The sequence below is a fragment of the Epinephelus lanceolatus genome, chromosome 20 (assembly GCF_041903045.1).
Source record: "Epinephelus lanceolatus isolate andai-2023 chromosome 20, ASM4190304v1, whole genome shotgun sequence".
Lineage (NCBI taxonomy): Eukaryota > Metazoa > Chordata > Actinopteri > Perciformes > Serranidae > Epinephelus > Epinephelus lanceolatus.
In genome coordinates this window covers 34113066-35080000 of record NC_135753.1, presented here as the reverse complement: position 1 = coordinate 35080000, position 966935 = coordinate 34113066, and the positions used below count along the sequence as shown (strand labels likewise).

The 966935-nt window shown below is 42.6% G+C and overlaps 10 protein-coding genes and 1 long non-coding RNA gene across 42 annotated transcripts in view; 7 read left to right on the top strand and 4 right to left on the bottom strand.

Moving 5' to 3' along the window:
* zcchc2 (zinc finger, CCHC domain containing 2) overlaps positions 1-10074 on the top strand; it is a 38737-nt gene extending 28663 nt beyond the window's left edge. For all 4 annotated transcript variants that reach the window (XM_033638681.2, XM_033638680.2, XM_078162808.1 and 1 more), the window contains exons 10-14: positions 2124-2191; positions 3157-3233; positions 5044-5160; positions 5331-6983; positions 9482-10074. In XM_033638681.2, the coding sequence (XP_033494572.1) occupies positions 2124-2191; positions 3157-3233; positions 5044-5160; positions 5331-6983; positions 9482-9543 (1977 nt within the window). In that variant the 3' untranslated portion in view covers positions 9544-10074. The remainder of the gene's footprint in view (positions 1-2123; positions 2192-3156; positions 3234-5043; positions 5161-5330; positions 6984-9481) is intronic.
* A 7366-nt stretch (positions 10075-17440) lies between these two features.
* Positions 17441-48896, bottom strand: ift74 (intraflagellar transport 74). 2 transcript variants are annotated; one of them, XM_033639496.2, is made up of 20 exons: positions 48765-48896; positions 43554-43687; positions 43090-43231; positions 42901-42949; positions 42659-42757; positions 41498-41558; positions 39221-39280; positions 38966-39027; positions 27774-27912; positions 26827-26889; positions 26003-26146; positions 25628-25668; positions 25076-25155; positions 22559-22612; positions 21962-22059; positions 21696-21822; positions 21320-21483; positions 20823-20948; positions 20305-20365; positions 17441-17847 (listed from the first exon to the last, which is right to left on the bottom strand). In XM_033639496.2, exons 2-20 carry the CDS (start codon positions 43680-43682, stop codon positions 17732-17734), a joined length of 1815 nt encoding a protein of 604 aa, XP_033495387.2. In that variant the 5' UTR covers positions 43683-43687; positions 48765-48896; the 3' UTR covers positions 17441-17731. The 2 variants fall into 2 exon arrangements, with proteins under 2 accessions (XP_033495387.2, XP_033495386.2); XM_033639495.2 differs by lacking the exon at positions 48765-48896 and adding an exon at positions 45731-45905.
* LOC117265106 (leucine-rich repeat-containing protein 19-like) lies at positions 28443-38768 on the top strand. Of its 2 annotated transcripts, none has more exons than XM_033639498.2 (7): positions 28443-28588; positions 31973-32083; positions 32227-32471; positions 33457-33568; positions 33936-34023; positions 36496-36708; positions 36845-38768. In XM_033639498.2, exons 2-7 carry the CDS (start codon positions 31982-31984, stop codon positions 37162-37164), a joined length of 1080 nt encoding a protein of 359 aa, XP_033495389.2. In that variant the 5' UTR covers positions 28443-28588; positions 31973-31981; the 3' UTR covers positions 37165-38768. The 2 variants fall into 2 exon arrangements, with proteins under 2 accessions (XP_033495389.2, XP_033495390.2); XM_033639499.2 differs by having other exon boundaries at positions 28444-28588; positions 32224-32471.
* A 6026-nt stretch (positions 48897-54922) lies between the features above and the next one.
* On the bottom strand, positions 54923-225454 carry LOC117264706 (uncharacterized). 19 transcript variants are annotated; one of them, XM_033638896.2, is made up of 18 exons: positions 225369-225454; positions 183314-183502; positions 177896-177952; positions 145778-145891; positions 144243-144329; positions 136147-136335; positions 128086-129519; positions 79400-80625; positions 77564-77812; positions 72284-72458; positions 72106-72168; positions 67873-68174; positions 67362-67418; positions 64325-64417; positions 63358-63439; positions 61702-61814; positions 56010-56202; positions 54923-55587 (listed from the first exon to the last, which is right to left on the bottom strand). In XM_033638896.2, the coding sequence occupies exons 2-18, from the start codon at positions 183498-183500 to the stop codon at positions 55583-55585; spliced, it is 4626 nt and encodes a 1541-aa protein (XP_033494787.2). In that variant the 5' UTR covers positions 183501-183502; positions 225369-225454; the 3' UTR covers positions 54923-55582. The 19 variants fall into 19 exon arrangements, with proteins under 19 accessions (XP_033494787.2, XP_033494784.2, XP_033494785.2 ...); XM_078162450.1 differs by lacking the exon at positions 54923-55587 and adding an exon at positions 55612-55752; XM_033638893.2 differs by lacking the exon at positions 64325-64417.
* A 3286-nt stretch (positions 225455-228740) lies between these two features.
* Positions 228741-641869, bottom strand: kcnh2b (potassium voltage-gated channel, subfamily H (eag-related), member 2b). Its single transcript, XM_033638617.2, has 22 exons — positions 640646-641869; positions 594445-594675; positions 421429-421584; positions 418288-418501; positions 417180-417517; positions 416563-416774; positions 271620-271799; positions 268769-268869; positions 266517-266655; positions 263149-263303; positions 260926-261020; positions 260661-260801; positions 255014-255213; positions 246447-246699; positions 243796-243989; positions 243501-243603; positions 243161-243312; positions 241441-241585; positions 241162-241351; positions 239862-239967; positions 238972-239073; positions 228741-238085 (listed from the first exon to the last, which is right to left on the bottom strand). Exons 1-22 carry the CDS (start codon positions 640719-640721, stop codon positions 237663-237665), a joined length of 3906 nt encoding a protein of 1301 aa, XP_033494508.2. The 5' UTR covers positions 640722-641869; the 3' UTR covers positions 228741-237662.
* On the top strand, positions 641431-657928 carry LOC144458966 (uncharacterized). Of its 2 annotated transcripts, XR_013488294.1 has the most exons (4): positions 641431-641567; positions 656888-657029; positions 657283-657364; positions 657789-657928. It is a non-coding gene; the product is annotated as an uncharacterized LOC144458966 (long non-coding RNA). The 2 variants fall into 2 exon arrangements; XR_013488293.1 differs by having other exon boundaries at positions 656888-657364.
* Positions 647911-751927, bottom strand: sspo (SCO-spondin). Its single transcript, XM_078162982.1, has 118 exons — positions 751796-751927; positions 751414-751498; positions 750026-750235; positions 749515-749597; positions 747008-747178; positions 746674-746897; positions 746411-746513; positions 745320-745478; positions 745030-745115; positions 744723-744848; positions 742742-742898; positions 742369-742621; positions 742111-742252; positions 741884-742010; positions 741320-741492; positions 740993-741211; positions 740740-740905; positions 740339-740591; positions 735715-735925; positions 732790-732884; positions 732455-732711; positions 732208-732342; positions 731902-732104; positions 731650-731777; positions 730533-730642; positions 730245-730394; positions 729038-729131; positions 728735-728944; positions 726566-726771; positions 726314-726428; positions 726101-726222; positions 725832-725984; positions 725511-725744; positions 725273-725395; positions 724932-725023; positions 724529-724760; positions 724278-724430; positions 723419-723556; positions 723121-723303; positions 722877-723027; positions 722372-722531; positions 722048-722096; positions 721745-721849; positions 721489-721616; positions 720011-720131; positions 719766-719893; positions 719453-719594; positions 719197-719367; positions 718599-718779; positions 718385-718460; positions 718191-718212; positions 717893-718013; positions 717550-717763; positions 717296-717437; positions 716993-717169; positions 716469-716657; positions 716312-716389; positions 716058-716213; positions 715732-715890; positions 715475-715639; positions 715200-715391; positions 714940-715062; positions 714367-714496; positions 713928-714053; positions 713084-713175; positions 712492-712695; positions 712202-712372; positions 711829-712084; positions 711649-711695; positions 711334-711504; positions 711080-711214; positions 710833-710969; positions 710659-710753; positions 710483-710532; positions 710150-710320; positions 709411-709581; positions 709220-709299; positions 708950-709119; positions 708815-708861; positions 708428-708628; positions 707800-707970; positions 706869-707069; positions 706665-706776; positions 706357-706577; positions 705913-706065; positions 705617-705783; positions 704131-704276; positions 703723-703943; positions 703541-703576; positions 703209-703373; positions 699582-699794; positions 697650-697817; positions 697242-697376; positions 696393-696630; positions 696154-696306; positions 695978-696024; positions 695530-695700; positions 695206-695382; positions 693998-694153; positions 693627-693751; positions 692002-692141; positions 691654-691700; positions 691317-691559; positions 687122-687283; positions 686886-687002; positions 686043-686181; positions 685641-685837; positions 685332-685502; positions 684873-685000; positions 684624-684778; positions 681041-681087; positions 677478-677642; positions 673554-673765; positions 672421-672516; positions 658898-658958; positions 657783-657913; positions 651656-651806; positions 647911-648444 (listed from the first exon to the last, which is right to left on the bottom strand). Exons 1-118 carry the CDS (start codon positions 751824-751826, stop codon positions 648422-648424), a joined length of 17277 nt encoding a protein of 5758 aa, XP_078019108.1. The 5' UTR covers positions 751827-751927; the 3' UTR covers positions 647911-648421.
* Positions 751928-753687: 1760 nt separating this feature from the next.
* aoc1 (amine oxidase copper containing 1) lies at positions 753688-758710 on the top strand. Its single transcript, XM_033638253.2, has 5 exons — positions 753688-753828; positions 754386-755924; positions 756858-757146; positions 757431-757563; positions 758215-758710. Exons 2-5 carry the CDS (start codon positions 754388-754390, stop codon positions 758482-758484), a joined length of 2229 nt encoding a protein of 742 aa, XP_033494144.2. The 5' UTR covers positions 753688-753828; positions 754386-754387; the 3' UTR covers positions 758485-758710.
* Positions 758711-779406: 20696 nt separating this feature from the next.
* Positions 779407-871249, top strand: slc12a7b (solute carrier family 12 member 7b). 7 transcript variants are annotated; one of them, XM_033639505.2, is made up of 26 exons: positions 779408-779749; positions 834325-834419; positions 835074-835205; positions 839248-839394; positions 845806-845860; positions 846290-846420; positions 846784-847025; positions 847141-847352; positions 850314-850481; positions 850579-850677; positions 851003-851060; positions 851224-851398; positions 851476-851594; positions 851769-851867; positions 852119-852238; positions 855413-855517; positions 856010-856178; positions 856736-856931; positions 857123-857292; positions 857457-857588; positions 857760-857867; positions 858194-858310; positions 860531-860706; positions 861395-861409; positions 866309-866442; positions 868492-871249. In XM_033639505.2, the coding sequence occupies exons 1-26, from the start codon at positions 779518-779520 to the stop codon at positions 868581-868583; spliced, it is 3498 nt and encodes a 1165-aa protein (XP_033495396.1). In that variant the 5' UTR covers positions 779408-779517; the 3' UTR covers positions 868584-871249. The 7 variants fall into 7 exon arrangements, with proteins under 7 accessions (XP_033495398.1, XP_033495396.1, XP_033495401.1 ...); XM_033639508.2 differs by lacking the exon at positions 779408-779749 and adding an exon at positions 807468-807872; XM_033639511.2 differs by lacking the exon at positions 779408-779749 and adding an exon at positions 822160-822324.
* Positions 871250-877705: 6456 nt separating this feature from the next.
* gfod1 (glucose-fructose oxidoreductase domain containing 1) lies at positions 877706-923169 on the top strand. Its single transcript, XM_033639109.2, has 3 exons — positions 877706-878525; positions 919787-919980; positions 920995-923169. Exons 1-3 carry the CDS (start codon positions 878273-878275, stop codon positions 921733-921735), a joined length of 1188 nt encoding a protein of 395 aa, XP_033495000.1. The 5' UTR covers positions 877706-878272; the 3' UTR covers positions 921736-923169.
* A 10208-nt stretch (positions 923170-933377) lies between these two features.
* Positions 933378-963626, top strand: LOC117265063 (kinesin-1 heavy chain-like). 2 transcript variants are annotated; one of them, XM_078162754.1, is made up of 26 exons: positions 933378-933641; positions 938136-938223; positions 938340-938413; positions 938528-938632; positions 938731-938779; positions 938889-938944; positions 939211-939298; positions 941887-942011; positions 942843-942947; positions 943750-943895; positions 944766-944914; positions 945354-945553; positions 948397-948465; positions 948777-948983; positions 949287-949430; positions 953200-953388; positions 953608-953725; positions 955727-955782; positions 955864-955973; positions 956053-956154; positions 956237-956297; positions 961243-961314; positions 961960-962058; positions 962200-962407; positions 962688-962799; positions 962989-963626. In XM_078162754.1, the coding sequence occupies exons 1-26, from the start codon at positions 933513-933515 to the stop codon at positions 962993-962995; spliced, it is 2868 nt and encodes a 955-aa protein (XP_078018880.1). In that variant the 5' UTR covers positions 933378-933512; the 3' UTR covers positions 962996-963626. The 2 variants fall into 2 exon arrangements, with proteins under 2 accessions (XP_078018880.1, XP_078018879.1); XM_078162753.1 differs by having other exon boundaries at positions 955712-955782.
* Positions 963627-966935: the final 3309 nt, after the last annotated feature.

Genomic DNA, 966935 nt, shown 5'->3' with positions numbered 1-966935 from the left:
GGGGTGAGGAAGAGGGAGAGGGAGAGGCAGCAACAGAGCGAGCAGCGCGAGAGGACTCAACAGATTAGGCTGTAGGCTAGGCTAACCATTTAGCTGTAGCTCTGGGATAACGTTAGCCAAGGCTAGGATGACATTAGCAAGTAAATGTAGCCGTCACTTGAACTTAGACGAGAGGGAAAATTAGTTGCAAAATGAAGCCAAAAAATTACCTGTCTGGCAGAAAGCAGGCAACCTCCGCATCCCTTGTGAAATCCTTCTCCTTCAGGCGTTCTTTCCACCTGGAATAAGCAACGCCGATATTCACTCACGTTTTGCCCCGTCCTCGCTTATCTGATCTTTTTCTTTTATTTGGTGGCGTGGTTTCCCTCTTACAGGGCAAAACACATGTGTGGTCCTCCATTTAAAGCGCGAAAGAATCATAAAAGTACAAAGCAGGTTCACGCAGAAGCGCCCCAGATTGATCTTCACCTTAACCGTCTCCAGTGACGGCAAGTTCTAGGTAAACGCGAAAGGCGAAGCGCGTATATCCCTTTCGGACACTGTATTCAAATATGGCGCCCCAAGAGGGCAGCCTCCAGCAGACCGCACCCTGCCTGTGTATATATAGAGAAATCATTCTAAGCCTATGAGAAAGCTAGTTCATATTTGCTAATAAACAACCACGTAAATTACACATTGTAACTTTAACATATTTCATCTAGGTGCAGTTTGGCTTTACTAGATATTTGATATATTCAGTAGATCTATCTTTTTACGACTCGATTTTACAACAAGCCGCAAAAAACTAACGTTACCATCCCAAAAATGCAGTTTCTAGAGTATTAGGTAAAATGTCTGAAATTAGCCGACATTTTAACTTTTTCTTAACATATATCATCTAGATGCAGTGTATTAACTAGTTTGGCTTTACTAGATATTTGATATATTCAGTAGATTTACTTTTTTACGTCACTATTTGACAACTCTAAAACAGGAACAATCACAGTCCCAAAACAAACGATCAAAAGCTGAACCGATGTTGATTCTGCTTTTTGCTTTTCCGTTGGTTGGCTAGAATTTGCGGCGGATAGCGCTGGGACGACGCCATACCTCTGCAGCTATCACAATCTGGCAACCCTGAGCTCCCCCCCGTAACCAACGTAACCAAATCAAAATATTGACATATTTTGGACCCGTCAGAATTTCTAAAACAGTTATTTCTCTACTGTAATTATTTTTTTCAGGAAAATATAGACTTTAATTCGACACCTTTTGTAGACGTTCTATGGATGTTTTTTTTTTGTTTGTTTTTTAAATATTCGTTTTGATGAAAAAGCTATATATATATATATATATATATATATATATATATATATATATATATATATATATATATGACCTTTAAGAGGACAATATGGATCAATGTTTTCACTTTGCATCAATGATATTAGATCATTGATTATTGAATTGATATATCGATTCAGATCGATGGATCGTTACACACCTAATACATACATACAAGGAATATAAGGAATCAAGGTAGTAGTGGTGCAAAAATTATCTATCTCTTGTGGTGGCAGAGATAAATAATTTTGGTAAAATTCCTCCTGAATATTTCCGTAGTTTTGACACTTTATTATAAAGTGTCGTTCTGTTTCTGCAGCTCCTTCGTCACAGTGACAGCACAGCCTGACCTCTCTGTGCAGTCAGGTCTGCCTCTCTCTGTGGTCACTCAGTCCGTACATCAGTGTCAACGTTTTTGTCAGGTTCTTATCGGTTACTGTGGTTTGGCAGTCTGCCACAGGATACTGTCTGTTCAAATTTGTCCCTAGTGTGTGTTGTGAGTGTGAAATATGATACCAATGAGTGGTGTATTTTTATTTTTATTTATATTTAGTTAAGATTTGATTCGGTCTAATCAGGAGGAAACAGCATTTTAAAGTTAAAGCTCTGTGCCAGAAATTCACCAAACAAGTGTGTTTTTGATGAGTCACTTGCAGTCAAAATGGACTCGCGACCCACTTTTGGACCGCTACCCACCAGTTGGGAACCTCTGTCCTAGAGCAAATGAACTGAACTGAAAATGTAATGCTGTGTTTGACTGAAGTCTGTGAAGCTGTTCTGACCCACTGTCTTCTTCACAGCATCAGGCCGCTGAGAAGAGAAGCCACACAGTCGCTAAGACGAAGAGCAGAGGCCTGCCAGCAGACAGGTAGGTCATGCATAGATAATCACAAGTTTATGACGGTGTTATGGTGACTTAGCAGCTATCAATGCTAAAAGAAAATGTTTCATTGCTTTGAAAGATGAGAATGATTTGATCAAGTCTGTGATCTGTACAGACATGGGAAAGGGTGTCCTGTCACTGATGTTAAAATTACTATTGCACGTCTGTCCGTCCTGGAAGAGAGATCCCTCCTCAGTTGCTCCTCCTGAAGTTTCTATCATTTTTTTTCCCTGTCAAAGGGTTTATTGGGGAGATTTTCCTTATCCACTGTGAGGGTCCAAAGGACAGAGGATCGAGGCTGTGCTGCAGGGCTCTGTCAAAGGCCTGTCAGTCTGACTCTGCTCATCACATATCATATTTGTATTATTTTAAACATGTTTGCGATTCCGATTAAGACGTGGAGTATGCCCGTATTAGTCGGGTTTTAGGAGCACTCTTTGGACATGTATACAATGCTTTCGGAATATGTGTCTCAACTGTGTTTTTACCGCAGTTTCACGGCCTCTTGACTGTTAACTGTCGGCTCTGTGCGATGCCGTGGATACGTTGTGCACAGGCCATATCGCCAACAGTTTGCAAGGCTGGAGTAGAAATGCATGCCCAAAAGAAAAGCCCACATTTCTAGTCTGACGGAGAAACACACCTACTTTTAAACATTACGAAAGACTTGGACATCAGCAGGTTTTTGGACTCTCACAAATATCGAAACACCAACGTTTTCAGAAAAGTGGCTGGAGGGATAAAAGAGGGAGGAAACTGTTCCACATGTTTGGGCGCGTTAATCGGTGTATGCACGACTGCATGTAAACAGGAATATAAATGAAATTAAAAAAAAAAAAAAAATTAAAAAAAAAAAAAACGGAAAATCTTGTGCGTGTAAATGTACTTACTGTTGTTTCTCTTTTGACTTCACCGTGTCCCCTTACTGTCTCATCTCCATCTCCTTTCAGGGATAAGGGCAAGGTGAAGGGTGCCGCCTTTGTAGCCAACGGCAGGTTGGTACCAGCTCTGTCACCTCAGAGGAAAGGTGAGTGTCTGGATGGCTGTTGTAATTCTTGTAATGTAAGTTAACATGTCATTAAGTGTCAATCCTCCTGGTGTAGTCTCTAGTGTCTGTCCAAACGACTCATCTGCATAATGTTTAAAAAAATATTCAGGTGATTCTGCGTCTGAAAGCCCTGCATTAAACATTACAACCCTGAAGACTGAGCCTTCAGATTGGTTTCATCCTCCTCTCAGAATAACCTTTAATGTGAAGTTCACCCTGTGCTATTATTTGCACACAATGCCAAGCTGATGGCTCGTGTGGAAAGTGTTCCTGTACGCTGCTCGTTTGGCTCGCATATCAGTACGGAGAGTAGGTGCTGCAGCAGAGGCTGTGACAGCGTAAGGAAACCATACCTTAACGGCTGTGGTGATTGTCGTTTCCATGGATACAGTGAACAAGCCAGGCTGCACAGATGCTGTGAAAATTAAAGTATCTACATTTTTAAACTCATTCTAGGTATTTGTACAAAATGGTCTAAAAATCTACAGAGATGTCTGGAAATTTGAGTCTGGAAAAGTACGGAAAATGTGCAGGAATGCTCCTGTTTATGTCCCCCAAAGCATTATGGGAAGTGTAGTTCCAAAACGTGGTTATGGTAGAGATGATTATCTACCAAATAAAAGTAAGACAAAGAATAATAATATTAATAGATTGATTGGCATTATCCAAATTTCGTCTGGCAGGGGGATATTTGATTATGGGTCCTCAAAAAGTTGTGTGATTTTTTTAAATTTTGTTTATGAAAATGTGGGAACTCTGTACAGAAGGCTTTTGAAATGAAGTTCCTTATCTGCAGAAGTGGTTTTACTTATCTAACCAAGCAGCTCGTACACAGACACACTCATAGACCAAGTATGAAACAGTACTATCACAAAGCCACAGGCTGTTAGAGATTTTTTTGGTTGGATATATCAAATAATATCCTCTCGATCGCGCTGAGTTAAGCCATGCCACGCCAGTTTGTGCTTCCATTGTCAGTTTAGACGTGCTAAGCTACACCGGACATGGACATTCTCCAGAGTAGGTCCAAAAGCCAGGCTACCCATCTTCAAGCGGGTAGTGGTGACGTCTTGCTGACCACACCAAAACCCCATGTTCACTATCAGCCACATTAGATGTTGTGTGAAGTTGCTGCTCAAAAACTCAACATTTCCTTGTCTTGCTGCTTCACAGTAAAAGTTTTTACGTAACAAATAAGGGGGACTTTTATTGTGAAGAATCTACAGGAAATCAAATGTGTTACTACTGTATTAGTGGAACTTTGTTAGCAGCGTCTCTTCAATAAAGGCAAGTCTAATAATACGGCAGGGAGGAAAGGAAAAGCAGAGTGAGTTGTTCATGAAGAGCTGCAGACAACAGGCTCTTACTGCACCTCTGCAAACAGCTCACCTCCAACAGGTAAACTTCTTTCACCTGCCCTGCTGTGGAAAAACACATGCAGTCAGTTAAAGTAACACCGTCAAGAAGGTAGCCCGGCTGTAATGGAAATACAAATCCCTGCTGTGCTAGGCTGACAGCCCAAATCAAGCCAAACCAAGCCAGGTCAACCCACGTCTGTCAAAAAGGGACATAAGTGGCTTTATATATTGATCATTAAACAAAGCACTGCTGTTCAGGCTGTTACTGCTTGAAGTGATGTCAGACCCTGTTCCAGATAGCTCCGCACTGCTTTACACCATAAGTCAATATAAATAATCATATAATAGGCTCATACTTTCAGATGAATGCTCTGTCACCTGGTGTTTGGTTGGTCGCTTGTCTGCGGTTTAACACACAGATGTTGTTGCAGATGGAGGTTCTGGTCCAGATACGTTTGGTGAAACATCATCAGAAAGCTACAGCTCTCCATCCAGCCCTCAGCACCGAGGACCAGAGAGCCTGGACAGTGAGGACGACAACAACAAAGGTAAAGGCAAAATATATAATTTAAACATTAATGTCATAAACATGCGGGCGACTAGTAGACTAATGGCCCTAAATGATGACTCCTGGTGGGGCAGCCCTACTTCTATTATTGTCTTCAGTTAAAAGGATGTTTGTGTAACATCCACTTACCTGCTCTTGTTTCTCTGTTAGATACCGACAGCCACTCTGATGACTCGAGCAAAGGTCTGGGCCCTGGCATGTTCTTTGCCCATCAGACTGATCCAACTGCAGCAGGAGCCATTCCCTCTGTTCACCCCCTGTCTTCCAGCAACCACCAGGCCCAAATGGAGCCGCTCTGCCCAGAGACCAGCACAGATTTCCCCCCTCTCTCCTTCATGCGCTCTCTGCCCTATGTGCTCCCGAACGGGACTGCTGACTCTCCACTTCCACTGGTCCCTCATCCCGGCCAAAGCATCGTCCCCGATGGGAAGCCCTCGCCTGGGACCCTGATGATGCAGATGCCCCTAGTGCCTCCAGGACCTGGAATTGTGGGAGACCCGGAGAAGAGGGACATACTTCCAACCTTTGGGATAGCACCTATTGGCCTCCACCCTTCAGGAAGTCCTGCTGTGCAGCCTCTGGTTCAGAGGTTCAAAACACCAATGTCTCACAGCCAAGGTGGCACTGACGGAGCTTCAGGGAGTGGTTCTGCTCCTGCTGCCCCGCAGGCTTCACACCAAGCTGTGAGAGCCATCAGTATCATGTCTCCTGGCCCCACATCCTACTCCTCTCCTCTTCAGCAGTCTCTGCCCTGCCAAGATCCGGCCAGCGTCACCTCGGGCCTGGCCTCCTCTCTGCCACATGTGGAGACTTCACACGCCAAGCACCCCGGCTTAACCTTACCATCTGGCCTGCCTTCTCCCTACACCCTGCCCCCGGTCCCCACCTCTGTCATGCCTACTGTAGGAGCACCTGCAGCCAGTGGAATAGCTCCATCTCCTGGACATGTACAAGCAGCTGTTCCTCCAGCTGTGCCCACCCACACCCCTGGACCCGCTCCCAGCCCCAGCCCAGCACTTACTCACAGCACCGCACACAGCGACTGTACATCCTACAGCAACAGCAGCGCTTCCTGTGGAAGTGCTCCTGTTGCCCCGGGCAACCTTGTTAATCCTCAGCAAACCCAGCCGCAACAGTTGCCCCCCCAGCAGCCAACACCACCACAACAGCCACCACCGCCGCCGCCACCGCAGCAGCAGCAGATGGGCTGTGGGACCTGTGGCTGTCACAACAACTGCGGTGGCCGAGGCAGCGTCAGTAACAACAACAGCGTCAGTGTCCCCGGCTGCCAGGCACCTTTATTCTTCTCCCACCAGATGGCAGCAGCAGCAGCGCGACAGGTGTTCAGCGTCCAACCGCCTCTCTTCCAGCTCACAAGCCTGTGCAGTAACAGTTACCTCACCCAGGCTCAGCCTCCTCACCAGGCCAACGGCGCTGCCACCCTGCCCCCCTTCTTCCCCAGCGCTCCACCTCCCGCGCACCCGTCCCCCTACGGCCCCCTCCACACTCACTCTCACAGTCACGCAGACGTGCCATCACATATGCTGGGCACCCAGGCGGCAGCGGTGGCGGCCGCCGCAGCTGCAAACTACAACCTCCAGCAGCAGATGGCGCCGGCGGCATCGTTCTGCCACCGTGTCTACCAGCATGTGTACCCAAATCACCTGGGGATGCTGCCTGCTGCTGCACTGGGGGGAGGTGGAGTCAATAAGAAGAGTGGCAATGTGTCCTGTTATAACTGTGGTGTGAGTGGCCACTACGCTCAGGACTGCAACCAACCCACCATAGACTCCACACAGCAAGGTAGTGCAGCTACACGGAACAGGGACAAACAGAGGACCCCTTAGTTTTCCTCCCCCAGAACCCCCAAACAGTCTTTGGCATCAGATGCCACTTTCCACTGCACGGCACGTTCCTCTGTGCTCGCTGTGTTTGGTTTTACATTGGCAAAAGTTATGGATAGTACCTGGTACTTTCTTTTTGGTACCACCTCGGTTTAGATTACAAGAGAGCTGAGCTGATACTAGAAGGAGGAGTTAAAACACTGTACACCACTGATCTCTAGTGATGGCCAAATGAAGCCTCATGAAGCATTTTCTTTATTTCCTGAGCCCACTAGATGCCGCTTTTTGTTCAACAAAAGGTTGAAAGCACACTGAATTGCCATTCTTTGAGCCTCTCTCTTTAAACCATGAGCGCCATCTAGTGGGCTCAGAAAATAAAGAAAATGCTTCATGAGGCTTCATTTGGCCATCACTACTGATCACTAGTGCGACATGGGACTTCCTGTACAGCCATGCAAAACAACACGCTGAACAATTGAAGTTGAATTGAAGTAAAAGGATTCACTAAGTGTCTCTTTGAGGACGATGTCATGGCAGTTTCACACGGCAGCACTGTCACAATCAGCTCAGAACCCCTCCCACACTGAGGGGGTACGGTCTGGTACCAAAAGTGGGTTGAGCTGAACTTTACATTGGAAATTACATTTTATAGTTTCAGCTCTGGTGGGTCACCTCAGTCCAGGTTCTAAGTGAGCTGAGGCGATACTAGAAGGTGGAGTTTAAACACTGCAGACCACTGATTGGTCAGCGAGAACCGTCAAAAGCTCAGCGCAGGACTTCCTGCGTCCTTCCATTTTAAAAAAAGCCAAGCTACCGTCTGCGATGTTTAAATTCTCTTGACCAAGATTTTAACAAATGGCAGCCTGCAAAACTTCACTATACACTAAATACACAGTACAATCAAATAAGAGCAGACGTTCTGTTTGGTTGCTGATGAAAGAATCCAGTGTCACGTTAAGGATGTCGTAGCAGTTTGACGCTGTGTCACCGTGGCGATCAGCTGAGAATCCCGCCTACACTCAGGGGTTACTCTCTGGAAAACAAAATAGAGAAAAGGAGCTGGTACCAAAAGTGAGTCAGGTCAAGTCGAGCCGTGCAGTGGAAATGAGAAATCACTGTTTATCATTTCGCACCCTTTGGGACAGTCTCGTCCACTCTGTGTGGGGCGGTGTCGGATGATTCCCTCAGAAAAGTTTAGGGAAGCAGCTGTGTGCGGCACTTAGGGGATCTTCCTCCTTTAAATCTGTTTTTTTAAAACACACACATATGAAAACACTTATGATAAATCTCACTTAGTGTTCTGAGTGCAGTGTCTCCTTTGCCTTATTTTGGTGTGCCAAGCTGTAATGTGTGTGTTACTGCCCCCTGTGGCTGACGGCTGTAAGACACCCACTGCAAATGTTTTTTGGGACATTTTTTTCTGCCTCCGCCACAAGTCAGTCCCTCCAGGATTCCACTTTTCTTTTTTTTTTTTTCGTGGCCTAAAATGCCAAATTTCATTTTGGCTTTTTTTTTTTTAATTGCAATGTTTTTAGTCTATTTATTATTTTTATTATTTTTGCAATGAAATAGCAGAAGCATGTGGAAATTACACAAATAGTTGGGGTGTTTTCGCCACTAACCCTTCACATATTTATATATTTTGAAACTCACCTTGATTCTTTCAGCACGTGCAATAGATCTGGATACAACAGCCTCAATCATGCTGATTTCTCTCATCTGTCGAGTGTGTTTTGCAGCAGTTAAGTGTTTGTCAATTGATGTCGTTTGTGTTTCACCACAAAGCACCCGGTGTAAATCTGTTTACCTCTGCTCTTGTGCAGAACTTTAAGGAATTGCCTTGTATGGTCCTCAGCAGTAATCTTTGTTGGCAAATGTGTAACGTTCATGTGGCAGGAGTCATCTTCACAACCACATAACGAGGAAGTGAGTTTGGTGACGTTATTCGGGGAACGGCTAGGATTGGTGAAACTCAAGTTGCACAGCATTCACAGGGATTGGTTGAATTTGTGTTAATCATTGCGACTGTGACATCACAACATCCTGGAGGGGCTGATAAGTGGCGGCAGTGCCTGGACTAGTGACACCAAGACGGACCACCTGCACAGCTGCTTCTCTAAGCTTCTCTATGGGAAGCACGTGTCCCACATGGTGGCTGACACAGTCCCAGTGTTACTACTTAACTTTGCACATGCAGGTCGAAACTGTCGCTGAAATGAAGTAAAGGCAAACCACTGGAAGCCAGGACGGTACGAAACACTCGGCACACAGTTTAAGGTGGTTCAAATGAGCTGAATTACGACCGTAAAAATGTAAAGTGTTCATGAACAAGGCCCTCGCCGACCTTTAGTAATGTTCAGACTGTTCTTTTGTTCAACTGTGACTGATTGTATATCCTCTGTGTGTTTGGATGCATCTCCGTATGTGTGCATGTGTGTGTTGGTGTCCACATTGCAGGTGGCTTCCGGTTAAAGTATGCAGCCTCCCACATTTCAGAAGCACTTGACAATGCCGACTGAAGAAGAAGAGAGGATGAAGAGGAGTTCCTCCGGTCTTGTTTCCACAGCGACGGTCATCTGTTCTTCCAGGCGCTGTGTGCGAGCAGTGCACTTCAGGAAAAAAGAAAAAAAAAAAAATCTCAAAAAGAAAGTGACCTGCCAAGGGCTCAGTGGACAAAGCCTAAGTACTTGTGCCTGAGAAAATCTTGTTCCCATGGAGATGATTCACTGTCTCGTGCACACCGACGGTCCACGTGACTCCCGCTCCCTTCCCTTTTAGTTTGTCTTTGATATTTTTGCACTGAGGGGTTGGAAACGATTAACTTATTACTTAATTATTAGAAAGAGATTTTGAGGATTTTGTTTTTACATGACGGTGGAGACTTGTCTCAGCTGAAAAAAAAAAAAAGTTCTTATACACTTCTTTCTAAAACAGCGTATTTATGCTTTTTTCCTCATTATTACTGTTCACCTAGGATTTTACTGTCGGACAGAGTTGTACAGCAGTTTTCAACGTTTAAATCAGAAATCAAAAAAGTAATGTTAGCAAAATGAGTTTTATGTTTTTCATTTTCAGTTTTGCTGTAAGGTTTTTGAATGTACACCTTCTCATTTAAGGAATGTGACTGTATCAAAGTGTATGGATCTCATGCATTTTTACCACTTGATATATGTTGTGGTTGGAAGGTAATTGCTGCTTTGTAATGTTATTATTTTCATTTTTAAGATAGTTTTACTTGGTGAAATGCACTAAAGCGACGCAGGAACACAAGTGCACTAAAACAGTTTGCACCACAGCCGAGCAGGTGTGAGAATTTATTCATTTTGTACTCTACAAATTAAGACAGCAAAACTAATTGGCTGATACAGCGTTCACTGTTGTAGTGTGCTTTAGTATTTCAGGTGTGAAGCAGCTTTTTCTGTTAACACCACAGAGAGGGAGAGATCTCTGTGTTTTAAAACTACAGATAGAAATACAGCAGAAGAGAAACTCATTCTTGTCTCATCTCAGTCAGTGAGACATCCACTACCTGTACAGTTTGGTGTCGCTGGGTGCTGTCTCCAGGAGCCTCTAGAGAGGATTTAGACAGTTTAGTACCAGAATGTCAGCTGTTGCTTTCGTCAGTGTTTAGCGCACAACTCTGCAGAGCGTGGAGCAAGCGTCAAACTAGTGTGGATTCATTTATGAAGGATAGACAAACAGAAGCAGACAGCACACCTCGAGCTATACCAACTGAGTCATCAAGACATTTCCATAGAGAAACACTACTCTCCTACCCTGTTGGTATATTAAAGGAACGCTTCAGCCGCAAAATTAAAATCTGTACATTCATAACTTACTGCGTTTTATGTTGAATTCATGAAGAAAAGATTGTTTTTTTCACATGCCTCCACTGTGAACGGAGAATCCAAAAAAATGAGAACATTCTTTATGAACTGAAGTCAATGGGGTCCATGTTTATCAACAGCAAAACTATTTTAAACATTGTTCACAAACTCTCACACGACTTGTGCAGTATAATCTTAAGTCTTGTTTATCCTGTCGTGTGCTCAGTGCTTCCCAAACACATGTATTTTAACTAAAACGTTAGCCACTCAAGTGTTTTATATTGGAATGTTTTAACGTTTAGGAAGTACTGAGCATACAACAGGATAAATGAGATTTGGATTATACTTCACGAGTTGTGTAAGTGTAAACTACTATTTGAGATAGGTTAGCTATTGTTGAACGTCGTCCACAAAGGATGTTAGCCACCTTTTTTTTTTTTTTTTGTTTGTTTGTTTGATTTTTTTTTTTTTTTTGATTTTTTTTTTGGGATTCTTGTATGCTCAGTACTTCCCAGACACAGGTATTTTAGCTAAAACGTTACCTGCTTTAAGCTCGTTAATGCTCAGCGTGCGCTACTTGTAGGGGGAAGTGTTTTATATTGGAACGTTTTAGCCAAAATGTATGTGTTTAGGAAGTACCGAGCACACGACAGGATAAATGAGATTTGGATTCTACTACACAAGTTATGTAAACTGATGTTTCCATAGAACGTCGTCCCCATTTGCATCAGTTCAAGAAGAATGTTAGCCTTTTTGGATTCTCCGTTCACCACGGAAGCCTGAGAGAAAAACGTTTTCTTCATGATATTCAACGTGAAACAAAGTTTGTAATGAATATACAGATGGTCATTTTATGGTTCAAGTATTCTTTAACTACAAAGTAAAGTGTGTTTTATATTTGTATGTTTGATCACATCTTTAAGAGCCTGTGTAAGAGCCCACGCTAAAAGACAGCCGTGGGCAGTAACTGACTGTTTCTGTACTTGTTAATTTAATGAATAAATCTAGTATGGATTTTCTTTAGTTTTGTTTTGTCACCAGACTGTTGATAACTGACCTTAGATGTCTGACAAACCTGATGTCATGTGACTACGTCTTCTGAACTGAGATCCCTCTATGTGGATAAAAACACTTGAACACTTACAAAACAGCAATTGACAGAACCATCTATACTGTAATGCCTACATATGATTTGAAGCTTTGAGCTCATCAGTGCTTTATAGAGGTTTTAAAAGGTATTTTGGGAAACATTTGAAATGATGGAAGGAGGCGGTGTTTGAGAATGTGGAGTCCCGATGTGTACAGTGTTAAGGAATAAATGAAACTGTTGGTAAAATAATTTGAAACAATCGAAGCTCAGCTCATTATTATGAAATGTTATTTTATTATTGTCTGTTTTAAAGTTCAGTTTTGTTTCATAATATGTCAACATTGATTTGATGTTGTTGCTCTAGCTAACACGTGCTAACTGGCTAAATCTGGGAGGAGTTGATGAGCTGGCAGTCTTAAAGAATACTTCACCTGCAAAATGATGCGTGAAATTTGTGAAGAAAACAATTTTCCCTCACATACCTCCACGGTCAACCAAATAAGGTAAACCACCTTCAAAGTTCTCAAGAATTCAAGGTAACGGTGGGTGAGTAGTTTTTTTACTGTTGTGAAACGTGACACCCCATGACTTGAATTCATGAAGAATGTTTGTCTTTTTGGATTCTTCAGTCACCATAGAGGCAAGCGAGCAAAACAAACTTCTCCCTAAGAATTCAAGGTAACGGGAAGAGTAGTTTTTTTACTGTCACGAAATGTGACGCCCCGTGACTTGAATTCATGAAGAATGTTTGCCTTTCTCGTTTGCCTCCACGGTGAACGAAGAATCCAAAAAAGACAAACATTAATCATGAATTCAAGTCATGGGGTGTCGCGCTTCACGACATTAAAAAAAAAAACTACTTACGCTGTTACCTCGAATTCTTGAGAAGAACTTTGTCTTTTTTTGGATTCTTTGTCCATTGTGGAGGCAAGCGAGAAAAACAAAGTTCTCCTCAAGAATTGAAGGTAACGGGAAGAGTAGTTTTTTTACTGTCGTGAAACGTGATGCCCCGTGACTTGAATTCATAAAGAATGTTTGCTTTTCTCGCTTGCCTCCTGGTGAATGAAGAATCCAAAAAAGACAAACATTCTTCATAAATTCAAGTCATGGGGCGTCACGCTTCATGACATTAAAAAAAAAAAAAAACTACTCACGCAGTTGCCTTGAATTCTTGAGGAGAAAAACAAAGTTCTCCTCAAGAATTCAAGGCAACGGCGTGAGTATTTTTATTTATTTTTTTTATGTTGTGAAGCGTGACGCCCCATGACTTGAATTCATGAAGAATGATTGCTTTTCTTGCTTGCCTCCTGGTGAATGAAGAATCCAAAAAAGACAAACATTCTTCATAAATTCAAGTCATGGGGCGTCACGCTTCACAACATTAAAAAAAAAACTACTCACGCCGTTGCCTTGAATTCTTGAGAACTTTGTCTTTGTCTTTTTCTTCGTCCATTGTGGAGGCAAGTGAGAAAAACAAAGTTCTCAAAACTTCAAGGTAACGGTGGGTGAGTATTTTTAGTGTCGTGAAACGTGACGCCCCATGACCTGAATTTATGAAGAATGTTTGTCTTTCTTGGATTTTTCGGTCACCATGGAGGCAAGCGAGAAAAACAAACTTCTCCCTAAGAATTCAAGGTAACAGGAAGGGTAGGTTTTTTTATTTTTGTGAAACGTGACGCCCCATGACTTGAATTCTTGAAGAATGTATGTTTTTCTAGGTTGCCTTCACGGTGAACGAAGAATCCAAAAAGGACAAACATTCTTCATGATTTCAAGTCATGGGGTGTCACGTTTCACAACAATAAAAAAAACTACTCACCCATGTTACCTTGAATTCTTGAGGGGAACTTTGTCTTTTTTGGATTCTTTGTCCATTGTGGAGGCAGCCGAGAAAAACGAAGTTCTCCTCAGGAATGAAAGGTAACGGAGTGAGTAATTGATGTACAAATGGTCTTTTTGGGGGTGGAGTATTCTTAGGACGTGATGCGCTGAGAGGGTGAGAGGTTGGTTACAACACCACGGTCATGAAAAGTGATAAAAGTGTCACTGGGAAACATGCCATTAAATGATAGAAATGTCCATACTGAAACAAAATTTCATAATAATGAGATGGTTTATATATTTTACACACTATTGTCATGTTTACTTCATAATATATTATAATTTTTTTTTTTTTCTAGCTGTTGAACACTTTAGGGTTCCATATTAGAAAGTGTGTATACGGAGCTACAGTTCTCATACTTCAAAATAAATACGAGGTAACAAGATAACATTGAACATCTCCTGGCCTTGTGGTAGTTGTGTGTGTGTGTGTGTGTGTGTGTGTAAAGTCTCTCTCAGACGACAGAAATATGTTCAGATTTCCCGGCAGCCCAGAGGCCAATACTTCTCAGTGATGCTCTCACTTATTTATTCTAGTTTCTCCTAATTAATGTGGTTATTTCACACTTTGCTCAGCAGCGTTGTGTCCAGCTGTGTTCGTAATCAGGTGTGAGTGTGTGTGTGACTGTGCTTCTCAGTTGTTTTCAGAGCTGTGTGGATGCTCTGCTTGTTTTTGTCAGCTCAGCCTCCTGTCAGCGCATCAGTTCGATTAATATCTATGCATACGCACTTGTTTTCCGGAGTTCTTACAGTGACATTTAGGAGAAGCCGGCGGTGGAGACGATGAGATGTTTCATGTAAACCTGTAAAAGGATTCACACCCTCAAACACACTGCTATTAGATCGGACTGTCTCCAGTTTCACTTTGAACATTATTTATGTTTCTTTTGTTCGACACTTGAAGTGGATCAGAGGATCTCAGAGTTCTGGATCATGTGATCACAAGCAGTGAGCAGAAGTGGACCAGTCAGATCAGGAGGGAAGCCCAGTGTATAGAACTGAAGATTCACCAAACAACCCAAGTGTAGTTTTGTTGACCTTGATGGTTTGATAAATGCTGTACTGTACATTTGCAAGTGGTCACTCTGCTGCCACCCTCAGTTGTAATGTTTACTGTACTCTTTGATATCTATGTATTGGAAAGGTCAAATATATTTCTAGAGCGGAATTTGGATTTTATGCAACTTGTTGATCTGTTGTTTTTCCTGTAATTAAAAGCAATAAATATAAAAATGGAAAGCAAATTTGGCCTGGCAAATGTTATTTATATACAGAAAATAGTAGATCAACACTTAGAGACGTTGACTGTAGACATTTGGGAATCTGAGGACAGTCAGCAGTTACAGTTTTTGTCAGTTGGACACAACACTGCCACTTCCATCACAAACTGAAAGACTTCATGAACTGAATATTTAACAGCACAACACATGATGTTTATCTCAAGAGAAAGATCATTTGTGAAAAGATAAAAACAAGTTTATCTCTCTAGGACTAAACTAATTCAAAGATCTGTCATTTTGAAATAAAAAAAGTCATACTATAGCATGTTGTCCAAAACCACGAAAAAAAGTCAGTATATAGCATGTCGTCCCAAACCATGAAAAAAAGTCATAGTATAGTATGTCGTCCAAAACCATGAAAAAAAGTCATAGTATAGTATGTCGTCCAAAACCATGAAAAAAAGTCATAGTATAGTATGTCGTTCAAAACCATGGGAAAAAGTCATAGTATAGTATGTCGTTCAAAACCATGGGAAAAAGTCATAGTATAGTATGTCGTCCAAAACCATGAAAAAAAGTCATAGTATAGTATGTCGTTCAAAACCATGGGAAAAAGTCATAGTATAGCATGTCGTCCAAAACCACGAAAAAAGTCATTGTATAGTATGTTGTTCAAAAACCATGAAGAAAGTCATAGTATAGCATGTCGTTCAAACACCATGAAAAAAAGTCATAGTATAGCATGTCGTTCAAAATATGATAAAAATGTCATAGTATAGCATGTAGTTCGAAAAATGTTAAAAAGTCATAGTATAGCATGTCGTTCAAAATATGATAAAAACGTCATAGTATAGCATTTCGTTCAAAATATGACAAAAAAATCATAGTATAGTATATCGTTCAAAATATGATAAAAAGTCATAGTATAGCATGTCGTTCAAAAACCATGAAAAAAGTCATGGTATAGTATGTCGTTCAAAAACCATGAAAAAAAGTCTTAGTATAGCATGTCGTTCAAAATATGATAAAAATCTCACAGTATAGCATGTCGTCCAAAACCATGAAAAAAGTCATAGTATAGCATGTCGTTCAAACACCATGAAAAAAAGTCATAGTATAGCATGTCGTTCAAACAGCATGAAAAAAAGTCATAGTATAGCATGTCGTTAAAAATATGATAAAAGTGTCATAGTATAGCATGTAGTTCGAAAAATGTTAAAAGTCATAGTATAGCATGTCGTTCAAAATATGATAAAAACGTCATAGTATAGCATTTCGTTCAAAATATGACAAAAAAATCATAGTATAGTATATCGTTCAAAATATGATAAAAAGTCATAGTATAGCATGTCGTTCAAAAACCATGAAAAAAGTCATGGTATAGTATGTCGTTCAAAAACCATGAAAAAAAGTCTTAGTATAGCATGTCGTTCAAAATATGATAAAAATCTCACAGTATAGCATGTCGTCCAAAACCATGAAAAAAGTCATAGTATAGCATGTCGTTCAAAAACCATGAAAAAAAGTCATAGTATAGCATGTCGTTCAAAATTTGATGAAAATGTCATAGTATAGCATGTCGTTCAAAAACCATGAAAAAAAGTCATAGTATAGCATGTCGTTCAAAATATGATAAAAACACCAGTACAGCATGTCGTTCAAAATATGATAAAAAAATCATAGTATAGTATGTCGTTCAAAATATGATAAAAAGTCATAGTATAGCATTTCGTTCAAAATATGACAAAAAAATCATAGTATAGTATGTCGTTCAAAATATGACAAAAAAAGTCATAGTATAGCATGTCGTTCAAAATACGATAAAAATGTCATAGCATAGCATGTCGTTCAAAATATGATAAAAACGTCATAGTATAGCATGTCATTCAAAATATGATAAAAAAGTCATAGTATAGCATGTCGTTCAAAATATGATAAAAAGTCATGTAGCATGTCGTTCAAAATATGATTAAAAAGTCAAAGTATAGCATGTCGTTCAAAATATGATAAAAAGTCATAGTATAGCATTTCGTTCAAAATATGACAAAAAAATCATAGTATAGTATGTCGTTCAAAATATGACAAAAAAAGTCATAGTATAGCATGTCGTTCAAAATACGATAAAAATGTCATAGCATAGCATGTCGTTCAAAATATGATAAAAACGTCATAGTATAGCATGTCATTCAAAATATGATAAAAAAGTCATAGTATAGCATGTCGTTCAAAATATGATAAAAAGTCATGTAGCATGTCGTTCAAAATATGATTAAAAAGTCAAAGTATAGCATGTTTTTCAAAATCTGATAAAAATGTCATAGTATAGTATGTCTTTAAAAATATGATAAAAATGTCACAGTATATGTCATATATAAAAATATGAAAAGCAATAAGTGAGTTTGGCTTTGTAAACTTTATTTAAATACAGAAAATAGTAGATAAACACATAGAAACGTTGACTACAGACATTTGGGAATATGAGTACAGTCAGCAGTTACAGTTTTTGTCAGTTGGACACAACACTGCCACTCATTTGTGAAAACATAAAAAGTAGGTTAAAGTTTTTAAGACAACGTATTGCTAGATCTGTCCTTTTGCAAAAAGACAAGACTATATACAGACTTTATTATGAAATTAACTGAAATGTGATAAATGAGTAGTAACAGACACTTTGTGTGTTGATGTGCTTTTAACTCCTGTTGTTTTGCAGGGACTCTATGAGACTCTTGTTGTACTCTGCCACTTGTTGGGAGACATTCTTGGCGACTGAGGCGTAATCACTCTCCTGAGATTTAGAGGCGATGACTGATGCTGCAGTTAAGGAAAGAGGACTGGGACAAATAACAGATCTCACACAACAGTTTGCTTTAGAAGTCCAAGGAAACGTGAAATACTGCTTTGTGGTCGCCATCAAAATGTCATAAAAATGTCAAAGTATAGTATGTCATTAAAATTACGAAAAAATGTCATAGTATAGCTTGTCTTTCAAATTATCACTAAAATGTCATAGTATAGCATGCCATTAAAATATGGTAAAAATGTCAGTATGATATGTTGTTAGAAATATAAAGTAGATATAGTAAAGTTTGTTTTTAAAAATATTACTAAAATGTCTTGGTATAGCATGTCATTCAAAATACAATAAATATGTCATGGTATAGTTTGTCATTAAAAATATGATAAAAATGTCTGCTGTTATAAATGTCATAAAAATGTATACGTCGTTAAAAATATCATAAAAGTGTGTCATTCGACATGTCATTAAAAATGGCATGTCGATAAAAATGCCATAGAAATGTCTTAGTAGAGTGTGGCATTAGAAATGTTATATAAATTTTATAGTGTAGTATGTAATAAAAAATGTCATGAAAATGTCATAGTATAGCATGTTGTTCAAAATATGATAAAAATGTCATAGTACAGCATGTCGTTTAAAATATGCAAAAAAGTCATAGTATAGCATGTCGTTCAAAATATGATAAAAATATCATGGTATAGCATGTCATTCAAAATGATAAAAATGTCATAGTACAGCATATCGTTCAAAAAATGATAAAAATGTCATAGTATAGCATATCGTTCAAAAAATGATAAAAACGTCATAGTATAGCATGTCGTTCTAAAAATCATAAAAATGTCATTGTATAGCATGTCGTTAAAAATATGGTAAAAATGTTGTGGTGTGATATGTCGTTAGAAATATAAAGATATAGTAGATATAGTAAAGTTTGTTTTAAAATTATTAATAAAATGTCTTGGTTTAACATGTCATTCTAAATATGATAAAAAATGTCTGTTGTTAAAAATGTCATAAAAATGTGTACGTCGTTAAAAATGTCATAAAAGTGTGTATGTCATTAAAAATAGCATGTTGTTCAAAATATGATAAAAATGTCATAATATGGCATGTCGATAAAAATGTCATAGAAATGTCGTAATAGAGTGTGGCATTAAAAATGTTATAAAAATTTTATAGTGTAGTATGTAATAAAAAATGTCATGAAAATGTCGTTCAAAATATGATAAAAATGTCATAGTATAGCATGTTGTTCAAAATTTGATAAAAATGCCACAGTATAGTATGTCGTTCAAAATATGATACAAATGTCACAGTATAGTATGTTGTTCAAAATATGACAAAAATGTCATAGTATAGCATGTCGTTCAAAATATGATACAAATGTCACAGTATAGTATGTCGTTCAAAATATGACAAAAATGTCATAGTATAGCATGTCGTTCAAAATATACGATACAAATGTCATAGTATTGTTCAAAATACACAAAAAAGTCATAGTTAAGTATGTCGTTCAAAATATGATAAAAATTGTCATATTGTTCAAAATACACAAAAAAGTCATAGTTAAGTATGTCGTTCAAAATATGATAAAAATGTCATAGGATTGTTCAAAATACACAAAAAAGTCATAGTATAGTATGTCGTTCAAAATACGCAAAAAAAGTCATAGCATATCGCATGTTGTTCAAAATACGCAAAAAAAAGTTACAGTATAGCATGTCGTTCAAAATATGATGAAAATGTCCATATCGATAAAAATGTTATGAAAATGTCATAGAATAGCAAGTCACTAAAAATATTTTAAAAATGTCATGTTCTTAAGATGTCATTACAATGTTACTGTATAGCATGTCGATAAAAATATAGTCATATCGTTAATAATGTCATAAAAATGTCATAGTGTAGCATGTTATGAAAATGGTGTAAAAATGTTATAGTATATTTTGGTAAAAATGTAAAAAAGTCATACAAATTTCATCTTTATAAAAATGTCAGTATAGCATGTCAAAAAATTTCATAAAAAGGTCAAAGTATAGTACATTATAAAAAGTTTTATAAAAAGTGTTATTATATTGTATGTTATAAAAACTGACACAAAGATAAATAAATAAATAAATAAAAACAATAAAAAATTTAGGGGGAAAAAATCCATAATAGCATTTTTGAGATACCGAGTGCACAAGAATGAGAAAGACAAGGTCACAGTGATCTTGACCTTGACCCACGACCACAAAATTCTCTGAAGTTTATTGCATAGTGAATCCAAGCAGACATTTGTGCCAAATTTGAGAAAACAAGGCATTCTTGAGATGTTTTATTCACAAGAATGAGAGGGTGGTACCTATGTACATATGCACATACATACGTACGGCACAAACACATAATGCCTCTGACCACGACTACACCTGATGAAGAGGCATATAAATCAAGTAATAGAGACAAAGACAGATTCAAAAGGATACACTCTTTCATTACAAAGTTGTTCTGCTCCAAGTGTTGCCATTTTCTCTCCAGGTTTGCCAGCTGAAACACACACACACACACACATACACACAAGCACAATGAACACAAGACTAGCGTGAGCAGAATAAGACACGTTTGTAACAACATAAAAGATATAATATTTAACTTTTTCTGCATCAAAATGCCTAAAAATGACTCGACCAATGTTTTGCAGAGTGCATGAAGAGAACCAGAAATCATTCAAAGTTTCTCAAATACATTGGGAGTTTTAATGAAAGCAGAAATGTTTATGAAGTCTTGACAGAATTACATCTGAACTACGGAAAAATGTTTACTGTTATCAGTAGGTGGTATTTTGATGCAGACATCACAAGTATCAACTGGTAAAATAAGGTGTTTCTACATTCATTATAACTAATGATAAAATCTTATATTTGTTTATATAAATGTGTATGGCTACAGTATATTCGTGCCGATGTACTGATGTTTTTCTAAGAGAAGTGTGAAACCCTCTAACCTGAGCGTGAGTCTCATTTTCTTGTAGTTTCGTTTTCAGAGCTTCATATTTCTGGTTCATTTCCTCCAACAGCTGCCTGAATGAATCCTGACGCAAGGTCAGCGATATGCGGTCCTCCTGAAGTCTCTGCACCACAACAACATACATCTGGTTAGCCTACAGTTTAGCTTAAGACAAATACAAACACACAGGTTGTGTTGAATAATTCAACAGTATTTAAAGCTCCACAGTGAGCTGATGGGCTGATGTCTGTAACTACAAATAAATATGTATGGTTCAACTTAAACCATGGTCTGATGGTGCCTGTAGGTGGCCCTCTGTGTTTGGAGTTACAGACATTTAACAGTAGTGTTCACATTTTACCAGACCTCTGTCAGAGATTTAAGTAAATAACCAGATACATTAAGTCCATTCTATACTGAAGTACACTGCTGAGGTTCTTGTACTTTGATAACAAAAAGTACATGTAGCTGTGACGTCCCACTTTCTCAGTTCACCTTTTTCTTTTCCTCCGCTGTGTGCCTCAGCGTGTCCAGGTCTCGGTAGGTGACCAGCTCAGACTCCATGGTGCTGATTCGCTCCTTCAGGGTGCTGAGCTCAATTGAGATCTTCCCCTCCAGCTGCTGCACCTTCTCCAGGTCCTGCTGCAGACGCTGGGACTCTGGGTAGTAGATAGTTTGGGGACAGTTTGATGGGTTTATCAAAGAGGGTACACCTTACTGGTGCTGTGCGTGTGTGTGAGTTTCTACTCGTACATGCCACAAACATATTTTAGCAACAGAGTGAGGACATTTTTGCAAAGTGAGGACATTTTGGCTGTCAATGAGGGTCCCAACAAAGATAGAAATACAAGAATGTGTGTGTGTTACTGACCAGTTGTCAGTCCTCTGGCAGTGCTCTCTGATTGGACCACCTCCGTTTCCTTGCTGACCAGCACCTCCTGCATGTTCCTCAGCTCACTGGCTGTCACTGTGTCCACCTGCCGTAGCCGCAACATGTTCTACACACACACACACACATATATACACACACGACTTAGCCTTCTCTTCCACATGTTCTTTTCCTGCCAGTTTTGTCTATTCTTTGTCTCTAACTCGACCTTTTTTACTATCATTTCCCCTCCTTTCCTTCCCCCTCACCCTGCTGCAGTGTTCCAGGAGGGAGACGATGTTTTCTTGGCTCTGTGTCATCTTGCTCTGCTCCTGACCTCTGGACTCCTCAAATGACTCCAGGTACCCTGGAACACAGCAACAAATGAAGGACGTTGTCACTACAAGCTGCATGTAAATTACATTTAAACCAATATCTTGTCATGCAGAGACACTGGAGCTCGTATGTGCAGGATTTATAAATATTCTGTCTCTGGCGACTCCTGGTGGTAGCTTCCAGAAGGCCACTGCAAAGTGTTTGTTTCCATGTATTTATCGGTCTCAGTCCACATATTTTTATATTAGTGAAACCATTTTAAAAACCATGCCTAACCCTACAGTAACTAGATATCATTTCTTATCATAATCTCCTTTTGTTTTACTATTATATATTTAATACTTGACTGTTTCTCAGAGACTTATCTACCCCTGGGTTATGCTCAATATTTGAAAACATCAAAAGTCATACCCACAATTGCGACACATTAATGAGATCAGATCTGAGTAAATAATACTGTGATCTTTTTTTTTAAATAATCATTGTCAAGCTCAGTTTTTGTTGTCTCAATTGTCAGATGTTCAACTCACGGTCAATTTCCTCCTCTTTCCTCTTCAGCTCCTTGTATTTCTGCTGACACTCCCCTAATGGACAGAATAAAAACTCTGTTAGTTTTGCAAGCAGTCCACACTCAAACTGATGTCACTGTCATATACTTTGTTTGTAGGAGTTTGATAATAAGTCCAAGTAGAGACACAGTGTAATTTAATCATTTAGTATTCAGACAGAAAATAAATAGAAAACAGTTTTGATAATCTCGCAATACTTTTCAGAGGTTCACATCACGTCTGTGATTTTAAAGTCATTTTAAAACACGGTCGTATTTTAAATTAATGTGTGGCACTTTGCACTGTGTCTTGTAAGCATTGCACATTGTCCTACAAAACATGACCACAACTCACACACTACATAAAAATTAACAAATAACATTTATTGAAAAAATATTTTTCAGGCATATTTCAGAGATAGGATGCTGAATAATGGCCAGTAAAGTGTTTAATGCAGAACATTATGATGTTGCAGTGAAGTTGACCTTTGACCATTTGGATATAAAATGTCATCACTTCATCATTTTACCTTTTAGACATCTGTGTGAATTTTTGTCATAATTTGTGTAAGAACTCTTGATCTATGGCTGAAAAAATGTTTTGTTAGGTAAGCACCAAATTGTTCTCAGTGGACGTCTGTGTCAAATTTTAAGAAATTCCCTTAAAGGGATAGTTCACCCAAAAATGAAAATTCAGCCATTATCTACTCACCCATATGCCGAGGGAGGATCAGGTGAAGTTTCAGAGTCCTCACAACACGGCGCCCCAGATTCAAACGTCCAAAAACACATAATTGAAACCAAAAAATATCTCCATACTGCTCGTCTGTAGTGATCCAAGTGTCCTGAAGCCCAGACATGAAAAGTCTCACGCGCAAGCGCACACACGTGAGCGCAGCCCACAGAGAGACAGTCAGAGCTACAGGCTACAATGAGACTAAAAACAGAGTTCAAATGACATTTTTCCAAACAACTTTTTATGTCGGGGCTTCAGGACACTTGGTGTGCAGTTGGGCTGCTACACACTCCCCCCCACAAATCTCCGCAAGTGTTATGAGGTCTCTAAAACTTCACCAGAGCCTCCCTCAGCATGAGGGTGAGTAGATAATGGCTGAATTTTCATTTTTGGACTATTCCTTTAAGGGGTTCTTGAAATATTGCTCACAAGAATAAGACAGATACAAGAACACACTGATCTTGATCTTTGACCACCAAAATGTCATCAGTTTATCATTGAGTCCAAGTAAACCTTTGTGCCAAATTTGAAGAAATTCCTTCAAGGTGTTCGTGAGATATCACACTCACAAGACAAATGCAAAGTCACACTGACCTTGACCTCTGACCACCAAAATCTAATCAGTTTGTCAAATGAAATGGTCATTAACAGGGAGATGATGGCTGATCACAATTAACTTAATAAACTTTATAAATGTGCCTTTGATTGACATTTAATAGAAAGCTGTGTACACTGCGAAAATAATAACATAATCTGTGACGTCAGCAAACAACCTAAAAGCAATTTCACTTATATTCTGTAGCTGTGTCTCAGTTCAGTGGCTGCAGCCTTCAGAGGCTGCATTGAAGACCGACTGCGTCACATCGGTGCGACCAAGGCTGTCCCATTTCGAAGGCTCCTTCAAATGCGGCGGAGAAATGCAGCCGTCTTTCCCAGATTTTGGAGGATGCAATGGATGATTCCTTTGTGGCCCAGGCTGTCCCGTGATGCATTGCGCTGGTGACGATTATATATTAAGTTAACTAACGGTTGTTGACATTACTATGAGCTAAAAGCACACAGCTTAAACAATTTTAATTTAACAAGTTTACCTGAACACGGTTCATCAGTCTGAAATATATCAAACGGCAGTGTCTCCACATGAATAATCTCTTCAGGTATTAAATTAAAAAAATACATATACTGTATGTATATGATAAAAATCTCTGGGTCCATGATTTAGGGTGAACTAACTTACTAGCTTACTCCTTCTTTGGTCAAGCGCAGCTGGTTGCTAGGTAACAAGAATGCTAACAGGTCGGGGTGAGAACAACTGGTGATGCAACCAGGAAATCCTCCCTAGACCAGACCTTCCAATTTCGGAGACCGTTCGGTTCGGCTGATGTGGTCTTCAAAGGACTGCGAAGGCCACATCCTTCAAAGGCTGCAAACCCTGAACTGAGACTGAGACTGAAACTTATCTCTTCCTCATCATATCACCCCCAGCTATCTCAGCTGAAACCAAGTGTACGCCTGGTCTGAGGAATGTGTAACGTGCGAAAAGTTTTGCTGCAAATTCTTTATAAGTACCAGTTTATGTGTGGGGGAAAAAGCATACACATGGTTTCTGTGTGTTTGCATCGTTTCTACATCTGGTCCCTGGTTTTTAAAATTTCCACTACGATGAACGATGTGAAACTTGCAGTGCGTTTTTCCGAAGTATATCTCAGGTAGAAAGAACGGTGATAGAGGAATGAGAAATTGAAAGCAGACATCCAGTGTTACCCTGTGCTTCCTCTGAGTCCTGCTCCAGCTGCTGGATATCCTCTGTGATTTGTCCCATCCTGTCCCGGATCTCTGTAAGCCTCAACACACACACACGCAAAACTGGTTTCAAATGTATAGTCTTTGTGGTCGAAGGTCATAGGTTGAGTGAGGCAAAACATAAACATGCATATAAAAGCACTTTAATGAGGCAGATCAGGCTTCATGAAAATCACACTGCATTTGTACTCTACTGCCAATTTTTGTACCTCTCACTTTCAAATGGATCTGTTTATGAGAGCCAATGATTTCAACCTTATAAATGTTTTTATAACTTCTGGCAGAAGATGCTGCAAAGCTGACTCTCTTGCTTGATTTGATTTGGCTTCATTTGAGTAATTTATAAAATAAGAAGTGAGATTTAAAGTTGTGTGTCACAGTGCCCACCATCTGTCAGTGTTTCAAGCTTTTTTAACTAAAGTGACAAATAAAGCTAAATAAATTTAAAAAAAGAAATTGAGACCATTAATGCAGACAGACTTTTGGCATGTTGTATTTAAAACGAATACATACTGTCTCTCCATGCTGGCGATTTCCTGATTGTCCTCCTTCACCTGGAAAACAAAACAGCAGCTTTAATTGTTTTTTAACTAACTAAAACTCTTAAATCTGTCAAATGAAGCAGCACTTACTGAACACATTCAGTCTGAGGTGACCAATCAATCTGAGACTGTTTAATTCACTTGATTTTATTGTAATTATGTTGACTTTAATCATTGTTTAGTGTCAAATATGTCAAGCCACGCAGCTTTTAAACAAATCAAAGTCAAATTAACATTAAATCAAGATTTTTTAGTTGGCTTGTATCAGTCTAATAAAACATTGTTGCTGCATATCATCTGTACTTTTATGTTCTCGACTGATATTCAGCTGTTGTGTGAAGCTAACCTGTTTGAATAGCTGCTCTCTCTCCTCCTGTGGGGAGCTGAGGCTCTTGTGCTCAGCCTCCATGGCGTCACGCTTCGCCTCCAGCGCCGACAGAGTCTCATGAAGCCGAACCACTTCCTGCTTTATGTGCGAGTGAGCTAGCTCCTGCACACAGGGCAATATAAGATTAAACACTTCATACTACTACTGCTGCCAATACTAAAGTTACTACTACAGCGAGTGTGTTACTGTTGCTGCTACAGAAGCTCCCTTTACACTACACAGCGGTGTGATGTAACTGTAACTCCTTTCCTCTTTTCCACATTTCATCTCCTCCCTTCCCAGGGTTGCATGTCTTCGAAAATCTTATACACATTAATGTACGTCGCCAAAAAAGGCCTCAGGGATTAAAGTGTCTTAAATTTCTTTGACAAGAGGTCTTGGGTATTTTCTCCAGCCTGCTGTAGGTATTAACATTAGTTAGAAAATGTCTTTCCCATGTATTTCTAGCTCAACCTGACTTGAAATCTCTTATGTTCCACACCTCTGCCCTTGTGTGAAATTCATGTGGACCTTAAATCATTTTTTTTATCCATCACCCAGGTCGAGGTTCTGTTAATTGTTAATTAATGTTAGCATTAGGGGTGACAGTTACTTACATTTACACAGTGCGCTTGGTTTTAATTGATATCTTTCATACTTTGACTGGAATGACTGTGGAGCAGGTATTAAATTACACTCTATGCACTGTTTAACATGTCTCTGTGAACCCTGCAGATACCCTCCCCCTTCTGTCATACATTAACCCTTCCTTGATCATCCCCTGTCTTTTCAATCCAACTCACAGCCTCATAGTCCTCCTTCCTGGTTATCAGAATGTCCAGCTCCTCCTGCAGAACAGTCAGCTCCTACAAAACAAAAAAACAAGAAGGCAAAGAGAAGATGAAGAAAGAAGATGGACATAAAGTACATTTATTTTATGTGGTGACAAAGACGGCAACAGTGTCAGGGTGGTACGCATGCTGTGTTTTTTGCGCCCTCAAATTCACTGATTGTAATGTAGACATGCGGCAGCAGCGCTCAAATGCCAAAGCAGTGTGCACAAACCCAACTTTTGGAACACAGCAGTGCGCACCGCCTGTCATATGAAGAGGAACAACCAATCACAGTCAGCAGATATCCTTCCCTTCTTTCGTAAATATCAGTCTGTGATAAATCTTCAAAAAGATCTAAAATTAGAAATAAAGATATAAAGAATGTGGTGACAGAGGCCACTATGTTTTTAATAGTTGTTGTTTTATTGTGGATTTTTGTATCATATGTTGTAATTCTTGCATTTTAAATGTGTTTTGATTGGCTGCTACCTCGACCAGGTCTCTCTTGTAAAAGAGATTTTCAATTTCAATGGGACTTCCTGGTTAGATAAAGGTTAAATAAGTAAATAAAATAAAAACAATACAGAGAAGAAGTAAGCACTTTGGTGCAGGGCTGACAGGGTGTAACATCTGACACTAGACCTACACACAAACAGTGCCTGGAAGAAGATCAGCTCTGCACTCAGGATTTCAGGTAACAGGCTGTGATACGGTGCTTGTAAAGACACAACCTGCCGCCGTGCTCTTGAAAGCTGGCACAGAAAAGACAGGCAGGTGGCACCCAGCACCTGACCTCGAGGCAGTTAAAGATGCAGCATGTGGACAGCCTCTTAAACTACAGTAGCAGTGATATGAACTAGTTATAACTAGACCAACTAAAGAGCAGTACCATGCCAAGGCTCAAACTACACTGATACCTGTAGCAGTTCCTCATTGGCTGTCGTCATGCCGAAATACTTCTCCTGCTTTGCGGCCGGCATCGCCTGGACCACCTCCTCAGCGACCCGCCTTTCCCTCCTGATGTCTTCTTCTATTGCCCTGATGGCCTCCTCTCTTCTGCACGGCAAACACAACAGGGAAAGGTTTTTTGTTAATTTAATTTTTTACTTTGCCTTCATCAGTCGTTAGCATCGAGACAGAGACCTGTGACAAAGGTCCTCGGCCACATTCAAACCCCGGGCTGATAAGACAGACAGATGAGTAGATAAAGAAAGGATGCAGAGAAGGAACAGTGATAGAGATGTAAGACGGAGTGGGGATATCACTGCTTCCCCGCTGCCTTTCCTTCTCCCTTACCTCCTTGCCTGTCCCAGTTCCTTTCCATAAACCCTGCTTGCTTCTTTCTTCTCTACTTTTGTCAAATTACACTCCTACCTTCTGTTCAACTCGCCTTTCGTTTTTTTTCTTCTAACATAATTCAAACCCCCTTTGTCTGTTTTCCCTCCCAACTCTCATCTATTACAATATTCCTTCTCCAGGTTATCTCATTAGAAAAACAACTTCTCATTTATTTCAATTTCTAAATGAGCAGCACGTCCAACATGGTTAAAATGTACTTCCAACCAGAAGAAAGAAAGAAGGACTGCCTTCATCAATCATAAATGTTTAGCTAGCAGAAGAAGTACATGTCAGCCCTCAGGTTTTACGACAAGAAACAAAGGTCGTTTGCTGTGCTGGCTGCATCGCGGTGACAAGTGAACTTAACTTCCTCTAAGTGCCTCTAGAAGTACAGGTAAGTGTTTTTGGTTGTTATTCAGTGAGACGGAGCAGTAACAGAATTAGAGCTTGAAATAATCTTGTTTGTCCACCTGCCACTGTGGCTGGTCGATTACAAAATCTTCCAGTCACTTAATAGATTGTCGTTGTTTATTGTCTGATGAGTAAAGTGAATCTAGCAGGTGCTTTCATATTTTACCAACCTTATTTTCCAACCCTGAAAAACCAGAAAAACAACAGTAGAGACACTGACAGATGTTGTACTATATGCAGATTAAAGGTTGCTTAGCGGACACATAGTACAGGTGTGCGTGTCTTCACTTAAGTTCAGTTTCAGGAAGTTCAACGTGTTTGTTTTCTCCTAAGGACATCAGGAAAATAAGAGACTTCAGTGTATGTGTCGGCATGATTGATGAGTATGTGACGTCCTTTAAAAAGAGAACTCACTGACCCAGATTTTATACTGCACTCTGATCATGTTTCATGTGTCAGCAGATCTGTCGGTCTATTATACGTGCATGCATGAGTGGTAATGAAAACTTGATGTCCTGGTCATAGTTCAATTAAGGTGTTGACATGACAGGTTTCATATTCAGGTTAGTGTCCAGGATATTATGTTGTTTACACTTTAATAGATTAAGAAAACTGAAGGGAATTAAAAGGTATATATTTAAAGAGCACTAACGGCTGTGGCTCAGAGGTAGAGCACTAATTGGTAGTGATGGCCAAATGAGGCCTCATGAAGCATTTGTTTTTTTGTTTCTTTATTTACTGAGCCCACTAGATGGCGCTTTTTGTTCAACAAAAGGTTGAAAGCACACTGAATTGGCATTCTTTGAGCCTCTCTCTTTAAACCATGAGCGCCATCTAGTGGGCTCAGAAAATAAAGAAAATGCTTCATGAGGCTTCATTTGGCCATCACTACTAAGAGGTTTCAGGAGCAATTTAAACAGTAAGCAGTTATGTCATGTTAAGTACTGCCTTAGAAGTTTTTTCCCAGCCCTGACCAGAATACAGCTCTCTGGAATAACAATAGGTACTTTCTATGGTCATATTTAAAGATATTAAACATTTAACTGCATTTTAGATATCAAGTCATTTTAACTGCATTTTAGATATCAAGTCATGGATGGCAGTGAATTTCCTACAGCTCAACCAGGACAAAACAGAGGTTTTAATTATTGGTCCTGAAGGCCAGAGAGAGAAACTTTTACCAAAACTACAAGATTTTAAACCTTCACAATGTGTAAAAAATCTGGGTGTGATTTTTGACTCTGAGCTTAGTTTTATTCCACACATCAAAAATGTAACAAAGACAGGTTTTTATCATCTTAAGAATATAGCCAGAGTCCGCCCGTTTCTCTCTCAGGCTAACACGGAGGTGCTGATGCATGCTTTTATCTCTTGTCGTTTAGATTACTGTAATGCCCTCCTGTCTGGTCTTCCCAAAAAGACCATCTCTAATCTGCAGCTACTTCAAAACTCAGCCGCACGAGTGCTGACGAGGACCAGAGGGCGGGAGCACATTTCACCAGTTTTACAATCGCTGCATTGCCTCCCCGTGTATTTCAGGATCGATTTTAAGGTTCTTTTATTAGTTTTTAAATGTCTTAACGGTCTTGGGCCATCTTATTTATCTGACCTGCTTTTATCATATCAACCCTCGCGGATCCTGAGGTCCTCCGGCACCGGCCTTTTAATTGTTCCAAGAGTTAGAACAAAAACCCACGGGGAGGCTGCATTCAGCCATCATGGCCCTCACTTATGGAACAGCCTGCCGGAGAGCATCAGGACTGCAGAGACTGCTGATGTTTTTAAAAGGAGGCTCAAGACTCACCTTTTTAATTTAGCTTTTAACTGATTTCTTTTACTCTTTTAATTCTTCTATTATATGTTCTTTTTACTTTCTAATGCTTTTAAATGATTTATTTTTAAATCTTTATGCATTTTAGTTTCTAAATCTTAATTTATTTATTTATTTATTTATTTATTTATTTATTATTATTATTAATATTATTTTAATCTTTAACTCTTTAATTTTTCCTAATCTCCATGTGTGGAGTCCACCCCGGTCTGTCTGGTCGGGGTTGTCTCTGTGGCGGCGCTCCCTGTGGCCGTGGGCTGTAGCGCCTCTCAGTGTGGATGGCTCCCCATAGGTGGTTCTTTCCTCACCTGGTTCCTCACTGCCCAGCCATGTTATTGACTATATTGACTGTGTGTGTGTGTGTGTGTGTGTGTGTTTATATGTGGGGGTGGGAGGGGCGGGTTTTCAATATATATATGTATTATTTTTGTTTGTTTTTATTCTGTGAAGCACTTTGTGCTGCATTTTTAATGTATGAAAAGTGCTATACAAATAAAGTTTGATTGACTGATTGATTGATTATGCAAAATATTGTCAACCAGCAGCTTCGGTACAAAAGAATCTATATCAGACTTCCATCTTCAAACAATACTAGTGGAATCCTGCTGCTGAGGAAACTTAAGATTGTAAGGCAGTGGATGACTTGCTTCTTTAATAGCTTCCACTTTAGTGGAAAATTATGAAAAAAGTCACGTAATGAAAGTGAGAAGTAGACTGACTGAAAGTGGGAAAACTAAGACATACTGTTGTTGATTTTGCATATATTTTTTCCTTTTTCTTTGTTTGGTAAATGGATGGACATTTTCAGAATGAAAGAAAAATTTGAAGAGGTTGATATGTATAGCTTATTATGCAGTGGTTTTAGAGGCCCGGCCCACTTGAGATGAAAGTGTGTGTGGCCCCTGAACTAAAATGAGTTTGGTTTACAGTGATAGCTGTAACATGAAAGCTGTTTCACTTTCGACCTATAAAAAAGATTTCCCCCCACTGCTGCCATGCATGCTGCTCTTTCTTTTAATGTGTTTAAGGAAAACCTTTTTATTTTATTTTTTTTTAACTATATACTGACATTTTAAGGCCTAAACATCAAACACTCTATGAAAATAATCTTTTTGATGCAGCTCTACAAAAAAATAATACAAAACCTGTAGAGCCAGTTCTTTTATTGTGGCGTTATGAATATTTCTTTTATCTGCTTCTACTCTAATTTTTTGAGTGCAAAAAAATGATTTGTGATAAACTGCAACCAACCTGGCAATAACAGACTGGAATTAAAAAGCAGTGGTGAAACTGTTTCAACTAAAAATGTGAACTCAACGTAATCAAATATGCAAACTCAGTATTGGCAATGAAAGAATAGCTGGTTTGAATGAGTGACTTAGTGGCTGATGGTCAGAGCTAAAACATTATGTCAGTAGCACAGCAGAAGAAAAACAATTTGATTGTTTAGGCAGGCGGACCGATCATCTCAGCACCCAGGTAAAACAGAGGCGTCTATCCTCCATATAAAGTATGTGTTTTATCCATTTTTTTCAGGGTAGGATAATGGAGAGTTACCGACAACCTCTTCTTGTGCTGTGGTTGACTGCAGTGGTAGCGATGAATATACATGGCAGTAATGCTGAGGCTGTGGGAGACGACATCCTGGTAGGAAATGTTCTTTATAATTTTTTAAACTGCAGGAAGTGGAAATATGTTGGTGTGGACACTCTGGCCCAGAACAATGATGGTTCATCTGTTATCTGGATTGTTTAACTGATTATAATCACTGTCCATTCATCCATCAGCAGGTGAAGAACTTCACCAGCAAGCTCCAAGTCATTCCTCATAATGACAACAGCTCCAATGTTACTAAACTGGTGATTGAGGAGAGCCTGATCACTCTGAGTGACGATGACAGACTGGCCCTGGCTACTTATCCCACACTGGTAGAGCTCCACCTGGATGATAACCAGGTGACCAGTATACCAGCCAAATACTTCTCTGTGGTACCAAACCTCAGAGTGCTGTCGCTGACCAGGAACAAAATCAGCAGGTAAATTTAAAAATATACGCTAGCTTGTAGTCTATATACTAATTTTATCAGGTTTTGAATACATTGGAAAAGTAAATAAAGATGCTGGTATGTATAAATGTACTAAATTTATTAGATTTTTCAAAGTGGACAATATTTTCACATTTTATAAAACTTGGAGAAGAGTTACAACTCAGTAGTGCTCCAGACTTCTAAAAATGTGCAGATCAAAATAAGGATAAATATCTGTTACTGATTAGCCAAGAGAATAGCTGCATCACTCGTTTACATGCACAGTTAAGTCGAACTACAGTTAAGGCTTGATTAGGCCATTTAATTGGACTACTGTTGTGGGGAGTTGATTTATCAGCAGAAGTATGCCCCCTTTCAGCTTGTTAGTATTGGAACCTTTCCTGTTGACCTATTACGTCACAGACCAAACATTCGAGAGTTGTCCAGCTGTTCTGCCACTTTTTGACGAGGCTGCCATTCCTCTTCCTCCCACACATGTATTGTAAATTATTTAACTCTTTGAGCTGACACAGCATGAACTGTGTCTTCTCGTCTGTCCAAAAATGCACAGCTCTGGATGTAGATTTCACCATGTTGTTACTGGCTTCTACTTCTGTTACACATTTGATGCTATTGGACTTCTGGGTCAAAGCCCAGGGCGAAAATTGTGGAGCATGCTCAGAGCGTCTAGGCTAGTTTGGGTCTGACTGATTTGATACATGCAGGAGGAATTCAACTCCCAATCACATTATCTGGGTGTGTTGGTCTGACTTTGAGAAATTCCATTTAGTACGATTTCAGTCAGACGAACATGTTAACATGTATTTTAAAAGTCGGGTTTTAGTCAGACTAACACGATATATCGATTTTCTCTGATGTCATGTGCACGCACTGACTGTTATGGCTGTTACATGATGAGATATATGCACTAACACTGTTATGCCTACATTAATTACTGCTTCACAACTGATTCTACCTCTGGGTGTTACTGCAGCCTGGACCCAGAGTCTTTCTCTGGCCTAGATGTCCTCACCGAGCTGGACCTGTCCCACAACCTGCTGGCCAGTGTCCCTTCACAGCTATTCAGACAGCTGAAAAATCTACAGGTAAACCCCCCCCAAAATCCCTGGGAGTGTTCCCAATGTGCAACGCTTTCAATATTTATTAGGACCAAGTTTAAAAAGAAAAGTCAGAGTTCATCATCATGTTTACAATATGTTGTTAACCTGAAGTTCTGGTCTAATTCTCCAATGTCTGAAATAAAACCTTTTAAATATATTTGTACTGTAGCTCGTTATTGTCTATGGGAAAGACAAAAATGTGGTCCTCAAAGAATGTTCATCAAATGCGTAGTCACTGGTGGACTAAAGTTGCTTCTGTGCAAAAGACAACTAAGTGTAAACCTGGCCAAGTATATTTTGTTTTCCCAAGTTATTATCAATCCATTAACCTGACCCTGTCTGATCTCATTAGGTGCTGAACTTACAGGACAACCCCTGGAATTGTTCCTGTCTGCTGCTGAGCAGTATTGAGGAGATCACAGCAGCCGGAGTTACCACAGGTAATAATATTCCTTAAAAAGTTTTAGAAATAAAACTGACAGGTGGGCCTTATCCAGGCTGCTTCAGAATTCTTATCTACTCTTATTCATAGGAATACTTGTATTTAGGGCTTGATCTGATCTAATCTCAGAACATCACTCTCTGCCTTAAAGGGGAAGAATGCACATTTTCGAAGTTCATATATGTTATTCCTAGTGATGGCCAAATGAAGCCTCATGAAACATTTTCTTTATTTTATGAGCCCACTAGATGGCGCTCATGGTTTAAAGAGAGAGGCTCAAAAAATGGCAATTCAGTGTGCTTTCAACCTTTTGTTGAACAAAAAGCGCCATCTAGTGGGCTCAGAAAATAAAGAAAATGCTTCATGAGGCTTCATTTGGCCATCACTAATTATTCCTATGTGTGTGACCAAAAATATTAGTTAACATGAACAAATCTCTCCTATATCCAAAAGCTAGAGTGCTAAAACTCAAATTTGTGATGTCATAGGGAAATAAAGTCTGGAGCTGCTACAATGACCAAGAATTGGGAAAGATGTTAAAGATGACACTGAGAGCATCAAGGGGAATGTTCTTAGTACAGACTGAATCACAATGTTTGTCTACAATAACTTTGGGACTCCGGGGTTTTTCGGACCTAATTGTATTGCGGAGTTTTGCACAGCGGTGACCGGATCTTTGCTCTCAAACCACAAAAAAATGTGATGGCACAACAGTCTCCTTCAGTACATTATTCTATGCTTTCTTTTGATTTTCACATTGGCTAGTCATCCTGTTTAATTTGTTTTATGATTAAATCGGAACCGTTGAAACAAGTTGTAGGAAGCCTCTGCAAGTTATTGGTTGCTGGCAGACACTCTGTGCTGCAATAAAATGGTTAATCAGCAGTGCCGTGCACTGTAGAGCCGATGCGCTGCTGGTTCTGCCGGCCTGAATAGAATATAATGTCTATAGCCTTACTGTTGTGTGTACAGCCTTTATAGACTGAGCTGAGTAGTGATGCGCGGGTCGACCCGTAACCCGCGGGACCCGCAAATGGACCTGCGGGTCAGGCAGCAGTGATCGTCTGTTAAATCAGTCTGTAAATGATATTTTGACATTATTGGCTATTACTGTCACGGCATACGAAGGTACTGATGCGTTGAGCAGGTGACAGTCCGCGGTCGTTTTCAAAACACACTTGTGTCACACACTCCAAAAGAAACTTGTTGAAACTTTAAACAATAATTTATTGTACAAAACGGGGGAAACAAACATTGACGAAAACGGTTCCATAATTCATATTAAATTCAAAAGATAACGAAAAAACAGCTACAAGTTAGAGGGAATAGTGATAAAGTGGTAAAACTTGGCATTGATCCACAGCCTCAGACGGATGCGCTCAAGCGTGCCGTGCACAAGCTCAGTTGGTAGGCTATACTATATTTTCACATTTTTAACAATGCAATTTAAAAGTTTTGATTTTTATTGATAACCTACATTTACCAACAACAGAAAGACTACATTTAGCACCAAAAAAATATGTAAACACAAAATAAATAAAAAATAAGTAAATAAAAAAACAAATATCGAATACCAAATTTTCATAATGAATATGCCTACCCATAGAAACGAATATTCGAATATCCTAATATTTGGGTACAGCCCTAATTTTTTTTAGGTGGGTCTTCTTAGGCTGCTGAAATGTGTTTTGCTGTGGCCGCTGTCCACAGCAGTAGATTTGGTTTATCACAGATGTTAGCAAAGCAACACAGTACTTACAATAAACACAGCAGAAATGTCAGATAGGTCAGACCATAGTGTTTAAACCTTACACTTAGGGTTGAAAATGACCATAGAAATAAACAAGTTTGCTTAAATCACATTTCTCTGCCATTGAGAAATTGCCAGTTGTCTACCTAGAAGTTATTCATGTCAACGTCATGGTCAGTCTGCCTGCTTAATGAAGCTCTTCTGGGTCTAAAAAAAGGAGACAAACATTCTGCAGATGCACAAAATCAGTCTCCCATTCATTGTCTGTGGAGCAACTCCACACACTTTAGAATGTGAATCTAGAATACTTTAAACTATTCTAGCTCATGGAAATGTCATAATGGAGTTCTTAATATAGCTGTTCCCCTTTAAAACTGCCTCTTTCACACTGTTTCCAAACTAAATAAACTGATGCTGTGCTTAACAGACAATGGTTTAGATAATCCATGTATTACAGTTGTCTTAGAAGGTGGCAGAAGACTTGCATTTAATCTCTCTGTAAGTTTTACCTTGTGCTTTACGTTAATCTGACAGCATTCCAATGCGCCGTGCTGTCGTCAGCGCAGACTGTTGTGGTGACTTACACGTCAAAGTGACCTGGGTGCTTACTCAGACATGAATAAAGTAAACTGCTGTCAGCTTAATGTAAAGGGGTGCATGTTTGAGCAGCTTAAGTAAATGTTCATGAATTAAATTGCTTGTATATGTGTGGCTCTACAGGGGGGCAACAAGTCACCTGTGCTTCTCCAGAGAAGCAGGCTGGGACAGATCTTTTGCAGGCTACAGTCATGTGTTACCCATCATCACCCCCACCTATCGACACTACAGACCCACAAACAACCACAAAACCAGTCACCCCTCAACAGTCTTGGGGCTCATCTACTGTGGTGAAGACCATTCTGACATCAAGCCAGAACCGCAACATCAACATAGGTAAGAATAAGAGAGACCTGCGTATTTTCTTATTCTTTCCCTGCTCTTCTATTACATATGTGGATGCACAAACAGAACATAACGACCTTAACACACTGGTCTCTCCTCTCTGTCTCCATGACCCAACCCCAACTAGACCAGACACCTGTGCTCAGCAACACATGGAAGTTCACGGCATGTGTTATGGCCTTGGCACTATGCACCTCCATGCTCATTGCATGTGGCATGAAGGGCCCCTCCTGGTACAAGCTCTTCCACAACTACCGTCATCGGCGACTGCGCCAAGAAGAGGACCAGGACGACACCGTGTCGACAGTCTTCTCAGAGACAGGGAGACACATGACCCATCAGACATTCACCTTTGAGCAAGAGGATGGGCAGATAGAGGAGGGAGAGGAAGATGAATATTTTGAGGATCCATACATCAGAAGGGAAGGAGACTTAGGAGAACCATGACAGAGCAAACAGCAGCTGGTGAGCAAGTGACAAGGCGAGGAGGGGCAACGAGGCAATCGTCACAAGAGGAAAATTTGTCACTTGTGTACTTTAAATAGGTGCTAAATGTAGGACTGCTGTGTGGCTCCTAATGAACATTGCCTTGAGATGGGATATGTATAGTACACATCACTTTAGGTGGATACCCTGAGGATGAATAAAATCATTTCACTACTGATGTTCTAAGCACTAGTTAGTGTTACCATTCCAGGGGTCACCAAACTCTGACCTGTGTCTGTGGCTCCTTCTGTAATATTTTTGTATTGTTTCTATTGTAACGTTTGAGCTCTTGTTCAACTAAACCTGGCTCAGATTACAGGAATTTTGGGCTTACTGATCCTCGATCTACCCCACCTGACAACTGGAGGAGAAATCCGGTCTGGGACCATAAACGGTACCAGTGTTGAGCCCAGATTACCTGTTAATCTGAGAGGTTTACAGATCCAGTCTTAAACCACCTGATTATTTCAAACATGTTTGATATTTGGTACAAAGCAGCTCACAGTGTTGCCAAGCAACATTTTAAGCCCAGTTCAGACCGAAGATTCGCGATGAGAGAAAACTGAGTTAGAACGCTGCAGAGAAACGTTGCCATGGTGTGAACTGGCCGGTCTAAACTTGACTCAAGCTGGACACTCAGCTGGTCAAACAGCCAGCGGCTAGTTTTAGAACGTAAAGCACGTCACCTGTTTCGACAGCCAATCTGCCTGTATTAAAGTCGACTGGTCAAGTCAAACTGACCGCAGATCGCGTGTTTGCTTGCTGCGACAGGTGCTCTATCCCCGCTGAGCCCTCTGTTTCTGTCCTCACAGTGTGCCAGTGTCAGACGGTGGGTCGCTGCTGCTGCTTGCTGTATGTGCTAATGCCCCCCCCTCACACATACACATTTTCACTGACTGATTAATTGGTGCTGGTTATTTATACTATGTGGCGTATTCATTATGAATACAGTCCATCTGATGCTGGTTTTGTTTCATCACTGTAGCCAGTATCTCACTATCACTATCTCATTTATATTTGAAGAAGCTACAAATTATATTCAGCCACAAAATAAGCTCTGACAAGCTGGAAACAGAAGTACAGAGAGTTGTTGACTAGAGATGATACACCGTCTCATCTAGCTGCGTTGGTCTGAACCAGCAGGTTTTAGAATATTACAGAACGGCGCACTGCAAGTAGCTGTTTGTTTCAACTCATCTCATCATGAATCTGTGGTCTGAACTGAGCTTTAGAGCTTATGCTACTGTTGACTGATTTTAAAAGTGATAGTTAAAATCTAACTTTGCTGAAGAATAAACAACCTGCACTAACAGTGTCTCCCCAACCGTTTTCTCTTCCAGATCTGTTTAGCCTTCTGCTTTTGTTTTTCTTCATGCAAAGCAATATTACAGCAAGTTCTCGCTGGCGGTGCGTTCATGCTCCCTTGTATGGTGTGTCTGTTGTTCAAATGTGAAATACAGCTAACATTCCAGAAAGACATGAGCTTGACATGAAAATGATCAATTTCCTAAATCAATCATTGATCACACCAATGCAAACATTAAAACCTTTTAAAAGTCAATAAACATGTTTCTTATGCTTTCCTCTATCATCATTTTTATTTCATGAATTAACATTGGCTATTGTTTCTAGAACAAACAGCATTAAACATAAGGTTAAGAACAGGATTTCCCAACTTTAAGTCTATCCCCAGTAAACCCCAGCATTACAGCTGTGTTGTTACCCCACAGTAGCCCGCATTAAATGTCCCCCAAGCACTTACTCTCTCCTCTCAGTGAAGATGCTGTCGATGCTTTCAGCCTCGCTGTCATTCTGGGCTTTCAACTGGGGGGCACAGAGAGGAAGACAAAAGAAAGGGATGAGCGGATATTCTCATTATATTTGCAATGATAGAATAGTTTAAATACTTGTGAAAGGCGTCTGAACGCAGCTCAAGAAAAGTGATGTCACTCCAGTTTCAAAGGGTGAAGCAAGAGGTGTCAGAAATGTTCCCACACTGCTCACATGGTGAACTTACAATGTTGTAGTCATTGATCATCTCCTCCATCTCTGTGTTGGTGTTGAGCTTGTCCACCAGCTGCAAATACAAACAAACAAAAACAACTACAAAAAATGTAAAAACATGACCTACAGAAATTAAGCTGTGTATCAGTGTAGTGTTGCTTTCGTCAACGAAAAGTATGACTAAATATCGTCATCAACGAACCTTTATCACGTGACGAAAACGAAACGAGACGCAACGTAAATGGTGGTCATGTGACGATAACTATAATTAAATATATAATGCAATATTGTTGACGAATAAAAACGAGACTAAATGTGGTTTACAAAATAAAACCTCTGCTAAAAAGTCTCTTCATTTTCGTTGACCAAAACGAGACGAGACGAAATAACGTTATAATGTTTAGTCGCGTTATTATTATTATTATTTTGCAGTATTTCCGTTTCCTAGGCTGTGCGTCGCACTGCGCAGGCGGATTACAGCCGTGACGATATACAGTACATCATCACTCGCTCTCATGTGATATTGCTTTTATACAACAGTTCAACAACAGCTTAAACAGCAATGCTGAGCAAGGAAATGTTAACAAAAGGTGATGAAATAAATTATTTAAGTATGTTATGTAGCTCCGCAAAAAAAAAAACAGTTCCCCCAGTCTGTTGCCAGGCAACGCGGCACACACCAGGAACTCACAAGCTACTTTGTATTTTCATTGATCTGAAGCTGTGTAACTTCGTCCAGTTCGGCTGATGAGACGTTGGCAAACCTGGATGTTGGCACAGCCGGATTCAGCTTCCACTCTCCCTCATCCTCATCAGTACCTCATCAGATAATCATTGATAATTCCTGACCGTTATCACTTCATTTTTACTCCACTCCAGTTTATCGAGGTCGGCTGATGTTACACAAACACACCTGGAGGTCTGCACAGAAGAGTCCTGGCTTTCCTTTTCCTCGTCCTCTCCTGACAACCACTCATAATTTAATTCAAACGTAATTTTGGGGAAAATATCCATCTTCTTGGTGTAACGCTATAGTGTCAGTTTGTGTCAATGTAGAGTGTGACAGTTGGTTAATTAACGGCTGTATTTATATTTATTACACGGCTCTATTAAATGCTGTATTCTGATTGGTCAGTCGCAGCATTCAGAGGTCTGATATTACTGTGTAATGACCGTTGCTATGTAGCCCAGCGTTGCTAGGGACGCTGCCCTGACAAGGAGATTCAGCCGTTGCCGGCAGGGCAGGGTGCGCGTCGGGGTTCTATTCCCCTCTCGGGAGTTATTTTCCCAGTATTCACCAGCTCATTATACATTATCCCTTACTTATAACACCTGTGAGCGGAGTGATTTTCCTGTTACAAGTCCCAGTGATGTTATACTCTATATCAGCACTCACGGAATGCCTCTCGTCCAATCAAATTACTTGGTCGGAACTAACTGTTGTATAAATAAATATATATTTAGCTCTAATTAGGAGCTAATTTAGAAAAGAAAATTTTGGTTTGGTTATACTATACTAGATACTTATACTATATTGACTGGGTATAATAGAATTGCATTACTAAAAAGAGACTAAAATACAATTTTCATTGACTAAAACTAGACTAAAATGTCATCAGTTTTCGTCGACTGAAACGAGACAAAAATAGTCATGGATTATTCTGACTAAAATAAGACTAAAATGCTCAGACTTTTAGTTGATTGAGACTTGACTAGACAAAAAAGAGTATGAACGTGACTAAAACTAATAAAAACTAAAATGACAGTTTGACACAAAGACTAGACTAAAACTAAAATTAAAACAGGCCGCCAAAAACAACACTATATCAGTGTGATTCATTAAGTGTTAAATCGGGGCACCTTGTATTATATCAGACACTTAAGCCTTTAAAGTACACCGCTAACATTCAAATTATGTCTAATCGATCAAACTAAACTGACCAAATATACTTTACCATCATTCAGCTGCTGAGCTGGAGGATTTCTTTCCCACCTGTCATTTGTTTGAGCTAATCATTCTCCATTTTTACACTCACTCACTAGAAGTCACTGTGGATGACTTCAGCTTAATACACAAAGTGTAAAAATATTCTGATATTGTTTATTGTTTGTGACCAAATTTTAATTGCTTTACCTTTTCCCCCAATTTACATTCTGATATTGTTCTGATACTTGTTCAGTTTGTTGCTTCTAATATCCAGGATGTAGGAAGTGAAGATTATTTTCCAGTGGTTACTCACTGAACGTAATTATGGACAATGACTAAGACTTCTTCTTTACAGTTATTTACCATGTTGTAGTCAGCGAGCTGCCCTTGTAGATCCTTAATCTCTCCAGCCAGGCCTTCAGCTCTGAGAGCGGAAAGAAAACAACAAAGGGATGGAAATTAAGGAATTTTTTATTTACATTTTTATGCAGTTGTTCATTATAATATTAATCTTTTCTATTGGTCAATCTATTTCAAGAGCCCTCGTAGTCATATGGGATTACAGCGCAAACAGACTGGGTTTCAGATCCATTTGTCTCAAGGCCCAAACACACCGGCGGCAAACACTGCATGTCAAAAAATGTGCCCTGTTTATTTTTGATGTACAACCCCACACCAGTGGTGACTAGACACACGTTAACACTCCTTGACATGCTGCCCTGCGACACTTCACACCACTGTCCTATTTCCAGCCTCACCGTCCCTGGAATTAAATTAATTTTCCTCCACAGACTCTCTGCTTGTACATACCAGCTCCTAAAGCAGCTCTTTTTCTCTGCTCCTATGGCAGCTCGACTCTTCTCCTCACCATGGATGCATACAGACATACATACATACTGCATACATACTGTTGCTGTCTCATGTGTGATGAAGAATGGATGAGGAGACACTCGTTGTTGAGGTTGAGAGACATCCCAAGCTAAACAACCCACAATCCCGTCAATATAAAAACAACAGCCATTAAGATACTTCCTGGACAGATCTGCTCTTCAGGTGAGAAATCAAGTTTAATTGGGGGCTGTCCCCACGTGATTTTAGATAATGCAGAGGTGGAGGAAGTACAGATCTTTCAGTAAAACTAGTAATAACTCTGCGTGGTCATCTGTTGCTGCTGCAGCACGACACGCGTCTAGTGTGTGCAGCGTGTTTTTAGCTTGACATTTCCTGACCGGAGAAGGGAGTTCTGTTTCTCTGTGTTCTCACATAGATCTTATTTCCTCACACAGCATGCATTATAATTGCATAGTTATTTGTTTTATCTTTAGATTATAATTTCTAGCTTTCATGGTTCAGTGCAGTCTACAGACACGTCCCTGTGTATGGTCAGTGAGTGTATTTTCTTATTTTTATGAATACTAGAAGGCTGTGGAATGTAGTGGACCTTAATAACACAGGAGACTGTCTGTTTTTTTTTTCCAATTACAAAATGTACAGTATGCACTGACAAGTAAAAACACCACTCACCTCTTCTCATAGGAAAGATAAACAGAATTCTCCTGACGGTAGTTGTCGATCTCTTTGTGCAGTTTGCTCGTCTCTGTGGTTAACTCGTTGATCTTGCTCCTAACAGCAACAACAAAACATTCACTTTGAAATAGTAAAAGTGACCAGTGTATATCGATAGGATGTTAAAGAAAAGGTAAAGGTAATACCAATAAGGGCATGACCAATTATGTTGGTGACAGTAGGAGAAATAGTTGTATTACCTAAGAAGGCCCAGGTAGTAGGACTTATCCAAAATCTGTCTCTGAGGTCCTTTTAGAGATCGAGAGAGAAGGAGAGGTTAGACTTGTAATGATATAATGCCTGTTTCAGCATGGCTGCCTTAACATTAAACTGTAAAAATACAAATCTATGTATGTATAAAGTGTCAGCTGATGTCACTGCAGAGTTACCTTTCATGCCAGTCTTCATACCACTGAGCCCCTGTTGGGTCACAGGCCTGTCAGTCACTTTGATCTGTGCTGACAGGACTCCGGGGGTGGCGATGGGGATGCCGCCCCTCATGCCAGGATGACCACTCGTACCTGGAACCATCTGGGTTAAAAATGAAAGAATAAAACTCCATAAAATGCGGATTCTACTAACTCATTTGTAGGAAACATTGATGTTTAAAGTTACAGCTGATTGTGAAATTAAAATGCTGCCTTCGTAAATCAGGTGCTAATTACATCCAGATCATAAATGCAAAATATGTGAGACATGTAAGTATAAAAATGGTCATTAAAAGCTGAGATACTTTTGGGCTTTTGTACCTTCCCTACTCTGGTTGATATGATGCTGTGAAGTACCCAATATACTCCCAGGAAGAGCACTTGTATCTCAAAGCCAAAATGCATCCAAGCCACAGCTGACTTACCCCAGTGGTGACACGGATAGCTGTAGGAGGAGGTCGGACGGCTGTTGGTGGTCTTCCAGCAGCAGGGGCTGCAGATCCACTGCGGCTCATCGGGCGGCCAATGCTGGAGGGAGGCCGCTGACTCGCCATGATGCCTAAAGCCAGTGGACATATTAACAGTAACAATAATCAAATATTTGTCTACGATGGGTGGAAACACACTCATAAAGCCCAGAAGTGCTGCTTCAGCTCAGTCCTTGTCAGACTTGAATCCTGATGCAGACATTTGTGTATTTCTTCCATCCCTCCCTACTCTGCCCACACCTGAGGCTTATACTGCGATGCAAGTTCAACTTACCCAGGATATCTTTTTGTTATCCGGCTTGACTAATCCTAACATTGGCCATCTGGGTAAACAGCGCTACAAAGCTGGTTATCAGCTAGTTCAGGCAAATCTGGGTTTTCCTATTCAGCCATGGGCGTGTTCAAGTGAAGAGGTTAGGGTGTTAATTACAAGCGACATCAACTGAACCATGAATGAAGCAGGCTACTTCATATGTTATGAGATCGAACGGTACTGAAAGCGCCTGGGACTGTGAGACAGTAAAATGTCAGTGGCGTGGGATGTAAATGATACTCTGTAATCTCATAACATAAATGTGGAATATTGAGAATACTATCCAAAAATTCACCGTCGACCGAAAGTTAAATTATGTGTCGGTATCATTAGGCTATATCTGACATTAGTGTACAGTATTTTTTGCTGTTTAGTTGGATGATGATGAATATGTCACATAAAACACTGAGAAGTGATGCCAGACTGTTTCTGTTACTAAATTAAAGGGTGGAAAAGTCGCCTAGTTAATGACTGATGAGGTCTATCTGACTAAAATCTTGCAATTATAATAATGGAAGCCAATCAACATTTCTATAATAAAATATTAGCTTTTTCCCCCCAGTTCTCACGACACAGGTGTCTCATTTTTTTGAGTTGCACTGATGGAATCAGAGTGTAAAATATCAACACTGTCACTGCGGAATAAAATAAACTTTGCACAAGTTAAAATGCTGCTAAAGTCAGGTGTTTAGTGTGTAGATGATCTCTGTGTTTGTTGGAAGCTCAGTTTGAAAACCAGTGGATATGAAACCCTGAAACAATAAAATGACCTACTTTTACTACTGACTTATGACAATATATAGGTTTCTCTTTTTTTTTTTAATCTGAGAATTTTGTCCATGGATACTTTTTTCTTCAGCGATATGATTGGTCAGAGTTCAGGTTGTTGACAGGCTGTGATCTGATACTCTGAAGTTAACCTGTTCAGGTCAGCTGTTCAGCATCAGTTACCAGGGTGGAGTTAACCCTGAAGTCACCTCGCTAACTCCAAATCCTGCTTCATAGTACAGGCCTCTGATAGGCTTTAAAATGGATGACTATGCCTGCTCTAGCTAACACAGTGTGAGCAGGAGGGAAAGATGGGAAATAAAGTGCTGGGGCTTTCCATGTAAGAATGTAAGAAAAATATTACATGCAACACAGTATATAAATTATGTTTGTTCTGGATGCACAGATCCCATATTACTGAAGAATTGTCTGGACTCAGGAGCACAAACCTTTTCACAATCTTAACTCTTTGTAAGGGCAGTTGTGTAAATTCATGACAGCTGTCCTGGCAACTGAATGATGCTGCATGTGTCCAAGTTTTGAGGCTGGCTTTTGGATTAAACTCTGTCACACAGCATTTACACTTGCACCACTGATGCAGAGTCAGAGAGGTTATCAGACAGACTTCATGTGGTCTGTCAGTGTGATCCTCTGCAGCAACAACAAAAGCAAGGTTGCCCATTTAATAAATTCCCAACAGCTTGGTGACCATGCAACTTTGAATATCAAGAACAAATAGAAGTAACGTTAGCTGCCTGCACGTTTATGTATATGTCGATGTAATGATTTTACAATGACCGTTACCGACCAACCGACAGCTTTAGCATTAGCATTAGCTATACGACGTTAAGTTAACGTTATCTATGAGAAATAACGTAATGTTAACTATAGCTAAACTCACTTCGGTCGTTTTGGAGTAGGTCCCTGATACCCAAATTGTTACTTCACCATTACCGTTAGCCAAAGTTAAAATAACTTTAGCGTTAGCTCGTTACCACAAAGCAGCACTGATAAGCTAGCTAATGTTTCGTACCTTAAACCGAACTCCTTCTCGGTCGTTTTCGTCGACAGAAAATCTCTCTACAATTTCCGACCGTAGCAGCTGTTCAGTTAGCTCCTTTACTTGATAGGAAAACGTAAACTGCCGCTCAAAGTTTATACGCTAGCTAGCTACAAGTCAGCTCATTATTAATGTTTGCGTTACCTTAGTAACTATCTTCTTCGCCTGACATTAAGCAGAGTAGAAGGAGGAGAGTGCGGTGCTGCCCCCAGCGGCCAACAGCGGAATCACACACAGACCAGATCTGAGTTATTCTCTTCTGTTTGGACTGTTTTGTTTTTTTTTATTATGTATTTATTTCAAATTTCAGGTCATACAAACAATGTGTACGGCACATGCAGACATTTGGCACGTAATAGAACACATAATTACATCAATATAATGTAGGGTACATCAAGTCTTGTCAGGATTATTGCAAAATGAAAATAAAAACAAAACAAAGAAAAGAGAAGTAAAGGGTACAAGGCACAGTAAATTCCCTTTTACTCGAGATCAGTTAATGACAAGTCATTAAGGTATTGCAGCATATAGTCACTTTTCTTATTTTGTGTTAGTTTTAAAGTATGTACAAATAAAAATCTACCAGAAATATGTGGAAACTTGGCAGGGATTTGGACATTCTCATTTTATCTAAGTAGCATAAGATTAATTACAAAGGACAAAGACTTATCATTTCATACAAATCTTGTAATAATATCCTTCAGACCAACTGTGATGATATGTCCAGTTTTTTTCATAGATATATTTCTCAAAATCCCTCCAAAAGACAGATGGCACAGGGCAAATACAGAATAAATGTGCAATTGTCTCTGACTCAGTCTCACAAAAAGTGCATTTATCATCCAAGTCTGTGAACCTGGAAATTGTGTTGTTACAAGGATAAATGTTGTGTAGTATTTTGAACTAAGTTCTCTTATTTTATTTGAAATACAGACTTGAAAGGGGCACAACCATGTTTTACGCCAGTTAATATTGACTAATTGTGAATTCCAGAAGAACTTTCCTCTGGGGGAGATCTTATTGTAACTATGAAGTGCATTCCTAACATGCTTATTGGTAAATTTTCTATCGAGTATATCAATCCCTCTAATCGTGAAAGAAGGTGTCTGAACCTCAATCTTTTGATAAGTTAAGTGACACTTCATTAACCCGAGCATATTCTGAGGAATGGCCTTTACAACAGAAGCAAATTCTTTGAATTTGACTGGAAAGGATTTTGTTTTTAAGAAATTTTCATAACTATAAAGATTGCCATTATCTTCAAATAAATCTGCAACAAAAAATATACCCCTTTCAATCCAGCCTTCCTCATATAAAGTCTTGTTTTTGACAGTAATATTGCCATTGTTCCAAATTATTTCCTTATGAGAAGAGAAGTTATGCACATAACACAATTTTCATGCCAATAAGGCCTGCTGATAAAACTTTGAAAGTTTAACTGCTAATTTAGCGACAGTAAAATTGCAACTTAGTAAAAATTTTAAGCCACCTACCATTTTAAATAAATTGTGTGGAATAAAATACCACAGTGACTCCGTTGCTCCAAACATTTCTTAAGCCATTTGATTTTAAAAGTGGAATTTAAATGAAAATTCTCTTCTGTTTGGACTTCTGAGTGTGTAGTCTTTCTAATGACGTACTTTCAGTCTTATACTTAACTTTACAAACTGCGACTTTCTTGACTTGCAAAATTACTTTTTAAATGTACAAATATAATGTATGTGATTTTTGGCACGTTCAAATAGGATCAAAAATGATTTGTCACTCGCCATTAACTAGCATAGGGGAGAGCAGGGTCGTCTGTGACACTTTTATACAGACAAGGGGTTGCTTCTTAAATCTAATCTGGCACTCTACAGTAAAATTAGAGCCCTGTTGTTCAAAGTAACAGAGCATTCTTTTTCTATGTTAATCAACAAATGGTTTAATGAATCTCACATTCATTCTGTTCAGCGCTCTGCTGCTCCGTCTTCCCAGACAGTTTCTGTGTCTCAATTCAGGGGCTGCAGCCTTTGAAGGACGCAAGGACGCTTGACGAAAGGAGTAAGCTAGTAAGTATATGCATATATTTTTTATTTAATACTTGAGGAGATGATTCACCACCGGAGACACCGCCGCTTGATATATTTCAGGCTGACGGGCTGTTTTCAGGTAAAATTAGCCTATAGGAATGTTAACCGTTAACAAGTTAACAACTGTTAGTTAACTCAACTTAATATATGATCATAACTGGTGCGCAATGCACCTTGGGATAGGCTGGGCCACGAAGGATTCATCCTTGCATCTTACAAATTCTGGGAGGCCGCATTTCTTGGCCACAGTTGAAGGACTGACAATCAGTCTTCAAATACACCCTTCAAAGGCTGCAGCCACTGAATTGAGACACAGCTAAATATAGACGATGCGGGCAGTGTGATTGCATCAGGGCCAATGGGGTGGAGGGGCCCACAGAGAGAGAAGGCTTGTAAAAGTGATTCAGATTGCCACCTTGCGTCATGGTTTTCTTTGTTTTCAACATATTGTACCTGGAGCAAGACAGGGGAGCATAGAATAATGGTCCTTGCATTTATTACAATGTGATAGTTTTATTCTGGAACTGTTTGCATGGTGGTTTCAAAGGTAAAGAAGTTTGAAAGGAAAAATAAATGTACAGTAGCTTGCTAAGAACCAAAACGACACGTTCACATGCAACAGCCGGGAAAAGAAACAAACAAAAACAAAAAAAAGTATTGAATATGTAGTATTTTGAGAGTGAACTTGTAATGTCTTGTTCATCTGATACCATGTTGCATGTACACATTTGCTCATGCAGAGGATCAAAGAATGGCAGCTCTATTCCTCACACTTCCCCTAGAGGTCAGTGTCTGTCTTTGTTTCTGATGAAGCAGAACACCATTAGTCCCACGACTTATATATAACCTAACCATATATAAAACCAAACATTGCTCTTGTATCTTTTTTATGTTAAAATAAAATCCAAGGATAATAAATTGCTGACATTACTGACCTGTTGATGAAGTCAGAAGACGTTAATCTGTGGAGACATTTTATCATGACACAGCAGGAAAAGCAGGGGTGCAACTACAAACTGTTGACAATGGCTTCATTCCATCTCAGTGTCCTCTGGGCAGATTTCTGTATGCTAGTTCACTGCCATGTCTTACAGGAAATATTCCCTATGTTCATATTTCTTTTTTCAAACCCAACACACTCAGGATCATCACACAGGTGTTGTCACTTGTCGGCTGATTAGACCTCTCAAGAAGACTGTGCTTGATTGATTGGATTGATTGGATCATCTTGAGTAAACAGGTCATGGTTTCTTGCTGTTGAGTTTTTCAAATCTATTTTTTGGCACCACAAGCCTTGTGCCATCTAGTTCCATTATGCTGGAGATGGCAGACATCTCTACGGCCAATATCTCCAAAATTTGGCACCTCATACCAAAACAATCTATGTATTTTTAATTTGGAATGAACCGCCCCTTAAAGGTGGAACAATTTGTATCTTCATCATTCTTTTAAAAGTAGCATACGGGAGCCGGGTATCACTCCAAAGTCGTCAAAATCTGGCACTTGGGCAGTGACTTGTGGCGTCAGAAACCAATGAAATGGGCATCTGTTAACACTGGCATGATAGGCAGCTGGTTGCTTTTATAGTTTAACGGCACCCCGTCGTGTCTTAGTGATGGCCAAATGAAGCTTCATGAAGCATTTTCTATATTTTCTGAGCCCACAAGATGGCGCTTTTTGTTCAACAAAAGGTTGGAAGCTTCACTACAATGCCTTCTTTGAGCCTCTCTCTTTAAACCATGAGCGCCATCTAGTGGGCTCAGAAAATAAAGAAAATGCTTCATGAGGCTTCATTTGGCCATCACTAGGTAAACGCTGTGGGACAAGGACGAATGTTAAGGGGGCAACAGTCCCACTGGGGCGAGCAGGAGTGGTGGATGGGTCCAAAGAACACAGACTTTCTCCAGAGAGAGCGGTGTTCGCATCCTGTAGGACTCTAAAGCCAAACCCTGTTCTTTTTTCCTAAACCTAACCATGTGTTTGTTGTTGATGAAAAAAAAAAAAAACACCACTTAGTTGTATGGAAACATTAAATTTCCTGTGAAAACACAAGTGTATTTTGAAAGACATTGATGTAACAGGCAGAACTTGACACATTGTCCCAGAACTAGTGATGGCCAAATGAAGCCTCATGAAGCATTTTCTTTATATTCTGAGCCCACTAGATGGTGCTTTTTGTTCAACAAAAGGTTGAAAGCACACTAAATTGCCATTCTTTGAGCCTCTCTCTTTAAACCATGAGCGCCATCTAGTGGGCTCAGAAAATAAGGAAAATGCTTCATGAGGCTTCATTTGGCCATCACTACCCAGAACAACAACCAACACACCCAGGGTACCTTATACGTCGTATGTGGACGTAGAAAGTCCATGACTAAAGGTTAAGATGTGACAAGGTCAAAGTGACAATGTGTTTCATATGGACTTAGCTCTGTGCAACTTAAACCTCAAATTAACCGACTAAAAACACCTCCTTAAACATTTCAACAAAGTCAAAGACAAATGAGAGTTTTAGTCCATTTTATTTCATGTTCAATAATCACATCACTAATTAACAAGTAATCACAATAAACACTTTTTTTTCCAAACCAAAAAATAAAATTCAAATTAATGAAAAAAAAAAATGAAAGAAAAACAACAACACAAAAAACAATGAGGAGGTTCTGCAAATGACATAGTAAGTCTACCTAACACATCCCATTGTTGTTTTTCAGCATGCTCTGCAGGTACAGTAGGCGTTTATTAGCTAGTGTTACTCTTGCATGAGTGCAGTGGTGGTAGATGAAGCTCTACAATGCTCCCTGGATAGATTACTGAGGAGCGTTTATTACACAAGCCAAACCTGACAACTACGGTTAGTTCACCTTAGACAAGGATGTGTTAGGGTCTCGGTGCGTGTGTCTCTCCGGGGCAGGTTGCTGCTGTTTGAGTGCTATATATGTAGCAGCCAACATGTTTGATATGCACTTCTCCCAAAATTACAGGCCTACATGTTGGCCTCACTTAGTGCCTGCTTGAATAAGAAGTTCCCTTTGCCCACTGTGATGTACAGTGTCATGTGTTTCAGGTGCGTTAGCTTCTGTCTGCTTGGTTCTTTTATCATTTGAACCTGCAGAGGTCACTGTGTCCTGAATGAGAAGTTAACCAGCTAGTCAAAACGTTATTATCTTTTAAGACTGGGCTTACGGGCATGATTTAATAGTGTGCACTACAAATTTAGTTTAAAAATGTCTTAAATTTAACTCTATGCTGCCAGTTTAACATTTAAATCCAGCTGCTCTTACAGCGCCTTAAATAAAATCAGATTTTAAAGGTTTGAATCTTTAGTGCACATCCACAATTTGTGAAACTGGCTGTCACAATTTAAAAGTATAATCCCTTCAACCATGAGAGCACAACCACCACGAGGCTACAGGAACACAACGATAAATACATATACAAAAGTGTTGCGTCTTTAGTACAATATATCTCAAAAGACATTCTTTCACTTCAGTAGCCTCTTTCTAATGAAAAAGGCAGACTTTTTCAATTTCTCATACTAATAATCAGAATAATAATAGTCATAATAGTCATGATAAAATACTTCCTCCCCCTCAGAGCCATTAAAAGGTACATGGACATAAAAGCTGATCTTATCAGACCTTGATACCAGCCCCTCCGTCCCCACCGCGGATGCTGTTACTGTCTTTTTTGTTCTTGTTGGGGCCATGAAGAGTGCATCGACAATAAAATATCTATATACATCCGTGTGCAATCTCAAATTAGTGGTAAGCTAAAAGATGGTCGTGGACAGGCACAAGGAAAAAATTTAGCTACGCGACAGCCGTGGCACAAACAAAGCAAATCGACTATTTGATGACAGCTGCTCTCAGTCCTCAACCTGCGGGAAAGTACTCCAACATCTGCACATGAAACAGTCCCACTTCAGAAGACATTAGTCAAAAGTTATTGCCTATTTTGTCCAAAAAAATCGTGATCTTTCGTTAAGGCTTTCTTTTCTTGAATACAATTTTAAGGGATTCCAATATGAAACAAAATAATGACTCAATCTGAACTGAAGAGTAAAAAGAGGGCACTGTAGTTCAGTTTATTGCTCTGTCTCATGTCATCACACAAAATCTCATTTCTGATTAAGCCATTTAGGAGCACTTGTTCAAAGAAGGGTACTTTAGCTTATAATTAAATCCTCTTAAATCCCTTTTGGATATATTAAAGCATTAAGGTGCAATTTAGTTCTGTCAAAGCTTCTTCACGAATCATTAAAGTGACAATCTCAATAGAAAAACTAAGGAGTGTTTTTGTAGTTTCATGTTTTCTCTCTGGGGGCAGTCGATGGAGCTTTGGTCTTAGAAATGAATTTAAAGAAACTAACTGTGCCAATGAATCTGCTGTTATCTTGTTATGTTAGCTTATCGTTACGCGAAAGAATTATAATGGAGACAAACCCAACGAAAACTGGAAGTCATTTTATCCTGTTTTACTAGATATGTCTTACAACTAGCGCTGGTTATTGAACTGTCAAACTTTATTGCAGGGTTCCTGCACATTTTTACCAATATATTTTAATAACTTTTCCATAGCTCTTCCATTACTTTATTAAAGTAGAGTAAAATGGGTCGGCCTATATAGCAACACAGCCATTTGTAACTGCTAATGCTTGCTAGCTTCACTGGCTCGTTTACGGGAATTTCATGACCACGGGAACTCTGTTATAGACCCTTTTACTGTTCGGAAACTGTATGCCGTTTGTGGTGGGCGGGGCTTAGCTGGAGGCAAAACAATTCTCCACAGACATTAGCTAGTGCTAGCTAGAGAGGCCTGCTGGCTTGTTTTAGACAATGGAGGAAGATGATGTGAGTGGTGCGTTCAGAAATACTCATTCCTAGTTTCGAAGCGCACTCTGGCACAAACTGGACTGTTCGTAAATTCGGAGCATTGTCTGAATGTAGCGTTGGGTTATCCAGAGCACCACACTCTCAGGAGGAGGACGACACTTGAACGGTTTCCCCCAGTTTGTTTGCTATGGAAGCTAACGTTAGCTAATGTGCTAAAAAGTTAGCGTTCCAGAGAAATCCAATATTCCTCTTAATCCCTCCCCAGTTTCTGATGAGGTGGACATGATAACCCTTAATACACATCACGTTATTCATCCCTACATCAGGAAATACTTTTTCCCTAACCTGATATGAAGTGTGCGCTGCACATGTGAGCATTTTTGATGATGGCCTCCGTCCAGTCCTTTGGTCTTATCACATTTAACCATAGTTGTCTTTGTTGACAGGCAGTGGCGGCTGGTTTTGAGCCATGACTCCTTCTAGATCACATTTTAAGACTCCTATGTAGCCTACAGCCCTGTGGGGGAGAGTCGTGCTTTGCCTCCAGCTAACAAACTGATGTTATTGTGACATCGGGCCTAAAAGAGTCTATAGACGTAGCCTCATTGTGTTTTCAGTTCGTGAAAATCAACTGCAACATTTTGATCACTGAAACAAGTCTTGTTCGGCATTTGGTTGCACTAAAAAAACGTCTAAGGAGTCGTATAATCAGTTTTCCAGTAAGTGAATTTTGTTTTAATGGTTTTAAGACTGTTTTTTGCTAGCTAAAAATTAGCCTTATCACAAATAACCATGGCTGTAAGCGCACTGTGCTAACCAAGCTAGCAGCTAGCATTAGGGTTATCTCCACCCTCCCGTCCAATTATAGTCACTTTTGGCTGCAGAAATCCAAGATGACGGGAGTCCACACACCAATGGTGACGTCACGGCGGCTATGTCTTTTATTTTATAGAATATAATTTAAAGCAGTAGAATTAATAATGCAATTAAGAGGTGAAACAACAGCCATCCGACACCAGCTCTTCCTGTCCATAATTTTAGTAACAACACATCAACTGTCTTGGATCGCCCCCGAGATATACATATGGTACCAAACCACAACACTTTGAGTCATAATGCACGAAGGCTTTCAGCTCTGGGTGTGATATCGTATAATGTGGCCATGCATTATAAAGGCAATTGGAGGCAACAGTTTAATACATTGCTACAAGAGAAGAGTATAAAGCCACATCATGTTCCACTGCCAACACTCCAAAGACAAAAGTGCCGAACACGTAGTAGAGATGTTTTCGTATTCAGCTACTGCCAAACAACATGCTACCATTACCCTCATAGAAACACCTGAAATGGGACAACAACCATGACGACACACAACTACCAGGACAGCTTGATTTACACAATTTCCTTACAACAGCAAAACCAGGTTGCCCCTAACGTTTTACGTCCGATTCGTCAGCTACGATATCCCATTTGTCTGTGCAGTTTTAGGTGTGAGCCTGCGTCACCCTCGTTCACTGCAGTTTTCAGGTAAGAAGGACAGGAGGCACATACGAGACACACCGCTCCTTTGACTTCAGAGACGATTAGGCATCTTCCTCGTCTCCCTCTGGATCGCATGCACACTTAAAGCTTCTCTACTTAAGCAAACTTCCACTATTGCTTTTCAAAAACTTTCACCTTTCGACAAGGATTTTGCTATAAATGCAACGCTTGCTCTGTCACCCTTCTTGCGTCATATCCATTCTCACTTTCTTCCTCCCTCTGAACATTTTCACTGTGTGTCTTGCTTTAACAAAAACCTGTGCGTGTTTCCAAGATATTCTGAGTGCTACTGGAAACAAAAAAAGACCGCCCACTGTATTGCTTACGCAGGAAGAGACGTACAATAAATAAATAAACCCTTGTTTTTAAATCAAGAAACTAGGAAGGAAAGAAAAGAAGAGAAAACTTGAGAAAGACAGAAATAAGATCCGAGAAAAGAACACCAAAGCTCATTTTTACACAATGTTGTCACTCAAACACATCATCACAAACAGAGATTAAAGAGTTAAACAGCCTAAAATGGTTCAAACAGCCTACTTGTTGTCTAGCTTTTTTGTTTGTCAGCTTGTTTATGGTAAGTGATAGTGAAGAGAGAGAAAGTGATGAAGCAGATGAGACGGACAGCTGATTACTATGATGTTACTGAAACAGAGGGTGAGTGGTTATTGGGAATGAACAGCCCTAAAGTCACGAGGGAAAGAGAAGCTATGTGTGAGTCCAGGAGGGTTTCCACGCTGCTCAGTTGACGAATGAAGTGATCGCTGCTTATTGGTTATGTGAAGGTGACATGAAGCAGGGTCGAAGTACACCACCGGGCTGTGGGGTAAAGAGGATCCAAGTGAAACCCATTGATTCCGGGTCAGCGGTTTTGGAGAAGACACAACCAAATACGTGAGAAAACCTTCCCCTTGTTTCCTTCCACATAGATTCCCAAGCTTAGTCTATACCGTCACGTCATGATGATGAGCTCAGATGTGAGAGAAGAGGCAAGATAACATGATACTAGAGCTGCAGAACTATTGGATGATTCAAAGAATTTGCAATGACAGATTTAAGATAAAAGGGGCTCTGCGGGGTTTAATGGGGACAAAAAAGGTAAAGATCCTTTTAAAGAGCTGCTGTCCTCCCCCTGGACCTCCCCCTGAAGATGCAGCGAGGAGGGGGCAGAGGGGGAGCCGACGCAGCCTGCAGAAGCCAACGGTTCGATGAGGGAGACGCTGCGAGGAGTCGGGTGTTGCTGGCGGAGGTTTTGGTGTAGAGAGTGGGAGGAACCGTGCGGGTGGGGTCTGTTGTCGTCTTGGGGGGCTGGCCAGGTGATGATGTCGGCGCCGTGGTCCGTGCGAGAGCGAGCATTCTCGCGGAAGTTGAGCTTGAAACACTCAATCTGCAGCAGAAAGGTTGAAAGAAAGGGGCAGAGAAGAGGGACGAGGGAGACAGGGAGAAAGAAAAAAATATAGACAGGAGAAGTTTGGGAGGGGCAGGAGGTGGCGTTGTGGGGGGGGGCGGGGGGGTGAGATGAGGAGGGCAGAGGGATAGTAGAATTAGATGCCTGCAAGATAAGAAGTCAAGAGACGACGGTGTGATCAGGCGCTTTGGACGGCAGACAACATGATGAATACAGCACACACACAGATACAGGTTCACACAAAGACAATTTATCTCAGCCCCACACGGTGTTCATACTTTGACTGCACGGTGTGCTATTTTTCAGATGTTACCCAGCAACAGGATATTGCTGGCATTACTGGCTTTTCCCGTGCATCTCCTCCGCAAATCCGGATGTGTCTGGCACACACACAAACTTACTTGTCTCTGGGATACGTGAGTCCAGAGCCTGGGGCTCCCGGAGGCCCTCACTATCACAGGGAGCCCCCTCCTTCAGCCCATTCTCCTGGGCAGCAGGGCTCCCTGCCTGCCCTGGCTCGGAGCCTGGGGCCGGGGCCTCGGTGCCACTCAGGGGAGTCCCATTCCCCTCTGTTGTCTCCTGGGCCCCCTCAGCCTAGAAAAACATAGCAGGGCGTGTCAATCGGTGGGGATGGGGATGAAACAAGCTGGCTCCAAATCTCATATCACTACAGTCTGTATGTAGTTACACACAAATGATTCACGTAGACAGTCTGTGTTTGCAAAACTCTCAGGGAGCAGATGTTTTAGACATAAAAAGATTTGGAGCCAGACTCAGGTGGAGAGTGATGGAACTACAAAAAAATCATAACTGAACACTCAAATGAGAGCAGTGATAGAAAGAAAATGGTAAATTCAAGCACATCAGATACAAAAAAGCAGATGCAAAGTGTAAAATGTGTAGAAATTATACTTTTCCTGAAGCACAAACCCTTGTGTGTGATGTCATATCTGTAAGAATGCTTTAATTCTATTATCCTACCTCGGAGGAAGTGAATGCAAAAAGACCTCAGGAGTTGTTACTTGTCATAGAAACACAAATGTCTTATTATATCAAATCAAAACCGAGGAGAAACCTGGATGGGTTTATACTTCACACACAAGACGTTACGGCTGTGGAGACGGAAACACCCTCAATACATCACTTGGACTCACTTTATGAAATCATGCTTCATTCAGCAGACTCATCAGGCAGGCTTAAAGGACGAGGCTGGCAGGATTATATATATTCACTGATTTCTTAATTTCAACAAATCCCATCCAGTCCATCTTTTCTATGGATCTCAGTCTCTGTCTGTGGCATTAGCTCCTACTGAGAACCAATGGGTTTCATCTGTACAACAAGGGGTCATTACTAGCTTCATTTTTTTGAAAGATTATTTATTGGTCTTTTTGCCTGTATTGGATATTGGAGAGGGCTGCAGAACGTTGCCTTTGTATATGTGACGGCTGCTCTACCCACTGAGCCTCTGGATGCTCCACTAGTTTCATTTTAAAAAAGCAACGGTCACTCAAACGGGAGGAAAATGTGTATGTGTTGGGGACTATTTTCAGCAGCAGAGACTGTGTCTAAATAAACTACAGTGTGCGTGTGTTCATGAAGGAACACGTCACCCAATGCAAACAGTGTGACTCCTTCCAGAGCTCTGAATCCGCTCACTTTACTCAGATCAAACTGAGTGATTTGTCTGGCATTGTGACATGAAACAGTGGTTTTTGAGTTAAAATGCAAAACGACGACGTCCCCTGGGGGGATTAATGATTAGCTAATCAGCGCCACGGGCGGGACTAACACTGTTGTCTCGCTGTTGTCAAGTGGTGTGCCAGAACGAATGAGAGGACAGACTCTGCTATCGAGGCTGTCCTAAATCAACGTGTCTTGTCAATATACCAAATCAGCGTGAGGTCACACTATAACAACAACAATCCAGGTGGAGAACTAGCAATTCATTTCAACTGCAGAGATGTGTGAAATCAGCAAAAGTTTCATTTTCAGCCGTAACTGTAACGTTTAAATATATAAATAGTTAAACACTGTGGTCTGAACTATCTGACATTTCTGTTGTGCTTATTTTATGTACCACTACTATTGCTGTGGACGGGGGCGCAGCAAAATATTTTTTAGCCACCTAAAGAAAAATCATCATGAATTTACGTGTCACTACCGTAAAACTTCAATTAGTAGCCCAGGCTATTATTTGCTTAAATCACTGAACTCAACAGGCTCATATTAGGGACAGACCTTTCTTTTACATAAAACTGTCGCTCGGCAAAGACGGGACATACGATCAAATCGTTAACTCATTGAAAATCTCACTGGATATTTGAGGAACGGTCACATACTCTGACTTTATGACAGCTTCGGAAGGGAGTCACCACTTGTTTTTTCATCATGCTGGTAAATCTGAATGACTTAGGGTCTTCTCTGGTTCCTATGGTTTCAGTAAAAGTAAATTAACCGAGCTAAAGATGTGTAGCATCTCCATATTGACGAAAGCTTAAACTAATGTTAGCTCAAGTGGGTAGTCAACAATTCGGTTTTATACATCCAAAGAACTTCTATAACAATTAACCGCTTGGTGACCAGGCTTCTAATTGAGACAGGCCTTTATTTGTCAAGAAGGTACAGGTAATGTAGCATACACTTGAACTGATATTAAAAACTAACCAATCGAGGCAGCGCTTGCTCAGTGTAATTTTATGTTGTGGCGAAAGGTACCGGCATGCTCAATGGATTTATGATTGGATTGGGGAATTTGGAGGCCAGGTCGACGCCTTGAGCTCTTTGTTCCATTCCTGAGCCCATTCCTGAGCAGTTTTTGTGGTGGGGCTATTGCCATCAGGGAGTGTCGTCGCCATGAGGGGGTGTATTGGTCTGTAATGGTGTTTGGGTGGGTGGTGCGTGTCAAGTGGCATCTACATGAATTCCAGGACTCAAGGTTCCTCAGAAGAACACTGCACTGTAACAAGATGATCAATGTTATTCACTTCACCAGTCAGTGTTTTAATGTTTTGGCTGATCGGTGTAAACGGACCATCAGCTGGAGACTCATGACAGTGACACACGATGAGACAGCGAGCGGGTCATTGGGTTTCTGTAAGCCTGCACAGTTCTGCAGTAAGACATGAGATATTGTACACATGGTGTCTTTCCAACAAAAACCAATGAAAGTCGGAACATGTTTCAAAGCCCTTAAAAATAGACTTCAGGTATCAAACAGCAAAATGTTCTCGCAGACAGGCTATTATTATGTGAAGGATATTTTTAGCCGTCCGTCTGATTATGCATCTCTGAGTGTGCAGATGATGACTGGGTGTGGAAAACAGGAAGTGAAGATGAGAATGTGAGTGAAAGATGGGATCATGCAGCGATCATGAAACACAGATGAGCTGGAGTAGGCTGAGGGGACAGGTGACATCACTTCATCTCTTCCTTTTATGTTTGCAGGCCCATGATCCCCCACAATAACCCGACCCGTACTTTGGTTACTTAAGTCCTTTTCTTAAGGTTTGTATTTCTGTATTTTACAAATCCATGAGCATCATCCACTGTCTGTATCCCTATCTTCTCCCATGCTCTCTAAATGTGTTAGATGGAGCTGAGCTGAGTTTTGCCCTGCGGGGGAGACGTCCAGTTTCACAACAGAAGGAAGAAAGGTCAGGAGAAAGGGAGCTGATTGCAGGTGCGGAGGGTTTGAGATGGTTCAGGTTGCTGCAGATGGTTTATGACAGGCTGTCATCATCATCGTCAGTGACAGCAACATTTAGATTATGAACTCCGGTCATGCTCCAGGAGTCTTGCACAGACAATTGCTTAAATGGTAACTTCAAAACAAGTGTGAGAGCAGTGTTTCACTGCCCTCTCCGATCTAAGCTTTAAAGTCCGGCTCTAAAAACATACTTTGTCAAACTATCGGACTTTTGCTAAGAGTGTAACAAAATTATAAGAGGTTTGATTATTTCTCATTTCTGTATTTGTTTTTTTTTTTCTCTGTGATCTTCCTACTGGTTCAAAGTGGGCGGGGCACAGATGAAAAAAAGGCAATGTCACAGACTTTGTTGCACCAATCAGTTCTCAGCAACATTTGAATCAGAACATAATGACAGTTGGTGGGTTTGATCACTGTCAACTGAGTTTTTGTGCATTAAACACTTCAATATCTAAAGATTAGTAACTTATTTAGTCATGAATGAATGTTATAGGGCAGTGGTTCCCAACTGGTCCAGCCACAGGGTCCAGATTTCTTCTTAGTCATTAGTTCAAGGTCCACACAGTTTAACAAACTCAGCATCGTACTTGTGTTTGGCCGTGTCGTCGAGCTAGTTTGCTGTCTCTGTCAAGTAGCTGTCCGTTAGTCACTCACTCTACAGCAGGGCACGGCACTCCAAAATGAAATCTTCGTGCCGAAAATTCACTGTACTTCACCGTAAAGTGTGTTTTTTACACACTTGACACGTTCCCGAGTCACGTGTCGTCCATTCAGAATGGACCTGTGACCCACTTTTGGAGCACGACCCACCAGCTGAGAACCACTGCTATAGAGAGACACCAAGGCCTGATTCACGGTAAGGTGCTCGACAATTTTAATGAGTGTCGGTTCACAGAAATTAAAGAGCTGCGCAACGATTTGTAATTTATGCTCCAGTGAAAGGTTTCAGTCGTCTCCATGGCAACCACACACTATCCTCCAGCTGGTTTGTTTAGTTACATCTGAGAAGACAAAGGGAGCGCAAGAAAAAGAGGTGCTCAGTGCATCCGTAGAACCAAAGAAGGGAGCGACAGGGTGATTATGTTTTGGTCCAACAAATGTGGCACATGGAAGAGACCTGACCCCATGTTGCTCACGCCAGCACACGTGAAACTCCAGTAGCCTGTTAATCCCAGTTCAGACCAAAGATTCACGACAGGATGAAACTGTTTAAGAACGTTACAGAGAAATGCAACTTCCTACCAGTCATTTAGAACTGAAGAAGCTTCTTGGATGAGAGGCGAAACGTCTTCAAGAAACGCAAGCAAGACCAGTTGCCTACGATATAGCACTTACGGTTACAGAGAAAGGTTGCAGTGGTGTGAACTGGCTGTCTAAAGCTCGTTTTGTTTCAGTTTTCCACCGTTTCATCACCACTACAAATGCATCTGTAGCCAGTATCTCACTGTCACTATCGTCATTCATATTTTAAGAAGCTACAAATTATATTCAGCCACAAAATAAGTCTGAGAAGCTGCAAATCAGAACCAAAGTACAGAGTTGTTGCATAGAGACAATACACCATCTAGCTGCATTGGTGTGACCCTGCAGGTTTTTAGAACGATGCAGAACAGCGCACTGCAAGTAGCTGTTTGTTTCAACAAGTCTCGTCATCAATCTTTGGTCTGAACTGGGCTTCACAGAGGCCGCCGTGTCTACCCAACCACATTGTACGACAATATGATGGTGTCTGTGACATCAAAAAGTTTTCAGGGTGCGTGACGTGAAAGGAAAATGAAAGGAGCACTTCTTTCTGTCGGCAGTGCATCATGTCTGTCGACCAACAATCATCATAAGTGTCAAGCTGTCAACCATAAATCAGGCTTAAGGCTGTTAGTGGCTTTTTAAAGAGCAGAGCAATTACTGTACTGAAGAGGGTTTTAAAAATGTTTAAGGATCCAGGGGTGAAATTTGGACTCTGATGACGCTCAAAAATCGACTGCTCTCATCTGAACACATTGGATCAATTGCATTTAATAATGAAGGTGAGTCATGTGATACACACTTTGTTGCCATCACAACTAACTCAAGTAGGTGGCACTACAAGTAAACTGTAATTATCATTGGACACTACTCTCCAATACTTGTAATCTGAAATGACTTTTTGACATAAGTACCTAAATTGTCATTTGCTACTATACTGTGAGACCTGACTCATCTTCATTGTGATTGGCTGGCTCATCAAAACACTTTCAAAGAAATTAAACAGATCTCAGTTGCAGACAGCGCACTGATCTGCAGCAATTTCCCATGAACAGGAATGTAAAAACAACAGTTTATAGTCTACAGACAGAGTAACGTTATGCACACAGACTGAAGGATGTCGTCATGCGTGATAACCTCACCTTAACGTTTCCTCCACCAGGTGAATGGCTCACATTGTCCATGGAGCTCACTTTGGACTGAGCCTTTTCCCTGAAGCTCACTTTGTGGGACTCGATCTTCACGTCCCCACCGCCTGCAGCACACATGGATAATCAGTCTGATGATCGTATATATTTGTAGACATAAGCTGAAGCAAAGAAAAGCTAATGAGCAAAATTTACGTCCACTAAAAGTTCTTGTTTTTGCCACAGACAGGCTCAGATTGTTATTTCAAATGTGTGACAACATTATGGAAAGGATCCTTACAGAAACAACCCCGAAATAGCCATCCCCAAACCTACCAGATGCTATTTAAATAAACAGTAATAGTGTGTATAGAGGCAGCATATTTTCACATCTTACTGGGTGAATTAAGAGTTTATTTCAACCAAAGCAGAGTAAGGGATTGTTGAAACAGTGGAAAACAAATGAAGAAGGCTTTAATGAGTTTTATTTTGCTTTGGTCTACTTTAAATGAGGTGTGTTTTACGCTGATGAAATGGCGTCTGGTGGGTCTGCAGATAGCAATTTTGGGGCTGTTTCTGCTTAAACAAAAAGGATCTTACTCTTTAACAATAAGGTTTATATCTATGGGGATCCTTTCCACAAGTTATCAGACACTTAGAATAATAATCTGAGTGTGTCGGTGGCAAAAACAAGCTGCAGTGCTCTCGCTCAATAATGGACCAATTTCAGAAATCGTTGTCAGTCATTGAACAAAAACCTTCTTGAACATTATAACCTTTATGAAGGGCTGTTTTAGACTGCATTAATTTTCTCTAAGGCTGCTCTCAGCCCTAGATTCGTCTCCTTTGGTCTGAATCAGGGACTCGTTTTGTTCCAAAGTTGTGTAACTGCCTAGAGTTGGTTCGTGTTCTCACGGCAGCATTTACAAGCGGACCAGATCAAATGCCTTGTGTGAGGAAGCTGCTCTTGATTGGTCGGAATTTCCATGTGGGAAAAATCCAGGAAGTAAAGCAAACGTTGAAGAAGAGTACACTTGCAAGATAAATGTGACACTTTCTAATGTCACAATGGAGGGACAACTACGCAGGTTGATTTTAGCGCTGCTCATCGTGGACTATATTGCTGTCATTGTTCATTTTAGTCAAACCATACAGTTTGAAAACGAGGCGCGGCTCCAACTAGAAAACAATGTTTTGATGCATTGGATGTGCTGAATGTGCATATTAAGGCAGTACAGGAGGAGGTGCACATTAATAATCCTCCAGGACTGTAACATGCTCATGTTTAACCCAAACAATGTGTCATGTGACTGCAGTTGCTTCACATCCAGGTCGGAACACCTTCTCACCACAAACCAACCGCACCAGAGTTCCTTTGGAACCGGACTGAGACCACCTCTTCAAGAAGGTCTCAGTCCGGTTGTTTTGGTGCACACCTGAGTGTGATTGCTGTGTTCACACCTGCCCAAACGAACCGCACTGAGGGGGCAAAGAAACTTGAGTTTGATTGAACCGAACCAAACAGGGCAGGTGTGAAAGCATCCTAAATGCACCTATAAACTGCCACCTCAGTGTACAAAGATAGGACCATCTGATAGCTTTTGAGCACCATGCATTTAATAATACGACAGATCAAACACAGCAGGGTCAAAACTACATTTCCCAGCTCACCAGGCTTGTGCTTGATGTTGTCCTTGGAGCCACACTTTGATGTCACCTTACTCACGTCCACCTTCTTGTTGAGTATCTGCACCTGTCAAAAACCACACAACCCTTTTTATCACGAATGGTTAAAACACCATACAGGGACACAGGTTAACTGATGGTTTCATTTTTAAGGGCTGTTTCTTCTTCCGCTGCACTAAACGCCCTGTTAACACTTTGAATTACCACCATCAGGATCAGCAGTGCTCTCCAAAAGGCTGAGCTGCAGAGCACAAACTGTGAACTCCATGTTGTGACAATGATACAAAAACAAGAAGACGTGGTTGATTCCAGCCTGTAGTCATCAATCATTTTAGACGTGTGCTGTAAAGATGGCAGGAACACTCTGGTATAGTAAAAACACCAGGCACCAAAAGCAGAAGCTCAGGACAGGACATCGTTTCAGGAAACCCAAAATGCACCTTTGTGGTGATACTCTCCTCACAGAATCAGACAATCTTAGCACAGACAGAGCCAATCAGAGGGCGGTGGTGGTTGTTTGCTTGACTTCATTGTTTGTTTAGTAAGTTAGTGACAGGGCAGGACAACACAGGAAGAGATTAACGAAGCAGGGGACTGTGAAGCGGGTTCTGGGGAAGGGCTGGTACATCAGGCTTGCTAGCATGCTGTCCAATAACTCCCTCAGCTCAGGGAGAGCAGCACTGTAGCTTGACGTGAGGAGCTGCTTTGACTTTTTTAAAGGCTGAGACCTTTCACATACCGTACAGCTTACTCATGCTGGCACTGACAAGGACTGAGGACTAATTTGATTAATTAATTTTTTTTTTTTTTTTTTTTTTTTTTGAGGAGAAAACGAGATGAAAATATAACAGTTCATCTTTCCTCTGTTGTTTCTTTGAGCCGTTTCATCGAGTCAAATTTATCTGACTTGTTGGCTGATGCGAGCTCTGGTTGTCGGCCAGGCAGTACTTACATTCCCTCCACCAGGAACATGCTTCATATTGTCCTTGGAACCCAAGCGTGAGGAGACGTGGCTGAAGTCCAGCTTTTTGGAGACTATCTGAACCTATATGGACACAGCATAGCAGCAAGAGGGAAGAGGACAGCAAGGGAGGGCAGGGGAGGGGAGGGGATGACACCAGAGGAGGTGAAAGGAGAAGTAAGAAGAGAGGAGATAGAAAGAAAAGATAACAGAAGAGGATAAAAAAAGGAAAGAGAAGGGGAGAAGAAGTCACCATTACAGGCAGGGTTAGAAAGGAGAGGACAGGAGGGTGGAGCGAGGTTCACCTGGGCAAAATCCAACTTATTTTAACTATCTTGGGTGCGTTTGATATCTACTGCTGGGAGGTTAGGCAGTCTGAAATGTAAAGTCTTCCATGTGTTGTCATTTAGTGACGATGACAAAAATCTAACAGGACTGGAAGGTATTCAAATGCTGTTTCACCCATGTTTGGAGAAAAGGAAAGCAGAAGCTACTGAGTGCCACACAGAAACTGGTTTTTAGGGCACACACATGCAACACAACATATAAACATCTGTCCCTGTCGATGAGAATCAATGGGACCCCCACAGGATGTGACTAACACACAAGGGTACAGGTTGAGGGATGCAAATGAAACGGGAAATTTCGATCATCAAACACTTAATTTCCTGCATTCTGGTGACCTTTATGCATCAATTTGTGGAGGAAATGTCTTTAATTTCGTCCAAATAAAAGTCCCCTCTGACATTCATGTTTTCATTGGTTGGGGGTGGGGGTGTCCCCTGCGTTCCCGCCCCCGAAATCTACACATACGTTAACACAGATTGACAAGTGACAAAAGCAACATTCATACTGTCGTTCGCTGACAGGTTACAAACCAACAGAAAACATTTTGATCCGAGTTAGTTGTTATAACTGTGATAAAGCTCTCTGCATGTTTGTCCTTCTAAATAAGACACACACACCCTCCACACAGTCACAGAATGGTCGGTTGTGACCGACCAGCAGGAGTCACTAGTGCAGCAACAAGGATGTGATACCTCACCAGCTTCCTGCTGATGAACACTGCCAGTTGTGTGTAGTTGGGAAGTATCACTGCGAGAGGCCCAGGGCTTTTATCCCAACATTAAACTGTTACATGGAGTCTACAGACTACAGTATTGTTTTGTAGATTAGTGTGAATGTTGACTGATTTTCATTTAAGTGACACATGACTGCTATGTGTTTACGAGTGATAGCCAAATGAAGCCTCATGAAGCATTTTCTTTATTTTCTGAGCTCACTAGATGGCGCTTTTTGTTCAAGAAAAGGTTGAAAGATTCACTGAATAGCCTCTCTCTTTAAACCATGAGCGCCATCTAGTGGGCTCATAAAATAAAGGAAATGCTTCATGAGGCTTCATTTGGCCATCACTAGTGTTTACTACTTCAGGGCATGTCACAACTGAAAGAATCATTTGCTGCATGGACACATTTTGTGTCGATTGGACCCATTTTGGACATTTTACCTCTTACAAGCAGAAAATATATTTTAAAGGAAAAGGAATCCTCACTCTCTCATCCTCTTGGTAGAATACACGGTATATGAAGAGTAGTTTAAGGACCATAGGAGTTTTCTGTATGTTTTACCCATAGACTGTATAGTAAAGTTGGACAACATGATCACTCAGTAGAAATTGAAGCCAAAACATCTTAATTGCCCCTGGTGACTGGCTGTAGTGCTTCACACAAGCCCCGCCCCCACGTTTGCAGATGGGATGTGGGCCAACTTAAAAATCAAAGTACACATCAAAGATGGATTTTAGGCAGCTCTTATCACACTGCTGTACGTTCAAGTGTACATTTTAGTTGGTAATTTGATGCTTTGTAAGAGTCGTGACATCATTGTTGACAGCCATGTGCTCGCGATCAGGTCGGACAGGTGTATGGGCGGGAACTCAATACCCAATACGCTCTGGAAAGCAGAGCTAAATGGTAAACAAACATGGCAGCACACCGGTAAGGTAAGACAACACGTTTACATGTGGTTTTCTATATGTTCTCTGACATTTATCCTAACGATATGAGGCGGTCTTTGTGGAAAAAAAGCTTGTTTAGTGGACTAACTTTGCACTTGAAGGTTGCCTGTTCACTTACGTTTTAACAGGTCTGACGCTACTATGTGCCCCGGCTGTATCTAGGCTAACGGCTAACATGCTAACTATTATTTTTATGTCACTAGTCACTTGAAACAAATTTTTCCCTTTAAATCACTGATTTTGCAGGGTTGTTAGTGCAGCATGTACATCTGTTGAAAAGTATATGGCTGGTCTCAGGGTAAGAACACCTTTAGAGTTTAAAGTTATACATTTTAACAGACTTAACGCCCTCTGTTTGCTGAGCATCACCCTGAAAGTAGCAGAAAAGCTGCAGTTTGCCTCAAATTAAACCATTAAGATTAATGGAGCCAATGTTCCATCCTCAATAACCACTGCTGAGAAGTGAAACCAGGCTAGAGTGTAGGGTGGTGATTACATTACATACGAACACTGAGTCAGCTTTCTTTGATTTCTAACATCATTTTTCATAACTCAGTGTAATTCCACCAGTCAGGAGTGAATCCCAAGAGAAACTACAACCTTGGTTTAGGTTAATTACCATCTTAAAAACAACCTAACTTGCAAAATATGAAGCAAGAAATCATCAATCATTTATCACTCACTGTGACTGCTGAAAGTATTCAGAGGCACGTCTGTATTTCGTCTGAATATATGTTGAGAATGGACGTGTTGACTATGATAGAGTGACTGAATGGGTTTGAAAATGTGACAGAATAAGATGCTGTGAGTGCTTTTATTACTCAAAAGACTAGTAATGTTTTTGGCTTTGTGTTCCTCAGAAGTGCAATTCATTAACAGCAAACAAAAATTATGAGCTGAAAAAACCCCCCAAAAATAAACAGTAAAACATGTCAGAACAGAAAAGACAGAAGAGGAGAGGAGGGAGGTAGAGTATGTGGTGATGGTGGGGAGGATGGCGGGGGGACTCACTTTGCCCTGGCTTGTGTCTTTGGAGGCCACGCCCCTGCTCTGAGAGGCAGATGACACCTGGGGAGACAAGCCGACCCCGGGTCAACAACAACACTTTATAACAACACACGGGAAGAGGAGGCGGTGCAGGAGGAGGTGCAATGATATGTGTGAGGGTGGAGGATGAAAGGTAGAAACAGAAAGCTTGGAGAATGTGTAAAATTATAGTAAATACACATGCAGAGGAGTGAGTAAGAGATCTAAAGCGAAGCCAATGAACAGACCCAAAGACAATGAGAGAAGACGGAGAAACGTGCGGACTGTACTGGAGCTGGTGAGGTGAAGGAACAGACAATGTTGTGCTGAAATGTTGATCGTTGGTTATATTTGTACTAGAGCTCAGAAGAAGTTTGAAGAGTAAGTGAGGAGCCACATTTCCTGTTAGTTGAGGGGCGGCCAGTGTCCAAACACACATGCTGTCAAAAGCCCAACACCCGTCTGGAGGTATGAAAGCTGCAGACGAAGCACCTACCTTCCCTCCTCCGGGCTGGTGCTTCATGTTGTCTGTAGAGCCGATCTTAGAGCGGACGTTGCGGATGTCGGGGGCCGGTGCTGTGTTGGGGCGAGCGGTGGTCCTAGATGTGGCAGTGGTGGTGGTGTTGGTGGTTGAGGAAGTGGCCCGGGAGGTGCGGGGCACCATGGGCTTCTTCTCTGGTGCTGTGCCAGTGGTGGAGGAGGGCGTGGCCGGTTTGGCTGCCGTGGTTCGAGTGCGTGACGCAGCAGTGGTGGAAGCGGTGCTGCGGGTGGTGGTGGTCTTGGGCTTGGTGGAGTCGGCTGGGAAAGAGAGACAGAGAGAGGAAGTTATTCAGAGCTTGACACTGTTTCATTTTTTATTGCCGTCATGTTTCAACAGTTGCCCAGAACGGACAACTTAAATACCGGCCAGATAGTGAAACTGCTTTATTTTGTTATTTTACCAGTTCAAATCACTGGGTCAATTTGTTCTGGGGAGAAAGTGACCTCTGTGGATAATTCGGCTCCTGGTAAAAACCTCCTGAATGATGAACCCTGAAGTAGTGATGGCCAAATGAAGCCTCATGAATCATTTTCTTTATTTTCTGAGCCCACTAGATGGCGCTCATGGTTTAAAGAGAGAGGCTCAAAGAATGGCAATTCAGTGTGCTTTCAACCTTTTGTTGAACAAAAAGCGCCATCTAGTGGGCTCATGAAATAAAGAAAATGCTTCATGAGGCTTCATTTAGCCATCACTACCCTATCCCTACCCTACCCTATCACTAAGGAAATCTAACCAGGCGAAGTTTCAACTGGTTGCCATCAAAACCCACTAAATCTTACTCACTTCACCTTTAAAGGCCCAGAAATACCAAACCGACATCAAAGAACTAGTGGTGACAAAGCCCGACTGTTGTGGCTCCTCGTGTCACCTGTGTTTGGCCAAAACGTTGCACTTGAATGCATTGCAAAGGCTACAGTTAACGGCCAACCAGCACAGACGGTCTGCACCTGAGAGAAGAAATAACGCCTCACACCAGCAGGTGGCAGTAGTCTGTATTCAATAATCAAAGAGGGATACCAGAAGACCAACAGGACGGATTCAAGACACTAGTTAGCCAGTTAGCACATTAACAATTACGTGAACAAAATGAGCTGTTAGTGCCGAAGCGATCAAGGGCTAAACTGTAAATAGACCTGCACTTGTACAGCATTTTCTAGTCTCCCGACCACTCAAAGTGCTTTCACACTTCATGTCACATTCACTCATTCGCCATCGAGAGTTGTTGGACTTCAACGTGCCGCCTGGAGGAGCCGGGTATCGAACTGCCTATCTTTCTAACTATTGGACAACCAGCTCTACGTCTTGAGCAAAACCTCGAAACAAAATGATCTTACCTGATATAACAAGTTTATCCTAATCTCTTGACTTGTTTGTTTCCTAACTTCTGTTTTTGTTCTCGTGCACTGAACTGAACTACCAATCGATGATTTCTATCACCAACGGGCTCCGCTGCTGATTCAACAAGCTGAATCAGCCAAAAAGCCACCAACAAGGGCTGACTAGTGCCAATGGTGCGGAATACAAAGCAAAAACTTGGGTGACAGAGGCTCCCCGATAGCCGAGGCCTTAAGGAGACTGGGATAAAATGTTAATGATAATAATAATTCTCTGCTACGTTTACAGCGTCAACATACAAATGACAAAAATTAAGACACCCAAAGGCGACGTGCTTAGGACTGGATGTGATTTTGAAGTGAATTATGTATTCAGAAACTGTCTCTCTCACACACGCAGTAAACCCAAAGCCAAACCACAAAGGACATTTACAGTCAACCCTGACAGATAAGTGACGCGAGAGCCAGAGAGGAACGGAAACACAAAAAGAAATGGGAGCAAAACAGTGCGAGAAAGCAGGGAGACAAAACAGGCAGAGAGGGATCATCTTCTGTCATCCAACTACTGAATCACTTAGCATCAAACCTACACTAGTCTTTTAACAGCTCTGCCTTACTTGTCTATGTTTGTGTTAACGTGCAGCTGAACAGGTGTACCTAATAAAGTGGCTATGTTAGGGGTCATTCCTTCCTCAGCTTCTCACAGTCACATTCTGTTGAAACAATACCTTTCAAACAGTTTGTACGTTTATCTCCTTCTGGTTTCAGTGAATACATTCCAGCATCCTTTGGTTCAGCATGCTGAGCCACGCTGCACTTCAAATCTGTCAATTCATACACACTTTGCTCTGTGTCAGCTTTTTCTTCAGAGTGCTGCATGCTGAACCTTGTGTCATGCTGTCAATCCTCCCTGAGAGCCTTTGGTATATCTCCAGCTCCTGTTAAGACATGTTTAATTGAGGAAATCCTCCCGCTGTATCAGCAAGAGCTGCAAACTCCTGTCAACAGCGAAGGGACAGTAATCCACTGACTGCTGTGGTGAAGGTTTTTAACTCTCCGGGGCCTTTTAGCAATAAAGCCTTTCCCCCTCTCGCTCTCCGTCTACCAGCCTGCCCAGCATTGTCATGCTTGGACAGTGTGTGTTGCGGTGTCACACTCCTGCTGACAGCTCTCCTGTTGCCAAAATGTAAACTAATCTGTCGACAGGAGGGGTAAAGCTGTTACTGTGTAGGAAGAAGGAGACGGGAGGCAAAACTGAGGAACGGATTACAGAAGAGGAGAGTGAAGAAGAAAGAGGACAGAAATATATGCAGAAAGCAAAAGCACAGAGGGAGGGAGAGCGCTGCAGTGTCAGGTCAGACAGTAGCTGGAAATAATGGCACCAGTTAGGATTATATTAAATACTAAATTCTGGCTACCAAGTAAAAGCTGCCTGTAAAACCTGAAATACGAGAATTAACGCCTTGTGGTTGAATGCCTCTGCCAAGCAGTCAAGTTGCACTTTACATCCGTGTCTGTTGAAACTCATGTGTATCCATGACAGTAGACATTACTTCAAATGTGGATGTTGCTGTGAAGAAGCTACACACACAAGACAATGAATATAAAGGGGAACTTTGCTGATATTGAACCAGCTGTGTGGCATCGCAGTGGGTGCAGATGAACGGTGTTTGGCTTCACCCTGTGCCGCTGCCAGCACCTGGACCTCCACCGCCAGGGGAAGACAAACAACGTTCATCTGTGCACACTGTGATGACACACAGCTGGTTGAATATCAGCAAAGTTTCCCTGCTTCCCTTCACTAGTTCCTGTAAAGCAGGGTCGGTCTTTGTTTCACTGTTATAATCATTAAAAAGCAAAAGCAGCATGTGTATACATTCAGTAGACTATATCTTCAGGAGCTAGCTAGCTAAGCCTAGTGATGGCTAAATGAAGCCTCATGAAGCATCTTCTTTATTTTCTGAGCCCACTAGATGGCGCTTTTTGATCAAGAAAAGGTTGAAAGCACACTGAATTGCCATTCTTTGAGCCTCTCTCTTCAAAACATGATCGCCATCTAGTGGGCTCAGAAAATAAAGAAAACGCTTCATGAGGCTTCATTTGGCCATCACTAGCTAACCCTATATCTTCCGGGTTTGATTTTGGTTTTGGAACAGGGAAGAAACGTGTCCATTAATACACGACGTGCCCCAGGCACAACATTTAGCTCCAAATCCACAAAACCAGCATGAAAATGAAGGAAATCTGAAACAATGGAGCACAGCTGTGTTGTTGTCGGACCCTGGTCTGAGCTGGCCTGATGCTACATTATGATTGACCTGTCTGCCTGCAGGGGCGGGTACCTGACAAAATGTCTCCCCATCTGTAACTGAGTTATGATGTTGAATACTGCAGGGGTTTAATGTTGCCTGTGTGCTAGGTACCCTAACAGAGTGGGTGCCAAAAAATGGACGATACAGAATGGTTTCATGGGTACCATCCACGACTTTTCACAGTGGAAACAGGAGCGTACCGACCTGAACGGTACCGTACTTCTCAGTGGAAATGGGGCTTATGGGTTGTAGCTGCTGTGGTACTGACCAATCACACATATTATTAAATCTAAAAACGCTCGCAGTGATTGGCTGCAAGCAAAACCGTACAAATAGCAATTTTTTTTACTAGATCTGGGTACAAAATGGATCAGATGCTGGTAGAGTTGAGCTTCCACAGGAAGGCGCATTTCATCAGGTGTATTGGTACATGTTTCGCTTCCAGTTTGATTTTCATGTGTTTTAATTGACTCTTAATATGTGCTTGAATGACAAACTAAAGGCAGAGTTTCTCCTGAGTGTCTCCTGCAGTGCTGTAATACCTGTGGAAGTCCTCAGAGTGCCGGGCTTCTTCTCCTCTCCTGGTTTGCTGTCTGTCTTCGAGGCTGAAACACAGATGGTGAGTGTGCGGTCATTAATAAGGGCTACATGTGTGAATAAAGTCATCAAAGACGTGTGTGTGTGTACGTGAATGTCTGTGTGTAAGAATGTCGGTCGTACCCAGAGGCCTCCTGGCTGCAGTGGTAGCAGCGGTGCGGGTAGACGCCGTCGTGCGCACTGATGTAGCAGCTTTACTGGCTGCTGTGGTAGCAGTTCCATTTTTGGTGGCAGCAGTGGAGCCTGTCGAGGTGGCGGTGCTGGCCTTTGGCACAAGGGGGCGCTTCTCTATAGTTGTCTGAAGGGAGAGGGAGAAAAATAAAAACAGCAGAGATGTCAGGTGAGGAGAGAAAAGAACGACTGATGAATGAAGGCGAAACTCGCCAGCAGCAGAAAATGCTACAAATCAATGGAAAACCATCATCAACAAATCGAAAGCTGTCAGCACCAACGTGAGTCATAATTCATCTTCCATATGTCTGATGGCTGCTGTCACCAGCTCAGGCAAAGATTTACTGACTCAAATGAGAAATCCAGGCCAAAGATTTTTACCCCGATGCGTGTAAACATGCACACTGAGTCCAAGGCGCTCTTTGCTGATTGCACATTTCATCCAGCAGCACATTTCCCCCTCATAACCCCTGCGATGATTCCACGCTCCACATACAGCTGAGCCATCCTGCAACAAGCTGGCCACACTGAACTGAGTCACCCCGCACCCCTGGGCACTGAGAGGCTAAATAAAGGCTCTTAATTTATCGGTTGTAGTGTCACGCTGGTTGTAGTTAAGGAGGCCACCGAGCGAGGGTGACAAAAGGCTTAAGAGTCCTCTGAGAGCATGAATCAGTGACATAAAGTAATCAATGACTCAGCAGAACGAAAATGTGCAGTCTGAGAGATTTGTCATTGTAGCAGTAGGACGATACTGACCCTGTCACACTGATCTCATCAGGCAGGGTTTCACATTACCTGAAGAAGTTGACCCCCACAGCTCCAGTCTCTGATAAAATTATTCTTTTTTCCTTTTAAAGTTGACTTTATTTTGGCGGTTCCACCTTTACTGGAGACTTTGAAGTGTAAATACAAACAGGAAACATGGGGTGAGATGGAGGACAAAGCCCAGAGCAGGAACTTAACCAGTCACGCCGTAGTTCAGTCCATAGGGACTTGGCTTGGGATCTGGAGGGCCAGTGGCTCAAGCCCCCGTACGGACCAAGTATAGAGCGTGGACTGGTTGCTCGTGAGGAGCCAGTTCACCTCCTGGGCACTGCCAAGGTGCCTTTGAACAAGACGGTGAACCAGCTAGCTCTGACATGCTCTATTTAATGCACATAAAGGTCCTGTTTGTGCATGTATGTGTATTTTGGGCCTGTGTGAAAAAACTGAACTTCCCCTCGGGGAATTAAGTATATTTTCCTCTACCAACATATCTGTGTCACTTTCTAATGACACATTATATAAAGGGTCGGTAAGTTATAATTAATAGCTTTATTCATGGTAAATAAATACTTAACTAATGCTGACAAAACCACAAGGGTAGAAGCTGCTCTGGAGCTTTCAGTTCTACCACATGATCTTCCTCAGTAGATGAATTTTGCCATTAATTGTCAATGTCAAGATTTCCATAATTCTGGTGCACTCTCAACACTTCTCATCCACTCTAACCATGAGGTCAGTTTGGTAGCTGAACTGGAACTTTCCACTCTAGATTTTAAATTTGAACTTTTAAGCATTAACATCGACGCAAAGCCCTCTTCTGTATTTTTTAACCTGGACCCTATGTTGTGTTTTTGTGTCTAGTCAAGACAGCAGTTTTTGAAATTGGTCCAGTATGGAACAAGACTGCTGCAGCCAGGCTGTACTGTAACCAATCAGAGCATGTTCACACCAGTTCGCCATTTAGTACTGCTGTAGTGCTGCACTATATATCCTATATAGTGGACTCAAAGTGTCCCACAATGCACCGTCACTAAGTAGCGTACAACCGATGGTCACGAACCAATATACCAATATATTCCCTCATGCATTACCCAGAAGGAACGGACGGACACCGAGGCGGACGAGGCGAGAAAGAGAGCAGCTTGATTACAACATGTTTAACTTACATTGTGGAACGTGTTGAAGTTTGTTTACTAGTTTCTTTGCCATGTAATAAACAGTCAATTAAATGTGAAGTCATCGGTTCACAAAGAGATAAAAAATAAATCGGCAACTGATCTTCTCAAGTGCGTCTGTTACTGTACAGAGTAGGGCTAATAACGCTCGCAGTTGAAACGGCCACAAAGTACCTTGTAATGTTCTTAATTTGGGGAAAATACGCTCAGTATAATTTAATGTTTTTATCACAAATATGCATGGCAGTATTTAAGGCTGCTTCATCTGCCGACGCTGATTTAACATGTTTTAATTGTGTGACGGCAATGACGTCCTTAAAGGGATAGTGCACCCAAAAATGAAAATTCAGCCATTATCTACTCACCCATATGCCGAGGGAGGCTCAGGTAAAGTTTTAGAGTCCTCACAACACTTACGGAGACCCAAGGGGAGAGGAGGTAGCAACACAACTCCACCTAATGGAGGCTGACGGCGCCCCAAAAAAAGTTGTTTGGAAAAACGTTTTTCCAAACAACTTAAACTAAACCTAAAACTTCACCTGAGCCTCCCTCGGCATATGGATGAGTAGATAATGGCTGAATTTTCATTTTTGGGTGCACTATCCCTTTAACGCCGCCCAGAAAATGACCTGAGTAGTGTTTGAAAGTGTTTTTTCATGTTGCAGATGAGCTCACTATACAGTCCTCTACAAAGAACTCCTTATATAGTGAGTAGAGAGAAGTGGATTAGTGAATGATTTGGGACACAGCCAAAGTGTTTGTTTTTGCCACCAACAGGCTCGGATTGTTTTTCCAAGTGTCTGACAACATTATGTAAAAGGCTCTCTAAAGAGACAAACCTTTCTGTTTCGAGAAACAGCCCTGAAATCACAATCCCCAAAACACCAGACTCCATTCAAATAAACAGTAATTATAGCCTGTATAGAGGCAGCATGTCTTTACATCTAACTGGGTGAATTAAGAGTTTATTTTAACCAAACAAGAGTTGGTGATTGTTGGCACAGTGGAAAGACAAGCCAAGGTGTTCTTTTGTAAGTTTTATTTTGTTTCAGTCGACTCTGAATGAAGTGTGTTTACAATTATAAAATTACTGTTTTTTAAATGGAGTCTGGTGGGTTTGATGATGGCGACATCGAGGCTGTTTCTGATTGAACAAAATGGATCTTTCTCTTTAACCAAAAGGTCTGTCTCTGTAAAGATCCTTTCCACAATGTTGTCAGACATTTATAATAATCTGTCAGTGGCAAAAACAAACACTTTAGGTGGGCTTACATTGACATACATGCCCTGAGTGGTTACACTTCAGCCTGTTTCGCTGCTGCCAGCTGCAGCCCTGTTGCTCAGCACCAGACCAGTTTCAAAAATTGCTATTCCATTAGTCAGTTAGACACAGAAACGCGTCGCTACCCTTTAAAACCAGGTGATAATAATAAAAATAATGCATTTCATTTATAGGCGCCTTTCAAGGACAAGCACTCAAGGACACCTTACATTACACAGTAAGACAAAACAAGCAGCAATTTATCCATAGATCATAAAATCAAACAATTCAATAATATACAATAAAAGTTAATAAAACGACCAGACAAAAATCATAATTATAAAAGTGATATGACTGAAAGCTCCAGAAGCTGGTAAACAGACTTTATGACACAATTTTTTTTATCAACGACTGTTTCCAAGGTCAAGAATCAATCTTCAGTAACAACATTTACTGCTGATTTATAGATCAGTCAAAATCCATTAATATGAACAACAATCTGGGTTGTGAAACTTCTTTTGGCTGGTGTTATCCTCCCCACCATGACATGTTCTTCAGATCATCACTTAATAGATTATTGTCACACTTATTAACACTTAATTGCATACTTGAGGGCGTTAATAGAAAGTGAGAGACTAATGACCATTCATTAATGCGTTCGTAACGTTTGTTGTTTCAAGTTTGTGTGTCGAGCAAAAGGTGAATAAAACACCAACAAAATGTTCCTTCAACACAAAATATATTATTAATAGCTTACTAGTCCATACCCATTGAGTACAGCATACCATACCATGACTTAGTCATACCAAACATTAGAAAACAACACCAACATTGGTCCACAGGGGGAGCCACAGCGATCGGTCGCATTTTAGCCATTTTGAAGCATTTTTCTGTTGTTATAGCGCCACCCAGTTGCCAATTAGAGTTAAATTTCTCCAGTCACCTTGAGGCGTCCTGTTCTACATATCTACCAAGTTTAGTAAAAATCCATATGGCGGTTAGGCCTAGATAAGAAATGAGCTCTCTAGCGCCCCCATTTTGTTTGATGGGGTCAATAATGGAGGGGTCCCCTCAGATTATGTGTGGTCATATGCCTACAAAGTTGCGTGGTGATGGGTGAAACCCTTGAGATGTTATACACCTTTATGTGATGAGCCACGCCCTCCGCAATATTCATTGCCTCATAGAAGCTCAGTTTTAGTAAGTTTTCCAACTTTTGCCAAGAGGGAACTTTAGATATTGGTCCCTAGATTATGTTCACCCAGTTTCATGCAGATCGCTCAAACTTCCTAGGAAGAGATCCATTTGAAGTGTTTTTCAAAAAATTCAAAATGGCGGAAAATCTATATAAGCGGAAGTTATGGGTTCTTGAGGCAAATGTGTTCCTCATGAGGAGAGGCATCTCTGTGCAAAGTTTCATGTCTCTACGACATACGGGGCATGAGATATGCCCATTCAAAGTTTGACATTTCAATCAGTTGCTATAGCGCCCCCCTTTGGCCAATTGATGTAATATTGCTTCATTGGCATCCTCCCATGACCCTCTACCACCGTGCCAAATTTCACATGGATTGACCAAGTCAGTGAGCAGAAAAACGTGGAACAGACACACAGACAGAGTTTTTGTCATTATATAAACATTAGCTACAACTTATAAACCAGCTGTAAAAGATGTTCCTTTAGAAAGTGCTCCTATTTCTGAGGTGAGTACTGTCACCAAAACCAACTCCTGTTGAGTGTTCGCTCTTTAAAGAATATGTTTCCAAGGTTTGACGACATATACAGCTTGTACTGTCGACTTTAAAGCTGCACGCTCTCACCAAGATTCATCAGAGTGTTATAATGTACTGTGAGTCTGTGCATGCTAACAGGCACGAGACCAGATGGTCAGGAAGTTGGGAGTCCCAAATTAAAAAGAGAGAGACATATAACAGTGTCTCGTTTGATCAGGATGAATGTTGGTGAAATCCTTGTTGTGTGTAACTGAGTATTTCTGCAGCCTTTAACAGACGTCCGGCTGAAACTCACCTTGGGCCTGACATCCCGTGCAGTGGTGGTGGAGGAGGATGTGGGGCGGCTGGTGGAAGTGGTGGCTGGCCGCTTCGGACCAGCGGCAGCTGATGATGGTGTCTTGGTTGTGGCTGTTTTTTTGTCTGAGAGGGTGGTGGTGGTGGAGGATGTGAGGCGCTTAGTAGGTGCTGTGACCGAACCACCTGCAGCTGCGGCAGTCGGCCGCGTTTTAGCAGCAGCGCTCGGTTTGGTCGCCCCGGCAACAGGCTGCGACATGTACGGGAACGATGGAGGGCAAAATAAGGAGGGGAGGCAAAGGAAAGAAAACAAATAAGGAAAATGGATGATAACGGCGGGGGAGGTTAAGCAGCACAAGCAGCACAAGCAGCATCATAATAAATCATATAAAAACAGTCAAATAAAAATCAGCATTGGGTCTGTTGTTCCTACGTTAATAGTTTATGACTTGAAGTAGCTCTGAACAAGGTGTTCATATATACAGAAGGCATAAAGGAAGCAGTAGCAGAAGCTTCAGCGTGATGCGTGATGAATGGCTCCTTCTGTCATTTAAACTCACCCTCAACATGTTACAGCTCACACAACTCTCCTCCAGTGTATCATGCCTTATTCCCCAAATGTTCTCAGCTACACTGCCTTCATTAACGTGGTATCTGAGGTTGTTCCTAGCTTCTTTTTACACAGTCCATGAACTACTAATGTGACTTAAATGTCTAGTGTGTAGGATCCTTTTCGCCAAAACGAGGCCATAGTGATGATGCAATGCCGGTCTGGTCTACGTGTATACTAGTGTCTTGTCAACAGTCATGCAGCGCAGCACGAGATCATGAATGAGCATTACAAGGAACATATTTCGCTTAATGTTAGGTATGGTTTGGGATTTTTATGAACACATTTTGAACAATGGCCAAAACAGTGTCTATTCAAAACTTTCCAACATTCAGTTTTTTTCTGATTTTATAACTTTTCCAGGAATCTCAGACACCACCTTGACGAAGGCGAGACAGCAGAGAAAAGTTTGGGAAATAAAGAATGTTATATTGGAATAAGAGATGTGCCAGGTGTCACACTGGTCTGTGCGTCATAGTGTGTCATGTATTAAAGGGATAGTGCACCCAAAAATGAAAATTCTGCCAGTATCTACTCACCCATATGCTGAGGGAGGCTCAGGCGAAGTTTTAGAGTCCTCACAACACTTCCAGAGATCCAAGGGGAGAGGAGGTAGCAACACAACTCCACTTAATGGAGGCTGACGGCGCCCCAGATTCAAACGTCCAAAAACACATAATTGACACCACAAAATATCTCCATACTGCTCGTCTGTAGTGATCCAAGTGTCCTGAAGCCCCGACATAAAAAGCTGTTTGGAAAAATGTCATTTGAACTCTGTTTTTAGCCTCATTGTAGCCTGTAGCTCTGACTGTCTCTCTGTGTACATCGAGCTCACATGTGCGTGCTTGTGCGTGGATCACTACGAACGAGCAGTATGGAGATATTTTGTGGTTTCAATTATGCGTTTTTGGACGTTTGAATCTGGGGCGCCGTCAGCCTCCATTAGGCTGAATTTTCATTTTTGGGTGCACTATCCCTTTAAAGTTAAACTCACCCTACTATACTGTCTGCAATAAAAAAATAACCTTGAACTTACCTTGAGTTTCATGTTGGAAATGGACCTGAGTGAGTGTGTCTTACACTATGAGGCAGGTTTCAGTCTAATGTGATACTAATGCAACAGTCTGACCCATGTTTGTTTTCAGGATAGATTTTAAGAATCCCATCAGCATGTCAGTGTGTGTGGTGAAACATCACATCCTCAAAGCTTACAGTGAGTCCTACCTTAGTCTTCTTCTCTGCACTTGCCATGTCTCTGCTCAGAGGGGCGCTGCTTCCATTAGTTGCAGGTTTTGCCTTCTTGGCCTTCTCTCCTCCGTCTGCTTTTGCAGCCTTGTCCTTCTTGTCGTCCTTTTTCTCCACAGTCTTTTTGTTGGCCTGCACTTTGTCCTGCTTCTCTTCCTTATCGCTCTTCTGCGTTGGTTTCTCCGCCGGCTTCTCAGGCACTTTCTCCACCTCGTCATCTTTCTCCACCTTCTTGTCCTTGTCTTTGTCTGTGTCGGCCGTCTCTATCTTGGTGTCTTCCGCTTCTGGTGTCGTCTTTGCCTCCACGTCGGCCTTCTGCTCCAGCTTGTCAGAACTGGTATCGAGCTTGAAGGGTGTCAGCTGGGGCTCTGGAGTCTTTTCAGCTTTGTCCACGTGCTGCTCTTTGTCATCCTTTATCTCTGTCTTCTCGAGCTTCTCAGTGTTTTTGTTCTCAATTATTTCTTCCACTTTGGGCTTCTCATTTTTGTCCACTTTTTCCACATTCTCTGTTGTCTCCACTTTGCTGGTGACTTCTTCTTTGATCTCCACTTTTTCTACTTTCTCTGTTGTCTCCACTTTGCTGGTGACTTCTTCTTTCATCTCCACTTTTTCTACTTTCTCTGTTGTCTCCACTTTGCTGGTGACTTCTTCTTTCATCTCCACTTTTTCTGCTTTCTCCATCTTGTCTATTTTATCTGTCTTCACTGATTTATCAGGTGATTCTTCTACCTTGATCATTTTATCCTCCTTCTCTGCTTTCTGCTGCACTGACTCCACTTTCTCCTTCTCCTTTTCTGTCTCCTTTTTTTCTTCCACCTTCTCTACCTGTGCCTCCGTCACCTTTACTTTCTCCGTCACTTTCTCCTCTCTAACTTTTTCTGCATCTTTCATCTCTTTCTCGTTCTCGTTCTCCTTCTCCTTCACCTTTTCTGCCTCCTTCTCCTTCTCTGTTTGTGTCTCTGTCTGCTTCTCCTTCTCTTTTTCTGTCTCTGCCTCCTTCTCCTTCTCTTTTTCTGTTTCTGTCTGCTTCTCCTTCTCCTTCTCTATCTCCTTCTCCACCTTGGCTGGAGTCTCACTGATTGCGTATTCCACCGTCACGCTCTTCTGCTCAGGTTTATCCAGAGGGTCAAACAGGTCCACGTTCTTTACGTTGTCCTCCTGCTTCTCCTCCTTCTTCTCGGCCTTCTCGGTCTTGTCAGATTTTACTGGAAAGAGAGGTGATTTGAATTAGAAATCATGCAAATATATTATGAAGAATATACCTCTTACCTGATTCAACAACACACACAGGTATTGAAGCAGGTAGTCCAAGTGCTCCCAACAACGAGCTCTAGCTTAATACACCAAAATCTAGAAAGTCATCCTTGACTTGACCGACACTAATCTCACAATCACAAATCTCAGGTGAAGCCATAATCATAACGGACTTATTTTTCATTTCTCTGCAGACAGCAACACACTCAAATGGAGTATCATCAGTTCTCAGACGACTCAAGAAATTCAAAGTGAAAACCAACTGAAACATCATCCCCACACACAAAAAAAACACAGTATCAGAGATGCCTCCAATACTGCCCAAAATGCTGCATCAGCTATCAGCAAATACTCACAGCTATGCACCAAACTAATACCAGATGCTTTATCAATAAACTTTAAGTAGTTTCACACTTGCAAAAAAAGCAGTTTAAATGGTAATCAATTCTTCTTCTGTGCTCTAAAACAGTAGTGTACACAGCAAGTTGTGCTCTGCAGCCACTGTTAACTACTGTTTTAGAACAGCGAAGAAGAATTGCTTTCCAGTAAATAGTGCAATGTTAGCTGTTATCAAAATGTCAATTCAAATAAAAGGGAGTTCTGTGGCATTTATTCTCTGTATGTATTTGTTCATGTTTTTCAAAGGGTTTACCCTGAGCCATGCTATATAAAACTGATAGCGACCATTTTACATGCCTCCACCACCAGCTCTTTTCATGCTGTGTCTGACTTATCAATGTCATTTCTGTTTGTCATTGATGCTGCTCTGTTCTGTTCCCAGGAGTCTTTGCTGCTGCTCTCCCTGCCTTAGGCTTTCCATGTAGGCACATGGAAGGGCAGGGAGGTGTGCTCTCTCTGCCTCAGGCTTTCCATGTAGGCGCATGGAAGGGAAGGGAGGTGTGCTCTATCTGCCTTGAGGCCTTCCACATAGGCACATGGTAGAGGCTTTCTGTGTAGGCCCAGGAAAGACAGAGAGGCCCCAGAACAGAGCCATATCAAAAAATGTAATACTGCAAATGGAAATTTAGTTTTCTTCGACTAAAGTGGTCCGGACAGAAATTCAGTTTAAACACAAGAAAAAAAATCACGTCAGAAGCTGGATCAGAGAATTGTGACTTTTTTTCATTAGAAAAAAACTAAAAATCATTAATCGATTGTTAAATTAGCAATTAGAAAAATAAAGGAATCAATTAATGTAAACGAAACTGATGGAATCACTGTCCAACAGATGCATAATCAAAAGAGGCCATATCTAACTCATCTCACCCAATACTTCTGCCAACTTCTGAAGAAAAATAAATATAAAAGCAGCCTTTTTACTTCTGTAATAAAGCCTTGTGGATTCTAATTTCCAGTTCTGGTGAATATACCGTTGCATCTCTGCGTCATGTTCCTAAATAAACAGCTTTCGCTGATCAACTACATACTGTGATTATCATTTACTGAGTGATGTGTTATACACCTGTCTATACTGTATGCAACACTGCTGACACTGTGTACTGGGTGTTTTACAGACAGTACAAGGAACAAATTCCACCCACTCTGGTCAGATATCCTGTAAACTGAAATGACTGATACTTGTTTAGAAAACAGACATATATTTTATCTCAAAACACTGAGAGGAAAATGTCCTTGAGATTTAGTGGTAAAGGACTTTGTTTTCCTCAGAACCCTGCGAGTCTGCGTCCTTTGCTCCTGCACGGTTCACTGAAGCCATACCTGTCCTCTGTGTCAACTGATTTCTATGCCTGAAGGCAAACACGACTATTCTACGTGTTAAAAGACCCATTAGAGAGAAAAGATTCAACACTGTTCTTGATGGGTTTTTAGGAGTAACAGGTTAAAACACAAATGAGCTTCACCAGCCTGCTGCGCCATCCTCCGTCTCATTTATCTTTTCTGTTTCTCCCCATCTGTCTTGGTCAATCTCGACTGTCAAACATCATCTGATGGGGCAGAAATAGCTTATAATGAAAGCACAACTCGTCCTGTTGCCCTGGCTACCATACCAAGAGAGGATGCGGACAGTTTGGATGGAAAAATGAGAACAGGACACGAAGGTGAACTGTGAACCTAGAACCTTAAAATCAATGCAAAGAACATTTTGTCTCATCAGTATCAACGTTTACACACCTGCTGGGGTGTTCCTGAACAAAAACCTATTGCTAACTTTACTCTCAGGGGTCTTTGGATCCATAATGGCTTCCGTACAGTGTCACATAAAGATACAGGTGGTGATGTCTGTATGAGATCTTCTATATCAACAAGCAAAAGATGGGACTCAGCTGATGAGAGTGCTCCTTGTGTTGTGCCAAGTTTGAGAAAAAAATCAATAGTAATCTTCAGTCTATTTATTCGATAGTTTTGCTTGAATGGGTCCGACAGAAAATAAAAACACTCAGAGTACAAAGGAATTCAGTAGAGTAAATTGAACACTTGGAGTTTGTAGGAGAAGTGGATTATTTTCAGACCTGCTTTTTAAGCGTGACCAGAGACAAAATACTACGAGTCTGGATTATGCTGCTGCCCTGCTAAACATGCATGAAATATCATGCAATATAAACAAGCTAAAAGTAGATATTTCTCTCGTGTGTTGACTGAATGAAGCATGTGCATCATCTGACCTCAGGTGATGATGACCTAACACTGGGGTGAGCTGAGCACGGTCAGATCTACTGACTCTAGCTGTGTCCCAGATTAGGATCCTGGATCCTCTGATGTCCACATTGTTTTAAGTGAATGCAGCATAACAGATTCTGGAAAAGTGTATTCTGTGTAGCCTTCACAATAAACCATCCACGGTGCACCTGTCACACTGACCTCTGCAAACCCTCCCACCTATGAGGATGGGAAATGTATAAATTTGCCTACGTTGCAAGAGGACTATTCTCTGAACCACGACAAACACATGGTCTATTTCTGCAGCTGCACACAGATTTACAAAGGTTAAAGGAGTTCAGAGGGACAGGACTACAAGTCCCAAGTTTGTACCAACACCCTCCATTGTACAACAGTTCAAAGGAGCTTCAGTAAATATTAATAGTGCAACATCAGAAATGTTTATGTCAATGAATTCGTCACTTATATTATGCTTCTTCGGTGGATAATCATACTTGAAGTTTTGGAACTACAGATCCCATGATCTGGAGGCTTTAGGGATGTAAACAGGAAGTATAATGTTGCCACAGATCCAGTTACTGAGTGTGTGCTGCAACTTGAGCCCTGCTTTTTTTAGCCTACATTTGTTTACATTTTTTAAATTGGCACTGTTATGCTAACTTAAGTATGAGCAACATCTTTTATAGGATTTCTATGTAGATTTATGGACATTTATTTGCAACAGGAATAACCCTCTTGAAAGCGTTTCACATTGAAGCCTAAAATTGAGCATAGCATTAGTTCAGTCAGGACACGAAGTGAAGCTCAGCTCACATCCCAGCTACATCAGCTGATCTCAAACAGCCCAATCAACTGACGGTGCAGCTGATTGATGGAAAGGAGTCAGATCACATGATTCCTTTCTATGCAACCAATTGCTGAATCTCATTCAGCTCTGGCCTGCCTACTGTTGCTGCTTCCTCTGCAAGTTGCTTTGCAACCTGCCTCCACCCCAGCTCCTCCTTTTCATGCTGCGTCTGACTTATCAATGTCATTTCTGTTTGTCATTGATGCTGCTCTGTTCTGTCCTCCTGGAGGTCTTTGCTGCTGCTCTCCCTGCCTTAGGCTTTCCATGTAGGCGCATGGAAGGGCAGAGAGGCCCTAGAACATAGTCATACGGCCAAATGTAATACTGCAATGGAAATAAAGTGTTCTTTGACAAAGTGTCCTAACTGAAATATGTGTACCATGGTGCGTGTTCAGATTGTAGTTATGATCCTGAGAAGAAGTACAATATTTGGCGCAATTTGCGGCAACCAGGCTCTCAGAGTTTATTTGCCTCCAGCTGTGTCACACAGACACGGTTGCTGCTCCAGCTGCTCAATGTGTTGGTAAGTGGGTCAAATCAACGGGCCTAATTACATAACTAATGTTACAGTGTGTTTAAAACAGCGGCATGTACCTGTCCCTTTCAACTCACGCACCATCTTTTCCTCATGTGTTTTCTTATGTTGGGTGAAATTCATCAAGGAAGTCAGTCTGATGGTTTTGGTTATGGATTTACCATTCGCCTCTTTTTCTCGTCCTGAGACTGATCAATTGGGAGGTATACCATGTCTGATCATCTGATTGCCTGTGTTTGTTGCCCTGTTGGGCTTCTTTTTATTTCCAGATCTTAGCTATTAACCTGGTGACTACAATTTCATTACTAATAAGAATGGCCAAAAATATGAAACAAACTGTATGACATTGAAATTCATTCATATTCATTTCCGTCACTTAAATGGCCTATTGTGAATTCGCTCCTACACAGCAGTATCACAGTGCTGCTGATCAACAAGCTTACTGGCTTTTCCTTTCAGCTTTTATTGCCTCTGATTTCTCTTCCAGGCCTCATTACCTGCCTACTGTACCGAACAAGACAAATGACAAGGAAAACAAACAAAAAACAGAAATCAGTGCCACACTCTACGAAATAAGGGTTCCACAGAGGTTCTTTCTGAAGCGCTGATGTTCTACCCAGAAACATTTGCTTCTGAAAAACCCTTTGAAGCCCAGTTCAGACGCATAAGCACATACAGCGAGCAGCAGCAGCAACCCACTGTCCAACACTGCCACAGAGGGCTTGGCGGGGACGGAGCACCTGCTGCAGCAAGCCAACATGACATCTGTGGTCATTTTGACTTGACCAGCAGACTTCACTACAAGCCGGCTGGCTGTTGAAATACTTGACGTGCTATACATTCTAAAACCAGCCACCGGCAATTTGACCAGCTTAGTTGCAGGTGACACCATCAGCTGGCTTAAGTAGAGCTCAAACCAGCCAGACCGGCTGCAAATGTTCTCTGCAACGTTCTAAAATGGTTTTCTCTCATCGCGAATCCTTGGTTTGAACTGGGCTTTATGGTGAAAAGGTTCTTCAAGGGTTCTTTGAAAGAGTAGGGATTCCATTAAGAACCCTCTCTGTGTGATGCTAACAGTTAGCCCTGTAACTCTGAAGAAAGATTTATTCAAGAATCGTTGAAGGCATGGGTGTTAAAAGATCCTCACCCTTAAACATTTAATCATCTATCTCTCAGACGGTATTGTTCTGTAATCACAGAACAAAAGTTTGCAAATAATCGAGACGATCCTTGATTTAACTACTGCTGTTCATTTCTGGTGTACATTGTGCAACGCCCTCTGTTGATGACCCATCCTTGATTACAATGGTTCAGCTCTACTCTGGCTGAAAAAAAAAGGCTAGTTTGCTAGACTGCTCCAAGAATCAAAGAATCCTCAGTGGAGTCAGTTCAAGAACCAGAGCTGATTTGGTGGAAAGGGGGTAAGAAAGGGTTCTGAGTGGAACCATTACACTGTAGAAGTGTCTTCCATGAAACCTCTCATCAGGAGTTCTGGGTGGAGCCTTTCACAGATGGTTTATTTGAAGGTAACACAGCCTGTCAAGCCTAAAGTAGCCTATCAACATTATCAATACATCTAAATGGGCATTCATTAAAATGTTTTACCACAAGGTGGCTACTCTGCAGCAGGGTCTTTATGATAAACTTTGCAGCGTTGGCAGTAAAAGCAAACCAACCTGTTCACACCAGATTAAATACTTAATTTAACTTTAAGACCTTTTTTGGAATTGGAATCCATAGCTAGCCTAGCTAAGAAGACTCAAGACTATCAACTCCTATTGAGGTTTGGAAAAGGTGCTAGGCCGCAGGTGTATGATGCACATTTTAGTTGACGAAATGTTAAACATTTTTCTTATTTGGTGTAAAGGCTACACATTTTTACAGTTGAAGAATATAAGAACTTCTTAAGGTTTACAATTATGATAAAGGAAAATTATAAAGTTAAAATTAACCGTAATTCATCTACATATTTCTTTGTCAAAGCCACAGGGAGCCACTGGTGATGGGCGAAGGAGCGGCATGTGGCTCTGGAGGTTGCCTACCCCCTTCCTATGGGGCGAAGTAGAAGACCCCTGTATGGTTCTGGTTGACACCTTTATTTCTGAGAGTGTAGGAGTTCCATTAACACCAATTCTTGACCTGCCTGCACATTTCTCACCTGCAATGTTGCACAAACAACTGTTCATTTAACAGAAAACACATCAGGATTTAATTCTCCCCCGCACTCACTTCTGAGGCCTTAAATGTTTTCTGTTATTTTTGGCACATTAATCAATGAAATCACGTTAGAGGACTTAGAATTAGGAACATGATGATGAAACAAAGAGCTGAGACAGAGAGAGGGGTGGCCTTTGATCCCAGTGCTTGAGAGTCAGCGTGGGAAATATTGATGAGCAGATTTAGAGGTGAGTGGGTGGACAGAAAGAGAGCATGAAAAACGATTAATACGGAGGTAACACAAAGGTGAAACACAGAAGAACTGGTTAGGTTTTATAGCTACTTTGGGCAAATCGTACCATACCAGTGATGATCTTTAAAAAACAAGGGACTTCAAGAGATAGAAGGAGGACATCATGGGAAGGAAAGGAGGAGACAAGACTGGGGGAACTGGGGCGTAAGGCTTTGAGCAGAATGAAATGACACTGTTAGCTTACATAACATACAGCGACCCCAGACCTGGAACAGTGACAGACATGAGACCAAACAGAGTGAGCGTAAATAGGTGACTATATGCAAGGGGAAAAAAACCCTGACCTAAATAAAGCGAGACAGCGCTGTGACAAGACAAGAGAAAGGGAACAATAGAAATGGGAGTAAATTCATTTCTGTCCTGTAAACAATGAGAGACTCAGGAGATCAACCTGATCCTCTAATTAGGGCAGGAATCTGATACGTGTCAGAGCCGTGGAAAGCCCGGTGAAAATGGCTTTATTTAAGCAAACAGCAGGGGGTGGAACCCAACCCACCCACTCTCACACTCTTTCCTGGGTGACTATTTTTCACAATGCTCTTCCTTTCTTTCAGTACAGTTTGCAGTGCTCCTTTGTCATTAAAACCACTTTGATTCTGCCAGTTTTTCACTTGAATGTCACCACAACAGAAACAAACATCCACTATTCTCCCTTTCTTTGTTCTTCACCTGATCCTGCGACTCCTGCTCCTACCAGAGAAATACTATCCTGGAGATTTTTTCAACACTTAGACCAGAAAATTCAAGAGACAAATGTGATGAAGGGAGCACTAAAACCCCAGAGCAATGGGACCGGAGGGAATCACAAATATTACATGAGCTCAAAGTGTGACCTGTCTACAGATGGACTATCCAGCAACATGAAGAGAAAAAGGAGAAAAGAGCAATCACTCACCTCCCCAGAGAGAGACATTAATTATTAACAGGGTTTGTGATTGGAAGCATCAATCACGGTGAACCTTCAGGGTGTAGGTTGGTGATGGGGGGCCATTACTGAGGGAAATATTTCATGAGAACATGCTCGTACAGTGGAGGTCAAGCATGATGTCAGCAATAACTCCCCAAGTGAAGTCATGGCAACATGAATCTGCTTCCACACCTCTTAGATTGGCTTCAAATTTGGTCTGAACGTGCCTTCAAATTAGGGGTCGTAAATCACAAATTGCATCATGATACAATGTAATATGGATTCTCTGAACAACGATACGATATTTGCTCACAAAGTCTGCTACGATACAACTTCAATGGGGCTAGGCTGCTAGTAGGGGTGGAGGAAAATTGACAGCGAAATTTTAGGATATTTGGATATTTGTATCGCTATATGGCTGCTAAGAATTGATTTATTTAATATATAAAAATGTCTTCCATAAAAATTAGTCATGCTACAGCTACTACAATGATAAAATCAGTTGTTTGACACAGATGTGCCATGGGATTTTCAAAATAAAGGCGATCATATCGATAATACAGGATCATTGATCATTGAAAGTAAAGTAGGGATGGGCATTTTAAATAACATCCATATGCATATTCTCTTTTAATTGTCACAGAGTTGTCAGGTACTACCAAAAAATAAATCTAATCTAAGAACAGGAATTTAAACTGGTCAACAACAGAAAACAAGGGCAATCTGAAATTCATTATTGAACAACTAGGCGTCAATTAGCCTATCAAACAATAAATTCAAAGTTAACATAAAAAACCCAGGAAACTTTCTGTTGCTGCCGTTACATAGGTTAAACACAGCGCTGAAGGACTGTCTCCAAGCTACTCTCCTTCTGGTTAGTTCAATGTCTGCCTGGTTAGCACGAGCTAACATAGCAGCAGCAGCAGCTAACATCCAGCATCGAGCCGTTAAACAGTCCCATCAAACTCACACCGACACAGGAACGGTTCTACTCTGTTGTTAAACCCGTCAATAACCATTCGTTCACTGGTTCCCAATTGGTCCAGCCATAGGGTCCAGATTTCTCTGTAGTCATTAGGTCAACGTCGACACAGTTTAATAAGTTAAGCGTCATACTTGGGTTTGGCTATGTTGTTGAGCTAGTTTGCTGTCTCTGTCCATTAGTCACTCACTCTACAGCAGGAAACAGCACTTCAAAATAAAAGCTCTGTGCTGGAAATTCACAGTACTTAAAGATAAAGTGTGTTTTTTACAAACTTGACGTGTTTCTGAGTCACTTGCAGTCCATTCAGAATAGATCCGTGACCCACTTTTGTACCCACCAGTTGGGAACCGCTGTTTTAGTTAATGATACCTGTGTGATGCTAACAGTTCGCGCTGTGCAGGAAGACTTCATATGGCAATGAAGTTGCTGTTGTTGTCACATGAGCGGGGCACTTTTGATGTTCCTCTGCGTGGCTCACAGCCCCTCCTCAGGGTTTTAGCTGGATCTCAACCTGCTGCATTAGAGGAGCTGCTGAGGCCCCAGGATGGCCCTAACTCTTGTATAATATGTGGCTCAGGACAGCAGGGAACAATGAGCATCTGGGTGCAGTGAGCCAATTCATTTGAAGGTTTCATTAGCATAATGATAACACTTAGAGCTCATTTAGGGCTGTTAAGCCTGGACTCTCCTGAAGAGCTCGGCCTCACCTCAAAGTTTTTTTTTCTTCTTGTCTTATTAGCATGCTAAAATATGCAGACTCTGCTCTCCCATTAAAAAAGCTGTCTCATGTTTTTTTTTTTTTTTTTTTTTTTTAAGAAATGTAGGTTAAAAAAGGCACGTCTAACATTTGTATTGTAAAGCAAAAAAATTGGGATTAAATCATTTGCATGACACATAAGCATCTACTTAATGTCTTTGCTTCTCTGTGAGGACACGACACTGGTCTCTTAAGATGTTTGCATTACACTGACCCATGATGTTCGGCTCATGAAGGTGGTTTAATCCCCATTAAAGCTACTTATGAAGTCATCACGAGGGGCGGCTGAGGCTCAGGAGGTAGAGCGGTCGTCTGCTAATCAGACGCTGACTCACCTGTCCCCTTCTGGCCCCTGCAGTCTGCATGTTGGAGTCACTTTGGGTGTGAAACTGAACCCCAAATTGTGTGAGAGTGAATGTTTATCGCTGCTGATGAGCAGGTGGCACCTTGTGTGGTAGCCTCTGCAATCAGTGTATGAATGTGTGTGCAAAGTGATTTAAGTGGTCGCTAAGTCTTTTTACCATTTAGTGAAAAACAGTTGAAAGATCTTAAACCTTTATCTTCTATAAGGAATCTAAAGAAAATAAGCAGAGGTCAAAATGAAATTCTCATCCGCGGAGATTTCCATCGTCAATAAACGTATTCAAGACCAAATTCTGAGGTCTTCATTTGGCTCCTCAAGTGAATTATGTAAATCAGCTCTTACAGACGCCGTCTCATTAAAACCCTGTCACTCTTTGCTCCACAACACTTGAAGCTCTCTGGCAGAGCCGAGTTTGTCAGCCTTGACAACAGCCCTCTCTGTGAAGTGAGAGCTATACTCCATCACTGCCCTTTGGTCGCACATCAAACACAGCGGACAGTTATAAGTGGTGGTGAAGTGGTAACAGAGTGGAGAGTGGACTCTGTGGTTACATGTCCTATCTGAAGTGTGAGACCATGTGTGCTGTCTGATGAAGACTCACTGACAGCTCAGTTATGAATTACAGCGGTCTGCGGGGAAGCTGCTCAACCGTTTGAACCACAGACTGTATTGGTTTGGTTTTCACGTCCTTTATGTACACGCTTGTGGCACAGTCAGTACATGTCTTAGCTTTTTCAAGCACTTTAATATAATTGGGATTTTCGTCTATATGCTCACAGGTTGTAAACACACTACATATTTACATGATTGTACAGAGAAGAGCAGCGGTGTTTCAGGGATATAAAAACCATACTGACTGGACACTTGACGCCATTCTAAAAAACTCATTCTATTGGATTAAGCCTTATATTTCTTATCTCTATTTGGGATGTATATGCTTTGAATTTTGGCACTGCAGCTCCTACTATGCTTTGGGTGAACATAACAGTCTCAATAGGTGGGCTTCCATCCAAATGTATCGCAAATTTTAAGCGAATTTTGTGAAAATGCGCAAAAGAAAATGCGAATTTATGCACGTTTCCATTCATTATTGTTTTGCGAGTATTGGGAGTCAACAGGTCGAGCAGAAGGTGGCGCTTCTCATGAAAAATAAAAATGCAAAAGAACACCCGTAGAAGAAGAGGGCGCTGTGAGATGACGTAGCGTCTCATGTCCACAACTGATGTAAACAATTACCGGCACATCCATGACTACGACGAGATGGAGAGATTCCTTGGGAACTTCTTGGCTATTGCAAGAGCTCTCATCACACTCATATCAGCGCTGTCAGCGTAGCTTACATAATGCCGTGATGTCTGTGTTGGTTCACCAGGCAGCGCACATGATGCAGCGGTATTCAACACATCCAGTCTATTCAGGTAATTTGTGAAATACACTCACCTGACACTGGAGTAATTACCTCTCTCCAAGTTCACACAGGTGTGTGTGTGTGAAGTAGAAGTAGGATTCAGTAGCCTACGTCATTGTTTATTCGCTAAATCTGTTTCCATTGCCAAAAGTCGCATTTTCCTAATATCGATACGCTGACTTTTCCACCCCCTCCGAGCGTAAAAACTTTTTTGCGATATTTCGGCCTTTTTTCGAATTTCTGGCGTTTGCATTCAAGTTTTTTACGCAATTGTTGAAAATGCGAATAAAAATAGGTGAATGGAAACCGGACTATTGACTCCGACTGAGCCCAGCTTTTATTCTAAGGTTGCATATTACACCACAGAAATACATTTTGGTGAGTGTGCACCTTGGAAAGCCATTTTGCTTTTGGTGTTAGCAACAACTACTGACACTGTAACCATGACGAGACCAGACAAAAACTCGCTGGTTTGCTTCTGATACCCAAGAAAACTCAAAATTAGATTTTTATGAGGCAAGATCTGAAGCTACAAGGTGCAAGGTGCATTTTTACTTGAGTTTTAAATGGACATTTATACTCAGTGAACATTGTAATATCTGCTATACCTAGAAAAAGTAAGTTGCACCTATTTCAGTAGTAGGTGTTTGCATTATGACACTACAAAGGAAAGGTTTAACTTTTTCTTGGGCTGCCCCCTGAAAGGTTTGAAGGTTCTAATCATCAGTCATAGGGTTGCTACGGTATTGGATTTACGGTATTGGATTGGTGCAAAAAGCGTCTCAGAAAATATCTCGATTTCATGGTGTCATGGTACTACAGAATTTATATTATTATCAGTCAGAATGATCCTTAAAGGAATAAAAACGGAAGGGTTATTTTTGTTTTTATACAATATTTTGGGGGGCTTTTTTGCCTTATTTTGAAAGGACAGTTATAGATAGAAAGGTAGAGAGAGAGTGGGTGTGACATGCAGCAAAGGGCCTTGGGCTGGAATCGAACCCATGGCCGCTATGGCAAGGACACAGCCTTCGTACAAGTGGTACCAAACCAAGTTCAAACTCTACATGCAAGAGAGGGACAGAATCATTGAGTATTCACAGTGAACAGCCAAATTCGTTTCTACTGCGACAATACTGAGTCGAGTACAGCCATGACTTTTTCAAAATGCACCAAGGGTTTAAAGGTGCCCAAATGCACAAATATATACACATCAATGCAAGAACACAACTGAATACACTGATACTGAACATACTAACAAACATATTCACACAGAAAACAAATGCTTTGCCCACACAAAGACAAACAAACATTTATGCAAACAAGTACGCAGACACTGAGACAACAATTAGCATAAGCAAACACAAGCCCATGTCCCAGATCTATTTACTACAGCCCGACGCAGGGCCGCTGCTGGAGAGAACATTCAGTTCAACGTGCCGACAGAACATTATGTGACAATTATCTGCTTGTTTCTGAGAGCGAAGGCAGCTGAGCGTCTGCCTGAAACCAGGAAATATTACGAGACAGAAATAATTTGACGTGACAGGAGATCTACACACTGACTCCAGGCGTACGTTTAGCGTGGGCTTAGCTACGTGTCTGTCGAGATGCAAGCTGATGGACTGAACTCTGACCTCTTGTGGTTTGACTTCATTTTAACCCTTTCCTCTCAAATGGGCGGGACCTCTGCTTTGTGCAGTACTTCTATCCACTAACCCACATTCTGATTTATCCTTCTTTCTCCTCTTATCTTTCTTCCCATGATCATTCCATCAAGTATTTATACTTCCTGTTTTCCAACATCTCTACCTTCTTTTTTCTTTATTCCCCTTCTTTTAACCCACCCAATCCTCTTCTTTTTCTGTTTCAAATCTCATATATCATTCTTTCCTACAACCTCTCAAGAGAGATGAAGCTATGGTATGTTGCATATTTGCAGCCACTACCATAGATGCTGACAAGGAAACAAGGACATATGAGTTTCTTTTACATCAACAGAAGCAACGGAAACATTTCCATGACCTTGGTCAGAAAGCAAACAGATGCATAAATATAACACATAGCCTGTGGCTTGATGACTCTGCCATGCTCCTGTTTAGACCTCAGGGGGCAAAAAAATAAAGATCACTGCCCCTTTAATACTCCACTGGACAGGCTGGCAGCCTCTGCCACACTCAGCTTTGTGGCGGGAGGTGAAAAAAAACACGCCGTGTGAGCAAAGACACAAAGAGATAGACGAACAGACAAGCGAGGAAAAAGTGTGAGACAGCACAAAGTAAAAGAAGCATGTCCACTGTAGAAGGCACCACCGTACTGGGCCACACTTCCCAGTTAATACTGACCCCATTTTGGCTCAGAGGTGGTCATCATTCAACGTGACCGTGACCCGCTTTCAGCCATCTTGGCTCTGCCCGCCCTCACCAAGAATCTAATGAGCATTCAGAGCAACAGGAAGTGAGAAGGAGCTAGAAAGAGACGAGCCTTGTAGGCAAACATGGAGTATGACAGAAAATGAGGTTGGACAAAGACAGAGCCTCCATCGGCTATAATGAGCTGTGCGTCTGTGACCCTGCATCTAAATGTCAGCTACTATACTACCTCATGCTGCAAGCTTATTGTGCTGCAACGCACATTTGTATGCACATGAACAGACACACTCAGTCGCACATGAAGGCAGCCACCTGTGTCCACAAATGCCAAAACTCCAACAATATACCTGTTGTCCCAGCATTCGCACTCTGAATCAAACCCATCTCACACACTCTGTGCAGTTTGCGCCTGATCTGTATCTAAAATTGGCACAGGGTGTTTGACCAACACAACGAGACAGATACTACCATCGTGGAATGTCAAGTAGCCCGCGGGGGGCTGCTCCGTCGCTGTCGACTTCTCTCAGCTTTTCATCCTTTCTCTTTCACTCGCTGTCTCTGTCTGACACTCCTCCTTTCAGTCTGCCTCTGCAGCTATTTCTAACCCCAGGCTGTCTGAAAGCTTAAACCAGGAAACCAAGTCTTGTTTGAAATGAAGCGTTCGAACAATGAATGGACAATGACTGCCTTCATCAATAGACCGATACGCCCACAATCTACATGCATGATAACGGAAGTATGGAGATGCTCTTTGAATAATGAGTTGTCAAGCATGAATTACATTGGTGCCACACCACTTTTAAAGTGGGCTGATACCATATCTGTTAAGATTTTGGTTGTATACTCTGCCTGAAGTCGGATCTATTGGTTCAAATATCACATGTTCCTATCCACAAAACTTTTCCCGGCAGTCTGTGGAAGTTATTTATATATAAGCAGAATTTTGGGCAGTAAAAGCTTAACCTACAAACTCTCAGTATCAACATGTTTGCCAGTCAGACTTTGTCAGTTGCTGAACAAGCACAGTTAAAAAGGAGGGACTGCAAACATGACCTCCACCTACCATCCGCTGTGATGAAAGGGTTAGTGGTGGAGTTTGAGCCAAGGCTGGTAGAGCCACCTGTGGCAAGGTCACCGCCAATGTCCAATCTTGATTTGTTGCCAGCTCCAAAGTCTACACCTGCGCTAGCGGTGAGTTTAGTATCCGCTGCACTGCTGTCAAATTCTTTAGCCATGTCAGATTTGCGACCAGTTTCCTCATCAGTGTCGGAGCCCACAGGCAGAGCAGAGGTGGTATCCATGCTGCTGAAGCCCTTGGGGCTGAGGGGCACTGGGAGCACAATGCCACCTGGCTCCTTCTCCACCTTAAAGCCCTCCACCGGGGTCTCTAGAGGTGACAGAGGGAAGCCAGCATTGCCATCCTTCAGTGGTGGGAATGGGGAGAGGCAGAGGCGGGGTTCAGGCGGGGCTTGCCGCAGGTCGATGTGTGTGGTGCCCGCTGCCGAGAGGGTAGGTGGCGGGGTCTGGGGCTGATCTTCCGCGACTGTAAGTGAGCGCTTCATGGAGTGTGGTGAGCGACGTGGACCACCCATGGGAGACACCAGCTGGTCCAATCCTGCCCCATCTCCACCAGGGTATTTATCAGGCAGCTCCAGACTGGTTGGTACCGACAGGTGGGAACATTCGGACATTGCACGGCGCATAGCCTTCCTCTGCTGCTGAGCTCGCCCCATAAAACAAGGCTCCAACTCCTCCCCCTCTTCTTCTATCTCTTCCTCCTCGCTGTTGTCCCCCGAAGAGCCATCAGATAACTGTTGGGCCCCCAGGGCTGCCCCGGCTCCAGCAACAACCTCGTCGCCCCTCTCCAAATGGTTGTCATTGACAACTCCAATGACGCAGTAGTTAGGGGCCACCTGGGGCATGGCGACTTTTGGGCTGGATTCAGCAAAACTGGAGTTGTTCCATGGTTCAGATGGTGAGTCTCCATCTGCTGGGGATGCCTCCATCAGGGAGGCTCCCATTGAGTGTGGAGGCACTGCACTAGTGGGTGATGACAGCTCCATACGCTTGGCTGGGGATCCAGGAACTGGTGGCAGGGAGCCCCTGCTGGTACCCCCACATCCCAGAGCAGATGATAGTCTGCCTGGGGAAGCTGGGGATGGAGATGGGGAGGAGGACAGTGGGCTGTCTGGGCTTTCTCCTGCACTGCCCAGTGATGCGTTACCCAGCGAGGTGCTTCCAGAAATGCCCCCAACCCTGCCCGGTACCTTAAGCTCCCCATCCATGCTGCCCCTGCCCGGCTGCTCATAGAAACACAGCTTGTCTTCATCTGTGAGTCCAGTTGGTGTCAGAGCCCCCGCACCTACAACCAGGCCCCTCGGGGTGCCCCGGTCCATGCCTGCAGGGGACTGCCAGTCCCAGCTCTGAGCCGGCACGGTGGGCGTCAGGGACGGCACCTTACACAGCTCACTGTACTCTGAGAAAGGAGAGCCAGGCTGCTGATTGGAGAGAGAAGACATGCTGTCTCTCCTTTCTATTCTCTTTCTCCCCCTTTCTTTGTTTCACAGTCTGTCTTTGTCTCAGTCTCAGGTGTCCAAAGGTAATCTTCACCACTTCTCTTCCCTTCTCTCCCTCTTTCCTTTGTCTTGCGCTGTTGCTCCTTTTCCTTCAGTCACTCAGGTGCGCTCTGCACTGTGTGTGTATGTGTGTTTGTTTGTGTGTGTGTGTGTGTGTGTGTGTGTGTGTGTGGAGTCTCTCGTGCTGTGTCTCTGCTCTGAACTCACACTGAGAGTGAACTGGATGTGCAGATCGCTCCCTCGTTCCCTCCCTCTTTCTCTCTCTCTCTCTCTTTGGTTCTCTCACTGATTAAGTACAGTGGTCATGTGACCCAGTTGTGGCTGCCAATTGGTGGATGCCAGTTCTCAGATCCCACCCATTGTGGTGGAGTGAGTAAGCCCCCTCCCCTCTAGTTTTCTCTTTCACTCCACGTTTTTCTCCCCTCAGCCCCTTTTCTTTCTCTCGCTGTGTCTCATGGTAAAAAGCGCAACGTACACACACACACACACACACACACACACACACACACAGCTCTGTCTTCCCCCGGGGAGGATAGAGCGAGGGCTGAAACAGGCGCTTCAGGGGGAGCGTGGATTTCTGACTCAAGATCTTTCCCAACCATACCGCCCCACACCTCACATCCATGCCCTCCAGAGCAATACAATGAATTCCTGGCTAACACTGATCTTTATTTGACCTGTTCCTTCCAGTTTTTCTCTTCGCTTCACACCTCTTCTACTTTATTAGCTCCACTCTTTTGTCTGAAAAAAACACCTTAGGCTTAAATCTAAAGTCTGGAGTCTAGTCTACTGTCTCTCCAGGAGTGCTTTGTAAAACTGCCTTGTTATAATATAAGTACATGGTCCTTGTTTTAAGGCTGCAGACACGATTTGCTCCAACATGTGCATGTGTGAGATAGCAAGAAAGACAGAGGGACAAATCAATAAGAGAGGGCGACAACAGGAGCCGGAAAGACCAAAGAAATAATAGCAATAAGCATGTGTAAGACCATAAGCGCATCTCTCAGCATTTACAATCCAAGTGTTCACTATGTGAGAGAAGAAGAGGAGGAAGAAGGGGAGATGGGAAGAGTTATGGGAGACAGATGAGCAGTAAAGCCTCTGGTAAAGAGACCTTGTAGTCTGTCAGACTGCATCTGGTCACATGTGGAGAATCACACTCCATTACCCCCCCTCCCCATACTCCTACCACGCTCAAACACACACACTTGGATAATCAGAGGCTATGCAAAAATACACAAAAAACATGCAAGTTCTCACACATTAACACACATGTACGCTCACAGTGTATCCACCTGGGTAATCACTCTGCCACGTAGCATTTAAGAAATGGTTCATGAAAGGCAGACATGCTCATACATGCACAAATACAGTCACACACAAACAATTCCAGCTAACGCCGACTAACACGCGAAGTCGAGCCTGCAAGCATTTAACAGGAACTCAGCTTGGCAGGTTGCACAGAAACACTTTCAGCTCCATTGCTGTTACTCTGTCTTCCTGACTGCACCAAAACTGTGATTTCTAATGAAGTTATGGTGATTTACAACCATATGAGGTGTTACTGTGACTTTGTGCTCAGGAAACTGAAAAGCAACTGATTCATAAAGCAAAACTTTAAAAGAATCCAAACACTTTACATTGTGCAACAGAAGCCTCGGACTTCATTTACATCAACTGCAGAGTGTGGGGGTTTTAAACAGCCCTAAATCACAGAGAGGAAGTACATGTCTTTCCAGTAAGTACGTATTTTAGATATTTATCATATTTTTTATACAAAAGATGTCTCCTTGCTGTCTGATCTGCTCCTGTTTTAATATGCTGTTTATTCTGTTTGCTGTTGATGCAAATTCAACACTTCCTCCATGTCGACAAGCAGCAACATCCAGGGCTGAAAAATGAAGCCAATGCAGAGTGCCAGAAACTGCAGTTCCTCTAGTGGCCACTTGAGGCTGGCTCTAAAACCGATTCTATCCCCATAGACTCTCCTCATGTTAAAATGCCCAACTTAACAGCTGAAATAAACATGTTGACCGCCTGGTACAAAACAGAAACAGTTTTTGTCACGCACACTAATCGACCTGTTCAAGACAGCAGCACAGGGGTACATTTTTACACAACACACCCTTTTACTTTTATTGACCCTTTGCTAAGTCCCTTCCCCAGACGCAAACCAGCCAATCATAATCCGACAACGATGCAACTGTGCTCCAATGACTCTAATGCAGTCTTTCGGATTTCCTTCATTTTCAGGCTGGTTTTCGAGCTGGGGCACGAGTATCAATGATACCTGGAGAGGGTGGAAAAAGGTATATGTTTCTTCCCTGTTCCAAAAAATCACAAAGGGGTGGGGCTTAGCGGAAGGTCAATTAAGGCTAAAAGTTACGCATATTGAAGGATGGAGATCCACTGTTGCTCCTCCACAGCCCCAGGCTCTCGTCAAAATGATCACCTGCTGAACTTGAGGCTTTAAAATGGGGGTCCACAAATGAGTGGGAAACATAATGCTGTCCACGCCCATTATTTTATACAGTCCATAGTACAACTGCTACATTGATCAATCAATGAAATATAACCCTTCCTGCACAGATGTTTCACAGTAGAAGCCTGTGAATCATCAAAAGGAAGAATCACAACCATAAACTCTTTCCAGGTACTGGTCAACAATATCCTGCACAAAACGTCCAAACTACAGTTTTATTCTATTAGACATTTGAAGTGTATGAATTCTTGAGTTATGGCCAAAAACATGTTTTGATAGATCACAATGACCTTGACCTTTGACCCTCAAATTCTAATCAGATCATCCTTGAGACCAAGTGAAGATTTATGCCAAATTTGAAGAAATTCCCTCAAGTCATTCTTGAGATATTGCTTTCACGGGAATGAGACGAAGGCATGGTCACCGTGACCTTGGACTACCACAATCTAATTAGTTCTTCTTTAAATCCAGGTGGACGTTTGTGCCAAATTTGAAGAAATTCCCTCAAGTCATTCTTGAGATACTGCTTTCACGAGAATGCGATGAAGGCATGGTCACCGTAACTTTTGACTACCAAAATCAAATTAGTTCTTCCTTAAGTCCAGGAGGACGTTTGTGCCAAATTTGAAGAAATTCCCTCAAGTCATTCTTGAGATACTGCTTTCACGAGAATGCGATGAAGGCATGGTCACCGTAACCTTTGACTACCAAAATCTAATTAGTTCTTCATTAAGTTCAGGTGGACGTTTGTGCCAAATTTGAAGAAACTCCCTCAAGTCATTCTTGAGATACTGCTTTCACAAGAATGAGACGAAGGCATGGTCACCGTAACTTTTGACTACCAAAATCAAATTAGTTCTTCCTTAAGTCCAGGAGGACGTTTGTGCCAAATTTGAAGAAATTCCCTCAAGTCATTCTTGAGATACTGCTTTCACGAGAATGCGATGAAGGCATGGTCACCGTAACCTTTGACTACCAAAATCTAATTAGTTCTTCATTAAGTTCAGGTGGACGTTTGTGCCAAATTTGAAGAAATTCCCTCAAGGCGTTCTTGAGATATTGCTTTCACGAGAATGAGACGAAGGCATGGTCACCGTAACCTTTGACTACCAAAATCTAATTAGTTCTTCATTAAGTTCAGGTGGACGTTTGTGCCAAATTTGAAGAAACTCCCTCAAGTCATTCTTGAGATACTGCTTTCACAAGAATGAGACGAAGGCATGGTCACCGTAACTTTTGACTACCAAAATCAAATTAGTTCTTCCTTAAGTCCAGGAGGACGTTTGTGCCAAATTTGAAGAAATTCCCTGAAGTCATTCTTGAGATACTGCTTTCACGAGAATGCGATGAAGGCATGGTCACCGTAACCTTTGACTACCAAAATCTAATTAGTTCTTCATTAAGTTCAGGTGGACGTTTGTGCCAAATTTGAAGAAATTCCCTCAAGGCGTTCTTGAAATATCATGCTCACAAGAATGGGATGGATGGACACACAATATAGGTAAACTCTCAAAGGCACTGTTATATATGAATGATGGACAGCCTGTGACTACCCAGCATGCAATTTAGGCAAAGGTCAGTATGTGATGGGGAATTAATGTTAGACAACAGGGAGAGAGACAGGCTTGTTGTCCTGGGCTGAGCTTTGTATGTGTGTGTGTGTGTGTGTGTCCAGTGCCAGTCAAAATAGCCGGCGGTTACAGGCGTTCCTGTGGTTGTCGGTTTGGACTGAAGGCTGAACGTCGGCAGAAAACAATGATTTATAACAGGCAGACAGGCAAACAGGGACAGGGCAAGAGACGGCGGGACAGAGGGTGAGGAAGACACACACAGATGAGGGCAGGAAGAGGGAGGCAGAAGCAGAGGATAGGGATGAAGACTGATTGTGGAAGTAGGGATGACAGTTGGGCATCTTTGGAAGGAAAAGAAAGAAATTATGTGGGCAGTCGGATGAGGCGAGAGACAGACGCAAAGGCTAATGAGTAGAAGAAGAAAGTGAAGGATGGGGAGGTGGGAAAGAAAGGAAGATCTGATTGTTGAAGGATTGAGGAGGAAAGAAGGTGAAGAAGAAAGGACAGATAGGCAGAAATTAAGAAAAGGGGGCAACAAATGACACAGGAAGTGAGAGTAAACAGGAGAGTTGGACTGGGATAACAGCTGTGGAGATTTGTTGTGAGTACACATCATCTCTACACCTGACACCCAACAGGACAAGATGCAAGGCTGAAGGGTACAACGCTTCTGTCTGGTGTGTCCACTGCATCTTGCTTTCCGCTCCAACAAACAAGAGACTCTGAAAAGTTCTTTTTCTGGCTCACTTAAGGATTTGTTGGTGCTTTGGAGCAGTTGCACTGAATGTCAATGAAGTACATTGAATGGTACATCAATGCACACATGCACATGTCTTTGAGGGCCTTTAAATGGAAAAAAGAAATACAAATCCTACCTTTATCCTAACCTTGAACTTTACCTTCTTTAATACTAATTTCATTCTCAAACGTGACTTTGCAAAGACTTTTTCCCACCACTAAAGGTTTATCTTAAAAGGTTCATACAATCTTGTTCATTTGGGGTTCGGATGGTTTACTAAACAAAAGCACAACTGCAAATGGTTCTTTATACCTAGAGGAAGAATTGCTTCATAAAACACCAAATGAACAAGAGCTTTGTTTCCCTTAGTGTTTTCCCACTGGAAAAAAGAGTCATGCCAAGCTGGCATTAGAAAAGGGAAAAGTGGGGAGCTGTTTGAAAGCAAAAGTAAATATTATAAGAGCACACAAAGAAGGACAGAACCTCTCAGTGAGAATCCTGCTCTCTCATATACACACAGTATGTGTTTTTGTTTCATATCAATGGAGAAATAATGTCCCATTCTTACCTGATGAGTTGGCATCATTTCATCTACAGTGAGCCAAAAATATGACTTCCATTAACACATCAATCTCACAGTGAAATGGCACAGCAGGAACATATTGTTTTGTTCCTCGTGTGTTGCAGCCAGTGAAGCTTTTTACAACCTGAACTGTTGCTTTTCACTTTGAAGCTTCTGAAGGATTTCCATCTGATTAACCGTGTTCATGCAAGCACAGCTCCATGCTGGACAATATGAGCTCTGCTGTTGTTGTTGTGGCAGAACACAGTGAATGGCAGGACTTTGCTCCAGGGATGTGGCATTTTCATCAGGGTGCACGCAGGTTTGGTATTTTGGTGACCCACCATGAGACTGACTTCATGGAAGTGTGAGGAGATGCGCAGCAGGGGGCGAGTCAGTAACAATCAGGCAGCAGAGCATGGTTTTAGGGTTTGGGGTAAGTTTGTGGTTTTTCCTTGAGATGCCTGTTTGACCAGGTCATCTTCAAATGTTTGGTGGTTAATGTGTTGCCACAAAGTAGTGCATGCACATCCTGTTATTCTATCAGGTGTGCAAAAAGGCAAAAATAGTATAAAGAGAGCTTTTTGCATTTACTTGAGACAAAAATATTTGCCCCATTTTTCTGAATTAACAAGATTATTATCTCAGAATTTTGAGAAAAGTTTTCATGAGAAAAATCTGCTTATTTTTCTGAATTAATGAGATAATAATCCTTTTATTCAGCAAAACAGATTAGATTATTTTTTCAAGTGAATGTTTTATACTTGATATTGTGGAGAATCAGTTGGCCAGTTTGACTGACACTGAAATCTTTAGTTTTATATCTTAAGTAAAGTATGCATCCATTTTCAACCGCTTATCCAAAGCCGGGTTGTGGAGGCAGTAGGCTGAGCGAAGTATTCCAAACATCCCTCTCCCCGGCAACACTTTCCAGCTCCTCCTGGGGGACCCCAAGGTGTTCCCAGGCCAGACGAGATATGTAATCCCTCCAGCGTGTTCTGGGTCTGCCCCGGAGCCCCTTACTAGTGGGACATGCCTGGAACACCTCTAACGGAAGTGCTCAGGTGGATCCTGATCTGATGCCCGAACCACCTCAACTGACCCCTTTCAAAGGAGCAGCGGCTCTACACCGAGCCCCCTCCGGATATCAGAGCCCCTCACCCTATCTCTAAGGCTAAGCACAGACACCCATCTGAGGAAACTCATTTTGGGTCACTTGTACAGTACAGGCCAAAAGTTTGGACACACCTTCTCATTCAATGCGTTTTCTTTATTTTCATGACTATTTACATTGTAGATTCTCACTGAAGGCATCAAAACTATGAATGAACACATGTGGAGTTATGTACTTAACAAAAAAAGGTGAAATAACTGAAAACATGTTTTATATTCTAGTTTCTTCATAGTTTCTTCAAAATAGCCACCCTTTGCTCTGATTACTGCTTTGCACACTCTTGGAATTCTCTCCATGAGCTTCAAGAGGTAGTCACCTGAAATGGTTTTCCAACAGTCTTGAAGGAGTTCCCAGAGGTGTTTAGCACTTGTTGGCCCCTTTGCCTTCACTCTGCGGTCCAGCTCACCCCAAACCATCTCGATTGGGTTCAGGTCCGGTGACTGTGGAGGCCAGGTCATCTGCTGCAGCACTCCATCACTCTCCTTCTTGGTCAAATAGCCCTTACACAGCCTGGAGGTGTGTTTGGGGTCATTGTCCTGTTGAAAAATAAATGATCGTCCAACTAAACGCAAACCGGATGGGATGGCATGTCGCTGCAGGATGCTGTGGTAGCCATGCTGGTTCAGTGTGCCTTCAATTTTGAATAAATCCCCAACAGTGTCACCAGCAAAACACCCCCACACCATCACACCTCCTCCTCCATGCTTCACAGTGGGAACCAGGCATGTGGAATCCATCCGTTCACCTTTTCTGCGTCTCACAAAGACACGGCGGTTGGAACCAAAGATCTCAAAATTGGACTCATCAGACCAAAGCACAGATTTCCACTGGTCTAATGTCCATTCCTTCTGTTTCTTGGCCCAAACAAATCTCTTCTGCTTGTTGCCTCTCCTTAGCAGTGGTTTCCTAGCAGCTATTTGACCATGAAGGCCTGATTGGCGCAGTCTCCTCTTAACAGTTGTTCTAGAGATGGGTCTGCTGCTAGAACTCTGTGTGGCATTCATCTGGTCTCTGATCTGAGCTGCTGTTAACTTGCGATTTCTGAGGCTGGTGACTCGGATGAACTTATCCTCAGAAGCAGAGGTGACTCTTGGTCTTCCTTTCCTGGGTCGGTCCTCATGTGTGCCAGTTTCGTTGTAGCGCTTGATGGTTTTTGCGACTCCACTTGGGGACACATTTAAAGTTTTTGCAATTTTCCGGACTGACTGACCTTCATTTCTTAAAGTAATGATGGCCACTCGTTTTTCTTTAGTTAGCTGATTGGTTCTTGCCATAATATGAATTTTAACAGTTGTCCAATAGGGCTGTCGGCTGTGTATTAACCTGACTTCTGCACAACACAACTGATGGTCCCAACCCCATTGATAAAGCAAGAAATTCCACTAATTAACCCTGATAAGGCACACCTGTGAAGTGGAAACCATTTCAGGTGACTACCTCTTGAAGCTCATGGAGAGAATGCCAAGAGTGTGCAAAGCAGTAATCAGAGCAAAGGGTGGCTATTTTGAAGAAACCAGAATATAAAACATGTTTTCAGTTATTTCACCTTTTTTGTTAAGTACATAACTCCACATGTGTTCATTCATAGTTTTGATGCCTTCAGTGAGAATCTACAATGTAAATAGTCATGAAAATAAAGAAAACGCATTGAATGAGAAGGTGTGTCCAAACTTTTGGCCTGTACTGTATCTGCGATCTCATTCTTTCAGTCACTAGCCAGAGCTCATGACCATAGGTGAGGGTTGGGATGTAGAAAGTATATACAGATACCATGCCCACTATGGACCGTATAAAATAATGAGTGTAACCTCTGTGGCATCATCCAATGGTTTGTAGACCTCGAGTTTGTCTTTTGGCCGTCGCCATCTTGCATTTTTGGAGCCAGAAGCAACCATAGTTGGACAAGAGGGTGGTGCTAACCCTAATGCAAGCTGCCAGCTTTATTGTGTACAGCTTTGGCTAACTGTGATAATGCTAATGCTAATGTTTACTTTAGCTAGCAAAAAACAGGCTTAAAACCATTAACACAAAATGTACTTGCCGCAAAAACGGAACATCTGTCTTCTTAGGGGGTATTTTAGTACAACCAATCACTGAACAAGGCCTTTTTATTGGCCGTACACATGCCGCATTTTTTGCGCCCTCAATTCATTGTTTTCAATGTAGACTCGCAGCAGGTGTGCTCAAATGCCAGAGCGATGCCACCTCAGCTCACACATGTTCCCAAGCACCTATTTTTTAGGGCGCGATGGCTGCACCCTGAGATAAACTTCAGTTCAACTTTTGTAATACATCAGCACGCATCACGTCATGTGACGAGGGACAACCAATCGTAGGTGGCAGACATCTTTGCCTTCATCTGTTACGATCAGTCTGTGTAAATATGAAGAAGAAGTTGATCATTTTAGTGCACAGCTAGCCACGGTTCTAAATAAATTTATCAGCACTGACGTGAGGTTTAGCTGCAGAGCTTGGAGCTGGGGTTATACGTGCTACCATCAAAATAAAGGGATACATAGTTTCTTTATAGGAGCTACACTATTACAATCATGACATAAGAAACGTATCCTCACATCTACCCATTAAATATGTCTGAAACATTCTGTGGTCAATGGGTTCAGGAGATTTAGAGTTTGCCTTCCCTCCTTCAGTCCACCGATCAATCTAATTCAAACAGCTCCTGATGACGCCTACATGTTTGGACAGCATTAAAAGGCAGCCTGTCACCACAGTTGGAAAGCGTGCCTCCACCAACATGCCAACCACCTCAATCACTGCACAGTCACATCAGCTACAGCCTGCTACGTTCCCCAGACCTACTGTCTGTCTGCATCACAAAACCCCTGATCCCCCACATCACCACACCACAGAGTCACTGTCACTTTTACACATCACACCTGCAGACAGACAGACAGACACAGGTGTGGACAGATGGGTGGTTAGGTAGACGTGCTGGCAGGTGGGTAGACGTGCTCAAGGTCGGTGTTACTGTTGCTGCCTGTGTGTGTGTCAAATCTGTCTCTTTTTCTGTCTCTCCCTGTCTGTTTGCCTCTTGAAGTACAAAACTGACAGCAGAGTCCCATGGACACACACACACACACACACACACACACACACACACACAGCCCACCAAATAGATGACCTCATCCTGTCTGACTGGTTGGCAAAGACACACACAAACACACACACTATACACAGTGTTATATAATCCCGCTGGGTGACAGAAGCATTGTGTCTAATAGCCCGTGCAGGCTACTATGAGGGCATACAGACAAAACAAAAGCTGTGGCCAATAAAAAGGCTTCACACCACCTTTAAATGGCCTCATTGATTCAGGGTAAAAGTGACAGGAAACAGCTGCGTTTCTTCTCATACTGCCAGGTAGCTCTCCTGTCTTGTAGGCCTGGGACATACGACACGAATATAAAAATACCAGTAGATACCAATATATGTTGATACTGATAGCTTGTAATCGTTGTGGTTTGAGGTTGTTTCGACATTTAAGCTGATGCTTTCTGTGCTGAAGTTTCTCTGTAGCAGAGCAGTCCTCATTTTCAATCTGACATTTCATAACAAAACAAACAGCATGTGATCCCAGCTGGCCACTTACGTCATTAGACATTGATATTTGGCTGAATCTGGGTTGTGACATCAGGTGAGCAAAGTTCAGTGTCAGTCCAACGTCTAATGCCAATGTAAATTTGATGTAAAACAGTGATGACAGATTTTTTTGTTGATGTAATACTATGTTGTTAAATCACCTAAATCCAACTTCTTCCTAATATCTCATGCCAATGCCATCTTGACGTAGAATAACGACATTTAGTCATGAGGTTTACAGACTAAAACCAAACGTCTGCAAAAGATCGTAAATGTCGCCAGCTATTTTTACACAGAGATCACGCTATTGTGCCGCTACAAAGTCCCTTCTTTATGCTGCCTTTGCATTTTTACACCAAACAACAGCGGCATCATGCTGCTCCAGTGTGTGATTATAAACAACCTGCCGGCATCATGGAAGCAAAAGAGGCATGACGGGTGTGACATGTAACAATTGCAACAATAACAATGGCATTAATATGGCAATAACAATCATTTACAGTCCCTGTTATTTTGCTGTTAATCTCGCCCTTAAGGAGCTACGCCGTACGTGATGTGCACCCTTCCTTCACTTGGGTAAAGGAAATGTCCACTAGTCGCTAGGCTAATTTATACAAAGTAAAATGCCATAGGCTTGTGCTAATAACGTTAGCATGTTATATTTGTTTGGAAAACGTGTTTAGTATAAGACAGTTGTTTTGTCAGTGAACCTTGTGAGTTGTAATGGAGCTGAATTTTGTAACGTTACCTTTGTCACATGCTGCTGTTGTCCCTGGCTTCATATGAGTAGAGGAAAAGTCCGCTAGCCACTAGGCTAATTTATACAATGTAAAATGCCATAGGCTTGTGCTAATAACGTTAGCATGCTGTATTTGTGGGGAAAATGTGTCCAGATGAAGACAAGTGTTTGTCTGTGAATGCTGCGAGTTATAGTGAAGCTGATTTGTGTTTAAAATTGTCTCTGTTAAGCCATGTTTAATGTGTGTTTAATGTGTTTTAGGTGTTTTGAATCAACTTAACTTCACAGCACTTCACAGAAACTAAACCGCCGACTAGTGTTTTGGAGGTGTAACTAAAGAGTGACACGGACACACCACCACACAAGTATAAATACTCACACATAAAGCTGATGCACACGTAAAAATCCGTCTTAAGAGTCCAACATCTGTCTGATGTCATTTGGATGTCTGGGGCCAGCTGGGATGCTTACAAACTGTTAAAAATAGCTTCATATCTGTGATGTGATAGTTTTTAATATTGCTGTGTCTTGGAATTCTAAATCAAAAAGGTGTTTCTATCACAATCAATGGGTCGTAGCGCAACTGTCATCGCTAGTTTCACACCAACACAGCTGTTATTTTCCCTGTTGGCGCTCACATTGTGTCAGGAGCAAATGTACTTGTGCCCATCTGTGTCCATGGATGTGTCGGTCTTAAAATGAGCTTAGGCGCATTGTTGGTGGATTGCAATTTTGAGGTAGCCAAAGCGACAGCGCCATTGACCAACAGAAACATGGTCTCAGTCAGAATGGCGGCATATTTAGCTGCTATTTAAAGGGAATGGGAGACGACACTGACCAAATACAGCCCTTTTGGTCCTTGCACCTTACTTTGTCCCAAGATAATGCGCCGTTTAACTAGCGAAGTGGAGTAGGACACGTTTCCCCATTCACTTTGGATTATACACTACAGATTGGTAAGGTAGAGTCAGGTGTTTTGTTTTTTGCATTGTCCAGCTTGCTTTATTGTGTGATGTGTATTTAGGTTGTACTACACATCCCCATGCAGTTGATTCATGAGCTGTGCTACACTGAGACTGCCAGACGGCAAGTCAGCTAAAAAAGGTGAGAGATTCCTTTGCTTTGGCCTCAATACAGCCGGGTATTTTTCCCAACATGCTAATTCACCTCTGAAAGGCAGAAATGAAGGAAGGAGTGATGAACACAGGTGTGGAGCGAGAGGAGGATAATCTCAGCGGGGGGTGCTGGGAGACATGGATGATGGAGGGAGACAATGTCTTTAGTGACGTCTATATATAGCTCAATTGCATCTCCTTCGCAGCCCGTCGCAACACCCCCATCCCCGTTAAACATCCATTGTTTCCTCCTTAGCCCCTCTTCCCATTAGTCGCCAAAGCAACTGCCTCCTGTTGCTATGGCAACTGGCTCCTCATCAGTTTGCCGGCTCCAGCCATGTGGGGGGTTGGGGGGGAATGGTTCGAGGGGATGTTTGGTGGTGATGGTGGGGGTATCGTCTGAAGAATCAGGGGCTGATGGAGGGAGGATGGATGATGGCACTGAAAGCTAACTCTGTGTGTGTGTGTGTGTGTGTGTGTGTGTGTGAGGAGGGGGATGGTTATTAATACTGTATGCTACAGACCCCAGGGAGGGTATTCCACTATGCTAATCTACTCAGCTTCTAGCCACAGGTCACAGAGTTTGTTCCACTCAGTGGTGTCTTTGCATTAATTACAGTCGTCAGGCAAGCGAGCGGCTCCCTGGAAACCAGTCTGATGATAGAGAGATGAATGACGGAAGAACATGGAGATCTGTACCCGGCTAATGCAGGCGATGATGCACAAGTGTGGACACGGAAAAGTTCACAAACACACAGTATGTAACACATACACATGCAGACAAAGAGATAACGTTCCCACCAGAAGTCGGGGTAATTGGTAAAGAAGACAACAGCGTTCATTACCAGCCATTATCCAAGTGACCACGGAAACACACTGCATTCACAAAAAAAAGAAAAAATAGACACATCGTCTGGTAATTATGAGTTACTATCTTGTGATTACAAGAAAAGATCATGTAATTCCGGGAAAATATCTCTAATTATCTAATCAGGATCCGGTAATTATGAGAGAAGTTAAGCCTAGTTATCAACCGTCGCCACTGGCTACAGGGTAAGACTTTAAATCCACTTTTATTTCCTTATTTCCTTCTCGGGTAATATTACTGTCACTTAATGTGAATGGCATTAATAATGGTATATCAAGACTGCACAGGCATCTCAAGTCGTTGGGATAGTTCAGGTGGAAAGCTCAGTCTGACCGGCAGGAAGTCGCTCCCGTTGTGCAGGAGCAGTCAAACTTATATGGAACACTTCATGGATATAAACTTAGGTATTTCCAGTTTTGGAGGTGGTATCTGCGGCCAGGTGGCTGAAGAATAATGTTTTTGGGTTGTTCATCCATCCGTCCCATTCTCATGAACGCTAAATCTCAAGAATACCTTGAGGGGATTTCTTCAAATTTGGCAAAAACGTCTACTTGGACTCAATTATGTAATGATTAGCTTTTGGTAGCCAAAGGTCACTTCGACCTCACAAAACATGTTTTTGGCCATATCATGAGAATTCAAATGACAAAATTCCACAAAAATGTCTAATAGGATAGAATGATGGGGTGATATCCACAAGGTCAAAGCTCAGCTTCACTGTGACATCATAATGTTCTGCATGAAACACTTCCCAGGCCATTACTCAATGTCATATCATAGGAACAGTAGGGGAGACATTCGGTCAGATACTGAATTGGTGACGCTATTCTTGGGTGTCCATCTTGAAACTGTGCTGATTGTATAGATCTTGTGTGCTGTCGAGGGGAAAGGTGTGTGTGAGGCATCTATGTTTTTACAGGCATGGATGTGGATACAAGCGGTGGAAATGAGTTTCCTCTGTGGGGTGTCTGGGCTCAGCCTTAGAGATAGAGTGAGGAGCTCGGACATCCGGAGGGAGCTCGGAGTAGAGCCGCTGCTCCTCGCATCAAAAGGGGTCAGTTGAGGTGGTTCGGGCATCTGATCAGGATCCTCCTGGGAGCCTCCTGCTGGAGGTGTTCCGGGCATGTCCCACTAGTAGGAGGCCCCGGGACAAACCCAGAACATGCTGGAGGGATTACATATTTCGTCTGGCCTGGGAACACCTTGGGGTCCCCCAGGAGGAGCTGGAAAGTGCTGCTGGGGAGAGGGACGTCTGGGGTGCTTTGCTTGGCCTGCTGCCCCTGCGACCCGGCCTCGGATAAGCGGATGAAAATGGATGGATGGATGGATGGATGGATGGATGTGGAGGCATACAACCGTAAAGCAAGCATTCAGGTTTGATAATTACGAGACCCTTTCTCAGAATTACAAAATCCTGATTTTGCAATTATGAAATCTTTTCTCTTAATAATGAGGTATTAAATCAAAAGGTGTATTTTTTCCCTTTGTCCATGCAATGTGCTTCTGTCTGCGAAAGTACCAAAAACCAGTTAAAGTTCTACTTTAGTAAAAGTACAGGTGTATCAACTGAAGTAGGGCTGCCCCCGACTAAGACTGTTCCTAGTCGAGCAACAGTCCGCATCAGGGTCCATCAGTCGACTCGTCTCCTGCATGTTTCTGATATGAATGTAATGATTAAATGATATATTTTGGTGGTTTGAGTTGAAGGTGTGAGAAAGAATAGTATCAGTAACATTGTTAACACTGTGCTACATTACAGAGAAATACAAACCGCACTAAGGAACCTTCATTAATATAGGCCTATATTTTATCTCCAAGTGCACGTCACACACTGAGCGAGCCGCCTGTTAATGACGCTGTGGGCTAATGGGCATGTAGCTACTTCCATGTTTCAGATGATACGTCATGTTTGTAGTCGACCAATGAAGATGAGTTTACATATCACCTTGGGTTCGTCCTTCACCTTCTCAAAATGATCCCACACTTTGGATTTCCTGCCCGACATGTTATTAACTAGTCTGTGGAATAACCGCAGGTACCAGCCCTGGAAATTAACCTGACTCCTGTCTGACTGCTGAGCGTGGACACTTCCTGTGTCTGTCCTTTCAGATTAAAGTCCCACATGGTCCAGTCATATAGGTTTAGATTTATTTTGACAAGGCACAGCTCAGTTTAGAGTTTCATGTTTGTTTGGGGGTTTTTTTTGTGTCTAGGCGACCAATGAAATCTTGCAGACGAATGACGTTTCTGGTCGACTATTAGGGGGCAGTCCTAAACTAAATGTACTTAAAGTATCAAAACTTTTAAAAAAGTAATGACACATTATTATATTTGACAATGCAGTTAATTTTATATGTTCATCGCATGTTGTTTTTGTTGTTAAGTCTTCATTTGTATAGTAACTACAGCTGTCAGCTGTCGTACATCTAGTAAGAGTAAGACATACATTTTCCCTTCCAAATGTAGGGAAGTAGAGGGAAATGCAAGTAAGAAGCTTAAAGTACACACAGGCAGCACGACTGTACAAGGTCAACTTCCCAATAAAAAACTTTAACTTTACCTTCAGCTACACAGATTTATCTGACAAAAAACATTAGATTTTGCCTCTAAGAATAAATGTTATTATCCAGAATATATCAGTATATGTTCAACATTAGTGCTACAGTGACCACTGACTGGCTGGTCCTCTCAGGAGCTGGCCTGCTGCTCCCCACATCCTGTCTGTATTTCCATCTCGCCAACACACCAATCTTCTCCCCACCATGTGTTTCTCATTGTCACCAATTTTCTTGTATTACTTGGTGATGAAAAGAAAGAATTTGCCTAAACAGTGCATAATTGAGAGAGGAGAGAGCGTCTCATTCACTTTCATTAATTAATGACATAATACCCAGCGGCTCAACTATTCCCTGTGAAGCAGCTGCAACTGCTAAGTTCATTATTCACAATGAATGAATGTGGCGCCCCCAGCCAACGTAGACATATCTACTCCACCCTTAGCAGTCTCCGTCTCTCTGTCACACACAACAACATAACTGCCTGTTTACAACATCTCCCACCGCCATCATCAAATGTCCACCAACATTTTCCTACTCCTCCTACCATCATCCTCACTGTCCTGCAGGGCATTCAGTCTGTCGGCTGTGGCGGACAGCAGCACAGAGCGCTGAGCTCCAGCTCTTATAACTGAAAGCTAATTGGACGAGGATCCATGCTGAGTGAGATGAAATTAATCCACAGAATGAAGAGCGACAGGGAAAATGGGAAATGTGACATTCATATCTGTTAGCACTACTATTACTGTAGGTGCCAGCCTGTCACTTTATCCTGGGTTTAATCACACAGGCAATTTCAAGAATGTGATGGAAACAAATGAATCAGCTGCATTTGTGGTATGTGGATAACCTGGATATTGGGATGATGCATAGCAAAGTATAAAAAATATCTAAAATCATGTTTTGGTTTTATAACAAATCTAAACCACTTCTAGGGAATGGGAACGAGTCAGCCATTTTGGAAAAGATAAGGGTAAAAGCTATCCACAAAACAGAACTCAGTGAATAAGATTCAAACACCAAATACGGCGTACAGTCAGACACAAAGACAGGCTAACATTATGTGTTTCATTTTGCAAGACACCGGTAGGTTAATGATGCATGATTAGCTGTCGTTTTGTTAGCATTTAGTTAGCATAACCTTAGCGAGCTTATCTTTTGTTCGGATGACTGTGTAGTTGCTATCTGGCCTGCAGATCTGAAATACTAAACTAAACTACAGCACTTAACAGAAATCCTAATCTAGCTAGTGTTTTGGAGGTGTAACTGCAGAGTGACACAGACACACCAGCGCACAAGTAGAAATGCTCACAACAGCGTAGGCTCTGCACAGAGCTGATGGTCTAGTATAAATCCTGCTTAAGGGTGAGAGCAGGTTATTGTTAGCCTTCACTTCCTGTTGTTTGGTGTTATTGGACAAACTCAGTCCCCTGCTAATAAAACAAATTCACCTCTATATTAAGCCTCAGGTGGCATTTCAATTCCACTTTTAGGATTTGTCCACCTGTGACACAGCCAGTCGCTCATCAGGCAGCGGCAGGATGGTAAAAACAGCAGCACCAGACACGTTCCCATCACTCCATCCTGTTCGCTCTCCTTCCAGGCTGCTGGAAGATTATTTTCATAGCAGTGACAGCTCAGTCTGTGCCCCATCTATCTCACTCTCCACCTCCTCCTTTTGAAATACAGCTTTCAATTTTTATAGCCACCTGTAAATGGTGAAAGGCTCTTGAAACATTTCAGTATAATTTAACGCACACATGGCAGGAATTTGAACTTTGAATGTAGGATGTGTAGTTGTCTGGTGCTCAGCTCAGACTGCTCTTTGATGGCACTCAGTCAAAACATTTTTATATCTGTCTCCCCTCCTCCTCTCTCATCTCTGTCCCCTGCTGCCTGCTGGTTTAGGATATCTCCATATTTCACAGACTGGTACAGAAAAGCACCAGTGCCTGGCTTGTTTACTTGTTTTGCATAATTAAGATGCTGAAAGCGGAGGCTTTGCTGTAACTGACTGCCTCCCACTGAGGTTTGTGCCGTGCAATCACTTACCAGAAAACCCACTACCACAAAAACCTAGACAGCAACATGTTCTCTGTCTCTACAGTGCATCCTCTGCTGTCCCTACCTGTACTGCTCCATGAGCTCGCACCCTGTTTGTGTTCCAATTTGTCTTCTCGGACTTCCATCGTCAAAGAAGAGACGGAGTTCAGCAACATCAGTCTTTGCTGCATTATTGTCATGACAACAACAAATTACATGGCTGTTGGCAATGTACAGTACCCACAGCCTCAAGGTCATTAGTGCTAGCAGGAAAAGTTACAATTTTCCTCAAATCATATAGCACTTAAAACCCGACAGAGCTGATTCAAAGAGAAGCATCAGAGCGAGAATAAGGACACAGAAAAAATGAAAGGATGAGGAAAAGTAAAATAAAAAGTCGTAAGTTCAACAACTCAAAAAAGTAGAAAATGTAGTTTAAGTCGGCGACTGAACGGTTCAACAGAGTGAGATCAACTAAGGAAAGTGGCATCTTTTGAGAGAGCCCCGTTAACAAAGCACTTGTGCGGGATTTATACTTCTGCATCGAATCAATGGCGTACCCTACGCTGTACCCTACGCCAGCCTGGCGTGCACCTCCCCAGAAATGTAACTACACCTCACCGAGAAGCAGACCTCCTGTCTATGTCTATAAGCTGAAACCATTTCCCTCAGTGGACACAAAGCTTTAATTTACTTTAATTTCACAGATAAGAAACAATATCTTGTGAAGACAATAAAGCCTCCACAAAAATAGCATTTTAAGTCTTGTGTGTGATTTATCCTGGCTTCATATGAGCAGAGGAAATCTCCGCTCGTCGCTAGGCTAATTTATACAATGTAAAATGCCATAGGCTTGTGCAAATAACGTTAGCATGTTGTATTTGTTTGGAAAACATGTTTAGTATAAGACAGTTGTTTTGTCAGTGAACCTTGTGAGTTGTAATGGAGCCGAATGTTGTAACGTTGCCTTTGTTACATGTTGCTGTTGTCCCTGGCTTCATGTGAGTAGAGGAAAAGTCTGCTAGCTGCTAGGCTAATTTATACAATGTAAAATGCCATAGGCTTGTGCTAAAAACATTAGCATGTTGTATTTGTGGGGAAAGTTATAGTGAAGCTGATTTGTGTGCTTGTGTTTGGAATTATCTCCATTAAGCCATGTTTAATGTGTGTTTAATGTGTGTTTTGAATCAACTTAACTTCTCTTCTCTGCACAGAGCTGACGCACATTATTGATGAATCGATGGCACAGTGGAGTTTAAACTATTACATGTCCATTTGATGATTTCATGTGTGTCTGTATCAAACTGAAACTGTACCCTTAGCAAGTGTGCTGTCAATGTAGCGTCTCATTAACTTCAGCATCTGTTGCTGTTCCTAGGGCAACATTAACTGATCCTTAGTCTCTATGGCAACTCCCCCATCCCTGTTCTTCCTCTTGTCCCTCCCCAAAAGCACTCCGCGTCTCTTTCTGTCCACCACTGGAAACCTGTAAATAAAAATTTGACCTTTGTCAACATTTTGTCTCAAAGGCAGTGCAGTCTTCAGTGTCTGAAATCCAGTTCAGATCTGTGGTTATCAGGTGATCACGTAAAGGACTAAATCACTAGAGTGACAAATTAGGATGCTGTTAATAGCTTCATTATCACCTGAACACTTTCAGTGTGCCTGAGGTTGTGTTTGTGTCTCTGTGTGTGTATTTCCAACCAATCAGAGCCTTTTTCAGGCACAGTTTTATCATACTAAGGTGCTAAGTGGACCTTTTCCAGCTGCTGAGGTATAAAGGGCACACAGTGCATGGTGCTACCTGCTCGTCTGCCGTCCAATCATCTGTCTGAGAGTCCTTTTAAAAGCAGTAAGAACTTCTGGTGAAGCGTTAATGCTGCATCCTTTTCTAATGGAGGCATCCACTCTAAGAAATGACAAGTTTTCAGGTTGTAAAGCTGAACTGCCCGTTCCTGTACACTGTGAAAGAAATGTGTTGATTGTGTTTGGATGTATTCACTCAAATAACATGATAGCATGGTGAATATTCTGGTATCAAGGTCTGTGAAGTTTTTAACATGGTAAAATACCTCAGCTGCAATCTGTGGTACAGAAACTGTAATGTACAGTGTGGGGACAGATAATGATTAAAGGCACTGAGACACCATGAGCCTCCAGAACAACGCAAGTACTGGTTGATTTTTCTTATCTATAGAAATGTAATGGGTGAATGGAAAACCATGTTTTCGACATATATACCCTTAATTGTTGTTTAGCTGACAGTCGTGCTGGGCGACATGGCTTCAAAATAACATTGCGATATTTTCAGGCTATACTGCAATATCAATATTTTAAAATGTCCTCTCAACTACTGTGAACTACTAAAATACTAAATTACTTACTGAACTACAGTTGCAATAAAGTTAAATAAAGTAGCTACTGTCATATAAATAAGTTAAATAAGTGCCATTATAATAAAGTTCAATAAAATACTGCACTAATAACGATAAAGAAAGTATTGTTATCATTTAATAATTAAAGAAAAACCAATGGTGCTTTTATTTTGAAGCACCCAGCTTGCAGTCAACAGTTAGATATCAGCAGGTAGCAGAAAGTTAAACTGTTGCTGCCGCGCCGTTGTGAGCTGAAAACACAGTAACAGCACAAGTCGCACTGGTGCTCCATGGTCACAAAATGGGACTAAATAGTTGTGGTCTGGACCCTGCAGATACAGAAACACCTCACCTGCTTACACTATCGTTAAACTTGATAAATTAAATTGTTACCAGGGCACCATTAAGCATGATCATTTATTAACTATAAGCTGGAAACTAACACCTCTCCAGTTTGTATATAAATAGTATTTGCTACTGGTCGCAGTGGTGCTCCATGGTCGCAAAATGTGACTAAATGAGGAGAGTGCATGATGAATTATCAGTGAGACACTGGAGAGAGTGACAGAACTGAAACATTGAAGTGAGTCTCACGTTGACAATTCCAATATAGTCATTTTGTACATCCCACATGAACAAGCCGTGATACATCGAGTATCATCGACAGATCACCCCTAACTGACAGCAACTGCTCGTACAAATACAACAAAATATGTAATTTATCAGTGCCTTCCTAAATGACCAATATGACCTTTTAAAAAATAATTGCATGCACATTTTCTTGACTGCCTCCTCTATCTCTATGGTTAAGGTTTGGTTAAATATGATATAAATTATATAAAAACGACATCACTCTACTTCTATTCTTCTGAGAGACAAAAAATTTTATTCACTTGTCATTCATTGTTTGAAATATCTGAACATATGTCTGTATTTGTTTTGTTTCTCTACCCTTTACTCGAGGTTTTTTCATTTATTTGTCAGCATCTGTAGTTCAGCCTGCATCCAGAGTGCCTCTATTAAAAGCCCAGTGTATATAAACACCAGGCTATATTTATTTAAAATGAATGGTTATGGAACAGACTTCTCCCTAGTGTCTCTCTTTCATATTCAAAGCACACAAAATGACAATGGTGTCATGCTAACAGAGACAAAACACTGTATATCTAATGGAATTTGAGTGTACCTGTAAGCATCTTGTGTCTGTACATTAGGGTGCCCTGCCTGGGAAGAGATGTTTGTATGTGTGGGCTTATATCTGTTTACCTATCCATATGCATGCCTGACTTTTTCCCTCCCTATGTTTATGTGCATCTCTATCTATAAGCATCTCTTAAGTGTAAATCTACTTGTTTGAATCTTCTTCTTCTTGTCTGCTTCTCTGCCAAAGATCTGGTCCTAAACCTCGCTGCCTTGATGCTCATCGATCTTTTTCCGTGCCTCTGTCAGTCTCGTGTTTTTCTGGACACTCGTCTGCCTCAGATCTGTCTCCTTCCCGTCATTCTGTTTTCTTAAAGGCTCTCTGTGTGTCTGAAGTCAGCCTGCCTGGGGAGCGGCTAGGCCTCTTCTTTTTTCAGACGCTTTCATCTTAGTATCTATTTTTATTTATTTATATTCAATAAAAGCTGAATCCGCAAAACACCCTCTCTCCACTGCTCACACAGAAAACTCTCATCCAAATACAGAGTCAGTTTCAGCTTAGTGTAACTGGCTGAACAAACCAAGACTCAATGTCGTGTCTGTGTTGTGACACAAGTTTTAAATAGTTAAAGGGTTGAAAATGAACAAAGCTACAGCACTGGTGATCAGGACACTGAAGACACACTGTCTTGGACAGACCTACTTGTTTGCTTACCTGCTGCCTAAGCAAAGCTCAGAACATAAAGTTGCTCTGCTAAATTGGAAATCAGGTCAACTTCTTTTTACAGAGGAAAAGTTTTAAAAAGAGCACATAAAAGATTGATTATATGGATATAGTCTATACAGAGCTACAGCATCCAGTGCCAGCAAAGCAAACTTTTCAAATCATGATTTGCACAAGTTTCAAGTAATTGAACATCTGGAAACAGTGTAGCAGAATAAGGGCTCATTTATACTGCATTTACGTATGGAAATAGATCTGTCCGTTTCAAACATCACTGCACTCATACTTCCATGCGTCCTTTATGTTGGCAATTGTACCTTCTTTGTATCCTACGGTTGTATCTCGCTTGAACTATGCCACACTGCCCCCACAATCTCCGGTGGTACTGCTCCATTTCGTCCGTATCTGTAAGCTTTCAGAAAACGTGCAAAAATATAGATGAAATAAACGCAGACCACAGACAGAAGGCTCCGTACATATACAGATATAACGATGAGGATGAAGGAGCCTTAAGAGTAATGACATACTGCATGTAAAGAACAACCCCGTCTCGCTCCGAAGTCGTCGAAATCTGGCACTTGGGCAGTGACTTCCGGTGTCAGACACCGACAAAAAAGCTGTCCTTTCAAATCGGCATGATGCGCAGCTAGTCACCATTATAGTTTAATGGTGCCCAGTGGTGTCAGGGGGAAACACGGCAAGACAGGAACAAAAGTTAAGGTAGCTGAAGTCCGAGTAGGGCTGACTTTTCTAAATCCGGCGCTTGGGCAGTGACTTTCGGCGTCAGACACCAACAAAAAAAGCCGTCCTTTCACGTTGGCATGGTACGCAGCCACTCGCTGTTTGTTATAGTTTAACTGTTCCCAGTGGTGTCAGGGGGAAATGTGGCAGGACAAGAACAAAAGTTAATGTGGTGGAAGTCCCAGTAGGGCGGGCAGAAGGGCTGGTGTATGGGTCCGACATCCACCGACTTTCATCCAGGAGGCTGGTGTTCACCTCCCCTAAAATTGTAAAGCCAAGCTCTTGTTGTCTTTTCCTAAAACTAACCATGTGTGTTGTTGGCAAAACGTAACTACATGCTTTTGTTGAAGGAAAAAAAAGGTCAATTTGGGGAGCTGAACTGACATAGTGCTTTTATTTTGAAAGAGACTGTATGCAAACTGTACATTTCTTGTGAAAACGGAAGTGTATTTTGAAAAAAGACTGCATGTAACACGCTGAAGTTGACATGGCGTCCCAGAACGTCCATGACCAAAGGTCAATATGTGACGAGGTCAGAGTGAGAATGTGTTGGTAAAGAACTGTAATGATGGAGGACATGAATGTGGGCTGCTACACAGAGTTTTAGCACCATGGACAGAGAATTTAGTCTGTTTTAGTAGAGGTGAGTGTGGACCGTATGAACCCCAAATTACTTTTCATGAATGGAAATAACCTCTGAAGATGATTTAATGTAACAAATACTCTTCACTGGCATACAGCAGTGAAAACTATTTCTCACCAAATATTAAAACAGCCTCCATCCTCTGAATAAATCTCACAAAATCAACATGAATGCGTGTGCCGCACACTCACAGCTGTTTTGAATGCGGGAGACAAACTCTAAAAAGGGAATCCAAAATTTCCCCTGACTGAGCTGATACATCCACCTTTTTAAAATGTCAATACCAAAATGTATGAAATGTTAAGCAGAGCCCACACCGCTGCCCTGGAGCCATCTCCCTCTCTGTGGGTTCAGAATGTGTTGCTGGAGCACGGTGCATCTTCTGATGAAATAACCCGCAGTGACGTACGCTCTTGTCCTACAGTTAGCTGTTGGCTTTTACAGTGGTGCCAACGAGGCGAAATCCCAACACTTCCCCTAAAGCCGTCAAAAGGCATTAGCTCACCCTCGTTCGGGGATGGGGCCATACTGTACAAATGTCCCTTCTGGGCTACCATCTAACAGCCTGCTCCCCAATGAAAGGAGCCCGAACAACAACGAAAAGCACTATGTGGTAAAAATAGACCGCTGATACAGTATATTCACGCCTGCCTGCCTTTTGAGGATTTGTGTTCGTCCTCGAATAGTTTGATGAGTCAGTTGTGTACTGTGTGTGTGTGTGTGTCTGTGCAGGGAGAAGGGAGCACAGTGGCGGTATATTTGTGGCCTTTATACCGGCTGGCACCTGTGTTTTAGCTCTGTCTGAGAGAGGGGGAGGGGTGCTGGTGCTGGAATGTGCTTCCTGGTTATTTTGGTACCACATCTTCCTTTTATTTGAAGTAATAAGTTTAGAGTAGAAAGAACCACATCAGGAAAAAGAGCTGGAAACAAGACAACCACATATCATCACCTAATAAACAGGGATGTAAGAAAATGTCGGCACACTCGAGCAGTGTGACATCATGTTCTGCGGTACTGTATCGATTCTCAAAAACACTATCAATGTTTAATTAATAGTTTGCATGCAAAAATTTGTGGCAGTGGTTCGTGTTGTGTCAGGGAGACGTCAGAGATTTGGTCCAAAGTGTACTGGAGCGCACAGACGTGAGGCAACAAACTTTGTTTGAGGACTAATATTTTGACACTAGCTGCGTTTTTATCCAAGCAAATGGTAAATATGTTAGCAAACTATTAGCTATTTAGACATCCAACCTACACAGAGCTAGGGCTGCCCCCAACAAAAATTTTCCTCGTCAACCAACAGTCGTCATCAGGGTCCATCAGTGGACTAGTCTCCTGCATGTTTCTGATATGAATGTAATGATTAAATGATATATTTTGGTGGTTTGAGTTGAAGGTGTGAGAAAGAATAGTATCAGTAACATTGTTAACACTGTGCTACATTACAGAGAAATACAAAACCGTACTAATGAACCTTCATTAATGTAGGCCTATATTTTATCTCCAAGTGCACGTCACACACTGAGCGAGCCGCCTGTTAATGACGCTGTGGGCTAATGGGCATGTAGCTACTTCCATGTTTCAGATGATACGTCATGTTTGTAGTCGACCAATGAAGATGAGTTTACATATCACCTTGGGTTCGTCCTTCACCTTCTCAAAATGATCCCACACTTTGGATTTCCTGCCCGACATGTTATTAACTAGCCTGTGGAATAACCGCAGGTACCAGCCCTGTAGATTAACCTGACTCCTGTCTGACTGCTGAGCGTGGACACTTCCTGTGTCTGTCCTTTCAGATTAAAGCTATAGTGCGTAACTTCTACAGGTCTGTAAATGTCCGTTTCACCCAAGCCACTACTAGAGGAGATGACACAATGCTGATTAAGCCGATCGGCTCCTCTAACATCTCGCGTTATTTTTCAATATATATCATTTTTAATTTGCGTGTCGACCGGCGACATTCCCGCGCTGGCGCACAGGAAATGCTGCCTCACAACAGGAAGGGCAGGGGGAGGAAGAGCGGAGAGTGTCATAGCAAGAGGTAGAGTGCAGGTAGAAAGAGAAAGCAACATGGCGGAGAAGCGGCTGAGACACGGTTCAGAAGTGGATCCTACCACAAAGAAAAAGCCTGGACGTTCGGCTGAAGGTCTCTTAGCAAAGAAGGAAAGTGACCGACGGAGAAGGCAAACAAGGATTTGTATTGGCGTCGCTTTTCCTCGGTGGAGAGCCCTGAAGGAAGAAATTGGGCTGAGGGCAGACACGGATGTTGCCTTGCTGCTGTTGGATAAGTAAGTGACTTGGTTTATAATTATATTATGAGTAGTATGTGTTGCTGTTACATGTACTGGACCTAGTACTTTATTATTTTCTTGGAAATGGTGCTATGAACGTAATGTAATGTTAGCAGCCTGGTGTTCGCCACGTTGTGTAGCATTGTGTACACGGTGAGAAGCGAGTGTTACTCTGTGTACACGGTGTGTGGCAACTGGCGAGTGTTACTCTGTGTACATGGAAGTGCCGCCAGCTTTTTAGTTGTAACAACACATTATCCGCTGGGAGGTGACAGAAGTTACGCACTATAGCTTTAATCATCGTAAAACTTGCCGACTAATGATCTCTCTTGTCGACTAATGTTTGGTCGACTATTAGGGGGCAGCCCTACACAGAGCATCATTAGCGCTCATCTGGTAGTCCCGTTCAGGGCAAATGTAAATCCAATATTTATTTTAGCTCTGTTTTGGGCTGCACCACCTCCTGAGAAATACATCTGGCTCCTTAGCTGCTAAATGCTCAACTATCTTCACCAGCTAGTTGCTAATGTTGTCTATTTGCTACTGAGCAGGTCATGTACAGTCTATCACAGCTTTTTCATTGAAAACAGCTGCCTGCTGCTGCTGCTGGAAACAAGGTTGGCGAGAGCGGTGAGACAAAACAATACGCAGAGAGGGAGGTGGGTCTGGTGATAATTCTTTGTGGTGACCCCATTTACCTGCCATATAATCATCTGGCTAACTGCTATCATAAAAATATCTATTACTGCAGCTTTAAGTCTATTTTATACAACTTCAGCCAATAGAACCACTATAGTCAATACACAGTGCATTATTCATATGTACATTTCTGTCTTTGTATATGTGTGGGTGATGCTAATGTACCTGTACACAGTTCAGAGGTGCTTAGATGGTTGTCATGTGCAGTCTGAAGGATACACTTTGTACTGTCTATTAATAGCAGGGATGTAACAAGGTAGACAGAAAACCAGGCACAATTCCTGGATCTAAAAATACACAGTGATAAATGAGAAGTATTATTTAATTGTTTAAGCTGGTAGCTCACTCGGTGTGGATACACAGCATCTACCACCGATAGGGCTGGATATCGTTCAAAAAAATAACCAATACCAGCACCCTTAAAGTGATACCGATACCAATAGAGTGCTTCATTCAATACCCATGATGTGAATGAGTTGGGGTGTAGTGTAGCCATACTTTAGGGTGCTTTCAGCCCTAGAGTCGTCTCCTTTGGTCCGAATCAGGGACCAATGTTGTTCTGAAGTTAAATAATTGCCTAGAGTTGGTTCGTGTTCTCAGCACAGGGGGTCAGGATGCAAAAAGGATCAAATGCAGGTACCGTTTGACTCAAGACGTTTTAATACCACCTGGTACTGTGTTATTCCAGTTGATACCATGAAGGCATCAGGTCCTGATGTGCAGCCCTATCTCTGAACCTCCCTTTATCTTCTTTCTCAGTATTTAAAACATCACCCTCCCTGAGGTTTACATCGTTCTCCATCTCTATCTCGGCTTCTCTGCCTCATTTTTCCTCCTGTATATCTCTCTGCCATTAAAAGAAGGGTTTATAAATTATCCTTATATATGCCTGTCAGCATTCGTTTCAGCTCTTCATACTCCTCCATCAATCCCACAAGTCTTCCACAGCCTCCTCTCTTCCCCCTTCATCCTTCGCCTCTTTCTCTCCTGTGGCACAAAAACAATATTTTCCTATCCCTACCCCCGTCCTGTACATCCCTCCGTTTCTCTCGAAAGTATCTGAAAGCCGTTTTTATTTCTAACTCTAATTTACTGTGGTTTAAGCAGCTTTTTTTTTCCTCGTATGTCCACCTCCCTCCTCCTCACTGTACTGTACTCCCCTGTCTGTAACCCTCCAAAGTCTGGCTCTTTATTGTGCTCCACATGCCTTCTTATCTTTTGTACAAGGCTTAAATACCAGTCTTGGTGACAAAGACCCACCCCTGGACACTGACAAAAGGTCTCATTACACAGAGGGAAGACAGAGCCAGCTGCACTCAGCACTCTGTCTCACTCTTTTTTCTCTCACATGCACACACACACGTACCCAAAAACACATACAGAACACAGTGTGCACATCATGTACGTCAAATCGGATGAAGGACATTCACTGCTGTCATGTCTCGCATGTAACACGCATACAAATGTGAACTGACAGCAGCCGTTTCGTCCACAAAAGCCGCATTAAACTTCTATCTATGCGACTTGGAAGTGGCAAAAACACTAATGCAAGCCCTTCCGTTCTTGTGGAAAGCATTGATCAAAGCTGCTTAATAGCCAGGTTCAACACTCCGCTGTTCCTGTGGAGAGCTGAAGGCTTGCTCAGTCCTCATTACAGCCTCCGACGGGAGGCAGAGACAGGAAGTGTTGAAGGGAAGGACAAGGAAATGAATCCTCTGGAACTCTGCATCCTCATAAATCACAGCAGCACACGAAAAACACTTCAACTCCTCGGGAAAGGACGAACGCACACACAAGCACACTTGCAAGTATACACATGCACAAATGCCAATACATATACACTCAACATACACAAGCACATACAGGTCACATCCACACACCCACTCACACACAGTGTCAATCAATTCTATATTTGGCTTCCCGTCTCTTGCTGCTGTAAACATGATTATTTCCCAGTTTGCTGAGCAACCCTGATACAAATTCATCTACATTTAAACAAGAGCTGAACATGATACAGATCAACAGCTCTCGTTCAGCTTAACATATTAATTATTTAACTTAATTAACATTATCATCTCATGGTCTGCTGAAACCTCTTCTTAATGTGTCACACTGCTACAAAACTAGCAAGGTGGCCAACACATCCTTTTCCGGGCTCCTGTCTTAAGCCCAAAACACCTTAACCAACTCCTTTTAACTGTGAATTCTTTCCCAACCTTCTTCTAGATGTCTGAGCTCTTAAAGGGTATCTTTGGTATTTTTCTAACCTGGACTCTATCTTTCCATGTTTTTGTGTCCAATGACTGATGAGACTGATCTACTATTTAGTGAGAGAGCTGCAGCCAGCAGCAGCAAAACAGACTGTGATGTAACCACTTGCAGCAATTGTGCACTGTCAATTTACGTCCCCTAAATAAGGTTGCTTTCAGACCTAGGGTTGTCTTGCTTTGGTCTGAATCGGGGACTTATTTTGTTCCAAAGTTGTATAATTGCCTAGAGTTGGTTCGTGTTCTCACGGCAGCATTTACAAGAGGACCAGATCAAATGCCTTGTGTGAGAAAGCTGCTCTCGATTGGTCAGAATTTCCATGTGGGAAAAATCCAGGAAGTAAAGCAAATGTTGAAGAAGAGTACACTTGTAAGATAAATGTGACACTTTCTAATGTCACAATGGAGGGACAACTACGCAGGTTGATTTTAGCGCTGGTTTCCACCAAACATTTTTGGTGTGGTACCAACAGTAACCCTTCACACATGGTACCTAGACCCTAGTGTTTCCAGTGCAAACAGTACCCTGCTCCTGCTCCGTCCAGCACTCACTGTATTTCCTCTTCACTGGTGACACAGATGGAAGTCTGCACCTTGTTTATCGTCCAGAGAACGAGGCTGCACGCCCACATTTTTAGAACAAAATAGAACAGGCTGCAGTGAGAGTCTCTCTCCATGGGATATTTAAAAATAGCAGCTTTGTGCATTTAGTCCTTCTCAGGCAAGCTCAGGGGTTTAGTGTTGCTGTAGCCCACAGGAACAACACTCTATGACACTTTTTTTTCCCTGAGGAGTAGTTCACACAATGCTCAAAACCAGCCACAACTCAGCCCTGAGCAGAGTGACCGTCCTCTACTGACCAATCAGACTGCAGTGTTCACAGCTCCACCTTTTAGTACCAGATCTGTGTGCTAGGTACCCCAACAGAGGGGGGACCAAACATGGGGACAGTACAGAACAATTCCATCGGTACCATCTAAGGATAGACCGATACATCGGCCGGCCGATATATCGGGCCGATATTTGAGTTTTTTACTTGTATCGGCATCGGCCGATACACGCGTGGGTTTGCGGATTTATTTTTCCCTGGCATGATTTACAGACAGGCATCCACGGGCAGCTCTGTGTTGCTGGAAGACCCTGCAGCACACATGCAGCAAATCCTACTGTGTACAGTTGTTGCTGTTTTATTTATGCTTCAGCTTAAATATTTGTTTATTTTATAAAGACATTACTGGAAGATTTAAGAGCACTGAACTCTTTTTTTTATTTGAATGTATAATAATAATAATAACATTCTACCTGTTCTACCTCAACTTTCCATCTTGTTTTAGTATTTTTTACTGTTCAATAAATGTTTCTTATTTTAAACTTGAGACCTGTAATATTTGTTATCATTGTGTCATTTTTTTGATGTAAATTGAGGGAGCAAAAGCAGTATCGGCCCCAAATATCGGCTCAAGAAAATCGGCAGTCCATAATCGGTCATCGGCTAAGGGTGATGGAAAAAAATCGGTATCGGCATCGGCCCTAAAATATCCATATCGGTCTATCCCTAGTACCATCCACAACTTTTCACAGTGGAAACGGGAAAAAATGCGTATTAAACTGAACAGAACCGTACTGGTCTGCTAGGTGGAAAGAGGACTAAAAAGGACCGTCTCTGTAGGGATCCTTTCCATAATGTTGTCGGCCACTTAAAATAATAATCTGAGCCTGTCAGTGACGTGAATTGACAGTGACAATGTTGCCACTGCTGGCTGCAATGCTTTTGTTAAATACGGGACTGATTGAATTAATTATTGCTGTCTCCTTTGTTAAAACAAGCTCCACATTGAAAAATACCTTAGTTACCCTTTAACCCTTTCTCTAAGGGTAAGCCAAGCCACCCTGCACAGGAAATTACTTTTGGCCACATGTATCTCCAATTTCATTCTTTTGCCATGACCCAAACCTCATGACCACATGTAAAGGTTGTATACACAAGTGTCCCAAAAGAAGTGGAGCAACCTACTCTTGTGCACATCACAAGTTAAGGTTTGACAAAGCCCATAAAACAACATAAATCTGCAAATAGAAGAGAAGTCATCCTAACAACACCTAAATGACAATCTTCAGACTTCTGTGGTGCCTTGGTATTCTAGCCATAAAATTCAGAACCAGGAGAAGAAGCAGAGGGCAACTTTGTTAGAATTAAATGCCTACAGTGAATAACTGATTGATTGATTGATTGATTGATTGATTGATTGGTTGATTTGTTGCTCAGCACCTCATCACTCCTCTAGGCAATGGCAGCCTTTTTGAATTCTGCACTCAACTGTCTGCGTCTTCTGCCAATCATTCTGTCATCATCACAGTGACTAGTCTCAACAATGATGCATGAAAGAAACACAACAAAGACACAAGAGGAATTAAAATAGGACTCACCTAACGACGCAGGAGCAGCCAAGGCAGCAATCATCACAGAACATGGAAGGTAAAAATCGACAAAAACAACAATTACCATTTGATACTTTTTTAAAGTCACAGGCTCAGGAGACACACCAGGGTGTGAACTCTTGATACATGACAACAGAGGTGGAGTTAACATGACCTTCAACATTCTTTTCTAGGAGAAGTTGTAAAGAAACTAGTGAGGAAAACAGTGTTAATTGGACACACGGGAGAGAAGAAAGAGTGACACCTCACCCCTGGATGCAAAGGAAACAGAGCATGATTACAGTGTTAACACATACACCTGGACAGAAGAGAGAAAGAGAAGGTTGGTTTTGATTTGGTGAAGATGTCTAGTGGTGTTGCTAAGGAGAAAGACTGTGATTGATTAGTAGGAGCACATCCATCAACAGCAACACTGTTAATCACAAGAACATCCCAGCGGTGCAACATTCGGGCATTAAGATACTCACAGATTAAAGTCAAGCCAATCCACAGCCTCAGGTCAACACTTGAGCTCATGCATTAGTCACTCAGAAAGAGTCCAAATTGGACAAGCCAAAAAGCCCCAGTCAAGATTTTTAGATATATGTGTCCATGCAAGGGGTCTCATTATCGATCTAACTCCTACTGGGTAAAAGACAACCAAACACTCAATCCTGCCCAAATAGCATTTAAAATCAGTTTCAAATATATGGAAGACTCAAGCTGGATGAAAACACCATGCATGACAATAAACCACTGGTCTTTAGTCTCTAGTCACTCTATAATTAGCTACTATTTTCTCCAGAGCTGACTACAACCAACCTTCGATGACGGGGGCAACTGGAGGGACCATGGCGGGTTCATCCATGGGATCAGCAAAGCTGGGAAAGAAGGGCTTAGCTGTAGGGTTAAGACCAGATCCTGGGGTGGCCGATGGAGGGGAAGAGGGGCTGATGAGTGGGGATGCTTGGAGAGGGAAATTCTTTGCTCCTGGAGAGGTGGGACTCTTGACAGAGGAGGAGGAGGATGAAGAACGAGACTTCTTGGATTGCTTCTGGGCTGATTTGGCATCTTTGTGCTCTTTGGGCTGGAATTCCTGTGCTGTGGTTTTGGGGGAGCGGAGAGGAGCTGGGCTTGGAGTATCGAAGGACAGCCCTAAGGTTACAGGATGACCTGGGGCGCTCATGTCACTGAAGTCAAAGAGCTCGCTGTTGCCGGTCACGTTGGAGTCATTTAGGAGCCATGAAGCATCTGAAGGTGAAAGAGGTGGGGCCGTGGCTAACACCTCGCCTTTTTGGGAAAGGCCTGGGCTCGGCTGGGAGGCAGGGCTGAAAGCAGAGGTGTCTCCCTCTGGCATGACTTGCACATGAGACTCTAGGAGGGAACTGGTGTTGTCAAACATCCCGCTGTCAACCAAGTCACCACCAGGTGAAAAGGCCTGGCTGCTGTTGCCTAAGCTTGCATTTTCAGTATCCATCAGGAGGTCGAATGGATCATCAGGGCGAGGAACCATGGGGAAGGAGCCAAGTGTCGCACTGTTGGTGGTGGAGGGCATAGTGAATGGAGGTGCTGTGGCTTTCAGCTCGCTGTTCAGGACCAGTGGGATCATGGGAGCAGCTGCTGGGGAGAACAGGTCCTCAGACAGGGGGGACGGGACCAGGCCTTCTTCTGGGAAGACCTCCTGTTTCCAGGGGCTCTGGCTGGTGTCCATGTCTACGAACGAGGCCTCCAAGTTTGCCTGAGTAGAACTCCCCAGATCCAACAACTTCTCCTCAGTGATTTGAGAGGTCACCGCAGCCGAAGGGACAAACGGTTCTGCTCCCACTCCCCACTCCTCTGGAATCTTCTTCCTGCTCTTACCCTTCTTCCCACGGCCTCCACTCTTTCCAAGCTGCTCCTCCCAGCCACCTTCTCCTCTATCCCGCCTTGGGCCAATCCTGTGGTAGAACTCCTCTGTGTTTTCTCCTTGTGTCTGCACCTCAGGGTGACCCCTGCTCTCGGGGTGTTCGTAAGATCCCTCATCTTTCTGTCGCCTTTTCTTCTTTTTCTTTTGTTTTCGGTCTGAACCATCTCCCTCCCTTTCGTCGCCTCCAGCATATGCAGTGCTCTCTCGGACAGGCCAACTGTCAGGTGAGTCATCAGGGCTGACTGCAAGATGGCCGCAATGGCGAGTGATCACATTGGCAACACTGGGGGTGAAAGGGAGGTCTGCTGATAGGATGCCAGCCCCGTCTGGCCAGCAGTCACCTACGGCACCTTGTTGTGGGTGAAGAGGGGAGAGTTTAAAGTTGGGGGAAGATGGGTATGTGGATATGAATTGGTTCCCTTACTCTAACTCAAACAGAAAATGTAGCCGTTTTCTCATATGAACTCCGGACAATGCCTGGCACTGGCTTCGCTGGACATTGTCCGAAGTTTCCCTTTCACACATGTAGCATACAACAGGAGACTGTCTGTGTCAAAAACATTGTCACCTACCGGAAATATTACAATTTAAGTAAGGATGGTGCCTGAGTAGAGTAAGATTACACCTCGGTCAGGTAGCCAGAATTTGGTCATGAACCACAGAATCTTGTGCTGTTCCTTGAATTTGTTTGATGATTTTGACTTCGCTCTTACCAGCAGAAGTTTCCCTAATCTTGTCATCTCTCCAATTAGAGATTTTCATTGACAGCTTTGTGTAGATGACTGTTGTTTCCCTCCAGTTTCATGCGAGCCGCATGACGGAAACGTCATCAACATGCCCACTCGCTAGCTCTGAATTCTCCGGACAATTACTTGCTCTATTCACACACCGGCTCAATCGAACATTATACGAACTTTGTACCAGGGAGCTGGCAAGACAAAGTCCATTTACTGTCCAATCTAACTGATTCACACATTTGCGTTCACACATACTCTGGGAAATGTCTAGATAATTTCAGATTTGCAGTGCATGTGTGAAAGGGACTGATCTGAGAAACTTAAGAATGCATCAGACAAACAGGCAAAAACAATACAACAAAGACGATCATATCACTGAAAGTGTACACACATTTTTTAAGGAGTTCTAATGTGTAGTAGCTATTCCAGTTATTTTTTATTAGCTGAGATGGTGGGAAGGCTGAGAGGATGCCAAAATGGATCAGACACAGCATCGAAGCATCTGGAGGAATTCAATCAAAGTCCAGAAGCAATGTGTGATGCTCCAGACAGCCGAGACGTAATCGCTACAGCCTTTGTGGATAGGAGCTGTGGGAGAGCTTTTTCTCCTTCATTTATCTGCACCCTTTAGTCAAACAAGCAAATGTGTTTTATTGATCTTAAAATATAACCAAATACATGTCAACCCCAAGCTGGATTTCAAGTCTTAAAATTCTGTCTGTGTCAACGCTGAGTGAATAAATGCTTGGAGGCATGAGAATACACACACACACACACACACACACACACACACATAAACACTGTGGAGAGTATTGAATTAAATGATAGAGAAATTGTACTTTTGGGTGGCTGACTCACTGCAGCCCCGGGGTCTGGTACAGTGCATGCTTACGCTGAAACTATTGGGTGGCAAAAAAGCTCTGTTTGAAATCAAAACAGAGTGTAAGATTCAGGTGTGTGTGTACATTTATGTTGCAATGTACGCGGAAACAGAGACAGACAAAACAAATAGACTGCCTAATGGTCCCACAGAAAGGAGGTCAGTTACAGGCAGCCATGATGTAACTAAAACAGCCTGGTTTTGGGACACTGTGTAATGAAGCTCAGGTAGGCGGGAGGTAACAAGAGTAGAGGGGAAGTTGCCCACTGAGGGTTGTTCTTCTACTTTGGCCCAGTTTGATTCTAGTTTTCAGTGATACACACACACAGAAAGAACTGCTAAAGTGGAGCAGCTGTCAGGCCCCATACAACACAGTTACCCTCTGGAGGGCCATATTTCATGTTAACAAAGCCCCGACAGAACTTTACTCTCTATACTGTATGTGCACTAATTGGGAGAGTCAGAAAAAGACATCAGCCACATGGACCAGAATGACTTAAATGTTGAGTCGTGCAACCTCATTAGGCTGGGGGAGGGAGCGGGGGGGTCAACAAACAGCCATCTCACTGTATGTGCATATACTGCAGTTGATCTATTTCTGGCCCGTCCTAGCTGACATTGGGTGAGAGGCAGAGTACACCCTGGACACGTCACCAGATTATCACAGGGTTTACATACAGAGACAGACAACCATTCACGTTCACATTCACATGTACGGCCAAATTAGAGTCACTCATTAACCTAGGCTGCGTGTTTTTGGACTGTGGGAGGAAGCTGGAGCACCTGGAGGAAACCCACGCTGATACGTGAACATGTAAACTCCGCACAGAAGGGCTCCCCCACGGCACAAAGATGCAGCAGTTAGCATTGTCGCCTCACAGCAAGAAGGTTCCTGGCCTTTTAAAAGGCAGTATGATTCAAATGCAGAACTGCAGTGCGCAATGCGGCAAATATCCTTCTTGCTTACTTCTTGCTTCTTGCTTACTTTCATATGACGCTTTGATCAAACGCTATCACACACTGGAATAAAGCCGAAGCTTGTTGTTGAGGTGTTTGAAAATAGAATCAATTTAATTGCAAAAACTGCCATTCATAGCTCTTCCAAATATAAAAACACTCTTCAAATGGTGAAAACCATTCAAAGAGTAAAATTTAAAACTGTCAAGCGGCGTCCTATCATCCACCATGCAAACACCTCCACTGCATATAAATTAGCTGCTTGGCAACTTTAAGGCCGGAGAATGAGCCGTAAATAACCTTGACCTGCAACAACAGCACAGGACTACTTAAACCAGAGTGCTGGTATATACAGAGATGCTGAAGGATCCAAAGGCCTGCATACCTCCAGGCAACTGCCATGAGACTGTTCTGCTCGCTCCCAACCTTTAATCCACTACTCACCAACAGCAACAGAGTCATGACAGTCTGAAGCACCCTCTCCTTACTATATCATATCCCATTCTGCCGCATCTTCCTGTGTACACTCAAGTATGTTAAGTGTAAAAAGAAAATTGCTTTCAAGTCCTCCCTTATTTGTTTTCCTTTACCTTCAGCACTCCTCTGACGCTGTGATTGTAGAGTCAGATGTATATATTACAAGTAAAAACTAATGGTGGTGTATACAACCCCAATTTCACAGAAGCTTGGACGCTGTACGTAAATAAAAACAGAATGCAATGATTTGCAAATCTGTTTTGACCTGTATTAAATTGAATACAGTACAAAGACAGCGGATATTTAATGTTCAAACTGATAAACTGTGTTGGGTTTTTTGTAAATATACACTTACTCTGAATTTGATGCCTGCAACATGCTCCAAAAAAGTTGGGAAAGGGGCAACAAAGGACTGAGAAAACTGTGGAATGCTCAAAAAACACCTGTTTAGAACACTGTACAGTTAAACAGGTTCATTGGTGATAAATGATAGTATCATCATCATATGAAAGGGGCATCCTCGAAAGGCTCAGCTGTTCACAAGCAAGGATGGTCACTTAGTGAAAAAACTGTGTCAGCAAACGAACACGCTGGTTCCCAACTGGTCCAGCGTCAGGGTCCAGATTTCTCCACAGTCATTAGTTCAAGGTCCACACAGTAAAATACACACTTGTGTTTGGCCATGTCATCAAGCTAGTTTGCTGTCTCTGTCAAGAAGCTGTCCATTTGTTACTCAATTTACAACTGGGAACGGCACTTCAAAATAAAAGCTCTGTGCCTAAAAATCATTGTTCTTTGAAATAAAGTGTGTTTTTTACAAACTTGACATGTTCCAGAGTCACTTGCAGTGCATTCAGAATGGACCCGCGACCCACTTTTGGACCACGATCCACCAGTTGGGAACCACTAATCTAACAAGAACAATGTTTGTCTATGAACATCCTTTCGACCATTTTCATCCGATTATCCAGGGCCGGGTCGCGGGGCCAGCAGGCCAAGCAAAGCACCCCAGCCGTCCCTCTCCCCAGCAACGCTTTCCAGCTCCTCCTGGGAGACCCCAAGGCGTTCTCAGGTCAGATGAGATATGTAATCCCTCCAGTGTGTTCTGGGTCTGCCCCGGGGCCTCCGATCAGTAGTGATGGCCAAATGAAGCCTCATGAAGCATTTTCTTTATTTTCTGAGCCCACTAGATGGCGCTCATGGTTTAAAGAGAGAGGCTCAAAGAATGGCAATTCAATAAGCTTTTGTTGGGCACAGAAAATAAAGAAAATGCTTCATGAGGCTTCGTTTGGCCATCACTACCTACCAGTGGGATGTGCCCAGAACACCTCTAATGGGAGGCCCCTTATGATGTGGAGGAGCGGCAGCTCTACTCCGAGCTCCTCACCCTATCTCTAAGTCTGAGCCCAGACACCCCACAAAGGAAACTCATTTCAGTCGCTTGTACACATGGAAATCGTGGACATTGTGTCCTCTGGGCTGAAGCGGGAGAGGACCGTCCAGATTGTTACCGGCGCCAACTTCAAAAGCCAGCATCTGTGATGATATAGAGGTGTGTTAGTGCCCATGGCATCGTGGGTAACTCTCACATCTGTGAAGGCACTTTGAATGCTGAAAGGCACATACAGGTTTTGGAGCAACATATGCTGCCATCCAGACAACCTCTTTTTAAGGGACATCCCTGCATATTCCAGGTAGACAATGAGACTCATCCTGCACATGTTCCATCAGTGTGTGCAGGTACTAGACTGACCTGCCTGCAGTCCTGACTCCTATTAAAAAACAGTATGGTGCATCATGAAGCACAAAATGAAGCAACGGAAACCCTGGACTGTTCAACACCTAAAGTCGTAGATCAAGCACGAAAGGGAAATAATTTCACTTTCAAAACTTGTAAACATGCTCCTGTCCCAACTTCTTTGAAACATGTTGCAGGCATCAAATTCAGAATGGAAAGGATTCATAATGTCGGTAGTTCATTAAATCTGCTCGACAACAGAGAGACATTCAGACTCATTAAAGACTCCCTTCAGGTTTTTAAAGTTCTTCACTCTACATCTTAGAATATGGAAAAAGGAGTTGGTGGTTGCCGCATTGTTGAGTCAGAGTCAGCGGAGATTATAAACACACACACACACACACACACAGATTGAGATAGTGAGAGAGACGGGCACTGTGTCTTCTGATCAATTTCAGGGTGGCAGTGAGGGGTTAACAAACCACAGCAGTCTCCATTTTCTCTGCCCTCACCACCTGTTACACATTGATTGAAGAGTTTGTGAATGAGTCACCTCTGTCTGCTGCAGAGTGAGTCAGGCTGTGGCTCCGCTCGCTGCAGTTAAACCCAAGCACTGCTCAGCTGCACTGATTCAAACATTCCTGTTGTTGTTTTGGTCTCTGGTTAGATTTTAGCAGCGGGAGGAATCAGACAAACCAGATTCCATCTCCAGGGTGTCTACAGGTATCAGACACTTAGATTTAATGCTTTTTAAAACCTTGTCAAGATCATTTTTAACCAAATTTAAGACTCATTTTTGGACAATTTTTTTTCTTATTGAAGCATTGCAGGTTAAGTATAAGCGTAAGTGGTAAATATATATAGTCCTGTGCAGAGGTAGGTTTTATGTAGGAAATATTCTTACTAAAGTGAGTTTGGTTAATCTACATTTTGCCAACAGGTAAGTACAAGTATAAAGTGAAACGACTGTATTAGGTTCAATAGTAGGTTTACAGATTTGTAACATCAGAAATATGGACTTTAACACCAAAGAGTTTGACTTATGTTGACCAAAGAAATTCAGACAGATAAATTAAATTAGATTAACTGTCTGTGGCAATTAAGAGCTCACAAACTCAACTTTAAGACTATTTGTTCTAAGGTCCAATATCTATAAAACTGAAGACATTTGAAGACTTTTTAAGGACCTGCAGACGCCCCGAGAACAACTCAAATGAGCATCATCCATGTGACTAGGGTTTGTATTTGTTTCATTTTATCCTATGATCCCACTCATGAGTACATGCTGGCCATGTGACACCAACACCAGTTTCCTCACACCCACAAAGCTTCAGTTATGGGGTCTCAGAGGAGGAGCAGGCTCTGTATTCTTAGACATATTTGCACAGCTTATGATTATTTCATGCAGAACAATCTTTTAACGGCTGTGTAGACACCAAATAGAGGCAGAGCCACTTTGATATTCCTCCCGCTGCTCTTATTTAGTACAGCGACACAGGGGGTTCTGCCACCTGCTGTGCAGCAGCGCACTGTGGGGGCTCAGCTGCTGTGATGCTCCGTGCATCGTTTCACTGCCCGCATGGGATGTACGCGGCAACCTACTGGCTGACACAAGCTGCAGAATGGTGACAACTACAACTCCATGCTCTCTAGGATCAGATGGGCATTGAACTGGAGAGCAGCCCCATGGGGGAGGGGGACTGAGAGGGTGGACAGTGAGGGACACAGACAGCTTCTCTCTCTCTCACACACGCACACACACAGACTAAACACATACAGTATAGGACTAGAAGCTATGGCATGATGGCAGACCCTATACTGTACATGTCAGCATCAGATCACATTGACCTTGAGCTGGATGACTAAATCACATTGGAGCTGGAGTGTGTGTGAGGAGGAAGCTATAGAAAAGACGGACAGCTGCTCTGTATACTGCACCCCTCTGTGGAACAAATGAGACAGTGCAGTACAGGGCGCAGTCACATATATATGATATATTACACTATACAGTGATCAGTTATTCCTGCTGGGGCTGATTTAAAATAATCCAACTCCTCATGAATCAACTGTACATTACAGGCAATGCTACAGAAGTGGGTCATATTACAGTAGCTTAATAAGCAGTATTTGTCAGACGTTACAGAGATCTAGCAGTTAACACGTTGGTATATGAGGGTTTTGTTTTTACCTGCTGACACATCCAGAGGGCTGCGAGGTGGCTGCGGTTCAGGCAGCATGGGGCTGTGCTCCTTAGGGGCCTCTGAGCCCGCCGGGGGTGTGGGATGCTGGGGTTCTGCTATACTTGACATCCTCTCTGCCGAGAGGGGTGCAGCCCCCACCTCCACGTTGAGCCCCATCCCACCAGGCTGGGAGAAACCTGACAAGCAAAGGCAGACAAACAGATATTGTAGAGTTAGTGTTGGTGATTCTCTTCGCACTGATGTCACTGTTGTTAAATATACACTGTTGTTGTTTTTCTTTTAATGGTAATAAACCTTCCCATTTAACGACGGGTCGCCCAATGACATCATCTGCACTGCAAAATATTTCCAGGAAATTACAATATGTAACTGTAATATTTCCCATTAAATTTTCTCATTATTATCACTTCACAGGCTTTTACTGTGATATTCAACCAAATTCAGAATTTTATTGTGAAACTCATGCAGGTGAATGTAGTAAGTTTAACTGTGACATTACAGTGAAATACAGTAATTCTACGGGAGTATGTTTCTAAATCACAGTAATTAAATGTACATAAAATGTGAAGTTACAGTTAAATTCAGTAATTTACAGGAACTTACTGTTATATCAGTAATTTAATGTGCTTTAACTGCAAGGTCACAGTTAAATATAGTCATTTTACAGGAGCATACTGCTAAATCACAGTAATATACAGGCTTAACTGTGAGATCACAGTACACAGCTGTCATTTAACAACAATTTACTGTAAAAATAACAGTAATTTACTTCAAAAGTAATGCACCTTGTAGCCAGTAATTTACTGTAAATTCATTCACTGATTCATTTCCTTATCCTCTTATGGGTCGCAGGGGGAGCCTGGAGTCTATCCCAGCTGACACTGGGTGAGAGGCAGGGTTCAACCTGGACAGGTCACCAGACTATCACAGGGCTGACACATAGAGACAGACAACCATTCACACTCACATTCACACCTACGGACAATTTAGAGTCACCAATTAACCTGCATGTCTTTGGACTGTGGGAGGAAGCTGGAGCACCTGGAGGAAACCCACGCTGACACGGAGAGAACATGCAAACTCCACACAGAGGGGCTCCCCCACCCAGGGTTCGGACCAGGAACCGTCTGAGGCAACAATGCTAACCACTGAAATTTACAGTGTACTATAGGGAAACTATCTTGTTCTTTGTGAGTGCAAAAGCTCGATGTTCAGCTGTAGAAGGTTTTCAAACACTAAAAAGGTGAACGAGGATATTCTCTCTATTGGTTTATTCATCACAACATGAACAAACCAAAGTACAGTGCTGTTCACTGGCAAAGCAAGAGAAGAAGGGGAGGTGGGAACTGAACAAACCAGGAGAGAGAAAGTCAAAGAGGACAAGGTGCAAGATGAAAAGAGCAGCAGCAAGAGTGACTCCTGACAAAACAACAAATAATCTACACAGCTCCTGGGGACACTCTCAGGCAAACTCACAAAAGGAATGTGCGGATTTTGTGGCCACTAAACCTGCACGAGAAAGAAACCACTTAACTCTCAAAGCACCTGCAGAGGATGAAAGACATCTACTACTGCCAAGAAGAGGGGCCATGGCCCTCCTTATTAAAGTACAGTCCCCCTCCACAAAAAACTGTAAGTAGAGGCTGACATTACTGTTTTAGGCTAGCACAAAGATATTGCTATCTTGAGAGAGTAGACAACCTAAAGCTTTAATTAGTACCGAGCATGTTGGCATAGCTTGGCTCAATAGTGCTCCGAAGTTTGGCTAAATTTTGGCGATGGAAAAACTGGCATGGCGATCTTCAAAGAGGCCCCTTGAACTCTCATGTGAAGTTCTCTGAACGAAAAAGGGTTCTAAGGGTACTTGTACCGTACTCTACTGGTATTAGTCTACGCACATCGGACAATTAGTAATATCAACTGTAAAATAAGGAATCAAAGTATATCAGTTTGCAATTCTTTGGTGTGACAATCACAATTTTCGGTGGCCCTATATGGCCACCCCTATGAAAGATTCCCAGGGGCGCCACTGCTGCCAAGCAAATAGCGTCTCTGTATTCCTGTGCTACTTGCATGTGTTAGAATTAGGTTATACAGGTGAAGTGAATAACTTTGATTAGTTTGTTCCAATGTATTGTTCTGCTGGGAAACCTTTGGTTCTGGCATTCATGTGGACACCACCTGACATGTTCCACCCACTCAAACACCGTTGTACACCAAGCACCCCCCCTCATGGCAACAGTACTCCCCAGTGGCAGTGGCCCTGCATGCCACACTACAAAAACTGTTTAGGCCTGTGGAGCGTGACAAAAAGCTCAAGGTGTCGACCTGGCTTCTAAATTTCCCAGGTCCCAATCTGCTCAAGGATTCTTGTGATGTGCCGGTACCCCAGATGTACCCCCAATCCAAATTTGGGCCATCTTGGATCGGACTTGGCTCTGACCTGTCGAGGCATGGACACAGGATCCCTGGGAGTGTCCTGCGTTGGCGGCAGATCCATTTAGTCCAGTGGGTTGTGACGAAGGGTTAATGGCACATGCCACAGATGCTCATTCAGATTAGGATCTGGGGAATTTGGCCAGGTTGAAAATTTGAGTTCTTTGTCACATTCCTTTGGCCATTCCTGAGCGATGTTTGCAGTGTGGCATGCTGCATTATCCTGCTGGGGGCCACTGCCATTGAGGAGTACTGTTGCCATGAGGGGGGGTACTTGGTCTGCAATGGTGTTTAAGTGGGTGGAACATGTCAGGTGGTATCCACATGACTGCCAGAACCAAAGGTTTCCCAGCAGAACAATGCATTGGAACAAAATAATCAAAGTTATTCACTTCACCTGTCAGTGGTTTGAATGCCTGAAGTTTTGAGGAATGCTTCTGCACAGTGTCGGTCACAACTTGTGGCTCGCGGCCTGAAAATGTGAAGGGGGTTTTATTTCACCAAACTACTCTGTGAATTCACCTGTCTGTGTGCATGAACAGTGTGTGTGAGAGAGCCTGAGTGAGATTATAATAGATGATAAAGTGTGTGTTGTCTGAATACAAAGTAATGAGTATGATTAGTCAAGATTGTGCAAGCACATGAGAGTGTGGTGTGTGAGATAAATTGGTGGAAACTGAGATGTAATTTTGTGGGAATTCATTAAAGTGTCAACTGTATGTGTATGTTTGCAGGAATGTGTGTGTGTGTGTGTGTGTGTGTGTGTAGGAGAGAGAAATGAAGAAAGATATAAGTGTGTGTTCAAGCCTGGAGCAGTAATTCCGAGACGACAGGTCTCATTAAGGCAACAATGAGAGCTGGGTGCTGGGTATGCAGAGGTTGGCATGGTGAAAGACATAACTCAGCTTCATAGCTCATACCGTGTGTGTGTGTGTGTGTGTGTGTGTGTGTGTCACTGTGTGGAGTACCAGCAGACACCAAGCTAGTGACAGCTACAGCTCTGCATGCAGCTAACAAGCTTCGCCTCACCACAAGCCATTTATCAGGGTGGGTTTTACGACCACAGATTGAAGGCCAGTTGTTGGACTGTAGTGACGTTTTTATTGAGAGAGGAAATCTAATAAAAAAAAGAAATATCATTATTTTTACTGTAACGATCCTCAGTGATTGATGGTTTAACTGAATTTCTAAAATGTCAGCCTCTTTTCTAAACAAACCATTTACCAAATTTAGAGAAGAATCAAACAATCATGTGAGAACTGTGCACAGTACGTACACAAATATCACATGGAAACAGTACAAAGCCATACTGGACATACAGGTAGCACATTGCTACACATGTTCACACCAAGCGGCAACCATCAGGGATGAAAAATGAAGTCAGCGTGGAAATGCCTAAAACTGTAGTTCCTCTAATGGCCACTTGAGGCTGGAAACAGAAGCGAGTCAATCTCTCTGTGTCTCGTTATGCTTCCTCTCACCAGAGTATTTAGTGTGTGTCTTGTTTTCTCTCGGTGCCAGTTCATCTAAGCTCTTTGTGTGTGCCTTGTGTTCCAGCCTTTTGTTTTCTAGTGTCCTTTTTGTTTTTTTGGATTTAGCCTGTTGATTGACTCTGACTCAGTCTCATCCCTGTTGGATTTGTTTGCCTTCACTGATTGTCCTTCTGTGTACCAAACCTACCTTTTGACCAGTAATGACTGTGTTATTTTACCCGAGCTGTCTCCAGAGTCGCGCATTTAAGTCCACTCTCACCTGTTCACCAGTTGTTACAGTACCAGGTAATCGAGAAATGGACACAACTTGTATGCATGATGAAAGAAGCTTACTAACGTTAGCTTAAAGGAAATGGCCACTTTAGAATGAAAATACAGACAGTACTTACTGACCCTCATGCCGACAAGAAGACCGGTGTAGTTTTTTAATCCACGAAACTCGTTTGGGGTATCAGAGATATCACACTAGACTCGAGAACTAGCATCACCACTAGCCATCAGCTAGGGGCAGGCTAACTGACCACGGTGAGGAATGATGCTGTAAAAGTAGAGTAAATTACATCTTTTCAAGTCAATTTTGCATGCCGCAGCTTCAGGGCACTTGGATTACGAAGGACGAGCCATTCTGATGTTTTTGAAATGCATTAACGGAGTTTTATTACATTTTCAAAATGTGGGTTCCATGCACTTCAAGTGTAGCTGTTATTCCGGCTAGCGGTTATCCTCTGATACCCTGAACGAGTTTTGTGGATTAAAAAACTGCACTGGACTTCTTGTCGGCAAGAGGGTCAATAAGTACTGTCTGTATTTTCATTCTAAAGTGGCCATTTCCTTTTAGTAGCCAACAACCCAGTTTTATACACCCAAAGGACTTCTGTGAAAATGAACTGCCTGGAGACCAGACCAGACGCTTATCTGTCAAAATGTGGAGCCATACCAGGCTTATAAAAGGGACTGGCTGTTTAAATGGGACAAGGTTTTATTTGAAGTTTTAACGGTATATGTTTTTGGTACAGTGTAAAACAAAAACTCTCTTTTGGCTGTGTGTTGTCCTTGATCATGTCTGGAAAAAAAAAAAAAAACACTGTCCGACCAGTCCATATATAAATAAAAGCATTAGATGTGCAACAGAAAGAATCACTGCTCATTTATTATCTTTGTTTTGTTCAGAATTTTTTTTTTAATTTTTCTTCTTTTGTAGACTTATAACACCAGATACAGTGGTGGAAAAAAGTTTTCGGACACCCTTAAAATTTTACACAATCTCAAATATTATCATGAAATATTTGTGGAAAAATCTTTTTTGTGTTTCAAAAGGTGTGGCTGCATTAGACAGATACAAACAAATACAAATTATATTTTTTTTGTTTATTGTTTACAAGAAAAACTAACAAAACTAAATTCTTGACAGTTTCAATATGTCAGTTCTCAACACTGTTGGTATCAAAGTCAACAAATAACAGAGAATGTGTTCAAAACTGAACAAAAAATAAATAAACCATCACATCATCAAATTAATATTTAGTAGTCCTGCCATTGGCACGTAGTAGAGCTCTAATCCTGGCTGGCATGTTCCCCACGAGCCTTTCACACTGTTGAGGGGTAATCTTGTCCCATTCTTCTTGAATTACTGCTTTTAATTCTTCTAAATTCTTTGGTTTATGCTTTGAAACAGACCTTTTGATAATCCACCACAGATTTTCAATGGGGCTCATGTCCGGGGATTGAGCTGGCCACTCTAAGACCTGGATACTGTGCTCCTGCAGCCAAGTTCTACTGGCCTTGGATGTGTGGCAAGGGCCATTATCTTGTTGAAACATCCAGTTTTTACCTCGACGGAACAGTGCACGCGCAGAAGGGAGCATGTGGGTTTCGAGAATGGTACAATACTTGGTAGAGTTCAATGTGCCATCACGGACAGTGAGATGACCAACACCAGCAGCACTCGTGCATCCCCAAACCATGATACTGCCTCCACCATGCTTGACAGTAGGTACTGTACATGCTGGAGATAATGCTTCGCCTGGCCTTCTGCGTACCCTCACGTTAGTAGGAGGAAGATAAAGCTGGAAACTGGACTCATCTGAGCACAAAATCTTCTTCCAATTCCTGGCTGTCCAGTTCTTGTGTGCCTGGGCCCAACGACGCCGGGCTAACCTCTGTCTCTCATTGATCAGGGGCTTCTTGATAGCCTTGTAGGACCTTAAGCCATGATCTAAAAGTCGGCCACGTACAGTGCGGGTGGAACACTGGACACCAGTTTGGTTTGACCACTGCTGCTGAAGCTCCTGTGATGTCATTCGGTGGTTTTGCCTGCACATGCGGATCAGGATGCGGTCATTTCTTGCTGAAGAAACCCTTGGACGCCCAGATCTTGGTTTGTCTTCCAAGCTGTTGGTTCGTCTGTATTTCTGCAGAGTGTATCTAACTGCTGAAGGACTGCATCTGCACTTCCTGGCTATCTGGCGGCAGCTGTACCCTTCCTGGCTGAGAATCTTTATCTTCAGGCATGTTTCCGGCGTTAGGTTCCTTGTTTTAGCCATTTTTGTGTCTGAAGAACTTTCAAATGTGCTGGCTTTATGTAGACATGAAGCTTGACAACAAAAATTGTGTCTTTTAATAAAAAGAACGACCTTCATCACTGGTACCAAAATGACCCAATACTCAAAATTTCTTATGTATTTTTATGGAACCAATCAATTTTAAGTTTTTAATGGCTTTTTTAGGGTTTATTTAGTATTTTGGCTGTGACTGTACTAAAAGAAATTGCACTTGAAGACCTAAGAGTGATTCTTAATGCAATATTTCACAAATGCATGGGGTGTCCGAAAACTTTTTTCCACCACTGTATGATGGTGTTACGCTCTGGTTCTGTAACTTAGTTAAAAGCAAAGATGTCTTACCACTATTACTACCACTTAGCACTTTAATTCAAACTGTCCATCACTGTCACTTAGTACCAGTGGTGAAAACTAATGCCTTAAAATATATATTTTTATACAAATGAAAAATGGAGACTAGAAAATAATTAGTGAAGTGTATAAAATACTTTCATCTATGAATCTACATAGAGCAGAAACAGGAAGCAGAGATGAACCCAACTCATCTTTCAACAAGATCCTGCTCTAGTGCTACTGGATGTTATTCCTGAAAGCCTGAATGTGAGGGATAAGAAATACCTCTTTCATATATTATTTAGAGCAGCTTTAAAGTGTATAACCATCAGATGGCTGAAACCAGACCCTCTCACATACAATACATGGATCCAAAAAGTCTTAGAGCTCTATCAGATGGAACAACAAGCTCAGCTCACATCTCAGCTACATCAGCTGATCTCAAACAGCCCAGTCAACTGATGGAGCAGCTGATTGATCACATGATTCCTTTCTATGCAACCAATTGCTGAATCTCATTCAGGGTGCTCTATTTAAACTGTTCTTGCCTGCCTCATCTGCAAGCTGCTTTGCAACCTGCCTCCACCCCAGCTCTTCCTTTTCATGCTGTGTCTGATTTATCAATGTCATTTCTGTTTGTCACTGATGCTGCTCTGTTCTGTTCCTGTGGGGTCTTTGCTGCTGCTCTCTCTGCCTTAGGCTTTACATGTAGGCACATGGAAGGGCAGGGAGGTTTGCTCTCTATGGCTCAGGCTTTCCTCATTTGCACATGGAAGGGCAGGGAGGTTTGCTCTCTCTGCCTCAGGTTTTCCTCATTTGCACATGGAAGGGCAGACAGGTGTGCTCTCTCTGCCTTATGCTTTCCACGTAGGTGCGTGGAGGAGACTTTCTACATAGGCCCCAGGAAGGGCAGAGAGGCCCCAGAACAAAGCCATACCGCCAATTATAATACTGCAAATGGAAATAAGGTTTTCTTTGACTAAAATGTTCCAGACTGAACTACTATTTTTTCGTTCCTATTTCTTAATTTTATTTTTTTTCTCTAATCAATGGGTTTGGGTATACACACGTTGGAGTGGATGTCTGTGCTGTTTGTCGTCTTCTGTTTGTGTAATACTTGGTGTCGGGGAAGACAAACATTAAGTTGTATATGTGAAGATGATTAATGCTGTCAACTGATGTTAGAAAGCTCCACTATGAATGAAATGATCGTAACAGAGGTACCAGCATCAGTATTAATGTTGCCGTGTGGCAGTTTACCTGAAAAAGCTTCCATCCGGCCAGTATCCATCATGTGGGCAGGGCTGGTCTGGGAGCCCAGAGGATCTGAATAACCTGCCATGGAGCCTGTTAAGACAGAGGAGGGAAGAGAGGGAGTCATGTATCAACAGGAAGTGGAAGGGCAGGAGGGGAACATAAAGAGAAAGAGTAGGGAGGACGAGGTAGTTTGGGGAGAGAAATGAGAAAGAGGCAAAGATGGATGAAGTAGTAAAAGGAGAAAAAAAGGATGAGGGTATTAATTATTTACAGTGGGTGAGATGGAGGTAGACAACAAAGAGGACGGAAGCAAAAAGAGAAAAGATGTTGAAATCAAACTTTTCTACATTCAGCAAATACAAGCACAATATTGTTGTACGTAATAAATTATACATAACTGCCTATTGTTTCTTTAGCACACAAAAACTAAGCTATATGTTTCAATTAAATTCTTTATTTATCCCGAAGTCTGATGAGTCCACTTTTCAAATTGTTTTTGGAAATCATGGACCTTGTGTTGTCTGAGCTGAGGAGGAAGGGGACCATCCACATTGTTACCAGCTCGAAACAGAAGTTCGAAACCAGCATCTGTGATGGTTTGGAGGTGTGTTAGTGTCCATGGCATCATGGGTAACTTGCAATCTCTGCACATAAGGGTCAAGGCTGAAATCAACATTGAATGCCCGTGACCTCTGACCTCCCAGACACTGTATTAAAAACTGACTTGTTGTATAAAGGATTTTACCACACAGGAACTCAGGAACACTTTGGAAAACTGTTGTCAGTAAACACATTTTGTTGCTGCATCTACAAGTGCAAGTTCAGACTCTACCATGCAAAGTGAAAGCGATCTATCAACAACATCCAGAAACACCGTCAACTTTTCTGAGCCGGAGCTCGTCTGAGATGGACTGACACAAAGTGGTCTGACCAGTCCATCATGGACGTCGTGTCCTCTGGGCTAAAGCGGAAAAGGACCATCCAGATCCAGTGGAGGTGTGTTACCCATGATGCCATTGGCAACTCACATCTTTGAAGGCACCATGAATGCTAAAAGGTACACAAAGGTTTTGGAGCAACATATGCTGCCATCCAGACGATGTCTTTTTCAGGGACGTCCCCGCTCATTACAGCAAGAGTTGCATAGTCGTGTATCAAGCAAGAATGGGAAAAATTTTACTTTCAAAACTTCAGTTAGTGTCCTCAGGTCCCAAATTCTAACTGAGTGTTGTTAAAAGCACAGGTGAGTATATTTTTATCAAGAAAACAACCCCCCCAAAAAACAATAAAGTTTATCAATTTGAACATTAAATATTTTGTCTTTGTATTGTATTCAATTGAATATAAGTCACTATAGTTACATAGTGTCCCAACTTTTTTTGGAATTGGAATTATACAGTTCCTTATCTCCTTCCTAAACTTAAAATGGCGGGTGAAGACATCAAAACACCCTGAGCGACATTTAAAAAACTACTGTTGCACTATCATGGCATATTTCATTTCACTCTGAGGTGTCACTTTGCACTCGCCTTTCATACCTGATAAGAAGTCTGTAGCCGAGGCCTGCTGCTGGTCAAAAGAGTGTGGCCACACCTCTCCCTGCGGCTCTGGGCGCAACACGGATGTCTGTCCCCCCGCGGTCAGCTTACAACCTGCAGTGACAACATGGACCCCCGAACATCAGTTCCCCCTCCTCTCTGATGACGCGCTACTCTACAACTGCAATTTAATGGCACAAGGCAACTGAGAACACACTCCGCTGAGCACAAATCCACACACACTCAAATATCACTCACACGTAGACATTTAAAAAACATAAACACATGTATAGAGTGAACTCTGTCTCACCTGCCAAATTTCCTCCCAACAGCAGATATCCCAGTCCCATACAACTCAACATTCAGTGATGTTTGCTATGTGCTGCTCAGTGCCTCTGTCTCTGTCTGTCTCCACTGCAGCCTCAGCTGGCTCTGAGCTACTAACACTGTGAACCCCCAGACACACACACACACACAGGCAATCGCCACACAGGGAGACACACACACAGACACACAAACACAAGAATGCGATCACAGTCGGGGAGTCTGGGTTTGGCGTGACGTTTCACTGTCTGTCTGGTTCAGGTCCCAGGCCCCGCCAGCTAGCGCCTCCCCTCGCACTCCTCGACTTCCCAACAGCCCGCTCCCTCCCTCTCTGTACTCCAGTAGTCACCCTTCAACTTGCGGTCCAGTCTGCAACCAGAGGTGCTGACTGGACCGCAGAGGCCAGAACTGGCAGGTTTAATGTGGCTGTTTGGGAGTGAAAGGTAAAAATTGGACCAAGACGAGGAGGAAAACACAGCACGAGGGAAAAAGGGGGCGGAGGGTCAGAGAGGAAGATGACGGGTTGAGTGACAGGACTGAAAGGAAGAAGAGCAAAGCAGGAGAGAGGATTTACAGAGTGAGTAAGGGGAAAAGACAGGGATGGAGAAGGGAAATAAGCAAAGAAACAGGAAGGAAGTAACCGGGAGGGGGGGGGGGGGGGGTGGGGGGGAGGAGCAAAGGAGAGGAAGAGGCAGGCACCAATGGCAACCCTCTCCCAGCAGCGCTCACAGAGGGTGACAGTGAGGCGAACAGACAGGACGCCACCCAGAGTCACAAACGCTTCCACATATCAGACACACACAGGGGCACATGGTGGGGTGCGCTTTGTCTGTCTCGACAGGAAACACTCCGTCGGCAGGGTCACTGATTGATTCAAAAACACTGCTTGTCCTTATGCTCTCACATTTGTGCCTGTCTGTCTTGGAACAAACACATTCAGGGGAAACAGCAAGAGACGTGCAAGGTCACAGTCGACTCCCCACATGGCTGAGGTGGCCAAAACCAGTGCACCTCCAGTAAGAGCACCCAGCATCCTCTGCTCTTACTGGAGGTGAGAGCAGAGGACGCTGGGTGCTCTTACTGGAGGTGCACTGGCCAAACCCGAGCACCAGTAAGAGCACCCAGCGTCCTCTGCTCTCCTTGGTGAACACAGGCGGATGTTTCCCCTGCTGTGCTGCGCTGCTGTCCAAGGTGCTGAAATCAGACTAAGCAGCTTTCAGAGGGCAGTCAGGGGCACTGGTGTGAAAACCTCTAATATCACTCCCTGTTTGCATTTCCAACCCTTACTGAGCCCCTCTGGTTGACTCGGGTAGATCTCAGTCTTATCTAAAGCTGTGGCCAGAGGGTGGTTTTGTATCGGGGGAGGGAGGTTACACAAATACATAACCTCAGAGCTGGAAGCTGTCTGCTGAGGAGCCATCAGTCAAAGAAAACATCACTTGTGCAAAATTATCAGCCGTATTAGCAGACTGAATCGAAAAGTGTCAGAGTACATGCCTAATAATCTGTGACCAGCTGAGTTTACGTTTTCTTAAAATAAAACCAGTTGCAGAAAACCATTAAGTCTTCCCCTCAAGGTTTCCTTAAAATGTTCACGTATTTAAGGTTTTATTATCTTGGTCTTATACTTCAGGAATCCCTTAACACTTACCCTGCCAGAGAATTATTTTTAAGAAGACCCACAGAATAATTTGTTCTCTGAATTTGTAAACAGCATAAACATGAAATTAAAGACAAGACCTTCTTCTTTTAAACACAAAAACCATCTTATTCCATTTCATTTTTTATCAACATTTGAATTTGCGCATCTTCATACAAAAAAAATTCGCACAAAAAGCTGAGAAAAATGCATTTTTGTCAAAGAATGTTATTTTTAAGTGTAAAATCGATTTCACATTTTTTTGATTTTTCGCATTTCCTTACATCAGTTTGAAATGTATAAATAATAATAATAACAATAATAATAATATTCTGTTTCGTATAGTGGAACACGTTCGGCTGGCACATGAACAGTCACGGTGACTGAAATAATAGTAATAATAATGGAAATAGGACAAAAATAACCTGATGACATCACACACATCGTGAAAGACGACCAGGGATAATTGGTGTGACCATCGTGTAGTGTGTCATGTATGTTGGCCAAGTCACCGCACAATTTTATGACTTCACAATCATGTAATGTGACATAGTGACTGTTGGAACGGACAGAGGTGTCATGTAGTGTGAGCCCGGCATTATATGTGTCTACACCTTTCTTACATTTCTTCTTTTTATATTAATTCAACAAACTCCCAAATTCATCTTACTATATAATGACGAATACTCTGTCTGTGTGTCTGTTCCACGTTTTTCTCCTCACTGACTTGGTCAATCCATGTGAAATTTGGCACAGTGGTAGAGGGTCATGGGAGGATGCCAATGAAGCAATATTACATCAATTGGCCAAAGGGGGGCGCTATAGCAACCGATTGAAATGTCAAACTTTGAATGTGCATATCTCATGCCCCGTATGTCGTAGAGACATGAAACTTTGCACAGAGATGCCTCTCCTCATGAGGAACACATTTGCCTCAAGAACCCATAACTTCCGCTTATATAGATTTTCCGCCATTTTGAATTTTTTGAAAAACACTTCAAATGGATCTCTTCCTAGGAAGTTTGAGCGATCTGCATGAAACTGGGTGAACATAATCTAGGGACTAGGGCTGTCAACGAATATTCTAAATTCGGATTTAAATTCGAATTTGAAAAAAAAAATGGACCTTCGAATGTGAAAACTGATATTTGATTGTGAAGAGAAAAAAAAAAAAAAACACCACCGCAGCTGTCCTCTTTGCGAGTGGGCGTTGGCATCAGACGCGCATTTCTCCAGCCTGGTCGACAAGCGGTTCTGCTCCCAGCTGTTGTCTCCGTCACCCGGCTTGACACATTCGCTCGCGTCTCGCGCAGAAAATAGACCAGACGCCAAAATGATCGCTGCAGGGTGCGAGCCGGTAACGGTCCGGTACTTCGAGGCTATTCGCAGCGCTTCCGTGGGCGGTGTGGCCACGGGTCAGAGAGGGGGGGCAAGCGAGAGGTCCGCGGTCGTTTATAACGTAATGTTATAGATAATTGTTTTATGTGTTTTAATGTGTAGGTATGTAAATGTTTTCAAAGACGTTTATGTTGAAATAAAAATACCTACAAGTAGTTACGTTTCCTTGTATTAGTTTGCACTCTTGTGGACATAATGCGGAAAAAAAAAATATTCGAATGGTTCGAACCTATGAGTTATTTTTAGAAGGAACATTCGAACGTCATTTTTGAGCAATTTTGACAGCCCTACTAGGGACCAATATCTAAAGTTCCCTCTTGGCAAAAGTTGGAAAACTTACTAAAACTGAGCTTCTATAAGGCAATGGATATTGCGGAGGGCGTGGCTCATCACATAAAGGTGTATAACATCTCAAGGGTTTCACCCATCACCACGCAACTTTGTAGGCATATGACCACACATAATCTGAGGGGACCCCTCCATTATTGACCCCATCAAACAAAATGGGGGCGCTAGAGAGCTCATTTCTTATCTAGGCCTAACCGCCATATGGATTTTTACTAAACTTGGTAGATATGTAGAACAGGACGCCTCAAGGTGACTGGAGAAATTTAACTCTAATTGGCAACTGGGTGGCGCTATAACAACAGAAAAATGCTTCAAAATGGCTAAAATGCGACCGATCGCTGTGGCTCCCCCTGTGGACCAATGTTGGTGTTGTTTTCTAATGTTTGGTATGACTAAGTCATGGTATGGTATGCTGTACATAATCACGGAAACTGTCAGTGTGTCATTCTGTCAGTCAGTCATTCTGTCTGTCCCACGTTTTTCTACTCACTGACATGGTCAATCTGTGTGAAACTGCACATAGGCATTGAGGATTGGCATAGGTAGAAGGTGACAAAGCTACCAATGGCTATGGACTAGTCTATTTATATTTGTGCTTTGTTTCAACTCATCATGCAGCCCATTGTGATTAATAAGTGAGCACAGGTGGGTGACAACAATATTGTATTCCATCATTGTCACCCACCTGTGCTCACTAATTAATCAAGATTGGGTGACACACTTTATCAAGCTTATGAAAATGTTGTGCTTGACTCCTGCCCACCCTTTTGCACCCTGACGAAGACCTTAGGGTCCAAACCTGTCAGTGTTTTAATGTAAGCAGCCATGGGCTTTTAACTTCAAATGCATTTGTTCCTGAAGTCAAATGTTTCTTCACAATTATATGTAGGTTACATATTGTTAAGTGTAGAGAAACATCCCCACCCTAACGCAAGGAGAGAGAATCCTGAGCTTACATGTTAATAAATAAAAAAAATGACCCTAAATACTTAGTACACTTTTACATTCTCTTCGTGGCTAATCAGCATCAGCATCAGACCAGACAGAAAATTACCCACTGGGCTAAAATTGTCATGTAACTTCTCTATTCTGTGTCTCTCTGCGGTGAAACGATGGTTCATGTTTAATTTGGGGCTCCAGCTTTTTTTGGCTCAGTAAATGCTATTGTACCTACGGCTGTCTCCTGGCTCGGACAAATTTTCGGGGGTTCAGTCGAGTCCACGAGGGAGAATTTCATGCTGAGTTATTCTCCACACACTGCGCTGTGTTTAATGTACCAGTGGCGAACTGCTCAGCTTGAAGGAGACAGGAAGACCAACTGTGATGCACCAAATGTGAGTGTGCATGTACGCGCGTGTGTGTGGGATTTTTTTGGGAACATGTTCCACGAATTGTTCCTCGTAGTTGAGTCAGAGCTCGACAGGATGCTCATTACAGTGCAATCACTCGTCATGACTACTTGACCTTTAACAACTGTGTCCTTACAGAGCAGAAATGAGCATCAGTACTGGGCTTCTTAAACTCAGCGTAGTCGTCTAACAGTAACAGCACATCCAGGAAACTGTCATAATGGGCACAGTTTAATCTCTATGGTTTAATATTGTCCAAGAAAATACTGTGTATATTATAAGAGCCATGTTTTTAGATAAATAAATCTTATTTTAAAATGCAGCTGAAATGTGTGGCCCATTAGGAACACTGCACATTATCCTGCAAACCATGAAACCAACTCACCAAATACAAGTTAACAAAAACACTTATTTACTGTATATTTAACGTCACAACTTCTACCATTTCTTTTTCACCATTAAAGGGTTTTTAGGGGGAGTTTTACCTTATCCGCTGTAAGGGTTTAAAGGACAGAGAGATGTCGAATGCTGTAAAGCAAATTGTGATTTGTGATATTGGGCTTTATGAATAAAACTGAATTGAAAATCAAGAGAGAGAGGGGAAGTCGCTGATCCTCCTGTTTTCTTCAGAGTATCTCAATAAAAAGTTTAACCGAATAGTATTTCTGGTGCCAGCTAGCAACGGTTGCAACATTTAGCATACTAGGCAACTAATGGCACACATTTTGATGTAAGAACCAACATTAAAAGAATACATCTATAGTTTGTGCTACGTTAGGTTTTTGGTGTGACACGGGAAACATGAACAGCTGTCTCCTGGGTAAAAGTCCAGAGTTTGCTTGACCCATCACCTCCCCTCTCACCCACCCTATGCAGACTTCCCTGTTATTTACACTACAGTGATTGGCCAGAGCATCAAAAAATGCCACTACCAGGTGTCCAGTGGCTTAGTGGGTAGAGCAGGCATCCCATATGCGGAGGCAATATCCTTGCTGCAGAGACCACGGGTTTGATTCCAGCCTGTGGCACTTTGCTGCATGTCATTCCCTCTCTCTTTCCCCCTTTCACGTTTAGACTGACTCGTAAAGTCTAAAATTAATAAAATAAAAACACTGCCTAGTGCGTCTCATACCGCTGCTAAAGGGTACCAAGCATCTGTATTTGATGAGTTAGGAGTTAGACTAACTAAAACAGCTCAACCCAACCCAACTGGTGGGTCGTGGTCCAAATGAGGGTTGCGGGTCCATTCTGAATGGACCGCAACTTTGTAGAAAACATGCTTTATTTTTAAGTACAGTGAAGTTTCAGCACAGAGCTTTTTATTTTGAAGTGCCGTTTCTTGCTGTAGAGTGAGTGACTGACGGACAGCTACTTGACAGACAGCAAACTACCTCGACAACATGGCCGAACGCAAGTATGACGCTGAATATATTAAACCGTGTGGACTTTGAAGTGATGAAAAGACAGTGAAGAGAAATCTGGACCAGTCAGGAACCACTGAACGAAAACAATGCTCATGTCAGATTTTTAAGGTTTTACAAGAGATCGTTGAGGGTCACTGTTGCTGACCTGAGGCAACCCTGATTATCTCAAAAGGGAACAAGGGGTTGACCTTTTCCTCTAGTAGGTAGTGCCACAAAAGTGTTAAATAAAGAGTTACACATTTGATCCTGTGTTTAGGGTGAACCAATTTTCCAAATTATGTAAGAGCTGCTGCTGCTGGGGGGTTGTGACCTCAGTGTGAGGACGAGACAGACTGGAGCAGCTATCAGTTTGAGGGATGAACTTTATCCTCACAGAGGCATCCGAGGACACACGGACACACACACGGACACACACACACACACACACACACACACACAAACCTATTCTGCTGTAGCTGCACTAATGTGGACGAACAAACACCAGCATGAAAGCACACAGTAACACACAGACACACACTCATGGTTAGAGAGAGAAAGACATCCAGACACAACATGATGGCAGACAGACAGCCAGAAAGTCAGACCCCATGCTTGGTGGACATTTGGCTGACCTGACAGAATAAAATGGATAAATATAGCGTAGAATAGCGCACGCACACACATACACACACGCACAGTGTCTAGCCTAATACTCATGCCTGGACAAGTTGTGGAAGTGGCAGTGGAGCGCTGTGAGGGTTGTTCTGAGGACAGGGAGCAGATTCAGGATCAGCTGAGGAGGTGGTGCAGGGGTTAGTGGAGGAACGCTGCCATTCAAACTTTGTTATGATGCCTTTCCCACCATCTGGCATATGACTCAGCCTATAGTACACTCTACTCCGGTGACATTTTCACCAGCGAATTATACCAGGATGCCAGAGAAGACAGATGGTTTGAAAGAGGCATGAAAGACGCTATCTACGTCAAACCTGTTCACACCTGAACCCATCTAACCCTCACAACTTTTCCACTGTGAAAAGTTGTGGATGGTACCAATGAAACAGTTTCTAACTGTCCCCATTTTTCTTCTGAAAATGTGGGCGTGCAGCCTTGTTCTGTGGACGAAAAACCAGGTGCAGACTTCCATCTGTGTCACCGCTGATGAGGAAATACAGCGAGTGCTGGACGGAGCAGTGAGTGACAACAACCGGGCCCACATTTAAGAGGACTGTTTGCAGTGGAAACGCTAGAGTCTAGGTACCATGTCTGAAGGGTTACTGCTGGTTCCAAAGGTACCATATCAAAAGTTGTTTGGTGGAAATGGGGCTAATGACTCACGTGACTTCAGAGACTCTGTAAGCGTTCACACTTCACAGTTTAAAGGCCCTGACACACCAAGCCGACGGTTGGCCGTTGGTCAAAGTCGGGCCGTCGGTGAGCGTCTGTCGCCCTAGTTTTTGTGGTGTGTCCTGCACCGTCTGCACCTCGGCGGATTTTCAGCCGATTGAGCATGTTGAATCGGCAGCGGAGCTAGTTGGTGAGAGAGATCACTCTGATTGGCTGTTCAGGTTTTATTTCCTCGCCGCTGTAGTGAGTGAATCTGCCTGTAGTGAAACCGGGGCTAACCGGTGCTTCCTCCTCAGGCTCCACTTCACTCAGCTGCCCGACAGACCCGCTGCTTCTTCACACTTTAACCTGAATAGCCGCAGGATGACCGGAGGGAAGCACAGCCAGTTAGCCTCCGCTACCTTCCCAGCCAGCCCCGGCTCTCCGTTTGGATCCAACCGGAGCACCGAGCCCTGGTTTGTTATTCAGGTTAAAGTGGGAAGAAGCAGCGGGTTTATCGGGCAGCTGAGTGAAGTGGAGCCTGCGAAGGAAACACCGGGACCGTCTGGATGTAATAGTCCGTGGAGGTGCTGCGGTGCTCGGCTGCACAGATAGGAAACCCCTCGGCTGACAGGATGTGCCACTCTCTCACTCTGCTACTTTGTTTATCTCATGCATTCCTCTGACTTCCAGTTTCCCTTTTTGCGTTATTTCCTCTCACTCAGGCACAGAATGTATGTGCCACTTGGCTGTCGGATGTAGTCTGTGTAGTGTGTTCAAATGCAACTGACACAGGGTGACGTGAGGCGACGTAGACGACGCAACAGTTGGCTTTCGTCGCCGCTAGTTCTTTGATGTCAGTTTGGTGTGTCAGCACCTTTAAGCCAGCGACTCCGCACCAGTCAGTGGAACTTAAAAAGCCTCTGGGATGACACATGAAACATCTTCAAGAAACTAAAGCAAGTCCAGTTGCCTACGATACAGCACATAGGAATACCAGGATGATAAACAATGACGATAATAATAAAATCATAAGCTTATTATATTAAAGGTGAAGGATGTCACATACTAACAGATAGAAAATAGCAGAAGGGTTAATAATCTCTACATGCCCACACAGTCCTGAGCAGAGGTCTAATCAGGCCATCAGTCCCCTGGTGGCTTAATGCTAACACCCCTGCATGTTAATCAAATGTCTGCTGAATAGTTGTCCCCATTTATTTCTATGAGTGCGACATATTCGCTGCCGATCTTAAATTGACCCTGCCTTACTGGCTTTGCACAGATCTCCATCAGATTGACACTGACACAGCATCAAAGGAGCAGCTGTGATCTTGCACTGTTCAGCCAGCTAGAGGGACCCTGTGCCAGGCCTGGGCCGAGACAATGGGCCTGTCAGGTCAAGACACACAAAAACACACCATTCCAGTAAAGCATGGGAAGAGTAGAAAAACAAAAAGGAACAGGAGGGATTGCTACTGTTACAAAATACTTTAAGAATTTTAATATTTTGCAAGTTTAGTCCCTTCTTCAGTCCATCGCTTTGTAGATCTTTGTACTCACTCTCTTTATAATCATGTTTCCGTCTCTGTCTCCAACTTCACTTTGTATCTACCTCAACAAACTTCAGCCAGAGTCTTCTCCTCTTCATATTCATCCTGTTGGGATGCTGTCTGTGTTGTAGTAGCGTTAGGGTAGTGTAATGGTCCAGGACCCTAAATGTCATAATTTGGAACATGCTCATATTTCAAGACATGCCTTCATTCCTTATTCCCTCTGTTCCTAATAAACCCAACACTTCCTCCCTGTTTACTCGTGTCTTAATACATTTAGTACAATGTACATTTCCACCACACTAAATCCAACCCAAAGCATGAATTTACCACGACCCATATAGAAACTACAGATAATCCAACGCCTCTTGATTTATTTGTTACTGCTGGGTTTTATTTAAATACTAGCTTTTATTTGAGTCGAGGCAGACATATAATTAAACTCCACAGCATCAAGGTAACATCACACCAGTTAATCTAAAACAAGCTGCACACTGACTGATCTCAAACTGGACTGTAGTTGTATGATTTTCATTAGCACGCTCAGATGCAGCTAAAGTCTAGCTTAGCATCAATTAGCTTACTCCATTTTTACGCCTGGGCCACACTGCCTACATGAGCAGTGCTCAACAGCTACCTAGCAGAATTTCTGCGGCTTGCATGAGTGAGGTGTTCACACAGACAGCATTGCTGCTGCGGCGCTGCAATTACTGTATTTCCACAGTTAAAAGCCAGTACTCAACTAATTTATGGAGTAATTCAAGCTACTGCATTGTCAACAACACAGTCCTGCAAATATTTCAATAAAATAAAAAACCTTTTGTCAACATATACAGCACTGCTGCAGAGCCCCCTGCTGCTGTAACTACTGTATTTCCACAATTAAAAAGTACTCCACTCATTTACTGAGCTGTGCAAGCCACTGCTTTGTCAACAACAGCAAAGCTGCACCTGACTGACACTGCTCACGTGGGCAGTGTGGCTGCTCTAACCTATTAACACAGACGCCAGGAAAATACAAGAGGTTCGGTAATGCACACGCGCTGCTCATGCAGGCAGTGTGGCTGCTCTAACCAAGTAACACAGGTGCCGGAAAAAAATACAAGAGGTTCCGTAATGCACATACGCTACTCATGCAGGGAGTCTGGCTGCTCTAACCTATGAACACGGGTGCCAAATAAAAAATGCAAGAGGTTCCGTAATGCACACGCGCTGCTCATACAGGCAGTGTGGCTGCTCTAACCTATTAACACAGGCGCCGGAAGAAAAAAACAAGGTTCTGTAATGCACACACGCTGCTCATGCAGGCAGTGTGGCCTGCGCCTTATGCTCTCTCATATTGCTGATGGCCTTTGGCTAGTCGCTGTCCTCCAACTGACCCGGCCTCAGCGTGTACCTCTGCCCCACTCTGGTCTTTCCTAGATGGGATAGATGAACCACACTGGCTGGGTCAGGGCCTCCACAGGACCAGGGGCAAAAAAATGAGACACAATGGTAGTTTAGTGGCAAACCAGAGTAAGCTCCAATGTGCAGTAAACCTCATTAACTGTAGACTTCTCCTTGAACCTCCTCCTACTCAGAATATATATTGGCTCCTTCATCAACTGGGTGCCATTTGGAAATAAGGCCACAGCCTAGTTTGAATCTATAAGAAGCCAGGGCATTACTTCTGCTTGTAGATTAACATTATTAATGGCTTTACTGTGAAGTAAGCTTAACGAGAAGAGAGGTCATTTCTCACACCCTCGACAAAAATTCCCAAATCTATTCAGTTCATTTGACCGTCATAACAGCTTACTGCCATGTAAGCTTAATACCAAACCTGGCTGTTCCTCAGTGCGCCCTATGGTTTGCTATACCAAAACTGTCTAATCTGGGATGAGCAGGCAGGATAGGCTGGGATCCTGCAGCTGTCCTCCAGCTGACCCCTGCCTCTCCCTGCTCCTCCGCCTCAGCCTCAGCTCCTCGAGCTGGGATAGACACTATGAACTAGCTGGGTCAGGGCTGCTGCTGCAGGACCACAGGCGCACAATGACGGTTCACCGAGAGGACAGAGTGCTACTTTACGGTGAGGACAAACATCCAGAGTGTCCCGTTGATTCAGTCCCGACAGAACATTAATCATATACTTTGAATCAGGTTGAATCAGACAGTGGTTCTCCTTCTGTCCACCTTTACCTGCAACTGTCATCTACAAACTTTGTCTGAGGCTTCATTATATAATTCACTTTTATAGAGATGAGTCTAGTTGACTGTACGTCCTTGAAGAGGTATGGGAACTGTATTTTCATATTATGGAGTATCATTCCTTCCAAGAATATCCTATGCCCTTTAAATACTAAAAATAACATATTTAATAACAAAGAGTAAAGAATGAGTGAAATGAGAGGGTGAGACAGAGAAGGAGAGGCACGGTGAGGGGAGATAAAAATAGATCTGGTGAGGGGACTAGAAAAGCCAAAGGACTCCAACAGTGTCTCTGAGGCTGGGGATGCCGTGTTGTGACCACCATACAGTACTAGCCCAGCCAGAGTGGAAGGGTTTCCCCTCGTACACGGGCATTCCTCGAACACTCATTGAGCATTCAGCTTCAGTGATATAAGCAGACTTGTTAAAGTGATTCTGTACGTGGGGATCTGATCTGTCATTACAGAACATCAAACCTCGGCCTGGTTTGACTCAATCAAGCCAACATTTAACTTTTGTGACTTTTTACAAATCCTGCTGCATCTGCTGGAACAAATATGGACATGACGTACACAGATCAACAAAACACCAAAACCCACATCATTCTCTTTTAGTTTGCCTCAAGAGGGAATTCTAATGATGCAGTGATGTATATGAGCACTGACATGGACAGAGAGACAGAGACAGCTGAAACGTTCAGCCTGGCTGCTATCATTGACAAAGCAGATATATCCATTAGCCTGGTTCCAAAACTCGCCCACATACCTAATTCAGTCTGGTGTTGAGTTTATTGATGGCTAATTGGGCTGACCGGAAAAGAGTCGACTGATCAATGCTTTGGAGGCAGGATTAGAAATTTGTACATGAGCTGGCTTCCTCGCTACATCCATGAAACCAGTGACAGATAAGTGGTGATGAAGCTGTGCACTCATCGACTCATCGACAATGGACCTAACCATTGTGATCTCACCCATTTGTTTGTGGACTCAGATTTTGAAGCCTTGACAATCGCCATCTTGAAGTTTTGGAGCCAGAGGTGAAGCTAACTTTAATGCTAGCTGCTATCTTGGTTAGCACAGTACATTTACAGCTATAGTTGACTATGATAACTTACGCTGATTTGCGTTAAGAAAAAAAAAAACAGGCTTAAAACCGTTGAAATAAAATGTGCTTACCAGAAAAACTGAACAATCGACGCCTTTGAGGGTCTTTTAGCACGCTTTTTTTCCACTGTGAAAAGTTGTGGATGGTACCAATGGAACCATTCTGTACCGTCCCCATGTTTGGTCCACCCCTCTGTTGGGGTACCTAGCTCACAGATCTGGTACTAAAAGGTGGAGCTGTGAACACTGCAGCCTGATTGGTCAGTAGAGGACGGTCACTCTGCTCAGGGCTGAGTTGTGGCTGGTTTTGAGGCTCATGTAACCACTGTTCTGTGGACGATAAACCAGGTGCAGACTTCCATCTGTGTCACCGCTGATGAGGAAATACAGCAACTGCTGGACGGAGCAGTGAGTGACAACAACCCTGCCTACACTTCAGAGGACTGGTTGCAGTGGAAACACTAGAGTCTAGGTACCATGTCTGAAGGGTTACTGTTGGTTCCAAAGGTACTATACCGAAAGTGTTCGGTGGAAACGGGGCTTTTTAGTTCAACCAAACGCTGAACAAGACTTTTCTTAAGGCAATCAAAATGTTACAATCAACTTTCATGAACTGAAAACACATTAAACACACTATATTCTGTATCTATCACTGGCATCTATGAGGATAATAAACAACACTCCCATCTAGCCTCTCTTCCTCGATGCATCCTGGGACAGGCTCTAGCCATGTGTGGGTTACAGAAAGTGGAGAGATGGATGGATAAAGCCTGGAGCCAAATCAATACTGCTCTTTAGATCCAAAACCGAGCTAACAATATTTTTTTTTGGCGTTTTCCTCCTCCTGGTTGTATCTTTTCCACCATGATAACCGAAGCTTCCTTCAAATCAAAGTGCTGTTCAGAACAGAGGAGAACAGGCTATGGAGGGCGAGAAGTCAAGAGGCTAATGCAGTGATGGTACAAATTCAGTGTGAGAGGGTGATGTGCATTGACAGGCAGTGGAGAAGTAAGGTGCATTGGATGTGACAATGTCTCTATAATGTGTGTGTGTGTTTTGTGTGTTCATGTTTCTGCGAGAGGCGGGTGGTGGTTGATAGAACCTGCAGGTATCTATAACACACACATACACACAGCTGCCTGTGAAAGCTTTCTTCTCCCTCCGTTTCTTTCTTTGAATCCGAGCCTATTAAGTCATCGTATCTTCCACACCTCCCTGTCTTAGCCTGAAAACAACCCTGCTTGTCCGTCTGGAGAGAGGAAAATAACACAGAGGCAATCCCTCAGTGGCTACTTTAATCCCACCGTAACTTTCTCTCGACCTCCTGCATGTCTATATTTGTTAGTTTTTATTGGCAGGATTACGGAGTTGAGCTGCTGCGAAGGGTTTTCTGACTACTCTCTGTATTTGCATTTCCAGCTGTCATGCTTTCCAGCAGTCCTCACTGTCATGGATCACAATTCATACTACAGAGTCGAGCAGGGAGAGGGTATCTGGCCCCCACCAGCAGGGATTGTGCAGTCAGTACCTGTCAAATCAATACATGAAGTGAACTAGTGCACACTTCAAAAAGCAGCGGAGGACGTAAGGATCTCTACTTGCCCATGTTGATGCTTCCCAGCCAGAGCATTTCACATTTAAAGCTCAAAGGCACGTCTGGGGCTTTAATACGCACACACGTACACACTTGATTCAGACATGAGGGAATATACGGAGGCATTAACTCAATCACGCACACATGCAACACATGTGGATACACATTCACAGTGAAACACACACCTTCACATGTGAGAACAGCTCACACAGATGAAAGCTTTCTGTCTACACAGAAGACATCAGTGAAGGAGGAATTAGGGTTTTTTTCCCAGCTCAGGGATTAAAGTTGCATCATGAATATTTAACGGAGATTTATCCAGCATTCCTACCAAATCACTTCTACGAGTAAAACAGGACAGCGTGAGTTTACCAAATTATACAAAGACGGTGATGCGCTCAGCTAAAAGTTACAGACTTACAGTCGTATAAAAAGAAGGTGACATAATGAAAAGTAGGCACGGGCCAGTTTGACTTTTCAAAGGCTGACACAACAGTTGTTTTGGTCCTGATTCTCACATTCTCACGTCCTAATGTACACAAAATAAAGATACAAGGGTTATGCACGATGCTGACAGTATAGAACCTGAGAGATAAGCCACGTTTCTGCATCAGTGGAACTACAGTGTCTACAGACACAACAATCACAGCAAGAAAACGAAGGTCTAAAATCCTACAGTTGTTTTTAATTGCTCATTAAGGAGTGAAGTAGTAAAACCATTAGTTGATGGTCCAAGCAGTAATCAACCACCGACATCACCAGATTCATAGTGGTAAATGTGCATTAACAGTTAGCACAGCAGGAGCCTGATTTCTTTCTTGTTCTGTACTATTAATTTCCTGTGAGTAAACACTAAAACACTACTTCCTGCATATGTTTCACAATAAATGTGTTTTATTTAACGAGCAGCAAGCAACCTTAACTGTGAAAATACTATAGGAAGTGCTGACAAAAGCCACTTCCTGTAGTATTTTCACAGTTAAGGTTGCTTAACTGTGAAAATACTACAGGAAGTGCTGACAAAAGCCACTTTTTAGACAAAGATCGCGCTACAGAGCCGTTACAAAGTCACTTCTTTATGCCTCCTTTGCATTTTTACATAGAACCAGACGGCGGCATCATGCCACGCCAGCAGGTGGCATTTTCTTTATTTTCTGAGCCCACTAGATGGCGCTTTTCTTCAACAAAAGGTTGAAAGCACAAGGAATTGCCATTCTTTGAGCCTCTCTCTTTAAACCATCTAGTGGGCTGAGAAATTAAAGAAAATGCTTCATGAGGCTTCATTTGGCCATCACTAATAAAGACACTTTTTTAGCACTGTTACTGCCTCCTGTCGCAGCCTTAAAGGTGAGATCACTCTGTCCCCCCATTCTGACATTGCACCTTGTATACCAACACACTCTCACTCCGACCTCATCACATATTGACATTTGGTCAAGAACTTTCCACGTCCTCATACGTCGTCCAAGGTACCCTGAGTGTGTTGGTTGTTGATGTTCTGGGACCACGTGCCAAGTTGTGCTTGTTACATACATTGTCTTATTCCAAGATACACTTCTGTTTTCACAGGAATTTTACCATTCACATACAGTCTCTTTCAAAATAAACGCACTACGTCAGTGCAACACCACAAATTGACGCTTTTTTTCCTTCAACAACAAACACACGTGGTTGGGTTCAGTAAAAAAGAACAGGGTTACGGGACGTGACCCCCCCCCCCCCCCCCCCCCCTTGGGTGAAAGCTGATGTTTGTTGGACTCATCTAGTCTCGTCCAAAATGGTGGACGAGGTTTTACGCTACATGTTTTCTGACGACCAATAGGGCCGTTAAGATTCCAGAATTCTGGCTGTATAGATCAACTACTGGACATATGTTTTAAATAATGGTATAACAGCATCCGCTAAACACTTTAAACAAAATAACTAGGCTAAATGAAGAAGTGGTCTATTGAACAGAGTGACTAATCACAGGTTTAGTGGCAGAGGCAAAAGAGGAAAAGGACACAATGCACCAAATTTCACCGTAAATCACCGTGCCTGCTGTCCACCGTCTGGCTCTCTGTGGTGAAGTGAGGCATATCTCCGGTGTGATCTACGAGAAGACCCACAGTGTGTTGCAGGTCTTCCTGGAGAATGTGATCCATGATGCTGTCACCTAACTACACCGAGCACACAAAGAGAAGATCGTGACTGCCATGGATGTGGAGTTTGCTCTGAAGGGGCAGGGATGCACTCTATATGGCTTCGGTGGACAAACAGATCTGTCCGTAATTTAAATCCTAAAATCTGGTCTGCATAATGTAAGTTCATGCTTAAACTGTCTTGGCAACATATCGTATAGATAACACAATGTGAATGAATCTATTTATTTAGCTTAATATTTCCAGGCAGACATTTTGGCCGTTGGTAATTTCATCCGCCAGAGAACTCCACATGACACTGGCAAAAGGTCGGCAGAGGCCGGCTAACGTAAATCCTGTGCTGGACCAAGGACGCGCAGTTCTCATTAAGCCTGTGTTATAACACCTTAACATAGGAGATCAATAATGTATAAAGTAGGCTGCAGGCATGACAGGAGTTCAAGGTGCTCGGATGATGTATGTCTTCACTTCATGTGGGCGAGATGCACATATTTACTCTAGTGTGGGCGTCTGTCTATGCATTATGTACACTACTCCTCATGTCTCCATCTCATTTTCTCTCTTAAACCCTTTTGAATCTTCCTTCACTCACCCTCTTCACCCTCTTCAAGGCTAATGTGAGGGAACAGCTGTTCGGGGTGAGGCTCTCCAAGGGTTGGGGATGTTCGTGCATGTAAATGTGTGTTTGTGTTTCACAGTCTGAAAGGTACGGGACGATCCCTCCACTAAAAAGCACATCTGCTTACACAGAGGACTTGCTCACTTCATCTCCCTGTGTTTTTTCCTCCCTATATCACACCACAACTCTCTGAGTCTAAGTAGGGCAGGCTGCCCCATATAGACTCACACACGCAAACACACCCATGCTGACAGAGAGGATCGCACAGGTCAGGTTGATCTCTGGAGGTTACAGTAGACTGGATGGTAAATCACGAGCGATACTACGACTCATCTCAGAGGTACCCTGCTGGGAGTGGACTCAATAAGGCCGTGAAGGTGTTAAAGGGAATTTTAATACGAGTTCTGGTTCTATTGATTATATAATGGTTAATGAATGTCTATAAACTGTGATAACGTATGAAAAACATTCCTATCAGCTGTAGTTTGTGGTAAGTGTTAACTAGCAAATGTTAGCCTATTTCCCCCATTTTATTTTAGCTGATTAGCATATACCTCCTGCTACACATCAGCATGCTGTCTGGATTAATTTTCTGTTTATTTGACACCAGTGTTTTCTGCCTGTGTTCCTGTCTTTGTCTTAAAAACAGCATCTCTCATTCCTTCAAACGCTTAACGCAACATTTCTGTAATAATCTTAGCACAAAGGTCCATTTACAAGTGTTGGATACATGAAGACACCTGAACCGGCTCCATTCACTGAAAGAAGCCCAAGAGATGTGGTTAAAAGCTTTAAAAGTGAGTAAGTGGACCTTAAAGGGATAGTGCACCCAAAAATGAAAATTCAGCCATTATCTACTCACCCATATGCCGAGGGAGGCTCAGGCGAAGTTTTAGAGTCCTCGCATCACTTGCGGAGATCCAAGGGGAGAGGAGGTAGCAGCACAACTCCACCTAATGGAGGCTGATGGCGCCCCAGATTCAAACGTCCAAAAACACATAATTGAAACCACAAAATATCTCCATACTGCTCGTCCATAGTGATCCAAGTATCCTGAAGCCCCGACACGAAAAGTTGTTTGGAAAAATGTCATTTGAACTCAGTTTTTAGCCTCATTGTAGCCTGTAGCTCTGACTGCACACACAGAGAGCTACAGGCTACAACGAGGCTAAAAACAGAGTTCAAATGACGTTTTTCCAAACAACTTTTTATGTAGGACACTTGGATCACTACAGACGAGCAGTATGGAGATATTTTGTGGTTTCAATTATGTGTTCTTGGACGTTTGAATCTGGGGCGCTGTCAGCCTCCATTGTGTTGCTACCCCCTCTCCCTTTGGATCTCCAGACGTGTTGTCAGGACTCTACAACTTTACCTGAGCCTCCCTCGGCATATGGGTGAGTAGATAATGGCTGAATTTTCATTTTTGGGTGCACTATCCCTTAACCCTTGTTTTCACAGACTCACAGACTTTTTAAATAGACCGAACTCAGTCCTCTTAAAGTGCACAAAGAAGTAGACCAACAGAAAAGGGACTCTTGAAAGAGGACTCAGTTATTCCACAGGCTAGTTAATAACATGTCGGGCAGGAAATCCAAAGTGTGGGATCATTTTGAGAAGGTGAAGGACGAACCCAAGGTGATATGTAAACTCATCTTCATTGGTCGACTACAAACATGACATATCATCTGAAACATGGAAGTAGCTACATGCCCATTAGCCCACAGCGTCATTAACAGGCGGCTCGCTCAGTGTGTGACGTGCACTTGGAGATAAAATATAGGCCTATATTAATGAAGGTTCATTAGTACGGTTTGTATTTCTCTGTAATGTAGCACAGTGTTAACAATGTTACTGATACTATCCTTTCTCACACCTTCAACTCAAACCACCAAAATATATCATTTAATCGTTACATTCATATCAGAAACATGCAGGCGACCAGTCGACTAGGTTGGAAAACTCATTAGTTTTCTAGCATTTTTCAGTTTAGCAGATGATGCAGTGTCGTTTAATGAAAGCCGTAGAATAAGTAGATGAGCGTCTGTCATACTATCTGCACTTTCTGAAGTGCTTTCATCAATGTCCTTTCATTTTGGAACGTGACTTCAGTCAGCCATTGACTCTGGAAGCTATAAAATACTGATGGCTGGCAAACCTCTTTGGAGAAGGCAGAATTCCCTTTATCTTTTCAAAGTGTATTTTTAAGCCACAGCGGGAAGGCAGAAGAAATTACGGTTTCTCTCTTTCCAAAAAAGGAAAGAGCAATAAATAAATCGGTTTTGTAACCACAGAGGCACATCTCTCAGAAGCAATAGAAAATCATTTCCCTGCGCCACACACTAATCTCTAAGCTTTACATTGTAAAAATCCACCGCCTCCAAAGGTTGCAGCCAGAATGACTAAGAGTCTTGTTCTCTTAGAAAACTGCTATGATATAAGAATATCTGAGAAAGGGAAATAATACGGCACAAAATATAAAAGGCTGTGAGGGACGGGAATAGAAAGGAACCAAGAGAGCAGCAGTCAGACTTTAAAGAAGAGGTTTAGTTCAGGTTGGTTAGATGAAGAAAGAGAAACCCAAAAGCCAGGTAAGTGTGTGTTACATATCGGTTTATTAGCACAAGGTGCAGGCAGACAACACAGAGAGGCACGTCTATAAAAAGGACACTCAGATGCACAAACACATGAAAGAGGCTGGATCTAAATCTTTGTGGCACATGTAGGATGTGTCGATGCATCTAAAAAGTCAAATAGTCATCAAATAACATACAGTACAGGACATCGCACTGCAGGGTGAAGAATCAGATCTGAGGAGTGTGTGTGTGTGTGTGTGTTGTAATTTGTGGTGCTGTGTCTGCTATAAATGCACACACAGATGGGAGTGTGTTCATTTACAAATCGCACTTTTCACACTTTGAATTTTCATTCTGCTGGGCCAACGACTTGTTAAATCACGAAAGAAAACAGCCTTGGTGGCGAGCCAGAGAATATTACTACACCTCATTCATGTTGTTTCTCTTTAAGGGGAGACACTACGGGTGGATAGGATAAAAAAATAGCTAATAGATATCACCAGGAAACGAGGTTGATCACTTACATTTAGACTATAATTCTTTATATTGCACAATTTCTGAAATCGGATGTTGAAATATGCAAATGAGGCATTATTCTATTAAATATGTGCTTTTTACATAAACTTCAGTAGCAGAATTCTGACCTTAAATAAACACTTAAATCACTTGTTTCTTTCCATTAGGCTGAAACAAGACATGTCATCAAAGCATTAAAAAACTGTGTTCACCTGTAGGGTCTCCCCTTAAAGAAACAGCTCAACCAAATTGCTAAAAAAAAATATTGCTGAACGTCCTCTATGGTTGAAGCATGCAGCAAGTTTTAGATTAACAATCTATTATCGTATCTATTATTGCTACTAATACTACCATCCTCCTAATATAATGGGAATAAATGAAACTGTGTGTTGTATTCAAGAATGAAAAGAAAAACTATTTGTCTTTCTAGAAACATCCTGCTTTCTCATGCATACACCTCGACAGTTTTCACAGGGACTATTTCTTTGGTAGAGAGTGGTTTCAAACAGTGATATGTTGATTCCTTACACATGTGTAAGGAAAAGAAAACCAAAATACCAGCTTGTTTTGATGTTATGCATATTTTGTGAATGAGGCTATTAAAACCAACAGCTATTCTTTACATGTTGGAGTTTGTGCCACTAGCTTGTAGGGTTGGGTATCAAAATTGGCGCATGTTCCTGTATGACCAGTGCGTACTGGACCGAATCATGAGAGAGATATTGGTGCTAGACAGCGTACGTCGCAAGTGTGTCGTCAAGATGTGTGACAGTAAGGCTGTGGCGACCAGAACAGAGTATGAAGTTAAAAGTAGAAGTGCAGCGATTGTACAGTTTTGGTTATTTGTCGTCAGTAACCATGTCTTGCTTACCACCTGCTGATTAAAATGAAATGGATTAGCCCCAAAGTTAATGAGCAAAGTTAAGTGGTATTTATAGTGCTGCGTCAATTCACTGAGTAGAGGAAATCTATGCTAGTCGCTAGGCTAATTTGTACAATGTTAAATGCCAACATGCTAATAACGTTAGCATGTTGTATTTGTTTGGAAAACATGTTTAGTATAAGACAGTTGTTTTGTCAGTGAACCTTGTGAGTTGTAATGGAGATGAATTCTGTAATGTTACCTTTGTTAAATGTTGCTGTTGTTCTTGGCTTCATATGACTGGAGGAAAAATCTGCTAGCCGCTAAACTAATTTATACAATGTAAAATGCCATAGGCTTGTGCTAAAAACATTAGCATGTTGTATTTGTGGGGAAAATGTGTTTAGTATAAGACAGTTGTTTTGTTGGTGAACCTTGAATTCTGTAACGTTACCTTTGTTAAATGTTGCTGTTGTCCCTGGCTTCATATGAGTAGAGGAAAAGTCTGCTAGCCCTTAGGCTAATTTATACAATGTAAAATGCCATAGGCTTGTGCTAATAACATCAGCATGTTGTATTTGTGTGTGTCTGTGAATGCTGCGAGTTATAGTGAAGCTGATTTGTGTACTTGTGTTTGAAACTGTCTCTATTAAGCCATGATTAATGTGTGTTTTGAATCAACTAAACCTTACAGCACTCAATAAAAAACGCTGCTGCTGACTAGTGTTTAGTATAAATGCTCACAATGGCATAGGCTGCGGTGTAGGGTCTGCACAGAGCTGACGCACAAGTATAAATCCAGCTTTGGCTTCCCATTGGAACATCAATGGGCCTTCTTAAGGTGGACTGTTAAGGTGCTCATTAACTGTAGTGACAATCTCAGCTGCTCCAAAACTGATCACGGTAAAATGTCCGGCTGCAATTGTTGATCCTGTTATTAGTACTGTAAGTGTAACTGCTATTGGAACTGTCATGTCGAATTAAAGTGTTGTAGTTGGGTTAATTTTTCTTTAGTAAGTAAATTTTGCTTTAAACTGTTAAGCTTTAACGTATTGTTCAATTTCGAGTTCAGGTTTGCCCTTCAATCAAAAAGCTGTTTTTTAATCTTGTTGACTATTTTGTGCTTTATTGTTTTAAAAGTACCAAACGATACCCAACCCTGATGCTTGTGGCTAACAGGACCTTGGACTTGTAATGATAAATTCTGTTAGTTTTCAGTGAACTAAAACATTTGACTGACTGAATTCATCGCTTACACTTTGACAATAAACAGCAACAGACACAACACATAATGATATCCGTACGTAAATATGATTAGCATTTTTATATGATTAGATACATTAAACTACGAACTAAAAACTAACTATACATTACAGTAAAACAGAGTAAAAGGCAGCTCAGATACTACTGGGACACTCCTTACATTGCTTATATTAATGATTGTCAATTAAACGTCTGGCTTCTGTATTTACTTCTCTGTTTGGTAAAAGGACGATTGTGCAAAGCAGATAAAGAGCTCAGGTGTAACAGCTCAAAGATTTTAAAGTGGTGACCATCAAATGGGGCTGAAGTGTTAAAAAAGTGTTTTCATTATAAAAAAAGAAGACAAAAACACAAATCGTCCTTAGGTGGGTTAAAATGGGAGACTGTTTGTTTGTGTGCAAATGTGTGCTGGTTGTTGGGTGTTGACGGATCAGGCTTGCAGCGCCGGCGACTCAGTTTGAAAGCTTTCAGACAGCAGGACAAGGGCTGGCTGCTGGGTGGTGTCTGCGCCTGTGTGTGTGTGTGTGTGTGCGTATGAGGACGTGAACTTATGAACTTACTGTCTGCTTCAGTGTGATAGTGAGACAGAGAGGAAGAGAAACCAGAGGCGCTACAGATGTGCATGATTTTATCAGTTTGATTTGTTGATGCCACAGTGGGCTTTTTTCACATTCGGACAGCTGAAGGGATTTTGTGTCTGTTTTTGGTCATTTTGGACAAATAAACTCTTCTTAGCAAATAATATGTGATCAGAGAGAAACAGACAAGGAGAGAACATTTCACTGGACACACAGTGGAGATAATAAATAATAGTTGTAATTCTAGTCTGAGAAGAGCTACAGAGAAAAACAAACACAAATTGAATTTCAAATGCGCCTGTGTGTGTGTGTGTGTCAGAGACACCCAGTTTGCCCAGCGGAGTGAATCACAGTGTGCCAACACATCATGTGGAGGAACAGTGTGTGCTGAAGTCAGGACAACGTCGCACGGCTGAGTGTGCATGTGCTTGTGTGTGCACGTAATGTCTGTGTGTGAGTTCTGTCATGAGTGAAAGTAATGTGGTCCACAACCTCGGACTTTCTCCTTCACACTGGATCAAAGGAGCCACGGATAGGGGAGAGACTGTGTGTGTATGTTTCACAGGGAGAGGGAGGAGGTGCACGGAAGCGGAAACACAGCTGATTGACAGTCGGCATGGCGATGTAGGCGGGTTCTAGTCCTCTGAAGCGTGGGGATTGGGGAGGAAGGAGAGAAGAGAAATAACGGGGAGGAGAGGGGAGGTAGAGTAAAAGAAAATAACGGTGATAGCAGAGAGAGTAGCGAACGTAAAATAAGTGTATCAACAAAAAGATGAAAGAATTAACGTGGCATAACAGAAAGAGAAATAAAAAGAAATAAATGAAAACATAAATATAAACAAATGTTTTGCAGATGGTCAAGAAGAAGAAAATAAAATAAAAGGAAGGGATAAAGGGGAAAAAGGAAGAAAGCAGATTAGTAAAGCTGTCAAAGAAATCAACTGCAACTCATCTAACAAATATCAAATACTTGACCAACATGAGAAACATTAGTCTTATTCTGAAGATTAAAGCTCCAGTGTGTAACATTTAGGGGGATATACTGGCAGACATTGAATATAATATAATAAGTATATTTTCTTCAGTTTAAAATCACTTAAAAATAACAATTATTGTGTTACCTTTGAATACCTGTTTATATCTGCATAGAGAGCGGGTCCTCATTTATGGAGATCACCATGTTGTACCGCCGTGTTTCTGTTGTAGCCCAGAACAGGCAAGCCAAAAACCAGACAGGGTCATTTACATGTTCGTATCGGCCACCATAGTTAAAGCCCAACTGTGACGAATAGCTTTGGAAAATCACTGATTTGTAACGTGAAACGTTACATTCAGTAGTTTTACTGGTTTGTTCTCAAGAGGTAGAGACGTCTGCGGATAATTCGTCACCCGGTGAAAAACTCCTGAACCAACCAGGTCTCACTCCAATGTCGTCGAATACGAGGGCTCTGTCAGTGACTTCCTGCATCAAACACCGACGATATCATACGTGGCTGGTCGCCATTATTGTTTAACGGCACCCCCTGGCGGCATCTGGGGGAAACTTCACGGGACAACATCAGAAGTTAGTGGGGCGGAAGTCCGAGTAGGACGGGTGGCTTTCACCCTGGAGGCCGGTGTTCACTTCTGATATGACTGTAAAGCCAAACCCTGTTCTTTTTTCCTAAACCCAACCACGTGTGTTTGTTGTTGAAGGAAAAAAGTGTCAATTCGTGGTGTTGTACCGACGTAGTGCTTTTATTTTGAAAGAGACTGTATGCAAACTGTATATTTCCTGTGAAAACTGAAGTGTATTTTGAAAACAGACAATGCAGGCTGAAGTTGAAACAGCGTCCCAGATTGTCAACAACAAACACACATAGGGTACCTTGCACCTCATATCTCAACATAGAAAGTCCATGACCAAACGTTGATATGTGACGAGGTTGGAGTGAGAATGTGTCGACTGAACATTTGGATCTTAAATTGTCAGAGAAAAAGGGTGAGCACACAATAAGTCACGTAATAGCATTGATGAAATACTGATTTGTAATGTGAAACTGCTTTGGTCAGTGCTTTTAACGTTTTTAATCACCTGGTCTGTTTGTTTTTGAGAGAAGACCTCTGTGGATGATTCGGCTCCTAGTAGTGATGGCCAAATGAAGCCTCATGAAGCATTTTCTTTATTTTCTGAGCCCACTAGATGGCGCTCATGGTTTTAAGAGAGAGGCTCAAAGAATGGATATTCAATGTGCTTTCAACCTTTTGTTGTGCTCAGAAAATAAAGAAAATGCTTCACGAGGCTTCATTTGACCATCACTAGCTCCTGGTAAAAAACTTAACAATGAACACTGAAAAAATTCGAACCTGGAGAAGTTTAACCTGGTTACAGTCCTCACTATTAGCTGCCACTAAATCCCCCTAAAATGTACACACTGTCTCTTTAAATGCCAGATCTGCTGTTATCATCTTACATTGGTCAAATATTTGGGGGAAACATTCTGTACCATAAACTTGTCTATGCATGCCATGCAGAAGCGTCGTGCAGTGGAGCGTCTCCACACATACAGTACACACACTCATACATTCACACATCTGCATTTGCTCTGTCAGGATCCAGCTTACGCTCTCAATTCTCTGACCCAGTTACTACTTATACCGCCTGTGTCCTCTCCCTGGGGCCTGCTGGAATAACAGTGATGAATGGATCCAATGCACCTCGACAGGGCCAGATGCTCCGTCCACTAAAGTAGGCCCGCTGAAGACAATTATATCACACCTCGCACTGTACACTTGTGTTACTGCTGCGGTGTGGGGGAAACCAAAACTTAAACAGAGCATCCTTCCAACAGTTATCCTCTCTATTAGAAACACACACATGCACACAAATGGCTCCGTAACCATGGAAATGCAAGCTCACCATGCCATGCAAGCAGCCAGACGGCTAAGCGGGGAACATGCCAACACAGACGTCTGATTTACATGCTGATCACTCCTCCCACTGTCACCAGCATCCATCCCACCAAGGCTTCCAGTCATCTCAATGGATGATAAACGGTTCATGGATGACGGCAGTGGGCAGGTGTGACAGCTTTATCCTTCCCACAGTGTACTTGTATCAGCTGGCAGAGGAAAACAGAGCTACAGCTTCACCCACTGCTGCCCTGTTTAATGCCTTACCAGGCAATAGTTGTTTTTTAATAAAGCTAGAATTAAAGCCTTGAGGTTGTACGTATCCACGAACCAGTAAAGTCGCAATTTACATCTACGTCAGTGAAAACATGGATACTCCACACACAGACGATCTTTACAATCGACACAGTTTCTAGATGGACACCCAAGATTAGTGTCACCAATTCAATATCTGACCAAATGCCTCCCCTTCTGTTCCTGAAATATGACGCTGAGTAATGGCCAGAAAAGTGTTTCTGCGGAACATTATGATGTCACAGTGAAGTTGACCTTTGACCTTTTTTGGATATAAAATGTCATCACTTCATTTTATCCTGTTAGACATTTTTGTGTAATTTTGTCATAATAACCAAATGAATTATTTAGTTAAGGCCAAAAACATATGTTGTGAGGTCACAGTGACTTTTGACCTTCAACCACCAACTTCTAATGAGCTTATCCTTGAGCCCAAGTGGATGTTTGGACCGAATTTCAGGAACTCCCTCAAGGCCTTCTTGAGATATTGCGTTCAAAAGTTTATGATAGATACAAGGTCACAGCGACCTTGACCTTTGACCACCAAAATTCTAATTAGTCACTGCTGAGTCCAGTTGAATGATTCAGAATGAGAAAAAATCCCTAAAGGTGTTCTTGAGATAGTGTTTACAAGAATGAAAGAGACAAGGTCACAATGACCTTGACCTTTGACCACCAAAATTTTAAGTCTTTATTGTTGAGTACAAGTTGATTTTCATGCCAAATTTGGAGGAAACACCCTTGAGGTGTTCTTGCAATATCGCATTCACAAGAATTAAAGAGATGTGGTCACAGTGACCTTGACCTTTGACCTATGACCACCAAAAGACTTATCAGTAATTGTTGAGTCCAATTGAACGTTTGTGCCAAATTTGAAAAACTGCCTCACGGTCTTGAGATTTGTGTTCACAAGAATAAAAGAGTCAAGGTCACAGTGACCTTGACCTTTGACCACCAAAATTCTAATCAGTCATTATTGAGTCCAACTGAACATATGTGCCAAATTAGAAAAAATCCTTTAAAGTGTTCCTGTGATATCATGTTCACAAGAATGAAAGAGATGTGGTCACAGTGACCTTGACCTTTGACCACCAAAATTTAATGAGCTCATCATTAAGTCCAAGTGGACGTTTGTGCCACATTTAAAGACATTTTTAATCTATTAAATGGAGAGATGTCAGAGTGATTCCCTCAAGGCGTTCTTGACATATCGTGTTCACAAAAATGAAAGACTCAAGGTCACAGTAACCTTGACCTTTGACCTATGACCACCAAGCCTTTAAAGTTCATCCTTGAATAATATTTGTGGACAAGTGGACATTTGTGGCAAATTTAAACAAATGCCCTCAAGGCAATCTTGACATGTCACGTTCGCAAGAATGGGATGTACGTACATATGGATGTACAGATCGATAACTCCAAAAATATAATTCCTCCGGTCGTGGCCATCATCGGGACAGACACTTAAGGATATTGACAGACCAGGTTGGTTGCCTTCCAAATGGGGTTTGGGCTTCACTTACATAATGGTATCATGACACTTCATTAAGAGGTCACTAATGTCCGTCAACAATCAGGCAACATAACTCGTAACAAACCCAATCGCTCGTCTGCATTGGGCTGCAATTTAAGGTGGAGTTCTTACGCATGTTCCATTTCAGAGTTCCTTACTTTTGCAGAATCAAATTTCCAGACCTCTCGGTAGATTTTTCAGACTATATTTGACATCTGAGTACAACTTAGCCTGGTTCCAGACCACAGACCCCGCCCCCTCAACTGAGTAGGCTTGCATCTCTGGTCTGGCATACTTCAATGAATTTGCGATTTATCTTGTCCAAACGATGGACGGACCAATGAACGCCGGGGGTCTAGCGATTAGCCAATCAGCGCCAAGCTGATGTCAAGCTGTACGCCGGTGGGTAACTGGTAAGGATAGCAACAATGGCAACCGCTACATATCCTACAGACCACATTAACGATGCTATCGAGATATTTCGCCACTACTCGCGTTAATGGAGGACCAAATTAAGGACGCTGCTAAACTGGATTTAATGGCGATGCAGCTGGGCGTGCACGACGACGGAGACATTTTAAACAGGCAATGCTCGCTTGTTTTCGGCACCCCCGAGGCATGGATACTAATGACGTCAGATTCTGGGTGAGTCGTTGATCTCTACTGATTGGTTAGGGAAAAAATCAAATTCCCTCCCCCTTGTAAATCGCCTTTAATGGAAGCCATGTCAAACTGAAGGTTCTGGGAGCTTCAGTCTGACACTCAGGCTAAGTACAACTAAGTGAGCTCTTGGAAAACTTGGATTTACCTATTGTGGCCACTCAGTCCTACGTAGAAAGTTGGACACATCTCACTGTCAAACATCTCCGCCCAAAGAGAAACTAACTGGTGCCACATATACCCACATTAATTCCCCTTAACATACTGAATAAATAACTAAAGAGTCTGCCTTTAACCTTCAAAGTTGAAGTGGACTTACAACAATGACATGACATCATCAGAGAAAACAGCTTGTACTGGCACACTAACACAGACTTCATGTACTAGCAATGAGCCACTATCAAACATCTGAGAGTGCACATATTTGAGAGGTGCACTTTACCTTTACCTTCTATGCCACCACTTGTTCTCTGTGTCTGCGTGGTCTGAGGCAGATCATTGTCTGTCTCTTTCTCTCACACACACTCAGCTCTCTGCTATTTGCTTCATGAGTTAGTACCTGAAGGTGAAGTGTCTCGTGATAAACAGTTTTATACACGTTGTACTTTGCAGGTTTGTGCAGCTGTGGGGATTGCGTGTTGTCAGTGGAGGAGGCCTCACATACTAAATTGTACACCCATGCAAAATCCTTTCTCTGCTAATAACATGCAGCAGCTCTGCAGCTTAAGATGGAGGAACAGGAGGATGCATGGGGCAATAATGTTAAAGCTGAGAGATTGGGAAAAAGGAGGCCAGACTATGGAAAATAAAAATCTGATGAGCTGATTTCCTGAACGTACCCCCCCCCCCACACACACACACACACACATACACACATAAAACAGTTCCTCTCTCAGTCTACTTGAGCAAAAGCAGACAGCCAGAGGGGCAGACGGAGCCTTTGTTCATTAGACACAATAAATATTCATCTCCAGAGCTGCATCTCTTCTCTGTGGCTAATCATCTCCAGTAACAGATAACACTAACAATTATTCATATCACAAGCAAAGAAAGGACTGCAGAGTACACGCTTCAATTGCTATGTTATCCTATTGATTAAAAAGAATGCGATTGATATTATCAGGACGACAATTTGCAATCTCCTGTTGTCCATTAAGACTCATTTTCATGCATTGATTATGTAAACGACCCACTCTGCATTTCATAACTGATTGAAAATTAAATCTTAACTGATTAATTCTTTTCCTGGACTGTAGAAAGGTTGCAATGAGTGACACAGTCAAATCATAGGATGGGCTGATTTCTACTTCTCTGAACAACACACATGGGCTTTTCCTGAGAAGGACTAAATGCACATACCCGCTATTTTTAAATATCCCATCAAGGGAGACTCTCACTGCAGCCTGTGGCTCAGAGATAGAGCGGGTCCTCCATCAATCGGAAGATCAGTGGTTCAATCCCCAGCTCCTCCAGTCTGCATGTTAAAGCAAAATACGGACGCCCAAATTGCCCAAATCCATTGGTGTGTGAGTGTGTTAAAAATTAAGCAGTAGGTGGCACCTTGTATGGTAGCCTTGGCCACCAGTGTATGAATGTGTGTGAATGTGACTCGTAGTGAAAAAGCGCTTTGAGTGGTCGGATAAAGGTGCTATACAAACGCAAATCCATTTGTTCTGAAAACCTAGGGTCTAGGTATCATGTCTGAAGGAATACTTTTGGTTCCAAAGGTACCATACCGAAAGCATTTGGTAGATGCAGTCTAATGAAGGCCAGCTGACAGCTGTGGGTGATAGTTGTTTTCGCCAAATAATAGTTTTCATTCAAAAACATATGAAAAACTCATAAAATATAATGTGTTGTTGAAGTTCGCCCAGGGCGTAAAACTAGCCAGGACCGCCTCTGCGCCGAGCGGAGTGAATGTGTGATTAACTTAACCGTTCGTTGATTCATATGGAAATATAACGCTCCATATCTTCAACCAACAGGGCTCTCATTTTAGTGTAGAGCGTCAGACTGAATTTACCAACGCACCATGTCAGGTCACTCACTCTCCGGGACCGCCAGTGTTACTTGAATAAGTAAACACTGACCAACGGGACCAGACTGGCTGACCCGTATGCTCTCACTCAGTGGATGGATGATGTCACAGGAAGCCAATCTTACAAAGGAGGACCACACTTGTTTGTTTTGCTATGGAAGCTAACGTTAGCTAATGTGCTAAAAAGTTAGCGTTCCAGAGAAATCCAATATTCCTCTTAATCCCTCCCCAGTTTCTGATGAGGTGGACATGATAACCCTTAATACACATAACCTTATTCATCCCTACAACAAATGACGCACAACTATAAATTCACTTTTACTTGAGACTCTGCACAATGACTTGCTCCCATCGTCCTACATTTGTTTCAAGTGACTAGTGACATAGAAATAATAGTTAGCATGTTAGCCGTTAGCCTAGATACAGCCGGGGCGCATAGTAGCATCAGACCTGTTAAAACGTGAGTGAACGGGCAACCTTCAAGTGCAAAGTTAGTCCACTAAACAAGCTTTTTCTCCACGAAGACCGCCTCATATTGTTAGGGTAAATGTCAGAGAACATATAGAAAACGACATGTAAACGTGTTGTCTTACCTTACCGGTGTGCTGCCATGTTTGTTTACCATTTAGCTCTGCTTTCCAAAGCGCGGCCGAAATATCGCAAGAACAAGCAGCGATCTCATACCGTGCCTGAAATCTCGTGAGCTCTAGATAAAGCCCAGCTGGATACTACTCCAGGTGGAGGTGTCTCGTCCTCGGTCACATCCAGACCTTGAAAATAAGGCTGCAACCGGTCCCATTCCTTGCAACAGAGGCATTCCTCTTCTGTGGGCACTGGGGCACAGCATTCACAGGTACACCACCAATCTCCAGAGCTACGCAGCCTTGCAGCAGCCATTCCTCCTCTCTCGTCCTCTACCTGTTGCGCCTCTCTCTCTCTCCTCCTCCGTTCTTCAATTTCACTAAGCTCTTCGTCAGTGTATTCTGGCTCAAATAAATAAGGGCGACCATCAAACTCTGCAAAATCAAATTCCTCCTCCACAAAGTCGAAGTCTGGCAAAAAGTCAGCCATTATTCTATAAATCTTTCATAAAATAAATGAATGAACTTTTCAGGCTACTGTCCGGTTCTGCCTTCCAGCTGTTGCTGCTTGTTCTCGCGATATTTCGGCCGCGCTTTGGAAAGCAGAGCTAAATGGTAACCAAACATGGCAGCACACCGGTAAGGTAAGACAACACGTTTACATGTCGTTTTCTATATGTTCTCTGACATTTATCCTAACGATATGAGGCGGTCTTTGTGGAAAAAAAGCTTGTTTAGTGGACTAACTTTGCACTTGAAGGTTGCCCGTTCACTTACGTTTTAACAGGTCTGACGCTACTATGCGCCCCGGCTGTATCTAGGCTAACGGCTAACATGCTAACTATTATTTTTATGTCACTAGTCACTTGAAACAAATTTAGGACGATAGGAGACAGGTTGAAATAAACCGAAATTTTTCCTTTAAGTACATCATCTAAATACATTTTCATACACTCTGAGCGAGAACACAAAAAGTGGCTGCGGTGTTTCTGAGTGTTCTCCCATTTTGGATTTGTTTCCAAGGTTCATCATATTTTTATATCATTTCTTTGCCTTCTTCTCTTCAGTTGAGCCACTCAGCTTGAAAGGCTGGAAGAGTAAGAGCAGTAACCTTGTGCTTAAGAGCACAGTGAATAGATGTTGGAGAGCAGTGAGAGCAGCTCACATCCTGCTCAGAGAGGTGACTGATAAGAAGAAGATACACATACACACACAGAAGCGAACTGAGGTGAAGAACAAGAAGGAAGTAAACAAGATCGGAAGACAAGAAAAGACTGACAGCCCATGATTGGTGGGTGAGGATGACCAGGCAGCCTGAGCAGACTGACCAACGGCAGAGGGAATTGTGGGATATATCTTACCAGGCTTTTGCACCCCATGAGCTTCCTGCTCTCCATTCTCCAACGTAGCACTCCCGTCTGCACACACACACACGCACACACACACACACACACAAACAAGCAAACACATTACTATCCATCTGAGTGCTAATGGCTTGACGAGATAGAAAATCAAAGTGCCTGGTGTTGGTTTGTACAGCGGAAATATGACAGACTGAGCCTGGCATTAAATGGAAACCAGTGACCCTGACTTTTAAGGCTTTCAAAGGGCACCTCGCTATAGGCAGCCGGTGTGTTGTCTGCCTGAGGATGTGCCAGTTAATACCACACAGACCTGTGCTGGTCAGACTGGGGCAGGAAGAGGGCAGCACGTATTGGCTGCTGTCAGCGTGATCCTGTGTGACATCTGACTGCTGAATCACTGCACTTTATTTATCTAATGTGCACATCAGATACAGACACACATGTACAGAACACACAAAGCGCAGGATCTGACACACAGGGACAATCAATCAAACATGTATAAAGCATCACAGACATGCACTAAGGCTGTAGCAGATCATGTGTTCGTGCTGAACTGTCTCAGTCCGGTGTAGAACACATGGTAGCAGATCTATGCACGCCATGTGAAACCAAATTTCACAGGCTTGAGATCTACCTAGAAACTTTAAGCTGTACGCCGTTAGCAACATGTGCTGAGGTTAGTTCAACAAGCTGATAGGTGTGTGAGTCAGTATCATTTAGAGCAAATGAAACACCAGAGACGGAGATCACACTCTGAGATCGTCTCTTGAGTACTCAAGATCGGTCTTGGTCTCAGGAATCGACCACATTTTTACGTGGTTCTGTCTCAGACAAAGAGGACTCGAGATTTTATTTTAAGACAGTACAAGATCACAACTGTGATAATGTCACTAAACTGCCGGTGCAAAAGAGTTTAATTAAGATGGTTACATTTCAGCTCCTTCGTGTTTGTATTTGTTTGCTAATAGAAAACAAAGGAACGTTCCTATGCATAACATTCACCTCTGCAAAATTTTTATCAAGACCTCTCTTACGGCACACTTGTACACACATGGATGGCAAATAAAGAGGAATTAAGAGGAATCTTCATTTGTACCGAAGAGTTGTGCCGATACCGATGCCAGTATCGGAAATGCCTCAGATACTGCCTAAAATGCGGTATCGGGCATCGGCGAGTACAGCCTATGACCAGTCTGATACCACGTAATGCCTCGCGTCATTACGCATACGCATGCTACAGGCAAACGAAACGGAAACGGAGCGGAGTTTAAAAAGCATTCTACTGTAGCCTTTAAAATGTCTTTTTTACCAAGTTGTGTGGCTGCACTTTAACCTATGTCATGATCTGTGTCAACACTGGATAATAATAATAAAAAAAAAAAGTTTTATGGCATTCATTCAAAGGCCCGCTGGTCTCGTCTCAGTACACTCTGGTCTTGGTCATGACTTAGTCTTGGTTATTGTTCCTTTGACTGCAACACTGGGTCAGCTACAACAGAGTTATGTATAAGATGAGGACGGTGTGTCAGAATTGCTCCACAGTTGCAGGTGATGTGTACAGAAACGTGTCCAAAATGCTAACGCGCATTCAAAGGCATCGCCCGAATGTGCTGATCACTGGGATGATGAAAAAGCAACCCAACCCAAATTTTGTATTTTCAGCTTCATATCGTAAGAGGTGCCGTTCAGTTTTATAGCCTGGTGTGACCCGATGCCTTTGGGGAAAGTGTTCAGTGTCCGCACATTGTAATACACACATGTTTTAAATGTTCCTTATTTCTATAATGCAAATAATTTACCAAAGTTGCAAGTGGGCAAAATGCTACCTCAGTCGCCAGCAGGAGGGTTTTGTCTGTTTTGACATGACTAAATGAAAAGGAATGTGTCCTTCTGCATTTTTTTTTTACGCTGTGCCGAACTGTGACTTCTGTGTACCTAACACACCCCTAACACGTACACTAATTTTGGTAAACGGACTGCTTTTATCTGAGCAACAGGCTCTGATTCACCCATACGCTCACTGTTCACATTGATCCTGTAGGAATAATGATCCAGTTCTTCAGGTTTGCTGACTGGTGGGTAGTTGCTAATCTGCTCTGGAGCAGGATAGCTATGCAAGTATGTTAGCATCGTGGTCTAAGCAGGTTAAAAGTGAGCCAGCGTTGCACAAACAGACCACAGGACTCATTACTGCTCTCTTTCACACACACAAACAAAAATGCATGCAAGTACATAGAGCCACAAAGCTGCACAACAACAACAACAACCACTCTGCAGTCAGTACATGCGCCCGCAGATATATAGTAAACAGAAATTAACGGATTAATATATAAGCATGCAGAAACCCCAAACCACATGCAGTACACACACACACACACACACACACACACACACGAGGTATGAGTCATTTGTGCCCACAGAAACACACAGAACACAAACACCACGGATCAAAAACAAGAGTACAGGACACTCATCAAACACACCGCGGTCATGAGAGCACATTACGTGTGCATCGTGGCACCAAACCAACAACGCTGGTAAAAAAAAAACAAAAAAAAAACAAAACAACAAAAACAAATCTTCTTCCGTCTAGCTCTCCTGCTGACAGAGGACAATGATTTGCGGACTGCCTCGCCCTGCTGTTTGGCACTTGGCGTGTCAGCATGTCTGTGTTTGTCCAAATGCACACAGCGTGCCACAGTTGATCACTGGCAACACCACCCACGGCCCGTCCTACAGCTCCCTGTCACTGACGAGTGCCCACACACAGTGTGACTGTCTGACCGAAGTGTCTGGGTAACCAAAACAGGGCCGAGAGCTGAGTCAGCCCCGGTTAACTGTCACTTCCTTTTATCTGGTTCTTCACTCAGATGTTTATTTCATCCATCTATTTGCTTGCTTACCTTCCTATACACCTGTCTGTGTGTTTCTCTGTCTGTCTAACCAGCTGTGCAGCTTAATAACAGATATATTGACTCTCACACTACAAAAAGTCAATTTTGAATAAGTGGTGCTCAAATAATCATCAGCCACTGGTAGCTCTTGACCTCTTCGATCTCCAGGAAAAATATGCAGACTGTATTTAATTGAGCTTTCGGTGGAGGAGTGTTATCGTATTTCAATCCATCTATCTGTTCATATCACAGATGTATTTCTCTTACAGGTGTACATCGAGTCTCTCCTGAGGTCATTTAGCAATACAGCAAAAGCAAGTGTTGCTTTGTGTGGAAGATGAGTCTGTTCACGAGACGCAGTTGGTGACTATTTACAATCTGTCTGTGCAGAATTCAATAACAGAAACCTTTGTTTAACTAGTTTGGTGCCTTGTGACTCTATTCTGCTTCACTGTCTATTAGCTGGATGTCACAAAACCAAATCTAAAACTTAGTCAACCTAAAGTTCAAACAGAAATTCTATAATAACATATTCCACATCAATGCGATCAATAACCCTACCATGACTCTTAGAAAGGTCTGTTGGATTTACACAGAAAAATAACTCTTAGAGCAAATTCCTGACGAGAGTGTTAAGCTGAAAACATCGGTGTGGTTCGTCACTTCACGAGGCAGCACACATCGGACACGTTGCGCTTCAGCTCGTCAACAGACGACCACACAAAGTTACAGTTACTGATCTGTACCTCTTCCATCTCTGCATTAGCTTCAAGTCATGTGAGGACACCCACTAACTGAAATCAATTTCTCACCTGCCAATTTTCCGATCTCCAGAGCTATGACTCGCCAGGAAGTACCTTTTTGGCCACTGTCTTTATAATGAGGGGATTGCGAGCTTGTTTAACTCAGGTTATTTCTCAACCTCAACAAGTCTCTCCTCACCGTTATTCGTCACACACAAGACACAACAACAGCAACAGAGTTCCCTTTGCATCCATGGTGAGGAGAGGAGTCGAGCTGCTGTCGGAGCAGAGAATAGAGCTGCTACGGGTAGTGATGGCCAAATGAAGCCTCATGAAGCATTTTCTTTATTTTATGAGCCCACTAGATGGTGCTTTTTGTTCAAGAAAAGATTGAAAGATTCACTGAATAGCCTCTCTCTTTAAACCATAAGCACCATCTAGTGGGCTCAGAAAATAAAGGAAATGCTTCATGAGGCTTCATTTGGCCATCACTAGCTACGGGAGCTGGTACGTACAAGCAGAAAGCGAGTAGGGGATAAAGGTATTTAATTCCAGGGGGCAAGGCTGGAAACAGGACAATGGTGTGAAAAGCCAGGAGGTGGCACGTCCAGGAGCGCCAACGTGTGAGACGCTGCCGGTATGGGGCTGTACATTGTTTTGGCCTTAACCCTAGACAGTGTATACATCTATATACAGTATAAAACCATTAAAGTTCAACTGCACATTTTCTAAACACAGATTTAATGCGTAGCAGAATAAAGAGCCACATCCAATGCCCATGACCTGGACATTTTGGCTAAGCACCCTGGTCAAGGACACATTCTTCTTTACACGAAGGGCCTTGAACTCTTGCGCTGGGCAGGGTTATCATCATGCTTGTAGATACTGGAAGTAAACCATGAGCATCTTCACTGGATCAAGTGGGGAATTTGGACAGTAACCGCTCAGAAATTGCACCAGTCGTCTGGGATATTCAAAGCAGTGACCGCAGCTCTGCTTATCTTCAGGCTACTATCTTCCCGAGGCTGAATGGCACTGCGGCAGATCCAAAATGGCAGCCAGTGTCCAGCGGTGCCTGATACTATCAGTCATTTAAGAGCAGCTGCAGCTCATGTTACACAACGCAGATTTTCATCTTGCTCAGAAGAGATGGAATCGGATACGGAGGTGAACATAATGTTGTTCAGGAACATTTGAGTCCGAAGACCTGCTGTGTTTGGTGTTATGAATGGAGATAAACTCAGGTTTGAGTTACGCAGAAGGTGGAGTTTCTTTCATTTTGAAGCTAATTTTACATCTATTCATCATTTAAAATTGCTGTGCTGGACCAGACTTCCTAAACAAGAACTAATTTTTCTCATCTCTTAATTGTTTTCCTGCCGCTGTTTCTGATTTTCACCTGTCTGCCGCTATTTCTCTCCTGAACTTTCATTACCATCGTATCAATTCCTCTATTTCAGGTCACCTCTGCCTCTTTTTCCCGGTGTCACTGTTACAAGTCCACACAGAAGAGAGGGGAAGGAAGTGACTGGTTATAGACAGCAGGTTTACTCCCTCTCTGTCTGGTATACCGTCAGAAATATCCATATTTTCTGCCAATAAAATTAACTGCTTCTCATAATCTGTGGTAACAGAAGAACCCCGTCCTCTCAACACTGAACTGGTATCATCTTGCATAGTCAGCACTCGCCAGCATCCTCACTCTCTTATTACCATACGTAGTCATGATTAATAATGTCTTCACTACCCATACTCCACTGGCCTCCATCACGTCTCACCTGCCCTGGTGTCGTCGTTGTCCAGCAGGGGCACGTAGTCTGTCTTTCCAACCGTCTCCCCGACCTGATCGTCGAAAGCCTCCGCCTCCAACTGAGCCACAAAGTCCTTCTCCACCAGGCTCTCCGGGCCCTGCTGGGGAACGCTGTCCGTCAGCGCGTCGCTCAGACTCAGGTCTAACTCCGCCATGGCTGCACACAAACACAGACACAGGAATAAATGAAAGAAGAGTGAATATATCATCACCTGTTGAATGATGCTGCCCAGCTCTAAACAAATCTATAATAACTCTCAACATGGGAGAAGAAAATAAAGAACAATTTATATGATTTGGAGTTGTTCAGCAACAAAATCACACATGCAAACTTTCACCCTGAATCACAGTGGCATCGGAGTGGATCATAGAGTTAGTGATGGCCAAATGAAGCCTCATGAAGTATTTTTTTTTATTTTCTGAGCCCACTAGATGGCGCTTTTTGTTCAACAAAAGGTTGAAAGCACACTGAATTGCCATTCTTTGAGCCTCTCTCTTTAAACCATGAGCGCCATCTAGTGGGCTCAGAAAATAAAGGAAATGCTTCATGAGGCTTCATTTGACCATCACTACATAGAGTGCATAAGATTGCATTAAAGACACAATTAAATGTTCAAGAACAATGCTCCTGTCCACCAGTGTGAGTTAATGAGGCAATTGAGCCAGTCGTTTGTGATCAAGAGAAATGAGAATTCAGAAGGTGTATAGTTGTATTTCTCTACCTAATACGGAAAAGAGATGTGAGAAGATTACTTTTCTTAACATTTGTGAGTTTGTGTTGTGTAACTTCTAAGTTGAAAACCTAAGAGCGCTTGCCAGTCAGGGTGGAGGTTGGGTTGGGTGTAGTGCTGAACACTCATACTGTCATATACTGTATACACCGATGAAATTTCAGGAAGATATGAAGGTATGAAAATTTACAAACTGCCCAGGCCTAGTCTGAACTATATGCTGAAACATAGCCATGGAAAAAATAATACTGAAACAATGGTAATATGTAACCTAGAATACATCTAAAGCCCCGTTTCCACCAAACACTTTAGGTACAGTACCTTTGGAACTAACAGTAACCCTTCAGACATGGTACCTAGACCCTCAGTCTGTCAAGTGTTTCCACCACAGACAGTCCTCTTTCATGTGGTGGGGTTGTTGTCACTCACTGTATGTCGTCCTTTATCAATCTGCACCTTATTTATCGTCACCAGAACGAGGCTGCATGCCCACATTTCCCAGAGCAAGAGTGACCGTCCGCTACTGACCAATCAACGGACTGCAGAGTTCACAGCTCCACCTTTTAGTATCAGATCTGTGTGCTAGGTACCCCAACAGAGGGGCGACCAAACATGGGGACAGAATGGAACGGTTCCACCGGTACCATTCAAAACTTTTCACCAAGGAAACGACAAAAAGCAGACTGAACTGAATTGAACTGAACCGTACTGTTCAGTGGAAACAGGGCTTAAAACAACCTTCACTTTTCAACCAAATATAGCTAGTGATGGCCAAATGAAGCCCCATGAAGCATTTTATTTTTTTCTGAGCCCAACAAAAGGTTGAAAGCACAATGAATTGCCATTCAGGAGCCTCTCTGTTTAAACCATGAGAGCCATCTAGTGGGCTCAGAAAATAAAGAAAATGTTTCATGAGGCTTCATTTGGCCATCACTAGATATAGCCCGCTTCAAACCTTAACCTCAGACACTGTTTTGACTTCCAAATAGCCTATATCATGCTTCTTGATATCTGGTTCCCATTTCAAAAGCATGAAAAGTTTGACAGTTTTGAGATGCAGAATGTTTACCCTACTTTGTCAAAGTTGACAGAAGGGGAAGGAGACAGAGACCGAAGCTGAAATGGAGAGATAAGGATGAAAGAAACAGAAGTAAAGCTGAGTGAAGGAGGAAAAAAATGAGTGAGAGAGGAGGAGAGATGGAAATGAAGATGAGAAATGGATACAGGAAGTGAAAAGGCAAAACCAATTTTAACCCAAGCCCTATAAAATGACAACAGGATATCAAAATTACAGCCGGTTGCATCACAGTGCTGACAGGAAGTCTGAAATCTGACAAGCACGAAAACCAAAATGACTAAATCTGATGTGAACTGAACTGAACTGGCATCAAACTCGCCTCTGGAGCTGTAAAACCAAAGGAGCTGGATCCAAACCCTGTGATGGCAGACATCCATCCTGCTTTAGTGCCCCTGAGCAGCACACTCAATGTTAACCAGCTGCAAGGCCTGATCTTGATCTCTGACCTCTCTGGAGGGAACCTAGACACCATCACTGATTATAACCTACATGTAATGCCGCTTTCGACCACAAGGAGGCAGGGTTTCATCTGTGGGAAAGAAATGCATGACTTGGTTCAACACAGAAGCACAATCTGTACCTAAACATGGACCCAGGCACGCAAACAGATCCAAGCAGTCATCAGCTCATCTGGGAGTTCAGCTGACCAATGGCCACCAGGGGAATCTGCCGAGTCATGTTGTGTCATCTTCCAACTATAATGCCAGATTATCTTCAGTGCCAGCAGCGGCCAGCCTCCCTCTGCTCGCCGTGTTTATCTGTCTCATCTCCATCTTTACAATTCTCCTTTTAATCATCTACAGCACACTTTGCATCAACACGCCAACTCTCGCTGCTTTCCTTGTATTGTTGAAGCAACAGGTTAGGGGTTCAAGGACTTGCTCAAGGACGATGCAAGAGAAGTTACTTACTGCAAAATGAATCCTGAGACCTTGGAGTTGTTTTCTTCCTGACTGGCTGCTCTGCCAAACACTCAGATCAACACATAAACAGCCCCTCCTTTCCTTAACTGCAGCAGTATACATGAACCTGTCTGATGTCAGTATATTACACACATTCATTAAAGCTATTAGTGTCTGCAAACATTACAAGAGATGTTTTTAAGTTTGGGGATCTTTTTTTCTGAGCTCAGTCAGCTTCCTCAAACAGATGCAGACCAAAAGTAACTCCACAGCCCCATCTGCTGGATTATTTATTCATTACCACAAAGAGAACAGATAAAGGTACACTGCATTATATGTGTAATTATAGCCAGAGGCTGTCTGTTATGGTTTCTGCATGGACTCTTAGTTTAAGTTTCATAGGAATCTGGATTCTGAAGGAATGAAGTTGCATTTTGGACAGCAGTGTGCTCGGGAAAGACCCGTCACGCCCCAGTGCACAGAGCTAGATCCATAATGGTTTTATCAGTTTGGTGTGGACAAACTTGACTGGCCTACACAGAGCCCAGGCCTCAACCTAGTCCACCTGAACTGGTCTCCCTGCCTGGGCCCTAACTACCCAATGTTGTTGCACCGTGTCTTGTTGCACCACGTCTGCGTAACACTTCCAAAGTCAAATGGTTTCAGAAATGGAGCATTTTACAGACCTGTACACATGCAGCATTTCATGCACCCGTAAATTCATTGTTTTCTATGTAGATGTGCAGAAGGCATGCTTAAAAGCAAAAGCCCCCAGCACCCTGAGCTAAACAAAGTTGAAGTTTTAGAACGCAGCCATATGCACTGCATGCAATGTGACAAGGTACAACCAATCACTGCCAACTGATACCTTCTTTTTCTTCTGTAAATGTCAGGGAAGGTTGATCATTTAAGTGCTTTCCATCTGTCCCATGGACAACATTTTAAACCTAATACACACTTAAAAACTTGGAAGAAGGTCAGCTCAGAAAACAGTCAAAATTTCGCACAATTTATTGGTAAGTATTTGGAAGATTGTCCCAAAAAGCTCATCCCTACTTCAGACGCAACCTGCCTCCGGGCACCTGAGAGTTGGTACAAGAGTAGCACCCAACGCCCAACGTCGTGTTTTCCAGGCGGTTAAAGATGCGGCATGTGTCCCAGCCCTACAGCAGCCTGCTTCAGCAGCCACCTTTCTAGTATAGTTTCTCAAATTTTGTTGTTCATGCGTTTTTTGTGTGTGTGAAAACATGTTTGCAGCCTATTCATCATCAGTGTGGAGACAGATTTCATTACCATACACAGGACAACTCATCACTACTTCTTGTACGGTGTATATAAGCATAAGTGAAACTGTAGAATTTCTTGTCCTTCACAGACTGTTGAAAAGAGACATCAACAATCCAGAAAAACTAGTTTTGCTCCTTGAATATTCAAGGCAAAGTCAATAACTAATGAAGGAATCATCAAATATTAAGTTCACGTCAACATGTCAAAAAATGCAGGAACTCATAAAAAAATAGTTTCAGGTTCCAGAGAGACATGAGCTACTCTGTCACACGGACAGCCAGTCAGTAATTTAATCAGTCAGCGAATCAAACGTAAAATCCTAACAAAGGCTGACAAACTCCACATATAGTGAACAATAGGTGGTTTCTGAGGCAAGAAGCCAAGGACATAAATAAACTATACATGGGTGTACTCATTACACGCCTGACTGCCAGTGTATCAGCAGTTTAAATGAGCCCCCGGTGCTGAGACCAGGGCGTGTCGCAGGAAGACGGCTGCCTACTGCCTCGACCACAAAGCCATGCTGGTCAGAAACACTGCCCCACTTTCCATATTTAACCCCACATCATCTGTGTGTGTGTGTGTTTGGTATACAATATGTCATCTGTACCAGCTGCAGAGTCAGCTGGGTGACCCATGCCACCCAGTCTACCAACTGATACGATTTAAACGCAGGATGAGACCCATCGCAGACATTTGAAAACTAAGCTAGAGGAGCTTGTTAGTTCCCTTAAGCTTCTATTTACACAGTGGGTCCCCACATCACCACAGGAGTAGAACCTTTTCATTAGCCTGGGTCCTACATTTGGATCCCAGGATGAGAAAGTCAGAAACTCATAGGCTTTTTGACCCCAGCGAGGTGCCGTAGTACAAGCCCAGCTCCTGTTTTTCACCTCCAGTTTGGTGTGGCCACTCGGAAATAATCTGGATTCAACAAAGGAAGGAAATCCATGGAAGAGGCGGTTTCTATTGTGTTGTGTGCTATTATATGCTTGGGTGTGTGAATGTGTGTGTGTGTTAGTCATGTGTATTTGTGTGTGTGTTCCAGACTAACTTTTTCCACTTGTAGCACTGGTGCTCCCTGCTGAAAATTCTAGGAGCAGCACTTGAAATGACATGCAACGCAACACATTAATAGTTTTCCATCTTAATAAATGACAATTTACAGAAAAAGCAATGTGCTGTTTTACTTTAAAGGAAAATACTCTTAGCTGCTTAGCTCTGAAGTTTGCTGGAGTTCACTGAGAAAACAGCTGAACTTATCAATGTTCACATCTTGAGTATTTAGAAATATAGCTATTTTAAGGAGCACGAATGTGAGACTTTAATTTTGACATTTATCCAAATGTGATACAGTAAAAATGTTGGGCTTTGAGTGCGTATGTAGTTGTCCTGCACTGAAATTTGATCGTCAAGATTTTTTCAAGCAACCTAATATCAAAGCATAAAATAATCTCCGTCACAATTTACCATAAAGGTCAGAATACAGGTGCACTTCAATTTTAGCCGCAGATGGTTTGACACAGATCACACATCGGGACGCTACAAAGTCCCTTCTTCATGCCACCTTTGCATCTTTACACAGAATGGCAGCATTGTGCCACTCCAGTGTGATTTTAGACAACATGCCAGCATTGCGGGCGAGACCATCAACCTCTTGTGTGACATATAACATACGAATCGTCAGAACTTTCTAAACAATAATAATGGCAATCTATATTATATAGCAGCTGATCTTGTCCTCTGGAGGAGACTTCGGAGGGTCCCAGACCTCACTGTTTTCCCAATTTGCGGATATTTTCAGACGCTGTTCTTCGTCTTTGAGCTAGCTGCTAACTACTAATTGCTAGTGGCAAGGGGCTGCTCTGACAAGGTAACAGCCTCTGTACACATAACAAACTGTCAAAACATGACACCCGTACCACCCATGATCCCGCAATCATACCTTTTATACAGGACAGCGATGCGGCATAATTGCACGATATTCCCACCTTGAACAGACAGTGTAAAAGGGGCTTTAGGGGGACAATAAGCAGTTTGTCTGCATTTTCTCCCAATGTTTCTCCTTACTTTCTATCACTGAAATAACAGAATCTGTCAACTGTACTTCTGTGGCCTTTAACACCATCCATCCATTTTCGTAACCGTTAATCCTCTTGAGGGTCGCTTGAGGGCTGGAGCCTATCCCAGCTGACACTGGGTGAGAGGCGGGGTTCACCCTGGACAGGTCACCAGACTATCACAGGGCTGACACATAGAGACAGACAACCATTCACACTCACATTCACACCTACGGACAATTTAGAGTCACCAATTAACCTGCATGTCTTTGGACTGTGGGAGGAAGCTGGAGTACCTGGATGAAACCCACACTGACACGGAGAGAACATGCAAACTCCACACAGAAGGGCTCCCTCCTGGGATCAAACCAGGAACCCTTCAGTAGTGATGGCCAAATGAAGCCTCATGAAGCATTTCCTTTATTTTATGAGCCCACTAGATGGTGCTTATGGTTTAAAGAGAGAGGCTATTCAGTGAATCTTTCAACCTTCTCTTGAACAAAAAGCGCCATCTAGTGGGCTCAGAAAATAAAGACAATGCTTCATGAGGCTTTATTTGGCCATCACTACCCTTCAGCACCAGAAAACACAAGTTTTGGACAAATTGGAAAGTTAACACTAATTGCTTTACACCAATCTGAAATCTTGCAACTAATAAAGAGTATTCTTTTGTTGAAAATCACTGAATATAAAAAACAATAAGCCCAATAACCTGTGTATGTGTACAGGATAGGCAGAGGTAGATGGTACAGGTGTGGTATTAATATGGTAGAGTGAGTATCTGAGAGAACTGTAAATCTAAAGGAAAGTGAAAGAGACAGATGGAGAGAAATGAGAGGTCTGTGTGGGGTTTCCCATAAGCTTCACTTTGGCAGGACACCAACACAGCTCCTATAGTGGCTGTCAGGGTGATGTATGACATAACACAGACGGTCTAATCCCAAAAATCACTCTGCATTTTCTCCTCCACATGTTCCTTTAACATATGATAACACAATATAATGTCGTACTTGATTAATCCCAAAGAAGGTCGTGATTAAGGAACCTTGGAGCTTGTTCAGTGTCATGCTTCAGCGGTGAGGATCCTCTCTGAACTGCTGCGGTCATGTCTGAAAAACTCAGCATGACTTTTATCTGATCTCCACTTCCTTGGATAAACACTGAACAACAATCGGGTTGTTTGGGGTTAACGATAAGATCTTTACTACTCATGAATCATTAACCCTTTATCATTTCTCAGCCATATCTCCAAGAGGAAACAAACTGCTACTTCATTCAAATACAGCTGGTGAGAATCGAAGGGGTCAACCTGATCTGCTTCACTCCAGCTGCAGGTTTGAAACCAGATCCAGGCCAGCTGCTGGGATATCCAGTGTGCTCCAAACTCTGCCTCCGAGCAAGGCACTGCAGCCTCAACTGCTCCCGGCAACTATAATTATCCCAGAGATGTGAAAAGACAAATGCCTCTTCCCTGGTGTAACACGGCTAAAAAAGTCGGAGAAAAGCAAGAGTGTGAGATCACTTCCCTGAAGTGCTGCACGGTCATCGTCATGCTCGAAATTATAATCTCGTGCTGCTGCAAGGCTGCAACAGACCGGTCCGCTGTTACGAGCAGTAGATTTTAACAAAAGCAGACAGGACAACTGAAAATTGGCAGTTTCAATGTCAATATCAGCTCGCCGCCAACTACACTAACTCTGTTACTCCAAGGGTTTGGGAGGTGCAGTGGAGTGTTCACTGTCCAGGGACAATGTGGCTGTAAAACAACTGCTTGGTGGTTTGAAGGCCTCACCCTACATTACTACTATGTGGAGCGCTGCTTACGAGAGGTCACATGGACAGAGCACTGCGGGAAACACTGACCTCACTGGAGTCTGGGGGTAAATGAAGTCACCCACCGGACAATGAGTTAGATCCATACGGCAGAGAGGTTGGCTTTAAAATGAACAGGGGAGGGAGTCATAATGTGTACAGGACACAAGAGAATCTGACCAGTGTATAAGTTTGAAATATTTCCATTCAAGATGTGGTAAACCAATATCATTATTTATAGGGGACCTATAATGCTCATTTTCAGCTTCATACTTTTATTTGGATTTCTGCTAGAACATGTTTACATGGATTAATGGTCAAAAACATAAGTTTTAGCGCCTGTCTCTTTAAGAACAGCAACTGAAAAAGCCCAGTCTGCTCTGATTGGTCAGCATTTCCAGGTCCTCTGCGCTTCGCTCTTGGCTGCCAACTCTACCATCGAAAATCACCAATAAAAGCTTCCTGACCAAAATCTTAGCAGGAATATGATCCAGAATCAGGGAGGACACTCAGGCTGCAAACAACATCAGCCACCATGATTACAGGCTCCCCTGACGTTAGCATGTAGCTACATGTAGTGATGTACTTGTATCCTGGGAACGCCTGTGTATAGCGACACTTTCTACCATTAGTCACCAATAAAAACATCAAAACCAAAATCTTCACACAGCAACCAAGACTTAATGTTTCCCTGACGTTGGCATGTAGCTACTTGTAGCAGCGTAGGCTACATTATGTAAGCAGATCACCATATAAAGACATCCTTCACAAGCTGAAGCCAGTGGTAGTTCAACTTTCCAAAGAAAAATGCAAGTATTTTTGGTTACAGCCTCTAAAATGTGAGGATTTACTGATTTTCTATAAAGATTGTATAAAATAATGGATGTAGCCACTGTAACGTTAGCCACTAGTTTGTGGACTCCTGTTTTGAAGCCTAGAGTTTGGCATTTCGGCTGTTGCCATCTTGTTTTTTTAAAGCCAGAAGCGATCATATTTAGACGAGAGGGGCCATAGCGTCCACGCCGTTAATTATGCATAACTTTAAGCCTTAATGAAATGTAAATAAGTAAACGAGTGAGTACAGACCCTTTTACTGTCAGTACATAGTATGAGGTTTTTTAGTGGGCGGGGCTTAGCTAGAGGCAAAACAATTCTCCACAGACATTAGCTAGTGCGAGCTAGCAAGTTCTGTTGGCTTGTTTTAGACAATGGAGGAAGATTATGTGAGCGGTGCATTCAAAATGCAAGTGCTGCACATGTGAGCATTTTTGATGATGGCCTCCGTCCAGTCCTTTGGTCTTATCACATTTAACCATCTTTGTTTTTGTTGACGGGCAGTGGCGGCTGGTTTTGAGCCATGACTCCTTCTATTCTGGCTCCCAATAACACAACAAGACAAACACATTTTAAGACTCCTATGTAGCCTACAGCCCTGTGGGGGAGAGGCAGGTTTTGCCTCCAGTTAATAAAATAACGTCATTGTGACGTCAGCCCTAAAAGGGTCTGAAAAAATGTATTCCCCGCACAGTAGTCATGAATGGTGAATGTAGCTATAGAGAACCAAACCGTTTTTTTTTTTTTTTTGCCCAGGCTGTAAACATGTTTATATCTTCTGGAAACTTGGGCATTTTAACATGAGGGTCTATAGGGATTGACATCCATCTTGAGCCAGCCTCAAGTGGCCATAATAGGAACTGCAGCTTTTGGCACTTGTTCATATGATAGTAAAATGAAAATCATTTGGCTTGGGTTGGAAAAAAATAGTTCAAAGACATCACACTGCATTATGAGTTTGTGAAGGACATGTTTCTCTATTTTCTGATATTTGAATGAATTTGAAAAAGATAAACCACCTCAGAGATGAAATATCATCTAGACAGGCTGTAAACGAGCCAAAAGTTTAGCTACTTTATCAAAACCTTTTTTTTTTGGAGGAGGAAACAGGGTGTCGGTTGTATTAATTTGAAAATTAATAGAAAAAGCTTTACAAAGCGGTGCTCAGAGCTGATGTTATGGGTGTAACGTGTATTAAAGTCGACAGTCTCAACGTGATCTTGACATGGTCAAGTGTTGAGCGGCCTGAGCCTGCAGCCACTGTGTGGAAAGCTCACCTCTGATGTCACTTTCTAAGAGAGGTGGGACATTTCCTCTTAATGCTGCCTTACTCAGTTACCCAGTGTGTGTGTGTGTGTGTGTGTGTGTGTGTGTGTGTGAATGAGTGTGTATAGAGGACAGAATGAGAGCTGGCTCATACTGCAGCTTGACTGAGTTTATGACTCTGTGGTCGACCGGCTTCCTCTTATCGCCGTCACATCCACAGAGACGTCTAATAATAATCATCATCACAGTATTTACTGAAGTGAATTACATAATCTGGATTCATTGTCATTATGCAAGTGTCCACTTTGTGACTTTATACAGACATACTGTTCATCTGTCGTTGATTATAATGTTAAAGAGAGTACACTGCATGTATTTCCTATTTGTGTGTGTGTATTTGAGACCATTTCCTCTTTTTTTTCTGCAGCCACACTTCTGCTTTTTGTTCCCGCTGATAAACAGAGACAGCTGACAGGGGACTTTTAGCCCGTGCTCAGTTTCTGTCTCCCTCTCTCGCTCTCATTCACACACACACACACACACACACACACAAACACACACACACTGGACCTGTTCATATTCAATAACAAACTGGAGCTTATTGTCTCTGAGGCTGCATTCACACAAAATCCGGCGTTGCAGCGATTACCCGCAGGGCTGTGCAGCGGTGTGGGAGTGTCACTTAAATGGTGCAATTGAGGGGGAGTGGAGGGTGGAGAGAAAAAACAATCTCCCGATCGCAGCAGCTAAGTGTTTATGTTAGTTTAGTTTGTTTGTGTTGGCTTCAATAATCTGTAGAATTCCTTCAGATTATCTCGACTGTTATCTGTGCTGCCACAAAAGACGTGTGCACACAAAAAAAGGGAGTGCTCTCCTTTGTAGGACAGTACACACAAGCTGTTCATACTAGTGTCGTTCTTTTACTCATAAAAATTAGAAACAGACTGAATCACTTGTTGCGTTTTTAGCGTAGCGTAAATATGCAGTGCTATCATTGCAAAGAATTTAAAAAATACGCTAGCCTCCAAAAAGCTTCAGTGGAGACGGTCCCTGACAGTTAGATGGACCAGAGCTCTGATGATGACCTTATTAAAAGAAGCCTATTTACATTTTACTTCGCTTTAACACAAAAAAATATCTTTTATATTTAGAATTAAAGGAAAGTGAAATATTTGGTATCACATTACAACAGCCTATTGAATGAGATAAGAGACATTATTATGGTGTTTAAAACAAATGTGCAGTTAACATATCTGCTTTTATAAGACTAAGGATGAATACAAATTTTACAAGTATACTTTATAGTTAAAATCATATAATTTAAAAAATAGGCCAATGTGGTTGTTGTCGTATAATCTGACTATAAACTGGACTTCCTGTTGTAATGATGTAATAACGAACATTTTCCATAATTTTGTGACATTTTACAGACAAAATGATGAATGAGTTAATTGCGAAAATAACTGACGGACTAATCAATGTTAAATAATTGTAAACTGCATCCCTAACCTGGAGCTAGTTTAGCTAGCAGGATAAACCCGGTCTCACTTCGAAGTCGTTGATATCCAGCGCTTGATCAGTGATTTCCAGTGTCAGACACCAACGAAAAAAGTCATCATTTCAAGTGGCCTTTCGCCATTATTGTTTAACACCGCCTGGCAGCGTCAGAGGGAATTGGGCAGGACAACAACAAAAGTTAAGGCAGTGGAAGTCCGAGTAGGGCGGGCAGGAGGGACAGTGGATGGGTCTAACAAACACTGACTTTCACCCGGGAAGCCGATGTTCGCTTCCTGTGAGATTGTAAAGCCTGTTATTTCTTTCCTAAACCCAACCACGTGCGTATGATGGCTAAACGTAACCATGTGTGTTTGTTTTTGAAGGGAAATCTTCAGTGTTGTAATGACGTAGTGCTTTTATTTTGAAAGGGACTGTATGCAAACTGTGCATTTCCTGTGAAAACTGGAAGTGTATGGTGAAAAGACAATGCGTGTAACAGGCAGAACTTAACACTGCGTCCCAGAACGTCAACAACCAACACACCCAGGGTACCTTGCACGTCATATGTCAGCGTTGAAAGTCCATGACCAAATGTCGATATGTGACGAGGTCGGAGTGAGAATGTGTTGTCGCTTGATATTATTGTCCCTGAAAACCTCTCCATGACTCTGCTGCTACAGACAGAACTGGCTCAACACAGCACTAGAAGACACGGCAATACTGATTCAAGACTCCATCAAACCCCTTCAGTCCTCAGTATATTCCAGGGACCTCCTAACATCCTGCTTCGACCAGTTCAGGACGCTCTGTTCTGATGTGCTTCAGAACAACCAGTGTATCTTAGTCTAACTCAGCTACACTGCCCTACTCAGTTCGTAGCTCATCCATGCAAGTTGTTTGTCCTATCTTAGAATATTCATGGAGTCATCTCCTTGCTTCTGCTGCAGCTCACTCTGTAAACCTCTGGGTCACACCCTGCCTTCTTCATCAACACACACACCTGAGGGGATCTCCTTCAAAGACATGCAGTGCCTCTGTCTGTGTGTTGTGTGAGAGGGAGAGACTATAAGTAGCTGAGATACTTCTAGGAAAAGTGCCAATACTCACATGAACACACACTCACACACAGCATGACCCTCCCTCAGTTAGTTTACATGAAAGCAGAAGGGGGGGCGGGGGGGCGCGGGACTCTGTTATCTGATACCTGTTCACACCCTGTAAATCACAACTCAAAGTACGCCCACAGGGCAATCCTCCATCCTGTCATGTCGAGGTGTCGTATCATAAAGACTCCTCAACAGACGTTCTTGTGTAAACTGTTCGAGTTACTGGACTATTTAGACTGAGAGCAAATACAATAAAAGTTAAAGCATCACAAAGATAAAATTCGTTCATCAAATTTTAGGATAGGTAGCCGGTTATATGACTGATAATGCCAACAAACAACACAATGGTAAATCGGACTGCAGCATGTGAGACCTGCGCTATAAATGTGGATGTGTCTCCCTGGGTGAGTGAGTGAGGCTTCACTATAACTCACAGCATTCACAGACAAACATGTGTCTTTATCTGGACACATTTTCCCCACATGCTAATGTTTTTAGCACAAGCCTATGGCATTTTACATTGTATAAATTAGCCTAGCAGCTAGCAGACTTTCCCTCTTCTCATATGAAGCCAGGGACAACAGCAACATTTAACAAAGGTAACGTTACATAATTTGGCTCCATTACAACTCGCAAGGTTCACCGACAAAACAACTGTCTTATACTAAACACATTTTCCAAACAAATACAACATGCTAACGTTATTAGCATAAGCATATGGCATTTTACACTGTATAAATTAGCCTAGCAGCTAGCAGACTTTTCCTCTGCTCATGAGGCCAGGGACAACGGCAACATTTAACAAAGTTAACGTTACAAAAAATTTGGCTCCATTACAACTCACAAGGTTCACTTACAAAACAACTGTCTTATACCAAACACGTTTTCCAAACAAATACAACATGCTAACGTTATTAGCACAAGCCTATGGCATTTTACATTGTATAAATTAGCCTAGCAACATACGAAGACTTCCTCTACTCACATGAAGCCAGGATAAATCACACACGACTTAAAATGCTATTTGTGTGGAGCGTAGCAAAACACTTTGTTATTGTCAAATGAGTGACAACTTTGTTTCGCTCATGCTCTGTAACCACTGTAACGTTAGCATAAAAGCACAGTGGAATTAGCAAGCTAGTTGGCCAGCTGAGGTCAAGGAAAGAGAGGATCACCTCATCAGTTTGTTTAACGAACAGCAGTGTCTGTGTGACACGCAAGCCTTTAAATTTATGAATGACATTATTGAATATTACGTGTTGCAATGTCGGAACAGGTGGCACCATCGTTATGATGAAAGAGTGGAACTAAGACGCTGGAATGGGTGCCACCACCTTAGCAACAACCCAAAACTAGAGCTCGACCAATTAATCAGTTTGGCTGATTAATCAGCACCCACAGGACGTTTAACAACAATTGTTATCAGCAGAACTTGGCGACCAATGGCTGCGCAGCGTCCACCAGCCATGCAATCGTACATACAGAGTTTCATACACGATCCAGCCATATACAAGGTTTGACCTAGTCTTGTTTACTTGTGTGTGTGTGTGTGTGTGTGCGCATGTGTGTGTGTGTGTGTGTGTGTGCTGAGGTCTGGGGTGTCCCAGAGTCCAGCTGCCATCGCACTAATCTCACAGAGATACTATCGCTGACATTCTTAGCGAGCCATTCAGGCTATTTCACCCAGCCTCACAATCACAGCACTTTGTCAACACACCCTGACACAAACACCCACACACACAAGCACACATGGAGCTACGACAACAAGAAGAATGTAACCGATTACTAATTCAATCAGGTAACAAAGTAAACCTACTAACAGTAGTTATTTCCCTCTGCAATAAAACACCTGTTTGAATGTTTAAGGCCTTTAACTGCAGGTATGACATGTAGAACATCCTCATACTTTGTCCTCGTGCGGCAAGGTCACACCTAAGCCCTCGGCGGGTTCACAGCTTGTGTTAACAGCATTTCAGAGAGCTGTAAAACCTGAATGATAAAAATGTGGAGCTGCTTCCAATGAGTCAAACGCTGCTACAGGAGAGCACCATAAGAAAAATATCCACACAAATATTTTGGATCAGGTATCTGGTGAAATGTCTTTAGGTTGTAGAAGTCAATTTGCGAATTTTTGGAAGTTTATAATATCTGAGACCTCCCTTCATGCAGTGGTTAAAACGTTTCACTTTCTAAATGACATTCACTTTATTTTTATGCAATAAAATTCAAAGATCACTATAATCAGAACATGAACTGAGGCCACACCTTTAAATACTGAATGTTTCCTGATATGAAAGTGTATCAGGGTCGCGACACACCCAAACACACAAATGCATTCACAACAGCACGCAGTCAGAGACATCTGACAACACAAAGTAACACACACAATTCTCTCATTACAGATTTCCACCCTTCAGCTGGCAACTTAGGTAATTACTAACTCACATGGGAATACAGGCAACCTGACTGTCTCATCCTCTTAAATACACACACACACACACACACACACACACACAGACAGCTGTTTATGTAAGAAGCTGGTGGTAAATTCAGCACCATCGGCTCTGGGACAACTATGAGTGATGAGACTTTGGTGACAAAGACAGAGAGCCCTGCAGGCATCTGGTTTGTTATCGAATACAGGGAGTGGCAAAGGGAGGAAGGTGTGTGTGTGTGTGTGTGTGTGTGTGTGAGTGACAGAGAGAGAGAGAGAGAGAGAGAGAGAGAGAGAGAGGCTGTGTGTTGTAATTAGTCTCAGGAGGCGGAGGTGCAGTTCAGTGACCCTCCATTGCGTATGTTTGGCACCATTTGTGTGTGTGCGCATGAATGTCTACAGCACATGTGAATGTTAAACAGATGCAGTTGCAGAGCTAAGAGCGTCTCTGTTGGAGGAACTTCGCATGCATTTTAAATGCAAGAAACTAGGTCCAATTTTAGCCCAACAGTCATAGTTCCTGTCCCCAAAATAAGTCCCTGCCAGGACCTTCCAACGGCCAAGCAGTTTCAATTTTGTTGAAGAAAAATACTAGTTAATGATCTTCTTGCCAGAAAGAAATATCCTTTAATAACAAAAGAATTCTTGTAAACAAATATAACACTCATGTGAAAGACATGTTAAATAACAAATTGAGCATAGCGTTAGTTCAGGCAGGACAAAATGTCAAGCTCAGCTCACATCCTGGCTACATCAGCTGATCTCAAGCAGCCCAGTCAACTGATGGAGCAGCTGACTGATGGAAGGGAGTCAGCTGATAGATCACATGATTCCTTTCTATGCAACAAATTGCTGAATCTCATTCAGGGCGCCCTATTTAAACTGCTCTGGCCTGCCTACTGTTGCTGCTTCCTCTGCTAGACACTTTGCAACCTGCCTCCACCCCAGCTCCTCCTTTTCACGCTGTGTCTGACTTATCAATGTCATTTCTGTTTGTCTTTGCTGCTGCTCTCTCTGCGTTAGGCTTTCCATGTATGCACGTGGAAGGGCAGAGAGGTGTGCTCTCTCCACCTTAGGCTTTCTGTGTAGGCCCATAGAAAGGCAGAGAGGCCCTAGAACACAGCCATACTGCCAAAAGTAATACTGCAAATGTAAATAAAGTTGTTTGTTTGTAGTGTTCCTGATTGAAATGTATTTATTGCTGTTTGAAGGAAGTCTCATTAAACTACCTGCATTAACATGTGGAATATCTGATTATATTCCACTGATTAATAAAAAAAATATCCTGCCAAAACAAATCTCAGACAATATGCAGACGACACGCTAAATTATACATTTAATAGTATCGAAAGTACAAAAGCTATAAAAACATAAACAAAAAAACAAACAGATCTACTGTCTGATTTTCAACCCAAGGCTGCAGAGATGAAACAACAAGAACTGGTCCTCGACCTGTGGCTGTCACGACATTCCCTCCAAATGAACCCACCACATGACCTGAGGCATGTGTTCAGTGACTTTTTCTTCAAACAGCACTGTGTGCAGGTTGTTAAAATCTAAATATATGTATTTCTTTCATGCGTGTCTAGGACTTTTTTTTCTTTTTGCCATGGTATTGTTTTTTTTTTTATCTGAGTACTGTATCGTTTAAAGTTTTGGTATCATGACAACCCTAAATCTTACACATAAATATGCAAACAACAATAAGCTCTCAGTGAACTTTGCTCTCATATTTCCTATATTTGCTTAAACAAACACACATACAGAGGGGGATGTGGTTGATCCATTGATAAAATATTCATACTGCATAAAAGGGGTCAGAGCAGAGATGCATTTTTGGAAGCTTGTTATATAAAGAGTGATGGCAGCCTGGGCTTCAGACTAACTATTTCCACTGGTACAGGGTACGACCAAGTTGCACATGATTTAGGCACACTCACGTTTTTCATTATATCTCTAAAAACTTATCTCTGAAAAAATGTCATGGTGTCAGAAAAACAGCCCTGTTTCAGCTTTGTGACAAAGCATTTTTTCAGCTGATCCAAGAAGTGTTTTAAAGAGTTGGAGAATTGTCTCAATACAGAAAGGAACACTTAGTTCTTTAGCATTTCACAAACATTAAAAATCAATGCATCTGGAGATACATGGCGTTCTCTGGACAAGAGGGGGATGAGAAACTGTCATCTGAAAAGTAACTAAAGCTGTCAGACAAATGTAGTGGAGTTAAAAGTACAACATTTTTCTCTGAGATGTCATGAAGTAGAAGTATAAAGTAGCGTAAAATAGAAATACTCCAGTAAAGTAAAAGTACCTCGATTCTGTTCTTAAGTACAGTCTTGAAAAATACATAAGCTGGTACATTATTTTAGTTTACCAGTCAGCGGCAGATAAAAACCATCAAGTAAATTTTGGACTCTGCTGCACCAACAGACCATTAATAATGGAATTATTTTTTAGCAGAGTGGTCGTGGTCAGGTCAGAGCCTAATACACACTGCTGTGTGTCTGACTGAGCTGGTCGATGTCCTCGCTGTGGTACACAGCGGTAAGTGATATAATGCTCTGGCCTGCGGGCTCTGATAATGACCTAATACAGGTCGGTCTGCAGCTATAACCTCAACGCCGAGGGGTAAATAACATTTTCCACATACAAGTGACTTTAGTTAAAAAGCTGTCACAGTGTTGTTGTTGTTGTAATGTGTTGGTCAATAACAATGAGTGGCTGATGAACCCAAGTTTGTGGTTATCATAAACATAGAGCTATAACTACAATATGTATGAAATCGCCAACCTATTTTCAACATTGACTTATTGTTTTCAGGATTGGTGGAGGTTGAAGTACATAAACCTGATACTGTCATAAAGGTTATCTTGGCTAGGGCATGCAGATTAGAACTTAATAGAGGCTGTACTCATACCGCGTCTCTAACCGCATGGAAAATGCGAGGTTGGGCACTGCTCTTGTGTCTGAGGTTGCGAAGCGACCATGAGCAGCACTGCATCACTAATTGTGTCACATCGGCATGACCAAGGACGTCCAATTTTGAAGGCTCCTTCAAATGAGGCAGCGAAATGCAGCCTTCTTTCTCAGAATTTGGAGGCTGCAACGGATAAATCATTCGTGGCCCAGCCTATCCCAAGATGCACTGCAAGCCAGTGATGATTGAGTTGTTATTATTATGGCGTCTGACACAACACCGGCAGCAGTGGCGGCAAATTCCACTTTTAAATGTAACTACTTGGTTTCAACTCACTCGAATGGCTAACAATACAGATGATATTAAACAGAAGAGGCCGTCAAACCTAAAAGTTTTGTTCAAATAACAGAGGAATGTAGGTGACGTTAGTGATGCTAACCAAGGTTGCTAGTTAGAATCTCTCATCAAGCTCAGCTAGTGGCTAGGTAACAGGAACACCAACGAGTTTCGGAGACTGTTCGGTTTGGCTGATGCTGTCTTCAAAGGATGAGGCCAACGCAGACCGCGAAGATTGCGTCCTTCAAAAGCTGCAGCCCCTGAACTGAGACACCGCTATCATTCGTGGGGCAGATGTAAAGCTCTGGCAGCTCTGCACTAAAATAATCAACTTCTTTATATTTATCACAGACTGATATTTACTGAAGAAGGGAAAGATATCTGCTGGCTCACATGACGTGCAAAGGCGCAGTCATCGCATCCTGAAAAACAGGTGCTGGGGAACGCGTGTGCACTCGTGGCTCTGGTGTTTGAGCCACCTGCCATGCCATAGTAATGCTCACTGAGTGGAACCAGAACTTTTTTTTTTTAACAACATTGCTGTTATAATTTCAAACTGACAGTTCCTGAAGAAACTGTATTTGTCTGGCCACTGTCTGAACCATTTTCAGGTCGGTGTCAGTGCCAAAATGAGGAAGATATAAAGCAGAATTAGAAATTTTAGATGTGTAATTAATAACTCACAACTCTATCAATAAATATTTCAGTCACTAGAAGCACTGATGATTAAATATAAACTTGTATGTAAGATTATAACTGGTTAGATGTTTCTCATTTAATATCCAGTGCAGAGTTTAGATGGGTGACGCAACAACACCGCCATCTCTAATATATCAGAGCTGATGAAAGACACTGATACAAGCGACAAATTAATGTGCTCATTATGTGTTCATGTGAGGCTGGGCTGCTGCATGGCAATCACACTACTAACACACACACACACACACACACACTCTGACAAACCTTAATTTCCACTCTGCCATCAATTCTGTCCTCCAGCTGCAAAACCATCAAATGAGGCTGATGTGACTTGGGCCAGAATAGTCCGATGACGCAAGAGTACACACTGTCCCGAAAGTGTGTGTATGTGTGTGTGTGTGTGTGTGTGTGTGCGCTCATGCACTACCTATATGTTACTCTAATGTATGCTCATGAATGTGGGCTGACTGAAGGGGATCTAGAAGGTAAATTCATACATACATGCCATTAATAGTTGTATAGAAACTGCTGACAGGCCGTTATGATGCAGTTTTGACAGAGGGAGTGTGTGTATGCATGTGTGTATGGTCATTATGTAATCACACAGCTCTTATGCACGACATCCCACATATAGTACATAATGAATAGTATGGCATACGCAGATTAATAATGCAGAGGCTGAGTCGGTCGGTAAGGGCTTTCCCATGTAACTGGCAAAAGCACTGACAATGCTTGCTGTCAATATAACTCTGTGTGTGTGTGTGTGTGTGTGTGTGTGAGAAGAGTCCACAGACTCTGCTTTCCTAATCAGTGGTGATGTAAAACCCCAACACTCTCCAAAATCTGTCAACTATCTAACTGCTGGGGGAGAGGAGAGGAGAGGAGAGGAGAGGAGAGGAGAGGAAAGGAGAGGAGGACTCTATTGATCCTCTGATGGGAGGAAATCGATGATGTTAATGAGGAGTGGAGGGAAGTTGCCAGATGAGAACAAAGGCGAGTGAAGGATGAGAAAAAGCAACACACGAGACAAGAAATCGATGAGAACCACTGCAAAAGAGGGTCGCGTCTTCATTGCCCCACATATTTTATTTTTAAATTGTCATGAAGAGATAACAAAAACTAAAAAGAAAAGTAGATGGCATTACATTCCTTAAAGTATATTGTAGTGATTCAAAGAAAAATTCATTAGAAATGTGTTAGCTGGGCAAAGACGCACAAGCTTGGTTTATGTAATAGTTCAGTTACGTGTGTGATACCAAAGACATTTTTCCTCATTGTGGACAATTAAGCTCCAACCTTAAAGGTGCTCTTTGGAGTATCTGACCACCAGGAGGAGCTATGGAGCAATGTTTATACAAGTAGGTCCCATTTTGGTTTGTGCATGTGCACAAGCACTCGGGCAGTGCAATTCCCATCCTGCCATTGGCTTAAAGAACAGTGTGTAAGATTTAGGGGCATTAAGCAGCATCTAATGGGAAGAACTGCAGGTTGCAACTGGCTCAAACTTCTCCTGGTGAAAATTCCTTCAGTGTTCTTTGTCCAGGAGGTTTTTCCCCAGTCGCCTTCTCTCCAAAGCAAATGGACCCCGCAATTTAAACTTGCAAAAACACTGAATAAAACATTGTTGCCTACGATATAGCACTTACGATTACCATGACCTGGATGACTGAGAATCTTCACCGACACACTGAATAAAGCAGTTTCTTATTAAAAACAGGTGTTTCTCCGACGCTATTTGGCATGTACGAGACGGGCTGCTAGCTCAGCACCTGCTAATGTGTGCTCGCCTTTTCTCTGACAACTTAAGATCCGGACGTTAAGGAAGTTTTAACCAGGAGCCGAATTTTCCTCAGAGGTCTCTTCCTATCTAAAACAAATCTGGTGGTTTTAACCGGTAAAACCACTAAATATTAGGGATGCACCGATCCGTTATCTGGATCAAATATCAGCCCCAATGTCATCAAAATAGAAAATGGCGATCCTCCATGGAGCAAAGGAGAGAATCTGCCGCGTGGAGGTGTTTCACACTATTTCAACTGCTGTTGCACAATTGTTTATTTTTGTTAAAAATAAATAGTTCATCAGTGCATTAATCTGTTTCATCTTGTTTCATTTTATCTGAGGAAAGAACTGCATCGTCATCAATGCCTGATGCCTCTAGTCTTTTCTGTTCTACATGTAAAGGTACATAGCTTTTTAGGTCAGCCATGGTATCGGATCAGTATCGGCTGATACTCAAAGCCACAGCATCGGGATCGGTATTGAAACTGAAAAAGCTGGATTGGTGCATCTCTACTAAATATTCACAAAAAAAAAAGATAAGTGTTTTTCTGACGCTCTTGTCACAGAGGGGCTGCTAACTACGGTGGCTAACACGAACACGTGAATTGCCCTTGCTAGATCCAGTGTTTGGTTTGTCCATTCTGGGCTACTGTAGAAACGTGCTGTGCAACATGGTGATCTCTGTAGATGACAACCCATTCTCTATGAAAAAACCCCAACTCATTCTCAATTAACAAAAACACAACAATTCTTACTTTAATGTGATTATACACTAATAAAAATATTCTTATTATATAATATTATATTTGCCATTTTTGCCAAGATATCCCATAAATCCTTCACACTGAACCTTTAATTCTATTCTGCTGATCAGCAATTGGTAGTAATAATGCACCAATGTAGGGATGACCCATCAAAGGCAGTGCAGAAACTTGCTACCAAGTCAACACAGATGTAAACAACGCAGGATTTATACTATTTGAATATTTACAAACAGGCTTTAACTCCACAGGGCACCTTTAAGATGTGGTCACTATTATTCCTTTCCATTCTACTTGTCTCTACTCTGTATAATACTACACTACCAGACTACAAAGTGGAGCATTGGTCTGCTCTATGTTTAGTTATTACCCTCTGTGCTGCTGTGACATCACATCCTCCTTGGGCAATACTTTCAATTCTTCAGATTTCTTTCAGGAAGTTATGTTTACTCAGTGTAAATACATCTAGTTCAAATCTCATTTTCTGCACTACTGAAATGTTTCCGTACAATTACACTTAAGGTTCTGTCATATAAATGCCATGCCTACATCTGGACACACGTATATGACAGTTAGGTGGCAGCAATACAGAAAAAGGAAAAGCAGAGTGAGAGATAAAACTGAAAACATAGAAATCAGATGGGAACAAAAGGCGAGTGAGACACTGGAGCAGGTTATCCTCTAAGCTGACACTGAAGCAGTGTTGCACATTTGACGAGTCAGCTGAGTTCAAATTTTTGGAAGTGGGGATGTACAGGGTGCTTAACCAGAGACCGGTAGGTGTCTTAGCAATCTTAGCAATGTACTGCTGTGGATGAGGCTCAGCAACACATATTTTAGTTCCCAAAAAATCCCACCTAAAATAAAAACATTATCAGTTTCAGTGTATGCTATACTGAGTGTATTTTCACTGTCTTACCTTTCTGTCAGACAGCTTGTTTGGACGGGGAAGCCGCTCTTTTCAAACTCGCCAGACTCCATTTAGAAAAACAGTAATTTTGGCTTGCTGGACACAGCAGCTGCTGGTCTACTGCTGCCTCAATCAGCTGCTTAGTTTGACTTACTATGTGACTTTGGTGAATCTAAACTAGCCCTTTCAAACGCCAAAGTCACACAATAACACAAACAAAGTAACTGACTGAGGCAGCAGTAGACGAGGAGCTCCTGTGTTAGGCAATGTTAAATCAGTGTTTTTCTGAATGGAGTCTGGCTTTGAAGAGATTGATTTAGCTTAGCTTCATTTTCACGTCAAAAATCACTTCCTGACATTAAGGTAAAGCTGTGAAAATAATCTCAATATACCCTACGCTGTAGCCTGACTTGCACCTCCCCAGAAATGTAACTACACGTCGTGGTGTCACAGACCTCCTGTCTGTTTCTGTAAGCTGAAACCATTTCCCCCATTTCTCTCAATTTACTTTATTTTCACAGATAAGAAACAATAAATTGTGAAGACAATAAAGCCTCCACAAAAAAACAGCATTTAAAGTCTTGTGTGTGATTTATCTGAGCAGAGGAAATCTCTGCTAGCTGCTAGGCTAATTTATACAATGTAAAATGCCATACGCTTGTGCTAATAATGTTAGCATGTTGTATTTGTTTGGAAAACATGTTTAGTATAAGACAGCTGTTTTGTCAGTGAACCTTGTGAGCTGTAATGGAGCCAAATTATGTAACGTTACCTTTGTTAAATGTTGCTGTTGTCCCTGGTTCATATGAGTAGAGGAAATCTCTGCTAGCTGCTAGGCTAATTTATACAATGTAAAATGCCATAGACTTGTGCTAATAACATTAGCATGTTGTATTTGTGGGGAAAATGTGTCCAGATAAAGACAAGTGTTTGTCTGTGAATGCTGTGAGTTATAGTGAAGCTGATTTGTGTACTTGTGTTTGAAGTTGTCTCTATTAAGCCATGTTTAATGTGTGTTTAATGTGTGTTTTGAATCAACTAAACTTTACAGCACTTCACAGAAACCCCACCGCCCACTAATGTTTTGGAGGTGTAACTGCAGAGTGACACAGACACACCACCACACAAGTATAAATGCTCACGACTGCAGAGGCCACATGCGTAGGATCTGCCACACAAGTATAACTCCCCCTTTAGCCTCCATGTCACACTCCAGCCTGCTTCTCCACACTGGGAGTGTTTCCTCTGACATTTACTGTTTGTGATATACTGTCCGTGGATAAGTACCCAACACACCCCAATTCAAAAACTCCGAACTTTCCCTTTAATATACTAAAAAAGGCAGACATTCATGTGAAACCAAAAGTATATTAAAGAGTACATTTCAAGCCTACACTTGTGTGTGTTCATGCATGTCTGCGTCTCTGTGTGGATCAGTCAGTGCCTGATCTGCTCCTAACAGCCTGTGTGTCTTTGATGTTTGGCTCCATTCACAGAGCTCCACTTTAGGTAATGTTAATATGTGCTGTGTGTGTGTGTGTGTGTGTGTGTGTGTGTGCGTCCTGCTGCTCTCACATCCATACAGTGCCTTGATGGAGCTCATAGTGGGCCTGTTTGAGGGCTAAGTGAAAGGGCTAGTGTTTAACCATGTGTGTGTGTGTGTGTGTGTGTGTGTGTGTGTGAGAGACAGAGCTGACTTCTGGCCCTAATAGAATTACACAGGACTCTCAGGACATGTTTGTATAATTCAACACTTTCCGCAGCCCATTAGTGTAAACGCTAGTGAGCAGACAGACAGATGGACAGATGGACCGACAGTCAGGTACTGATGTCCTCCCCCTCCCATTTGGAAAGGACACACAGCAGCAGTGACTGAATGAATCCCCTGTATGTCCCCATGGTCTCGCCCCCACACACACACACATACACACACACACACACACACACACACACACACACACACACACGAGCACACACACAGTATTTCTTTGGAAACTATGCCCTATTGTTGCAGAGTGAAGCTGAACACATCGCAATGGAATGCAAAGCAGCACGGACACACACACGCACGCAGAGGTCAAAGTCTAATCCCAAAACAAACACTGTCACACACAGGTAGCGGACACAGACTCATCCAGAGCTAGGTCATGTCAGAGGGTATCCACTAGTGTGTGTGTGTGTGTGTGTGTGTGTGTGTGAGTGTGTGTGTATAGTGCAGACTGCAGACCGGTCTGCTGGAACAATATTATAGTGGAAAAATAGCTCTCTGCTTTGTGACTTATGAACTTGGAATTCCTCACATTCCTAATAGTTGCACACAGCTATTCAGGCTCCTTTCTATTTATCACAAGTCACAACTCTCATAATATTAACAAGAATATAGATATACTAGTCCATACCCATTGGTAGCTTTGTCACCTTCTACCTATGCCAGTCCTCAATGCCTATGTGCAGTTTCACATAGATTGACCACGTCAGTGAGTAGAAAAATGTGGGACAGACAGAATGACTGACTGACAGAATGACACACTGACAGTTTCCATGATTATGTACAGCATACCATACCATGACTTAGTCATACCAAACATTAGAAACAACACCAACATTGGTCCACAGGGGGAGCCACAGCGATCGGTCGCATTTTAGCCATTTTGAAGCATTTTTCTGTTGTTATAGCGCCACCCAGTTGCCAATTAGAGTTAAATTTCTCCAGTCACCTTGAGGCGTCCTGTTCTACATATCTACCAAGTTTAGTAAAAATCCATATGGCGGTTAGGCCTAGATAAGAAATGAGCTCTCTAGCGCCCCCATTTTGTTTGATGGGGTCAATAATGGAGGGGTCCCCTCAGATTATGTGTGGTCATATGCCTACAAAGTTGCGTGGTGATGGGTGAAACCCTTGAGATGTTATACACCTTTATGTGATGAGCCACGCCCTCCGCAATATTCATTGCCTTATAGAAGCTCAGTTTTAGTAAGTTTTCCAACTTTTGCCAAGAGGGAACTTTAGATATTGGTCCCTAGATTATGTTCACCCAGTTTCATGCAGATCGCTCAAACTTCCTAGGAAGAGATCCATTTGAAGTGTTTTTCAAAAAATTCAAAATGGCGGAAAATCTATATAAGCGGAAGTTATGGGTTCTTGAGGCAAATGTGTTCCTCATGAGGAGAGGCATCTCTGTGCAAAGTTTCATGTCTCTACGACATACGGGGCATGAGATATGCCCATTCAAAGTTTGACATTTCAATGGGTTGCTATAGCGCCCCCCTTTGGCCAACTGATGTAATATTGCTTCATTGGCATCCTCCCATGACCCTCTACCACTGTGCCAAATTTCACATGGATTGACCAAGTCAGTGAGGAGAGAAATGTGGAACAGACACACACACACAGAGTTTTCATCATTATATAGTAAGATAGTAAGATGAGATAAACATCACAATACGCCCTGGATAAGGAACCTGTATGTGTTATAAATATGGGTTTGAGGCTCAGTTCTTAAAACAGGAGAAGACTGATGTTGCATCTCATAGAAAGAAGGTTATTCACAAGGTTTAAAACATCTGGGCAAGCCACAGTTACATACTTATAGACTCTTTTAGGGCCGACGTCACAATGACATTATTTTATTAACTGAGGCAAAACCTGCCTCTCCCCCACAGGGCTGTGGGCTACATAGGAGTCTTAAAATGTGTCTTGTTGTGTTATTGGGAGCCAAAAGACCAAAGGGGTGTTGTTGTAGGGATGAATAACGTTATGTGTATTAAGGGTTATCATGTCCACCTCATCAGAAACTGGGGAGGTGGTCGTCCCTGTTCATCGTCCCTGGGCCCGCTTCCTTATTTCAATGGCCTCCCTGATCCAGCGCCGGTGTTTGTTGTCCTCGGTGTGTATGACTCTGGCCTCGTCCCAGTCCATAAGACGTGATCTGTTTTGGCTGTTTTTGTTGTGCCTTTTCTTTTATTGATCTTGTTTGGCTTATTTTTGTCTCCGTCTTGCATTAATTTTAATGTTCTTTTTTACGTGTGCTGAAACTCCTCCCTGTCTCACCGATGTATGCTTTATTGCATGATCGGCATGGTATCTTGTAAATGGCGTTGCATTTGCTGTTTTGTTTGATCTTGTCTTTTGGGTGTACCAGAATTTGCCGTAGTTTTGTGGAAATTCTGGTACACCCAAAAGACAAGATCGAGGCATGACCAAACTGACAGGACGGTCACACCTCCCTAATATCGGCTGATTGACAGATCAGCTGATAAAGACGCGTCACAACCACAACCAAGTGACACTTCTGAGGAAGGCGGAAGTTTCCGCCGAAACTTGTCAAGGTATGTAACATCCTAACATGTCTGAGATAAAAGAACAAAAGTCATTTGTGATTTTACACTGACAAGTTGATTTATTTCAGACTGACACTGAACTATCTGTCCATCCAGGAAGACACATTTTTGACAAGGTACACGATGCTGAGCCCGTCCACATGGTTTTACTTGGCTCTGAAAGACTGGTTTGTGTCCAGCTGATTATTTTTGCCCATAAATTTAGTTCAGTGTCTTTATACTGACACAAGACCTGCTGCTGCCTCCTGGTCTGCAGGCAACAATCTCTGTCAGTCAAACTACTTTCACGCGGTTGTCCTTTTCTTGGTATTTAGTGCCTTTGATGACACATTGGACCGAACTCTGAAGCTGACTCTTTGAATTAGGCATCAGATTACACCTTTCTGTCATCTGCCCTGACAATATATCTGAGGATGGAGTGCTGCATGTTTTAAGGCTGTTCCCATGTCATGTGGAGTTGAATAGACGGCTCACAACCAACAACCAAGAATAAATTGCCAATTTAAAGCTAATGAAAGCACTGAAACCATAAAGAGCCGTCAGCGTAAAAGGAATTCCTTCTATCTAGTGTATGAAATGTTCATATGTTGCCTGACATCTCTCTCCTTATCTACAACACACCTCTCAACCACACCCTTCCATCTACCTATCCATCCATCTGTGCACCACCCATCTCCTCACCCTGCTGTATAATTCCCAGCAGGGCTGATTGGTAGCGGTAAAGCCTGGTTGCTGACACACTGGTCCAGCTGCTACTGTTGTGAGGGGGGATTACAGCGACCGGCTCACTCTGTACCATCCCATTCTTCCTCTCCGCACTCTATCCCTCCATCATTTCATTCACTCAATCTGCCGTTGTCACGCAATCTCAGACTCCACCCTTCCAGCCCCACCACACACACATTGCACGTCTATGTACGTGGTCACACACACTCGAATGCACACATGGACACATCTGTGTGTGTGCGGAAGCATATGAGACACAGGAATGTGAAATCACCACATGATAGTGGCTGTGGCGTCTGACCATTCCAAGTCATTGATTACTTTTTTTAATTGAAAAAAAAAAAAAAATTAGTCAAACCTTTTGCAACGCAGTTTGTTACCCATCTGTATACTTTATAGCCTGCACACGCTCTTACAACACCACATCACATTGCGTAAAGTCAGTAGCACTTTGACACACACAGCTGACCCTGATTTACTAAATTTATAACTCCATTTTGGAGCTACTGCAGTGCTGATGGTTGCTTCAACATGTTGCGTATCTCTTACACTGACACATAACTTTAAGAATAACACATGTTAAGACACTCCATCAGTCCAGATGAGGTTATGAGACCTTCAGAGGACGTGTGATTCTGAAGGTCTGGTCATCAATTTCAAGGCAAAGTCAATGAGTTTCAAAGGAATTACCATAATCTGTGGATTCGCTAACCAAGGTGAAGTAAATCTGGGTTGTCTAGTTGAACTCTGACCCACAAATTGGCTCGTTTGAAAGACAGAAAACTGTCCTGACAGTGCTGACCTTGGGGCTGTTGCAACTGCCACAACCAGAATGTTTTTTAGCTGGAGCGCTGCAAAGTTACACTGCTCTACAAATGCCAGCAGGGTGACGAGGTGCTGGGCGTCTGTGCTGAGTGCTGTTCCTGGTCGATGGGAGTCGAAAAATGTTCATTCTCGGAACCCATCGGCTGTATTCGGCGTCTGACTTCCGGCAGACGGTGAATACAGCCTCTGAGGGCAGACCTAGTGATAGCCAAATGAAGCTTCATGAAGCATTTTCTTTGTTTTATGAGCCCACTAGATGGCGCTTTTTGTTCAACAAAAGGTTGAAAACACACTGAATTGCCATTCTTTGAGCCTCTCTCCTAAAACATGATTGCCATTTAGTGGGCTCAAAAAATACAGAAAATGCTTCATGAGGCTTCATTTGGCCATCACTAGGCAGACCCCCGATTTTTTGGCATTCCGGTTTGATTTGGGCGGAGAAGGCCAATTTCCGTTTCCGACTTCCGTTTGAGTTTGCAGTGCCGCCAATTATGTTCCGCCTCGTTAGTTCACCGCATGGACCGTTTAACCTGGCAACAACTGCAGCTAGCTCAAACGTGATTGGTAAATATCACGTGGACTACAAACAGCCTACAACCGGAAACCAGGGCTCTTCCGCTCTTCTTCCGGAGGCAAGATCTCCAGGGTTTGCCTACAGACTCTACATTCACTGAATGTAGAGTCTGTATATAGAGACTAAAAAATGTTCAACTCTTGGTAAGACGCTGCAGCCGCTGGTCACTTTCACTTTTTACCTATCCGTCCAATCACAGTGGAGGATGACCAGGACAAATACCCTACCACAAAGACCAAGTCCCTACAGACTTCAGCCTTCCCTTCATCTGGATCAAATATTTAAACTTGTGCCTAGGGCTGCAACAGCATTAGATTTTCCCAGTATGATAACCATCTCAGAAAATATCACAGTTTCACGGTATCATGGTATTACAGAATTTATATTATTATCAGTCAGAATGACCCTTAAAGGAATGAAAATGGAAGGGTTATTTTGTGTTGGCCAAATGTTGTATCCCTATAATTGAAAATTGAAACCATTTTTGTTAATGGAAGTATCAGCAAAAAGTCTCCTCTTAGAAAATTACTAAAATAAAGTTGAGATTCAATGTCCAGTTGCATTTTTTTTTTTCCCAATTTCATTTTACAAATGTACACGGTATAATAACCCTCAACTCTTACATTATCGTATACCTTGAAATCGGCATCGCTGCAACCCTACTTGTGCCAAACTTTTTACTACCGTGTAGAGCTGGGCAATATGACCAAAATCTCATATCACGATATAGGTCATTTTATATCCCGATACCAACACGTATCACGGTATAGCACATTTTAATCCAATGAATAAAAAGTTGCGCGCCCCCCCAGAGATCCGTGCAAAAGATGCAAAGACTCCAAATGACGAAAAATATTGCCGTATGAAGTGTAATTTGTCACGATATAAACGACAGAGCAAAATATGAAACGATAGAGATTTTTCTCTCGTCACACGATATATATCGTCATATCGCACAACGCTACTACCGTGGATCTTTTGTATCTTAGCAACCAGAACCAACCAAACCATCTGAGCTGAAAAGACGCTGCCTCTCTATTTCACCTCATTGCCCTCCTGTAGTCTGCATTTAACAAGTATTTTATCTGTTTTCAAACTGTCATCTTTATCATTTTACAAGCAAATATACACCTAATATTAGCCTAAATATTAAAGCTTATTTATAAAACACTAAAATCAGGATAAATAAAGTTGTCTAATTTACAAAAGTAATAAAAAATGGTGGTTATTATGCCTATCATGCTGCTGAGCCACCCTCAGTAACGGCAGTGGAAATTCCTTCACTGTGACAGTCCTAGTTGACCTTTAGGGGAACAGAGAGCTTGGAGTTCAAAACAGAGGAAGCTATTGTAGCCTGTTAGCTGTGTCATATAATCCACCATCAGCATGGGCTCTGGAAATTGGGATGGACATAGACTAAACAATTAATTGATTATTCGAAAAAATAATCATCAGCTGCAGCCCCAGATGGCTTTGCATTCCCTCAGCAATCAAAGCTCTGCAATATAATGGCTAACATAAAACCAATAATCAGTGATAAATAATTCATCAAACCTGAGGCCTGCGAGGGAAAGCAATTTTTCTTTCTCTCTGATGATTTTTTTTCTTTTTGGATTTCATACAGCGTAGGAAAAAAAAATGAGTGTGCTGAGATTAACTTGGCTGCGACTTCCCTAAACGTGATTCTTAACAAGTCCAGACAATATCAAAAGACAATAAATCATTTGCAAATCAGCAGCACAAACTCCAACCTGACAGGAGCTATTTGGGGTCTGGATATGGATCAACAACGACCTGACTTTCCACTTCCGACCATTTGCTAAACTTCAAGCTCGTCTGACAACTGTGCAGAAAAGACAAATGGTGCCACGTTCAGGTTTAACTGATGCTTTGGTACAAAACAGTTCAATCACAACCAATCCGGTTCCGGCTCTGTAAAAGCTCTGTAATAAAATTATCATCAGTGAGTCGTTAGTTTTTATGGACAAATTGATTTACAGTAAACAACATAAAATGTTTCACAGATCCACTGCAGGTTCAATACTAATGGAGACCATTACCGGCAGTGGTGGAGCTATTTACCACTGTGTGGGGTATCGATCACTGCGGGTCATGAATGCTCTTAGTACACATGGTCACACTAATTATATGAAGTCAACCAATCGTATACAATTAACAGACGATGGGCACAGTAGGAACGTATTTATAGGGATGCACGACATATACTGGGCCGAATAATTATCAGCCGATAATGGGAAATTTAAATTATTGTGTATAACTCCAATTATGAATTTATAGGCAATAAATAGCGCTGCAACAGAAGAAGAAGGTAACAACATGACGAAATCTAAATCCAGAGCTGTGCATTTTTGAATGAACGAGGAAAAAGTTCATGTTCGTGTTGAACCAGTTTGCCGCTAGCTAAGCTGAAAGGGGGCATATCACCACCTATCGTGGTGGAGTCAGACATACTTGGGTCAATAAGGGTGCTTTCACACCTGCCCTGTTTGGTTCGCTTCAATCAAACTCAAGTTCGTTTGCCCCCTCAGTGTGGTTCGTTTGGGCAGGTGTGAACACAGCAATCACACTCAGGTGTGCACCAAAACAACCGGGCCAAGATCTTCTTGAAGAGGTGGTCTCAGTCCGGTTACAAACAAACTCTGGTGCGGTTCATTTGTGGTGAGAACCTGCTCGACTCCACACCAGATCAGCAAACTCCCACTGCATCAGCAAACCCCTTCCCAGCCGCTCTCCTCTTGACGAATGGTCAGCGTCTGCTCAGTTCACATTTGCACAAGCTAACACAGCAGCAGCAACTCACATCCAACACCGAATCTTTAAACTGTCCCAACAAACTCTCACCAAAAAGGTTCAAATCTGTGGTTGAGCCCTGTGTGTGTGCGGCTTTCTGTTTTAATTACTTGTGTATGACCCGTCGACCAGTCTGTTGTCAAAGATCATGTTGAAGCATTTAAATTCAAATCTTAGGCAAAATGCCCAACATAAAACCAACAAATCTTTCGGTTGACGAAGGTCCTCCTAAAGGTCCTCCTCGACCTTCGTCAAGAGTCCAGGAGGATGGAAACACAACTGCTTCTGAGACAGTTGGATGTGCGAATATCTTTCTTTAAAATAAAACTTCAAAATCAAGACTGTAATGTTACTCCACATTAAAAAGCCAGATTAAAAATATGGATCTTTTATTCACTCAAGTAAAGGTCAGAGTTTGGTCAGAGCTATGGAATATTAAATAATCTATGTCTTCCCACTACACGTTAGCCTTTCTAACTCTCAGGTGTGCAAAACTACAGGTTATAAACTTCTTTTTTGGTACAAAAATGTGAAATTACCGATTATATCAGCCATAAGAAGTACTTATTGGTTATCTGTATCAGCTGAAAAAAATCCATATCATGCATCCCTACATGTTTATCTTTCTAACAGAGTAACTAGGTAAACTTTTATTTATAAAGCACCTTTTTAAAACTAGAGTTACAAGGTGCTGTACAGTGCAAACAATAAAAAGTACACAGAAACTACACAGACGGCAAACACCCATTTTAGGACAAAGTGCTTACGAAACAGGTACATATATCTGAATACAATATGTTGTTATCTTGATACTAAATAAAAACAATTAAATTGATGTTCAGTGCTATAAACTGTGATCCAATGTTGTGTATTGCGCAAGACATAAACAAATATTTTAACAACTATATTTGTCAGTTTTTAAGTCACAGCTGACTTGAAGTCATTCACCTGTCACAGCCCCACCAACACAGCTCCTTGCATGTTTTTAACAGAGGGCTGTTTTGGAGTCTGAGCAACCAATAAAGCATCACTATGCTTCAAAGAAAGTTGTCGCCACATTGTCAAACAACATGTGGAACCCTGGGCTCCTGCAATTTTTTATCTTTTCCCATACCGACTATCTGACAAGCACATCAACTTCACCCAGTGACTGAATAGGTGCGTGGTGCGGAGAAAGGAGCCAGGGTTTGAACTGTCTCAAGCAGGGTTTCCGTTATCTGGTAATTTTTGACCAAGAAAATCTGTTGAAGTTTGACATATTTAAACCTCTCCAGTTATGTGACAGACATGTTAAATATGTACTTCTGTTATGTCATGTAAACAAACCAGGTATCCGTTGTGTGCTCAAGATCTGTCTGAAAGCAGAGAACTACTTGCTATCTGCCTACATTTGTACATTATACACAGAAAACACATTTAATATTGGGGTAATTTTTGGTTATGACATGCAATATAACAGGAAGTAGGCTGTAATAGTCATCTACTTGAGACTTTCAGCTCCCTGATGATCTCCCTCCAGCCAGCTGCCACCATATTTAGGTGTGGTAGTGAGTTACAGTTACAAACTCCTCATTTCAACTTCATGAATCAGCCATTCCTCGTCATTGAAGCACTTTTAATGTGAGTGACATGAAAAAATAGAAACCAGGCGTCTGACAGCTGAGGCCAAACAATGCAGTCAGACTGATTTTGTTGCTGATGCCCATGTCGCATTCAGTTAGGACACAGTGCTGAAGGAAATTAGTCCCAGTCAATGTAGGTTAGCGTTATATCTATTGATTTATTTTTTAATGGCATTTAGTGTTGTCACAATACAAAAATCTTTGTTTTGGTACCAATACCAATGTGAATTTTGATACTCTTTGGTACTTTTCCTAAGGAAAAGTCCTTTTGGATACAAACCTTTAGAACAATAAATAGTAGGGGTGTAATGGTACCAATAAAAAAATCACGGTTAGGTAAGCACCTCGGTATGGACATCACGGTTTGGTAACTCAAATGTTTCACCAAGTTGGTGTTGTCTCGTGATGTCTCCCTTTGCGAGGCAGACTTTCTCTTGTCTTTTTTCACGTGCGCCAGCTGCGGATGTTGATACAGGTGTTGTCATACACACCACTTGCGCAATCTGTGCTACAATAGGAACAAGAAAGGCGTTTGTGTGCATAAATGAGTAAAATAAATGAACTAAATTAATGAACTGAATCAATTTCAAAGTACCGGTATTTCCCAAATTAAGTATAGTACCGTTTGGAATACTCTAGTACCGCGGTACTATTTTAGTACCGGTATACCATGCAACACTAATAGCATTATGCATATAAGTCTATTGACAAGACTCATTTTATTTGGAACATGATGCAAAAGCATAAGTAGCATACATTTCAATAAAAATATAAACTTATTTGTCTTGATAATGTCTTAGCCAGCCTGTTAATTGTTTTTAAGCTCAATTAATACAAGTAATATTTGATCGGAATTTCTCTCATTTGTCCAGGACATTGAAATCTTCCAGGACGTGGAGCGGCAGTAACGGAAACTCTAATTTCAAGCTCTTTTTCTTATCCTTCTCACAACTACTTCTTTCACAGGTTGAAAATCATGAATGTCTTTAAGGAGAGCATGTCTAAAAAGTAGGATTTGTCAGATTATATTATCTTGCCTATCTCTCTGACGACTGGCTTTTCACATTTCTTTCCAGTATGGCTGTTTGGAACAGTTAGCGTTTCCACCACAGACAGTCCTTCTGAATGTGAGCGGGGTTGTTGTCACTCACTGCTCCGTCCAGCACTCGCTGTATTTCCTCATCAGCGGTGACACAGATGGAAGTCTGCACCTCATTTATCGTCCACAGAACGAGGCTGCACGCCCACATTTTAAGAACAAAATAGAACAGGCTGCAGTGAAAGTCTCCTTTAGTCCTTCTAAGGCAAGTAAAGGGGTTGGTGTTGCCGTAGCCCACAGGAATGACGCTCCACAATGGGTTTTTTTTCTCCAAGTGAGGATTAGGATATATGAAGTTCACATAAACCGGTCAAAATTAATATATATTTGGTCAAAGTCTTGATCCAGTGATTACTAGAAGTGTAAGTCATCCAAAAGAGACAATAAAAACTAAAGGAATGGTGAAAGTTGTGATATTGAGATTTAAGGTGTGCTGATGGATTCATGTCGTCAACTCATGCATTGAGTAACATTAAAAGTAAACGTTTCACCTTAAAGGTTACCGGGAGTTGGTTCAGTGAATTGAGTAATTTATTCTTAGACTCCAGCTGCTGGGAGAGGCAGCAAAACATCCTTTCATTTTAAAGTTATAGTTTAATAATAACTGTAACACTTGCATGAACAGTGGTTACATGAGCCTCAAAACCAGACACAACTCAGCCCTGAGCCGAGTGACCGTTCTCTACTGACCAATCAGACTGCAGTGTTCACAGCTCCACCTTTTAGTACCAGATCTGTGTGCTAGGTACCCCAACAGAGGGGGGACGGTACAAAACATTTCCACTGGTACCATCCACAACTTTTCACACAAAAATGTGAACCAAACTGAACTGAACCATAACGGTATGCTTGGTGGAAACAGGGCTTATAGTCCCCAATCTGGGCCAAAACTATTACCATGCTGCACCTTAACAACCGAATCCTGATGAGTAGCTCAGGGCAAAGTAAGGGAAGCATTATGTAACGATAATAATGCAATCCTTGTCCCAGACTAAACTGCCCTCAGCAGCAGTGTTGTTTGGCAGCACAGAAGCAAATGGATGATGGATTTCCTTTGCTTTTTGATTCCTAGACAGAGGCCAGGATGAAGCAGCTTGCTGACCTTGAAGAGAGTATCCTGCTACAGTCAAACGACCCTGACTGTGGAGCGGGATCAACTTTCCTGCACCCCAGTTTTGACCCTGACTCTTTCTTGACCTGGACGACTCCCAATTAAGCTTCAACATACAAGGTCGCAGAATTAAAAAAGGATCATCTCTGCCACGTCTCAAAATAAATTATGACTCCTAGTCATGAAGAGAAAAGAAGAAAACCACAGCAGATAATCCATCAGTTCAAGTGTCTGGGTAGAGAGCGAGAAGACGGGGAGTCAATGGCTCGCAGTTCCAGTCAATTGACATTCCACAGGCTGAGAAGAATTCAGGATATTTCCAACTGAGTAACTCTAGGAACCTGTCTATTGGGTTCAGTCCCTTCCTTCCTTCCCTCCCCTCCCACTACGGTCATTATTTCCTGATTCTCCCCTTCCTCCCATTATTCCTTCCGCCTTATGTCTCCTTTGCTTCATGTATGTTTATTCTCATTTTGATGAATTTAACAAATGTCCTTCCATTTTCCATGCTGCAAACGATGGATATCACAATCAAGCATGCTCATGTACATTAACTTATGATTTAATATACAGCTAGTTTAATGATTTGAAGTGTGCAAAGCCTACGGAGCTCAATAAAGACAGTATATTGATGACCGATGGCCCAGAGGCAGTCAACTTTCCGTTTTTATGGCACTACCATAAAAGTTACTCAACATGTCTTTTTTTTCCTAAACCACAGATGAAAGCCACGCTGTCTGCTGCTCTAAGATACACACAAGGCTTTCAAAGCTAACATGCTAATAAGTCACTTAGTATATACGTAGAAATCAATCACCTGACTGATCTTTTTATTTTCGGCATCAGTAAACTGGATAAAAATAGAAACTAAAAGACAAAAGTTGAGTTTCCTCTCATTTTTGCTCTGTGTTGAACAAACAGATGGAACGACTTTAACTGCCCTTCATCATCCTCTGTGACCTGTCTGGTCACATTCCCCAAAAAAACAAAAACCTACAAATTTAAAGACAGGAGAGCTTTTTAGCTAATTCTTTATTTTCCTATTTCAGACTTCCTGGAAAGAAAGACTTATTTTAACAGAATACCATTCAAAAAGGGCAAAATCGGAGCACAAATAATTCCTCCCAAAGCTGAAGAGAATGAAGCCAGCATACAAATATCTGTCTGTGTGATAATCCTCCAAATGCTAAATGACTGGAGCACAGCGAAGGGCAAAACTGTGATCAATCCATGACTCACAGATAAGTGAAAGCGCTTCAGTGCAAATCATGCACCGTCACCACACTGTTGAATATATGCACTCACCGGCTTCTTTATTAGGCACACCTTGTTAGTACCAGGTGGGACCCCTTTTTAATTCTTGGTGTCACAGATTCAACAAGGTGCTGTGTTATCCTGCTGGAAGTAGCCATCAGAAGATGGGTACACTGTAGTCATAAAGGGATGGACACGGTCAGCAACAATACTCAGGTAGGCTGTGGTGTAAACCATGCTCAGTTGGTACTAAGAAAATCTCCCCCACACCATTACACCACCAGCAGCAGCCTGAAGCGTTGATACAAGGCAGGATGGATCCATGACGCCAAATTCTGACCCTACCATCTGAATGTGGCAGCAGAAATCCAGACTCATCAGACCAGGCAGCGTTTTTCCAATCTTCTATTGTCCAGTTTTGGTGAGCCCGTGTGAACTGTAGGCTCAGTTTCCTGTTGTTAGCTGACACTGGCGAGTCATAACTCCTGAGATTGACTCTTCAGGTGGGAAATCAAGTTTAATTCGAGGCTCTCCACACATTATTTTAAGCTAATGCTGGTACAGGTCTTTCACTAAATGTAGTTATAACTTTCCATGGTCGTCTGTTGACAAGCTGCAGCGCGATCCATCCATTGTGTGCGAGAGGCGGCACCTGGCACGTGTCATATGAGGCACTGCACCGCAAATGTTCACTTGTATAGAAGACAGCATATCTAGATCTGCATGGTTGCTATGGTTTCCATACAGATGTTTTCGTAGTGGCACCACATAATTTCACTGTTGACCAAATACTGTCCAACTTGAAAACAGACTCATCCATATATATCACTGTCTAAATGTCGCTGCATGGACTCTAGTATTAAAGACACTCCTGAAGCAAACTTGATCACTGGGTGAGGTTTCATGTTGTGTGCTGTATTTTCTTTCACTTTTGGTTTCCATGGGCAACCATCCCCCACAACTCCACAATTACCCTCTCTCTAAACAAAGCTTCTCAGGGTTAATGTCTGGCATTAGATTTTGGCAAGCATGCTTAATTGGTCATTTGTCCAATTTGTCCTTAAGTGGGTCATTTATTACACAGCTGGCCAATTCAGTGTCTAGTTCTGGCAAACGTCGAGAGTACCAGTGAGAGTCAAAGACAGTTTCAGTGAGTAGTTAGCTGTAGTGCGACATTAGCTATACCATTTGACAGCAGGCTATTGTTAAGGCTGATTTTACCTTTGCAGTGCAGAACACGCTTGAGTTTACCCAGAATCCCAAACTGTCCACAACTATAGAACTAGTGAGCGTGGTATTTGATTTTGGCAAAGAAGCTGCTGAGCGTTTAAACACTGGTAAAGGTTCAGTTCACTGAAAGAGTGGTGCTGCAGTAGAATGTGAAATGTATTTATAAAAGAGTTGTGGAATAAAACAGATGTTCCTCTTTTTTTTTTTTTAGACGTTTTCATCACTGGAAATATCTGCTCTTAGTGGCACCAGTCCTGCTGTGGTATTTCTATAAAGCAGTCGCAGTAAATGCTTTTCAAGGTAGTTTCTCCTCTCAGCAGTCCAAGCTTCTGATTTTGCACCCGAAGTAACACGACTGCCTCCGACATACAGAGCTGAATACAGACCACTGAGTCGAAGACGTGCAGCGTCAGACTCCCAACTCCACTCCCTGCTTGGAAAATGTTTTGAACTTTATGACGTGACCTTGTACTTTGCTTGACACCAACAAACACTGGGCTATTACAGTACAATTAAGTTACATGAGCTGATATACTGGATGTATCCTTCAAAATAAGAGCCTCTGGTGGAGATACAAGACTTAATCTGATCTGCTCTCCTGCTAAAGTTGGTGTTTTCTCTGTAAAGACAGCGGGGCAGCAGGGAGAGATCCAGCCAAAGGCAAACAGACATTTCAGGTGGGGTTTGATCCCTGGGCAGCGAGGCATGTGTTTCAAGTCTCTTTCATCTCTGCAGATTGTGAAACGTGTGAAACGTGCGAAACACAGAGATACAGTAGCTGGTCATGTCAGCAACTCTTGGGAAACTGGTATGGCAGTGAGCAACCGCTGTCCCCAGTTTGATGACTGTCAACCCCTCAGGCCTAATACCTGATCACTTTGGCGGGCTTACGGCGAAGCAACAAGCAACAGCACATTTTAGGGATGTGATTGGATCAGGTCCATAATGAATTCAGGGCCTTAGATCAGTCCCACCTCTTATTTCCCACTCAGTAATCTGGCTAGGGGAGGATTGGAGAGTAATCTGGATAGAAGGAGGGAGACAGGGAGGGAGGGAGGAGCGACAATCCTCTCTGCTGTGATTCTTCTTTACATCATCAATTTCTGTGGCAAAATGTTCTACAATGTTTTAATGCGAGTGTGAACCATTAGTTTTAGATGGATGGGTGATAATCAAATCATATTGTTTATTAACATTCAGTTGAATCATATTGTAATAGTTTGATTGTATTATCCTAATTAATGATGCAGGCTGGATTTGTTTTACAAATAATATGAAAGTTTCATGTATTGCATAATAGAGGAACACAGCACTTTCAACATCAGTTGGAGCTGATTAAAAAAAAAAAAACTAACTAAAGGTACACTTTTTCCAGAGCTTTCAACTGCATCTCATTGTCTTCATTATCAGGGACTAATGTTGTACCAAAGTTGTATAATTGCCGAGAGTTGGTTCGTGTCCTCATGGCAGCATTTACAAGAGGACCAGATCAAATGCCTTGTGTGAGAAAGCTGCTCTTGATTGGTCAGAATTTCCATGTGGGAAAAATCCAGGAAGTAAAGCAAACGTTGAAGAAGAGTACACTTGCAAGATAAATGTGACACTTTCTAATGTCACAATGGAGGGACAACTACGCAGGTTGATTTTAGCGCTGCTCATCGTGGACTATATTGCTGTCATTGTTCATTTTAGTCAAACCATACAGTTTGAAAACGAGGCGCGGCTCCAACTAGAAAACAATGTTTTGATGCATTGGATGTGCTGAATGTGCATATTAAGGCAGTACAGGAGGAGGTGCACATTAATAATCCTCCAGGACTGTAACATGCTCATGTTTAACCCAAACAATGTGTCATGTGACTGCAGTTGCTTCACATCCAGGTCGGAACACCTTCTCACCACAAACCAACCGCACCAGAGTTCCTTTGTCAATGGATCAAGACCATCTTGAGTAGGAGGTCTCAGTCCGGTTGTTTTGGTGCACACCTGAGTGTGATTGCTGTGTTCACACCTGCCCAAACGAACCGCACTGAGGGGGCAAAGAAACTTGAGTTTGACTGAACAGAACCAAAATGGACAGGTGTGAAAGCTAGTGATGGCCAAATGATGCTTCATGAAGCATTTTCTTTATTTTCTGAGCCCACTAGATTTTTTGTTCAACAAAAGGTTGAAAGCACACTGAATTGCCATTCTTTGAGCCCCTCTCCTAAAACATGATTGTCATCTAAAAAATACAGAAAATGCTTCATGAGGCTTCATTTGGCCATCACTAGTGAAAGCACCCTAAAAGTCCAAAGGAACTAACTAAGCATCATCAGTTCTGAATATTTAAAATGTGACTTTTCGTATATTTACCATATCATTCTTGAGATCAAAATTTCAGCCACAGCCCCAAGACGCAAAACCACATTTACTCTTAAATATAATATTTAGTGGGGATCCACAATAGTATCAGCACATCATCGGAATCGGTCAACATGCTTTTTCTTTTGCTGCACAACGAATGAATATTGCATACATTGAAAAGTATTCTATTTCATGTCTCCATTTGCTAGTGGGCCATCACGATAAGAGCATCCATGCACAATATGATGTTAGTTCCACTACAGAAGAGACTTGATGATCACTCGAATGAGGTAAGAAAAAAGTGGATCTGTGTGTGTTATGGGTCAAATGAGTTGTTACATATCGGCATATCAGATATTGACAAAACATCTAATATCGTGCGTCCCTTTATTTTAGAGATACCATATCGTACAGAGTCAGAGATGCTTGATTAATACTGTGAAAGTATCAAAGACTCCCTGTTCGGAAAAACTGAAACTGTGCCTTTAAATGCACCGTGAGGACTTCCATGAAGTTGTGATGTCACAACTAGCCTATACTATATAAAGGCAGAAACTGCCGCTACAGTGCTGTTACAGTAATCCCCCAGCTGCAGTGACGGTGCCGGGATGCCAAGAGCATAACAGTGCAAGACCTTTAAGCACTGACCAATCACAGCAGACTGGAAGGGGGGTTTAAAGAGACAGGTGCTAAAACAGAGTGTTTCAGACAGAGGGTGAATACAGGTATATTCAGGCAGACAGTTTAAGAAAAATAATGTGTTTTATGAACCTTAAAGCATGTCAACATATTCTACTAGCAACCTTAAATAAAAATACGGACCTAAAAATCAGTATCATATGCAACCTTTAATGTGAGCATGTATCAAGGGAGAAAGAGTGAAGAGCTTATCTTTGTGTATCCACAGTTGCAAGCTGCCAATGATAAGCAGTGATAAGAGCTAAAATAACAGAGGCAGTGGCGAAATATCTGTATGACTGCAGATTTGATTTGTCATCAGTCAGACTGCACTGACAAAGAATGCACTACTCCCAACACATCCAGTAACCGTGATACTGCAACAAAGAATGTGGAAGAAGTCTGCAGAGCTCAACTACAGTATGTGCTACACACACCCAACACATGTAGCTTTGCTGTTCAGCCTGCTAACACACTGTAAATGAATGGACAGAGCCAACACAGGTCCGAGCTAGCTTGCATAACTTTGCTCCTGTCTGCTGTGACAGTGCAACTTCACTCATGCTGCCTCAAGTGCTGTCGGGAATATCGGAAGGGCCATATTCGGCTGCACGTGACCTGCCCACCTTTGTAGTAAATATGACGGAGAGAGTGAAAGTTCACAGCCAGTGTTCGCGATGAGAGGCGCAATAAAGTTGCAAACAACCACCTCTGGTTAATAATTTAAAAAAGGGCGAGTGCGTTGCCACTGCGCGTTCAGCCCCACTGCTTCTCGAAAGTAAGAGTTTCCGAGGAGCACCTGAAGGCAGCATTATCCCACAGCACCACACCGTCGCTGTGATGCGTGCTGTGAGATCACTCATCCAAAATCACCGTCATTCCACTGCTACAAAGACTCCGGCTGTCCGCCCGCCCAAACCGCGCTCTCTGCAAACACCGCACGTCCCCGCAAACAGCGACAACAACACAATGTCCATATTGAGACGTGACTCACCGTTAGTTGTCCGCTTTTTGACAGTTTGTCGGGAGTCTGCGAGCGTCTCTGTCACCGCTACGATCCGCCCACCCGAGTGAGCACTCCGCTGGCCTCAGACTAACATGCTCCTCCCCGGGGACGCTCTCAGCCAATCACAGCTCCACCTCGCTGACTGTCTTTCAATCCAACCAATGGAATCGACGCTGACTTGTGAGTGACGCGTGTGTCGTCAAATCACAGCTGTCGAACCCTGGGGCGGACCTCAATCGTCACTGAATGTACTTTTGACAGACATCGTGGACACTCAATGGAGAAGTTTGACTCCTTTTACGGGACGTTGCCGCTCCAATCGCCGGGAGGGACAGGCTCTGGATACGGCCACGGCCCAGGAAGACGCCCTTATATCGCCCAGATCACTGGAATGTCACCGGGATGAGTTATTACAGAAAATACGGAAACTGCAGCCGTTAGAAACCAGATCTGACACGGTTACATTCACCTGTATCACACACAGGCCAGGTGTAAACATAGAAACAGTTAGATCAGTTTGTCTGCATTATTCTTTAAATAAAATAGGCACAACTGGAAACAGAAGCAATTCAAGACAAACCACAATAAGTTTATAACTCTGGTGAGACAGACATTCAGTTAGTATGACACAAACATGAGCTACACACATGTCCAGATAATGTAATAAACCCATTCTTCTGGTTTATTCTCACATTATATCCTCCAAATCCCTCTTTAATTTAGATAACTTTTCATGTAAAGAACTTGGGAGGGGAAATCAAAAGCATTTTAACCCTAAAGATGAGTCACAGTCACATAGCATAGGTTTACAGTGACACCCTGTGACAGAAATGGCAAACATCACTCCCCGGCTGCTGGGTGCCTCCTCTTTCTCCAGCTTGCATCATCACGGCCAGTGTGTGATGTCAGATTATATATATTCTCCTGTCGCCACTCCCCACCATCCACAGCCCCACCCTCTGGATCTCTCCCCAAACGCTCCCATGACTGCACCGTCTGTCTCTGTCCAGCATCTTGGAGCTTTTGTAATGTTTGATTCAACGTCAAGTGCCTGTAGTGTGCTTCTAGTCACCTCGGGTATTTTTTTACTTGTTGGGGGGTATCCTTAATTATTACTCACTCACTGCTGCCATGGGGGGATTAAAATGGGCCTATCAGGCACAGGCCAAGGGGCCCAAAGGCTCAGGGGGCCTCATAGTTAGACCCTTTGTTGAAGTGACTGTTTTATAGAATCGTTTGTTGGAAAGTCACAAAGCCCAGCCTGAAGTAGACGCTAGGCTAATTTATACAATGTAAAATGCCATAGACTTGTGCTAATAACATTAGCATGTTGCATATGTGGGGAAAATGTGTCCAGATGAAGACAAGTGTTTGTCTGTGAATGCTGCGAGTTATAGTGAAGCTGATTTGTGTACTTGTGTTTGACACTGTAGCAATTAAGCCATGTTTAATGTGTGTTTAATGTGTGTTTTGAATCAACTAAACTTTACAGGATATCACAGAAACCCTTCACAGTGGCATAGGCTCTGCGTAGAGCTGATGGACAACTTTAAATCCCACTTAATTCTGTTCAACGTTATGTGACTCAAGCTCACACCTCTGGTGTCTGTCAACATGGAGTCTGAGCTAATATTTCATTATTAACTTCTCTCTACACGATACAGCTGCACAGCGCAAATCTAGGCTGCAGTAAGACAAGTAGACAAAGTGATTTAATACGTTTGATAAGACTTGCGTCACAGATTTCCTTTCACACACTTTGTATGTGACACAGTGTGTCTGGTATATTCGTGAAGAGGAGTGTCAGTGTGGATCTGCTGGTGCATCTTTGGGAATAATTTCAACACTTTCATCTAACAGTAGAACTTTAGGGTAACCTGCAAAACCCTTCAAGAAAAACCAAGGCAAGCTTGCTGCTCTGTTTCAGTGACACCTCAGACTGTATGTGATGCGTTAAAGAACCTGTAAAATGTGTCCTATGTGGAAAGACTTTGTTTAAGGGCATGCATGGGGAAGATTTAAGGAGCTGAAGTCATTTTATTGAGAGTTAAGGCATGTTTGTTGGGCTATGAGGAAGTAGTGATGGCCAAATGAAGCCTCATGAATCATTTTCTTTATTTTCTGAGCCCACTAGATGGCGCTCATGGTTTGAAGAGAGAGGCTCAAAGAATGTCAATTCAGTGTGTTTTCAACCTTTTGTTGAACAAAAAGCGCCATCTAGTGGGCTCATGAAATAAAGAAAATGTTTCATGAGGCTTCATTTGGCCATCACTATGAGGAAGAGGTTAAAGAAAAGAAGTTTCTACTGGAAATATTATGTAGGAATAATAGTTCAATGTGGTCAAGACTGGTGCTGTGTCTCAAATCACGTACTTAGTTAGTACACTTTTTCTTCAACTAAAGGTTGAAAGCACACTGAATTGCCATTCTTTGAGTCTCTCTCTTTAAACCAAGAAAATGCTTCATGAGGCTTCATTTGGCCATCACTAACTACTGTATGTGCACTATGTACTTATTGGCATAGTGCGCGAATTTCGACAGGGTAGTGTTGTCTCAAACCAAACACGGCCATTGTGCACTTACTGGAAATGACAACCGCAGCTGTTAGCTAGTTAGCAAACTAGCATTCGCGTTAAAGTTCGAGGCACCAAATCATTACTGACTGCTAAATTAACCCAATAAACATACTGCTGGCTTACATTATAGTGGTGCTTAGTGCAAACAACACATGTATTTGTACAATGCTGCGACATTCACTGTCGCACAGTCCTCTGCCGCCATTTCAGTTTAAAAAGTGGTCCCTCCCCTTCCGCTACGTAGCCAAAAGGCGACCACTGAGGGCAAGAAGTGTCCATAGTTCCACACTCAACCTCTTGACCGTTTTGACTGCACCATCCGGGTACTCATAGTGCACTGCATTTTTCCATACTTCTCAGTGTAAACGCACTTATGCACTCAATATATTAAGTTTAAGTACAGAAGTATGCGATTTGAGACACAGCATAGGACTTTATCTAGTGATGGCCAAATGAAGCCTCATGAAGCATTTTCTTTATTTTATGAGCCCACTAGATGGCACTTTTTGTTCAACAAAAGGTTGAAAGCACAAGGAATTGCCATTCTTTGAGCCTCTCTCTTGACCATGAGGGCCATCTAGTGGGCTGTGAAATTAAAGAAAATGCTTCATGAGGCTTCACTTGGCCATCACTAACTTTATCCTCATTTTAAAACATGAGAAAATGTTCTTCACGACTAAAATATGAAGAGAAAGAAAAAACACTTTTCCACAGTGAGTGCAGTCACACATTCTTCTTCTCTTAACAGTCCGACTAAATGACACAAGGAGTCCTGACATCATCGTTTTGCTTTCAAAGAGGTTTATTGAAAGAAATATTTTGAAATTTTATAAAGTTCAACCATTGATAATGCTATCACACAATCAGAACCTAGAGCTTCACCATTTTCCCTCCACCGTTCTTCAACATTTGATATGAATAAAGCACTGCATCGGCCAGCCCAGTGTTAGAAATCTATGGTTAATATTCCAGGGACTGCAGTAGAGTATACACTGTTGAAAAGATTAACTGTTCTCAAAACATTTGTGAGAGTTTTTTGGGCCGTCACACTACTCGGTACTTTTCAGCAAACTGTCAAAGATATGCTATTGCTAACAGATTTCAACACCCTGTGCACTGAGAAGAAAAGAAGACGTGGTCCAAAAGTGCGCTCACATGTGTTGATAAGAGTCAGTCTTCAGAGTGTTGCCTGTCCCAGCTGGGCGAAAGTGGGATTTAGAACATTTTAGATGCGCTTGATTTAACTTTGTAGGCAACAGTAAAAACATAAGCCGGAGAAGGTAAATCAAGCACTCCTTGATATTTGGGAAACAGGTAACAGTTCTGCCCAGGACTGCCACACATGCATCACTCCGTTACAGTGGTTTGCAACCAAAGATACAAATATACAATATAATATTGTATCATCCAGGATCACTATATTTGCAGCTATTCAGTACCCATCTCTTCCATAACCTGGAAGTAGTATGTATATATATGTATATATAAATATGACTCTCCCGTAACCCGGAAGAATTCAGTGTTTCACTCTACACACAGTTTGCAAGCATACAGCAAAAATCAGCTGCTTTGCACGTCAAACCCTCTGACTGCTGGACGATTCTCGGTGCAGCATGCAAGTAAAAATGTGCACAATATTAAAAGTCTTGAGCGTCATCATCCTAATCACCTTTAATCACCCTCATCATCATATCCATTTTTACCATGGACAACTGCATCCACATCTTATTTTTTTTATTTCCAATAAGGTGATTATTTTCATAAGAAATTAGAGCAGACTTTATTTATTTAGTATATTTTCCTCTATAGTATTCTGCATTTCAAAGCATGCCAAAGAAATTTTTCAGTTTCTGCATAGTGCTGGCTATACGAGTGCCAAAGAGTTTGATTCCTTTACAAGTAGTAGAAGTCGGTATGTACAGGCAAGGAGTGACAGAGCAGATCCAGTGTTGTGTAAACGATACCAAACCCCCCTCCCCAAGTGCTCAAAATATCTACAAATACAGATCCCAAGTCTGTTGGAACTCATAGAAAGTTGTACAGAGCTGAAAAAAGCTCAGCAGTGTGGAAGAGCAGTTAAGGAAGGTGTGTGTTTAGTGTGTGTGTGTGTAGGCATGACTGTAAGCTGGGTTTTTCATATCTGTACGTGTGTGTTCAAATGCAAAGGGGAAAAAAAACACTCTAATCTCCTTTAACGACCCCCTCCCCAGTCCCTCTCTACTTTTGTAATATGCATTATGCATTACATAAATGTATTCTGTAGCACTGAATATTCCACTAAGGTCTACGGTCACATACAAGGAAGAAGAGTCGACGACGACAACCACATTCTAGTTTTGAGGTCATAGTTCTGAATGTAAAGATACAGTTCAGGCCGCTAGGTGACTGTTATTGAACACTAACAAAACTCTCGCTACAGTATGTGTGACAGCGAGGAGAGCCCGCTTCTGAAAATCAGTATTCAAATCAGATTCACTGGTAAAGATCTCTATGGGTTTTCACTGGATATTTGGAGTCAAAGACCGATTCGTTATGGGATCTTGTTCCTGGTGACCACAGGCAGGGACTGCTGGTGAAAACTAACCAATGGTAATGATGAGTGTGTGAGCAAAGTAAACCAATCGAAACACGGCAACAAGCAGATAGGGTTCAGTAGTAAAAAGAACTCAGTAGATTTGGTCAGTGTCAGCTTATCAGCTTTGGACATCCATGATGCATTCACTTACATTTTAAATACAGTAAAAAAGGGATTCCAGCAACTTTGTCAGCTTCTTCTTACTCCCAGCTCATCAAATATCAACACTGTCAGTGGCCCTTGGCGTCAGTTATCGACGCCACGTATGGCCTGCCTCATAATCTGACGCTCTGAGCGTAGTAAAAAGAACAAGATAGACAAAGTAGGGTGGATTGGTCAAACAAATACAGGACTTTCACCCAGGAGAGCACTGTTTGTGTCCTGTGTGAAGAGTTACTTTAGCAACGTAGCATAATATGTCATTAAGACACATTTATTTTAACCCAAACTTTGATCATATTTTTGAATTTAACCATGTACTTTTGTTGCCTAAACCTGAGGAAGTAAACCCGTAGACTGTATAAAATAATGGACGTAGCTACCGTGATGTCACCCACTGGTTTGTGGACTGCTGTTTTGAAGCCTCGAGTTCTGCATTTTGGTCACCACCATCTTGGGGTTTTAGTGACCATATTTAGATAACAGGTTGGAGTTGTGGAGTAGCGAGGGGTGGATAACAACACCTTGCGGATAGTGATGGCCAAACGAAGCCTCATGAAGCCCACTAGATGGCACTCATGGATTATAGAGAGAGGCTCAAAGAATGGCAATTCAGTGTGCTTTCAACCTTTTGTTGAACAAAAAGCACCATATAGTGGGCTCAAAAAATGAAGAAAATGCTTCATGAGGCTTCATTTGGCCATCACTAAACATAGTATACTACATGGAAATGTACTAAGTACACAATTTGAGACACAGCACCAGTCTTGACCACACTGAACTATTATTCCTACATAATATTTCCAGTAGCAACTTCTTTTCTTTAACCTCTTCCTCATAGCCCAACAAACATGCCTTAACTCTAAATAAAATGACTTCAGCTGCTTAAATCTGTTCCATGGATACCCTTAAACCCTTTTTCTGAGCCCAACAAAAAGGTTGAAAGCACACTGAATTGCCATTCTTTGAGCCTCTCTCTTTAAACCATGAACGCCATCTAGTGGGCTCAGAAAATAAAGAAAATGCTTCATGAGGCTTCATTTGGCCGTCACTACTTGCAGACGCCCTGTTACTCACCCCGGCCTTAAATATCCATAACTTTAAGCCTTAAAAATATGTAAACAGATGAGTTATGTAAAGAATGGGAAACTAGCTAGAGAGACCAAAACTGTTTTTTTTTTGTACCAGGCTGTAAACGTGTTTATTTCTGTTGTAAAGTTGGACATTTTAACATGGATGTCTGTGTGGATTGACTTGCCACTGGAGCCAGCCTCATGTGGACATTTGAGGAACTGCCGTTTTTTTGCCACTTCCGCGTTGGTTTCATTTTTCATTCCCGGAGTTTGCCACTTGAGTAAACCTAAATATGCAATAAACCTATGTTGGTAGTTTATTTTGCATTTAACAAGCAGAAACTGTACTTTTCCTCTGCACGTGGAAGTTTATTTTGAAAAAACACAATGCATGTAACAAGCGGAAACTGACATGCTGACCCTAAGCGACCAAAAGGGATGCTGGAGGGGAACCTGTCATATTTTGACATGTAGGGCCACTGATTGAGTGTTAGTATTTGACGAGTTGGTAGTGAGAATGTGTTTCCTTTGTATATAACCCACCAATATGTTCAATCACAATTCATCTGAAAGTCGCTTGAATCCCTTTTTACAGTGTACAAACCACCCTCGCTCTCTAGGTTCAAGTTTTCCAAACCATCCCGATCACACCCAAAAATGATTTTAAGTCACTTTAAGAATCTCATTGGTTGAACTTTAAAATCACAGATAATGCAGCTGCATTTACATGTGAGTTTAAAATGTCACCAGTGATTTGTTACAGCATTCACTCGCTTTGGTTCGATACTAAAGTGCACCTTTACAAAGCGTGACATCAGCTGCTTACATGCAGCCGCACGGTCCGATTACTGCACAGGAGAGACGCCGACAGTCACTGTGAAAACAGGTAAGACAGGCCACGTGCACACTGTGTATTGAATGTGGCTTTGTGTGCATTTGCGTATTGATCAGTTTAGAATTATTAATGATAATAGTAATAATGTGCACCACTCTACAAGCACTTCATAAATATTAAATAAGCATTGTGAATGGCTTCATGAGTGTTAATTTCAAGAGTTATGCACTAAAGAACACGAGAACATGGGAGATACATGTTTAAACAGAAAGCCTTCACTTGCTGCACCAAATGAACTTTTCATTAACCCGAGACAAAAAACACAAACAACAATAATCCTAAAACAATAAATAAATACAATAGCTTAGACCTGCAAGCAGCTAAATACAATCTTCACAATTCTGCATTAAAGGGGAACTCCGCCACAGTTAAGGTTAAGGATGTTACTGTGTAAATGTCACACTCCAATTTTTCTTTCCTTCCTTGTGATTGGTTGGTTTTGAGTTCTGAGACAAAGGAAAATTAACCCTTTAACATCAGTGACACGTTCCTGAGTCTTTATTAAACATCTGCACTGTTTAAGAAGTAAAGTGCTAAAAGTTAACGGATGTAGTTAAGCTGCTACAAGTCTTAACTGTTTAAAGGACTATTGCACTTCAAAAGGCTTTCCCTCTTTAGCGTGTGGTGCAGGAAAAGGGTCTGTCCGTGTAATTTTGTATCGGGGGAAGACAATTTGAAGATGTCGTAGGACATTTTATTTCCCTTCATCTTGGCAACTCAAAACTAAAAACTGATAAAACTGTATGATATTGCAGAAATTAATGTGTGACTTCAGTATATTTTAACATGGACCCTATTTTCACAAGTGACTAATGGGAACAACAGTTTTTTAAACCAGTTCAGTAATGACAGAGAGGGCTGCAGCTGACACCTGCAAAACAAGCTATGATTTAATCTTTCAGGGTAATAGTGCATTGTCAATGTACCTCCACTGAAAGTGCTTGTTTTTTGCCATTGACAGGATCAGATTGTTATTAGCAGTGTCTGGCAACATTATGGAAAGGATCCCTACAGAGAAATAAATTGGTTGGACCCAATAACAAACAGGCTGGCTCAAGCAAAAGACAAAGAAAAACATTTTGTGTCTTTGTCAGACAAGAGATCCTCCTCGGGCCGATGTCACAATGATGTCAGTTTGTTAGCTGGAGGCAAAACACAACTAGCGACCAAAGGGCTGTAGGGCAAATGTCGTCTTGTGGTGTTACTGGGAGCCAGAATAAAAGGAGTCATGGCTCAGAATGTATATTTTATCACCTATCAGCCGCCACTGCCTGTCAACGAAAACAAAGACAGCGCTACAAATTTACAAACGGTCCAGTTTGTGTCAGAGTGCGCTCCGACACTCAGAATGAGTATTTCCGAAAGCAAGACTCGCATCATCTTCCTCCATTGTCTAAAACAAACCAACAGAACTCGCTAGCTAGTGCTAGCTAATGTCTGTGGAGAATTGTTGTGCCTCCAGCTAAGCCCCGCCCACCAGAAAACGGTCACACTGTTCACTAACAATAAAAGGGTCGATAACAATCTGGGCCTGTCAGTGGCAAAACGAGCTCTTTTAGTGGACATACACTGACGGTGTCTTGTTGCCCCGAGTGATTACATTGCAGCCCGTTCTCTCTCTCAATACTACACCAATGTCAAAAGGTTTTTATTCCCATTACTCACTTAGAGGTTAGGTCACTTAGGTTGAAAAATACTTAAGTTTTTCTTGAAATTCTTAATTTAAGGAAGTATCATTGTGCCTGCTCATATTATTTCAGACACGTCTGCCTGCCCTGAGATATCTGGTTAACTCCAGACTCCACCCTTACTACACCATGGTTATTTCCATCATCACCATCACCTTATCATTAATCCTGGGGGAAGTTGCATTGCCATTCATTCCATTTATACTTCATAGTGAGATTTAAAAGGAGAGGTGTACATATCTCTCAAATTTGCATGTGGTAGACATGCACTTTTCCAACCCTATTTGTTAGAATTTTCTATCCAATAATTTGATCTAAACGTAGTTCCAGGGCTTTTTTTTTCCATATACAGAAATTCTTCATATGCAGTAAATCGCCTTTCTCTTTGATACTATAATTTTTTTCTTCAACCTGCTCACTGAGCCTCCATGACTGAAGTCACAACATCATTTATAAACACAGGAAATCATATCATTCATCAGTTAGTTGTCATTTTCTTGACATGCCAGACTTATCCGGTGGCTGGTGAGATACAGTCTTCCTCTGAAGTGATACAGTATTATGTAGGAGCATGAAAGATGGAGGCCTGGACCAAAGATGTTTTCAGTTCACAGATCCAAGATCACCTCGACACATTACCCTCCCTTGGTCTCCTAAAATGGTGTTATTTGTCAGGTCAGTCTACAGTGTGTCACACAGCAGAGCAGTACAATGCCAATGCACTGAGCCAAATGAAACCTGAGCAGTGGTACATTTGATGAACCTCAACAGTGCAGTGTGATAAATGGCCAAATGAATCAATCCTAAATCAAAAGGACTGAATGAGGCTGTGTTTGCTTCAATGGCAGACTGATTAATGCATGTTTGTTTTTGCCAGTTTGCTCTATCTGTACATACGAAGCATCTCTTATTTTGCAATCTATCTTGCCCCGTTTCCACCAAACACTTTTGGTATGGTACCTTTGGAACCACGAGTAACCTTTCAGACATGGTACCTAGAACCTAGAGGGTTCGTTTAGTGTTTCCATCACAAACAGTAGTCTTAGATGTGGGTGGGGCTGTTGTCACTCACTGCTCCGGCCAGCACTAGTACCAGATCTGTGTGCTATGTACCCCAACAGAGGGGGGTAGTGATGGCCAAATGAAGCATCATAAAGCATTTTCTTCATTTTATGAGCCCACTAGATGGTGCTTTTTGTTCAACAAAAGGTTGAAGGCTTCACTTTATTACCATTATTTGAGCTGCTCAGAAAATAAAGAAAATGCTTCATGAGGCTTCATTTGGCCATCACTAGAAGGGGGACCAAAAATGGGGACGGTACGGAACGGTTCCATTGGTACCATCCACAACTTTTCACAGTGGAAACAGAAAAAATTCGTACCGAACTGAACTGAACCGTACTGCTGGGTGGAAACGGGGCTTAAGTAAAGTGTGGTGAAGTTCTCAGCATCTGTGCATCTCTATACCTCGGAGAATCTGCGTTACTGTGTTGGTGGCCTGCTAACATGACATGACAAGGATCAGATGTTTATGAGAACTTCAAAATGGGAGGTAATGGGCTTAAGTTAACACGACGTAGTCCCTAAAACAGTGGTGCTTAAGTACAGTGTCTCCTGCTGTAGTATTGAAAATTCTTGGATGACCTCCTAAGTATTTCAAAACCTACATTATAAAGGGTTTTATTTGTGCTGTCTAGATTCAAAAAACACTTCATCATAATTCATAATTTGAAAAAGCTGCTAAAATCAGTTTGGGGCAAAGAAAACATATTTGTCCTAAACATTACAATCCAGTGACCCTCTACAGTGTGTGAAAGCAAACGCACTATACGCCATGCTCTGCAAACGAGGACAAACATTAAACACGTATAAAGGTTTAGACCTGAACTTTTCACACACACGTAATAAGATTAAAGCACACTCACTCATCTCTTCTTGCCAGTGTTTGCATATTGTACTGTACATAGAATAATGGCGCATTCGGCTGGTCATTGTAAACTGGCAAACTTGTATATTTATGGATCATGTGACGAACTTGTATGTACAAGCGTGTGAAAGCATTCTGGGCGCTTGCTCAGGTGAAAAAACAAAAGTAAGGATCGATGAAATCTGAGGTAGCAAATTCAACTATGATAAACTAGAATCACTCAACCTTTTTTTCCTTTATGCATGTGCTTTGATTTTTAGAAATAAAAGCAGGCCAGTGTCATGTCGCATATCATTGTAGCGTCTCTGTTTCTCTACAAGGTCACAACTCATAGCTCATGGAATTAGTAAACTGGGGTTTCCTGCTTGTGTCGTTGTTTATAGTGAGCTGTTTTTGGTGCGCTGTTCTCGTGGTAAACTTGTAAGTTTGCCAGTTTACCTGTTTGTGACGCTGCCCAAGCATGCCATGTGTTCTTCACTCACTAGCAAATCTGTACAATGCTTATGATAGGGCAGCTGATATGTTCATCGAGAAAATTCATGGCTTTTAACCCTCCAGTTCCCACCCCTGAGGTGCAAACCAGCCAATCCAGTGTGCTCTTGGGAAGGGGGAAGCGTTAGCTCCGCCTCTTGGGGCAGGACATCAGGGGGGAAGGAACCAATGACAGAACGGGACAGCAGGTTTCCTGTTAGGCCAGCTAACACTACAATTTACCAACCAGTTTGTGAGTTTATCGGAAGCGCCACGGACATATAGAATAGAATAATCATTATATCAATAGGATTTTCAGTGCAAGACGTAAATGGCTACTTGTTTCGTCATTATTCTGTCCGTTGTTGTCTCGTTCTCGTCAGTCATCCAACACTGGACACAGCAGTAAAGGGATTCTTCTACAGGATAGCAGTCAGTTATGTGTGTGACGCGTCAACCTTCGGCAGACGACTGAGAGGTCCAGACCGGATCGGTCTGGGTCGACCTGGCTGGACTGTGTTCATTAAGTGGCAGAGCTCCTCTCTGCTCTGTTTGTGGTTTTGGTTAAAGGTTGTACCATTGTGGAGTTCAGAAAGCTCCTGATGTTTTATAAGAAGAGAGGGGGAACTTGTGGAAGAGAGACAGAGAGAGGCCTCGATCCTTTCTTTGACCCCCCCGCCTGCCTGGCTTCACTCTCTCTGATCCAGGTGTCCTTTCTGAAGAGGTCAGAGGTGAAATTTCAGCGGTGAAGATACAGTAGCTGGGTGCCCTAAAAAGTTTTTGTGGTAGGTACAGTAGGTGCCTCTTGATCTCCAAAGTGCCATGAGGAACAGTGGAAACAGAAGGGGTAAAACATCGCTGTCGTTCTTTCTCTGTGTCCCTCCCTCCATCCCCCTCTCCTCCCCCTTCACCTCTTCCTTAGCTCCCCCCCGGGTCAGAGCTGTGTCTCTGTGGTGTCCGTGAGTCCAGAGGTGTCTGTGGTTCTTGTAGGGACAGCCTCCTTTGGGTTTCTAGATCCAGGGAAGGTACCTCCGTTCCCACGGCTGGTCCAACCCCAGACCCTAAACATACCCCTGAACCAAAGTCTAACCCTGCTCCTAAGCTTGACCCCACTGCTGCCCCACTCCCTAAATCTATCCCTACACCTGAACCTACAGCTGGCCCTGAAATGACTCCAGCCCCAGTGCCCAGTCCCAGCTCCAACTCCAGATGCTGCCCCAGGCTGTCCAGTCCGGAGGGAGCGAGCTGGCTCTGGCTGGTGTGGATCAGTGGGGAGTCCTGGGGCTGCAGGGAGTCGAGAGGCTTGGCCGGGAACTCCTCAAAGTCCTGGGAATCCAAGATCTGCAGGGAGAGAAACTGAGAGGTCAGTGGGACTGGCAGCTACTACTCTTCTTCTTGTTACAGAGTTAAATTTCTTTTATGAGGGTTGACCTCTGTGTATTGTATTTTCAGCCCAGACGAAATGTTGGCATTGTAGATTTCTTCAAACCACAGATATGTTACAGTTCCAATTTCATACTAATCATATCAATGATTCTAGTGACATAGTGTATCAGCTGACTTTGTCGTCAGGAGCTGCCAAGCTGCAGAACACTGTTCAAGACCAAAAAACAATGAAGCCAGTTGTTTCTTAGTGAGTCATCCCTGCTTTCCTGCAGCTTTTTAGCCACCAATTGTTTTTTACAGAGACATCTCTATGTTTCCAGCCGGGATTGTGCCACCAAAAGCAGGTATTTCAAATCAACAAATGATCTTCCTCGAACCAAAACCAAGTTGTTTTTATGTGCTCGGAGTAGAGCCGCTGCTCCTGAGGTGGTTCGGGCATCTGATCAGGATACTCCTGGGCGCCTCCCGTTAGAGGTGTTTCAGGCACGTCCAACTGGTAGGAGGCCCTGTGGCAGACCCAGAACATGCTGGAGGGATTACATATTTCATCTGGCCTGGGAATGCCTTGGGGTCCTCCAGGAGGAGCTGGAAAGTGTTGCTGGGGAGAGGGATGTCTAGACTGCTTTGCTCAGTCTGCTGCCCCAGCGCCCCAGCCCAGCATAAGCTGATATAAATGGATGGATGATTGTTGTATAATTAACCATTATATAAGCAGAGCACGATATGCTGCAAACTATTCCAGTTGCTTGCAATACTGAGATCCCATTCAAATGTGTCAATGCCTAGCAGGACGCCAAAGTGAAATTGCAAAGCGACAATTTTATCAATACTTGTGTTTCACCTGTGATAAGGAGCCCAAGGGGTCTGTCTCCAGAGGCGTAACAGGCTGGACCAGTCTCTCTCCTGGACCTGGACCTGGGCCGGGACCAGGGTAAGGTGAGACCTGCAAGGGAAGGAAGTGTAGCCTCCTGTTTATTAACTGACACAGACGTATGTTTGTGAGCTGAAACCATTTCCCTCAGTGGAAACAAAGCTTTTATTTACTTTATTTTCACAGATAAGAAACAATAAATTGTGAAGACAATAAAGCCTCCACAAAAATAGCATTTTAAGTCTTGTGTGTGATTTATCCTGGCTTCATATGAGCAGAGGAAATCTCCACTAGCTGCTAGGCTAATTTATACAATGTAAAATGCCATAGGCTTGTGCTAATAACGTTAGCATGTTGTATTTGTTTGTAAAACGTGTTTAGTATAAGACAGTTGTTTTGTCAGTGAACCTTGTCAATTGTAATGGAGCCATATTATGTAATGTTACCTTTGTTAAATGTTGCTGTTGTCCCTGGCTTCATATGAAAAGTCTGCTAGCTGTTAGGCTAATTTATACAATGTAAAATGCCATAGGCTTGTGCTAATAACATTAGCATGTTGTATTTGTGGGGAAAATGTGTCCAGATAAAGACAAGTGTTTGTCTGTGAATGCTGTGAGTTATAGTGAAGCTGATTTGTGTACTTGTGTTTGAAACTGTCTCTATTAATCCATGTTTAATGTGTGTTTAATGTGTGCTTTGAATCAACTAAACTTTATCACACTTTTCAGAAACGGCTTAGGGTCTACTGCACAAGTACAAATCCCCCTTTAGTCTTCCGAAAGACAGATGCTTGTTTGGCCCATGTGACAACAACCATCAGGCTTGTACGTACACACCCCTGTGTCTGTGTGTGTTATTACCTGAGGTGGTGATGAGACAGCGCTGTAGGCAGGAGGAACCAGGGCCATCTGTCTCTGCAGCAGCTGCATGATTGCTCCGATGTCCGTTGACATGCGACTCTCCAACCTGCACACAGTATGTAGTAGACAATCAACTGTTAACGACTACAAGGAGGAGACATTAATACTCTGTAATTATGATCCTTAATATATTCCACTTGTTTCATGAAAGACATTAAACTGCAGATGTTATCTAGGACATTTACTGCTCCAATTTAAAGGAAATTTGTGCTTTTTTATCTTCCTTTTGTCGTCATTAATATCAGTTACAGTACCAAAGGACTAGCCGAGTTAATCACTAAGATTCGGGAACATAAATGTCTGATATGCAAAGAAAAACTGCGTGAGAGAAACTATGGTAAGTACAGTGGATCAAAGCTGAACCAGGAGGTCAACCTGTAAAATGTAATTGATGCCTAACAGATCTCAACAGTGAAGTTAGTGTCTAATGAGCAATCAAAGCTGCAAGTATCATCTGTGAGAACATATTATTATAATATTCTGTCTCCCCTCCACTTCTCGCATAAACTTTCGAATTCTAATTATTATACTTTTCAAAACTTCTGCTAACCCTGCATTTCCCATCCCGCTGTTACTCTGTTACGTTCAGAGGAGTCTGAAGTTTCACTGTATCTTATTAGTAAATTGGCATCTTAGTTTGTAGTCACACTGTGGGAATACATAATGTGTGCTATACACATACAGGAGGTGGAAGTTTCACCATCAAACTTGCTGGGTCCTATCGGAGGCTCCCATACAGCTAATTAGGACTCATTCTGCTGATGTCTACGGCTCTGTTCAACTTTCTGAAGAGACTTTATCATATGTGCGGATATTTTCAGCACGTGGTGGAGGAGTTCTCTCCCATCTCTCGCCATCCTAAATTCCTCACACACACACGTTCAGAGTGCTGACACATCCTAGCCAGCAGAGGCATCCAGTCAATCATGCATTATGACACTGAACGTTCAGCTGGAGGCACAACCAGCCTCACAGCTATAAGTCAGCTCAAAGACACAGCCTGTGATCTCAACAAGACCTGACAAAGGAGCCTCATCCAGCTGAAGGCCACCGGGACGGAAAAACTCTATTTGTGCTGTGGTGAAAAAGGACATGTTCTCACACTGTCAGATGACTGCAGGGTTTTAGCGTGGACTTCAATATTGTCTTCCCTCAACAAGTGTTTGACACAAAGCACAGAGAGCAGCAACAGTCAGACCAACACACACAGAGACGAACTCAGACTTTTAACCAGTCACACCTGTTGAGCTGTTTCTGCAGCAGGTCCAGGCGTGTGTCCAGCTGGTTGCGCTGCTGTCGGCTCAGGCTGTGCAGCGGCGTGTTGAGTGGTGGCGGGGAGGCCAGGCTGCAGCTGGGAACTTCCTGGTACTGCCCACCCCCCCGACTCTCCCCCCAGAAATTAAAGATGTGAGACACACCTGAGAATGCACCTGTGGGAGAAGGAGAGTGAGTGTGTGTTTGTGAAGACCTTACTGTACAAATCTTGAAGATATGGGGATTGTATTCTGTTGTATTTTACCTGACAGGGCGTTGCACGTGTTCCCAGTTTTGGGATCTCCATCGCCTTCTGTGTTCTCATTAAAATTCCTGGGCACAGCCTGAGCCAGCGGGTTCTCCAGCATTGCTGGAGGTGGGGCGAGTCTGGTCACTATTGACTCCTCCCCCTGTAAGAGGCGTAGAACAAAGTTTTTATTGTACCATGGTGTATAATACTGGCAACCAAAAACCAGTGGCGCCCCCAGAAATTTTCTTTGTAGCCTAGCTGAAGAAGTACATGCATACTGATATACTTTGGATTCTTATTATACAGTTGAAATTACTAATTATCTGATGTGTATAGACCCTTTTACTGTTAGTAAACAGTATGACATTTTTTGGTGGGCGGGGCTTAGCTGGAGGCAAATCATTTCTCCTCAGACATTAGCTAACACTAGCTAGCAAGTCCTGTTGGCTTGTTTTAGACAATGAAGGAAGATGATGTGAGTGGCGCATTCAGAAATAGTCATTCTGAGTGTCGGAGCGCACTCTGGACCGTTCATAAATTCAGAGCACTGTCATAAATACAGAGCACCACAATCTCAGAGTGGCAGAGCGCACTCTGGACACTCTGTCTGTGGAGACGGAGCGGCAGAGCGTCGAGCGGAGTGAATGTGTGTTTAACTTAACCGTTGGTTCATTCATGTAGAAATATAACGCTCCGTTTCTTCCACCAACAGGGCTCTCATTTTAGTGTAGAGCGTCAGACTGAATTTACCAACGCACCATGTCAGGTCACTCACTCTCCGGGACCGCCAGTGTTACTTGAATAAGTAAACACTGACCAACGGGACCAGACTGGCCGACCCGTATGCTCTCACTCAGTGGATGGATGATGTCACAGGAAGCCAATCTTACAAAGGAGGACCACACTTGTTTGTTTTGCTATGGAAGCTAACGTCAGCTAATGTGCTAAAAAGTTAGCGTTCCAGAGAAATCCAATATTCCTCTTAATCCCTCCCCAGTTTCTGATGAGGTGGACATGATAACCCTTAATACACATAACCTTATTCATCCCTACAACAGGAAATACTTTTTCCCTAACCTGATATGAAGTGTGTGCTGCACATGTGAGCATTTTTGATGATGGCCTCCGTCCAGTCCTTTGGTCTTATCACATTTAACCATCTTTGTTTTTGTTGACGGGCAGTGGCGGCTGGTTTTGAGCCATGACTCCTTCTATTCTGGCTCCCAATAACACAACAAGACAAACACATTTTAAGACTCCTATGTGGCCTACAGCCCTGTGGGGGAGGGGCAGGTTTTGCCTCCAGTTAACAAACTGATGTTATTGTGACGTCTGCCTTAAAAGGGTCTATCGACGAATACTGGTACGGTTAACACGTTTTGTTCCACACCAGTCCTGTTTTAATATGTTACGTATCGTACCAATAGTTCCTTGCCAAAATTTAACCTAACTTTGGGCTGTTATTTAGCCCCCTTCCTGACAAACTATCCAACCACCAACGGATGCCTTGAGATGTCTAGTTTCACAAACTACCACTACATTCATGCTAGCTTAAACAATGAGCGCAAATGAGCCTCTTAAAGACTGTAATGTTGGCCTCCAATTATTTTTGCTGGGGGGGGGGGGGGCAAGGGGGCCATAGACACCCCATGTGCCCCCTTGGTGGCGCCACTGCACAAACCAAGAAGCACACTAAACATTTTAGGATTAGACATGATGCAAACTGAAGGTATACCTCATCACCACTGGAGTGTGAAGACACCGAGCTTCGATGTGCCTGCCACTGCCGCTTAGATGCCTCCTCCTGTTTTTGGTTGTTGGCTGCTTCCTTCTGTCTCCGTCTCACAGACTTGTGGGACTTTTTAATTTCTCCAGCATCTGCATCATCTGGACAGAGGTGTGCCAGGAAAGATAATCAAGAACGAGATTGGTCAAGTTTTCAGAGACGACTACTAGGAGAGGATTGTCAGACAAACTTCATTATGAAATGAAATGTACTGAAGTCAGACAATTTTTTTTATGTGACAGTGAAACAAATTATTGAAGTGAAAGATGAGCTATAAAGGAAGGGTCACCTTTTTCTGTTCGTCTTCGGAATGAGAGCTTGCGTCTGCGTAATTTGTTGAATCCCCCACAGTTGGAGTCATCACTGCTTGGCGAGCCTGGGATCATGTTGGTCTGAAATGGTGACCACCATTAAACAGCCTTTATTAAAGATACACTGTGGGGATGCTATTTGAAATACAAGCAACAATAAGAATCTGAAAGTCTTTCCAAAAGTTAAACGTCAAAATTTGTCTTGATAATCATTTAAATGTTCCTAATATTTCCAGAGTGTTCAGAGCGTCTTTGAAGAGTTCGTAAACTCACATCTCGGAGGTTGAAGGTGATTTCCAGGTTGTTCCAGAAGTGGTCTGCAAACTCAGGATACATGTCCAGCACCTCCAGAACATCTTCTCTGAAGATTTTATGGAGGTCGCAGTAGGTTAGAGCCCTCACATCAGCATTGGATTTACCCGGTCGAGAATACAGATTAATAGGCTCGCCGAAGATATCGTTCTTCCCTGGGAGTGATGAAAACAAAGAAAGCCTTTATGGATGAAAGACAGGGGCCGTTTACACAAAAATTCCTAGTACAAAGAGTTGCTCCTGGTGAGGAAGCTCTAAGAAAAGTCTTAAAATAGTGACTTTTGTGTAGAATTTCCCCTTAAAGTTAAGACAAGGTCCTTGTAAAGACAGAAGTTATTCACAGAGCATCTTAGCCCCTAAGAGAACTCCTAAGGCCAAACAAAAAAAGTGCATCAGAGGAGAAAACAGCAGAGACAAAGAGGTTGGAGAAATATTCTCCAAACATTGAATGACAGGAAGTAAATGAAATGCGACATATTAGACGGTGGTAAGAGATGCTTGTAGTCGATCTCATTGGGGATACACACACATTTCCCACCTAACGCTATAACAGGATGTCTACAGATGAAACCAAGTTAAATTTAAGGCTTTTTTAAAGACCTTTTAAATACCACCTTATATGGAATATCAGCCAGATATAGAATATAATTATGGTTTAAGTTTAAATTCTGTTGCGCCAAACTTAAATTCAAAAATGTTTAAATTTAAACCTCTCTTTAAATCTCATTTTAGTTTTACTCTAGTTCCTCAAAGAAAGCTGAGAGACAGACTCAACCCTCTTGACTTGTCACACGACACCGGCTCATGATTGAAACTGTTTTGGAGTTAAACAGGAAAATTTGGCCAATCAAACAATGGCAGTGACAGGAATGAGGTGTACCATGGACGCTCCAACTCCTTGTCGCCCTAGGATTTTATGCTACTGGTTGTTTCCAAAGGATGAATGGGGAAATGTTTGGCCTTCACAACACGCAATATTGTTCCATTAATTTAACAATTATTTCTCAAAGGAGGAAAAATATAAGCCTCTCTGCCGAGCCATCACGAGAACTGTTAAACTAGCAACTTTTTAGCTAGCTAGAAACAATTTATTATTATGGAAAAAGCAGCTGTTTCAACAGTAAACACCCTCTGCCCTTAACTTGGCTTTACTTAACCGAGAATCACTTATTAATGGTGCAACAGAGCTCTACTTAATTTTAACTTTCTGGGTTTACTCATTTTAAATCTAATTTTACTAAACTCTGATTTGAGCTAATCTTAGATTAAATTAATCCTCATTGGTGCAACCCAGCCTAAAAGTTCTTTAATTCTTCTCTGACTACCAGAGGCCGTATTCACAAACATTTTAGAATACTATTGAACATTCTCAGAGAGCTCCTAACTTAAACTTAAAATTTCTAGCAGGGAGTCGTAGCTTTAAAGTGATTTAGGAAAAATCTCAGAACAACTCTGAACAAGGACAGAACAGAAACTTTTACCTAAGTGAGAAGGCGTGGTTGAGTTCAATGGTAGGTATGACACAGTATAGTCTTTTAAAATGTGTGTTTGGTCCCCAAACATTCTCCCCTTGTGATCTAATCTGTAGCGTTTCATTAACTCACTGCCACTCAGCCGTTGGTTATTAAACGTCCTACCTCTTGGTCTTTCCGCTATTTTCTCCTCTGCTTAAGAAACTCTTAAGCCTCTTAAAGGCCCTCCTCCCTACTCACATCCTTCTACCTCCAGCGCCTTTTTAAGGGCTCAGATGCTTTGTGAACAACTTTTATCTTTACAAGGATCTATTCTTATTTGTGACGGGAAATTCTTCGTATGATCATTTTACAAACGTTCTTAGTATTTCGTCACTAGGAGCAACTCTTTGCCCTTGTAAACTCATGAATACAACCTCAGATCTCTTCCCCAGCTTTTTTAAATACTATGTTCAGTGCCTTCTCGGGCAGGACATTTAGAGGTTAATAATCATTTTCATATATGATTATTTATAGTGAATAGTTAACTGTTTTCAACATGCTGATGACCACTGGTTGGGTGGATTTGAAGCTTCATATGAATCCACACAAGCACACACGTATATATTTGCACACAACTTTACACAACTGATCTTTACATGACAGAACTATGTTATAAATTGATACAGTTGTAAAGTGTTTTCCTGTTTTTGGAGATGGATCCAATCCCAGCTCACAATGGCCGAAAGACAAGGTACACCCTGAGCATGTCTTTGGTTATACTATCTTGAATCTTCACTGTACTACTGGGAGTAACACTCCATGCTCATCAGCAGATGGCGCTACCAGCTAATGCATAGGTTGTAGTTGTTGAGAGGCAGCATGACCTGAGCCTGCACACAGTCAATACCCAGAGAGACATCTTGGAAGAGACACTTAAGCATGAACCAGAAAGGAAAATGTGACTGGGCAAGAAAGAGGTCTGCTACTTTTACAACGTCTAGCTTGATGCAAGAGGCTGTGGACCAGTGGAGAACTTGATTCCAGTTTAGTTTCTAATAACATAAAGTAATCAAAGAAACAGGGGCTTCAGTATGTGGTGTGTGTAATCAGCAAAACATACACTGAAAGCTTCGTATATTTAAAGAAATGTTTTTGTACCCAAGATGGCTACCACCACGTCTCCCCTCAGTATCTCTATGGATCCCCTGGATATGAAGTAGAGGGCTGTGAGGACGTCCCCGGCATGGACCAGCGTGTCACCCGGGGGTGCGTGGGTGGTCTTGAACTTCATGGCCAACGCCCTGAGGCAGCCCTTGGTGGAGCCTTTAAAAGCCTTACAGTTCTGCAGCAGCGTCCGGTTCAGATGGAGGCAGATATCCGCCTGGAGACACTCTGGGAAACCTTTCAGCACCTGTGGAGAGGGAGCGAGGGGGCAAGAAGTCAAAGGGAGGGGAGGAGATGAGGACAAGGAAGGAATAAGAGACAGAGAGGTGGGGAGGACAGAAGGTGAGAAAAAGTAACAGATACGTGGGGTGGACGAAATGGCAGAAAGACAAAAGACAAGGAGAGGTGAAAGGAGACGGAGGGGGAGAAGAAGGAAGGACAAGAGGTGGGATAAAGAAAGCAGATGAATTGATAGTGAAAGGTTCATCAGTATTGATATATGCTTTAAGCAGCGATTGATCGATGCAGCAAGTCCAGAGCATAAAGCTTTAGTCAAATAAATGCCACAGATTATGGGCTCTTTAAAAGGAATGATAAAAGGTGTCTTCACGGTTTTTACTGTTGCCGTCCCCACTTGTGACCATTCATAGGGCATTAGCCTTTTACTGTTATTGCACCATTCCACAAATGAACACAACAAAACTAAAGTACCGACACATTTATCACAAGAAGTCACAGTTTTCATTTAATCCTTTATGCTTTTAACCCCTGAGTTGGAGACGGGCATCAGGGATTCTTCCCCTTTAAAGGACCTATGCAGTGACGTTTTAGAGCTTCATTGCAAAATTATTTCTGTATTTCATAAGGCCTACCAGAACAGAGGCAGCAGGCCCGTAGAGTGTAATTAATATGAAGAATTGGTGCAATTTTAATGAGTTCACTGCGAGCAAGGGAAGCCCGAGCTCTTTTAAGCAGCAGGCTATGAGCTTGTAACTCTCTGGCTGAGTGCACAGAACAGAGCTGTGCCGAAAACACCAACATCATGTTTCTTCCTCTCCATTTCTCTCCTTTTCATCCATTTAAGCTATTTTCTTCATTTCAGCCTTGACTGGGCTCCGTTTTCATCTTTCTACAGGCCAATGTCCATCTCGATTTCGACATTTGTCTCTAGACTTTTGTACTCCACTAATCGTCCAGCTTTTGGTGGATTTAATTTACAGAAGCTGGCTCTAAACAAAAAGCATGAAGGAAAGAACCTTGGTGTTATCTTTGAGTGTGACCTGTGTTTTGAACCCCTTATGAAGGAACATCACCAAAAGTGCATTTTTTCATCTTAGAAACACTGCCCATGTGCAACCCCTTTTATCTAAAGAAGACACAGAAAAAGTTGTTCATGCTTTTATCTCCAGCAGACTTGACTACTGTATCGCCTTGTTCTCAGGCCTCTCAGAGAGTCTTTAAACAAAATACACATGATCCAAAATGCAGCAGCATGCCTACTCACCAAGACAAAACATCAAGAACACATTACTCTGGTTTTAAAGGCTCGTCATTTGAGAATTCATTTTAAATCTTATAACAGACTGGCAAGCCCAGTCTCACTCTGAAGTCGTCGAAATCCGGCACTTGGGCAGCCACTTAAGACGTCAGAAAAAATGGAAAAAGGCCCGTTTAACGGGGCCAGGCGGCCTCAGGGGGAAACACCGCAGGACAAGGACGAAAGTTAAGGTGGCCAAAGTGCGAGTGGGGCAGGCGAGAGGGGTGGTGGATGGGTCCAACAAACATCGACCTTCACCTGAGAGAGCGGTATTTGCATCATGTAAGATTCTAAAGCCAAACCCTGTTCTTTTTGCTAAACCCAACCACGTGTTTGTTGTTGAAGGAAGAAAAACGTCAATTGGCAGTTTATTTTGAAAGAGACTTACGTAAACAGTAAATTTCCTGTGAAAACATCTTGAAAGATGACAATGCATGTAAAGGCCCATTTATACTCAACGTTAAATACAGATACGGACGGAGCCTTCTGTCCATGCTCCACGTTCATTTCGTCCGTATTTCTGCACGTTTCCATAAAGCTTACGTATACGGGCCAAACGGAGCAGTACCACTGGGAACCATGGGGGCAGTGTTGCTGTCACTACCCGATACGTAGCTCTAGTGAAACTCTGTGTAGCCTCACAACACAACTGCGACTTCCCTTTTGTGGATGTGAATAATAGCCTGCTCTCTGTAAATAACCATTTTGTGGATTTGTGGGGTGCCAGGCACAACCCTAAAATGTGCTGAAGTCAGATATCTAGAGGCGGGGTACATCAGGTGTTCTTCCGGCTCCACTTTACCGGTGCATTTAGCAGATGCTGAACTGCTGACTTTCAGGCTCCACTGTTATTGTTTATATAAATGTTTGCTGTCATGATATATTATTGTGGTCTTTGCTGAAGCTCTTCTGCTGAGCAAAGCTTCTGTTTAGTGTGGAAAGTGATGTTTTTATGGGCTTTTGTGCCTTTTTTGCTTTCACAGCCTCTGGGACACTTAAACCACTCCACTCTACAGCTGCAGCCAAACACACACAGGTGACTGTGTATCTGACATTAAACTGTATAAGTGCCCAGTGTAGGTGTAGCTAAAAGCGTAGGTTTAAAATATATGTATACACAGATCAGCCACAACATTAAATCCACTGACAAGTTAAGTGAAAAACATCAATCATTTTGTTCCATAGCAATGTTCTGCCAGAAAACCTTGGGTCCTGGCATTCATGTGGATCCCACTTAACACGCACCGCCCACCCAAACAACACTACAGACCAAGTACACCCCCTCATGGCAACGACACTCTCTGATGGCAGTGTCCCCCCCAACAGGACAATGTGCCATGCCACACTTTAAAACACTGCTCAGGAATGTCCCAAAGACGTGACAGAGATCCAAGCGAGGATGCCTCAGCCCGAGATAATGTACACCCAGAGAAAGCTTCTCTTCAAGCCGGTGCAGCAGGTTTAAAAGCAAAGCAAGCATTGGAAATAGAGAAGTCTCAATTGCAAACTAGACGGGAACAAATGGAACTGGAAATGAGCCTGGCTGAGTCTGATGCCAAAAATTGAAAATCCTGGAAAACGTCTGGTTAAACCCACCACTGTTTCAACCACAAACAGTGTGGTGGCATGGATGATCATCTCTAAGGAAAATCTAATGTGTCCTAAATTCAGAACCATCTTCAATTGAGTTTGCTGAGCTTGGAGCCATTGCCAAAACACCACTCCAAAGGCTTGTTAAAGAACAACTGAGGCCACTAGGACAAATCCATAATACAACCCAAAGCACTTACCAAACAGCAGCAAGAGCTGGAATTACAGTGACAAACAATAATAACAATTTCATAACTGTAATGCAGAGAAAAAATGATGTTGCTGATTTATTGGTCCTTCAACACAGACAGACATCACTGTCCAGTTTTTTGATGGCAAACCTCCAAACTATCAAATAATTCTAAAGGCATTTCAGCATGGCAGTGTAGTGGTGTAACGATCCATCAGTCTGAATCGATACATGAATTTAATGATCAGTGATCCAATATCATTGATGCAAAGTGAAAACATTGATCCATACTGTCATCTTAAGGTTACGCCTTTATTTTGAAATTCTGTGTCGCCAACAAACAGCAGCAGGTAGATGGCAAGTAGTCAAGAGGAAGACAATTAGGAAAAGGCTATTTATGTGGGAGCCTATCCCAGCTGACATTGGGTGAGAGGCAGAGTACACCCTGGACAGTAGTGATGGCCAAATGAAGCGTCATAAAGCATTTTCTTTATTTTCTGAGCCCACTAGATGGCACTCATGGTTTAAAGAGAGGCTTCATTTGGCCATCACTACTTTCAACCTTTTGTTGAACAAAAAGCACCATCTAGTGGGCTCAGAAAATAAAGAAAATGCTTCATGAGGCTTCATTTGGCCATCACTACTTTCAACCTTTTGTTGAACAAAAAGCGCCATCTAGTGGGCTCAGAAAATAAAGAAAATGCTTCATGAGGCTTCATTTGGCCATCACTACTTTCAACCTTTTGTTGAACAAAAAGTGCCATCTAGTGGGCTCAGAAAATAAAGAAAATGCTTCATGAGGCTTCATTTGGCCATCACTACTTTCAACCTTTTGTTGAACAAAAAGCGCCATCTAGTGGGCTTAGAAAATAAAGAAAATGCTTCATGAGGCTTCATTTGGCCATCACCCTGGACAGGTCACCAGACTATCACAGGGCTGACACATAGAGACAGACAACCATTCACACTCACATTCACACCTATGGACAATTTAGAGTCACCAATTAACCTGCATGTCTTTGGACTGTGGGAGGAAGCTGGAGCACCTGGAGGAAACCCACGCTGACACGGGGAGAACATGCAAACTCGTTTGAACCAGAGACCCTGGATTCTTGCTGTGAGGCGACAGTGCTAACCAGCACCACCAGACTTTGTAATATCTTCAAATATCATATTGTTGTCCAAGGAATTGATATAATATTGTATCGTGATCGCACTTGTGATTTACAAACCAATGGCATTTAGGAAAAACCCAGTAGCTACCAGGATATATTACCTGGAACGACATACCTCTAGACGCTGCAGAGAACTGATCAGAAGCTGTCTTCATATGGACTCAAATTTGGGCTTTGCTGATGCGAGGACACTGCTAAACGTGCATTTTGGAGATGAAATGAAGATTGCTAATGCCTATATTTTAAAAGCCCTTAACTGGAACAGTATAAAGGCAGAAGATTAAAAGGCTCTGTCCTGTTCTGCACTTTCTCTGAAAAGCTGCTGTAATGCAGAGAGAGATCAGCAGGACATGGAGGAGCTTGACTTGCCCTCTGACATAAGGCCCGCTGCGTCAGAGCTACCTTATAAACTGAGCCAGAGGTGGTGGACAGCGGCTTGTGATATTCTGGAGCAAAGCCCAAGAAGAGGAGGATTACATGACCTTGTAGCATTTACCGAATTGCAAGCTAAAAAAATCCAAGAGCCACTCTTCAGTGACAGTCATGATCCTGCTGCCAGTGAGAAGACTTAAAAGACCAAGACTAGTGCTGAATCAAAACCAAGGGAAGCAGCTCGGCTAGCAGCGTCTGACAGCAAGCCTGAAAGTCCAAACGAGAGAAATCACCTGTTAAAGGCAAAATGTCCTCCAGTGCTCATGACACCTCATATCCCTTTTGTGCCGGCAAACATCCTTTAGCCGAGCGCCAGAAGGTAAATTCACAATCACATGAGAATGAAATTGAGTTTCTCAGAGAAAATGGATTATGCGTTGGATGTCTGAGAGCAGGACACTTGAGTAGAAACTGTAAAAGAAGAATGACCTGTCAGAGCTGTCAGGCCAAACAACCTACTATACTGCACATTAAAGCTGGGGTAGGCAGGAATCTGGGGAAAGAAGGGGCAGAAGTTAAAAATACATGCTCATCCTGCCACTCTTTCCGTCCTAAGCCACTCCCAACAGACAAACACGGGCATATGTATGAATATTTAATCTTACTTCATTGTAGAGCTTCAAATCCAAATTTGAAATTGACAGGTAGGTAAAACCTAAGAACTTTGATGCAAACAAGACCATGGTACGGCAAGTTATCTTTTGTCATGTAAATGACATGGAGGAGGTACATGTTGCATTTGTGATAGAGAGAGAGCTCCAAGTAGAGCACCAGGAATCCACTTTCTGGGCTGACAGCCAGTCTGTGCTGAAAAATCTTCGAAATAAGACCAGGAGGTTCCACACTTTTGCAGCCAGCAGGATTGATCCATAACCAAAAGTGAATCAGCGGAGGTTTGTAGGCTCCAAACACAACCCAGCTGATGATGCATCACGAGGACTGAGCACTGAATTCTTCTTGCGCTCTAAAAGATGGCTCTAAAGTCCAGAGTCTCTGGAAAAAATCTGGACAGGATTTCGAGAAGATTTCAACAAGACCCTCAAGTGCGAAGAGAAGTCACTGTTAGTATGACAGGAAACAAACTCTAACAAGCTCATTAAGTATAACTCATCATGGAACGGCTTAAAAAGAGTCGTAGCTTGGATGGTGGAATTAAAGAAACTCCTTTTACAGATGAGAAAAGCAAAGGGTGTACTCGCTAACTGGTCTAAGATAAATCAGGACATGGGAAAGTCACTGAAAGACCAGATGCGTCTGCTCAATATGCCCTCAGCTCATGCACTGAGCCTTTTGGTAGAGGACAATGAAAATGCTGAAAAGGTCATTATCTGCCATAAGCAGAGGCAGCATTTAGAGAAGGAAATCGCCTCCCTGGAGAAAGGCAAACAGTGCACTTGAGGAAGTTCCCTAAACAAGCTGGATTTTATCATCAATTTCGGCATTCTAAGAGTAGGGGGAAGGACTAGACAGATGGCAGTGCCAGCTGAGGTCAAACACCCTGCAATCCTGCCGAAACATTCTCACATTTCAAACTTCTTCGTACATTTAGCCACGTCCACACCGATGTTACTGGAAATTTCTCTCCAGGAGTTTGCAGTAGGGGTGTGCCATATCATCTTGTTCACGATAATACCGGTGACGAGCAGCGTCAGTAGTGTGGAATAAACTGTGGCGTCCTGAATGTTTTATGAACAGCCCCGGACTTCTCAGACTCTTTTACCGCTCAGAGGGAACTCGTTCAGCGGCTCCTCTGGCAGCAGCACAGCGTCTCTCCCTCTCCTCTCTCGCTGTGAGCACACAGGAGTCGGTGTCGTCAACTGATAAAGAATCGTGCAAATGTACATCTTTTTGGACTTCTTCAATCAACCCCTCCTCCATCTGGTCCATGTTTACCAAAAGAGAAGGAGCAGCTGGAAATGCGTAGGAAGAAATGCGCTATTTCCAAGCCAACCAACCAAAGCTGATGCGGTTTGCGTCACCACAACATGTAGTTACAGTTCTGGGGAGTTGCACGATAGGCTACAGCGTAGGTTACGTTGAAGGTATGGCGTCAATTTGAAGCAGGAGTATCAATCCCACTTGAACACTCACTCCTTTTACAATCTGTACCTGGCAAACCAACTCAATGAGTTAGCACCATCCCCTGCAACTCCACCCACCAGCCCTAAACCACCAGCTCCTCCACCCCCACCTCAGCAGGGGCCCTGGCCTCTCCACAAGTGACCATCCCAGAGGCCCCGTCCTACTCCTCCTCCTCCTGACATGTTGGGCTGTGGCTTTGCATCTACAGCCAAAGTCAATGACACGATACCCTGGATAGAAAAGAGTCTTTTCTAACATTCCCACATATTCACAGCTGTACGAGAGCAGCCTCGGAGCAGAGTCAGTGTCTTGCTCACCACATGCAAAAGAGACATTTCTTTCTCTTTCCGCCTGCTCTCATCACAACACTCCTGTCGCGCACAGTTCCCCATCACAGCCACATTATTATTCCCTCTGTCTTCCTGAATGAAGGAGGTCGCAGCTGATTGAATCCGTTGTGAAGACAGGCAGACAAGATCTACTCCACACAATCATAATGCTCATTACAGTAAACATTCTCTACTTCATTGGGCCTTTAAGAGAGCAAAGTAATGAAGGAAGACGAGGGGGCCGACACCGGAAAACACGTTCCCATGGATGCTTGTCCAATTTGTTTCTTCTCTACTTCAATGGCTCACTTATTACACTGAAATGAAATGGGGTTTCGCCAATGGAATATTGTGTTTGCACTGGGACTCTGCTCGCAAACAGAGTTCCTCTACGCTTCTATGAGGCTTCGCAGACAACAATGAGACTGATTATGCTCCGAGGGGTAGTTTTTAAAAGAATTTGGATGCTGGAACGGCATCCTGAAGTTATGAGCACGGATATTTTTAGTAAAGTGTACTTTCTGAGCCGAGAGAAGGAAACTTACAACGCAGTGAAACATTGTGGCTGTAAAGATAGTAAAGACGACATCCACTGACTCATGCACTGCATTAAATGCTTGCCTAAGCGGATGTCAAGTGTGTGGCATGTTTATGATTATAGCTGCGTGTGTGTGGAGCTGCGGTTGCTTATATCTGAGTCAAAGCCCAAGTAACAGTGCAGAGAAACAGAGGATGTGACCGTGGCTGTGCGTGTGTGAGTGTGTGAGAAGGACCTTTCTACACACTGTGACTCACAGAGGTCAGGTTGAGGTCGACTGTATGCATCGAGCATGTTTAAAGCCCTTGATCAATCTGTGTGCATTTGTGTCCATCGACAGGTGTGACTCACCTCGCTGTGGGTTTGTGTGTTTCAAGAGTGTTAGCCTTCATGCATGTGAACAAACTGCTGTAGCTCCATGCATGCTGCAAATACTTTAACGTGTCTATTTGCACACGTTTGGCTCTGTGTGTGTGTAAGTGTGTGCAAATCATTTATGATACTCACATCACTCCTATTTTCTCTGATGGTGTCGGACCATGCATGCTGAGACAAAGTCTTCACATCATCCTATTAACGTACAACGCAGGCTCAAAACACTCCTCTGACCTCCTCTGTGTACATGTGTGTATTCATGCCCAACACTCACTAACACTGACACACTGGGTGCACGAGGACAGGTACTCACAGCATTCATGTCGATGCCGTTGGTGTAGGACCAGGCGTGCTGGAAGTACTCCTCCAGCCTCTGCCTGAGCGGGTTGGGGATCTGGTGGAAGCGGATGAACTCCCTGACTCTGAGCATCTGGGTGTGGTAGCGGGCCGTCCCCGAGTACAGCCGCTGGATGATGGCTGACACGTTTCCGAAGATACTGGCGTACATCAGGGCTGGAGGTGAAAGACAGGGCAAGGGAGAGGGTGAGATGGGAGGGAGGATTTGAAAGTGTGAGGAAGGAGGAAACAGGAGAGAATAACATATACGTTAACAGAAAGTATGGGGACACACCACGAGCACTCAATACACTGATATGACCTGACATATTTCTGGCCGACTGTCTTCTCCATCTGAGAGGAAATATATTAAGCTTGACACCCTTGGGTGATGTGTTTGATAAGAATACTGTAAGTGGAGAAGGGCAAGGAAATAGTATAGAGAAAAGAGGAGACAGTGAAAGCTCACACAGTTGATGGTATAATTCATCTGGAGTTGTAGCTCCCAGACTGTGGAATAAACTACCTTTGCTATTTCTGTATTTCCTCTTATATATCAGTCAAATACTTTAAACTGTGATTATATTTTCATTTAAACATATTTCCTATTATTCTAGTTCACTATTTATGATTTATTTTTACTCTTAGATGAAATGAAGGTGCTATACAAATTAAGTTTTAATCATCAGGTCAAACTGACACACTTTAATTAGATTACACAGACACATTAGCCTTTTGGCATTACAGGAAACACTTGTGAGTGTCATATGAACATGATTCATAGACTTTAATCTGTGAGAGTGCACCCTGTAAACACAAAGCCTGATGAGCTACAACATTCAAAACAGGAAGGAAGTCGTGATCTTGCTCATCATCACTCTGCTCATTGACTTACAGAGACTAGCAAACATTCAAACTCTGGAAAATACACATTTGATTTGGACAACTTCAACTGTTGAAACCCGAAATAAACCTTGGCTGAACTTTAGAAAGCATTTTAGCATGAAACAAGGAATATGAATTTTGTCACCTCATCTCCAGCACTGAAGTTGAGCTGGGCCGGCTTATATCTTACTATGTAATAATGAAAACTCTGTGTGTGTGTGTCTGTTCCACGTTTTTCTCCTCACTGACTTGGTCAATCCATGTGAAATTTGGCACAGTGGTAGAGGGTCATGGGAGGATGCCAATGAAGCAATATTACATCAATTGGCCAAAGGGGGGCGCTATAGCAACCGACTGAAATTGCAAACTTTGAATGGGCATATCTCATGCCCTGTATGTCGTAGAGACATGAAACTTTGCACAGAGATGCCTCTCCTCATGAGGAACACATTTGCCTCAAGAACCCATAACTTCTGCTTATATAGATTTTCCACCATTTTGAATGTTTTGAAAAACACTTCAAATGGATCTCTTCCTAGGAAGTTTGAGCGATCTGCATGAAACTGGGTGAACATAATCTAGGGACCAATATCTAAAGTTCCCTCTTGGCAAAAGTTGGAAAACTTACTAAAACTGAGCTTCTATAAGGCAATGAATATTGCGGAGGGCGTGGCTCATCACATAAAGGTGTATAACATCTCAAGGGTTTCACCCATCACCACGCAACTTTGTAGGCATATGACCACACATAATCTGAGGGGACCCCTCCATTATTGACCCCATCAAACAAAATGGGGGCGCTAGAGAGCTCATTTCTTATCTAGGCCTAACTGCCATATGGATTTATACTAAACTTGGTAGATATGTAGAACAGGACGCCTCAAGGTGACTGGAGAAATTTAACTCTAATTGGCAACTGGGTGGCGCTATAACAACAGAAAAATGCTTCAAAATGGCTAAAATGCGACCGATCGCTGTGGCTCCCCCTGTGGACCAATGTTGGTGTTTCTAATTTTTGGTATGACTAAGTCATGGTATGGTATGCTGCTGCAACAAGGGCTAGCCGCACCTTTCCCATGTGAACTACCAGTGCGCCTCTCTTTTAAGTCAATACAACATATAAACACTTTAACTATCTGCCTTTCAACGTGCTACCTCAACTACTAATGTACAGTTTTAGCCCACTAACTATCCCACTATTGGCAATGGTACTACTGTACTTTCAATAAAGCAATCGGACTATCAAATTCACAAACACTCTGTCTGAATACATTGCTCTTCTTAATGGGTTCAGTTGACTATTTAATCTGCAATTTCCTATGACCTGTATCCCAAACACACACCATGTGGATCTGTACGTGGGCAACTGTGCACTCAATGGGTATGAACTAGTGTATCATTATTACTGAAAGTTTATTAGTATTCAGTTACACTACTCATTACTGGAAAAAGTAATGTTCTTACTGTACGGCCCAACACTGCCTATAAGTGACTTAAAGGAGCTGTATGTGACATTCTGAACATATCTATGATCCAGACTCTGAGCACGGATTGCTTGCACACGGTTATAAACATGCAGGCGGCTGAGGTGGTGGCCAGGAGATAACAATGCTAATGGCATGAACACTGCAGGGACTCACATGCACAACCACAAAAAAGTACAGAGAAGCTGTGATTACTAGGGATGCATGATAATGGATTTTTTGCCGATATCCGATATGCCGATATATAACAAGTCATTTGACCGATAACCAACACTATAGTCTCTTTTAGTAGTGGAACTAACATCATATTATGCATGCATACTCTCACAGTGACGGCCCACCAGCAAATAGAGAAACGGGATACAATACTTTTCAAATGTATGTTATATTCAATCATTGAGCAAAATAAGAAAAAGCATGTTGGTCGATCCAAATTTTGAAGCCAATATCAGCAGATACCAATGACGTGCCGATATTAATCTGCATCACTAATGATTACAACCAGTACAGAGGAAGTGTGACTTGCTCACAACGCCATTACTCCTTTTTATCTTTACATGGCGAATAGCTGTTTGTTGCTATATTAATGCTCTGAATGTTGTACACTCAGAGAATACTCATGCTCAAACTATGTGTTGAATCCACAGATGATCAACAACTGCATGAAACTGCTCACAAGGTCTGCAGATTATTTCGAGTACCTGGATCATTTTTCTTGGAAAGAGACATTGCTGTCGCAAGCCGAATGCTGTATAGTTTGTTTATAATCTAGAGAAGGCAGACATCTCTACAGAACTCAACAACCCACACCAAAACAATCTAAATTAATAAATAGCACTAGAGGTAAGAGGAAAAATATGTAGTTGAGATTCTGGGGGCGAACTGTCCCTTTAAGAATAACTCCGTCCTCTGGAGAACAGATACAGCCGGAGCTTGACTGATCTAAAGGCTTTTGTCTGTAGAGGACAGAGTGTTTTCTGTCGTATCCTTCGCGAGCCTCCATGTTTTGTCCTGTTGTCAAGTTGGATCCTGCAAACGTCTCAACCTCTGTCAGCTCCCATCACCGTCTACATCACCCACTGAAACTGCTGTCTGTGTGAGTACGTATAGTTTTGCACGTGTGATCTCTGACTCTGAATTTGAATACATTGTCCATAATACACAACCATTTAAGAGCAACAGAATCTTCAGTAATGTGGATTTTAAAAGCCTCAGGTCGCTCTCTGGCCAAGCAAATAGCAAACTGTCTGGAGAGGGAACACAGCCAAAACCCCACAAAAGCCACCCTTGTTTAGTGAGTGCCTCTAAGTCTTTGTGGAAACCTGCTACTACAGTACGCCACATGCTTTTTCCAATCTTATTTTTACAGGCACAACACAATATAATGAGCACCTGCATGGAACCGTAACAAGTTTCTAGTCCCTTTATAGACTGAGCGCTACTTTTAAATATCCCATTCAGTTTCTCATCCTATGGTTTGCCTGATCAATGAGGTCCAGGGCTCCGCCAGGCTGCAGAGGTAATTACTCTGTGGAGAGGAAGCCGAGTTGATAAGCATGAGATGGGATATTACAATCTCAGCTGAAGAAGTTTATTAATAAATCATTAAGGGATATGCTCTCAGAATGAAAAGTATGATCTATGGCCTTGTCCAGCCGCTGTAATTATAGGAAGAATAGTATATGAGAGGAGAAAAAAGCAACATCTTGGTGATTTAAAACTTCCAGACTCTCGAACTGACGCTATCTGGTGAGAAGTAACCCCTGCTGTACTGCCTGGAGTCTGAAGACATGTTAGAGGAGGATTTTACAGCAGGTTATGTTCCCACCAATCATGTTGAGCACTGCATAATGATCTGAGTGAAATTCATCTACCTCGTAAACAAAATCCAGTTGAAAAACAGGATATGGTGTGACTCCATTGGCTTATTTCAGTGTGTGTCTGGTAAATCATAGCCTGGAAATCCAGACCCAAATCCAGAAAGATTTAGGGTCTGGCCATGAGTAATGAAAATGGCCCAACTCGAGGGGTGGCACCAAGCATGCATTTGTAAATATCACTGCATGCAATTGGATAACACTACGACCAATCAGAACAATACTTAGCGCTTAGCTACCAGCGGAGCTAACTGGTAGATTAGACTCTTGCTGTATACGGTCGGCAAAACAGCAAAAACGTCCTTCTTGCAAAGGAAAGATTTGAGCGCCGTCTTCTGTTCCTCTTTTAGAGAAAAAGCTAAGTCTAACTCGTTCATTGTAGCGGTCAAAGCCGTTTCAAACTCCTGGTGTTCATCCGCAGCCATCTTGCAATGTTTACTGACTGATTCCGGACTTCGTCATCGCAGCGCTGTCGTCATCTGTTTAGCTCGCCTCTGGCCCGCCTATATCAGATACACCGACGTGATTGGTGCAGCTCGGTTTCATGGGCATAGATAATAGGGATGGGTCTTGATTTCTGAATTTCGAATTGTCGTTTTATTTTTGAAAAACTGATTTTTTAATGCGACTATTACTATTTGCCGTCTTATTTCCCCCCTTTATTTGACATGCAATTCAGCTCCTAACCGCACGAGGGCAGTATAGGATTGCTACAGCGGTGTGAGATGGGCTACCAGCTAGTTTGATGCTCTTCTACAAACAGGAGAAACATGCAGAGACTACAACTCCGCGAGGAATGTCCACAGTCATTCGGGCTTTCATAGTCGAGCGCACTTCCGTGTTGTAGTTTCCTGTAAAAATGTCCGTGAAAAATCCCTGCGACGTGAAAATTACATGCAGAGCAGTCACCGGTGCGCGGAGCGGAGTCCGCGTGGTCATAAAATCTGAGCTATGCGCACACAGGGCTTGCGGACGTCCGCTTTGAGTCCGTGCGGACCTCCGTGGAGTCTGTTCCGCGTACGTTCCACCCAAGTATGTTCGGGCCTTTAAAGATGAATGGATCTCTGTGTGCGTGGCTCCGGGGGGAGGCGATTATTCGAGAAGTTGTCAAATAGTTGCCATGATTTTCAAATAGTGTTTTTGCTTGTGCTGCCCATCCCTAATAGATAATGAACATCATTACTGATTGCCAGAGTGACTCGCTGAGCAAATTCAAATTGTGCTCTCGCAAGATCTTTGGATTTCCAGGGTAGGTAAATCATCTATGTGCTAAGCAATTTTACTAAGTACATCCTGTGACATTTTTATTAAGACACTTTCTTCCACCCAGATCTGAAGTTCAAGGCGCAGCTACTTTTACCATAACATTATTACTTACATCCTATGAGCATGACACAGATGGAGAAGATCTTCTCAGAGTTGGTGTTTGGGGACACGTTTCCAAATCCCACACTGGTCAAGCTGCTGAAGGTGAAGTACAGAGCTGTGACGTACTTGTCTTTGATGGAGGGTCCTGAACCTGGAGTGACAATGCACACATGTATTTCGAAAAAATCCTTTGCCTAACAGAATGACAGATGATTATGATGACATTATGACCACGATATCTCGAAACAGTACGACATTATTTTTCCTCTCAGTACCTAGGACAGAGCTGTTGTAGTGCTTTCCCAGTTGGTCCCCCAGCGTGTGGAGCCAGCCGATTGAACCATTCCTCTCCACACTACCAATGGCGTACCTGTGAAAAATAACAAGCAGTTAGAACATGATTGAATGTAAATAGTTACAGATATTAGCAATAATTAGCCCTCTACAGTTGGTAGAAAGATAATCACACTAAATTGATTTTAAAACTCCTGATAGTGTTGTCAAAATCTAACTTCCTTGATTAATATTGATTGTTGAATTTCGAAAGAGTTCAAATGCTCATCTTCTGCAGTATCGAGTTCTATGATGTGACCGTGGTTAGAATAAAATAAACTACACACACTGGAGAATACTCTCTTTCAGGGACTGAGGAATTGTCTCAAGACAGTCAGTATGTGTACATGACATTAAAGAAATTGATTTATTGCATTAGACCGACTAAAACCGAACTTAAAATACATGTAAACATGTTAGTCCGGCTGAAATCATATGAATTTGAAGTCCTCAAAGTCTCACTAACACACCTAGATAATGGGATTGGAAGTCGAACTCAGACGAGGAGACACAGTTCATGTTGTGTCAGCTGAGTTAAATATTTTAAAATACATGGATAGGAGGAAAACAAGGAATGGTGACCAATTAAAAAAAGTGTTGGAACAGCTGGACGACGCTGGATTGTTTGGTCTGTGACTTAATAGGTCAACCAGAAAAAGGTCAAATGCTTACAAGCTGAAAGGGAGCATATCTCCACCTGTTGTAGTGGAGTTGGACATACTTAAGTCAGTAAATCGAAAAGGACAGCAGTCCAATTAAATAACCTTGTCGAGCTGCAAACGTATTATATATAACCCTATTCAATTATCAAGTTTGCACTGTGCTACTACCCTGGAAATCCAGAGCTCTTGTGAGAGCACAATTTGAATTTGCTCAGCGAGTCACTCTGGCAATCAGTAATGATGCTCATTACCCATGCCCTCGGAGCCAAGCTGCACCAATCACATCGGTGTAAATGATATAGGCGGGCCAGAGGCGAGCTAAACAGATGACGACAGTGCTGCGACAACGAAGTCCTGAATCAGTCAGTAAACACTGCAAGATGGCTACGGATGAACACCAGTTGTTTGAAACAGCTTTGGCCGCTACAATGAACGAGTTAGACTTGGCTTTTTCTCTAAAAGAGGAACAGAAGATGGCGCTTGAGTCTTTCCTTTGCAAGAAGGACGTTTTTGTTGTTTTGCCGACCAGATACAGCAAGAGTCTAATCTACCAGTTAGCTCCGCTGGTAGCTAAGCACTAAGTATTGTTCTGATTGGTCGTAGTGTTATCCAATTGTGTGCAGTGATATTTTCAAATGCATGCTTGGTGCCGCCTCTCGAGTTGGGCTCTTTTCATTACTCTTAGCCAGACCCTAAATCTGTCTAGATTTGGGTCTGGATTTCCAGGCTACTGTGCTGCTGTATTATCTAATAAAATCTAAGTATTGGACTCGGATTGGGATCGGGGGCAAAAACACGACTGGGACAACCCTAAAAATAAAGTAGACTATTAGACATTATTGTGACAACACACTGTAAAATCTCATCAACTCCATATTTTTCAAGTATTGTATTTAAGTTGAGAATTTCATTATCCTCCTGAAACCCTGTGTCCTCACATGAGGACATCACAGACTTCATTCTACTTAACTCAGACCTGTTGTCCTCATTCGTGGACACTCTTTAGTGCCATCTAGTGGTAGTAAGAGCATAATACACTAATCCGTGTAAAAACAAGATGGCAGCCACCTCTGCCAAGTCAGTCTGCAGCCGATCCAGACACAAAAGTGGACAAGGTCCAAACCTGATCACATGTTATGGTTGAAACTTGTTTATTAATGTTTAATAATGTTTGTAGATTAATATGGCAACAAATTTGACCAATTTTAGCGACAGTAACAAGTTAAGACGCTGTTAATTATGTAGTACACATTTGAGGACACTGGGACTTTATTATCATCTCGTTTGAGGACAGTTGGACAGTGTTTAGTTTTTTATACTTATCAGCTCCTACTGATCCCAAATAGCTAAAAGAAATTAAAAATGCATACCAAACAAAAGTTCAGTTCTCAGAGGATACTGCAACACTGCTAACACTCATATAACACCAGCTCTGATGTGTGCAGACTGAGACATGATTATTCCCATATTAATCCTTTGTAATTTCATCAGACATCATTGTACCAGATGCAGGCCAGCCAGTGAGCGATGAGGGCAAAGGTGCACATGAGGAGGAAGAGTACAGCCGCGCCGTACTCCGAGTAGCGGTCCAGCTTCCTGGCTACACGCACCAATCGCAGGAGACGGGCGGTTTTCAGCAGGCCAATCAGAGTGGTGGTCTGAGTGTGAGAGACAGAGCACAGGTATCGGTGATGAGACAAAGTATTGTACAGCATGGCAGGAAACAAACTCCCCTGCCTCCGACGTCTCCTCACAGCTTTCCCACCTGCTATCATCCTGTCACACACACACATTTACACACACAGGTGGGACAGCCGTGGCCTTGTCCCGATGTGATTCACTGCTGTGGAGGTGGTAAATCCTGACTCCCTTTCATTACTGTGGGCTGTCTACTCCCTCTCCTTTCTACTTGTATTCAGCTGGCCCTCTCCATGTCCATACAAGAAATAAATAACAGGACGATCACTGCGCTGGCACCGAGCCTAGTCCTGCTCCGTGCGTGCGTGTGTGTGTGTATGTGTGTGTTTGTGTCCTCACAGTAAATAATAGTTGTCTGGTGAGGAAAATCTCCTCTTTCTTGGCTCTGCAGCCTCGTCCGGACAGCCTCTGTGAAGTGAGGCTTGGCAAAGCTTTTCCCCGGGCAGTATTTCAATGTTGGGGAGTTTCCACGCTCATCATTTCTGGCACGGCGTGTGGCTTAATCACTATAAATAACAATTAGTTTTATTGCTTACATGCTTCCTGTTACTTATAGATGTATTTAAAGCCATTCTTACTCTGTCAATGGAATTACTCTGCGCTGAGATGCTGTGTGGAGCCATCAGCGTTGGCCTCAGTGGTTTTCATCCTTATTATGTGGGAAGTATGCTCAGAGGGCTCCAGCAACCTACGATGCAGCTTGCTTCCTCCTTCCCCTCCCTCTCCTCTTTCCCACCTCTTCCTCCAGACACCCACCCCCCACTTCCTCACATTCTCCAGTCAACACCTCCATCGCTTTACTTTCTATCATTCAGAAAACCATTCAACTTCAGTACCCATTGTACGAGACTGAACCACACAGTGTCTGTCACTGTGTGTTCCTGCATATTTGCCTCCATTAGAGATGATTTTCATCACTGATTAAAAGGACTGACCGAATGATTTTACGCATGAAACGCAGTTTAAGTATTGCAGAGTACTACTAAGTCTGCAAAGACAGTTGTATGATGTCGTCTGTGGCTCTGGAGGTTTCATAAAGTCCCAGACCAACACTAATAATTTGTTTTACATGGTTTTGCCACATGAGAGTGACAAAAGAAATCAGGAAAGGGATCTGAAGCAGATCTGTTCTTTCTCCCTCATTGAGAAATTCTGGATCTGCCTTCGTGCCACCCACATTCACTGCATGCGGTAGGTTTCGCTTTCTGCTTTGCACAATGATGGCTAGTGTTAGCGTTAGAGGACACATTAGAGAGATTCAGCCATACATGAGGAGTCTTGTGCACCAAAATGGGTGCCAAGCAGACGTGTCAGAATTGTAACTGTAGTTTACATCCTTAATTGTTTAGGTTTGTTAGCTCGTTAGCTTGTAACTGGCGGTGGCTGACACAGCGTTAATGGCTGTGAAACATAATAATACCTGCTATGATGGGGTTTTTGGTAGCGTAGTGTAGTGGAAGCTCCAGGGTCCACTTTACATCCAAAAACTGCACACTCTAAAATAGAGAGCCTTTATTGGAAGCATCACAGAGAGCCAAGAGCCACTGCGACTTTGCCCGCCTCCATTTTCTTCACCATCTACTACTATGATTCCTTTAAAAAAAAAAAAAAACGTTCACTAAGCTAACGCTAACTCTGCTCTCTGTTCTGACAAATCTGCTCTGCACTGTGTGTTTTTCAGGCCTGAAATACACACACATACACAAGGTGGACCTATATGTATTAAATGGAGAGATGTCAGAGCGAGGGGGCTGCCTATGGACAGGTGCAGCAATCAATTTGAGGTTCTGTACCTTGCTTAATGGCAGATCGGCCATGCTATGGAGGCAAACTGGCACCTCTCTAGCTTCCAGTATACAGTGAAGCTATCTCCAGAGAAAAATAGCAAGCTAAGCTACACGAAAATGGCAAAAGTAGCTTGCTACTTGCAAAGCTACATCTATCCCTCCAGTGTCTAGTGATGGCCAAATGAAGCCTCATGAAGCATTTTCTTTATTTTCTGAGCCCACTAGATGGCGCTCATGGTTTAAAGAGAGAGGCTCAAAGAATAGCAATTCAGTGTGCTTTCAACCTTTTGTTGAACACAAAGCGCCATCTAGTGGGCTCAGAAAATAAAGAAACAATAAAGCAAATGCTTCATGAGGCTTCATTTGGCCATCACTGCCAATGTCCACTGCAAATCCACGAAATATGTACAGTCGTTGGGCAAGACTCATAAGAGACGCATCAAGAAGTGCAGTGTAGCCAATCAGAGGCAGAGTAGGGCGGGTCTTGCCAAGAAAAAGCCAATAGCTAAGCAGCAGGCAGAATAAACTGAAGGATTAGTATGTAACGTCATACAGAAATGCTTCGATGTGGTGCTGGTGTCAGTCACATTACTCATCCTCAGTTTTAATATCCTCACTTTGATCCAGACCTCCACAGAAAAAAGTCCGCTGCACTATAGAGCTTTTCCTGGGAAAAAGAGCTTGTAACTTTTACGGTCAATTAATCAAATTTGCAAGTGAAAAGCTATTTGACTCAGAAAGTAGTGATGTTACCACCATGCTACTGAGAAACTGACTGCTACTTGTACTGATGCTACTGCCCAACACTGGTAGGTATTTTGGCAGTGGTAACAATAGTAGTGTTATAAGTTAGTATAGTAAAGAAAAACAGACCGAAGATTGAAAAACAGTAAATTCTGTCACTAGAGAAGCAGGAAATGTTTGTTCATTTTTTACAAATCTGTCTTTTAACAGTCATCAGAATCATGGATATAATTTCCTCTCATTAAAATACTTGATTAATTGCATTTTGAACACTGCATCGCTTGATGTAGGGTTGCCACTTTTATTTTGACGCTCCACCACAGCTGACTGCAAATCAACTTCCCCATGGAGACAATTAAATTATGAAACGGAAAACTAAACCACCTCTGCCTCTCTCTTTCTTCCTCTTATTCCCCGTCTTCCACCTCCCTGTCTCCCTCCTCCTCTTCCCTCTTCGTACCTTTCTGTTCCTGTCTTTATTCCACTACATACAGACACTGGCAGAGACACAATGTCAATGCAGCTACAGCTTTTCTCCCTTGTTCCCTTTATCTCTCCATCTCTCCACCATTTGTCTCGTCCTCCCCTCACACCTTCTGTATAAATAGCCAACCTTCGCTCCCTCCCTCCATCATGACATACCTCCTCCCCGTTACGGTAGATGAGCAGGTCAAAGGGAATAGCAGCCACCATGTCGATGAGGAACCAGCCTTTGAAGTAGTGGACGGCAATACGCACTGGATGGCTCACCACCTCATCGTTAGTGTTCACATATGTTGTCCTGAAAGGAAGAATGAACATTGATAAAATTCACTGACAAGAGTAATGGCCAGACAAGTGTTTTTGCAGAACATAGTGATGTCACAGTGAAGGTGACCTTTGACCTTATGGATATAAAATGTCAAAACTTTCTCATTTTATCTTTTTAGACATTTGTGTTAAATTTTGTCCTAATTAGCGTATGAATTTCTAAGTTACGGTCAAAAAGCATGTTATGAGAGGTCACAGTGACCTTGATCTTTGACTTTTGACCAGAAAACTCTAATCAGTTAAGTCTTGTCTCTAAGTGGACTTTTGTGCCAAAATAGAGGAAATTCCCTCAACGTCTTCTTGAGATATCGCATTCACGAAATGAGACAGACCAAATTCCAATCAGTTCATCCTTAAGTCCAAGTTGATGTTTGTGCCAAATTTTAAGAAACTCCCTCAAGGTGTTCTTGAGATGTTGCATTCTAGAGAATGCAACGAACCAAGTCACAGTGACCCTTGACCTTCAATCATCACATTCTAGTGTTCATTCTTGACTCCAAGTGGACGTTTGTGCCAAAATAGAAGAAATTCCCTCAAGGTCTTTTGGAGATATCGTGTTCACGAAATGAGGTGGACATAAGGTCACACTGACCTTTGACCACTGAATTCTAATCAATTCATCCTTCAGTCCAAGTAGATGTTTGTGCCAAATTTTAATTAATTCCCTTAAGCTGTTCTTGAGATTTCACGTTCATGAGAAAGCAACAGACAAGGTCACAGTGACCTTGACCTTTGACCTGTGGCCACCAAAGTTATAATCAGTTCATTGTTAAGACTAAAGAGGTATTTTTGCCAAATTTGAGAAGTTCCCTCAGGGTGTTCTTGAGATATTGCGTTCTAGAGAATGCAACGAACCAAGTTACACTGACCCTTGACCTTCAATCATCACATTCTAGTATTCATTCTTGACTCCAAGTGGACATTTGTGCCAAAATAGAGGAAATTCCCTCTTTGGAGATATCATGTTCACGAAATGAGATGGACATAAGGTCACACGGAACTTTGACCACCTTAGTCTAATCAATTCATACTAAAGTCCCAGTCGATGTTTGTGCCAAATTTGAAGAAAATCCCTCAAAGTGTTCTTGAGATGTCCTGTTCAAGAAGAATGCAACCGACCAGGTCACAGTGACCTTTGACCTTCGATCATAACATTCTAATGTTCACTCTTGACTCCAAGAGGACATTTGTGCCAAAATAGAGGAAATTCGCTCAAGATCTTCTGGAGATATTGCATTCACTAAATGAGATGAACACAAGGCTACACGCGACCGTTGACCACTAAATTCTAATCTGTTCATCCTTGAGTCCAAGTAGATGTTTGTGCCAAATTTGAAGAAAGTCCCTCAAGATGTTTGTGAGATGTCGTGTTCAAGGAGAATGCAACAGACCAGGTCACACTGACCTTTGATCATCAGATGCTAATGTTTATTTTTGACTCCAAGTGGACATTTGTGCCAAAATAGAGGGAATTCCCTGAAGGTCTTTTGGAGATATCCTGTTCACGAAATGAGGCGGACGTAAGAATTCTAATCACTTCATCCTTAGGTCCAAGTAGATGTTTGTGCCAAATTTAAATCAATTCCCTTAAGCTGTTCTTGAGATGTCGCTTTCACGAGAAAGCAACGGACAAGGTCAAAGTGACCTTGACCCTTGACCTGTGCCCACCAAAGTTCTAGTCAGTCCATACTTTAGACCAAATAGATATTTGTGCCAAAGTTTCCTTAAGGTGTTCTTGATATATTGTGTTCAATGTTGAACTTAAGCTTTGAACTTTGACCATCGACATTGGTCTGAGGTGAGACTGAATGGATGTTTGTGCCAAATTTCATGTTTATGTTATCTCTGCTGAGTCAACACATGTGGAGGCACAATTTACTCTTCAGTCCTCTTTTGTTGGGGAAGGAAACCCCTTTTTTTAATATAAACCCCTGAACTTTCAAAGTTCATATCTGTTCTCATGTTCACAGAGGGAGAATCAAAAACTTAATGATTGACACATGCATGTTCCCCAGTGACCCCAGTGACCCCAGTCTAAGCGACACCTGTGACTACTATTGAACTGTATGTGTTTAAAGTCAGACCTGAAGTTGATGAGGATGTCAATAATGAACATGATATCAACTATGAGGTCCACCACGTTGAGAGGAGAGCAGTAACCACAACCCTGCATGGCTGCGTCTTCCTGAGAGGAGAGAGGACAAGAGAGAATACAGAGGAGAGGAGAGAATACAGAGGAGAGGAGAGGAGAGAATACAGAGGAGAGGAGAGGAGAGAATACAGAGGAGAGGAGAGGAGAGGAGAGGAGAGGAGAGGAAAAAAAGACAGGAGAGGAGAATTATAATCTAATGCTCTAAAAATAGAACAGTTCTGTGTGATTACCTCCTTCAAATGGATTAGCATTAAGGGTTTCAAGATAATTTGCATACATTTGCAGACAAAACATGAAGACGTGACACAAAAAACGGGGCTTTCACCGGGAGCCAAATTTGAGGAGAAGCTACGGGGATTCACAACACAAATCAGGAGTAAACAAAAGCTATAATAGACTTCATATTTTACAAGAGATACAGTGTCTCTAAGAAACACTATCTACGCTCACTGAGACTGAATTTTCAGTGCCATGAGAATCCTCTATGTACATTAACTTCATTTATTTATTTATTATTTATTTATTATTATTTATTTTATCATTATTTCATAGCCAACATTGTGTCACTCAAAGGGAAGTGTTGACCAGGTTAGCAAGATTAGCCAGTATAACTAAAACTTAAAGGTCCAGCGTGAAGGATTTAGCAGCACCTAGCGGTGAGGATGCAGAACCTAAACTGCCAAGCCTGTAGGAGACCTAAGGTGGCCGACACGAAAACACAAATGGCCCTATCTAGAGCCAGTGTTTGGTTTGTCCGTTCTGGGCTACTGTAGAACAAAATGGTGGACTCTGTGAAAGAGGACCTGCTCCGTATGTAGATATAAATAGCTCATTCTAAGCTAATGGCGACACAAAGATTCTTAGTTTTAGGTGATTATAAACTAAGAAAACATAGTTATGAATATAATATTTCATGTCTCCCAATAGATGCCCCCAAATCCTTCACAATGGACTGTTTAGTTAAGGTAAACTTTATTTAGAAAAACAGAATTTTTTGACACTAGTTGCTAAAAAAGAAGACTGGTGTTAAATTGCACATAACTTCTAGCTGATTTACCCAAAAAAAAAAGAAAAAGAAAAATACATTCAGAGTCTGAGGCTGCAGTCACACGAAATTTGACGCCGTGACAGTTAGTCACAGGGTTGTGTGGTGGTGTCACTTACTGGGGCTCTCAGCCTTTTTCCTCAAGGACCCCTTTGTTTTCATTGCGTAGACTGATGACCCCTGATGAAATGGCATATTTTGTAAATTATATTTTTAGGAACTTTTTATATGATTGTCTGTCTTACACCCCTTTAAATAAAGACATCCCCTCCCCAACCCCCCGAAGCTTTGGCGACCTCTAATGTGGGATTTATACTTCTGCATTGAAATGGATCCTATACCTAACTACCTCCTGTCTATGTTTGTGAGCTGAAACCATTTCCCTCAGTGGAAACAAAGCTTTTATTTACTTTAATTTCACAGATAAGAAACAATAAATTGTGAAGACAATAAAGCCTCCACAAAAATAGCATTTTAAGTCTTGTGTGTGATTTATCCTGGCTTCATATGAGCAGAGGAAATCTCTGCTAACCGCTAGGCTAATTTATACAATGTAAAATGCCATAGGCTTGTGCTAATAACGTTAGCATGTTATATTTGTCTGGAAAACGCGTTTAGTATAAGACAGTTGTTTTGTCAGTGAACCTTGTGAGTTGTAATGGAGCTGAATTTTGTAACGTTACCTTTGTTAAATGTTGCTGTTGTCCCTGGCTTCATATGAGTAGAGGAAAAGTCTGCTAGCTGCTAGGCTAATTTATACAATGTAAAATGCCATAGGCTTGTGCTAATAACGTTAGCATGTTATATTTGTCTGGAAAACGTGTTTAGTATAAGACAGTTGTTTTGTCAGTGAACCTTGTGAGTTGTAATGGAGCCTTTGTTAAATGTTGCTGTTGTCCCTGGCTTCATATGAGTAGAGGAAAAGTCTGCTAGCCACTAGGCTAATTTATACAATGTAAAATGCCATAGACTTGTGCTAATAACGTTAGCATGTTGTATTTGTGGGGAAAATGTGTCCAGATAAAGACAAGTGTTTGTCTGTGAATGCTGCAAGTTATAGTGAAGCTGATTTGTGTACTTGTGCTTGAAACTGTCTCTATTAAGCCATGATTAATGTGTGTTTAATGTGTTTTTAAAGTGTGTTTTGGGTGTGTTGTGAATCAATTAAACTTTACAGCACTTCACAGAAACCCGTCGCTGACTAGTGTTTTGGAGGTGTAACTGCAGAGTGACACAGACACACCACCGCACAAGTATAAATGCTCACAACGGCGTAGGCTATGTGTGTAATGAGGGTACCAGTAATTTATATGGCCCATTTGTGGGGGAGTGGAGGGTGTAGAGAAAGCCAATATCCTCATCTCAGCAAATTATTATTTGTCTTCGTTAAGTTTGTTCTGTGAATTTTCTTTGATTAGCACTAGCCTATTGTGGCATAATATGTGGAATTAGACTGTTTTACTTGTTCTTGTGGATTGCCTGTGTCTTTCTGGTCTGACTGACGGTCATGTTGTATCAAGGCAGCATTTGGCTGGATTGTGTTTCCTCAAAAGTTGAATCTATTTCAACTTTTCCCCACAGCGCTGGATTTGGTGTGACTGCAGCCCAAGGATTGTATGTTGTACAGATGAAAAGCCCTTTGAAGCACTTTTGTGACTGGTGATTGGGCAGTATAAATAAAACTAACTTGAGTTGACAGCTGTCTCATTACTGATTCTACCCCCAGATGAGACCACACCTGGTCGCTGAGGAGGAATGCGGCTGAGTAGGGCGTCAGGATGGCGGTGTAAATGACCAGCAGCAGGATGAGCCAGTCCCACACTGCCTTGAATGGGCTGTAGTGCAACACTGTCCACTTGTGGATGCGAGGAGCCTGCAGCTTGTACTCTGGCAACACATCTGCACCCAGAGACAGCACCTGCGTAGAGAGACGGGGACAGAGAGGCAATCAGACACTGATAATTGGAGACAGAGATGGTGGGAAGGCAAGTGATGAGGCAAATAAAGAGGGAAGACAGAAAGTAGGAAGGCGGATAAAAGTATGACAGAATAGGGAGGAAGAGACGGGACATGAGACTGTTAAAGAGGTAGTGCAATGGAAAATGAACTGTACGCACACACGTTTGCACACAGCCTGAGTGCATATAGCAGCTCCATGAAATATACATTGACTTCCATGACATGAGTGCTGTGCTTACTCAGTGGCTATAACAACAGCATTTTGCAATTACAGCAATGGAGCCAGTGTCCTCTGAAGATGACAAGAACGGTTGTGAAGGCACTGACCCTCTTGAGGTTACCCTCCCACGCAGCGTGTTCCCCACACACACATACACACAGTCATTCTAGATACGCATCTGCGCAGTAATGCATGCATGTGTACACACACACTTAGCGGGCATGAGTCTAGTCATGTCCTTTATTTCTCTGGCTCCAGCACGATGAGGCTTTGACTCAGAAGTGCCAAGTGGTGAGGTACGGCACATAACGGTATTCAGAACACATACTGTATATACAAACACAAAGATCTTTTTCTTCCGTCGTCCGCCTCACATACAAACACATTAAAGCACAAACACACACCAGGAATGAAATCTCGGGTATTATGGAGCAGTTCTAAGTAGCTTTACTTGCACTAATGTATTCCATCGTCTGCACTGCACTGGCCCTGGACGAGAGCGGGAATGAATCAGTATACCGACGCATTAGCACGGCCTGCCTTCTGTCTCTGCTTAATAGAATCACACAGTGAACTGCAGAGGCTCGGCTGCTGTGCTGAAAGCGAGGGTAGGAAAAACACAGAGCACCAGAACACAAGTGATAAATCCAGAGTTCTGACTGACTTTCACTGCGAGCTGTGCTCACTCAGGGTGGATGTAGACACCAGGAAACAGCTTTAGAATATAATGCAGTCCAACACAGCACAGACACAAGGCCCTGGTTAAATGATCTATAGCAACTTTCCAACTGGTGGTCCCGAGTCCATTGTGAATGGACCACAAGCGACTGTCTGTAAAAAGCACATCTTATTTTTAAGTACAACAAATTTCTGGCACAGAGCTTTTATTTTGAAGTGCCATTTCCTGCTGTAGAGTAAGTGAACAATGGACAGACACTTAAACTAGCTAATTGTATGTATTAAACAGTGTGGACCTTGAACTAATGAGTAAGAAGAATCTGGACCTTGTGGTTCGACCAGTTGGGAACCACTGACCTTTATTGCATGGTCTAAAGCAATGGCCCCAGATTGATGCAACCACAAGGTCCAGATTTCTCGTTAGTCGTTCCTTCAAGGTCCATTCAGTTTAATATATTCAGCATCATTCTTGCATTTGGCCATGTCATTGAGCTTTGTTGTCTCTCTTAAGTAGATGTCAGTTAGTTACTCAGTTTACATCAGGAAACAGCACTTCAAAATGAAAGCTCTGTGCGGGAAATTCGAGCCCGGTCTTACTCAAAAGTCATCGAAATCTGGTGCTTGTGCAGTGACTTGCGGCGTCAGAAACCAAAGAAAAAGGGCATTCTTTAACATCAGCATGATACGCAGCCGGCGGCATCAGGGGGAAACACAGCGGGACAAGGACAAAAGTTAAGGCAGCGAAAGTCTGGGTGGGGCAGGTACGAGGGGTGGTGTATGGGTCCAACAAACATCAACTTTCACCTGAAACCCTGTTCTTCTTCCTAACCTAACCGACATCAATTTGCGGTGTTGTACTGACGTAGTGCGTTTATTTTAAAAGAGACTGCATGCAAACATTAAATTTCCTGTGAAAATGGAAGTTTATCTTAAAGGAAGAGAATTTGACACAGTGTCCCAGAAGGTCAACAACCAACGCACCCAGGGTACCTTGCATGTCATATGTTGATGTGGAATGTCCATGACCAAAACGTCAATATGTGATGAAGTCAGAGTGAGAATGTATTGGTTTTTAAAAACTTGACATGTTTGCGAGTCACTTGCAGTCTATTCAGAATGGACCCACGAACCACTTTTGGACCACAACCTACCATTCCAGAACCACTGGTTTAAAGCGCATGGTGATAACTACACCTTTGGAAAAGCCACTGGGAGCAAATTGGGGTTCAGCATCTTGCTCAAGGATACTACGACATGCAGACTGGAGGGGCCAGGGAATGGACGACCTGCTCGACCTCCTGAGCCCCAGCCGCCCCGTGTGTCCAGATCCACTTCTGTTCATTAAACGGTGCAAAATACAGGCGCAAAGTGTGGCGCAAGGGGCAAAAAGGTTGTATTTAGTCCCTTAATTAATCATAGGTGTGTTTTGGGTGTAATATGAACTCAGCCAGGTGTGTCTGCACCTGGTGCACTGCTAGTTATATGGTAGTCTCGCTCACCAGACCTTTCTCAAGAAAAGAAAGGTCTGGCTGGGCCGACTCTCACTTTGAGATTGGAGAAAAAAAAACGCCCAGGCTGCTTGTACTTCTTTCAACCAATCACAATCGTTCTGGGCGGTGCCACAGCAACGGTGTGCTTGCAAAAATATTGCCGGGGGGAAACAGGTTTTGGTGTAACACACCCACAAAAATATCACCTACGGGACGCGAACCATGGCAGAAAAATGGCTACATCCCTGCAAGATCAAACACCGCAAAAGTTAGTAAAGGACGTGTTGAAAACTGCTACACAACCGGAGGTGGTAGGGCGGGACTTCAGCAGGTGGCTCGTTCCGCCCAATGAGAGGCTGATCTATGCAGCGAACTTCCGCCCACTCAGACTAGTTATATGGTGGATTCGTCAAACTGGCGATTGATGTGTTTTCAGCTGAGAGTAATGCTGTAAGAGCAGCGATGTCTCTGCAGCGAATATTGTGCAGCAGAACTAAAAACTGTAGTTATAAACTTGACAGAGGAAACAGAACTAAACTTTTAACCTCATGTAAATGTGCACAGCGTCTCTCCTAATGGGGAGTCAGACAGCAGGTCTCCAGTGATGCTCTGCAATGTTCACATTTTACAGAATGTAATTGTTTTCCTCATTAATGATGTATATTTCACATATCCGCAACCCATCTATGGGTCCTTGTGTGCGTAACAAGCAGAGTGTGAGCACCTTGTGAACTCGCCTATGTAGGCACATCTTACTATCTGAATCATGTGGCCTTTAAATAGAGAGAAATACAACATCATTCTAAGTTCAGACCAGGTCTTATGTTGGTCAATGGCGTAATTGCTTTCTGCTACCACACCTCATTTTAAAAACTTTGCGCCCATGGGTGTGTCGTTTTTAAAATGAGGTGTGGTAGCAGAAAGCAATTACGCCATTGACCAACATAAGACCTGGTCTGAACTTAGAATGATGTTGTATTTCTATAACTGCTACTTACACAGCGTGGGTGCTAGCCGTGAAAATGACAACTGTTTCCATCTGAAAGTAGCATTGATGCCGCTTTGTGCACTATAAGCTTTACAAAGATAGCAGGAGAGTTACACATTCTCGTCACATTATTTTTGTACTCCTACACCTTGGATTTAAATCACATAGTGAGCGTGAGGTTTAATTACTGACTTCAAAATTAAATTTGTGTTACACCCACATGAAATTAACAATATAGGTATTATAGCCCCGTAATGCAACCTCTCAGTTACAGGGGACAGAATGGGAATGGAATCGACAATACATTTCAAAACAAATCAGCAATATTTCACATGTGGCAGCAAATCCTTTGTAGTCAATGACTGTCTGATGTCTGTGGCCCACAGCAGACGCTCTTTGTATGCTGGTGATTCACCTCACTTCCTGCTTGTTTTGTTGCTTTTTGCCTTCAGTCTGGTCCTCAGCAGTGAAACTCATTTTCAGCTGGATTAAGTTTAGATGACTGGCTCTGTATGGCCATGAGAAAACTGTTTGGTGGCCGTGTTTTCTCCTTCAACAACTAACACACATGATTAGGCTCAGGAAAAAAGAACAGGGTTTGGCTTTATAATCTTACGGGACATGAACACCGCTCTCCCAGGGTGAAACTCTATGTTTTTTACCGTCTCCATACAGTATCTTTCAAAGTAAATGCACTATGTCAGTGCAACATCACAAATTGACTGCAAATTGATGTTTTTTTTTTCCTTCAACAACAAACGCATATCATTAGGTTTCGAAAAAAGAACAGTGTTTGGCCTTTCAATCCTTCGGGACACAAACACTACTCTCCTAGGTGAAAGTTGCCATTTGTTGGACCCACCCACCACACCTCCCACCTGCCGCACTTGGACTTCCTACAGTACACCTAAACTTTCATTCTTGTCTTGCTGCATTTCCCCCTGACGCTGCCGGGTGCCATTAAACTATAATGGCAACCGGCCAACGTTACTGACGCTACACCTTTTCTCGTTGGTGCCTCACGTCAAGTCAATGCCCAAGCGTTGGATTTCGACGCCTTCAGAGTGAGACCAGGTTGTAACTTTACTATTTCCTATCTACTGGGTCAACCGTTCCCAGAGTTGTAGTGAAACACTCTTAAAACTCTGAGTTGTTTAACACATTGCTTTATCGTTGACGTTTGACATCAGTTGATTCCACTCCATTAGACTGAAGACAGAGGTGTTGGATCCACATCTGTCTCCCCTTTACATCCTACTATCTTCGAGACTTATAGTGGCCCTTGTTTTTCCCAGTGTGATTGATTGGAACATCCATTAACAGTGCTAATCTTTTGTATTTGTGTAGTGTTGGTAGTTTTTGCCTCTAGTTGCCTGCGCATCTGGACAGTGCATCGATGTGTGAAATCATATGCAAAGAAGCTATGTGGATGTAAATACCTGCAAAGTCCTATCACGCTGCAGATCAGCACTGTCAAATCCACTACTTGGGTACACAGCCTCTGTCCAGCTGCTTGCTGACAGTCACTCTGTGAGACCATAATCACTAAAAATGCATCAAGAAGTCAGAAATTATTTGTGCAAATGCCTGTTCACATATGTTCTCCACTTGTAAAAGATGTCAGAGTTCTTCAAAATGATCCACCGCATCTATTCTGTGCGACCACATTTCTAAACAACTGCTGTAAGCTTGGAGCAAAAACTCAGCACCAGTGCAGCAGACTAACAGACACATCTGTATGCAGGTAGAGTTGACTTATGTTTCCCTGAGAGGCTGTGACAACTACAGCCGACTGACAGAACTCCAACACAATCTCCAGAGAGGGGACAGAGTGAAACAATCAAGTAAAAACAAGAATCGAACTCATAAAACAAGAAAGATAAACATGCCAGAAGCTATAAAAGACAAGGTAAAACCATAAACGAGTTGATGATTATACCGAGTCCTGTATTCCTGGTTGGCACCCGTGTGCTCACGATCCTTCCTTCACCTCCTCTCACCTCTGTGTCTTCTTCTCAATTCACTCCATTTAGCTTGCATTAGTCTTTACTCCATTTCATCTTGTTCCTGTTTCTTCCTGCCCTCCCCTTGACCTGCTAAATCTCTCCTCTTTTCTAATTTCTGGTTTTCTTCACTGCGTGGCTCTGTTCTCGGTCCAGCAATCCTCGCTCCACCTTTCCACTTCTTCCTCTTATTTCACACAGCGAGCAGCCGAGTCACTTTTCATTCATCCTGTCACCTATTACCATTCATCCTGCCTCCCGTCTCATCTTCTTTTCTACTCCTGCTTGAATGGCTGGTATTTCATCCCTTTAGACTCTCCTCCCCTTCTATCCTCTTTGACTCTCCGCCGCCCTTTCTCCTTCATGCTTTTAGTCTCCCTTTACTCCACTTTTATTATCACTGTTTCTCCATCCCACTATCCATCTCTTCTTCACCTACTGCGGCCCAATGGTAGACATTTCTAAACCTATGATTAAACCATCCTGAGAGCATCTGGTACATGAGGATCCCATAATCCCTCATTTTCTCTGTATTTCCTCCGGAGTTGTTCTTATAGATGAAGTTTGGCAAGATAACATTTGCTTGATTTATTAAAAATGAGCAGGAGATATTACAGTGTACATCCTCTCTGTAATTGAGCCAGCTGTTTCATATCAGAGCCAGCTCTTCGGAATTCTGGCTCCTTCAAAGGATTTATATTCAAGTATTTATGTATTTCTGTACGCCAGTCCCTGCTTGCATTAAATCACTCTTATGCTTGTATTTTGTTCACAGAGATACGAGAATACGTTGCTTTTCTTAGCAATTATATAAATTATCTGACGAATAAGCACCAGACTTTACCGCTCAGTTGATCATCTCGTCTCTGGGGAACAGAGTTGGTTCGTTGGCTTAAAGCTTAGTCTCTTATGGTCGTCATGCATCCTCAGTAAACTAAATACCTGAGGGGCTGATCAGTGTTAGCAGCTGTGGGAACCCTCCAGAGCTTCTGTGAGCTGCCTCTGAACTGCAGGCAGGCAGGCAGGACCCCCCCCCCCCCCCCCCCCCCACCATCAGCTGTGTTTACCCTCAATCTGTTTATCATATTTTTAGTTCAACACATTCAGGCTTAAGTTCGCCAGGGCCCAGAACTTTGAGTCCGCCCACGTCACTGAGTTTGACTTGAATTGTGACATGACACAGCTGTTCCTTGGTTAAAATAAAAACAACCAATGGGCACTGCAGGGGTGACTTAATTAGCCAATCAGCGCCATGGGGAAGGACTTATGCCATTGTCAAGTTGTTGAAGACAGATGCTGCTATCAAGGTTGTTCTAAATCGACATTTCTTGTTAATATCGCTTGACATTGTAGTTTGTTTTACCTCCCTCTGCCCCACTCCTAAAATTCCTAAATCCTAAAACTTTAATTTCACAGATAAGAAACAATAAATTGTGAAGACAATAAAGCCTCAACAAAAATAGCATTTTAAGTCTTGTGTGTGATTTATCCTGGCTTCATATGAGCAGAGGAAATCTCTAATAGCTGCTAGGCTAATTTATACAGTGTAAAATGCCATAGGCTTGTGCTAATAATGTTAGCATGTTATATTTGTCTGGAAAACGTGTTTAGTATAAGACAGCTGTTTTGTCAGTGAACCATATGTTACCTTTGTTACATGTTGCTGTTGTCCCTGGCTTCATATGAGTAGAGGAAAAGTTCCCTAGCTGCTAGGCTAATTTATACAATGTAAAATGCCATAGGCTCGTGCTAATAACGTTAGCATGTTGTATTTGTGGGGAAAATGTGTCCAGATAAAGACAAGTGTTTGTCTGTGAATGCTGTGAGTTATAGTGAAGCTGACTTGTGTTTGAAACTGTCTCTATTAATCCATGTTTAATGTGTGTTTAATGTGTGTTTTGAATCAACTAAACTTTACAGCACTTCACAGAAACCTCCGTTGCCAACTAGTGTTTTGGAGGTGTAACTGCAGAGTGACACAGACACACCACCGCACAAATATAAATGCTGTAAACAGTGTAGGCTCTGCACAGAGCTGACACACAAGTATAAGTCCACCTTAAGAGTGGATCCAATGTCAGGGTGAGATGGAAAGGGAGTGTAACAAGTTGATAATACTGTCATATTGTATGTCAGGCAACTTGTACTCACACTACACTCATACATTAAGGAATCACAATCATCAAGATATGATGAAAAATGTGACTGCGACCAGTGGTGATGAGTTTTATACTGTGGGCATCAACTAAAACATTGTATTCCCCACTGCTAGGAACCATTTCCATTTTTATCTCCGTCCCCGTCTGTCGTCAATCATTGAGTAGTTTTATGATTTTTATGGTTTAGTTTTTTCAGGTGTGAATAATTCCAGAGCATTTCCTCTCATTCTGGCTTTGTGGTGCCAAAACCTTCTTTTGCTTCAGGCGCTGTGCTTTGTTGTTTCCTGATCAAAGGATCGCCTACTGTACGGCGGCCCTCTGGGGACGGCTGTTGAATTTACATATAAATATTGTGAATGTAGAAGTGAACACATTAGATGCAGGAAAAAGGTCATTGTTTGCTTTTCTGCCCTCTATTCTTTGATATCAGGCATTTTAAGGGCTAGATATCATACATTATCTAGCACATCTCAGATATCATTAATACAGTTATAAACTCGAGCTCACCAACTATGACAGGCGAAGCTGAACATGGGTAGACTAGCAAATAAACCCACTGTATAGAGCTCAGTTTCAAAGCGAGAGCAGATACTGGTATCACATGAAACTAGAACTAGATGCCTTGAAGCTAAGGCATCTGTTGGTAATAATCACATCATGCTATCTTGTTGAGAAGGGGTTAAATAACGCTTCAAAATCTGAGTAGGCGAGGGAAATAAGTGACATTGCCACTCAAAACAGTGTATCTGAATATTTCGGCATACTGGGGTCCCTAAACAGTCACGGAATTGCATGAATTAACACATGATATACACTGAATTTGGAAATGGTGATACATGAAGAGTACATTCATTTGTTCACTCATGGTTTGATCTGAATTTCTCCAGTCAAAATTTGATTTAGCTTTCTTTAATCATTCATTGGAGGACATTTTTTTCTCTTCTTGTTCTGTTTTAAGTTAAAAGTAGAAATATAACTGGTTTCATCTGAAAGATTTTTTTCTCTGCGTTTTAAAATAACTGACTTGACCTTTTGTTCTTTCTGTCATATTGAGAATATGTATGCAAAACAGAGCATGACCTGGATGGGTCTGTGATGCTGGATTTGGAATTGGTTGTCACGCCAAAAACACACTAAGCTGCAGTGAGGTGTGGCTCGCTGCAATGATTACATTTTTCTGTAGCTGGGAGACGTGTTCATGTGTTTCAGACAGGTAGAAATTCTTTGTAACGTACAGTACAGGCCAAAAGTTTGGACACACCTTCTCATTCAATGCGTTTTCTTTATTTTCATGACTATTTACATTGTAGATTCTCACTGAAGGCATCAAAACTATGAATGAACACATGTGGAGTTATGTACTTAACAAAAAAAGGTGAAATAACTGAAAACATGTTTTATATTCTAGTTTCTTCAAAATAGCCACCCTTTGCTCTGATTACTGCTTTGCACACTCTTGGCATTCTCTCCATGAGCTTCAAGAGGTAGTCACCTGAAATGGTTTCCACTTCACAGGTGTGCCTTATCAGGGTTAATTAGTGGAATTTCTTGCTTTATCAGTGGGGTTGGGACCATCAGTTGTGTTGTGCAGAAGTCAGGTTAATACACAGCCGACAGCCCTATTGGACAACTGTTAAAATTCATATTATGGCAAGAACCAATCAGCTAACTAAAGAAAAACCAGTGGCCATCATTACTTTAAGAAATGAAGGTCAGTCAGTCCGGAAAATTGCAAAAACTTTAAATGTGTCCCCAAGTGGAGTCGCAAAAACCATCAAGCGCTACAACCAAACTGGCACACATGAGGACCGACCCAGGAAAGGAAGACCAAGAGTCACCTCTGCTTCTGAGGATAAGTTCATCCGAGTCACCAGCCTCAGAAATGGCAAGTTAACAGCAGCTCAGATCAGAGACCAGATGAATGCCACACAGAGTTCTAGCAGCAGACCCATCTCTAGAACAACTGTTAAGAGGAGACTGCGCCAATCAGGCCTTCATGGTCAAATAGCTGCTAGGAAACCACTGCTAAGGAGAGGCAACAAGCAGAAGAGATTTGTTTGGGCCAAGAAACACAAGGAATGGACATTAGACCAGTGGAAATCTGTGCTTTGGTCTGATGAGTCCAAATTTGAGATCTTTGGTTCCAACCACCGTGTCTTTGTGAGACGCAGAAAAGGTGAACGGATGGATTCCACATGCCTGGTTCCCACTGTGAAGCATGGAGGAGGAGGTGTGATGGTGTGGGGGTGTTTTGCTGGTGACACTGTTGGGGATTTATTCAAAATTGAAGGCACACTGAACCAGCATGGCTACCACAGCATCCTGCAGCGACATGCCATCCCATCCGGTTTGCGTTTAGTTGGACCATCATTTATTTTTCAACAGGACAATGACCCCAAACACACCTCCAGGCTGTGTAAGGGCTATTTGACCAAGAAGGAGAGTGATGGAGTGCTGTGGCAGATGACCTGGCCTCCACAGTCACTGGACCTGAACCCAATCGAGATGGTTTGGGGTGAGCTGGACCGCAGAGTGAAGGCAAAGGGGCCAACAAGTGCTAAACACCTCTGGGAACTCCTTCAAGACTGTTGGAAAACCATTTCAGGTGACTACCTCTTGAAGCTCATGGAGAGAATGCCAAGAGTGTGCAAAGCAGTAATCAGAGCAAAGGGTGGCTATTTTGAAGAAACTAGAATATAAAACATGTTTTCAGTTATTTCACCTTTTTTTGTTAAGTACATAACTCCACATGTGTTCATTCATAGTTTTGATGCCTTCAGTGAGAATCTACAATGTAAATAGTTATGAAAATAAAGAAAACGCATTGAATAAGAAGGTGTGTCCAAACTTTTGGCCTGTACTGTAGGTCAGGAGTTACAGGACTCTAAAGGGCGTTTACTAGTTGGCTGTGACTATTACCTTGCTGCAATTCGCCACTTAAAGTCAAACTATGCCCAACTTTTAGTCTGGCCGCACTTCTCCACTGAATCATCAGAGAAGCCACTGCAGCTTTTCAAAGCCACTGCAGGACAGCTCGCTACAGGATGCACTTCGCCGCTGTGGTGGTAAAAAGGCCAAGAAATACTTGACCCTTAAGATCAAATTAGAAACAAACCATGTTTACTAAAACTGAGCAACCCTGAATGGTCTCACTCTGGGGAGAAGTCTTAAAGCAGAGTGACCTGGCAAACATTGTGATGGAGAAACACTGTGATGGGGAAACATTGTGATGGAGAAACATTGTGATGGGGAAACATTGTGATGGGAAAATAGATGTCATTGGCAGAACAAAGTATGGAACAATGCCAAGTAAGATAAAGAAAAGCGAGAGTATTAAAAAAACAGCAGGAAATCACACCTTCACACACACACACACACACACACACATACACACACGGAAAGTTAGGTAGATGTTTATCTGAGAGGGAGTATAAGAATGTTCGGTGAACTGCTCTATGGGGCTGTCTCATTGTTGCAGTATGTGAAGTTGTAAGCCGTGTTGTCAATCGACCCCAAGTCATACGAGTCGTTTTTCAATACCGCCACCTGGTGTGTTTTTTGCGTTAGAGACTCCTCTGATTATTTGAAATCGTCCGTGTTGGTTTCAGAGCTAAGGGTCGGTGGTGGCGCTGCTGGATTGGGTGTAGATGAGGTGCACAATTTGGAAAATTTTGTCCCCCTGTCAATAATCCTTAATGGCTGGCCTGTTAAGTGTGAGCAGCCTCAAACGCTACTCGCAAACACATGTGCAGACACACCCACACCCCCCTTCAGCTCAGCAGAGAGCCCCTCTCAGCTGTGCTCTCCCTCCTGGAGTATCTTGTGGGCTTTTTGTAGCCATCTGTGTGAAATCCAAAAACATCGCCATGAGGACTGTTGAAAGTGCAGATGTCAAGATACATTTAAGAGCAGATATGGCAGAGCTGTCTTTGAGGACAGCACTTGAGGGGGAAGACTTGGGGCAACAGGGGGGCGGTTTCCAGAGCTGACCGCCTGTGCTACGAAGACGATATGTTTTTCTCACTTCACCCACAGCAAGCTGTTTTGTTTTCCTGGCGTTAGTCTGCAGAGTGGAATCCCCAGTCCAGCAGACAGCAGCGTCATCAGCAAATTCTGCATCATCTTTGCTGGAGTTTGACATTTATCCCTGAAACTGAGGAGATTTGCTTGGACTGCATCTGACACGCTGGGTGTAGGTCAGGTTGAGTGTGCTGAACTTCTCATTTAATGGCTTGGCTTAAAACTATTGAAAAATTAATTAAATCAGACATTTAGTGGCCATTTTGAGTCTTGGATGGTTTACATGCAGAGAGAACTGTATTCAAATTGAGCCAGTGCTCAGCCTGCCTTTTAGATTGCTGCAGTGTCAGTTCTACTTTATGTAACACTGTATGGTCTGGACTGACAGGAGAGCAGATAAGAGGACAAGAGAAGATGACTTGTGACAAGATATAAATCAAATTTAAACTCAAAATGTCAGTTACATGCTATGCACCTGCTTAACCATCAAACCTATCATATTCTCTTTGCTTCCTGTCACTTCTGCAGTGGGATGATAGCAGAATACCATTTCAGAGGTCTATTCTCATTACCGTCATCATTATTATTATCATTTTGTTTACACACAGAAGTGATGACAAGGACAAAATGATACATTTGTTTCCAAAGGCATAAATCCTTAATTTAACACAACACTGTGAGCACCAAAGATTTTCCAAAGTTCAATTAAGCTGAAGTGGCCAAAAAGTAAACACTATACAGAAGGAAATTAAAAGGAAGATGGAAAGATTGAGAGATAAAAAGGAAGGAGGAAGGACGTAGCACATAAAGAAGTATTTCACAAAGACCTTCCACATCATCTGACGAGATTTCTTCCTAAAAACCTTCTCGGTGGAACTGATGGAAGATAAGTAAAGAATCTGTTTAAGAGAATAAGTGCCAAAATTACAAAGAAGCACGAAGAAGGACAAGGTTAAAGGACTGATTGAATCTGAAGTTGAGGACTCTGAAGGTGATGAGTCACCTTTTTACAGGCAACAAAGTTTAAAACACACACACACACCCACACACACACTCCTACAACTGGGAGGTGTTTAGTACAGCTGCAGTCCTATAAAAGGTGATGACTGAACAGCCAAAGCCACTTCCATCATTAATCTTCAATCAAATCTTTTATCGGTGCAGAAGACTGAGCCACAGGCTGAGGCGCACAGCTACAGAGGTAACACAACAAAGTTTTGCACACAAAGTTAAAAAATCAAAAGGTAAGTGAAGCCGGAAAGTCAAAGTGCACCTGAACAACCCGCTTTCTGTATCTTTTGCACTTTAAAGAAACTGTTTCTTATCTCTTGAGAGAGAATTTGCAACAGAAGTAGAGGAGGTTCACTTTGTGATACGTGCCAAAAAGTAGGGGTACTGTACACCTTAAGGAATGATGAACATCCAGAGCATCCAGGTAACGTGTAAATTAGTCGGCAGTAGTAAATTATGGCACTGTATGTTTCTGCAAACCACAAAAACACTTGCATGTTTCATATTTTTTTATATATATGTCATATCAACTTTTTTAAAGCGACGGAATATAAGCTGACTCTGTCATCTCGAGGAGGAAGGGAAGGTGGATGGCGAGACACCTGCCAAGCTGCAGACCAACAAACAACTAAGCTGCTTGTGATTCAGTGAGTCACTGCTGTGTTTCCTGCGGCTTTTTAGCCTCCGAACGTGGGCGTTTTGTAGCCACTTTTCACTGTCTTTCCAGCTGCTTTTTTAGCCACCTGTTGCTGTTTTTGCAGTGGCTTTTTAGGCACAAAAATCAGTTGGTTTTTGCCGAGACATTGCTGCTTTTCCTTCCCAAATAGTGGCACTGAAAGCAGTTATTTTTACTGAGACATCACTGCTTTTCCTGCCAGGATAGTGGCACGGGAAGCGGCTGGTTTTTGCCAAGACATAACTGCATTACCTGCCAGGACTGTGCCCCCAAACTGGGTATATTGAGCCAGAACATGTTCTTTTCCTCACCATAAGCAGGTGTATTTTGTGTCTTAACCTCACCAAACGTCAACCACAACATTGTTGAAACATATCATCTATATTATAAAGTGTAAATGTAACATATCCATGGTTTGAAGAAACACACGATACAAACATCTTCTCTACCAACTGGTGCAAGTTGCATCTACTGTAGCTTAGAAGAACTTCCTTTGGTTGTTTCTGATCAAAAAAGGTACCAGACAGAATTCATATTTGTCCTCAGATCTGAACGGCCCAACAGCACCTTTCAGTTCGGCTCTCTGTAGTTACACTCTGGCTTTTATTAAACTTGACACAATGCCTGTTAAAAACTTTGTGTGGGTCTCAGAGGGACACAAAAAAAAAGACATGGTATGAGGTTAACGGCAGCTGAAGGCAGTCAGGCAGTACACACCATCCATCTGCTTGGGAGGGGTGTTGATGGATTTTGGGAGGTTTCCATTTCTCACATTGTGTTAGATTCATTTGGCAGGGACGCTCATGTAGATGGGTGTAAACAATTACAGTCCAAGCATGCAGACAAATGGATACAGAAACTGAAGTCAAGAGAAAAAACACTCCTCTGAGCTCAGTTATGGTGATATTTATAGCCAGACATTCAGTACCATCTTTTCACATGGCTCTTTGTTCCAATTTGCAGTGAAGGAGTTGGACCGAGGAGATTTTCAATCAACTGTATCTCAAAAGCTCAAAGCATCATGGGAGTGAGTGTCATATAAGAAGCCCTCTTCCCTTCCTGTGGTGTTGTGTCAGCCACAGGAGAGTTGGTCTAGTTAGAAAGTGGTAGATGTTTTGAAGTTTGAAGCACAATGTCCATTTGTATTTTTCATCCTGCTGAATACTTTCAATAAGGGATCAATGGCTCCTAGTCAACACACAAAAACCTTTCTGTGTGATAAATTGGCGGCTTTTAAAGGCTCAATATAGCACTGGCACTTTGGCAGTGACTTGCTGCATCAGACACCCACGATAAAAGCGGCGTCCGGCGGCGTAAGGGGGAAACGCCGGGTCAAAGTATTGTAGATGTCCCTCTCCACACACTTTCCAGCTCCTCCTGGGGAACCCCGAAGTGTTCCCAGGCCAGATGAGATATATAATCCCTCCAGTGTGTTCTGGGTCTGCCCCGGGGCCTCCTACCAGTGGGACATGCCTAGAACACCTCTAATGGGAGGTACACAGGAGGATCCTGATCAGATGCCCGAACCACCACAACTGACTCCTTTCGAGGAGCAGCGGCTCTATTCTGAGCTCCCTCCGGATGTCTGAGCTCCTCACCCTATCTCTAAGGCTGGGTCCAGCCACCCTTTGAAGGGAAACTCATTTTGGCCACTTGCGGGACCAGACTAAGAAGACCTTGATGAAATGGCACATTTGGAAAAAGAGTACCTCTCCCAGAATGTCGACACTGGAGCCCCCTCCTTGAGCCAGACATGGGGGGGCGCCTCTCGTGGCTGGGCTCAGCCCTAATGAATGACATGGAGCAGCCGCCCTGTGTGCCCACCACCCGCGGGGACTGGCAGGGGCCGAGTGCATTGAGTGCATTGTGTGCTGGGTGGCAGGCAGGGTTGGGACCCAGGCGTGCTGACCCCTGGTGTCGCAGATTGTGTCTTGATATAGAAATGTGAATAAACAGGAACTTAAGGAATTTAAATCCCAATTCTTTACCTTATGATCTCCTGTAAACTTGTGCGTCACTGCGTTGTGTCCAGGTTCTCTACATTCCTTCCATTTGTTACTACTGTTGAAGTATATTTGTTAATATTTATGAAAGATAATGGTCATGTTAGATTTTGTCTTTGTCCTTTTTTTGGCTTGATAATGCCATATATTTGTAAAATCCACCTTGTGCCTACCAGCTCCATCCCTCACACATATCGATTTATCATCAAACTTACTAAGGCGCCTATCATAGTGATGGCCAAATGAAGCCTCATGAAGCATTTTCGTTATTTTCTGAGCCCACTAGATGCCGCTTTTTGTTCAACAAAAGGTTGAAAGCTTCACTGAATTGTAGTGATGGCCAAATGAAGCCTCATGAAGCATTTCCTTTATTTCATAAGCCCACTAGATGCCACTTTTTGTTCAACAAAAGGTTGGAAGCTTCACTGAAGTGCCATTCTTTGAGTCTCTCCCTTTAAACCATTAGCACCATCTAGAGGGCTCAGAAAATAAAGAAAATGCTTCATGAGGCTTCATTTGGCCATCACTACTGAATTGCCATTCTTTGAGCTTCTCTCTTTAAAACATGATCGCCATCTAGTGGGCTCAGAAAATAAAGAAAATGCTTCATGAGGCTTCATTTGGCCATCACTACCAATCACACAGAAAGGGTTTTAGCAGCTGGAGATGCCTTTTTGTAATTGTTTTTAATGAGAATGAAGCTGATTTTGCATTGGGATGCGCTTCGTGTTTCTGCGCTCTAAGCGCTTGGCATTTTTGCTGGAGCACTCTGTAGTAGTCGAGTAAAAAAAACTTCATCCAAAGCAGAGAAACGCCCAATGTCATCGCTTTTTTTGTCGTCTTTTTTTCCCCATTGTCCAATCGGATCATTTGAGATGCAGCGGGCCTTCTGTGGTGGTCATGACAACAAGTTTACAGTTGGTAAACAATGGAGGAGAAACTGGTGGTAGTGGTTGCTGGATACCCAGAGCTATACGGCCTCACAATAGACAGCAGGTTGTCAAACTGCCCCGAATCGTCCTAAAATATGCCTGGAAACGTCCATCATGGAGGAGAAGCTCCTGGACCAATTGGTGGTACTCCCCATGATCCAGCCTCTTTTTTAGGGTCTCATGTACCCACACAGATCTCTGTTTATCTGCTGACAGCCTCTCACCCTCAACCAGAGCTACAGACAGCACCCTCTGCCTATCTGTTTTAGTAACCAGCCTCTAATTACCTAACAGTCAATTGATTACAGGGGAGGGTTAGAATAAGGAGGTGAGTCTGAAGTTAGTGGTCTAATTCTGCTGTATATATACATGAACTATGAAGTGCAGTATATGTTTGTATGTGTTTAGTTCTAATAGAGAGATACCATAATCAGGGCCAGTGAGCCGTGCAGTGCAGAAGTGACAGGACCTCACACACACACTTCCTCTGCTGTGTGTGTGTGTGTGTGTCTATGTGTGTGTAGTGCACTGCCTCGGGGCAAAGCGTGACGTTACACCACCACTTTGACATAATATAGATTAGTTTTAGAAAAAGAAACAAAGAGATGGAGGGAATGGGGGATGAAGAGAGGGAGGAAGGAAAAGAGAGAGAAGACTGCACACAGAGCTGGAGCAAAAATGGAGTGATGGAGTGTGTGAAAGAGAGAGCTAGTGGGCGAGACAGAGAAGGATGGAGAAACAGAGCCGAGGGGGACAAATACACGGAGAGACGAAGAGAAGAAAAGAAACAGTGATAAAAGTAAAAGACGAACAACAATGACAAAACTGTATTGTCCTGCAGAGGATGGTCAGCGTGACACTTTACACACGCACACACACAAATGTCAGTTCTAAAAAAGAAAATGTTAGTGTGCTTATAAACAGGAACATTTGGATATCTACGACAACTTGGAGAGTCTCTGCCAACTTAGAGCTGAGCTTTGCCACTACTCAGAAAAACTGAGATCATACTGCTCCTCACAAACTGACTTTGTAATCACTCTTCTTCCAACAACTCGTGCCTACAAAGATTGGACACTGTTAACTGTGGGCTGGAAGCATGACACAAACAGGTTTCCAGTGTCACAGGCAGCACATTTTTACTTTATTTTCGATGGTTTGTCTGTTTGTTCATGTGTTCCTTCTTTATTCACGTCGCCTCGTTATTAAAATGATTACAATCCACTTTTATGTCTCATCAAGCTTTCACAAGACAACTCATTACACAACATACTTGTGGTTTCTGTCTTGAAAAGAAAGGGGGAGTTTTCTCTCAACACCTGCTTCCTTTACAATACATTTCTTCGATTTTCTCCCAGTGCAATGCTTGGAAAGCCTCAGCAAACACGTTCAATATTTCACGATGAGCAACCGCTCAATATTTCATACATAGTCAAACAGCACTGCTCACTCGTGCCCATACTCAGTATTAGAGAGAGCCTGTCCTGGCAAGCACTGCGTTCAAACACCAGTGAAAGAAGCACATAAAAATTTCAGAGGCGTCCATTTCTACTGTAAACAGAGCGGCCTGTGAGCCACCAGCGCTGAACAGCACACGGCTTTTTATTTTGGGAGCGATAGCCCATCTGTTTGATAACCATTTAATAATGCAGCATCAAATCATGTCTGTGTGGTAGAGGTGTACATGGGGACATAGCTCCTGACTCAATCTATTGAATGACTGCACACACACACACACATACACACGCATGCCTCTCCAACAGGAATTAGCTGAGATTTATTTGGATCGCATTAAAAAGCACATGAAAAAGCTTGTTTAAATGCAGCCAAGATGCACTTTAACGCCAGCACTTCAGCCCACCTGTGGAGGAGGTTAGAGACACATCTGGTGCAAATGCATCACCAGTGTGTGTACATGCACTCATGTAAGTTTTGTTTCTGCAGAAATCCAAGCAGTGTTTATCAAACAGGTGGCAGAGAGTTGCATGCCTGTCACAGAGGATCGTTATGACGCTGGAGGATGGAGGATGGAGGATGGAGGACAGGTGTTCACTGCCAGCTTCGAAGGACGGAAATATTCTGACAGCGAATGATGTGCGTGTCAGTCTGCATCCTGGCATGACATCGAAGGCAAGGTTGGCTTGAGATGCATGGTTATATGGGGTGTAAAAGGGGACAAATATACACACACATATACACGCCAAATATATATGGCTCTGATTCAGTCCTCCTCCCGTCACCCTGAACTCAATCCTGTCAGCTAAATGGATAAATCCCATCTTAACCTTTTCCCAGCCCTATTCCAACACTTACACTTCAAGTAAAGGTCCTTTTTTTTCTAACACACACATTGCTGTGTACACACACGTGGACGTACAGTTCTGACAGTGGCCGGCAGCTTTATCTTTCACCAAAAGACTGCTGTGAAATTAATAGATGGTGTCCACTGATAAGTTCACAGTCGGCGGAAAGAGACGGCTTCTCAGACCGAATGGCTGCCGCTGTCTGGACAATGCAGAGGGAGAAAATACTGGATTATTACTGGAACATGTAAATGAATAAATGCATTTACATTGACGAAAACGTGGCTACGATAACTTCCCCTAACCTTGAAGAGTCCCAAATATCTTTAAAAGTAATGAGAGCAGCTTTCACGACAAGGTTGCTGGTTTCGAAGTAGAAAAAAAGCATTAGTGTGCAAGCCAAAAAAGAAAGTATTCAATTCGATTAAAAAAATATATAAATAAATAAATAATATATGTTGGTAGAATAGGGATTAAAGGAAATCCAAGGTGACTCTTTCTTCTAGAATATCAGGGCAGCTGCAATGCATCTGTATTTTTAATGTTGCTGGGTGAAATACCAAATAAAGTACAAAAAAATAATATTTAAAAGGAAACAATATACTCTGAGTTTTGGGTTTTTCCTATCCTTGTTTTGCCCCAAAGCTGCTTTATTTCCCCCCATGAGGACACCCTCCTGATTCAGTTTCTAAATCCTCTCCTCTAAAGCAGCCCCTTGTTCTTTTTCTTTTCGCCACAGATTTCACTTAGACATAAGACCATGTGTTTCTGAGCCTGTCATCAACTGACCTGAACCAGAGGTCGTCCGATTTTACATCAGCAGTTGTGTAGTTTAAAAACCAGCTGGTGGCAAACTTTAATCATCACTGAAACACAAAGAGTATTCACATCACTGCACCTGTTTGTCCAAAGCTATCAAAATTCATTGTTTTTTAAGGCAGTGGGTCTTTGATGTCACACAGACTGAAACAAAAGCCCTGGAAAAAGCTAAAGGACTGTAGATTTATGTCCTGAGGATGAGCAATAACGAACTGGCAGCTGTGACACTTTCTGTAGAGACAGAACACAACATGTTATAACCTGAAAACACAACACATTCTCACTCTGACCTCGACACATATTGATGTTTGATCATGGACTTTCCACATCCACATATGACGTCCAAGGTACCCTGGGTGTGTTGGTTGTTGACACTCTGGGACACCATGTCAACTTCAGCCTGTTACATGCATTGTCTTCTTTCAAAATTTACAGTTTGCATACAGTCTCTTTCAAAATAAAAGCACTGCGTCCGTACAACACCAAAACTTGACGTTTTTCTTCCTTCAACAACTAACACATGTGGTTATGTTTAGGAAAAAAGAACAGGGTTTGGCTTTCAAAACGTATGGGAAGCAAACACCGCTCTCCTGGGTGAAAGTCCGCATTTGTTAGACCACTCAGACTTCCGCTGCTTTAACTTTTGTTCTTGTCCTGCCACATTTCCCCCAGATGCCGCCACAACTGTCCGTGTATCATGCCGACTTCAAAGGAGAGCTTTTTTCACCAGTGTCTGATGCCGGAAGTCACCGACCAGCGCCACATTTCAAGGAGGACGACGCTCCAGGTATGTGACAGTGTGTATGCTCGCTCATCCCGGTTCATCGTCCTGCGGGCCCGCTTCCTTATCTCCACTGCCTCCATGATCCAGTGTTGTAAATGATTATCTATACTAACGCTGGATCATGGAGGCAGTGGAGATAAGGAAGCGGGCCCGCAGGACGATGACCCAGGATGAGGGAGCATATAGAGCTCGTAAGTTGCGTGTTTCCGGTGCATGGGACCTTAAAAATCAATTTCTGATAATGTATTTCAATGGCTAGATGAAAATTATTTTCTGGTCCTGTTTGAATTGTGCCATGAATTTCACATATGTTGTTTGTGAATTTCTAATATATTTTTTCGTCCAAAGAAGGCTACAATTTAGCGGAAAGAAGTTTGATACTGTTAGGTTTTGTGTGAGAGCGCCTACCGGAAGGGGCGTGACTTACGAGCTCTATGCGCTGTCACATACCTGGAGCGCCATCCTTGAGAAAACGAACTGACAGCAGGAGGCGTAGTCATCCTGTTAAATTTGACAGGGCGACTACGCCTCTGCAACATCAGCTGATATAAGGCTTTTGAAGAAGATGGAAGACACCCGTCGAAACATGTCGAGGTAAAAACAAACCTTATCTTGTCCGATATAAAAGAAAAGAAAAACGCTAATTTAACACTTAGACAGAATGAACTTCTATGGATTACTTTCTGTGTGATCGGGGCCTAAGGGCGGTCTATCCAACATTCAGAGCATATGAGTTGTCACGGACACGGTTCTCATCATGGAGGTGGCTGAGCCAGATGCTAGCAGCTAATGGTGCTAAGTCCATAAACAGGGCTTGACAACAGTACAGTGCTGATGGAGCTAACTGTGGGGAACTCTAGGGTGGGCGCCATGCTTCTGCAGCACCTCCATTCTGATATTAGCAGCGAACGGCGTACACACGCAGTGCACAGAGGTGCCGATGAGCTAGCCAGTGGGATACACATATGCACTAACATTCATGTGCGGCTGGACTGGCTTAGCAGAACAAACCACAGAGAAGCTCAGATTACAACACACATAGGTAACATGATTTCATTTGCTGCTCTGGACACCATTACTCCACTATATCTTTACTATAATATATCTATGTATTACTCAATTACATCTTCACTTTATCTTTAGGCTATCACTGGACAATAGCTAATCCTGGTTCAGCAAATGAGTGTCCACAGAATAAACGACCACCACTTACTATAGAACATCCTGTGTGTGTACACAAGCACGCTGTATGTTGTGAGTGTCCATACTTGTGATTATGCAGATTCGGGGTCATGCCTGCATCTGTGTGCATCACTATGAAATGTGCCTGCAGCCATGATTGGCTTCCAAGCTGACCTTTTCTCCCCAGCTCTGACAGTTCCCATTAAGACATAACAAAGGAGCAGATTTCCTTGGCCCCAATCTCTCTCCCCCCATCTCCCTCTCTTCTCCTTCTCCTTCTCCTTCTCCTCCTCCTCGTCACCGCAGCCTTCTCCTCCAATATTCATCAGCACCATCAGCGCTTAGGGAGGTTGCCCCCTCACTCTCTTGGATATCTTCTTCCCTCCATCTCTCTTTGTCTTAGTGCCCGTATCTCTTCCGTGATCTCATCTCGCTCCATCTCGGTCTCTCTTTTTACCCTTTCTGAATCTTTGTCTTGATCTTTCTCTGCCTCAATTTCTAGTGTACTCTATCCATCTGTCCCTCCCCTCCGACACAGAGGGAGCTTGAAATATAAATGCAGCAATGAAACACTTCACAAGCAACTGCTGTGGGGCTGCTGACATACGGTCCGCACACACACGAATGCAAACGCGTTTAAGTGTTAATCTAGAGCACAAGGAGACTCAGAGTCCACTCTCAGCTTAGGTTTAAATCTCCTCTCTTTTTGTCAGAAAGGCTGCTTTCATCTACTCGTATTCAGACTAGAGATAAAGTGGTCTTAAGTCCGGAAACTGCAGCCCAACAAGAATTCAATAGGGGATTTAATATATGTTGACGAAAGCAAACATCCATGGGAGACATTACTTTTTGGGAGACACTGTTGTTAATAAAATGCCTTCACATTCTGTTCACATACACGGGTTGCAGAGTACACGTACAATATTGATGGGACTTAGCGCAGAGCTATAGCTGCTGTTCATGTGGCTTTAAAGAGATCTGAGGATGCCATCATGCATTAGTTCAAACTATGGAATCAGGCCACTTGAATAAAACATGCTGGTGTGTGAAGCCACAGAGGGACATACATACACATGCTCAGTGGCAGACTTGTGGTATGTTCTGTGTTTGTGCAGCCAGCTTCAGAGACATTTAATGTATTTATTCTTCATGCATATTTTATAACTGTTCTCTGTCATGTTAGTGTTTACAGCAGTCATGACTGTGATTGATATACGATGCGGTCATATCAGGAAAAGCTTTAGTTAAACTCAGAGCGCTCGTAAGCAGATCTTTGTGTTTAGATTCTGTACACCGTCCAGTTTCCAAAGGTCAAGTTTTATATTTGATATATTTTTACTAGAAATCAGATCAATCTTTCGCTGTCATCTCGCAGAGAGGTCAGGAAGGAAAGCGACACAAAAGATGGTGGAAGGAATAGATAAAAAGATCCGTCCGGATGCCTCCCACGGATGGATGGTCACGCTCTCTAAATATGAGCTGCTTGACCTGGCAATCATCATGTACAATCCACTGTTGGACAACAACTGCTTTGCATATGTGCAGCTATCACACTGAATCACAGAGCGTGTGCATGGGCAAGATTTCACAAGATCATCTGTGCGTGTTAAACAACAGTTGTGTACGTGATGACACATGTAAATCAGAGCTTGTGAGTGTGTACTGTATGTGTGCACATATACACCGTGGCCTGTTGTAGTCTCAAGTAGTGGTTGATTGGTTAATGATTAATAATAAATTAATTACAGATTAATAAAGCCTATTTTCATCCCCAGGTCATCAAATACCAGCGCTTTGTCACATCCCTCGGTGTGTGATATTGATGCCAAAGACGCCCTTTAGCATCTTTATGAGGCGCGTTGGACTTTTAATTAACTCCAATTTAAACAACATTTGGCATCAGAGGAAAAACACTGAATTTGTTGAAAAAGTTTGTTCAAATGGGTGAATACACATCATCATGTCCTAACATCACTTGTGGTGTACCCCAGGGGTCAGTACTGGGACCTAAAATGTTTCTATTATAAATTAATAACTTATGTAAAGTTTCAAAAACATAAAAAATTTTGTTTTGTTGCAGATGATACCACTATTTTGTGCTACGGAGGGGATTTACAACATTTACAGTCGCAAAATTTGACAAAGACTAAAATTATGTTATTTGGAAACTTAAAAATTGATATGCAAGTGCAAATTAAGATGTGATAAGTGTGTGAAAACACATTTCTGGGAGTGACACTGGATCACAAAATAAGCCAGAAACCTTAAATAAGTCACATTCAATCAAAGCTGTCAGGGAGCACTGCAGTTATGGTAAAATCAAGACACATACTACACCATAAATCACTATATATCATCTACCGCTCACTTGTTTTACTGCATCTTCATTACTGTCTGGAGGTCTGGGGTGACACCTATAAAAGCAATTTATATACATTACACATATCACAAAAAAAGCAATTTGGATTTGACATAACGTTGGATATAGGAAGAACACGAACACACTGTTCAGCAGTGGCATCAGCCATTGAAAAAGCCGTTTAAGTCAACCACTAGTTTTAAGGGATTCTGAGAGAAGGGATCACCTGTGACATCATCTGTAGCACACACATAAATACAGTGACATAAAGGCGCGCACATACACACACATGTCCCGTGATTCCTCTGGGATAGGTACATGGGTACAAAGCCTGTCTCTTTGTCTCACAGCCCATTGCTTCACTATGCACCATTCTAATTCACAAATTATTATCCAAGTCACTGACATCCCAGAAACACTTGGCGCCCATCCACGCCACACACCGATTCACACATTATCCTAGCGTGCATGGTGTGGATGCATGAATGTAAATATGCATGAATGAGTCTGGAAAATCCTATTTAGCTTTTCTGAGAAACCAAATCCAGGAAACAAAAGCTCTGATGAGGTGTTATGATCATGACAGAGCTGATGCAGCTGGACTGCAGTGGAAGGGAAGGAAGGAAGAATGTAAAGCAGGTGTGTGAGGTCACATTCACATTCAGTTGAATGTCTGATGAAAGCCAATGACAAATGTTGTCTTTGATCACATATTTCCTTGTGTAAATGAGGCAACTTTTCAAACTTAATTTTCTCTTGATATGTTCACATATGGATTCAGCAGTTTGGGATATTTTATTAACTGAAAAAGGATTAAAAACAAATTTAGTGTTACTTTCTAACAAACCCAGCCTGCTCCTGATTTAAACTCAAAAGGTCCCCAGGGGTCAGTTCTGGGTCCTCTGTTGTTTTCTATTGACATGCTTCCTCTGGGTCAGATAATCCATAAATGTATTATTAATTTCCACAGTTATGCGGATGACACGCACATTTATGTTGACTGCTGTCAGTGTCTCTCATAGTATGGCTTGTCTCTCAGACACTAACTGCAGGACGTCACAAAACTTCCTCCAGCTCAACGAGTCCTGCATGCCTTTTTTTGGCCCCGAAACCTGACCTCTGACTTTAAAAAAGAACCTTGGAAACCTGTCCTCCGATGTCAAGCATTCTGCCCACACTTTAGGTGTCATCTTTGACTCTGAGCTCTGTTTCAACATACAAATAACCAAGGTTGGAGCCTATCCTAGCTGACATTGGGGAGAGGCAGGGTTCACCCTGGACAGGTCACCAGACTATCACAGGGCTGACACATAGAGACAGACAACCATTCACACTCACATTCACATCTACGGACAATTGAGAGTCACCAGTTAACCTGCATGTCTTTGGACTGTGGGAGGAAGCTGGAGTACCTGGAGGAAACCCACGCTGACACGAGGGAGAACATGCAAACTCTGCTCTTCAAGTTACATCTTTGCACATTTCACATTGCAGCTTTCCTTGAATCAAATCCAACACCTGTCTCTCTATCCGAAGTTCCTTGTTACCTTCAGAATACTAACTCCTCCAATTATATCTGACAGTGGTCCGACTACCTTTAGTTTATTCAGAGAACACAAACTGCACTTTTTAAGAGATGTGAAAAATTCCAAACCACTCAGATCAAGAGTGGCAAAACTGAGTTTCACAAATTGATGAGATGATGTGGTGAGTTTAAATGTGGCAGAGGATGACTGTGGGATGAGTCATGTCAGTGTCGAGAGATCCGCTGGAGCGTTCACAGTTTAGGCGCTGCTTCTGTTTGGCATCAGGTGCAGCAGGAAGGATGAATGTTTTGATATCTGTTACACACACATCGTGTCAACGTCCCATGTACTGTATCTGTAAGTGTCTTATGTCTGCTGGCATATTACATGACAACAGCCACAGTCCTACTTTACTGAGGATTAACTGTATCTCTGTTTTACTTTGATGTAACAATTAAACTCCAACAACTGAGGATTATCATATAGAAACACTGTGACTGATTTACTGTACATCACATAACATATACTGTCAAGGAGGTGTATTTTTAGAGTACACTGTGTGTTGTCAGGAATCTGTATTTCATGACAGTCACCACTGTAAGGCAGGGGGCCGAAAAGTAGGTTGAAGTTAAGTGCATGGCATGTTCTGTCGGGAGTTACAGACTGAACACTCGCTGGTTATTCCTGAATACACAGAACGCCTTTTATTACATGGTGTCCGAAGTAGGAAGGGGAAAACCTTGGACAAAGATGGCAAAGTTTCGACCGCTGGACAGTTTTTGCTTCGAGAAACCCGCCCAGTGGCCTAACTGAAATAAACGTTCACTCGTTACAGGACTGCTACAAAGCTGGACAAAGAAGTTGGCACAGTTCAAGAAAGCACGCTGGTGTATGCGCTTGGAAAAGAAGTAGAGAACATTGTTAATTCATTCACCTATGGAGAAGATGAAGATGGCAGTAGCAAAACTTGATGCATACTTCATCCCGAGGTGCAACATTATTCATGAAAGGGCATGCGTCAACAAGCAACAGCAGCACGCAGGAGAATGTGCAGACTTTTATTCGTGCACTTTATGAGCTGTCGTAGCACTGCGATTTGGGAACATCCTGTGAGAAATACATTAGGGAGAGAATTGTGGTGGGTAAGGACCTGTCGCAGAGGCTACAGCTAATCCCTAACCTCACTCTGGAGAAGACAATACAGGAGGTAATTGTAAGTGCTATATCGTAGGCAACTGGACTTGCTTGCGTTTCTTGAAGACAGTTGTAAATGACTGGTACGAAGTTGCAGGCTATATAAACCCTGTGTGGGTCATTTAGAACTGAAGAAGCTTCTTGGATGAGAGGCGAAATGTATTCAAGAAACACACGCAAGTCCAGTTGCCTACGATATAGCACTTAAGATTACCAGGGCCTGGATGACTGAGAATCTTCACCGACAATACAGGAGGTACTTTCCGTTCACTTCACTTCAGGGAAGGGCTGTTTGGAAAGTACCTAGCACAGGACTGAAAACATGAGGCTTGAATTTTTTTGCACAAGTTGTGTGGATGTTTGTAAATGGCTGCTTTGATGTAGCTTTGCTGTTGTTAAATGTGGACCCCTGTGACTACAATTCATCATGATTTTTTTCCAATTCTGAATTTTTAGTCCACCTGAGGCCGGTGAGAAAAAGTTTTCTGTAACATGAGTGAATAACAGATCTGCAAATGCTCATGTGGGGGTGAAGTGCTCCTTTAATGTACAGTCCCAAACTTACAGGAAGTCAAATCTCTGCAAATTTAAAGCCAAGTATAAAATGACACAGCAGAAATTCATATTCTTAAAACAGATTTAGGAACACACACTAAGTACACAACAATGCAAGGATCAGCTGTGGACGGGCTGTGATGACCCAGAAGCCAAACTGAATCTTTGTTACTGTTTGTCACTTAATACCTGTCTGCAAACCTGCACACCTCCACCTTCCTACCTTCCCTTCACTTCCTCTTCTTGTTTGTATCACAGAACAACAAGCAGCTGTTGTTGTGGTAGTCATGCTGGCTAAGAAAGCAGCACCTCAGCTAAGCTGGGTCAATACCATGTTTGATATCACATTCCTTGACTTTAGAGGTATCATTCAAGGGACGCTTCCTGGTGGGGATGTCCTATATTTGCATCCACGGTCACCCCTCTCTCTGCATCCCTTCCTCCCTCACTTCCTCTGCTCCTCTCCCCCGCCATCCCCTTTCTGCCTCCTCTCACCAGAAAATACAGCTCTCTCAGTTGGGTGACAGAGGCGGGGTGCATATTAAGTCCTCTCAGAAGGTTCCTTAATCCCAGCCAAGCCGAGCCGAGCCAGGAAAACATGCAGAGGAGATAGCAGTGTGATTTTCATTTTTTTCCACAAGCTTTGCTTGTCATTATCAACACCTCCACTTTGGTGAGGGCTAAGCTCCTCGTGATGGCACACACACTCTCTCTCTCTCTCTCACACACACACACACACACACACACACAGTCACTATTCAAAAATATACAGTAACCACATGAGGAAATAAAGTCTTCATATCCACAGAGACACTGAGGCTTAGAAAAAGGAAACCACACATGACACACGCTCCACCGCCATTTACAAACTATCATCATGTTACAATCACAGCTGCTCATCCAAACATACAGCACACTGGTGGATGCATCTATCTTGACATCATCCTGCAACAACTTGAAGCACAACATTTGATTCTTCTAAGTAAATCCACCTGGGTAAAAATGCAGCAGTAGTTCAATAATGGAGCAGGATGTGGACGACTACAACGGCCACTGACTGTACACACTCATAGACACACATCTCACAGCTGGCAGGGAGAATAGTGTGTCTTTGCAAATCGCTTCAGGCATGTTGTACAGTACAGGGTGTGTGGGAGTTAGGGAACGCCACAGTTACACTACCTCACCCTCCCTCGACGTCCCAGCATCTCTCCCTCTGTCTCCCCGTTCCCTTCATCCTCCCTGCTTTAGGTACCAGGCTCTGCTTTGTATCGTTGAGGTGTGAGTATGAGAACTGCATGTGTTGGGACTCTTGTGCTTTTGGCTGCAGGGCACTCTCCTCCCTCAAGGCTGTGAAGGATCCTACTGATTCTGCTGCAGTCTAATTTGGTCGAGTCTGTTGTTGTAGTTCTGTCAATGCGACTCTTTCAAAATGACAAAAAGCTACATTTCACAATAATTCACTAGAAATGATCCGAGTAAACACAAGCCTTTGTTTCTATCAAGCAGTTCAGTTTGTTATACATTGGAATTGTTATTTTTCCATTGTCAAAACTTGTGGTTGGTACCAATAAAATGTTCCATACAACACCTTCTCACTCCGACCTCGTCACATACTGACGTGCTTGCACATGGACTTTCCATGTTCTCATACGATGTGTTTGGTACCCTGGGTGTGTTGGTTGTTGATGTTCTGGGACACTGTGTCAAGTTCTGTCTGTCACATGCATTGTCTTCTTTTAAAATATAAAGCCGTCCTTTAATGCACGATACACAGCTAGATGCCGTAATAGTTTAACGGTGTTGACCACGACAGGGGGAAACACAGCGGCACAAGAACGAAAGTGGTGAAAGTCCGTGTAGGGTGGGTGGGAGAGGTGGTGGATGCGTCCAAAAAAACATGAGTTTCACCCTGGAGAGTGGCGTTTGTGTTCTGTAGCCTTATAAAGCCAAACCCTGTTGTTTTTTCCTGAACCCAACCACTTGTGTTAGATGTTGACGGAAATAAATATAAATTTCGATTGTACCGGCGTAGTGCTTTTATTTTGAGAGAGACTATGTAAACAGTAAATTTCCTGTGAACACGGAAGTGTATTTTGACAGAAGACAATACATGTAATACTTGAAACAGCGTCTCAGAACTAGTGATGGCCAAATGAAGCCTCATGAAGCATTTTCTTTATTCTATGAGCCCACTAGATGGCGCTTTTTGTTCAACAAAAGGTTGAAAGCTGTCATTCTTTGAGCCTCTCTCTTTCAACCATGAGCGCCATCTAGTGGGCTCAGAAAATAAAGAAAATGCTTCATGAGGCTTCATTTGGCCATCACTGCTCAGAACATCAACAGTCCAAGTCCATGACCAAACGTCGATATGTGACGAGGTCGGAGTGAGAATGTGTTGGTTTAAAAGGTCTCCGGACCTGCAATGTTTTGTGCCAGAAAAGTCATGCACTACTCTCTTACGTTTTACTTTAGATAGACAGTGCATGAATGTAAAGACACTCCACTCTGTTTCTGTAGTCCCGCCAAGAGTGATCTGTCTTCTCTCCAGCTGATCGTGTCACATCAATTTCAGAAGACCGATTCTCCCAGTTAAGCTTTCATCCATGTCACATCAATAATTTACACCTATCAACTTTGAAGTTTTGAGTAAGGACCTTCAGTATTTGGATCAAGCAGACTTCAGCAGTGAAACTCTCATGTGGAAATGTTCATTCAGCTGTCTTTCCAGTAAAAGTTGCAGACTGAGGAAACTGAATGGTTGGAAACAGCATCATTTTTGCCATGCAGAAGTTTTCTCTGCAAACTTACTGGGATTCTGAACAGGTTTCCTCTGACAGCCTGAGCCTATTATCTCTCTACATACAGAGTAAACAATCCATTACAGAGTAAACAATACTGTCAAGGAGGTGACTGCAAGAACATCACATCAAATGGGCCTCTGTGGACTAATGTGAGTCAGGCGAGGGCCCTGGAGATAAAAACTTCGCCCTACGTATTACTTTCCCCACAGCTATTACAACATATACATATTTCTGTCACAAAGTTGAAGAGGCAAACTGCAGAGCTGCTCACTGAGACGGACACTTTATGCATAGTGTGGCCGTATCAAAGGCCGATATTACGGAAACAGTATCTAGTTAATAACTGCTGGCATAACAGAGAGGACGTCCATATATGGTCAAAGACACTGTAGATTTGTGAGGGTGGATTTTCTCTTTAATTGCTTTAAAAAACATCTCGTGTAATGTGGATCCACGGCTGCGTCCTATTTCTGGGTTTGCCAAACTCTTGCATAACTTTTAACACTGGCAGCAGGTACATTTAAAACCAAGGGTGCTTTCAGGTGTCAAACAGGGCCTGTCTGAAAGCTGTGTAGGAGGAAGAGAGAATGAGAGAGGGAGAGAGAGAAAGGGAGAGAGAGAGTGGAGTGGAGACTGAGCCAAAATTGGATATCTGACTGCCAGTCTGTATCACGACTACATACTCTGCAGAGTAGGTGAAAATGTGCTCCCTGTTTGACCATTGATCCATGACTCCTGGATGTATGTGAGAGACGGGAGACAGGACGATCGAACCTCAATTTGTGTTTGTGTTTCTGTGGATGTGCGTACATACAACCCGAACCACCTGTTTCTGGTCAGCGTTCTGTATGAGATACAGCACTGATGTCAGATGGAGTTAAATTATAGGCTGCAGGCTTGATTGCTGGGCTTTGCAGCATCACTTTGAAATCTAATTTGACTTCAAATTTGGCTGAATGAACCAACAATCAGCCATTATACAAAGAGCAGGCAAGCAATTTAGCTGCAAGATGCAATCACACACCGGACTGCGCATCAATTTCTTTGCAACTGGGAACCCACTTGGCAATCCAAGGCAATCTCATGGAGAATATGTGGTGGTTATGTTTGAGTAGAAGCTATATCATCACTAAAATTCCTCTTCTACCTTCATCTAAGTAACTCTGAAACTGATAATAGGACACAACAGAAGTCATAGTAGTAAGAAAAGCCAAAGCTCTGATTCTGACAAAAAATACTGCCCCAAAATGTCTAGACGAGCCCTAAAGCTCATAGTAACTATGTTCTGCTGCATTTATTTTGCTTTTTAAGTTTCTCTAAGGTCCAAACATCAACTCTCTCGAACATAGCTTTTATCAAAACTAACTGGTCTATTCGATTAACCCTTCAAAACCTTCGACGGCCATGGGATATCGTTGTTTGCATGATCCCATTGAAATAGACCTTAAATTAGAACCATTGCTAGAACATCCATTCTTCCTTTTAGAAAGCTAAGGCTTCTGTCTTTCCTGTCATTGCATCGTTACCTTAAGTAATTTCACGTAACCTTTCGTTGTAATTTCTCCGGGAATTTTCCCATAATGGCTGCAGATCTTAGTTTATATAATTATGTATATATCATTCCTAAAACTAGAGCACTGGGAGAGTGCAGACCTCCGCCAAGCAGCTTGGATTTCCCGCCATTTTATTATTTTATCCACTTCACTTCAACCGATCACCACCAAAATTGTATCATGTGTTCCTTGTCCCATTATCAACCTCTCCTGAAAATTTAGGCTGACCAAACGTCCTCTTTTGCCCGGACATGTCCACTTTTCATGTCCTGTCCGGGGATGATAATGTCCAGTTTTCCTTGTGTGTGTGTGTGTGTGTGTGAAAGTTGAACTTGAAACCTCTGAGAAGCCTATCTGAATTTCTGTCTTTGAGAGAAATTATTTTGTAATATAACTGAATTTTCTATCCATACATATAAACTTTAAATATATTAAAACTATAAGGCACCTTTGAGTAAACTGCGAGTTATCATTTAAGTAGGCTTTCTCGTGGCCGGGCCGAGTGTCCTCTTTTATGGAAATCAAAATATGGTCACCCTTTGAAAATTTCATCAAAATCCGCCAGCGAAAACATAACCTCCTTGGCAGAGGTAATAAAATCCATAATAGTTAGAGCATCCATTCTTTTTGAACCAGAAAGTTAAGGCTTCTTTTGTGTCATCATGTTGCACACTCATAATGACGTCACTGCTCTGTTACATGTGGTGCAAAACCATGCGGAGACATTAAATGGCACCCAAGGACTTGATGATAAATCCATCACAAAGCCTTTAAACTATAACTATATTTCAAAAATTAAATAATGTACATAGTTCAAATAACTTATGGAGTGTTAAGAAATATTTTGTTTATGCTCTGCATTTAAATTTCTTTGGATCGTTATTTTTTGTGTTCCTATTTTGTAAAATCTGACGATTTTTTTTGTGTCTCGTGTTCAATACTTTTCAGTAATTACTTGGCACTGGCTGATCATTTCCATGGCAGAGTTCTTTTTCAAAGAAAATAGTTCCTACGTGAAACTGCTCACAACAAGGTCTGTAGATTATCTTGAGTAACCAGGTCATGGTTTCTTAAAGGAGACAAAAGTTAATGTTGATAATACTGATCTTGATCTTGATGGGTGTTTCTATTGTGGATCTTTGAGCCTTACAGTAACAGTCTTTACACACCGACTGCCCCACTGGTGAAGCTGACATGATATAAAGTGACTCCCTTTAGCCTCGAGTTACAGCAGGCCAAGGAATAAACCAACAACAGCATGAAGGAACTGATATCAGCGCTTGATCAGAAGAAGATCCAGTTGTCAAATGTTCTTATAACACTACTATAGTTCTTCAAAGAACACACTGCTGATTTGCAAAAAACACTTTAAAGCCTGAAGTCTTTTGCTGGAGATTTTCTTACTGCCCAACTTTGCCACAAAGTAGACAGATGGGCTGCCTCCACTCTTTATCTATGAGCTCATCTCCTTTTGCACCACCCTGGAGAACAAAGTGTAAAATTCAAAAGGTCACCACAACAGAATCCAGCCTTGTTTTCTGGCAAGACGTACAAGAAAATGTGATTTTAACTACGACATAAAACTGACTGATCTAAAATCTGCAGTAACTTCAGAAAGCCATAAATTGTTCTGAAACAGCTTGAAGCTGTGAGCTGACTGGAGCTTCATAGATAACAATCTTGGCTGTGTAGTATCTGGCACCAGGGGGGAGATTATCTGGGCGTACAGAAATAAAAATAGATGCAATACTTTTAACATATTTTGAACGGTTTTTCTGACAAATCAAAATTTCTCTTTGAGTTTGAGTAAAATCTGAGATGCTACTTCCTTGTGCCTGCTCCAGTCTTTACCTTCCTTGCCTTAGTCTTGTCCTTATCCTTATCTAATACACACTTCCCTCTCCTTACACAGACACTGGTTCCTACACTTTGCCCCCTTTACATTTCCCCACACCTTTCCTCCGTCACCTCAGTTGTCCCTCTCTGTCTCACCTCTCTCTCTTCGGTGGGCAGACGCTGTGGGTGCTCTCTCGCCTCCCACCCGCGGCGGCAAGAGAGTGGCAGGCCGGGCGGGCGCGGCATTAGAGCAGCCGGGCAGCAGGAAGGGCGGCAGCAGTGATCGGCAGCTTTGGTGAAGGTCGACTGGCGCAGGAAGACGTTGAGGAGCTTGAGCAGCGACGGCAGGACCATGGTCCTCAGCAGCAGCTCACCGCGGCGGGGTCAGGGTCAGGGTGGCCCCCTGGGCGTCTGTGACCACGCGCCGCGCAAACCCACGTCAAGACTTCACTATTTGGTGTCGCAAGGAGGAGGAGGAGGTCACTGTGCAGAGGCAGCCGAGGAGGCGTAGTGTGGCATAGAAGAAGTCTCATGCCTGGAGACGCTGTCAGATGTCACATTAAAGATGGGTGATCACCCTGTTCCCCTCCTTCTTGGGTGAAGCCCATCCTCTGCGTTCTTCTTCCGCATAGGCTCCTGGTCCCTGAAGCTTATAAATGGAGGAGTCGCAGCGGTTCGGTAGCCTGTTAAACATCCAACTATTCAGCAGCTTCCAGCCTGATGCAATTGAAACTCAGCCTGCCTTCTGTCTCTGCTCTGCCTTCCCTCTGCACGGCTCAGTCCTCAGCTGGCCCACGGCTCCTTATTAAACCACCGCCGGCAGGACTTTTTTTATTTTTTCCTACAACATCTCAATGAGTTTCTTCTTGTCCTCCCCCCCACAGCGCTGCGGCTGACGGCTGCTGTTAAGTCCTCTGAATCATTGAACAAATCAACATGAGGACAACAGAGGAGAAGAGGAGGAGGAGGAGGAGGAGGAGGAGGAGGGGAAAAGAGAGACGGAAGACGGCAACAGGAGAGTTAGGAGTTGGAGAGATGGAGCCGCGATGCCGTTCAGCTGTGGCTGGTATTACTACTACTACTACTACTCCGAAAAGAGAGTGGTGGAGACAGAGGGAGAATTACAGGAGGAGGGAGAGAGACAAAAGGACCGTGTTCTGGGAAGTGCTTCGCAAAGAGGAAAAAAAAAAAAAAACCTGCACAAAAGAGATGAGATGCTCTGTTGAGGATAATCAGAGAGGAAGGAGAAAGGGGGGGATACAGACGGGTGGGCTATGGTGGAGGGCGGGGGGCAGAGGGGAGAAGATAATGGCACATATCTGCATACACAGGCAGTGTGGTGGTGTTATAACTGCTGGTATTTTGTGATCATTTTATTTAGTCCACCCGAGGGGCTGGAAAATATCGTGGGCACACCTCGCAATATTATGTAATCTAGTGCAACAGCGCTACAAACTGTGGGATGGTCGAACATGATCGCGGAGCTGAGTCAAAACCTTTGAGAGTGTCCACGAAGAAATGGACTGGACGAAATTATACAGAACAATCCCCCGTGGACTGTATGTAACAGAGACAGTTTTATAAACACACTGAATACAGAGAACAGAGACATATTATTGATTATAATAATATCTCTTCAATGTAGCCACAAACAACAAAGTGACATTAAACCACCTAAATGACCATCTGTATATCAACTGACCCTTCGCCAAGTCGTGTATTAATGATACTCGTTACCTGGAGAGGTTGGAAAAAGATGTACGTTTCTTCCCTGTTCCAAAACCAAAACCAAACCCTGAAAAGTGTAGGGTTAGCTAGCTAGCTACTGAAGATATAGCCTACTGAATGTATACACAGGCTGCTTTTGCTTTGTAATGATTATAACAGTGAGACAAAGACCGACCCTGCTGTACAGGAACCAGTGAAGGGAAGCAGGGAAACTTTGCTGAGATTCAACCAGCTCTGTGTCATCACAAGAAGTGTGCACACACCGTGATGCCACAGCTGGTTCAATATCAGCAAAGTTTCCCTTTATATTCATTGTCTTGTGTGGCGATCAGCAGTGATGTGGTGGTTCACTTTTACACTGTGATCTGTAGCCTATAGTTCGGCTTTAGCTTCTAACTGTCTTTGTCTTTTTAACCTGTTGTTGCTGCTGAGTTTCTCCAAAAATATCATAATATGTCTTCAGGGAGTCCAGTTAGTTACAGTGTGGGCTCCATGCTTACTCTGACAGCTTGTTGGACCATCACAAAGGGGCGGGGCTTAGGGAAAGGTCAATTACTGACCCTGTGTTTTTCTCACACCTCTTCACAGTGAACGGAGAATCCAAAAACAACCAACATCCTTGATGCATTAAAGTCATAGGGGTCCACGTTTAACAACAGCAAAACTATAGCAAAACAAAACCATTTCATCAAACTCTTACACAACTTATGCAGTACAATCCAAGTCTTATTTTTTCAATCACATGCTCAGTACTTCCTAAGCACATGTACAGTACAGGCCAAAAGTTTGGACACACCTTCTCATTCAATGCGTTTTCTTTATTTTCATGACTATTTACATTGTAGATTCTCACTGAAGGCATCAAAACTATGAATGAACACATGTGGAGTTATGTACTTAACAAAAAAAGGTGAAATAACTGAAAACATGTTTTATATTCTAGTTTCTTCAAAATAGCCACCCTTTGCTCTGATTACTGCTTTGCACACTCTTGGCATTCTCTCCATGAGCTTCAAGAGGTAGTCACCTGAAATGGTTTCCACTTCACAGGTGTGCCTTATCAGGGTTAATTAGTGGAATTTCTTGCTTTATCAATGGGGTTGGGACCATCAGTTGTGTTGTGCAGAAGTCAGGTTAATACACAGCCGACAGCCCTATTGGACAACTGTTAAAATTCATATTATGGCAAGAACCAATCAGCTAACTAAAGAAAAACGAGTGGCCATCATTACTTTAAGAAATGAAGGTCAGTCAGTCCGGAAAATTGCAAAAACTTTAAATGTGTCCCCAAGTGGAGTCGCAAAAACCATCAAGCGCTACAACGAAACTGGCACACATGAGGACCGACCCAGGAAAGGAAGACCAAGAGTCACCTCTGCTTCTGAGGATAAGTTCATCCGAGTCACCAGCCTCAGAAATGGCAAGTTAACAGCAGCTCAGATCAGAGACCAGATGAATGCCACACAGAGTTCTAGCAGCAGACCCATCTCTAGAACAACTGTTAAGAGGAGACTGCGCCAATCAGGCCTTCATGGTCAAATAGCTGCTAGGAAACCACTGCTAAGGAGAGGCAACAAGCAGAAGAGATTTGTTTGGGCCAAGAAACACAAGGAATGGACATTAGACCAGTGGAAATCTGTGCTTTGGTCTGATGAGTCCAAATTTGAGATCTTTGGTTCCAACTGCCGTGTCTTTGTGAGACGCAGAAAAGGTGAACGGACGGATTCCACATGCCTGGTTCCCACTGTGAAGCATGGAGGAGGAGGTGTGATGGTGTGGGGGTGTTTTGCTGGTGACACTGTTGGGGATTTATTCAAAATTGAAGGCACACTGAACCAGCATGGCTACCACAGCATCCTGCAGCGACATGCCATCCCATCCGGTTTGCGTTTAGTTGGACCATCATTTATTTTTCAACAGGACAATGACCCCAAACACACCTCCAGGCTGTGTAAGGGCTATTTGACCAAGAAGGAGAGTGATGGAGTGCTGCGGCAGATGACCTGGCCTCCACAGTCACCGGACCTGAACCCAATCGAGATGGTTTGGGGTGAGCTGGACCGCAGAGTGAAGGCAAAGGGGCCAACAAGTGCTAAACACCTCTGGGAACTCCTTCAAGACTGTTGGAAAACCATTTCAGGTGACTACCTCTTGAAGCTCATGGAGAGAATGCCAAGAGTGTGCAAAGCAGTAATCAGAGCAAAGGGTGGCTATTTTGAAGAAACTAGAATATAAAACATGTTTTCAGTTATTTCACCTTTTTTTGTTAAGTACATAACTCCACATGTGTTCATTCATAGTTTTGATGCCTTCAGTGAGAATCTACAATGTAAATAGTCATGAAAATAAAGAAAACGCATTGAATGAGAAGGTGTGTCCAAACTTTTGGCCTGTACTGTATGTTTGCAAAAACCCGTACTATATAAAATACTGCTTACGCAGTCCAATGAAATCCCGCCTCCCAGCTCGTTTATTGGCCAGATGCTCTGCTGTCACTCACCCACGCCTGTTGCTTCCTGGCCTAAACTGAGGTTTTGGCTTAATCCAAATGTCCATTCTCTGGACTTGTGGACTGAGCCCTCGTGGAATTCAGTCGTTTGTATTGTGATGTGTTCACCATCGTCACGTTGAGTCAAGCTGCTGATAGGCAGCCCTCAAGACTGTTTTACAGGGTGCCATGGAAACATTAAAGCGACGATTATAATCATGCACGTGGTCTGCTTATCTGTAACTGTTTTACATACACATAAGTTTTATTCTTTAGTCAGCTATTGGAAAAAAAAACCTACCACATCACTTCTGTATTGCAATGAATTGTGGGCAGTTAAACCAGTGAAGTCTGCTGAAGTCTGCACCCCAAGCTGACACTCTGGAGAGCCAAGTCTCACTCCAAATGCAGCATGATACGCAGCCAGTTGCCGTTATAGTATGATGGTGCCTGGCGGTATCAGGGGGCAAAGCAGCGGGACAAGGGCGAAAGTTAAGGCGGCGAAAGTCTGAGTGGGGCGGGCAGGTGGGAGGGGTGGTGGATGGGTCCAACAAACACAGGCCTTCACCTGAGAAAGCGATGATCACATCCCTTAAGATTCTAAAGCCAAACCCTGTTGTTTTTTCCTAACCCTAACCACGTGTTTTTGTTGTTGAAGGAAAAACACAGCATTTGTGGTGTTGTACTGACGTAATGTGTTCATTTTGAAAGAGACTGGATGTAAATGTTAAATTTCCTGTGAAAATGGAAGTGTATCTTAGAAGAACACCATGTCCCAGGACTAGTGATGGGCAAAGCAGTTCTTTAGATGTTACTGAATCACTGGAATCAGTTCATTAAAAAGATTTGTTCAGTGCTTGGCGAGAGGAGCCCTGACTGTGTATTGCATAGTCCGACTCACTGAACTGATACACGGCTGAGCTGCTGCTGCGTCTGCCCTGCACTGGTGAGTCTCATTACTGGCCAGCTTAACGTTTTAAGTTTGTTTATCTGGAAAGTCTGTTAAAACAAAGGGGAGGTGTGTGGTTGTGTTCATGTGGCTTGACTCCTGGCTACAGTAGCCGTTAGCTTGGAGAAACGGTCCTTATGAAAGTGTATCGCTGAGAAGAAATGATCTGAATCACTCAGGGATCAGGGTTACGTTGTTTACCGAGTGATTCGTTCACCGAGTGATTCATCACGCGGTAGGCAGTCCCTCCCTGCACGGACTGAATCAGCAGTTCCACTCCCGGCCTGCACGCTGGCTGGTGAGCTCAACTGAACTGAGAAATTAACGAATCAGTTCCGGAAGTGATTCAGTTCAGTACGTTCACTCAACAGATTCGTTCTTTTGAACGATTCGTTCGCAAACGACACAACATTACCCAGAACATCAACAACCAACACACCCAGGGTATCTTGCATGTCGTATGTTGACGTGGAAAGTCCATTACCAAATGCTGATATGTGACGAGGTCGGAGTTAGAATGTGTTGCTCTGGAAGTCTGCAGAAAATCCTCTTTAGGCCCCTTACAGACTGGCTGAATTGTGAATTTGGACAGCCCTAAGCACTCTCAGGCTGCCCGGGAATGCGCCCGCATAGTCCACGAGTCTGCACGAGCTGTGAGGTCTGAACATTTGGATTCAGCCTTCTTCACAAATTCAAGGTCACACAGCGTAAAGAACTGACAAACAAACGATTATTTTGGAGTTGAAGTATCCTTTAAATTGGACTTGCAAGTGGACTAATGCCAAATGTGAAACAACTGGCTCATACATCAAATATTATCCCCACCACATTTACTGAATAATACTGCAGGCATGCAGACAGACAGCAATACATCCAGTGCTATAATAAGATTATAAGAGGGTCTTGCCCACTGCCAGACTGGGCAGTTTATTGGGGCAGAAGAGGCAGTATTAATGCATTATTCCCCAGCTCAGTGGCTCTGCCTCGGCAACCACGCTGTACAGTACCTCCTCCAACGGCACAGACACAGAGCAGAAAGCACAGACGCTACCTGATATAATGAAAGACCGTATGACAATTCAGAGAGGATTAGTAGAAGACGCTGGTGTTCATGTGGACAAGGGATGTGTCTATGTGTGTGTGTGTGTAAGAGAGAGACAGAGAGTGTGTGTGGTGTTGCTCCCAGGGGATTTCTCAACCACTGGAAATTGCTGTGACAGTTACCCATACTGCCCTCTGTCCGCTTGTGTGTATATGTGTGTAATGTGGATGTTAAGTGTGTTAAAGTGTGCAAGCTGCGCAACCATGGTGACAGGTGAGAAGGGACATGTGCTGTGGCTGACACACACACACACACACACACACACACACACACACACACGCACACAACTCTAGTAAAGGTCACAAAGCAGTTAGCCTCATTATGCTCTGCTAGTATCCTAAAAATAGGCTCAGGGAGATGCTTTACCCCGTGTTGTGCCACCCAGGCACTCTCTCAGACTGGGAACCAATCCTCCCTCTTTTGGATTGGCAGGCCCGACTTCCAACCATAGCCTACGCTTCATCATTCATACTCTGAAGCATCTGATTGGTAGAGCATGTGGATTAGTGTGCTGGATAGAAGGAGCAATGTCTGGAGGTCTCTTTCATGGCAAAAGGCTAGAGTTAGGTAGTGCTACATCTAGGCTGTGTACTGCCCGCAGTAAGCTCTATCAATCAGAGGAGTGATTATCTGGTTGGTATAACTCGTGGCATCTCCTCTGCAGAGTAGAGTTTGAATAACTTTAACAACAAAAGCACCCTCTTCATATCATGCTGCAGTATTGTGTAAGCTGCCGGTGTCCTTGCCTGATTCAGCAGACTGGAAATATTCAGACGATTTCAGTGAACAAGTTTTTGTCAAGAACGGGGTAATTTTTTAATCTGCGGAAACTGTTTGTATCTGAGACAAACTACCTTCGGGTATCAACTGCAAAGTGTGTTTTATCTCATCTTGATGGCAGATGGCTGAAAAACTAGACTGGTTTCTCAATCAATGGCTCCCAGCACATACTGAAACTGAGCTGTACGGGAGCATCACTTCTGTTGCTGTTCAGACTTAGCGAGTCTTTGTGCAGTTTCTTTGAGTGACAAAAGCCTAAGGTAATGATAAAGATAATGCATGACGACATGACTGTTGTCAGGGATTGATGGCCTAGGGCAGGGGTCGGCAACCTTCACTATTAAATGAGCCATTATTGGCCGAAAAAAGAAAACAAAATCTGTCTGGAGCAGCAAATCATACTTGAATAAAGGTAACAGCCTATTAAGTCTAGATTAACCCATCAACATTACAAATAGGTCTTAATGAGCATTCATTAATATGATTTACTACAAGGTGGCTCCTCTGCAGTTGGCTATCTATAATCATTTAGTACTTTAAGTACTAGCGTTGGTGGTGAAAGCAAATGAATCTGTCTACACATTATTAAATCCCTTTATTTTCCTCCAAGACTTTTACTTTTTGGATCTGGAATCCAGAGCTAGCCTTGTTGGAGAGACTCCAGGCTAACCACCACACTGACATTCAGCAAAATTTAGAGGAAAAAGCACCAGGTCGTAGACATGACGGACATTTTAGCTGATGAAACATTTTTCAATTCGATGAATACGAATATTTCTACAGTTGTAGAATGCAACAGTCACTCTCAATGGAGAGGGTGTAAAGTCAAAATCAAATATTAATCCACATCAGTTGAATGGATGTGTTTGCATGATGGCTGCTTTGCCTAACCGAGCATCGTATTTGCATGTCCAATTAACGAAAATAATGCATCGCAGCCACAGGATATACTGTACACATGGACAGTAGCGGGCAGCTTTGGCATGAGAGAGAAACTCTCCATACTTGACGTTGTCACAACGTGCTTGATACATACCATCTACGATAGTTCAGTGGAGAGCTCAGATTTAACAATAAAGTAACCTCCTCAAGGTCATGGTCTGAGTTCCCTGGTGCCCTCTAGTGGGATCCTCCAGTAACACTGGCAAGTATGTCAGCAATTAGCCTCGTTTCCACGGAACGCTTTCAGTATGGTACCTTGAAACCTAATGTAACCCTTCAGACATGGTACCTAGACTATGGATGGGCATCAATGTTCGATTATCGATGATTGATTGTTAAGGATTTTGATCGGTCACAAATAATTTTGCTCAATAGTTGCAGTGTTTCCCCTACAATGCTACAGGCCCGGCGAGCTGCCGTGCCTACGACAGGCCTATGCCAGGCAAAAAATCATAAATAGATGGAGGCTCTCATCGCTCTCCAAAGCTTCGGCGGCTTCCCTTGAAGGCTCTGAAAACACTACGCCATTGAAAGACGGAGGTTTCGCTGAAAACTGAAGCGTGTAACCCCTGGCTGGCAACGGTTGTAAACACCCAAGGGGAACTGCCTGAAGGGATGAAGCTCAAAACTGGGGCAGCTGCGCTCTCTTGCGGCGACAGTCTGCACTGCACTCTTTTGTTTTCTCTCTTTTGAAATACTCGCTTATCAACCTAGACCCTAGGTCCGCTTAGCGTTCCCACCGCAAACCATACTCTTTCATGTGGGCGGGGTTGTTGTCACTCACTGCTCTGTCCAGCACTCACTGTATTTCCTCCTTTATCAGTCTGCACCTGGTTTATCGTCCACAGAACGAGGCTGCACGCCATTTTCAGAACACAACACAACAGGCTGCAGTGAGAGTCTCTCTCCATGGGATATTTAAAAATAGCAGCTTTGTGCATTTAGTCCTTCTCAGGCAAGCTCAGGGGTTTAGTGTTGCTGTAGCCCACAGGATGTGTGTCCAAATATCCTCTGCTACCATCCATCATAATCACAACAAGAACAATGTACTGGACTTTGCATTGCTGCAGTCTCGCACTCCATCTCTGCACCCCAAACAGTCCCTTCTCCTCCATCTGCCTGTTACTCAGTTGCACTTAAAAACAGGACATAAGCTTACACATGCATAATGTGCAATATGTGAAATTGTGATTGTTATGTTATTATTTATCGTAATTGCTTCATCTATATTATGGTTAATGTATTTACTTTTTTAGGAACTTTTGCCTGCACCATGTGGCGGGGGGACTAGCAATGGAAATCAGCCCATGGCTAGTGATGGCCAAATGAAGCCTCATGAAGCATTTTCTTTATTTTCTGAGCCCACTAGATGGCGCTCATGGTTTAAAGAGAGAGGCACAAAGAATGGCAATTCAGTGAAGCTTTCAACCTTTTGTTGAACAAAAAGCGCCATCTAGTGGGCTCATGAAATAAATAAAATGCTTCATGAGGCTTCATTTGGCCATCACTACCCGTGGCTGCAATTGGGTGCATTTACGTTTTTTATTTCTATGAAAATGTTCATTATTGTACACTGTCCCCCTTGAGAAATAAATGAAATTGAATTGAACTGAGGAACAACACTCTGTGACGCTTGTTTTTTCTCCAAGTGTGGATTAGAATATATGCAGCTCACATAATCTGGTCGAAATTAATATATATTTTTAGATAGTTCCACTCAGGGGGGACCAAAAATGTGGACGGTACAGAACGTTTCCATTGGTACCATCCACAACTTTTCAGTGGACACAGAAAAAAAGCGAACTGAACTGAACCAGACTGCAGGTCCAGCAGGTATGTCTCAGGCCTAATGTCTCCTAAAGCATTAGACTGTGTACTTTATATCCATGTATGTGTAGTTTATATGCTAATCACCTCTACGCCTGAGTGCCAGTGTGTACTACATTGCTCCACAGTATCTGTGCATACATGTGTCTTCTCCATACATGTGTTGTGTGTGATTATAGATACTGTGCGTGTGTGTAAGATTAAGAAAGACAGAGTGAGCAGGAGAGCGGCGACAACAGCTTTATAATTAGGATCCAGCTGGTTTAGTGTTAAATTAAACTGATTGTGGATTTGATGGGCTGCTACTGCTACTTATAGGAACTGCACCTGTCTTAGCACTACACACACACACACACACACACACACTTCCCTCAAACTCTCAGTCTGTAATTAATGATTAGCAGGAAGACGCCGGATAGGAAGGAGAGCTCTGAACTCTGCATCGCTTCAGTCGCTACAAACAATTTGTCTCACACTGTACGTGTGCTGTCTTTGTGACCGGCTTTTAGCTGTCTGGGCAAATTACTTACCAGGTGGTTGACTGACTGGTTACTGGTTTTACTGGTTGGCTGTGTGAGTAATGGAGTGACTGGTGTTGTTGTGGCCTCCATGGTCTCCTACTAGGCTGAAAGACTGTTTAACAGGCTGGCTGTAATGCTTTCTTTGCCTGCTCTCTCTGTCAGCACAGCTTGTGACTCCGGGGGTAAATAATGCTCTGGGTTTTCTGGGCCAGAGCTCCACGCACACACACACACACATCACATGACCGCATGACACAACACTACATTTATAGTACATACACACAACAGCACAGAAACACACACACATGGTTACACTAGGAAAAAGAGGAAAGACCGAAAAGGACAGAAAGTGAGAAGAGAAGAGAGGAGGATTTTAGCACGGCTGGTTCTTTACATATGGGGGTTAGGTTGCCTGGATACAGCGGAGAGAAACTCCAATCTAAATTTAAACCTGGAGAGGAGGAGAGAGAAGCTGGTGTAGAGTGAGATGAAAGAGTGGAAGAGGACAATGGAGAGGTGAAAGGAGAGGAGAGACGAGAGGTTGAGGGTGACGAAAAGGGGCAGAAGAGGACAGCGAACATGAGCGAGGACGGTGCAAATGACGCTTAACTTAAATATATTGTTCGGATACATGAAGTAGATCCATAGATTGAAACTTTGACTAAGCAAGAAAGCGAGAAAGAAAGAAAAAGGGAGAGGTTGAGGGTTAAGAAGTAAAGCTCTTGCAGCTAAGCCCCTAGTCACAGCCAGCAGATGTAAAGAAAGAAACCTCCTCTTATACTCCTATATTGTTGCTTCGTTCCGGGTTCCTATTGGTCATGGCTGTTTACACACACGCTGATAGATGGACATGTAAGCAGAAACCTTCCCTAAAAGCTTACCAATTAAAAGGCTTTTGCACACACACACACTTTCCACTTTTTCCACAAGACCACCATGATAACATGCTCACACACTCTCACACACAAACTCTGCCCCGAGCAACATGTTTGTTAGTGCACAGCAACAAATCAATGGCGGCATTAATAAATGGCTGTGGTTTCCAAACGAGGCATTGCATGACGCTGTTAGATGTAACTGTGCTGGGCTTGTTTCGATCCGGGAGCCAGCAGCTCCCCTCCCTGGCCGAGGAATCACAACACAGCATGTGGCTGCACGGCTGTGAGGACTGCTGGGGAAGCTGATGAAGTTTCAGCTCGGCGCTTCCCTTCCCTCTCCCCTCTCTGTCTTTGTCTTATTGCCTTTCTGCTCATTCATTTTCTGTGCGCGTCTATTTGTATTCAGGAGGCCCATTTGGTTTGTCATTTAGCATGCTCTCCCTGACTTCCCTCTGGTACTCTGTGATACACTGAGCCACCGACAGAGCAGAGGGCTGGCTCAGAGGGGAAGTATAAACTCTCTAAATTGCTTGTTCTGCCATGATGGGCTGTGCTCCGTAAATGACAGGAGGTCTAAATGTGTTCTTGGCAAGATGTCCTCCTGACGTCTACATGCTGTAATTGTGAACCTGCTCCCCAGAAAGGTCGATCTCAGTGGCATCACTTGAGTTTTCAGACTAATGGAGGAGCACTTAAGATGGATTGCCCTTAGGGGAATAGCAAGTGCAGGTTGATGAAGGCTTGTTAAAATGACTAATGAAATAGGATCTTAAAAAAAAAAAAAAAAAAAAAAAAAAAAAGTAGCTGGAGCCTCTCCCAGCATGCACTTGGATTATGGCAGGGAGACACCCTGAGCAAACTGCCAATCCATCACAGATAGAACTTTCTCCTGTACTTCTGATGAGGAGTGTAAGCTTAGAAGGAGCCCGTCGTCACAGCCAGGGGGTTGATAATTACGAGCTATATATGGGGATCATTGATTTTATGACATGCTCATGCAGTCTGATAGGTGTGGTATCCTAATTTATGGACAGGAATAATTTAATCTCTCATGTTTTCAATTGTCCTTGTGACAACATACAGGAAATGTGTTTCACATTTTTCCAGACGTTCATCGTGAGTAGCTGAGGTGGATTTAAAGCCACAGTGTGTAGGAATTTCTCCCATCTAACGTTGAACTCATATATTGCATTCAAACAGATAGCAGCTGTTAGGCGCTGTTAGCGGCGCTGTTAGCTGTGATTGCATTACCTGTCTCCTGCAGCAGCTCTTTCCACCTGGGAAAGGCTACCCCGATGTTGACCCTCGTTTTTTGAATTTGCTGGTCTCGTTGCCTTTTTGATTCCCTTTTGAGCTTTCTTGGCGACGAGGATTCTGTCTCCCGTGATGGTGCATGTGCATGATCCTGCATTATGCTAAAAGAGTGGGACTTTGTTTCAAATTTGCCAGGGTAGTAGCGAAGCGTCTCTTGCTCCTCTCCTTCGGCTTCTCAGTCACGCAGCGCTGGCCTGGCTCTCAATGAAAACACCGAAGGCGGGGCTGTATATCCTTTGTTGGCAGATGTGTTCTCAAGATGGCGCACGTACATGATGAGACAGCGGTCGCAATGGAGAATTTCGGAGCTTACGGACATACTTAGATACACTGATGGATGTGCACTGCAAAATTTGTTTGTCTCAAAGAACAACTGAAATTGTTACACATAGTGCCTTTAAAAGTCTATCAATGCTGCTGAAAGTTTGATAATGGGTGTAGAAATAGAATTACTGCCTCAGTAGTTTACACCAAATCTCTCCAGACTCATGTTGCCATGACATTGGACAATGCTTCACACACATCTTCCCCCTGGCAGCAGAGATGATCCCTACGATCGGCAAAGTCACAAATTCAGTGTCTGTAGCAGCCCATCAAATCCACAATCAGTTTAAGTCTGGCCATTCTCCTCTGACCTCTGGCATCAACAAGGCATTTTGGCTCACTGGATATTTTCTCTTTTTGGGACCACCCTCTGTAAACCCTAGAGATGGTTGTGCTGAAAATCCCAGTAAATACTCAGACCAGCCCGTCTGGCACCAACAACCATGCCACGTTCAAAGTCACTTAAATCACCTTTCTTCATCATTCTGATGCTCTGTTTGAACTTCAGCAGCTCATCTTCACCATGTCTACATGACTAAATGCATTGAGTTGCTGCTATTTGCGTTAATGAGCAGTTGAAAAGGTGTACCTAATAAAGTGGCCGGTAAGTGTACAGGCATACTGTTGTTTGCTTGAAATACAAACTTGAAAGAAGTAACTTTGAAAGACATTCAAACTTTCTGCCACTCACACACTGTGGATGGGAGGTGTATTTGGGTTCAGTCCAGTTTTCTGCCGGGATAACAAAGCCAATGAAAAACATATTAAACATTGTAAAAGCTGGCAGTGGACTGAGTGGACAGATTGGGGTAATTCACATTCAGTTCTACTGCCTATCGCGTGCAATACAGTCTTCTTAGGCAACAGCATTTTAAAAACTCTCTGAAAAAGACCATAGTTCATTTGTACTTCTGTTTAAGCAGAGTAAAAAAAACAGCCCAGTGATCTTTTCCTCTCAGTTGCACACATCAAGCAAAGCCATCTCGTCTGGAAACCTTCTGCTCTCTGTGACGCCCCACTCTCACAGTGATTAGAGCAACATGAATATGCCGAATGCAATCTTACATTTAGTAATGAAAAAAGGGGGACATTCCCACTGCCGCCAGTATCACAAGGTGATTGGAAGCATGTTAACAGTGTTACCATGGGGAGGAAAATAATTAAAACACAACATCATAGATAACACAACGCTTAGTGTTGCAATGGTTTTATCAACCAGTGTTCTCTATAAATCAGATCCTGTGCTGCAGGTATCTACTATGGGACTCCCGTTAATCCCTTGCATCAAACATAAAACCGGCTTAACCCTTAGGACCCCAGAGGGTTTAGGAATGAGGTCAGATATGTCTGGATGAGCACAATCCCTTCCTAAAGGGCATGGTATTAGAATATGGTAAATTTGTCCAACTGCAGAACACCTTTAGCTATTCAGATCTGTTGTGTGTGACTAGACTGAAAAAAATCAACAATATCATCGAGGCCAGCAGCTGGCTTGGGGCCAGAGATGCCGTAGTATGGTGTATTAGTAAGTTCTTTAGAGTTTGTCCTAAAGCCTTTTTGATTATAAGCTCTTAGAGTTAAAGCACACATGAACAATGAGAGTTACTTCTACCTGTCTCTGATGTTCGATGTTTTAAGGAGCTGTATGCAACATAGCCTACAGAGCATTAATATAGCAGCAAACCACTATTTGCCCTGTGTGTTGTATTCGGAGTGTCTCTATTGTTTTTTTTTTTGTGGTACCTGTTGCGGCCACAGGTCCGTGTTCAAGCTGGATGTAAACTTGTGCGCCAGCTCTATGTAGAGCTTTCGTTGTAAGTACACAAATCAGCTTCACTATAACTCGCAGCATTCACAGACAAACACTTTATCTGGACACATTTTCCCCACAAATACAACATGCTAACGTTATTAGCACAAGCCTATGGCATTTTACATTGTATAAATTAGCCTAGTGACTAGCAGACTTTTCCTCTGCTCATATGAAGCCAGGGACAACAGCAACATTTAACAAAGGTAACGTTACAAAATTTGGCTCCATTACAACTCACAAGGTTCACTGACAAAACAACTGTCTTATACTAAATACGTTTTCCAAACAAATAAAACATGCTAACGTTATTAGCACAAGCCTATGGCATTTTACATTGTATAACTTAGCTTAGCGACTAGTGGAGATTTCCTCTGCTCATATGAAGCCAGGATAAATCACACACAAGACTTAAAATGTTATTTTTGTGGAGGCTTTATTGTCTTCACAATTTATTGTTTATTATCTGTGGAATAAAAGTAAATAAAAGCTTCGTTTCCACTGAGGGAAATGGTTTCAGCTTACAGAAACAGACAGGAAACATGTAGTTTCAGGTGCACATCAGGCTATGGCGTAGGTTACAGCATAGGTAAGGCATCGATTTGAAGCATAAGTATAAATTCTGCTTCAGTGTAAGTCTGTGTGTGTATCCCACTGGCTAGCTAATCAGCGCCACTCTGCACTGTACTAATATGGTGGTCACCACTAAAAACGCCATCTTGACCCAAGGTAGCAGACTGGCGGCCTGTGGAAGCGTAGCACCTACCCTACTGTTCTCCCCTGATAAACATTGTTAGCGTTGTCAGCACTGTTGGTGTTGTTAGCCTTGTTTGTTGCTAGCACCGTTAGCTGCTATCCATTGCTAAACCACCTCTGTGTTGAGAGCTGTGTGCAGTCAATCCCGATTCAGATCCTGAATACTAAATATGCTCTCTCACTGTCCAAATGAAAACAACTGGTAGGCACCTGAATTAATGGATTTCACCGGCCTCTACGGAAAAAACTGAGAGGAGGCTTTGATCATTTTTACAGCTTGAGGGAAACTGATCTGTTTTTCCAAATGGCCTGTAGCACCTACCAGGGGGTAGGCAGAGTGTGAAATATATCACAGGGAGCAGGACCCATTAGGATTTTCTCTTTTGTCTTGATGTACTGAGTGTGTAGAGGTGAAATGTTGTAGCCTGTTGTTTTTCAGGTTGGCCAAATTGCAGCAACTATTTCCTTCGCTGTTGTATCAAAGCCATTTTTATTATCATTAAAGGACAAAAACTCACTCCCTCCAGACCACATAACAGAAGGGCAGAAGTCATTGTTGATATGATGTCTCCAGGACCGCCACCTTGTAAGCAACCTCCTCAGGTCATGTCAGTGTCAGTGCTACACATTAAGTTGATGGACGAACTGTGTTGCACCTGGATGGAATCATCCATCATGGGCCGTGGGTAAATGAGCAAACGACCCCCTCCAAATGCCCTAATGTGCTGAAGGAGTGATGTGAAGGGCAGACAGCTGTACACTTTCATCTTATGACCAATATGGTTAAAAATACACAATGATTAAACGACCCAACGCATGTGTTCTAGTTTACTCTCTAAAAATATAAAATAAACAGTTTGTTTTTGCTCATAGCAGGTGCAGGTCTTTGTCCTTTTATTGTGTCACCACTAATTTTGCATCCATGCAATTTTATTCTTCTTCTGCTATCTGATATTTAACTTTGATCAAAATAATACTTGGCTGGATTTTGGTAAGTGACATTTAAGTGGTTCCAAAAGATGTGTGGACAGCCTTGTCCACACAGGTCTAAAGACCTTGGAATAACTACTGAGAACATTTTGTCTGTAGTGTACCTGCAGGGAGGAGAGAAAGAGAGCATGTGGACACAGTGGACACTGTCTGGCTGGCTTCAGGTCCTGTAGGCTTTTTCTTAAAAAGTCAGACCACTGGTTAGTGTGAGAATAAATAACACAATTTAGAACCCATTTACTAGTTTTGACAGAAAGTAATTGCAGCTACTTTTAAAAATGAGCTGTTAAAAAGTAGTTGTGCTTCAAAACTATTTTAAAAAACTTCAACAAATCAAGATTCATGGTAAGCGTAACCTCACTTCCCTAACGTTGAGCTTCAGTCCGTACTGTGTATTAATATTCAAATTAAAGAGGGGGGCAGGCAACAAAATGGGTTTCTGCAAAGAGTTGCAAGCGCTTTGCGTCAAAGATTCTCAGTCAGTGAGCTCTACTGAAGGGGTGAACTTCCAAAAGATATTCCTTCATAATGATGATGATGGGGATGGAGAACGCTGTCCAGCACATCTCTCCAAAGTCTCCCATAGGAATTCCATTGACCCTTCCTAAGTCCCGCCCCTTTTCACTCTGTGCTCCAATGACAGTTCAGCAAGCTTGGCACCTGGCAAAAGCTACGTCAGTTTTCCCCTTTCCTGTTATATGCTATGTGCTCAGCTCGTCTATGTTAAAAAGAAAACCAATGCTGGAGACGGTATAAAGCTGTGGCCAGAAGATAGTGATGGCCAAATGAAGCCTCCTTTTCTGAGCCCACTAGATGGCGCTCACGGTTTTAAGAGAGAGGCTCAAAGAATGGCAATTTAGTGTGCTTTCATAATTGGGTTGAGAAAAAAAAAAAAGCACCATCTAGTGGGCTCAGAAAATAGAGAAAATGCTTCATGAGGCTTCATTTGGCCATCACTGCTGGAAGACCTGTAAAAGCAGCATTAATCGATTTAAATTGGCATCACAATCTTCATGGTCACATTATGCTGGATCTAGTCACATCTGAAGTTTCAGTAGCCAATGTAAGCAAAACACTTGCTAACGAGCTAGTTTATGTATAGCTACAACAAAAGGAGTAAACGTTAGCATAATGTCAGGTAAACAACCTCAGCCAGGTTTGCTTCGTCCACTTTTCTAATCTTTTATTTCAGTGACTCCATTCCTGTTTTTAACGTCTGTGGTAACATTCGAGATATTGAAAAGGACAGATAGGTTTGTTGGTGACATTTTAAGATAACACGAATTGTTGTCAGCCAGAAAAAAACATGGCTTATGTTCCTTTGTTTATATTATTTTTGCAAGGCTACGTTGTGCCCTGAAGTGAAGTAACTTTTGGTGTTATTTATTTGCATATAAACTCAAACTTCCATCGCTCAGTGCTCCTTGCTGTCGACTTTTTGAAGCTGTATGGCCTGAAGCTCAGGAACTATTTAGTATACATCGCAGCACCCAGCTAAACAGAACTGGCATCACCAGGTTTGTTTTTCGGTCGAACTTGTATGTCCTAGCAACAGTAACTAAGGTGGGCGGGACCTTGGAATGGTCAGTTGGGTCGGCATCTACATGCAGTACGCAGGTGTCTTCCTTTTGTCAACTGTCTGATCTTATTACAACGTCCAGAGACCAGAGTTTTTTGTCCACTTAATGGTGTTATCAGGTCGAAATGTGACGTGATGTCACTACAGACCCTTTAACAGAAAGACTGGAGGGATAATTAGTTTTCAGAATGATCCTGTTCTAACCTGGGAGTCATTACAAATTTCTTCAAACTTTAAATTGAGGCTTAAGACATGAGGGATTAAACATAAAGACAGAGGCAGCATCTTGAAAAAATCTACATCAGAAAATCTACATCAGAATCATTTATAGTGATCACCATGACACACACACACACACACACACACACTGATGACAACGTGTGCTTATTCACAAACTCATTGTGTATGCGCAGGCACAGAGCTTAAAGGTACCCCGGCATGTAAACACACCTAAAATGTACATGTACACCTGAACACAGCATCAAGCATCATTTTCCATTTGATATGCAGGCTGTTTTCTTTCTCAGTGTGTGTGTGTGTGTGTGTGTGTGTGTGTGTGTGTTTCATATGAGACACAAATTACTTCCCATTACTTGGACTAAGAAATGCAGTATATCATGCTGAACGTGTGTCTAGGTAGTTGTGTTTACTCATAAACATGGGCTTTCACATACAGTATTAATACAGTAAATCACTTGTTACTCTTTCAGCTCCACACCCCACTGCACACGCACCACACACACACACACACACACGCACCACACACACACACACACACACACAATGTTAAAAATTCAATTTAGAAAGCAAGAGCAAACCAACTGAGACTTTACACCTTGATAAACACCCACACATGCACACAGACACACACACACATAAATATATTTATATGTCAAAACACTGTTTGCTTGGCAGGCAGAGAGGCAAGAAGGAAAACATTTCAGCAGAGAAAGCAGAGAGGGTTGTAGACGTACAGGAGGAGCTGAATCCAAGATCAATCAGGGGAATTCATATTCATCATTTACACAATCGATGAAAGATTTATGAAGCAGATGTACCGACCCCAAATACTAAGTTGTTAAAATGTAAAATAAAAACAAACTTAATTTCTTCGCTGAGAGCCAAAGGGATGAAAATGACTGATTCAATATTGTTTAAATGATACATTACGTCTATATACTACTCAGCCTCTGAGGGAATGTTACATGTGGGAGCTAGAGAGGACGGAGCAATGAGTTTGATTCAAACAAGCTTTGCAGATAAATATGCCTACATAAAAAAACATTGTCATAATATGTTACCCAACCACATTAGAGCAAAGTCATTCATCGCCACAAACAGCCCCGGACATTAAATTTCGTGTCGAAATTTAGCTTTTTCTTCACATACTAAACCAACAACCACCTCTCCCCGCTGTGTGCTGAACACCAGCTGTGCAACTTTAAATTGAAAAAGGTGGAGAGCGACAGAAACGCAGAGTGCTTTCTTGAGGCTATTCATGGTGAGCAGTTGACCAGTCAAGACGGTAATAAAAGAAGTTGTGTGAAGAATGAGTAGAGTCAGCTCTTGAAGCCCTGCCCAGGTGCGCCTGACTGATCACTGTGGGAAGACAGGACAGACTTCTGATGGTTGGTGTCGTGAAGTCAGAAAAATACGTGCAGGTGGAACACCTTCAGAAAGGAGCTCTCTGACAGATCCAGTGTTCTGGGCTGCACTCTGTTTGACATGCAGCAGCTGAGGCACTTTTGGAGTGTCTATGTAGTGTAAAATATTTCATATTCGACATATGTATGCTGAACAGAGTAAGTCAGAGGAGATGAGGGGGAGGTCGGAGACAGAAGCTCTGAGCTGCCTTTAACTTCCCTGGGAGTTCAATGAATTACAAATCGCCATGCAACCTCCGAGCAATGTCTCTCACACACACACACACACACACACACACACAAATAAAAACACACATACTCTCATACGCATATGGGGCTGTGCATGTTAGCACACACACGTGCACGCACACACACACACACATCCAGGCAGACACTGGAAAGCTATGATTCATTCAAATGCATATTCACATCCCATGGCCCGGGAAGAAACTGGGCATCCTTCATCACAGCCAAGAAGAACACTCACCACACGTAACTCATGTCAGGTCTGCTCACACATTATTCTGACGAATTGCCCAAATAAGAAGGAAGAGAACATTGAGAGAACTCTGTGTGTGTGTGTGTGTGTGTGTTCACTCATAAATATTCCCTGAAAGAAGGGAGAAAGAAAGAAAGTTGGAGTGAGCTGTGAGTATTGTTGAGAGGGTAGCTCTGTTGAAGTGTCAGTCAGAGATGCACATTTTGTCGCGGTATGACACATATCTTCTGTTAGGCGTTTTAAGCACGTGGGCGGATGGCTTTTTAGCGGAGTGTTTGTTCCTGGCTACTGCACAGTGTCTCGTTATGTGATGTAACCTTGAGTTGATAACTTAGCTAAAACACAAAAGTGGATGAGCAGTGTTCAGCTCGGCTGCCTACTCGGTGCAGCTCATACTGTATGTCCTTTGACTGGCTAGAAAGATGGACACAATGTACTGAAGTTAAATTATAGAGTGCTACAGGGATGACGCTCTTTGGGAAGCAAACCTCAAAGTTAGCACTGCCCAAAAATATACGATACAATCTTCACTAATTTAGGGAGAATAATTATACACACATCACAAAGGGGCAAGGTTTTCACAAAACAGCATACAGGAAAAAAGTAACGACTGCACAACTCCAGTTTCGATCTTACTAGGATCTTCTTCAGGTCATAAGATCAAGTCTTTACAAATTAACACCGCTTTTATAATCTGTGAAGCATAAATGAAATCACCAACACCCCTCAGCCCCTAACCCTTGCCTTAAAGCCCAATTTGCAGGTTGGAGACCATGGTGAATAAATGTGTAGGAAAATGATGTAGAAACTCGATTAAAACAAAAACAAAAACACACTACAGTGATATTTGGGGTCGTTTTTGTGAGAGAATTTTGCTTCTGCATTTAAAAACCCACTAACCGGAAGTGACGTAGCGTAAAGGAGTCCGGCCGAGTTCGATTGAGTGTAACATTAATAAACATGGATCCCAGTACTAGTTTTGAGACTGAAGAGGTTGAAAATGTACATTCATATGCATATGACGGCCCACAGGCTTATAATTATGAGCCTGCTGGGCGTCCAAGAGACCAGGAACAGATCAGGGTTAGGAGAAATAACAGCCACAGGAGAGAAATAGAGCTGTGGTGTGAGGAGAACCAGTGGAGAACTGGGCAGGTGTCTTGGTCAGTGTTGGGCAGAAGCGTCACTACAGTAGTGGACGTTTGTAGTTTAACTACATTTCTCAGTAGCTTGGTGGTAGCGTCGCTGTTTTCTGAATCAATTAACTTCTCAGTAGGTAAGCTCTTTTATTGATCACTTAGCGCGGTAGCATCCACATAAGCTACATTTCCAAAATCATTTCTGAAGCTCAAACGAGGCGGGGATTTCTGTTATGGACTGAAATAAAACTGTCACCGCTACCACACAGAGTCACTTCCGCATGAACCTGACGGGGGACAGCCCTCCATTCCGAAACCCACGCCGTTCCGAACGACCCCCACTCCGAAATTGATTTTCAAGTCCATATCGAGTTTCCTGTGTGGCTGCACTCACACAATTCTGAAACTCGTTGTACTACAAAAGCTTGAAATGAACGTTCAACTCATTGTTTTTTATTGAAAATATGTCACTGTCTTCATTTATGATGTATGATTTCGCTAGCAGCAAACACATTTAAAGGAGACGCTTGTCAAGTCTTTTTACGCGCACCGTCCGTGGTGCTGAAATCCCCGCTGCAGCCGCCGCTCTCTGCTGACAGCAGACCGGGGGAGAAAAAAAGACATTTCTTTGCTCTGTGCTTTCAGAAAATAACCAGGGTTAGGGGAAGAAAGACCAACGGTCTGTACAGCAGTCCCACTGTGTTTGCCAGGGCATACCAGGCTGTGTGATTATGTGCAAAGATTGGTTTAACACATTGGAGCAATTTCATACAATTTCGGACATTTAACGTGATAAACTAATTTCAATTCAACATGGTCACTTGCTTAGAGGATTCAGCTGAAGCATAATGAGTGTTATATGTCATTAAGATGAAGTATTTGCATGTTTTGTGGTTAATAATGCACATAATCCATTTGACCCCATCATGAATGGGATTTATATTCGTTCCTGCAGACAGAGGCAAAAGAATCAATGTGCAGCCTCCATTTCCTTTGCATCCATCTCATTCATTCAAACTTTGCAAACACGGTTGGGATTTGTAGGGGACATGTGTATGCTGCTCACTATAAAATGTGTTTACTAAAATGTGTTTACTAGCCTCATTTCTAGTCAAAACAAATCTCTTTACACTTAAAAAATACTTGTTTCAAGCAAATTTTCACTTGAAATAAGTATGAAAATCTGCCCATGAGCAAGTTTTTTGTTTTTTTTTGCTCCACTGACAGATTTTTTTTCTACTTATTTCAAGTGAAAATCTTCCTGAAACAAGTGAAAATTGTCTAAAAACAAGTTACTTTTTAGGTGATGAGTCTTATTTCAATTGTAATGAGATTTGTTTTGACTAGAAATAAATATTCTTGGTAAGACTTTGAGTTTTTGCAGTGTACATACACACATACGTACACGCATGTACGTTTTTGACCATGTTGTTACTGTTTGAAGCAGGTCTTCATTCTTGCTGTTGTGGTTTGAGTCGTGTTGGGAGTTAGTGCAGCTCACTGTTCAATAAACAATTGAACTTAACTTTTTTACCTGCCTATCTGTTTGACTGACACTTTTATTGATCAGTAAGATAACACTGAATTGGCCGAAGTTGGTTCAATTTAGTAAAAAGCTTGGATGTAGTTGCACTAGTTACTTTCATTTTGCTGTAGCTTAGCTTGCTACATTTCTGAGGGTGATAGCTTTGATGTAGTGAAGCTTCATTTAATATTACAGTAACTAGTAGCTTAGCTAACTACACTTTCCAAGTAGCTTGCCCAACACTGGTCTTGGTGAGCGACCAGTGTTAGCTAACGACGGCTAACGCTGTCTAACGCTGTGTTCACATCACAACATTAAGTTTGCCATCACGTATTAGGTTATAACAAAGCTGCCAATAGTTCTGCCAGTATTAGATAACTAATGCTACTTACCCAGAACAGAAACGAATGCGCAAATATCAGCTTGTATCAGACGTATCTTGCTATGCGTGTTATAACTCCGCATTATGGTATTGACGTCCGCAGGGAGAGAGGGAGAGAGATACGAAGACTTCCTTCCAGGGAGGTGGATGCCTTCTGGGCTCTGGTGGAGAATCTGACCCCCAGACCAGACATAACATGCCTCACACTGCCCATCAACCCTCACGCCACCCGCTCCCGTCTCAAACACGGAGGCCTCCCTCTCCGTGGAGCCCTGGCGGAGCCCTGGCACAAATGGTGAAATGCACTGTTTAAAGTTTACTACCGCTCAGACTCACTACCACCTGCTACTGCGCATTGGACAGAGGCAGGGTCAAGGACGCAGAGTCCCTCTCGTGACGTAGTATCAGGCGATGTTGAAAAAAAAAGCGTTTTTAGAAGAGGAGCTAAAAAGAGCCACTTTTTCCTCTGAATTTGTGCCCTTATGTTGTGTAAACCATAATAAATTCTGAATTAACTTCTCATATGGTAATTTTCAGACAAGGTTATGTAGGCTATATATTTTCTAAAAAAAATTAACCTGCAAGTTGCACTTTAAACCGCACCATTTTGATTTGTACACCTCTCCACATATCATCTATATGGTAACCTGAGCCAGAGTCTTCCAGATGTCTTTTGGTATTCCCAGTCACTTGTCCGAACCTCAACATCATCATCACAACAAGGACGTCGTGATGCTGTTCAACATGATGACGTATAGTGTCCATGACAACCTCTGTAGTCTTGTTTGGCCACCTGTTAGCAACCACATTTTTTAAGACATGTAAAAGCTTCAAAATTCCCAAGTTGGGTTTTTACTGACATATTTAACATTATGGAGCAAATGTGAAAATCACTTGAGGTTGTGGTAACTACAGACCTTTGTTCAAGCGTGTAACAAGTCAAGTCAAGTCAACTTTATTTGTCAATATCACATATGCACTGGACATATGGACAATTGAAATAATGTTACTTTCAGACTGACAAAAAACCTATTCAAAAACCTACTGACCTCAAGACAAGGGAACTGAAAGTGCAAAAATGCTAATTCATTCCTGGGTTTTAGGATTCATTTCCTGCACTACTGTCCTGCTACTATACAAGTTCATACACTCAAACATTCACGCATGATCACAAGGGCTGGGTATTGTTAAAAAAATGATGATGCCCGTCCCAATACAAGTGATGCCAATACCAACATTCAGCACCCATTATGTGAATGGAGTGGTGTGTAGTATGGCCATCATTACCAATGTTTTGGTGGCATCTCAGCTCGCTGACCAGGCAACTTCCAGGACTTCACCACACCACAGATTGTATGGGTTGTGGCTTCTGTTGTGGGAGTCTGAACTCCCACACTTGTGAATAGGGCTGCGACGATTAGTCGACTAATCAATGACTAATCGACTATTAAAATAATCGGTGACTATTTTAGTCGTCAACTAATCGGTTTGAGTCATTTTTCATAGAAAAGTACCCCAAAATACTCTTATTGCAGCTTCTTACGTTCAAATATTGGCAGCTTTACACACTCTCCCATGACGGTGAACTAAAACCCTTCAGCGTGAGTACGAAACAAGACATTAGATGACATAATTTTGGGATTTAGGAGAGACAGACTGACATTTTTCAACATTTTAACACGTTTTTTAATAAAATAATTAGTCGACTAATCAAAGAAATAATCGACAGATTAGTCGACAATGAAAATAATCGTTAGTTGCAGCCCTACTTATGAAAGTCTGCCTGGCTAAATGCTAAATTTTAGCATCACATGGCTAACAGTAACAAACATTTTTTAACAAGTGTAACAACAACATTCAAGTTGTTTAGGCATTGGTGTGAGTTTGCTGGAGCCACTTAACGCCCTGGTGTTGGATGTTAGCCTCTGCTGCTGTGTTAGCTCATGCTAACTGGACAGACGTAGCACTGACCTTTGACATGAGGAGAGTTACTCCAGAGACGGCTGCAACAGAAAGTTTGCGGATCGGTATCAGTTGATTGGACAGGTTTCGATATGACTTTGTTATAGGTTACTTTAGGCGATACCTTAAAGATACTGAGTACCAATGTCGAACCCTAATGATCACAGAGAAAACACATTAGCTCTCTTCCCTCCATGTGAGTCAGGTGCATTTCCAGCTGCAAGTTTTATGGGTTTCACTTGATGGAAGCTGTGGTCAATAAATGCTGTATGTTCAATGACCAACAATACAGAACTAGCTTGCTTTATCTGGATTTAGTGCTGAGCATCAAACTGCCGTCATTTAATTTGATCAAACATTTTAAATGACTTCCTTTTGCATCAACTATAATAAATCCATCCACATAGTACAACCATTTTGGCAAGAGTAACAGCCCTGATTCATGGCTCATATCTAGTGGAGCTTGACGGGCCCTGATATCATCCTATGGAGCCCTCCACGGTGATGGATAGCCCCGCCCCCCTTTGAGACATTTGTCGCTTTGATGAATAGGCATGGGAGGACTGGCAGCCGCAGCGGGGAATCCGAGTCCCATCACTGAGGGTGATGAACGGCTGCAGCAGTGTCGCTCCTTTGTGACGGGAGACCTTGGCCAACAACCTCCCCAGAGGAGCAGAAACTGACGTCTGTTAGCCAGAATCACCGAGCTCCCCCCAGGAGCAGTGTCCATCTATCAGCGGGAGACGCCTCCCTCTAGCCATGGCAGGTTAACAACTGTCCTGCTGGCAGGAGACAAATCCTGGAACAAGAACTACTCCTGTAAAATATGTGGTGATGTGCCTTAAACATCAAGAGGAGCCAATTTCTGTACGTCCTTGAGTGTGGCTCACGAAACTCTAAATTGAAAAAAATCGAAAATGTGGCTTGAGTCTCATGTATTGGGCACGTGACTCTAGCCCAGCATGACCCAGAACTGACTTATTATACCAAAGACTACATAGGACCACAAGATCTACCCTCAGTTCACGTACACTAAACGCCTGAAGCATGAATCCAGTTCACTCAGATGACCTGTCACGCCAGAGCAAACTGCTCACTATGAGATGACGCAATAGCAGAAGTAGAAGAAGCTGAATAATGCTAAGAGCTCAAACACCGATACAAATCTCTAAAACACAGAGCTCATTAAAAACTCTGCAAACTGTCCAGCTTCTAACTTTTAGGTAACAGGTATCAAAACAAGACAAATGGCAGCGGACTGTCAAGCAAATGGTTTGAGTTTAGAGTTGCAGTGAAACACTAATTGGGTCTGTGTGGCTCTTATGGGAAAGCTCTGGTCGGTGTGTGTGTGTGTGTGTGTGTGTGTGTGTGTGGGGCAATGTAAAGAGTTACTGTGAGTGCATACGAATAGCTTGGCCCACAGGACTTGGACCACACACTCCTGAATATAACTCACTCAATCACACACACACACACACACACACACACACACACCTGATACCGACCTATAGGGATAACACAAAGAGGAGGAAGAGGGAGAAGGAACAAAGTCTCCCAGAATGCACTGCCAGACTCGCACTATCGACCAAGTTAGAATGAATCAGGCTGCAGGAGCAGAGGAAGCGGATCATTTCTCTCCCTTTATCATCTCTGTGCCACTAATGCTGCCGGCCAAAAAAAGGATGGAGAGACGTGCAGGGAGAAGAGCGTCATCTCCACAAAGGAACCAAGTCAATCAAGCTGACAGAGACGCAAAGATACAGAGAGGTAGAGAGAGACGGAAACTGGAGCAAACCAACCCAATAAAATGCAAAATATGTGCAACTATATTCACTCAACTTGGATACAGGTCCTTTACTTAGTTACTTCTGTTGATAAACTTAAAACAGACTTTGTTTGCACAGCATATACTCTGACATATCAAAACAGGACAGGTGTTACGCAAGCTAACTCACTGGTATTGGTGTGTAAGTTTGTAGCTGTGGACATTTTTTCTATTGGTTATGATAACACTGTATTCCAGTGTTGTCACAATTTGATCTTTGACTTTGATACTGTTACCGGCTCACCCTTTTTCCCCTTTAAGGGCAGTGGCCTTGTGGGTAACCTGTGAGGGTGTGATGTGTTCTTCAGTATGTGGAGGGAAGCAGCTCTCTCAGGGTGTCGTGGTGAAGAAGATAGCAGTAGAGTTAAGTGTCTACGTGAGCTCAGGGCTACTTTTAAACCCCACGAGACGGCCATGTTTGTTGTTTTCTGGTGAAGACTTCGATATAGCCATTGTTAGTTGAACATTACCCAAACGTCTCGCCATCCTTCCTTCTGCAGAGTGGTCCAGACCACTAGAAGCTGGTTACCAGCTAATAACGAGCCAAGCTAAATTAATGTTAATAAGCAAACGTGCTTACCATTAGGTTTTGGAGCTGGTAAGCTGTCACTAGCCTCTTTTACACTGCCAGGTTTGCGGCGAATGTTGGGCCGTTTTGCCGGCAAGCTATGATCGTTAAGACACACAGAGCCGGATTGGCGAGTTAATCCGAGGTGCCCAATTTTGCGCCTCGTAGGGTAGACATATTGGCAGAACCTTTTTGGTTTAAAAAGGACGAGGCGCCCTTCCGCCATGGGAGGGGCTGTTGAAGACTTGTGGGAGGAGCTGTTGATGACGCTGCACGTGTGACCCACTGGTGGTGGATAAACAGGAAACAGCTGATAGCAGGAATTAGCGAGCAGCTAGTAGCAAGAGGGAAACGCAAACCTGACAGACACTGTAAAGATGAGCAACTGGGGAGACAAGGAATTGCGCACCCTCCTTGTCCTCGCAAACGAAGAGGCCATTAACGGGGGGCGGTGAAGAACGGGCCGATTTCCGAGAGAACTGCTGAAGGACTGACCAGCCGCAGCTTCCCTCCCACGTCACTGTTTACGTCACACGCTGAGCTACACGTTTTGTTACTTGCTCACGCCCCCCATTGCCCCGAAAAAGCCACATTCTGTATGAACAAAAGTAGGTAGGCGGCATTTTGCTGCACTCCCTGATTTTGTTTTTATACTGCCAATGCTGAAAGAAGACTGATTGGGCTTTCCTGCAAATTTGCACAATTCCTGTTTAAAAAGGGCTACTGAGAGAGGTAGTAATACCAATACCAAGTTTAGAATCACAATACTCGATACTAAAAGATATTTGAAACTGAATCTATACTGATTTGATACTCAATACCTACAAGAAACAAAATATCAACAAGGGTTCTCTGCCATGCACAATGTCCATGTGTTATTTTATGAGTGGTTCCAAAACATGATTCTACCAACAGGCCACTGCAATTTACACCGTAGTCCAGTAAACAAATCACATATCTTCTCTTGCCAGGGGCATTACGTTCACTATGGGCAATGCTAGGTTTGCTAAATTTAAGTTGGGGGGAGTGTCTTTGTCTGTCTCACACTATAGAGCCACCGTAGTTATGAAGTGACATGTAGCTAGTAACTTTACAGCCCTATACTATTTAGCTATTTAACCTTGTAGAAAGCAATACAGTGAGACCCCAAAGTAACTGTAGCTTCATACAGTTGTTGTATTCAGACAATATCACACTCGAGGGAGTGCTGTTGTACTGTACATCGGCATGGTTGTGATTCGGTCATAGGCATGAAGCTGCAGGCCGAAGATAATCACAGCCGTGCTGACATCCAGTCCAACAGCACTCCCTTGAGTGTGATACTGCTTTTATACAACACTTCTACAAGTGCCATTTCTCATTAGTAAAAAGCAGCCATGGTTTATTTGGCTCCACCAACACAAATAATTCGGCAACTGGACCAGGACTGGACTCCTGCACACTAGCTTGCTACTTTGTGTAAACTACATGTTACCAGACCAGCTACTTTGTAATCACGTAGGCTACATATGTGTGTCTCCTGTTGACACTCACTTTGGTGACATACATATGATGCTGACAAGTTAACAGCTTAATCACTACATTGCATCGTCTTCAGGTGCCATATGATCACACCTGGAGATTTACAGTGAAGTATTCAGGCTTCTCTCCGTCCCTTTGTCTTTTTCTGGACATTCATTATTTACCTCAAATGTTCTTTGTGGTAGTACGTTTCATTTTGTGGTGCAAAGTTTGTTACGGCAACCCTTAATATCAGCTTACTGACATAATTAATGGCTTAGAACACCTGTAAAGCGAGTGCTGCATGCATAGTTAAAAGTCCCAGTGCTGTTTTACTGTATATCAGCACTCATGGAATACTTACCTTACCAACTGAATCGCTCAGTCAGAACTAAGTGCTATATAATGCTCGTCAACATGCTATTTACGTTACAGGGCAACCAGTAATATTACAGGACGTGGAGGTATTATATCTGAGGTTGGCATGCTGTTGTTGTCAGCAGTCGACAGTGAGGCAAAGACATTGCACCTCTCTGTCAATCGAAGCTGAGGCTCAGGCTGTATCAACAGGGAATGCACAGCCGCATGTCCCCTGACCATCGACCCTACAAGCGTGCAAAACAAACAAGGCGAGCAGACAGGTTGTAAACAAGCTAACTCAGTCGGTGCTGGAGGAAGGACGGAAAAAGGCTCTTTAAAACTGATGCATTCTGTCCGTACAAAGACAAAGACGAATTCTTAAGTACATCACATATGCAGCACCCACCACAATCGGATCAGTCAATCAACCACACCACATCTTCAGTCAGCGAGGTGTAAATGTATTTCAACAGCTTGTTCAAAATTGGAAAAACATTACAGCATCTGCCCACAAGTTAAAAACAGCAGATCACCACTTCTAACTTTGGCACCAACCCTGCCTACATTCACAATTTCCACACACTGGATTACAATAAGAACAAATTCTAGATAACAGAACACACAATTAATAGCAGTGAACACAAGAGCGATACCATTATCTGGATAACATATCTGGGCTCAGGCTGCATTTTTAATGCCAGGTGTAAATGTGGTAGCAGAGACGGGCAGAGCGAGGACCAAAAAGAATGAGAGATGAGGTGTGAAAAGAATAGGGAGGAAGTGCCAACTCTCTCTCTCTACATGGTGTAATGACAGAGCAGCACTCATGACTGGTGTGCAATTATTATTAAGACGTTCCACATTCCCATTCCCAGTTTGAAGCTGGATTCAACGGGACAAAGAGGCAGAGAATGTCTGACAAGTCAGAGTCAATTACAGCAAGTAGTGTGTGAAAGTGAGAGAGAGAGACAGCAAGAGCTGCCAAGGACAGGTCGTCATCATCAGTACAATGTAGGAGGCAGCGAGACTGACTGCTGATTGGATCCTAAGGGAGGGTCTCGGCTGCTTTCGTTGCATATGTGTGTGAGAGTGTTTTTCAGTGTGGGTTTTACTGTGCGTAAGCGTGAGGGAGTCAGTGAGGAAGCAAGTGTGCAGACTAAGCTGTCTGAGTATGTACTATGCATTGTGTCTCTCACCTGCAGCCCAGAATGTGATGTAGGTGAATGAAGCTTGAGATGCACATGCAAGTGTTGGTAGCAGCCTCAGTCCAGCCAGTGTGTGTGTGTGTGTGATTGTTTAGCACCTTTCCCTGTTCCTATCGCCGCCTTCTATCTCCCATCGGGGGGATGCCTTGGAAGATAAGACTGTGAGGAGCCAGTCGCTGTCAGTTTACACACACACACAAGCTGAGCTGCTAAATAAAATAGCAGATATTTGAGGCTCTGCACCACTGAGCTGGCACCATCATCCAAACACACAAACATGCACACCTGCACATTATCCTCCACCTCAAACCCCAGAGACGCACACTAAGTCAAGCTCACACACATTTTGCAATGAATCACCTGCCAGGTAATTCAATCATGTGAAACGTTTGTTCCACTGCCTGTCTGCTTTGATCCTTTTGTTTATGACAGCTGTAAAGCAGCACAACATACACTTTAAGAGAGATGTAAAGCTCCATTAATCTCATTAGGTCAAATGACTGTGTGTGATGTGTAATGAGAAAGGGTTCCCCCGCTCAGACAGATCCACAGAGACACAACTTTTTTTATGCCGTTTTGTGTTTTTCTGCCACATTCACTGTATCGGTCACTCTCACTGCTCTCGTTGACCCAGTTTCCAGCTGCAGACAGCTGTTTTCAGTTAACAGGACTGAGACTCTACAGCCAGAGCAAACAGACAAACAGATAGCCACTCTGAGCTAAATGCTAACCTTAAGTCAGCATGCTAAGATGCGGTATTCACAAACACTCTGAGAATACTCTCAAAGAGCTCCTAACTTAACTTTTACTTTAGTGAGGAGGTGTGGTTGACCCTGTTGCTAGGTAGGATGCATTCTATTAACAGATGCGATTGGTTGTCACAGACGTGCCCCTTTGCGAGCCTGCAAGGTGTGGAGGCCCAGTGGAAATGAAAAAAGGTGTGAAGGTTGAAACTGAAGTCATCACTGCTGCACTGTTGCATTTCTCCAGTTTTTCAAACATCTTAGTGTTGTAATAATTTATTTCTGGCGATATATTGTTATTGCGTTGGGTGGGAAACGTGCGTACCCCTAATGAAATCGACAGGGGCGCCGCCAGGGATTTTGGGCCCCATGAAAAGAATTTTTAGTGGGCCCTATGCACAGCTGGCACAGCTGAAAATTTTTGATGCTATTTTACATAAAACTATGCATTTTGATGGTATTTTTGACTATCATTCCCACATTTGTGAAAAAAGAACAATCTCTTCCTCCACTTCCACATTCCTCCCTGACAAACTTGAAGAGGATCCTGGACCTGGCTCTGTAGAGTGTACGTTATAGGGCTGACCCAAAAATTCAAAGCTTCGAAGCTTCGTTCGATGGCACGGGATTCGGTCGTGAAAAAAAAAATCGAATATTCTGCCTTTTTTTTTTCCTCCCGTTTTTTGGGGGGACCTTGAACACAACACCATCTCCGAAAAGGAAATAGAAAGCCCTATGTGCAATGAATGGAGACCTATTATCCTGCTTGAACACAGACAACTAAATTCTAACAACAATGTGACTCAAAATAATGATAAAATAGATTTTACTGATGTAAGATAATATGCTGATGGTGACATTTGCCACTGGTCCGCTGCGCTCTGAGTCTGGTGTCAGTGACACATGCTGCTTTGAGTCGCACATCTGGGATCACCAATTCATTAGAATATATTATCTGGGCACCAGAGATATCTGTACCAAGTTAAGTGCCAATCACTCATAAGTGAAAACTTGACTCTGCTTGTGGCACTAAATTCACTGAGATTGATCTAGTAGGCACCATGGAAATCGAAAGCAAACTGCAGTCTATCAAGCAGTTGTTAGGATATTTTAATCTGGGCCAAAGTGGTGGACCAGCACACACTAACATTGCCTTCCTTAGAGATATGCCACAATCCAAATTCATCAGGAAGTCAGAATAAGAACTCCAAATGAACTCAGTCTGTGTCTTCAGGGTGCAAGCAACTGCTTGCTCTTTATCGATATGAACTTTACAGGGTGATTATAGGTCAGGGGCGTGTGTCTGCTAGCTTCCCCTGAAGCTTCAAACAATACAAAATTTACTATATGCATATTTGCAATCTCACTAATGTAATTTATTCTCTCTTGAGGCAATGGTATTTAAGAAAAATACTTCAGTGTTATGAAGGCTTCAACTGGTTGCAGTGTGCACGAGGCTGCTATCCAAACATGAGCGGAAAATTGCAATAGTGTGTGTGTGTGTGTGTGCGCGTCACAGGACTGATCACATTCTGCGTCACTTAAACCTTCATTAGAGGATGTGGGGTGGATTTTAACACCACAGTGCTGTGGTTTGTACACGTGCATCATTTCACATTATCTATGGGTTTGTACAGAAAAGTTAGGAAACCATTACAGTCACATCCGTTCAAGTGATGAACAGTCTCTTCTCTTCTCTTAAAATTCATAGGTGATGACGTGAGCTTTGATTTCAGTTTCACTGGGTCTGATGAAAGACAGAAAATACAAGGTGATACACCCCATAATAATTTACCAGTGATGCATTGCCTGCCAACAATTCTCATCAGTGTTTTCCACTAGTGTGTTGCTGGGTCTGGTGTTAACAGAAATCCCACACAATGGCCTGTATTGAAAACTTCTTGATTGCAGAGCACTGATTGGTACAAGACCTGATATAAAACTTCTTACATGTGAATGAATGACTGAAAGAGTCATGAATCAGTGAATGAATCAATTAGAGGGCAGCCAACTAGGTAATACCTCCACACTATCAGATCCTCTTATCATTCCCTCTCCTTCTGCTTGATTGATTTACTAAATGTTTAAAAAGGTCAAAAAGACCTGCAGAATAAAAAGTACCACCCCAATAATGTGATACAACAGACACAACATTAATCCACAAGGACGACTCCCCTCTTCTTGGCTCATGTCCTTCAAAGGCCAGAGAGCAAGTGTCCTTAGCTGCCCCAAGGCTTCAAAGTGTCCGTCTTCGGGCTTCACCATCACCCACACTCTCTGGAGCATGACAGATTAGCCAGCAGGGGACACAACAACCCTCCAATCACCTTCCGCAAATAAACAACAAAGTGGAATGTGGACTGAGAGAGGAGATGGGGGCAAGACAGCAGCACCCTGGGGTGAGCTAAAAGGACAGCCTTCCTCACTTGCATGCGTACACACATGCACAAGTAAAGGGCAAACAAATAGTTAGACACAGGTGGATAGAGAAGGGGATGAGGCATGGATAACTTCACTCAATCTGGGAAAGAGGCTGCAAATATGAGTGCATGTGTGTGAGAGAAATAAAGGGAGAGTGAGGAGAAGAATGCACAGAATGTCAAAACGAAGACAAACTGAATGAAACTGAAATATTGCAGGTGGGACAAACAGAAAAGCCCTTCAGTCACAGGTTCCCGGTCAGAACTGGAACATTTCACAAACTCTTACTCCCCACCTTGCAATGTGCTATCGTCTACCATCTTTTTACAATGTCATGCAATTAGCGGTGCTTTTTACAAGTAGGGCCACATTTACACTGTCAGCCCAGATCAGACCAAAGATTCGCAACGAGATGAAACCGTTTTAGAACGTTGCAGAGAAAAGTTTGTGTGAACTGGCAGTCTGAGGTCGACTCAGGCCGGCTGATGGTGTCACCTGCAACTCAGCTGGTCAAATTGCTTGCGGCTGTTTCTACAGCCAATCGGCTTGTAGTGAAGTCTGCTGGTCAAGTTAAAATGGCCGCAGACGGCATGCTTGCTTGCTGCGGCAGGTGCTCCATCCCTGCCGAGCCAGCTGTTTCCATCCTCACAGTGTGCCGGTGTCGGACAGTGGGTGGGATGTATTTATTTATATTTATCATGAATAAAGTCCATCTGATGCTTGTTTTGCTTCTGTTATTTGCTGTTTCATCACCACTACAAATGCATCTGTAGCCAGTATCTCACTATCACTATCCTCATTCATATTCTAAGAAACTACAAATTATTTTCAGCCACAAAATAAACCTGAAAAGCTGCAAATCAGAACAGAAGTGCAGAGAGTTGTTGCATAGAGATGATACACCGTCTCATCTAGTTGCATTGTAGAACGGCGCATTGCAAGTAGTTGCTTGTTTCAACTCGTGTTGTTGTCTTCAGTCTGAACTAGTGATGGCCAAATGAAGCCTCATGAAGCATTTTCTTTATTTTATGAGCCCACTAGATGGCGCTTTTTGTTCAACAAAAGGTTAAAAGCACAAGGAATTGCCATTCTTTGAGCCTCTCTCTTGACCATGAGGTGCATCTAGTGGGCTGTGAAATTAAAGAAAATGCTTCATGAGGCTTCACTTGGCCATCACTAGTCTGAACTGGGCTTTACTTTTTGATTAACCTGCAGTATTGCTACACTGGATGAGTGGAATGACTGTGACACCAAGAAGATCCTCCTGCCTCTGAGTCAGCTCCCTAAATACACAAGATAGATCACCAAGACTGGTAATGGTCTTGTTGTCTGCTGTAAACAGCTTCAGTTTCAATCACCCCAAGAGCACTACGGCAATGCATAGCTTGTACCAGCAGTTATGCACAGTTCAGATAATCATGGAGGGGCAACTATCATATGTATTGGCCTTATTTATCACGGCTGGACCTACACTACATGCACCAATCCATTAAAGAACAGTAACAGTAGCAGCAAGTTGGTACGTAAGCATATTTTAGGTAAAAGTATGGCCCACATACAAAATACGGAATACACCAAAATGCAGTGTTCATTGAGTAGAAAACAAGATGGACGGCTGAATGAATGAATGGATGAGGACTCTTTATTCTGTCCCATTGTTTGGTTTAGCCTTTTTGTTGCTGTAAAAATGATACAAGGGCCATTTTCTTCTTCTTGTATTTTCAATGTTAGATTTTAATGTAGTCACTTCATTTTCATCCACATCATTTCTTCACCATGACTCCCAAACTCCACCATCTGGCGAAAAGGAACACACCCCGAGTCACTGTCAATAAACTGGCACTACATCGGACAGCCTTTGAGAACACGCCAAATTCAGTTCCAAAATGAGCATACCAAGGTCCTGAGACAAACAGAAAGCAAGACAGACAGAACGAAAAACAACGCTGGGACTCACTCATGGCTGTGTTTGAGTATGTGTGTGTGTGAACATGTTTACCTATCCTACAATGGACCTTGTTATCTTACATGTTATCAATCTCGTTATTTTACCTCTTATCTTACACCAACAGTGGACTGGCAAGCCAACTGAACATTTTGGAGGTCCAATGTTTGTCCTGTTTTATATCATGCCAAACCATGTGTAAAAGCCTTTGGTTAATTAAGTTTAATTTGAACCAAGAGGGAACCTGCAGGTGTGCTCGTGTCCTTGCTCTGCACTACTTCTGCAGGCTGGAGCAAGGATTTTAACGACTCAATAAAACACGTTTTTTTCCACACTCTTCCAAAGTGTGACAGGCTTTCAGACTGTAAGGTGGCTGTTGAACAGGCTCCATACCAAAGGGACCAGTCTCCTTAAACATAGAGGCTCAACTTTAGTGGAAGTCATAAATAGTTTAGAATAGAGGGTAGGAAAAAGGCTGGGGAATACAAAGCGTTTTAAAATCTAAAAACAAGCAGGATAAAGTTAGAAGTATAAGCGTCATCAGTGACACGCTTTGTAGAAACTATTTGATACACAGCTATCATCAGACATTTACTAGACCAGCAAAACTCCCCCAACCAGTTTTCAGGATTACAGGATTTTAAAATGTACTTATAATGTTTGTCTACAGTCTGCTAGGAATGCAATTTGTTTGTGGATACAAAACACAGAAGAAAGACCCCATTTCTCTGATGCATAATGAAACAAGTCCCCCCTTCGCCTGAGTTTCTGCTGATGCCACATAAAGTTTCTTACCTGGATGACTGTGATGTGTGAGCTTGAATCTTAAATTACACCCGACTGAAAAACTGCAGTAGTCATATTTAAGATCCAAGGCTTAGACATAAGAAAGGTAGCTTTGTGATTGTTATTTGGTTGCTTTATTCTGTTAGGATATTTATGTGATCGAACAACAGGTGCTTCTTCGAGCACCAGTTTGGAGCTTTATAACTGGGTGTAACTGTCTTTGTGAGCCTAACCATTTAGCTGCTCATTTTGTTTTTTGTCTTTTTGACTTTATTTAAAGTGGGTCTTACTGTTATTTTTCATTGGTCTGTTTCAGATTGGATCCAAAATTGTGGACTCGTAAAGACCTGGACTTAAGTTCAGGTCTTTCTTCCTGACTTCTTCCATGTTAACCCAGTTAGGGTTAGGGTTAGGGGAAAGTTGGATATGTGTCAAAGCTTGAATCAAGCATCACTTACTACTGAAAAACAGCGGTAGCGTTTTGTAGCTGTGTGAGCACTAATGTTGTTTGAATAGAGGAGTGTAGTGTGTGAACGCAATTACAAATCATCATACTGTAAATCTGCAAAGCAACAGAGATTTGGACATTTAGGTTATTAGTGTAACCCCTGTCTTATTGTAACTGAGCCCAAAAGCCTGAGATTGTAAGAGAAGATTTTTACTAAGCTGCAACAAGTAAGATTTTCAGAGCAGCTACTGAAGTATGGCACAATTTTAATTATTGAATTAAGTCATCTAGCTTTTATTAGATTGATATTCTTTTTGATACTGACCTTATTAACATATCAGTCACACCGATCAGCCACAACATAAAAAACACTGATGGGTGAAGTGGATGACATTGATCGTCTTGCTACATTGCAATGTTCTTCTGGGAAGCCTTGGGTCCTGGCGTTCATGTGGATGCCATTTGACACACACCACCTGCCAAAACACCATTGCAAACCAGGTGAAGCATCATCGTTGGACATTTCACCATGCCACGCCACAAAAACTGCTCAGGAGTGGCCCGAGGAGTATGCCAAATTCTCTTGATCCCAATCAAATCAAGCATTTGTGGGACGTGCTGATGGACCACCGTGCAACCCACAGGACTTAAACGATCTGCCACCAATGACCTGTTGCCAGACACCACAGGAAACCGCCTGAGGTCCTGTATCCATGCTTTAACAAGTCAGAGGCCCACCATGGTTTGGACTTAGCTTCGACCTACTGTATCAAGGCATAGACACAGAACCTTTGCACTATCAGTAGATCACACAGACGCTCAATGGGGTTGGGATCTATGGAATTTTGAGGCCAGGTCGACACCTTGAACTCTCCTGTGCAGTTTTGGTGTCGCATGGTGCACAGTTGTGATGGAGGGGCACAACGGGAGTGCCGTTGTCATGAGGGGTTGTGCCTAGTCTGCAATGATGTTTGGGTGGGCGATGTGTGTCAAGTGATGTCCACATGAATGCCACGACCCAAAGTTTCCCAGCAGAACACTGCATTGTAACGAGATGATCAATATTGTTTCCTTTCCTTGATGGTTGGCAGAAAATAACATCCACACTTATACAGAGCGACAGAAATCCTCTCTTAGTACATGATGCCTTTAACGAGTGCATGGAGTGATGTCCACACTTCAATATGGATGCTTAAAGACAGAATAACAAATCAACATTGTGAACAGTCATAATTAGAGAAAAAATGATCCAGAAAACTGACTATAGTCATGAGTGAGTCTGAAATAAATGTTCTGAAGATGAAAGAAACATAACCACAGTAAACTGTAGTGATCCAGAACAGAGAGTGACTTTGTGGAGAGCTCTTCCCCGTGACTCTAAGAATGAAGTTATTGATTACTAAAATTAGCTGTAAACCTCAGGATGAAGAAAGGATGTCATATTTCATACTCCACCACTCCACACAGTTCATAGTAAGGACATAGTGTAACACAACAAAATGTGAGTATGTCTAATGGAAAATTCAAAAAAGGTCACTGGTGTTATAGATTTATAAAGTATTCTTTATATAACTAAAACACCTGGCTACATTAAATAAAGTGCAACGTTTTTCTACCGCTGCGAAAAACATTTAGTGCCCTGCTGTTGTATGACTCTGCACACCAGTAAAGGTTCTCTAACTGTTTACATCATTGTCTGTGAATACATGGATGCCTTAAACACATCCTCCCCCGGCAGCACAGATCAATACAATCACCACAGTTTCAAGGAGGGCATCCAAGATTAGTGTCTCAGTATCTGACATAAATGTTTCCCCTTCTGATCCTGAGATATGATGCTAAGTAATGGTCAGAAAAGGGATTTATGCAGAATATTATGATGTCATAGTGAAGTTGACCTTTGACCCTTTCGATATAAAATGTCATCAATTCATAATTTTATCCTATTAGAAATTTTGGGTGAAATTTTGTCATATTAAGGGTATACGTTTTTGAGGTAGGGCTCAAAAACATGTTGTGTGGTCACACTAACCTTTGACCTTCGACCACCAAATTCTAATCAGTTCATTCTCCAGCCCAAGTGAACATTTGTGCCAAATTTAGAGAAATTCCCTGAAGGCGTTTGTGAGTTATCATGTTCATGAGAATGAGACGGATGCATACATATCTAATCAGTTCATTGGGAACGTTTGTGCCAAATGTTAAGAAATTCCTTCACGGTGTTCTTGAGATAATATGTTCACCAGAATGAGACAGACAAATTCACAATAACTTTGACCTTTGACCTATAATGACCAAAATCTTACCCGTTTATTCCTCAGTCCAAGAGGACGTTTTTGCCAAATTAACAAAATAAATCCCTCTAGGTGTTTGTGAGATAATCATGTTCACAAGTATGAGAGAGATGAAGACTACATTGATCTTGATCTTTGACCTGTGGCCACCAAAATCTAATCTGTTTATTGTTAAGTCCAAAGGGGCGTTTGTGACAAATTTGAAGAAATACCCTCAAAGCAAGATATCACATTCATGAAAATGAGACAGATGTAAGATCATGCTGACCTTGACCATTGACGACCAAAATCCAATCAGTTCACTGGTGAGTCCAAGTGAATGTTTATGCCAAATTTGAAGAAGTTCCCTAAGATGCTCTTGAGATATTGTGTTGACAAGAATGACACTGACAAATTCACAGTAACCTTGACTTTTGACTTATAACCACCAAAATCAGTTTATTCCTCAGTCCAAGGGGATGTTTTTGCCAAATTTAATAAGATAAGAGATAATCATGTTCACAAGTATGAGACAGATGCAAGACCTTGACCTTTGACCTATGGCCACCAAAATCTAATCAGTTCATTGGTGAGTCCAAGGGGATGTTTGTGCCAAATTTGAAGAAATTCCCCCGAGAGGTTTGTGAGATGTCACATTCATGAGAATCAGACTGACAAATTCACAGTAACCTCAACCTTTGACCTATAACTACCAAAATCTATTCCTCAGTCCAAGTGGACGTTTGTGCTAAATGTGAAGAAAGTCCCTCTAGGCATTTGTGATATAATCATGATAAAATCATAATCATGTTCACAAGTATGAGACAGATGCAAGACCACATTGAACCTCGACCTTTGACCTATGGCCACCAAAATATAATCAGGTCATTGTTCAGTCCAAAGGGGACGTTTGTGTCAAATTGGAAAAAAATCCCCTTAGCTTGACTTGAGATCACATCAATGGGACGGACGTACATTATGAAAATGTTATTTCTATTTTGGATTTTTCAAAATGACCATAAATCGCGGTCCATATTTGGCCAGTGTAAAATAAGACCGTTGGTACCACTATCAGTAACGTAGGGACAAAGGTGTGTGTGTGTGTGTTGTGTAGTAGGGGGACACAATTTAAAGCAGGAGGAAGAGAGTCCTGATTTATTTATCCAGAGCCACTGATTGCTGCGTTCAAGGGCACTGCTGGTAAAGGTGATGGATGAGAAGTGTTTGCACTTCCCTTCTCTCTCTGATCAGACACTCGTGGTCCACCAACATAACCTCTCCCCTGGGGAAGAAAAAAGAAAGTGGAGGGACTGGACAATATAAAAAGCAATTTGTCATGGAGGCGATTACTTATTTATTTTGCCTCACTATAGTCCGGTACGGAGGCTGTTTGTGCCTCAGCTGGGACATGAAGGAGAGAAACTGAATTTATCTGCTGTGAAAGGGGACATTGTGCGCATCCTGAAAAATACTACACCTCTAAATAGTAATGCTGCTGCTCAGGTAACTTAAGTGTGCATAGATTCATGCAGGTATTAAGCACATATAACCTGTGTGTGTGTGTGTGTGTGTGTGTGTGTGTGCTGTACGTCTCATTAAAATCTTCCTGTACACGTCATTGTTCCTCCACTGAAACAAATACACACCTGTACACACCCATTACTGTAACAGTGTGTTGATGTTAACACACTGTCAGCCACACGAGGTCAGGTTCGGGCAAGTAATGTGATAAACACACTAATACACCCTCACACACACACACACACACATTAACACACACACCTTTCCGAGATAAAAGAGATGAATTGGTTTGTCAGTAAAACAGCCCATGCTCTATCTATTGGACAGTTAATGTGTTAGGAAAAAAGACAGACTATTATTATCTCTGCTATTATTACTACACCTATTTCACCCTTATTGCTTCTGTCTGTGTCGACCTGTTACTGTCAGGAAGCAAAACATCACTTCATGTGAGAGAAGAAAACAGAGCACCTTGTCTGAACTGTCACACTGTTATGCTCCTGCTGACAGAACAAATGTGTTTCAAATGTATTATAAAAGTGTCATCCACTGCTCATCCACTGAGTTAGTATTTTTTTTTGGAAATAGCAATAATGCAGCAAATAGCTTTTACGATACCTTCCCCTCACTGCTAAATGTACAGCTGCTGCGTCGTTTGACATTTAAAGGGGCATTTCCGTGATTTAGCTTTATAATTCCGTAGAATGGGGGACTCATAAGACTAATCAAAATAAAGTCGAAGCAGCAGAGGCTGATATATCTTGACCCTTTATTCTCTACGATCGTTCAAGCTCCAGAAACTCTGGATCCTACATTTCCTTTAATGCAACTTAATAGTGCTTTTTATCACGTCCTTCCTGCCTAAATGCTCCTTGTCACTTCTTTCAAACTCCAGTTCTGCAGTTTGCAGTGCAGGCTTTCTGTTATGAATGTCATGTTTCAAGCTCAAGCCAAGAAAAATAACCTTGATGATGTCATCAGGGTTATTTTTTCAGACTTTGGGAAGTACCCAGCAGAGCCACAGAAGACATTAAACAACAGTATGCACAAGAATGCCCACCTCAAAAGAATGACCACATAGGTCATTTTAACAAGCAGAAATTACAACCCATGTTTATTTGTTTGCTGGGTGACGACCTCTAGTGGCCGTAGTAATTATTGCAGGAGCAAAGGAGGAAGTCAGATAACATTTGCCTGGAAAGTCATTACTCTTTGTGTTCATCTTCAGTCTGACATTGCATCCACTCTGACTGATTTCCACCTGAGAGGGGGATTCGATTTTCCATGACCAGTCACTACAGAAAAGCATATTTATCTGAATCTAACGTCATTTTAGGTCCACAGTGATGCTTGGTGTTACTGGTGTTGTCTGGGTTATATGTGTCGAGAAGAGTGAAGTAAAAAAAAACTACGATGTCAGGGGATACTGAGAAGACATGTCGATTTAGAACAGCCATGTTACAGACTCTATCTTGTCCACGGTTCTCGCCATTGTTCTTATTACTCTTCATTGGTTCCTTCACACTAGTGATGGCCAAATGAAGCCTCATGAAGCATTTTCTTTATTTTCTGAGCCCACTAGATGGCGCTCATGGTTTAAAGAAAGAGACTCAAAGAACGGCAATTCAGTGTGCTTTCAACCTTTACTTGAACAAAAAGCTCCATGTAATGGGCTCATAAAATGAAGAAAATGTTTCATGAGGCTTCATTTGGCCATCACTACTTCACACTACTTAACCATTAGCTCCGCCTGTGGCGCTGATTGGCTAAACGTTCCCCAGCAGCGCTCACTGGATTTTTATATTTCAACCAAGAAACCACTGTTTCATGTTACAATGCCAGATGAGTCAGTCAACTTGATGGAGTGGGTGGATTCCAGGGTCTGGATCCAGGCAAAAGGGACACAGTACTGAGAGCGACAAAGTCCACATACAATGGGAAAATGATGAAAAAAACAAACAAAAATAACAAATAATAAGCAAGACTTTCAGTCAGGAGATTGCTGTTTGTGTCCTGTGTGAAATGAAACATCAACACAACACATTCTCACTCTGACCTTGTCACACACTCAGGTTTGGTCATGGACTTTCCAAATCCACATACAACGTGCAAGGTACCCTGGGTGCGTTGGTTGTTGATGTTCTGGGACACCGTGTCAAGTTCTGCCTGTGACATGCATTGTCTTCTCTCAAAATAAATGCACTACATCTGTACAAGAATGCGAATTAACGTTTTTTTTCCCTTGAACAACAAAAGCACGTGGTTAGGTTTAGGTAGTGATGGCCAAATGAAGCATCATGAAGCATTTCCTTTATTTCATAAGCCCACTAGATGGCGCTTTTTGTTCAACAAAAGGTTGGAAGCTTCACTGAAGTGCCATTCTTTGAGCCTCTCCCTTTAAACCATTAGCACCATCTAGAGGGCTCAGAAAATAAAGAAAATGCTTCATGAGGCTTCATTTGGCCATCACTAGGTTTAAGCAACACAAACACGTGGTTAGTTTTGGGAAAAAAGAACAGGGTTTGGCTGTAGAAACACCATTCTCTTGGGTGAAAGTCAGTGAAAGTCCCACCCACCCCAGTCAGACTTTCGTCTCCTTAACTTTCGTCTATGTCCCGCCACGTGTCCCCTGGATGCCACCAGGCACTGTTAAACTATAACAGCAACTGACTGCGCATCATGCCGCTGTTAAAGGATGTCTTTTATCATTGGTTTCTGATGCAGCAAGTCACTCCCCAAGCCTATGTCATTTGATGTTTATGACATATGTGTGTCATGTGAGATAAAAGGATTGATTTCATGTTCCACCACCAATGTCATCTATATGCTCAAATGTCCTTGTGGCTTAGCATATATCGGAAAAACGAACGGACAGTTGAAGACACGTATTGCTGAACACAGGAGCACCATTAGAAATAGAGTTGCCTCTGGCCCTGTGGCTGTACACTTTGCTGAAGCCAAACACAACGTTTCCACTTTAAAATACATCGGGATTGAAGCTCTAAAATGTCCACGCAGAGGGGGTGACCTTAACTCTATGCTCCGTGTGGACTGATCTATGATGTATCTCTTGTTTTTCAAGATGCTGTGTGTGTTTTTTCTCTGATATCTGCTGGAGGATGTTTTCTATATGGACATTTCTATACACATATTGAGGTTAATATCATGACTATGTGATCATTGTGGGTCTTTTTCAATGTTTATTGCCATGCTATTAATATTGATATAGGTCTGTCTCCACTATGTAGTTTGATAACAACTGATATCTTCATTTTTCTGAGTGTTTTTCATGAGTATCATTGTTCCTCTACTACTTATCAGTTGCTAGAAAGATGTAATATGATGGCCTTTACAGCCTGGGTTCTTTAGGGGAACATAAAATCTATTAGAACATATGTATTTTGTGTACATATTTGTGTATTTTTTAAACTATTTTTGGAAATGTTTTTCTATTATTATTGCGTATAATGGGTATCAATGTAGATATTTATGAAAATGCACACCTGGTATGCCATGTCATGTGACCTGGCACGGGGACCTTTCAAGATGCCAACTTTCTGCCGATTCAATCTGTTTGAAAAGCATCTGAGGAAGAGCTGTTTTTGGCTCAAAACGTCACGTCAAATAAATACTCACTCTATTGGAGCTTCTTGCTGTCATGTGAGGCCGGTCATGATATCTTGCCTTAACAAACTTTATTATCTTAAGCCAAATCATGATCAGTCTTTCACATCTAACCACGTAGTTTTGGCACAACTGCAACCAACCAACTGCAACCGTTAACGGTCATGTAAAAGTTATTCTGTGGTCCAGCGGTAGTGCCGCCAGAGGAACATCTGACCCATGTGATCGTCATTCAAGTGTCAATAAAAACAGCCCACTGGCAATACACAAGCCTTTGGTTTTACCATGAAGTCATGTTACTGTGCCTGGTATCAAAACAAACAGTCAATGGACACCCTCAAATTTTTCTATTGACCAGAAATATGCGGTCATGAAGGCTAATGTTTGTGTGAGCGGACATGGACACAGTGCCCAATCCATTAACTGTTATCTTAAGCCTTATGTAAACACAGTGGCTTGTATTGATGAACCAGAGCCTGCCAGCGTCCCATTGCACACTTCCTGCTCCTGCACGCACATTTTCTATCAATGCACTCATGCACATAAACATACAAACAAATACACATACACAGAAATGCATAATACATATTTTCGATGTATTCATGATGGTATCTTTCCTCATTAAATCCCTTTAATCAAGTGACATATGTACTTTTGATGTAATAATTAAGAGTGCTCCAACGCTGCAGGATCCTTCAGTATTTTACATAAAGAGAAATATTGATGAGAGCATTTATATACTGCTTTTCCTTTCTTCTCCTCTCTTTCCAGCTGTCTCCCTCTTCCTTCTCTGGGTCTCTCCCTCAATAGCGGCAAATCTCCAGTGTTTACAGAGCTGCTGAACGGAGAGCTTAAATGGCAACATTTGAAGAATGTCAGCAATAGCCGAGCTCTAACCTCAATCTCTCCCGCTCTGTCTCGTACACGCACAAATAACACAAGAAAAATGGAGGGGCCTAGAAGAGAACACATGTGGGGCTGTGAGACACCGTGTTTACTTGATTGCATTGCCTTGCTAAAATTGGAATGTCCCACTTCACACTGTTCTATTAGTATTGCCCCGGACTGGCTCTACATCAGCTGCCGGGGTGATGGGAGAGAAGGGGAGAGGAGAGGTAAGAAAAGAAACAGTGTAAAGGAGGAGAGTTGGGTTCAGTGCACTCTTGGACCCAATGTTCCCAGATACTGTGGTGCAGATGTGTTGTCTCTCTTCACAGACGACATTGGACACGGGGCCAAACACATGGAAACACTGCTAGCCCAGGGACCTTGCCCCAGTTGCCACACACACACACACACACACGTATACACAGGAGACTGCCACATTACAGTAACCGCTAAAATGTTACACAAGTCCAAGGTTCTGAGTCAGGTGATATGAGACTGTCAGGTTATTGGTTGTCTGTTCATCTCCAGCATTTTACGACTTTACCCATTAAAGTTTAATTAGTGTTTAAATTAACGAATTATTATTTTAACTTGTGATGACTTATCTCTTCTCCATCAAAGGAATTGTTTATATAAAGTCTAGAGTGAATGTCATAATTGCAGCTCAGTAGCACATATTCACTGCCCTGATCTCCTCCACGCACTCCACGACTTCATTACCTATGATTTATGAGCACTTACCATTTAGATTCAGCTGTGCCAAGGTGCTCACTTTTGAGATGCAAATATACAATTACTAAATAGAGTTCATGTTGAAGTGTCTGCCCAGGACACATCCTCACAATACATAACAGGTCTATATCGCAATTCTCTTTACTGTATCGATCCACATGACGTAACTTTAAACATTTAAGGTTTTATCTGCAAATGTGCAGCAAAAATATGATGGATGGGTTGTGCCAGTGCAATAAATGGCATAGTGTATGGTATATGGTATTATTTTGATCACCTATATCAAAATATGACTTAAAAACTGAAAATAATTATTTTGTCAGGATGGTGCATGTACAAATTCTTTAACAATTATAGATTACAATGTGTTCAATAGTAAAACAAAACAGAAAGATAATGACTAATGGAAATGTAAAATAAAAATCACATTAGGTAGATAACTGCTTCGTCCATCCTCTGCCTTTAGACATGTATATTAACAGGCGTACCACTGTCTGCAGTGCACAAGTTAAGAATAGGGAATGGGCACGGTGACGTCACCATGGACGTCGCGGCCATGTTGATGGCTACGGGCAGCAGTAAACAAACGCAGTAGTTGAGTTGCATTGAGTGGAGGAAGCGAGGGAAAAGATGTTAAGATGCCAGAAAGGAAAGGGAATTTACTGGGACCGATAAATGGAGAAAATGAACGCTATAAATGGTTTTTCGTTTGGGGGTTCCCGGTCTAGACCGATTTACGGATGTCTGAAATTTTCTTCACCCCTTCTTCGTCCTGCAATGAATGAGTGCACCGGCTTTCTACTGCGCCACAGCGCCACAATAGCGGTTGGGAGGTGTATTGCACATTGGTAGTAAGAGGCTTACATCCGTGATAAAACTGCATGTTTATTGAACAATAACGGATATACAAACACACGGCAACCCCCTGTACACCTTCCTAACATCTGTGCCTATGAGGTGAGTACATTACATGTTTGATTTGAACGTTTATGGAGACGTGAATCGGTCTAGACCGGGAACCCCCAAACGAAAAACCATTTATAGCGTTCATTTTCTCCATATACCGGTCCCTGGCTTCGTGGTTCAATGTATCCCAGTAAATTCCCTTTCCTTTCTGGCATCTTAACATCTTTTCCCTCGCTTTCTCCACTCGATGCAACTCAGCTACTGCGTTTGTTTACTGCTGCCCGTAGCCATCAACATGGTGGCGACGTCCATGGTGACGTCACTGTGCCCATTCCCTATTAGAGCTGTGACGATCAATTAGTTAATAGGCAACAAATATGATGAGCGAATATTTAGATAATCGATTAATTGTTAAGGTTAGGTTAAGGTTCTGTGTGTAACTGTCAGAAAATCCTTGTTAGCAGTGACACCACTGGCTGATAAGTTAACTGCAGTTAGCATCCGGTTGCTCGCACTCCAAACTTGAGCTAAAAACAGTGACTGAACACGATTGGCCGGCATCTTGTTAACAGAATGCTGGGAAATGAACTACAATCATATTGCGAATAATGTCACTATACCTGCAATGTTCCATGATCCTAATTAGCTTGTTTTTGGCAAATTATGTTAGCGATACTGTTAGAGAGCAACCAAGCTAACATTAGCCAGCTAGCTGTAACTACACTACATGGATCTGTTGTGGTTGCTTCATAACATTTGCAGACTACATGATTTGCAAGCCATCCCTGGAAGTCTGGATGAATTAGCTGACTTTATACACTCAATACCTTATTTTGCTGCTGTAGTTAGCTAGCAATTTGTTCATACTGGCAAGCGAGCTAATGTTAGCCTAAAGTAACCAACTAAAACCAAAAATTTACAATATATTTCATGTCAGTGTTTCCTCTTGGATTTTTTTTCAGCACCAGAGGCGATCAATGTGATTAATTACGTGTTTATCAGACCACAATTGAGACAAGAATTGCTAGTGCATCCCGCAGTCCCTCGACAGACCCGCGGTCCCTCAACAGACCGGACCGCGATGGCTGAATTCGATTTGCTACAGTCGTACACGAAGGTCTGTCCCTGGGCCGTTGCTATGTGTTTCATGTGTTGACATTAACAGACTCCACTTCTAAGCTAACGTTAGCTAGTGTTACATATTGTTGGCGCTGTAGGGAAGAGGAAAAGAGGTAAGACATTCAGGAGTGCGCATATACGTCACATCCTTTGGATTTTCCCCTGAAATTTGTCCTGTCCAAAGGTTGTTAATGGTGACTGAGAAAGACGGGGAAGGTCTCGGTTTTTTATTTAGCCTATGTTACAGCGTGTTCATCCATCGGCAATAAAAATTAAAGTATGTAAAAAGTTGCATAGAGCTTTTAATTGAACATGTTTGTCAGACAAATCAAGCAATTAAATATCATCATATTGGGATTTATGAAACTGTAATAGGAATTTTTCTTTATTTTATTTTTTGATGCGCCAAGCAATTATTCAGTTAATCTAAAAAGTAATCTGCAGATTAACTGATTAGGACAACAATAATTAGTTGCAGCTCAAGTGTTCATAGCTCACTGTGATGATGAGTATTTTGCATTTGCCAAGATACAGAATGTTTTTAATGTCAGTGTTGCATAAAGCCAAAAGGACTTGGGGTTAGAAAACATCTGAATACAGAAATCAGATGTTCTTCTTCAATGTCCCTCACAAAAAATCAGCTTAGATTCCTCGACATCTGCATTACAAGCAAGCAACGGTGATGAGGTCAAGGGTCACATGTACCAGAGCTCAGACCACTGATGAAAGTAAATTCATACACACGTCTGTAATACAAAGCACATGTATTTCACTGATTGCTTACCCAGTCACACATAGACACACACCTACACACTGGTCACACACAGAGGCCTCAATCACACTTTTATTTTCTGATTGTGCAATTTGCCTCTGAACCAGAACCAGACCAAATTCAGACTCACACACACACACACACACACACGCTCGCACGCTGCTGTTCCACTCACCTCCTGAGCAACCAGGGACGAGATGCGAACAGCCCTTCGGACCCTAGCGTTCCTCCCCCCCTCCTGGGGGAGGCTGTCGCGCCCACTCAGCGACATCTCGCTCATCTGGTCCACCCAGGAGCCCCGGCCCACGGGCACGGGCACATCCCACCGGGTATCCCCCGTACCCCCCCAGCTGGCCCCCCGTGCCCGCCCGCCATCCGCGCTCCCCCGTCCTGCCACTCCGTCGGCCGTCCTCCCCCCTCCACTCTCCCCCAGAGGTGGAAAGGGCAAAGGCGGCACCACTGTTGGCACAGTGGGCACCGTCACCGTGCCCCCAAGGTGTCTTCGCTTCCTCCTCCACCTCCTCGCCCTCCTCTTTCTCGCACTCTTCCTCCCCCCTTGACCGTGGTGCTGTCACCGGTCGGCCCCCAATGCTCCGGCAGTGACAAAGAGTTTTGGCTCCTGGGGTTCGTCGCTCTGCCTCCCCTCAGTCTCTCTTCTCTCCTGGCTACTCTGGTGACAGTCTGCCTTGCTCTTCCTCTGCTTCTCTCATTCTTTCGGTTGGTCCTTCTTTCATTTTCTGTCTCACAGTCTGTCTGTCTGTCTCCCTGTCTGTCTGTCTCTCAGTCAGTCTCTTGGGGCTGGTAGAGACACAGAGCTCGTATCAGATCCACAGCTGTAGCCGGTCTGACTGAGAGCTCAGCCAAACTGCTGCTGCTGCTGTTGAGACTTCCCTCCGCTCCGCTCAGCTCTCTCCCTCCCTCCCTGCCTTTCTCTCTTCCTCCACACAGGATCTCTCTCCCTCCCTCATTCTGCAGGATCTCTCTCTCCTCACCGAACTCTCTCTTTATCCAGGATTTCCTTTTGTTCTCTCTTTCAATACACCTGATCTCTCTCTCTGTTGCTCTTTTCTGTCGCTTGGCTTCTTGGTCTCCCTTTTTCTCTCTGCATCTCTCTGTGTGAATGCCCAACCTGAACCTTCTTTTCTTTCCCTTTTCATTTCACTCTCTGTTTGTCAATCTTCATTTCTCTTTTTATCTAATACAAAAAGTAAACTGGCAGTTTTCCCCTCTCTGAATAATACCCTCTTCTCCAATTTTACAGTTCTTTGTGTAACCCAAAACCAACCAGACACACTCTTTAGTCCTGTTTCCACCAAGCAGTACGGTTCAGTTCAGTTCAGTTTGGTATGAATTTTTTCCATTTCCACTGTTAAAAGTTGTGGATGGTACCAACAGAACTGTTCCTCACCGTCCCCATGTTTGGTCCCCCCTCTGTTGGGGTACCTAGCACACAGATCTGGTACTAAAAGGTGGAGCTGTGAACACTGCAGTCTGATTGGTCAGTAGAGGACGGTCACTCTGCTCAGGGCTGAGTTGTGTCTGGTTTTGTAACCACTGTTAATACTGTGGCAAATCATACACTAGTAAAATATTACTACCAAATGAAAGGATGTTTTGCTGCCTCTCACAGCAGCTGGAGTCTGAGAAAAAATAACTTCATTCAAAGGGCCGACTGCCGGCGACTTTTAAGGTGGAACGTTAACTTGTAATGTTACTCAATGCATGAGTTGATGACGTGAATCCATCAGCACACCTTAAATTTTACTGTGACAACTTTGACCATCACTTCAGTTTTTATATGACACATTTTTAGTAATGAGTGGAGAAGAAGCGTCACACAGCGTCGTTCCTGTGGGCTACAGCAACACTAAACCCCTGAGCTTGCCTGAGAAGGACTAAATGCACAAAGCTGCTATTTTTAAATATCCCATGGAGAGAGACTCTCACTGCAGCCTGTTCTATTTTGTTCTGAAAATGTGGGCGTGCAGCCTCGTTCTGTGGACGATAAACCAGGTGCAGACTTCCATCTGTGTCACCGCTGATGAGGAAATACGAGTGCTGGACGGTAGTGATGGCCAAATGAAGACTCATGAAGCATTTTCTTTATTTTCTGAGCCCACTAGATGGTGCTCATGGTTTAAAGAGGAAGGCTCAAAGAATGGCAATTCAGTGTGCTTTCAACTAGTGATGGTCAAATGAAGCTTCATGAAGCGTTGTCTTTATTTTATAAGCCCACTAGGTGGCGCCTTTTGTTCAAGAAAAGGTCGAAAGCACTTTGAATTGCCATTCTTTGAACCTCTCTCTTTAAACCATGAGCGCCATCTAGTGGGCTCAGAAAATAAAGAAAAAGCTTCATGAAGCTTCATTTGGCCATCACTACTTTCAACCTTTTGTTGAACAAAAAGCGCCATCTAGTGGGCTCAGAAAATAAAGAAAATGCTTCATGAGGCTTCATTTGGCCATCACTACCGTCCAGCACTCGCTGTATTTCTTCATCAGCTGTGACACAGATACTAGTTGAAAGCACACTGAATTGCCATTCTTTGAGCCTCCCTCTTTAAACCATGAGCGCCATCTAGTGGGCTCAGAAAATAAAGAAAATGCTTCATGAGGCTTCATTTGGCCATCACTACCGGGTGGAGCAGTGAGTGAGAACAACCCCACCCAGTTTAGTTTAGTTTAGTTTAGTTTGTACAGTTTAAAAATACACAAGAATAACAGATAAATAGTACATGGTGGAGGAAGAGGCAAAAAACCCAGTAGGCTTATTTGTAGCCTCCACCTAAATTTTAAAATTTCACAATGTTATGTAGAGCACAAAATTAACATACAAAAAATGCTGATGGCAAACTAAATATACAAAGTAAATAAAAATAACAAAAATCAAAATATAACAAAAATCAAAATACCCACATTTAAGAGTGCCGTTTGCAGTGGAAACACTCGGGTCTAGGTACCATGTCTAAAGGGTTACTGTTGGTTCCAAAGGTACCGCTCCGAAAGAGTTTGGTGGAAACGTTTCTTTCCTGTTTCTTTCTTCCTCTCCTTTCCATTTTTAGCCTGTCCATCATTTACCTTTTCTTTTGGTTTCTGTTTTTATTTTCCAAGACACCGGCCTGCTGCATTCTGCTTCTCTTCGTAGGCAATTTAAACCCCACAGTATCGATTCAAGTTAAAACAAGTCCATTAAACCATCGCAGTTAATGTACAATCGGCTGAACAGTTGTGTGCACATCCACTAAACCTCGTGAGAAGGCTGCTAGATACAGAATATCAACCAGAATACTAAACATCGCTTCTAAAACTCCTCAGATCTGAGTTCTTAGGTTTTTTTTTCCCCAGCTGAGGCAATAGCTATTTGGTTGCGATAAATGGAAGCAGAAAAGAATATCTATCGAGCTCATGAGCCGCTCCAGCTGAGAGACGTGGCACAGACAGAAAGACAACACTAATAAAGGAATTCTCTGTTCACACTTTAGATGACTTTATTTAAGTAAATGCTTCTTTAAATTCACTTTTTGCTGCCTGTTCCTCTCCCTCCACCCCCTCTCCCTCTCATTAAATCTCAGCCTGTGACAGTACTAATTGCTATCCTACGTAACGAGCTCCATCCCTCCCTCTGTCCGTCCAGTCAGCCCTTGCAAACTCTCAGCATCTCTCTCTATCTCTCTCTTTTTCTCCATCCTCTCATCCCCTTCTGTTCGCTTCTCATTACTGAACATACTGCTGGATTAGTGTGTGTGTGTAAGAGTGCGTGTTTTGAGTGCATCCTCAACCAGGATTGTGCTTCCACAGCTTTTTGGGTCTGTGTGTCACTTTCTTCATCTCCCTCTCCGCGCTTCACTTTTCCCTCTCTCAGTTTCAATTTCACTTTTTACTGCCGAGACTTTCAAACAAAAACACGTTGTCGAAGCAATTTAGAAAATGTCAAATTCCTGAACCGCTACGCCACAGTTTATATGACTCTCTCTTTTGCTCTTTCTTGTTTTTAATGTTGTTTTCTCATCCGCATCTAACGCAGCCTTTGCTATAGTTCAAGCAGCATCGACGGAAGTGATTAATTATGAACGAGAGCGGGTCATCAATTACATCAAAGCAATGCTACTTGAGTTAATTTGAGGTTGGAAAAATCCTCTGTTATCTTCTCGAGTTCAAGCCGCATGTCAGCAACCCTCCCAAATTGTCTTCGAGCGTGACTGTAAAATTCTTGCCACCTCCTGTGGCGCTTCTCTCTGGTTGAGAGTTACCTCTGACCTCCTTTTTCGGCAGCAAGTGAAAAGAGGATTTCCCTTCAGGGATTAAAAAAGTATTGGATAATGATTTCTTCAATTATTAAATACCACAGGGCCTTTTGTGAACTGAGTGAGCTCCAAAGCCTTAAAGAGGCCTTTCAGACCAACTCAGAAGTGTTTGGACTGTTCTTAAAATAATGCAGTGAGGACAAACTCATAGCCTGAGGGGAGGTTTATCCTGAAAACAAAACTTTCTCAGTGGAAGATATGATTGTAGATTGGACCTGGGTAATAACTACCAGGTCATCAACACAATCAGCAGCATTGTTGAGAAGCATATGACAGAGATCAGAAGCAACAGAGCTGGCGACAGCTTGCTAACGGGCCTGCCTGTGTCATTATCAGCCAATCATTGGTCTTTAGCCGTCGCCATGCTTCATATTGATTTGTTATAAGCCTATTTCTATGATGGCAGGTTATGATTCATACCAAACTATATCGGCTTCTGCTGACCTAGTCTGTGTGTGGAGGTGTGTGTGTGTATACATATATGTGAGTCATGCAGTAGAGCGCTCTGTTTCTGACACTCAAACGTGTGTCAGAAGCTCTTTGAATAACCTAAAGTGAATGGAAACGTGGCAGCGACACCAAACAGCAGTGTGTTGAGTTTTTTGGACGATGCAGCCAAAGAGGGGAGAAAAACTGCAATGGCCCCGGAAATACTCCTTGATGAATCGTGCTGAGAATAGTCTGCCTTATGAGTCTCATTACCAAATCTCTCACACACACACAGGCAGAGCTGTGTGTGTGTGTGTGTGTGTGTGAGTGTCTGTGTGTGTGTGTGAGAGAGAGAGAGAGAGAGAGAGAGAGAGAAAAAGAGACACTGACAAGTCCTGGTAATTATCTGTAGTGAGCAATACGCGACACACTGCTGGAGCAGCATGAGCGGGGAATGCAGAGCTCCTGGCTTGGAGCTGTTAGAGGCACACTGTGTTATATACATGTTCTTTTTTCTGATCCAACCAGGTGAAACAAAACTAACAGAGCGGAATTCTGCACAGAGACGGACAGATAAAGGCCTGCTTTGCTGGTGAAACCCAGATCCACTCAAGAACTGCTCCCGAAGTTCTCATACTGAGAAAGTTATATAATACATGATGGGCTAAATATCACTGCTAATTAGATCTGTAACATTTTGAATTTGACTGTTTCAAGAGAGCTGCTATAAAACCTAACAATGTAGGACTTTCACTAGCTATGTTTCCATCCAAAAGTGATTTGAATCATTGGGAAATGCGCATTAAAAGAAATACGAATCCTGTGTGTTTCCATTAAATGTAGGGACTTTGGTGAAAACTACGAGCTCGCGCGAGTTTTCCGCAGAACTGGAAACAAAATGAGTCTCGCATTCTTCTTCTTCTACGTTTTCTGGCAGTTGGCAACCAGCTTGTAAATGCATAACCGCCTTCCCGACCCGGAGTGTGGATATCACCATGGAGAGAGGTGCGCTACGTCAGACTTAATTCGAACATAACTGTTTCCATCCCCCGTTTTGCGAATCAACATTTTTTCAAATTAACCAAAACCCGGCTAAAATGAACGTATTTTAGTTTGTGCGAACCAGGGGATTTTAATTCGAATTTTGGCGTTTCCATCATAATTTTCCAATACGATACTTCTAGATGCACATCTAAACAGGCTGATGGAAACATGGCTACTGACTTGTAGGGTGCTTTCAGACCTAGAGTCGTCTCCTTTGGTCCAAATCAGGGACTAATTTTGTTACAAAGTTGAGTTGGTTCGTGTTCTCACGGCAGCATTTACAAGCCTTGTGTGAGAAAGCTGCTCTTGATTGGTCAGAATTTCCATGTGGGAAAAATCCAGGAAGTAAAGCAAACGTTGAAGAAGAGTACACTTGCAAGATAAATGTGACACTTTCTAATGTCACAATGGAGGGACAACTACGCAGGTTGATTTTAGCGCTGCTCATCGTGGACTATATTGCTGTCATTGTTCATTTTAGTCAAACCATACAGTTTGAAAACGAGGCGCGGCTCCAACTAGAAAACAATGTTTTGATGCATTGGATGTGCTGAATGTGCATATTAAGGCAGTACAGGAGGAGGTGCACATTAATAATCCTCCAGGACTGTAACATGCTCATGTTTAACCCAAACAATGTGTCATGTGACTGCAGTTGCTTCACATCCAGGTCGGAACACCTTCTCACCACAAACCAACCGCACCAGAGTTCATTTGGAACCGGACTGAGACCACCTCTTCAAGAATGTCTTGGTCCGGTTGTTTTGGTGCACACCTGAGTGTGATTGCTGTGTTCACACCTGCCCAACAAACTGCACTTAGGAGGCAAACGTACTTGAGTTTGATTGAACTGAACCAAACATGGCAGGTGTGAAAGCACCCCCTATTGATCCATTGGATGGCCTTGCTGGATTCCAAAGCAGGAACACACTGTACTTGTCTTCTGTCTCTTCTGTGTCCCAAACTCAAAGCATCCACACAGATGCACTGTATATTAACACACAGTAACAACAACCAAAGACACACATACAGGGTGTCCGAAAACAAATCTTGCAGCACAGGGATGGTGCCTTGTTTCCCGACACTTCCATAATTAATAAGGATATGGTTGGATGGCATAAATGTGCAAGTGGTACACGAAGTTGCTGACATCTTAATCAGTTCATAAAACTCACACCTGCTGGTCCATCCAGGCTGGCAGCTCATCTTTCCTGCAGCCTGAATGGATCTTTATGTCTCTTTCATCTGGGAGGCTTCATAAATAATAAACACAGCAGCAATGCAGACCTACAGTTTATGCCAACACAGGGTGGCTGCTTTGATGGATGAGACAAAGTTTGACCCTTGCTGCCTTTGTTCATATGAAGTGTAACGCTGAAATACAGAAAAGACCTTGACCGAGGATCAGTCAACACACTAAAAAAAGAGGGAGAGAGGAAAAAAATACAGAAAACAAGTCTGAGCTGATACGCTGCTCCGGTCACGCTTTGAGTTTTTGGAAACCTTTTCTGTTGCTCATGTTTGATGCTGCACTGCAAGGATTTGAACTCCTTACCATTTTTGTATTTTCTTTCCCCAATGCTGCCTGTTTATTCTGTAAACAAAGCCATATTTAGATGATAAAATGAAGCTAGCTACTTGCACCGCCATCCAAAACATCTCCAACTATAGACATGATGGAGTTATTTCAGCACTCACATGCAGGTCCTCTTCATAAGTATTCAGGCAGAGAACAGGGATGGTGCAGTCAGCACACTGCATGATCAGCTGTGTTTACATCATGCTTTAAGCATCCAAACAACAGTGATGAAGACAAGGAGCTAAACAGATAAATACCAGTTAACTGGCTGGCACTAGGAGACATTTCTAGTCATAAAGGCTGCATAGAAAGTCTCCAATTCCATAAAAGGAGCTAGAAACTGTTTGTTTATGGGTGCTGACCAACATGTGTTCACAACATGTACAGTGCAAGCAACTTAACTGATTAGATAGAGTCTTACATTTTGGATATCGTAGTATTGTAAGTGTCTTTTCCTGGTTTTAAAGGCTGCATTACAGGAAAGTGATGTAATTTTCTGAACTTACAAGACTGTTTTGGCTGTTGTATTATTTGCATTTACTCACTTACATTACATCCACATTACTGATGATCCTTTATCAAAAATCATACCATGATGTTTGATTTTCTCAGTATCTCCCAGCCCCGCACTAGAGACCATCTGGCAATGGTATCACACCAACCGCAATTCAGCGATCCACGACTTAAAACAATTGCAGACCATGCGTGTAAAGTGTGTTTGTGTGTGTGTGTGCAGGGGAAACGGCCCTTTACCGCCCTACTTCTGGCGCCCTTGCTCGGACGACACCAATTGTCGTACTTGACCTTTATTCTGATCTCAACTACACACCTGCATAGTTCAGTGACTGCACAGTTGTGATTTTATCATTGTGACAAAATCTGTCCACAGGCATGTAAACACCTGGCAAAGTATCTCAAAACTGCTTCTGTGGTCGTTCCCCCTACAATTAGGGCTGTCACTGTGAACTAATTTCCCCTGCAGTGATAAAAGTGGCCTCACAGCACCATATGCCATATAACTGCCATTTTTTGTTGTACTTTGTTGTAATTTAGTGCTTTGTAAATAAGCCTTAGCGTTCGGCTATCATGAGGTATATTGTTAACTTGTAAATGACAAAGATGACACAGTTTTAAATACTTGTTCATTGAACACAGAAGTGCGACGAGGTGCAAAAAGAGGTGCTGTGTTTTTTCAGCTGAGACGCTTTAGTTAAACAGTCAGCATGAGGTAAAGTACTTGATCTGGATGAAGAGAAGGACGAAGCATGTAGGGAGATGATGGACCTGTGGTCTGTGTGGATTCAATATTCATTTCTCCTTTATTGCTGTTGCTCAGTGATGTGAAGATTGTGTGTCTTTGTGATTGGATATTTGTCCCGCCAATCGTTTCCTGTGATTGGACAGCTGGGTAGAAAGTGACAATGACGGGCTGCTCAACTGCAGCACCAAAGACAGAAGGACAGTTTGTAATACTCGTCTTGCAACAGACAGAACAAACAGGCAAGTGAAAGAGTGAGCGAGATCAACTCCGAGAATTGAGGCTTCCTGGGGCACAGGTTTCATCCAGAAGCTTCAGTGAGCCATGCCAAAGGACAGTCTTTGATGTCCGCTGGACGCACACAAACAGCAAAGAGTTCAATAATATGCAGGGGTAGCGTGAGTGAGCAGACAGGAGGCACCGTCAGGAGAGCAGAGGATCCAATAGCGGCTGTATACATGAGAAAAACCAACACTGGCAAGGAGTCCAGGAACTAGTGGTGACGATGAGTGGATGCCGTGGCGCACACACAAAGACAGAATGTGCAGCCACATGGCAAGGTAATCCACAGCACAGGAAATCACAGGCAGCAGAACAGGTAAACTACAAAGTAGAGTTTGATGGCAGTCTCGCCGCACAGCCACGGGGAACATGCAAACAAAAATCAGGAATGTGGAAACAGAGGTTTTGGTCGGGCACAGAAGGCCGAGTGGTTTACCGGGGAACAGACGAAGCAGGAAGGTCAGAGACAGGAGAGGTCGGCAACAAGGAAGCAGTACGAGAATGAACACTGGGAAGTCTTGCATGGATATGATGAGAACAATCTGGAAACGAGAGTGTGTGAAGCTGGAGTCTTTATAGTGGCAGGGAGTAATGAGGCACAGGTGAGTGGAGCTGGCTTAATGAGGTGGGTGTGGGAGATGTGTGGACAGGTGATAGGCTGGCAGGTAGGTGTGGGGAGGCAGGGTGAGTGGAAATTTACTGAGAGGATGGCAGGTATGGCAGGTCGGAAGTGCACATTGTGACGAGTGTATTGGCAAACAACACTCCATATCTTTCCTTCTCCCCAGTTCAGTCATAACTGGCTCACAGACATAATTTACCATTCGTACGATGCACTTCTCCTCTCTCCCTCCCTCCTTCCTTCTTGCTCTCCACCAAATCCAGGGCGACGGCGGCTCTTTTGTTCTCATACATGTTGCCGAGCGGAATGAATTCATCTTTAATCACAGAGATTATGGTGGCTCCCTGCTATCCATTTCCATTACCATGCTCAGATGCCTCCAAGTCATCACTCTTTTGCAGGGCGGAGACACAGAGCAGACTTATTAGCTATCATAGCGCTATCTTGACAGTATTAGAATAAAGTGCAGGAGCTGAGGTGACCAAATCAGCAGCACATCAGTGACGGTTGATTCAACCTTGAAATGAGCCGGAGGACTTGCAAAAGAAGTCCTTCAAACAACACACACACACACACACACACACACACACACTGCTCTGCAAAGAAATGTGGTGTTTATGTGTATGTTTGTGTCACATGTGTTGCCCTTATACAGCTTCACCTCTGTTTGAATGAAAAACATGCAACAAAATATGCATCTGAACTACATGTGTCTTGTCTACTGAACACAATCTGTCCTTCAGGCAATGGTTGGGTCGTTTACTCGTGTATGTGACCTGGAATGATCTTTTTGGCCCGCTGCTCTAACTCGAATGAAATCAATGACTCTCAGCATTTTCAATAGAATGCAAATCACTGAAGCACCTTAATACTTTACTAAAAAAAACTGCAAGATAAAGTCCAAATGGCTAAGTGTCCTGACTGCTTCTGCAAGGCGGCAGGAAGCAATTATTTTTCAGGATATTAGTTCTATCAGAAAAGGTAAACACTCGGTTAGTCACACTCCCAACCTCCATACACAGCTTCTACTATCGAGAGGGAAGGTATAGAATGAGGTAAACGCTTGCTCTGAAAACACTTCAGGTGGGCCTGAAGAGGAAGTTAAACATGGATGGTTTGAATCCTCCGTTCGTTGTGTCAGGACATTGAGTTCAGGTGATTCATTTACTCCCAAAACAGCAGATATGTTTACATTTGTTTTGGTACACACCATTTTCTCCATCCTGTAAACAGAATACTCACAGACCTGCAAAGTAGCTTGTTCCCCAGACAGAGCTTTATGGACCTGTCAACCTAGAAAGATTGTGTGGTACATGTACAGCTGGCTGTGTGTGTTTAAAGGCTTATTCTGTCTGGGGATTCAGATAGATGGTTTGAGAGATACTGCTGTTAGTGTGGACATGCTTGGACACATATGAATAGCTGTTTAAAAGCAGCAAAAGGACTGGGTTTTGTGGATCTCTTCCTGTATTTGGTTTAGATCACATTTCCACAGTAGTAGACAGTGTTGAGGTGGACTGAGATCTGCTGTCAGTGTGTTTTTGGTTTCCTGTACACCTTCAAATCCCAAACTCCCCCACTCTCTGCTTGGTTTGAACATACCCTCAGACAAACTTCTGATTGCCTCCTCAGAGCCCCTGATCCAAAAATGCATTGCTCATCTGCCTCTAGGTTTTGTTCGTGGAGAAGGAATGCCCTGAACGGAATGAGCCTACAGCTGGGATTTACTGAAAACCAAGTCAAAGCTCAGCAAATTTCCTCAGTAAAAATAAAGCTTTTTCCACTACAGGCACTTCAGTTTACATTGCTGGTCTTATCATTTATGTGCCATGCCCAAAAAATACATATTTGTCCTCTTACCTGCAGTGCTATTCATCAATTTAGATTGTTTTGGTGTGAGTTGCCGGGTGTAGGAGATATCGACTGTTGAGGTGTCTGCCTTCTCTCCAATATAATGGAAATAGATGGCACTCGGCTTGTGGTGCTCAAAGCGCCAAAAATATACATTTGAAAACTCAACAGCAATGTCTCTTTGCATAAATCATGACCCAGTTACTCAAGATAATCCACAGACCTTGTTGTGAGCAGTTTCCTTTGGGAACTATTTTCTTTCTACCAAACTACACCCACCAACTGTATCACTGTGCAGAAGGAAGCGTGCATCTACTCATGAACAAGAGGCTTGTGTTCATGACGCCTTGAGATGTAAATATTAAAGGGAAATTTCGGTTTAATTCAACCTGTCTCCTATTGTCCTAAATTTGTTTCAAGTGACTAGTGACATAAAAATAATAGTTAGCATGTTAGCCATTAGCCTAGATACAGCCGGGGCGCATAGTAGCGTCAGACCTGTTAAAACGTATGTGAACGGGCATACTTCAAGTGCAAAGTTAGTCCACGAAACAAGCTTTGGAAAGCAGAGCTAAATGGTAAACAAACATGGCAGCACACCGGTAAGGTAAGACAACACGTTTACATGTCATTTTCTATATGTTCTCTGACATTTATCCTAACGATATGAGGTGGTCTTTGTGAAGAAAAAGCTTGTTTAGTGGACTAACTTTGCACTTGAAGGTTGCCCGTTCACTTACGTTTTAACAGGTCTGATGCTACTATGCGCCCCGGCTGTATCTAGGCTAACGGCTAACATGCTCACTATTATTTTTCGTCACTAGTCACTTGAAACAAATTTAGGACGGTAGGAGACAGGTTGAAATAAACCGAAATTTCCCTTTAAGTAACCTGGTCATGACTTCTAGAAGGAGACATTGCTAGTTTAATTATATTGGAGAGAAGGCTGATATCTCCAACACTCAGCAACTCACACTAAAGCAATCTAGACTGATAAATAGCACTAGAGGAAAAAATATGTATTTTTGATCAGTGGGTGAACCCTCCATTTAATTTATGTATCCTCTTCAAGAAATAAAAGAAAGAAATTATTCCTGAGCATGATTTAAAACACCAACTGCATCTTGTAAAGTGCTACCCAATATTCCATCCGGTGTTCCTGCCGCTCTGGTGTCAAGGGGTACATGAGATTTGGCAAACAGGAGCTGGCCTGAGAAGAAATAAAAACTCACAGCAGCTCCCGGTGCTCTGCCAAAGGCCAGGATGGGATGTTACAGTTATGAATATAGAGCAAATTTCTTCCTCTCTCTGTCTTTGTGTCTCTCTGGCAGTCATCAGCAGACAGTTGTTACTAGTACGCCACCATTCCCCTGCACAATGGCGCAGGCGGGCATATTTAATTAGCCCTGGGGGTTGATTTACACAAACACAATGGACACATCAGTTACTGCCTTGCTGGCTTGTCAGTGGCCCCCCGGGTGGACACTGGAGGGGAATCATGACAAATGACGTGTGAATACTGCTGCAATGACAGCCATCAGACAGGTGTGTGTGTGTGTGTGTGTGTGTGTGTGTGTGTGTGTGTGTGTGTGTATGTGTGTACCAGCAGCAGTCAGGAGGGAAGTGCGTATACGTGTACATGTCGATGGCATCACAGTATGTGTGTGTGTTTAATGGCAATGTGAGTGTACAAAATGGCAGGTTTGTGTATGTGTGTTTCGTTGGACAGGTGCACCAACACCTGCTCAACACACGTCACGCTGTGCGACCCTCGACATGTTGGTTTTATCACCGGTGTCAATAGAACAACAGTGTTTTAATGTGATGCAAACACATGTTCCTCATGATATATAGTATAATGAAACATTAATGGACTGGCCTGTGCCATTAATATTAATCATATTTTTGTTCGTGTATTGATGAACATCTGCTCGGCTGGTGGCACAAACTTTCCAAAGAGCTTCAATTTGCCTAAAAGCTCTGTATTGATTCTGATGTTTGTATTTGATTTAACTTGAGTGAAATGAAACCCTACATGTTCCTGCCTCCAGAGCGGCCAGTAAACTCTACTAATTATCGCAGTAATAGGATCTCCAAACAAATCTCTTGGAAGGACCTTGCGAGGTTAAACATTTTGGAGAGAGGACTCCCCAGCCTAATTGACTATGTAAAGAAAATGACTTCAACTCGAATTTCTTCCAGAGTGTCATCAGAGTTTTATGGCACAATTTTCTTTATGGTGTCACAAGGCGCAACTTGTATCGATCAAATGGGAATCTTGTCCTCAAAAAACTTTGGACCTGCTTAAATTGGATTTCATCAATGAGAGAAGAGGGCCTGGGGACAGACCTTGCAATATATGGTTCTTTTTGGATGGCTTTCTTTATTAGATTTTCATACATCAGTGTCAGACATTAGTGAAGTTGGTTGTGACAGAGGCCCATGTGCTCTGCACAGAAGACAAAGTAAGCAGCAGGAGTGAGGAGTGTTGGTGATCAGAGAGTGGAAGATCTCCAAAAACAGCCTTTCCATGTCCGTTAGTTCTGAGCGAGACCATATAAGCCTTTACTGCACACACATAGCTGTCCTTAACCTCTTTTTTCTGGGATGATATTTAAAAATATGTCCACACTCAGCTGGTAAATCAACTCAGTTTGAGTTGTCACGCTTTAAAATACCTTTTCCTTTGGTTTTAAAAATGCTGGTTTTGCTCAGAATGATGACCAACATGCAGAAAAAAAACATCTTTTCAGATTCAGCTGGATTAAGTCAGCTGCATGGTTACATTCATTCAAATAAACACAAGAAATTTGTGCTCTAGAGAAAGGATCAGCATTCAGTGAATAACCTCCTAAGCCCTATGATAAGCTATTATGGCAAGGCTTAACTATACAGACCAGTGAGCAGTGATAACTAACATGTCTTTGGGGTCATCAGGTGGGAACCTCCTTTCACCAGTGTTTCGTCTAGTTGGTCCCACAACACCTCCAGGAGGCTAGACAGTGATCTCTGGCGTCCCAGAGACACTCCCCTAATGCCAGGTCTCACTGCTCCCCGCACCAACCCAACAATCTCCTTTACCTTACTTGCTCCGTACATGCGAGCTCCAGGTAGCGACAGTGCCGATACTACCTTTCCTGGCACACCTTACTTACACATGGCTTTCTCAGCCCAAACAGCACTGCCACCTTCAACAAACCCAGACTTACAAATCTTGTAAACGATTGGCTTTTTCGTCTGTCGTGCCCCAAACCCAAACACCTTCCTTCAAAACAAACAGACTGTAGCTGGATTTCCACCCAAATGTAGTCCAAATTTAAACCAAAATTTCAGAAAACCAGCAAAAGAAAATACGCATTTATGTGCTTTTTCATCCACTACTGATATGTGAATATTGGGAGCTGGCTCATTAAGATAAGCAGTAGGTGGCACTGATTTTTCAGTCAGGTGCCACTGCAGAACAAGAGGGTGCAAGGAGATGATGTAATTAAAAGACTGACGGTAAAACCAATGGCTGTATAATAACGGAAAGCACACTGGACAAATTAGAAATAGAGTTTCAAACAATATCACAGCTATGTGCTCTTGGAGGAGTTCTGTTAGCAGCTCTGTGGGCATTAGCATGTTAAATTTAATTAAATTCAATTCAGTAGCACTTTATTTATCCCAAAGAAAATCCTTGTGCCAGAGAACGTGACAAATTAGAGAGACACCAATTTTAACGATTCACAGTCAGTAACAACCAGTGGGTTCCCTGGGTCGGAGTCACTCACTGGGCCCAGTTTTGGAACAATAGTGTTAAATATCTGGCAGAATATACAAATATATAAGACAGCAGTGTTTTCTAGGAGCACAAGCAAAAACCATTGCCTAAAATGTAACAATAGGAGTACAATAACTACAAGAGTTACTAAAAATTAACTAAAATGGTGGAAGAAACAGACTGCGCCTGCTGATTAATGTTATATTGATTAGTATTGCACATGACTGAGAAAATGATATGCACTACATCAACAAGTGATCATGATACTGAAGAGTAATAGTGCACCTAATAAAAGCAATAATGTGCACCATATGAAGTACGAGTGCACCTAATGTAGGCAGGTTAAAGCCATCCAGAGATGACAAACAGAGCTTGCAGTGGCCTATGCGATGACAGAATGCATCGTCACATTTGCCTTTTATCCATAAACCAACGTTTGTACTTCACCCAAGTGTAAAAACTTTTGTGATATTCCAATATTTTTTGTCCATTTTCGGCATTTCCACTCAGTATTTCTTATGCACAAATTGAAAATGCGCATGTAAACCGTAGACTGCATAATAAAGATGGACGACATGACAGCTCCCCAAAACTGAAGCCAAAACATCTTGATTGTCCCCTGGTGGCTGGCTGCAGGACAAGTCATAAGCCCCACCCACTTCATGTTCGTGGACCTGACATGGGACAAACTCCAGGTCAAGCAAGTAATTTCCCAAGATTGTTTCTGTCATTTAAGGTAGTTCAAGTGTTCATTTGTCTGGTAAGATTTGCTTTATATAGTTTTTTGATGATACAAGAAGGGGTTTCATGTCATGATTGACAACTGTGTGTGCCAATTGGAGTCCCGCCCTCAAACGCGATGAGCCAATCACAGTGCGTATAGCCATTCCCATACACTGGGACATTCTCTGCCTGGACGTCCATTGAAATGCATTACAGAAAGTCAGTTTTTTCTGAGATTTGAAGTTTAAAAATGGTCAAACGGTGTGCATGGGGTACATGCAACTCTGACACAAGGTATCCTGAGAGGCTGGGCGACCAGGTGTATTTTTTACACTTTAAACCACATCTCAACCGAGAAATGTGTCTCCTTTGGATAAAGTTGTGTGGTAACGTTAGACCACAACATCAACTCAACGTGAATAAGATTAACAATGATGTCTACATCTGTTCTAAGGTAAGTCAACATTGTGTTTGAGGCAACATATTGTCACTTTGCTGGAAAGAAATATAAAGTTATCTTTAACATCTCTAGCTAACGTTAGCTAAAGTTAGCCTAACGTTAGCTCCTAGCTGCGTTGTTCATCATGTCACCTTGTTTGCTGGGAGTTCATTAGCCTATTTTGTTCTAGTTTTGTACTTTGGTGATCGTACATCATTGTTAGCTGTTGTCCAAAGGGCTCTAGTTAAGCTAACGTTAACTTCTGGAGCTTAGCTTCATTAACTTATCTGTAATGGCAGAGATAACAAAGGTTGGCAAACGTTATGCTGAATGATTCAGTGTAAATACTGTAGCACCAAACTAACGGAGAGACACTCTTGGTAAAGATGGTAAAAAGGCCGTTATCCTTTTCTCATATTCTGAGCCAAAAACCTTAACTTCAGTGACACTTTAACTTGTTGTCTTTGATGGTGACAGCAACCAGATGCGGTTCACAAGCGTACACTGTGACCTGTAAATTTTGGCTTGTGATTTAAGCTTTTCATCGACCTTCTCAACAATAAAATGATGAATATATCCCTCCAATGCGTAGTTTAGGCCCTTTTGGTTACTTCTCAATGACATCTGATCGTTATGTCCCCAAAAATCATCAGTTGCCTCCTGTGAAATGCCGTGTACTGTGACACCTGCCATAGCGCCGGGCACTGAATGTTGATAGTTTGTCCGAGTGAGTGGAGGGGGGCGGGGCTTAGCCATAGGTCAATTGGTTGGAAGGGTGCTACTGTGCAGACTGGCTCCAAATGATGTCACCACAGCAAGACGGTAACGGCCGTATCTGGGATACTTTGGCCTCATTTTTACACAGTGGGAGAAGGTGAAGATGTGTCATCCATCTTTATATACAGTCTATGATAAAAACAGGTGGATGGAAACATATCTAACAAGATGGTCACTGTCTTTATGAAGGTGGGGAGAATTTGGAAGTTGAAAACAAAACATGAGCTGAACAATAGCAACATGCAGTGACTGTAAAAGAGACAAAGCAGAGCTGTTGGTCTAAATGTGCTGCTTCCAACTGCGACTGAATGCTCTAAAAAATCCACAGAAGGAAATCTACGAAGCAGTTAGCCCAGACCGCAGTGGTCCAAAGTATGAAAAGGAACAGGCTGCTCATTACACTGTGTTTAACCGGCCAATATAATACTGTCAAGTCTCACAAAACAGGAAATGAGATAAGAACCGTTTGATCAGAACGATGAACCTCATATATCCAGTTCAGTGAGTAGAAGGAATGGGTGAAAGATAAAAAGGTGGCCCGCGGTGGCAGAAGACAAAAAACCATCAGACATATTGTGGCTGCTTCGTACAAGGTGGTTTGAGGATATTCTCAGTTTCAGTTTGCCAAACACACACACGCGCACACACACACATGCACACAGCAGCCGTGCAGCCATCATGGCAGGTGAGAGAAAACGGAACAGCGCTCATTTCCTCACACCCCCCTCTCTCCATGATCTTCGATAACAAATGACACCATTACTTCTCCTCTCTGAGGCTCATGTCGGTGTCCCACTTAATGTTTGCGTACTGCTGAGGTAGGCAGCGCTCCCACCTGCCCCTCGCCTCCCCCCCTAAGCTGAGGTGGGCACTGCATCTCCAGGTAGAGGGGTGAACAGACCCCCGGCTCATACATCTTCCAAGGCCTGTGAATTTGACGCCCCCACTTCCTGCCTCGTATGTGCATGACTAACGCTGTATAGGTGTGAGTGTGCATGAGTTTGAGAGTCAGGGTGTGCACGTACGTGTGTGTGTGATCATGTGTGTGTGTCTGTGTGTCTACAGGGGCCCCCGACTGTGCGCCAGGTGCTCCTAATGCTCAATGTGACGTATGGCGTCAGTGACATCAGAGCTAAATCTGGCCAAGTTACACGTCCTTGTATGAATGTAAGTGTGTGTTGTGTGTACTTGAGCGGGTTGAGCTCGTTTGCTCTTTGTCAAAAACACCTTGCTTTACTCTTGCAGGTATACTCTGTAGCTCGCCACCATGGAGCAGGAGTAGGTGCCTTTCCTAAAGCTTGTGTGTGTGTGTGTGAGTGATGACAGTGTCGTCAGCACCACCCTGAGCTGACCATATATCTTGTCATTTTTCGATGGCAGAGCTGATTTAGTTGAGCTGCCTGAGCGCACATACAGTATGCATGCGTCAGGGTGTGTTCGGCAGATGTGAGACACCACTGTGAGCTGGGTACAGAGGTGACGCAGGCGTGGTTGGCCTTGTTAGTACTAACATTGATCAATCTCCTGGCGGTAAAGCAAGGACCCTATACAGGCTGACCCCTCCTCACACACTCCCTCTTTCCACTGGCTCAACTTTGTATTCTGGCTGGAGTCCGGTGTTCACTCAGCCTTGGGAAAACATCCAATGGCTCAAAATTGTCCCCTGTCACTCACCGGCTATGTCACTGCAGCAAAGATAAGCAAATAAATAAATAAATCCAAAGATAAATAAACCTTCATTGCCTTTGATGGTGTGTGAAAGTTGTCAGGCGCTAACAGACGGGATGGGAATTGCAGAGGCACAAGTGTGACGCACAAGGCACCAAACCCCAAGGACAAGCATAGGGTGACCCCAACAATCCCTCCACCCTCATTAATGATGGTGAAAGGGAGGAGATACGAGACCAAAAAAAACAGTAACGGTGATAACAAATGGAAAGAATATCTGCTATCTCTGGGGAGAGGGGGAGGGATTGGGAAGGACGAGGTAGAGGAGGATGGGCTAGTGAAGGAGAAAGCTCCAGGGAGGCAGAGGAAGGAGAGGTGGAGGTCAGGGGTTGGCTGAAGGCGATGGGCACAGGAAGATGATGCACGTGGAAAATGCCTGGAGCAGGGTGGCACAGCCTGCAATTCAGGGAGGCGTGAGCAAGGAAATGAGTAAAGCCCCCGCCTTGATTAGTACTGCCGAGGTGCCCTTGTGCAAGGCTCCAGGGAACGGCTCCAATGACCGACATCAGGGGGCAGCTCACAAAAGTTAGAGCGTTTGAAACTGTATAAAACAGGTTTTTAGCAGACCGTTCCTGGTTAGAAAGAAGTGTAGAAAATACACACAGCACAGACATGACTAATGAGACGGGAGGGGAGAATCTGCTGACGGTGACAAAAGCACAAAAATAAATCTAGGAGTTGATCTACTAACCGACAAACCCAAGAGGAGCATTAAAACCGAAGTGATAAAATGAATCAAATCAAAGATGGAGAAGTGAGCCAAAGATGGATGACATCATGAAGACAGAGAAACATCAGAGAGGATGAGAGGAAGTGAGCCGAAAAATGGAATAAAGAACAAATAAAGGGTCAAATCTAAACTGAAGTGAATGGGATTAAAGTATTTTTTTAGAGCCTGTTTAACTTTATGAGTGTACTCTCCTCAACTCACGACTCAGGCTGTGTGACACTCTTAATGACAAGCTATGAATACAAGTGAAGACGTGGAAGGCAAAGGTTTATCAGAGGACAGTGAATGACGTACACTTTTGAAATAAGACGGGAGTCAGACAAGCCCACTGTAATAAGGATCAGTATATTTCTATGTTTATAGTCTTTTCAACAACCAAAAGCTTTTCAAGATAAGATAAAAACAGTGGCAAGGTGAGAAATTCTACATGTAATGTGAGCTCAACATGGCTGCCATCATCTGTGGGGAAACCATTGTTTCAAGGTGAAATAATTAAACTAATACCAATAAACTTTACTCATACAGCACATACAAAAAAATAAATAAATTACAAAATTGCAAATTAAATAAAACAATTAAAAATACAAATAAAAAAATAAAATATCCTAAACTAATTTAAAATACAACAACAATAATAATAGTAATAATAATAATAATAATAATAATAATAATAATAATGATAATAAAGAATGAGGCAATCTGGAAATAAAACACTGTGCTTGGTAAATAATAAAAAAAAAATTCAAAGATTTTTTTGAGAAGTGATTTAAAAGTCCGGTCACCTTCGGTCTTGATCGGGGAATTGAAAAATGAAACTATGTACACTTCCCTCCATTTTACCAGCGCCCGGATCTCCCTGTTAATTTGCCAGTAAAAATCCATCAGATGACGCAATTTCTACTGGCTCTAGATGATGCTTGATTGTACTACCACAACCACGGACACAAGGAGTACAGAAGCAGATCAAGAGGGACAGAGTTGCCCTTCTCTCCTTCTCTCTGTCTCGCAGACCAAACTCCAATCAAACAGTAAAACTAGGCAGGGTTGATCAAATATAAAATTGAGCATAGCGTTAGTTCGGACAGAATACGATGTCAAGCTCAGCTCACATCTCACCTACATCAGCTGATCTCAAACAGCCCAATCAACTGATGGAGCAGCTGATTGATGGAAGGGAATTGCTTCTGCTCTGTCTTAGGCTTTGGCTTTCCATGTAGGTGCATGGAGGGGCAGAGAGGTGTGCTCTCTCCACCTTAGGGTTTCCATGTAGGCACATGGAAGGGCAGAGAGGTGTGCTCTCTCCATCTTAGGGTTTCCATGTAGGCACATGGAAGGGCAGTGAGGTGTGCTCTCTCCATCTTAGGCTTTCCATGTAGGCACCTGGAAGGGCAGAGAGATGTGCTCTCTCCGTCTTAGGGTTTCCATGTAGGCACATGGAAGGGCAGTGAGGTGTGCTCTCTCTGAGTCAGGCTCTCTGTGTAGGCCCGATGAAAGGCAGAGGCCCCAGGACAGAGCCATACCATCAAATATAATACTGCTTATGGAAATAAAGTTTTCTTTGACTAAAGGTGTCCTGACTAAACTAAGTTTCTGTTACTGCATTGCCTATTTCTCACTTTAAATGTTTTAAGAAACGTACTTAAGTGCACTGTTTGGTTGTTTTTCAACAGTTTGTGTACAGGAAGTGGGTGCCATACTGTTTCCTGTATTGTAAAAATGAAGGCTGAAAAAACTGGGATCAAACCGTAAACTAGGCAATGCTGATAAAATAAGAACCAAGATTCTGTTACTGTGTTGCTGTATTTCTCGCCTAACATATTTTATCTTACTGATTCACTGTGCAATGAGATCCTTTGTTACCAGCCAGCCACCAAACCAACTCGCATTACGTCACCCTCCAGCAGGAGCGTTTGTTGGTCTGATGTGGCGCAGTACATTATGGAAGTTCTAGGTTTTCTACCTCTTGAGCAAAGCAAATGCTATAGCACCTTTGTCTCTGTTCTCTCTGGTCATTTAGCACCAATTTCAAAGTTATTTGCTTCTTTCTACTGAATAGAAAGCCCAGCTCTGTAAAAAAGACTATCTTCCAAGCAGTGGAGTACTTCTTTAAGTGCAGCAGAGCCCTGCCTGAGGATCTGAGGCTGCACTCAGAAAATCACTAGAACTAGCACTAGAACTCTGAGCTAAACACAGTTCTCTCAAGGTAATCAGTGAAATCTTAAATCTACTTTACCACTTACTGTTAACCAACGAAGAGGGGCTACAACAGGCTGATATGACCTTGTTTTCCAGTATTAACTGATACTAGTTGTGTTTTATACTAGCTGAGGCCGTGTAACCCTGAATGCAATGAATTCCAATCATCACACGAAGATGATATGAAAGCATGTATGACCTTCTTGAGATCAGGCTGAGAGAGAAGAGATCTGATCTTTGAGAGGCTCCACGGTTGATAAAAACATGACTGAATGACTTTTGTAACTAGTTTTTCAAGTGAAAGGTCACTGTCAGATATCACACTCAGGTTTTTGGCTGCAGGTTTGACATTTGTAGACACTGAGTCAAGATGCTTCTGTAAAACAGGGATGGACTTTGTAGGGACCAAACATTTGTTTTCATTTAGCCAGAGACAGTTTTGGGGCATTCAGCTCTTTTACTCTGACAGACAGAGTAATAACTGATGAAAGTTGCCTTCCTCACTGGTTTTTAATGATACATAAATTTGCGTGTGATTTGCATAACAATGGCAGAGAATTTTGTGTTGATGTATGATACGCCCCGGCGGCAGCATGTATACACAAAACAGTAGGAGGCCAGGAGTTAGAAGTGTTAGTCAGTGAAGATTAAATGTGCACTCAGTTGTCTGAGACTTGATAACTTGATAATCAGTTCTGCTTGACGGCAATTCTTGTGTCCAGTATCATGAACAACAAACGCCCTCAATAGGTTAGAAAGGATGTAATGAAGCCCTGCAGGCATATTTAACATCTTGAAGGTTGTGAGACAAGCTAATCTGGAGCATGTATTGAACAGGGGACAGACATGAGTAATGGATATTGACATGCTGGGATCAGAAGGGACGGGATGGAGAGGTTGAAGGCCGGGCTAACACTACAGGGAGTCAGGGAATCAAGGACTTGTAGGCGGGTGAATCCCATCATCGGGATGCTATGGAGCTAAAATAGGCATGAGGTGCAAAGAACCAAGGTCTGCAAGTGCACATTATGGAGTTAAGTTGACGAAAAAGGTTCCTGGGCTCATTCTACTTTACACAGATGCCAGTTTGTATCAGTTTTTAAAAAAATCCTGTATAATACGCTGCATCATTGTAGTGCCCTTAATAAAAACATAAAAAGTGGACACATGTCTCCATGTCATAACTGTCCCAAGCTCCAGTTTAAGAAACCTGTCTGACAGACTGAAGCTGGGTGTGACACTTCTGTTATTTTGGGGACATTGTCAGTCGACTGACATCTCCTCACTTGGGAAGGTGTCACACATTTGTCATGAAAATTGTCAAAGAAATGACAGTTACCTTTTCACATCAGGTGGTGCATAAAATAGACTCCTGTCCTAGAGTGATGCACCCGAGTATAAAAAAATGCTCATGTCATTTATTTGTCTATCACCCCAAAGTGCTTGTTGTGTTCCCTGTAACCATAACCATTATATACCTCCACCCTTCAGGCCTGTGACTCACTTTTTCCACCAAACCATGCCAGGCATGACAAGGAGAGGACTGATGTGAGTGGTTTATGGACTTTCCACCTTTATGATGTTTTACTTTGTTGATCCTATGTATTATTCTACGATTCCTGAGTTTAAACAGTTGTTAAGAAGAAAAACGAGGAATGCAACCTGCCTCTATCCCAGCTCCTCCTTTTCATGTGCCTGACTTATCAATGTCATTTCTGTTTGTCATTGATGCTGCTCTGTTCTGTTCCCGGGGGGTCTTTGCTGCTGCTCTCTCTGCCTTAGGCTTTCCATGTAGGCACATGGAAGGGCAGGGAAGTTTCCTCTCTCTGGCTCAGGCTTTCCATATAGGTGCATGGAAGGGCAGGGAGGTTTGTTTGTTCTCTCAGCCTTAGATTGCACAAATTAATTCATCCAAACAGCCAAACTGTACATCACACAGAAGGAGAACTTTAGCTATTCCTCTTACCTGTAGTGCCATTTATCAGTTGAGATAGTTTTGGTTTAACAAATGCCTTAAAGGGATAGTGCACCCAAAAATGAAAATTCAGCCATTATCTACTCACCCATATGCCGAGGGAGGCTCTGGTGAAGTTTTAGTCCTCACAACACTTGCAGAGATCCAAGGGGAGAGGGGGTAGCAACACAACTGCACACCTAATGGCTGACGGCACCCCAGATTAAAACGTCCAAGAACACAGAATTGAAACCACAATATATCTCCATACTGCTCGTCCGTAGTGATCCAAGTGTCCTGAAGCCCCAACATAGCAGTATGGAGATATTTAGGACTCTGAAACTTTACCAGAGCCTCCCTCGGCATATGGGGGAGTAGATAATGGCTGAATTTTCATTTTTGGGTGCACTATCCCTTTAATAAAATGTAAGTGGGTGAATATACCCAACATACAGTTTTCATGAATGGGGAAATTAGCCACAGAGCCCAAAACTGTCTTTTGTACCAGGCTGTACACATGTTTATTTCTGGTGCAAATTTGGGCCACGTTGCCCAGCAGTTGGTTGCCCAGTTCATGTTGGCTTTATTTTTCAGCCCAGGAGGTTGACGCTTGTTAAACAAGTAACACTAAGTCCTGTGGGTTGATGCGATTTCTCATAGTCTAGGCAGTCTCTGAAATTAAAGACATTATAAATAAAACTTTTTAAGAAATTTCATGGTCTTAAATGTTAAAAAACTAATTCAGACCTTTTGAGGATCCACAGGTACCCTGTGTGTTGAAGGCTGGAACAAAGCAACTGCAGTATGCATCTGTCGCCCAGCATATAAAGGTCAGGGCTGATTGTGTGTCAGGGGCTAAATAGCACAAGACCCTTCCTAATAAATGCCACCACCAATGATATTTAGAAATAGAGTAGTGATGGAGGCAGCGATCTGTCAACTGAGAACTGTATGTGTGTGAGCAGAAGTATACCTGCCATAAAGACAATAAGAGTACACACACAGGTACAAACTGTCCCACCAACAGCTCTGATTATGTAGTCGACCTGTATAACCTTAACGCCGCCTCTCAGCTTCATCCAACTCATTATTTTACCGTCAGCCTCTACAAATTATTGCTACTGGCTAATTCACTACTAGCTATTTACGTCATCTGACCTCCATGTTTTATTACAGTGGCGGTGACAACACGATGACTCAACTTGCTCATTAGTACAATGAGTCTGTGTATAAGGGTGTATATATGCATATATGCAGGTAAGCTGTTTGCATGAGAATTAATCACATGTGCAACTGCACACAGATGCACTGTCCTATTCATCACAGTAGCCCAGTTGGTTGTTGTACTCGGACTTGTGTATTTGTGTGTGTGTGTATATGAAAAGTTACTATACAGTAGATTGATATATATGCTGCTTCTGAAATTGCATGCTATGCACTTCATACCCAATATTCAACAAACCTTTGTGTACATACATATATGTATTTTGTCGGATGCACTGAGCCGTAATTACACCACCACTTCCTGAGCCTCCTCGCCGGCTGGAGACACATAATAATGTTAACCCGTGCCAACCTCCACTCTACTAGCATCTGCAAGCATGATGAACCTCCGGAGTTCTACTTTTTATCATGTCTGAAGAAGTAGCATTACTTCATCTGTTTAACAAATGCAAATCGCAGGCAAACCCGTGTAGTGTATTCGCACGGACATCTTTGTAACCAGATAACATCAGCACATTAAAAAGCTGATGTTTTGCAGGTATACTCTTTATGTGTGTACCAAATTTCATGGCACGCCATCCGAGTACTTTTTGAGATATTTCTGTCTCGATTGATGTAGAGCTTAGATCGGGCCCAAAAAATCCAGCCCCACCCCACCCGAGCCCGTGCATGTTCTGTCCGAGCCCGGCCCGTCCCTTTAACTGTAATTACAAGCTCGAGCCCGGTTTAAACCCGACATTTTCTTTAAGGATGCGAAGGTGGACATTGAAGGCTGACTCTCGTCTTTCTTTCCATGGCAAACCTTCGTCATGTAAGTGTCGAGGTCCCCGTCTTTTTGCTGTCATATACCAGCATCGTGATGCACTTGGTACACCTGACGAAGCCGACACACACGTTGTCACCGTCGACAACTCAGATGTGCATGCCCAGTGGCACCGTCAAAGGGGGGCCGCACACATGGCCCACGGGTCAGGTCGGGTCCGGCTCGGGCAGAGAATCTAAGCTCTACCGACATGCCTGGAGTCACGCCACTAGTATGGCTAACAAAAAGCCTAAACCATGTTTGTCATTGCTGATTTTTGGTTTTACACAGTACCCAAACACGGGTTTCCTGGGTGGAAATCCTGTGTTCATTTGACCCATTCATATCCCCTTCCATCCACTCTACTCAGACTTTGTCGCCTTTTATTCTTTGCAGCAGCTCGTAGTGTCAAGCTAATGGAAGGGCTTGATGGGTCACATTCAGACACTTAAGGGTGCATTGGTAACTGACACCGAGGGCTACTGACCTCCTGAGACCCTGTGTCTTCATGTGAGGACATCACATTTTGGGTTAACTTGACCTTATACTTTATTCTACTTCACTTCGACCTGTATTCCTTGTTTGTCGACTCTTTTTTGTGCCATCTAGTAGTAAAAAGACCCCAATACACTAATCCATCGAAAAACATACTTTATTATCGTCTCATCTGAGGACATTGGCACTAAACTGAGTTTTAGTTATACTTATTGGGTCCTACTGATCCCAGATAGCTAGGACAAATGAAAAATGCATACCAAACAAAAGTTCAGGTGTCAAGAGGATCTACTATATACACATATATATATATATATATATATATATATATATGTGATGTATATGTAAAGTGAAATCTGATTTGTTTTTATTTCACTTTGACTTTGAAATTATTTTCTTGTAATCATAACCACAGGCACGTCCATTAATTAGACACAGATATTCAGGAAGTACATCCACAAAACCAAAAGTTAGACTCTGCATTGGTAGATTCAAAACACATTACAAACCAAATCCTTGAATATATTTTATTAATCTGTTTACCATCTTTGCAAAATGCTCCAAATGGTCGACTATGCACACACAAAGACACACACACACACACACACACACAGACTCTCTCTTTCTCAAACACAATGACAGATGGGATTTGACAGTTCACTTTGCGTGCCGCGCCAGGTGGGGATGACCTTTTAAGACGACTGGCAAACAGAGGGAGCGAGCAGGAGAAAAGGGAGGAGAAAGAGGGACAGAAAGGATGAAGAGAGAGAAAGAATAGAGAGAGTCTCCCACAGAGAGCCGCTGAGGCTGTGAGGGATTTGCTCTTTTAAACTGTGAATTGGTGGTCTGTTAGAAATACCACAGGATGCTAAAGTGTTGCTCTTCACAGCCAATCTAGTGGAACAAAGTCCTTTGAGTCTCATTGCTCTGTTTTTGTTTACAGAGCCTCTCTGTTTTTACTCCAGTCTTTACTGTATTCAGGACACCTGACTCAGTTTTTAGAAAGATTCAGGACTTCCAATGTCATTTTAGACGAATGCCCTATGAAGGGTCATCAAAGTCACCATCAGTAAACCAGTACCTACCGCATTCACTTTGATTTTCAGTCACCGTAACCAAAGAGGGTCAGCACCTCCAGATCTGAGGCCATGGTTCTCTGCTGGAATCCAGTGGATTTCCCCCTCTTTGTTGGGAAAGAGTTACTGCCTACAGCAAGACAGTTCTAGTATCTCTCAAGTCTTGTTCACGAGTGAGGGTAGAATGAGTGTGATATGGATTGGCATTTTGGTGCGGCTTCTGCAGTGACGTGGGTACTGCACCGGGCTGTTGTGGTGTCGTGGTGAAGAGGGAGCTGAGCCGGAAGGCGAAGCTTTCAGTTTACTGGTCCATCTACGTCCCAACCCTCACCTATGGTCATGAGCTCTGGGTAGTGACCGAAAGAATGAGATGGTGGATACAAGCAGCCGAAATTTGTTACCCCCGTGGAGTGTCTGGGCTCAGCCTTAGAGATAGGGTGAGGAGCTCAGACATCCGGAGGGAGCTCGGAGCAGAGCCGCTGCTCCGTCGCGTTGAAAGGGGTCAGTTGAGATAGTTCGGGCATCTGATCAGGATCCTCCTGGGCGCCTCCTGTTAGAGGTGTTCTGGGCACGTCCCACTGGTAGGAGGCCCCGGGGCAGACCCAGAACACACTGGAGGGATTATATATCTCATCTGGCCTGGGAACACCTTGGGATCCCCCAGGAGGAGCTGGAAAGCATTGCTGGGGAGAGGGACGTCTGGGGTGCTTTGCTCGGCCTGCTGCTCCCGCGACCTGGCCCCGGATAAGCAGATGAAAATGGATGGATGGATAAACAGAGACTTTTTCTACAATCCTCTACATTTCTACATTGTGTGCCTGCAGCTTGATTTTAACAAGACATCTGCTCGATTCTTTTATGGCGCAAAATAAAATGGTTATGTGACAGAGAGATTATTTAATGCATCTTTTCCTTAACTATCATTTCAGTCAAAGCAACAAGGTTTTTGCAGCTGTACTGAACATAATGTGACGCACAGTTGCAGTGTGATAAAAGTTTGACAGAAACTAGCAATATGACAATTTACAGTTTACTCTCTCCTACAAATTATGTTTGGATTCTACTTTTTCCTTTTGCCAAATACATTTTAATGGAAACTTAATTGCCGCCTGGATCATGTTCAGTGGCAGTGTTTATTCCAGTGAGGAAAGTGCTACTTTCTGGGCTGTGCAGAAGTTGTAGGGAGGTGAGTGTGGTATATAGTGGGCATACAAAGTGGAGGACTTTGATCTTCGAGAGCGTTTTGGTTAAATGTTTCTTTCTCTCTTTACTGATCTATTGATTTGACTTTATTGATCCTCATTAGCATCAGCATAAGCATTGGATTTCTTCTTGGGGTCCACACACATATAGTCAAATACACTTATATGTGACCTGTGTGTGACGTCTTGTGCTCTAATGAACCACTTGAAGCTGGTAGATGGTGATAACAGCCCCATGGAAATAAATAGCAACCAGTGTTGAGCTCATTACTCTAAAAATGTAATATTTTACTAATTACTCATTACTCTTTTCAGAAGTAATAACATTACTTTACTTATCACTCCCTGCCAACAGTAATTCATTACACTACTCGTTACATTAATTTTCTGTTACACCCCATAAAATATGTATAATTGCATATCTCCCCAAATTCAGATGTGTGCCTCTGTGTGAATGTCATGGTAATTGTCGTTAAGTGTAGCTAATGCTAGATAGCTTCTATGTACCTGGGGATTTTCTGTTGTCTGTGACTGGTATGTTCCGAAGGCTCTGGCTGAAAGACAGAGAGTCACTCTTGGAGCAACATTTCATCCACCACATATCCAGCCACAAGCTTCATCACTTTTTTGTAGCTGCAGCTGTCCACGATTAAAATCCAGTTTTGGTTTATTTAGCCAGTGTAACGCTACAGCCGACCTCTGCAGCCGAGGAGGGCTCACCTTTGGTGGGGTGTATTTCCTGGAGCTTCACGTTGTTGTGCTGTCAGTTGTAGTAGCTGAGGTGTTTTAGACCGGAGGGTTGGGGACATGTTTTTTGCAGTGGAAAGTAAGGCTGTGCAATTAATCGTCTGGTGATCGCGATTACGATTCTGGGGTCAAACGATTTCAAAATGAATGAAATCGAGGGTAAACGATTTTTGGTCAAGGATGCCTGGAGATGTTATTTTGTCTTCTACGGAAGCCGCACATGTGCAATACCGCCCCCTCCCCTCCTCTATGTTCACTCCACGAGCCAGTCAAGTAGATGAGCTATGAATAATGCGAGTGGCAGGTAATCGCTGAAGATTTCAAAAACAGTGTGCGGAAAATGGCAGAGTGCGAGCGAGAGAGGTTAGTCTGTGTGTGTGTGTGTGTGTGTGTGTGTGTGTGCGTGTGTGTGTGTGTGTGTGTGTGCGTGTGTGTGTGTGTGCGTGCGTGCGTGCATCGGGGCCGAACTCCGCCGTGTGTGATACAGAGAGCAGAGGAGAATTGTAAACGTGCGACCATGTAGAGACAAAAATGTCATGTCGTCATGTAAACAATATAAGTCATCACATGCGCCACATAAACGTGATTTCAATTTTCACCAAAATAATTGTGATTATGATTTTTTCCATAATCGAGCTGCCCTAGTGGAAAGAGTTTTAGTCCAACTACTTGCAGCAGCAGTGTTGTTGTCAGCTTTCCTCCCGACAAAATCTAAGTAATGGGAATATTTCCAGCCGCTAAGGTAAGAGTTTGCAACTAGCTAGCTCCTTTGTGACGTGTGTACGAAGCATGACGATTACGAAAATGAGTCCGCTAATGTAACTGTTACGTGACTTGCGTACTGTAAGTCAGTAGTGATGTGATCACAAAAGAGTTGTTCGGTTTTGGAGTAATAAAGAATATTTTTTATTATTCGACTAATTAATAACACTTAAAAAAAAGTCTCATAATTATGTAAATATCTTATTCAATCACCATTTCCTCGTAGTAGAAGCAGAAAGAAAATACAAAGAGCCAAATAACAATGTTAGATGATGCATGCTGTCACGTTAGCAGCAGTGCAGAAAGTTTAAGTGACTAATACTGCGGAAACACTTTCCATATGTTAATAATCCTATATGTCATTCTTGGGCGGGGACACAAAGTAAACAGGAAGGTGTTTCCTGCTGCCATCTTGACAAAGCACTCCAGGATGCTTTCACCTCCAGGCAAGGTCTTTAGCTGCAGCTTGAGCTCTGGAGGAATCGATTACGTCGAATAATCGCCATATCCCTAATTTTGAATATGTAACCAAGACCATCATCTGTCTCTTACATTAACCACAAGCTGCAATATACAAAATGTTACTCATGATTTAGTTGCTAGAAGTGGAGACTGTGGGGGAAACAAATGAGATGCATTGTCAGGGGAGGTTTTGGATATATTCATTGTGACTTTGCAAATACCTTAATTAAAAAGTTCTCTCATTAAGCTGATAAAAAATTTAACTCAGGCAGCATTACGCTTCTCTCAAAATGTATTTGCTATTGAAAATAACTATTACATCCAGGAGACTGGGTTGCTATATGGACTCTATATGCCACAGGCACAATTCCCCAGCACCAGCTAACATTACTTCTGACGTGATCTGAGGTGACTGGTTTTCTCTCCTGTACTTTGTATAGAATGTGTGTGTCTTCACTTGTGTCATTGTTCGGACATTTCCCTCACACAAAGTGATGATGGGAGACTGAAAAAGTGCTTACTCGTGCCAAACCCCACCCAGTCAACTTCTGTGGAATCAGATTTGATGTTCTTTGGGATGATATTAAAGCGAACAAAAAGTGCTGATGATCATGACACTGCCCATCACGCTGTGTGTCCTTTCCCTGGTACAGTCCTCTGCCATGACAGAGTCAACAAGGGGTTTGTTAGCAGGTTCATGGGGGCACTATTACACTATGCTAATAAACTCGCAAACACTGATCCGTAATTATTATTTCCCCAGCGTCTGGTGTTGTCAACAATAACAACCTCATTTCTATGTACAGTGTGGTAGCGGGGATATCCGAATGAATCAGGGGGTTCATTTTACTGTCCCCGCTGACAAAGCTGATAAAGTGGGGACACGGCGCATAGGCTATGCATGCTAAGCAGTGTCGTGATGGAGATATAGCAGGGAGATTCATTGATACTGTAAGTCTCCTTGGGGGAATTGGCTGCACAGTGCATAACCCTGAGGATTTACTCTCTGCTTTAATGCATAATAATACAGTTATACAGACAGAATGGGACAAAGTCAAATGGAAAGGAGGAATTCAAGTGTTTAGAGAGGCAGAAATGCAGCAGTGTAAATCCACTGTTGATGGGAATTATGACATGTTACAATATCATGGGTTGATTAAAGATGTCACTTTGATCGTAACTTATACAAAAGTCAGATAAATCAGGTTTTTTAGACGGTAGAAAAGCAAATTCAAATCTTGTGACGCTGAAGCTTGTACAGCCAGGTTCAAAGAACTGACGAGAACAAATTCTTAAGTGCATACACAAACAAATTTAATGGCTTAATGAAGACACTAATACAAGCACCCAAACTGCTTCAGCAGCAGCAGTTCTACATGGGAGTCATTTGAGAATTCGTCTTATGTCGTTACAGCCAAGTATGCACATTAGGGTGAGTTCTCAAAGCTAAAACTACTGAGGATTAAACATGCCAAATCTTCTTTAAACCATCCCTGTTTGTCATTAATACTGTGGAAACTAGCAGACAACTCAGCAAAACTATTTGGGGAAATTACAGTGAGCTCCAAAAGTAATTGCTCAGCAATTTCTGCCTCGGCTTTCTGCTGTCATTACGAAGTGACTTTGACTGTGGGGTCGAGCAGAATGTCAACTTGAATACACGAGTATTTTCTCTGGTATGTGTCCAAACAAGTGGGAAGACTTTCAGATGATATCATTTGGGAAAACAGAAAGTTCCCACAAAGTTTTAGTGGGTTGAATATTTTAAAGCAACAGAGGTTTGCATTTTTTTCAGAGTAGATACTAAGCAATGTGAGGAGAAATCAAACTACAGGGACTTTACGAAATGAAGTGCACCTCACATTTATTCCATTACACATTAGCCGAGTTATTCCCAGTGGACACGGGGGTATCGGAATAAGGTAGACAAAGACACCAGGACGTGGCTGACAGCTCCAATAAGCCTGGGCTGTGACAGCTGTGGCAAGAGCTCCCAGAGGTTTACACACACAAACACTCTTGCAGAAACAGTCCTACAACACTCAGATGTTTTCTCTTTCACCATGTGCATGCACAAAAGCGCACAAACAAACATATGACAAGCTGAGAGGCGCGTCATTAATTCTGCAGGACGTCTTAGGTGTTAACGGAGCTAATAAGGGTCCAGAGGGCGAACTGAAGCAACGGACAGCCATTAGACATGACAGAGGACATATCACCTCTGGGTTAAACACAGACCCACTCATACTTCAGCTACAATTTGCTGTAATGCAGCAATTTGTTCCCACTTTCTTTGTCGCCTTTGGGTCCAAAGTCTGCCTGCCTTGCTGTTTCTGTCTCTGGTAACTTACAGCATGAATGTGTGCACATGTGTTTGTATGTAAATGTGACAATGCACCAAATTGTGACAGATTACCAACGGAGCTGTAGGTACACACATGTAGCATAGCAAACATAATTGTGAGTGTTTAAGTCCCAGAACTCATCATTTTGTCTCAACCGTCGACTGCAAGAGAAACCACATGTGCCAAACACTAACAAGCCTCTATGGCCGTTCAGGGGGTTGTTGTTTTTTGTTGTTGCAACTTCCTGTAATATGCTATCCTGTTATTTCATGCTTTTTATTGTTGCTTGCAAAATTAATAAAACCCCACTAAGACGCAGTCTCTCCAGCATGATGAGGAGTCGTCTTTTGAGAAGAAGCTGAGAGACAGCATATGAATAATAAAGTATTTTTCTGTTTGTAGCTGATACAAAACCATCTTTTTGCAGTCCGGCTTTGCCTCTTAGCACTGCGTCCAACTTACAAAGATTCAGTTGCTATCTTTTCCCTCTCATGCTGTGTGTTCTCCACACAAAATGAAGTGGAAAGATGGACACTGTAAAAATATAGTGTAGCTGATGAGTGTGTGCACATAAAAAGCCAAAACATTAAAACCAGTGACAGGTGAAGTGAGTAACACTGATGATATAAACTTTGGTCCTGACATTCATGTGGACACCGTTTGACATGCTCCGCCCACCCAAACACCATGTCACACTGCAAAACCTGTTCAGGAATGACCTGAGGAACGTGGTCTCTAAAATCCAGATCCCATCCGATGGAGCATCCGTCGGACTTGCTGGTACCTCACCTCGCAACCCACAGGACTCAAAGTATATGCCGCCAACGCCCTGGTACCAGACACCACAGGTCCAGCGTCCATGCCTTGACACCAAGTCTGATCCAAGGGTGGGACCTCTGACTTGTCCAGTCACAGGCACAGGACATCTAGGGCAGGGATTCTTAACCATGGGGCCACAGCCCAAGTGTGGGCTGCGAGTGCCACCTAGAGGGCCGCAAAACAAATTCATTTTTGCACCTGTGGGCCGCGAGGGCCGCGTACTGTTATGTTGACACACTCCGTTACAATACAGCCTCCCACCACTTGGTGGCGGTAATGCGTCAGTCAGTTGTTTAACTGTTAAACAACTGACTGACGCATTACCGCCACCAAGTGGTGCAAGGCTGTATTGTAACTGAGTATTGTAACTAGTTTATCTATTTTTTTATTTCTTTTTAAACTTGGTGATCATAAGCTATAGTTTCCTTTGCACTTTATTTCTATTTTATTTAATGTTATTTATTTATTTAATTTGAAACTTTTATTATTTTGAATGTATTTATCACCACATAATATCATTTGTCAAATTTCTAATTTTTCTTATCAGTTTTGTGAGAGGCCATCCTTTCTGCTGTAACTTGAGCCTTTAAAATTGTTGTCAATTATGTTCTTGTAGCACATTTGTCCCATGAATTGTTAGCCTGTTCGGCATTTTGACGGAGGTGTAGATTTACATTCACATGACATTGTATCATGTAATTTATTTGATACGTTTTTAGCTTATTAATTGGAAGTTGATCTAGTTATTGAATACAAATCAAACCAAGAGTAAGATCAATTAAACATGTTAATATCTGAATGGGCCCCGGGCCACATTGTACTAGAAAAGTTGGGCCGCAAGGTCAAAAAGGTTAAGAACCCCTGATCTAGGGTATCGGCACGTTCCACAGATGCTTGATCGGATTGGGATCTGATGAATTTGGAGGCCAAGCCGACACCTTGAGCTCTTTCTTAAGCCCCTTTCACACTGCCAGATGCCAGTGTTTCCACGAATGTTTTGCCGTTTTGCCGGCAAGCTGCGAGCATTTAGACACACACAGCCGGATTGGCGAGTTGATCCGAGGTGCCCAGTTTCCCGCCTCGTAGGGTAGACATATTGGTGGAACCATTTTAGTTTAAAAAGACAGAGGTGTCCTTCCGCAACGGGAGGGGCTGTTGATGACTTGTGGGAGGAGCTGTTGATGACGCTGCATGTGCGAGCCACTGGCGGTGGATAAACAGGAAACAGCTGATAGCAGGAATTAGCGAGCAGCTAGTAGCAAGAGGGAAACACAAACCTGACAGACACTGTACAGATGAGCAACTGGGGAGACAAGGAATTGCGCGCCCTCCTTGTCCTCGCAAACGAAGAGGCCATTAACCGTCAGATGACGGGGACGGTGAAGAACGGGTCGATTTACGAGAGAATCGCCGAAGGACTGACCAGCCGCGGCTTCCCTCCCACGTCACACGCTGAGCTACACGTTTTGTTACTTGCTCACGCCCCCCATTGCCCCGAAAAAGGCGCATTCTGTATGTACAAAAGTAGGTAGGCGGCATTTTGCTGCACTCCCCGATTTTGTTTTGCTGAAAGAAGACTGATTGGGCTTTCCTGCAAATTTGCACAATTCCTGTTTAAAAAGGGCTATACATTCCTAGAGTCATTCCTGAACAGTTTTTGCAGTGTGATGAGGTGTACTGTCCTGCTGGGGGGCCTCTGCCATCAGAGCGTGTCGTTGCCATGTAAGTATGTACTTGGTGTGTAACAGTGTTTGGGGGGTGGTTTGTGAATGTCAGGACCAAAGGTTTCCCAGCAGAATGTTCAGTGTCACTCACTACAACTGTCAGTGGTTTAAATGTTTGGCTGATATGTCATGATGAAACAAAAACAAGATAGTAGCTACACACTGTTGAAATTTTGTTTACAGCAGTTTTGGCTGCAGCACAACACTTTTTAAAGCGGAGGTGATTTAGCTGTCGTAGTAATCACAAAATCCCTTTGGTAAACAGCGGGGCAGCATTGAGCTACAATGTCAATGTCCTGAGATTACCCTGGAGACATGTCCTCAAGCTGAACTGTAGCCTTCGGTCCCCGTGGCTTTGTTCCATTCCAAAACTCAGCCCTGCCTGCTTGTCTGCTCGGCCTCACTCACTTCCAAACACTGTGTTTTCTCTCCTTGTATTCCACGTGAATCCCTTTCTGCTCGCTATCAGCTGCTCTGGCTTTACGTTAAGGTCAGTGGAGATCAGCAGCACTAAAACTGTATGAAGAAAGGGACTGAGTGACGATTGAGAGTGATGAATACAGCTCTAGAGATAAAGAGACAAAGGAAAAACCAAGAGGCCAAAACATAGCAATAAAAAAGTAAAAATAGAGAGAGAGATAAATTGAGAAAGAAAACAGTAGAGACAGTCTGGGTGAGAATGAGGCAGAGAGAGAGGGAGTAAACGACAGCGTGGGGAAAAGAGGAGAGGCTCCCGTCGAGTTTAACTTTTGGAAAATGAGTCAGTCTCAGCAGGTGGGTCGACGAGAGTCTCTGGACAGATTCCCAGCTCCCATGTTGCTCTGCTGCAGCTCATGACAGGACAGACGTGACATGATGCGCTGCCACGACGCTGACACGTCGCGTTAAGGTGCTGAACAACCTCCAGCTTTACGAGAACACACAGATCTGATTTCACTGAACTGGCCAGGTGGTGCTTCTATCCTTCTTACACACACACACACACACACACACACACACACCTACGATGAGCCGACCCACCCTGCCGATATTCCTGCATGCATTGTTCTGTTTCCCAGTTAGTGAAGTTGTGTGCTAAGCAGTTTTCTGCGCAGGAAATAAGCTAACCTGAATACAGCACAACAGGAGGTAATTCCTCACTGTGGCATGCCATACTGGGGAGGCCTGCTTTGTGTGTGTGTATGTGTGTGTGTGTGTGTGTATACATGTCTATAGGACTACAAGCATATTAACATGATTTATATATGTGTGTGAGTCTGTGTGTATGTGCGCACTTGGAGTGGTTTGTTAACACACGAATGAACCAGAAACCTTGAGAGCATGAGCACCTCCGTGCAAGCTGCACATGCAGATGGTCGACTCACAAGCCAATGGACAGACACTGGGGAAATACATGCACGCATGCACACACACACACACACACACACACCTTTATGCCCGTACCCAAGTAAAAATGAAAGCTGTCTGAGATCTATTGTGTCTGGCACTTTTCAAAATGATGTATTTCTGCATGAAAAGTAATTAAAATATATTTATAATCCTCATTTTAAGTCTTGGAATATCACCACAGGCCTTCAAGAATAAGATTGGTGCTTTTCAACCTGGACCCTATTTTGTGTTCTTGTGTCTAGGTGACGAATGGAGTTTTGAAATCGGTCCAGTACTGAGCGATATAACCATTTGGAACAATTTATTTATCTTCTTAAAGTGTTTGTTTCTGCCACTGATATGTTCCGATTATTTTTATAAGTATCTGACAACATTATGGAAAGGATTCCTAGAGAGAGTATGATCCTTTTTGTTTAACCAGAGAGCCCGCAAAATCGCAATGCCAACCAGACTCTGTTTAAACTTTCAAAAAATGTTGTTCCCACTGGTCACTGAGACACAAAATATTAGCCCCCTTTCCACCGAGCAGTACAGTACAGTTCAGTTCGGTACATATTTTTTCCGTTTCCACTGTTAAAAGTTGTGGATGGGACCAATGGAAATGTTTTGTATCGTCCCCCCTCTGTTGAGGTACCTAGCACACAGATCTGGTACTAAAAGGTGGAGCTGTGAACGCTGCAGTCTGATTGGTCAGTAGAGGACGGTCACTCTGCTCAGGGCTGCAACTACAAAATGAAAGGATGTTTTGCTGCCTCTCACAGCAGCTGGAGTCTGAGAAAAACTACTTCATTCACTGGGCCGACTGCCGGCGACTTTTAAGGTGGAACGTTAACTTGTAATGCTACTCAATGCATGAGTTGATGACGTGAATCCATCAGCACACCTTAAATTTCACTGTGACAACTTTGACCATTCCATTAGTTTTTATTGTCTCTCTTTGATGACATACACTTGTAGTAACTAGAAAAGCACTCAGAGTGCAGACCTCCGCCAAGTAGGTGATATTCCCTCCCTCTCTGCATCAGACTTTGCAGCCTGCATCACAATCAGGTTATTTGCATCACTATCATTATTAGGTTATATATGCCTTCACCATGGAGACACTGTGGTGTATTTATTTCGTTTTTATTTTGTACCAACACAGAATATAATGTTTTTTTGTATTTTTCACTTTCTTTTATTCCAACACAGAACATTAATTTCAACTTCAGAATTACAACAATATTTAGCAAGTAGAACTAGACGTGCTTTCCGGCCACCAGATGGCGCTATTTTCACCGTCTTAATTGCTGCTGAGGCTGTCAGCCCACAGACTTTATTTATTATTTTATCCACTTTGCTTCAACCGATCACCACCAAAATTGTATCATCTGTTCCTTGTCCCATTATCCACCTTTCCTGAAAATTTCATCAAAATCCGTTCATAACCTTTTGAGTTATTTTGCAGACAAACAAACAAACAAACAGACCAACGGCAGCGAAAACATAACCTCCTTGGCGGAGGTAATGAGTATGTGAACAGCATATATTCTAATCCTCACTCAGAGAATAAGAAGCGTCACAGAGCGTTGTTCCTGTGGGCTACAGCAACACTAAACCCCTGAGCTTGCCTGAGAAGGACTAAATGCACAAAGCTGCTATTTTTAAATATCCCATGGAGAGAGACTCTCATTGCAGCCTGTTCTATTTTGTTCTGAAAATGTCAGCGTGCAGCCTCGTTCTGTGGACGATAAACCAGGTGCAGACTTCCATCTGTGTCACTGCTGATTAAGAAATACATACCCCTCCCACATTTAAGGGTACTGTTTGTGGTGGAAACACTAAGCAGACTGAGGGTCTAGTTACCATGTCTGAAGGTTTACTTTTGGCTCCAAAGGTACTACACCAAAAATGTTTGATGGAAACAGGGCTTAAGGGTCCAAACCTACCCTTTAAATCCTGTTGGCCACTGAGCAGCTCCTTCAGATATGTGGCGTCTTGCTCAAACACACCTCAACAGAAGGTGCTGGGGTTCAAAGTTCCTTTTCTCTCATATCAAAAACAAGTCTGCAAACCTGTGTAACACACATTCGCTCAATATTGACCAGTAAGCGCAGACTGAAGAGAGCCTAACTTGGCTCTGTGGATGTTCAATGTTTGTTTGATCTCCTCGCGCGCATTTGAAGGATTCTATATTGAGCTGCTGTTGTCTCGTTGCAGCGCTGCTCTGCTGGTATTTACAGTGATATTTCCGCAGGGCTCAAGGTCTTGACCAGGGTCATGGATAATGACTGGGAGTAAATGGCAGCCTCCGTTTCCGTTCCCTGGCGGCCGCTGCAGAGCCGACACCGAGCTAATCTCAGGAGAGGAGAGGCTCTGTGGTCTCAAGAGGAGCTGCTGTACTGATGCTACTGCAGGTAATCATATTGGTGTGTGTGTGTGTGTGTGTGTGTGTGTGTGTGTGTGAGAGAGACACAGAGATGTGGCAGATCAAGTCAGCTATTGATTTCCTAGTCACAGTGTTTGTGTTGACCTTATGTGTGATTTAGAAAGTGCATGCCTGTGTGTCTGTGCACGTGTTTGTGCTTGTGTGCGTGTGTGTTTCATCAGTGTTAATGGGCGTGCCTGACGTACTTTGTATAATCCTACTGTGATATTCTTAATTCAATGACAGTAATCTATGTTACAAAATGATTTCAGATAATAACATGACGTCAAAGCCTGGATTACTGTACAACACTCAACACAGATTAATCATTAGATTGTTTATTATGATCTCTGGCAACAAGCTAGTGTTACATTACTCCTGACTGGAGCCAGCAGCAGGTTCACACACCCAGACTGCTCCAATATAGTGCTGTTACAGGAGACACTCAGTGAGAATAGATCGCACAAAATAATGGAAACTAGCTTCAGGCTGCGCTGTGGGGATGAACAACACAAGCAGGGTGTGTGTGTCAGTGACAGAGCACCTCAGTGCCTTCCCTGGTCCACTCCACTGCCTCCTGAGATGAGCCCATTCCCTCAGCCCACCCCTACCCCTCCACGCCCTTTGATGGATTGGTCCGAAGAGGGTCCCTGACTGCCTCACTAACACGATCTGGATGTGACCATCTCCCGTGTGGGGTAAGACATAAAACTGGGTGCATCAGAAGCAGGTAAATCTGAGCCAGAGATATTTATTTTCCAAAATTTTTCATTTGCAGACTTACAGACGCTACAACCACTGTATCTTTAACTATAAGTCCATTCACATTCACATTATAGGCCTAAGAAATATGAAATTTAATTCACCTAATACAATTTTCCTCACATGCAAATTTATATTTGAATGCACCAACTGAACCAAAAGTTCATTCAAGCCCCAATTTGAAGGATTTGGACAACACAAGTCTGATCTGCGGACAATGCAGATTAAGGCTGAAAGCAAACACCACGACTGCAACTCTCAATTTATCCGTAGTCTTCAATTATTTAAGTTTTCTACAAACTTATACCATCACAGTAATCTGTAAGATGCTATGATCGCAAAAAAGTCTGGGACGTCATATGTGTTGTTCTATCTGTGTTCTATCTGTAGTATGTATGTATGTGTAGCCCTCCCTCTTGGGAGCCAAAACGCACGCTAAAGTGCCCTCTTGGGAACCAAAACGCGCGCTAAAGTGCCCTCTTGGGAACCAAAACGCGCGCTAAGGTTCCCTCCTGGGAGCCAAAACATGTGCTAAAGTGCCCTCTTGGGAACCAAAACGTGCGCTAAAGTGCCCTCTTGGGAGCCAAAATGCGCGCTAAAGTGCCCTCTTGGAAGCCAAAATGCGCGCTAAAGTGCCCTCTTGGGAACCAAAATGCACACTAAAGTGCCCTCTTGGGAACCAAAACGCACGCTAAGGTTCCCTCCTGGGAGCCAAAACATGGGCTAAAGTGCCCTCTTGGGAACCAAAACATGCGCTAAAGTGCCCTCTTGGGAGCCAAAATGCGCGCTAAAGTGCCCTCTTGGAAGCCAAAATGCGCACTAAAGTGCCCTCTTGGGAACCAAAATGCACGCTAAGGTTCCCTCCTGGGAGTCAAAACATGCGCTAAAGTGCCCTCTTGGGAACCAAAACGTGCGCTAAAGTGCCCTCTTGGGAACCAAAACGTGTGCCAAAGTGCCCTCTTGGAAGCCAAAATTCACGCTTAAGTTCCCTCTTGGGAGCCAAAATTCACGCTTAAGTTCCCTCTTGGGAGCCAAACTGCGCGCTAAAGTGCCCTCTTGGGAACCAAAACGTGTGCCAAAGTGCCCTCTTGGAAGCCAAAATTCACGCTTAAGTTCCCTCTTGGGAGCCAAACTGCGTGCTAAAGTGCCCTCTTTGGAGCCAGAATGCACGCTAAAGTTCCCTCTTGGGAGCCAAAATGCACGCTAAAGTGCCCTCTTGGGAACCAAAACACACGCTAAAGTGCCCTCTTGGGAACCAAAACACACGCTAAAGTGCCCTCTTGGGAACCAAAACACACGCTAAAGTGCCCTCTTGGGAGCCAAAATGCGCGCTAAAGTGCCCTCTTGGGAACCAAAACACACGCTAAAGTGCCCTCTTGGGAACCAAAACACACGCTAAAGTGCCCTCTTGGGAGCCAAAATGCGCGCTAAAGTGCCCTCTTGGGAACCAAAACACACGCTAAAGTGCCCTCTTGGGAGCCAAAATGCACGCTAAAGTGCCCTCTTGGGAACCAAAACACGCGCTAAAGTGCCCTCTTGGGAACCAAAACGCACGCTAAAGTGCCCTCTTGGAAGCCAAAATGCGCACTACGGTTCCCTCCTGGGAGCCAAAACACGCACTAAAGTGTCCTCTTGGGAGCCAAAACATGGCGAGAACGCGCTGTGTATGCCCTTTTTTTTCTCTTTTTGCCCCTGCCCTTCAAAAAGTCTGTGCACGCCACTGCCTGTGAGAGCATCAGTAAGGAGTCTAACCATACACAGAGGTCACAGTTCGGTTCATACCCCAGATTAGGAGCCAAGGATAGTATCTTAAGGGTCAAAGATAGATTAAATGCTCCTGCTGAGTTGTGAGGTAACATTTTGCCCATTGGCAACTTAGGTAACTTATTTTTTCATTAAGTAAAAGAAGAAACATTTCAAACACTTGTGTATTACACTGTGCAGACACTACACAAACACTTTCCCAAATGCCAACAACAGGTCACAACTGGCATTAAAGCATAATGTATCATATGAAACATAAAATACAAAATATGGGTTTCTCAACCCAGTTATTGGCACATCTGGGTGATGCTGCCAAATGTGTATCTGTCTCCATTTACATATCCTAACCCCCGTTTGACAATGAAAACGAACGAAATGGTCAAAGTTGTCACAGTGAAATTTAAGGTGTGCTGATGGATTTACGTCGTCAACTCATAAATTGAGTAACATAATACATTAACGTTCCACCTTAAAAGTTGCCGGCAGTCAGCCCAGTGAATTAAGTCATTTTGTTCTCAGACTTTAGTTTCATAGTTATACTTTACTAATGTATGCAAAACTCTCCACAGTATGAACAGTGGTTACATGAGCCTCAAAACCAGACACAACTCAGCCCTGAGCAGAGTGACCGTCCTCTACTGACCAATCAGACTGCAGTGTTCACAGCTCCACCTTTTAGTACCAGATCTGTGTGCTAGGTACCCCAACAGAGGGGGGACCAAACATGGGGACAGTACGGAATGGTTCCATTGGTACCATCCACAACTTTTCACTGTGGAAACAGAAAATAAGCGTACCGAACTGAGCTGAACCGCACTGTACTGCTAGGTAGAAATGGGGCTCTATAATGGTGGATCAAAACGACACATTGTCCATGTTTTATGCTCAACTGTCTCTCTATTGCTGTTGTTGCTGACCAGGAACCCAAAGGCGTGTGACTGACGCCAATTAGCTGGTTGTGCCATCTTCAGCACAAGTTGGCGTACATCTGAAAGTTTACGGGCAGAGCTCGGGCTAGTGTCTGTGGTTGCCGCAGTGGTGGTAAACCGCCATACCACGAGGATACGCTCCATACAGCACAGCCCCACTGTAGGACGTAATTATAAACCACCTTTCCTTGTCAGACAGATATTTGCTCTGGTAAATACAGATGGATCTCCATTATCACATGTCCACCGCACCATAACCAGCCATGGCCGCCAAGTCTGAAACGCAACCAGGTCATACCTAAGCAGGGTAAACGAGAGCCCAATCAATGGGAGCTCATTGTTGGGACCTTGAGCCCTCTCTGATTCAATTACCTGCTATGATGAGGAAGGGCAGCCAGGCAGTGAGGCGGGCAGGCCAAGCCCACAACACTGTGATTAATGGGGCCAGGGCCAAGGAAATGGGTCACACAGACAGAGAGCAGTGGAGGACAGAAGAGAAGGAGGGACGGGAGGAGAGAAGAGACAGAAAAGAAAGATTACAGGGGGCAAAAGGAAAGAAGAGGGAGAAAAGAGAGAAAGATGTGACAGATGATTTGTGGAGGAACAAGAGGAGACGAAGGGAGGTGTAGACTGAGCGGGTAAAGGTGTGGGAGCAGACTGTGTGGCCTCGTGGCCCGTCTCATCCTTCATCTGTTGCTCTTTGAACTTTCACTTCAATGTGGTCCTTTCTCTTCCTTCTTCAGCCTGTCTTCACTCTCTCGCTTGAATTCTTTCTCTTGTAATAACATTTCTTTCTATCCACTTTTCTTGCCTTCTTTGTTCCTAGTCCACTCGCCTAGTTTCTCCCCTTTCCTCCTTTCTTTTTTCACCCTTGTCTCATCCGCTGTTTCCTTTCTTCCTTTCTTTTTCTCCTCCTCTGGTGCATTCTTTCCCTACCTTCTTCACTATTATCGTTCTCTTTAGTTCCCTCCTCTCCACTCTTCCCTTCTTCTCCTCCCTCGTCTCTGTATGTCGCTCCCACAAAACCTTTCACACTTCCGAGTGTCATGCCACATGCCTTTAAAAGTCTGCCATTGATCGTGTGTGTGTGTGTGTGTGTGTGAAGGATGAAGACAGAGAGGTAGCCTGCCAGCAGTGGTAAAAGGCGTTTAATCAGACAGCAAGATTGAGAAGCCTTCCTGCCTGGGTGTGAATTAAAGGCCGAACAGATTCAGTTAGGCAGTCCCCGCTGAGCTGGTACACACACACACACACACACACACACACACACTCGTACATAACACAACAGGATCCAGTTGATAAAGAACAGGTGAAGAATGATGATAAACGTTTCCTCATACAGATGTTACGGGCTGCTCTTCTTCTAGATGTTATTAAATTGGTTCCTTTATACACGTGTAGATGTGCGCCAGTCTTTTTTGTGCCAACACTCTCAACATTTTTATTTCTCTCTTCCATCATTTGGGTGAAAGAATGAAATCATTACCTCAAAATGTAATAACTCTGCACAAAAGGTGAAAAAAACCCCAACATGTTACATCCAACCAAAATTCAAACTCATATGTTTGTTCCTGGAAGAGTTTCCATCTCACCTTAAATCAGTTATGTTTGTCCTTAAGTTCCCAAATACAGCGTCATCATGTCATTTCAAAGACACACTAAAATTCACTTGAAACCACCTAACGTTATATAGAGCGTTACAAATGGCCGAATCAATGGCTCTGAGCACCAGGAAGGAAAATACATCAGTCTGATATAGATTAGCTGCTCCAGAATGAGCACGTTTACTCAACAAGGACAACAAAGTCACATCTCTGACTCCTGCGCTTACACAGAGGTTCATGGATTAATTACAGTACTGATTAAAACCCTGTTATATTGTGTACTAACAGTTCCCCAACAGCTGATATAATGCTGCAACATAAAGTGGATGTAATTGAATCACTGTTGTTTCTCCTATAAATTTCACAGATACCAGATAAATGCCAGACACATGATATCAAGTTGCGGAATTCATTAAGTTGAGTTATAGTAAATGGAATGTCAATACAGCGGCCCTCAGCAGCGTGCAGGATCGTACTCTCTGTATTAACTGACTGACTTTACATCTTGAGGCTGTGAGCAGGTTATATAACTGGTAATGTAGGTGCTCTGTAAAGGAGGCACCAATAAAAAAGAATGATAGTTAAACATTAAGGTGCAGTTTGCAGCTGATACTTTCAACTAACTCAGAACTGGATTTACTGCCCTGTGGTTATGTGCCTCTGTTCACCAGTCAAGTTGCACTTATAGTTTACATACATGCCCGTGAAACATGGAGGCTTCAGACACATCTTCAACCCAGCAGCACATTACATCTATACTAGTGGTTCTAAAACAGTGTGCCGCAGCACCCATTCCCTTATAAAGATGCAAACTCTAAGTAAAAATTTTGATTTAACTGAATTTAATTTAAAAAAACCTTCATGGGGAACCTATTAGTTGCCATTTGCATGTGGGAATTATAAGTGTGACACATCAAAAGCCCTGATTGGCAGCCAGTGTGAGGGATGATAACATTTAAAAGGAGAAAGCCATGATTGGGACGATGGATCACTTTATTGCACGGAACAAATTACAACAAAGCACCAGCGAAGACGACCTATCGCTGAAAGATAGGAGGAAAAAAAAACTAAACAGTATCACAAGAGCTACCGGTCTTTTTTGATGTTATTTTTACTGTCTTATGTCGTTATTAGGCCGATAATACATCTTATAAATGACGTTGGCAATACGGTGTCGCCTTTTGGCTTGCCCTTTGGTGTGCTTTTAGCACAAAAAGTTTGAAAACCATTGAGCTATACAGTCAGCACCCAAAATGAGTGTCACCAGTTCAGTATTTGACCAAATGTCTCACCTTCTGTTCCTGAGATATGAAGCTGAGCAGTGGTGTGAGAAGTGATTTTGATGAATATCATAACGTCACAGTGAAGTTTTGGATATAACCTTCCAGGTATAAAATTTCATCATTTCATCAATTTATTCTATTTGACATTTTTGTGAACTTTTGTCAAAATTAATGTATGGAGTCTTGAGTTTTGGCCTACCATGTTTTGTGAGGTCACAGTGACCTTGATGTTTGACCTTTAACCCTTTGTGGTCATGGGTATAATTGACCATTTTTGACTACTTTTGATTTTACTTTTAAATTTCACCTTGAAAACGGTTTACTTTGCCTTGTTTGGTGTCATTTGTTTCAGCACGACCTCACCTGTGTGACTTTACAGTTATTTTTTTCATTTTATATTAACACATTGCACCTAAAATCACACAAATAAACACCACCAATAGGTAGTGATGGCCAAATGAAGCGTCATGAAGCATTCTCTTTATTTTCTGAGCCCACTAGATGGCGCTTTTTGTTCAACAAAAGGTTGAAAGCTTCACTGAATTGCCATTCTTTGAGCCTCTCTCTTTTAACCATAGGCGCCATCTAGTGGGCTCAGAAAATAAAGAAAATGAGGCTTCATTCGGCCATCACTACCAATAGGAAAGGGGGTGTCATGTTTGTTTTGGCTTGCAAGCACTGCACTTTCCTTAGAATAGCCCTTTTTTACCGTTTGTTCCTGCACCAAATGTGACGACAATATTCAGGAAAAAGCGGGCGTAAATTACTCATCATAAGTCTGGTTTTACTTGGCCTATCAACACAATTTAAAGTGGTATATAGTTTCAAGTTCGCACTTTCGACACAAGTTGAAACAGAGACTCAGCGAGGCTGCGTCTTGCTTCTACGTCATCTTAAATAGGTCATGTGATTTGGGCGCAGCGGCGTATCGTGGACGACCAAATTCAAATAAGTTCATTGTTGAATCCATGTGCACAAGAGAGGGACAGGCGCATGGACGGACAACTTGAAAAGATAATGCCTCCAGCCATGCCAGATTTTTATCAGGCATAAAAATCTGAGTACAGTCTCTCGTGTTGTGTTTATTACACAAGTTGACATCGCAATGACAATTAAAAAAACACCATATTGTGTGAGTCTACTTTGACCCCCATATGCTGATTTCACTGTAGAGACAATTTAAACAGAGATTCTGAATTTCTGGAGTCACGTTATTCAACTCTCCTGACCTTCTATGACAGGTTAAAAATCCCATGCATGGCAGAGAATGTTGAAATGCCAGGTTAAAACATGTAAATCGTGACTGTTTACATTCAGTAACAGCCAGCTTTGTCCCTGCTGCTTTGTAGGATGAGTAATAAAATGCACTTCATCCTACGCTCTACTGCATGCAAATTATGTGTACCTGTGGGTTTGGTGTGAAACACTGGTAACACTCTGAGAGCAAGCAAAGAAAAATTAAAGCTTGCAGCATCCCATAGGTGACAATTAAGTGATTTCTCTTTCACGGAGGAAAATACTCAAAACAAGGCTAATGTGGATGTGATTATTATCACTGAGTACATCTGTGATCTTTACAATTACCCAACACACTCTGTTGGATCTACTCCTATTTAAACAGGGCTGGAGACAGTCTCCTGGCAGATACACACAGCTATAAGACACTGACAACATGCTTCCCTTCTTTGCGGGTCATTGCACTCTCATGGAGGAAGCACTCAATCAATTTGAGGTATTGAGGCAGAGCCACTGAGCGGGCGGCTAAATTACAGTCCTGCAGGTTGAGTGCGTCACATGCTCCCAGACTGTACTCTATTCCAGCCCATTTAACTGACAGAGCCGAGCACCAGCACTCCAGCACATGTGCATTTCTCACCAAAATATTACCAGATTGTCTCGCTGAACTGCTCCCAAATGACAAAAATACCCTGAATTAAGGAGGAATGGGGCAATTAGAATGCAAAAACACTATTTCAGATACGCCTTGCAAAGAAGGAAATGGTTACCTGAGCTGTGGAGTGTGGCTGCAGGCTCACACTGCAAACAGCCTGAATAAATCCCATTGCCTTGCCACAGACGTCATTGCTTTTTGATGGATAAACTGCATAATATGCATTGACAAGAACAAGCAGAGAGGTTTGAATCATCCATTATAGTATTCTCCCTTTTTTACCGTGAGAACTGCTGCTGCAATTTGGATTCAAGTCTGTAAGAGATGTTTGCAAAATTCAAGTTTTGCTCTCTCCAACTGTCGTTCTGACACGTCAAATAGATAAAACCGCAAACACTGCTGTGTTATTCAAATTGGAAGCAGCGACACAAAGAAGTGTAAGTAATCAAACAATAAACACAGATGTCTTTGAAACCTTCCACAGGCTGAAACAGACACAGACGGATTAAGTGTGGATGAAGTACTCTCCTCCAGGTTGGCTGAGTAGTGCTCTTCTTTTTCGGAGATGATTAAACCCCTCGTTTCTGCCGACTTCTGTCCTATTTAACGGACACTGCCCTGCTGTTGGACTTCCCCAGAGGTGCATCTCTCACCAAAACAACCACAGTGTCACATCAGAGTGCAGCCCCCATGGCGCTTTCTCAGCAAAAAACATGTGGCACTGCTAAAAATACCACCTTTTGAATCATTCACGGCATACACTATTTAGAGAGCTCATGCATACTCATGACCCTATGCAAATATGTATCATCAGACTCTGACTGGTAGGGAATTCAATTCATGGAATAACAGGCGCTGCAGCCCGAGCAGCTTCGCCACACTGTACACCAACAAACACGAACGAGGGAGCGGAAAATGAAGTCTCATCAAAGTTTCTGTTATACTTTTAATCTTCTAACAAACCATGGTTTTAAGTTTGCGGCTGTTTTCCCCAGTGCATAATTAAAATCTTTACTGTAAGATTGCTCTAGTTTTTACAGCACATGCCTTCTGCTAACTGACGAAACTAAATGGGGTGCCACAAAGTTTCCGTAGTCAGCACTTTAATGAAAGAGCTGAGCCCCACGACAACAACAACCTCTCACCCACTAAAAATGTATCGTCTGAACATGAGACATGTGGTGACCTGTGTGCAGGTTATCGGAGGCAGGACACATGGTAAAGACACTATCTTACCACTTATCCGATCTCTCACAGAACTGTGTCCAGTATTGTTTTATCTGCATGATTATGGAACAGCTGACATTTCAGATAATGTTTCGTTAGGTCTGTGTCATGAGGTCAAGGTGTTAAATTGGTGAAGCAAGTTCAGTCAGGAACACTTTAGTCAAAGAAAACCTCATTTCCATTTGTGGTATTACATTTGGCGGCATGGCTCTGTTCTGGGACCTCTCTAATTTCCCTAGGCCTATGCAGAAAGCCTCTCCCACACACCTTTGTGGAAAGCCTAAGGTGGAGAGTGCACCCCTGTCTGCCCTTCCATGTGCAAATGAGGAAAGCCTGAGCCAGAGAGAGAGCAAACCTCCCTGCCCTTCAATGTGCATTCATGGAAAGCCTAAGGCAGGGAGAGCAGCGCTCCTCCTTTTCTCGTCCGCAAGGAAACAAACACACAGAGAGCTTGAAAATGGATGCCGAGAGATTTAACTCCATTTTATCAAACGTGTGCTCATCCGTGAAGAAAATATTTTTTCCAGCGGATGTCTTAGTTACAACATGATTGAGCTAACTGGAGTAGTTTCATGTCGTATCCGACAACGGGAGGCTTTTAACAGATGACGTCCTGATGTTAGCTTTGCTGCTGCTGTTAGCTGTCCCTGTCAGCTGCAGCCACTGATGCTTTCTAGACATCGTGATTTCCTAAAACTGAATAAATACCACACATAGCAACACAAAACTGCTTTGCTAGCTCAATCATGTTGTAACTAAGATATCCGCTGGAAAAGATATTTTTTCACTGACCGTTTAATGAGTTATTATCTATTACAGACACCGCTAATGGCTAACAGGGCTAACAGCTAACAGTTAGCCCAGCTAAACGTGCACACAGAAATAGTAATGTTCGTTCAATCATTGTGTTTATAGACTTTACAAACATCGGATTAGTCCAAACAGTGATACAGTGATGTGAAAAATGTGATATATAGGCTATATATATATATAGCTAAAAGCTCTGCTGGTTTTCTACCCGGAAGTATTTGTAAACAACAAGGCGATTCCCTCTAACGTTATAGTCCGGCCGGACGGATGAGTCATGGCCTTGTAAAAGATTATGTTTGTTTCTTTTAGTTGGCGAGAATGTGTCGCCGCAAATGCGACAAACATCCACTAACTTTGACGGCGTTTTCTGCGAGCACGGCTGAGCCATTTTGTACCACTACACGTGTTTCTAGTGGGACTATGTTTACAAGCACAAGAGTTCAGCGAGCCACCGAAGGACCGCCCTGCAGATTTACTATTGGTTCTGCAACGTAGGGAGTTTTTTTAAACTCTGAAATTGTATCCGCCCATCTAAACACAAAATCAGGGAGAAAGTCATCAGTCTTTCGTTAAGCAAAGCGTCTAAAGACTGACTTGTGAGTCTAGCTTTCTTCGTACATACAAATATAAATGAACATGCTACACATCGTTAGCTCGGTTGATTTCATTTTACTGAAACCATGAGCACCAAAGAAGACCCCAAGTCATTCAGATTTACCAGCATGATGAAAAAACAAGTGGTGACTCCCTTCATCTGAATCTGTCATAAAGTCAGAATATGTGTCCATTCCTCAATTACACAGAAAGGTATTAATATTTCTTTCATCTGTAAGGGTCCATCGATCAAAAGAATCATTAGTGTTTTTCAGAAAAATGAATCCAAGTTATGAATATTGTGTTGTGTCACTATGCTGTGCGTCATTATCCTTGGGTGCCACGAAACAAGTGTCATAACATAACTGATATGTTATTCACATGTTTGATAGTATTTCCCCATCTTTGCTGAGCAACAGTTTTGTGTAAGAGGAATTAAAGGCCTGTCCCATATAGAAGCCTGTCCCTAATATAGGCCTGTTCAGTTCAGTGATTTAAGCAAATAATAGTTTTACGGTAGTTTGAAAACTCTTAGAAATATAAGCGCACATCTAAAAATAAATACAACTTCATGTGGTGTCAATCATGTTTGCACGGTGAGTCCGAAACTTTTGACTTTTCAGGTTTAATTCTCTGTGTTTTTCACATCAGTCAGACGCCATTAGAGATGTCGGACCAAGAATCAGTGAGAAAAATGTGGCGGCGGGACCAAGGAATAGGGGCTTAAAGAATCATTTCATAAGTCAGACAGCTCATGTTCAACAGGTCAGAGAGTAATATTCAGGTGGATGATGACGAAGAGGAGGAGGAGGATGTGGAGGACACAGAGGGAGGACAGCTCCGCCCCTTCGTGCAGCTGTGGTGCCAAATATAAGAAGGAGGGAGTGGTGACAGTCAGATGGGTAACTCCAGTGGAGAGAGGCAAAGGAGGAAATGTGTCTTTTCATTTTGTCACGTATTGTGAATTTTCACAATGAACAGAACAATAAAACACATCGGACTCAGTGCACAAAGGCCTTTGGACTCAATTTCAGCCAGTAAAAACAGCCAGGAAAGTTAACTGTATTAGCAGCGTAAAAATGTAGCTAACTTCTGTTTACTTGTGCCGTTACAGAGCCGACTGTACAACAGCACACAGGAAGAAACAGAAAGCAATGGGGACTTGAGTGTGTCTCTCTCAGCAGATGGAGAATTGAGGTACGTGTCAGTGTGTTACTTTCAGGTGCAACATTAAAACCAGATCTAACGCTGCCGCTGTGCTGCTCAATTCTTTTGTTGTTGGTTTGTTTGTTTCACAAGAACTTGACATTTTGATTTAGGATACCAGCTCTCCTCTGTCTGAGGTTACACTCATGAGTTCAGTAGTTTACTGGGAACAGTTTCTTCCAAATATGTTCATGCAGTACACTGTCGGTTTGGTGATACAAATCCCCATTCCATGATGGCTGTTTCCAGGCATATTTTAGGATGACTCAGGGGCAGTTTGACAACCTGCTGTCTATCGTCAGGCTGTATAGTTCTGGGTATCCAGCAACCACTACCACCAGTTTCTCCTCCATTGTTTACCAACTGTACACTTGTTGTCATGACCACCACAGGAGGCCTGCTGCATCTCAAATGATCCAATTGGACAATGGGAACAAAGATGACGAAAAAAGAGATGACGTGGGGCGTTTCTCTGCTTTGGATGAAGTTTTTTTTTACTCAAGGACTACAGAGTGCCAGGCGCTTAGAGCACAGAAACACGAGGCAAAATCTGCTTCATTCTCATTAAAAACATTAACAAAAAGGCGCCTCCAGCTGCTAAAACCCTTTCTGTGTGATTGGTAGTGATGGTCAAATGAAGCCTCATGAAGCATTTTCTTTATTTTCTGAGCCCACTAGATGGCGCTCATGGTTTAGAGAGAGAGGCTCAAAGAATGGCAATTCAGTGTGCTTTAAACCTTTTGTTGAACAAAAAGCGCCATCTAGTGGGCTCAGAAAATAAAGAAACAATAAAGCAAATGCTTCATGAGGCTTCATTTGGCCATCACTACCCTCGCTACCCTGCTACAGATCATTCAGAACCCAGGCAAGCAGACTTAAACACAGGGTTTTCCCCACAGTAATAAGGACTTTGAGCCAATTAAAATTCATTGTCTATAATTTATTAGTGTGAGGTTGTGGTTTTAACTGTCAGCATCCCTCATTTCATTGTATTTTTTAATGAAACAATGCCAATAAAAGGCATCCTGATTCTGATTCTGAAACAGTGTACAGTGATAAGGGACAGAGAAAATGTCATTAACTCTGTAATTTGTATTTTTCTGCAGCGTCAGTCAAAATAAGATACGTACATTTGAAAAAATATATACATGTCTGTACATAGACATTGTCAGAATTGTTGTTATTCACTGTCTAACTCCACTGAAGAGAAGAATACGGCTGCTAATTGTGCTAAGAAGATATAAAAATATAAAACTAATACGACAAACAGAAAAACAAGTTCCTTATCTGCAAGTCAAGAACAATCTCTCAACCTAATAAAACATGCAGAAATCAACGATAAAAGATCTGAGAGATGTGAAACATGGACGACTGCCCAGAAAGACATGTAGCTCTTTGCTGCACACACAGCAAACTTAAACTGTATACAGTGCACTTTGACTTCACAGACGAGGACGTATACAAAACACAAACACACACACACACACACACACAGAGTCAAAGTACAGTAAAGATGTGACACAGTTCTCCGGCCTCCTCCACACATCCCCTCCTCTCATTTCCTGTAAAGCCGGCTCATTAAAGAAATATACACAACCTACATTCCATTAAACATGTTGTAAGTCTTTGATGGCGAAGTGGTCTTTGATAAGTGGCTCATTACAGTGCGCTCTATATGCACGGCCAGGGCTCACAGAGTAGCAGCAGTTTCACATGGCGACACAAAATGTCATCTATAATTGATGTTGAAGCATTATCACAAAAAACAAAGACATTTTGAATATTTACGTGGGTGTTTGTCTTGATGAAGTGCACAGGAGGGAAACAGTTTGAGTTTCAGAGCCTCAGCAGGGAGAGGAGAGAGGAATGAACCAAATAAATCATTATAATTAAGACTATTTCTTGCCACAACCATTCACAACTTCTCCACCAGGGTGCCCAAAATTAAACTTACTTACTGTCATCTCATTTTTTGTCCCAACTTTTTTGAGTCAGCAGAACACTTGGGAGATTACTATGCAATATTTTGGACTTTTTATACGCTGCTTAATTGGGACCGAATCTTGTCAAAGCACCGCACAGTTCACTGGAGCTTGTGTTCCGTTTCTAATTTGGAAGTGGACCCCGGTGTCATGGCGCAGCACCAGCAGAGCTCCTAAAAGCCACACCAAGACACGACAGTTTGACTTCTTCGTTTTACACTTAAGAAAACAACAGAGCATGAAACTAACAGAATCCATGGAGAATGAATAATGAGCAATTAGCTGCAAGTATGGAAATGCATACCCAAGAATGCTGCTTATACTTATACTATGAAGTGGTATCAGCCATATGCACTAGAAACTGAAAACACGGTCTCACATTGAGCACAAACAGGCCCTCCTGACACATGCACTGAAACTCAAACTTCTAAAAGCTGCCACACTTCTCTGCTCAGTTTTAGGGAAATGGAAACAGTTCCTACCACTTTGCTGCTGGGTGCGGTGTGTGCCATCCATTGCTCCACTGGATCCCACTGTGGACTGGGATGTGACATGCTGCTTGACTGGAGAGGCAGTGTGTGTGTTTGTGTATGCCTGAATGTTAAGAGGGTGTCGCAAGTGAGTTTGCCCCACTCTACGTTCGCTGGTGTTCTGTAGGGATGCCTTGTATAGAGCTGGGTGTGTGTCAGGAATACTGTATGAGAGCGGTGATGGGTGAGTGTGTGGAGTGTGTATCTAAGTTGGAAGCTAATCAAGTGTCCCCTATAGGACGTAATCACAGTCATGGAAGCTATGAGTGTCACTTAAGTGTGTATGTGTGCGTCCAAGTGTGCAGTGAGGCATGACGCCAATTTTTCCTGCACTGTGCGGTGGTCTGCTCAGCTCTTCATGCCTCTCCAAACACCGGGCAGGACCTTCCTCTTCCTTGGCATCTCTGAGTCACTGCTCATCTATCTATCCATCCAGTCTCCATTATGAGATTGTAGTGTGTCATTACAAGTCTATATAGCTCACACTGAGGCTGTACGAATGAAGAATAGACGATTACATTTAAAGGCAGCTGTGTCTTGACTTAATTTTCAAAGCAACACAAGTCAGAATTCATGAGCCAGTTTGCAAGCACTTTGGTCATAAAGAAACTCAAGAGGCAAAAAAAGCCACATGTTCAGAGCAGGAAAAAGGGGACAGCGCCAGAAGCCATTCCTGATGAGAGAGAAAATCTGCATGTGCTCTTGTTCAGCTTGTCAGAGGTTTTATGGAACGCTTAAATTATTCAGCTTTGTTTGCCTTTCAACATCTTCTTCTCTGCTCCTCTGAGGGATTGCAGAGGCCTGTCACCGCTCTACCTGGTACGGTGCTGCCATCTGCAGGCCTGAGCTGGTAATGCACGCGCTCTTGCAATAACATTTTGATCCTCCCAGCAGTTGTTTGCAGGCTTTTGCTGCACCGATCAAAGAGTGAGAGGGTTTTGAGTTGAACCACGCAGCTCAGTTGCAGATTTTTACAGATTGTTTGTGTCTATGTAGTTGATAAAGCGGCGATTACTGAGATCAGCTGCTCAAAACCATCTTAGACTCCAAAGGAAGGTCAGAGAGCAGGTGGAAGCTATACTTTAGGGGACTTATGGAGCATCAAAAACTTGCTGCTGTGATGTTATTACGAAATCACGACACGTTTTCTTGAGTTTTTTTTACTAATAAACAGAACAAAATCCCCACTGTGATGTCACAAAAGAGAGTTGTCATGTAATAAAGCAGCTCATTTTGTGTTTTCTTTCTTCTCTTGACTCTCTATAAATAACAGTCCACAGCATTTGGAGACACAGCTGGTGCTGTTAACTACAGCATGCATATATGCACACACACACACTCGCATACAATGAGGGTCATGTTCTGACCTTGCCAGCTGCACCTCCCATACTGCGCAGCATGATTACATTAGGTTTATATTGTATTGCATCATCAACTTTGGATTATTCTCCGCTGATGATAATCCAAGCGATCTCTCAGAGTTACTCGGAGAGAAAAGAGCGCATGATGTCACCCTCACAGAATGTGAAAAATTGATCGTTCATAGTGCTCTTAGTAACTCCATGAGGACTAGTCGTGGCAGAGATTTAACGTAATCTTTTGTTCAACTAGCTCCCGACGTGAGCTTCCAAATCTGAGAGAGAGACAAAGGCACCAGGCTGACAATTTGGGATTAAAGGACCTCAGTGGCCTTGTGTTAAAGTTTGAATAGGAACTAAATAACATTTGGGAGCATCTCAGTCAACCAAAAAGAAAAACTAGACACTTCATGCTCTTGCAAATCAAAACCTGCAATGAAATGACATTTAAAACACAAATATATATCCATGTGATAGCCCATGTTATGACATATGGCATGACATACATACCATGTATTTTATCAGATTAATATGAGACACCTGACAGCACACAGTGACATAAAGCCAAGCACAGTGACACCACAATTAAATGGGGGAAATGACAAAACAGATTAATGTTTCATATCTTGGAGTTAAAGTTTTCTTTTCTGCAGGATGAATGGCAGGAGATGACGTTTTAATGAGGAAAATGCTCCATTCTATTATAATTCAAAAAATAAATCAGACAAACCAAAGATAATTCAAAGGATAAAGGCACTCTGTATCACCCCGCACCATTCTCAAACCCTTCCTGACAGAAGAGATATTTAACAATATCCAATCATCATTTATTTTAAAAAACGCAGCATGAGAGAACACCCAGTGATTTATGATGGGCTGCTGTAATCTGTCCTTGATTTAAGGACGTTAAGTGTCATCTTTATCAGACAGCTGTAAGTTTAAAGTTTACGGCACATTTCGCGCTGTAATTGTTTCCCCTGCTGTTCATCACAATCATATGAATCCCACGGGAGATGTGAGCTTTAATAACAACAAAATGATGAATCCGCAGGGAGGTGACTGATGAGATGTCAAATTGGTGATCGCTCAGAAACGCATGCACACACACACAGAAAGCGCAAAATTAGTGACTAACTCCAGAAAACAGAAATGAGAACTAGTATTGCTGCCTCACGGCTGTATGAGTCTGCCAATCGGTGAAGTTACAGTTTACATCCATGTCTGTCTGGACTCATATCATATATGTAGTGGAAATTTAGAAGGAATAATAAAAGGAGCAATCATATTTTTAGGTGAAACATGGATGCTTAACGCACATCTTTAACCCGGCAGCACAGAAAATCTATTCTTGCAATACTGTGGCCTGCTAGCATTAGCTGAGATGCTAGCTCGGATAAGATGAGGAAGGCCAAAAGCTAGTGATGGCCAAATGAAGCCTCATGAAGCATTTTCTTTATTTTATGAGCCCACTAGATGGCACTTTTTGTTCAACAAAGGGTTGAAAGCACACTGAATTACCATTCTTTGAGCCTCTCTCTTTAAACCATGAGCGCCATCTAGTGGGCTCAGAAAATAAAGAATATGCCTCATGAGGCTTCGTTTGGCCATCACTACCAAAAGGTGCAGCAGGGCCACCGTGAGATAGACTTGTGAAAGTAGACTAGAATAATGGACAACCTGAATACAGTGGGCCTCATTTACCAATTGTTTTTAAGGAAGAACTTTCTTCCTAAAACCCTCTTATGCAGTTTTCGTGAAGATTCTTACATTATCTGATGTTTTATTATTTGGGATTTGATCTTTGGTAAGAAGAAGTAAGAATAATTTGTGTTAATGTGTGCAGAATAATTTTGTTTATTTTTTTAAAATGCTACAATTGTGTAACGATAAAGGATTTATGTTCCATAATATTTTTATTATTTTTTTATTGCTTTGATTATTTTAAACAAAAGAAATCTACTGTGTAAATATGTTCAAAATTCAGTTTTACTGAGAATTATGAAATCCAATATGGCCGCCGCCTAGTGATGTCACAATTTGCAAATTAGATGATTTAATTTACTGCCATCACAAACTTTGGGTCATACTGAATATTTTTCTCATTTACAGTATGCCTTTATTTCTCACCACTCTTAAGCTACAGCCTTTTGAAATCTTGAAATGAAAATTGAATATTTTCCTAAATAAACTCCGGCACCTAAAGGGTTAATTTAAAAAACCCTGATGGGGAACCTATTTGTTGCTGTTTGCATTTTGGAATTTTGAGCGTATGACACATCAAAAGCCCTGATTGGCAGCCAGTGTGAGGGATGATAACAATTAAAAGTAGAACGCTGTGAGTGGGACAATAGGTCGCTTTATTGTACGCTAGTGATGGCCAAATGAAGCTTCATGAAGCATTTTCTTTATTTTCTGAGCCCACTAGATGGTGCTCATGGTTTAAAGAGAGAGGCTCAAAGAATGGCAATTCAGTGCCATCTAGTGGGCTCAGGAAATAAAGAAAATGCTTCATGAAGCTTCATTTGGCCATCACTATTGTACGGAGCAAATTACAACAAAGCACCAGCGAAGACAACCTATCACCGAAAGACCAGAGGAAAAAACCTACCAGTTATAGCACGTTATAGCAGCTAATGTGCTAGGGATGTAACGATTACCGATATTATGGTAAATCTTGGTTAATTTTTACACAGTAAGAATGACCGTTTATGTTTAAATTAATTGCATTATCGCGGTGGATTATCAGGATATGTAACAACAGCCTCATTCAAGTCTCGCGATGCAGGCGCTGCGTGAATGCGTAGCATGTGTAAACACAAAGAATGAAAACATGGCGGAAGGTGGTGATACCGGCACTCAGGACATTTTCCCCCCAACTAAACGCACAAAGTCTGAGGTCTGGGCGTACTTTGGGTTTCTGAAGAATGCCGAGGGACAGCTGGTGGAGGACAACTATCCTGTGTGCAGAACATGCAGAAAGAAAGTTGCTACGAAGGGTAGCAACACTACAAATCTGCTGGCTCATCTCCGTGACCATCATCCACAGCTTTACAACCAATGCAAGTTATGCTATGCAAACGTCAGTTATTGTGTGAGGGACTTCGGTTTTACTAAGATTGTCATAATGTGTAACTCTCGACGTATACGGGACATTTGAGCCGTATGTGTCCTCCTAAACGGCGACTAGGTTTTCCGTTTTCGTTTAAGACACTTAGGAGCTACTAGCTGAGTAGCTAATAGCCGTATTAGCAGCTATGTTGCTAACGTTAAGTGTTTCAAAACGAAACGGAGCTGAAAACACTGAGCGGAGCCGACAGAATATAAACTGACATAACGTAATGCTAATTGAGATCAACTATGATTGAATCACTGTGATTATGGTTATTGTATGGCGAGCTAGAATCGATATAGACGGCCAGTTATGCTTTCTTGACATAAGCTCAAGGAAACAAGATAAAACGCAGCCGTGTTAACCTTTGACCAAGACCATGCACTCCTTTTCTCATACAGGTAATCCTCTGACTCACATGCACACTTCTAATGTGTGAATTATTTTGTGTAATGATGACCATTGCCCTTAGGGTTTTTATGGTTTCTCCTGCACATTTGTGATATCTATTCTATATACTGTATGTCTTTTGTTCTGCTCTTGCATTGTTTTGTTTTATATATATTTTTCCTCTCGTGCTAATAAATAAATATAATATATAAATTGTTTACATATTTTGCTGACTGTTAAAATGCACCAGACAAATAAGCTTTGCTCCTGTAATGTGTTTACATATTTTGTTAATTTAAAATAAAATTTTCTGTTGCTGTGCCAATCCCTTGCCCCTTTAATGTGAAAGTTTCATTTTAATATAAGATTTTGGCTGTTAACATTTTAGTATGATAAGGAAGTTACAAGATTTAGTGAAGTTATTTCAATATATCTATTTTTTGGACATTTTACAGCGCTTAAAAAAATATCGCAATATTATCGTTTACCGTGATAATTTGGTCACTATAATCGAGATATCAAATTTTCCATATCGTTACATCCCTATAATGTGCACAAATATAAACACAGGTGTGCCTTGAGAGTTTGGCTTGCCCTCTGGTGTGTCTTGGGCACGAGAAGTTTGAAAACCACTGGCCTAAGTTTTTAAAGAGTTACAGAGACATTACTTAAAATAGTCCACCTTCCACCTTCTCCCCGTCTTTCTGCCTCTCTCTAAACACACACAGCTTGGATAGCACCGTGGCGTTCCTCTGTGTCCTCAGTCCTGAAAGTTCTGCTACAGAATGCATGAAGTTTACAGTTTGCATGTCGGGTGGTTGATTAACGCATATTTTTAGCATCCCATCTTTTTTGTGTTTTTTGGATCCACTATCGGTGCTGCTAAATATGACAGCTCGTTCAATAGATACTTCCTGCTCCACTGCAAACACTTTTCTTTAATATGTCTGGAGTCCGGCGCTCCTCCACCCTCCTCAGACTTTCCTTTGGGCATTCTGTACTTTAATTATTCAACTCCCTCTTCTTCAGTGTCTGTGCACACAGCCCTGCAGTCTTATGCCCTTTAATGGAGTTTTGCAGGGCGTATATATCCATGCTAATTAGGAACCACCTTGCATGTGCTTTCAGCTTACGAGCACAAGAGGATTCATCATTATAAGAACACAGGTGTGAAAATTTCTGCTTTTTAAGAGCACATCATCATTATGAGTCTGACTTTTTGTAAGATTTTTTTAAGGAGCAAATTTAAGAAAGAACTTTGGGAAAATATGGGTGAATGAGGCCCATTATGCTTCCAGCAAGAGCTGTCGCCGGGGCAGAAGCATGAAAATGTTAAAGTGTGGAATGAAAAAGGGTGCCATTAGCTTCTGACACTAGGTTTTAGAAAATCAGTGTCATAAGTCTATTCTACTGTTGGAGGACTCATCACTGAAATAAAATACTGGCTTTAAACCAATTTCCTCAGATGTAACTGTGACGAATCAGAACTCATCATTATCAATCCCAGATCTCTTATGGCGGCTCTTATGATGGCTCCACTGTGCTCACCTCCCCCTATGTCCATAACCTTGGTGTCACCTATGATCAAACCCTCTCCTCTGACCAACATATCAAATACATCTCCAAAACAGCCTTCCTCCATCTCAGAAACATCACACACATCCGCCCATCCCTCTCCTTTTCAGCTGCAGAGACTCTCATTCAGGCATTCATCACTACTGCAACAGTATCCTCTATGGTTCATCATCCAAAAGAAACAAAAATATATCCAGAATTCTGCTGCTCGTCTTCACCCCCATCCTTCATAACCTCCACTGGCTCCAAGTCCCTCAGGGTGTCCACCTCAAACTCCTCGTTGCCACCTATAAAGCCCTCCACAACCTGACTCCCAAAGACCTGTCTGAGCTCCTTCACTGGCAGACTCCCTCCCACACTCAGGTGTGTTGATGCCAACCTCCTGAAAACTCTGTCTGTGTGTCTGTTCCACGTTTTTCTCCTCACTGACTGAATTTGCCAATGAAGCAATATTACATCAATTGGCCAAAGGGGGGCGCTTTAGCAACCGATTGAAATTGCAAACTTTGAATGCGCATATCTCATGCCCCGTATGTCGTAGAGACATGAAACTTTGCACAGAGATGCCTCTCCTCATGAGGAACACATTTGCCTCAAGAACCCATAACTTCTGCTTATATAGATTTTCCACCATTTTGAATGTTTTGAAAATCACTTCAAATGGATCTCTTCCTAGGAAGTTTGAGCGATCTGCATGAAACTGGGTGAACATAATCTAGGGACCAATATCTAAAGTTCCCTCTTGGCAAAAGTTGGAAAACTTACTACAACTGAGCTTCTATGAGGCAATGAATATTGCGGAGGGCGTGGCTCATCACATAAAGGTGTATAACATCTCAAGGGTTTCACCCATCACCACGCAACTTTGTAGGCATATGACCACACATAATCTGAGGGGACCCCTCCATTATTGACCCCATCAAACAAAATGGGGGCGCTAGAGAGCTCATTTCTTATCTAGGCCTAACCGCCATATGGATTTTTACTAAACTTGGTAGATATGTAGAACAGGACGCCTCAAGGTGACTGGAGAAATTTAACTCTAATTGGCAACTGGGTGGCGCTATAACAACAGAAAAATGCTTCAAAATGGCTAAAATGCGACCGATCGCTGTGGCTCTCCCTGTGGACCAATGTTGGTGTTTTTAAGTCATGGTATGGTATGCTGTACTCAGTGGGTATGGATTAGTTATTATTATTATTAATGAACAATCTGAAACAAGGCAGCACAATGCTCAGTGATGGAACCTAATTAACCTGCTTCTCTGAAAGATATAATACTCAATTCAATTTTCCCTATCAACCACCTTGTTTGTGCAGCCACTGCCCACAGCAAAGCTCTCCTCTGACAGCGACATCCCAAAACAAGTTTTATAATCTCAGGTTCCTTCTTTACTTGTTTGCTAAATGTGGCTGTTTTGTGAGCACCAGAAGAAACACTTTGGTAAAATGATGAAGTCAAAGCAGACTGTCCTTCTCACCAGAAGTCCCATATGGTCGCCTCTTCTGTGCCTCCTCAACTGAATTACCTTGACAAATGCTTTTTGAGCAGATGCGGTGAAAAAAAAAAAAACAGGTGGTGGCCAGACACGAATCATTTTTCAAAATGAGCCGCAGAGTTAACTCAAGACTCATCTATTTTAAAATCTTAATAATATAAAATCACAGCTGATGCATTTTTTTTTGTCAATTTAAGATATCCTGCACTTTACTGCGTATTCTACTTTATCACACCAAATGCAGCCAGCTATAAGAAGTGACATGTACACAGTGTCCCTGTAACCGACTATGTGAGACAGAACTTCAGACAGAACATCTACAGAGAGAAGTAGAGGCTTTTTTTAAGAGCAATTAGTGTGAAGGAGGTGATGTGTTTGCAGCCTGCGAGAGAGGAGGGGAAGTGAGTGCAGCTCTGACTGTGGAGGGAGATGGGAGCTGGAGAGCACAGGCTCTAGAGACAAAGAGGAAATGAAAGTGCAACTTCACATGTCCCATACGTCCTTTCTCTGCTCCTCCCAAAGTCAATCACCAATGATTGGAATACCGCCATACAACCCTCCATCATCAGCTCATCAGAGCTCAATCAATCTCAACCTCACTGACTTGAGCTGGCGCTACAAGCATTATCTCCACAGGAGGACTTGTCAGATTATAGGGTGTGGAGGTAGCTGGCAGACACTAATTTACATATCTGTCCAAAGGCAATACATGAATATTCTTTCATTCATTCATTCATTTTCTGTAACCGCTTATCTGCTGGAGCCTATCCCAGCTGACACTGGGTGAGAGGCAGGGTTCACCCTGGACAGGTCACCAGACTATCACAGGGCTGACACATAGAGACAGACAACCATTCACACTCACATTCACACCTACGGACAACCCGCATCTTTGGACTGAGAACCCCGAGAAAAGCCATGCTGACACAGGGAGAACATGCAAACTCGGCACAGTCCATCCGCCGCATCCCCATCCTGGATTCAAACCAGGAAACCTCTTGCTGTGAGGCGACAATGCTAACCACTAAACCACTGTGCTTTTTAGAATCGATACAGTACACGAGCACACACATTTACACTCCCGAACCCCCAAGTCCATTATGTGCTAACTACAACAAAGAGCAGATAAAGTCTGACACAAAAACCATTCAGCAGCCAAGACTGCTTCACCAACAACACAAGCGCAACTTTTCCCCCCACTGCGTCCTACCTGTGTGACTTTCTCTGTGACATGGTGCGTCCGGTCGATGAGCTTGCAGGGAGCTATGATGTCCATCTCCCCGCTGGGCAGGGCGATGAGTGGGTCAGGTTTGAAATCCACAAAGTTGAGGGTGATCTGAGGAATTTTGGAAATGGTGCGGTACCGCATGAGGTCCGAGTCCGACGTGGAGTTCAATATGTTGGACTTACTGTTTACTGCACCTGCAGACACACACAGACAGTAACGTAAAAATCAAAGTGGATAAGGGACCCTTTTACTGTTAGTAAACTGTGTGATGTTTTTTGGTGGGCGGGGCTTAGCTGGAGGCAAAAATACCTCCACAGACATTAGCTAACAGTAGCTAGCGAAACCTGTTAGCTTGTTTTAGACACTCATTCAGAGTGCTGGAGCACACTCTGGCACAAACTGGTTTTGAGCCATGACTCCTTCTATTCTGGCTCCCAATAACACAACAAGACCACATTTAAGACTCCTATGTAGCCTACAGCCCTGTGGGGGAGAGGCAGGTTTAGCCTCCAGCTAATAAAATGACGTCATTGTGATGTCAGCCCTAAAAGGGCCCACAGAAAAGGATGCCTGTTTTTTTTCCACCTCCTCTGTCTTACCCGTGCTGCTGCTGCCGGGCCGGACACTCGCTCTGCGGTTCTTTCGGTCCCAGTCGGGCCTCATGGCCTCAATCTCGTCTACGGAGGATGCGCGACGCATGCTGTGGAAGCTCTCCCGCGAGCGGCTGTGCGACAAGGAGCAGTTGGAGCCCGAGGCGTCCGGGTTGAGGCTGAGGCGGTGGTGAGGCGCTACGCAAGGTGACGACTGGGTGAGGGGACCCGCGAGGTGGGATCTGTGGGGAGGCGGAGGAGGAGGAGGAGGGGGTACAGAAGGGTCAGGGCCCAATAAGGTGCGCTGGTCCTCTTGGCGGTCTTCTGGCCAACTCTGTAGCGCTGACCTAGGGAACAGAAGGGAACATAATGGGTATTAACAGCATGTTACAGATTTGGAAGAGTCTGTCTGGAACTATACTTGACAAGTTTGTGTCCTTACGAAAAACAGAATGCTGTTGTTTTTAGCCAGCAGTGACCTTTGACCTCATTGTAGGAGGAAAATTAGTGATGGCCAAATGAAGCTTCATGAAGCATTTTCTTCATTTTCTGAGCCCACTCGATGGTGCTCATGGTTTAAAGAGAGAGGCTCAAAGAATGGCAATTCAATGTGCTTTCAACCTTTTCTTGAACAAAAAGTGCCATCTAGTGGGCTCATAAAATAAAGACAACGCTTCATGAAGCTTCATTTGGCCATCTAAGGAAAATGGACAGGTAGAATTGCTTACAGGAAGTATTCAAGACTAGTTTGCTGCAAGAAGCTTTGCCCGTAAAAAGAAATTAAATTGAGGCGCAATAAAGTGAACAATCCACGTATTATGTACTTACACTTACAGTGAAGATTTTGTGGAATACGTTGGCGTATTCTCATTTTATAGGATTTCATTTGCATTATATTCACGGCAAAAGTCCAATTTAGAAGTTAATGAGCCTAACTAAGTCTCTTGACAAAAACATTCTGAACCAAAGCCAGAGAAAAATTCATCAGACTTAAGAACAGCAGAATATTTTGGGGAAACACACACACACACTGCACACACCCTTAGCGAGACATGTTCCACATAACCAGTAAAATCTCTACATCCCAAACATGTCCTTATAGCAATTCATGGCCCACCTGCTTCCACTGATCTGCTCCTGGTGGTTTAGTGGTAAAGGGGGCAGAGGCAGAAACTCCCCCAGGCCGAGGGACTCTTGACTCTGGTGCTCTGGGTGCAGCGGCAGGGGCGTAGCGGTGGGAATGCGACCGGCCTCTGCGTCGTTCAGAGACACTTTGCTGTTGGACAAGGAGTGCAGCAGGGGAAGACGCAGCTTGAAGCCTCGTGGACGACCTGGAGGAGAGAAGATGGAGGAAGAGACTCATTGCCTGCACAGTGACAGGTGGTCCAATCCTAAACTGTGGCAGGGAAGAGAAACAGAGTGGCAAACCAAAAGGAAAGTGTGATTCAATTTATGGGAGAACATTCTAGGTAGCGGAGGGCATGCTAGGAGAGGCGGAGATTTGAACAGGATGAGTCTAACAGACATTCAAAATACAGGCTCAAAACAATCCACAGGAATTAAGGACAGCACCATTGATTAGATTTCGGTTTTATCCACAAAGTTAAAAAAACAAGAAATCTGGTTTAGAGACAGACTTGATTCCAATTATTATCACTGTCCTACTTCAGAAGCTGTTCCCCAGGGTCATCCCTCTGGAACATTCAGTGAACGCTCATATCAATAAAAAAATAATAATTTTTGTCAAACCTGATCCAACACAGATAGCCAGGATATTCATGGGAGTAATATCACGACCACCTGGTCGTTCTGCAGGCTCCAGACGAATTCAAGGGCTGGTTGGCATTTCTCACTGACTGAACATATTAAGTCCACTTCAGTTATTGAAAAGGAAAGGTGAATCAACAGGAAGGCATGTTGGACAAGGATTTTAATCACTGCGTCCATAGATATAGAACGAGAGTAGAACGGACCTCCTCATTTGAATTGACAGGATGATTGTTAGAACAGTGGCCATTTTTATGTGTACTGCTGACACTGCAGAAAACTATGACTAGTGGGGTAACTTGTGTATAACCTGCAGTTTAAACCGACTTACAGCAAGTTGCGAATTCACTGAGGTGAGGTTCACAACCAAATGAGCAGTGGAGTAGTACAAACTAACGAAACTAACACCAAATGTGGGTAAATTTTCTGTTTGCCATGTAAATATTGGAAGGCGATGCACAACATTGACAGATAAATGTTTATACCAACACATTCATGTCATAAAAAACATACGCTAAGAGCATCTACTACGTTTTGGCATCATTTATGGGCGCGCTGCTCTGTAGTGATGGCCAAATGAAGCCTCATGAAACATTTTCTCTATTTTCTGAGCCCACTAGATGGCGCTTTTTTTTTTTTTTGTTTGTTTTGTTTTAGATTATTATTTGGGGCTTTTGCCTTTAATGGACGCCACTAGATGGCGCTTTTTGTTCGACAAAAGGTTGAAAGCTTCACTGAATTGCCATTTTTGAGCCTCTCTCTTTAAACCATGAGTGCCAACGAGTGGGATCAGAAGATAAAGAAAATGCTTCATGAGGCTTCATTTGGCCATCACTACTGCTCTGCTGCTCACCTGCTGAGACACACACATAATACAGTTGTGTTTTTATTCATGTCTTAACAGTGCTGCAAAACTGACTGTCTCAAGAGTCCTAGTTTTAAGGAACTGATTACTGGACAGGACATCAGCTGATCCATTAAACTATCACTTGCCGTGGTCTGGTGCTAGCTACCACAGCGCCCATATTTATGAACGTTATTAAATAATAACATGGCGGTTTTGTGATCTGAAATAGATTAAATAAATAGTCAACAGCAGCACATTAGCTTCACTCCGTCCGTTCTTACCTTTCATAATTCTTAATAAAGTCCTACACGTACACGCTGCATCACTGTTTACCAGAGGGAACTTTTTGACATGCTGAGGCTGCGATTATGAGTTGTTCCATATATTGAAATAATTTTGGTTCAAAACTTGCTCTGGCGTCTTCTCCAAGTTTCTATTCGACATCATACCTTGTTTTTTTTCATAAACAACTGCATATGTGATACAAAAAGGCGATTTATTATAATGACTAGTAAAAAACATGCTTGGACGGTGGATTTTTTCATCTACTAGTCCCTGTGGTCGGTGAGTCAAAAAGTTAATTTAGGGTACGGAGTACGAAGCATGGAGACGCGTCTTTTTTACAGTCTTCATTGCCTAGCTGCTAGAGAGGAACTGAGGATTTAATTGCTTTAAATTCCTCTTATTAAAGGGAAATTTCGGTTTATTTCAACCTGTCTCCTATCGTCCTAAATTTGTTTCAAGTGACTAGTGACATAAAAATAATAGTTAGCATGTTAGCCGTTAGCCTAGATACAGCCGGGGCGCATAGTAGCATCAGACCTGTTAAAACGTAAGTGAACAGGCAACCTTCAAGTGCAAAGTTAGTCCACTAAACAAGCTTTTTTTCCACAAAGACTGCCTCATATTGTTGGGATAAATGTCAGAGAACATATAGAAAACCACATGTAAACGTGTTGTCTTACCTTACCGGTGTGCTGCCATGTTTGTTTACCATTTAGCTCTGCTTTCCAAAGCGCGGCCGATAGGAGACAGGTTGAAATAAACCGAAATTTCCCTTTAAGGGAGTCATCACCCGGAAATCACATTTTTCCTTGTTAATACGTGTATACTGGAGTTGGACCTCAGTTGAAACTTGCCTGAAATTTTAGAGGATGAAAGTGGCTCCGTTTTTTCGTTTGGCCTATTTGTTCAAACCACAAGGGTGCGCACTCAAACAAGTGAGATTTTGGGTGTGCTCTTACGGTTACGTAACAAAAGGAGGCTATTTGCCTAAGCCGACCTCTCTACCACCACAAAGTGGTGTGTCAATCAACAGGAGGACGTTCTTTAGCTTTCTGTACAGTCTGTGCACATAATGTACTCTGCTACCTCCACTGTTGTGGGTGAGTGTCCTAAAAGATCACATTCTGTATCTTAACAGAAGAGAAGCAGTATTATATTACTAATGATTTTCTGAGCTTTTTATTTAAACTAAAAACATTCAAAGTAATTATAGCCCAACAGCGCGGGATAATAAACAAGAACGAAGAAGAACCTGGAGGCAGAGAGAGGAGGGATACTTGCTGACAGAGTGTCTCAAACCTGACTTGATTAGCACAGAGCAGTAAACAAACAAAGCAAACGAGCTGAGTCAGTAGCTACCAGTGACAAGCCAGGTGGGCAGGCGGTGGTTGAGCTCCTGTTTGTGGTCTCGGAGTGCTTCCTCTGACATGACCTCAAAGTTGAGGATGAACATGATCACCATGCCATCTTCGTTCTTCACTGGCACCACGTCCACCATGCACAGGAAGCACTGACCTGCGTGGGAAGAGAGACAGATAAAGCTCAGTCGGACTGATTGTACAGCACAGGTGTAGACTGCAGCAGAAATGCTTCTTCGCACACAACACAAACTTTCAATCATTGTTTTAATGCCTGTAAAATTCACACAATAAATCAGTGTGCAGAGACGCTGTCACAGACGCACGTCACAGCGTGCATGAGCATATACGCGCTAATTACACCAGCCCGCTTTCACACACACTTTGTCATTCTCTCTCCTCATTAAATGTGCATCTGCATTTAATCAGCGCACACACTCTCCTCCATATGAGGCCGCGCACGTTTGCTAATCTGCCACACGAGGGCTAAAACAGCTAAGTAAGCGTGAAATTAGACTTCATATGACGGTAAGTGGCTGGGAGGTTTCTGCCAGGTCTACGGGCCTGGATACACTGTGCATAGCAGCAGGACTGGAGGTCAGAATAAGATGCTAGTTTGGTTGGGAACATTCAGAACATCAAAATACAGACACACACATTAAGACATGAACGGCATTGTTGTCTTATTTTAAAACGCTCCAACTACTAAGACTTTTTAATGGTACACAGCAGGAGGTATAATGGATGCTAAAATCAGCAAACAAACACAAGGCCTTGCAATGTTTTCAAAACTATCTCTGAAGTATACTGCAGCCCTGTTGTCATTTTAAACATCATTTAAATCCAATTTAATCTGTCCGTCTACACCATACAACCCCTCGTCCTGTTCATCCCAGCTCATGTTGTGCATCAGCTTTTTTCAGAACTTAAGAAAGCTATTTAGTTTGTTGCCATAATCCTCGAGTCGATATTTGTTTCCTCCAAACATGGACACCTTGGCCACTGCCTGAAGCAGCCTTTAGATCTTTAATAGTCCCTTTAAATATCTCAGTGTACCTGGCTCTGATTTGTCCCGCGTCTTACCTGGACAGTGATGGTCAGTGACCGGCTCTAAAAATGGCAGCCACAGCGGTTTTGGCAAAGTGGAGCATTTACATCCAACCCGGTGTGTTGTACAACCCGACGTACGGTGTGCCTACTGCACGCCTGCCTCGCTCATCATTCATCTCACATCATCACTGGAGAGTGGGCCGAAATCCGATTGGACAAGAGCATAATCCCAACACAGGAGGGGAAAAATGTGAAACACAGGGAATACTGAAGGATTACACCATCTGGCCATATCTCGCAGAGTGTGTGTGTGTGTGTGTCCATGCATGGTGATGTGCACATGTGTAGGTAGATGCCTGGTCTCATGTTCATTCATAAGCTATTGGGTCAGGTCCATTCATGCCTGTTTTCATTAACAGCTGTGACACAGCATTTGCAGCCTTTTTAATCACTGGAGGTGTTGCTGCACGCCTAAAGCTGCTTTGCACAGCTCTGCAGCCACCTGCCCCGACGGGGAAACTCTGGATCATGGTGTTTCAAATGTTTTTGGCTGTTTGTAAGACGAGATTTTGTCACAAAGAGGAGTGCGAGTGACAGAAGCTTAAAGAACGTCAATACCTCAAATACTCACTCAGCCAATAAGTAGGTTGAATTTGGTGTCGTCCCCGCCATCAGTGTTGAAAAATAAAACATATTAATGCATATTTTATAGGATGTTTGCGCTGAAGGACAAGTCAAACCAACAGCAGACATGTTTTAGGGAACGTTTTATCATCTTGTTCCATGTACATAAGTAAATAACTTGAGATAATAAATGAAATGTCTCCTATCAGGTTGTCAAACAGATTATATTGGACTGATTGATTCCCCAATTGATTCTAATTACTGCCACAGGAACTGTAATCAGAGACAGATTTACAGGACTCGTCCTCCCTCTGGAGGGCTTTCGCTCGGTGGATCATATTCATGGAACTTGTGTTCATGTATTCATGAGAGACGATGCCTCAGAAACACGCTGGTGTTATCACAGAGCGTCAGTCAGTCAACCAGCCGGCCAAAACCAAACTGTAAAACAGTGAGCTGTGAGTACGTGTTTCTGTTAAGACACAGGACACAGCGATGTGTGTTTTTGTGGATGACAGATGTGATTTGTACAAACACACACATGTGCATGCACACACACACACAGTACAATGTAGGATTAAATGTCAACAAAAGAGGATTTAACTTCAGTTTATTGTTTTAAGTCTAATACATAATAAGAAAGTATTTATTGTGAAATCTTCGAATGAATCTGGAACACTCACTCGCTTGTGCTCCACTTCTATGTGTGTGTGTTACATAATGTGTGTAACATAATCACGTATGTAAGCATACATCAATGTATGAGTGCGCTGTACAATGTGTACAACTGTACTGTGGGTCTTTGTGGACACATGCACACATGAGTGAGTTAATCTGTATGTGTGTGTGTGTGTGTGTGTGTGTGTGTGTGTGTGTGTGTGTCTGTCCCGAATTGGTGAAGTGAAAACCAAGGATTAGTCTGACATATTTTAGACGCATCAGAGCCATTTGTTGCTGACCATCACACAGTCTGTGTCTACTGTAAAAGATTTCCTCCGAGAGCATCTGAAACGCATCGAGCTGTGAGGTTAACAGGCCAAATGACATTTCATCTAAATGCTCCGCCTGGATGTTTTCCAATTCAGCGTGTACCATCTGATAATCTGACTCAGCGATGCTGATTTACGAAGCTCGGGGGAGATTACCACAATGCACTAAAACACATCCAAAAAAAGCACAGAGCGCAAACTGCTCATGGCCGACCAGGGACGGTCCGGTGATCATACAACACTGTGTTCAACTCAAAAGCCAAACAGACCACCAAACTTTCAGTGTAAAGGACTACTCCCATTTTCGGGGGGAATCTGACCATTATGTCATGAGAAACAGCTCGCACCAGATCCCTGACAGCTCTCTCTGGTGTGGCTGCTAACACTTTAGCATACAGCATATCACCACTGAAGTAAGCAGAGTTAGATTTTGGCCTCCTTGAGAAAGATGAGATCCATCATGGCCGCATAACCTGTGCTCACACAATCCTCAAAAGCACGCATGGATTAAGAAACGACTGAATTACAGCTGACTTTTACAAGGTATGGGCTTTACACCACTCAATCAGTTCAAGTGGATTTCCTGAGGCTCTTCACAGATGACTGAAGTGGTGAAACTGAAATTAGAAATCTAGCAAGCAAGGAGGGAAACACGGATGAAAGAAAAAAGTTGAGTGAGAGGATGAAGAAAGGAGGAAGGCAAAGACAGAGAGCGTGTCCTGAAAACACTAATGGTAAATGGATGCACTTGTATATCACCTTTCTAGCCATCTGACTACTCAAAGTACTTTTTCACTTCACTCAGTATCGTGCACAAGGACGCTTTGATCATGCAGACGGGAGGAGCTGGGGATCAAACTGCCAATCTAATGATTAGAGGACAACCTGCTCTACTTTCTAAACCACAGCCATCCCGCACATGCAGGGACACTGTTGGTTTAACAGGGACAAAGTGGGAACGATCTTTCATGTAGTGATGGCCAAATGAAGCCTCATGAAGCATTTCCTTTTTGTTCAACAAAAGGTTGAAAGCACACTGAATTGCCATTCTTTGAGCCTCTCTCTTTAAACCATGAGCGCCATCTAGTGGGCTCAGAAAATAAAGAAAATGCTTCATGAAGCTTCATTTGGCCATCACTGCTTTCTTGCAGTAAAGCAGAGACGAGAGAGGAGTGGAGAACAGGAAACAGGCTGTACGGAATTCAATTCACTATAATCAAACAAAACTTCTCAAATATCGAGAACAAAAATAAGAATTTAAGAGAGAATTGAACTAAAATAAATGCACCTTGAAAGTAAAACATTTCACACGCAAATAAATTATTTGTGTAACCACGGAAACACTTGATCTTCTACACTTTTTTATAATATGTCTTTGTGTTTAAAATTTCCTCTGCTTCTTTCTCACTGATCAGACTTTTGCCCTCACTGTCAGCTTTAAGGATACGCTGCCAGCTCTCCTTTGCATATTCGCACATTTGATTGCAGAGCTGTGTATTACAAGAACTGTTACAAAAACTGTCTCTTATGAATCTATGTTGACTAGAATGACTGATTGTGCTCAAGGTCCAATCTGGGGAGATATCTGGAATTGTTTTTAAATGGGCTGGGGGCCTGGAAGTGTGATTTTTGTTTTGCCTTACCCTGCCAACTTTGTATTATTTTTACTGTCAATTTTAATGTGTTTATTTCTTCAAATTTAATTGTATTATTTTGACTGTTTTTTGGTGGATTGAGGCTGGTGCTGTACCCCTCTTGTACGGATCCCTATTATCCTGTTTGTATTATTTTTGTTAGTCGAGACTGAATGTCTCATTTGACATCTAGAACCATTGTGCACCACCCTAATGAAAAAAAATAAAAATTTGAATTTACAAACAAAAACAAAAGCCTGTTATAAAAACCAAGCAGCTAATAAACATTTGAGCTGAGGCCACAAGATGTTTACAAAAAAAAGCTACCAAAGAAGCTCAGAAGTAAGTTTTATTTCTATTTATTTATTGTTTACATACTTTAGAAAGTTATTTTTCCACGGAAGAATATAGGCCCCAAAATATGCACAATTTTCTATTGTTTAACTATCATCATAAAAACTACAGTGCCCAACTGTTTTAAGAAATTACCAGGGGCTTTTTTTGTTAAATAAAAATATTTATTATTGACTTGTTTTTAAAGCTTTACAAAGCTGAGAGCCACAGGCAGCCTGAGGGAAGGTGGAAAGTATTAAGACATCTTTTGTTCGACAGTAAGAAAAAAAACTGTTTTTTTCTTTCCATGAAAATCCAATTGTGTTTCCTGAACTCCCGTTGTGTCCTCTCTAACATTGCTTTTCTCTGATTCATAGTGCACTCTGATTTGTTCCTGTGTTTTGTCCAGAGTTGTGCTTTGCACCCAAGGCTACTGTATTTCTCCTGCAATTGAATGAACAAAAAGAACAGAAACACTCAGGACACAAAACAACTTTCTCTGTGTTCGGGTCACATCTTCCAGAGAATAAATAAATTCATTCAGGAATCATAACACAACACACTGTAATAGCCACAGGATATATTATACAAAAGGCACATGCTTTAAACTTTACAGTCCAGTCATCAGTCAGTCAAACCCTAAAATAAGATTACTGGTCAAGAAATGTGACAAAATGAATGTATAACAAAGACGGACTCTGATGACATGGTGAAGTAGCATGGGATCATGGAAGTTGTTGTCTTCACAGACAAGGAAAATGTGATGTTTTTTTCATGTTATGTTCAGTTGCATTTATTCACGTTATTGCTAGTTAAACTTTACTAATGTTGTGGGAATCCAGCAGGGCCGCTGTTTAGGGTCGTTCTGTCCTCCAAAACTGAACACTTGTTGCACTGAACGACACGCAGGGCACTTAGCACCAGGCGCGTGAATCACCAGTTTCATCACGATGCAATATTTGCGAATATTACAAAGTCTGCCACGATACGATTTTGATTCGATGCGATTTAGGAGCCTTTGATCGATAGGAGATGATATCATCTGCCCAGCTAACACAGTCAGTTACACAAGAAGCTGCCACACCTTACTTTTTTTGCTTTGGGCCATAAAAGATAAAAACAACACTTAAATAATACTTTCAATTGATTCCACTAACACATATAAAACAGTTCATGGGACAAATTAACCTTCAGGACTTTCTGTCAGAGAGACCTTTGTGAAAGAGATGTTTTCTTTTTAACCCAAACCATCATCTCTTTCATAAAACTTCAGGTCTATCTGGTTTAAAGTCCTGAAGGTAAACTTCTCCAAACAGCCATGAAATATGGATCAATAAGAAGACAACTGAACAAAAGTATTCAGCTCAGTAATAACTGTCAAGGTTCAGAGACAAAACGATTGTTTTTTGCTAGTCACCCATCATTAGCTTTAGCATGTTTACACTGCATAAATTAGCCTAGCAGCTTGTGGACTTTTCCCTCTACTTATAACTTAACAGATTACATGTAACGTCATTATTTTTCTTACTCATGACTGGATAAAGTCACTGCATCACCTCACATTGAAGCTCTGTTGAATTTCAGTTTGCACGCATGTTTTTTCAGCAGAACAATGTTAAAACAGAGCAGCTAATGTTGCTGTAGTGAGAAGTTAGCGGAGTGAGATGCCCATCCAGGCAGGTACATCATGTTTTTTCTTGTAATGGCATTGTCTACATACGGCTAGTGATGGCCGAATGAAGCCTCAAGAAGCATTTTCTTTATTTTCTGAGCCCACTAGATGGTGCTTTTTGTTCAACAAAAGGTTGAAAGCACACTGAATTGCCATTCTTTGAGCCTCTCTCTTTAAACCATGAGCGCCATCTAGTGGGCTCAGAAAATAAAGAAAATTCTTCATGAGGCTTCATTTGGCAATCACTACATGTGTCCATGTCATTGGTCCGACAGTCCATTGGTCCGACATCCCATTAGTCCAACTGTCCGCAGTGCTGAACAGCTCCCGGCGGGCGTATTTCTGGGTCAGCTGGGAAAGGCTTGAGGCGAAGCAGGCTCACGGCTTATGTGTTTGTCACTTTCTTTTTCATTTTAACCCACACCATGATCTTTTACTGACCCTAACCAAGTGTTTTTTTTGCCTAAACCTAACCAGACCTTAACCACAGGGCATCATGATGATTTCGGAACAGACTTCGAGACAATGGGTTTAATATGGTCGGAACAATGGGACGTAGGACCAATGGGCAGTTCCCCACTACATACGGCATTTGCTGTCTGTTGAACTGTATTTTCTCAAAAATCCAAAATATTTCCACACTGCTGCCCAGGTAAATAACGTTATCCTCATCGTCTTTCTCTTGGCTGCTCCCCATCTGCCTGTTGCTGATTGACAGTGACACGGACTTTCACAATAAGAGCATATCCCAAACATGACGATATGGGTTGATGCTTTAACTTTTGACATGCCTGACCATCAAATTCTGCTGCAGAGACTGGAACATTTAATTGGCCTAAAATGTTCTGCACTAAGCTGGTTTAAATCTTATTTATCTGATCGTTTTCAGTTTGTTAATGTTCACGATGAATCATCCTTACGTACTAAAGTTTGTTTTGGAGTTCCACAAGGTTCTGTGCTCGGACCAATCCTAAGGGTCCTAAGGACAGAGGGATGTCATATGCTGTAAAGCCCTGTGAGGCAAATTGTGATTTGTAATATTGGGCTTTATTAATAAAATTGACTGATTGACTTTGCATCAATGACATTGGATCATTGATTATTTAATCGATATATCGATCCAGATCGATGGATCGTTACAGCCCCACTTAGCACTCAAAACCTCATTAGCCAATAGGAATGCATGCAGCAAACGTCAAACCAGGGATAACGAAGCAGAGAGAATCATTAACAGACATGTTATAAAATGAAACAGTTTACATGGTTACACAAACAGTTTGACTCTTAAGATGACACCTTTTCACTTCAATGAGTGTTATCCTCCAAAATTGTTATTTTTGTTTGATATTTGAGAAGTTTTGTTTGGTTTTATTGGCACAAAACTAACTCCATGTGGCCATTCCTAATCAACTTGAAGTCAGACCACATACAGCTCTTAAGCATTCTTCCAATAAGAAAACTTCCAAGAAGGTCAGAGAGGTCCTATCTTCTCTTTTAAAGCTTTTCAACCCGAGACAGATAATCAGGTGAACCAACAGCTCTCTTCCACTCTGTCTTCCCTCTCTGCCACAGGGCATCCTGCAGTGTGCTGGATTAGATATTAGTACCATAACCTCTGCTATAGAGCAAGTGGATTAAAGGAAAGAAAGATTAAAGTTTGATCAACCAGCTCCTCACCTCAGCACTGAGGTGAAAGGATTGGAGAGGTGTTCTGAAAGAGTCAGAGATAAAACATAAAATAGCTCTAATCCTTAAATTAAATATGATATCAGGCGTTTTCAGTCAGTTTTATATTTGACATAAACAGGAGTAGAGTGTGTCATTAGGGTTAGATGGGTCCAGGTGTGAATGGGTTTTCAGTCGCCTAAGGAGGCATCCCAAGACTGCATTGTAGGTGGGTGATAAGTGGTGTCGTAGGCAACCTCCTCTGTTTAATGATGGGCATTCTAGTTTGACGCAGATGGCTTCTTTCATGCCTCTTTATACCATCTGTCTTCTCTGGCCAATGTGAACATTGCTCTACTCAGGAATGTCCCTTCTCCTTAGGATGTAAATGGACAGCTGAGACTTGACCTGACGAGGATGCTCTCCTGTCCTGTGCCATGCAGTCTCAGTATGTTCCTCTCCAGAGCGGCCGCTGAGTCAAGTGTGACACCGAGCACTGTCATTCCTTTGAGGACAGCAATGTTTACGCTGGCCAGAGAAGACAGATGATTGAAAGAGGCGTGAAAGAGGCCATCTACGTCAAACTAGAACGACCATCGTTAAATAGACAACTGAACACCCATTCACACCTGGACCCATCTAACCCTAATGACACACAAGATGGCCGGGTGCGTCAACGACTCACAGGTGACCTTAATGACTCTGAAACTCAGAGCTCACATGTGACCTCAACCGCTGTGTAAGGCTTCACACCCACAAAGAGTTTAAAGGTTGCGAACTCCGTAGCAGTCTGTTAGAACTCAAGAAGCTTCTTGGATGAGAGGCCAAACGTCTGCAAGAAACTCAAGCAAGTCCAGTTGCCTACGATACAGCACTGATAACATTTTTTATTTGAAGCTGATGAAAGATGTACACTGAAAAACATAGATGGGACAACACCACCAAGTGGACTGGAGTCACTACACTTTAATACATGGGGTCTCTAAGGGTCTTCTATCCATTACCTGCCATAGATCAACCCAGAGAGCTCTGCCGATGTTACTTTGCAATGTTTGTAGTTTAACTTTAAAGTTATGGCTGCATAGATTGTAGATTCTGACACATCATTAGTGATGGCCAAATGAAGCCTCATGAAGCATTTTCTTTATTTTACATGCTGGTATGTTTGGCATACTGTATTTGACATACTATATATTGAGACACACTAAATCTTTTTCTGGCATACTATATAATATGGTAGTACGGGTACTGGAATGCACAGTAAGTCTCATTGTGTTCCACTTGGGAGCAGCTGCTGAGTCAAGTGTGACATCTAATGGTAAAATCTGGTATTGGTTTAATATCACACTGGTTTGGAAATGCTGACACCTGCCCAACCAACTTTAGAACTCTAGTGTGTATGCATGCACATGTGTGTGTTTTTACAACACCACATGAATCCACAGCTAAACTGTACGACAATCTGCCAGCAAATGTATAATAAATCATTTGACCAAACTTCCCACAAACACATGCAACTATTACAAACACCAGCGACTTCATCTGGAATTCAGCAGATGTTTACTAGTCTCGCCACCAGACAATCAGAGATCTCCGCCTTCTGATAGTCTGGGGACACTCCTTTCTAAAGTGTGTTTAACACACCGGAGAAAACGGCCGGCAACAAAGCAACACCACTTGCATTTTTGAAAAGGACACGCCCTCCCGGAAATGTGCGCTCCCCCTTTTCTCGTCCGCAAGGAAACAAACACACAGAGAGCTTGAAAATGGATGCCGAGAGATTTAACTCCATTTTATCAAACGTGCTCAGTCCACAAGATTGCGGAAATGAAGGACTTACAGCGACTTTGTTTAAAACTTTTAACACAGTCGGACTATGTTTACGAGCACAAGAGTTCAGCAAGCCACCAAAGGACCGCCCTGCAGATTTACTATTGGTTCTGCAACGTAGGGAGTTTTTTTAAACTCTGAAATTGTATCCACCCATCTAAACACAAAATCAGGGAGAAAGACATCAGTCTTTAGTTAAGCAAAGCGTCTAAAGACTGACTTGTGAGTCTAGACGTTTACAGACCTCGACATGCTTTCCCAGGTTGGATAGTGAGTTCTTGTAGGCAGTGATGAAGTTTGTGTGCGGTACATTTAAAATCCAATACAAATCATTTTTCATCTGAAAAACTTCAAGCATGGACTTGAGGTTTGGCCATGGGTGATCCGGTGGGGGATCTTCATCTTCATCTCCTGCTGCAGCCATATAAACATTGTATAATCAAATATAACCTGCCGATGACCTCTTCTCTCTACCTGTCTACTGATGAGCTGCCCAATCTGAGTAGCACATGCATGAGGTAGAGGTACAGAATCACCACTTCCATAGACAAACCACACAGAACTGCACGACCATAGTTTGTGGACTTTTGCATTTTAGAAAGAAACAAAAATAATCTGCTGACTTTAAAGCAACGAGTAACAAGAGCCTTCATGAAAATGTAGTGGAGTCAGAAGTGTCTATCTATCTATCTATCTATCTATCTAAACAGCATGCACACTATTACTGCATCCAAATTACACTGGAAACAGAGTGACAGTCGATGCCAGCACTGTCCCTTACAGGAACTTTCAGGAAGTGAGAAGTATCATTGTCCATCACAATATTTTCCATGTACTTTTACTGAATGCTGATGGAAACTATCAACTACTGTCAAAAGATTCAGCATAAGCACCAAAACACTATCTCAGTACCAACTGCAGCATGGGGACCTCCCTGTACAGCTACTCATCCACTCCTCCTGGTGGACAACAGTGGTCCCTATATCCTTAGGATAGGTCACCAGGCAAGACATGTACTGTCACTGGTGCAACAACACACAGGAGAGACATCACATATGTATATATCTGTGTGTGTAAGAAGCTTGTGTTGTAGAGTATCTTAAACCAGACACAAATTACCTAACAAAGTCGACAACAAATTCAAAAGTCTTTCATTTCTCTGCAAGAATCCCCAACTCACTGAAAAACACGGCAGCTCTGCAGAGCTCGAAATATTTCCAGCCCTTGTTTGCTTCAAATCTTTGTCAAAGAGAGTCAAATTACACAACACACAGCTGTTGCTACTTGCAAACAGTGTGAAAGGATTTGTTTACTCTGCATGAGAGCTGGTACAGTACATATCACATCTGAGAATAATAAGCTCACAGTTACTGTCCATTACAGACAACGGTGGGGGGGGGCATGTGTCTGTGGGAGCTTAAGAGATGTAAGAGGATGAGGATGTGAGCTGTGTTTCTTCTTTAGCTGCTCTGCTCTGTATCACACACACATGGTGACAAAGTGACAGAGGGGAATGGAAGAGGTGGAGAGTCTCATTCACACACACTCTCTCCTCCACTCCATCACTCTTTGGCAGATGAAAAAAATGAAAGAAGGAAAAGCGCAGATCTTCATATGTGCAGATCCACTGAGACGGCTTTAAATATTCTACAAGCTGGCTGCAGGCCAACTGGCGAAGCTTGTTATGTTCCTAACCATACTAAGAGCCCGAGAAAGCCTGTTTAAATCCAAAACACTCGGGCCAAGCTGACAACCCCGCCTGCATAATTGCATGAAAGTGTCATTCATTACAAGGAAAATATAACGTACGTAGATGAATCATGCCGGCCTCACACCAAACGACTTTTCAAGCAAGTTCATTGAGACAAATTTCCAGTGTCAGAATAAAATCAGTTTCAGTTGGTGCATGCCGCCATGATCTTGTTTGATTGGTGCTGGGTGGTCATAAAACTAAGTCTGAGCTGTCGTAAGTCAGCCTTTTTACCGTCTTGACGTTCCAACAAACATGTTGAATATTATTGAACATTTTTAGTCGTTGCTCATGCAAATACTCCAGTTCAGTAAACAGGAAGCAGCAAACTGGATAGACAGTACATGGAGGGGACGCCAGGGAGATGCAAGATCATGATCAAGTCTCGGCTACCTTGTACTTGTGGAGTAAACAAGGGTGTTTAATTCATATCTGATCTACCAATCACTAGTGATGGCCAAATAAAGCCTAATGACGCATTTTCTTTATTTTCTGAGGCCACAAGATGGTGCTCATGGTTTAAAGAGAGAGGCTCAAAGAATGGCAATTCAGTGTGCTTTCAACCTTTTGTTGAACAAAAAGCGCCATCTAGTGGGCTCAGAAAATAAAGAAACAATAAAGCAAATGCTTCATGAGGCTTCATTTGGCCATCACTACCAATCAGCACTTATTTTTGTGAGAAATCTTTATTTTTAAATGGTTCACCTCTCATTCCCACGGTCTCCTCCCACTAGAATCGTGCAGATAATCAATGGAAGCTGGTAGCAAGGTAAGGCGACAAAAAACAAAATGTAATGTTTCTATTTTCATAGATTATACTGTGGCCAAATTGGCATAAATACTGTAAATGTAAGGAATTGTTACAGTAATAAGTCACAGCGAGTTTGGAGTACTATTCTCCACCAGGAGCAGGATGGGAAATTATCTCAAAAGGAATCTTGTTGCAGTTTTCCCTTTGATCTTGTAGATCAAATGGAGATACCCTCCATTGGGTGTATCGGTGTCGAGTGAATGAGTGACTATTCAACTTCCCCAAGAGTTTATTAAGTTTCTAGGCACTCTGTAGTCATTGCACTTTGCTAATACCTCAACACAAATCAGCTCCTACTCCTGCAGTGAGTGGCGTCCTCCTGCCTGCCCCACGCCACTCATTCAGACACCGACTGTCTGTGACAGCGCAAGAGAAGATGTAGAGGGAGATTACACTGACTTCAGAGTCCTTTACACTGCTCTGCTGATTAGACAAACTCAGTGAAAGCATGTTGTTGACAATAAGAAACCAACAAGGTTGATTTTTTGTGATTCTTTATCATTCTGTGGCGCCACACAGTATTTCAAGCCAAGGTTACACTGCCACCTGGTGGAAATACCAATACACTACAAAGCAGTCAAACTGACCTATAATAGTGCTACACCAGGTGCTATAACATAACGAAAAAACAACTGGTATCGGCCGTATGATGGTCGATGTTGCTCATAGAACATCTGCAATTGGTATCTGACACAGAAATGCAATCAAGGCATCTCTGCAAAATACTCAGAGTGTATTCCAGTTGTATAAATACCTGTGCAGCCCACTGTCGCTCTATATTACAGTGAAGTAAAGTAGTTAAGATGGAGACTTGGCCCAATCACACGTGATACATACTGTTGCCATTTTTCAGTGATATAAGGTGTTTAAAGTGATGAGTTTTAACTGACTGAGGCCGAGAATCAAATCATTCACTTATTCAATTTCACTACTCAGTACAGAGGACTCTATGGTGCGCCAGGTGGCAAAATCAGCAAACAATTTCTTACATTAATCAGTAGTGATGGCCAAATGAAGCTTCATGAAGCATTTTCTTTATTTTCTGAGCCCACTAGATGGCGCTCATGGTTTAAAGAGAGAGGCTCAAAGAATGGCAATTCAGTGTGCTTTCAACCTTTTGTTGAACAAAAGGCGCCATCTAGTCGGCTTATAAAATAAAGACAATGCTTCATGAGGCTTCATTTGGCCATCACTACTAATCAGGTCATTAGGCGTCTAAATGTGCCTGTTTTTGTTTTTTTGCAATGCATCGCTCGTAGCTCTTAGTTCATGAACGTTGCATTGTGTGATATTTTGAGTGCTCTTTGTGTTTAATATGTCCCACTAGACATCAAACAAGATGTCAAAATGGAAATCATGCTCTATGGTCAACTATATTGTGGAGGGTGAATGCTACCCAGGATGAAAAGGAAACTGAGTTCCTTGTGCAGAATGTGTACAAGAACAGAGTGGAAGGGTCACCATGAGTGGATGGATACACTGTGCACTGTACATTTCATGAGAATGGGATAAAAAGGATTCTTATGTAACATGTTCATCTGGCCTTTACTGCTACTGCGCACAGCCTGAGACACTGCTGAAAGATACTGGTCGTCGAAGGCAACGGAAATGGCGCTGAATTCCTGACAGCTCAATGGATGCTACTTTTTGCCAACTCCACCTCTGAGCTCAGTGGAAACGAGCATGAAAAAAGGGATTTCTGATTTTACCCTCAGACATGAAAAGTAACTTGTTTTTGCCTCGTTCTCACAGGGGAATCCCTGCAGCATCGTAAATACTGTCCCATTACCTTCATAACTATCTGAGAGCAACAGCTTGAGGACAGTAAGGGTAGTGATGGCCAAATGAAGCCTCATGAAGCATTTTCTTTATTTTATGAGCCCACTAGATGACACTTTTTGTTCAACAAAAGTTTTAAAGCACACTGAATTGCCATTCTTTGAGCCTCTCTTTGAACCATGAGCGCCATCTAGTGGGCTCAGAAAATAAAGCAAATGCTTCATGAGGCTTCATTTGGCCATCACTAAGTAAGGGTGTTCTCACATATAGTCCTTTTTAAATGAACCAAACCCAGTCCTCTTAAAGTGCACCAAAAAGTAGACAGACAGAAAGGGGACTCAGTTCTTCTTGTGTTCACTTGGTGAGTTCGTCTGAAAGAGGACTCAGTTCGGGCCTCAGTCCTCTTTCTGTTCACACTATAGCCTACATAGTTTTGTTTTTACTTTGACGCTGCACTGCAGTGTGGTTATGAAGCCCCTCGCTTTCAGATGAACGTAAAATTGGAGGAAGACCTTAGTGTTTCTGTGCTGAAGACTGTTGCCGTTTGATGTATTCTTAATTCCACATCTGGAGACGTGCAGTATCGTCCGTGGACCAAACTACTCTTTGTCCTGCGTCCTTGCAAGCGTTACAGGCCGACGTGGTTTCGTCTGTTTTTTTAAGCGCCCCAGTGCAACAGCATGTGATCTAGAGGGCTGAATACAGTGGCAAAGCGCTTTGTGTTCACAAGACACAGGTTAAGCAAACTGCACAGCAAACCAAACTCAGACTACCCCCTGAGTTCTCTGGGAGTGCTCACATATGTGCAAAAAATGCTGAGTCACTGCTCTGAGTCTGCTCAGAGGACTGAAAAGGACCAAGTGTGACCCTAAGAGACAGTCAGGTATCACTGTATCCACATCTCAGAAATGCATCTCACCCAGAATGCACTGGCATCCTTACTAACGGTGTATTAATCACCAAGGAAACAAACACAATACACAGTTTAAGTAGAGATCAGCAGATTGTATTCACAGTACAGCATGTTACATCATATGTGTCATGTTATCAGAAGAAGAGTCTTAGAGGTTTTAGTGAGCTTGTTCTGTACCAAAGTTTTTACCTTACAGACTAATACCTTACTGTCCTCTGTCCCATTTGCAGCATTTAAACCACTAGGTGGCAGGGCACAACAACTTTTTCACAGTTGATCTTTCAAGGTAATATGCATAAGGCAAATGCAGCTGCACACACACGCTGGCCTGCTGTGAGGACTACCTTTAGAAACAGAGATAAATGCAATCATTCCGGCTATACTACACCGCAGCTCCCAGCCTCATACAGGTGTGTTGTGAGAGGGCTCGGCGGGGAGCTGGATGACAGAGTGGAAAAATAAATTGGTGTGTGTGTGTGTGTGTGCTTGAGTGCTCCTGGCATTTGCTTGTGTGTGTGTGAATGTCATACAGACTGTTAATATTGGTGTTGCCCCCCCCCTCCTCCGTCCCTCTGATCTTGGGCACCAGCTGTCCTCTGATAAGTGATGTAACATTACTCCATCTTCCAGCATTGACAACACACACAGCCACACACTCTCAGATGCCATGTGGTTGACCCCTGAACCTCTTTCTGGATCGTTTCGGGATGAGAATCAGTCAAAGGACAAACGACTACAGACAATAATTCATCAGCCTCCCTAAACCTGTAATAGAGACAAAAAGCTGAGCTGCGTGTTTATGTGGCACAGTGCGGGATTGTAACACATCATCCTGGTGTCGGAGTCTGTTAATATATGCACGTGTGTATGCTATGAACTTGCGCGTATATGTTTGTATGTTTCTGAAACAATGAGTGACTCATTCTGCCGTGCTGGTAGGAAATAAGAAATAAAGCAAGAGGAGCTGTGTGTATGATTGATGCAGCAAAGCTGAAAGGAGCGGGGCGGTTGGGAAGCTGACAAAGCTCTAGCCTGACAGGGGGATCCATTAAACCAGCTGTCCGTCCCAGAGGGCACCCGCCCTGGATAAAGGATGAGGTGTGCCGATGGTGAGTGGGGCCCTGGACTCTGTTTGCTCTGTGGTGTTTATTCTGGCCTGGAAACCTTCAGGTGGATAAATTGGTTGGCAAAACATGTGAATCATGGGACTCAACAACACTATGTGAGGATGATTCCATATTTTACCTGGTGCAGTCAAATTTCCTGCCATTTTAAAACATCTGAAGATAGCGCAATGTGCGTGCTGCTGAGAGGATCAAAATGAATGAGCGAGCAGGAATGGAAGATGGGTTTTTCAGTATTTCAGTTGCAATCTGATAAGCTGAGCCAAGGCTATGATAAAAGCAATAACTTTTGTGATTGGTAACTGCAATACTTCCGCTGAATGTCAAATAGGTATTTGTTCCTGGGAAACACTCAGTGATATAGTAATACAGATGAAGATCAAATGTCTTGCTATTTATTTAATGGTAATATGAATAAAGAGAATGACTGCACATAACCGGAAAATGTCATCTTTAATCTAATATAGTTCTCTCTTGATGGAACCCGTCCCTTCCTACCACTTACCATTAGTGCAAAGTTTATCAGAAAGCTTATTTCCAATCAAGAGGACTCTCTTCCTCTGCTTTTATTAAGTCTTCTCCTCCACAGCCTCTTCTACTGACGGGATTGAGAAATGAGATAATGGAGGGGAGATGACTGAACACAGATTGAGGTCTTACATTGACACTTACGCTTGAGCAAAACACCTCAATAACCACAGAGATGAAGAATGAAGGGTAATAAGGCAGTCAAAAGTTCACAGCAGCACTGTACCTCTTTACTTTCTCCAAACACTTGTGACCAGAAATCACCACCTGAACCAAAGGCCTTTCTACTCCACTGGACAGTTTCAGACCACTCCCCATGACGATAGGTAGACGCCTGGAAAAGCACTGGGGGATAATCTTTAAGAGTATGACCACTTGAGCGTTCACTTGGACCTGTTGAACAGCCTGAGCATAGACGCCCTCCTTCTGTCTCTAGGGAGGTTCCTCCTTGTGAAATCCTGTCGGACCAAGGAACTAACTTCAAGGGAGCTTAGAGAGAGATCCAGGACGCTTTTTATGCCATGGATCGGCAATACCAAGAACAACTCCGGTCATTCCAGATAAACTTCAAGCCTTACCCACCTCTGGTTGACTATTGGCCCTCTAAGTGATGGTCAAGGATCTAAGGGTGCCCTGTTTGGTTCGGTTCAATCAAACTGAAGTTGGGTTTGCCCCCTCAGTGCGGTTTGTTTGGGCAGGTGTGAGCACAGCAATCACACTCTGTGCCCACCAAAACAACCGGACTGAGACCTTCTTGAAGAGGTGGTCTTGGTTCGGTTGTAACCAGTTTGTTTGTGGTGAGGACGTGACAATGTGCACCTCCTCCTGTACTGCCTTAATATGCACATTCAGCACATCCAATGCATCAAAACATTGTTTTCTAGTTGGAGCCGCGCCTCGTTTTCAAACTGTATGGTTTGACTAAAATGAACAATGACAGCAATATAGTCCACGATGAGCAGCGCTAAAATCAACCTGCGTAGCTGTCCCTCCATTGTGACATTAGAAAGTGTCACATTTATCTTGCAAGTGTACTCTTCTTCAACGTTTGCTTTACTTCCTGGATTTTTCCCACATGGAAATTCTGACCAATCAAGAGCAGCTTTCTCACACAAGGCATTTGATCTGGTCCGTTTGTAAATGCTGCCGTGAGAACACGAACCAACTCTAGGCAATTATACAACTTTGTGACAAAATTAGTCCCTGATTCAGACCAAAGGAGACGACTCTAGGTCTGAAAGCAGCCTAACTGTCTCTGAACACCAAGGCCCCAGGTAACCTGTTCTCAGATGTGGCTGATCCAGATCCTTTGACACCCAATATGCTTCCTAATGGGGCAGCAGATGCCTCTTTACCACAGGTGTTCTAGTCTGCAGGTCTTTTGCTTTCATCCCTTTATTTTTCTGTTGTTTTTCAGAAACCATATGTCAGTCAAATCAATCATCAATCATCATTACCTGTTACACCTGTTACCTGTGGACATCATCATTAATTTCCTTGTGCTGTAACCCCCCTGCCTGTCATTTTCAATAGAAATTCTGAACTGTAAAATCTGGACTCTGTTTGTCTATAAGCGAGGCTAGTGAATGGGATGTAGGTTACCCAACCAAAAGCAAGTAGTTTTCGGGTGTAGTGAAGGGAATATACAGGTATACGGGGTATACCCACTAGTGATGGCCAAATGAAGCCTCATGAAGCATTTTCTTTATTTTCTGAGCCCATTAGATGGTGCTCATGGTTTAAAGAGAGAGGCTCAAAGAATGGCAATTCAGTGTGCTTTCAACCTTTTGTTGAACAAAAAGCGCCATCTAGTGGGCTCATAGAATAAAGAAAATGCTACATGAGGCTTCATTTGGCCATCACTAATACCCACCTCTTTTCTGATGAGCCAAAGAGCCATTGGAATACATAGGACAGTATACTCACTTCCTTCTTGGTAACCTACCCATCTACCTAGTTGCACACCCACCTCATCAATTACCACTATGCCACTGCATGGTACTATGTGTATGTTTTACAGCGCCTAATCTGTCTTCTTATTCAGACCCAGAGGGGACAGGTTCAGGTCGTCTTGCTCACAGAAAGGTTGATGAAGTCGATACAAATTCTGACCTGTCAGGTTACATTACAGTTTATACGGCTGCTGTTTCATCTCCCAAATGCCTCTATATAGCATCTAACTGCCTTTCACATTTCATTACCTATATTCTTAAATAAATTTACTCTGAGAACTGAGTATACTCCTCAGAATATCCAATTAACATGTCTTCATTGCCACAGACGAATTACTCAACAGGCCTGCTGGGCACAGGCTCAGGGACCCAAGGGGTCAGGAGGGCCCTGGACCAGAGCCTCTCTTTCTACTGACACAAAATAACCATGAAGAGGTGCAAGAGGAGTGTCTTGCTCCAATGTAGGAGCACAGACTGTATTAAAGATGGACAACTCCTCTTCACTTCCCCCAACGCGGTACATCGAGTTGCCGCCAAGACACTCGCTAACCAATCCCTAGCAGCACCATTGATGGCGAGCACACCAACTGGCATGCACATCTGCCGTTCATGACCTTAATCCCCCCCCTTTTTTTTAACATGAAATTACAAGGTACAACCAAACTTATCAAAAAATGAACCCTGAAACAAATATCACCGTGATGACAACTGGCTAAAATAGCAGAAACCATCTTTGGGAAAAATTTATTTGACATGTACTTTGAGTTTTTAATTTGGCCCATATCCCATCCACTATTGTGGAAGGGCATGGTTTAAAACCTATACTGCAGTCAGCCACTAGGGGGCAATCAAGATGTTTCGGTTTCACTTCTAGGGAGCTGTTGTGTCATCCGCCTTTATATACAGGAGGGGTGAGGGGCTCTTTCATACATATCTGTGCCCAGGGGCCCAGTATTTTATTCTCTATCCATGTGCAGTGCCATCTGCCATCTGTTTTTCGGACATACAACACAGGTATTTTACAGCTTGAATAATATATCAACAGGACTGATGTGTTAGCTGATATCTGCTCGTAACAGATATACCAATATCTGCATACTTATTGGCCAATAAAGAACTGCCAAAGGCTACTCATCACATTTTCAATGTTGTGTGTTTATGTAAAATAATAAAATAAAAAATACTGACATATAAAGCATTATTGGTTAATATCTAAATACCAAATTTCGGAATTGGCCAGCAAAATCCAGGCTATCGTGTTGATTTAATGTCATGTTCAATTTCCAGGGGTATAGGTCGTGGATGTTTTCTCAATATTTAATCTTTGTTGTTTGAAATCGGTAGGGTTTACAAAATATGTTCATGTTAAAAAAGAGCATCATTTAATATATTAATGCCTGACTTTTTAAAAATTTGAGTATCTGCATCAGCCTCAGAAATCCAGTATCGGTTGGATGGTAAAATTCGTATATCAAGATGTAATGTTGTGCTTACAACAAAAGTGCTGCGAATTTTCACGCTAGAATATTTTGTGTTGACTTGCGTCATGCACATGTGAAATCGCTGAATCAGTGAATGAACATCTGTCCGTACGTCAGAGGCATCATACGTCCCCGGAGGATCTCAATGCTGATTGGTCGCTGAAGTTCAGATTTTTCAACCCTCATGAATAAACCTATGATGTAAATTCATGCTACTCACTTCACTTGCGCTGATTAATTCATGCACTTCACGTCATTCGTGTCACATCCATGGTGCCGCCCAGCAGGCAGTGATGGCCAAATGAAGCCTCATGAAGCATTTTCTTTATTTTCTTAGCCCACTAAATGGCGCTTTGTGTTCAACAAAAGGTTGAAAGAATAATGAATGAAATCTAGTGGGCTCAGAAAATAAAGAAAATGCTTCATGAGGCTTCATTTGGCCATCACTACCAGCAGGAAATCGTGTCTTTACATTGACTTTGATATGTAATTCACTTGCAGGAATTCTTTTAATCGTGCCCGGTGTGAACACAACATAATAACCACAGTGATGACTTTAGAAACTGCACAATGTAAAAACATTTAAGGTAAGAATACACACACACACACACAAAGATGCACACACGGCACAAAACGGTACAGCTGTGACCGCACAGGACTGCGTGTAAGTGCCTGCAGGCTCCTTTACTGTATGTGACAGTACGATAACCTGCCTGTGAAGGATCAACAACCAGGCTGTCTAAACGTCTCCACCGGTGACATTGTGTGTCACTGCGGTGTCAAACACATGCAGCATAGTCGGCTGGATGTCTCCTTCACCCCCATCTGCTCACGTCACACATGCTGCTATTAACAGATTACATGTCAGTGCTGCAGCGCAGGCACACAAACCTTCACAAATGGAGTCCAGCATGCCTGTTAAGTGAAAAACACAACCTGATATCCACACACTTAAAGGCATGTATCACACACTGCAAACACCTACACGTGTGTACACAGGTGGACACACAGGTTGCGACAGATTACATGTCAGGAGGGTTTCAAAGCACTGCCATTGAAAGCAAAAGAGGTCAGGGGACACTCTGACGTCCATCCACGAATTAACCCACTGTTCAATTTCTTCCAAGCAGATAAGACACAAAATGCAGATAGTGGAAAAAAGAAACGAGAAGGCATTCCCTATCTTCCCTTCTAAATCTATTTTTCTACTTCTGGCTGATTTTAGTGGCTGAGATAAAATCTTACTCCATGTTTTGAAAGCACTCTGCCTGCTTTTCAGATGCTCATCATTTGAAAAAGAAAACTCGCACATCATAGGGTTTGCCTGGAGGTTTGTGGATCTCATCCTGCTCTGTTCTTTATAATTGCATCGTGAGGCATGGGAGGATCACTGCGACTCCTCTACAATGCACCATCACTTTTTAAGTATGCACATTAAAGTCGATCAGGATTTTGTGGAGTGATATACACACCTGACCGCCCAAACTGTCCACTGAGCCAAAACAGTTTAAGCAAAGTCCCCATCAGCGTGTGGAAAGCTTGGATTTCCGAGACAGACCGAATACATTATAATAAATCATTTATAAATGGACAGGGTTCGCTTCAACATATCATCATTGGGTTAGTAAATTGTCTTAATTAAAACTCCATACACCTCTTTGAGCTAATATGGATTCCATCAGGAAAGGCTCATTAGCAGAGAGATACGTGATGTTACTATTCACTGGGAGAATATCCTCTATTAAACAGACTCTGGAGGTGAGAGGGACTTATTTCACAAAAGCTGCCTGCAATGGTCGTTATTCTTTTTGACGCATTAGCAGCAGGGAGCGTGCATGTATGTACTGAATGTAAAGATAAGAAAGCTCAGCATCTTTACAGCATAAACTATGTAACACACTCCATCATTCATTTAAAGGACATGTGTGTTGGACTTTGAAGGATGTATTGGCAGAAACAGAGTATAAAGAGTATGTTTTCTTATAATGAGCTGTTAATATCTATATATTGAGCAGGTCTTCATTTATGGAAATCACCATGTTTCTCTTCCATGGAGTCCGCCATTTTGTTTCTACAGTAGCCCAGAACAGACAAACCAAACTTTGGCTCCACACAGGGCTATTCACGTTTTCACGTAGTGAGAAGCGCTGGAGTTACACTAAATTATAATGTCAAACTGCTTTATTCAGCGTTTCAAATGGTTTAAATCACCTGGTCCATTTGTTTTGGAAAGGAAGAGACCTGTCACTCCATTGCCACCAAACACTTTCAGTATGGTACCTTTGGAACCAACAGTAACCCTTCAGACATGGTACCTAGTCCCTAGTGTTTCCGCTGCAACAGTCCTCTTGAATGTGGGCGGGGTTGTTGTCACTCACTGCTCCGTCCAGCACTCGCTGTATTTCCTCATCAGCGGTGACACAGATGGAAGTCTGCACCTGGTTTATCGTCCACAGAACGAGGCTGCACGCCCACATTTTCAGAACAAAATAGAACAGGCTGCAGTCTCTCCATGGGATATTTAAAAATAGCAGCTTTGTGCATTTAGTCCTTCTCAGGCAAGCTCAGGGGTTTAGTGTTGCCCACGAAAATGGCGTTCTGCGATGCTGTTTTTCCCCTCAAGTGAGGATTGGGATATATGCAGTTCATATAATCTGGTCGAAATTAATACATATAAACGTTTAAAGATCCACTCATTACTAAAACTGTCTGTCATATAAAAACTAATGATCAAAGTTGTCACAGTGAAATTTAAGGTGTGCTGATGGATTCATGCATTGAGTAACATTACAAGTTAACGTTCCACCTTAAAAGTCACCAGCAGTCGGCCCAGTGAATGAAGTTATTGTTTCTCAGACTCCAGCTGCTGTGAGAGGCAGCAAAACATCCTTTCATTTTATAGTTACAGTTTACTAATAAAACTCTCCACAGTATGAACAGTGGTTACATGTAGTGATGGCCAAATGAAGCTTCATGAAGTTCTTTTTGTTCAACAAAAGGTTGAAAGGTTCACTGAATTGCCATTCTTTGAGCCTCTCTCTTTAAACCATAAGCACCATCTAGTGGGTTCAGAAAATAAAGAAAATGCTTCATGAGGCTTCATTTGGCCATCACTAGTTACATGAGCCTCAAAACCAGCCACAACTGAGCAGAGTGACCGCCCTCTACTGACCAATCAGACTGCAGTGTTCACAGCTCCACCTTTTAGTACCAGATCTGTGTGCTAGGTACCCCAACAGAGGGGGGACCAAACATGGGGACAGTACAGAACGGTTCTGTTGGTACCATCCACAACTTTTAGCAGTGGAAACGGAAAAAAACTGTACTGTACCGTACTGCTCGGTGGAAACGGGCCTTTCGTGTATAACTCAGCTTCCAGTGAAAACCTCCTAAATGTCTGGATCTTATGTTAATGGAGAAAAAAGGTAACAAAAATAAAGCATCACCCAGCGATGTTTCCAATCCGGTGGTCTTATTATTGCAAAGAAATTGCTCCTCATGCACTGAAAAAGGAAAGATGTCCCCACAAAGATGCAGCTTAGTAACCTTACGAACACACTTCATCTAGAAAGAATAAGACACACAAACTTTCATATTTTGACACCCATTATTTTACTTCTGTGAACTAAAATCAGTCTGGTGGGGGTTGTCCTTTTTATTTATTATCATTTTTTATTCATTTTTGTTGTGTTTTTATTTTCATCTTACTGTATGTTTATGTATGCATGTCAGTGCTGTGCGTATGTATGTATATGTTCTCTCAGTTATTACTGTTCAGTATAAAAGAGGACAATGAGCATGTTATGATCCAGCTGCATGTGTGCGTATTGAGATACAGCACTTATAGGCTCAAATAAAACACATCTATAAAACAAGGTAACGACCAATTAGCATATGTTGGCCTGGCCGCCCACAGCAACACGCCAAACTGCATTGGAAATACATGAATTTTTAATGTGGAACTGCATAATTCAGTGTTTTTACCAGTTTAAATCACCAGGTCTGCTTGTTTTGAAAAACAGGGGACCCCTGAGGATAATTCGGCTCATGGTGAAAACCTCATAAACGTCTACATCGGGAAAAAAGTGAGCAGATATTAAAGTAAGAGAGAAAAGGGGTGAGCTCACACTCACAGTAGCATGTTGTGGAAGATGCCTCCGAAATGCACCGATTTGTAACATGAAACTGCTTTATTCAGTGTTTTTACTAGTTTTAATCCCCTGGTCAGTTTGTTTTTGAGAGGTGAAGACTTCTGTGGATAATTCAGCTCCAGATAGAAACCTTGTGAACAGTGAACACTGAAGGAATTCTAGCCAGGAGGAGTTTTGGCTGGTTGCAATCTGCAAAATCTTGCAAACTTCACATGCAAAGCTCCTCAGTGCTCAAAATTCATGCTGTAGTCTGGTACGGTCTTCATGTGCACAGCAATCCCATGAGTAAAAATAAACCTACACAATAATTACCACCAAAGATGTCAAATACTACATGATTTTTAGAGTAAAATAAAGAACTAGACTGCACAAGCTGTTCATTAGCATATTGATAATACCCTTTTGGCACGACTAAATGCCCTGCCGTTGACACACTTGACTTTTTAATGGCTAATCGAGAAGACGGTGATGCCAGAATGAACTAATAGTGCCAAGAAAATGCTTAAATATGCTGCTTCTTAATGTACCAGATGTCAAAGCTTAATGGCTTAAGACTGGCCAAGTTGGCACAGAATTGCAAAGATGCACAATCAAGGGCAAACTCAAAGCAATCAATCAGGAAGATTACACACTGCACGCTGCCGTAACAAAGAATTAATGCACCCATATGGGATGATAAAATACCATTTATAACATGTATCAGAATTCTGTGTGAAATTTGGTTTAGGGGATCCATAATTATATAAGATGCAATATGCACCATATGTTCAGTATATTTTACTATGTAAGTGCCATATTTCCTTTGATATCCATGATATATTCATGGTTTATGTTTCTGCTGCAACGTGCTGAGACAGCGACACCATCAGACCGTGCTACGGCACTGTGTTCCCAAGAATAAGCCCTTTGAATAACCCCATGGCGTCTCCTCTAACGCCACCCTCAAGACGAGTTTACTTTATGTTGTTCATCCTGTTCAACACTTTAATGTTGCAGGGTCAAACACATTGTGACCTTTGTGTTTCAGATGGGACTATGTGGACAAGGAGAGAAAAAAGAACAAGAGGGAGAAGACAAGTTTCATTTCCTGTCCAAAGCTGCGGTTATTTAATATGATGAAGCCTCTGTCCCCATCTGCCGGACATTCCTGCACTCCCACTGTTTAAAGACCGACAGGAATGCACACTTGAGCCAGACAGGTACGTACGTTAAAAAATCTCCAGGATGGATCTCGGAGAGCCAGAGAGAGAGATAAAGAGGATTTTCGGAGAGTTTCTACTTGACCAAAACATCTCACAGCTCTCACAGCTTTGAGCTGTTATCCAACACAGAACATTCACAGATCAGAGAGGAGCGAGGTAGCAGAGTTCACAGGCGAAAAGCACGAATGCAGAGCAGCACAAACCACACAGTGAAATCAAGATCACGTAGACGTGCTGTGTACACAAGCAGGAGAGCGTGTGGAAGTGTGTGTGTCGGTGAGAACTCCAGCGAGGCCCAGGTGGTGGGAACGGTGCCAATTGGAGGTCAGATGAGGTCATTTGAATGGAGGAGAAAAGCCTATTTGAATGGAAAATTCTGCGGGTGCACGTCGTTTTCATGGTGCTTGACAAAGGAAAGTGCACACAATGGGCAGTTGGCAGATGTGACCCGAGGGATTTGCACAAACACTTGAAACACATCAGCACAGTGTGGCACAGGCTGTATGTGCTGGGTTTAAACACACGTATGCATGTCTACAGTGCAGTGTTTCAGAATAAATCATACACATATCTGTGCATACAGAGCGACATTTATCTAACTAGTGATCTCCTTTTCCATTTTCTTTGCTGCTATTCCTTTGTGTGCACTCTTCTGCCCTCTGTGTTGCCCTCTCTGTCTCTCTCCCACTCCCTCCCGCCCTCCCTCCTTCCGTATTTGAATGTGGTTATGTAAGATCTCAAGATTCCTCAGCAGTATAGGCCGCGGCTCGACAGAGACAGAGACAGGGGGAGGTGCAGACACTTGCAAAAGAAATACTCTGATGTGCGTTTCCAGCGCTCCCGAGCCTCTCTTTCTCCCGACAGAACATGAAGACGTAACCATCCCTCCAACAACAACCGCTGCCGCCATCACCCACCCAAGCATCGCTAATTCTCCAAAGGAGGCTGAGGCTTGTGAACGCAGCACATGTCCACTGCTGTTTGCTGGCATGCTCATTTACCAGCCGGCCTCTTCAGAACACAGTTTGTAAATGTCTCCTCTGTATGGAGTCGAGCCACTTCGAAACACAGTTTGTAATTGTCGGGCTGATGCTCTGTGGTTTGGCTAAGCGGCAAGATAAGTGGTTTTGGCAAACGGGCAACGGAGCTTGTTAACTGTAATGAGCCAATGGCCTGCATTTGAGCGAGAGGAAGATAGGGAGAGACTGGGCAAATAAAGGAGTGTGCAGAGAAAGTTAAGACACGAAGGAGAAATGTTGAAGTTAAATTGAGGGAACGCGCGTCTGTGTCTGTGTGTGTGTGAGACGAGGAAATTGGCAGAATTTGGAAAACGGTAACAAATCAGCTGTGGTAATAAGATGACACGGGGGTTGTAAAAAGCTGGTGACAAGAGAGGAGCAACACAGTGGCAGTGATATCATCATCTCTTTATTTAATTAAGGATGAAGGAACAACAAACACCATCCAGCACCTGCTCCCTAATTTAAAGAGACAGCTTCATAAACTGTGGGAACTTTGTTGCCTTAGTAACAAGGGGGGAAGACTGTCTTTAAGGGAGAGAGTGAAACAGGAAATAGGGAACGAGGACTAATGTCAAGCTTTAGGACAAAAGGCTGGAATGTAGTGTTACATTGCTGCTGACGACTGCAGTGTGTGTGTTTGTGTGTGTTTGTGTGTGTGCACTATTTTATTGCTGACTGTCACTAGCCGTCGGTTTATAAGCTGTGTGATGGAAACCAGAGTGTAAAAGAGAGCCTGAAGCTCATCTGTTGCAGCTGTTGGCTTCTGCACATACACACACACACACACACACACCAATCCAGTCGCACACAAACACACGCCGCCATCACACCCGCATCCATCCTCTGAGCCTTTGCCTCCTTCTTTTCCTGTTATCTCTCCATCTATTTTTCTCCTGCACTTTCCTTCATCTCCTCCTCCTCCTCCTCTGTCTGTGGCCAGAGGGCAAGGCTGCCATGAGTGATGTGTAAACCTCTAAGATTTGCTGTGTCTCCCAGCCTGGGGAGCAGGGGAACTTTAATTTGGATGGAGGGCCAGGTTCCATTGGTGAGGCCATACATCAGATGATGAAAACCCAGCAGCAAGGACTGGGCTTAGTTTATATGTACGTACAGCACAAACACACACACACACACACACACACACGCACACACACACACACACACACACACACACACACCTTTAACGTTCATCAGGGAAAATTATTTCCAAAATATATTTCTTTACACACCCACCAGACACAATTTAACATTGGCATTCATTTGGAGTTGTATGTTTGTCAACTTGAAGACTGTACTTCCAATATTTACTCTAATTTTAGCTCTGTTACGCCGGAATTCCACTGGATGCGTGTCCTTTGTGGAACGGCTGCGCTGGTTATCCGCTGCATGCTCTGCCGTCCGTCAACACCCATCGGCTGCGTTTGCTGTGTGGAGCGGTGCAGCTCCGCCGGACAGCGGGAGTCACGAGGACCCACGAGATCTCGCAAATTCACGCATAATTGCGCGATATAACAAGATGTAGTTTCTATAAACAGGACCACAAAACCAGAGGAGTAGTAGGAAGACATCTGGGTGCGCCGATGCCGTCCATGGTGTCAACGGGGTGAAATGACGTCTGGAAGCCTCTGACCTGTTGACTTCAGGCCTGCCTCCGCCCATTATGACATTTTCAAGGTTTGTGCAGGGAAATATGATCCGCCGTGAACACTGTGTATTTTATTTTGAAAATTAACCAGATGTTTTATTTTATTTCTGTGCACGACTTCCTGCCCTGCACGATCTGCTCTGTGCTGAAGTGCTGCGTTGTGCTCCGGCGTCCGGCAAAAATAGAAGTCCTGCGTATCTGTTGCGGAGGGCTCCGGAGCGCCACAGCTGTGACGGAGCCGGAACGCAGCACAGCCGCAGCCGGTGGAAACACACACATTGACTAGAATTGAAACGTATTGACTCCGCTGCCGTTCCGGAGAGCAGATGCAACCAACACGCATCTGGTGGAATTTGGGGGTTACAGTCTGCACAAACACCTGATGGTAGTGATGGCCAAATGAAGCCTCATGAAGCATTTTCTTTATTTTCTGAGCCCACTAGATGGCGCTTTTTCTTCAACAAAAGGTTGAAAGCACACTGAATTGCCATTCTTTGAGCCTCTCTCTTTAAACCATGAGCGCCATCTAAAGAAAATGCTTCATGAGGTTTCATTTGGCCATCACTACCTGATAGGGCCTATATGACTGGACCATGTGGGAATTTAATTTGAAAGGACAGACACAGGAAGTGTCTACGCTCAGCAGTCAGACAGGAGTCAGGTTAATTTCCAGGGCTACCCCCCCTAAAAGTCGACCAAACGTTCATCAACCAGAAAGGTCATTAGTCGGCAAGATTTCATTGGTTGCTTCGTCGCAGAAAAGACAAAAAAAAAAGTGAAACTCTATTAGGAGCTGCGTCCTGTCAAAATTAATCCAAACCTATATGACTGGACCATGTGGGAAATGAATTTGAAAGGACAGACACAGGAAGTGTCCACGCTCAGCAGTCAGACAGGAGTCAGGTTAATTTCCAGGGCTGGTACCTGCGGTTAATAACCCACAGCTAGTGATGGCCAAATGAAGCCTCATGAAGCATTTTCTTTATTTTCTGAGCCCACTAGATGGCGCTCATGGTTTAAAGAGAGAGGCTCAAAGAATGGCAATTCAGTGTGCTTTTGTTGAACAAAAAGCGCCATCTAGTGGGCTCAGAAAATAAAGAAAATGCTTCATGAGTCTTCATTTGGCCATCACTACAGACAACATCATTAACAGGCGGCTCGCTCAGTGTGTGACGTGCACTTGTAGATAAAATATAGGCCTATATTAATGAAGGTTCATTAGTACGGTTTTGTATTTCTCTGTAATGTAGCACAGTGTTAACAATGTTACTGATACTATTCTTTCTCACACCTTCAACTCAAACCACCAAAATATATCATTTAATCATTACATTCATATCAGAAACTAGTCGAGTAATGACCATAAAACATTGAAATGAAAGTTAATATCTATGTTAGTTATATGCTTCCTCTGTGTCTGTCTTGTTTCTCTTTTCCGAAACCAGATGAGTAAGAGCAACCTTTCCTCTTTCTCTCACACACACTCATAAACCCCTATGTGTGTATTGAGAAAAGGCACCACTGTGTGGTTTGTGTTTATGTCTAATGAACAAACCAATCCATAATTGGCCTCAATGATCCACAAACCATATCCATGCCGTGTGGCTCATTAGTTTGATAAATATGATCGTTATTCTAATCGATAACTGACCGGCTAATGAGCCAGCCAACCAAGCATGGGAACACGCAGACATGAACACATCAAGCACAATGCAAGCCTTCCGCTGGAGCTCCACTACACACAGCTACTGTATGAAGTTATTTATGTCCTTCTGCTGCTGCATGAAAACTAGCAGTGAACCGCCTGTGTCAAGGTGAAGAGTTTATTTTTCACCCAGCCTTAGCAACAACCTTGGACTGTAAGTGAGGCACTGGCATGACAAACCATGACTGGAAGACAAGGTAGGCTTAAACTTGCCAACATCAGAGAGTAAATCCATGTGAGAGCTTACCTTGCTACACATGGATGACAGGGTGAGATCATACTGTCTTTACCTATGAAAGAGCTGCACAAGCACACAGGTGATAAGAGCCATAATCTAAAAATACAAAACTCTTTGCATATATGCTCTTAAATGGATCAGGGAGAATTATCTGTAGGAAATCCTGCAGGGCCTTTACATACATATCTGGATATCTGACGAGCTTCCTCTTAAACTCCCTCCCTGGCTCAGGGTCTTAGAGTGCTGAGACTGTGTTTGTGTGGTGGTTAATATCGCCTTTCTATTCTGAGTGCCTCTAAACCAGCCGGCAGCTGAGGCAGATCACAGCTAAGCGTGTGTGTGATTTAACAGGAGTTTCTGTGAGCTCAGAAAAAGCTGCAGACATGTGTGTGTGTACAGTGTGTATCTGTGAGAGAGGGCGATGATGAGGCGGAGACGGAGAGCTAAAGGGGAGCTCGTGTGAGAGTTTGGAAGTGAGTGGATGAGTGAGTGAGCAGCCGTGTGTGTGTGTGTGTGTGAGAGAGAGGGGATGGAAGTGTCAGTGAATTAGCTATTGAATGAGTATGTGTGTGCGAGAGGGAGGACGAGAGGCAGGTATTGAGTGTGTGAGTGATTGAGTTTGTCAGTGAGTGAGTGAGAGAGAGATCGAGGCAGAGGGCAAGAGAGGACCAGCAAAAGAGCGAGCAGGAGTGTGTGTGCAGTGAAGGGTCTTGTAAAACATCCATCTTTGTGGGTCATTCATCAGTCTGCAGAAGGAGCACTGGCCAGCTACATGCCAGATAATGCGCTTTGCATAATGGCTACAAACAGTAAAGTAGGTAATATCACCGTGTGCTCACACAGCAACCCAATACAGATAGGCTTAAATATTTAAGAGGAGCTCGTGCTCTGCTGTTTGGACAAGGGGACTCTGAATGTGTCTCATGTTGTATCAGTGTGTGTGTGTGCATGTGTTTGGATGTGAGACAAATGTTTCCAGCCGAGGCCATGTGGAAAATTGCCTCCCCTCACTCCAGTTACAGAGTAAAAAAAAAAGTCCTCCATCTCCGTGCACAGAGAGGGGATTACAGGGATAGTTCGGATCTTTGGAAGTGAGGTTGTGTGAGGTACTTATCCGCAGACAGTGTATCACATACAGTAGATGCCAGTCGGCATGCCTGGAGTTTGGAGAGGCAGGTTGGGATAACAATAACAGCTAAACAATGAACTGCTGTGAAAGGGGCAGCAGCAAAATGTATTTTAGCCACCTGAAAAATCTGTATCACTACAAGTGTACGCTATATTTAGAATATTTCAGCCCTTTCTGATGGGGAACTGAAGCCATTTTATTGCTCTCTTCAAAGCCAGACTCCACTGAGAAAATCAGTAAGTTAAGATCGCTTAACACAGGAGCTGCTGGTCTACTGCTTAGACCACCTCTTCGTTAGTTTATTTATGTTAATGTGTGACTTTGGTGTGATTCACCAGTAACACAATAACACAAACTAACTGAGTGAGGCAGAGATAGACCAGCAGCCCTCGTGTTCAGGGAGCTAAAATGACTGTTTTTCTCAATGTAGTCTGGTGGCTTTGATGAGAGCACTGACAGGTAGTGATGGCCAAATGAAGCCTCATGAAGCATTTTCTTTATTTTCTGAGCCCACTAGATGGCGCTTTTTGTTCAACAAAAGGTTGAAAGCACACTGAATTGCCATTCTTTGAGCCTCTAGCCTGATTTATGGTCCTGCGTTAAATCAACGACGTACCTACGTCGTAGGGTACGTGTTTATGCAGGAGGCTCGCCGTAAACACCGCAACAAAATGGAGTGACGGAGAAGTTCGAAGGGTTCACGACAGCGTCACGGCAACGATGTAGGTATATCGTAAGTACGCCGCAGGACCATAAATCAGGCTTCTCTCTTTAAACCATGAGCGCCATCTAGTGGGCTCAGAAAATAAAGAAAATGCTTCATGAAGCCTCATTTGGCCATCAGTACTGACAGGAAACCAAAGCCATTAACAGCTTCCCTGTTAGAAAGGGCGGTCTGATGGAAAGGTAAGGAGTACCCAGGATACCATATTATCACAATAATTAGGTCACGATACAATACTATTGCGATATTAAATGCACTGCGACAAAAAGTCAACATCAGAGTTACCTCCTAAGATAAAGTTTTCAGTCTGTTCATCGACTTTAATCATTTGTATTGCAGCAGAATGTGACAGAGAGCAGACATACCGACCAACACCATAATAAACCTGTCAGAAATGCTGCATACACCTGACAGACTGGACTGTGGGCAGATTAAACCCCCTCTGAGAGGCCAGATTAAGCAAAACACTTCACATGCAGGTATCCCGCTAACTGAATATCAACACCCATGTGAGAAGTTTGTCTGCTCCATTCTTGTGCTGTATTTTGCAGGAGGTCTGCAGTGTTTGCTCCGGTGCTCTAGTTTGGAGAACAGGAGACAGTAGTCTCCTGTTCTCTGTCAGATAATGTGCCGTTACTCTCACATATGAATCCACTGACCTTGAAGTCCAGGCGTCACAAGTTAACGCCACCCTTCCTGCTGCACTCAAAGATTCCTCAGCTTCTCTGTAGAGCTTGGGTACGGCTGTGTCGGTGAAAAAATGACGTGTTTTTAGCATGTGACGAAAGCCTTCGTTTTCAACAGCGCTGTATGGACGCAGATCTTTGCACATGAAGTAGGTGATGGACTGTTATTTCTTTGACGGAGCAGTTTTAGTGTTAGCTTGGCCGTGAGTGGCTAACACTATCTCTATGAGGTGAGCCCTCATGTTCATAGTATTCCTAGAGTATTTGACTCTCATATGACACTGTTTTCAAGTCGCATGTGTCATATTCAAGTCCTCCTTTCCTTCTGTGTTAAAACATCCAAAAGAAGTCCAGATGTTTTGCACAGACGGTGCATTTCTGATTTCTTTCTCCAGTGCCTCCATCTTTGTTTGATTAACTTCCTGCCGCTGACTGAGACCTCTGCTGACCTCACCAGGGCAAAGAAAAATCTGCACATATTATTATTCTGGTACCAAAAGCTGTATTGAAATGTGTATTTGCAAAAGTTAATAATGTATATAATAAGAGATCAATACTTATATACGATACGAATACGATATCGTGCTGACCATCATCTACACTGTCCATGAGTAACTGCTTCATATGACCCCACTTCAAAGATTTGAACCCTCTCTTTAAATGATACACAAGAAAAATCATCGACTGGTTTCAGACAACATGCCATGAGCTCATATAAGTTTAAAGGCCATCCATTCAAATTCAAGCAAACCACATTATTGGATTCCATAATCAAGAGAGTATTTCAGACTAAAATATAGTGAGCACTCCTGTAATATTACATTTTAATTGCAAATAATTCATCATGACCTCAAACACCATCTCCAGTAATGTACCTGTCTCGCCATGTTTAATCAAGTCAACGACTAAATGTCAACTTGTATTTATCCTTCAGTTATTATTTATCTTTATATTAACATTGCAATAACTTCTGGGAACATATATTTTGCCATACTGTTACTTGTGGATGTCACAAGCCATCTCCACCCGGCATTTTGCCATGCTGATTGCTCACTCATCATTAGTGTCAGACAGTTGTGTGCAATGTCACTTTGTGGTTAATATGTGCTATGGAAAACAAATAACCGTATCGATTTCTATATTGATCGAACCTTAACCACAGCAAACAGCCAAGGTGAGAGTCATCTGCCATGTTGAGCTGAGTTATAAACTTAGAATGTGACAGTGCATGCAGTGTTTGTGGTAATGGCAGTGACATTTCTATGGTCAAGCCCTGGTAAAGATAACCTCCTACATGTAAGTGTGACCATCATTTTTATTATACTCTCAGACTGTGTGGGAACAAGGAGAGGGAACACTACAATGAAAAGGGATAGGTCAGAGAGCAGAGAGGAGGGATTAGTGGAAAAGATTAGAGTTAGAGGGGGACAGCTATTTCAAGCTTTTGTAGAGGAGGGCACGGGTGACCTTTCATTAGTTTGTTTTTGGGCCGGGAGAACCTTTGGTGTCAAAAATATGTTTCTCACAAGAGAGTGACACCGGGGTACACGAGTAAAAAGATTTTACAAGGGTCATTTGATTAGAGCAGAGGTTTCATATAGAGGAATAAAGCCTCAGGTAGCCAAGTGGTGCAGGGTCAATAAAGTCTGATACAGCTGGTTTGGGACATTTGATGGATTTCTTTGTGCAGTAACACTAAGGAGATCCTGTTAAAGCTACTCTTACCTTTCTTGCATTTCACACAGCACTTAAGCAGCACCTCCCTCCAAAGACCCACCCCCCCTCCTCCTGCACCTCCACCTCCCTCCAGCGGCCTACTCCCCCCTCCTCCATTACATCCTCATTACATCTATGATAGACGTAGGCGTTGGCAAGCTAACGTTAGATACACGGAGGAGGAGAGCGAGTTTAACATTACAATCAAGACAGTCAAACGCAACCCCGGAGATTTAAAACACAACCGGAGTCCGTGACGACTGATGAGTTTTAGAATAAGGTGACAGTGCTAACGTTAGATAGTAGCGTTAACGTTACTAGTAAATGAAAACGCACAGGGAAGATAACGTTAATGATTCAGAGGCTACGCTACAGTAGGCTAACGTTAGATAGTAGCGTTAACGTTACTAGTAAGTGGAAACGTACAAGGAAGGTAACATTAATGTTTCAGAGGCTACGCTACAGTAGGCTGACGTTAGATAGCGTTAACGTTACTAGTAAGTGGAAATGCACAAGGAAGATAACGTTAATGTATCAGAGGCTACGCTACAGTAGGCTAACATTAGATAGTAGCATTAATGGGGAGCGTATCTATGTTTCCCGCATTCCATGTTCCCCGCTTACACAAAAAGGGTTCTATGTTCCCCGCTCAACCAAGCGGGAAACATAGAACCCTTTTTGTGTAAGCAGGGAACATAAACCTTTTTTGCAGGGTTCAGTGGGGAACATAGAACCTAGGAAACACAGAACCCGGGAAACATAGGGATGACCCCGGGTTAACGTTACTAGTAAGTGGAAACGCACAAGGAAGATTACGTTAATGTTTCAGAGGCTACACTACAGTAGGCTAACGTTAGATAGTAGCGTTAACGTTACTAGTAAGTGGAAACACACAAGGAAGATAACGTTAATGTTTCAGAGGCTACGCTACGGTAGGCTAACCTTAGATAGTAGCATTAACGTTACTAGTAAGTGGAAACGCACAAGGAAGATAACGTTAATGTTTCAGAGGCTACGTTACATTAGGCAAACGTTAGATAGTAGCGTTAATGGGGAGCGTATCTATGTTTCCCGCATTCCATGTTCCCCGCTTACACAAAAAAGGTTCTATGTTTCCCAGGTTCTATGTTCCCCGCTCAACCAAGCGGGAAACATAGAACCCTTTTTGTGTAAGCAGGGAACATAGGACCTTTTTTGCAGGGTTCAGTGGGGAACATAGAACCCGGGAAACATAGGGATGACCCCGGGTTAACGTTACTAGTAAGTGGAAACGCACAAGGAAGATTACGTTAATGTTTCAGAGGCTACACTACAGTAGGCTAACCTTAGATAGTAGCATTAACGTTACTAGTAAGTGGAAACGCACAAGGAAGATAACGTTAATGTTTCAGAGGCTACGTTACATTAGGCAAACGTTAGATAGTAGCGTTAATGGGGAGCGTGTCTATGTTTCCCGCATTCCATGTTCCCCGCTTACACAAAAAAGGTTCTATGTTTCCCGGGTTCTATGTTCCCCGCTCAACCAAGCGGGAAACATAGAACCCTTTTTGTGTAAGCAGGGAACATAAACCTTTTTTGCAGGGTTCAGTGGGGAACATAGAACCTAGGAAACACAGAACCCGGGAAACATAGGGATGACCCCGGGTTAACGTTACTAGTAAGTGGAAACGCACAAGGAAGATAACGTTAATGTTTCAGAGGCTACGTTACATTAGGCAAACGTTAGATAGTAGCGTTAATGGGGAGCGTATCTATGTTTCCCGCATTCCATGTTCCCCGCTTACACAAAAAAGGTTCTATGTTTCCCAGGTTCTATGTTCCCCGCTCAACCAAGCGGGAAACATAGAACCCTTTTTGTGTAAGCAGGGAACATAGGACCTTTTTTGCAGGGTTCAGTGGGGAACATAGAACCCGGGAAACATAGGGATGACCCCGGGTTAACGTTACTAGTAAGTGGAAACGCACAAGGAAGATTACGTTAATGTTTCAGAGGCTACACTACAGTAGGCTAACGTTAGATAGTAGCGTTAACGTTACTAGTAAGTGGAAACACACAAGGAAGATAACGTTAATGTTTCAGAGGCTACGCTACGGTAGGCTAACCTTAGATAGTAGCATTAACGTTACTAGTAAGTGGAAACGCACAAGGAAGATAACGTTAATGTTTCAGAGGCTACGTTACATTAGGCAAACGTTAGATAGTAGCGTTAATGGGGAGCGTGTCTATGTTTCCCGCATTCCATGTTCCCCGCTTACACAAAAAAGGTTCTATGTTTCCCGGGTTCTATGTTCCCCGCTCAACCAAGCGGGAAACATAGAACCCTTTTTGTGTAAGCAGGGAACATAAACCTTTTTTGCAGGGTTCAGTGGGGAACATAGAACCTAGGAAACACAGAACCCGGGAAACATAGGGATGACCCCGGGTTAACGTTACTAGTAAGTGGAAACGCACAAGGAAGATTACGTTAATGATTCAGAGGCTACACTACAGTAGGCTAACGTTAGATAGTAGCGTTAACGTTACTAGTAAGTGGAAACGCACAAGGAAGATAACGTTAATGTTTCAGAGGCTACGCTACGGTAGGCTAACCTTAGATAGTAGCATTAACGTTACTAGTAAGTGGAAACGCACAAGGAAGATAACGTTAATGTTTCAGAGGCTACGTTACATTAGGCAAACGTTAGATAGTAGCGTTAATGGGGAGCGTGTCTATGTTTCCCGCATTCCATGTTCCCCGCTTACACAAAAAAGGTTCTATGTTTCCCGGGTTCTATGTTCCCCGCTCAACCAAGCGGGAAACATAGAACCCTTTTTGTGTAAGCAGGGAACATAAACCTTTTTTGCAGGGTTCAGTGGGGAACATAGAACCTAGGAAACACAGAACCCGGGAAACATAGGGATGACCCCGGGTTAACGTTACTAGTAAGTGGAAACGCACAAGGAAGATTACGTTAATGATTCAGAGGCTACACTACAGTAGGCTAACGTTAGATAGTAGCGTTAACGTTACTAGTAAGTGGAAACGCACAAGGAAGATAACGTTAATGTTTCAGAGGCTACGTTACATTAGGCAAACGTTAGATAGTAGCGTTAATGGGGAGCGTATCTATGTTTCCCGCATTCCATGTTCCCCGCTTACACAAAAAAGGTTCTATGTTTCCTAGGTTCTATGTTCCCCGCTCAACCAAGCGGGAAACATAGAACCCTTTTTGTGTAAGCAGGGAACATAGGACCTTTTTTGCAGGGTTCAGTGGGGAACATAGAACCCGGGAAACATAGGGATGACCCCGGGTTAACGTTACTAGTAAGTGGAAACGCACAAGGAAGATTACGTTAATGTTTCAGAGGCTACACTACAGTAGGCTAACGTTAGATAGTAGCGTTAACGTTACTAGTAAGTGGAAACACACAAGGAAGATAACGTTAATGTTTCAGAGGCTACGCTACGGTAGGCTAACCTTAGATAGTAGCATTAACGTTACTAGTAAGTGGAAACGCACAAGGAAGATAACGTTAATGTTTCAGAGGCTACGTTACATTAGGCAAACGTTAGATAGTAGCGTTAATGGGGAGCGTATCTATGTTTCCCGCATTCCATGTTCCCCGCTTACACAAAAAAGGTTCTATGTTTCCCGGGTTCTATGTTCCCCGCTCAACCAAGCGGGAAACATAGAACCCTTTTTGTGTAAGCAGGGAACATAGGACCTTTTTTGCAGGGTTCAGTGGGGAACATAGAACCCGGGAAACATAGGGATGACCCCGGGTTAACGTTACTAGTAAGTGGAAACGCACAAGGAAGATTACGTTAATGTTTCAGAGGCTACACTACAGTAGGCTAACGTTAGATAGTAGCGTTAACGTTACTAGTAAGTGGAAACGCACAAGGAAGATAATGTAAATGTTTCAGAGGCCAGGCTACGGTAGGCTAACCTTAGATAGTAACATTAACGTTACTAGTAAGTGGAAACGCACAAGGAAGATAATGTAAATGTTTCAGAGGCTACGCTACAGTAGGCTAACGTTAGCCATTAGCAACTGGATGCTGTGTTGTCATATAATGTTAAATGTTATATTAGAAGCAAACTATACATAACGTTACTTGTCCTGCACAGTCAAACTCAACCCCGGAGTTTTGAAAGGTATCCAGGGTCAGTGATGACTGATGAGTTTATAATATAACGTAAACGCTAACGTTAGATAGTAACTTACTGGTGACTGGCAACAAACAAGAAGATAATACAGAGGCTCAGGCAACAGTAGGCTACAGTAGGCTAACCATTAGCAACTGGATGCTGTGTTGTCACATATTACGTTATAGCCTATAGAGGGGGATGTTATGCTAGCGGTTACGTCAGTAGGAGGCCTCCACATAGGGATATTTTCTTACATTTTAATCTAAACAAAGAAAAGCCTTAAATTTCCAGAAAGGTAAGAGTTGCTTTAAGAACACAGAAGCTTTCTGAAATGTTTCTTTAAGCACCAACATGGCTTCTAAAATGACTAAATCAGAAAAAAACATTTCCCAGGAGTACACAAAACATCTTGGTTGGAGAGCGGAAAACAATATGTTGTATTATTAACTTGATAATTAGCAAAATTATGTAAATGAACTTTGTTTCCTGCTGTGTTGGCTCACGGTTAATTTCCACAATATGCTGAAAATACCTCAAATTATGAATTTAGTTCCTTGTTGCTGCACATCCATATTTCACTCTTAAAAGCAACTGTATCACTTGAAAAAGTAACTGTAGTCATACTGCTGCATTTCAAAATGTAAGGTGTTGCATGACTCAGTTGCTCAGTAAAGTGACATGACATAACTCACAGTTATATAACTAAGCTATCCCAAACAGTGCTGATGGCACTGAGTGGGACGATGAATAAAAGAGTTAAGCGGGAGACCTGCAATGGCTTCATAGGAATAATAATACAGGCGAAGCAAAGAGGTGGAGAAGAGAAGAGAAAAGAAGAGAAGAGAAGAGAAGAGAAGGTATAATAAATGTCCACAGTAGGATGTTTCTAGAATGCAAGTGTTTCTTCTCCCAGTGGTTGGTCATGACTGATGTTTGCTCTGAGTTATAAGCCTCCCTTTTTGGACATGACGTGTTTTGTGGTGCTTCTCTGCTCCACTGAACAAGGGGAAATAACTGTGCTCTATCGAAGCAGCGCTCTTGAACACTCATCGTTACGTTACATCTTCACAGGAGGAGCAGAGGAAAGTTCCTCATGTTTATTTTCAACAGTGTTTCCCTCCCTTACTTAGGGTTAGCCTGAGAGCGCTAATTACAGAGCTGGCAAGTTACTGTCAAAGTGTGTGGTGCAAAGCAACAAGAGTGACACTCACTCTGCCCTTTGAGGATTCACTTTCTCTGCTGTTAGCAACTCACAATTCAGTCGTCTGTCTGATCAGGTGAAAACACTTTCAATGAAATAATGACCTTGAAATGTTTCAACGCAAATCACCTGGAGCCTATCCCAGCTGAAAGATGAGAGGTAGGGTACTTCCTGGACAGGTCACCAGACTATAACAGGGCTGACAACAACCATTAACACTCACATTCACACCTACGGACAAGTTAGAGTCACCAATTAACCTGCATGTCTTTGGACTGTGGGAAGAAGCTGGAGTACCCAGAGGAAACCCACACTGACACAAGCTCCTTTTACACTGCCAGATTTTCAGCGAATATTGGGCTGTTTTGCCGGCAAGCTGCGAGCGTTTAGACACACAGAGCCGGATTGGTGAGTTGATCCGAGGTGCCCAATTTTCCGCCGCATAGGAGTAGACATATTGGCAGAACGGGAGGGGCTGTTGATGACTTGGGGGAGGAGCTGTTGATGACGCCCCACGTGCGACCCACTGGCGGTGGATAAACAGGAAACAGCTGATAGCAGGAATTAGCGAGCAGCTAGTAGCAAGAGGGAAACACAAACCTGACAGACACTGTAAAGATGAGCAACTGGGGAGACAAGGAATTGCGCACCCTGCATGTCCTCGCAAACCAAGAGGCCATTAACCGTCAGATGACGGGGACGGTGAAGAACGGGCCGACTTATGAGAGAATCACCAAAGGACTGACCAGCCGTGGCTTTCCTCCCACATCACTGTTTGTTACTTGCTCACGCCGCCCATTACCCCGAAAAAGGCGCATTCTGTATGAACAAAAGTAGGCAGGCGGCATTTTGCTGCACTCCCCAATTTTGTTTTTATACTGCCAATGCTGAAAAAGACTGATTGGGCATTCCTGCAAATTTGCACAATTCCTGTTTAAAAAAGGGCTACAGAGGGAACATGCAAACTCTACACAGAAGGGCTCCCCCACCCTGGGGTTCGAATCAGGAATCCTGTTGCTGTGAGGCAACAATTCTAACTACTGCAGCACCATGCCGCCCACATGTATACATGTTTATTCATATATGCATACACATACAGTATATGAATGTGTATATGTATATTTTTATGTGAGTAAGGCCAGCGATACACAGGCACACATGCAACAAAGCACCCAAAAGCATTGTCAAACAAACACAGCGCAGGTGGATCTAATGTTGCTCGTGGTTTTAGCAGGGATATGGGTAATAAATGGTTCTGCCAGTAAATTCACATCTCAGAGGAAAACACAGAACAAACACAGCCCACAGTGAATGAAATACCCTGGGAGTACACACTCTCTCTTACACACACACACATGCAGCAACATGGGCACTTGCACAGTGAAAGTATCCCCCTTAACTAATTCTTCGGCTGCCAAGCATAGCCACTGTTGGTTAAATCCAGTGCAACACATTTATTGTCCATAGCCATGTAATTTACTGTGGCCAGACTGTCAATAATAAATCACAAATACTCACAGAAAGCCAGTGTGTTCGCTATTCTGTGGTGGAAGCAGACAATAATCCATTTTAATGCCTTTTCAGAACACTATTGTACAGTCAAGGCCACTGTGCTGTGTACTATAGAAGTGACGCTTTTCATAGTACTAGAGAGGACGAAGAGAAGCTGATTTCTCCACAATAATACTGAACATTCATAAAGGGTTTTTATTTTAACTCAAGGTTCCTGCAGCTTAAGGCAAATTAGTTAAATACTGTTGAACACTTTTTTGAAATGACACTGAATGAAATTTAAGACCAATTTAACAAAAACCAAAAGGTGAATAAAATAAAATAAACTGACATCAATTACTTAGAGTTAGGGGAAATTATGCTTAAAAGTTGACAAGGGTAGAGCAGGACTGGGATAACCTGGCATTTTCTCGGCAATGTTTTGATTTTCATTCTGGAGTTTGGAAAACTTTTTGCATTGCCTTTTACCAGTTTCAGCCATGCCACAGAATCTTGGTTTAATAGCCAATTTTCCTCGAATTTGCACTTTCCCATTTTGTCCAGGGAACTGTGACAGCTACTTAGCAGACAGTGGATCCTCTGCTCTGTGCAGAATAACATGTGTTGTTGTTTCTGCCATCCTGATCTGCATGAAGTCAATGCAAAAGGCATTTATGAATTATTTTAAAAAATAGATGTTACCTATTTTTTTTTTAGATTTTATAGTGCAACACCAAAAGAAATAAAGATTCATGAAAGACTTTTGAAAGATTGATTGAGGACCTTTTAGTACCAATTGTTAAGCATGGAGCCCACACTGTCACTAACTGCACTCCCTGAAGACATATTAACATTTTTTTGGAGAAATGAAAGAGTGATTCCAGAGAGAAGCAGACAGAAGGGTCTACAGTCTGTGTTTGAAGGATATATCCAGGATGTCAAACTGACTCAGCAGCAACAACAGGTTAAAAAGACAAAGATAGTTAGAAGCTAAAGCCGAACTATAGGCTACAGATCACAGTGTAAAAGTGAACCACCACATCACTGCTGATCGCCACACAAGACAATGAATATAAAGGGAAACTTTGCTCATATTGAACCAGCTGTGTGGCATCACGGTGTGTGCAGATGAACCGTGTTTGGCTTCACCCCCGTGCTGCTAGTCTCACCACCACACAATCAGAACAATCAGAAACAGCGACTTGAGCCATTTTGTACCGTTGCACGTGTTTCTAGTCGGACTATGTTTACGAGCACAAGAGTTCAGCGAGCCACCGAAGGACCGCCCTGCAGATTTACTATTGGTTCTGCAACATAGGGAGTTTTTTTTAAACTCTGAAATTGTATCCACCCATCTAAACACAAAATCAGGGAGAAAGTCATCAGTCTTTCGTTAAGCAAAGCGTCTAAAGACTGACTTGTGAGTCTACCGTGCTGCTGCCAGCACCTGGAAGACAAATAACATTCATCATCGATGACACAGAGCTGGTTCAATATCAGCAAAGTTTCCCTGCTTCCCTTCACTGGTTCCTGTACAGCAGGGTCGGTCTTTGTTTCACTGTTATAATCATTAAAAAGCAAAAGCAGCCTGTGTATACATTCAGTAGGCTATATCTTCAGTAGCTAGCTAGCTAACCCTACACTTTTCAGGGTCTGATTTTGGTTTTGGAACAGGGAAGAAACGTATATCTTTTTCCAACCTCTCCAGGTAACGAGTATCATTAATACACGATGAGCCCCAGGCACAACATTTAGCTCCAAATCCACAAAACCAGCCTGAAAATGAAGGAAATCTGAACCGACTGCATTAGAGTCAATGGAGCACAGCTGTGTCTGAGTGGTCTGAGTTCGCCTTATTTTAAGATGAATTGATTCCATGACCTTAATGATGTGCAGAAACCCTACTGAAAGAAATTGGTACAGAAAAATTATTCAGTTTGCATTGTTTTGTGGTGTGATTGTTTACTTTAAAGTTCTTGACTAAACAAACAGCATCATGAGCAGCATTTGTAAAACCCCTACACGCAGCCATCTAGGTGCCTGAACTGGCAGGTGGTAATAAAACAACAGGTGTTAAGGGTTCAACAAAAACCAGCAGGCGGCGATGCATGTTTACGGCAGAGAGCCACATCCGAGACGCAACACTGATGAGAAGACTGTGACTAAGCACTGCTCTCCTCTTTTTCTTCCCCCTTCGCTAATTCTGCTTCTTTCTCATCTAGAAAGAGTGATAGTGTCTCGTTAGCGCTAACGAGCCCATGGCCTGCTGCTTTCAGAAGCTTAATGATGATAGGGGTGGAGCTGTGCGACCTGACCCTGACCTCTCCAAACTGTTTTCATAGCTCTTCCAAAATGTAGGCAGCCAGGAATTATCCAGTACCACTCAATTTCCTCTCAAAGGAGAAATCAATTCCAGTAATTTTTCCACCAGGGGAGATGTTCACTCCACCAACTAATAGTTCGCATAAAATCCTACCGCTATCACCGTGTGATTTTAAATTTGAACCCAGGCCCTGGCCTTTGCAAAACACAGTAAGCCTTAAAAAGACATCAGTATTCTGAGGCTTGATGGGGTCATCATTAATCTGCTGTAGAGAAGGAGATGATGATGCTGGTGGGAGGGCATCCATCTCATGCTGCTAAGGGAAGAGGCTTGATCCCTGACAAAAGAAAAGGCCATTAAGAGGTGAACGACTTGACGTCTTCATGAAGCTCGGGCCCACAGCAATTAAACAGTTATTACAATGTCAATGGTTGTGCTACAGGCTATCAAACTCACACTGTCCCTGGATATATGCAGAGGCAGCAATTTGATCTAAGCAATTAGAGGCTGATAGCAACACTAAGATGAAGAGCGCCTGCACCCCTGCTCCTCTTGTCCCATTTTTATTCAGCTCAGCCCCTCCCTCTCCAGGGCCCAGCCATCAGTTTCACTCCTCTTCCCTTTTAGCATCTTCTCTCCGTCTCACACACACACACACCCCTGAGTCTTGCCTCATTGTCGCTCTGCCTCTCTGCATCTGTCCTGAGACTGTGTGTATGTCTCATTCAGTGCCTTCGACCCCACCCATCGTGTATTCAAAGAAAATATAATAATAATGCGTAATGTGGCGACAGTGTAGAGCACTCTCACAGAAAACAAGAGGGTGGAGGGAACAGGTCTCAGGCATTGGGCGTGGATGAAATAAGATTATATGAGTGTCCCTGCAGAGGAAGGCGTAGGGCCAATCTTTGTCTCCAGAACAACTTTAGGACTACTTTGATTGCTGTTTATCTTTGCAGCCTTCAGGCCTAATACAACAATAATATGAAGACCCAGTGGAGTCGTTCTCGCTGTCCAGGATGTGATGAGCATCGGGGCATCAATATTGCATCTTATTAATCCAACATCCATTGTTCCCCACAGTGTTACAAAACACTTACTTACCTCCTTAAACTGTTTTCACATTGAGTGTCCTACACACGCACTGGATCTTGTCGTACCTAGATACTAAATCTTTCCTTCTGAATTTCAGCCAAGCACTGTCCAATGTAACGAGCCATACTGTCTAAAATTTCCGATCAGAGGACATCTTCTAGTCAAACTGGAGCTTGGCCAGTGACTTCCAGCGTCAGACACTGACGAAAAAAGCCGTCCTTTCATGCCGGCATGATACGCAGAAGGTCACCAGTACTGTTTAACGGCTGGTGGCGTCAGGGGAAACGCAGCGGGACAAGAACGAAAAATGAAGTCAGAGAAAGTCAGAGTATGGAGGGCAGGAGAGATGGTTGATTGGCTGATGTTCACTTCCCGTGTGATTGTAAAGCCAAACCCTGTTCCTTTTTTCCTAAATCAACCATGTGTGTGCGTTGTTGAAGGAACTTAACGTCAATTTGCCGTGCATCAGGGGGAAACGCGGCAGGACAAGGACAAAAGTTAAGGAAGCAGAGTCCGACTGGGGCAGGTGGATGGGTCCAACAAACCTTCTTCTTTCTTTCACCTGAGAGAGAATTGTTCGCGTCTTGTAAGATTCTTAAGCTAAACCCTGTTCTCTTTTCTTAAACCCAACCATGTGTGTTTGTTGTTGAAGGAGAAAAAAACGTCAATTTACGGTGTTGTACCAACGTAATGTGTTTATTTTGAAAGAAACTGCATTACAGTTCATTTCCAGTGAAAACGGAGGTGTCATTTGAGGCTGAACTTGACACGGCGTCCCAGGAGGTCAACAAGCAACGTACCCAGGGTACCCTGTACCCTCATATCTCGATGTGGAAAGTCCATGACCAAACCTTCATATGTGATGAGGCTCGAGTCGGAATGTGTTGCAGTGGGAGAGCACCGTTTTAATGATTCAGATATTATTACAGACATCTGCTGATCTAGCATAAGCCTTTTGCTTATTATAATATCTGAATCATGCAATCACAATGACAAACAGTCAACTTCAATAACTTCATAAGACACAAACCATGGCAATAACAAGTTTGTCCCAGACGTATGGATCACCTTTTAGTGCCCCTTGCAAAAAGTTTCTGTTGTGAGCACTTCTTTCTTACTACTGTGTAGTGAAATTGGTGAAGATGTTTCTTCATTTGCTTGTGTTGTGTTTATTTGCATGTGTTTTCTTAATTGGCAGTGTGCTGAACTTTCAGGGCCACCGTACATCAGGGCCTGGTGAATTCCCTAATTGCATAGTGAAACAGTTGCAGTTATTTGTTCATTTGTTGAGGGTTCATTTAGTTTGTCCTCAGATCTCGAGGTAGAACTGAAATGTTTTAGTTACTACCTAAGTTTTTCTTTAAATTTTCCTTGTTTTCAACATGCTTGCTGTAATACATCCAGCGTGGAATACCAAAATAAATGCATGTTATCCATGTATACCCAATGCCGCCTGTGTCCACTTCATAAGCATAACGCGTCTAGTAATTAAGGAGGCAAAGGCAACCACATTCGAATAGTGTCTAGGAAGGTATGCTCTCTGGAACTACTCAGGAACTTGCAATCAGTGAGGAAGAGGTAAATCTGACTCCAAAAACCACAGAAAATGTATTAAATATCAATGTCCAATAGTTTTTAAGATTTAGACAAGTCCAGAAAGTATGAATAAGGGATCTGTCCCCAAATATAACTTGGCTAACTTTTCTTTGGATAGATGAAGGCAGTGCAAGACACTGAATTGCAGGAGGCTGTCTGGTGTGAATATAAAGTTTTTAATTGATCAGTAGAAATCTTAAAATGGTTGTTAACTTCGAACTGTTCTGAGGTGACCTTTCTATTATCCATAATAAATGGCTTAGCTTTGACATCCTTCAGTGGACTGGCGATCAACTCGCCTTACTCATATTTCATAAAACATACTTTTATTTCTCAACAAAGCATTTTCTATTTTGACGGGTTGACAGAGGGTCGAATTTAATTTTGAGCTCCTGACACTTCAGAGATGGGGATTTGGGCCTGTTATTTCAAACAATATGCTTTTAAGCCATTCCAAACTATCAGGCAAGAAATTTCTGAAGAAAGAGTTTGAGCTGAAGAGAAAAATGTACTTGCTCCCCCATCAATGTTCCAAAACTATCATCCGATAGTTGAATTTAGTGACCAGTATCTCTTTGTACTATACAAGATGTATAGGAGAGATACTCTGCTAGGTAAAGGATTGATCAAACGTCTCTAAAGGCTCAGACAGATGCAAGAAACGCAGAAAACCGAACCTGTTCTGAATGTTTTAATGACACACTAAAGTTTCGGACTCAATGTGAAAATGTGAGGTGTTAGATGTTATATTAGATAGGAAGCCGATATACTCACTATGCCCGGCTTAGAAGACGAACGGTCCATCACATCTAGCCAACAACTAAAATCTCATCAAAGTGTCAGAGATTGTGTGCTCAGATCAAGAAGAAGGCAAAAGAAACAGTTTAAAAAAAAAACAAAATCATCTTAATTATAATGGCCAAAAGACTTATACTCCAACAAAGTAAAAAAAAAACACACTGTTAACACTATAGCTTTTACTTTAGTCATAGAAACAAGGTCAGTCAGGATGGTCTTATGCTGCCTGGCAGAAACCTGCTAAACCTTCAGCAGTACAGTCTTAAGAAAACCTCTGTGGCAGACTGGGGAGCTTTGAAAGCAACAGTAAGGGAGGTTGTGAGGCTCGCTCAGGCTGTGAAGCATAGCTTGATATGTTCCAGTCCTCGTCCTGATGCGTGGCTTGGCCCAGTCTGGCCCAGTCGGGACTGGCCCTGCGGCCTCAGTTACTCAATTAAAAAAGACGGGACTCATCAGCCTGCTTGACTGGGCTGGTCCCATTCTGTCAGTCGACCTGTCTTTTACCAGGAACCTGATACATAGTGGTAGATAAGGTGACAACTGGGGGAGCTGCCATCCCCCCATTCAGCCTTCCTCCGTCTTTCTTCATCCACCTCCCTCTGTTCTGTGCCCCCTCCACCGCTTCTCATTTCTTCGCTAGTTCTTCAATCTATCAAACACTGCTACCATTTTTTCTAGCTTCCTGTTCAATCTGTGCCGTTGTTATTGATCCATCCTTCCTCTCACCATCCCTCGGATTCCTTCATTCCTTCTTACTACTTACTTCTGTTAGCTTTCAATTTGCTGTCAATATTTCCACTTTGTCTTCTTTCCACCTTTCTAATAACTCGTCCATTCACCCACTCACCCTCCTCTCAAGTGTCGATAACAGTCATAGGTTTTTTTTGTCCTTCCTTCTTTGCAAACCCCTTTCTTTATTAAATCTTAAGAAGGAATTGCAAGTTAACAATTGAAATTTATAGTGTCTCTCTTCATACTGTATTGTGCTAGTTTTAAAAAAGAGAACATGGTGAGAGTCTCCCAATCCAGGCTGTCTACTTTCTTAAAAGCAGCTCTACAATGTCAAATGAATCCTTTCTTACAGGTGACTCAGGCTTGTTGAAAGCAATCAAAGGACCTTTTGAAAAAGCTCAGACGCCGAGGTCCTGTCTAATGTCTGATTATGCTCTGCGAGACGTTGTGTAAGATACAGAGATGTCAAGCACAATCAAACACATGTCTGACACGATGTCAGGACAGAAGTTAATGTCCTACTTAATACAGACCATAACAGGGTTAATGAACACACAGACTCATTGTCACAACAGATACTGTTCACTCAGCAATAAAACTAATCTTGCTCAGTAAATCTGTGCATGTGCAAAAATAATCTGATTTGTACTAGGGCATTGCAAGAAAACATCTAATACTTTTTAAGGACTTAGAAATCTGGAAGGGGTGAGGGTGCGAGGCAGGGGGAGGACAAAGACTGGGTCCACTGAATAAAAAGTACTAGGGCTAGTCTTGAATCAGAGATACGGCCTAAAAATGTAATTTACTTTTTAGCCTATATAATGATGCACAATATACTGTATATCTCGATATTTTGAAATCTCCTCTAAACTACTGTAGACTACTAAAATAATAAGTTTAATAAAGTAGCTACTGTTACATAATACACTTGATAAAGTACTGTTTAATGGCATTGTTAAACATGACGGTTTGTTCACTGTGACTGGAATAAACTAACAGCTCTCAAGTTCATATATATTAATAATATTTTCAAGTCTGTTGGTGCTCCATGGTTACAAAAGGTAACTAAATGGTGGCAGTCTGGAGCTCTGCAGGTACAAAAACATATGCCTCACCTGCTCGCACTCAGAAGAGACTGGTCTGGATGGGCAGGGGAAGGATATTTTACAAATCATGTTTATGTGTTTTTGTCTTTCTGTGTCTGTGAGTGGGAGAGTCATAGGAGAGCATGAGAGAACTGAAACACCAAAGCAATAACACAATATAGTCATATATTCCGTGTGGAACAAGCTGCCATACATCAAGTATAATCGATATATTACCCAACCCTTAGGCCATGTGTCCACGAAAACGATCTGCTGAAAACGGAATCATTTCTCATTTTTGCTTTGAAAAAAGTTCCGTGTTCAGACGACAACATTTTGATAACAATCACCGTGCACACGGATCCGCAAAAATGACCAAAAGCGCTGTAGTACACATGCCAGGCCAGTGGTTGGCGATGTGATTTTGCAATGAAACACGCGCCTGCTCACATGCACTTCCTTCTACAGACCAGTGATGTATAAACAAACAAAATGGCAATTGCACGAACGTTTCTCTGGACGGACGACGAGGTGGAGTTGCTACAGTAAATCTACACTTTGCTGGAGAAGTGTTGATAGATTCAACAGGGTGAGCAGCACAAACAGAGCTCAGGAGTCCGCCATTGTTGTTGTGATGGTCGACTTTCTCGTGCATGCCTAGTGACTGGAACCGTAATGCGCATGTGCGAAAAGTCTCCGTTTTCAGAGGAACTGTATATTGCATGTTTACATGACAACGGAGACGGTGCTGTTTCCAAAAAATTGCACTCTGGAACCCGTTTTCAAAACAATGCGATTTCAGGCACCCAAAACGCCGCTGTCGTGTAAACGATCAGCCAAAACGCAACTAAAGTTTACCGTTTTCGGTTGAAATTGTCGTATAAACAGGACCTAAGTCAAATAAGATTTGGCTGTTCTATACAAATATTTAACTATTTGTTCCTTTTTTCCATTAGAGTTTGAACAGTCTTCAGAGCTCATGGTGACAGCGACATTCACGTAATACAGTGAACAAGCCAAGTCAGCCTTCGAAGCTAATTTTTGCTAACTATGCTAACGAGAGATTGGTAATGCGCAGCAACATTTTTTTCACACTAGTTATAAAATAAAAGTCACAGACAGTATCATATTAAGTGGCTGTGAGCTGTAAATTCACCACTTATAAGCAGAGGGTTGATATTAACGTTGTCTCGGAGTCTGACCAGGAAAAGCTTCTCTTTATCAAGGCAGCTGCCCGCGTCTCACTTAGACTCACCCTTTGTTTGGGTCTGCAGCTGCCTGTACGGAGGGGAGCATAAATGCAGGGAACATTCATGCTGTAGCTAAATAAGGGAACCGAAACATTCCCAGAAGTACACTGCACACTGACTGACAAATACAAAAGAGAAAAACTGAGAAGTATCTGTCTGATAATTCAGATCTTCGACTTTCAGAGGGCAGCACTAAAATACACAGTGAAAAATACCTCCCTGTTCCAATAGAGCCACAGACTCACACCCGAGGGTTTGGGTCCAGATTCTGAAAGGGGCATTATGAATCGGCAACAGGCCAGCATCCTCCCAAGGAGCCGGGTGTGGCCTGAAGCAGATAATATATATATATCTGTTTGACTAGCAGATCCAACCCAGCTGACCTTCTGCATGAGCCCTGCTACCCCTGCGGTGTCACAGATGGTGCCCAATGGTGGCAATTTCACTTTTACTATAACACATTAGCATTTCTTAAATCTATTTTTAGTTCGTTTGCTCAGTCCCTTTTGTTTTTTGAATTTTCTCTTTCAGTTATAGATGCACATACATGTGTCCTGCATAACAACTCAACCTAGTGTAATATTTTGATCAGTTTCATTTATTGGTTTTGTTTCGTCTTGTTTTTGTCATTTTTGAAAGCACATATTATCTTATATGTTGCTGACAAACCCTTTTCTTCATCTATGTGTCTCTACCTCTGTCTTTGCTCATGTACTGCCCCCACGCAGCAAAAGAAAAAAGACAAGAAAAAGCACTAGATATTTTGTTTGACGGTTTACAGACTTTGCCCTTTCTCGCTGTATCATGCGGTGCAACAAGAGTGTGGCTGTGATACATGTAAATGTCCTGTAAGTGATCCTGCCTGTGTATGAAGGGGAGCTGTGGTCCTGTATGTGGGCCAGCAGAGATCATAGGTCAGTCTGCCACCATGAAAATGGCACTGATAATGGTGACTCGGATTTCAAAGGAGGAACTTGACCCTCTTGTCTATGCTTGATGAGTCAGGGTACTTTCAAAACCATCTCATCTCGCAGCCTACGCTCCTTGCTGAGTGACAGGCTCAGAAGGGTGTGCATGCGCCATGTGTGTCAGCATTAGCCGAGTGAGCGATCTCTGTGTCATCATCCTTCACCACCGTAAGCGAGCTGGCACAGCCGACTTGGTGCTCGGTTGACGAAGGCCTCAGTTGGCACCTGTCAGTCAGTGGGCGGCCAAGTGTGGCGCCCTCCATTAGCCTGGCTGACAGCCCTGGACCCGGGGCATCACTCACTCACTCCCTCGCTTCATCAGCTTTGCGCCACCCTGCCAGCACTTGCTTAGGGCCTTTCAGCAGCGCACGCACGAGCACGTAAATGCAAACGCACACACAAGCACCCACATCCTTCCCGAGAGCCATTCACCTTGGAGTCTGCCAGAGAGTAGTGACCTGGAGTCGTGGCTAAGGCGAGGCTTCACTATGACAACTCAGCTCCCTCCTGTCACTCCGCCCTTCTCTTAGTCTTTCATGACTCCTCGTCTTAAGTCCATTCTCTTTTTCTTCTAGGACATCTTCCCACTCCATTCCTCCTTCCACCTCCTCCTCCACCACCCACCCCCATATCTCGTGTTCTCTGAGGTCCATGGTTAATTCATGTAGAACTTGGCATTGGGACTGGTAGCCAGTATCCAGTCATTTTCACTGATTCAACTTGGCCAGGCTTCAAGGTTGAACGGGGCACACATTTATCTGAGACCTTCTGGAAGCTCAAAGCTTGCCAAAGACCTTACTGTTCCTCTTCAACCTCCATTAGCCCTCCCCACTCCCTCTTTCTCTCTACCTGCTCCCAAAAGCATTTTTTGGAAAGACCGTCTTTATTGCCGTGGCTAATAAAGGATTAAAGATGAAAAGATTCTTGATCTTCAGTTTAAAATAATGTCGGTGCCCTAATTAGGTCAAACCAAGCTTTCTAAACAGCAGCATAGCCCTGCCCCTGTTTCCCCATCTCTCCTGAATCTAGTTAGTTGCTCGGGGCCACAGAGGTAATTTCAGATCAATATTCACCTTCTCAAAATTCACAGTGCCACTCAGCAGAGGCCAAATACCTCTGTAGTGCTGCCACAGCTCCAATCCCACCTCTCCCAGTGAATCGATACCATTCATCGGCCAGTAAACACCCCTGACATTGATGTGGGATTTCAACACATGTTGAGGTTCCCTGTGTGACTGCTTGACTTAGAGGGTGTGTGTGTGTCAGGGCACTTAAACGCTTCAGAGCCGTGTTGCAGCCCTGAGGGTGATTTATGAGGAAAGGGGAGGAAAATCTGAAAAGATCTATATCAAGGTGTTTTCACAGCTGCTGCTTACACACGTGACACAGAAAAATGATAAGGTGATCAAATCAATCTCAAGCATTTTCTTACTGGTAAGCGTGTATCCAGTGGGAATTAGTCTTAAAACAAATCTGTTTATGATTGCTTTGGGCAGGATTACCAACTGTAACCTGTGGGACTGGCCGATGAAGCGAGAACAACAATTATCTCAATATAATTTTCTTCGATTGAGATAAAAAAATATAATATAAAGTCTCTATAATTGAACAACCCATACGCCCATGGAGGGGAGCAGCTTCTACCCTCCATCAACCAGAGGAAGAAGAAGTGGTAGTAGTAGCAGAAGAGACCGGCCACTAATGTTGTTGAAACATTCAACATACTCAAAGTTTTTAACGTTCGTCAACCAGAAAGGTCATTAGTCGGCAAGATTTCCTTGGTCGCTTAGTCGCAGAAAAATACAACAACAAAACCTATATGACTGGTAGTGATGGCCAGATGAAGCCTCATGAAGCATTTTCTTTATTTTCTGAGCCCACTAGATGGCGCTTTTTGTTCAACAAAAGGTTGAAAGCTTCACTGAATTGCCATTCTTTGAGCCTCTCTCTTTAAACCATGAGCGCCATCTAGTGGGTTCAGAAAATAAAGAAAATGCTTCATGAGGCTTCATTTGGCCATCACTACTGAACACACAAAAAGGGTTTTAGCAGCTGGAGGTGCCTTTTTGTAATTGTTTTAATGAGAATGAAGCGGATTTTGCATTGAGATATGCCTCGTTTCATGAGGCTTCATTTGGCCATCACTAATGACTGGCCCATGAGGGAATTTAATTTGAAAGGACAGACGCAGGAAGTGTCCACGCTCAGCAGTCAGACAGGAGTCAGGTTAATTTCCAGGGCTGGTACCTGCGGTTATTCCACAGGCTAGTTAATAACATGTCGGGCAGGAAATCCAAAGTGTGGGATTATTTTGAGAAGGTGAAGGACGAACCCAAGGTGATATGTAAACTCATCTTCATTGGTCGACTACAAACATGACGTATCATCTGAAACATGGAAGTAGCTACATGCCCATTAGCCAATTAGCACAATCACTACTGGTTTGCCGACTGCACAAAAACTTCGACATACTTTTTTTCATTGACACTATTTGTGTTCTGCTACTTGGCAAATGTTTGACATGTTCTCACAGTAAATCCAGTGAAAGGATACCAATTTTAGTGCTCAGCCCAAAAGGCGCTATAACGTGAGACATTGTGATGTTTCAAACGTGATTTACAAAATCATTTAGAACAACTTTGATCCAAAGTATTAATCTAGCTTTATTTAAGCTATTTCTGAAAATATTAACTTCTACAGTGACTTAATTCCATAAAAAGTGCACGTATCATTAAAGTTTCTAATGCAACAACAAGACTTCTCAGAGAGCAGCCAACACTAGTACTTGAAGTGTGAGTGTGTGTGAGTGTGTGATCCCTGTCCTTCTGTCTGATCAATGGGAACATGTGTTAATGAGTGTTTACTCCACGGCTGACTGGACCATCAGGGTCCAGTGCTAACCTCCTCTGTCTGATAGTATTACTGACGCAATATATCCTGCTGTCCTGCCACACACACACACACACACACACACACACACACACAGAGCCAGAGACACAAACACCATCTTCTTTCCCACCAACTCTCTGAAATACAGAAACACTCACATTTTCGATGAGCGATCAACAGTGTAAACACGACAAGCTTTTTGTTATTTGTGGTGATTAAACATCTGATTGTTGGAGTCGGTTGGTACGCTACCAAGGGCTCTTCTTAGTCACAGACACACATCCAAGCTCACACACACCACCCACACACTCATGCAGTGATTTTGGTTGTTTGTACTATGTGTTGTATGTGGGACAGTTTAACCACGAAGGTGATTCAGTGGGTTTCTGCAAATTACAAACCCAAGATAACAGAAAGAGAAAAGTCCTTCTATGTGACGAAAAAAATAAAATACGGATAGCCAGTATTGTATATGTGTTTACTTTATACACAGTAGGGCTTCACAATGTCAGAAAAACATGTGACATGCAATAACGTTGTTGAATATTGCTATGATGATGATATGACTCAGGATAAATAAACAAATATTGAAGCAGACAGTTTTAATGTCTTTCTGCTTTAGGTCTGCACTGCTCACACAGACCTCAGACAATTAATAATGTATTTACACTGAATTTAAAAAAACAATGAAATGCAGTGATGTTGGTAGGTTTCAATGTAGTGAGTCCGAGAACCCACAGGTGCTCTTTTTGATCGGTGTGTGTTTTTTGACAAACTGTGGTGTTAAACTCATGTTTGACGTTATACGGTTCTAATCATGGCTATATTCATGTAAGCTGAAGATGTTTCTGAAAGTTAAATAAAATGCCAAATCTGAAAACCACAGACTGTATATGAATCTTTATACTGTATACGGTCTATATATAAAATATTAAACAAATATCACATGTTGAGCTAACGATAGAGAGCACCAAAAATCATCTACTCAGTATGAGATCATTTAGATGTAAGATATTTTTGTAATTTGTGATAATCCCATAGAAACAGAATTTCTATGGATAATCCATAAAAATGTATATGAGTTACTGTATGAATTTATTAGTCCAGTATTTTGAGGAGAATTTTCACTTTGTGACTATTAAATGAAAAGGAAATAACAACAACAAAACTGGTCTTGCGCGAGACATGCAATGTGTACATTAAGAAAATGGCGGCTGCTGGTGAAAATATTTTTCCAACACAGCACGACACCTGGACAATAAAATATCATGGGGTCATCACCGACATGAGTCAACACAGTATTGATCGGTAGCAAAATTACATCATCAGAATGTAGCATTATCCGGAGGACAACCACACGGCGTGTCCCCTGCACGTTAAAGCACCATCGTCACTAGTCTCTTAAACAGACGCTGATGACATCAGCACGCTGGCTGACTCTGTCGTCTGTGGACATTCCCATAGGAAAGTTGTAATAGAACTAGCGCTGGCTCCCAGCAGCAGTGATGTGATTGGATCCAAATCCGTGTACTTCTGTACTTCCTCGACCAGTGGCTGATTAGCGTTGCCTTACACCCGCCTACACCGGAATTGCTGTTCTCTGAATTGTTGTCCGTAGTACAACAGAAAAGGAAGTGTTCAGTGCATCGCAAGAAGAGATTAAAATGGATATGATTTCATTTGATTCAGCTATATTGCAGAGCTGCAACGTCTCCATTACATGTAACACATGTGCCATACCTATGGCAACGCTGTCACGTGGTCTGGATATCCCCGCCCATTTCTATTACGAAACGAAAGACTACTGTCCCCAGACTCCCATTCCAAAGTAAGGGAGGCTGGTCACGCGAGACTGCATCGTCACTGACATGACTGAATACTAGGGTTGTCAAAAGTATCGATACTCTGAAAAGTATCGATACTCAAACGCTGTATCCGGATACAATACTAAATTACAAAAGTATCAATACTAACAGTGCACGCCACCTCAGCGCCTGTCGGGTGCGCGCGACGGGTCCGACGGACACTCGCTGTTCCGGCATCGTCTGGCAGGCACAGAGCCCTCGCTGCAACCCGGCTTGTTGTCGTCGCTGTGCATGCATGCACACATTTCTGTTGCTGTGATATGGCCAGCACAGCTGCAGGAGGATCAGAGCAGCCAGTTTTGGTCAAAAATGATAAAGGAAAAAGCTCTCTTTGGAAATATTTAGTGAAGTGAACACAGCACGCTGCAGACGGCAGGTACAGCCCCTCCCCTCACTAGCAGCTGAGCAGCTGGTGTCGCCAGCATCAAACTAAAATATAACTTCTAACGTTAATGTGGGAGCTAAGCAGAAAACTTTATCAGTCATGCCCGTCTGTAACATTAATAGACAATGTTAGTTTAACAGGACAACACAATTATGTGTGTCTGAAAAGTTATGTGAACTGTAAAGTCACAGATTGAAGCTGAAAAAACGTTTGGTTTCTCCCATAACCCCTGGTTCTCTGATCACATAGTGAGGTAGAAACAGGAGCATCCTGAGCCTAAACTACCAACTCTATTTGATCAGCAACGAAAATATGCTGCCAATTCACCAGAAGCACAGAAAATAAACAGGGCTGTAGATAAATACATTTGTATGGACAGATCTTGTTTCTGGTTGTTATTTATTCTGGGGGGATTTTTTGTTGTTATCATTGATGTTACTGTTCTGATCTTTATTTAAAAAATGACATGCCTCTTAATTTTTTGCTGCTGTATCAAAAAATGGTATCAAGTATTGAATATTTTCCTGGGTATCGATATCGAGTTTGAAATTTTAGTATTGTGACAACCCTACTGAATACAATATCTGTCACAGCAGATGTTACAACATTAGGTGACTGGAATGTCTGTAGTAATATCCTACATGTTTGTGAATTTTGGTGTATTTTATGAACCTTAAAATACAATGTTACTGTCTATCGACGGTCTATCGAAAAAGAAAGAAAAGGAAAAGGTGGTGCACCGGGCTTCAGAGAGCCGGGGATGAAAACAAGTGGGCGAGCGGACAGGTGTCAGATCTGTGCAGAGCACCAGAACAAAAACACCGACACATCACGGACAGGATGATAACATTCAAACTGCAAGATTCACTTTCAAGGATTTCTGTTACATGAGAAATAATTTCACAAAGAGTCGGCCTAAAGTCACTTTGTGCCACTGTTTCATAAACATGCAGCGTGTGCTTACATGGCACATGTCAATGTACTATTTATTGCAGTTTAAGAAGTCTTATGCTAACCCTATATTGCAGACGTTGATATATCAAAAAAAGGTACATTTTTAATATATTGTGCAGCCCTACAACACTTTGAAATCTGGAGCAACATCACTTGTGTTGTGCTGCTTTCAGACACCTTTCACAAATATTTAAACCTTTGAAACTTGAGCTAATTTGTGCAATTTCTTTCAAAAATATTGAGAAAATTATTTTAAAAAACTAGGAAAAAAGAAAAAAATAGGGGAAATCATATTTATACTTTTTATTATTATTACATTTTAAAATTATGTTACGGAATAATTACAATATTTTCAAGAATTTTTTTCCAGGTCATTTTTTTGTTTGTCTTTAACTCTCTCTTTTTTTCAAACTTATTTTCGTGTTTTTAAATTTCTCTTTTTGCCATTTTTTTTGCTCATTGCCCTCTTCACATATTTTTATTTTTTTTTATTTTTTAGAAATCAAGCCAGTTTGCTCAGGTTTCAAAGGGTTAAACACACCTCCCAACACACACATGGCACCAGCACATACACGCTCATGTAAATATTTAACGGTGCTGGTGTACAATAAAATGAAATAAACAGAGAGAAATATTTAAAGTGTGAAGACATCAATATTTTCTTTTAATGTATCCGTCTCCCTAACAACCACATCCTGCAGAATCATTCAGTGCAGCGTGCAGTGTCATCTTCCTCGTGTGTGTGTGTGCACGTATGTGTGTGTATTGACATTTCTTGGTCGTGTGCCTCTGTGTCAATTCTTGGTGCGACGGAGAGAGATAACAAAGCAAAGTGTGACAGAGAACACGACAAGATGACTGAAAAGAAGCACCAGAAAAAGAAAATTGTGTGTGTGTGTGTGTGTGTGTGTGTGTGTGTGTGTGTTAGCTCCATGCATATACAAAGAACTCTCAAAAGGAAAACTGATGTAGGTGTAGATTTGTAGACTCAACCTGCAGCGTGTGGGACAAAGCACATCTGTGTTTACTGTATCAAACAAACTGAGATCCGACTGTCGGTGCAGAATTATTAAAGTCAGAGCAAACAGACGGAGATAAGTATTCACTTTTTCTCCTTTTTGCTGGTTCTTTATATTTACCAGCTGTCTATCCAAAAGGTTATCGCTGGCCATTACCATTCAGCCCCGCTGAGGTCTGGCCATCGATACCCAGCGGCGCAGTGTAAATGTCAAAATATGGATGGCTGAGTGGCTGCTCTGGCCATAAAAATGAGGAGCTGCTCTAACGTGCCTGCTGGAGGGGACGTCTCTTAGTTACAGCCGTCTCTGCAGACATTTATAACACAAACTGAGGTGCAAAATGACCTACTAACATCGACACATACAGTCTGAATATTTTACTCACTGCCATATGTTGTCCAAGACCTGATTTGAATTTAGAAGAAACTTCAATTATTTACAATATTTTACATTTTCATTTAACGTGAGGAAAAAAGATTAATCCTGCAGGAGGAAACGAGTCGAGGGCTGTAAGTGCACGTGCATGTGCATCTTAGCATGCTCAAAGTGCATCTATTAACCAGGAGAAACAGGGCATTGGTCTTCTAATCAAAGCAGAAGGCCTGGACTTTGAAAGGTGGGAAATTTCCCAAGAGAGACAGCACTGGTTGAATCCAATTTCCCTCTAGATTAACCGACCGCTCACGCAAATTATAATTCAAGGAGACAGTGATGTGATTAGAAAGAGCTTATCCTCTCTCGTATAGCAGTTTATACAAGACAATCAACAACAAGTAAGGACAGAGGTGCCTCGTGGTGACACGACAAATTGTTTGTTGGGCTTTAAACTGCACGTTTATATTAGTCTGTTACTTTGTTTCAGTTGCTGTTACCTGACACACTTAGGCCTCCGTACCCAGTTTCTGTACCCCTACGTTCACCTTTTGGGGGTACCCCACCTTTCAAAGGGGTGTCTCCCACCTTACTTCTCCTCTTTTGCTGTTGTGCTCCGTGGGAGAGGTAAACCACAGTCAGGGCTGGAGTTTATATGGTTGTGTATGACGGAAGATTTTGTTTTTGCCCCTTGTTGTCAGTCAGGAGAGGAATTATAGCTGCTGCACAGCGATGGGTCGGTCCGGGCATTTTTAGGCAATTCTGAGCAACAAGCAGAAGAATTGGAAGACATTTAGGAATTTAGCAACACAATCTGCCTTTTGCATCAGCTGAGGCTTGAACTCACAACCTCTGAGACTAAGAATCAATTTCTATCTCACTGAGCTAATTAGTCAGTGACAATTCATGTGTAGCTTCACAAACTGACTAAGCCAGACGTGCAGGTTTAGCAGCCGTCCATGCATGGAACAGCAGATTTCAAACCACTGTAAAAAAAAATCAGTTATTAAGACAAAAATCTGAAAATACACATATTGCATCTAGACAGCATGGAGATGTTGGTAATTTGTTTTAACAATGATTGATTTGCTCCATAAGTGAAAAACTGATGTTTAAAATTGCCATTTTTACATTGACTCCAGTTGTTCACATTAGAGCAAAATTCAAAATGCTGTCAAAAATTCAGTTTTTGAGATAAAATTCTGAAATTTGCCACACATCATCTACCATGACTCTAGAATTTTGTCATTTTTTCATGAACATTGAAGATTTATTTAGCAAGAATTTGCATGTATATGTTTACAGTACTGTTTACAGTGAAACATTTTGATGCACTGTAGGCTAAATTTTTGATAAATCAAAAATCTGAGAAACATAGTTTGTGTAGGACAGTCTGAAGATGCTCTGTAGCAAGTCTGGTGTCAACTGAGCAAAAATTGTGGGAGGAGATAGGTTTAAGAAGTTTTACAGTTTTTGAAAAAAACAGAGTGATAAACTTCATATTTTTTAATAGGTTTAAATGTACAAAAGTTTCTTCAGTATTGGGGCTACAGTTTGATGAAAGTTGGTTGATTTGTTATGAATTTTCAAAGTTTTGAAATTTAGATGCTTGCTGTAGCGCCACCATCAGGACTATTGACTTGAGTTTACAGCTGAGGATATCTGGCATGAGACTGGACCTTTGTGTAAAGTTTGGTGAGTTTTCACCCATGGGAAGTATGATTTCCTTGGAAGAAGAAGAAGAAAAATACCTAGGATTACAATAGTCACTAATAAACTGAGATCCACAGTCTGGGCTTCTTTATATCTACACAACACAGACATCACTAAAGTCCACCGGTTACAATATACACAGAATCACTCGGTCGGGTTCACACTACATAATGTTTTTGTCTGTTCTGACAGTCACTATGTCAGACTGGGCGACTGTGGAGTCATAAAATCGTGCCATGACTTGGCCGACTTGGTCCACACCAATCATCCCCATTCATCTCTCACAACGTGTGTGATGTCATCAGGTTATTCTTGTCCTATTTTTATCATTATGACTATTATTTCAGTCACTGTGGCTGATCATGTGCCAGCTGAAATGTTGTAGTAACGTCAAAAGCGTCTGGAGCTACGTTTGAAATACCTTCTACGCAAGTTATCGAATCCTCCAAAACAAGTTCCTGCAAATGTTTCACAATAAAAGTCTTTTTAATAATAAAGTGATTCTCTCAACCGAAGTTATAAGGAACTTTTAATTTTATACAGATACAGGAAGTGTTGAGTTTGATGCATTAAACGGGAGCGGATATAAAGTAAAAATATAAAAATACAGAGGGATTAATAAATAACAGACCGTCTATAATGTAGTCTGTTTCAAATGAAGCTGGGAGCCTCTGCAGTTGTGCTGAGTAAAATTCCTGCCACTATTTTTTAAATTTTCTTACTTTATGTCCGTTGCCATTATAACGAAATAACATTCTTTGCTAGCTTGATGCTAATGGCCGTTCTCACCGGGTTAATAAAGTGCTTCTGCTGTTTCACATCATCATTTTTCCTTTTTTACTCTGTCGTGGTAACGTCACTCGGGGAAATATCTAAAAGGCTGCGGTGTTGTTGACATACAGTTGTCTACAGCAGCCGATCGTTCTGTGTTCCTATCTGTCAAAGTGACAGCTGTGACGGGAGAAGTTATGAGCAACAAAAAACAAAATAAAACATGGCAGACAGTCTGTTGGAACGTTGTGAGGCGTCCCAGAAATGGCGTCAGTTGTCGTCTACTGTGACACACTACAAGAGATTACACGACGGATTATCTTGTACGACACTTGTTGTCATTCACAATCCGAGCCAACACCATCCGACGCTACTTCGGGCTGATATCGTGTAGTGTAAACCCGGCATTAGACACCTTGAATTACAAAGCGATGAGAATTTGGGAATCACATTGAGCAGCATATGCATGGTGTGAACCAACCAAAAGGGAGTGACAATTAAAAATATGGCCCATGCAGTGTGTTTGTTATGGCACAGGCAAGAAACTGCACAGCTCATAATAAAGTCTAAAGGTTAGAAGCGTAGTTTCATCTTACAAGACATCTTTTTTCCCCTTTACCGAGCCAAAGAGTGACTGCAAGCCCTGCTGAGACAACAACACCCTGTCATGGGTTCAACTGCCTTCAACCAGAATCATAAAGTATGATGATGGAAATTCAGTGAAAGGAAAAATAAATACAGACGGTGCAGCATCTCATGTAATATTACCTCCTGTGTACTTGCTATGTTTGTTTATAAGACAATATCCCTTGTCAACATAATGCGCTTCACATTATGTATGAATAAAACAAATGGCACACAACTACCAGGTGCGAATAAACAGGTTCCTAAGTTGACTTATCACTGGTGAACTATGTGTCAACACAGAGCGCATTATTACCAGGTGTAAAATGGAGCCTTTGAGGCCTGGATAGCGATTTTAATGACCACTCAAGGGTGGTGCTAATAGTAGCAAAATGAAGAGCAAATAAAAACCAGATCAGTTGCTTGTTAGATAAGAAAAGTCGGTCTTTTCATTAAAAAACGCTCAGATATTTACAGAATTAACACAGAGTCCAGGATGCAGAAAGCACTCAGGATGAAAATATAAAAGTGCTCTTTGGGGTCAGAACCCTGATCTGTCCACAGCAGGCACTACACTGAAGATCACTTGAAATAAGTCCTCTGTACAGATCTGTCTATCTCCACCTCACAGGGAATTTACGACTCCCTCCAGTACAGCATTGTGCTCCCCTCTGCATCTCTCCCTCTCCCTCTTTACTTGTGTGCCCAGGCACTTATGCAAATAAATCACGCTCCTAATTACTATGCAATTTATTTACAACAAAGCAAGATAGTGTGGAATACTGTCATTTGCATAATAATGACAAAGGGGGTCTCAGAAGAGTTGGCTTTAAGGAGCTTGTTGAGGGGGAAAGACATTGAGTGGAAGAAGAAACAGGTCAGAGCCAATACACTGACAGTGTGACTACACGCTTTGATGAACATCAACATGTTTAAACAACTGGGATACTCTGTTCCTCAGCCTCTAATACTGGGTCACACAAGGTGGACTTAGGCTCCGGTCACACAAAAAATGTTTCAACAGCTGGAGGCGCCGTTTTGTAATTGCTTTATTGAGAATGAAGCTTTTTGCTTGCTGTTTTTGCATTGCTACGTGCCTCGCATTTCTGCGCTCTGGGCTCCTGGTTTATTTGCCGGAGAGCTCTGAAGAAAGCGCCCCATGTCATCTCTTTATTCGTCAACTTTATTCCCATTGTCCAATCAGATGATTTGAGAGACGGGCCTTCTGTGGTGGTCACGACAACAAGTGGAGGAGAAACTGATGGTAGTGGTTGCTGGATACCCAGAGCTAGTGATGGCCAAATGAAGCCTCATGAAGCATTTTCTTTATTTTATGAGCCCACTAGATGGCGCTCATGGTTTAAAGAGAGAGGCTCAAAGAATGGCAATTTAGTGAAGCTTCCAACCTTTTGTTGAACAAAAAGCGCCATCTAGTGGGCTCATGAAATAAAGAAAACGCTTCATGAAGCTTCATTTGGCCATCACTACCCAGAGCTATACAGTCTGACGATGGACAGCAGGTTGTCAAACTGCCCCTGAGTCATCATAAAATACGCCAGGAAACGTCCATCATGGAGGAGCAGCACCCTCTGCCTCAACATGTCAGCAACTATAGATTACACAGGAAGGTTGGGGTAAGGAAAAAAATAAAAATACTGAAACCGAATATTAGTGGCACTTTCTGTGTGGTCGAGACCCTATAGGTCTCGATCAAACCATCTATAGTGCACGGTCTTTAGTGCATGGCACAGGTGCATTTAGGGCATGTCTGTGTCCATGTTTGCAGGTTAAACGCTGCATAAACTGGGCACACAGTAAGGAACAAGGGGCAAAGCGGTTGTATTTAGTGTGTTTTGAGTGTAACATGAATTCAATCCCTTTAAACGCCAGGTGCACCTGCAAGTAAATGCACACAGGGTCTCTCTTAATGAGGTGTGGGACAGCAGCTCTCTTCTCTGCTGTGTTCACATTTTAGAGAATGTAATAAATAATTTTCTCATTGTCAATGTATTATTTCACCCACCTGCATCTGTGTGCCTCTGTGGACACATGTGGTGAACCCCCCTATGTAGGTGCATCTCATTAACTGAGTACTACTGCTACTCACACAACTTGGACGCTGGCCGTGAAAATGACAAGTGCGTCAGTCTGAAACTAGCAATGGCAACCTAAATGTACGTTCTATATTTCCCTGCACTTTTTTTATGCCTGTAAAGTGTCTTTCAGTTTTTGAAAAGCGCTCTATAAATAAAATGTATTATTATTATTATTATTATTATTATAATAAGGGCCATCTTGTTGAGGAACTGCAGCACAACTTTCCCAAATTACTTCCCGACTGTCTCAAGCATTACAACTCTTTCACTTACCTGTGTGTTTTCTGTACATCTGATCTTTTGCAACTGATCTGAACTCTTGGACGTCACACAGAAATGCCGCAGTTGACAAGTGTGTATGACTGTGTTTCATCCCCCTGCCTCACCTCTCTGTATGTTCCCATTCTCATTTTAACACCAGAGACACCACTAAGAGTTTAGAGGTAAATAAGCCACACTTCGACAAGTTCCTACAGTGAAGACAGAAGCCGAGCGGGCACCTCATATTGTTTGTGATACGGAGAAAGAAAGAGACTTCAATAGTTGTCATGTTTGGGATAATTAAATTGGAGCAGCGAGCGGTTCAGGGCCTGACTTTCTGTAAGCTGGCAGGACATTTCGATCGATGCCATGAGCAATTAAGCGGTAAAAAGGCGCTCTGCAATGAAAGACTTGTCGCCCTCCCATTTCTTGTGTCTTTTTCAGGTCTTGGTGACATTTGGAAAACACGGTAAATAATGAGCTTTTAGAAAGTATATTCGCACATTATCACTCTGTCATCCACGCCTGAATATTAACCTTAAATTTCCATTGAGTTCAGTAATTTTATTTGCACATTTGACAGCACAGTGATTATGTTTTAGTGGTTTAAAGACACTCTTAACCTTTTTGTTCTGTTTTTTGTTTGTTTAGTTTTTTCCTGACTGTTTCGAGATGCCAAATTACTCTTACTCTTAACCTATGTCCATTATTCATCCCATCACTTATCTTCACTCACCAATTCTCACTCTTGATCTTTACTTGCCGTCCACTTTACTCTCAAACCTTCCATTTAAGCCCCGTTTCCACAAAGCAACGTGATACGGTTCAGTTCAGTTTGTTTCCACTGTAAAAAGTTGTGGATGGTACAAACAGAACTGTTCTGTATTGTCCCCATTTTCTTCTGTCTCCTGTCTTACTTTCTCTCACTGTAGACCTTTTTTCTGTCTGCATCTTCTATTCCCAGTTCTCTCCCAAATCCATCACTCCCTTTCCAATTCAGCTGAAGTCAGCAGATTTCATTGGTTTAAAAGTCAAAGACCAAAAGTGCCGAAGCAAGAAGATCACAGCTATATATTCAGCGCTAGAAGATGAGACTGTAAATTCTGCCACAGCCTCACTCTTGCCATCTTCCAGGTAAATGAGTGGACTGTAGGGGATGAGATGTACTGAGCCCGGGTGAAGCTGAAGGTGAAAGCCAGTCATCCTGAACTGTACAATTAAATCAGAGTGGCAGCATGAATGGGCCGCTCCCCTGGAGGGCAGCAGATAAAGCAGGGTGGCCGCTCCGCTGGGGGAAAAAAGACTTTATGGTTTATGGAGGTCCTACTGGAGCACCGAGAACAGAGAGACAGAGAGAGTCCCGCTGTGTGACAGGCCCACCCTGCCTTCACCCTTAACAGGTCCCTCTGTCCCTTTATTTGTCACACACACCCACATCACTCCGTAACATACTTCAACAAAGCAATCTTCCAACAATATCACTTTAGAAAATGTCTCAAAGCTGAAATGTTGCTGCGGTAGGAAACAGAAGCCAATCAGCTTTATGTCTGAATCTTTTCTCAAAAAAATGTGTTCATGAGAGCAAAAGTTTAGAGTCAATGACAGATTAAAATATAACTTCAAAACTTTGATGCCTAAAAATTAGGGATGCACCGATTTATTAGCCGAATCAGCCATCAGCCTATTGGCAAATAAGTTGATTCAGTAAACTCACTAGTGATGCATCGGGGAATGCACCCTATTTTTCGAGCTATCTAATGTTAGCTGTTAGCAGTTGGTGGCTTGAATGCATCGTAATGTAACACAGTGCACCTTTGTTAGCTCGTTACTTCCAGCCTCCAGCTGCTGATCATGTAATGTAATCTTTTAAATTAGTTTTTGGCGCAAAACTGTGATAAATGAAGCTCAGCGTAAGTTCAAGACCACTTTCTTTGTGCTCACCCATTCACAATTCTTTCACTTCTTTCCACTCTTCTAGCTGCCCAATCACACTTTGCCATGATCTCTCTCAGCCAATCAGGATGCTTCAGCAAAATTTTAAACCTGCTCTCTCCTCTGCTGCTGTCAGCTGTCATTTTAGGCAGAATTGTCGCGCCCTCCTCCACTCTGTTCACCTCCAGCCATCATATCCAGAGTCCAGGGCGAGCTCTCAAAGACTCATTTTCCTCGTCTCATCTCCACCACCTCTACTACCACCCGCATCTGGACCCCAGAGGTAGTGATGGCCAAATGAAGCCTCAATGAAGAATCACTACTAGAATTGCTCAAAGAAAGGCAATTCAGTGTGCTTTCAACCTTCTGCTGAACAAAAAGTGCCATCTAGTGGGCTCATAAAATAAAGAAAATGCTTCATGAGGCTTCATTTGGCCATCACTACCCAGAGGGGGGTTCCCTAATCCACTATGGATTCATCACCCTCCGTAAATCATACCATCTTTACTGGGTCGAGTCACCAAAGACTTTCCACATTTTCATTCTTATGTGCACGTTAAAAAATATTATTTTACTATAGAAATGAGTCTCTCCTGATTTAAATACCGATGTTTGAGGGAGAATTTTTTTGATGTTTTCACTAGTGATGGCCAAATGAAGCCTCATGAAGCATTTTCTTTATTTTCTGAGCCCACTAGATGGCGCTCATGGTTTAAAGAGAGAGGCTCAAAGAATGGCAATTCAGTGAAGCTTTCAACCTTTTGTTGAACAAAAAGCGCCATCTAGTGGGCTCAGAAAATAAAGGAAATGCTTCATGAAGTTTCATTTGGCCATCACTAGTTTTCACAGGAATATAATGGGTTTTCGTAGCAGTTCCTTTTAAAGATGTTTGTCATGTGAAAGAACGTTATATTAAAGGTTGTTTCATAAATGATTAAAGTAGTGCTCTTTCAAATATAAAGCCTGATATCACTGATCACAATTTGCCTCAGAGGGCTTTTACGGCATTCATCATCCCTCTGCCCTTTGACCACAGCTGATAAAGAAAAACTCTCCAAAAAACCCCTTTAATGGTAGAAAAAATGTAAAAGCGGCCCATTTGCACATTTGGAACGCTTATATTTCAAATGAAGAAACTGAGAAACCTTTTATTGAAAAAGACTTTTCTAAGAAATTCATTTTTTAATCATTTTACTTAAAATTAAAGTCGGTTGTCTTTAATCATTTTAGCGCTCAAATACTGTAACAGTTTAGTTTTCTTTATAATGAAGATTTCTTTGTTTCCCTAGCACAAAAAGGGAATAAATAACGATAAAAAAAAAAAATAACAGCCGCAAAAAACATCTGTATCAGTGTCTGCTATCAGCCAACTTGTTATTTCATACATCGTTATCGGCCCATAATTTCACAATCAGCGCATCCCTTCTGAAAATGCCCCTAAATGACACATTGCTTATGTTCTAACTGAACTCTCTGCCATGTAAGTCTGTGTAACTACCTCTGAAATACTGGACAATTAATGATCTCCACTGAAATCTATAATAAAGTATATACTCTTTGTCGTAGGATCTTTTTTTCTTACTACCTCACATGCTCTCATCTCTTATTCCCCCGCTCCCCTCATCTTTTCCCCTGCACTACCTTCTCTCTCTGCTGCTCCACCTGGGGGGGAAACCACTGTGGTCTCTCAGTGGACAAATCCATCCAATTCAAACGGCTGTGAAATTGGGTTGGAAATGAGCTTGCGTGTTGAACGGGGTGAAGTAAAAATCGACGCAGCGTTGAACGGCGTGGTCGATGGGGTTTAACGATAGGCTGCTCTTATGGAACCCAGCACTCTGGAGAGAGGTGCAAATAAAGAGAGACTCTTACGGCCTAAGAAAAAATGGTTCAGAGTCATTATAGAAAGGCAACGCAGTAATACGTAATCACCCTTGACATTAAAGTTTGCCCAACAGGTAACTAGTTTTACATTCATGCGAGAGTGTTACATTTTTCAGACTGAAACTCTTCATGCAGGGAGTATGTGAAGTGACCTGTGGACGCCCTCTGAATAAAAAGATTCATACTTTATTGTAAGTTGATTGAGTCTCAGACTGGATGAGCCACATTTCTTTAAGAATCTTGCTTCCTGTGTAAATCAGTGTCTTATTCTCGTCAACTGTCTTCCTCAAGTTCACATTTTTCATCATTTAAGTGAATCAGTAACACAGAAAACATGACCTTAAACACCGTGGTGTGCAGCCCTATCAGCCACCACCTCCCCCTTCTCAATAGCTCTGCTTCTATGTTTCGCTCATTCCCAGCATGCACTAGGAGGTTTCCATTACCCCATTAAGCTTTGTTGGAGAGATAAGGCTGTAAGCAAGCTCTCCCAAACACACACACACACACACGCACAGAGGTTACAAGCTCTCCCCATGGAGGCCTCGCCTCGCTGTTGTCAGGAGGAGCATAAACATACACATTTGGCCTCCCTGACTCTGTGTGTGTGTGTGTGTGTGTGTGTGTGTTGATCCTGTGTCGTCCTGTGTCGTCCTGTGTGGTCCCTCTGTCTCTCCCTAACCCCAGAGCTGTTGTTTATCCTCTTTATTGCTCCTCTTGTTACTAAGCTCTGAAGTTGTGTTTGAGGCACAGAGAAGTCTATTTTAAAAGTGATATGAAAACACAAAACTATAGGAAAATATATTTTACTGACAATAAAACTATAAAATCTACAACTTCTCTCTGAAAATACAAACATATTTTCCCACAAGGATTCACCATCTCTGGTGCACATTCAACTCCTCTTATTTGAGGTAGGAGTTTTAAAATAAGTATGTTTGAAAGGTCTATTCCTGCTTTAGATTTTCAAACAGAAAAAAAAAAATCAGATTTTCATCACAACAGATTTCGAAACTGAGACGACGCCTAACAAAGAGCTATCAAATACAAATAGAGAAACAGCATACTATACTAAACTCCGAATGGAAAAAAGAAATCAGTTCTGCTTATCGGTTCATAAACATGACTTGAAAATGAATTAGTGCAAACAAAGGCTGCGTGTATCTGTAAGGCTGTGGCTCGTCTGGCTACCTTCCAGGACCTTTTGTATATCTGCCAGGAGTCAGGACCTGTTACGTCATGCATCAACACGACAACAGCTGCCGTGCATGAATAGCTCGTCACAGTGCGAAAGATGGACCATAGAAAACCGTCAAAAGTTCATTAGCTGCAAGTCAAATCTGACAAAACATTTAAGGCAGCACGGCATCGATGTGATGTGTACCGTGTTTGATGTCTTGCGGTCTCTGAGCCCAAGTGTGTCGGCCTCAGCCAGCATAGCACACCACATGATGACTCTTGACACAAAGGTCACATTGGCATTAAAGGGAAAGACGACCAAAGACAAATCCGAGGAGCGTCGCAGAGCAGTAATGGCATTTGTGGTGAAAGGGCTACATCCATTCTCGGTTGTTGAAATTCCGTCATTTAGGTAGGCAAGGTTATAAAACAAAAAGTAAACAGTTTGATGATGGCAGGGTACATACACAGTAACAGATATTGTTATTAAGCATTCTCAGAAACCATCGGCTGTATTCGGCGTCTGACTTCCGGCAGACGGCGATACAGCCTCTGGGGGCAGACCCCCGATTTTTTTGGCATTCCGGTTTGATTTGGGTGGAGGAGGCGAATTTCCATTTCTGACTTCGTTTATATGTAAGTAAATATGCTGAACCATTGAGATGGATTCAGAGTTTGCAGTGACGCCAAATGTTCCGCCTCGTTAGTTCACCGCACGGACCGTTAAACCTGGCAACAACTGGAGCCGGCTCAAACGTGATTGGTCAATATCACACGGACTACAAACAGCCTACAACCAGAAACCAGGGCTCTTCCGCTCTTCTTCCGGAGGCAAGATCTCCGAGGTTTGCCTACAGACTCTACATTCACTGAATGTAGAGTCTGTACATAGAGACTAGTTATTATGTTGGACTCTTTTTGAAACCCCCCAAATTGGAATTAAAACTTGGAATCGAGAAGAACCAGAATCAATGATCAAGATGGGTGAGTGGCCTATTTGCTATCTTTCTACGTTTTATATTGTGATATTCACTGAAAACGATGTGCAATAAAATTAAGTTAATTTGTCAGCTTGGGTTCGGGAGCAGGGCCACGCCTCAACCACACCCGATTACCTGCCAAGCCTACTTATACCTGATCGACCCATCCTGCTCTGTTTGTCTCAGATATCTCGACCCACCCTCCCTTTCCCTCCCCTTCACCCATCATCCTTCTGACCTCATCCCTACCAACATTCCTTCATCCTCTCTTCCCTTCTTCCATCATCTCTCCCTATTCAATTTGGTGCATACCTCTCCCATGTCTCTTTCTAGGTACCATCCGGGGGCCTGTAATCAATGCCTAAGACAGAAACCCCACACTGAGTCTCCCTCTGCCCGATCTCCAGTTCATCCTCCCAGTCCAACCTAACAGAAGACATCCCTCCTCCACCTTCACCCCCATTTACATCCATTCATCAGTCCTCAACAACTAACACCTCCTGAATTACAATTCAGAATTTAAACGACATATTGTTGTGGCGTCGTCCTTGCTAGTGAAGCCAACAGCAAGTAGGCTAGCTTGTTATTATCAATGGTCATTTAGCTCTCTGTAATCTCCCTCCTTTCAGTTAGTGTTGGCCAAATGAAGCCTCATGAAGCATTTTCTGTATTTTATCAGCCCACTAGATGGCGCTTTTTGTTCAACAAAAGGTTGAAAGATTCACTGAATTGCCGTTCTTTAAGCCTCTCTCTTTAAACCATGAGCGCCATCTAGTGGGCTCAGAAAATAAAAGAAATGCTTCATGAGGCTTCATTTGGCCATCACTACTTTCAGCTGCCACCATCGGCTTTTTAGGTTTTTCCAGTGAAATATAAATGTAGTGTGTAGATAATTCCTCATTTCAACTTCATTGATCAGCCGTTCCTCGTCCACTTTGGCACTCTATAGCGGTCAACAGGAATGAAACAGGGTGTCTGACAAAAGATCAGCCAAAAACGGCAGCACAGCATTGCTTGCAGTCAGTTACTGTAGGACCTCTTTTGTCAGCTTTGAATCTAAAATGTTGCCATATTGGTGCAGTTTTGATTTACTTGATTATTTTCCATGTCCATCTTCTCACCGCAAAATACAGGAAATTTCTAATAACCACACACAATGAGTGATGCTCGTTTCCCTCTTCCACCTCTGCTGACATTTGATTTCCTGCCAGCAAGTTGGACCCTAGTGGCTCTGTTAATAAACACACATAACATTAAATCAATCACGTTGTCATATGGCTTATTACTAATACAATACAAGCTGCATTTAGCACTGTGATGTAGTGGGCACAGGTTGCTGATCGAGGCTACTTTTTAATTTGCCAATTAAAGCTCGTACAGAGGACCAGACCTGCAAAACCGGCAATCGTCCCAGTTCTAATCCGAACAGTCAAACATTCGACTCCCCATCCATTCATGTCAAACACTTTAAACAAGTTTGTCCATTTACAATTTTCATGACGTGCATCTTGATATTCAACAGCACAATGCACTTGTTCTTGCTAAGAAAATGAAGTACTGTGGTGTGCGCAGCAAAAAGGCATTAAGGAGTTGAATATTGAGGTTAACTTTGTTGTACATTCAAAATCTATGAATATATGAATACTGAATGCATTCATTATTTGTGTAATTTACTGCCGCTGATATAAGAGACTCATTAAGCTTAAAAGGCGAAACAAACCCGACGTTAGCATGGTGTTGAGATAATGCCACAGCAGGCGCTTTACAAAAGAGTGCCCCCACAAAGCAGAAGAAGACGGGGAATTAAGCTAAAGCAAACAGTTAAATGAATATTACAATAAAACAACTAAATCACAGAGCATGATGAATAAGTTTGTTGTGGGAAAAGCAGAATGCAGCAGGGAGAGAGGCACAGCATTTAACAGTATTTATTTTTCTTAAGGCAATTTGCTTGTGTTTGTTTGTGTGTGTGTGTGTGTGTGTGTGTGTGTTTGAGTTGGGACCTTGAGGCTGTGCAAGGATGCGTCTGTGTGGATCCCCACAGTGACTCACAGGGATAAGTGGCAGTGGGCTGCTGAGGGGCCACTGAGAAATGGACGGCAAGATATGCTCATGGACGGGGGGAGCTGAGGAGATAGAGGGTGGTAATTGCCAGTGAGGGAGGAAGAAGTACATTAATGAGAGGAAGGCCTCGTCATTTAGGTTTGAATATGTGCGGGTGGGAGTTTAAGACAAGAAGGCAGATAAAGTGGAAAAACAGGGCGGGGGTTGGAAGAGGTTATAAAACACCAGCAAAAGTTTCTCTAAATGAGTTTGAGCGGCAGAGAGCAAACAAATTCCTCCCTGGTCACGATGATGAAAACTCACAGAGGAGTGTTATTAAGGACAGGAACACTGGAGAGGAAGTGCTCGCCGTGGGGAGAGGAAGAAGGACATGATAAGCACTGTCGGCGAGGGACCCAGAAGAGTCAATATATACAGCAATTCACCAAATACCCAACTGATTCAATTATAGGGTACCATTACTGGGAGTAGTCAGGCCTGAGGTGGGCAGCGTAAAGTTCAGAGGAGGCCAGACCTTGATGCGAGAGACAAAGGGACTAAAGGTGCCCGAGGTTGGCAGCTAATATATATAACGCAGGAGCTGGGAAGTTGGATTTAAAGTCAGGTGGGGAAATACAGCGTCCCAATCAACACACTTCCTCTTCCTGCCTGTGTTGTGTCCCTGTGTAAATCACTGAGAGGTGCACCGCTGCTGCCAAGGTTGCGGATTCAATTCCAGCTGGGAAATAACTTAGTAGATATATGTGATATATGCATATTTTAACTTTGTCATAATGCAAACAGCATATCCTTTTAGTGGGTTTTCCCAAAACACACAAGCTGACAGCAGCGATTCCGGTTAAAAAGCAATATGTCTGAGGTGATATTTATGCATGCTCACATCTCACCACTCATACATCCAAATGTGACAACAAGATAATGAGATCTTTCAGCAGAGAATAGAGAAGCAGGATGTGTTATAGCGGACGGGATGAGATGAAGAGTTAGCTCCAGCAGCGGCGCCGGCAGGGTTATATTTCATAGTACGCACAGGAGCCGCCTGACCGCTTGTAGGGTCGACACGTTTTCACTCCGACCTCATCGTGGACTTTCCACGTTAGCAATACGACAAGCAGTCCTGGGTGCATTGGTTGTTGACGTTCTCTTCTTTCACGATACACTTCAGTTTTTTTTTTCTTACAGGAAATTTAAAGTTTACGTTCAGTCTCTTTCAAAATAAATGCACTACGTCGGTACTTCACTGCACACATGGTTGAGTTTAGGAAAAAAGAACAGGGTTTGGCTTCAGAATCTCAAGAGACATGAACACCACTCTCTCGAATTAGGGTTGGGTTCTCTCGGACCTTCGCTGCCTTAACTTTTGTCCTTGTCCCGCTGCGTTTCCCTGATGCCACCAGACATCGTTAAACTATAACGGCAACTGGCAGCGTATCATGCCGATGTTAAAGGACACCTTTTTTTATTGGTTTCTGACGCCGAAAGTCACTGCACAAGCGTCGGATTTTGAGAGTGAGACCAGACTCATAGGGTACCTTTAACACGTGGGTTCCCACGCATGGACATATGCAGTCTACTCAGTGAGCGAGCAAGAGATTAACATTGATGTTAGCGACACAACAGCACCATAAAACTCTGATGAGCCTACCACGTACATTTCAAAGACAAGCCAACATACCTGACAACAACAGGCAGCAATAGCCCAGAGAAACGTACAGGCATTTAGCACACAACAGATTCCCTCATTTTGCAGCAGCATCACATCAACATCAACAGTTATGTATAAGAAATATACAGCAACAATATGTAACACGAAGCCCAAACCAAGCTGCTACAACAATCAATAAAAAGGCCAGATGAGAAAATTAAGTAGCATTCCTATTTGAAGTCATTTCCGCGTCTCCCTGTTGCATCAAACTCCTGCAGAACTCCCTCTTGGAGGCCTGAGTCTGGACTGATTTTGCCAATGTCATCCTGAGATGCTGAGACACCACATACTGAGGATATTTGCTCCTGAGACGAAACATCGAAGTATTCTGAGCTTGCACAGCAGTCACTGATGAGGGCAGCTGCAGCCGTAGACTTGGGCTCGTACTGCTGCTCTCTGCATAGTCTTCACTGCCGAGACTTGTTCGCTCAGTTGCTTTCATTTGCTCATTTCTAACTACTGATCACACAGTTGAGCACCAGAAATTAGTGATGGCCAAATGAAGCCTCATGAAGCATTTTCTTTATTTTCTGAGCCCACTAGATGGTGCCCATTGTTTAAAGAGAGAGGCTCAAAGAATGGCGATTCAGTGTGCTTTCAACCTTTTGTTGAACAAAGAGCGCCATCTAGTGGGCTCAGAAAATAAAGGAAATGCTTCATGAGGCTTCATTTGGCCATCACTACCAGAAATGTGTACTGTACACTGATATCTGGCTCATGACATGTGCACCAATCATCAGCATCCAAAAGTATTTGTGTTATAGTGAGTGGACACAGCCAAAAAATGCATCTCAGGCACATTCATCAGTAAAACAAAACCCAAAGACACGATCTGCTGCTTTTGTCACAATTTAATTTCCAAGATAGGATGATAAATCATTGGGAAAAAAGTATGCACAGTGCATACAGGACTATGGCTGCCAGCGCTGAGCTCCAGTTAGAGAAAGTTTAAAAAGAGATGCTGACAAGACAGTTGAAGGCTGTGATCCCCGAAACCCAGGTCAGTAAAATGAAACATCCCAAAATAAAAGACGAAAAGCTCATAAGAACCCGACTGAAATGTCTCAACCCTCCTGCTGAGGTTAGCCACCCAACCTCAGCAAGAGGTGAGGCGATGGCACTTGAGCTCCATGACACTTTAGCTGCACACTGATTAGCTGATGGATGACTGAGGAGATGGAGCTGACTGATACAGATGAGACTTGTAATGGCTCTGACACAGAACCCCTGGAAGCCAGCCATCGAGGAAATCACAAGCTCCTGGTGCCTGCAGTTTTAAAGATTACAGTTGCAAACTGTTGATACCTCTCAGAGTGTTTGGGAGTTTTCTTTAACCCGTCACCACATGCCTCAAGAGACAGTGCGGATACATGTCAAAGCAGCATGATGACCTAAAGGAAAACATACCCTCACACACTGGATGAATGCACTCTTGGTCACAATTTCAGCAACAACAAAACTGACCTCAGCTGGACACCGTGTTTATTTTAGAAACATCTTATTCACCTGGCGTTTGAAGACCTGCCATGTTAAAACGTTGCTGAATAAACTAATGAAGCTCCAGCACCGGTTCAGTCAGGAAGACAATAGTTTTCATGCCCAGGCTGTGTCCAGAAGGCAATTAATGAGTCATATTGTCTTACAATATCTTCAAGTCGTCATCTGTGCGTGCCATGTCCACACAAGTTACACAGTTAAGAACCAAACGTTGCTGAGTGCACCAGTAAAACTGCAGGAAGAGTCTCAACAGACGTTTCAATATGACTCTGCCTTTTACGAGAGCTCCTGACAGTTGTTGAGATGGTGACCACTTCAGATTCGGGCACCATTTTAAAGCAATCAGTGCCCACTTGACACCAGGCAGCACAAGTCAAGCATTCTCTTTGCTGTGGCAGCATATAATGCACAGTCACTATTATATCTTTCAGGAGAGGTCATTGTACTCCTCTGAAGGGGAATGCATGGTCAGGTAGAGGCCATTGCGTGCAGAGTCCATTAACGTGGGACAGCTAGAGTGGCATTTGGATGGAGGTTGTTCACCTTGATCACATTCCCAAAGGGCCCACAATGCTGAATCCACAGAGTAAAACATTTCTACCTCTGCCTTGTCTGCTAAAATTACCTGTCATATATTCCCAGTGGTTTGCTGCTGCTTACGGCTACAGATTTAATACAGAGAGAGACAAGGTTAGGAGTCGAAACTCACATTTTAATTACAGTGTGCCGACGCCATTCTCCAGAGTTGCATTGGTAAGCAGAAACCAATATGTCTCCTAAGTTAACTGGGAGGAGGACAGCAGTACAATGTACCGTACAAATAATATAACAATGCGCCGTCAGTCAAACTGAAGCCCTAAAGGAAGACTCCACTGAAAATCTAGCTTTTGAGTATCAAATACTCACCTCCCAGTGGGACGCTTTGTGGTTCTGAAAAATGTGTAGCTCGCAGCAGCTGTTGTCAGCTCAGATTCACAACAGTCCCAGTGGGTTCAATGGCAAAAAGGAGGTTTCACATTCATAGAAACTTCTCAAACCACACGAGTTATAATTTACTCTGCAATGAATCAATATGTTAAATACATTTTAAACAAATGTCTTTTCACCAATAGTTAACATGCTACTTCCTGGAGAGCTTTGGCCCTACATACCATTACCCACGGCAACAACAAGCATGGCTGAAAGCGACATTATTACCGACTCCACGTTGGTTCCAAAAAGAGGAGCAGCTTCAGTAGTGTGGAATAAACTGTGGCGTCCTGAATGTTTTATGAACAGCCCCGGACTTCTCAGACTCTTTTAGTGACTTACCGCTCAGAGGGAACTCATTCAGCGGCTCCTCTGGCAGCAGCACAGCGTCTCTCCTTCTCCTCTCTCGCCGATGTCGTCAAGTGATTTTGTCATAAACCTTTGGTAATGTAAACCTACGTGTTAAAACTCCATATATGTGAGTGTGTGATAGTTGTGGTATCATAGCAGCCTGTCACAGGTTACAGCGTGATGATTAGAGGAGAAATGGCAGAGCATAAAGGTCCAGGTGGAAAAAAAAAAGAACTCAGTCATTTAGGATTTTACTAAAAGAAGGAGATCACCTGTTGATTTATATATATAGATCCCAGGGGACATTTTTTGTATTTGGGAGCTGTTTAAATGTGTAATTTGTGGTAGATTTTATTTTGTTGAACCATTAATATTGTAACAGAATCTGAATCTCACTCTGAGTTACTGTTGTTGTTCACAAACTAAAGAAATGAGAGATCATTGTTGTTTAGTTTTTACTGAATATTTGAAGGTAAACTGCAACTTGCAATACTATATTCTTAACTTATTTATGTTTTCCTAATTGTTTTATCATCAAGGATATCGTTATCGCAAAAATACCCTGAAATATTGTGATATTATTTTAGGGCCATACCGCCCACCCCTAGTCTTGTGAGGACGGAGGTTGGGGTGGTGGATGGGTCAAAAAAACCTGGACTTTCCCCTGGAGTCGCTTGTTCGTAACCATGTGAACTTTGTCATTTTAAGGGACGTCCTCACCATGCTTCTTTTCCTAAATCTAACCACAGTAACTTTATGCTCATTAACAACTGCGCATTAAGGATGTAACGTCATTCGTGGGACGCTACTTCGTAGTATATCATTAGTGCTGTTGTGCATGCATTTTTTGTAGGATATCGTACAAAATGTTGTGTGAGAGTACGTTGTATGACGAGGTAACACCACAAGATGACAGGAGTGTACATACTGAATGTATGGATAGACCGTTGAGAAGTAGATTAAGCCTTAAATTTAGCTTGTTCAGACATTTGGTGCGTCTCTTGATTTACCATGACTCTCATTCTGGCAGTGTCTCACTGACTAAAGCTGCTGTACTTTAAAGAGGCAAGATCACACCTGAATATCCAGTGGTTTTGTTTTGCAAAATCATTAACAAATTTAAAAACATGACCTTATACAGTTGCTCCCAGATAATCTCCATATCCCGTGCTTATGTGTTCAGTGAACTGCAGAGGTTGGGGGGTAATTCATTAATTACATGAAGTCCACACACACTACTAATCCCACGCGATTATGGCTAGAGAACAAGGGAAGAGAGGGAACTGATTCAAAGCCAGGTTCTTTACATAATGAGTTAGAAATAGGAAAGCTTTCATGCTGCCTCCAGACACCACCAAGCTCAAGTTACAGTTGATCCATGCAAAAATAAACCAGAGAGAATCAGAGTTCTCAGTAGCAGGTGCAATACATCCAACACCTGAAGATGTGGGCGCTGCATACACAAACAAGAATCTCCAGACACGACACAGGATTCCTGCTGTAATGGCTGCCAGGAAGAGAGAAATCACAACACGAGCAAACGAGGCTGCTCACAGGCCTGTTTCTCCGAGCCCGAAAGAAAGAAAACCTGCGATGTCTCAAAGGGGGTTTGAGCAGCAGTGGCCTTGAAATACAGAACAGACCTAAGAGGCATGGAGAGGAAAGTTTGGCAGGAATACAGTGGAGTGCCGTGTGAGAGTTTGCATATAGTGCGTACATGCCGCTCTGCATGAACAACCATACAACTGTGCTGTGTGAGCTGTAGTGTGTGTGTGAGAGAGAGCGCACTAGACAAAGACAGAGCATTGATCCCACTACAGGTGAGGGATTGTGACTGGAGGGCAGGAGAGTGTGAGAGCAATTCGAAATGTGGTGCAGCAACAACAACCCCCTTCCAGCTTTAATTAACTGGCATCAAATCTACAGTAGAATGGTGTGTGTGTGTCTGTGTGTGTGTGTGTGCGCGTGTGTAAGTGTCATTAAACAAGGGGAAAGCAAAGAAACAGCAGTTTGCTCCTTCCTGCAGTCTAAGCAGACAGGACCCAAACAGGGTGAGTATCATCTTTGTGAGCAATTGCAGAGAGAGATGAAACTTCCTGGGACTCTCATTAATTTGAGTGTCTAGAACAGTAACTGCGTTTTATCAGCACCGGCTGGTCTAATGGCTCAGCTATGAGGCTTGTAATCCAGGAACCTCCTGTCAAATACAACTATGGTGGCCAGTTGGAGTGAGGACAAGTTTTGGAAGTCAGTTTTAAAATAACCAAACCACACTATTTATTTGAACTCTGCGACTCTGCGATAAAAATCATATTGGTACAGTCCACCAGAAAAAAAAACAAAATTTTTTTAAATGTCGCACGCAACATTTACTTGACATTTAACTTCAGAGTTGCCAGAGTTTACGGTTTCTGTGGCAGCGGGATTAAGTTGAGGGCTTGTAAATTCCTCTGGATCCAGACGGGAGGGGGTGAGCGTGTGTCAAAGAGAACGATGTTGTGAGTGTCAAAGTGTAGAAGGTCACAGAAAAGTTAATTTCAAGTTTGGATCGCTTGTGACTTACAGCTAGACTTTATCTCGACCTTAAGGAGAAAAGCAAAAACTTCTGGGGCCGTATAAACATTCTGAGAATATATTCAGAGAGCTCCTAACTTACCCTAAAAATGCTATTGAGGAGGCCTAGTGTAGGAGTGATTTAGGAAAGTTCTCAGAGCAACTCTGAGCAAGGAAGGGACAGAAACTTTTACTCTAGTGAGGTGTGGTTGACCCTGTTGCTAGGTGTGATGCATTCTACAGACAAACACTTGTCTTTATCTGGACACATTTTCCCCACAAATACAACATGCTAACGTTATTAGCACAAGCCATGGCATTTTACATTATTAGCCTAGCAGCTAGCAAACTTTTCCTCTACTGATATGAAGCCAGGGACAACAGCAACATTTAACGTCCGGGCTCCACCGGCTGCAAACGTAAGCGTCACATCAGTGTAGCGTCGCAGCGTATTCATTTGGGCTCCACGTTTGCTGAGCCGAGAGGCTGATGTAGGCTGCATGAAATGGGTAAGTTAAAGCATTTTCCACCTTATTACATATATTTACAATACAATATACATATATATACATATATATATATGTATATATATACACATACACATATATATATTAAAATACATAGTTTAAACGATAGGATCACGGATAAACATGGGTAAATGCATGAAAAAAAATCATCACATATCACCTCTGATAATGGTTTATTCACTTAAAAACACATTGTGCTCGTTTAGCACACTATTTCATGTAGTTCTTATCTGCTGGAGGGTCGCGTAGGGGAGCGTAGTGCGACAAAAATAGAAGAGCCGCGTAAAATAGAGAGTTGTTGTACAGGGGTTGTCGCGCCGCTCCTGTTGCCGGTGAAGCCGCTGTAATTGATTAACAGGGGGGCGAGCTGCTACGGGACTCACGCTGCAGACGTGTCACGCCGCTGACGTGCCCGGTGGAGCCCGGCCGTAACAAAGGTAATGTTACAAAATTTGGCTCCATTACAACTCACAAGGTTCACTGACAAAACAACTGTCTTATACTAAGCACATTTTCCAAACAAACATGCTAACGTTATTAGCATAAGCCTTTGGCATTTTACATTGTATAAATTAGCCTAGCAACAAGCGAAGATTTCCTCTGCTCATATGAAGCCAGGATAAGACTTTGGTTTTGCCAGTGAAAATTAGCATTAGCATTAGCCTTATCTCAGTCAATCAAAGCTGCATTTCTGAAGTTGTCTGAATCTCAATAAATGCACCATGCTAACAAAGCTAGCAGCTAGCGTTAGGGTTAGCTTCACTCTCTTGTCGAAATATGATTCTGGCTCCAAAAGTCAAGGATGGTGACGGCAAAATGCCAAACTTAGGCCTTAAAACAGGAGTCCACAAACCAATGGCTTACATCATGTAGGCCACCTCCATTTTTTATCGTCTATAAGAGAAACACACTGTAGCAGGAGTGTTTTAATTCCTCTTTTAAAGCAAAGGCCTGCTATCAGTCCTCGCCACAGCCCAGCTCAAAAGAAAGGAGTGATCACTTTGAAAAGCTGAAGAGGGAGACTGAACGTAGCCATAGATTCTCCTGCTCTCTTTATTGGTAGTCTGCTTCCCCTTCTCTCATACGCACTCATTTACAAAAGACAACTAATAGCAGAATACAGATGCACAAGCACAAACACGTGCAAAGAAGCCCGAGACAAAAAGAGACAAAAAGCCGATTTGCCTAATCAGTACTTAGATGAGAAAGACAGAGAGGCAGAGAGAGAAACGAGATAAAGAGAGAAAGTGCTGAGGCAAATTTTAACAGCGGTCAACAAAAAGATTAAATGTCTTTGATCTAAGAGGGAATCAATATCTCACGGCCCAAGTTGTAAAGAAACCCAGCTGCAGGGAAGAAGGAACAGAAGCAGACGGAGACATCATAGGACGCTGCAGAATTATTCTATCCCTTTGTTTTCTTCATGTCAGCCTCAATTTAAGACATCTATGATTTAATAAATAGCCCTGCTTGCACATGACGAAAACAGCTCCTCTGAGGAGGCTATTGGGGCCGTCTAGCCTGTTGCTAGCTGCTGCTATTAAGCAGTCGTTGCACAAAGACTGTTCCTGAATCTAAAAAGGGCCTCACGGGGAAAGATAGAAAGCAATAAAACCCTCCAGACTGCTGATTAAAATGCTATGAGCAAAAATAACTGCAAAGGACAATGTAAAAGATTTTCTCTTTCTTTAACTTTTAAAAGGGTGGGTGTTGCTGAGCATAAATGATTTTTGCCACTCTGGTGTCATATACGTCAACTCAGCTCATTACTTTTCTTTATAACGCAATCATTTCTAAATGTATAGTAATATCCTGACTGTAGTCATGAACTGCTGACATGTTTCATGACATTAAACTGGTTTCTTGTGATACAGCTTCATGTATGTTTTTTTATTGCCAATGGATGAACTGATTGTACCGTAGCTTAAAGGGGAAGTTCCGTTTTTACAACCTGGACCTTATTTCTGGCATTAAATACGGTTGTTTACTCACCCAGATAAGTTTAGTGTCATTTGGAGTCCGTCGGATGATATTTAGATCCGTGAGAGCAGCGTACATCCGTATAGTGGGAGTGATCAGGGCACCGACAATGAGGCTCTAAATAGCACATTAGCTACCACGAAACTCGTTCATTTCACCAATATGTTTTTATGAATCGCTAGAATTGCTTGTCATCATCATCCGGGTCATTTATACTGACCTACTAACCTCTGACCACGGAAACGTTCACCTTTCTGTTTCTCACTTTCTGTCACTGAGCACTATGTAATAATAAATTCACGTTTTGCATAAGAAGTGCCTCTGCTTTTTGTGCAGCGTGCGGGCCGTTCTACACAAGCGCTGAGAAGAAACTAAAGAAATGTAAATTCTCATAGTTATTTACTTATCAAGCAAACAAATTCAAGGAAAATAAACAATTTATGCATGTGTGTAGGCTACTTACTCAATCAAAAGTTGCCCGTTCAGTCCTGCAGGCTTTGGCTGGGTCTTCCAGTTTACTTTCGGGACACGAAAAAAAGTCTCTACAACAGCACGGTTGATCATAGAAGTGAGATCCTCTGTAGTTGTCATTTCTGGAGACAGATGTGTATCTCCTGGCCTCAAATCCCACTCAGAGCAACAAAGGCATTCCTCCTCTGTTGGCATAGTGGAACATTATCCACAAGAACACCACCAGTTAGCATCGGTTAGCTCGGACATGTAGCGGTTTGTTGTTCTCTGGCCAGCTGTTCCTCTCTCTGCCTCCACATCCTCCTTTCAAAGAGCTCCTCATCCGTATACTCTGGCTCAAAACGGTAAGGACGTCCATCATATTCAAAGTCGTCGTCCACAACCTCAAAATCTGATAAATATTCAGCCATGTTTCAAAAAACTAACAGTAGCAAATTCCAGTTGTAAACAGAGCCGTGCTTCAAGTGTGCGGCAGCGCGCACTTGGATGTCGTCAAGCAACAATCAACTCTAGCGATTCATAAAAACTTATTGGTGAAATGAACGAGTTTCGCGGCAGATAATGTGTTATTTAGAGCCTCATTGTCGGTGCCCCGATCATTCCCACTATACGGATGTGCGCGGCTCTCGCGGATCTAAATATCTTCCGACAGACTCCAAATGACACCAAACTTATCTGGGTGAGTAAACAACCGTATTTAATGCCAGAAATAAGGTCCAGGTTGTAAAAAACGTAACTTCCCCTTTAAAAACTGAGCCTCACCCACCTTTCTCTGTTGCCTACAACAGCCCCTTGGACTGATGTCTCTGTAAAGGACTCAGGACAAATTTTATGGGTTAATTCCAAAGGTGTGATGTTTATGTGCACTTTCGAGTGCCTCGTCTCTCTTTCGCTCCCCTACAGCGCCAACAGTGTGCAACAACAGCTAACGTTAGCTTAAAAATGAAGAAACGTCAACAACCGACAGAGTTCACACATATATCCTGTGTTTCCATTATATAAACTTTGCAGCAGCAGCCACGACACGGACCCTCAGTTCAGACCTTCAGAGCTGTCTTATTTAAAATTCAGTGAGTGCTGGCTGCTCTGTCTCTGGAGGTATCGACCACTCTCCGCCCAGAAAAGCAATGTCCTCATGGCGGGGATTGAGGCGAAGGGACAGCAGGGTGCTTTTGCTCATTCTTGTCTCATGTCCGGTCAGACAAACAACAAATTCAACAGATTCAGTGCCCCTTGTGCTTAAAAAAATCCAAGAAGAAATACATTGTGATATTTTGGGTTTATCTGGCTTATATTGGCTTACGTTAGCTTGCTTGTTAGTGCTAACAATGTAATGTTACAAACATAGATTGTATAAAATAATGGACAAAGCTAATGGACATAACCATTCTCCTGTTTTGAGGCCTCAAGTTTGGCATTTCAGCCGTCGCCATCTTGTTTTTTCTGGAGCCAGAAGTGCCCATTTTTGAATGAGAGGGTGGAGCTGTGAATGTGCGAGAGGTGCAGGGCTTGACGCAAATAATGTGTTTTCCATAATAAACGTGATGCAAATAGACATTTACAAGCAAAATTATTTAATGAATTTGTATACAAAATGTACAGAAATGTAAAATCAAGTTTTGAAAAAGTATTGCAATTTAATTTTGTCTTTAATGTTATTATCTTATATATATTATCTTTGCAATATGATTATCTTATATAATGATATTACTATCCTAAAACATTCTCCAGGTCCTCTGAAACTCTGCAGGACTTACGCCTCTTTCACACAGAGCTTTCACGGCGCCCACCGCGGGGTAGGGTGCAGAGGACAGGATTTGGGGGAGTACAGGCTCGTTCAGGAGCTACAGCTCCATGGTGACCACTTCCGGATCTACTTCAGGCTCTTCTCTGCTATTGGACGCACGGTGGCAAGGTGTCATCACAGCGCGTTGTGGTGAAATTAAAAAAATTTCAATTTGAGTGCAGGCTGGTGGCGCGCCGCAACATGCGCCCGCCTCGCGCGCCGCTCAGCTCGGCGGCAGAGCGGTGCGCTCTTGCACCGCAGTGGCACATACACAATGACTGGGTTCGTCGGCGGAGGTCTGCGCTTTGTGCGCTCTGTGTGAAAAGGGCTTTATTTCCACCCTGCCCAGCAGTGGTACCGTGGCGAACGGTCCCTAAAGGCCTCTACACATGATCAGCTGTAAAACCGCTTTGCGCTGGCTGTCCCATTGTTTGTCTGTGGAGAGGGCAGCAACGCCTGACAAAGCGGCACTGCTATTCTTGGCGTCGCGCACCGCTCTGATTTTCCGCCTGAGCGCTGCGCTCAGAGTTGAAATTATTTGAACTACAGGGAGAACGGCTTCCCTGGCAATCCACCCGGTCCATCTCCTCCACACTTTGACTTAGGCTATTTCCACGCTGCCGACAGTGGGACTTATATTCATTGTGCCGACAGTAGCTTGGAAAACCGCCCATAACCGTGTCACACGGGGAAGAGGGAAGAGGGAAGGCTGCTGGAGTTCCTCCAACATTTGCGGTTAGATTATCATATTTTTTTATTGACAAAAATACAGGCTGCTTCGGCAGATTTTTTCATGTGCACATGTGCCCCTAAATATTTTTTACAGTTCGCACACACCTATTTTTAGTCGCAAATGTGAGTGAAACGCTCGCACTGTCGAGCCCTGAGGTGGATCTAACTCGTACACTGTAGCGACACCTCCCAGACAGCCTGTCACTCAAATTGGCCCACCCTTACCCGTGGGCTGGGTTGGGCCGTAATTTCCTGCTACTATCCTCGGGATCAGACAGGTCGGGCTGTGAGCTGTCGACGGTGACGTGTGTGCCGGCTTTATCGAGTGTACCAAGTGCAGCACGATGCTGGTATATGACAGCAAAAAGACGGGGACCTCGACACTTAAGAGGCACATGACGAAGGCTTGCCATGGAAAGAAAGACGAGAGTCAGCCTCCAATGTCCACGTTCGTATCCTTAAAAAAAATGTCGGGTTTAAACCAGGCTCGGGCTCAAAATTACAGTTAAAGGGACGGGCCAGGCTCGGACAGAACATGCACAGGCTCAGGTGGGGTCGGGCTGGATTTTTTGGGCCCGATCTAAGCCCTACTTTAAGTCTTGATAAAATGTAAACAGATGAGTTATATAAAAATTCACCACCTGTAAAGCTGTCATGAATGTTGATATTAGCGACAGAGACTAAAACATGTTTTGTAACAGGCTGTAAACATGTTTATTTCAGCTGTAAATCTGGGCAGTTGGATGGATTGACTTTCTGGGACCAGACTCAGCCATTCAAATGGCTGCGGTTTTTGGCACTTCAGTGTTGGCTCCATTTCACAGACGCTGAGGTTGCTGCTTGGTTACGAAGCAACCAACTCCAGATCCATGCAACACAGCTGTTACTGCTAGCTGGCTTACCTTAGCCTGCTTGCTCGCTAAGTTTATCACTATATTGGTTAGCCAGCTAGCTGAATAACTCTGCTGCATGCTTGGTTGCTTTGTAAGGTCAGCTGATTAAGTAGTTTTCAAATAGCAGGCTAGTTAGTATCATGAAGCCAATGGTCTAAAATAGTAGAAACATTAGATATATTAACATTAATGCCAATCAATCATGTTCAGTTTCATGTATCAAGTCACTGTTTTGGCTGCTAATGGAGTGCGTGTGGTGTGAGCAACAGGATGCTGCGTGCTGTTTACTTTAAGGGATAGTTTGGATTTTTTGTGAGGTTGTATGGGGTACAAAGTTGGCATGCCCACAGGCTGTCCAACACAGAAGCTAAGCAATGTACTGCTGTGGATGAGCATCTGCAACAAAACATAAATCACCCCCTCCCACTCAAAAATCAACAACAGTTTAAGTGTTTGCTATACCGAGAGTATTTTCACCACTTTATCTTTCTGTCAGACAGCCGATTACAACAGGAAAGCCATTAACGGCTTCAGTTCCCCATCTATGCACTCGCCAAAGCCACCAGACTCCATTGACAAAACAGTAATTTTAGCACAATGAACACAGGAGCTGCTGGTGCACTGCTGCTTCGATCAGTTAATTAGTTTGTGTTACTGTGTGACGTCAGTGAATCAAAACTAACCCTTTCAAAAACCAAAGTCACACAACAACATAAACAAAATAACTGTTCAAGGCAGCAGTAGACCACCAGCTCTTGTGTTTAGTGATGTTAAATCACTGTTTTTCTTAATGGAGTTTGGCTTTGAAGAGAGTGATAAAATGGCTTAATTCTCCCATTGGAAATCACTGTCTGACACTAAGGTAAAGCAGTGAAAATACTCTCTATAGCATGCACTCCTATTGATTGTTCAGGACTTTTTTTTAGGTGGCTAAAATAGGCTACGTTTTGTTGCTGACTCGCTTTCTCTCTATAAGAGTCTGTGCCTGAGTGAATTGGTGTCCCAGTTTATTCAGACTAAACTACATTACATGATGCATCTATACTAACTGGTAGTGGGCTGTGTGTGCACATGAGTGTGTGTGGGTGCCTTCCAGTTCAATGTAGTCCATTAGAAACGAGTGAAAGGGCACAAAGACTTCCCATACCGCGCTGAATGTCACTTTTCTTTCTACATCTTTCCTGTTTGAGGTCTCTCACCCCCCTACTCTCCCTGCTCACGATCACTCACTTCTCTCCTCATGGGGCTGAAAGTCAATAGTACCAGACATTTTCTTTTCATCTTATCCTCACCTTCTGCCCCCTGCAGTCTGAAAGAATCTGTCTTAAGACCTCCTGATCTGGCAAGGCATTGACCTGGCCTCCAAATTCCCCAGTTCCCAATTCAACTGAGCATCTGTGGGATGTGCTGATACCCCAGATGTATCGCCCATCTAGGGTGGGGCCTCTACGGAGTGGACACAGGTATGGACACAGGAAGTCTGGGATGCCCCTTGGTGTCTGGCACCAGGGTCTTCATGGCAGGTCCTTTGAGTCCTGTGGGTTGCGAGATAATGTACCAGCATGTCTAAAGGATGCTCGATTGGATTTGGATCTGGGGACTTTGTAGGCCAGGTCAAGGCTTTACGCTTTTTGTCGTGTTCCTTCAGCCATTCCTGAGCAGTTTTTAAATGACGGGACACAGAATAAAATCATTCTTATGTGGAACTTTATTCCCCGACTGCACTTGAACAGTGTAAGAACAGTATTAAAACTGTAAAAATCAAGCAAAGCAGATAATCACAGAGCAGCTTCAAGAGACAACTATTGACTGAAAACAGGTCTGTGATGACAAGAACGCCATGAAACAGCCATGCGGTAAAATAAGTTGTTCCCAGGACAAAGTCACATTTGTTATCACCAGAAAAATGCGGGAATAATTGCTTTCTGAGAAAATTATATCTGATGTAGGGTAAAAAATGAGATTGAGTAAGATTCAATGAGTTTTCAATCAAATAGTATTGTTTGTTGTGTTTGTTGTTTGGAGTGCTGGCCCCTCCCAGTCTCTATGTAATTATGAGTTAATAGTCGTTTAGATTATCAGAAATAAATTTCACACACATTGCTAGTGCGAGGCAGATCTAAAGCACACATATCGTCACTTTGCTTTTGGGGTACTCCATGCAAAATGCTCATGGCTGTACCCAAGTGACCAGTGGAGATTACAACCATCAGCCACAATTGGATCCCCACTAGCATAAAGTCGTGTTGGTGCCGATTAATCGGCCAAACCAATGAATAGGTCGACCTCTACTCTATACTTCCCTATCCAGATCCTTATTTTCCTCATCTACCTTCCACTTTATCCATTTGCCTCTTCACCTGCTGTCTTGCCTCTCACCGTACCTCCCTTTCCCTTTCACACACTCTCCTGCAGAAATCAGCCCCTGAAGACTTTCCTCTCATTTTCTCTCAGTCTCTCTCATTCCCCCTCCTTAATGCTGTATGTTGCTGATAATGCTGGTGGTGTTCCAACTGGTTGTACAGCATGTAACTGACTAATCCAAAATCCTGCCCCCCTTAGTTACTGTTGCTAGGTCGGACAAGCTGGACAAAAAAAAACATGGTGCACTGGTTCAGTTTAGCCGAATGCTACAGTGTGTTTTAGACTCTGGGAATCAGGCGATAAGCTTAAAGAAGCTGCAGCAAGGACTACAGTATGTTGTGGAAGGGATACCCACAAGTTTAACTTTTGTTATCAAGTCAGAACAACAGGAATTGAGGCCACCAGTCTCAACGAAATATAGAGAAGCCACATATTCTTTGCGTAGAGACCGAGGACGACAAGACTATCAGTCAACGTTGCGCCTGCACTGCTGGGTATGCCTCCCATTTTCCCCTCCTGAGTAGGCCTACTCTTCTGTATTTATTACAGACCATGATTGATCCAATTACTTTGAGGAGACACGTAACCTTAAACCCAGTTCAGACCAAAGATTTGCAAAGAGACGAGTTGAAACAGGCAACTACTTGCAATGCGCCGCTCTGCAATGTTAGAAAAACCTGCTGGTCCACACCAATGCAACTAGAAGAGACAGTGGGGGGAAATGTTGAGTTTTCACGCAGCAACTTCACACAACTTCTAATACGGCTGATAGCGAATATGAAACAGTTGAATAAAGCAGATATTCAAAGTAAAACCAGGACGCAGGAGAGAAACTCCAAACCACAGAGATTTATTTAGTAGCTACAGATGTACTGAGAGCACTGAGACTTTTAAAAACACCTTTCTCTCTGGTCTTCAGCAGACAGTGGGGAGTAGAGACTTGCAACACTATGGCTTGTTTGAGTGGGAGAGGTGGGGTCATCAGAGAGGGGAGAGGTCACTACTACCTACTAAAGGGGGGAGCGGACTCGACTTTTGGACCTACTCCAGAGAAAGTCAATCTCTGGCGCAGCTCGGCGTGGCATGGCGCAGCCAAAAGTGACAGTTGAAAAGACGAATTTGAAATCGCAAAAATATATAGAATCTCTCCTTATCTGGACAGTTAATAAAATCACCCGTGCTTACACTACAAAGCAGTAAACTCATAAGAAGGAGGTTGGGACTCTGAAAACACTAAATGCATAAACAACTTACTTTGTTGTTTTGGTTTGAGGACTTGAGGCTACTGCAGTTAAAGACTTTGTTGATGCTTGCGGGAAAAACTTTAATTTACTCTGCTCCACGCCCGTCAACCTTACTGTAATGAAAATCGGATGATGATATAATTATGTGAATGGGATACTGTGGAAACAAATTGCAACTGCGGTATTATGTGTCAAAAATACAAATACCAGGGTTTCTCTTCCAGGGACACAGTTGCAGGTCTCAGCAGAGCTACTAGATACCCCCTGCCAACAACCATCAGCACCTCCTGCCCTCTTTATGTGCTGGGAGAGAAGGGGGGAAAAATGACAGTAACCAAGAACACCATCATCACCCTGCAGGGGAGAGGGAGAGCAATGATGGAGACAGAGGGAAGACAGAGAGGAAGATGAAAGGGAGAAAATGAGAGCGAGAGTGGTTCGTGATGGAAGGAACAGAGAAAGAGGAGAGTGCGAGTAAGAGCCAAGATATGAAGGCAGGCTTTTACCCAATGGGGAGTGACAGCTATCAAGATGTGTGAGTGTGCAGGGGAACATGTGTGAGAGGTGTACAACATACCATTAACAAGATTTGCTCTACAGCTCATAGAAAGTACTCCACACACATTAGAGTGTGTGACTGTATTCCCATACAGATGGTTGGTGTCACACGGTGTCGTTCCTCCACTGTTACTCTATTTTGATGTAGGAACCCCCCTGGTTGCAGAAAATGGTTTCAATTACTTTAAAAACTTAAGGTGTGTTTGATGCTCTCTACGTCCTGGACGCCCCACACCGCACATGTCGTTCTAAAAAATCAGATAAATAAATTGGGCTTTATGAGATTCTTTGGTCTCCACGGAGTGTTTGGAGTCACAATCTTGTTTCAGAGAATTCATTAGGATTGGATAAAGTGGGGAAGATAAATCGCCCACAGTCTGATGTTGTTTCAGATACTTCTTCACTCCGCCATGAAAGTACTAAATCCATATATAGCACTGGATTTCTACTCAGAGAATTGATTTCTGTCCCACTTTCAAAATGCTCGGTCTCAGTCTGGGTTCCCTGTAAAACGCTTTGCTGTTTGATGTTGTTTTGAAGGTTATTTTAGTTCTGAGCCGCAGTTTCATGACCGGCCCATTCAGACATCAGTCGGCTTTAATTTGGACACTACTGTAATGAAACAGCACATAGACAATTGTGAGGTATTTCCCCACCTTTGGAAAACCAGCACGAGCGAAATGAGTTTAAAGGAGACACCAGATTTAGTTTTCCAGTGTTTGAAACCGGCTTAAAAAGTAGCTTCTCTGGCAGCGATTGAGAACACATTATTTGGCAGTTTGTAATGTCAAGAGGAAAGTGGGGATGCTGGGCAGTGCCAAGCTCTACACACACAGCTCTGGGGTATGACTGGTGGATTGCTCTGAGCCCGGACAATGGCAGCAGGTGTCTGCTGGACAGAGCCACCCACCATCCTCGATTACTGGCAGACACAGAGTCAGTGTGTGTGTGTGCATGTGAGCGCGCATGGCTATGTGTGTGCCGTGTAAGGGATCCAGGAGATTATAGAGATGCTACTGTACTTTGGGTTCATCTCTCCCCTGTCTCCACGACAACACCCCAGGCACCTGCCACCAAGATTCGCCAGCTGCTGCAAACACACATCTGCTACAAAGCAACAATCGTTTTGCCAGCCGCAGCCCTCTCTGCACTGTAGCAGCCATTTAAAATGATCAAAGTGTCGTGAATTTCCCTCAGACGGCACTATTCTGATTTATTATGCAGAGGGCCTTGAGGCCTTCATAGAAATAGGTAAGGACCCAGTCCAGCTGTCTTTGCAAGATGGTGAACTGTGACACATTCTGCATGACCATCTGCCTCACTGTGATATGCATTTTGAATTCACTTCCATTAATACCTGCAAGGGCCATCTCTGCTGTAATTACAGTCACAACACTTAGCAGTGCAAGTACTTAAGATTCTTGCCAAGAACAGCTCAAGGGGTATTAGGGTATTTATTCATTAGTTACTTAAGCATACACTGCCTCGACAATGTTATTCTTCCCAGCTTTTCTTCTGTTTTCTACAGTACAGTAAACAAAAGGTACAGCATCTGCCAAGGGCAGGACAGATGGCGAAGTACTTCACTGTTTACCACAGGTTCATGTACTTCCAAACTAAGTTTACTGTCTGTGAGGAGATAAATAGCAACTTAATTTATACTTTAAGGGTACAAAGGTGAGTTTGTCTTGCTATTGTCACAGGGGGAACATCTTTATTTGTGGCAGGACGTGTGTGTCAGAGAACATAAATTGAGTCGGGGAAAAAGAAATTGGAATCATTCCTCTGAAATGTGCTATAGTGACCTGTACGTACAGCAGCAGAATGTGAAGACTTCACACAGCAAAGACGTGCATACAAATGCTGCGATGGCCATTGAAAGACCTCAGCAAGCATTAAATATGCATCATAGTGCCAAGGTTTGTGCACGTCAGTACAAGTGACACATTTGGGGCGCCCAGTAGTTCACCTGGTAGAGCAGGTGGCCCATTTACAAAGGCTGTGTCCTTGCCGCAGCGGCCTCAGCTTCAATTCCAATCCACAGTGCCTTGGTGGACGTCATTCCCCCTCTTTCCCCCCTTTACACTGTACAGGTAATGTTTCTTGTCAGTTATTTCAGAAAGAATTCTGGACTTACACAGTCCTGAGAAGAGCTCTAAACAGCTAATTAACTCAAACACCTGCAAAAGTTTAATCTGGTCTGGTTCTGTGCACACAACCACATCAGCTGACGTAAGAGTTGTCCAGAAGACACTCACTGACAGCGAACCCACAGCTGGGAAATCAAAAGCTTTGCCTTCTGAATCAGCTCCCTCTTCACCACAACAGATGGTGAAGAGGGAGCTGAGTCAGAAGGCAAAGCTTTTGCTTTACTGGTCCATCTACGTCCCAGCCCTCACCTATGGTCGAGCTCTGGGTAGTGACCGAAAGAATGAGATCGGCCAAAATGAGTTTCCTCTGTGGGGTGTCTGGGCTCAGCCTTAGAGATAAGGTAAGGAGCTTGGGCATCTGGAAGGAGCTCGGAGTAGAGCCGCTGCTCCTTCAGATCGAAAGGGGTCAGTTGAGGTGGTTTGGGCATCTGATCAGGATCCTCCTGGGCGCCTCCTGTTAGAGGTGTTTCAGGTACGTCCCACTGGTATGAGGCCCCGGGGCAGACCCAGAACACACTGGAGGGATTACATATCTCATCTGGCCTGGGAACACCTCGGGGTCCCCCAGCAGGAGCTGGAAAGTGTCACTGGGGAGAGGGACGTCTGGGGTGCTTTTAGAGCACTTCATGCTTCCGTCTGCTGACAAGCTTTATGGAGATGCTGATTTCCTTTTCCAGCAGGACTTGGCGCCTGCCCACAGTGCCAAAACTACTTATAACTGGTTTGCTGATCATTGTATTACTGTGCTTGATTGACCAGCCAACTGACCTGACCTGAACCCCACAGAGAATCTATGGAGTATTGTCGAGAGGAAGATGAGAGACACCAGACCCAACAAAACAGATGAGCTGAAGGCTGCTATCAAACCAATCTGGACTTCCCTAACACCTCAGCAGTGCCACAGGCTGACGGCCTCCATGTTGACATTTCTGTATTATAAATTCTTGTTTTGATTGGTCTTCTGTAATAGTCTAATATTTTGAGATACTGGGAAAATTTTAAGATTTGGAGAAGCTTATGTTACTGGCTGAGCTGAAGCTTGATGCTCTGAGACGTTCAACAGAAAATACAGCAGCAGGGCACCGCAAGCCTCTCACTCAAGATTTATACCACAGGCAATGAAATACAGAAACTAATTCAGATTCCACAGCACACAGGAGTTCTGAGAGAAAGATGCTAAATCGGCTGCTTCAAAGAACGTCTTTCTTCAGCAGCGCTCTGTCTCTAAAGTTCACTGATTGTTCTTCCGTAATAAATCTAATTGAAAAAATTAATACAATAATTTAATAGTAGTGAGAAGTCTACTGCCAGTTTGTCTCCAGGTAACTTCACACCCTCACATAGACCACAGTCAGCTGCACAGAGCCAGCTGTTTACCTTCGACCTTCAGGACTCTCCTCTCCCCCCCCCACAGTCACTCCCAGAGCACTTTGATCATGTGCCAAGCTGCCATTTGCCAAGCTGCCAAGCATACCGCCGGAGGCCCACCATCACCGCCTGCCCTTGGGTCACTGAGTGTTGCAGAGATACAAGCCCCTGACGGGTGTCCTGTTACTGGGGTGAATTCACGAGGACAGCTCGGAGGCTCAGTGGAGCTGTGGTCCATTAATAAAGTCCCGAGTCAGGGTTGCATCTGGGCCATCAGTATCATATAATCAGTACCTCGCCTCCATGGTCCTTGATGCACGCTTAAAAAACTGGACATCAAGACAAAGTCACAAACTTAAAATAACACGAGATGCAGTCGCTCACACACATGCTTGGTAGTCTCTGCCTCCATAACTGTCTCATTCTGATAAGACCCCCGCTGGGACTGAGTTGAAGGGTGGAGGAGAGGCAGAGGAGAGAACATTAATGGTGAGATGACATGATGATGAAGGAGGAGATGAAGCCAGAGGGCAGACAGAGATTGACAACTGCTGATCTCACATAAAGGGGCTAAAACAGATTACCTCACAAAGTCTTTACAGCGAGGGAAGAAAAGTTTCCAGTGAACATTCAGGGGTGCATTTGACTCTTTGGAACTTGATATCGTCTCTGCAAAATTACCTCTAACTCTGCTGACTGGCTCGAACTACACAGCATATGTTGCCTAGCAACCTCAGCTTATTTAACACTGAGAGTCAGTGGCTTCAGTGGCACAACAGTTTTAGCTCCTGCAAGCTGTTATTTAATGTTTTATCACAACTCCAATTGCTTTTATCCACTTTTTAATTTCGGCTGGCTGTAGAAGTTGTTCATCACGCTGTGGTTAATAGCTGACAAGTGAGGATTGTGCTGAGGAGGCAACACCACGAATTCTCATCTATCAACATAATTTAAAAATGGCTATTAATGCTTGGTACAGGTTTATAAATATTCTTTATAAATGACATTTCTAAAGTGACCAAAAAATACCTGCAGCATTTTAGACCGAAACATTTCCAAACTGTGCAATAAACAAATTAAATTAACACACAGGAATATATATTTTATTCATTTTACAATTTACACATTACTCAGGTGTGGGGTTTGCAGCAATATCACTGACTTTGCAATGTACAACATGTTTCTTACACAATTTAGTAAACAAACTAAAGGATGAAAGAAGAAGGTGAGCAATGAGTGTGATGAGAAGGTGAGCGCAGTCCGGCTTCCCTCCCGTCCTCCCCAAACCTGAATATTTTAGGAATTCCGTGACATTTGTAATGTATTGAATTCTTTCTCCTCAAACAAAGGTCACAACTTCTCACACTCATCTCTGACTTTCTCCCCGAGAGCCCTGTTTGCTTTGTTAGAATTCAACATTTTAACAAAGTAAAATGAGTGAGCTGAAGCTAAGCTGTTAAAATTCAAGCTGTGACTCAATATGGAAATAAGAGGCACACAGTGGGAGAACTTGCTTTGTCTCAGGCCATGACTACACTTAATAAAGATACTTTTCCAAAACTGATATTTTCCCTCTCCGTTTAAAGAAAAAAAAAAGTGTCCACATGACCTTAGTTTGACAATATATCTCTCTTCACACAAGAATACAAAACAGACTCCAAACAGACACCAGGCCAGTATGTGGCGATAAAGGCTACTTCAACAACGCGTCAAATACCAGAAAAGATTCTGTGCATGTGTAGTGACTTTATGTTCCTTTCCTTTAGCAACATATACCATTGTTTCTGGCAGACTTTAAACTATGGGTCACATAACACTGGGCACAGCCAACACATTCTCACTCCGACCTCATCACATATCAAAGTTTGTTTATGGACTTTCCACATCTAGATATGATGTGCAAGGTACCCTGGGTGTGTTGGCTGTTGATGTTCTGGGACGCAATGTCAACTTCAGCCTGTTACATGTTTTGTCCATTTTCAAAATACACTTCGGTTTTCACAGGAAACGTACAGTTTGCATACATTCTTTTTCAAAATTTAAGCATTACATTGGTACAACACCACAAATCAAAGTTTTTGTTCCTCAACAATAAACACACATGGTCGGGTTTGGGAAAACAGAACAGGGTTTGGCTTTACAATCTTACTGGAAGCAAACACCGGCCTCCCGGAAGAAAGTCAGTGGTTGATGGACCCATCCACCACCCCTCCTGCCCGCCCTACTCAGACTCCCAGTGCCTTAACTTTTGCTGTTGTCCCACTGTGTTTCCCTCTGACGCCACCTAGCGCCGTTAAACAATAGCGGCAACTGGCCGCGTATCATGCTGACATTAAAGGATAGCCTTTTTTGTTAGTTTCTGATGCCGCAAGTCACTGCCGAAGTGCCAGATTTCAACGACTTCAGAGTGAGACCAGGCTCCAATATGAAGTGACCCTACAATGGTGAAGCAACACCACCACACCGTCGTCATTTTATACACACCTCTCTCTTCATTGCTGTTGAAACTGACTGGGAACTGCTGATGGGGTATGGCTAAAATTTTGCGATGGAACTTTGATTCCATATTACTAGTGATGGCCAAATGAAGCCTCATGAAGCATTTTCTTTATTTTCTGAGCCCACTAGATGGCGCTTTTTGTTCAACAAAAGGTTGAAAGCACACTGAATTGCCATTCTTTGAGCCTCTCTCTTTAAATTATGAGCGCCATCTAGTGGGCTCAGAAAATGAAAAAAATGCTTCATGAGGCTTCATTTGGCCATCACTAGTAATATGGAATCAAAGTTCCATCGCAAAATTTTAGCCATACCCCATCAGCAGTTCCTGGTCAGTTTCAAGAGAGAGGTGTGTATAAAACGACGATGGTGTGGTGGTGTTGCTTCACCGTTGTAGGGTCTATCAATGGAACACATGAATGACGAGTTCCCACCATGTTTCCAACCAACGCCACCAAGCACGGTTAAACGATAATGGCAACCGGCCTTGTATCATGCCAACGTGAAAGGACAGATTTTTTCGTCTGAAGTCACTGACCAAATGCTGGCTTTCAATGACTTAGGAGTGAGACTGGGTTGGCACTTCCGATGCCTTCATTCATCTATGAAGTGGTGAAGATGTAAGATGTATGCTGATTACACAGAGCAACACTGTGCATGCATGAATTGAAGAGATTGCCCCCCAAATACTTTGCTTTTATGTCCACATGGACAAAAAGTAAGTTTTGAAAAATCTGCATCTTCGAAGGCGTTCTTCCAAAACCTGTTTTAATGACCAAAAACTCTGATTCCAGTTGGACGAGAGGCCAAAACACAGAGGAAATTATGTTTTCAGAAATATGTTGCCCCTTTAGTGTTGTCAGCTCCTCCCCTTCCCATCCACACACACACACACACACACACACAATAAGGTAATTAGCTCACGTCTCCCTGACACCTGCCTTATTACTGGAAAGATCCGACAGATGGAAACACTGCAGAGAATATGTGATTTTGCGATTATAGCTAACAAACACTGAACATGCAGTGGCAGACTGGTGTCCAACAGATGCACGGCAATGCACTAAAACACACACACACACACACATGCACGCACACACACACACACACACACAGTTTAGCTCAAAGTCAATAGTCAGGCAGAAGAAGCCAGATGCTGTCTTATTAAACCCTCACACTGTACAACACAGGCGCTCCAGCTCTCCCTCCTTCTCTCTTTCCAACCCTCTCTTCTCCTCCCCCTCTCACTCCATCCAGCTCTCCACTCTCCCTCCCCATCAGCACAGGCCAGCTAATAAGGAGCAGTGAAAACAATAGCACTTTGAAACAGTAGACCGGTGCAATATGAATGATATCATCTCCGAGCTCTCTTCTCACACACATACAGTGCATACACCCCGAGGATAGGAGATAGGTGTGGCTGCTTGTATGACCTTGAATCGGTTAAATGTCATGTCTGTGCATAATGAGAGCGACTAATGCTGCTCCGTGCCTTCAGGGAGGGATGGAGGGATGGATGGGGAGAAGGTGAACATTGTGCAGAGGTTGTTCTGACTTTTTGTCCAACGTGATGGGAGGATGATGACAGCTGACAGAGTATAAGGATGTACTGGAAGTTTGTAAAAGCCTCACGAAGACAGAAAATGGAGCAGGGAGCAAAGCAGAAGCAAAATGACGGAGACAGACGCGGATGTAAAGAGAGAGGAGGTGTGGGAATAAACACAACAAAGTGAGGAAAAAGAGATGGGGCCATAGAGGAGATGATAAGAGTGATAAATGCTACATTTGTTCCAGGAGAGAGAGAGGTGGAGAGAGAGCGGCGGTCACATGGGGACAGATGAAGTAAAGATGAAGTATTTTTGTTATCCCACTGGGGAAAACCAAAATCCGGAAGTATAACAGCAGATTTTGTGCATTACCACCGCCACAGCCGAGACTCAGCGGAGTGATAAATTATCTCATCATGCCAGGAATGCTCCGTAAGCCTCACTTCCTGTCTCAATCTGATGTGATAAGCTGGTAAAATTCATTCAAACTGACAACTGTGTCTCTGTCTGAGACGGGGTGTGTAAAAAAACTACACCTTTGTATTCGTATTTGAAGAGCACTTTGAAAAATCTTAATTATAAGGTGTTTGTTTTTTCAATGAAACAGGTGACGAGACCTTGGAGGAGGTTTAGAAAAGTACAGCACAACAAAAACAATCTTTTAAAATTTCTTCATCAGCTGAGAAATGGTTGCCAAACACTCCTTCATGAGCAATTTGAAAATGCACACTGAAAGAGAAGGAGCCCTCTGTGAGTGTATTCAGCACCAAGGACAGAGGCAGAGGCAGCGTGGAGGGAACGACAAACCGTCTACGGCGAGCTGAACAGCCTGAAAAGAGAGTTCACAGCAAAACACAACAGCCGAGGTCGATTCAGCCGTTCTCCCACCCCAGAGTAAAGAGTGGGCTCTGCTGCATTTGTGGTCTCTGAGTACTTTGTGATGTGTCTGTAGTGTTAACTCTTATTCATACTCCCTTTATGAAAATAGATTCCTTCATTTCAAACATTGCGACCATCACTGCCCACAAACTTCCATGCTCCTCTGGCTCCTCTGGCAGCAGCACAGCGTCACTCAGTCTGTGTACTTTGCGGCCATACGTTTTTTGTTTCAAAATAAGAAATTGAAACACAGAGAACCAACCATTACCCGTTTTTTGTTTTGAAATGACCAAACGTAAAAGGAAAAAAAACGATCCGTCTCCCGTTTTTTATTTGACAATAAAGAAAAGAAAAACGGAAAACGAATCGTTTTCCATTATCAGATTTGATTTGGGGATTTAAAAAAAACCCTGTGGGAAACTCCTTTTTCTATTTTTTGTTCGTTTCTTCTCTGTGACCAGTAAGTTGCCTTCATGTGGTGTCGGAATAATTGGAAAATTGACTTTCCGACTGGGAAAATACACATGAACGCCTGTTCATGTCGGAAAAACAACTCGGAGATAATTTTGGAACAGGAGTTGCCGACTTGACTGAAATTGACGTCACTTTCACAGAAAACTGGCGGATGAAAAGGAACGTTTGCTCCATGGTAATAAAACTTTTTATTAATTCACGTATTGCATATCATTTTTTGCGGACATGTAATGTGTAATGTGGTATGCCGTTAGTTGCTGTCCATGTAGAGTGACCTAGATTAGTTAGAAAAGTTATTTATTAGCATAACATGTCAGATAAAGCAATATTCTAGTAGTTATAGGAAATGTACATGCTCTGTATGTACACTGACAGCAGCTTGACGCCCTCTGATGACGCGGCTTCTCGTCCTGGCGGTTCGCTCATGGTGAAAAATAGAGAGAGGAGTTTCCCACAGGTTTTTTTTTTTTTAATTCCCAAATTAAATCTGATAATGGATAACGATTCATTTTCCGTTTTTCTTTTCTTCATTATCAAATAAAAAATCGTTTTTTCCTTCTTCATTTGGTCATTTAAAAACAAAAAAACAGATAATGGTTGGTTTTCTGTGTTTCAATTTGTTATTTCGAAACGAAAAACGAATGGCTGCGAAGTGCACGGACCGTCACTCCCTCTCCTCTCTCGCTGTGCGCACACAGGAGTCGGTGTTGACAAGTGATTTTGGCTGCGTTCAGACTGCAGGCGAATCTGATTCAAATCTGATTCCTTCTCAAATCCGATTTTTGACTGCTGACTGTCCACACTGGTTTCAGCAAGTGTCCAAATCGGATTTCGCTCTGTTCAGACTGGGCCACATTATTGACCAATCTGACAGGTTGCTGTGGCAACGATGTCGGAGCGGAGGCGTCATCTAGCGTTTATTGTGTGATGTCACAAAAGGAGCTGTTCAGACTCAGAAACATCTGTCCAAATGCGATTTGAAACTACCTCCCAAAGATGGTTTCGATCTGGTTTGCAAAAATCGGATTTTATGTCATTTAGACTTCATGAGAGTCATCTGGGTCCAATCTAGATTGGCTAAAAATCGGATTTTGGCTGGCAGTCTGAACAAGGCCTTTGTCATAAACCTTTGGTAATGTAAACCTACGCGACGCTCACAGCTCGACTAACAACCACATATATGTGAATGTGCTGCTCCATTTTGTCTGGATTCATAAGCGTTCAGAAAACGTGCACAAATACAGACAAATGAATGCAGAGTTCGGACAGAGGGCTCCGTCTGCGTATGTATCTAACATTGAGAATAAATGAGGCAGTAAAACATAATCCAGCCACGACCTCAGCTGTTTGCAACCCCCCACTGTGTCTCTTCACAGTAAACCCATCTATCAAAGCAAAGGCATCAAAACAACATTCATATAATTTAATAAATGAAGATATTTGCTTTCATTTATTTTACTTTAACTTGGCTTTGCACAATATTTGTTAGCTACCACTTTCAAAGCTGAGTGCTTGTGTTTCACACACCAAATTTCAGGCAGTAACCTCCTCAAAGCCGTGAATAAGGAAGGATTACCAGACACCGCCAATGCAACAGTAGCATAGCACAACCTGCAGTGTAAAGTGTGATGCAAACCTCACCTCATATAACTAAAAGATGAACGAGCACCGAACAGAAATCATTTCAAATGTCAAAAGCAGAAGCAGGTTAAAAAAAATAATGTTGGCATTACGTGCAGAATCAAAAGCATTCCCACGGCCCATTAAGAATTATCAAGACTCCCCTGTCAGACAGGCCATGCAGTGATGGTAAAGGATCCACTAAGGATCAATAACTCAGTGTTTCCCTCCACATGCTGTAATAAATGATCGCCCTGTGCCTGGATCTGAGCCATCGCAACATATTGGTTGAGATACTAATATGAGCCCACAGTTCATTCAGTTACCAGTCCCTGTCTAAACACACTCACCACAGCCGCTGTCTCAGCCTTGAGATATTTGCACAGATGATATGTACTGAGCCGAATTCAATTACATGCGTGCACAACAAATGGTGCTTAAGCGATGATGGTGATATAGTCTCCAACTGAAACGGGGCTTATGTACACAGGCAAACATGGCCGTCCATTTCAGGTGAATATCTGCTATTTGACAAAGATCTTTGAGCAAATCCACTGTATTCTTTATTAAACCTGGATTCCAATGACAGCGTGGCTCAGTGGGTACAGCAGATACACTGATACAGTCGGATATAATCACACACGAGGGGTGGGGGAAAGAATCCATACAGCACAGTGTTGCGACATTTTTGTGTGGCAAAATCGTATCCATACACAAACGCCAAGTATTGATTTCTTTATAATATAAATTAGTAATATTAGTACAAATTAAACTTAGAACATGCAATAAAAATAATCTAAGTGAGATGGACGGACCAAAAACTTTTTATCTTATTAGATGAAACAGTTGTTGATGAAGTTTTCCTTTTGAGACACAATTAAGAGTTGAAAAAAGGTAATAAACTGCAATATACTTGAACGCAATATTTTTAATATCGCAATCATGACTTAAGTATCATGACAATATCGTATCATGGGGCCTCTGGTGATTCCCACCCCTGGTACACACATGATTGAAAGGTTTATTCAGATGGACATTAATACTAGGGGTGTAATGATTGATGTGGATCGATACATCAATTGATCAACGATCCACAATCATCTCCTTTAGGTCACGCCTTTATTTCTGAAATTCTGTGTCACCATCAAACAGCAGCAGGTAGATAGTAAGCAGCCAAGAGAGGACACGATGAGGATAATGCTATTAAATCGGGAATAAATCAGCGGTGTGGAAATATTTTCAATTTTGGAGAATATAGGGGTCAAAAGACAGCACATGCCTTATGTAAACTATGTCGTTACGAGATAAAACATGATATATTTATCTGGACGGCCATCTCACTCCGCTAACTTCTCACTACAGCAACATTAGCTGCTGTTTCAACAATGTCCAACTGAAAAATCCTGCCTGCAGGTTGAAAACAGCCGTGCTGTTATGTTGGGAGATATGGTGACTTAAACCAACGGTGAGTAAGAAAAATAATAACATAAGAGGTTATTTACGTAGAATGGAAAAGTCTGCTAGCCGCTTGGCTAATTTATGCAATGTTAACATGCTTAAGCTAATAATGAGCGACTAGCAAAAAACAATTGTTTTGTCTCTGAACCTTGACAGTTATTACTGAGCTGAAGTTTTATGGAAAAGAAGATGGTTTGGGTTCAAATGAAAAGATTTCTTCCAGAAAAGGTATGCTAGCGGCCAGCGCCCGCATGGTGGTGTTAGCGACTAGCGGTTAGCATGCTAGCTAGCTAAATAGACATAATATGTAAATGCATGGGCGGATCTACCAGGGTGGCATGCCACCGCTGCTGCCACCCCAGTTGGCAGCAACGAATTCAAAGAAAAGACTTGGCCAATTTGACATTTACGAGCGCGAATCTCCAATGTCCGACTGCAGTGAATGCAGCACGAGATAATGCCAGAGCCGCAAGAGACTGCTTTGTTACTTAAAACTTAAACTTAATACTTAAAACTTTAAGTATGTTAACCCTGAAATGAGGGAAACTCTGGGTTTTCAGTTCCAGAAAGAGAGGTAAATCAAACTCTGAGTCAATCACCATGGCCATTGAGTCTGTGAACCTAACCTGCTCGCTGGTTAGGTTTTTCTCTGTCTCCTCCCTCTTACACGCTGTTTCATTTCCTCATTCATTCAGTCCGTGTCAAAGCTTGTATCGAAGCGCATTCATTAGCGGAGATTTACCGTCCATCAAAGTCTAAATCCTGTTGGATATTAGTTTGTTACTCAGGACTGTCTTAAGTTACTGAATTTATGCACATCAATCATTTCTTTGGACATCAGCTTTTGTCTTTACATTCAAATATTACACAACAAGAATTCACCCTCAGCTCAGAATCAAACCTCTGTCCTTTTTATATTTATTATTTTTGATAACACTGTGCACAAGGATCAGACAGTCAGTCTGTTACAGCAGCTCCCAAATGTTTATTGCACATAATGTGTAGGTCTAATTATTTAAATTTTAAAAATCGGTATGAAGCTTTAGACACGTAGTATCAATGACTAATGATCTCTATCACTGATGTCATTGGTCGCACTGATAGAACATAATTCCTATGTTATGCTAATAAATAACTTTTCTAACTAATCTAGGTCACTCTACATGGACAGCAACTAACGGCATACCACATTATACATTACATGTCCGCAAAAAATGATATGCAATACATGAATTAATAAAAAGTTTTATTACCATGGAGCAAACGTTCCTTTTCGTCCGCCAGTTTTCTGTGAAAGTGGCGTCAATTTCAGTCAAGTCGGCAACTCCTGTTCCAAAATTATCTCCGAGTTGTTTTTCCGACATGAGCGGGCGTTCATGTGTATTTTCCCAGTCAGAACGTCATTTTTCCCGATTATTCCAACACCACATGAATGCAACTTACTGGTCACAGAGAAGAAACAAACACAAAATAGAGAAAGGAGTTTCCCACAGGGTTTTTTTAAATTCCCAAATTAAATCGGATAACGGATAATGGAAAACAATTCGTTTTCCGTTTTTCTTTATTATCACATAATAAAACAGTTTTTTTTCGTTTTTTCTTTGGTCATTTTAAAACAAAAAACGGATAATGGTTGGTTTTCCGTGTTTCAATTTGTTATTTCGAACGAAAGACGAATGGCCGTGAAGTACACGGACCGTTCCCATCGCCTGCGTTGCTTTTATCCTTTACGACCTAAAGCAAAGTAGAAAGGGGTGACAGCTTCTTCTGTAACAGATTTTGTTCAATGATGATATAATATTGTCTCATATTGATCACAGGCCCCAGAGCCACATCAAACAGAAATCGTATCGGGGCGGACTTTGTAATATCGGCAAATATCGTATCATTGTGCAGAGAATCGATATTGTATCGTGATGAAACCATTGATTTGCACCCCTAATTAATACCATGATGTGTTACCGTATGACAACCACTCCATTATCTCAGCATCGGTTTCCTCTTTGTATTTGTCATGAGAGACGGGGGATACCGCCTACTCTGATCACCTAAAAACAGAAGTTTAAATTAGCCAGTGACTCAGTGAGCCTCTACAATCCCTCTGTGGTTTTGATGGCAGTCCAATGTGGAGCTGCAGGCAATGAGACACGTCTCATTATGTGGAAAATCGCACTGGCTCAGCCGATGTCATGCCAGGCAATAAGACAGTCGCGTCGTCTTTCAATGCAATTTAAACATCTACGAGACAATTGGAAACAACAGTGGCACTTTAGAGATCACGACCAGAGAGGAGCAAATTGGACAGTTGGCTTTTCAAGTCTGTATCAAATGCTCTGTAAAGTTTTAATGTGCCCGCGGAGGGAGAGAAGAGGCAGCTCAGATATAATACATCATAACACACATGCCTTTCCCACACACTCATAATTTCCTCCTGCAGACATAAAAACACACTGAACATACTTCTCCGTTCATCAAACACTCCTTTTAACAACCATCCATGTTGATGTCACCCCTCATCTGTTTAAAGTCAGAGAACGTGTGGTGATACAGCGATCATGATTGAAATTGCCAGTCATTAAAAGCCAAGAGCAAACTTTATCCCCACACTTAAGGCAAATGAAAAGCCATCATTAGAGGAAGCGGCCGTAATGCAAATTGTATCCTGACCAAGATCAGAACGGCAAGAAAAAAAAAACAAAAAAAAAACAGAAGAGCCGCCAGCATCTAAATGATTCATCAGCTGTGAAATATTAAGGAGCTGTAAATCAGGGTGGAGAGGAGAGGGAGGAGTAGACCTGTAACTTAAACTGAGCTGACGAGCCCTTGGCTAATTAAGGACAGAGGGAGAGAGGGAGCAGAGGAAAGACACTGACCGACCAAAAGCAAGAAAGGAGAATGTGACACAAACATGAAAGATAATGAGGTGCAGAGAAGATGAGGAACAGCAGCGAGATAATTAGTTCAGGACAAATACTGAAGAAAGGGCTGGACAGAAAGTGTTACACATCCACCTTCATATTTCTGTGATGTACATATCAGCATCGTCACTATGTGATTTGATAATGAGAATAATATTTGTAAATTATTTTTTTATTATGCCTATTATTATATTATTGCCTAACATTATTATATTATTGCCTAACATAACCTTTTTACTTCTGGCCATTGCATTTAGGCTTCAAACACTATGTTAAAACTATGATATGAAGTCATCCTCCATTCCTGTTGCACTCTCTCTCTAGAGCTGGAGGATTAATTGATTTTGTCAATTAATTTGAATTCATGGTTTAGGATTCAATTTTCATTGTAACTTTGGTAATTACAGTACAGAACCGCCACTGCTTCCTTAAGCTCCAGTCGTTCATGTGTTTCCATTAATAGACCCTACAGCGGTGGAGCAACGCTAACACACCATCCTTGTCTAATCGGGCTGAGCGGGACCCTGCAGGCAGGTCTTCCACCTGTGGAGTTTTATTTGCGGTCACCACAGTGTGACTGACCTGCATATTAATTCACTTGTTGTGCAACCCTCAGCACATGTTGCTAATGGGCTATGGCTAAAAGTTTCCGGTGGCACTTTGGCTCCACATTAGAGTAGGGCTTCAACGACTAATCGATGACTAATCGACTATTTTAGTAGTCGACTAATCGGTTTGAGTAATTTTTTCATAGAAAAGTACCCCATAATACTCTTATTGCAGCTTCTTACAAATATTGGCAGCTTTACACACTCCCCCATGACAGTGAACTAAAACCCATTGTTGTACGTACAAAACGAGACATTAGATGACATAATTTTGGGGTTTGGGAGAGACAGACCGACATTTTTCAACATTTTAACACATTTTTCAATAAAATGATTAGTCGACTAATCGAAGAAATAATCGACAGGTTAGTCGACAATGAAAATAATCGTTACTTGCAGCCCTACATTAGAGCCCCGTCTCACTCCGAAGTCGTCGAAATCTGGTGCATGGGCAGTGACTTGCTGCATCAGAAACCAACAAAAAAAGGCGTCCTTTAATGTCAGCATGATACGCAGTTATAGTTTAATGACGCTCGACGGGGTCAAAGGCCAAAGTTAAGGCGGTGAAAGTACGACTGGGGCAGGTGGGAGCAATGGTGGATGGGTCCAGCAAACACCGACTTTCACCCCAGAGAGCGGTGTTGGCGTCCCATAAGATTCTAAATCCAAACTGTTCTTTTTTCCTAAACCCAACCATGTGCGTTTGCTGTTGAAGGAAAAAAAAAAAGTCAGTTTGCAGTGTTTATTTTGAAAGACACTGTAAATTAACATTAAATTTGTATCTTGAAAGAAGACAATGAATGTAACAGGCAGAACTCTGGGACAGTGTCCCAGAACGTCAACAACCCACACTCCCAGGGTACCTTGCACATCGTATGTGGACGTGGAAAGTCCATGAGCAAACATCAGTATGTGACAAGGTCGGAGTGAGAATGCGTTGCACATTACGTGTATCGATCTACACACTCGTAAAGGCCCATTTATGCTCGCTTTACGTACGAAAATGTATACGTCCGTTTCAAACAATGTTACCGTCACTGCCCACATACTTCCATGTGCCCTTTACGTTGGCATGGATGTTAACCAATATATCCACCAGGAGGCAGCCCAACGTCAAAAGTTTATGACAACAACAAACTCAAAAACAAACATGGCGACCGTGGAGGAGATATTGATAATGTACCTCTTGCATAAAAGACAAAAACAGAGGCAGCGTTGTAGGAGGCGGTTCCAGTGTGATGATTTTGGTTCCTGTGGTATGTTTTTGTGTTTGTTCTCTCTCTCCCTCCCCCTTTCTTCTGTTCTGCAGTGCATGTGTGTGTCAGGGGGCGTGGCTGGCTTCTCCTGCAGCAGCAGATGAGGCACACCTGTCTTCAATCACCTCATCTTCCTGTCTACAAAAGCCTGGTCTTCACTCCACTACGCTGCCAGATAATTCCGTCATGTTCGGTAGAGCTCTGTGTTCTTACATTTTGTATCTTGTGCTCAACTTGCTGCATAGCCGTACCTTGCTGCCTATTCTTCTAGTGTTGCTAGAGGTTTTTGTACTTACCTGTGGTTTTTTCCCTGTTGTACTCAGGTCGTCCTTTGTGCCTCACCGTGTGCCTGAGTTTTTTCAATCCATCCTTCGGTGAATATTCTACGAGCCAGCCAGCTCCCTGCCTCCACCGCCTGCTCTTGTTTTTTCTTATTGTTAATAAACCTTTTTTTGTGACTGATCTGCATCAGTATCTGCTTTGGGGTCCAAACAAAACCTGTACCTAACATCCAGGACTCATTATTGACATCTGCGTGGCACTTGTCGTTATAATCGTTGTGCTGACATTATCAGATAAGTGCAAGATGTCTTGTGTTACTCACAGGGGTGTGAATTGACCTGGATATGAAACGTTCGTAGCGCAAAACAATGTGTTAGTTTATAAAGAGATGAGACAGAGCCCTTTCCTCCTCTCCTCCCCCCTCTGAAATAAAAACTCAAGAGTGGCAGTAATATATCAGCGTTGCCCGTTTAAGAAAAAAATCATATCACCCAGCCCTAACTCTCTCTCCTACCCGCACACCTTCCCTGGCCCCACAGAGGTCAGAGCCTCAGCTTTTGTTCACTAAGGTGAAGGGGAACCACAGGAACGTCCACTATGCACAGTGACAGTGTGCCAATAGGCCGTCGCAGCCCATTGAGCCCTGGGGCAATCCTGTTAAATCAACAACCCGTCAGATCACGAGGAAAAAGCCAGCTGCACAGCCACTATCGGGATGGGACACAAGAGCTATCGGATCAGAAAACAGAGCTGGGAACTTAGCGGGGACTACAGCTCATCTCTGATGATTAGATCACACGGAGCAGAGCAGAGAGGAGGAGAGAGCTGACAAGAGGAGAAGCCTGGAGCTGCCAGGCCACACAGTGTTCAGCATTGACCGTAGCAGCTCATCAGAGCCGCTCTGCTGAGTGCAGAGTGCACAGTGGGGACTGGGCCTTTTACTGTAGTGACACATTGCTTTCTCTACCATCCCTCTCCAATCACAAACCCTGTCAACACAGCACGCCAAAGGCTTCAGAACCAGTTTCCAATCAACATCTCCTCGCCTGTGGCTCTGGTGCTGAGCTCGAGTGGCAGCCCTTTCAATTTTTTTTTTGCTGAATCACGAGTCTTGTCGTACACTAATACACGTTAGAAACATAATGGTCTGTCGCACTTTCTATCAGTGTATGGTTTGGAATACATTCGGCCTGTTTATAAAAGATTGTCTCACTTGGGGGAATCGGCTTTATTTAGATTTTTGTGATGCAATATTCAACAGACTGTCCCCTAATAGGAAAGCTGGGGGAACAGATTGTAGTCCCCACTGCTGAATGCTTACATTGAGATGTAAATGAAGATGTTTATGCACTGATTAGGCACTAATGAAACCCTCATGACATGTAGAATAACTCATAATTGGACCCGGCTGCAATAATGGAAAATCCTGTACCTTCAGAATGCAAACTTTTCAACATCTACCATATGTGTGTCTTGTCTTGATTGCCCGGCAGTTCATCAGCTCTGTATTGTCTGTTGTTTGGTGCAATTATGTGCAATTTGTGAAGACTTTGTTTCATGAGGATTAATCTGAGGGCTCGTGTTGAAACAATAACTTAACGTCTCGCGCGTCAGTCTCAGATATGTTAAGCTGCCGACTGTCATAAAATGGATAAAGTGAAAGATGTGTTCTCTCTGCTGAATGACTTCCAGAGAGCCGGCTCACACAACTATGAATGACACTTTCCATCACATTGACATTTTCATTTTCCACTCGTAGTTAAAAATAGAAATAGATGAATGTGTGTTTCTCCCTCTCAAGATGTATTGTTTGCATCTGCGTGCCTACATGTCTGTCTGCGTTTGTCTGTGTAGTCTTTAGCTTGTTACCAGTGTATCAGCAAAACATCAGCATTGTAAATGGTCTAAAGTGACGAGTCTGGGCTGAAAACATCCATATTTGGATAATGAGCTGTATCATAAAGTGCTCTCGGAGCAGATGTCTGACAACACACGCAGCGGGAGCTACCTCTCTGTACACTTCACAAATCAACACTAATATAATTTACATATACAGTACAGGCCAAAAGTTTGGACACACCTTCTCATTCAATGGGTTTTCTTTATTTTCATGACTATTTACATTGTAGATTCTCACTGAAGGCATCAAAACTATGAATGAACACATGTGGAGTTATGTACTTAACAAAAAAAGGTGAAATAACTGAAAACATGTTTTATATTCTAGTTTCTTCAAAATAGCCACCCTTTGCTCTGATTACTGCTTTGCACACTCTTGGCATTCTCTCCATGAGCTTCAAGAGGTAGTCACCTGAAATGGTTTCCACTTCACAGGTGTGCCTTATCAGGGTTAATTAGTGGAATTTCTTGCTTTATCAATGGGGTTGGGACCATCAGTTGTGTTGTGCAGAAGTCAGGTTAATACACAGCCGACAGCCCTATTGGACAACTGTTAAAATTCATATTATGGCAAGAACCAATCAGCTAACTAAAGAAAAACCAGTGGCCATCATTACTTTAAGAAATGAAGGTCAGTCAGTCCGGAAAATTGCAAAAACTTTAAATGTGTCCCCAAGTGGAGTCGCAAAAACCATCAAGCGCTACAACCAAACTGGCACACATGAGGACCGACCCAGGAAAGGAAGACCAAGAGTCACCTCTGCTTCTGAGGATAAGTTCATCCGAGTCACCAGCCTCAGAAATCGCAAGTTAACAGCAGCTCAGATCAGAGACCAGATGAATGCCACACAGAGTTCTAGCAGCAGACCCATCTCTAGAACAACTGTTAAGAGGAGACTGCGCCAATCAGGCCTTCATGGTCAAATAGCTGCTAGGAAACCACTGCTAAGGAGAGGCAACAAGCAGAAGAGATTTGTTTGGGCCAAGAAACACAAGGAATGGACATTAGACCAGTGGAAATCTGTGCTTTGGTCTGATGAGTCCAAATTTGAGATCTTTGGTTCCAACCGCCGTGTCTTTGTGAGACGCAGAAAAGGTGAACGGATGGATTCCACATGCCTGGTTCCCACTGTGAAGCATGGAGGAGGAGGTGTGATGGTGTGGGGGTGTTTTGCTGGTGACACTGTTGGGGATTTATTCAAAATTGAAGGCACACTGAACCAGCATGGCTACCACAGCATCCTGCAGCGACATGCCATCCCATCCAGTTTGCGTTTAGTTGGACCATCATTTATTTTTCAACAGGACAATGACCCCAAACACACCTCCAGGCTGTGTAAGGGCTATTTGACCAAGAAGGAGAGTGATGGAGTGCTGCGGCAGATGACCTGGCCTCCACAGTCACCGGACCTGAACCCAGTCGAGATGGTTTGGGGTGAGCTGGACCGCAGAGTGAAGGCAAAGGGGCCAACAAGTGCTAAACACCTCTGGGAACTCCTTCAAGACTGTTGGAAAACCATTTCAGGTGACTACCTCTTGAAGCTCATGGAGAGAATGCCAAGAGTGTGCAAAGCAGTAATCAGAGCAAAGGGTGGCTATTTTGAAGAAACTAGAATATAAAACATGTTTTCAGTTATTTCACCTTTTTTTGTTAAGTACATAACTCCACATGTGTTCATTCATAGTTTTGATGCCTTCAGTGAGAATCTACAATGTAAATAGTCATGAAAATAAAGAAAACGCATTGAATGAGAAGGTGTGTCCAAACTTTTGGCCTGTACTGTATTTCTGGAGAATTTCAACAGTTAGAGATGACTGGCCTGTTAGCCGGTGGACCTCGGTGAGTTAAAACTTGCCATGTACAGTGAGAAGCAATTTCTGCTCTCATCTTCCTGATGGCCAATTAACAGAGTTTCAGGGTGACAGCCGGGAAAGATGTGACTGCGTCGTTACTCAACAAGGACAAGATGAGAGATGGAGCAGCAGGTGCTGGGACTCAATGTGACCTAAAACCCCACTCTCAGAGCCAGTGTCATCCAAATCACTACACAAGCACACACACATGCCGCTTTGATCCAAAAACACATATCAACTCAAGTGCTTACACCCCATCTCTTCTCTACAGATCAGATTGCCTGCCCTTGTTTCAGTCCTTGCTGCTGTTCCCCATGGATCTTATTAAAGTCTTACACAAGTGCAGCGAACATCACAACAGCTGGAGAGGCCCACGGTGAGAAGTGGGAGGGTGTGAAACCCAAAAACTGACTGACACTGTTACCACCTGAAGAAAGAAGAAAGTGTGATATTGCAGAGTGTCTTCTACTCACTACTTAAAGGTAAAGACCGAGTTTGGGGATAAAACGGGTCATCAGCATTCCTGGAGTGTTATTTATTGCTGACAGGTGGAGGTGATGAGTGAAGTCAGTGATCTCGTCCCATATTTCCATTGAATAAGGATTTTTTTTTGCTCTCATATTTTTCCAATCAGATCTGTGCCACTTTCCTATGTGGTCCTAAATCCGATACATATCCGATCACTAGCCATGCGACTGCTTCCATACACTCATGGTTCTTCCACGTCATACTTCAGCGCACAGGCACAGATCAGCCACCATACAGCGTCAGAGTTCGTTGAAACTACAGAAGACTAATGTAGCCAACAGAGCCCGACTGCCGGACGCTTTCTGACGGGGACAGCTTGCCTACATTTTGAGTCCTACCGTGACAGAGTTGTCGTGAGGCTGCGACAGAGATACTGGAATGTAACCCTGAAGAAGTGTTCCTCTGTGAAACCAACACTCTTGACTCCTCTCCCACATTCACACCTCTCCACACCACCTTTGCGTTCTCAACTTCATCCTGGATGAATTATCATCCACCTTCCGCAGCAAATCATTTGGGAGACAGAAGTTACGATGCTATTTTTTCCTACAAGCTTGTCCTGCAAATGTGTTTTTTGTTGTTGAGCCTTTGTTATACTTCCTTTGTTTTTAACTCTCTTATTTCTGCGTAATTATTTATTGTCTGTAATTATTGTGTTTGGTCTACATGTGAGCTGATGGATACCCGAATTTCCCCGAGGGGATGAATAAAGTATCGTCTGTCTTCTATCTATCTATCCTATACAGATGTGTGTGACATAACTGGTTGCATGTAAGGTGTTTTCATTCACACTGATGTCAGATATGGGTCACTTCAAACATGAATCTGAACCATCTAGGAAGAATAATCAGATCTGGGGAAATAAATCGGAACTGAGCATTTAGTAGTGACGGCCAAATGAAGCCTCATGAAGCATTTTCTTTATTTTCTGAGCCACTAGATGGCGCTCATCGTTTAAAGAGAGAGGCTCAAAGAATGGCAATTCAGTGAAGCTTTCAACCTTTTGTTGAACAAAAAGCACCATCTAGTGGGCTCATGAAATAAAGAAAATGCTTCATGAGGCTTCATTTGGCCATCGCTAGCATTTAGCCCTGTGAGTAACCAATTTCTAAAAGGCTTGTCCTAACCTATGCAGGGCTGTATAGTCCACCTTCCACATCCTCTGAGCTAAACATCAGCCTTAGTTGTTCAGTAACAAGCTGATAAAGAACACATAAGATGCCTATATAACTACCATGTCATTGTTATGTACACAGATAAACAACACTTGATACGTTCCTCTGCTGCTGCCTGCTGCTGACTGATTTGAATCCCTGGATTAAAAAGGGCCGGATTTAGAGCTGGTCACGGTGTCAGTTTGGGGTTATTGCTGAGGTATGAGCGGCACAGCGGGCTGCTGGTGACAGACGGATGGACAGACAGTTTGAGTGAATGACAGACTGGAAGGCGGAGGCCTTTGTCATTGTCATCTAGTAAATTGTGTGTATGCATGCATACAGTCCAGAGAGGGTGTACCTGCATGTAATAGGTGTGAAGGACACACAGTGTGGAAAAGAATAAACTTGCATGTATGTTTGACATTACAGGAAGTGGAGGTGGAGCCAGAAAAGAAATCAGATGAGACATTATAACAAACACGACAGACTCCTTTTGAAACCTCAAGTCAAACAATGTTATTCCTGTTGTCGTGTGATGCCGCCCAGTGTCATTGATGGATGACCCCTGGCACACACACACACCCAGGCCCTCCGAGCTGCATGTCGGAGCCATTAGGCGGAGATCTATTAGAAAGCTAGCATTAAGAATGAATGGAGTGGCTCTGCATCCTATTAATTAAGCAGGGTGTCTATTGAGCTCTGGTGGCAGCCATATTAAATGCAAGCCTAATGTCATCAATCAGAAAGTCAGCCTCATGTGCGCGTGCACACCAGTACACACCGGTGTACCAGCGTAGGTCACAACACAAAAACACACATGCATGCTTACACACATAGCACACAAATACACACTTCCTATCTGTCTCTGACTGACCTGATTCCCGGCCCAGCTCACAGCCCAGTTCAGCCGAGACAAACTCATTTTAAAGAGTCTGGTCACGTGCTTTAAGAGGATTTAGTTTAGTTGTTTTGTTCTGTTTTGTTCTGTTTAATCTCACGTCTTCAAGAGCCACATGCAGCTATGGCAACAATGACGTTAAAACTTAATTCCCGCTCATAAGAAATGGCCACACAGTGCTACTAGATACCCACTCCACCTTCAACAAACAATGCTCATCTTCAGCATTACAACTGAGTTAGATCATTGGTTCCCAACTGGTGGGTCTTACAGTGAATTCCCAGCACAGAGATTTTATTTTGAAGTACTGTTTCCTGCTGTAGATAGAGTGACTAACGGACAGCTACTTGGCAGAGACAGCAAACTAGCTTGATGACGTAGCCGACCACAAGTATGACACTGAATATATTAAACTGTGTGGACCTTGAACTAATGACTAAGGACAGATCTGGACTTCATGGCTGGACCAGTTAGGAACAACTGCGTTGAATTGTTTCTGGTGTAGCTAAGAAAACATCTCTACCATAGACTGTGTATACAGATGGACAACATGACAGCTTCCCCAAAAGTGAAGCCAAAACATTTCAATCGCCCCCTGGTGGCTGGCTGCAGTATAGGTCATACAACCCCGCCCACTTTGTGGTAGTAGACAGGACATGGGCCAAACTAAAAAACTCCAAGTAGACAAATAATTTTTTCCTAAAGATGGATTCTGTCATTTTTCTGACAAGTTTAGTTTTAATTGGTTATTTAATGCGATTGGTTGGACGAGAAACTTGATACCGCGGAGATCGCAACTGCGGAGACTCTGGCTCCGAATGACGTCACCAGAGCAAGATGGTAGCTGCTGTACCAGGGATATTTTAGCTTCACTTCTGTACAGTGGGGGGAAGTGGAGACACGTCATCCATCTTTATACACAGTCTACGGTCTATTCAAATAAATGTCTTATCATGTCTCGACTTTTCTGTAACAGCTTTTCAAAAATAAAAACATCAATGAAAATGAAAAGCTGGTGGGCTGCCTTTATGATAACCACCCTGAACAATTTAACAGGGAATATCTTTAATGTAGGGTTTGCAAATAGGGATGTCACGATTACTTTATTTCACTATTAACCGCGATTTTAAACGCCACGGTTAATTAATCGTAAAGATTCCTCAACACCGTCACGCTCCAAAGATTATGCCGCGACGTGGAACCATATACAGTAGGTCAGCACAACTCGCACGGAACAAAAACAAAGTTACACAAGCGGCGTCTCCGAGTGATGAAGTATGGATGAAGAAGACTTATTCCCCCCCCCAAAAAATGGATAAAGTCAGCCGTGTGGGATGATTTTGGCTATCGCAAAATGACCAAGGGGTCATTGTTGACGACGGCTTTCCAGTTTGTAAAACATGCCACAAAAAAGTCGCGGCCAAAGGATCAAACAAGAGCAACATGATACAACACCTGCGGGACAACCACCCGGCTTTACATGCGCAAGTAAAGGTAAATGCACAATAACTGGGTTAAAATACGTCAATCTCAATTTATCTAATGTAACACTGAATTAAAAATGATATGCTAGCGTGTCATTTGCAATTAATGGCGTAGTGGTATGATACGAGTTGGGCTTACAGTGCAACGTGACAAGCTAAGGCACGTCTCAAAAACTTTTTTGATGGATAGTTTTGCAGTTTGTGTGCACACAGCGTGAGGTTGTAATGGTTTTGGGTCCGTGTAGCTCTTTGGAGTGAGACGACAGGCAGAAACTCACGTTCACACGAGTGCGGGATTTCACAAATGCTTGTCGTTTTTTTTTACATCAACTTAAAAACACTCCAACCTTACCAAGCCCAGTTGTAAGGCTACTATATTTTCATACATGAACAAAATAGTCACCACACGTACTTATAACCATCACTGTTGTGATGAGAGATAAAAGAAAAAGCAGGAGCACATGGAAATAAAGGAAACTTAAAGATCCATAAGGAGTGTTCATGCAATTTTACACATTTATAGTGTGAAATTAATTAATGCATAATAATCGTGATAATCGTAAAACCGTGATTATTTCTCTGACAATAATTGTACCAAGAAAATCTATAACTATGACATCCCTATTTGCAAATAGGCAACTAAACAGCCTATAAGATGAGGTAGTATACCTTAGCGTAGGTATGTCCAAAGCCCAGCCCGTGGCCCAATCGTGGGCCTGCAGCTTGTTGTTCAAAATATACCATATAGTCAATAGAGACAGATCACTTAGCATCTGTTCTGTTCACCTCTCGATGGCAGGACTATCATACAGTTTGTAGACATGCACCAAGTAGGAACTATACAAGCAGAACTAATATGTTTGTATAAACAGACGGTGAACAAGCAAACAAACAAACAGTTACCTAACAGTAGACATTTCCTGCTAGGTAGCAGGAATGGCTGCAGCAAAGAAGCGTTAAGTCGATAGTGGGGGCTGCCGCTTTCAGGAGTGCAGGAAAGTTTGGTACTTTTGTTGCTTAGAGATTAAACAGTTGTGTTTGTCTCATTTTTATGGGATTTACATATTTTAATAACCCGTATGATGTGAGAAGCAGCTGGCCCCTGGGTATTTTCACATCATCTAATCTGGCCCCAAGTCAAAAGTTTGGACATCTCTGCCATATAAACAAAGGACATAGCGACCATGACGTCACCTATTGGTTTGTCGACTCTTATTCTGAAGCTTGAGTTTGGCATTTTGTTTTTTTTTTGGAGCCAGAAGTGACTTTATGGGTGGAGCTGTAGAGGAACGAGGAATAAATCTGACTAAGAACCCAAACCTGACCTAACCTAAGAACCATCCACTGCCAGCTAGTGATGGCCAAGTGAAGCCTCATGAAACATTTTCTTTATTTTCTCAGCCCACTAGATGGCGCTTTTTGTTCAACAAAAGGCTGAAAGCTTCACTGAATTGCCATTCTTTGAGCCTCTCTCTTGAAACCCTGAGTGCCATCTAGTGGGCTCAGAAAATAAAGAAAATGCTTCATGAGGCTTCATTTGGCCATCACTACTGACAGCAAGTCACTCAAAGCAACTACACCCTAAATTATGCGGAACTTCTTAATAAACTTACAGGGGTGGGTTATATAAAAACTGTGACTGTGGCATTTTCATGACTGATTCACTTCTGGAGCCGGCTTCAAGTGGCTATTCAAAACACTGCAGTTTTTGGCACTTTCACTCAGGTTTCATATTTCAGCCCTGCAAGTTGCCATTTGTGCTATACTTAAGTCTGCTAAGTAATCAAGTCTGTATAGCCCCATGTGGATACCAAATCTGTCTGTGCTCAGTAATCTCTCGTCTGCAGATAAGCTTGTAACAATGTCCTGAATGCATTGTAAAAATCACCTTGTTAGCACCAGGAAACCAATCAAGCATCTAGTATCTTTCACACATTATCAAGATGTAACCATGTAAAACACGGCTACAGTAGAAACCCAGAATTAGCCCAGGCTATACTGGCTTAGAGCTACAGCTGTGAGTCTGTTCAGGACCCATCCAAGCCAGACAGGGCCCCACCAGAGGCCTCTGATTAACACAGCGAGATAAAACCCTTCTGAATGGTCCCTTATCTCGCAGTCCACAATGCAATCTCATTTCCTCTGTTCCAAGATACATTAGATAACATCATTACCATGGCTGTAACCGTGAATTAAAACTGTCCTGATTACTTCTGCACAATGCTGGCCTTTCAGCACAGCAACCAGGCAAAGTGAATTATCCACTGAATTGGCACATCATCTAGTAATTCTTCTGACGTGACCTATTGTGTTGACCTTTCTGCCAGCGGCTGCTTTGATTGAGGAAGGCTTCAAAGGGGAAATCTCTCACTGTGAAAGGTCCATCAGTGGTTTAAATCACATGTCACTTGCTTCTGCTGGAGCGGTTTGGCAGACTTCATCTGGTCATGCAGATGCAAGAGAAGGAAGAAGAAAGAGAGTGGGGAATCACTATTTTCACTCTGATTAGATAGATAGATAGATAGATAGATAGATAGATAGATAGATAGATGTTTTTTTTTCATTATTGTCTATTTGTTTCACCTGTCATGTCATGATCTGGGTCATGTGATGGCCTCCTATTGGTTCCTGTTACTATACAGGTGGGGCCATACCTGTGTTGTGGGTCTTGTTCACAAGTGAGGGTAGAATGCAGCGTGAGATGGACTGGCGGTTTGGTGCGGCTTCTGTAGTGTGGACGCTGTGCCGGTCCGTCGTGGTGAAACAAGCAAAAGTATGTCTATGCCTTAAAAATTCTCATCTTCCTTGACTAAAAAAAATGAAAAGGGGAATTATTTTGAGAGAAATTTACATTTTAATTGAGGGTCCTACAACAATATTTTAATAGAATATTAAATATTGAAATTGCTTGTATTCATTGTCATGCTGGGCAGTTTTTGTTTAATTTTGGATTCTGTTTTTATATGTTTTAGTCTTCAAACTGTGGCCAAGATAGCAACAGCACAGACTTATCAACTTTAAGAATTAATTACCATCTCGTAAGATATGGGCAGAATGTGTAAAAAATAATAAAACAAAGCAAGAGAGAGCTTCAGAGGAAGAGGGAGAGCGAGTGAGGGGGCAGATAGATGACCTGCTGTCAGCACCAGGAGAGTGCAATACAATGTTGCCTATCAGCTGCTTGTTGCTTCATTTACAACATCACAGCATCCATTATCATCAATTAAACTGGTGGCCTGGAGGCTCGCACACACACACAGCAGTCAGTCAATAAATGGATCATTCCAGGCCAAATAATGAACTAATTGGAAACAGTCAGGGGTCCAAATTAGAAGACGGAAGTCAGGAGAAATGGAAGTGGAAGGACAGAACAAGAAAAGCAATGAGAGAGGAAGGGGGGGATGGGGTATAGATTCAAGAGCAAAAGTAAATATGAGACAGAAAGGTGGAAAGGCACACTGAGGCAGAAACAGGAGGCAGAAATCAGAGAGAAAGCAGCAGGAAAATAAGGTGGAAATTGTGAAAGAAAAAGAGGAGGTAAAGAATCAAGGAGGGGCAGGAACACAGGAACAGAACATGAGACAAAAAGGAGGGAGGACAGTGTGAAAAAGTACAGTGAGGCTTATCTGTGGTCACACAGACTGCTTCATCTCAGATAAGTTTTCTCCCCAACTTGAGATCATGTGCATCGTTAACTCAGATCGTTCACCTCCTGCTCTTCAAATAGATTTCCCAAACAAAAATTTTAAAACAAAGCTCCAGAGATTACTGTTATCAAATGATGGGCACTTTTTCACTAGCATTCTGCTCACACTCATTTCTTTTTAGTTAAAGCATTTCATTGAGAGCGGCGTCAGTTTGCACAGATCATAAGTAAATATATATAAAGAAAGAAATTAGTGGAGATAAGATAATTAGTGCATTTACAAAACTGAAAAAAGAGAAGATAAAGCACTCAACCTAGACACCCAAAACAAAATTGAAAAATATTTCATTAAATTGGTAACATGAATCTGCAAATAGCATTACACTGGTATCTTCTCCAGATATTGAATAAAAGGTTGCCAGATGGCGTCAAATAACTTCACCTGCTCATTTCTAATATACCTGATTCTGTCCACATTAATTCCTTTTTAAGCACTAATGTGACAGGTAATGTCGCCAAACGTAAGAGGAAATCATTTATTTTGTGAGGCAGAAGATAAATAAAATTAAGTTTACTATATACTGTTTGAACTGTATGCAAATTCTCCGTCACCAGAAGAGTCGCTCAATTCAAAATGACACTCTTTCCAAAGTTTCTTTTTCTTTTTTCATCAAAATCTTCCAGTCCGTCCTCTAAAATATTTCTTTAGGACCCTTGACTCTATTATTTCAACCCAATCTCACCCCGAAATCATCGAAATCTGGCGCTTGGGCAGCGCTTGCCATTTTGTGTAATGGCACCCAACAGCATCGGGGGAAACGCTGTGGGACAAGAACGAAAGTAGAGGCTGCAAGGTCCATGTAGGGTGCGTGGGAGGGGGGTTGGATTGGTACAACAACCACCAACTTCCAACCAAGAACCACTTCCTGTATGATAGTAAAGCCAAACCCTGATCTCTTTTTCTTAAACCTAACCTCATGCAAGTGTTGGTAAAACGTAACCACGTGCCTTTGTTGTTGAAGGAAAAATTAACATCAATCCGCGGTGTTGTACTATAGTGTGTTTATTTTGAGAGAAACCATGCAAATGGTACATTTTCTGTGAAAGCCGACGTGTATTTTTAAAGAAGACAATGCATGTAACAGGCTGAAGTTGACACGGTGTCCAAGAATGTCATCAACCAACACACCCAGGGTACCTTGCATGTCGGATCTGGACGTGGAAAGTCCATGGGCAAAGGTGATTATGTGACGCAGTCGTAGTGAGAATGTGGCAAGGCAAGATATTTAACTTCCTATATCTCAATAACCCTACAGACAGATTTCTGTCATTAAACCCTGCCATGAAACAATCGACGTCAGTTGTATGTTCTTTCATCTCAAACATAAGCTGATCCCTCGTATCAGCTACTGGAACCGCAGATGACATTTGAGCCTTGGCCCTCAGCAAGATACACTCCTCACACACACTTATACAGTATGCAAGTAGTACATTGTAAACATATTTCCAAAACAAAACTGGGTAGAATTAACCCTGCAGTGGATCCTATATGTCCCAAATGCAAAGTACCACTGCCTCACCTCATGCCCTCATGCCCTTTCCTAGCTGATTTTTGGAGTCAGTCTACCATACAAAAACCCTGGAACAGTTGTGTGTTAAGGATGCAAACAAGACCGAAAGTGAGCAAGAAAGATTAGGTTCAACTACAACACACAAGAGAGAGAGAGAGAGAGTGAAAGAGCACATAGAGGGACATAAATTCAAACCAATTGAATAATGGAGGAGTGTTAATGGCCTTCCTAATTATAACCAGGCCTGCCATTAGCAGATGCTGGCTGACGATCTGCCACAGCTGGATAAATGCTGGCTCGGCAAAGCTTGGAGGGCTGACGATGGCTTTACACACACCTGCATGTACACTAAATACGAAACACCCGGGTGCATACAGTGTCACCACCTCTGCAAAGACTCAGTACGGTCTGTGAGCAGAAGTTGATTAAACACGAAAGGAAATCCCTCTCATAAATGGAAGTTCATAGTGTGCATACCATATCCACATTTAAACACAGTCCCCAGGGTGCACGGGGCCTCAGGTGCCCTGATCCTAACGTCATTACCATCATGTCATCACGGTGCCTCATCATTACACTGCTTAACCAGACCACACCAGGCCAAGCCAAGGTCTACACTCACATACACACTGTGTAATATGTGTGTGTGCTACAACACATCTGCTGTCTGGTCTGTTAACCGCCTCTATTTTTTTTCTTAAACTAGCCCCTTCAAACCAAGACGGACTACGAGTCTGGGACACCACACACAGCACTGATGGTCACATTAACCTCTGTGTTCCTTGGAGGAAGTTTCAGATGTCCTTCTCTTTGTTTGTAGAAGTAAGGTTGGCAGAAAGCTGGCCTCTGCCATCATTAGTGAGGGGGAGGAAGAAGATGGGGAAGAGTCTGATGATGGGTTCTGGAGCACATGGACGGTTGTGACCATTAAACCGAAGCACAGCCACAGATACATCTGTTTGTTAAGTATAAATTACTGGGAGTTAAGTCTACAACTAATTCAAAATTCTGAAACAAGTCCCATCGTTGACAAGGGTGTTTATTCACTGCTAAAGTAATGAGGTGCAGAGGAAAACAGTGCAGGACGAAAGGCTGTAGAAAGCCTTAATTACAATTCGTGGCTCGACCTATTGATGGACAGATCATTTTTGGTAGACTGCATTAAGAAATGAGGGTGTAATGAAGTGTGTTCTCTGTGTAAGCTCGTATAGATGTGGGCGAATGTGTCTGTGTGAATGTACGCAAATCTTGGAACCCTTCGGTCTATCGGTCAGGTGACGATAAACCTCTTGGGGTAACGGTCAATATATCAGGGGCTGCAAGATGTTTATGTCTATTTCCTAATCTCTACAAATGCAAACCAGAACACTTCCGCTACCATCTACAGATTCAACATTTGTCGACACCTGTTTCTAGAGATTACAATGCACATGGTTGTTATTGCACTTACATATGCACTCAGTGCTCCTCAAGTACGTGTGTGCATATGCGTGATGATAAGCTCCAGTCACCCTGAGGTGTGACATGGCCGACCTCTCACATGGCCCAGCAGGCGGGGGGATCGATCGAGTGTTTCCCCTCTGCTCCCTGAAGCCTGCTGCTCGCCGAGCAAGAGCATGAGAGCTGGATTAGCACACCGCGAGATGCTCTCTCATCAGCTGGAAACTCAGGAGGGCAGGACACAGACACACACACACACACACACACACACACAGAGTCACCAGTTCTGTGAAAATCCAGGAGCCTGTAGGGAGTGTGAGTGCCTCTCCTGTCAACTGTAAAAACTAAAATAAGGCCATGAGGACCAGGCTCATGAATATATACCGAACATTTTCTCTAATCTTGAAGGACTTTTTTTGAGTAAGAACATGATCAGGACTTTTCATGAATACCTTTGGCCATAAATGTGTATCTCATATACGTACAACACAGATTACCACAGTGATGTCACAAACACACATGTGCAAAGATGTTATGATTGAGTTATAGTATGTGCTATAAAGAATATAGAGGGGGTTTGTGTCTTTGGGGTCAATAATGTACATTTTGGCGGTAAATCTTCGCCTGTGCTACAAACTGAATTCCTTTTTATTGCTGTTACTTTGCTTTGTTGTGTCTCCAGACCAGGGAAACTCAACTTGCTTTGCCCAGAGGCCACTTTTGCAAAATAACAGCAGGTCAGGGACCAGTCAGCAGCCCTGCAGATGTATGCAGGGGTCTCTCTAGGATGTAAGGACATTTGGGGCTTGGCCTGGACCTCTGTTGGGAGGTTTTCAGGGGAACCTTTCCTGCCACTTTTTTTTTTGTACAAGCTCCATCTTAATGCTTAATTAAACATTCTAGGACTTTAAACTGCTTTCAAATAGCTGTGCGGCAACTCACTGCCTGCTGTCATTTCAATTGTTGAATTGCCGCCCACATCAGTGTGCACAGTTTGCTCTTGCATGCACACTTCATTGTGTTGACCTTCTAGCGGTAGCTGCCTGGCTTTGGCCTATCAAACAGAAGGGGGTGGGCATCACAGAAGCAGAGAGACGGCAAGATGGAGTTGATAATGTTGAATGAATACTGGAGTTGTACAACATAGCGCTAGCAACTTATAAGGCTAGTGACAACACTTCCACCAAACTTCACATGACTGGTAAAGTGTCCAGATATATGTAGAAGTCTGTAATGTTGTGACTTCTGTTGTCTTGCTGTAGTTAGTGATGGCCAAATGAAGCCTCATGAAGCATTTTCTGTATTTTCCGAGCCCACTAGATGGCGCTTTTTGTTCAACAAAAGGTTGAAAGCACACTGAATTGCCATTCTTTGAGCCTCTCTCTTTAAACCATGAGCGCCATCTAGTGGGCTCAGAAAATAAAGAAAATGCTTCATGAGGCTTCATTTGGCCATCACTAGCTGCTGTATGCAAGAAGCACCTGCCCACAGGGCCGCCCCTCCCTAAACGCAGAACATGCGCTGTGCGTAGGGCCTCATCTTCCATGGGGGGGCCACATTTTGCGCAATGGATGTGCATATGCGCTACCGTGAGGTGCACGTAGAATCAGCTCGAGGAAGGAGAGAAGAGACCTGTAACTACGCATGCGTCACCAGATTGACAGCACTCGACACCTGACCAATCAGAGGGGTGCGCTGGCAGGCACTTGCAGAGCTGCAGCAGGTGAAAAGTTGTCGACATGTCATCCAAAAGAGCCTCGGGAGTATGTGCGGGGCCGGGAGGTCGGATGCTCCCAGAGAGGGGAGAGGGAGAAATATAGCTGAATAAGATGAAAATAGAAAAAAAAATGTCTGCCTTTTATTTTTGTTTTCAGTGTTTAATTAAGGTGGGAGAGGCGGAGGGCGGCGGGAGATCGGACGCCTCCAGAGAGGGGAGAGGGAGAAATATAACAAAATAAGATTAAATAGGAAAAACCTGTCTCCCTCTTTTATTTTATTTTCAGTGTTTAATCAAGGGTGGGGGATAAAATTTCGCTTAGGGCCCCAATTTGGTCAGGGGCAGCCCTGCCTGCCCATCATCACAGCTTTCAAAAATGCTTTCCTCTGGCAGGGTGTCAGAATGACTGCTAATCAAAGGACTGTAGTTTCTTGCATTGCTCGTTGTTGAATCCTCCATATCCCCTCAAATACGTCCTGGCTGCGGGATTTAATGTCATTTCTGAAACTGGAAAAGATAAAATTTTCTGTCCGTGGCTCAGCTGAGAAATTTTACAAACGCTGGTAGCCTTTCGTAACAATGCGATCTATCCCGTTAGACTAGAGTATTGGAAGTATGACTACAGAAAGAGCTGCTGATTTTTCCAGGGTGTATGTGTACGTACAGCATCATGCATACTGGTGCATTTAATGTGTGTGGAGATGTAACAGTGTGAGTGGCACATAGATTTTGGTTGACATGTTGATCTTGAGCATTACCAGCTGACATTTTTTTTAATAAGTTACACATTGATTTTGTATTTATGTGTGTTATTTGATCAATTTTTTTGATTTATCGATCACTACTTTGCTCTGCTTGGAGGGGACTGCTGGGGGGGTGTAAGGGTTGAGATTTCAGTTTAAAAAGAAAAGCATGAAACTGCACTACTGTATCATCATATATGCAAATTGTTGAATACAATTCAGTGATAAAGAAATGCTTTGCTTTTTGGGGGAACACACTTGCAGGTAGGCAATGGTCAAGGCGATTGTCACATATGGTGGTATGTGACTTATTTTATTTTCACTGCTCCAGATCATAAAATATGCACTGAGGAAGTGACTCTGCGTACATTGTCAATTAATTGGTATAATTATCATCATATACTATGATAATGTGACCCATTATTCAGTGGTAAACAATATTAGTGCTCACGGCCATTAAGTCTAATGTCTTCATTCTCCAAACAGCATACTAATCACAGCTCACAGATAATTTGATTACAGTAGTCACTTCTCCTCTATAATCAGATTATAAAAATGGCTGTTGTTGTTATCTGCTCCTTTCATACACTAAACACAAACTGCAGATAGGACAGAGGAGGCGAGAGTGTTGAACCGAACACTTTGTTCATCAGACAGCAGCAAAATTATGTTTTCCACCATCACTCGCATCCCTCCAGCTGCGTTGCTTCAGTATTCAAAATTATATCAGCACAATCAACTGTTTGCTGCCTCAGTCTGACAACTGTTATTATCTTTACAAACGTGCTCCTCAAGCTCCTGTTCGGGAGTGCAGAGCGGACACGGAGAGATAACAGTGGCCGACAAACTGTAGTTAAAAAGCCCTTTAGTGGGCTGTCAAGATCTGCTTCATTTGCAGGGATGTGTTAGCCGCACACTGCAAGGCATACACAAATAAAAAGTGCTCTGATGTGCGACGACGCTTCTTTTTACTGAGAATTTATGACAAAGTCCAAAAAGTTGGTCATAAAATATCCTCAAAAACCTTTAGCCTGAAATGGGTTTTATGACTCCTTCTGGTGCGTTTGCTTCACGGCAGACGACTCCGATGAGATCGGTCCATATCTTTTTACACAGGGTCAAACCCCCCGGGTCCATACAAATGAGAACAGAGACTAGGAGTCACTTAGAAGGTAAGGATGCAATTTACAACACCAACTCACAGAAACCAAAGTGACTCTGTCCTGTTTAAGAGCGAGGCAACGGTGGTGTGCTGGGGACACAATTAGGCAGATTTTTCTCACAGCACTGCTGATGAAAGTAAAATAGATTACATGCATCCAGAACCACAGGCGACATGTCAGCGGGTGAACAATTACAAACCAAAACTGATTAGCTACAGAACATAATTTGTGTAAATTACAAATTACAGAAAACAGCAAAAAGAAGCAAATACAGGCATGTAGTGTTCAAATGTTCTACATACATCTGAGAAATTAATATTTTTTCTTGTTTTATTTGTAGTACAACCAAATTAAATTAGATTTTCGGCATTTTGGGATATTGGGGTGGGCATGAGTATTTCTTAGGACGTATATTGTCCAGTCAATCTGACTAAAAAATGGGCCCAACCTCAGAGAAACTTCAGCAGTAATGTTTCATAGTTTATTGGTCCTAATACCCTCCTGCATCATATATTACAAGTACACCTTTATGGATTTTGTGGAATATTCTTCTTACATGGTCTGGGCGATAATATTGGAGGGTCTATGCCCACCTATCCAACATATTTGATATCTTTCCTACATTCTGGGGGGTCAATCTTTTCAATAAAACCTTTTAAAGAGGATATTCTGATGTAGAAGTACTACTGCCCAACAACCGTGTTTTTTTTGCCAGATTTCCACTTACAGTTTGTGCCACACTTCTTCTTTGGGTGCATCTGCGTCTAAACTGGGTGTGAATTATTCTGTTTATGTTTCATATCAACTGCATCATCATTCATTGTAAGATTGAGAGTTATGGAGGGTCGTTCGCCATTCCAAAAATTCATTTCCATTAATCGGAGTGGCGGCCCTTCCTCTTTTTTCAAAGGGTCCGCCATTCCTAAGTCTGTTCCCTGAGTCCTGACAGTAGTCATATTTCCCATGCGTTTCAGCGATTTTCACCGGGGATGCAGCATCCACGGTGAGAGGACACGGAATTGTTTGCGCTTTTACGCACAGGTCGGTGGTGAAGTGGCGCACATGATTCGTGCTACGGACGGATGGACGGAAGAGCAACGTATCTCAGCGCCGCTTAAAAACAGGTAATACATCTGGCTACATCTTTCCCACATCAAATATTCGCCTAGACCCGTGCGTAAAAGCGCACACAAATCCGTGTCCTCTCACCGCAGATGCTGTGATTTGATGGCCCGGTTCTCATTGTAGCCCATTCTTATAAGACCCAATAATGATAGAAATAAGTTACTGTGGACCTACATGCCATGCCTTTTAATAAAATTACCAGAGGAGTTCGCTGAAAAACAGGTCAGTCAGCCTGAATTACCAACGAGCGTCCCCGGTGAAAATCGCTGACATGCATGGGGAATACAGCTTCTACAGGCTCGCCTTAGCTCACTGTCAGGACTCAGGGACCAGAATTCGGGATGGCGGACTGTCGGAATGGAGATATTTCGGAGTGGCAGCCTGTAACCAGAGTTACGTAGGGGACTGTAGTGCAGGGGAGGTGACGGGTTGGGTTGACGTGGAGTTAGAGTGTGTGAGCTGACCGGTTCTATTAGCAATTGTATTAATTTATTCTATCAGCATCTTGACTCGTATTGTCATCTTGTTTTTTCCATTCACTTAAAACAGTTTATTTAAATTTTAAAAACTGCAAAACAAGTATGAAATGCTGTGCGTCATGATGATGTGCCAGAGAAAGATCCTGTAAGTCTTAGATGGGACAGGAAACACATACGTGCAACAGTGGAAACTTCTATTTGTTACAGTCGAAAACATGATGGGATATCAGTGGTGATCATGTTTATGGGCCCAGGTCAGAATTTTCGCTAACTGGTACCACCCAAGGTGACAAATTCCACTTTTGGTATCATGAAAACCTCTTTATCTCCAGATGATATTTCAACATAATGACACCTCCCAAGTGGCAGCGTAGACGCAGAGCTCAAATTTCAATGGTGCCAGTAGTTAAACCAAAGAATAGAAAAGGTTTTATTAAAGGTCTCAGGCTGAGTGCTGATATGTGTCATGGTGTTCATGGACAAATAAACATGTATGTGCAGAAAACTGAATGTTAATGTGCTTTATAACCTAATTTTACTGACTTTTCTGACTTTGTTTGGATTCAAAAAAGGTCATTTTGGGGGTACAGGTGCCCCCTAACTGCACATATACATTCAGAACAGGTCATATCTGATGGCTATATGTTAAAGAATATCCAAAAAATGTAATGATAGACATGGATTATCATGTTCAGAAGCAGGTATGCACTTCTTCGTGTGATGCTGTGACATAATGGCCCCAAATTTCGAGCCCTGAATTTACCTTGATCCACTAAATATATATATATTGGTTACTACTTTCCCGGGTCAAACCACAGACTGACTGGACTGTACTCGCTGTCACCCCACCACATGTGACTTTTATATTTATTTATTTTTTGCAACTATGTAAAATGGGTGAAATGTTTTTTTTTTATCTTGTTCATTATTTGTCTTGTTTCACTCTCAGTGAAGCCAAATCAAATGAGATTTTGTGCCGAGGCGTTGAAGTGCTGTGAAGCACCACCTGATCCTTTCCAGTTTACTGGGACAGTAACAACAACAGGCATTGATTGGTGAACTGGTTGGAAGCAACATCTCTAAATGCCTGCTGTGAAAGGACATGCGTGCTGCTCTGCTGCTCCCGAGGACAGTTCAGTTGTTTGGGAAGGCGCAAAATGGACAGGGACGGAATTATCTGTCAAAGTGACAGCGTGTTCGTTCTAAATGAGGTGTGTGAGATAATGTGTGTGAGACAGAATAAACATCATCACTCCAGACTGGGGCTCAGTGACACGTAGCCGGAGTGTATATGATTTCTCCAGCGAGAGTGAAGCCCCGTGTGTGTGTGTGTGTGTTCGGTTAAAGTGTAATCAAAACTAGATTAACCCTTTGAAACCTGATAGTGAGTGATATCACTTTTCTTGTGCTGCTTTCAGACGCCTTTCGCAAATATTTAAACCTTTGAACCCTGAGCAAATTGGAGCAGTTTCTTTTAAGAACATGGGGGTAAAAGGCAATGAGCAACTTGGTTAGAAATGTCCCACAAATTGCAAAAAATTAATATATTTAGAAAATTATTTTTAAAAAGTTAAGGAAAAAGGAAAAAAGCTAGGGAAAAACAATATTTATTATTATTATATATTTAAAGTTATGTTACAGAATTAATAGAATTTTTAAGCTCCTTTTTCCTGGTTTGATTGTTTCTAACTTTTTTCCTTTTTAAAAAAATAATTTTCTTGTTTTTATTCTCTCTTTTTACTAATTTCTTGCTAATCTTTTGGGTCATTTCTTCTTTAATTGCTCATTGCCTTATTCCCACGTTTTGTTTTTTGTTAAAGAAACCAGGCCAATTTGATAAGGTTTGAAAGGGTTAAGGAATGACCCAGGGACGGTGTGTGACCAGCAGATGGAGGGACATGCAAGCAGCCAGCACAGTGAATAAGTGAGTGAGTGAATGAGTGGATTAGGTCATGTTTAATCAAATGTTTTGCATAAATTCAGCCCACATTTGTGTTTTTGTCTTAACGACATTACACTTTATTACACAGCAGAGAGGCAGTCACAACATTTATCAACATTTGGAGCTAATGTCCTGTGAGGGAGACATTTTAGGTTTAATCAAACGAATGCTTTATTTACTCGCAGCGCAGAGAAGCAGAACTGTTGCTTATGAATATAGAGATTGATAAAAACAACGGGGGAGAAATAAAATCATGACAGAATTGCGGAAGGCGATTTGATTTTGAACAGAAGCTGCACTGGGTGAGATTTCCATGACACGGATCAGCCATCCTTTCAAGCTACATCGTAGAGATCGGAGCGTTTGGCACTGCAGGCCGCAAAGTTCGAGAAGTTACTTTAAATTACCACTTCAGACTGGCAGAGTGCAAAACTGCCTTGTGCGTGTTTAATATTTAATATTCAATTTATTTCATATTTATTGTGTAATTTAGTTTGCCCCTGAAATTAACGGCACTTTAGATCATCAAGCAAGAGAGAACTGAAGCAAAAAATAAAGCATTATGAGCATAGCTGCGAATTTAAATAAAACATTGGGGGAAAGTGGAAAAGATCACGACAAAGACAAGCATCATAGCTGACATCATCACTTCTCTATCTTTAATCAATACTTAAGGTTTAAAAATGATGAGTAAACTGTACCATGATTTAATTGTATTTCAATTTATAAATTAAAAACAAAGAAAGGAGGAGACAGGAAACGGTGAAACTGAAAACAAGGAACTGAGAACAGGTTTAAAAAAGGCTTGTTTTAGATTGAAGTGTCTTTGTGTGTGTTCGTGTGTGTGTGTGCTGCAGCTGCAGGACAGAAAGGCCTAATTACAAGGGCTAAGGAGTGGGGACAGTGTGTGTCTGGAACACTTCACAGAGAGAGAGAGAGCGAAGGAGAGACTAAGTGTTGACTAATTAAGTGATGCTGCAGCTCCAGTTGGCTTTACCTTGCTGAGCAGCACAAAAAATGCACCCACACACAATCCATTACTTTGACTTTTCACAGGAAAGACAGACACTGTGTGTGATGTGAAGGGTGACATCAGCACTCGCACACTATGGGAAAACACATGAGAGAAAGAGTGAGAGCAGAGAGTCCAGACAGTAAAGTTACGTGCTGACGGAGCGAGCATGAAGGGCTCGTGGCCCACTGTTGACATCACAGGGCTAACATCACCCAACAGTTATTATCTAGAGCACTAGCGACCCAGCCTTGGATAAGTGGTTGAAAACGGAATGAAATCAAATGGTATTAATGGGTTTAACAGCAGAGTTGTTTGGGTGTCGGATGTTAGCCGCTGCTGCTGTGTTAGCTCGTGCTACCAGGCAGACGGTGAGCTGACTGTGGGGAGAGCTGCTTAGGCATCAACAGAAAGATGGCTGACTTTTCTCATGTTAACTTTCATTTGGTTTAATAGACAAATTGAAGCCTGGTTCTTCAATAAACACATTTCAAATTGCATTTCTTTTCCGTTTTTACAGTCCTTTTCTTACATTCGATTATTATTTGGGAATACTCGAGCACTCTATAATCATTTAAGGCGAGTACTCAAACATGCCCATCCCTGTTAGGTTTAGGAAAAGATCCTTTTTGTGACTAACACAAAAGTAATGTTAGAGACAGTTCAGAAAGGAGAAGGCACACTTTAGAGTTATTTCCTGTATCTATGTCACATAGGTTTTGCTACAGCCCTGCCCCTTTAGTAGACTAGCGGCACTTCCTGTGTCTATTTATTCTAATGGGAGAAGAAAAACTTTCTTTTGCCCCATAGTCTCTGAAGTAAATGTTGGACTTAGTAGTGGGCACTTTATCAATATTACATCAACAGTGAGATATGAGGCCAGATATGGTCTCAGATTTTGGATTGTGTATCATGAGTCTTTTCTTGGTTTCTTGGGAAAGTGATGTAATTATCTGAACCAGACTGTTCAAGCTGTTCCATTATTTGCTTTTACCCACTGAGTCATTAGATCCAGTGTAATGTGAGACCAACAACTCATTTTAGTCAGTAGCCTGACAGCTGTGTTTGAACATGCATCAAAATGGAAACGTCTTGAGTGCTTCCAGTTTTGCAGCACTGTATATCATACAGGACACTTACTGCCCGTCTGCTGTTCGCTAACATGATGCTAATGTAGAGCCAAGGGTTATGAGTTGCACCCATGCTTCTGAAGGTAATAAGATAATAACACTGAGGCTGCATAGTCTGAGCGCAGCTTCACTTTCTCAGTTTTTACGTTTCACAATAAAAGTCCTAGACTTATTGTAAGGTTGGTCGAGCGGTGAAGGCAAAAGGAAGAGGACTTTAAACTGTTCAACAGTCCAATTTTTTTTATTTCCCTTTTCTTTTCCAGCAGTGGGTTAGGTGCAGCAATATGTACAGTGCAGATCAGCTGGCCAAAACTGAAGAAAAAATAAAACAAAAATCAACTCTGCACCGGGCTATGCCCCCTTTAAGTTTGGGCCCCTGGCAGTAACAGCCGCTGTGGCCGGCTTGCTAGACAGATCTCAGAGAATTGAGAGAAGCTTCCAACTCCTGCATATATAGACAGTAGCTCCTCCTACACATGGGAAATACAATTAATAAATCAATCAACAATCAGCAGTGATTAATTCATACTCTTCAGACTACTTTAATAAGCCAACAGTGAAAAACATTGCTACACACTGCCAAAGAGTAAAAATGTTCTTAAACTGCTCAAAATCAACACTTGCACAAATATCTTCCCAAAACTCCCCCTCATCCATACTACACTTGGCACATTCCCCCAGGAACTGGACTATAAAAGGAATCCAGATGGGCGGGGTCTGGTTTGGCAGTTCCTGAGTCCAAACCAGAGGTTGGCCAAGTGCAGTCTAGAGGAGAGGTGAGACACACAAAATAATTAGTCAAATAAAGAGATTTAAAACCACAATATTGTCAGACTTTTCTTCCTGACTTCATGTAAATGTGCCTGTGACACTGAAGCATCAAAACAACTACACACCTACAACTACCAGGTTTCAACTTTAATTGTGCTAATTACCAACCCCAGACACCTGCCGGCTAGATGGTGTGTGTGAAAGTGCCTGGAGGTGGACAAGCATTGTGTGTGTTTCTCTTTTACCATTAGAGATCACGGGGCATCCCTGTGACACTTAAACTCTGCATTCTGCCTACCAGAGGGAACTTATTCACATGCTACACAATCATTTCTGACACTGGTGCGTTGTGTGTCACTAAGAGACGCAGACAGACGTGAAAAAGCACCTCTATTTGACGACTTGGGAATGAGAACGGGCTGGGTGGGCCAACAACCAGTAGACTAGAATAAGTTTAGTAGCCACAAAAATACTGCATTTCTTTTTCTTTGTACGTACAGTGAAGGTACCGGGCTGTGGATGCATATCTTGCATTTGCTGCAGTTCATTCTCTGTGCATTGAATGTGTGTGAATGTGTGTGGACTCGACCTCAGATAAGAAGTTCTAGATCCATCACAGCATTAAACATTTAATTTTAAAAGATAACAAGAATCCTCACATGATATATCGACCTCATTGAAGCTCTACGGGGGAAGCGTTGTTTGTGTGGTGCAGATAATAAACCACGAGGGCTTTGCTTTTATATTACATCATGTGGAGATACCTGTTTGCTTTCATCTTCTATTCAGCACACAGACCTGCACCAACTGCTCCTGGCCCACTTTCCCCGCGTGGTTTCTTTGACTGGCTCTATAGACGATGGATCAGATAGTCTGCTCAGGTCCATTCATCATCTCTGTGCTGTGACACAGCTCTCCGAGGGACATGCAGGGTAAGCATCAGTGCTAATGTCGTATTCAAAAGGTGCCTCAACTTTGTTGCGCATCAACAGATGCCGACCTGTAGTCCATTTATCAGACTCAGAGTACAAAACGTCCATTTGACACATTGTCAGCAAAGAAACAAATAAAGGTGAGCGGAGGTATAAATGTGACAAAATCTTCACCTTCAGATTCCACAATCATTTAATCTCTATTATGTTTGTCACCACCTTTCTCCGTCACCATCATCAAGTTCTTTCCATTTTTACCTAAACCTCATTTCCCAGAAGGCTTTGTTTGTTTATTGTGTAACAAATCAGTGGCCCAGAAGCCTGATTCATGGTTACAGGGCTGAACTCGTAATGCTGGAGATGATTTAGAGGACCTGTCTCCGAGGCGACCATTATCTCCACCCCGCAGACTGGTGAGGTTGTCACAGTGACAGAAGTGTCCCTCCATTTTGAGATGCAAGAGCAGAGGAACCGAGATCAGTTCTCTCTCTGTTACTCTCTTTCATTTCTCTTTAACCATCTTTACTTCCTCTTATTATATAACTATAAATGTACGAGGCAAACATCGAATCTGAAAGTTTTAATATTCTTATTTTTGTGTTTCCTGAAGAACTACACTGACTGTAAAGATTGTCCCAGCCACAGCAGCTGTACTTCATTCATGGGATGAAAATCGACTGATAATCAAATTTCAAAAGATTTCCAGAGTAAACTTGACGTATTTTAGAGAAGAAAGAAATCTAAATGTCAAGCATGGAGTAGACAACAGAGAGCTAAGAGGTTTTTCCTTTGCTTTCTTTCTGGTCTTACCCGTGAAATATAATTATCCCCTCAGCCTGCAGGACCAATATGATTAACCATGGTGATGGAGGCAAGGTAGGGAGGAGAGCGGGGAAAGAAGAGAGGGGAGGTGAGAGGAGAAGTCGAGGGGCTGGATTTGAGCGAAGATAAGAAGGGGAGAAAAGAGGGGGAGTGCAGGATTAAAAATGGATGGAGAGAGGCAGCCTTGTGTAACGGTGAGACAAAGTGCAGTTGGGCAGGGAGGTTGGTCGGGGGCAATTAGGAGAAACCGTAGCCATCACCCTCAGTAGCTTGGTTGGTGGGGGAGGAGGAAGGAGGGGAAACAGAGAAACAACAGAAGGAAGTGAGAATATAAGAGGAGAGGAGCTGGAGTGGAGTTTCACTCTGACCAGTGCTCCTCATGCTTACAGTATCATATGGTTTCATAGGCGGCGTGTTTGTTTGTTACCACAGACTTGTCTCCATCAGCCTTATTGGATCCATTCCTTCCTTCTATCGTTACTCCTCCTCTCCTGCTTTATCCTCGTCTCTGCCCTCCTCACCTAACCCACTCCTTCTTTGTTTCAAACATATATATATATATATATATTTCCTCTCTCTGGCTCTGATGTCAATCTTTTCTCCTGTCTGTCTTCGGCGTTCTCACCTATGTGATGATTAGAAGATATCTTTGTTTCTCATCTCGCTCCTCTTGACATCTACAGGAACCGCCGAGGGGAGAGACAAGCCTTGAACAACTTTTAGCTTTTTCTAACTGTACTTTTCTCTCCTGGTGCTTGAAGACAGCTCTTTGACAGGACTTGTGTTGCGTGACCATTTTCTGAGAGCACAGGAGTCCGATGGGGACTTGGAGTAACCACAACCCACAACACTGGCTAGAAACGAAAGTTAGGAAAAGGTTTCTGATCAAACAGTGTAGAGGGTTCACTTTATTTAGTGACTAACAAGCTCAAAAGATGAATGGCACATTAGCAATGTACAGGTATCACTACTAGTCCCATTTGATGTACAACTGTTTCTAAGTTGTACAAAATTCACAAGGAAATAATGATAGCTGATGACGTGTCTTCCTTCCCTAAGCCCTCAAATTCGACCTTGTTTCCAGTGTCAAACAACACCACAAAAAAAAAATCTTCAAAGTGAGGGAGACTTAGTGTGAAGGAGAGGAAGGACAGTGAAGCAATTAAGAAGATGGTGTCATCTGAGACAAGCTGACGTACGTTATAGAGTATGGACACAATGGACAGGCGTGGCCTGGCTTACACTGACAGAATAATGCATGGGCCAGAGGCATCGAGGTGTAACTTATAGCCAGCCTATGTGGTTTCTGACACACGACTCAGCAGCAGTGGTTGTGTTTACTGTAACAGCGCAACAAGAGGAGCGGAAATGGTGGGAGCAAATGGATATGTCCTCCAGAATTAACACACAAGGTATAAATAGAGTTTAATATCCTCCAAAGACCCTGCGTCACATTTTGGGATTAATGCACCTTATACTTCAGTATCTCATTTTTTTAATACATATCAATTATTTATTTATTTATTTTTTGCTAATTTGTCATATCGTCAAGAATATTGTTATCGCAAAAATACACTAAAATATCGTGATATTATTTTAAGGCCATATCGCCCACCCAGTACTCATACTCGTACTCATACTCGTCGTCCTCAGCTTATCCGGGTCCGGGTCGCGGGGGCAGCAGCCTCAGCAAAGAAGCCCAGACAGTCCTTTCCCCAGCCACTTCCATCAGCTCTTCCGAGGGAACCCCGAGGCGTTCCCAGGCCAGCCGGGCGATGTAATCCCTCCAGCGTGTCCTGGGGCGGCCTCGAGGTCTCCTCCCGGTTGGACATGCCCGAAACACCTCCCAAGGGAGGCGTCCGGAAGGCATCCTTACCAGATGCCCAAACCACCTCAACTGGCTCCTCTCGATGTGGAGGAGCAGCGGCTCTACTCCGAGTCCCTCCCGGATGTCCGAGCTCCTCACCCTATCTCTAAGGCTGAGCCCAGCCACCCTGCAGAGGAAACTCATTTTGGCAGCTTGTACTCGCGATCTCGTTCTTTCGGTCACTACCCAGAGCTCGTGAGCATAGGTGAGGGTTGGAACGTAGATCGACCGGTAAATCGAGAGCTTCGCTTTCTGGCTAAGCTCCCTCTTCACCACAACGGACCGGTTAAGCGCCCGCATCACTGCTGACGCCGCCCCAATCCGCCTGTCAATCTCCCGCTCCATCCTACCTTCACACGTGAACAAGATCCCTTACCAATACATACTTATATATTCCTTTGTGTTTTTTTTCTACTAATGCTTTCTGTCTGCTTCAACACTGCACAGGATGTGCCATTAGGGAAATCTGTATCAGCAGTTTTTTAATTTCTGCACCAATATCAACAAGACAAACTGCTGCACATTTTTCTCCCACATGGTGGATGAAATAGTTCTGATTAAATTCCGATTATGCCATTTCTCATTTAGCCAGGATGTGGAACCTTGTGAAATAAGTTTTAAAAATGTCCAAGTTGTTTCAGGTCTCAGCCCATTTACTGTGAGCAATGTAAAGTTTCTAGTACTGCTGATGACTCTCCAGAACATGCCATCATTTTAAAGATTTTTTAAATCAGCCTGGCGGACTTTCAGGTCTCTATTTCAGTCCAACTAAAAAACATCCTCAATATACTGCAAACAAATTAAGAGCATGTATAATTAGGTGGTGAATACACAGACTGAGTAGTGAGAGTATTCAGGTCCCATCATGCTTTGAAAATATTTCTAAACTTGTTAACTAGCCCAACTGATTTCATATGGTCCAACAACAAAGCTGCTAAACACCATCTTGCTATAGATGTTGAAGAGTTAACAGACTACACATTAAAACATGTTGAAATGTCAAAGTCATTTCAACACTCATCTTTTCTGTAAGAATTGAGGAATAAGACGCTTTGCTGAAATGTCAGAGTCAGACGATGGCACGGTGCATTAACGGATCTTGTTTCACACACAATTAGAACGATGAGCGGCGTCGCTCTCTCCCCCCTTTCAAGCCCCATGAAGTATACACATATGGTTATGCATACACACACACACAGCAATGAAACACAGCCATAAGGAAAAGCACACACACACAGTTAGTTAAATATACACTCACATTCACGCACGAACACACGCACAGTGAATTCAACTCATTAGTGATCGGGGACATTGAAGTAATTGCCCTGCAGCCTGCCAAGGGTCATGACCAGGTGATTAGATTCAGGTGATCTCCATGTCTGAATGCAGCTGGATTCATGCCTGTGTGTGTGTATATATGCTGTGTGTGTGTGTGTGTGTGTGTACAGTAGAGGTAGAGTCCTCTACGTTAGGTTGCGTGTAAGTGCAGAGCTAGAACTATTAGCTGATTAATCAGTGATGGCTCCTAAAATGCGAACATTATCTGCTTTTTGTTGTTACTTGTCACAGTAAACTGAATGTCTTTGGGTTTTGAATGCTTCGACATTTGGTCATGGAATTTCCACGTCCAGATACGACGACCAAGGTACCCTGGGTGTGTTGGTTGTTGACGTTCTGGGACACTGTGTCAAGTTCTGCCTGGTACATGTATTGTCTTCTTTCAAGATACACTTCTGTTTTCACAGGAAATTTACCGTTTCCATACAGTGTCTTTTTGAAAATAAAAGCACTACGTCAGTACAACACCGCCAATTTATGTTTTTTTTTTCCCGTCAACAACTAAAGCACATGGTTGGATTTATAGGGAACAAAAACAACAGGGTTTGGCTTTATAATCTTACAGGACGCGAACGCTGCTCTCCCAGTTGAAGGTCAGGGTTTGTTGGACACATCCACCATCTGTCCCTCCTGCCCTAGCCGCCTTAACTTTCATCCTTTTCCTGCCACATTTTCCCCTGATGTTACCGGGCACTGGTAAACTATAATGGCAACCGGCCCCGTATGACGTTAAAGGATGTCTTCTTTTGTCAGTGTCAGATGCCATAAATCACTGCCCAAGCACCAGAATTCGATGACTTTGGAGTGAGACCTGGAGTAAACATTCTATATAAATAGTTAATCAAGACAATAATTAGCAGATATATTTATATTGATAATAAAATACGCAACCATTCAGACAAATACAATGCTTGAACTGTCGAGCAGCGAGTGTTGGGGACCAGTTCGTCCACTTGCAGTAACATCTATGGAGCAGAATGCAATAAGCCTTTTTCAACATTTTGACTTGTCACAGCAGGAAAAGCAGAGGTTTAAATTAGGGTAGCAACAGTATACCAGTTTTAAGGTATACTGTGAAATGAAAACTGGCGGTAAATAAGAACATGCAAGCTAGCTAAGTTACATTGTTAGCTGAAGTCATGAGTGTAGTTTGTTCGTCGGGTTGCAACGGTATACCACGATATGAATAATGACGGTTATTGTACAGTGTACATTGGCTCATCTATGATAGCGAAAAAACAAATGAATACAGGATCTCACTTTTATTTTACTTATCTTCAAAAGAGAGACATTTACTAGTGATGGCCAAATGAAGCTTCATGAAGTGTTTTCTTTATTTTCTGAGCCCACTAGATGGAGCTTTTTGTACAACAAAAGGTTGAAGCAGACTGAATTGCCATTCTTTGAGCCTCTCTCTTGAAACCCTGAGCGCCATCTAGTGGGCTCAGAAAATAAAGAAAATGCTTCATGAGGCTTCATTTGGCCATCACTAAATTTTACACATACTTTCATTAAAAATGGTTAGAAGTTTCATACCGTGAAAATCTCATATCGTTGCAACTCTAGTGTAAATAATGAAATTAACGATGGCTGAATTTAGCTGCTTTGATTTCAGGATCCTAATATCATGCAGACTGGCTCACTGTTACTATCACTGGTATATACTTGAATAGAACAGAGTCTCATATGTCTGCTGTGAGAAAGGTCCAAGCAGCCAGCTCACTTTTCTCACAACGGCAAAAAAAACCCCATAAATTCTTGCTTATTGTCTCCACTTAAAACAGAAAATGACAGATGTTTGAAGACCATCTCTGGGGGTTGTTGAAAGTATCTCAAGGAAATGTGGGAAATAACTACCTGAGGTCAAAGTAGATAAAGTCAGCGGAGTAAAAGTGCACATTGAGTAAGTCTTAAAATTCCTGACATGTCACAGATGATAATATGAGTCTCCAAGAAATGGAAATTTTTTTACTTTAATATTTGCCCCTGCCAACCTCAGATCATATTCCCCAAGATCCCTTGCTCCTATACCCTATCAGCCTCCCTGCAGTCTTAATAAAGAGGTAATATTAAGAAGAGTTCACTGCCTGCTCTCCATTAAAAAACTAAGCCCTGAGGGCAAAAACGGAGTGGAGACCCTCCCTCCCCTCTGTGTAAAATGAGCCATAGGATGCAGGAACCGTGGCTTAGATACACCTTGATGTCCGTGGTGAATAATGTATTTGGATCAGGCTCCGAGCGAGACACAGTTCTCATGTGTGGTCACTGCGCCGGGGCCAGAGGCCTAGAGGCGAGCAGCGCTAGGGTTTCACCTGGCACCGAGGGTTATCTATTGATCTTAAGTCAGCCGGTGAGCTGACCAACACTAGGGTTTCACCTGGCGCCAGGGGGTTATCTCACTGACATGGAGTCAGATTCAAAGCATAACAGTGTGAAGTGTCCCCGGATTTAGGATAAGTGGTTTTGAAAGGAGGCGGAATTCCCTCAGGAAATCAACAGGGAGGCCCACAGTGACGCGGCCATTTCTTTTTTTTGACGTCTCTGTCACACTGTGAATCCTGTTTGCAGCTATGCAGCTCAGGCTGCTGTAGATGACAAGTGAGATAATGTTGCTTAATGATTACAGTGATGACGACTGTGGTGTTAGTGGCACCAGTAATAGCATCAGCAATGGCCCTGTTGTCTTCGCCAACATATACACTTAAGCACGTATAAACCTGTAAGCATGCGTACATAAACACATGGCTGCAAATACATACACTGCCATACACACAATAAGTCTATCACCTGTCAGGAAAGGCTTTAAGTTTTCAGACGAGATTTAAAGACGTGAACATGGTCAGCTGATCTCATGCTCAGAGTGAGGCTCTTCCAAATCCGAGGACCAACAACTGACAAGGCTTGATCACCCTTTGCCCTCTGCCCGCTCGGACACCCCCATCTCCAGACCTCGACACACAGTGTGAAAACACATCAGCAACTCTCCTGTCACGGGAACCCTCAGCCGCCTTCTCCTCGTCCCCTCCTCCCCCCGACCACCTTAATAGATGGGGATTCCGCAACCAGGAACATCCGTTTCTCCAACACCACCACCCACTGCTTCCCAGGAGCCACTGTCTCCGTCTCCACGCTCACTCCCACCCTCTGTCAATCGAGTTGTAGTTCAAAGGACAATCAGGTGTTCAGAGAGGATTATTGGGACTGATCTTCCCTCCATCGAGCACCTGTGCAGGTCAAGGGTCACGAAACGGGCAGGAAACATCAGTGTAGACTCCTCCCCTCCAGTCACCAAAACCACCCGTCACAAAGACTCTTTCCTCCCCCAGGCTGTCGCTCTGATGCAACAGTGCATCCTTGTACATTGTATATCTGATGTATAATTGTCTACTTTTTGTATATTGTATATTCTGTATATTCCACTTCTTGCCTAAATTTGTGTTCTCATGTTATTTCTGGTACACCGAGAGCAAGTCTACTGAAGTCAAATTCCTTATATGTACACACGTACTTAAAGCTGATTCTGATTCTGATGCTGGGACAAACAATGCTGTTCATCAGCTGTCTGAGCTGACAAAAATGATTTTAACAACATTTTTAACTTTTTAAATAACTCTGGAAAATCTGTTCTTATTTCCGGCCCTGTTCCCACGCTGGCCCGTGGCGCAGGGCGCTTCACCAGAACCTTAAGCCTCAGCACATGGCGTCAATCTGCTTGCAGAGCCTGCAAAATACACACATGAGCCAAAACATTAAAACCACTGACAGATGAAATTAACACTGATTAGCTTGTTACAGTGCAGTGTTCTACTGGGAAACACTGGGCTCTGATATTCACGTGGATGCCACCTGCCTAATTTACATTGTAGAATCTGTCGGTAGCCCTGTTTGAAAGACAACTAGAGAGGGGGGGGAGGGCGGGGCTTTGAGTTTGAACGATGCTGCGCTTTAGCCAATCACAATGGAGGGGGCGTGGCCGAGACGTGCAGGTGTCCCCAGGAAATGTGTACCTACAGAAACAACAAGCTCCGCATCCATAGCGACCGCTCCACCCAAATCGCCGTCTTGTCAACGTGTAAAAAAATAAATAAATTTCCAGCGGATGTCTTAGTTACAACATGATTGAGCTAACTGGAGTAGTTTCATGTCGTATCCGACAACGGGAGGCTTTTAACAGGTGACATCCTGATGTTAGCTTTGCTGCTGCTGTTAGCTGTCCCTGTCAGCTGCAGCCACTGATGCTTTCTAGACATCGTGATTTCCCAAAACTGAATAAATACCACACATAGCAACACAAAACCGCTTTGCTAGCTCAATCATGTTGTAACTAAGATATCTGCTGGAAAAATATTTTATTCACGGACCATTTATTGAGTTATTACCTTATTTTTATACAGTCTATGGTTATTACAGACACCGCTAACGGCTGACGTTAACAGCTAACGGTTAGCCCAGCTAATCTACGATAACCATGTTATTAATTACAAAACGTGCACACAGAAATAGTAACGTTTGTTCAGTCACTGTGTTTATAGACTTAACAAACATCAGATTAGTCTACACGGTGATATAGTGACGTGAAAAATGTGATATATAGCTAAACTCTGCTGGTTTTCTACCCGAAGTATTTGTAAACAACACGGCGATTCCCTGGGGGCACCGCCAGAAGTGAAGGGCATGAGCGATGGCAGAGGCCCCTGCACTTCCGTTAGTCGAAAAACTCAGGGCTGTGCCTCCAGAGGTAAAGGAAGAAAAAAAAAGTTGTTTTTTTAACCAATGGATTTCCAGATTGCTCCTCTGTAGCAGTGGCCCTCCAGCAGAACAATGTGCCATGCTTAGCCATAAAATTGCTCAAGGCGTCAACCTGTTCTCCATATTCCCTGGATCTCGATCTGATCAAACATCTGCCTCACAACCGACAGGACTCAAAAGATCTGATGGTAATGCCCCGCAGCTGGGAAGCCAAATGTCAGCAGCCAACCTGCTGCGTACCGTGAAGTCATCTCCACGTCACTGTTAACATCCCACACACACACACACACACACCAGAACCTCCCCCTCCTTATGCATGTTTAAAAAGTATTGAGATCAGTAGCCACAGCTTTGTTTGTAGATTATTGCATTAATACTTGCAATGCATCATGTGACCTGTCCATTTTGTGTCTGCCTCATTAGCCTGCCTTCAGTAGTACATGAACAATTCTGTAGCTGCCTCAGTGATAAGGAATGGATGACTTCCCATTAGCTGTCTATCAAAGTCCCTGCTTCATTTATCTTTTAATTACAAAGACAGATGGAAAAAAACATAATTTAATGAAAAACCAACTGGATAAAATTATGTTTATGTGTTATTGCAGTGTATCTCGTATGCTAAGGTTTGGGAACACACACGCAAAGAGATGCCTCATACTGATTTCAAATTGTGTACAACAAAAATACTGAGCAGTAGGCTTGCCTTTTCTCTTCCTCCTCTTTTCCATTACCCTCGACTCCGTCAATCAACCTCTCTTTCCATTTCCTCCCTCCTCCCGCTGAATAGCGCTACATTAAGTCCTAATAGCATTGGAAAAGACACACTACCCAATAACCTGGGTCTGTGCAAGTGCCATTTATCCTTCCCCTGCCTCTTAAGTGCTCAAATAAATATCACAGCGACAACATTAAACGTGACTGGCTTGGTATTCAAAGACTAAGCAAGGGTGGAAGAAGCAGGCCTCACTTTATCATCGCAGACAGTTTTTGTCATGGTTTGGTGCGTTTGGAGTATCTTCCTGACCTGATATTTGACGGTGTATTGCAGGAACCACACTGGGTGAGTGACGCTGTCAGTCGACGAAGCACAAATTGAAATGCGGTCATTTCAGCAGATGAAAATGAAATGGAGTTACTGATGTATGGACAGAAACACACACACATGTACGACATGAACAGCAAAAAACACATACTGTAAACACACATGCGCAAACATATGAACATGCTTTCTCTCACACACACAACCTCAAACAAAAAGCCAAGGACACACATAATGAAATCGTTCTCACACAGGTACAAACACACACGCACACTCAAAAACACATACAAAATTGAAGTTGCTGAAGCATAATAATACCCTCCGTGTTCGACTTCATTAGTTGTGCTGGGTTATTAAACATCCCCCTAACAGTCTTTCACAATAATAAGTCAACACCATCAATCAACTTTGCAAACAGAAGGCTCTGGGGTTCGGAGCAACACCAGCCAGCCAACAACGTAAGCTCCTTGTTTCGGTATTATTTGTGGCTTATTCCAAAATATCTGATTGACTAACAAGAAGGCAAAGCCATTGTAAAACACTCTATAAACACACACTGCGTATAAACAGAATTACTGCAACCGCCAACTAAAGCCAGAGTCACTTATCATCAACCAGGACAAGAACGGACTGAAACGCAAAGCTGTCACTCAATAAATGCACAAAAAACCTCAAAGATACTGTGGAAGAAACAAAGAGCCTACTGGGACTTATGTTTGTTGCTTTGTTGGAGAAATACCCGTCGCTGCTGCCGAATCCACTAACCTTTTATCTCCATCCAAACTTTAACAAGTAGGGTTGCAACAGTATGAGATTTTCACGGTACGATAACCGTCTCTGAAAACGTTGCTAATTCATGGTATCACAGTTTTATGGAATTAATATTATCAGTCAGACTGACCCTAAAGGAAAAGGAAAGGATTATTTTTGATTGAACAAATGTTTTTTTACTATAATTGAAACTTGAAACCATTTTTTAGTGGACGTATGTGTTAAAAGTCTCTCCTTTGAAAATATGTTAAATAAAGGTGAGATTTTCCATCCAGGTGCTTTTTTTTTCAATATCGTAGACAAGCGAATGTACGCGGTGCGATTACCGTCAATTTTCATATCCTGGTATACCTTGAAACTATGGCTGGGTATCGCCACTAATTTCCTGAATCGATTTCGATTCGCAAGGTTCTGATTTGATTCAATTTCCCATTCGATTAGATTTGATCCGATATCAGTTTGGCTGAGGATATTTTAGTTACAGTACCAATTTTTGCGAGAATGTGAAAGAGATTCTCAGAGAACTAACACTTCTCAATACTGCGGTCGTTAATAGTTTAGCGCCACGGCTCATTTACTACCGGCGAGATTAACGGGGTTAAAGCTTCACACATCCGTGAGAAGAAGCATATATTTGAAGATCAATCTCGGATTTTACGAATCAATATCGGGTCATTCAAATGAAGAACAATTTGAATCGGGTGAATCGCTTATTTTAACCCAACCCTACTTGAAACTGGTATACAGGTACCATTGCATCCCTACAAACAACGACCTCCGCTAAGATAACACTGTAACTTTAGCTAGCTTTTCTTTTTTGTATTTGTAACCTATTATGCTAACTCTTCTCTAGCTATTTTGTCAGTTGGCAGCAATATAACTATTGTTACGGAGTTTCTCAGCAATCAACCAGGCAACTGGCAACAGCACGGGGAAAGTGAGCTTAATAGTTGCCGATGGTGGATACATACTGTGGTTATAATATAACTGCAATATGATGAGAACTTTGTTTTTTCTTTGTCCTAATTTTACGTATATTAAACCCTATAGGGGAAAACATCTTTATAAAGTAGGCGGGGCTTCCTTCCGTGTCTGTGTTACTTGGCAACCATAACCACTTGGCGACCACTATGTCGCTCAAGACCTACATTGCTTGGCTGAAGAATGATTATTTCTTATCAATACATTGTGCATTTTTTGTTGTGTGTTTACTTTGAGTAACTCAATGACACAACATGGAGCAGAATGCCTAAAACCAAGGCCTCAAGTGGCTTATCGCTCAAACTTACCAAGGGGTCTGAAAAGTGGAGCCAATGCAGAAGTGCCTTAAACCTGCATTCTTTGTATTAGCCAGCAGGAAGGCGACTCCACTGGTTGCAAAAAGAATCTCACTATATAGAAATCTATGAGAAAACGACCTTATGTCTCACTTGATTTATTATCTCAGTAAACATTTCCTAATGAGTACATGGTCTCAGTCCGTAGTTTTGAGATTTTCTGGGGAATATTTAAAGGATTCTTGTAAATACATCAGGGACGCACCAATTTATTGGCCAGTGTTTGCCTTGTTGACTGCCATCAGCCTATAAGATGGCATTCACTAATAGCTGATGTATTTCTGTTGTGTCAGTTTTGTGCAGGCTAAAAAGCAAAGCTAAGGACTAACGGCATCCCAGCATCAAAGGGACAATAGAAAATGTGTTTGGGATGAACAGAGATTTTCCCCAGGGCACTTTTGGGGTAACAGGACGCAGTAAACTCACTATGTAGGCGTCAAGGAATGAACCCTATTGTTTCCTGATAATGCATCGGCAGGAGAAGAGCTAGTTAACATTAGCAGTTAGCAGCCAGTTGCTGGAACTTAACTGCCTGCGGATGTTGGGTTGACTTTTAGAATTGGTCACCGCCCCCCCGCCCCTTATATTTAAAATTTGATTCATTTACCAACAGTAATACTCTGAAACTAAAACGTCTGATGAGAAATCTTAAAAGCTGTATAATCAGTTTCATCTTAACCACTCTGCTACTCTGTGCTTTGCTTTTCATCAAAATCTAATTTGCCAGTCCAAGCAGAATGAATATTAAATACACAAAACGTAACATAATTAAAAAAGAAGAAGAAGAAGAAGAAGGGAGTTGGTCTTTCTGAAAAGGGGACATTTATGTTTTATCACTCCCGATGATTCAGACGCAGCTACATCTAAAACTGTATACATCTCTTCAGAACTTCAGAGGGAACAGAGCCGGAGCTCCATGGTCAGCATAAACTTTGAACTCACCAAACCTGCATGTTCAAAGGCCCCTTTGAACAGTCACTTCTTTTTTTGATCTGACGTTTTTATTCTTTTTCCATAAGATAAAAAATGCATCGCCACTGCAGCTCCTGTTTTCACATGCATTCACATGCTCGAAAACATTGGCAGTCAGCTGAGAGGAAATCTATAGATGAAAACCAGGAAGATGAAAGTTTGAAGCATGCTGCACCTCTCGACACACGCAGCAGCCTTGCGGTGAGTAAGTAGTCATTCACAGTGCAGCTACATTAAGAAATTTATAAAGTCAAGGCTTTAAAAAAAGTTAATAAAATATACGAATGCTGCTGTGAAGCACCAAGAGAGTTAAGGGTAACAGAATCCAACAATTGCTTTTCCAAACACAGCAGTGTGTTTAGTCCCCAAAAATCCAAAAGCAAAAGTCTAATATACTTTCAGTTTTTTCTCTCCTGTATTTAAATCTCAATAAATGTGATTTTTTCTTTTTTAAACAGTTCTTAAACAAAGGTACCCATCACTGAAGCCCTTTTTAAAACTCTAATTATGGTGTCAAACAACAGCAACCCTGTGTCTGCTGTAATGTGGCACATATGTAATAAAAGTGACACTTCTACAAAGGCCTTCAGGAGCTACCGGTTGGAAAAAGTGTGAATACTTGATGTACTCTTTATACACCTGCAGGGGCAAAAACTTCTGGAACGTCTTTGCTGAAGTAAAACCCATATTAAAAAGGATCCTGTCAGGGGGAACAGCAGGAGGTGCCCCGGTAAGTGGGCAGATACACTGCTCGAAATGGAAGTCATGCACATACTGGTTTGAAAACTCTGCTCACACAGTGCTGTGGTGATCCCTCTGGTGAAAGTTATACTGAGCGCTGTGTCTGAAATTAACTTTTTGATTCACCGGCCAAGAGGACGGGTAGAACCCGCCAAAATAACAAATTGCCTTTTTGTGACACGTGTATTTGTTTTGGTACATTTCATTGAGATATGAAGGTGTTATAGTCATAAGCTCTGGGTAGTGACCGATAGAATAAGATCGTGGATACAAGCAGCTGAAATGAGTTTCCTCCGTGGGGTGTCTGGGCTCAGCCTTAGAGATAGGGTAAGGAGTTCGGACATCTGTAGGGAGCTCGAAGTAGAGCTGTTGCTCCTTCGTGTCGAAAGGGGTCAGTTGAGGTGGTTCAGGCATCTGATCAGGATCCTCCTGGACGCCTCCTGTTATGCCCTCTATACACTGTGCGATTTTAGCAATCTTATAAGACTATTGCATGACACACTGTGAGACGCAGATCTAATAAACTTTGGTACAACGTCAAGTTTGATGTGTGCAGATTGTACGATGGGTGTTTACTACTGAATCGCAGGTTACGACGTACGTCAATATGCAACGTCATCAGCATACGTCATCCATCTGCGCCACCATAGGTAGCTTGCTCATATGGAAGTTGCAGTTCCTCCGCAATTTCCTTCCATGCAGTGTCTTTTTTCTCTCAGTCATGATAGCAGCTGGAGGAAACATCAAATCAACAAGGCTTCTGCTGCCACAGCTCCACCAAACTTTCCTCTTTCTGGGAGTTTCACAGACTTCTTTTTGTTCGTTTTACCTCCATGGCAAGCGATCATTTGTTTGGGTTTAGCGCCGGTGTCATGGTGCTGCATTTCTATCGGTTGATTAGTAGACGTAGGTCGTAGCAGCTGTCACACTGTGAGATAGTCATCCTAAATTTCTGACACCATCAGAATTTTATCTCAGGTTATCTTTGGTCACAAGACATTGACAACGGCCATCCTTGAACCTGTCTCACAGTGCGACGTAAAACCACCGTTTTAGAGCCACGACCAAAGATATCGCCACGTTTCTCCCACGATGGCCATCTTTCGTCTGGGACAGCCCAAAATCGCACAGTGTATACCGGCCATTAGAGGTGTTCTGGGCACGTCCCACTGGTAGGAGGCCCCGGTGCAGACCCAGAACACACTGGAGGTATTAGATATCTCATCTGGCCTGGGAATGCCTTGGGGTCCCCCAGGAGGAGATGGAAAGCGTTTCAGGGGAGAGGGACATCTGGGGTGCTTTGCTCGGCCTGCTGCCCCTGCGACCATCCCACAACAATGTCAGAGACTATAATGAGTTTGCCATCTTGTTTTAGACTACGGAGCCTCCCTGCTATCATTTTATTACCTTCATAAAAATGTGCACAACTCATAACCATCGGCTTTACATTCGCAGTAGCTAACAGTGCAGCAAAACTAGGAGCGCTTGAGACGATCAGATCACTGCACTATTTAGACTACTAAAATGGTGGTGTTAATTTCAGACCCTGACCAAGCGTTTGCTGCCTGTGGTAAAGGTCTATGACCGGAGATGGGGGCTTCTTTAGCTTTCAGCTACTTTTGCATTTTAATGTTTCAGCACACTGTGGGTCATTTGGTCGATGCTGGATGTCAGACTTTCTTGCCCCACCCCATTAATTACCAAGGAAGTACAAGAACATTAGTGTATAAATTCCCTTCTTGGAGGAATAAAGAGAGGATGCAAGCAAAAAGAGGCTATGAAAGAGGGGACAGGAAGACAGGGGAGAAGTAGATAGGACATAGGAGAAAAATGGAGAGGTAGCAACAAACATTTGTCACAGTGGGACACTGCCAGAGAAGTTGCCTGGGTATCATTTTATCAATTTCCATAAAATGGTTTTGTTGTCTTTAATGTATTGCTGTCCAAATGAGGGAATACACAAATCCGGGTAAGAGGATGGCTGGTTAGACGCTGTCCTGACCAAAAGAAGATGGAACAAACAACAGAGTCGAGCTAATGTTTCAGACTATTTCCTTGGTCTGTGCCACAGGGGAATGACAGTCTGAGGTAATTCTAATTAAAATGTAACAAATATGGCAGCAAATAAGCCAGACCCATAATACTAATGGACATGTGCTGTGCGCAGCAACAAACGACATTAGTGCTCTCCGGAAGTGAGGCAACAGAGAGAGAGACAGACAGAACATGTTTAATGCATTAGCATTCATGACGAATAATGGCCAGTGACAAATGAGAGGTGTGCAGATGAATGCGTCTTTGATGAGCGCCTTCGATTTTACACTCAGAGTAAAAGCCATGGGGACAGGTAGGTTAGTCAAACCCACGCGCTGATGTGTTTTTCTGTGTTTCACACGCAAGCTGTGGCACTGTGTGAGCAGCAGGGCCTCCTCGCAGTGCTGGAAAATTATCCCATAACGGAGGAAAAATAAAAGGTAATGACTTCATTTTCTGGTAAATAAACATGAATATTTACACAAAAGAATGTGTCCTTGCATAATATGAATATGCATTAAATGTATTCTCCATATTGTAGGGATACTGAGGCAAAGACCAGAACTGGATGCATATAATTTGCCACGTGATTTTACAACATGTTCTCACTCCAACCTCGTCACATATTGACATTTGGTCATGGCTTTTCAACGTCCACATATGGCGTGCAATGTGTCGGTACAACACCGCGAATTGACATTTTTTCCCTTCAACAACAAATGCACATAGTTAGGTTTAGGAAAAACGAACAGGGTTTGGCTTTAGAGTCTTAGAGGACGTGAACACCACTCTCTCAGGTGAAAGTCCGTGTTTGTTGGACCCATCCACCGACTTTCACCACCTTCACTTTCATCCATGTCCCGCCACATTTCCCCCTGACGCCACCAGGAGCCGTTAAACTATCACGGCAACTGGCTACATATCATCGGTACAACACCACAACGTTTTTTTCCTTCAACAACACACACATGGTGGGGTTTACTGAAGCTTCCAAAGAGGCAAAGTCTCTCGCAGACGCCCGAGAAGCACGACTGTCAAAAATATTTCTGGCAGCTTTGGTCGCTCTAGTCGCTCATCACGTGAACCATTGTGCGTTCAATCGTGCTTGTCAATTTAAAGGAGCTGCAAAGTGGACTACTGGCTTGAAAGCAGCGTAGTTGCTGCTTGTTGTCGAGTCAAAAAGCTCATAGTTGGCCTACAGAAAGTTATGTTTGGTCAATGAAAACAGAAAAGGTATGTCATCCATTCAAACCAAGCAAGGAAGACTTGCATGCTACGTCGCAACATTAGCCTGCACCTCTCTCCTCTATTACGAACATTACACACTTTAAAACTCACCAGACCAACCAACTACCTCTGTGATGTGGTCCCAAGCCCCATTCTTCTTCTTTTGGTCTCTGTAACCAAACAGCGACACACTATAAAGGAGTGAGTGGGCACGAACACAAGTAATCAACTTCTCGATATCCATCGTCAGAACAAGTGTGCTGTAGGAACCAAAGTTACATGGCTTGTTCTCTGGGACCCGCTTCATTGAAGCACGTCAGCATTCCGATTGGTTGCCGCCGAACCGCGTCAGAGCTCATTACCATAAAGTTAAACAAGTTTTAACTCCCCTCCGGACTGCTCCGGTCGCTTTGGTCGCCCGAGTCGCTCAAGTCGCTGGGCTCTCATTGAAAATGAATGACTTCCGCTGTTTTGGAAGCTCTGGTCGTTGTTGGTGTGAACGTACAGTTAGGCAATAAAAGAAAGTGGTCAGTTTAGGAAAAAGAAAAAAGAACAGGGTTTGGCTTTAGAATCTTACGACCAGACTTTCGCCATCTTAACTTTCGCTCTTGTCCCGGAGCATTTGAAGGACGCCTCTTTCCGTTGGTTTCTAACGCCCGTTTTCAACTCACTGCCCAAGCGCCGGATTTCAATGACTTTAGAGTGAGACCGGGCTCGATTCTTTGTGAAATGCTAACATAGCTTGTATGCTGTTTGAATAGGAGCTGCAGAAAAAATGCCAAATGATATTTCCAATATATCTGTTTTTTCTGAATGTATGTGCAACTATAGGAAACAAAGGCCGTAAGCTACTTTTGGCTTTTGTTGAAATACTGTTCACAGAACATGTTTATTATCTCCACCACCTTTTACAGCCTAAAAAAGGACAAAGTACAAAGCTGACACATTCTGCATGCAGTCCTTGTTCTGAAAGGTCACTCAGCCTATTGGGGACTAAAAATACTCTCCTCAGTTACATGAATCAAAACATAAGCGAAGCTGGTGCTGCTTTGATCTCTCAACAGTTTCAGAGGGATGCAACACAGCATATGATCAAAGCGGGTCCGCATACACACAGACGAATATGTACATCTTCCTCTTTTATGTGTTTGTGGAGTGACGAATGCGATGATGAGGAAGAGACAGAAATAGATGGAGATAGAAAAACAGAGGAATGGAGGTAGAGGGGAATCCTCTGCTTTACATCAGCCAGAGGTTTGTCAGCTAAACACACACACTCATCAAGGGGGTCTCAAATAAACAATGACGTCGGCACGTAGGTATGCAGTCAAAATTTCAGGATGAGCATTTGTGTAGCATACACACTAAGCCATTCATTCCTCAGTCAGCACTTTTAAGACACACACATACATTAGTGTAAACCCAGAAAACACACCGGAAAGCACACACACACACACACACACACACACGTTATCATTTGTACACCTTGTTCCAAATTGCCTTTTTAGTTTAATGACATATCACTCTGTAGTCCCCATTCTTACTCTGCCCCAACGCCATTTCCTCTATGCGTTCACCAGCATGAAGGAGCGACAGCAACTAAAGAAGCCAAGCCAGCTGCATATTTGCACCATAGAGAAGAATGCAACACATCCAACAGATATGAGGGCTCTCTGCAGCCGGCGTTGATTGACAGGCCCTGATGGACCTGTGCCACGCAGGCAAATGAAGTAATAAAGCTGTAAGAATGGAGCCGCTCTACCTATTCATCCTATTACTGTCTCTAAAACGGCTCTGTGTGTCCATCACTCTTGATGAGAGCTATGTTAGGTCAGTCCAGCTGGCATCGTGGCAGGACCCATAAGTCTCCTCAGATTTTATAGAGCAGTTGCTAAAGCAAACTTTAGAGCAGTGACCTAGAGACAGGCTATTGTATGCACTCTCCTGCCGACCGGTCATCATATAGAAAGATGTATTTGTCAAAAAAAATGGGCAAAGCCTGTTTTTATAGGTGATGGATTCAGTTATCCATCCCTGAGGCATCAGTCCCATAACTCAACTGGAGCCAGTAAAACATAACCAGGAGTGTTTCATGCTAAGCAGCACTGACACTAGAGCTGAAATGATTAGCTGATTATTCAGTCAGTACAGAGGTACATGAATAGTATCAGGATACCACTCTTGCGGCTTATGCTTGCTCAGAAATCCTTTGTACCTTCCAGCTTTGCTCTGATAAAAATCCTTGCGATATGATCGTTGAGTCACTTGTCCAGCCAGCCGCCACCTTATAGTGGTTTTTGTAGTGACATAAGGAGGTATGGTATAGATAACTCGGTAACACTTTACTTGAAGGTATTGACATAAGAGTGACATGACACTGTCATAACTATGACATGACACGGTCATGAACATTATGTAAATGTCATAAATGTTTATGACTGCTGTCATTAAGTGCCATTTGGTTTTTGTAATGACAAGTTGACATTGTTTGGGTTGTCTTGATTATGACAACTTGACATTAATTAAAGTGACATTACCAGAAGTTGTCTTGTCATGACAACTTGACATTTCAATTTGTTTGGGATGTCCTTATTATGACAACTTGACATTAATCAAAGTGACATTACCATGAGATGTCTTTATGTTAATGTCAAGTTGTCATAATAAGGATATCCCAAACAAATCTAATGTCACCTTGTCATGACAAAGACAACTTCTGGTAATGTCACCCTGGTTAATGTCAAGTTGTCATAATAAGGACATCCCAAACAAATCTAATGTCAACTTGTCATGACAAAGACAACTTCTGGTAATGTCATCCTGGTTAATGTCAAGTTGTCATAATAAGGACATCCCAAACAAATCTAATGTCAACTTGTCATGACAAAGACAACTTCTGGTAATGTCATCCTGGTTAATGTCAAGTTGTCATAATAAGGACATCCCAAACAAATCTAATGTCACCTTGTCATGACAAAGACAACTTCTGGTAATGTCACCCTGGTTAATGTCAAGTTGTCATAATAAGGACATCCCAAACAAATCTAATGTCAACTTGTCATGACAAAGACAACTTCTGGTAATGTCATCCTGGTTAATGTCAAGTTGTCATAATAAGGACATCCCAAACAAATCTAATGTCAACTTGTCATGACAAAGACAACTTCTGGTAATGTCATCCTGGTTAATGTCAAGTTGTCATAATAAGGACATCCCAAACAAATCTAATGTCAACTTGTCATGACAAAGACAACTTCTGGTAATGTCACTTTGATTACTGTCAACTTGTCATAATCAAGGCAACCCAAACAATGTCAACTTGTCATTACAAAAACTGAACGACACTTAATGACAGCAGTCATAAACGTTTATGACATGTACATAATGTTCATGACAAGTTCATGACAATGTCATGTCACTCTTATGTAGATTCCTTCAAGTAAAGTGTTACCAATAACTCATTTTAACTCCATTAATCAGTTGTACTTCGTCCATTGCGACACTTTCAAAGCGATAAACCACAATGACACAGGGCGTCACGCAAAAGTTCAGCTTAAAACAGCCAGTTAGGACATCAGCTTCAGATCCAAAATGTTTAGCACAGCTTTAGTTTTCTTGAGAGACGAACTCTGCAATATCTTCTCTCGTCACCCCAAAAAATACATGAACTTTATGATAAACAAACACAACATCTGCTGCTCTTTCCTGCTCCCACCTTTACTAAATTCGATCTACGTCATGTTGCCTCTGCTGACAGTTCCGTAAGTCTGTTAATGCTTATTTATAACTTAATACAAGTTGGATTTAGTGTCATGACACTGTCAACACAGGTTAATACAGAATCGGTTTAACCTCATACAACGGACCAGTCCAGCAAATCTGGAAATAGACCCAGCTCTCAAAGTATCTGCACACTGACATCTAAGGGATATCTGTAACTAACTATGTTTGGATCCATTGGTTGTATAACAGGCTTCCACTGTGGCACAGATACGGAGCAGCAAGCGAGATGGAAGAGTGCAGCATACGCTAACAAGACCATACGGGAAGGAGGCAGACTCGCTGCACCTATTACCACAGCATCTCCACATCCATCTACCAAGCTGTCTGTTGTTCATGGCGTCTGGCCGGCTGTCAGTCTCAAATCTGGAAAGTATCTGGCCAGAAGACTCAGTGAATGACCTGATGTGTGACATCACAAGTTACTATTTTATGTCTTTATGTCCATTTTAACCTTTTGGTTTATGAGGCAACAACAACGGCAGAAAGCTTTGGCAATGAAAATAAAATTTGGCATTGGAAAAAGGTTAGTTAGGCCTACTGGTTAGTGAGTGTTGGGCTATTAGAAGCAAAATAAACTGAAACAGACATCCCTAACTTCAACTTTTACCAAGTTATGATTCATCCAATAATAGTTGAGTCCCCACATTTAATACATACAGTATCCAACAGTAATACAGATATACTATATAATCTTCTTTAGAGACAGAAATCTCTAACCTCTATTTCAAAGCTTTTCCTTTGAAATAAAAATGTCCTTTTGCGATATTAAAAATGATTTGGGACTGATGTCGGCTACGATAGCGATCCTCTAAACATCAGGGGAAACATTAGAGTCTCCAATAATGAACTTGAGAAAAACAGACCAATCCTTTTTAGAACAGAACCTTTCAAATCTGTACGTGCAATGCTGCATGTGTACGTGTTTGTGTGTGAGCGAGAGAGAGCACAGTGAGGCATACACGCAAGTGGACAGGATACCCCGATTCATATTACAGTCGAGGTTTCCACATACATAAACACACTTTCCACTGAGACTTTCCACAACAGTCTCTATCTCTCTGTCTCACACACACACACACTGAACTTCGAGGGGGAGAAACAGAGAGACATTTACATACTGTATACATGCATATTCAGATTAGTCTGCTCTAACAAGAAACAGAATAATAAAAGTGCACTAAGATCTGCTTTGAACCTCTGGACTGATGCGTCTGTCGGATGAGTGCGTACACAGCAGCACTCTGTAGCTTGGAAATGTCTAGACAAAACTTGAACTTAAAAAGAAAGAGAGATGGAAGATAGATAGCGGAGGGAAGAGAGAAAGGTAAACACGCTGCACTGTCAGTGTTTCTCCTATAATTGCTCAGACCAACAGGCCAAAAAATATTTTATTAATGCCAAAACACCAAATACCCAAACTCCAGTGGTTCCCCTACATTCGGTGCAACGCCATGAGTTCATAAATGTTGTAAGTGTCCGTGGTTAGTTCTTGTTATAACAGCAGGACAGTCGAGTGGCAGCTATCCAAACTGCTTAAATTAGTTGAACAGGTAAAGTGAAGACAGCATTGTCAGTAGTCTCCTGCTTACAAACAGACTCAGTAGTGAACAAGGTGCTGATTTTGAGCTGAGCCAGACAAGAAAATATTCATTTGAAACAGATTGGCCGTTCTGCCCTGATTGTTCTCCATTACATTTGCTGGATGGGATGTTATGTAGCCCTGGTGCCTTTATGTGGAGTGAGATCGGCGCCAGACTCCTTTTAAAAAATTAGTCTTTTCAATTGCGACATTGCTTGTCAGCAACTGGTCATTTGGTAACTTAGGAGGCAGTTTGGCCTTTTGAAGGCGAGACATGGCAGGCAAAAACATCCATTTTTCATGCAGTGGACAATTTTGAAATTTTTGGGCTAGTTTACTCCCTGAATATGTGTTCTTTCAAACTGCGATAAAGAAAACATTCAAATTATACATTTAGTCGTTTATTTTATTACATTTTTTCGACTTGCAGCAGCAAGTTTCTCCCGAATACGTTTATTAGCTGGGATACTACAGTTGTAGGTCTTATATGCCTCTCATGTTATTAAATGATCGGTTTTCATGAGCTTGAAATATCTTACTATATAATGACGAAAACTCTGTGTCTGTTCCATGTTTTTCTCCTCACTGACTTGGTCAATCCATGTGAAATTTGGCACAGTGGTAGAGGGTCATGGGAGGATGCCAATGAAGCAATATTACATCAATTGGCCAAAGGGGGGCGCTATAGCAACCGATTGAAATTGCAAACTTTGAATGCCCTGTATGTCGTAGAGACATGAAACTTTGCACAGAGATGCCTCTCCTCATGAGGAACACATTTGCCTCAAGAACCCATAACTTCCGCTTATATAGATTTTCCGCCATTTTGAATTTTTTGAAAAACACTTCAAATGGATCTCTTCCTAGGAAGTTTGAGCGATCTGCATGAAACTGGGTGAACATAATCTAGGGACCAATATCTAAAGTTCCCTCTTGGCAAAAGTTGGAAAACTTACTAAAACTGAGCTTCTATAAGGCAATGAATATTGCGGAGGGCGTGGCTCATCACATAAAGGTGTATAACATCTCAAGAGTTTCACCCATCACCACGCAACTTTGTAGGCATATGACCACACATAATCTGAGGGGACCCCTCCATTATTGACCCCATCAAACAAAATGGGGGCGCTAGAGAGCTCATTTCTTATCTAGGCCTAACCGCCATATGGATTTTTACTAAACTTGGTAGATATGTAGAACAGGACGCCTCAAGGTGACTGGAGAAATTTAACTCTAATTGGCAACTGGGTGGCGCTATAACAACAGAAAAATGCTTACAAATGGCTAAAATGTGACCGATCGCTGTGGCTCCCCCTGTGGACCAATGTTGTTGTTGTTGTTTCTAATGTTTGGTATGACTAAGTCATGGTATGGTATGTTGTACATAATCACGGAAACTGTCAGTGTGTCATTCTGTCAGTCAGTCATTCTGTCTGTCCCACGTTTTTCTACTCACTGACGTGGTCAATCTATGTGAAACTGCACATAGGCATTGAGGATTGGCATAGGTAGAAGGTGACAAAGCTACCAATGGCTATGGACTAGTACTATATTATTATTACTAAGGGCCCGAACATTTATTCTGTTTGAGAGCAATTGTTTCCAATAGAAATGTATTAAATTCCCCAATGTAAATCTTTGAATGCCGTTTTCTTGAAGTGAGTTTTTTGTCATACTCCAAGTCGAACATCTCAGCCTCTGTAGCACCTATGTACACCAAACTTTCCAGTTATACACCTAGCTACAGTACAGGCCAAAAGTTTGGACACACCTTCTCATTCAATGCGTTTTCTTTATTTTCATGACTATTTACATTGTAGATTCTCACTGAAGGCATCAAAACTATGAATGAACACATGTGGAGTTATGTACTTAACAAAAAAAGGTGAAATAACTGAAAACATGTTTTATATTCTAGTTTCTTCAAAATAGCCACCCTTTGCTCTGATTACTGCTTTGCACACTCTTGGCATTCTCTCCATGAGCTTCAAGAGGTAGTCACCTGAAATGGTTTTCCAACAGTCTTGAAGGAGTTCCCAGAGGTGTTTAGCACTTGTTGGCCCCTTTGCCTTCACTCTGCGGTCCAGCTCACTCCAAACCATCTCGATTGGACTCAGGTCCGGTGACTGTGGAGGCCAGGTCATCTGCCGCAGCACTCCATCACTCTCCTTCTTGGTCAAATAGCCCTTACACAGCCTGGAGGTGTGTTTGGGGTCATTGTCCTGTTGAAAAATAAATGATCATCCAACTAAACGCAAACTGGATGGGATGGCATGTCGCTGCAGGATGCTGTGGTAGCCATGCTGGTTCAGTGTGCCTTCAATTTTGAATAAATCCCCAACAGTGTCACCAGCAAAACACCCCCACACCATCACACCTCCTCCTCCATGCTTCACAGTGGGAACCAGGCATGTGGAATCCATCCGTTCACCTTTTCTGCGTCTCACAAAGACACGGCGGTTGGAACCAAAGATCTCAAATTTGGACTCATCAGACCAAAGCACAGATTTCCACTGGTCTAATGTCCATTCCTTGTGTTTCTTGGCCCAAACAAATCTCTTCTGCTTGTTGCCTCTCCTTAGCAGTGGTTTCCTAGCAGCTATTTGACCATGAAGGCCTGATTGGCGCAGTCTCCTCTTAACAGTTGTTCTAGAGATGGGTCTGCTGCTAGAACTCTGTGTGGCATTCATCTGGTCTCTGATCTGAGCTGCTGTTAACTTGCCATTTCTGAGGCTGGTGACTCGGATGAACTTATCCTCAGAAGCAGAGGTGACTCTTGGTCTTCCTTTCCTGGGTCGGTCCTCATGTGTGCCAGTTTGGTTGTAGCGCTTGATGGTTTTTGCGACTCCACTTGGGGACACATTTAAAGTTTTTGCAATTTTCCGGACTGACTGACCTTCATTTCTTAAAGTAATGATGGCCACTCGTTTTTCTTTAGTTAGCTGATTGGTTCTTGCCATAATATGAATTTTAACAGTTGTCCAATAGGGCTGTCGGCTGTGTATTAACCTGACTTCTGCACAATACAACTGATGGTCCCAACCCCATTGATAAAGCAAGAAATTCCACTAATTAACCCTGATAAGGCACACCTGTGAAGTGGAAACCATTTCAGGTGACTACCTCTTGAAGCTCATGGAGAGAATGCCAAGAGTGTGCAAAGCAGTAATCAGAGCAAAGGGTGGCTATTTTGAAGAAACTAGAATATAAAACATGTTTTCAGTTATTTCACCTTTTTTTGTTAAGTACATAACTCCACGTGTTCATTCATAGTTTTGATGCCTTCAGTGAGAATCTACAATGTAAATAGTCATGAAAATAAAGAAAACGCATTGAATGAGAAGGTGTGTCCAAACTTTTGGCCTGTACTGTATATTCTGAAGATATTTTCGGAGGGATTTGTTAATAAATCATTCCTAGCCTGATTTTTGTGACATTTTATTCCCAAAATGTGGCGAAAATCGCTTTTTTTTAACACTATGGACAGTACATTTGATTTTCTAGGTAATAAAAGCAGATATCCTTAAATCCCTTTGAAATTGTTTTTTTCATCTTATATGTAAACAAAATGAAAAAAGAATTTTGCACCTGGCTTTATCAGATGTTCAGACTTATCTTCTTATCTTAAATTTTAAAACTTGTAATACATTTTTTTCATACTTGTAATTGTAAGTAATCAACTGAGGAAGTTTCATGATGATATCTATTATTTTAAAATTTTACCCTATTCACCTGAAGTGTCTCTCCTGAAGTGATTCTGGCATGCAGTTAACACACCAGTCCTGACTTTGTGTGAATGAAAACTCCTGGAATTTGCTCCTTGTGTTTTTTAAGAGGGAAATAATGGGAATAACAGGTGAGCCAGCTTTAAAAGTGAAGTATTTTCTTTTTAAATTAGTGCAGTGCAGTGGATCCAATTGATGAAGATGAAGAGTGGCTCATGTGGGTTTCAAAAAGTAACTGATGAATATTTAAAGACACTTCTAACACCTGTGAAATATGAGGAAATAAAGTGGTTTCTCTGTTCATGTTTTAATCAAAAATGTTCCCACTTTCTTGAATAAAACAGTTCAGACATCTGTGATACACAGTATTAGCTCAATACAATCACCACTTTAAATTCATCCCCCCACCCATTCAGATAAAGATAATGGTGTACATGCTCATCCTTACAGCTTAGTAAACTGTTGTTCGTCGATGAGTGAAATACGTGGTTTTGTTGTAAATGTGTTCTGAGCTGGCACAAAAACAAGTCAAAGTGGCTGCTTTGTGAGACGGTCAACACAGTTTGCAAATTCAAAACAGGAGAGTCGATAACAATTTGCATGCTGATGTAGAGTTGTGGGAAACACAAAGAGAGAGAGAGAGAGTATGAGGACGTAACTCAGAGCAAAGACGAGAGGGAGTTTATGGTGGAGGGAAATAGACTAAACCGGTCCACAAATTTTAAGATAATTCATTTAATAGCAGATTTATATTGCACACATGCAGTATACACAGACACCTCTGAGGTTTGTTCGAGCCAAGCCTCATTCATTCAAGTACAACAGCTTCCCTGCATCCATTCAGTGATGGCAGACTCACATTGCAGGAAAGGTATCCTCGAAACTCGTGTGTGTGTGTGTGCGTGTGTGATGATACTACATCAATTCTACTGCTGACTCAAAAGAAAGTTGTGCTGGGTGACAAACACACATGTATTTATATGTATATTTACAGTTTGCATGTTTCTATGGCTATAAATAAAAGAAATGCGCATGTGTGAAATAAAGGCGCAGATTACATCTCCATTCACAGCATGATGTGTAGCCGTGTCCATCTCCACATGTAAGCATCACATTACATTGAAATGCAGAGCAAATGCTTCCTGGGGACCGAGTGACAAGAAAAATGATGATTGAACTTGGAATTCAACTTGTTTCCACATCATCTACGCAAGTAGGGGCCACAAAATATGATGTGTTAGGCACTCTGTGATGTGGTGGGGTGTTTTCATATGCAACAAGCACACAGTGAAACCAACTATGGTTCACTTAGCATATTTTAGAGCCTGACATTTAACACCGAATCAGGTCAACTTGGCTGGATTTCTCATGCAACAGCTCCGGCTTGAGTCAGACTTCAGTGGAAAACTGATCATAGAAACACAGCGATTAGGAAGTCACTGCTGTGGTTAGTGATGTTAGTGTTATGGCACACCAAGACAACTTCAGTCCATAGTAAGGATTGAGACAGGCCTGGGTCTGTACAGTAAGGGCTGCCCTGTTTGGTTCGGTTCAGTCAAACTCAAGTTTCTTTGCCCTCTCAGTGCGGTTGTTTGGGAAGGTGTGAACACAGCAATCACACTCAGGTGTACACCAAAACAACCAGACCGAGACCTTCTTGAAGAGGTGGTCTCAGTCCGGTTCCAAAGGAACTCTGGTGCGGTTGGTTTGTGGTGAGAAGGTGTTCCGACCTGGATGTGAAGCAACTGCAGTCACATGACACATTGTTTGGGTTAAACATGAGCATGTTACAGTCCTGGAGGATTATTAATGTGCACCTCCTCCTGTACTGCCTTAATATGCACATTCAGCACATCCAATGCATCAAAACATTGTTTTCTAGTTGGAGCCGCGCCTCGTTTTCAAACTGTATGGTTTGACTAAAATGAACAATGACAGCAATATAGTCCACGATGAGCAGCGCTAAAATCAACCTGCGTAGTTGTCCCTCCATTGTGACATTAGAAAGTGTCACATTTATCTTGCAAGTGTACTCTTCTTCAACGTTTGCTTTACTTCCTGGATTTTTCCCACATGGAAAGAGCAGCAGAACACGAACCAACTCTAGGCAATTATACAACTTTGCAACAAAATTAGTCCCTGATTCAGACCAAAGGAGATGACTCTAGGTCTGAGAGCAACCTAAGTGTGTATCCAAAGGCCCAGACCTGCAACCAGAACATTAACTTCACAAACCAGGACTCCAAGCTAAATGAGAGATTTGTATCTGCTGATTCCCAACAAGATTATGAGTATATCTACATAAGCCACTTCCAAGGGCAAGATTAAATTGTCTGCTTAAATTGAATTAAATTTGGTTCCTTAGCCTTAACTGAACAGGGTCAATGCTGTGCACTCAGCCTGGATATCAACTATTATTGCACTCCAAGAAACACACACACACACACACACACACAAAGCATTATTTTACATTACCTTGAGCATGTGTTTTTTTTAAACGCCCACACTGATTCAGATGGTGTATGAGGATGTTTGTATGTGTGTGCAAGCGTGCAGAGCAGCCTTGTACAGGACATTGGGTGACTAATGAGGCGGACGCACAATGCAGCGCTATCGCACTTCCACATGTCACGATTCATTATTTGGGTGTCATCAAAAAAAGGAGGGAAATGCACACACTGACACAGATAAACACAAATGCACACTGTGAGCTCAGTTCACAGACGCCAAGACGAGAGAGTAGAATCGGAGGGATGTGTAATTTGACCATGAAGCTCCTCAGTTTGGTTTTGGATGGACGCCTGTACCTGCAGTTAAAAAAACCTAATGCAACTTGTTGTTGTGTGGGCGACAGCGGACAGCATTAGTTGTGTTTGTGTGTGTGTGTGTGTGTGTGTGTGTGCGCGCTATGTGCTCTTAGCTGGAGGTGGGATCATCCACGGCAGTCATCGGCATAGAGTGGTAACCTCTCCAGAGAGGCTGCAGGTCTCTAAGTGCTGTGCTTAGCTACCGCTGCTAGGCAATCAAGAGTCCCCTCAGTCACACAGGACAGCCTGCTCCTCTGGGCTCGCTGCATTATCACAGCACAATTCTGCGAGGGCTCTTACACTTTCTGATAGACACCTGCCAGTCCTCAAGACCCACAACACACTCAAGGCAGCCTTTTCATAATGCCTGGGGGTGTCAGTGTGCAGTCACACAGGCTGGAACAACTAATGCTTATATCTGGAGCAGGGGTGGTGATTTATCAGAGTCTGTCATGGGATTTCAAGGTTTTCGGCAGAGAGCTGTCAGTCAGTTGTGTTTTAATGCTTTAAATGTTATGTTCACCTGTAACCAGATGGTCTATAATTTCATTATAGGGGGAATAAAGGGACATTTTATGGCACAAACACCTCTTGGGAGTAGGAAAAATAAAACCTGTGAAGCCAACATTCTTTATGTAATTTCCAAAAACCCTACGACTCTGTGTATGTTCAGTGCCAATGCAAGAACGCTTCTGACAGTCATATAGCGCAGCTGTTGAGGAAATAAAGACTTGTCTTGTGTGTATGAGGTGCAAAGGCACACTAGCTTGAATGCTACCCAAAAGAGGAAGACAACAGATTTTTATACAGCTTTGGCGAGGAGATCTCGACAGATTTACGGCCACCATGGTGGGTAAATGTGTGTACCAAAGTAGTGATGTAACCAAAAGCTGTGCTGAGAGTCTCTTTTGGTGTTATTTAGGAGCACACTGCTCTGCTGCTCCTGAGGTGCTCCTCTGCTCTCTGTGTCAGACACACACACACACACACACACACACATGCAAAACTGACTGTCTTGAATGCTCCTATTTTTGCTGCACTGTTTATAAAGGACATCAGCTGATCTGCTAAACTATCACTGGCAGCCGGTCTGCTGCTAGCTAACCTTGCAGTCATACTTAAGAAGGTAATGAAATAAAAACATGGAGGCTCTGTCATTTGAACCAAGACGGCAAACTCTTTATTGCCTCTTACATCGTCAACTTCTTCCATTCTTACCTTTCACAATAAAAGATGTAGACATAAAGACACCTTTACTGTTGGTGAACAGTATGACTAGCACTAGCTAGCAAGTTCTGTTGACTTGTTTTAGACTACGGAGGAAGATAAGCAGAGCACAAACTGGACGGTTCGTAAATTCAAAGCACCGTCTGGATGTACCGTTGGGTTATCCAGAGCACTGAATCTCAGAGTAGCAAAGCGCTCTCTGGACACTCTGTCTGTGGAGACGGAGCAGCAGAGCGCCGAGCAGAGTGAACATGTGATTAACTTAACCGCTCCTTTATTCATGCAGAAATTCAACAGGGCTCTCATTTTAGTGTAGAGCGTCAGACGGCCTCCGTCCAGTGCTTTGGTCTGATCACATTTAACCATAGTTGTCTGTTTTTGTTGACGGGCAGTGGCGGCTGGTTTTGAGCCATGACTCCTTCTATTCTGGCTCCCAATAACACAACAAGACAAACACATTTTAAGACTCCGATGTAGCCTACAGCCCTGTGGGGGAGAGTCGTGCTTTGCCTCCAGCTAACACACTGACGTCATCGCCCTAAAAAGGAGTTAGACACTGCATCACTGCTTACCAAAGTGAAGTTATTCACATGCTGATGCTGTGGTCATGAGTCCCTTTAAAATCATTTTGCTTTAGATGTTGCTCTGACCTTTCCTCAAGTTTGTATTTAACATAATACTTTATCATCTCAATGGAATGTAGCGACACAAATGTGAGACAAAAAGCAATTCATTATTCTGTCTGGTAAAAACTGTGCTCGGCCAGCCCCCTTTGGCTGGTGAGTCAAAAAGTTAATTTTGGGCACTGCTCCTGACCTTGGGACAGAGATCATTTGTTTCAGCTACAATACAGAGGGGCAGAGTGTATGACCTGTGATGGAGGAGGGTGAGCAGGTCCAGAAGACAAATACTTCTTAATAAAAGCCATAGAATTTTTTTATAAAACAATGGAAACAAACAGGTGGATGAACAGATTTGGGCTACTTTATGTATTATCTCTGTGTACTCTTTTTCTCCTTCAAATTAAGATTAAACTCTACTCTTAACAACAAACTAGCCCATTTCCAACCAAGCAAACAACAACAGACTGTTCTCTTGCGTGGGTTCAACAAGAGGTACAGGGCATTCAGAGCTCCTGTAACAGATGGCAGGTAAGCATGGGGAATGAGAAGAGGCGTCCATAGTGCACCTGGCTCCCTGGACTGAAAAGGCATAACTGCTCGTTGATGTGTATAGGATTAGCCATGATGTCCTGACCACTGGACAGTTAGCTTTAACACATCATTAATGTGGCATTTCAGCTCAGAGGCTCCATCTGTCTGTCCCTCCTCCTGACCTGTCTGCCTGTTTGCCAAACATCACACTGCTGGCTAAATAACTTGATGTCCCGGCACAGCAGCAAAACATGTTGGATTGTGTACAACAGGTAAAACGTCACAGTTGATCATGCTGCCTTGTGAAAGCCATGTCTTCATTTCCTTTTAAACACAGTCGCTTTCATTTGAGTGGAGCGTCAGGAAACACAGGTGACCAAAGCCAAGGCGAGGTCACACATCTGTATACAGCGATGTGTTGAACAAGATCAATCTCGGACAGTTTGCCTTCATTATACCACCTCTCTTAGTAAAGTACATTGAGCTCTGTTGTGTTAAGGTGTATTTCAGCAAGCAGAGTTGAGTCTGACGTACTGAAAATATTATACAAAGGCTGACGTAAAAGATGTTTTGTTTGGGAGGAGAAACAGAGCAAGAAAAATTGGAATTGAAATTATGTTAAAATAGGTTAAATTAATTGGCATGGTGGTGCAGTGGTTAGCATTGTCGCCTCACAGTAAGAGGGTTCCTGGTTCAAACCCGGGGAGCCCTTCTGTGCAGAGTTTGCATGTTCTCCCTGTGTCAGTGTGGGTTTCCTCCAGGTGCTCCAGCTTCCTCCCACAGTCCAAAGACATGCAGGTTAATTGGTGACTCTAAATTGTCTGTAGGTGTGAATGTGAGTGTGAATGGTTGTCTGTCTCATTAGCCCCTTTTCCACTGCAGGAACTTTTATCATTTACCCGGGATTTTGAAAAGCCTCGGCGCGTTTCCACCGAAATTACCCGGGTAAAAAACTTTCCCTCAACCCCAAATTTTCCCTGAAAAAAGTACCTAGTAGGGGGGTAGGACTTTTCAGATTACCCAGAATTCTTGAGGGGCGGGGCTGTTTGCTGACGAACGCTGATTGGTGGAACACACACTTGCAGCACTCCGCACTTCCTGGTACGGGCAGCCGCTGCAAACTTTATTTCATTTCTACAGGCTTCAATTCGTTTGTGTTTTGATTAAGGATGGGTACCGAAACCCAGTACTAAATTAGCCATGGGGCTAAATTATCAAAGACCGTAGTATTGATAAGCGCTAACGATATCCGCTGAACTCCTTCACACACACACCTACGCGACACGGTAACCGGTGAACAGCTGAGCTCAGCTGGAAACGAAGTTGACGGCAGCTACGCTCATTACTGTAAGTGACATTAACCCTTAGCGAGTAAGAAGCCAATAATTTATCAATACATGTGAAAATGTAGACAGTGATATTCAATATGCTCCGTCCACAGTCTCTCATCCACTGACACTAACGTTATGTCTTACACAAGGACAGCACGCTAGTTGGGCTGATAGTGAATTGTTACTAATAAGCTCAAATGACAGCTGTCTGTATGTAGACTAACTTAGTTTGACACTTATCTTAAAATACTTTTAAACTTAGCTGCTGGCTGAGACAAAACGCCCCAACTCTCTACACCAGCACGTAACCAGCCAAGCTGGCGGAGCCAAATACAGGACACACGCCAAATCATCCAGGAATTTTTTTACCCAGGTAAATAAATTCCTGGTAATAAAAGTTCCTGGAAATGTTGGTGGAAAAGGGGCTAACATGTCAGCCCAGTTCAGGGTGTACCCCACCTCTCGCTCAATGTCAGCGTCCCCTAACAGGATAAGTGGTTCTGGAAAATGCATTAATTAACAAATGAATAAATCACCAGACATTACAGAGGAAGTTGGTCACCATCATTAATCTGCAAATAATGCTCCAATGAAAACAAGCATCAGTTATGTCTCTGGAAAGACTGGCTAATAAAGTCAGCTCGGTTGATGTAATACCTGTCAGTTCACTCAGCTCTGTAAAAAAAGAAAAGAAAAGATTTTTTACTTGCTGTGAACTCGTGGAGCACAGTCTGACGAGATTACGTTATCCTGAACTAGAAACGCATGAAACCTGCCGTTACAGACGAGAGCTGTCAAACAGACGTCTCGTGAAATGGGATTATGACTTGCTCCAGCAGCTCAACACTGACAACAGTGACATCCTTGGATTGATCTGGCTCATGATGGCTGTCTTCACAGGCCCTTGATACAGACAACCTGTATTAGAACCCACTCTTACATCATTACAGATAGCAAGCAATGTTCTTGCTTCAGTAGTGGAAGGTCAGAAAGAGACAGATAGACAAAGATCGTGAGAAAGTTAAAGGCACTGAGAGTCGACGAAAAAGGAGGCTCGGCAACTTGAACCAAAAGGGAAAGAGGGGAGAGAAGGACAAACAATCAGACAGACGAAAAAGAGAAGATTGGTAAGAAGTGATTGAGATTCAAAGACTGACAGGAGGGCGTAAAGTGCAAGTTAAAGAGAGAAAAGGGGGAATATCCAACCAGTTAAAACAGACTCCTGGTTTATCCCTTCCGCCTATTTACTGTTTTTCATCTATGCTTTCATTGCCCCTTTGAACCCCCCGCTAGCCACCATCTTATTTCCCATTGAACCAAACATAAAACCACATAGTTGTGACATTCAGCCCGTGAGGAGACTGAAAGACTTACTGGTTGTACCCAACTGGGGCCGTAGCCAGTTCTATACCAGAACCTCTACACGCTCAGAGTCTGCTTCCTATCGCAGTTTACCTGGAGAGCATGATTGATTAAGCTGGTGAGCAATTGGAGTCGGACAATTGAGCGTGAGAGTGAGAAGGGAGATCCATCTTCGTGAAGGCTCATGTCCGAGCTTGGCATGAGATAAATGGGCTCGGATGAAGCCTTTGTGTGTGTGTGTGTGTGTGTGTGTGTGCATTGTGTTCCTGCATGTGTGTGCGTTCTCCGTATGCATGTATAGTGTGTGGGTCATGGCTACACAGTCCCACCATTCCCAGTAAAACCCACACACCTGCATGCTCCATGCATAGGTAGCTTTTTCAAGATCAAGGGAAAGGCTATTTTTTCCTCTCCCTCTTTGCCTTTGCAGGAGGAAGGAGGAGCGAGGGAGGGGAGGAAGGAGGCAAAAGGGGACAAGAGGAGGTGGCATAGTATTTCCTCCTTGTGTGCATTATGGATGAGGTGCGTCCGCGGCGTTCAGTCAGCAGCTCTCTGATGGCTTGGAGGTGGCCCGCTGGGGTTACCTAAGACTCTGTGTTTGTGTCTCTGTGTGAGTGTGTTCGTGTGTGTGTGTGACTATTACTGAGAAAAATAGGGCCCCAGGGTCACCCCTGCCCACATGCATACATAACAAACAGCCTACCTACAGTAGGAATATATTTTATTTATTCACTAGCTTTAATTGAGTGCAAATCAATACGGATTTTATAAGTGACAGACAGATTTCTGTCGGTACAAAGACAGAAAGAAGTCCAGTTCAGATGTAAACTAATGGCAGTGGGCGCCAGAAGGTATCGTTTGAAAAATAAAGACATGACCTGCAATAAAGGATCAAAATCCTTTACCTTACTCACGACCAGTGTTGGACTCGTCACTCTAAAAATAGAATATATCACTCATTACTCTCCTCAAAAGTAATAATATTCCTTTACTTACTACTCCCTGCCAACAGTGATCCGTCACACGACTTGTTATATTACTTTTCCATTACACCCTAATGCATATCTCCCCAAAATTCAGATGTCTGCCTCTATGTGTATGTCATGGTAATTGCTGGTAAGTGTAGCTAAGGCTCGATAGCCTGCAATTGATTTTTGTTTTATTCTTTTAACCTGGAAGTCTTTGGTTGCCTGTGACCGGTATATTCCCAAGGCCCTGCCCAAAAGACGCAGAGTCACTCATGGAGCATCATTTCATCCACCACATATCACAAGAAGCTTCTTCAGTTGTAAATGAGATGAGAGGCGAAACGTCTTCAAGAAACGCAATTAATTCCAGCTGCCTACGATATAGCACTTATGATTACCATGACCTGCTCAGTGTAACGATTACTTAAACGAGTTCTCTGATGTGATGTTGTATTTCAAGTCAGTAGTGATGTAATAACAAAAGTAACGTAATGAGTTGTTTGGTTTTGGAGTGACTATATTATTAGTGATGGCCAAATGAAGCCTCATGAAGCATTTTCTTCATTTTATGAGCCCACTAGATGGCGCTTTTTGTTCAACAAAAGGTTGAAAGCTTCCCTGAATTGCCATTGTTTGAGCCTCTCTCTTTAAACCATGAGCGCCATCTAGTGGGCTCAGAAAATAAAGAATATGCCTCACTAGGCTTCGTTTGGCCATCACTATATGTTATTATTGCTGAAATTTTATTAGTAATCAGTTACTCTGCTAGTTACTGGAAAAAGTAATATCATTATTGTAACGCGTTACTGCCCAACATTGCTAACAACCTACAATATATCCCTTGTTACATGCACTACACTACAGCAGTGGTTCCCAACTGGTCCGGCCATGGGGTCCAAATTTCTCCTTAGTCATTAGTTCAAAGTCCACACAGTTTAATACATTCAGGGTCACACTTGAGTTTGGCCATGTCGTCAAGCTAGTTTGCTGTCTCTGTCAAGTAGCTGTCTGTTAGTCACTCTCTCTACAGCAGGAAACAGCACTTCAAAATAAAAGCTCTGCCCTGGAAATTCACTGTACTTGAAAATAAAGTGTGTTTTTTTTACCAGTCCCTTGTGGTTCATTCAAAATGGGCCTGTGTCCCATTTTTGGACTGCGACCCACCAGTTGGGAACCACTGCACTACAGTGTCAACCCCATTCAGTGTCCTTGACATAAAAAGACATGTGTCCAGAGCCAAAAAGGACATTTACCATCCAATCAAAAGAGTTTCATTTGGTTACTATAGCAACATTTTGAAGCCCTCTCTAGAAACTCCATGGCAACGTGACAAACACAAGTCTCCATTCATAGAGAAGCATGTTGTCTAAATGCAGTGTGCATTGCCACAGTAAATAACTGCTTTGAAAACTCTTTAATCATCTCAGTGCTCATGAATAGGGATATGTATGGTAAGGATTTTATTGATACCGATATCAATGCCGATACTGCTTAGTGATACGTATATACTACTCTGCATAAACAGTTCTTTCATTATCATGTTTTGGGTTAGTCTATATTTATATATTATCAAATATTTATCATTTACGTATATTTATTTATCAGTTACTCTTTTAAAGATCCACACGAACAACTCTTTACTTCAGCACAAATTAGATCCACCAGGAGGCACTTATTAAAAAAGTAAATACTTCACTTTAATGCTGGTTCACCTGTTATTCTTGTTATTTGCTTCTTCTCCAAAAACGGAAGGGACAAACACCGGGGGAAAATGCAAGGAGCTAAGATTCCATTAAAACAAAAATTATGACTGGTGTGTTTACCGCGTGCAAATTAATCAGAGCACACAAGGCCAAATTGGCGCATTAGTTGACCACTGTTGACAAGCAACAAAGCATTAAAAAGCTTATTTTTTAAACAGAGTCCGGCACAGTATTTTTTTTTTTCCCTAATTATTTTTGTGGCTTTCATACCTTATGACAGGACAGTAAAAGTGTGAAAGTGGAGAGAGGATGTCATGCAGCAAAGGGCCAAAGGCTGGAATCAAACGTACAGCCACTGCAGCAAGGATATTACCTTTGTACATGGGACACCAGCTCAACCCACTGACCTACCGAGCGCCCCAAGTGTGGTGCTTACTACACATAAAATGCACCAGGAGCAAACGTCCTAAAGAACAATTAAAACAGCATCACCAATAAGTTTTGAACAAATATTTTCTCGGGCTGTAGTCAACCAAAGAAAATCTTGGTCGACTAAAGCCGCACATAATCTTCAACTAGTCGATTAGTTGTGGGGGAAAAAAATAATCTGCACGTTATTTTTACTTCTGCAGCAGTGTGTCTGTGTCACTCTGCAGTTACACCTCCAAAACACTAGGAGGACTGTGTTAAGTGCTGTAAAGTTTAGTTCAAATCAAACTTTATTTATATAGTTGATTCAAAACACACATTAAACACACATTAAACATGGCTTAATAGAGACAACTTCAAACACAAGTACACAAACTGGCTTCACTATAACTCGCAGCATTCACAGACAAACACTTGTCTTTATCTGGACACATTTCCCCCACAAATACAACATGCTAATGTTATTAGCACAAGTCTATGGCATTTTACATTGTATAAACTAGCTTTGCATCTAGCGATCTTTTCCTCTTCTCATATAAAACCAGGGACAACAGCAACACGTAACAAAGGTAACGTTACAAAATTTGGCTCCATTACAACTCACAAGGTTCACCGACAAAACAACTGTCTTATACTAAACACGTTTTCCAAGCAAATACAACATGCTAACGTTATTAGCACAAGTCTATGGCATTTTACATTGTATAAATTAGCCTAGCGACGAGCGGAGATTTCCTCTGCTCATATGAAGCCAGGATAAATCACACACAAGACTTAAAATGCTATTTTAGTGGAGGCTTTACTGTCTTCATAATTTATTGTTTCTTATCTGTGAAGTACAAGTAAATACAAGCTTTGTTTCCACTGAGGGAAATGGTTGTAGCTTACAGAAACAGACAGGAGGTCTGCGTCACCGCGACGCAGAGCGTGAGGGTGGGCGAGTCCAACTTTCTGTCAACAACTGGGGTGTTTTGAAAACTTTTCTCCTTATGAAAGTAACACGGCGATTATTCGACTAATGAGAATTTGGTCGGACGAGAGCATAGCGACCAAATAATCGACTAGTCGACCAGAAGACTACAGCCCTAATATTTTCTCGTCTATCTCTGCTAAAAAACACAAATGTAGAATCCATCAGCACATTAGCATGTCGTCATCAAGCCTGTTTATAAAAACTACAACTCCCAGGAGGTGGGGCTTCTACCACCAGGGTAGTGAACAGGCTTACTGCCAGTTATTAGACTGAGGTTGGTTACTTTTACCTAGTGATGGCCAAATGAAGGCTCATGAAGCATTTTCTTTATTTTCTGAGCCCACTAGATGGCGTTTTTTGTTCAACAAAAGGTTGAAAGCTTCACTGAATTGCCATTCTTTGAGCCTCTCTCATTAAACCATGAGCGCCATCTAGTGGGCTCAGAAAATAAAGAAAATGCTTCATGAGGCTTCATTTGGCCATCACCACTTTTACCTGCCTGTCCATTGTTGCCTGCACATTGCATAGATGTAATTAAATCTTTTTCTACCAGTTTGGACTTAGGGATGTTTCCAGCACTTTGACGAGACCAAGCCAGGTGGAGCGGTGGTTGTTTTGCATCATCCAAGAAAATTACATGAACTGGGAGGTTTGGTGAACTGGTAAAAAATGAGCCACTATAATTAGTGATGGCCAAATGAAGCCTCATGAAGCGTTGTCTTTATTTTATGAGCCCACTAGATGGTGCTTTTTGTTCAAGAAAAGGTCGAAAGCACAATGAATTGCCATTCTTTGAACCTCTCTCTTTAAACCATGAGTGCCATCTAGTGGGCTTAGAAAACACAGAAAATGCTTCATGAAGCTTCATTTGGCCATCACTAACTATAATCCATCAAACGGTCATGGAAAATGACTTTTAATCTGTATATCTGTATGCTCCTCACCTCAAACACAAAATCTGAACACTCTCAAACTGCACTGGACTTACTTGATACTTTAATACTCGTGCTACTGTTTTGTGGCCTTGATACAAAACTTCTGTGGCACCACTGAAAAAAGCAGTTTCGTTTTGTGGCTCTAATTAGATAAGTCGTTTCTTTGAGAGTGGTCATTACACGAATCATTTCCTTCCTAAAACTACAAACCACAGGGCTAAAAAATTAGTGTATGACAAGATTTCTCTTTTGGCTAAAATGTGAGGGCACATTCAGGCGCCTGCAGAGCATATGCCAACAGCAGCTTTACGGCTACCAGCCCACACTGGCACGAGGCCGCTGCAGGCATGAAATGTTGCCGCTTCCAAAGCCTTTAACTATGTGTTAGCATGGCGGAATCTCGTTAACATAGCCAGCGGGACAGAAATGACAACACCTCTGCGATTCTATATACAGGGTTGTAGCTTTTTACGAGGTACTTTGGATCGCTGGTGTGTGCATGTGTGAGAGTGTGTGCGGTGCGTGCACATCTCCAGTATAAACAGTGGAAAGTGAAATGTGCAGAGGGGAGGGTTGAATTGGCAAAGCGCTCCTCAGAAGTATCACTAGAGAGGAGACAGCTGGCGCCATCTCTGTGTTTCTCCCTCTCTCTTTTCCTTGCTTTCTCTCACCACCAGCAACACTTTGAGATTACTTGATAAATGCACTTTCTGTCTCCCTCTTCCATTCTCTCACTTCGTTTCTCCCACCTCGCGCTCACTGGTTTTTCCTCACTTCTCAGCTCGGTGCTGTTTTACTGCCTTTAAGTCACGTGGCCTTCTTTTTCCCCCTTGGTTTGTCTCAAGCCCTCTCCTCCTCCATCAGTCTCTCTCTCTTTTTTAATGTCTTTCTCTCCCCCCTGCCCTCCTCCTGCTGCTCTGGTGTCTGTCTACAGGTGGAAAATGTCCAGCAGATGCTTTGGCCACAGCCCAGGGAGCTGCTGATTTTATTACCATGGCAGCTCTTTATCACCATGGAAGCCGTCTATCGTTGCGATGGCCAGCGTCCTGTTACCTGATCCTGGTCCAGCTGGCATGTGTGCAGATATATACACTCTTGACATTTCAGAGAATTCTCTAAGGGCTTCCCTCAGTTTAGTCCCGTCTGAAGTACATGTCACCATAAAGGTTAATTTGGGCTACAGTAGGTGTATTAAAATCGCCGTTTCATGAAAATGGTACAAAACCGCTGTGAAGTTTTTAACGTTGGCGTGACTTTTACATGAATGTGCAGACGTCAATCGATTCACGCTGATTTTTGAAGGCACTCAGTTTTGCTAACCACAGTCACACATCCTGTAAATACAACCTGGAAACAGACCAAATGTACCATACTGCATTTTCTGCACGTCCGTGCTCATCGCAACAAGAAATCTGGCACAAAAAAGTTGCAAGACACTCTGAGTACAACGTGGACTCATCAGTGAGCAGAAGTCAGGTCACTCACACATCACAGCTCAGTCATAAACATGAGCTGCTGAGTCCCAAATGTTCAGTACACACCTCGAGCAAACAGATACTGAAGCCAGCTGACAGACAAGTACATTTTATGGTGACGAAGCAATTCAGGCGCCTCAGGAGTTCACATAGAATCATACACATACACTTTAATTCCATCCCAATTAATGCAAACTCACACAGACACAATAATGGCATATACTCTCCCAACATCTTTCCTAACCTGGCCACTTCCTGCTCCAAACACAAAGTACACACACTGATTTTTGGTGCAGTCCATTTCCACATTTCTGTGACGATATCATGTCCAGACGCTGTTCCATCTTTACACACCAGAGGATCATCTCTATCCTCATCTGATGTACAAGTCAACAGCCGATAAATCCACACACCCTCTGCTACACACACACAAACTCCAAATTCTCACACACACACACTGGGTTTTATATTTTCCTACCATCTTTGCGGTACAGGTTGATCTCCACTTTCCTCTCCTCCGATCCCAGCAGGGCTTGCGCCATCTGTGCGATGGCCAGTCGCTTGGTGTCAGGTCCGTACAGGAAGTTACACGTGCACGGCTTCTGCATGATCTCAGCACGTGAGTAACCGCACATGTGACAGAAGCCGTCGTTGCAAAAGATGATGGCGCAGTTCTCCACTCTTGCGTTGGCGATGACAAACTTGCGACCTGTGGACAGAAGAGAAAAGTTTACTTTAGTTTTCGCTGTGAAATCTGAATGCAGAGAATTGATTCTTCTCAGGAGAATCTTTTCTGTAAAGTTTACTCTCAGCCCAAAGGGGATATAATTGCACAAAACTTTTCAAATGCTAAACATTATAAGGAGGAAGACATTTTCCTCCCTCTTGCTGATTTGTATAGAGCTAATGCCATGTTGCCAAGGGACCATTTTACCAGCATCTGTGACCTACAATATTTTCCTGAAAATAAAACACACTTATGTGGAGTTATGTGGAGGTTGTGTACCCTTGCTGCATCCAAATGCTGATAATGGAGCTATGGAGTGGCAGTAGCTCAGTCCATAGGGACTTGACTTGGGAACGGGAGGGTCACCGACTCAAGTCCCCATCCAAACCAAATATGGAGCATGGACCGGTAGCTAGAGAGGTGATATTTCGCCTTGAGCAAAGCACCATACCCCTAAAAGTTCAGGGCGCCTGTCTATGGGCAGCGCCCTCGCTCTGACATCTATTTCATGCATGTATAGGTGCCGTTTGTGCGTGTGTATTTCGGGCCTGTGTGTATATGACAACAGAGTGAAAACACTGAATTCCCCCTCTGGGATTAATAATAAAGTATATTATCTTCTTCTATGTGAGGAGAGTAACAAATAGGCTGCAATCTAAAACATGTCTTTCACTTTCCTTTTGCATTGTACTTGCCATTCTGATCCATCTACCAACATGTACATACATGCAATGCATTCTATTTATGTACCCCATAAACTGTGAATATGCAAAACAGCAAAATAAATTTCCATATGACTGCTGATTAATTGGCTTTCAAACTGAATGAAATACACTGTAGTGCAGCTCAGATCATAAATGACAACTGCTCAGCTTGAGGAGACAGACTGTTAAAGAGCTAGACACAGACATTTTCAATTATATTTTAAACTACAAACAATATAAACACCAACAAATGTAGTCAGTGTAAATCACATGCAGCTTTAACGTACAACAGTATTTTAGGCTATGAGAATAAATATGAGAATATGTTACAAGAACCATTCTGCGATTTAAGGAAACCAGTAGCTCAGTCCAGAAGGACCTGGGTTGGGAACCGGAGGTTAACCAGCTAAAGTGCCCACCTAGAACAAACATGGAGTGTGGACTGGGTGGGTCGAGGTGCCCCTGAGCGAGGTACCAAACCCCCAACTGTTCGTAGCGCCTGTCCATGGCAGCCCTCTCGCCCTGACATCCCTCCATCTAATGCATGTATATAGGTCCTGTTTGTGCATGTGTGTGTATTTCAGGCTTTTGCATATATGACAGAGTGAACAAATTGAATTTCCCCTCAAGAACTAATAAAGCATATCTTCTTATTTCTTCCAAATCAATAGTATTAGTGGCGTCAGCATCCCAATTTGCCACACCAGCTCAAGGTTCCTCTAATGACACTATTAGTGTCACCTGTGTTGACAAGTCAAAAGGCCCGTTTCCACCGCAGGAACTTCAGGGTAATTTTACGGGGCCGTTGGTGCGTGTCTCCACCGCAGGAACCACCCCCGAAGGACAGAGTTCTGGAACTTTTACAGGGGCTAAACAAGTCCCTGCCTCGGAGTAGGTACTCAGAACGGCCCGGAAAACTCCTGGGTGGGGCTTGGGGTTTACTCGGTGCTGATTGGATATACTGAAGGCGGGATGTGACGTCAACAGAAAGCGACAAAATAGCCGGCATTTTTAAAACTCAGCAGACGAGGAGTCGCATTTTTAAAAGGAGTCATAAGAAGAAAAGCAAGAAATCTGCTTCTTCTTCTTTGTTGTTTTTCTTCTTTGTTTGTTTCTTTGCCGCGTCGCCCCGGTCAAAATGGTCAGGCAACGATTACGTCACATCCAGAGCCCGGTAACTTTACAGGAACCTTCCTCCTACTCCATCGTACAGTGGAGACACGGCGGTTGAGAGGGCCGAGCGAGAGGACGTTCCTGTAAAGTTCCTGCCCCCCAAATAGTACCAGGAACTTCTTTAGTGGAAACGGGCCTAAAATGTCTCGATTTTTACTTAAAAGACAAAGCAAACGTGCAGATATAGCCTACAGACATTTCATACGGAAAAAGTTTTAAGATAGAACAAGTATAATTCAAATAAAGTCCAAATATGTTGTTATATTCCTCTTTTTCCTTTTTAATCTCATATGAACCACTCCAGTTCAAGCACACAAACCTTTTGTCCTTTACAGCAAACAGCTTCACTATGTCAAGCACAATATTTCAGCTTACTGGCCTGTTCCCAATTTCAAAATAAAACTGGAGTAACCAAAAATCTTTAGAAGAATATAAGGAGTTCATCTTAATGCTAACTTAAACGTGTGTGTGCGTCCAGGTTTGCAGACCTATGCGTGTCCATAATTGTGGTCAAAAGCGTAAATGGCAGCTGTAACACTGACGGCTCTGATGTGCGTCTCCCTCTAAACCACTTACTGCAGAAGGAGCCATTTGCTCAGTGGCCTCCGCTCAGTGTCTATGGATGATCTTAATGCACTCAGAGAGCTGCTGTTGTGCCTGAACACACTCACACAGACACACACACGCTTGCACTCGCTTACCCAGCACACTGATCCATACATTGTGGATAAACTACAAGTCTCCAGTTTGTGGCAGTTGAATCCCCAGTGTGTCTTGTGGGAACACATAAAAACAACATAAACATGTGCATGAGCGTGAGGCCTCTGTGGATGTGAGACTGTGTTTGTGCTGCATCAGTGTGATCGTCTGTCAGGCTGATAAATGGCTTCCACTAAAGAGCTTTAAGCTTCTGAAGAGCCCCAATCTTCCCTGTTACTTTCACTTAGTACTGGGCCCCACTGTGAGGAACACTGCACTCATAAATAGTCATATGAATGGTTAGAGGGGAGGAGGAGAGGCTGGTGAGAGAAAATGGTGGGTGAAGCAAGAGGCAGCGGGAGGGCTGGATGAGGATGACTTAACAGATGGAAATGGGATGGTTGGGTAGAGAGACTTTGGGAAGGGAGAATGACAGAAAAACAGAAGATAAATTGAGGAAGGCATGGATGGAGAAGGGAAGAGAGGTGAAACAGAAGCAAAATAATGAATGGAGGGATATTTGGTAGAAAAAGAGTGGAGTGGGGACAGAGCAGAAGTGATGTGTGCAGGAAGGCAGAGGGAAAACATGACCATATTTCTTAGCAATTAGCCTGCATCAAGTAAAGGGACCAGAGACTGTGGTGAAAAAACACAGCCCCCTTTGTCAAAACATTTCACTTTGTGGGCACTGTAAAGTCCATCAAGTTACACACTAAGAATTCACTCAAATAAAATGGTGGAGGACAAATATAGTGCAATATAACCCCACACTGAGCACAGAAAGAGGATATGATGTCACAGTTTTGATGTGGGCAGTAACAAACTGTTAACAGTGTGGATGCGTCATGGTGCTGGTTGACTGCAAACGCACCCAATATGCATCTTGCCGAGGACCTTCGCTGCATGTCATTACCCATTGTTCTCCCATCATTTCCTGTCAGCCAAAAGTAAATCATCAATATTCTACTAAGCTGATATTAGCAAGGTTAACCAGAGATAACAGCGGCCTTAAACCTGCCGCTGAGGTAACAAGGTGTGAACACAACACTGACATGTGATAACACTTGAAACTGATATGGCGAACTTGTTAGCAATCAGTTGCCTACTTACATAAGTCCATCAGTTACAACACATTCTCACTCTGATCTCGTCACATATCGACGTTTAGTCATGGACTTTCCATGTCCAGATATGACATGGAAGGTACCCTGGGTGCAGGGCCCGACCGATATGGATTTTTTGGGGCCGATTCCAATATTATGGAATAAAAAAATCCGATAACCGATATATCGGCTGATTCAATTTTTCAAAGGTTTTTCAATTTAAAAAACCCTGAAATACCTGCTTTTGATGGCTGAAATATAGTTCAAACACTCGTTACAAAGATATAAATTGAAAGAAGAACATTTTACTATTTTCAAATACTTTTATTATCAGAAATTGTGTGGAACAAGCAGCATATGAACAATTTGAACACAAAATAAATCAAAAATATGATGTGCAAAAAGGCAGTAAACCTCTGGGAAATAAAATAATCATGCAAAGTCTATATGAATTAAGACATTCACATGTATGTTCACAGTACCAGAGTTCTTCTTATTATTGCCAATTTAACAGAGGTAGGTTATAGTGCAAGAAGCAACACAAGAACATCATTTCTAAGTAAAACACCATATTCTCTGCATTTTATTAGTGATGAAAATGTAAGTGTTAACATCAGCGCCAATCGACCAACTTTTGGCCGATTATTCTCGATTATTCTCTAATGGCTATAATCGGCCGATTAGTCTCGCTCACCAGACCTTTCTCAAGAAAAGAAAGGTCTGGCTGGGCCGACTCTCACTTTAAGATTGGAGAAAAAAACGCCCCGGCTGCTTGTATTTCTTTCAACCAATCACAGTCGTTCTGGGTGGTGCCACAGCAACGGTGCGCTTGCAAAAATATTGCCGGGGGGAAACAGGTTTTGGTGTAACACGCCCCCAAAAATATCGCCTACAGGACGCGAACCATGGCAGAAAAATGGCTACATCCCCGCAAGATCAAACACCGCAAAAGTTAGTAAAGGACGTGTTGAAAATGGTTGAAAACTGCTACACAACCGGAGGTGGTAGGGCGGGACTTCAGCGGGTGGCTCGTTCCGCCCAATGGGAGGCTGATGTATGCAGCGAACTTCCGCCCAATCAGACTATCGCCAGATTAAATCAGTCAGGCCCTACCTGGGTGTGTTGGTTGTTGACAGTCTGGGACGCCGTGTCAAGTTCTGCCTGTTTCATGCATTGTCTGTTTTCAAAATAAATGCACTACATTGGTACACCACTGCAAATTGGCTTTTATTTTCCTCCAACAACTACGCACGTGGTTGGGTTTAAGGCAAAAAAAGCATGTGGTTAGGTTTAGAAAAAAAAGGGCAGGGTTTAGCTTAATAACTTGACATTCTCCTAGTGCTGTTAAACTATAACGGCAACCAGCCGCGTATCATGCCAGTGTTCAAGGACGGCTTTTTTTTCCAATGTCTGACGCCACAAGTCACGGCCCAAGCACCAATTTCAATGACTCCAGGAGACCCGGTTGTCAGTTACAGAGCAAGATTCATTAACAGTCTTTGTGTCCGTTTGCTGAATGTCAGTCCCATATTCATTCTCTTTTAGCTCCGTTTTTGGTCTCCACCAGCTCTTCAAGGTAATAGCTGCTTTTTAGCTCTTCTATGTTCACCAGTTAGTTTCTATCTATATCTATCTGGCCGTTGGTGCTGAGTAGGAAGTGTGAGGTGGGGTTTTAGTACTTTTACACCAAATAAAATAGCTTCCAGCTGCATGATGATTTGGAGTGAACCAAAACAGTGAAGTTGTGAGTCAGACAGCTAAACAATGAGCTGAAACTGGCTAAGAAAACTCGGGAAAGCCGATGGGAGCTGCAGATTTAGGTTGATAATCCTCTGTAGGTTCACTACAAGCAGTGCCTTAAACATGTGAACATGTTAGTTCGACTGAAATCATTCTGAATCGAATTTATCAAAGTTGGACTGACACACCCAGATAATGTGATTGGGAGTCAAATTACTCCTGCATGTATACAATCAATCGGACCTAAACCGGCCGAGGCGCTCTGAGCATGCTCCACAGTTTCGGCCCCGGGCTTTGACTCGAGGTGAAATAGCATTGAATGCATAACAGAAGAAGGAGCGGGTAACAGCGTGGCGAAGTCTACATCCAGAGCCGTGCATTTTTGGATGTACGAGGAGACACAGTTCATTCAGTATCAGCTGAAAGAGTTAACTTGGTGTTTGGTCTGTGACGTAATAGGTCAACTGGAAAAAGGTCCAATACTAACAGGCTGTAAGGGGGCATATTGCTACCTATCATAGCAGATTTGTACATACTTTAGTCAATAAATCGACTCCCCTCCTGTGCTTGTATACTGGGACGAGGACAGTAGTCCAATTAAATGGCCTGGTCGAGCTATAACTGTAGCTCCACTTAAATGTGCATGTAAATAAAGTGACTGTCACAGGGGAGTGTTCCCCTTTTAACAAAGCCTCCATCATCCCAAAACCTAAAAAGTCTGCAGAGTCTAGCCAAAATGATTACCACCGTGTGACACTCATCCCCATTCTAATGAAGTCTTTTGAGAAACTGTATCTCAAGCACATCAAAAACAACATCCAATCCAGCCTGGCCTCTCACCAGTTTGCATTCACAGCCAGCAGATCCACAGAGGATCCCATCTCCACTGCCCTTCACTCGCCCTTACACATCTTAAAAATAACAACACCTACATCTGAATGTTGTTTGTTGATTTCAGCTCAGCATTTAACACCATCTCCCCCATGGAACTTCTTACTTAGCCCTCGGGGCTGGAGTACTACTCTATACAAGTGGATATTTGACTTCCTCACAAACAAACCCCAGTCAGGTCAGATTGGCGGTCACACCTCCTACAATCTAGTGTTGAACATCAGAGCACTTGAGGGCTGTGCGCTCAGCCTCCTTCTGCTCACACTGTACACCCACAGCTGTCATCCCTAACATTGGAAAGAACGGTTTGCGGACGACACGACCGACATTATCAGCCGGATTACAAACAACGAGAGTTCATATGGGGGGAAATCAACAGTCATGTAGAGTGTGAGAGTGCTACCTTATTAAAAGTCCCCAGAAAGATTACCTGACCCACCTGAGGCAGAGAGGATTGATCCAACCCTCCTGCTTGGATCTCGTACTCACTGCACCCTGCCTCCTGCCAACTATAGACTGTATATGCTGCCTCCCTCCATTTGTTTGTTCCTTTAAACGGCAGCCACTGTGTGTAGCATGTAAGTTTGTTTGCTTTAACACTTTGATTCACTTTGCACAATATTAGTAGATGTTTTGGTTTATTGTTCACACGTTTGTTTTGTCATTGCAGAGCTTAAACGACACGCTAATTCTCTGCCTTTGAAATAACACAGTGCTGCCTGCCTCTTGTTCTCTGCTTACATCAATTAAGTCAACACCAGTGTGTCCAAACAAACCTCATGTTCAACATCAGCAAAACCAAGGAGCTGATTGTTGATTTAAAAAAGACACACACCCCTGTTTTAATCAGTGAAGCTGAAGTGAAGCAGGAAACAGTCAAGGTTCCTGGGAATCTGCATCACAAACAACCTGACACGGTCATCAAACATCTTCATAGTGGTGATAAAAGCTCAGATAAAACTGTGTTTCTTAAGCAAACCTTCTTGAAGAGGTGGTCTCAGTCCGGTTACAAACGAACTCCGGTGCGGTTGGTTTGTGGTGAGAAGGTGTTCCGACCTGGATGTGAAGCAACTGCAGTCACATGACACATTGTTTGGGTTAAACATGAGCATGTTACAGTCCTGGAGGATTATTAATGTGCACCTCCTCCTGTACTGCCTTAATATGCACATTCAGCACATCCAATGCATCAAAACATTGTTTTCTAGTTGGAGCCGCGCCTCGTTTTCAAACTGTATGGTTTGACTAAAATGAACAATGACAGCAATATAGTCCACGATGAGCAGCGCTAAAATCAACCTGCGTAGTTGTCCCTCCATTGTGACATTAGAAAGTGTCACATTTATCTTGCAAGTGTACTCTTCTTCAACGTTTGCTTTACTTCCTGGATTTTTCCCACATGGAAATTCTGACCAATCAAGAGCAGCTTTCTCACACAAGGCATTTGATCTGGTCCGCTTGTAAATGCTGCCGTGAGAACACGAACCAACTCTAGGCAATTATACAACTTTGGAACAAAATTAGTCCCTGATTCAGACCAAAGGAGACGACTCTAGGTCTGAAAGCAGCCTAAACTTTTACAGACAAGTTGAAGGCATCCTGACCATATACTGTATAAAATAATAAGGTGGACACTGGAGGAACTGCTGTTTTTGCCACTTATGCGTTAGCTTCATTTTCAGCCCCAGTGGTTGCTGCTTGATCTTGAGTATTGACATTACAATTTGTCCTGGTTTGTGCACAGCCCAGGACAGGAGACCAGTGATATTGGTGACGTGAGGTGCTTGCACAGAGCCCAGAGAATACCTTAAGACGACACCCACCCCTGTTCACCTTGCTGCCATCTGGAAAGCAACCACATTGCAACTTCTATCCTCAGGCTTTGAGACTCCTCAACTCATCCTCAGTGCTCCACCATCATTTCTACAGCTTGCATTTTGTTGTGCAACCCTGTGTTATGGAATGACAATAAAAGGACTTGAACCTTGAACATTGTCATTTGATGCATCGTTGTTGTGAAAATATCGATTCCTGCTGCTTTGAGCTCTATTGATTGAACTGAACTTTGTAGGTATGCGCTTAACTATCTCCCAAGAGAAATCATCTCTCCCAGATCCCTGCCAGTTTGAGCCAAACTCACCGACATCGCTCCTCTGCCTGTGTCAGTTCATTAAACCTGATTATTGTCTTCATGACAAATATCTTCTCCGGAGTTTAGTCAGTGCTATCCTCGACGAGGAAAGAAGTGAGACGTATGCATTCTTCTGGTATTGATTACGCCTCCTTCTCCAAGCACTGATTGAATCTTGAATCCCAAAGTCGGGAAGTATATCTGTTTTTATTCCTATCTGTTTGACTTGATAGCTCCTGTGAAGCTTAATGAATGTGTCTCCAGATGTTTCTACCTTGAGTCAAGCTCAACACTACACTGTACAGTACTCACAGCCTGGGTATTCCTCTACGCTGGGAAGACTTCGGGAGAAGGTAATGCATCATACGGTGCCCTTTATGAGGAGTGAAAATTAAAGCAAAATCTGCACACTGAGGCAATTTTTCTTGCTAAGTGTTCTTCATTAGACTTGATTATGAAACGGCCCCTGAACAGGAATTATCTTCTAACAAGGAAGAGGGTAGACAGCCATTATTCCCTGTAAATTATGTCTCAGCAGTTCACAGAGGTGATGTATAGCAACTCCCCATCTGAACCGGTGATTTATCAGTCATTTTATAACCACTGAAGATGCTAGGCTGCCACGATCACACATTTCTGCACACTTCATCTCATTTCAAAATCACCATTTGGCCAACGATATTTAACTCCTGTGTCTGACTCAAGCTCTTTGTGCACCACATTGTTTTGGAGGAATTGCTCAGCCGCTGCAGTTATTATTATGTCGGGATGAGTTTGAAGGCTGCAGCTAAATGATTTATGGACGATGGAAAGACTTGTTCTTGTATCAATTGTCGAGCCATAACTTGGATGTGTGGGTTATTGCTGCATTGATTGAGTGCACTTTTGTGTGTGAGTGTGTGTGTGGCTGACTGGCTGTGGGTGTCATGTTTACTTTCTCAGCAGCATGCGCACATATGAAATTTTTAAAAGAACAGATGACGATGCATCAGACACAAACTTGGAGGGGAGAGAATAAGGAATGAACAAGAGTGAGCGCAGCAAGACATAACACAGCGTGCCCCTGTGTTAAAAATACAGAGACGCAGCATGTACCGCACTGACTGATAAATAAAAGGCCTCTAATCAAGACAGCAGTCAAGGAGAGCAGACAAAATACACTCACCCAGCATGCTGGTGGGGGGCAGTGCTTACCGACTGGCCTACATAGAACCCTGAATCAGTATGTACGCATCATTAAATTATGAATCAAAGGCTTCATACAAACACAAATGTGTAGAAGGCACATTTGGGTATTTGTCATCATGACTGTCCTCATCAGCTGGGTCAACAAAGCATGTGATACCACTTTCTTTCACCCTGACAAAGCAGTTTTGGTTTCCTAAACCCGACCAAACCTTAACCACAGAAATCACTCAAGAGGCAGAGTAGAAACCACTCATATGAATCATTTTGATAATTCTCATCTTTATTGGCTTTGAATGAGGCTGACAACCTGTCGATGAAGTCCTCAGATCAGAGAGCGCTATCAGGGGTAATTTTAAACAAGAATGACAAATAGCCTATTTTGCTGTTCATGTTGGAGGACCTGTTGGTTATAGATGTGCTTTTAAAAGTCAGCACCTCACTTGTACTGTGTTTGTTACCTAGAATGAAGGGCATAGGTTTGTATATGGACGGTAGGGACACGTGCCTCCCAGTATCAGGACAGAATTGTCACTACCAATATCTGAGCAAACTCATTTATATCATCCTCAATTAATGGACAAATTGCATGTTGTATTGATTCAATACGGGACGGTGCATTTTATTTTTCAAGACGGGACAATAAAGTATTAATCCTGATTAAAAGTGTTTTGGTTATAGTGTCGGTATTCCATCTCAGACGAAAACTTTGCCTCCTTCAGAGAGAGTCCAAAATGGGGTTCTGTGTCCGTCAGATTAGGCTGACCAAACGTCCTCTTTTGCCCGGACATGTCCACTTTTCACGTCCCGTCCGGGGCGTCCGGGGTTTTTTATAAATTCATGATAATGTCCAGTTTTCCGTGTGTGTGTGTGTGTGTGTGTGTGTGTGTGTGTGTTAGAGTGCGGCACAGGCCGCATATCTCTGTCCGAACCCGAACCGAGCCCAACATTATTTAATTACCAAAGCACTGAGTTTGTGTCACACAGTTGTTATGGTTACAGGCTATTTAACAGGCTGGGCGTGCTCATCGGAGAGGGAGACCTCCATGTTTGAGACGGGAGCGGGAGGCGGGACGTCTGACGCTTCCAGCGAGGGGAGAGGGAGAAATATAACAAAATAAGATAAAATAGGAAAAACCTGTCTCCCTCTTTTATTTTATTTTCAGCGTTTAATCAAGGCGGAGGCTGGCGGCTGGAGGTCCGAGGCTTCCAGCGAGGGGAGAGGTAGAAACAAACAGCCAATGTGTGTCTGTGTGTGTTATGTTCAGGTGTTGTCACGTAAATAACAGTGCCCAAGCAATAAACAGGACAGACAATAGGATTTATTTATTTTTACACTACATTTTCACTGAAAGCTGACCGAATCCGACCCGAGCCCGAATACAATTTATACATTTTTGACCGAACCCGGCCCGACCTGCCGGGTACCGACGGGTTCCATTGGGCTCGGATCAGGTAGCCACACTCTAGTGTGTGTATGTGTCCCCTATCTATAGGGGCCTATCTGAATTTCTGTCTTTGAGAGATATTATTTTGTAATATAACTGAATTTTCTATCCATACATATAAACTTTAAATATATTAAAATTATAAGGCATCTTTGAGTAAACTGCGAGTATCATTTAAGTAGGCTATGTCGTGGCCGGGCCGAGTGTCCTCTTTTTTGGAAATCAAAATATGGTCACCCTACGTCAGATGGTCTGAAGAAGAAACTACTCTATCAGCAGAGCAATAACAGATTCATCTGTAAAGCATTTCAGTTTGTAAATACATTTTAATGTTTTCATTTATTTTGTAAATTGTACATCTCTAATAATTTTGTATTACTTCTCAGTCTGGAACTCTTGTTCAATTACGCAATCTTTGCTTTTGTCTTTTTTTTTTTTTCTTCATAAGCCCTTTTTGGCTTCTAACATCTGCACAATGTTCTTACTTTTAATTTCTTTCTTCCTGTCTTTTCTATACATGTATGTGCAGATAAATAAAGTGAAACTAAAACTAAATAGCATCATCCACAGCACACTACAGGGCAGGTGGATTTTTTTCTCTTCGCATATTTTCATTAAAATACCAGTTTATTTTTGTAATATTACAACTTTTCTCTCATAATACTATAACTTTATTCTTGACCTCTCAGAGAACACAGGTATTTAGGATACAGTTGTTGTTTTTTTAACATGAGGAGAAATCTTGCTAAAACTAAAGTATTAAATTCCAGAGGTTTATTCATTGATTAAAATGAATTAATGTATCAATGCTGCAAGTTGGTGCCACATGCACATTTGAAGAGGGTACTTCCCCAACAAAAGACACAAAGGAGGATGGAAAAGTAAACCATGCCTGCCTGCATCCTTAAGTTATAATTTGGTCTAATCTTCTGAGTGACGCTCTCTCGGTCTCAACTGGCTGTTGGTGCCTTATTCCTCATGTTGGATCCGGATCTTCGTCCTCTCTACCTCTCCCTTTGTTTTGTTTCATTCTCCAGTCTGTGTGAATGATGAGCTCCAGTTTGGCTCTGAGTAGCCTGTCCTCTGTTCCAGGTTGCATGGTGGTGAGCAGGTCGTGTGGCTCAGGCTCTGGCTGTCTGGTGACACCTGGAAGCTGTTTGACACCCTCACAGATCCATCTTCAAATATGTTCACATTCTATGTCTCTTTTTCTCATTTGGATTGTCTGCATTGTAAATTTGTTATGTTGTTTTTTTCTGCACACACAAAATCTATCACACAACTGTCCTCAGTTACTCTTCCTGAGGTTTCTTCCAGTCTCTCCCTGTTAATAAAGGGTTTTTTTAGGTGGAGTTTTTCCTTCCTTGAAGGACAGAGGGTGTTGTGTACCGTACAGGTTATAAAGCCTCTAAAGGCAAACTGTGATTTGTGACATTATAAAACTGACTTCAAATAAAGTGGAAGCTAAAATGACTGAACCGTATTATCATCTAATTACTTCAGCCTGTTCTTATTCACACCTATGAAACACTAACACACTATAAGTTGTATATAACAGATGTAATTACGATCCAGGAGGCTGTGATCCTGTGATCTATGTGCAGCAGGCAGCCATCCATCATATGACAGGAGCAAAGGAGGAAGTCAGGCGATGAACTATAAAAAGCAACAACCATTAGTTTAAGTTACATAAGTACATCACATTAAGTCTTATGTTAAGAACGTAACATGACAAAGCCCATCCATTCTCTTCCTAAACTTAACCTAACCTGTAGAGGTGCTAATTTGGAAGATATAAGAATCATATAAGTGTCAAACAAACTGTTGCATGAGGATACGGTGAATTACTCATGTTTCTTGGCCTTTGAGACCCATATTCAGCCTTGTTGCCTTTTTCTGAGATTTCAGCAATGACTTTGAGCACAATTCATGGATAAAATGCAACACAAAGTGCTGCACATAAAAGACAAATCAAAGCATTTGTATTAGAGAGAAAAAGATGATAAAAACATGATAAAATATCAAAATGCAAAGATAAAGTACAATTCAGTTTAAACTAATGGCTACAGGTGGATTTATACTAGTGCATCAGCTATAAGCAGAGCTTACATCATAGCCTACGCACATGGTAAAGTTTAGTTGATTCAAAACACACATTAAACACACATTAATCATGGCTTATTGCTAACATTATTAGCACAAGCCTATGGCATTTTACATTGTATAAATTAGCCTAGTGGCTAGCTGACTTTTCCTCTACTCATATGAAGCCAGGGACAACAGCAACATTTAACAAAGGTAACGTTACAAAATTCAGCTCCATTGCAGCTCAAAATCTTCACTGACAAAACAACTGTCTTATACTAAACACAATTTCAAAACAAATACAACATGCTAATGTTATTAGCATAAGCCTATGGCATTTTACATTGTATAAATTAGCCTAGCAACTAGCAGAGATTTCCTCTGCTCATATATGAAGCCAGGATAAATCACACACAATACTTAAAATGTTATTTTAGTGGAGGCTTTATTGTCTTCACAATTTATTGTTTCTTATCTGTGAAATTAAAGTAAATAAAAGCTTTGTTTCCACTGAGGGAAATGGTTTCAGCTTACAGAAATAGCATGGAGTATAAATCCCGCTTAAGTTAAAAATACATTTCAGGAGAAAGCAATGGTAAAAAGATGTGTCTAAAGAGTATGTTTGAAAGTCTCAACAGATTCAGAGCCCCTAAGACCTTCAAGCAGATTGTTCCAGAGCTCAGTGGCATAATTAACAAAGCCAGTGTGCCTTTTAGTTCTGACCTCTGGAACAATCAAAAGGTTTGAGCCAGAGAATTTGAATGAAGTCTGTGACAGACAGGTACACAGTGTAATGATTTTCAGACTGGAGTAATGTGGGCTCTCTGTCTGGTTTCTGTCAGAACACATTCCGTATGTGCTGTAGCTCACCAATGGCTTTCTGAGACACATCAGACAGAAGAGTGTTACATTAGTCCAGTTGGCTGGATTCAAATAAACACAAGAAGTTTGTGCTCTAGAGAAAGGATCAGCACTCATTGTAAAACCTCCTAAGCCCCATGATAAGCTATTATGGCAAGGCTTAACTATACAGACCAGTGAGCAGTGATAACTAACATGCCTTTGGGGTCATCGGGTGGGAACCTCCTTTCACCAGTGTTTTGTCTAGTTGGTCCCACGACACCTCCAGGAGGCTAGACAGTGATCTCTGGCATCCCAGAGACACTCCTCTAATGCCAGGTCTCACTGCTCCCCGCACCAACCCAACAACCTCCTTTACCTTACTTACACATGGCTTTCTGCCACCTTCAACAAACCCAGGCTCCGTTTATGCGAGCTCCAGGTAGCGACCTTGCCGACACTACCTTTCCTAGCACACTCACTATACCCTATTTCACATGCTACCTATCATAACTCCAATATAAGCTTAAGTTAAAGGAGATAGAGAAGATAAACTCACAGGCTTTCTCAGCCCAAACAGCACTGCCACCTTCAACAAACCCAGACTCCGTTTATGCAAGCTCCAGGTAGTGACAGTGCCGATACTACCTTTCCCAGCACATTCACCATACCCTATTTCACATGCTACATATTATAACTCCAATATAAGCGAAAGTGAGAGAAATAAAAGCAAGTATCAACGTTTCTGTATCTGCATGATGTGTTCAGTGTTATCATACCTGAAAGAAATTGATGGCCAAAGCTAGGAAATAAAACCCGAACCACACTTTACCTTTCAATCCACCAATGCCTCCAATAATCTGACTCACCCCATGTCTCTGCCACACTGTCTTCTATAAAGCAATCTACAGTAAAAACTAACCTTCCACAGCGTGCACACTTGACATCGATCAAGTCTACTGGTCTACTTTTAACCACAGTTATGCTCTCAAAGGGCTCCATGGAACCAGAATTACTGTCAGCACAATCCGAAATTCCCCATTTCTTCCTCTCCCTCCTCCAAAACGCCCATCAATCAAACCCATGCTACAAGAATCAAAAGTGACTTTGCCCACTTTTCCAACACAAAGTGAACATCCATCAGTGCAGCGCTCCACAGTGAAAACATCTGCGGCTATTTCACCCTGTGTTAAGCACACGATTACCACATTCTCTCCATCCCTCCTTCATAACGCAGACATATCATCGATACAGGCTGCCCGTCCTGGCTTCAACAGGCTGCTCCTGTGGGAGACATAAAGCGGCGGAAGGGCCTGTTCAGATATTCATGGAAACAGAGATCGGGAGTGTGGATGCGCTTGATAGTCTGCCTCCATGAATTAGCAGCAGCAGCAGCCCTCAGAGGCTCATAAAGCTTGATGGGTTTGTCTGGCTGCAATGAGCACTAGGTAATACAAAGGCAGAGATGGGTGTGTGCGTATACAAGTGTGTGTTCATTTCCTGGTCTTGGAGCTGTGGTTTTCAGTCACTGATAATGGCCTACAGAAGCAAGCAGATGTTTTTCTTTTTCAAACTGTTTAAGTCTTTTAAAGAGCCGGAGTCCTTTAGAGTGCATGAGAGCTCAGAAGATGAGTCATGTATGGATAAATGTAATCATTCTTCAGACGGACACAGACGTATAAACAGGAGATACGATGCAATCTTGATACAGACATGCAGGAAGTGTTGAATGACTCAACCAAAAGAAAACCACAGGGTGAGACAATGTTTGAAGACGAAAAACCGGGACACAAAAAAGAAAAAGAAGAAGAACAACGACAGTGCAAGAGTACGTCGTGATAGACGGATGGATGGACGGACAAGCAGAGCAGCAGGAGCAGAAAACACAGCTGTCTCAGTGTTTTTTGCTGCTCCGTTTTCAGGCCACAGCTGGACATGAGGGGAAAGCTGCCATTATTCTACCAGGGAGGAGGTCAGGTACTGTATTATTACGCCGCAGGCATTCAGAGAGAAAAGTGCAAGAGATGGCAATATTTGGAAGCAGCGGGCAATGTGTTCAAATTAAACAAGGGTAATGGTGGGCAGCTATTCACAGCAAGTAAATGGGAATACCATTATGTTCGGAGCATGCTTCCCTCAAAGGTGCTTTACAGTGTCGGTGCATGGGCAGAGATATTTAGCTTTCTTTAACTTCTGCTGACCTCCATCAGCAACCTGCAGGTGTGCTGTATTCTAACTCACAACTCAATCGCAAGAGTAGATTTTGGTATTTTCTGTATCTGAAAACCAAGGATACGTTATATTATATGTTATTATTCAGCAGATATGTTGAAGCTTACATGTGGTTTTGTTTAGGCACCAAAACCAGGATGGTACAAACCTGGCAGAAAACACATCAGTGTCTTGGTAAAAAAAAAAAAAAAACAATCGCTTTTCATGGCACTATCCCTGATGGAAACACAGCGACAGGTCACTAAAAAACAGCAACCTTTGGTGACTAAAAAGTCACTGGAAAACTTAACGATGACTCGTGAAAAAGCAACCGGTTTTGTTATTTGTTTATCTTAAACAGTGGTTTGCAGCTTGGCAGGCGTCTCAGGTCAGCACAACAAATGGAATGTCGTGCGATTAAGTCAGTATGACGAGCGCAAATTAATACACCGGAGCTGGCAGACCCACCTGCCGGTAGTGATGGCCAAATGAAGCTTCATGAAGCATTTTCTTTATTTTCTGAGCCCTCTAGATGGCGCTCATGGTTTAAAGAGAGAGGCTCAAAGAATGGCAATTCAGTGTGCTTTAAACCTTTTGTTGAACAAAAAGCGCCATCTAGTGGGCTCAGAAAATGAAGAAAATGCTTCATGAGGCTTCATTTGGCCATCACTACCTGCCGGTTCCCGGTGTGCCGGTCAGCTACAGCAGCACCAGAGAGAGAGTCACGCATAAGAGCAGGACTACATGCTGGCGTTGCTCTGCAGTTGTAGAGGACGTGAATGGAAACATCGCCAACATACTAACATCACCCAGATGTGCCAGTCACCAGGACAACAAAAAGCATAGCAAAGGCCAGCTTCTTATCCCCGCTGCTCTCTAGCAGCCTTAAGACGCAAAAGCAGAACAGGATACAATGTGGATGTTGTAGGTGTATTAATAGAGACACGCTGAACATGATAACACACAGCAAGGTATGACCCAGATGTGCCCATCACTGATACCCTTCTATAATGTTGTGTGCAATGACATGACAAGACGCAATAACTGTCGGATGATATTTTTTTCTGGTGGCGTCCTGGCAAAAGTGGAGCAGTGTGGATGAATGAAAAATAAAAACAATCATTTCGAATGCTAACGCGTTACATGACACTGTAAATGTCATAGTATTTCCTGCTAAAACATAAAATATGCTTTACTTTTGTAACTTGTTACCCCCAACACTGTATATAAGCATAGAGAAATTGTAAGAAATAGAGATGAGTAGTATGCGAGAGAGAAAATGCATTATGCTACAATATAAAATAAAATAAATAAATATAGATATAAAAGAAATAGAAGTTGTAGTTGTATAAGAAATAGAAATATGTACAAATATGTGCTGTGTGCTAAATATAAATGCAAAAATACAAAATGTAAGGATTTAATAAGAAAGTGTATTGAACAGTTGAAATACTGCACAGCTGAGATATTGCACAAATAATGTAGTGGATTTCAAGTCAGTGTATCAGTTGAAACAGTACAGTTGAAAAGTTAAGTAATATGATAAATAAATTATGGGTTATAGCTGCTGCTGAAGGGTAAAATAAGTCCAAAGGCCTGAGTCTACTGATGCAGAGTGTCTGATGTCCACAGGCAGGAATGACTTCCTGTGGCGCTCAGTGGTGCATCTCAGGAGTCTTGCACTGAATGAACTCCTGTGCTCGACCAGCACATCATCAAGCAGGTGGGACTTAGACAGCATCCTCCTCTTTGACACTGCCACCGCCACCAGAGAGTCCAGCTCCACCCCCACCACCTTACTGTCCTTGTGGATCAGTTCGTTGACTCTGTTGACGTCCACTACCCTCAATCTGCCGCCCCAGCACACAAACAGGATAACACTGTCCACCAGACTCATAAAACATCCTCAGCATTGTCCAGCAGATGTTGAAGGACCTCAGCCTCCCCAGAAAATGGAGGCGGCTCTGGCCCTTCTTGTCATACATCTCATACAGCGGTTCGTATGATTTACGTATGATCAGTAAAGTTACTGTGGTTCATTTTAGAAAAAGAAATATGGTGATGATGTTTCTTAAAATGACTCAAAGTTCACTCAAAGGTCACACAGGTCTCCTGGGGGAGAGTCCATATTTTGTGGTCCATCCACCACCTCAACCCACTTCCTCACAAGACCACATCCTTCTTAACTCCTGTCAGCGCATTGGTCATATGATGGCAGCCTTCCCAAGTAGTGGCTCACGATTACGTGGCATATGTACGAAATTTAGTTCAGTAAGTACGAACAGTGCATGAGCCTGTTCTTGAAGACAGCTTCAGTGGTTTTAGCCCTGTCCAGTTTATAATCTATGAACACACCCAGGTACTTGTAGTGCTCCACAATGTCCACACTGACTCCCTGGCTGGGATGGGAGTCACCAGGGCCTTTGCCTTTGTCCTCAGATCCACATCTACATATATCGGAATATCTGGGCATAGTGGGATGGTTTCTCAGATGTGGAGGATCTCGTAACAACAAATTGAGCATAGCGTTAATCCAGGCAGGACACAATGTCAAGCTCAGCTCACATCCCAGCTACATCATCTGATCTCAAACAGCCCAGTCAACTGATGGAGCAGCTGGTTGATGGCCTCTTTCAGGGCGCCCTATTTAAACTGCTCTGGCCTGCCTACTGTTGCTGCTTCCTCTGCAAGCTGCCTCCACCCCAGCTCCTCCTTTTGCTGTGTCTGACTTATCAATGTCATTTCTGTTTGTCATTGATGCTGCTCTGTTCTGTTCCTGTGGGGTCTTTGCTGCTGCTCTCCCTGCCTTAGGCTTTCCATGTAGGCGCATGGAAGGGCAGAGAGGTTTGCTCTCTCTGCCTTAAGGCTTTCTACACAGGTGCATGGAAGAGGCTTTCTGCATAAGCCTAGGAAAGGTAGAGGGCCCAGAACAGAGCCATGCGCCAAATGCAAATGGAAATAAAGTTTTATCTGATGAACGTGGTCCTGATCTAAATTAGGATGAGGCAAAATTAGCACTGCAGAGGGCAGGATTTCAGTACTCTTGACACAGTGATAGTTTATTTCATAATCTGAGCACCAGCCACCCTCGACTAGCCCCACAAATCTGTAATGCACGATATGTAATCAAAATATGACTTTATCCATTGCTGTGAAACATTTAAAACTAGCATTTTTAGCTGGCTCTTGAATTTCTTTGTTGAGTCATACCTGTCCGTATAATGATGTCAGCACTGTGTAACTGCATCACATAATTACACTGTTCATGGTCATAATCGATCAGTGACACTTGCTTTGCAGCTTCACAAGATACTCATCATCATTGAAGGCTATGGATTGCCACAGTGTCCAGTTATCGTGTTTTAGTTTTTGCTTTTAGTGACATCACTGACCACGTCTTACTTCTTCCTGTAATTTCCTTCTAATGAGCTTTTGTAGCTGAAGCGGAGGGAGCTGATGGAGAGGCTGATTAAAGACAAGCTGCTGCTGCTCAGGAGGAAAACACCATTTCATATTCCCACAGACACACACTCTCACAAATTCATGAGACATGCGCACACACACACACATAAGATCTTATACGCACGTACACGTTCACACAGACCCACCAACGCAGACTGAATAATTCACTAAGACCAGACCTTGGGGGCTCTGCAGTCTGCCAGTTTGCGTGTGTGCATGCGGCGTGTTTGTATGTGTGCGAGCGAGTGTGTATCTGCGAGTGTGTGTATGTGCTTGGAATCTCCCTGAGTACACTGCGTAGGCGGATAAGGAGGGAAGCCCGTGTGTTCGAAGCACAAGTCAACACAGCAGCTCTCGCCTGCTAGCCACAGAGACAGGGAGATAAAGAAAGAGCAAGTGAGATTAAGGACAAGGAGATAGAGATGAATGGAGGAATAAACAGGAGGAAAAGATGAAATAGAGAGGGATACGGAGAGGAGAGGAGAGGAGGAAAAGAGAAAACGGACAAAGAAGCATGTGATTGGTGGGTTTGGCTGAAGAGATGTTTTTTGTCTCTATCCAGTTCTAGCTGAGCAATTGCCATGGAAACTGAAGATTTGACACATGCTAAATTCTCAAACACAGAGAGCTGACACTCATAATGAATTCAGACTAAATGTAGGACCATGCTAGAGTGTCTCTTAAAACGGCCAGCCAGAGTCCACAAACATGAACACTGTTTACTCTAATTTCTCTGGTAATGAGAGATCAATAGCAGCCTTCAGATACTGATTTACAATCAACTGATAGAACCCAATCACCAGAAAGGCTGATACTGTACATTTCTGCAAACCACAGATATGTTACACTCGTACACCTCTCTTTAGGTTTACATTTTATATTGTGACACTGTGGTTAACGTGTGGTTTGATTTAAGCACAAAACCCTATTTGGTTAAGGTGTTAAATACTCACTTGTTCTGGCTTTAAACACCCAGTTTGGTCCCAACAAACAGGCTGAAATGTCCCGACGTGTTGTTAAAAATATCCGCTTTTGTTGGTTGTTGGTCTCAAACAGTGTGCAGTCTGCTGCTGACTGCTGCTTGGCAGCCGTCTCACCTCGGTGTCCCGCCATCCGCCATCCACCAGAGAAGCTCGGCTCACAAAAATAACAATGATAATAATAACTTTATTTATGTAGCACATTTAAAAACAGAGTTTACAAAGTGCTTTGACAAGCAAAGCAAGACCACAAACGGGATATTCAATGTAACAACAGGAAGTCAAACAGTCCAACTGAACTAAGGTAGAGGCAGGATAAAGTTAAATACACACATAATGTCAATCTAAATGATTACAAATAAAAAAAAGCATTAAAACAACAAAATAAAAAGTAAGAAAAGAAGTCCTTAAACATGAATTTTGAGAAGTGATTTAAAAATGGCCACAGACTCTGTGAGCCTCATCTCCTCAGACGAGTCGTTCCAAACCTTTAGATTTAAGCCTTGACTTTGGAACGACCATAAGAGCCCAACCTGAGGATCCAAGGTTGCTAACAGGCTTGTATGGGGAAACATCTCTGCTATGAGCTTGGGGCCAGACCCAGACAACTTTAAAGGCCCTGACACCAAAGTCGGGCCTTCGGTGAGTGTCTGTCGCCCTAGTTTTTGCGGTGTGTCCCGCACTGTCGGCACTTTGGCGTCAGCAGCTTTTCGGCCGATTGAGCATGTTGAATCGGCAGTGGAGCTTGTTGGTGAGAGAGATCACTCTGATTGGCTGTTCAGGTTTTATTTCCTCGGCCCTGTAGCGAGTGAATCTGCCTGTAGTGAAACCGGGGCTAACCAGTGTTTCCTCCTCAGGCTCCACTTCACTCAGCTGCTCGACAGACCCGCTGCTTCTTCCCAACTTAAAAGTCCATTCTCACTGAGGGCAAATATCCGCGCGGATTATTCTCACGGAAAAATATAAAAGTTGATTTCATGGGTTCTTATGGAAGTTTGCACACTGGGGCGGAAATTTCGTGTGGTGAAAAAAGTTTCCGCCCAGACTTTGACCCCCCGCGGAATTCACCAGCGGAACTACACAGCTGGGCCAATGAAATTGTTTGTTTATAGTCGCGCAGACCCGGGAGAGTCCGAAATCCAGTCAGGCAGGACAGTACTGGAGAAAGGTTGATAAACCTCGTTTCACAGCACGACGGGATGATTTTATGAACAATGAATTAAAGGACAACGTCTGGCAGTCCATTGTCCAGCTTGGTGGCTGCGGTGAGAGTGGTAAGTGCTAAAGAAAGTTGATGTTGACGCTTGTTAAACGTTAGCTTGCTAGCTCGCTGCTGCTGCTACTTTCGTCCATGTTCACCCACACCCGTTCACGCAGCACGGACTTGGAACACAACAATGCGAAATTCCGCACCACATCCGTACTGCGCCTGTGTGTATGGTATCAGCGCGGAAAAGCGCTGCGCGAATATTCCGCAAATCCATCCCGCATTTCCGCATCGCGGCAGTAAGAATATGAAGAATGAACCTTTAACCTGAATAACAAGCACAGCCGGTTAGCCTCCGCTAGCCTCCGAGCTAGCCCCAGCTCTCCATTTGGAGCACCGAGCCCTGGTTTGTAAAGTGGAGCCTCGCCTCATATACATGTAATCAGAATTACATGTGGTTTGCAGAGACGAACAATGCCAACATTTTATTTGGCAGCTGGGCTTTATATAGACCTACTGCATAAGGATCCATTTTAGTGTTTTGCATTGAATAAATGAGCAATAATTTACAGCAGCTCTGGCAGTTTTCAACAGAAGATCTTCCACCAGACCCTATTAATTCTGTTGTTGATGCCTTACTTTCTGTCTTTAGTCAATCCATGTTTTTCTTTAGTTGTATCCATAGATTTAGCACAGAGATTCGTAGTCAGTATGCCAAGTAACAGCCTCTACATGTGTATTCAATGTTCAGACCCAAATTCATCCGAACGCATTTTTATCACCTTTTCTAATCCCTACTTAAAAAAAAAAAAAAGTTGCTATGTGTACAGGAAGCTCATAGTATAGACAGTATAGACAGACAGGAAATGAGCCGAGAGAGGGTTAAATATATAACAAAGGTCCACAGCCAGAATCAAACCATCGACATGTAAAGGTTAGGCTACAGGGGCAACACACATTTCTTCACCAGCAAATGGATTTGCACTTATTATCACCACGTGACACAAGTGTGACAGTTAACTGATGCTGCCAGGCGTATCCTCTTGCACTGCTCATGCAGCGGCAGCATCTGGTTCTCTCTGCTGCATTCATTTAGCCATATCCTGTGGCTCAAATAAGTATGAGTGGATATCAGAGTCAGCCAAATGTGTTTATATCCATAACATCCTCTGCACTCATACTTTGGGATGCCGTTTTCACTGTTAGAAACGTAGGTAGTTTGCAGTACGAGCCAAGAGAACAAGGAAGCTCTGCATCTGAGCATCATCTCGAGCAGTGTTTCCGTACTGGTCCAGCTATGAGGTCCAGATTTCTCCTTCGTCATTACTTCAAGGTCCACACAGTGTGATACATTCGGCGTCACACTTGGGCTCGGCCATGACATCGAGCTAGTTTGCTGTTTCTGTCAAGCAGCTGTCCATTAGTCACTCACTCTACAGCAGAAAACAGCACTTCAAAATAAAAGGCCTGTGCTGAAATTTGCAGTACTTACAAATAAAATGTGTTTTTTTCCTAAACTTTCTAAACCAGATGGGAACCACTGATCTAGAGCACACCAGCAGCTACCTGGAGGCCAAATCCGAACTGTAGATCTTCCTCCTTCCAACTATGTCACTGCTACCTCAAATTATAAAGCTGAAGGCAGAAATAAAGACAGATTTCGCACCTGTTAAACTCAACTTTTTCTGTCAACATAGCTCACACTGGGAAATCTATTGCGTCAATGGACCATATCTACCATGAACAGCAACACCTCAACAGTTTTTGCATTCTAGTTGACAAGGGTGGACAAGTTGGAAAAAAAAACATGGACGCCCGCAAGAAAGCCTTTGTTGCCCTTGCACTTGCGGAGAAGACAGCTTCAAAACCATCATGCACTCCAACTGATGAACGCCGCAGATGAGGATAAAAGACGGAGATGGTCGCAATAAACAAATAAGATAAAATTGCTATAAACAGTACTTTAGCAGAGTGTTTACTCACTATGTATGTGACCGGCAGCCATCTTGAATTCGTAAGTCGGGGTTGATGCGCTTGCTCCAAGTTTCCGAGTTAGAAATCCGTTTTTTTTTTTTTTTGGGTGCGTTTGAGTTTAAACTTCTGACTGAGAACTGGGAATTTCCGACCTCCGAGTACTAAACGAACGCTTTTCACCAGTGTAGCGTTAACCACAGTTGTTGCTTGTAATGCCCTACACCATGCCAGTTTTTCTTTTGGTCTGCAGTAAGTACTAACTCTGTGACTTCAAGACTCTGGTTACATGTTCTGACAGTCCAGTCACATAAGGGAGCCTCACTGGGAAGCTTCTGTTGGTCCCTGTTGAGCAGCGTCTATCCTGGTCTAAAGTTGCCTCTGAGTGCCCACTGGAGACGCCTGAAGTCAAGCTCCAGAAATAGTTTGTAAGAGGACGAACTACGATTTTATCAGCGTATATTGTTTGATCAGATTGTATTATATTATGATGCAACACCCTACTTCCTCACCTTGCACTTGCCTTAGACTGCAGTTGTATTTTTTTCCGGCTCCGTTGGTCCAAGCTATAGAGAGTTCCAGAAAAATGATGAGTAGAAATAAAACAGTCCACTGAGTCATACAGTATGAATTATAAGGGGGTGTTTCCAGCTCAATACTCGTATTTTCTTGGAGGCTGTCAGACTTAAAAATAAATCTCTTCAGAGGGAAAGTGATGTGTCATCATTTCAAAGTAAAACCTTGAGTGTGAAAGTAATAAGAACACATTTGCCATTAGGGAGCAAATTTGGACATCGTATAGTAGAAAGTATGAAACTTTCAGTGCCTTAGATGTGGAACAATGCTGGAGCTGACCGCTGCCTCACGAGCCATATGCCAGTGATATCATGTAAAAGCACTGTGGCTGTAAACCAATCCAGCCTACAGCTGTCAGCTCACAGGTGGGACACATTCCTGTCTGAGTCCCTCCTGATTACGCCGTCAATCAAACTGTGCCACAGAAATAATTAAACTTCCCCCAGCTTTCATCAGGTTTGCTCGGCTTTGCAAAGTGTTACAATGTTCCCCAAAAATGAAAACGCTGCCAAAGCACAACATGACTTTCCGCAATGTTCTTGTATTTTCATCCCATTAGAGATGCTGGCCGCACACTCAGATGGCAGGACAGAAGCGTTCGCTGCTGGAGAAGTGCTGATGTCATCAGTGTGAGACAGCTGACAGGAGGACGGGGGGTCCTGTCATGTTTTGACAGCCCAAGCATTTATTTCAGTCCACTTAGTGTTGCATTTGGGGCCATTTCTAAACAGTGTATATAAATAATACACTTCCACCAATATGCTTTCATTTATTTACTCAACAGAAAAGTGTAAATACCTGCTGGCACATTGTCTGTGTCAGCTCATGTCATGGGAAAGACACAGCTACAGTAGGACGAGTATGACTCCACAGCTCACCTCTCTAAAAGCCTGTTTACACCTGGTATTAACATTCATTTTAGTGATCCAAATACAAGCGGACACACCTGCATCAATCATGTGTCTCAAAGCTGACCACTTGTGTTTAGATTTCGGTACTGCCTACATCACTTAAGCGAGAATGTCAAAGAGCCCTGAGCACCTACACGGTCTCACTCCAAAGTCGCCAAAATGCAGCAGTTGGTCAGTGACTTCCGGCGTCAGACACCAACGAAAAAGCTGTTCTTTCACGTCAGCGCAATACGCCATTATAGTGTAATGGCGGCCAACAGTGTCAGGGGGAAATACAGCTGGACAAGAATTAAAGTTAAGGTGCCGAAAGTCCGAGTAGGGCAGGCGAGAGAGGCAGTGGATGGGTCCGACAACCACCAACTTTCACCCGAAAGGGGCGGTGCTCGCTTCACATAAGATTGAAAAGCCAAACCCTGTTGTTTTTTCCTAAACATAACCACACGTGTGTTGACAAAACGTAACCACGTGTGTTTGTTGTTGAAGGAAAAAAACATCAATTTCTAACGAAGAACTTGACACTTGGAGTCAGAATGTGTTGCACGCACAGTTATTATCTCCACTCTCGCTATCTGCTTGCTCGTCACGTTAGCAACTGTGTAGGTACAGCTGGAGATATCCCTGTTAGCTGAACTCAACACATCTCCCTCCACTGGGTAGATATACGGTGTTAGTGATGGCCAAATGAAGCCTCATGAAGCATTTTCTTTATTTTCTGAGCCCACTAGATGGCGCTCATGGTTTAAAGAGAGAGGCTCAAAGAATGGCAATTCATTGTTCTTTCAACCTTTTGTTGAACAAAAAGCGCCATCTAGTGGGCTCAGAAAATAAAGAAAATGCTTCACGAGGCTTCATTTGGCCATCACTAACGGTCATGCAACACTTTGTCCAAGTCAGCGTAAAATGGGCAAGTCATAAAGCACACCGTCACCAAAAAAATCCCCACATCCTGCACTGATGACATAGTCCTTGTCAAAGGCGCATTGAATGCATCCGTGTTTACACAAAAGATTTGTGGTCAGATGTCAGAATGATTTTTCAGCTGATTCACAATCAACCAATAGCACAGCGACACACCTTCTCTGTCAGCCTATCATCCTGCTGCTCCTCATTTTGAATAGGGTTCTCTCTCTGCTGTAGCTCATTCTTGCTGCAGTCGTCCTCACCCTCCACCTCCCCATCACCACCTAGTCTTTATGGATTCATCGGCCTCATCAGCCTCAGAGTCATCAGCCACCATCACCACCAGTGTCTGGACTCCATGGGGGGATTCATCCTGCTGCCACTCAGATGTCCCTTGATCACAAGATATCTCCCACTAGTGTCCAAACGCTAGACACTGCTTTTAGATCTTCTGTTAACCTGTTCACTCATATTCTGTATAGAATATTATCTTTACTGCATTCTTCTGTCTCTCTTGATTGAAACTGTATTATGTGTGATGGCTGAATAAAAACACTACTACTACCCCTGTTGTTGCTACTTCACTACAATCTAGGTTACAGTCAAAATGAACTACTTTGTACGATGTGTTATCCGACGATGTCTAACAGCAAACAGCTGTTCTGAATGGCCAGGCGTTCATAGTGCTGCTCTCAGTAATACACACCAAAAGTGACAGAAGTGATGGGAGAGAAGAAACTTTAGATCTTGCTAACTTTCCCCTCTCCTGACAGATTGCTGTGTGAAATGTTTGTGCTTGTCAGGTAGCCAGTTTGGGAAAGTTACAAGAATTGTTGGATGCAACTCCGACTTTGGAAAGGTGTGTGGGGGGTTGGGTATCAGACACTTTCCGACCATCTGATGAGCGTCTCAGTTGAGGCTTACCGACATCTTAAAGGAACTCAGCTAAAAACAGCAACACCACATCAACCTATATGTATCCTGGTGAGGAAAAATCAGTTACACTAAAAATTGACTCACGTTTATTTAGGCGCCAGGCGAGAAGTGGGAGAAACTTCTCCAGTGATTGTGCTGACAGAGCAGCTTTCATTAGAACAAATGGACCACCATCTTTGTGTTCCTAATCCACGCTATCTCCACTGTACGCTGCTTGAAATAATTTTAATGTTAATAAAAACATGGGCAGGAACAAATCCCACGCAAATGCAATCCGAAGGTCACCTGACTTCAATCTTGGATTCCCTCATTCCACACAGCTCAGGCTCCACTCATGCGACGTGGCACTTTTCAGAGAGTACACACCAGTCCAGTCCCCCAACAGTCGTTAAGAGTGATAATCCCATAATCACCACAATCCTTAATGGGCTGTTTCGCTCTGAAGTGTCTCAGGCTACAGTGTGTACAGTGTCTCCCTCGGCCTTAACGAGGTTATGCAGATTTATGCAAATGAGGTCTAATCCCCGGAACACTGGGGACTCCGGGGTCTTTAAGTCGGTTAGCTGGCCTTTTCTGTGCCACGGCTCTTGGGGTGGCAGAGGAGTCGTGGTGAATGAGAGAGGGAGTCCGAGCAGGTGAGAGGGAGACAAAGAGAGCGGGTGAAGGAGGTGTGATCAAGTTCGAGCGGAACCTGGAGGAGGGAGACTTGATGAATGGGAGGACGAGAGTGAAAGGGCAGCTGCCAGGAGATAAAGCAGTGACAAATCGAGGTACAGGCAAAGGGCTGAGAGGAGAAGGACAGCAAAATACAGGGCGCTACCAAAGCAGCTGGACGGTCACACTTGGCTATGTTCACCTTTAGACTCTTTGGATTTGAAAGACAGGAGGTGATAAACAGGCACTCCCACTCTCTTTAACTTCAGGGCTGTAAAAACTAGAGCACTCATTGATCACAACGCCCATATTTAAATATGATACATTCATTTTGACTAAGTAAGATTCTTATTACAGTTTTTTGTTTGCTATAACATACCTTGTTTCTGTGCAGCAGCAAATGAAGTCGTCTCTCAAGCCCTGTTTGCATTTCTTATCATATCCATGCATCAGCTGTCGACATCTGTTTTAGACTTCTGCAGCGCTGTATGGAACAGCTGCTTCTGTGATATTGTAAAACTCATAAAGAGGTGCATAGAAAGATAACTTCTGCAAAACCCAAGAATACATTGTATTATGTTATATTATTTACATATATACTATCTGAGCATGGTTACTACTGAATAAACTGTAAGACTGTGGCAAATTAGTCAGTAGGTTATGATCGGTTGAGTTGTTGCAACTAAAACACTTAAAAAAAGGTTAAGGAGAGATTGTGGAACAGCTAAAAAGACAAAAAATGAAACGCACTGAACCCTTTACTTTCCAACTTGCGTCACAGAGACACAATATTTCCTGGACTGGCACCTAGCAGTGCATTTTGGGGCTGAAAAATGAAGCCAACACAGAAGTGCCAAAAACTGCAGTTCCTCTAATGACCACTTGAGGCTGGCTCCAAAAGCGAGTCAATCCTCAAACACAAACATGTTAAATTGTCCAACTTTGCTGCATAAATGAACACGTTTACAGCCTGGTAAAAAAGGCGGTTTTGGTCTTTTTAACTAATTTACTCGTTCATGACAACTGTACGGGAGCTGAATTTTTACACAGTAAACCAACTTAAATGTTACTGAGGTTTAAAGTAATGAATAATGAAAGGCCACTTTGAGAAACAGGTGGGTGCTGTCCATGGACAAGTTGCCGACAAGTTGTGACATAACCACATAACTATAACCCCAGATTCAGAGCCAAAATCGACGCATTCTCACTCCAACCTCGTCACATACTAATGTTTGGTCCTGGACTTTCCACGTCAAGATACGAAGTGCAAGGTACATTCAGCCTGTTACATGCATTGTCTTCTTTCAAAATATACTTTTGTTTTAACAGGAAATTTAAAGTTTACATACAGTTTCGTTCAAAATAAATGCACGATGTCGGTACAACGCCACGAATTGATGTTTTTTTTTCCTTCAACAACAAATGCATGTAGTTTGGCTTAGGAAAAAAGAACAGGGTTTGTTTTTTTTTTAATCTTATGGGATGCAAAGACCTCTCTCCTGGGTGGAGGTCGGTGTTTGTTGGACCAGTGTACACCAACCATGTACAAGGCCACATAACTGTCATGCAAACGCCCACCACTAGTGGGGGCTACCGGGAGGCGCTGTGATCCTGCCCAGTCTGAGAAGTTAACGCAGGTCATCACGACAATGACATCACAAGATATGCTTCCACTTAACTTTGTTGAAGGTTAATGCAGTATGTTGAGCCTGAATGTTCATGTTCACATTCATATCGCATGGCTTTTTTGGCTTCACGTGCTCCTGAGCAACTGTCATAGGATTGAACGGATCCTGCCACCAATACATACAGGTCTCTTTATAGATCAATGTACTCGAGGCTTCAAAACTGGTGCCGAATTTAATGCTTGTGCTCTATCATCCAGTATCAACGTGATTCCAAGGGATGGGTATCTACTGGTCTTATAGGTAATTAAAATTAGGGACGTCCCGATCACATTTTTTTGCATCCAATGCGATACCGAATCCGATCCGATACTTTGCAAAGCATTAAGAAAGAAAAAAAAAGAATGCATCCAAGTTGTCCCATAAGGTTTGTTTTTTATTTAAATAGTATCCAAAAAGCTTATCGGTGGTTCAGCAGCACAAAATGTAAACAAATTCAATATCCTCTTCTTGTCTTCAACAAACAAAATAGGCCTATATCTTTATACATTGGAAAGAGGAGGCAACAATGAACAACATAGATGAAAAACCTGGCCATTTTTGTTGTTTTGATTCCTCCGATCTTTTATTACCGATTCCGATTTTGTAAAAATAACGTGATCGGGGCCGAGGGTCGGATCGAGACATCCCTACTTAAAATACTTCGACAAGGAGAATTTAAAGCTTTTGCTCCTCTCTCGTTTTTAATGTCTAACTTGTTGCAACTTATAATCTACGCAGACTCGTAAGTGAAGAACGACAGGATCATAGGTCAACATCCAACAAGACAGAAACCTGTTTAAGAGACTTCACTGTTATTATGAGTATTTATCAAAAGCCGAAACTAGACACAATGCAATGCATCAATCATACTGCATTTTCATTTGTGTCATGTTCATCTTTATTGTTCTTTGCCTTTGTTTCAGGGAAGATGCTGCCACTTTTCACAGCTTTACATCAAAGAATGGAATAAATCTGACAAGGTGCTGCTGGTGCATCCAAGTTTGTCTCATCTTTCCCAAGAAGAAACACAGCAGAGATGCAGTGTTTGATGCTTTGGTCTTTGGGGCACACAGTTGTTTTTTTTGTATAAAGACATAGCCAATTAGAAGCTGATGATGTGGAGGGAGATATAACTCTCCCAGAGATGCTTCTAAAGTATGTGTCATCATCTGAGAAAACAGATTGGGAGCTCATTTTTCCCCTCAATCGTTGTGCAGCCACAAACATTCAGCTCTGACTTTGAATACAAAAAAAAAAAAAAAACAGACTTTAAAAGGTGTTTTTGTAAAAGCTGGTTTGAGGGCATCTGCAGATTTTCATACGTTCGGCTTTCTCACAGGGGAGCCAGCATGCTCTCGGCTTTTTATCGAATACGGAGAACACCCATCTGCACTGAATGGTAAACTTGATCATGATGAAATTACAAAGCAATCACAACCATTAAAGGACAGAAATAAAACATTTGGTGTCCATTTTGTCTCCACGGCCAAGAAATTCATGGTCTGATCTTTATCAATCGTGTTACATTACGTTACCCCAATACGATATGCACTATTTACAGGAACCAGCTCACATGATCTGCCTCATTTCTGGTGTATTTTTGGACGACAACACACTGAAATAGCTAAATGTTTACAAGCTTCCCTTTTCAAATATTAGTTATACAAAACTCTGTTCCAGGCCGAAAACTTGACTTGTCATTGGCTCCTTTAGCCAGGGTACCAACTTGGGTATCACACATTCAATCAGCAGCTCATGAATGAGTATAATGGTGTGGGGGAGATTTTCTTAGTACCAACTGAGCATGGTTTAAACACCACAGCCTACCTGAGTATTGTTGCTGAGCGTGTCCATCCCTTTATGACCACAGTGTACCCATCTTCTGATGGCTACTTCCAGCAGGATAACGCACCATGTTACAATACTCACATCATCTCAAACATGACAATGAGTTCACTGTACTCCAATGGCCTCCACTGTCACCAGATCTCAGTCCAATAGAGCACCTTTGGGATGTGGTGGAACGGCAGATTCTCATCATGGATCAACTGTGTGATGTCATCATGTCAATATGGACCAACATCTCTGAGGAATGTTTCCAGCACCTTGTTGAATCTATGACACCAAGAACTAAAAAGGGGGTCCAACCTGGTACTGGCAAGGTGTACCTAATAAAGTGGCCAGTGAGTGTAGATTCAGATCCAAAGCCTTTTATGGACCCAATTTCTCTGCAATATTAATAAACCTGACAGAGCCACTGTGCTCCAGTGTCCCGGTGGTCACGACAGATTGATAACCACAGGGTCACAAGTTGGATTCTCTCAGCAGCTAAAGCATGCCGCCTCATCAAAGCTTCCTTGACAAGGAGCTGAAACTGCTGTGGGCCTCAGTGCTCCAAGCCTGTCTTATTTTTATAGGTGGAATAATGAGACAACCCAAAACTCCTCCAGGATGAAGCATCTCTGGTTTGGGACTAACTGTTCTCTCATGGTTCACACCGGCCAAAATAAAGCAATTAAGACTGAATTATTGTTCAGGTTTATGTGTTTGTGAATGAGTTGTTGACCACACGGTCGCCAGTTCAAATCCTGGAAGCTGCTGAGACAATGAGGGTGGTCACACTGAATGAAACACACTCTCCCTTTCTTCAACCAACACATTGGTTTGTTGTGTGTTGGTTGTTGTTGTTGTTGTTCTGAGACGTTGTGTCTAGTTCTGCCTGTTACATGCATTGTCTTTTTTCAAAATACACTTCTGTTTTCACAGGAAATTTAACATTTACATACAGTCTCTTTCAAAATAAAAGCACTACGTCAGTACAACTCTGCAAACTGGCGTTTTTTTTTTCCTTTAATAACAAAATCACGTGGTTAGGGTTAGGAACAAAAAACAGCTTTAGAATCTTACAGGACACAAACACTGCTCTCTTAAAAGAAAGTTGTGGTTTGTTGGACCAATCCACCACCCGCCCATCCACCCCACTCAGACTTTCGCCGCCTTATCTTTTGTCCTCGTCCCGCCGTGTTTCCCCTTGACGCCCAGGGCACCGTTAAACTATAACTGCCACTGGCCGCTTATCATGCCAACGTTAAAGGACGCTTTTTTTTTGTTGGTTTTTGATGCTGCAAGTCACTGCCTGAGCGTTGGATTTCAATGACTTCGGAGTGAGACCAGGCTCCTTCAACCACTCCTGCATGTGTGCTCTTGAGCAGTCATCAAGCTTCCATCTGCTCCATTTAAAAGACGCAGACATGATGGGTAATACCTGTGTTTGGGTTATGGGCTCAACCCTGTCCTGCTGTGTATGAACAATGGACTACAGAAGAGCCACATGTGCAAAACGTCTTTTTTTTTTAGTTTAAAGTCAAAACTTTGGGATCTAAGCTCAAAATTCTGGGACTGGTTGCATGAAACACCTTAAGTTTGTTCCTTCAGTATGACACTTAAAGCTTAAATGAAATACCTTGCCAATATCTGACTGGAAAGATCCCATTGCATAAAACCACAGAGTAATCATTAACTGTAATGAGAGTGGAAGAGTGCAGCTTTGGGAAAGTTGACTGACCTGACATCAGCAGGTCACAATCATAATTTGACTTCTGGTCAAATATGTAGCACAAGATTATTCGCTAATCATTAAGTGTGTCTATCAGGTTCTCCTGGTCGTGACACACTCTTCTCAGGAAGTCTTATTTTTTCTCATGTATCGCCATAGACATGTTGCAGTTACGATGGAGTCAGAGGTACTTTATGTTTTCTTACTTTGGTTACTAAGGTCCAACGGTTTAACAAACTTCAACCAGTTCATAAGTACAAGTCCAAGATAAGGAGAAAAACTTAAATTGTTAAGTAAACATTTTAAGGAAACCTTAAGGAGTAGACTTAAAGATGTTTTCTACAAGCGATTTTATCTCAAGGAAACCTTAACTCAGACTTTAAGCAAATCTTGAGATAAGCTTTAAATTCTGACCTGAAACTTAAGAATAAAGAAAGTCAAAATTCTGACTTTAAACTCTGAACTCAAATTTTTCACATGTGGCCCTGACCCTCTTCACTCGTAGACCCTACACTGATGATGGAAGAATTAGATTGCGCACTGAACTGGGAAAATGGAAGTCGCACTGGAACAACATTGGTGGCACTCAGCATGCGGAAACAACATTTATTATTATGTCCTCAAACTGAGCATGAGTAAAATGATGATAATTGTGCTGTGAAAGTTTTCGTGTCAGGAATCAGATCAGGAAGGACCTAAATGCAGAGCAGCAAAGGCGTGGAGGGGAACACTGGGGTGGAGCAAACTAGACTAACACGGAACAGGTGTGAAGGGAAGACTCTGGGAACAGGGAAGGACTAACGAGACAGGTGTGATAGAAAACAGGCGGGAAAACACACAAAGACAGGAACATGACACACATGAGGAGAGAATCTACAAGCAAAACAGGACGCAGATTAAACATGAATGCATCGGTAGTACATATCGGTCATCGGCTAAAGCTGATGGCAAAACATCGGTATCAGCATCGGCCATAAAAAATCCGTATCTGTCGACCTCTGGTAAACTTGCCTGAAAATGTCAGAACATGATTGTTTTGTGGATCACTTATATTCCTTACATTGATCATTTCGATAGGGCATGAGAGAGGACGTCAATCATGAAACACATATAAATACATCTGGTGAAACGTGCACACTACTTGGTTTAAGAGGAATTAAAGGAGACAAACGGCTGAATATGAAGTTTGTAAATGAATCCAGAGACTCATCTTAGTGATAAACTACTGTAAGAATAAAGTGCTGAGACAAACAACAACAACAACAACAATGGATCAGCTATATCTGAACTGGGGAGTTTATCTTCATTCAAAGACGACGAAGGCTTTTCTCGATGAAAGACACGTTCTCACTCCTCTCTAGAAGCTTCGGCGTCCGTGATAGACGGTGACAGACAGATGGTCGATCCAATCACCTGCCAAGTACTTTCTGAAAGTGTCTGCCCTTTTCCAAACAGTTTCCAGTGACGCTGTCTCAGATGGTTCCATGTAACAAACCATCTGGCGTGTCAGGTTGGCCAGAATTGGCAATTACAGGATAATGGTAAACGCTAAAATATAATGTAATAGTAGCACAATTATGGAAAAGTCATAATGTCGGCAAACTGACTCTGTGGTAACAGTTACACAGCAGTTAGCTAACATTTTGAACATTATCATAATATGCGTGAATTAAAGTCAGTGTTTAGCATCGGCCTCATTTTTGCTAGTTTCAATAAAGTCATCTTTGCTTCCCTTCTGGCAGATTTTTTATTTGGTCCAATCACATTTCTGTAGATGAACACACACATACACAGGATCCATAAACCACACACAACCTCTTCCCTCTCAGCACCGCCCAGCAGGTGCCACGTTACCCGGCTGGATGCGTGCCGATTTGAGATGTGAAGGCAGTTGGGCACTGCAGCACAGCAGGCATCTGCTGGCCACCGAAAAGATGGAGAGGAGGAGGGAGGGAAGGAGGAAGGGAGGGGGAGAGAGAGAAAACAGGTTGTCAAAGGAGACAAAGAGCAGAAAGAAGGAAGGAGCGAGGTGGAGAGGGAGGGCAGTGTTTACAAGCTCCAAGAGTTTACAAGTATGTGTGTGTGTGTGTGTGTGTGTGTGCGCGCGTGTGTTCTTTTGTGAGCCTGCCTGGTAACGTGTGGGTGTATGTGTGTGTGTAACGACAGAAAGGGAAGAAGACAGGAGAAGAGACAGAGAGTGTGATTTCACACCAATAAAGTGCAATCATGAGGCACTGACTTGCTCTTGACATCAGCTCAGTGTAGCAGTGTTGCTGCGTTTGCACCCTCTGAGTAAAACAGATGGAGCAGAGAAATAAAACTAACCACCGGTGAACAGAGGCGGAGCCAGGAGGTGGCTTCTGGGGCCCCGGCCCCCAATGTTTCCTCAAAAGCCCTGAATCATTTCGGTTTTTGAAATAACTTCAACTTTGTGTCAGTCTGAAAATAACATATGCCCATGTTGTTTATCCTACCATGCTACCTCTGGAAGGAATCTTAAGCATCACTTCCACTTACATGTGACTGGTGTCCGCAGATGCGTTAATATACGTATGATGCCTCTGGTGTCCAACGCAATGAGGTGCATGTCTTTACAAATGCATAGAAACCTGACAGAAACTACCTGTAGCCATCCGGTAATTTGAAATATGCACTTGGATCATTACGAAGACGGAAACAGGACCTGCCAGGTACGTAGCATGTTTGGTGAAATATCTCATTAAAAAGACGTATGAACGGCTTAACGATGATCTGACTGTATGTAATGTGTGACCATAATCTAACAGAATAACATTACTCAGATTCACAGTGTGTTAAAACTAATTAAACAATATCTTTTTCATCAAATAAACTCACTTGCGGATCAACACAGGTAACTGAATTAAAGGAAACAGCTAAGCTGTGAGCTAAGCTAGCATAGTGTCATACAGTCTCTCTGAAATCCACCGCAAAAGTCGTCAAATTCCAGACTGAAATATTACGGAGGGGCGGAGTTTTGCTGGCACATCCGACATCACAGAGATTTCCATCGGAATAAATGGACTTCCGGTTGCCTCGTCTCCGTACGCATATGTACGTGGAAACAAGGCGTAATGCTGTGAGCAACAACGTGACAACATGACCAGCTACATTACGTCGTCACAGGTTGGTGTGTGTCTGCTAACATTACATGCCACAAAGCACTACAAGTTTGTATTCAGCCATAGAACAACGTATCCTCTTAGAACAGTCTGCATGGTACCCTAGACATTAGTGCCCCACGAATGACGCTGTGTCCTGAATGCACAGTTATGTAATTATTGTTATCGTAAGTAAGTGTGGTTAGGTTTAGGGAAATAAACATGGTTAGGATCTACTTTAAAATGGATCAAAGTTCACATGGTTCCAAACATGTGACTTCAGGGGAAAGTCTGCATTTTTGTGACCCGTAGACCACCCCAACTTGTGTCCATGAAAGTCCGTTCTGGACCACTTCCTTGTTTCCTCCCGTCAGCGCATTTGTCACATGATTGGCTTTCAAAATACGTGGGATATATACGAATTCGCTTGCATTACTTTTCATAGGAAAACAAACAGTTTACAAGAACAGCTTCCATAAATTTTATGATTTTATTTATCTATTTAACCTTTTAATTTAACCAGGAAGTCCCGCTGAGATCAAAAATCTTTTACCAGAGAGACCTGACCGAGGTAGCAGCCAATCAGAACACATATAAAATGCAACAAATACAACATATGATACAAAAATCTTCAATAAAACAACAACAACAATTCAAACAGTGGCCTCTCAAGAACAACAAGCACGTGTCTCTGTCAACACATTCTTTATGATGCCCTTAAATTCATCAATGGATATAACGGTTTGTAATTTATATCTTTTTGAAGATTGTTCCATGTTCAAGGTGCACAGTAGGCAAATGCAGTGATCAGTGTTTGAGGCCCTATTGCAACATCACATTTCAATGCCTGCTGCATAGCTTCATGTTACTGGCTCCAATTGAAAGTGGATCACAGCTTGTTGCTGTGTCAGTATTGAGGACCACATTTAGTTTGCATTGTTGAGGATCTTTGATTTGCAATTAGAGCATTTCCAAAATACCATGGATTCAAATGAAGCAGATTTCTCAGCTAAACATTCATTCAGTGAACTCGACTCTAGCATAGTAACAAAAATAGGCTGTTTACAGTGAATTTTTACCCGACCTACGTTATGTGACTTGAAATAGTAACATCAGGGTGTCGGTGGATCAGTGGACAGAGCAGGCGCCCCACGTACAAGGCCATTGCCGCAGCGGCCAGGTTTGACAGGTGACTTTTTCCTTGGCAACTATCAAGTGTTTTCCAAATGATGTACAGACTGTGGGGCATTCTGCTTTCTCTTTTTCTGTCATATTGTCCCAGTGTTTACAATGCCTGGATACAATGAAGACCCTCCTTCTGTATTCATCTGTTCTGGTACAATATAGACGAATTCAGCGAGCGATTTGTGTATGCCGCCATCTTGCGTCGGCGCCATTGCTGCGGTGACGTGTCAGTTCATTATGCTGTCATTGTGAACTGACTCTCTACAATGACAGCATCATGAATAGCTGGATTGATGATGTTAGGTAACTGATGAAGGTATCTTAAATGAGTACCGATATTAATATACAAATTAATCATTTGTTTGAGTGATAAGCAGGAAAGATTAGAGTAATAGAGAGATAATAGACTGTATCATTAAACACTGTGTAATATAACGTTAGCATACGTTACGTGTGCCGACGTTAGCAAGCTAGCAGCGTGACATTTAATCATTATGGACAGGCTATGTGACTAAAAACAACAACAACACGTGTTTGTGTTTTGTTTTAGGTATTCTAGAATATTTTACTGATCGCCTGGCCTCCGATGACCAGAAACAACGGCAATTACAGGTCTCTGATTGAGGGTCAAAATTAACTGAGCTCCGGATGGGTCGGGCAAATTTTACACCGCCTTTCAGACGACCATCACATTATATTGAAGGCGATCAATATTGATCGCCTTCAATATGATGTGATGGTCACGTAGCCTGTCCATAATGATTAAATGTCATGCTGCTAGCTTGCTAACGTCAGCACACGTAACGTATGCTAACGTTATATTACACAGTGTTTAATGATACAGTCTGTTATCTCCCTATTACTCTAATCGTTCCTGCTTATCGCTCAAACAAATGATTAATTTCTAAATTAAAAAGATACCTTCATCAGTTACCTGAGGCCACTGTCTAACATCATCAATCCAGCTATTCATGATGCTGTCATTGTAGAGGGTCAGTTCACAATCACAGCATAATGAATTGATGACTGACACGTCACCGCAGCAATGGCGCCGCCACAAGATGGCGGCATACACAAATCGCTCGCCGAATTCGTCTATAGCAACAGAAGAACTTTGAGACTGTTTAATTAAACACGTTGAGGACGACCATGAAGCTGCAGGATGTTTAGTATCACTGCCCCAGCAGGAGTCAAATTAGACAAATCCAACAAGCAGGCCTGCAGATAGAGCCCTCAAACGTCTCCTCACAGCTTAATCCATAAGTCATACAGTATGTTGCTGTGTGTGTAACATTTGCATGTACTCAGCAGCACGTACATGTCTTCTCCCAGAAGCACAGAAAGACTTCTCCTCTTCCCTGCATCTTCCTGGGAACATCAAGGCTCAGCGCCTTACGCAACTCTGAGCCGAGCTCATCAAAGCACGAGGAAGCACAGAAGCATCGAGCTCTAAACGCTGAGGTGGATGACCTGCTGTTGGAGGCAAACAAGACTGTTTGACTGACACCAGCTGGAGAGGGAAATTATGGGATGTTGAAGGCACCTTTACACTTAAAGTCTCAATTTAAAGTTGTTTATCTGCTATGTTTTCTGTATTCCTAGAACTTCTTAGCATGGCTATCATGTAGTCCTTGGTTGGATATTATAATTCTGCCTCTACATGTGGCACAGAGCATGTCTGTCTGTCCTGAAATAGGCGTTCGTCTCTGCTGCTCCTCATGGGGATTCCTCAGTCTCTCCTATTAAGGTCCATGCCAGGATTAAATCTTTTTAAATGGAGGTAAATGTGGGCTTTTTTGTGCTGAGCTCAAAATAAAGGAAGCTACCGAAGCCTATTGATCCCCTTCCTTTGCTGGAATATAAACTGCTCCCCAAATTGATGCATTAATGTGTTCATCACTCTAATGTTACAGCTGGTGAGAGTGGAGCTCATTTTGAGGCAACACACCACTATCCCAGGGCTGTAGGCTCCATAGGAGTGTTAAAATGTGTTTGTCTTGTTGTGTTATTGGGAGCCAGAATAGAAGGAGTCACGGCTCAAAACCAGCCGCCACTGCCCGTCAACAAAAACAAAGATGGTTAAATGTGATAAGACCAAAGGACTGGACGGAGGCCATCATCAAAAATGCTCACATGTGCAGCGCACACTTCATATCAGGTTAGGGAAAAAGTATTTCCTGTTGTAGGGATGAATAACGTGATGTGTATTAAGGGTTATCATGTCCACCTCATCAGAAACTGGGGAGGGATTAAGAGGAATATTGGATTTCTCTGGAACGCTAACTTTTTAGCACATTAGCTAACGTTAGCTTCCATAGCAAAACAAACAAGTGTGGTCCTCCTTTGTAAGATTGGCTTCCTGTGACATCATCCATCCACTGAGTGAGAGCATACGGGTCGGCCAGTCTGGTCCCGTTGGTCAGTGTTTACTTATTCAAGTAACACTGGCGGTCCCGGAGAGTGAGTGACCTGACATGGTGCGTTGGTAAATTCAGTCTGACGCTCTACACTAAAATGAGAGCCCTGTTGGTGGAAGAAACGGAGCGTTATATTTCTACATGAACGAACGAACAGTTAAGTTAATCGCACATTCACTCTGCTCGGCGCTCTGCTGCTCTGAGAGTGCGGTGCTCTGAATAACCGAATAACCGAACAGCACATTTCGACAGTGCTTCGAAATTTATGGACGGTCCAGTTTGTGCCAGAGTGAGTATTTCTGAACGCACCACTCGCATCATCTTCCTCCATCGTCTAAAACAAGCCAACAGGACTTGCTAGCTAGTGCTAGCTAATGTCTGTGGAGAATTGTTTTGCCTCCAGCTAAGCCCCGCCCACCAAAAAATGTCATACAGTTTACTAACAGTAAAGGAGTTTATAAGTAGCAGAAAATGTGAATACATAAACACAAGTACCCTTTAAAACTGTAACTTCAGTTCTTCAGAAAACGTACTTAGTCACACACCGACTTTCTCCCAGTGCAACAGTGTGTGTTTTCAATATATAGCTCTGTACCACAGAGGAAGAATACAGTGTATATCAGGCTTTGCATTCACACACAACACTTATTAGCAGGATCTTCTCCTACACATGTATTATTCCATCTAAGCCATGCCTCTAATACTTCTGTACATGTTTCCATTCTCTATATCTAAAGTTCAAAACTCACAGCTGGTTCACTCTAAGCAATCAGTCCTCCTTAAATCAGAGCCAGTCACTTGTCAGTGTTGTTTGTCAGAGTAAGATGCATCTGTGGGAAGCAGCTGTAGCACGCTGTAATAGTTAACATTTAAAATACTGCCATAGACATGAAGTGTTTCTCAAAGACAGAAGGTAAAATCACCTGGAGATGCCCACTACTGTACCTTTCCCTGCTCTGTGTGCGCGGTCGTGTGATGGGTGGGAGGGTGTGTGGGTGGGGGAGTCAGAGAGGGGGGGCAGTTGCCATGGTGACGATGTGTTTGTACTTCAGCTGCAGAATGGTAACATCCTCCCCGGAGGACAGTGGCTCCGAGGCTCGTAATTGGGCAAAGTCTTCTCTGAGGAGCGGCGAAACAGACAACAACGCATCACCCATACGGTTGCTATGACCTCATATCGAGGTTGAATGTGCTGCTCGGTGGAGGCGCACAATCTGTCTGTGCGGTCTGATGTGTGAGGAGGCTTTCAAACATGGAGGATCAGAGTACAGTGAGCAGAGAGGGATACACGCACAGAGGATCGGTGTACAGTAAGCAGAGAAGGTTTGAAGTCAGGGGAGGAGAGTGCATCAAATACCTGAGCTGGACACCATGCAGGCTCACATGCACGCTGCTGCTACTAATCTAATTAGTTCCTCTTTTATAGAGGTTGAATCTAATTATTTTTTTGTCCATTATAAGTATCAGAACAAACATAAAACAAGGCAACATGTTGTCCCTCATGAATTATGCATCCTCTGTTTAAGACACTTGCGAATGAGTCGGTCTCCTGACAAATCGCACAGCCTTTGGCCAATCGCTGCAATTTCAGAGCACAAGAGGCAAGTTCTGTGAAAATCTGATTATCTGATATTATGCGTATCATTTTGGATATGTCACTATGGGGCAATAACGCAGGATATTCCCTGAAATTTGGTCAAAATCTGATCAGTAGTGACATTTTGGGGAGGAGGCAGAAGGCCTGGAGAAAATCGCTCCCCTGATGAGAACAGAGCTGGGAAACAGAAATTAATTTAGCGTCATATTAGTGTGAATATTCTTTGCCTCAAGATGTGTTCACACCTGTGTCTGGATCATCAGGCCTGGTCATTTTTCTAAATAAGCAAAGATCACACTCCCTACTGATTTCCTTTCAGTAGACATGTCAATAATCGATATGTAAATCAGCTCTGACCTCTCGCTCATCTCCAGTAATCATATAAATATCTGTATCATAGGAATTGATTGTAACTGCTGCCGTACGTGAGAGGTTGGCGATAAGGCACTGAAATAGTATCACGGTGTTTCACGGTATTTTTGTGATTCTTGACAATTTGACAAATTATTTTTTTATTAATTTAATAGTTTTACAGTTTTCCCTCAAATTTTCACTAAAAACTAAAGAAAAATGATCTAAATTCTTTCATTTCTTGAGCAACAACAGTAACTTCAGATTCAGATTCTCGTTACTCTCAGCAGAAAAGTGCTTGCTTCTCCAGTTCGCCAAGTAGCAGTGCGTCAGGTGCAGGCTCACCTGACGACACTCTAATTGCTTGAATTCACGTTACGTCCAAAACACACCTGTAAATAATTGAAGGACCAAATTTAAGTAGCAACCTCCTGGGCTTAAAAATGAAGCCAATAATGGAAGTGCCAAAAACTGCAGTTCCTCTAATGGCCACTTGAGGCTGGCTCCAAGATTGAGTCAATCCCCACAGACCTCCATGTTAAAATGCCCGACTTTACAGCAGAGATAAACATGTTTACAGCCTGGCACAAAAGCAGTTTTGGCTAATTTACCCCTTTGTGACAACTGTGAGTTTAAATCTTATTAAGTCCTAAAGTTATGCATGATTAAGGACGTGGCCACCTTGAGTAACAGACGATATGTCGATACTGTCCTAAGCTTCTCATTCAGATCGATCCCTCACTCCTCCACAGCACCAGCTTCTCGCCCAAATAAGTTCACCTCTGGCTCCAAAAAACCAAGATGGCGACAACTGAAAGAGGCTTCAAAATGGGCGTCTGCAAATCAATGGCTGATGTCACGGTAGCTCTGTCCATTATTTTTACAATATGTGGTCTAAATACAACCTCTGCCCCTTGTGCCTCACTTTGCGCACAGATTATGCACCATTAAACCAGCCAAAGTGGACTTGGACGCACCCTAAATGCACTCTAGACCAGTGTTACCAGCTGGTGGGTCCTGGTCCAAAAGTGGGTCGCAGGCCCATTCTGAAGGGACCGCAAGTTACTCGTAAATGTGTCAGTGAATTTTCTGGTACAGAGCTTTTATTTTGAAGTGCACTTTCCTTGTAGAGTGAGTAACTAACGGACAGCTACTCAACAAAGACAACAAACTAGCTTGACGATATGGCTAAACGCAAACGTGACATTGAAAATATTAAACTGTGTCGACCTTACTGATGACTAAGGACAAATCTGGACGCCGTGGCTGGACCAGTTGGGAGCCACTGCTTTAGACCATGTGCTATAGATCGTTAAAATATGACCTTTTAACTCACAATTCAAAAAAGCTAATGAAACCGCTCACAGAGAGCACACAGCACGTTATCAAACCTGCGATACCACAACGTAACCAGCAGAAAACACGTTGGAGTGAATGTCTACACAGCACAGTGAGCAGCATGTTAGCAAGCAGACACACAGCACCAGTCCGTGTCGACACAGGATGCGCTCAGGTACAGTTTCAAATTAAGAGTTTACACACAGTATTTCAGCTTCGGTCATTAAGATAAAACTTGACTGTAAAGCAGCGATGTGTTTATTTACGCAAGACAAATGTGGGATGAAAGGCAGCACTGCAGTGATGAAGTTGAAATTAAAGTGAAGGAATGATCTTACATCATCACTTTGGTTAATTTTATTGTCAACTAATGGAGTGACAAAACTGCTGAGACATTGCAAACTGCAGACCCAATACTGTGTGTCCATTAGCTGACACAAACACTGCAGTCCCTTTTTATTAACTGCATTACAAATACCAAGACCGTTTTCTAAGTGAAGCCACAGAGCTGGTTGAACAAATTGTCATTGTCTTATTAACATGTCCTCGGGATTTCTCACACAATATGTCAGGTGAATTGGTCTCGGTGTGATGTGTGGTGACAACAGACGCCCATTGTTCGCTCCTTGATCATCTCCACCGAAGCCGAGCGTCAAGTATCCACAGTGCATCATTTTAAAAGCAGTCCCATCCTGGATGAGAAATGGCCCTGCTGTGCTCACTCTGCCATGAATGTGGCTTTTATTCTTCACTACGTCACGCATGAGACAGTTTCCATCACATACCGTATAGCTGAACAAACAGGATAAGCCTCCTCTTGATTGCTTCCCACATTAAGTACACCCAGCCTCCATTACAATAAAGACACAGCGGAGGATCAGGTGAATAAATGTGCAGAGTTTGCTCAGGACTGGGCTCAGGTTTCGGTGATGTGGAGCAGCGGGGTCAGAGTGGATTCAGAGGCTGAAATGGGGACTTTGAGTTATTCTGCAGAAATACGCAGCAGTATTGGCAAATCTTTGCACCGGGCTGCAGCTTAAAGTTCAATCAATAGAGTTTGCCTTCTAGAAGACAGATTTCCTTTGTTTAAATTTCTGGCAACAGCTCTGGTGTCTAAACAGCTGCTGGTGTCCATTGACACTCCTCCTCCTTGTCCATTAGTTCATTACCCACAGCCATTAGCCGGCGTGTCATCACCATCATCGGCACGCTTGGTTAGCCCGACTAAAAGCCCGCAACAATCAATCGACAATTATTCTGAAGATATGAGTCAATGGGAAAACATTTGGAGAGCACTGGTGTGAGGTTCTCTGCCTCTCAGTTGTGGGTTACGATCCCCTGCAACACTGAGGCGCTCCGCTCATAAATAAACATCCACCACACACAGAAGCTTCCTGCCACACGCCGAACCAATGCAAATCTGCTGTACAGACGCATTTAAGATATGAACTCAGTGGAACGAATCGGCGGCGTTTCACTGAGCACGGGAATATGTTCACCTTTGCAGAGCTATCCACGCTTATCAGGATGGGGAAAATAAGTACAGCAGGATTAATGTCAATTACCCAACTCCACGTCAGTTATTCAACTTGACTGCACTTGTGTGGAGTCGTGTTCAGCGCCTCTGTGTCAGGAAAAAAAAGGGGGTGTTTTTGCACCAAATCCACCCCTTCACCTTTGAAGCTCGGCTGCTTCTGTGACTCTTGGGTGTCACAAACGCAGCAAGACATCACTTGCAAAAGCAGATGGTGAGTGGAGGAAGGCAGGCAGCATATTTTTAAGCTTTTAGGACCTGAAGAGTTCAGTCTTATCTGCTCCTGATGGGAGCAATTAACACTCAGATTCTTTAAACACTACATATAAATGTCTCTCGGCTGTCGAAGCCTGAGCTGCTACGTACACATCGTCCACTTTCCCTCACACCATCACCATCACCATCCTCATCGTCAGCCCTGAGGTGAATTTCCGCAGGAGACGTGCCGCTGTGGCTGCTGAGGCACGTTTGAAGTCTGGTCACACGTTCAGAGATGGAAAAAAAACATGAATGATTTGCATCAAAGATAACACAGCCGCAGGGAGGCGAGGACGGATGGAGCCTGTGTATTCTGAAATATAGACAGCTTCAAATTGCATGGCCCCTGGGCTCCATGAAAGATTTAGCAGCTCGGACACATTGTTTGTTTTTGCTTATAACTTAGTGCAGATTAATTGAGAGGATACTGATGTTTGTTTCTGTCTTTGAAGGCAAACAAAACAAAGCATGTAATAGCTTTATGTCTGTGAGGTGTGTGTATGCTGGACGTGATCAAAGATAATAGATCCCATCTCACCTGACGCACCTGAATGTGACTCTTTTTTTTTCTGCAGATTGCTTTTTCTGGCAAAATCAGTCATGGCAGCAGCAGCGTGAGACACTTAGAGTGTGGTGTTAGAGCACAAAGGGATGTACAGAAACAAAAGTAATCAGATTTTTTAATAGTCTGGTGCTGTGTAGCCTTTGAATATGGCCCAGGACAAGAATCAGACATGAATGACAGGGTTCAGATCCACAAATAAAAGACTTGAGCACTTTAAATCTACAGATGTTGGATCAGAAATTAACGTAATGGTAAATTAAAAGTCAGTTTAATTGAATAATCACTCATATTATGGTGTGTTTTAAAATGAAAAGCCACATTTTTCTGCTCTTACGTTGCTCACTTATCACACATCTTCCAACCTCAGCTGCTGTAGCATCACTGCACCACCTATTACCCATTCATCAGCAAACATCATTATCGAGGCCATCTCTGCAAAACAAAATGTCAACTGAGCGCCAACATCATCAGGATGCCATTTTCCTGCAGCTTTTGAGTCAACAAGTCAATTATTAAAAGTGGGTTTTAATGACAGAGGTAAGAAAACAATGGTCTTACATTGACTGTCGAATTTCCTGATGATGGTGTCCAGGAAGGTGTTCTGCGGAGCCACATGGCCCCTCCGGACCGGCATCTTCGCTGCGGTGGCCCCTGGACTTTGCGAGACTTTGCGGGACTTTTATTGATGTCTCACCGTTTCCAGCAGCAGCAGCAGCAGAGCGCACGATGCTCACTGCGCTCCCCGCATGGACACTCAGCACTGACAGGTAATCCGGGGGCCAAAGTTTCCCCCAAGTTGCTCAGAGACGCTGCTGCTGCTCCTCGCTGCTCTCCAGGAGAAAGTGAGCACAGGAGAGTTCTGGAAAGGAGGCGCACTGTACGCACGGCAGATCTGGGCCGTTTCCAGCCTCCAGTTTCCAGGTTGAGAGGAGCGAGGGTGTCTGTTTCTGTCCCCCGAGGGGAGGGCCGCCTGTCAGGTGATATTTCCTCCTGGTCTCACACTCGGCGGAGCGCAGCAGACCTCTCATCCTGCACTACAGCCCGCTCCTGTGAGGCAGGCTGGGCGAGCTTCCCGACGAGCGTCGTTGGAGCCATAGTTGGGGCGCTGGGCTGCGCGTTTGCTTTTTTTTTTTTTTATTTGGTTCTCATTCCACCTCCTCTCTGCGCCTCTGGATGTCTGTGCCGGACTGGGAGAGAGAAGGAACACAATGATGGTTAACGGAAAAGGAGCAGAACGCAGATCCGCAGCTCGAGTCGTCCTAGATGTGTGTTTTTGGAGGTGTTCTCTGTGTCTCTCCTCCTCCTCGCTGTGCGCTCTGCCGGATGACTTCAGCTCCACCGGCGTCTAGCTGCGCCTCTTTTAACCCTTTGCTCATCTACACTTTATAGTGAAGGAGTGGATGCGCTCTCAGCTGCCCAAAATCTCCCCATGCCCGCGAGGAACACTTTGTACTACACCTGAGGTCCCCAAAGTGAGACAGTAAGGACTCTTACTTGGTACAAAACCGCTTCCAGCATCAACATTAAAAATTATTACCGATTATTAATTTGATGAAATTAGGAAAAACTGGCCTAAAGAGGACACTGAGGGTAAACTCAGCTGCGGGTGAGGCGTTCACGGCGCAGTAATATCAGATAAAGAGGAACATGCTTTGTGCTTATCACACACCTGCTCTGACTGCTGCTGTTAACAGGTGTTCGGCTTTAGGCTGCATCACATGACTTCCTGTATGGGATACACACACACACACACACACACACACACACACACACACACACACACACACACACACACACACACGCCCTGCTGTCTGCGCCCATTGTATCCTGCACTTTGAGCAGCATTTACCTGCACTGATGCACCAAAGCGTCTCTGGATCAGCGGCTCTCATGTAAACGCGCCGAGGAGGTTGTGATGCTGCTTCATTGTGTTTCAGGGCTGGATGGGGATTCACCGCTCAGGCTGCTCTGCTACGTCACACCGCCGGGGTTCCCCCCTTCCGTCATGCTGGGGATGGTGCATTTAGGGACTGTCGGATATTGTGGTGCAGGCTGGAGCGCACGTGGAATATTAGTCAGAAGACTGTGATGTCTAGTATTTGTGAGGAATGCAGTTTCTGCAGCTGAAATTTAAAACACTCACTTGAGTTACAAATGAATTAAAATCAACATATATTATTGTAAAATCCATCATATATATCTGATTAAAGCACAAAACGGCAAATCCATCCATTAAATTACACAAATGACTTATATAATTAGCTTTTTGGCTTTCAAATGAGGTCATATCATCATCTAGTTTTTATTTTTCTTAAGCAGTAAACTGAGAGAAACCTGTTTCTCTACGTTAGCTACACTTTGAGATGCCTTTTCTTTTTATGTTCAGCAAGTTGAATGCAATCTATTTCATGCAATATATTGTTTTTAGCTGCAGTCTAACAGTTATCGTTTCCAAACAGAAAACACCCTTAATTTTCTCCCTCCATCGTGTCAGTGAGGGGCTGCAGCCTCAGCCAGGACATGTGATCATCTTCTTCACAATCAAAAGAAGGATTCTCAGTAATGACGTCCGGTTATTTATATTCTGCATCCCTTGGTAATGTTCTGAGGGTGATTTTATATCCAAACATTAATAATCTGATGTTGTGGTGCCTTTTAAAATGTGGGAAAGATGAAATGGGTCCATTGTGGCTGTGGTGAGTTAATGGAGCAGAGACAGTGAAACGTTTGCACCGACTGTTCTGTATTCTTCATATTCTGCCAGATTTCAAATATCAAACAAAAAAGACAAAAAAATCAGATAGAAAAATATGAGATGAAACGTAAAATGTAGTTTTTCTGAAAAGTGCGGGTTGTCCACTAATCGGAAGATCAGCCTTTCAATCCCTGTTTGGGCTGAGAAAGCCTGTGAGTTTATCTTCTCTATCTCCTTTAACTTTAGTTTATATTGGAGTTATGCTATGTAGCATGTGAAATAGGGTATGGTGAATGTGCTAGGAAACATAGTATCAGCACTGTCTCTACCTGGAGCTCGCATCAATTGGAGCCTGGGTGTGTTGAAGGTGGCAGTGCTGTTTGGGCTGAGAAAGCCATGTGTAAGTAAGGTAAAGGAGGTTGTTGGGTTGGTGCGGGGAGCAGTGAGACCTGGCATTAGAGGAGTGTCTCTGGGACACCAGAGATCACTGTCTAGCCTCCTGGAGGTGTCGTGGGACCAACTAGACGAAACACTGGTGAAAGGAGGTTCCCACCTGATGACCCCAAAGACATGCTAGTTATCACTGCTCACTGGTCTGTATAGTTAAGCCTTGCCATAATAGCTTATCATAGGGCTTAGGAGGTTTTACACTGAGTGCTGATCCTTTCTCTAGAGCACAAATTTCTTGTGTTTATTTGAACGTGCGGGTCGTCCACTACTCAACTCAACTCAACCAGGACAAAACCGACGTCTTAGTTCTTAGTCCTGAAGCTCAGAGAGAAAAATTGCTCCTGATGGCTGTTTATCAGTGTGTGAGTGTGTTACAAACTTAGTAGCAGGTGGTATATTGTATCATAGCTTCGGCCACTAGTGTGTGAGTGGGTGAATGTGGCTTGTAGTGTAAAAAGCGTAAGTGGTCGGAAGACTAGACAGGTGCTATACAAGTGCAGAAACATTTTCAATCAGCAACCAGCATTCTAGATTATTTCATGAATCCAAAAGTTGCTGTGAGGTCTGAAAAGACATGCGCTACAGGCAGTGTTTCCTTTTCTGACTGCACTTGAAGGCAGCAGCAGACAAAGCTCTCCCCTGCTTGTCTCACAGCCTCCTGCTACCCCAGAGTTTTCTCTCTATATCCATAAGAACTTGGGTGTTTCAGGAGATTTTTATATCCATCTCAGAGACGTAATAAGCCGTGACTGCGTTACATTTCTTTGTTTTCAGTTCTGTCTACTGCAGGCCTAAAGCAACACCGCTGCTCGCTGCATGCATTTATCAAAATGACCTGCACGGCAACATGAATGCATTCATTTTTCCAGCGATCAGTGTTTTAATGATTGGTTAGACATGATGAATTGCAGCCTTGCAGTTGGACGAGGCGTTCGGAGCAATGTATCAAAAAGTGACACTTTGGTATGAATTAAAAAATGCATCAGTTCCTGCTCTCATTACATCCAGCAGCATTTACTACAGCAGCTGAGAGCCAGTGGAGGCGTGCTGCTCAGCCTTCCTCTCTCAACTCCCTTATTTAGTCAGGAAAAGAGAGAGGGAGGAGGGAGGGGAGAAAGGAGGGCAGGACAGAGGAGACAAGGAGGGGAAGGAGGAAAAGAAAAGGGCTGACAGTTTCTTGTCACAGATGAAACAAATCCCAGCCTGGCAAACTGTTTTTGTGTTTGCACAAACACATACTGTACACACACAAAGACAGAGAGACAGTTGACTGTAGTTGCATTAGGAGTTCTTAATGTATTCTACCTTGCACAATAATAAATAAGTGTCTGACTAAAGGCAGTGAAAAAGCTCCAGGCTTCACTTTGACACATCCAATAAAAGCTGCATCTTCCTTTAATGAATAGACAGTTCAGCAGCAAATTTGACTGTCATCAGAAATATCACTTCATATTACGAGTATAGATTTCCGGGGGAACATTTGGATAAATATTTTATCTATTCTGCACAAAACAAATCAGAGAAAATGCCCACACCTTCATTGTGGAAAAATATAGTTTACATCTGCTAGTATTAAGTTTAGTTCAGTGGTTCCCAACTGGTGAAGCCTCAGGGTCCAGATTTCTGCTTAGTCATTACTTCAAGGTCCACACAGTTTAAAATATTCAGCATCATACTTAAGCGTTTGGCCATGACATTGAGGTAGTTTGCCGTCTCTGTTCAGTAGCTGTCTGTTATTCACTCACTCTAAAGCCGGGAACGGCACCTCAAAATAAAAGCTTGTGCTGGATATTCACAGTACTTTTGAAGAAATTTGGTCCAAATTCTCTCGTGTTCTTGAGGTATCGAGTTCATGTCACCACTTAATAATTTTATCCTATTAGACATTTGTGTGAAATTTGGTCATAATTAGCACATGGATTCTTGACTTAAGGCACAGAAACACATTTTGTAAGGTCCACCAAAATCTGATCAGTTCATAGTTGAATCCAGGTGGATGTTTGTGCCAAATTTGAGGAAATTCCCTCAAGGCATTCATGAGATATTGCATTCACGAAGATGAGACAAACGTTAAGTCACACTGGCCTTAACTTTGACCACCAGAGCCTAATTAGTTCATCGTTGAGTCCAAGTGGATGTTTGTGCCAAATTTGAGGAAATTCTCTCAGGTGTTCTTGAAATATCGAGTTCATGAGATTGTGACAGACAGAAGTACGTACGTACGTTTGGTGTATGTATGTAAAGACGGCTGGACGGACCCTTTGATTATAAAATGTCATATATGTCAATATTTTTATCCTATTAGACATGTGAAATTTTGTCACAATTAGAACATGAATTCTGAGTTACGGCACAGAAACACATTTTATAAGGTCCACTAAAATCTGATCAGTTCATCGTTGAGTCCAAGTGGACGTTTGTGCCAAATTTGAAAAAATCCTCTCAGGTGTTCTTGAAGTATCAGGTTCATGAGATTGGGACGGATAGAAGTATGTATGTATGTTTTTATTTATGTATTATAAAGACAGATGGATGCATGAATCTGATCAGTTCATCATTGAGTCCTGGTGGATGTTTGTGCCGAATTTGAGGAAATTCCCTCAAGGCTTTCTTAAGATATCACATTCATGAAAATGAAACAGACATTACGTCACATTGGCCATGACTTTGACCACCAAAGTCTAATTAGGGTGAGTTCAAGTGGATGTTTGTGCCAAATTTGAGGAAATTCTCTCAGGTGTTCTTGAGATGTAAAGTTCACAAGATTGGGCCAGACGGAAGTATGGATGTACATTTGATGCATGTATATAAGGATGGATGGAGGTATGCGTGAATGAATCTGATAAATTCATCATTGAGTCCAGGTGGATGTTTGTGCCGAATTTGAGGAAATTCCCTCAAGGCTTTCTTAAGATATATAGCGTTCATGAAAATGAAACAGGCATTAAGTCACATTGGCCTTGACTTTGACCACCAAAGTCTTATTAGTTCATTGGTGAGTTCAAGTGGACGTTTGTGCCAAATCTGAAGAAATTCTCAGGCATTCTTGAGATGTAAAGTTCACAAGATTGGGAGGGACGGACGGACAGTACATACATACATTTGATGGATGTATACAAGGACAGACAGATGGACGGACTGACGGAGTTTAATAGGTTATCGTTGAGAGTCCAAGTGGATGTTTGTGCTAAATTTGAAGACAGACGGATGGAAGCATGTATGCAGTTTCTGCAGCTGAAATTTAAAACATACTCACTTGAGTTACAAATGAATTAAAATCAACATATATTATTGTAAAATCCATCATATATATCTGATTAAAGCACAAAACTATTAAAAATATAGCAAATCCATCCATTAAATTACACAAATGACTTATATAATTAGCTTTTTGGCTTTCAAATGAGGTCATATCATTATATAGTTTTTATTTTTCTTAAGCAGTAAACTGAGAGAAACCTATTTCTCTACATTAGCTACACTTTGAGATGCCTTTTCTTTTTATGTTCAGCAAGTTGAATGCAGTCTATTTCATGCAATATATTGTTTTTAGCTGCAGTCTAACAGTTATCATTTCCAAACAGAAAACACTCTTAATTTTCTCCCTCCATCGTGTCAGTGAGGGGCTGCAGCCTCAGCCAGGACATGTGATCATCTTCTTCACAATCAAAAGAAGGATTCTCAGTAATGACGTCCGGTTATTATATTCTGCATCCCTTGGTAATGTTCTGAGGGTGATTTTATATCCAAACATTAATAATCTGATGTTGTGGTGCCTTTTAAAATGTGGGAAAGATGAAATGGGTCCATTGTGGCAGTGGTGAGTTAATGGAGCGGAGACAGTGAAACGTTTGCACCGACTGTTCTGTATTCTTCATATTCTGCCAGATTGCGTATCAAATATAAAACAATATTCAAGAAAGAAAAAAATGAAAGAGAATAAATTCAGATAGAAAAATATGAGATGAAACGTAAAATGTAGTTTTTCTGAAAAGTGCGGGTAGTCCACTAATTGGACAATCAGCCTTTCAATTCCTGTTTGTGCTGAGAAAGCCTGTGAGTTTACCCTCTCTAGGAGAAATCTCTATAAGGTATAGTGAATGTGCTAGGAAAGGTAGTATCGGCACTGTCACTACTTGGAGCTCACATAAATGGAGCCTGGGTTTGTTGAAGGTGGCAGTGCTGTTTGGGCTGAGAAAGCCTGTGAGTTTATCTCCTCTATCTCCTTTAACTTCAGCTTATATTGGAGTCATGATATGTAACATGTGAAATAGGGTATTTAGGAGGGACAGACGGATGGAAGCATGTACATACGTTTGATGGATGTATATAAGGACAGCCGGACGGACCAAGTCTAATAGGTTGTTGTTGAGTCCAAGAGCACATTTGTGCTAAATTTGAAGAAATTCTCTCAGGTGTTTTTGAGGTACGGATGGAAGTACAGTTTGATGGATGTACATAAGGACGGATGGACGAACAATTGGAAAATATAATGCCTCCGGGCCACAGCTATTGCCGGCCAAATGGGTTTATATAGCAGGAGACATAGTTGGGAGAAATTGAGGGGATTGCTGTTCAAAAAGTTTTTTTGAACAGTATTTGACTGAAAAGGGCCTAAATATTTTTGGAATAAATGCAAATAAAAAAATTCTTATAAAGACAGAAGACGACAGTGTTGTTTATATGTAGAAAATGTTTATTGACCAGTCCTTTGGAACTGTACTGTGACCTCCAACATGTAAAAACATCTAACCAGTTACTGTAAACTTCAAGAAGACTGCAGGAACATAAACATTTTCTTACAACATACAAATGAAACATATTTAAAAGCATAATAGGTCGTACTTGGATTGTATCATAGGTCCTTTAATGTTACTATAAATATACAGTAGAAAAACAGGCTGTACAGGCTGAAGAATAAACCTTAAAGTCTCAGAACAGGAACTCTACAATCAGCAGTAGCATCCAGTCATATGATGACTAAGGACTACAGAACAATGTGTACATCGACAGGGTCCCAGGACTTCTGGATTTTTCCACTCCTCCATCCATCCGTGGATCCGTCCTTCCCAAAATTCTCCATCCATTACCCAGCTGGCTCTCAGCTGCTCTTGCTCTCTCTAGTGCATACTCTCATTCACACACACACACTCACACACTCAGCTCACAGACACACTCAAAATACTTGCTCAGCGTCTGGACAGGTCACCTCCTGTGAAGAAAAGAAACAGTGAGACTGATGGAATCATAACTTCGCTGCTTCCTCTGCAGGAAGGGCACTCACAGAGCGCAGACCTCCGCCAAGCCAAATGCCCTATCTCGCAGTGTTAACAAAAGTGAAACATTATATATGTATCCACCCCGTGATTCGGATCTGCTCCGAAATATAATGGGTTCCTTCTTGGCCCAGATGACACCCTTCTACAAAGTTCGATCCAAGGTCTCTTTAACCAACATTCAGAAATGTGTCAGAGCAGCATGACTTAATGTATTTTGGGTATCTGAATTTTCTTATTTTAAATGTATCCAAAAGTCTGTTCAATCAAATCTACTGCAAATGTACAGCATGCCATCTAAAATCCATTTTAAAACACATGAACATAAAATCCCAACAGCAGTTGACAAATGTCTCCATGTAGGTCGTCTTGTGTCTGTAGTAAGTGTGCGTCAGTCACAGGTGACGGCATTGTAGTGGCAGTTAATATGTGTAAGTGTGCGCGAGTGTGTGTCAGAGCCGCCAGACACTATCAAAGATTGATCGCCGTAACAACCGAATCCGTCAGACGTGATGTCCGCCGCAGTGTAGTGCTGGGAGGGGAATATGAGCAGGGGGGATGTTCTGTGTCGTATGTGGCTACATCCAATTAACTAACGCAATCAGCCATGTTGATGAATGGATTAGCTCATAATTGCTTCAGAGGTGGGATCCTTGATTGAATTATTCATGGTGGGCGAAGGCAAACGTATGTCTCACGAAGATTAGTGAAGTGTGTGCGCGTGTCAGCCTGGCGTTAATGAAAAGTGACTGAGGAATTGTATTGAGCGAGGAAGAGACGGACATGATGGTTGAGTGTTAGAGCCGCTGACTGAGCTGCCGTCTGTGGGGCAAACTTTCACACTGGTTGCAGTGATGTTACAGCAGGTGTATTTCATGGGTGCTCCCAAAACCTGACCAGCAAAGTGCCAGTTTGAGCTGGCTGGGTATGGTGCTCATGTCTGTTGATCTAAATGATGGCGTGTGCAGCGAGCAAACAAAACACCACATGTACCTGAAGCCTGGTGAACAAGAGACAGTGATGTTGTGTATTTCATCACTGAATCCAAGTGGAGAAGATAGAGAAGGTTTATCAATTCTTTAAAGCTGTCAAAACATGACCTCTGAGGTTCCAGGATTGCTGACAACCAAACACACACTAAATTATGTAACAGGACAACTTGCCCTAAACAAGGAGTGTTACTACGGCAACTCTACCTGCAGCTGTTTGATTTTCAGCTAATGCAGTGATTCCCAGCCAAGGGTATGTGTACCCCGGGGGTATTTCTGCAGTTGTAAGGGAGCTGGAAAGATTGTGGAGAAGCTCAACTAATTCGAAAAAAAAAAAAAAAAAAGGAAAATTATCATTTGATGAAGAAACATATCCACATATTTGTGTTGAGGAGAAAAATCGTGAAATAAAATGATCATCTTTTATCTATATTCATAGTCCCAATTACCTATAAACTACCATCTACAACTTATCTTAATTGCATTGATGAAAACTATGAAGAAAATCTTTCGTCAATGACCATTTCTCCATGACAAAAACAAGTCGATGAGCTAAAAATAGACCCTGATAATAAAAAACAAGACAAAATCTATGTTATATTTTCGGAGACGAGACATGACGAAAATGTTCATGGTGGACTATCGGACATTGAAAGCCGAGAACAGCCATGCTTGTAAGTATCTTAAAATACCACATGAGCGACAGGCTGGTAAACTCCAGTAAATAGTCAGCGCCAGGATGTTTCGCTAGCCAGTAAAAACACTCACACCGCAGCAGTGTATTATCTGTAGTTCTACTTATCACTCTAGACTGTTTTAGTGTGAGGTGCTCAGTGTTACCAAACAACCCCCTCCAAATGTATTATGAGGCAGAAGGAAGTGTGCATCTACTCATGGACGAGGTGCTCGTAACAGCTCAAGATGTAGACATTAATGCCGTCCTTCTCAGCCAAGCTGTAATGTTAGCTAGCTCAGTGGTGCTACATGAGCTAGCAGGAGATGCACGCTTCCTTCTGCACGCGGTTGTAGTTCAGTAGAAAGAAAATAGTTCCTACATGAAACTGCTCATAATAAAGTGTGTGAATTATCTTGAATAACCAGGCAACACATTCTCACTCCGACCTGGCCACATATCGACGTTTGGTCTTGGACTTTGGGCGTGCAAGCGGGGTGCGCTGATGTTCTGGGACACTGTGTCAAGTTCGGCCTGTTGTATGCGTTGTCTGTTTTCAAAATACACTTCCATTTTCATCGGAAATTTACAGTTTACATAGAGGCTCTTTCAAAATACACACGCTACGTCCGTACAACACTGCACATTGACTTTTTTTCCCTTCATGTGGTTAGGTTTAGGAAGAACAGGGTTTGGCTTTAGAATCTTACGGGACACAAACAGCACTCTCCCGGATAAAAGTCGGTGTTTGTTGGACCCATCAACCACTCCTCCAACTCGCCCTACTTGGACTATTGCCACCTTTTGCCTAATTTTTGTTCCTGTCCTGCATTCCTGACCGCATTCACCGACGCCACTAGCCACCGTTAAACTATAAAGGCAACCAGCCACGTATCATGCTACGTTAAAGGCTTTTTCCGTCCGTGTCAGACACCGGAAGTCACTGTCCAAGCGCTGGATTTCAACAACTCTGGAGTGAGACCGAGTTAAACCAGACCATGATTTCTGCAAAGAAACATTGCTGTTGAGTGTTTCAAATGTTTTTGACTCCCATGAACACCACAAGCCAAGTGCCATCTAGTTCCATTATATTGGAGAGAAGGCAGTCTTCTCTACAGATGATACCTCCAACACTTGGCAACTCACACCAAAACTATCTAGACTGGTAAATAGTGTTACAGGTAAGAGCACAAATATGTGTTTGGGATTTTAGGGTGAATCAGATCAGCAGCAAAAGCAGCCATTTGAAAGGTATTTTCTCATGTATTTCACCATCAGAAAATATTTTTCAATCAAAGCCCCTGACTTTCCCTGTTTGGAACATGTCCAGCACCTCCCTGCCATTTCTGTGTGTGTGCAGGGAGCCTGGAGTGACTAAACATGTGTCACATGCAAACATTTTTACATATATTCAAACTTGCGGTTCTCTCACTGACATGAGAGATGAACATGAAAATCCATTCGGCCACATTCATTATTCCCCACCTTGGCAGCTGGTGCATTCGCAGCTGTGTATGACGGGCAGGACGACCGGCTCGCTCTCGCCGCTCTCACACTGCAGGCTGAGGAAACGGACCGGGTTGTCAGGGTCCAAACGGTAACTACAGCACTCGCACACTGACTGGAGGTAGGGCTCCTGTGGAGAGGGAGGGAGGACAAGAGAGGATGAAATGATGGGAGAGTCTAAGTGAAGCAAAAGAGGAGGAGAAGAGGTGAAAGGGAGAGCCAGAGGGATGTGGTGAAGGGAGCCAATTAGGAGACTGGAATATGATAAGGAGACGGTGAAATTAGAGGTGAGGGAGGATATGAGAGAATTTCAGGTGGAAGAAGTACTTGGGGGCGGAATGTCAAAGAACAGAGGAAAAGGGAAGATGAGTTTAAAGGAGATGAAAGAGTATTGGCAGGATTGATAAAGGAGGAGAGACGAGGCCGTCGGAGAAATTAGAAGCCCTTAACTTTATATGAAGTGACAGAATGAGACAGTGTGGACTCAAGTGTTCAGTATTCAGGGCTACTCAGTATTAGTCGAGCCATGAGCGTCACGTAGGTTTACATTACCAAAGGTTTATGATAAAATCACGAGACAGAGGAGAAGGAGAGACGCTGTGCTGCTGCCAGAGGAGCCGCTGAACGAGTTCCCTCTGCGCGCTAAGTTACTAAAAGAGTCTGAGAAGTCCGGGGCTGTTCATAAAACATTCAGGATGCCACAGTTTATTCCACACTACTGAAGCTGCTCCTCTTTTTGGAACCAACGTGGAGTCGCTAGTAATTTCGCTTTCAGCCATGCTTGTTGTCGTGCAACACAGCATGACGTCAATATGTCAACAAGCTGAACTATCGCTATGTCATATTAAAAATCATACGTCTTATCATGACTGATATCATAAAGGCGCTTGCACATGACCAGCGTTAAAAATCTCTTGATGCCCGCTGTGCCATTGTTTTCCTATGGAAGCTGGCATTAACGCTGACATCGGGGTACTTTTCGACTTTGGCATCGCGTTGTGGGCTGCACCGGCGTTTTGACGCAATGCTGAAAGTTCAATTTTGTTGAACTTCGACCCCGTTTGACGCTGACCGTTCCGTGTAGAGCCAATGATTTTACAGTAGAATGCAGGTGGGGGGCGGGGGCAGAGACGGGGCGCAGAAAAATGTAAAGATCCGACTGCAAGATGGAGGAGAGATCAGCGTTGGGTCAAGCCAATGGCGAGCACTGCGGCGTCAGCTAATCGGCAATCATGTGCTTGTTATCACCATATAAAGTTGTTACAGTTAAAGTGTTAGCAAACGTTTGGTTACGTACACATCCAGCAGACTCAGAGCACCGTTAGCATTAATTTGGAGATAATTTCTGTGCCCCTGATGAATCCAAAATTCACTCTTCTTTGAGCTCTGGTTTGGTCTCCTCCTTCACTATGTTCTCCAGCCTGTTGCTGTTGGACTAGAGTGGAGTTTTTCTGCAATCAGGGCCCCGAGGCTTAACATAATTCTTTGGAAAACATATCTTTGAGTTTATCTTAGCAGGGCGTTTTATTGCTGTCTTATTGATTTTATTCCTATTATCTTCATTTTAGTTTTCTTCTTGGTGCCATTTTATGACATCTTAGTTTAATTTTAATTTGTTTAATTCTCCTTGTGTTTTAAATGTGTTAAGTTTTATTGTACAGCACTTTGTAACAATGTTTTGAAAGGTGCTATGTATATAAAGTTTATTATTATTTAGTCAAAGCAATGAGCTGACAGGTGCTAAAATGCTTTAAAGAACTGAGAGGAAGCGTCAGTGATAATTATCTGTGGGTTCTCCACTGTGAGCTACAGCTACTTTTAGGCATTTGTAAATATAAAAACACAAATTAGTGCAGCTCTGACAGAACGACGTGTAGAATTTGGTGGCATCTAGCAGTGAAGATTGCAGACTATACCCAGCTGAAACTCCTCCAGTGCACCAAGCATTGACTTCTGGTTACGATTCCTTCAGTTTTCATTGTTCAGGAGGTTTTGTTTAACGTCTCTTCATCTCCACAACAACCAGACCCAGGGATTTAAACTGGTAAATACACTGAATAAACACCAATTTTATTAAGAGGGAACAAAGTGTTTATTTTCTACAGTTTATCTGTAGATTTTTTATGATGATTTTATCTAAGATGTTCCTGCAGCCAACCAGCACCTGATCCTTGAGACGAGCTGTGCAGAGTGAGTTCTGTCTCCTTAGCTTTAAAACCATGTACGAATAAGTCGTATCTGTACTATACTGGAGTATTTATATTTCTGTCAACTTTCACTTTTCCTCCATGCCATTTCCTAAATAAAAAGTATACTTTCACTCCATTATATTTCCCCTAAGCATCTGAGTTATGAAGAAAAATTCGAAGAAATTTGGTAGCTTGTTAGCAAGCAAGTTGGGTGAATCAGTGCTTCTACTAAGTTACATTAATCATGATCCACACACTGTTTCAGTTAGTGTAGATTATACACCATAACTTCGTTTGCCAACTGCTTTTGAATTAAAACAGTACATAAACATGAGCAAAATGTATGCTGTACAATAATATACTTAAACAATAGTTTTATATGTAATTACCAAAACACATCTTTTCTTTTTTACCTTTATTTAGTTAACCAGCTAAAATCAGTTGAGAACCAATTCTCAGTTTTAACCTATGTGGGAACATAATGCTAATCCTGTGAACTGTGGGAAGACAGTACGTCTCTCCTCCTGTTCCCTTCCCAAAGCTGAGTTTTGTTTGGTGAAATGGTTTCACTCTTTTCATTTTCATCAGTGTGTCCATGAAGAAAGTAAACACTTTTCTAGCCAGCTAAGAGTTAATTCACTGCACAAGCACAACCTGTAATAATTTGCATCATATGATGTCAGACTGGGGATAAATAACACTGAATTACAAACAGTCCACTAGTAAAACGATGAGACGAGATCATTTTACTTTACATCACTTCACCTCACTTGTAGAGTCTCGCTTCGCATCGATCGCATTAAAGTCTGCCGCCGGATTTCCTGACATTATTGACGTACCGCACATACCACCCTGGCCAAGAACCACCAGGTCTACCAAAGATTGCATATTGATGACAGGAGCATTCACTTCACCATCCCACATTCCCACAAAATCAATGACTGTTATCAGAGGAGTAAGACACTTATTCACTTGGAGACATAATATCTTTGCCTGATGAAAGTAAAGCTATTTTTAGGTTTATACCTCCGAAAAATACCAATATCCTGACCTCAGTGACCTCAGTAGTCTCTGTAGACAAGGAATCGCTCCCTAAGTAGATATAAATGGCTCATTCTAAGGTAACAAGAAGATGATTCTTATTTTCTTATTTTTATACACTAAAGAAAACACACTTTGTTATACACCGATCAGCAAAAACATTAAAACCACTGGCTGGTGAAATGAATAACACTGATCATTTTGTCCAAGTATAGCGTTCTACTGGGAAACCTTTCATCCTAGCATTCATGTAGATGCCATTTAATGCACTCCACCCACCCAAACACCGTTGCAGACCAAGCACACCTCCTCATGGCAACAGCCCCCCTAGCAGGACAATGCACCATGCCGCACCGTAAAAACTGCTCAGGAATGGTCCGAAGAACGTGACAAGGAACTCAAGTCGACTACCTGGCCTCCAGATTCCCCAGATCCCAATGAGATTAACCATTCTTGGGACGTGCTGGTACCCCAGAGGTACTTTTGATCCACAGTGGGGCGTCCTTGGATCAGACTTGTCTGGCACCAGGGCGTTGGTGGTGGATCCTTTGAGTCCTTTGGGTTGTGACGAGGGGTAGCAGCACATCTCACGGATGCTCGATCAGACTGGGATGAGGGGAATCTTAAGGCCAGGTCGACACCTTAAGCTCTTAAGTAGTATTCGGATGGGATTAGTTTTACACAGGGATGTGGACTAAGGTCAGGTTACCACAGGATCATTCTCGGGGAAGACCCCCGATTTTTTGGCATTCCGGTTTGATTTGGGCGGAGGAGGCGAATTTCCGTTTCCGATCTCCGGGGTTTGCCTACAGACTCTACATTCACTGAATGTAGAGTCTGTATATAGAGACTAACCACAGGATGTCTGTAATATAAATGTCCGTTTCATATGGGACAAGAAATCTCTGTGATTCTACCAGAGACGGGAGTGAACTCTGTTTGCGCCCTGGCATCACCTCCCGGTCGGCATGTGCCTGCTACATTAATAATTAATGATTACCCCAATATGAAATATTGCCCATGATCAGGATTGTGTGTAGAGAACGATTAGCAATATGGATTTATATTAGGCCTGAAGTCTCGTGGCTCTGAAAAGTGATTTCTTCTAGACCTTTTTGATTGGTCTCCCACTTCGGGCTATGCGACATTAGAACAGTGTCCACTATCACGACTGCCGACAACACCCAATGTTTCCTCAAGTGCCTCCATCATGTGACAAAATATTTACAGACATTTTTACAGAGGATCAGGTAAAAGTCGCCGTAATTTTTACTGACATTATCCGTAATGATTACAGACATGGCGTGTTCGGACGGGACTAAAATCCCTGGTAATAATTACTTTACCCCACGTCTCCACATTAAACTAATCCCATCCGAATAGGTCACGTTCCTCTGGACACAGAGTTGTATGATGCATTGTCCTTCTGGGGGGCCAATGCCACTGGAGAAAATACTTAGTTAAATCATTATTCATATCATTAAATGAGTTTAAAAGGACCTAGACAGCTAAAATACAATACAAGCACAGATTTGGGAATACGGTGATCATTTGGCTGTTTTGTATCTCTTGAAATACAAAAACCCAGCTCTGGTGTTTTGCATGACAGAAGGCAGTTTCTTAGAAGCTCCTGCTCATGTGTCCAATTAGTGCAGGCGAGGACCCAAGGAGGAGAGTCTGTGGAAAAGTACAATAGGTGGTAGCAGAGAATGATAGATAAGGGACCTGGCGCAGGAGCCCAGAATCAAAAACACCTTCAGACTCTCAGTAAAATAATTATTAGCGCTTCACACATATTGAAAAGTCCAGTGTGTGTGTGTGCCTCTTGTGCGTTCATCCCCGCTGATCAATGGAAAGGGAACTTCTCGGCGCTGCCTAGTCACTGGTAACCATCCCTGGTTGCCACAGTAACAGGAGGTAATGACACATTTGGCTAAGCTGATGTTTATTTTTACTAATCTGACTGACTCTATTTTTACAGTGGAGATGTATGGATGCCAAGGAAGAACAAAGTCACCATGGTGATGAGGTGATGAGCTCGCCGTCTTACAAGGAAGAAAAAGGCAAGGAGTGAAGGCAGGAGAGAAAAGAGGAGGGTTAAGAAACAGATACAGATTCGACATGTGAGTCAAACGCCCGTTCAAAACATCTATATTTAGATCACTGGGGACTCAGCTGCTGAATTATGTATTTTGTTTACCTGCCTTCATGTCATCTATGTGAACTGTGTGTTTAACTGTGACCACGACTCACAGAAGAAAAGAGACGTACAGTTAGCCGTAGCCTCCAAGTGTCTCCATGGCCTGTGTTTATCCGTGAAGAAGTGACATTATAGAAGGTGTGACCAGCTGCACGCGACTTCATTTTGTTTTGCAGAAACACTCTCAACACCCTGATGCCGGGTCACGCTTCAGAAAGAAAAACAGATGGACTACTTGGCTGCACAGTGATCGCTAAGGCAATAATCCTGATTATTTTCTTGCATATTGTGAGAGATGTTTTTAGTGGTTGGTGGCTTTGTTAGGATTTAAGTGGAGGAAATTGTTTGACAGCTTTCTTTGGCACTTTGCATTCACATGTTTATAATTTAAGTTTGGCAGACATTCCTAATTAAATGAATCTTGCAAAAAAGAGGCCGACATTGCAATATGTCTGCATATGTATGTGTTATACTTAAACTGAACAGCCTGTGCAGCCCTGATTGGCAATTAGCAAACAATTTTAATCAACAGATTTTGTTCCAGTTCCACTTCTGGTCCCTTTAAGTCCACTTTGCTGCCTGTATTGACCTTTATTGTGCTGCCAGCTGTCACTCTTGCTGGTCGATACTCATCATTATTCGTATTATCTTCTGTGTGTGTGTGTATTCTCCGTACCTCCAGGATGACATCAGTCCTGGACAGACAGCGTCCCCTACAGAAGCTGACCTCGACGTTGTCAAGCCGGCAGTCTCCCTTGGTGATGTTCCTGACCTGCACGTAGCGACGACACTCTGGCACGGGCTCGCCTGACGGAGACACACACAGAGGAAGGAGGCAAAGGGGCAAAGTGAGATTGGACGGAGCGAAGGGGGCAAACAGAGGGCGAGGAAAAGGAGATTATGAGGAGCTGTAATTTTTGCATGGAAATAAAAATGGAGGGAAGAGACAAAGAGTTTCTTCCAGAGAGCACAGTGACATTGCTCCCTGGCAGCATGTGACATTTCCTCCACTGGGAGAGAGATTAAAGCCCCAATGTAGGTTAAGTAATGTAATCTCTCGCTAATTGGGCACTGCGGCACTTGGTTTTCAGCCTCCTATGAAATGAACTTTAACGTTCAAATCCAATGAAGTGGTTTGGAAGTCATGACATGGAATAAAGGAAGCTGCAGTGATGGGTGTTTGTTTGAGATTTGCATGTTTTACGAGTAGTATTTCAACGTTACCACAGATGATAAAGCATTACTATTTAGCATTCGAGCATCCACAGGGAGACTCAAGATGACAGTCCTCGTTATGGGACTCAAAATAAAAGTGGAGCTTTTGTGTTTGATCACATGCTTATTTCAAAGGTAATTATTTTAGCTATTTATTTAATAGGAAGAGTGCATATTAACATTTCTGAAAACAAGCCAGGCAGGATTATTTTCATGCGCAGTCCCCAGGCAGGAAACAGTTAAAAGCACAAACATAAAGAATAAAAGCTTTGAAAATACAATCGATGATAAAAGCAGTGAAAATATAATATAAACGGAGCCGGCGCTACAGAGACAAGACAGGAAGCTGCTGCTGTATGACACACAATCAAAGAGAAAACACCTCACCTTATCTCTTCTACCTTGATACAAATGTTGGTGCACACTGATGCTCACAGGTTCACTCATTTTTTTAGCTTATGTCTACTTTTTACACCCCAACATACCCATGATATACATGCCATTCTTGAACACAGTCTCTGCACTGACTTGTGGATTTTGTGATGTGTTTTTCTGCAGCTTGTGTGTTGCACTAACCTGGAAACTGCTTCCTACAGACCGGACAGCAGCTGCCTGGCTCCTCCACCTTGACCTCCCCCTGAGAGAGATAGAACACAAAAATAAAAATAAACGTCCAGTGCCCCACAGTCAATTAATTGTTCGGCTATGTTTGAGCAGAACGACTTGTATAACACATTTAATTCAACCAAGCAGCGACCTACGGGGCTGAAAAATGACGGCAACACAGAAGTGCCAAAAACTGCAGTTCCTCTAACGGCCACTTGAGGCTGGCTCCAGAAGCCAGTCAATTCCCATAAACCTCCATGTTAAAATGTCCAACTTTTCAGCAGAAATAAACATAATTAGCTAGCTAATATTCCCCTCCGTGACAACTGTACAGGGACGGAATTTTATATAACTCACCCGTTTACATTTTAGTAAGCCTTAAAGTTACACATAAATAAGGGCGGGCTGCTTTGAGTGACAGGCTGTCTGATTCTCAGTCAGCTCTACCCCTCGCTCCTCCACAGCATCAGCCTCTCATCCAAATAATGCTCACTTCTGGATCCAAAAAACCAAGATGGCGACGAACATAATGCTGAACTCGAGGCTTCCAAGCTGGAGTCCACAAACCCATGGGTTACATCTCGGTAGTTTTGTCCATTATTTTTACAGTCTGTGCATTCAACATGTGACTACAGTACACATTCACAACTCCCACAGTCCAAAGACATGCAGATTAACTGGTGACTCTAAATTATCCGTAGGTGTGAATGTGAGTGTGAATGGTTGTCTGTTTCTATGTGTCAGCCCTGTGATAGTCTGGCGACCTGTCCAGGGTGAACCCTGCCTCTCACCCAGTGTCAGCTGGGATAGGCTCCACCCCCCCACGACCCCCAGCAGAATAAGCAGCTACGGAAAATGAATGAATGAATCTTAAATTGTTAATAAATTAAGAACAGTGGGTCTCCAATAGCATAATCTAGCAGGTCTGTGTACTTGGACACAGTGGTGCGGTGAACTTAACATAACATCCGCATGCTAACGTGCTCACAACTAGTGTTGTGACGCTACCAAAATTGGGACCCACGGTACGGTACCAGTGAAAGTATCACAGTTCTGAGTAGTATCAGGATACCACAGCAAAAATGAGGCAGATGTGCCTTTTGTTATTTATAAAAAGATAAATCACTTTTCTATAATACATCAATGATATTCAAAAACAGCATCAATAAGTAATGAACATAGGGGGGATCAAAATAAAATAAATAAATGAAATAAAAATCAACCAGCCACCCTCCTCCCCTGACAAGTAAAGAACAGTCCCTTCATAAGTAAAGAACAGTCCGTAAAGTGCGGTGAGGTTTGTGGACCGTTACCTGCCACAAAGAGACTTTGGGCAGTCATGACACCGACGAAGTGGAAATTATTGGACCTGGAGCCAGGCTTCTCTGTCGCCAGTAAGCCGTTAATTTGCGGGGGCCATAGTGCTCCGCCATATTCCTGTCTGTGACCCCCGTTTAACCCACAACTGGCAGGATTCGCCTTCCATTTCTGCTGCTGGTTGAAATCTGTACTCACACAGTGTGCTCCTGAATGATTTCTTTTGCTTGCACAAAACTATTTTTAGTCGCAAATGCGAGTAAAATGCTCGCACCGTAGAGCTCTGTGGAAAACAAATCACTGTAGCATATAAACAAATCTAGCCTACAAGTGAAATAAATAAATAATAACTTTCACTGCTTAAAGATACTCAGTAGCTCAGCTAATACCTGAAATGTCACTGGAAAACAAACCACTGCAGCAGCATACTGAGCGCCAGGTGGCCAGCACGCGCCGTTACTGGATGGCGCATGGACACTCACCCTCCTGCGATTGGACTTTGAACTTTTCCCACAGTGGTACAAAGAGGTACCGCAGTACTACGGTACTCCAACATTATGATACTGTGCAACACTACTCAGCTACAGCTAACGTTCTGATATTTAGTTTAGCATAGCATGCTAACATTTGCAAATTAGCATTAAACTTAAAGTACAACTGAGGCTGGTGGGCATGTCATTAAAGATCTGGGCATTCACCAAATCATGAAACACACTGAAATTTGAAGAGAAGATGGAACGAGATAAAAGCTATTAAATTCTTAGAAAGCAATGAATGCACTAAATTTCCTGGTATTCCAATAGTTTTTAAAGGCATTTAAACATCTAATCAAAACCAAAAATGTAAACCTCATGGTTGTGCTGAAGGAAAAAGTTTATGGTAATTCATCCAATAGAGGAGATATTTTAGTCAGGACCAAGGCGATGGACCAAACAAACCTGCCATGTCAAGAGTCTTGCCGCTGGCATGGCTAAAAACCAACAGCTATAGTTTATAAAAAATACACAAAGATAGTACAAGTAAAACTGTGTGAATCAGCTGTGTTAAGACAATGACTAACATCAGTCCCTCACCTCCCAGAGCACTGCTGGTTGTCTTTCTAATAAATCTATTTCAGACCGAGGCCATCATGGAACAGGACCAGGTTTCAGATCCAGCATAGAGATTGGAAAATGACCAGAAATAAACAAGGCAAAAAGTGAGACATAAAAACCAAAAATAGCGAGAGACAGTGATGTCAGGACACAAAGGACACAGACAGAGGGTGCGAAGCCACCGAGGAAGAAAGGTGCAGAACATTCCAGAGTAAAGCAGGGTGTCCCGTGGTGTCCCTGTCTGAGAATAGCTGCTGTTAGCATGCAGAGTCACACGCACACACACACAGTCTGACAGCAGGCTTCAGTGCTCCCACCAACACCAGCCTCAGCTCACCCCGGAAACTTCACTCAACTATAAAATTTCTCTAACACACACGCTTCTCCTGACTGTTCACCCCGAGGACTTCTCCTCCCACTCTGCACTGCCGCCAGCCTCCCCTCAGGGATGGAGGGAGCCCACTCACTTAAAGGGTGGGAGGTCACGAACACGACCATTTTAAGTCCTTTTAAGTTAACAGACTGTGTGTGTTTATGCGTCTGTGATGTGGCAAGAGGTAGAATGATGTGAAATGTGGATTCCTGGTTGTTTCAAAGGAAAAGGCATTTGGCATTTAAAGTAAAGCGTAGTCAAATTTGTGTTGTCTACAGGCTGTGAGATCTCAGAGCTCAATTAATGTGTCTGGTACAGAGGAGGACGCACAAGAGGAGACAGTGTTTGAGAGGAACACATCACATCCTGATGGCTTTTAACACCTGATATGATAACAGAACCTCCGATACATCACCTTGAAAAGGTCCTCTGAGCCGAGCGCTGGAGGCATGATGGGAGATTTCAATTCAAAAAAAGCATTGTTCATAACTGTGAGCTGACTCATAAATAACAGAGTGCAATGTCAGTAACCAATTCTCAGCCTGTCAGGAGAGGGAACACTGTGCATTAAATGACCTTTTCATATTGGCCGGGATAAGGAGTGCTTTCACTGAGGCATAACTTAGTGCGGTCGGGGGTGGCGAGGGATTTGACAAAGCAAGAGGAAATAGTTACGCAACTCGGAGCCCTTCCACAGACACAGTGTAAAGACCTGTGTACACCACAGGTGGAACACTCGGTAGACTGTCTACTTTGTGGAGCTCAGTGTGCAATCAACCTCTCCTCTATAGTTCTGGATGTCAGCAGAATTTATTTTTATCCCCGCCTTTACACAGCCCTGGTGAGCTAGGGATATAAACTCAGCTTACTGTGTCAAGGATGAGACAGTTGACTTTTCTACTGTGACTTTTCACAACTTCATCGTCATGGAGAGAAGATCTTTTATAAATGAAGTGGAGAGCCTTCTATTTAACAAATTAGCTCACCCAAATTACTCAAAACTACATTCTCACAAGTTTTATTTTTATGTACCCAGGCTTTGAGACAAGAGGATAGATGAAAAAAAGAACAAAAAAATTCCTATAAAAAATGTAATATCTTTTGTAGTCCTTGAGAGATGTCGAGCTTTCAGCACCAAACAAACACAGATTTCATTCAGCTCTGCGTCTGATAGAAACCGAGGGGAAAGGAACGACCTGGAAGAGGGAGAAGGACCCACAGCAGCACATTTCCCATCAGAGGGAATTTTAAAATGGCAATTTGTGGCGTCCCACAGAGGCTGCCATCGTGTTGTTTTTGACAAAGGAAGTGCATGAATATTATAATAATTTTCTCCCAAACATTGTATCTTGACTGCCGCCATAGACTGTATGAAAATAACGGACGTAGCCACCATGACGTCACACACTGGTTTGTGGAAACCTGTTTCAAAGCCTTGAGTTTGGCATTTTCTGACTAGAGTTCTCAACAGGCCCAAACTGCCCGAGCCCGACTGAACCCGAGTTTTTTTTTTTTTTTTTTTTAAATGGAAGGGGGAAAAACATGATGCTCCCCCTGTACGCCTCAGCAGTCTAGCTTCCCTGGCTCAAATACAGTATCTTTAATCACTTAGAGTCAACCAATCATTCATGTCCCAAAATAATATCACCAGACAGACAGGCTTCAACGTCAGCGTGGGGGAGAGCAACCATTGCGCATCATGTAGCGCTGCGCCGCTGCATTTAATGAGCCGCAGCCGCTCTCAACACTTTTCCTGCACCTGAACGCTGACTGACTGACTGAACTTCGCTCACACTTCACTGTAGCATATCTTGTTTTAGTATTACTATTTTTTCGTCAGAACGGAATTCAGCATTCTTTATTTTTAGAATTCACATATTCTTCTTGCTTAATTATTATAGCCCTATTATCATCCCCCTTACACACACACAGCAGACAATTCTTCAACTTCAACTCGAACACTTTATTAAAAACGGTAACTAGAACCTTCAAATATCAACGGCATAACATTGAATAATGAATGGATTTGGAATAATCTTAACAGACATGCATATTTTCTTCCTCACAGGCTGCTCAGAAGTGAGAACCACGGACAGCAGCATTGTGTGTTAGTGCTGCTGTCACACCCTCACACAGTGCGCTTCTCTGACAGACACACTCCCCCCCCCCCCCCCCCCCCTCAACTGTCTGAGCCCGACTCAGCCCGCCCCAATTAATTTAATTAGTCGGCCCAAACCGACACGACCCGTCGGGCTTCGGGTCGGTTTGGGCCGACTAATTAAATTAATTCGGGCTCGGGTTGAAATTGAGAACTCTATTTCTGACTCACAGACCTGTCACTCAAAGTAGCCACGCCCTTAATTATGCATACATTTTAACCTTAATAAAATTCAAACTGGTGAGTAGTTTAAAAATTCACCCTCCGTACAGTTGTAATGAAGAGGGAAATTAGCTATAGAGACCCAAATGTTTGTTTGTACAAGGCTGTAAACATGTTTATTTCTGCTGTGAAGTTACAGTAAGCATTTAACATGGCAGTCAATGGGATTGACTCGCTTTTGGAGTCAGCCTCAAGTGGCCATTAGAGGAACTGCAGATTTTGGCACTTCCATGTTTTTTTTAAGCCCCTGAGGTTGCCACTTGGCTGCCACTCACTATTTAAAGGGTCAGTTCAGCCAAATTAAACTTCATATGTAGCCGTGCAGTTAGATTTGGTTCTGTGTTCCATGTTTTGAGACTTCTATCTCTGATCTCTTATCCAGTCTGGCTTCAGAGTGAAATAAAGGGCATGAATGTGACCTGAAATAGGGGGAACGCACTTTTCATTGGAGCATTAAATTCACTTTGATGGTGAAAAGAAAAGAAATGAATGGCAATCTTAGTATTTTCTTTCTTAACATCCTGTGATCCAAATTTCCACGAGTGCCATAATCAGGTAACAATGTTTATTTGTCTAATACTTTGGCTTATAACAAAATACCTGCAAAAGCACTGACACTCCCATCAGCCTCAGCTGTACCTGTTTTTTGTGCTAATAAGCAAATGTTACCATGTTAACATGCTCAGCTATGACAGTAACTATTAGGGCTGGGTGATATGAACAAAAATTCATATCTTGGTATTTTCAGGCTGAATGGCGATACACATATATATCAAAATGCTCCCAGTGCCTCATGCGAACAAGGAAGATCATTCGCGACCACCTCCATCCAGGACACCACCTGCTCAGCTTGCTGCCCTCTGGAAAGAGGTACAGGAGCATAAAGAGCAGAACAAACAGACTGAAAAACAGCTTCTTTCCGTGGGCTGTCAGGACACTCAATGCTCACGAGTCACTAATGCCTCCTTTTACAGACTTAAGTGCAATACCTTCTTTTATTAAGTGCAATACAATTTTTTTACTTATTGTTTTTATTATAACATGACCTGTATGCTCTTGTCTCGTTCGTCTTGTTTGTCTTGGTTGTCTCCACTTGTTTTATTTTTGCTCTTATATTTATTCCTAATGCACCTTCAGTTGTGGCACTCCCAATTTCGTTGTATAGGTGTCTGTACAATGACAATAAAGGCTATCTTGAAACTTGAATATATCTCTATGAAATGGGCTACAGGTTCAGTTGCAAGTCAAAGCCACATTTGAGATGTTACAAGCACCTAAATAAAAACAGACTGTAATCAAAATAAAATGCAAAGTCAGGGATTTATTTTCTCTGTTTGAAAATATACAGCTGCACAAATCATAAATGAAAAATTATATAAAATCAATAGCAGGGCACACAGCACTGAAGCTACAGAGGTTTAAAGGTTTGAGCACATGACACTAAACTATAACATGAGTATAAAAGTATCAAGTAGGTCTAAATCCATTGTAGTATGGTACAATTAAAAATCTTTGTTGGGAGTTAGAAAGTCGTTTTCCATCTGTTAGCCTTTCAAATGAATCTAGTGCTGGAAAATGATTTAAATCTTTTAATTTATTTAGGGTATTAATCAAAGCTATGCACACAGCATCAACAGAGAGGACGAGGGAGGGACGGAGCGAGAGACACTTTACGTCTTGTATATGAAACGTCAGTGTTGCTGCTGCATATTTTTTTAAAACACTTCTGTCGCCAGCATCCAGGCGCTGTCTCAGTGTCGCACATTAAACTACAACTACCAAGAAGCACGACGATGCGCTACGATAGACCTCACACACAACCTAGCGAAAAACGCTCGCCTGACACGATCAAGCAGCTCTGTCTCCCACACATGCAGCGCAGCGCTGTACTGCACAATATAAACGGTGTTGTCTAAATCTGTATCTTGCTTGAAAATATATCAGTATATTACACATAGTCGTTTTATCGTCCAGCCCTTGTAGCTAATGTGACATGTTAGCTCTGTCAGTGTGAGAATGTTAGCATGTTAACTTCAGCACTGCAAAAAGACATCTGGGAGAAAGTAACTTCTTCTCTCTGAGAGCAATTAGATACCACACACAATGTTAAGTTTACCAATGTCGTACCCTTCTACTCCATTTTTCTCCAAAGCAGGACCAGAGAGAAGCTGTGTTTATGTGGTGCCCAAAGTTCCTCCCGTCTCAAAATGTATTCATATTTTATGCAGAGTTTATTTTTTCTTCGCCTGCCTCTAGTTGTACTGAGCACATACATAATTGACCGCTCAGCTCACCGTCCTCTGCGAGATGACCAGCTGTTAACCACTCATACAGTACGCGTATGGCTGAGCATTATCTGGGAAATGAAAGCAGTTTTTTATTTCTGTGATGTGCTACATCACCAGTGACAATCTACTTATCCAAAACTGTATGCAAAATACTGCTGCAAAAAGTTAACTGATGACTTGTGCTTTACATATCATAGCGCCGTTAGTTTTGCAGAACAGGTTCCAGCTCTGCCAAATAATGGATACGAAACTCAATTATGCTTAACAAGGAGACCAGGTCTGAGTGTTTCATGGGAGGTAGAAGGGCATGTTTAAGGAAGAAGTGCAGGCTTGTGGGAGGGTCAGACTGTCAGGTATTGATCCACTTCAGCCAGCGCCTTGCAGAGAACATCCCACACACTCTTGAGGGAGCAGAGCATTTTCTCCCTCGCTCAGAGTAATTGAGATGTTTGTGACCAAGAGAGACGCTGCATGAACTGTACCACCCCGGGGAAGGAGTGGCAGCTGAATGGACTGATGGATTTGTCTGGGAGACTGATCGTGCACCAGTATGTGAACCTTCATCTCTCTTTAACTGTGTGTAGATGCAGTAGGTGCACACACCCCTGCAGAGGAGCAACACCTAGGACTTAAAACGCAGGTCGTAGCTATACAGCTTACTTAGCACCCGTGGTACAGTACTTTCAGTAAAGTATATGTCCACATATTTGCGTGTGGTTTTATACTGTAGACGTGAGATTATAATGCAAAATTCTCTGTGATTTCAACTCGCTTTGATCCATCAATGTTCCACCAAGAGGGCCATGATTCTGCTATTACCATTATCATCAGTACACACACAGCTGTTAGCTCAGTTCAGTGGCTCTCAACCATGCAGTAAGGATGGCCACACAGGGTTGTGAGATAAATTTAAGGGCTTTCAGGAGAGTTACCAACGTAGGAAATAAAAATATTCGCTCTAATCTCTGTTTTTCTCCAATTTAATACTTGGTAGTTTAAAAATGAACCAACTGAGTCATTCTGATCAGGGGAACTCACGCTTCAATTAATTTGCCCACAACTCACAGGCATCGCTCTGTATTGTAGGGTTGGATGTAGACAATGCTTCGTATTAAGGGATTATAAACAAAATAGTGTTGGGATCTATAGGCCTCATTGGGTACAAAACCCAGCCTTCATTGTTTGAAAGACTCACACACAACTAGGGTTGGGTACCGTTCATAATTGAACCGATACGGTACTGGTATCTGGAATTTGGTACCAGTACCAAATGGTACCTTATTTCGGTACTTTTTAACCCTATGGGCCCTAGGCGTTTTTGGGGTATTTTTACTGCCTTTACTTCTAAGCTCATATCACAGTCATTATAAAGGCTACATACACATGCTATATCTTGTTTTTTTTCAGGACAATCTGGGCTTACCAGATTTGCCATCATTTCATGTTCTTCTATGTGCCTGTATTTTATATTAATTTTTATATCAATGAAAAAAACAAATCTGTGTTACTAAATTCTTACATTTTTACATGTATCTCAGCATAGCAAGTTGGAAAATGACATATTCTGCCATATATGAAGAGGGGAGACTCTCTGGAATCTGGCAATATAAGGACCATGATGCTGGGACATTCTGTCACTTCACAGCTGTCCAAAACATGTGGTTTGTGCCAGGCGGACATGATTGCCAGTATTTTTTCATTATTGCAAGAAATTCCATTGACTCAAGTCAAAAATGTGTTTTATCTGAAAGAAACATGAAATATTTACACCTAAGATCATAGAAAAATAGTCAACCAAGTGCAATGATGTCCTCCAAGATAATATTTGTTTTTCAGTTTCAGTTATATATTGGGGAGACATTTTGGGCATTGGTGGGGGGGCACGTGTCCCCCTCAATGTATATGGTGACTACGGCCCTGTCAGCATGCATTAGGCTGCAGTTGTCTGGGGGCGCAAAGGTGAAGTGGCTGGTCTTGTCATACAAAGTTTGATGGAGTGTCAACTGGACAATATGGAGATATTTGCATCTTGAAAGCCAGACTACAAATGTGGATAGACAGGGAGAAACACACGCAAGCCTAAGACGTGGTAAGATACGATATTCCTCACTATATGAAGTGACTGACAACAACAACAGAATTCTGCTGTTTCCACTGATATGCGTGGCTTCTCACTATGACGCACGGTCACGGAGAAAATCCACAGAGAAGAACGGGTGTGAATTTGGACACGCTATGCGTTGTTTGGGCCCATAGTCTAAACTTCTCAGTTTCAACATTTTATTGAGAACATTTAGGAACAGTGCTGCACGTTAACTTTTGTCTGCACACTGTTTTTGTCGCCATTGTTGCTGAGTCTGAGGTGCGAGTCATGCGCTCTCGCTCCGCCTCCACCTCAGGTACTGAAATTTGGCACCGTTTCATTTTAAGTGAATTGGTACTCGGTAGTACCGACGTGAATCGATACCAAGTACAAAAAGTACCGAGTTTCGGTACCCAACCCTACAGACAACAGACAAAACTCAGCACATAACCAATAAGATTAGTCAGGTGCTCATCACTAGAAATCACAGCATAACTGTTTTCATTTGTAAGGCCAAGATATCCAAGGTTCTTAGATACTGAATACTTCCTTATACCAGGTACACACTACATGATATCAGCCCGATTACAGCCTAATGCAGCATCATACGGTGTCTGCTCGGATCGTGAACGACAATGAGAGTCATATGCGATAATCCATCGTTTCATCTCATGTAGTGTGTCATAGCAGACGACAACTGATGCCACATCTGGGAGCCTCACGAAAGTCTAGCATGTTTGATTTTCACGACTGCTCCGGTCACAGCCGTCACTCTGACCGTCAGAATTCTTCTGACTTTACTCTCAGAAGTCTGACTTTAAACTCAAAACTCAAATACATTTTTCACATGTGGCCCTAATCCACTTTTGCAAAAATGAACACTACACTAGACAGATGAGAATAAAGATAGATCGACTTTAAAAGTTTCTCTTAATTACTCTGATGACTGGTTCCCAGTGCCACGCATCGAACCACTGTAACGAACTGCAACACAAAGTTAGAGACCCTCCTCTGAGGGACTTACAAAGTTCTACTTAGAATTAGTATCAGTGAATGTTTTAAATAGCCTATACATTAGTCTTTGCATCTGTGTGTGATGTGTTTTGGTTACTGAACTGCCTTGTTGTGGTATGATAGTGGTACAGTATATGTTAAGGATGCACCGATTCATCAGTCAACATCACTATTGGCTGATCTTCGCCATGTTGACTGTATCAGCCCATCAGCAAATAAGGTAACATTCACTCATGGCAGTGGCCGATATTGTTCTGTTGTCTCACCTCAATTTTGAGTAGGCTATAAAGTAGGGCTCAAGAGTAACAGCATCTTGTCGTCCCGGGGCCAATAGAAACCGTGGTTGGGACAAACAGAAATCACCCCAGTGACGCCATTGGGAACAAAAGGACGCAGTAAACTCCAGTGTTAATTTTGACAGCTATTTTAGATTTCGTCTTAGTCTTCATCATTTTTATCCTTCATTGTTTTAATCTAGTTTTAGTCGACAATGACAAAAATTCATGACCTTTCAGTCAACCTTTAGTAGTTACGTATTCTATATATTTTCTTATCTTTAAATTAAGCCAGTGAAATTAGAGTCAAAGTGACAGGTTGTATAAATATTTGATTTAAACTTTTTTTTCTGCAACTACAAATAATTTCTCAACACTTACAAATGTGTTTTTTCCAGCAGTGTTTGACAGGTTCAAGGACTGATGTACGAGCACACGCTTACTGATCATCATTTGAAAAAGCTCAACATCTCTCTATTGATGCTCTCACAAACTCTGACACCACAAATAACTAATCTGACAACTAGGATCTGTACCCAGGTTCACTGTAAACTCTGACTGTTAAAAAGAAGAAAAACATCTTCTGTGACATGTTAGCTGGAGATTGAAACTCATGTCATCTCAGAGAGTTGGTGATTCAACACTCTGCTGAGCTCAGACTGTTTACTGATTACAGATAACTGAGCGTCCTACCTGCCTGTCAAACACCATCAAACCATAAACCTTTTCGAGAGTGGAGTCCTGAGCTGCAACTACCAAACTCTACAAATCCATTCAGCAGCTCCACCATCCACAGTCAGCGACACATGGCTGATTATTTACTGCTGAATGACAGCTCACAACTGACGCTGGACCGGTGTGAGTGTTGATGCTGGCTAGTGAAACATCCTGGCACAGACTATTTACTGGAGCCTGTTGCTCGTGCGGCATTTGAAGATAGTTACAAGCACGTCTTGTCTCATCAAAGAAAATGAAACATAGATTTCATCTTGGTTTTTATTATCAAGATCTTCTTTTATCTCATCATAGACTCATTTTCGTCATGAAAAAAGGTCTTTCGTCAACAAAATTAACACTGGTAAACTCACTATTGACGTGTCTGGGGAGGCACCCAAGTTTTTCCTCCGGTAATTCTACATTGTGAGCAACAAATCTGTGTTGATGTTGACAGGAGGAGAGCTAGTTAAGGTTAGCTGTTAGCAGCCCGTGCCCGGAACTAATAGTTTATTGAGGTTGCAGTGAGTTACATTGTGATGCCTTCAAGCGCTATTCAGTAAAAATTGGTGAAGATATATTATAACTGTTATCATGATGCGTACTAGGGTTGGGTCATTCTCGGTAATACCAATTTGGTGCGGTACTCCGTCTTGGACCGGGTTTTATTTTTTGAGACCGACTGGACCGCATACTCGGGCAGAACGTACGCGGAGCGGACGCCACGGAGGTCCGCCCAGTAAAAGTGGACGTTCGCAAGCCCTGTGCACGCAAAGCACGACCACGCGGACTCCGCTCCGCGCACCAGTGTCACACAAAAGACTGTTCGGCATGTATTTTTCACATTGCGGGGATTTTTCACGGACATTTTTACACAGAATCCGCTCCGCTTATAGTACGCCCGAGTCTGTGAGCACCTGTGTCTGCCTCTTCACCAAGCGCACAGCAAGCAGGAGAGAGAGGGGGTTGGGGCGGGGACTGAGCTCGGAGGTGCGAGTGCGAACAGGGATTCGATAATGGCGGACAATTTAGTCTCGACAAAATCAAAGAATGTGCCACTATGGCAACACTTTGGCTTTGAGCCAGACGAAGGAGGCAACCCTTGTTTGCATTGGTTGAGTAAGCTGCAAAATTTATTTGTAAGGAATAAAAGAAACAACTTGTTACTGTCACTCTGTTGTCCTAAGGTCGTTTTTTATTTTAAATGAGTCAAGTGCGCCCCCAAGTGGCGAAAATCCGGTATTACCGACTTGATGCGATTTTTTACAAAAACCAGACTTTTTTTTTTTCCTGACACCGACCCAACCCTAATGCGTACAAAAACATGCTTTTGTAAAATTTTGTTCTTGGTGAGAATTTAAATAAATACAGTTATTTGATGAGGAATTAGTTTATGTTTTCACAGCAATATAAAATAGATATTAGAGAGAAAATTATGACATACACAGTAAAAAAGCTTTTGAAGCGGTTCATGTGAAAGGTTGCATTTAAGGTTGTTTCATAAATACTAATGATTGATTTTGTGCTCATTCAAAGGTAGTGTCATGAAGGGCTGACTTATTTTAAAACAGTTTAGTTATTTTTATATTAAAGATTTCATTGTTTCACTGGCAAAAAAGGGGGAATAAATAACAACAAAGACAAAATAAACAACCAAAGAATTTTACAATTGGTGCATCTCTAGTTGAGATACTAACTGAACATCAGCTAACTGCTGCTAGCTCAAACAAACTAAATTAACTTACTACTACTACGACATAATTAATCAGCTAATAGAGATTTTGTTATAAAGTTCCTACTGAGGCAGCTACCCCTCTGATATCTGTGGGTGTACGGGGCCATGGAGAGCAGTGATGGTATTATGAGAGCAACTGGTATTAATGATAAAAACAGACACTCTCATTCAATTAGTACAAATGCACAACCGGACAGACGTCAGTGTGTGTGTGTCTCACCTCGTCACAGTCGAGTGGCGGGCATCTTAACTGGCACAGTTTTTCCCCGTTCACACAGCGACATGACAGGCAGCCCTCCTCCCACTCTGATCCTGCCTGGCTCACACAAACACACAAAAACACACGCACAAAATTTACATATTCACTCGCCAGACTTTTGAAATACAGGTAATATGCGCACTCACATTACTGCGTGACAGTCAGTGCAGCTTTGATGAAGTGCAACTGGTCACAGCTCAGGACTGATTTCTTCAGTGAATACACTAAAGCTGTGGCTGCACCCTCGTGAATAATTTAGGTTATGATGCTGTAATAATTACAACACATAATTCAGACTACATTAGATTATTTTCTTTATGTGTGCTGCTGTGGAAGTCACTAACCCGCACAACGGCACCAACTTGAGAGTGCCTCTGTGCTCACACTGAGCCATTTGGCGTAATAGTCATGAGGTAGTTAATTAGAAAACCATAGAGGGTCTTTATATGGACATTAGTCATCACCAGCTGACAGAGAGAGAGACAGAGCAGACAGACAGAAAGACAGAGACAGAAAGGAAGAATGACTGAGAGGACTGAGGGAGAATGGGAATGAAAAGAAAACAGATGGAGTTGTAAGAGACTGAACGTGAGTCCTGCACTGAAAGCAGGATGAGTGAGAGATAAAGCAGAGGTATGAGGGAGGAAAGAAAGGAACAAAGAGAGAATGAAAGACAGAAAGTCCTGAAGAAGAAAGATCAAGGGGGGGGGGGGTGACCTCTTGTCAGAGTATGATTAATTCTTATTATCCTATAATATCCCCTCCTTCATAAATAATTCCTGGCAGGCTTGCCCAGTTGCGGTCCCAGTGCTGGCTTTCTACGGCACTTCCTGCATAATTGATGAGGCTGAGGATTGGAGAGGCACTGTGGTGTAATGTGGCCCGCAGGGCATGTCACTCATCTTCTAATGGGCCCTTCTTTATGAGTAAATAACACAATGGGAGTGAATTGGAGGGAACGTAAACACCACGCTGACATTAAGGTTCAGATGCACGACACAATGAGGCAGGCACAATGGGTACATGCTGCCGAGTTAGCCGGGCAGCAGCTGTCTGTTTATTTTGGGTGTGAGCCAGTGCGTGTGTGTGTGTACCTCTCGCAGGATGCCCTGGTCATGGCAGGGGCAGAGGGCGGCGATGACACACACACCCCCGGTGTCGCGGTAAAGCCCCTCCTGACACACGCAGCCCTCAGCGGAGCGGCTGCAGTTGACGGGGGAGGAAGAGTAAATGTCCTCGCAGCTTCTCTCGCACAGCGGGACCTCCTCCGAAGCACTCCTCCTCCACTGCTCCCCATCAGGACACGCTGCAGAGGAGGTGGAGAGGTGGGAGAAAATAGAAAGTGGAGGGAAGATGGTAGGATGTGGCCAGAAAATTGAAAAAGTGGAGAGAATTTAAAGATCAACTGGGGGGGAAAAAAGGAGGACGGGAATCAACAGGGTGTGCAGAAATGACTGCATTTGAAGGTGCAGAAGCTCTCAGCATGACACTTTAAAACATTTGTTCAATGTTTCTCTCTCTTGCTGTGGCATAAGATATTTATCATTTCTACAACATTTTAAAACCACTGTAAATAACACGTAACACCAGTTGACCACTCGCTAAACTTTGGTTGCCTGCAAGTAAAGAGTCCACGTGGAGACTAAAAGAAAAAGAGCCCGCTGACCAAAATGCAGTCTTGACACCCATCAGCCATCATCTGACGACAGTTTAGCTTCTCTTAACTTTTGTCTGATTTATCTTCATTTATATGCAGATATCTGTTTATGGAGATTAGCCAACATGTTGTCTGGACGTGTCTCAAGCTGCCAATTGAACTGTAAACAATGAGTGGCACACGCACAAGGGGTCTTCACCCAGATATCAGCTGGCTACTCCAGATTGGACGGGACTGGTAGACCGCTCCAGATCTGCTCAGATTGTGGGTCAAAGTTATAAAGCTGCATATACTAAAAGAATGTAGTCTCTGGCGGGTAACATCACGAGACCCCTCACACACTTTATTTGAAGCATATCAGCCTTTGTCATCCCACAGAAAATTTTGAGTCTCTCAGGCTCGATTGAGCAGGTTGAAGAAGTATTTTGTTCCTCTGAGTCCAAAGATGAATGTGAAAGGAACAACTAATTTACTGCACTGCATCCACTTTATGTAATGTCTGATGTGATTTATACTGTTTGTACTATGGTTTTGTTGTTTGGTGTATTTTTGTGTTAAAACAGCTGACGTCCTAAGATGCAAGACAGATTTCAGACTTTTTCCTGATTAAGTGAAATAACATGATATATTGGCTATTGTCTCCAGAAGCTGTATCTTTGTCAGACTATAACCAATGAATTCTGACATTGTACTAGAACAAACAAGCTTCAGAACAATACTATGTCTTTACTCTTCAATGCTGACTTTTTGCTTGGGATATGTAGTTTTTTGACCACAGTCTTTTAGCATTAGCTCAGGTATGAAGACATTGGTGATGTGTGGGTCGACCCACAGCCCGTGGGTCCCGTCGGTAGTGATGGCCAAATGAAGCCTCATGAATCATTTTCCTTATTTTCTGAGCCCACTAGATGGCGCTCATGGTTTAAAGAGAGAGGCGCAAAGAATGGCAATTCAGTGTGCTTTCAACCTTTTGTTGAACAAAAAGTGCCATCTAGTGGGCTCAGAAAATAAAGAAAATGCTTCATGAGGCTTCATTTGGCCATCACTACAGAAGGTCAAGTGGTTCGGATAAGCTTGTTAGAACATATTGCAGGTTCGGGCAGGCGCGTCATGAAGTGACAAAGCACCATTCTGAGTAAGTCATTATAACCTAAAGAAACATTCTCGTCCCCTCTCTCTGTCTCTGTCTCTCTCGCACAACAGGACGCTTTATTACCTGCACTGCCGCGTTCAGGCTTTCCGTTATTTGGCTTTTGACCAGGAAAATATGTTGAAGTCAAACAGATTTAAATCTTTCCTGACATAAAAACCAGGAAAAATATTTCCCTCTGCAAATACGTAGGCTTAACATCACGTCGCAACAAGAAGTTAGTGCCTCTCAGTCCATGCTGGATCTGTTAAATATGCACTTCTGTAATATCACATATTCAAAAAACTATCAATCAGCTGTGCACTCATGTAAACAAACCACATGGTTATCAGCTGTGCGCTCATGTAAACAAACCACATGGTTAAAGGGCTGTACCCAAATATTCGGATATTTGAATATTCGTTTCTATGGGTAGGTATTCGTTATGAAAATTTGGTATTCGATATTCGTTTTTTTATTTACTTATTTTTTATTTATCTTTTTTTTTTTTTACATTTTTTTTGGTGCTAAATGTAGTCTTTTTGTTGTTGGTAAATGTAGGTTATCAATAAAAATCAAAACTTTTAAATTGCATTGTTAAAAATGTGAAAATATAGTATAGCCTACCAACGGAGCTTGTGTGCACGGCCCGCTTGAGCACATCCGTCTGAGGCTGTGGATCAATGCCAAGTTTTACCACTTTATCACTATTCCCTCTAACTTGTAGCTGTTTTTTCGTTGGCCATGTCGTCGAGCTGATTTGCTGTCTCTGTCAAGTAGATGTCTTGTTAGTCACTCTCTCTACATCAGGAAACGGCACTTCAAAATAAAAACTCTGTGCCGGATTCACTGTACTCTGTAAAATAAAGCATTCCTGAGTCACTTGCGGTCTATTCAGAAAGGACTCATGACCCACATTTGGACCATGACCCACCAGTTGAAAAGACTGACTTAAAAGATGGGTAAGTACTGGCTGTCCTTCTGTCATTATTACTTTTTAAAAGAGAAAACATGTTTTATATTATGATATTTAATGGAAATGACTGATAACATACCCAACAGCAGGTCATTACCAGACACATTCAGCCCCAGTTTGCTAGTTTGGTGTTCGGGTCATTGATTAATCCATATGTTTACAGGTTGGCGGGGCGGATTAGCTCTCATAGCACAAATCAGCATCGTGTGTCATGAGTCAGTGAGTCATCTTAATTGGCTTGAAAGTAGTGATGGCCAAATGAAGCCTTGTGAAGCATTTTATTTTCTGAGCCCACTAGATGGCGCTCATGGTTCAAAGAGAGAGGCTCAAAGAATGGCAATTCAGTGTGCTTTCAACCTTTTGTTGAACAAAAAGCGCCATCTAGTGGGCTCAGAAAATAAAGAAAATGCTTCATGAGGCTTCATTTGGCCATCACTACTTGAAAGCTTTAATAAAATCTGCAAGCATCAGGTGTCATTTCAGTGGGAGAAACTGATGGTCACTGATTGATTAGAGACTAGAATCCTGCTTTTGTCCATCTCTGTGTGAAATCAAGGACCCATTGCTCCTAAAATATACTGGGATTTCGATGGTGAACCTGCTACCGTTATTGTTGCAACTGCATATGTGCTGTGAGAGAATGGGAAATTTGACAATCATAGCAACAGTAATTAAAAGGAACAGCACTCAGCAAACTGTAAATTTACACCCTATTTGCTTTTACAAGAAGCTCGAGGTTCTACACCGCCATAAACAGAGATTTATTGATCACTGTTTTTGAATAGAAAGAGATAGAGAAATTATGTCGACTTTAGGTTCTTTAATAAAAGACTAAATCAACATATCTGTGGTTTCTTTTTATTCACGTACGAGAGAGAACTCTTACATCAAATCTCACTGTCTAAATGAGCAGTCTGAGTTTTTACCTGTCTTTTATAATGAGTGACAAATGACTCTTGCATAACCCGTGGGAGCAGCTTGGCTTCCACATAATTATACAAACACAGTCTAAGACTAGTTTTAATTGGCACTGCACACACATGGATTTTCCAATCTATCAAGTTCGGGGTTTGAGATAACAAGCGTGCATATCTGCTCTCGGTTCTCTCACATCAAAGCGCACACACTTCTTTTCATATGAAAAGAGCTCGGTAAGATTCTAGTGAGGTGTAATGACTTTTTTTTGGATTGACTGTTTCAATATTAACAATTTTTCATACAATAAAACATCCTCTCTCTCCGTCTTTCTCCCTCACCGCAGTCAGGGGCCATGCAGGTCATTGTGCGGTGCTCGGGGCCCTCACATGGAGCCCCTCCGTACAGGCTGGGCTGCAGGATGGTTCTCGTGGAGCTCTGTTGCCCTGTACCACAGCTTGCAGAGCACAGACTCCACTGGGACCAGCTGGACCACTCACAGTCCACTGCAGGAAAAGAAGAATATAAATACCATCAGGTTAGAGTTAGTCTGACATTCATTTACCTGCAGCAGCAGAGCAGCATATAGAAAATATTTGTCATCTGAGCACTACACCTCGGCTCGCCCATATAAACTACAATTACAGATATTATGGTCACACCGCTTTTTATTAAAGCCATTTGTTAACGGCAACATCTACTGAAATAATGCTGAAATAGGCGACAAAACAAAAACCCAATGTCAACATGCACAAATTTGTTTTCAATAATGTGTACATTTCTAGACAAAGTCTCACCACAGACAGCTTGTTATGTGTTTAGATATATTGTCAGAGATCTCTTGGAAAAAATGGAGCATTAAGGAAAAGGCAAGTTAAAGAGCACACACACCAAAACCAAATGTGTTTGAATTAATGCATCTCTTTGAAAGCAACAGACACTGTTGCAGGTTAAAGGAATATTATAGTTATTGTCAACTTGGATGTTTTCCTCATACTGTTTTATCCATTATGACTTTTGGTCATGATAACATTTATTCATCACCTCCTTCGCAGAGTTTTGGGAGACACAGACTTTGGCTAATAAAAGTGAGCTTTCATTTAACAGAAATGAACCTAAAACAATGCAATCCCTACGACTGCTGTTGACAACTGCAAAGTATTTTGGATTTTCTTCCTGGTCAACTTGCAGGCAGATTTCTTGCTGTATTCATCAGTGCACAGCAGTTTGTATTCACATGAGAATGTGCATCACTTTTGATTTAGCTTGTGCTCATACTAGAGAAGGAGTAGCACATGTGAGAAGATGGTTCATGTCTGCAAGTTTCCCAATTGCAAAATTAAGCACATACTTGGGCTGAAACGATTCCTCGAGCGACTCAAATAATTTTATTACTAAAAAGGCTCGAGGCTTACGTTACTTCCGCTGTAGAGCTTTAAATTAATAGTCAATCTGTCTGACATTTTATAATGAGGACTGAAATATCACCGCTATGATGGTTTGCAGGTTGGCCTACGTGTGATGAATAAGTGGCATAGGTGCTACCAATAGTCACAGCCGTGTATAAAGCCAGCTTTTCCTGGGAAAAACAGCTGTAACTTTTATAGACGCTACCGCGCTACTCGGTCAGTTAATAAACTTCACTATTGAGAAGCTATTTGACTCAGAAAGTAGCGGCGTTACCACCACGCTACTGAGAATGCTGTTAAATTCATAACGTCGCTTCTTGTAGTGAGCTACTGGCCAACACTGATTATTTCTGACAGCATGAGTGCCAGTGAAACTAGTCATTTGCTTGACTCTCACGCTGACTACCTGAGAGTTGACAGCTCTGACTTTCAAAAAAGGAAACAAACGTGTTGCTCATTTCTCTCATTTCAGAGACGTTTCTTATTTTCTCTTTTATATATTACTACTGTTCTTAAATAAAGCTAAAAGTAACTTAATTAAAACACGCAGTATTTCTTATCAGATTACTCGATTAAACGGCAGAATAATTGATAGAATACTCGATTACTAAGAGAATCTGTAGCTGTAGCCCCAGCACATACTGTTATCATTTTTAATAGAATGCCACTATACAATAAGAGACTAACTGCTCCATGACTGTTATCCTGTTCACTACAGCAGCCACAAGGATTACCAGGGGACTAACTTCCTGTGTTAACTTTCAGTCGGACTCAGAGATAAGTGTTTGAGATTATATTTGTTGGTTTATTGGTTTTGTTTTCATCTCGTGAGTCTGTGTGTCATCAAGGCGAATTGTGGTTCTGGCAGTCTGAGTGGGCGGAAGTTCGCTGCATAGATCAGCCTCTCATTGGGCGGAACGAGACACCCGCTGAAGTCCTGCCCTACCACCTCCGGTTGTGTAGCAGTTTTCAACACGTCCTTTACTAACTTTTACAGTGTTTGATTTTGGGGGGATATAGCCATTTTTCTGCCATGGTTCGCGTCCTGTAGGCGATATTTTTGTGGGCGTGTTACACCAAAACCTGTTTCCCCCCGGCAATATTTTTGCAAGCGCACCATTGCTGGCACCGCCAAAAACGATTGTGATTGGTTAAAAGAAATACAAGCAGCCGGGGTGTTTTTTTCTCCAATCTTAAAGCGAGAGTCGGCCCAGCCAGACCTTTCTTTTCTTGAGAAAGGTCTGGTGAGCAAGACTATGGTTCTGGTGACACTATTTTGCTAGATGTTGATGTCTACCCTTGGTCAGAATTTGTCAACATAATGACGTTGCAAGCCTGCAAGATGCCATGACAAAACCTTACAGGTGTGCAGTTGAGATCAAAATGAAGGCTGAGTTTAAAGAAGGGTGTGGTCTGAGCAAGAGGGCCGGGAGTAGGAAGGTCGGAAGTAGGGAATGGTCCATTGGTGCCTCCACTATACGCCCCTGGTCACTGTAACTTGCAGATCGCCGTATTATTGCAGGAGTGATTCCATCCGTTTTTGTTATTTTTTGTAATATCATTAAGTGTATCTGGTGTGTTACTGTGTTATTTGTACACTGATCAGTAATGATTGTTTTAGCCAGCTGTGTGCCATCACTAATTAGCACATGAACTGTTATTTTCGAATATTTAAACCTCTGGCCCACTGTACCTTTTCAGCCTGAGCACCGAGTGAGAATCAGCTTTAATAAAAGATCCATGTTCATATTTTTACCAGCTGATTGTGCTGTCATTACCAGAGGCACCTATTGTTTTTCTGACAACATGATTTCTGTTAAATGGGAGTTCTATTGAAAGCTGTAGGAGGCAACACTCCCTGAACACTCCAATCAACGCTGTTCTTGACAGAGTGTGCGCCTTCCAGATAATCCACTATGGAGGTGCTGAGTCAAATATTATCATGATCAATAGTTATTAAAATATGAGAATAACTCACAGGTGGACAAATACCCAGACTTTCCTTTAAACTCTATTTAACACTGCTCTCTGGGAAAAGGGAATTCACTTCGACCAAATCCAGAGGAGAGGCAGCAGGAGGAGGATAAAAGGCACTGCTGATCAAACAATGACAGATTGAAACCCAGGTCAAATCACAGAGCTCTTCGCACATTCAATTCTCTTAAGAGGATATGATTGGTTGCACTTTGTGACACTCCGCTCCCCTTTATCTTTCATCTTTCTCCCCTTGCTGGTTCAAGATCGTATCGCGTGTTTACGAAACAAAACCCAGTAATGGCCTTTGTGGGCTATGATTGATGTGGCTGTCGCGCAATTATTTGAGCCAACTGTTGCAGCAGCTGTTACTAACTATAGATAGGTTGACATATCTATCATGGGCCTGACAGTTCAACTAAAGATTGTTGTTGCTGGTGTTTCCAGTGCTACAAGAGAGGGGCCTTATGAAGTGAAAGAAACGTGCTTGATGAGGACAGCTGTGACAGAGCATCACTCACCATCACACCGCTCGGTGGTACAGTTGAACACTCCTCCTTGGCACACACTGGAGAGAGAAGAATCAGGTGAATGAGATGATATGAGGGGAAAACAACAACAGTGACATTACAGAACACTTAGATATTAAAGCAATCATCATGTCACACAGCTGAGCCCATCGGAGTATAATAAATGAGCATCAAAACCGCTATGAGGAAGTTGAGATGACTTACGACATGTCTGCTTCATGCCAGACTATCTATTACAGCTCATATCATCGTAACAAGCTGGACTGTTGTTGACTGTATAGTTTGACTGAGACAATGAAATCAAACTCTGACGATGCTCCAAAACATTAACTCAGAGATGATATTATGCTACGTTTATCATGAATAAATCAGACCATGGTAAACCTGACAGTGGTACCGCTTGAGGCAGTGTTTCTTGAAGACAAACAACACCTCCCAGAAACCTCTGTGCATGTGGCTGCAAAGACAGTTTGTTAGGTCTCGCCTTAGGTTGAGGGCTTTTGCTATTATAAGTGCGTAGGCAACTGGACTTGCTTGAGTTGTTTGAAGATGTTCCGCCTCTCATCCAAGAAGCTTCTTCAGTTCTTCTAAATTGATTGGCAACATGTAGGTGAAGATTCTCAGTCATCCAGGTCATGGTAATCATAAGTGCTATATCGTAGGCAACTGGACTTGCTTGAGTTGTTTGAAGACGTTTCACCTCGGCTTGTGGCGAACTGTCTTCAAGAAACTCAATCTTCACTGACACCTTTCACTATTATTACTAATACATCTCTGAAGAAATACTTGAAGCTAAAATAAAGACTGGAGGTCAGGATAGACAGGTGCACAAAGCGTCTGACTTTGAGGCTGCAGTTTGAATCCCATCTTCTACCGACAGTAGTGTTGATTTTCTTATGACCACAGTCTTCCCCTAACATTAACAAAGTAGTTTTAGTTGTCTGAACTTCACTAAAGTCAATCGCAGTGGTGGAAGATCAGAAAACTGATATCTCATATTAGTTGTTTTTGGATCTTACATAATGTACTAATGACACTAAAGTCTTAACAATGATTATTATGATAATGATATTTGTTACTGAGATTGAATGTCAAACATGGGACTTTGAGGGCCTGTCCCAATACCCACACTTCCCTTAGAAATACCCACTTGCACTTGGTTGTGCGCGTTCACATTTAGGCTAGTGGTGTCCCAAAACAGAATTGAGGTAGTGGAAGTGGTTTCCAACACTTAAAACCCGCCCTAGATTCCAAGGGAGCCCCGACCCACACTTATAACGAAGTGGAAGATGGAATTTCCCAGAACACCTTGCGAAGTCAGCAACTTCGGCATGTTTTGGAAAACAATTTGTTCCTGTACAATTGGAATGTAGGCTATACAAACAACAGATGGTTGGACTAGTTGCTCATCAGCAACTGGGTTGAACACAGCGTCAAAATGTTTAAACAAATCGACTTACCCGAACAAAACCGATCAGAACTAGAAGACATCGTAGGAGCCGGCATTTTCAAACCTGAATGGTTACCGGTATCTTGCGTCGCTACTACGCGTGACATATGCCTGCACGTCTACTATGCCTGTATGCACGTCGGCCACACTGATTTGCATGAAGTGATGTCCCATTTCTTAGGGAAAGTTCTCCACCCTAACATTTCTCACTTCCCTCATCAAGGGTTATCTCGCAAATGAGGGCACTCAATACCAAGTGGAAGATTTAAGGGTTAGAAATGGGACAGGCCCTGAATGTTCTTTACTGACTGAACGGGTGAGACTAATTACATTAATGACAATGTTTAAAAAATAACTGCGAAATGATCACTATAGATGAGCAATCTCTTAATGCATGTTGCATCTTTAATTCGTACAATGCCGCTAAACAAGTAATCAAGAATAAATCATATGACACAACAGTTTGTTACAACCAATTCATTTGATTGGCTGAGAGGCACTAAATGAGTGCTGATGGGGTATACATCACTGGGACTTTTAGATATGCATGCATCACCCTGCTTTACAGGTGTTCTGAACCGTTAATCACATTTATGATGATTAGCCTACATTAAAGGTCGTCCTAATAAACTGCACTGTAAAGATGAACATCTTGAAATAACAATAATGGTTGTCTGATGAGAACGAAGGGAAGGGAAGATGCCTGGATACTTCACTGCAGACCTCCAGGTGTCATATCACCCATCTGATCGAGCTGTTAACTAACTGGAATGACACGCATGCCACCAAATCAACTGTCAGCAGACTCATATTTCACTGGCTGCACAATAAATGGAAACATACACATAAATGTACATGATACAAAGCAGCTGGCCCGCAGTAACGTGTGGACATACACAAAGCAGCAAGTCATTGTGCAGGAATGTTTAAGTGTTGCTTGGCTGCAGTCCAGTTGCGGAAAAATCTGTGTTGGCAGTGCAAAATAAATCAATCAGTAAACTAAGAAATCATAACCTATTGTCACAGATTACTGTGAACTAATAAATTGCCCTTGTAGAACTATTGTATAATAGCGCTTGTAGAACTGCGGCCTCGTGCATATGACTGAATCACAGCAGAGCTGATGTTCAGGACCATAACACTCCCTCTCATGTGATCCTGCTTGATTATTAAAAATAAGTCTAAATATCTGTTTCATGTGGACTTGCAATCAATGGATAAAGAAGCACAGCCACAGTTACAAACGTGCCACAATGAGATGGCATGGATGAAACATTAATATGCAGGAATCAATTTATTAAGAGGCAAAAGGACACATTTATGAGGACATGAAAACAGAGGCAATGCTGATGATAAACAATTTAAGCCACCTCAGTGTAAACATACAAATAAAAAAATATAATTAAATCATCACAGTGCATTAGCTCCTCAGTGAAAGTCAAGTTCACTGACCACACACAGCCATCCATCACGACTCAGTATGGTGTTTAAAAATGCACTTTTACTTGTTGTGTTCACCTTTGCTGCCGCATATTTATGGAGTAGAGTTTAATATCAGTTTCTCCCACTACAATCGTTGTTTTTCAGCCCTTCAGGCACCCACTGCAGCTTCTCTTAACAGGCAAAAAAAAATGTTCAAACAAATCTGACACTGCAAATCGCATAAACCTCAGCAAATCCAGTAGAAGGCATAGTCAACAATACTCATATCTAATCCTGTTCTCTGTGCTCTCCCATCTCAATGCATAAAGAATCAGAGGTGTACTCTGGAACTCTGAAGTCCGCATACAATATGTCAGAGACTCTTTCAAATGTGGCCAAGAAATGCAGCTTTCTTACAGCTGAATCTGGAGGACATGAACAGTTGCTTCAATGCAGTAAGTTGTGTAATTAATGGAAGTTAGGAATGAGTTGTCTTAGCCGCAGCCTGAAAAAACAAAAGCACTCTTGGTCTGTGTGAGGCTTGACTAGGTTTAGTCTGGCACTTAAGTCCCATAAGGACCATTTAAAGCTACTACAGCAGACCAGGTCCAGATTTAAAAAGTGCAGGACAGTCTGCCTGCTGTGGTTAAAAATACAATTGAAACAGTGAATAAATGGATGAAACCATGTGTAGTGTATTACCATGTGTTGCAGAGGTGCTGGATGGCCATTCCAGGTGGCAGCAGAGCCTCTGTGATCTCCTCACTGCTGATATTCCAGCTGTGGTAACCAGTCGGGAGGGACAGCGGCAAGCAGGGGCAGTCAGCGGGGGACACACAGGAGCCTTCGTGCAACACCTAGGAGGGAAACAATGAGACTGGGAGGAATTAGATCTTAAAATTCTACCACAGCTATCCAACCACACATGTGCACACACACAGGTGTCCAGACCTGTCCAGGAGAGCAGGTGCACCCAGGGGTGCAGGGTCCAGGTAAACACTGAGTGTGTGGCCACAGGTCCTCACAGGTATGTGGACACGAACCTGAACAGTCACTAAACACCTGCCCGCTGGGACACTCTGCAACACACATAGACACATTAACATATATAGATGTACATTTTGTATAACATATATTTAAATACAAAGACATATGCTTCTGTTTTTATTCTCTATGCACACTTAACAATCTGTGTCTTAGGAACAGATTGTCTCAGTCACATTAAAGGTCACACCTTTGACTACATAGTGCTAAAAATAAATTAACACAAAATACAGCTAATTAAAGTTCCTTTGAGCTGCTTGGCAACCACTTTATTTAGTAGAATTGAGGAATTATATTGCATGGTAGAAATATAGAACCTAAGTGTACACAGTTTACAAATTTTAAAGTTGTGTGTATTGGTGTTACCAGGCAGGCAGCTGTTGGTGTTACAGACAGTGTGCTGTTCAAGTGGTCCAACACAGGTCATCCCACCAGGCTCAGGCTCCCTCAGGACCGTCTTGTTCCGCAAAGACACCCCGCCGCCACACGTGGCGCTGCACTCACTCCAGGGTGACCACTCACTCAACAAACATCCCACTGGAGAGAGACAGAGAGAGGACACAGAAACATTCAGTAAGTTAAATGTGCTCCTTTAACACTCAGTTTAGCTGGTATGGTGTGAAACATTTTAGGACCTTCTCAGTTGTGCACGTGGGTACATGTTCATCGTCAAACCTGGACACGATGGCAGATCACAGCTCTCTGTCTGCATGATGTCCGCACAGGAAGGGCCTCCCTCTGCGTCCTGACAAAGGCGTGTCCTTGTCATGTGGCCACGCCCACAGGAGACTGAGCAGGAGCTCCATGGGCTCCAGGGCTCATAAACCGGGCAGGGGAGCTGAGTGCACGCCAGAGTCCCATTTTCACACACACTGCAGAAAGATGGGTGTTTGTAGAGGTGTGAGAGACAAGCTGATCTCATGCTTAGAGGAAAAGAAAGACACCCTAGATACAAGTATATCAGACCAACAGGCTATAAAGTCCGCTCTTAATGTGAGACATCCTTTTTTACAAGCTCAAACTTGTAGCTTTGACTTCTCACATCTAAAAATAAACTTCACACAGAGCTGCTCTCACCAGGTGTTACAGTCCATGGAAAGCTCCTCTTTAGGGACGAACTCCAGCGTCCCGTTGCCAGATGGGATACCACAGCGACACTCTGTCACTGGCACACAGTGGCCGTCCTGCAGCAGCTGTCCCTGCGGACACCGGCAACCTGAGATAAAAGTAAAATGAAGAAAGGGAAATATAAAAATAGACAAACAGATATTCTGCTGGCCAGAAATAACAGAATGTTGTACTGTAGGCCCCGACCACACAGAAAGTGTCTTTTTTTTCCAATTGGATGCCACTAGCGAAAAAAAAAACGTTTGCTGCGCCTTTTTATTGTTGCCAGGCAACCACAACCTCACCTCCTTATTCTAACCTTACTGCGTAACCAATCTACCATTTACTTATATATCTTAGTTATTTGACAGTAATTAGTTTGTAGTTCCTGCCATGTTGAGGCAGAGGGTACTGTCTGTAGCTCTGGTTGAGGGTGAGAGGCTGTCAGCAGATAAACAGAGATCTGTGTGGGTACATGAGACCCTAAAAAAGAGAGTGGATCATGGGGAGTACCACCAGTTGGTCCAGGAGCTTCTCCTCCGTGATGGACGTTTCCAGGCTTATTTTAGGATGACTCCGGGACAGTTTGACAACCTGCTGGGCCTAGTAGCTCTGGGTATCCACCAATCGCTACCACCAGTTTCTCCTTCCGCTTTCCGTTTTTCCAACTCGAGGAGTTCAGAGCGTTCTAGCAAAAACGGCAGGAGCTTACAGCAATTAAAAACAATTACAAAAATGTGCCTCCAGCTGCTAAAACGCTTACTGTGTGATCAGGGCCTTAAGCTACTGCTCATGTAAGAAGTCCATTATTACCAGGATGACAGGCTCCCTGGAGACACTGCACATGCTCCCATAAATCAGTGCAGCTGCGAGGACATTGATTGGCACAGCTCTCTTGGTAGGTCCGCCCCCTGTCCTCACAGCGCTCACCTGGGAAACAAGGAAAATCAATCATTCCCACTTAAAATTCTCTTTCTGTTAACTTCTTTTGTGTTTATGTTGATTTATGTCTAAGTCCGGTGAGTTGTTTAAAAAAGGAGCAGTTGTACCTGGGCAGAGTCCTGTGTTGCAGCTCTGGCTCTGTGTCTGTTGGCTCTTACAGCGGGGTCCTGGAGGAGAGGCCAGGGGCCGTCTGAAGCGCTGCCTGACTCCACCGCTGCACGGCTCTGCACAGGCTGTCCAGGCGCTCCAGACACTCCACTGACACAGATCTGGAAGGGTAGAATGATTATCATAACCACCATCAACTCTGTTCTCGTCCTAATTATAATGACCATAATTACCATGATGACTACTGTAATAGCTGTAATTGTAGTAATCATCATCCATGATAACGAAAGCATATTTACTGTTTATGGACTTATGTACAAGCATGGTTGCACTGGTAAGATGTCTGATTTGTATGTGTTGTTTTGTTGTATTTATTCACACCATAGTAAATAAAACATCTGTTCATCCTCACTGAGCAGTTTCACATATGCAGTCTAACTATGATAAAGGATTTCAAATATCTGACGTGCAAAGGTCCATTAGGCATGGTAGTAATTCAGAGACATTCCCATTCGTATCCAAAGGGGACAGACCAGAGAAGCATGGGGCGATGACAGAGTTCAGGACGAATCATTCTTTGCACACACACGCCACCAAATCCAATCATCTTTACAATATGTATCCCCACAGACACATGGACATCTAACTCTTCCTTTCCTCAAATCCCTTTTCCATTTTCACTCCTTTGGGAAATAATGACAATATTGTAGTGGGGATGCTCAATGCCATTTTCACTGTGGGTACTGATTACAAGCGCTTAAACGACCTGCTGATGGTAACTATCAATCTGAACTGGCAGCGGGAAATTGACACCCAATACATTTTCACAGGACAATGTGGTACCACACTACAGATTTGTTTTCAAGAGATTCTAAGAAAATAATCTGTTTTTTCTTTTCTGTTTTAAATGCTCCTCAAACCATATATTAACAGTTAAAATTATCCAATTGTACTGGAAAATGTATGTGACTTCATGCCACTTTCCCAATCTGCTATGAATCTTACTTCTGTAATTCTACATCTGAGTAAACAAAAAGAAACGGAGTTCCTCAAGGCACTGTTCTCGGGCCTCCTCCGCGCAACCTCTAAAACCATCCCCACAAGCTCAGATTGTGCATAACAAAACATCCCACTATAATTATGTCAACGACACACAAGTTAACATAACAATATCATCAAGTGACTATAAGAATATATCAAGAATTGAACTTCTTATGTCCCCGCAGGATTTAAAAAAACCTGTCCATGGGTTATCCTTACCAGGCTCAGCTACTGTAATGGTGTCTTTACATGTGTCTCTCAGTCAATCAAGAAGCTCCATCTCGTACAGAAATGCTGCTTAAGCTCTCACAAAGATTTAAGGTACACTCACACATGAGTGACATCAAGGTTGAATCCAAGAATCTGCAAACTTCCAGAGAGTCTGTCTGGGGTGCAGACTTCAGCAGACTTCACGGTTTTAATTGCCCACACCACCTACCATTTTTTTCCCCTTAAAGGGTTTTTTTGGGGAGTTTTTCCTTATCCGCTGTGAGGGTCCAAAGGACAGAGGGATGTTGTATGCTGTAAAGCCGTCTGAGGCAGTGATTTGTGATATTGGGCTTTATAAATAAAACTGATTGATTGATTTTTCAAAAGCCAACTAAAAAAATGAAAGTTATGTTTACGTAAAATAGTCACTGTACCCTATTGAAACAATACTTGATTTGTGTAAGACAGAAATAATATTCAACAACATGATGATACATAAATATGTAGAAATAAAAATTAGAGGGGAAATCAAATTGCATTGTATTATTGCAGCCTACCCTACAGGTTGCTCAGAGTAATGCCAAATATTTAAGCTAGAAAAGTGGCAGAACAACAACAAAAGAAGATCTTCTGATGTAACTAACAGGCCAACCCGATTTATTTAATCATAGCTCAGTCCTTATTTCCAAGCATCTCTGTATTTGAATGTCTACAGTCTACATGTTATACGTTCACTCCTAAAACAACGCTAAGCATGGCATTTATATCTCATTATCTGCACGGACAGATGAGCGGTCATGATAGGACAGTTACAATGTATGTCATCGTCGCTCGAACGTTTCCTTGGCAACGACTAAAACAGTCTCGAGGGCTGTTTATCAGCGGCTCGTGGCTGCTTCACGACGCTAGCTGCTAGCGTTAGCATCAGAGGCTGTGTTAGCTCGGACCTCCTTGTTCGCTGCTAAATGCTTCGCGGTGACGTGATATTTCAGGCTTGAAGTTCTCAGACGGTGCGAAAATTATTTACCGAAGAACTGGAAGAGAACAGCGTTCCTGTCAAAAGTTCCCTCTGGGTGTTTTTTAAATGTAAACGTACCATTCGCGGGGCCGAGCAGCGTCATCTCGTCTGCCTCCATTTTGAGACAAAGCCACTGTGGCATTTAATGATGCACCGGGTCAAAGGGCACCACGGCACGTGACTAATCAGCGTAATTTTTTAAGACTTTATTTGTTCTGTGATTAATTGATCGAAATTATTTATTTTGTAGGGCTATGGTACCAAAACCATCACATTTAACGGTTTTGGAAAACGTAAAATGTACCAATAACATTGTATTTAACATACTTGGAAAATGTACCAGTGACAACATATTTAACGGTATTAGAAAATACAAAATGTACCAATAACATATTTCATGGTACTAAAAATGGAAAATGTACCAATAACATAATATTTAACGGTATTGGTAAATGTACTTATAACATCATGTTTAACTGTAGAGGAAAATGTACCAATAACATCATATTTAAAGGTATTGCAAAATGTACCTGTAACATCATATTTAAAGGTATTGCAAAATGTACCTGTAACATCATATTTCACAGTACTGAAAAAAGGAATATGTACCAATAACATCACATTTAACGGTATTAGAAAATAGAAAAAGTAAAAACAACATCATATTTAAAGGTATTGCAAAATGTACCTGTGATGACATCTTTAACGCTATTGGAAAATGTACCAATAACATATTCAACGGTAATTGGAAAAAGGAATATGTACCAATAACATCAAATTTAACGGTATTAGAAAATAGAAAATGTACCAATAACATCATATTTAATGCTATTGGAAAATGTACCAGTAACATCAAATTTCACAGTCTTTATTAGCAGGTAAGCTGACATTAGTTTGTAAGCTAGTGTAAATGTAATCGCCAGAGGTAAAACGGTAACTTTAGACTATAAACGAACTACACTAAGGGAGGGAACTGGAATTGCAAAATGCTGACTAATTCCCACATTTTAGGACTCATTCCTGCACCACTGTATTCTGCCTCAGCAGGTCATTCACCCTCATTTAGTTGAATCCATCAGTCCAGAGGCAGTGGCCTCTTGCCTGTCACATAATAATCAGTTTTTACTCAATAGTTTAAAATACATCTCTGATATGAACCAACATCCCTGGTCTTCTGAGACAGGTGTACTTACTATTCCCAGGGTCAAAACTAAACATGGAAAAGCAGCATTTTTAAGCACCTAATACCTGGAACAAACAAAAAGTTTGCTCGAACTCTGTTAGTGAATGACAGGCTTTTTAATATGTCTGTTTTCAACTGCTCTTTATTGAATCGTATTCTGACCTATTTATTCATATCTCCCACTGGAGTGTAACTGCACTGTATTTTATTTTTTCCCTTTTTATGTTTTATTCAATTTAAGCCTATGAATTCTTTATAGACATGTTTTTATGTCGGCTTGTGTCTCTTACACAACTTGTCTTAATGCTTTTTATGTAAAGCACTTTGATTTTCCTGGTTGTTGAAAGGTGCTGTACAAATACGTTTGCCTTGCATTGTATTTTACCCGTACTTCGACATGACAGCATTTCCTTCTCCTCTGAAAAGAGGGCCATGCTGGAGTCATTTCATCATCACACTCTCTGACCTGATCTGTGATTCATTTTTTTTTATGGTGCCATGCTTGTCGAGCTCTCACTGGTTCACTGCGTTGTCTACATACAATCTTTTGATGGGAAATATCAAATATGGTGAGGGGAACTCGGGTGGAGCAAAACTGTCCCATTCATTACTTTCACTCACTTTGTTGTAAGAGGAGCAACTGGAGCTTGACAAAGGACAGACTGAGGAATTGACTGCATTTCTGGACTGAGATAAAGGACTCACTCAACCTTTTTTTGTCTTCCTGGACAGACACCATTACCTCTGCAGACGTTAGCATCCGGGCAGAGCCTCTCCTCTACCAGTGGTCCTGGACATTGGTTCTCCTCTTCCTCCCTTGAGACTGGAAGACCAGAATCCAGGTCCAAACAAGCCCGGAAACGCCTCTGGATTGAGACCATTTTACTGCCACCGATAACTCCTGCATGGGAGTCGCTGTGCTGCAGGGAGGAGGAGGGCACACAGGGGGAACAGGGAGTCCACTCTGACCACTCACTGAGGATGACTAAAAGAAGATAAGGGAAAAAGAGGAGTAACAGGATGATGGGATTATTCAACCATGAGCTCCTACCATTACTCTCTTTACTCAGCTTTCTCACCTTCACACTCTCTCATGTCACACTGCAAATTTCCGTCATGGCAAAGGCTGCAGCAGAGAAACAGGTCACAATAACAATATGTCAGCAGACAGGCCATGAAAAGATGCAGCACTGAGGCACAAATAGTCACGGCAGCAGTCCCTAAAAAAGTCCATACTGAAATTTCTTCTGTGTCAGTGCAGAGCTTGGCACTGCAGCAACACAATCAATACACGGTCACTATCACTTATTTACAAATGTTTCTCAAACTTTCTGTCTTGTAGAACTTTAAAAATAAAACAGAAATAAACAGAAAACATCAGGCCCTCTGCCATGGCTTCATATGTTTTTTAACAGCCAGGGTCTGACCAGGTACTGCAGCCTATGGTGACCGTGGCTCCCCGAGGGACAGACACAGGTGTGGGTGGCCGTCCTGAAGTGTGGTGCTGCAGGTGGACGCAGCCACACTCCTCTGGAGGAACACAACTACCGTTCTGCTGCAGCAGACCCTAGAAGGGAAAACACAGAATTAAAAAAAATATATATGTTTATAGAGATGTTAACTGATGCTACACGAGGCAAATCAGTCTTACTGTAAAACATTTAATGCGATTATGTTGCAGCTACAGGCAGCAATAATCAAACTTTTTCCAATAACAGTGTGTCAGATGTGACAGTGTGAAAGGGCTTGCTCATAGTGATGACCCAACAGACAATCTGTAGCTCCCCTCTGTTTTATGGAGCTTTACAGTGAGTTTCAGCTCATTGTGTAGCTCTCCGGCTGCAACTTTACTCTTTTGGTTCAGCCTCACTGCTCTCACAGTGCTGTTTTTGGTCCCAGAAGACAGCTGTTCAGCTTGACTGAACACTCTAAAAACCCACTGTACACTACCCGCTTAGGCCCGAACTGCAGACAGACACAGTCAACAACTAGCTGGTGAACTTAGTGGAGCATTTAGCAGCTAAAGAGGCAGATATTTCCCTCAGGAGTTGGTAGAGACCAAAGAGGGAGCTAGAAGAGAGAGAATATGGTACTGACATTCATCAGAAGGACACGAATGTTTGCTATGTCAACTCAAAAGGTGGTGATGATATGTCAATGTTGTGGTGTTGTGCACCCAAGTGGCCAGAAAAACATTACAGCAAGTGAACGACGTGCTGTAAAAGTAATTCATGTTTGTTGAATGAATTATGGTAACTGGCGTGTAACATCACTGGAGATCTGCTTTCTGTTCCATATTTCATTATCTCCCCTCGCTGCTGCTGTATGGGCGTATCATCAGTCTATCAGAGAGGATTTTTGCAATAAATCAAAGCTGGAGGCTCCCAAACTCGGCCAAACAACATCACTAAATTGTCATCACTGTCATCACACACCGAAGTGATTAACAGCAATATGTAGCACAACATATTTCACGTTCTAAATTCATGTCAGTATATTTTTGCCCTGGATTCACACAGAAACATACGCACAAAGTCTAGCAAATTTTATATGCAGATGGCAAAAGGAGCAGTCTGAATATTATTGATCGCTCTCTTTTACATCATGTGTATTCAAATTTAATATAATATAATGTGATATGAAATGTGCACTGCAAGGTGTGTAAGCCACTGCGACACATGAAACACATCACAAATATCAGTTCGTTTTGCATCATCATATTAAACTGTCTGACTCACATTTGCTCTCAATTATTTGCAATTAGTGATGGCCAAACGAAGCTTCATGAAGCGTTTTCTTTATTTTATGAGCCCACTAGATGGCGCTTTTTGTTTTTGAAAGCACACTGAATTACCATTCTTTGAGCCTCTCTCTCCATGAGCCATCTAGATGGCCTAGAAAATGAAGAAAATGCTTAATGAAGCTTCATTTGGCCATCACTACTTGCAATCAGGATGGTGCCTTTACCTTTACAGTAAAAGATTAATCTCACCTGCAATGCTAATTGTCAGAAACCACAAAGACCAGGTACAAGGGCGAATGAAAAACTCACCTGTGGGCAGTAGCATCCCGGTGTACACTCTCTGACGCCTAAGCACAGATCTCCACGGCCCTGGAGAGCGCACTGCTTCTCACAAGGCGCCCCACATGCTGAGTACACAAATGGGGCTTCACAATCTATAAATATGAGAAAAAACATGAAGTAGATCACGAACAGTATCAACATGAATAAAATCAATTTCTCACACACACTCAATTACATGTATGCGCTCGAAAAAAGGGGTGCTTGATTCCCTGTGTGAACATTTGGAGGCAAAGCTCCATGAAATAAAACATTCAAGTGCATCTTGAGCACAAGAACAATGAGACAAACAGGCCTCTTTATGCACTCACATGCATTTTCTTCCATGGTTGTTAACTCACCATCACACTGACTGAGACTGCACGTCCTACTCTGTGTCTCAACAGGAGTGCACTGTTGCCCCCTAGTGGCTGGAGAGAGAGCTACACGGTAGCGCTGCTGCCTCTGAGACTCACAGGAGCACTGAGACCAAACACTCCACTCCGACATGGGACAGCCTGCGGAGGAAAAACAAATCAACCAATCTGGTGCTGCACACAGGTTTAAACAAACCCGTTATGTTCTGTGGAGCAGCCTGTACTCATGTGACCCAGAGTCGGGCCTGATGAGTCTACTGCTAAGTGAATCAGATCTATTTATACACCAATCATTAGGCTATCCTCTTTTACAATCAATAAGACGCCGTGTTACTGGCATCAGCTGCCATGGTGACGTTAAGCAGAGAGAAAAATTCAATTAGCAGCCATCCTGATCTGACACTAACAGCGACAAATAGCACAATAATATCAAATCAATCATTTTATTAATCAACTGCTCAATTTAGCCGAGGACAGTGATGGAAAATACATCTTATTAATTGGATTATTGAATGGCAAACCAATTAAGTTAACACAATAAATACATATATAATAAGTGAGCATATACAAGAAAGGATTAAGCACCTGTCGTATTAAAGAACATTACATTTATTGTTATTGAGGTAAATGTGACTGCAATCTAATTTTAGTCCAGCCTCGGAATAAACACAACACGATCTTTCTTGCCAACATTTAAATATATTAATAATAATGTAAATTTGCTGTCTGCAACACACACTGCTCTTTTTAATGAATGTCTCATTGTATTGCCTCAAGACAAAAAGGCAAACACACACTAAACAGATGCTTCCAAACATATTATTTATGTACAGTAAGTACAATTATCAGCAGTCTGTTTGCATCAGGTCAATAATGAGCATGTGACCGAGAGGGTCTAAATATAGACTTCACCTGATTCAACCCAGGCGTGGATCAAACCAGGTCAAGCTCATTATTTTCGTCAACATGTACATATTAAATTATTTAGAATATATGAATATTTGAACACAACACTGAGGTGTGTGCGCCGCTTTACAAAGGCATTCAATTTACAAATAGAAATCTGTTACTCTAATTATCATGTTTTTTATCCACAGAAATATTTAATATCATCAGACCACAAACAGGACCTTGTTTCCTTGTAGCGCAACACACACTCTGACCACAACCAAAAGCAGCATCCGTCTCTTTACCTGGACAGGGCTGCTTGTAACACAGCTGGGTCTCCTCTCTGTTCCTCTCAGCCTCAACCTCAGCGGGACACGCTGCATCTCCTCCCTCCTCACACACACACACCCTGCGCCGTGACACAGAACCTGCGCCACAGCTCCGGGAACATGGTGACCATGGTGACCAGGGGCAAAGGTCATCTGTAGACAAGAAGGTCAATATGACGAGGGCAACTGTGAGCTGTATTTAATTACTTCACAATCCAGTTTTTGCTGACACCATTCCTCCGAGATTACACACACAGTTTGTTGAATGTATGAATATAGCTGTGGCATTTCTGTACACACCCAGACATGGAGGAGCGTGACAGTCCCGTGTTTCTCTGTCCGGCCCGCTGCAGTGAGACCCGTTGTTACGTGGAGGCGGGTTGATGCAGGCGCGGGTTTGAACTTGTGTGCCCCGACCACAGGTCACTGAGCAGTCAGACCACACTGACCATGGCGTCCAACCTCCGTCCACTGGAAACACACACAGGAGTTGGCCTTTCGACACTCACTGTATCTTTGAAGGCAACTTAGCAGCATGTCAGTCAACTTTTTAAGAACGAGGCAACAATGTCACGCAATGTGAGATTCTCTCCTGTCAAATGGAAATGTGGATATTCTCTTTCAAAAGTTAGCTAGTAATGCAAGCTGAATGTTAAGTCGAACACGTCTGCAACAGTGTCCATGCTCTTCTACCACATTCACCCTGCTTCATCTACTCTTTGTCTTTAAAATAATTGCAGCCACCCACCTCTGCAGTCAATGTCTTGGCAGTAATCTCCCTCTGGGGTGCACGTGCTGGGAGGCAAAACAAATGAGTGTTTGAAGCACAAAGCAGAATCCTTAAAATGCTCATTTCCTGTTTGCTGCAAACACTTCATCAGCATAATATACTTTTCCCTCTGTGTTTGTGTGCATCCATCTCACCATTGTTTACACTCCCCCTGCAGCCAGGTGTCCCCCACTCTCAGCTCCTGGTTGTCATGGAGACAGAGAGGTGGGCAGGGTCCTGGGTCGCAGGGTTTATGCTGGACTTCTTCGAACTGGCAGTCTGCGCCTTCGGTCTCTGGGATCAGGGACCTGACACACAACAGAGACATAGTTTATTTCTCTTTATGAGGAAATACATTCCTCTGAGAGATACCTTAAATGAATCTTCTCCTCACCTGTATCTGGTTCTCTGGCCCTGCCCACAGGAAACGCTGCACGACGCCCAACTGGACCAGGAGCTCCAAATGCAGGTGGCCTGGCAGCTGTGATTGGTGCAGAGGAGCTGTCCATCGGAGCAGCTGCAGTTGTTACAGTCCACCTGATGCCAGCTGCCGGCCGCCCAAATCTGTCCCAGGGAGTCCACGCAGTCACACTGCCACAGCTGCACACACACTCCGTCCTGCTGCAACTGGCCTGGACACACACATTAGTTATTTAAAACATGTACGATGTTAATGAACAGACATACGGGTTGTGTTAGATGCCATTATTCCACTGCAGCAGCTGTTTAAGGGCCTTAGCGACCTCTGAAATACGTGAAATTAAAAACGCTATGTGCACTTTAAAAACGATGGGCTCATTATCCACAAAAATTGTGAACAGTTTTGATGATTAATATGTTTTGGTAGGAAAAAAAATCCAATCTGGGGACAGTCAGGATTTTAGAAACACTGAGGTCACGAGTCCAACATCCCAAAAATGCAAACCTTTTTCCAACCTAACAGAATTTTGACAAGAAACTCTTTAAATTACATGTTAGATAGTGTTGTAATTTAGATGAACTGTCCCTTTACAAGGTTTATTTGAACTGTGGGTTAACAGCACCCAGACTCATTCAGATACAGCTTGTGCACACACACACACACAGACACTATATGGTGCTTATCTTTTGAATACCAGCAGGCACCGAACCTTTAGGGAAGAATCAGTCAGATATGCAGACAAACACACACACACACACACACACACACACACACACACACACACACGCTTATCTGTTAGTAAAATGATAGCAGCTTCAGTGCCTTTAGGGCAGCGACAGCCGGGCTGACATTCGGTGTTGCCCTGGCACTCTATGCCCTGCTGGAGGTCTGCGCAGCGCTGTGGACACTGGTTGGCACACGACACGAACTCCTGGCCCGCCGGGCAGCCTTTCTCATCTGACAATACACAAACAGAAGGTCATGAATTTTCCCATGATGCTGCAGGCATTTTCCTCGCACAACGTGCCTCACCAAGAATGCTGATCACAGGCTGTGCTGACTTTTTGAACACAAAGACTTACCTAGAAAAACAGCCACGTGCTGAATAAATTAGTAAATTTCTCTCTGCACGGGACGAACTGTCCTCTGGGTCATAGCAATCTAAACTCAACGAGCGTGTGTGTGTGTGTGTGTGTGTGTGTGTGTGTGAACATGTTGGGTCTGTCTCACCGCAGGGTTTGGTGTTGCAGGGTTTGACCTGGTTCTTCTCTCCTTGGCACTTCTTCCCTCCGTTCTTGGGCGGAGGACTGGAGCAGGAGCGAGTGCGTATGGAGCGCCCGCCACCACAGCGCTTATCACAGCGGGACCAGGGACTCCAGCGAGACCAGCCTCCGTCCACTACAACATCAATACACAAACAGACATGAACATAAAGCACTGAATCAAAATACACTACATGTGTCTTATCATGTTTTACACTATTCTACAAATCACATAGACTTTATACTAAACAGGAATTCTTTTATTCCATTTTTAAAGCAAGAATTCGGGTCTAAAGGGTGCGTTTATCCAAACTTTTACACAGCATGGATCCCCAGACCCACAGGGGGCGGAAGGCTCCAGGTTCACCTTGTGGCAACTGCTCTGTAGTCATTTCATTAATAGGTGATTATGGACCTGTAGAACATCTGTGTCACTGTATCGAGTAAATCAGTGATTGGATGCACCAAATTTTTCTTCATTTCAAAAGAGATAAGACCAACATAATAATTGTCAGCTCTCACCTCAAATTCCTCTCTCTTATGACTAAGAGTCACACAAGAAACCTTGGTGTCATCCTGGACTCAGATTGAAATTGCCACAGCCACATCAAATCCCTAACATCATCTGCCTGCTACCATTTAAAAAACATTGCTAGAGTCAGAGGAATAATGTCAAAGCAGGACCTTGAGAGGATCACCCATGCCTTTATTTCCTGTAGGCCAATCAAAACAGGCTGTTCAGCAACTTCGGGTTATTCAGAATGCTGCTGCTAAGGGCCAAAGAAAAACTAGGAAATATGACCACATTACTCCAGTTCTAAAATCCTTACACGATGCAGCACAAACCTGGAATAACCTCCCAGATGTTTGACAGCCCCGACTCTGAATACTTTTAAGTCAAAGCTAAAAACATTCCTTTTTTACACTGCCTACTCCACCCTGTAATGACTTTGCCCCTAAAGCACTTTGAACTGCCCTGCTGTATGAAATGAGCGATACAGATAGAGCTGCCTTGCCTTAATTATAAATTAGTTCACTAAAGCACAATATAAACTGAACTGATAGGGACGGACACAGCAGCATTACCTAATTTTGAGGGCCAGTCTTATAAGGGATCCAAAATCTAATAGATTGGTTCAGGTATGGATCCTAAAATCCAGGAAATTAGTGAGTATATTTGAACTAACTAGATGCCTGAAATAAGGTCTGTAGTTACTCGTCTGTAGTTAATAGAAACTAAGATATTTTCATGTTTTGTTCTACAACATGAAATACATCAGTGACAACCCCACTCATGATTTTTGAGGCTTTGCAATGTCTTAAAAATGGTGGTTACTAACAAGAGGTTAATTAAGACTGTAGAGGTTGCTGGGGACATTAAACGCCATCGCAGCAAACACCGTCCTCGCGCCCTCATTCTGGTGGTGACACTGAAGTCATGTGATCATTGTGTGACTGCATTTATGCTTCAAAACACCTAAAAGTGGCGGCCATTTGTTGAGATTATCTTAATGAAAAAAAGGTGCAACCTTTTTGTGGAGGGAACTGGGGCAACGCTAATTTCCTGGTTGACCTACATAAAGGTATCACCCCTGCACCACTCTATTCTTTATTATTTATAGTGTACATGGTGCACTTTCATCAGTAAACGTGTGCTTAATCAAGTTCTGACAAACTGATTACTAATTACCACTAAAACAAGAAACGATGCACAGGGTGTGGGAGAATTTTGAGGGTGAGGGGTCACTAGGGGCCTGCAGCTAATTTCTGCCCAAGCGGCAACCTCCAGGGCCAAGACATGAAGCCAACACAGAAATGTACTTGAAAATCCCCAAACCTACCAGTTATGCTCAAAACAAGATGTACAGTCAAAGACATACATTTGCAGATCGACTCTGACCTCTGCAGGGCTTGATGTTACAGAAGCGATGCTCCAGGTTTCCTCCCAAGATGTCTGCACACCACGAGCCGTTGGTGCGGGGACTGAGGAAGGTTCGGATCCTCTGCTGCTGACCCACTCCGCAGGACCGCGAACAGGAGCTCCATTCCCCCCACTCTGTCCACGAGCAGTTCCTCCGTGCACAGTCTGGCCCCACACATACATCGCCTCCATCTGGGGACGTATTGCAGAAGACACAAGACCGCTCGTTTTAGTAAATTAATATCTGTGTAGCTTCGTCTAATTATTGTGATGCTTCGGTTTAAGTGCTGGTATCTCATCTTTGTTCTTACAGCTCTTGTTGCAGTTTACTATAATTACAGTAAAACATCTGTTCACTCGATTTACAGTAAAGTTGTAATATCTGTTTGTTAAAGTGAAAACTGTAATGCAGTCACATTACATGAGCAATTTATTGAGTTTAAATGTCAGTTTTAGTTATAATATTTATTTGTATACCACTTATCTAAACAAAGTTACAAAGTGCTTCACTAAGTGCAAAGAAATTAGACAACAAGCAATGATTTCAAACAGACAATGTGTTAGACAGCCTCATCTCCTCAGGCAGAGGGTTCATCCAGATATCCCCCCTCGACTCCTCTATCCTCGATCACTTGACCTGGAAATCGGTTGAGACTCGCCATCTTGTAGGACGTCTCAATTCCTTAATGCGCTAGGAGGAGTCGAGGAGAGAGGAGGCATTCAGAGGGGAGGGAAGCAAGGATACACGAGTGCAGCCTTCGCAGAAGTCTTTTACCAACCGGCACACCCCCCGGATTGGATATCAGTTATTGATTGGACAGCACAGCGCTGCAGCTGATCGGACTAATCTGATAGATCACAACATCACTGGAGTTTCATACAGAGTGAAGACAGATAAGAGATTAAACTCAAATGTATCACTCCCAAGTTTTATTACCCCTGCTAAGGAGGTTATGTTTTCCCTGGCGTTGGTCTGTTTGTTTGTTTGTCTGCAAAATAACTAAAAAAGTTATGAACGGATTTTGATGAAATTACTGTGTATTCACCACGTTTTAGAATAGACTCATTCCATGACCAGACGTGCGCCTCCGGTTGGCAGTGGCGAGTAGGCCTACTTGGGCTCGTCAGGAATACATAAAGTCTACCGTCTGACTGAATGGGGGTTTCCTGACTCAATGACACAGTATGTACAAGACGCTGCTGTTGATTAAAACTGCCTCCCAACTTGATGTTTTGGTCATGCACATGCTTAAACAAAAGAGCGGCTAACGTTAGCGATTACATTGAAGACATCTTCAGCTGGTACTAGAGCCAGCACATTTTTAAACAGCCATAAACGGCTACGTTGCCTATTTCTTTCTTACAGTTGTGTTTATTCCTGCCGTTACAAAAGGTAGCATAACGTTAGCGATTGACAAACGTTAGCGGTTGACAAACGTTAGCGGTTAGCGAAAGTTAGCTAAATGTTAGCTAATCGCTAATGTTGGCTAACGTTAGGTAATAGCTAATGCTAATCGCTAAATACACCACAGTGTCTCCATGGTGAAGGCATATATAACCTAATAATGATAGTGATGAATAACCTAATTGTGATGCAGGCTGCAGAATCTGATGCAGAGGGGGAGGGAATATCACCTACTTGGCAGAGGTCTGCACTCTCTGAGTGCAGTGTTGCCAAGTCCCCTTATTATAAGCGACTTTGGGCTTGTTTTTCTGTAAAGTCGCTTACAAATATTGGTAGTCGCGGGTCGCATTTTTTTTGGGCTTGTTTCTAAAGCGTAGTTGCTTATTTGGGCTTGTTCCCAGCTCAATAATAAGTTGTCAAGCAGATATTTTCAGTTTTGCATAACTGCGCACAGTTTACTTATCTGTCCACATGGGTGTAAATTGACAATCTGTACCCACAGTTTAAAATCCTTCCCCATGGATTTAATTTTCTCTCACCGGAACCTAGGGGGGCTCCGTAGAAAAAGTCGCTTGTTTTGGGCTTGTTTTCACAGGCCTGGTTGCTTATTTGTCTCGCGAGATCTGGCAACACTGTCTGAGTGCTTTTCTAGTATTTTATTTGTTGTCTGATTCACCATCGAGTTAAAAATCTGAACAAGAAAAGGGAACAAACAACTTTATTCATTTAGTAGAGAGATTTAAGTCACACTGAGGCTGATCATTCCTGATTGTCGGGTTGATGTGTTACAGAATTTGAATTTTCAATGAAACATTTGACCTAATAAATTATTTCCAGTGTTCAAAGACATCGTGATCATATTAAGGGTTATTAAATAATGAACTCACAATCAGCCTCCTGACAGCTGATCCAGCTGCTCACAGCTGCTGATCCATGCCACCGTCATTAGAACAACATCGCTTCACATGACATTTATGTCTCATTTTTCTACAGACATACTTCCTGGTTTCTTTTCTCCTTGCATCTCTCCCCTGTGTCTTACGAGGTCGGAGCTAAGATGTGAGGAAGAGACGCAGGTGAGGGAAACATGGATGCAAGATTTGGCATTGGGGTGAACCTTTAGTTACCAGCCTTGATCTAGGGACGACTGCAGAGGGTGGGATTGAGGATCTCAGGTCACGACTTGGAGCGTAGGTAGTCAGAAGCTCAGCTATATAACTTGACGCTAAACAATGTTGAGCTTTAGAAGTTATCAAAAGGAACCCCAAATCAATTATGACGTTAACTGGCAACCAGTGGAGGGGGCAAGAATTTGTCCCAGTTAAAATATGAGCTGCAGCGTTCTGCACAAGTTGAAGCCGAGCTACTGAAGATTTACCGAAGCATGTAGACAGTGTGTTACAGTAGTCGAAGTGCGAGGATACAAAAGTATGAGTAAGGTTTTCTAGGTCAGGAAAAGACACAGCTGATTTGATTTTGAAAATATTTCTCAGGTAGAAGTGGCAGGATTTAATGAGACTATAGACATGTGGTCCAAAGTTCATTTGAGATTTAAAAGTGATGCCTACAGAGCCTAAATATTTGAAAGCTGTATCATTGGACTTGTGTTCATAACCTATATTATCTCCCTGGTGTGTTGTGGGGACAAACACAGACCTACAATTCACACATTCACACACATTCAAAACCGCATATTCTTTTCTGGATGATATTTCTGTTTGTGTGTGTACACTACAGTTTACCCCCTCTGTTGAAATGGATATTTTACACAAGAATCAAACACTTTAGTCTAAGTCTGTTCTGTCGTCTCTGAGATAAGCACGGAGTGAAACGACAAACCCAGCCACAACACAAACAGTATCAAACAGCAAAGCGACAGATGCTATGGAGCTCGGTCTGTGTGGAGATTTTACTGCTCCCTCACACACCGGCTCCTAATAACAGAAATATTCCTCCTCTGTCGTCTGATATAATCCACTGGTGTGGCAGTTTTCATCTTATCACAAGTGCTGCAGTCTTTTCCACAGCAACATTATTGAGTTTGCTTCATGTTCACACAGCCACCTTCACTCACAGCACATAATTGAGTTCCTTTTTACAACGCAGGCAAACAGATGGTTTGTGAAATTCATGTCTGGCTGGTACAAATTTTGGTTGCGATCACAGACGCTGCCAGCAGCAAAGGGAGATAATGTGAATACCTGAACACTGCGGCAGGTTACAGGCCTTCTCTTGGTGAGAGCTTCCAGAGCACGGAGGTCTGACACACTGTCGATGACGGGACTTCATGGCCGGGCTGAGAGCGTCAGTGCAGGTCTTAGTGCAGGGGCTCCATAACGACCAGGGAGAGAAGCCAGCATCCTCGTCTGAAGAAAACAGAGGACGAAAGACGAGTAAATAGGACACAGTCGTTTAAATTTTTTTGTCTCATGAGGGAAAAGATGGCAGCAGACAAGGTTTAAAATAAACTTTACAAACCACAATAGCATGCATCATACAAGTAGGTTGCAAAGACCATGAGGGGATGATTTACCTGGTAAAAGTGGTTCTTCTGTAGGACCAATGATAACTGCCAAAAACAAGCAAAAACTCAGCACAAGTCTCTGTTATTTGTAACAGCTGCAAATGACTGCTGGACGTTTTAATCGTGTGTCATCTTTCCCTCCATCTCTAAATACAGTACCTACTCTGCCTAAACGACCCCCTGTAGCGTACCTGGGCACTCAGGGGCCTGGCAGTAAGTGGTTTCCTGGCGTGGCCCCTGGCAGTCTCTCCCTCCATGCGCTGGAGCAGGATGTGTGCAGCCCCTCAAGCGAGTCTTCAATCCCAGGCCTCCACAGGACAGCGAGCAGGGGCTCCAGGAGCCCCAGGGTGACAGACCGCCATCGACCGGGCAGTGCTCCAAGGAGCAGTTCCACCTGCCGTGTTCACAGCCGCTACAGGACAGAGGGGAGGAAGGGGTGAGGTGTGGTCTCAAGAGTTTGACTATGAAAGCAGTGATGATGATGGGAAGGTGACGGGTTTAGAGTTAGAAGAGTCAACTTGGAGCCTTGTTGTCCAGCAGTAGAAAACAGTGTGGGATATATAGTGAAGCTGCAAATATTCCCACGGTTTTCTGCTCACCAGGTGGTGCAGTCATGGACCAGTGTGTCTCCAGACTGGAGTTCCACTCCCTCAGAGATGTTGTGGAGCAGCAGAGATGTGACCGGCATGACAGAAACACTCTGCAGAGAGGCCAGAAGCTCTTTGTCCACCAGGCAGGGACACTCCTGGAACAAACAGTAGAATCACATCAGAAAAATATTTTTGTTAGTGTTAAATAAGACCTTCATTGGTACGTTAATTTAATTTAATGCATTTTAGCACAGCTAAAATGGTTTGAGAGTGTGTTAATCACCAACCTGTTGTCCTTTTGTGACACAAGCTTTAATGTTAGCATTATTCAGATGTAGGGCTGCAGCTAACAATTATTTTATTATCAATTTATGTAAGGATTATTGTTTTAATTAGTCCGATTAATCTAACCACTACTTTGTCAATTATTCAAAAAATTATTTTGGTATTATTTGATTAATGTAACAATAAAATTACCCCAAAATAAATATCAGAAACTCATTCAGTTCTCCTAAAAACAAAGATAATAGCAGCATTTTATGAAATTAGTCTAATGTCTGCATTACTGTTATCATATAATAATTAATAAAAATAAAAATAAAATAAACATAAAAATAAAAATGTAAATAAAATAAGAATAAAAATGAAAATGAAAATAAAATAAAAATAAAAGAAAAATAAGACTAAAAATGAAAATGAAAATAAAACAAAATAATAAAATGAAAATGAAATAAAAATAAAAATAGATCCCACTTATCAGATCAGAAAAAAAACAGGACTTGAAACCCAGTTCAAACTAATTTAATTACTGTAAATCACAGGAGCCATTTTCCTGGACTGAATCAGTGTCTTTTCTTGTGTACCAGTCTGCAAACTTAAAGCCATTTTCACATGGATTTATTTAATCACTGGGGTCACATGTAGTTTAGATCATCACTGACAAATATATTTTTGCATCAGTGCAGGGTAAGGAAAGTAACAGAGGCGATTTACAGCCTCTAACAGCAGTCTGTCTGTAGCTTCAGTTTAAGCTCCTTCTCATGCATGGCTGTTAAAGTAAACAGAAAATATAACGTGAATAATGTTAGGTGACAGATGGCGTGACATTAGCAGTGGAGCAGAACGTTTAAGTGACTACTAACAGACACATGTTGCATGTGTTCATAATCCTCATATATCACACCTAGATGGAGACAAAGAGTGAACAGGACGGTGCTGTCTGCTGCCGTCTTAACAAAGTGCTCCAGGATGCTTTCGCTCTAAGCGTCCGTGCAGAGAAGTTTAACTATGTGAGAAGTCATTTCCCATTTGTGGGTGAGGTTTTTCAGCTGCAGCTTGTATTTCAAAGGAATCCATGCTTTGATCAGACACAGTTTACTTTTCTTTAAATCTACTGTAATCGATGACGCAGATTACGTCAATGAATCACCCCAGCTCTATTCAGATGCACGATACCACGTGTTTGTCACAATGCTAAAGTTGCTGCAGAACCCACCTGCATGCAGACACCATTATGTAGGTAGGTGTTCGGGGGGCAGTGGCAGCCTTCCTCACAGCCATCAGAGTAGCAGCCCTCTCTGCCGCTGACCTGAGCGCAGCTGAACGGACAGCCCTCACCTCGTTCACACTCCCTGTACAACCTGCCAGGTGGGCAGCCCACTTCTGCACAATAACAAGATGTCAGCATAGAGACAGTCTGTAACAATGTGCAACTTTTTTTCTTACAAGGTTAGCCTGGATATTGCAATTAAACCAACTTCGATGCCATGGAGACAGGAAACTGGGACTCACCGAGGCAGACCTGGGTGTTGCAGGTCTTGCTTTGACGGCTGAGGCCGCTGCAGGGTGGAGAGCTGCAGACACGAGAGCGGGATTGTTGTCCACCGCCGCAGCTGACTGAACACGGAGACCACTTAGACCAGGGGAGCCACGGGCCCACTGAGTCTGGAAACCAAAAGACACTTAGATAGGACACAACTTCATATGTTTTTTCGATTTAATTCTATTCAGAGCAACTCTTTATTGTTTAGATCTTCATCATAATCATTATACTTTAATCAGTATTTCTATTTTAGAAATAACTAGATTATCTAAATACAAGGGACAAACCTACAGTCGTCTTAACGAATTTGTTTCAAGGAAAATGAAAGAAACTGAGAGAAAGACATTTTTGTCCATGTTGTGTCTGAGTCTAAAAACTCAAAGTTCTACGTTGGATTGACCAGACCGGACTACCTGCACACAGATGCATGTTGCAGTCTTTCTTCTGCTCAGCGACTCCCAGGCAGCCTCTCCCACTGCTCTGCGGGGACGGGTTATCACACTGGCGTCTCCTGAGCTTCACTCCCCCTCCACAAGAAAGCGAGCACTCAGTCCAGGCCCCCCATTGGCTCCAGCCACCATCGACGTAGCAGCCAGGGACTGATTGACACTGCAGCACCCCAGCCTCGCATGAACTGAGACAAAATGAGAAAGACGTGATCTTTAATGACGTAATTTGACTGAACAGATTTTTGTCGTGGAGCTAGTTAGCTGTGCTGTACCAGTTTTTGCAGTCACTGATAATGCTGTCTCCTGGATTTGCAAACTGCCAGTCAGATCCACCAGGCCACACCCATGATGCATTACTGGAATCCAACCCGCTGGATGTTCCAACTATATCATGGACAAAAATCTATTGATAAGACTAATAATACGACGTAAAAACTTCCACTAGAGACTTCACATGAACAGATTGAGGATCTAACCAGTAGCAGAGCTGTTGTGGTATTTGCAGCGACACTCCTGCCTGGCCACACACACTTCATCCTGCAGGACCATGTCACCCGGACAACCGCAGGTCTGCCTGCACCCAGGGGAGTCCAAGCACTCTGTGTCACCATGGAGATCTGAGCAGGAGCGAGGGCAGGGCTTCCCACAGGGCCATTCTTCCTGGCCTCCTCCACAGTCTGCAGAACGCAGGAGGAAACAGTTTGATAGAGTGGAGTGATGGGGTTTAAAGAAATGCAATATTAGAAGTGCTCTTTTCTTTGGATGCTTTTAAAGGTCTTTTACAAACTGCCTTAAAGGAAACATGTTGCTCTTTTACATAAACCTTGGAAAGTGTTTTGTCACTGGTATAGCCTCTGGGCCTCTCTTCTTTTACGGTTCTCTTTGTGTTGCTTATATGTGCTCTATTATGTGAAAAAAGAAATTATGGGGAACTAATTATGTTGCCGTCTTGACCAGGAGAAGATCTCGTATCTAAATATTGGACAAATAATATGTACTACACAACCAAAAAGCAAACTTGAAACTAGACAGACCAGCTGGAAAATGTTTATAAGTAACCCTCGTTCTCATTCTGCGTGAGTTGGACATGGAGGGGCAGGAAGGGTTCAATAAAATCACAGAGTTCATTAGTCTCCCCTTTCAGGCAGCTATTTCTGTTTAATAGGCCTTTTGGCTTTTTAATTAAACTCAGGCAGCCTCTTTTCTGTCTCTCTCCCAGGCTTCACTACCTAATGGGTGTCACCTTGTTTCTTGTGAGGCATCTCGTAACTTCTCTCTAGAGCTTCACCAGAGCTTAAGTTTCTTCATTCCTCATTTCATCCTCATTTCCATCTAGTAACCTCCATTTGAATTGGAGCATGCGTCTCAACATAAATGCACAGTTATACAGTCCTTTATTATGCTGACCTGAGCAGACAGTGATGTTGTCGTGGCAACCGCGGCTCTGCCTGCTCTCTCCAAGACAGGGCAGCCCGCCGAACCTGGCGGGGGGACTGTTACACTCCCTGGTGCGGGTGGACGAGCCAGCACACCCATCGCACTCAGACCATGCTGACCAAGGACTCCACGACCCATGGACTACAGGGAGAGTGAGGACACAAAGAGCGCAATGCAGAGTCAGACACAAAAAATTGTGATGGAGAGGATAAAATGGAGGCGGAATGAAAAAGATTAAAATACCACTTATTAGTATCACCACGGGGGAAGACTTTATATTTAAATGAGTGACTGACAAATGGGTCGTGAAACCTGTTTTCATTCTTACAGTCACATTAAGTACGAGTTTCTTGGGGCTAAATAATTCAATCTGTTTTCAGCTTTATTCTATTTCCCCTTAACTTTCTACTTTTTGTTCAACTTTTATCATGTTAGTTGTTCCAGCTTTTCCTCTTTTAGTCAAGCCTTTTACGCACCTTTTATTTTTTTAACTATGTATTGTATTGAGGCACTTTGGTTCAATTCCTGCTGTTTTTAAATGTGACATACATGTATCTATAAAATGACTTGACTTGATGACATGGTAACATGATCGTACCTGGACAGAACGTGATAACAGGGCAGGGCTGTCTCTGGATCTGAACTCCGACCCCATTGTGTATTTCCTGTTCTCCAGAGCAGGCCGCTCCTCCAGCTTTGGGCTCAGGACAGCCGCAGCTCCTGTAGCGGGACACCGACTCTGCCCCACACGTCCTGGAGCACGGCGTCCACTCTGACCACTCACACCAGCCACCTGACACTGGAGACACACACATACATTTATGAACATCTCCAGACATAACTTTCCTGTGCAGGTTTCCTTTTAATCAAGTCGGAAATTTGCATTTGTGAGTTTAAACTTCAGTCAGAGACAGAAAGACTGCACACAAGCCAGTGTATTTGTTTTTTAATTAAGGGACAGAGACTAACAGCTGGTCTGACTCACCTGGACAGGCGTCTCTGGTGCAGTTGAGCCTCCCGCCCTCACAAGTGCTGACACAAAAATGAAATACCAACAAAGTTATTTTCTTGTCTGGATATTTCTCCCTTAAATATAAATGTGGTTGTGTATAATCCTGACCAGTTGTTACATCCATCAGGGGCTTCAGTGGTCTCCCCTGGTTCCAGCCTGTGTCCAGTGTTGAGGTCCAGGCAGGGACAGTCTTCTCTCTCGACACAGACTGTCCCGTTATCAGATAGGACCTTTCCCTCTGTGCAGTAGCAGCCTGGCTCACACTGCCACTCACAGTGCTGAGGGAGAGGAAGACAATCCCCTTATCACCTGAAGTCTTATTGTTCTCCACAAAGTGTGACTTCATGTTAAACCGGTGATAATCAGAGTGATACTCACAGCCAGGTCATCACAGGAGCGAGGGCAGGAGGGGCCACAGCTGCTGAACGCTGTGCCCGGGACCTGCGAGCATGGCGCCACTGGAAACACACGCAGATACACACGTCAAAACAGTAACATAATGTCGGCTGTACTGTGAACAAAATTCACACTGTACTCTACAATCTACATTCTACACTCTGCAAACGTACCTGGACAGTGGTCAGTGTTACAGGTGAGGACCTCAGTTCCCAGACCCTCGCAGTAGTTCCCCTCCCCCTCTGGACTCGGGCTGTCGCACTCTCTCTTCCGGCTCCGAACCCCGCCACCGCATGACTTGGTACACTTGGTCCAGTTACTCCACTCACCCCAGCCACCGTCACCTGGAAAGTGCCAACACATCATGATGAAATAGTAAAAATTAGAGCTAGAACTTGCAGTTTTAAGTAAACAGGATGTGTGTTTCTGTTTTATTTCAACAGGAGCTGGTCTTCATTAATATTTTTATATCACTCTCGATATTTAAAGGATATATTTCACTAGAGAATAATGAGAAACTTAAAAAGCTCTAGCAGCCTGACAAAGCCTTAATTTGTCGACTGACATTAAACAATCCTCGCGGCTTACAGGATGTTCAATTAAATTTTTCTGGCAAGCAACTTATGCCAGAGCAAATTAAGTTAGCTTCAGGTAGCTCCTTTAAGAATTTGTGATCTGACTGCCCCAAAAATTTTAATTTGTCTGGATCCTGGGAGCAATCCAGTTATAATTTGCATACAGGTGACGTATTAATGTGCAGGACTCCCTGGAAGGAGAGATCCTCTGTCTCTGTGTGACCTTCCTGGCTAAATAAAGGATATAAAAAGAGACGAGGAATAGAAAATGTAATGCCAGTAGCTTTGAATATCAACAGAATGTCAGTAAATACAGATGAACAGAAAACAAACTCACGGTCACATGGAGCAGCGATGCAGACTTGGTCCTCTCTGTGAGGGCCCAGACATGGCAGCCCACTGCCAGAGCGCTGAGGGCTGGAACAGAACCTGTAGCGAGACTGGAGACCCGCTCCGCATGACACTGAACACTGACCCCAGGGAGTCCATGCTGACCACTGGCCGTCAACTGGAGAGAGCGTGTGTGGTTGTGCGAGGAGGAACAGAAAGTTGCAACACAGAGGTTAGAGACAACAGAAGAAAAACTGTACCTCTTTTAATTGCATCTCTACAATTAAAAGAAAAGCAGCAGTGGCTCCATTACAGATTAACTGACTGACTCCTCGCCTACCATTGCAGCTGACTCGAGAGCAGTTCACCAGCCTCCCTGCTTCACATGTGCTGAAATATAAACACACACAAACCATAATGTCATCTCTTCTTCATGTACGAATGATGTAAACACATGCTGGCGGAGTTAAACTCATCCTGGCTCATGGAGCAGTTAAAGACGTCAGCTTCACTCACCAGTTGTTGCAGTCTGTGGGCACAATGTCTCCAGGTTTGTACTGTTCTCCGTCCAGATCACAGCGGCAATCAGACTCTCGCACACACACGCCATCCTGGAAACACAAAGGACCATCTGGTGGTTTCTGTGTATATGTTTGTGTACCATTGATTGCGTTTAGCCGTTCCACCCACCTGTTGGACTGTCCCGTGTGGACACTGGCAGCCTGGTGTGCAGTTCCTGCTCAGGTCCATGGTCAGGTCTGTGCATGACACTGCTCCCCTCACACACTGCTGCCACTCCTGGCCTGGAGGACACACCCTGCCATCTCCTGACACAGCAACAGAGTCCAAGAAGAAATCAATTAAAACTTTCTCTTCTCTTAATTCACCTGATTTTTGTAAAAAAAAAAAGGACATCCAACGTTCTGTCTTGCCGTACCACAGGGCTGCAGGTTACAGGCGCTGAACTGCTGAGCGGTGCCGTGGATCCGGATGGGCCCGCGAGTTCTGGTCCTGTAACCTCCTCCACATGTCACTGAGCACCCTGACCACGCACTCCACGGCTCCTTTGTACCTTCAGACGCATCAAAACTTCACTAACTTCTGTCTGTTTTGATCAGTGGTTTGTTTTTAATTTCTTTGAACACACAGGAGCAACAACATGGATTTCGTAAATAATAAAATTCTCCTCACCAAAGCAGGGCTCAATGCTGCAGGTGTCAATCCCAACTCTGTCTCCTTTGCAGGGACGGCCCCCGAAAGCTGCAGGAGGATTGGTTCCCGAGCGATAACGCCTTCTCACACCAACGTCACATGTGCGACTGCAAGCGCTCCACTGAGTCCAGCTGCTCCAGCCACAGTCCACTGAGGAAACCACACAGGATCAAAAGTGGAGAAAGACAGAGAGCATGGGGGACAAATGAGGACAGAAGAGAAGACTTATGGAAAGCAAGAGGCTGTGGAGGAGATGAGTAAATGTACACACAAAACTAATCGAAATTCACTCACCAGGGCACGGAGCTGTTCCACACACCATTTCTCCGTTAGTGCAGGTGCTGTTTGAGACACACAGTGTAAGAATAAGTGGCCCAAAAAAAAAATTAAAAAATAATCTAAACTTCATTTAAAGACAGATGTCATTTTGTCCACTTCACAGTCAAAGTCATTTTGGACACAGGCCAACAGTACCAGTTATTGCAGGCATCAAAAGGCAGGGTGGCCGCGGCTGGGTACGTTTCCCCCTGATGGTAACACGGGCACTTTGCCAGAGGCACACAGCTGCCGTTGAGCAGGTAGAAGCCCAGGGCACAGTAACAGCCGTCATAACAGGCGGTGGCACACTGCACCTCTGCGGAGGTCATGTCCAAACACACCCGCGGACACGCACCGCCGTGAGCTTCACACTCTGCTGATGTCATGTACACCATGCCCTCTGGACACACACCTGAGAGGAGACGAGTGGAGGTAAGGACAGAATATCGCAACTGCGGACAGAGAAAATTCTTATTAAATTATTATTCACACACATTAGCTTGAGTTGTAAGAAAACATGATGCTATACCTGAGCAAGGGTGGGAGTTACAGTCTCGTGTCTGTATGTGTGGCCCAGGGCAGCTGCTGCCCCCATGCTGTGGTGAGGGGGAGTTGCAGAACCGCTCTCTTGTTTGGACGCCGGAGTCACACTCTGATGAACACTGCGACCACGATGACCACAATGACCAGCCGCCATTCACTGGAAGGACACATCTAGCATCAGCTTTTCAGACAGTTGTCTTCCTAACACATCATTTGTGGAGAGCGGAGGGAACAGAGAACTTGTGGTTTCTGTGTGTGTGTCTGCGTCTGTAATACCTGGACAGCGCACAGTGTTGCAAGGCTCTTGCTCCTCACTGTCTCCCTCGCAGGCGGAGTGTGTGTCCGCTTGGTTGAAAGCTGCGAGCGTGTGGTTGCAGCTGCGGAATCGTCGTCGGATTCCAACATCGTCGACGTGGTTGAAACATGTCTTACTGCACTCTGACCAGCCGGTCCATTTACTCCAGACTCCATCTGGTAGCACTGGAAGAGATGAGGACACAGACATCATATGATAATGAGTATGCAAGTGATTCTAGGATAGTGACCTGAGACTTGCATCAAAGTGTTCAAAGACAGGTTTACCATAAAACTTAAATTAAACACCCAGTCCCATTTACTAGCTTGGTGTAGCTACACATTTTGATATCCATGTTATTAACAAAGAAAGGATAAGCAGCTTTTCATTTATTACATACATTCATTTTAGTGTAACATCTAATCACCATCATTTTTGACCCATACACACAGGATTTGTTAGATTAAATATTAGGTGACAAATAAAAAAGTCTTTGAGAAGCTTGTGTTTAAAAGAACTCCCTGAAAAACAAGGTAAAACCACACAGTGTGACATTAATGTGAGTTGGTGTACCAGGTAGGCAGGGGTTGGAGCAGCGGCGGGCCTCTGAGGAGTCTCCTGGACAGGGCTGGATTCTGACTGCTCCAGCCGGGTTCACTGGAGACCTGAGGAGACAAAGTCGAGGCATAAAGACTCCTGGTCAAATTTAAAGGGTGGTGTGTGAGCAGTCAAACACCATCAGTGCAGAACAAGTGCATTAACCCTTTGGGGTCAAGGGTATAACTTTTGATTTTACCTTTAAATTTCACCTTAAAAACTGTTTACCTTGCCTTGTTTGGTGTCATTTGTTTCAGCATAATCTCACCTGTGTGACTTTACAGTTATTTTTTCATTTTGACATACTGTATTAACACATTGCACCTAAAACCAAACCTGGTATATAGTTGGAAGTTCGCACTTTCGACACAAGCTAAAACAGAGACTCAGCGAGCCTGCGTCTTGCTGCTATGTCATCTTAAATCGGTCATGTGATTTGGATGCACGGGCACGTCCGTCGACTCCAGAGGGTTGATGCATGATATAAAAGTGGGACTGAAGTTACAGTAACAAAACCTGTGGGGAAACTAGATTGTTGCAGCAACGAAAAGTAAATGATACAGCAGTGAAAACAGCAAATTAGGATTCTTAAAACAAATGCAAACCAAAAATTTAAAAGGAACATATGATGCAAGCATCTAAAATGTGAATGAGAGTGTAGAAGAGAAAGCAAGCAGAGAAAATAAGTACAGATTAAGAACAGAATCATTGATAAAATTTAATATTATCACACTCCTGTTGTGAAAATGAGTCTTGTAGAAAGTGTTACGAGGCAGAGGTACGGTGCTTTACAATTTGAGTTTGAATTAAACAAGCTCACCTGTAGCGTTGCTGGAGCCCCAGACCACAGGTCACATCACATGGTGACCATGACGACCAGCCTGACCAGTGACAGGTGGCTGCACAACGGGAGGTGTCACAGGCTACTTTTCCATCTTTGCACACACTGATGGGAGAGAAATATGTATTTCTATTAGCTTCGTTTTTTACAGTCAGATTTGCTTTTTAGACACTAAGGCAGCAGTCAGGTGGTCCAAGATACTGCTTGGAAGAACCTGAGTGTGATTTAAAATAGAGCAACTGAAAAATATGACACGTCTTCAGACAAAACATTATGACATGAAAAATAAAGTAAAAATATTTTTTGAAGTCAAGTTAAATTTGAGTTCATTGGCATTTTATAAAATGACATCAGTAATAAAAAACAGGCTCGCTCTCAAAGTGAAAAACAAACAAATAAATCTATCTGTGTCTCCCACCATGTGGTGCACTGGTCCCTGCTGACCGTCTGTCCTGGCTGCAGCATCTCACCGTCCCACAGACACACACATTGGCTGGCATTCACACATCGCCCGTCCTGAAGGTAAAGACCATCGGGACAGCGGCACCCTGGAGAAGACAGAATTAGTCTTAATCAGCATTTTAGCTCCACAGAAATGAGCCTCAGTGAGCTATTACTGTTCTCGAAGCTTCAGTACAGGTTTGTGGAGTTTATAAAAATGCCAACTTGCTGAATCACAATCAGACAATTAAAAGATAACGGAGCATTTTATTTAGTGCGACTGGAAATGTCCAGGAAATTATTCAATGCTGATATTTAGTCAACTTAATGTAAGTCTGACAGCATGAGGCCTGATTGGTTTTGGCAACACTAACCCAAAACAGGGGCAATACCATGTCTCACGTTACATGCAATCATGGATACTGAATTAGGTCTCAGATATGTACCCAAAATGACCTCAACTTCTCGTATCTACATGACATTATAAAGCAAACAATGAGATCATTCTATGGGTCCAAAATGACACCCCATCACCTCCTGTGCGTCCTACCCAGTATACATGCTCCACTGCAGTTGCTGGTCAAGCTGAGATGTGAGCAGGTTGGAGGACATGGCTCCACCCTCCCAGCCTGGCAGTCTGCCTCAGTCACCAGCACCATGCTGTTGACACAGCCTGAACAACCAATCAGAGAAGAGACAGTTTACATACTTAATCATGCAGCGATGCCATAATCAGTGTGGTCAAGGCGAGGAGAATAACTTAAGACTTCAAACACCAACAACAGATGTATAGTCTGAGAGACTGAGCACCTGTCTGTGTGCCGGTGTCTTTGGTGCACGGCTGGCTGTTGCAGCTCTGGCTCTGCAGGGTCATGCCCTGACAGTCCCGCCCGCCGTTCTTGGGTGGAGGAGCAGAGCAGGTTCTGTTCCTCTGCCTGACACCACCTCCACACTGAGCGTCACACTCTGACCACTCTGTCCACTGTGACCAGTGACCATCAACTACAAGAAAAGATGACATTAAATCAGAGAGCTGGTACTTGTGGAAGATGTGTCGTGTTTGACTTCAGGTTCAGAGAACAGACCTGGACATGCTCGAGGGAAACAGGCCCGACTATCAAACTGAGCTCCGCCACAGGCCCCTCCGGGCAGCGCTTCCCTGAGTATGTCCCTCTGCCGGAATAAGGAGCCGAGACCACAGGACACGCTGCACGCACTCCACGCTGTCCACGGGGACATGATGCAGTCGACTGGAGGAGAGGAGGAGGAAACAAATGTAGCAAAAATATTTTCCTCTTTTGTTTTGTCTTATTTCCACTTTCAAGGTAGGCTTATATCTTACCACAGTCCTTCTCATCTGATCCATCCACACAGTCCTTTTGTAGATCACACCTGCGGTCCAGGTGAATGCACTCACCACTGGCACAGGAAAACTGCTTGGGAGAGCAGGGGCTGGGCACCAGGGGGCGCTGTGGTGTCACTACTGGGCTGGCTGTGGTGCCTGAGGAGACGAGAACACAATGACAGAACTTTACTCAACTTACATGGGAGTTTTTCCTGGAATAACACATCAACTATTATTTTTCTTATACATTTACAGTATTTCCATGATTGAAATAATCATATTTTCATTCTTTGGAACTTCCACTCTTCTGCCTGTTGACATACCGCAGCGTTCTTCATCTGAACCGTCCAAACAGTCCTCTCTGCCGTCACACACCTGTGCCGAGTCGACACAGCCAAAAGACCGGCACACAAACTGGCCCTCCACGCAAAGCACTCTGGGTAGACCACCATCATGGGGGGTTGTAGCGACCCATGGGGCTGTAAATAAAAATGAAATCAAGGTTATAATATTAGACTGTTACGTATAAAGTGTTAATCAGTGAGTCCTGTATGGTTGTATGATAGCTGTCTCTCACCTTCCGTAGTTTGCAACCCAGGTTTTCCAACATCAAGAGTGGTAGTGAGATGCAGTCCAGGCTGACCTGTGGTGACCCCTAAGAAAATAAATGGTCTTAAGTGACTTGCAAACAGACACATTCAACAAAGGAAGACAAAATAAGCAGCGGATTATACCTGCACTTGCGGCTGTCGTCTGTCCAGTCTGACCTGTGACCCCTGGGCTGGCCACACCAGGAAGGCCACCTTGGGACCTGGTGGTATGGAGGCCTGGGGCACCGGTTGTACTTTCACCATGGAAACCTGGAGCCCCAGTGGAGCTGGTCTGGTTGTGCAGCCCTGGAGAGCCTCTGGTTGGAGCCGTTCCTGAAGAAGAGGATGAGGAGAAGGAGACGTAAGCAAAGACAGACATGGATCAAGGAAAATGGAGCAGAGAGGTGCTGCATATTTTTCTGACTAAACTGTCACATGAAATTCTTTCGGTCTACATCGCTCCTCTCGGAAATTTGTGATTATTTTCTTTGGAATATAACTGACTGACTGACATCATTTTAACAGAGGTACAGTTACCAAGGGGGGCGGGACTTAGCAATGGGGCAATTTATTCACTTGTAAACATGTAAGAGGACTAAAACTTGGTGTTCAGGCACGACTCAAAAGAAGATTGAAAATATACACGACCAACTATCACCAGCTCTCACCACAGCTGATCTCGTCGGAGTGGTCCTTACAGTCTGGTCGACCGTCACAGAGCACAGACACAGAGACACACTCCTCACTGTGCTGGCATGCAAACTGACCCGGCTTACAACGCTGCACAGTCACTATCCCACCACCAGAGGGAGATGTGGTCACACTGCTGGGTGTTAGCAGCTCATCTATAGTAGCAGGAGGAAAAGTTGATTCATATTAACGCTGGTGTGAAGTAGGCTGAACATCCCAGCATTAGTTCTGTGTTACAAATAAAGTATACAAGAGTGTTATCATTTCGTTATGCATCTCACCTCCTCTGCAGCCGAGGATCTCAGCACGCAGGTAAAAGGTGTGTCTGAACTCCACAGGGATGATGCGCAGGTAACGAGCTCTGACCAGCCGGCTGAGCCAGCGGGTCACAGGAGTCCTGCCCACCATCCGCACCTCAAACACCTACAGCACAACCATGAGGACACTTGCACATGAGCACATGTATCTGATCTTTATTTTTCTCCACCATGTGTGAACACATTCATGAAGCAGTTCATCATACGAGGATAAATACCTTGGCAGGGCCACCCGGCTTCCCATCCTCTGTGTAGTCTGTGAAGAGGCTGCTGTGCAGGGCGAAGGCGAGGCGGTATTTAGTGAGGTAACCCCACATGCGTTCACTGCCCTGGGTCACCACGCCTGACACCCATGTGGGCTCCAGGAAGTCCACCTGAAGATATGGCTGGGGATCTGAAGGTACAGGGCTCCATCCAGGCTCCATAACCTGACTGCACAGATGATGATATGATTTCTTACTGTTCTGGATGCTTTGTATTTCATTCATGTTATAATTCAAAAGTCTTTTACACTGGTGTTTGCTTTAGGGGCGACAACGATACAAAGATCAGATCACTCACACATTCGGGACGATGTTTAGTCGTCCAGCATCAGCGGGGTTGTTCTCCCGATGTGAGGATGACGTCAGCTGACCGTATCGAATCCTCCCATCCTCCAGTCCAAGAGGAGAGGAGCAGATGCCTGAAGAATATGTTGAATTTTATCACCCTCTTACAGCGTCAGTTTGGCAAACTGAACACCTCAAACACAACATTTTAAAGCATCTGGTCTTCACTAATATTTTAATTCTTTAGATAAAATCAACAGACACAAAAGTCTACAGAAAATGTAGCCATCTAAACTGCATTTAACACTCACCACGATATCCTGGGCCCCCATCCTGTAAATACATTAGAAAATAAATTAAGCACATATTGATATGTAGAGATATTAACACCTGTAATCCTCTTTTTTAAGTTTGCAAGCGTTTCTAGGTGTGCAGCCCTGTCTTGTACCCTTTCAAAATGAATTCCTCAGACAATAAAATAGTGAATACAGATGTGTCCTCTTACCGTAGGTGTTACTGCAGGATGAGTGACAGCTGCCTTGGATGGAGTCCTGAGAGGAGCAGGGGTGGGTGTGTATGGCCTGTAAATTAGCAATGAACAATAATTCAGATACTTAAAATCCCTCTTGTTTACTTCACAACATCCAGAAAGAATGAAAGACGAGGATGTGAATTAACATGATTTATCAAATATAAATGTTGTTAAAGATGCCCTCTACCTGTCGGACTGGGTAGTGATGTTTTCATGGGAATGGCAGCCAGTTTCATCCTCTCCTTTGGGACAGTGGGGGATCCCGTCACAGCGCTGCCATACCTCGATGCAGCCCCCTGGTGGGGGGCAGGAGAACTGACCAGCAGGGCAGCTGCGTGAGCTGATGGTTGTAGGGGACGGCTGCGTACCTGCACGTGGGGAGCGATTTCTATATTCAGTTTTGGTATGTGTGACTTACAAAGCCTTTTTAAGAAAGCTAAAAAGTAGTGATGGCCAAATGAAGCCTCATGAAGCATTTTCTTTATTTTCTGAGCCCACTAGATGGCGCTCATGGTTTAAAGAGAGAGGCTCAAAGAATGGCAGTTCAGTGTGCTTTCAACCTTTTGTTGAACAAAAAGCGCCATCTAGTGGGCTCATAAAATAAAGAAAATGCTTCATGAGGCTTCATTTGGCCATCACTACTTAAAAGCACCAGGATCAAAGATTAGATTAAAAATGGCGAACAGTCTACAACCTGAGCAGGTTTCTTTTCCACCACATCCCAGAAATAACTTCTTATACAGTACAATAAATGAAACTCAGGTGTGTTAGGTTGGAACACTCACCACAGTACATTTCATCTGATCCATCCCCACAGTCATTGACTCCATCACAGACAACTCCCAGTGGACCAGCAGGCACACAGCGCCCGTTTTTACACTGGAACTCCTTCTCTCTGCAGCCACCTGGTGGGGAGACTTGGGAGGGAGGAGTGGGGGTCGTCAACCAGTGGTCACCTGGAGGAGAGGAAAGCATTTTATAATCGCATTTGTTCACAAAATCACGTAACACCAGCAAAGTACAGTCAAAATTTCCACCTACCATCTCCACAGCCCATGATCTCGAGCCGCAGGTAGATGCCATTCTGGAAGTCGTGTGGGAGCAGACGGACAAACCGGGCCGACACCATCCTGTCCAGTCTGCTCTCTGCCACCCCTCGATCATCATGGTTACCATAGAAAACCTGGAGGGAGAATGGCAACACATCAGTTTCAACATCTGAACTAGAACACCACCTCAGAGTTTAATGCCTCCAGAACACATGGCAGACAACTCAAAAACATAAAAAAGCAATAGCAGTTGGCGTTCACTGTGTATGATGGAAAAGTTGCATAGACTTGGTCTGAGGTCTGACCTTGGCTCTGGGCCGGGCATCAGTAACAAGCTCCTTGTAAGTGTACCACTGTCTGCCATCCTGGCTGAACTGGAGGTAGAAGCTGGACACGAATGTGCCGAACACACCACCACCCTGGGTGAGCACACCTAGAGGAGGATGGAAAGCATTTTATTTATTTTACTGATATACAGCACATAATCTCACATTGAGTAAACCAGCATTTCAATCAGAGCTTGTTCTAAGGCATTTGTGTAAATGTTTACCAGTGATGTTGTATCGATTCAGCAGGTCTATCTGTATGTACGGGCTTTGTGTGTTGCTACTGCGTCCCTCAGGACTCCGCTGTGGTAGATCCTTATACTCCTCAGGTTCTGGGCTCCAGCCCTGCAGATAAATGTTTTGTACATAAGACGTCATGTAGATGTTAAAGCAGGATGGCAAGCTTGGGGAAAATTCCATGTTACAAACTTCCTCACGTATCCTGCATCTGTTTGGGACATTGGTTCTGCCTGTTTTCGGAAATGCTACGCATACGCAGGATGAAAGTACGTACATGAGCGATAGGGGCAGTGTAACATACATACTTGCCTTTGTCACAACATGCTTGATTCAGGCGTCTAACATTCCATCTATGATGGCGCTGCTGACGCTCTTTCTGCCAGGAAGTTTGGCAATATTTATTATTAAAGTCATGCAAATCTGGATGTTCTACACGGTCTCAGTTCACTGGTGTGCCCCTTGTGTAATCCTCAGTTAACCCGTGTAGTACATAGGCAAGTACGTGAACAATTACCTTCATGGCTCAGCCAGTTGTTTGTGCAAATAAATGGTTAAAACGTAAGTTTATCTCTGGCTTAAATACAGACTTGGTGATGATAAGATTTTAAATACTGTGTCTTGAGAATATAACAACGTATCCATTACATTTGGATTTAATTACACTAAATGATTTCTATATTAACATTAGTAGGTGCCGTGTTGGATAAATCACAGCATTCAGAGGAAAAGTTGTAAGTTGTAATTATGACTTGGAACTTGAGGTGAATATTACAAGCTGGAAATAATTACAGTAACTTTAATATTAGCTTTAGTTTTGCAGGTATTGGACAAATTAAAAAACCTGGCCTCATAATGCAGAAGAAAAGAGATTATTAATCTTGAGGGGGACATGAATATCTGTACCAAAGTTTATGTCAATCTAGATGTCAAGTCAAGTGTAATACTGCTGCGGACACTAGAGGTAAAGTCAGAGGATCAACTAAGACATTCAATTTTATCCTGATTGCTTGTCCCAAATCCATTCAGTAACTGTGGAAATATTTCATTCTGAGACAATGTAACAGCCAACTGACCGACCAACCAACATTGCCATCCCTTGAGCCACGTCGTTAGCATGGCCAAGAAACAGAGAAAACACTGTATACCACAAATAAAAGTGTAAAGGATTGAAAATCAAAGGAGCACTCCAAAATCTACCAATCTACCAGGTCCAGCTCATGTAAGTCGTTCAGCGGTCAGAGGCATTGTTTCCTAATGTCATCATCCCCTGGTTTAAATAACTGAACCTGACTCATTAATTTTACCTAACACTGTGGGAAACATTACATTTTCAAATGTCAGAGTGCAGGCTACAGAACAGCAGTCTTGGAGCTGGTGTGGATTCAGCTTGCTCAAGGACATTCAGTCAGGATGAACGGTATAAAGTCTGGTCCCGTTATATAAATCTATCATCTTGGTGTACCTGGAGGTCACTGTGGGGGTCCCACCAATGGAGGCGACCTGCCTCTGGGGGGTGACCAGTCTGCTGTGACGAGGCACTGAAACTTGAGGCTGGGAGAGTCTGAACACCCAGAGGAGACCAACACTCATCTGTACAGAGAAGGAAACGAGAAAATAGACAAACCTTTGGATGGTAATTGTAGATGCTAAAAAGCCAAAATTCTCAACTCCTACTTGTGAAGCTGACGACCAATTGATCATATGAAGAACACACAAACCTCCAGGAGGAAGTGGATACGTGGGAACCACAGGTGTAGTGCCGCCTGCTGGCTTGGAGGTCACAGTGACAGGACTGATTGTCACAAGTATGGTGTCATTTCCTCCTACAGAGGTGTTGTAAAATAGAAGGATTATTGTTTGGGAACAAAACAAAAACATAATATTTCCTATCCATCTCTCAGTGACACCATCAGTAACCATGGAGTGCAGTTAGTCGTGTGTAACTGGTGAGTGCAAATCATTTTACTTCACAGGAAGACATTTATTCAGCGCAGATAGCTGAACAAAAGTTCTGACTTTACCTCGGCAGTAGCAGCACCTGTCTCCCTCTCCAGGCACCAGGCTTTGGCCCTGCGCAAATAAACCAACATTCAACGTCTGACTCAATCACACGTGTGGTAGAGTTGCTACGGGACACAACTATGTAGAGGAGAAGCAAAGGATGCAGAGGAAGCAGGGCTGTGGATTGTGACGGGGACACTGTGTGTGGATTCAACTGTTTACAGGAGATAAGATTTAAAGACAGAGGGATTTCAGCGTGCACGGTCACACACTCAAATAAATGTGCAAATATAGTAATGTGCAGCATATACAATGAGTGCAGTCACACACAATTCTCGTCTTACCTGTGGACATCCACTGACAGCGTACGGACAGTAGGGGGAACACTGCACTGTGAGGTTGGGCAGACAGTGACATAACTGGCAGTGGTCTGACCTCCATCTGTCCCCCACAGCATGGGACTGACCCTGGTACTCACACTCATCACAGGGGTCTGTCTGGCACCTGCATGCAGGAGTAATGAAATGCATGTGTTTGCTCATATGTGGCGTTACACACGAAGACAAAGAGCTACCTCTAACAGTGGTGTAGTGCAGATGATCAGCGAGGACAAAGCTTGTCAGTGTAAGTAACTTCACGAGGGATTATTAAAATGTAAATTAAATATTGCAAGCTGGTCAGAAATGTTCATGTGCACAAAACTGGTAAGATCACATGTGGAGAGCATGTATTCTGGGTCACCAGAATATTTAGGAATCATCCAATTGGGACCAAGGATACGATGAGTAGAGGTGCAGTGGTGTAGAAGTCGAGTTGCAGAAACAGTAACGGTAGGAGAGGGCTACGTACCGGCGCGCTTTCCTGTAAATCCCTCTACACGTTCTCCCGTCTCCATGCTTGGTCGGGTTGTTTGGGCTGCGGAACGACCACTGGACACTCTGAACACCACAGGGCCCCAAACACTCTCCCCACTCAGACCATGACGACCAGCCACAGTGCACTGCAGGATTACAAACCCAGCTGTGGGATTGCTCAGACTATTCAGTATGTGGGTAGAATCCAACTGTGTGGATTTGATGTTGGTCTGACTCACCTGAGCAGTCTGGGTTAGGCTGGCACCTCTGAGGTCTTCCTCTCTCACAAATACAGATCTCACAGTCCACCTTCATCTGCTGGCCCGGCCAGTAGCGCACACCTGCCACCTCACACACACACTCCTCTGGTAACACACACTGTTGCGTATGGCTCATCACCTGGCCCTCGGGACACCAACAACCTGACATGTGAGACACATTGATTGTGATTTAAAAAATTAACTTGGCAATTTGAAAATGGGAAGAAGCAACAATTCATTCTAGAGCACAAGATACTCCAGATTCCTTCTGACTGACCTGAGGAGCAGGGTGTTACTGGATCACAGGTCGTCCCACTGCTGATGTGGGCACAGGACACTGGGCAGGGAGCACAGCTGTGTCTCACCAGCCCAGTGGGACAGCTGGTGTTGGCACATCCATCATCTGGACAAGGCTCTGACAGAGGACAGGAGGGAGAAAAGTTCATTTTTTAAAATCTTTTAAACGTTCTTTGCATTCCCACTTTCTTTGTTACTGTTCATTTTGATCAGAATACCTGTTTCATAGGGATCATTCTGAAGCCCAGTTCAGACCACAGATTCATGATAAGGCAAGTATAAACAGGCTACATCGGCCATCTTGAGTCGAGCTCAGACTGGCCAGTTCACACCACTGCAACTTTTCCCTGCAATGTTCTAAAACGGTTTCGTCTCGCGTATTTTCCCCGAATCAAGTCATGCAAACAGTTATAGTCTTATCTGTCGGGGTTTCGGAAAATCAGTTTTCATTTGACCTAGTTTCTAACAACAAAATAGTGCTATCTTCTGGAGGATTTTTTGTGAACACTTTCCTCCTCAATTACTGTACAAGGCTGAGACATTTCTTTCCGTACTAACTAATGATTTTAGACCAATTACTAGTGATGGCCAAATGAAGCTTCATGAAGCGTTGTTTTTATTTTATGAGCCCACTAGATGGCACTTTTTGTTCAAGAAAAGGTCGAAAGCACAATGAATTGCCATTCTTTAAGCCTCTCTCTTTGAACCATGAGCGCCATCTAGTGGGCTTAGAAAATAAAAAAATGCTTCATGAGGCTTCATTTGGCCATCACTACCAATTACATCTCCAGTATCATTTAATTCAGTGTTTTATTTCTTTGTTTACAGTCCGCTCTTACTGATCTCCATGGGTAGGTTGGATGGTCCAGGGAGCTGGGAACAGTCTCGCCCTCCGTAGCGAGGAGGGATGCAGCCTCTGTGTCTGACCTGCACTCCACCACAACCGCTGGAACAGTTCGACCAGCTCACCCATGGCAGCCACTGACCGTCCACTGTAGTGGGGAGTAGAGAGCATCATATTTTAGTGCTTGATTTTAAACCATGCATCAACATTTTGAAACAGTTTATTCCCTCATATCCACCTCCTTACCAGGGCAGGTGGTGTTGAAGCAGTGCTGCCTCTGGAGGTCCTGCCCCCGACACTGGTGCAGTGGATCTCCTGGAGGGCAGGTTCTCTGCCGGCTCATTGAGCCTGTACCACAGGAGGTGCTGCAGGGGCTCCACGGACCCCAGGAGCTCCAGCTTCTACAGCCCTGCTCATCAGTGGGACCTCCAAGTGGTGCTAATGAGGAGTCTGGGCAGTCTGCCACTCCATTACACACCTACATAACAGAGCAGGGTGTGTGAACAGGAATGTAGACGAAAGGGAGGGTTCATGTGTTTTACCAGTATATGGTGCACGCCTTTGATGGCTAACCAAGAAGACTGTTAATTAAATAAATATGGGGTTTATGTTTTCCTTTAAAATGTAATCATAGCAATATTAGATGTACCGTGTTAAAGGGGACGCAGGATCCATCCATACAGGTGAATTCAGGGCAGGTGGTGTTCTCCCTGCCAGGGGGCACTGGTGACACAGTTTTATCTGGACAGAGCAAGATTCCAAAAATATCATTAAATATACCACAGATTAAAAGATACATCACCATCAAATTTGTCAATATGGCAGACTGGGAAGTTTACTCCCCTTTAAGTTTCTTCCTTAATTTATTTCCCTTTCTATGCTTCCCTTACTCCCTTCTTTTCTATTCCCTATGATCCAGTCATGGAGCACAACAGCATCTATCCTTGCATCCACTCTCACCTCTCTTCTTCTTATCTCGTGAGAACTCACCACACACCAACTCATCTTCACCCCGTGGACAGTCTGGAACGCCGTTGCACACTTGCGACATGTTCACACAGGTGCGGTTGTCACACAGGAAGCTGCCTGGACAAGGAGGAATCCGAGTGGAACCTAAGGGGACAGAATTATTGTCAGTACCCAAGAACACGTCTTTAGACAAAGTCTGTTTTTGCTGCCTGATGATATAAATTTTATTGTCTTCACATATAAATTAACAGTAACTCACCACAGTTGTCAATGCTCTCGTCTGAGGCATCCCTGCAGTGTGGGGTCCCATCACAGAGCTGCTGGTAGTCCACACACTGGTCCCCACTGAGGCAGGGAACCTGACCGGGGCCACAGGGGGCGGCACAATGCTGCTCATCACTACCATCCATACAGTCTGTTTCCCCATCGCAGCGCCATGCCTGGGGCACACACTGCCCACCTGTGGCACAGCTGAACTCGTAGGACCTACACGCTGGAGAAACAAGAGTGTACAGAAAAACACTGAACACTGAAAGAAATATCTCCAAATCATGACTGGCATTATCTGAAGCGGGCGTACCTGGGGAGACAGGTGATGGTGTTGTGATAAAAGCATAGCAGTTGGTTCTGTTCTCGTCCTCTCCACCTGGACAGTCTGTCGCTCCATCACACAACTTGGTGGTGACAATACATGTGCCGTCACTACAGGCAAACTGGTCAGGAGCACAGGTCACTGCCACACACAGAGAGGATGAAATCTGATCACTGATTCAAACCCTGCAGGATCGCTTTGGGAAAACGTATTTAACTCACAACTGACACAGTTAAATGCTGTACTTTTATTTGTACCTTTACTTAGACAGACAGCTTCGTCTGTTCCAGAGGGGCAGTCTCTGTGTCCATCACACACTCTGTCTGCAGGGACACACTGGTCCCCAGGGCACTGAAACTCCCCTGGTGCGCACACACACCTGTAACCAGCCAAAACATTTAGAAGTGTCAAGATGACACAACAAACACTGCAAAGCATATTAACAAAATTCCGGAGAACTGAACACACACCCCCTCTCGTCACTGAGGTCCCCACAGTCGTCATGTCCGTCACAGCGGTGGAGGTAGAGAATGCAACGTCCTCCAGCACACAGGAACTCCCCCTCATCACACACCACACCACAGTCTGGACCGACAAAACAAACACACCATACAGGAATCATTTGAGTAAGTTCATGTGTAAAAACACAGCAAACACAACATTAAATTGTTTAAATAAAACTATATGTGGTGTGTATTGCTGGGGAGAGAGTAATATATTACCTTGCTCATCAGACCCATCGGCAAAACCGCAGTCCAGCCGTCCGTCACACACGTGGCTGGCTGGAAGACACTTTCCATTGGCACACTGAAACTCCCCCACTGGGCACAGAGCCGTGGGGGTGGCAGGTCCACAGAACTCCTCATCTGATTGGTCAGCACAGTCTGGGTGGCCATCACATTGCAGAGCCAGGTTCAAACATGGGCCACTGTGGAGGTTAGGGTCAGTGCACTTTAGTTACTACAGGAACTTCGTCATACAGTAGCAGCAAAGATTGTTAGTGCGAAAAACAACTGTTGGAAATCAGCATGCTGATGTTTAGCATGTGCTTTTGAATTACCAGGTTAAAGAGGAAAAAGATTTTCCAAGTGATATTATTACTGGCACTGCTGTCGCAAAGACAATCGTTTTCCTCAGAGCTAAGTAACTACTACAGTGTCCAGCATTACTTTGATTGTTCCACCGTCCACCATTTCCACTACTGGGGATAGTGACTGCAGAGAACTGATGCTGATACTCTTTGGTAAGTGGGGAAAGCTTCTGATAGCTACAAAACAAAAGCACTATCCTCTTCCTGTTTTAGCTGCACAATGGTTGATTGACTTCCTTTAATAAATAAAGCGAGCCTTCATTTTCCAAGGGGATCGTGTCCAGAGTGAAGGTGAGTTAGAGGGAACCAAACTAAACAATGACCGTATTATTATTATATATATATTTCATTGTACAATCAGCAATAATTTTCATTGATAAGTTTAGGCAAATAAAATGTCTATTTCCACTTAAACATTGTGGGGTGTAGCGTGGATGTAATGTTTCAGTTAAAAGGTTAGTGTGATAATATGCAGGCATGCTAACAATGATATGCTAAACTTTGCTTACATGCCTAGGTGAAGCCTTTAAGAAAGAATCTCCACAAACAGACAACATTATGCAAACAAAATATTCCTACTGCTGCTTTAGAATGCTAACTATACACTTGTTAAAACATTTAGCATTTTAGCTTAACATAAAAACTGTTTCAAAGGTCCTTCGTGTAGGATTTAGGTGGATATATTGGCTGAAACTAAATATATTACTCATAACTATGTTTTCATAAGTTTATAATCCCCTAAGAATGAAACTAAGAATAATTGTGCTTTTATTACCTTAGAATGAGCTGTTTAATATCTACATACAGAGCAGTTCCTCTTTCATGAAGTTCGCCTACAGTAGCTCACCAGGGACAAACCAAATACTGGCTGTGGATGGGGCCATTTGCCTTTTTTGCATTTTTGCATTGGCCATGGGAGAAGCTTCAGTTGGTTGCAATTTGCAACCTCACCACTAGATGCCACTAAATGCTGCACACTAGACCTTTAACATTTGTGATCTTGCTCTAAGGTTATGACCTCATGGCTGCATGAATTCAATCAGTATTTTTACAAGCTTGCCGTATTAAATTAAAGTGTAAATTTTGACTGTTGGTGTCATTAGGATTCATCCCAACATACTCTCATAGAATAGTTTGTATGATATCCTACGAAGAATGCATGCACAACAGTTTGTATCATATCCTATGAATTTGCGCCCCGCGATTGACATTACATCCTTAATGTACAGTTATGTAATTAACGTAAAGTTACAGAGGTTAGATTTAGGCAAATAAAGTTACTGTGGTTAGGTGTAGGAAAACAAATATGGTGAGGATGTACCCTGAAAATGACTCAAAGTTCAATCAATCAAGTTCACACGGATCCAAAAACACAACTCCAGAGGAAAGTCCCAATCTACATCCTTACAAGCACGAGACTGCTTCCTTGTTTACCGCAGTCAGAGCATTGGTCATGTGATTGCAGCCTTTCAAAATACGTGGGCTATAGACAAAATTGGGTGTCTTACTTTTCGTAGGAAAACATACTAAACATTTGTGATAAAAGCCTGTGTGTCCTCTGGAGACCATGGATGCATTCACCACGTTTCATGGGAATCCACTCCATTAAAAGTGTCCAGATGTTTCACTCTGGAATAAAGTTTTGGAGGCTGACGAACAAAGCCTGCCCTCCTAAGAGTCATAGAGTTTATGACCTTGTTGCTGCTTTATTGTAGCTGATCTTTATCCCTTATTTATTTGTCTTCCTAATCTCCACACATAGAAATTGTGTGTCGATACACTAAAGTGAGTTTAGATTCACCTTGGTGTGCTGGTACAGCGGAACTGGTCTGGAGAGCAGGTGGATGGGCAGATCTCATCCGAACCATCGCCACAGTCATCCTCATTGTCACACACCCACTGGGAGGGGATGCAGCGCCCCCCAGCACAGGTGAACTCTGATTCCAGACAGGGAGGTGGGGCAGGAGGGCAAGCCACACCCTCACACTGCCACAAACCATCTTCACAGGAACTGGACACACAAAGGCAAAGACAACCCTCTGACTTTCATTAACATAGATAATATGAATGGAATACTCTTTCATAAGCATTTACACTGACTGACCAGTTCTGGCAGTGTTGAGTGATGGTAGTTCCAGGTGGGAACATGGAGCCCTCCCACTCACATGGACACTGAATGGGAGCTACACAGCTGTCCCCTGTGGAGCAGAAACAGAATGACTAATCTGCTATTCTTGGAGCTTCACCAGTTGTACGGCAAGGAAGTTTGTTTTGTGGGTGGTGCTAGAGGAAAGGCCATGGGTGCATTAGAATCAACAAACATTCTTCTGAGGCCATGTTGTTTGTAAATTTGATATCTTGTCCTGAGGGTAGAATGGCAGCAAAGTTCATCATGTGTCCTGAACTAAAGGGTTCATCTGTCTGTGGCAGCGCAAGGCAGCACCATGACTAATTAATTTCAGCACCTCAAACAGAGGCAGGCAGCCGAGTGTGAGAAGCGTATGACACTGTATCTCATTACAGATGCAGTCGCTTTGCACAGCACGAAATATATTTTGCCCATATATACAGTGGAAAACCCCGGACTGATCCACATGCTGAATACAGTCACCTCCAGATACCTGCTACCAAGCTGAAATTATTTTTCTGAAGTTGCCCTGCGCGGTACTGTACCTCTACCAATATAACATAATCCCCCAATCCCAAATGGATCCCTTACAGACTCGCTGACTCAAGCCCTAAGCCCTTACAGACCTAGGACCAATTCCATTTCTTCCCCTTAGCCCTTCTCTTGGCCCTTCCCCTTGGTTTTGCGCGTTCACGTGAGGGGAAGTGGTGTCCCAGTTCTCCGTCAAGTTAGCTCTTTACCTGATGGGTTTAGGGCTTGAGTCAACGAGTCTGTAAGGGATCCATTTGGGATTGGGGGAATGTGATTTTGTTATTTAGCATGCAAATAACATATGTTTAATTTTGTTTACGTGCACGTTTCATTTTTAGGGATACACAATACTTTTTTTCCAGAGAAACCTTTTATTTATCTTAAAAAAGTGAAGTTTGATTAAAGTTATGTTTGCACTTTATTAATCCCAAAGGGGAATTTCATCTTTGTAACATGAGGCAGTAAACAGGCTTGTGTACAAGCTCCTCGTGTATGTTTTTTTTTTAAGTAGCATCCTATCTGACGTTTAATTTGTTTACAAATGTGTTTCATCTTCAGAGATACATCCTACTACTGTAAATACATAAGTATGTTCCTCCACAGTGTATATCACCCTTGGTGGCTCAGGATTACTTTGGCTAATCTGGTTTACCGTGTTGGACTGTGCCGGCAGGGCAGAAGCAGCCCTCCACACAGGAGAGAACGCCACACTGGGAGTGTTGACTCTGCTGAACACTGGGACACGAGGTAGAGCAAGCTGGACCACAGGGATCATACACCAGCCCGTTCTCACACTGCAGGGCTGCAGGAATGAGACAAACAAGGAGAATACAACAAAATTAGACAACAAGATAAGGACAGAAAACACCGGTTACACGCAGACAGTAAGACAGGACTAAAAGTGTAATAGATTGACTGTATGAGTGTGTCTTTGACGTACGACAGAGCTCCTGGGACCTCCAGCGGATGGAGACCCCTCTGCGGTTACACTCTTCAGCATAGGCAGCAATGGCTGTACAGAGACACTCACAGTCCCCACCTGAGTCACAGCTACAACACAAACACACGAACATGAATGAATGCTGTTATGGTAAAATATGAGCATTAAAAGATGAGTAGGATGCTTTACACTTAAGACAGAAAATATACTCAAATCCTCTCTACTCAAAAGAACCCTGTGCAGTTGTTGCCAATATGCTGATGATGCTCTGCTTGTTTGTGGACCACATACCAATATGTAGCCAAAATGGAAGGAGTCTCTCTCTATCTGTTGTTTAACTTTCTCCACAACTGTTCATCTGATCGACTTCACACTAGGCAGATGTATTGCTGAGGACCCAAGGAGATGCAATGTCGTGTGATCTTTTGAGCAGTTATTAGTAGTGTGTCATGTACACACAGTAGAGTTTATTGAGAGGGGACCCCTATTTGCAGCTTATTTTTGTGAGAGAAGCTAATATAGTGTCCATAACCCTGGCATAAACTTATTATCCTGACGTGACTTCAGTTTTACGATCTGGCGCTGATTCAGGCCAAATCTGCTTATGTAAAGAGAAGCAATTGTTCTCTGAGCTGATTGTCTGAATAACAGGAAACCAGTACTAATGGGACAGGAAACATCTTCTAATGTGTATTGGAAAGCTGTAGGTGTGTCAGCTGATACTGTTTGTTTGTCAGACACCACAAATTGTCATGATGTGCTAATTATTTGGCTCTCTCGCGAGCGAACCCTCAAATGTGCAACTCCATGTCTAGGCCTCACTTCTTTAAAGTCTTGTTTATGCTACAACACTGAATGTATAGAATGAAGTTTAGTGATACAGCCTGCTACACACAACAATCTCATGAGATGGTAGCAAAATGTTGTACATTAGTGGACATACACGTGTTGCAATGTCCTGAGAGCTTTGAAGAATACCTGTTAAATCAGTGCATTGGGCAAAAAATGCTGAGAAATAAAGTCATTTCTTTCCCTCTGAAGCATCTTGTCGTATAAAGCACATAGTAGACGACATTTCTTTTCTTTTAAGAATTCAATTCGCAGCGCGGTCACTCACCCACAAGCATCAAAGACACACCAGTCATAGTACTGCTGGAAGGGCACCTCAGGGTGGCAGCGAGAGAAGAGCTCCTGAGTCAGAACTGCGCACTTCTTCCTGGCCCAGGTCATCCTGTGGGGGTTCAGCTGAACAACACAAAGAGAGAAGTTGGTTTGCTTTGCATGTGGGTGTCTGAGAAAGGGAGAGCAAAAGATAGTTTATCATCATGACTGGATTTCACAAATGTGCATGTGTCTGCATTGAACTCACAGCACAGGGGTCTCGGAGGTCCTGGTCTGCCACATCAGGGCAGGAAGGGCTGACCTTCCAGGAATTCCCAAACAGCTCGGCCGTAGACTCCACAATGCCCTGCCGTGTCGTAAAGTCATTCTCTGTGTCCCCATCAAAGTTACCACACAGGCCCCCGACCCGTCCACGCAAGTGGGCCGCCAGACGCACATACACACGCATACCTGGAGATAACATGGGGAATGACAACAACATTAGCACTGACACATGAAAGGGTTGAGTGGGAGATCAATTAAGGTTGCAGAAGTTGATGTGAGCGTGTCCTACCTCCGTCCCATAGCAGAGTGACCCCCAGTCGAGATGAAAGGGAGACAAACAGGCCGGCTCTTTCCAAAGTCAGACCGCTGCCACTGTAAGACTTTGGTAGACTAACTGGCATCCCATTTACTGTCACAGCTTTACCTAATGAAGAGACAAAACAGCTTAACCTGAGCAGCTATCTTCTAGAATACTGTCTGTGGTGCCTATTGATCCTAATCAGTCTCTGCTTCTTCTTTAACACCATCTCTCCTACCTCTCAGCAGATGTATGACAGTATTTCCCAGGCTGAGGGTGACCGACTTTGTACAGGTGACCCCGGTGCTCCCGCACGGCACATTCTCCGCAGTTACACTGAATAAACCGCTGGTCTCCCTCGCCAGCACGTATTGACAGTCTCCCAGGAAGGAGTAGCAGCGGCCGTCGAATGTCACATAGTGTGGGTCACCAGTGGCCACGCACACACCGGCACAGGCGGACTGGGTGCAGTGCCAGCGGCGCTCCTTACACACGCTGCAGGAATGAATGAAGTATGGTTGAGAAATTAAATGTTAAAGGGATGAAATGCAATGAGACAGTTGCATACATTACCATGTGTTGCAGTCTTTGGTGATGGTGTCGTTGCCGTAGTAAAGTTGACCATTGTGGTGACATGGGCACTCATCTGGCAGAACACAGCGATCACCCTGAGGTAAACCAGAGAGGACATAATGTACTGTAAAACCCAGCCACATCAGGTGCTAACAATGGGTGTTTCTACCTAATCAATCAGCAATTAACTCTGCTGTTTCCTAATACATTCAATGGTTAAATTGTGAGTGTTGCTTTTCTACTGTCCTTTGTCTTTTAAATTGCTCTTTGTGTCTGTACTTAAATGGTCTCTTTGTTAACCTGTGTTGGTTTAATAGGTTTTAATATTTTTTGACTTTACAGCGCTCTGATTGACTGGTGTAGTTTTTAAATGTGCTTTATAGATTAACTTGACTGGGATTGGATTAAAGTTGAGATAAACTGATCAATTTAAATCCCCTTAAAAGGTGTCACTTTGAGGGCGCCCATTCGCTCACCTAGCGCAGGCGCCCCATGTACAAAGGCTTTCTCTTTGCCGCAGGGGTCAAGGATTAGATCCCAACCTATGGTCCTTTGCTGCAAGTCACACTAAAACATCTGTCCTATCAATTAAAGGCAAAAAAGCCCTAAAATATCTTTAAAAAATGTGTCTTCTTGGCTGTAATAGTACCATTTTGGCAGCATGAAAAACCCCTTTCACAACAGTATGATTTAGTGACACTTTTTTATGAGAAATAAAGGCCAATTTGACCAGTAAAAAGTGGAGAAGGGTAGCATTGATACTAAAGCCACAATACTAGACAGTATTTTATTTTTAACCTAGTAAAAAACCTCGTGAAGGAGCAGCCTGTGTATTCAGTTGGACGAAAGTTCTGGGCCATGTTAAACCTTAGCACAGGCTAGCAGGAAGAAGCTGCTAGCCCAGCTCAATGAAAGTAAAAGAAACATCCAAAATACACCTTTCACTTATTACTTCCTGTTATAACATAACACTAAAAAAATTAGATTACAACAGTTAATTAAATGAAAAGACGTACCCACAGAGAATTAAGCTAGGCCACCAACTCTTGCTAGCTAACGTGAGCACGTTAGCATCTAACACCTCAGTCTTAGCATCTGTTAGCTCATTGTTTTGGCTTTATACGTGCAACTTGATTCAGTTTCACAGCTCTACTGACATAATTTCCAGCCTGGCAGCTGTTTTGATCTAAAATGTTAAAATAAATATACTATCAACTTAACTTACCAGGTTCACGGCCAAATGTCAAACAGGCAGCTAGCAATTAAGTTAGCTAACGTTAGCTAGCATAGCATTTTACAGCTATATGTGAAAAGCCAGATATTGACCTCTGGAGTAGTTAAGACCAAAACTGAGCTATAAGAAGAGTAAATATTGGAGCAACAGGAACCCAAATTGATGCAAATATATCCCTGTGTTTGTTGTGTAGCTAAATAAGCAACTGTCTGTTTCGGTTTGTTGTCCTCTCTGTGGCCAAAGTGGCCAAAAACATTAATGAATGAAAGTTTGACCTAATGACCAAACGATTAGTTCATTATGGAAGATATTTAGCTGTAGCTTTACCATTATGTAGGTTCCTGGTATTGTGCATATTCTGGCTTATTGTACACCGGCTTAAGCCCAGTATACACGGTGTGATTTTGGGCCTTCCCAGACAATAATGTCCCCAATGTCTTTGGTCATGGCTCTAAAATGGATGTCCTGTGTCACACATTGACAGAGGTTCAAGGATGGCCATTGTCACGGTCTTGCAATCAAAGAAAGCCTGGGATAAAATTCTGACAGTATCATATATTTGAGATGACCATCTCATTAGCCATGTTTCCATCAGCCTGTTTAGATGCGCATCAAGTATCGCATCGGAAAATTATGATGGAAACGCCAAAATTCAAATTAAAATCCCCTGATTCACACAAACTAAAATACGCTCGCTTTAGCTGGGTTTTGGTTGATTCGAAAAAATGTTGATTCGCAACTAAAACTAAACTAAACTAACGTAGCACACCTCTCTCCATGGTGATATCCACACTCCGGTCGGGAAGGCGGTAATGCATTTACAAGCTGGTTGCAAACCGCCAGAAAACGTAGAAGAAGAAGAATGAGAGACTTGTTTTGTTTCCGGTTCTGCGGAAAACTCGCGCAAGGTAGTAGTTTTCACCGAAGTCTGTACATTTAATGGAAACACACAGGATTCGTATTTCTTTTAATGCTTATTTCCCAATGATTCGAATCACTTTTGGATGGAAACATAGCTACTGTGTGACTGCTGTTACAACCTAACCTGTCTACTAACCAACCAATGGAAATGGAGTCTGCACTGCAGTGGCGCTAAACCCAACTAACAGACGGATAGCAGCCCGTCATGGAGGCAAAACGCGCTAAAAGAAATGTGTGGGATTTGGGCAAAGACGTAAACCTTGTCAAGTTATGGCAGCAGAAGTCTGTATGATGTCCTCCTGCTCTGAACATGGTCGCATAAAGAAGGACGAAGCGTGGAAAGAAATAGCCGCGGAGTTGCAGCTGCCAGGTGAGCAACCTAGCAGCTATCAAATAATGTGACCCTCTATGCTTCACAGTTGGAGAAGTAATAACCCGTACAGTATCCTTGCACACACTCAGTATGGGAAGCTATTGCATCGTACGTCAGAGCCTGAGATTCAGTACGCGCTGTCATCGTTCAGTCTGCAGACATCGAACTTGATGTCGTACCCAAGGTTATTACATCCATTTTGCACAGTGTATCTGCACTAAACCGATATGGAACAGAGTCATGATGATATAACCAGTAACTACACCTGTGCTTTACCTACCATGACGGGTCAAAATGTCTGCTGTGACAAAGGTCTGTACTCTTGACATTTCACATTTCTAAAACATATCCTTTATCCCATGTCCACTCAGGAAACTAAATTAGAGATTTCACCCACTAGTAGCACAGTTCCCTGGGGACAGACACAGCCAGACAGGGGCTCCCTGCAGCTCGACTGGGCGACACTGGACCCCTGCTGTTGGCCAGGAGGGTCCAGGCTGGAGCAGGTGAGGAGGCAGGAGCGTGGAGAGTAGACCAGAGAGCCTGGACACTGGTTGACCTCCTCACAGTGTTCCTGAGTGCAGTTAAACAGCCCCCGCTCACACACACTGTGAAGGGAGACGAGAGGGAGCAGAATCAGAACTGACGTCGACTAAAAGGAGTTTATTTTCTATGTTCAGCAAAAAACACCAAGAGGAAATTACACAAAGAGGAATAACTGCGACCAAGTGGAGGCAAGTTGGCCCAGCAGGTGCAGAACTAGAGTGTCCTTGCTGTCCTCAGAGAGTTTACTTCGGATCAATAAAGTTCCAGTCACTGTTACTAAACTGTAAACGGTAGCTGTAAAATGTAACAGAGAGGCAACAAAATGTTCTATGAGGTGTCATGAAAATCATTTCACTTGTTTCCTCAATCAAGGCTTATCATGTCAAGGTGAATGGATGCATTGTACGTCACATTTTATAACAGCGTAATGACCGTTCGATCCAATTTTCATTTCTTCATAGCAGTCCATCGGGTTAATGATCAGTGGAAGGACACATCTCAGCAGTTTTGACACAATGCAAACGTGCAACCCAGAGAGAAACAAATCTATCTGTAGATTTCTAGTACTACTGCTCTGACTCAGTGATTAAGAGATGACTCAGACCCAGACAGTGATGATGACTGTGGTTATGTGATGAAGAGACGCGATGAAATCAACCTATCCTGTATTATGGAGCAGGAACATAGAGTGATTTCATCAGAGCTCTTGCACCACCAGGGACTGACGGTGGGATAATGTGCTGTCATATGCATACAGTTTGCAGTTTCAGTCATTGACTCATATGCGCTCATTGCAAGTAGGGGTTCAGCTTAGAGCCACCAAAGCCTCGTTTCTATCAAGCAGTCTGGTTCAATTCTGTCAAGTTTGGTACACGTTATTATTCTGTTGCCATTATGAAAATTTGTGGATGGTACCAATGGAACCATTCCGTACTGTCCCGGTTTTTGGTCCCCCCTCTGTTGGGGTACCTAGCCCACTGATCTTGTACTAAAAGGTGGAGCTAGAAACACTGCAGTCCGTTGATTGGTCAATAGATAATCTTCAAGCTTGCTTGGGGTTGAGTTGTGGCTCATTTTGCCAGTTACGTAACCACTGTTCATACCAGCAAGTTTTTAATACATTAGCCAACTACAACTATAAAAAGAAAGGATAATTTGCTGCCTTTAGCAGCAGCTATAAGCCCTGTTTAGATAGGAATTGTGCAAATTTGCAGGAAAGCCCAATCAGTCTTCGTTCAGCATTGGCATTACCTACTTTTGTTCATACAGAATGCGCCTTTTTCGGGGCAATGGGGGGCGTGAGCAAGTAACATAACGTGTAGCTCAGCATGTGACGTAAACAGTGACGTGGGAGGGAAGCCGCGGCTGGTCAGTCCTTCAGCGATTCTCTCATAAGTCAGCCCGTTCTTCACCGCTCCTGTCATCTGACGTTAATGGCCTCTTTGTTTGCGAGAACAAGGAGGGCGCGCAATTCCTTGTCTCCCCAGTTGCTCATCTTTACAGTGTCTGTCAGGTTTGTGTTTCCCTCTTGCTACTAGCTGCTCGCTAATTCCTGCTATCAGCTGTTTCCTGTTTATCCACCACCAGTGGCTCGCACGTGCGGCGTCATCAACAGCTCCTTCCACAAATCTTCAACAGCCCCTCCCGTTGCGGAAGGGCACCTTGGTCTGTTTAAACCAAAAGTGTTCCGCCAATATGTCTACTCTACGAGGAGGAAAATTGGGCACCTCGGATCAACTCGCCAATCCAGCTCTGTGTGTCTAAACGCTTGCAGCTTGCTGGTAAAACGGCCCAACATTCGCAGAAAATCTGTCAGTGTAAAAGGGGCTGTAGACTGAGAAAAAAAATTGAATTCATTGCACCAACTGCTGGCAGCTACCGCCAACTTTTAAGGTGGATGTATAAAAGGTTCGGACTCCTATAAATGATTCACCCATTATTACTCACATCCACAAGGCATAGGAGATGACGTATGTAACGTTAGTCTTTCTTTGTATGTTTTGAAAATGTCGCCATGCAACCTCAGTTCTGTGGACAATAGACAAGGTGCAGACGAAGAGGGTATACAACGAAACCTGGACGAAGAGTATTGTCTGAAATGCTAAACTGTTCTACGGTCTAGGTACATGTCTGTATGGGTTACTTTGGTTCTAAAGGTACTATACCGCAGGTTTTTGGTGGAAACGGGACTCAAGTGTAGACGTTTGTGTGATTATAGTATTAGATTTTTCTGTAAAAACACCAAGAAAATACCTCCTAAGGCAATCAAATCCAAAAAATCATAATCAAAAAATGATCATTTATCATATATTTTTATGAAACTATAATACACAAACACATAGTGACTCCTAACCTTATCCTCAAAGGCAAACAGTGACAGACGTGCGTAGCAGACTTTATATAATCTTCAATAAAACTCTTTATTCCAGGGAGTGAAGACTTTATCAGCTCTTGATCTGAGTAGATTAAGTCACCCCATGGGATCAAAGCTCGCTCCAAAGTACCAAAGTGTGCCAATGTTATATTGTAGCTCCATCAAAGCTGTGCTCCACTGACAATGAAGGAAACATGCTTACGCTCTCTGATTCTTTATCACAACTACCACGTGATAAAAGCAGCCAGCAGATAAAAGACAAAGAGCTGTTTTTTTATGGCGTGCTGTAAAAATATAATGTATGCAAGTGGGTCAACAAGAGCTTGTACTAAACTAACCTCTACTATGATGTTTCCTTGTAACAGGTTCAGTATGTTTGGTGTTCTTAACTGCATGATTACTGCATATGTGCAGCGTTGTGAATTTTTAACCTGACTGACATTCTGCCATTAAGGATCAAACAAGGTTCTGTGAAATGAGGTGATCTAAGCAGTTGTGGTTTGGTATACTAGTTTTTGAGTCTGGCCTTTTATCTTTGAATGTTCCAACACCACCGGATCATATTTCCAGCAAAATGTGATTCAAAACTTAAAACATAAGCTGCTCTTACACCACTGCGTCGCAACTCACAACCTCCAGTCATTTCAGTGAGGGGAAGGTGGTAGAGAGGAAGTGGTTTCAAACACGGCTGTAGGAATATGAAGCGGTTGCCTCCCTCGTGAATGTGCATAGATTTCGCTATGCTGCGCAAAGTTCACCGTGTTAAACCACTGGTGGTAGATGCCTGGCTTTGGCTGATTGATTAGAAGGGGATGGGAGCAGAGGCAGAAAGAAGACAAGATGGAGGAGCTGGTAGTGTTCGTGTCTGAATACACAGAGGGAATCTGAGTGATTTCTGTTGTCTTGCTACAGTATATATTAACATGGCACCAAGCTAGCTTGCACTTCTATTAATGACGTTTGCCAAAGTACACCTGCCTGTCACTGCTGAACCATAGCAGCAGCAACCATTTTTAAAAACGCTTCGCTGTCTTGAGGGGGATTTATATTTGTGTAGCAGACCCTACGTTGTAGCCTACGCCATGGCCTACACCGTTGTGAGCATTTATACTTTTGCGGTGGTGTGTCAGTGTCACTGCAGTTACACCCCCAAAACACTCAACAGCTATGGAGTTGTGCGGAGTGCTGTCAAGTTCAGTTGATTCAAAACACACATTAAACACATGTTAAACACACATTACACACAAATTAAACATGGCTTAGTAGAGATAATAAACACAAGTACAAAAATCAGCTTCACTACAACTCGCAGCATTCACAGACAAACACTTGTCTTTATCTGGACACATTTTCTCCACAAATACAACATGCTAAGGTTATTAGCACAAGCCTATGGCATTTTACATTGTATAAATTAGCTTAGCAGCTAGCGGACTTTTCCTCTACTCATATGAAGCCAGGGACAACAGCAACATTTAACAAAGGTAACGTTACAAAATTCGGCTATATTGGCACTCATAAGGTCCACCGACTAAACAAGTGTCTTATACTAAACACGTTTTCCAAACAAATGTAACATGCTAACATTATTAGCACAAGCCTATGGCATTCTACATTGTATAAATTAGCCTAGCGACAAGCGAAGATTTCCTCTGTTTATATGAAGCTGACTTAAAATGCTATTTTAGTGGAGGCTTTTTTGTCTTTGTCTTTTTTGTCTGTTCTTATCTGTGACATTAAAGTAAATAAAAGCTTTGTTTCCACTGAGGAAAATGGTTTCAGTTTACAAAATAGACAGGAGGCCTGCGTCACCGTGATGTGTAGTTACATTTCTGGGGAGGTGCATGACAGGCTATGGCTTAGGGTCTACATTGATGCAGAGCCTACGCAGTAGATACAGAAGCAAAAGTATAAATCACGCATTAGGGAACGCCCTTGCATGTAGACAGTTGTCTGAGTGGTTGCTGCGCAGCATTATGTCAAAAAGTCAAAATGTTCAAGAGGAAATTGTGTACAAAAACAATAATAAGTTGAGTATAGGGAGCACCTGACTTAGACAAATTTGTGAAAAGCCAGCCTCAAGTTGTTCCCGACTACTTACCAGGTATTACAGTTGTTCTGAATAACGGTCCCGGGCTTGTACGTCTTGTCTCCTTGCACACAGGGGCACATAGTGACAGGCACACACTGGCCCTGGTGGTCCTGCACTAGTCCTGGAGGGCACTGGCAACCTGGAACACACATCCTAAGGCCCATTACATCACCACCGTCATCGCAGCTGCTACTGTCTGAACAGGAGCTGCCACAGGCACGACCACATTCCTGGTACACCTGACCCCCTGAACACTGGACCGCTGAGAAGACAGAAGAGGACACAAGATTTTAAACGGCTTAATACCTTTGTACAGTTTGGGATTTGGTGACTATTACTCTGAACATTTCAACAAACTCGGACATCAATATTGTGAAACACCACTTAGGCAATGGCCCCCCCCCACTTACGGCAGAAGGTGTGATTGCGCCAGTGGACGGCAGTACCCTCCTGAGCGCAGTGTCGGGCGTAGGCAGTGAGGATGGTGCAGTGACAGGCCCTCTGTGGAGCACAGCCACAAACCTCTGACAGACAGAGACGGAAATAGGGCTCCCTCTCCACCACGTCATGACACCCCTACAAAGTCAGAGAGGGAGGTGCATGTGTGAATAAAGTACAAGGAGACAAAGATGAAGGGAATTTCACACACTACATGCAAGCTACCTGAAAGACGGGGCTGTGTATGACGGAGCACACTGTCTCTGCGTACTGTCTCCTCTGGGTGTACGTGGTGCAGGGGTCGGGTGGAGCTCCTTTAGGGATAGTACAGTGCTCTGTTGTGAATTTGCTTGCAAACAATGACACACTATTCTCCACATCTCCGTCTGGGGTGGTAAAGTCATCATGCTGGTTCCAGGTCAGAGTTCCACAAAGGCCGCGCACCTTGAATACAGCATTTACACTTTTTAGCTCAAACAAACTATTCAAAATGGCACATGAGCAAGTTCTGCAGGTGATCCGAGAGAGAACCACATGAGGTGTGACGGTCACCTTATTTGCGAAGCCGGGTTGCAGGGTGATGAGAGCCAACGGTCCGTCAAGGTGCCAGAGCAGCTGGGCTCCAAAAGTCTGGATGAGGAGAAATGAAGACGAGGCCCTACGCACAACCAGGTCCCCCGTCACCACAGGCAACGGCTCCCTCAGGCCATTCAGTGTCACTGTACCTGGTAGGGACAATACCAATTGTTCGCAATTAGAGAGCAGTGAATATTGAACATAAAGAGTTCCCACAGGCATGGATGGATTACTGAATGGGTCTACCGGGCACAGGCCCAGTGGCTGAAAGTGTCAGGGACCTTTACTTGCAAAATGTCATTCAAATTAACATGTACCAACCAGGAAGAGACTGAAAATGACCACAAAGAGACACAAAGGAACTGCAAAGAGAGTGATGTGAACGATGGAGGGGGTTCTGGTGATGATGCGAGGGACAGAGTTCTGGACCAGCTCAAGTTTGTGGATACACTTGAGAGGAAGACCAAAAGGGAGCGACTTACAGCATGACACAAGTCAATATTCAATTAAAAAAATACTTTAAATCACTTTGTGACTCACCAGTGTCTGTGATGGTGACTGTGGTGCGGAGCGCTGTGACTGACATCTCCCTTAGACAACCTCCTCCTCCTCCTGCTGTACACTCCCCACAGCGCACACTCACCACCAGCTTCCTGTCAACAAAGTCCTTAACACACAGAACATAAGCACAAAGGAGAAGAGGCTGCCACACACACGAATACATCTTAGAGTGTAAATAACTTTGTGCATGGTTGCATGTATCTCACCTCCACAGCAGTGAAGGGACAGTCTCCTCCTTGTAGTGAATACCTCTTTTTGTCAAAGGTTGTCACCTGTAGCGCCCCCATCAGGCTGCACTGGGCTGCGCACTTCTCCCCAGTACACTGCCACTGGCCTGCTCTGCACACACTGGGAGGATAAAGAGTTTAAAAAGAAGGATGGAGATAAAGAAAGAGTGTGAATAGGTGGCAGAGACATACAGAGGACAAAGGGACTTAGGAGAGACACAAACAGTTTTCCTTTACCATGTGTTGCATCTCTGCTGTATCCTGTCCCCTGACTGATAGGTGCGCCTGCGGTGAAAACAAGGACAATCATCTCTTTTCAGACAGAGTCCCTGGTGAAGGTAGAGGCCTGGCGGACACTCACAGCCCCCCACACACTCCTCCCTGCACTGGCCCATGGCTGCAGCAAGACCAGGGGGCTGGGGAGACGCACAGCTGGGGGGACAGGAGGACACGCAGTCTGAGAACACCTGACCTCTGGGACAGACACGGCCTGGAGAGACAGAGACAGAGAGGATGAAACAAAGTCAAAGGATGATACTGGTGGCTTTGCATCATGTGTGTTTTACAATCCTGCTCCACAGTCAACATGACACTAAAATTGCTCTATTACCACATAGGGTGGCTGTCCTCCACAGTATGACGACATGTTGCTGGGCACACTCTCGGGCATAGCTGGCCAGGGTGTCACACACTGCTGAATCTCTCTCTTTGGGTGGTAGGCTACAGTACAGGTAGAGACAAGTGTCTATGTGCACTGCTGGGTCCAACTGAAAGACACAAAGACACAAAGTTATCACATCTGGATTACTCAGCAGTACACAGTTTGACTCCACAGGAGTCAGAAATGTACGAAAACTGCACATAGTGAGTTTAAAGAAGCTGTAGGCAACATTCAGACCATATCTATGAGTTAGAGTCTGAGCCGGTATTGCCTGCACACAGCTCTTAACGCGGAGGTGGCTGCGCAGGCGGCTAGCAGCTAACTGTGCTAACAGCGTGAGTGGTGTTAACAACTTTGGCAGTGCTAACACAATAGCAACAGTACTACCAGAGCTAACAATGTTAATGTGGAGGGGGTCTGGAAGGTGGGTGGTAACCGTTGTATGAGCAGAGTGCAGAGTGGCGAGTAGCTAGCCAGATTGTATCTCAAATTGCGTACTTCCTTTAGTACTCGTCAATTTAGTACACTATGTACACTACATTCCTCTTGTGTGATGCACTCATTTCAACAGGGTAGTGTTGTCTCAAATCGCACACTGCCGTTCTGCACTTACCGAAAGTGACGACAGCTTTTTTATTTTTACCGCCTCTTCTTCTTCGTTGTCTTCTTTTAAATGGCGAATTGCAAATGGCCGATGGAGCATTATCGCTGACATCTGACCGCTATCTTTGTCCACACAGAAACCAAACTTACACCACAACATCAATACTGATTAAAATGTGTTGCTGTAGCTAGGAGCAAGTTAGCTAGCTAGCAAATGTTAACACTCGCATTATTGTCCACGGTACGAAATCATTACAGACCCAACAAACATTACTGACGGCTTCTATTCGACAACAGTATGGATACTTAATGCAGAAAACATATGTAACGAACAGGCTCCTTGTTGTCTCCAGCCGCCATGTCACAAGTTAAGAAGTTTGCTACGTCACAAAGATGGCAACCACTGAGGGTGAGAAATGTCCGTCATTCTGTACTCAACTTTTGGAGCGTTTTGAGTCCACCAGTAGTACACTGCATCTTCCAATACTATGCAGTGTGAACACACTTAGCGCACGCAAAATATTAAGAGTTTAGTACAGAAGTATGCAATTTGAGACACACACTGAGGGACTCGCATGCACTAACATGGACGTGTGGCCGGACTGGCTACCACAACAAAAAACAGAGAAGCTCGGACTACAACACACACAGAGGCAGTGTGACTTCATTCTTTGCTGAGAACGCCATTACTCCTCTGTCTTTACAGAGCAAAGCTTTTGCTCTGAATGTTGCACACTGCTCCTCCAGTCAACACAGATACACAGTATTGACAGGTATTAGGGAAAATCTTTGCAAAAAATAAATAAATAGGACATGCAAACATGCGAATTATGCACTGCAATATGTTATTATATGAATAAGGAGTGTAGTGAAGGGTGACACATAAAGCCAGAGAGAGTTAGGTAATAGATATAGCCATATCTTAATTCATAAATTATTAACCAGAATTGTATCACATTTGTTCATTAATTTAGTGTCAGATAAGGCCGGAGAGATTTCAAAATGTTTTCTAGGCAATGCCAAGTGAAGCCTGAACTAAAACTAGTACTTATTTCTGCAAGAGTGTTTTCCATGTAGCCAGTACACTTAAGGACAGTGTTTAACACAGTCCCATTGCTTGCATCTTTCTAAATAATTCTGCTCTAATAACTGACACCTTGTAAATGATTTACTTCCAGGAGCATTTTGATTTACAGCTGATAACAGACTTAAAAGAAATTCACTTGAGGCATCTGATTATATCCACCAGGACTGTGGACTTACAAACAAAGAGTTAGCAAACATTGGTTATGCTGTGTGACTCTGATAAGTATCAGGGGTGTCTGACCCGGAGGTGGCAGTGTGTGAAGGGGTTTTCCAGCAGTCGGTGACACGCTGACTCTGCCTGCCTGCGTAGGGCAGGGTCTCCTGATACATCACAGCTGTGACCGAGCTCAGCTGCGTCGCTGCAGCCCTGAGGGAAGCGTGGGACACAGAGAGGCTCAGTTACCAAGGATGCATCTCGTAGACACACTGAATGCAATAGAAACATCACAGAACTCAGCATTCACATCATGTCTCATGAAAAAAATGAACAAAGAGCTACAATGGTGCAAATAAAGTGAAATACTCATTCATTGCATTCAGTGCAGTACTTCATTCTGCTGGTCAGGAACTTTCCAGGAGTTGCCGAAGCTGGCGGCGTACTGGGACACAGTTCCACCCATTGTGGTGAAATCATCTGTAGCACCAAGATACAAATAGGTTACACATGCACTGCAAAGATGTTTGAATATTAAAACTTAGAGTCAGGGTTAGCTGAGTGAAATCAAGACAAAATTAGGAACATATAACCCTGGGTCAGCGACAGTAAAAACACACTACATTGTCACTCTTGAGTGTGTTTGTATGTATGCATCTACTGCAGCAGTTGCACTTTCCGCACCGTCAGCATTGTTGTTGTAGACTCCACAGAGCCCCCTGGTGGCTGCCAGGTGCTCAGCAGTCACTGTCAGGTAGACGGTGTTGGTCAGGTCAAACTTCACCCTCACCCCCAGACCGCTCTCCACGAACACAAAGTCTCCCAGCCAATGAACACTCACTCCTGTAAGAAATTTAAAAATGTTTTTTGTCGTTGCAAGTTTCTACTTTGCTGTGCAACATTGTTGATCAACAGCATTTAAGTTTTGTAAGGTCAGTGAATAGTATTTCTAGTGGCGGTACATCCATCCATCCAAACATTACTTAGTCAATTGATATGTACTCAAGAGGAATCAGGAGATGGTGTAAAAGTGCAGGGCATGACTGCCAATACATGCACCCAAAATGTTTGTAAATTTGACACAAACAGATATGTTTTCTATAAAGACAAATTGTACTCTTGAATAGATGAGGTACTCTCTAATGTTATTTGTTAGATAAGCCAGTGGACGATAAGCTTCTGGGGGCAACTGCCAATATTGCCAGAGTTCTGGTGTAGCAAGCAAATATCCAGGCCAAGACCTCTTCTTCCATGGGCTGGTCATTTCGGTTAATCTCTAGTCTCTATGAACACATCTGCATACCTCTATCTGAAAGCGGATACATTTTTCAACAAAAAATTGCTATAAAGTTAAGTTGTCGTTGGATATCCGATGGGTTCAGAGACTGTCTTTTGGCCGATGTGTTCTGCATTGCTTTCCACACAGACTGTTTACCTGCCACTTAAACACACTTACGATACCGAAACCTTGTACGCTTGCCTACTGATTCTGCATGCGTGCATTTGCAGATATCTGTTTATTGAGATTAGATATTTATTTTCTGTAGATGCAACACACATGTACAGACCTAGACCTACTGGCCCATCTTCCCCAAAAGTTGTGCAATAAGAAATTAAAATTAAGATATCAATTTATTAAGAAGTACAATGTTGTAAGTACACTTGGCTCCGATGATTCAGTGCAAATAACCTAACAATGTGTCATGCCTCATTGACAATATCAGACAAGAAATGGCACTAAGACAGAACTTTACTGACAACTGAAAATAGTTTACCATTTTGGAAGAGCGGTTCTCCATTTGGAATGGTGAGGTTGTTCAGCGTTAAGTTCTTGTGATGAATTGAAACCAAATCCAGACCCAGCATCATCTTCAGAGCCTGAAACCAGAGGGCCACAGACACATTAACATGTATGTATATACACACAAAACAAGTTATATGCCTACATATCACTGGTCATGTACACTAACTGATGGTGGCTATTACTGGGAAAAGACTATGCCGCTAATAATTCAACAGTGGAATCCATGTTTCACACCTTACTGCATACTCCTCTCGCGTCACACACTGTGCTGATGTAGACTGCCCAGGTGCCGTCAGTAGATGACGCCAGCAGGTAAGTGCAGCTGCCCTGGAAATGGAAGTGCTTCCTGTCAAAAGTGCGGTAGTGAGCTCCGCCCCAGGACATGCAGGTGGCTGAGCTCTGAGGCACCCTGACACTACCCAGGAGACCACCACGCACCAGAGGGGAGGACTGGGAGTCTGGAGAGAGTTTGAGGGAATTCAAGAAAATTTGAACAGCAGTATTCAACAGTATAGGTTCAGTATGTGTGTATGCATTTGTGTGCAGATGTGCGTGGATGCTCTCTGACCAGGAAGAAGAGTGTAGGTGCAAGACAAGCAGGTCTGGTCAGATGCGTTCCTCCAGCTCAGCCCCCACAGGCTGCTGCAGCACTGCTCCATGGGCATGAGAGAGGAGTTATGAACCCCAGGGAACTCCTCACAACTCCATGTGGAGTAACACTGGCCACGCACGCCCACACCTGGGAGAAAGAGGACGGAGAGAAAAGGTAAGAAACAAAATGAAGGAAGTAAATAGACAGGAAAAGGGTTAAGAGACAGGGGAATGAAAAAAACATTAGAGAACAGGCACTGTCCTTAGATCTTTAAAATAAATGAGATACCGTCGGAGGTGCTTTATGCCTTGATTTCCAGTCATCTCTACCTGCACCTGCACCTGAATCCAGAAACTGCCACTGTCCCTGTAACCAGTAACTCTGACCTGGAATCTGAATCTACAGTCAACAGAAGAACACTTTCTGGAGGTGGGGAAAGCTGTGGCTCAGAGGTAGAGCAGGTCATCTACCAATCAGAGGATCAGCAGTTTGATCCCTGACTCCTCCAGCCACATCTCGAAGCATCCTTGGGCTAGATACTGAACCCCAAATTGCTCCCAAAGGCTGTTCCATCATTGTGTGAGTGCAGGTCAATGGTTACCGAGAAGCAGGTGGCACCATGTATGGTAGCCCTAGCCACCAGTGTGTGAATGGGTGAATGTGATATGTAGTGTAAAACGCTTTGAGTAATTGGAAAACTACAAACTTGGGATGGTCACAGTTATTGCCTGTGTTGTTGCCTGTGAACTGAATGTTCGTTTCACTATCATAAGTAATCTCTAATGTTGTTTCCAAGAGTTTGGCAGTACATCCAACCGTCCTGAGAACTGCAGACCATGTGTTACCACATCAGCTTAGGACATCAACATCCGGCTTCTTCACATGCAAAATTTCCTAATGCTGGCCACCATAAAAGGTGATGCAACAGTTGCAACCAGAGAATTTCAGGACAAGGTGCACCTGTGTGGTAATGATGCTGTTTAATCAGCATTTTCATATGCCACACCTGTCAGGCGGATGGGTTATGTTGGCAAAGTGCTCACTAATATGGCTTTAAACAAAGTTGTCAACAAAATTTGAGAGAAATAAGCCTTTTGTGCACACAAAAAAAAATTTGCTCTTTTATTTCAGCTCATGAAAAATGGGAGCAAATACAAAAGTGTATATTTTAATTCAGTGTTTTTGCCTACCTGCACTATTTTCCTGACACATTCCTGTTTACTAATGAACTCTCTCTCTCACATCTGTTTGAACTTTGAACCCACACCAGTAAGCTTCTGTATCTTCACTTTTGTCTGCCTGGACTATCTGCATTTGAGGCCCCTGACTCCATTGAGTCATCAGCTTATTCACAATCAACCAATAGCACAGCAACATGCCTTCTCTGTCAGCCTATCATCTTACTGCTCCTCATTTTAAATGGGGTCTGCCCATTGGTCCGACAGCCCATTATTCCGACAATCCATTGGTCCGACATCCCATTGTTCCTACCATATAAAACCCATTGTTCCGAAGTCCCGTTGTTCCAAAATCATCATGATGCCCTGTGGTTAAGGTCTGGTTAGGTTTAGGCACAAAAAACACTTGGTTAGGGTCAGGAAAAGATCATGGTGTGGGTTAAAATGAAAAAGAAAGTGACAAACACATAAGCCGTGAGCCTGCTCCGCCTCAAGCCTTTCCCAGCTGACCCAGAGCCGGTCGCGGCGCACCATCAAGGCAGAAATATGCCCACTGGGAGCCGTTCAGCATCGCGGAAAGCTCTCCGCACAACCCGGACCCCAGAGTCAACAACAGGAGGTTATGGTGTTTTATTCTCTCCTCTTTATGACTTGTATCTCAACCAGTAGCCTACTTTTGTTGCGTTTGCTGATCCTCTATGGTACACAGATACAGAATAGCCTAGTATAATCACATATCGGAACAACGGGACGTCGGACTAATGGGATGTCAGACCAATGGGCTGTCGGACCAATGACATGGCGCCATTTTAAATATGGTTCTTTCTCTGCTGTAGTTCTTTCTTTCTCCAGTTATGCACGCCCTCCACCTCCCCATCACCAACTAGTCTTTATGGATTCATCAGCCTCAGAGCCATCAGCCAGCACCACCACCACCAGTGTCTGGACTCCATGGGGGGATTAATCTTGCTGCCGCTCAGATGTCCCTCAATCACAAAATATCTCCCTCTAGTGTCCAAGCGCTAAAGACTTCTGTTAAATCTTAGTCAGTACAAATCATCTGTTAATCTGTTGACTCATATTCTGTATTAAATATTATCTTTACTTGATTCTTCTGTCTCCCCCTTTTGAAATAATATGACAGTTTGTTTTCTAAGTTTCACACTGTACAAAAGTTCAGATTGTTTTTTTAATGACTTGTAGGTCATGGTTTCATTTATATTTCCCACTCATCATTAAATATGAGGTGTTTTATAAACCTAATGTACTGTTATATTCCACAAGTGATTTGTTTCTTGTCCTCACCCTCAGCGCAGCGTGGTCCACCCCAGCCCTCACAGCACGCCCTCACTGTCTTGTTCACCAGCTGGTTCTCCATCTCTGGGGGTCTGAAACCAACAGACACAACAGGTGAATATTCTCCTCCTTTTGGTGTACAAAGGCTTGACTATTGCCCACTATCCTATACTTTACAGGTAACATGTTACCCTTTAGTGCAAGGCACATAGATTCCTTGGTTGCACCTTCAGAAGTACAAAATTTACCCAAGCTGATCAAAGTTCAGTGTTTTGAGAAATGTCTCACTTCTATAAAGGCAGTAAATCCTGCACTGGATTCCTTGTCAAGTTATTTTACCAGGAGGGTGTGAATATGTGCAAACGTTTGAGGATTGCTTTTTCATATGATCAATACTGCCACAATGCTTTTTAACTTTTAATGACCTGATGATGTCCTGAGTGATTCTGTTTACAAGAAATTCTTCCTTGAGGCTAAGAGACAGGCCAACACAGTGACAATAACTCAACTTTTTACTTACTTGTACAAGAAACAGGACGCCTTGGGACCCTGTTGTTTGTAGTACAGTGCGATGCCATCATCACCCCCGTGCTTGACACGCATCCTGTCCACGTCGAGCCTCCAGCCCTGGATGTTGTACTGATACACCTCGGAACAGCTCACTTCAAGCTGCAGACGTGGAGCCAGGACACGCTCCACTCTCTCCTCCACCATGTGTTCACACCAGTGTCTGGAGCACAATACACATATTTAATGTCCTTTTTAATACTTTATTTTCAAGGGCATTACTGTGCACAAAGGTCCTGAATTCTGTGGACAAGAAGGAGATACTGCCCTACAATGATCCCCATTATAAAACTCATACCAAAACCGTAACAAGCAGAGTTAGTTAGCATTTCTGAAGAGGCTGCATTTAGGCTCGTTTATGAAAATAAATCAGAATAAGTATGAAAATATTATCAGTAACCATGTTCTTATGTTAACGTTATGGCATGAAACAGATTTATAAATTGCTTACTGATACACAGAGACCAGCACCTTTTTTCTATAGTGCATTTTTAATAGAATAATAGCGAGGAGCACTACAATATTATCCCACTTGTTGCATGCAACTGCTCAACACTTGCATGCGCACCAGTCTATGACGACACAATAATGAACCTACTGTAGCTCAGACTAAACCCAGAGTGCTATTAGCACCTTAACAACTTTATCTTCAACATGGATTCTAATGTAAGTTTTGGACTTATCATATCTATTGTAGTCAAGACCACCTAAACCAAGACCAAGCCATGACCAAGACCAGAGTGTATTGAGACCAAGACATGACCAAGATTTTGAGGGGATGAGACCAAGTTAAGACCAAGACCAATGCAGGGCGAGTGCCACACTTATGATAAAATGTGGAATATGTACGTAAACTTTAGGAACTGTAGATCCACATTACCATAAAACAACCACAGAAAACAAATGAAGATTCCTCTTAATTTTCATTTTTTATTTTGCCATCTACTGTATATATGTGTGTATATTGTTAAAGGGAATTGCAGAGATTAATTTTATACGTGGGAATTTTCCTTTGCTTTCTGTAAGCAAAATATAGACACTAAGGAGCTGAAATCAACATGCACAGGAAATTTAGTGATAACCCCCCAGTTGTGGTCTTGGCTGGTTTTGAAACAAAATCTTGAGAACAAAACCAGCCAAAGTAAAAATGCAGTCAAGTCCAAGACAAGACCGAGACCTTTAAAAAGTAGTCTTGAGATGAAGAGTAATTTCAATTACTACAACGCTGTTAAAACTGAGTTTCTCAGAGAGTTAGGACACTTCTCACTTTCCTTTCCTCAGTACCTCAGTATACTGCATAGCCTACAATATGTGCTCCATCCTGCTCTGAATCATGCTCACCCTGCTCCCATCACTGTCTGCAGTCCAAGCAGAGTCAGTAGTAGTGTCTCCATGGCTCTCTCCTGAATGTTTGTTCCTAAAATTCCTGTAAGAAAAAAGCTTGGATTCAAGTTTTTTATACTCAATATTTGTGATTAGACATCTTGTTATCAGTTTGAAATCATCAATGTTGCCATGAAGGCTCAAAAATTAAATTCTTCCTGACATTTAGTAGTAAAAGTCAGGCAGGTTTACAGCCTCTTGTGTGGACTTTAACCAATCAGACGATTGATTATAATGCACTGTCATTGTGTGTGATCAAACAAATCCGTATAACATTACTTGCATGTAGACATGTTTCTGTAATCCAAATCCTGATACTATTAATTCAAGGTGTACTTACTTTTGAAGTGCTTTTGGGAAATCATTTCCATAATAAGTCCTTAGCTTGTTAATCAATATTTAAGTTTATATGGGCTCTGTTTCCTTTTGTTCGGTCATTATTCTTCTTTGCTGTTCTGTCCAACAGAATGTGAAACACTCCTCGGTGATGCTTTGCCTTATAGGGGGAGCGGAGCCCCAGATGCAGGGTTTTAAATGTGGGGGGTGACTCAAGGGATGTACAGTAGCATCTGAACCCACTGCCATTGGATATAAGTGGCAAGGACACAGCTGGGATGGCAGGCATTGGTCACTGGACCTGTGACGGACACATCCACTGACTTTGCCCCGTCGAACATTACAGGATGCTGGAGGTGATGGCGGGGGTGGTGGCGCCTCAGCCACAGAATAAAGAGATGTTAGTCAGAGCCTAATCCTGTAAAGAGAGGCGTTTCGGGAAGGATGATGGGGGCATTTATTCAATGAAGCGTGTCAACAGACATGGGACTGAAGGCTTTTAGACTCACCAATATCCAAAGTCTGACCTCCTGACCCTGGAGCGAGGAAGCTCAAACACAGCTGTCACCACAGTACACCTTAGCCTGAGCCTGGAGAGGAGGAAGGAGAGGCTACGGTACTGATGTCACAAGGGTCGGCTTTGTAAGCAAAACAGTGTGTCATAATTGACTTCCCAGCAAACTCTTTATTGCAGCCTTGGAGACATTGCGTGTCTTAATAGAGACATTAATGAGTTTTGTCACTTTGTTAGTTCATATGCTCACAATGACCAAGTATTATGTTTTCCATAGTAACCATCTTAGTTGAACATTTTCGGTTTCAACACAGAAACACAGAAAACAACTGAGGCTGGGAATGATTAGCTTGTAAGGTATTTGGTCATAAATCAGAGTACTGATGGTGGTGCTTGATGAAAAGTCAGGGGATTACCAAAGGTTATCACAAGTCATCCTGTGGGGGATGTTTAAAAGTGTGTACCGCTGTCATGGTAATCCATTTGATAGGTGTGGAGACAGTTCCCCAAAAACTGGAAAATGGAAAGTTAGGGGATTACCAAAGTCAGTAGGATTCATCCTTTGGGGACCATGAATGCACACCGGCACTGCAGCAACTATCACACTACTGACAGTACAAGTATTACAACAATAACAGCCAAAGTTATAATAGAATAAATAAAAAAGACCTGTTTAACCGGTTAAATGAGGTATGTATAAATGTGCTGTGACTGTTTAAAAGACTTAATAGACACTTTTTCTTGATGCAGACTGCTCTCATTGCCAAACAAGACTTAAAGTTGTTTTTTTCTTCACAATATTAAACATGGAGACAACATTTTTATGCACTACATATCTATAACAGACTCAAACAATGTGCGCTTATATCTGCATCATCTCTCTCTCACTATCACAAAAACTTTGGTTTGTCCCTGGGCTTTATTAAATTTAAATTTATTCAATTTATTAATATCTTGCCCTGCATTGCAGTGACTATAACTTCTAGCCTCTGTGTCATTTAATTTCAATAACTGTAATTAATAAGTAGTTTTTTCTCCTGACTCTTTTATTGTACATCTGTTTCCTTTCCTATTCATTATGTTTTACATTTTATTGCTCTGTAAAGCACTTTGAATTGCCCTGGTGTATGAAATGTGCTATACAAATAAAGCTGCCTTGCCTTGGTGACCTGTCACCAGCTTAATTACATCTTTCACTTTGCTCTTTAAAATCATTTTTATGTCTTTCTACATTGCCTTGTGTTTTTTTAAATTCCTTTTACTGTATGTCTTATGTAAAGCAATATGAGTTGCCTTGAAGGTGCAATACAAATAAACTCGCCTTGCCTTCTGTACCTATTTCATCATATTTACAACACACTGTTGACCAATCAGCCTCCGTCACTGCAAAGTAGGTGGCTAAATATAAGCAGCAGTGCACTGATTCCTGTTTCCATAAGAACGATTCTTTGATTGCTGAGACAAGGGGACACGACTGATCAACCTTATTTTACAAACTGCTGAGAGCAAGTGGACGACTACAGGTGCAGTAGCTTTGTCTATTTCTTTGATCCAGATTCAGAGGTGCAAGGAAGGAAGCATGGGGAGTCATTAACATTAATAACATTATTACATAAATGCTATTGTGTAAACATATTATACAATCTAATTAATTCTGCAGAATGTGACGAATTGCATTGAGACCTTGATTGGAATTTTGAAACTGAATGCAGTTTATCTCATAAGTGTGCAGCATAAAACAGTGCAGGAAGATAAACAGGGGGCAGTGGGAGGAACACTGTTGACTGTGAGTGTCAGGGGCTGATATATAGTGTATGTGCTCCTTTGGAGACGTAGAGGAGAGACTGATATGATTAAAGCAAATAGAGTTAAGGGATCGAGCAAGAAATGCTTATCCGGCTGTGAGGAAGAAAGAAAGATGAGTGAGGTGTGTCCTTGGAATTCTGCAGGAGAGATGTTACTTGAGGTTGTGATGCTTTAGGCTTTAGAATAGTCTGCGTTTGAATTCACTCAACATATCCAGTTTTTCTCCCTCATTCACCAAATTCATGCTGGATATTCTTTTCTCATTATCTTACAGCCATGAGGCTTCTCTGTCCACTGCTGCTGGTCTGCTTGGCTGGTTGTAGTGCCTCTAGATCAAGAGACTGGGCCCATCATGGTGCCCCCATGTTTGCCGACCTCACAGCACGTGAGATGAAAGCTGTCCGGGCCTACCTGCACGGTATTCCAGAAATGGAGCTCACCGATGCTCGTAGCAATACTCTGAAGAAGAACAGCATCATCCTGATGGAACTTCATGTGCCAAGGAAGCATGAAGCCCTGAGAGCTCTGGACCGTGGGCAGGCCAAACCCCCTCGTCAAGCTCGTGTGATCATCCAGTTTGGAAACCAGACCACTCCCAACATCACTGAATACATCGTCAGCCCTTTGCCATCCCCAAAGTCCCACAAAGTCAAGATGTTCAAGGGGGATAGGCCTATCCACTTTTACTCGAGGCCCGTTACTGCTGCTGAGTATCACCATATTAGTGAGATCCTCGGGAAGATAACAAACAAAGCTCACAAGCTCCTGTTTGAAAGCACAGGGGGGTTTTCCTTTACTAACTGCTCTGACCGCTGCCTGACATTCTCAGATGTAGGTCCCCGTGGGTTGGGTCCAGGTGAAAGGAGAACCTGGATCATATTGCAGAAGTTCGTGGAGGGTTATTTCATTCACCCAGTTGGGTTTGAGGTACTGATCAACCACCAGGACTTGGATCCAGAAAAGTGGACCGTTGAGAAGGTCTGGTATAACAGCATGTACTTTGACAGTGTTGAGGAACTGGTTGAAAAATATGAATCAGGAGGTGTGGAGAAGATCAAACTGCCTGATCATGATGATAATGACCTCTACTCTACCTACATCCCCCGGGGTCACACTAACACACCCACTAATATCCATGGGCCAAAGCTTGTCGAGCCTCAGGGGCCTCGATATCACGTTGACCGCAACTTTGTTGAATATGCCGGATGGTCTTTTGCCTACAGAGTCCGCTCAACAGCTGGGCTTCAAGTCTTTGACCTGCGTTTTAATGGAGAAAGGATTGCCTATGAGATCGGCCTCCAAGAAGCTATTGCGTTCTATTCTGGTGATACTCCCGCAGCTATGCAAACCAAGTACATAGATGCTGGCTGGGCAATGGGGAGCTCAACCTATGAGTTGGCACCTGGAATCGACTGTCCAGAATTAGCCACCTTTGTTGACCTTTACCACTACTTTGACACCGACAAACCTTTGCACCACAAAAATGCACTCTGTATTTTTGAGATGACCACTGCTATGCCTTTGAGAAGGCATTTCAACTCCAACTTCAACGGGGGATACAACTTCTACGCAGGGCTGGAAAACCATGTTCTGGTGTTGCGGACAGTCTCGACGGTTTACAACTACGATTACATATGGGACTTCCTCTTCTACCAGAATGGGGTGGCAGAGGTAAAGGTCAGCGCTACTGGATACATCCACTCCACTTTCTTTACACCTAACGGACTTCACTATGGTAACAAGGTGTACAACTATGTGCTGGGTAACCTCCACACACACCTCATCCATTACAAAGTGGACCTGGATATTGCTGGTGAGTATTACGGTACAATTAGCAAGTTTTTTAGATCGATTTTTAAGTAGTAACTCTTTGTTGACCATTGACCGTCTGTACTTCATAAAAAAAGGCTTAATTCAAGATCTGTGGAAAACCCAGCCAAGTGTCTTGGAGGATTCTGCACCTCACAATTTATGTCAAATGTATCAGTGCCTTTATGTACCAAGGTGGAGAGTAAGGGTGTAACGAATCAGACTCACATAGGAGACAGGAGTTTAAATCCTGTCATGCCCTATAATTAACATAGCTATGATCTTTCCCCAATCCACAAATATCACGGTTGCCCAAACCTGACCATACCTTAACCATTATATATATGCCATAACCACAATCCTTTCCCATGCCATAGTTGCCATTCACAGATATTGTACTGATCATAGAAAAACTTTGGTGGTAAACATAATCCTGTGATGCAGAATCCTCTGGTATTGACGTTCTTGTTTGGTAATGGGATTGGAAAAAAAATCATCACATAAAATTTTACAAACTCAGACAATGGGCAACAAGTATGACCCCACTGTGGTCTTTAAAGAACAGTGGTGACTTATTATTGTCCTTAAAACAATCTCAACACAATCTCAGTGTGTTTATTGTGTTTATCTTGAAGTTGTGAAGGCTGTAAAATGAGGTGAGAGAAAGGGCAGAGACTTAACTTTCAGTCTTTTATTGATGCCAATCCAGGTAACATGGTCTTGACTTTATCCTGTCATAAAGACAGTCTTGTCCAGCCTATCAAGTTTGTAAGACTGTTTTAAAATGTGTGATAAAGGCTATCTGTGATCAAGGCTATGTGCCATACATAATTCAATTCTGATGCAAAAGTAAATATACTGTACAGTGACTTAACAGACTGCTTAAACCTTGACATCTAACTTCTACTGTAAACTCTTTGCCTTCACTCTGACACAGGTCGGGACAACAGCGTTGAGTCAATTGATCTGAAATTCGTCAACTTCACAAATCCCTGGAGCCCGAAGAATTTTGTTGTCCAGTCCAAACTTGAGAAGACACTGCATGAGACTGAGCGATCTGCCGCTTTCCGCTTCGGCAAAAAGTTCCCCCGCTATGTGCACTTTTACAACCCCAGTGAGAAAAATAAATGGGGACACCAGAGGGGTTACCGTATTCAGTTTAACTCACATGCCGACAGCGTTCTGCCAAGAGGCTGGAAAGAGGAAGATGGCGTCCCCTGGTCGAGGTAATAAAATATTTCCTCTTATGTTGCCTTAAAAAATATATAATGTAGGGTAAAATATTTACACCCAATATGCCATGTTTTTATGGTTGCCACCATTCCAAATGTCTTCTCTATCATCTTGTACACATTTACCCCAAATCCAGTCATATTTGTTCACAGTTCCCCGTCGGAAAGGGCTGTCGGCGGCTTTGGTGTCGTTACTCTGTATGAATTCTTTATCTGTAAGCTGTCAGAATGACAGGTAACGTAAAAAACTGATTGCATGGCGGACTGTCTCTCTGCAGGTATCCTCTGGCTGTGACTCGTCATAAAGATAGTGAAGCCAGCAGCAGCAGCATTTACACCCAGAATAACCCATGGGATCCTACTGTGTCCTTTGAGGACTACATCCGCAACAATGAAGACATAGTCAACAAGGTACAGTAGTGAACATCCTGTCCACAATAAACATAAGAGTAACATCAATACCCTTATAAAAATGAATAAAAAAAAACTTGTTCTCCAAAATGTTGAACTATTCCACTTAAAAATCCAACACACCTCATTTCAAATTTCAAACACAGTCCCCATATGTTAAAGAAGACTTAACAAGTACAGATCATTTGAAAACCAATGAGAAAAAGTTTATCGAGAACCTTATTGTATCAAACAATATCATCTTGTGATCACCACCATCTACAATAACAGTTCAGTTACAATTCTGTTATGTGGTTTTTGAGATTTGGGGGGTTAGTGATGATGATTAAAGCAAACAACATACTCAGTCCCTTTTTTACTGGTGCAAGGCGTCACAATTCACTAATGGACAGAGTCCTTTGTGATGTTTCACATGGATTCTTAGAAATGTGGTTTACATTTCGGGGGTGGGGGTGTTTTTCTGGGAGGTTACATCATTGGTCTAAATTTGCTTTTCCTAAAAGAATCTGTTCATCAGCTCTGCTCACTCTCCGTCATGGTGACTCACCAATGCTGACATTTTCTTTCTGTTTACACTCTTAAGTAGATAAAAACCACTTAATGTGTCCTATTCTGAAAATTCTAATGTAATGTTTGCCCTCCTGTGTGCAGGACCTGGTCGCCTGGGTGACAGTGGGCTTCCTCCATGTGCCTCACTCAGAGGACATCCCCAACACGGCAACACCCGGCAACTCAGTAGGCTTTATCCTCCGACCCTTCAACTTTTATGACGAAGACCCTTCGTTGGCGTCCAGAAGCACCATCATTGTCCGGCCGGGACCGGACGGCAAGCCCAAGGTCCAGAGATGGACACCTGAGGTCATAGGTCACTGTGTGACAGACAAGCCATTCCAATACAATGGCACTTACGCAGGAGTCTAGATGTGTGTTTGGGGTTTTTCCAAAAACTATGTTTGCTCAAATATCATATTAAATAAATTACATGAGTATCTCAAATTAATAAGAATCACTTGTAGTACATATGGTCAGATGTTGTGTCTTACAATCTGAAAATGTTCTAAGTTTTTTTTTTTGCAAAATTTAAATTTCTGAAAGAAACTGAATCCATGTAATTATTAAAAAACATGAAATAAAGTAAGAAAACTGACATTGTGTGATTTTTCTTTTTATAAATGAGCCCTTTGCAGTTGGTCACATATAGTCAGTATTAATTAATTATTTAACTCCACACATTGCCTTACTTTCAAAGAAGCATAAATCACATGCATGTCTCCATCTCGCATGCTGTGTCTAACAAAAAAAAAAAAAATGGATTCATAACCCAATTTCAGGAGTGTAAATATAGATAGTGCAGACAGTGAGGTCGCACAGGGGCCTGTGAGAATGGGCCCTTATCAGTGATTGCCACAAACACATCTGTGTCATGTTTGTTTGTAAAATAGCCAGCAGCATCTGTAACAGAATTATTCAACATAAACTATTAATAAACTATGTTAAAGTTATTGGACCACCACACCAAATCCAACCACACGTGTAACCTGGGAAGGAGAAGCAGTGTGGGGATGGTGGTGGTGGTGGTGGTGGTGGTGGAGGGGGCCTGAGAGGTTACCTAATCCCATGTTGGGTCTCCATGGCTGAGGTTTAGCTGCAGTGAGCATCCAGGATGCAGGATGCTCTGTATCCGCCCTGCTTGTGGTAAACTGCTGTTCCTCAGCACACTCTGCTCAGCCCCACGGTGGGAATGTTTTTCCTGGATAGACAACAGGCCTTACAGAGCAAACAGCCTGATTCCGGATCCTTCCCTGCAAACAGTCCAGGATACCACCTGGCTGCCTCATCACCCCTGGAAACCTAACTTTACATACAAGGTACAGAATATCAATAACAGCACATGTAGCTGCTTTGTCCTTTGTGTACACATTCCTAACACAGCGATGTCACCTTACAGTGCTCAACCAGAGATTTAAGGAAGTGCCACATAAATCAGCATGTTTTCATCATATTGTACTTTTTGTTATTAAAACCTTCCTGTATTAAACACAGATTTACAACCACATGTCTATGTTAGCTGGCAAACTAAACATAACCGCCGAAAAGCAGGTTTTGCGGTGGCAAAGTCAGTTTGTTTGACGGGTAAATAATGACTGTTTTTGAGAGGGGGAAAAGGAATCCAGCCCGCAACTGTTGTCAGGATTTTCACAGTCTCAAAACCCTTTTATAAGTGTGTGCTGATGTTTTACAGTGTGCATGGTAAAAGAGGGATAGTATGAGAGCTATGCACGCATGAGCGAACGGGGACAAAAAAACAATGTGAATTGGATAACAAGCATTCCTATAGCTCTTCCCATGGTGATGACGGGCTTGACGTCACAACAGACAAACTATAGGGACACTTGGTTTATCCATCCAAAACTGGCATGTGTTAGTTTTACATATACAAAAAAAAATAAATAAATAAATAAAAATGTGAAATGTTATTCTATCCACACAATTACAACATTTCCTTGGTTCTTGTCATCTTTCTGCAACTTTCTGGGCAGTCTGACATTCATAAGGACAAACTGTTTTACATAGACAAATCTAAAAATGAATACTGACAATGACAAAAAATGTCTCCTCACACGTTCAGCAAGATAGCTGAACACAAATTATAGCATCACAATGATAAATATAGAGTGAAGACTTAGAGGTAATTAGTCAAAGATGACAAACAATATTTTGATATGTCTACAATATATAATAAATGTTTCTAGTGTAGCCTGTATAGGATGGGAGAGTATTATTGGGCCTGAATAAAAGGTCTGTGAACTTACATAATGATGTGTTGCCATCTAGTGGTTCCTTGAAGAATTGCATCACATGATGCCCACTATCCAACAGCCCAGTTGATGTGTCATAAATGTACTGAAGTATTCTTATTATTTTTCAAACTAAAACGAGTGTGCAAATATGTTTCAGCAATGATGCTTATTTTTTATAAATACATAACAATACTTAAGTGAACATTTTAAGGAAACTTTGAAGAGAAGACTTAATTCAAGGGAACCTTACCTACTGTAGGACTTAAAGGAAAATCTTAACATGAGGTGTCCAACCAGCCCCTGAAACCCTAAACCCCCCTAAGTTATGATTTAGCATCCGTCTGTCCTACCTTTGCTCTCATCATCCGTCTGTTATCATCAATAGATGATTGAAACCCATTCATTTAAGCCTTTGTGTGAATCCCAGTGTGACTCGGGTATGGAAATGTCACATATGTTTGAATGATCCGATATTTCAACTCAACATCCTGTTTGAGATCCTCTTAAGTCCCAGCTATGAATATCATGTGATAATGACTCAGAAAAACAGCAGAGAATTTCCAGTGGTGTAAAATAGAAAGGTTTGACAGTAAACACATTTGTACTGAGGGAATTTATTACTGGACCAGATGTCCGGCAGCTGAGGCAAGCTTTAGCCTTCACTTCCTGCCTTCTGCATCACACTGTCAGTACATTACACAGAGCTTCTCCCATTATGTCAGGACACCGAGCTGAATGTTAATAACACTCTGACTCTACATCCAGCACTTTATATTCTGACATAATCCCTGATATTATATCAGATAATAAGTTTAGCTATTTGTTAAAGCTATGCTAATCAATGGCTGTGTCCGAAATCATTCACTACCAGCCATTTCGTAGTACTGTCCAAATGTATAGTGGGAATTATTATACCCTATCCACCTTACTCCTAGCCCCCATGATACCTTACTTTTGGCATTCATTTTTTATACGATGTAAAGGAAGTACAGTAAATCAGTAACACATTCTCAGCACTAATGACTAAATACATATTTCAAGGTATTTTTGCTGGGTTTGTTTTCTAATGTAGGTTGAGAACGAAGTCAGACAGGGAAAGACAGAGATATCATGTACTAACATTGAGTGATGGACTTGTCAGTCAACGTGTCATTCTCTTCTGCAAATTATGATTTCATACTTTTTTGCTATGTCTCGTGAAACTCTTGTGGTTTTATTTCTCATATGAATGGTACCTTTGGCAACAGGAACAATCCCTTTTTGTTCTGGTTACACGTTCAACACACAGTTGCTGAAAACAAAAATTTAGCTTTAGCACTATTCGGACGGGATTAGTTTTACATGGACACGTAGGGTAATGTCACTTTACCACAGGAAATATCAGTAAAGCTACCACAAGTGGGAGGGGTAAATCCATTCACACACCGCCGTCCCCTCCTGTCGTCATGTGCGTATGACGTTGCTTCCTGTGTGTACCACACTCGAACACACTTGAAATGTGTCGTTACAGACAGAGACAGTGCAATAGGTACCAGAGCTTCGCAAAGACATTTTAGAAAATGCTAAGTAGTAGTTAAATATTTGTTAAAAAAATAAATCAGTATTTGCTAATCTGAAGGAAAATTACTTTCAAAAAGAACCAGCGTACGCGGTTAGCCACCAAGAGTAGCCACTGGGACTAACCACACACTGTCTATGGGACTAACTAGCTTACTGCTCCTTCGGCTATCTCACTTAAAGTTACACCCATAATCTTTTCTACAGTAGTGCCCTCAGAAATAAGGTGGATATAGTGAACTCAAAGTATCCCACAATGCACCGCTGAAAGGAGTGTACAACCGATAGTCACTAACCAAGCAATGTATCCCATCACGCATTGCCCCAAAGGAACGGACAGGTACGGAGATGGACGACGCAAGAAAGAAGGCAGCTCAATTACAACACGTTTAACATGTTTGACTTATATTGACATGTTGAAGTTTGTTTACTCGTTTCTTTGCCGTGTAATAAACTGTTAATTTAATGTAAAGTCATCGGTTCACGGAGAGACTCGGAAACTGATCTTCTCAAGTGTGTCACAGTTACTGTACAGAGTAGGGCTAATAATGCTAGCTAACGTTAGCAAGCTGGGTCGCAGCCAGCTCTGATTTGTGCTGTAATGGTGTAATGCATAATGTTATACCTTTAATGCACAAGTTATTGCATGACTGAATGGTAAAACAAACTTCAACACAAGAAAGGTTAAACAGGAAATTACTTACATTAGTGAGACAGGTTGCAGTCGCGCTGCGCCTTCTTGTCTGTGTGCCAGTGTAATGTCATTAATATGTTTAATGTGAGCAGAGCAGCATCACAGCACACATTAACGACCACAAAGCACTTTGTAATGTTATTTATTAATCTGGGCAAAATATGCTCAGTAGGCCCTATATTTTAATGTTTTTATCACAGATATACCTTTCAAATGACCTGTTTTAATTGTGCGACAGCAATGACGTCATTTAGGGCGCTGAAAAACAACCTGAGTAATGTCCAAAAGTGATTTTTCATGTTACAGATGAGCTCATATATAGTCCTCTAGTGAGTAGGGAATGAGTGAATGATTTTGGACACAGCAGATGTCTCTGTATCTGTCTCTTTGCTCGCTAAGCTGGATTTGACTGATACTAAAGTTAACGTGAGGACCCTGCATTTGCTCAGCCTTTTTAATAAAAATATAAACCTTCTTTCAGATACAAACATTTACATGTTGCTGCATGAGCCCGTGGTATTTTTACAACCGAGTGAGTGAAAACAAGTGTTTTGTTTTGTTTTTTAAGCCATTTTATTTTTCTGTATTTGATTTATATCTTAGTGCCTCATTTCCACTTACCTATGTGTACAGAGACTAGACATCTGGAAGTCTTCCCTCTGTAATATTTTGGTCCAGAATTTGCCTTAAGTACGTTAAAAAAAAATAACTTTTGCAGTGGATTTCGGAGAGACAGTATGACAGTCGGGGTCATCCCTATGTTTCCCGGGTTCTATGTTTCCCGGGTTCTATGTTCCCCATTTACCACCCAAAAAGGTTCTATGTTTCCTGGGTTCTATGTTTCCCAGGTTCTATGTTCCCCGCTTGACCAAAAAGGGTTCTATGTTTCCCGGGTTCTATGTGTCCCGGGTTCTATGTGTCCCGGGTTCTATGTTCCCCGCTTACCACCCAAAAAGGTTCCATGTTTCCCAGGTTCTATGTTCCCCACTTAACCAAAAAGGGTTCTATGTTTCCCGGGTTCTATGTTTCCCAGGTTCTATGTTCCCTGCTTACCACCCAAAAAGGTTCTATGTTTCCTGGGTTCTATGTTCCCCGCTTGACCAAAAAGGGTTCTATGTGTCCCGGGTTCTATGTTCCCAGCTTACCACCCAAAAAGGTTCTATGTTTCCCGGGTTCTATGTTCCCCGCTTACCACCCAAAAAGGTTCTATGTTTCCCAGGTTCTATGTTCCCCGCTTAACCAAAAAGGGTTCTATGTTCCCCGCTTGACCAAAAAGGGTTCTATGTTTCCCGGGTTCTATGTTCCCCGCTTACCACCCAAAAAGGTTCTGTTTCCCAGGTTCTATATTCCCCGCTTAACCAAAAAGGGTTCTATGTTTCCCGCTTACTAAAAAAAAGGTGGAAACATAGAACCTTTTTTTGTGAGCAGGGAACATAGAACCTTTTTTGCAGGGTTAAGTGGGGAACATAGAACCTGGGAAACATAGATACGCTCCCATGACAGTCTGCTAGCTTATCTAACAGGCTATTTATCTTTAATTCAGTTGCCTGTTGATCGTCAAGTGAGTTTGTCTGATTTAAAAGAACTTGTTTATCTAGTTTGAACACATTGTAAATCTGCAGTCAATACAGTCAGATTGTCTTCATCAGTTTAATTTTAATATGAAATACTTTCAGATTTATCAGTTTGATAAATACAGTCGGTAAACTAACTGATTCATAAGCAACACAGCTGTATTTATACATTTCAGTGAAAAGTTAGAAGGCATAAATTAGCTAAAAACAGTTTAGCTAACGTAGGATGCTAGAGTGCAGGCATATGATACATTCAGCTGTTTGTATGTCTTTTTAATTAAATATTTCACAAAACATGCTACATACAGTACCTGTCATGCCAACATCTTCATTCATTCATTACCATGCAATATTCATCCTGTTGGTCCCGGTACTGTTCAAAGCGCATATTCCAAACTACTGGATGGCGAAAAACAGACAAAAGTAGCCTCCCCCTCATGGCTACAAGTAGTTTCTATCAGGTTTCTTTCCATTCGTATAGAAATGTTCTTCCTTGTGTTGGACACCAGAGGCACCATCCTTATATTAACAGATCTAAGGATGCCAGTCACATACGTAAGTGGTAACGAGGCGTAAAGGTCAGTGGCCCTCGGCATCAAATACCAACACACTAAGGCACCTGTGGCAGTAAATGCAAGCTGCAAGAAACTACTACAGCGAGTGAAAACATCAACATGGATGGGTCAAAAAAAGTCAGTTTTTTCACCTGCTTCAGAACCTGCTTTACTTGTGTGGTGATGTGTCTGTGTCACTCTGCAGGTACACCTCTAAAACACTAGCCGGTGGCCTCTGAGATTTTGGTGAAGTGCTGTAAAGTTCAGTTGATTAAAAACCCAAAACACATTAAACACACATTAAACATGGCTTAATAGCAACAATTTCAAACACAAGTACACAAATCAGCTTCACTATAACTCGCAGCATTCACAGACAAACATTTGTCTTTATCTGGACACATTTTCCCCATAAATACAACATGCTAATGTTATTAGCACAAGCCTATGGCATTTTACATTGTATAAATTAGCCTAACAGCTAGCGGACATTTCTTTAACTCATATGAAGCCAGGATCACACACAAGATTTAAAATGCTAATTTTGTTGAGGTCTTATTGTCTTCACAATTTGTTGTTTCTTATTTGTGAAATTAAAGTAAATTAAAGCTTTGGTTCCACTGAGGGAAATGGTTTCAGCTCACAAAAATAGACAGGAGGTCTGTGTCACCGCGATGTGTAATTACATTTCTAGGGAAGTGCATGTCAGGCTACGACGTAGGGTACGCCATAGGCTCTATGTCGACATCAGAGCCTACGGTGTTGATTCGACACAGAAGTATAAAGTCAGCCTTAGGGTGTACTATAGAGTCACAGTGACATTATACATCGTACATATTCATACATTAAGTTATCATGAGTCATGTATTACTTAAACACTACTTAAGTATGTGATTTGTACCCTGATTCCAAAGTGTTAGCGGACACTGTAACCAGTTGTCAGGATTTCATGTCAGCCCCCTCGCTTAGCTGTATTCATTTAGCAAGCAGGACCGCAGACGTGAGATTAACTGGACATATCATAATAATAAGCCCACTCCTCACCCAGCAAATATGTGTGCATATGCATGTGTGTGCGTGTGCAGGCATCTGTAGCTGGAGGGGTGCATGATGGTGTGTGTCCCTGCTGGTATGCCAACCATCCCATTCCTCTTTGTCAACTTCTCAAAATAACCCCCACCCGAGCGGCAGCTGAGACAAAACTTCAGACTGACAGACAGACTCCACAACACAGTGAGGGACGGACAGAGGCAGAGAGAAAGAGACAGGGATTACAGGGCAATGAGATGAGAGAGAAATTTGAATCCCCTAACACATCTCCACGGAGGATATTAACTGGTATATCATGTGCTAACAGAGCTAAATACCGGGATAAACAGTCACTGACTACTGTGAGTTAATTTGGGGATCTGAAATGTGCAGATATAAATGTAGCTATGCTGGTTTCTGGAGACCACACTCGATATTCAAAGTGTAAAAAAGCAAAAGGAGACAGAATATTTCCTTCTTCTGACAGCCCAGAGTAGTTTGTTTTTTTGTTTAAGTAGACTAGGTTGTGTACAAGTCACTGAAATAGGTATGCTGGTGTCACTGCTGTGAATGTGCGAGTGAGTCATCGATCATTCCACAAAGCAGATGTAACGTGTATCCGGTCATCCCCAACTGCTGGCTGCTGTTGAAGGAAAGGGGGCACAAGGGAGGACAAGAGGGCACCGGGAGGGCACGTTCCAGTTTAATTTGGAAACACAGAGGTTTGCGTAATTCCAAACCCATGTCCCAGCACGCCCATTAAGGCTCAGTAAATGGTTGTTTAAATCAACCTCCGGTTTCCTTTACAGTACCTCTCTCTCTCTAAAGCACAAGGATCATACAGTTTTCTTATTTGTACAGCACGGCCCCGTCCTCTTCAATCTGCCCTCTGTTACAGACCCCACGTCAAATCCATCAGGCGCTACTATAGTGCCATCAGATGCAGGCAGATACTCCTCCTGGTTACCTAGGGGGGTACCATGAAAGTTGTGGCAGCCACATGCTCTCAGCTGCACCTTGGTTAAAACATCATTGCTGTACCTTTGAAGCATATTTTTAATTTAACACTCAGCTCTGGTTCAATTCCAAAAGTCTGAATGTCAGCCCTAGTGACTCCTCTACAAAAAGGAGACACAAATGATGGATAGCTATAGGCCTATCTCCAAACTATCATGTCTAGCTGAAGTGTTTGGAATAGCTGGTCCAAGGATTTCCAAAAAGGCGGGCAACTCATAATCCAACAGGGAGCAGAACAAAAATCCAAATAAAAATACCAATCAGAAAAAGACATTATGACCAGGGATGGACACAAGATGATGGCAGGATGAACCCATGACGAACATAGAAGGCATGCAGATGGATGCAGAAGATTCGCAGGTGGACTGACCACGGACAAAGGGAAACACACAAGTATATATACAGGGACTGGCTGACAACAAGGGTGTCACAGACAAGACTAATACAAAACAGGTGCTAACGAGAGGTGTGGCAGAAAACAAGCGGGAAAATGCACAAAGAAAGGAAGTAAAACCAAACATGACACATGAGGAGAGAATCTACAAAATGAAACAGGAAGCAGATTAGATATGAATGAATAACATGAAACAAGGAACACAAACAGAAAACTCAGAAACAAAGTCCACAAGATAAGAGAATATGAAACCAAAACCCAGGATAATGACAATGGCAAGCTCAAGTGTGTGCTGCACAGGGATATCAGTGCAAAGCTCAAAGTGAGCATAGACCTCTGTAAGTGAACAGGTATGGCCGCGTGGTTCTTAAATCCTCAGTGGTTGGTGCTGGCAGGGCATTGACATGGCACCACTGCAGGTAGAAAGTTCTGCTTTATCTTTGTTCTCTTAGCCCCATTTCTACCATCCCGACTGCAGATCCCTTCTAGTTTTTGACGTTTGCTCTCCACTGAGTCTTCCGTCTCCTCTGGAAGAAGGCTGGGCTGGAATCTGGTAGAGCCCTATGTGTCAGTAGAGTTGCTGCTAACCCCGGTGTTGGGTAAAGGCAGGACTTCAAGGTCCGAGGTGATTGTCTCTGTCTCTAAACTTGACAAAACTATCACAAAGGCCATACAGCTTTAAAAATATCAATGCATGAGTATACTGTATAATGAAATAGTGATGCCCTGAAAGTAAGCAGCTTACCCCTTTTGAATCTTTCAAGTAGTTTTGGCTCTTGAATGGCAGGTAGTAAGTCTGCAATGTCCTCTTGTTTCACTTACTTCAAGTCTTGTATTAAGTCTAAACCAGAGCTCAATAGCCTGTCTATCACAAGCTGTTGAACAGCTTCAAAAATAGCTGGCAAGGTCCGAGGGATGATCTCCTTCAGCTTCTCCTCCAATGAGAGAAAAGGCTGCTGCTTGGATCACTGGAAACTGCTCCATGAATCTCTGTCATGAGATAGAGCGAGTTCCATTCGGTCTTGACTTCAAGTATGAGCAAGTGCTGGCCTGAAACAAGACCAAAAAAACAACGCAAATTGAGTTATTACACTTGAATATTAAATTCAATTGTTTAAATTTAGGAATTTCAAAATAATACTTTAATGGGTTTAATTTTTTAAGGTTTCAGTTCAGAAGGACAAAAGGACAAAGGGAAACAGCCAGGTATATATACACAAAAGACTAATCACAAGGACAAGACACAGCTGGAGAAGGAAGACATGGGCAAAAGGAGTGAAACAGGGATTGGCCAACAAAGACAGGAAGTAAAACCAGACATGACACATGAGTAGAGAATCTACAAAATAAAACAGGAAGCACATTAAATATGAGCTTAACAACATGAAACAAGGAACACAAACAGAAAACTCCACAAGATAAGAGAATATGAAACCAAAACCAAGGATCATGACAAATTTGCCTCTTACCAAGGAGCTGCTGCTTCTCTTTCATGACTGTTTTGGACATCGAGGATCTCTTGAAACACACATGAGTGCTGCTTTGATTCGGGCTTCGGTGCTTCCAGTAAAGTTTTTTGATTACTAATGAATCAAGTCTACTTCTATTTTCTTATATTTCTTTGTCTTCATCATGGCAGATCTGTCATCTTTAATGTTTCGGGGCTGTATTCACGAACATTCAGACATCCTAACGTAGCCGGGGCCGTTGGTGCGTGTCTCCACCGCAGGAACCACCCCCCAAGGACAGAGTTCCGGAACTTTTACAGGGGCTAAACAAGTCCCTGCCTCGGGGTAGGTACTCAGAACGGCCTGAGAGACTCCTGGCTGGGGCTTGGGGATTACTTGGTGCTGACTGGATATACTCAAGGCGGGATGTGACGTTTTGTAAATAACAACATGGTTATCGTAGATTAGCTGGGCTAACCATTAGCTGTTAGCTGTGTCTGTAATAACTCTGGTCACGGTCCGTGAAAAAAATATTTTTTATATATATCTTAGTTACAACATGATTGAGCTAGCAAAGCAGTTTTGTGTTGCTATGTGTGGTATTTATTCAGTTTTGGGAAATCACGATGTCTAGAAAGCATCAGCTGACAGGGACAGCTAACAGCAGCAGCAAAGCTAACATCAGGACGTCATCTGTTAAAAGCCTCTCGTTGTCGGATACGACATGAAACTACTCCAGTTAGCTCAGTCATGTTGTAACTAAGACATGCGCTGGAAAAAATATTTTTTTCATGGACCGTGACCGGAGTTATTACAGACACCGCTAACGGCTAACGGCATCCCTACGCCCCTACGTCGCCCCGGTCAAAAGGGTCGTGCAACGATTACGTCACATCCAGAGTCCGGTAACTTTACAGGAACCTTCTTCCTACTCCGCTCTCTCAGTGGAGACATGGCGGTTGAGAGGACCGAGCGAGAGGATGTTCCTGTAGTAGTTCCTGCCCCCCAAATAGTACCAGGAACTTCTTCAATGGAAACAGGCCTTTAGTGAGGAGGTGTGGTCGACCCTGTTGCTAGGTGTGACATATTCTTTTAACAGATGTGATTATCCCTGCAGGATCTAATCTCAAACATTTTATTATTTCACTCTCATTCAGCATTTGGAGAATATCTCTCCTACCATTTTGTTTTTGTGCCATTTTCTCCTCTGATTAAGAAACTCTTAAGCTTCTTAAAAGTCCTTTTCCCTACTCACCTTTAGAGCTCTTTTAAGGGCTAAGATGCTTCAGGAATAACTTTTATCTTAACCAGGACCTAGTCTTAACTTTAAGGGGAAATTCTAAGAAACGTCATAATTCTGTCACAATTTCGTCACGTGGAGCGACTTGTAGTACGAGGAAGCTTTGTGAATACGGCCCCTGGTTCAGTCTGTCTGGAGTCAGACTCACCCAGCTATGATTCACCTGCACACAAAGTACACACGGTTACTGTCACACACAATGCGACTGTTTGACACAAGTCCAGATGTAAAGTGTACTCATATTCTCTGCGTGTCTCTGCACGCATGCGCGCACACACACACACACACACACACACACACACACACACACACACGCATCTGTCCCTTATGAACAGAGCAGCTCGTGGGATCTCGTTACAAACAGCGTGCCATCTGCACGCAGACAAAAACAAGTCCCTTTAACATCTCCTACCTCCTCTGTAATCATTACCTCTCTGCTCCAGCATGTCGTCCCCTGTGGTCTGTGCTTTTAGCCAAACAACCTTTGATTCACAGTCATGACTGTTATACACATTATGTTGCGCAGCATATATTCAAAGTGATGGTTTTGCAGGTTTTGCATTTTACAGTGCATTTAAAAAGGAATATAAATCAATTATTTATCCAGTTATTTGAAGTTAAACCCGAGAGAAAGACGCTTTATATCAGTGATCATAATATTCCATGTACAATGAAAAGGTTTCTCCAAAATGTCCAGCTTTGTTTTGTTCTTTTTGATAGTATCATATATTGATAATCTCACCTGAGAAGCTGGAATGATTTTTTCCTCTGACCATTTCTCCTTGAAAAATTACTGAGACAGTGATTGAGTTATTAAACTAGCGTCCAGTTGTTTCTCTGTAGATTGATAAATCAACACATCGTTTCAGCTCTACATATGTATAAACAGTTTACTGAGGAATTCTTCACTCTGTGTCCACTTATTTGATTTTTTTTACAGGAGTTTTCAGCTGCATCTTGTGGTCTTCATCAGTAAAGTTTGCTCAGTTGTCAAGAAGAGATAGGAAGAAATATTAGGCATATAAATACTTACTTAATACACATGATGATTAAAAAAATACTTTCATAAAAGATGTAAAACAACAGACCATTCTAGTGTTAAACTGTACGAGGCCTTTGAGTCTTGAGTACAGAGAAACACATGTAGGTGTGGCAGCTGGGCCTCTGCTCCTCACAGCATCTCTGCACACTCTTACATCATGCTCCCCTCTGAGATTTGTTCAGACTACAGAGCCCGGGATGTGTCGCTGACGACCCACCACTGTCTGTTGTGACAGGCAGAGCACAATGACACAGCAGTGGTGGACCCATTTCAGAATAAAAGCTTCCTTTCATGCTATAGCGCTGACCCACATACTACACCCCGGGCACGCATCGTTGGCTCCAGTAATTTCACCAACACAGCTGAAACATTTTTAAAGTAAATCACCGTGATTACTGCCACTGATTACGTCATCAAGGAGCACTGGGTGTAACTGCATGCCCACTTTGGGTTTAGAAATCTGGAGGAAAGCAGTAAAGAAGTGAGCAGATTGTATGACAATTTATGAGGCTGTTTTGAGACTGAATTTAAAGAGGGAGTACGAGCAATTTTTAGAGTAGGCTCAGCTTATAGTTCAAAACAAAAATACAAGATTGGTATCAATCCAATGCAATCAACTTACAGATAATTACAATAAATAGGATTACACAGTCAACCGTGTCACAATGTTAACTTTTCCCTCTTGACATTGAAAACCAAAAGCTGAGTCAAGAGAGCTAAATGTAGCTCACCTGACAACATCTTCACCTCTGCAGGCAGTTTGTTCAGTTCCCTCCCAGAGGACGTATCTATGACAACAGTAGAGAAGGATGAGAGATGTTTGTAGACTGATGATCAATCTGTAATCTCTCATGAGTTAAAACTAATCATGTAAAATGCAGTCAACTGTACAGACCTGCTCCTGTCACTCAGTTTGACAGAGAAATGTGAAATTGACACAAATCCAATTAATAATCAAACAGGACTTAAGTGATTTTTTTTTTAAAAAATCAATAGTTATTTTCATAGCTGATGTGGTTAAGTAAATTTAAAATTTTAAATATATTATTTCATTAGACTAAAATGAAAGAAGTCTGTTTGTCCTTTAATTTTCTCAACAATCATTTGTCTGATCAACTTCATTCATTTCTGATTGTTAATATAATATAATATGTGCCATGGGGAAAAGTACAGACAGACCAAACATGTCACATTTTCTTTACAGTATTAGATCTCCATTTTATTGAAGGCAGAGATGAGGCTGGCACAAAGATGAAGGCTGACATTTGTCACCCCTAACACTTGCAGCTGTTGCTGTGCTGTAAAGGCCACATCTGTTCTCACCCAGCTTAAAAAAAGTAATCTGCATTTCATTTTCTCCAGTCTGCAAGTCAGCCTGACCTGAGGTGACGAGTTTAGCTGCGGATAAGTAAAACAACATGGACCGGGGGGGGGGGGGGGGTTACAAGTTACTTTGGCAGCCCTGCATTTTTAGTCTCACACCCTGAGTGTGATGCATCCACCCTTCACACGTTCATCCAGTCAGAATGAAAAAGGGAAAAATGTCTACACGAAGAATTACACACACAAACAAAAGGCACGGACCTTCATCTATAACGTGCTTTGTGTGGTCAAGCACTTTCCGTTGACTCATCTGTCATTTTTATCAGGAGCTGAACTGACTTTAGAGCAATACAGCCACCCCACCCCACCACTCCCAACTTCCCCTCCCAACCCTTCAGTCATCCAACTGTCCTGCCAGCTGTCTATTTTAGATGTCCATGTAACACCCTTCAAGCAATTACTGTCTGAGTGGTCTCCTGGAGTTCAACCACAATATTCTCTCCTAGGGGGTTGGGGGTAGCTTAGAAGGAAATGGCAGACTATTTCACATGGTTAATGTGCAAGCTGAGATGCTAAGTCTATTAGACAGAATATACACTTAACAGTCAGGGGTAGGTTTAACATCAGGGGGGCACATTTGTAAAAGGAGTAAATATGTGTCAAGACTTAAGTTTAAAGTCAAGGTTAAGTTTAGTTTATTGTCATACACAGTAAAAAGTACAATTCACATTTGAATGCAATGGGATACATCTGCCCTGGCATTAAAACTGAATAAGAGTAAATAAAATACAACCACTCCAAAGACGTCGAAATCTAGCTCTTGGTTAGTAGTCTGAGTGGGCGGAAGTTCGCTGCATACATCAGCCTCTCATTGGGCGAAACGAGCCACCCGCTGAAGTCCCACCCTACCACCTCCGGTTGTGTAGCAGTTTTCAACCGTTTTCAACACGTCCTTTACTAACTTTTGCGGTGTTTGATCTTGCGGGGATGTAGCCATTTTTCTGCCATGGTTCGCGTCCTGTAGGCGATATTTTTGTGGGCGTGTTACACCAAAACCTGTTTCCCCCCGGCAATACTTTTGCAAGCGCACCGTTGCTGTGGCACCGCCCAGAACGACTGTGATTGGTTGAAAGAAATACAAGCAGCCGGGGCATTTTTTTTTTCTCCAATCTTAAAGTGAGAGTCGGCCCAGCCAGACCTTTCTTTTCTTGAGAAAGGTCTGGTGAGCGAGACTACTTGGTTATTGACTTCTGGCGTCAGGCACTGACAAAAGAGCCGTCCTTTCACGTTGGCATGATATGTGGTCGGTCATTGTTATAGCTTGTGGGACAACAACTAAGGTTAAAGGGATAGTGCACTCAAAAATGAAAATTCAGCCATTATCTACTCACCCATATGCCGAGGAAGGCTCTGGTGAAGTTTTAGAGTCCTCACATCCCTTGCGGAGATCGGCGGGGGGAACGGGCAGCACACCTAATGGCAGACGGCGCCCCAGACTAACGTCCAAGAACACAAAACTGAATCCACAAAGTATCTCCATACTGCTCATCTGTAGTGATCCAAGTGTGCTGCAGCCGCGACATAAAAAGTTGTTTCGAAAAACATCATATGAACTCTGTTTTTAGCCTCACTGTAGCCTGTAGCTCTGACTGCTTCTCTGTGCTCCGCGCTCACGTGTGCACGCTCAGGGTGATCGGTGATGCACGGTCTCTGAAGAGCAGCAGTCTCGTCAGTACTGATGTCCAGATTCTCAAGTGCAGGCATCGCCAATTCCCAGTCTGAGCAGCAAAAACTTTCCTCATCCATTGGCATTGCTTTGCATTTGAAACAACTACACCACCAGGTTTCCAGTGCTCGACTCCGGTATTCTGCGGCTGGCTGAGGATCAGGCTCATGAGCTGCGGCGGCTGCTTCGTCCAGTAGCCTGAGTTCCGTCCGTATACTCGGGCTCAAACAAATACGGCTCAACAAAGAAATGCTGTTCCTCCTCAATTTCAGAGTCTTCAGACATGTTGGGCTGTCCTTTGCTAAAAGGCCGTAGTGCAAATTATCTTTTAGCGACTGTGGTTACTGTTGTCTCTCCCTGCGGTGCACTTGGATCACTACAGATGAGCAGTATGGAGATACTTTGTGGTTTCAATTTTGTGTTCTTGGACGTTAGTCTGGGGCGCTGTCTGCCATTAGGCGTGCTAGCCGCTTCCCCTTGGATCTCCGCAAGGGATATGAGGACTCTAAAACTTCACCTGAGCCTCTGTCGGCATATGGGTGAGTAGATAATGGCTGAATTTTCATTTTTGGGTGCACTATCCCTTTAAGGTGGCGGAAGTCCGAGTACGGCGGGCAGGAGAGATGGTGAATGGATCCAACAGCCACTGACTTTTAAGTGGGAGGCGGGTGTTCGCTTCCCGAAAGATTGTAAAGCCTAATCCTTGTTTTCTAAACCCAATCGTGTGCGTGTGTTGTTGAAGGCAAAAAAAAAAAGTCAGTTTGTGGTGTTGTACCAACATAGTGCGATTATTTTGGAAGAGACCATATGCAAACTGTACATTTCCTGTGAAAACCAAAGTGTATTTTGTAAACTGACAATGCATGTAACAGGCTGAAGCTGACACAGCGTGCCAGAACATCAATAACCAACGCACCTAGGGTACCTTGGACGTCATATCTCTGCGTGGAAAGTCCATGACCAAACGTCAATGAGACAAGGTTGGAGTGCGAATGTATTGGTTTACCCAAGGGTAGGTATGCTAAGAGGTGACGTGCTGGGTGACCTGTGTCCTACATAACGCCAAGGGCTTTCCTTCAATGTCCTGAATCTGTGGCAGTTTTTACTGTGCTCCTCAGGTTGCCAAACCACTCCAGTATGCTACCAGTAAGGACGCTCTCTACAGCCTGATAGAAACTGACTAGGGTTTTAGTGGGTATCTTATATGTCTTGAGGCAAAGCAGAAAGATTGGTCTCTGCTGTGCCTTCTTCATGACTTGGTGTGTAGAGACCAGGAGAGGGAGTCTGAGATCTGAATGCTTAAGAATGTGATGTTAATCACAATTTCAATAGATATGTTGTTGAGTTAAACTGGTGGCTGAATAGTTTTGGACTTCCTTAAATTAACAATGATCTTCTTTGTCTTCTCAGCATTTAAGAAGAGGTTATTGTCTTGACACCATATAGATGGGTCCTTCACCTCCTCCGCGTAGGCATCCTCATTGTTGTCATTTATCATTCCATTCACTGTGGTGTCATCTGCAGATTTCACAGTACCGTTACTGTGATATTTGGCGACACAGTCATATATGAACAGACTGTAGAGTATAGGGGGCCGGCTGCACAAAGCAACTTAAGTTTGCCCCTTAAGTATGACACTTAAGGTTTAGTTTTTCCTTAGCTGAGGACATTTCTTGAGGGTGTTGCACTGAATCTCTTAAAAGGTTTTCTTAGTCATGGAAAGACATTAAGGCATTTACTGTACTGAAAGTGATTTTACAGCAGTAAACTTCAACTGTTTCCATGGAGACCATTTGTCTGCTTGAACAAAGTTGGCCATATTTGTTGGAGGGGAAAATAAATCATACTTCTAGAGGAATTCAATGAAAGAAAGAACAGACTGAAAAGTAAACTTGATTTGAAAATAACAGCAAACATGAAGCAACAAATGTGGGAAGAAATTGCAGCATTTGGACGGGGAATTCACCAGGTGTTCATCAGACAGGTGAGGGTGTTTGAAACCCAGTGAATGCCGTGGCACACTGTTGACTTGTGCACATGAAATTCCTCGCCAATAACTGATTGGAAAGATCCCGTTGCATAAAACCACAGATCAATCATTAATAGTAAAGGAAATGGAAGAGCGCAGCTTCGGACAGTTGAGTGATCCAAATCCAGGTGTTGAAATCAATCGTAAATTGACGTGGGGTCAAATTTCTCATGCAAAATCAATTGCTCATCAATAAGGGTGTCCACTGAGCTCTCCGGATCAAGGATCACAGATCACTCTTCTCAGGATGCCTTAATTTTCCTCATTTATCGCCATAAACTCAGCCATGTTGCAGTGAAGATGAAGTCAGACTTACCTTGTGTATTTTTCCTTACTTTGGTCGATAAGGTCCTTTGTGCCATTCTTTTAGTAAACTTTAAGCAATTCCTTAAGTATAAGACCAAGAGAAGAAAAAATCATAAGGAAACCTTAAGGACAAGACTTAAGGGTGTTTTGTGCAACCAATTTTTTAAGGGACACTTTACTCGGATTTAAAGGAACATCCTCACTTAAGCCCCACTTCCATGACACACTTTCGGTATAGTACCTTTGGAACCAACAGTAACCCTTCAGACATGGTACCTAGATCCTAGTGTTTCCACTGCAAACAGTCCTCTTAAATGTGGGCGTTGTTGTTGTCACTCACTGCTCCGTCCAGCACTCACTGTGTTTCCTCATTAACGGTGACACAGATGGAAGTCTGGGTTCATATCTTCACCTCATGCATTGAGTAACATTACAAGTTAACGTTCCACCTTGCCACCCCTGACCACCTCTCTGACTGCACCCCTGACAACAATGAGTGGTGTCCCATCTTAGAGCTTCATGTCCATGGTCAAGGAATCTTACAGTATGACTCTTTACTTCAACAGAATTCATTCAGTCATATATTGATTTATCACATCCATATGTGCGATGCATCAGTGTAGGGTGTTCTATTGTATCAATAACAACTGAATTTCTGTCCAAAAAGATAACAGGCTTTATGCCAAACCATATTTTTATTCCCCATGACACCATTGCAAGGGGTATCTGTCTTACAGGAATCACAGCCACTGAAGATCTTCAGTCTGACCTACTGACCTGACATTTCCATGCCTCACAAACTATTATGTCAGGGTGTGTTCCAGTTCAGGAAAGCAACTGCTGCTGCTTATGTAATTTTAATGAAGGGGGTATGTTTTCAACCCTCCTACTTTTTTCAGATGCAGATGGATTCCCCTTGAATTTGGTGAACAGATGGGTCTTTGCCCCAAGAACAATTAATTGAATTGGGGTGGTGATCTTGATCTGGGATTTCCCGCACCAGATGATCATCTGTTTTCTATGAAACCAACAGAGACAGAGGCTTACTCAAAGACTAAATTAAAAGCAGATATTAAAGTGAAAGACAAAAAAACGCAAGAGATATGCTGTTTCTGTGTGTATTGACTACATGGAGAATGTTTGACGGAGTACCTTTCAAAATTTACATAACTCAGATTTTGTCTTTTGCATAACAGAGAGTTTTGAGACCAGACTAAAGCACGTACCAAAAACTGCCGGGTAACATGAGAGGTCACCCTATCCTGACAAACAGTTTATTCCAAGCTGTAACATACCAAAGTTGTTATGGCGAGGTGTTGGCAAATGACTAAACCATTGCTGATTTTTAAATTAGAATGATTTATTGAGTTTCCTTGGCAGGCTATTGATAGTGGAGGATGTGCAGAGTGAGTGTTAATTACCCCATCGTTTTGAGACCATTAAAAAAGCTTGTAATAAGTCTAGTGTGAGATGCCAGTACATGTGCTGCAGCAGGGCACTGTTTCATATGAGTATTCTGTTTGGGTGCATTGTTTTGCTTGTTGGTCTACCTTTATTTAAAAGGCATAAACCAAACTTAATATATTTAGATATAAGGCTCTTCATGGCCTGGCTCCAGATTACATGTCAGACCTGTTAGTGCCCTGTGAACCTCTGCGTAATTTGAGATCCTCAGGCAGTGGTCTTCTGCCTGTTCCAGAGTCCAGGCTGAAGACCAAAGGGGACAGAGCTTTGCAATCAGGGCCCAGAGGCTCTGGAGCGACCTGCCTGAGGATATGAGGCTGTCCCAGTCACTGTCTTTGTTTAAGTCTCTTCTAAAAATGTACTTTAATCAGAAAGCACATCCTGACTTTATCTGATCTGTCTATTTTATTGCTTTCTTATTGATGTTATTTCCTATTTATTATCTCGATTTTAGTTTTGGCCGTCCTTATTTTAGCTTTTACTTAGCTGACATTTTATGATGTGTAATTTGATTTATTCTCTTTGTGTTTTAATGTGTCTAGTTTTATTGTACAGCACTTAGCTAACTGTAACTGTGTTTTGAAAGGTGGGATATATATATTAAGTTTATTATTATTATTATTATTATTATTACTATTATTAGAAGTGGAGTTTAGAAATACACTCCAAAATATACAAATAAATATTTTTATTAATGAAAGAAAATTTTGTTAAACAAATTTATTTATTCATCTCATAAGTACAGTACACTGAAATTTAGTGACCTTCTGCTTTATTTCAGCCCTTCACTCCAACTCTCCCACCACACCCCGCTGGTCCAAAAAATAAAATAAAATAAAGAATAAACTAAATTAAATTAAATTTAAAAAAGTATTTTAACAGATATATAGTTTTGAGATCCACTCCAAAATATACAAAATAAATGAATAAATAAATTGATTGATTAATTAATTAATGTATTAACAGATGTATGTATCCATCTTATAAGTACAGTACACTGAAATTTTGTGAACATAGACAAGACTTTTTTTTTTCTTTTTCTTGTATACAACCCTTCACTCCAACGCCACCCTGCCGGTCCAAAAAATAAAACAAAATTAAATTAAATTAAATTGAATTGAATTAAATTAAATTAAGAATAAATAAAATAAAATAGAAAAAAAATTAAAAAGATTTTAACAGATATATAGTTTAGAGATCCACTGCAAAATATACAAAAAATAAAATAAATTAATTAATTTATTGATTAGTTAAAGAAAACGTATTTTAACAGATATGACATTAATAAAAAAAAAATTATGAAATTATTTTGCTCACACAGTCTTGGAAAATTAGTTTATTTATTTTGATAAATAAATATTACAGAGATATTGAACTTTGGGGAGGACACTATTAAATTTGATGCAAATATCAGAACTCGCCCATTTTACAATTAACAAATTTCCAACACTCTGATTGGCTCCTGAGGGTGATTGACAGCGCTCCTCGGCCCTGTCAGCCAATGAGAGAAGGCGGGGGGCGGGCACGTGTGTACTGTAATCAATCCTCTGATCGGCTCGTGAGCATGTGTGTGTTCCGCGGTACGCTGTCCTGTGTGTTCACTCTCGCTGAGTGTGAACCGCAGAGGTGAGCCGGACAGCGTGTGTTCGCTCCTCCGATAAAAGTCTAGAGAAGAGGGGAGGACAGAAGGAGGGACATGGGGGAAAGGTTTGTGGTGGTCCCGGTTGGCAGAGGAGTTGGGGTCCCCGGGGAGGGGGAGCACTCGGACGCGGTTGTCGCTGACCCGGCAGGGGACTCCAGCGGCAGCAGCGGCGGCGGCGGCGGCACACTGGAGGAGAAGGAGGCGGGGGAGGACTCCGTGTTCGAGCCGCAGGACCCCAACGTCGTGGTGCCGATCCTGGAGTACAACAGGGAGCCCAACAAGTACGGTAAGACAGCCGCCCGTCACTAACTCCGTGTCCCACTTCTTATCTCATCTGTCTGCCAGAGGAGGATTAGCCCGTCGCATTTCACTTGTCTGGCTGTTTGTCCTCCAGGAGTTATGCAATGAAGCCGGGGCGTCAGGACCCCCAAACCCAGCCTGTGTCTGAATACACTCACCTAGAGTCAATCTGGGTCACTAAAAGTTTTATTAAACAATATTTGGATAAGTTGTGAAATGTAATTTGTCACCAACACTTCATTGAGAGCTCTAGCACTCAATCACACACAGTTTAAACTGTTTAATTTGGATAAAACTGAAAATTTAATTAAGCATTATATCAAATTTTGCCACATCTAATTGAGCAAACTACCTGTACATTTGCCCCTCCTGTTATTTGCTGTATTTGCCTACTAGATGGAGGAGTTTTAGTCTGTGACAGAAGACAAATAAATTCTTTAATTTAAACCCGCTACAGTGTTGAAATAATCCTACAGATAAGCAAGTTGTATTACCAGTGCTACCTTGTCATTTAAAGTCATAGTAGTCTACTACGTGCTTCTGTTTCTAAAGGGAATTTCATCTTGATATATGCCATGATATTCAGTTTATGTGCGCACGAGAGGTCAGAACAACAATCACACATAAAAAGAAGATGTTAAAAATGAAGATTGCATCATTAAATAAGAGTTCCAGACTAAGGAGTGTTACAAAATTGTGAATTATGTACAATTTACAACAACAGAACAACACAAATAAATCACTTAAGTGTTGCAAATAAGTTCAGATGTTGTTTGAATCACGATAAAGCAGATGATGATCTCTGAACCATTACTTGGCTACGCACTGTCCTCAAGCCTTGCTCGACCAGTTACTCACAAACAAGGTGCTTCTATAGCAACAGGTCGAGGGTTAGGAGGTGCTGGGATAATTGCCTGGCACACAGGCCGATCCGAGCACGCCGAATTACAGTGCGCTGATGTCCAAGTGTGTGTGTGTGGAGACAATCTGTTGTGGGTATCGATTGGTGATCGTTAGAGCACGGGCTTTTGTTAAACTGTGCTAAGCTGCTTAAATGAGTCCATCTTAAGATAAGGTTTCTTTTGAATGCAGTTGTTTTGAGAGACATGGGTCACTACTTCCACACAGGCTGTTTCATATGTCATAGTAACGTAGGTGAATGGAAGACGGTTGTCAGGAAACAACTGGAGGTTTTAGTTTTTTAGTATGGATAAGAAATGACTGGTTGTACTGGGGATGCATCACAAGTTTCATCATGATACAATATTCTGTTGATTCTTTGGATACCAATGCGATGTTTGCAGATATCACAAAGTCTGCGACGGCATGATTCCGATTCAAGTCGGGCGCCTCCAATCAATACGAGACGATGTCCTTGTTTGTCTTTTTCCGGGCTCTTACCCACCATCTTCCTGGTGCTTGAGCCTTAGCACTGTTTGAATCTTTAGGAAGGAGGTGTGCTTGGAGGGAAACGGTGACACATGTGTGCCATTGGTATTTCAAAATAAAAGTATATCTTAAAGATGACTACATGTGTTGATGTTTTCACCTTGCATCAGTGATATTGGATTGTTGATCACTGAACAATACATTGACCCAGATCAAGGTATCATTACATCCCTAGCTGTGTCAGGGTGTTATGTTGGGTCCAACCCAAAATGTCTTACTGATCCAGGGCCAGAACAAGATGCTGGGCGGCTAACAGGTCAGTTTGTGGTTTCTGTGCAGACTCAGAACGATATTTGATGGCATTAGTTGAAATAAAGATAACAAATTCCTAGTTCTGTTTATTTGACGTGAAATACTTCCGATTGTATTAAAGGCACTTTGATTTTGACTTCCATGGCTTGTGATTGTTGATTCAGCCACTGCAGGAATCTATATGATCTAACATGGGTACAAAAACCGGTGTGTTTCCATGTGTAACTTAATTTAGATCATAGACATGCTGTCTTAAATCAGTAGCTGCACTTGAGAGGAGCAAAAGCAGAGTTCTTCCATGTGACTTCCTCTTCTATGATACAAGGACAGATTGGCACCTGTTGCCTGAGTTTTAATGCATAGATTAAATTTCATTCTTAATCAGACTAAGCTGTTAAGAAGCAGATGGGTGTGCACGTGCACCGGTGCACTTGGAGTAGCTTGTGTTTAGGGATGAACGGAACAGATACTGATATTGGATATTGGGCCAATACTGACTCAGATCATTGACAGTTGGGCTGATCTATTCAGTTCAGTTCTGTGTTTAATAATTTCAGCTCTGACGTGATTTTATATTGGAATTTAAATTCCTATTTGCACTAAATGTCGACACGTTTTTGTGACTTAATGTTTGTTCTTATTTTTGTATTTTTTTTTTTTTACTGGAATTTCTGGATTTATTATTTTAATATTGAATAACAATTCAGTGGATTTATATCTAGGCATCTCTTGGCTGCGTTTTTTTTTTTAACAAAGTGAGGCACGCAACGTTAAAGTCAAGCCTGATGTTGCCTTACACAGTTAAGAATGATTCCAGTCACGCACTGCTTTTTGATTGGTACTCCATATCGTCCAATTCCCAAAACCCAGGTTTGGATTTGGGGACTAGTGATGGGCAAAGCAGTTCTTTAGATGTTACTGAATCACTAGAATCAGTTCATTAAAAAGATTCGTTCAAAAGATTTGTTCACCGAATTATTCAGTGCTTGGCGAGAGGAGCCCTGACCGTGTATCAGAGTCCTGCACTGGCAAAAACAGCTGATTTGCGGGTGTTTTTTTTTTTTTTTTTTAATTTAAAAAATGTTTTTCCCGGGTTCGGATCTGGGTGGAAAAAATAACATACGGGTCGGATCTCGGGTTTTAGATAAACACATCAAAATTAATATAAAATACTAAACTACAGATAACTATCTTGGTCATTATTTCCTCTCTGAGAATCGCCTCCGCTATTTCGCAACGGTCATTGGTTCAGCTGTTCACACGCGTTTCACCATCTAATAACACAATTTGTGATTGGACAAGAGAATCAAAATGGCTGCCACCGTCTAACAAGCGCCGCTTCCAAAACAGTAAATAATTATCTAGATATTTGAGAAATAAGTGGATAAAACGTACAACTATCACTTTATAATGTTTCTGAAGTGTTTCCCTGATGGATTACTTCTCTCCTCGATGGATTCTAAAAAACACGCGACGGCTCGTAACTGCTGATCGTCGCTCTGGACAGAAAGTAAGTCTATTATTACACATGTAAAGTTCCTTTACATAGATTAAACGTTTAAAAGCATTAAACGTAACAAACGAGTGCTTTTACACTCGTATGGGAGAAGAACACAGAGGGTTGATGATGGAGCTGAAGTCAGGTTTTTATTGTGAGAGCTGCTTCATTCAGGTCGTTGTTTACTCACTGGCACCTTAACTGTGGCGATATGCTGTTCAATATTCAGCCAATATGACCCAAAATGATTACTTTAAATCCGGGTTACGGGTTGGGCTGCGGGTCGTGTTTCAACGAGTCGGACCGGGTTGCGGTACTAATTGGCCTGATGCGCGGGTTTGCGGTTCGGGTGCAGTTTTGTACGTCCCCGGGTCGGGGCGGGGCGGATCTTGAAAATTGGACCCATGCAGGACTCTGCTGTGTATTGCATAGTCCGACTCACTGAACTGATACACGACTGAACTGCTGCTGCGTCTGCCCTGCACTGGTGAGTCTCATTACTGGCCAACCTAACATTTTAAGTTTGTTTATCTGGAAACTAAGTTGTGTTTAAACAATGGGAGGTGTGTGGTTGTGTTCATGTGGCTTGACTCCTGGCTACATTAGCCATTAGCGTGGAGAAAACGGTCCTTATGAAAGTGTATCACTGAGAAGAAATGATTTGAATCACTCAGGGATCAGGGTTACGTTGTTTACTGAGTGATTCGTTCACCGAGTGATTCATCACGCGGTAGGCAGTCCCTCCCTGCACCCTGGCTGACTCGCAACTCGCGAGTGATTCATCGTTCGCACGGACCAAATCGGCAGTTCCACTCCCGGCCTGCACGCTGGCTGGTGAGCTCAACTAAACTGAGAAATGAACAAATCAGTTCCGGAAGTGATTCAATTCAGTACGTTCACTCAACAGATTTGCTCTTTTGAACAATTCATTCGCGAACGACACAACATTATTGGGGACTGAAAAAGTCAGATTGGTGCATCCCTGCTTGCGTCTGCAGTACGTGGACTTGTCCCGGCCTTTGCCTTGCATTTCTCCCGGCCAGACAATGACAGACTATATTGTGTGTGATTGGCAAACGTTATAATCTCCGAAGTATTTGTTACACGGCTCTGAAGACACATAATCAGCTGGTGGTGGCACAATGGAAGAATGATGTCGAATGATTAGAGTTACCATGTTTCTATCACTTGTGCGTGTGTGTTAACAGTTAAGATGGACAAAGTTCATTCTGCCCTGCGGGGAAGTTTGTCCTCTTTTCTTGACCCAACGTCGACTGGACATTGACTTTCTTTGGGGATTTGGTCTGTTGAAGATTTCACTTGGAAGTTGTGATGGGTATTTTTACTACTTTTGACATCTGACATCTTTTGGGACTTGAACTAAGTTTAACACCTGTAAGTGCTGACTAAACTAAAAGTTATTTGGCTGTTGGACGGTGAGTTTGATATTCAACAGTTGGACTTGTTGGAGGATTGTTTGAAGACTGTTACTCTTGCTGCTGTGGGGAATGCAGGTATTAATCAGGAGTCATGCATCACTGAAGTATCTCATTATTGAATGTTTGTTTTGTAAGCTATTCCTGGATTTCAATTTCTTCTTTCCGCTACTGCTGTCAGTGTACTGCAATCAATACATGACTGATAGCAGGGGACGCCTGCTTGTTTACAGTAATCTATTTACTCACAGGCCACTGGATGCGTCTGCGAAATTACATTCCTGGATGATAAAGTTGACAACTACAGCAGGTAATGAGTTTACATAATGAATGGTCGGGCATTTTCTTTCACAGATGCACCACTTTTTAATGTTTGTAATGAAACAGAGCAACTTCTACGTACCAAGATTTTCTGGGTCATGACTACCCAGGCATTGCCGAACTAATTCGCAAATGCCAGATGAAATGAGAGGTTCCAATCTAAATCATATTTGGGAATTAGGCTGGAACCTTTGAGTTCATTTTTGATTTCCAGGGGGCGTCATCAGCGGACACAGACCAATCTGCCTCTGGATGCTTTTGGATAGACTTCGCAGTTAATCAGAGCAATGAAACATGATGTAGCACTGAGGGACACACATGCAAGTTGAGGCAGTGCTTGGTCCGTGTTCAAGCAGGAAAAAATGGCGTCCCTTCTCAAATGAAAGCTAAATAATACACTAAAATATATGTCTGAAATCTTTTCAGCCTGAGAATAGGTAATGCAGTTACAGAACCTTGATTCGTAATTGATCAGCACTGCTCAGTCTGACAGGTTAATGTGAGTCAGATCAGCGACGCAGTCATCGTAACAAACCCGTCCCATGCTACACAAACGGATGTGATTGTCCTGCCAAGAATCTGGACCAGTGGGAATCTGTTTGAACAGGAGGGGTGACCAGACGCATCTGCACGCGCCAATAAAACATGAGCTTGCAGATGCGTCTGGTTCCCAGGCTAGGTCATGACAGCTTTAATCAGGTGGATTGTCTCAAATGAAACCCTTACAGATTCCAGGTAAAGTAGACTGAGTGTGGCCTGTTATCTTAAACACATCAAAGAAAGGTTTTCTTGACATTCCTCGGTCACTGATAAACAGTTTACGGAAATGTTTTCAGGTTTTTATCTCTTTTAGTCTAGCTGAACTGGAGAATTGTGTTGCTGTTGTCACTGAGGTTGCACAACAAATGTATAAGAGCGAGATTAAGCAACATGTCGTAAGAGGAAGCAGTGGTTATGAAGAAGTGGAAATTGTAGAAAAGAGGGTACAGTTGGCTTGTTTCACTGGCTCGCCCTTCTATTAAAGCCTTGCAGGCAATCTGTGTGCTTTCTACTTGTTCCTTGTTCAGTCTTTGATGCAGCAGCCAAGCTGTGACTAAAGGAAGTAAAAGGAAAATATGAACACAGTTGTGACAGGCTAAATATATAAAGTGTATTTAAGATATTCTAACAATGACTTTAGACTGTATATCAAAGCAAATAGAGATGTAATGAATATATTAATAGAGATTTCAGGGTACAACAGACGATGCACCCTTGCTTCAGATACGTAGAATGACTGAGATTACATGTGGATTTATGAGGGATTAGGCAGGCACTGAAAGATAAATGAGGTTCTGCGGGGATAAGAGTCTCCAAAAGGTGTCGGAATTAAACTTCAACGGAGACCGACTGTCAATCTATCTCAGACAGTTCACACACTGGCAGATCTTTGGGGTTTTGAAACATTATTGAGGCTTGTTGCAGAGCGGCAGCAGCAGTTATCTACAGGTTTCATAATTTGAGATTTTACTGATTTTTACGGGTATTACTCATCATGTGTAGTATTACTCAACAGCTAAACAATGTCTTCCGTGGCTGTGGAGAAGCTTTAGTCAAGTCTGAGAAAATAATCCTGATGATGTGAAGAGTTTTTTTAGCCTGGGATTGGAGACTGCACATTTAACCCTACGTTTCAAACTGGGGGTGTGGAACTTGTAAGATGCTGCCATGAGACACGCACGAAAAGATGCTGTTAATGGCATTATGGGAAATGTACTGTAGGAGCAAGTGTTTCTGGAGATCACACCATATCAGGGACAACTAGTCAGAGTGTGTGCTAGGATTTATAGTGTCTCTTTCAAGTTTCCCAACTTTACCGAGCGGCAACCTCCCGGGCTGAAAGCGAAGCCACCATGGAAGTGCCAGATACCGCCGTTGCTTTCATGGCAACTTCTAGGCAGGGCCTGACGCTAACTTTTTTCCCAAGGAGCACATGTGCTCCTAAGTTGAAAAAGTAAGGAGCGCACAAAGAACTTTAGGGGCACAATGTAAATTGATCAAATAATGTGTTTTCCGTAATAAACGTGATGCAAATAGACATTTACAAGCAAAATTATTTAATGAATTTGTATACAAAATGTACAGAAATGTAAAATCATCAAGTTTTGAAAAAGTATTGCAATTTAATTTTGTCTTTAATGTTATTATCTTATATATATTATCCTTGTAATATGATTATCTTATATAATGGTATTACTATCCTAAAACATTCTCCAGGTCCTCTGAAACTCTGCAGGACTTATTTCTGAAGGGTAATAATTACACATATTTAAGCTGCTTGAGTGACAGGCTACAGTCTATGAGTCAGATCCACCCTTCGCTCCTTCACAGTTGCACCTTTTTGTCCAAATATGGTCATTTCTGTCTCCAGAAACCAAACGATGACCGCCAAAAAGCAGAACTCAAGGCTCCAAAACAAAAGCCACAAACCAGTGGGTGACGTCGCAGTGGCTATGTCTATTATTTTATACAGTCTAGGGGTGTGATAATATCGGTATGATTTTTAATATGATACTGACTCATACTGTGGCGTCCTGAATGTTTTATGAACAGCCCCGGACTTCTTCCTCTCTCGCCGTGTGCACACAGGAGTCGGTGTCGTCAAGTGATTTTGTCATAAACCTTTGGGAATGTTTGTGCCGCTTGCTGCTGAACAAAAAACTCCATATACAGTACAGGCCAAAAGTTTGGACACACCTTCTCATTCAATGCGTTTTCTTTATTTTCATGACTATTTACATTGTAGATTCTCACTGAAGGCATCAAAACTATGAATGAACACATGTGGAGTTATGTACTTAACAAAAAAAGGTGAAATAACTGAAAACATGTTTTATATTCTAGTTTCTTCAAAATAGCCACCCTTTGTTCTGATTACTGCTTTGCACACTCTTGGCATTCTCTCCATGAGCTTCAAGAGGTAGTCACCTGAAATGGTTTTCCAACAGTCTTGAAGGAGTTCCCAGAGGTGTTTAGCACTTGTTGGCCCCTTTGCCTTCACTCTGCGGTCCAGCTCACCCCAAACCATCTCGATTGGGTTCAGGTCCGGTGACTGTGGAGGCCAGGTCATCTGCCGCAGCACTCCATCACTCTCCTTCTTGGTCAAATAGCCCTTACACAGCCTGGAGGTGTGTTTGGGGTCATTGTCCTGTTGAAAAATAAATGATCGTCCAACTAAACGCAAACCAGATGGGATGGCATGTCGCTGCAGGATGCTGTGGTAGCCATGCTGGTTCAGTGTGCCTTCAATTTTGAATAAATCCCCAACAGTGTCACCAGCAAAACACCCCCACACCACCACACCTCCTCCTCCATGCTTCACAGTGGGAACCAGGCATGTGGAATCCATCCGTTCACCTTTTCTGCGTCTCACAAAGACACGGCGGTTGGAACCAAAGATCTCAAATTTGGACTCATCAGACCAAAGCACAGATTTCCACTGGTCTAATGTCCATTCCTTGTGTTTCTTGGCCCAAACAAATCTCTTCTGCTTGTTGCCTCTCCTTAGCAGTGGTTTCCTAGCAGCTATTTGACCATGAAGGCCTGATTGGCGCAGTCTCCTCTTAACAGTTGTTCTAGAGATGGGTCTGCTGCTAGAACTCTGTGTGGCATTCATCTGGTCTCTGATCTGAGCTGCTGTTAACTTGCGATTTCTGAGGCTGGTGACTCGGATGAACTTATCCTCAGAAGCAGAGGTGACTCTTGGTCTTCCTTTCCTGGGTCGGTCCTCATGTGTGCCAGTTTCGTCGCTTGATGGTTTTTGCGACTCCACTTGGGGACACATTTAAAGTTTTTGCAATTTTCCGGACTGACTGACCTTCATTTCTTAAAGTAATGATGGCCACTCGTTTTTCTTTAGTTAGCTGATTGGTTCTTGCCATAATATGAATTTTAACAGTTGTCCAATAGGGCTGTCGGCTGTGTATTAACCTGACTTCTGCACAACACAACTGATGGTCCCAACCCCATTGATAAAGCAAGAAATTCCACTAATTAACCGATAAGGCACACCTGTGAAGTGGAAACCATTTCAGGTGACTACCTCTTGAAGCTCATGGAGAGAATGCCAAGAGTGTGCAAAGCAGTAATCAGAGCAAAGGGTGGCTATTTTGAAGAAACTAGAATATAAAACATGTTTTCAGTTGTTTCACCTTTTTTTGTTAAGTACATAACTCCACATGTGTTCATTCATAGTTTTGATGCCTTCAGTGAGAATCTACAATATAAATAGTCATGAAAATAAAGAAAACGCATTGAATGAGAAGGTGTGTCCAAACTTTTGGCCTGTACTGTATGTGAATGTGTGAAAGTTGTGGTGTTATAACAGCCTGTCACAGGTTACAGCGTGATGATTAGAGGAGAAATGGCAGAGCATAAAGGTCCAGGTGGACAATGTGATAATGTGCAAATCAGCATCTCTGTGATTTCGCAGGCTAGTTATGTTAAAATGTGAAACCTCTGAAGTCCGGTCAATGTTTCAGGCTGTCTAAACAGTTTCTTTTTTACTGTAAGCGATGTTATACATAGTCCAACTGTGACAGATATATCAAGGTCTTGAGGTCACTGAGTGGTGTTTCACAGTACAACCCTTTGGCTCCAGATGTACCGCAAAACCTGAAAGAGAATGGGACTATTTCTCAGCTGGCAACAGAGGTCACACAGTAAATACAGCGTACATATATATAGTTAGTGATTTAAGGTGGGTGCAGTATGAACGGTTTAGGTTCAGTAAATGAACGTCCTCACCACACAGCATTATGTCTGCATGCGTGTGTGCATTCATGTTTAAAAAGGCATGCACCTTGGGCTATCATGTGCTGCCCTCTGCTTTATTTGGAGCCCAGCAGTCAGCACATGGACACCAACTGGGCCCTGGCTCCCACTGTATCTACTCCTGCTCCTGTGTGGCCTCCCAGTGTGCCGCCTCCCCTGCCAATCCTACGTGGGATGTTTGTTCCAGTTGCTCCTTATTTACACGCAACACTCAGGACAAGGGGTGTGTCCCTCGCCGGTCAGACAGAAGGGTTTTCAGAGAACTCAACCCCCCTTTTTTGGGAAATGCACACAGTTTAGCCCAATCGTCAAAGTGGCCTTTTCATCAAGGGCATTAAACCACTTTAAAAGTTTACTTAGTAATGCAAGTTTAACCTTGAGGGAGTCTGTCTGTGTTAATTTCAGCTGCAAACGCACTTGTACTCAATCTTGGCAATCTTGGGACACATCATTTTTCTATTACAATTGTTGAGCCACTAAATGATCTGACACATTTAGCAGTTAAAGACTTCATCAAACTTAATTTGTCACTCGTTATAAAGCCACTAGTTTGATATCACTGATTAGCTGTGATCAAATTTGCAGAAGATTAAGGTGTGGCTCTGTGATTACTCACTGGACTTTATGTGCCTGCAAGTCATAAAATCCTTGACAACTTTTTGTAGAGAGCTGAGCTGTGTCTGTTTTGCCACTTCCTGCCACAGCTCCTCAGGGAATGTTTTCTGTAGCTATCAGTGCCTTTAAAAATAACCCTGTGTTGTCCTTGGGAACCCATGACACGCTACACAATGCATAAGTGCATCATCATCTGAGATCCAGACGAGGTTTTTCCACAGAGCTTTACTGTGCTGCTTCTGTTCCCTTTTATTTCTCTCCGGGCTGAAATAGGGTTCAACACAGCCTATAGTTTGATGGTGTGTGAGCCAGGTGTTAAAGCTCAGCTGCAAACTTGAAGTATAGGTCAACCAATACTAGAGTTTAAAGGCAGATAATGATATCTATATTTGGGAGTATAGAAAGTCTATAACATCTTTCACAGTATATTTACCAGTAGTATTATTTTTTACATAAACAATAGCCTTGTTACTGATTATGACGATTTGTGTGTCTGTTTTTGTTTTTTTTTTTGGCTTGTTTTTTATACACTTGGCAAGACATTTAAGAATGTAAAAATCAGCTTGGATATGTTACTGTACGTTCAAACCAGAAGCTTCCAAAGAGGCAAAGTATCTCGCAGACGCCCGAGAAGCACGACTGTCCAAAATATTTGCGGCAGCTTTGGTCGCTCTAGTCGCTCATCACGTGAACCATTGAGCGTTCGATCGTGCTTGTCAATTTAACGGAGCCGCAAAGTGGACTACTGGCTTGAAAGCAGCGTAGTTGCTGCTTGCTGTTGTCGAGTCAAAAAGCTCATAGTTGGCCTACAGAAAGTTATGTTTGGTCAATGAAAACAGAAAACGTATGTCATCCCATTCAAACCAAGCAAGGAAGACTTTGCATGCTACGTCACAACATTAGCCTGCACCTCTCTCCTCTATTACGAACATTACACACTTTAAAACTCACCAGACCAACCAACTACCTCCGTGATGTGGTCCCAAGCCCCATTCTTCTTCTTTTGGTCTCTGTAACCAAACAGCGACACACTATAAAGGAGTGAGTGGGTACGAATGCAAGTAATAAACTTCTCGATATCCATCGTCAGAACAAGTGTGCTGTAGGAACCAAAGTTACATGGCTTGTTCTCTGGGACCCGCTTCATCGAAGCACGTCAGCATTCCGATTGGTTGCCGCCGAACCACCTCAGAGCTTATTACCATAAAGTTAAACAAGTTTTAACTCCCCTCCGGACTGCTCCGGTCGCTTTGGTCGCCCAAGACCAGGTTGCCCAAGACGGCAGACTCGCGTTGAAAATGAATGACTTCCGCCGTTTTGGAAGCTCTGGTCGCTGTTGGTGAGAATGTACAGTAACAGCGTCACAAATGACCTCAAACCTAGTTCTAACTAGCTCTAGCATCTACACCAATTCAGTATATATGCAACAAGCTAATATTGGCCTGGCTAATTTGTTGGTCTAGCTTGAAGCACCTGTATCATATACTGGCTGTGTTTCTTGAGCACTGGCTGGATGGATCAGAAGACGGGCTGATTAATCCTGACCTTGAGTTACTCAGTACGTTTACTCAGTCAGATTGAAATCGTGCTAAATCATATTTCTTGTATACAGTCAGTCGGACCTAAACTGGCCTAGAAGCTCTGAGCATGCTGCACACTTTCCGCCCCTTGCTTGACCGGAAGTCGAATAGCATTAAATGCGTAACGGAAGAAGAGAAGAAAAAGAAAAAGTAAACATACAGCACGTACGAGATATAGTTGTCCAACATGGTACCAGTTTTCCGCTAGCTAACCATAGCTAAGTTGTTAGTCGATTGTTTGGTCTGTGACGTAATAGGTCAACCGGAAAAGGTCCAGTACTATCAAGCTGAAAGGGGGCATATCGTCGCGTATCGTAGAAGAGTCGGACACACTTCGGTCAATAAATCGATTCCTCTGCTGTGCTTGTATACTGGGACAAGGACAGTAGACCACTTACCATAACCGTAGCTCGACTTAACGTCCATGTAAACGTACCAGCCTGCTAGTATCGCAGCTTTGCTCCCCTGTACAGCCTACAGTGCGAGCATTTTGCTCCAAATATGAGTGACTGAGTTCAGACACTGAGGTCGGCAAAATGCAGTACACAAATTAGCTTATCTCAAGCACTAATGAATCTGTCCTCTCTCTTGCGAGCAGAGATCAGTATACCGAACATTCAGAAATCAGCCTCTCATTTTTAGCCAGCATGGTTATAATGACAAACGTTGACAGATCATATCAACTGACACTAATGAACATTAATTCCATAAGTATTTTTGTTACAGGCTTAAATTAAACTCATCAGTTGTCTGGTTAACACGCTCTCAGCAGTCAGTGTGTACTCAGCTAAAGACTGTTTCTATAATTAATAAATCCAACAGAGTGAACAGTGTTTCAGTCACATTCTCCAAATCCAGTATGATTTAAAACATTTTTCAAGGAAACCTAAAGTGCTACATTTCTCTGTCCCTGCTCATAAAGCCTCTGCTGGGACAACACCCAGGTTCACAGTCGGCTGGGTCTAATCTGTGTAACGGCAACAACTGAAAACTTGCTGATGCAGAAGGGAGTTTGCACTGGGCTGGCTAAATTTGAGTCGCTGTTTGAGCAGCTGAAGGTCCGTCCCCGGACTGTCTGCCATTGTCCGTGCTTTCGCTTCAGCTTTGTTTTTCTTGAACAGATACAACGTCACGTTATTTGTAGACTACCACAATAAAAGCAGCAACTTTTTTTTACACTTGTACCCACATCAATTTGGGCAGTAAAAGTGAATTAAATCCTCAAGTAAATCAATTTTCCTCCAGTATATGGTCAGGTGTTCATCGCTCACTTTGAGAGGGATACAACACTTGTACATCTTAGTCTTTAAAGTCATCCTAGGCTTATTTCCTACTTACTAAAACAGTCCTAATCTGAGGTTGCACAAATGGCTCAAAGTGCCTTTTATCAGTACAGTCTGGCCAAACAAACCTGCTGCAGCCCTTAGTCCTTAAATGATCTGCAGGCCGAGCTCAAACCTAAAACCCTTATCTCTTTAAATTGTTTTTAACTTAGAATAATGGAAGTTATCACTGCTAGCTGCAGTTTCAAAGACAAAACAAGATCAAATATTGCTGCCTTGTTAATGCACTGACTATTTAATGTAGTGTATTTTTTGCTGCACCCATTGTTGGGACTTGATGTTGTCCTTTTATGTGTTTGATGCTGCTATTTGAACCTGTCTTGGCTGGATCTCCCTTGTAAAATAGGCTTTAAACTCAGTGTGTCTTCGTAGTGTAGCTTATGAGTATCTTAATTAATAGTTCTAATCTAGGACTTTCAGTATTTGGATGAAGTAGCTTGTGAAAAATAAGCTGTGTGAAATTTAGAAGCTGTGACAGCTGTGTCAGAGATACATATTTAATCAACATTTAGGTATTGGATTGAACTTGATAGTGGCTGATACCCAGTATCTAAGGTCTGGAATCAAGATTGGGGCCAGAAAATCGTATTTGTGGCATCCCTAAATAATAATAGTGCGCACAATATCTGCAAATCAAAGCACCTGTCTCACTGGATATGGAGCCTCTGCTGTAGTCCACCTGAAATCCTGTTCTTATCTCTCCTCATGCTCTTTACATATAAGTGAAGCCAGTGTTTATTTCAGACACACATCGCATGTGGTCAGATTGATAACAGTAACAATGTTCCAGCAGCTGAAAGCCGCTGCTACTGAACAGGCGTCGTGGGAAAAACTACTTAACATGTTTTTCCCCTGAAGGTCTTCTACATTTGTTGCTGGTAGTCATGGGGTTTTCCAGCTCTTGGTCAGCAGTTTTTGTAAAGCTAAGTAAGGCATTTACGCTGACTCATGTTGGCCTTATTGCCTTTGCTGTTGTGATAAATACTAATGGAGGACGAAATAAAGCTAAATGAGGCCTTTGGAGAGCCAAGTCTACCCTTTAAAATTACACCAGGAGCTGGTAAAGAGTTGTGTCGACTCAAATCAATAAGTAGGGAGTGGACACATAAACATGAACCAATATTTTGGCCTGCTGTACAGTCGCAATTCAAACACCTTTCTGTTACTGTCTCAACAAAAAGGAGTTCTAAGCATTCATTTATGTTTAATTCCTGTGTAGATGTTGATGTTATTGTGTCCACCCCAGGTGTATGCGAGGGATAAAGACAGCTAGGTACAGCAGGAGTTCTTGGTTGTGGCGTGGATATCAGATGTCAGAAATGTGTAGGGAGACGTGTGAGTGTCATGTTCAGCCCGCCTCTGAATGAGGAGCCTAAGGATAACCTCCTGAACCCCTCCCCTCTCACGAGCAGCCTAAACAACTCCAGCACGGTCAAAAGCCAGAGATGAAACTGATACAGTGGAAGCTTCGGTCGTTTCCAGCATCTGTCATGACTCGGACTGAGCCGTCCACCCAAAAAGGAACTGAGCGGACAAAACGCTTGACTCGAGCCAACTTCTGTTTTTGCTGAACTTAGTCAGTGGCTGATATTAATATCTACCTGACATATCAGGAGAGATGAAAGACCAAGCTGAGCTGGGGTCAGGTTCCCATCATATGCCTGACTTCATTTTCAAGCTCAGTGAAGGGTTCCTGTAAGTGTTACTGGTTTTGAAACCAGAGATTTCCAAGGAATTTTCATCATTAGCGTCGCTCCACTTCACACAGATGTGCAGACGATGTGTACACACAAAAACCCAACTAGTTTTTACAAAAGAAGAATGTGCAGAGAGAGTGATAGCAAAGGCTTTTTAAATTTGAATCAATAGCTTCCCTTTTATCTTCAGCTGTGATCCTATTTCTTTATTATTATTTTTTGTACTTTTTATGCCTTTATCAGATAGGACAGACCAAGCGTGAGGTGGAGATGACATGCAGCATCGGGCCACGGGCTGGAACCGAGCCCACCGCCGCTGCAGCAAGGACAGTGCCTTTGTGCATTGAGGGCGCCTGCTCTTCCCACTAAGCTACGAGGTGCCCTCAATTATTTATAATCCCTCTGACGTTTGATGACAATGATTAAGATAACACTGCAGATGATGTTTTGCAGGTACATGGGATGAGCTAGTCACACTGGCGCTGTAAATGGCCTCAGCTGTGCGAAATGGTTGCATGTAAGCGATCGGTGAAATTACTTTTCTTTTTTGCCCCTCTTTGCGCTGACAGGCCTCTCGTGGTGGAGCAGGCAGAAGTATAGACATGCAAGCGATTAAAGGCCTTTCTTCATCATCAACCTTTTTGCTCTTGAAGGGCATTTTCTGTACTTTTCAACCTGTAATGATGACAGTTAATCATGTGCATTCAATGCACGTCCACTAAAAGTGTGTGTTATTTCCACTGACACGCTCCAATTGTTGTTTTAAGTGTCTGACGACATCTTAGAAAGGACCTTACAGAAGTCAACTTTAAAGACCATTCTTGTTTTACTAGAAACAGCCTGAAATCTGTAATGCCAAACCAGACGTGGGGGAAAGTCACACATGTGCAAGTCACAAGCAAGTCTCAAGTTAGTTGTGGTGAGAATCAAGCAAGTCAAGTCAAGTCCCTGCTATAAGTCAAGCAAGTCGAGTCGAGTCATTGCTCAGGTCAAGCAAGTCACAAGTCAACTCATATGTCACATACAGCAAACATCTCCTCACGATCCGCTAGCATGTCCTCTGAATATGCTGTGAAAAGTCCAGCCAGCGCGAAACCAGCGAAAGCAAGCAGACACACATGAACGCGGTGCTCATGTCTCACGGTCTCACGCAAGCACACACATGTGAGCACGGTCCACAGAGAGGCAGTTAGAGCTACAGGCTACAATGAGGTTTTTCCAAACAACTTTTTATGTCAGGGCTTCAGGACACTTGGATCACTATGGACGAGCAGTATGGAAATATTTTGTGGTTTCAATCATGTGTTTTTGGACGTTTGAATCTGGGGTGCCGTCAGCCTCCATTAGGTGGAGTTGTGCTGCTACCTCCTCTCCCCTTGGATCTCCGCAAGTGTTGTGAGGACTCTAAAACTAGCTAGCTCCATTGTGTTCGATAACATTGTTGAACGTAAACAGAAGTGACGCCCAACAGTGCTTAGCGTGCCTTTAATAGTGAATTAAAGCCAAGTCCTTTTGAGTCATCCGTCTCAAGTCAAAGTCAAGTCTCAAGTCATGAATACAAAGTCAAAGTCGAGTCTTTTATCAACGTTAGTCAAGCAAGGCTCAAGTCATCATATTTACGACGTCACAAGTCATGTGATTCGAGTCCCCCATCTCTGCGCCAAACCCACCAGCCTCAAAAAATAAACCGCAGTTTTATCATCATAAAACACACCTCATTCAAAATCCACAGAAAACAAAAATAAAACTCCCAAAAACCATTTTGGTTCATTTTCCCACCATTTCAACAGCCACCGACTGTGTTATAGGTTGAAACAAACCTTTAATTTATTGAGTTAGATGTGAAAATATGCCGGCTCTATACACGCTAAAATTACTGTTTAGTTAGATAGTCTAGAGGATTAGCCGGTAACGATTTGTGTTTCTGGTTAAACAAAAAGGTCTGGCTCTGTAGGGATCCTTTCCATAATGTTGTCAGACACTTGGGATAATGATCTGAGTGTGTCAGTGGCAAAGACAAGCTCTTAAATGCTCCGAGTGGTTACACTGCAGCCTGATTCGCAGCTAGCCGCAGAGCTCTCACTCAATACCCGACTAATTTCAAAGACTGTTGACTCTATTAGTCAGTTGCACACAAAGACATGGTAAACCAGATTGCCAGTTATTCATTAAAACAGTCCCTGGAGTCAAGACAAGATTCATCCCCAATGTGAGCCCTAAGCATATTATCTATGAAATGGATTCGTGGTTTTGAAATAAGCCCTGACTACAAACGTCACAGCATCACCAGAAAGAAGTTCAAAAGGAGCGCGTTCGCCTTCAAAAGACAGGAAAGTGTCACCTGAGCCTGTTGTGTCAAATCCAGTTTAATGGATGACTGGCAGGCAAGTGTGCTGTCACCTGAGATGGTCGAGGTGTGGCCATCCATGTGTGCAGCACAGTCATTACAGTCATCATGCAGCGAGTGGCATTTACCTCTCCTCAGCTAATTTACTGTTGAATAGCAGATTGTGACGAGTGGGATTTTTCCATCATCATCATCACCTCATATGATTTTTCCCATGATTTACGTCTCGCTGCAGACCAGCTCACCTTCAACACCCGGCTAAGGTCTCCTTTATAGACCAATAAAGAGAAGTCATGGAAATGTTTCAGAAAGGAAACTGAAAGATTCAGACGCCACAGTCACATTGGAAAATCTGACTGAAGATGACGGCTGGCATTGTTTCCCCTCAGTTTCACTCGAGTCAGCAGTTACAAAACAACTTTTCCATTTGCAAGTTTACACCTGATTGCGCGGGTTACTGTAAACACAGCTTGGTTTTGATCGGTGGCTGATTTTATTGCAGCCTGTTGGTCGAGGTGTACAAATTATAAGACAAAGAGTTGGTCCTTATTTTGTCATGATGGTGGTGTAACTGGTGTATTACTGGATGTGATCAAATGGGGGCAACAGAGCGTCATTAGTAGACCCAAGTATCTGCTGCATGATGAGGGGAGAAGTCAAATTGAAAAGCAGAGCCACAGAAGTCAGTCAAAGATGGACTTCTGTCAATGCATGTGTTTTTATTTAGTGTACTCAAACTACCAATAGATCCAGTGACAGACATGGTACATAAGGGTCAGGCTTATTCACTGCATGCGACAGTTTCAAATTCCATACAACTGTGTTATCTAACTTACACAAACTGTTAGTTCCTTTCAGATGAGAGAGAGAGAAAGATAGAGTCAGACGACCGAAAAAAGTTCAATCGTGAGCTAAAATACTGCCGAACGTTGGTTTTCATTCATCAAGTGGCCAGAAAATTGACTCCAGTGAGATACCCTTAGGTCTTTTCTGCTGTGACAGCTTGTAGCGTAGTACAGAGTTTTCTCTTGTGTACCCTCTGTCAGTCAGCACTCATGCAATGCAGTTTGAAGGAGGAGGAAGTAACAGAGAGAAGGAAGATGCCATGTGACACAGGCCATGACCCAAACTCACATGACTTGGCAAAGAGATCATATATTAGCTGGCCGATTGCCTTTGGATGTATGCAGTTTATATTGTGTGTTACACTGTTTTACACTGCATTATTTGGAATAATAATCCCCACAGGAAAGCTGTGCTTCCTCCGACTTCCTCCAGAGGGCACTGTCAGCCACTGGTGGGGATTTAAGGTCTCACTTAAAAGCTCTCGAGTAGGGCAGACGGATGATGTCACAGACAGATGTAGTTTTCTGACTTCGCAGCTGTCAGATTGTATTGCCCCAGTTCTGCAGAACAATGCATACTTTGTAAGGATTCAATAAGTATTTATTTAGAATAAAAACTTAGCTCAATAATGGACATATTTTTTGTACTGATACCTGTCAATCACTTGGGGAGCAGGTTTACATGTTACACTTTGATCATGTGTTGTGCTTTCAAATTACACGAGTTGCATCCACACAGTTATTTAACACATTTTTATCTTTCCTGTCCTTTATTAAAAATACTGAAATTCCTTTTTTTCCATTTTGGGCCTTTAAACATGCCTTCACAGTCTAGTGCATCATGATTAGGGATGCACAGTATTGGATTTTTTGCTGATATCTGATATGCAACAACTCATTTAACTCATAACCAATACCGATATCGATATATCTGCATTTTGCCCTGCCTAATTTGATCATCAGGTCTCTTCTGTAGTGGAATAACATCATATCATGCATGCATACTGTTATCGTGATGCCCCACCAGCAGATGGAGACATGAAATACAATATTTTTTAATTTCTGTAGTATTTACTCATTGTGCCTAGTAAGAAAAAGCATATTGGCCGATATTATTGTGCGTCCCTCATGATGCATCAAAACCTAAACAGAGAAAAGAAGCAGTCAAATTAAAATTGAGTTAAATGTAAGGTCATCCAAGGATGCAAATCATGGAGTTTGGAGGCTGAACAACAGGTGGAAGTATCTGCATTTTGCTTGGAGAGACAGGAAGTGTCCATGAAAAAGAGATCAGAGCTCCTCGCCACACCCTGATTAGTGTCCTTGGGCTGCACTTGGTGTATCTGTTGCAAACCCAGTCTCCTCCCATCTGCCCTGGGAGAATCAATCGATGCATCTATTCCTGGATTAGAAACCTGAGCCTGTGGAGAAAAAGTTCAGCTCAGTGGAACTGGTGTTATTTTCTGAGCAGATAAATTCATCACTGTGTGGAGCTCATTCAAATCACAGACTGTATGTGCAGAATTTTCATAACCCATGCTTTTCCGTGCAGTAGTGATCAGCTGTTTTTGTTAATGACTATTCCTCACACATCTCCAGCTGTTTGTGACTGACTGATGACGCAAACAGGTAACAAAAGGCCTGATTGATAAGTCGCCATCTTGTCTTGAACTTAGTTTGACAAATAATGATGCTAGGCTGTTGCATCTTTTGTGATTAATTTCTTAACCATATGACAGTCCAAAATATAGCTTCAGTCCTTTCTCTGTTAAAGAGAGTACCATTAGCCAGCACTTTCCCCAGTGTCATTTCATGTCTATAGTATTTTTTATTTTGGGCATGTTTAAAATGATTGCATGTTGTTTCTTCACTTCCTTAGACACTATCCAGCATGTACGTCCACTTTCCTGTCCTGAAAAATCACTGATGTAGCATTCAAATACACTTACAGTCCATGGATATACATACTTTTACCATTTCCAATGTGGAATCAGTCCTCAGTGAGTTATATTTCCTCACAGGAAGCACAGAGAAATCCCCAATATCATATGACTCCATTGAGCGCAGGGAAAACTGCGTGCTGACCGCTGACCGGCCGACACTTTGGAATTACTGTACGTCTAAAACATTCCTGTACTTATTAATAACTGGTCTGACTAATAACACACAGTTAAGACGTTACATTTAGTGCTTTGCTAATTTCCCTCCTTTGTCTCACAGAGCTGTTTGTGCATGAGCTTGTTCTGGTTGATTAGATCACCACGGACATGTCCTTGACTGGTACAGACCATAGACTGTATCAGAATAATGGACACAGGACCATGACGTCGACCAGAGTGCTCCACCCACCAATACCCATACAGCTCAGTACCAGAACCAACCCGTTACCCGTCATTATGTCTACAGCCCTTTTTAAATAGGAATTGTATAAATTTGCAGGAAAGCCCAATCAGTCTTCTTTCAGCATTGGCAGTATAAAAACAAAATCAGGGAGTGCAGCAAAATGCTGCACTTTGCAAGGGCAAGGAGGGCGAGCAATTCCTTGTCTCCCCAGTTGCTCATCTTTACAGTGTCTGTCAGGTTTGCGTTTCCCTCTTGCTACTAGCTGCTCGCTAATTCCTGCTATCAGCTGTTATCTGTTAGTCCACCGCCAGTGGGTCGCACATTGCGGCGTCATCAACAGCTCCTCCCGTGGCAGAAGGGCGCCTCGTTCTTTTTAAACCAAAAAGGTTGCACCAATATGACTACCCTACATGGCGGAAAATTGGGCACCTCGGATCAACTCGCCAATCCGGCTCTGTGTGTCTAAACACTCGCAGGTTGCCGGCAAAACGGCCCAACATTCGCCAGAAATCTGGCAGTGTAAAAGGGGCTTAAGTCAAAGCTGCACCTCCTCGCACCTGTTGATTAAAATCCCACGACCCCTACGTGTAATTAAATATACACAGGCAACAGCCACTCACATTAAGATGGGTTTCCCGTTCTTGACTTGAAACTAAAATGTCTTTTTAGTCTCTTTCATTGGCTGCGCTCGATGCCAGGATGGCGAAAACATTCGGCACAATCACTGCCAAGTTAGGAAACATTTTAGCGTGCTCCTTCCACCACTATAAAGTCTTTAAAAGACCCTCCTTGAGTATCTTGAACTCGATGAAGGCTGCCACCTCATCCTCGGGCTGCAAAGTTTCATCCTTAGAGTCTTCCAAGTCAGTGGCGAATGTGACAATGGGGTCAAAGGTTCAACTTGTGTCACTGACTTTCAGAATAGAAAGAATTGCAGCTTGATAAGAGTGATTTAGATGTCAAAATAATACACATATACTGCACATCTTTTCCATTTGTTTTATTTTGAAAAATATATATCCATTTTTGTTCTCACCTGCTGCCTGCCCGCTGTAGTTCAGTTTCACCCCTGCCCGTACCCATGACTATTTATTTATTTACCTGTCACACAGCTTTTTGCAGGTTACCCAGGACTCTGACGTGACCCATTTGTTTGTGGATTTCCTTTTTAAAACCTCAGGTTTGGCATTTTGGCCCTCGCCATCTTGGATATTTGAGCCAGAAGTGACCTGAGGTGACCATGTTTTGACGAGAGTGTGGTGCTGGGGAGGAAAAGCACAGTTGTATTCGATAACATTAATGATAGCTGCACTCCACTTGAGGGAGGTCCTGGTATTGTGCATGCTGGCTCTCTGGAATAGCTTACTGGGACACTTAATGGAACCGAGCCATCGTAATGTTTAGCACTTCCGCATTGGTTATTTTTCAGCCCTGGAGGTTTCTGCTTATTGTAGAAAGTCACTTGCAAAGGACCAAGACAATATTAGACAGTGCCTCTGCAAAGACTTAAATCTTTATATTTTGGTTATTTCCTCCTTCCGTTGGAGCAACACATGAGTCTATAATGAAGTTATGTAACAAATACCCCTGTGCTCTTGTGTTTTCATATCATGCTCTGGCTGAGAGATCAAACACAACACGGTGGAAAACTGTCTGAGATTTGCTTATGTCACAACATTTTAGCCCAGTTTTTAGTCTTCACTGTGGATTGTTGTGAACTCTCTCATGAAAGGGACATTGTCTTCGTGGCCTGGATGCGCCCACTGCCCCTGAGAAGCAGTCTGACTGTCTGGCCGCTTAATCAGCGGATGCCAGTTACATCACTGCTCATCCGCCGAGCAGGGAGCAGATAAGTGCTCTCTTTGTTACCTTAGCAGCACCACAGTACATGTCAGATCATGGTATTGATTAATGCCTTGCTTTCAGCACACACAGAAACAGTCCCAGTGTGTAGAAAGGCTGCAGACTGTATATTAGCCACCAGACTCATTCACTCAACATTTGATTTGCCTGTAGCAGTCGGATCTTTGCAGCCACACCCACTTACTGGACTTGTGACATTTCATTGAGCCCTGACCTATGAAGCTGGAAGTCGAACAAAATATTTCTGAAATACCTGATTGGATGGCTGGTGCTTTGCTGCCTGAATTTAGGATGAATTAATCGGTTGGTTCTTGTCATTGTGCGAAGGTTTCCCAATATTTCTATATGTTACTGTATATCTTTAATGTCTTTATTTGTGTTGTTGCACACTGTGCAACAACACTTTTTCTTACTTCTTACTCTTTCAAACTTTTTTTTATGCCGCTGTTTTGGCTTGTTCTAAAAGAGTTTGTTGAACAGGAATGGAACAGCATTTTAAAGAACCAAAAGAAAACATCACGGGAACTTAGAACGAGACTTTACAATAATAAACAGGGTATACTGGTCCCCCTCAAGGTTATTTAGGATGAAATTAAGTGCACATTCACACCAGGATAGTCCGGGGGATTTGGTTCGATTGGGGGGAGAATGCCAAAAAATTTCACACCTTCATTTGGTTCGGTTCACTTTGACACTGCACTTCTTAAAGCAGACCAAACCGCCTTGATAACATCACGCAGTTACAACAGCTGCTTGTTTGGGGGCGGTATTGCCCAAAACGGCCACTGACCAGGAAGGAAAAAAAGCAGGAGGAAGAAGAAAACCTGGCTCCTCGATTGGCCAGGACCGAAAACGGAAATCCATCCCCTTCAGCCGGCTTGGTCACCACAAAAACACCAAACACCAAAATGCACTGCGCTCTTCCTCTCTTTGGTTCACTTCCCCTCTTTGGTTCGCTGGATAGTCCGTTTGCCTTTCCCACTGTAAGCGAACCGCACCAGGTTTCACTTGCAAGTGAACCGAGACCCCAGTTTTCAAGCGGACCAGGGTTGGCTCGTTGGAGCCGAGTTCGAATGAGCGTTCACACCAGTCCAAACAAACCGAACTATCTGTGGAAGTGGACCAGGGTTCGTTTAAAGTGGACCAAATAGCGCCAGTGTGAATCCTTAAAGACAGTCCGAATAGCTGCTGGTGTGGGGTGAGTGTTGGCACACTCCTACACATGTTGTGGTCCTGCCATGTTGCACAAAAATTCTGGCCTGCCGTACATGAGAATATCGAAATGATCCTTAAATTAGGCGTCCCACTTTGCCTAGAACGTGTTTGTCCTGGGCGATCCTGTCCCTCTGAAACCCTCGTCTGCACCCCAGGCAGACTGGGTCCAGACATCCCTCACGCTGGGGAGAAAACTTCTTAAAACACCTTATCGCCAGCCAGGGTATGGTGCTCCCACCTGGGTATTGTGGCCGCACACAGGGCCTCTCCTTTAGACTTATTAATGGAGGTGGAGAAATACTATGCTAAGTGGGCTAATTTCATCTCCTTGAGTAAAGGTCCATCGGCTCAAATCATTAAAGATATTTAGAAATGGGTCACGTGACATTCAGTTATTTTCACATCTGCCAGTAATTATTTAATTAATCCATTTTTACTTGTCATTTTACAGACAACTGGCTAAATTTCACAATTAGAAGCGTAAATAAAGGCTAGTACTGTTAGGGCAGATTGGGATAAATATAGTAAATTGCAGTTAAGAGGTGTAACCCTGGACTAGAGGTACAAAAGTAACAAATCATTATTATCCACTCGAGGAAAGCCTTTTTATGGGAAACATAGCAGTCTATCTAACCAGTGCCTAAATGTTTCTGTTTCTATAGTCACAGCCTAGACACTTCTATAGGGGATAAAACAGAATCTCAGCCACAGTATAGTACAGATGGAATTTTCCCTCTCTGGCTCAGACTTCGGAAACATATTCTGAGCCTTGCATAAGTTGCACACTAAAAAAAAAAAAGAGGAGGCCATGCTTTCCTGTAAGTTGGGCCGCCTGCCTGTCCATCTCTCTTTGATTCTCCTGCCTTGTGCTCCAGCTCCTCCCTTTCGTATTTCCTGCAGCCTCCACCCTTCCCCTGACGGTATTGATCTTGTATGTCGTCATGTTGGGCAACCAAAGGGGGAGAGGGGTTAGTTGTTCTGGGTGGGTCTCCAGATGTTACGCAACCATGTGAGGCTCCAGGAATGTAGCGTTCTGAAAGAGCCGGTCATCTGCTTTCACTGCTGTGGTTTTCTCCCGGTGTTTCCCAACACACGGGGCTGCTGGTTACTCGGGGTGAGACGCAGTACCTTGTAATCACTTACAGTGCACTCCTTACCTTGAGGAAATGACTCGCTGGTTTTGTCTTGAGGTCAGCATTGAATATGAGCAGCAATACACTGCTGCTGCTGCTGCTGCTGAATAATGGTGATACACAGTTCGATGGAACAGAATACAATAGGATGGTACAGGGTTCCCACGGTCATGGAAAACCTGAAAAAGTCATGGAATTAGTAAATATTACTGAAAGATTTTATAAGGCTTGGACTTTTGTTGTGTGTAATGAAATTGTGGCAGTAACTTTTCGCAGATAAACTTCGATGTAATGTAACATAACAGCAAATAATTTTCTAAAGCCGTCAATGTAACATCGTTTTTTATATGTGTTGATGTTTTGACGTTTGACGTTGACCTATTCATGCATGCTAGCTCGCTGAAATTATATTTGAATGGAGTTTGATATGTTTGAAATGTACTGGGCAAGTAAGGCAAGATTTTTTTTCAACTGTGGGTCCTTGAAAGTCATGGAAAAATGTTGAAATTTTCTCCATGAAAATGTGTAGGAACCCTGATGGTAGAAAAATTAGTAATTTTCCTTCCTCCCCACACACTCTTGAACTAATTTTCTCAGGCTTTAAATAACAACAACAATGCCAGAATTCTTCTGCGAGTGTCTGTCTCTGTTGTCAGCACTGCATCTGGTATTTTAGACAACATCCACACAAGTTCTCATTTTAAAATGTGTGACTAGTGCTACGTTTACGCCTAGCATGCACACTACTCCAGTATTTTGGAGCCCCTAAAACAGAGACCTTCGAATTTGCTGCTAACTTTGTTTTAATTTAAAAAGTCCGGGATTGCATTGTAGTCCGGATGGGCTGAAATGGAGACTTTTGAAAATGAAAACACGGACGCCCATGTTTGCTTCATGATTAAGGGCCTGTCCCAATACCCACACTTCCCCTAGAAATACCCACTTGCACTTGGTTGTGCATGTTCACGTTTAGGCTAGTGGTGTCCCAAAACAGAACTGAGGTAGTGGAAGTGGTTTCCAACACTTAAAACCCACCCTAGATTCCAAGGGAGCCCCGACCCACACTTTCAATGAAGTGGAAGATGAAATGTCCCAGAACACCTTGCGAAGTCAGCAACTTCGGCAAGTTCTGGAAAACAATTTGTTACTGTACGATCAGAATGTAGGCTATACAAACAACAGATGGTTGGACTAGCGTAAACTCATCAGCAACTGGGTTGAAGACAGCGTCAAAATATTTAAACAAATCGACTTACCCGAACAAAATCAATCAGAACTAGAAGACATCGTAGGCGCCTCCTGTTTCCAGCATTTCTTCTGCGTTGATTCATCAGACGGAGAAAAATAAACATAGCACACGCCACAACACAAGCTACTATGCGTGACAGATGCCTGCACGTTGGCCACGTCGATTTGCGTCGAAGTGGTGTCCCATTTCTTAGGGAAGGATCTCCACCCTAATATTTCTAACATCCCTCATCAAGGGTTATCTTGCAAACAAGGGCACTCAATACCAAGAGGAAGATTTAATGGGTAGAAATGGGTCAGGCCCAAGGGTCTGACATACCAAGCCAAAACATTGTAGCTAGGCCTACATACCCTTTGTACTCAAGTTTAATCTCGCATTTTCTCGTCTTTAATAAAGAATTTACTGTGTTTTTTAATCCTACTCTATGTAAAGCAAGCAAGGCTTCCAAAAAGCGCTATGTACGTGTGATGTTTCACATTGTAATTATTATTTAATCTGTCTTGTGTGGGTAACGTTACTCATTTCCCATTACCATGGCTTTCTCTGGTGTTAGATTATGCTTCCAGTAACACTTTGATGCGTCACCTTATTTGCGCTTTGTGTTGGCTCCCAATCCGTTCCACCATCTAGACTGTCATACTCATGTTACTTTCATTAACAGCTCCACCATGTTGCTGGTCCAAGCTGGTTTTACATGTCGCCATTTCTTTAGTGTTTTCTGTAACTAAGCAACCAACTGTAGAGGAGACAGTCCGCGTCCTGTTTACACCAGGACGCGCATGCCCAGTGTACGTGAATGGTTATGTGATACGTGCTTTTATGCGTGTTGGTATGGACAGAGATAAATTCTGAAAGGGTGCTACGGAGATAGTTTTTGTTTTAAATGAAAGTGTTATTGTGAGGATGTGGCCTCAGAGGTTGCTCCGAAGAGATAAGAGCATGAACTTGACACTTGTATTGATTCACATGCCTCCCCACTCTGCGCCTCACGCAGTTTCCCGTCCCTGTGTATTTAAGTGTGCTTTCACAGTATATACATTACACTCATAACAAGAGGTACATGCTATGCAGAAGTGTAATGTGTGTTTAAGCATCTGTATGTGTGTGTGCAACCCCTCTCCAGTGGTGTGTGTTGGCCAGTATTTGTTTTTAAATCAGCCCCTGCCCACTTCTGACTCTGCACATGGGGTCAAATAACAGCATAGGAAGTGAGGAAATATATATGTGTCCATTTGTGTGTGTGTGTGTGTGTGTGTGTGTGTGTGTGTTGGCCAGTATTTGTTTTTAAATCAGCCCCTGCCCACTTCTGACTCTGCACATGGGGTCAAATAACAGCATAGGAAGTGAGGAAATATATATGTGTCCATTTGTGTGTGTGTGTGTGTGTGTGTGTGTGTGTGTGTGTGTGTGTGTGTGCGCATGTGTGTGCGTGTAGGCTTTCCTCAGTGGAGCAGATCTGGACTTCCTCCTCTCTTTGAACAAAGGCTGACATTGCCGGCTTTTGTTATGCGTGAGACAGAGCGACATTCCTGGGCAGAGGATCTGCCCTCAGGCACAGTCAGAGCCATATGTGCACTCTCATACACTCATGAGCACAAATGCATGTCATGTTTTTTTGCTAGCGTGAGTGTGTGTTTGTGGGTACTGCCCCCACTGGGCGGGGCAGTCGCACGCTTCCTTATTTGGCTAGTCGGTGCGAGGGGGGTCGGGGTCACATGTGTGCACAGCAGAATTCTAGCGATAGGAACAAAAACTCAGAAGTAAGAGCCGACGTCTGCCCAGGAGAGGAGAGCACACCGGGGCAGTGGGTCTGGGTGAGAAGACAAACAGTTGAGAAGGAGTGTGTAAGAAAGAAGAGAGGAGTGACAGCTGTTGGACGGAGGAAGAGAGAGGAGCAGCTGAACAGAGAGGGAGGGAGAGGGAGGAGAAAGGAGAAAGAGATAAGAGTGCGGCAAACAGGAGACATTGAGAGGAAGCACATGGTGTAGAAATGCCCACCAACTTCACTGTGGTCCCAGTGAGGGACGGCGCCAGAAAGGCAAAAGAGGGTGACGAAGAGGATGATGTGGATGACAACAACGTGGTGAAAGAGGAAGGGGAAGGCGCCACAGGTGAGATCAGATGTTTGACGTTCGTTTTTTATTTCCATCAGGTCAGGTGGATGATTAACGCAAATGAGATATGTAGTGCTAATGTACAGATCTGTGTTCTGCAGTGAGACTTTTAAAGTTGAAACACTTCCCTGTGACAGTAAAAAAGGAGTAGTTCCAGAAAGTTCCAGACTTTGCTTACAGTATCCATCGCAAGCTGATAATTTGGCTTTATTGCAAGGGTGACTGTTTCCTATGTTTGTCAGAAAAAACCTGTTTATGGGCTCTGTGTGGGCGGATAATGTGCAGGGAAGTCGGTGGTTTCTAGGGAAGGCTTTTTAATTTTCCAGCAACTGTGTGAACATAGGGTTTCCCTCACACGCCACTGCCACTCAGGGGAGTTTGACATGAATTTTTCATCCATACCAGTGTCTGTTTGCACTAACTCTCCTCCCCATTTCCCTTCATATACCCCTTTCCACACACTCCCTTCTTGTATTTTAACTTTTTCTCAACCTTTTTTTTTTACCCTATGATGCTCTGTTTGTTACGTTTCTTATTGTTTCAATTTACTGCTAGGTTTCCCAGTGTTGTGGTAACAAGGACAGGACAAACACAGATGCTCTAATTGGGACACCCATGACTTTTGCATCTCTTAACATCTCTCTGTGTTGATTACCATTGACTTGCAACCTCCGACATGACTCACCCTCTGAAGACCTTTCAGTGAACTTAAGTGTGCGACACACAACAGGAAACCAGAACTTTAACATAGCGCCACAGCTCAGGCGTGATGCGTATTGCGTATGTGAACCTAGCTGGAACAAGACTGAATACATACATGAGCATGAGTAGCACTTGCAGGTGCGTTATACTGCATGTGACGTTCGGCAAAACCAGGACTGTACTTTGTGAAGCCTGGTGTGTAACCTGTTGGTTTGGTAGAAGGCCAGCTTCGTGGACTTGGTGACAGTTGGCTTAACTTTGCCCTACTAAAATGAAAACCTTTTTTCCTGATACCCCGAATTCATCTCGCAATAGTCATTCAATCTGGACATCAATGAAACGTTGGAGATTTGGTGTTGGAACAAAATGTTCTCTTGTCTCTCTGGTTTCTGCCAACAGTATCAACCTGATATATGCCTGTCCTAAGGCAAAAAGCCATTTTAGAATATTCAGCATGGAGAGGTCACGGAGTGTGTGTTTAACTAACTCCTCTCTACCACTCTTTGCCAGACTGCTGTTAGTGAAGTTGCTGCTTTTACAGCACTTCACATGGAGCAGAGCAAATCAGTTCCAAGTATTTAATGTCTGCTGTGGAGCTGCAATTACGGCTGCATGCTGGGTGAGATTTTACAGACTGTGGGAGAGAGAATGGCATTTTATTTTGGTAGTTATGCAGAATATCATGCTGCTGCGTGCGCTGGTTTCCCCTATGCATGCAGCCATTTGTCCCTGACAGTGCGAGATCAGGGGACATGTCAGAAAGAGCATGGCCTGGGTCTGAAGCCACTAAATGATGATGGTGTGTAGAAGCATCAGGTCCATACTTGTTTGCACTGATACTGTTTCAAGGAGGACAATCCTGTTGTCTGCATGAATTCATAGGTCATCTACAATGGCTTCAACCATGTGCTCACCAGACAGAACAGTGGACTCAAATGTATTCGTACATTTGTGTCCGATCTGTCTGATGTGATGAGAAATTGGTGGCTACAACATGTTGAAACGGTACAGACAGGCTGGGAAGGGTTGAAGGTTTGCTAGGGAGGGTCCTTGATGCATGTTGTTGGCTAACAAGCATGTTGTGTAGGGAGGGCCGAGTCAAATAGCAGTCACTGTTATTGATTATCATGCTGGCTCGCTTCCCGTTGGCTGAGTGGGGGGAGGTGAGACCCCACCCCCATGCTGTAATGTAATGTACTCCAGCTCTTCTCATTCGAGTTCCCTTGTTATCCTGTCCTCCCTGTCTGCTTCTAGGCTGTCTCTTTATTCCCATTTGTTATTTCTCTTGAGACAGTGTTTGTGTCCTGTAGCTATCTCTGCATCTCATGACCCCAAAATCTGAAGGTCTAGTTTAACTTCTGAGAAATGTTTTTGGTGGATTTGTGTGACCATTGCAGCATTTTGTCCAAAAAATAGATTGGTTTGGAAGCTGAAAAGTTGGCTCCCAGCTGGATTCAGAAATAGCAGGTTTTCCTTGACCGGAAATGTGAACCATGGCGACATCACCGGGCGTTTCATATTCATCAGATTGTAACGAGAGGATGGAATGTTGGTCCAATAGTTGGTCCAAATATCTGTGACTAATAACAGCTCAAGGTAACCAGTGTGATCTGCCATCTTGTTTACTGCTGTGTACTTTCGTTGTGCCCTTCGTTGATGACGCATCCTTAATTAAAATGGCTCTGCTCCAAAAGTGGTGGAAAAGCATGCTGGTTCACAGGAAAGCTCGAAGACGAACGAGAGCTAAGTTGGTGGAAAAGGGACCACAGCTCGCCAGTCGTCTAACAAGACATAGGTTGAAGCTCAGTCTGCTGCATCATTGACACAGAAAGTGTTGTACTCTTCTAACATCAGCTGCATAAATGTAAATGTACCCAAATATCACCAGCTCAAGCTTCCTGGTCTCAACCTTAGCTGGTTTTATTAGCTGTAGCCTACACTTTCTAGACAAACCCCTAGATTTAAAACCCATCAGCTGGTCTGGTGTTGACATGAGGTAAAACTGTTTGTGGTGAGCCGGCCCCATTTTGTGTTCTTAAGAGCAACACAACAAGTTAATTAAACTAAAGTCCTTCCACACTGCAGCTACACATAGCAAGTAACAAGTGTTCAAACTGTACATGCGGACGTGATATCTCGGCCACTTCAGTGCAACACAGTTTGTTTCTGTCTGCTATGTTTACCAGATTAAAAAACAAAAATGTGTTTGACTTGTGTTTTGCCAACAAATCCCTCTCATAGTGTCCGTGCACTGTAGGCGTCACTGTGTGTAGCTGAACTGACGGTCTGTGTTTGACTGTGTACCACTGAGCACTGTAACTAATCCGTTAGTCTCTCTGGAACTGACAATATTATGGTGATCTGTCTTGAGAGTGTGATGTTTCTGTGTTCCCAGAATTATTTGGCTCCCTCATTGACCCCTCATTTTTCTGTAGGTGAGTCCACCTAGCTCAAGGGAATCCAAAACTTTTCGGTCACACTGCCTTTTACTAAAACTGTTTGTTTGCTTTTATAGTGCTTCGTGTGTGTCTACATGTGTCTCATTTTCTCTGCTGCATAGGGCAGACAGATTTGGACAGAACATGATGTTGTAGAGAGGAGCATGGGAGTGGGTGGAGTGTGATGGTGTGAGTGAAAGCGCACATAATGGTCAAAAAATCTGTGGGAGGTGACTGGGGTGGGATTGAAAATGCAGTACTGTGCAGACCTGTAGTGTTGACTCCCCCAGGAGTGAATGTACGCCTTAACTTTGGCCACGTTCAGTGTGCTACGATGGGGAATCGACTCACACCTACGCACAAAGCTGCACAGCCACGCCTTGTGGATAAATGACACAGAGTAGGCACTGTATGATGTGGAGCTTATGGCTTCAGTAGCAGTATAAGTGATGGTTATGACCCAATAAATCTCTTGTTGACAAAGCAAAATGCAAAACTGCTACAGTACAATGCATCCTTATTAAAGTGTTGTCTAAGCTGAAACTAAGCAGGTGATCGGACCAAGTGCCCACGGTGTTTCTGCCTCTGCCCGTCTGACCCAGACATGTGTTTCCTGTTTATTTTCCAGGCAGGTCTGGTTCTGTTTAAAGCTGTTGTCTGTATGTGGCTGTCTGTTTTTCTGTTTCTCTTTCTCAACCTATGATGTTGTTTGCTCTTTATGCTTTTGCCTACTGCCTGTATCGTTTGCTGTATTTGCAAGCATCACAGGCAATATGTTTTCAGTGAAGTGCCATACAATCATGATCTAGATCCATTCCTTGGATGGGTCTTCCTCCCATTTCTAAAAAGGCTAGTTTACCCCAACTTTCTCACCCTTGTGTCTTGCCTTTATGGTTTAAATAAAGCAACAGTTTGCCCGAGGGGAGCTTCTTAAAATCCTCCTTGAATTAGGGAGGGATCATTTAGTGTGGGAACATAATGACCTGTGATCATGCCTCTGTGTAATTCTGTTTTGGGCTACAGTTTTGAGTGTAACAGAACAGACAGTACAATAAATAACACAGAATCCAGTATCACACTGTCAGGGGTAAAACACAGACATTAGTGGTCACTGCTGGTTGAGATAAGCGATAGCAGACGGGGACAAAGGACGATCTGTAACGCTTGGTGCCACATCTAGGGAGGCAAAACCTCTGCCCTGATGGAGCTTTAGAGGTGACCATTTCGTCATACAGGTGCTGATCTTACAGCACAACTTTACAACTTTTTCCAACTTGTCCTTGTTTTTAAGGATCCCATTACCACTCCAACAGACAATATTAAAATGTAAGAGAAAAAAACTTAAGACCCTTAGTGTGTCTTTTTCCTCTCTGAAGAAGAACTACCTAAATCCAACTTTGGTTTTAGTCAGGTCTCATAATTCAGTTGTAAGATGGTCAGGTGTTAAACTCAGGTACTCAGGTCAGACTGGTCTGAGTTAAATGCCCTCGCAGACCTCTAGAGGTAGCTTAGAAACTCTGCTTTTGGTTATTTATACTGCAGCATGTGTCCAGCCTGACCCTTCAGTGTTGCTCAACTCTCAGTGCGTGTGTTTGTGTTGGCCGCGTTACTTAGTTCTGCATGTTCCATCTGCAATACAATCAGACACACTTAATCAAAGTCAGTAGTTGCACCAGATGCGTAGGTCATGGAAACATTATTGAAACAGATCTCCCAAACAGCTCTTCATTAATTTCTATCCCCATGGGTGCCTTTTTGAGTCTTAAAAGTGTAGGGCATCACTACTGTTGAGGATAATGGATTGTTAAGCAGAGAAATCACCTCATCATCTATATAGATTCACCCACAAACAGCTCTCTCTTATACTGTATACTGTAAATTTATCGCCACTGTATAGATGTATTAGTCAAGGCTGTCCTTTGTCTTTGTGCTGCAGTATGCTGACGGGTGTGTGTTGTCAGTAAGTGAAGAATGAACACAGGGCAGAGAAGGGAGATAGGATAGTTACTTCGGGAATGTAGGGAGTGAACAGGGACTGGAACATGACATAATGTCATTTATAAGCCCACTGAATATTTGATTTAGCAAGGCCCGCTCTGGAATAAATAAACATGTGTGTCTTATACTTTCTGTGTGTGTGTGTGTGTGTGTGTGTGTGTGTGTGTTTAGAGCAATGACAATCACTGTACATTTTAAGGTTCTTTTATTAGTTTTTAAATGTCTTAACGGTCTTGGGCCATCTTATTTATCTGACCTGCTTTTATCATATCAACCCTCGCGGATCCTGAGGTCCTCCGGCACCGGCCTTTTAATTGTTCCAAGAGTTAGAACAAAAACCCACGGGGAGGCTGCATTCAGCCATCATGACCCTCACTTATGGAACAGCCTGCCGGAGAGCATCAGGACTGCAGAGACTGCTGATGTTTTTAAAAGGAGGCTCAAGACTCACCTTTTTAATTTAGCTTTTAACTGATTTCTTTTACTCTTTTAATTCTTCTATTATATGTTCTTTTTACTTTCTAATGCTTTTAAATGATTTATTTTTAAATCTTTATGCATTTTAGTTTCTAAATCTTAATTAATTAATTTATTTATTTATTATTATTATTAATATTATTTTAATCTTTAACTCTTTAATTTTTCCTAATCTCCATGTGTGGAGTCCACCCCGGTCTGTCTGGTCGGGGTTGTCTCTGTGGCGGCGCTCCCTGTGGCCGTGGGCTGTAGCGCCTCTCAGTGTGGATGGCTCCCCATAGGTGGTTCTTTCCTCACCTGGTTCCTCAGTGCCCAGCCATGTTATTGACTATATTGACTGTGTGTGTGTGTGTGTGTGTGTGTGTGTGTGTGTTTATATGTGGGGGTCGGAGGGGCGGGTTTTCAATATGTATGTATTATTTTTGTTTGTTTTTATTCTGTGAAGCACTTTGTGCTGCATTTTTAATGTATGAAAAGTGCTATACAAATAAAGTTTGATTGATTGATTGAAGAGCCATCTCTGTTGCCTCAAGCATTTGCTAAACAAATTGTGAACTTCACTGAGATTCAGCTCAACGTGGGAGACTCCCAAAGCTGCATAACTAGTACGTCCACGTGGCACAGTTTTGGAGCTTGCAAAGAGAAGGACGTTAAAAAACAGGCAAAATCTTTAAAGTTTAACAGACAATCAAAGTGCTCGATGCAAAGTGCTGCTCAAAGAAGACAAAGACTGATTGATTTTATGGGTTTTTTAAAGAAAAGGTGGCCTACACCATACGGAAATCCCAATCATGATGTACGCAAATCAAATTATGGCGAGAAGAAATGTCCTGCAACTGTCCAAATGTCAAAATTCTTACAGTTCAAATCACAATCTGTATTTACAGTTACATCCAGATAGAAAATCCTGGTATTCTGTACGTAAAATTGGACGGCACTGAGCAAACACTGCCTCAATTTGTTAGTTTTTAGCCATCTGGAAAAAGGTGCACCAAAAAAAAAAAGTATGTAAGGTAAAGTGGAGCAAATACTCAAATATAGCGTACACTTACACTGATGCCGATTTTTTTTAGGTGACTAAAATATGTTCGCTGTAGTCCAAGTCTACAGCAGTACATTGCTTAACTTTCATGCTAGCTAATAGAGTTGTACCGATATCGATACCAGTATCGGAAATGCCTCCGATACTGCCTAAAAAGCGGTATGGGGTATCGGCGAGTACAGCCTATGACCAATCCGATACCACGTAATGCCTCACGTCATTACACATACGCACGCTACAGGCAAATGAAACAGAAACGGATCATTCTGCTGTAGCCTTTAAAATGTCTTTTTTACCAAATTGTGTGGCTGCACTTTAACCTGTGTCTTGATCTGTGTCAACACTGGATAATAATAATAAAAAAAAAAGTTTTATGGCATTCATTCTACTATTATGTATTTATTTCTTAATATTTTATATAGAGTTTTAGGAGTTGAGACATACAACAATTCATATCCCTTCCATTTTTATTTTATGCACTGGTATTGGATCGGTACTCAGTATCGGCAGATACCTAAGGTTCAGGGATCGGAATCGGTATCGGGAAGGAAAAAGTGGTATCGGTACATCTCTACTAGCTAAGCAACACAGTACATAAAATAAGCACAACAGAAGTATCAGACGGGTCGGATCACTGTGTTTAACTACACATCTTTAAACGTTACAGTTACGGCTAAAAATGACACCAGAAAAGAAATAAGCAGTTTTGCCGATTTCACATATCTCCACCATTGCTATCAATTGCCAGTTGTCTACCAGGAAGTGACTGTTGTTGTTAGTGTGACGTCACGGTGATTTGGTCTGTCATGTGCCATTTGAGAAATCCCTCCATAAAGCTAGTACCTCTCCTTGACCATCATTTGGATCAGTTCCAAGTAGTTAATAATCTTGAACTATTCAGGCAAGTGAATCCTTTCATCTACGTAGATCTGATGGTTTTAATCGGACAGTCCTACATTCTCCAACTGCTGCTTCCTACTTGCTGTTCAGCAATCTCCTCCCCACCGGCTCCCTGCTCTCAATATGGTGTCTCTGATAAGCCCTCAACCAATAAGCACATCCATATGTCTCTCTATATATTCTATCACTGCTGGCTGGAGATAGTTTGAGGGCCCCAGGGTTCACATGGCTTTCATTCAGGTAGGTTCACAGACTGTACAAACATGGTAAACAAGTCCAGCTCCTTCTGTAATGGCTGTTAACAAGCCTGATAAGATGATACAGTAGCTGCTCCAATCATAAGCAAACCAATAAAAATGATTAAAATAGCTCTTTGGTTAAAATCTGGTCAGAACCAAGCTTCATTTTAATAGCTTTAAAATTTCCCCGCCCTTGGATGTGGTTACCAACAGCTATTAGATGTCTAACTCTCCACGGTTAAGTGCCGGGTCAATACCATTGATGTGCCTCCATTTCCATTATCGAATTTTAGGGGACACTAGTTAGGCATTACAACACTCACATATTTATAGTGGTGGATTGGTGTTAACTGTTCTTGGCTTTTATGTTACAATTTTTATCTGTTGGAAGAAAGACAATAAGTCTCTTAAGCAAATTATTAGGAAACAATTGTTCATTTGCTAATTGTGTACCAGACACGAAGCTGGTGACGAGCCAGGAAATTTGTAATTTGAGAAATGCAGGGTCTGATGTCTCGCCATGATTTTCATCGTAGTTACGAGGCCAGGGAGTCCAATGAAGTGCTTTGGTCATGGCATTGAAACTCTGCAGACTATAGCCTGAGCTGTGGTGTTGCAGACTGAAATTTAAAGAACAACTTGAACTAAGGAAGCCTGTATGGGAGCTTTGAAATGATGAGTGGTCATTCCCCTCTCACACTCGAGGAGCAATGTTGGTAGTACTCATCATATCTCTTTAAATTGCCTTTGCCACACTTGAAGTGGACGCTGAGAGTTTATTTAAAAGGGTTAGAGATGGCTCTGATATGATGCATGATGAAATCCTAGAATTAAGCTTCCCTGTTGCAGCTACAGTATTAGTGTGATTAAAGGAGGTTTGTATGTGTGTGCTCAGTGTTTTCTTCACTGTGACACAGTGACACCACCTGGAGAAAGGTGGACTTACTTTGTGGTGCGTGTGTGTCTTGTTTGTGGTTTCATTTTCCACCTGAGGTCATAAAAGGATGACAATATTCTGCCTGCTTTGGATGGAGAGTGCTTAGTTGTAAGGAAGAGGGCTTGCCTGCCTGCGAGCAGTCAGCTGATTTTGTTGTTGTTCTCACATGACCATGATTCAGTTGCACTTTTGCCCAGAACAACTGGGAGGGACTCTGTGATATAACACTGTTTAATCTTGATGACTTTGCAGTTTTAAGTACAGATGAATGTCAGCTATGTCTAGAATTACATTACTCTCGCGTGCTTTTTAATCTGTGTTATATCTGTTTGGTTGATTGTCAGTTTGTTTCCTGTGTTCATTAGAACATCGGAGAACTGCCGAAAGTGTCATCATAACAGGTGCTCTTCTAGCTATACTGCTATATCCATACTGAATAATGTTACCCACAGGATGTTCCTGACAGCTAATCTACGAAAGTTTAACTAGTTGACAACTTAAAGTATGAAAACACCCCTTTGATTTACAAGTATAATAAACTGGTGAATGGACCTGAACTTGTACCTTTCTAGTTTTCCAACCAGTGTTGGGTAGGAACGCCTTACAGTAATAAAATTATTTCTTACAGGAACGAGTAGTGTAACTAATTACTAATGAAATTTCAGAACAACTAAACAACTCATTACAAAGTTACTTTTGTTATCACATCACTACTGACTTGAAATACAACATCACATCAGTGGACTCATTTTAGTAATCGTCATGCTTCATAAGCACATCATAAAGCAGCGAGCTAGTTGGAAACTCTTACCTTAGCGGCTGGAAATATTCCCATTACTTTGATTTTGTCGGGAGGAAAGATGACAACAACACTGTGCAGATAGTCTCTCTCTAAAACTCTTTCCACTGCAAAAAAGACATCCCCAAACCTCCGGTCTAAAACACCTCAGCTACTACGACCCACAGCACAGCAACGTGAAGCTCCAGGAAATACACCCCACCAAAGGTAAGCCCTCCTCGGCTGCAGAGGTAGGCTTTAGCGTTACACTGGCTGAACAACCAAAACTGGATTTTAATTGTGGACAGCTGCAGCTACAAAGAAGTAATGAAGCTACACTTACCGGCGATTACCCTGACATTCACACAGAGGCACCAATCTGAATTTTGGGGAGATACGCAATTACAAATTTTATGGGGTGCAATGGGAAAGTAATATAAGGAGTAGTGTGATGAAGTACTGTTGGCAGGGAGTAAGAATTTAAGCAATATTATTACCTAAAAAGGGTAACGAGTAATATATATTGCATTTTCAGAGTAAGGAGGCCAACACTGCTTCCAGGGTCACATTCACCCATTCACACACACATTCATACGCTGATGGCTGATGCTACCATATAAGCTACCACAAGGTGCAACTCAGTTTTTAACACACTCACACACCAATGGAACAGCCGTCGAGAGCAGTTTGGGGTTCAGTATCTTGCTTAAGGACACATCACAAATCACATTTTTCAATAAACAAATTGTAACTTAAATGCCGCACAAATGTGTATTTAACGTGCCGACTCATCTCAAACTCACATGATAACTCTCTCATGCTTGAGTGTGCACGCAAAAGAAATTGTCTCGTGTAGCCCAGTGAGAAGACATCCAGCGTGTGCAAGTTGAACATCCATGGACAGCTGTGGACTCGTACATGTCAGGCGGATGGGCACGTGATTCCATCACCATCCATTGTGCCAGCAATCACTTCTGTACTATTTTGTGTCTTACCCAAGTGTTTACACATGGCAGTGAGGATCCAAGTGTAAGCAGCGCTAAGTAACATTGATCCCACAAGCATTGGCTGACCCTGTTCTTCCCCTATCTGTCTTTATTTCCTGTCTAACTAACTCCCACACTGTCTCAGCTGCTTACACGTATATCCACTGTTGTTACGCACACACACACAAGCTCAATTAAGATTTGATTGACAAGTCGTTCCATGATAAAAAAAAATGGGCTTGCCCATGGTCGTGAAAGGCTCCTCTGACTCAGCAGTCATTTAACTTGTGTCCGTCAGATTTTCCTCCATTAGAGTATGGATGTTCTAAAGCATCCAATAAACCCTCAACCCCATATAGACTCTGGTACATGCCGTCAATAACCCTCATCTCTGTGTCCTTTCTCTCCCTGCTGTGTATTGCATAACAGACAGTGTTGTTTACCTGAAGGGTTTAAAGGCTTAGGACATCATTAAGTACACACACACACACACACACACACACACAAAATAACTATAACAGCAGCCATCTGACATCTAACCAAGTGGAGCTTGATACTACTAAATCCTTCTTACTGTGTGATTTGATAGCCCCTCTTTAAGCTCTGCATTGACACATCTGTCAATTTAATGATGCAGGCGGCGGATGTTCAGTTATGTCTTCACATGATGCATGAGAGCAGGATTGACGTTGCAGTTTTTTAACTCAAGCAGTCAGCAAGTTCTTACATTAAATTATTCTCAGGGAACTCTGTGGGATGGTCACAGCTCCACACGTAGGTGGCTCCAGGGACACACTTTGCCGATCTCTCTCTGTGTCTCGGCGTGGTGCAGGACACTCACCTGACTGACAGGCGGCCAGTGGCCAGAAGACGGCAGCAGAAACTGAGCCGCTGTTTCTTCTGTGGCTCTAAAGCCGTATCTCCCTCAAGCCTGGAGCCTCGACGTGTCTCATGTGCTTTATAAAAAGTTCCGGATTAGCCTAATCTGGTTAAGTGATTAGTGCCCACTTCACATGCTCTTAGACAGGCAGATTAATGGGCAGCCAAGACAAAGGTAGACAGCAGAGTTCTGGGTTCACCAAAGTTTCAGGGTAATGGCCGCGGCAGAGTTTGATCTGCCATTGTCTGGACTGTTAGTGGGGCTGTGGCTCATCCTCGGCTCCATTTAGAAAACATCTGCCTCAGTTTGTCTCACAGGAGTTTGAATTAGGAGTATATGATACAAACCAATGGATGGGGCCTTAGTCTATCAATATTTTGCTTTCTGAAGATATTAACAGATGCTTATTTAACAGAAATTACAGATTGCTGTACATACTGTGAGGTAAATATAGGGCTTACCTGTTTCCATGATGATCAAGCCAGAAATAAGTATTCAAATCTCAAATATTAAAATATTAATAATGAAAATATTTTTAAAATTTGAATGAATGACTTTATTTCGAACCAAAATTAAAAGAACATAATAAAAAAAAAAAACAAGACAAAGATAACAGTGTCCGAAAGGAGCAGGTAGAAGTAAACCTTATATGTCCCTCATACATTTTTTCAACAAATTCCCAAAATTATTTACAACTAATATACAGTTATACCCGATCTATTTACCCCCCAATTAATTTAAATTTGCAAAAAAGTCCACAAAAGAAAACAGTATATATGTGTTGTTCTGTCTTGCGTGATTTCATTATGCGCTGCAGCCACAAATCACTTAATCAATTAGTCACTCAAGAAATATTCATAAAAATGTTGAACATCAAGTTAAAACCAATCCTTTGATGATTCTTCTCTAAAGACCTCAGTTTGGCCTCTGGATAATGTGATGGGCATTTATTTTTTGGCATTTTATACACATACTTACGAAAGTGTATTGCATTCACTTGACAAATAAAAAAAATCTGTTTTATTGAGTAATTTTTTAAATTTTTCTGTTTTTGGTGTAATTTTTTCTGTTTATCGTGGTAATTTTGTGTCTGTTTTTCGTAGTATTTTGGTTTTGTTTTTCGGGGTAATTTTTTCTGTTTTTCTGAGTAATTTTTTTTTTTAATTTTCTGTTTTTCGGTGTAATTTTTTTTGTTTTTCATGGTAATTTTGTTTCTGTTTTTCGTGGTATTTTTGTTTTGTTTTTCAGGGTAATTTTTTCTGAGTTAAGAGAGCAGCAGAACAACAGACGCTTTCATTCCTTTCTTGAGAGCTCGATATAATGGAAGCAAACATGACCCGCTTGTTTAGTTTAATCCAGTTTTACTTTGACAAAAAAAAAACAAACAGAAAAATAAAAAAACTACTCCGAAAAACAGAAAAAATTACTCAATAAAACAGATTTTTTTTTTTTATTTGTCAAGTGAATGCAATACGCTTCCGTACATACTTAACCTTAAATTAATTTAAAAGAAAAATAGTCCACAGACTAATGGATAATAAAAGTAATTCTTTAGGCCTTTGCACACCAAGTACGTACTTTTTTGGTCCAAAATTGTTGCTCATTTAAAAATTAAAACGACATTTACGACTCGGAAACATTCATCTGTCATTAAAGTTGATTTCCTGCTTTTTTACACACCCATCAGTGTGTGTGTGTGTTCATGTGTGTCCCTTCATGACATACTGCCAGGATCAAGTCAATTCAGAATCAACTGATTGCTGTAATTGTTGGTCGTCTTTTTAACGTGATATTTCAGTAATCTATCTGAAATTAAAAACTGACTCGACGCGTGTGAAGCAAACTGAAGCAAGCCTGTGAACACTGACTGTGCAGGAGTCTTATGCATTTGTCCTTGTCAAATAAACAAGTAAATAAAAATAAAAAAGGGTAGCATGGATCAAACTGGACCACTGACATCAGGAAATAGTCACATGGAAATAATCCAGCAGGTAAAACCGTCTTTATTCTAGATGCTTTCTCAGAATTGAACAGACCCAGTATTTTCCTTATCTGTTTTTTAATTTCATAAAGATGGAGGACCACAACATCATCCTCACTGCTTGAGAATTTTCACAAGTGCACTGTCATGATATTATAGTCTATATTATTATAGTCTGTGGGCATTAAAATGATTGTAAAGATGCCTGTGATTGTGTGGCTCCATACCAGTGTCCTATAAAATCCAGAATACAGTATGTTGTCATCGCCCTCGGCCGTATTGTCCTGTGTGCTCCCTGAGCTTTGCTGATCGATTGACCATCTCCACCGATGGCACCCTGGAGGTCAGTCAGGAGGTCAGATTGTAAATGAAACTGCTCACTGAGGCAGCACCTGCGCTTTAAAATAGTGAGGGATTATTGATTCGAAATGACAAACTGCTCAGCGTTTACTGTGGATGGCGAGTGTTTTCATCTCAGCGCCACGAGCTTGCAAACGTTTTCTGGGAAAAGATTTTGCATCAACTTTTCTCATCTCTTTTTTTCCTACGTGTGTGTGTGTGTGTGTGTGTGTGTGTGTGTGTGTACATCCATCCATCCATTCCTCTCTCCTGCCACACACTCCTACAGCTATCTGTTTTACTACTGCTTCCCTCACTTTCTTTGCTCCTCCCTCTTTGTGTGAGTGTGTTCAAAGACACACGCGCATGTGTGTTTGTATGTGTGGCGGGGATCAGAAGCTCAGGGAGGTGTGTGTGTGTGTGTCGTGTGCGTGCAGGTCTGTCGGTGGGAGGGTGAGGGTGCTTTGTGATGCATGGCTGATGTCGCTGACATCATCGTCACAGGCCACTTTTCACACACACACAAACACAAACACACACACACACTGTCACAGAAATAGCTGATCCTCACTTTATCCACACAGCACAGGCAGCAATCCTGACTTCTGCACCTTACTAGCAGTATCTCTATACTTCGGACCCCTATAACTGGAGTTCCTCAGGGACCACTGCTAGGACCCCCTCCCTTCCACCCCCTTTTTTTTTAGCCCCGCTCCTCAGGATGGAGCAGAGGGGAGGCTCTCGACGGAAGGGTAAGTTTTTGATATAGCTAAAGCACTCCTTCAGTTGCCCTTTAGTAGCAGCACTGTGTCCGAGCTAATAAATTGTGACTGTGTCCGGTGTAGTTGGTTACATGTGTAATTTTTTGTTGTCTTTTTATAGGATGCTTTGTAAAGATAGATATTTTATTGACGGACTCTTTCTAGTCCACATGGATTAGAAGTAGTTTTTTGTCTTGTGTAGTGATTCCTCTTAAGATTAATCTTCCACCAAAGACAAATCTGGCTTTAAATCTGGCACTCAAAAGTCATGATATTCGATGAACTGTCATCTTGTAAAGATCACTGGGCAAAGCATGATGATAATGCTGCCAATTAGATTTTAGAAATTTGAATTAAGACATTTTGCTTCTATGTTTCTGCAGCTTCTTATAAAGCTGTGTTATGGGTCTTTTTCTACGTTATCTTTGAGCTAAAGGAACTGATGTTTGACTTGCACCGTCTGGACTCTCAGTGCCTCCTAAAGCTCCCCTTTTTTTGCTCCTTCCTTCAGTGCTAGGCAGCTTACAGCGTTGTCACAGTGTGCAGCTTAGCGGTTATAAATAGGATGCGTGGTCATTTATTACCACAGTGACCAGAGCTGCTGAGCCTAACCGTTAGCACATCCTCGATGTACCTGCCAGTGAAGCTGAACCAATCAGTAAGCAGAGTGCTGATGGAGCCTGACTTCAGCCCCGAGCTTCTCCACGGCTTCTTTAGCCAGGGCTGTGATCACAGACACAAAACGCTGAGGAGAACAGAGAAGAGCTGACGGCAGGAGAGGGCGGTTTGCAAAATGACATTCAGTCGTTCACTGACAGCAAATGACAGACTGACAACTGTCTTGACTAATGAGTGCTTTCAGCTGTGCAGAGTGCTGGGACAGTGTCAGGGAATCCCACTCCCTTATGTAACGCCGCTGACTGTGATGTAAAAGAATGCTTTTTAATATCGGATGTTGGGGCGGTCAAGCATGCATCAACAGCGAGGGGTTTAAAAACCATCTGCACTTTTGATTGCTCTATCCTGCATTGATCGTAAGGTCGTAAATCAGTCCAAAAATATACTTTTGTTTTGTAAAAATTATCAGCACTTTTGTAAAATATAGGCAATTTGTAGTATTTTTACTAAAATGCCAGCCTTGCCATCCAAACCAGAGGCCTGACGTATATGACAGCATAATCACCTCCTATGTGTAACACAGCTGACTTGATTCACTTCCTGACAGTGCTCAGAGCATGACATTGTCTTGGCCAAAAGCTTGAGCTGTCTTTGGCAGCGAGCTCTTTCATTAATTATAATTTATTTAGTGTGCAATCAATTAGAGGCAGAGTGCTCTAATAGGAAGCATAGTGATGGGCCACATCATATTTAGGTCCCGTCAAACTGCTTGTCAGTTCACATTTATCTACAGAACTATGCTTTGGTGTTTGTGTCAGTCATCGAACATTGAAAGTTTTTTCCCAAAAAAAGAACTTTTGGAGAGAAATACTTGATTGTTTGATTCCCAGGTTGTCAAATTCAGACACTTTGGGTCGTTAAACTGACCAAACCACTAACCCAAAGCGTCAGTATTTGACGACCTGGGAGTGAGACTCATCAATCGACTCATCAATCGGTCGTTTAATACGAATAAGTGATGATTATTTTTTCCATATTAAGTTTTATAGTTTGAACAGAACGTTCACTGTGACAGCAGCATTCATGTAATATAGCTAATAAACAAGCTAACTGCACTAACGACAGGTTCAGAATTGTGCAACGGCATTTTTTCCTGGCACTAGTTATCAAACAAAAGTCAGAGACTGTCGTATTAAGTTGCTGTGAGCTGTAACTTCACCACATCCAAGCAGAAGAGAGAAGATGAAGTTATCTCGGAGCTTTACGGTGTAAAGTTTCTCCTCCTCTGTGCTGCTACATCACGTCTGCACCTCTGTACCAAAGGGTAGCGTAAAAGTCGAGCGCTCACTCAGCAGCAAAATTCAGGCACCAAAATGTCCCCAGAAGTATAATACAAGGCAATATAGAAACACACACACACACACACACACACACACACACACACACACAAAAAAAAGACTGCTCAGTCGGCTGAGGAGTTTCTAATTAATGATTCGAATCTCTGACTTTCAAGGGGCACCCAAAGTGTCTTTCTCCAGAGTGACATACTTCTAACTGAATTGTCTCCAGGTGAGCTGATACGAACTGTGTCTGGTAGTTGTCATATTCATTGTCATGTCAAGGTTTTCCACAGCACCAGCTTTGGGTTTTATGTGAGCAGGATGTTCATGTTTTAAGCAGAGAGCGCTTGATGTAATCTGTGTCAGTTTGCATATGGTCACTGCCATTTACATACTGCACACCCTCCAGCAAAGTCACATTTTTAGGGGGCACCTAATGCGCTATAGCGCAGGGAGACTCTGCTTGCCACCTGCAGAAGTAGAACATGCACACACACACTCACACACAGCTCTCACCATGAAATTCACCTGCATTCATTCATCAACAGTTACACAAGAGGCTTCACCTTTCTCCCTTTTCCCTCTTTATTTTAGACACACCAGTGGGTTTCTTGGATCCTGTTTTCAGTCTGGCTTTAACTGTTTAAGTTTAATACCGTCACTGGGGTAGATAGGGTTGAACTGTCAGGATTAGTGCCAGGCATGAGAACAAATTAATCAGAGGAGGATGGGGGTTTTTGCATTTTAATAATCAAGTCAAAATGCAGAGAATAAAGCTGAAATGTAAAGAATGAATTCAACTACTCTGGCCCATCAAATTGTGTAACCATCGACACCCTTACCTACGTCTGTTACCAGCTATTTCAGATTGTACAAATGCAGCCACGTCTTCCAAGTTCGTGAGGTTTCTCCCTCTGAACAGACACAACTTTTGGCACAATCTCTTCAAAGCCCTCATATTTACCACCACAGTGTTCCTGCGTTAAAAGATAAGTTATTCATAAGTTTGACTTTACTCTTGAGATGTCACGTTCATTCTCGACATGTTATTTCAACCTGATCTTTGAAATTTCGACTTCATTATCTAAAAGCTCAACGTCCTCATGATTTTTTTTTCTCATGCTAACAATTCAACTTTATTCTTGACATTTTGACTCTATTCTCTTTAAAAAAAAAAGCTTTCTTCTCTGATTTATTTTTTCTTTTGACTTAAAGTTCAACTTAATTCTCGACATTTCGACTTTACCCTTGTGATACAAAATGATTTTAAAAAGCTTCCTGCTCATTTTTTCCTTGCGCGTCGCCCGACTACTCATCCATACAATTGCCTGGTTCAGTCCATGCACACAATTTGCAAGCATTCATTGAAGCATTAGCATCTGTAGCATGCATTTAGTGTTTTGTTTTTGCCACCTGACAAATGAAACTCTCCTTTTTGCTCTCTTTTGGTCCCCACCAGCTTCAAGAGTATCTGCTTTTTAGCTTCCTCTTTCTTCACCAGGTCGTTACTAACGTTGTCTATCTGCTGTTTGGTGCTGGGCTGGTTGCGTACATTTGGTTCATCAGAGCTTGCTGTGAGATGAGCGTAAACATTACAGTAAATGAACATGATTGTTTCTGTCTTGTTTGACTTGGGGTTGATTGGTGGATTAGTTTGACCACAGTGATGGAGGGAAAAATAAGAAGGGAAAGTGTCGAGAGGAGGGCTAACACAATAAATGAGATGCAGCGTGATCACACATGCACTCCTTTCCTGCCAAAGACTAGATACAGCTCATAAACATCCTTCATTCTACCAAGCAGGGAGCCAAGACTGTTTGTTTTAGTGCAGATGTGTTTTGTAGTTTTAAGCAAGGTGACTTCACACACTTTGAACTCCACTTAATTACTGTTTGCTTAAAAAATGATTACTAAATAAACATATCCACAGTTTCAGTGTAGTTTTAGCTTTGATGTGATTCAACCTTTGCAGTGGTTTGAACAGTGACAGAATATTCTCTACAGTGCAGTTCCACTTATTAAGATGCAAGCGACCACATGCATCCTGTCATAAATAGATTCCATATCAAGGTGTGTAAATTGTAGTGTTGATTGAACAGAGATTGAGATCCCTTTAGCTGCAGACATTACAAGGCTTTTAAGATTGGACATCCTTTTGCATCCAGTCGAACACAAGCGTTCACTTTTCGCAGCTTCCGTTCTCTCCAGTAGACCAGGTGCAAATATGCAAACATTTACATTATTTGCTCCGTATGAACAAGTTTGCATGTGCACTGCACCTTCAGCATTCTTGAACTGACATGAGAACAGCTGATGTTAGGACTTTGCACAGTGCAGGACGGGTAATGATGTCAAAGAGCAGGCTGACATCTTTGCAGTATGAACCTGGTCAGTCATCATAACTGAGCTGCTATTCTCAGGGGCGCCGAGCAGGGTTGTGGGAATTATTGTAGCTCAGCATTATCTGAACCTTTTCTCCCTCAATTCCAGCCCAAATGGATGGATGATGCATTTTTTGATAGCTTAAAGCAGCCCACTAATCATTCAGTAATTGTTTTATGATGCTGCCCAGGTTTTTCAGTTAAAGGTCAGTCCGCGGGCACGTTTGTGTTCAGATATTTATAAGTCCCATTTGGCAAGAGGACATAAAGATGAATTTCCAGGAAGCAGAGTGAATTAATCCAGGATAAATGGCAACATGTGTAATGTGCACAGAGGCTAACATCTGTTAAGTAGGCCAGAGTCACGTCACTGCTACTGTATATGAATCTGGACCGTGTCTCACGGGACTGTTTGACAGCACAACAAAGCACACTCACACATGTCGACATTTACACACCGATAGTTCGGATAATAAGCAGACGGACAGACAGACACGTACAGACATACAGTAGGTCATCTTCATCTTCTCCATCCTCATCCCTGTGCTCTGTCTTGTGTAATCTCCAACAATTACTGCGGTGATTGCAGTATTTGGCATTTACTGGGAGGATTTGTGGAAGCTGGCACCTTTGCCTAGTTTGGAGTGGTGATGTGCAAGTGCAGCAGGAGGTCACTGGAGGATTTAATGACATGGACGTGGGACAAAATTTGTTGCCACACATCAGCCATTTTAGGCAGGATCCCAGCTTTGACTTTAAGAGTGTTACCATGGGGTGATGACATTTTTGTTCCACATGAGGCTAAAAAACAGTTAAGACACAGAGATGCAAATACCAGTTTTTCAGTTGTCATTAATTCCCATAAGAAGTTTGGTACTGTCTTTGCAACAGTCAGAAACTACTGCAATTTTTTTGATGGCTTGTTGTAAATATTTATCGGTTTATGTTGTTAAGAAATAACTGTGTATCCTGAGGTAAAAGTTGCCTCCTGCTTGCGTCTTTCATTGTAGAGCTGCAGACAGCGTTTTCATTCGCTCACCCCACCTCTTTCTCAGTCTCTGTTGGTATGAGACTACTGCTGTGGGACCAGGACTCTGTGCTTGGGGCAGAGCAAAGCTACTGTTTAACAAAAGAGTTGAACCGTTTCAGTGTGAGATAAACAGCTCAGTGCTGGATGTTAACTGCTGTGCTTTAAACATTGCAACATGCATCTCAGTTTTTCAGAAAAGCCCATGTGAAATTGGGCATTTCAGGCTGCAACAACCCCTAAAACAGACCCCAGCTTTACCCTAGCTTTATCAGTCAGTTTTGATTAATCAATTAATCATTTAGTCAATAAAGTACCAGAAGGTTGTGGGTAAAAAATGCCCAGGACAAATTCTCCGAGCCCAAGATAATAGGCTTAATTGGTTTTGACCATCCAGTAGTCCAAAACCCAGAGATATATAATACACTACGATGTAAAAGTGAAAATATTTCAAATGTTTGCTTTATACAATGTCTTATAAACTAAATTGATTATTTGAAATCAAAAATACATTTTTCCAGCTCTGCGTTGCGTTTAATAATAACTGAATATATTTCTTCAGGAAAAAATGGACGTGTTGTCCAATATTATCGATCATGTTTGACAGTGTGGCAGCGTAACTTTTTTTTTCCCCAAGAAGCAGGAGCCTTTGAGTTCAGGAGGTGAACCACCAGTACAACATGTCCTCAGAGTGGCATTGTATGTTCAAGAGAACAGTACAGGGTGTCTGCAGGTCCTTTAAGAAGTCTTCAAATGTCTTAAATTCAATTTAATAATTATTTGGCATTGAAAGGCATTAAATAGTCTTAAATTTGAATTTATGAGGTCTTAGTGCCACAAACATTTTGTTGAATTTAATCAGTTTTCATTCATTTTAATCCATGTTTTATTTTTTTCAAAAACAGTTTAACTTTTCCCTGTAATAGTTCCACATTTCTGATGTTACAAATCTGTAAACCTACGACAGTCTTTTTACTTATACTCGCACTTACCCGTTGGCAAAACATAGATTAACCAAACTCACTTTAATAATCATAATGCTATTCTTATTCCAACATTCCTATCCTATGTACTACTTACTTACTGTCCTGATAGTGTTTTTTATTGTTGTTTTTTGAGCATATTAGTGCTCCATTTAAAAAAAGCGCTGGCGGCACTTTTTTTTGAATGATGTGCTGCACCTGGGTTTTGTTTCTGTGACAGCAATATCTTGACACTAACATTAGCCAGGTAGCGAACATAACTCTACATTAACAGAGGGTTGACACAATTAATATAAAGCTTACGAAGTTAACAGTGATAAAAAGCACAGCACTTAAATGATCTGCCCCCAGAAGAATTTGCTTTTCTGTCTCTGTTATGACGATGGACAGCAGCATAGCTAAAGTAGCGGCAGTGACATCACCAGCGCCTTTCTGAAAAGTTAAGAGATTCTCAAATAAAGCGCTCGGATTGGCTGCACAAAAAAGACGCTGAGTGTGGTGCCTTTTCTCCTGGCGGCCCCCTGCGTGTACATATGCCCACTCAACATTGAGAACAACTGAAGAAAGACACCAGCGCTTAGGAAAAAAATCACCATGTGGACACAGGCCCCTAAACCTTCCTGCAGTGCTTGAATAAGAATGAGATGGGGTTTTTTTTTATCTTGAAAAGGTCTTAAAGGGCATGAAATGTAAGTGCTGACACATGCAGACACCATGACAGTATTTCTACTGTAATCAAAATGTTGAATCTTATAATTTGATCAATGGGTCACAGAATATTCTTTTTAAAAGTATTGTTTGATGTATTGTGGCAGGTGTTATAAAACTATTGCTCCTGAAGTTATTTCAGTGTTTCCGTTCACTTCCTGAATGACGTCTAAACCACTTTACACACACTAAAAGCAGAACCCCGCCTGATTTAGAAACAGTACGGACAGTTTTAGCTTGCAGCCGGGCCTCAAAGAGGATTTAGCCACTATCATTTAAGACAATGATTACCTGTGGTGTGTGTAGCATCCTACCAAGCTACGTGATGACTGACAGCTTGATTCACCCTTGGCTGCATCCTCGCAGCACAATGGTCATTATCTTGACTTCATTCCCTGTCATCCCAGCTTATTGAAACGCTGCACCCTCACATAATGTGTTCCACCACGCCACTCAGACCGCGTTTTAAAGAGCTGCACACTACAAGGACATAGTGACTTTCCCTGTGATTACCACCGGGCTAAGCCACGCTGCAAGCCTCTTATTCCTCCTGCAGCTGGATCAAGCAGTAAAAGTTACCCATGAAATCCCGGCTGCGGCCGGAGAGCTCCACTGATGAATGGTGACAAGCCGGCAGAGTGTCGTGGTTAACTCTGGTCTCTGAGTAATGTGAGGAGGTGGAGCATGAACCAAAATATTGGCATATGGTTGTGAATTTTTCTAACTTGAAGTATCAGAGTGTTAAATTGTCAAGAACTAGTAGTTTGAATAAAAATGTTAAAAAATAAACAAACAGAGCACTTTAGTGTTTGAATAGTTCTTTTATCCGAGTTTCTACTTGTCCTTAAAGTCTTAAAAAGTCTTAAATTCAGATTCGGTGCACAGTGGAGCTGAAACAGTGTCTCCATTAATTGATTACTCTGTCAACAAAAAATTAATCTGCAATAATTTTGGTTATTAATTGTCATTTTTCAGGTGGAAATTCCAAACATTCTCACATTTCAGATGCGCTGACTGAAGGGATTTGCTTGCTGTCTTTGCAAGTTGATCTTTGGAGTTTGAACTCTTTATTATACAAAACAGTTTGAATCAGTCAATAGGTCATAGGTCAACCAGCCCTGGGATATCACGATTGATTCTTTTTCTAAGATAATCGACAGACTAAGCAGTAATGGAACAAATTGTTTGCGGCCCTGGAGCACTGAGCAACAGTTTTGACAATAGAAAGAATAAAGATGAGCGTCCATACTGACTGTCCATATCTCAGGAGCGCCTTGAGGGAATTTCCTCAAATTTGGCACAAACGTCCACTTAAACTGAAGCATGAATTGATCAGAGTCAAAGGTCACTGTGACCTCGCGTAACTCAAGAATTCATACTCTAATCATGACAAAATTTCACAAAACTGTCTTAATAGGATAAAACAATGAAGTAAAGACATTTTAGATCCCAAAGGTCAAAGGTCAACTTCACTGTGACATCATAATGTTCTGCAAAAAGACTTTCCTGTCCATATCTCAGGAACAGAAAGGGAGACGTGGTCAGATTCTGAATTGGTGACACTAATCTTGGGTGTCCACCTTGAATCTGTGCTGATTGTATTGTTCTTCTGTGCTGCTGAGTTGAAGACGTGTGTGGAGCATCCATGTTTTAGAGGATGTAACTTCTTTGCGGCAACATCCATATTTGGAGTCTGGACAGACGTGGATGAACAGCAACTTGACTGATTGGTGGTTTGTCTCTCAAGTCTCAAGTGTCGTGACCTTCAAGTATTAAAGCAGCCTGCTAAACAGAAGCGAGTAGTCAACTATTGTGTTGTGCTGCTGGTGTTCAGTTTGTTTCTCAGACTTTGAGTCATTAAAATTGGTGGATACTGTTGAATGACGACTACTATTTCTGCAAGAAAGGGCTGCAGGAGTCTGAACTTGTTGTGTCTGGAGGATAGTTTAATTTTCTGTCCTTCATTGTCCTTGTGTTAGTTCTCTGTGGGTGCTGTGGCATGGACGTCTTCGCCCTTCACTTTAAGATGTTTATCGTCACCGTCTTTGTTTGGTTCCCTTTTGTCTTTATCCTCTTGTTATTCCTTTTGAACATAACGTTTATTGTCTTATTGTTTGTCTTATTGGCTTCTATTTATAGTGTTTTATTGTCTGTGAAGCACAATGTACCAGTTTTGTGTTTCTGTTTTGCTGAGGCTTGTGCCAGCAGAGTTTTAATATGACCCGTGTTGCATAGACGACATTTTTCTACCCTTAAACAAACTACTAAAGACATTGGTGCTTTCATTCGAAGTCGTATAACATGATCACATTTAACTGAGACCATCTTTCATACGATGGAGGAAATGGAAGCACACATGCTCACACAGATCTTCAGCCAACACATTTGCCTGGAAAAAAAAGATCCCCTCACAGTTTACACTTGCACTTGACTGCAGCATGTCGGGTATCTTAACCCCGACACTCTAAGCTGTCTGCTCATTCAAAACATTTGCTCAGTGCGTTGCTGTGTGGGTTGCCGGCCCCAGCAGCAAAGACACAGCGTGGTTCACAGTTTGGTGCAAGAATGTCGTCTCTGAAGACGGCTTGGTTGCCGTGTGTGACGGTAGGCCGACTGTGTGACTTCTGTTGTGGTCGGTAAAGTGGAGATGCAGAGAGCGAGAGGAGGGTGTGTACTTATCACAATTACCACCAACAGGCCGAAAGAGAACTTATTTACTGACACGTTAGAAGTTGTGAAATCTATTTTCCTATAGCTCATAGGGTAGGAGCTCCAAAGTGTGTTATGACAAAGTGGCTAATGTCAGATCTGTGACTTAGGATACATAGAAATAAATGAAATCATTTTTATTGTGTCATGTGAAGTGTTTTTGTTCTTTAATTGGAAAGAGATAAAAATGTCTAACATGACAAGTGAAGCATATATTTTACATTAAAAGCTAGAAATCAGCAGCCAAGCATCACAACAGCGATGGTCATTTGCATATCTCAGTGTTACCTGTCTGTCTTTAAGTGACTGTGAGGTTGGCATGCTAGCTGGATCAATTAGTCGTAGATATGATCCTTAATTTGCTTTGTTATTTGCATTATTTCTGTCTGTGCTGTGTGATTGTCGGTGTCTGAGATCACCTACTTGTTAGTCTGCCAACAGCCAATATGTGTTCGTAGAGTGAGAGTCCATTTACCCTTTGAATGTTTTTGCGTGAATTATTAATGAATAGTATGAGAAGCCCTCATTGTGATCTGGATTATTACAAATGTACGTACACTTATAAAACTCAGATGCACCTGAGTGCAAAGCAGAGACAGACAGAAAGTAGTTTTGGGGCATTTAATCTCCACTGTTTTCAAATAGGAAATTACTTTCATCCTGTTTCTTGATGTTATCAACGCGACTTCTGGCATGTTTTCTGTGCAAAAGTTTGCTTGTTACAAACACCAATTAGGGATGTTGTAGACAGATCTACAGGAGCTGGATTGGTGTCAGCCCTGACATTTTCTTGGCTACATGAAGCTCAATTAGAGCCTGCCCAAATCTATTGTCGCTTGTCTGTCCACAGGTGTACAAAACACTAAAGGACACCATACAAAATATTACTATACCATCAAAGGAAAGTGCTGATGCACTCTTTCCTAATGCAGAGCTGAACATTGATTTCTTGTGTATACTTTAGGCTTTTTGTGCACTGTTCAGCCATAATGGATAAATATTGAACAGAAAATATAATAAATGTTGGATATTTAGCATTGAAGCATATGAGTTGTGCGCAAATGCTGTGATTGTGACACCTTTAATACAAACATTAACAGCCATAAGTGCTATATCATAGGCAACTGGACTTACTTGACGTTTGGCCTCTCATCCAAGAAGCTTCTTCAGTTCTAAATAGCCCTTTTTAGACAGGAATTGTGCAAATTTGCAGGAAAGCCCAATCAGTCTTTGTTCTGCATTGGCAGTATAAAAACAAAATCGGGGAGTGCAGCAAAATGCCACCTACCTACTTTTGTTTATACAGAATGCACCTTTTTCGGGGCAATGGGGGGTGTGAGCAAGTAACAAAACGTGTAGCTCAGCATGTGACGTAAACAGTGACGTGGGATGGAAGCTGCAGCTGGTCAGTCCTTTGGCGATTCTCTCATAAGTCGGCCCGTTCTTCACCGTCCCCGTCATCTGACAGTTAATGGCCTCTTTGTTTGCGAGGACAAGGAGGGCGCGCAATTCCTTGTCTCCCCAGTTGCTCATCTTTACAGTGTCTGTCAGGTTTGTGTTTCCCTCTTGCTACTAGCTGCTCGCTAATTCCTGCTATCAGCTGTTTCCTGTTTATCCACCACCAACGGGCTCGCATGTGCGGTGTCATCAACAGCTCCTCCCACAAGTCTTCAACAGCCCCTCCCATTGCGGAAGGCCGTCTCAGTCTGTTTAAACTTAAAGGGTTCCGCCAATATGACTTCCCTACGAGGCGGAAAATTGGGCACCTCGGGTCAACTCGCCAATCCGGCTTTCTGTGTCTAAACACTTGCAGCTTACAGGCCCAACATTTGCGGAAAATCTGGCAGTGTGAAAGGGGCTAATGACTGGTGCAGAGTCGCAAGCTTTTAAACTCTTTGTGGGAGTGGAGTTTAAAAGAGTTTAAAAGCTTGCGACTATGCACCAGTCCTTTAGAACTGAAGAAGCTTCTTGGATCAGAGGCAAAACATCCTCAAGAAACTCAAGCAAGTCCAGTTGCCTACGATATAGCACTTAAGATTACCATGACCTGGGTGACTGAGAATCTTCACCGACAAACATTAACAGCCTTTAAATTATCAGTAGTGTAGTAGTAGGAAGCAGGCTCTTGTGGAAACAGCCACCATCCACATTTTGCCTTGGTTACGTCTTGTGTTAAGTCTACTCTGTATTTGTTGTAAAGAAACAACTGTGTTGTGTTTCCACAGGTGATGGCATCCCCAAGGAAAACAGTCCCTTTATCAACAACACAGACAATGACAAAACCAACAGCTACGATGGCACCAACATGGCCCTGTTTGAGGTAACTGTCAGTCTTCATCACCACCAACTTCATATAGCACTCATGCACAAGGAAACCTGACAGTGTGATCTGTTCTGGCTAGATGCTAAAGAGAAACCCAAAAGTGTTGGGTAGAAGCTGTGTACACATCCATATCCTCTCCAAATCAACATTCACTGCCAGAACTATTTCTACATTTTAATTAGAACCAACCTACAAAGCTCAAAGCGTTCATGGATGCGCAGTTTGCTAAAGCTTCAGGGTACGTTGTGGTGAACTAAATAAATAACTCAGAATCTTTTCTTAGCTCAACAATGTGTCAATCAGAGAGTTTATTTGCCATAAAAGCTGGAGCGTTGCTTCAAGAACATTCAGCTGAACTCTTTCCAGGTGCTTTGCTCTGCCATTTGGCAGACCTCGCAACTCTGTGGTCACTGGCCTTTGTAAAGAATCAATTAGGCACTGCGGCTTCTGCATGAAGCTGACCCAGCCGAGCTATTCTGAGATGCTTTGAACAGTTAACTAAATATTGCACCGTTCATTTTCATCCTGGAAGAGCTTGTCCTCTTAAGCATAAAGTAACTGACCAGTGAGTGAGGTACAGGAAGTTAAAACATGTTAAATTGAAAAATCAAGTTTGTGTTCAGCATATTGAAGCAGTATTCTCTATTGCAGGAAGAGATGGACAGCAACCCCATGGTGTCGTCTCTCCTCAATAAACTGGCAAACTACACCAACCTCACCCAGGGGGCCCAGGAGCACGAGGAGGCCGATGATGATGAGGGGCCCAAGAAGAAGGCTGTTAAGGTACAGCAGAGAGCCTGGTTTTTATACAGTGTTTGTATCACAGCTTCACAGTGGAGTACAGTTATGTCCTGTACAGTTGCATATTAACAGCTGTTCTTTTAAACAAGCTGAACTGTCATTACATAACAGGGTCTTTGACCGACGAAACCCTGCCGTTTGTATTAAATCTCGCTGGGGGTGTTCAAACCTGATCACCTTATGTTTTTGGTCTACAGAATTTTGTGTCCTTGCTCACCCTTTTGTGAAACTTTATCAGTGTGTCAAACACAGAAATATTTGAATTAACTATTTGTAAGTCTGGGATAAATAGTCGCACAGTTTATTTTACATACACAAGTATTCAGTTTTGGAAGTTAAATATTGCAGGAGAGTTATTACGAATCCAGTCAGCAGGCTTATATTGCTTCAAGAAAAGTTTTTGGGCTTCAAAGATACACAGAATAATTGAACCTTGAGAGAAATGTTTTTAGAAACCACACTTTTAGATGCTGTACCACTAGTGGGCAAATGGCATCTATAGTTAAAAATCATCAAGCTTCCGTTGAGGCATCAGTCTTATTTTATTGATTGAGCTGTACTATGCCTGAGTATGATGACGACCCCCCCATTCCCACTGCCCTGCTGCTCAGCTGTCACGTTAGTCATGTTGCTCCATACTTGAGTACACTAATGTCATCATTTAAGACTGTATAATAAAGATGAAGGACACGATAGCTCCTCGAAAGTGAAGCCAAAACATCTCAATCGCCCCCTGGTGGCTGGCCGCAGCACAGCTCATAGACTCCGCCTACTTCTTGTAAGAAGATTGGACATGTGCCAAACTGAAAGATGAAAGTGCACATCAAATAATGTCAAAGATAGTTTCTGTCATTCTATGTCATTCTTATCACTGTGATGTAGTGATGGCCAAATGAAGCTTCATGAAGCGTTGTCTTTATTTTCTGAGCCCACTAGATGGCGCTTTTTGTTCAACAAAAAGGTTGAAAGCACATTAGGCTCGTTTCCACTGAAGAAGTTCCTGGTACCAGTGTCTCCACTAAAAGGGCGGAGTAGGAAGAAGGTTCCTGTAAAGTTACTGGGCTCTGGATGTGACGTAATCATTGCGCGACCATTTTGACCAGGGTGAGTTTTAAAAATGCCGGCTATTTTGTCGCTTTCTGTTGACGTCACATCCCGCCTTGAGTATATCCAATCAGCACCAAGTAAACCCCAAGCCCCAGCCAGGAGTTTTTCGGGGCCGCTCTCACTACCTACTCCGAGGCAGAGACTTGTTTAGCCCCAGTAAAAGTTCTGGAACTCTGTCCTTCGGGGGTGGTTCCTGTGGTGGAGACACGCACCAACGGCCCTGGCCCCGTAAAATTACCCTGAAGTTCCTGCGGTGGAAACGGGCCTATTGAATTGCCATTCTTTGAGCCTCTCTCTTTAAACCATGAGCGCCATCTAGTGGGCTTAGAAAATAAAGAAAATGCTTCATGAGGCTTCATTTGGCCATCACTGCTGTGATGTATGTTCAATTGTTAATTTTTCTGGTAGTTTCGGTTGTAAGTAGTTATTTGATGCTATAAAAAGGGGGTGTGGCATCATGACTGACAGCTGTGTGTGCCAATCAGTGTGCTCGCAATTGGGTCAGATGGTGGGAACTCAATGATCAGTGATCGCTACCACGTAGACTCTCATCCCCAGTGATACTGCCAGCGCAAGATAGCAGCGGCCCTATCTGTGATATTTTCGCTTTAATTTGGTTCAGTGGGAGGAAGTGGGGTCATGTTGTCCATCTTTTATATGCAGTTATTGATCATCATCTACATGACATTTGTTCATGTTGTTGCTACAGTGTAGAAAAAAGCGCAAGATTGGATCGACCTTCGCATCATGCCGAATACTTTTTTATTTTGGAGATGATGTCAAGAACGACCCACTGACCTTCCTTCCTAGGTCAGAGGATGAGATTGGCAAGTGCTGCACACAAACACAGATTTCGGAAGAGACCGGCAGTGTTGATAAATGCTTTTGTACCTCTGCTTGCCGACTTCTACTCCTGTTAAATGGCAGTCCACTCCAGTGTTTGGTACAGTTGATTTTCAGACCTGATGTGAAGCGTACCCACATACAGATGAAGCAGACCTTTTCATGTGGACCCGGGCACAGATCGACAAACTTTGTCTGTCTGGGTACGAAACTCTGAAAGCCTCCTTAAAGGGGAACTACACCAATTCTGTGAAACTCATACAGGTTATTCTTGTCTTATGGTCCAAGACAGTCCAAAAATATCAGTAAACATGAACAACTCTCTTCCAGACCCAAAAACTAGGGTGCTAAAAGTCAAATTTGTGATGTCATAGGTGTAAAGTCTGGAGCTCCTCCATAGATAGTGCATTGGGAAAGGTGTTATAGATGACGCAGAGAGCACTCAGGGGGATGTTCTCAGTATATGGGCACATTTTCTGTTTCAGAACTGAGAACACTACAATAGAATAAAGCTCAATTTGGATATAAAAAAGAAAACCAAATTTCTGTGTGTCCACAAATTCAGTCTCCCATGACATTACAAGTTTGAGACTTCTCTGGTTTCTGAGAAAGTAGATCATGTTCATAAATATTTATTGAACTTTCCTAAGCCGTGGAAATAACATATTGGAGTTCCTAATAAGGTGGTGTTCCCCTTTAAATGCTACATTAATATAGAGCACAGTATCTTTTCACTAAATACCTGTCGACCCTCTTGGTTGAGTCAGAAACAGCAGTAAAAGTAGATGTAATAAGAAATTCCACAGTCCATTCGTGCTGGTTCTCTAGGATCCGTTTTCTTAAAAAGGAAAAATTAAAAGTGGCCACAATGCTGCCATGCGGCACATAGATGCCTCTGTAACCACAGCTCCAGTCCCATGCCAGTTGCCCCATCCTGTCCCCTGCATGGAAAGAGGCCTAGGGCACCTCCCATTGGCTCACAGGGAACATCTCGGTGAAGAATTAAGCTGACACCACTGTCGCCCCTCTTCGTCCGGACTGGTGGGAGCAGTGCTGCACATTTGGAGATGGATGGCTAAAAAGGTAGCTGCCTGTCACCGCGAGGTGATCGATTCGACATGTTGGGACTTTGTCAGAAAAGTTTAACATATTCCTGTCATCTGAGCCTTTTTATATGCTGTTGCGAAACAATAGCTTTCTGCAAGGAATGCTATCTTTCAGGGTGGAAGCACTGAAGGATTTCCCACAAATCAGCAAGTATAGTGGTTTAAAGAAATGATGCCTGTGTCACTGAGATGTAAGTCTGAAATCCGTAACGTACGTCTCATTTTCATCAAACATTCATGTTTCGGAGAGCATGAAGCGCGATCTTTGTATTGCAAACAGTGGCAGCTTTGACTGAGGATTTCCCTGCACATTAATGACGCTGCGCCATCAAAGAGATGGTTCAAACAATACCTGAGAAAAACCACAGCTTATCAATTATTAAGCACCGGAAAGTGAATCAAGATCTTTAATACTTAGTGGGAACTTATGGTTTTAGTTCTCTCTGTTTCCTGTTGTCACATGATGTATTCATGTGTCGTATTGTGCCTTTTGTCCCGAGTCTGTGCACCTATGTCTCTGTGTGTTCAATTTTTTGACCTGGCTACAAGACAAGTTTCCCCTCTGGACAAAAAAGCTTAAGTTAAAGGTTGAAAGATGCATTTTATTTTGTGTTTTTTAATGTGTAATAACAGGACTTTAATATTTAAACTGTGTAGGGGTGCTTTGTCCATTTTGTTGCAACTCTGAAAACAGATTTCATGATTTCATATTGTGGGAAAAACTGAATTGACTCACTTTTTACCACGTGTGCACATTTTGTTTTTGTTCCCGTTTCACTTCCCCCTTAGGTACGCTTTTATTTCCCCTGATTTTTTTCCTTCTCTTACTTTCTTCTGTCTTAATTTTTGCTGCCAACATTGCTGCAATTCTCACCTCATGTTCCTCTCCCCTACACATACACACTCATGCACACATTAATCTCCTTTCTCCTCTGTTGTTGTCCCATCTCACCCCCTCCCCTCCACAGAGCCCTCAGATGGGGACCTTCATGGGCGTCTACCTCCCCTGCCTCCAGAATATTCTGGGGGTCATCCTGTTTCTGCGTCTTACGTGGATTGTCGGCACCGCCGGCATCTTGGAGTCCCTTGCTATTGTCTGCCTGTGCTGCTCTTGTGTGAGTACTTAACCCCCCCGTGACATACCTGACTCATCTCTTTAAAGTGGAAGTTAAAGGAAGGTTTCAGGATCCACGCCACCGCTCTACTATTTGGCTTAATGGTACAAACATGGATGTTACATGTCCTCTATCAAGGTTTTAGCGTCTAAGCCATGAGGGCAATGGCATGTAAGATTATGTAAGAGTACTTAATGTAAACGTCCACGTTCTTTAATGCATCATGAATACACGAGCACATGAGAGTGAATACATGTCCCTGTACTTGAGTGTTTCGGTGACGCTGGCGGCAGATGTTGCCTCAACTTTTAATGGCAGACGGGTGCAAATGTGGGATTGGCAGCAGTAATGAATGACAGGCAAGTTGATTTAGCGGTGACTGATCCGATCCCTCCTATATTTAGACGCCACAACTCTCCGTCTCTCATACGCTCCCTCGCTTCTAATGGTACCCAGCAGCTTGACGTGTAATCCCTCCATCTGCAAAGTGTCAGAAACATAGCGACATGCACACCCACACAGTGGCTATATTTGCCGGTCCCACGGCAGACAATGGATTACTTCAGCTTAATCAGGGAAAGTAGAAACAAAAAACCTGGAGTGCTATCTCAGTTGAATGCTTTTTGCCTCTTAATGGAATGCTCTAATGGTAGAACATGATCAACTTCAGATACAATATGGCCGAGCGTGGCCAAGTGACCTCATACAAAGTCAAGTTTTATTCTTATCCATTCCTTTAAAGAAGCAATCAGATCCATATATCTCAGACGTGGTGTTTTTATTTATTGGAATAATCACGTGTTCACCCAGAACTCTGCGTCTGTCATCTAATGTTATAAATTCGCAACAGATTTTGTTGCTGTAAAAACAGTTTGCCTAGAAAGATGGGGACTCCATTTCATATATTACAATCTAGCTAAAGTGCATTAGGAGGTTTACCCTCCACTGCACTGCTGCCGTTACATAACAAGAGAGCAAAGCTTAGGCAGACAGATTAATGTTCATTTTCTCGGCCTAAACCACATCTGACTTTGCACTGATGGCTCCACATCAGCCACCTGTTTATAGGTCATGGTTTGTGCGCTCCAGACCCAACACCAGAAATGTCTAAAAATAAAAAAGGGAATTCACATGACTTATATTTAGAGCAGTTATAATTTATTCCGTGCAGCATATTTCTTGTTCTGGTATTCTCTTATCAATCATGATTAAATAATCTTCCCTACTCTCACTGTTTGCATGAAAGCCATTGTAAACAGTCTCTAAAGAGCACTAAACAAAGCGACACACAAAGAGGTTCAGTGAGTCAGGATGGCTCTCATGAGACCAGGTCCCCCACTCACATATTGAGAGAGCAAACACACCTTTTCATTCGCTCAGCACACAGCACAGCATGCAGAATATTTTCCATTATGTCATGATTAGTATGTTCTCCTGGCTGCGTATTACCCAACAACGTGTGTACAGTAGGTGCATTGTGTTTATAGGTCACAGTAAGCACCTGGTTTTCTAAAATGCAGCCACATCAGCATTTCACGACACAAAATATGCTTTGAATAAATAGGGGTAGGAATGAGATGGTTTTTTTTGATTCTCGAGGTCATGATTGAACTGATAATTGATTCTTGATCAGTGCTACCCTTGTTTATATTTTGGTTTGGGTTTTAAAGATGAAAAAAGTGTCATGTTGTGACCTCTGGCTCACCTGGTAGTGTGTGCCCTGGGTAACACTTGAAGGTATCTACATAAGAGTGACATGACACTGTCATACTTGTCATAAACATTATGTACATGTCATAAACATTTATGACTGCTGTCATTAAGTGTCATTCGGTTTTTGTAATGACAAGTTGACATTGTTTGGGTTGTCTTGATTATGGCAACTTGACATTACCAGAAGTTGTCTTTGTCATAACAACTTGACATTAAGAAGAAATGCACCTCTTTTTGTGTTTATGACAAGTTGACATAATGATTGATACAAAGACAACTTCTGGTAATGTTATCCAGGTAAATGTCATCTTGTCATAATAAGGACATCCCAAACAAATTTAATGTCAACTTGTCATGACAAAGACAACTTCTGACAGCATTCTTATGACTGCTGTCATTAAGTGTCATTCGGTTTTTGTAATGACAAGTTGACATTGTTTGGGTTGTCTTGATTATGACAACTTGACATTGACCAGGATGACATTACCAGAAGATGTCTTTGTCATGACAAGTTGACATTAACAAGAAATGCATCTCTTTCTGTGTTTATGACAAGTTGACATAATGATTGATACGAAGATATCTTCTGGTAATGTCATCCTGGTTAATGTCAAGTTGTCATAATAAGGACATCCCAAACAAATTTAATGTCAAGTTGTCATGACAAAGACATCTTCTGGTAATGTCACTTTGATTAATGTCAAGTTGTCACGACAAAGACAGCTTCTGGTAATGTCACTTTGATTAATGTCAAGTTGTCATGACAAAGACAGCTTCTGGTAATGTCACTTTGATTAATGTCAAGTTGTCACGACAAAGACAGCTTCTGGTAATGTCACTTTGATTAATGTCAAGTTGTCATGACAAAGACAGCTTCTGGTAATGTCACTTTAATTAATGTCAAGTTGTCATAATCAAGACAACCCAAGCAATGTCAACTTGTCATTACAAAAACCGAATGACACTTAATGACAGCAGTCATGAACGTTTATGACATGTACATAATGTTCATGACAAGTTCATGACCGTGTCATGTCACCCTTATGTAGATACCTTCAAGTAAAGTGTTACCGCACCCTGTGTAGACAAAGTCCTCTGCAGCGGCCTGGGTTTGATTCTGACCCTTTTTCTGTCCACCTTCCAATCAAGAAAGGCAAAAATCGCCCAGAAAATAAGCTTTAAAAATGAAAACAGGTTATTTTTCCGACTGCATCGTTCACATTATTGTAAAAGATCAGGTATATATATCACCTGATCGCAGTTATCTCGCTATTAGTTACTCTTTGTGTTCTATCACTGTGAAAGTTCAATTAAAAACTGAGCCCTAATTAAAGGTGGAATCCCTTTAACTAGCTGGTGTGGCTTCACATTTTGATGAATTCACGCAGGTCTCAATATGACGCCCAGTCTGGTTGCCAATGATGCCGAGAAACAGCTGATTTTTTTAGAAGTCCTTTAGATCTTAAAGCCCTGCAGGTCATTGGCAACCTGTTGAGCTAGTGCAAGGCTGCTCAGATTGTGCATACAAGTGTAAGTGTTTAACTCCTGTTAATATGGACATGCTACACATTGTTAGCCATGGTCAGATTCTCCACAGTTCAAGTGCTCAGTTCATTTTATGGAGACTATGAGCGCCAAAGTATAATTAATTCAGATTTACCAGCATGGTAAACAAGAGAGACGAAAAAAGGGGTCACTTTATTGTCATGGGTGTCTGTCAAATATAGGTAGGAACCATTGATTGAGAGACAGGTGTTGCTAGATGGGGGAGCACACATAGTTTTTTGACCGCAACGCCAGGCCACATTAAGTGAGCCGCATGGTGCTCTGTGTATTGGTGAAAGTTTGTGTATTGGGTTGGTTTATGGACACAGATTCAATGCATGTTTCCAGTTTCATTCAAAACTACGATGGTGATAAATAAATTATGCATCCAAGAAAAAGACGATGTGCTCTCTTTGTTTTCACCTCAGAGCAGCGGTCAATTAATAAGTAGACTGTCTATGCAGCCCCTCAATGGCTTTAAGTTTAGGCTTAGCCGCTATAGTGGTGACTCATCACATTTGAAGTGGTCATTAAGCCCAATATGTGTCTTTCTCTTTATTATTTATGTTCCTTCAGTTCGTAAGGGTCCACTGATCAGAAGGATCAAAAGGGTTTTTCATTCAAATTAATCCAAGTTGTGAATATTGTCATATAAAGTCCATTGCTCACAACTTTGTTCGTCAAACACAGACCGCACTTTCACTGACATAAACAATATTTTTTCTTCTTCCTGCTCCAAAAAAAAGCATCCTCACTTTTCACTGTTTAGTTTTCACCCCTTTCTCACTCCTTTTTTTGCTGCCGTAAATTTTTTCGTCATTTTTTTTTTGTGCTAGATGCTCTGTCTCTTAAAACTAGATCAAATCATGACTCGTAATTGGTATGTTATTTGATAGCCTAATTTTTATACTGGTTTAAACAAACAATTTGATGCTGACCAAGAGTTTTTTGTGAAAAGAATTAAAGGCCCGTCCCTTAAAGACACTTGTCCCAAATATATACAAATAAAATCCTGGGATATAAACTGAAGTTTTACAGTTTGTGAACATCCTTAAATGTTGAAAATGTCAACTTAGACTAGATAGCATGTGAGCTTTTCAATTCAGGTTTTTTTCTTGATAGTTATTTTTGAGTGATACAGTTGTCTGAACCTATTTATCTTAACTGCACTATTAATAATCATTTTCATGCCCACTTTAGAGAAGTTATTGTATAGCTAAGTAAAGCACAAATGGCGACATCATTGATATTGAGGTATTTATTCAGGACTTTAAAGCAGTTTGATTTTCTCAGCTTTGCCCTCTTCTTCATGTGGACCATTAAAGACTGTTGAGACAGTTCATTTAGCTTTTTTGGTGATGATTTGTACTGTCAGTGATGCATTGGTTAACGTTGAGGTCGATGCATCACAATGGCGTTTGATTAATGCTGTTGTTGGACCTTCTCTGGGTTTAACTTGGCCTCTGGCTCTGGCTGAGTTTCATCCAGAAGCCCCTAAATTCCACTAAATCTTGTAAAATCCAGTCATGTGTCCAAATGATTCATGGGAAATATGTGGTGATTTTTAAAGTTCTGTCTCTTACTGTGAATTCTTTGACACTTGTGTGGTCAAGACAAGCCGGTGTGTAGCTGCTTAGGGCTTCAGTGGAAGCGGAAGGTAAAACTGTCAGCTAATTGGCTTTACTCCAGCTTGTCTGCCACTTTAAACCGGACGCCCTGCACGAGGTTTATCTTGGTCGTGTCCTTGTCCCTCCTCTTGTCTTTGTCCTCTGTTCTCTCACCTTCACACTTTCTCCTCTGCCTTTTTCTTTCACTCTGTAAGTTTTAGCTCTCGTGTCTTCCTCTCTTTTCTTTTCTTTGTGCCTCTTATCTTGTCTCCCAGCCCGTCCCCTCTGCTCTGTCCTCTCTCTCATCCGGAAGCGCTGTTAGGTAACAGGCTGATTTCACCGTCCTCCTCCGTCACAAGGACTTCACGGAATCATTTCATGGAAAAGCTCGTATCCGTTACCAATCTGAAAGACTTAGAGCATAATCCCCTAAGACGTATTTTATTAGGCTAAATGCTGGTTTAAGCCCCCCAAGTATCCCATTGTTGGGAAAATCCAGAAAATTCATGGAGTTAGAGAATTAAGTGGCTGTGAAAAAATGATAGAAGAGGTTTTGTTAATTGTTGGTCTTGGCTTTGAATAGTTGAACAGACAGCATATCTTCACCTTCAAGTCTCACTCAAGTTACTGTGGGAAGAATCAAGTCAAGTTGAGTGCCGGCTGTAAGTCACAAGTCAAGTCATTTAAATTCTGATGATGTATTCCAGTTTCCACGTTTAAATCACTCACACAGACAGTGGCCATGTTTGTTTTTGTTTTTTTTTTGTTTTCTTTTTTTCTTTGTGAATTTTGAGGTGATGGATAAAGTAGGATGTTCTGGTGGTCGTGTCACTGAATTTTGGGCTACAGACCTCGTGTAACGCTGCTCTCTTCTTACTGCCGTAGACTAGCCCCCTTCATGATACCAACCTTGTGCTTTTGCCTCTGCTGGTCTCCAGCATCCTTGTGGGTTGCCAAGTTTGCATGCATGTTCAAGTTACTCTGGGCCTTTCACAACAGTCTTTCCGGGAGTTTCATAAAATGTTTTATGAATATGTTCTTTGATCTGTATATCATTACTGCTGTCGTTGCCCTTTGTTATTGCTTATTTGTTTCTTATGTACCGACTGTCTTATTTTGGTTATTCAGAGTGTCCTTGGGTGTCTTGGAAAGCGCTTTTAAATAAAATGTACTATTATTATTTTATCTAGGAAAATGCAAATATTTCATATAAGTAGAGTTCTTTCGAGTCATCTGTGTCAAGTCTAAGTCAAATCTCAAGCCATGAATATCAAGTCAAAGTCAAGTGGAGTCTTTCATCAGTGTTGTTTTAGCATGTCTAAAGTCCTCAAATTTGGGACTTGGGTCTCAAGTCATGTCATGTGAGTCCCCCACCTTCAGATAATAACAACATGACACAGTCCCTTGCTACAATACGACATTGACACTAAACTTACAGTAAATACCGGCTATAAAAATAGCTTATATTTCAATGGTATACATGTGTAAGGTCTTCAGACTTGAGAGTTTTGTTCTGATGTCACTCTTGACCGTCTTCTCTCCACAGACCATGCTGACCGCCATATCCATGAGTGCAATCGCTACCAATGGTGTTGTGCCAGGTAAGGTGATTTGGTAACCAGATATATACAAACTCAAAGAAGGGATCTTTCATACATAGAAAATGAATCATTGAGAAAAGATTTGTCTCAGAAATGTCCCCTTTTCTTAACTCTTTAGCTTGTTATGGGGATAAAATGGAGTAACAGCAATAGGCTGATGTGCTGTAGCTGCAGCTGACTGGTTGCTGGATAGAATTCTCAATCGATATTTGTGTGAAATAAAGTCCAACATCTCCTTCCTTGATTTTTTTCTTATGGTTATTGATGCTAGATATTGTTGTCTGAGAATTCCAGGCATATTTTTAGGTCTTTTAGGACCTTGATGAAAACCTTGCTGACATTTCTCCGTTCTCTTAGTTCCTGAAATGCCGATGTATTTTTAATTTTCTCGTAAACTCATTCCCACTGTTCTCCCATTTTCTCTCACAGCTGGAGGCTCCTACTACATGATTTCCAGGTCTCTGGGCCCAGAGTTTGGTGGAGCTGTCGGTCTCTGTTTCTACCTGGGCACAACCTTCGCTGGCTCCATGTACATCCTTGGTACTATAGAGATTCTGCTGGTAAGTGAACCGTGTTTGCTGATTACTTTTTTTGCAGCTGTCCTTTGACTTATAGCCAATCTTTTAAAATCTGGGGCATGTTTGTGAATCCATTTGTAAGTTAAGCGTCTTCTTGTGATAGACCACAAATTTCAGCCTCCTGGGGCCAAAACCGTGTCCGCCAAAGGGTTGGAGATTTTTGTGGACCAACCAACTGACAAAGCGACCTATAGAGCTGCTGTGCACTGCTAATAAAATGGCTACCCTCGACTGTTTGCTCCCTTTATGTCTCCTACCTGTGAATTTTATTAATGTGCAGAGATGAAAAATGCAGCAATATGAAAGACATTTTGTTTTGTCTTGTCCTTCCCCGTCCCCATTCAGACCTACATTGTGCCTAAAGCAGCCATCTTCGTGGCAGAGAAAAAAGAGGATGAGGTGGATGCCCTGCTGAATAACATGCGTGTTTACGGCTCATGCTGCCTAGCGCTGATGGCTGTGGTTGTCTTTGTCGGGGTGAAATACGTCAACAAGCTTGCGTTGGTCTTCCTGGCCTGTGTCATTCTCTCCATCCTTGCCATCTATGCCGGAGTCATCAAGTCCATCTTTGAGCCTCCGGACTTCCCGTGAGTCCAGATGTTGCTGTTAAAAGACTGCATTTCAATTGTTAAGTCGTATTTTCATCAGTTTAATGAGTCGTATTTTAAACGTCTCACTTTGATCTTCTCTTCCTCCACACAGCGTTTGCATGTTGGGGAATCGCACCCTGCAGAACCACAACTTCGACCGTTGTCTGAAGACAGAAGTGATAGACAACATAACGGTCACCACCAAGCTGTGGAAGCTGTTCTGTGAGACAGACGGGCTCAACGCCACCTGCAACGAATATTTCAACAACAACAACGTGACAGAGGTGCAGGGGATCCCCGGGCTGACCAGCGGAGTAATTTCAGGTTGGAGCACAGTGTTTTAGGAGCAGTGTGGAAATGTGGTGGAATTTAAAAACAAGCTCACTGACCTATTTCTTCTAAGATATGTTGAACTTTTGTAATATCTGATGAAGTCACGTGTGTAGTTGTTTAAATCATCCAGAGTTTTCTCAGGTCACGCTCTTGTCACGCTGAACCAGACAAGCTGCACTTTAGAAGTAGGACAAAAAAGATAAATGTAGAGGCTCGGACGATATATCTCAACAGGAATCTACACCTTCACGGACTGCGATGTTTTATTAAATAAAGGACAAACTCAGAACATTCCTCATGTTATATAACGGTTGGCTGAGACAAACTAGTTTTCGTCCAAACATTCAGTGCAAATGCATTCCTGTCATATTTCATGTAAAGAATCTGGAGCAAGCATGTGCAGGTGCTGAGTGATTTCATATGTGATTATTTTACTCTCTCTGCTTTCTCCCATTCCCATTTACTTCATTTATTTTTCTTTCTCATCAGTGTCTTTCAAATAACTCCTCCTTGACTGTATCATCATTCTCTTACCCTCTCCGTCTGATTCAGTTTACAAGTCTGGTCCTCTGCACTTCACTTAAAACAACAAATCCATGTTGAAATCTGCAGGAGGAGAGCTAGTTATCATTAGGGATGTTCCTGCCGACTAATTTCCCTGTAAACTAAACGAAGATTTAAATTAAGACTAGTCGACTAGTCTAAAAAAGGGAAAACACTAGTGATGGCCAAATGAAGCCTCATGAAGCATTTTCTTTATTTTCTGAGCCCACTAATTGGTGCCTATTGTTTAAAGAGAGAGGCTCAAAGAATGGCGATTCAGTGTGCTTTCAGCCTTTTGTTGATGGCAACTCAGTCAAAAGTTAACCACTAAAATAACATCTAAAATAAATAAACTGCCTCTGAAATGTGGGGCACATTGAACCTTGCAGATTATCTGACAGAAATGATTGCAATTCACTTTAAAGTTAATGAAACACGTAAATTATTATTAAATTTCAGCTGAAATGAGAGGCATTTTGCTCCATGCAGTATGAATGTAAACCTGCACATTATCTGACAAGTCACTTAAAGTTAACAAATAATATAACATCTCAAAAAAGATTCATTGCTGCTGAATTAATTTTCTACATCAAAGTGCTGCCAAACCGCGCTGGTTTTGCGAGAGGACGTCTCTCTGTAGCATCCACTAGTGGCGGACAGCTGCATGACAGTGCAGCCTTGTACATGAATAAAACACTAATCAGTAGCGATGGCCAAATGAAGCCTCATGAAGCATTTTCTTTATTTTCTGAGCCCACTAGATGGCGCTTTTTGTTCAACAAAAGGTTGAAAGCACACAAACAAACTGCCATTCTTTCAGCCTCTCTCTTTAAACAATGAGCGCCATCTAATGGCCTCAGAAAATAAAGAAAATGCTTCATGAGGCTTCATTTGGCCATCACTACTAATCGGTTTAACCGACTAATATTTCTGGTGCAGACTAGCGAGGGGGCTGACGTTTAATCGTTTAGATGACTAATCGTGCTCATCAGTAGTTATCGTTACCTCTAAGCAGCTCACGGAGGTTGCATTGATTTACATTATGTATTAAGTAAAATGAGTATTGGCCGAAGATAAATTTTAAAGTTTTCATGATGTGAGAAGCTTGAATAAATACAGCTGTTTGAGGGAGAAATCTGTCGATAATAATAGTAATTATGACTTTATTAAAGACACAGAGAAAGGTCTATAGTGTACCACATAAAAACAGACAATCGTCTATGTACAAAAATATATAAAAAAGACAAGAAGTACCCAACACTACATTATGGAAGTTCATATTATAAAGACAAATTCAAGCCAGTGACCCCACAGTCTGGATGAAAACCTCACTGAGCTCACCTCAGGTTGGCCAAGGCCTGGATGATACTATTTTCCGAGACTACGCAGAGAGCCTGCACATTTATCAATATATAAGATTTCATATTAAGGCAGAGCAGGTCGGCACATCAACATTGACAAAAATTTGGCTCGCACTGCACCATCGTGGAAGTTAAAGGAGGAGTCTTATTCCATCGTTTAAGGCCACATTAAGTCTTTGCATGTTGCTCTTCCTATAACAGCACCACATTTGCAAGCATGCATAATAGTTTGCGTGTTCAACTTGCGACACTGTCTGTGGATATCTGTATTATCAGATAAATCACTGACAATAAAACAGCCAAGATATTTAACCTCATTACACACTTTTTAATGTCTTCACAGCACTGTAAAATACATATTAAAGAGGGAAGTATGATGTTTCATGTGTAGTAAAAAGGCTTTTGCTCATTTTTTAAAGATGTTTTCCATATGAAAATAATGGCCAAGACTTTGAAACTGTTCATTTATTGTTTTATAGTGTAGATTTCTTTGTTTCCCTGGAACTAAAGAAGAATAAATAACAACAGAACACAAAAGAAACACCAATATAAAAACTAGTGATGGCCAAATGAAGCCTCATGAAGCTTTTTCTTTATTTTCTAAGCCCACTAGATGGCGCTCATGGTTTAAAGAGAGAGGCTCAAAGAATGGCAATTCATTGTGCTTTTGACCTTTTCTTGAACATAAAGCGCCATCTAGTGGGCTCAGAAAATAAAGACAACGCTTCATGAAGCTTCATTTGGCCATCACTAATAAAAACATCGATATCAGCTATTGGTGACGTTTGCTCGCCTGGGGCACCAAATGTGCAAGGGCCGCCACTGTATCCATGACATGTTGGTTTGGTTACTGTGGTTGGATCAGCCAAAGAGTGGAACTATTTTTTGGACCATGGCGTTTCACTTTATTAAGGCTAAAATGGCGCAAATGTGGTCACAGCCTGCTCTCTCTATCTCTGTCTCTATCCCTTTTTGACTCAGGTCTGTGAAACCAAATGGACCTCTTAGAAACATGTCTGAGTTACTACTGACTCTGTCTCTCTCGTAGAAAACATGTGGTCAGTGTACGGCCCTCTGGGTATGATGGTGGAAGACAAGAAGATGTCATCTTTCGGGGGGAGTGACCCTGCCCAGGACGTCTACATGCCCTACGTGGTCAATGACATCACCGCCTTTTTCACACTCCTGGTCGGCATCTACTTCCCGTCTGTCACTGGTGAGACTATGACACACCCACACGCACACATTATGGTTGAGTAAAGAGTTTTGTTTGACTTCTGAAGATTGATTTTCTCTCGTGACACCTCCTCCAGGTATCATGGCTGGTTCAAACCGGTCAGGTGACTTGCGGGACGCCCAGAAGTCCATCCCAATCGGGACCATCCTGGCTATCGCTACCACTTCCTTCATCTGTATCCTTTAACCTCTGTGTGATGCTAATACCAGAAGTCTATGTGAAATATCTATCAGCTGGGCCCTCAAGTGTTTCGTATGGAGCTTGTGTTGTTGCCAGATATTGATTGAAAGTTCTCTTTCAGGCCACACAGTTGCTCGGCTTATAGGTTGTTGGCAGGAATACTTGTTTTTCGTGCCTTAGAACAAGAATCAAAGGCCAGTACAACAGAGCAGGCACCTCCAGTTAGACTGTGGGTGGTGTTTGCACCATATCTAAAGCTTTACAGCGAAGGTGAAGACTGTCTATAGATTCAATTTACTCTCCTGAACGGTGCCTCCCAGACGTCAGCTGTGTTGTTCTATTCGGCGCCTGCATCGAGGGAGTTCTCCTTCGAGACAAGTAAGAGTTTAACACAGAGCACGTACGGTGAAAGGAAGGTTTAAGGTCCCATGCAGATATATTTGTTCACGTGATGAGACCCTGCACCCTCTCAAACACATTTTATAGGCTGAATAAAAAACGTATGGTCCAATTAATGTGTGTGATTGTTTTTGCATTACAGATTTGGTGACGCAGTGAAAGGGAACCTCGTCATAGGCACACTATCATGGCCCTCGCCTTGGGTTATTGTGATTGGCTCCTTCTTCTCCTGCTGTGGGGCGGGGCTGCAGAGCTTGACCGGCGCCCCTCGCTTGCTGCAGGCCATCGCACGAGACGGCATCGTGCCTTTCTTGCAGGTTAGTCACGCACGGTCAACACAAACACAGTCGAAGCGGTAATTATCCTGTGCTGAGCTTTAATTTTCCTGTGGTAGGTGTTCGGTCATGGGAAAGCTAACGGGGAACCTACCTGGGCTCTGCTGCTGACTGCTGGGATCTGTGAGATCGGTATCCTCATCGCCTCCCTGGACGCCGTGGCTCCTATCCTCTCCATGTCAGTATCTGTTTGCATAGAGATATTACATGCTCGCTTTCCATGAAAACAGATCAGCAGATAAAGTCTCTGATCCCCCAAGTATTTGACTTCTTAAAGGCACTTACAGTAGGTCATAAAGAGGAGATTAAGATGATGAGTGAGATTTTTGGGCCTGTTGTCTTCCTTCCACAGGTTCTTCCTCATGTGCTACTTGTTTGTCAACCTGGCATGTGCAGTTCAGACCCTGCTGCGGACACCTAACTGGAGACCACGCTTCAAATACTACCACTGGTGGGTGATGAAGTGTATCGTCTCTCTGCAGTTCACCCCCTTCTTACTCTCACAGGGGAAGAGGAGGATATTAAAAATGTCTCAGGGTTCATGTGAGGCAGTTGTAACATGTGCCAGGCTCATTTAACCTGTCAGGGAGCTGTTGTTGTAATAACTGAGGCTTTCCTCGTGAAGATTTAGCACACATGCCAGTTAATGGCTGTGTGTGTGTACATAATGCACTGTTGTAAAGTGTGTGTTTCCTCCTACAGGGCTCTGTCCTTCCTGGGAATGAGCTTGTGTCTCGCTCTCATGTTCATCTGCTCCTGGTATTACGCCATCGTGGCCATGGGCATCGCTTCCTGCATCTACAAATACATTGAATACAGAGGGTGAGAATGACTTTATTTAGAGGTGCACACAGCAAATCCTCGACATGGTAAAGTTCAAATGTGGCAGCAAGTCAATATGACTGTTGGCCGGGAAACGGCGCTGCCAGAAAAGAAACTAAATCCAAGGGGAATAAATTCAATTCAATTCAATAGAACTTGTTTCTCCCAAAGGAAATTATTGTGGCAAAGAATGCTTCGATTACAGTAACACATTATACAGTAACAACAATTAACATTCACTGAAAAAACAGTAACAACCAGTGGGTTCCTGGGGTCAGGGTCACACACTGGGCCCAATTTTTAAAACAATAGACAATAAAAATGAATTAAAAAGGTGGAGAAACACTGACTGCTCCTGATAATCAATGTTTATAAAGGTAAATGTACAACACTGATACATTATACATAGAATATAAAATGATGTATGACGCTTAAATGAGGTCAGACATCTTGACAGTTATTGCCGCATGTAAAAATGTGAACTTTTATTCGGTAAGGTTTAAGGTTTATTTGGATCCCCATTAGCACAGAAACCGTGGCTATTCTTCCTGGGGTCTACAGCCATCACACATATACATTTTTGTCAGTGTACATACAACATACAACATAAAATCACATGACGCCACAGAAACAAAAGAAAACCGTTACAAATAAGCAAACAAACATCAGACCACAAAATACAGACAGGACAAGCTCCCAAGTTTGAGTTTCACTTCATGACAGATATAAGAATGTACATAACCAATACATAATCTACAAAATGTCTTTACTATCCACAGAAAGGCAAGAGTGACATCCCATATTCCCTCATGAGAGACACAATAATTTTCCAATTGATTTCCCATTGATATAACATTTGCTCACTTTTGCACATGCATACAGCCAACACCAGTCCTTATCTCAAAGGCAAGAAATCCCATACCAGTGCATGCATCCAGCACTCTCACACTCATACATATCAATGGCAAGTCAAACACAAGCTTTCACTACCCAGCAGTTTACCATAAACTATTAAAATTATTTATGAAGTATTCTTTGTTAAAAGATACTGTTTTAATAAACCTGATTTTGCTGTTCTCTTGCTTGATACGACTTGGTATAGAGTTCCATTCTTGTATTGCACGGTACATTATTGTCCGTTTTATTGCATTGGTTCTTGCTCTGGGTAGTGTAAAATTTCCTCCTGTTGCTTGCCTGGTTGTGTAATTGTGTCTCTCTGAGCTTAAGGTTAAGTTGTTATATAATACAGATGGAGTTTTTGTAACAAAAATATTTCTGAAAAATACCAGAAGAGAATAGAGAAGTCTGTTTTTAACCACTGACCAACTGAGAACTTCGTGCATTACAGCAACATTTGTTCTAAAATCGCACTTTAACACAACACGGACTGCTCTATTTTGCACCATTTGCAGTTCCTTTATTTTATCTCGTTGCATTTGACCATACTACCGGATATGCGACAATATTAATGCTTGAATTATTTGCTTTTTTGAACTATTTGTTAGCCGTTTTATACACCTTTTAACAGCAGAAATGCCTGTTCCCATATTTGCAACTGTCTTATTGATGTGTTTTGACCATGACAGTCTGTTGTCTATAATGACTCCAAGGAGCTTTGTTTCCTGAACTTGAATAATAGGCACATCATTTATATAAATATTTAACATTGGTTTAAAATTAAGCATATATTTTGAGCCAAAAATAATACTGTTTGTCTTGGAAACATTCAATACCAATCTATTTTTCTTTATCCAGTCAACCACAGAATGCAACTCAGAATTTGAAACTGTGTTTAACTCTCCAGCTGTGTTTGCCGACACATATACGGTCGAATCATCGGCATACATCGAGATGTTGGCTTGCTGTAAAACAAGAGGCAATTCATTTGTAAAAATAGTGTACAGCAACAGTCCAAGGCAACTTCCCTGTGGCACCCCCCAGTTCACAGACTTAACCTCGGAAAAACTTCCATTAAAGAAGACAGTCTGTGACCTATTTTGTAGGTAGCTTTCCAACCATAATAATGCAGACAGGGAGAAGCCATAACAATTAAATTTTTCTAATAATATTTTATGATCAATAACATCGAATGCAGCTGTAAAGTCAAGCATAACAGCACCTACTGTTTGCTTTTTCTCAATTTCTCTGAGCCAATCATCGGTCATTTGAACTACTACTACTACGACTACGGTAGGAACTACAGCGTTAAATGCAGAATATAATACTTAAGCTAATAACAATGATGATTTGTCCAAAAATCAGTCTTAATTGTGGTTAAAAATTATCTTGAAAAGACCTTAAAATGCACTAAATTTAACTTAGTGATACCTCTCTAATCATACTAAATGTAGTTGGCCCGCTGAGCGTAACAAAAAGGTATTTGTATAAACATCTTTCTTTCTTTTTATATAGTCTGGGGTGCACCAACTAAGATTACTTTTTAAACTCCATTAAATCATAGTTTAAATTTAAATTACGTTAAATTTAAACTTTAAAACTATCTTAAACTTCAGAAAGATTAAATTAAATCTTTTTGTAAATGTCAGTCTAGTTTTTAATTTAAACTTAAATTAAATGTAATTCAATCAAATTTAAAATGTGGTACAGTATTAATTGACTTACACTCAAGGAGGTTTAACTTTAAAATGGCTGCCTTTATGAGATGGATTAAGCAAGAAAGAAAAATCAAGTTTCTTGAATAAAGTTAAGGGACAGTTTTATGGTGTTGCTGATATTCTCTTAAGATACTAGTTCAGCATGGAAACTCCAATGGAGCTGAACAAGATTTGACATCTCCATACTGATTTAAGTCTATTTAATGCTGGTTTCCATCAATAAACTCAGATTTACTGAACAGATATTAATTTTTAACAGTGTAACAGAGCTCTGCTTTATTTTAAATATAGATTTACTCATTTTAGTTCAGTTTTGCTGAACCCTCAAATTAGAATTTATCTCAGATTTAATCAATTATTGTTGATGCAGCTCAGCCGTATTGTTTGGTGAAGCAGAAGATGTTCTCCCAGATCTGAAGGAACCCGACTAAAACAAACCAAACAGCTGTGAGGACAGTGTCAGACTGTTGAAATCTGTCCTCTGGCGTTTTGTTTTTATTATTCTGTTTTGTTGCCTCTTAATGTGAATAATTTCTGATAAATCATCTGTTGGCTTCAGGGCAGAGAAGGAGTGGGGAGACGGCATCCGTGGCCTGTCTCTAAATGCAGCACGCTACGCCCTCATTCGCCTTGAGGAGGCCCCACCACACACTAAGAACTGGAGGTACGGCACTGTGTGTGTGTGAGTGTGTGTTTCATATGGATGTGGTCACAGTTTGACATCGTGCCACCTGTCACTGTCGCGGTGGACAGAAGCGAGACAGAAATAGACACAGAGGGTGAATTTGATTAATCTCTTGGTCCTCTACCTAATCTGACAGCGGAGGTCGATGAGCCTTCGTACTGTACAGAGGCTCACACTGGCTGACCTTGCAGACTGCCTGTCCGAAAAACAAACAAGTATCATTTGCTTTCTTGGCGTGTTGAGTGTGGATACCCCTCTCAGGGATGTCGTGTTACCAATGATACAGAAGGCAACTGTTTGTTCCTTTATGTCTTCCAAACACATGTACTGTAGGATTGTAAGGTCACCATCCAGTTTGTTTTAACACAAAAATATTTGTTGCTGCTCATGAGCTCTGAGATGTAAAATTCAAGCAGTCTACTGTTACTCACCACTTTGCAAAGCAATCACATGTGACTTTTCCCCCCACAGGCCTCAGTTGCTGGTGCTGCTGAACGTTGACTCGGACCAAGGAGTCAAACACCCTCGTCTGCTGTCCCTCACCACTCAGCTGAAGGCGGGGAAAGGCCTCACGATAGTGGGGAATGTTTTAGAGGGAACCTATCTCACCAAAGACTCAGAGGCCAGGTGTGCTGAGCAGGTATGTTGGAAATGTGTACATTCAACTCAGTTCTGCTAAAACAAAAAAGGATTTCAGGTTTCACGAAACATCAGATGTGTTTTATTCTTAAATTATGTCCATCTATTGCCAATAAAATGTTTCTTTGTGGGCAGTGTTTAAAATGCACCACTGGGCCCACGAGTAAATCTGTTGCGTCAGTCAGGAGTTAGAGTTAGTGAGCATTTTACAACCAAACTGCAGCTGAACTCTGCCACCTGCTGGCCACACTCAGGAAGTCACTTGACTCTATTTTTTTTGCAACCTAATTTGACTGGGTCCTCAAAAGCGTTTTTAATCAGTGGATTAATTTTCTATGAAAGCCATCATGTGCAGAGGCTCAATTCCAGGTAACACACACTGCTGTATTAATGGCCATTGTTTGGACCCACTGTAATGAATTGTCCTGGATAGATGGAAATGGGAGTGCAGTCAAAGATCAGTACGATCTTAATTAAACATGTTTCTCTCAAGAGACAGTGCTGCATCAGTGTTAGACATACATTATGTTTGCTGTTCTTCTGTCTTCCTCGATCCAGAACATCAAGTCCGCCATGACAGCAGAGCGGACGAAGGGTTTCTGCCACGTCGTGGTGTCCTCAAACCTCCGAGATGGCATGTCCCACCTCATCCAGTCTGCAGGGCTGGGAGGCATGAAGCACAACACAGTCCTAATGGCCTGGCCCGGGACCTGGAGGCAGTCCAATGACCCGCAGTCGTGGAAGAACTTCATAGGTACAGAGCAGGAGACAGTTCACAGCAAACTGGAGTACAATTGTAGGTGCAGAAATGCATGATCAGATATGGACACTTATAGAAAATTACAGCTGAATTTATTTTAGAATCGGAAGAGAATTAACGGTAATACATCCTCCAATCTTTCCACTGAGATAACAATAACTGTCTTTCTCTGTGACTCCATCCAGAGACGGTGCGGGAGACCACAGCGGCCCATCAGGCCCTGCTCGTGGCTAAGAATGTGGACAGTTTCCCCACCAACCAGGACCGCCTGGGGGAGGGCACCATCGACGTGTGGTGGGTGGTGCACGATGGAGGCATGCTGATGCTGCTGCCATTCCTGCTGCGACAGCACAAGGTCGGTGTGCGCGTGTCTAGGGTTGGGTTGTCACATCTTTTTTTTGCCTCCTCCACTTCCCTTTGGTCCTTCATCGTCTCACTAATACATCCATCTACCTCTGACCGACAGTCTTGTTTTCCATTCCACCTTCTCGTATATTAACAGTGTCTTTCCTCCACCAGGTGTGGAGGAAGTGTAAGATGCGCATCTTCACCGTGGCCCAGATGGACGACAACAGCATCCAAATGAAGAAGGATCTCCAGATGTTCCTTTACCACCTGCGACTGGATGCAGAGGTGGAAGTAGTGGAGATGGTGAGACTTTATTTAATAAGATAGCACAGCATTAAACCCTTCATTTAGTAAGCAAAGCTCCCTGATACTGTGGCTTCATGTGTCACAAGCCTTATTCAGAGGTTTCGTGGTGGCTGTTTCCTGCTGCTCCACATCGTACTGACGACAGTGTTTGTCTCCTCTCCTGCGCAGCATGATAACGACATCTCAGCCTTCACCTATGAGAAGACGCTGGTGATGGAGCAGAGGTCTCAGATGCTGAAACAGATGCATCTTTCCAGGACTGAGAGGGAGAGAGAGGTAATGTACACCTTATCTCACCTGAGCACGACCCTGCACTCACAGTCTCTTTGTCTCTGTAGCTGCATTCAAAGTAAACACAAGTGAATGCAGTCTTTTTCTGCTGTGTATTAGATCAGATACTAATGAAATAAGCTCATAACATCTGTAAGAAGATGGTTGTTACTGAATGTTGTTTGCATTTTGCTCCCTGGTAGTGTAGGTCAGATTATTCAGTCTGTAACTACAGTGTTTTAGTAAATGTGGCCTGCCGCTACGTTACATGACAATTGGCCCTTTCCTTGTTCATCTGCCATCGCCGCTCTGGGCCGCCCCACATCGCTCAGATTCAGAGTATCACTGACGAATCGCGTAGTTCAATCCGGAGGAAGAACCAGGGCGCCGCTGAGGGCACCAACCTCAGCCGGCAGTCCTCAACGGCGGAGGACAATCAGGAAGACGAGGTAGCCGATGTTGTCAACCCCACTGTCTCACTGTTAGAAACACAAAGCTGTCTTCACAAAGCTGGACCTTTGGCTACAGTTTATCATTAATACGGTTTAAAATCTGGACGAAGAAAATCTGATTTTACTCCCATACTAAGTCATACATCACACACTCTAGCATGGATGTCAGACTGCGATGCGTATACAGTGTAGAGAACAGGAAGGAAGGGTAGAGAAGTAGTGATACTGCCATGTTTTAAAGTTAGTCATGCCATAGGACATGAATTATCAGTCAAAATGTGTGTATAGTTATTGAATTATATAAAGACTGACCTCTGAAATTGAAGCGTCATCATACTCAGACAATCGTAGTGCTAATTGAGATGTGTTTTGTTAAGTAGAAAACTCACAGATGATTTTATAAGAGGTCCTTACCAAGGTCCCTCAAGCATTTGTACAGTTGTGAATGTTGGCACTATTTTTTTTTATTACAAATCCTCACAGAAAAAGAGTCAGAGTCACTTTAGTTGCTCTACACCATGCTCCTTTTAAAACAAATGCTCCACAGCAGCTTCAGCCAGCCAAACCCAGTTTACCAGTCTACATAAAACGCACCAGTGTGAAGTCCTAGTCAGCCCAGAACAAGTTTGTTACTGTAGCATTGTCTGAAAAGTGCCATTCGCCCTTTTGGTAACTTGTTCCTGATTACAGATGGCATCCATCTTGTACATCTGACGATTAAACCACGAGTCCAGACAGTAGTGCCTCTTACTCAACAGTCATTGAGAGCTGCTTTGTGAACACCAGCCCGTTGCACCTTGAAACCGCTGCCTGACTTCCCAGTGCCTCCATAATCCCACCTCATCCCCACCTCCCCCAAAAATGTGAGCAGAGAGAGAGGACAGTGTTGTCTCAGAAACCTCAGAATTTGATACTTGATATCTTAATTTGCACCATCTACATCTCAGCTGGATGAGTCTGACATGTTTCTGAAAATGGCCGCTGCTCAGAGGATACACTCGTGACTGAGCAGCATTATATTCTGACAGAGCTACTGTCCAGCCTGCCTGTCGTTTATACTCCCCATTCTGACCTGACAATACTGCACTCTCTTTAATCATTTTCGTGTAACCCCAGTCATCTCCCACCCTCCATACTGTGCAGTAACGATCACAGCTAGTGGTCAAAAACAAAACAGGTAAAAGGATTATGCTCCAGAAACTGAACACCCACCATTCAGAAAATAATGTGCATGTTATTCACCACACTTTCTCCCTTCTAAATGTATTTAATGACAATAATCAGTAGGCTGTAAATATGTCACATAGTCAGCCTGCCTTTGTTTTAAGACGATATGTTCTGCATTTATGAAATATGAACGGGCACCAAGCAGCACAGAGGCCATAAGCCCTTTCTTTATGCTGACAGATACTAGTAATAAACCCATAATTTAATGTTATTATTTGTCATCGGCTGAGCTTACATAACTGCTGACTTTGTTCTCTGGAGCACAGACACTGAAACAGAAGTGAAACAAGTTGTCAAATATAATAAAAGCAGATTATACTTTATTATAATAAAGTATAATTTATTATCTGCTAACTACTGCTGTGCTGTATGATCTGCTGTATAGGCTTATAGACCAGCGTTAGAAGTGTTTCAGTAACATATTTGAGCATGTGTAATATTCTTTGGAAGCTTTGTATTCAATTTAAACCCTTGGATATCGTCATACTGCACCTTCCTTACTTATTCGTACTCTGCCAGCCTGGTTCATCTCCACCACCACTGCTCTGGTCTTGTTAGTCACCCATAAATGTCGTGTTTCAACCCTCACTGGGACCTTAATTCTGCACAGAGAAACACTGTCTTGTCATGTGTATTCGGTATGGTCCATGTGTGTTTTTGTAAATGTCGAACAGGTTTGTATTATTCTCTTTTTTCTCTAGCATGGTTTCACTGACTTGTAGAACAAAAGTTGTTGGTTTCCGTCTTCCTTTGCCCCATGTTTGATTTCTCACTTTGTGCACTATTTATTCTCTACCTCTACCTTTGATTCCTTTCTTTTGTCTTTCTTAGATAAAGTTGGACAACAACCTTGTCATCCTCTTATCCACCTACCACCTCTCCTTGTTTAAACCTCTACATCCATTCTGGTCGTTGTCTTTTATCTCGTCTCTCCCCTGAAATATCTCCCGGTCAATAACTTCCTCCCCCTTCTCTCTCGCTCCCCTCCAGGCCCAGCTCATCCATGACAGAAACACGGCGTCTCACGCCACGATAAACGACAAGGCCGACACCGGGCCCGATCGGGTCCACATGACTTGGACCAAGGACAAGCTCTTCTCGGAGCGTAATCGCAACCGAGAGTGCAACGCCAACGTGGCTGTGCGCGACCTGTTCAACATGAAGCCGTGAGTATTTGTTTGTTTGAAATTTTGAGTGTCAAGTCTTCTGTATAAGCTACTGAAACATACTGTGAATAGTGTTATGCATGTGCCTTGTGAGAGACATTTGCACCATTTTGAACAGCAAGTTTTAAGCGTCAGAAAGTATTAGAAGAGTAAACCTCAGCACTGACGACACTTCAGGATGGTGCCAAAGCCTCAGTGCAGGAGGACAGCATGTGTAGATGTAGCCATAGTGACGAAGCCTGGCAGGGTGAAACGGGAGGACTCTCTGCATGGCGTGTGCATTCAGGCTGCATTTGGTGTGTGTGCGCATGTGTGTACACGTCCAGCCATTTCAGTCTTAGTGCATGGCCAGAACACGCAGACCATTAACGCCGTCTCATCCCATACTGTCCATAAGATCAGTGTGTGGACTTAATCAGGTGCGGCCCAGTCCACTTTTATTGGCCTGTAAAGTTTGCCTTTCAAATCAGTCGTCGTAAAGTCTCACCGGACAGGAAGAAACAGAGGCTTCTTTTTCACAAAGCCTCGCCATACACATCAGTTCACCTTCTGGGGTCTTCGTGGGTCACCTTCGGGTGTCCCAGTGAGCCATTTGGGACAGTTGGAAGCATGCAGTGTGGTGGAGAGAGCTGATGTAGGAAGCATCTAAGCCTGTCTCTGTTGTTCTGTTCCATTTTCTTCCTTCTAGAGAGTGGGAGAGTCTGTAAGTGGCATTCTTTTTGCTCTAGGCTGCATGTGTGTGTGCTGCTGCTGTGGTGACTGTAGCTTTGCTCAGTGTCCTCCAGCTCGTGTGCTCGCACCTCAGTGTGTGTGTGTGTGTGTGTGTCTGCATCCTTGTTTGTGTGTCCTAATTTGCATGGACTTCCTGTTCTAACAGTTCGTTGGTTGGAAAGCCTTCATTGGTTTAATTTGCATATAATGTTTAAGATTTGTCTGCATGAGCAACTTTGTGCTTTCCATTGACCTTTTTTAAAATGATTAATAAATATTTTTAAATAAAACTTTTGAGCATGACATGAAATTATAAATGTTTTTGTTTTTCAGTGTAATGGAAAGCAGAACTTTGTGAAAGTGTCTTGTTTTTTCCTTAATGTGATTTTGCTTCTGGCAGTTGACATCGTGTGCTTTAATTGCTTTGTGATAAATCATTGTGAGGATGATGATAAAGAGGCAACATTTAAAGAGACAGAGCTGGAAGAGTTGTAACTATTAAAGCGACAGTTCACAGTTTTTGTGAGTTGCAGAGTTGCAGCTCTCCAACATAAAGGAACTAGATGTCACTCAGCTTGTGGTGCTGAAAGCGCCAAAAAATACATTTGAAAAACTCAACAGCAATGTCTCTCTCCAGAAGTCATGACCTTGTTACTCAAGATAATCCACAGACCTTGTTGTGAGCAGTTTCATGTAGGAACTATTTTCACACCCACCAACCATATCACCATGCAGAAGGAAGCGTGCATCTACTCATGGACGAGAGGCTCATGCTCCTGACAGTGAACATTAATAGTGTCCTCCTTGGCTGGGCTGTAACGTTATTTAGCTCAGTGGTGCTAAGTGAGCTAGCAGTAGATGTTTCCTTCTGCGCAGTGATACGGTTGGCAGTAGAGCTCTGACCTCTGCGCAACCAGACCTGCCAGGCTGTAAGTTTGGTTTGAATCGAGTTGGTTTCTCGCCAATTTAGTAGATGTTGTTTTTTTGTTTTTTTAAACTCAACTGGCAGTAAATAGCAGGCGTTTTAACGGCCTCAATCAAGAGGGAAAGAGAGAGGAAGAGGATGGGAGTACGAGTTGGAAAATGACAGAACAACTGAGTTAGGGCTGGGCGGTAGTCACGGTGACGGTAACTTTCCGCAGTAAACATGAGCCGCGGTACTGCTTTTATGGTTACCTTCATACTGCAGCACGCCGGCTATGGCGGCAGAATGGGGCCCGGCAGCCAGCCGGCCAGGCTGCCTGCCTGCCTCACGCACCTCCCTCGCTACGTGATGGAGATGGCCTGGCCAACTGCCCCAAACCCAGGCCCACGGGAGAAGGGGGCCTGGGAGCTGCCGGTCCTCCCTCTTTCCTCTAATGTTTATACATACTATATAACATTTTATACACAGTAATAGATGGATTAGCAACTGTTTTACTTCTGACAATAAATAGTTTTCATCCTAGACTTGTATGGCTTTTTAAATTGTTTTATTTAAGGTGTAAAAAAAAAAAGAGAGAAGACGATACTGCGATATCATACTGTCACCGTATCCCCCCAAAATAATACTGTGATATTGATTTTACGCCATACCGCCCAGCCCTAAACTGAATAATATACTGGAAAACTGGAAAAGGGAGCACATGTGAGAGAGGGATGGAAAACAGATGAAAGAGGGGGAAGGAAGGGCTGCAAGGTGACTTGATTGGCTGGCAGTGTTTCTTTCTGCCTCCCCAGCAGTGGGTGAGATGTGCCTAACATGAAGCGAAGACCAGTTCTCATCATCATCTGGGCGCCACATCGCCCTTGGATCACCTTGCGAACTAGACGAGAAGCATAGCCCGCTCTGCCGAACCTGTTGACGGCAGACTATTGAAATAATAAAGGAAAGAAGGAGAAGTGGTGCGAGGAAACACATCCCCTAGCTTCTAAATGTTTGAATACAGAAAATATAATATGTGCTACATTTATTTTGCAGCAGAAATTCAGTTTTTAATCGGGCTTTGGGTCAAAAACTGTTGCCATAGGTCGGGCATGGACAGAAACTGTGCGGGTTCATGTAGGGCAGGACCTGATTCTTTTGGCCTGATCAGAGCTCCAGTTGGTGAGTGTTGTTTTGTAGAAAGAAGATAGTTCCTACATGAAACTGCTCACAAGATCTGTGGATTATCTTGAGTAACCAGGTCATGATTTCTGCAAAGAGACATTGATGTTGAGTTTCTCACGTGTTTTTTGGCGCTTTGAGCACCACAAGCTGAGTACCATCTAGTTCCATTATATTGGAGAGAGGGCAGACATGTCTACACCTGATATCTCCAACACTCTGCAACTCACACTAAAACTATCTAGACTGATAAACAGCACTACAGGTAAGAGGACAAATATGTATTTTTGATTCTGATGTGAACTGTCCCTTTAATACACAGGATTCAATGAGTACAGTAAGCTATGACAAACTACACAATAATAAACACCATGTGGACCTCGTGGTGAAATACTGCACGTCTCTTTAGTCTCAAAATGCTGCCTCTTTATTTGGAGCTGCTTCAGTCTGTTCACCTTGCCTTGTTTACTCATTTGTGTTTGACGCTAACGAACAACATGCTAAAATGCAACTTGACAGAATGTTATTTCATATATGATCATGTGTTTTACTGGTTAAGGTGATTTCTCTACAAGTATATCAGTGATGTTTTAATTCATCAGCAAGTCAGAAAAACACCCTGTGACATTAGTTTTTTTGTTGTGTAACCACGTAAACCAGAGCCTGTTCTCAGTGAGGTTTCCAGCTCCACTGTAAATACTGGTTTTGTTCATTAAAAGACAAAGGTATAAGCAGGTGCTGGCTCAAACCCTCACAGTTTTGAGAGGATTTTCCACTCCTGTTACACTCAGGAGAGCTACCATGTTGCTCCAATAGGCCTTTTCCACAGAAAACATTTGAAATGTCCAGTTGGTGAAGCACGATTGAATCATGGCTGCTTTTGAATAGAATACAGTCATGGCTAATGTCATTAGTGACACCTGTGATTATCCTACTCTTACCAAATCTATACTACGTACTCTTCCTATACAGGGTGTATTACACACTAATCTGTTTTAGTAGTTAGTAAACGACAACATAAGCATAATTCACCATTTTTTATTAGCAGTAAATGATACAATACCAGTGATGTTTGGTGTCAGTCAACCTAAGATGTGAAGATAGTTTTTTTTTTTGCATTTCAACATGTTTTCAAAGCAGTTTTATCACCACCAAAACACTAGAGACTTAAGACAGAGTAACTTCAACCCTCGGAAACCTGGAGCGACATCACTTTTCTTGTGCTGCCTTCAGATGCCTTTCACAAGTATTCAAACCATTGAGCCCTCGGGAAATTAGTGCGATTTCTTTCAAAAACATGGGGGAACAGGGCAATGAGCAAATTGTAAAGAAATGTCCCACAAATTGCCCCCAAAAATGTATTATTTATTATTATTAAATTATTTAATTTACTATTACTTATAATAATAATTATTATTATATTTAAAAGTAATTATATTAATTATAATAATTTTTAAGCACTATTTCTAGGTCATTTACTTTTTTGTTTAATGCAATTAAACAATTTTCTTGCATTTCTTGTTGTTTTTAATTTTCTCTTTTTGAATATTTCTTTAAAAAATTTTAGGTCTTTTATTTCGTTGCTCATTGCCTTCGTCCCATTTAAAAAAAACAAACTAATTAGCTCAGGTTTTAAAGGGTTAAAGGCACAGTTCAGTTTTGTTTGTTTTTTTGAAGTGGGGTTGTATGGGGTAGTTATCCATAGACAGCAGATTACATACAATAGATGGCAGTCTGCACACCCTAAGTTTGCAGAAGCAGGCAGGAGTCTGAAATGGAAGTTAAGCAATCGACTGTTGTGGAGGGGCCAGCAACAAAATATACTGTATATTTTAGTCACGTAAAAATATCAATAACCGTTTAATGTCAGACAGAGATTTCCAGCTGGAAAATAAAGCTCTCTTTAATGCCAGACTCCATTGACAAAAACAGTGATCTAACATCGCTGAGCACAGGAGCTGCTGGGCTACTGCTGCTTCCAACAATTAATTTGTTTGTGTTATTGTGTGACTTTGGTGTTAAAAAAAGTTAGTTTGGACTCACCAAAGTCACACAATAACACAAACTAACTAACTGATTGAAACAGCAGTACACCAGCAGCTCTCCTGTTGAGCGAGGTAAAATTACTCATTTTGTCAATGGAGTCTGGTGGCTTTGACGAGAGCATAGATGGGAACTGAAGCTGTTAACAGCTTTCCCGTTGTAACCAGCTGTCTGACAGAAAGGTAAAGCACTGAAAATACTGTCAATATAGCGTACACTTAAACTGATATTGATTTTTTTAGTTGGGACTTTCTTTAGGTGACTAAAATGTGTTTTGCTGCAGACCCTATCTACAGCAGTACATTGCTTAGCTTCCATGTCAGACTCCAGCCTACTTCTCCAAACTGGGAGCGTGTTGACTGATATCTACTCTTTGTAATATACTGTATATGGATATAACCCCACACAACCCCACTTCAAAAACGGAACTATCCCTTTAAGTGCTGACACACTCAAAACCTCTTTATTATCATTGTGTCCTATGGAACTTGCAAATCTATGGGTCAACTATGTTTCCTATGAAAAAGGCCTTTTGTAGTTTGACACCAGCATTAAGCTATGAGACTCTCGGATTACTTACAAGATCTCAACAGATCACCAGTATACAGAGAAAATGTCTTACATAGCACAAGTCTAGTTTCACATCGATGAAGTTGTGAAGATTACAATACAGTTTTTAGCTCTGAAATTTAGCGTTTAGTTTAGTTCTCCATGTTTTCTTTAGTGCTGTCCTCTCTCACTTTGATCTTCCTGTCAAACTAGGAACCAGTCAAATGTCCGTCGGATGCACACAGCTGTCAAGCTGAATGAAGTGGTGGTCAACAAGTCGCAGGGAGCTCACCTGGTGCTGCTCAACATGCCCGGACCACCGAGGAACAGAGGCGGAGATGAAAACTGTATCCTTAAAGCAGCTGTAATCTGTGCTTTTATTATAACAGTGTGATGATGGGAAAGGGATCGCTAGTGAGGATGATGTTTCACGTCACTCTCACGGCTCGCATCGTTTTTAGCAGCATCAAGCAGCTGTTTTCAGTGATGAATCTTCTCAAACTCCACTGTATACCAGTGATGGCCAAATGAAGCCTCATGAAGCATTTCCTTTATTTTCTGAGCCCACTAGATGGCGCTTTTTGTTCAACAAAAGGTTGAAAGCACACTGAATCGCCATTCTTTGAGCCTCTCTCTTTAAACCATGAGCGCCATCTAGTGGGCTCAGAAAATAAAGAAAATGCTTCATGAGGCTTCATTTGGCCATCACTACCGTATACTACCAGCTCAGCCCCAAACTGCAGTCAGTTGGGGCAAGTTGGTGGCAACAAAAAACAGGGCTACAAGAGAGTAAATATTTGACTTAAGTTCATCAGCTGGACAATAACACAACTCCAAACGAATGCTAATGTCGCTCTGTAACCGCTGAGTGTTTAAATAAGCAATAGTTTGCTTTTAGGTTGGCTTTATTAACTTTAAGGTGATCATATGTCGAAGTTGTGCTCTGAACATGTGTCTGCAGCCCCTAGCTGGCAAAAAAAATCCATTATAACATAAATGTTCTGGTTCTGTTTCCTGTTGGGATGTTTGTTAATGCAGCAGCTGACAAGGAAACTATGGGTGCGTTCGTAAACACACTGCACCAACGATAGTCGAGCAGTGCCGACCCGTGGTATAGGCTGTATAGGCAAATGCTAAAGGTGATGTCATCTATAGGGAGCGCCACAAATGGGGGAAGAAAAAAAACTGTTTGTCTTTTAATATTTTTTACCAATACCGGGGGAGGCTTGCTGAGGGCACCACATGTGTTTGGACCGTCACTGTAGTCAAGTCTTTATCTTTTTTTTCTCTTTCTGCACTTTGAGCACCTTTTTGTGCACAGATGTCTTAAATAAATAGACTATTTTTGCATCTATCTCAACCAGTGGACCTTTTTGTGGCCTTCTAGCAGTGTGTGGGTATCTTCTCTGCTGTCCTGTGCGTTCGTAAATACTCACTCCGAGTGCTGGAGCATACTTTGGCACGAAATTTGAAGCACTGCTAGAATCTACCATTCAGTTTGTCTTCGAACAGCAGCGCTCTAACTTAATGTAGAACCTCAGATTGGATTAATGAACACACCCTGTAAAAGTATAGCATAGTTTCCTTGGTAGCTGACAGAAAGTGAGCAGAGTCCAAAGCTTTCGCCCCGCAGGGACCAGGGTTTTTGGTAGGGCAGGCTGGAAGATATCATCACCCTGGTTCCCTCAACAAAAAAGCAATAGGATTTTTCCATTGGATTTTCTGTTTATTATACTTATGCGGTTTGTTCAGAAATGAACACTGCTTTTATGATATTTTAAGTATAAATACAATCGCCAGAAGTAAAAAGCTACCTTAGGCTATAAACAGCCAACACCATGTTGGCATGACCTCAGTGTCACCACCATAATGAGGCTGTTAAGGTTGTGTTCGACGTGATGACATTTAACGGCCCCGACAACCTCTGTAGTCTCGTTTAGCCACTTCTTATAACCGCATTTTTAAGACAAGTAAATGGTTAAGTATTCACTAGTGATGGCCAAATGAAGCTTCATGAAGTGTTGTCTTTATTTTCAGAGCCCACTAGATGGCGCTTTTTGTTCAACAAAAGGTCGAAAGCACACTGAATTGCCATTCTTTGAGCCTCTCTCTTTAAACCATGAGCGCCAACTAGTGGGCTCAGAAAATAAAGAAAATGCTTCATGAAGCTTCATTTGGCCATCACTAGTATTCACAGATGCAACGTTTACTGACTGATTTAATGTAGTAGAACAAAAGTGAAAAACTACGCTTGGTGCCAGACCTTATTTCAGGCATCTAACCGAAACCTTTGAGATGTGGGATCCAGAAATGAGGGTGGGGGGATATAATGTGTGTGGTGATGTGGTTCTCTGTTTATGTCTCTGTATGTTTGATCCCCTGACTGCTCCTCTCAGACATGGAGTTCCTGGAGGTTCTCCTCGAGGGTCTGAACCGGGTCCTCCTGGTGCGAGGCGGCGGCCGTGAAGTCATCACCATCTACTCTTAAATAAAAAAAACTCTTAACGCCCCACCCTGCATACATGGGCTGTTCCCATGGATACCGGTCACCGGGCATTTTCGGGGGGAAGAAGCCTAATTTGGTTTTTGTGAAGGGCGGGGGTTGTTGGAAGGCGGGACCACTTGTGATTGACAGATGGTTTGAAGGACCTCAGGACGAAGGAAACGGCGTTGAATCAGTCGACTGGCCGAGAGAGCGAGCACAGTGTGCATCCACGCCGGGCCACTGCACCCCTGCACGTGGAAGATAGAGCATAGAGACACTTTATATTGTTCATTTAACTCTGAAAACGTTGTTATGTTCTGTTACATTTTCATATTCTTTCCCTCTTGTGTTGATGTTGTCGAGTTACTGGTGCTCACTGTGTAAAGATAAGCAAAGAATGTGTGCACCTCGTAGTCTTTCATGTTGCACTCTGGGTGCAGAGACGTTTGCTGGACCTGAGACAAGGACAAGTTACAGAGTGGCTTTGAAAGCTGACAACACATACTGGACTTTCAATATTAGATACAGTTTGGTGATCTGTGCGGTCTGCGTCACCATTCGTGATAATGTTTTTGTTTAAGATCACTTTAAAGAAGCTGCTTTCAGTCTGAGAGAGCAAGCAGCGTGTTTAGAAGCTTTCTGATTAGGTTGTAGAGTTGTTACCGTTGCAGAACAAGGGTCACGTGTGTAACTGAAGGTCCTCTCTAAAGCAGCATGTAGTTGTAGTGTTCGTGGTCGTTCGCCTCATCAATGATTTACTGACGGACTGGCTGAGAGGATGTGCTCACTACATGTTGGATAGGAGCATTTCAGCTGGATCATTGGTCACCATCTCCCACACTCTAATAACACTATCATTTTAATAGGGAAAATAGCCATATTCTATATTTTAGGACCCTTTGTAAGCTTTATAGGATGACATATGAAATGCACATGTATACATATTTATGCTGACTGAAGTAGTGCTCCGTTTAGAGTACCTATAGATTCTTTTTTTAAATCCAAGGGCTGTTTGACAGCATGCAGTAGATTAATGAGAAAGTAGATCAGCTGAATTTTTAATCTGCCATCGGAGCTGTTGGCATTTAACAAAGTGTACAAATGTGAATCTGTGTAATTCTTCCCGTGTAGACGTAGTGACAGCACTGTTGACTTTGCACTTAATTCAATGTGGACTCTCACCCGGTTCTGTCGCCTACAGTGACGCTTTCCTCTGGTCAATACGTCGTGACATTCTTCGTACGTTGAAGTGGAGCGAGATACTGATAAATGAGCTTACGAGGTTGCACACAGCAAGTTATTCCATGCTATTTAATACTCATGTTTCAATGTTGTTTTTATAATATTTTACCAAGCTCTTCAGGCTTCGAGTCCCAGACTGAGTAGAATAATGTGTAGGAGAAAAAGTGCCAAAATGACTACAAAAGAAACTGTGGAAGTATTACTGATGCGTCGTAGAGCGCGGCCACACTGTCGCCACCGCTTTTTGCAAATGCAACTAATAGTGCACTGTCCGGGGCATTTCAAACCATCTCACGTGGACTGAAGAGATTTTCGTCGAGCCCTTTCTCTCGTGTACCTCCACAGTTTCTTTGTCAAATTAGCTGTGCAGTATTTTGTAAAGCAGAAAGTCGTGTTCTCCTGTGCTCCTTTGCAGGGAAATGAGAACTTCTGATTGTCAGTTATGCAACATCTGTGTTTTGTTTTGTTTCGTTCAGTTGTCGATGTTCGCCTGTGTAACTATATAGTCACGGTCTGTGTAGTGTTTGTTACATTATAACTGATCTTCTGTTACTTTAAGTGTTAATTTTCTGTTTGATTTGTATGGAAGGAGGCAGAGAGGCGGTGTGTGTGGTGACGGAGGCAGATGGGAAGTTTTTGTGTTTTGTTCCAACCCATCAGAAAAACACAGGACTGAATCCCCCCCTCGGGACACAGAGGCACCCTGGACTGAAAGTTATTAGGAAACCAGAATGAAGCAACCACGGTGCAAATGAATGGTTTAAATGACTCTATCACAATATGAAGTTCAAACAATTTCTTGTTCAGTTTTATACTTTAGCCACCAAAGATTAAAAAAAATAGTTCTGTATAAATAAATTTGAAATTGTTTAGTTTTAAGAAACATTGAAAGTTGTAAAGATAAATTATTAAAGATGTTTTTTTGTTTTTAATTTGGTTACTGAGCTGAATATCAGTAGCTTTGCGTAAATAAAACATGAAACCCTAAACAGAAGATGCTAATAAAGAAAAAAAAAAAGATTTCTGGAGGTAAAATAGGATCATCATCAGTGTGTGTTTCACAGCTCTAATGTTTGAGGTGACTGGAGAATGTTATCTACCTCAAGGTGTCACTGAGGCTCGGCTGAAGAAATAAAAACCTGTTCAATCACATCTCTCTTTCAGAACCGATGTTACATACGGATTCATGAAAGGAGAAATAAAAGCTCTGCGATGTGAGAGGACTGGCAGAATAGTATGTGTGTGGGTGGGAGAGTGTGTGTGTATGAGTGTGAGGTGAAGCTGTTTGTGTTTCTGCTGTTGTCCGCCTCAGCTGGCAGGTCTCACAGGCTGGAACAGGAAGTCACTTTTGGGCGCACATGTAGAGGAAGGTAGCCCTGTAAATTGTATTTGTGCCTCTGAGTAATTATTAAAAGTGCTGAAATAAACCACAACTGGTCTGCGTCCTGATTCTAGCCTCATTATTCAAGAAGCGTGTAAAAGGGGATTTATACTCATGCGGCAGTGTCTACAATGTTGTGAGCATTTATACTTGTATGGTGGTGTGTCTGTGTCACTCTGCAGTTACACCTCCAAAACACTAGTGAGCAGTGGAGGTCTGTGAAGTGCTGTAAAGTTTAGTTGATTCAAAACACACATTAAACACACATTAAACATGGCTTAATAGAGACCATTTCAAACACAAGTACACAAATCAGCTTCACTATAACTCGCAGCATCCACAGACAAACACTTGTCTTTATCTGGACACATTTTCCCCACAAATACAACATGCTAACGTTATTAGCACAAGCCTATGGCATTTTACAATGTATAAATTAGCCTAGCAGCAAGCAGACTTTTTCTCATATAAAACCAGAGACAACAGCAACATTTAACAAAGGTAACGTTACAAAATTCATCTCCATTACAGCTCACAAGGTTCACTGACAAAACAACTGTCTTATACTAAACACGTTTTCCAAACAAATACAACATGCTAACGTTATTAGCACAAGCCTATGGCATTTTACATTGTATAAATTAGCCTAGCAGCTAGCAGACTTTTCCTCTTCTCATATGAAGCCAGGGACAACAGCAACATTTAACAAAGGTAACATTGCAAAATTCAGCTCCATTACAACTCACAAACTTCACTGACAAAACAACTGTCTTATACTAAACATGTTTTCCAAACAAATACAACATGCTAACGTTATTAGCACAAGCCTATGGCATTTTACATTGTATAAGTTAGCCTAGCGATGAGCATAGATTTCCTCTGCTCATATGAAGCCAGGATAAATCACACACAAGACTTAAAATACTATTTTTGTGGAGGCTTCATTGTCTTCACAATTTATTGTTTCTTATCTGTGAAATTAAAGTAAATAAAAGCTTTGTTTCCACTGAGGGAAATGGTTTCAGCTGACAGAGACAGACAGGAGGTCTGCGTCGCTGTGACGTGTAGTTACATTTCTGGGGAGGTGCACGTCAGGCTACAGCATCAATTCGACGCAGACATATAAATTCCGCCTCAGTTTTAACATGATTTAAAGATTAGGGAAACATTTTGTATTTTGTAGTGATGGCCAAATGAAGCCTCATGAAGCATTTTCTTTATTTCCTGAGCCCACTAGATGCCACTTTTTGTTCAACAAAAGGTTGAAAGCTTCACTGAATTGCCATTCTTTGAGCCTCTCTCTTTAAACCATGAGCGCCATCTAGTGGGCTCAGAAAATAAAGAAAATGCTTCATGAGGCTTCATTTGGCCATCACTAGTAATTTGACTATTGACAGTGTAGTTTTATGCTTACACACCTCTTAAAATAATCTGACAAGGGAAAATTACTTGAGCACCTCTGGAGCAGTCACAAAGGATGAGCTTTAACTCCTGCTGAAGAAGATAAACTCAGACAGAGAGTAAAGGTGTGCTGCAGGTGAATGTGCAGACTGTTGGTCAAGTTGATGGAGCAACATTTACCCACTAGAGGGCAGTGTTTCCCTTCCTTGAGGCTGGCCTCATGCAGCTCGATGGCAGCCACTGATAAAGACATTTATCTGCGAGCCAAATCAAGCATGGGCACATTTTTGTATCAGGTGACGTCCAGAGATAGCTCCAAATGTTTGTGATATGTTTACTGGCCTGAACTAGTCCGCCCACATCATCTCAGCCTGCAGCAGGCTGTCAGGTTATCATCCAGCCCCTCTGCTGTGGGAGGTGTCGGCCTGCTCCTGCCCCATCTGCACCTCCCCTTCCATCCAACTGGATAATCAGCTATCCAACAGGCCTGACCCCGACTGGTCACATGACCTGTCTCACACAAACAAACCATACCAACATCTGATTCAATCAGAGCGTGACCATGAGAAAGAGGGAGAGCGGACCAGAGACAGTGCTGGGACATGATGCTTTTCATGTTTACACAATTTATACGTCACCCTTTGAAAGTTGCACCAGCCGGCCTGAACACATGCATTCATTATGTATGGTGCAGGGGAAAGTATTGACTTCTTTTAAAAGCTAATCTCTCGAGCTCATCTTATGGTGTATTACAGTAACCTAAGGAGGAAGTGATGTCGCCGATTGCACACTGAACGTGAGTCGTGTTACCAAACGATCCAGTGTTCAAAGAGGCCTCAGCTGCTGCTCCTTCTGATTCTAGCAGCCACACATTCTGCCATAAAGTCTCTGACAAGAACACCCGTGGGTTTTGTCTTTGCTTGACCTTTGACCTCAGCCAGTGGCGGCCTTTCATCACTTTCTCTGCGCAATCAGTCAGTCCAAAGTCCCGCCTCCCTGCTCTGTTTGCTCTGTGCATTGTGGACCAAATCGATAGGAGACGCTGGATGTTGACAGCACAACCTGACGTATGTCGAAACTGTACAAATGCGTGTGTGAGACATTTTCTCATTGATTCTCAGTAGCAGCAGCACTATGGACAAAAATAACAGTTAAGTGATGTGTGCACGTCAGTGTGATATTGTATCGATTGGAGCTATTTTTCATCCATTGAAATGTCGTTGATTAATCCCGTCAGCTGCAGGTCAGAGCCAGGTGAAAGGTTGTTTTGTGTCAGGCTCAGAGCAGGTTTTATTTTATCTTAGCAAATGTATATTATCCATCCATCCATTTTTAATTCACCCTGGACAGGTCAGCAGCCTATCACAGGCCTGACACATAGACACAGACAACCATTCACACTCACATTCACACCTACAGACAAATAACCATGTATCACTGGACATGTTCATAGATTATTTTGTACATTATTTTTAGGTCAATATGAACTGATGAACTGCTGTGTCTGAGTCCAGCGTGAGGCCTCAGAGTGTGAGGCACCCGCTCTGTTAAATGCAGTGGAAGATGTCGTGCAGAAGAGCAGCACACAGTGGACTCAGCCGTGATGAGATTCAAATCCTCTCCTCACTTCAAAGGCCTCTGATCCCTGCTGCAGAATGCAAAGCAGCTCAACTCTATCATATCTTAAACCTTAAAAAATGATGTCTTTGCCGCTGACAGTTTCTGTCTGGCTGCATCCTGTCAGGCTGTGTTACACGGCTCTGTGGAGCGGAGAGGGTGCAGGATGCAGCAGGGTGAGGGTGACATTTCACTGCGCAGCAGAGCTCGTGGAGGCTGAGGTGAAGATAAGGACTCTGAATGAGGTGTGTGAGGCAGAAATATGTTCAATAACCAGGAGAAAAAGAGGACAGCGTACACGACGTTAAAGCTGCCGGCGTGCTGACTGATGATAGATGAATAAAAGATGGTAAAAATAAAGTGTTTTAATTCAGAAGTATGAAAATCTTTGTTGGACTTTTCAGGGAAAACCTGAAATAGCACCTTTAGAAAAATATCTGCTTTCACTTGAGACATTTAAGAAGAATGCAAAGACAGTTCTTCACCTAAATATCTGTGAGTATAGCAGCACATGAATGATGAGATGAAGATAATATACACCCTCACCTCTCCCTGCACATCATGCTTTAGTGACTCTGTTATTGTGTTCGTCCAGCAGCTGAAGGGTTAAACTGGGGAGGAGAGCGCGCTGAGAGCGACGTCAAGTGACGCAAAGACAGACAGAATGAGACCGGAAATTGTCCAGGATTGTTAAGAAAATAAAAGTGCAACGTTTGTGATACTGCCACCACAACTACTATTAGTATTATTATATTGTTGTAGATGTTGTCATTGTCATTAATAGAAAATTAAGGACAATAATTAAAAAATGAATGATGCAAAGAAGAAGACTTGTGGCCTGAAACAAGGTCCAAACACTCTGATGCAATTTAGATGTGAATGTTCAGAGAGCTGTGGAGGAAGAAAAAGATTACTTATCATCAATGAATAAAAAAATAAATGCAGGAATGATGATGATACTGATAACAGGCGGAATAAAATTAAAAAATTAGGTGATTTAACATTTTCCCCATGATCCTAAAATAACCTTTTGGTTGTCCCAACTTAATCTGAAATATGTAAGATTAATAATTTAAGAGACTATGGTTGTAATAAATGACACAGAAAAAAAGCAGAGCACCTACATTGTTGCAGCCAGGGGCGTCGTAGTGGGGGGACAAGTGGGACTGATTACCCAGGGCCCCAACTGAGCGGGGTCAGATAGCCTGAAATGAAAAGTTTGGATTTGTTTGCATTTTTTCGCAAGTAATTATTGCCATAAATAAAATAAAACTGGCTGAATAAATCGGTCAAAAGACTGAACTTTGTATAAAAAAATACTGGCAGCTTCTTGAAATCATTTGGGGTCATTTATTTGACGCTTTTAAGGAGTTTCCCCCTGCCCCTTTAACCGCACTGTTAAGGGTGTTTGAGCCAGGTAGAGTGAAAGACAGGTATAAGGCTCAGGTCATCTCTCTGTCCACACTGCTAGCGAGAAGATTGCTGCTTTAATTCTGGACACCTGTGAAGCTCCTAACATTTGGTATGTGGCTGAAGGAATTAGGTCATGTTTTACATTTGCATTTATATGTCAAACAAAAAGGGACTCTTTCAGAAAATCTGGCAACCAGTTGTTAGTTTGATTGCGGAATCAAAGCGAATGGTTAGTGGTTTAACAGGTTAACTGTGCCATGGCGTCCTATGTCAGTACCCTGTAACTTGTTGGATAATTAATGTGTAATCTTATTTTTCCTTTTTTGTCTTACCACCAATGTTACATTTTTTCTGTTGGTGTGTTTCTTTGCTGTATTTACACTGCTTTGCAAAAAAAAATCAGTAAACAGATATTGAAAAAAATATACTGGCTGCTCTCTGAGGCCCCGTACCCCTTAAAAAAGGTTGCAAAATTGGTTAGTCTGCCCCTGCACTAGGATTCATCTCTAAACACAGCTAGAGCCAATTGACTCTGTACGCTGCTGGAGCACTAACGCACACTATCATGTCTTTCCTCAATAAAGGAAAATCAGGGTTTCAAAAAAGAAAAGAAAAGAAAAGACAGAAAGAAGGACAGCAAATTCAAGAGCTGAGGAAGGGAGGCGTGGAACAAGACAGAAAGGGCGGGGAGTCTACAGAGCCCATAGGGACCTGGATTAGGAACCTGAGGGGCGCGGTTTCAAGTCTCCAGCTCGACCAAATATGGAGTTTGGATTGGCAGCTGGAGAGGTACCAGTTTGCCTCCTTGATCTCCCAACCGCCTGGCCATGGGCAGCCCTGTCGCTCTGACGTCTCTCCATTTCACGCATGCATAGGTGATCATAAGTAGTGATGGCCAAATGAAGCCTCGTGGAGCATTTTCTTTATTTCTGAGCCCACTAGATGGCGCTCATGGTTTAAAGAGAGAATGGCAATTCAGTGAGGCTTTCAACCTTTTGTTGAACAAATCTGGTGGGCTCAGGAAATAAAGAAAATGCTTTATGAGGCTTCATTTGGCCATCACTGTGCTATATTGTTACAACTGTACCTACTTGAGGCATGAAAGAAGCCATCTACGTCAAACTAGAACGACCATCGTTAAACAGAGGAGGTGGCCTACGACACCACTTATCACCCACCTACAATGCAGTCTTGGGATGCCTCCTTAGGAGACTGAACACCCATTCACACCTGGACCCATCTAACCCTAATGACACACAAGATGGCCGGGTGGGTCAACGACTCACAGGTTACCTTAATGACTCTGAAACTCAGAGCTCACATGTGACCTCAACCGCTGTGTAAGGCTTCACACCCACAAAGCGTTTAAAGGTTGGGAACTCCGCAGCAGTCTGTTAGAACTCAAGAAGCTTCTTGGATGAGAGGCCAAATGTCTGCAAGAAACTCAAGCAAGTCCAGTTGCCTATGATATAGCCATTAAGATTACCAGGGCCTGGATGACTGAGAATCCTGACTGGTTGTGCATGTGTGTGTACTTCAGGCTTGACAACAGAGTGAAAGACTGCTTCTTAATTAGGCCCAGAATTTGTTGGTACGCCCCTGGTTGCATCCATATCTCACTCTGTTGCTTTATATTTCTGAGATTGTGAGATTTCATTTTGTCATACTCCACACATATACTACAAAGATGGCAGCCAATATAGGTATAAATGATGGCAGCAGATGCTCATCTGGAGAGGTGCCAGTTCACCTCCTGGGCACTGCCGAGGTGCCCTTGAGCAAGGCACCAAACCCCCCAACCGCAGCCCCCTCACTCTGACATCTCTCCACTTTGTGCATGTATAGGTCCTGTTTGTGCATGTGTGTGTCTTTCGGACCTGTGTGTTAATGACAAAAAAAGAGTTAAAAAATTGAATTTCCCCTCAGGGGGGTTGATAAAGTATATTGAATTAAATTAAATAAAAAAATAAATTAAAAAAATTAAATCAAGTGATTCTTTTATTTTGACAGTCCTCCACCAGCAGCACTTCCTGTCAGTGCCTCGAAGTTGCCGCGCGGGTCTGAGCTGCACCATCACCAGCAGCCTTCAGCTTAGTATCGCTGCTGCCGCTGCTGCTGCGGGATCCTCCGGGGAGCGGACACAAGGCGACAGCCGTGTTCCTGCCAGCATGCCGTCAGATAACGCTCCTGTCCGGGTGTCTTTTATTCCGTGTCGGTGTATGTGAAGGGGGGGGTCCAGCTGGGAGAGGATTTACGGCGCCAGGAAGGAGGTGCCATGCCCTTCACTGCTTGGCGCAGTCAGTGCGCTGATCGCTGTCAGACGTGGACGAGGTGCAGACCGGAATGGTGCATTTAAATTGTTCCTTTTAACGCAGAGGAAGACAGGCCCCGGGTTGAATCTGATTCTGGATTATTTACCGAGACATTACATGCCCGATCTGAGAGCGGCAGCGACGGGAGAATGCAGCACAGCGGGTGTTTGGCTGCAGGTGGATGGCCAACCTGACGGTCCCAGCCGCCGCGTCCCTCCCGTTCAGCCGCCGCCGCTGCTGCAGCAGCAGGTCTGGCGTCATCCGAGGCTGTAGACCCCAAAGTGAGAACAGACCACAGGACTAGATCACACACATAAAGCCGAGCCATGCTGCCAGGGGTCGGCGTGTTCGGCACCAGCCTGACCGCCAGGGTGATCATCCCGCTGCTGAAGAACGAGGGCTTCGCCGTGAAGGCGCTGTGGGGCCGGACGCAGGAGGAGGCGGAGGAGCTGGCCAAGGAGATGAACGTGCCGTTTTACACCAACCGGATCGACGACGTGCTGCTGCATCAGGATGTGGATCTGGTGTGCATCAACCTGCCGCCGCCTCTGACGCGGCAGATCGCGGTCAAAACACTGGGTGAGTCCTGCTGCTGCTGCTGCTGCTGCTGCTGCATGGTGGATGCTGCGGCCCTGGGGTGGTGATGGGGGGCGATGGACCAGTGATGCATGCATGTGTCAACTCTGTGTTTGTTGCCTTGCAGTGGAGCAGACCCATAGGTGGGGCTGCAGATGGAGGCACCACCTCTTATATAGTGGAGTCAGGGTTGCAGCTGAAGTGCTCTTGAGCATGTGTGTGTGTGCAGTGGCTGCAGAGCCAAGCACAGGATGTGAAATGTGTGACCTCCCCTGTCAGGACGTAGTTTGGCCCACTAACCACTGAGACATGTCCTCCCTGTGTGATTTATGGTGACCTGATTGTCCTGAGCATCGCCACTGAGGAAACAAACCCTCAGCAGCACCGGCTGTGGGTCAGGGGGCTCCCCCTCTGTGAAACAAAGCCCGTGGTTAAACACCAAACTTAACCTGTGTTAGTGAAACTGGCCGACACAGAGGAGGCCCGACTGAGACACACAAAGAGAGGTTGTTCTAATTTAAATCTGGAGCAACGCAGCTTATTTTGGAGATGGCGTTCGGGAGCCGCTGTGAAAGAATGGAGGCAAGGACGACTGAGCTGTACTCCACACAGGCTTTATTTACCCCCGCAGTTTGGCAGCAGAGCTCAGCTGGCAGGGAGCTCTAATAGGTCAGGTTTGTGACTTGAAAACAAATGGGGCTAAAGATGCTTAGCGTCCAGGGAGGAGCTGGGTAATACCTGGAGACGTGTCACCTCTAAGGTTGGAAACAGGGAGTTGGGCAGGGCTGCAAGAAGTGATGATCTCCAGTGGTTCAACTGAGAATTTCTGTGATCAGGGTGACAGCAACCAGCCAGACCAAACCCAAATTGAAGCTCTGTAGTCGTGGAACTTTTAGTCATGACTCATGGGCTTCATCACTAGATCCCAATCCCATAACTACTGACCAAACTCCATCTGCTGCTGAAGCTCATGTGATGTGACCCAGAGCACCAAAGTAGCTACTGAATAATAGACCGGGGCGGCTGTGGCTCAGAGGTAGAGCGGGTCGTCCACCAATCGGAAGATCGACTGGACGATCCCCGGCTCCTCCAGTCGACATGTCAAAGTATCCTTGAATCCCTACTGAAGCTCAAATTGCTCCTGATGGCTGTTCCATCAATGTGTGAGTGTGTTTCCAAGGTCAAGATCAAACTTTGAAGCTCAAGAGTAGATTAGCATGGCGGCTGGCTGCAGTGTCTGTTGTGCAACATCTGCGGGTTATCGTACTGAGATTTATCTTCAATTAAGCAGAATGCTTCAAATATTGGAAGCGATGCTCCTCCTGTCAATTACCATCGCGTCAGCTGTCACACCTCTGGGAGCAGCTCATCCTGACAGCAACAGGAGTGCCTGCGTTAGCACTCTCTCTCAGTGTGTGAGCTGCAGAGGGACTCATAAGGAAGATGCTGTCACTGAATTCAGCCAGTGTGTTCTCAGGAAGCTCGTTTTGACTTTAGCTGACTGTCATCATGGTGTGGCACCAGAGTTTTGACACGTAGTTAAAAATTGTGGGTGACATGGCCCTAGAATATTATCATGAGATTTCAGGGTATTTTTGCATTAACAGTATCCTTGACCTTTCCTCTGCACCTTTATGCTCTGCCAATTCTCCTCTAATCATCACGCTGTAACCTGTGACAGGCTGTTATGATACCACAGCTATCACACATTCACATATATGGAGCTTTTTGTCAGTACATAAGCATGAGGAGAGGGAGAGACGCTGTGCTGCTGCCAGAGGAGCCGCTGAATGAGTTCCCTCTGAGCGGTAAGTCACTAAAAGAGTCTGAGAAGTCCGGGGCTGTTCATAAAACATTCAGGACGCCACAGTTTATTCCACACTACTGAAGCTGCTCCTCTTTGTGGAACCACCTCAGAGTCTGTAATAATTTTGCTTTTAGCCATGCTTGTTGTTGCTGTGGGTAACAGTATGATGTCAATATGTCAACAAGTTGAAATATCGCGAGTATCACGATAGTTGGCATTGTACGTTTAAACTATTAATACGTTACATTTGAACATTTCAAAACCCATCATTTCATAATTTCTAAAGAGACGTAGCGCTGATTAGTTGTTTCGATACTGATACCAGTTTCGGAAATGCCTCCGACTCGGCCTAAAGTTCTAGATCGGGTATCAGTGAGTATGCTAGTCTCTGGACCGATCTGATACCACATAATTTTTCATGATTAATCTTTAAAGTAGTTTCACATCCACATTTAAGGGAAGTTTTTTTGTTTTTAAATTGAGTAATTTTAGCTGTTAGCAAAATGTCAGACATTTGGCAATATTTTACACCGGACATTCCCACCAGTTTAGGGTTCAACCTGAGCCACGCCGTACAACGATAGCAACCATTTCACATCCATGCAGGGTTAGGAGTATACTGCTGTTATTTATGTATTCATTCTTACCTCTGTGGTATCGGATCGGTACTTAGTATTGGCTGTAATGCAAGTACAGGAATCAGAATTGGTCTGTGGAAGTGAAAGATGGTGTTGGATCATCTCTAGTTCTGATCACATGTATGTGAGCTGATTTTAGTCATGCGGAGGTGAAGGGGACGATGGATGGCGTGACACTACTGGTTGTTTTTAGCGAGTCATCACTGAGTTTCCAGCAACTTTTCCAGCCACCAATTATGGGTGTTTTTTAGTGACCTGTCTCTGTTCTTCCAGCTAATATAGTGCCATGAAAATCACTCGTCTTTTCCCCAGACACTACTGCACTTCCTGCTGAGGTAGTGCCACAAAAAGTGGTTGCTTTTACAGACACATCGATGGCTTCTCCGGCCAGGACTGTGCCACCAAAACCTTGCTCTTGATCTTTTCCTTACTATAACCAACTAGTTTTTGTGCCTAAAAATACCCACATGTTAACTACAGTGATGTTGAAACGTAAAGAACCATATCAACGTATGTTTGCAGAAATGCCAGCCTTTCTCCTGATGACTGGGATGGTTTCCAAAGGGCGTACACATATTGGCATGGTTGAAAAAGTATCCATAAAATATTCTGTGACTCCCAGTGTAAACGTATAACTTCTGCCTCAGCATCCCAGCCTCAAGATAAGCCCTCTGTGGCTCCATTCATTCTTACACTGCTGCCACTGTTTGCTCGCTGGCTTCAGTAAATCCTGTGGAGTGGCAGCGTGAGCTAACAGGAGGGACGAGCCTGAAGTACAGTAGACTGTGTTTGTTTCCCATGATCACACTAATGTCAATACTGTACATGCACGCACTAAATCATAGGCTACACTCACAATACACATGCAAACACACGCTCCACTGCCGATTAGGAATTAATCTCTGTGTTCATCCAGTCTGCATTCACGCATGTGTCGATGCTTGCAGAGTCCAAATGTAACCCTGTATGAAAGTTGCACAAGCCAGCTGATCCTGAGCCAGAATCACTAATCATGTCCCAGTGAACTTGACTCAACCTGCATACCAGCCGCTGCAGACTTGTCAATGACCATTCTTTCGCTCTTTCCTCTGGGCTTGTTTCCTCGCACGGCTGCATTGTGCGAGCGCCGCCTGTTCTTTCCCACCCACCTCTCTCCCTCCGCCAAGTCTGGGTCCAGTCCTGTTTGCATTCTGTTGGATGACAAACATAAAACAGTGTTTGCAAATTCTGTTGAACCCAGTTTTTAATTAACAGAACAAGTCAGAACTGGTGACGCTATTTTACCCGCCGATAGATGCTTAAAAGTATTTATCATTGTCAGTATTTGTGTAGCGCCAATGTACAAGCACTGGCCACTTTATTAGGCACACCTTGCTAGTGCCAGGTTGGACCCCCTTTTTAATTCTTGGTGTCACAGATTCAACAAGGTGCTGGAAACATTCCTCAGAGATTCTGGTCCATATTGACATGATGACATCACACAGTTGATCCATGATGAGAATCTCCCGTTCCACCACATCCCAAAGGTGCTCTATTGGACTGAGATCTGGTGACTGTGGAGGCCATTGGAGTACAGTGAACTCACTGTCATGTTTGAGATGATGTGAGCTTTGTGACATGGTGCGTTATCCTGCTGGAAGTAGCCATCAGAAGATGGGTACACTGTGGTCATAAAGGGATGGACACGCTCAGCAACAATACTCAGGTATGCTGTGGTGTTTAAACCATGCTCAGTTGGTACTAAGAAAATCAAATCCTTTGACCTCTGGCATGATCACGGTGGTTTTCACAGGACAACCTTGGAAGAGAAACTAACAAAGTATTTTCTTTAGATGTCTTGATCTGACCCAGACCTCTCAGTCATACTGTAATTAAAGTCCACACATAGGAAGCAGACTCATACTGTACTGTTGTGAAATAAGGTCATCTGTATTCGACCACTGAAATCCCTTGGAATCATATGTCAGTCAAAATTTCAGTGTATTGCGTCACTATAATACATGAGACCTCTAGGGAAGTCACACACTCAGTGCCTGGACAGTACAAAGCTTACTTCCTCTTCTGTCAGGGTGTGTGAGCTGATCGTAATCTGCCTGTGGTGTGCTTATTGCTTACCTCACGAGCAGAGCTGATAAGTGTGGTCAGACTTCTTCTACAGAGGAATGTGAACTTTGGCTTTAAAGGCATTCAGTAGTTTGTATGAGTTATTTTTTAGTCTTAATTTGGATGTTACGCAGAGCTCCATGCAGAGTTAGACTGAATTAAAATGCAGCTGGCTCAGGTAATTCAGGATGTTCTTGTATTTTCAGGACCTATAACAAATGTTACCTAGTGTTCTTTGGCTTGTCTGTAGACTATGGGCCTTTCCAAAACCGGACCCTGCCCACTCTGACTTCGTCGTGAAGTGTAAGTCACCTTCACGTCTGTATGAAGCCCCCCTTATTAAGCAGCAAACTTTGGGTCAAGCTTCATTCCCAGCAGCAGAAAGAGGAACTGTCATAACTTTTCGTAACCATGGAGAAAAATAAAGCTTAATTTTCTCTTCTTCATATGTATCTCTTGCACTTGTATTTAATCTGAATGTGCTGCTTTGTTTTTGTAACACTTCTTGTAAATGTTCAGCACTACAATTAAATGAACGCGACTGTTCTTGAGACTAGATAAGGATATGTTTGAACCTTTAAGATGTTAACATCTGTATGACAGTAGGCCTGTAAATGTCTTAGTTTGAGCAGGTTACGTTGGTAAGGGCAGTCATGGAACTTTATTTGTACGGAGCGTCTTCTGTGACGAACACACACGGTCAGTATGTCAGCACTGATGCAGGCTCACTGTTGGTTAGTTGGTTTGGGACGGCATTCAATGTGGCGGACCCTCTGTGTGAACATGGAAACAGAGTGAAAGTGGGGGCGGCTTGGGAAAGGCCCCATTTGACACCTTTTACTTCCCACGCATTTCCAGGCAGAATGTTTGACTCAAGGCAGGGCCAGAGGTTGGAAACTGGTTAGCCACCCCTGGTGCCCCCCCGACAAGAATCAGAAGGTGATAGGTGGTTGGTTTATTATGCCACAATTCCACTACACAGTACGGCAATGTTCTACTCAACTCAACTTGCTTTTCTTTGGATTACATTAGCAAAAGTTGTGGATAGAGCCTGCTACTTTTCTTGGTACCGCCTCAGTCAAGGTTCAAAGTGAGCTGAGGAGATGCTAGAAGGTGGAGTGAAAACACTGCAGACCAATGATTGGTCGGAGACATGGGACAGCCTGCCCAAGCCCGCCTTTTTTAAATAGCTGAGCTGTTACTGTGACTGCAATTTTTTTATTCACTTGACCCAGATTTTTAAAATGGCAGCCCACAAAAATATGCCCTCAAAGTGCAGACATTGTTGCTGATGAAAGGACTCACCAAGTGTTGCATTGATGATAATGTCATGGCAGTTTCATCCAATGTTGCTATGGCAAACAGCAAAGAATCCTGCTTACACTGAGGGGGTACTATCTGCAGTGTAAAATGAAGAAGAGAAAAAGACCTGGGGTCTCATTTATAAACATTGCGTACACACAAAACAAGGCCTGAAAGAGGCGTACGCCACTTTCCACGGATAAGTTGTGATCTAACGAAACAGACTTGATGGTAGAAACTTTGACACATGCTTATGAACATTTTGGAGAGGGGAAATTGGCCACGCAGATGGTGAGGTGAAGCCTGATTGTAGAATTTGTTGAATATTTTTTGGCGCACACCATTTTTTGGCTTTTTTTTTAGTATGGATCATTTGCACTGTTTTATAAACAAGACCCCTGGTACCAAAAGAAAGTTGAGCCGAGGCGACTGATGCAGTGGAAATGTGGCATTATAGTATTATGGATGGATTATTGAACAGGCCTACTGTGTAGAGGCCCAGGGCCCAGGGAGCAGAGCCTCTAAATTAAGTTACTGTTGTTGGAAGGTCTATCAAATGACGTCAAAGAGACACAAAACCAGATGCAAAATGACCAAATAGTGGCTTAAAATGACTTTAAATAGATGTCAAATGACTAAAGAAAGTTAAAATGGTTACAGAAAGAGACACAAAACTATAGACAACGAGATGTAAACTGACATAAAACAGACATCTAGTATAAAACTAAGTGCTAATGTTAACCACAGGGCCTTAGAGCAATGAGGAAGGTGGAAAAACACAGGTACAAGTCAACAGCACACTCCACGTGTTGTTCAGGTTTTACCAGAGAAGGCTCGTCCACTCAAACCAGCAAACCAGTCCGTCTTGTTGAGCCGCATCTCTCCTTCCATCGGGATCTCTTTCACCCTTTTTTCTCCTTTCTCTTTCTTACTACTGTGGCATTCCTGAGGCGTCTGATGTCACTCAGGCTTTCTTGGTGTGTCCCTACACACACACACACACACACACACACACACACACACACCATTCTGCTTTCAAAGACAGTCTCGTGTGAGCTTGAAGGATTTCTTGGCCACCAGCTTGTGAAAGTGTGATTTCTTAAACTAGAGGAAGCTTCTTTGGTCTTTTTGAATACATTAGCATTTCCAATAGACTGCAGCCTGAGGTATTCACACTGGGGGCTGGATGTGTCAAAGCCTTACATACGATATATTTAGTGCAGCAGATTGTAAATTTCTCCGCAGGATTAGTTATCTGTATTTTACTGACGGCTAATAAAAGCAGTAGCTCTTGCATGATTTCAGAGCTGCAGTTTCTTCTTGGGATCAAGGCGTATAAAGATATACACTAGAGAAGCAGGAATCGTAAACCTTATGAAAATTAAGAATGCTGGTGTCCCAGTTTCCCGTCTTATAGGTTTACAGCAGTGATTCTCAACTTACGGCCTGTGGGCCGAATCTGAGCCATAATAGAGTGCTGGTTGGCCCGCCGACCCTTTACTGAGTGGCAGTGAAAATAAATTTATTCACACTGGGAAGCTTTTTTCTACTTTAAATGTAAATAAGGTGCTGGAGTGCATAGAAAGCATCAGCCAACCAACCTGGTCTCACTCTGATGTCGTTGAATACTGGCGCTTGGTCAGTGGCTTCCGGCGTCAGACACAGACGAAAAAAGCCGTCCTTTCATGTCAGCATGATACGAGGCCAGTGGCCGTTATTGTGTAACAGCACTTAGCGGTGTCAGGGGGGAAATGCAGGGGGACAACAACATAAGTTGGGGTCGAAAGTCCAACTAGGGAGGATGGGAGAGGTGGTGGATGGGTCCAAGAACCACGGACTTTCACCCAGGAGGCTGATGGTTGCTTCCTGTATGAATGTAAAGCCAAACCCTGTTCTTTTTTTCTAAATCCAACCACAGCCTTTTGTTGCTTAAATCTCACCATGTGCATGCGTTAGCCAAACGTAACCATGTGTGTTTGCTGTTGAAGGAAACAAACGTTGATTCGCAATGTTGTACCGACGCAGAGCGTTTATTTCGAATGACGCTGAATGCAGAAGTGTATTTTGAAAACACGCAATGCATGTAACAGGCTGAAGTTGACAGGGCATCCCAGAACATCAACAACCAATGCACCCAGGGTACCTTGCATGTCGTATGCAGATGTGGAAAGTCAATGACCAAATGTCGATATGTGACAAGGTCGGAGTGAGAATGTGTTGCCCTGCCAGAGATCCGGGCAAAGCCTCAAATATCTTAAAATCCTTGAAACACCCCTGCGTACATGTGACTGTGCGGGGGTGCTGTGACTGAAATTGCCTCCTGGCCAAGATACAGGACAGCAAATGTTGAAAAGGCAATTCCTCCATTATATATATATACTCAGAAATATTTGTATGTTTGTTAATGAGCCGCCCCCTGTAGTCTCCTATCATTTTGCAAAAGTGGCCACCGGGCAAAGCAAGTTGAGCGTCCCTGACTTACAGTATGGTTTCTGTTTTAAGGTAACATTCAGATGGCTGTGAAATGGTTCTCAGATCTCCAAAGTATTGAGCTCAAATGCTACAGGAAGTGGACAAGAGATAACGGACATGTCTCGCAATACGGAAAATACACTTATTCAGCCTTAGAGATAGGGTAAGGAGCTCAGACATTCGGAGGGAGCTCGGAGTAGAGCCGCTGCTCCTTCGTGTCGAAAGGGGTCAGTTGAGGTGCATCTGATCAGGATCTTCCTGGGTGCCTGTTGGAGATGTTAAGGACACGTCCCATTGGTAGGAGGCCCCGGGGCAGACCCAGAACACGCTGGAGGGATTATATATCTCATCTGGCCTGGGAATGCCTTGGGGTCCCCCAGGAGGAGCTGGAGAGTGTTGCCGGGAGAGGGACATCTGGGGTGCTTTGCTGGGCATTTGCTAGGCCTTCCCCCAGTTAATCAATTAAACATTCGATTTCTAAAATGGCTGAAATCAGTGACAGAGTGCCCTTGCTTGTTTTGTACAACCAGCACTCCAAAGACATTAAGACATATTCAGTTTAGTAGTGCCGTGACTATTTCAGCTTGAGTTCTTACAGTGGTACGTTTTCATCACGCTGCTGCTGTGTGTGTGTGTTTGGGGCAGCAGTGTGTGTGTACGTGAGTCCAATACTGAGAGAAAATCTGATAGCAGAACTGAAATGTTGCACGAGCAACAGTTTCAGGTGCACTTTCTGTCCCTGTGTGCAGTTTTGTTTTGATGGTGGGAGGAGGAAGTGGTGGGAGGGGAGCCCTTGGGCCCAGCTCTGTGTGACCCCGGAGAGCTTTACAGTAATGAGCAACAGGCATGGAAGTGTGTCTTTTTATAGCCGCTAGCACCACTTTGTGACGTTTGTGTAAAATCCCCCTCATCACTTTGTTCCATAATTTATCAGGTTGTGAAATTAGAACAAATTCTGTCATCACAAAGTAGAAATGTAGCACAAACCACAAGGGAGGTGTAAAGGTCAAGCAGCACTTCACACTGCAGTAATGACTAATCCCACATGAATAGGAAACTGACTTTATTTTATTTGTTCTCTGCGTCAAAATCATCGGTCTGATTACTCATTATGAGCTGATTTGTTTAGCAATAGGGTAGAGTCAGTCCATCAAACCAGACCAAACACACACACAGACACAAATCAAAAGAGCTGCTGAAAGGCGTCCTCACACCATTTTAAAGCATATCCAAAATGAAAGCAATCTATGTCTCATGTCAGTGATAGAGGCGGTCAGGTATCAGGTCAGTGTGTGCTGAGCTGCTTGTCCCTGCAGACTGGACCAGAATGTGCTGTCTAAGAATAGCATCTAATATGTAATACTCATCCTACTCCAATGATATTCTGAAGCCAAGCAGAAGGGCAGTTTGGGTAATTACACATCCTCCATTGCTTCATGCATTTTCACACGTGCCCTTAAAGGTCCAGTGTGAAGGATTTGTTTAAATTTGTGTATAATCATCTGAAAATAACAATTGTTGTGTTTTCGTAACCTTAGAATGAGTTGTTTCTATCTACATACGGAGCAGGCTCTCTGCCATGGAGTCTGCCGTTTTGTTTCTACAGTAGCCTAGAAGAGACAAATCACTGTCTCTTTTCACTTTGGGGCCACCGTAGTCCTCCTACACGCTTGTCACACTGGAGAAGTTTCAGTTGGTTGGAATCTGCAACCTCTCTGCTAGATGCCACTAAATCTTGGAGCATTTAGCAGCTAAAGAGTCAGATATTTCCCTCAGGAGTTGGTGGAGACCAAAACGGAGCTAAAATTTGAGTTTATATTTGACTTAAACTCACCGAGTAGGCAGAAACATGACTAAAGGCGGGTATATACCTGTGTGTCAGCTCTAGAGCCTACCCTGCAGCCTGCACACGTGGCTTACACCCTTGTGTGCATTTATACTTTTGTGTTGTTTGTCTTTGTCACTATGCAGTTACAGAGTGCTGTGAAGTTTAGTTGATTCAAAACACACATTAAACACACATTAAACTCACATTAAACACACATTAAACATGGCTTAATAGAGACACTTTCAAACACAAGTACACAAATCAGCTTCACTATAACTCACAGCATTCACAGACACACACTTGTCTTTATCTGGACACATTTTATCCTCAAATACAACATGCTAATGTTATTAGCAAGAGCCTATGGCATTTTACATTGTACAGATTAGCCTAGCAGCTAGCAGACTTTTCCTCTACTCATATGAAGCCAGGGACAACAGCAACATTTAACAAAGGTAACATTACATAACATGTCTTCATTACAACTCACAAGGTTCACTGACAAAACAACTGTCTTATACTAAACACGTTTTCCAAGCAAATATAACATGCTAACGTTATTAGCACAAGCCTATGCCATTTTACATTATATAGATTAGCCTAGCAGCTAGCAGAGATTTCCTCTGCTCATATGAAGCCAGGATAAATCACACACAAGACTTAAAATGCTATTTTTGTGGAGGCTTTATTGTCTTCACAATTTATTGTTTCTTATCTGTGAAATTAAAGTAAATAAAAGCTTTGTGTCCACTGAGGGAAATGGTTTCAGCTTACAGAGACAGACAGGAGGTCTGTGTCGCTGTGATGTGTAGTTACATTTCTGCGTTGACACAGAGCCTACGGCGTACGCCACACACTTCAAGCAGGTCATAAGGTCATAAATGATTGAGAGCGATTACTTTTGCATGTTTTTTTTAGGAAAGTCCTGCATAGTATATCTTTAAATCTCCATAACCTGACATGCTGTCTGATAGTGCCCCCTAAATCCTTATCATCTTACTGTCTGTGTTCTGAAACTTTGTTTGGCAGCTGTAAGTTTATATAATAATTCATATAATAATTTCACACAAAGATAACATCAGAGTATCTAATAAACGCAGCGGCAGTATTAACTAGATGAAGCTGAGAAAAAGTGGATCAAGATGTCAGATGCTATGAGGCTGATTAACAGCAGGGCTTTCCCACAATGAGTTTATCTTAACTGGGGCGTCATGGAAACTTTAAATTAGGTTATGACACTGTTTTATTTAACTTCCATGCTGCTTGTGACCTCCTGTGATGAGCTTTCACATCCCTGACTCACTGACCTTGCACTCAAGACCTTTAAAAAAAGTGTCACATCCCAGTTTAGGTTTGATTTGGATGAATTTACATGTTTTAAAATGAGCACATGAATAAAGTGAGAGGCAAATGCAGCAGGTTAAGGTGCTTTGAATGATTTAGTGTCCCTGTAAATATGTGTATATGCCATGCAACAGTGATTTACCAAGGTGTCTCTTAATCCAGTCCTAATCTAGGTGAAAGCAAACAGCATATGATGTCTGCGCAACTCTTTGTCGCTGAGGTGCATTGAACAGTAGCGGCGGTTCACCCGCAGTCTGATGAGCTCTCAGGCACCTGCTCTGAAGGGCCACCCAAAGGCAAGGAGCTATTTATAACCTGACTGCAAAGGGCACACTGGCGTCATCATAAATACACGTTCCCACCAGTGATGGTCTTATGCAACTGCACTTCCGACCGGTGGTGAGCTCTTTGGCAGCCCACTCAACTTTGTTAAAGAGCTAGTACACCCAAAGTCAAATGTACATCCGTAATGTTAAGTGTGATAATATCACAAAATTTGTTTCAGTTGTTACCTGACGCGCTCAGGCCTCCGTAGTCGATATGTGGAACGTTTGATACCCAGTTTCTGAACCCCTTAAATCCCTTTTGCCCTTGTGCTCCATCGGAAAGGGCCTCAAGTTGACGGATGATTTTGTTTTTACCTCTTGCTGTCAGAGTATTCAGGAACAAACTGAGATCGCCTCAAAAGATATCCACAGTGTGGGCCTCTTCAAATCAGCAGACATCACCAGAGTCCACAAATGAACAAATGAAGGAACATTCACAGCTTTTGATGGAAAAATTTCAAATTGAAATTCAAATGCGCACTTTTTCGTGACAACTATAATGACCCATTTATTTTCCCATCTTTGGACATATTTTAAGCTTGAACTCTCTGACTTTCTCACCATTGCAGATATTCATTTTGTCTTGCAGTGTGCAACATGAGGCGAGAAACTGAGAGGCTTTTTAACATTTGGAAAAGCAATTTATCTCCCCAGGTGCACTGACTTACAGCCTTAAGAGCTAACTACAATTAAAGTATGATTTATCAGACGTAACGTAACCAGGATTGAAAGGACATTCCAGCCCAGACAGACAGGCTGCATTAACTCCATTTTCTTCATTGTGACTTCCCCTGTATTCACCACTCTGATGGATTAGGGTCTTCGGGTCGAGCTGTGTTTCCGAGCCGGTTTGGAGACAAATCAACGGCTTCAGACGGAGTCAGCCAAGAGAATGAGATACAGAGGTACGCTGCCATTCCCAGGCCTTTTTTCTCACTGTCGCCGCTTGTTTTTTTTGTTTTTTTCTTTCACCACCAGTTTCCCACTGGTTCACGTTCATGTTCTCCTGGACGTCCATTAGTATGCTAATGACGGTGTGTGTGTGAATGAGTGCGCGGCTGAGTGTGCGGGAGAGAGGATGGCGAGGAGAAGTGAGGAAGAAAAGCGGAGAGAGAGCTTGTCTTCCTGTGAAATTGCCTTTGTGTGTCAGATGAATGGCTGGATGGGGGAGGCTCTTTCAGCCCGCCGCCACGCTGCGTTGACAAGTGAGCATTCCTGAAGAAAACAGGGAAAGTAACAGACCTCCCCGTCCCCGCCCCTTCAAAGTGATGCTTTTCTTCTGCATGGACCCATAAGGAACTGCTGTGTGGCGGTGAACTTGGGGTGCAGGCTTTGGATGAGGAATCCCATTGTGTTATTAAATCCCGGGGCAAGAGAGAGGGCAAGCTTTTGATATGGAATTATTCCCAATAAATATAAAGGACGGGATTGGAGGCAGGCTTTTAATAATGAATAATTCTGTATAATTAGACTGGAATCTTAATGAGGATTTTCTTTTCTGTTATTAAATTTGAGCAGAGGAAAGACTGCTTTGTTCTCGTGGATTATTCTGTTAGATGTGGATTGATTTTTAGCTGCAAGCAGCTGCTCTGTAGCAGCTTTGGTTGGTCCACAGATATTCCCCCACCCTTTAGCGGCCACAGTTTTTCCCTGAGGAGGCTGACGTTTGCATGGAGGTCACAGCTTTTGTGAATTTGCCCTTGTGCCTTTGCAGTTTGCCTTTATTTTGATAGTGGACAGAGGTGACAGGAAATGAAGGGAGTGAAGGAGAAAGGATGACCTGCAGCAAAGGTCCTCAGCCAGACTTAAACTATGTGGATGGTGTCTTAAACCTGAGACATGAAGGGCTTTAAGTAATATTTAATTTCTCATCTAAGGGACTGTTAGGAAGGGGGTGGTGCAAAAAGGTTTCACCAAGCCTGTGGAGCAACACTGGAGGAATAAACAGAATTCTTCTTGAAAATATCCCTCCTTCGTTTTTGTGTAATGCTGAAAACAGACTGACAATTGCTAGTTTTATTCTGTGTAGTGTGAAAGAGATCCTACACCTCATGATGTCCCGACAAAAAGACGAGCGTGTCAGATTTTTTCCCCTCCTTATTTTGACAACAGTGTGTATTCTGTGACGTTGACCCATAGGAGCACATTGTGGTCTTCTGTGCCCGGCAGCAAGCTGGCAAAGCATACGAACGTGTAACTGTGACTGTCACCCTCAGCTGTTATAGAGTTATTGACACTCACATACTCACCCTCTTTGTACCGACTGCAAACAGACAAGACAGAGCTTACCTCCACCTCGCAGTGGCAGGCTTTACTTTCATAAAACCATGATTAAATATACATACATCTCTCGGCCAAGTCACAACAAGAGTTTATGATTCAGTGACCATCTTCAAAACCAGAAAAAAGTGGTTTAATTCTGGTATACCATCCTTTAAAACCTCCCACTGACAGTGGACACTATGGCGATTATAGTGACGTAATAATGATTTGATTCACATCATTTTTGTACGTTTAAAGAGATTTCCAAATAATGCTAAGTCCTACCAGTAATTATGAAAAATGTATTTGTATGGATGAATAATTGCTTATAATAGAGACACATGTTTGAGTCATTTTGTGGTAGTAGAAGTTTTAGTGTTGGTCCGCTTTGTTGCCTCTGTTCTTCATTGTGTTCCGGCTCACAGCTGCGTTAACTTACGAACAGTTTTGAGCATCAAGGACACAAAACAAGACAGATTTTCACTGCTTTGATTTTCGACATAATCCCCCTCAAGGGCAGCACACTTGCTCCAGCTGTGCTGAAGCGCCTTTATCCCACTGGAAAAGTACTCTTCAGGTCGGGACCCTAAGGACGCATTCACACTGGCATTTTTTGGTGCGCTTTAAACACACCCTGGTCCGCTTCCACGGATAGTTCGGTTCGTTTGTAGTGGTGTGAACGCTAATTCGAACTCTGGTGCAGACCAAATGAGCAAACCCTGGTCCACCTGAAAACTGGGGGTCTCGGTTCACTTGCAAGTGAACCCTGGTGCAGTTCGCTTACAGTGGGAAATGCAAACGGACTATCCAGCGAACCAAAAAGAGGAAGTGACGTAGAGCGCAGTGCATTTTGGTGTTTTTGTGGTGACCGAGCCGGCTAAAGGGGATGGATTTCCGTTTTTGGTCCTGGCCAATCGATAAGCCGGGTTTTCTTCTTCGTCATGCTTTTTTTCTTCCTGGTCAGTGGTCGTTTGGGGCAATACCGCCCTCAAACGAGCAGCTGTTGTAACTGCGTGATGTTGTGCAGTGTGAAAGTGAACCGAATCAAACTGAAGGTGTGACATCTTCGGCATTCCCCACCCAATCGAACCCCCTGGACTATCCTGGTGTGAATGCGCCCTAAGACCCATCTTCACCGCTCGTTGAGCATATATTGGTGGTTTTCTGATGGTGACATTTACTTTGAGATGAAGATATTTGATCACAGTGCAATATTCCAATTTCTCAATTTCGAACAAATCGCTGACACTATTCACTTTAAGCGTCTGCAAAAATGAAACAAAAGAAACATGAACATGGTGAATGATAATAAGGAAAGGTGGTCATTTATAAAGAATCATTTGGCTCACCTAGCGAGGCTCAAAACCTTTCAGCCACTGCTTTTCCACCTTAAAATACTTCACTGATGAGACTGCTAAAACACACCCACTTACTGCGTGTGTGTGTGTGTGTGTGTGTAGGTGACTGAGCTAACCGCGGCATGCCAAAACAAAGATACCTGCGTAATCAGCTGTGGTATTGAGAAATCACTTGTGAAATACTTCTGTCTTGCTCAAACACATTAAGTGGTGTTTGTCTACCAGCAGCATGTGCTCCTCCTCCTCCTCTTCCTCCTCTTCCTCCACATGCGTATGATCATTTTCTATAATGTGGTACTGACGAGTGCACTGTGTCATGAACTTTATCTGGCTCTTTATTTTCAGTCGTGTGCTTGTCCTGTGTATTCCCAAGGTGACACTGTTCCATTATAGGAGCGCTCAGATGTCCTTTATGTGCCAGTGTTCAGGAATAGGCCTGTCTGTGTTTCTTAATTGGCCATGTGGGACTGAGGACAAGAGGCAGCTGCAGATCTGAGAGCAGGGCGGTGACGCTACTGTCTGTCAGGACCTCTGATCGAGCAGCCTTGTTCTTACCCCCACACTGACGCTGTGTTTTATGGGCTTGTTCTTTCAGATTTAAGTGCTTTGTTGGATAGGATGTGAATGATGAGAATCAAAAACATTCATCAGAGGATGTGAGAATGAATTCAGCATTCATAGACACTAGTTTTAAGCTGCTACAGTCAAGCAGCTGCAACAGGAAGTGATGTTTTGGTATCTTGACCGCAGCGAAGTGTGTCTTGCTTCCTGTTGTGCGTGCGTTAAGAAGAAACTGCTTGTGTGACATTGAAGATTCTTCTCGATCACTTCCTGCTAACAAAATGTGGTTTCACCATTTCTCTCTCTGAGATCACGTGCAAAAGATGTGGAATAATCTGCAAAGTCAGAGATGTGAGGATGGAAAGATGGACGGAGCAGTAGAGAGAGTCATCCCCCCTCTCTCTGTACTTCTAAAATATCATCTTGTTTCAGGCTTATGTTACTGAATGGCTCATATCTCTTTCCATCCCATTTTTGCCAGGGAGAGCGCCCAGCGTATTCTCATGCATGACTCAGTCACACTGTGGCACAGGGCCGAGTATGTTCCTGCAGTTTTCCACTGACTCAACGAGCCTGTAAGTCAGTCATAGGGATGTAACCTGGAGCACAAACAACAGGCTCAGTAGAGACGAATGATGCTGATGTCCTTTGTGCAGGTGCATGAAGCAGCCACCTAAATTATAATCAATAACATTAATCTCATGTCTGTAATGCCTGCTGTTGCTGCTGGAGAGGATCCTAATGAGAGCAGTGAGACTGAACCAAAACAGCCAATTTACAAGCCATAAAACCCAAACACTGAGTTGATCAGGCTATCAGTGGCCCCTCTCACATTACAGGTAGTCATTTAATACACTGTTAATACAAAAACATTGATTAGTGCAGTTAGAAGTGTGGAGCTGGTGTCTGGACTTGGTTCGTCTAGCTTAGCTGGAGACAGGAAGACAAACAAGTGAGGATCCATCTGACATTTAACCCCTGACATGTTCACGAATTCGGTAATTCCCAACCATGGCCACCAGGGGGCACATGGAAATATTGTGGTGTCGCTCAAAATGAATTGAAAGTAAATAAACAATTTGAATAGAAAGTTAATAATATGTCCATATCTTGAGGCAGCTGTAACTTGAAAACTTGTTTGTCTAAACAGCTTAAAGTAATGCGTAAATGCTTAAAAAGTAGCTAGAAATAACGAATATATAGCTAAAATATTAAGCTAACTAAAGAAATGAATACGCAGTTGAAATATTTAGCTAATAGTAATAGCTACAGTAATGGTAGAAATAGCTAAATGTCTATGTTCTGCGAGTCGTAGTACAAATGCAGACTTGACCAAACTACCCTAAACATTGACAGTTTTACTATATGTAATTAATACTGTAAAAATATTGTTAAATATTGTGAATAGTGTTGTGTTTATGAAGGGATGCTTTAGTTTATCTGATAGGGGTACGTCTTAAAGAAATGTCGGGAACCACTGCACTAAATAACACGCTGTGTGCTGCATGTTCGATTGATCTATACCACAAAAAATGTAAAATAAATAAATAAATGTATGTTTTAGGGAGAGTTATTGTACACAGCTTCCGAAAGTCGTGCAAAATAAGGTACCGATAACTGATAATAACCTGCTCCTCCTGGCTGATAACGATACGATAACCTATAATTTCACATTTTTATATTTCAAAAATAAGTGTATAACCTGTAGTTTATGTACACCTGAGGGTAAGGCTAAGATGTAGTGAGAAAATATGGATGATTTAATATTCCATAGCTCTGACCGAACCAAATCAAACCGACATCACTGTTACTAACACAACAAAAACAAAGAACAATTCTGACTCTTCATACCTGCCGACATTAGGCTGTGAAAAGATGGAGATGTTTTTCGGTGTATTGTCAAATGGCGTACCCTCAACGCCCCTGCCCCCATATAACCATTCACTTCACACATTGACACTAAACTCAGACGAACAAGTGGCTGTATCTCACACACACAGGCAGCCATAGAAAGACGTGCTCCACACTGGGTTGCCAGGTAACGATACGAATAGTCGCTAATTGTAGCATCACATGGTTAGCGGTTATTAATAAGTTTAAGAACAGAGTTGAGGCCTTTTAAAAACTGGGTGTTGGATGTTAGCCACTGCTGCTAATTAGCTCGTGCTAACACTCTGGAGACGGTCCTTCAGTGCTGTGTCTAACCTGTTTAACAGCTGCGAGAAGTTTGTCGATCTGGTGGGGTGTCGGTTGGTCGGGGATCAGACCCTCTGGCACTGTAAAAGACGTCCACACCATGACATGTTGTTTTCTGTGTTTATTGGCAGCTTTCAAACCAAGTTTAAAGGTACATGTGCCGCCACATGCTGTCGGGTGTGTAGATGCTGCCAGTGGTGTTGTGGTAGTTGATGAGGTGGGTGCACTACTAGGTAGATAGGTAGGTTACGGATGAGGAGGTGGGCCTACTCTCCTATATATTACAATGGCTGTTTAGTAGTGATGGCCAAATGAGCTTCATGAAGCATTTTCTTTATTTTCTGAGCCCACTAGACGGCGCTCATGGTTTAAAGAGAGAGGCTCAAAGAATTTAGTTTGCTTTCGACCTTTTCTTGAACAAAAAGCGCCATCTAGTGGGCTTACAAAATAAAGACAGCGCTTCATGAAGCTTCATTTGGCCATCACTACTGTTTAGCTGATAGATGGGTATACTGTCACTGGATAGAAAAAGAAGTGGGTATACCCCGTGTACCTGAGTATACCTTCCACTACACCACTGGATGCTGCCATTGTTAAGTCAGTGAAAGCTGTCTGGCTTCGTATTATCGGCGCTATTTATAATTTGAGTTATCGAAAAACATGTACAATAATAAAACTGTCCCATTATTGGACGATAATTTATCAGCTCGATATATATCGTGCATCCCTATAGTACATACCAAAAGAAAGAGAATTAGAGAGTGTGTGTGTGTTAGAAAGAGGAAACGAGAGACAGACGGAGAGATAAACACTCTTGCTAACCATAGGCCCTCTATCATAACGGAGTTTGTTCCAGAGCAAGGGTCCATAATAACTGAATGCACCAGCATTTAATTTAACCTACAACCACATTTTCTTTACAGTTTTTACATCTCTGTTTCAGTACAGATAAAACACACAAGATAAAGTGTGTTATGAGGAGAGCATGAGAGGTGTTAGCTGTTATTTTTTAACTTAAGATGAAGCCTCTGCATCGAGTCTGCTTATGTTTAGGGCCTAGAATTTGGTGCGACACCCCTCAGGAGGAATGACGTAAGAACATGCAAACATGCACTTAAATTAAATACGATATACAACCCAAGGGCTGCACAGTGAAAATCTGAAATGACAGAAATTATAATGAGAAGCCTAGAGATGAAGCTGAGGTCATTGTGTATGGCTGGGATCCACCGGTCACATTAGATCAGCATGGAAAGATGCAAATAGGCAACTTTGCATATAGTAGAAGATAAGCTTTACTGTATCTACTCAGCTATTCAAATCCACACCAGCAGCCACAACCTGAGTTCATCTTATTATTCTTAGAATGACACGTGTTACACGTCAGTGACGGCTTCATACCACAGCACATCTCTGAGGAAACTCTGATGAGGTCACGAAGGAGCCTCATCGCCTTTTTCTTTCCTGTATTTGGTTGTTTGCTGCACAGTCATTGCTCAAGTCCTTTGCATTTTTCACCTTGTTTATCTCACACACCAGAAGAGCCGTGCATCAATGAATCATTGTGTTGCTGCCCCGTCTGTTAGCCAGCCAGAGTGAGTTATATCCTCCAAAGCAGCCGGTAGACACGCTGCCAAGATCCATTTGTGCTGGAAACAAACGGCCAAAATCAGGTATGAAAGGCAGTATTTCAACTGCTCATGTCAACTCAAAGGGCAGGAATGTGTCAATAGTCAATGGAGGTCATCTCGGTTGATTTATGTAACATCATTGTTGATCTCATGTTAGTGATTCAGAGCCTCGGACTGCGGGGCCTTCAGACTGTTATGTGTCATGTCTCAGTGGTCACATTGTAACTGGGCGGCGTTTCCAGCAAAGATTGTTTATGGAGACAGGAAACACTGTTTCCCCTTTCACCATGATATCAGTGACCCCTAGAAAACATTTGACATGTTATGTGATATTGTTGTCAGGATGATGTGTGTAACAGTGTGTGTTTTGTTAAATGAGCAGGAGCTGCTTGTATCAGCTCTTTGGAGACTCTTTGTCTGAGTGGAGGTTTACACATCACTAAATTAAACTGATTTGAAATGTTTAATTATGTAAACTGAGGAGATGTTTTACTACATTTCATAAAACTAACAAAGAACTTTAAGTCACTGAACACTGTGCCAATAACGTGAGAATAAGTGACAGTTAAATTAGCATAACTGGATGTTTCCTACTCCTTCTGAACTAACTCTGAAACACGTATTCTGTCCACTCGACATCTACTGCTCGTCTGTCCGTCCTGACAGAAGGATCCCTCCCCAGTTGCTGCTCCTGTGGCTCCTTCTTTTTAACCTTGTTAATGGGTTTTTTATGCCTCCAGGCCGGTGTTAGCCTTGTCCGGAAGCATTATGACATAGGGTTGTCTCTCCATCATCTGTATGTACCCATTCTTGTGAAGGCAATATCTCAAAAATGCCTCAAGGGAATTTATTCAAATTTGGCACTATTATTCACCTGGACTCAACGATGAACTGATAAGATTTTGATAGTCAAAGGTCAAGGTCAGTGTGACCTTGCATCCGTCTCATTCTTGTTAACGTGTGATGTCAATAACACCTTGGCACAATCAATCACTGTGACTTACGAATGAACTGATAAAGATTTGGTGGTCAAAGGTCATAACTCAATTTAAATGCTAATTATTCACACAAGCAGATATAGTGATGAAGTGATGGCATTTTATATCCAGAATATCAAAGGTCAGCTTCACTGCGACATCATAATGTTCTGCAAAAACACTTTTCTGGCCACTACTTAACGTCATATCTCAGGAACAGAAGAGGTGACACTAATCTTGGGTGTCCACCTTCAAGCTGTGCTGATTGTATAGATCTTGTGTGTGTGAAGCATCAGTGTTTTCACAGACATGGATGGAAACTGTAAGTGCAACTTTACTGGTTCTCTGAGGGATACAACCACGAGGTGGTGATTCTAGTTTGGGGGGAGTTTTTCCTTATCCGCTGTGAAGGTCCAAGGACAGAGGGTGTCGTATGTTGTAAAGTCCTTTGTGATAATGGGCTTTATGAATAAAAATTAATTGAATATTTCTCCATGTATGCAGATACTATATGTAACACCTCCATTTATAAAGGATTTGCTGTTCGCTGGTTATAACGTTAAAGCTATAATAACAGCTCTCTAAGTGATGGTGAATCTGTTATTTTGAAGTGAGAACTTAGATGAGATACTGATTTGTGATTTGTGTCGTTCCAACCCAGTCTTACTCCAAAATCGTCAAAGTCCGGCGCTTGGTCAGTGACTTCCAGCATCAGACACACCTCTTCCTGGGGAAGCGCGCAACACTTTGTGGCACTACGAAACACACCACTGCTAGCTATAAGTCCCCTTGCCGTGTTTGTAATTATAGATTCAAGTTGTAAACACAAAATGTTGTAAACTTGTACTGGCGCTGACTGAAGCAACAGATTGCGTTCTATAGGATGCTGCTACGGATGTTTCCTAGCAACTGATTAACAAATTACTGAGGCTTTAACCAGCTAGGGCGTTTTTTAGATTTTAATGATGCATCCGGTCCAGAGGTCTCCATTACATTTCTCCTCCACACTGATATTAATAACTCTATTGTCACTATATTCAATCTGTCCTCCAATCTACTCCTCTCCCTCTGCTCCTCTTTCTCTCTCTTGACCTCAAACAGAGAGCGAGCGGTGTCAGGGGGCGTCATCACCATGACAACAGTCCAGATTCAACCAAGCATCAGTGACCTTTCTCTCCTCCCCTCCTCCTCCTCTTTTTCACCAAATTAAAATGGGAAGTTCATCTGTCTCCATCCCGCTGCAGAGCGGCTCTGACAGTGAGGTGGAGGATAGCGGAGCCTCGCTGGCACACAGCTGTTCAGGGGGAACGTCTTCGCCCTGTGGTGAATGCCATTCAGTGAAGATGTCTCTGTCCATTAGTTTGCGCCTGAAGTCACTCGGCTGCCCGTGCGCCTCAGGACATTAATGGTTATTAATGAGCGCTCACTGTCTTTTATTACAGATCATTGTACAAGTGTGTTCTCTCCCCATTCATGTCAGCGTTGGTTCCTGAGGATCTTCTCAGTGTCCTAAATCAAAAGGTGGAATTCCTCTTTCTCCTCCTTGTGTCAGCACACAGTGCCGAGGTAATAAGCTTAAGAGGCGACTGAATAACGGTCACGTGCAGTGAGTCATGTGCTCCCTACAAGAGCAGAGTGTAGATGTGTCTCAGCGCCCACAGCTGTGTGTATGGAAAGAGTGTATTACTTTTAAGTGGCCGTTAACTGTTAGCTCTCTGCTGCTCATTAGCATTCAGAGCCTCCTACTGTCACAGCCTCCTCTGACACAAAGATGCCCTTCATGGCAGAAGCTACCAGAGAAGAGGTCGAGCTCACCTCATGCCTGTCAAAGCCTGACTTTTCAGATCAACTGAATTCAGCGTCTCTCTCTTTACTGCTGCTGAGTTCAGATCCACAGAGAATTATTGAGAAGAAGGTGCAAGTTTTAATCTGGCCCTGTTTTGTTTAAGTAACTGGCAGACTTAAAGCAGGGGTAGGTAGTTTTCTAGAAAAGGCAGAATTTGAAAATACACCCTTCCTCCTGCAGGTCTCCTCTCTCTGTCCAGAGCTCCTCCCACTAGATGAGCACAGGGACGTGCACGCGTGAGATAAGAGAGACTTTATTGTCATCCATCTATTTACAGTGCAGTACAGTACTCTGAGGAATGAAATCAAGGTACATACACAGATAAAGAACATGATACAAGTCATGGTGCAAACATAAAGTGCAACACTAGAAGAAATACAAGTCAGTTCTGCAGTGTTAATTTTAGAAATGGATAAATGTCAACCTAGAAACTCTTGAGGTGAATGGTCCAGTTCAAGGAGCAGACATTTGCAGCAAAAACAGTTGAGAAACCTGGTCTGCTGAGGTTAGCCTTTAGCCTAGCATCATCCAGATTGTGATTGTGACCCTGACGCTGCTATATATTGGCAATTCTGTGAGAATTACTGTCCTGTTTTCTTTGTAAACCCATGTGACACACTATGATTCAAGGTAGCTATAGCTACATAAACATGAACTTGAATTGGCCGCAGCCGTGAGTCTTTGACTCTGGTTAGTAGGGTTGCAATGATCCATCGATCTGGATCGATATATCGATTCAATGATAAACACTCCAGTATCATTAATGCATTGTGAAAACATTGATCCATATCATCATCTTAAGGTTATGCCTTTATTTTGAAATTCTGTGTCTCCGTCAAACAGCAGCAGGTAGATGTCAAGCAGCTGAGAGAACGACAACGAGGATAACGTTATTAAATTGGGGATAAATCAGCAGTGTGGAATTATTTTTCACACTATATATAAATACTAGTCAACAGACAGCGCATGCAGTGTGTGAACAACGCCGTCATAAAACGTGTCATGTGATGTACCTGCCTGGACGAGCATTTCACTCCACTGACTTCTCACTACGGCAACATTAGCTGCTCTGTTTCTATAATGTTTGGCTGAGAAGAAGCGCATACAGGCTGAAATTCAACAGAGCTGTTCTGTCGGGAGATGCAGTGACTTAAACCAACTGTGGGTTAGAAAAATAATGATGTTACACGTAATTTGTTAAGCTAGTAGTAGAGGAAAAGTCTGCTAACTGCTAGGCTAATTTATGCTTAAGCTAATAATGAGTGACGAGCAAATAACAATTGTTTTGTTTATGTATCTTGACAGTTATTACTGAGCTAAATACTTTTGTTTAATTATCTTGTTGTTTGCCCATGTGTTACAGCTGTTTGGAGAAGTTTGGCTTCAGGACTTTCAGCCAGATAGTTCTTAAGGTTTATGAAAGAGATCATTGTTTGGGTTAAAATGAAAATATTTCTTTTAGAAGGGGCTCTTTAAAAGAAAGCCCTGAAGGTTAACTTGTCCCATGTGCTGCTTTATGTGTGTTAGTGGAGTCAATTCAAAGTAAACTTTGCTGCATTTATTATTTATGTGTTGTTATCTTTCAGAAGTAAAGAAGAAAGTGGTGGCAGCTTCCTCTGTAATCAGTTGTGTTAGTTGGGCAGATGACATCAACTCACATCAGTCGCAGGCCTCTGAATCAAGTCGTATGGAATTGATCGGGTCAGACTTTGTAATATCGGCAAATATCGTATCATTGTCATAAGAATTGTTATAATACTAGTGTAGGGGCAGTGGTTAGAGGACTCGTCTTCCTGTGGAAGCTCAAGGGTTTCGAATCCTGATGGTGTCGTTGTCGCGAGAGGTTCCCACCTCCAAATCAAACCAGATCAGTCTCCTTCAGGATGCCTCAGGATAAAGAGAGTAACTCCTGACTCTGAGCCAAGTCCTCAACAAGTACGCGTCTCGAGCTCGTTGTAGACGGGAGGTTTCAGATGCAGAAGTGGATTCATATGATGAAACTCGTGATTAACACCCCTACCGGTTCGCAGAAGGCTAAACTATTGGCAACATTTTCTTTCCATCTGTGAAACACTTTGACATGTGTCAGTCTCTTTCTCATTGGTCGGTCTTCCTTTTTTTGTGGTTGCTGTGCAGTGTAGACTTTCGCCATCCTGGACATGCACGCACATGTGCATCTCTACAGCCAATAGGAACACCCTCTCTTTAAAATGACCTGTAATCGGCCAAGGTCTCCCATCAGAGGCTAGATTTTGTGGCGTGAAAACAGAGGCAAGAGGAGGTGCAGAAGTCTAGACCACTTGAATTACAATATACCGAAGGTTACTATGGAAATTTTGCCCAGTGACGCCCCCCCAAAACGGCCTATCCCAGCTTTAAATGGATCACATGTGCAGGGCCAACTCAGTCTTGAATCATTGTCCATATTTAAAAAACAGGTTATGATTACGAAACAAACACTGCATGGTTCCTGGTAAGAGATGACAGATGATGACATGGGACAGTTCTACTTTTCCAGACTGACATACCGTTCAACTTTGTGTTCAAACATAAAGATACACATTTCTTAGACAGGTACATGACTCATGTATGTTCAGCAAACACGTCTCTTTTGTATCGCCCAGGGAAAAAGGCATCATAAACCTGTCACGTCAGTTTTAGAGCTTCAGACATGCAAATCTGCCCACTGCTACTACGTATGCTTTTCGTTAAATATGTCGATATGATATTGAAGTTCACTCATCTATTATTTACCACAAACTTTTACTATAACTTACCGTGGCCAAACTCTGTCACCAGAACATTAGGAGCAGTCAGGGCACAGTCTCTGAGGGACAAAGAGTCACTTACCTGTATATTATTGATGAGTGCTGGCAGTCTCAGTAGGTGTTGCTCACTGCAGCTTTCCTCAGGTGACTGCACATGTGAGCAGTCTTGTGGCAAATTGCTCACACTTTGCAGGCCTCTATCAATTCCCCCCTCGTCAAAGCAGCTCGCAGTGGTCTGACATTTATTCTGCGGTGCTAATTAATGAATTGGGACACATACACAGGGGCAATTTTTAACCCACCCCGACCAGTCATTAGAATGTAAACGAGGTGAAACTGCTCGTTGAATCACCTTAATTTGGCAATTACAGGGACAAAAACAAGATGTGTGTCCGTGTAGTCGTTTCTGTTTGACCTATACCTGACAGGCAAATAAAGGCTGTTCTGACAGTAAAATGCAAATGGCCCAGGGAGGCTCTGAGTCTTTGTGCGGAGGCAGACAGCTCAGTCTCTGGCAGCCATGTTTTATTTGTCTCAGTTGTGTGTGTTACTATAAGAGCTGTGAGGGGAAGTGTGCTGATTAGGATGCTGCGTGTGTATGTGAGTGATTAGAGAGGAGGGGTAGCAGTCCAGCCCAGCAGTTAATTAGACCCCTGAGGACCACAGGAGGTGCAGGTGGAGGCCTGATCACACTCACAGGCACGCTCATATTTGTCTTTGCATGCACGAGGTGTGTTTAAAGAGATGCAGCAGGTCAGTTTATAGGATACAAAGTGTTGAAAAGCAGAGTGTCAAATGCTGATAAATGTTGAACAGTAATATTTAAGCCTATGATAGCTCTTCTCAGGACATAACACGTTATGCTTACCACCTTGGTGACATGATTTTGTGGTGGTGGGGGTGGTGGGGATCCTACTATATCAATCAAGAATGTAGGTTTTGTTTTAACTTGGCACAGGACACGGGAGGTTTGGGTGTCCTTAATTTCCTGCATTCTGGTGAATTTTTTGCACCAATTTATGGTGCAAATGTCAAAATAAAAGTCCTCTGCTACTTTCATGTTTTTATTTGGGGGTACAAATCCACATTATAAATATTGAAAGGGGCATGTCCTCTGCATCCCCCCCCAGAAGCTACGCCTATGATACCAATAAATCCATTTTTTAAATTAGGGCAAACTGATCCTCAGCCCTTTGAAACCTGAGCAAATGTTTCTTTCAAGAACATGGGAAGAAGGAACTGAGCAATGAAAGAGGAAAAGAAATTAGCAAGAAATTACTAAAAAAGAGAAAATTAAAAACAAGAATTTTTGTAGAAAATAAATGGAAGTTAAAAACAAAGAAATGACTTGAAAAAATATATAGAAAAATATATAATAATGATAACTATAAATATAGTTTTTTTCGTAGTTATTAGAAATATCCTTTTAATCTATCAATTTTTTGCAATTTGTGGAACATTTCCTACCAAGTTGCTACTTGCCTTTTTCCCCATGTTTTTGAAAGCAATTAAACCAATGTGCTCAGGGTTCAAAGGTTTGAAAAAGGCTAATGAAAACAGCACTAGGAGAGTGATGTCGCTCCAGGTTTCAAAGGGTTAAAATACATTTTCAACACTGTTTCCATTATCTTAAGCCCCTTTTAAAACTGCCTCTTCAAGGCAGGAATTTCACACCGTCATGCTGCCTCGCCGTTCTGTATTAAAAGGTACAATTGCGGGAATTTGTCTCGCCCTTTAGCCGACATTGGAGACTTCTGTATAAAAGGGACAGCCGGCAGGATGGGATCATAGGTAGCACGGATATAACGCTTTGACGACATATTATGCCTGCAACCCACTGTGGAAGGTTTAAAGAGTAGCTGATAGCAGTTAGCAGCTAACTCAAAGATGAAAACAGTGGCTGAAAATGTCCGCAATCTGGGAATGAGGTCCTTGAGCTCCTAACTCACCAAGCACAGGATGAGATCAGCTGCCATATAACAGGGATGGGAAATGATTGCTATTGCCGTGTTGATATGGTTTAGAAAGTACTGCTGATGCGATATATGTCAGAGACCAACACTGTTGTGTTACATGTCACGCCTGTCATGCCTCTTTTGCTTCCACAAAGCTGGCACGCTGTCTAAAATGGCAGCATGATGCCCCCCTTATTTGGTTCTGTGTATAAATGCAAAGGTGGTGTAAAGACAGGACTTGATCGCGGCCCTATAGCGTGATCTCTGTAAAAAGGGCTGTAGTCTACATGACACAGCCATACAATAAACCCGTGTGTAGCCTGTCTATAGCACTGTTACCATGGTTAAAAGGGTCAGTGGGTCTAAGACAGGGAGTTGTCACTGAATCATTCCTAACACAATCATTTCCTAAAATCATTAACAGTTATTTGAGAAAGTGTTCTGACTCTGATCTGGGGAAAGTCATACATGAGTGTTTCGACAGCTCATCCAGTCTCGGCTCAGCTCACTGTTCATTTCAGTGAGTCTGTGCTGACGTAGCAGCCCTCCGAGTGCACGCCCATCATTAGCATGTGCTTTTAGTGCACGCATTAGGAAGCACATGGCTGAAAACCCACTCTTCTGGTTACTGTTCATCTCCATAGTAGCCAGCGAGCTGCTCTGGTGAAGAGGTTAATGGCAGCACTTAAACACATTTAGAAATGCTAAACTCCTTGCAACTCAAGGGCATTAGCTGGAGGGGGAAGCTAGCTGAGTGAGACTAATGCTTGTCATCATTCATATTTCTGCTGTGCACTAATGGACCTGCAGCTGTAGCACAGATACAGACCCTAAATGCAATCTGCAGTTGTTTTATCAGTCTGATCAGTGTGTTATGTGTAGTCCATTTGGTTGTCTATTCTGCCAAACACTGAAGACTCTATTGCATGACACCACATGACCACCAAAACCCTTCTGTCTCATAGCTCTCAAGTGGCTCTCTACTTTGACGAGAATATTTAAATGCAGATGCTCTAACAAATATTGTGATAGGGATTTAAATCAAAGTATTTTCTGTAAAAATTAATTAGACGTCCGCATTTGTAATCTACATTGTATTATAATGTGAGAAGGGAGGTGGAGATCACCTAGAGCGCAGAAATGTGAGGCACGTAGCAACACCAAAACAAGCAAGCAAAAAGCCACCTCCAGCTGCTGAAACACTTTCTGCGTGATAGGGGCCTAATAAGGTACAGGTGAAACTAATCAGGGTGGGGCAGGTGATTGCACAGGCGGGAAACGAGAAGTCATGGACATGGAGATGATTGATTTGTTTCACTGAAGCGTCCGCAGTTGGTCAGAATATTTTTGTATGAAAAATAAAGATATAAGTAAGAATTACAATTCTGGAATTACTGAAAAAGTCCTTGATAAAAGACCATTAACAAATGCTTTCTATATGCAAATGTTCTATTGTATATCAGCCGCCATCTAGTTGAGTGTACACAAAAGTTCACTTAAGTTGAACGCACCCAAGGACGTTAAAAAGAGCGCCCATGTAGCTCCCATGGGGTCAAAGACTGTGTCCCAGCCTTCATTGAACAGCCCTGCATGAGGGCAGGAAGTGAAGATACTATAATCACAGAGAGTATATTAACCAGACAAGCGCCAGACTTTACTTGCTATAGCTTAAAACTCTTATTTATGTGCGTTAGAATCAAAACCACAGCTCTGCAATGTCGATATAAAAACAACTGTTCAGCACTATTTCTAAGCTGTTTGTATTTGACTTTGTTTGACTAAAATGGCCCCTAAAATCCTTTCATAGTCTTATGTCACAGGGAAAGGATCAGTCAATGGCTTAATTCATCTAAAAAACTAAGTCCAACTGAAATGAAATTGCATTTTTTCGCCTGCAGCATCTATATATGTTCTGTAAGTCATTCTTCTTGTGTTTTCCTTTGAGAAAAAAAATCAGAAACCAACTGTCTACCTCCTAACCTCATTTAAACTCCAATAAAAACCCAGTAAATCCCTTTAAACCGAAGCAGATGACAAACTCTGGTCTTATACATTGACTGTGTGTTATTGCATAACAGCAGAGGGCTGTGGCTCTGCTTCTGCTTCAGCTGCAGGAGAAAGACAAACGCCGCTGTATCCATCCATCACCGCTATCAAGGTTGCTATTTACATGCTAATTTCAGACCGCGAACACACGCCAGTCACACAATGAGGGCAAAGTAGTCAGCAGGAGGCCTGTTTCCTATGATTTACACCAGCAGTAGAGCTGTACGCTGATGTATCTGTAGGTTAGGGATGTATAGTTCTCCATGTCTGTCTCTCTGTTTCACCCCCTGCTCTCTTTGTAATTGCTTTAAGCTAAATTTAATTTGGGATAATCAGCAGAAAGATGAGCCTGTCCTGTCTCTCCAAGTGTCTCCTCCTCTGTGCTGAGACCAGTGGATACACAGTGTTTTACAGTTGGAACCAGTGGGTTTTTCTAACATGTATTAGACACCATAAACTTGTTTTAAGCCATACCATACTTTACCCCACCACACCACACCCTACCTTACCTTATCCTACCATACTATACTATACTATACGCTACCTTACTCTACCATACCCTACCCTACCTTACCTTACCTTACCTTCCCCTACCATACTATACCCTATCCTACCCTACCTTACCTTACCTTACCTTACCCTACCATACTATACCCTATCCTACCCTACCTTACCTTACCTTACCCTACCATACTATACCCTATCCTACCCTACCCAACTTTACCATACCATATCACACCACACCACACATTACCTTACCAACCCTACTATCTCTACCCTAACCTACCCTACCCTGCCATACCATACCATACCATACCTTTTCCGATGGTATCATACCTTACCTTACCAACCCTACCATCTCTACCCTACCTTACCCTTCCATTCCATACCATACCATACTATACCATACCATACCCTACCTTACCTTACATGATGTAAAATATTAAAGTCCTAAATTCTATTTAGTTTTTCTCAGACGTCCTGTTATTTCAATTTTGAGAATATATGAGCTTCACTTCTAATTTTTGGTATCTAGCAGACCACACAGATCAGGCCCATTCTGCAAGGACGAGTCAGTCAGTCTTTCTTTGAACATTTGCGATTTGCCTCACTTGATTACACCCTCACTGCATGTGTGTTTGTGTGTTTGTGTGTGATTTTCAGAGCTTTTCCACCTCCACAGGCTTAATAGACAAAGCTAATTACTTTTGCAGTGCTTTGGTGGTGGAGGACGCTTTGTGATCTTTCAGGCCCACTCGCTTCCCCTTTGTCTGCTCGCAGTGCAGCCACACACAGTATTATACACTTGTGTAATCATGCACACATTTCAGCATACACATACTCACTGCAGAGACACGGGCTGTGTTCCAGAGCAGACAGGCAAACAGCTGAGTGACTGAATGTGCTGTAATAAAGTTGGCAAATGTTTGCAGTTGCACACAAACACATTCAGCATTTACAGAGGAACACAGGCATTCATTTGGAGCTGTGTTTGTGTCCACCTGATGATGAATATGGTCCAATGTCAACTCCCGACTTTGGTCTCCACCAACTCCTGAGGAAAATATCTGTCTCTTTAGCTGCTAAATGCTTCATTATGTCCAATAAATAGTTGCTACCTTTTTTTGTTGTTTGCAACAGCTGCTTGCTGCTGCTGCTGAAAAATGGTTGATGAGAGCAGTGAGAAACTAAGAAATACAAGCTGCAGGCTGTAAAACCAAATCAGTTAGCTTAAAATATGTTGAGATTCCCACCCCTACTAACTATGACGGTCCAAAACTCAAAACGCTTTAATATATGATACAAAACACAGAAAAAAAAGCAAAACTTCCAGTGCCACTTATGCAACCAGTTCATAATTACCCCACCAAATGCTTGTGGCTGCAGCTTCATTTGCTGTCTTGATGTGAGCACCGCCAGCTTGGTTTGCATCACAGGTATCCCAGCATGCATTGTGCAGCCAGTCGCCCCCATTGCACAATGAATGGGGGTCAAAAATCTGGTCACATATAGTGGAGCTGCACCATTAGAAGCTGGAATCAGAAAATGTTTTGTATTATTCTCTATACCATCAATCAACTAGTCATTCCAGTTCTTGATTCATTCATCTTTCTGATGCACCAGAATTTAAAGATGCTATGAGCATAAAAAACTCGCAGCAACTCTCCAACATCCCTGTACCACAAGATAATCCTTTTCTACATGTGAATATTGACTGATGTGTCGACAGCGTCTCTCAGACTCAACACTTCAAATCATTTTCATCAGTACGTAGGAATCTAAAAAGCTCCTCCCTGACTCGTCTCCTCCTCCTGACCTTCGCCCTGCAGGAGCACGTGCGCAGCACAGCGTGGCAGATGGCTATCGCTCCCGACCGGTTCCCCTGGCTTTGCTATTTCTGGCATCCTTCTGCGGAGAGCCTATTGTGTAGGCTGTCATTATGAAGCGCTCAGCATCCTCCTTAATCCACCTGGTTTCCCTATGTGGTGATTTCCAGCTGTTGCCACTGGGCCTCAGTAAAGATGGATTTCATATTATCATGGAAAAGCATGGTCTTGAATGCAGCTGTGAATATTTGTAAATCATTTCACAAAGATATGTGATATGACATTTTGTTCATTTCTTTTAGGCCATCAGAAACAGACCTACAGTTTTAAGTGTCATGTCAAGTGTAATGTATCACAGTTGCCATGGTATGTTTCCATCTCGCCGCGATAAAATGTAACATACACAAGTAATTACATGCTACACTAGTCAGCTGTGTTGTTAAGAACAAATCTGTCAGCCTCGCCCTCACTTACACCCGACCTGACCTTCCTGCACAGCCGCCACTTCCAGCCTTTCCTTCCTCGGCATTACTCCTCCTGTGCACAATCACTGGAGGTGTGAACGCACCAAATCTCATGCACTGATAACGCTCCCTTTGACACACACACATACACACCCAAATCCCTGTCTTGCTCCTTTTGAGGCCATACAATGAGTGTGTGTGTGTTGCAGAGAAAATTGGTGTTCAGTAGAATACACTGGAGCCATGCAGCGAGGCCCAGATGATGTGGGTGGCAGCGAGCCGAGAAAAGCGTTGGACTGGAGAGAGTTGGCCTTCGCTCGTAATGATGCAGCTGCTCTCTCTCTCTCTTGGCCTTTCTTTGTCTCTGCATGTCTCTGTTTCTGTCTCTGTCTCTGCAACTGTGTGCATTTCCCCAAAAAGAAGTGTAACCTGTTCTTCCTGCTGCTGTCCTAGCAAGAGGGTAAGAATGTTAAAAAAGAGACACACGTGCCTAGGGATGGGCAACACAAGCAAAAACACTATTCGAAAATCGTGGCAAGTATTCGACAATTTTTTGAATAATCGTTCAAGATGTACCTTTATTAAAGAGATCAACAAATAAAAACAGGTTACAAAAAGAAAGCATATTGGAGACAATAGTTGTCTCTGATTCACGCTATCATTTGCTCTGAGGCCACATGCACGGGTCTTTGTGTAGGTTCACAACTAAAACTTATGCATAAAGAAAATAAACATCAGGTTTTTGCAGTTTCTTACAAAATTCAGCTTCATTTATACAGCACTTTTCATAGTGATGGCCAAATGAAGCCTCATGAAGCATTTTCTTTATTTTCTGAGCCCACTAGATGGCGCTTTTTGTTCAACAAAAGGTTGAAAGCACACTGAATCACCATTCTTTTAGCCTCTCTCTTTAAACAATGAGTGCCATCTAGTGGGCTCAGAAAAAAAAGAAAAGGCTTCATTTGGCCATCACTAACTTTTCATACAAACATGCAGACCAAAGTGCTTCACATGGCAAAATTATAATGACACAGACCCAAGACAATAAAATATTATAAAAGTAAACAAACAAACAAAAAAAATATTAAAACTCCAAAGAATAAAAAAAGAGTAAATAAATAGATATAGATAGAATAAAAATCTTGACTGTAATGTTACTCCACACTAGGGCTGCAACGATTAGTCGAATAAATCGATGACTAATCGACTATTAAAATAATCAGTGACTATTTTAGTAGTCGACTAATCGTTTTGAGTCATTTTTCATAGCAAAGTACTATAAAAATACCCCAAAATACTCTTATTGCAGCTTCTTCTGGTCAAATATTGGCAGCTTTCCCATGACGGTGAACTAAAACCCTTTGGCATGAGTACGAAACAAGACATTAGATGACATAATTTTGGGGTTTGGGAGAGACGGACCGGCATTTTTCGACATTTTTAACACATTCTTCGATAAAACGATTAGTCGACTAATCGAAGAAATAATTGACAGACTAGTAGTGATGGCCAAATGAAGCCTCATGAAGCATATTCTTTATTTTCTGAGCCCACTAGATGGCGCTCATGGTTTAAAGAGAGAGGCTCAAAGAATGGCAATTCAGTGTGCTTTCAACCTTTTGTTGAATAAAAAGCGCCATCTAGTGGGCTCATAAGAAAAACAATAAAGCAAATGCTTCATGAGGCTTCATTTGGCCATCACTACAGACTAGTTGACAATGAAAATAATCGTTAGTTGCAGCCCTACTCCACACTGAAAGCCAGATTAAAAAGATAGGTCTTTAATTTACTTTAAAAATACCAACAGAGTGTTAGCCATTCTAATATCCAGAGGTAACGAATTCCACAATTAGATTATAAAGTCTTTATTGTCCCCGAGGGGCAATTTGATTTGCAACAGCAGTAGACAACCAAATTCACACCATAAAAACAGTACAATACATATAAACATAAATAAATACAAATAATAGGTTTCATCAGGTTTAAGGGCATAAAAACATAAAGTTTGGTGACAGAAAGTCACCAGTACTTTTATGGGACACATGAGGAGCATTTAAAAGTTAAGCAGTGGAGGAAGTTAGTGATCTGACAGGAACGTAAAGGTCATCTAAAGCTTTATAAACTTTAACTTTAAAATCAGTTCTAGAAGATACAGGCAGCCTGTGTAGTAGTCCATTTTCCTTGTTTTAGTCAACACTCTGGCTGCAGCGTTCTGTACTAGCTGTTTTCTTATTGACTTTTTGGGTGTAAAGGGAACTGCAATAGTCTGAACAGCTGGTAATAAAAGTGTGAGTGAATATTTCGGCATCTTTCTGGGTTAAAAAAAAGGTCTGCAACCTGATTTCCACTTTCACAATGGCTACTTGTCATCCAGGAAAAGCTGTGAATTAATTATAAGTGATAATATGATTTTTCATAATCGCACCCCTTCCACTGTCTGCCATTGTCAGGCTGGTGTCCCTGGAAGAACAGCGCCCTCTGCATGTTGCCTGCTGTAAACAATTCAGCACAATCACCCAACACACCTGACCTTGTTGCAGCAGTGTAACAGTCTGCTAATATTGGCAGTGGTTTCTTTTTTTATTGAATGTTAATGTACACTAGCTCATACTTAATGCTGTTAAAATGCTGCACACGGCACATTAAACCACGATTCAGTGAGTCATCTGTTCCAGCCAATTAATTCTAATGCCTCTCATTCTCTTCTCCCTAATGAGATTAAAAATTTGATATTTGTTTTTCAGTAGCCTGATCATGAGCAAAATATGCCTGCTAGTAAATTGTTGTCATGAGAAATGAGAAAAATGAAAATGCTCCCCTGCTGCTGAGTTTCTGCTTCGCCGTCTAAGGAAAAAGGTCCTTACTGTTGGTGACAATACGCAGTTATGTTAACCACTTTCACTTGGGTTTGTTTGAAGAGTTTCAGGCCTCGGGTGTGTGAGACGGCAGGATGTGATTTCAGTCTGTGAGGTTAGCTGATCGTCTCTGACATTACATCAGTAGTGTGCACATCAAAGGCACCTGAAGGCACCTGGAGGCGAGCAGGCTGCCACCATGCACTGCTGCTGAGGGAGCCCTTCTTCTAATCTTAGAGAGCAGACAGTGATGTATACACCTGTGACCGGGTACAGCCTGTTCTGCACAATGTCTGCGATGTCCTTTGTGTTACACAAGATACCTCGTGCTTGCTGCATAATATTATAGTGACATTTTGTTTCTTATAAAGTACCAAACCACACTTTTTTTAATTAATCTATTTCACCTTTGTAACCTATAATTTTGCTGCAATACTTTCACAGTATCTATCGGACTCCTCTATCTCTCTGTCCGTCTTTAAACTCTCTCGGTTAGATATGTCCTGCACATGAATTATTGATGTTGAGGGACTGAGCTGCTGTGCTGGAGGTTTTTTCTGCTCCATTACTGCTCTCCCACTGGGCCAAGAGCTTTACCTGTCAGTTGAGCTCCACTTCACCCCCGCTATCACAGAGTTGCTGAAGCTATTTCACTAACCCCACCCCCAAGTGTCTTACAGTACAGCTGTGTCTGCTGACACTGGTCTAAGTAACACAAGCTTAACTATCAGTGAGTGTAGTCGATGTTCAACCATGTGACAAGCATGTTGGTTTAAGTATACTGATGTCTGTAGGGTTCAAAATGGGTGCAAAATAAACGTATTTCGGTTTCGGTATTTCAGTTGGTTCCTTTTTCACGTACAGAGTTTGAACGGGTTTCAGCCAGACGATTGAGCTGCTTCTGCCCTGACAACCACCTACATGCAAGAGCATTCCCCAAAAGCAAAGTGTTTTTAAAAAGTGGCTGCTGCCGCTATGGTGCACAGCTGCAACGCTGGGCAGGTGCTTTGGTGAACACTGGCGCAAGTGCTAGCTCGCTTTTACCTGCATACTGTAGCAAGGAACGGAAATCACTTACATTACCAACGATTTCTTCGTATTTGGATTAACAACCCATAATCTGAAGTTTGGGGAAAATATTGTCCCAGGCCCAGTTTTTCTTCTAGTTGTCCTTGTAAGTTGCTAGCACTGTAGCTGTGGGTATTCTCACACCAACACTAGTCGCTCCTCCATCTTGTCATCTTTGTGCCTCCATGATGCTAGCTAATAGATCAGCCAGGCAGAAGTTCAACACTGTGAACTCAATGTGGCAGAGCGAAATCTGTGCACGTGCACATGGGAGGGAACTGCTTCCCCTTCCCCTATCGCTGTGTTAGAAAAATTGCTTCCCCTCTGCCCCCTTCTGGAGGCGTTGAGTTACTGCACAACTGTGTGAAAGCCCCAAGTTAGTCCTCCAAGCTAGGAAATAGCTGCACTAACAAGATCAGAAATCTGCAATAACATTTTTTGCCGACATTAGATATGAAACAAAAGCCAGTGACTGAATTGTATTAAGTTGCTATGAGCTGTCAATTCATGGCTTTTAGGCAGCTGGCAGAAGAAAGAATTATCTCGGAGCCTGACCGGCAAAGCCTCTCTTCCTCTGAGGAGCTATCTCACTCAGACTCACCCTGGCTCTGTGTCCGCAGCTGCCTGTACCGGTGAGCAGCGTGAAATTGAGGAGTGAAACATGCCTTTACGGTTAACCAAACCACCCTGAAAGAAAACTAATTTCGGCGACTTGTATCAACAATCTCATTCTTTTGGATTTTTAACATAGATCGGCCAGTAAACTGAGATCTTCGGCTTCCTTTTCACCATGACAGTCTGAGATGTGGTCCACAGTACTGCCAATGCTGCAGCAATCCATTCATGGATCTTATGCTCCATCTTAACCTCAATCGTTGACCAGACTACATCAACTCACTCCCAGAATACCACGGTGCTGATGCTCATCCTAGCTGTAGTGATGATGACATAGACCCAGTGAGCTTTGTTGTTGTGGTAACGGTTATGTTTTCATATCACTCTCCCGCCTCCCAACATACAACACCCTGTACTTTTTGTCTTTTTTGGCGCTTGTGGACAACCAGTTCTTTCTTTGCCGTAGATTTCTTAGGGAGGGAAAGGTTAAGAGCACACATACACCCTGTCTCCCAAAGCATTTTCCATGAATTGCTGGATTGACAGATGCTCTTGTTCCGTTTAACTTTTGCATTTTCCCGTCTTTTTCTCTCTTGCCTTTACAATCGCTCTACTCTTTTATTACCCTTGTGTCTCTTTTCACACTCCTTCTCCACTTCCTTCTCCTCTCTGCCGAGCTGGACCAAATCTTCAATGTCATTTTATCTCCCAGTTGCAGGTTCACTGCAGTAGCTGCTGTGATTTTACATCGTGCTCAGGTGCATCCATAATCTATTGGACACATGCACAGTGCATCCTCTCATTGTCTGAGGCTGAGTAGCTCCCATGACTCAACAGGCTGACCTGTCTAAGCCAGCTTCGACCTTTCAGAGCATTGTACGTGAGAAGCGGAAGGTCATTGTTGATCTGAAGAGGGGCTGTTTTTATCCCTGTAAAGGTCAGCCATGAGTTGTAATGACACTGCATTAAAAGCCTAGTGCTGTATAGCTTGAATTATTTCAGTCATGGTCTGCTTGCTGAAGAGACTTGTATGTATTTTGGCCAAATCATGAAAGGAATCGCTGTGGGACAGTGAGATCTGCCTTTAGGCATTTTAGTAGCTAGCCAAGCTATTGTTCTGCAAAAACATTGGGCTCAATATGAGCGCCAAAACAATCAGTCAAGAGCATTTAGCATTTACCTAGAAGGGTCTTACCCAGGACAATGCATCTTCCCACTATCTGTTTGTGTGTGGTGCTGCCAAAAAGAAGGGAACGGGGGTGCACTGTCGTTGCTTGGCTCTGTGTGTCTGCAGGGGTTGGGTGGTGGGTGGGGGCTCCCATGGCGCTCCTCAGAACTGGGTCAGAGGGATTAATTTCCTGGCCTGGTCGTTTCAAGCTAATGGCAGATTAGCATGGGAAGTTTCACTTCTAAACAGCCCCTCCACCCACAACCCTCAGCCAGGGCTGGAAATGAAGCGGCATGCTGCTTTTCACACTTCCGGACTCCGTGAGTGTGTGTGTAGAGTGATGCCCCCTAAACTGTGTGTACATATGCTTTCTGTCTGACTCCCTGCTGATCGTGTGTGACCATAGAAACGAGAGGTCGTTGTGGGCAGTGGCCATGAGAATATCTGGGTGGAACATTGGTCGATATGAATCCTTTAGATGTAGTCTGACACAGCTGAGAGGTTTCACCAACCAGTATTTTTCCATTCAGCTCAGTGATTTTAGAATTGATTTATGTGGCAATGTAACATTAGAACACATTCTTAATCTTACAAATAAAAAATGGTTACACCAGTTGTTTTTTGCAGCCTTATTGATCAGGTACGGCCGCTAGCTTATGGTGTTAGGTTGTGCGCTTCTTTGTACTGGAAGTGGGGAGGTTAACTGTACATTTGCCAAACTAACCTATTAGTCTTCATCCTTGGAACATTCTCCATTATGAAACCAAAACATACATTACGAGAACAGTTTACACAAAGCATATATCTCACTTCTGTGTGGTTCGTCCAAGTGTTTTTGAATGTAGAAGAGTTGCTGTAGAGTTCTTTTCAACCATAATTGCGCATATTTCAGTTTTATGGGCCAGGGTTTCTTCACATTTTCATGGACAAAATTTCAAAACTTTCAATTGATTTTTCTCTTTCCCCCTTTCACACTAACAACTGATCCAAGATTACAGCAACAATTTCATTGAACACAACAATGTTCCATGACTTTTCCAAAACTTTCAATTGATTTTTCCAAGCCTGGAAAATGTTAATACGATATTCCATGATGTTTCCAGGTTTTCCATGACTGTGGGAACCCAACAGGGAAAAAATGTCCATGCAGTGGACAGGCTCAAATGGGGCTAGGGTAGTGTTCTGTATAATGGACATTATGGAGTTAGTTTGCTGATTTGGCTCATCTCTTTTGTGCTACATTGCGTTTTAGCATTTTGTTGAAATGGATGCTAACTTCAGGCACTCTCATGAAATTGTTTGGAGAAAGGCTGTAATGTTAACCAACACATATTTGCTTATTGCATTTTTACTCCTTCCTTTTGAAGATTCTATGAGTTGCTCAGACTGGGAGACTGTAAGTGTGTTCCCATTCACCTCTTTTTACGTGCATTTTCAATTTGCGTGTAAGAAAACCTGGGTGGAAATGCGAAGTTTATACGTTCTGGAGAGGAGGAAAAGTTGGTGTATCGATAAAAAGTAAATGCAACTAAATGCAATGCAATCAGATGTAGTGAATAAATGACGTACAGTCATGATGCACCAGTATTGCAAATGCCAATCTAAGCTCTCTTTGTTGTTGTCGTTTTGTTGTCTCTGGATGACTTCTAGCCATAGACGGTGTAAAAACAATGGACGTAGCCACTGTGATATCACCCACTGGTTTATAGACTCCTGTAGTTTGGCAACATATTTGGATGGTGGAGCTGTGGAGGAGCGAGGAGTGGATCTGATTCATAGGCTGCAATTACACCTCACAAACAGCCTGTCACTCAAGGTGACGACGCCTTTCAGTATTCACAACTTTAACCCCTAATAAATTTAAAAGGATGAGTAATATCAAAATTCAGCCTGCTGTACAGTTGTCATAAATGGGAAAATTAGCTTTGGAGACCAAAATGGTTTTTCGCACCAGGCCCTAAATATGATTATTTCTGCTGTGGAGTTTTGCATCTTAACATGTGGGTCTAGGTTTGACTGGCACTTTTAATTACTCGCAGCACCCTCTCCTCCTGCAGTGGCACCTGATTGAAGAATTAGCACCACATACTGCTTATCTCAATGAAGCAACTCCCAATATTCACAGCAGTAACAGTAGTGGATGGAGAAGCGCATAAATTTGCATTTTCTTTCACAGATTTTCTGAGAATTTGCGCTACATTTGGATGGAAACCCAGCTTGCAATGGGCATTTTTTCCTGCATATTCTGACCGTCAAGAGCTTGAATGACTGATCAGTTAATTGAAAGAATAATCAACTGATTAATCAGTAATGGAAATAATTGCTAGCAGCAGACCCAGTCCTAAGAAACAGACTGTGCTGCTTTGACACTGGAGGGCCAGGTTCAAATCCAGTTAATGATGTACTTTGTATGCCCCTCACAGGCTCCCGTCTGTCCTGTAAAAAAGACTAATAGAAGAGACACGATGTTTCTGTCTGTCTCACATTACTGTCCAACCTCCTCTGGCTGTTGTGTTTGGGTGTTGCCGGCACCAGTGGACCTTTTAATGTGCTGGAAGTGATTTTAATTAGGTTTCATACAGTGTCTGCAGGCTCTTTATCTCCTCCCCTCTCCATCTCATCTGCACCTTCTGTGCTCGTATTTTTATCAACCTTCCATTGGTCCCAGCGAAGCCTGTCTAAAGCTCTCCAAGCTGTGCGGTCTCACCATACGCCACACAGTTATGACTGCAGTATCTTGCGTGCCTGCCAACATTAAAGCCTTTTTAAATTGCATTCAGGGGATCCAGATTTTGTCCTTGCAAGATTTAGTAAATTTTGATGTTGTTTTATGGGTCTGTACTTTGATTTTGGAAATAGGTTTTTGCATCAATCTGCTCATTTTAGCAGCAGCATCAACGAAGAATCTCCTTAATATTATATTACTCTATCTGAGAAGAATAAGAAAAGCATGTTCCCAGTTAGACTAAGCCTGTGGACAACACTATAAACAGTATATATGCTGCGTCTTTTTCTAAGAACCCTCCTTAGTCATAAAGTTTTTATGACCCAGAGGAGAAAGCCCAGAAAGTTTAGGAATTCTTGAGTCAGCTATTCAGGGAGTTGCCACATTCTGCAGCTCTGCATTGTTTCCTCAGGGGATGTTTTCATGCTCAAGAGGATATTATGTCTGCTCGTGTAGCTGAGCCTGACCACATCACTTTCCTCTCTTCCTCTCTTGTGCCCTACCTCCTCTCCTCATCTCAGCATTGACAGTATGGAGGAAAATTGTCACAACACTGAAATTGTACAGCACAACAGAAAAGCTCGCTTGGCTCATCCCCAACTTTCTCTCCTTTCTTTTATAGGTATTGGAAAGAACGTCATCTGTGACCGGACAGCAACGCCTCTGGATGCCTTCCGGATGATGTCAGCGGCCCAGTACTACCCCAAGTTGCTGAGCATTATGGGGAACGTGCTACGTTTCTTACCGGCTTTCGTTCGAATGAAGGAGCTGTTGGAGGAGGGGTACATCGGGGAGCTTCTGGTCTGTGAGGCCCAGGTAGGACAAAAACTAATGCTTCTTAAAATGGAGATTTTTTTTCAGTCGCTTTATGATAAAATCAACAATGTGATACTTTTTCTAAGGTTAGTTTCAGTTACAGCAGCGCCCACAGAGCTGGCAAGGAATCAGTGCCTTGCTCCAAGGCAAATGAGCAGCACAGGTACTTTCTGGGATGAGATTTGACCCAGATACCACGGAAACAGTTTCATTTTTTATGCCGCTGCGCCAACTGTTTGTCCAATTCTTGTGAACACAGTATCAGAAGAACACCTGAAAGGGAATTTCTTTTCTTTTTAAATTTGGCACAAAAGTTCTCTTGAGCTCAAAGATAAAGTGATCAAATTTTGGTTGTCAAAGGTCAAGGTCACTGTAACCTTGTCCATCTTATTCTTGTGAACACAATATCTCAAGAACACCTTTAGGGAATTTCCTAAATTTGGCATAAATGTCCACTTGGACTCAACAATGAACTGATTAGATTTTGGTGGTCAAAGGCCAAGGTCACTGTGACCTTCAGAAAGCATGTTTTGGGCCATAACTAAAGAATTATACAAGCGTCTAATAGGATATAAATTCATGAAGTGATGACATTTTATATCCAAAGGTCAAAGGTCTGCTTCACTTTGACATCATAATGTTCTGTAGAAATATTTTCTGGCCATTACTCAAGGTCATATCTCAGGAACAGAAGGGGAGACATTTGGTCAGATACTTCTTGAAACTGTGCTGATTGTGTAGATCTTCTGTGCTGCCAGGTTGAAGATGTGTATCATTGTTTTAGAACAGGTAGCTTCTTTGCAGCAGCATCCATATTTTAAGCACTGAAAACTGTCTTGGCTCCATATGAGTCTGGACCAGACATGGATGTAAACTAACTGCCACTTGAGTGGTTCATGGAGGCGTACAACTGTGAGGTAGTAATTCTGGTTGTTTTTTGCTGTCCTGATCACAAGTGTATAGAAGACTTAATACAGTATCAGATCTTCACAATTTATCCTCTTTGCCCTACAGGTCCACAGTGGTAGTCTCCTGGGAAAGAAATACAACTGGAGCTGCGATGACCTGATGGGAGGCGGCGGTCTACATTCAGTGGGCAGTTACATCATCGACCTGCTTACGTTTCTGACCGGTCAGCGTGCAGCAAAAGTCCATGGCTTCCTCAAGACCTTCGTCAAACAAACGGATCACATCCGGGGCATCCGTCAGATCACCAGCGACGATTTCTGCACGTTCCAGATGGTACTGGAGGGGGGCGCCTGCTGCACCGTCACACTCAACTTCAATGTTCCAGGAGAGTTTCGGCAGGAGGTGATTGTTGTGGGGAAGCTTGGAAGGTTAACGGTCACAGGGACTGATCTGTATGGACAGAAAAACAGCGGTGGCGGAGGAAACGGTGGAGGTCCTGAACTTCTGCTCAAGGACACCACGCCTCTTGAGAAGGCCTCCTTACCGGAGAAGGCCTTCAGTGACATTCCTTCTCCGTATCTCACCGGAACCATCCGTATGATCCAGGCAGTGCGGCAAGCCTTTCAGGGCCAGGACGATAGGCGGACGTGGGACGGGAGGCCTCTGACGATGGCTGCTACCTTTGAGGATTGTCTTTACGCTCTCTGCGTGGTGGATACAATCAAGAAATCCAACCAGTGTGGAGAGTGGCAGAACATTGTGGTGATGACAGAGGAACCAGAGATTAGCCCAGCGTATTTAATCAGCGAGGCCATGCGGCGGAGTAGAATGTCGCTCTACTGTTAACATCCGGCTAATGCGCTGACCCCTTTAAAATGGCCGAACGTCGATGGTATGAAGGTGGCACCAGAAAGGCCTTTGTGTTGGAACTTTTACAACTTCTGTATTGCTACTGTTACAGACTGAGAGGTTACACCACTATGATTCAGATAGTTCCTGACTCCCTGCTTCAGCAGTAGAGGACAAGCAATGTGATCAATAATCAGAACTTTATTTATAAGGAAGCCTTTCCTGTTTTCCATTTTGACAGAAGACTTGAGTCCTTCCAGGGAGATGCACTTGTAAATCAAACAACAGAGACCTATAGTTCTACAGTGGAGGCAGATCAGGAAGTGAACCTAATGCTACTGTGCTCTGCTTCACCTTAAGGGTATTGCGCCTCTCATCTCTGCTTCTCTTCTATGTGACTGGGTCTGGGAGACAACACCTTACACTGTGGGTCCAAATGAGGACAGCCAAGGAAGAACGATAGTACTCAGTTCAAACTGTGCCGCTGTATTGTTGCTATAGTCTGAAGTACTTGCTAGTTTTACCAAGTGAATGTTTAAAAAAAAATCAGTGTGCTTGCTAGCTTCAGTCTCTGTCTGTTCTGTATGCTTTCTCTGTGTGTGTGAAACGAGAGAGAAAAGAAATCAATAATTTGGCTGGTGGGTTTTCGGAGGGCTTTAACTTCTCGTTTACGTATGCAATATATCCAGACTGCAGTCTTTTATCTTCCAGCCTGGAGTAAAGGGTTAAAATACACTATGGTATGCCTTTATGCAGTTATAGTAGCCTGTTTGCGAGTCTTTTATGAGTGGCCAGTGCAGTGATAACTTTGATGTTCTTATTTATTTCATGCTTTTTCTATTGTCCTGAAGCATGGCCAGGAAATACACTGAATTCTGTGTGGCGTGTGCATATCTGCACCGAGCCTTAAGTGTGGGTATTCACACAGTCTTGCACTAAGTTGCGAGTAAATGCAGAGCAATGCGGGGGATTTATCTCGACATTGCAATGCAGTGGGTCACACTTGCATCAAGCTACGGTGATTTAGGATTTAGCATGCTTTATAAAGCTTCTTTAACATGCACGGTGAAGTGCAGGTTTGTCAGTATGCAGCACATGCAAGTTGAGTTTGGATCCACACCTTGTAGTCTATTAACTGTGCAGCACAGTGTGGTTGATAAGGGGGTAGATGAGCATTTCTTTCAGTTTCTGTTAGAGGTGTTAAACATTATGGATGGTATTATTCCGTGTTCCCGTGAACATGTCCTCTACTCTCTCTGTGGTACTCGGCCCCAAACTTTGATTTTTATTGAAGATGGAAAACCTTTAAAGCTCCACCAATCAATATTTTTTTAATAACAACAGGTCGAATGACTGTGTGATGGGACAGGGTTCACTCCTAGTAATCAAGCCACTGAAAATTACAACCTGACTCTGCTGTTCCCTCCAACTTAACGTATTGTTTAGCATATTTCGGCTAATTGTTTCAGTTTTATGGCCCACAACTTCGCTGCTTTGGTTCACTCTTACGGCCCTCATCAACTGCTATTTCCTTCAGAAAAAAAGAGCTTTAACTAGAGTGAATATTTTGGACTTTCATTCATCAGATGGCCAGAAACAGTCCAAGTAAATGCTACTGTTGCTCTGTGTTTGCCAATTTTTGCTATCACGCTTAAAAACACAAATACAAGCGTTAAGTATAAAAAAAACTAGTTTCCTAAAACATTTTTTTAGCTAATATTACCCAAACAGGAGTGAACATTTTTAGGGGCTAGTTTCAGCTGTTGAATAATACACATTGAGCATAGAGCAGAGCGATATGGAGAAAATCGGATATCACGATATTTTTTCCAAATACCTCGATATCTATATTGCGTCAATATTGTTAGGCTGACTATTGGTGCTTTCAGAAAATATTTCCGCAATGAGATTTTTGATAAAAAATCAACAGTAATATGGATGTAATGACTATATCTAGTCTCATATTACAATGTGGCGGCATGGTGATGCAGTGGTTAGCATTGTCGCCTCACAGCAAGAGGGTTTGTGGCGGGTTTGAACCCCAGGAATGGATGAACCCCTCTGTGCGTAGTGTTGCTTGTTCTCCCCGTGTCAGCGTGGGTTTTATCCGGGTGCTCCGGCTTCCTCCCACAGTCCAAAGACATGCAGGTTAATTGGTGACTCTAAATTGTCCGTGAGTGCGAATGGTTGTCTGTCTCTATGTGTCAGCCCTGTGATAGACTGGCGACCTGACTAGAGTGTACCCTGCCTGTCGCCCAATGTCAGCTGGGATAGACTCCAGAAATCTTACAGAAAATCCACCCACTCGTTCTGTTCTACTTCCCGTCAGTCACATCAGAAGGCCAAAACAAACCATCAGAGAGTATCTGCAAATCCAGTTTTACCTGAAGTTTGCTCTCATTCTGTACAGGTGAAAGAACAGTGCTGACCTACAAGCCAAAAGATTGATTCTCTTTTTACGCATCTCTGTTCCCCTGTGTGGTTTCAAGTTCTTAAACTGTGCTGAAATACTATCTATGTAACAACTACTGAAAATGTACATAATGAAAATATAAAACAACAATACGTGTTTGTCTAAAGGAATAAACAAGTACTGTATGTATTTTATTTGTACAAACCAAGGAACTGAAACATGTTTCGACGAGTGTTAAGGTATTTATTCTTTGTTTTTGCTGTTGAAGTTTTGTGGACTGACCTGCAGTGTATTTGCGAGATTAACAGCAGCCTGAGGCCTTGGAGCATTCAGCTTCTTATCCCCGTTTATGAATTATTGACCAAAATACTCTTCTTTTAACACTGTTATGAAAAGCTTTATGTTTGCTCTTAGGACGCATCATAAATCATCACAGTCGTAATCCAACACTGTCGCTGTTTACAGCTCATATCGAACTGTAATGTCACTTTGACCCTTTTTATTGTCCAGTGTTTGGTGTATTTAACGTGTCACACCATGATTTGCTGAGGTCAGGATACATTACATCCCACGCTGGGGTGCGATCAGCCAGAAGTTACAAATTTTAGGATAACACCTCTGTCTGAAAAAGCTCAAAGCCCAACACTGATAAGCTATCACTTTTTAAGATAACTCGTGATATTATTGCCCCTTGTTTACCAAGCGCCTTATCACGTCTGCATATAGACTTTCCCCTTCGTCTGATAACAGTTTTTAAAATATGAGTGATTTAAACAGAGACACTGGAGTTCCCTTTTTTTGTTTAATCGTTATTTTTTATGGTAATGAAAAGCAGAATGCTCAAGCTAAAGATTTAGGAGTAGGGGTGCCTGATGTCATAATTTAAACTTGAATTAAGGTCTAAGCAAGTTAAGTCAGAGGCCACAATGCGGTCACTGGATAGAAAGTTATTATAGGGTAAAGGAAAGAGGAAGAATTGATCCAGGATCCAAATGGTCACTTTCCCTGGTCAGGCCTGTAAACATACTTTATTGCTGAGCGATTTACAGCTCTGTGTCTGGAGTAGCCTCGGCTGATCTCCGAGTCTGATTTGGATAACAGATAGATGTTTACAAACAGAATCTAAGATGAGACCAGAGTTGAAAAGGAGATCAAGTTTGTGCCCCGGATCCCTTTTAAAAGAATAGCTTACTTCACCTTTAAAATGATCATTTGTATATCAATTACTCAGCCTGTGTTACCCTGAATTTGTGACACACATGCTTCATATGCTTCCACGGTGAACAAACCGTTAACCGTTAAGTTAACCTTGTTAATCTGAACAGTATGACCTTTTGTCTGTGGAAATCAAGGTATAAAACTAACCCATTTAACGGTTTAAAGGAAGACTTCACCTGCAAAATGTGTATTTGTATATCAAGTACTCACAGCGTGTTACCTTGAATTCATGAAGAAAACTACGTTTTCCCCAATGCCTCCACGGTGAGCAAAGAATCCCAAAAGGCGAACATTCTTTAGGAATTAAAGTAAACGACAACCTTAACAAAATCAAAAGTTGTTACAGTACATTACCAATCCTTGAATGGATGGAAGAAAGAGTCGCTTTGTGTTGTGCTGCATTTGTTAGCTGGCAGAAGAAGGCTGAAAAGGGCTGTGGTTCCAAGTGCAGTCTTCATTGTGTCCTTGTTCCAAAGGTGCAAATCCGAGGAAACCACTCACTCAGGGTCCTTGCAGAGTTAGACGATGGGGTGCTAACTCAACTTGGTTCTCCTTGTTGTTGAGAACTTAGTTGCAAACCTTGTGTTTGGCACATTATCTTCTCTGGTTTCAGATTTTGCTCCTGCTGTGAGCGAGGGCAAGTCGTGGTCCATGAGAAAAAGAACTTAAGTCTTTTCCATTATACTAAACTCTCGTTTAGTATAATCCAAGTCACATTTATCCACTTGTATGCTCAGTGCTTCCCAAACACGTGCAATTTTGCTAAAACGTTGCAATACAAAACACTTCCACCAACCAGCAGTGCGCCCTGAGCAAGGGCATGTGTGTATGAGCTCCACTTGAGTTCCAACGCTGTTTTAAATCGTAATGTTTAAGCAAAAATGAATGTGTTTGGGAAGGGCTAGCCTCTCATTGGGCAGAACGAGCCACCGACTGAAGTCCCGCCCTACCACCTCCGGTTGTGTAGCAGTTTTCAAGTGCACCGTTGCTGTGGCACCGCCAAGAACGATTGTGATTGGTTGAAAGAAATAAAAAAAGCCGGGGCAATTGTTTCTTCAATCTTAAAGTGAGAGTCGGCGCAGCCAGACCTTTCTTTTCTTGAGAAAGGTCTGGTGAGCGAGACTACCGTGAAAGTAACGCTGTGAGTTCTTGATGTACAAATGGTCATTTTGCAGGTGAAGTCTTCCTTTAAACCCCTAAAATGGTTTTGTTTATTGGTTTTATACCTTGGCTTCCACAGACGAAAGGTCATACCATTAAGATTAACAAGGTTTCTCATGAAAAATTGAAGGTTAATTATTTCTGGTAGCATCACCTCTAGGATTCATTTAAGGCCATTGTTATTACTATGTATTAGTGATGCTTTATTTGCTGAAAATAGTTTCCTGGAATGCTCGACAAAATTTGGTACTAATTATAGTTGAAATAGTTTTTACAACAGTTTTTAGTTGGTTGAGTTTATCATTGATTTCCAGAGAAATGTGTATTAAACAGGAGCTGCAGACATTCGTCCAACCCCCAAAGAAACACACCAGGAGTTCAACTCAAAGATGTAGGGACTCTAAACTCAGCTTTAATTAAATCAAATTTCGTGTATTTTTGTGCTCATATTTTTCCCCTTTGTCTCCTAATCCACCATCTGTTTTTGGCCCATGGCAACTTGGCGTGCAGTGTTTCATTACTGGAGCCTGCATGTGTGTGAGGATCCTCTCACAATAGACCCAGTATGTTAAAATCAGCTTGGGTCTCATGCTGAGATTAAATTAACTATATTTAGTCTCCCAGAGGAGAGCGAAATGTTTAAGGCCCAGCAGTGACTCATAACATTAGCTCAACCACACCGTCTAGTTCCTGAAACATGGATTTGCTCTGAGTTTGTGTAGTTATGCTAACTGGAGGTTTACTCACGTCCACACGGACCCATCCTCCTCCATGGAGATGCAATTAAACAGCTCAGCAGACACTCCTCAGCCAGCTGCCCGTGCTCTGTGGTAAACGTGCCGTTAGCATCTGCCTCAAATTAAGAGCATCGCAACACCGGAGGGCTTTTTTGTTTCAGCAGATACGTGGCAAAACATTGAAACAGAAGTGCAGGAGTTTAATTTGGTGCCATTAAAACGCTGAAAGTGATGCAATAATCTCACATCACAACCTTAATACTGGCAGTGACACTCTTAAGTGTGTTAGTGAAGCCTCTGCAAAGGCTTCTCAGTCGCATCAGCCCCAGCTATGCATAGATCCACACACTCAGCGGGCAGCAGTCTGAAACAGATGAGGTAATATCTGGGCTCCGAAGCACTGAATATTTAATGAGTGGAATTTTAACGAGCTGATACAGTAGAGTATGGGGGTTTATACGATTTAAAAATATGTCTGATTTCCTTCTGTTTTAAATGTTGAATCACTGAATATTTTATTTTTTTATTCTCATTGAAAACTTGTTCCATGTCAAAGCATATTATTGTATCACCACTCATGTTTCCCGTCATAGAAATGCTGTGATTTTTTTGTTGTTGCCAAGAACTTCACCATTTAGCTTGCTGCTTGTGGCCTGTTAAGGACAAACCTGTTGAGGCTCTGTGCTTGAGAGAAAAAAAAGACACTGCAGCAAAACAACACAAGAGGTGCCCTAGTTCCAACTTTGCACTTTGACTGCCTCATCAGTCGTGACTGTGGATTGCTTGTTCTCGCTTCACCAGCATTCACAAACTGCTCAGGAAAGGCTTCCCCTTACTGAACGGAGGGGAGGTGGAGAAGGGTGGAGGTGGAGGTGGGCTGAAAATTGTTCATTTTGGAGACGAACAACCTCAAAGAGGGGCTTTTTCTGCCCTTGGAGACCGTTACTTAGCAACCGTAAGCCACGTTGCCAAATCTAGGTCCTGTCTGCTCTCTTTTAACCCTTTTTCCCCCTCACACAGTAACACACTACCCTCACTCCTCTACACGTCTGCACACCTCCTCCTTTCACACGTTCTCCCTCCATCTTTCTTTGAATGACTGGTTAAAGGGTGAACTCTTAACAGGGTTTTACAATCAATGAGGAAGGTGACGGTTTTTGATCTGCTGTTCATTGATGTGTCTCTTCACATTTTTCCCTCTCCTCTTTTTCTTTCTATCCCGCCTTCTTTTTCTTTCTATCGTGAGTCAGGTTGAAGCCTGGGGGACAAGCTCACTGGTGCTTCTTCAGACCTTCCCCTAAAACATTTTCTCCTCTCCTCTCGCTTCAGGACAGGCGTAACCAAGGCAACCCCCTTTAATAAAAACTCAGACAGATACAGGTTATGAACACCTTTCCTCAGCTGGTTTATGAATGCTGACTCCTGCATACGTGTCTTGCTGTACCCTTAACTCGTTCAGAGTTATCAAATATCCATCTCAATGCTGTATTGTGACTATATCCAATATTTATTGTCATGTATGTATATTGTGGACGCATGGACCTCTGTACATACTGTAATTTGAGCTCTCAAACGCATATTTATGGGTCCTAATCTAGAGAATGTACTTACTGTAGGAATAATTTATATTTTCTATCCGTTTAAGGACGATATGCCATTTTTAGGAGGTCTGTCTGTGTCACAGAAATAAAAGCCCCTCTGAGTTCTCTGCGTGCTGTTAAGTGTGATGGTGCACTTCCGTTAAATGACCCCCCCATCCTCCTCCTCTCTTTCTATTTTTTAAATGACTGTGTGACTCATGCCTCAGTGTTTTACTGTCTCATCTCCCTGCACCAGTCCGCATTGATTGAATGTGTGTGGATGAGGGTGTGTGTGTGCAACATGGTTTACGGCTTCAGCACTTGTCTAATGCTGCAGTTTCTATGGAATAAAAAATATGTACATCCATAATGACTCGAATTTATTTTATTTTTTTTATTTAAATGAAATCTAAATGATACAGAACACCTGCTGTACCTCAGAGATTTTTTCCATGGGAGGACACACAGGAGTCCTTCAGCTTCTCCTTGGCTGCACACAACATATGGAAAGCTTCTGCTGCCCCCTGCTGGCTGCTGTAGATGCTGCACATGATATCATTTTACTGCATATTGTGGCCCTGAGGCTTCAGAAAGCCACACGCCCTCCCCATTCATAAATATATGAATTCCTACACATTGTATTATCTGATGATATGTTTCTGATGAAGCTGATAAAGAGCTGAAGTCTGTGTACTGTTGCATTTTGGGAGGGTGGGCATTTTTTCAGGAAGCAGCTACATGTGGTACAGTATCAGATGTAAAGTTTAAACACTTTTAAATCAAGTAACTTGATGGGATTTTATGTATTTTTACGCCTCTGTGTCGGTGATAGTCGTGGCCAGAGGCATTGTGTTTCCAGGCTATGACAAGGGTAATAAACTGATTAGAATTTGGTGGTCAAAGGTCACTGTGACCTCAAGTCCAGCTTATTCTCATGAAGACAATATCTCAAGAACATCTTGAGGGACCACCTTGACACTGCTGATTGTAAAGATCCGTGCTGACGGGTTGAAGATGCGTGTTAAGCGTCAAGGTCTTGGAATTTGTTCTTTGCAGCAACATCCATATTTGCAGCATTGTGTCCTGTCATGGCTACACATGAGTCTGGACAGACGGTGGAGGTAATCCTAGTTTTGTCTAAAGTCTCAAGTCGTGAATACCAAGTCAAAGTCAATAGAGACAAACAGATGGTTGAGCAGAGGTTGGAGACGGAGTTATTATAAATTCAGACAACCTTTAGAGAATGTTCTCTGAAGGCTCGTTTAAAGAAGGTTCCCTTAACGGTCCTGTAGAAAACCTTTAGAGAACCTTCAGAGAACATTCTACAAAGGGTTTTTAAAAACACCTCCAGAGTACCTTCAGTAAACCTTCAGGGAACGTTCTCTAAAGGTTCTCTGGAGGTTTTTTTTCTCCCAATACCTTTAGAGAACCATAAGGAGATGTTCTCCAAATGTTTTTAAACATTAACCTCCAGGTAACCTTCAGCTTACATTACCTGCATGCTGGGTTATCAGTGCTAGTCAGTCAAGTCTCAAGTCCTCAAATTTGTGACTAAAGTCTAACTCAAGTCAAGTCATGTGACTGAAGCACTAGTAAAAGAAGTAGTGGCAGCAGTAGCAGTACAGCAATTGTAGTCCTAACCCTAACCTGCATCCTCTGGAAAAATGCATACTGTGGTTCAAAATACAATATAATCAGGAATGGGCCTCAAAGCTTACTTCATTCAACTCTTCATATCTCATACTTGTCATGTACCAATGATGAAAATGCCAGCATCAAAGCAGCCTATTGAAAATGTGTTCTACAAGTTTCAGCCACAAGAGGTCAGCAGTGCACAGTGCAGGCTCCATGACAGGAACCCCGATGGAGCTATGGAGCAGCAGTGTTTACAAATCACCTGCAGTCTGTCATTTTTCTCCCTAACATACATCTTTATCCAAATGAGCATCCCCAGTGATGATGATTACTGACAGTGACAAGGCTTGGAGCTGCTTATTAAGTCTCTACATCTGATCATGGCTCAGTATCCAGATGATACACACAGTAAGCAGCTAAGGTTGGCTTTTACTTTGACAAAAGAGGACAGGCTGTGATATTAAGAAAGAAGACCTGTGAACTCCTGACCTCTTGTGGCTGCAAATAAAGTGACATCATATCAAATCTGTTGGAGCATGGGAAATTATTACATAATGCAGTGTAGAAAAAACAGCTGGAATGGAATATGATGCCAATAGACCCTCCTGAAGTTTTACTCTTGCAGCAGGGGGACACTAGGACCCTGGCGACATTTGGCCAGTTAAGGTGAGAGAACCTGAGCTGTCAAGAGGTTCATGGAGCACAGGTGTGTGAGCCTCATTGTTGATCTGTGAACACTCCTGTGCACGTGTGCCTGGTGAGCCAAACTAAACCTGTGTTTTAAATAGATTTTACTGTTAAGTTAGCTTAGGGCTGGAAACCCATCCAGAGGTATTGATTTTATCTATTTATTTATTTATTTATTTATTTATTCTAATTTTATTGATAAGGCCCTCATCCCTTCATTCCCCATCCCTTTGATCCTCATCCATTCAACCTTGACCCTTCATCCCTTCATCCTTTAATGCCCTCCTCCTTCAACCCTCATCCTTTCATCCCTCAATCCTCATCCCTTGACCCTTATCCTTTTACCCCTTACCCATCATTCATTCATCAATCGACCCTTATCACTTCATCCCTTATCCGTTCAACCCTCATCCTTCCATCCCTCACCCTTCATCCCCCATTCCTCATCCCTTCATCCCTCATCCTTTTGACCTTCAACCCTTATCCTGTCATCCCTCACCCTTCATCTCTTGTTCCACATCCCTTAATTCCTGCATCCCTCAACCTTCATCCTTACATCCCTTCACCCTCATACCTTCATCCTTTCATCCTTTCATCCCTCAACCCCTATCCCTTCATCCCCTCATCCCTTGACCCTTGTCCTTTTACCCCTCACCCTTCATTCATTCATCCATCCCTTGACCCTTATCACTTCATCCCTTATCTGTTCAACCCTCATCCTTCCATCCCTCACCCTTCTTCCCTGTTCCTCATCCTTTCATCCCTCAACCCCCATCCCTTCATCCCCTCATCCCCTCATCCCTTGACCCTTATCCTTTTACCCCTCACCCATCATTCATTCATCACTCAACCCTATCATTTAATCCGTTATCTGATCAACCCTCATCCTTCCATCCCTCACCTTTCATCCCCCATTCCTCATCCCTTCATCCCTCATCCTTTTGACCTTCAACCCTTATCCTGTCATCCCTCACCCTTCATCTCTTGTACCTCATCCCTTAATTCCTGCATCCCTCAACCTTAATCCTTTCATCCCTTACCTTTCTTCCCTTCATCCCTCAACCCTCGTACCTTCATCCTTTCATCCCTCACTCTTCATGCCTCGTTCCTCATCCTTTTAATACCTTGACCCTCATCCTTTCATTCCTCAACCCCCATCCCTTCATCCCCTCATCCCTTATCCTTTTAGTCCTCACCCTTCATTCATTCATCCCTTGACCCTTATCCTTTTAGCCCTCACCCTTCATTCATTCATCCCTTGACCCTTATCACTTCATTCCTTATCTGTTCAGCCCTCATCCTTCCATCCCTCACCCTTCTTCCCTGTTGCTCATCCTTTTAATACCTTGACCCTCATCCTTTCATCCCTCAACCCCCATCCCTTCATCCCCTCATTCCTTATCCTTTTACCCCTCACCCATCATTCATTCATCACTCGACCCTTATCGCTTCATTCCTTATCTGTTCAGCCCTTATCCTTCCATCCCTCACCCTTCATCTCTTGTTCCCCATTCCTTAAATCCTGCATCCCTCAACCTTCATCCTTTCATCCCTTACCCCTCATCCCTCAACCCTCATCATTTTATACCTTGACTCTCATCATTTCATCTCATCATCCCTCAACCCTCATACCTTCATCCTTTCATCCCCCACCCTTCATCCTTCAACCCGCATCCTATTATACCTTGACCCTCATCCTTTCATTCCTCAATCCCATCCCTTCATCCCCTTATCATTTTACCCCTCACCCATCATTCATTCACCACTCGACCCTTATCTGTTCAACCCTCATCCTTCCATCCCTCACCCTTCATTCCTTGCTCCTCTTCGCTTCCTCCCTCACCCTTCATCCCCCTATCTCTCTACCCTCATCCCCTCATCCCTTCATCCCTCATCCCATGATCCTCATCCCTTCATCCTTCCCTCCAGACCCTGAACCCATCATATGCAATAAACTGCTTCTTTATCTTTATTGGTCTGTCATTGAACTGCCTGGTCATAGTGCTCCCCCCAGTGGTGACTACTCTGCACTGCACCACCTTTGACTCGTAAACTGTGATGATAAATTTATTTACAAAAGCAAATATGACAACAACTAAATATAAATGTGCTGTGATGTAACTGTCAGGTTCACATGCACCATCAGTTTTAGTTAAAGTCATTGTGAACCTTCTGTCAGTAAACATATGTGAGCACTGCTCCAGCACAGTGTCCCAGTCAGCAGGAGCAGGAGCTGTGCAGCATCTCTCTGAGGGGCGCGGCCTCCTCTGTGGCTCCTGCTGCTGCTGGATCTGCAGCTGTCTCACTGTAACGCGCCGGGAGGACGCAGCCACAGCGGCCGAGATGGGGGACCCCGCAGCGGAGACCACCATCAAGGTGGTGTGCCGGTTCAGGCCGCTCAACAGCTCGGAGGTGGCCCGTGGGGACCAGTACATCCCCAAGTTTCAGGGGGAGGACTGTGTGCAGATCGCGGTGAGTGTGAGAAGACCAACTTAACTCTGTGCTCCACTTCTTCCAGAGAAGTAAAAACGATGATAGATCATTACGTCTGGTTTTAAAATGTCTCTTCAAACAGGTTTTAAATATTTTAGTTAACTCAGTGTCATTAGCAGGAGCTGTCCTCACAGTGTGCAGCAGTGTGGTGTCAATGTAAAGACCTGTCACTGTGTCATGACTGTGACTCTGCAGTTCATGTTTCCCATGAGGGGATTATAAAACAATGGGCCCCTGGGCATAGACATGCAGAAGGCCCCACCACATCTATTAACAGGAGCAACACAGACTTTGTGGTGGTGGTCTATTAGAAGTCATTTTGTGTCTTTTTTTTTGTTGGTAATTTTGTCTTTCTTTGTAATCATTTTGTGTCTATTTGAAGACATTTTGTGTATATTTCCATGGTGTTGTGTGTCTTTAAGGTAATTTTGTGTCTCTTAGAAGTCACATTGTGTGTTTTTTTGGGTCATTTTGTGTGTATTTGTAGTTGTTTTGTGTGTCTTTGAGGCCATTTTGTGTCCCTCAGTACTCATTTTGAGTCTCTTTGAAGTCGTTTTGTGTATTTTTTCATGGTGTTATGTCTCTTTAAGATCATTTTGTGTATCTTAGAAGTCACTTTTGGTCATTTTGTGTGTCTTTGAGGTCATTTTGTGTGTTTTTTGGTCATTTTGTGTCTCTCAGTCATCATTTTGTGACTTTTGTGGTGTCTGTGTTTTTCTTTGTAATCATGTTGTGTCTCTTTGAGGTCATTTTGTGTCTCTTTAAAGTCATTTTGTGTCTTTTCTGGTTATTTTGTGTTTATTTGTAGTTGTTTTGTGTGTCTTTGAGGTCATTTCGTGTCTCCTTGTATTCATTTTGTGTCTTTTTTGGTCATTTTGTGTCTGTTTGTGGTGTCTTTGTGTTTCTTTGTAATCATTTTATGTCTCTTTAAGTCATTTTGTGTCTATTTGGGGTAATTTTGTGTGTTTTTTGTAGTTGTTTGAGTGTCTGAGGTCATTTAGTGTCTCTTTGTGGTCAGTATGTGTTAATTTGAGTAACATTTTGCAGGTAAAGACACTTGGGGTCCCTGGGTCTGTGCCTGGTACGCTGCCGGTGCAGTAATCCATCCATGGTGCTTTCCATGGATGCTAATGCTAGCATGCTGATGTGTTAGCATGCTGTCTTAGCATAGCTGAATCGGACAAAACACAGCTATGACTGCATGTTGAGCAAAGTCTTAAGACACTGAAGCTCAGGCTGATGAAACCTGAAACTTCTGATGTGAATCTGATAAGATGAGTTTGAAAATTCCCCAAATGACCGTCATACAGTCATGTGACTAAAAGACTAAATGAATGAATGAATGAGCTCGATATGTAGAGAAACATAACAAATGCAGAGACTTCCATTCAGGGCACAAAGTGAAGGGTTTGATAAGAATGAAAGTGATGTGAATCATACTCTTTGGTCTGCACAGTCACCAGATCCCAACCTGACTGAACAACAAATGAGTGAATATATTTTACGAAGATTGGAGCTCATCCCTCCACTACAATCCCCCACACCCACACAGTCTGTGACACTGAAGCTGTGCCAGAGGCTTGCGATGGAACAACTCCTCACTAACATACTTAACGTTTTATTTGTCACCATAAAGTTTAATCCCTGTGGTATAGCTGTAACATCACGGCGTAAATATAGACCAGGTTAGCTCTTTTATTAGATGTAATGCAGTTGTTCCAGCAGCTTTTTACTGGTAATAGTTATGACCGTATACATGATTATCAGCAGGAAAAAATAAATATCCTCGGCAAACCATAACCCCTGATGTTCATGAGCACTATAAATGAGAAAGAAATAAGAATAGCTGCTTTGTTCGGAGGTATTGACTCCCAGTAATAGACCAACTGATAACCAGTTATGTCATGTGGAAAAGTGTTGATGTGCTGTTTTACTGCTTCATTCAAAGCAGATCATATTTAAGGCAGCATGAGGCCTCAGATAAATGATGTTTTTCTCCACTAAGACAATGAAAATCTATGCTAAAAGATTCAAAATATCACCCACATTGTGGACAGTTTAGTGCACCTCACTGCAAATGGGACAAGCGTATAAATGTTGTTTATTGGCTAGTAATCTTTTTTAATTTGACAAAGAAATTTAACTTGAGGTCCAGGTAGTTGCTTTTCCAGAGCTCAGCTGGTGGATTTTGCTCAGTTGTCATCAGATTCAGATCAGATTTTCTCCAAAGTCCAGGAGGAAATTTCAAATTTAAGTATTCATTATTTTAATAACATAACTGGAATCTCATAAAAGTAGCTTATGAAATATTTGAGCCTTGTTCATTTGCCATGCCAAAGATATCAAGTTTATTTTCTCTGCACAACTCAGACATGACGACATTAACCACACAGTGCTGTTTGAAATCTTTAAATCTACTCATCACCACCACATACTAATTATTAGGAATTATTGCGTATTATTGCACATGATCCCTGATGGACAGACGAGCTCTGGAGATGAAGGGACGTTTGTGCTTGTATTTGTAGTTCAATCAGGAGAGCCAGAAGAATGAAGATAAGATAATATTTAATACAGAATATGAGTGATGGCTCTGATGACTCTGAGGCTGATGGCTGATGAGGCATGAAGCTGATGAATTTGAGGACGATGAGGCATGAGGCTGATGAATATGAGGCTGATGGCTGATGAGGCATGAGGATGATGACTCTGAGGCTGATGGCCGATGAGGCAGATGAGGAATGAGGAATGTCCGCAGTCATTCGGGCTTCCAGTCATTCGGGCTTCCATAGTCGAGCACACTTCCACGTTCCTGTAAAAATGTCTGTGAAAAATCCCTGCAATGTGAAAAATGCATGCCGCGCCGTCTTTTGTGCGACACTGGTGCGCGGAGCGGAGTCCGCGCGGTCGTAAAATCTGAGCTTTGCACGCACAGGGCTTGCAGACGTCTGCTTTTAGTCTGGGCGGACTCAACAAAAAAGAAAACCTGGTCCAAGTCGGAGTAGCGAACCGAAATGGTATTATCGAGAACCGACTCAACCCTACTGATGAGGCATGAGGCTGATGAATCTGAGGCTGATGGCTGATGAGGCATGAGGATGATGACTGATGAGGCATGAGGATGATGACTCCGTAAAGACGAGGTGGTGAAGCGGAGGTGGAGGGCATGTATGAGAGAGAGAAAGAACCATATTTAAAATGGGGAGCAGTAAGATGATAGGCTTACAGAGAAGGTGTGTCGCTGTGCTATTGGTTGATTGTGAATCAGCTGATGACTTAATTGACCGACCCAGACAATCACACCTAGAGATAATGAGTGAGCACGCATGCACGGAGTGAATGGCTGGGTGGGAAAGAAAACTCACAGCCAGAGCATGAAAGGTATTGTCTTCCAGACTAGAGAGTCATTGGTTCCCCATAATGTGACATTTCCTGCTGTTCCAACTCAGTGCCAACAGGTAGTAGCTTCATGATTCGACTGTACAGAGACAGACTAAAGAGTTTATCTCATTAACAGCAACCTGCAGGCGATTGCTGCTCAGTTAATGGCATCAACATTTAGTCTGTGTGGCTGGCAGCAGGGACTGCAGGTTGTAGCAGAGCCAAGAAGCAGATTCTATGGGAAACCGAAGCCTGATTGAGACAAACAAAAAATTCTATTTGAACTATGTGCATTTAGTTTTTCAGATCATATTGCTGCTTAAACATGTTGTGAAATTTTTGGTTTAGAAGCTTTTATTGGTAATTTTACAGCCTATAAAGCGCTGCTATACCTCGTGACAGTCATTCCCTGGCTGCAGTGATGGTGCAGGTGTTGCTGCAGATGCACAGAATTCAAGAGGCCGTTTATACGTACACAGTGATTTTGATAAACGGAGACATCTTCCTTCGTTTGTGCCCTTCGTTTACACACAAACGGAGATTTCTCCTCTGAAAACGAGTCTTTCTAAAAACTCCGGCCAGAGTGGAGATATTGGAAAACTCCGGTTGCGCGTTTGCATGTAAACTGAGATAAACGCAGATAAACAGAGTTATAGGAAGCACACGTCACAGTATGCGCCGGAACTTGCGCCTGTGTAAAAAGTGCGACCTATGTTGCTATGGTGACAATGGATACATGGAAGGCTTGAGCTTCTCGTTACACTGCCACCTACAGGTTTGGCATGCTCTTGTGTATATATACACGGGTAAGTGTAAACGAAGATCTTTTTGAAAACGGAGACGGTGAAATGTCCGTTTATGAAAATAGCCGGCAACGTGTAAACGGCCTCCAAGAGGGTAGATAGGGAAGACCCGGAAATGCTAACCAATCAGAGCTGACTGGACTTTTTCGGGAGGGGGGTCTTAAAGAGACAGGCGGTGAAATTGTTAACATGCAGTGGACTTATTTTGAGTTATGTAGGCCTATTGCTGTATTGCATTATGGAAATTCATATCACTGTTTCTCATCATCACTTCCCCTCTTCTTCACAGGGCAAACCTTACTACTTTGACCGTGTGTTCCGGTCCGATACAACGCAGGTGCAGTTCTACAATGCCGTGGCTCAGAAGATTGTCAGAGGTAAGATGTACAGAAGGGTGTAGATGTCGTCTCAGAGGCTGACACACTAAAGCCCGGGAAATACCAGTTCAAACCACAACACTAAATGTGTTATGTCTTTGTCTTGATGTGTGCAGATGTGCTGGGGGGCTACAATGGGACAATATTTGCCTATGGGCAGACATCCTCGGGTAAAACACACACAATGGAGGTAATAATTTAACTGTTGTGCTGAACAAAAATACTAATAATAGTGACTAAAGAGCCTGAAGTTCTGTGCTGTCTTGTTTATGCTTTTATATATATGTATAAATGTCTCCTAAAGGGGAAACTCCATGACCCAGACATGATGGGAATCATTCCCAGAATCGTCCAAGACATCTTTAACTACATTTATTCCATGGATGAGAACCTGGAGTTTCACATCAAAGTATGTTAACCTCTCAATCAGGTGCTCAGATCCTTTAAAACATCAGCAAGAACACGATGCAATGTTGGTTAAATCTGACGGGAAGCGTCTCTTTGCAGGTTTCATATTTTGAAATCTACCTGGACAAAATCAAGGACTTGTTGGATGGTATGTTTTGAGCATCTTGTGGCGTCTCTTATTGTCATCATTCAGACCCTGATGCAAACAACATAATAGATTCAAACCTGATGTCTTCTACTTTCTATCGCCTCCACAGTGTCAAAGGTCAACCTTTCTGTCCATGAAGATAAAAACAGGGTGCCCTACGTCAAGGTGAGACACACCAGAATTTGAACATTGATTGTCTCTGATTAAGTCACATCTAAAGTGTAAAGTTAATTTAATTGGATGGGAAAATGAAGAGAAAAAATACTAAGAAAACAAGATAATAAGATAACTCTTTCCAAATAGCTTCCTCTGTGAACATCAGCCGATACAGTATGTCACGGTCTCCTCTGCTAATAATTGTGCCTCTGTAAAGCCGGCCTGCTGCAGGGCTGTTGAGCACAGCATTTCCTTGTGATTCCATGTGTCTCCAGGGGTGTACAGAGCGTTTCGTGAGCTGTCCCGACGAGGTCATGGACGCCATAGATGAAGGCAAAAACAACAGACATGTGGCTGTCACAAGTGAGTTAATACACTGAGGGCCTTTGGGGCTGCGGCCTCTCATGGGTTCAACCTCACTGAGTCTGCTGACTGCAGCGAGACTCTCATCAGCCAAGATACTTTCTGTGCTGCACACATAATAAGACAGAGAGGTAAAGTTAGAATAAGCATGGTTCGATTAACATCCTGTGTGGTGTCAAGTGTTTCTGACTCTGGACACGTATCTTAAACTGTAGCTAAACTGAGCTTTATTGTAGTCTTAGGTGCATTCTCTGATTCTTTTTTGCATCTTATATTTTTATAAAATTCGTCATTATCTAATCACTAAACACGTCTGTCTCTCTGTATTACAAAAAACAAAATGTGTCAGGGTGTTTTGGTCATTAAGATGAGTAATTTAAAATGATCCAGGTGTCACTTTTGAATTAACCATCAATTATAAGCCCTATTTATACAAGATAACTTTAATGGAGGTAATAATGTAGAACTTGGCTGTGACTGATTGTGATCTTGATCCAATTTAAAGTGGCCATTTACTATATAATGATGAAAACTCTGTCTGTGTGTCTGTTCCATGTTTTTCTCCTCACTGACTTGGTCAATCCATGTGAAATTTGGCACAGTGGTAGAGGGTCATGGGAGGATGTGAATGAAGCAATATTACATCAATTGGCCAAAGGGGGGCGCTATAGCAACCGATTGAATATGCAAACTTTGAATGGGCATATCTCATGCCCCGTATGTCGTAGAGACATGAAACTTTGCACAGAGATGCCTCTCCTCATGAGGAACACATTTGTCTCAAGAACCCATAACTTCCGCTTATATAGATTTTCCGCCATTTTGAATTTTTTGAAAATCACTTCAAATGGATCTCTTCCTAGGAAGTTTGAGCAATCTGCATGAAACTGGGTGAACATAATCTAGGGACCAATATCTAAAGTTCCCTCTTGGCAAAAGTTGGAAAACTTACTAAAACTGAGCTTCTATAAGGCAATGAATATTACGGAGGGCGTGGCTCATCACATAAAGGTGTATAACATCTCAAGGGTTTCACCCATCATCACACAACTTTGTAGGCATATGACCACACATAATCTGAGGGGACCCCTCCATTATTGAACCCATCAAACAAAATGGGGGCGCTAGAGAGCTCATTTCTTATCTAGGCCTAACCGCCATATGGATTTTTACTAAACTTGGTAGATATGTAGAACAGGACGCCTCAAGGTGACTGGAGAAATTTAACTCTAATTGGCAACTGGGTGGCGCTATAACAACAGAAAAATGCTTAAAAATGGCTAAAATGCGACCGATCGCTGTGGCTCCCCCTGTGGACCAGTGTTGTTGTTGTTTTCTAATTTTCGGTATGACTAAGTCATGGTATGGTATGCTGTACATAATCACGGAAACTGTCAGTGTGTAATTCTGTCAGTCAGTCATTCTGTCTGTCCCACGTTTTTCTACTCACTGACGTGGTCAATCTATGTGAAACTGCACATAGGCATTGAGGATTGGCATAGGTAGAAGGTGACAAAGCTACCAATGGGTATGGACTAGTATCAATAATTTTCATGAATTATGTGTTCCCACACCAGTAAATAATTTGTGAGAGCACTAGACAGTGTCTTTTCTCTGCCCATATTCAGTTTAAATCCAGATGTTGAGCAATATTGGCTCTTTGAAACCAGGAAATCAGTGACTCAAATGCTCTCAAATAGGTTAATTACCCTACACACTGCACATTAAGCCTGTGCATTTCACCTCCATAAAGGCGTTAGTCTTTTGAGAGACAGATTTTAAAAAAGCAAAGTCACAACTGAGGCAGCAGAGGTCCAGACATCCTGATTTTAAAGCTCCAAAAACAGTGAATCCTACATTTCCCATGTCTTCTCAAACTAGCTTGCATTGCTTATCAACTTGCACCATGTACTGGTGGGAATATGAGATGCATTTCATATGTTTAGTCTGTCCAGAAGCAGGGATAACTAACATGTATTCCCACCAGAGATTTAAAAAAAAGAATAAGCACAGAAAGGGGAATTCTCCGCCCCCCGGCAGTTCACACTGAGCTCTCAACATACTGCATGTGACACCAGTGCATCCACATCTGTATCATTTTGAAGAGTCATTAGCACCACAGATGCTTCGTGATAATATCCGTTTTTACGCTGCAAAAATTATCATCATGTAATTTTTAATTCAGTCTTCAATATTTGATTTAGTTAAAAAGCAAACCCACACTGTGAGGAAGGAATATTCAATATTTAATATTGATCCGAGTGCAGTGACCCAGCTTGTTGTTTCTTTTCTATCTGCAGACACTCATTTCTAGAAAATTCTTGATTCTATTAAAAACATCTTCAAACAGTCTTGCTGTGATGGCAGGATTCTTCTCATGTTGTAAGAAGATATGATTTTAGAAATGATTCGATTACCTGGGGATTTTTGAAGTTCAAAAATCAGACTGCAAATTAATGTGGCTCGGACAGTTTTATTAAGTAGAACATTAACAACCATGTGTCAGTGTGTTTAGCGTATAGTTAGCACGATGCTAATTGTGTTTCTGTGTGTGTGTTTGTTGGTGTCTGTGCACATCTGTGTGTCAGACATGAATGAGCACAGTTCCAGGAGTCACAGCATCTTCCTCATCAACATCAAGCAGGAAAACTCTCAGACTGGACAGAAACTCACCGGCAAGCTGTACCTGGTTGATCTGGCCGGGAGTGAGAAAGTATGTCTCCATCCTGCACCTCTGTGTCTCCTTGTCTTTGCCTCCGTTGCTCTTACAGTTTCAGAAAGCATTTGCTTTTAAACCTTTAAACAGTAACATGGTTAAAGTGTACTTGTACAGACATTGACATTTCTTGTTTTAAAGTTGACTTTCTAGATGTGGACAGGCCTTTTACTCTTGTTTCTGTTGCTCCTGGAGGTAGTGATGGCCCAATGAAGCCTCATGAAGCATTTTCTTTATTTTCTGAGCCCACTAGATGGCGCTTTTTGTTCAACAAAAGGTTGAAAGCGTCACTGAATTGGCATTCTTTGAGCCTCTCTCTTTAAACCATGAGCGCCATCTAGTGGGCTCAGAAAATAAAGAAAATGCTTCATGAGGCTTCATTTGGCCATCACTACTGTACCTGGAGGATCAGTTTGCTCGCCAGTATTGACTGGATTTATATAATGAAACTTTAATGACACACTGCTGCTGCTGCTTCCTTTCAGCAGGGGACACTACAGTAATCTGTCCATCACTATGACATGTTAACAAGCTGAAGATAGCACTAAGCTCACGTAAATCCATGAACATGCTCTGTCAACCGTCTTTTAATAATCTGTTGTATCTCCTTGCTACTCAGTGAACAACACTCTTCCATGCCATCTTTGTTATCGTACTTTCTGACTGTTTGGAGACTCATGAACACATTGTGACCACACATGTAGACTGCAGAGTAACACTGTCAAATAACACCAGTGTTTTTGATGATACAGTGTAGTTCCAGCCTCTTGCAGGAGGCTCCAGCTCCCTGCCATTATAAGAACTCTTCTGTGTGTGTTTGTTTGACAGGTGGGTAAAACGGGAGCAGAGGGCACAGTGCTGGATGAAGCCAAGATGATCAACAAGTCCCTGTCTTCGCTGGGAAATGTCATTTCAGCTCTGGCAGAGGGCTCGGTGAGGCAGTCGGCACTTCCTGGATGACGTTTGGTTTTCAGAGGGATTGCACCTGTACTCCCATCATGACTGTCACTAATTAAGAGGGAGAGAGTTTATAATTAGGATTCATAGAGAAGAGAATGATTTAAATAGTGTCTAAAAGTATTTTGAAATGTTTCATTTGGCCATCACCTGATGTTCTTGCATATGTTTTGGAAATTTCGACATAATGACACCCCTAGTATACTCTGACAAACACAGAATACTAGGGGTGGGAATCTCTTGGCACCTCACGATTCGATTCCTATTCAGAGGGCAATGATGCAAGTATGACTCGATTATCTCTACATCTTGATGCATCAAACTTTTGGATTTCTATACTTGAATTTTTTTCACTCTAGCTTGAGGGGGGGAACCTGAGAGACGAGAGAAGTGAAGGTTACTCATTGATGACAACTCTTTATGTTCTGTGCAATAAATAAGTTCTCAAAAAACAAAGATGGACATTCGTTGACCGCCCCAAGTGTCTAAAAACCAAGCTAAAATATCTGCATTTTTTCCAGCCTGAATCTGGTGACAGTGGCGAGGATGCTAGCAGCGCTTAGCAGTACCGAAAATTAGGTTGTTTTTTTTTTACGATTAACTTTTCTGGATTGAGACATAATCTTTCAAAAGAAAACTGTGATACATCTAATTGATTTTACCTCCACCCCTACAGTATACCTAAGCATAAGCATGAAGATATTCTCGGCCTTTAATAAATGATCTCTGTAGGAACTCTGTGTGTTCCCTGTGGAATTTAACTTGTGTCCTCTGTCAGAGCTACGTGCCGTACAGAGACAGTAAGATGACCAGGATCCTGCAGGACTCCCTGGGAGGGAACTGTCGCACCACCATGGTCATCTGCTGCTCACCCTCTGCTTTCAATGACGCTGAGACCAGGTCCACACTGCTGTTTGGACAGAGGTACACACACACACGCATACCGGGTACCAATAACATCTGTGAACTACACTGCATGGGGGTCATGGGGATCATTTTCATGTAAGGTAACATGAGGCCGATCCAGTGTATAGGAGTGGTTCAATGCTACTTCTTGGCAAAACTAGTAAAGAATCCGCCGTATCCAACAGCACGTTTGTGTTTTGCCGAGCCAGGGATGACACTGAAAAATGATTCCACACACTGTAAAGTACAAGTGTTATTATAATGCATGTCCGACATTATATTTTTATTGCTATCGTGACAAATACACGATAAGAATTGTAGCAGCTCTGCAAAATGTTGAAGGTAGAATTTAAAGTTTTCGTAACAGTAGCATTTCCTGAAATTATCAGGCTACAAACAAAGGCCAGAAAAAACTTGCCCACCACTGCAAATGTTCTCACAATTGGCCTGTTCAGGTGGGAAGCCAGTGAGGGATCGTGTTCCTGTTGCTGCACCAGTGAGTCCCAGTGATTGGTCACAGTGCCTTCACAGAGGAGGATGAACCACTGTGCTTTACAAAAACTAGCCAGGCGTGCTGTTTCTCCCAGCTTCCAGTCTTATTTTGCTAAGCTAAGCTAACAGCCTGCTGGCTGTAGCTTTGTATTTAGCACCCAGACATGAGAGTGGTATCAACATTCTTTTAACACCTTACTGGAATAGCTTGCTCACATCTCATAAGAGCTGATTTACATTTTCATATTTGAGGGCCACAGGGGTCGGATATCTTACCTGCGACGTCTCTCACTGATCTGAATGAGCCAGTTAGCGAAAACAGAGCCTGAGAAAGTGCGGCCTATCAGTGTGCTCTGCAGTGTCTGGGCTGGTGATATTACCTTCCTGTCTCACCAGGGCAAAGACCATCAAGAACCAAGTGTCCCTGAACGTGGAGCTGACAGCAGAGCAGTGGAAGAAGAAGTGGGAGAAAGAGAAGGAGAAGAACAAGACGCTGAGAAGCACCGTCACCTGGCTGGAGGCCGAGCTCAACCGCTGGAGGAGCGGTGAGGACTGCTAATAACATCTTACGTTTTTATCTGCTACATGTGCTGCAATTACAATTTGTCCTACGTGTTCATAGCATGTATGCTAAATGAAAGATGGTTTTAACTTTGGTTTATAAAGGTTTGGATGAGAGGAAAAGTTTTATCACTCAGTCATGCTCCAAAGTATCCTTGTCACATTTATTTATAGCTGAATCACACATTGGTCTATTTTGAGCTTTAAAGGACACTCCTAATGAAAGAATCCTTTGTTCTCATATGAGCAATGTCCGTTTGTTGTTCTCTTCTGAAATGTGTGTGATTGTGTCTGCCTTACACTAATCTAAAGACATGACACATCCAGAGTTGTCACAGGTATCCCTCTTAACACAACAGTTTGATTGACTGACAGAGGATGAAGAGCTTTGAACTGATAGCTGTTCTCTTCTGCCCCCTGCAGGAGAGACTGTGCCAGTGGAGGATCAGTTTGATAAAGAAAAGGCCACAGCAGAGGTCCTGGCTCTGGACAGCACGCTCAACAATGATAAGACGGCGCCCACACCGACCCTCAGCGCCCTCCCCGGGGTCCAACTCACTGAGGCAGAGAAAGAGAAGTACGGAGCAGAAATGGCCAAGCTTTACAAAGAGATGGATGACAAGGTGAGGAGAGAGTTGCAGGAAGTGTTCCCACTTTCGTAAACTCTTTGGTGCACACACTGAGCATGCTTGTAGCGGTGAATTGACGCGCTGCAGTGTTTGCGCCTGGAGTGTGGTTTCATCGATCAAGTCAGAAAAATGTTATTGATCTCAGGAGGTAACAACTAATCACACTGAGACCACCTGACAATGTGAGAGGGAGTGTTTTTGAATCACACGATACATCAATGTCAAGTATGATAATGCATCACATACAGCCATCCACTGTGTATGTGCTGATTTCTCAAGTGAACTCCGACTTTACATAAATATATATAAGGGTGCATTGCAAAACAAATGGTTCTCAGTGGGATGTTAATGGTATTAATGGATTACTAATGCACTTTACTGCACATCCCTTTCAACAGGATGCTAATATTGTTTAGTAACAATGATATAAATCATTTTACAGTATTATATTTACTTTTTTATTAGATATATGAGTTGGTGTCGTGGACATGCAAAAGCCAAGCCCACATGGACTTAAAGGGACAGTCCCCCCCTCAATTAAAAATGCATATTACACCTGCCAAGTAGTGATGGCCAAATGAAGCCTCATGAAGCATTTTCTTTATTTTCTGAGCCCACTAGATGGCGCTCATGGTTTAAAGAGAGAGACTCAAAGAATGGCAATTCAGTGAAGCTTTCAACCTTTTGTTGAACAAAAAGCGCCATCTAGTGGGCTCAGGAAATAAAGAAAATGCTTCATGAGGCTTCATTGGGCCATCACTACTGCCAAGTGTATCACCGAGCAGAAGGAAGTGTGCATCTACTGCTAGCTAGCTAATGTTACAGCTCAGCTGAGGACGGCATTAATGTTTGCATCTACGCTCATGAGCACGAGCCTCTCGCTCATGAGTAGATGCACGCCTCCTTCTGGATCAGGGGCGTCAAACTCATTGTAGTTTGAGAGCCACAAACAACGGAATTTGATCTCAACTGGGCTGGACCAATAAAATCATGGCAAACTAACCTATAAATAATAACAGCTCCAATTGTTTCCCTTTCTTTCCATGTAAACAAGTATAAGTACATTCTGCAATAGCCGTCCTTTTATAAAACATACGAACAACCTGAGATGTCTTCAGAATAATAAGGGGTTTCAATAATATGTCTTTTCATCAATACATTTCAATTTTTTAGCCAAAGGGTTCCACCAATATTGTTTTAAGACAGAATTTGGATAGAGATTCTTTTGTACTGAAGGTAGGTGAAGATTCTCAGTCATCTAGGTCATGGTAATTGAAAGTACTATATCGTAGGCAGCTGGACGTGCTTGCGTTTCTTGAAGACGTTTCGCCTCTCATCCAAGAAGCTTTTTCAGTTCTAAATGACTGGTACAAAGTTGCAGGCTATAAACCCTGTGTGGGTGGGAACCCTTGCAGAGTCGTAGGGGTCACGTGAGCTCTTAGTTTCAGAGTCGTTAAGGTCACAATGTGAGTTGTTGACCCACCTGGCCACCATGACGACTTCACACCCATTCACCCCTGGTCCCACCTGACCCTAACGACTCACATGGTGGCCAGGTGGGTCAACGACTCACATTGTGACCTTAACGACTCTGTACTCTGAACTGCCTGCAACTTCGTACCAGTCATTTAGAACTCAAGAAGCTTCTTGGGTGAGAGGCGAAACGTCTTCTAGAAATGCAAGCAAGTCCAGTTGCCTACGATATAGCACTTACGATTTTCTACTGAAGCTGCTGATTGTTGAACTGAACTATGTTCTGGTCAGGTTGGGAAAGAATCTGAACTAGCATTTTACATGAAGCAGCTATTTACTGCTCCTAAAACGTTGTACCTACTAGCCTAGTCATCTAGTGGGCCAAATTGGACCCTTTGACGGTCTGGTTCTGGTCCATGGATTGTATGTTTAACACCCATGATCTAGACTGATAAATAGCACTACAGGATTCTGATTTTGGGTGAACTGTCCCTTTAAAAGACATCAAATCATAAGTGTGGACTTGAGTCATTAATCTGATGACTTTGGTCTTGCTGATAGATTAAAAAAACTGCAACTTTGACTTTGATATCAGTGATTCATGGCTTCACTTGGACTTACAGATACAGTTTTTATCTTTTATGAAAATAACTTTGTGTCATATGTACTGAAACTGTCACTATGTTCTGAAAGACCTACATGAGACAGATTTTTTTCTGAAAAAAACCATGTCCCTCCTCTTCTTCCTGCTGCCTCTAATGGCATTTCCTAGAATCAGACTGTGGCATGGTGAGCAACAACCAATCAGAGCTGAGGACTCTCTGATGCCGCTGTCAATCACTGTTTGTGAACTGCAGTCAAACTGTCAAACTAGGCAGCGCTGATCAAACATGAATCAATATTCTGATACTCGTTTTACAGCTAAACAGTGCACTAAAATATGTTTCTGAAAACATTTGATGAGAGAAACAGGCAATGCAGTAACAGAATCTTGATTTATATTTTATTTCTGTGCTTAGTTTAACAGTTTGACAGCAGTCTGCGAGCAGTTATCGGCACAATTAACAGCTGTATTAGAAACTCTTTGGCTCTGATTTTGTGCGGTGGATTCTTACAAATGTCATTAGAGGCACTACAAGGAGGAGGAGGGACATACTTTATTTAGTTTAAGTTTAGTTTTAAGTTATTTATATAAAAGTTGCCCAACTGAATTTAGTCTTTGTGGCCTGCAATATTTCTGTTGGTCAGCAGATGGTGTAATTGGCTGCTGTTCAGTGTTGCCTGTGGTTCTATTGGAAATCACTGAGTGATGTGTTATATTTCCTTTTTCCTCTCTCCTCTCCACCATCCTTACCCTTTGTCAGGACGATGAGATCAACCAGCTGTCTCAGTCTATAGAGGAGCTCAAGCAACAGATGTTGGACCAGGAGGAGGTGACACAACTCCCCCCTTCCTCTCCCGTCCCTTCCCCTCCAGACTGCATCTCAGCCCTCCAGCCGTTCATGTTAGCACAAACCCAGTCTGACAGCTGATAGCAGACCATTAGTAGCCCTGCAGGAGAGGTCAGACTGTAACTCACCCTGAAAGACACAGTGGAGTCTTACAGATTAAACACATGAGGTTTTTTTAGTTGTACAGAAATGTAATTTGTAGATTTTGTTATGACTTTTACTCCCTTTCCACCCCCTGCCCTTCCTCAGCTGAGCATCACTGTGTAATCTTCACTTCCTGTACCCACCTGTAGCTCCTAGCCTCCTCCAGCCGCGATCACGACACCCTGCAGACAGAACTGAACCGGCTGCTGGCGGAGAACGAAGCCTCCAAGGAGGAGGTGAAGGAGGTGCTGCAGGCTCTGGAGGAACTGGCTGTCAACTACGACCAGAAGAGTCAGGAAGTTGAGGACAAAGCGCTAGAGTTTGAAGCGCTCAGTGAAGAGCTGGAAGAGAAATCGGTACTTTTGTTAATCTGATCTGAATCCATTGGAGAACACTGATTACATGCGATCACTAGTGATGGCCAAATGAAGCCTCATGAAGCATTTTCTTTATTTCCTGAGCCCACTAGATGGCGCTTTTTGTTCAACAAAAGGTTGAAAGCACACTGAATTGGCATTCTTTGAGCATCTCTCTTTAAACCATGAGCGCCATCTAGTGGGCTCAGAAAATAAAGAAAATGCTTCATGAGGCTTCATTTGGCCATCACTAGCGATCACCTCGTAAGGTGAGTATTTACTGATGTTCTCATCCACCACCAGAGCTCCTTGGCCTCCATCGACTCTGAACTCCAGAAGCTGAAGGAGATGACCAACCACCAGAAGAAGAGGGTCACTGAGATGATGTCATCATTACTCAAAGACCTGGCTGAGATAGGCATCGCCGTGGGAAGCAACGACATTAAGGTGACCAGCCGTGGTGATGACACACTGTGTTAAATTCAGAAATGTGCTAGAAACTAAGAATACTTTGACTTGTTGGCGGAGCAAAAATGACGTGCTGATTTCGCAGCCTGTGTTCCTCCTCCAATGTGAAATTGTACGCCCTCTGCTCTGCTCATTATCAATCCATTCATCAGCACCAAGTATCCAGGCAACACTTGCTCGAATTAAGGATGGATTCATGTAGAGCTGCAGCAAACATTTATTTCTATTGTCATTTAGTGCATTCATTTACGCAGCATACAAGATGTCAGAAATTCCAGAAAACTGGCACATCTTATTAACCATCAGTGCCTTTTGTTAAAGTTTTTGTCAGACCAAAAATGATTCAGTTTTAAGCAGCAAATCCTCACGTTTAAATGCTGAATTTTTACCAGGAATGACACAATAGTTACCAATGAAATTTCTATCAAGAGACTGATCGATGAATTGATTTCAGCACGATGATTCATTATTTTGTTGTCAGCAATCTGGAAATCCATCAGTTAAAAAAAAAAAAATGTTTTTCTTCCTTTACCTCTGGAGGCACTGCCTGGTAGTTTTTTGACTAACGGAAGTGCAGGGGCCTCGGGGATCACTCACCCCCTTCACTTCCGGCGGTGCCCCCAGTGTTACACTCCTACCTGCAACTCGAATCAAACGGCAGTAAAAACATTGCCGCTAATGCCCTTTTTTTCCTGTTGTAAGGAATGGAAGGTGTGCTGGTGGTTGCACAACGCTTGTAAGTTGTGCTGTTGTCCATGTTTTTCACGTTGACGAGACGACGCTTTGGGTGGAGCGGTCGGCCCCGCCCCCTCCATTGTGATTGGCTAAAGCGCAGCATCGTTCAACCTCAAAGCTGGTATTTAAAGCCAAAACGTAATCTTTTCCGAACCATAACCAAGCTATTTGTGCCGAAACATAGCCACATCCATCCATCCATTTTCATCCACGTACCCGAGGCTGGGTCGCAGGGGGAGCAGGCCGAGCAAAGCACCCCAGACGTCCCTCTCCCCAGCAACACTTTCCAGCTCCTCCTGGGGGATCCCAAGGTGTTCCCAGGCCAGATGAGATATGTAATCCCTCCAGTGTGTTCTGGGTCTGCCCCGGGGCCTCCTACCAGTGGGACGTGCCCGGGACACCTTTAAGGGGAGGTACCCAAGAGGATTCTGATCAGATGCCCAAACCACCTCAACTGACTCCTTTCAACACGAAGGAGCAGCAGCTCTACTCTGAGCTCCCTCCGTATGTCTGAGCTCCTCACCCTATCTCTAAGGCTGAGCCCAGACACCCCACAGAGGAAACTCATTTCACTTGTATCCACGATCTTATTCTATCAGTCACTACCCAGAGCTCATGACCATAGGTGAGGGTTGGGATGTCGATGGACCAGTAAATCAAAAGCTGTGGTTTCCGTATTTCAACGTATCTGCCACATAATAACGTACAAATGTTACATATCTGGGGTTTTCAGAAACGTACAATACCAACATTTATTCTGGCTTTTGGTTTGTACCCAAATATATTTATGATATTACAGACAGATTTAGTTGACAAAGATATGAAGTATGATCATGCAGCTATAGAGTAAGTGTACCCTTTTATCCGATAGTAAACCCATCTGCTGTAGAGTGTTGTTATAAAAACACTTAAAGTACAAGTGCGTACACTGACACTTGTTTGTTGTGTTCAACAACAATTTGACTAGAGTTTCATTTTGCACAGGTTTCTAGTGTATTCTCAGCTGTGGGGTTTTCAGCAGAATCTATTTTAAACTGCACGCCTCACCAGAAGGGTTAGGTCAAGTGTCTCTTGTAGAAACATACAATACCGCTAGTTTGCAAATTGCCTTACAGTGCTGAAGCTCCAAGTGGGAATTTAACCTTACCCTACGCTGGAGCTACACTCTGCCCATTAGGATGGCAGTCCTTTAATGTCTCTTTTGTTTTGATTTCGTGCACTGCTCATGTCAGAGATCACCTGTCGGCCAAACTGTGTTGCCATGGGCGCTAAAAGTCAGTTAATGAGTTAGTCCATCTCTTCAGATGGATCCATTTTCTCCAGTGTGAGGATTTGCTGCTTTGCTCTGTTTCAGTGTCGTTTAAAAATCTTTGGGTCAAACAAAACAAACGATTTAAAGATATCATCCAGGGCATTTTAAGTGTTTTCTCACAGCTTACAGACCAAACAATTTATCAATAATTGAAAAAAGTATCTTCAGATTAATCAGCATTGAAAAGCAACTAAGTTGCAGACCTATTTGTCACTACTCTGATGTCTATTCCTTTTAATTTCCTGTCGATTCGGTCTCTGTAGATGGGGCTTTCTGTGTATTTAGTTTCAGTGGTTAGTCAGTGGTTTTAACGTTAAGCGTTGCTGGAGGCGTTATGTTTTTGGGTTGTCCGTTCATCCATCCATCCGTCCCATTCTTGTGAATGTGATATCTTGAGAAGTCCTGAAGGGAATTCCTTCAAGTTCGGCACGAATGTCCACTCACACTCAACAATGAACTCAATCGATTTTTGTGGTCAAAGGTCAAAGATCGAGGTCACTAGCCATGTTTCCATCAGCCTGTTTAGATGCGCATCTAGAAGTATCACATTGGAAAATTATGATGGAAACGCCAAAATTCGAATTAAAATCCCCTGATTCGCACAAAATAAAATACGCTCGCTTTAGCCGGGTTTTGGTTGATTCGAAAAAATGTTGATTTGCAAAACGGGGGATGGAAACAGTTATGTTCAAATTAAGTCTGACGTAGCGCACCTCTCGCCATGGTGATATCCACACTCGGGGTCGGGAAGGCAGTAATGCATTTACAAGCTGGTTGCCAACCGCCAGAAAATGTAGAAGGAGAAGAATGCGAGACTTGTTTTGTTTCTGGTTCTGCGGAACTGATTAGAATTTGGTTGTCAAAGGTCAGGGTCATTGTGACATAGCTGTAATGGTTAGTCACTGGTTTTTATGCCTCTACGCCTGTGTTTTTGGGTTGTCCATTTATCCATCCATCCGTCCCATTCTTGTGAATGCGATATCTTGAGAGCGCCTCAAGGGAATTTCTACATATTTGGCACCAACATCCACTCACACTCAAAAATAAACTGATTAGATTTTTGTGGACATAGGTCAAAGATAAAAGTTACTGTGACCTCGTCTGTCTTAGTCTTGTGAATGCAGTATCTCAAGAACACCTTGAGGGATTTTTTTCAAATTAGGCTCAAACGTTCACTTGGACTCAATGATGAAGTGATTTGATTTTGGTGGTCACAGGTCAGGGTCACTGTGACCTTGTGACCTTGTTGCATTCTCGTAAACACTATACCTCGATAACCACGATACACCTCAAGAGAATTTCTTCAAATTTAAGCATTGTCGTCTAACAGCAAGGGGGTTCCTGGTTCGAACCTAGGGTGGGGATAGTCTGGTGACCTGTTCAGGGTGTATCCCACCTTGTTGCCTAATGTCAGCTGGAATAGGCTCCATGAATGAATGAATTCACCTGGACTTTAAAATGAACTGATTAGAATTTCGTGGTCAAAGGTCAAGGGCACTGTACTTGGCTGTAAATGAAGAATTCATGTGCTGATTATGACAAAAATCCAGACTACCACCAGGCGGTGATTCAAGTTGTTTAATAATTGATAGAAATATGCAAAAAGAAAATGGTATTTACTGTTGCTTATGAGACGAAATGACAGAAACAAAACATAAAGTACATCTTCTGAGGCCTATTGTCTATTTTCTGACCTCTCAGCAACAAGAGAGCAGTGGTCTCATCGATGAAGAGTTTACTGTGGCCCGTCTCTACATCAGTAAGATGAAGTCAGAGGTGAAGACGATGGTGAAGCGCAGCAAACAGCTGGAGAGCTCCCAGGCCGAGAGCACCCAGAAGATGGAGCAGACAGAGATTGAGCTGGTTGCCTGCCAGCTCCGCGTCTCCCAGGTAACCGCTGCTTACCACCGCTGCCTCTGCCATCATGGATACTGTCACCATAGTGACGGGAAAACAGCAGCTTAAGAAGTTGATGGGTTTTTGCATATCTATGCATGTCTTTGTTGTGGGTTTAAAAAGAGCTGCTTTGGCGTTCGTGTGAGTTTTAATCACACGTGACGGTTTATAATGGTTTTTTAATGTCTTTTTCATTTTCCTGTTGGTGTCCAGCATGAAGCTAAAATCAAGTCCCTGACAGAAAGCCTTCAGAATGTGGAGCACAAGAAGAGACAGCTGGAGGAAACTGTTGACTCTCTCAATGAGGAAATCGTCAGGATCAAAGCCCAAGGTGAGCATTACTCACTTCTAGACAGGGCATTATAAGTTGTGATACTATGTTGAAACATTTTTTTGTGCTGAACTCAGTGGCTTGAGCCCAAAAAATTCCCAGGGTGCACTACGGTTTTCAAAACAAGCCCCTTTCATTATTCATATTTATCTACACCAGGTGTAAGCCTGAAGGGGATCATGCACTCGGTCATGTGTCTGCAAGTGTGTATTTCTCTGTTCACAGCTAATCTCTCATACTACTGGACCAGTAAGCCTAATATAATATTTTTTGTGTACAATTATGATTGTATGCTCAAGGACTTCTTGTGGTTGCTGTAATTCACAATTTTTGATAAATCTATTAACTTTGCGCAAAATCACATAGCTGGAGACACTTCCAACAATCAGCTAGGCTAAAAAAAAGCCTTACCTAGCCTATACTATGCTATGCTATGCTATGCTATACTATACTAGACTATGCTATGCTATGCTATACTATACTATACTAGACTATGCTATGCTATACTATACTATACTTCACTATGCTATGCTAAGCTATCCTATACTATGCTATGCTATACTAAGCTACACTATGCTATGCTATACTAGACTAGACTATGCTACGCTACGCTATGCTATACTATACTAAGCTACACTATGCTATGCTATACTATACTAAGCTACACTATGCTATGCTCTACTATACTATGCTATGCTAAGCTACACTATGCTATACTATACTATGCTATGCTATACTAGACTATGCTACGCTACGCTATGCTACACTATACTATACTAGACTATGCTACGCTACGCTATGCTATACTATACTAAGCTACACTATGCTATGCTATACTATACTAAGCTACACCATGCTATGCTATACTGTACTAAGCTACACTATGCTATGCTATATTATACTAAGCTACACCATGCTATGCTATACTATACTATCCTATGCTATGCTATACTATACTAGACTATACTATACTAGACTAGACTATGCTACACTATGCAATGCAATGCTGTGCTATGCTAGCTTATGTTATGCTATGCTATACTATGCTATACTATACTACACTATGCTATGTTATGCTGCACTTTACTATGAATGCTATGCTATGCTATGCCGTACTATTCTACACTATGCTGTGTTATACAATACTATACTATACTACACTATACAATACTATACAATATTACACTATGCAATGCTGTACTAAACTATACTATGCTATGCTATGCTATGCTAAGCTATGCTATGCTATACGATACTACACTATGCTATGTTATGCTACACTTTACTATGCTATGCTATGCCTTATTATTCCACACTATGCTATGTTATACTATATTATACTACACTATAATATACAATACTATGCTGTGTTACACCATGCAATGCTGTATTAAACTATACTATGCTATGCTATGCTATGTTACATTTTGCTATGCTATGCTATACTAAGCAATACCATACTAAGCTAAGCTAAGCTAAGCTATACTGTACTAAACTAAGCTCAGATAAGCTAAGCTAAGATATACTACACTATAATATACTATACAATGCTATGTTATGCTATGCTATATCATATCAAAACACTTAGATTATTCAATTAAAAATGTTGCATACATATTCATAAGAGAAATTACACTATACAACAAAACTTTATTCAAAACCTTGCCGATATCTGCTAGTTGTATCTGGCAGTTGTATTAGTAGTGCAGTAGGTGCTTCACCATCTGTTGACTCAGATATTTCACCTTCCTTTATGTCGGCCATTCCTGCAACTGACAATCTAATCTGCAGATTGTCTCCCCTTCATTCAACTACTCCCATACACTGCCCTGCACTAACTGTTCCCCCACATAGCTACAGATACACCCAGTGGAGACCTGCACTCACTGCCCTGAGTGCACTTTTCTAGTTTTGCTTTGCAATATGTTTAAAATGAAAATAGCCACTGATGAGGTGAATTGCAGAATGATAGTGATACCTGATTAGTTTTTCTCCACCCAGAAAAAGTCAACACCATGGAGAAGGACAGTGAGATCCAGTCTGCCAATGAAGTCAAGGTGCTGTATCACTAAACTGTCTCTTACATGTGTGCTCTCCAACTAGAAACTGACTTCAGCTGTGTGTTTGTGTGTGTTCAGGAAGCTGTGGAGAAGCAGATCCAGTTTCACAGGGAGACCCATCAGAAACAGATCAGCAGCCTGAGAGACGAGCTGGACCAGAAGGAGAAACTCATGACAGAGCTGCAGGAGTAAGATCATCACCACACACCTCTCTCTTTGAATGTGCCCAGTAGCTCCGTACTGATACTGTTACCCACATCTGTGCAGTCTGAACCAGAAGATCATGCTGGAGCAGGAGAGGCTGAGGGTGGAGCATGAGAAGCTCAAGGCTGCTGACCAGGAGAAGAGCCGCCAGCTGCAGGAGCTCACGTAATGCCTCTATGTATAGTTAGTCTGCATTGTTTCTCATTATAGTACGTGCATTAAGTAACATCTATTTAATGCTGTGCAGGGTGATGCAGGACAGACGGGAGCAGGCCAAACAGGATCTGAAGGGACTGGAGGAGACTGTGGTCAGTTATTGGCATGTCCATTTAAATCTGTATACAATTAAAGGGTTAGTTAAGAGAAAGTTTTGATGTTATTTTAAGTGCTGTATTAATATCAGCAGCTGCAGTAACACCTTTTTGATTCTTTTGATCTGACGAGACTTACTGTGGCCTCCAGATAAGTTCAAAATAGCCGCCCATAACAGGAGATATGATCAACTCACTGTCTTTGCTTTAATTTTACCCACTGTTTGATGATCCAGATATTTTGGTTGGTTTAGAGTTGACTGATCTGCAGGGTGTGTGGAGAACTGCAATACGACGCTAACAGACTGTCTTGACTGTCGCGCTCAAAAATGAAAACAAAATCCCCAAACAAACATTCCCGAATAAACAAGCGTTTATAAAAACAAAGTTCTAATCAATGGGGTATTAAACAACTTAAACAAACTAAGATCATCCAAAAACATGGCGGTTACGTGTGTAACCCCGTGACATCTTTCACGCTCCACTCACTTCAGCACACCTGCCTTTAATTAAAGATTCTCGAGATGCTCGGTCAGGTGGCGCATTTGAGTGACTCAAAAAATAATAGGAAACTAAAGCTGTGTCAAAAATCACATACTTCCGTTAGTACACTTCTATGTAGTATACTATGTGCACTATGTACTTATTGGCATAGTGCGCAAATTTCGACAGGGTAGTGTTGTCTCAAACCAAACACGGCCATTGTGCACTTACCGAAAATGACGACCGCAAATTAGCTAGTTAGCAAACTAGCATTTGCGTTATCGTTCGCGGTACCAAATCATTACAGACTGCTAAATTAACCCAATAAACATACTGCTGGCTTATACCTGACAACAGTATAGTGGTGCTTAGTGCAAAAAACACATGTATTTGTACAATGCAGCGACGTTCACGGTCGCACAGTCCTCGGCCGCCATTCCAGCTTGAAAAGTGGTCCCTCCCCTTCTGCTACGTAGCCAAGATTGTGACCATTGAGGCCGAGAAGTGTCCATAGTTCCACACTCAACTTCTTGACCCTTTTGAGTGCACCATCCGGGTACTCATAGTGCACTGCGTTTTTCCATACTTCTCAGTGTGAACGCACTTATATATATGTACAGTACAGGCCAAAAGTTTGGACACACCTTCTCATTCAATGCGTTTTCTTTATTTTCATGACTATTTACATTGTAGATTCTCACTGAAGGCATCAAAACTATGAATGAACACATGTGGAGTTATGTACTTAACAAAAAAAGGTGAAATAACTGAAAACATGTTTTATATTCTAGTTTCTTCAAAATAGCCACCCTTTGTTCTGATTACTGCTTTGCACACTCTTGGCATTCTCTCCATGAGCTTCAAGAGGTAGTCACCTGAAATGGTTTTCCAACAGTCTTGAAGGAGTTCCCAGAGGTGTTTAGCACTTGTTGGCTCCTTTGCCTTCACTCTGCGGTCCAGCTCACCCCAAACCATCTCGATTGGGTTCAGGTCCGGTGACTGTGGAGGCCAGGTCATCTGCCGCAGCACGCCATCACTCTCCTTCTTGGTCAAATAGCCCTTACACAGCCTGGAGGTGTGTTTGGGGTCATTGTCCTGTTGAAAAATAAATGATCGTCCAACTAAACGCAAACCGGATGGGATGGCATGTCGCTGCAGGATGCTGTGGTAGCCATGCTGGTTCAGTGTGCCTTCAATTTTGAATAAATCCCCAACAGTGTCACCAGCAAAACACCCCCACACCATCACACCTCCTCCTCCATGCTTCACAGTGGGAACCAGGCATGTGGAATCCATCCGTTCACCTTTTCTGCGTCTCACAAAGACACGGCGATTGGAACCAAAGATCTCAAATTTGGACTCATCAGACCAAAGCACAGATTTCCACTGGTCTAATGTCCATTCCTTGTGTTTCTTGGCCCAAACAAATCTCTTCTGCTTGTTGCCTCTCCTTAGCAGTGGTTTCCTAGCAGCTATTTGACCATGAAGGCCTGATTCGCGCAGTCTCCTCTTAACAGTTGTTCTAGAGATGGGTCTGCTGCTAGAACTCTGTGTGGCATTCATCTGGTTTCTGATCTGAGCTGCTGTTAACTTGCGATTTCTGAGGCTGGTGACTCGGATGAACTTATCCTCAGAAGCAGAGGTGACTCTTGGTCTTCCTTTCCTGGGTCGGTCCTCATGTGTGCCAGTTTCGTTGTAGCGCTTGATGGTTTTTGCGACTCCACTTGGGGACACATTTAAAGTTTTTGCAATTTTCCGGACTGACTGACCTTCATTTCTTAAAGTAATGATGGCCACTCGTTTTTCTTTAGTTAGCTGATTGGTTCTTGCCATAATATGAATTTTAACAGTTGTCCAATAGGGCTGTCGGCTGTGTATTAACCTGACTTCTGCACAACACAACTGATGGTCCCAACCCCATTGATAAAGCAAGAAATTCCACTAATTAACCCTGATAAGGCACACCTGTGAAGTGGAAACCATTTCAGGTGACTACCTCTTGAAGCTCATGGAGAGAATGCCAAGAGTGTGCAAAGCAGTAATCAGAGCAAAGGGTGGCTATTTTGAAGAAACTAGAATATAAAACATGTTTTCAGTTATTTCACCTTTTTTTGTTAAGTACATAACTCCACATGTGTTCATTCATAGTTTTGATGCCTTCAGTGAGAATCTACAATGTAAATAGTCATGAAAATAAAGAAAACGCATTGAATGAGAAGGTGTGTCCAAACTTTTGGCCTGTACTGTATATATATATATATATATATATGTATTCCAGCTTAGATCGAGACCTCGTATATATACCTCTTCTTATAAGTATCTTGGTTTTGTTTTTACAGAAAATATGAATTTCTACGAAGGAAGGAAAGCACTGGCAGAGTCAGCAGGAAGGGCTTTAGGGTCAGTAATGAATAAAATTAAAAGGTGTCCTGACCTTGGGTTTTTAACATTTTTTAAGCTCTTTAATTCAATTCAGTCGCGCCCTGAGGTGCTATCTTGGAGTTCATAAATTCACTGCAAAGGGTGTTGTTGATGGGGACACAGGTTGGGAATCCTGTCTTGTTAAGCAAAGATGCGAAATGGTTCGGCTCTGGAACTGACTTCTTCGGCTGCCAGACGAAAGGCTAACCAAAAAGATTTTTAAATGGGATCGAGCCCATAATTTCCCTTGGTCAAGAGATGTCTCTGCAGTATTCTCTCACTCTGATTTATATTATATTTTGAGTAATAACCTGCAGTGTAAGATAGATACAGTTAAACAAAAACTATTTAATCTCCATAAGAAACAATGGAAGGAGGAGATTTGGAGGAAACCCAAATTTAGAAGCTATGTTCAAATTAAAGAGGACTACTATACAGAACCATACTTAATCTTAAACTTAGGGAGAGGTCAGTGGTCCTTGTGTGCACAATTAAGATCTGGTACCTTGCCCCTGGCGATTGAAGTGGGCAGGTATAAGGGTTTCCCTGAAGAGCAGCGTATTTGTGTTTTGTGTGATCTTGATATTGTTGAGGATGAATTTCATTTCTTGTTTCATTGCCCTTTGTACAATGACTTGAGGAAATCTTTGTTTGAAAAAGTTCAGGGGAAGAATCCCGACTTATTTTGGATGTCTGAATTTGATATGTTGAGTTGGTTCTTCAAGGAAGAGATCTATGTCTTAGCTAGATTTATTGAAAAAGCATGGACATTAAGACAGAAAACACTGTATCCTACATAAGAGTACAATACTTTGCCTTTTTTGTTTTCGATGACGATGGATACATAAGATTCTTGTTTTTGCCATCTTTGAATTGTTTGTACATATATTGTGTAGTGTCTTGTAAGCCCGTGTGGGCTGGGCACTTTAACGTGCATGACACTTGACAAACAAATCAATCAATCAATCAATCAGTAAATATACACTCAAAATATTAAGTGTAAGTACAGAAGTACACGATTTGAGACACAGCATAGAACTTGCCAGAAATGGCTCTAACAAGCCTTATGGACTAAAGGGACATAAATAACTTATGAGGTAATCAATGATTGGACACATTTGGGCTTTATGACCAATTCAGAGGTCGGGAGTCACCACCTTTTTTTTGTCTCTCTTGTTTACCGTGCTGTTAAATCTGAATGATTTTTTTGAAATTTATTGTGGAGAATCTAGCCGAGCTAACGATGTTTAGCATGTCCATCCTGACAAAAGTTTAAAGATTTAAAATTTGAATGGCTCAAACATAGCCAACAACTCAGTGGACTTCAAAAGAGTTTCATACATCCAAATAACTTCTATAAAAATGAATTGCTTGGCAACCAGACCTGACATCTAATTGAGACCAGCGTTTATCGTGAAAATGTGTAGCTACACCCGGCTAGTAAAACAATTACAATTTAAGTTTTATGGTAGTTTTGCTGTTGTTAAACATGGTCCCCATTGACTTCAATTCATAAAGGATGTGCACCTTTTTTGGATTCTCCATTCACAGTGAAGGCAACCAAGTCTTTCTCCACAAATTCAAGGTAACATGTGGCAAGAAACTGATACACAAACTGAAACTTTGCAGGTGAAGTATTTCTTTAAATGGACAATTCTAAACCTATTCTAAAATGATTATTAAAAAACAGCACCCAAGCAACCATCATGACTCGTTGTAGAATAATCATAACAATCACATTAGTTAAGCAGAATTCTTCATTTGCAATAATTGGGGTCATGTCGTTTCATATGAATATGACCAAAAAGCGTCACTTTAAGCAGCAGTACTTCCTGTATGTGACTGGATCAGATTTTCTATATCAATACGCTGTTTGGATTTGCATTTCATTTGCTGCACTTGCACCGGGGTGGATGCAGGTAAGGATATCTTCAAACACAGAAAAAATCTGGGTTGCATTTTATTTGATTGAACCAACCCTTTAACGTCTCCAAACACTTCCTTTCTCCTAAGTGTGTTTCCTTGTGCTGTCACACAGGCCCGAGAGCTGCAGACACTCCACAACCTCAGGAGGCTTTTTGTCCAAGACTTGGCCACACGAGTCAAAAAGGTAAAAGCCCTGACAGTATGTACACACCCTCCCATCTCTGGAAGCTGCTCATGGTACATTATCACTGTAATCATTCTGCTGTCATGTGGTTTAGTGTGTGATTTAATCTCCCATCCAGTGTAATATCACATGAGCTCTTGTAGCCCCGACCGCGACGTTCACCTGGAATGAGACAAACACAGCCGTACTTGGCTCGTGCACCGGCTGCACTCCATTTAATTTGCACCATGATGAAATTTTAATGAATCCGGGGAACACAACAAAGTGTCTGCAATAAGTAGGCCATCTGATTCTTCAAAGGTAGCAGCTGTAAATTAGGGACCCAGGCTCTCGGCGTGGCGCTCATCTCCAGCCCTCAGGCTGCGGCTTGATGAGATAAACAAAGGCAAAGCAGGCTTTCCTGCAGGACACAGAATATGCAATGATGTTTTACCCATCCCAAATCTGCTGCTTATCATTTCATTTAGCCACAAATGGGATGCTTTGGATTCAGGGGTTGTGATAACAGACCTTATTTCAGATGCTGGGTTGCAGCAACTGAACGCAACAAATCAGTTGTACAGAGGTAAATGGATAAATGAACGCAAAACTAAAACATGGATGGAAATCAGTGTACAGATAAAGCTGTGTGTTGTGCCTCATTAGAACGGTCAGATGGATGACGCAGAAAACAGCGCTGCCCAGAAACAGAAGATCTGCTTCCTGGAGAACAACCTCGAGCAGCTCACCAAAGTTCACAAGCAGGTATAAATACATCCAAACACAGAATAACCACGGTGCTTCCTCCCTGAACTAATCATAGCAGTGGCTTTCAACGGATTTTGTGTCTATCGGCGCTGCTTCGTCTCCTCTCACTCTTTGTGTTATCTGTTTTCCCCTCTGTAGCTGCTGCGGGACAACGCCGACCTCCGCGGTGAGCTGCCTAAAATGGAGAAGCGCCTGCGGGCCACCGCTGAGCGGATCAAGGCCCTGGAGACTGCACTAAAGGAGGCCCAGGAGAACGCAGCCCGCGAGCGAAAGCGCCACCAGGAGGAGATGGAGCGCATTAAGGACACTGTCAAGCCCAAAAACATGGGCAGGAGAGCCTCGATAGGTAGGTGCACACACACAACTAAATGTCCTACAAATGTGTCACAGCCGTAGGGGATTCGGAGCCAACACACAAACTAGCCGCCTTTGTTGGGTGTGTTACCATTTGGTGACGGTTTGTTTTGGCCTTTAAAAAGAAGGCAAGTAAGCGTATTTCCTGAAATGCCAAACTAGTCCTTTAAATTCAACTAAAGAAATGAGAAATATCTGTACACCTTAACTATCATGATGGCTCAACCTGCTTTCTGTATGTGACCTGCGTTATCTCTCTGTGTCCAACCCAGCCAAGCCCATCAGACCAGGCCAGCTGCCAGGCCTTATTGGCCTTAGCGTCAACAGGTCCAACCTCATGAACAACAGCAAGCCTGACAGCATCGACGAAGGAGGTGACAGCAGGTGAGAGGAGAATACACACTCTTAAGAGTCTATACTGTGTCCAGTGGCTGCTTGACAGTAGCTGAATAAGTAGTATACTTAATACTCTCTCATATTTATTCCTTATCCAGGTAATCAGTCAAAAAGATAAAATGTAAATTCAAGAGGAGATTCAGTTTCATTCCTGTACTCTTCTGGTTTCCCCTACAGCTGTTGAGGATGGAACACAGTCACCCACACAACAAGCCAAAGCCCCAGAGAAGTCTTCAGCCCCAAATATTGAACTTTTACCAGGAACCGCCGCACCATTCACCCAACGTCAAAGTGTGTATATACTGTATATAACGATGGCCGTACTGTGCAGCACTTTGCGCCTCTGGCTCTACAAGAAACCACATTAGTGCCTTATGAAAACAACACATAATGCCACGAGTTGCTCTGTTGACAGCATCTTAACAGGTATTAGTCTTAGATCTCGGTGGACCCCCGAACATAAGAAGACACTAGAGGGCACTGGCTTTATCTCTCGATGCTTTGCTTTGAACATTTCTCAGGGGATTCCTCTCTTCTGCTTATTTGTCATTGTTATGTGCCAATGAACGTCTTCAAGGGACAGTTCACCCCAGAATCAAAAATACATATTTGTACTCTTACCTGTAGTGCTATTTATCAGTCTAGTTAATTTTGGTGTGAGTTGCTGAGTGTTGGCGATATCGGCTGTAGAGATGTCTGCCTTCTCACCAATATAATGGAACCAGATGGCACTCGGCTTGTGGTTCTCAAAGCACCAAAAAAATAGATTTAAAAAACTCAACAGCAATGTCTCTTTGCCGAAATCATGACCCAGTTACTCAAGATAATCCACAGATCTTGTTGTGAGCAGTTTCATGTAGGAACTATCTTCTTTCTACCGAACGACAACTGTATCACTGCACAGAAGGAAGAGTGCATCTACTCATGGATGAGAGGCTTGTATTCATGATAGCACGAAATGTAAAAATTAATGCAGGGTCATGGAATTTCACGCTCAAATTTTCCAGGCCTGGAAAAGTCAAGGAATTAGTAAAAACCATTAAAAGTTAGGGAAAAGTCTTGGAATTTTGCTGCATGTGATGAAATTGTTGCAGTACTTTTCCTGGAATAATGTTCATGAATGTAACATAACAGCATATTTAGTTTCTGTAGCTGTGGACATATTGTTGTGTGTGTGAGACAACGTTCAGTTTACCATCATGTACGTTTCTTGATTGTCTCCCTGCGCTATATCTTTCCCTCCATGTATGCCCGCTAGCTAAAATTATGTTTGAACTAGTCCATAGCCATTGGTAGCTTTGTCTACCTATGCCAATCCTCAATGCCTATGTGCAGTTTCACATAGATTGACCACGTCAGTGAGTAGAAAAACGTGGGACAGACAAAAAGACTGACTGACAGAATGACACACTGACAGTTTCCGTGATTATGTACAGCATACCATACCATGACCAAAAATTAGAAACACCAACATGGGTCCACAGGGGGAGCCACAGCGATCGGTCACATTTTAGCCATTTTGAAGCATTTTTCTGTTGTTATAGCGCCACCCAGTTGTCAATTAGAGTTAAATTTCTCCAGTCACCTTGAGGCGTCCTGTTCTACATATCTACCAAGTTTAGTAAAAATCCATATGGCGGTTAGGCCTAAATAAGAAATGAGCTCTCTAGCGCCCCCATTTTGTTTGATGGGGTCAATAATGGAGGGGTCCCCTCAGATTATGTGTGGTCATATGCCTACAAAGTTGCGTGGTGATGGGTGAAACCCTTGAGATGTTATACACCTTTATGTGATGAGCCACGCCCTCCGCAATATTCATTGCCTTATAGAAGCTCAGTTTTAGCAAGTTTTCCAACTTTTGCCAAGAGGGAACTTTAGATATTGGTCCCTAGATTATGTTCACCCAGTTTCATGCAGATCGCTCAAACTTCCTAGGAAGAGATCCATTTGAAGTGTTTTTCAAAAAATTCAAAAGCAGAAGTTATGGGCAAATGTGTTCCTCATGAGGAGAGGCATCTCTGTGCAAAGTTTCATGTCTCTACGACATACGGGGCATGAGATATGCCCATTCAATTTCAATCGGTTGCTATAGCGCCCCCCTTTGGCCAATTGATGTAATATTGCTTCATTGGCATCCTCCCATGATCCTCTACCACTGTGCCAAATTTCACATGGATTGACCAAGTCAGTGAGGAGAAAAACATGGAACACACACACACACACACACACACACACACACAGAGTTTTCATCATTATATAGTAAGATAGAGTTTGAATCTGATATGTTTGACAAACACCAGGCAAGTGGGGAAAAAAACCCATCTAATTATGGGTGCTTGAAAAGTCAGGGGAAAGTTTGGAAATTTTGTCCATGAAAAATGTGGAAAACCTGTTGATGGCGTCCTCCTCGGCTGAGCTGTAACTTAAGCTAGCTCAGTGTTGCTAGGTGAGCTTTCAGTAGATGCACCTTTCCTTCTGCACAGTGATACTGTTGGCGGGTGTGGTTCAGCAGAAAGAAAATAGTTCCTACATGAAACTGCTCACAACAAGGTCTGTGGAGTATCTTGAGTAACCGGGTCATGATTTCCGGAAGAGACGTTTCTTTTTGGTGCTTTGAGTACCACAAACCGATAATCAAGTTCCATTATGTTTGAGAGAAGGCAGACTTCTCTACAGCTGATATCTCCAACACTTGGCAGCTCACACCAAAATAATCTAGACTGATGAATAGCACTACAGGTAGGAGGAAAAATATGTATTTTGGATTTCAGGGTGAACTGTCCCTTTAACCATCCATTTGTGTATTTAACCACAAATTGGTAGACAGTTGGTGGACAATGTTTCACTGTAACACACCTGTAGAGCAAGTGGATGCATGCACAAGCTTATTCTTTGACAAAATGTCTCTCCACCATCGTTCCCATTAGTGTCTACAGCAGTGTTGCTTTTTGGGTCAGGTGCAGGAAGGGCACTTGGAGTGGGTGGATACGAACGTAATTTATGCCTGATAGCTGCAGGCAAGAGTTCAGCCAAGAGTTATGTTTACTTTGTTTGGTAAAACCTTTAATTATGTTTTGTTTTAATGTCGCTGATGTGTCTAGACTGAGCTGGAAACGCTTGAATTTACAGTAGAAAAATGGATGACTGATACTTACACTGTAACACTCTGTCAGCTCTGTAGCCTTGTTAGCACTCCTGACGAAACAAATGCACTGATACTGTTACTGAACAGACTCTAAATTTGAAACTTCCAAAGAAAAATGTAGTTAACACACACTAAATGTTTTCACAGAATTTTTAAATGCTTATTATGCTGTTCATTTACAAAAGACCATACTGTTAGTCATCGTTAATTGAATTTTGACAAGTCATTGAAATGATTGTGTACGTGCCTGTGCAGTGTGTCCAGATTAAGTGCCTTACAAACACTGTACGACCTTTTTCACAAGTTTTCTGTTGACCCTGACCATCACGTCATGTTTTCCCCCTAGAGATAATAAATTTAAAGTGGAAACCTCATTGTGGTTCATGTGTTTGACTGTAATGAAATTGTGTTATTTTCTTCACTCTCTCAGAGTTGGATGGTAGTTGGTAGTGATGGCCAAATGAAGCTTCATGAAGCATTTTCTTTATTTTCTGAGCCCACTAGATGGCGCTCATGGTTTAAAGAGAGAGGCTCAAAGAATGGCAATTCAGTGTGCTTTCGACCTATTCTTGAACAAAAAGCGCCATCTATTGGGCTCAGAAAATAAAGACAACGCTTCATGAAGCTTCATTTGGTCCATCACTAGTAGTTGTGTCGAGTAAAGTGTGTACAGTTCTTGGCCGTCAGCGCCTAACGCTATCTCTGGATGGTGGAGTGCGAGGTGAGCCCTCAGGTTCGTAGTATTCCTAGAATATTTTATTCTCATATGACACTGCTTGCAAATCGCACGTGTCATTTCCAAGTCCTCCTTTCCTTCCGTGTTAAAAAATCCAAAATAAGTCGAGAAGTTTGATTTAAACGCTGACGGCACATTTCTGATTTTACCTGGTGCCTCCATCTTTAATTGATGAACTTCCTGCCAAATGCCGCTGACTGAGACACATCAGCACCATCTAGTGGACTGAATAAGCAACTGATT

Coding starts and splice junctions, on each gene's coding strand:
- LOC117265106 (XM_033639499.2), top strand. CDS start 31,982: ATGGAGAGTTACCGACAACCTCTTCTTGTGCTGTGGTTGACTGCAGTG. Junction 33,569..33,935: donor GACAGCTGAAAAATCTACAG/GTAAACCCCCCC, acceptor TGATCTCATTAG/GTGCTGAACTTACAGGACAA. Junction 36,709..36,844: donor GAACCGCAACATCAACATAG/GTAAGAATAAGA, acceptor AACCCCAACTAG/ACCAGACACCTGTGCTCAGC.
- ift74 (XM_033639496.2), bottom strand. CDS start 43,682: ATGGCGAGTCAGCGGCCTCCCTCCAGCATTGGCCGCCCGATGAGCCGC. Junction 25,156..25,627: donor ATCGCCAGCATGGAGAGACA/GTATGTATTCGT, acceptor GTGTGTGTTGAG/GCTTACAGAGATCCGGGACA. Junction 22,613..25,075: donor GGACTCAGAGGAAGCACAGG/GTAACACTGGAT, acceptor TCTGTCCATTAG/GGGAGTGTCAGCAGAAATAC.
- LOC117264706 (XM_078162444.1), bottom strand. CDS start 183,500: ATGGCGGAGTTAGACCTGAGTCTGAGCGACGCGCTGACGGACAGCGTT. Junction 177,953..183,313: donor CAACGACGACACCAGGGCAG/GTGAGACGTGAT, acceptor GTGTGTGTGCAG/ACGGGAGTGCTACGTTGGAG. Junction 68,175..72,105: donor CACTCTGAGGACTTCCACAG/GTATTACAGCAC, acceptor TCTCTTTCCCAG/CCGACTCCACCAAGCCCAAG.
- kcnh2b (XM_033638617.2), bottom strand. CDS start 640,721: ATGCCGGTCCGGAGGGGCCATGTGGCTCCGCAGAACACCTTCCTGGAC. Junction 418,502..421,428: donor GCCCACCTGGCTTGTCACTG/GTAGCTACTGAC, acceptor TCTCTCCTCCAG/GTCGTCCACGAGGCTTCAAG. Junction 243,604..243,795: donor TCACCTTCAACCTCCGAGAT/GTGAGTTTACGA, acceptor TCACCATTTCAG/ACCAACATGATCCCAGGCTC.
- sspo (XM_078162982.1), bottom strand. CDS start 751,826: ATGGAAATGATTTCCCAAAAGCACTTCAAAA. Junction 716,658..716,992: donor CTCCGACGAGATCAGCTGTG/GTGAGAGCTGGT, acceptor CCTCTTCTTCAG/GAACGGCTCCAACCAGAGGC. Junction 703,374..703,540: donor AGAAGAACCACTTTTACCAG/GTAAATCATCCC, acceptor TGTTTTCTTCAG/ACGAGGATGCTGGCTTCTCT.
- aoc1 (XM_033638253.2), top strand. CDS start 754,388: ATGAGGCTTCTCTGTCCACTGCTGCTGGTCTGCTTGGCTGGTTGTAGT. Junction 755,925..756,857: donor AGTGGACCTGGATATTGCTG/GTGAGTATTACG, acceptor ACTCTGACACAG/GTCGGGACAACAGCGTTGAG. Junction 757,147..757,430: donor GATGGCGTCCCCTGGTCGAG/GTAATAAAATAT, acceptor GTCTCTCTGCAG/GTATCCTCTGGCTGTGACTC.
- slc12a7b (XM_033639505.2), top strand. CDS start 779,518: ATGGGGGAAAGGTTTGTGGTGGTCCCGGTTGGCAGAGGAGTTGGGGTC. Junction 850,678..851,002: donor CGCTACCACTTCCTTCATCT/GTATCCTTTAAC, acceptor GGTGCCTCCCAG/ACGTCAGCTGTGTTGTTCTA. Junction 851,868..852,118: donor CGCTTCAAATACTACCACTG/GTGGGTGATGAA, acceptor TTCCTCCTACAG/GGCTCTGTCCTTCCTGGGAA.
- gfod1 (XM_033639109.2), top strand. CDS start 878,273: ATGCTGCCAGGGGTCGGCGTGTTCGGCACCAGCCTGACCGCCAGGGTG. Junction 878,526..919,786: donor GATCGCGGTCAAAACACTGG/GTGAGTCCTGCT, acceptor TTTCTTTTATAG/GTATTGGAAAGAACGTCATC. Junction 919,981..920,994: donor TTCTGGTCTGTGAGGCCCAG/GTAGGACAAAAA, acceptor TTTGCCCTACAG/GTCCACAGTGGTAGTCTCCT.
- LOC117265063 (XM_078162753.1), top strand. CDS start 933,513: ATGGGGGACCCCGCAGCGGAGACCACCATCAAGGTGGTGTGCCGGTTC. Junction 945,554..948,396: donor ACAAAGAGATGGATGACAAG/GTGAGGAGAGAG, acceptor ACCCTTTGTCAG/GACGATGAGATCAACCAGCT. Junction 949,431..953,199: donor TGGGAAGCAACGACATTAAG/GTGACCAGCCGT, acceptor CTGACCTCTCAG/CAACAAGAGAGCAGTGGTCT.